The sequence below is a fragment of the Lissotriton helveticus genome, chromosome 5_1 (assembly GCF_964261635.1).
Source record: "Lissotriton helveticus chromosome 5_1, aLisHel1.1, whole genome shotgun sequence".
Taxonomy (NCBI): domain Eukaryota; kingdom Metazoa; phylum Chordata; class Amphibia; order Caudata; family Salamandridae; genus Lissotriton; species Lissotriton helveticus.
The window spans coordinates 683805020-684958452 of record NC_136065.1 but is presented as its reverse complement, the minus strand read 5'-3'; the positions used below and the strand labels follow the sequence as shown (position 1 = coordinate 684958452).

At 45.2% G+C, this 1153433-nt stretch overlaps 3 protein-coding genes and 1 long non-coding RNA gene across 4 annotated transcripts; 1 reads left to right on the top strand and 3 right to left on the bottom strand.

Annotated features, from left to right (window-relative positions):
- Positions 1 to 141502: 141502 nt before the first annotated feature.
- On the bottom strand, positions 141503 to 156633 carry LOC144753347 (uncharacterized). The gene is made up of 4 exons (XM_078641071.1): positions 156569 to 156633; positions 147738 to 148175; positions 144831 to 145046; positions 141503 to 144034 (listed from the first exon to the last, which is right to left on the bottom strand). The coding sequence occupies exons 2-4, from the start codon at positions 148173 to 148175 to the stop codon at positions 143774 to 143776; spliced, it is 915 nt and encodes a 304-aa protein (XP_078497197.1). The 5' UTR covers positions 156569 to 156633; the 3' UTR covers positions 141503 to 143773.
- A 60431-nt stretch (positions 156634 to 217064) lies between these two features.
- ANAPC16 (anaphase promoting complex subunit 16) lies at positions 217065 to 345247 on the bottom strand. The gene is made up of 4 exons (XM_078643076.1): positions 345076 to 345247; positions 282388 to 282535; positions 236980 to 237054; positions 217065 to 217594 (listed from the first exon to the last, which is right to left on the bottom strand). Exons 2-4 carry the CDS (start codon positions 282530 to 282532, stop codon positions 217473 to 217475), a joined length of 342 nt encoding a protein of 113 aa, XP_078499202.1. The 5' UTR covers positions 282533 to 282535; positions 345076 to 345247; the 3' UTR covers positions 217065 to 217472.
- Positions 345248 to 345359: 112 nt separating this feature from the next.
- ASCC1 (activating signal cointegrator 1 complex subunit 1) lies at positions 345360 to 1116647 on the top strand. The gene is made up of 10 exons (XM_078643075.1): positions 345360 to 345558; positions 384374 to 384516; positions 452767 to 452866; positions 509172 to 509269; positions 564991 to 565169; positions 696966 to 697102; positions 760952 to 761071; positions 832335 to 832459; positions 849140 to 849222; positions 1114203 to 1116647. The coding sequence occupies exons 2-10, from the start codon at positions 384405 to 384407 to the stop codon at positions 1114317 to 1114319; spliced, it is 1071 nt and encodes a 356-aa protein (XP_078499201.1). The 5' UTR covers positions 345360 to 345558; positions 384374 to 384404; the 3' UTR covers positions 1114320 to 1116647.
- Positions 832542 to 858104, bottom strand: LOC144754834 (uncharacterized). Its single transcript, XR_013594771.1, has 2 exons — positions 857912 to 858104; positions 832542 to 833607 (listed from the first exon to the last, which is right to left on the bottom strand). It is a non-coding gene; the product is annotated as an uncharacterized LOC144754834 (long non-coding RNA).
- Positions 1116648 to 1153433: the final 36786 nt, after the last annotated feature.

Below are 1153433 nucleotides of genomic sequence, written 5' to 3'. Positions count from 1 at the left end.
ATCTTGCAGATGGGGGGACCCAGCCCACCAGAGTGAGGCCTATGCCCCCCTCCCACTGGAGGGTGACATAATTGGGGGTGTACCACCCCAAGTAAGGGGCCCAATGGCCCGTCCTGTCACTACCTGTAACATCTCTAAATTTAGTATTAGGGCAACCCAGATCCTTGCCTCCTCAGGCCAGCGCCGAAAAGAAGAAGAAAATAAGAAGAAGGGCCAAACAGCCGTGTGGAGAGAAGAAGAGGAGGTCATCAACTGACTTGGCCCAACCCTACCAGCCTGTCCCGACCTCAGACTCCTCCAACAGAACCTCTGTGTACCCTGTAGCCAGCAGTCCTCGAAAACCCAGAGAATCTGCCCTGCCTTCGCATCCAAAAAGGACTTTTGTCTCCGGTGAGGACCGGACTAGTTCAAACGTAACCGACTCTGACTCTGGCTCACTCCGTGGGTCTCCCCCACTCTGCTCCCGGCATCCTGAGCTCGAGTGAACCAACACTTTAAGGAGGTCCTGCCAACGATCCAAGTCTGTATCATAGTGACCCCTAAAAAGCAAGCTCCTAAAAACCAACCTGCAGCCAACAACTGACGATCCCCCTCAACCGTGACTGAAGGCGAACACCCCAACCAACTCCATAACCGAAGCGGTCCAGAAGAATCAACTGCAACCATCCGACCGAATCCGTCATCGAATGCCGCAATCATAAAGCAGCAACTCCCAAAGACCCCATTCCTCTCAGCCGCTGACGAATTCAGAGGGATCCTCGAATGAAACCTGCAACCTCAGCCAAGACCGCATCCTACACTCGGCCACCTCTGTACTGCTGATGGTATAGTTCTTGTGTTGGCCATTTGGCCTCCATGCTGACCCCAGGAGTCCTTGTTTGCCTAACTTGCCACCGTCCCCCACACCCACGATTGTGCTAGGCCGGTTGGCTAACATACGGACCCTGCACTCTGCACCCGGCTGCCACAGTGCCTCTGGTGGTGCCACTCGAGTCCCCCATTAACCGGTATCTCCCCCACGGATCCGGAAACCCGGTTCTGCCCTCACAAAACTAAATGTGGCTTGTGAGTCAACTGTAAACCCGTGTTAAGTTTGCAAAACAAATTGACTCTCTTTTTCCTTTGCTCAGAAAATGCACCAGCCTGCTATCTACTGATACCTGGTTACGTAAGCAAAGTAATTAACAAGTAATCCAACTGTAAATTGATTCACTTCATTTGAATTGTAGTTAAACTGCATGTTCTTGCAAAGTATTGCTATACTTATTTGTACCAGGCCTGGCTTGGTTCTAGAAAATAAAAGATAGCTAAAATATTATTTTTATACAAATAAATTAGTCTGAGTTCAGTTCTTGAGTGTGTGAAAACATTCCTTGCCTGAGTGTGTACAATAAATGCTTAGCACAACCCTCTGATAAGGCCGTACTGCTCGCCCACACTACCGTAAAAAGAGAGTAAGGTACTATCACCTTTAACCTATGCCTACCTTTGGGGATCCACTGGACTCTATGTACACTATACCTCACTTTGGTATAGTATATACAGACTCAGCTTCCTACAGTAACTTCCTATGATAAAACGTGCAATGTCATGCACCATGATTGCACTTGTATACTGCCTATTTGGGTTAGTCCCCCCACTAAGGACCCTTCCGACATCACTGACTTTATCACCCCACACGCCCTCCCCTCCGAGGACTACATTCTTTTGGGAGACCTCAATTTTCATCTGGAAAAGAGCAATGACAGTAGCGCCACCACCCTTCTGGACAATCTCGCCAACCTCGGACTCAAACAACTTGTCACTACCCCCACCCACATTGCAGGTCACACACTAGACCCTATCTTCACCTCCAGCAAACATGTCTCATTCAGTCACACCACAGCTCTTCATTGGACGGACCACAGCTGCGTTCACTTTATCTACAATAAGACCACAATCCACAACCATCCTCAACCCACCCTGCGAAGAAACTGGAACAAAATCACCATCGACCAGATCTCCTCATCGCTTCTTCTAAACCCCCCTCCCACTCCTCAAACCCCGACCAAGCAGCCATTAACCTCACCCAATGGCTATCCAACAGCGCCGACATCCTAGCACCGTTGAAAAAACGTCAAATCAAACTAGGCAGCAAAAACGCCTCCTGGTTCAACGATGATCTTAAGAAATCGAAAAAACTCTGTCGCTCCCTCGAGAAGGCCTGGAAAAAAGACCCAAACACCAGCACCAGAGACGCCTTCAAAAACGCCACCCGCATCCACCACCAACTAATCCGGTCTGCCAAGAAAGCCGAATTCAAAGACCGACTAGATAACAACGCCCACAACAGCAAAGAATTATTCAACATCGTCAAAGAATTTACCAACCCATCAGCCAACTCCAACGACATCACCCCCTCCCAAGCCCTCTGCGACTCCCTAGCTTCCTTCTTCCACAACAAAATCGCAGACATCCACAACAGCTTCGATAACCGACCCGGAGACCAACCCACCCAACCTTCTGCAGGACCTTCACCCCCCTTGAACATCCTTAACGACTGGAACCCAATCTCCACTGAGGACACCATCCGCCTGATGAACTCCATCCACTCAGGATCCCCAACTGACCCATGCCCTCACCACATCTTCAACAACGCATACTCCATCATAGCACCACACCTCCGAGATGTCATCAACTGCTCCCTCAACTCCGCCACCTTCCCGGAAAGCTGGAAACACGCAGAACTCAACGCCCTTCTGAAGAAACCCACAGCTGACCCCACCGAACTCAAAAACTACCGCCCCATCTCGCTTCTTCCATTCCCGGCCAAAGTCATCGAGAAAGCTGTCAACAACCAGCTCGCCACCTTCCTCGAAACCAACAAATCCCTCGACTCATCACAGTCCGGCTTCCGAGCCAAACACAGTACTGAGACCGCACTTATCGCAGCAACAGACGACATTCGAACTCTACTGGACAATGGAGACACGGTCGCCCTCATCCTCCTCGACCTCTCCGCTGCCTTCGACACAGTCTGTCATAGCACCCTTCTACAACGCCTCAAAAACGTCGGAATCCAAGGAAGAGCTCTGGAATGGATCACCTCGTTCCTCTCCGGAAGAACCCAGAGAGTCCGCCTCCCACCATTCAAGTCAGAGGCCTCTGAAGTCATCTGCGGCGTGCCACAAGGATCGTCACTCAGCCCCACCCTCTTCAACGTATACATGAGCCCCCTTGCAGCCATCGTTCGCCAACACAATCTCAACATCATCTCCTACGCTGACGACACTCAACTGATCCTCTCACTCACCAAGGACCCTAAAATCGCCAAGGCCAACTTACACGAAGGAATGAAAGAAGTAGCCGAGTGGATGAGGCACAGCCGTCTGAAACTGAACTTGGACAAAACGGAAGTCCTCATCTTAGGCACCTCCCCCTCCGCCTGGGATGACTCTTGGTGGCCAGAAGCCCTTGGAAAAGCACCCATCCCGACGGACCACGCACGGAACCTGGGCGTCATGCTGGACTCCTCACTCTCGATGACCAGACAAGTCAACGCCGTTTCATCATCTTGCTTCAACATTCTTCGCATGCTGAAAAAAACATTTCGCTGGATCCCCACCGAAACTAGAAAAACGGTCACCCACGCACTGGTCACGAGCCGCCTGGACTACGGAAACACCCTATACGCCGGTACCACCGCAAAACTCCAGAAAAAAAACTCCAACGCATCCAGAACGCTTCAGCCAGGCTCATACTAGACATACCGCGTAAAGAACACATCTCCGGTCACCTGAAAAACCTCCACTGGCTCCCCGTAAATAAGAGGATTACTTTCCGCCTCCTAACCCACGCACACAAAGCACTTTACGAACTTGGACCCGAATGCCTCAACACACGACTGTCCTTCTACACCCCCTCCCGTCAGCTACGATCCTCCAACCAAGCCCTTGCCACTATACCTCGCATCAACAAAACCACAATGGGAGGTAGATCCTTCTCCTACCTGGCAGCTAAAACTTGGAACTCACTTCCCACTCACCTTCGCCTTACTCAGAACCACCTAGCATTCAGAAAGCAACTTAAAACTTGGATATTCGACAATTAATTCCCCACCCTTCCTCAAGCGCCTTGAGACCCTATGGGTATGTAGCGCGCTATATAAATTATTTGACTTGACTTCCGAGTGGATTACCAGGAAGCCCTTTGGATCATAGGAGATTGAAGAGCCACCCCACCTGTGGATACCATAGTACCAGAGTCACCTATTCCAGGGAAGTGGTATCGGATACTGCAGTTGATCTCAATGGAGGACTTCAAGGAAATGCCACTGCAGGAAAGAAGAAAAGTGCCCAATTGAAATCCAAAGTTGGATTCTTGATGAAGAGTACCTGAAATCAGACTGATGTCGGGTGCTACAGGTGCATTGAAGGGGTTCTTGACTCTGCAGCCACCGGGACCATGAGACGTCGAGGACAACTAGGAGCTGGAAAACGTGCTGTCCCACAACAGATGTCGAGTGCTGGGGGTCAGTTTCCTGCTGGAGTACCAACAAGCCTTGGCAGCTTCAACCTACAGAGATGGTAAAGAAAGGTTATGGTTCGGACCGGCAAGGTCCAAGAGACCCACCAAACCTAGGGAAGTCATGGCAAGCCTGGAGCAACCAGGGGATGCCAAGAAAAGCAAAGATGACCCTCGAGAGGATCCACAGGCCAGAGGCACAGGAGTCGCGAGGCGACCTCAAGCAGAATTACAAAACAACAGCCCACGGAGCACTCAGTGTGAAGAGGGAAAAGTTCTTTGGTGGAAATGGTGCCAGAGGTTGGGGCTACTTGGAGCCCAGTGCACTTGTTTTGGGGACACCAACAAGCATATGCATTGGCAAAAGTTTGCATTGTACAGGGTACGGGTATTGCAGCCCCCACAAGGGATTGTGACCTCTACCTTGGTGGAAGGGCAGCTCGGACATCGAGAGATGTGAAACCCACCTCCTGTGTTGCTGGAGCCTTCTGTGTCCGCAGGAGCTCAGGTTCAGCATACTAGTCAGTTGCATTACAGTGCCTGCGGTTGCAAGGGAGTGACTCCTTCACTCCAAGGGAGATATCTTCAGGTGTCCTTGATGCTCCACAGATCCTGCACAGAGCCTGTATGGTGCACTGGCACAGATGATGCTTCAGACTGAGGGAGACGAAGTCAGGTCCAAATGAAGTCCATAGTGTCCAGATGGTCGAAGTTCAATGGTTTCTTGATCAGAATCGTGTCCACGTCGAATCTAGGGTCCTATAGCCAGGTAACTCCTTTTGTACCCACGGGAGAGGGTTGGACAGATTCAGGGGACCCTCCCAGGGGAGGGTCAGGACAGTGGGGAGGTTACTCCCATATCCTTTGTCCAGTTTTATACCAGAGCAGGGACCAACGGCTCCCAGGACTGGCTTGAACTGGACTAAGCACAGGGACACAAAATGTGCCCCTCATGCAGACTTTCGGTCACTGGCAAACACACCCACCCAGGCCTAATACACTAAATCCTGTCTGGGAGGTGGTCACAACTCCCTTTGACAGGAGGCCAATTGTTCTGCCCTCCCTTTCTCGAGCTTGGCTCAGCAGCAGGAGGGCAGAAATGTGTCACTGGTTGGCAGCATCCCTTTTGGGCTACCCAGGACTAGAAGGCTGGTACCGGGAACACCAGGGGAAGGCAGAACAATAGGCCTCCTGCCACAGGGAGGTGTGACAACCTCCCAGACAGGATTTAGTGTATTAGGCCTGGGTGGGTGCTCTTGCCAGCAATTGAAAGTCTGCATGAGGGGCACATTTGGTACTATGAACTCTAAATTGTCAGTATGTTTGGATTTTGCCAGTGGCAGTTGACTTTCTGTTTGGATTACAATGACAGAACGGAGGCCAGTGCCAGGGCACATTGAAGGATGTCAATGGAAGCTTTGAGAGTATTAATTTCCTCCCTAACCATCTTGTTTTGTGCTGAACTTAAACTAGATAGGATACCTCTAAGGTAAGCCTTTTATGTATCTCAAACAATGTTCAAAGGAGCTGAATTGAGGTTAAAAAGGAAGAAGCTTCTTTTAAGTTCTCCAATATCAAGGGATCTAAAAGCAAAGTAAGATTTAGGGTCCAACGCCATGGATAAACTTTATCTCTAAAAATAATCTCGAGAGAGACCGCAGAATTTTCCGATAAATATTTTGAAATATGTGAAACTTTCGTGGTATTCTTACTAATAGCTGAGTCAACCAGAAAAAAATCTATCCTTGAACGGTGTCCATATTTTTTATTGTGGAATTTAAAGTCCCCCCCCCCCTTAGTCCAGACTCTAAGACTCATGAATTTTTATATATCAATAAGACCTGCATCCGTTATCAATTGTTGCAGGACCCTTCTCAAGTAAGGAGTTGCCGCAGCTGCCCTCTTAGAGGTTGTGCCTTGGGCTGGATCCAAAAAGACATTAAAGTCACCTCCCAATATAATTGCCACATTTATATCCACTAAGTGCAGAAATAGGGAACATAAGGGTGTGGGTCATCTAAGATTAGGCCATAGTATCCGACCAGTGACAGCCAGACACCATACATTTTAGCCTTAGCTATTACCCATCTACCAGAAGGATCCACCATACACTTCCCCAGTATAACTTGTGTTGATTTTCTAAAAAGAAGAGCGACCCTTTAACTGTGCAGGTCTGTGAGGTGCATACACAGTGCTCAATCCATTGTTGGCCCTTTAATATCTCAAGCCATTCTTCTCTAACGAGGTGTGATTCCTGGATAAAGAAGACATCTATGTTAATGAGCCTTAGATACTCCAAAATGTTCCTCCTTCTTACGGCAACCCTAAGGCCATTAATATTCCAGGATATAATACTTAAGAGCCTAGGCTTATCTGAATCTGCCATAAAGTGTTAAAAATATCGAAAGGAGAAATGCCTAAAAGACATGATTTTTCTAATGAGCAAAAAAATTCTGGTCTGAAATTAACCAATGAGGACACTTTTTTCCCACATGCTCCCCCACCCAATGTGCTTGTGTCTTAAGTATTTTTTATGTGACTTTTCTTTCTTACAAGTGACCCCCCCACCCCACCCTGGGGAACCCTCCCTACAAACTAGAGGTATACTGTTGGTTACCTCATATGAACTGTCTCACTACGCTACAGCAGCAAGTGTTAAAACATATACTGAATGTGCGTTGATCTGATTCATGAAAGCACTAACATCGCTTGGATCTCTAAAGTTATACATCTTGTTATTTTTCATCACCCTCAGAGAGGGGAAAACCGAATATTAGCAGTAGCTCCCAGCTCCCTCAGCTCTTGGATAAATTTGCCCAAATCCCATTGTCTATCCTGAGTGGCATGTGAGATATCTGACCTAATGCAGACGGACCACTCATCTTTTTTGTAAGTTCCTACTTTGAGGGCCCCTGCGAGAATTCTTTCTTTTAAGGTACAAGATTTGAAATTCACAAGGATCCTCTTGGATTTTATTTCCTGGGCGTCTCGTGTATGGGTCATGATGAACTCTTTGAATGCCCTACTCTAAACTGCATTGGTCGATTTCCATATGAACTTTTTTCAGGAGATGGATCACAAAGACCCTTATTTCCTCCCCCTCAGGAACATTTAAGATTCAGATATTGTTCCTTCTTTCTCTGTTCTCCAGAGATTCCAGCTTGTCTCCTAAATTTTTTTCACTCATCTTAAGTTTCTGGATCTCTTCCTTGTTGATATTAACTTTCTTAGAGAGATCTGCTAGTGAGACCTCCATCGCCTGACCTTTTTCAACCAGATTGTTGATCTTCTCTTCCAAGGCCTGACAAGTGCCCTGGATTTTCTGTTGATTAAGCTCAGAAACTGCAAACTTCTCCCAGACCTCTATTAGCTTTCCCAGATCAGGGCTATTGGTTTGACCCGTAACTACAAGTGATGACCCATCTGGGGCCTGAGAATGGTTTTCCGGGGACAAGGAGCTAGGACTGGACGACTCTAGTAATAGATTTTCTTCTGCTAGTACATCAAACCTCTTCTCTAATCATAATGCATCAAACCCCATCTTATGAGTGCCTGGAGCTATTATATCCTCTTTCCCCTTTTGAAGAGTGCTATTCTCAATGAGTTGGGGCAATGGTCCTGAGGAGGGAGTTGCTAAGAAGTCATGGATTTTTGTATGCACGGAAATATGTTCTGATATTGCGTGATGCTGTTGAAGGTATTGATACAATTGTGTTGAGGAGAGTCGGTATTGCTCTTGCAGATCTTGAAACAACATCAGGGTGCTTCCTCGCCATACATCTTCTATGTGGGTGATCCCTCTTCTGTCTCGTTGGGCAAAACCTTGCAAGCCAGCTACGTGATATAACCAGATTCCCTGCCACAATGGGGTCATCCCAGTAAGCTTACCGTCCCATTTAATGAATCAAAGCACTGCAGAGCAGGGCCACCCAGGTACAGTCAAGAAGGGAAGGTGGATTAGAGTCCCACATAGCAGACTCAAGAGGCCAGCCAAGACAGGTAAGTCTAATTCCAGTCGACAGGCGAAGTCATCCCAGTCTCCATTTAGCCACTCGTTTATGGTCACAGTCTGGGCAGCCAGATAGTAGCAATACAGGTCTGTCAATCCCAACCCCCCCATCGTACGGTGAGTTCTACTGCTGACAAAGGCCACTTGGTGACAGACACAGGCCCATAGAAAGTCAGCAATTTTCTTTGTTGTTGTCTGGAACCATTTATTAGGAATTGGCTGGGCAACATTTGCGAGGACATAGAGAAAATGTGGAAGACTCATCATCTTTAAAAACGTTACCTGCCCCAGGGGGGTTCAGGGGTAGGCGCTCCCAGCATTGAAGGTCCCTGGTCAGTCTTGCCATGAGAAGTCTAATGTTTAGGCTCCACCTCAGCTCTGGAAGGCGAGAGATATACACTCTCAAGTACTTAAAAGACAGCGCACTGGGATTCTAGGACACCAAGAGTGCCAGCCAGCATCCCCCCAACAGGCACCAGCACAGACTTGTCCTCGTTGACCCTCAATCGAGACACCTCCCTGTACAAACAGAGGGACCAAGGGCCAGAAGACTGCGGGTCTTCAAGGAACAAGAGCACATCACTGGGATAACAAGCTATGCGTTCCTCAGTCCGCTCCCCACGGCCCATCCCCTCACCTGTGCATCGCATCTAATGAGGCATGCCAAGGGCTTGATCGGCAGGACAAACAGAAGTGGAAACAGTGGGTACCCTTGCCGGGCACCTCTGTGAATGGGAAAGTGTGTAGACAGGGCTCCATATTTTCACACCTGGGTGGTAGGCGCGCATAGAAGAAGCCCAATAATTTGCGGCAAAAAGGTCCAAAACTCACCCTCCGCAGAACGGCCGCCAGAAAAGGCAATGCAACATTGTCAAATGCCTTTTCAAAGTTAATCAAAAGTAAAGCTGTGGGGCCGGTAATGCGATGTGCCTGAAATAGAGCTAGCTGTACTCTACAAATGCAATTTCAAGTGCTTCTGTTTGCATGAACCCGCATTGGTCCCGATTGATCCAGTGGGGAAGAGCCCAAGTCAGCCAAACCTCCGGGGCCTTTGCAAACACCTTCAAAATCAGCATTTATCAAGGAGAGAGGTTTACATGAGGCCCACTGGTCTGCAGATTGGCCGGCCTTGGATAGCACTACAAATGTAGCTACATCTAGCTCTGAGGGAATGATCCACGGTCTGCCGCTTCTGTGTAGAGCGCCAGGATATTCAGAAGAATAAGGGAGCAGTACTGCTTGAGAAATTCAGTTGGGTAGCCATCTGGCCCTGGTATCTTACCTGAAGCCAGGTCTGACAGAGCCCCACAGAGTTCCTCAGTTGTGAGTGAGTGGCTGGTGAAGATCCCTGGCCAGGGACTGAGAGATCAAGGGTAGTGGAATCTCCTCCAATACTGGGGATTCAAGTTTGTGTGGAGGCACAGGAACCGTTGCATAAAGAGTTTGATAGTAGTCCGCAAAGACCAGGGCCACCTCCTTCCAACGTGTTCATGGAGGCCACCCTTGGCATCATGTGTGGCAGGAATAGTTCTGATCTTCGTGTCCCTAGTGGCCAACCAATAAAGATGTTTGGCTGACTTGTCCCCATGTTCGTATACTCGCTGGGTCAATGCTCCTAAGCATTGTCTAGCCTCCTCCAGTGATATCTGCTGTAGCCGAGACCTCACTGTGGTCAGCCTACAGACAACTCAGTCGAGGGCTAGCAGCGTGCTTGCCTCTCTAAGGAGAGAATCTGTGCTTCTAGATCTCTTACTGCTGCCAGTTGGATGGACTCCTGACTTCATATTTATCCTCTGATCTGGCCGTTAAGAGTGGGCTTGCTGTCCGACCTGCCGACTCCACCAACTCCAAAAATGTTTTAACTTCCTCCTCCACAAAGTCAGCGCAGTCCCGGTTCACTAGATACCAGGCATTAAAGCACCAAATGGGACTCAGCGACACCCGTGGGGGTCCCAATTCCAGGAGTGCATGATCTGAGATGCCACGGGGAAGAGTTTGCACACCCCGCAGTAGGAGAGCATCGTTGGCTAGAAGCCAGAGCTAGTCAATGCATTACTGTGTTTTATGCACTGTAGATGTGTGTGTATATACCCATAAGGTGCGGTCCCATATTTGCCCTACATCACACTGGGCCATAGAGTTAGCCCACAGGGATAGTTGAGAGGAGCATGTACAGCAGCCTGGTCTAGGATATTCTGAGGTGTCAAGCACTGAATTTAAGTCACCCCCTATCAGTGTGATCCCCTGGGGGAGGCCAAGTGGGCCAACATCCGGTGTTTGGGATGGGATCTTTGATAGCATGCCTGAGCAGGTGACTTAGTAACTGTGCAGAAGTATAAAACAAAACCGAAAAACAACACAACCCCTCCCCCGAACAACCCTGTAGTATTCTGAGATTATTGATAATTGCATTCTATGGAATACTACCTCAGTATTCCATACAATACTGCATGACCCAGAGTGGATTATTGCAATTCAGCGATTACAGTTGAGGCGATTCACAGAGGCTGAGAGGCTGTGGTGTTTGCGCTCCGTTTGACGAATAAAATATGAAGAAGACACCATCCAGATGTGCGTCATTTAATTAAGATTACTATAACGTGTATGATGGTGACGAGCAGAGCTGTGGAAGAATCCATTAGGGTCAAGAAGAACGGAGACACCTGGTACTCATGTCAGATATGCAAAATTACCTTTTGACTATTGTCACTTGGGACCTTAATACGCCAGAAGGGTTGTTAGTAGATACAAAGCTTGTTCTGTGAATTTTGAGGCCTTATGAACTCACTCAATTTAACAAGCTTTGCGTCGCTCATTTTCCGGACCCCATGCGTTCCACGAACATAATTTACACGCTCCTTGCCTTCCACAAGCATCATCAGCACTCAGTATTAGCCCCATAGACTATCTGGCATTGGTTCCGTCGGAGGCCATTTTAACTTAGGAAGCCTTGATCACTCAGCATAGCTCTGCGTTGCAGTAGTGTAAATGTTTTAGCACGTATGGAGCCATTTATAAGGAGTTTTTTAGGTCTCGGCCGGCGAAAGACTGCGCAGACATGCGCAGTCGAGCTGGCGAGATTTAATGATATAGGTTATTTTCTACTAGCGAGGTTAAGCTCCGCCCTTCTTCTGCATTGGCTGGCGTCACCGTTCATGCAAAATGGTGGCCAGACATTGGAGAAGAGGTCCTAGTGACGTTCTTCTTTCTCTTTTAGCCCCGTCCTTTTCAGACGGGGCTCCTTGACTTACTGCTGGCGTAAAAGGTTTCTTATCTTCTTTATGGGTCCAGATGGCCCCATAAAGAAGATAAGAAACCTTTTGCCCCAGCAGGAAGTCAAGGAAGCAGACGGGGCTAAAAGAGAAAACTCGCTTCATGGGGAGTGCTTGAATTACTGTTTTTAGCAAGGCTTCAGTACAGGGCTCAGGCACTGGTGTCAGGATCTAGACCGTTCTGCGCCTGCCTGAACTACAACTCCCAGGTGCGGTGGGCCTAGAACTACAGGACCCATGATCCTTTGCAGTAACAGGATATATCGGGCGTGAACCAAGAACGAGCGCTCGTGATTTTGGATGTTCTGAAGGAGCCTTCCGTTTCCAGTAATTCCCGTGCGCTTGGTGCGGGTGAACTGAAGAACGCTGAGAAGACACGCAGACCGCATTAGGGAGAGCCGTCGGGTATCGTGTTTGCGCGCTTGCGCATTTGATGTGTGTTCTTCTGGCAGTTGACCGGGAGCTTCGCTGCTCGCGTTTTCCTTCTGAGCCTCGGCTGCGAGGCACTTTCTCTGAGCAGCGTCTGGACTTACAAGGATGTTTGTATTATCGCCATTCTAGCAATCTCCGGCTGGGGGTTGTATTTTATAAAGCTAGTGACGGATTGCAGGGGGGAGTCCTCCGCAATGCCGGCACGAAGGAATCATGTTGTAGGATATTGACTCACTCATTGTTTTGGATTACAAATGCTAAAGCGGATGTTGGTAGTGATGGTCAACTACAGCATGCCGAGTTTAGATGTTTCTTGGAACTAGAGAGGTTATCTGGGACCTGGCTTTGATTAACCTAGCAGAGGAGGAGTCTGCTTCTTTTCTTTTGAGATACTTTATGACATCTTTGCCTATTCAAAGGAAGGCTCACTGAAGTTTTCGTTTCTTTGGAGAATCCCATTTAAGAGTTAGCTTTATTTTCTTGCAGGGTATGTATCTAGTGTGACAGCATTATATAGGAAGGTCATTGTTTCGATTGCCTTAATCATATTGTGCTTCTTGTGTTGTGCAGGGGCAGGAGGGACATATGACGACACTGCTGTATGAAGGGGCAAACACTGTAATATTACAAGGTGAATCTGGTTGGTTATTTTTAGCGAGAATGTAATGAGAGTAGCAATTATAACGTTATTAATTCTTGTGTATTTCTGTTGCAGCTTCTATTCCCCTTCTATTCCCCTGCTGACCCTTCCTTCTATTCTTTCCTTTTGGGTTTTTTCCCCTTTTGGGGTTTTTCCCTCACCGTATCACCTAAACACCCTGTGTTATACATAAGGGGTGTTTGGGGGGTCCGGAGGTGGAGCATTTCTTCTGCATGTGGATCCTGCGGAGTGCGACCGTGACAGAATCACGAGCCCAAGAATTACACTCTGCCTGAGCTGTGTGTGGGAGTAATGGCGTCCATGGAGGATGTGTTGCACGCTCTGGTGTTGGTGCAGCAGGAGTTGGCTGCCTCTAAGGCAGAGACTGCTGCTCTCCGGGAGAAGGTGGATAGGTTGGGGAGTAACCCTTTTAATGCTTCTGCCCCGGCCTCTTCAGTACAGGTTACAGTACCACCTCCCATTCCTTTGGCCAATCCCGAAAGGTTCTCAGGTGACCCACGAAAGGTGCAGGTATTCCTGACCCAGGTTCTTATGCACTTTTCGTGTAAACCGTCTTCTTTCCCTACGAATCATTCTAGGGTGGCATTCACTATTTCATATTTAGTGGGGGATGCTGCTAATTGGGCAGTGCCTTTAGTGAAACGTGATGACGCTATCTTGTCAGATTGGTCAGCATTTAGAACGGAATTTGAGAGGGTTTTTGATCGGAGGGCTACCTCTTGTAGTGCAGATAGAGAACTACTTGAATTACGCCAGGGCAAGGGAGAATTGGTTCCTTATTTGACTACATTTAACAGGTTGGTGGCCGAAGCAGAGTGGCCAGAGGAGAAAAGGATGTCCCTTTTTAGGGCTCGCTAGACGAAAGCAAAAGCGAAGCTTTTGCTGTCTATGCGAGACAACTTATGTAGTTACTTTTCGGGGAATGTGGACAGCAAAGTGCCACGCGCATTTTCAGGCCGAGATTTGACCTCGTGAGCGCGCACGCCCAGCCCGGCGCCGTGCACGTCCCCTGGCACAGATTCCCTGAACACACACATGCACACGCAGGCAGGAAGGCACACACACACGCGCACCCCCCATACTTCCCAGCACTCACCGGCACCCCCCCCGCCGCACACACACAGGAGCGCACCTACACACACACACACATACAGAGCCCCCCCCGCCCGCCCGCCCGCCGCATACATCAAAGCGCTCATACCCCCCCCCACGCCGCCGCCGTATACATAGAATCACTCTGTTCGCGCAGTAACCAAGAGCCTACCTGTTTTCTGCCAGCCGCAAGCACTCACTGCTTTAGGGCCCTTGTAACAAGTCACCGCTGCAGCCTCAGCCGTAGGTTTTGCGCCACTATAGCAAGTGGCCGAATCCAGGCCCCTCCCGTGACTCTGTCCCCTCAATGGCTGCAGTTCCAAGTCAGGGCAGGAGGAATCGTCACTACACCCGCTGGGGTATGCAGGCCCGTTACAGCCGGACACCGCTCGTCCCAAGGCCCAACTGCGTACTTCAATCGGTTGCAAACTGCTGTCGAACGAGATCCTGGGCACAACCACTCTGCCCCCGGTCAGAGGCACCAACCAGGGGGCCCATTCAGGGCCAGAGGAGCTCACCTCTATGGCCACCCGACCAGGCGACATGCGCAATCTGGCCAGGTCGCTCTCCCGACTTCACCCTTCAATGGCGGAGGGGGGCCGTCCGGGGCGCCCCAGCCACGTCTTTGGTGTCTCAGGCGCTGTCTGCAGGTGTCCCCGCTGCTTCTCCTCCCCACCCAACACTCAGCAGACCCCAGGGGCTGCGGCAGTCTCTCGCCCGGAGTTCAACCCCACTTCCGGGCGGCTCACCGGCTCTCCGTAAACCGCCCTCGTCACCATTGCTGCTGCCTCCGATACTCGCTTCTTTCCGCAGGCCGCCGCTCCCGACCTGTAGCACCGGCAGCCTCCAATCGTTGCATGGGCACGCCCCTCAACACAGGGCCCCCTACTAGGTATACAGGAATGTGCAGGTCGGCCTCAGCTGTATGATTACCGAGGATACATTGCGGGCTGATGCGCAGCTCTTAGCTCACGCGTCCACCATTATCCTCGACCAAGCCACGTTCCTTCTGATTCGGTATCTTGTTACTGAATCAAAAACGGAGGCACTGTCAGATCGGGAATTGCACGCGTCCGGCATATACTGAATTTAAAAAAAAAAAAATTGTGTGACTGAAATGTATGGTCTACGCGAGCACAGGTCCCTTCAGACGAAGGGGAACGTCATGGCCAGTTCTATATTTTGAGCAATGATGTAGACTCATTTTTCCAGGAATAGCGGTAACAAGCGTTTTAGTGAGTGTTTCAGGTTATCAGGACTTTAGCACTGTGACTCCCCTGTTCCTTTAGAACCTAGTTCCACATTTCCTGGCCGCTACTGCTATGGCAGGAAGTAAATAACATGCAGCGTGTGTGAACGGGAGCAGTCACCCGTTCTGTGAGCGATGTACACATTAGGATGTGTGCTCCGGTACACGCACCAAGCATGCTCCGTGCATAAGCAGTAAAATAATGCACAGCCCTTGTGAATAGGAGCATTTGTGCACAGCTCTGTGAGCGCCGTACCACCGCCATGTGTGCTCTGGTGCACACACTGAGCCCACCCCGCCCATAAACAGTAAAATTACGTGCAGCCTCTATGAATGGGATGAAAACTGGGAATACCCTGACCTTTTCTTACTTCTCTTTTTCTGTACTGCCTCCTTCCTTTCTGTTTCTTTCAACAACCATATAATTCTCCCCTCACGTGTCTCTCCCCCCCAACATTCTGTTTTTCCTATACCCTTCTGTCTCCTCAATGCCCATCGTCACTTTCCTTGCCCGTCTGTTTCTTCTTAGCCTTTCTGTCTTTAATAAGGCTCCTATTTCTCCCCTGTCCTTCTTTCACTCCACTTGCCCTTCTGCTTTTCCCCTTGCCCTTCTGTTTCTCCCCCTGCCTTCCTATCTTTACCCATGTTTCCAGCTGTACCCCTGTCCTTCTGTTTCTCCCCTTGACCTGCTGTTTCTCCCTTGCCTTCCTGTCTCTACCACTGCCACTCTGTTTCTCCCCAGCCTTTGTATCTTTACCCATGCTTCTGTTTCACCCCTGCACCTTTGTCTGTTCCCCTCCTAATCTGTTCCTATCCCTGCCTTAGTCTTTACCCATGCTTCTGTCTCCACCCCTGCTTTTATGTTGCCCCGCCCTTCTTCTTTTGTCATGCCGAATTATCACCCTCCTGACCTCCTGTCCAGGGCACAAGTCCTAGCAAGCATTTGCAATGCAATAGGTCTTGCATTTACGCACGTTTAAGCTATTGGCATTGTAAATCACAATGCCTTTTATTTATGTTTTAAAAACTAAAACAAAAGGCATTGTCATTTGCAATGTCAATAGCTCAAACTCACGTAAATGCGAGACCTATTGCATTGCAAATGCTTGTTTATCTAGGGCTAAAAGAGGAGTTGAAAGACGTGGTGGCGCAGGTGGATCCACAGCCCAGCACTTATGTGGATATGGTGAATTTGGCGTTAAGATTGGATAGCCGTTTAACAGAGAGAGGGGGTAGTAGAAGACGTTGGGACAAAGGAACTTATAGTTATGAACGAACCCCTCGCCGAAGTCCGGGCAGAGCAGAATCCGCTCCGGAGCCTATGGAGATAGGAGCTCTTAGGGCACCTTTGTCAAGAGAAGAAAGGGAGAGTAGGAGAGTACAGGGCCTATGCATGTACTGTGGGAAGAAGGGGCACTACGTTAGAGATTGCCCCTCCAAACCCAAGACTTCGGGTGGCTTTAACAGGTTTAAGAAGGTGGCGGTATCTTCCAACATGTTAGAGACCTCAGCAAGGGAAGAAAATAAACCCCGGGCTGAGGGGGGACAGGAATGGAAACTCACCTCGTTGTCCTCCGCTGGACCAGAAGAAACTGAAGCACATCTTGTCATAGTTATGACTATTGAAAGTGATGATGTGCAACATCAAGTTATGGTGATGTTGGACTCTGGAGCCACAGGCAATTTTATTGACGATGGCTTAGTAACACGTTTAGCGTTGCCTCGTGTCCCCAGAGAGAACCCTGAAGATGTTTTGGCTGTTGATGGGCAACCATTAACATCAGGTCAAATAACCGAAAGGACTAGTGAAATAGGGTTGTCGTTGGAGTTGCATGGATATGTGCATACAGAGAATCTGACATTAAACATCATAGCGGCTCCTCAATATGAGGTCATCCTAGGCATACCTTGGTTGCACAGACACAATCCTGTGGTGGATTGGAAGACGAAGACCTTTCAGTTTACACCTGAAAATTGTCAGGATCATTTAGTTCCATGTGTTCCAGCTCATGTGGTGGTGTTATCAACCCCGTTTTTGGCTGCTACAGCGGCAGAGAAAAATGTTCAACTACCCCTTGAGTATAGGGCTTACAGCGATGTCTTCAGTGAAAGTAAAGCAGAGTCTTTACTCCCTCACAGGGAATATGACTGCCGTATAGATCTAGTGGAGGGGGCTACGATACCCACATGTAGAGTGTACGCATTGTCTGTGCCTGAAACCACCCACCTGAGAGACTATCTAGACCACTACGTGCGTTTGGGGTTCATTAGTCCTTCCCGCTCTCCAGCGGCGTCTCCCCTGTTTTTCATCGCAAAGGCAAATGGGGATATGAGAGCGTGTGTTGATTATCGCGTCTTAAATAAGAACACTGTACGCAACCGTTACCCTCTTCCCCTCATTTCAGTCTTGCTCGACCAGGTGAGAGAGGCCAATATTTACACCCGTTTGGACTTACGTGGGGCTTATCACCTGGTCCGGGTAAGAGAGGGGGACGAGTGGAAAACTGCGTTCAAGACAAGATTCGGTCTTTATGAATATTTGGTGATGCCTTTTGGGCTTTGTAATGCTCCAGCAGCATTCCAATTTTTCATAAATGACGTATTGAAAGAGTATGTGGATCGGTTTGTAGTAATGTACATTGACGATATTCTGATATATTCTCAAGATGTTACGTGTCATACAGCCCAAGTGTGCCAAGTTCTGGACAAACTGAGAGAACATAGTTTGTATGTAAAGTTGAGCAAATGCGAATTTGGGGTGCAGGAAGTGGAATTCCTGGGGGTAAATCTTAGTCCTCATGGCCTCCAGATGTCTGAAAGAAAGGTACAGGCTGTTCAGGATTGGCCAGCCCCGAGGAATGTGAAAGAAGTGCAGAGTTTTTTAGGATTCGCGAATTATTATCGCCGGTTCATTCTGCACTTCTCACAGACGGCGGTTCCCATCACAAGGCTGTTAAGAAAGGGAACAATGTTTGTGTGGACTTCCGAGGCCGACAAAGCTTTCCAGGCCTTGAAAAGAGCCTTTACCACTGCCCCGGTGTTGGCACACCCTGTGCTGGAAAAACCTTTCATAGTCGAAGCGGATGCTTCTGATGCAGCCGTAGGGGCGATCCTATCGCAGAGAGATTCAGATAACGGCCAACTTCATCCAGTTGCTTATTTGTCAAAGAAATTGAGCCCGGCAGAGGCTAATTACACCATAGCAGAGAAAGAGCTATTGGCTATTAAACGAGCATTTCAAGAATGGAGACCTTACCTTTGGGGGTCTAGTCAAGCGGTGACTGTATACACCGACCATCGGAATCTCCAATATATGTCCTCAGCGAGACACTTAACGCAAAGACAGATGAGGTGGATGATGTTCTTTTCTGAATATAATTTTGTGGTAACATTTCGTCCTGGTGTAGAGAACAGGAAAGCCGATGCACTGTCCCGGCAGGAGATATGTACAGAACCATCTGAGGAAGTACAGCACTCCATAATCTCTCCTACCAAGGTAGTGCGTGCTGTTCGCGCTGAGAGGTTCTTGGGAGACATTAGGAGTTCCAGGTCTTTGGGATCGTGGGAGAGATGGGCTGCTAGGAAATAAGGCAGAAAAGTGAGACAGGGGTTGCCTTTCCAGGGGGAGTGTTTGTTTCTACCTACTGAGGATTTGCGGACAAAAGCCTTTAGTTGGTGTCATGTAGTTCCATCAGCAGGACATCCAGGGGTTACCAAAACTGTGCAACTGCTTAGAAGACATTTCTGGTGGGAGTCTTTGGTCTTGGATGTCGCCAAATGGGTAGGGAAGTGTGAAACCTGTGCCAGAGCAAAAGGAGAGAATACCAAACGGAAAGGTCTTTTGATGCCTATGCCCACCCCTGTTCGCCCTTGGCAGAACATAAGTGTGGATTTTATAACAGGCTTACCTTTGGATCAGGGCAATTCAGCCGTGTTGGTGGTGGTGGATAATCTGACGAAAATGGGACATTTTATACCTTGTGTAAACCTCCCTACGGCAAGTCAGACAGCACAATTGTTGGCCTCGCAGGTCATACGGTTACATGGCATTCCACGGGTAATCGTGTCAGATAGGGGACCGCAGTTCATCGCCCGCTTTTGGCAAATGTGGTGCAAGGCATTGGGCGTAGAATCGGCGCTCTCTACCAGCTTCCATCCTCAAACGGATGGTCAAACTGAACATCTGAACCAGACTTTGAAGAAGTACTTGCGCTGTTACTCTGAGGCAGCCCATGAATCCTGGGTGAATTTGCTGTGGATGGCTGAGTTATCCTATAACAATACATGGCATAGTTCAACCGGTATGTCGCCTTTTAAGGCTAACTTTGGTTATGACGCCAACACCTTGCCTATTGACATCCCCGCTGAGTTGGCCAATCATCCTACTGTGAGAGAACGTATTATGGCCTTAAAGAAGGTGCACAGGGGGGTTCAAAAGCATCTGATGAAAGCAAAGGAGGTGTACAAGAAATGGGAGGACAAACACCGTGCTCAGGGTCCTCTGTTCCGGGTGGGTGACAGAGTCTGGCTCTCAACTAGATACATCCGGTTCAAACTGAGGAGTGTCTTTCATCCTCAGTTCATCGGTCCTTATCCCATAGTGCGTCAAGTAAATCCCGTGGCGTACAAGTTGAAGTTGCCCTCCTCCTTAAGGATGCATCCGGTGTTCCATGTGCAGTTGTTGAAAAAGGCCCTCTCCTCGCGCAGGAAGGTGCCGCCTCCGGTGGTATTCGAGGGTGGTCTGGAGTACGAGGTGAAGGCTATTCATGACTCTGAACTCCGAAGGGGGGTGCTGTGGTATTTGGTCTCCTGGAAAGGTTATGCAGCTGAGGATGACTCTTGGGAGCCTTGGCACCATGTGCATGCCCCCGGGGCGGTCAGGTCTTTCCATGCTCGGTTTCCCGCCAAGCCGGGTCCTAGGAGGCGCCTTGGAGGAGGGCGTACTGTCAGGATCTAGACCGTTCTGCGCCTGCCTGAACTACAACTCCCATGTGCGGTGGGCCTAGAACTACAGGACCCATGATCCTTTGCAGTAACAGGATATAGCGGGCGTGAACCAAGAACGAGCGCTCGTGATTTTGGATGTTCTGAAGGAGCCTTCCGTTTCCAGTAATTCCCGTGCGCTTGGTGCGGGTGAACTGAAGAACGCTGAGAAGACACGCAGACCGCATTAGGGAGAGCAGTCGGGTATCGTGTTTGTGCGCTTGCGCATTTGATGTGTGTTCTTCTGGCAGTTGACCGGGAGCTTCGCTGCTCGCGTTTTCCTTCTGAGCCTCGCGGCTGCGAGGCACTTTCTCTGAGCAGCGTCTGGACTTACAAGGATGTTTGTATTATCGCCGTTCTAGCAATCTCCGGCTGGGGGTTGTATTTTATAAAGCTAGTGACGGATTGCAGGGGGGAGTCCTCCGCAATGCCGGCACGAAGGAATCATGTTGTAGGATATTGAATCACTCATTGTTTTGGATTACAAATGCTAAAGCGGATGTTGGTAGTGATGGTCAACTACAGCATGCCGAGTTTAGATGTTTCTTGGAACTAGAGAGGTTATCTGGGACCTGGCTTTGATTAACCTAGCAGAGGAGGAGTCTGTTTCTTTTCTTTTGAGATACTTTATGACATCTTTGCCTATTCAAAGGAAGGCTCACTGAAGTTTTCGTTTCTTTGGAGAATCCCATTTAAGAGTTAGATTTATTTTCTTGCAGGGTATGTATCCAGTGTGACAGCATTATATAGGAAGGTCATTGTTTCGATTGCCTTAATCATATTGTGCTTCTTGTGTTGTGCAGGGGCAGGAGGGACATATGACGACACTGCTGTATGAAGGGGCAAACACTGTAATATTACAAGGTGAATCTGGTTGGTTATTTTTAGCGAGAATGTAATGAGAGTAGCAATTACAACGTTATTAATTCTTGTGTATTTCTGTTGCAGCTTCTATTCCCCTTCTATTCCCCTGCTGACCCTTCCTTCTATTCTTTCCTTTTGGGTTTTTTCCCCTTTTGGGGTTTTTCCCTCACCGTATCACCTAAACACCCTGTGTTATACATAAGGGGTGTTTGGGGGGTCCGGAGGTGGAACATTTCTTCTGCATGTGGATCCTGCGGAGTGCGACCATGACAACTGGTGCAGCACAGACACTAGCAGGACAGTGTCCGAGCAGGGCGAGGGCACGGCTGCGGTCAGAACACTGGCTGCCCGGGTACATTTCTGGGAGAGGCCACTGCTGTCCCGAGTGCACGCACAGCATAGGACAGCATAGAGTGAGAAGAGCGGCGCGTCCTGGGGAGGGGAGCAATTCGCCGAAAAAAGTTTGAGAGCCGTGATTAGATGAGCGTGTGGTTCGAAGCAGACGAGTTTGTATCCAGTCTAGAGACAACACCTGACGAGTGTTATGAAACTCCGTGAGATTGTGCATAGAGCGCCCTCTGCGCACTGACTGTGGCTCACGCCTGAGGGTAAAGGCAGCAGGGGTGGAGGGGGGTGGGAAGGAGCGCACCTGGATGGGGTACTGGTTCTTTCTGCACATGTGTGCGTGTATGGTCTGGGTGCTCATTTTTCAGTGTACAGGTGTTTACGAGTATGTGTGCCCGAGTGTATTTGCATTTGTGAGTCTATGAGCGCATGTTGGAGTGTGCACGTGAGGGGTGCGTGTAAGCGAATTTATCGAAATGCATGTTTTATTTGTGTGTGTGCGCGTGTGCGCCTGCCCATGTTTTTAAATGTGTGGATCTGTCTGTGCATCTTTGCTTCTGTGTGCGTCGCCATGTCTGTGTTTGCATACCTGTTTGGTTATGCACCTGTTTGTATCTCGGGGAGTGTATTTGCTTCTGTGTGAGCGTGCTTATTGCTGTTGCGCGTGTTTGTGACTGGGTGGCACGCCCTGGGTGTGCTGTACTCTCTGCAGACACTTCACACCCGGCCTCTCCGCCTGGCATCAAGCACTTAGTTTGCCAGACCACACACGTGCACCGTTCCCCACTCCCGGCTTTACCTCTCTGCGACGTATCTAGGAAGGACTAATTATTCTAGGCACATCCCTTAACAGTGGCTAACTACACTGTTGTTACAAAGCACAGCGTTGTCAAAACATCAGCGGGCATCAATAACAACAATGACGAACAATCTGCCACAAATGGAAAGGAAGGGCTCGCGGCGTGGACCACACGTTCAGCGGTGCCAGAAACTTGACGGATACTTTTTTTTCTAATGGCACCTGTGGGGCAGTTTCCGTGGGTGCCATTGCGGTTATTTTGGGCAGCCAGGGGGCGTCTGGTTGTGTATTGCTTCTGTGAACCTAGATATGAAGATGCATCGGATGGACCATGATTATTGACCAGATTGACAGCGCCTGGGTGCTAAACCTATGGTTTTAGCGCTACTTAAAACCAGCGAAATGTTCTGTTGAAGACAACTGATGCGTGTGGTATGGCGGCCTGAAGCAGAGGCATTTTGGGGCATCTTGGGCAGTATGAGAGGATTTGAGCAGACGTGGGCTCAGAGAAGCAATAATGGCAGAACAGAGGTAGGTTATAGCATTACAGGAAACAAGGGAACCCAAAAGTAGCAATTAGTCTGGGACCTTTGTGAGTATATCATATTTCAAAAAACAGTGGTCCCAAGCTTTAGAAAGAATAGAACAATCCAGATGAATATAGACCAAAATTGAAATCTATATTTTACTGTCCAGCCGGACAGATTTATAATAGCATAAATAGTAATGTATACCAAAAAAGTAATCAAACAATTTACCAGGTGGGACACAACCTGTATCCAGCTATCACATATACAGAACCAAATGACATACATAGAAAGGCAAAGAGGGGCAGTCTGTAAATATTCCACAGTTATAACAGACAATGATATGAGAAATACACTTTTTTGTGATCTTTCCAATACATTATTTCAATCATCAAGTGTAAAAATGTCGACGACGTTTCGATCTTTTTAAATTTCAGATCATCATCAGGACTTATAAATGCATGCCTAAGATATCAGTTGCCCAACATGGAAAAACACCAACACAATATGGATTGCGTTACATCAACATAACATCCAAAGATAAGAATGATAACAAATAACCAACCATTACAAAGACAAAACATTCCAAAATAAAGAACGCCAGGGAAGAGAAAGGGAGGGAAAACAATGGACATGTTAAAATCAGTCATAATCATATGTTACGTCTAAGCAGTCTGACACAGTTACAAGAGATAGTTCAAACGGGTACAAGCCTAAAACCAAGCCTGAAAAGAAACAGAATACCCTTGAATCATCTAGAGCGCATGCTGTCACCTGAATGAAAGTGCAGCAGATACACCATATAGGAAGGAAGGTACTAAGTATAGTCATTAGAAGAGCTACAGAGAAGAAATACCGTTGCCCGAAAGTCACAAAACAAGATGTACGATAATCAGTGGAGAGGGGGATGGGAAATGAATAAAGAAAGACAGTCATGTAACCTCTTAGAGAGCCATTCTATCCAAAATTAAAAATGGCATACCTCGTTGTTAAAACAGGGGGACAGGGTCGTCAAAGGGACAGATAAGGGACCCGGATAATTATGTCAGATATCTTGTCCTAGTTATGAAAAAATGGGGGGTAAGTGAATCCAAATTTCAAAATTAGTACTAGTGAAATCAAAAAAGTCCCATAATGCTTACCGATTCACTGTTCCAAATTAGGGGAACAGGTCCTAAAATGCAAAGAGTACAGGCTGTCAACAGAATATCTGAGACTCAAGGGTGAGAAGGAAAGAAAGCTTCTGAAATAAAAGCGCTTACCCATATACCAGTAGGTGGCCAGTCAAAAACAATGAAGAGACCTGGCAAAGTAAACGAGACAATTGCTAAGTAGTCTATTCCCAAATGCCTAATATGCATCGAACCGGAGGGTATACACAGAGTTTAAGACATCATGAGCTTACCAGCAATGTAGCCGAAGTCCGCCACAATGGGGGGATCCGGAAGGCAAACGAGTAAATACTCGTAGCGTGGCCGATGCCGGGAGAGCTGGATATTTATAAAAACGCTATTCGGGATCCACGGTCATGTGACTCATGGACTCGCCGAAATCACAGCATAAAAGCGCGGCCATCTTGTAAGATGCTGTTAAGCCATCGCAATCAGAGGGAATAATAACTAAACAAAAGCAAAACTAGATTTTCGGAATAAAGTGGCTCTTAAAAACATTAATGCTGGAAAACGTGCCTCTAATCAGGGTCATCTTGTACCGGAGCAACCTTCCTAGTCTATCCCAAAAAAGTTCGGCCATTTTGGAATGGGTAGTAGTGATTAGACTGAAAAAACAGAAGAGAGACAACAAATAGCGTGTTACGTCAATAGTGTGAAATAAGTGTATCGTGAGTGCATATTAGGCGAGTTTTTAAACATCCATCTTCAGGAGAAAAGCACGAAATTTTTGACACATAAATTGGCATTTCACAATATACAAACAATAATAATTCCAGAGTTATTCCCAAAAACGAAAACATAACCAATCATAAATATACAGCAGTGTTGTACAGTTGTTATACATATCCATCAAAAAGACATATAAAAATAGACATATAAAAATAGCTGCAAATTACTGTATATCAGGGGCCCTAATCTAGAGTGTACAACCAGTAGAAACATCAAATGGATCCGAACAATTGTTTTTACAGCAAAGGGGTCCAATCCTCCAAGCGATTCAGTCCAGTATGGATACTTTTAGTTCTCAAGATCCACTTAAGTTCCTCTTTGTTGAGCAGGGCACCCAAGTCGCCTCCTCTTGGAGGACTTTTTATGGCATCGATGATTGTCCATTTTAGTTCAGATTCACTGTGGTTCTTTGCAACAAAGTGGTCCACAAGAGGTGCATTAGGTGTCCTGCACCGAATTCTGCTCTTATGTTGTCCAATTCGCAGTCTTGCTTTTTGAGTTGTTTGTCCTATGTATATTAAGTCACATGGACAGAAAATTGCATAAACTACATTAGAACTGTTGCAATTAGTAAGGTGTTGTCTTCGAAAGATGATCTGTTCAAACAAAAAATCCTTTCCCTCAATTGTACTATCACAGACACTGCAAGAACCGCATTTTACATGCCCAATTACTCTAGGCAGCCCCCATATGTCCTCAAGAGTGTTTCTGTTATTTGCTGATGGCAGTACTGCTCTTACAAGATGCTCTTTGATGTTTTTAGACTTTTTAAAGGCGAATAAAGGACGCTCGAGATTCAGAACGCCTACATTGATGGTATGCCAGTGCTTATTTATGCTTTTTTTGAGAGCACTTGAAATTGGAGAGAATGTGGTAACACAAACAATGCGATTTTGCGTCTTTTTTTCTTTCGGTTCAAACAGTGTTTCCCTAGGGCAATACCAAGCCCTTTTGAGAGATCGTCGTATCAGTTTTTTAGGATAGCCTCGCACGGTCAATTTATTAGTCAGAATGTTAGCTTCCCTAAAATAGTCTTCTTTATGGAAACAGTTCCTTCGGAGACGTAGGAACTGTGAGAATGGAGGGGAATCGCGCAAAGCGCGGGGATGATGACTCTGATAACTAAGTAATGTATTCCGTTACGTTGGTTTACGATAGAGGCTTGTAACCAACCTCCCATCATTGTGAATAATGTTTAAATCAAGGAAAGGAATTTCCTGTTTGTTAGTGGTTAAAGTGAATTGTAGGACATTGGAGTTGTTATTTAGCCAATGCTGGAATTGTGCCAAGAGATCGATGGACTCGTGCCATATCAAAACAAGCACTAGCGTTGCCAATAGGTCTCGCAGTAGGAAAGTTGGAGCTATTGGTTTTCTAAATGACATTTTATATTTTTGTTTTGTGATTTACAATGCCAATACTTTTAACTTTAGCATATGTGACTCTTTTGGTATTTGTAATGTCACATGTTTTGTATTGACTTGACTTAGATGTATTGATATTACAATTAACATTGGCTTTTAATTTTTATAAATAATTAATACATAAATAAAAGTGATTGTAATTCTTAATGGCAATAGCTTAAACTTTTGTAAATAACTGTTGTGAAGATTATGTTCAGTGACTAAAATCCAAGAACAGAAGTGAAATTTTAACATTTTTTTGTGACATTTGCATTAAAGCTTCAAACATTGAGAGAACATATTTGAACTAGTGATGCTGTGGTGGTGCTGAGTGATGCGGTGGTAGCACTTAGTGATGCTGTGGTTGCGCTGGGTGATGCTGTGGTTGCGCTGGGTGATGCTGTGGTTGCGCTGAGTGATGCTGTGGTTGCGCTGAGTGATGCTGTGGTTGCGCTGAGTGATGCTGTGTTGAGCTGAGTGGTGCTGTGGTGGTACTGAGTGATGCTGTGTTGGTGCTGAGGGATGCTGTGTTGGTGCTGATTGATGCTGTGGTGGTGCTGAGTGATGCTGTGGTGGTGCTGAGTGATGCTGTGGTGGTGCTGAGTGGTGCTGTGGTGGTGCTGAGTGATGCTGTGGTGGTGCTGAGTGATGCTGTGGTGGTGTTGAGTGATGCTGTGGTGGTGCTGAGTGATGCTGTGGTGGCGCTAAATGAAGCTGTGGTGGTGCTGAGTGATGCTGTGGTGGTGCTGAGTGATGCTGTGGTGGTGCTGAGTGATGCTGTGTTGGTGCTGAGTGGTGCTGTGGTGGTGCTGAGTGGTGCTGTGGTGGTGCTGAGTGGTGCTGTGGTGGTGCTGAGTGGTGGTGTGGTGGTGTTGAGTGGTGGTGTTGAGTGGTGGTGTGGTGGTGTTGAGTGGTGCTGTGGTGGTGCAGAGTGGTGCTGTGGTGGTGCTGAGTGATGCTCTGGTGGTGCTGAGTGGTGCTGTGGTGGTGCTGAGTGGTGCTGTGGTGGTGCTGAGTGGTGGTGTGGTGGTGTTGAGTGGTGCTGTGGCGGTGCAGAGTGGTGCTGTGGTGGCGCCGAGTTTTTTTTTTGCGACAAGTGATGCAGTGGCGTTCAGTGTTGCTGTTGTAGCGCATAGTGATGTTGTTGTGCCCCTGAGTGATGCTGTGGTGGTGCTGAGTGATGATATGGTGATTGAATAGATAGAGTGAGTGAGATAGATAGATAGAGGGAGGGTGAATCATAGAGGGAGGGCGATAGAGGGTGAGCAATAGAGGGAGGGCGATAGAGGGAGGGCGATAGAGGGAGGGAGTGCGAAAGATGGATTGAGGGGGATCGAGTGATGGAGGGCGGTAGAGTGATGTTGTGCGTTAGAGTGATGTAGGGGGCGATAGAGTGAGGGAGTACGATAGAGTGAGGGAGGGCGATAGAGTGTGTGAGGGCGGTAGAGTGATTTAGGGCGTTAGAGTGATGGAGGGCAGTAGAGTGATGTTGTGCGTTAGAGTGATGTAGGGCGATAGAGTGAGGGAGTACGATAGAGTGAGGGAGGGCGATAGAGTGTGTGAGGGCGGTAGAGTGATTTAGGGCGTTAGAGTGATGGAGGGCAGTAGAGTGATGGAGGCCGATAGAGTGAGGTAGGGCGATAGAGTGAGTGTGGGTGATAGAGTAATTGAGGGCGATAGAGTGTGTGAGTGCGATTGAGTTATTGAGGGTGCTACAGTGAGTGAGGGCGGCAGAGTGTTTGAGGGCGTTAGAGTGAGGGCGGTAGAATGATGGTGTTAGACTGAGGTTTGTAGAGTGAGTGCGTATGAGTGAGTGCGGTTGAGTGAGGGCGGTAGCGTGTTAGGATGAGGGCGGTAGAGTGGTAGAGTGAGTGCGGTAGAGTGAGTGCGTTCGAGTGGTAGGGTGATGGTGGTTGAGTGCCAGAGTGAAGGCGGTAGAGTGAGGGTGGTAGAGTGTTAGAGTGAGGGTCGTAGAGTGGTAGAGTGAGGGTGTCATAGTTGTAGAGTGAGGGCAGTAGAGTGTTAGAGTTAGGAAGGTAGAGTGAAGGCGTGAGGGTGGTAGAGGGATTGCGTTAGAGTTGTAGAGTGATGTAAGTAGAGTGTGCGCCTGATTCTTTTTTGATTTTTTTTTCGAGTATTATCTCTCCCGTACATTGAGCGTTTACAAGTTAGTGTTATTTTTTCCCATATATCTGTATAAATATATATATTTTGCAAACATGCGGGTGAATATTCATTCCTGTTTGTCCGCCTAGTGTAATAATAAAATACATTTAGTGTGCGTCTTTTATAAGTACAAAGTGATGTTGTGATTTGTGCCGATTGTTTTTTTTTTTTCTTATTTAAGCATTATTTTTGTTGAGTGTTGCAAGTGTTGTGCTGAGCGATGCAAGTGTTGTGCGTAGTTTTGTGTTGTGTTGAGTGTTGCATGTGTTGAGATGAGTGTTGCATGTGTTGGGATGAATGATGTTGTTGTTGCACTTAGTGATGCATGTGTTGTGTGTTTTGATGCTGTGGGGTTGTAGATTTGCGTGTTGTTGGAGCCTTTGATGTATAGTGATGCTGTATTTTTGTTGAGTGGTATTGTGTTGTTGTTTAGTTGTGTTGTGGTGTTTGTTATTGATGCTTTGCTGGTGCTGTATGAGTGTATTTTAGTGTTGCTATGTTTAGTGTGTGATGTGTATATTTGTAGATGTGATGTTGTGTAAGTGTTTTTTAGCATTATGTAATAAATGTAATGTGTATATAACTTTTTTGTATTTTTTGGTGTTTATTAATATGTTGACTGCCTTTTCTGATGCTTATGTATGTATTTTTAAAAAAAAATGGTGGACGCAATGCGTCCCCTTGACGCAACCTACGTTTAGTAGGTCAGCGGTCTAGTTTTTTTTTGTTTTCCTCTTGCAAGTGTACCATTTTTGATTGACGTTTTATTTCAGCCAATCGGAGCGCTACGTTTTTGACGTTGCGTTTCGATTGGCGTGCGTCAACGGTGGAATTCCCCAGAAGATCGAGAATCGCGGGGCGCGGAAGGCGTGTTCTCGTTCCTGTGCTGTTGTTGTGTCGTTTGACAGGTAAGACTCTATTTCTAACTGTTTTATTTATTTAATAGAATGTACTATTGATAGTATGTATAAATTAAGTAAAGAATATTTTTTTCTTTGTATAAAAATGTAAATCTTTTGTTCGCGACTGTATTACTTTTTTGTTATTTACTTAAAATATAGTTACTTAACTGTTTATAAAGTTGATATATAATGTCTGTTTGTGACAATTTTAATGTATTTATTGGTTGTCTTCGTATTTTTACGTACATGATCTGTATTTTAACTTAGAAGGGGTATGTACTTAGACTCTATTTATGTAATAATTGGATGTGCTAAGTTTTAATGATTTAAATTCTTTATTTTTACAATGACAATGTTTGAAAATTATAGGAGGCACAGTGTTTAATTGAATATGTGTAAATGTATACTTTTGCAAATGTCATTTATGTTTTTAATCTTTATTAACGAAATATGCGAATAATGTAAGGCAACTGCAAATGTGGATGTTTCTTTGTGTTTTAATTTTCAAATGTATGTTGACGTTATTTCCATTAATCCTTCTTTTATCTGTGTTGATTGTTTAGCTTTAAAATTTTTAGTTTTGTGAGTGTTACCTAAAGGTGTTAATAATGTACGTATTATGCGTTAGTTATGTGATTGTTAGCTAGTGTCGTTTTTATTTACTTGGTGCGTAACAGATCTTGTGCATTTTTTTGTTATTTAGAATTTTCTTTTTTGCATTTTCGTTTTGTTGTTTGGCCTTAGTTTTGTAGTTGTTTGTCTAGGTCTAAAAAGGATAGCGTAGATTCTTTTTTTTAAAGTAGTTGATGCGAAACTTTAATAATAGTGTGTAAAAAACTTGCTGTATAGTACTCGAAGAAAAAGAGCATGCTAGTTTAATAATGAGGTGAATTTTCTAAACGCCGGAAGTTGTCTGTAGGTGTTAATTGGAGGTGAAGATAGTTCCAGACAATGGACCCTTCAGAGTGAAGGCATCTTCTTTTAGCAAAGCATTATTGGTAGGTTGATAACTTGGCAGAAACCTTTTAGATGTTTCCTTTTTGTGGGTAAACTGACATTTTCAGAAGGTTCTGAATCCGTGACCTGCGGGACTCCTGTGTAGTGCCTTGTGGACGATGCAACGATCCACAGTCTGAGCATGTGGTCTAAAGGGTGCTACCTGTAGCTTGGTTTTTTGATGATGAACAAGTTGTGTGTGATAGTGTGATCCAGTCTAGGAAGGTTCACCGCAGGAGCAGGGTGCCTCTGTGGGGGAGAACAAGAATTTGCAAGAGTCCCCAAAGTAAGCTTAGGTGATAAAAGACACAATTGATTACGTCCTTGACATTAGGAATGAAAGTGAAGCATAATATTAGAACGTTTATATTCAAAGCTGAAGTTATTGTGTGTGCCACGTTGAAACATGTGGTGAAAGCGTGCACTGACGGCCGGTGGTGTGTATGCCTGGTGAAAGCGTGCACTGATGGCTGTTGGTGTGTGTGTATGCCTGGTGAAAGCGTGCACTGATGGCTGTTGGTGTGTGTGTATGCCTGGCGAAAGCGTGCAGTGATGGCTGTTGGTGTGTGTGCCTGCTGAAAGCGTGCACTGATGGCTGGTGGTGTGTGTGTGTGTGCCTGGTGAAATGTATTGTAAAACTGTGCACTGAGCTCACTTGACACACCACTATAAATGGTGCAATGCTGCTGACTGTATTCTGTATAGTAGGGAAGCTTGCAATGGTGTTGTGTGCCCTCTATATACGAAAGAAGCTTGCAATAGTGCTGAGTTGTTCTGTGGTTCTGCAGTGTGTGTGTGCATGGCCTAAGCAGGCACTTACGGCTGGTGCTATCAGTGTTTGGTGTGAAACTTTGCACTAACAAACGTAAGAATAACAAAATACCATTTTACCTGCATGTAATAGATTGTGTAAAACACGTGGTGCTTTCCACAGTGTTTCTAAAGTTGCTTCCCTTGTATTTTATGGTATTCGGTGAGAAGGCGAGTTTCGCTCCCTTTAGTTTATATTTGCATTTACACATAAAATTTCTAGGCATTTGCAGTGTTGGTGTGTGTGCATGGCCTAAGCAGGCACTTACGGCTGGTGCTATCCGTGTTTGGTGTGTAACCTTGCACTAACAAACGTAAGAATAAAAATACCATTTTACCTGCATGTAATAGATAGTGTAAAACAACGTGGTGCTTTCCACAGTGTTTCTAAAGTTGCTTCCCTTGTATTTTATGGTATTCGGTGAGAAGGCGAGTTTTGCTCCCTTTAGTTTATATTTGCATTTCACAGCGGATGGCCGACAAGAGATTAGAATCTTTACGACTGTGATTAAAGCACTCCAGTCTCCTGTTTGTTTTTGGTGTGCGTGTTGCCGTGCGTGAATGGGAGAGAGAGTCTGTGGGCTGTGCGTGTTTCCGCAAGTGAAAGGCACGGTGGTATGCTTGGAAAGAGTGCACGTCTGAATGTTGTCAAGCTACGGTGAGATAAGCAAGAGGCACGCGCAGGACAGAGAGAAGGTGGGCGGAGGGAGCAGCTTCAATGAGGCGTGGACAAAGTGAAGAGCCAATGAAAAACAACAAAAGCTCGTGAAAAAAAAGTTTATGGCACAAAAGCGCGTGCCTGTGGCCACGTGAACTCGAAGAAAACCGCACAGAAAAAAGCCTTCGTTTGACGAGTATTTTGAGCACTAGAATTCTCTCCATTTTCCATTCCTGCGGAATGGAGAAGGCGAGACCTAAAAATATCGTCAATATATCTCCTCCACAGTTAGATACCACTGTGGAAGGGATTCACAGGCGAAAGAATGCGATGGCACTCCAAGTTGTCCATATAGAGGATAGCCAGGTTGGGAGCAAAAATTGCTCCCATGGACGTGCCTCTCACCTGTCCATAGAACTGATCATTGAATACAAAGAAATTCTTAGTAAGACAAATCTCGAGTAACTGCAAAATAAATACTGTCGGTACTGTATGGGGGCGTGGTCTAGTATCCAGGATTTGTTCCATAACTAGCAGAGAGTCTCTCTGAGGGATGTTGGTATAAAGTGATTCCACATCTAAGGTACAAAGTACCTCAGATGTGGGATCAAAGGGATACCCCTCTATTAAGTTAATCATACCCATGCTGTCCCTTATATAGGATTGGGTTTTGGGAACAAATTCTTTGATAAAGTGATCAACATAGTGACCCAAGGGCTCAAGGACTGATCCACAGCCCGAGACTATGGGCCTACCTTGAGGGTTTTCAATATTTTTGTGGACTTTCGGCAGTGTATAGAACACTGGCGTCCTAGGTGACTTAGTGTTCAAAAAATCTAATTCTTTTTTGGAGATAAATCCAGAGTCAATACCTTCAGTAGTAACTTTTCTTATTAGTTCTTGTGTCTCTCTAGTGGGATTAGACGGGAGTTAACAATAATGCGCATTGTTATTTAGTTGGCGCAAAATCTCATTTTGGTATTTATCTATTTCTTGCAACACAATACCACCGCCCTTATCGGCTGGCTTAATGATGACTGAGTGGTTATTTTTTAAGTCTGCCAATGCATGTTTTTCAGCCAGAGAGATGTTATAAGGAATAGTCTACTGTTCTAAATTTTTTCAAAGTCCTTCGTTACAAGTTTCTCGAAAGTAATGATTTCGCCAGGTATCATACTTCCAGTCGGGGAAAACATGGAAGGAGGCCTGAAAGGGGTATTAGCGAATGGAGGATTAGAGGGATTCAACAGGAAGAAGCTGTGAAGTCTAATCTTCCTAAAAAATCTCAACAGTTCGGTTTGAACTTCAAGGAAGTTAGGTCTAACAGTTGGAACAAAAGAGAGCCCTTTAATAAGAACCGATAGTTCATAAGGTGTTAGGGAATGTTTAGTTAAGTTAAAAATGGGCAAGACGGCGGTGTCGGGTATACCAGTATTGTTCACAGTGTTAAGTGAATCAGCATTCACCATTGATAGTGTTGTCTGCGGGTGAATCGTTCTCCCGGTGGGTTTGGCCATCGTTGTGTTTGTTTGCCTCTTCCCCTTTTGGGTTGTTCTGTCTGACCTCGCTCTAAAAAAGGAGTTCTGCGAGGGGTGTTTACTCCGTTGCTGTTATCTGAATTATCAGAGGATTCAGCGGAGCTATCAGAAAATCCCACAATATTTATTTTCTTATTAAAGCGCCCCCATGGACGTTGAGTCTGAGGCCCACCATAGGTTCTGTTGGTATAAAAATCCTTAGATAAATATGGGTAAGCACGTTCAAGTGAAAATTGTTTTATATCTTTTTTTACTTTTGTGGCTTTTTTGCCATATCAGCACCACTTGTTCCAGGCACTGGATGGTGCTTGGAATAGAAATTGCTACTGAAGAACTTGAAAAAGTGGCTATAGAAATTCTAGATTTGGAAAACAGACATTAAAAAACTCCTTGAGGAAGTCCAAAAGACGGTTGATGAATTCAACAGAATTGAATCAAACAAAAAAGCCACCAAAGTAAAAAAAGATATAAAACAATTTTCACTTGAACGTGCTTACCCACATTTATCTAAGGATTTTTATACCAACAGAACCTACGGTGGGCCTCAGACTCAACGTCCGTGGGGGCGCTTTAATAAGAAAAGAAATATTGTGGGATTTTCTGATAGCTCCGCTGAATCCTCTGATAATTCAGATAACAGCAATGGAGCAAACACCCCTCGCAGAACTCCTTTTTTAGAGCGAGGCCAGACAGAACAACCCAAAAGGGGAAGAGGCAAACAAACACAACGATGGCCAAACCCACCGGGAGAACGATTCATCCGCAGACAACACTACCAATGGTGAATGCTGATTCACTTAACACTGTGAACAATACTGGTATACCCGACACTGCCGTCTTTCCCATTTTTAACTTAACAAAACATTCCCTAACACCTTATGAACTATCGGTTCTTAATAAAGGGCTCTCTTTTGTTCCAACTGTTAGACCTAACTTCCTTGAAGTTCAAACCGAACTGTTGAGATTTTTTAGGAAGATTAGACTTCACAGCTTCTTCCTGTTGAATCCCTCTAATCCTCCATTCGCTAATACCCCTTTCAGGCCTCCTTCCATGTTTTCCCCGACTGGAAGTATGATACCTGGTGAAATCATTACTTTCGAGAAACTTGTAATGAAGGGCTTTGAAAAAATTGAGAACAGTAGACTATTTATTCCTTATAACATTTCTCTGGCTGAAAAACATGCATTGGCAGACTTAAAAAATAACCACTCAGTCATCATTAGGCCAGCCGATAAGGGCGGTGGTATTGTGTTGCAAGAAATAGATAAATACCAAAATGAGATTTTGCGCCAACTAAATAACAATGCGCATTATTGTAAACTCCCGTCTAATCCCACTAGAGAGATACAAGAACTAATAAGAAAAGTTACTACTGAAGGTATTGACTCTGGATTTATCTCCAAAAAAGAATTTGATTTTTTGAACACTAAGTCACCTAGGACGCCAGTGTTCTATACACTGCCGAAAGTCCACAAAAATATTGAAAACCCTCCAGGCAGGCCCATAGTCTCGGGCTGTGGATCAGTCCTTGAGCCCTTGGGTCACTATGTTGATCACTTTATCAAAGTATTTGTTCCCAAAACCCAATGCTATATAAGGGACAGCATGGATATGATTAACTTAATAGAGGGGTATCCCTTTGATCCCACATCTGAGGTACTTTGTACCTTAGATGTGGAATCACTTTATACCAACATCCCTCAAAGAGACTCTCTGCTAGTTATGGAACAATTCCTGGATACTAGACCACGCCCCCATACAGTACCGACTGTATTTATTTTGCAGTTACTCGAGATTTGTCTTACTAAGAATTTCTTTGTATTCAATGATCAGTTCTATGGACAGGTGAGAGGCACGTCCATGGGAGCAATTTTTGCTCCCAACCTGGCTATCCACTATATGGACAACTTGGAGTGCCATCGCATTCTTTCGCCTGTGAATCCCTTCCACAGTGGTATCTCACTGTGGAGGAGATACATTGACCATATCTTTTTCATATGGCACGAGTCCATCGATCTCTTGGCACAATTCCAGCATTGGCTAAATAACAACTCCAATGGCCTACAATTCACTTTAACCACTAACAAACAGGAAATTCCTTTCCTTGATTTAAACATTATTCACAATGATGGGAGGTTGGTTACAAGCCTCTATCGTAAACCAACGGAACGGAATACATTACTTAGTTATCAGAGTCATCATCCCCGCGCTTTGCGTGATTCCCTTCCATTCTCACAGTTCCTACGTCTCCGAAGGAACTGTTTCCATAAAGTAGACTATTTTAGGGAAGCTAACATTCTGACTAATAAATTGACCGTGCGAGGCTATCCTAAAAAACTGATACGACGATCTCTCAAAAGGGCTTGGTATTGCCCTAGGGAAACACTGCTTGAACCGAAAGAAAAAAAGACGCAAAATCGCATTGTTTGTGTTACCACATTCTCTCCAATTTCAAGTGCTCTTAAAAAAAGCATAAATAAGCACTGGCATACCATCAATGTAGGCGTTCTGAATCTCGAGCGTCCTTTGTTCGCCTTTAAAAAGTCTAAAAACATCAAAGAGCATCTTGTAAGAGCAGTACTGCCATCAGTAAATAACAGAAACACTCTTGAGGACATATGGGGGCTGCCTAGAGTAATTGGGCATGTAAAATGCGGTTCTTGCAGTGTCTGTGATAGTACAATTGAGGGAAAGGATTTTTTGTTTGAACAGATCATCTTTCGAAGACAACACCTTACTAATTGCAACAGTTCTAATGTAGTTTATGCAATTTTCTGTCCATGTGACTTAATATACATAGGACAAACAACTCAAATAGCAAGACTGAGAATTGGACAACATAAGAGCAGAATTCGGTGCAGGACACCTAATGCACCTCTTGTGGACCACTTTGTTGCAAAGAACCACAGTGAATCTGAACTAAAATGGACAATCATAGATGCCATAAAAAGTCCCCCAAGAGGAGGCGACTTGGGTGCCCTTCTCAACAAAGAGGAACTTAAGTGGATCTTGAGAACTAAAAGTATCCATACTGGACTGAATCGCTTGGAGGATTGGACCCCTTTGCTGTAAAAACAATTGGTCGGATCCATTTGATGTTTCGACTGGTTGTACACTCTAGATTAGGGCCCCTGATATACAGTAATTCACAGCTATTTTTATATGTCTATTTTTATATGTCTTTTTGATGGATATGTATAACAACTGTACAACACTGCTGTATATTTATGATTGGTTATGTTTTCGTTTTTGGGAATAACTCTGGAATTATTATTGTTTGTATATTGTGAAATGCCAATTTATGTGTCAAAAATTTAGTGCTTTTCTCCTGAAGATGGATGTTTAAAAACTCGCCTAATGTGCACTCACGATACACTTATTTCACACTATTGACTTGTAACACGCTATTTATTGTCTCTCTTCTGTTTTTTCAGTCTAATCACTATTACCCATTCCAAAATGGCCGAACTTTTTTGGGATAGACTAGGAAGGTTGCTCCGGTACAAGATGACCCTGATTAGAGGCACGTTTTCCAGTATTAATGTTTTTAAGAGCCACTTTATTCCGAAAATCTAGTTTTGCTTTTGTTTAGTTATTATTCCCTCTGATTGCGATGGCTTAACAGCATCTTACAAGATGGCCGCGCTTTTACGCTGTGATTTCGGCGAGTCCATGAGTCACATGACCGTGGATCCCGAATAGCGTTTTTATAAATATCCAGCTCTCCCGGCATCGGCCACGCTACGAGTATTTACTCGTTTGCCTTCCAGATCCCCCAATTGCGGCGGACTTCGGCTACATTGCTGGTAAGCTCATGATGTCTTAAACTCTGTGTCTACCCTCCGGTTCGATGCATATTAGGCATTTGGGAATATACTATTTAGCAATTGTCTCGTTTACTTTGCCAGGTCTCTTCATTGTTTTTGACTGGCCACCTACTGGAATATGGGTAAGCGCTTTTATTTCAGAAGCTTTCTTTCCTTCTGTCCCTTGAGTCTCAGATATTCTGTTGACAGCCTGTACTCTTTGCATTTTAGGACCTGTTCCCCTAATTTGGAACAGTGAATCGGTAAGCCTTATGGGACTTTTTTGATTTCACTAGTACTAATTTTGAAATTTGGATTTATTTACCCCCCATTTTTTCATAACTAGGACAAGATATTTGACATAATTATCCGGGTCCCTTATCTGTCCCTTTGACGACTCTGTCCCCCTGTTTTAACATCGAGGTATGCCATTTTTAATTTTGGATAGAAGGGCTCTCTAAGAGGTTACATGACTGTCTTTCTTTATTCATTTCCCCATCCCCCTCTCCACTGATTATCGTACATCTTGTTTTGGGACTTTCGGGCAACGGTATTTCTTCTCTGTAGCTCTTCTAATGACTATACTTAGTACCTTCCTTCCTATATGGTGTATCTGCCGCACTTTCATTCAGGTGACAGCATGCGCTCTAGATGATTCAAGGGTATTCTGTTTCTTTTCAGGTTTGGTTTTAGGCTTGTACCCGTTTGAACTATCTCTTGTAACTGTGTCAGACTGCTTAGACGTAACATATGATTATGACTGATTTTAACATGTCCATTGTTTTCCCTCCCTTTCTCTTCCCTGGCGTTATTTATTTTGGAATGTTTTGTCTTTGTAATGGTTAGTTATTTATTATCATTCTTATCTTTGGATGTTATGTTGATGTAACGCAATCCATATTGTGTTGGTGTTTTTCCATGTTGGGCAACTGATATCTTAGGCATGCATTTATAAGTCCTGATGATGATCTGAAATTTAAAAAGATCGAAACGTCGTCGACATTTTTACACTTGATGATTGAAATAATGTATTGGAAAGATCACAAAAAAGTGTATTTCTCATATCATTGTCTGTTATAACTGTGGAATATTTACAGACTGCCCCTCTTTGCCTTTGTATGTATGTCATTTGGTTCTGTATATGTGATAGCTGGACACAGGTTGTGTCCCGCCTGGTAAATTGTTTGATTAATTTTTTGGTATACATTACTATTTATGCTATTAAAAATCTGTCCGGCTGGACAGTAAAATATAGATTTCAATTTTGGTCTATATTCATCTGGATTGTTCTATTCTTTCTAAAGCTTGGGACCACTGTTTTTTGAAATAAGAGGTAGGTTATAGGGCACATGTGCAAGTCTGGGTGCATAGAGGCTCGCCCGGCAGGAAATAAGCATGTACTGGATCTGCGCCCACCGGACAGGGAGGGGAGTTACTTCACACCTCAGAGAGCACTCTGGCAGGTCGTGGGGTGCCTTGATGGCCTGTTAACTTATAATGAGTTCTGAGAACACGGAACTTCTAGAAAAGCGGTAGGCCCAGAACACACGGGCAGGCCTGGTGAAATGGGGACAGGCCTTTGAGAACAGGGGAATAAGGCCTGTGAGTTAACGGGGAGTTCTGGGAACCACAATACACCAAGCAGCACAGGGGAGGCCTGACAGAATAATGGAGGCCAGGTGCCACCCTGGTCGGCCCTGAAGCTCACATGAGCCTGCCTGGCCGCAGAAAGGGCACAAGTCCTATCCAGTGTACTCACTACTACTCACTCTCTTCTACTCACTCTCTACTCACTCTCTACTACTCTACTACTCACTCTCTACTCATTCTCGACTACTCTCTACTACTCATTCTCAACTACTCACTCTCTACTACTCTCTAATCACTCTCTACTACTCACTCACTACTATTCACTTACTATTCACTTACTACTCACTCTCTACTCACTCTACTAACCTTCTGCTACTTACTCTCCACTACTCACTCTCCTACTCTCTACTACTCACTCTCTACTACTCTCCACTACTCTAATCTACTCATTCTCTACTACTCACTCTCTACTACTCACTCAACTACTCACTCTCTACTACTCACTCTCTACTACTCACTCTCTACTACTCTCTACCTACTACTCTACTACTCACTCTCCACTACTCACTCTCTACTCACTCTCTACTGCTCACTCTCTACTATACTACTCTCTACTATTCACTCTCTACTACTCTCTACTACTCACTCTCTACTACTCACTCTCTACTACTCTCTACCTACTACTCTACTACTCTAGTCTACTCTCTCTACTAATCACTCTCTACTACTCACACTGAAAAAGCAGCGTGACCTTACTCCAACCCTTTACTCTTTGCCTAAAGGCACTAGTGAAAAAACATTCAAAATGCAATAGGTCTCATCTTTATTACACTTAAAGCAATTCTGTTTGTAAACAGGTGGCTTTTTAGCTTTACTTTTATTAGTGTTTGTAAAACGTTCATGTACATAACATGCATGTATATGCATATATATATGTATGTGTATAAATATATATAGAAACATACAAATATAAACATGTATAAACATTTGCATATCTATGTAAATACCAAAATTAATGCATTCATACATATACATACATATACATGGTATGTACATAAACGTTTAAAAAACACTAATAAAAGCAAAGTTAAAAGCTACCTAAGTACAAACAGAATTGCTTAAGCTTAACTAAAGCCGAGACCGTTACATTGCAAATGCTTGTTTCTTCATGGAATAGCATGTGTGCAGCACCTGCCGCGTTTACTTTTACCCCAGTACAACATGAGAGAATATGCTCACTAGTGGGTTCACCAGGAAAAGTATATGAAAGGCTGATAACAGTGATGCGCACACTTATTTTAGAAGCGTATCAACAGTCTGTGATTTGCATACTTTGTAAAAAGCTACACTCACAGGTATCTACAACAAGTGATGCACTCACACAGTACTTATTTTAGTAGTATGTCAACATTCAGTGACACACACTCATTTCAAGTGTGTCAACAGTCAGTGATGCACTTGATAAGAAATTACACTCACAGGTATCTACAACAAGTGAGACGCTCACTCAGTTACAAGGATGTCCACAGATAGTACATTTATTTATACGTGACAGGTGTGTCCATAATAAGTGATATGCACACTCATTTCAAGCGTCAGCAGTTAGTGATGTACACACTAAGTGATTAATTTAAGCCAGTGGTTTTCGGTTCTCATCACCGGCACTTAATTCTCAACACCGCAGTTATGACAGTTTGCCAGATGGTGGTGCTGCTCATCTAATTTAGAGATGAGCAGAACATTGTTTTTTTATGAATACAATATACATTTAAAATTACTAATACCTGCATTCCCAGCCATTCCTTTTAGGACCTGGAATAATCTGAACTCTCGCACTTGCAGGGGAGAGAAATGGTTAGTAGTTGTTTTGGCAGCAATGACAGGGGCGATGGGTGGTGCAAGCTGCAGTGGCTTTCTGGTCATGGCCTTGGCCCTTTTTATTTTACAAATTAAGCACTGCGCACATTTGCTTGAAAGCTACACTAGCAAGTGTCTACAGCAGGTGATACGCTCCCTCATTTACAAGCATGCCGGGACTGGTATCACATTTATAGCTTTCTACTTTTGTGGTTTCCTCAACTGTGTCTCAAACATCAGTCAGTGATTGGCACACATTTATGGAAGTTCTATTGTGAAGGAACATGCAATCTTGAACCAACCGCCTCCTTTCTTTGAATCCCCTGGTGATCCTCCTGTTGAGTAGAGGAACTGGTTGGATGCATTCCAAACTTACTTGGGTGCCATTGGTGCATCAAGATTTCCCCAAGAATAAGGACATACCTTGTGTTACATTCTATTGGCTTTGAAGGTCGTTCTATTTCTAAACACTTACCTGATGTAGTGAGAGCAGAAGGTGAGATAATTGATGAATATATGGAGGCCATAAAGAAATTTGAGGCTAGGTTTAAGGGGTAAGCCCAGAGTAGCCATCGGAGCTAAAGTAAGTATCTGACTTTGGGGCTTTTATGAAGGAGTCTTTATAAAGCAACAAGAGCGGTAGTCTGTAATGAAGTAGGCACGGCAGCATATAGAGGATGAAGTAACATCAAGGTTTATTGAGTACAAGGACGTACAGAAAACCTCACCCAGCATCAAACTCTGCAGCTGCCAACTGACAAGCTGCTTACAATCTCTTAACAAAATGCTCATTCTACATTCTGGGCTACGTAGCCTAGTAACAGCAATAACATTCTACATGTACAGAGAAGTGAGAACACTACATCACCTCCCTCTTGATAACCCAAACGAGAAGTGAGTAAAGATCTAGCATAAAGTGACAACAGAACTAAATATAATCTTGATATCTAGCTGGTGGTTGAATGAGCCTGCGAGGCCTAGCAGACTTCTCTTATGACTTGGCATCAAAATCCTCTGATGCAACACAGGGTTGAGAACCGGCAACCTGACATTTAGCTACCCTATTCAGGTTCCATACCTTATGATCATTGGTACCAATGGCATTGTTGAACACCTTAATCACTTTAAAGGGAACACTGAACTTCGAACCAGATTTGCCTAAGCGAGGAGATTTTATTTTCACCTAATCACCCACTGAAACCTTTGTGTTTTTAACAGCTTTCCTCACATCGTACCATCTCGTTCTCTGCTCATTGACCATTTTCTCTCTTTCTCTCCAACCTTCACTTCCCATAGCATATTTGTCAACAGACATTCTCTTCGCACTGACTCAAGAGGGTCACATCTCTGTACAAGGAATTCTCTTCTTGAACAATTGGAAGGGAGACACACCCGTAGACGAGTGTGGAGTAAACCTGTACTCTTTCACTTTCTTTTTCATTACGGTCTCCTACTTAGTACCCGTTGCTACAGCCTACTGTATGGCCTCTTTCAATACCTTTACAAACCTCTCAACAACCCCATTACTTTCTGGATGATAGAGAGCTGCCTTCTTGTGTTTGATGCCTCTCGAAGACAAGAACTCTTCAACAATAGAAGAGGTAAATGTACTTCATTATCCAATAGCACAGACGTGGGAAAACCTTCTCTTTCAAAGAGAGCGTCCAAAAATTCAATAATCACAGAAGACACAACAGAATTCACTACTTTAATTTCTGGCCAAAGAGAAAACATGTCCATACACACTAGTAAATAAGAGTCACTAGATCTTAACTTAATGGGACCTAAAATGTCTATGGCCACATCCGACCATGGACCCTCAGATTCTTCTCTTACTATCATAGGTTGTGTTCTGCATTTAAAAATGTTGTCACTACGCACATTCCGGGCAACTCCTAACTCTCTTTCGATCCAGACATCCTCGCCCGGCCACCAGTAGGATTCCCTCAATCTTTCCTTCGTCTTAACAATGCCCATATGACTGGCATGTGCATCAGTCAACAACTTTAGCCATAACTCACTGGCGGGAATCAGGCTGGTGCCCCTCAAGAGCATCCCATCCACAACAGTAAGTTCATCCTTGACTTATCAGTAACCCTTCAATACCTGATTACAATCTTTTTTATCACACCAGCCATTCACAACCATCTCCATCACTTTTTAAAAAATTACATCCTTCTCTAAGCGCCTCTCCATTCATCCTCAGAGATAACACCTTCACTAATGAGACAAACATCCACACCATCATCAAAATCATCACCACCAAAGAAATCACTATCAGGAGTTTCCTCATTGGTAGAGCACAACCTGGACAAACAGTCTGCCAAAATATTGGTGGCACTTGGCAAATAGGAAACAACAAAACTAAATTCCTGCAAGGCAACCACCCATTTGCGAATGCGGTGCGAAACAAAGTCAATACCTTTTTTTTCGAAGAGTTCTTTCAAAGGCTTATGATCAGTTAAAATCACCACCCCAAAGGAACTTTCTCAACTTGTGGATGGCCAAAGCTTCCCTTTCCACAACCAAGTAACTACACTCCGCTCCTCTCAACTGTCTCGACATGAATAACACGACCTTCTCTGACCCTTCAGGCTTTTTAAATAAAATCACACCTAAGCTCCTAGAGCTGGCATCTGTCATTAAATAAGATTTAATCTTTGGGTCAAAACTACTGAGATCTTGAGCTGTGTTGGGATACATTTTCAAGCAATTAAATTCCCTTTCACAATCATTGGACCAAATGAACTCACACCCCTTTTTTAATAGGTCCCTCAGGTGGCTTGTTGAACTAGCGAAGTTGGGGACAAACTTGTAGTAAAACTCTGCCATCGCCAGGAATTTCACCAGCTCTTCTTTACTTACAGGGGTGCTAAGTCTGGAAATGGTCTCAACTAAGGCAGACTTGGGCCTAATGCCGTTTGAGGATACATGATGACCCAAATACTCAATCTCAAATACATCAAATTTACATTCATCTGCTCGCAGGGTTAAGCCGGCATCACACATCTTCCTTAAGACCAAACTCAATATGTGATCGTGTTCTTCTAAGCTGGCACCAAACACCAAGACATCGTCTTGATACATTTTGATGCCTTCGACACCTTCAAGAATGTGTTACATAACTCTCAGGAACACAGAGACCTCAGATATAAGGCCAAAGGGCATTCTCAAAAACCTAATGGTGCCAAAGGGTGTTATGAAGGCAGTTAAGTCTTGAGAAGATGGGTCTAGCCTTACCTGGTGGTAGGCTGAGGTCAAATCAAGGGGCGAAAATGTTTTGCTCCACCAAAAGAGCATACCATCTCACTGATGTTCGGGAGTGGATAGTGATCCACGACCACTGCCTTGTTAAGCTCTCTGAGATCCACACAAAGCCTGGCCTTTCCATTGGCCTTAAGGGCCATAACTATGGGAGAAAGCCATTCAGTAGCTTCAACCTCCTCTATAATGTTGTTTGTTTTAAGTTTATCAAGTTCAAGTTTCATCTTGTCCTTTACTGCAAAAGGTACCCCCGGACCCTTGATGCCTTTGGAACAGAATCAGGAATGATATTGATCTGGTGCATATAGTTTTTAAGACTAATTCTTTTTTTAAAACACTTCTGGAAAAAGGCTGACCCAGGACTTGCAGTCTTTTCCAATCTGATTGATGGTGGGTAAATCTCCCAAACACACTGAAGGGGTCTGGTTAGGATCCAGGAAAACACGAAGATCCCGTTGGTAAAACCAGCTTATTAAGAGTCACCCTTCATGGAAACATAAATCTTACCGGGAAAAACCCTGTTTTTGTAATCAATGGTACCCCATAACCAACCTAAGAGGTGTATTATCTCTCTGCCACAACCTCTTGGACGTATGTTAGGTTTCAACAAATGTACCTTCTTTGAAAGGAACTGATCAACATTTTTTTTACGGATCAAGGTGATTTTGGTCCCAGAATTAAAAAAGCATCTTCACGGGGGCATGATTAATCAGCACTACATCAATTGGAGCCTCACTCCCAGATATTTTGATTTGGTAGATGTTAATTTCTTCAATCTCTTCTTCAAACAAATCTATCTCCCTTACGTTTGTTTGACTTCTACCAGATCTACAGCATCTAGTGAAGTGTCCTTTTCGTCCACAAGAGGAGCAGGATGCCGTCCACCAGGACAGTCTTTAAAATTTGCCGTATGGCCTGCATTTCCACATCTGAAACATTTGCCCTGAAAATGTTTCATGATACTGGGTTGAACCTCATTTTGACCCTTGAAATTTTTGAAGTGCTAGGTCGACCTGGAGACTGAATTGCTTTCTTTTCCCTTTCGTTTTTATTTTTTCTCTCCTTGTCATTGTTCACTTTCATTACTGAGGCATGTTCCTTTTCAGGTTGAGTGGTTTCAGCGCTGTAGGCAAAGTAAAACTAACACACGTAACACACGTAACAAAGAAAACGGCTGTGCGTGTCAGCGAAAAGGCATTTAATTCATGAAGCAAGCTGTGCGTATCAGCGCTGCAGGCGAGGTAAACTGACACGCGTTACCAACGAAACAGTTGTGCGTGTCAGCGACGCGGGGAGAAGCGTGCGTGCAGTCGTCTTAACAATGGTGTAATGTCAGGGGCCGTCTCGCACCAGCTGGTGCGTGGTGTAGAAGTGCGTGCTCGCACAGCGTGCTCGTGCTTCTTCACGTGCCGGATCTCATACCAGCATTCTCTGTCCCAAAATGAAAATTAACAAGTCCAGCTACTCATGGAACCTTTTAGGCAGCACGCCACTGGTGGAGAACGTCCAGGAGTCAACGCGAAGAGCACATCAGTCCCCAGTCAACGAGGAGCAGAGCAGTCCCAAAAGGAACGAACAGCTGGGGATGAGAGGGAACAGCAGCACGAAGGGCCTCTGCGCAGGGCTCTCATCATGAGGGAGAGTGCGGTGACACCCCGGCAGTTCAAAAGAAGGTAGGCTTGATGTGTTGAGGTTTTCTTAAATAAAGTTGATTTAAAGTACGCGTAAGATTGTTTCTTCTGTTAATCGTCGCCAAATGTAATGAAATAGGCACAGCAGCATATAGAGGATGAAGTAACATCAAGGTTTATTGAGTACAAGGACGTACAGGAAACCTCATCCAGTATCAAACCCTGTGGCTGCCAACTAACAAGCTGCTTACAATCTCTTCACAAAATGCTCATTCTACATTCTAGGCTGCGTAGCCTAGTAACAGCAATAACTTTCTACATGTAAGGAGAAGTGAGAACACTACACAGTCCTTCCTTCTTCTATGGACACTTCACAGTAAAACAGCGGTCAGCTTCTTTGGATATGATCTAGGACCTCATTTAGAAATCAGACTACTGACCAGATAATAATTTATATCATGAAGATCTTGTGGGATTGAATTTCTTTTTTTTGTTGTTTTTTTTGTTCAAAAACCTTTATTTGAGCAAGCATAGAAAAATACAAGAATGGGCCTACAACCTCACGGGCTGGCCGCTAATAATAAGGCACAAGGCATGAATTAGAAATATACACCCGTGGTCAGGCACAAATCAAGTACCAAGCATTACTCCCAACATATCACAGAGCATATTGAATTTTTATTTTATACAAAAAGAAAAACAAACACTAAAAAGGCGAATGCACGGTAATCAAGGTCAGCCCAAAGAACGGAGGGGATGTTCTACAATCAGGAGAACATACCAAGAGCCCTGAAGCTCTAATAAGGTCGGGGGGGGGGGTGGGGGGGAGCAGCGGGGAGAATCAGAAAGTCACAAAACAGTATGAAAAGGTTCCGGGAACGCCCGCCTAGAGAGATAGGACAACATCAGTAGTGCCTACAAGGGGAGGGGTACAGATATCCCCACGGTATTCATTCCACTGGCCCCAAATCTTCGTCCACGCCCTGGGTCTGCCCCTGGCCACATATACAGTCTTCTCACGAAACATGGACCAGTCCATGTTGTCCTCCCATTTCGAGACCTCAGGGGGCCTGGATGCGCCCCAGAGTTGCGCAATATCCCGTTTCGCAATCATGTAACCCAGGGTAGCCCATCTGGTCTGGGCCACAGAGTAGTCAGTGGGTTCCCACACATTCAACAGACATCGTCGCGGCTCCGGCCGAAGGGCAACACCAGTCACAGCCGTCATCACATCAAGTACCGCAGTCCAGTAAGCCGCCACAACCGGGCACTCCCAAAGAATGTGTAAAAAAGTAGCACTCGACCCACAACCACGCTTACATAACCCATCCAAGGAAAAGCCCATTGTCACCAGACGCGGACCAGTGACATACACTCGATGAAGGATTTTAAGTTGAACCAAACGGAGACGGGCAGGAATGGCTACCTCTTTGGGAGAAGAGATTGCCGATTGCCAATCCTCGTCGTCCAGTTCCAACCCATCGCCGACCCAAACCTCCCGAAGTCGAACCAATAAGTCCGCCCGATTATTGATCAGCTTCTTATAGATCAGGGAAATAGTGCTATCAGGCAGGTGCCCGTCAAGGACACGATCCTCGAGGGGGGAAGACTCGGGCAGGGCCTCATCAGGAGTCAAGACTGAGGCGAGGGCGTGTCGGACCTGCAAATAACGAAAAAATTCCCTATCATTCAAACCATATTCCGCCTGGAGGGCCTGGAACGACTTCACACTGCCTTTCGAACATACATCACCCACCTTACATATCCCAATCATATCCCAGCGGTCGAAGCCCTTAGTAGACCAGAGACACCCCAAACGTTCCGAGGCATAAAGCGGCGTCGCCAGTGTCATTCGATCCTCCCAACCCAAACTCACATTAGCGGCACGCCACACATGTACTGCAATCCTGGACGGGCCCACAAGATGGCGCCCGGCTGATCGAGAATAAAGCGCTCTAGTAAAGTCCCCACCCGGCAGCTGTAGTCTATCCATCTCGAATGCAGGATTTCGACCCGGTGAAAACATCACGTGATTAATAGCAGACAACTGAGAAGCCCAATAATATCGCTTGATATCGGGGAGCGCCATGCCCCCGTCATACCAAGGGATGGTGAGTTTCGCGAGGGCAATACGTGGATGCCCGTCCCAAATCAACTGCCTTTGAAGACTCTCGATCTCTCGGAAATAGGTCTTGGGGATAGCGTCATAGGAGTTCTGGAGCGCGTAGAGGAACCGCGGCAAGGACATCATTTTAAACAGAGCCGCCCTACCCAAAGGAGACAAAGGAAGCTTACGCCAACGGGCCACGTCCAGTCGCAATCTAAGCAACGGGGGAGGAGATTACGCTCAAATCGGAGCGAGGAGTCCAACGTAATAAAAATCCCTAAATATTTGAAGCCAGACTGGCCCACCTGGATAGGAAGTCTGTTCGGCAATGGGGGTAAAACACCCGAAAGAACATACACGCAGGACTTGGCCCAATTAATAACGAGGCCTGAGTTGGCACCAAAGGAAGTGAGAACGTCAAATAAAACAGTCAGAGATTTGCGCGGGGAGGTGAGATATAAAAGAATGTCGTCCGCGTAAAGCGAAACGCGGTCCTCAAAGTCCGGAGACCAGCGAATCCCCTTGAGCGAAGGCTCCCACCGAAGCCAAGCAGCCAATGGCTCCAAGGCGAGTGCAAAAAGCAACGGAGACAAGGGGCAGCCCTGACGGGTACCCCTACCAAGGGCGAAAGGGGCCGAAACTCTACCGTTTACCACTACTTGTGCCAGAGGTTCCGCGTATAATAACTTGATCCAACCAATAAACTCAGGCCCAAAACCAAATTTCTCAAGAGCCGCCCAAAGATAAGGCCACTCCACAGTGTCAAAAGCCATTGAGGCATCCAGCGATGCCAAAATGGCCGGCTCCGTCAGAAGCCCCGCCCTCGCAATCGCACCGTGAAGACGACGAAGGTTAAGAGCCGTGTTGCGATGCGGGATAAATCCGGATTGATCCGGATGGACCAAGCCACTAATGACCGTCAGGAGGCGGGACGCCAGGAGTTTCGCCAATACCTTGGGTTCAACATTCAGCAGGGATATGGGCCTATAGGATGAACAAAGGTCCCGCGGTTTACCATCCTTGGGGATGACAACTATCGTGGCCAATCGCTGATCATATGGGAGAATACCCCGTTCCCGGGACTCCAGAAACATGGCGCGAAGATACGGCGCCACTCTGTCGGGACGCAACTTGTACAGTTCAATCGGCAACCCGTTCGGGCCCAATGCTTTGCCCGAACGGAGTGAACGGATGGCAGTAGCTATCTCATCAACAGTAAAGGGGGAATCCAACGCTACACGATCCAAATCGGAGACACCGGGCAGAGCTATATCACGCAATAGAAGGCGAGAGTCAGCCACATCTCTCACAGACACAGGGGTATACACCACTCGGAAGTACTCAGCAAAACAGTCAACAATTCCAATCGGGTCCGTCACACTCTCACCACTCGAAGACTGAATCACGGGCACCACACGATTAGCTCTCTCCTTCTTATCCAGCCATGCCAGCAATTTACCCGCTTTGTCACCCACATCATACAAACGACCCTGTTGCTCCCGAAACATCACTTTAGCAGCATCCGTGACCATAGATTTGTAGGCAAATTGTTTCAGACCCAGGGCGTGGAGTTTCGCAGACGTGACACCAGATTCCAAAGCATCCTCCAACGCAGAAATCTCTCCCTCAAGGTCCACCACCTCCCTATTCCTCGCCCTCTTAGCTTCAGCAATAAGGGAGAGGGCCTGTCCACGAATCACCGTCTTAAAGGCCTCCCATAGGGACACAGCTGAGGAAACCGATCCCTCGTTATCCAGAAAATACGCGTCCAAAGACCGAAGCAAAAGGCAGCGGGTCTCGGGAGAGGTAAGGTACCACGGATTGATAGGAGCCACCCGGCCCACTGCCTCCACTCCAACCTCAAAACGAAGCCAGAGCGGGGAGTGGTCAGAAATACCCCTGGGGAGGTGTACAATCTCACGCACCGCTGGTGACTGAGCCGCAGGCATCAGGAAATAATCCAGCCTAGACAGACTCCCATGGGCCCCAGAATGAAAGGTGTACTGAAGCTGAGTAGGATGCAAGAGCCTCCAGCAATCCACCAAGCCAAAGGTATCCAAAAATCCACCCAACCACTGTTGGGCCGCAGGAGTATCTCTAGGGGGGTGGCGATCGTGGAGACCGGAGAACACCGAATTAAAATCACCAGCCAAAAAGAGAGTACTATCAGGGAGGTCCAACAAGACACGGCCCAAATCGGAAAAGGTAGAAGTCTGCAAGCCGGGGGGCACGTAAACAGTAAATAAGGAGAGGGCACGACCCTCATAGCGACCCACAAGGACAGCATATCGCCCCCGATCATCCTGAATCACATCATCAATAGCTAGGGGGAGGGAAGCCCGAACAAGGATACCCACACCCCTAGAACCCGAGGTAAACCCCGAATGTGCTACGAGGCGATAGCCCCACCTATTCATAGCATGACAAACATTGCCTACCAAATGGGTCTCCTGCAGGAAAACAATATCAGGAGATAAACGTCGTATACATTTCAACACCACACTTCGTTTGATACGATCTCCCAGACCGTTAACGTTCCACGAAACAAATCTCAACCCGCTACCCCCCATCCCACCCAGCAAAGCCAAAACCCCCCACCAATGAGCATGACACAAGAAACATCCCCAAATACAGGATAAAGTCGCCTTGAAAACAGAACACACAAACAACGAACTCCCCAACCACCCACCCTCCAAATAACAAGAGAACGCCCCCCACCCTGCACCCCTGCATAAAGCTAAAAAGCCACCCCAACCTGCAGTGTGCCTGTCGCCCAAGAACCCCTATTCTACACAAAGACCCCGGAGGAGGAAAGGCTCCGTCCCACCCGCCACCCCGATCAAGGCCAATAACGAGAAAAAGAACATATATCAAATCAAATAAGCAGTAGAGGATCAGAGGCATACACTCCTGGAAAAGTTATTCAAAACAAGGCACCAGGCAAAGACGAAATGTTCAGCTCTCTACCCCACCTTCAGCACCGCCCGGGTGGGCTTCGGACTCAGTCTCAGGAGGTCGGCCAGGCAAGGAGTCCAGCCAGTCATTCACAGCATCCGGCCGATCAAAGAAGAAAGTTCGGTCATTATACTCAACCCGCAGCCTGGTCGGAAAAAGCATAGCGTAGCGCATCCCCAAGTCCCTAAGACGCTTCTTGGCACCACGAAATCCCATCCGCTGCTTCTGGACCTGTTGGGAAAAGTCCGGATAAAAGTTCACCGTGGCATTCTCAAAGGCCACCGGGCCCTTCACCCGTGACGCCTGCAGGATAGCGTCCCGATCTCTATAGTGGAAAAGCTTTGCAACAATAGGTCTCGGCGGGGCACCCGGCTTACCCTGGCCCCCCGGAACACGATGTGCACGCTCCACTGTGAAAAATTTACTAAGGCCAGATGGAGAAAGGTGGTTTTGGATCAGGTCTTCAACCAGGAGATCAACCGAGTGGGGTTCTGGGTTCTCCGGCACACCAACCACGCGAACATTACAGCGACGTGCCATGTTTTCAAAATCTTCCAAGCGCCGGGTCATGAATTCGTTCACCCTACGGAGATTGCCAATCTCCGTCTGTATCTCAGAGACGTCCGCCGTAAGGCTGGATGACTTGATGTCCAACGACTTCACCTTTTCGTTCGTTTTGGAGAGATCGGCTCGAATTAGGTTCACATCGATAGCCACGGTGTCAATTTTGTGGGCCAAGGTTTCGTACTGTTGGCCTATTGACTCCCTCATACCAGAAATGGCGCCCATGATGTCCTGCAAGGAAGGCTCCGTCGACGCATCCACGACGTGGTCAGACGCACTGGGACCGGGCAGGGCAGCTCCGGGGGACCCCTTAGAGTGGGTATAACGGTCCATGACGTTAGATTGGACCGGACCCCCGCGCAGAGGTGTCTTCATCTTCCGCGTCTCCCGGTCCCCTCTGCCCGCCATTTTGGAGATGCGTCACAAGGAGATTCACCCGGGTCAACGGACCGGGCACCAGAAATGGAGGCCTCGGGACCAAAGGACCGCAACAAGGGTATCACTAGGATAGAAGCAGCCAATTAGGAGAATAGGCCAGCCAAAGGCCCGACAGCCGACTCGTGCCCTGGAGCCAGCTCCGGCCCGACCCTCTCGCCGATGTCCCAGTCAGAGGCAGAATCGAAGCCGAAACTTAAGAAGGGGACCCACAAGTCCAATCCCCCTGCCGTTGTTGTTCAACTCCAAGACGGCCACCGAACCTCACCCAGACCCGGGCGCACCTCAAGGGCGGAGCCCAAAAGTTCCATTCGCCATAACTCAGGCACCCGGTGTCAAAATAAATTTCTGAAAGGTCCAGGTAGATCAGCCCAACGTCCTCTATACCAATCCTCGCGAAAAGTCAGGATTTATGCAGGATATTATGCCGGGAGCGGCGGGGGTCCGGGGAGCGCTGTGCTCACGCGGCCATCTCGGATGCCCGCCAAGCTCCTCCTCCGGGATTGAATTTCTGAGCTGTTTGTAACCCGGGCTTCATGTGGGGTTGAAGAATGTGGCAGTCCTGATTTAAGCGTTTCACGCCGAAATGTGCATTGATAGCAGCATACAAAGCCACAAAATATAGAAATAAGTGGTGGACAGACAAAAGCTGCATTGTGTAGGGAGAAATAAAAGAAAAAAGGATTGAACAAAATAGCATAGTAAATGGATGGAACCCTTTTAAGGAAAAGTTAATTTTCAGGCACTTTTAAATTGATGAGAATGATACTATGAAAGTAATAAAATTTGAGATTTATGAGGAAGGTGTGCAAAAGAATGAGTAGTATGTGTTCTTTTTTAAGAGACCCTCATTCAAAGTTATTTTGGCTTGTTTCATGAACTGTAGAGAAGTACGGTTTGCTATTTAAATGTTAATGTATCAATCATGTATTGAATAAATAAAAGATCTAAAATAAGACAGAGTCCTCTTTAGCCTTGGACACATATATATAATTATTGAAGACAGATTGCTAACAATATATTGAAAGGATAAACAGGATATCTTTGTTGTATTAGATGTGGAGGAGAAACAACAAGTGACAGAAGGGACGGGTGGTGGCAGAAGCAACACAGAGAGTGGGGTTTGAAAGCAACATTGATAACAGGACTGGGGTTGGAGAAGCAACCGGTGAGAAGCAGCGTGAATTGCGTAAGGGAGAAGCACACAGCTAAGAATGCAGTGGGGGGAGAATGCAAGCGGGGAGGTGGGGAGAAGCACACAGCGACAGTGAACAACACGCAGTGCAGGGGGAGAGAAATTCACAAGGGAGACAGCTGAAAAACACATGCACTTTCTTGGAGTGCTTAACCAAAAAGAAATCAGTAGCGCTTGAAAAACAAGGAGTGGAAGCGCAAAAGCCAGCCATCAAAAGAGATGGTAAGTAGGCTATGCTCCATGGGAAGGGCAAACACAAGATTGACAAGCTTGGACATAAACAACAAACATGTGAATGAGACTGATAAGAAAGCCACTAAGAGTAAGCAATGAGTGAGCGCCAAGCTGCTGAACATTCTTCATAAGCATTTCACAACAGCTCTATCAGAAAGACACAACTTAAAAAGAGTTATGTGCTATATGTGCATATGTGCATATTTTTAGGTTTCACTTGAGACAGCACATGTTTCAAAATTAAAAAAAAACTCTAAAAAGAGACAGCGCATGTTTCAAAATAAAAAACCTCTAAAAAACCTACCCATTACTTATCATTGGTTGGTTTCTTTGTCAATCATATTTTCTTCCTTTTCATTGGTGAACATGTGTCAGCACCTGTCGGCTTCACTTTGCCTCCATGTGTTTATTTTCTTCCTGGAAATGGACCAAGTACTGATTGATTTCTTGACTAGTGTTTTTCTGTGCTGCTTGCGCTTGGATTGTGATACTTTTTTTTGGGCTTGATTCCTGGTATTACCAAGAGCTGACCACAAACAACTAGCAATAACAAAATTTCTAATTTCCGAAACATATATTTCGGCCATATGTCGCTTTTATTAATGATGCAGCAATAAACCTTATGGTGAACGTGTGCTTCACAAATTTGGATCTTTTTTTTTGTTTAAATTCTGGCTTCGCATTATAATTTTCTGCTGCTGATGATGCTTTTTTACCATTCTTAAAAAATATATATATCAAGTGGTCTTTGGCTACACTGAAGGAAGTATTTATCTCTCATCTTATGCTGTTGGCCATTTTATGTACCATTCCGTCTTCCAGGAAGTCCTTCCAAAGGAATTCATTGTGGACTGTTTTCTATCTGAAAGGTACACACAATCAATACGCATTATACAGAAAGAAATTCTTTTTTGCTACTTTTGCCCTGTATTGGCAAAACTAATAGAAAACAATGATACCTCTGTGTGTCCTGTGGAAAAGTGAATTTTGCCTTGTTATATGTGCCTACGTGTTCCCCATCCTATGTTATATGTGCATGATCGATATGCATATATCCCCCTATGATCGATTAAAGACACAATTATAGTTGTGTCCAACTCTAGTATGCCAGTATCCAGTTCCCGTGAAAGCAACGAGTATTAGGCCTATGTTGCCATGTTTTACAGTATGCACGTTAATTCACCGCATTGTCCCCGTTTCTAGGCCTCAAAGGGCCCGGACACCAGATTCAAGCTCCAGTCTCCTGAACCCACTCCGAGGAGCGATGCAGCCCCCACCTGCATCCCTGACCCTTCACTTACTTCTTGCCAAGCAGCGCGGTGCCCGGCCTGGCTCTGCCTGCCTGTCTGCCAAGAGTATGTTATGCTTCTAGTTATCAGTCCAGTTTTCCTTCTTCACATTCCTAAGCTACTGAACCGCATAAACAGTTTCAGCCATAGTCTAGTCTTTCTGTCTCCATGCAAGAGAGTTACTGTATTAGTATTCATAGAAGATTCATAGCACACGCAATACATGTAGAATATATGCATGCACCAGCCTTAGTGTCAAGTAGCCTTTGCCCTGATAACTTTTAGATTCTATCAACATGTACTCCAAACACCAGATACCAGATATGCTATAGGTACATGTCGTCCTGACACCGCAGACTTTAGTCTCCTCTTCTAGTGCAGAAGTCATAGCCCCCAGTTCTCCCCGGTAAACACGTCATTGCCCGTTTGCGCGCACCACTAGGTTAAAGGTCCCAGCTGCTCAGGTAGCCCCCTCCATGTTTCCGCCCATTCATGACACTTTTGTGACGTTCTCATCACATGTCCACGTGCACGCCCTGTGCACGCCTTCTTTTCACGCCCATGTGTTCTTAACTTACGCTTGTCACAAGTTACGCCTACTGTATGTAATGTAATTGAAATGTCTTACTATATATACACTGCACTGTTAATGAAATGGTGCAGCTGCCTTCCTTCCTTCCTGTTTTATTTCAGGCTGTCCCGTTCCAGTCCCTTCCCTTTTGCCTGAATAAAGCCTGTTCACCTCGGATACATCGGATCCTGCCTCTTATTTATTGAGCTATCTGTTATTGTTAATATATTCAAAAATAGTACCGGTATTTAATTATTTATTTACCACATAATGGCGCCCGAATAGGAACGAGCCCCTTCCTCACGCGCTGGCGATGCTACGCAGGCCCCCTGACCCTCTGCAGCCGTGACGGAACAATACCGTGCACGTGCAGATATTTCTGCTTCAAGTCTCCCTCAGGCCCACGGAGGAGACGGAGACTGCGGTCCGACATCCAGACGAAGCGGTGTGGAATGCGGTTCGTCCCGACCAGAGCCCAAGCCGAGAGAACAAGGTCCGAAGTATCCGGAGGCCCACCTGTTTCTGAAGTCCGAAGTTCGTAGTCCGACGTCGTAGCAGTCCAGTCCAGTCCGAGGCCTTCCAGTTTCTGCTTCCCGGTGAGTACCGTCGCGGGGGAAGTATCTAGACAGGATCATTAGTTTGTTCCTGGTCCGTTGGGTTTGGGTACACAGATCCAGTCCGAAGTATTCACCTAGGTGGGTACGGTATGACGTGTCTCTTTATGGGACCGGTATGTTCTGTACTGTTTTAGCAGTGCATCCAGTAATTCTAGTAAGTTTCGTTCTCGAGAAATTCATGTGTTCTGTTTTCAGTGTATCAGGTAGTATTCTGTTCGAACTGTTATCAATGTATTTTTATGTCGTGGTATGAGTGTTTTGTTTGCCATTTAATTACTGTGATTATTGTGTATTGTGTTCCAAGTGTATTACCGAAATGCCTCTGTTCTCGAAATTACGTCAGTTAAAGACCAGAAAAGGGTTACTCGAAGAAGCAGTTCCTGTCCCTCCTAGGGACAGTCCAGGACATTTTATGTATCACAAGCATGGCTTAGATGCCATAATATATCTAGACTTATGGGCGGACTATACTAAGGAACTAGAAGAGAAATATAGATGGCCTGTATCAGGTACATGGGATGCCGAGTGCATCATGCGAGTAGAAGAAGCATTATGGAAAAAGAAAGCCAGACAGTCCCAGAAAGATGCCATCGAGTTATGGCGCAAAGAATCTCATAAAAGAACCGAAAAAGAATACAGAAAAACAGAATTAAGTAGGGAATCCTCAGAAAGAGCCCAAGAAAGGGAATTAATCGAAGAAGGTGAACGAGTTAGAGCAGAACAGTCAGATAGACAGAGAAATGCCCTTATTAAAGGTATGTATCCTCTTCTTGCCGAGGGCTTGCCAAAAGCAACCCCGGAAGCACCCTGTAATTTTCCGCCGCCATTAGTCCCGATTAAGCTACGTCACAAACCGACCGCAGCTGACATATTTCTTTCGTCCTATTTGGACGACACAGTCCCAGCCTATGCAAATCCTGTTCCGCCTGCTCCCGTTAATAATGTAATTCCTGTCCCGCCAACTACTGTTCCCGGGGGCCAAGTTCATGTTCCAGCACCCCCGGGCCAGCCCACAGTAAATGTACCCGTTATGCCAGTCACTCTACCAGCCCGTACAGTATTCACCGACGATTCTAGTTTAGGAGCCGCGGGGGGAGGTTCTCCTCGCACCCCACCTCAACCGAAACGTCTGACGCTGCATGACGTAGCGTTACAGCGTACGCCAAAAGTGGCGACATACACAGATCTCAAGCGACTTCTTACTGATTGTATATATGATCCAGTTCCAGGCGAAGATCACATGATCTTATATTCAGTACGTTTAAGACGGGTTGCCAGTTTTTTGATCACCCTGCCCGATATGAAGGAACATCTAGACAGAATATATCGTTTTATCCGTACAGGAGAGAATCCAGGAAGTATTCACGAAGCCATGGTTCAAAGAAAAGTCGAGACTCAGCTCATGATGTTAAAGTTCCTGATTAATAGTTTAATAAGAGAGCAAGATTATCCAGAAAAAGATCAAGAAGAACTGAAAGTCCTGACTAGGTGGAGTGACAATATAGCCGATGGAAAACACAAGACACAAGGTTGTATAGAGAGTATGTACAAGAAAATTCGTAAGGAAATAATACGTATACACCAGAAGGAGGAAGAAAAACGAGCAACCGAGAAAGAATATGACTCTTCTACTGAAGAGGTAGACAACGAGAATCTCTCCAGAATAGCGTATGTAGGTAGAACTAGACTTTCAGACCGACATTCACGCCTAGATTACAAGAAAACTTTTCCTCCTCCAGCACCAGAACAGTGTTCTCTTGAGCAAGTATTCCAGGCCACCGATCAAATTCTGAAATCACGAATAGGTTATAGCGAGCTTAGTACAATGCATGAACAAGAACTAGCCCGATCAGCAGTCCGTTGGACTAGTGATTCTACCACGTTTCCAGATGAAATAGTGGCTCAAACGTTTCTGAAACTGCCCCCAGCCGAGCAACGTCTGGTGGGTACGTATATGATCCAGCACCTCATTACACTGTATGAGGAACAGCATTCTGATCCAGGTCCTCTACATGATGTATTAAACGAGTTACTACAATACAGATGGAAAGGTCTAGGTACCGATTTAATTAGTGTCATATTAGAACAGCGCCACAAATACAGAACGTTTCTGAATCCACATTTCGTTCACGTCTCACCCCCAGAAAGAAAATCATTCTACATAGACAGACAGAATCCGTTAAGAGAAGTACATCCAGTTAAGGTAGAAGGTGGTGGTCTAGAACGAGTATTTGTTTACACCCCTATCACGAAAATAGAACTCTTGGAAATGAAAAAGTTAATTCCCTGTCACGATAAAGATCCAGCAGGGTTTCACCGTGAATTAAAGGATATGCTCCGTATGGGAGAATACACGTATCCTGATATCATTAAAATGTTAAAGGTCCTGTTGCCTGCGGGCATATATGAAAAATTAAAGGAAAAAGAATGGGAGGTGGGAGAGAAAAAGCCATGTTAGACAGTATTCAGAACCTCTGGTTCAACAAGCATTTACGAGCAGCAGCCAAGCAGAAAGTGCGTACCTGCATGATTTGTTGTCAGTTTAATCCAGGTAAAGGTGTCCCGGTGGAACAAGGTGGATTCCATCCTCCTGACCACCCTTTTGAAGTCCTCCAGATGGATTATATTCAGATGGAGCGATGTCGAGGTTTCAAGTATGTTCTCGTAGTTGTATGCGCTTTGTCCAGGTGGACAGAAGCCTATCCAGTTCCAGATTACACTGCCGCGACCACTGCCAGACAGTTGGTTCGTGAGTATTTTCCCCGCTATGGATTACCTAGGGTCGTGTATTCAGATAACGGCCAGCCATTCTCATCCGAGCTCATGAGACAAGTATCCCTTCTGTTAGGGTACCAGTGGAAGTTCCATTGTGTACGCCATCCTGAAGCAGCCGGTCTCGTAGAGAGACATAACCAGACCCTGAAAATCCGAATCGCAAAAGTGTGTGCAGAGAAAGGCGTAGATTGGATAGTAGCACTGCCAGTCGCCCTTTTCTATATGAGAATGGTTGCTCATTCCCGTTCAGGTCTATCTCCGTATGAGATAGTGTTTGGTCGTCCCCCCAATATGTGGGGTACACCTAGACCTCGTACAATTACCGATGTTGATAGTAATATGCTGACAGATTACCTTGCCTCCTTGATGTCTGCACTACAATCTTGTCGTTCACAGGTTGCCGCTGCATTTCCAGACAATACCGAAGTGAAACCGCATGAAGTCGTTCCGGGAGATTTTGTGTTGGTTCGCAATTTCGATCGTTCAAGTCCGTTGGAGCCCCGCTGGAAGGAGCCCCGCCTTGTTCTTCTCACCACCCGGACAGCAGTGAAGATTGAAAACCGAAAAGGCTGGCTGCACTCCAGCCATGTCAAGAAGTTTCATGGACTTAAACCAAAGACTTTTCTTAAAGACTGCCCCGTTCTCAAGGACTGTCCAGACACTGAATCTAAACTTCCCCTGTTAGAGAAAACTCCGCAGCAGGAGTATAAACAGAAATTGAGGTCTAGTAAGTCAGCCAGTTTAATTGTCTAAGTCCCTCTCGGGTGAAACGGTTAGACAGGTTCCTGACATGTATGAGATAGACCCACACAGTGAGAGAGTTAGTCAAAACTCTAAGAGATGTATAGTTACTCTGTTCTTTCTATTGTTTTTGAGTCTTATGGTCACTTGCATAAGTTATGCTTTACATTTATGTTTTCCTATTTCACATGTACATATGTTTCCTAATGCTACAGTAGAGCACACATTTAGTGACCTGCCTCCTCACGAGTTATCCTATCGTCTTGCTATGCGTAATAATACTTTTATCCGAATGCTGCACTATTCACACCAGACCAGCAATGCCACTAATTGTTGGGTGTGTGGTCGACTCCCCCCTTTTCAGACACCGAAGGGAGTTCTGCCACTCTTTCCCTATCCGTGTTCACATAATGGTTCGTGTGGAGCATGGTCCACGTTAACGTCGTCCTCAACTGATATGTCCCTTCTGAATCGAACATGTTTCCCAGACAAGGAAGGACTTTCCCATAGAACAGGATTAGATCTAGAAAATGAAGTATATGATCTAGGTAATTATTCCTCGAATTTCATGATTTTGAATGTTCAGTCCGAGACTACTCCAGATTTGCCTGCTATTTCAGTTCTACCAGTCAAAGGCGAATTATGTGTCAGACAGAATGGTTCCGCACATGTAGGACATAGTGATTGTACTACTATGGTCGAGTATAGTGACACTGGGAAATCTATTTTAAAAGCCTCACGTCATTCTTATTTTGTTTGTGGTCAGACCGCATATGTTCGTCTGCCCCTCGATTGGGATGGAACATGTTATATTGCCTTCCTACTGCCACCAGTTTTCCTAGCCCCGTCTGACTATCACAGAAACACACATCTAGTACACGTTAGACATAGAAGGGAGACCGAGTCCCCAATTGTCGATCAAACTGAAACTGCCCTAGAACAGTACCAAGACTTCAATAAAGGTTTCTTTTTCTTTATAGGCCCTGTCCAGAATAGTAAGTTAATACGTAGGCTAACCAGAACCCTTGAAGCAGTAGTGAATGAGACTACTTCCGCTCTAGGTAACTTAACTGAAGAGCAATCTGCTATGAGATTTGTTGTGCTCCAAAATCGTCTCGTCCTTGACGTCATACTGGCCGATAGAGGAGGAGCTTGTAGAGTCATTGGATCTAGTTGCTGCATTTTCATTCCTAATAACGCGCCGTCTGTTTATTCAGCTATAACCAGACTTCATAAAATTGCCCATCAGTTACACCAGAATCCAGGCACCTGGACATGGTCCGGTTGGCTCTGGAGTATTATATCTGCTTGGGGATGGAAAGTATTGTCATTCCTAGGTATAGCAGTAATGATCATATTCAGTTGCTGCCTCTGTTTACAATGTGGCCCTGCGATTTGCGGCTTGTGTGCTACCTCTTGTATTCCTAGTCCTAAGTCCCGTTCCAAGACAATTCGAGACGAGCAAATGATGCTATATGAACAGATAGATGGCATCATGAATATTGATGTTTCCTGATGGAAACGTAGGGCACAAGGAGGGAATGTGGAAAAGTGAATTTTGCCTTGTTATATGTGCCTACGTGTTCCCCATCCTATGTTATATGTGCATGATCGAAATGCATATATCCCCCTATGATCGATTAAAGACACAATTATAGTTGTGTCCAACTCTAGTATGCCAGTATCCAGTTCCCGTGAAAGCAACGAGTATTAGGCCTATGTTGCCATGTTTTACAGTATGCACGTTAATTCACCGCATTGTCCCCGTTTCTAGGCCTCAAAGGGCCCGGACACCAGATTCAAGCTCCAGTCTCCTGAACCCACTCCGAGGAGCGATGCAGCCCCCACCTGCATCCCTGACCCTTCACTTACTTCTTGCCAAGCAGCGCGGTGCCCGGCCTGGCTCTGCCTGCCTGTCTGCCAAGAGTATGTTATGCTTCTAGTTATCAGTCCAGTTTTCCTTCTTCACATTCCTAAGCTACTGAACCGCATAAACAGTTTCAGCCATAGTCTAGTCTTTCTGTCTCCATGCAAGAGAGTTACTGTATTAGTATTCATAGAAGATTCATAGCACACGCAATACATGTAGAATATATGCATGCACCAGCCTTAGTGTCAAGTAGCCTTTGCCCTGATAACTTTTAGATTCTATCAACATGTACTCCAAACACCAGATACCAGATATGCTATAGGTACATGTCGTCCTGACACCGCAGACTTTAGTCTCCTCTTCTAGTGCAGAAGTCATAGCCCCCAGTTCTCCCCGGTAAACACGTCATTGCCCGTTTGCGCGCACCACTAGGTTAAAGGTCCCAGCTGCTCAGGTAGCCCCCTCCATGTTTCCGCCCATTCATGACACTTTTGTGACGTTCTCATCACATGTCCACGTGCACGCCCTGTGCACGCCTTCTTTTCACGCCCATGTGTTCTTATCTTACGCTTGTCACAAGTTACGCCTACTGTATGTAATGTAATTGAAATGTCTTACTATATATACACTGCACTGTTAATGAAATGGTGCAGCTGCCTTCCTTCCTTCCTGTTTTATTTCAGGCTGTCCCGTTCCAGTCCCTTCCCTTTTGCCTGAATAAAGCCTGTTCACCTCGGATACATCGGATCCTACCTCTTATTTATTGAGCTATCTGTTATTGTTAATATATTCAAAAATAGTACCGGTATTTAATTATTTATTTACCACAGTCCGATAGAAGATACCACGTGGAGGCTCCACCCACAAACTTTCAAACACGCAAAGTGGTCACATGGCCGCAAACTGATGTTCTACAAAACACCATGGGTCTCATTTATGAAAAGTGACGCATCGCTGTGTGAAAACAGCGATGCGTCACTTTCATTGCGCCCTCCTTGCGACATGCTGGATGCGTCTTATTTACAGTTTGATGCATCATGTCGCAAGGAGTTACAGATACGTCAGTATTTCTGACGTATCTGTAGGCACAAAAATGACGCTTTGCTGGAGTGTGTCACAAAAGTGGCACAACTTCAGCAATGGGTAGTTTCACATGGGCAAGTCCGATTTCAAATGTGCCTGTGTCAGTCTTACGCCTGCTGTGAGGCAGGCGTAAGATATTGACGCATTTGCCTCCTAGTAGTGGCGCAGTGAAATCAAATAGATTTCACTGCTTCATTTCTACGAGGCTGGCCAGGTATAATGTGGCGCAGGGGTTTACAAAGTGACGTGTCTACCTAGATACATCACTTTGTGAATATAACGCAACATGGTGCATTTTTTACTCCGCTGGTGCATAAGAAAAAGTGACTCACCGGCGGTGCAAAAGAGACGCATGGGCTCATAAATAAGCCCCATAGTATGTAAATAATGAAAAAAGAAGAGGTGAGGTTTTGGAGTGGAAACTGACATCAAATCATTGCTTACAGGTTCTGTAAACGTGCCCTGACATCTTTGCCTTAAGTGAAGTAATCATTCTAAGCACCGAAGGCCAACGCCGCTTCTTGATGTCAGTACTGCGTTGAAATGCTCTGAAAGCTCTGCCACTCACAGGAGCTGGGCCAGCGACAGCGCGTCATGCAAATGTGTGCGCTTTGATCTCACACAGCATGGAGCTCGTCAGTGCCAGGCACAGTATAATTTATGCACCTCAGGTGCTTAGGTGTAACCAGGTAATCATAGGCTGTAGGATCTGCTAGGCACAACCATGCTACTTGTTTCGCAGATCGACTTCTAAGTTCTGTGTAAATACACTGTTAGCGTCACATAAAAGCAAGAAAGACCACTGTGAGCTCTGACAAAAGCTCTTTGAGGTTTTGTACTAGCTGAGACTGATGTCAGGGATTGCTAATTGTGAGGAAACAAAATGTCAAACTGGTAGTACTATCTGTATGGATTGAACCTCCAGAAAGGGCTGAATATTTGAATGTGCCTCGTTTGCCGGTTGCCGGCTGCCTCCGCTGCGGGGATTGTTTTGCCTGGTTTTGTCGAGCATTTTTGCCTGTTTTGCTAAACTTCGTGTATCTTCTTTTTTTCCCTTGTTTTGTCAAGTAGTTGTGCCTGTTTTGTTTAACTCCGTGTAACTTCATTTTTTCCCCTTATTTCCCTTGTTTTGTCGTAGATTTGTGCCTGTTTTTGTTTAATCACATTTTGCCCGTGTTTCTGGCTCTCCTTCCTTGTTGTCCGCCGCCCTCCGCCCTCCCTTCCCGCCACCGCCGCTTGTCCCCGCCCCTTTTTTCTCTTCTGTAACCCTCCCCGCTCCCGCCTCCCAGCTGCTCCGCCCACCCGCGCACTTCGCCTTAAATGGCGACCGTGCGAGCGCGCAGCGGTCACGCGCAGCGGGCGCGCCGATTGTGCGCCGAAGGTAAGCCCGTCTGCGCCCGTCCGCGACCGGATCGCGACCAGCGCCAGGACCCCTGGACCTCGAAGATCCCGACCGACCCGCAGGACGTACTCAGCCGCCACCCTCTGCGCACTCAACACCGGCCGACGCCCAGAGTGCCACCAAGCCACACCACGACGCACCCAGGGACCCTTCAGCTGCCACGCCTGCAAGTTCTCCTGCATCCGGACCTGCCTCGCACCAACACCCGCCAAGTCGAACTCCAGCAGCACCCACCTCAAGTGCATCCTGCTCAACACCCGCTCCGTCCACAGACACGCCATCGAACTCTGGAACCTCCTAGACGCCACAGCCCCTGACGTTGCCTTCCTCACGGAGACCTGGATGAACACCTCCTCAGCTCCAGACATCGCCATCGCTATCCCAGAGGGCTACAAGATCGTCCGGAGGGACCGAAACGCCAACCAGATGGGAGGAGGCATCGCCATCGTCCACAGGAGCACCATCCGCCTCACGACCAGCACCGACAACACCCTGACCAGCGCCGAACACCTGCATTTCCAGATCCACACCAACCCGAACACCACCCTCAGAGGCACCCTGATCTACCGACCCCCTGGACCACGCACACAATTCAGCGAGGACATCGCCGACTTCGTCAGCCCGCACGCCCTCCCCTCCGCCGACTACATCCTCCTGGGGGACCTCAACTTCCACCTGGAGAACAACAACGACCGCAACACCAGCACCCTGCTCGACAACCTCGCCAACCTGGGACTCAAGCAACTGGTGTCCACCCCCACCCATCTCGCCGGACACACACTCGACGCAGTCTTCTCGTCCAGCACAGACATCGACTTCAGCCACGCCACTGAGCTTCAATGGACGGACCACAGCTGCGTCCACTTCACCTTCAAGAGAACGACGACTCGCCACCACCAGCAACAGGCGGCCCGCAGAAGCTGGAACAAGATCACAGCACACCAGCTCGCCACCTCCCTGGGCCAGCACCCTCCTGCCAGCTCAGCGAACCCCAGCCAGGCCGCCGACAACCTCACGACGTGGATCAGCAACTGCGCGGACGAACTCGCCCCACTGAGGACCCCGCCTAGCAGACCCGGCAGCAAGAAGGCCCCATGGTTCACCGATGAACTCAAGAGCTCCAAGAAGAACTGCCGAGCCCTCGAGAAAGTCTGGAGAAGGGAACCGACACCGGACAACAGGACCTCCTTCAAAATTGCCACCCGGAAACACCACCAACTGATCCGCGCCGCCAAGAAAACAGCATTCAAGGACCGGTTGGACAACAACGCACACAACTGCAAGGAACTCTTCAACATCGTGAAAGAGCTTTCCAACCCCAGCGCAGGTAACAACGACATCACCCCATCGCAAGACCTCTGCAACTCCCTCGCTTCATACTTCCACAACAAGATCACGGACATACACAACAGCTTCAACAACCAACCAACGCACACCATGACCGATCAACCACCCCCCACCACCACCCTCCACGCCTGGACCCCGATCAGCACCGAAGACACCATCCGCACGATGAACTCCATCCACTCCGGTTCACCGACCGACCCCTGCCCTCACCACGTCTTCAACAAGGCCGACGCCGTCATCGCACCCCACCTGCGAGACATCATCAACACATCCTTCGACACCACCATCTTCCCGGAGAGCTGGAAACACGCCGAACTCAGCGCTCTACTCAAGAAACCAACAGCGGACCCCACCGACCTCAAGAATTACCGCCCCATCTCGCTCCTCCCGTTTCCAGCCAAAGTCATCGAGAAGACCGTCAACAAACAGATGGCCGCCTTCCTCGAGACGAACGGATCCCTCGACCCCTCACAGTCCGGCTTCCGAGCCAACCACAGCACCGAGACCGCCCTCATCGCCGCCACCGATGACATCCGAGCCCTGATGGACAATGGAGAAACAGCGGCCCTCATCCTCCTAGACCTCTCCGCGGCATTCGACACGGTCTGCCACCGCACCCTAGTACGGCGCCTCAGCAACATCGGAATCCAGGACAAGGCGCTGGAATGGATCATCTCCTTCCTCGACGGAAGAACACAGAGAGTCCGCCTACCACCGTACAAGTCAGAGGCCTCCGACGTCATCTGCGGCGTCCCCCAAGGATCATCTCTGAGCCCCACCCTCTTCAACGTCTACATGAGCCCCCTCGCGGCCATCGTACGCAAACACAACCTCAGCATAATCTCCTACGCCGACGACACCCAGCTGATCCTCTCCCTGACCCACGACCCCGCCGCCGCCAGAGCCAACCTGCACGAAGGGATGAAAGAGGTAGCCGAGTGGATGACGACCAGCCGCCTGAAGCTGAACTCGGACAAGACGGAGGTCCTCATCCTGGGCTCCTCACCCTCCGCCTGGGACGACTCCTGGTGGCCTCCCGCCCTGGGCACCGCACCCAAACCGACAGACCATGCACGAAACCTGGGCTTCATCCTGGACTCCTCCCTCTCCATGACCAGGCAAGTCAACAACGTCTCCTCGGCGTGCTTCAACATCCTACGCATGCTACGGAAGATCTTCTGGTGGATCCCCACCGAGACCAGGAAGACCGTCACCCAGGCCCTCGTCACCAGCCGACTGGACTACGGCAACGCCCTCTACGCCGGTACCACCGCCAAGCTCCAGAAGAGACTCCAGCGGATCCAGAACGCCTCAGCCAGACTCATCCTCGACATCCCACGAACCAGCCACATCTCCGGACATCTGAGAGACCTTCACTGGCTCCCCGTCAACAAAAGAATCACCTTCCGCCTCCTCACCCACGCACACAAAGCCCTACACGACCAAGGCCCGAGCTACCTCAACAGTCGAGTCAACTTCTACGCTCCGAAACGCCACCTCCGATCAGCCAACCACGCCCTCGCCGCCGTCCCCCGCATCCGAAGAGCGACGACAGGAGGAAGGTCCTTCTCCTACCTGGCCGCCAAGACCTGGAACTCCCTCCCTCCCGACCTGCGCCTGACCCACGACCACCTCTCCTTCAGGAAGAAGCTGAAGACCTGGCTGTTCGAGCAGTAGCAGCACCCCCCCCCCCCCCCAGCGCCTTGAGACCCTACGGGTATGCAGCGCGCTCTATAAGTGCCACTGATTGATTGATTGAATATAATGGGCTCAAGAATGCCTCAACTCCACCGGCCCCCTGCACCAAATATACAATTTAAACTTTTATTTAGGTAAGTGGATAAGGAGAATGCTTGCAGTAATTTGGTATGGAAGGCAGAGTCTAAAAAACACGCATTGGGAATGCCACCATCACCTTACCTTTAATAAAGTGACTTGCGGTGTTCTGAGACCATTGTCCTCTATGGCTTTGACCTTGAGCAAGACATCAGATCCATCACAAACCTGCATGGATGTGGTATTGACACTTCATACAAGATGTCCCGATGAGCAATTTACTCTTTGGAACAGCCTTCTCTTTATCATGAGCATGATCTGGACACACTCTATAAAAGTTGTTGACTATGTAGTGCTGTCATTAGTGCCTTACTAAAGTTACGTTGTGTTACACATTTGTATTGCGTAGCGTTTGCCTTATCTATGGCGTCCAGGCTCAATGTGCCCTATTATGCATCCAATTATTCTGTTCATCAAGGACTTGCTTGTAGAGTTGAAGTGTATTAAATTCTTGTCGAATTCTACCCTTTCGTTTGTTTTGTGATTCATCTCGTGTGAACTTGGTCGAAGGTTTAAGAGCTGTTATAAAATACACTTCCATTGTGTGTACACCGTGCTCTTTAATAGGCTATAAGAACAATATCTGGGGCTGTATTACAATAAGGGCCCCAGGGGCGCAACGGGCGTTTGTGCCCACTTTGCGCGCTCCCTGGGCACCTTGGTATTATAGAAAGGGGACACAGATGCTTGTGCGTCCCCTTCTATAATATCGATAACGCTGGCGAACTTAAAGCGCCAGCGCTACCTTCATAGGGTGTTCCTTCATTTGCATAGGGTGTTCCCTATGCAAATGAGGGAATTCCTTTGACTCTGACCCCGCGCTATATAGAGTCAAAGGAGCCCTCAGGAGGTGCACATACAGTGCGCCATTTGAAAGGTGGCACACTGTCAGTGTGCCTCCTGAGAGTTGTCCTCTGCAGGGGATAAAGGGGGTCCAATGGGCCCCCGCAGACATCCCCTTGAAGGCTGGTGCAGGGGATCTCTATTCCCCTGTAAAAGTGCAGGCGGGTGCCACCCTGTAGGAAGGTGGATACCTGACTATGGTTACCCCAGATTTTTTGCCTTGTGTTTAGCTGGTTATCGACTTAGTTGGCCTGGGATCCTGCTAGTCAGGGTCCCAGGCTATCTGCTCTGTCTTTAAAATGGACTCCATGTACCCTAGGTGCATAACTAAATGGTACTGGACACCTTATCAGCCCCTGTACAGTGTACTAAAGGTACCCAGGGCATAGGTGCATCCAAGGCCTAACAGGGGCTGCAGCATATCTTTTGCCACCCCTGGCTGGCCATCCAAACTGACACAACTGGCTGATCACTCAGCTGGGGCAAGGTCGTGTAATCACCCCTTGCTTAGATATAGTATACCTATATCTAAACCTATATCTGGACACATATATACCTATAAGTCACTCCTATGGCAGGCCTTAACAATCCTGGAGGCAGAGTGCTTGGTTTTATGTGAGATGGTGCTCTAGCATGAGCTGAGCCTTTCTGCAGCTTTCGGAACCATTTCCTTATAGCTGTTCTAGGATACTGGCATACCATATACTCTTAAGTGCATTATAATCCTCGCGGTTATTGCTAACTTTGGTTTGGCTTAATCAAAACATGTTTTGTAAGGTGTCATACACTTTGGAATACTACCCCCTCACCAGTTCTGGCGACGGGGGGTAGCATTCCACCCTTCTAGAGGGAGAAGACATGTGGGTAACAGTAAACGCGGTTAAAACTAACCAGAGCCTCAGCATCACAAAATGGATGCTGCTGCCCCGACACAAGTCTGACCTTCTGCTGCTGACCGAAACCTGGCAGGGGAGGCTTGGACAAAGAGTTTCCTGTCACAGGGAGGTGCTACACCACCCCAGACAGGAGATAGTGGATTGGAGCAGGGAGGGTTGAAAGAAAATAGACACTGCCTGGGGCACACAAGGTGTCCCATGCAAAATCCAGTCAAACCGGTTCTGGGGCACTCCAGCCCCAGCTCTGGCGCAAAACTGGACAAAGGGAAAGGGGTGTAACCACCCCCTTCCTGGGTCCCACCCATAGGAGGGACCTAGCAGGTAATCCAGCCCCTTGATTTGGAATAAAGTTAGGAGCTGTGCCAATGCACATCAGATTATCCTGACTGAAACTTATGAAACAAAACTCTGGACCCTTCGACATCCTACTCGACGTAGAAGACTGAAGAATCTCCCTTGTGGTCAAGGAGTGACCACCCTGTGCAAACAGGCACCATCCAGCACCCAACGGTTTGCTTTGTTGCAGTTCCCGCCGGAATTCGAGAAACAGAGATCAACAAGACCAGCTTCCCTCAACTCATAACAGCCTGATCTACAGTCCCAGAGAATCTGAGACCCGTGGAGGCGACGTGGAGCGTGGAGCCGGCCATCTTGGAAAAACTACGAAGTGCTGACCGTGCAGCTCCCGAGGCATCCTTGAAGCTGTGCATTGGGGTTTGAGAAGCCACAGCCCCGAGCAGCTCGTGCACGAAAGATCTCCTCTCCACACTCACCGAGTGCTGCGTAGGGCCCTTTTGCATTTTCCTGCTTGACGCGTTGGTCCAGTCGCTTGCCCGTTGGCTAGTGGCCCCAGTACCGACGAACCTTTAAATTTGCTCTGCTAGTCTGGTTGCTTCAGAATGGCCCTCGCTCCCCTGAAAAGGAGCAACCCCTCTGACCTTACTGGTCCGAGAAAGAAGCGATCTTCCAATCCTGCGTGGGTTGCCTTTGCCAAGGCTTGTTGGCTCCAATCCGGAAACCGACACCGCCAACAGCGAGAGCCTTTGTGGGACAGCTCGTGATTTGATCCTGGTCATCCTCAATGCCCCCGAGTCCACGTGGCAGCAGAGACAAGCTTCCCATCAACCACCTGATTGCACCCGACATCGCCTGGTTCCTTCCTGGTCACTGGCTAGTGACCCAGACTCTGTCCCCTCTGCTTTCAGGTTTTCTACATCTTCGATCCACCCTTGGATCCAACCGGACTCTTCTCTCCTGGCCCCCTGCAGCATCTTCATCTCCAGGCTCCATAGAACTCCACGACGAAACCCGACACACTTTGGCACCTATGCACCCGCTTCCTGTGGGTGAGGTAACGATTGAACGCCGGTGCTCCTGTAGTGGTTTACACCTCTAGTGTCCTAGTTTTAAGTGGCTAAGTTTTAGTTCAGTCGGAAGACTTCTAAAACAGCTGGCTTCACAAGCCCTCTTGAGTTTAGCCTGAAGGCTGCTTAGTGCATGCTACCATTAGGATAGCTTGTCTTTTAAGGTTGACTTACAACCACCACCATAAGGGATTGTTTGGACTGATACAAGGTGTCCCCAGAATTGGAGACATCATACATCAGGCCACTTCTCACATTGGTGTGCAGCGGTTGGGATTTGAGCTTGCTGTTGTTTTACCATTGCAATCTTTTTATCAAATCGAAAGATCACATTAAGTACCATAGGTACATATAAACAAAGCTTACATATTTAAGTTCTACTGAACTTAGTAGTTGTAGATCAAAGGGCTTAGCACACCCTGCCTACAACTCACTAGCAAGGTTCCAGTAGGAAAACACTTAGTGTAGGTAAGTGCATCACTTACACCTCACTAGAGTCATGTCTGGCACAGGTGAAGCTTCCAGCTCTCTGCCTGTGGTAGGTGACCTTACCAAGGCACCTTCCAGCTATAACAAACTCAGCCACAAGGACTTGAGTGCCTTGTGCACTACAAGGAAGCTGAAAAAGGGTCACAACCCTACAATTCCATTCCTGATAGCCATCCTAGAGAAGGATGATTTTGAGAAAGCTAGTGCAGTTCCCTCAGGTAATTCAGGAGATGGAGTGAATCCCCCAGATACTGAGACCACCACCCCAGAGGTAGAAGATGAGGAGGTGGATCCTGAATCAGAAGGTGAAGAGTCAGAGCAGGATCAGAGGGATAACCAGGTACCAGTTGGGAGGCTTAGCCAGATCAACTTGGACATACATGGAAATGGAGAGGGCCAGCACCTCCCCAGATTCCATAGCAGAATACTCCCAGGCAATAGAAGGGAGAGATCTCCTTCCAGGGAATCTCACCTTTCTAGTGCCTCAAGGGAATCTCAAAGGGGAATGACTTCCCCCCAGAGAAAAGAGCATAAGGCCAGGATGAGAGCTGTCAAACTCCAGATAGAGAGGGAAGAGATAGCCCTGGCCCAAGCTAAACTTGCTTTAGCAAGGGAACAAACATTGAGTGGGTTAGAACCCACTGGTGGCAGCATTATCCCTAGAGATAAAGACAGGCCCTATGAACATAGAAACCTGAGTAAGATTGTGCCCCCCTACAGAGATGGGGATGATATCCACAAATGGATAACTGCTCTGGAGAGGGCCTGCATGGTACAGCAGGCCCCCCAAGATCAGTGGGCAGCAATCGTGTGGCTCTCCTTTTCTGAGAAAGGGAGAGATAAGCTCCTCGCTGTTAGACCTCAGGATGCTAAAAACTACTCTGTACTGAAGAGTGGTCTTATTGATGGATTTAGCCTAACCACTGAGCAATACAGGTTGTTGTTCAGAGATACCCAAAAAGCTCAGACTCAGGACTGGACTGATTTTGTAGATTGTGCTACTAAGGCTCTGGAAGGTTGGCTACTTGGCAGCAAAGTACATGACTATACAGGATTGTATAATTTGATTATGAGGGAGCAGATCCTTATTAATTGTCAAAAACAGCTTTTGCACCAGCACCTGGTGGACTCAGATCTGACCTCTCTACAAGAATTGGGTAAGAGGGCAGACAAGTGGGTCAGAACCAGGATTAGGCCTAAGAATCAGGGTAATGACCAAAAGAAGGATACTTCCAAGGCTCAAGAGAAGGATGGGGATACATCTAAAGACAAGTCTCCCACAGGGCCCCAAAACTCCAAGGATGGGGGTGGGTCCCAAAACACTTCCTCTACCCAGAAGAAACCTTACTGCCATGTCTGTAAGCAGACTGGCCACTGGAAAACAGATAGCTGTTGTCCAAAGAATAGCAATAAAGAAAATATTCCTCCAAGTAAAGCTCCAACACCTCCTGTTACTATTAGTAGTAATCCCCCAGGTAGTGGGAGCACCCACAATAATTTGGCTGGGTTTACTTTTGGAACTCAGGTGGACTCTGACCTAACCAGGTCCCCTACTACAGCTACTCTTGTCTATGAAAATGGCATGGGGTTTGCCAACTTCACTGCTTGCCCAAACACTTTGAGCAAGTACAGACAGGAGCCCCACATCAATGGTCAAAAAGTTGAGGCCTATAGAGACACAGGGGCTGGTATCACTATGGTGACTGAGAATCTAGTCCCCTCAAGGCAACATTTACCTGGTGCCACATATCAGGTGACTAATATTGATGGAGTGCAGACAAATCATCCCATGGCAGTAGTAAATCTTAGCTGGGGAGGTGTCACTGGCCCAAAGAGAGTGGCAGTGTCCCCAAACTTGCCTGTAGATTGTCTACTTGGGAATGATTTAGAAATCTCAGCCTGGGCTGGGGTAGAACAAGAAACCCATTCTAAAATGGTAAATCTCCATGGAAAGGTTAGTGGGGCTGTGATGGCCACAGCCCCAACCCAAGATGTCCTTCCTGAAGAGGTTGGTAGGGCTGTGCTAGACTCAGCCCCATCTAAAGTAGATTCCTTCCCTGAACAAGTTAGCAGGGCTGTGATGGTAACAGCCCATACCGAAACTGAGTCCCTTCCTGAAAAGGTTGGTGGGGCTGTGATGGCCACTGCCCAAACTCAAACAGATTCATGTGTTGTGAAGCCTGAAACTATGGATCACTCCACACAAACAGAGAGCATTGATGAAGAAGAGAAATCTCCCTCCCACCAGACTTTAGAAAAGGATCAGCCTCCTCAGGGAACTAATCTTACCCCTTGTGAAGAAACTGCCCCAGAGGTAGTCAGGACTAGCCTGGCAGAGCCCCTGATGTCAGAGGACCCTTCCAAGGTGGGACCCAGTCTGGAGCAGGTAACCTGCCCCTCTCTACCCTGCCTCAGTCAGCCCAGGGCTGCAGAGGTCAAGGAGGTCAGTGAGCCCCAAAGGGCCCCCTGCCAAATAAAACAACCCCATCAGCAGATTAGGGGCACCAAAGCTAGCAGCCCTAGCAAGGTGAAAAATGTAACAACTCCTGAGGGATCCCCCTTACAACTAGTTAGGGACCTCCCCCAGATGTACACTGTTGGGCACAGCCAAACATGGGACCCAAAGGCCCCAAACCTGACCTGTCCCTCCAGTAAGCCAGCAAAAGGGACCCAGCCTCCAGCTGTAGGCAGCCAGAGGTTGACCATGAGACCACAGTGCAACCCAGTCAAGGAAAGAAAGGAACACATGGTGGAAGATGATTGGAGGAAGCTGAGCCCTACATTAGTGGAGCCTCACTTCAGTACTCCATCTCAACACCAGCCTTTTACTTTGCCAAAACACACCACAGGTAGTGATTCCCTATGGTGGAGACCCTCTGATACCCCTAGGGTGAGGGATTGCTTAGTGGACCATGAGACAGGGGGTAACCATGCTAGTGCAGGTACTTCCTTATATGGCCACTTAGGCAATATAGGCTTACCTGGTCAAGGATAGCCTTATCTCTTTCGTTTGGGGGGGGGGGGTTATGTAGGAAGTTGGATACCTGACTATGGTTACCCCAGATTTTTTGCCTTGTGTTTAGCTGGTTTTCGACTTAGTTGGCCTGGGATCCTGCTAATCAGGGTCCCAGGCTATCTGCTCTCTCTTTAAAATGGACTCCATGTACCCTAGGTGCATAACTAAATTGGTACTGGACACCTTATCAGCCCCTGTACAGTGTACTATAGGTACCCAGGGCATAGGTGCATCCAAGGCCTAACAGGGGCTGCAGCATATCTTTTGCCACCCCTGGCTGGCCATCCAAACTGACACAACTGGCTGATCACTCAGCTGGGGCAAGGTCGTGTAATCACCCCTTGCTTAGATATAGTATACCTATATCTAAACCTATATCTGGACACATATATACCTATAAGTCACTCCTATGGCAGGCCTTAACAATCCTGGAGGCAGAGTGCTTGTTTTTATGTGAGATGGTGCTCTAGCATGAGCTGAGCCTGTCTGCAGCTTTCGGAACCATTTCCTTATAGCTGTTCTAGGATACTGCCATACCATATACCCTTAAGTGCATTATAATCCTCGCGGTTATTGCTAACTTTGGTTTGGCTTTATCAAAACATGTCGTGTAAGGTGTCATACACTTTGGAATACTACCCCCTTGCCAGTTCTGGCGACGGGGGTAGCATTCCACCCTTCTAGAGGGAGAAGACATGTGGGTAACAGTAAACGCGGTTACAACTAACCAGAGCCTCAGCATCACAAAATGGCTGCTGCTGCCCCGACACAAGTCTGACCTCCTGCTGCTGACCGAAACCTGGCAGGGGAGGCTTGGACAAAGAGTTTCCTGTCACAGGGAGGTGCTACACCACCCCAGACAGGAGATAGTGGATTGGAGCAGGGAGGGTTGAAAGAAACTAGACACTGCCTGGGGCACACAAGGTCTCCCATGCGAAATCCAGTCAAACCGGTTCTGGGGCACTCCAGCCCCAGCTCTGGTGCGAAACTGGACAAAGGGAAAGGGGTGTAACCACCCCCTTCCTGGGTCCCACCCATAGGAGGGACCTAGCAGGTAATCCAGCCCCTTGATTTGGAATAAAGGTAGGAGCTGTGCCAATGCACATCAGATTATCCTGACTGAAACTTATGAAATGAAACTCTGGACCCTTCGACATCCTACTCGACGTAGAAGACTGAAAAATCTCCCTTGTGGTCAAACAGTGACCACCCTGTGCAAACAGGCACCATCCAGCGCCCAACGGTTTGCTTTGTTGCAGTTCCTGCCAGAACTCGAGCAACAGAGATCAACAAGACCAGCTTCGCTTGACTCCTAACAGCCCGATCCACAGTCCCAGCGAATCTGAGACCTGTGGAGGCGACGTGGAGCGTGGAGCCAGCCATCTTGGAAAAACTACGAAGTGCTGACCGTGCAGCTCCCGAGGCACCGTCGAAGCTGTGCATTGGGGTTTAAGAAGCCCCAGCCCCGAGCAGCTTGTGCACTGAAGATCTCCCCTCCACACTCACCGAGTGCTGCGTGGGGCCCTTTTGCATTTTCCTGCTTGACACGTTGGTCCGGTCGCTTGCTCATTGGCTAGTGGACCCAGTACCGACGAACCTTTAAATTTGCTCTGCTAGTCTGGTTGCTCCAGACTGGCCCTCGCTCCCCTGAAAAGGAGCAACCCCTCTGACCTTGCTGGTCCGAGAAAGAAGCGATCTTCCAATCCTGCGTGGGTTGCCTTTGCCAAGGCCTGTTGACTCCAATCCGGAAATCGACACCGCCGACAGCGAGAGTCTTTGTGGGACAGCTCGTGATTCGATCCTGGTCCTCCTTGATGCCCCCGAGTCCACGTGGCAGCGGAGACAAGCTTCTAGTCAACGACCTGATTGCGCCCTTCATCGCCTGGTTCCTTCCTGGTCACTGGCTAGTTACCCAGACTCTGTCCCCTCTGCTTTCAGGTATTCTACATCTTCGATCCACCCTTGGATCCAACCGGACTCTTCTCTCCTGGCCGCCTGCAGCATCTTCATCTCCAGGCTCCATAGAACTCCACGACGAAACCCGACACACTTTGGCACCTATGCACCCGCTTCCTGTGGGTGAGGTAACGATTGAACGCCGGTTCTCCTGTAGTGGTTTACACCTCTAGTGTCCTAGTTTTAAGTGGCTAAGTTCTAGTCCAGTCGGAAGACTTCTAAAACAGCTGGCTTCACATGCCCTCTTGAGTTTAGCCTGAAGGCTATTTAGTCCATGCTACCATTAGGATAGCTTGTCTTTTAAGGTTGACTTACAACCACCACCATAAGGGATTGTTTGGACTGATACAAGGTGCCCCCAGAATTGGAGACATCATACATCAGGCCAACTTCTCACACACCTGCACTGTGAAAACACGGAGCGGCTGCTCCGTGTTTTCACATGAATGCACTGCCTCGGGGCAGCGCAAGTCCGCAGCTGCGCATACATCATAATAGGGCACATTGTGATTGTTTGCAAAGGTGCGCCAGTGCAAAATATCACAATGCATAATACGGCCCCCTGGAGTCCAAACACTGGTCATTTCAAGTTGAAGTGGTAGAGTGTTCTGTAACTGGAGGGCCTGACGTCAATAAGGGTGGCAGCTCTAGAGGAAAGACTGGCTTAGGCACCAGTGTGGCAAACAGATGGCAGACTGTAGCTCAACTTTAGGGTGGTAAGGCTTGAACCTGCCCTCTAGGTACTCTGGGGCATTTCCAACAAAAATGGCTAATGACCAAGGCCTTGTTCCAGTGTAAGGCTCATGGAGAGCTGTTGAATAGTGTCTTAAGACGTTTGTTTCTTTGTAACCAAACAGTGTGTATTGGTATGATTGTTGCAGTGAGAGGTTTGTCCTTGTGCTAAAGATGTAGCAAATAAGGTAAAAGACTCTGCAGGTGGGAAAAGATGTAGTTGAGTGAACCTATCAATACTATTGTTTCCCAAGGGGGAGCCACTCTAGTGATAGGGAAACTAGTCACCCCGCTGCTTGTATCATGGAGCACACCCGCTCGCAAAGCAAACCTATTTACAATGGGAAGGGGAGCTTTAGCTTCCTCCATGCACCCTGCACCCACATTTGCCAATTCTTATGGGACGCTTCTTATTTTAAACATAGAAGGCTTCTTGTGACTGCTTGGTCCCTCATTACAAGCTGGCAGAATGTGGTGGGTATTTACCACACCCGGTTAACAACCTCACCCCATGGTGAGGTATTTACCACATGTGCTAAATACCCCCTATTCTGAGTTTTCTACATGATACTGGGATGTAACATGCATAATTGGTTTTTATCACATAAATTCTGTGGGCCTCATTTATGAGGCTGTGCGTCACTTTAATGCCGCCGGTGCCCACCAGTGGCGTAAAAAATGCGTCTTGTTGCGCCATATTTACATCTAGGTAGATGCGTCACTTTTTAAACCCCTGCGCCACATTATACCTGTGCCAGGTATAATGTATGCAAGGGGGGCGTTTTGATGCAAGAAAGGGTCATGGAAGTGACGCAGTGAAATCTATAAGATTTCACTGCGCCATTTCTTGGCCGCTAATGCGTCAAAATCTTACGCCTGCTTCATGGCAGGCGTAAGACTGATGCAGGCACTAACAACATGGGACTTGCCCATGTGAAAGTACACATTGCTGGAGTTGCGTCACTTTTGTGACACACTCCAGTAATGCGTCACTTTTGCGCCGACAGATACGTTAGAAATACTGACGTATCTGTAACTCCTTGCGACATGATGCGTCATATTATAAATATGACGCTTCAATCATGTCGCAAGGAGTGCGCACTGAGAAGTGACGCATCGCTGCTTTCACGCAGCGATGCGTCATTTCTCATAAATGAGGCCCTGTATATTTTGCATTTTTGTGGCCCTTTTTCTCTGGTAAATTTAGGCACATGTGACATACCAAGAACTAGCAGGGGAAGACGATGAGGGAGTCTTAATTATCACACAAGACACAATTCTAATCCCTGCACAAACTTCTGTTTGCACATGGATTGAAATTAAGCCTGGAACTTGTGACAAGGGCCTTATTATATGCTTGTTCATTCATTTATTTGGATTAATTTATATTGCACCGTTTTAGCTACAAAGGAAGAGTGCTGCACACGATGAGGTATTTACAGTCAGTTGTACAGAAGAAGGGTGGGCAGAATAGGAGAGCAGGATGGGTTCTTGGGTGGCATAGGAGAGGGCCGGACAACTAAAGCAGAGCTGAGGAAGGGAGATGGTGACGGGGGAAAATGTAGAAGAAGAAACTTCTCAGACAAATCCACCATCCAGGTAGTTACCCTGTTACATGGTGCATTTTCAGCTCTGGAGAGGAAATTGTCCTGGCTGATCTGGACTTGCAGATCTGGTGTTATTCGTTCTAGGAGCACAGCACAAGACCCTTAGCTTCTGGTGTTCATGTAAAGGTTGGTCCCCTCACCAAGCACTGCAGGAGACGTAATTAAGGAGTAGAAATGCTGTATTGAGAGACAAAGTTGCAGAGACCCATCCAGTCACAGGACCAGGCTAACTGCCAATACAAACAGTTCCAAACCCACTGCCTAGCAACCTTCCCCACATTCCAAAACATAGAGAATGTGGATGACAAGCAGGCTCAGGACATTACACTTCCTCCCCCCTTACCACTCGAAATACAGCGAAAAACTTTGCACACTATAACCAACCAAGACTCCATGAAAATAAAAGAAAAATAATTACAACAAACAGTAAAAGAAAACAGAAAAAGAAACAGTGCTGAAGAAATTCTAAGAAACATAGGGCCATATTATCGCAACTTTAGTGGCAGGAAACTGCCGCTAAAGTGGCGATAAGGGGCTTGATAATATGCCCTTGTGAATTTCCATAGAAGCCCAGGTTCTGGTGTTCCCATTATCGCCGCTTGAGCAGAATTTTACTGCCGCTAAAGCGGAGATAATTTTAACGCCGTTCTTGATAATATGGCCCGTAATCTTGTAAGTGGCAAGGAATGCGCCTCAAACCACAAGGCCTTTTCCCCTCTTCTTTTAAAATGGGCTCATCTGGAACCATTCTCAGGGTAGTCGCACGAGCAGTAGAGGCAGAAGCATAACCAGGTCTAGCCCGACACTTCGCCACTCTACCCAAGTTCCAGATTCTACGGTCACTGGTCTTTATTGCATTTTTGAAGGCCTTAATTACCTCAAAGGGCTCACTAAATTTGGAAGTACCTCCACCTTTTGTAGGAGACTTAATCTTAGCCCAGTCACCAACATTGACCACTGTATTCATCACAGCCATTCTTTCATCATACCACACCTTCCTTTTACTCATCACTCCTCTCTCTCTTTCCTTCCAGCCTTCCGTGCTGCATACTTCACCATCCACGTCACCTCTTGGAGGTCACCCACAACGGGGCAATTTCCATGTTGCGAACTCTTCCTTTAAACAAACGAAAGGGGGCCACTCCAGTGGAGGAATGAGAAGTGAACCTATGCTCTCACACTTTTTTTTTATGGCCAACTCCCAACTTTCACCACGTGCAACGGCTTGTTGCATGGTCTCCTTGACAACCTTGATAAATCTATTAGGGCTAGGTTGGTGGTATTGTACTAGGATACGGCAACTCAGGGGACTGTACACCTTTCAATATTCAATTCTCTATTAGAAACGGTGCTGTAAGGAGAAGAGAACCACACTTCCTCTTCTAACATAGGCTATGCCTTAAAACATTTGAACGCTCCTTAGCACTCGTTACAGTATTAAACAAAGATTTGCACATGTGTATTCCACTCATACATAAGTCATGCAATTTTTAAGAATTGAGGTCCTCGTAATTCAGGTTGTTCCGCAGGTGTTGTTTTTATTTCGGTAGATGTTACAGCCAACACGTGTTTCGTCAGTAGGGAATGTAACCTTTGACTTCTTCAAGGCTGTTAAGTGAAAAAAGTGACATTTGTAACATTCATGGTTTGGTCTGCGTTTGTTGTTATTATACATCACCTTAGTGTGTCAGCTCTAGTTACTGTGTCTATTCTTCCAGCTGCTATAAGCAGTTGGTTTCTTTTGTACCCTCTGTTTTCAAATCAGTAACTAGAGCTGACACACTAAGGGACAAACAACAAGGCCAGAAAAGAAAGGATGATAAAATTAGACTCATAACTGGTTATAATAACTGGGCCACAATCCTAAGAAAGAGTCTAAACAGACACTGGCACTTACTAAGGACAGACACTATGCTGAAGAAACACATAACAGAAAGACCAACAATAACCTTCAGAAGAGGAAGAACTCTGAGAAACATACTAAGCCCAAGTTACCCCCAAGCACACAAAAAGAACACATGGCTAACAGAACCAGGGTTCTACAGTTGTGGAGGCTGTGCAGCCTGCAAATGGGCATACAAAAAGAAGAAAGATTTCCAGGGAGTAAACGACACCAAAAAATACCGCATCTTAAGTACTATAAACTGCCTAACCAAGTATGTAGTTTACGCTCTAGACTGCAAATGCGGTAAGAGATACGTAGGTAGCACTAAGAGGCCACTAAGGGACAGGATAAATGAACACATTAGGGCAGTGAAACAAGGCGACATGCGATATCCTGTAGCTGCACACATGTCCATATGCCCTGAACAAACTACCAATCACTCCTTCAAATATTTTGGATTTGAACACACACCCTGCCATCCAAGAGGCGGTAATAGGGAACTGACACTACGCAGGAGGGAAGCGACTTGGATCATGACTCTGAAAAGTGTGGAACACGGTCTTAACATGGACCCAGAGTATCACTTTTTTCTGGGTACATAACTGACAACATTACACCCAGACAGAGACAGGATGACTATGAACTGAAATCTGCATATATGTACAAAACACTTAAATATGCGATTGTACTATTATTTTTATTAATTTTAATTTTAGTTAGTTGATGCCTGTTTAACTAACTAATATGCTTATATGAGCAACAATGACCACCCTTTGAAACAACAATATGACTTACGAAAGGTTGTAATATGTATGCACTATCTCATTAATGTGTATTATACCTGTATATCAAGTATTACTATTATAACAACGGTAAGACCACCCTGTGGCAAAAAGTATGTACTGTACCCATTTTGGATGGAGAACAAGAACCATACCACCATAGTATTCATATTCCTCACTGCAAAGCACTGCACACCAAAAAACGTGTTGACACTATTCCCAATCAACACTCAAGGACAAATAGACACTTATGTCCATAACGATCATGAACACAGAAAAAATGGAATTCTTGGATACAATAATAATACACTCACAATATTGAGCATGTATGAGCACCCCCCCAGACACTAAGGGACGCAGATCTGAAAGTTCGCGAGCAATAGATAATTGAAAATAAATGACAAGGAATCTATAATCACGACCCTTCTAGGTAACATAGTGGCAACCCGGTTAAAAATACATCTCAAGGGCTAGACTACCCTGTTAATATAGAAAGGATAAAATGGCCGCCGTATTTACTGGGAAATAACCCAATAACACGGACCATTATGAAATTGGCAAAACCGGAAACGGTCACGAATCACGTGACATGGAACACTCCCGGCTGAAAATAACTAACGCGAAAGCCAGGAAACAGATCACTGCACCAAACACGGAGCAGCGGGGACATTAGGAGATACAGAAGCATCAGCGGCGAAAGGTAAGCCCATAGGAAAGATTTGAATAGCAACGAGCACGAGCTCGTGGAATAGCAATAGCAAGAGAAATCCAGCAGCCTAACCATGCTGTCGTGGCTTTTCTTTACTACGAGGAGCACAATAATTTACGCGTAGAGGTACTTGGATAACTCGATGTACTCTGCACGCATAGCTCAGTAAAGGGACTTTTAAATAACGGCACGTTAAATTACGATGTGAATGTGAAATCCACATATGTAGAAAATATAACTCTGTGAAACTACTTTATAGCATGTAGGTACAACACTTGAGCTTAACTAAATATGAACTTGTAATGGGCGGACTGGTAACTCAAGCCGCCAAACAAAGGCTCCTTTCCTACCTTATTTAATGGCTACAAACAATTAAATAAGAACTACGTAGAATTGCTAACAAGCGATCAACAACAAATTAACTCCTAACAAGCTTCATATTAATTTACAGCTGCCTTAATATAAACCGATACTGCGGCTGATAACTGAAGAAAAAAACAAACAACGAACCAAAGTCCCCAAACGGAAACCCCTTCGAGGGTTGGAATTATCACCTCAAGGAAGGTGAGTAATTATGAATGAACAGCTTAGAGAAAGTATAACAAAGTTAACACACCTAAAAGAGTTGCGAATATATTTAAAATATATCTTCTTGATCCATTTTCTCTTCATACAGAAAAAGGAACACTCGCGGAAAATAGGTACCCCGAGCACTTACTATACTTTAATAGCGTGCATGCCACTATGGTTCAACTCTCAACCTCACGACTTAAAACTTCACCAAAAATAGTCTCACGATGCACAATAACCATTGAGAAGCATGACACGACGAATCACTGGTTTCTCCATATCTTAATGGGTGCACCTAAACCCCCAATATCCCGAGGGTAAATCATGTACAATTGAAGTTGACTTCCGAACACAACTTCCATTAGGATAACATCCACAAATGTATATGTGCACTGTAAACAAGCCCTACCACCACCTACCTATGTAACATACAGTGATGTATAATAACAACAAACGCAGACCAAACCATGAATGTTACAAATGTCACTTTTTTCACTTAACAGCCTTGAAGAAGTCAAGGGTTACATTCCCTACTGACGAAACACGTGTTGGCTGTAACATCTACCGAAATAAAAACAACACCTGCGGAACAACCTGAATTACGAGGACCTCAATTCTTAAAAATTGCATGACTTATGTATGAGTGGAATACACATGTGCAAATCTTTGTTTAATACTGTAACGAGTGCTAAGGAGCGTTCAAACCTTGATAAATCTCTCCACAACGCCATTACTCTCTGGATGATAAAGAGCAGCCTTCTTGTTCTTAATTCTCCTAGAGCTCAGAAATTCTTCCATGACCCTTGACGTGAATTGGACACCATTGTCTGTCAATAGTGGGAAACCCTCACATTCGAAGAGCTCTTCCAGGAACTCATAACCACACTAGACTCAACCGAATTAACCACCTTGATGCCAGGCACCGAGAGAACATATCAATGGACACAATGACATAGCGGTCCTGGGTTTTAAGTTTTACAGGTCCCAAAATGTCTATTGAAATGTCCTTCCACGGACCGACAGCTTGTTCTCTAATGACCATAGGCTGTATCCTGCATTTCAGAGCCCTGTTGGAGCATGCACACTCTGCACATTCACGCACCAATCTTTTCACATATACATCCATGGCTGGCCACCAGTAAGCTTCCCTGATCCTTTACTTTGTTTTGGAGATGCCCATGTGTGACGCATGAGCACTTTCAATCAACTTGTCCCTCAGGGCAAGTGGCGGAATCAGCTTGTTACCATGCATGAGGAGACCATCAACCACAGCGAGATCTTCCCTAACATACCAAAACCCTCTGAACTCCTCCTAACAGTCCTTCGTCTCACACCAACCACACGTAACCAAGGACACGACCTTCTGCAAGACAACATCACACACAAGGTTTTCCCTCAGTTCGCTCTAAAAATGAGTCCTTCACTGATCAGACACGTTAACTTCCTCTTCTCGCTCCTCACCACCAAACCACTCAACATCATCAAACATATCACTATCTTCACAGCCAAGTCTTGAAAGACAGTCTGCCAAGATGTTGTCGGAACCAAGCAAATATAAGATGTTAAAATCAAATTCTTGTAAGGCCACCACCCATTTCTGTATACGGTGGGAGAAGAGATCTATGCCCTTCTTTGAGAATATATCCTTAAGAAGTTTGTGGTCAGTAAATATCTTAAACTTCTTCCCCCACAAGAACTTCCTCAGCTTGCGCACTGCCCAAAACACACCAAGAGCCTCCTTCTCTACCACTGAATAATTACATTCGGCACCCCTCAACAGTCTGGAAATAAACAAAACAGTTTTCACCTCTCCACTAACCTTCTGCGACAGAACTGCTCCCAAACCACTTGAACTCACATCAGTCTAAGGTAAAAAATCTTTGTATGGTCAAAGCTACCTAGACAAGGCGCATCATTAAGGTGTTTCTTGATGCAACCAAACTCCTCCTCACAGGCCCTGGACCAAACAAACTCACTACCCTTATTTAGCAGTGATCTTAGAAATATAGTCTTCCATGCAAAGTTCGGGACAAATTTGTGATAGAACTCTGCCATCCCCAGGACTTTGACTAGCTCTTCCTTATTTGACGGGGCTCGAAGATTGTTGATGGAGCTTACCAAAGATGCCTTGGGTTTGATGCCTGCAGCCGACAGAGAATGGACAAGATACTCTATCTCTTTGACATCAAATTTGCACTTTTCCGCTTAAAGGGTGAGACCTGCATCATGGACTTTCTTCAAAACAGATTTAAGCCTAGCTTCATGTTGTTCCAGATCCAACCCAAAGGTGAGCACGTCATCTTGGTATACCTTGACACCATGAAGGCCTCTAAGAATGCCCTCCATTGCCCTCTGAAATACAGACGCAGCAGAAATGAAACCAAAGGGCTTTCCCAGAAACCAAAATGTACCAAATGGTGTCACAAAGGCCGTGAGGTCTTGAGAAGCGGGGTGAATGTTAACTTGGTGGTAAGCAGAGGTAAGATCTAGTGAAGAGAAATGCTTTGCCCCTTCAAGAGAACACAACATCTTGGTTATATTGGGCAAAGGATAGTGGTCAACAATGACAGCTCTGTTAAGTTCTCTCAAGTCTACACAGAGCCGGGCCTCTCCATTGGCCTTGCGAGCCATCACAACTGGAGAGACCTACTCTGTTGCCTCAACTTCTTAGATGATCCCCTTGGCTAAGAGTTTATCCAACTCAGCTTTCATGCTCTCCCTTACCACCAGGGGCACATTCCTAACTCTGGCAATCTTAGAAACAACATTAGATTGATCCTTATGCGATGCATCAAGTTTTTAGGCCACCCTAGGTCACTAGCAAAAACGGAAGGAAATTCTTTGATCCAATCTCGATTGGAATCATTAACCACCCTGACAGGAGGTAGTTCTTTCAAACAAACTGAGGGGCACTCATTGGGGTCAAGAAATACATGCAAGTCTCTCTGATGAAACCAACTTATGAGTGACTCACGCTTCATCGAGACATAGATCTTCACAGGAATGACCCTTCCTTTGAAATCGATTGTGCCCCAAAAATAACCAAGCAACTGTATAGTTACTCCACCATATCCCTTCGGTCTAATGTCTGGTTTCAAAAGAGTAACGTTATCCAACAAATTGCATTCATAGAACGTCTTGGGAACAGGTGTGATCTTGGCACCAGAGTCAAAGAGCATGTTGACAGGAGCATCATTAACCAAACCGAGTTCTTGCGGACCGTCGCTTGAATTCCGTGCAATTTGGAGAATCTCAATTTCCTCCACATGTTCCTCAAAAAGATCCGCTTCTCTAACCTTTTTATCTTCTTTGCCTGACCGACAGCATTTGGAGACATGCCCCTTTCTCTCACATGTCTTACATACAGCTTTCCAACCCGGACAGTCTTTGAAATTAGCCATGTGACCAGGATTACCACACCTGAAGCAGCTCCCTTGAAAGCCCTTCGGGATAAACGACTTTTGAGCAAAGAATGCTTTGGGTTTAGCACCCCTTTCTATTATCACTTTAACATCAGTGTTTTCCTTCTTATCACTTGAATAGTCTTTGCCTATTACATCAATACAAGCCTAGGAATGCACATGAGTTTTGGCTATCGTAAGAACCTCTTGGAGAGTGGGAGAGTCTTTATTCTACAAAGCATCCCTTGCTTTATCTAGTGTACATCCTAACATGACTTGATCTCTTAAGCGCTCCTCCAAGGTGGAGCCAACATTACAGGTGGAAGTTTAACTTAAGACAAAATCCTAACTTCAGACAAAAGCCTAATTTAAGACAAAATCCTAACTTCAGACAAAATCCTAATTTAGGACAAAATCCTAATTTGAGACAAAATCCTAATTTAGGACAAAATTCTAATTTAGGACAAAATCCTAATTTAAGACAAAATCCTAACTTAGAACAAAATCCTAATTTAAAAAAAAATCCTAATTTAGGACAAAATCCTAATTTAAGACAAAATCCTAATTTAAGACTACTAAATGCCTTCTGTGAATACCAAAAGTAGTAAGTTTAGGATTTTGTCTTAAGTTAGTTCTGTGAGTCGGGCCCACAGAGTCATCGCTGGACAAGTCTGGGAGATGTTCAAATATTTCTTGTCCTTCAAATCCCAAGCAATGCATCAGCAAGGAGGTCTTTCTTTCTGCGCTGAAGGAGGTACCACAAACGCGAGCATAATGCGAAAACACTTTTTTCCATTTTGGCCATGTGAGTGGAGGATCACCAGAGGAGGTTAAGAAGAAGGGAGGTTGCAGTAACGTTTTGCATAGTGCCAGTGGTGTGTAGGATCCAAGTAGCAAAATATAGCAAGACACAAAATCAAAGTGGAGCTGTGTGCATCAGTGATGGAAATAAATACCTATGGATCAAGCCGTGCGCATCAGCAATTACTTTCCTAGCTGTGCGCATATAATGAAAGATCAATTGTGTGGCTTGAAATATTAGAAATAGAGAACACATTAGTGGTGAGGATTACTGAGCCGTGTAGTAACAATATGATGAGCTGTGTGTGTAAGCGAGAAAGCAGAAGAGACGCAGTAAAAACAGAAGATTGTGGATCAAATTGTGCGCACCAGCGATCAATTTCCAAGCTTTGCGCATACAATACAAGATTAATTGTGGAGCGTAAATACGTAAGAACTGCTGTGCGCATCAGCAATGTAAGCTACACACCGGTTGCTATGGGAACAGTGCGTGTGTTGTAACAACATGATGGGCTGTGTGTGTCAGCGAGTAAGCAGAAGACATGCAGTGAACCTGATGATTGCGGATCAGGCTATGCGCATCAGCGATTAACACATGAGCTGTGCGCCTAAACTAGCTGTGCCTCAGAAAGACTTCAAATCAGCTGTGCACATCAGGGACATAAGCAACACTCACATTGCTATGGTGACCGTGCACAATCCAGATTTGCGGAGACTTGCAGCTTTTCAAAATGGCGATACAAAAGGGGATGATGGACGGAGCGTTTGAGCAAATCAAACACTCACCCCCAGTCAACTGATCTGGGTTTAATCCATCACCATTCTTTAGCCCACTCAGCCACCCCAGTTCAGACATGGCTATATACAAATCAGTCTGACCCTGTGCCTCATGGGAACAGTCCAGCCCGAACTGCCAAGCCATGTCTTCCCTGGACCGGAAACAAGCATCCTGGGACCGGTTTCAGATTCATAATCCTAATCAGCCAGGCTATCTTGAATCCAGTGGCCAAGTGAGCAAGGGACTCACGTCTGAGCATACCCTGCCACACTTAGGGCGAACAAAGCGATACAAAAGGGGATGATGGACGGAGCGTTTGAGCAAATCAAACACACACCCCCAGTCAACTGATCTGGGTTTAATCCATCACCATTCTTTAGCCCACTCAGCCACCCCAGTTCAGACATGGCTATATGCAAATCAGTCTGACCCTGTGCCTCATGGGAACAGTCCAGCCCGAACTGCCAAACCATGTCTTCCCTGGACCGGAAACAAGCATCCTGGGACCGGTTTCGGATTCATAATCCTCATCAGCCAGGCTATCTTGAATCCAGTGGCCACGGCTGAGCATACCCTGTCACACTTAGGGCGAACAAAGCGATACAAAACGGGATGATGGGGATGATTAGGTTAAACCCAGATCAGTTGACTGGGGGTGAGTGTTTGTATTGTCAACGCTCCGTCCATCATCACCTTTGGTTTTTCAAAATGGCGGCATGCAACGTGACGACATTGCATGAACGCGGCGCCAGGTAGACCAGGCAGAGGAGTCACCAAGAATCCGTGGAACTCTCGTGTAAGAAAGAGGGAGCGCGTGCTTCTCCAAGCACTGAAAAGGTCGAGCGGTGGGGCGCGCAAGACTCTTCTCGTGCCCAGAGACCCCCAAACCGTAAGTGACAAAGGGGGCAGGAACAGAGATAATGGTAGGCGCAGGACAGTCCCAAACCAAAAATAAATGTTCCTCCTTACATGTGAACTTGCCCGCAGTTCCAGGTCCATGAATGGCGAACGGCAACCTCAACAAGGATGACAGGTGGAAGTCACCGAAGAGGTGGGTTGCTTGGAATTGATGATGTTTAGCATCTGTGAGGTCGTTTTCAGATGTCGACAAGAAAGTTGTGGCTGTAAAAGTAGTAACTGTTGGGGTCTCTCGTGTCAGTGGCGTAGACAGTAGCATGTCAGTTGCACAGGTAGATTGTCGCCAAAATGTAAAGGTGGGTCCCCTCCCCAAGCACTGCAGGAGGCGTAATTAAGGAGTAGAGATGCTTTATTGATACACAAAGTTGCAGAGACCCCATCCAGTCACAGGTCCAGGCTAACTGCCAATACAAACACTTCCAAACCCACTGCCTGGCAACCTTCCCCACATTCCAGAACATGGATAATGTGGATGACAAGCAGGTTCAGGACACCACAGTTCTCTTTTCTGCTTTATCCGAATTTCAGTCAGGACATTCTGCCTGTCGTGTATTGTCCATTGGGGACTTAATCTTTCTTTCCTCGTACAGTGGGGTTTCCAAGCTGGCTGCCTTGTCATTATTGTACTAGTAATAATTGTATCAATACAATTTCTAAGGTGCAATCACTCCCATAGTAGGGTATCTTTGGGCAGCAGTTCTAGAATGTGGTATTGTCAAAGGTTGTTGTGAACCTGTTGTGCTGTTGAAGCTCCTTTTTGAGGCTTGCGACTGCATGTTGGAATCAGATCTTGCCAGGCACTCATCAGTGGAGTGTTGCATCTGTAGAGACTAAAGAACCAAGCCATGGATGGCAGTTCTCATGTCTGTTTCCCGACCGGAGTGCCTCACTCTGTGGAGCAGTGCCAAATGATTCCATGAATTGTTTATCTTGTGCTTGATGTGAGCATTGTTGCTGAGTATTTTGCTTCATACAGAGCCCAAAGCCATGGTTAGGTAGCTCTGGAACATTGAAAGCACATTGTGTTTCATGTCATTAATGTGGCCCCTCAGCATGTAATTTTTAAAAATCTATGTTCTGCACCACTTAGTAAATAACTATGATTCAATTAGTGGGGAAAGTCAAAGTAGTTGTGCCACCTGAATTATTAGAAAAAACAGCTCCTTAGTATTGTAGAGTCCAACGCTGTGCTTGTCGACCTTCAGCAAGGCTTTAGAGCCGTCCAGCATGGAAACCTCTTACAAGATGTCTTGCTGAATGATTTCCACTTTAGTCCAGCCATGTCTGTTTCAGGTGTATTGAATGGACAAGCGATTTGTCTAGGCTGTTGGTCGTAACGGGTTAAATTGGTTCATTAATAGGGTTATGTTATTTTACCCTTTATTTGTATGGTGTTACACTTTCCAAAATCTTGGTATGTTTGCCCAGTCTCCCTTTTCTTGCATCTGGTTTCTCTACTCATAAGAAACTTGCTTGATGAGTTACTGTCCACCATTTCGTGTTATTTTTTCTTAAACTAATGGAGCTGGAACGAGATATCTTGGCAGCATATCTCAAAGTAACTGACAGGGTGTGATGTCAGAATGTGTTATTAAGTTAAGGTCGCCATATTTAAGAAAAAGCCTGCAGAGTGACACAGAACACGTTAAATTGACTGGTGTTTCAAGAGGAACAAGTACAGAGGTAATAGAGTTGGGGAAGTATGATCTTGTAAGAGGCCGGCAAATTAATTAAGATATTCCTATAATCACACCTCCTAACTTTCTAAAACATCTGTATATGTCCCCTAGCCAGGATGCTTATACAAGATGAGGAAATCTGTTGTTTTAACCATCTGACGTTTAGATGGGTTTATCAAAATTAAAGCAAACATTATTCAATAGTGATTGAAAAACAGGGGTTTCTATAAAACTGATCCATTGCACTGCATTTTCATGATATCCATATAAAACGCATACAATGGACATAAACTGTAATCATTTACATGTCTGGAATGGCCCCTATTACACCCCTTATTCAAATAAATGTGTCTGTTCTACTCCCAAAGCTCTCCACTGTTAGGAGGCTGCAATGAGGACATCAGGCTCTCAGTCTGTCTGAATGCATATTGGTACATCCCGTAAATTACAAGTAAAGCCTTTTGACTTAACCACCATTCTCCTTTCTACCATATCACTTCCACTCTCAAATGACCTTACCGAACAGCGATTCAATGAGTTTCTCTGCCCTGGCATTGCTACTCTCCGAGCAACTCTGGCATATATGCCTTCCACTGACAAGCAAAAGTAAAGCAGTCTCTTATCCCATGCTTGATTTTAAACTTAGGATTCTTGGTGCGGATGGGGTGCATTTCTGGTGGAGCTGAGATGGAAACATCAGAGCTAAGAATCACTCCAAGACTAAAAACAAATTGAAAACGCAAGTGGTAGTCACTGCCTTGGGAACCTGCAAATTGCAAGCTTTCATCTGATTAACCAACAACTAAATGTAGCTGGGTGACTTGAAACTCTTAGCCTGTCCACACCTTCAATCATTAGCTTCATTGAACTGAAGAGTGGGGACAAGAGCCTGAGAGTACCTTTGCATCCGAATGCCAGAAGTACCTTTAAGCCAACTCCCCCACTCCAGCTCGATTTCCTTTTCTATCCTCACTATGCTATCATTTCTCCCTTTCCACCCTCCGCTGCCTGCTTCTTACCTCCCTTGAGCTTGATACGTGTCTGCCTCTTTCAGCATTCAAATACTTTGTAATTTGTTGTTGAGGATCAGCTGCATAGTTAGAACTGAAATCTTCGAGATGTATGGTTTCACCAATCTTTTATGTTTACTGGCACTCCTCTTACATCATACTTAGGAGCTTTCTGAAGGAAGCCTTCTTTACATAGCGTCGTTAGAGTGCTCCATCCATAGGTAATGCATTACGTTGAGCAGTTGAATTAGTAAAAAAAAGGTCCCTCATCTCTGTTTCGTGTCCACAGTCTAGGGAAGTCTTGAACAAGGAAGCAGACTCTCTAAGACTGTGTATGCAAAATGTAATGGTTTGTGACCAGATTATGGAACATGGGTGGACTTTTACTTAGTACGGTCTGATTTCAATCCTGGCGGACGGATCGTGGGTCTGCCCGGGCAACAGAGTATATTTCTCCATCGCACTGGTAGAGTGACCATCCTCCAGATTTATAGATGATCGCCTAACTGGTGGTCATTTATAAAGACATTGCCAGGAGCGACCTTCACAGTGGTTCCTTTCAATAAATGTTTCTGTTTGCTGCAGGGCTGCAGGGCTGCGTCGGCAGATGCAGCTCTGCAGCAAACAGTACTCTTTTGTTTCCCTCGAAAAGTAAATCCCGAAAATGGATTTTCTTTTTTAAAAGAAAAAATGTAATGCTCCCCTCGCCATGGTAGGCTTCACCCATGGCGGGGGGAGGGTGGGGTGTATCCCTTACCGCCAGGTGAAACTTGGCGGTAACAAACAGTCCACCCATCTAAATTGGGTAGCCAGACATATAGCCGTTTCTCTGATGCCTCCTATTGCCTAGGGCAATCGAAAAAATTTGGTTGTGACAGGAAACAGAGTAGCCGCCGCAGTGGCCAAACGTAAGATCCACCCAAACTTAAATTTGGCAACCAGACCACTATATTGGCGGGGAGGGAACTCTGTTGCCTTTGCAACTGAGTTCCCTCTCCGCTAATGTATAAATCAGACCCTAAGTCATCTAATCAGCATAATACAGTAGCAGTTTAGGGAGCCTTCTAGTTACGCTTGGCAATGAAGACGGTCTTGAGGATACAATTTGGTATATTCTGACCTCACTACCTCAAACCTTTTTACTGTGTGAAATAGGAGCAGTGTCTGTTAGGCTGATCCTCCCAATGAGTCTCAAATCTAGTCACCAATATTCAGATGATCCAGAGGTCAGTGTTTTGAATCCCAAATGTATCATATATTCCAGGTGACACAATCGCTGTCTGTAAGTGTGCATGATAAAAAGAGACCTCAACAGGAGCCTTGGACCGGGCAGCTCCAGTAGAGGGGTCTAGTTTTGGGCTGTCACTGCATGTGCAACCTATGAGGGTATTGCAGTGGAAGGCTTGGAAACTGAGCGAAGCATTGTGCCCAGCATTGACTCTACAGACACTCCTAAACTCTCAAACTATGGTCTTCTGGAGCTGTCTACTGTGTTTTAGGGAGCAGGCAAATACAGTATATTTGCAAGGCAGAAACTTCCTCTATGCAAGGCTTTCGAGCTAACCTGGAGTGGACTTCACCGGGTGAAGATTGCCGATATCGTGTGACAGTCTTACACCACGTGAGTTGGCACGTCTGCGTATTGTAGCCTTAGTGAAACATGTGTCAGTTATTTAATGACTGAAAATAAAATTTGGTGAATCCATACATCTCGCTGATTAAATTTCGAAAATATTGGAACATATAATACTACCTTGCTAGGGTTGGGACTCAAAAATAAATTATCCGTTTGCACATCACTGGGTGAGAAGGTCAACCCCAGCTGTGGCCCAAAAAAAACTTACCATTTAATATTGGTGATCCAAGCAAAGACTCACAACTAGCCATTTGAGAGAAGGGGTTGCCCAGAGACTTTATTTAATCTTCGTATTCAAATCCTGGTGGACTGTCTCACTCTCTTGCCTCTGCTCTTGTATATGCCTACCAGCCAATATGGCACAGAACAATTCAGTTGGATGTAGCATGAGTAAAATATAGTCTGCACTGCAGCCAAGTGTCCGTGTGTCATTCATGATACTTACAGCCAGTCTAGACTTTTTAAGTCTTAGCCAATAGCAGTTGACATGATGGAATTGTAATGGTCCATGCTAACAATCCTAAAAGCAGAATTTTGACTTCCATCATACCAGCTCCAAACGAGCCAAGACTTGCTGGGATTTTTTGTTCATAGTGCCTGTTGGGTTCTTTCAAATTTTTTGTATCAAGTTTAGTTCACAAACCATTGAAAACAAGCATTGGCATAGCCACTAGGTCTCGCCTTTGGGACCTTATAAGTGTTTAGCCATGCAACAGTTGATGTTGTTGCAGGAAGGATATTGTGCTGCATAACTAAATACTTATAAGGCCCCAAAGGCAAGACCTATTGGCTATGCCAATGCTTGTTATATCTTTTGGGCACAGTAAGTATTCTGGTGGCGGATACTGTGGCTAATGGAGCGATCAGTACCGCTGTTTCCAAGAAAAGGGCCTACCTGCATTCACTCAAGTTTCACAAAGAACCAAAGGTCTTATAATTTATAGCGAAACATAAAAGAGATACATTTATGTACTTCTATTTGCGGAGGACAAGAAAATGCATAAAACATGCATTCAAAAAAGAACGTACCGTTGGAAAAAGAGTAATGAATAAAATATGTGCCTTGGCACACAAAGTTAAGATAACCCCTGCACCGAAGACAAGCTAGAGGCAAACATTTAATAAACAGAATGGAGTAAATTATTTATGTAAAAAGTGATGACTAACTGGGTGGCAGCGGAAGGGACACTGTCAAGTGTTAAATTGAAAACGATTTAATAAAGATGTAGGTAAGTGGTAAACGCTGTATACATGCAATTACAATACAAGGAAATATTAATAATTCCACGGTAATTCACATATTGTCGTGTATGGGTCACGAATGTAAAAGCACATTATAATAATTCATGGGTATTGGGAAATGCTTTTGCTTTGTGGTTTGGATCTTGAAGCACACTGAAAACACAACTGCAGGGTGAAAGGATTCAAGTGAGAATTTCACTTGCAGTGTGGGAGGCTCCCTAAAAGCAAATGATCTTATCTGTTCTCTATCTGGAGCCACCAAAAATGACAGGAAAGTAAATATCGTCATCTGTCCACACACGCCTGCAGGCTGCCTGGAGAACACGCACAGGATAGTAGAGAAGGGCCAATTTGGGAGCTTTATTTGTGCTGTAAGGAGAAAATAGAAAGGTACATTTGCACCGAGACAGCAACCCGCGCAAATAGAGGGCTAAAAAAACAAACGAAATCTGGCAATATAAATATTGTTTAACCTTGGCTTTGTGCTCAACTAATCGAATTGCATGAGCGTGATCTGTGTCGGCACCAGCAATATTAGGGTCTCTTAAACGGACCAATGATAAGAGGCCTTGCCACTGTCCCGCAGCTAGGTGAATCTGAGGTATCACAAAGGAATATTTGCTCAATAAGAATGCCTAGTTTCATTGGTTGTAACTGACAGCCAGTGCTCGTCATTGCAGATTTGCTTACGTGACCAGCTCATTCGGGAGATTCATTACATAGAGGCAACAAGACAAGTGGCGGCTGCGCGCACGGCCGCGAAAGTGAGAGTAATGGCCAGCAATGCAGAGGAAGAGATAAGAAAGGCAGATGGCGGCTGCGCGCATGCACGCTAGCATGCACGCAAGCTTGAGGCCAGCAAAAGCTTGTGGGTAGCACTTTGAAAACCCCCTTACTAAAAGTCGAGCAAGCAATGCATGCTCTGCTCTAGGCTGGACCTAAAAAGTAGTTGCGACCATTACTCAAATAATACATTCACCGAACCGACATAAAAATCTACCCTAAAATCATCACTCCAGGAGATCATTACCCACCTCAACGCCTTTTAACGCTTGCTTGTTATGTTTTATGTGCTAGTGTTCACATACTGCGATTTTTGTTTTCCTGTGGGTTTTGCCTCTTCTACTCATGCAACAGCACCTTCGCTCAACAATGCAGTGCACCATGCAGTGCAACATCTGGACTGCATCTGGATTTAGAAAAGAGTAAGGGAGGCAACTTTTGAAGATTTTTTTTATTTGATTATTGTATGCCTTTATTCGGCACCTTGAGGCATAAAACCTACATTTGTATGGAAAATGAAGGCGGCTGGATCTTACATTTCTCAAAGGGCTACTCCTGGGTGATGGTGTGCACTGGATAGATGGAAAGAACCTACACCAGACCAAGGTGCAGGCGAGCATGTGTTGATCAGTCTGACATCCTCACTGTGGAGCTGCTCTCACCTGTCCCAAGTGACCCCCCCAATGTGTTTAAACAGCGTTGGCCACTTACTCGAGGGATTCACGTCTGGAGCACCCAAGCCTTAAATGCTTTACACAGTTTACAGTGGTTTATTTTAAGCAGATATCCTCAGACACTCGTGAATTTATGTGACAGAAAAGATTTTCAATAGCGCCCAAGTAAATTCTTTCTCTGTAGCTCGAAAACCATATATTTTCAGTAACATGTGTTTCCAGTTAGAAGTATGGATACATTGCAGAAACTGCTGTGTGTGACAGGCACATTGTTTTCCATCTGAACCATTGACTCGCAGCATATGCAACACCATATTAAATGCATCTTACTATAACTATGAACAGCTAAAGGCTTTTCACCTCATCTACCGGCTAGTACATGGAAATCTATTACTTGGGTAATAGTAATGTCTACCATTAGGTGTAAGACCACAGGTGGCAAATCCTTTGCTGTCCTGGGGACCAGGGTCTGGAATCAACTCCCCAGACATCTGAGATTCATTGACTCTGAATCTCTCTTCAGGAAACATTTGAAGAACTTGGGGGCATATTACCAACAACTAGCGATATTTATCGCTAAATGGGCTTAGCGTGTATTTGTTTAACGCCAAGCATCGCCGGATATTATCGCAGAGATAACGTGCTTTTAGCAACGTTTATCTCTAAAGCGATAAAATATCCGGCTTTAGCGGCGAAATGCGTGAATATCGCTGGTAATCCAGCGATATTTACGCATTATCGCTAATGAGGTCTTAGCCATAATATTCAACCCCCATTGAATATAATGGCTAAGAACTGGTCTGAGCAGGCGTTAGTATTTGGAGATATTCTCACTTAGCGCGAATATTTCCATCGCTACGCCTGCCTTGCTAATAGGCGATAGCGACGTTAGCGACTGCTTTCTGTCACAAACAGGTTGGGTACGCCCACTTTGCATGTCATTAGCGATAAATATCGCTGACATGCAAAGCGGGCCCCAAACCGCTCGCTATCACTTACAAGCTGTCGCTAACTGCTGTTAGCGACAGCTTGTTAATAGGGCGATAGAATTATCGCCGCTTAGCGGCCGAAAACGTCCGCTAAAGCGGCGATAATCACATATCGCCCGCCTTGGTAATATGCCCCTTGGATCTTCACGGCATCTGATTCATTGTGTCACATACTTATTCGGTGATCTTATGTTTCTCTTCCACTCCTGCTGTTATGAACTCTATCTTTTTCTGCTTAGCGCCAGGATGCTCCTTTTGGAGTGGCAGTTGCGCTTTACAAATGCAATATTCATTCATGGCTTCCTCCGTAGTTCAGCTGTCCCAAATCCACAATGCTAAAGCTATACAAAATGGAGAGGCTACAGCAATCTTTAACTCCAAAGAACCAAGAAAGTCCATACTTCTTTTATAGTTGTGTTCTTTATTCTTCTTCCAAAGAATAGCATAAAACTCAGCAAGACAGCCATCGTGTTTCTCTCATATATCACGAGCTTCATCAGAGCTGCAATTATCAAAAAAATATTATAAACAAATAAAAACATTGTTTATTACACAAAATATATTTAAAAAAGGTAGCAACCTATTATACCATATGTATTCAACATATCCAAAGTAGATGGAAAAGACAGACGTTACAAAGCAAATCTATTGTATTTAGGCCAAACAAGTTTATATCTTATAAACATCTCACACCCAATATCCAATTGTATCCATACATCATAATTCTGAGCATATAAATAGCTGTCAGATTCATGGTGCATCTGTATGACAGGCAGAACTGAGGGGCACATTTACAAGCCCCTATCGCTACCACGTCACTTTCAGTGGCGTTGTGATGGCGATAGGGGCTTTGTCTTATTTACAAGGCAGGATAAACCACTTGCAGTGTAAATAAGGCATCCTTTTATATGCTGTATTTAGCATGAAAGGGGAGGGCAATGGGTGTTGTGGTCATGGCCAGACTGGGAACCACAACCGGCCCTGGCAAAGTGCTCGGTCCGCCCCCCCACCCCACTGGCGGGGTTGGAGGTGCCGCCGAGCTCTCTTTGGTTTTCGGCCGATTTTGTTACAGTTTGCTATGCTGCAAAAACGGCCCTGTAACAAAAACGGCCCCCAGGGGCCCAAAACCGGCCCCCACCCGTGTGGCGCACCGGGGGATTGCCCGGTGCCCGCTATGGCCAGTCCAGGCCTGGTTGTGGTGGGTATTCCCCGCAACACATATTGATTTTGACACTACCTCCTATTTACAAGGGCAGCGTAAATAGGAGGCAGCACCAAAATTAAGACCAAGAAAAACCAGTTCTTAAACAGGTGACACAAGGAGAAATGCTTTATTTCTCATTGTTTTTGCTGTATCCATGTATGCTGCCATGTGCAGCACACACAGAAACAGCAAATTGCCTATGATTGTTTATGTGCAGGAAGGTCCCCCCTCCTGCACATAAACAATCTTTTTTAAGAAATGCCGTTTTGCAGCTTCTCTATGTGTGCATGAAGCAGCACACATAGAAGTTACAAAACAGCATTTAAAGATTGTTTATGTGCAGGAAGGGAGACCTTCATGCACATACACAATCTTTCCCTCAACACAGGCACCCTTGCACTACCCCTTGGCGCTAGGCAGCACAGGGGGAAAGGCAGGGCAGCACCATATTCTAGTAAATATGGTTCAGCCCTGCATTTCTAAAGTAACGAAGCATGGCGTTAGCTTTCCTGGATTAAGGACACGCATCGCTACTTTATTGTAAATATGCCCCATAGTTGTTGAAAAACGCTACCCATGGTTAAGTTTGGGAGAGGCAACCGTGGGCAATGTTAATTTATTTTGAACGCTACTTTCACATTTGACCAAGCAATAGGGTTGCATTAATTGTTATACTAATTGTATTGATTCCCCTGGGAAATAGGATATTTCCACAGGATTTGGTAATGCACATATGATTAAGTAATTCCCATTTTCTACCTGCATTTCCATCCAACAATTGCAAAAGCTTTTACCTGATGAAATGTATGCCAGAGCAGATGCGTGGATGTGGTGTTTCCGAAGTCCTTGGAACTTTCAATTAGGCTAAAACTTACCTCATAAAGAGGGTCACATGACTACTGCCTCGTGGTAGGGCAGCAAAACGTAGAAGGCCTTTTGAAAACAAACACACCCATTTTCTTGAACCAGTGTCCGGTGGACGTTGTACTCGGTGTTGTTATTACACTAAACCAATGTACTGTTCTCTTATCTAGGACGCACAACGAAGGACAGCCTGAAACAGAACAAGATAGTAAAGCAACAAAAAAAAGGCGCCGATGCTGAAATGCTGCCTAAAAGTAATTTATCTTTTCTTATGTCATCAGGATCATGTGATGTTTTTCATTAACTTATCGAACATTTCAAAGCAAGGAGTAGCAATTGGTGTGGAAAGTGGTGAGAGATGAACATGTATATAAAATACTCATTCGGGTGTGGCTTAAAACACATAAGCTAAAAGTTTGTGCTTAACATAGTATGCCGCCCGACTGGTATTTTGCTGTTTCTGTCCTTGTATCTAGATATTTGATACAACAAGTAACATCATACCTACAACAATTCAGGACTATTGGCTTTGTCAGTGCTTGTTAGTTGCATAAGATAAATACGTAGCAACTGTGGCTTGTATATAATATTGAAAAAGCTTCCACTTAAAGCACTGGTGACACCACGACAATGGTGCTGTGCCTGAGTTCCGAAAAGAGAAGAGAAATCCAGAGAGAAAATGACTCTCTTTAGGATTTCCCTTCCCCTATAACGCTCGAAAAAAAAGGACCGCCTGTGCCAGGGCACAAAAAAGAGCCAGATAGAGACCCGTTTCGAGGTCTCTTTTAAAAAACTGCCGGTGCTCAGATCCGGTGAGACCCGGCCCACTTAAAGCCCAGCAGTAGGGTACAAGTAGGGATGAGACTGCCTATGAGGGACGGGCAGGGGATAATGGGTGAGACCGATTTGTAACAGTAACTGGAAAGAGAAGTAAGTGTGCAGTCCTTGATGGACAGGAATGTATACCCCTGTCAGCTTGGAGCTGCAAGTGGTTATCACAACTGGGGTGAGGATCGTATACACTCTATCCATTTTAGGCCATCCCCATTCCTAATCTCTCACTCTTCTCCCCTCATTTTTCACTTCTCATCCTTCACCCATTATCCCTCATTCCTAATGCTCATTCTTCATTTATTATTTTTCATCCTTCTGTCTTGTTCCTCGCCCACATTCCTTTTTCTGATCCCAAATCTCTTGTCCTTCATCTATATTCTTTGTTCCTGTTTTGCATCCGTCATTCTTATTCCTCATCCCTCTGACGTCGTTCATCCCTCAGCCATTACAGCACTCTTTCAGTTTTCTGAAATATCCCTTCACACTGATTGGTTGGCAGCAGTCAATCGTCGTTAAGACAGAGGGCTGCATTCTATTGCCCGGTTACTCACCGGTAATATTCATAACTCCGAGTCCTGGTCTCCCCGCCCCATTCCTGAACAGTGAGCAGCTAGTCTGCTCCACAGAAACCTATACCTAGCTGAGCTTTTGCACTTCCCCCAACATGGCGTCACTATCACGTGACAATAAAGGGGGAAGTGCCGGACAGAAACATCCTGAGAATACCAAAGAAAGCAATCCCAGAAAGCGAAACAATCACCCCAAAGAAACAATGCAACCCAGGGAGGGAGAGAAGGGCTCAGGAATGGGACGGGGAGACCAGGACTCGGAGTAATGAATATTACCGGTGAGTAACCGGGCATTACCTCCTCGTACTGTCTCCCCATCCCATTCCTGAACAGTGAGCCCATACCCCAGCACGCGGTGATTGTAAGAAAAAACAGACCAGAAAGTGCGAGAAAAACAGGTCCATTTAATCAACAGAAAACAGTACACATTACAAACCATGTACCGCAGACAGGACATGACCGCCAAAAGCAGCAGAGGCCGCCATCCCCAACTGAAGATGATGATGTGAAACAAACGTATGGGGAGCATCCCAAGTGGCAGCATTACAAATGTCCCTCAAGGAGGCCCCCTTGGACATGGCCCAGGAGGAGGAAACGCCCCCGGTCGACCTACCCTGAACAGAAGAAGGGAGAGGACAGTGGGCAGAATCGTAAGCAGAAACCACAGCACCCTTGACCCAACGAGACAAGGTGGATAAAGAAGGACGAAGACCCAGCCCCGAGAGGCCATAGGAGACAAACAAGGAATCAACCTTTCGGAAACCAGAGGTACGCTCCAAGTAGATGCGGAGAGCCCTCAGCACATCCAACGAATGGAGGACTACCTCCTCAGGAGAGGCAGGATCCGGAAAAAAGACAGGGAGAACAATATCCTCCTGACAGTGAAAAGAAGATAACACCTTGGGCAGAAAAAACTGACTGGGACGGAGAATGACCTTGTCAGCGCAAAAGCGCAAAAAGGGGGTTAGAAGCCATCAAAGCCCCAATCTCACCAACCCTCTGAGGGTCCGCTTTAACCTGGCTAACATCCTATCTTTCCAACCGCATCTTTCAAGTTTGGGAAGGCAACTCACGATCCGCCCTAATACCCCTCCAGTGTGGGGTGCCGCAGGGCTCATCTTTGAGCCCCACATTGTTTAATGTGTACATGGCCCCCCTGGAGGATGTGGTCGCTCCTTTCGGGATCAAAATAGTAAGCTACGCTGATGACACCCAACTGGTCGTCTCACTTTCTCAGCTCGACCAATGTCCTGACAACTTCCATCAGTGTCTGACAAAGATCCATGCCTGGATGTGTGACTCCTCACTCAAGCTAAATGGGTTGAAAACAGAAATCATGATGTTAGGCCACAAGTCGGCCCCTATGCCCTCTTCCATCTGGCCGGCCTGTCTAGGGGATCCACCCACGCCCAAAAAAGAAATCAAAAGCATAGGAGTCTGGCTTGATCAGGACCTTTCGCTCAAGACACAAGCTAAAAATACAGCAGGCACCTGTTTCGGTCTACTCCGGTCTGCCCGTAAAGTCCTTCCCCTCCTTCCGCATCACTCTAGGAGGTTTCTGATTCAAGGGCTAGTCCTCTCCAGACTAGACTTCAGTAATGCGATTTTCTTGGGAGCCCCTGAAGCCACAATCAACAAGCTTCAACAAACCCAAAATGCCGCTGCCAGGCTCTTAACGGGCACCCCCCTCAGGTCATCAGCTAAACCTGCTCTCAAAGCTCTCCACTGGCTCCCCATGCGAGAGAGAATCATTTTCAAATCCCTGTGTATCACACACAAAATCCTGCAAGGCAAAGGACCCCCAATTCTGAGAAGCCTAGTCACTCCCTATAAACCCAACAGACCCCGGCGCTCAGACAACGGATTTCTGGCCACTGTGCCCAGAATCAAGAAGACACGCACCGGAGGCCGCCGCTTCTCGGTTAATGCGGCTTCACACTGGAACTCTCTCCCATTGAAACTTCGTGCGGAATCCGGCCATCTTCTCTTCCGAAAAACACTGAAAACGTACCTCTTTCCCAAAGGATTTTGTTTTTCTCCCCGTACCCCCCAGAGTGTGACTCTATCCTAGCGCTGGGATGCCTCCTGGTAACCATGTGCTCTACAAAAATGCCATACATACATACAAGTAATGGCCACCAGGAAAAGAACCTTAGCAGAGAGGTACTTCAGGGCCACGGAGTCCAAGGGCTCGAAAGGGGGGCCCGTCAAGGCCCGGAAAACCAAGGGAAGATCCCAAGGAGGCACAGGAGAGTGAGAAACAGGAAGTTGAAGCAAAAAACTCAGCAGAAGGCGAGTCACCAACGGGGAGACAGAGGACACAGAGGAACCCCGAAAGGCAAGAATGGCAGCCCACTGCGCACGCAGGGAAGAAACCGCAAGCCCCAAGACGAAACCATCCAGCAAGAAGTCCAACACCCTCACAACCTCACAGGAGGCAGAAGAGAGACCCTTCCCAAGACACCAGGAGGAGAAATTCTTCCAATGACGGGCATAGGACTTCAAGGTGGAAGGGCGCCGAGACAACTGGAGACACCGGGCAACTTCCACCGAGCAACCCTGACCCAGCAAACTCAACCTCTCAAGTGCCAAACCCCCAGCTGGAGGTGGCGCAGGGAGGCAATCCCGAGAAGAGGAGCCCGCAGAGGGGAGGGACACAGGGGAAACCTCCTATGGGGGCAAACAGACAAGGTCAACAGCAGGGGAAACCAAGACTGACGAGACCACTCCGGCACAACCAGGAGAACCTCCGCCCGGTCCAACCGAATCTTCCGGAGGACCCGCGGAATCAAGGCAAACGGAGGGAAGGCAAACAGCAGCCCCGGCGACCACGGAACTGAGAAAGCATCGGTCGCCCACGCCAACCGGGAGGGAACGAGGCTGCAGAACGGAGGAAGAAGGGCAGAATCCTCCGAGGCAAAGAGATCCAGCCAAGGACGGCGGAACCTGTTGACAATCTGATCGAACAGATCCGGGGACAGACACAGAGACACCGAGGAGGGGAACACCCTGCTCAAAGAGTCCGCAGGCTCATTCTCCTTCCCCAGAAGATAGACCGCCGTCAGAGACAAGAGATTCAGCTCGGCCCAAAGCCCGATCTTCCGGGAGAGGAGAAACAGAGACCGACACATGCCCCCTTAACAATTGATATAAGCACGAACCACCTGGTTGTCGGTCTGCACCGAGACCGCCCGACCCCGAAGGAGAGGAGCGAACCACCGAAGAGCCAACCAAACCGCCCTCAACTCCTTCCAGTTCGAGGACTGGAGGGACTCGAAATGGGACCACCGGCCCTGAGCCTTGGAGGCACCCAGCACGGCACCCCAGCCCAAGACACTGGCATATGTGGACAACACAACCACAGACCGAGGAGGAAGTAGATCAAACCCCCGGGAAAGAGACTGAGGGGATAACCACCACTGGAGATCCACCCGAATCCCCGGCCAGACAGGTATCAGAGTCTCGTAGTCCAGGGAGGCAGGATCCCAGTGCGTCAGGACATGATGCAACAGGGGATACAGATGCAGTCTGGCCCAATGAAGGAGATGCAAAGTGGACGCCATCTCCCCCTGACTCCGCAACCAGAGACAGGCGGACACCTGGGACTGGGACAGAAGACAAGAAAGGTGACGAAACAAAGTCAACTGGCACTCCAGGGAGAGGAACACGATGCCCAGATCCATGCGGGAGAGAGCCCCCAGGAACTTCAGGGACTGGGAGGGCACCAGGGAGGACTTGATGAGGAACCCAAAAGAACCCAGGAGAAGACACACCTGGTCTACATCCAACAGAGCCTGAGAAAAATAAGGAGAAACAATCAACCAGTGATCCAGATAGGGAAACACCTGTAGCCCCCTTGAATGAAGAATACCCACCAGAGGGGCCAAGAGCTTGGTGAAAATCCTGGGCGCCGAGGAAAGGCCGAATGGAGCACCCGGAACTGGTAGTGACGGGAACCCACAGCAAACCGGAGAAACGTCTAGTCCGCCGAATGGACAGGAACCTGCAGATACGCATCCATCAGATCTAGGGACGCCAGGAAGCCCCCTGGAAGCACCAGAGGCAGGATGGACTGCAGAGTCACCATCTTGAACGGACGATGGAGAACGAAGCCATTGACCCGCTTCAGATCCAAAACAGGACGCAGATCCGAAGTATTCTTCTTGGAGACCAGAAAGAGGATCGAATAGCAACCCTTGCCCTTTCTAGAGGCGGAACCTCCACAACAGCCTTCTTCTCCAACAGAAGCCGCACACCCGCCAACAACGCCTCCCTCCACAGAGGAAGACAGGGCAGGGGAGTCAGAAGGAAGACCAGAGGAGGAGGAGAGGAAAACTCTATCCGGCAACGCTCCGACACAGTCTGAACTGCCCAGGTATCTGATCTGGAACTGACAACCACTGGGACTGGAAGGACTGGAGGCGACCACCAACTGGCAAAGGCAGATAGTCATTGGGAAGAGTAGGAAGCAGTGGCAGCAACACTGGCAGGGGCCTGGGACTTGGCACCTCCATGGGCCCCCCAGCCACGACCCCGGCCACGAAAGGGCTGTGAAGTGCCCCGAGCAGGAGGCCCAAAGGCGCAACGGTAGCCAAAACCACGCCCCCGAGAAGGAGGGCGGACCGGAGCCACAAGCTTGCGGTTCTCCGCCGTTTGCTTGACCATTTCCTCAAGCTGAGGACCAAACACCTTGGAACCCCCAAAGGGCAACTTAAGGAGGACCGACTTCTGGGAAGACTCAGCCTTCCAGGAACGCATCCAGATATGTCGTCGGGCAGGGATGGAAGCACCAGAAGTAGCCGCCGCCGCACTCAAATTGTCAAAGGAAAGATCCGACAAGTACCGCACCTGCAACTCCATCATAGACAAAAGAGGGGTGACATCCTCACCGTCCTGCAACAGAAAGGACAGGGACTGAAAATCCTTGAGGAGGGACTGGACCATGTAGTTAGAATAGGAGTCGCACAGACAGAAAAATTCGAAGCAGCATAAGAACGCTTCACCGCCCCCTCAACACGCTTATTCACAGCATCAGCAGGAAGGGCGTCATTCGAGAGGACCAAACCCTGAGAAGAAAGACCAGCCATCAAATTGTCGACCTTCACAGCCTGAGGAAACTCAGCAGCAAAACCCTCCAGAGGGTAACGCCTGGACAAGAAGCGAGGGAAGGCGGACTTATCCACCTCCTTCCACTCGTGAGCCAGCACCTTGCGCACAGCCCCGTGCAATGGAAAAGAGTCAGCAGCTGGCTGGAGATATTGTGTAAAGAAGTCATCCTCCAGAACATCAGCAACAGGAGGAGAAAAACTCAAATTGTTCTGCACATGGGCGAACAGGCCAGAGAGCTCAGCACCCTGAACAAAGCGCCCACGGACACCCTCATCCTCCTCAGGACGCATCTCATCATCAGGAGCAGCCTGCGGATCCACAGAACCACGAGGCACCTTGGGAGGAGGTCCAACCGTGTACCTAGCCAGGAATGCAGCAGCCACCGCCTCATTAATCAACAGGGGCAGGGCATCAAGAGGAGCAGCAGAGGAAGAGGCATCAGAAGCCATGGCTGCAAACAAACCAAGTCCCAAAAACTAAAACAGGCACTCACAGAGGACAAACACAGGCATTCAAGGGCCCCTTTTAAGAAGCCACGAAGTCCAGAGGACCCGAGCTCCTGTGGGACCAGAAAAAAAGGGGCCGGTTTAAAAACACAGCCGGCCGCCCGAATTTCGCCCCCATGAGCCAGAAAGGATCATACGCGCTGCATAGAACACCTCCACAACCCCCGCCCACTAAAGCAGGGTGCAGCGGGACCGGGAAACATGAGAAACGGCCGCTGAAGCAGGACGCGTCCCAACAGGTGAGGGCGCCAGGCAGAGGCGGCCGTTAGAGCGAACCGCGAACATTACCGGCACAGCAGGCAGCGCAGGAGCAAAGCATAAACAACAAAGGCGGCCGCTAAAGCAGGCCGCCTCAACACAATAAAAGAAAAACAAAAAAAGGGAACTGACCCCCAGCTCAGGCAGGCATCCAAGGCATACTGCGAAGGCAGAAAAAAAATAACAGGATGTTTCTGTCCGGCACTTCCCCCTTTATTGTCACGTGATAGTGATGCCATGTTGGGGGAAGTGCAAAAGCTCAGGTAGGTAATAGGTTTCTGTGGAGCAGACTAGCTGCTCACTGTTCAGGAATGGGACGGGGAGACAGGACGAGGAGGTAATGGTCTGTCTACAGTTTCATTGGCACGTGCAGGTTGAGGGGGGAGGATAGGTAATGCAACAGTGTGATTGTGTGCGGCAAGCCAATGCTGTCCATGACATTTTATTTCGGTAAATGCTGTTTTAGTTTCACTGGTCTTTGTTGAAAGTTGCAGTGGATTTGGGGATGAAGAGAGCCCTTCAGAGGTCGGCAGTGCTTTAAATGGGGGAAAAATAGTGCAGGTACTCATTTAAATGTGGTGAGTGGGCGGGGCTAGGGGGCGGGGCTAAAGGCAAGACATGCCAATGCTTATTGACTTCTATACTAGTTGCAGCACATACCAAAACACATTAGAAATGTGTTTTTATAATTAAAACAGTTTAATTTGTTATACAAAACGAAAGCCCAACACAGTGATATTTTAACATTTCCTTGTGTTGTACGATTTCTCTCACAAAACACGCACAGGCAAGCAGGTAAACAGACAAGCATAAGCAGACACTCACACAAAAGAATCAGGTGGGATTAAATCCATTTTTTCCCACTTCATTGCCCTGTCACTGGGCTGCCTCAATTCTTTGCAGCACAGCTTGACGGTGAACAACGGATATTGTGCAAATGAGCCCCCGCTGAATAGTTCAGCGGGGGGTCAGCACTACAGGGGTGCTTTGGCTGCCAAAGAGACAGGCTACCAGCACTAGCAGCCAATGCGCTTATCCTTTCATGAGTACTGGTACTCTCCTCTGCATTAGAGAAGTGCCAGTACTCCGAGTGATACAAATAAGAGTGCTGGTGCTCAGTACCTGTGAGTACCGGCCCATTTAAAGCACTGGGGGTCGGTCCAGAAATCACCTCTTGGAGAAAGGGTAATACGAGCATCTCCTAAACCTTAACTGTTTTCAGAACAGGTTTTCAGCCTGAATTGGCCATTAGCAGTAAGGGGTGCTTTCTTTTAAACTTACTCAAATTAAATGTATAATATACTTATATGGGCTTTGAACCTGTCCTCTTCATCCCTTGGTCTGCCATTGTGTCATTCACATTTGTGTTCCATCCTCTACACTACAGCATGGGGCAATGAGTCAGCCCACTTCAGCAACTGGATAACCTCACTGAGTTATGGAATGCCGCCCTTTCATAAGGAGCCCAGCTGCACAAAAGGTGGGTCCATTCAGTGCCAGGGTCTACTATGGCACTATGTGCTTTTTCAACCAAAAATTAATATTTTGCTTTTAGACATTTCATTATTTTTTCATTTGATAGGGCATAGCAACTTCTGCAAAGTAAATCTGTGCACAAACCATGGCGTAACAACACAAGAGTTCACAAATTTAAAAGTCAGGTTCTCTCCTTAGAGTTTGTAAAGTTCAGACCCAGGTGAGCTCCCCAAACATTTACAGCTTCACATGGTATTTCAATTGCATTGGGAAACTTCTTTGATAACTTTATTTCGGTCAACTCAGACCATAAAAGTGCACATAAAATCAGAACATATCACAGAGGGTAAAAACAATAAATTACATGTACAGTAAAACTTGCAGATAAAATTTGATTAAACCAGATAGTTATCAAACGTTACAGTAAAATTAATAGGTACAAAATTATAGAAAACTTCTCCGTCTGCGCCACATACCCAAGAGAAATCGTGATACAGCAAAGACGATAGGGGGGTGTGTGTCATATCGAAGAACCCTACAAGCTTGGGCACACTGGGTGAAACCTAAGTTCCTACATAGTGGAATCAGCCAGCATTTCCTTATTGTCCGGTAGGCAGGGCAAAAAAACAGAACATGGAAAATATCTTTTTGTTTATAATTACAGGTCTGAGTTGACCGAAATAAAGTTATCAAAGAAGCATTGGGAAACAGGTAAAGCAGGGCCTAAACTAAAGAGCTGCTCACCGCTTTAATGATCAATAAAAATGAATGCTAAAATGCCTTGAAAATGTAAAGTTAGTTTAGTGTCATTTGCATCTGGAAGTGCTTAATGTCAGCAGCATACTTTGTGTGTATAACTGTCATGATTTGCTAAGACATTGCACGCATTGAATTATTTTATGACATATTTAAAGTAAATATTGTCATGATGGAGAATGCTATCCAATTGGGGAAACTCTAGTATGTTCATATTGTCTTTTTGTTCACAGTACCATGCTGATTCTAAACGGTTTGACCTCTTCTTACTTTTGTCACATTGTTGTTTGTAAAACACAACATGTTGAGAGCAGAAGTATTTTAATAGTCCGTGTTTCTAACAAGTCGCCATCATAACACAGCTAACCACATATAATAAAGTGTTGATACTTATTAAATATCATGTAAAGAAAGCTTTTGTCATTTATGCTTACATTAGATCTTCATTTTCAAGATTTTACAAGCAGATTCCACATTATGTAACAATTTTATACATATTGGCGTAGAATTGAACAACTCTAGCTATTTAACTGGGTGTTTCTTGACATCTGTGGGGTGAATCACTTAAATCACATGGTGTTAGTATTTGCATTCGTCAGCAGTACAGTTATTTATCTTCTTTCACTATCTAATTGTTTTTGCCTCTCAATATATAATGTAAAGAAAGAATTAATAAAAAGCAATTCCAAACTTAATTTAGATGTTTAATTTGTATGGGCAATAATAGCTGGAATGAGAGGTACTGTGGTTACTGAATTACGATGACTTTGTCTTTACATGGAAATAACTTGCAAGAACAAGTTCCTTCACTTTTATAAGTATGGAGTTTACAACCTCATTCTGCTGGTTCTACTGGGCACAGATTACCTGTGATGTAATATGGTGTAGGTACTTTACAAATCTCATGGTAGCACATTTGTAATGTAGAATTACTGCATTGCCTTTTGGCTCTGATGCAAAATGTGTTATATCTTCTGAGAATTCAGACAGTAGCTAAGTGAAGGTGTAATCACAGTCCATGATGTTTTAGTTAGAGAAGATCTATGCAGACATAGGCCATCATTACGAGTGGAGGTTGCAGAAGGAGGCTAATGTGTCAGCTTTAAACAACACTATAGGAAACAAGATCTTTTTCCCCTTTGAGAAGCAGAATTGGGCAATTTTAGTCGTTGTATGCCTGGTTCCCGAATCGTGTCTGGCATGTCCATGCCGAAACCTGGGTAATATACAACCCCATCTGACTTCCTTGCCAAGCCCAGGTTCTGTAAACATTTTGCTAACTTAGATTGGCGCGTCCTCAGTTTTTGGGTCCTTTGGATGATGAACCGGGCCCTTTAATCAGTTAGTGGGACCTGAAGGGGGATTTAAGGGGGAAACAATGTAAGTTTTGGCAGGTCGGTGTTCACCTCATATGGACATTATTGAAATATATTTCCGCTTTGTTCACCCCATCCTTAAGCTACATTTCCAGTGTACCCTAAAATAGGGCAGCATTGTGTACCCAAGAGCACAGAAAGGCTATTAGTCTGCTTGCTGATATACCTGTTATTTATCCTGGGTCTTTGATGCACCCACATGCTTGAGAACTATAGGTCGTTGTGTGATAACTAGCCTGTGTATGTGCGGAAGGGGGCATTTGGGTGGTATGGCATTGATTCAATGAATGAATAAGCGAGCCTCTGTAAGCTCAAAAATTAGACTGCCCAGAAGATAGATGAAGCCCACAAGAAAATTTTTCCTTGACCCCACACGACCAATTGCCCCACACGTCCCCTCCCCCCTGCCTAACATTGCAGACTAAATGAGGGGACTATTTGGTGTTCTGGAAGTGTAGAGAGGATGTACACACAGTTGTAAATGTACTTTTTTAACATCCCAAAGGTAAAGGCCCACACAAAATTATTTCTTACACTATCTTAATGTTGGCACTGCTTGTTCTTTCAGGATGTTAAGACACTGTGTGCAAATGTATTGCTGATATGCAAATATATTACTTGAAAGTTGTCTGTATCAGTCATTCATGTATTTTTAGGTTGAGCCTAGGCAGTGCATGCACTGTTTATTTGAGACATGCCATATTCACCCTGTGGGCTTACAGCCTGCTCATTGCCATTTTATTTGTCTCTTCGATTGTCGTTCCAAAATGCTTGCTTGCTAGTGGTTAATCCTTCCTCTTTGTCCCTCCTTTTTGTATTTGATTATCTCCCACATAGCACCACCCAATTACTGTTAACATTACGCTTCTGTGTTTATGTGTTCATTTGAAGGACTATTTTTTCCTTTGATTCCTGCTCGTGTCACTGGTTGCCCGTCTCTGGTGGTTCAGCTTCAGCGCCTGTCACTCAATCTCCGTGTCCCATTCAAATACTGAGATGAAGTGTCAGACATTTTAGACACTGTTTTCGAAATTGCCCCTTTAATTTTATGTGACTTCAAAGTGCGAGGATTTCCCCCAAACCTCTCCCACTTTGCTGCTTGTTGCTTTAGTGAGCCTCAGTCTCCAGACCTTCAGCAGCCCAACCTTGCAGCACAGTTAAGGGCAAGGCTTGGGCAACTCCTGTCACTTGTTTATATAATGTGAACTCAAGTGACCTGAAGGTGTTGGAGCACTTTATATGAGCTTTAGTTACATTTCACAATGCCATATTACATTTTTGGCCATTTTTATAGAGCCCGAACTAGACTGACCTAATGGAATTACAGAGGTTTACAAAAGCTTCAGTTACATTACACAATGTCAGGTTAATTTTTAAGGTTTTAGGTGTGCAGAGATAAAGTGATGCCAATGCCACCCCTGTTTATTTATTGTTTTTCCCTCTACCTGACAAATGGGAGCAGCATTCATCCCTCCCATGTCGCTGCATACCTGGCCCGCTGCCTCTTCCTGACATCCTCCTGCTCTCAGAGCTCTAATTTCAAAGCCCATTCACGGCAGCTCCCCAGGGACTGTGATACATTCTCTAATATATAATGTGAACTTGAGCGACCCGAAGGTGTTAGAGCACTTTACATGAGCACTAGTTACATTAAACAAGGTCAGATACATTTTTGGGGGCATTTTTATAGAGCACAAACTCAACTGGCATGAAGGTAATGACGCGCTTTAGAATAGCGTCAATTACATTACACAAGGCAAGGTTAATTTTTTTGTTTTTAAGTGCTTGGAGATTAACCCCTTCGCTGCTTCTGTCACCCAATGGCCGCCGCGAGCACTACCTCCATAGTGCTGCGGCACGTCCGTTTGCCGACATGGCCCCGCCCACTTAATTAAACCGCCGCACTGCAGAATTCGCGAATTATTTCATATGCTGTTCACTATTCAAGTGATGCAGTTTGCATACAGAATGTTATAGTGCTGTTGACTTCCATCGAGGCACTTGTCTTTTTCTCAGTGCGTTAAAAGCCTTTGGAATGTGTCCATGAATGTTTCCTGAGGCAAGCATGTATTCCTGAATCACACTGGATGACCCAGTGTGTAGTAATTGCTCTTCAATCCCTGGCAGCATAGCACCCAGGATAATATGCTGCATGGCTTAACACTTATAAGGTCCCAAAGGCGCAACCTATTGCCTAGGCCACTTCTTGTTTGATATGTTGTAGATAGACAGTAGCTTGAAAGTAAGCAAAATCAGAGTCTAGGCCCAACTAGGCACAGTGGATTTAGAGGTGGATGTAACAAATGCAAAGATGGGTGAACAAGTGGTAAGTCTACCTTCGGAGCAGAAAGGATGAAACAACAATAAGGGGAATATTGGTTGTTTACTGCTTCCGTTAGAGATAAAGAAAAGTCAGTGGCTCTTGAAAGCAGTCACTAGATGTCAACTATATCAGGAAACATACTTGTTAGTGATACTTCCATCCGCTGCAGGGCTATACTTCACATAGGTTTGTAAATGCCACCAGAACCAAGAAACAGTAATATAAAACAACGTATCCAGTATGTATTCTTTATATTACATGTTAATTTTGGAGCAATTACCAAGAAAACGATGTTTGTTTAAAATAGGGAACGGTTTATTGAATGCTGTTAGATCTGGCATCCTTGGTGTGGTTTTCCCCTAACTTTTTGCCTTCAGACCGCCTGTTTTTCGGACTTACTTTTTGCTGGCATGAGGACTCTGAAAACTTTACCACTGCTAACCTGTGCTAAGAAGCTTGTGCTCTCTCCTCCAAACATATTGAATTGGCTTATACATAATTGAAGTATTTAATTTACATGTAAGACCCTAGTAAAGGGACACTACCTGTGCCCAGGGACTGTAAATTAAATTCTAATCATGGGTCTGCAGCACTGATTGCGCCACTTAACAAAGTAGCACCTTAAACATGGCTCAGGCCTGGCATTGGAGCCTGTTTGTGTGACGTTTTAAACTGCCATTTCAACCTGGCAAAATAAACCTTTTGCCAGACCCAAACCTTCCTTTTAAAAAAAAAAAATATATATATATATATATATATATGACTTTGAAAATTAACGGATGCACAGAACCTACTCAAGGTATTAACTTTTAACTCTTTACACTACAGATCCCAGAAAGCAAAGCGTGTACTCAGCGCGTCCTACTCAAGGCGGAGTTTGCTAATAATGGAGTTTCCTGTGACATGCTGATCATATGCTGAGACCTCTGAGGATGAAGCAAGTGCTTCGAAACGCGTCAGGTCGCCTGTGATAGAAATAAATCATTACTTGGAGCAGCTTTGCGTGGTCTCATGTCCTTAATCACAGCACCGAAGGGGATGCGTGCAGCGATAATGAACCGGCTGGTGCTCTTGCAGGGAGTGCGCCCTCCAAAAACTTGGACCCTTGCTTATATATATATATATATATATCTATATATATATCTATATATATATATATATATATATATATATATATATATATATATTACCTACTGGCGGTCGCCAGTAGGTATATATAGTTAGGATTTTTTCTCTATGGGATTTTTGAAAATTCTATGTCTAATAACTTTGGCGTTTGTGGATGGAATTGGCTGAAATTTTCAGGAAAATGGCACATTTTGTTTCTGAGCAGCCCTTGAAAATTTGGGGGGGTTTCGTCAAGGGGGGGCCGAGACAAAAGGGGGGTCCCAAAACGTGTTTTTAACATTGAGTTTCCCATAGGGCGGTTGGCCTCACTTTTAGCCCGAACGGCTGAATGGATTTGCACGAAACTTGGCAAAATTGTAGGGACTGGTAGCACGATGTGCCTTTGCTAGGTCTCAATATATGTGCTTCAGTGGATTTTGAGAAATTAACGTTCAAAAAAAGATATATATCTGTAACAGCGGACCGGGCAGCGCTCCGGTTCACGGACTTTTCGCGGTACGGAGCTTTGTGAAGCGAAGCTGATTGGTTCTCCGGCGTCTGTGAACATTCCAAACAGTCCGTAGCGGCCGCCATCTTGTCTCTCGGTAGGATCGAGAGACAAGAGGAGGCCAAAGCGAAGGGGCAAATGACCATAAGGGGGCATAGTAGATCCTCGCTGACCCCCTAGGTTTGATGTGGAGGTTTTAAAAGGGCCCCGCGGGGCAAAAAAAATAATAATAATAATAATAATCGAACGGCTGAATGGATTTGCACGAAACTTGGCAAAATATTAGGGACTGGTAGCCCGATGTGCCTTTGCTAGGTCTCAATATATGTGCTCCAGTGGATTTTGAGAAATTAATGTTCAGAAAAAGATATATATCTGTAACAGCGCTCCGCTTCGCGTACTTTTCGCGTTACGGAGCTTTGCGAAGCTGATTGGTTCTCCGGCGTCTGTAAACATTCCAAACAGTCCGTAGCGGCCGCCATCTTGTCTCTCGGTAGGATCGAGAGACAAGAGGAGGCCAAAGCAAAGGGGCAAATGACCATAAGGGGGCATAGTAGATCCTTCCTGACCTCTTAGGTTTGATGTACCATTTTGCCAAGTTTGGTGTAATTCCGTTCAGCCATTCAGGCTGTAGACGTGTGTAAATGTCCTATGGAAAATTGCATGGGGAAAACACATTTGAAAGTGTTGAAATTTAGAACCAATTAAAATGTTACTTTGGTTTTGTATTTGTGTGTGATGAAAGTTAATTGGTTATGTATATATCTCAAATGAGAGGAAACCACAGCCATTTTGTGATACTACTGTCTGAGATACATTTGTGAGGAATTTTTGGTGGTGAATTTCTGGTGTTTGATTTACACAGTACTAACACTTCTCCTACTTTTAAAAAGGTGAGTTGTTCATTTGTAAGGGGAACTATGTTGTACACTTGAAGATAATTTGAAAAATGTTTTCTGTTATTTATTTGCAGTCCTTCTGTTATACTAAATACTTGATAAAGTTAGTTTTATATTATGTATTACTAAAAACGATAAATGAAAGTGATTATTTTTTTCTGCAATTTACAGCAAGCAATTTCAAAATAAAATGGCTCACAATGAAGAGACCGTGGCAATTTCTTTTGAATTGTCCACTACATTGATTGAAATTGACAGCACCAATAATGAAATATTGTCACAAGGAGGAGATGACTTGAATGATTCCACTACATTGATTGAAATTGACAGCACCAATAATGAAATATTGTCACAAGGAGGAGATGACTTGAATGATTTTTTTGATCAATCTGTTGATGGCGAATTTATCAAATGTTTGGAGACCATAGAGTTACAAGAATCATCTTTGCAGACTTTTAATGAGGAGATTCCAGATGAGATGATTGAAGAGGAAATTTCTGATGAGGACATGTTAGTAGTTCTTTCAAATTTAGAAAATTCAGAAGAATAAATTTATATTCAGAAATCAAAAATTGTTTGAGACATTATTCATTTTTATTTTTAATTTATGAGGTTGTAGCGAAGTGATTGTAGTATAAAATGAGACTTATAGTATAGAGTGCAACATTTTTATGTTACATGGTAAGTTTACTCATATTTACTTCCCTTCTCCCACTATATTATCTCCAATGTGTATTTGACATCTCTTCTTCATCTCCGGCCTCCTTTCTCTCACTGTGTGTCTCTGATGCATCTTATCGCTGCTATTTTGTGTAATTACAGACGAGAGTAAAATAAAATAGTTCGGAACGTGAAAAGGGGGCAAAGTAGAGTACCCCTCACCCCCTAGGCCTTCTCAGGCGGTCCCAAAAGGATCAGTTTCTGCTTTCCTGAGAGATTATGGTATGAGTTCCATATACCACAATAATTTGCATTACAACATGCAAGATATATATCTCCTATTACCAACTTTTGGAGATATTCGCGCTAAGCGCGAATATCTCCAAAAACTAACACCTGCCCTGAGCAGTTCTTAGCCATGTTATCCAATGGGAGGTGGATAACATGGCTAAGAGCATTAGCTCGGTAATGCATGAATATCGCTGAGTTTTCAGCGATATTAATGCATTGCGGTCGTTTTTTATCGCATTTGCGATAAACCTTGATAATAGCAAGGTTTATCTTCGATAATTTCTGACGATGCTTAGCGGTAAAAAATTCGTTGCTAAGCATCGTTAGCGATAAATATCGCTTAACTTTGGTAATATGCACCAACGTCTGTTAACGTTCGATTCGAAGGAAATGAGGAAGTGTTGAAAAACATTGTTTGCGCCATCTTGCCTTTTTTGAAATGCCACACTTTTGTCGTGCACGGCAGCCATTTTAGATGCCTTGACCAGACCCACTCTCTGCACGCTGTCGATTCGTAGCATGGCTCCCCACCCTCGCAAGCATCTTCCCCAGGCACTGGTCACCCCCGCTCTCTGTGTTATGCATGGGCAATAAACCTCTCCCCATCTGCGCTGCTCTTCCCTGAGAATCACACTCTGTGCCCGCCCGACACCTCCCTTTCGCCCTATTCACTACCGCACCCTCTGACACTCCTCTTCCTCTGTGTCCAATTGTCCAGGCTATCAGCTAGCCCTGCAGATGTAGTTTATGGCCCCAGCTGTAAAGAATCACCCCTCTTCAAAGGAGTTATAGTAGATCAAGGCCCACACCCGATGAGATCCGTCACACCACACGTGTTCCTACTATCTGAAAACCATCCTGTATTGTGATTGGGGAGGGGACCGAGCCTGAAGCGGAAGATTCCAGGGATGACTCTTTGTACATCAAAGTTTTTACATTTATGTGTCACATTAAAAATATATAGCACTCCAACAAAGTAGTAGGATTATAAAACTTTAATAACTTATAAATATATACAACAAAACAAAAACAGTAAAAACATTTAAACAACGAAGAGACCGTGGCAATTTGTTTTGAATTATCCAATAAATTTATTGAAATTGACAGCACCAATAATGAAATATTCTCACAAGGAGGAGATGACTTGAATGATTTTTTTGATCAATCTCTTGATGGCGAATTTATCGAATGTTTGGAGACCATAGAGTTACAAGAATCATCATTGCAGACTTTTCATGAGGAAATTCCTGATGAGGACATGTTACTAGTTCTTTCAAATTATGAAAATTCAGAAGATGTTGCCTGGGGGTGGGTCGTCAGTAGCAGTCTGTTGTGCGAATAGTTCCAAGGCAGCAGAACGCGCTGAAATCTAGATGGCACGAAGGTGATGTCTAGTAAGTTGCCGCCCAGCAAATAACGGCGTGGGGCGCCGCGGGGGTGAGTGAGTCCAGTAGGCACCACAGCTATTCTTACCGGCATTGCAGAATTACTGCTGGGGACAATGCCTGTGCTGTAGCAGGGTCACAGCAGAAACAAAAAGGATTCTGTTGAAGATGTTGTTGGTTTTCAATTTGAAAACAGTTCTGGTGTCAACTGCTATGCTAATGTAGTGGTTAATGTTTTGTTTTCTCTAGAAAATGTAAAAGAGGGGGAGGCAGTCCAAAGTTCTGGTAAAAGGGCAAAGGAAAGGATCGGTGGTTTGAACTATCAGTCAAAAAGGGGAGGGGGTGCAACAATTTTAACCTACCGGGTCACAGTGTGCTTTCACCGGAACTGAGGTTTGCAGGATTCTAGTAATTGAAAGTGAGGCTGGCGCCAGCATGGGAGCGCCGACGTCCCGCGGATACAGTTTCGTCACTCCACGGTCGATCATGGCAGTCATTCCCCATCGGGGGTGTCTGCGGGGGTCGGAGACTCCCGCGGCTCCTCTAGAATCTTCAAGGTCGTGGAGGACTACGGTGGTGGAGTCAACCAGTGACCGGGCCATTTCTTTATGCTGGGCCCGCTCTTGCCAGTTCGATCGCCATTTTGAGAGTTCGGTAGCTACTGGCGATCGCGGGGTCAAATGAGCGGACGGGCTCCACCCTGCCGGGCGAGACGTTGCAGCATCGCCACAGTGGAAGAATCCTTTTCCGGGCGCCTGGAGCGCTGAGGGTGCAGGTGGGAAGCCTCCACTGGGGAGGCGGGAGAGGCCTGTTCGCATCATCTCTCCCTCCCAGTGCACCCCACGGCGTCTCGCTTGAGATTTGTTATGGCCGGACCAGGCGATGAGGACGAGGGGGGGGGGGGGTCGGAGGCATGTGCAAGACATCCCCCCCAGTGTTGTCAAAGCCATTATTCAAGAAAGAAGAAGTGTCCCGTCCGTCTTCGGGCCGGGCTTCCGGTGGATGTCGGCCGGACGCCCCTTGCTCTGGCCCCATGAACGGGTTCCTTGGTTTATCGGCTGCAGCCGGATCCCATCGGCCCCGGCCGTTGGTGGCCGGACCGGTAGAGAATGTGGCGGGACTACCTGAAACTGTCAAGGGCCACCGCGGCCGGACTGGGAGAGAGAGGAGAGGGTCGAGGACACGGACATTCCCCCCCCTGCAACTCTCCAGCGTTGTCAATCCCCCTGGCCGGGTCCCGCTGGCCTCGGCCTCTGCCTCTCCTCCGGCTACACCCTACGTGATGATCTCCGAGGCGTGGCAGCAGGACCCGCCTTATATGTGTTGCTTCCGGCTGGGCGTAGCCGAAAACCTGTTGCCCTTTGGAAGTTTCTAGAATGGGGCGGATGTCTGCTGACTTCTATCTTTCCCAGTTTGCCGTTATTTGGCCGTGGCAGGCGGTGGGACAGACACGTTTTGGGGCAGTGAGGGGCGATGTTTTCAGGTTTCTTATTACGGGCTTACTTCTAACGTTTCTTGTTTCTAGGACAATAATAGGTTTTATCATTACGTATTGTTATCGTTTCTTTGTTTGTTATTTAATAAAAAGTTCATCAGTGGCCTACTGATTTTCGTTTTCCTATTCTTTTCTTTCCAGGTTGTTTCATGCTAAAGTTTCTGTTAACAGGATACAGTGATCACTTCGTTATTATTGCATATGTCCTTTTCACTAGGGGTGCTCTCTTGTTGGGCCAGATGACCTATCTCTAGTAAATGGTCCGGGTGAAACAGGTGCATCAATCAGTGGGGAGTAGATAGGCATGACAGATTACAACGGGGGAGAAAGGTCCGCATTACCTACCCTTTCACTACTTGCAAAGATTTTCCTACGTTTATTTGCAAACAGGGAATACCTCCAAAAAGAACTAATTCCCAAACAGTCAATGTTCGGACAATCAATCAATCAATGAGGAATGAAATAGGTACGACGTGTTAAAGGCTTGCTTTACCTACCCTTCACTATCTGCAAAGGGAGAGAGAATATTCCTATTCTTCCTCGTTTGCAGGCAGAGAAGATCCTTAAGAGAACCAACTTCGAACAATTCAATGCTCGATTCAAACAATCAACAAGGGGTACTGTGAACACAAATGAACGCCGCTTATGTACATACACATTGCTATTTTCAACAGGTTGTTCCTAATGTTTCTATTTTAGCGAGGTCAAAGAGAGATCCCATTAGTGGCCTACTGATTTTGCTCGATTCCTTTTGTTTTTTTACACGATTTTTCGCTATCTGCAAAGACTAAACAGAGTATTGCGACTCTGTGCTTGTTTGTAAATAGAGAATGAACCAAAGAGAACAATCAATCAAATGGAGAGAGAAGCAGGCACGACGGATTACAACGGGGGCAAAGGCCTGCGTTAACTACCCTTCACTATCTGCAAAGAGAGAGTACTCCTAATAGAAATGAGGGGTGGGGGGCAGCATTCAAAGCAGATCAGTGTGCATAAACACGAAAATGTTTTTACTTACCACGTACTTGACATTCGACAGCTTATGATATTTGCTATTAAAAAACCATTGATATTCACTGAAAAAACCATAGGTTATAGACCATATATAGTTAGGAATTAGCATTTACAAAACCTTGAAAATTTACTGAAAAAACCATAGGTTATAAACCATATATAGTTAGGAATTAGCATTTACAAAACCTTGAAAATTCACTGAAAAAACCATAGGTTAGAGACCATATATAGTTAGCTGGACATTTTATTGACATAAAACCAATGAAATTCCATATATAGTTAGTTGCACTAACTATATATCGCGCACCCGCAATCCACTGCTGATGATGTCACATATTACATCATTCATGACATGGTCAGTGACATCACTGATGACATCACTGATGACATCTCAAATGACATCACTGATGACATCACTGATGACATCTCATTTGACATCAATGACCACATCACTGATGATATCATTCATGTGACAATACAATGCATCTCCTCACATTTTAATATAACCTCTGTTTCACCCAGTGTTAAATACAGAGTATAATTTTTGAAAACATTGACACACCAATACTAGTTACTACATACGCACTCACTGATTGCTACGTCTACACACACCTTCACTCATTCACCCATACAATCATTCATACATACAATCACTCATCTTTACAACACTATCATATGCACTCATACACCTATACAGACACTCACAGTCTGCCACTCATCCATGGAGTTACTCACACACCTAGTCAGTCCTGTAAAGAATCAATGACACTTCCATTTTCTTGTCTATACAGTTAAACATAGAGCACCTTACATTTTCAAACATATACTAACACATACTTACCTTCTTATACAATCATTGATACAAGTACACACTGATCTGCACAGTCACACACCTCCCAGCTAGCCACACACACACTCAGTCTCCCATACAAATACTTGGGCAATCAATCAATAACCCATATAGTTACTCATATAGCTACTGATCAACACATGCAGCAGTTTACAGAACAACAGACATAATGATGCACAAATTAAGACAGTTTAGTCACTAACCCATGCACTCAGTGAGACACATTTAATCACTCACTCATACAGTCAGTCATGCACCTACTAAATCCTTCGTCCAGACACTTACACATCCACTCATTCTTCTATATGTAAGACATATTTAAACTTTACAGAAACAAAAAATCACTGGATGTTGTTATCAGTGATGTCATCAGTGATGTCATTTGAGATGTCATCAGTGATGTCATCAGTGATGTCACTGACCATGTCATGAATGATGTAATATGTGACATCATCAGCAGTGGATTGCGGGTGCGCGATATATAGTTAGTGCAACTAACTATATATGGAATTTCATTGGTTTTATGTCAATAAAATGTCCAGCTAACTATATATGGTCTCTAACCTATGTTTTTTTCAGTGAATTTTCAAGGTTTTGTAAATGCTAATTCCTAACTATATATGGTCTATAACCTATGGTTTTTTCAGTGAATATATATACATATATATATATATATATATATATATATATATATATATATATATATATATATATATATATATATAGCATTCCTAAGGTAGGCCCTGTACAGCCCAAAGGGCAGGGTGCAGTGTATTTAAAAAATTGGAAATTTACTTTTCAGTTTTACTTGTCCTGGGTGTAAAAAAAAACTCTTAACATTGTCTTCACTACTGCAAGGCCTACCTAACTTATAGGATGCTATTGAAATTACCTTATTACATTTATAAGTGAATATTCCAACTGGGAACTGATAACCCCTCATGTTTGGAGTCTCTGGGATCACAATTTAAAATGCTAACTTACCTCACTGTGCAGTGCATCCTCAGCACAGACCCTCACGTCTCTCGGCAACGCCAGCTTTGACAAGACCCCGCATCGCAGTTCTTTAGAAGTGACGCATCACCACAACTACACAGCGCATCCTCAATGGCAGACTTCGCATTACAAGCCCCGTCAGCGGATTCCTCGGTGAAGTAGGCCCTCGCATAGCAGCTTCGCTGCATTTTGGTAGCCATGCATCGCTTCGGCTGCGCAACGCAACTCCGACGTGGATTCTCACACTGTTCCGCAAACCAGAATTTAAGGTACTTTGCGTAAACAAAAACACAGATCTTCTTACCAAGACCTTCACCTTTAATGGTCTCCAACAATTGGCACTGTAGAATGTACTTTTGTTTTATGATTTGAACTTAGAGTTTGAGTCCTATACAAACATGATTCACCCGATGGACACTTTAAGACCCGCAGTGGCGCTGACATTAGCCAATCCCTGACTGAACAGCCCTACCTCCAAAAAGCTTCCTTCTCATGAAGCAATAGCTCACAGCAAACTCAGCCACAAAAAAAACAAGCCAAATATTTTTGTGCACCTGGACTTGGTGAGTGTAATTAAGTGTTTTATGACGGTTCAGAACTAACTCCAGCCCTTGTAAAAGCATTGTGTGGCAGTATTCTGTTACAACAACATGTTTCACCACATGATTCATTTATTAATTTTGTATCGTTGTCAGGGTGCGAACACAAGTGAACCCTACAACATGTTAAGTAACACAGATTGCATCACAGCTGAAAGGTACCTTGTAAACGGCATTGTCCCTAAACAGTGCTATATATTCACTGAGCTTCAGGCGTCAGTGCTGATGCAAGCCCAGGTCTCATAAGTGGTGTCTTATGTGACAGGATTGTAATTTGAGTCAGGAACCAGTGGCTATAAATGTTATCTTTGATAAGGTTTGTGATTTTGATGGAAAACGTTTAGTTTACCCGTACATTTGTTTTCATTTTTTTTGTTTTAGAAGTATACAAATGAGAAGTAGAACTATACAATTAAACCTTACACATTGCAGCCTCACACCTTAGAGGCTCCACAGTGTGAGTTGCGTATCTGTCCCACCTTTATCCGTACTGAATGCAATAAAATGTCAGCCACCAAAATAGTTCCTTTTATTGCTGTGTGTAACGCATTGTAATTCTTCTCTCCCAAACCACCATAATATTAAAGGCATGGCTAAGTACACCAATATGTGCATTATCTATATTCGAATGTTATAGTTTTACATACATTCAATGTTTCTTTGTTGTAAATTCAATATATGTTTTCAAACTAGAGTTCAATTATGCAGAGGAGCAGTCAGCGGCAGCTGCAGTCCAGGCCCGGTTCCGGGTACTTGAAGTAGCACAGCTGTTTACCTTAGTACAGATTCGGGCAGAGGACAGACACACATACTCTCATAGGTATTGTAATTCCACTTACATTTTTAGGTAATGCTCAGACATGTATGATTCCCTCATGGCTGCTCATCTATCTACTGTCGCTATTTGAATAGTTGAATGCATGTATCTTACAGTACATTACTGCGCGCATCATAAAACAGACAAAAATATATCAACACTCTCAGAACTCCCAAATGGAAACAGCCATAACTGAGGTGCAGAAGGCCGCTGGCAGCCCTGGTGCCACTGCACCTGCTGCATCATTGCAAGTATACCCCTGCCCGGCCCCCACCCCCTCCTCCCCCAACACACCGCCTAACTGCAGTTTGCACAAAACACGCGCGAGGGGTTGACGCCAGCCGTTTTTTTTTAATCGGCATTTATTTATTTATAAAGTTTTATATAGCGCAAACTAGATCCCATAGGATATCAGAGCGCTTTATATTAGGAAGGAAAGGAAGGACAATAATGCAAATACATCAACAGGTAGGGATAAAAACAAGCATGATCACAGATTACACGACAAATGCCACAAGGAGGTCACATTAGACCAGTATTTTAATGTCTCGCCCTGTACAAAAATAAGGAAAATCACCTAAAGCCAGTATTTTTTTCTCCTTTTCAGTACATACATAAAACAGAGATTATAAAAACAATGCACTTTAAAGTGTGTTTTAGAGGGTCTTTAATGACCTCTGACTGATAATTAAAGTAAATAAAATGACAAAACATCACAATGTTTGGCCGTGGACATGAAGGCATCAATGAATGGGTGCGTTCTCCATGGCCACTTCTTCCATGGCTGGGAGGGACAAAGGTCATGTATGGGTGTACCTGCCCTCAGTGCTTTAAATGGGCCAGTACTGCCCGGTACTGAGTACCAACACTTTTTTATTTTGAGAGGGAGAGTACCGGCACTTTTCAAAAGTGACATAATACATATAATTGGAGAGTACCAGCACATCTCAGAAACAAGAAGGTACTCTGGTTCAGAGCAGTTGCGGCCCGTGGATGGAGTTTCGCGGAATGTGGAAAGGCGGGGCGGGGGAGGGGCAGGGTGGGGGTAGTAAACACCGGAATATGGATGATTGTAGGTAAGTAAACAATTGAATGAATAAAACGAATTTTGTTGCACACCCTGCATTGCAAAATGCGATGCAACGTGCGCTACGAAATTCGCTCCACGGAACTCCCTTCACGGGCCGCAACTGGGTCAGAGTACCTGCACTTCAGACAGTTTTTCCATTTTAATCAATGCCTGCCCCCTCCCCTCCCCTCCACCCTAGAATCAGGTCTGCCGCAATGGCAGTTCTGTTTCTATCACCAAGATCGTAAAGGAAGAGGATATATTTTGTCATGTTGGTAGCTTGCAGCACACACTACACAAGGATTTTTCTCTTGGAGTAGACCTCAGGAATTGACCGTCAGACTACAGGGAGAATGGATAAGAAATCAGGAGAGACAGAGAGAAACAATTTCATTTTAATCCTCTGTTTATTCCGATGGCAGTGATGTCATTAGAGTGCTTCTTATAGTTGTCAGTATTGAATATTAATTTCGGAGACTGTCGCCATAAAACATTTGTAAAGCACAGTAATTAATTATGATTTTATATAATTCACTTAAGGCATAAGGTTCAAAATAAAACTAACGGTGCTGTGGAAAGTGTTCGATTAGGACATATACTGGAAGATTTACGAGACTGTCGTGCAATGCAGCACAGCACCCAGTGTTGTAGTGCTTGGTTGTGCTAGGGGGAGAGCATTGCAGAGTCATATCTAATACAATATGGTGCTGCTGCTTTCTTTAACTAGCACACAAACAGGATGCCGAGCTCCACACCCACACCTTTGCACAAAATTGTAAAGTTGTGTGCATTATGTCTAGCATAGGTTTTGTACTGAAAGGCTACTCTTCCATTACGAACTACAATACTATGCTTAGACTAACTTTAAAATGTTTTCCAACCTTATGTGTATGCTGTACAATACAGCACACATGAAATGTGGGAAACGTTAGGAGAAATAAAACATATCTCCTGGTTAGCGCCTGTCTCGAGCAGGTGTTTTTTCGTTCTTTGTTGATAGATAAGACTTTGGGTTAAAATACATGGATGTACTACCCATGAGACGCCTCCTTGATGCAAAAAAAATTGTGCTGGAGTGTGAATACTTTATCAACACTTTGAACCGGTTTGTGTCAAGTTTAGTAACTTTTCACCAGTTCAGAATGTTCATAAATGTGCCCCACTGAGTGCCTCAAAAAAAGGGGAATCTCCTTATATATAACACACAGTTACAATTAGCAAAACAGTTAAAGGCCTGGAGAAAAACACAAAAAGACTCAGATTGTCCAAAATTAAAGTCTGACGCTAATTTACACAGATAATCTGGATAGATATACTCGACCTTACCTAGCTAAAGACTACCTACACCAATTAAGTTCCTGGATCTCAGTGAATATCAAAGTAACAATTTATTGCCAACATATTTACTGCTTTGAAGAATACAGCCTCAGCGCACATTTACCATTTGTCTTATCGCAGGTGTTGTTGTGTATCGATTTAGATTCCGTATGAATTTCCCGATTCATACCCCTATATAGGTACATTTCACATTGCCCTTATATAGGCATAGAAATCCAGTCCTTATTTAGGCATTGTCCATGCTAACCAAATACAGGCATGGCTACTTGCATCCGTTCATCTACGTCACGAGTTCCTGGAAAACCAGACTCTTGAGCCTTTGGGACTTCCCCTTGCTTGAATATTGATTTCTCCAAGAACTCATTTATTATGCATGAACATCTATTCCTTAGGGGTCATTCATGACGTTCATATGCCCGACTTGTACGTCAATACTGGCATTCCTAAACACCTTCAAGGTATAAATATACCTTCACTTGCTATGGCAAAGCACGGTGCGGTTTGGCTACTTACCTGCAGGACGCGGCTCGCCACAGCAAGTCCCGAAGGACGTCATCTCCCCAACTGACGCACTGAGCAGACGCTGTCATCCTCCTTGCCGAGAATCCAGTTCCAGTGTTTCTGACTCCCCTTGAGGGGTGTTAGAGAATCGAGTCCCGGGAAAGAGATACCAACCTCTCTCATTCCAAGGTATGGAGCTGATTAGAACCTAGAGAAACTTTTGGCAATTCTTAGCACAACTAAACTATAGCTAAAACAGCACCTACTTCTTCCCTCGTACTAGACTTAGGTTAAGTACACTGGGGTAGGATTATTTTAGAAGCACCGGTTGAGTATTTTAGCCTGTGGTATTTATGTATGTATTTTAATATATGTCATAGCAACAGACCATGCTATTACAGTCTTATTTTATATTACTGTTTACGCTGTACGCATTATACTTCGCATTCTGTCCTACGATTGTAGCAGTACATATCTCTTGCATGAGAAAGAAGACTGTTCAATAAACCCTTTTTATTGAAACCCCATCTCTCTATTTCTGTGCAACTCTGTAGAAACAAAGCATGCACGATTGACTGAGTGAAACTGTAATTTATTGTTTCCACGACCCAGAAGATATTGTTCCGACTCTAAGGGAAACAAAATTGTCATGTTTATGCGGTTGTCAGAAACTAATCCCTTCTTGTTCATTCGAGAAAGTTTCTAGTGACCTCTGAGTTAGCTGGCACACACAAGTAATTAAGTTTAATGTACTCGCTAGAGACATACTGACCTCAGTCCTATGTCAAAACTATAGTGTATATTATTCCAATGCACAGAGCCTATCAGGGATATAGGAACTACACTACAGTGTCCAATGTGGGTGAACGTGGGTTAGCGCTCTGACTGATGGTCAGAATAGGCACAAGATAAATCGACATACCAAGAATCTATGTGGGACTCATTTACATAGTCAAGTGGAATCCTGTCTGTATCTGGGACGTGCGAAGCTTAAACGGGCTCTGTATCTTAAATGGTGGAGATATGAAAATATGGCTTAATTCAAAAAGTCATGTCATGATAAATAACAGATCAAAAGAGATAACAGATGCTTACCCAAGTCTTATGTTAAGCACAGATAACCAAAAATAGATGATTATGAAGAGTAACATTTCAGCCCTGATTAAGGCAATTTCAGCAGTAATGAAGGTAAAATCTGAGTACACAAGAAATGTCATGGATTCTCGGTAACTACACAAAATATCGAATTCAAAATATCGAATTACCATAATATCGAAGTAAAAATATAGAATGGACAAAATATCGAATGGACAGAATATAGTGGTAAAAATATCGAATTGAAGGTAAGTAATTTAATATTGATTTTCAAAATATAGAAAGTCAAAATATCGAAGTATATAATATAGGTATTAACATATATCGAATTTTTTATAATATCGAATTTTTTAAAGTGTTTTTTTATGTTAGTATATGTATGTAAAGTGTATATTATTTTAGTAATTTATTTTAAGTAATGAATTTTATGTTATTTAATGTTTGCGTAATTTAATTCTGTAGCGGGTTGTGGGTTTATAGGTGAATAGGGTGGGAAGTAATTTATTATATTAAAGTAAATATTAATTTTTAGAAATTACTAATTATTTTTCATTTAATTTTGCATTTTAGTTCTGTAGCGGGTTGTGGGTTTATAGGGGAATAGGGTGAGAAGTAATTTAATTGTAATTAATTAAATATTTTTATTTATTTATTGGTATTTATTTTGAATTTATTGTTAATTAATTTTTAATTGGTAATGAATTTTTATTAATTAATTGATAATATGTTAATTTTATTAATTTATTTCCTGTAGCTGGTTGTGGATTTATAGGGGAATAGGGTGGGAAGTAATTTAATTGTAATTAATTACATATTAAAAATACTTTTTGTGTATTGATAATTAATTTACTGTTAATTAATTATTAATTGGTATTAATTTTTATTAATTCGTTTTTGTTGCTGAAAATTAATTAGTTGTTAATTAATTATGAATAGGTAATTAATTTCGTAATAACTAATATTTATTTGTATGTGTAATTAATTAATTATTACATCATATTAAATTGGTAATTAATTTTAATTAATGTTTTATTGGTATTGATATTTAATACATTTTTATTAATATATTAAATCATTACTTTACCTACTGTTAAACTCACTGGAGTGGGAAGAGTAATTTTTACCCCTACGCTATCCAACGCTTTCCATACTGTTGCACTCTCTGGAATGGGAATAGTAGTATTTACACCTACGCTATCCAACGCTTTCCTTACTGTTGCACTCTCTGGAGTGGGAATAGTAATTTTTACCCTCCCGCTATCCAACGCTTTCCCTACTGTTGCACTCTCTGGAGTGGGAATAGTAATTTTTACCCTCTCGCTATCCAACGCTTTCCCTTCTGTTGCACTCTCTGGAGTGGGAATAGTAATATTTCACCCCTACGCTATCCAACACTTTCCCTACTGTTGCACTCTCTGGAGTGTGAATAGTAATTTTTACCTTCCCGCTATCCAACGTTTTCCCTACTGTTGCACTCAGTGGAGTGGGAATAGTAATTTTTACCCCTAGGCTATCCAACGCTTTCCCTACTGTTGCACTCACTGGAGTGGTAATAGTAGATTTTACCCTCCCGCTAGCCTACAGTAAAAATATTGTATATTTTTTATTAATATTACGTTATATATATATGTATTAAAAAAAATTGCATGTTAAGTTTTTTTTACTTAAATTAATTATTTAATAATTGTAAGGTTATTTAAGTATTTTTAAGTATGTTTAAGTTAATTATATTTATTATTTCATTAATTTTAAATTACTTTTAAGACATTTAAAAAAATGCGATATTTCTACTAACTATATATTTTTTAACGATATTTTTGATTCGATATTTTTGTACTTACCTGTTTGTAGATAGGACTTCGATATTTTTGCATTCTATATTTTTTCTTCGATATTTTGTCCATTCTATATTTGTGTATTCGATGTTATGTCAGTGATCCGGATTCTCATCATCAAATGAATATTCTAACACCAGATTGTCCAATGTAGGTTAATTAGGGTGAGATCAATGCCAGATTCTCAGGATATCTGTATAAGAAATATTCACTTTCAGTAATTTAAAATGGAACTTATTTCCACAGTCAGCGGTGATCCTAAAATTCTGACTTGGCTTCTCGTCACCTGCAACCACACTGGACATGCCAGTTCTAAGAGAATAGCTTCTTGATAAAGACTTTGTAGGTACTGCAGTCACATTAAGAAGGAGATCAAAGTCTACACATCCCAATGCGCATATACTCTGTCATTGCTAAAGACATTGCGGGACCAAGGCCAAGACCATTCTTTTAGCTCACTGAAGGCTGTTGCAAGGCTATGTGCACAATATTCTGTCCAATAATATTTTGGCATATTTGCTTTCACTGGGCGTTTAAAGGGAAACCTAGAATATGGTTATTTCTGGTCAGCCAAGAATCTCCAATACATACCCTCACCAGCAGCACAAACAGTTGCATCTGAGGCCACCTCCCAAGCTCTCGGAAATTTGAAAAACCTGCAGTGTAATCTGGCTGTGCAGCCCCTGGCACACGACCTACAATCCTCTCTATATGGCTTTCCCGTTTATATTAGGGTTCAATGGGTGATAAAGTCTTCTCACCTGGTTCTCTATGAAGTACATCAAGGGCAGATCCTCCGCTATGGTGGAGGAGTGTCATCAGAGGCAAATTAAAAATAAAATGCAGATCATTTTATTTTTTGTCCTGTAGCTGAGTCTTGGGGGGGGGGGCACATCGCTGCAGCAGGGGAAGGAGGAGTGGTGGGCACTGCTGTTAGTGTGCATGACAGTTTGGCCGGCCATCTTAGGACATCCAAACCGTCATACGCACTGACATCTCTCCCACCCAGCTGTGTTTCTGGGTGGAGAGACCAGAAGACACAGGTTCCCAGTGCCCAATGGAGTGCAAAACAAGCCCGCTCCGCCCAATCCCGACACTGCTCTCATGGGTATGACACCAGCATCAGGATTGGACGTAGGGGAGCCTGGGAGCTTCAGCCGGTGCCCAGAGGAGCAGAAGACCAGCGGGCAAAGTAGCAAGCAGAAGACTGGCAGTTATATATTTACTTTTATTGTTTTGTTTGTAACAGCCCCCCCCCCCGCGCTAGCTGACCACATTTCCCTGACACCAGCCGCAACTGGACTACATCCATACAATGGGAAACAAGGTGGGATGATCAGCGTTTGCAGGGCTTGTGTGGACTGTGCCACTGTTGGTGACACTGCTCTGGGCCTCCGTGGAGCCAACCTCATCTTCAGGCTGTTACTTTTACCTGCTTTCTAAAAACTACAGGGGGCAACGATATCACTCCCAATAAGCTCAGTGCTGGCTAATATCACTCCCAGTGACCTCTCAGCGACGTTTTGTCAGTTTCATGTGCAATTTGGCAATTGTATTCAGTTAAAAAAAAATAAGAAAATGAAAGGAGAATTGGCATTCACAGAGGGTGTACAATTACCGAGTCATTTCCGGGAGGGAAACAAAAATGATTGAAAGAACGTTCCTGTGATTTTATCGTGTTAAAAAACACAGACTGTGTTTCCCACCTATCCAGGTATCTTCCAACTCCAGTTGCACGCGAAAGGTGGCAGAAGACCATACACCATCATTTTTGAAGTGACACTTAAGAAAGAAACAATGGCACTAGTTAGAACAAGTTTATTGTCGTCATCTTTAGAGAAATCCACCCGTGAGCAAAAAAAAAAAAAAGAAATCAAAATATGAACCTGGAAAGTGAGAAAAGAAGAATTGGCACAATGAAAGAAAGTGAACTATAGAAAATAAAACTTTGCATTATTTTTTCCTGATGAGTACGTTTTTGCCAGCCACGCTGATCTTCAAAAATAACAATTTGCAGCCAGACTTTGAAAATGCCGATTCAGCTTTGTGGCTTGCCAGTATTGCTGGCACGAGGCTAACAGAGAGTTCACGCTTCCTGAACCCTGGGTGAAGTTCATCTCTGTTCCCATGATCTGCATTATACATAGGTTCACAAGCTCAAGTCTGCTGCCTTCTGGTTGCAGGGCACCAGATACATAAAACAAAAACCAAAAGTAGCCAATTCTCAGAAGCACCTCGCATCATGGTCACCAGTCATGGTCCCCAGACCATGTTGTGTGGGCCCAAAGCACTTGCTCTTATATGGAACCTCAGAACCCTGCTGGATCTAAAGAGATCATTGATTCCCTTCTGCCCGTCGGGTTTGGCTTTGGACCTCAGAACCCTGCTGGATCCAATGGGATCATTGATTTCCTTCTGTCCGTTGGTTTGGCTTTGTGGGACGCATTATTTTTTAACTTGTACCTTTCAGATGGGTTTTCTCTGTACCATATATAACACACTATTAGTGTGCAAAACAAGATTTTTAGGTCTCGCCTGTCGATGCGCATGCGCATCGAGCTTGCGAGCCTATTGCGGCTTAAACAACCTTTAACTACGAAGCAAGGAATCGTGGCGATTCCTTGCAGTGCCCGTGACTTTTAAGCTCAATGCGCATGTGCATTGAGCTTAAAAGCGCCTGCACATCAGTTCCCTCAGCCGCCGCATTCCTCCGACACCTTTTGAAGTGAAGCTTAGCTTCACTTCAAAGGCCCGGCTTCTTCACACCCACATGCCGCTCTCCCCCGCTCCGCCCCCTCCCCTGCCCGCCGTGTGCATTTCTTTTCTCCGGCCTGCGTGCTTCCCACAGGGGGCCGGGCTAATTTTTCAGTCAATTCTTCACACCCACATGCCGCTCTCCCCCGCTCCGCCCCCTCCCCTGCCCGCCGTGTGCATTTCTTTTCTCCGGCCTGCGTGCTTCCCACAGGGGGCCGGGCTAATTTTTCAGTCAATTTGCAGAAGGTCTGCCTTTGTTCTGCAAGTGCATCCCTTTCGCAACCGACCATGCTTTTAACACCGAACAACTCTCCCGCAAACTCACCTTCCTCAGCTCCCTAGTACGGTCCCTCATGTTGCAGCTACCCCAGGTCAAGCGGATCCGCAGCTAATAGTGCCAGGCCTTGCCATGGGAAGCAAATCCGCCCGAGTGAAACACGCATGCGCATCGAAGGCAATGAATGCTTTTTTTCATGGCGTCCATCTATAAACGGTATTATTGCCAGCGCAACCAACGTTTTCGTCACTACAAAAGCCCAACCGATCGACATAGAAAACAGACAAGACTTCTACTTCCCGTCTGTGTGTGCCCATCCTCGCGTGTGCGCACGCGTTTTATAATAGGCATGCGTACTATGTAATTTGTCTCAGAACAGATATTTCTAAGCTCCCCGGTGTTCTGCCGTTTTAGTGCGTATAAGTAGGTTACAATTTGTTATCGTAGATGTATTTTGAAGCTTCCTGTGGCCGCAGTTCAATTCCCATTCTTCCCTGAATACTAATTTCTTTTTTTATTATTGCGTTTCAAAAGAGGAAATATACTCTACAATACCACCATGCAAGGCGGCCTTGCACATTACTCACCCAATCTAAAATTAAAAACATCGAATTATAACAAACAAACACAATTAATATCCTTAACAATTATGATTGTACAGTCGACTTGGCAGATACTGTCTCTGCAGATATGCTGCGTCTTCATTATGCCGGATGTTTCAATTATTAGAAAAACAACAAGATGCCGACCCTACCAATATTCAACTGCTCTCATTCCGAGCGAACAAATCAGACACACGCAACGCCACTCACACACGCAACGCCACTCACACACGCAACGCCACTCACACACGCAACGCCACTCACACACGCAACGCCACTCACACACGCAACGCCAATCACACACACAACGCCACTCACACACGCAACGCCACTCACTCAAAGCCACTCACACCCACGCAGTGCCACTTTCACCCACACTGTGCAGTGCACAATAGGCCTCGCAGTAGGAAAGTTGGAGCTATTGGTTTTGTAAATGACAAAGCCCTTTATGTTTTTAAAATGAAAACAAAAATAAAAGGCATTGTTATTTGCAATTGTAATAGCTCCAACTTTACTACTGCGAGACCTATTGGCAACGCCAGTGCTTGTTTCAGCTTGTTTCTGGTTAAGGCTTGGCTCTGGCATGGCTCTAGGGCCTAAGTGAAGCACGTTATACAGCTACCCAGCCAGACCGCGATTTTCGCCCTGATGCCCATCTGCTAACAAATGGGACTCAAAAAAGAGGACATGGCCTCCTCTGTCCAAAGACAAAAGCCATGTACAGCTTGTCAAATACTTTATGGGAGACATCAATAAATCTTATTTGCAGATCTCCCCTTCCCCCAGCTCCTGTATAATCAAATGACAAAATAAGCGTACCACCTCAAACCCAAATTCTCTAATTTTCTTTCAACTACTATTCCAGCTGGAGATTGCATGCACTTTGACATACTTCCTGACTCTATATTGCATGAAGCGCCTGCATTCCGTGTTTCCCTGTTTAACTCCTAGCAAAATTGCATATCTCTATTGATTCGTGCGCAAGACTGCATCTCTTCTGGTTTACATTTCTACATATTGTTGCATGCCCTCCTCCCAACCCATAGCCCTATAACCTTTTTCATTAGAAACCGGTGATCATTCCATGCAATCGACCCATATACTAATATATTCCCACCCTATCTATCCACCCCAACAATCATTTGCATGAATGAATATACATTCACATCTAACTCACTTCTAAATCCATCACAGGCTTACTGGGCCAGTACATGGAAATTGTTTTTGAGGACTCAGGCTTAAAACCACTAGCTCAAAAAAACTAAATTAACCACTTACCCTGGATTCCAGAGTAGCATGCTACTCGCAGTTAAGCGCTTCCACGTCTCGTCAGGGGGAGCACGTGCTATATAAATGCAATTACAATAAAGTTACAAGTCAGAGGAACAATAGCATTCAGAGTTATACTTGAAAGCAGAACAGCCCCCCTCCCTCCCCTCTCTTAAACATTTCCATACACCCTTACTCTTCCTCACTAGACCCTCCCACCCCAATTCTGTCGCTGTGCATCCTGCAATACACACAGAGGGGCTGGAGACAGTGGTGCCAACTGTGGTCCCCCACAAACTGCACTTCAATGGTTCCAGACCCAAATCACCCCCAAGCCACCTCCGTCCCATGCCCGATAGCATAGATGGCACGGCCCTCTCTCACCGTTCCTTGATGTTTTTAAAAGAGACAAAACACAAGCCACATTCTGCAAAATTTCAAAATCAAGGACTGTTGCGAAACGCAACGAGTATGAATGCAGTCTGAAACGTTTTTACCTGCACTTGATGAACTAGAACTTTTGATAAAATGCAGAACGAGAAACTGAAAGAAGGTGAATCAGACTGAGCCGGTTGAAGGTCCATTGCAATACTGTAACCTGAGAGAAAGCTTTTGGCCCGCTTCTGTGACATTCTGATGCTTGTTAGTCTTTTGTGTGCCTCTAATGGCGTGGGATAGTTTTATGTCTTTAATCAGAAGCGGCAGTGTGGATCTAAAAGGAGAGCATCGTTTTCCATACATTTGAGTTTAGAACATGTAGGGCACAGATGCATTTTTAACTGGAGAGTTGAACACACATTTCCAAGCTAATCTTTTGTGATTTCTTATACACTCCATGTATCCATAAACAATGGGAGGTGCGTCAGGTGATGAAGTCAAGGCAGGCATAATATTTTTCAAAAACCTTTATTCATAGTCTTTTTTCAAATGTAATTCCTTGTTACAACAAAACAGCTCAGCCAACGTGTTTCGTTCCCAACCGTGGGAACTTCGTCAGGGCTTAGAAAGTAGTACAAACAATTGCAGTCATCAGAAGTATGTATTTAGTTATGCAGCACAATATCCTTGGTGCAACAACATCAACTGTTGCATGGCTAAACACTTATAAGGTCCCAAAGGCGAGACCTGTTGGCTATGCCAATGCTTGTTTGTTTTACCTACTTCCTGTTTCTAAATGTTCACATGTACTGTTGCCCTCGCGCTGCGAATGCTAGTGCCTTTGAGTAATTATAGATGTCAACAGTCGATACTGAGGTACCTAGGTCTTAGTGGACTTGCTCTGGTATGTTGTCGGTGCTAATGCTACGTGTACGAATGAGATTATTTTACTGTGAAACGATTTCTTGGTCTTTGTGAATGTTAATGATGGTTAGACATTTGGTTGCTATTAAATGTAGCGCAAATCTGTTTCAGTGCATTTTACATGAGGATCGGATTGTATTACACGATTATTTTTTTATGCACTGGGAGATTAGACTGCATGCGCACGATGAGCCGGTGCCCTGACTCTCACCTGTTTCCTCAGGTCCACAGTCGACTGCTCTGACCATTAGGCCACTTAACGAGTCCTAGTTGTCACTGAGCGTGAAACGCTAAACTAATACAAGAGATGGTGTCTGCGCGTAATGCAATTACTACTGGTGCTGATCTCTTTGACACCATCAGGGCTGGGTTCTCGTTTACAGTGCTCTAGTACCAATACTGAGATGTTAGGTTAGATGCTATCCAGTACTATCCTAGGGTACTGGGTTGCAGTTCTGAGGTATTAATGTGGCTTTTAGAGTATCGCCTATTGCACAGGAGGGTTGGTAGTGCGGTTAAAGATGCAGCAGTCAGCACGGGTGTTGAGTACTAGTAAAATACATGGTAGTGTGTATATATTACTGCACTTAACTTAAACACAAGAGTTAGGGCAGATTAACGCTTTCACTGTAAGCAAACAGCACATCTCTAGACACTGGCCACTGCTACACTTTTCTAGAAGCGTGTAGTGTAAGGCTGTTTCCTGTTAACATGGTGTGCCACAATGACTGACTGACAGCCAGTAGCATCGTAAGGGGGAGATAAAAGAGTGCCTATTGATTATGAAGCTCTTGCTTGCAGCCACAGAGGTGCCTCTTTCTTCACCCATTTCACTCGATAAAACTGATTATTTACAGAGAGTTGCGGCCTAATGGAGGAGCGTCTCCGAGCCAGAGCTTCACATTCCAACCAGATTTCCAACAAGCAAATACCAGCAAGCTGCCCACCCTCCTACTGCCGTCTGAGCGGATTTTACACTTAATAAGTGCACAGGAGCTGGCTCACACCAACCACTCTTTCAGCTACTTGAATGAAATGCAGGCCCACAAGGTCATGGTCCAGTGGGTGCCTCCTCTTTGGGTCTCTGCCTGCCAGGTGGAGGACAGAGCCTGCCAGGTGACAGCATACAGGAGAGTTCCCCGTTTCGCGTGAGATCGGGACAAGCCCGGTGAGAGCCCTCGGAGACTAAAATAATCATTCAAACCGCGCTAATGATAAAAAATTTTTTTTTTAAAACAGATTACCCATGCACGCCGCTCCATAAACATCGTAACTGCAGCGCACAGAGAATACTTACGAACACCGCCTGAAAGATGGGGGAGAGACACTGTGTGGGAGACAAGTGCGCACACGTTAATGAAACCCAGATGGCCCCTGCGCACGCTGTAAGAATGCGGCCAGGAAAGTGAAAGCAACTATAACCAAGCTTCGACCTCATTCTTTTTCGGAGCACTGGAGATCAAATCAAGGGTTAACAAGAGCACGCCACAGTGAGACATCTGTTTTGAATTATCACGCACGCGTCTGGTCACGATAATTCAAAGCAGATGGTGCCTGTGTGGGTAACCGCAAGCAATAGGCCGTGGGCTGAGCAAAGGCGGAACAATTGCGTGCTGTCTTTCTTAGAAAGACGCACGCAAAGGCCAATAGCCTCTGACCCAAAACAAACCACACGCACAAGCGTGTGGTCAGATTTTGAAGCCCCCTTACAAAAAGTCTTGCAAAGCACCGCATGCACGCTGGATCAGGCGAGACTTAAAAAGTAATCGTATTCCAGATCCTGATAAGTAGATAGATATCGGTACGATGACCGCAGAATTAACAAGCTCTACCTTTCAGGGTACTCTACAATGGGCATGATGATGCCCTGAGGCAATATACCTTTTTTGATGCTTTGGATATCGAATAGGATTACTTTTTTACTTCTGAAGACTGCAATTGTTACTACTTTCTAAGCCCTGACAAAGTTCCCACGGTTGGGAACGAAACCCATTGGCTGAACTGTTTTGTTGTAACTAGACATTACCACAGTTGAAAAATTAATATATATAAACGTTTTTGAAAAATATTACGCCTGCCTTGACTTCATCACCTGACGCACCTCCCATTGCTTTATGGACTAAAGATCTGGAAAACATGGTCACCGTACAATGGCTAGTGCTGGAGTAATTTTGCACAGGACAATTTACCAAAAACGAAACTAGCATGAGGCGCAGATTGGAAAGTCTGCTGTTGGGCTCTGCTCTATTGACACTCCATTTATCCACCTTGTTTATAGAATGAATTGGTATTTAGTTCCAGGTAGTTTATTATGTCATTTTCATACTGTGGAACTTACTGTAGAAGACAACTGCTGTGGCTGAATTGCAGACCATGGGAGTGGAATACCAGAGTTCCTATTACCGCTTCCAAACTTGACCAAATTCTATGACCTTGGGAAAACAAATTTACATCTCTCTACCTAATTGTTCTTAGCTGCAAACAATTGCACCTACACGTGAAACAGCCCAGAGCTAGCACTATATAAAAACTTAATATTCAGCTTAATAGAGTGTAATGAATTGAAGTGAAAAGCAAATGACAAGCAATACTTTTTAAAAAAATGTAAATAATATTGTGATTTTTTTTATATGCCCTCTACTGTGTAATTTCCAATATAAGTCCTTTGATAGCTCAGTTCGTGCTTTGGCTATTAGTGCTAAGCCAGGCCTCTGATTCAGCTTTGGTTCAGTTCTTCAATTCAATTTTGTCTCTTGCCCTCTTCCAGGCAATACAAAAGAACACCGATAATCAGCAGACCCTCTTTGTTTTCTCCAGTTATTTGGCATCGAGCCAGGGCTCCTCAGAGAGACAGCTAATCAGATGGCAACATGAAAGGGTCCGCTAGCGATATGTCTAATGCAGTATGCAGAGGTGTGATGGTAAAGGCTTGGGTGGGTCAGCAAAGCACTTTAAAGCTTGGGATGTTAAAAGAAATAGCCGGTTTTAGGAGTGTGACCAGTATTACAACTTAGGGCCTCATTACGATGTTGGTTGGACAGCATTTCGACCAACTCCTTGATGGAATCATTTCCAAACGACTCGGGTTCAGGGATTCTGACCGACCAATTATGATAGTTCCAAACACAGTTCGGTCGGGCTCCCATTGACTTCAATGGGAGTCTGTGTTTCGACCAACAACATAGGCTCCCATTGCAAAAAGGGGTGGTTGTGGAAAACCCTGCATCCTGTGGTGGGCAGGGGCGGCTGGTGACATTTCAAAGTGGTGAGGCGTAAACTAATTTGCATATTGCACTGTAGCGAGCGAGCGCAGCAAGCGAGCCTGAACCACCTTAAGGGGAGTTCGGGGGGGTTTCCCCCCGAGAAAATTTTGAAAAAAGAGAAGAAAAATCATGCATTTCCAAGGAAATTTGAGAAAGCAGGAAGGTTAATAAAGCAATTGTGAAAGTGCAGTTATTACATTATAGGGACAAAGCAAATTAGAAATAGTGGGAGGGAGGTGACAGACCTGGGAGTACAAAGGAAAGACCTGTCACAGAGGAGTAAGGATATAGACAGTAGATAAATGATAAAGTAGAGCTGCATTGGTGGCAGCTGTGGCCACTAGGTCCCTTCCTGTTGGTGAATTAATGATAAATGGTCACATCAGCAGACAATGCCCATGCGTCAATGGGGGCCTCTGAACAGTTGGACGCCTCCTACACTGCAGGCGCCTGCTCATTAAAGCAAAGTGGCTTTCCAGAAAGTATGACTATATCTTGTTCCATGCCATTACACACATTCTGCAAAGCATGCCATGTGCAATGGCATGGCTTAGACTAGAGGGTGAGAAGGCCCCCTCCAAAACAAGAAATCCTGGCCCCCCCGTACTGCGGGGACCTCCATTACACCCATGCATAGGAGTAGTAAATAAATAGGTTAGTGGGTGAGGGTAGGTCTTTTCTTCTATACCTATTCTTCCATTGTCTTCAATGTCTAATAACATTCGTAAAAAGTGGGTGTGGGTTGTGAAGAGGAACATTTTGTAAAACATGGCGTCACATTGCAGCATTTTACTGATTGTGGAAGCGGCCACAATAGTTTCTGGAAAGAGAGGCAAGTTTTGTCTCCCGAGAGTTACTACTGTCACAACACACAGGTTGAAGAAAAGTGTGAAGCTTTTTTCAGAGAATGACACTACTGCAATGTTGTAGTTACAAGCTTTCCAGAGATTCCCAAAACCGTCACAGATTACACCTGGAAAGCTACACCAGTCACTGGAAAAGTTTATGAATTACGTTTACTCATAGGCATTGATATTTGAACAATGACAAATTGTACACATGGTGCAGCTGTACACTGTCAATGATTGTGTATTTGTGCAATGGGAATAGGGAAACCACCTCCTCTATGCACACAATAATTTTGTGGAAGTTTCTACTATACAAAGGGATGTACTCCTCCCATGTCAGGAGGAAATCTCCAACCATTTCCATGGTGGGAAAGTGTCAGATGAGAGTTTTTGTATTACATGAATTCATGCGTATGTGCTTGTACACAATCTCTCTAGACTGAAAACACCCTAAACCACCTATTCCGGCCACTATCATAGGATTTACTTCAACACACACAGAGCCCCCCATACACACACAGAGCCCCCCCCACACACACACACAGAGCCCCCCCCACACACGGAACAGAGGGCAAGGAAATCGGGAGAACAAAGGGCAAGAAAACCGGATGAAAAGAGGGCAAGAAAACCGATAGAAAAGAGGGCAAGAAAACCGACAGAAAAGAGGGCAATAAAAACGATAGAAAAGAGGGCAAGAAAACCAGATGAAAAGAGGGCAAGAAAACTGATCGAAAAGAGGGCAAGAAAACCGGATGAAAAGAGGGCTAGAAAACCGATAGAAAAGAGGGCACTAAAAATGATAGAAAAGAGGGCAAGAAAACCGGATGAAAAGAGGGCAAGAAAACCGATAGAAAGAGGGCAATAAAAACGATAGAAAAGACGGCAAGAAAACTGGATGAAAAGAGGGCAAGAAAACCGATAGAAAAGAGGGAAATAAAAATGATTGAAAAGAGGGCAAGAAAACCGGATGAAAAGAGGGCAAGAAAACCGGATGAAAAGAGGGCAATAAAAACGGAATAACAGAGGTCAAGGAAATCGAGAGAGCAGAGGGCAAGGAAAACGGAGAACAGACTTAGAGGGCAAGAAAAACTAATGAAAAGAGGGCAAGGAAAACGGGAAACCTTACATAACGCATATAATGCACTGTGGCCTTCCCTGTACCGCGACCGTGAACGGTGAGGCGGGAGTCACACGCGGTCTGCTGCCTGCGCACGAGGCGAGCTCCAGGCTAGAGATGAATTTAAGAGTTGAAGTCACAACGTCACAGCGGCGAGCGTCCCGAAGTCACACAGTGATTGGCCTGCACGTGGACCACTGGACCAGCCAATCCTGGTGCTGCATGCAGCACCAGGATTGGCTAGGGGGGCACCATGACTGCTCGCCCAGTCGCCCTTTGCAACCCCGGGCGCTGCGGCCCGCCCCTGGTCCTCTCTCTAAGGGGAACTTCAGCAGGGAAACTATCTGCGCATGCGCGGGCTAGTTTCTGCCCAAGAATTCACCTGCGCAGTACTGCTGCAGCTGAGTGGACTGTCACTCAAGCTGCAGCAGGCTCCGCCCCCCCTGCGCACTTCGGAAAAGTCGGGTGTCTCCCGGATTCCCGGCCGGCGGGTAGCGCGATCATTAAATATTTTTATTTTTATTTTAGCGATGATGCAGTGGGTCCATGGGGCTTAGTGGGGCTACGCCCCTACGCCCCAATGGACGCACTGCGCCTGGTGGTGGGCACCCCAAGGTGCCTGCCACACAGTGCATGATTTGAAAGCGGGGTCTCATGGGTACCCCCACGGGCCCCAACCGGAGGCATTCCGATGAAGGGGGGCCTACAAAAGCCCCCAATGTTGGTTTCCAACAGCCTTTTTGTGTCAGACAGACCGAGTGGGAAAGGCTGTCAGAATCCGACATTGTAATTGGTCGGATGGAAACGCTGTCCTTTGAGCTGTACGAATCAGCTCCCAGCGACTCAGATTCTCAGAATGCCGGTCGGAACCGAGTCGTAATGACCGAATGGTTTCCTTCTATCGTAATCGTTTTTTTGGAAACATGGGTTCCGACACGGGTTAAGCAAATCCAAACGCCATTTGGTGCCTTTCTGACTGACATCGTAATGAGGCCCCTATGTTGGGTGGTGGAGTGCGTTTGAGTAAACAGAGGCAGAAAATCCACCCATATGCCAGGTAAATAAGTGCATTTTAGGCATGTGCTTAGTTTTGCAAAGTTATTTTGAAGTCAGATGTTGATTAGTGGGGAGCACCATAGTGATAATCACTGTGCATGAAGGCATGTTCCACTGAGTATCTTGTAGTGGGCTGGCCAAAAGGGCAGTAGAGTTCAACTGCCAGCATATGGTTGGAGGGTAAGAGATGAACTGTGTTGAGAGCTAACCTTTTGAATGACCATGTAGTACTTTATAAAAGAAACAGAGGGGTTGGAGCTTTACTTTTCTTTCACAGGAAGCTTATTTAGGGATTTTAATACCAGTGGATTGTGGCCCTGGACTTTCAGGCCAAACAGGATGAAAATGGTTTAGTTCTGAAGTCAGAGCCTTGCACATTATTTGTTGGGGTGGCGGCCTCGCTCCCACACCGCCAAAGCCATAATGGGGGCCTTAGTAAACATAAGAGAAAATACCAGTTTGTTTGCATTGAAAAGGAGCGCACATTATGTTTTACCATTGCATTGAGAAGGGACTGAATTCTAAAGAAACTTTCCATTCAAAGGAATTAAGGTCTGTGAGTGCCATCTCCCCAATGGGGCCTAAGCATAAAGACATGTACCATTCTATTAAAATCAGCTGCTGCCAACTGTTAGTGTCATGGCTTAGTGTTGAAGGAAGAAACCACTGATGTAAAGAGTACTTCTTCAGGTTGTAGCCCTGCCACCTAAGTAGGACATGTTCTACAGCAGCTCATGGTGCTGTGCGATTTGTGATAACACAGCGCAGAGATGGTAGAACAAAAAAAGAGATGAGGGCAGGTGGAAACAAAATGGACAACAGTAAGTTGGAGGGGCAAAATGGTCAACATGTTTGGTGGGGGGTCAAAACAGACAGGGAAGTGGGGGGAGACTGTATAGTGTCATGCACATTAAGAGTGCATTGCCAAAAGTAATTTTAAACAAGCATTTACAATGCAATGGTTTTGCCTTTGTAAAAGTTTGAGCTGTTGGCAAAGCTCTTGACCTTTTTTTTTAACATAACTAAATGGCATTGTTATTTGCAATGGCACTAGCTTTATCTTTTGCAAATGAGCCCCCAACACACACCCACAGTGCGCCCTTCCCACACACACTGCGAGCACCACCACACTGCGAGCCCTCCCACACACACTTTGAGCTCCCTCCACAGACTGTGAGCCTCTTCTATAAACTGCGAGTCACCTCCTACAAAGCCCCCTCCACACTTAGAGCCACCCCGCTCACACACAGAAAGCTGTCCCCTTGTTTGGCAATGTATAGTAAGCCCTTAGAGTTCTATAAATCTTTGGAGAGTTATTTTCAAATTTTTATTATGAAGAATATATTTTTTTGTAACTATACAATGGTGTACAATATATGTTATTGAAGCCACTCTTAGATGGCCGCAGGCAGATGCTTAGAAATTTTCTGAAACACCATATACAAGGAGGTCAAGGTCTTAGAATGTGAGTGCATGTATTGTTGTAAAACATTAATAAGGTACCTTCTGAAGAATATGAAGATTGATGTATTAAAAGTTGCATGGATGAATGGATGTGTGAAAATGTGGGTGGATTATTGATTGTTGGATGGATTGAAATGTGGATGTTGAAAGGATGGATGTATGGATGGAAGGATGAAAGGGTGGAGGGATGCAGGATGCATTGTTGAAAGTGTGGATGAATAGATGCATGGAAGGATGAAAGTGTGGATGGAAGAAGGATGGAAGAAAGCGTGGATGTATGGATGGATAAAATGTTGCATAGATAAATGATGTATGGATGTGTGAAAATGTGGTAGGATGAATGATGTATCGTATTCACAATTTTTATCTTGTTGTGAGTATTATTACTGGAGTAGCACTTCTAATGAACGTAGGATATTTTTTTACCATTGTTTCTGAAGGTATAAGACAGATGAATTTGCTACAGAACATAGAATGAGTGCATGTGGTATAGCTTCTTTAAAAAAAAAAGTATTGCACAGTAACATAATTTAGGCATTTTGATCAATTTGCTATAGAACATAGAATGAGTGCATTTGTTGTTTTTTTTTTAAAACTAAATTTGCACAGTAACATATTTATGTTTTTTATAAATAATAATGCAAAGACAAGATAAGGTTTAAATTTTTTATTTAAGTAAATATATTTATTATTATTGTATGTAAGCAAATTAAACTTTACGTAAAATACTTTTACATTTTTTATGAAACGTAATGTAATTGTTTTTTTAACTTCCATTTACAGTAAAGTGTTGTGTCCTTTTTTTCAACTTATGAAAATATATCTTGTACAAGCCACTTTTAGATGGATGCAGGCAGCTGCTTCGAAACTTCTTTAAACATATACAATGATGTGAAGGTCTTAGAATGCGATTGCATGTATTGTTGTAAAACATCAATAAGGCACTTGAGGATGCCACACAGAACCATGCATAGGCACAATATTACACAGTGACTTTACTAGTTTGAAAAACCCCATAAGTTCTGAAGAATCTGAAGATTGATGTATAAAATGTTGCATGGATGAATGATGGATGTTTGAAAAGGTGTGTGGATGTGTAAAGGATGGATGGAAGGATGAAAAAGTGGATGGATGCAGGATGTATTGTTGAAAGTGTGAATGGATGAAAGGATGCGTGGAAGGATGAAAGGGTGGACGGAAGGACGGATGAAAGAAAAGGTGGTTGTATGGATGTATAAAATGTTGCATGGATGAATGATGTATGGATGTGTGAAAAGGTGGTGTGATGAATGATGGGTGGATGGATGAAAGTGTGGGTGAATTGATGTATAGATGAAACGTTGGATGGATGAAGGAAGTATGAAGGATGGATGGAAGAATGAAAGGATGGATAGTTAAAGTTGCATGGATGTATGATGCATGTGTGAAAAGCTAGGTGGATAAATAATGTGTGGCTGGATGGATGTGTTGATGTGTGTATAGATTGTGGAATTAAATTTTAAGATGGATGTAGAAAATGTTGCATGGATGAATGATTGATGGATCGTTGAAAAAGTTGTTGGACGAATGATGAGTGAATGGATAGAAGGGTGGATGTGTAAATGATGGCTGTCTGGATGGAAAGCTGAAAGTGGATGGATGTATTGTTAGTAGAATGAAATGGTAGATGAATGTATTATTAAAAATGTTGCATGAATGATGGATGGATGTGTGGAAATTTATGTGGCTGTCTGATGGGTGTATGGATCGAAGGGTGGATGAGTAAAGGATGGATGTATGGAAAGGTGGAAGTGTGGCTGGCTGAAGGATGGATGAATAAAAGTGTGGATGAAAGGATGCATGGAAGGATAAAAGGGTGGACGGAAGGACGGATGTAAGAAAAGGTGGATGTATGGATGTATAAAATGTTGCATGGATGAATGACGTATGGATGTGTGAAAATGTGTTGTGATGAATGATGGGTGGGTGGATGAAAGTGTGGGTGGATGGATGTATAGATGAAACGTTGGATGGATGAAGGATGGATGGTAGAATGAAAGTATGGATAGTTAAAATGTTGCATGGATGTATGATGTATTTGTGAAAATGTCGGTGGATAAATGATGTGTTGCTGGATGGATGCGTTGATGTGTATATATATTGGAGACTGACATTTTAAGATGGATGTAGAAAATGTTGCATGGATGAATGATGTATTGTTGAAAAGGTGGGTGGACGAATGATGAGTGGATGGATAGAAGGGTGGATGTGTAAAGGATGGATGTATGGATGTAAAGCTGAAAGTGAGTGAATGTATTGTTAGTAGAATGAAATGTTAGATGGATGTATTAATAAAAATGTTGCATGAATGATGAATGGATGTGTGAAAATGTAGGTGGCTATATGATGGGTGGATGGATCGAAGTGTGGCTGAGAAAGTATGGATGGAAAGATGCAAGTGTGGATGAATGAAAGTGTGGATGAAAGGATGCATGGTAGGATAAAAGGGTGGACGAATGGAATAAAACGTGGCTGATGTATGGGTGGATAAAATATTGCATGGATGAAAGATGTATGAAAAGGTGGTGGGATGAATGATGGGTGGATGGATGAAAGTGTAGGTATATGAGCATTATCACGGGAGTAGCAGTTCTAATGAATGTGGGATGTTTGTATTTTCCCATTCTTTCACAAGGTATAAGACAGATGAATTTGCTACAGAACATAGAATGAGTGCATGTGGTGTAGCTTCTGTAAAAAAAAAAATTGTGCACAGTAACATTTTATGCATTTTGCTCAATTTGCTATAGAACATAGAATTATTGCATTTGTTGTAGTCTTTTTAAAGTAAAATTGGCCAGTAACATATCTTATGTACTCTGTAAATAATAATGCAAAGACAAGATAAAAAGCTTTAAAAATTGTATTTAAGTAAATATATTTAGTATTATTGTATGAAAGCAAATTAAACTTTAATTAAAATACTGTATTTTTAGCCTTTTTACTGAAACATAATTTGAATATCTTCTTTTTGTACTTCTATTTACAGTAAAGTATTGTGTTCTTTTTTACAACTCATGTATTTTTAGTATGTATCCGTTTTGAAAAATGACATTAACACTTTTTGGCCAGCTAGGCATTAGAGCTTCTTGAATGTCGTCAATGTCGGCTGGTATATTGAAGAAGTCCAGTAGAACATTGTTATTTATTTCTACTGATTGTAAATTTTCGGCGTTATCAATATGTACATTTAGTGTACAGTGTTCCTGATGCGCAGTTTCTAGCCCATATATAGTCATATTTATTTCTTCTTCTGGTGGTTGTATTTTCTGTGAAGGAAAAAGAAGTTAGTTAATTTCATTTTTTTGAAGTCCTTTTTTTTTTCTTGTGTTGACCTACGGAAAAATTTCTTGTTATATGCAGGCTTAAATAATGTTAATAAGTAGTGAAGATAGTTTAAGAAAGGATAGATGTGAGTAAAGATAGTGAAAAGGTATAATATAGTGTGTATAATAGAGGATTAGAGACTGTTTTGTAATGTTATAGGTACTTTAGTAAAAATACGTATTAATAAATAGTGAGTAGTAGGTACTAGTTTTGTGTTTTAGAAGAGTATTGTAAATAGTGATTATAGTTAATAGTGCAGTGTGAGTTGAGTTTGAGTTATTAGTAGAGTGTGTTTTTTTTAGTGCATTGTTAATTATTTTTGGGAGTATTGAAGTTATTGGCGTAGTAGTATAAAGAGAATTTGAAAACGACAAAATTGTGTACTTAAGTGTAAGTATTAAAGTCATATTTGTAAGTGATAGTTGGGCATTCTTAGTAAGTTATTTTGAAATAGTGAATGTTATTTTTCTGTAATTGTGTTTTTTTATGGTGTGAGTAATAAAGAGAGAGTAGTTAAGATTGAGTAGTAGATTTATTAGTGGAGAGTATTAGTGAGTTTTATAGTAGTGATTAGTAGAATACGTAGTATAGCTTAATTGATTTAGATAGAGAGTATTAGAAGAGAGAGTTTGAGTGAATTGTAATTAGTGAATATAGAGTTTGATAGTGTTTTAAAAAGTAAATAGTATAGATTGAGTAGTAGAGCAAGTTATTAATAGTTTAATAATTTGTACTTACTTGAAATTGTGTATTTCTTGTTGTGTTTAACATTTTATTGCTGCTAAATTCATGCACTGTCAGGTGCGTCATCTTTATGTAGGATCCAATTTCTATGGGGAAGTCTGTGGCATCTCTCCAAAGAGTTATTTTCACTGAGTCCGTTGTATCTTTCACAGTTATTGATTTAAGTTTTGTATCTTGGCCAGCAATAATAATTGTTTTTGTTTCTTCTTCCTGTAAGACAAAAAATTGGTAATAGAATTTTTTTTATTATGTTACAGTGTTGGTGTGTAAGAGTGTGGGTGTTAAAGAGTTGGTGTGAGCGTGTTGTAGCAGAATGTGTGTGTTAAAGAATGTGTGTGAAAGTGTGTGAGTGTGCGAAAGAGTGTGCTCAAGAGTGTGTATGAAAGTGTTTTTTATGAGAGTCTGTCAGAGAGAGAGTGTCAAAGAGAGAGAGAGAGTGTCAAAGAGAGAGAGAGTCTGTCAAAGAGAGAGAGAGTCTGTCAAAGAGAGAGAGTCTGTCAAAGAGAGAGAGTCTGTCAAAGAGAGAGAGAGTCTGTCAAAGAGAGAGAGAGTCTGTCAAAGAGAGAGAGAGAGTCTGTCAAAGAGAGAGTCTGTCAAAGAGAGAGAGAGTCTGTCAAAGAGAGAGAGAGTCTGTCAAAGAGAGAGAGAGTCTGTCAAAGAGAGAGAGAGTCTGTCAAAGAGAGAGAGAGTCTGTCAAAGAGAGAGAGAGTCTGTCAAAGAGAGAGTCTGTCAAAGAGAGAGAGTCTGTCAAAGAGAGAGAGTCTGTCAAAGAGAGAGAGTCTGTCAAAGAGAGAGTCTGTCAAAGAGAGAGTCTGTCAAAGAGAGAGAGTCTGTCAAAGAGAGAGAGAGTTTGTCAAAGAGAGAGTCTGTCAAAGAGAGAGAGAGTCTGTCAAAGAGAGAGTCTGTCAAAGCGAGAGAGTCTGTCAAAGAGAGAGAGTCTGTCAAAGAGAGAGAGTCTGTCAAAGAGAGAGAGTCTGTCAAAGAGAGAGAGTCTGTTAAAGAGAGAGAGTCGGTTAAAGAGAGAGAGTCTGTCAAAGAGAGAGAATCTGTGAAAGAGAGAGTCTGACAAAGAGAGAGAGTCTGTGAAAGAGAGAGAGTCTGTCAAAGAGACAGAGTCTGTCAAAGAGAGAGTCGGTCAAAGAGAGAGTCTGTCAAAGAGAGAGAGTCTGTCAAAGAGAGAGAGTCTGTCAAAGAGAGTCTGTCAAAGAGAGTCTGTCAAAGAGAGTCTGTCAAAGAGAGAGAGTCTGTCAAAGAGAGAGAGTCTGTCAAAGAGAGAGAGTCTGTCAAAGAGAGAGAGTCTGTCAAAGAGAGAGTCTGTCAAAGAGAGAGAGTCTGTCAAAGAGAGAGAGAGTTTGTCAAAGAGAGAGTCTGTCAAAGAGAGAGAGAGTCTGTCAAAGAGAGTCTGTCAAAGCGAGAGAGTCTGTCAAAGAGAGAGAGTCTGTCAAAGAGAGAGAGTCTGTCAAAGAGAGAGAGTCTGTTAAAGAGAGAGAGTCGGTTAAAGAGATAGAGTCTGTCAAAGAGAGAGAATCTGTGAAAGAGAGAGTCTGTCAAAGAGAGAGAGTCTGTGAAAGAGAGAGAGTCTGTCAAAGAGACAGAGTCTGTCAAAGAGAGAGTCGGTCAAAGAGAGAGTCTGTCAAAGAGAGAGAGTCTGTCAAAGAGAGAGAGTCTGTCAAAGAGTCTGTCAAAGAGAGAGAGTCTGTCAAAGAGAGAGTCTGTCAAAGAGAGAGAGTGTCAAAGAGAGAGTCTGTCAAAGAGAGAGTCTGTCAAAGAGAGAGAGTCTGTCAAAGAGAGAGAGTCTGTCAAAGAGAGAGAGTCTGTCAAAGAGAGAGAGAGTCTGTCAAAGAGAGAGAGAGTCTGTCAAAGAGAGAGAGAGTCTGTCAAAGAGAGAGAGAGTCTGTCAAAGAGAGAGAGAGTCTGTCAAAGAGAGAGAGAGTCTGTCAAAGAGAGAGAGTCTGTCAAAGAGAGAGAGTCTGTCAAAGAGAGAGAGTCTGTTAAAGAGAGAGAGTCTGTGAAAGAGAGAGAGTCTGTCAAAGAGAGAGTCTGTGAAAGAGAGAGAGTCTGTCAAAGAGACAGAGTCTGTCAAAGAGAGAGTCTGTCAAAGAGAGAGTCGGTCAAAGAGAGAGAGTCTGTCAAAGAGAGTCTGTCAAAGAGAGTCTGTCAAAGAGAGTCTGTCAAAGAGAGAGAGTCTGTCAAAGAGAGAGTGTCAAAGAGAGAGAGTGTCAAAGAGAGAGTCTGTCAAAGAGAGAGAGTCTGTCAAAGAGAGAGAGTCTGTCAAAGAGAGAGAGTCTGTCAAAGAGAGAGAGTCTGTCAAAGAGAGAGAGAGTCTGTCAAAGAGAGAGAGAGTCTGTCAAAGAGAGAGAGAGTCTGTCAAAGAGAGAGAGAGTCTGTCAAAGAGAGAGAGAGTCTGTCAAAGAGAGAGAGAGTCTGTCAAAGAGAGAGAGTCTGTCAAAGAGAGAGAGTCTGTTAAAGAGAGAGAGTCTGTGAAAGAGAGAGAGTCTGTGAAAGAGAGAGAGTCTGTGAAAGAGAGAGAGTCTGTCAAAGAGAGTCGGTCAAAGAGAGTCGGTCAAAGAGAGTCGGTCAAAGAGAGTCGGTCAAAGAGAGTCGGTCAAAGAGAGAGTCTGTCAAAGAGAGAGAGTCTGTCAAAGAGAGTCTGTCCAAGAGAGTCTGTCAATGAGAGAGAGTCTGTGAAAGAGAGAGAGTCTGTGAAAGAGAGAGAGTCTGTGAAAGAGAGAGTCTGTCAAAGAGAGAGAGTCTGTCAAAGAGAGAGAGTCTGTCAAAGAGTGAGAGTCGGTCAAAGAGTGAGAGTCGGTCAAAGCGGTAAGTATTGTGTGCAAGAGTTTTTGGTATATAGTGTGTGTGTAAAAGGGTGTGTGATAATTTTCTTTCTTTTTATAAGCTTACCTCTGCAATAGTCCCAGAAATGCTCATTAATGAGCGTAGTGAAGCTGTTTTAACTGTTTTTATAGGTGATATTGGTGGAGCAGGGGGTTGTAGGATATATTCTGCCTCCTGTATTATTTCTTGAGGTATAGTTAAGGGGATCATGCGTGATAGTTTCGTTTGTTTCGTGATGATAATCACATTGTTTTTGGCTAAGAAATTGCGAATCATAATAGCTTGTCCTTCTTTAGTTTGCTGGTAAAATGGCTCATTGTAGCACGTTGCTTTAATGCAACTACTTTCATCAGCTAGAGCTAGATGATACATGACTTTGTTCTCTTGTTTAGCATTTGTATAGTTTGTTTTTGTGGAACATTTTATAACGTTGGCTCGGATTGTTTTTTGGTACGGTTTGTTGTCTTCAGGTTTCATTTTTTTGAGGTCTTGTATGGAAATCATCTGAAACGAGAGAAAATGTTAGTACACATTCTGAACATAAATTTTTCCCCTTTTGCTATTACCTGTAATAAAATCGCATGTTAATGAAGTTGTTGCATTTTAAACTGCCACCCATAATGCTTTGTGATCACTATAATATGATTCTAATGTACTGTAGTGCATGATGTTGTCATTAGTATAGATGTGATCTAGTGTTGAATTGTAGTCTGTTGTGTATTGTTGTATTTTTTGCTGGCATTGAAATTGCTGTAGCATATATTCTAATAGCAAAGTTCTGTTTGGTGACATTTGTGTTAAATCTATATTGAAGTCTCCCATGATGACATATTTCGAATTTGGATACAAGTTAATTATGCTACTTAAAACTTGTAATAATGTTTGCAAAAGTACATGTGGTGGTTTGTACAGTATAATAAATAAGTATTCAGAATCATTAAGATGCTGAGTGAAAAATAACAAGTCAATTTCGTGTTGTGTTTGATATATTGGCGATAAAAGCATGTTTTTTTTGTAATAAATGGCAATACCATGCTTTGTGTGCTGGTTGTGAAATTTATCAAATAATACTAGGTGATATTGTTCTATTAAGAACGTATTCTTACCTGCTTTTCTAGTTGTGTTTATTTCAGTGAGGCATATAATATCACTGTTCATGATATTTTGGTCCGATTTAATAGCAGTGTAATTTCTTTGCAAGGACCGTATGTTATGGACAATTATATTACACTGTTGTCTATAGCGATCTAATTGTGGTACTGATATTTGTAATTGCATGTGTGTTCTTAAACGTGTCATTTCTTCATGTACTTTTGGATGTACAGCTATTTTGTCTTGCTGAAAGTTTCTAATGTATATGTTGTCTAAAGATTTAGCTCTGCTTAAAGCTACATAATGCAGATGATGTACTTTACTGTTGTTAAAGTGAATGTAAATTGTTTCTCCTTGTGTTCTATGTATAGTTCTTGCAGATGATTGTCGCAATAGGAATTGTTTGCGTATAATAGTTATAAATTTCTGTGTATATTGGAAATGCCGTGTAATAGCATGAATGGGTGTCCAATGAGGCAAAATATTACTGTGATATATGTGTTTGTTTTCTTGTCTTGTTAATTTACCTACTGTTTCTTTATCAAAATTAATCCAAATTACATTTGGTCTGTTATTGATAGTTTCTACAAATTCTACTATACCTGTTGCACCATTTGTTAAACCATCATTGACATTTATATTGTTTGTTAAATCATATCTTAATTGCAATGCAATATGTAATATTGATGGCAGGCTCATTGTTTTAGTAGGATCTGTGGGCAACTGTTGGAGTATTTTTTTTTTTACTGCTTCACTTAAGTCTGCTGCAACTGTATCTATTGCTGTAGCTGTGTAAACTGGGTAATGAGTTATATGTTCTAATAAAACTGCATTATTTATGCTATTGACTTCATTGTTAGTTCCCATAATGTAAGGGATCGTTTTGCTAATGGTTTCAGGTGGCTCTATTTCTCGTGTTTTTATCTGAATAATATCTTCATTTGTTTGTTTCCCTTCTCTTAATCTGTTTAGTAGTTCAGCAAATGGCAAGTCATTTTGTTGTCTCATTATTTTAGTCAACTCAAATAACTTGAAATGTGTCTGCCATAAATTAGTACTTACTGGCCTATATGAATGTTTTGGGTTGTCAAATATGTATGGGTCAAAAACTGGCTTCAATTGGTAAAAGTCTCCAATTGCTAAAATAGATATTCCGCCAAAAGGGAGATCAGACATTTTTATCTCTTGCAATCTATTATGTATAAAGTTGAATACATTTGCCCCTACCATTGATATTTCATCAATTATTAGCAATTTAAGATGCATTAGCTGACCTTGTAGTGTGCTTCTATTCTCATGAGTTAGCTGTCTATGAGTTAGTGTTTGTGAAATAGGTATTTTAAAAGTACTATGTAGTGTTTTGCCTTGAATGTTATGTGCTGCTTTGCCAGTTGGAGCTGTAAGCAATACATATATGTTATCTGGGTTTTCTCCTGCTTTTGTATTGTAATAACGTACTAATGTTTGGTAAAGTGCTGTTATAAGGAAACTTTTGCCTACTCCTGCACCACCTGTACAAAATGTGTAGCATGGTGTTTCTTTAGTTTTAACCCAATGCAAATGATGATATATAAAGTTAAGTTGTTCTGCTGTTAGATTTTGCATTATACTATCATATTGTTCTTTTGGCATTATGTTATTGCTTAGTGCTTCTTCTCTACTTGTACTTCTAATCCCTAAATCAAATGATAGGTCATACAATGGGTTTTCATTATTTTGGACTTCATGGAATATGGCGTTATCTTCTTCTGCATCTATTGGTGGTAGCAATGTATCTAATATACTAGTTTCATTGCTATTAGTTGTTAGTAGTTTATTATGTTTATTATATTTATTATGGTTTGAATCAACTGCATTTTTAAGTTCTAGATAGCGTTCATAATACGTTTCCTTGTTATTAATTATATTATGTTCATTTCGCCATGGGTAAAAAAGCATGAGCAATTCTCTATAGTAGTTTTCAGAGTCATTTTTGATGTTAAATCTGCAATAGCGAATTACTCTTGCTTTTTTCCTTTTTATGTAGTTTGTTTCGTCTACTAAATTTATCTCAAGTTCTTCGTCATCTGAGCTATGAAAGTTATTTTCAATAAGGAAATTGTCATGGCCTGTTTCTTCTTTTCCTTTACATTTTTTCTTTTCATTATACATAGATGCATAGTCAGCTAATGTACATGTTTCTAATTTTACAGGGCGTTTGCTGTACCTCACTATAATATTATCATATTGTATTTTACAAGACTCATCTGGTAAAGAATTGATAGTTTCGATGTCTTTTAATAAGTATGTACGCTTTTCATTAGGACTTGTATTGATAAATACAAAAGATCTTGAACTTTTCCGTAAAGGAATTTGTAGTATTAGATATGCTGCTTCTTGGGCACTTATTTCTGTACAGTTTAAGAATTTGTTACCTATATGCTTAAGTTGTTCTTTAATACTCGGATTGGCATGTACTTCTTTAGCAGCTTGGGCAATTAATTTGCTCATTCCTCGCTGTGATTTACTAATGTATGAAACAATATACACAGCACATGCATATGCATCTAAGATGTATTGTATATCTATGTTTGCTTGCCATGCTTTCAAAATAGTTGGATTGTAGTTATTTATAAAGCATTCAGCTGGTGTCCTTTTCAAGAAAATAGTATTTTTTTCTATAATAGATTGTATACATAAAGTATATTGTTTTAGATCTATGTTCATTGAATGTAAAAACTGTTCAAAAGTATAATTTGAAAATTCTTGGCTGTTTATAGTTAGATATATTAGTTCAATTTGCTGTAAGAGCTCGTTATTTGTTTTGTCTAGCTCTATTGGTTCTAGTATAAAAGTTTCAGGCATTGGATATCTGGGATAATGATATTTGCATGTTCTTTTATGTTTGATACGGCAGTTTTTGGTATGGCCGTGTCTTTGTAGAGGTAGTAAAGACTCTATATCTGGTTCTTGTGTTTTTGCACATGTAACATACTTATTTATGAAAGTAGTGACTTCATTCCTATCAGAAGTTTCATATAGTGGAGCATTTTCTATCCATATTATAGCATGTATATGTGGTGATCCCCGTTGTTGGAATTCCACTCTATAAAAGTAATCAATAATTTTGCCAATCGGATTACTTTCATGCAATAAAATAGAATTAAATAATTTCCTAACTTGGAAGTCAAAATGTCTTGCACATGTAATGGGATTTTGCTGTATTAATTGGCATTTTGTTTCCCATGACATATTTTTAAATTCTTCTTTTGTGCATTCTGGTCTTTTTTCTGTACGTAATAATATGTTAATTAAGTGATACCATTTCGTTTCTGCAGCAGATAAAGTTAAAAAAAATGTTGGTAATCCTAATTGTCTAATCATAGCAAAAAGGTCTTTTTTGCATTGCTCCCAATATGGTGGTGAACTACGGATAGTTTTAAGTATTTTGTATCCTTCATTATACTGTAAAATTGTATCTAATTTATCTTTTATGTCTTTGGCAGTTATAATGTTTCCATTATTAAAGTATTTCCTAAGAGATATAAATATTTTGCTCTGTAATTGTTTAATGTGTAATGTTTTTAATTTAAAGAAAAGATTAGTAGCACACTTTGCTACTCTTAGATCATTACTTCTTACTTCTGATTGACAGATTGTGCTGTAATGTATTGGGACATGCCTTTCTTTATTAGTTGGCCTTCGTTTTCCGCAAAATATAGTTGGGAATGCCAAATATTCAGAATCTTTGTCTTCATACAAGCCTCTTGGTGTGTTATATTCTGCAGGTGCTAAACTTAAAATATTATTTGTTTCTGTAGTAATAGTTTCATTATCTAACATAGTATCTAAATTTCCTGCTGGAATATTGTCTGAGGAATCTGACATATAACTTGTATCTGAAGTCTCATCACAAGAATGTATATCTTGTGTTGTATAATCCCAATCTTTATTAATAGTGATTCCATATTCTTGAAACAAAGTGCTAGTAGTGGCTAAATATAAAGCTGCACGTTTTACTTTGTTTGGTCTAACATTTTCATAATGGGTATAAGATTTATAACTTAATTTTCTTTTTAATTTTATTGGAATTGTCATGTTATCATTAATTTGCCTTGGTAAAACAGTTACTGTTGTCATAACGTCTGCAGGTACATTTACTACTGCACCTGATAGAGATTTTTGGAATCCACGTGGTAATGTTCTAATTTGTAAAAAAGGTATTCTTGGTGATACTAATCTTTCTTCTAAGTTATGCAAGTGTAAGACTGCTGGGATATCAGGAAATGTCATCCCATTATATACTGAACATGGAGGTATTTTGTCTTTAGATATATATGTGTAACATGTTCTGCATATCTCATCTGTTCTGTATTTGCTAATGTTACATTCTATGAATTTAGCTCTCTTACTAATACTGTTTGTTTTTTGAAGACTTTGCTTATGCCATAGTTGATTGCAAATAGTGCAAGTGTACTCAGGTCCATATCTTATTTCTTCCTGAAATATCCTAATTATATCATTTGTTGTTTGACCTGCTATATCTCTATGATTAAGTTCATTCTCTTTGTTTTGTGTCCGTTTTCTTTTTCTATTACTGTTTATTTCTAGAATTTCTATATTGGTTGTTTGAATTAGTGATTCAACATCAGCTGTTAATGTGTTTATTATCTCAGTATTGTTAAGAGCTATGTGTGAAGCTAAATAACTGTCTTCTGTTACATGCAGTCTATTGTCTTGACTATTGCTCTTTTGTGTGTTTATTAATGTATTTTCTACTTGTAAGTTATTTGAAGGAATTTCCCCTAATGCATTTATAGATATATGTGTCGTATGAACATATATGCTTTTTCTAGACTTTACATTTCCTTGTTTATGATTCCGTTGTGTTTGCTGTAATCCTTTTTTGCTAATTGTTGTTATGTTCACAGTAGTTAAATCTAAAATAATACTCTCAGAATTAGTAATTTGTTCTCTATTGCCTAACTTTAGGATGTATTCTATAATAAGATTAATAGAGTCAATTTGGATAGCAATACATGTTCCATTAGAATGTTGTATTGCATTTTCATTTTGGCTATGTGAATCAAATAGAGAGTATGTATGTATAGTTTTGAAGACTGAAATTATATATCTACCTATAGAGATCAATACACCAGTTTGTGAATTAATTGTAGAAGTTAATGCAGATATAAATTTACTATGTAAAGTTTGTGCTGATTTTGTTAGTTCTTCGCTAAAGCATTTTTTGAGCTTTGTAGAATAAATTATGTCATTGCTAACTATGTAATTTGGTAACTTTAGAGGTTGCATACAATCTTGTTCATCAACAGAGTGCATTTCAGTGTACAAAGCATCTCCAAGATTCATAATACAGTGCAAGTCTACACTATCCCAAATATATGCTGGTTTACAGTAGTTCTTTAGAATAGCAAATATACTATTTTGAAGAGAATGTGTATAGTGAATACTTTTATCACTATGTGTATTTTTTTCCTGTGGATGTGTGTTATGTAAAAAGGTATTTCCTTGTGGTGTTTGTGTTAAAATATTTGAATCTATATTGGTATTATTTGTGCTACTTTCCTTGTTGTGCAATGTGCTATTGTGTATATTATCATGAAGTAAACTGTCATTACTTCCAGTAATACGTTTATATGTATTATAGTAATCACTTGAATATGTGTTTGTATGTAAATTACTTGTGTATATTGTTTGTTGTACATTTATGTGTGTGCTATTAATTACATTACTAGAATATGTGTTGGTATTTAAATTACTTGCTGGTATTGTCTGTTGTACATTTATGTGTGTGCTATTAATATGTTGTCTTTCTGTGTTGCCCTTTAGTGTTTTCTTAAGTATACTTGCATATGTGTCAGTAGGAGTAGTCTCTTGTGGTGTATTAGTATATTGTGTTGTGCTGATCTGCTTGCTGTTGTTTTTAGATAGATTATTAGGCCCTGTTGTAGTGAGAATTGCACAGGAATATGTACTAGTACTAGGAGTATTATCTAAAGATGCTAATGGCTGTTCCTTATTCAAAAAAGTCTTTTTTTTAGATTGACATCTCTGAATGAATTTTTTGGCACTTTCTATACGCATTTCAAATGCTTGTGTGAAAAAATGTTCACTAGCTTTAGTAGAATACACATAAATACTTTTCGGTGCTACTGCATTCTTATTTTTTTCATGAAGCACCATTGCTTTTTGAAGTGATTCTTTTTTAATCGTACTTATTTGTATTGGAGTTAATTCATACGGTACACAATTCATGTTTGGTTTCTTTAGATAGTGTGCCAGATTTGTGATGTACTCTAGAAGTTTTTCAAATCTGAACTGTATAGTAATACATGTTCCATTTGGGTGAGGCATTCCAGTGTTATCACGACTATGTGAGTCAAATACAAAGTACGAATCATTTTTCTTAAAAATGGAAATAACATAAATTTCCATGCAAAGTATAACACCGGAGTTGTAATCAAGTGCCTGTTTTAATATTTTGTTGAGATTTGGAAACGAAGGGTCACATTGTTGTAATATGTCTCCATAATAAGGTTCTTTAAGTTTAAGAGAATAGATAGTAGTATTGTGTTCAATAAAATTTGGTAACTCATCTGGATGCCTAAGTTGTTCGCTATTAAGTAAATGCATATCTATATATAAAGCATCACCTAATTTCATAATGTAATGCAAGTCTTCTTTAGTCCATGTATGTGCATCTTTGTAATAGTTGTGTATAATTGCAAATGTACTATTTGGCAAGCATTGATAACCTCTAGAATTGCATGTAAATTTGTCATGACCTTGATGATAATCTGCTGCTAGTATTTGCATCTTAGCTAAGCTAATTTATTAAATAATTTGATATCGCTACAGTATTGCTAGATTTTTTTGTTATACCTGAGTCTTTTATTGTTCTCTCTCTCTCTCTGTTATATATATATATATATATATATATATATATATATATATATATATATATAGCTAATTTATATTTGTCTTGTAGTTAACTATAATCCTAGGCAATTAATGTAATTTTACACTATTTTTTTGCTTTGTATTTTAGATAGCAACTTTAGATGTATCTTTTTTACAATTTTAGTGATGTACTAGCTATAATTTATACTATTAGCGTATATATATATATATATATATATATATATATATATATTTGTATATATTTATTTGTATATATATATATAGTTATTTTACTGTTTTTAAATAGATTTCAAGTTACAGGTTGATAACTTATTTAAAAAAGATACTTGTAATTGTATATATTTCCAAACAATTATCAATTGTCTTTACAAAAGAAATAATTTTCAATGGTAACTATATAAATATATATATAATTTTTTTAAATAAATAAGTCTATATATGATTAGGTCTAGTTTTATTGATCTAAATCCACTCTGTTGTTTTTGACCTGTTTTATAGTTGGTGCTGGTAGCAAAACAAAGCAATTACTTTTACTTTTGTCTTAAATAATTTTTTTTTCTTAAGATTAATGTTACCTATGTAAATCTTCTATGCGATATTTTCTAATTATAAGTATATACAATATATATACATCATGTGATCAAGGCTCCGTTAGAGCCGAAACGTTGGTGACTCTTTCTGCGTGAATAAAAGCTGTTTATACCTCGAGGTCCGTGTCCGGAGTCTGCTTGCTGGGTCTGCGCGAGCGTGCTAGCTGGGAGACAGACGGTGCACAGGATATATATATATATGTGTGTGTGTGTGTGTTGATATATGTGTCTTATTTTTTTCCTTGCTATTTCTATACTTACAAGTGAATACAGAAGCAAAATAGATACTTTTACCGTGATGATGTTTTCACTGATGATGTGTCAAAGAATTATGAACGTCTGATCTTATTCAATCAATTGGCAATCTAAGGAAGAATGAAAACAAGCATTAATATTGAGTTTAGATATTAATATAATAAAAGTGGCTCGATACTCCTAATCATTGTTAGTATATAAAAATATTTAGCAAAAAGTTCTTAATTTTAATTAATTACTAGTATTAAAAAGTGTATACAGTAAGTTATATTTAATACTATATATTGTATTGTATGTGGATATACGTTTTAGAAACATTGTGACTAGAGTGCATGTGTAAAGAGTGCATGTGTAAAGAGTGCATGTGTAAAGAGTGCATGTGTAAAGAGTGCATGTGTAAAGAGTGCATGTGTAAAGAGTGCATGTGTAAAGAGTGCATGTGTAAAGAGTGCATGTGTAAAGAGTGCATGTGTAAAGAGTGGCGAACGTATATGTATAAAGGCATATGTGTAGAAATTGTGTGTACAAAGTGTATATGTAGTACATACTTTAAGACTGTAGAAGTTGTATGTGTAGTATGTGTGTGGACTGAGTGATGAAGCATATTAGTAGTCGTAAATAGAGTATTAGAAGTGTATGTAGTATAGAGTAACTAGTAAAGTATAGTAGTAAGGAGGATAAAGTGAGCAAGAGAGAGAGAGAAGGAGGGCAGGAAGAAGAGATGGAAATAAAGAGGGGTGGATAGGCAAGATTGAGAGTAGTGGAAAGATGAAGAGAAAGATAAAGTAGGAAAGATAAGGAAAAGAGAGAAGTATGATAAGGAAGAGAGGATATAGAGGTGTAGAAAGGAAGGTAGAAAATAAAGATAGAAATGTAAATTACACAATGTGTATTTTATTAGAAGTTGTAAAGAGTGTATTAGAAGCATTGTTTGTAATTTTAAGCAAGTACAAAAGAACAATAGGAGAGGCAGGGAGCTTAAGGAACACTTAGTCCCCTGTTAAATCTAAATAAACAAGAGAAGAAACGTTAAATAAGTCTCAAATTGCCACAGAGACTGAGCGATGCAACTGGGGAATTGCACACTCACTTTAGGTGGAAAAGAAAGCCCTCACACACCGACCTAGTCAGTGTCATGCTTCATCATTGGGCCCCACCAAAGAGGCCGAATGCCTCTTTGGTGTGCTACGACGCCAGAAGACTGCGGAGCAGGTTGTGTGAAAAAGGCATGTTGTGAGTTTTCTAATTAAAAGTGCCTAATGTGTAAGTAAAATTCTATAATTCCTGATGCTTAGTACACAAATGAAAGAGTTATGTGTCTGAATTTAATGCCCAAGCTAATGGATTTGTTAATTTAAAATACTAATTAGTCAGTCAACATGTTTCATCCTTTACAGTAGTTTAAATTTACTTAGGCATTTATAATGACATAATTATACCCTGGCGGTATGGACTCTCTAATCGTCCACCCTGACCTGGGGGCGTGAAAGTGAAAATATCAAAAAAATGATTTAGTGCATAAAAAAAGGGGGGAAGAGCAATTGCTCATTCCAAAAATACTCCTAATTGCGGAGTGTTTGTGCACCTGTAAAAGAAATAACAGACAAACATATAAAACTTTCACACAATTAGTTGTAAATATAGCTCATTGCGTTTGTCCAGGGTGCTCCATAGTTGTGGCATAGTGTTCCTAAATAAACACTATAGTTAACACCATCTATATATCTATATAGCCTTATAGGGATGCTAACACTAACTTTTGGAAGTGAAGTGGAAAAATGTGTGTAAAGCACACAAAGTAGGTAGAAAGTGTTGATGAAGAGAGAAGACGCATAAGAGAGATCAAGAGAGATGGAAAGCAAGAAGAAAAGTAAGTGCAGAATGGAGTGAGAAGATAGCAAGTAAAGAGTGCAGGATAGAAAGTGAAGACAAGATGGAGACGTAGATAGAGAGTGAAGGCAGGAAGGAGAGAGGACACGAGAGAGAGAGAAAAAGGGAGGGTAGGATGTAGGGCATGAGCAAGAAGGAGGAATGGATGGAAGAAGGTGCAGGAGCAAGAGGCCCGTCTCAGTGGTGTAAGGACTTTCAGGTAAGCAATTTTGTCTTTAGTAAAGATAATAATACTGTCACTTTGAATGCTTTGAATTTGACTAAATGTATTTTTCTTTTGTTGCAGGTATTTGACAGCAGGGTTGGCCAAGTATTTCCCGTTGCCATTTTGTCTTGGGATCTTTGGCTCGCTGTCTCAGTGTCCATGGTGCAATGACCCCCATAGAGAGAGATGTAGATGTAGGGCAGTAAAGAAGAGAGCAGTTGGAAGAGTGGGCAAGAGGAAGAGTGATGGCAAAGGGGAAAAAAAGCAGAGAGGGAGATAAAGAGAATAATGATAGATAAGGAAGGAGAGAAAGAGTGGATGCAGAGAGTGAGCAAGAGGAAAAAACAGATAAAAGATAGAAAAGAGAGAAAGTTAAAGGGATAAAAGAGGGAGAAAGTGCTAGAGAAGAATAGTAGATAGGGAGGAAGAAAGAGGGAAGTCAAAAAGAAAAGCAAGGGTACAATGGAGCAAGAAGATAGAAAACAAAGAGTGCAAGATAGTAACTATTTCCGGTCTGCATTTTGTCTTGGGATCCATGGCTCGCTGTCTCCGTGGCACAAGGGATTTCAGGTACGCGATTCAAATTGTAAGTGGCACAAGGGATTTCAGGTACGCAATTCAAATTGTAATGTAATTTGTATTTCTCTTACAGGTGTTTGGCTATTTTGTTTATATTCTTCTAATATGTTTCTTTTTTGGGCTGTTCTCTCTAGTGTTTCCGTGTCGGGTCTCCTCCTTGGCGTAACTACTTTCAGGTAAGCGATGTTGTGTTTTGTAACAAATAAATGACTGTCTCTTTTGAATGCCCGGAATATTTTTTAAGTTTGAAAAGGAATTTTTGACTTCATTCTACCCTTACTTTTCTTTTCGTCTTCCCTTTCTCTTCCTCCCTATGTACTATTCTTCTCTCTTGCTCCCTCTTTTATCCTTTTAACTTTCTCTTTTATCTGTTTTTTCTTTTGCTCACTCTCTGCATCCTCTCTCTCTCTTGCCTTATCTATCATTATTCTTTATCTCCCTCTCCTTTTTTTTCCCTTTGCCATCACTCTTCCTCTTGCCCCCTCTTCCAACTGCTCTCTTCTTAGTGCCCTCCATCTACATCTCTCTCTATGGGGGTCCTTGCACCATGGAGACTGAGACAGTGAGCCAAAGAGTGCAAGATAGAAAGAGAAGACAAGATGAGGAGAGAGATGGAGTGAAGGCAGGAAGGAGATAAGACTCTGGAGTAAGAAGAAAGAGGAGGAAGGCAGAAGGTAAAGGAAGAGTAAGAAGTAGGGCATGAGCAAGAACGAGGGAGAGAGAGCAGATGGAAGAGGGTGCAGGAGAGAGGGACGGTAGAGAGAAAAGAAAGCATAAAGGAGAGAGAGAAGAATGATAGATAGGGAGGAAGAGGAATACGGAGAGTATTAGAAAGAGGAAAAGCTAAAAGAAAAAGGAGAATGCAGGACAGAGAAGTATGATAGATAGAAAAGGAGCAAGAAGAAAGGAGAGAGCAGATGGAATAGGGGGCAGGAAGAAGGAAGAGAGCAGAAATATATAGAGAAGAAATAGCAATAAAGAAGTAATTAAAAAAAAGGAAGAGAGAGTGCAAAAGAAAGAACGGAGGACGCAGAGAGGAGGTGAAAAGAAGAGAGAGAAAGATGAGGAAGAAAGAGGAAGATAGTGCAGGAGATAGAAGTATGATAGATAAGGAAGTAGAGAGGATGCAAGATAAATGGAGATCATGAGAGAGAACGTAGAAAGGGGGAAAAGACTGCAGAATGGAGTCAGAGGAGAAGTGTGGCTCACTGGTTAGAGCAGGCAGACCCTGAAGCAGAGGTCAGACCCGGGACCAGGGTTCAATTCCCGACGCGGCAGGGTCTCGAGCTCAAATGTCCACGGACTCGATAATTCTTGCTTCGGTGCCTGACCTAATCATGGGTTCACACTCTGCAACTCTGGGCATTAAGCTTGCTTAATCTCCACAATGGCCCCCCGCGGCGGGATGCCTGGCTTTCACCTTGGGGATGCCCTGTAGGGGCTATCTCACAGGGAAAAACCAGGACGTGTTCCCAAGGCAAAGCGCTTAGAGACCCCTGGGTTATAAGTGCTATATAAATCCAAACAAACAAACAAACAAACAAACAAACAAAAGGGCATAAAATAGAAGGAGTGCAAGATTTTTCGCGCAGGCGAAAACCTGATGAGAACTGTAGTGGGGTTTGGGTCGGCCCTCGTCATTTATTGGCTGGCTCCATAAATGGAGCCTAGCCATTGGACGAGGGGCCTGTCCGTCAATGCCGGACCAGATTCGGGGGCGTTCCCGAGATTCTTTGGATTTTGCCGACGTCACGTGACGTCAGCCGAAAGCTGAGAACGCCCCCGAATCGACTTGCAGGTAAGCGATGGTGTGTTTTGTAACAAATGACTGTCCCTTTTCAATGTCCGGTAGTTTTTTAACTTGGAAAAGGTATTTGGGAGTTTATTTATCTTCCTTTCTTTGCAGGAATTGGGCGGCGGCAAGCCGGGAACGCCCCCGAATCGACTTGCAGGTAAGCGATGGTGTGTTTTGTAATTAAGAAATAACTGTGTTCAGCCTATATTGTTTAGATTGTAATGTATTTATTTTTTTCCTTTGCTCTCCCTCTGTTCTCTCTCTAGGAGGTGCAGGAGAGAGGGACGGTAGAGAGAAAAGAAAGCATAAAGGAGAGAGAGAAGAATGATAGATAGGGAGGAAGAGGAATACGGAGAGTATTAGAAAGAGGAAAAGATAAAAGAAAAAGGAGAATGCAGGACAGAGAAGTATGATAGATAGAAAAGGAGCAAGAAGAAAGGAGAGAGCAGATGGAATAGGGGGCAGAAAGAAGGAAGAGAGCAGAAATATATAGAGAAGAAATAGCAATAAAGAAGTAATTAAAAAAAGGAAGAGAGAGTGCAAAAGAAAGAACGGAGGACGCAGAGAGGAGGTGAAAAGAAGAGAGAGAAAGATAAGGAAGAAAGAGGAAGATAGTGCAGGAGATAGAAGTATGATAGATAAGGAAGTAGAGAGGATGCAAGATAAATGGAGATCATGAGAGAGAACGTAGAAAGGGGGAAAAGACTGCAGAATAGAGTCAGAGGGCATAAAATAGAAGGAGTGCAAGATAAAAAGGCAGAACAAGATAGGGAAGGAGATAGAGAGTGAAACTCAGAGTGCAAAAGGAAGAGCAAGAAAGAGAGAAAGCAGGAGTTAAAGGGAGGGTGTGCATGAGCAAGAAAGAATTAAGAAGGGAGCAGTTGGAAGAGGGGGCAAGAGGGAGAGTGATGGCAAAGGGAAAATAGCAGCAGGTAGATAAAAAAAGAATCATGATAGAGAGGGAGGAAGAAGGAAGGAGAGAGAGCAGATGGAATAGGGGGCAGGAGGGAGAAGAAAGAGAGCAAAAAGGAGAGAGAAGAGAGAAGAGAGTGCAGAATGGAGTCAGAGGGCAAGAAAGAGAAGGAGTGCAAGATGGAAATGGAGAACAAGATAGGGAAGGAGATAGAATGTGAAAGTAAGAGAGAGGGCAAAAGGGAGAGCAAGGGAGAGAGCGAGAGAAAAGGCAGGAGGTAAAGGCAGGGTGGGAGGGTGGGCATGATCAAGAAATAAGTAAGAAGGGAGCAGTTGGAAGAGGGGGCAAGAGGGAGATTGATGGCAAAGAGAAAAGAGCAGAAAGGAGGGAGATATTGAGAGAAGCATGATCGAGTGGGAGCAAGAAGGAAAGAGGGGGCAGGAGGGAGAGGGAAGAGAGAGCAGAAAGGAGAGAGATATATAGGAGAGCAATAAAGAGAACGGGAGGAAACAGATTGTGATGGAAGAAAGAAGGTGAGAGAGGGTAGATGAAGAAAAGCACAAGAGTGTGAATGTAAGATGGAGAGAGTGGGCAAAATAAAGAGAAATAAAGAAGGAATACAAGATAGCGACATAAGGAGGAGAGAAAGAAAGGAGAGAGATGGAAAGGGTATGCAAGAAGAAGAGGGGTAAAAGGTAAGAGAGCAAGCGACATAAGGAGGAGAGAAAGAAAGGAGAGAGATGGAAAGGGTATGCAAGAAGAAGAGGGGTAAAAGGTAAGAGGGCAAGAGGGAGAGAGATAAAGATAGAAGGAATAGGAAAAGAGAGGGCAGGAGAGAAGCATGATAGAAAAGGAGGGAGAGAGCAAGCAGAAGAGAGAAAGGACGCAGGAAATAGAGATAAAGAATGAATTCAAGAGAGATAGCGAGATATAGGAAGTAGAGAAAAAAGGAGAGAGATGGAAGGGGTATGCAAGAATTAGAGAGGGGCAAAAGGTAAAGGGAGCAAGAGGGAGAGAGAGATAAAGATATAAGGAATAGGTAAAGAGAAGGCATGAAAGATAAGCATAATAGATAAGTAGGGAGAGAGCAAGCCGAGACGCAAGATAGAAAGAGCATGAGAGAGAAGGTAAGGAGGAGTAAAAGTGTGAGCAGAATAGAGTGAGGGAGTAAAAGAAAGTGCATGATAGAAGGAAAGAGAAGATGGGAATACAGGAGAGAGAGTGTAGAAGAGAAGGGATGCAAAAGAGGGAGAGGAAAAGAAAGAAGGAAAGTAGGAGAAAGTGAGGGAAGAATAGAGCAGGAGTAAATAAAATAGAAAGACTGCTGGCAAAATCATGAAGGAGATGCAGAGTAAATGCAAGAGAGAGGAAAGGCAAGAATGCAAAATTGAAAGGGAAGGCAAGAGAGGGAGATGTATGTATGTTGCATGTGCTGTCTCAGTATCTAAGCATTTGCTGCAGGATGGGGAAGAAGATATAGGGTGTGTGCAGGGACCTGTAAACAAAGTCTTAGTTATAAGTTTTCCTTTAGCTTTGACCTCTCTCCTGAGTAGGACCTCACCAGTGCAGCTTTCATCTCCAAACTAAATTAAATGTTGTTCATGAGGCAAACTTTGTGTATAACTATCCAGCAAAGAATGCCCAGTACAGACAGGAAGTACTACACAAAAAAATGTCTAAAGTAAAATAAGTTTTAAGTATGACCGTACCGTGTTGAAAGAACGAATTTGAAAGATGTGTCTTCGATGGGGCAGTTGCACCAAATGGCAACTTTTTTGTCCTGTAAAAGTAAAATATACTGTTAGCAAAAGATTGAAAAGAGTGAGGACATTTGTGTGAAGTATATTATAAGTTGTAAATAGAGAATTAGAAGCACTATGTATTATAGAGTAACTAGTATATTAGTAAAGACTATAAAGTAGCAAGGTAGAAAAAGATAGAGGTTAGGAAGAAGAGAGAGATGGAAAGAAATAGGGGAGGATAGGCAAAAAGAAAAGGAGTGAAAATAAAAAAGGAGAAAGATAAAGGATGAGGAAGAGTGCAAGTGAAAGAGAAGCTTGATAAGGAGAGAACGCAAAGAGGTGAAAAGACGACAGATAAAGAAGGAAGAGAGTGCAGAAAATAAAAGTATGATAGATAAGGAAGTAGAGAGGATGCAAGATAAATGGAGATCATGAGAGAGAACATAGAAAGGGTGAAAAGAGTGCAGAATGGAGTCAAAGGCCAAAAAACGAGTGCAAGATGGAAAGTGAGAACTAGATAGGGAAGGAGATAGACAGTGAAAGTAAGAGAGAGGGCAAAAGGGAGAGAGAGAGAGAAGACAGAAGGTAAAGTGAGGATAAACATGAGCAAGAAAGAATTAAGGGAGCAATTGGAAGAGGGACAAGAGGGAGAGCGATGGCCAAGGGAAAAAAGCAGAAAGGAGAGGGAGATAAACATTTTCATCCTAAATGCACAGTTTGCAAACATTTATATCGTAAATGTACCTATTGGCGATGTATCAAAAAGAACTCAAAGGCATTAAACAAAAACATGGTGAAATTGGCCAAATGTATATGCAACACAATTTAAATCTAAAGTGATACGTATTATTACTGCTTTGTTTGCGCGTAAAAAACAGAAAAATGTGCGCGTAATACCGCTGCTCAAAAGGACAGATTACTTTCACAGAAAGGCCTAAACTTACATGCGCAAACATTTTCATCCTAAATGCACTGTTTGCCGATGTATAACTTTGCACTGAAAGTCGTCGGGTCTCACCTTATCCTAACGGTTCGTTATGCTCTCAGTAAATGTAACGGGCCTTCATGCTCTAACTAAATCTAGTGTCGCGACAAACACATGCTTGTGCTCAGCTAAGTCTCAGCCCTACGATTTGAGCATATTAAATAAAATCTGCCATCGCACAAACAAGGCACCCAAAATGTACATAATGACGAATTTGACTAAACAGAAAGGCCTTACAAAGTAAGCATTTGTTCGAATTTGCAAAGTCCATGAATAAAGTAGACATGCGCAAACAGTTATATCGTAAATGTCCCTATTGGCGATGTACCAAAAAGAACTCAAACGCATTAAACAAAAACATGGTGAAAATGGCCAAATGTATAGGCAACACAATTTAAATCTAAAGTGATACGTATTATTACTGCTTAGCGCGTATAAAACAGAAAAATGGGCTCGTAATACCGCTGGTCAAAAGGACAAATGACTTTCACAGAAAGACCTAAAGTTACATGCGCAAACATTTTCATCCTAAATGCACTGTTTGCCGATGTATAACTTTGCACTGAAAGTCGTCGGGTCTCACCTTATCCTAACCGTTGTTAGTTATAAGTTTTCCTTCTCTGCTGACTACAACTTCACCAGTGCAGCTTTCACGTACAAACGCGTAAGATGTGCTTTATGTTGGTTATAAGTTTTCCTTCTCTGCTGACTACAACTTCACCAGTGCAGCTTTCACGTACAAACGCGTAAGATGTGCTTTATGAGCGAAATGTTGTGTATAACTATACAGCAAAGAATGCCCAGTACAGACAGCAATGAGTAAAAAAACGAATGTATTAAGTAAAAAAAATAAAGTATTAACATACCGTGTTTATATAACGAATTTCAAATATGTGTAGTCGATGGGTCAGTTGCAACAAACGTCTACTTTTTGTCCCTATAAAAAAAATATAGCGTTAGCAAAAGATTACGAGTGCAGGCAAAACAAGCAGTGATTTTCTCATGCAAACTGTGCAAATTGAATCTTAGCTAAAGCTTTGCGTATTAGCGATTAATGTGTTCTAATGTAATAGTATGGCAATTATTTGCGTCACGTTACTGGTTTGTATGTGCCTTTAAAAATATAGAAATCCGCGCATGCACGTAGTGAAAATAAAACTTGGAATGTTGTCAGTGTTTTATTTAATTTCTCGCATCATGCAAAGCAGTTTGTGAACTAAAGTTGTAACTAAACACATATATATATATATATATATATATATATATATATATATAGATATATATGTGTGAAAGATTAGTCTTACCTAAAGAACTGAAAGGCATTAAACAAAAACATGTTGAAATTGGCCAAATGTATATGCAACACAATTTAATTGTAAAGTGATACGTATTCTTACTGCAAATTAGTTTCACAGAAAGGCATACTTACATGCGCAAACATTTTCATCCTAAATGCACAGTTTGCAAACATTTATATCGTAAATGTACCTATTGGCGATGTATCAAAAAGAACTCAAAGGCATTAAACAAAAACATGTTGAAATTGGCCAAATGTATATGCAACACAATGTAAATATAAAGTGATACGTATTATTACTGCTTTGTTTGCGCGTAAAAAACAGAAAAATGTGCTCGTAATACCGCTGCTCAAAAGGACAGATTACTTTCACAGAAAGGCCTAAACTTACATGCGCAAACATTTTCATCCTAAATGCACTGTTTGCCGATGTATAACTTTGCACTGAAAGTCGTCGGGTCTCACCTTATCCTAACGGTTCGTTATGCTCTCAGTAAATGTAACGGGCCTTCATGCTCTAACTAAATCTAGTGTTGCGACAAACACATGCTTGTGCTCAGCTAAGTCTCAGCCCTACGATTTGAGCATATTAAATAAAATCTGGCATCGCACAAACAAGGCACCCAAAATGTACATAATGACGAATTTGACTAAACAGAAAGGCCTTACAAAGTAAGCATTTGTTCGAATTTGCAAAGTCCATGAATAAAGTAGACATGCGCAAACATTTATATCGTAAATGTCCCTATTGGCGATGTACCAAAAAGAACTCAAACGCATTAAACAAAAACATGGTGAAATTGGCCAAATGTATAGGCAACACAATTTAAATCTAAAGTGATACGTATTATTACTGCTTAGCGCGTATAAAACAGAAAAATGGGCTCGTAATACCGCTGGTCAAAAGGACAAATGACTTTCACAGAAAGGCCTAAAGTTACATGCGCAAACATTTTCATCCTAAATGCACTGTTTGCCGATGTATAACTTTGCACTGAAAGTCGTCGGGTCTCACCTTATCCTAACGGTTCGTTATGCTCTCAGTAAATGTAACGGGCCTTCATGCTCTAACTAAATCTAGTGTTGCGACAAACACATGCTTGTGCTCAGCTAAGTCTCAGCCCTACGATTTGAGCATATTAAATAAAATCTGGCATCGCACAAACAAGGCACCCAAAATGTACATAATGACGAATTTGACTAAACAGAAAGGCCTTACAAAGTAAGCATTTGTTCGAATTTGCAAAGTCCATGAATAAAGTAGACATGCGCAAACATTTATATCGTCAATGTCCCTATTGGCGATGTACCAAAAAGAACTCAAACGCATTAAACAAAAACATGGTGAAATTGGCCAAATGTATAGGCAACACAATTTAAATCTAAAGTGATACGTATTATTACTGCTTAGCGCGTATAAAACAGAAAAATGGGCTCGTAATACCGCAGCTCAAAAAGACAAATTACTTTCACAGAAAGGCCTAAACTTACATGCGCAAACATTTTCATCCTAAATGCAGTTTGCCGATGTATAACTTTGCACTGAAAGTCTTCGGGCCTCACCTTATCCTAACGGTTCTTTATGCTCTCAGTAAATGTAACGGGCCTTCATGCTCTGACTTAATGTAGTGTTGCGACAAACACATGCTTGTGCTCAGGTAACTCTCAGCCCCACGATTGCAGCATATTAAATAAAATCTGGCATCGCACAAACAAGGCACCCAAAATGTACATAATGACGAATTTGACTAAACAGAAAGGCCTTACAAAGTAAGCATTTGTTCGAATTTGCAAAGTCCATGAATAAAGTAGACATGCGCAAACATTTATATCGTAAAATGTACCTATTCGATGTACCAAAAAGAACTCAAACGCATTAAACAAAAACATGGTGAAATTGGCCAAACGTATAGGCAACACAATTGAAATCTAAAGTGATACATATTATTACTGCTTTGTTTGCGCGTATAAAACTGAAAAATGTGCTCGTAATACCGCTGGTCAAAAGGACAAATGACTTTCACAGAAAGGCAAGTAACTTACAGTTTCTCTAGAGAGGCTCCAGTCCGCTGTCTCGAAGTATAACTCCTGAGATCGATCGCTCGAAAATTCTAGAGAGGCTCCAGTCCGCTGTCTCGAAGTGTACCTTCTGAGCTCGCTCGAAGAAATGTTTCTTTTCGTGGCTGTAGTCCTTTACATACTGTGGAAGACAAAAAACGCAGTTAGTTCATTAAATAACAAAAGACTTGAAAAGTTTGTTGTTAAGAACATGTAGGTGAGATGTTGTTTAGGATGTTGCTGTCTCGACATATGTAAATTGCCGATAGGAGGCTGTCTGGCCGACTGAAAAGGTCGTGGATGTTGTGACTCGTTAGAGTACTTAGTGGCTACGTGCGACTTTTGCCTATCTTGCATATCAAAGCATGGTGGTAGACGAGTTGGCGCCACGCTGCCTGCAAATAAAAGAAAGTGCTGGTGAATATCATTTTGGTAAAGTAGAAAAACACGATAGCTGTTTGCAAAAATTCCCTACACAGAAAGCACGATATAAAATAGCTATTAAAGTAAGCATAATAGAAATACGAGTGCCACCCATCCGTCAAATACCTGCAACGAAAACAAAATAGATGTATTAAAAAATATGGAGCATTGAAAGAAACAAAACTGTTTTATTTTACAAAATACAAAATAGATTTAATAGCTTACATGAAAGGCCTTGCACCATGGAGAAAGCGAGCCAAAGATCACAAAAGACAAGAGCAAAGGCACCAAGCAGCTGAGGCGATACGAAAGTACCTACAAAAGAAGCAGAAAAGAGAGATTAATATCGAACAGGTTAAATAGCTGACTTGCACCACGAACAAAGCGCACGGCGGCCACGTCCGAACATATAAAGGAAACACGAGAGAGCTGCAAAACAAAAATATATTCCAAGATTATAAACAAAGGAGCATGAAGTTACCTGTAACAAAACACTAATTACATTATAAAGTATGTACTACGAGTCGCACTTACCTGAATAAGTCACGCCAAGATCACGAGACAAAATGGCGAACAAAAATATATGAGCCACACTTATTACTTTGGGAAAAAATCAAAATCACCTACCTGAAAGTCCTTGCACCACGAAGACGGAGACAGCGAGCGAAAGATGACAAAACAAAATGGCGACCGGAAATAGTTACCCCCACCGCGGCGCCGCCAAATTCCTGCAAATAAAGGAAAATAAATGAAGTCAGAAATTACTTTTCAAACGTAAAAAAGCACTCCGGGTATTCAAAAGTGACAGTAATTTTTTAGTTACAAAACACATCGCTTACCTGCAAGTCGTCACGCCACGGAGGAGACCCGACACGGAAACACTAGAGAGAATAGGCCAAAAAAGAAACATTAGAAGAACATAAACCAAATAGCCTGAACACCTGTTACGTTACAATCTACAACACCTGTAAGAAACATACAAATTACATTCAAATCTATCTACACCGAGTCGCACTAATACATGACCACAGCGCTTACCTGAAACTCGTTCGGCCACGGAGAAGGAAACCCGACACGTCACGGCAGGCTACACGGAAACACTAGAGAGAACAGCCCAAAAAAGAACCATATTAAAAGAATATAAACCAAAAAGCCTGAACACCTGTAAAAGAAATACTAATGACATTACAATTTAAATCGCGTACCTGAAATCCCTTGTACCACGGAGACGGAGACAGACAGCCAAAGATCTCAAGACAAAATGCCGACCGGAAATCGTCACCACGCCGCCGCCGCCCAATTCCTGCAAAGAAAGGAAGATAAATGAACTCAAAAATACCTTTTCCAAGTTAAAAAACTACCGGGCATTGAAAAGGGACAGTCATTTGTTACAAAACACAACATCGCTTACCTCAAAGTCGTCACGCCACGGAGGAGACCCGACACGGAAACACTAGAGAGAACAGAGGGAGAGCAAAGGATAAAAATATAAACATTACAATATAAACAAAATAGGCTGAACACATATAAAAGAAATTACAATTACATAAAAATGTAAATCGCGTACCTGAAATCCCTCGTACCACGGGGACAGACAGCGAGCGAGCCAAGAATCCCAAGACAAAATGGCGACCGGAAATCGTTACCACGCCGCGCCGCGCCGCGCCGCCGACATATACCTGCAAAGAAAGTTAGATAAATTAATTCCAAAAACCCCTTTCAAAGTTAAAAAAAACTCCCAGGCATTCAAAAGGGACAGTCATTTATTAATTACAAAACACACCATCGCTTACATGCAAGTCGTCACGGCACGAAGGAGACCAGACACAAAAACACTAGAGAGAACAGGCCCAAAAAATAAATACATTACAATATAAACAAAACAGGCTGAACACATGTAAAAGAAATTACAATTACATAAAAATGTAAATCGCGTACCTGAAATCCCTCGTACCACAGAGACAGACAGCGAGCGAGCCAAGAATCCCAAGAGAAAATGGCGACCGGAAATCGTCACGTCACGGCAGGCTACACGGAAACACTAGAGAGAACAGCCCAAAAAAGAAACATATTAAAAGAATATAAACGAAAAAGCCTGAACACCTGTAAAAGAAATACTAATTACATTACAATTGAATTCGCGTACCTGAAATCCCTAATACCACGGAGACGGAGACAGACAGCCAAAGATCTCAAGACAAAATGCCGACCGGAAATCGTCACCACGCCGCCGCCGCCCAATTCCTGCAAAGAAAGGAAGATAAATAAACTCACAAATACCTTTTCCAAGTTAAAAAACTCCCGGGCATTGAAAAGGGACAGTCATTTGTTACAAAACACAACATCGCTTACCTGAAAGTCGTCACGCCACGGAGGAGACCCGACACGGAAACACTAGAGAGAACAGAGGGAGAGCAAAGGAAAAAAATAAAGACATTACAATATAAACAATATAGGCTGAAACCCGACACGTCACGGCAGGCTACACAGACACTAGAGAGAACAGCCAAAAAAGAAACATATTAAAAGAATATAAACCAAAAAGCCTGAACACCTGTAAAAGAAATACGAATTACATTACATTTTAAATCGCGTACCTGAAATCCCTTGTACCACGGAGACGGAGACAGACAGCCAAAGATCTCAAGACAAAATGCCGACCGGAAATCGTTACCACGCCGCCGCCGCACAATTCCTGCAAAGAAAGGAAGATAAATAAACTCACAAATACCTTTTCCAAGTTAAAAAACTCCCGGGCATTGAAAAGGGACAGTCATTTGTTACAAAACACAACATCGCTTACCTCAAAGTCGTCACGCCACGGAGGAGACCCGACACGGAAACACTAGAGAGAACAGAGGGAGAGCAAAGGAAAAAAATAAATACATTACAATATAAACAAAATAGGCTGCACACATATAAAAGAAATTACAATTACATAAAAATGTAAATCGCGTACCTGAAATCCCTCGTACCACAGAGACAGACAGCGAGCGAGCCAAGAATCCCAAGACAAAATGGCGACCGGAAATCGTTACCACGCCCGGAAATGGTTACCACGCCGCGCCGCCGACAAATACCTGCAAAGTTAGATAAATTAATTCCCAAAACTCTTTTCAAAGTTAAAAAACTCCCAGGCATTTAAAAGGGACAGTTATTTCCTAATTACAAAACACACCATCGCTTACCTGCAAGTCGTCACGCCACGAAGGAGACCCAACACAAAAACACTAGAGAGAACAGGGCCCAAAAATACATACATTACAATATAAACAAAATAGGCTGAACACATATAAAAGAATTTACAATTACATAAAAATGTAAATCGCGTACCTGAAATCCCTCGTACCACGGAGACAAGACAGCGAGCGAGCCAAGAATCCAAAGACAAAATGGCGACCGGAAATCGTCACGTCACGGCAGGCTACACGGAAACACTAGAGAGAACAGCCCAAAAAAGAAACATGTTAAAAGAATATAAACGAAAAAGGCTGAACACCTGTAAAAGAAATACTAATTACATTACAATTGAATTCGCGTACCTGAAATCCCTTGTACCACGGAGACGGAGACAGACAGCCAAAGATCTCAAGACAAAATGCCGACCGGAAATCGTTACCACGCCGCCGCCACCCAATTCCTGCAAAGAAAGGAAGATAAAAAAACTCACAAATACCTTTTCATTGTTAAAAAACTCCCGGGCATTGAAAAGGGACAGTTATTTGTTACAAAACACAACATCGCTTACCTGAAAGTCGTCACGCCACGGAGGAGACCCGACACGGAAACACTAGAGAGAACAGAGGGAGAGCAAAGGAAAAAAATAAATACATTACAATATAAACAAAATAGGCTGAACACATATAAAAGAAATTACAATTACATAAAAATGTAAATCGCGTACCTGAAATCCCTCGTACCACGGGGACAGACAGCGAGCGAGCCAAGAATCCCAAGACAAAATGGCGACCGGAAATCGTTACCACGCTGCGCCGCCGACAAATACCTGCCAAGAAAGTTAGATACATTAATTCAAAAAACCCTTTTCAAAGTACAAAAAAATCCCAGGCATTCAAAAGGGACAGTTATTTCCTAATTACAAAACAGACCATCGCTTACCTGCAAGTCGTCACGCCACGAAGGAGACCCGACACAAAAACACTAGAGAGAACAGGCCCAAAAAATAAATACATTACAATATAAACAAAATAGGCTGAACACATATAAAAGAAATTACAATTACATAAAAATGTAAATCGCGTACCTGAATCCCTCGTACCACGGAGACAAGACAGCGAGCGAGCCAAGAATCCCAAGACAAAATGGCGACCGGAAATCGTTACCACGCCCGGAAATGGTTACCACGCCGCGCCGCCGACAGAGAACAGAGGGAGAGCAAAGGAAAAAAATAAATACATTACAATCTAAACAATATAGGCTGAACACAGTTATTTCTTAATTACAAAACACACCATCGCTTACCTGCAAGTCGATTCGGGGGCGTTCCCGACCGGAAATCGTCACCACGCCGCCGCCGCCCAATTCCTGCAAAGAAAGGAAGATAAATAAACTCACAAATACCTTTTCCAAGTTAAAAAACTACCGGGCATTGAAAAGGGACAGTCATTTGTTACCAAACACAACATCGCTTACCTCAAAGTCGTCACGCCACGGAGGAGACCCGACACGGAAACACTAGAGAGAACAGAGGGAGAGCAAAGGAAAAAAATAAATACATTACAATCTAAACAATATAGGCTGAACACAGTTATTTCTTAATTACAAAACACACCATCGCTTACCTGCAAGTCGATTCGGGGGCGTTCCCGACCGGAAATCGTCACCACGCCGCCGCCGCCCAATTCCTGCAAAGAAAGGAAGATAAATAAACTCACAAATACCTTTTCCAAGTTAAAAAACTACCGGCCATTGAAAAGGGACAGTCATTTGTTACAAAACACAACATCGCTTACCTGAAAGTCGTCACGCCACGGAGGAGACCCGACACGGAAACACTAGAGAGAACAGAGGGAAAGCAAAGGAAAAAAATAAATACATTACAATCTAAACAATATAGGCTGAACACAGTTATTTCTGAATTACAAAACACACCATCGCTTACCTGCAAGTCGATTCGGGGGCGTTCCCGACCGGAAATCGTCACCACGCCGCCGCCGCCCAATTCCTGCAAAGAAAGGAAGATAAATAAACTCACAAATACCTTTTCCAAGTTAAAAAACTACCGGGCATTGAAAAGGGACAGTCATTTGTTACAAAACACAACATCGCTTACCTCAAAGTCGTCACGCCACGGAGGAGACCCGACACGGAAACACTAGAGAGAACAGAGGGAGAGCAAAGGAAAAAAATAAATACATTACAATCTAAACAATATAGGCTGAACACAGTTATTTCTTAATTACAAAACACACCATCGCTTACCTGCAAGTCGATTCGGGGGCGTTCCCGACCGGAAATCGTCACCACGCCGCCGCCGCCCAATTCCTGCAAAGAAAGGAAGATAAATAAACTCACAAATACCTTTTCCAAGTTAAAAAACTACTGGCCATTGAAAAGGGACAGTCATTTGTTACAAAACACAACATCGCTTACCTGAAAGTCGTCACGCCACGGAGGAGACCCGACACGGAAACACTAGAGAGAACAGAGGGAAAGCAAAGGAAAAAAATAAATACATTACAATCTAAACAATATAGGCTGAACACAGTTATTTCTGAATTACAAAACACACCATCGCTTACCTGCAAGTCGATTCGGGGGCGTTCCCGGCTTTCGGCTGACGTCGCGTGACGTCGGCAAAAGCCAAAGAATCTCGGGAACGCCTCCGAATCTGGTCCGGCATTGACGGACAGGCCCCTCGTCCAATGGCTAGGCTCCATTTATGGAGCCAGCCAATAAATGACGAGGGCCGACCCAAACCCCACTACAGTTCTCATCAGGTTTTCGCCTGCGCGAAAAGCAGAACACCTGTAAAAGAAATACTAATTACATTACAATTGAATTCGCGTACCTGAAATCCCTTGTACCACGGAGACGGAGACAGACAGCCAAAGATCTCAAGACAAAATGCCGACCGGAAATCGTTACCACGCCGCCGCCGCCCAATTCCTGCAAAGAAAGGAAGATAAATAAACTCACAAATACCTTTTCATAGTTAAAAAACTCCCGGGCATTGAAAAGGGACAGTCATTTGTTACAAAACACAACATCGCTTACCTGAAAGTCGTCACGCCACGGAGGAGACCCGACACGGAAACACTAGAGAGAACAGAGGGAGAGCAAAGGAAAAAAATAAATACATTACAATATAAACAAAATAGGCTGAACACATATAAAAGAAATTACAATTACATAAAAATGTAAATCGCGTACCTGAAATCCCTCGTACCACGGGGACAGACAGCGAGCGAGCCAAGAATCTCAAGACAAAATGGCGACCGGAAATCGTTACCACGCTGCGCCGCCGACAAATACCTGCCAAGAAAGTTAGATACATTAATTCAAAAAACCCTTTTCAAAGTACAAAAAAATCCCAGGCATTCAAAAGGGACAGTTATTTCCTAATTACAAAACAGACCATCGCTTACCTGCAAGTCGTCACGCCACGAAGGAGACCCGACACAAAAACACTAGAGAGAACAGGCCCAAAAAATAAATACATTACAATATAAACAAAATAGGCTGAACACATATAAAAGAAATTACAATTACATAAAAATGTAAATCGCGTACCTGAATCCCTCGTACCACGGAGACAAGACAGCGAGCGAGCCAAGAATCCCAAGACAAAATGGCGACCGGAAATCGTTACCACGCCCGGAAATGGTTACCACGCCGCGCCGCCGACAGAGAACAGAGGGAGAGCAAAGGAAAAAAATAAATACATTACAATCTAAACAATATAGGCTGAACACAGTTATTTCTTAATTACAAAACACACCATCGCTTACCTGCAAGTCGATTCGGGGGCGTTCCCGACCGGAAATCGTCACCATGCCGCCGCCGCCCAATTCCTGCAAAGAAAGGAAGATAAATAAACTCACAAATACCTTTTCCAAGTTAAAAAACTACCGGGCATTGAAAAGGGACAGTCATTTGTTACCAAACACAACATCGCTTACCTCAAAGTCGTCACGCCACGGAGGAGACCCGACACGGAAACACTAGAGAGAACAGAGGGAGAGCAAAGGAAAAAAATAAATACATTACAATCTAAACAATATAGGCTGAACACAGTTATTTCTTAATTACAAAACACACCATCGCTTACCTGCAAGTCGATTCGGGGGCGTTCCCGACCGGAAATCGTCACCACGCCGCCGCCGCCCAATTCCTGCAAAGAAAGGAAGATAAATAAACTCACAAATACCTTTTCCAAGTTAAAAAACTACCGGCCATTGAAAAGGGACAGTCATTTGTTACAAAACACAACATCGCTTACCTGAAAGTCGTCACTCCACGGAGGAGACCCGACACGGAAACACTAGAGAGAACAGAGGGAAAGCAAAGGAAAAAAATAAATACATTACAATCTAAACAATATAGGCTGAACACAGTTATTTCTGAATTACAAAACACACCATCGCTTACCTGCAAGTCGATTCGGGGGCGTTCCCGACCGGAAATCGTCACCACGCCGCCGCCGCCCAATTCCTGCAAAGAAAGGAAGATAAATAAACTCACAAATACCTTTTCCAAGTTAAAAAACTACCGGGCATTGAAAAGGGACAGTCATTTGTTACAAAACACAACATCGCTTACCTCAAAGTCGTCACGCCACGGAGGAGACCCGACACGGAAACACTAGAGAGAACAGAGGGAGAGCAAAGGAAAAAAATAAATACATTACAATCTAAACAATATAGGCTGAACACAGTTATTTCTTAATTACAAAACACACCATCGCTTACCTGCAAGTCGATTCGGGGGCGTTCCCGACCGGAAATCGTCACCACGCCGCCGCCGCCCAATTCCTGCAAAGAAAGGAAGATAAATAAACTCACAAATACCTTTTCCAAGTTAAAAAACTACCGGCCATTGAAAAGGGACAGTCATTTGTTACAAAACACAACATCGCTTACCTGAAAGTCGTCACGCCACGGAGGAGACCCGACACGGAAACACTAGAGAGAACAGAGGGAAAGCAAAGGAAAAAAATAAATACATTACAATCTAAACAATATAGGCTGAACACAGTTATTTCTGAATTACAAAACACACCATCGCTTACCTGCAAGTCGATTCGGGGGCGTTCCCGGCTTTCGGCTGACGTCGCGTGACGTCGGCAAAAGCCAAAGAATCTCGGGAACGCCTCCGAATCTGGTCCGGCATTGACGGACAGGCCCCTCGTCCAATGGCTAGGCTCCATTTATGGAGCCAGCCAATAAATGACGAGGGCCGACCCAAACCCCACTACAGTTCTCATCAGGTTTTCGCCTGCGCGAAAAGCTGCGCAGAGCGCAGCTTTCGCCAGGCAAAACCTAAAAAAGTACCTAAAGCACACGCTGCCCTTGGAAGAACACTAGTCGCAAACAGGACACTGTGCTGGGTCCATGCTCTATGGCATGCACAGAAGCCTGGAGGAGATTGCTGGATGAGGTGTGCAGCTGGCAGGAAGCGTGACCAGTGAGAAGCAAAGAAGACAGAGTGAATTGGAAGCCAACTGATGGTAAATATTGGTAAGTAATGGGCAGGCTCTAAGCCCGTTTTTAAGCTTTTATAATTACAATAGCTCTCGCACTGTAGCCAGAATCTAAAAATGATGAGCATATCATTGTGTCATGTATGGCACCACTGGATTTTCACCTTCTGGGATGCTCAGGAAAATGTTGCAAGTGCATTTGGTGGCTTCGTGCAGTCCCTCTTTTGTTTTTATAAGCGGAAGATGGGTCATAGATAATTCGCTTGCTCTTCCTGGCGTTTCATTACATGTTATTGCATTACGAGTCCTTGCATAAAGTATTCGATTTCTTATCTAAGCAGACTTTTACAATCAGAAGCGTGAAAACGTATACCTTTGGAGCCGGACCATTCCAGCCAATCTTGTGCATGCGCTCCCTTTGACTTGAGTAATGGTATCGTTTATCTTCTACATAGTAGCAATACAGGACTGCGTTAGGTTTTAAGCATATGAGGTCATTCCCTTGTGTGTAAAAAGCTTTTAAAAAATGAGGTTGCTCATGTCTGCAATGGAAGAAAAAAATCTATATTTATGAAGAGCAATGCATTATTTACAAAGAGACTAGAGGCCTGGGGACTTGAAGCCTTGACAATAAAAAAATATGTTGCAAATGCGAATCCTTACGAAAATAGAGAGCGAGGCAGATTTTGGAATTTATACAGATGTCTGTCTGTACCTTTCTATTATAAGTAAGGAAAAATTAAAAATAAGAAACTACATAGATATGGCACTTGAGTTTTATTTAAATATATATTTATTTGATTTGTATAACAATGTTACAAGAATAAATCTCAATAATCGATAAGGAACCTTGGACCAGCTGTATCAAGGGTTTTCTCGTTTCCGAACGGGAAAAAGGCTTTTGGGAAGTATCATCCAAAATGCCATCGCAAAATAAGGAATCGCAAAATTTGTGATTTTTTATTTTGCAAATGCATTTAAGGAATCGCAAAATGCAATTCCTTAAATGCAATTCTGGAAGCAGGCACTATTTGCGATTTGGCCTTAAGAAATTGCAAATTACCACCAACTTCAAGTTGGTGGTAATTTGCGATTTCCTTGAAAAATTCACTTTTTTGCATATTTTAAAGTGCCATGTAGAGGACATACATGCCCTTAGGGCATGTATGTGCGCCACATGTGCACACATGCATATTTCAGTGGTGCAACAGGGTGTCCTTGTGACACCCTTGCACTCTTGAAATTGCATTCGCAATTTGCGAGTACCTATTGGGTACTCGCAAATTGCGAATATCTTCCCTTTTATTCCTATGGGCCTCTTGGCCTATAGAAATTAATGGGAAGTCATTCCTTATTTTCAACTCGCAATTTACGAGTCGCAAATAAGGAATGCGCAGGAATCGCTATTTGAAATGCGAATCCTACATACATTGCATTTGGCGAGTCCTTAATAGCGAATCGGTAAAATTGGCTATTATGGACACGCAAAATGCAAGGTTGATACATCTGGCCCCTTGGATATTACATCTTCAATTTTTTTAAACACATTTTTAGGTCATATATTGACCGTCTGTGCAGAACAGTTATCACCACAGAATGTAGGTGTCTCACATGTTTTGCATCAGTTTTCCTCTTAGTACAAACACGATCCAAAGGGCGTGTGTAAAGATGTAAAGAATGGCTAGACAGTTCATGGGGTCACACATTTAAATACCCATATAAGGGAGGAGGAGCTTGGCGGGCATCCGTGATGGCCGCGTGAGCACAGCGCTCTCCGGACCCCCGCCACTCCCGGCATGATATCCTGAACATATCCTGATTCTTCACGAGGATTTATGTAGAGGACGCTGGGCTGATCTTCCTGTGCTATTTGGAAGTCGATTTGGACCCGGGGCGCCGAAGATACGACGATTCGAACTTTCGGGGTCCGCCCTCGGGGTACGCCCGGGACTGGGTGAGGCTCTCTGGCCGTCTTGGAGTTGAACAACAACGGCAGGGAGATTGGACGTGTGGGTCCCCCTCTTAAGTTTCGGTTTCGATTCTGCCTCAGACTGAGATATCTGGCCGGGGAGTCAGGCCTGGGCTGGTGCTGGCGCACGGTACAGCTGTTGGACCTTTGGCTGGCTTATTCTCCTTTCAGGCTGGTCCTCACCTAGTGGTACCCTTACAGCGGCTTTTTGGTCCGGACGCCCTGTTTTCCTGTGGCCACTTCCATCGGGTCGAGTGAGTCTCCTGGCGGTGCGGTTTCCGTCATGGCGGGCAGAGGGGACCGAGAGACACGAAAGACCAAGACACCCCTGCGTGGGGGCCCGGTCCAGTCTAACGTTATGGACCGTTACACCCATGCGAAGGGGTCCCCCGGAACCGCCCTGCCTGGCTCAAGTGCGGTTGACCACATCGTGGACGCATCTACGGAACCGTCCCTGCAGGACATCATGGGCGCCATTTCTGGCATGAAGGAGACGATAGGTCAACAATATGAAGCTTTGGCCCACAAAATCGACACCGTGGCCATTGATGTGAATTTGATTCGGGCCGACCTATCTAAAACCAATGAGAAAGTGAAGTCATTGGACCTCAAGTCATCCAGCCTCACGGCAGACGTCTCGGAGATACAGACAGAGATTGGCAATCTCCGTAGGGTGAACGATTTCATGACCCGGCGCTTGGAAGACTTTGAGAACAGGGCACGTCGCTGTAATGTACGTGTGGTTGGCGTTCCGGAGAATCCAGAACCGCACTCTGTTGATCTCCTGGTTGAGGATCTGATCCAGAACTACCTTTCTTCGTCTGGGCTGAGTAAGTTCTTTGCTGTGGAGCGGGCCCATCGAGTTCCGGGGGGCCAGGGTAAGCCGGGCGCCCCGCCGAGGCCTATTGTTGCGACACTTTTCCACTATAGGGATCGGGACGCTATCCTGCAGGCATCACGCGTGAAGGGCCCGGTGGCCTTTGAGAATGCCACGGTGAACTTTTATCCGGACTTTTCCCAACAGGTACAGAAACAGCGTATGGGTTTCCGTGGAGTCAAGAAGCGTCTCCGGGACATGGGACTGCGCTATGCTATGCTTTTTCCGACCAGGCTGCGAGTTGAGTACAATGAACGAACCTTTTTCTTTGATCGGCCTGATTCTGTGAATGACTGGCTGGACTCCCTGCCGGACCGACCTCCTGCTGCTGAGTCCGCCGCCCACCCGGGTGGTGCTGAGGGTGGTGTAGAGAGCTGAACTATTTCTTTATGCCCGGGTCCTCGTGTACAGTAACTTTTTCTGGGATTCTTTGCCTAAGTGCCTCTGCTGTCTGAGTGTTTTCTCTGTTATTTCTCTAGTTGGGGTGGCGGGTGGGTCAGAGCCTTTCCTCCTCCGGGGTCTTTTTGTAGAATAGGGGTTCTTGGGCGACAGGCACACTGCATGTTGGGGTGGCTTTTTGGCTTTTTGCAGGGGTGCAGGGTGGGGGGTGTTTTCTCGATTGTTGGGGGGTGGGTGGATGGGAAGTTTGATGATTGTGTGTTGTGTTCTCAAGGCGATTTTATCTTGCTACTGATGTTTTTGATGTCATGCTCATTGGAGGGGGGTTGCGGCGTTGATGTGTGGGATGGGGGGTAGCGGGTTGAGGTTTATTTCGTGGAATGTTAATGGTCTGGGGGATCGTATTAAGCGGGGTGTGGTGATGCGCTGTATACGACGTTTGTCTCCGGATATTGTTTTTCTACAGGAGACTCATTTGGTTGGTAATACATGTCGTGCACTGAATAGGTGGGGCTACCGCCTCGCCGCACATTCGGGGTTTACCACGGGTTCCAGGGGGGTGGGTATCCTTGTCCGGGCTTCCCTCCCCCTAGCTATTGATGATGTGATCCTTGATGATCGGGGGCGTTACGCCGTCCTCGTGGGTCGCTATGAGGGCCGAACCCTTTCCTTGTTTGCTGTTTATGTGCCCCCCGGTCTACAGACCTCTACCTTTTCCGATTTGGGCCGTGTGTTGTTGGACCTCCCTGATAGTATTCTCTTCCTAGCAGGTGACTTTAATTCTGTGCTCTCCGGTCTGCATGATCGTCACCCCCCTAGGGACACCCCATTGGCCCAACAGTGGCTGGGTGGGTTTCTGGATACGTTCGGCTTGGTGGATTGCTGGAGACTTATGCATCCTACTCAGCTTCAATACACTTTCCACTCTGGGGCCCACGGGAGTCTGTCTAGACTGGTTTACTTCCTGATGCCTGCGGCACAGTCGCCAGCGGTTTGTGAGATCAGACACCTCCCCCGGGGCATATCTGATCATTCCCCGCTCTGGCTTTGTTTTGAGGTGGGGGTGGAGGCGGCGGGCCGGGTGGCTCCTATTAACCCTTGGTACCTCACCTCCCCCGAGACCCGCACTCTCTTGATTAAATCTTTGGACGATTATTTTTTAGACAACGAGGGGTCCGTCTCCTCTGCAGTGTCCCTGTGGGAGGCCTTTAAGACAGTGATTCGCGGGCAGGCCCTTTCCCTTATTGCTGAATCCAAAAAGGCGAGGAATCGGGAGGTGGTGGTCCTTGAGGGGGAGATTGCTGACATAGAGGCTGACCTGGAATTGGGTGTCACGTCTGGTAAACTCCACGCCCTGGGTCTGAAACAATTTGCTTACAGGTCTTTGGTCACTGATGCAGCTAAATTGATGTTTCGGGAGCAACAGGGTCGTTTGTACGATGTGGGGGACAAAGCGGGTAAATTATTGGCATGGTTGGATAAGAAGGAGAGGGCGAGTCGTGTGGTGCCTGTGATCCAGACTTCGAGTGGTGTGGGAGTGACAGATCCGATTGGAATAGTTGAATGTTTTGCGGATTATTTTCGTGTGGTTTATACCCCTGTGTCTGAACGGGATGTTGATGACTCTCGCCTTTTGTTGCGTGATATAACTCTGCCCAGTGTTTCCGATTTAGACCGCATCTGTTTAGAGTCCCCTTTCACTACGGACGAGATAGCGACAGCCATTCGCTCACTCCGTTCGGGCAAAGCCTTGGGCCCGAATGGATTGCCAGTTGAATTGTACAAGCTGCGTCCTGATAAGGTGGCGCCTTATCTTCGCACCATGTTTTTGGAGGCCCGGGAGCGGGGTATTCTCCCATATGATCAGCGTCTGGCTACGATAGTTGTTATTCCCAAGGACGGTAAACCTCGAGACCTTTGTTCGTCTTACAGGCCCATTTCCCTGTTGAATGTTGAACCCAAGGTCCTGGCTAAGCTCCTGGCAACCCGCCTTTTGACGGTCATTGGTGGCTTGGTCCATCCGGATCAGTCTGGATTTATCCCACATCGCAACACGGCTCTTAACCTACGTCGTCTACACGGGGTAGTCGCGAGGGCGGGGCGTCTGACGGAGCCGGCCATTTTGGCTTCGCTGGACGCCTCGATGGCCTTTGACACGGTGGAGTGGCCCTATCTTTGGGCAACTCTTGAGAAATTCGGTTTTGGCCCTGAGTTTATCGGTTGGATACAGTTGTTATACACCGAACCCTTGGCACAGGTTGTGGTAAACGGTCGGGTCTCTGGCCCCTTTTGTCTTGGTAGGGGGACCCGTCAGGGGTGCCCTTTGTCTCCGCTGCTCTTCGCACTTGCCTTGGAGCCGTTGGCTGCGTGGCTTCGCTGGGAACCTTCGCTCAAAGGGATCCGTTGGTCACCAGATTTTGAAGACCGGGTTTCGCTATACGCGGATGACATTCTTCTATATCTTACTTCCCCGCGTAAATCTTTAAATGTCTTATTTGACGTTCTTACTTCGTTTGGCACCAATTCGGGTCTGGTTATTAATTGGGCTAAGTCCTGTGTGTATGTTCTCTCGGGTGTTTTGCCCCCATTACCGGACAGGTTTCCTATCCAGGTTGTTCGCTCTGGCTTCAAGTATTTGGGGATCTTTATTACGCTGGACTCCTCACCCAGGTTCGAGCGTAACCTCCTCCCCCCGCTTCTTAGACTGCGACTGGATGTGGCCCGTTGGCGTAAGCTACCCCTGTCTCCTTTGGGCCGAGCTGCCCTTTTTAAAATGATGTCTTTACCGCGATTCTTATATGCGCTTCAAAATTTTTATGACGACATTCCCGCTGCCTATTTCCGGGAGATCGAGAGCCTTCAAAGGCAATTGATCTGGGACGGGCGTCCACGTATTGCCCTCGCGAAACTTACCATCCCTTGGTATGACGGGGGCATGGCGCTCCCCGATATCAAGAGATATTATTGGGCTGCCCAACTGTCTGCCATTAACCATGCAATGTATTCCCCGGGTCGGGATCCGGCCTTTGAGATGGATAGACTCCAGCTGCCGGGAGGGAATTTTAATAGGGCGCTTTATTCTGTATCGGCTGGGCGCTTCCTTGCGGGCCCGTCCAGGATCGCTGTCAAAGTGTGGCGCGCTGCGAATGTGAGTTTGGGCTGGGAGAATCGACTGACAATGGCGACCCCGCTGTTTGCTTCCGAACGATTGGGGTGTCTCTGGTCTACTAAGGGCTTTGACCGCTGGGATATGATTGGGATATGTAAAGTGGGTGATGTCTGTGTGAAGGGTAGGGTGAAGTCTTTCCAGGCCCTTAAGGCAGAATATGACTTGAGTGATAGGGAGTTTTTTCGGTATTTGCAGGTCCGGCATGCCCTGGCCTCAGTTCTGACTCCTGATGAGACCCTGCCCGAGTCCTCCCCCCTTAAGGATCGTATACTGGATGGACACTTGCCCGATAGCACTATATCCCTTATTTACAAGAAATTGATTAATAATCGCGCTGACTTATTGGTCCGACTTAGGGAGGCTTGGGTCGGTGACGGATTGGATTTGGACGACGAGGATTGGCAATCGGCGCTCTCTTCTCCGAAGGAGGTCGCCATCCCCGCCCGTCTCCGTTTGGTCCAGCTTAAGATCCTCCACCGGGTGTATGTGACTGGTCCGCGTCTGGTTGTGATGGGTTTTTCCCCGGATGGCTTGTGCAAGCGTGGTTGCGGGATGAGTGCTACATTTCTACATATTCTTTGGGAATGCCCGGTGGTAGCAGCCTATTGGATTGATGTGCTTGCGGTGATGACTGTCGTTACTGGTATTACCCTGCGGCCTGAGGCCCGGCGATGCTTGTTGAACGTGTGGGAACCCACCGACTATTCTGTAGTCCAGACCAGATGGGCGACCTTGGGATACATGGTCGCAAAGCGGGACATTGCGCAACTCTGGGGCGCATCCAGGCCTCCCGCAGTTTCGGTATGGGAGGATAATATGGACTGGTCCATGTTCCGAGAGAAGACTGTTTATGTGGCTAGGGGCAGACCCAGGGCGTGGACGAAGATCTGGGGTCAGTGGAATGCATATCGTGGAGATATTTGTACCCCTCCCTTGGTAGACACTCCCGATGTTACCCTGTCTCCCTAGGCTGACATTCCCGAATAATTTTTCATATTGTTTTAGGATTTCCTGTCCTCCCCGCTGCCCCCCCCCCCACCCTCCACCCCCCCCCCCGGACATGCCGAATTTCATTGATCTTCTTTGTCATCCTGATTAGTTGCTTTCCCCTCCTCCTTTTGGGCTGACTTGACTACTGTGCATTCGCCTTGTTTGGTGTTTTTTGTTTTTTATTATTAATATAAAAATGTTCTGTCCTGTCCTATGCTTCGAGCGATAATTGGTATATGTTCTGTGCTTGGCCACGGAAATGATTGTTTGCTATTTCTGTTGTGCGTTGCAATTAGCAGCCAGCCCGTGTGGTTGTAGGCCCATCTCTGTAACTCTTCTTTTATTGCTCAATAAAAGTCTTTAACCAAAAAAAAAAATACCCATATAAAACTCCTTCACAAATGAAGAACTACCCAGGAGATGGTGCAACCAAGCATGACATAAAATATTTTTTGCACGATTCACAGAACACATTATTTTAATGTACACATCGTAGGCTTGTGCAGACCGAACAGTAAGGGTTGGGTTGAAAAAAATAATTTCCCCCCTGGTTTTTTCCAACTTAGAACTCCCAATATACTCTTTATTAACATGTATTTTCCCCAATCCTTGCCTTTTCAATGCTTGATGTCCCTCAAAATATTCATATACCCTGAACAACCACATAAAATACCTTGAGCCACCAAACCATGAACTGGTTTGATATTGCTTTCTGGGTCATGAACGTACAGCAGAGTGTCATCCACGTAGGCGGAAATTATCAAGCGATACCTTGGAAACCCAGTCCCCTGTGCCTATGGTATTCCTGCAGTGCACAGGCGAGTGGTTCAGCAACTAGAGCAACTAAAGCATAGAGTAGTGGGGACATAGAGCAGCCCTGTCAGGTCCTTCTGGTAATGGCTATTGGAGCAGTAACCTCCCTACCAAGTCTGACCCGAGCTGAAGGTTGCACATAAAGGGTCATTACTAGTTGAAGGAAAATTTCCACCACCCTAAAACTCTGCAAGACGCTCTTCCTGAAGGCCCATTCTACAGAGTCAAATGCCTTCTCTGCGTCTAAAAAATCGCTGCTTCTTTTACCCCGGTGTCCAGCCTTTGAATAGTGCCAAAAAGGGTGCGTAGGTTTGAGGTGAGACTACGCCCTGGCACAAACCCTGCCTACTCCGGGCGTACCACCAGAGGCAGCAGTGGGCCCAATCGGTTAGCTAGTATGTTTGCGTATATCTTCGTGTCGACATTGATCAGGGACAGAGGCCTGCACGAAGAGCAAGACCCCGATGGCTTCCCCGGTTTCAATAACATAATTATCAATGCTTTTCCCATAGTGGGGGGACATGATTCCCGCCTAGGCCATGTGTTCATACAAGGTCAAGAGATGCGGGACCAGCTGGCCTGGAATGTTTTATAAATTGTGACTGTGAGCCCATCCATGCCAGTGGCACTGCCTGTTTGCATTGATTTGATTGCTGCCTTAATCTACCCAGTGGTGAGAAGGGACATGAGGTACTCCCTATGTGTGTTCAGCAACCAGGTCATCTGGATGTGTGCCAGATAATCACAAATAGTCTGAGCATCTGGGAGAGTCTGGGAGGAGTATAATTGTGTATAGTACCTGTGAAATCTAAGCCACTATATCCTGACTACTGCGCAACGGTTGTCCTTCTCGTCGAATATTTCCGAGATAAAGTTAACTTCTCGTTTGGGGCGCATCAGTGCTGCTAGGGTGGCTCCTGGCCGGTCCCCCTCGCCATAAACCCTGGCTGTGACATATTTGCCCATGTGTTTAACCTCCCTGTCCGCTGTGTCATGGAATTCCTCAAGCGCGGCCTTAATGTCGCCAAGTAACTTAACGTCACCTGTTGTCTGAATGTTTGCTCAAGGGTTAAGATGTCTTTTTCTAATTTGGGCAATCTGTCCCTCAGTGATTTTAGCAATCTGGAGTGTTTAGCTATTACCATACCTCGGATATAGATCTCGAAGGCCTCCCAGATGGTAGCAAATTTTATCGACCGACCATATGTTTTTTTCGAAATACAACTCGATGTCGGCGGAGATTTCTGCTGTGAATACTGGATCCATAAGGGAGTATGGTGGGAATCTCCAGAGAAATGCTGGTATCTGCCTAATGGGGCAATTCAGGTCTAGTTCGATTGGGGAGTGATCAGAGAGTGCGTCAATGTAGGGTGCTCCCATTGAGTTGGCCGGTCAGGCTTTTAGACATGAGCCAGTAGTCTATCCTCGTATGGGTGTCATGTGGTGCAGAGTAGTGAGTAAACCCTGCAGTATCAGGAAAGTGGCACCTCCAAACAGACACCAATTCCAGACTTCCCATGGGATCTAGGATAGACCAAAGACGCAGCCGCTCAAGCCCCCTGGAGTGATCTTCCTGAGGATCCAGAATACAATTGAAGTCCTCTCCTATTATTATGGAGGTGTCCCTGTCCCAAAGCAGAATGTTCCCAAGGCTATTATAAAATTGCGGGTAATCATGATGGGGCCCATACACATTAACAACCTTAATGTCAAGCCCCTCTTTCTGACATTTAATCATCACATACCTGCAGTTTCAATGGTCTGCACAGAGACCCGTGAAGCTATGGATTGCCCATGTTATCACCCCCCCTCCGACATGCAACGTGAAGCTCGCTGCGCTGGCCTTTTCTTGAAGCAGTTTGTGGGCCAACAGATTACTGTGTGGTGGCAGATGGGATTCCTGTAACATTGCGACATCAACCTGATGGTGCTCCAAATATGCCACCACCTTCATGATTTTCCTATGATCATTAAGCCCCCTGACATTCCATGTCAGGAAGTGAACTGTGCAACCCATGGACAACAGAAGTGAGTGCTATTCTGAATGCCAAACCTCCTCCTAGGCTGCAGGAGTCAACATTGATCTCAACATTGTTTTGTATGTATTGCATTATTTTACAATTCAAGCATGTGTTTCGCCATCCCAAATATGTCCCCCCCACCTCCCATGCTATGCCTATCCCAACTGTGCATAAACAGAGCCCCCCATAACCTCACTAAAACAATCATAGTAGCCCAAACGAAAGCCGATAACGTCTAAGACAAAAGCTCCCATTTATGGTTCACACTGCAGGGCAGATGTCGCCCAGCTCCGGACCAAGCATGAGCCAACCGGCTAGTGTTACATCTTTACGTGTCCTTCAATCTTTCGTAAGTGTCCTCACCTAATGTGCCCCGTAGTTCACCGCAACCCACACATGCACAGTGAAGAGCTTATAGCAAGTAGTAAGTTAACAGATAGGAACTAAAAGCATCGACCAGGACCCACAGAGACCGGCATTGCCATCGCTCCGCTCTGATCTTGCACAATACTGATGCCTGAATCTGGATATGTGGTCCTATAACTGGCAGGCGCAAAATTCAGTGCTGTGGACCCATTGCTTATGCACCCACCAGTTGTGGGGTCCACCCCCGGCTGAGTCATGCTAAAGTTCAGTAGACCCCCCCTCACAGGTGGTATTCAACTGATAAGCATTCTCAGCTTCTTCACTGCCTGGTCCTGGCGTATTTTTGGAACAGCTATTGTACCGGCTCTTAATGAACTGCATCACCTGCGAAGGGTTTGTAAAGATGTGCGTCTTGCCATCAGCTGCGACACGAAGTTTGGCTGGGTACAGCATGTTGCAGCCTAGGTGCAGTTTGCGCAGTTTCCTTTTGGCTTGGTGCGAACAGTCTCCGTGCCTCCCGCACCTGGAGCGTGAAATCCGGATACAGAGATACCACCACACCTTGTAGTGTAACTCCTGTAGTTACCTGGATTTCCGGAGAGCACTGTTGTGGTCTCTGTAATTGAGTAGCCATGCTAATATTGGGCGCGGTGGCGCTCCAAGGACCGGCCTGGGGGCCAATGAGCGGTGCGCTCTTTCGACCATGAACATTGCAGAAAAGGTGTCCGACCCAAACACCGTGGTGAGTAGGTGCTCTACACGTTAGGAATGTTTGTGGATTCTGCAATCCCAACGATCCTGAGGTTGTTTCACCGGGAGCGTGCCTCCAAATCACCATTTGCAGTTGTTTTTACCATGCCTGCCTGAAATCTGGATGTCGAATGTGCAGCATCCTCCGCCTCGGACACTCTCTTTTCAACATTGTCAAGTCGCTCCGCATGCTTGTCCAATCTGTCTGACATCCTGTCCATGTGGAAGGTCAAAGCTCTATCTTGCAGCCAATTTTATTTAAACTGTGTTGCATTGCTCTTTTGCTTAATGTCAGGGTCAGAAGCGACCTCCCCGCCTCAGAGCCTGATTTGGATGGATGGATTTTTGTCCTGCTCCTGCTGCCTTCGTGACTTTCGCTGCTCGAACTGCCGTTTCGACTGCGACTTCTCCGGCTTCCCCATTCTGCTGGGTCATCGCCGATCTCTTCAGGCACCTGGGAATCTGTCTCCCTTAAGGAGTCAGCCTGATCAGGCCTCAAGTCCAAAGTAGTGCAGGTCTCACCTTGGGCCTCCCCACTTTTATGCATTGTAGGAGAGTAGGGTCTGTTTCCAATGATTACCCCCACTTTTTACTGTGTGTCACTGGTTTTTAGATTTTAGAATGGCTGTGGCCCTGCTATTCAGGCCCACAGCCTAGCTGTACTCTCTCAAAATGTATACCATGTACTTTAGGTACATACCAAATTGGTTACTGGGTCACCCTTGTGAGCCCCTGTACATAGTACCTTAGGTACCCAGGGCATAGGTGCACCCTAGGCCTACCAGGAGCTGCAACATGTATTGTACTACCTCCGGTTAGCCTTCCAAACTGACACCACAGGTCTTTACTTACAGCCTGGGTAAGGTGGTGTAATCACCCCTTACCTAGATATAGTATATCTATATCTACCTTATATATATATAGACACATAGTAACCTATAAGTCACTCCTATGACAGGCCTTGACAATCCTGGAGGCAGATTGCTTGGTTTTGTGTGAGAGGGTGCCTTAGCATGAGCTGAGCCCCTCTGCAGCTTTCGAAACCATCTCCTTACAGCTGTTCTATGATATACCCTTACCATATTCTCTTAAGTGCATTATAATCCTTGCGGTTAATGCTAACTTTGGTTTGGCTTTATCGAAACATGTCGTGTAAGGTGTCAAACACTTTGGAATACTACCCCCCGCCAGTTCAGGCGGCGGGGGTAGCATTCCACCCTTCTAGAGGGAGAAGACCTGTAGTTACTGTTAAGACTGGTTAAAGTTAAACAGTGCCCAGCATCATAAAATGGATGCTGCTGCCACAGACACAAGTCTGCCCTCTTGCTGCTGGACGAAACTGCGGCAGGGGAGGCCTGGACAATAGGTTTCCTGTCCAGGGAGGTGCTAGCACCTCCCCAGACAGGCTTTAGTGTATTGGGGCAGGGAGGGTCGCATTCAGTGAATGCTTGTCAGACACTGCCTGGGGCACATAAGGTGCTCCATGCATTTCTCAGTTCAAACCGGTTCCTGGGGCACCCAGCCCCAGCGTGAAACTGGACAAGGGGAAGGGGTGTAACCACCCCCTCCCCAGGTCCACCCATAGGATGGACCTTAGAGTTAGTCCAACCCCTAAATTTGCTCTAAGTATAGAACCCCAGTCCCTAGGAATTTAGATTACCCTAGATGAAACGCTGATACATAATTCCTGGACCTTCGACATTCCATATCGACTGGAAGATGGAAGAAATCTCCCTGTGGTCAAGGAGTGACCACCCTGTCAAAACAGGCACCAACAGCATCTTTGCCGGTCTGCATTTTTGAGGCTCCCACCAGATCCCAAAGAATCTGCGACACAGGACATGGACTTCCAGACATCTCTGACACTGACCTGCGCCCCTAACAAATCTGAGACCTGTGGTGGACACGAGAGACGTGGGACCGGAACTCCTAGACATCCTGCATTTTTGCAACTGCACCTACTTCCCGAAGAATCCCGAAGTTGTGCATTGGGGTAATTGAAGCCCCGCCCGAGCACCTTTTGCACCGAAGCTCAGAGGCCCACACTCCACGAGTGTCCCGTGGGCTCGCTTTGTGCATTTCAGCTCGACGCGTCTTCGTGGTTCCTAGTCCGTTGGCTAGTGAGCCCCCACGAAGACCAATCTTCACTTTCTTCAGATTTCCTGGTTGCTCGAGGCTTGCTCCAACTCCTCTCCAAAGGAGGAGTTCCTCAGACCTTGCTGGTCTGCACCGAAGCCCATCTCAACAGCTTGCATTGATTGCGTTTGCTAAGGCTTATTGGGTCCAATCCGGATGCCGACACCGCAGTCAACTAGATCCTTCGTGGGACAGCTTGAATCCAGCTCCTGGTTGTCGTCCATGACTCCTGATCCCCGTGGCTGAAGAGACAAGCTTCACCTTCTCACCTGAAATAACCCAACATCGGCTGGCATCTTCCTATCGCCATCCTGGTCACTGGCTAGTGACCCAGACTCTGTCTCCTCTGCTTTCAGGTTCTTCACATCTCAGATACACCCGGACACTTTTCCTCTGGTCGCCTGCAGCACTTCTTCGCAGCTCTCCATTGGAATCGACAACGAAACCCGACACCAAAAGACACCTATGCACCCGGCTTCCCTGGGTGAGGTGACACGAGTACTCTGGTGCTCCCTTGGGTCTTGACTCTCGAAGTGTCCTAGTCTAAAAGGGTTCGATCGTAAATTTGTAACTTGTTCGTTCTCCATAGAAAGTCAAAGGTAACCCGCAGTTGTGTTTAGACACTGCACGTGTCTCCTGTGGGCCTCCTACATCCCAACCTTTGGTGTTTCTAGGCCCCAGCGATTCCACAGGCCCTAGGCCTGCTTTCGAACTCACTCGTAGTTCTTATACCACTATTTTAGTATATGGTTTGTGAGACCCCTAGGGCATAACGTATACTGTGCAACTTATCATATGCTAATTAAGTTCCTTGTATTGTACTTTTACCTCTGACCTCATAAAGAGTCCAGAGGGGTTGTGTGTAGAATAAATACATATATATTTGATATATACCTTGTGTGGTGTGCTTTCATTTGATCATTCAAGAGATTATAATTGGTAAAACATCTTGCTTAACTCGTCTCCAAGTCTTAGCCTGAAGGCTGCTCTCCACAGCTACCACTAGGATTGCTTTCTATAAAGTTTACTTTATAACCTACCATCAATAAGGGTCGTTTGACCTGGTGCAAGGTGCCCACTAGAATAGTGGACATCATATACCAGGCCAACTTCTCACATTGGTGTGCAGCGGATGGGATAAGAGCTTGCATTTTTTTACCAAATAGTCTTGAGAATATCATTTGAAAAATCACATCATGGTACCAGTAGGTACATATAAATCAAGCTTATAATACATAAATTCTACTGAACTTAGAAGTTGTAGGTGGTAAGGGCCTAGCACACCCTGACTACAACTCTTAGAGAGGTTCTAGTAGGAAACCAAGTAGTGTAGGTAGGTGCACACACCACAACTCACTAGTCATGGCTTTAAAGGCAGGGCCTAGTGTGCCTCTGCAAGAAGACAACCCAGTGCTGCCTTCTAAGTATGGCACATTCTCTTTCCAAGAGTTAAGAGGTTTGTGTGCCATAAGGAAATTAAAGCAAGGACAGAGTCCCACCACCCAACGTCTGATAGATATCTTAGTGGCAGATGACTTAGCCAAAGCATCAGAGCCAGATACCCAAGGTAGTAAGGAGGGGGGCATCCATCATCAGAAGAAGATCCTAGTGGGATCCCCCACCAGGACTCTGAAGATGATGAGGATGCAGACCAGGAAGTGGTTAATGAACCCAACCTGGGACACAGGGCTACCTGGAGATGGAGAGGGCCTACAAAGGCCTCCTTCTATCCCCCCACGCAGGCCAACTGGTGGACCTAGAAGGCAAGGATCACCTTCAGTGGAATCTAACCATTCTAGCTCATCAATAGGGTCCTCTGCCTCATCTCATAGGAGAAAAAGTTCTCCTGAGAGGAGGGAACATGAAGCTAGGATGAAGGAAGTCCAGCTTAGGATCAAGAGGCAAGAAGTTGCCCTTGAGAAAGAGACCCTGGCTCTTGAAAGAGAGAGACAAAAGAGGGGACTAGAGTCCCCTGGTGGCAGCAATATCCCTAGTGGTAGGGATAGGTCTTATGACCATAGAAACCTAAACAAGATTGTCCCTCCCTATCAGACTGGAGATGACATTCACAAATGGATCACTGCACTGGAAAGGGCCTGCAAAGTACAGCACTCTTGTGGCTCTCCTTTGCAGACAATGGTAGAGGTAAGCTCCTCATTGAAAGAGAAGAGGATGCTGATGATTACAAAGTCCTGAAGAGTGCTCTAATAGATGGGTTTGAACAGTATAGGTTGCAGTTCAGAGATACCCAGAAGGCACAGACTCAGGACTGGACTGACTTTGTAGATTGTGCTACTAAGGCTCTGGAAGGCTGGTTACTGGGCAGTAAAGTGTGTGACTATACAGGATTGTATCATCTAATCATGAGAGAACAGATTTTTAATAATTGTCAGAACCAGTTGTTGCATCAGCACTTGGTTGACTCTGATTTGACCTAAGAAGGCAGACAAATGGGTCAGAACCAGGGTGAAGCATGAGGTACAGAACCAAGGTGGTGACCAGAAGAAGCAAGACCAAAAGGGTGGGGAGAAAGCTAAAGACCAGAAGTCTTCACAAGGTCTCCAAAAAGCTTCTAATGGAGGGGGTCCCCAACAGTCTAAAACGAAAGAAGGTCCAAAGCAACCATGGTGCAAAGTTTGTAAGAGTAATAGTCACTGGACTAGTGATTGCACCAAAAAGGAGACAGCTCCAGCCACCATTACCCTCAAGGCAACTGTTCCCCCTAGTTCAGCTCCAAGTGGTGGTTCTCAACAGAAGGGGGTAGTAGGGTTAACCCTGGGAACTGAGATGGGTCCTGGCCTAGTCATAACACCAACTCAAGCTATTTTGATCTGTGATGGAGGCATGGATATGTCCTCCTCTGTGAGTCCCAGTAATCTGGGCAAGTACAGACAAACTCCTTTAGTCAATGAGAAAAAGGCTCAGGCCTACAGGGACACAGGTGCCAGTGTCACAATGGTGATACCTGACTTTGTGGACCCTGGACAGATCATTCTTGGTGATTCCTACCAAGTGACCAATGCTAGCAATGTCACTACCACACATAGTATGGCAGTTGTTGATTTCTCCTGGGGAGGGGTAACTGGCCTTAAGAAGGTTGTTGTTAGTTCAGACCTCCCTGTAGAATGTTTGCTTGGCAATGACCTAGAGACTTAAGCCTGGTCTGAAGTGGAGGTTAGGACACATGCAGAAATGTTAGGTAGCTCAGCACATGTTCTTGTAGTGACTGGGTCACAGGTCAACATTTGCAACACTGAACAGGCACTGGATTTTGGAATAATGGACCAGTTGCCTGCCAGGAAAAGGAGCAGTAGAGTTAAGGCTGTTCCTTCCCCCCTGCCTCAGAGTGAAGATCAGCCTTCTGAGGAAGCTGATCGTGAGCCTGAAGAAGGAACTGCCCTAGAAGAACTTGAACCTGATCAGGTTGAGTTTCTTGAGAAAGGGGGACCTTCCAGGGCAAATCTGAGGCAGGCACAGTTGGACTGCCCTTCTCCCGAACCCCTCAGACAGCAAGCTGCTGCTGAGGCTGCAGGGAATGCTAGTGGTACCCATAATGTTTACTGGGATGAAGGGCTCCTGTATTCAGAGGGTAGAGACCCCAAACCTGGTGCTTCCAGGGGGTTGGTCATACCTTTGGCATTCAGGGGCTTGCTTTTGACACTATCCCATGATATTCCCCTTGCAGGACATCTTGACCAGAACAAAACTTGGCAAAGGCTTGTCCCTTATTTTCACTGGCCCCACATGTCAGAAGACACCAAGGAGTTTTGTCGCTCCTGTGTAACCTGCCAAGCCAGTGGCAAAGCAGGTGGCACTACAAAGCCCCCCCTTATACCACTACCTGTGGTGGGGGTTCCCTTTGAAAGAGTAGGGATTGACATTGTTGGACCAATGGATCCCCAAACAGCCTCTGGGCACAGGATTTTTCTGGTGGTAGTGGATCATGCCACCAGATACCCAGAAGCTATACCACTTAGGACCACTACATCACCTGATGTGGCAAGAGCCCGTTTGGGAGTTTTCTCAGGAGTGGGTTTCCGTAAGGAGGCTGCATAAGGCAGAGGTGAAACTTTATGTCTAGTTACTTGACTGTAATGTGGAAGGAGTGTGGAGTGAACTATAAGTTCACCACACCCTATCACCCACAGTGCAGTGGTCTGGTTAAAATATTCAAAAATACCTTAAAGGTACGATTAAGAGTCTCCCAGAAAAGCTCAGGCAGAGATGGGATATCCTGCTACCCTGCCTTTTGTTTGCATATAGGGAGGTTCCTCAGAAGGGGGTTGGCTACAGCCCATTTGAACTTCTGTTTGGGCACCGTGTCAGAGGCCCATTGTGTCTAGTGAAGGAGGGATGGGAGTTACCTCTCAAACCCGCTAAACATGACATTGTGGACTATGTACTCTGTCTCCGCACTCGGATGGCTGAGTACATGAAAAAGGCAACCAAAAACCTGGAGGCCAGTCAGGAATTACAGAAAGCCTAGCATGACCAAAAGGCTGTGCTGACTGCTTACGAGCCAGGACAGAAAGTGTGGGTGTTGGAGCCTGTGGCCCCAGCAGCTCTCCAAGACAAGTGGAGTGGACCCCACACTATTGTTGAACAGAAGGGAGAGGTCACCTATTTAGTAGATCTTGGAACTCCCAGGAGCCCCCATAGGGTGCTTAATGTCAACAGACTGAAACCATATGTTGACAGGGCAGACATGGGCTTGCTCATGGCTACTGATGAAGCACAGGAGGAAGAGAGTGACCCTCTCCCAGATCTGCTCTCTCAGAACCCTGATGATGGGTCAGTTGATGATGTAGCCTTGACAGGCAGCCTCACTGACCAGCAGCAAAGTGACTGCAGACACTTTCTGCAGCAATTCAGACATATGGTTTCACTGACTCCAAGTCAGACTACCTGGTGCACTCATGAAGTGGACACTGGGGACAGTCTGCCAGGTAAAAATAAGATTTACAGGGAACCTGATCATGTCAGGGACTATATCAGGACTGAAGTCCAGAAAATGTTGGAATTGGGAGTAATTGAACCCTCAGATAGCCCTTGGGCTAGTCCAGTAGTCCTAGTGCAAAAATCTCAAGCCCAGGGTGGTAAGAGAGAGATGAGGTTTTGTGTAGACTACAGAGGCATCAATGCTGTCACTAAGACAGATGGCCGTCCAATACCCAGAGCAGATGAGCTCATAGATAAGTTGGCCTCTGCCAAATTTCTTTTTTTTTTATTTGTTTTTTCATCACAAAGAAAATCCAATTACAGTGTTTCCATCAATTCATTTTCTACCTCCCCCCCACTCCCCCGGCACCATACTATACATTCTATACATTCTTCCCGATTCCAGTCAGGTGTACAAAGAAAAAGAGAAGATGAAAGACAGAGAAAGCAAAAAAATCAGTATCCGTTATACAATTAGCAGTATTTACTTTAGACATTAAAGAAGAAGCAAGAAATGTAAGAGAGAGAAAAAAAAAGAGAAAAAATAAGTTCTCCAAAGTGAGGGAAATACTAAAACTAAAGCAAGGAATAAGAGGGCTGCTTGAAGAATGCAGTCTTCAGTTTTGTATCCCATCCATCCAGTTTCCTAGCTGTTCCCATACCGCCAATCCATTTTTCCTGGCGCTTTTGCCTTTTTTTGCGTAAATAGCCTTTTCTAATGTACATGTCGCTAGTAATCTAGCCTGCCATTGTGTAAACGACGGCGGGTCCGGATCTTTCCAGTGGGCCGCTATACAAATCCTATAAATAGTCATTGCCACAAAAATTATGGGGCCCCCCGCCCGGTTACAGTCATCCAATCCCAATAGCACAGCAGGCGGAGTTAGTTGTATACCTTGTCCTAGAACCACCCCGATAAAAAGTTGAATTTCTTCTAAGAGTGGTTGTAATTTTGGGCAGGTGGCGAACATATGTACCTGACCCGCCGAATATTCTAAACATCTAGGGCATAAGGTCCCGCTCCCAGTTCCCCACTTTGCAATTCTGCTAGGTGTGATATAGAGAAAAAACGCCGTCTTATAAAATTGCGCCTAAAGAATGGTGATGGATAGATCAATTGACTGGGGGTGAGTGTTTGATTTGCTCAAACGCTCCGTCCATCATCCCCTTTTGTATCGCTTTGTTCGCCCTAAGTGTGGCAGGGTATGCTCAGACGTGAGTCCCTTGCTCACTTGGCCACTGGATTCAAGATAGCATGGCTGATGAGGATTATGAATCCGAAACCGGTCCCAGGATGCTTGTTTCCGGTCCAGGGAAGACATGTCTTGGCAGTTCGGGCTGGACTGTTCCCATGAGGCACAGGGTCAGACTGATTTGCATATGGCCATGTCTGAACTGGGGTGGCTGATTGAGCTAAAGAATGGTGATGGATTAAACCCAGATCAGTTGACTGGGGGTGAGTGTTTGATTTGCTCAAACGCTCCGTCCATCATCCCCTTTTGTATCGCTGTGTAAACGACGGCGGGTTCGGATCTTTCCAGTGGGCCGCTATACAAATCCTATAAAAATTAAGGGGCCCCCTGCCCGGTTACAGTCATCCAATCCCAATAGCACAGCAGCCGGAGTTAGTTGTATACCTTGTCCTAGAACCGCCCCAATAAAAAGTTGAATTTCTTCTAAGAGTGGTTTTAATTTTGGGCAGGTGGCGAACATATGTACCTGATCCGCCGAATATTCTAAACATCTAGGGCATAAGGTCCCGTTCCCAGTTCCCCACTTTGCAATTCTGCTAGGTGTGATATAGAGAAAAAACCCCGTCTTATAAAATTGCGCCTGCAGTTTAGTGGACAGTAAAAAATTGTGAGCTAGGTTCAGTGCAGAGCAAAAGACGTTCTGGCTAATGTTCAATTTTGTTTGCCACTTCAAGTCTATTTTCCCAGATCATCAGGCATTTTATCATTCAGACTGGAGTAGTTTGTTCCAATCCGTGGTGGGTTATTTGCCTGTAATCTGTCAATAATTTCTATTTTATCAAATCCAGCTAGGCCACCAGTCTTATGATCTAAAAAGTTCTTAACGGCATAGTAGTAAAAAATCTGATTCTCCTCGATTGGAAACTGCGTCTTAAGGTCCAGAAAGGACCGGGTCCCATCCCGAATAATCAGATCCCCCAATTTCGCTACCCCTGCATTGTACCATTTCTGTAGGTATGAATCATTAAAAATTAAAGGCAGCATTGGGTTATCTCTAGTTGGAGTGTAATAGTTCAGTCTGCCTAGCCCAAAAAGTTTCCAGACCTTAGAGAAAACCCGGTATGCATTTCTCAAAGTCTTGAACCGAACCCGTTTAAAGTACCCAAACTCAAGCTGTCTCCAAAGACATCCCTTAGTTTTTTTTCCAAGTAGAACCATGTAAGGGAGGGTAGCCCAGGATGTGGCTGACTACTACTATCATGTAATAAGAAAGGGCTATATTGTAATACCGTTGCCCAATAGTGCAGCCTAAGGTTTGGCAGCGCCCAGCCCCCTCTCTCTTTTGGTAGGGACAGCAATTTGTATGTTCTTCTTGTATTTGAGTATGACCAAATAAACTGACAAAATATTTGCTCAAATATCTGGAGGATTGCATTACTGAATTCTAAAGGAATTGTTCTGAAGAAATATAATAGTTTTGGAAAATAAGTCATTTTTACCACATTGCTCCATCCGATTATAGTTAGATGTGGGTTATCAATTTTCTTCAGTGCTTTTTTTTGTTTCTATAGCTAATGGATTCAGATTTTCTTCGACTATTAAATCTATGTTGGCCGTAATACTCACCCCCAGATATTTGGCTTTAGAAACCACTAGGGTATTAGTCCAATTTATGTTTTCGTTTAGAATTATCTGCGTCTTTGTTTTATTTAGAGCATAACCTGATATTTTCCCAAAATCCTGTGTTTCGCTTTCCAGGGCCTTAATGGCATTTTCGGGGTCCGGCGTAACAATTGCTAAGTCGTCGGCATATGCCATAATCTTGGTGCTTATACCGTGTCTGGTATTTCGGGGTTTGCTACTATTTTGGTGATAAGTGGGTTAATATAAAGAGCAAACAATAGCGGGGAGCAAGGGCATCCCTGCCTAGTTCCACGTGAGAAATTTATAGGCTCTGCCAAATTTCCATTAATCATGATTCGAGCCTTAGGGGTTTTATAAAGCACCTGAATTGCCTGTAGCATATTGGGGCCAATGCCAGCGCGTTTTAGCACTTCCCATAAAAATAGCCAGGAGACCCGATCAAACGCTTTTTCAGCATCTAGTAGCATTAAAGCAACCGGGTCTCCTGCTACCTTTGCTGCATCAAGCAGCATGATTGCTCTCCGTACATTTTCAGTAGTTCCTTTTTTGGGTATAAATCCATGCTGCCAGTCGGAGACAACGTTTTGTATATTTTGAGAGATCCTACTGGCTAATATTTTAGAAAATATTTTAGAGTCTGTATTAATTAAGGTAATTGGCCTATAGGATGCCATTTCAAGTGGAGACTTGTCTTTTTTAGCAAAAATTACGATTTTTGCCAGGGACCATGAAGAAGGGGGGGGGGCGCCACCAAAGATTGAGCCAACCATTAATGTAAATGTTTCACTGATCTGAGGTTCAAAGACTTTATAAAATTCTGTGGGGATAGAGTCTAAGCCTGTAGCTTTACCATCAGGTAAGCTCTTAATTGCGCTAAGTATCTCTTCCCACATGGGAGGGTACTCCATCTATTCTTGCGCTGATGGGTTAAGTTTGGCCGTAGTTACAAGATCTAGATATCCCGAAATGTCTAAACTCCTGCTTTCTAAAGGCCTAATATCTTCCTCGGTATACAGATCCGTATAAAACCCTTCAAAAGCTTTATGTATTTTACCCGGGTCTTTAGTCACTCCCCCCGAGATGGTATTAATTTCCGTTATTGTATTCATTGTTGTTTGCTGTCTAATTGCTAGCGCTAGCTGGTGCCCTATTTGCTCTCCACATTCGTATATTTTCCCCCTAGTTGCGGCCCATTTTGCCGTCGTTCTTTCAGCGAAGATTGAGCCTATCTCTGCCTTTATCACCGCTACAACATGCTGGATTGCTTCTACTCCCCCTCCTGTTTTTATTGCCTGCGCCAGGTTAGTTTCTTCCGCAGTTAGTTTATCCTGGAGTTTCTGCACCTGTAATTTTTCAATTTTATTTCTTTTGATTGAAAAACTAAGGGTCTCGCCCCTAACCCCGGCCTTAAATGCGTCCCATACTATCATAAGGGGGGCTGAGCCTAAATATGCCTCAAAGAACTCCTTAATCCACTTCTGCATATGTGCTTTATATTTGACATCATACAGTAGTGCTTTTTCAAATTACCAGGTTATATTCCTACTTTCGGACTTTAAGCCACCCAGATGCAACATTAGTGGGTTGTGGTCCGACATAAATCTAGGCGAGATTTCAATGCTAGAGGTACTGATCAGAGGTGAAAAAATAACAAAATAGTCTATCCTTGTGAGTGACACGTGAGGGGCAGAGAAAAAAGTATATCCATCATGCTTGGGTGTCAATTCTGCCCAGACATCAGCTAAGCCATGAATTTCTACAAGATTTAGCATGGCTTGAAACACCCTTGGTTTTCTCCCAGTGTACCTCCAATCCCTCTTTGATTGCCAACAAGTGGGTAGGTTTAGATTAAAATCTCGGCAAAGTATGATGGGAGTCGGCCAATGAGATAGCTCTCCTGTCACCCAGTCAATAACCCCCGGATCGTCCAAGTTGCTACCATAAATAGAGCACAACGTGAAATTGCAGTTTGAAGCCAGAGAGCACCCCACAATAACCCATCTCCCAAGGTTGCCCGTTTTAACCCCATCTATCCGTAAGGGAAGTCTGTGATTTGCCAGTACTGCTACACCTTTTACTCTGGCACCCTGAGTTGTGGTCCCAATTACTTTGTACCCTAGTGAGTTAAAAATATGTTTCTGTGCTCCCTCAATATGTGTCTCCTGAAGACAGATCAGGTCCGGGCCCAGAGACCGTAGCCCTTGTGCAACTTTCTGCCTTTTTGCCAGATTGTTCAGGCCACAAATATTGACAGACATTATTTGAATTTTGCTTATATTAGTCATCCTTGTTCAATGTTTCTCTTAGCTTCTCTGCATTCCTGCCTCTTTTTTATTCTTTTTTTACCTATTTTACCGATTTTTCCAATGAAGTACTTCTGTGAAATGTGCCTTACCTCAAACTGACCCTTTGTGCCCTTCCCTTTACTTCTCATTGGTGCCCCCTCCCCCCTCCCTTATTGAGCAGACAAGATGACTTTGCATGATGGATGTCAAGTGTGAGTTCCAGCCACCCAGCCCTAAACAGAAAACAAAGAAAGAAATCCCTAGCAAGCAGGGGGGTCCTAATGTCTAATCCTTAGTGTAATTTTTAGTACAAATCATAATCTTGAGAATGTTCAGTTCATCTGCTTCCGTTCCGTGACTTCCTTTAACAACTCCCCAGCCTTGACTTCTGACAGAAAAACTCTCGTTCTCCCCTCGAAAATAATCTTCAGTCTGGCCGGGTTAATTAAATAAACTTGGGCTCCTTTCTGTTGGAATGGGGAAATCATCTGGCGTAGTCTCCATCTTCGCTCTACAGTTGCATGGCAAAAGTCAGGTTTAGCAAAAAACTTTACCCCATTCGCCTCATTCTGAGAGTTTGGTCTTGCTTTGTCTTAAACCATCTGCCTCAGTAGAAAGTTTCCAAAAAATACTAAGAAGACTCTAGGTTTATCGCTGGAGTTGCGCTCACCCCATCCGGTCTTGATGTTAAAGGCAAACCTATGGGCCCTTTGCACTTCAAAGTCCCAGTTCCAGGCAGTCTCTGAGGGAAATGCCGCTTGCAGTAGTTTAACTATGTATCCTCTCGGGTCTTCTCCCTCAACTCCCTCCGGAATGCCCAGTAGTCGCGGATTATTACGGCGTTGTCTGTTCTCCTGGTCCTCCAGTTTAGCCATTACATCAACTAGGCACGCCTCATGCGAGTTCCTCTGTTCTTTAGCCTTCGCGGCCTCCCCCTCAAGAATCTCCATCCTGGCTTCCACCATTGCCACCCTGTCACCAATATCTGTACAGGCTTTATTGAGCTTCCTCATCCCGCTTTGTAGTTTCTTGGATGTGGCTTTGGCAGAGAGATTATCTGAGCACACTTCCTCTTGAAATGCCTTAATGGAGTTTAGGATAGATGCAAGAGTGGGCATGTCCGCTTCGCTACTGCCCCTAGTAGGGGCTGAGTCGTCCTTCCCAGGCTGAGGTACACTAAAGGCATTCCCAGGTGGGAGAAGGCTGGGGGAGTCAGTGTAATCCCATTTTAGTTGCTTCCGTTTTCGCCTACATTGTCTCTTCCTCATAACAGCATCGCCGGTTTTACTTGGGAGATTCTCCTCCTCGCTATCGTTCTCTTCCGATTGCAGGTCCCCTGCAGAAGAGGAGCCTTCTTTTCCTGTACCTGAGTCAGACAATGATCCATCCGACACAGAGTAGAAGTTTTCGGCGCTAGGGTCTGGAGTTTGGGGCTGTGGGCCCCCGGGATTATCCCCGACTGCCAAGTTTTCTCCGTGCTCCTCTGCTGCGCCCAAAGCCGTGCTCGAGTTTGTTGGCGGCTCATTGCCTCCATCTCTACCATTTTGCCTGGAGTCTTGGTCCGCCTCACCCGCCTCCTGCCTATTCATCAATATTTGTGGCTCTGCCTCTGTAGAGGAGACTTGGTGGGTGCTAATGGAGGGTTCTTTAGTGTTCGCGCTGCCCCCATGGTTAGCTGGCATTGCAGTTTTTAATACAGGGACATGCCTACTAATAGAGGGGGAGTGCCCTATGTGTGTTACCGGGTTTGGTTTAGCAGTCTTTTTGGAGGCCCCCAAGTCCCTCTTTTTTTTTTTTCCCATCAACATCAGAATTACATATTCATAATACATTGCCAGAGAAACAGAAACACAAAAAAAATATATATATATATATATATATATATATATATATATATATATATATATATTCTTACAATTCAAAAAGCATTATCGCCAAATTTAAAACAAATAAAGCATTTTTTGAAAATATGCAAAGAGTTTTAGACTGGGAAAAGTAAAAAAAAAAAAAAGAAAAAAAAAAAAAGGAAAAATGGGAAAAATTAATCTCAGACACAATAGAAAACGATCATTAAAAAATATCACATATTCTTAATTGCGTCTGACTTTCCCCCTATTTCATCTTAAATCTCTCCCAGCCTCCTTTTCCATTCAATTATTGGGGCCCATATCCTCCGTCCAGCCTCTTTTTTTTCCTTCCCTCTTTTTTCATATAGGGCCATTTCTAATATATATATGGCCAGTACACGAGAGATCCATTGCTGTAATGTTGGGGGGTTAGGGTCCTTCCAGAGTGTAGCTATGCATAGTCTGCTAAGAGTCATAGCTAAATACAGAAACTCATGGTGAAGAACATCTACACCCACCCTCACTACACCCAAAATCATAACTTCATCTGTCAAAGTTAAATGTATCCCCAGAGAATCGGAAAAAAATTGTTCCAAAGATTTTTTATATATGTCCAGAGAGGGGCATGATGCAAACATATGAATTGTATCTGCTTGCGTGGATTGGCATCTCGGACAGATGCCCCCGTTATTTCCCCCCCACTGCGCTATTTTATGAGGAGTGTAATAAAGTTCAAACATAGTCTTATATTGCTGAGATTGTAGATTTGCCACTCTTAAGACCGAATTTGACAGTTTTAATGACTGCTCTGCCTCATTTCCTGTTAGACCTAGTTTGACTCTCCACTTCTCATACATTCTATCACAATCATCCTTTTTATATTTACAAATTTCTTCGTATAATTGCGAGATGGAGGATCCCCCTTCATCCCTTACACATTCCAGCAGTTCGATTCTTTGAAAATTCATATCCCCTCCCTGTTTCTTTACCAGAACTGACCTCACTTGTAGGTACTTAAAAAAGTCTCTGCGCCCTAGGTTATATAAGCGTTGTGCCTGCTCAAAAGAGATCAGACCGGTTGCCCCTGTAAGGTCCCCGATAGTTTTAACCCCTAATGCATCCCATCCCCTCATAACTGGGTCGTGAAATACCCCCGGCAGTGATGGGTTGCCATACAGAGTGGTATAATAATTCATTCTCCCTAGAAACGTTGGTCAGCTATTGAGAGGGAGGCCTTTGCTGTGGTTTGGGCCCTGAAGAAGCTGAGGCCATACTTGTTTGGTACTCACTTCACAGTTCAGACAGACCATAAGCCCCTTTTGTGGATAAAACAGATGAAGGGTGAAAATCCCAAATTACTCAGGTGGTCTATTTCCCTACAGGGGAAGGACTATACCGTGGAACATAGACCTGGGAGTAACCATGCCACTGCAGATGGACTCTCCAGATATTTCCACTTAGAACATGAAGACTCAACTGGTCAAGGTTAGTTTAATGTCCCTGCGTTTGGGGGGGGGGGGGTTGTGTAGGAGAGTTGGGTCTGCTGCCTATGGTTACCCCCATTTTTACTGTGTGTCACTGGTTTTTCGACTTTAGTATGGCTGTGGGCCCTGCTAATCAGGCCCACAGCCTAGCTGTACTCTCTCAAAATTGATACCATGTACTTTAGGTACATACCAGATTGGTTACTGGGTCACCCTTGTGAGCCCCTGTATATGGTACCTAAGGTACCCAGTGCATAGGTGTACCCTAGGCCTAACAGGAGCTGCAGCATGTATTGTGCCACCCCTGGTTAGCCTTCCAAACTGACACCACAGGTCTGTACTTACAGCCTGGGTAAGGTGGTGTAATCACCCCTTACTTAGATATAGTATATCTATATCTACCTTATATATAGAGGCATCGTAACCTTTAAGTTACTCCTTTGGCAGGCCTTGACAAACCTGGAGGCAGAGAGCTTTGTTTTGTGTGAGAGGGTGCCCTAGCATGAGCTGAGCCCCTCTGCAGCTTTCGGACCCATCTCCTTACAGCTGTTCTATGATATAGCCATACCATATACTCTTAAGTGCATTATAATCCTTGTGGTTAATGCTAACTTTAGTTTGGCTTTATCAAAACATGCTGTGTAAGGTGTCAAACACTTTGGAATACTACCCCGCCAGTTCTGGCAGCTGGGATAGCATTCCACCCTTCTAGAGGGAGAAGACATGTAGTTACTGTTAAACCTGGTTAAAGTTAAACAGAGCCCCAGCATCACAAAATGGATGCTGCTGCCACAGACACAAGTCTGCCCTCCTGCTGCTGGACGAAATTCCGGCAGGGGAGGCCTGGAAAATAGGTTTCCTGTCCAGGGAGGTGCTAGCACCTCCCCAGACAGGCTTTAGTGTATTGGGGCAGGGAGGTTTGCATTCAGTGAATGCTTTTCAGACACTGCCTGGGGCACACAAGGTGCTCCATACATTTCCCAGTTCAAACCGGTTGCTGGGGCACTCAGCCCCAGCTCTGGCACGAAACTGGACAAAGGAGAATGGGTGTAACCACCCCCTCCCCAGGTCCACCTATAGGAGGGAGCTTAGAGTTAGTCCAACCCCTAAACTTGCTATAAGTATAGCCCCCCAGTCCCTAGGACTTTAGATTACCCTGGACGAAACTCTGATACGTAATTCCTGGACCTTCGATATTCCAAGACGGAAGAAATCTCCCTTGTGGTCAAGGAGTGACCACCCTGTCCAAACAGGCACCAACAGCATCTTTGCCGGTCTGCATTTTCGAGGCTCCAGCCAGATCTTGAAGAATCTGCAACACAGGACATGGACTTCCAGACATCTCTGACGCTGACCTGCGCTCCCAGCAAAGCAGAGACCTGTGGCGGACACAAGAGACGTGGGACGGGAACTCCTGGACATCCTGCATTTTTGCTACTGCACCTACTTCACGAGGAATCCCGAAGTTGTGCATTGGGGTAATTGAAGCCCCTGCCCCGAGCACCTTTTGCGCCGAAGCTCAGAGGCCCACACTCCACGAGTGTCCTGTGGGCCCGCTTTGTGCATTTCTGCTTGACGCATCTTCGCGGTTCCTAGTCCATTGGCTAGTGAACCCCCACGAAGACCAATCTTCACTTTCTTAAGCTTTCCTGGTTGCTCAAGGCTTGCTCCAACTCCTCTCCAAAGGAGGAGTTCCTCAGACCTTGCTGGTCTGCACCGAAGCCCATCTCGCCATCTTGCGTGGATTGTGTTTGCCAAGGCTTGTTGGGTCCAATCCGGATACCGACAACGCAGTCAACTAGATCCTTCGTGGGACAGCTCAAATCCAGCGCCTGGTCATCTTCGATGCCTCCTGGTCCTCGTGGCTGAAGAGACAAGCTTCACCTTCTCACCTGAAATCACCCAACATCGGCTGGCATCTTTCTATCACCATCTTGGTCACTGGCTAGTGACCCAGACTCTGTCTCCTCTGCTTTCAGGTTCTTCACATCTCTGATCCACCTGGACACTTTTCCTCTGGTCACCTGCAGCACTTCTTCGCAGCTCTCCATTGGAATCGACAACGAAACCCGACACCAAAAGACACCAATGCACCCGGCTTCCCTGGGGGAGGTAACACGAGTACTCTGGTGCTCCCATGGGTCTTGACTCTCGAAGTGTCCTAGTCTAAAAGGGTTCCATCGTAGTTCACCTAGAAGTGCCCTTAAATTGTAAATTTGTAACTTGTTCGTTCTCCATAGAAAGTCAATGGTAACCCGCGGCTGTGTTTAGACACTGCACGAGTCTCCCATGGGCCTCCTACATCCCAACCTTTGGTGGTTCTAGGCACTAGGCCTGCTTTCTAACTCACTCACGGTTCTTATACCACTATTTTAGTATATGGTTTGTGAGGGTCCTAAAGCATAACGTATACTGTGCAACTTATCGTATGCTAATTAAGTTCCTTGTATTGTACTTTTACCTCTGACCTCATAAAGAGTCCAGAGAGGTTGTATTTAGAATAAATACATATATATTTGATATATACCTTGTGTGGTGTGCTTTCATTTGATCATTCAAGAGATTATAATTGGTAAAACAACTTGCTTAACTCGTCTCCAGTCTTAGCCTGAAGGCTGCTCTCCACAGCTACCATTAGGATAGCTTTCTATAAGGTTGACTTTATAACCTACCATCAATAAGGGTCATTTGGACTGGTGCAAGGTGGCCACTAGAATAGTGGACATCATATACCAGGCCAACTTCTCACATGCATCCTTTTAGAGTCCAAACTGGGTGGTGAAGTAGGAGGCACCTCCCCTATGCTGCCTGGTGAGGGTCTGTTAGGTATGCCTCACAGTGAATCCCACAGGCAAAGTTGTGCTCGCTGCATGGCAATTATGTGCAGGTGGGGTCGTGGGGTCAGGCACTCTCTCCTTGGTTGGCAAACTGCCCTCTAACAAGATCCAAAACACTCAGAGTGACTCGTAGGTGGCGTCAGAGCCCCCGTCACACCACACGCGCTTATCCAGGCCCCAGCTCCTGCCCCGGGAAGGGCTATTGACCGCACCTCATCTTTTACCTCATGCTTGTACCTGCCACAGTGGGTCGCGTTGTCCCAACAGCTGCTCAGCTGTCCCCAGATGCCACAGGGTACCAGAAATCGGGCCACAGTATTCTGCCCGCGTTCGCTCGGCCTACTGCAGCGTTAGGCCACCCAGGCTTACCACGTCGATCCGGGCACCAGGGTGTTGTTTGTCCGGCTCTGCCTAGAAGTGCCACCCGCAAGGTCCAAGGCAGGAGCCGCCGCAGCAGCCACTGGAGTAACAACACTTCAGGGGGGGGGGGACGCAGCCGGTGGGTTCCTCTCCGAACGCACCCAGTGGTCTTCTCAGCAGTGGCGCCACCCCAGTCTATCCTGGGCCGTGCCTCCTCCGGCTGCCTCGCTAAGTGAGCGACTCACTGGGATGCCATTGTATCTGCATGTCCAGAGTGCGCCGCCACAACAGGGGCGGCCTTAGGCATGTGCAAGCTGTGCACCTGCACAGGGCCGCCACGCCAATATATATCCTTAATATAATAATCCTCTGAGGATGGATACATATTTGCGTGGAGGCCCCTGGCAGGGATTTGGCGGCCTCCGGCTCTGTTCCACTTCCAAACACCCAGACCCCCCCTCTTCACTGGCTTCCGCGCATGTGTTCTTCCTGGTTCCTGATTGGCTTTTTTTTTTCCCCTACCCACTGCTGGCCCGCTGGTACAGGCGTACATAACACTGCAAGCAAAATTAAGAGAATTTGAGTACACAAATCTGGTTATTCGAAACGAAAGAGAAAGGCGGCTCAGCAGACTTTCGTAGAGTCACAGGAAGGAGCAATCTGGCTCCTTCTCCTAAATTTTATCGTTCTGAGACGAATTCAGAAGGGTAGGAGCAGCCGCAGGTACTGGTCATCTAATGCCTTTTCTGGACGTTTTATTAAAACACCTTCCTGAGCTCCGGGGGGCTCCACCCCTCTCGTACTCCCTCTTCCGGGGCCCCCTACCTACGCTCCCTGCCCAGGGCCGCCATGAGCCTAGAGCCGCCCCTGGCCACAATGATCCTGGGAAAACGGAGCCCTTCACCACAGGGCACCCATAGGATCCATGATCCAAATGCTCAGATATCCGCAAGCCTCAGCCACCCGTCCCACTAGCTAAGCTGGCGTGTAGGCTGCATCCAGGCTCCTGAGCTGTCCGGTGTCAGAAGTTAGCGCTCCGAAACATCTGCGTGCTCACACATGAACCAGGCGGGTCAGCATCGATCCCACTATCAGGTTTACGGCAGTGACGGTGAGGACAGTGGCTATTATTAAAGGATTATTGAGGATAGCGAACCGGTTATATTGGGGCTACACTAAGTAGTTGCCATCTTGGAGCCAGGCAAGCTACCCCCCCCCCCCTCCCAGCATGAACTTTTATATTTGCATCGTTTTTCTGTAACTCTTAATGAGGGGCACTGCAACAAGCATTGTTGCCAACAATGTGTTAAACCTGTTGCAGGTTTGGCCTATGTGTGGATTTGCGGTGATGTGCGCGGCTGCCAATTTTTAAGGTACGTTATTATGTTTTATTTTTACTCATCACATAATATATTCAATATATTTCAACACATATCGGACAAACAACCAGTGTTCCACCAAGAAATGGAAAGGCAACACATATCATGAGAAATCCGTGACCGTGTTTCTGGTCATTATTGTGCCAACTGTGGCATGGAGTTTGCAGGACAGCAATCGAGGGGCAAGCAGCTCCCACAATTCTAAAGTTTTACATAAATTATGACAAAATAAGCATTGAGAAACACATAAGGCTGGCAAACATCAGAACAATTGGCTTTGCCAAAGCTCATTAATTATTTCAAGTGGGTACCATATAGCTGCATGTCATAAAAGACACTTTATTCCAGTCCATTCTCATCTTCCAAAAATCTTTATAATTTGGAAAGTTAGTCCAGCTGGTTCAGTTGAGGTGACTCTGGACTATCCCTCCCATCAAAATGTTAAATGAGGGCCCAATTGCATCCTTGATGACAAGTCCGTAAAAATGCAGAGGTTCTGTGCCTTGTCACTTGTGGTAACTACCTTGTGTGCGGATGTGCTCCTTTTGAAAGAGCAGAATGCAGAAACTCAAAGTGAAGTTAGCCAGTGTCGGAGGTGGGCTGACCCACTGCTACATACTTTGTGTCGTAGTGGGCGGAAGAAAAATATGAATAAAGCAGTAACAGACTAACGGATGAAGAAGGCTGGCTGAAAGTGCCTATATTATATATACAATTTTAGTAACTTCAAAAAGGTCTGGACTAATGCCAGACCAAAAAACCTAGGCAAAAAACATACAGATTCAATTAAACATGAAACTTCTCATACACAATAAATCAAGCAATTCTAATTTAACCCCTTCGCCGCGTCGCGGTAGGAGGTGAGCGGGCGTTGCGGTGCTCGTGACGGAACCACGCCGTCATGAGTCACAGGCAGCGTGTGCTCATGGCGGCGTGGTTCAGTCATGACCCCGCCCGCTCATTAGTTTGCCCGTACAGGCGGGGAATTAATGCCGTGCTCGCAGAGCGGCAGCCGCATGACGGAACCACGCCGTCATGAGCATACGCCGCCCGTGGCTCATGACGGCGTGGTTCAGTCATGCGCACGCAAGGGGTTAAAAACATTTAATACCTTTTTTCAAAGAATTTATTTTTTATAAAAGTGTAGATTTTGGGATTTACATTTCCATTCAAATAAAAATAAATTCCTTGGACTAGTTGTGTAGTATTTAAATTAAAAGGTGTGTTTTTTAAGAAAAAGCATAAGGTGCATCATTATAAACTGCTCCAATAGAAAATTAACCTACAGGATGCTACTCCCTATACATAGTCTAGCTGCCAATTCTTACTGCAACCATACTTACACTGAATACATTTACTGCACAAGGAGCATAGTTTAATTCTGTCGGAGCAACACAGATCGAGATCCGTAATTAACAATTTGAGCCTTTAGCCATTGGATACTCATTTTCTCATATTTGGGGCACAACAAACATAAAAAATTAGCAATATCACAATGGCAACACTTACTAATCATTAATCCTCTACTGACCGACATCTTAGATTTCAGTATCCTGGACAGAAACCGCTTAGGGGAGTGTGCTATGAGGCCCACGCTAACGCTACAACAATATTTACACCAAACATGGTACATTCATGTTTAGACTGACTGGAGTGGTCAAACCTGCCATTGTTTAACCCCTTATCCACAGCTGGCCTTTGCGGTATGTGCAGCTTGCATGACCAACATCCCTAGGTGGTGGGAGGGACACTATCTCTCTTCCCAACTTCGATCAGAACTGGACCCAACACGGCCAACTATAACAAAGATGTTAGGCTGGCGGGATAGGATCACACGGATGATCCTGCTATGGGAGACCGCAAAGCTGGGACTATTGGTGCGACATAGGCGTTTTGACAAGTGGGATTTAATTGGCCTCTCGAGGGTGGGTGGCCTGTGGGTGGGGGTAGAAGCTGGCACAGTCGGAGGCCTTTCGCTACCTCCAGGTCAGTCACGCTTGGAGAGCATTACTGTTGAAAGGAGAGGAACTTCCCGAGCCTTCCACGTTGGAGGACAGATTGCAGGATGAATATAAGGAAAAAAAGGCAATCTCCCTAACATATCGTAAAATTATTAATAACTTCCCGGAACGTATATCAGGTCACCGGGATCGCTGAGAGGGAGATGTGGAACGCCTAGAAGATGAAGACTGGCAGGAGGCTATGGCCTCCTGCAAGGAGGTGGCCATATACACACGCTTTAGGTTAGTACAGCTTAAGATCTTACACAGAACCTACTTTGCCTGTACTACACTAGTTAAAATGGGGAAGTCTGGCTCACTGCTATTCCCTAGGGGATGTGAACAGGAGGGCACCTTCTTCAACATGATATGGGGGTGCCCGGTACTTCAGGAATACTGGGAGGCGGTGCTGTCCTACATGCAAGATGTATACAACATAGACACGACCAAGTCAAGAAAGTGGTGCCTTTTGAACATATGGGATGAAACGGATCGACCCAGCAAAGAACGTGTCTGGGTGACATTGGGGTTCATGATGGCTAAGACTAATAAAGCCAGGTTGTGGAGAGCCACATTGGCCCCTACACTGAGAGAATGGAGGGCGGATATGGACTGGTGAATGCTTGCAGAGAGGAAGTCTACGAGAGCAGAGGCTGTCCAAACAAATGGACCAAAGTTTGGGAATATGCGCCAAATAAGGCAGCGCCGCGATTCAGCATTTTCAAAACACAAGGATGCGCCATATTGTCAAGAATACGGTGCACCACTGTAGCACTGGTGCAAAAAAAACTGCCTAGCACCAGCGCAGGCACCCTGCTGCCATGTTACAAGAGTGCCTGCCCTGCAGGGACAATTGTTTGTGTGTGTGCAGGAAGGGACACCTTCCTGCCCATAAACAATCAATAATGGCGATTTGCACCTTCTGTGTGTTCTGCAGAAAGAACAACAAACAAGGAGAAATTAATAATTTCTCCTCGCATTTCATGGCATTCATTTTTTGCACTGCCTTAGGCTTGTAAATCTGGAGCAGCGTGAAAAGGCAATGGGTGTTGGGGTGGAACGCCCACAGTAACACCCATTACATGCCCCTTTGCCGCAGGACTGTGGCGGAAAGGGGCATATTTACAAGGGGGCGTTAAGCCATGCAAAGTGGCTTAGCACCACCATGTCAATATAGAAAATAGCGCTGCGCCACCGGGACGTCAAATGTGACACTCCGGTGGCGCTGAGGGGTTGTAAATATGCCCCAGAGTGTTATGAATTCAACGCAGTCAGTCTAGAATGTATATTTTACTCTTCGGCTAGAGAGAATGCCTGGGCATTCTGTGGGTTTACACCTGGGAACTGAACGGGAACAAACTTCTTCATGACTGTCCAGTAGACTCCTCTGTGGAAAGGCATTTGGGCTCATTCCAAAACCTCATTGTCTTCGATTGGTTCTTTCCACTGTCTCTCTGGAGTTTTGGATACTCCCATGGGAGGGGGTGTTGTGGGGGGGGGCATGGATTTTTACCTTTTTAAATAGGGACGTGTTGCAGGCAACTATTACCAGGCCTCTCTGGGTCATGACTATAGTTGCTTTAACAGTGGTGTTCTGAATTTTCATCTAGCATGTATTTCCTTGACAAGGACTTGGCAACCGACACTGCTATCTGAAGGTTGTGCTAGTCATATTTGTATGGCCCTGCGGTTGGTCTTTTCCCTATTTTGGTTAGCCTTGGCATTAACGGCCTGAGGCACCCAGTGAGTGGGTACGGGAATAGTGTATTTGATCAGTCAGCCCAACAGCAGGCTTGCTGGTGCCATTAGTTTGTGTAGTGAGGGGTATTTCTATAGACTGTCGAGACGTGTATGTTACCATCTACATTACCACCTAGATTAATCCAGTATGTAACACCTCATTCAGTGTCCTCATAAACCTCTCCACTTACACGTTGGCACTAAGCGTGAGTTTCCAGAGAATGACACGCGCATTCAAACTTGTTCCCTAGAAATAGGAGTCCACATCGTGTTTTAGCTCGATGGTATTCCACATGTATGGATAATTTCTTAAGCTTGTGTTTCACATGTTCAAACCCATGGACTAGGTAATTTCTGTAACTATATACTTGGTGGACGAGTCATTTAATACTATTGTCTGTCTTCTATCCGAGAGAAAGCAGAAACCAGAATGATTTTGGACCAAGGATTCTCACAGGTCTCTTCTGTGATCATTCGGACCAAGAGGTCTCCACTTTCAGGGAGTTGACTTGGCTGACACTTACTGATATGCAATTGGGTATGCTGACTGCGTCTGGAAGTTTATGTAGTCCTCATTATTTCCGGTTTGCATTCTTATACTCTTGTTATATGAGGCAGGGTGTCAGCAAAGGTAGTCAGCAGTGTTGTGAATGCAGGAAGGGTAACACCTATGGAGTATTTCTGCAGTTGCATTACCCCCTTTTCTATGCATGGCAGGAGGTGCTGTCATAAAGATGTGAACTAGCGCTGTGTGGTGATCGTGTGATAACTTTGAATCCATGTGAAAGAGTATACATCCTCAATAAATGACTATACCTCTTTTTTCTGCGATCTCAGTTTTGGACTCAAGTCAAGTCAAACAAGCTTTTTTCGATTTCATGTATAAATCATAAAAGCACTAAAAATAAATTTTCAAAAATTCAACATAAGAACATAGATAATGCACTTTAAAACAATGATGAACATTGACATCAAAATTAATAAAATACATAGACAATTACAATATCAAGTTAATTAAATAAAAATATCCCTTCTTCCTCTAGTTCCCACAAAATCTAAAATATTACGGCATTTGTATAACTAAGAGATATTGCCAAAAAATCTTTATATTCTGGCTGGTCTCAAGATACAAAACTCTCCTGCTGTTCTTTATTCACAAGTCTTTTTTACTGCAATCGTTCCTTTTATAAAATTTAATACAGAAAAAACTTCAACAGAATCCAGAGATTCAGACTCAGAATGCGCTGCTCGTGAATGCAATAGTCACTTATGGGTCTTTCAACTATTCTTGCATTCCTGCCCAAGCTCCAGAGGGTGTGCGTAAAATTTCCATTTCATTGCGGTCTCCTTCCTGTGGACAAATTATTTCATTCTGGTGTCCTGCATTAGCGCCGATTTAATGTTCTGGAAGGTTGACAGATGGCTTGCTTGTGCTCTATAAGGGTTTGAAGTGGCGGTGTAAGGTCGTCAAATTCAGGATAAGCCATCAGCAATAATTATCCATGACCAGGAACGTTCTGAGGGACGGTGGCCTTCTTTATGTGTTCTGCCTACTTGGGATCATTGAGAACACATAGCCAAAAATCTGCACTCTGCCTTTAAAGAGCTCCCAATTAAAGCATTGCAGGATAAGCCCATGATCGAAAGACTTCGTAGGGTGCTCGTTCCTGGTTGTTTCCGATCGTTTTCAAGTTCAAATTCTTTATAGTTTGATCGAAGATTGCAATAATGCGAGTAAACTCATTTTCATAAATAAAATAGACGTACTTATCCAAATAAATTCCTAAGTACTGATGACCATTTTAAATGGATACACTAGTGTATCGCATTTCGATTACAACCAGTACTCTAATAGTAAAAGTGTATCGCATTTCGATTATAACCAGTACTATAATAGTAAAAGTGTATCGTATTTCGATTACAACCAGTACTATAATAGTAAAAGTTTTAGAAAAAACATTCTAGCAATACAGGTAAAGCATTACATACAAAATTAACTACTCGTCTCACATTCAACATATAGTTCTGAACAAACGTCCAATGTAAAAAAAAACGACATCTCATTGCTACGTCTTGGACAAATAAATATTGTGCTAAAGATCCAGTTGGCCGAGATTATCGTAAATAATGCTCCTAATGTAACTGATGATCATTGACTGTTTCATCTGATTTGTTATTCAAGGGCAGTCCATTGGTTTTATAGTTCATTCAAATTTACGATACTCATGATCGGTGGGATTTGTAAATTCTAGTTGCATCTGTTTAAATTTAGTTCTTGCAAAGATCCTGTCAACAGGGTCTTTTTTGTATCACACTTGAAAATTTTGGGGGGAATGGCATATAAGTAAGAACCGAATTTTAAACCAAATTGTTTAAATGTGAAGCCACATATTATGTTTCGTTTGTTGTCCATAGCCCCTCAATATGTGATCATAGAATTGAACCAGGTGTGGTTATGAGTATTTTCTGGGACCATCTCACTACTGTACAATACGCTTTAAAACTACAGCCTTCATGGCCACGTTTTAGATGCAACGCTTGAACAGAGAAGTGGCTTGGAGTGCCTAATGTTTTGAGAATTCTAACCTCAATTCTTTCAATACACCAAATTTACTAAAATGGAAACATCCAATACCATAAATAATCATTAAGGAGATCGTTACATTATATAGAATCAAAGCAGGTTTTAACCTATTTTTCATAGCAACTAAATAGTGATGGTAAACCGGTTGAGCATACAAGGCTTTTCATAGAGAATTGATGAATATGTAGTAATGCACTTAAGGTTTCGAGAAGTTGCATAGCCTAGAGGAGGCTCAATCCAATTGTACATTGCGCATTTTTCACTTAATACTATCGATCGGGAATACCTGCTAAATACCATGATCTTCACATTTTCTTTTTTAATTTTATGTTTATATATTATATGTAAAAGCATTAACACCTTTTGGTAGACCAGTAGCAGTCAAATAAAAAATAACTACATAATGTGCATAAAGAATGTTATTTAGACTTCAATTACCAAGTTTAAACTGAAATTTAACCACAGAATCAAGCACTCTAGGCAAATCATGCACGTTGTAAAGAAATGCCTCTTTTTCAATGTTTACTCCCACTTTTTGCACTGATGCTGCTGGTTTTTCGACTCTTAAGTGTGCACTGAGGCCTGCTAACCAGACCTCAGTGCCAGTGTTCTTATCCATTACAACATGTACATCGAATTGGGTACCCCCTACTGTCAAGGACTGACTAACTTATAAGTCCCTAGTATATGGTAGCCAGAGAACATAAGGCAGAGTGGCCACCCAGGGTTGCAGCACTATTTGTGCTACCCTGAATGTGTCAAAAGTACACAATGGCTCCCCAGCCTGCCACTGCAGACTGGACGGGCTTTGTCATACTACTAGTTTGACTTTGCCATTAAAATTGATGGCAAAGCTTTCACTTCCCGTAACAATATATTTAAGTCTCACCTAAGGAGGCCTATAAAGCCCTATGGCTTAGAGCTGCATAGTGTTAAGTAGGACATATAGACATATGTATGCCTTATTAGCAAAACCTCCAAATTGTTGTTTTGCTGGAGAACATTTAGTAGCCCCATTGTTTCACACAGGGTTACAGGCTGGCACCCCAGGCCTGGCTTACTATTGATTGGGACTAACCAACTAACTAGGTACTGTAAGGTATCAAATTAATCATGGCATTATGTCTATATTGGATTTATTGTCACTTTTAAAGCCAAGCAACTTTTATTAAGTTGCCACTCTATGCACCAGTGGTCCAGTAGCCTCACATGGGCTGGGACCCACAGACCGCTTTCTGCCCACCTGAGAAGCAGGTTTTTCGCCTCCCAGGAAAAGACCAAACACTGAATGTCACTAGAAGAGGTGTCCCCTCCCCTTTGCAAAAAGACATGCGGGGTGTTAGCCCAAAAGGCAAGCTCAAAGGCGAAACCATCTTTGATGGGCAAATGGAGATAAAATACCAGAGTGGCTGCCCATTGTTAAGGTAGGCAAGTGTGAGACATGGACAGAGGGAAGACCAGTGCCCATACCAGTTTTTCCCTGGGTGTGTAGCCCCCAGGTAGCCATACCTCTGGGGTGGGTTACTAAGCTCCTTAAAGCCAAGGAAGGGTCCCGACATTTTGAGAGTTGCTAGAATGGTGCACTCTGGGATTGCCAGATGCCACACATCAACGTAAAGTCATCACCCAAAGGGAAAGGACCTGGTTGCCCATTGGCTGGTGACCCGTAGTCCTCTCAGGGCACTTTTGCGGGACAAAATGGACACCTCGACGTTTAGATCACACTGGATTTTGGAAGAGGACCGATGAAGGACTGCCCTGCTGCCCCTGTGGGCCCCTGTTGTCTGGACTTTTTTGGGGGGGGGGTATGTGGCTGCGTCAGTACTGAGGTGTACGCATGCAGCAAGGGCAGTAATGGCAGCTAACCTGCTGGAACGGGAAATAGAGTTAGCAGATATCAAGACTTAAGTGGTGCCTTCTTTTGCACGAGACCAGCAGGAAATGGAAATACGTCAAATGCAAGCATGTGAGCAGGCCGACATGTCAGCGGTAGAAACTAAAGCGCTACTTCCCTCAGTCACGTCAGTTGCCCACGTTAGTTTCTTTAGTTAAATGGGGCCGAAAGTTATATAAAACTGGACTAGAAATTGAGATATAATAGGCAAGTGCTGACAGCAAAATTAGAGGATTAGCCTTTTTCTAAATCCCATTATAGAGATCCACTTTATAACAGTCACATGTGAATGGAAAAAATGATCACAAAACTTTCTACTTCCAATGGTCACCTTTATTTTAGTTGTAGCAAAAAACACACCTATGACACCAATGATTCATATAATTACACATTTTTAGCAAACAAACGCCCCGGGTCCATTTTCGTTTCCTCCTTGTAGTACAATTATCATCTTAAGGCGGGGAAGACTGCGTGTTTCTTCATTATTTTTAATCTGCACAGATCACCAATCCTTTGGCTCATTTTGTGATCGGACAGTCACTATGACAGAAAAAGAGAAAAGGGTGAGCAGCAGGGTTAATCACCATCTCCTTGTGCCATTAGGATATGGGCCTCGGATTTCAGCTCTGCACCAACGAGGAACTTTAATTCGGTTAGTGGTTATACCCGAAAGCGCCATTCCATCACCGATGCCTTGCCTTTTGTCATTAGCTGTCTATTCATTTTCCACCCGATGATGGAGTGAACCCCAAAAGCTGCTCTATTGGGGTATAGCGCCATTCATCTGCTTCGAGCTCCTCCACCAAACTTGCCAATTTCTCCATTCTGGCAACTTGCTGATCTATATAAAATGGGAGAGAAATAGTGAGCACAAGGAAACAACAGTGATGTACAATACGATCTTTATTGAACACTATTGTCATTCTTAATGTTCCTTTCGCCCCACATTTCAAAGTATGCTGCTCTGGAACCCACGATTAGCGGTTAATCTAGTGGTTACTGTGATTAGCCATATGCTCTCCAGAAAAAACGCTTTCCATTCACTCCAGTTACTTTGTGATAGATTATATAAATACCCGTTAGGTGTGGTCATTAGTGGGGGCTATGTGGTTTCAGGTGCATGGTTGGTGAGATGAATAGGCTGGCGGAGATTAATCAATGCTACGTTACAGGGATTGAGCTTTAAAGAGAATTTACGATCTATGAAAAGAGGCAACAGCCAATAGCAGTATTACAATAAGAAGAATTACGACAGACAGGCATGAGACTGAGATGAGGCTATACTGGGAAATAGATGGCATGCAGAGGATGAAAGGTAAAAAGAGGATTACTGGAAAAAGAAAGAGGAATCAAGTGGAAGTCATTCAAGGTCAATGTGTCATGCAGGAAATAGCAAGCAATTGGAGCATGTAAGCTGTAGAAAGAAACAACATTATGCATAGTGCTCCATATCAGGGACAGACTGCTTATACATGCAATTCTAAAGTATACACACCATTTAAATATTAAGAACCCAAACTAGCTGTGCCAAGCCTAGTGAAGCACTTTTAGACCTAGCCTGGGGTATCCAACCTCGGTACAGGGTCTACAAGCTATGCATGGGGTGTAGCATAGAAAAAAAAAAGAAGAAGTCTGGCTTAAAGATCTACCCTCACTATTCTGTAAAGAAAGGATTTTTTTCACTCACAAAAAATACGTTATTTAGCACTGGCTGAGAGCGACTCCGCTGGCAGCCAGATGTATATCCTGTCACCTAATCCCATCCAAGTATATGTTGTGCGTGTTTATGTATGAGGCCAGTGTAGTGTATGCACGGTATGTATAAGCAAAGTAGAGTGATGGAGGCCTATTGAGGCCAATGGCTATTTCTACACAGTTTTTTGCGATAAAAAAAATACCTGGGATTGTCAGCCTGATGGAATGATTCAAGCACGTGAGCAGATGAAAGATCAGCTGGAGAATTCTAGGTAGTAAATCTCTAGTACTACCAAGAGTGCCTCATTGTCAGAAGTTCTTTCCTCCTACTGGGTGAAAGAAAAACCGCAGTCTTTCTGACACGTGTTGTGAGCAGAGGGAGAATCACGAGGAACCATTGGTTTGAGGTAGTAGTACCCCTTCTTGGCGTCACGTCTACTTCTTCATCTCTTGCCTCTGTATCCATCCTGGGCCAAAGATATTGTTGGCTGGGCTTCCTAGTAGCTTTGTTACTGATGGTAGCCATGCACTTGGAGGTCATAGGTGTTTTTCTGCCACCTTTACCTGAAATTTACGAAAGGCAGACCATGGGGCAGGTGTCTACTACATGGTGTCCAGCACTTTGGCAGTTTGCAAATCTTCCTTGATCTTTAAGAATGCTGTGAACCTGCAGGCCGATAAAATGGTCCCTGTCAAAGGGCACAAGCAATATAAGTTCCTGAACAGCTGGGTGAAAGACAGAAAATGTCAGTAAAGCATGGGACCGAAGAGGATAATAGTGATAATCACCCTGCAGGTAATGACTACATCATTCAACAAACATCTAATGTGTTAGAAATGTACCTTTGCCTCTACTACTACTTCCTGGAGGGCCTCAGGGTGGCGTTTGCTCAGCTTCCTCATTTCCTCCTAAAGGTGCTGGTTGTACAGGAGAACAAGCAGACAGTTAGCAATCCTTCACTGGAGGTGAAGAGTCTCTGTTCCCCTGAGTTGGACCTCATTTACCCATTATGTGAACGACAAATGAGTCAGGTGAATGTCCAGGGACCTCGCCAGCAATCTTACATTTCTCTTCACTCTGGGGAGGGTTTGCTGCAGCCTTCATTGAGTTCTTTAAGTTTTCCGGGACAGTCTTGAGAAATCCCCAGAAGCACAGGTACTTTCTGGACCTCTGTTTTGAAAACTTGTAGAAGGGGTATTCCTGCATCATGCACAATTTACAGATGTGGTGCTGTACACCCCACAATCAAGACATGGCAGATGGTAGTGTTATTCGATGGTGACGTTTTTAACAGGGTATGGGTCCTGGTCTGGATCAACTTGGAAGTCAACGTTATCCTCTCAGGGGTAACCTCCCACTGCAGGTCCTAAAGGCTCATAGTAGGGGTTTCTGGGGCAGATAACCCCTTCCTAGTCAGAGTAAGTGTGGACTGACTGAGGCAAGGATTTGAGACTGTGGCTGTTGAAGAGTGCATGGGTATGGCAGTGGAGTGGGTGGTGTAGGATCCCTGGGTGCAGCAGGAAGTGGTGGTGTATCTGTGGCCCTGTCATTAATGGTCTTTGGAGGAGGACAAGTATAATTCTTCAAAGCCTAGTGTGTGTTTTTGGACAGTCGAAGGTGGTAGGGTACTGAGGTGCCCCTGTTAAGAAGATCTGGTAAAAATTAACCCAGTGGAAGGGTGTACGAAGATTTTTTTCGGTCTTTAGTCCAGCATCTACAACTCGCACCCTCGCTAGTCTCTGAGCTTCGAGTCAAGGGATCTTTCTCTGCCAGTGCCTCTGGGTCAAGAAATCTGTGATTTTCTGAGGCTTGGCACCCTACAACAATGGCTTTTGTAGAGGGTTGCTTTAGGTAGGGTGCCATACATTGCTGGAGCCAGACTCTGGGATCAAAGCTAGAATCCCTAAGCAGCAGTTCTCTTCATCAGTGTGGGAACACTTTCAAGCCAGACACATTAGGGGATGACCCTTTAGGGTTTGAGGAGGAATAGGGGCCCAAGGAATGGTCTTGGTACTTGCAACTTAGGACCTAGAGAATCATGTGCCTCCATGTGTGGTGACTCTGAATTCCTAAAGGCAAGGACTTGGACTCTCCTGGCACAGCTTCTCCTTCTCTATCTACCTGAAACGGTCAGTTGATTGGGGCATTTCCTGGTCCTTGAAATGTGTTCCCTCCCAACAGCCCCCAAAATAATATGCGGTACAATCTGAAACCATAATGGATATTGATAGTCACTCTGAGGTCTTGGTACAGCAAAATATCCTCTGTGGCACGATCTTTACATTGATAAAACATTTATTTTGATATGCTTTCTGTTGAAGTCGAAAATGCAGCTATTCAGGAACAGGAGAACACTCAATGGACTTCAATTACTGATGGGAAATGATGCAGGAAGATCTCCTATTCTTGTAAGGAAAGTTTACACTTAAAAGAAATTTTCTGTCAGAGTGGAGCCATACACTTTAATCCCGGAAACGCTCAAAAGAAACTTACCTCAACGAAGCGCCAAATGCTTCAGACACTGAATTTCTTCTTGTGTTTGTGAGATGTTGCTTGACCAATAGGTCCTACAACCACTACTGTAGAAGTATCCTTTTTAAAGCTGTGCGTTTCCCCTGCCTGTATTACAAAGCTGGGGACCCATTTGCTTAAATCATATTAAAAGATGCCATCTTAGCATTACGCTGTACTGACCAGGCAAGGGCAGAACTTGCTAGAGTGTGTCGAGGGCTATGTCCTGGACAAAGGACTACATTACTAAGAGATATACTGACTGTAAATTATTCAGGTGCCGTTCTTTATATCTTGTTTCTACTTGTGCTAGTCCCTAGACTCTGCCAAAGACTGAAAACAGTTGCATATGCTTTATCTTCCAGATTGCCTTGGCATGACATGCTACATTCCTCCCGATCATCTAGGACCTCTAAGGCTTAGTTCTTGAAGACTTAATCCCAGCTGGTCATACTCATAACAAAGATAATGTTGGCACCAGAAAGGACTCCAAACGGTAACAGTATATGGCTAAGTAGGTATGATTCTACAGTTGTACTCTTTTTGTTTGCAACTGGTTTTCTCTTTCTCAGCCAATGTTATCACATTGTTAGACATTTCGCCGCTTATTTGGATATTACTGCAAGGCTTGCCTTACTTGAGTCTTCGTATCCAGCAAACACAGTTTTAAAAGCCCAATTGGCATGATCCTCCTTACTGTGACCTTAGTTGTATTTTGTCTCTAAAGTCGTGCAAGTCCTTTGAACATTCAGCTTGTTATGGTGTTAACTTGTGCTCTTTAAATACTGTCTTTTTCAAGGCCAACACTTTGACCAGGAGTCAATGTGTTTCAAGCTTTTTTTCTGGACCTTTTATAGGGATTGTGTTGCAGTATTTTTTTCTAGACTTCACTAGGTACCAGCTGGGGAGACTCTCCACAATTTAGACGTGAAGTTCAGCACAGTCAGATATTCACCGCTTAGATCTCCTGGCAACCTTTGTTACAAATGTGGATCAGAAGAAGGAATATCTCAGCTAAAGTTCCAGTTGCTATATGGATAGTCTCTTTTATTACCCAATGATACAAGCGCCATAATTTCAGACCTTCAAACAAGATTCTTATACTTCAATATCAGCATCAAAGATATTTAGAAGGCAGATGTGTGTATTAAGTTGTATTGCTTCTGTAAGCCTCATTCTGAGAATGAAGCATACTAAGTTTAGACTAGGTTGGGTGCGAAGTTGTCAGGGACTTACTGATGCAATTTTCCTTCTGCTTTCTCTCTTTCATTTTGGAAAATGTCACACTTATTAGAAATAGGAGAATTCGAACCTGTGATTCCCACTGGGACTCGAACTCTGAATGTCCTCGCTTAACTATCACCTAATATCCAATTCCTATCTTCGAAGGGCATTCTTGTACCACCCAATTTCGGTCAGCGGTGGTGTTTTCTTGGGATCACTTCTTTCGCCTTAGTAATTTTATGTTAAAATACAGCCTGTCAAATAGTTATTTGCACAAGTATTAATTTCATAAATGTGCTGGTGACACCAAAGGGGGGTTTGAGATTTTGACCAGGTGCATCAAAAGACCTTACATCCAATGGACTTGGCAATTCAAGCTCTGAGGAGTTTCAACTAAACTAAGATAGCTAGCTTCCTTTTGTGACAGTCTACTAAACTGAAAAAATAGCATTTTCACAACAGAATCCAAATGGTGACTCCATTATTTTTTGTTAATACTTTTTATTCGATTGCATCAAAAATACAATAACCAGTGTTGTAAAATCCAAGCATTCTGGACTAACTAACATTGCTGTACAAATTTACTGATAAAGTTGAGCGAGAGGTTTGTAAGATCTTGCCTCTGCCCTTTTCCCTACCTGCAGTACACCAAAGCACCTCTAGAAATTCTGTCATCACTAAATGTTGGACCCTACAGGGTCACCCCGGAATTTTGCATTCCTCTGCCTTCTTTTGGTCTACTTGTTTTTGTTGGCTTTTAGGACTCTGTGCAGTTTGTTCCTGCTAATCGCTGGTAAGGTAAAAAAAAAAAAATGCTTTTGGTCTCTCACTTAAACATGATCAAATTGGCCTACACTGGATTGGTACATTTAATTTACTTTTAATTCCCTAGTAATTGGTACTACATGTATCCAGGGCCTAGAAGTTAAACAGTACTAGTGGGCATCAGCGCTCATTCTGACAGCCACTAAAATATACTGCAGTCTATAGTGCAGTTTTAATCAGCCATTTCGACTTGGCAAAATAAAAATGTTGCCAGGCCTAAAGCTTCCTTTTTATGTTCTGGCTTGACAGTGCAGCAGTCACCAGACTATAATGTAAGCATCTATAGAAAGTGTAAGAAAGTGCCTATTTTGACATGGTTTGTCCGCACTTTTTGACTGGTGCATGATGTGATTTCGAATTTCAAGAGAAATGGGTCCTTGCCATCCAGGCTCTAAAAGCCAGATCTCTTTCCTAAAACTGTAGCAAGATTGGCACAACTTCAGTAACCCCTTAAAGTCTCTAGTAAATGGTCCCCCTGGTACCCAGGGCATTGGTACTGAAGAGGGTCCTCTGAGAAAGCAGCACTAATTGTCCCACACCAGAGACCCCTCATCAAGACCATGCAAATGCCATTGTAGGCTGGTTGTCTTTGTGCAGAGAAAACCAAAGATTTCACATAGGACACAACCCTGTGTGACAGGACCACAGACACTGCAAGAGGTATAAGTAAGTCACAACTACTTCAGGCCATATAGCCCTAAGGCAGGGGTTATCAAAGGCCATATGTGGACATATCTGCATGAGCAGATATGACCCTACAATATCAAGTCCATTTTTGGATGTTGTAAGTACACAGGGAAGCCATAAAGAGTACATGGACTGGATACTTGTCATTATGTGTTTCCTAGCTCCATGATGGCTTCACTGTACCCTAAAATGTTTGATACCAAACATCTCGTCTTAATAAATCCTCACGAGGCCAATATTGGATTTATTAATAAATGCATGCAGGTGATCCTTTAGAGTTTCCCCTGCAAACCTACAAATCACTGGTGTGGTCTCGGACTAGTCTTAGCCAGCCTGCCAACACCAGTCTTGTTTCTGATCTTATGGGGTGAGAGCCTGCGCTCTCAGAGGCCTTGAACAAAGCCTGCTCTGGGCAGTGGTGCTTCACACCTCCTCCAGGATAGGATGGCCTTCCAGGGTGGGAAGCTTCAAAGATGATGTCACCTTTAACATGTGACCCAGGCAGTTCTAGATAGTGGAGGATGCTAACCGCCCTCTCCATCTCCACATCTGGTGGTAGGATATTTGGGACAATTACTTAAGTTAGGAGGTGGGTCCTCATTCAGCTAGCACCACAACTACGGTGGGGCAGGCGATGTGGAGCCCACTTTTCATTACTATCCATCTTGGTTTGTGTGGGCTTTTAGACAATAAGGGTCGGGGTAGTGCCCCTTTACACAGGAAGTGGTGACTTAGAGGGTGTACTTGTGTCAAAACAAGGGTTCCCTGAATAAATAGATAAATAAACCTCTAGGTCAGGGAAAATACACTGTGAAAGTAACAACCCAGGCAGTATTGAATGCTTGTCACTGTGAAAGTAACAACCCAGGCGGTATTGAATGCTTGTCACTGTGAAAGTAACAACCCAGGCGGTATTGAATGCTTGTTCACTGTGAAAGTAACAACCCAGGCGGTATTGAATGCTTGTCACTGTGAAAGTAACAACCCAGGCGGTATTGAATGCTTGTCACTGTGAAAGTAACAACCCAGGCTGTATTGAATGCTTGTTCACTGTGAAAGTAACAACCCAGGCGGTATTGAATGCTTGTAGACTTAGAGGGTGTAGACACCCTAGAGGTAGGTAGCCCATTGCCTACTAACTGCCACCCCTTTTTAACAACTCTAAATGTAGTATTTAGATGGCATCCCTGGGTCCTGAACTGAGATTCAACAGACAGAGAAAAGGACAAAGAAGATTTGCTGACCCGAAGACTGAAGCCCTGCTGCAGAAAACTGTTGCTAAACCTGGCCTACTGCATTAAGGACTCGACAACCGTGGTGTGCTGTCTCGTCCTGCAACTGTGAGGCCTCCAAGAACGCAAGAGCTCCTCCAGCCTTCTACCAATCGCCAAAGAACTCCCTTGGAGTAGAGGTACTACTCTCCTGCAGTCCGCAACGACCAAACCCGCGAAGTACGGTTTGTCGACTTGCTGCTCCTCAGCTACTCCGACGCAACACCCAAACCAAAAGTGATACCTCAGCTCCAGAGGATCAGATTGTTCTCCTTACCAAGTTTGGGGACACCAGGATCGACCGGAACCGTGCCACACCAATTCCCGTGGTACCAGGCCCCCTGCCGCATACAACGAGACCAAGAGTCCATTCCGGATTCCAACTGCCAGGAAGCAAGCACCCAATGAGGGTCATTGAGACCCCTGAGAGCCACATTGTGAATGCCACAGCTGTCCTGGAACCACCTCTCCAAGCTGCCTGCTCCTGACCGCAAGGACATCTTGACACGTGCCACCCGGTTGCCCTATCTGCTCTACACCTGGTCTGCCCAGCTGTGCCCCTGTGGTCCTGAGGCCCTTGGAAACCTGCTCCCACTAGTGGGACCCCCTCAGACTTACCTTTAAGTCCCTTTGTGCAGTGTGTTTTCAAGTGCCCCCCTTCTCGTAGCGTACCAACAACCATCAACCTCAGCACCCTGCTTTCAGCTGAATCCGGGCCATGCCCATGAATCTGCAGGTGAAACATTAGGCCTGGCCTTGCTCTTTACCTAAATCCCAAAGGTGAACTTTGAAGTCCAACTGTGTGATTTTATATGTATTTTTCTCTTTTCTCCCATCAACTTCAATGGTACGTAATTGCGCACAAAAGTAGTTCATTTTACACACTTTGAAAATTGCTATCTTAAAAAGTACTTACTGCAGAACGAAGTTCTTGGCCTGAAAAATGACATAACATTTGGTGCTATTTTTATAAATTGATCCAGATTTATTCTTAAGTGTGTGTCTCATGTATTGCCTTTGTGAATACAACAAATGCTTAGCACTACCCTCTGATAAGCCTGACTGCTCGCCCACCCTACTACAAATAGAGCGTTTGTATTATCAAATTTTGCTTCTGTATACCAGTCTGGGTTTCACTGGAATCTCTATACAGTGTACTTTGTTTTATTGCACTATATAGAGGGCCAACGTCCTACAGAAAAGAGCCAGAGCCAATAGTACATGTTTCGATTGGGCAGAAGTTGTACGATTCCACAAACAAGTTGCCCTGCACACAGTTGTGATCATTTTGTTTATATAACCAGCTGCCTGAGGTAGAACTTTCAGGGGCACATGCATGACATTGTAATGCTATTAAAGTGTTTTAATAACTAGATAATTCATGGTATTTTTGTTGGTTAGTAGCACAGATCGTCGAGGGCAGTCAAAAACTTAATTGGATTTTTAGGTCTGGCTTGACTGTGCATTCATAAGCCAGTCCTGTTGGCAGTGCCAATGCTGGTTAATACTTATTCGTCACGCCGAAGGTAAACCCTTACCACTTATAGGGCAAGGAGCATGGTATTTAAAAAGTAGAGCACGTGGGCTTAAATTTTGCATGTCCTGGTAGTGAAAAGCTCCTAAAGACTTTTTTCACTGCTTTAAGTCTCTCGACCCCATAGTCTAACACTGGGTTACCATATTACACAGAATAAGTGCTAAATTCAGTTTGGGACCAGATAGAAAAATGCTGTTTCCACTCAAATGAATTGTATTTTAAAATCTTCCTCAATATTAACGTTGGATTTTAAGTTATTGTTCTGAAGATCCCACTGTTGGAAAGTTGGCATTTTTTGGGGCTAAACCAACCATGCCTTTATGCTGGTGTCCTAGGTCACATGACTGTGAATGGCTCTCCTGTTGTGAGTAGTGTATTGCTTTCAGACATAGACAAAAGAGGCCTAGATGTGAGGGATGAGGATCTTCCTGACCGGTTGGCTGGGGAGTTGTGCGCTGCCCTGTTTACAATTCAAAGGGGTCTACCTTCAGTACACACAAAGGAACCAGACACCAGGGCTGCCTTTGCCTTTGTCACCCTAGACAGTTTGGAGGCAAACCCAGGGGAAGAATTGACCAGAACTAGTTTTGGGAGTAGTCAGGGAATTCACAAACACAAAGAGTGGCATCCGATATAAAAGTGGCAACTTCAAAATCTCTCATCAGAATACCCCTTGAAATGTGGAAGATTCAGAAGAAAGACTGTCCTGTCTGAAGGAGGAAGATTGGATCTGCTTGCCTCAAAACCAGGCTCTCCAGAAGTGACTCCATGGGTCAGCGGACTGAACTCCTGATTGAGCTACCGGGACACAACAAGCTTCCAGATTCCTCTTTGCAACTGCCCAGCACCAACTAGAAATACCTGGACCTCCCTGAGCCCTGCTGTTGGCCTCCGCTGGAGTGAGTCCTAATCTCCATCAGGTGCCTCCTCCTCCCGGGTCCTGGACCCTTCGCTGGCATCAGTGTGTACTACTCCTGAAGAAAAGGTGAAAATACGGATGTTTTGGGCTCTTCGCGCCAACAGCAACAGCTTGCATCAATCGTCAATGCGAACCTTCAGCAATGGCCCGCTTTTAGAGCTACAACAGCCACTGTCCATAGCGCTCGACCTACTTCTACTGCAGACAATTACCTTCTCACGGTCCCCACTAAAGCAAATGGCACTTTCTGCACGGGCTTGAGAAGGTAACTTTCCAGCAGGATGAACCTGGTTCCAGTGTCCAACCCGCGCTTCATTGCGGTCGGCCTGAACTTGTGAAATTACTCTGGGCCACCACAAAAAGATGACCACGAGTGGTGCTTTGTGCTTTTAGGTTCAGTTTTCATTTGAAACTTGAAAAATTAATATATTTGATTCTTCTGTTTAGATTTTTGTTGTTTAGGTGTGATTTTATTTATAAAATGTTACTCTTTTTCAAAATTGGTTTGGGATTTTTCTTGTGTTGTGTTTTCACTAAATTAATGTTTGAGTGCAGCATAAATACTTTACACATTGCCTTTAAGCTAAGCCTGACTGTTTTTGTGCTAAGCTAATAAACAGTTAAGCACAGGTTTACTTGGTGACTTTCGTGGTTCAACATGACAAGGATTTGAGTGGGCCTTACCACTCTCAACTAATAATCCAATTTATCACACTAGATTAACACATTGTCATGTTCCCACCTTCACGGATATTGCCATTGATGGACTGGTTGTCCTCAAGGTGAATGAGGGAATATCTTCTAGTTTTCTTTACAGTATTCAGCCCGGTTTACCCAGATGGTCATATTTCTGCAGACAACCCCAACCCTCAAACTACTTTTTTCACCGCCATGCATCAGCCAATATTTCATTCCCATTCCAAGATGATCGGTAGTACTGAGCATCTCCATTTCTTGGCTATGTTTTTTTTGGCCACCAGAATTTTGTGGTTCAGCATCAATCTTTGATACCTAGTCAATGCTGTGGTCTCCCAGATTCCTAGATGTACTGTTCATGCCTCCATCTATATTGTTATTCCTTCTATTGCTTCCAGTCTCTGGTAACTCCATTACTAAACCATCACACACAATGAAGACTATGGGCGTCCATTTTGATTTCAATATGATGATGTGCTAGGAAATAAATACTGCTGCTTCTGCCGAAAATTAGAAAGTCACCCATTCCCAATGGAAACGCTCATTAACAATAGCAAGACACTGGAACTTCTATTTCCTGTCTGGAAGACCAAAACTTTTTTTTTTAAATAAAGTGGTTCTTACAATTTCTAGTATTATGCTAGAACCCAAGAATCTCAGAAAATCAGCACAAGCCATGAGAACTGAAAGTTGGCGGGATGCAGAGACGTGCAATACCTTAACTGTAACACTCAAAGCTTTTTATTGCCACCGCCACGCATCAGTATACTTCAATAGACATAGCAGATCGAGGGTCCTACAGTCAAGCAACAAAAAACTGCGCATGAGCACGGTTTGGTTCTCAACCATGCAACCTTGACCCGGTCAATACACATAAGGCAGACTGAGCACTTCAAGAGACTGATCCAAATATCATTCTTCTAGTCTCATCTGCCTCCTTGAACAACACAAGTGCTTCAGGCTTACGAGTGGAATATAAGCTCTATGTCGATGACGAGGAGTCGAGTGTGCAGCTGAGAGAAGAACGGCGTGTGGCCACATGCGGCCTTCACATGGCGTCCTGCTAACCACAGCGTTCCAGAGCACTTACAGTGCTACAGAGTGATGTTGGGTCTCACTGGTAGGCTAGAGGATAAAAGCTAGGACTACACATACAGAAATATAAAATGTGCACCCACAGAGCAGAAGCAAGGTGGGTTGATTGAAAAATAGGGCAAAATAAAGTGCCCCCAGGAGAAACACAACCCATACGGGCAATCTTTAGATTGTATATGCCACAGGTCACTATTCCCACTCTTGGACACATCCCATAATTGCTATTTACCAACGTGTCTGATTTAATTTCCTATAAGAACCGGTTAACTATTCTCCACGTTCCTCGGTTTAACTAGCCTGAGTTACCACAAAGTCATTCCCTGTCAACCTGTGATAGTTGTCTTGCTTCGAGTAATACTGAACGATGCGCTAAAAGGTATTATTTAGCTTTAATAGTCCTCGATTTTCTACCCTAAATTGTAAAAGTCGATACACCACCGAGTAAGATTTATAATTATTCTTGATTAAATTACAATTTCGTGGCCGATAAAGGCAAGTATATTCCTTTTTCAATCATCTAAATAAAAAAATGTGTTTCCCGTGTAATTCGGAGTACGTATTCTATATGTTGTATGTAATGATACCTTAAATTTGATTAGAAAAGTGATTCTTTTGAGAGTCTTTAGTAGATAAATACAAAAATCGTGACCCGGCTAGTTCACTGACACAATGGAAAGAAAAAGAACTACAATGGGGCTTGGAATAAAGCTACACTGGACAGGCAACACACGGACAATGGGAACGACATCCATGCACACAGATACACCACTATTACCATAGAGCCAAAGCTGGTACAGAAAAACTCCGCAAGATGCCAAACACGTTCAGACCGAGTCAGAAAAATACACTTAGCAGAGGTCAGGAGACACTCCTGTAGGAACATTTACACAAGGACAGTGGTGGAAGCATGGAGTCGGAGACTGGTGCTGAGGAAGAAAACACACAAACAGGCAAATACACTAATGCTACGACAACGCTACAATGCCATTGCAAGGGGGAGCAAGACAAACATGAGCCCCTGGCAATGGCACCTGGGGAAGTGATGCCAATCTGGTGCTGACCGGATATGCTTGGGGGCAGTGAATACACTCATAAAATGACTGAAATAGGCTGGCAGTATAAAGGTAGTACACTTAACATCAGGCAAGGCCCTGGGAAAGGGAGCACGATGGCATGACAACCTGCAGAATGAGAAACTCTGACCTGGGAGACTCGAGACATAGGCCATGAACCCTATGCTAGTACTAAGAACACATTGGCACTGGGAACAGTCTGACAAAGGGAGTATTGTGAATAAGCACCCACACTGATGGGATGACACTCACAAAAAAACTGGGATCAGAAACATTGAGACAATGGCGCACGAGGACAGGAAACACACTCACTATGCCAGGGACTATACCGATATTGAGACATCTGTACTGGGACAGTGGGTACCCTTATGCAGGTAATACATTACCATTAGCAGAGGGCGAACATCTAAAGAAATACGCTTATGAGGCAGAGTTAAATTTACTATAGGGCAAAAAAAACACATTTAAGCTGAACCGTACAATATACTGATTTCTGGGGCTGGAAAACCCAGCAGAAACTGGTGGAGGCCAGTAATTGAGGTGCATGGGGCACAACCAAATCTTGCAGTTAAATGCAACACCACACAGCATCGCGCCTTTGTGACCAGCACGATGCTGACACAGCACTTACTTCTGTCCCAATAAACTCGGACATGGGGGGCACATGTTGTGGCAGGGAACTCATAACCTGCACACGAACCCACTCACAGACACACACATTGCCGCGTAGTGACCACACTCACGGACCAGACCCACTCGGCCCACGGCCCACCCCACGCTCCAATAAAGCGATTCCTCTGGGAAACCTTAAAATACGAGAAGGTAAAGTCTGCATACCGAAGGGGTTCGTTAACACTCTGCAGCTGAACTAAATAAACACAGGGTCGCCAAATGTCCTGCATTTGCTAAAACAGTTCTAGTATTTCGAAGTCTGTTCTGACACTTTGCCCCTCATGAAATGCATCTCCCGGTTGAGGGAGTGTGATTACAGGACATGTGTTTTACATTTTTTCGGTTTTTCAAAGAGTTTTTAAACGTTTATTAAGAATGTAATACTTTAAAGTGATTCGAGAGCTTATAATATTTTGATGTTAAATCATCTATACTGCTGCTAGGGGAGGGTGGGAAATATTTGCCCTAAAAAATCGCACAGAGCACTTGCACTTTTTGTATGACATGTAAGTTTATTTATTTATTTATTATTTATTTATTTATTTATTATAAAGTTTTGTATAGCGCGAACAAGACCCGTGGGTATCAGAGCGCTTAACATGAGGTAGGAAAAGGAAACAAGGTTACATATGTATACGCCGTTAGCAAGCAATCGCAGTGAGGTAGATGACATATAAATTCGTAACACATGTGACGTTAGCAAAAGTAAGTATGCTATGATTAAATAAAATACAAGACATGTGTATATAACAAATATGAGGTAGCACGGTATAGGTTCATGTATGAGGTAGCACGGTATAGGTTCATGAAAGATATTGTTCTTCTGTTCAATCAAATCTCCATTCCTGTTGGCTTTGGGTTGTTCCCATATCCTAGGATACATATTCCATTATAGTATTGTCTGAGCCTCCTATTTTGATGGCGTACATGATCTGTACTAAGGCAGTATTATAGCAGATCCATGATCAGTGATCTTCATTAAGTAATGTATCTATCTATTTATCTATTAAGTTGTCTTTTTTAATACCTTTAGGTTAGATTATCACATAGCTGCTAGGGGAGTTTAGGAAATACTCCTCCAAAAATTGCACAGAGCACTTGCACTTTTGTATGATATGGTAGTGCCTTTCTCTTTTCCCTAAATCCGGATTACAACTGTTATTAATTCTTCGGTGTACCTCTTTTTAATCATGTTTTCCTGACAGCCCATAGTGTGTTTTAATCTGAAAGAAGTTTGTTTGGGTTGTAAGCTTTTCTGCATTGAAATGACGTTGTCCAGCGTAGAGCTTAGTCTACCGAAGGAAAAAAGTATTCTCTCTTAATTGTTTGTATTTTAGCATAAAATTTAACTTGTAATTTTATTTCGCATTCTTGTATGTACGGTATGACGTTTTACTTATGCATTTTATGTGGAATTCTTCGGAATTCTAAATCATAATAAATATTAATTGGACATGCGCAGTCAAATTAATTTTTCTCATGCTCACACTTAAAGAGACCCTTCTCTTTTGCACATTGTTAAACGGCAAGGCTGTAAGGGAGACCGTTCTCAAGAATTTATGTGCTGTACCGTTTTATGATCACTGACTCAATGGTTAACAGCTAAGCTAAGACGAGTAAAATGTGAGAAATGCAATAGCATGTCAAACACATGCTGCAAGCGCCATTTTATATAACTCGTACAAATGCCTTTATACTGAAACACACAGATCTAGTGTCACATTGCTAGCAAAAAGAAGTATACTGAGTCTGCGGGAAAAACAAATGTGACAAGATCACTGCTGCAGTAGAGCTGCATGGCGCCAGTTCACAACCATACCCATGTATATATTCAGTCAGACTTCTCTACTGGTTGTTACAAAAATATGGAGAAAAAAAATGGACCACAAAATTTAATTTTCCTGGTAGAATTACCCTAGAAGGAATGCCTATGATGAAAGGCGACTGGTGCTCCTGTGCTTAGGTTTAAAAGTTAAATATGAATAACAATATATCAGAAGCTATTTGTTATGACAGGCTTCTGTCACATAGTGCTGTTATTTTAGTCATACGGTCATAGTCACTGCTAAATTGCAGTCTTAGGTCTAGGCCAGTGGCATAGCTCGATTTGAAAGTCTGTTCAGCATATCTATGTAGCCAATCACAAAACTCACACAGGATAGGTAGACTCTCATACTCACTAAAGTAGGGTGACCAGGCGTTCCAGATTTGCCAGGACGGTCCCCGTTTTTCACCAGATTTCCTGGCAGATTTCAAGAAATTTAGCTCATGTCCTGGTTTTTAACCCCTTCGATGCGGATGACAAAGCCAGCTCGACATGGGCGTTACCTGCGCTACGCGGATGACGAGCTGGCTTTGTCATAAACAGCGCGATTTTCAAAAATCAACGCACAGCGGGAAAACGCGGTAGCGGTTAAAGAGACGACTGAAAATGGCAGGAGATTTTTTTTATGTTTTCCAAAGCAGGGATAGTTAGCAGTCGTTTCAAGAAAGCAATTTTCATTAACAGGCAAGCTACTAGGCTTAAAATTGAATTTTATGTATGTTCTTACTGCTTGTTCTATAATTTTCTGCTGATGAGCACTGTCATTCTGTGCGCCGTCTTGAAGTAAAATTGTAGGCCTTCTTCTATTTTTGTGAAATGTCCCGGTTTTGGGCTTTAAAATTCTGGTCACCCGACACTAAAGAGACAAGTCCATTAGGAAAAGGGAGAGCTTGCAGAACCGCTGGACACCAAGCACGAAAGATCTGAGGAACTCTACGTTATGCAAAAAACGCTTAATAAAAGACTTTTCTAGAGGCTTATTTGGAGCGTCCCTGTGATTCACTCTTCATCGAAGGAAGAGTTAAATTATTACTTACTGTGATAGCAATTCGATGTGGAGCAGCGTAAAACGGGCTCCACCCAGGTTATTACTGATTAGGCCACATATACGTATATTAAGGGCCTCGTGTTCATGTGGTATAATGTGACAAATTGAGTGAATTGCATTTAAAGCAATATAGAATTACACATGCAATGTAATATCAACATTTATATATGTGTGTACACTAATGCTTTCCACGCAGTAACAATGAATTGCGGGAGAGGTGTGGCGCAGCGGCCAGGGTGACTGACTCTGGAATCTGGGAATCACGGTTCGATCCCCGGGGCCGGCGGCAGATTAGCCCAGCACCATGTGACTCTGGGCAGTAGCTTGCTTAATCTTCCCGACGGCCCCCAGCACCTAGAAACCCGAACGGGTGATGGTTCACGCTTTACAAATGTGGATTATTATTATTATTATTATTATTATTATTGCAGTTTCCATTTGTATCCATATGAGTGTTAGATAAAATTAGCTAAACTTCATGTATTCATATATTTACTTAAGGGTATCCTGCATTTACTATGTAATGGAATATGTATTCATCAGGATTGCATTTTATACTCATAATGTGATTGCCTATGTATCTGTATTATGCAGTTACAACAAGTATTGGAGTTTCAACTTTGCTAACTTGACCAAAGGCCTTAAGCGTTTGGGTTTCGCAATGTTTAACCTTCTAAGAAAATGTTTTTCTTTCAGTGTAGTGTTTTTCTTCCATCTGCAGGTGCCTCATACGATGATCCAATGAATGGAGAAAGGCTCATTCTGTGAAAAGATAGGAAAAGTGTGTAGGGAGTCGACGGCGATCAAAATTAACTAGTAGAAGTGAGGACTACAGCCCCTGCGGAATGAACATGTGGATGAAATAAGAGTTACAAGTGTGTCTGCCAAGAGAGCATTGTTTGAAAGTGGTCCCTAACTGGATCTTTGATACTGATTTCGAGGGGCCTCTTGTAGGTATAACTAGGCAATGCTCTTTGGTTATGAGCAGAGATTCCTTTCAGACCAGGAGATGTATAGGCCTCTTAGCACTGTTCTTATTGTGTGGCTTTATGCTATGTACTACTTTTGCTTTAGATGACTTCTACAGAAGTTCTCCTAAGCCGACACCTTTCTATTTTTAGGGATCTAATTAGGATTTCTATTAGCACTCTTATTTTATTTAAATTTTATTTCATTTGAGGTTTTATAGATCGCAAACATGACCCGTTAGGGTATCAGAGCTCTTTAGATGGATAAACACGTTACGTACAGCATTAGGCATAGTCAAAAAGCAAGAAAAGGGGGTTAAGGAATTGAACACAATAGGACAACAGCATGAGTTATATACAATAATCAGTGCAGAACCAAAGTCAGCCAGCAACATGTAAGCAATAAAAATTGAAAAACCAGAAATTATATACGGGGGGATCAAAAATAGCAAAAGGCAGAGGGACCCGGCAGAACATTTGAAGGAGTGAGAATTGGTACACAGAGAGTGCCAAGCAGTACAGGAGATTATGCACAGAAACAAAGGTCACGATAAAAGGCGGTATGTTCGATCAAGGAGAGTTATTGGATGAATTTGCTCATTAGGAAGGTTTTAGCTTCCTTTTTGAAGATTGACAGAAAAGGTATTCTTCTGATGGAGGATGGTAGCGAGTTCCAGATTCTTAGAGCAGCCTCGGAGAACGCTTGGTTATACGTTTTTCCCTTGTGGAAGCGGGGTGGCAGGGGCACGAGGTCTCCGGCGGACCGGGAGTTTCTGAGTTTCCCAGATACCACAATTTTCTGGGCGAGGTATGCCGGGGAGTTCGTGTACAGGGCTTTGTGTGTGATGCAGGCCAGCTTGAGCTGGATTCTGGCCTTGAGAGGAAGCCAGTTCAAGGCCTTCAGATGTGGTGAAATCTGGTCAAATTTTCTTGAGCCAGATAAGAGTCTAGCTGCTGTGTGGAGGCAAGCTTATAGAGGGGCCATGGAAGTCTTTGCTAGGCCATATAGGGAAGAGCAGCCATATTCAATTCTGGAGATAACTAACGCCTGAACTGCGGCTTTTAGGTCGTCAAGGTTATGCCGAGAGATTTGGCAGAATCCACCATGGTCAGGTGTGCAGTTGAGTGCTGTGATCGAGTTAATCCATTCCCGGATATCATTGGCGTTATTAGGGGGAGATGAGGAGGAACTCCGTTTTTGGGCATTCAGTTTGAGCTGGTTATTGGCAAGCCATTGAACAGTCCGTTTCAGGGCATCGTTCAGGTGGGTAATCTCCTCCAGAGAAGAGATTTTGATGTATATCCGAGTATCATCGGCGTACACGTGAAAGGAGATGTTGGCCGTGCGAAGAATTTCAGCAAAGGGTTCGATGTAGAGAGTGAAGAGTGTAAGGGACAGAGTAGAGCAGGCCATTTAAGAAATAGGCTTCCTCATGCATTATAGGAGGGAGGACTGAAACGTTCAATCTCAACATCATATTGTTTTTCCCATTCTGTGCACTATTACAACTAAAACATCTGTTACATGCTACTGAGGATTAATTTTGTGTACCAATGTGGCTTTCCTTTGATAACTTTGTATTGCTATGTAATGGTTCTGAGATTGATTTATTTTACTCTGGCTTTGAATTTGTAATAAATCCTTACTTAATCCTATCATTGAATCTGAGCCTTATTGTGTGACCAGATGGGCTGCACTGTAATTGTGAATTTGAACCGAACCTAACTCTCCTATTCCTCAAGCACCCTAAAAAGGCTGGTTGGGCAGGGGTGAGGGAGGGGTTATAAAAAGGGCACATTCCCTGCTGCATTAGCAAATGTCTGCTTCACAACAGCCTTCATCAACACAGTAAGAATAAACGTCAATACACCACATCCCAAAAAATTAATGGATTATCCTGCATACAATTTGACCCAGGTTGTTTTTCTCCTAAAACGGATCTAGTGAGAAACTAGAAATAAATGTGAAAATATGAAATGAGTGTACATTATCCAATGCTGAATATGATTTTAATAATGTGCGGCAAAACAGGTCTTCAGTACCCATTTTAGAGAGAGAAAGAAATGAGAGATCAGTAGAGAGGAGAAAGTGTGCTGGTAAAGAATAGAAGACAAGCGTTGCTCATTCCAACTACCACAAAACATTATTCAAATGAAGGTGCCGAAGCATCAGTCTTACCGTGTTTCACCTGTTTCAAGGTGGAGGCAACTTGATAGCTGAACACAGACTCGCAGAGAAACCTCTCAGAGCCGTCTGAAAACAAACAAGAACTTTCATGTATCTCCAACTCAAACAGGTGTGCAAACTGCTTTCCCATTTGAACATTAGTTAAACCTTTATTAAAAGAAAAACAAGGACCACCACATCGTAAAGTTATGCCATCCGTCAGTCCATCCTCGATTACAGTCCTCAGATTCTGAACTTAACACCTTCGCTGCGGCGGCTATTCCGCCGCAGCGCTAAGGGGACGGGGGGCCGCGTGGCGCTCACACGCTGGTGACGGAACCGCTCCGTCACCAGCCTCGGGTGAGCTGTGCTGATGACGGAGCAGTTCCGTCATGGCCCCGCCTGCTCAATAGAATGCGCCGCGCAGGCGCGAAATCAGCGCCGCGCAAGCGCGTCGTGCGGGCCATGACGGAACCGCTCCGTCATCAGCACAGCGCCAACGCGGCTGATGACGGAGCGGTTCCGTCATCAGCATCGAAGAGGTTAAGAAGCACCTGGTGCAGAAGACCTTTCTTCAAATTATGAGTTTTGTAAGTTTTTCCGTTGATCTCCGCACATCTTTAAATCTCAGGGTTACAGCTCAGTGTCTGCTGTTGAGTTTAGCTACTATCCCCTGTCATGTGTCTCTCAACAACGCATTTCCCTATTATTACTCGTTTGTAACCCCTCCCACATTGTGGTCTTTGTTACACAGTGTACACACTGGAGAGCCATCATCCATCTTTGTACCTTGAAACACTATGTATTTGGTTAGTGTTTATACTTCATGTTTCTTTCCACACTCCAGTATTCAGCAAGATTACAGCTTCTTCACATGTTGGTGAATTGTCCTATTCGGGACACTTTTTGGTGTTGTTGCAAAGGTATGAAATTTAATAAAATATCTACTTGGCCATAGGACAGGTTTCTTCAGAAATCTACTTGTCCTGTAAAAAATAAAACACTTGTCCCTTTGGTGCCATGAAGTGCGGTGACACATTATGGCAGCAATCTTATTATAGAGCTAACCGTTCCCCGAGTATGCCAGCGCTCACACTATTGTAGTGTTTAAATGCTAGCAATTCCTTTATTTTGCGATTACTTCTGCATATATCCACACACTAGTGCTGGAGGGAACGATAAGCAATAGTTCCAGGATTGAAATGCCCTTTTGAGTCTGCAAGCCTACTAACTTGCAAGTTTTAGGGGTTTTCACCACATCTTCTCTAATCTTTTCCCATAGTGAAAAACGCTGGAAATTTACTCCTGACAAGAAGTAAAACTTCTACCAGGGTTGGGAAAAAAAGTGGTTGACGGGAAAGTGAACTTTTAAACACTCGACACATGCATATTTGCTCATGCTAAAATGTAGTTCACAAATATTTTCTAGGAGTACAATGTCCTGGCTAGGCCTGGGCGTGAAATTCTGCTCCGCTTGTGGAGTTTTCAGAGTTTTTCCCACTCTGTGCTCTGCGTAAAGTGCAGACTTCAGAAAAACTCCAGTAGCAGCTCACCAATGTGAAGTTGCTAGTGCGAGTGAGGAAAATCGTACTCCAGATTGGTAAATCAAAACTTTTAATATGTACACCACATTTGTTTTTGTACTCCAGACCACCTACCGGAGAAATTTCTCAACACGGGCGGTCGCAGCTGGTCGCTACCGCTTGTGTCGAGTAACCTTCCGCTCACCTTGAGGATGCTGGTGCTCGAGTAGAACATCTACTTGAGCAGCAGAAAGAAGCAGCGCCCTCTTGCCCTGCACATGGTACCATTTGCGCTGATTTTACAGCGCAGGACAAACACCCAGCGCTAAAAATCAGCACATGGAGCGCAACCTATCGCACTCCGCCTCTTGTGGAACTCTGTGTAGCGCAGCAGAGTTTTTTGGTCAATTCGCACAGAGTTCCGCAGAACTCCGCAAACTCTGCTCAGGCCCAGTCCTGGCCTACTTCTGTAAACACAAGTGTATTCATGAATGCCGTAATGCTGCACTAATGCAAGGACATATGCCATGGGTGCACTTATGTGACATTCTTTAACCCTTTGGATGCGCCGAACGGCCCCCGGCCATCCAACAACACGGGTGGCGAGTGCGTCGGACGGCCGGGAGCTGTCCGATTTGTGCATGCGTGAAATTTTCCCGCACTGCGAGAAAATTTCGGCCGCATTTAAAGGGTTAAGAATTGAGCCCTTAATTACGTCTGGTGTTAACTAAGACCTCTTTTTAAAAATTTTATTAAAATTCTGTATCCATGTATCAGCTGGCTTCACTGTGATTGAAAGCTTTCTGCTCTTCCACAAGAAGCATATCGCTTACATAGAAATTTTGTTTAGTGCCAGGAACTACTGTGGAAATAGGAGCTTTTTGAGACCAAAAATTATTATGGCTTTTTGCCAATGTGTGTTATGATGGGGAGGGCTCGGCAGCTCTCACAACAATAAAGTTTTACAAATACAGGGTCAAAACAAGACACGCATTGATAAAACTAAAAGGCTGACTACTAATGTCAGACCTATTGGCTTTGCCAAAGCTTGTTTATTTTCATGTTTCCTATAATTTTGTTGACACTTTTTACACTGATTTTCCAATATGAATATTGGTGCGAAACACTGGCATTTATTAACACATTTTACTAAGTGATGCTTCAAAGAAACTAACCAAAATTTCACAGCTGTTTACCAAAACATTTTGTTACTAGTTGCTTTTTTTGAACATTTTATTTTAAAAGCAAATAATCATCAATCTTGCTTTTAAGCTTGTGAAAATATTAGCATCTAATCAGAGAGTATTCTGGGAGCATTATGCATAGCCTTATATTGTTAATCTTGCAGTTAAAATGTTAAACTTTTCAACTGTGTGTTCAACTTTTTATAGTGGAACCACTGTCAGTATTGTAGTCCTAGCTTACAACAGTTCCTTAGAGCGCTCACCCTAATAATAAAGGATTTGCGTTAATAAACCATAAATAAATGTTTGAACAGCATTAACATATGGGCACAACTAATACCTTAACTGCAGACAATACCCTTCCCTGGTCCATAATGTGGTACAGTAAACAGGTTGCCAAAGGGTTTGAGCTGCAGGAGTTTGGGCCTACTTGCCCCATGGACAAAATAAACACAAACATTTGTTTTTCTTGACCCGAAACAATATGTCCTGGGCATTCGGCTATAGGAATTCCACATCCTTGTGTTGTTAGGCCCCACATGTCACTTCCATAAAGCAAGACTGTAGGGGAGATGCTTTTGAAGAGTTTTATAACTTATATTACTGGTGGGCTGAAGTATGCTAGTTGTCTCCTAATGGTTTAGATCTCGCCTACACAATACACAGCTCAAGCACTGTGCTGCGAGACATATTGTTTACAATTTAGTGGGCTCAAGACCTGTCCATGGCATACCATTAGTTGTTCTGATTGTCACTCACACTTGCAATCTTTCGATTGCTTAGCTCCTCCTTTCTTTTTGTGTTAACCGCTCCCTGGAGTATGGACCAAGTACATGTATTCTTGCAACACACTATTTTTTATTTTATAAGCGCTTCTGTATTATTTCTGGACTTGCAATGTGCTTTCCTACTTTTATACAGGCATACAGCTTCTTATTTATGTTGCTTTCACCTTACGCCTTACGCCTCTATTGACGCTTTAGTTACGAACACCCACAACTGACTATTCTATGCTACGCCACTTCACTCAATGCCACTCTATGGCACTCTACTCTTCCCCACTCTATGCCACTCCATTACACTCTAAGTCACTCTACATGACTCCACTTAAGTGTACACCACTCTATGTCACTCTACTCTGCACCACTTCACTCTTCGCCACTCTACTTTACGCCACGCCACACACATTTAGCCATGCTGCTGTATACCATGGCTAAAAGACATTGGCAAAGCCAATAGCTCTCACATAGGCATGACCTATTGGCTTTGCTAATGTGGTTTCTTAAAGTGACTTTGAGTGCATCAGGATGTTTAAAAACTGACAATCTATGCCCTAGGAAGGTGTAGTCTGATTGTGGGCAACTTCTGTGATATTAAGAAAGAATTTGACTTGATCGGTTCTTCCGTTTACTTTGGCCCATAACACTGGATAAAAGCGCATTTAAATTAACATTTACACAAATTCCACTGTGGTTAATTCAGTCGAGGGTGTCTCCATCTTTTTAGAGAGAAGAGATGCGCTCTTGAAACCACAAGTGCCCAGATAGCAGTAGGATTTGAAAAGTTTTAGTGGAGATTGTTGAATCTAGTCTGAGCTGGGATAAAGCACCTCGTTTTATATGTTATCTGTGCCGTAGATTTGATTGTTTTTAAATTGCCTCATAATTTTCCACACTATTACTAGTTTACTCATGGAGGACTGGTGATCTTTAATAATTTTCTCAAGGCAATGCCATTTTTCTGGATTTTTTCTTGGGCTTCTTTGAGGTTTTCGATGGAGATTTCACTATATCCATTTCTAAAGGTGGCTGCCCATGCCGGACAATGGCTATGTAAAATTTTACCAACCATGATTCTGTGAAAAAAATTGGTAATTTGTGTGCACAAAGTGAACTCTGGAGTGCAACGTGCTGTGTGAATCAGGCCCGAAGTGAATAGCGGGGGTATGTCACCATTTACACATCAAACTAATGCCAACTTAAGTATATATAGTTCTCACTGACACAGTGTATCAAATAATCCATATTTAATGCAGTGTATCCCAAAACAAGAGAAGAAATTCACAAGTTATATTTTGAGAGCTTGAAATAAATGTAAAAGTAGCAGAACCCTCATCGTTTCCGAGAACTATGTATTGGATGAACTGCTGAACTATAGCGTTTCTGGACTAAGCGATGTTATTTAAAAATCGGACATTCTTAAGGCATCAAAACAGCACTGTAATCAAGCGTGGAATCTGGCAGCAAATAGAAGCCCTGCCTTTCATGCTGAATGATCAAGATAATGAAGCGACATATGCTCTAGCAGCTTATTGGCAAGCAATCAAGAAGCACGTCTTTAGGCTTCATTTCAAGGGTGAATTAATTTCCAAGCTGTTTTTATGAGTAATCTCCGTCATGGTCTGCACTGCGCAATGTGTCCTTTCGGAGGCTCGTGCTTCGTTGTACTCTCGTGGGTGTAACGCTGCTACAGTGAATACTAATAGCAATGCAAACAGAATGGTTCGGTCATTGCGTGGGGGAGCCGAAACAGTTAAAATAATGGTTACGCAGATTATCATTTTCGTATTCAGCTAGACACCAGAGATTATCAACTGCTTTGGTTAAGAATATTGACTCGTCTTTAACAAAATGAACAGGAACAATATGAAAGTAAGGCGTACTAAATTTGGCCTACTTTGATCTGTGGCAGATGTTCGATCAGTGTATATCAGGCACAAAGGATTCCACCTAGATCTGTGACTGGGGGTGAGTGCCTGAAAAGTTGCAGGGCTCCGTCCATCATCTCTTTGTGTTTGCTTTGTTCACCCTAACTTGGCAGGGTATGCCTATATGTGGGTCCCTTGCTCACTTTGCCACTGGATTCAAGCTAGCCTGGCTGATGAGGGGTGTTACCCCGAAACCGGTCCCAGGATGCTTGTTTACGTCCAGGGAGACCTGGCTTGGCAGTTCGGGCTGGACTGTTCCCATGAGGCACAGGGTCAAGACTGATTTGCATATAGCTGGGTCTGAACTGGGATGGCGAAGTGAGCTAAAGAACAATGATGGATTCAACCCAGATCTGTGACTGGGGGTGTGTCTGAAAAGTTTCAGCGCTCTGTACATCATCTCCTTGGGTTTACAAAGGATTTCGTAGCATGCTTCATGGCCGCCAAGAGGACATCTGCAACCTCATCAAGAAGATACAAGGAAATCAACAGACCCCAATTATTTTACATTCATGGAGCATTTGGAGATTAGATCGGAGAGCTGGACCATCCTGCTGCAAGAGCAGATCCACTGTGCATGGAAGAGGAAGGTGCGGCCAAGTGATGAGTCCCAACAGATCAGTCTTCCTGATCCTCCTTGTTTAATCTCAGGTGACCAGAAACAGATGTGCACGATCCACCTGCAACCTCTGAAGTTTACTGGACAGAAGCGTAATCAGTGAAAATGTGTACAGCAGATTCTGGGACCAGCTGAACTTGAAGGCGTTACCCAGGGAACCATCCTGAAGGAAGTGTACGTCACAAAACCTAGCACCTTGGCTCTGTTCCGGGCTGTGGCACACAGATACACAAATAGAAACCCCAATCAGGATCAGTGTTTAGCTCCCTTTCATGGTCCTCCAATCGAGGCAAGTGAGCATCTGTCTTTGTAGTGTGTGTGGAGTGGTGTGGCTCACTGGTTAGAGGCGGCAGACCCGGAAGCAGAGAACGGCCCGGGACCAGGGTTCAATTCCCGACGCGGCAGGGTCGTGGACCAGGGTCAGCGGACTCGATAATTCTCGCCTCGGTGCCTACTCTAACCAGGGATCACACTCGGTAACTCTGGGCATTAGCTTGCCTCATCTCCACAACGGCCCCCCACATACGCCGGGGATGCCTGGTTTCACCTTGGAGATACCCAGTAGGGACCATCTCACAGGGAAAGCCAGGACGGGTTCCCCAGCGGTCTATAGCGCAGAGATACTCCTTCGGGAGTCGATTCTAGCGCGTTAGAAACTCACAATTAATTAATTAATGACGAGCCTGCTAGTTTAGCTGCTACTGTGAAGATTCAAAGTCGATGCACCCCCTTCCACAGTTAAAATGCTTCCCAAGACAGGACCCAAGGCCGACACAACCTTGTGTATTTATACGGATGAGTAAGTGTTGTACAACAGGATCTGAAGAGTGTTCCCTGATTTTGTGGGGAGAAATGCCTTCATGGCATGGTGAACCACCGTAGTTCTAATGAGTTATATGCAGGCATCTGATGCATTTTCTGTATCATGAGCCACTAAGATATCTACCAAGTGATTGAAGGTTGGACTCTGTCCTTGACTCAATTTTCTGACTGCACACAGGCTTCTAAGATTATTAAAAGTGAATGAGCCCAAAAAGATGCCCCAACTGAGGGAGAAGGCATCCAAGGCACAGGAGTCTGAGCTTACTGGGGGATCAGTGGATGATCCTCAGAACACTGGAGCGGTACATCCACCAGTACAGATCCTGACTCACTGACTGGAAATTGAGCAGAGATGCTTCCCGGGTGTTCAGCCACCACTGGATGCTCTCGTTTACCATCTGGAAGGGGGCCCAACTGTATGCACAACGCCATTAGGCCCAAGAAGTGCAAGACATGCAGGGCCGGGATCAGGTCTTGAGTGAGACACGTTGGAATCATGTTATGTTAGCAGGATTTGTTGAGTGCACTACTGCCCGGAGGCATTAAGGCACTATTCAGTTCCAGCCAAGAACAAAGCGAGACCACAGAATTACCAGGACCTAAACAACCAGGTCTTTACAGCTTTCCTAAAAGCGAAAAGACGGGTGCTGTTCTAATGAAAAGAGGTAAGGCATTCCATGCCTTGGATGCTTTTAGCACAAAGCTCTTGCCACCCCCCTTGACTTGTTTGAATCTGGGTAGTACGGCTGCTTTAGCATTAGCAGAGCACACATTTCTGTTAGGGAGATACCACTTGAAACTCGGATTCAGAAAATCAGTGTTAAAATCATAAAGTGCCTTATAAGCTAGTGAGCATAAAGGTCATTCTTTGTTTAATGGGAAGCCAATGCAAGTTTTTTTATATCCTGGGAAACTGAGAAGAATTTGGGAATTTTAACTGAAGTCTAGCTGAAGGTTTTGAAGGACTTGTAGTTTGTTGATATTGTATTTATGGGTAGTGGAAAGTAGGCTGTTCCAATACTCTATTTTCGAGAGGATCAGGAAGCGATTAGGTTTTTTGTAGTTTATCAGGAATCAAAGGAAGGATCTTTTTGATCATTCTGAGGATGCAGAAGGTGGATGAGGTGAGCTTAGTCACCTGATCAGTGAAATGTTATTTGTTGTAGATAATCACTCCCAGATTCCAAGCCTTTTCTACTAGCATTCGGATAGAACCCATAATGGCAGGCCAAGCGGATGGAGTCCAAAAAGATGACTGGGATAAAAAAATTAGGACTTTAGTTTTTCCTGCATTTAATTTGAGTTCATCCACTTGTGGACAGTCAACAGGCAGTCGTGAAATCTGAGCCTGGTGCATACCTCGTCGTTTCCAATGGATAGGCAGATTTGGGTGTCATCCGCATAGGCGGTAAGACAGAATCCAAAGCTTCTTATGCCCGCTTTGAAAACCGAATTGGGTGATGTCCAATAGTTTGTTAGATTCAATAAAAATCCCCAGCTGGTTCATTCATTTTCAAACTATTTTGGCTGGTAGGGGAAGGTGGGAAATGGGGCCATAGTTATTTGGGTCTTTCTGGTCTAGTAAGGCTTTTTTAAGGAGAGGGATCAGGGCTGATTTCTTTCAGATGGCGGGAAGATATCTGTTTTACACATAGCTTAATGAATGGGAGCTAGTTTGATCTCCGGACCATCACCCGAATATCCACAATACTGTGAGGAAAATGAAAAGCTGCTATAAGGGTGATGTTGAGCTCTGTACTAATAAAAGTTAGCCTCTAAATGGGAATGTGGAGAGACTTTTGGACATTATAGGTAGTGCCTAAGTCGAGGAGAAGAGTCATCTTTCCTCACAGATGTTACTTGACCAGAGTCAGGGACAACACCTTCACCAGCCTACCTCTGCAACTAAGCTGCCACGACCGTTAGCTCCATCGTAAAGATGCATGAGACTATGGTCAGTCCCAATGGAAGGACTGCAAACTGATAGTGTTGTGACCCACCCTAAATCTCAAGTAGCACCTGAAGGTGGGGAGAATTGGAGGACGGAAATAGGCATCCTGGAGGTCCAGGGACATTAACTAATCTCTGGAATTTAAGGGCAGCAGGGCCTTGCTTATGATTAGCATCTTAAACTGGTTGTGTCAAATGAACAGGCTAGAAGGCAAAGGCCCTAAATCGGACTCAAGCCTGCGTACTGCTTAGGAACCATGAAATAAAGGGAGTATACTTTCATGCCCCTCTCTTCTAGAGGTACAACGTCTATGGTCTTTTTTTTTCAGCAGTGCAAGAACTTCTACCTCCAGGGTACAGGTGTGAGCCGATGACCATGCTTTGAAGGAAGGGTGTGTGGTCTGGTGGCAGCCCTGCCAAGTACCACTCATCAGGCGTTATGCGAACGCATTTCAGTGCGGTGGTCCACATCACCTCACTGAAATGCAATGTCATGCATTATATTATAGCGCCTGCTCTGTGAAGCCTTAGCGCTTCTATAATCCACCGTACAGGGAATGAATGAGAAGGTATTACTTATTTGCAAATCTTAATTTGCGAATCGCAAATAAGGAATATGTAGGATTCGCAAAATTTTCTAGCAAATCCTAATACATCACATTTTGCGATTCTCTAATTGCGATTTGATAAAAATCGCAATTAGAGAAGCGCATAACTCTTTTTTTATACATATGGCCCCAAGTTATTCATTCCGTGAGTGGCTGTGCCTTTCAACCATTCTGGCCTCTGCTCTTTTGAGTACTGATCTGACAGAAAATAGCACCCAGGGAGAACCCACATCCAGCATACAGGACACCAAGCCAAAAATAACTTGAGTAAAAAAAAAAAATGGCAGGCAGAGACTATTTTCTATGCATCATTTTAAATGCTCAGTTTTGTTCCAATACCAGGCACCTTTTTCAAGCAGTGCCTGCGAAGGATTGGTCACAGGGTGATGTGACCCGAGAAATCAACAGATAAATCGGCCCCGGCAATATAGAAGAAAGTGCCAGGCAAATCAGCAACCTTCGGCGAGTGCCCCTTGCAGACAAGAACCCCTGAGCCAAAACAAAATTAAAGCACTGGCTCAAAAGCTCTTATTCTGGCACCACTACCTTAGATTAGCAATGTTCAAGTCCCACAGTCTAAACCAGGGTTCTCCAAAGCCGGCCCTGGAGGGCCGGATCCATGCCATATTTTTACCATATCCCTATTTGGATAAATATAGTGATCTTAAAAATTTGGCATGGATCAGGCCCTCCAGGAACGACTTTGGAGAACCCTGGTCTAAACCATCCATCTCGATAAAACCAAGCGAAATAATGATGGATTGTGATGCGTCCTGAGTAATTACCAGGAGCAGAGTAATTCAAGCATTCCAGTCTCACTTTTTTGTATACTTTAGTGTGTCGCCTTAAGTGGGATGGATTGGATATGCCTAGACATGGGTCCCATGCACAGTCACTGAAACCAAGCTGGATTCGGCTGATAAACCCATAACTAGGGTGAAACCGGTCCTGGGTTGCTTGTTACGGCTCAGGGAGGAGCAAATGTAGACATTTAAAATGTAATGATGCAATAGATAGCAACGAAGATTACCGGCTTAGGGAAGATCATTTTTTATTACACGCTAACACTGCAGTTACACCTCAAGATGGCTTGACAGCCAGTAGTGCAAACAAATGGCAAAACTTTATGGCCAACCGACTGCACTCTTCATGCACCACCCAGCCCTTTCCTTCACATGGCCCGGCTGCCACACCCCCAGTGCGTCTAGAAAGTATCAATACATCTTAAATCGACATTGCAAGAGGTGCTGGCTTGAGAAGATGGCGGCTGCCTTGTGCAAGCCCAGATAAGTGGATTTGGTGGAGGTCAGCGGAGGAGGTCGATCTGTCCCAAACTTGTGAAATGTACTTAACGGTTATCTGAGAGGTCACTGGGCTGCAAACTAATTCATATAGATTTATCGTCAGTGACATTCACACTCCTCGCATGGAAAGAATAATTTGCGCACATTAGTTAATCTGTCAAAAGGTACAGGTCAGGGTCAGGCCTGGGCGTTTTGCTCTAACCAATGCAAGCAGGACACGATCCATCCACCGAAAGGAGTGAAATCTATTGCAGACGTCAAAGTAACGACGAATGTAGTCATTTTAAAGGGACAGCCACACACACACCTGTACACACACACACACACACACACCTGTACCAAGACGTTTGGTCCACAAGGGAATAATCTAAATGTTTTTTTAATGTAGAAAAAGCAGGAAACAGCACCATTTACGTCTTCATGGTATATTACTACTACAGAAACATTACCTTGTCTTATACACCTAAATATCAGGTGTTCTTGCATGAGGCACAGCACTACCATTTCAAACAAGCTTAGTAATCTTTGCAGTTTTGGAGACCTTTCACTCCACTGGGCTAATTTGAATCAGGAAGGCTACCATACTTTTCCTGGTCACAGACATGATTTTTTTTGTTGTTACCCCACAGTTATGGGATTAACGATTAAAGGAGTATTAGCAGTAATTAGTCAAGTTAGGCATATTCGGTTTGTAGGTTTTCATTATAGTATTTAAAATTATACGGGTGTATTCTGCCGGAATGAGGAAATAACTTTAATATTGTTATGCTCCATTTTACGCTTCTGTCGTATCTACGTGCTGTAAATAACTTGTGTTACTAATATTACCTAACCAGTGACAGGAGGGTGGATGGAAGCCTGTGTTGATCTTGATGGAATTGGAACTTTTTAACCTGCTTTTTGCTGAAAACGTCAGTGGTGAGCTTCAAGTTACTTGGCCACGCTGCTGGATACATAGCACTACAGAACACGGGATGGCCTTCTCATCACTTAAGCTTTGAAAATACATCCCATGAACAAACAAGCACACGTCTCGCCTATGCAACAGCTATTGGCTGTGACACCATCTTTTAGCCAGCTTCTACAGTAGTGTGGCTGCTGTGCAACACGGCTAATAGTTGGTGCAGTACTATCATGCCAGGCCACTTTTGGTTCATTTTTCTTATGGTGGGTGGGGGTGAGGCAAAATGGACAAAAGGGGGTGGAAGGTAAAAAGAAACACAGGCAACAGGAGAATGGAATGTAGCAAGCAACACTGGCAATAGGAGGGAACGAGCAACACAGGCAAAAGGAGGCTAAACAACACTATGGTGAGGCCAGTGCCTTTTCCTTATAGCAAAACTGATAGACATGCAAACACCTGTGCCAGAATACAGAAAGCAAAACATAACTGTAAATATCCCCCATGGACAAAGATCATTCAAAGTGATTTACAGTGTATTCCTGCCTATTGCTTGGTCAGGGCTGATCAACGGTCATCAATGGAGATATTAGTGGGTGCAAGGTTGGGATATAAAACTCTTGCGGATGTTCCAAGACCAATGTAGCAGAGAAAGATCTGCTGCCTATGGTTACCCCCATTTTTTGCTGTATTTCACTGGTTTATCGACTTTAGTCTGGCTGTGGCCCTGATAATCAGGACCACAGCCTAGTTGTTCTCTCTCTAAATTGATTGCATGTACATTAGGTAAACTGGGTTACCCTTGTGAGCCCCTAGTATATGGTACCTTGGGTATCAAGGGCTTAGGTACCCCAGAGGCTGAAGCATGTATTATGCCACCCCTGGGAAGCCTTCCAAAATGGCACCACAGGCCTGCACTTGCAGCCTGGGTAAAGTGGTGTAAGCACCCCTTACTTAGAATATATATATATATACATACACATATATATATATATATATATATATATATATATATATATATATATATATATATATATATATATATATATATATATATATATATATATATATATATATATATATACCTATAAGTCACTTCTATGGCAGGCCTTGACAATCCTGAAGGCAGAGTGCTTGTTTTTGTGTGAGAGGGTGCCCTAGCAAGAGCTGAGCCCCTCTTCAGCTTTCGGAATCCCTTCCTTATAGCTGTTCTATGATTATAGCCATCCAAACAATTCACAAAAAGATCCCTGTACCAGGGACGGTTAGTAGTATCTATCTACTCAACATGAGTGTACACTATTCTGGATATATTACTACCTCCTTTCCACCACACATTTTTTCATTGTTTCATCTGTTTAATTGTGGGTGGTTGTACTGTCTGATTGAGGCAGACACCATTGGACATGTTGAGTTGATTGCTACCCTGAAATTCCAGGTTTTTAGATACAAACAGTGGTTTGTTGTGGACAGCAAGACATTAGAGAACACACACCTCACCGTGAAGAAAAAAATAGGGTTTTTTTTCTGGTACCTTATAGTAATATATCCAGAATAGTGTACACTCATGTTGAGTAGATAGATACTACTAACCGTCCCTGGTACAGGGATCTTTTTGTGAATTGACTGATTAGAGTGGAGGGCGATCCCCTGTGTACCTTTCTGCTCCCTCTAGGCTCCTTTGTGTTATTGCCTATGATATAGCCATACCATATACTCTTAAGTGCATTATAATCCTCGAGGTTAATGCTAACTTTGGAATGGCTTTATCAAAACAGGTTGCTTTTGGTGTCAAACGCTTTGGAATCCTACCCCCCCCCCCCCCTCTGCCAGATCTGGCGGCAGGGGTAGAATTCAACACTTCTAGAGGGAGAAGACTTACTTACCCTGTAAAGGTTTAAAAAGAGACTCAGCATCACAAAATGGATGCTGCTGCCACAGACACGAGTCGGACCTCCTGCTGCTGGACGCAACTCCGGCAGAGGAGGCCTGGACCATAGGTTTCCTGTCCAGGGAGGTGCCAGCACCTCCCCAGACAGGCTTTAGTGTATTGGAGCAGGGTGGGTTGCATTCAATGAATGCTTTTCAGACACTGCCTGGGGCACACATGGTGTCCCATGCATTTCCCAGTTCAAACCAGTTGCTGGGGCACTAAGCCCCAGCTCTGGCGCGAAACTGGACAAAGGGGAAGGGGTGTAACCACCCCCTCCCCAGGTCCTCCTGTAGGTGGGACCCTAGAGTTAGTCCAACCCCTAAACTTAGTATAAGTATAGGAATCCAGTCCCAAAGACTTTAGATTACCCTGGACGAAACTCTGATACAGAAATCTTGGACCTTCGACATTCCATATCGACTGGAAGATGGAAGAAATCTCCCTTGGGGTCAAGGAGTGACTCCCCTGTTCAAACAGGCACCAAAGAAGCAACTTGCCGCTCTGCATTTTCCAGGCTCCCGACGGATCCTGAAGAATCTGCGACACAGGACACGTACTTCCAGACATCTCCGAGGCTGACATGAGTCCCCAGCAAAGCTGAGACTTGTAGCTATCACGAGAGACGTGGGGCCGGAACTCCTGGACATCCTGCACATTTGCTACTGCATCGACTTCGAGCTTTCCCAAAGTTGTGCATTGGGCTACTTGTAGTCCAAGCCCTCAGCACCTTTTGCCTCGAAGATTGTGGGCCTACACTCCACGAGTGTTCCAAGGGCCCGCTTTCAGCATTTCCGCTCAAGGCACCTTCGTGATCCCTAGTCTGTCGACTGGTGGGTCCCCCACAAAGGACAATCCTTTGTTTCTTGGACTTCCCTGGTTGCTCCAGACGTGCCCTGACTCCCCTCCAAAAGGGTGAGTCCCTCAGACCTTGCTGGTCTGCACCGAAGCCAATCTTGTCACCTTGCGTGGGTTGCTGTTGACAAGGCTTGTTGGGCCCAATCCGGATACCGACGCTGCAGCACTCGACATCCTTTGTGGGACAGCTCAAATCCAGCTCCTGGTTGTCGTTGTCGCCGCCTCCTGGACCTCGTGGCTGAAGAGTCAAGCTTCACCTACTTCACTTGAAAGCACCCAACATCGTCTGGCATCTTCCTGTTGCCATCCTGGTCACTGGCTAGTGACCCAGACTGTCCCCTATGCTTTCAGGTTCTTCAGATGTCTGATCCACCCTTGGATCCATCCGGACACTCTTCACCTGGACGCCTGCAGCACTTCTTTGCAGCTCTCCATTGAAAACGACAATGAAACCCGACACGAAAAGACACCTATGCACCCGGCTTCCCTGGGTGAGGTAACACGAGTACTTTGGTGCTCCCGTGGGTCTTGACTCTCGAAGTGTCCAGTACTGAAAGGGTTGTACTGTAGTCCACTCCTAAGTGTCCTTAAACTTTAAAATTGTAACTCTAACTTTCTCCAAAGAAGTCAATGGGGATTCGCGGCTGTATTTAGACACTGCAGGCGTCCCCCGTGGTCTCCTGCGTCCCTTCCTTGGGTGGTTCCTGGTTGCACCAGCGGTTCAACAGGCTCTAAGCCTGGTCTCTGTGTTGAGAGGGGTACGTATACCACTTTCTTAGTATATGGTTTGTGAGGCCCCAAGGGCAAAACGTATACTGTGCTAATTTACTGTGTGCTTTTTAAGTTATTGTATTGTACTTTTGCCTCTAGCCTCATTAAGAGACTAGAGAGGTTGTGTTTAAAATAAATAAATATATATATATATATATATATATATATATATATATATATATATATATATTCTATATATATATATATATATACCTTGTGTGGTGCCCTTTCATTTGATCATTCCAGAGATTATAGACTGATAAAACAAGCTGCTTTACATTCCTTCAAGACTTAGCCTGAAGGCTGCTCTCCACAGCTACCACTAGGATAGCTTTCTATAAAGGTTGTCTAAACCTACAATCAATAAGGGTCGTTTGGACTGGTGCAAGGTGCCCATTCGAATAGTGGACATCATAGGTCAGGCCAACTTCTCACAACCAGCCCATTTGTTCATACCGTTATGACTACACGCTGTCAATCAGAGGCTGGAATACCACATGGCACACCTGGTTAATCTGCTTTAGACAGGATATGGTGCTCTTTAAAAGAGTTGTGTAGGTTGAGATGCCTGGCTGGCCACGAGTTGTCTCAAAATCACATCTGCTGGGTCACATTTCCATAAGCAACTGAAGTAAAAAATCAAGTTTATTTTGTGGCATTAGATAAAAAGGCTAATACTAATCAACTGCAAATCAGTGAAGGCAGCATGAGCTCCCCTGTAACAGGGGCATCTGGTGTAGTGGGTAATAGCAGACAGACCTTCGGAGACCCAAAGCTAGGCCGATGGCCAAGAATTCCATACACTCAGATTCAACAACTCAGAAAAACTACAATGGAAAGCATTCTATTAGTTAACCCGTTGTTAGAATTGAGTGGCATATGATGTGATATGAAATTAACCAGAGAAGGTAAAATTAAAGTGACTAGGGTCTGATTTAGATCTCGGCGGATGGGTTACTCCGTTACAATGGTGACGGATATTCCGTCTGCCGAAATATAAATCCCATAAGATATAATAGGATTGATATTTCAGAAGAAGGTATATCCATCACCGTTGTGATGGAGTAACCGGTTCGCCGAAATCCAACTCAGGCCCTTAGGGAGCACTTGTAATTTCAGATAGTGTTACTTGGATAATGTTTTGCTGCTTTGTGTTGTGTTCTGTATCCCTCCTTTTTTTTAAATTAACTTTTATTTTTTAATAACCATTAAACGAAATGCATTGTATGTAGTGGGGAAACAAGTAAAAGCATAGGCAGGAGGCAAAGCACAACAAGCATTGCCAAACCCTTCAGCAAGGCAGGACCAAGCAGATTGGGAGAAGCTGCACTAAACAACAGACAGCGGGAGGATAGCAGAACCGGCAAGCCACATGAGGATCAGGGAGGAGAGGGCAGCAAGCAAGACCTCAGATGAGAGGGAGGGAGCAAGTAACAGTACAAAAGGTGAGAGGGGGACCGGGCAAGCACAGAAAGGAGGGAGTAAGAAACACTGGGGATAGGCAAGAGGATGGTGGGGGACAGGCAATCGAGGACCCGGAGCAGGTGACAGGGACTGAAAACACATGCACTCTTACTGAGTGCATAAGTTTAAAAAAGTAACTTTCGAAGTCTTGCCGGTTGAAAGATGCTGGCTGCAGACAGGAAGCTGTACTTGGTCAATGCTCCATGGAAAGCACAAACACAGGAAGAGAAAGTCGAAGCAGGAGGCACTGATCAATGAGAAGTAAGGAAATGAGTGTGATGTTGAAGCCAACCAATAATAAGTAAAGGGCGGACCATAAACCCTTTTTCACAAAAACATTCTTAATTTACAAGAGTTCTAGCAAGTGACAACCAATGCACCGTCTCAGGCGAGACCAAAAAAGTGTATAAAAATGTCTAAAACGCACATGCTGTCCCTCTTAAGGACAAGTCAGAAGTTTATGGTTACCTAGAGAAATATGTTGGGGGACTTTTCAGATAAAGATTTTTACATCAGTATTTTTCTGTAGCTAATTGTGTTTGAAATGTAAAGGCCTATGGCCAGGCTGACAAATGGTTATGCGTTACGTCATTACATTATACATGGGAACCTGTAACCCCTGTATGCGTTACGTCATTACATTATACATGGGAACCTGTAACCCCTGTATGAAAGTCCGTCTCTAATTTTGTTATTACATTCCAGTTGTGAGGTCTCTAGTCATCTGCAATAAAGATTTCTTTTAATCTGACTTACATGAAACTAATCCGGATATATTTTAGCAAAAGTTACTAACTGCTCTTTGATGTTTGAATTTTGTATGGAAGATTCTGATTTTATTGCTCATGTCTGCAGTTAACATGAAGGAGCACAACAGTATTCATATTCATCTAAGAGGTTTGTGTGACCGAGTATCTTAAGCAATAAAATACATTTGGAGTTCCATGGTCCTATAACGGACCTCTATCTTCAATCTTGTTCCTTAGATGGTCACTGAAATCCTCAGTAACATGCAATATCCTTATAATGTACGGCAGAGGGTACTTTATCACAAATATAACAGGATACAGAAGGAAAGCTATGTGGCATTTGCAAAGCTATGCCTCAAATGCAATGATTTTAGTATAGTTTGAGCAGGCTGCACACTTGCAATGGTTGGGGTACATTGTGGATGACAGCCTGCCAACGCAGGCTGTCAGATATTGCCTCTGAAATCTTTGGTTTGCAGACCAGTCAAAAACGTATACATGTGCCATCACTGTCATGACTGGCAGGCTGCTTGGTATGTGGGTCAACAGGGCAAGACTACCAGAGCACGTCTAAGACCAAACGGCATGATAAGCTATAAACACCATTTACTGCCAGGCTACTCTGCCCCACAATAACTTTGTCGATTTGAAGCACCACCAATGCACAAGAAAGAAAAAAATATGTATTGTTCCAATTCATGTTATGAAGAACAAGGGAACCCAAATAAGGTTGGTTAGGGACCTTGGGTAATAATTTTTTTCTAAAGACAGTGGTCCCTATACAAGGATTAATGAGAGCATACAAATATAGACCCAATCAGTAGTGTATATATGTTACAGCTGTCCAGCCGTACAGGTGTTTATATAGTTGCTTAAATATACACAAAATTCTGCAAGAAACAAATAAAGTGGGACACAAGCCTGTATCCAACTTAGTGGGAAAGATGTACAACATGAAACAAAAAGGCTCAGGCAGAGTAAATTGTTTGTATAAGACATTTTGAGACATGTTTTACAAGCATTTGTAATGCAATCTGTCTCACCTTTGGGACCCAATATTTATTTAGCTATGCAGCACATTAGCCTGGGTGCTGAAACATCCACGGTTCACCAAACTGCGGGACACATCAGGTATGAACACATGGAGAGAAATATTGCCTTTCAGTGGGAAATGGTATAGTCCATAGCTATGTTTTTAATATAAAATCAGGGCCTTTGGTGGTCATATCACTGAAAATACAAGATTTGAAAAAAATATTGTCTATGGGTGCTCGTGGAAGACAATTTCTTTGGACTGGAATCTAGAGAATGCTAAAGTGATTCTGGTATTTTACTGACCTCTGCTGGTCGTTTTCTATTAAGAAAGTTAAATAGATGCAGTTGCCAGAGATATAAAAAGAAGAAAGTCCCTCAGCAGAAAGCAATTCTGGTATTTTACTGACCTCTGCTGGTCGTTTTCTATCAAGACAGTTAAATAGAGGCAGTTGAACACAAAAAAGTCCCTAAGTGAAAGCAGACAAGTCCTAGGGCTGATCTCCAGAGTCCACAAAGTACATACACACACAAGTATATAATAGGTATATAATAAAGTATACACAAGAAGTCTTGAATGCTCAACCTAAAAAAATCTCAGCAGAATAAAGTTTAATATGTAGTGGTTTTTAAACGTAGAGGGACTGCTCCCTTTTGCAACCCTGTTTAGAAACAACGAGTGCAGTGCATACATCTTGGCACCCTTACATACTCTGCAATAATTACTGTAGAGTTTGTAAGGGCTGCGAGGGGCATGCACTGCAGTGATTTTTAAACAGGGTGGGAAGAGTGATTACTGCAGAGTATGTAAGGAAGTGTCATGGTTGCGGTATTTGCTGTTCCGGCGCCTTCCTCTGCACACGTACAGAACACCGCTTCCTCACTTCCGTGCGGAAGTCGTGATGCGGTCTAGTCTCCTCTCCTGATGCGCTTCCGGGGGAATCCGCTTAACCACCGCGGTTCCCGCCGGATCGGCACTTCGAATCCTTGTTAGAACCATAGTTGAAGCTGCCTGCGGTAAGACGTCCGACTAGCAGGTAACCGGAGGACTCCTGCTGCCTGCAGCGTCCTCATATTGGTTTGCTGTACTTTTTGAGAACACCTGGTTTTCACCGCGCTGGAGCGCCTTCTTCTGCCTTTCTGTTCCGTGCCCTGCCACTGGCGTTTCCTGCCTTGTGTACCCTCGCGCTGGAGCGCTGAAGAGAGGGTTACTGAGGCATCTTGTGTTCGCTTGTTAGGACACCCCGAGCTGATGCGCTTGCTTAGAAAGGGTTCATTTGTTTATTGCCATTTACCCTTGGGGTTTGCATATCGCGCAGGAGTGCTTTCCTTTTGTGCGCAGGAGCGCTTTCCTTTTTGTTTACGTAACCGCACAGGAGCGCATACTTTGGGGGTTCCACACCGCGCTGGAGTGCATACTTTGGTGGTTGCAAGACGTATACATTCATGTTGTTAACCTCGCAAGAGCACCTATCCTATATCGGAGTAAAGACGGCTCCCGGAGTCTGGACGCTTCCACTACCAGGTAGCTATCTTTCTGTATGTGTGTAGAGGTGTACGTTGGATTGGGAGGTGGGGGTCTTCTCCTAACTGGGTGTCCCTTTGTCCTACTACCAGTTGGCGTCCAAGGTCCTGCCCCCGCCCAGAGACGTTCCCTATCTACAACCAAGACACCAACCCATCATCATTGGCTCCCTTCCCCTGGTTCCATCTCATCCCTGTTGGGTGCATCTTTTCTCCCACGGGGTTAGGTGGGTACAGGGGCGGTAGCTCTTGTCGTCTCTGCGAGAATACTCCGCAAGCAAAGGTAAGCCTTGTGGGGTACCGGACAGGAAGCCAAAGGATATGCACTGCAGATTGATAATGCAGTGGTTTCTAAAGTTTAGAAACCACTGCATACAACTCGGCGGCGGCGCCCTTACAAACTCTGCAGTAATCACTGCAGCCTATGTATGGGCGCCAAATGGAGTTTGGCTGTGCTATTTTCTTAGCGCAAAATGCACCCTCACATCCATTTTTGGATGCAAGAGTGTATTTTGCACTAGTAATATAGTGCCAAATGACCACTCTGCCCGTCACGCAATTCTGCAGAATTTCAATGCAATTCCACAGAATTCTGCTGAATCAAATTCCACCAATAACGCCCACCCCTAGCAAAAACATGGAAAGTAGTATGTATACTTCTGACTTGCAACGAGATTTAGGAGCTAAATTATGTTCTATAACGGGCCAAAAAGAGCAGAAAAGTTCCACACAGCAGTCCAGCTTGTCCGATACTGCAGATATTGCTGCTCATACACTGGCGATACAGAAATGCTGTAAGGGCACAGGGCAGCAAAAATTACCGTCAGCAAATGCATTAAAAAATAAGTAGGGTTGTCTTCCGAAGCCAGCTGTCGCTAAGTTGCCTATAAGGAACTTTTGCGTAACCTAAACAATTTGACCTAGTCTGCCAGGTTGACTGGAGGGGCGTGCCACATTGTGAGAGTCCGACTGCTATCCAGTCATCTATAAGCAACCAGGCACTTGCGCACAACCTGCCACCACCAACTGAGTTACATGGCCCGGAAAGCAGACCGTCCACCATACAAAAGGCTGCTACAATAAATACCTTTCTACCAGTACCTTACAAATGGCACAGTTGGGTTGATTATTAGGAAGGAAGGTCATCTATAACATTTTATATAATAATTTTTTCCGGAGTAATGAAAACTCAACATATAGTTTGTTATGTTCCTGAATAATATTATTTCATTTTGTAAAGTACACAGAATAATACTCAATCAAAAAAAAATTAACAAAATCCAGAACATACAGTAGCAAAATTGCACCTGAAAAATTACCCAAGTTGAGTTTGGCAAACATTGGGTTATGTGATAACTGTTAATTGACCAAAGGCAGGGAAATAAAAAGCACATACCTGTAAAGGGTAACCACATAAAGTATTTCGCTAACTGTTGACCCCTCCCGTCTAATAGTTTTCACATACTGGCAACCTACCTCTTAAAGTTAATCTAAACCTGTCTCACCTCAGATTTCAAATTTGCTCGGATCAAAAACGGCATCATTCCTAACAGCGCCACAGGTCAGGCAGCATTCTTTAATCTATTTTGACAGCGCCCGAAGTCATTTTCACAACTGGCTTCCCTAGTTTGGGACAAATGAGCCATACTCAGACTTTCCACTACATATATATAGGATAGCAGAAATCTTAACACTATAAATCTGTGAAGAGAAGGGATATTTCGCTTGCATCATTAACAAAAAATGGATTCATTTCAATTAATTCAAAGTGCTCTTGGAAAGCGGGACACTGAACTGCACCCTGTACTGCTGTACAACAAAGGGACTGATCACAGGGTGGAGGCACCCCATGTATGTGCATCTGTGTATGAGTGTGCGGTTTGGCGGGAGAGGCAGGACTCTGGAGTGGGGACTGATGGAGGCTTCTGCCCCCAATTTCAAAGTTCACCAACCACCACTTCAGACAGGTCGATTGAATGGTCACACAACTAAGTTCCAAGTTATGTTATTTGCTGAAACCTAAACCTTGGTATAGGGGAACAGCATTGTTACTCTATTTAGTTAAAGCAAGCCCTCCTTTCTGCAAAGACAGATCACTAAATTAATATGTGTACTGTGGAGATCTATTTAGCTGGAGGTTCTCCACTTTACATCTTATTGGCCACCTTAGCTTTTTCTTTTTTAGATGCCTAAAATGAGCATCACTGATGTTAGTAGCAATGTATGTTATCACCTTCCTCAAGGTAATTCAATTTAAATAAAAGAGAGGACTACCTAAAGATGTACTTTTATGTTGTGTGATCTAGCATGAATCCAAGTCCCAGGAGCATGCCTGTGCTATACAGATAATGCAAAGAAACACTCTACCGATATTTCTGATCTTGCTAACTATTGCCCTATTTCCCTTCAGCCTTAACCGGTCAAATTAAGGGAGAAAATGGTTAACAATTTTCTCGATATTTGGAGGAAAATAATATTCAGGATACCTCTCAATCAGGGCTTTGGGGTATAGTATATAGACAACCCGGTTAGCGGTCTCGGATGGGATCTAGTATGGATGAGGGTTTTGACCAGCTCCCCATATCCTGTTAGATCTGTCAGTGGCCTTTGATACAGTCTCACATACAGAGACTATGAAATCAGGATTCCTTCTTTGACTCTTGATGTGTCACAGATTTTCTGACACACAGAACACAATAGGTCTGATCACGAGTGGGTCGGTGTATTCGGTCTGACCTGTGTCTAAACCCCTATTTGCGCATGGGTCAGAATTACGAGGTGTGAGGTATTTACTGTATCCAATAATTATCGGACGTGTTAAATACCATACCTTTATTAACTTGCAGGGGGTCAAACTCGTTGAAATCTAAAAGGTGAAATTTAATAGGGGAAATGTGTAAAGTATTTACCGTACCATGAAGATTTTTGGTGTGTTAATCTGCAGGTTATTCTTTGAAAACTCATAATATTATGCACCCGGTAAATAATGTACCCAGGGCGATCATTATCTATAAGGTGTGATACACAGCACCATCACTCTTAATGTGGCCCAATATGTTTGTGTTACTCCTTTCAAATCCAGAACTGTCCCGAACACCTGCAGAGTGCCATAGGGTTAGTCCCCGAGCCCCACCCTTTCTAATACCCAAGTGGCACCTTTGGCCAAGATTGTAAAGGGCTTTGGTTTTGAAATATTCTCCTATGCAGAGGACACCCAGCTTGCCATATCATTGCAGACGATCAGGGCGTTCCTAGACAAAGTATCTGTTACCACATGCACTCAGTGGCCCAGTGGATGCGCCAGAACAGCCTCACACTAAACCGTGGAAAAACCCCAAAAAGTCCTATTTGGAAGATTGGCTGCCTCTCAAGCTCACCCTCTCTTCTTCCAAGAATTTAGACACTCAGCATGAGAAATCAGGTAGGTGTGGTTTGTAGATCCTGCTACGGAAGTGTTGGTATGCTGAGAAAAACCTTAAAATGAATTCCCCTGCACCACTGTAAAGCAATCACATAGGCCCTATTCACCAGTCGATTAGACTATAGCAAAGCGGTATATGTTTCCATAAACAAGGTCCTGCTCTCTCACCTACAGGCTGTGCAGAATACAGAAGCTAGGCTGGACTGTAATCGGCCTTGTCGTACTTCTCAAGGATCACTTCTGAACACTCTCCAATGGCTTCCAGTGAAGAAATGCAGTGTGTTCAAACTACTTTGCCACCCATTGAGCCTTGCATGGTGATGGCCCTTATGATCTTCAAGCTGACCTCAGCTTTTACTAATCTCCTAGAAAGCCACAATCTGCAGACATGGTTTTCACCTCTCTGTGACAAATCCACGCGGTCAGAAAAGGGGGCCGCTCTTTTGCATATCTGGCCCCTCATAACTGAAATGAGCTTCCGCTCAATATTTTTTTGTGTTGTGCAAGGGTTTGTCCATCTTGGGGTAAAGGCTAAAGAGATGGCTGTTCTGAATACTAGGTCTCCCCCTCTCGTGTCATCTGAGGATTGTTGTCCTTCTAATGCAAGGATGCTCCTTCAGGAGTAAATGGTTGCGCTCTACAAATAATTTAACGCAACATTTTTTGTCAGCAGGAGGATCTCAAACTTAAGTTGATGGACAATATGGAATGTGGGGTTACTGTCGAAACAAGAGTACAGATGAGTTGGCTAGCAACATGCTACTGGGACAGTACCAGACGGCATACTGTAGGTCCGTTTTTGCACTATACATTTTTATGCAGCACGTATTTACAATTTTTGGGGCAGCGATTTGTCCATGATCATATGATATTTAGCAGCATCCTGGAGCTGGGATTAGAGCCCGTCTGCAGGTTCCAATGGCATAGCAAGTCATTTGAATATGATAATAGAGCGGTCTATTGAGTTTACAGGTAGGGCATGGGAGTCTATGAGTAATTAACATGCTACCTGGTCCTCCGCTCAATTTCCCACCAGAGAAGAAGGTACATTTGGTAGCAGGTAAAAAGAAATTAAATACATACTCATTTTCCAATAAAAGGTGTGAAAGTGAAGACAGTCTTGCCTAGGAGGGATGTATATGAAAGGCTCCAATTAAATGCCTTTCTCCCTCAAGAAAGATATTTGGGATTATGTACCCCCTGCCACACAATGGGAGGATATTGCAAGTCACTGAGAAGTTCTATGACCATGTAGAGGAACAAGGGCAAAAGCAGAGTTCCTTTAATATGTCATAGAACTCTGAGGCGGCTTGCAATATCCTTATAACGTGAATCAGAGGTACTTTATTGCCTATAATACATGGGCACACCGTCACTCTTCCCACAAAATGCTTAAATCATTGTTCTGTTTCTCTTTCAAGTGAAGAGATAAGATGTTTACAAACGAGAAGACTAAAATTAGAATCTCTAGTGCAAAATTAGGCACACCAAAAAGCAGTCAGATTTTTTTTGTTGCAAAAAGATATTAGAATCAGTTTAATACAATTCAGATAAAAAAACGCAGTAGCTCAGAATGTGAAGACTCATGGAGAGAGATTCTAGATTTCCTATAATTCCCTAAAGTGTGGCTAAATAAATCGGTTAACAAAGATATCCTTTATGCTTGTAATAGTTCATCTAGAAAAAAGAAAAAGTTTAGGAAAAAACATGTTTTGTTTTCGGTTTTCAAACTAAAGCTTTAATTATGTTTAGTGACTTTTTCCCTTGGCTGCTAGGTCCTGCAGCTGGCAATGTGACAATAGAACTCAACTGTAATTGACTTGTCATTTCTTTATTACAGGCAAGTGGTTGCCTCATATGTCGCTTGCCATAATTAAATTAGAGAATGGCTTGTACACAGGGATTGCAGGCTCCCATGTATTATATCCAAATAGTTAATAAGGGACATTGTGCATCGTTGTTCTGCGCTCCCACTCCACCACCCTAATTAAAATAGAAGAGCTAAGGGATGTAGAAAGATCATTTTGTAACTACCTCGATTTCACATCGCCTAGCAGCAAATATATTTTCAATTGTGATTACGTGTGTGTGCACGCCCCAAGGTAGCTAATAAAAAATGCACACAAGTAGTGACAAAGCCAACAGGTCTTGCCTTTGGAACCTACTGAGTTTGTCAATGGATTTTAGGTATGCTGTACAACATCACAGATGCTGTGAAATATGGGTAATTGAAAAAAGGCTATTGCATCATGTTATAGGCACACGCACCACGCATGCGGCTATAAAATGATGTCACTTTTTTATTTTATTGTTTATTTGCCAACTCAACTCGTATTTGCAAATAAAAACGGGCTAAAGCATGTTTTTGGGAAAGCAACATGGGAAGAGGGCGCAGAAGCAATACGGGCAGCCGAAGTAAGCTTTATCAACATGGGGATCCGACCGAAAGCAATGTGGAGGGTGTTGGTGGGGGGAGCAAACGAGCAAGAGGTAGAGCAAGATGGAATTTTGGGTAGACAGGCTAACAGGAGAGAAAGCATTTTGAGCTCATAGAGGGTAGAAACCCAGGGACGAGAAAGCAACACAAAGGCAGCACACAAGGGCAGCTGCAATCCAAAGGGGGGCCGGGGTGAGCACATAGGTGGGAGAGAGCAGCATGGAGAGAGGAAGAGAAGCATACTAGAGAGACTGCTGGAAAACACATGCAATCTTAAAGACTGCATTCACAATAAGAAAACAAGCATTGGCATAGCCAATAGGTCCCGCCTTGAGACCTTATAAGTATTTAGTTATGCAGCACAATATCCTTGGTGCAACATCATCAACTGTTGCATGGCTAAACACTTATAAGGTCCCAAAGTCGAGACCTATTGGCTATGTCAATGCTTGTTTTAAAAGCAACCAAGCAAGACAAAATAAGTGAAAATTGCCTCATAGTAAGCACTGAATAAAACTTTGCACAGGTAATTCGTGTTTCGACTGCCAGACATATCCACATACGCTGCATCCCATATTTCTAGTTTTGGACTTTTTATTTAATAAAATCGGTCATTATTTAAGTATGCTTGTGCTTATTTTTACTAAGTGGACTAACACATGATAATGGTGGTTCCTAAAAGCAATGCCCAGTGATTGATACACATTGTTATGCAATGATGCAGTGTGCATTCTGAGTATAATGTGCATATGTATGACTCAAGCAAAATTGCCAATGATGGAGTGTGCATCCTGAGTACAAAGTATTCGAAGAGACCACAATGGAATAAGTGAACATAGAAAAGCAGCAAACAAAGAGTATTGTACAGAGTTCCCCAGTGGGAGCTAGTGGTTTAGCTCAGTTAGTCTTTTCTCTCAGTAGTTATGAAGGGATAAGTGCATGGTGTAGACCCTTTTCAGAATATAAGGATACCTCACACAGGTTACCGACAGGACAACAACTGTTGTCCCAGCCGATGGCCGTCCAGCGTCATCATCGGTATCCTGCTCCTACGGCAGGCTGGTGGTGCAATGCCCGTCGGGCAGCAAGGGGAGCTGCACTTTAGTGGAGATCTTTTATTCCGAGCCAACGGGTGTGTGTGTGTGAGGGGCCTATAAAGTGCAATAGTGAGCATGGGGGTGTGTGTTTCTAAAAAAAGTCAGTCGAGTCCATTGGGCATTATTTTAATGGTCAGGCTCGCTGCTTTATTAAAAATAAGGGGTATTAAGGAGTGATGGGCAATGGGACCAATCCTTATTCAACCCTTGATGTGAATGCGGTCGACATGTTTCTTGCCATAAGGGCAATTCGTCAGGACCTTAGTGCTCATATGATTGCTGGAATCCTCTTAACTAAGAGTACCCCGGTATACGACCTGTGTAGTGTCGTCCAGAAATGGTTCCATGCGGAGGACCTCCTGGGAACTAGAGAGAAATAAGCAGACATTAATGATGTTAAATCGCGTTGTGTACAGAATACATCATATAGTGCCTGTATTCAAAGTGACTTCTAATGCGTGCCCAGTGAGTAAAAACTGCCTGTTTCATGACAGAGTTTAGTGGTACTGTGAGAGAAAAGTGGTTAAAAAATCCAGAGCGCGTGAAGGACACGTTCTGTGTTGGGCTATATCACTGGACCCAACCACTATCAGTACCACTCTATACAAAAAGGACACTGACAGGAACAGTCTATTGCCTTATACCAGCCACCACACTAGATCCCTAAGGGACAATTTACCTTTCGGCCAATTCCTCCGCCTACGGAGAAATTGCAGTTCAATCACTGATTTCAAACAGCAAGCGCAGTCCTTACAAACCAAGCTTCTGGACCGGGGCTACCCCACTCGTCTTTTGAAAACCTCCACCAAAAGAGCCCTTAACAACAATAGAGAGGCTCTGCTCGAAGTACATCCCAAGGAGCAAGACGACACGATTACCTGCGTGACCTCGTTCACGAAACACTCTTCATTCTTCAAAAAAAACAATCAATTCACACTGGGGCATTCTCAACTCTGCTGGGATGGAGATACCGCGCCCCCGCTTTGCCTTTAAAAGGACGGCAAATCTTAAGGACACTCTGATTCACACCCGTCCTAAGAAAACTAACACCCAAGTTGTCAATACCCTCTGGGACCTTCCTCCAGTTACTGGGCACTATCGCTGTGGGTCCTGCGTTGTATGCCCCCCGACCATCCAGGGCAAGACCATTGTACTCCAAAGCAACTACACTTGGACAATGAACAAACATACCAACTGTAACAGTTCTAGATGTATTTATGTGTTGATTTGCCCGTGCGAGTTGTTGTACATTGGGATGACCATGCGCCCAGTTAAACATCGAATAATGGAGCACAACAGCAACATTCGGTGTCACAAATCACACACCAAGCTGTATGAACACTGCAAAGAAAACCATCATCTCCCAGAAAACATTAGGTGGACTGTCCTTGAATGTTTACCAAACTTCAACCAACAAGCCCTCTTCAGACTCGAACAAAGATGGGTACATCGACTACAGTGCGACGAACTGGGATTGAACGATGGGGTGCCCTGGACAACACTCGCCAGATAGTTATCATTCTGGACTTCTTTTGTCCATCCCTATACGATTACCAATATGACAGACCAGATCACTCTGCCCGTTCCAAGATGGCCCCCGCATTGCAGTGTGCTGGCCTCGCTGTTTTGAGCTAACCCCTCTTTGCTCTCCACTCCCGCGTGCCGGTGCCTAGCAACCGGAGGGACACGCCCCCTTGGTGCGCGCTCAACTCTCCCTTATCTGCACCGGACATTGCCTAACTACCCTGCTGGCTGTCCTGACTTCGGTTCACCGTGGGAGGGGTAGGTGCTGAGATGCCTGCCATCAGCGACCTTTGAGGTAAGGTGTTGAGCAAATCCTTGAAACCCAGCGTGCTCCCTGCCAGACGCGCGGAAAGTCACTACTTAGCTGGGCTCCTTCACGCGGGGTTCCGCGTGAAGGCTCGTATTTTTCTAACGATCCCGCGGGATGCCTTACTCTCCCTGTAGGAACTCCTCACTCGCTGCTGGCCCCACCTGGACAGCTCGTGAGGCCTTCAGGAGAAATTACAACGGGTAAGCGTATCCTTGATTCTGACATTGTCCTCGCTCACGCGCACTTGTCGAGCAGGGCACTTTTTTTTTTTGTTTTTTTTGTTTTTAATACTCGCTGGTGATCACGACCTCCACGCCAGCACCGACCCCACCTAGAGACAGAGTGTCAAACTATACACGATCGGTTTTATCTTTGCGTTTTTTTGTTTGTATGGCTAAACTCCTTAGTCTACATATATATTCTTAAACATAGGCTCCTCACGCCACCTGACTGTGTTAGGGTGTAACATTATCACTGGCCTTGAATTTTGGTTGCACACCCTACTCAGCACGTTGTACAGCCGTGAGCCCAGCCTCTTCACTAAGATGCATGCTATAACGAAACAGCATGACAGCCCAACACAGAACGTGTCCTTCACGCGCTCTGGATTTTTTAACCACTTTTCTCTCACAGTACCACTAAACTCTGTCATGAAACAGGCAGTTTTTACTCACTGGGCACGCATTAGAAGTCACTTTGAATACAGGCACTATATGATGTATTCTGTACACAACGCGCTTTAACATCATTATTGTCTGCTTATTTCTCTCTAGTTCCCAGGAGGTCCTCCGCATGGAACCATTTCTGGACGACACTACACAGGTCGTATACCGGGGTACTCTTAGTTAAGAGGATTCCAGCAATCATATGAGCACTAAGGTCCTGACGAATTGCCCTTATGGCAAGAAACATGTCGACCGCATTCACATCAAGGGTTGAATAAGGATTGGTCCCATTGCCCATCACTCCTTAATACCCCTTATTTTTAATAAAGCAGCAAGCCTGACCATTAAAATAATGCCCAATGGACTCGACTGACTTTTTTTAGAAACACACACCCCCATGCTCACTATTGCACTTTATAGGCCCCTCACACACACACACCCGTTGGCTCGGAATAAAAGATCTCCACTAAAGTGCAGCTCCCCTTGCTGCCCGACGGGCATTGCACCGCCAGCCTGCCGTAGGAGCAGGATACCGATGATGACGCTGGACGGCCATCGGCTGGGACAACAGTTGTTGTCCTGTCGGTAACCTGTGTGAGGTATCCTTATATTCTGAAAAGGGTCTACACCATGCACTTATCCCTTCATAACTACTGAGAGAAAAGACTAACTGAGCTAAACCACTAGCTCCCACTGGGGAACTCTGTACAATACTCTTTGTTTGCTGTTGCCTAGGACGAGTACTAGGAGGCTGTAATCAGCATTCACCCCACCTGCTGCTCCATATTGTGCCATCTAGTTTTGAGAGCAGACTTGTAGTAAAAAGGCATTCTTGCATAATGTTCCCGTATGCTCTGTAATTATCATGAGTGCCTAGATGTGTGCCACTGCCCTATCACTCAGCCATCCTCAGCAACAGCTCAGTGATGCCATCTGTAACTTTGCATTCCTTGCAGCTGGCAAAGATTTTCCAACCTCTCATTGTGGTCCTCAGAGCTCAGAATTCCCACCTGTCGCACACTGCTCCTTGTAGCTTGCTTAGGTTTACCATCCCTTACTTGTACATGTGTGTGTGTCAGAGTCTCTAGAAAGAAAGAACTCAGTGACAGACATACTACCCGGGAGGTAGCTCCACCTCAGTCACTCACCAGAGTTCGTTCGCCCGTTTTTTTAAAATTAATTTTTGGTACACTTAAGCCATTGGATAGGCTTGGAGACTGAAGCATTCCACTGCCCGAGTTGAGGCCAAGGACTGAATGGCCATTGATTGGCAACTTTTCTCCGCTGTAATTGCTTTTCCTCTACAGAAGGTTCAGTCGACATGAAGACTATGTCATCCATTTACTGCTTCCGCCGGTTCTTCTTCGGCCCTGCCATCTCTCCAGTACAGCTTGTTGTTATCGGGGTGCATGTGTGTTGTTTGAGGATACATGCATTGTGTGCGTAGGCTTGTAAGTGTGTCTGGATGACTGCATACTTGGAGGCTAAGGCCTGCGTACCTGTAAGTCTGTATACCTGTGCGGTGCTTCGACTCCTTGGTCTCTGCGCATTGCTGTTTGTAGGAGTCTGCTTGGACGTCTGTGTGTCTTTGTACATGCGCTTTGCTGGTGTATGTAGGTGTGATGCGTGTCTTTTGTGTACATGGACTACGCCAAAGCCAAACCTATCAGCTTTGCCAAGTCGCTTGTTTTTCAAGTCTGCTCGTCCGTGCTCGAATCTTTCCAATAGAAGGATCTATGCCTTGCCCCCCAGCCGGTACTCTAATTACATTGTGGGGTTTAGAGTGGGGAAGGGGCGCTTGTGTATATTGTGCTCCATCCCTAGCTTCTAGTAATTAGGAGCATCTTTTGGGAGCATCTTTTGATCCTACAGCAACCTGCTGATGTTACATCAAGAAGGCTGCTAGTGCGTATCAGTAGGGTGGGTTGGAGTGAGCTCCGGGCTGCCCCTCCTAGAGTCTCCTGCATGCGCCCTCTCTGTGGTTCCGTGCATGACGGAATGCGCGCCCCCGCACAGACCTCTGGCCCCTGGAATTGTTCTAATGCAAAACAATACCCCTGCGGTCTCCATTAACGTTATTACTTGGAGTTGCAGGCAGGCAATTAAGGCGAGAGCTGCGGAAAATCCAAAGGTCAGCATCGAGCGGTTGTCCCTTCGGCCGGTCTTGGATGCGCCATTGACCCCGAACGTGCTTTTCTATTTGCTCCTTACTCCCCAATCCGCATAGAGCTTCGAGAACCACGGTGCTTCAATAAGGCACTCACCTCTAAGGAGAATGTAAGGTGTGCAGAAAACGGTCACTCTTTTACGTAAAACGGGAAAGCCCAACATTAGTTCTTTGGGACCTGAACACTTAGAGGCCGTACAAAATTAGGAATATTTTGCAGGCACGCGCACCTTATTCTTATAGATACTGTGAAAACTCCCCTCAGTTAACGTTTTTTTAGCACTCAAGCTTTCACATTAAAAATACGATTTTTGTTCGCCTTTTAACTCGTTTCAGGAGTTAACAAGCAGGCGTCCAGCTCAACAAGACAGACACGCGCGCAAGCGGCGATAAGTGGTGGGGGAGGGGGAGAAGCGAGAGTTGTGTGCGCGCGTGCAAAAGGGAAATTAAAAAAAAAACACGCAGGCTGGCGAGTGGTGTGCACGCACCATAACGAGAGAGGAAAGCCATATGGCCCCTCTGCTCGTCATTGTGCGCATAACCGCACCCTCTAGGCCAGCCAGCTTTTGGTAGGACTTTTAAAAGCCCGTTTACTAAATGTCTCAGATCAGCGCATGAGCTGGCTCAGCGAGACCTAAAAAGTAGCACCTGAAAAAGCGAGCAGTATAAGGACACAGAAATGCGTCCATGCTCCGGGTTGGGGGCAGACAAGAAGTGAAAGGAAAGATTGGTCATATGCACATCACCAAGTAAAGTGTCTTGATTTATTTTAATTGTTCTCAAATCGTGTGCTTTAATCACTTCTGATATATTTTGAAATATTTGTACAGTTAATTTAAAGGTATTTAAAATGAGTTGTGTGTTGGAAAAAATAACATGATGCAGACCTTCCATTCACACCAGCAAGACTGTCAAATAGATCAGATTTGCAATCTGAGAAAGAAACCCCAGGTTTCCAGGTTAGAAGAATAAGAAGTAATTTGTCAGAAACAGAGTCTTACATTGGACCTCTGTGAAGCACAGCAAATATGACAGATATAAACAAAACGTGCAGACATTGTTTTTGCTTATTCTCATCGGAACTCTATCTGGCATGGGTATTTTGGGGGTGCAGCACCATCAGCAGCCCTACTTACTTCCAGCGCCTATGGACAATACGGAAGCTCTTCCCACAACTTATTATTTTGGTTACGATATGTGCACTAGATATCACATCGATAATATGTAGTAAAAGCCTTTTACATTAGTTCTGCAGTGAATAATACAAACGCCGAGCTCCATCTGGTGGCCTAATTGAGAACAAGAAATATCAGGAAGATTTAGTTTTTAACCTAGAGTTAACGAACGGCAGAAGGCTTTTGTTTGGGTGAAAAGGCGAGAAATGGAACAGAAAGACATCCCACTCTGCAAAGTTATCAACAATGTGAACGTTCTTCTGTGACACCTGCCACACACAAAGCAAAGATATGAGATGAGACGGGAGAGGACGTGGCGAACATGCCAGAGCTTCCGCCTAGCAGTGACTACGGACCTGACAGGAGCTTGGGCCCTGCGGTAGAGCTTCAGCTCACTATCGGGCCTGCAGGTAAATTGGCAGAAATCCCGCCTGTACCCCACGAAGGCGAATTGCTACCTGCTACTTAAAATGATAGCTCTCCCCCGCCTCTTGTATTTTTCCTTTCTACAGTACTACGAGTGTGGGTCCCAGGGCAATATTTAATGACTTAGAATCCCTGTCGACGGGATTCCTGTGGTTATGTGGCCAGATAGGATGCTCTCTCTAAACTGATGCGCCCGAGTGGTGGCAGATTGTTAGTTCCGGACTTTGAATCCTACTACTAATAGTAGCAGCTCAACTTCAACAATATACACAGTAGTTGGCAGGCAGACACACTCCGGACCACACACTGGGGCTATTCATCCCGAGCTTTCTAGGTTAGCAGGGGAGTTACTGAGAAGAAGTCGACCCTCAGAGGACGACACCCTGGAATTTCGAGACATGAGTCACTGCTGGATTCGCTGCTTACAAAAAACATGATTGCATATGCCACACTCTCCCGACCTTCCTATCTTGTTGCTTAGTCAGGTTAGGCGCTATCCCAGCGTAGCACAGCAGACAACCAAATGCTCGAAGGCATATACGGTAGTGGCATATGCAAGTAGGAGTTTGTCCCAAACAGAACATACTTATTCACACCCTGAAAAATAAAGTTTAGTCGTGGCTTGTGAACATTTCCATGTATTCCTGTACGGAAAGCCTTTTATGCTGGCAACTGCTCATCAAGCTTTATTAACTATATTTTGGCAATCCAAAGGCCAAGGTGCCCCCTCGCATTGCACGAGGAGGACTACGACTACAAGAGTACAATTATACCATTGTGCATCGTCCAGGGAAGGATCAGAACCCTGCTGAATACTTTTCCAGAGGGCCTATACAAGGTCATGGTACTCTATCCTCGACGGCTGAAGCCTATATCAATTTTATTGTAAAATGAAATACACTAGCTGCTATTTCATTAGCCCAGATTATCACTGACATGAGCCATGATAGTGACATGCTACAGTTGAAAGATAATCACACATCAGTCATGGATACAACACCCTCAACTTCTCACCAGTGATGGTGAATATCAAAAATACAAAAGATGTAAAAGATGAACTGTTCATAACTCAGGAAGGAGTTAAATTGCGTGGGTCGAGAATCCTGATTCTGGAGAGTCTGAGGCAGAAGATAATTGAAGTGGCCCACGAAGGACATCGTGGAATCGTTGGCACAAAACAGGCTCTCCGAGACAGAGTCTGGTTTCCGTATCTCGATGAGCGGGTTGAGAAGGAATTAAAAGGCCTGTCTTCTTTGCAACTGCCTTGCAACTAAAGTTACTCAACAGACATTAAACATGTCGGAATTCCCGAAGCATGCCTGGGAGAGGGTAGCTATTGACATTTTCATTCCACTTAATAGACATCACCTGATGGGGAGTGCAGCCAAATACTCATTTCCCTTAAATTGAGGACCTCTCATCTACCACTCAAGACCGAGTCATTGAGAGACTAGATGGCATCTTTGAAACATGGGGTGTTCCAGCCATGTTGAAACCAGACAATGGTCCACCAATTAACAGTCATGAGTTTAAAGATTTCTTAGAGAATTTGAGTAAACAGTATCAGAAGAGCACATCTCTGTGGCCGCAGGCGAACTGACTACTTGAGTGTTTTAGAAGTATGTAAAGAAAGCAGCAAGAGGGCTACTCTTGAAAAGCTCAATTTAAAACTGTGTTTAATTCTACCTTAAGAGCTTATCGTTCAACACCTCACTCGACCTCAGGTGAAAGTCCATCAACATTGATGTTCGGGATAGCAATGACAACCAAGAGACCCAGTGGACCTATCAAAGAGAGAAAAACGAGAACATAACTTGTGAGAAGGACTTGTTTCAGTAACCAAAGATGTAAGAGTAGCCAGACAAAAAGACGAAATGCGAAGAACATCATCTTTAGGAGAGGAGAGAGAGTGCCTGCACGCCAGATGCGGAAAAGAAAATCTGATGCTCCATTTGATGCGGAATCTTTTCAAGTGGTGTCCATCAAGGAACACACGTGACTGCCCAGCTCCTTGGGAAGTCTATTACCAGAGACTCTTCTCACTTTCGGCATTTAACTCCTCGTTCATTAGATCTACATGTTGAAGGAAAGACTGGGTCGGACACACTAGTGACTGCTGATGCCTCTCCACCATCAATGCAGATCCTAGACATTGATGGTGACTGTTCCCAGTTTCACATTTGGGTTGAACAATTAAAGTAGCAAAAAGATTGGTTCAAGAGATTTGTGTGTGTGTGTGTGTGTGTATATATATATATATATATATATATATATATATATATATATATATATATATATATATATATATATATATATATATATAGTAAAAGAATATTTTTCATTTAACAGAGGGGGAGATGTAGTATCTTGCGAGTTAGCAATGACGGAATCCCTTTGGCTCCTTATGGACTCTGTAGAGCTGTGATGTAGGTGTTAGAGCAGGATGCAATGAAGGCTGGTTTAGAATGCTGAGTTCGCAGTTACACGCAGAAGAATAAAGACATATAATACTAAGCTCCGTGAGTGGCGTAGTGATTGACGAGTACCCAGGCTGGGTAGAAGCTACACCACTCATGGTGAATCACAAAGTAAAACAAGGAATGTCATCAGGGCACTAAAAATCTGGTGCAACCTGAACTAATTAATGTAATAAAAATAGGTCATAGTAACATATAGGAAACTTTATTGCCTTACTGTTTGTGTTCATGTATCTTTTTAAAAATAAAATATAGGCTTTATGTCAACAGATAGGGAAACTCCCTATAAACTATACACACTGAAGGCCAACTCCGGTACTACAATTATGCGTCATCCCACAGAGTTGGTGGAATATTCAGATATACAAAGGCCTGAAAGTGACAAAAGGCACATCATTTTGCAATATATGCATGGAGGAAGATGAGCACATTCTGGAGAACAATATCCCCATCCTAAACATAACCAACAAAGAAACAGCCTACAAACAAAACAAACAGGTTTGAAGGAATACAATATCAATACCTTGGGAGTTTGGATTCCTTATATTTCATTGAGAGGAGACTCACTGGGACAATGCACGTACAACTCCTAATGAGGCAGCAGTGTGCTAAACTATGCCATCACCAACAGTCCAACAAATATCAAGGCCTTAACCACCAGCCCATAGGAGCACATCTTTAATCATATCCATTCCACTCTGTTTCTTAGCAAATCCACCATCAAAAACAAGAAGCCAACAACCCACCAAAGTGCCAACAGAAGAACCAGAGCAGAGATAATTAGAACATGCTCAAGAAAAAGAAAAAGCCAACTGTACTCTTCCTACTGAAAGGATACAATCAGAACTCTGCGAGGCGGCAACTAGCACCATGGATGTCTAACAACCGATGGAAAGCTACTAGCTCAACAGTAAGTACAGCACACAGATGACACACAGCTAATGGAATAACACCTGGTTTGACTATGAATACAAGACCAGCACAACAAACTATGACATTGGTCAAAAACATAGAAACAAGATAATCAGGCTTTAAGGACTGATTACCAAAATATCCTAAAGAGGTTCAGGGCTCCCAAGGTAAAGAAAAAAAGAATCCAAGGACACAACTAAAGTCCATGAAGTTTGACAAGTCCATTCTTCGAATGCATGTTGGGAATATGTGTAGAAAGAACCGTTTGGAAACCTCTGCCAGGCAAAGAAAAGAAAATGACTTGCATACAAACAACAACCATGTGTACACCCTCAGCTACAGAGGTAAATGCATGAGGAGCAATATAGGGAGTGTTCAGTCGACAAGCCAAATAGGATAAATAAGGGGATATATAAAGTAATTCTTTTTTTTTGGTAGACTTTGTTGTCTTTCAAACGGCTCTCAACTCAATTTTGTTAGAAAAAACCTAGGAGGAAATGTAGCCCAGAAGCTGAAGATCAGCGTTCCAGACCCTTTCTCTCTGAAGGTTGCTCTGAGAGCATGTTTAAAGCTTGATATGCAGGACCACCCTAATAGCAGATGTCTGCAGTCCTAGAAGGTTCTGGGAGAACCATGCAGATAGCTTTTTATCACAAAGTAGCCAAGGGTCTGACTAATTGCCAACATCCTTCTCTGAGAGAAGAGTGGTTTGTGCAATTCTCAAGGCCTAAATGTCTCCTATGTACTGGATAATCTCAGAGGACTTTGAGGACTCCTAGTGAATTACCTGCATGAAGGGGTGTTTTTTCACGGCCTTGTAGGTGATGTAGCTGATGATGTAGATCTTTAAAGGGAGCAAACATAGTTCTTTTAGATTTAGAGTGGTGTGTTGAAACTTCATGTCCTTGATGAGATGGGAGACAGCATATTGGATGCCTAAGTAGGGTTGGGGGAGGTAGTTAAACAAAGCATTGTCTCCATCTATGAGGAAGAAGGGGAATATTTTCACTGTTGTTCTGGAGTTACCTACTTGTAGGGAAGGTTTCACTTTTTTTCAGGAGGGAAAGCGGATACCAGAGAGTCTAGAGTTTTCTGCCAACATGTTGTATGAAGGCGAGGTCAAGGGTGAATCTAAGGGGTTTGCATTGGCTGTCGGATGGAGGTTGAAGCCTTCTAGGTTTGTGTCGAACAACCAAGCTAGGATACGATGGTTAGGAGTGCTTTGTCAACAGAAGGAATAGTTCAGTCTTTGCTGGGTTCACCTTTAGGTAGGTAGGGGATCGGATTTCCAATTATGGGCTAGTTGTATGTAGACTTTAAGTGCAGAATATTGTTGGATAAAACTTATGTAGATGCCGTCAATAGGAAATTTTAATCGGTCTCTGACAGCATCTCATACACCAGGCATAGAGGAGCTCAAGACCTCCCTGAAGTTAGGGAGGCCACTAGTAAGAAGACAAGTTTGAGCTAAGATTAGGACTGTGCCGGTAAAGGTAGGAGAGTGGCCCTTAGGAGAGTGTGGTTCCTGGTTCGTGGATGCTCTTTCCTGGAAACAGAGAGATACAGTGAACCCTGTAGAGTTTCCCCACTAACCCACATGATTCAAGGTTACTCTGCACTATTCTGAAATGGTAGACTTCAATTGGATTCGAAGAGTAAAGCCCACATCACAATGGGAGTAGGGACACTTTAAAGATCTAGACTTGGTCAAAAAGTAAGGTGAGCCACAACAGAGTATAAAAGAGCGAAGCAAAAGACTCATTGTCTTCACAGCTTCCTTGTGGTTTGCTACATAGCAAAGAGCAGCCTTAATGTCGTCTGCGAACCGTCATTTACGTTTATGTTTTATCTATGTTCCAAGTGGGTTTTAGTTTGGGTGCTTTGAGGTTAACCTGATAACAAGACAGTTTGCTTTGTTGCTTTAGAAAAGTGCCTTGAGGTAACTGGAGGGGTGTTCCCAGTGAGATCGTTAGTAATTTGTCCTTTTGTTTCCATGCAGGTAATTGCAAGGTTCACATTTTGTTGTGACCTTTACTTGTGGTGTGTGCATTTCAACTTCTCGTTGCATATGTACGGTTCGCCCACTGCAGCAGTTGGGGTGGAGGTTATTTCTGCAGGTCTGAACCAGTCCAGGCTCAACACGCTAGCACTTGAAACAGGAAATAGAAGAAGATCTCCTACAGCGACAATGACTTCATATTAAGTCACCTTCAAATGACTGTATCTTCATTAAAAAAATATGTTGATAGTCTTTGTAAAGTTGCATTTTGTGAGCATTCTTGCCATACTGCAGATATGGAAACGAGTTTCTTCTACTGCTCAAAGCTATATGATTAACATGCACAACACTGTTCACTGACACTTAGATCTTTCCTTATAGTGGCCTAGACACTCACATATATTGTTTTTCACTGAGCAAAGGCGTGTTGCTTGCCACTCAACTTGCATGTAGCTAAATACAGACACTCGGTGGTGGTGAGACTATACTAATATTCCATACAGCCAATACATTTTCTTAATTGGAATGGCTCCTACACAGTAACTTTCCCAGAAATTTAAATTAAATGAAAATAAAAATGTAGAAAAAAAGGGATGTTTCTTGACACTCATTTAGCGATTAAGAATTAATTTGTCCTACGTTCTCAAATATGCAACAGTGGTCCGTTGTCCCAAAAATGTGTTTTTCTGATGTTTTCATGATCCTTCTCTTGGCTGTTCAGTGACATTTGTGTACCACACTTTACATTTCTCACTCAACGAGCAGAGTTGCCACATGGCCAACATTCTAGCATAACAGCAGGTACTTTTAGGTGTAAACTGGTACAAAAATGTCAAGGGTTTGGGGGGTGGTGGGAGCGGTGGAGGAGGGGTGGTGGGCAGGAAATCAGTAAAAGCCTAATTTCAAATTTTTTCCACAATTTCTGTATAAACTTAAAATGCAAGTGCAAGATGAAACCACTTTAAAGGTATTGATGAGGTGTCTAAGATAGGAATCACAAAATGAAAATGATAGGGCCATCATTCTTTTTATCAATATGTTTTAGTGTGAAAGCATTTCCTTGGGAAATGCACGGCCCTCACCCACAAATAGTTGCATGCATCATCATCAGGCTTCCCACACCTGGAGCACCATATACGCCAGGGTGGGATCAACCACGCAGTGTGGGAGCGATGGAGCGGTCTAAGCAAACCTGACGTTATTTGGAAGGTGAGCAGAGAAAGAATTGGCATGTAAAAAAAAAAAGAAAAGAAGGAGGAGGGATATAAGAATATAGAGGCTTTTGCAGAAATTCCTTATTCAAATGCCAGATACTGATCCTTTCCTAATCTCAAAATGTGAACAAATGACTGGGCTTTTTTATTGGAAAAAAGGTGGCGACTACAACTGGGATGAACCCTTTCCCACAGTTTTTATTACTCAAACACTATTTATTGGAATTTTCAATGTTCTAGCACATGCGCAGTGTAGAGAACAAAAGAACCAATTAGCATACACAGAACATTGGTAGCACTTACTGAATTAGTTTTGCAGTAAATATACTGAAACTGTCACAGACAAGAGGGTAGGGAAGAGTCTGCGGGTATGTGGATGTACTCCGAAATAGAAGGTGATAACATCCCAGGAGAGGGGCATTGTACCTTGCTCCTGCGCCGTTGTATGCCTAATCTGAATAGAAGTAGCGGGGGATGGAGAAAAAGAAGGGGGAGCCATTGAGGTTCGAGGGGTCTCCGAGTGTTCTTGGGAATGGGGGCGTCATAGGCAGAAGGGGCTCTGAATTCTGTGAACTCCTTGTTACGGGCCCTCACAGGGGTAGGGGGAGACACCCCTTACTACTCTGGCGAGTCAACAGGTGAAGGGCACGAAGCCTGGGGGGTTGGAAGCATTAGAATTCTGGACAAAACATGTATTCAATGAGGCACGTCAATAGGCGCCTGAACTTTTTATCTGCAAAAGCCAACTTATGTGTAATTTGTTCCATTGCAATGGTGTGCCAAAGCTGCCTAAACCATGACGCTGCCGGAGGAGCGGAGGGAGACTTCCAAATTGAGCTATTTGCTACTTGGCTGAGCCAGTCATGTGGAGCATTAGATACCAGTCCACGTGGGTCATTACTTCTAATGATGAAGGGCACAAACACAGGCTGATTTTGTGGTAGTCTGCGGGGATGGTATAGCCCACAGCACCCTTTGTGTGGCTTAAAATCTCCTTCTAAAAGATGGTAAGAGAAAGGCATGTCCACCATATGTGACGAAAGTCACCCACCTGTGCCCCACATCGCCAACAGGCTGCAGGATTTTTAGAGTGTAGGCGGCCTGGAATGTAGTACAACTGGAGCATTACCTTGTAGCCGGTTCCTGCTGGGGGACGCTTCTATCTATTCACAGAATGTCCCTCCACAGCAGTTCCCACTCAGTACTGTCTGGGGCCCATTTCCACTGGTAGGGATGGCAGGGTAGGAGACGTGATAGTTGGAGGACCTCGCATGTCATAAGCTGCGCCAGAGGGCGCTACTTCTTTCTGCTGCTAGAGTAGATTTTTCTACTTGAGGTGCACCATGCTCACTGCAAACGATAGCCACCTGCCGCGATCGCCCGCCTCTAAATATCGCGTTGGGATTCATCCTAGCGCTCAATTTTTCTCACGAGAAAAACTCCACCAGGCAAAGTGTTGCGATGCTTTTCCAGAACTCCGCACTTCAGGCAAAGCACAGAGTGGGCAAACTCTGCAAGCGGAGCGGAGTTTACCGCTCATCTATGCTGTTTTGGAGTGCCCCAGAGGAGTGGGTGCTATTAATTGCCCTAGGTAAAATCCCGCTCCATGGATTCACTAATTATTATGTGCTATTAACTGCACCTATTCCAAGTTTTGGGAAATAACATGCAAATGTGGGTGCGAACTGCACCAAAAGCCATGTCAAAGTAAATATACCAATTTCCTCTGTTAAATTCCAGTATATTTAACTTGCTGAATTTTAATGAGGGGGCCAGACTGGTAATTACTGGATTTTGTCAATTCTGAACAACTCAGAATCCTGGCGCCAGCACTGTGGTTGTAAATTTCAGGCCCACTCATAACTGGGGCCTCAAACTAATTTTTGTCAGGTATTACTACAAGCACTCAGTCTGCACCGATACTGAAAAACAACAAATCAAATAGCTCATAAACAACCAAAGACGAGGAGGAACTGACCCAAACAACCCCAAATGGCCCAGGAATAAGCAATATTGGTCCTTTGTCTTGGCATTTGATTCTGAGAAGGTCTCTCAATTGAAGGTTTATCTTTAAGAATCCTTAAAATTAGTCATCCCTTTCTCCCTACTTTTCTTTCTGTATGTCTTTGATTACTTTTGTTTCCAACTGTGTTAATGAAAACACTGTATCAGCTGGTAGTCACCTTGAAGCTGAACAGCAATCAGAAGAAAAAAAGCACTTATATTGTTTCTGTCTCAACCAGAGTCAAGATAAATTGGGCAGGTTTGCAATGTGCCACCTCTTTCACGTCTTGACCGCTCAGCAGTGCACCCTCTAGGTTTAAATTAATGGATGAGCTTTCTTCACGTTGCACTTGGGTATCCATTTTAGCACGCCCCCTCGCATTATACTCTGCTATGTTAATATGTTTCATGGATTTTTAGTGCAAAACAAGTAGTAACTTGTGTGTCAGTTTACTTCAAGTACCATAATGTACAGTGTATGATATATTTGGTTCAAATGGTAAGTTTCTACAGTTATTTACAGACCTAAAATACCTTACACCTGGGCAACAAGTCCCCCCTCTCATCACTCAGGTCTCTTCAAGTACAGAAAATATTAACTACCACAGTTTTGAGATGTAATGATGAAGAGACGGAGGAGCAAGCATTAGGTGCTAGTGTTGGTAGTGGGTTTAGCGTTACTAAAAGGGCAGAATCTCAATTTCTTCATAAATTACTTAAATATTACGTCCATTCTCTTTAAAAAAAATGTAAAAATACATTTTGACACTCATCCAGAACAAATTTGCAACATCAGATGGAAGCAGGACATCACAGCATCAGCATATGTAGACTTAGTACAGGGCTTCAAGTAACAGATTCGGTACAGGACAAGATTGTGGATAACCTAAATTACATTATGGTACAAACTTGACGCTATGTCACAGTGCACGATTAGTCTCAGCATCAGCATGATTCAGGTCATAAAACTTTAACCGGCTACCCCAGACTTTGAGGAATTTACACGGGCATCGCCTAAAGGGGACTTTCTCAGCCACCATATTAATGTCCATCTTACATCCATTCTCAAATATTTTCGACCATTGAGAATACATCACCAAGCAGAAGGAACTGGAGACCACTTAGGCACAAGCCAGGCATCAAGGAGAAGAGGTTGCAGGGAATGGTGTGGGCTAGCTGAGCCCTCAGCCAGGGTTAAACAAAAACAAAAACACAAGCTAGCCTATATAGTCGCTCTGCAAAGCTCCTCGACAGGTATGACGCCGCAGAGTTTCAGCTGACACATTACCATTGGTGATGTAAGCTCGCACACCTTCTAGATGAAGTGCTTCGGTATTTCAGAACAGCGAAATTTAATTAGTGGTCCATAATGCAATGGATATCTTTGAAGGCTTCTTACTCAAGCAATTGTCAACATATGTGCCTTAGTATCCCTAGTCCTGTATAGGAAGAGGGTTATTGTTCTAGGTGCATAAACTGTATGGAGATTAACAGTTGGTCAACTAAAGGGAAGCCTTGGAAAGAAGACCAGGAACATCACTTAACGCAGGTGGACATTACTGTCTCTGAAAAAACATCTACTATTCAGTAGGATAAAGTTCCTGAATTTAATTGGTCCTCAAGGCCGATAGAATAGCAACCAGCGTGTCATTGTTTTAATATCAGAGGAAGCTATAGAACACTGACTGGCAGCAAGCATGACTAAAGCAATAGTCCAGTACCACAGCGGGTGACAATCCTTCGCGGGTACATACAACAAACTACTGAGAGCTAAGAATCACATCAAGAAAACAAGTAAAATTACTCCTGTCAAGCTTCTTTAAGGTCCCAAATGCATGTAGATAACAATTACAAATTAAATTTCAATACATCATTCTTCCGAATAAAAAAAGAAATAACAGGATATCACCAAGAGGGCGTGTAAGTGAGCTCACTTTTTGCTGTGGCACCCAATATAAAAAACATGAGCTCCACTCGATCTGATAGAATAATTTTTAGCTGTACACAAGCATCAAAAGGGAGCGCAAAAGCGTCATGTAAGTGACGGTAGTCTGCTGCTCTCCAGCACCGTGGCTTGCAATAAGAGTAATCAAAAGCATACTGGAGTCCAACTTCAGGGGCAAGACACCTTCTTCCTGAACATATAGCTTGTCAAATATGATGCTGATGGCAGTCAAGTTTGATGCAACATTTACTGAGAAGCAAAGCAGTAAGGTATTCATGGTCAATGATGCCCTTCCATACTTCTGAAATCAATTAGTGAATAGTGGTGGGCTTCTTACAAGACTAGACGTTGGAGTTTCTTTCTAAAAGAACTTGGCCATTGAAACCTTGAGGCAACCGAGATAAAACGTGTGAATAATCTTTCTCCTGTGGGGACTCACCAAACTTGGTTATGCTGTTGTGTGCATAGAACACCTGCCTTTTGTCTTAGTGAGGCTTTTATCTGGGTAATCAGGAGTGCTTGGTGATGGCTGCTCTATATTTTGTGCGCTCCTCGCAATAGCGTGAATCTAGCACATGCTTTCAGTGGTAGTGTGTGAGGCATACAACTCTTTCAATGAGAACCGAGGCAAGGCAGACATCTCGGATTTTCAAAAATATGAGGATACCCGACACTGTTGTAGCGGAATAGTGTCACTGCAACTGCTTAATATTGTGTAGGGAATCTACCAGCTGCAACATGAATATTGTGTCACTGCAGCCTTATCTGCTCATTTATCTCCATTTCTTGTCAAACTGGAATAAATGTTTGAATATGTGGTTGCGTTTGTCATTTGGGGAGATCCCCGAGAGGGTCACGAACAGAACATAAGCATACATGTAAACTCATCCTTGCTTTGACATGAACGCCACTAACATGCCAGCTACCTTGAATATTCAAATTATTTCATATTGAAACAACTCGCCCCCCCCTCTTTCCTGCCAAGTATGTATCTCTTCCAAGATGCCACTCCCGGTCAGAAACAGTCATCTGAAATTACCATAGGAACTCAGCAGCCTTGCAAACAAACGTATACCCAATACCCAGAACTGTAGAATAACTATTCTGAACAACATTTTTTAACAGAAGTCCCATTATTCTTTAGCACAACGGAACAACATGGTCTATGATCTAACCTGCTTACTCCAGCTCTACATTTCTGACACTCACTGGCCATCAGAAAGAACTAATAGCATATTCTAGACCAAGCGCTGAATATATCACTTTTGTTTATACCAGTGGCAGTACACACCTTCGCAAACTTAGATCCAATTGGGCCTCAATCTTGCGACGGAGGATCCAGTTCCCGAATTTCGTATGCTTGTTCTGTTTCTCCGACATGGGATCCTCCTCAGATCCCTCTGCTTATGGAAGTACACTCCGTTACAGCACGTTTTTCCATTAATGGGTAATCGAGTTATAATTCATGCACACAAACCAGGCACTGTTCAATAATGACTACATTACATCATGTTTTTGCTGAACTTTCAAATGTTTGTGAAAAGGCACCCAGTTTTCTACAGTGACTTTTGGTCAATGTGCCCATATGTTTACTCATATTATTAAGTTTGGTAGTGTATTTCTCAATCTGAACAGAACTGACGGAACAAACATACCTACTGTACTGAGCCATAAATAACAAAGGCAGTGCCTGGGATTTACCTTCAAGCATGTCTCCGGCTACTTTAGGCGTGGTAAAAAGTGCTTTTCGTGGTGGAACAAGGTCTGACACGCTGAATCCAGAGCCAGTAATGGAGCTTCCGCTGACCCCACCAGCTGAAGAGGACGAAGAAGAAGCCGCCATCATGGTCTGTTTGAAATAGACAAGAAATAGTGAACAGTAAGTCCTGGAAATCTCAGAACTGCAACTGCTGCGTAACAGGGAAGATACGTGAATCGATTTTTACCATATTACACCATCAAAATACCTTCCAATAGACTCCAACAAAATAAAATGCAACAACCTAAACTCATTTGAATAATTTACCAAGGTATGGGTGATAGGGTTGAAAAGGAAAGTCTTGCACAACTTCCTGAAATTTATAAAAATTACTTGACCTGCAGCAGGACCAGGTTACCCACTTTTGGCATCGCTTATGCAAAGTGCAAAAGTAAACTCAAGGCAGTGAACATAGGTCCTATGCGAACGATGTTTACTGAAATGTGTGAGGGAAATACATGGACTAGCATGAAGGCCAAGTACCGAAAGGGAGGACATAAACGAGTAAACCATCTACAAGACTAATGACATAAGATAGATCAAGTTGGTAGGAGAGGCGCTTAGAATTAATGTCTTCATTCGGACAAGGTTTGCTGTACATTTGCAATAATACAAGCACACCTATTATTAAAATAAATAGACTTTTTTTTGAAGTTTTATGTAGCACGAACTCAACACAAAGATATTAGAATGTTTTACATGAGCACCAGTTACATTACACAAGATCACTTGAATTTTTTAGGCACTGAGAGATTAACTGATTTGTCCATGATCTCAGGATGTTGAGCCGATGCGCAGATTTACTTGAACATGGTTCACAAGTTGCAAAGTCGACCGCTCTGGCTGTAAAGCCACATCTTCTCCAACATAAAACTTTAAAAATGTACACTGTGACCAGGAGTGTAACACTTGCAGGGTCACTTTATGATGTTCTGAGGGAAGTTTGAAGTTGATCCACTGAAAACTGGGGGTCTAAACTTGTGTGCTTATAACTAGGGACATTTATTGCTGATGTAGGGGTTGAAGAGAAGTATTAGAGACCCTTTTCACACATTAGCAGATCCAAACATTTAAAAAAGCTAATCAGGTACGACTTTTGTCATTAAAATACAACTAATATTATGCTGCCAAACTCCATTGGCTCGTTTCCTGTGCTCCCTCGTAACACACAAACCATTTGCTAGATCACCTTCTAAAAACACGAAACCATTAGCAGGACACTAGAATACTGAACTACATGGCTGAGTGTGGCAAGTGTTTGTTTTCTCACTGGAAGCTAGATATGCCCTGGGCAAGACCGACACACTCACGGGTAAATCATTCTGCATTGGTTTTACATCATTATTCTGTGCAAAAAACCTAACGTAAAGGGCAGTCAAAAGAAAAGAATTCCAAACGAGGAAACTGGTTCCTAGTAAGTCTGTGACCCAACTGAAGTGTGCACATGACTTAACTACAGCCTAGTCACACTGCAACCCGGTGGGAGCAGGGGGTACATGACAGGGGAGGAAGTGGGGGAGGGATATAGAGAACCTAGGTTGAGATGGAGTTTCCGGATGACAGGCAAGCCATTGATGTTCATCCTCGATTAAGCCTGTCCAAGCTGTATCTTCGCTAATTAGATTATTATTCTTAATTGGAGCAGGTAAGAGGCTGTCTGAAGAGGTACTCGTCTGTCCGTGAGTCAGAGAGAATTAAACCTGTCCCTTAGTAACATTCATGAATGGACCAACAAAGGCTGTATCTTGCCACAGAGAATCAAGAGTATCACCTTAATATCAGGCACATAATAATAGTGTTGTGAATAGAACTCATGTATCACCGTTATCTATGCAGCCGACTCTAATACCAGTAAAGGAATGGGGTTGCCATGGCGATATACACAATATCGTTCACCAACACTATACACATTAAATTAGAAAGGCGTGGATAGCAGAATGTTCTAATGAAAATCCCATTCTGCGCTCTTCTAAGTGTGGTAAAGCACCTCCACAGGCTTCAGGTGGCTCACCAGTTCTAACTATGCATCTTTCACAACAGTTACTCATGCACAGTACGCTAAATTGACCTTTCGAAAACCCTCAAGTGCAGAAGATACGCCTGGTGGATCACGGCACAGCACCCTCAAGACACAGGGCCATGTCAACAGCAGTGACAACCCAGCTGCAAGAGAGACAACCCCACACCACTTCTGCAAGCATGGGCCTCAGTTAGCATGTTCATGCCTGTTACCCATGTTAAGTCCGAACTCTCCAACGCCACTCCTTTCTCTCCTGCATAGATTTTTAAAGAAATTGCTTACTGTGTGGTATAAAGAACTACTCTGGGAAGCTTTATTGAACTCTCCCTTAAAGTAGCCCAATTCACACCTTCAACTATCGGGGTAGCACTCGGACCAGAACAAACTGCATAGACTGACATTCAAAAAGCCGTAAGTAAACATAAACGGAGCTACATTTCCACTTACTGGCATTTTAGTAGGAAATGGCCTTGGGTTCTGGGAAAGCGGAGAGGGTAAATGGAGAGATGGCACGAATAATGAAATACAAGCCTGAAAAAGGATCTATTCATTGCTGTACATTAGGTAAACTGAATGGATACTGTACTGAACAGTTAGATTCTGTGTCAGGAACTAAACAAAATGTGTGAACGCGTCGGAAACGTGCAGACAGCTCCGTTGACGGCGCGCCCCGCTTCCTGAGCCCCCAGGGCTCCTCCATTGTTTCCTTCTAGCGCGACTGGGCCTGGTCTCGTGTTTATATTCGCTGGGCCGGAGGCTGCCAGTCTGCAGGCCCCAGCCACAAGCTGAAGAAGGAGACAGCCATGTATTTAACCGCCATCTGCACTTCAAGCCCAAATCCGGTCACTGTCACTTTACACTTTCCTGATCGCCTCTTAAAACAATCACAATAGGCCTGCACAAATCACAGTAGCAGGGTTTAAAACTCAATTTACTTAGTACAGCAGGTTATCTACTAATGGGCTGATTTTTGCTTCTCACTTCTTTGATCCACTCTTCACTTTTGTTCGTGCATCCTGTGATTTTGTTTCAACATTCGTTCACGGCAACTCAAGTGAAAAGCACTAGCACCTGTTGCTTTGATGCACAGACTGAAACGTACCCCGCCCCTAAACTATTTACAGCCAGTGAATGGAAGATCAGCAAGTGGCGGCATAGTGAAAATGAGGCTAGATCAACTGCATTTTTTTTCATTTTTATTTAAAAGTAGAAAGATCAGGGACATTTTAAGGATTTGGGGAGCCCGGAGCCAAACGTATTTTGCCCGTATTTTGCTCTTTCATGTCTTCTTTGGCCTGGTCACTAACAGTACACAGGCACACGCGTCCAAATTCATATGCGTTTACATCTAATATTCGGAAATAGTAATATGTGTTTTAAATATTGCAACACCGCAGCAGCCTTCTAATATTACTGCAAATAATCTCTGTGCCCCCTCCCATTCCTTGTATGCGAGGTCCTGTTTTGTTCTAAAATAAACTTTTTTTTATGGATGTTGCATGAAACATAAACACAAACATTTCTCTGCAAAGTGTCTGTAATAGACTTTCACACATCACCCACAAAATAAAATGTATTGAAAAAGTATTTAAAACAATCTGCTTAAGAACTGTTAAAGTCCAAAGGGCAAGACTCTCTGCAGAACAGAGTTGGCTCCATCAGCCGAGGCCCTGAAAAGCTGGGGCCCTGGGCCAGAGCCCACTTTACCCATGGCTTAAAAGGTCTCCGATAAAGATTACTTAGAAATAGCAGTTCAAACTGAAATCAAAGGTTATTGCTGATGAATTGCCATGATCGGTCATTACCCTCGGTCTCGAAGTTTGAATTTTCTATCGAAAATTAGATCAGCAATTCGAATGGGTGCCATAAAATCAAGGAGGGAACACTAAGTTTTTAGTCATTTTTTTTACATAAATTGGGTATCTATTTATAGCTGGCCATAATTTCAGCTAGCGTTATACTTCTGGGATTACCATTTTTGGTGACTAACAGGATCAACTGTTGTGCCGGTTTGTTGAGGTTTTATCAACAGCTTTTAGCTAGGGATGAAGTTAAGGGCAAAAATCAAACCAGCAAATTGTATGGAACGTCTAATAGGGGCAAGAGCAAAAATGGGTCTAAAAGCGTTTGCACTGGTTTTTCCACTTTGTGCTAACCTGAGGACTTAGGGGTCACCAAGAGACTGGGCGCATCGTGCATGCATTCCTTTATAAAGGGAAGTTATTCGTACCAGGCAGATGTGGTCCATATACTTTGTAAATGATGGACGCAGACACAGAGTATATGTTACTTAAAAGTGGCACTGAGCAAGTGCACTCGGGCTCTTTTTATTTGCAGGGTCACCTAACCAGCGATGCCGGTGTTGGTTGGGTGCTCCTTACTCCTAATGCTACTGCTGGATTATCCCAGAATGCGATATTAACATTTTAAACAGACTTTGAACTTTCCGATGCGAGGCTCCAAGATGGCGGACTGAGCTGCTTGACGAATATTCGCCGTGGCTGCCAAGTGAAGTCACCCTTTGCCTTGCCAAGCACCGGACTTTCATGCCTACAACCCTTCCTATGATCAGGTGAGAACATTCAAAACCATTTTACTGCCAAAGAGCTGGGTTGTGAAGATACGCGTTACATAGCCTGATCCCAAAACGGCGGTATGGCGCACTCTGCGAGTGGACTCTTTGTTTTATTACGGCGATCTGCAGACCGGTTTTAATAGATTGGTGAAATCAAGAATGAGTGGTGGTGCCTGTATAATGGGGACTCTTTGAGGGGAGGATGGTACGGTTGTTTGTACTTTTTCTTGTACTTTCCCCCATCAGTGTGGACCCATGGGAAAGAGGCGTTAAGGATTTGAAATGAGGTACTGTGCAAGGAGCTGAGCGGAGGTGATAAAAGAGCGCTGACTGATACGTGTGGGATAGCACCGACTGTGGCGACTGAATAACGATCCCAAATGCGCTGCAATCACTCGCACTAGTCATAAAGGTGCGCAGAGTATCTATATACCGGAAAGGTTTTCAAAATGCGCCGCTTCCTATTAATTACTAAGACAAGGATGTGTGATGATGGATCGAATGATGGAATTTGCAAAGGAAATAAAAGGTATGTCAATTTGATTTGAAATTTAATATGGCGTAATCGCAGTTTGCGGTATCTGCTTAGCTAATGGAAGAAAATGAATGCTTGACTCCTTCTTTGGTCAGTTAATCCGACATGGCAGTGCTATCTAATAAATAAATAAAGATCGAGGGGGCCAGTTCTATCCCAAGTTGCTACTGGTTCACATCCCTGGTTATAAAGGAAAGCCCCTATGCTCAAACAGCCAACATAAACATACTTAACAAGTGTAGGTTATCCTTATTAGACCAAGGGAATACCAAGGAAATAGCTGCTAAAAAGGAGCTGGACTACCTTCCTTACTCATTGTGTCTACCAGGGGTGTACATCTCCAATGGAAATTTTTATTAAGATAGGGGGTGGATGAGGGGAGTAGCTTCAGTGTGAGTTAAGCTATTTTCCTGGTGATTTATCAAGTATATATAAAACTTGAGTGGGAGCTGATCCTCCTAACTAAAGAGGCTCAAGATGGCGGCGCGTGGACTCATATACTGATCCAGAGCTGCGGACCTGAAGTGAGGACAGCATCGTGGGCACAGCTTTGCTGCCCGACCCACTGTGCCTCCGCCTCAATCTGCGGAGAGGAAGCGCATAAGTAGATTCCCGCATCTCCACTTACCGACAGGAGGCTCGGCACTAAAAGCAGCGGCAGAGTGTCTGGCATTGATCCAGTGCTAATGAGAGGCTCCTGATTCACTGGAGGTAGGCAAGGGTTCCTATTTGAACTAACCAGTCCAAATCACCTGTGGGCGACGGCGGGAGGACATGGGGGGCCCGTGAAGCAGCAGCAAGTGAGTGGGGACCCCCACTATTTGATACTGCCTGACTTCAAAATAGTGGACTCAGGCACTCAAAGCTGTGTTTTCAAGCCCACAACACTTTGACACTAGCTTGGACTGTACTGGGCACCCAGCGCAAGCACAGAAGCATAAAGATACTGAAGATCGGGGAGTAGCTCGCCTCTAACTGGGCACCAGCAATAAATAGGAAGTGCCTGACCCTAAGATGGCCACCCCAGTTTGGTGTTACTCCTACGCATTCTCTCCCTTTTTGGGGCTGTGGGAGCCAGCATTGGTTATGGGGCCACAGGGGCCTTTTAGAGAGTGCTTACAGCGGCACAAGGGGAGCATTAAGGGAGAAGTTTGGGAGTCTGAGGCAGCCCCGGTTCCTAGTAGAGACCGAATCTATGCCACCTAAGAAGGTGACCTCTAAGGTGTCTAGCTACTTTGCGGCTGCGGAGAAGACGCAACCCCAGGAGAAAGAAACCCCCGATCCAGTCATGGCCATGTGAGAAGTTGGCCTGATGTATGATGTCTCCAATTCTGGGGGCACCTTGTATCAGTCCAAACAATCTCTTATGGTGGTGGTTGTAAGTCAACCTTAAAAGACAAGCTATCCTAATGGTAGCATGGACTAAGCAGCCTAAAGGCTTAACTCAAGAGGGCATGTGAAGCCAGCTGTTTTACCATATGCAATCCTGTAATATCAAATGAAAGGACACCACACAAGTTATATATTATAAAAATATATGTATTTATTACTAGAATAATCCCCTGTATTCTTTATGAGTATAGAAGCACAAGCGTTTAAACAAAAGCACAGTATAACATATGAAAGTTGCACAATTATGGATGAGGCCGGTGGCCATTCAAACCATATATCAAAGAAGTGGCATAAGTATCACCTTTCGAACTGTGGTAAGGACTGGGGCCTTGGGAATCGCTGGGACTACACTGGACTAACAGCAGTTAGGACGGGAGTAGCCCGCGGGAATCGGGTACAGCGCTAAAAGCACACGCATGCACCAATGCAAAGTCAATGGTGCGTAAAAGTTATCGAGTTACAGTGTTAAGAGTCTTCCGACTGAAATAGAATTACCACACTTTAAACTTAGACATTAGAGGTGTAAACTACTACAGGAGCACCGGTATCAGATCGTTACCTCACCCACAGGAAGCGGGTGCATAGGTGCCAAAGTGTGTCGGCTTTCGTCGTGTAGATCTATGGAGCCTGGAGATGAAGATGCTGCAGGCGGCCAGTAGAGAAGAGTCCGGTTGGATCCAAGGGTGGATCAAAGATGTAGAGTACCTGAAAGCAGAGGGGACAGAGTCTGGGTCACTCGCCAGGAACCAGGAAGGAACCAGTCAATGTCAGGCGCAATCAGGTGGTTGTCGTGAAGCTGGTCTCCGCTGCCACGTGGACTCAGGGGCATCGAGGACATCCAGGAGTGGATCACGAGCTGTCCCACGAAGGCTCTCGCTGTCGGCGGTGTCGGCTTCCGGATCGGAGTCAACAGGCCTTGGCAAATGCAACCCACGCAGGATTCGAAGATCGCTTCTTACTCGGACCAGCAAGGTCAGAGCGAGTGCTCCTTTTCAGGGGAGCGAGGGCCAGTCTGGAGCAACCAGACTAGCAGAACAAATTCAAAGGTTCGTCGGTACTGGGGCCACTAGCCAACGGGCAAGCGACCGGACCAACGCGTCGAGCAGGAAAATGCAAAAGGGCCCCACGCAGCACTCGATGAGTGTGGAGGGGTGAGCTTCGGTACAAAAGCTGCTCGGGGCTGGGGCTTCTCAAACCCCAATGCACAGCTTCGAGGGAGCCTCAGGAGCTGCACGGTCAGCACTTCGTAGTTTTTCCAAGATGGCCGGCTCCACGCTTCACGTCGCCTCCACGGGTCTCAGATTCGCTGGGACTGTGGATCGGGCTGTTAGAAGTCGAGGGGAGCTGGTCTTGTCGATCTCCGTCGCTCGAGTTCCAGCGGGAACTGCAACAAAGCAAACGGTGATGCGCTGGATGGTGCCTGTTTGCACAGGGTGGTCACTCCTTGACCACAAGGGAGATTCTTCAGTCTTCCACGTCGAGTGGGATGTCGAAGGGTCCAGAGTTCTGTATCAAAGTTTCAGTCAGGATAATCTGATGTGCATCAGCACAGCTTCTACCTTTATTCCAAATCAAGGGGCTGGATTACCTGCTAGGTCCCTCCTATGGGTGGGACCCCGGAAGGGGGTGGTTACACCCCTTTCCCTTTGTCCAGTTTCGTGCCAGAGCTGGGGCTGGAGTGCCCCAGAACCGGTTTGACTGGATTTTGCATGGGACACCTTGTGTGCCCCAGGCAGTGTCTAGTTTCTTTCAACCCTCTCTGCTCCAATCCACTATCTCCTGTCTGGGGTGGTGTAACACCTTCCTGTGACAGGAAACCCTTTGTCCAGGCCTCCCCTGCCAAGTTTCGGTCAGCAGCAGGAGGTCAGACTTGTGTCGGGGCAGCAGCATCCATTTTGTGATGCTGAGGCTCTGGTTAGGATTAACCGCATTTTAAGTAAAGTAACATGTCTTCTCCCTCTAGAAGGGTGGAATGCTACCCCCGTTGCCAGAACTGGCGAGGGGGTAGTATTCCAAAGTGTATGACACCAAACACGACATGTTTTGATAAAGCCAAACCAAAGTTAGCAATAACCGCGAGGATTATAATGCACTTAAGAGTATATGGTATGGCAGTATCACTGGAACAGCAGTAAGGAAATGGTTCCGAACTCTGCAGACAGGCTCAGCTCATGCTAGAGCACCATCTCACATAAAACCAAGCACTCTGCCTCCAGGATTGTTAAGGCCTGCCATAGGAGTGACTTATAGGTATATATGTGTCCAGATATAGGTTTAGACATAGGTATACTACATCTAAGCAATGGGTGATTACACGACCTTGCCCCAGCTGAGTGAACGATTGATCTAAAGGGGGGTTATACCCAAGAAATCCACATGGGACCTGGGTGCTATATGGTGTAGAAAAGAAGGGTCCCAGTGGAACTTTGTGCGTTTGCTTGAATTTATTGTAGAAAAATCAAATTAAATAACAAACAATGTCAATTAATCACAATGAATGAACCATATCACTTGGTAAATAAAAGTGCCCCAAGAAAGGAAAGGGGAGTGGGATAGCGTGATGCTGTGAAGGAAAGAACAGTGAGGAAATAAGGTTGGTGACAACTTGAGTATTGCGAAATTAATTCAAAATGAAATACACTTTCATGGCTTCAGATCCCTGAGCCAAAGAAACAGGGGATCGTAGCATATCCCAAAGATTTTTTAAATATTCCCGTTGACACAAAAGTCTTCGAATTAAATACGGGAGTGTCAACTGAACAAGAGATGGAGGTAGCCGTCGACGTTTCGACCCCACGCTACATTTGTAGGCGTGTATATTGCCTTACATCGGGGTCTTCATCAGGACAGGGTAAACAACAAGGGAGCACTACAATATCTGAAAATGTAAAATAATATGGTATAAATTGAATGGCCAACAATCAATGGCACGTTACCGTAGTGAGCGGTAGAAACATTACTAATACTATTACCATGGTTATATAGAGGCAAAACATTGCAATTATTATGAATAATGCATTATGAAAAAAGCGAGAAAAATCAAAGCTTTAGTGCATTACTGAACATTTCAAATAATTTATACAACCCATAGTTGATATCTTGCTTTTAAGCGTATATGAGCTGACACACATAAACACAGGGTTCCTGACTCGGCCAGGGGAAACCAAATAGTCCAATCAGAATTATATAATTCCATAGGGTCAAGGAGTCTATCCAATACAGGATACTTGGCTCCGGGTGACAATTGGGCATCAGTAAGATCGGCTAGAAATGCATGAAGTAGATAAGACACTCTAATCACGGAGGACTCGAATCACTGACAGAATTAAAACAACGTTAAAACCAAAGAGAACATACCTGCTCGGTTCGAGCAAGTGACATGGCTATGTCCACATTAGTCCCGTAGATTGAGCAAGCTGGATCTGTGAACAAGGGGACGAGTATGTAATAAATCAAACACAATTTCGAGAAGTGAATAAATTCCCGACATCATGTGGGGATTGGGGCTTACCTATAGAGCCCACGAGGGTTGGGAGTATCCTGTTTCACTAGCTTATATCTCATCGCCGGCAGTGCGTCGCTAAGGATCGCGTCAGGTATGCCGCATCTGTAGATAGTACAACAGGAGGGGGAGAGGTGGTAAATTGAGACCGACTAATTGGTATAGGGAAGTAGGGGACCGCTTGTCGGGAGGAAAGCGTCTCACCTTTTACGAAAAACACGGGGCTCTGAGTCGCAGCCTTCCCGCGGTTGCTGACTGCAAACAAGTGGGCGTGGCCAGTTGGAAAGGTTTATAAAGACAGAGGGAGGACACCGAGTCGGGAGCGTTGCTAATAGCAACCTAATGCTCCGAGATCTGTTCCGGGTCTGTCATGAAGACTAAGAAAGGACACTAAGTCCGGAGCGTTGCTAGTAGCAACCTAATGCTCCGAGGGCTGCGGAGAATATCGGCAAATACCACGACATGGGCATAAGAGTAACACCATAGTCAGGGAAAAATGTGGGTGCAATGTGGCATGGGTGAACTAGCGGCCAGACTATGAGACGTGGTCAATGCGCAATAAATAAGCATTCGGATATCGATACAAGTTATGTGTATGTAAAAAGATGCACCTCTCAAACACGAGGGTGAAGATCTCTTTCTATGCATCTGACATTGAATTACATGCTATGCACCAGTGTCTAATTGGAAAAGAAGTTTAAGTACATTTGTCAAAGGTCACTGTGCAATAAGCAAACATCAAGATATCAACACACTCAGTGTAAAATATGTATTCATGAAGAGATGCACCTCTCAGACACGAGGGTGAAGATCTCTTTCTATACCTCTACCACTGAGTTACATTATGTGCAATATTGTCAAAATTTTAAGGAATATGTCTGTGGACATTTGTCAAAGGTCACTGTGCAATAAGCAAACATCAAGATATCCACACACTCAGTGCAAGATATGTATTCATGAAGAGATTACATTATGTGCAATATTGTCAACATTTTAAGGAATATGTCTGTGGAGGTGGTCAACAGATGTACCTATTATAGAAATTATGCCTTATGTTACAGACAATTTCACAGTTTAGTTGATCCGTGCTCAGGACCTCTCGCACAGGAGGGTCAAAAGAGATCAGTTATAGCAGTCAAATGAAATACCATTTTGGGCAGTGGCAGCGTGTATCTATGGTCCAGTTCTCAGACATAAGTCAGCGACCAAAGCTGGCTAACTGGGCATGACTACTCTCTGACTCGTTTAACCCATTTCGAATTGTATCCAAAATGGTCATCCATTTAGATTCTCTCAAGGTCAGGATTCGTGCAATGTCCCCACCCCTGGGGCCCAGATTGATTTTTTCTAGTACTAGCCATTGGAGAGTCTCTGGGGTATGACCTTTCAGAGTGCAATGATCCACTAAGGGGGCACCCTGTACTCTGCATCTGATTCTGCTACCGTGTTGTAAAATACGGGCTTTGACCTTTTGCTGGGTCTGGCCTACATATGCCAAATCACAGGGACATTTGATCCAATAAATTACATTCGAGGAGTTGCAGTTAGTATGCGATTTCAATGCATAGGTTTTACCTCTGTACGTCAAATCTTTAGTTTGGATTGTGGTAGCACATGCCGTGCATGAACCACATCTAGAATGTCCCACAATTGGAGGAAGATGCCAAAGTGATTGGATGGTAGGAATCGGAGGTTTAGGAAGGAATGATTGTACAACCTGGTCCCTGATATTCCGTGATCTTTTGAAAGAGTGTAATGGTGGTGCTTGTTGTCCAATGTCATCCGCTACCAAACACCAGTGCTTGTTGATGATTTTCTTGATATCATTACTGCGAGTGGAGAATGTGGTTACACAAATGATTCGACCACCAGCTAAATCCTCTTTGCTTTCGCAATTCAGTAGATGCTCTCGGGGGCTATACCAGGCTCTTTTACGTGCACGTTTTACTAAACGCGTGCGGTAGCCCCGTGCTGTTAGTCGGTCTGTAAGGTTTTGAGATTCCAACATATAGTTCTCTTTGGACGAGCAATTTCGTCAGATTCTCAGGAACTGTCCGACAGGGAGGTTATCTCGTAACCCCCTGGGATGGTGGCTGTTATACTCAAGTAATGAGTTCCGCTCAATGGGTTTGCGAAACAAAGTAGTTTCCAGTAATTTAGTCTCAGGATTTACAAAGATGGTTATGTCCAGAAACGCAATCTTCTCCTGGTTGGCTGCGAGGGTGAATTGTATGTCTGTGTATTAAGCCAACCATGGAAGGACACGAGATCTTCTTTGGTGCCATTCCACAGGCATAGCACATCATCTATGTACCGGACCCACATATTCAAGTGGTGTCCGAATGGGTTCATGTCACTGAAGATGACCCGGCTCTCATAATCGTCCATATACAATATAGCCAGATTTGGGGCAAATGTAGCCCCCATCGCTACTCCCTTGGTTTGGAGAAAGAACTCTTGCTTGACGCCATCGCTGTTATGGAAAAGGCCCTTGATACCAGGACGGCTCCAGTTCCAGTACCCACGAATTTCATCATAGAACTCCTGAAAATAGCCATGATGAAGAATTTTTTCGTGTTCCAACAAGAGTTCTTTCTCCAAACCAAGGGAGTAGCGATGGGGGCTACATTTGCCCCAAATCTGGCTATATTGTATATGGACGATTATGAGAGCCGGGTCATCTTCAGTGACATGAACCCATTCGGACACCACTTCAATATGTGGGTCCGGTACATAGATGATGTGCTATGCCTGTGGAATGGCACCAAAGAAGATCTCGTGTCCTTCCATGGTTGGCTTAATACACAGAGCACAGACATACAATTCACCCTCGAAGCCAACCAGGAGAAGATTGCGTTTCTGGACATAACCATCTTTGTAAATCCTGAGACTAAATTACTGGAAACTACTTTGTTTCGCAAACCCATTGAGCGGAACTCATTACTTGAGTATAACAGCCACCATCCCAGGGGGTTACGAGATAACCTCCCTGTCGGACAGTTCCTGAGAATCCGACAAAATTGCTCGTCCAAAGAGAACTATATGTTGGAATCTCAAAACCTTACAGACCGACTAACAGCACGGGGCTACCCCACGCGTTTAGTAAAACGTGCACGTAAAAGAGCCTGGTATAGCCCCCGAGAGCATCTACTGAATTGCGGAAGCAAAGAGGATTTAGCTGGTGGTCGAATCATTTGTGTAACCACATTCTCCACTCGCAGTAATGATATCAAGAAAATCATCAACAAGCACTGGTGTTTGGTAGCGGATGACATTGGACAACAAGCACCACCATTACACTCTTTCAAAAGATCACGGAATATCAGGGACCAGGTTGTACAATCATTCCTTCCTAAACCTCCGATTCCTACCATCCAATCACTTTGGCATCTTCCTCCAATTGTGGGACATTCTAGATGTGGTTCATGCACGGCATGTGCTACCACAATCCAAACTAAAGATTTGACGTACAGAGGTAAAACCTATGCATTGAAATCGCATACTAACTGCAACTCCTCGAATGTAATTTATTGGATCAAATGTCCCTGTGATTTGGCATATGTAGGCCAGACCCAGCAAAAGGTCAAAGCCCGTATTTTACAACACGGTAGCAGAATCAGATGCAGAGTACAGGGTGCCCCCTTAGTGGATCATTGCACTCTGATTTTTTCTAGTACTAGCCATTGGAGAGTCTCTGGGGTATGACCTTTCAATCTGGGCCCCAGGGGTGGGGACATTGCACGAATCCTGACCTTGAGAGAATCTAAATGGATGACCATTTTGGATACAATTCGAAATGGGTTAAACGAGTCAGAGAGTAGTCATGCCCAGTTAGCCAGCTTTGGTCGCTGACTTATGTCTGAGAACTGGACCATAGATACACGCTGCCACTGCCCAAAATGGTATTTCATTTGACTGCTATAACTGATCTCTTTTGACCCTCCTGTGCGAGAGGTCCTGAGCACGGATCAACTAAACTGTGAAATTGTCTGTAACATAAGGCATAATTTCTATAAGAGGTACATCTGTTGACCACCTCCACAGACATATTCCTTAAAATTTTGACAATATTGCACATAATGTAATCTCTTCATGAATACATATCTTGCACTGAGTGTGTGGATATCTTGATGTTTGCTTATTGCACAGTGACCTTTGACAAATGTCCACAGACATATTCCTTAAAATTTTGACAATATTGCACATAATGTAACTCAGTGGTAGAGGTATAGAAAGAGATCTTCACCCTCGTGTCTGAGAGGTGCATCTCTTCATGAATACATATTTTACACTGAGTGTGTTGATATCTTGATGTTTGCTTATTGCACAGTGACCTTTGACAAATGTACTTAAAAAACTTCTTTTCCAATTAGACACTGGTGCATAGCATGTAATTCAGTGTCAGATGCATAGAAAGAGATCTTCACCCTCGTGTTTGAGAGGTGCATCTTTTTACATACACATAACTTGTATCGATATCCGAATGCTTATTTATTGCGCATTGACCACGTCTCATAGTCTGGCCGCTAGTTCACCCATGCCACATTGTACCCACATTTTTCCCTGACTATGGTGTTACTCTTATGCCCATGTCGTGGTATTTGCCGATATTCTCCGCAGCCCTCGGAGCATTAGGTTGCTACTAGCAACGCTCCGGACTTAGTGTCCTTTCTTAGTCTTCATGACAGACCCGGAACAGATCTCGGAGCATTAGGTTGCTATTAGCAACGCTCCCGACTCGGTGTCCTCCCTCTGTCTTTATAAACCTTTCCAACTGGCCACGCCCACTTGTTTGCAGTCAGCAACCGCGGGAAGGCTGCGACTCAGAGCCCCGTGTTTTTCGTAAAAGGTGAGACGCTTTCCTCCCGACAAGCGGTCCCCTACTTCCCTATACCAATTAGTCGGTCTCAATTTACCACCTCTCCCCCTCCTGTTGTACTATCTACAGATGCGGCATACCTGACGCGATCCTTAGCGACGCACTGCCGGCGATGAGATATAAGCTAGTGAAACAGGATACTCCCAACCCTCGTGGGCTCTATAGGTAAGCCCCAATCCCCACATGATGTCGGGAATTTATTCACTTCTCGAAATTGTGTTTGATTTATTACATACTCGTCCCCTTGTTCACAGATCCAGCTTGCTCAATCTACGGGACTAATGTGGACATAGCCATGTCACTTGCTCGAACCGAGCAGGTATGTTCTCTTTGGTTTTAACGTTGTTTTAATTCTGTCAGTGATTCGAGTCCTCCGTGATTAGAGTGTCTTATCTACTTCATGCATTTCTAGCCGATCTTACTGATGCCCAATTGTCACCCGGAGCCAAGTATCCTGTATTGGATAGACTCCTTGACCCTATAGAATTATATAATTCTGATTGGACTATTTGGTTTCCCCTGGCCGAGTCAGGAACCCTGTGTTTATGTGTGTCAGCTCATATACGCTTAAAAGCAAGATATCAACTATGGGTTGTATAAATTATTTGAAATGTTCAGTAATGCACTAAAGCTTTGATTTTTCTCGCTTTTTTCATAATGCATTATTCATAATAATTTCAATGTTTTGCCTCTATATAACCATGGTAATAGTATTAGTAATGTTTCTACCGCTCACTACGGTAACGTGCCATTGATTGTTGGCCATTCAATTTATACCATATTATTTTACATTTTCAGATATTGTAGTGCTCCCTTGTTGTTTACCCTGTCCTGATGAAGACCCCGATGTAAGGCAATATACACGCCTACAAATGTAGCGTGGGGTCGAAACGTCGACGGCTACCTCCATCTCTTGTTCAGTTGACACTCCCGCATTTAATTCGAAGACTTTTGTGTCAACGGGAATATTTAAAAAATCTTTGGGATATGCTACGATCCCCTGTTTCTTTGGCTCAGGGATCTGAAGCCATGAAAGTGTATTTCATTTTGAATTAATTTCGCAATACTCAAGTTGTCACCAACCTTATTTCCTCACTGTTCTTTCCTTCACAGCATCACGCTATCCCACTCCCCTTTCCTTTCTTGGGGCACTTTTATTTACCAAGTGATATGGTTCATTCATTGTGATTAATTGACATTGTTTGTTATTTAATTTGATTTTTCCAGCTGAGTGAACAGCCAGTTGTGTCAATTTGGATGGCCAGCCAGGGGTGGCAAAAGATATGCTGCAGCCCCTGGTAGGTCTTGGAGGCTCCTATGCCCTGGGCACCTATAGTGCACTGTACAGGGGCTGATAAGGTGACCCAATCCAATTTAGTTATGCACCTAGGGTACATGGAGTCCATTTTAAAGAGAGAGCAGATAGCCTGGGGGCCCGAATAGCAGGGTCCCCGGCCAACTAAGTAAAAAACCAGCTAAACACTAGGCAAAAAATCTGGGGTAACCATAGTCAGGTGTCCACCTTCCTACAGGCCCTGACCAAGGAAGACCTGCTCAGCCCTTTGAAGGACTTTAAAGCAGCAGAACTCCGTGCTCTGAACTGCAGGCCTGCATGGCTCAATTGACAACTGCCTGTTGTTTTCAAAGTCAGGCCACAACTAGATAGTGCTATATAACCTTTGCAAATCAAATACATTAAAAACAGTTTTTTCCTGAACGCGGAGACCTGAGCAACATGGCTGATGACCGGTGGAGCTGCTTGACAGCTAATGAGGAGATTGGCCCTGGTTTTCACCTTGACCGTCACCTACCCAGCCGGACATTGGGTATTGTTCCTCCCCATCTCCCCACTATTACTCCTTCCTCCCCTCCCTCCTACGAATTATTGAAACAATGTTTATGTGTACTGTACCATACTATGCTCTTGTATCTGATGTAACTTGTAACGCAACAATCCTAAATGTAAAGCTCTCCGATACCCTCTTGGGTCAAGTTTGCGCTATATAAAACCTTTATAAATAAAATCTACAACCTTCTCACCGATGCAAAACCAAACATACTATTCATAACTGAATCATGGTTGGGATAGGATATGGCTCCAGTCCTGCATGAAGCCATTCCTCTAGGCTATCAAACGATCCCCCAAAATCCTATAGGCAAAAAAGGAGGTGGTCTAGCTGTTGTGTTCAAGCAAACTTTACATGTCACTAAAGTTGACGACCTCTCCATAAAGAATTGTGAGGCTCCTCTAACAAGATGCAATCCTAAACCATCTTCCTCCTGTAACTTCCTGCTCCTTTACAGACCTCCACCTAGCAAGGCGACATTCCCAGATGCAGTTCTAGACACGGTTTCAAACCTGATAACAATACACTCCAACCTATGCGTTCTGGGTGACCAACATTTGGTTGGACAAACCCAATATGACCCCTCCAAAAACAAATCACTGGCCTAGACGCACTGAATCTGCATCAGATGGTCCACAAACATCGCTGGGCATATCCTAGATGCATAAATTGCACAATATAGACCATTCAAAGATGTGCCAACATGTTTCATTGCCTTTTGTTACGGAATAATAACGCGTTTCAGTGGACCGTTAGCCTTAGCTCGGTCCGACGTAAGGCTAACGGTCCACTGAAACGTGGTAATATTCCGGTGACTGAGAATGCCGGGGAAGAGGGGGTCCAATCCAATTTAAGGGATTGACCTGACATGGTGGGAAGCTGGTATGACTGACCTTGGCAACCACATGTCACTCCTCTTATGAAAGTTGATGTCCAGGGAGGTGGATGACAACCTTAAGCCCTGATGAATTTGCCATAAAGGAACAAGAGGCAATGAAACAGGTTGGCCCATCTTTGAATGGTATATTTTGATTTTAACGTTGAGTATGGTTCATGAGCGTGATTAAAATTGTAACCTGGTGTATGTGAACCTAAACTCAATTTTACTTTGGAGGAAAGATTTCTTCCTATTTTGCACTTCTTTGGTCTATCTACGACATACACATTTTTGTCTGCACTTTCTGCCTTTACACTGGACACATTTCACTCTATTTTTCTTTCATAGGTGAGAGAGATCCGATGATGAAAAACGTGGGCAAGCCGGTGAGAACCAACCAGTAGCCCCTCTGGTGGTGCGCACGAGAGGGACGCTCTCACCGTCACACACATTTTTGTTTTCACATACACTTCTCTATTAGGGGTATGTCTGTTGAGTGAGGACTGATAAACAATTATCAATTTATTGGGGTGGTTGATACTGGATGAATATTGCCTGTATACTTAACAGAGGTTTGAAGGACATAGACTTGATTTACTTCTCCTTTCCAGTATCACAAAAAGAAAATAAGATAGTGTGATCCCCTGTTGTGTCAGGTCTTTTGTTGTTCTTGCCATTTAGTGAGTGGAGGGCGACCTGACGAACCGCCCTCTACAGCTCCTTGTTGTGGCTAACCACTCAAAACCACACAACAGAACAAAAGAAAACAAGCACCATGGAAAAATACAGAGATAAAAGACTTACAACTACAAATTAGAAAGCTGCAACGTGCCTGTCTCAAAACAAAAAACAAACAAGACACATTTCACCTACATAAAATTAACAGATTTTTGAAGTCAGCGATCAAAAAAGCAAAGAAAACGTACTATTCTGACAGAATTTAAAATGCTAAATGTGCAAATGAAGAATTCTATAAAATACTCAATAAATTTCGTAAACCAAATTGCCTAGAAGGAGCTCATCCCATTTCTCAAGATTTCACTGACAAACTGGCAAATCATTAAAAGGACAAGCAGACATGTTGGACTCTTACTTAAAACAGAGACATAGCACAAGCATTAACCCTTTTACAAAACAACAATCCAAGAATACTCTAACTCAGCCTCTCTGTTCCTTCCAACACATTTCACACGATTAATTTATGGACCTGGTCAAAGCAAGCAGGCCCGCCGGCAGCCCTTCTGACCCATGTCCACCACAAACCTTCAAGAGTATTCTTCTAACAACCTCTGCTGCCACTCCAGTAAGAAAAATCATCAACGATTCCTTGACTACCGGAATATTTCCAGAAGAACTTAAAAAGTCATACATACGCCCTTTACTGAAGAAAACAAACTGGGAACCACTGAACCCCGACAAGTACAGACCCATTACTAATGGACCTTTCCTGGGCAAACTGATAGAAAGAGCAGTGTTTGCCCAGATGTCACAATTCATTAAAGAAAATGCCATACTTTCAGACTTCCAAGCAGGATTTCATCCGGGAAAAGGCATTTAACATGCCCTCCTTGTCCTCTGGGATGACCTGAAGAACACAGTTGACCGCACAAGGTTGCTGCATTACTCCTCTTGGACCTCTCGGCTGCCTTTGACACGGTTGACCATGACACTCGAACACAAAGACTCTACGAAGCCAGCATAGAGGGGACTGCTTTAGAGTGGATCATTTCCTACCTTCAAAACAGTACTCATGTCATCCATACCCCAGCTTTCTCGTCAAAACCGTACTCCACAAACGATGGGGTCCCTCAAGGCTCTATCATGTCGCCTATGCTTTTCAACATCTACATGAAGTCATTACCAGTACTGATCAATCAATTTCAACTCACGTGCTATAACTATGCAGATGACACGCAAATACTCCTTCAACTGGAATGCCCCAAAGACATTGGAAACTCACCAATGTTCAGTTGCCTCAGAGCCATGGATCAATGGCTGACTTGGAGCCATCTCAAACTGAAAGCTTCCAAAACGGAAATACTCACGTGAGGCGATTGGAAACATTATGACCCGCTTGCCACCTGGCCTGATGAACTGGGATCACCGCCTAAAGTATCAAAGGAAGTAAGAAACCTCAGAATGACCTTGGACTCCAAGCTATCGATGAATGCCCAAGTGGACAAACTAGCAAGATCAAACTTTGTTACTATAAAAACTCTGCGACGAATCTTCCCCCATTCGGGATTCCCACACAAGGTCCAAGCTACCATCTCCCTTGTTCTGTCCAAACTCGATTACGCCAATAGCCTCTTCCACGGATCACCTTTAACAACTATGAAAATACTTCAACTGATTCAGAACTCAGCTGCCAGACTACTCTTGCATATCAAACCGCGAGACCACATCTCCCCGGCCTTGAAAGCCCTGCATTGGTTACCAGTTGCCAGAAGATCCACGTTCAAGCTGCTTTATATACCTCACAAAGCCATACATGGAACGGGACCGCTCTTCATCAGAAATAAAATCACCAAACACATTCATCATAGGAACCTCCGCTCTAGAGTGGTATGTCACCTCAAAATCCCAAGATACCAGAAAAAAAACATGGGTGGCACATCCTTTTCTGTTCAAGCAGCCAAAATATGGATCTCTTTACCCCAACATAAGATCCACAGACAACCTCCTTATCTTCAGAAAACTACTCAAGAATTGGCTCTTCCTCACATAAGATCCACATGCAAACAGAAATATACAGCATATCCCTCTGTATATAAGCATTTCATTTGTACTAGAGATATGTACATTTATATGTGTATTGCTTTGTATTAACCTTTAGAACAATTAGGTTAAAAATAAATAAATAAAAACAATTTAAGTACAACACTTCTGCATTTTCATAAGGAGAGCTGCTCATTGGGGGGGGGGGGGGGGGGGGAAATAACAAGTGCTACATAAATGCAAACAACCTTTTTTTCCCCTCTTCTCTCCCTCCCCTATCCTTCTCAATCCAAATAACTGACTAATATCCACCACTCAAATTCCTTTCATATTTCACTATACAAATTCACCACTAATCCTTTATGGGTTCCGGAGTAGCGTGCTACTCGCTGAAAAAAGCACTTTAACACCCCATCAGGGGTAACATGCGCTATACAATGCAAACATATCCCTCCGCTATCCTTCTGAATCCAAATAACTGACTGACCTATCCACCGCTCCAATTACTTTCATATTTCACTATACTAACTCAACACTAATCCTTTATGGGTTCCAGAGTATCGTGCTACTCGCTGAAAAAGTGCTTTGATACCTCGTCAGGGTAGTAAGCGATATATAAATGCAAATACAATACAATGCAACGATTGACTATTTTAAAATGCATGTGCCTTATTGTTTTGGTGGCTATGAAGAGAAAGTTTATAGATATAAATTTGCAAAAGGTCACCACACGCATTCTGATACTCATCTTTACACTCGTGTATCTAATCATCCATCTATCCACCGATTCATTCTTGCTCTGACAAATCCACAATAAAAAGACACACATTTAACTGCAAAATAAATTAAAATACAAGTAGAAAAAAGAAAACATGCTGCTTTTTAAACCCAGTGGGCATATGCTTGCAAAAACGAAACTAAATGTAGCAGAGGGTGTCTATCTTGGAGCGGTATTGTACATAGTCTATCTTGGTTTCAAAAGTTTTAGTCTGGAATTCACATTTAGAACCAACGTGTTGGCTATCGTGGAACGGTAATAGAATGATACCCTATGGACACAGTATTCAATTATGGTCACCTGATTTAGAAGAAGTGGCCACTTGGTATGCGGAGCAGATAAAAAAAGCAGGAAGGAAGCAACCCATTAGCACTGCCTGGACAAATGTAATACCCTCTTAAGAAACAATCACAGGCAAAGCCAATAGGTCTCACCTATGAGAGCTATTGACTTTGGCAGCTATGCTGTACAGCAGCACAGATGGTTTGCTGTGTGGCTAAAACTCATTTTAAAAAGTGCTAGGATGCCGTCCGGGCTCTGCGTTTTTTAAAAATAAAAGTACATTAGAACTGGATGCATCATATTTCTTTTTATTATTATTTTTAGCCATGTTGCACAGTAGCCATGCAACTATACAGCAAGGCTACAAATCATTGCCCATGCGGTACAGCAAGAACAAAAGGCAACGGTAGAGCGAATAGTCTCAAAGATAAGACCTACTGGCTTTGCCAATGCTTGTTCGGTCTCGGCGCAAAACCCCTGTGATTCTGTGCAAATCAGTTTATTGCCCCATGCATGAAAAAAAGAAAAATATGTCATTTGGCAAAAAAATCCTATCACATAAAGAAAGCAATTGTGAAAATACATTTGGAAGCAGAAAGCATCTGTTGTCAAAATAAAACCAGATAACCTCTGATGCAACATTAAACAACCATTTAAAAATTGAAAATGGCTTCTTCGAAGTGCATGTGGCACAGTAAAACATGGCTACAAATTGCAAGGTTCAACAAGGACATAGAAGAAGAAAGCATAAAAGTAGTACCTCAATCAAAGCACGTACAGCGAACAGCGGAAGGACAGCAATCAAGCAGAAGCAATCATTAGTTTGTCCATGCTGCACTCAAAAGAAGAAGTAGCGAAGTAAGCACACACTGGCAAATTAGAAGGCAGCAACTAAGAGTGACAATGAAGCAAACGAATGGTAAGCAGTGGGAGGGCTGCAAGCCCCTTGTTTAACACAATAGCTCTCGCAAGCGAGAGCACATGCAAGGTATGTGATGCCCTGTCGCAGGTAAGACTAAAAATTGAATAAAAAGAGGGGAAGCAGAAAAATGAAAGAGGAACTATATAAGGAGAACATTGAAAAGTAAAGGTCTGGTCAATCGGCCCCGACACTGAAGCGCATTGATTATCAGATGGATGTGTAAAGGTAATCAGGGAAACTGCTGTCATTCACAGGGCAAAATAATCAATAACTGATGAAGCCAATTATGAAGAAAGGAGAACGATATGAACTCTTAAACTACCTTCTAATCTCCCTTTTCGATTATGCCTCAAAGATTTATGCCAAAACACATTTACTTCTTGAAAGGTGGCCCTTTGAGGTAGGTATCATCCTAAGAGAGCAGAGAGGTTTTAGGGAACCCTACTCTATTTTGGAACCTTGCTTGGCCCTGTGAGTGGCAGCAGGGCAGACGGTACACTCAGTGGGCAAGTTAAGTTTTTACTTTGTCGACTTTCTAGCCGCTTTAGATGTGGTAGACTATACATTTCTGTGGAAGAAATTAAAAAACAGTAGTAATCCCTTCGCTCTTTTGGCATTATAGAAAGGCTCCATTTGCGAAATTGGGTCCAGGTCGATCTGGATGCGAACGGTAGTCTATCAGACAAAGTCTTTGTCAAAAATGGGCAGGTCAGCATATTCTGTACTTAATGTACACAGACAACCTTGTCCTTATGGACTACACACCAATTGTCCTGCAGCGAAAACTTGACATTATATAGGCATACTGTGAGAGCAATAAACGTATGACTAATATAGATAAAACAAAGACTCTACTTTAAAAAAAAGATCCAATTACTTTGCTTGGTTTTTAGGTCTCACCTGTCGATGCGCATGCGCATCGAGCAAGCGAGACTATAGGGGCTCATCGACTCTTTATCTAACTTGCAAGGAATCGTGGCGATTCCTTGCAGTGCCCGTGACTTTTAAGCTCAATGCGCATGTGCATTGAGCTTAAAAGCGCGTGCACAGCCGCCCGCATTCCTCCGACACCTTTGAAGTGAAGCTTAGCTTCAAAGGCCCGGCTTCTTCACACCCACATGCCGCTCTGCCCCGCTCCGCCCCCTCCCCTGAGTCATCCTGCCTGCCCCTTCCCGCCGTGTCGCATTTCTCCTCCCCCCTCCCCTCTCTTCCCTCCGTCTTGTTTATTTTACCCGCTCTGGCCTCTCGCATTTCTCCTCCCCCCTCCCCTCTCTTCCCTCCGTCTTGTTTCGCATGTACCCCCCTCCTTTATCCCAATCCCTCTCAGCAGTTTCCCTTTTAGCAGCTCTCGTCTTTACTCGCACCCGCCTCCCACACCGCGGACGCTTCCATCTCGCGTGCACCTACTCCCTTCTTCCATTTCCTTTTAGCAGTTTTATTTCCACCAGCTCCCCTGTCTTTACTTGCACCCGCCTCCCACACATCCTGCCTGCCCAGACTTCTCCTCCCCCCTACTTACATCCCGCTTTCACTTGTTTTTTGTTCCGACTCGACGTTCCCCCCGCCCCCTCCCGCCACGCAATGCCGAGAGCTTGTTTCGAGAAGGGGCAGAGGAAAAGCCCTCTCCGTGTGCCCTTCGTAGGTACCTGGCACTAACCGTGCCACCCCCGGCTTCGAACCGAACCCTTCTGATCGGCTCTTCCAGGGTTGGTTGAAGATGGAAGGGCGCACACACGCACGGCGGGAAGGAAGAGCGCGGGCGACACCTGACGAGATTATTAATCTTATTTATCCACGAGCTGGGACCCTGGGTGCGTCACTCTGCGTCCGCGAACTTCACCGATTATAATTTGTATTTAAACACACGAATCTCATCAACTGGTAACAGAAAACGTGCATCCGATTACATACCCTGCGCCCAGAAGCCCCAAGAAACTCTCAAGAAACACTCCGGGCTTCCCTCCTCAACCCGAGATCACATCAGCTTAATTCCACGTTAAATATACACTGCAGCTCCTTTTCACCCTCTCCCCGAAAACCGGATCATAAATGCAACATGCACCTACTTACCTGCGCACAATGAGCTCTTCGAGTAGATTCACCGAAAGTCCCCTCTTTACACAGTACGATTTTTTGTTAATTAAAATGATATGCCCCAGTGGGACGCAGACAGGACTGCAAAGTGCCAAACACACAAACGATGAGTGATTGATATCAAATAACTTGCACGAGCCCGGCTTGCTTGCCTGTAGAGCGCCCCGTTGGAATCCTGCAATAATTAGTGAGATCTAATTTAATTCACAATAGCAGGTAAGGCTACACAGCTCGAAATTATATTTCACAATCATAACATTTGAAAGAAAAACGAATAGTCTTCTGTGCTTGTTTTAATATCTATTGAGTTTTCAGGATATATTGCTGCTCCATTTTCCCGGGCTTCTTAATATTCTGGTTTTATAGACTATAATGGACGATCGAAGCGTGATATATGATTTCGGATCTTTGCAGGTAATACAAATTCATAGTTCCAAATTTGCGGTAACAAATTTAATCTCAGTCATCGAACCGTACATTTTTATCGGTATTCGTTCAGGCCATTTACTTAAAATTATAAATTAAGCTGAATGGTATCGACCTATTGGAACGATATATTGGAAAATATACTTAATTCTATAACTAAAATCGCCGACTTTTTTGGGGGGCCGAATATCTTTCTGGCGCTATTGACGTTGGACCGGAAAGTTGCAAGAGAGGGCTCATCGGGTGGGGTCTGTTCCAGATCTCGCTTAATCTTATTTTTTTCTAATAGAGCGGGAGCTATCAGTGGTAATACATACAGATGGCTCAAGAGAGGCTTTTGGAAAGATCCCCTGCCAGAAAACCAAATAAAAGCACCGAATATAATTCCGATTTAAGAGGTACAGCAATACCAGACGTTGTTTGTAAATTTACAACACGCAGAAGTTTGTTCCAGCTCTCCAGGCAGAGCATATCTGTTGCTATCAGACAAGAGAAATGTGCACGGAGACATGCCCCAGCTGTTTAGTGCTATATATTAAAATGCTTGCGCCTCTCTCCAGGCTTTGATGTTTACATGCATCTATCGAGACCACTCTGTACAGGAGATGTGAGTTTTATTTCTCCACATATATCTCGCTTAAATAGGTATGCATAACCAGATTCCTGGATAGATAGGTCGCTGGGTGGATAGACGGGCCCTCACTCACCCTCACTCACCCTCAACCCCTCACCCTCACCCACCCTCAACCCCTCACCCTAACTCACACTCACCCTCACTCACCCTCACCCTCACTCACCCTCACTCACCCTCACTCTCACTCACCCTCACTCACCCTCACTCACTCTCACTCACCCTCAACCCCTCACCCTCACTCACTCACCCTCACTCACCCTCACCCACCCTCACCCTCACTCACCCTCACTCTCACTCACCCTCACTCACCCTCACCCTCACTCACCCTCAACCCCTCACCCTCACACAGTGCAATAGGTCTCGGAGCATTTGAGTTACAGCTTTTAGATTTGTTTATGGCTTTTTTTCTTTGTAATTCTTTAGCATTGCCTACAGGAAACACAAATGCTAAAGATTTAAAAAAAAACCCATAAACAATTCTAAAAGCACTAACTCTAATGCTGCGAGACCTATTGCATTTCCAATGCTTGTTAAATAATGTTCCTCTGCAGCAGGTCAAGATGTACCTGTACTTGGGCCTTTATTTTTCTGACAATCTGAGATGGGATAAGCACTTTATCATGCTAAGGAACCTCTTTGAAGACAACTACTAATGCTCTGAAAATGTTTGATGCCTGATATGGTGGGTTATCAGCAGATCCACTGAATTAAGCGATACAAGGTAAACTGAGCGCTCAAGATTTATATAGGGCAGAGTTATTGCGCCTCGACAGTAGAATAAGTAGGGGTAGTGTGGAAAGTGCGTACCTGAAGAAGTAGTTCTCTGTTATTCTCTGTCCCCCAAAACTGAATGATTCAAGCCTTTCACCTAGCATTGTGTTTAATCTCGCAGGACTTACTAGTTAAAACCAGTTAATTGAGGTTTTTATCTGCTCTTTTAAAGAATAAGGGAAACCTAATTTTCTGCACAATTTGTGAGAGGCACTCAATCCCACCCAGATTCACTATCACGCCAAATTATTCAATTTTCCAACAACTCCCAGTTCAAATTTGAGGTGTTCAATTATGACAAGCAAACGAAAACGGGAAAGTTAAAAACTCTACTCATCGAAGTAGCTCAAGTACTTAGTTTATCAGCCGATAGGGTTTACCTGCAGGGAAAAGAAAATCAGTTATGCACTCCATCAACAATTTGGGAGATCCGGCATATTTCCCTATTTATCAAAAACTACTAATAAGAACATTAGAAATCAAATCTCACCTATTTGTGTTGCAGTAGACCCGACATGGAGAATTCCTTTGCTTTGCAATTCACTAAGACCAAGGTTACTGCCCTGGTGCTCTAAGCAGGACATGTAGCATAGCTAATTTACTTCTCAACTGTTTTTATTTAAAAGAGAGAAGAAAAATGCTTCACCCAATTAATTTAGTTTTGATGTTGCAAATGCAGTTATGATGTTTATTAAAGCGATTCAGAAAACCTCAGCATTTTAAGCAAAAGAGCATACTGTGGTTTTTATTGTGTTACGATATAACTACCAGTACAAAAGGGGGTGGTGATGGACGGAGCATCTGAATCAATCAAACACTCACACCCAGTCAAAAGATCTGGGTTTAATCCATCACCGTTCTTTAGCCCACTCTGCCACCCCAGTTCAGACATGGCTATATGCAAATCAGTCTGACCCTGTGCCTCATGGGAACAGTCCAGCCCGAACTGCCAAGCCATGTCTTCCCTGGACCGGAAACAAGCTTCCGAGGACCGGTTTCTGGCATTCCAGCCGTCTTCAGCCCGGCTTGCTTGAATCCAGTGGCAAAGTGAGCAAGGGACTCACGTCTGAGCATACCCTGCCACACTTATGGCGGCCGAAAGCGGTACAAAAGGGGGCTACGATATCCATTGTTTCGAGGAAACTTGGTGCAGGGAAGAAGTAAACTATGAGGGTTTTGTCTCTTATAACTTGCAGGCGCAGGGGAATGGGCCAGGTAGAGCCAAAGGGGGTCTACTAATCCTAGTTTCTATTAAAACGCCCGATCATTGTAAAAAAGTATATTACTGTCGGAGCACACGCCCAGATTCTCTGCTTATTAGAGGGGCGTGACCATAACATTCTCCTGATAAATTATTATTATAACATTTTCGATAGCTCCAGGGTAGTAGTTGTTGATGACCTGGCTAGTACTGTCGAAAATTTAATTTCAGATGTAAATGTTTCTTTTGATTTTATCTGGGTCGGTGACTTCAACACCCCACTATGTGAATTGCCAACGGGGAAAATATGTGGATTTACTGATGATACTGGTATGGATGATCTACATTTTGGTCATAACCGATATGGAGAGGCTTTAAATAATTTCTTGGGATGTTATGACCTGGAAATCCTGGGGTTTCTAAAAGACGAAAATGGCCAAATTATTCCTACATTTAAGAATTGGTGCTCCAGCTCAGTTATTGACCATGAGATCGTCTCCTCTAATGTTACATCATGTTGTGCCCCCCCTAGGATTGAAATATCTACCCTAAGCGACCATAATTGTATAATTTTGAAAACTACTTTATGGGGTGACCGTTTTGTTAATGTGGGTACCACAGTTTCTAATTTGGAGCCCCTTAGACCTAACGGAGTTCGTTTAAGATGGGTAGGGGAAAAAGCTACCCAAGTAATTAACTCTATTGTCAGGAATTGCATGGGAGAAATTTCTCTAATACTTGACAACTGTGCTGACCATAATCAGGTTTTATTTGCTTTTAATGTTATTAATAAATCTATTGATGTTAGGTTCACCAAACCTAAAGGGGGCCAGCGTAAAAATCAACCGGCCTGGTTTGACCACTCATGTACCAGGCTTTTAACTGAACTAAAACATGCTCTTGCCAAAAAGCCCAGGGACTCGAGAATTTAAGCATGCCTTAAAGCAAAGGAAGAGTGAGCTACAGCAGTCGGCGTGGGATTCTCTTAACCAGTGTGCTGAGTGCTCCAATAGTACTCTGTTTTGGGCTACTGTAAACTCCCCTTTCCTTAAGGGCGAAAATCTGCCAGAGTTAACATCTAATGTCCCGAGTGATGACTGGATAGCCTTTTTTTCAGAGATTTTTGATTCTAATAGCTGTTTGGATACCGACCTGAGAAGGTGGGAAGCCCTACCTCTGGATATCACAGCTAGTGAGGTAGAATTAGGCATACGGGCAAGCAAGGGGGGGGAAAGCCCAGGGACCCGATGGAGTGCCCATCGATGTCTATAAAGCAGTGCAGTCTATAAAGAGTTGTGGAGTCCTCTTCTGGCTATTGTTTTTAATGCTGTAGTATGTACCGAGGCCCCTGAAACATGGGGGGAATCAATTAATATCCCGATACATAAAAAGGGAAGTAGGTCTGAGATGAAAAATTACCGCCCGATCTCTCTTCTTGACTCCTCAGTCAAGATTATGAGCCGAGTTATGCTAGCAAGGTTAGAGGAATGGGCCGAGGATGAGGGTATCCTCGCTGACAGTCAGTTTGGATTTAGAAAGGGCCGGGGTACACTCGAGCAGTGTTTAAACCTTGATCTATTGATCGGGATATACACCGAAGCCAAACCAGGGTCAATTTACCTCTGATTCGCAGACCTCAGTAGTGCTTTTGACATGGTTGACCATTCGATTTTTGTGGTCAACCTTGTTACAGTTAGGAGCACCAGAGGGCATAATCTACTTCCTGGCCAGGCTGTATAGGAAACTAACAACTTGCGTGCGTTTTGGCACCAATGGCGAATGCACCCCAAAATTCGGAGTTAAAAGAGGGATTAGACAGGGCTGCGTATTGGCCCCCCGCCTTTTTATCTTATTAATGGAATCAACGCAATTTTAAAAAGTGTTAAAGCAGATGCCCCCATGATTACTGGTACTCCAGTGCCGGTGTTTTATACGCCGATGACGCTGTCCTGCTTTCCAGAACGCCGTTAGGATTGCAGCGTTTGATCAGTAGATTTTCCATCTTTATCAGTAACAGAAAATTAATAATTAACAAGGGGAAAACGTTTACCATGACCTGTGGGGCTAAAAGTAAAGTACCTAACTGTTTTTGTATCGATAAAGACAAGGTGCGTCAGGTGGATACATTTTGCTATCTCGGCATAACCTTCTCCAAAGATACTCGTGGTCCAACGAATTTAAAAAGATCCACATCAAAATGGCAAAAAATGCACATGGTGTTTTTAGATTTGCTCATAAGGTTGGGGACCGACTTATAAATGATATGCTTAAGATCTATCAAGCCAGGTGTGTCACTATTGCTCTATATGGAGCCGGTGTATGGGGGCATAGACGTGACCATAAGCTGCAGCAGGAGGAAAATTATTTTTTTTAAAAAAGCTCCTGTCGTTGCCAACCTCTGCTTCTACCGAGTAAATCAATAGGGAAACAGACACCAACTTCCTGATCGATCAATTATCCCAGAGGCCACTTATGATCTGGCGGTCAATCTGGCTTCAGGAGGAAAATCTTTTACCAGATCGATCATCGAGGGTTGTCTCCAGTTGGACAAATATTCTAATATACCCTGGCTAAAATATGTGATTAGTTGTTTCTCTGCGATTTTCCATTTAAATGTCCTGGTTGACCCCGGTGCAGCGGCTCTAATCCCAAAGCCTGAGCTGAAATCCAAATTTCTGGCATTTTCGGCAAGAAAGAGAGCTGTTGCTAATGGATCTTTATCAACCGTTACATTTTACAATAGCTATACTATTGTTGAAGGTTTCCCCCTCTATTTAATATGGGTGACAAGGCCATCACACAAGTTTGTGCTAACCAGGCTGAGGTTTGGTGTAGCACATCATTTAGTAGCTCTGCCTACTGTTAAAAAACATCCGCAAGGGCCATGTTTGTGTGATGGTGTATCTAGACAAAGCACTGTGCACTTTCTTTTGATCTGCAAACTGTATATGAATTTTTGTACAACCTATTTAAAACCACTATTTCTTAAGTATGGCGTACGTACAGTTATGCAGGCTATGAGTCTTGTCTTTAACCTGCAACATGTCGATGTCCGTTTGTTTTTTAACTGCTACGTTTTTAATCCAATCTGTAAAAGCTAGGAAAAGCATGTGTGTTTAAATTACTGTGTCTGTTACATTCTGGTAGCTTTTCTTTATTCTGTAAATTATTGTAATTATTATGCAATGTTTGTGTTCTGTGCTTTTATAGTCATTTTTTATGCACCGAATAAAGCTTCATGACTTGACTTGATTATATAAGGGCAGGCAACAGAAGTGCTTTCAAAGCAGGCTTAAAAATGCATGCAGATTACTGTAGTCCTGGGTATTCCATACTGCTCTCAAACACAATCAGAAATCTAAGGTTAATGATGGAAAGGGAAGGGGATCTGTGATGTTGCTAGAGAAAATGTTACACCGTAAATCATCTACTTATCAAAGGCACTTTAATAGTGCCTCATCTGTGGCATTGAAAGTTCAATCTCCATCTCATTGTAAACTTTACACATTGTGCACATTAGTGAGCTTTCTTTAGGCAGTCGTACTGGAACTGTATGAACAAACAACATAATCAGAGATAAGTGGAAGAAAAGTACTACTGAGAAAGCACACAACTGCTGACCAAACAAAACGTACTCTTCGCCACCATGTGGGGGGAGCCAAAGACCCTCTCTGTAAAACTCCTGAAAGCTCTTTTTTTGGTTGATCATATGTCTGAAGTCAGCAGAACTGTCAAGCAGATATAAAAAGAAAGAAGATACATTTGCTTAAAAATAAATATAGTAACTGGTGAAAAAGGACCCGGAGAGTATTCTGTCTAGAATGTTGTTTACATACCTGTCCTCTTCCACTATACCATACACAGACCAAACCATTTGTCATAATCAGATATAGGAATGTGAATAGAGTGGCAAATTGAGAAATTATGTTCTAGTGACTAAGTAGAACACTTCAGCATTAGGAGATTGGCATCTGATGGTCCTCTCTCTCCCTTTAATTGACCAACGTGATCTTAGGATAATTGCTTTGTACCATAACTAGGATTGCCTACTTTCAATTCACTTTGTAATGTGACCTATATAAAAAAATTTACAAGTGAACACTGTTAATCAAGCAGCAGTAATAATACACAAGAGACTGTGCAAGAATGAAGCCAGTGTAACACATTAGTGACGGATTCCCCAGTAGGTTATCACATTGTCTTATTTCGAAAGGTATAGGGGATATATCTAATTGAATTATTTTCATGTGAGTAGATAGTGACATCAAGACAAATATGTTTGCTTATTCTCCTTACATTGATGGTAAAATAAAATTATACCAGTCCCAGCGATTGTTGTAGGGGATGGATTAAAGTCACTTTTTCAGGCTAAACACAAGAGAAATGTTAGGTGTACCATAGGGGTATACCAAATAGCAAAATTTAGCAACTGACTGAAAGCGGAGGTCCCATTTCTGGCCTTTGGCCTTAATAGTGTCACAAAGAGGAGGATAGCACTAGTTTTGGTATGACTTAGTTAAATACACATATATCAACAAAGGGAGAGGGACAGAGGGCACTTAAAGGTCCAGCAGAAAGCCCCCGGTGAGACACGTGAATTTAACAGAATATGAAGTTCCTAATGAGGAAGGCAGCGAAGAGGGAGGAGGCTTGGAATGCCTGTTCCCTGACCCTATGGTGGAGACAGGGTGTCTCACAATTTGGGAAATAGGGCCCTCACACACCCAGCTGGGTGTCATGCTTCATCATAGGGCATGCTCCTCGTCAGGCCGGCGCAGCAATGCCTGACGAGCACCCTATGAGGGGCTCTTTTTCAAAGATCTTTATATCCTAAGCAGTTAGGTGCGGTGCGGGTAGAGGGCCTTCATGTGTAGATGTGTGTGAGCAGATATGCAGTGGACATGTGGAGGAGTTTATTTAAAAGAGGGATGCCAGAAGTGCTCCAAAATTTAAATTTAATCAGACAGCCCACTGGTCTCAGTTAAAAATAGATAGTGTATGCAACTTTGGGAGCAATGACTAATAGTGGCTATGAATTTGAGGTCAACATGTTTCTTGCCTGGTGTGTCAAACCTATCATGTAACAATTCTTTAGGACCAATCTCTATATCCTATCTACACAATGGTTGGTTCACTTATAGTGTCGTATTGTGAACCCAACAAACAAAACCTAACAATGAGGTACCTTGTTTATGTAGACAAAACCAATTAGGGCGCATGCTTTGCTCCTCTGAATCATTGGCGGAGGAACAACGCTATATATATATATATATATATATATATATATATATATATATATATATATATATATATATATATGAAAAACCAAGTCTTCAAAACAGCAAAACTCCTGCAACAGAAGACACGGACCCCAGGCTGCAGTAAGGTAGATTTTATTCACCTCTCAGGCGACGCGTTTCGAGCAACTAGTGCTCTTGATCACACACCATACACCTGGTCAGCACACATTTAAAGAAATTTTTTTCTTTGCAGTGCTCCACCTCCTAAGTGAATCACATGGTGCATAGACATAGACAAAATACTTTTCTAGGTTACTGATCACTGCACCCACCATCATTAAACTCAAAGGGCAAGGAAAACAATATAACTGCATGAATGCAAAAATCCAAATTAGTCTCATATACCACTCCTTGTCTATGAAATCATACTAAGATTATATTATCATCTTCTATAAACCATACCGAAAAATAAAGATTGTAAAAACAATGTATATACAAATACAAAAATATATATTTCCTATATACATATATTTACATATGATGTATCCCTATACATCTATATACAACATCTACAGATATAAACATCAAAATTTTCTGGAACTATTATTGAAATTGGTCTATAGAATAGATATACGAGAACACATTTTTTTTTATGGATTAAGTATATTAACAGTTCCCCAATTGCCCATACTCAAACCCTAAGTGGCAACACATACTAAGTGATATTAAATAGTTAAAAAAACAACAAAGTACCAATAAAAAACCTTTGTGTTTAGCAAATAACAAAAAAGTGAATGTTCTCTAAGTTGTACATGATTATTGGATGAGAGTTTAACAATTTACTCAGCTCGTTATCAATTTCATTATCTTAAAAGATGTAATTTCACAACTAGTTCCCAATAGGTGCAACTTGATGCAGTTAATGTTCCTGTATTTCATACGATGTTTTTGAATCCGAAAGGCCCTTAAAGATCAAAAAAAAAAAAAAAAATCCACATAAGGATTTATTTCATGTTTCTTATAAACATTTCCTGTATACCACACAACACAACACAAATAATGTGAATAGTTATAACAAATGATGTAAGTCTTCAGTTGTATTCAGCCCATTAGGATATTTGCTATCCAGCTCCACTATGTACTCTGTTTCTTTTTTCCTTAGGAGTCCCTCTCTGTCACCTCCCCGAATGAGAGGAGCCACCACATCTATAACAAAATATGTCAACTGTGACAGATCATTGTTATGAGTTGATTTGAAGTGGCGTGCTACTGGGTATGTGTTATCGTTATTTACTATTGCACGTAGGTGTTGCAAGATCCTGACATGCACCTGTAACTTGGTACTACCCACATATCGTAGACCACAGGTGCATGTCAGGACATATATTGCAAACTCACTGTGACAATTGAAATTACCTCGAATAGTCTTACTGATGGGACAAAACGGCGTGCTGTAGTGAGTGGTGTTCACACCGAACTTGCACGCCCTACATGTGGAGCATTTGAAAAAGCCTTTGTATTTGAGCCAGGTACTGCCACCACCTGACTCTGGGCTGGTTTTCACTAGACTGTTGTGCATGCTATATGATTTTTTATAGGTTATTGTTGGAGTAACTTGTAATAACTCACTATAAAAACCATCTGTCATCAAAATGGGCCAATGTTTTCTAACAATAGACCTAATTTGTCTTTCTTGTTTGCTATAGGTCAGAATCAAGCGAGGAGTGTTGTTCTCTGTTGTGGGTTTTGGTGCCTCAGATCTGAGTAATGATTCCCTAGATTTTTCTCGGCTTCTTCTCAGAGCACTATTCAAAACCTTTTCACTGTACCCTCTGGCTTTAAGTCTGTCGATAGTGTTTCGAGCTTCTCGTTCAAATATTTCAGGGGTACTACTTATTCGCTTGACCCGCACCAATTCTCCATATGGGACATTATTGATCACATGTTGCGGATGGTTACTACTGGCATGTAATATGCTGTTTCCAGCTGTCGGTTTACGGGAAAGAGAGGTGGTTACAGCATTATTTTCAATAATTAGATGAACATCTAAAAAATCTGCTTGTACCTTACTGATATTAGAGGTGAAGAAAAGATTTTCTTGATTATTGTTAAGTGCATCGACAAAAACCTGAGCACTAGCCTCATCCCCTTCCCATATGCAGAAAACATCATCTATAAACCGTTTCCAGTATCGCACATGTTGAAATCCCGGTGTAGTAACGAGACCGCGCTCCTCCCACCAGCCCACGTGAAGGCACGCGTAGCTGGGGGAGAAGCACGATCCCATCGCCACACCCCGGACTTGTCTCCATATGCTTTTAGCAAACATGAAATAATTGTTATGCAAGCACCAATGTATTAATTCACATAACATTTTGTTGTGAGCATAGTATTCACATGATCGTAGACCAAGATAATGTCTGATTGCTTCTAAACCTTTAGAATGATCTATTGACGTATACAACGACTCTGTCTAGAGTAAGTAGACACCAATTCTCTTGCCACATGATAGAGGACAATTTCTTCAAAAAATCCCCTGTATCCTTAATGTAACTCGGTAAGTTTTTAACAAAGTCTTGTAGAAAAAAAATCAATGTAACTTGAAATATTCTCTCCTACACTATTGATGGCCGCGATGATAGGTCGGCCAGGTGTTGGAACTTTCTGTTTGTGTATTTTGGGGATCAGATATAATATGGGTATCACTGGATGTTCAACATGTAAAAAATCAAACTCAGTTTGTGAGATCAAATTGTTTCTTTTGTATGACATCAGCATCTTTTTTACATCGTCCTTTGTTCGCTTGTATGCCATTCCATTTGATCTATCATAACAAGAGGTGTCATTTAATTGTCTCATGGCTTCTACAATGTATTCTTCCTTATTCCATAACACAATATTTCCACCTTTATCAGATTTGTTGATCACCACTTCATGATTCTGACTTAGTTTTTTCATTAACATGTTATATTGATTTACTTTGGCATTGTTTTTGTAAGTTTGAGCCTGCACTGTGCGGTTTAATTTTTTAAGATCTTCTATGACACATTCATGGTAAATGTCTACCGCATCTTTTGGCATTACAGGCAAAAACGTGCTTACCGGTTTAAACGGGCTGTCACCAGCTCCTTTCTGGCAGATGTCCACGTTGTAAAGTTCGCGTTGCGTGGATGGAGCAACATCATCCTTTGTAGTTGAATTCCCAGATTCCCCTAGGTCGCACAGGGTCAGAAGCAATCTGGCATCTCGTGCTGCTGGCGCTGTTGCATTGCCAGCAGTTTATCGTTCCTTTGGCAGTCTTTTCTTTGTCTTTGGTTGCCGGTTTTGAAGAAAAGAATTTCTTGAGTTTCAATTTGCGAATGAACTTGAAAACATCCGCTCTGGTGTTCGTGTAATTAAAAGAACTCTCAGGACAAAAGTTTAATCCCAGGGCTAAAAGTTGTTCTTCAGCCGTTGATAGAACCACGCTGGTGAGGTTCGTGATGGTACAGTCCCTTATTATTTCCTTTTGTTGTACCATTGCCTCTTCTTTTTTTGTGGCTGCTGCTGAGGCTTTTCGTTTTTTTCGTCTTGCGTGACGTTTTGCATTGCGCCTTTTGCGTTGTGATTCTTTCGTACTCTGGGTCGCAATGTTTGCAACCGGTCCTCTACTAAAAAATCAATCTCTTCCGCAAGGTTAAGGATTCTACCCATGTGGCCTCCTTCTGCATTACTGAGCTCTGAAAGCGATATATATATTCCAAAACTCCCCCTCACGAAGGAAAGACGAGTCGCACACTTGACTTTGCTGTTTGCAGGTATTTATTTCTATGTTGAACAGCATGTGGCTTTTTCCTTATGCATTTCGTTCGTACCACGAACTTCCTCAGAGGCGAGCCAACACCCAACACGCCGCCAGCAACCACTACCAAAATGCCTTTTAATCAATTACTCTTTCCGGTCCCCAGATGGACTTTTTATACATATTGCATTATGGGGCTTGTGGTGCTTAAGTGACATGTCCATTTTAAAACCCTCCAATGGGCGGTGTCCTTTAAATATTATATATATATTTTTTATAATCAAATTTTATTTGCATTTTATATACACAACAGAACAAAATCCAGCACATGTCAGCATGAATACACAACAGCCATGTACAACAAACAACATAATCCAGCTCTAGGGAATGATGGTAACAACGCTATATTTATTAGCGTCGATTCAGCCGTCGCAGATGAGTCCAGGACCTACCCTGTCCTCCCAACATGGTGGAGGGAAGAACAGCACAAGTGAGGAAGATGAGGGGTTTATATGGTACTCTTATTAATGATGTTTTGCCTATTACACAGGAAGGTGGCAAATTAGTTTAGGACACAGTTGGAGAAGCACAAGTAGAAACAGTACATGGAGAGGCAGGTCCACAGATCGGTCTAACAGCTGTTTAGATGATTCAAAGATTTTTCAGCCAGGGTTTCAGCTTGTCGGTTAGGTGGGGGTACTGTAGGTGGGGGTACTGACTGACGAGAGACCGGAAACAACATTAATAGATTTTCAGTAACTGCAGTTGGTTGAAATGGGATTGGAGCTGTATTGCAAGTGATCTTAATATCACTTTGTCCTGGAAGGGTAAGTAAGTCACTGGGATGCGGTTTGAGTGTTAACACCATCAGTGCTGCAGCAATTCCCCCTCTGTGCTGAAGACCATTATTTACCATTGTTCATGACGAGCTCAGCTCGTCATGAGCACACGAGCAGTATACTGCATGACGAGCTGAGCTCGTCATGAGCATGGAAGGGGTTAATCTGAGAGAGAGAGAAAAACTTGTTTATTTAGACCTTGGTCTTTTAAAACAGTACAGAAGACACACAATCAGGATCAAAAAGAGTACGAACAGACAAAATTCTGTTAATCTGGGTTGGGTCAGAATCTTGCCTGCCTTGAGAAGAGGAGCTTGTGTCATTACAAAGGGAGAAATGGGCAATGTAGAAGATGGTTTAAAGTCTCCACCAAGGAGGGGATGAAAAGCTCTGTGTACAAGCGGGTGTTTAGAAACTTAATTCAGTTAGAGAGTTGCCTAAAGATTTCAAGGAGCTAGTTTGGGTACATTATAGGGGCATGTGGGAAGTGTCTAGTTTGGAAGCTAGGAATGTTTTTGCAAATCAGTGTTTTGTGTTGCATATAATTAATCTTCATGCTGAAGCATTTTTTTACCAACGGTAAATAGAAAGGGAAGTGAGTTGATTTAGGGACAGCTTACTTTTTAAAGCATTTTTGTCTCATTATCAGATTGGACTTTTCTGAACCTGGACTGTGTTAAAGGAATAGATGTGTAAGTGACAAGTGGGTTGCATCAGTACCGTAGAATATCAGTAAAGTGAAGGTTTGGGATTCACTGTTCCAAATTTGAGGTTTGGAGCATAAGCTTGGTCAATGATGTGTCGTAGCACATCAGAGCATTACACAGTCCCCCATACAGTGAAGTATTGCTAGTTGTGTGCAACATTTGTGTCTGATATAAGCCATGTGTCTATTATCTCAATAGAGTCCAACTATTGGTATATACGATCAGACTTATCACACCTGGGTATATCATAAGCATAGCAGAGGTAGCAGTTTCACAGCACATAAGGAGATACATACCCACCAGTTATGCGCTAACTCAGGACCTCTCAGGGTGCAGGCTCCACTCTCTCCGGCATGGCAGTCTCACGTGGATGTGCCAGAAGATAACATGTTAGGGGGGCCCAAATTTCCCTAGGCCTGGAGGTTCTAGGTAACAATTCCGCATATGTAGCAAATTGTTCCTGACAAAAACTAAATCCCCAAGCCAATCCTTGAACTTGAGCTCTCTTCCCCTTCCTCATCGACATGCCACCCGTGTTTTGGCCATGAGCAGCGCGAGGGCCACATATTTCCGATGCGCAGCTGCAGTGGTTTTACATAACCCAACAGGGCCAGCAGTGGTGTGGGTTCCATATGAGTGTTTGTCATTAAGTTCAGGGCTTCAAATACATGTCTCCAGTAGTCATGTATCCTCGGCCACTCCCAGGCCAAATGTAGGAAATCCGCTCCCGGAGCCCGACACCTGTCGCACCGATCTGTTTGCAAATCATGTCTGTGCATTCTGGCCGGGGTATGATACAACCGATGAAGAACTTTGAAGTGTATTATACGCAGTCTGCTGCTGGCCGAGACCTACTCAGTTTGTGAGCAGCAGTACTCCAACGTGTGCGGGCCAATGCAGCCGGTTCCTCTCTATGTGTGTGCACTGTGCGGTATAGTAGGGAAACAAGACGCTTGGGTGTCGTGTTCCTAAGCATCAGCTGTAGTGGAGCAAGTACTGGGGGCGCAGCCGGAAACTCCGTAGTTAGAGAGCGGATGCCCTGTCTAAGACGTATATATACAAAAAATCCAGTGGAGTGTGCTGTATGCCCTGAAAGACATGTTCGACTTTGCCAAAGTGACCCTCATGATACAGGTCCCCCCAAGTTTTAATGTGCATATGTTGCGCAAAATTATGAAATATCGTCTCTAGGAGAAGAGGCATGGTCGGATGGTATGTGAGAGGCAATAGCGGGGACTAAAGCAGTGGGGGGTCCAGTATACGACTTATGCGGTGCCATGCTGTGACTGTACAAGTAACAGTAGTAGGCGTTTTTTCTCTAATAGGTGGTGTGTCATGCAACGCACCTTCGATCGGTATGGGGTGTGCAAGCCAGTGCTCCGCCGCCACTTGAGGCATATATCGTGGCTTATACACCCAGTAATATGCATAATGGGCTTGTGAACTGAGATAATATAATTTGAATTTGAATTGAATTTAAAATTATTTATTAAGCGCACGTTCACCAGCGGTTTCATGGCGCTGCAACTAGCAGATAACAGGGCAGGAATGGTAAAAACTAAGCTAAGGGAATTAGAACTGCAGGAGGACTAATTGAAAACTTTGGTGAACAAATGAGCTTTAAGCTGTTTCCTGAATTGCGGATAAAGAGTCGAGGCTCTGAGCTCTGGAGGCAGGGAGTTCCAAAAAAGTGGAGCAAGGGTCGCAAATTTCGATCCTCCCCATTTCTTCCTCCGGAACCGCGGGACTGTGAGAAGGGATTTGGTGGATGAACATAGTTCCCTGGTAGGAACGTAGGGGATGATCTGAGATGAGATAAAAACCGGTGCCGTGCCCAGTCGAGCTTGGAAGGTGATGGAAGCGAGCTTGAACTGGACACGCTCACGGACTGGGAGCCAATGCAGAGATTTGAGGAGGGGGGTGACATGGTGAAACTATGGCAATTTAAACACCAAGCGCGCCGCCTGGTTCTGAATCTGCTGCAACCGCCTTAGACTATATGCAGGTATACTAGCATATAGGGCGTTGCCGTAATCCAGGCGGGAGATGACCATTGCCAGGGTAATCAGTTTCAGAGCGTCAAAAGAAAAGAAACAGGACACCTTGCGTATAGTGCGCAGTGAAAGAAAGGAAGAGGACACCACAGAACTAACCTGGGAGTGAAGGGTGAGCTGGGGATTGAGTTTGATGCCTAATGTTTTTACTGAGGTAGAGGGGACAGGTGGAGAACCTAGGGAGTGGGGCCAAAACAGAGAAGACCAGGGACTGGATGAACCACCCGTCAACACCAGCTCAGTCTTGTCTGGGTTGAGTTTCAGATGGTTGTGGTTCATCCAGTCTCGGATGTGAATCATAATAGATTGAAAATTAGAAACAGAAGAAGGGGAAGAAGACAGATTAAAGACAAGTTGGAGGTCATCCGCATAATTATACACGGAGACCTCCATCTGCTGCAATGAGAAAATAAGAGGGGCGATGTAAAGGTTAAACAGAAGGGGTGAAAGGGAAGAACCTTGGGGGACCCCGCACTGAACTTTCCGGAAGTCCGCAGAAAAGTCACCCAGGCGAACCGCCTGGGTGCGGTCCCTCAGGAAGGAGGATAACCATACCAGGGCGGTACCCCCGATCCCCGCCGCCTTGACACGGGAAAGTAAGATGGTGTGATCAACCGTGTCAAAGGCGGCTGAGAGATCGAGGAGGACCAGGGCCTGGGTCTGGTTGGTATCCATTCCCTCCCTGAGGTTGTCAAGGACCAAAAGTACTACGGACTCCGTAGAGTGTGCGGGGCGGAAACCGGCCTGACGGGGGGCTAAGACCCCATACAAACGTGCACCGGATCCTGAGCTACAAAGAGTTCAAGTAAGTTCGAAATATCAAGTCCCAATATTTTAGGTGCTCTTCATTTTATTCTTCATAAAAAAAAATTCTTTCATTCAAATGATAGAGTCCAATCTTCATACATTAGGAAGAGAAACAACCGCCGCCAACACGTGTTTCGTCTAGGTCGTTAAGACCACTAGACTTCGTCAGGGCTGTAAATACAATATTACAATAAACATAATCACAATCACGTTCCACTAAACAGACACTGTTATAAGAAAAAAGAAAATTATCCTATTTACAGTTATATATAACAAAGTGGCAACCGTACAAAGGCACCGATGACCGAGTTATTTTAACATTAACACACACAATTATAAGTATTTACACTAAAATGTCATCCACAATGAAGAAGATACATTGTGATATACGAACAATAAAGTAATCAAACCACCAAGACACCAGTGATACCCAGAATGTGAAGGGAAAGAATAGTCGATGACGATGGTAACCACCAAAAAGAAACCCAAATCAGGATTGTATCTAAAAGAATAGACCCAAATCGCACCCAAATCAGTGCAGAACCTATCTCTAAACCAAAAAGTGCCTGCCAACCAACATGCGATAAGAAAGTCAAATGAATGCTCACCAAAACTTATCTACTGCAAACTTCCAATAGGTAAGCGTGGGCGTATTGTTCAAACTATAGATCTATAACAAACATAGGACAACGTGAGCACACACATGCTCAATCGTCCAGCCCGCCTATATCTCCTCATAACAATTTCATTACAAACAGTCCAAATCAGTGACATTATATACACTCACTTTAATCTCCAAAAGAAAGCGTCTTGCTCCAGATAATTATCACAGGGGAAGGACATCCAGTCCTTACAGTCGTTAGCAAATATCCACCCAATCCATAAGGTGCTCGTAATATCTCCTGTTAAGTACAACAAAGTCGGTATCAGATGTACACACTTAGTTAGGCATGAGGTTGGTTAACACAATAAAAATGAGATAATCCACTTAAAAATATTAATCCACGTGAAGACATTCTCCTTAATAGCCCAGTGTCGTGGCCAGACACACAAACACCGTGATGTCCAAATTATATCCCGACCACATTGCAGTAGTTGCATTTCTATTTACAAAACACTTTACACAACCGCTAAAACCCTATTTGTGCAGGGCCCATAATCAAAAACATGTCGGTACAACGTCCGACGGGACATACCTCCGAGTACGGGGTCCTGGTCGGAAACAGTGTATTCCTTTAGCGTGTCTCGGCGTTCAGCACACGCGCCATTCATTTACTTCCTTATCTTTGCTTTGCGTTCGGTAATCCGAAAAGGGGAAATAAAAGTAGGACTATCCTACATACTGTTCCATGGTCGCCATCTTTAAGTGACCAATGAAACGTCCCAGAGACCAATATCTGTAACTTGTGTTAATAGAAGGATACATAGGAAGAAATCTTATGGTGCATAATAAACCAAAAGTATCCCAAACGGTAAGGAAACCCCAAAGGGATAGGAGAATGTCAACAGAAAGGTTAGATATAAAATAGTAATGAGAAACGGAAACCCTATTAGAAGCCTCCGTTATTAAGAAGCGGAAAGTTTGTGAAAACAAACAGAGTTATGAGTCACATAACAATCAGATTAGTGTTACAAATGAACTGCAGTCAAAAAAGTAGCACACAGTCAATTAAAGCGTACAATATTAACAGTAATGCAACCTGTACAAATTACAGAAAAATACAGTTACAAAACATACAGATGGAGAGGTCATCATATTTGTGGAGCGTGAGAGACTATTCTGATTGGCTGTGACGCTATACCAGAAAGAATTGTAGTTCATCATCAAAGTTCAAGCCCCGCTCCACTGCATGAACCCGCATTATCCAACGCGCTTCCTGCTGTCGTAACCTGAGTTCGCGATTCCCACCCCTAATATCAGTGGGCATCATCTCTATGCCATGGAAGGACATAGTCAGATGTTCGGTTTGGGCTGGGCAATCCATGGCATGCGCGGCTATTGGAACTCTATTGTCCCTATTCTTAAGACCCCTGAAGTGTTCACTGACACGGTCTTTAAGTTTCCTAATGGTACTCCCAATATAGACTTTACCACATTTACAGAGAATAGCATATATAACATATGTGGTTGTGCAGTCAATGTGGGTTTTGATGTGATAAGTACCCGAGTCATTGTAATTGAAATATTTAATCCCATGTAGTGACATTCTGCACATACTGCAGTTCCCACACCTATAAGAGCCCTTATTGTGAGAGTGTAGCCAGGATGTTTTACGAGTAATCGTGGGATAGCTGGGACTAATCATATTTCCAATCGTGACCCCTCTCCGAAAGGTCATAGATGGGTGTGGCAAAATATGTTCTTTTAAGACGGGATCTGCAGTGAGCATAAACCAGTATTTCTTTAGGATACCATAGATGTTAGTCGACCATAAGTTATAGCTGGTCACAAATCTCACCAGTTTCTTAGTCACAGTATTTTTCGGTCTAGTTTGCAATGTTACGTTAAAGTTTAAACGCGCTGTTTTTAGCTCTACTAATGACACCCTTACTGTAACCCCTGGATAGAAATCTGTTCTCTATATCATTGGCACATGTAGTAAAATCAGTCTCTTCACTACAATTCCTGCGAGCTCTGTAGAACTCGCCAAAAGGAATCGAGTTAACCTGCGATTTAGGATGCGCACTACTTCCGTGTAACACAGCGTTACACGAGGTCTCTTTTCTGAAAAGTGTGCTACATAGTTTACCATTTTGTACATAAAATTTCAGATCCAGAAAAGTTATTTCCGTACGGCTGTAATTCATAGTAAAGGTCATGTTATATACATTGTTGTTCATGTACTCAAAAAAATTCAAGAGTTGAGTCTCGGTACCCGTCCAGATAAACAACAGGTCATCAATATACCTGCCATAGTAATTGATGCAATCGTGCCATTCTGTACCACCAGGGCCCCAGATGTGCTTCGCCTCCATCCACCCCATGTAGAGGCAGGCAAAGGACGGCGCAAATCTGGAACCCATGGCTACTCCGCATTTCTGGCGGTACCAAGTGTCCTTAAAAAGGAAAACATTATTTTCCAAAATGATCTTAGACATAGCTAGAAGCATATTAGTGTGGTCCAATAATTCTATTGGTCTCTTGAATAAAAAATATTCCAAACCCAAAATACCCTTGTCATGTGTGATGTTAGTATATAATTGGGATACGTCCATAGTGACCATTATCATTTCCGACTCCCAATTGAAATCATTAAAGACGTTAAGTACGTCCTTGGTATCTCTAATATACGAGGCAAGGCTGGTGACATAGGGTCGTAAAAAAATGTCAACAAATTCCGACAATTTCTCGGTAGGCCCCCCAATGCCAGACACTATTGGCCTACCAGGTGGACAGGTAATGGCATAGAGATGATGCTCACTGATATTAGGGGTGGGAATCGCGAACTCAGGTTACGACAGCAGGAAGCGCGTTGGATAATGCGGGTTCATGCAGTGGAGCGGGGCTTGAACTTTGATGATGAACTACAATTCTTTCTGGTATAGCGTCACAGCCAATCAGAATAGTCTCTCACGCTCCACAAATATGATGACCTCTCCATCTGTATGTTTTGTAACTGTATTTTTCTGTAATTTGTACAGGTTGCATTACTGTTAATATTGTACGATTTAATTGACTGTGTGATACTTTTTTGACTGCAGTTCATTTGTAACACTAATCTGATTGTTATGTGACTCATAACTCTGTTTGTTTTCACAAACTTTCCGCTTCTTAATAACGGAGGCTTCTAATAGGGTTTCCGTTTCTCATTACTATTTTATATCTAACCTTTCTGTTGACATTCTCCTATCCCTTTGGGGTTTCCTTACCGTTTGGGATACTTTTGGTTTATTATGCACCATAAGATTTCTTCCTATGTATCCTTCTATTAACACAAGTTACAGATATTGGTCTCTGGGACGTTTCATTGGTCACTTAAAGATGGCGACCATGGAACAGTATGTAGGATAGTCCTACTTTTATTTCCCCTTTTCGGATTACCGAACGCAAAGCAAAGATAAGGAAGTAAATGAATGGCGCGTGTGCTGAACGCCGAGACACGCTAAAGGAATACACTGTTTCCGACCAGGACCCCGTACTCGGAGGTATGTCCCGTCGGACGTTGTACCGACATGTTTTTGATTATGGGCCCTGCACGAATAGGGTTTTAGCGGTTGTGTAAAGTGTTTTGTAAATAGAAATGCAACTACTGCAATGTGGTCGGGATATAATTTGGACATCATGGTGTTTGTGTGTCTGGCCACGACACTGGGCTATTAAGGAGAATGTCTTCACGTGGATTAATATTTTTACGTGGATTATCTCATTTTTATTGTGTTAACCAACCTCATGCCTAACTAAGTGTGTACATCTGATACCGACTTTGTTGTACTTAACAGGAGATATTACGAGCACCTTATGGATTGGGTGGATATTTGCTAACGACTGTAAGGACTGGATGTCCTTCCCCTGTGATAATTATCTGGAGCAAGACGCTTTCTTTTGGAGATTAAAGTGAGTGTATATAATGTCACTGATTTGGACTGTTTGTAATGAAATTGTTATGAGGAGATATAGGCGGGCTGGACGATTGAGCATGTGCGTGCTCACGTTGTCCTATGTTTGTTATAGATCTATAGTTTGAACAATACGCCCACGCTTACCTATTGGAAGTTTGCAGTAGATAAGTTTTGGTGAGCATTCATTTGACTTTCTTATCGCATGTTGGTTGGCAGGCACTTTTTGGTTTAGAGATAGGTTCTGCACTGATTTGGGTGCGATTTGGGTCTATTCTTTTAGATACAATCCTGATTTGGGTTTCTTTTTGGTGGTTACCATCGTCATCGACTATTCTTTCCCTTCACATTCTGGGTATCACTGGTGTCTTGGTGGTTTGATTACTTTATTGTTCGTATATCACAATGTATCTTCTTCATTGTGGATGACATTTTAGTGTAAATACTTATAATTGTGTGTGTTAATGTTAAAATAACTCGGTCATCGGTGCCTTTGTACGGTTGCCACTTTGTTATATATAACTGTAAATAGGATAATTTTCTTTTTTCTTATAACAGTGTCTGTTTAGTGGAACGTGATTGTGATTATGTTTATTGTAATATTGTATTTACAGCCCTGACGAAGTCTAGTGGTCTTAACGACCTAGACGAAACACGTGTTGGCGGCGGTTGTTTCTCTTCCTAATGTATGAAGATTGGACTCTATCATTTGAATGAAAGAATTTTTTTTTATGAAGAATAAAATGAAGAGCACCTAAAATATTGGGACTTGATATTTCGAACTTACTTGAACTCTTTGTAGCTCAGGATCCGGTGCACGTTTGTATTGATTAACTGTGGCCCCTTGGTGTCGCAGGCTTTGATTCTGGTGGGGTGACCAGAATCTGATCCTTTGAGCTTACCAAATATTGTGACTGTACTTATATTTTCTCTTCCCAGCGCATATTATCCCCTTTCACCCCTTTCTGTTGCTGTTGTATGGCTAAGACCCCATGCATCTCCACAAAAGAGCTCAAAGTGCAGGTGACATGGCGCTCGAGTACTTTTGCCAAGAATGGCAAGAGGGAGATGGGGCGATAGTTGGCGGGGACCGAGGGATCCGCGCCCGGTTACTTTAGGATAGGGACAATGATTGCTGTTTTCAATGGGGCGGGTACAACGCCGTGAGAGAGAGAGCTGTTGAGAAGATGAAGGGGGGGGTCAGGGCAAGAGGAAAAAATGTGACGGAGAATGTGGGAAGGGCAAGGGTCTAGGGGGGAACCAGATTTAACTAAAGGGATTATTGAAGTCAGGGATTCCTTGGTCAAAAGGGGAAGGACACCAAGTTGTCCCTTGGGGGGGGCACTGAGGATCCACAAAAGTAGGGGAAGGAGGAGGAATGTTGGCTTTGATGGTAGCAATTTTCTGGATAAAGAAGTTGTTAAGGGAGTGACAGAGTTCCGGAGAGGGGGTGGGCTTCAGAGTGGTTCTGTCGGAGAATGCCAGGTTATGCACAATCGAGAAAATTTCCCTCGATTGGTTCTCCGCAGCGAGGACTTTGGAGGAGAAATAGGTTGTTTTCGCCGCCAAGATGGCCTGTTTATATTGGGTCAAGATGTTAGTGAACTCCAATCGGAGTAAGGGGCAGTAGTTTCTCCTCCAGGCCCGCTCCGCTCTGCGTACCGCTAATTTGATGGTCTTAAGGTCCTCATTAAACCACAGGTTTGCATCCTTCTCCCGCTTTGAAGTGACCCGCTTCAGGGGAGCGATGAAATCGCAACCTGAGGTGAGCCACTGATCAATGGACGTGACCTGGGAGAGAGTAGACAGACCTTGTAGGAGGGGGTAAGAAGCGGTGAGTAGGGCAGATAAGTTGTCGGGGTCTACTCGCCCCCAAGCCCGGACCCAGACATTTTTAGGAAGTGGGGGCTTGACCGGGGGATGGGTAGGGAGGGTAAATGAGATCAGGTGATGGTCCGACCACGTGCAATTCAAAATTGGGTACTCCGAATCCCCCCCCTGCCAATATGGCCTAGTAAGAACATTCCACTGCAGTCTCAGGTGTTTACCCCCCCCCCCACACCAGCCGCGTCAATTCTGACCAGAGTGTTTTAAAAAAAATAGCCCCCTGGATAAAACGGTATATTTAAAAACAGATTGAGCAACTGGGGTAGTATCACCATTTTTATTAGGGACGCCCGTTCCGCAATTGAAAGAGGAAGTGTAATCCAACGGGTAACATAATCCGTTACGCGGGTCAGTGCTGTGCCATAATTAAGTCGCATCAGTTTGTCTCTATCCCTAGTGACACGAATGCCCAAATACCGCAAATCCTCATCACACCACTCTAAGGGATAATCCAGCTGAAAGAGTTGTTGTGGACGTTAGGGAGAAAATACAGGACTTACTCCAATTGATTTTGATCCCTGATAGCTCCCAAAAACAATAAATTCCCTGAGGACCGGGTTTAGGTTCTGCTGCGGGTCGCGAATATACAGAGTAATATCATCCGCATATAGGGAGAAGAGTATCTGCCTTATATTGCACCGTAGGCCTTTATCATTGTGGTGCTGCCGCAGTTTTGCCGTGAATGGCTCAACCGCGAACGCAAATAGTAAGGGGGATAGGGGGCATCCCTGACGGGTTCCCCTAGTGATCGGGAACGCCTGGGAGACAAGCCCATCTATGAGCACCTTAGCAGTTGGTAAATGATATAATAACTGAATCCAGGAGAGGAAGAGGGGCGGAAAACCCATGCGCAACATCACCCCAAAGATATAGTCCCACTCAATTGAATCAAAAGCCTTTGTGGCATCCAAAAATACAGCTGCCAAGGGCAATTCAGGGGAGACATTATTTAAAATGGTGAAAAACGGGTTCTCAAATGATGGGAGGTAGCCCTTCCGGGTACAAGGCCAGATTGGTTGGGAAGAATCAAATTTTCCATCAATAAGCTAAGGCGGGTGGCAATGAGCTTGGCCAATATTTTTGCATCGCAGTTAAGGATGGACAGTGGCCTATAGGAGTCGCTTTGAAGGGGTGATTTTCCAGGTTTCAAAAGCGAAATGATGAGAGCCTCTCTCATGAATGGTGGGAGGCCTCCAGTGTCTAAGGAATCCTCATACACCTCACGCAGTATGGGGGACATTCGATCTATATAGGTTTTAGAAAACTCTATTGGAATGCCATCCGTACCGGTTGCCTTCCCAGATTGCATGTGCATGATGGCATCCCTGACCTCATCCAATTCGAACGGGGCACATAAAAACTTCCGTTGCACATCGCGCAACCATCCCAATGTCACATCTTCCAGATAATTCTCCAAATTCAAACTACCCATTCTATTTGTGGTATAGAGCTGAGCATAATGAGAGGTAAAAGCATTCAGTAAGTTTGCAGTATCCCTGTAGACCACCTGGCCAGGGCCTTCAAGCTCTAACACATAGTTGGAATAGTGTGGCTTCCTAATCGTGTCTGCTAGCGCCTTGCCCGGCCTCTCCCCTTCCCCAAAGCGACGAGCCACCCAGTATCTACCCCTGAATCGTGTTTCTCTCTGCGCCGATTCCATATACTCAGTGAGCGTCTCTCTAAATTTAAGTGTTCCCTCTAACCCATGGGGATGGGTGTGCCTCCAGGCATCAATCAATTGATAAGAAGCTAGCGTGTTCTGCAGGACAGTGCGCGCCTTGGTGTAGTGATGAGAGGCAGGGTGAGACCTGTCAATATTTGGGTTACAGGCAACCTTGAAATCCCCTCCTCAGATTATATGATTAGAGCCTATGTCAAAGATCTTAGCCCACAAGGAGGTATAAAAGTGCAGGGCATCCACGTTTGGTCCGTAGCAGCAGGCCAGGGTGACTGACTCAGACCCAAACCGCCCCATGCCAAACAATACCGTCTCTGCGCGTCCCAGGATGCCCTAGCTAGGTGAAACGGTGTCCGCTTTTTAATGAGTATGGCTGTCCCCTCGCATAAGATGAATAGGAGGAAAAGATCCTATGGTCCATCCATTTACATGCAAAAGTATTAACACTCTGTGGATTATAATGAGGTCCATGCCCCGGGGATACAGCCCAGTGCAAAGGTGTGTACATAATGTAGCTCTATACTGTGTGCCATGTGCTCAAAACATATAACGCATGCTATCCATATGAAACTGTAAATGAAACCATCTTGCTTTACAAGAGTCATGCATTAACCAAACCAGTCTCCTCTTAACCCCACCCCCACCCACTAAAGCAGCCTCAACTTGCCAGAATTGATCACCCACCCTCCCTCCCCTGTCCCCATCAAAAACAACATAACCCAAACAGTCACAGCTAGAGTCCTGCGGTAACCATCAGCAGGGGAATACCCGTGGGGCATCCCTCTAGGTAGCAGTACAGGTGCGCCTCGCCCGGGGAGTCCACTTCAGATGGAACGGTTGGGCTCTGAGGGCAGAGGGTGCCCACCGTGCAGTAGGAAGAGCTCAGATTGGCCCGGCAGCTGAACACAGTTACTTGACCCACGGAGTGGTTCTGACTGTCGGACTATTATTTCGTCTCACTCCGCCTCTCAGTAAGCAGTGTATATCAATGCAAAGTTCAAAGTGAGTCATCTTCCGCTCCCATCAAAGAAGACTGCTGTGACGATGCTGGTGTCCCATTATTGCGACTCATATGTTTCAAGTGTTTGAGGAACTCTTCCACCTGCTGTGGCTTAGTGAAAAAGAGTAGTTTGCCCTGGTGAGTGACTAAGGCATGCGGGGTACAGTAGCGCATAATCAATTTGTGCCAGCCGTAGCTTGTTTTTAACATCTGTGAATTTGCGCCTTTCCTCTTGGACTGTAGGAGTAAAGTCCGGATAGATGGAGAATGTATTGCCATCATAATTTAGTTTTTATTTGCTTCTTGCTACACGGAGTGCAACGTTCCGATCTCTATTGTTCAAAAGTCTTGCTATGATGGGACGCAGTGTGCTGCCAGGAGGCGGATGCGGCCCCAGAGACTGATGCGCTCGCTCCATTATAAACTGGTTGGAGAATGATTCCGCTCCGATTGATTACAGTAGTAGGTTTTCCACATATTCCTCCATCTTCCCCGTGTTTGTTAATTCAGGAATACCTAGGATGCAAATAATTTTGCGCTGACTTCGCACTTCTAAATCCTCATTTTTCGCTGCAATGAATTTCAGGAGTATATCGACGTGGGCGCCTTGTGTTGTAACTCGAGTTGTTGTATCTTCATTGTCCGAAATGAGCCTTTCCGCCTCCTTGACGCGGTCCTCATGCACCTCCAGCTTATGCACAATGGCATCCATGCGTGACGACATTCTGTCCACTTTGTCCACTATGGTGGAGAACCCTTGTCGCACCTCCTGAAGTATACTTTGTATATCAGTGTTCTGCGCTGTCGCCCAAACCAGGGTCTCATCTCTTTTGTCTAGATCCTGATCGTCTTGCAGGTTTCGGCACTCCTTTTAGCCGCCTCAAAGTTTAATTTAGGTTGTCGAGTGTCTGGCTTGCCCATGGCGTCCTGTATTCACGGACTACTTATTTATCCTTGCTGTGGCCTCGTGCACTCTATGGGCAAAGGATATGACGGGCACAATGGCTGATGAGGCCCAAGTGTAGAAGAGTCTGCGGCACAGTGGGTGTATCACAGTGCCTGCCACCTGTGCGCCCAAGCTTTAGGTAGAGCTCGGCTCCTCCAGAGAACCAGCAGTGAGCAGTGCAGAGCAGCCAGGTCCCTCCGCCCCCAGGCGCGCACATTGCCACAGGTGGATTACAGCCAGTCCGATGAGCTCAGAGAGGGCAGTGGGCTATACTACAGCAGCACACAGATATATTCAGGATGTCGTCAGAGCAAGCCCTACTGATCCAGCCAGCATAGTTTGGGGAGAGATCAAAGGGTCACCTTTTTAAAGTCGTCCTGTCTTCGGCTTCACCTCTGTATGTGCCTCTATATCCAACAATAGCTCCCCAAGTCAGCAAGGCTCAGCATAAATAGAGGGATCGCACTGTGCATCCAGTTCTCTACTGCACAAAATGGCGGTCAGTAGCACCCGGCCTCAAGCTGGCACCCGTCCAGGGAACCCAGGTGCCCATAAAGAATCAAAGGGAGGGCATTGGCATATGGCCGCTCCGCAATCACTCACCCCGTCCCCCACCAACACCAATGGGGGCCGTCTTGGGGAGAAGGGCCACGTCTGTGAGCTGCGTCACTAAAGAAGCGGGCACCTCTCACACCCCAGCATCAGAAGCAGGAAAGGTCAGGCCCAGCGCCTGAGAGCACACTTGTAAGGCAGCGAGGGAAGCACAATGTCCGCGGGAGGCCTCCAGCGCCCCGATTCCCACCAGTGCAGTGTTGATGGTGCGTGTGCAGCCCAGCGCCGATCCACCAGTTCACAGGGCAGCGAGAGTAGCACGATCGCTCCGGGCCATCACCAGGCGCCGAGGCCCCACTCAGGATAGCGGTGGCGGCACACTCCTCACCGCCAAGGAGCACAGCGCACTCCCAGTGCAGATCTCACGCCGTCGCTCACCTACCACCCTCAGCATCGGCACAGTCAGCGCAGTCTGTCTCAGGCCGCAAGTAGGCAGAGTCCCCAGTGAGGTACTAGCTGCGGGTGCTGATAAGGCGAGCCGGGCCAATTCCTCCAGCGCTGCCGCCCGACCCGCGTCCCAGGGCCTAGCCGCCTCGTGTGGAGCAGCGGACTCACGTAGTTCTTGTGGCCGCGCTGGGGAGCCACATCGCTCCACCCTCTCCCTCGGCCGGATCTTCACGCCTCCACGGTAGGAGCACGGTCAACCCAATTCAGCTAATCTTTGCAGCCAGTCTTCAGCTGGTCTAATTCTTCAACAGGCCGAGTTCTAACGCAGCTGTGGGGCCTTAGAGCAGGATAAATGAAAGGATTTCCACGCTAGGCTGCAGGAGCCTCACAGTCGTGCTGCCATCTTGCATGTGCGCCACCTAGCGCCCTCCTCATATCTATTTTAGTTGGTTTGGATATTCAGTGACAAAATGTGTTGTGTGAGAAGTGGCAAGGGGAGGGCTGATTGGATCTTGGCAGCTCAGCATGTTGATGAAGAAGAATTATATGGTCCAAAGAACTGCTTTTCAGATGAACGGGGGTCATGATAAATGTTGAAATCCAGCAGACATGGTGATATGAGAGGACAGAAATCTAAGAAATGCAGAAAGGCATTGCTGGGACCACCTGCTAGGATGAAGTACACAATGACATGGCTAGTAATGGAGGACGAGCATGCTTAATGCTCTTTTGAAGCTTGGGTGCCTGTATATATGGCTTTAGGAAATCTGGGTGACCCAACCAACTCATGTAGGCTTGGGCAGTGTACAGTACAGGGTGAAAATTGTCTACAAGGGATTTTATTTATGATCAATGTTCAAGTTATTTGTTGACTTTAATCACTAAGTTTGTCATATACGATCAAACTAGAAGGTGTCCAGAGGACCACAGCATTGGATGTGGATTTTGAGTCTGAAAAAAGAAGCACACGGAAAATCCTATTTGTATGAAAATATATTCTGTATTTTATATATCAGAAATTAATTCAAGGGGATACAACAAATAAAATAACATAGGCAAACAATGTCATGAAAAGATGTATAAATCAATTAAACAAATCAAGTCACAACAAACATCCGCTCCAAAATTTGGAGAGGTCGATGTTTCGGTCTTTGAAGCAGTAGTCTATAAGACCATCATCAGGACAATTCAATATTGCAGAGGAAGCCCCTTAGGTATCAAGATGGAAGCGGAACTGCTTAGTTGATATGAATTATAAATAAAGTAGAGCTAAAAGTTAACTTTTCTTTCAAGTTTTAAAATACTTTTAGCCTCTTTTCATATACATTTAGAATTCCTGGTTATTTGTTAAAGATGGAAAATATTCGGTAACTGTAAATGAGATATTTAAATGATGTCTGTTTATTATGTAAGTTTTATTGATTTATTTTATCCAAAATAAACTTTATTGAAGATGACGATTATGAAAACTACATTGGGCAACGTTGCGAGCCTCGTTGCTGTGCGATGCAAGATAGAGAGATCCAAAACCCGTGCTATAGCCTAAGTAAAACTATACACAAATGACAACTCTTGGCAATGCTGTTTCGGCAAATATAAAATAAATACACACGCAAGAGGTCAGAAATGGGTCACAGAAAATTGTCTCACAAGTTTCAGGCCTAGAGAATTTCCCAAAGTACAAAGCAACACGTTCTTAGACAAATAAATGTACTCTGTGGTCAGCAGGAAAGTCACACAAGGTCGTGTGCACGAATACAAATAATGCAGGAGCAGCAGGAATGGAAAATAACAAAAAGAGGGCAAGTGGCAATGACGTTAATAGCAAGACCGATGCAAAAGAACTAGGCCACGCAAACAGGTCAATGGATGAAATAGTTAATTACCATCTCCTACAAAGTTACCTTCTTATGCCCCTGCTTGTACCACGGATCAATACACCGCTGCACAAGCACTTGAACATACAGGCACAGAGAGGGGTTAGCCTGGGAGTCTGAGCTACCTCCAGTAGTGACGCACTGAAAAAGGTCGCAGAGCTCCGCAAACACCCTGCACAGTTAAGTAACATGCTCCAAAGCGAGCTCTGTTGCGGCTTTCCTTCTCCGTGTGGAATGAGCCTCGATCCAATGTGAAAGGGTCCACAGCCCACTGCATGGAAAAGTCTTTCTGACTAGGCTAGGTGCAGGGAGAGGGTCCATCCCCTTAAAAGGGAGAGCCGAGGCTTGCGAGCAGACCAAAAGAGCAACGAAGGCCCTAGCAGACATGTATAGTAGCCTGGTCTGTCTGAGAGGATGATGGAATGCGCGCGCATATCCCCGGCTCCACCCCACCCCCCACCCGAATAGTTCACCAAGACATTGGCATCTGCACCCTACGGTTGCTGAATGGAAAGCGCGGTGGAATGCTGCGAGTTCAAAAAACAAAAGGGGGAATGGCAATACGGACCCGAAGACCGCGCCTGTACGGCAGGAATGTGGACGAAGGAGTCTTGTGAGCGTCATGAACTTTGCACAGGGAGGTAACCTGTACATGCACCCCTAGCTTGGAGTTAACGAACATGATCACATGTAAAATTAACAAGCATCCCACACCAGTTGGCTGATCACACCAGAAAGCACAGCAAAATGGGTCTTGGCCGCAGAGTCGTCTCTGTCCAAGAACCCGACACTCGTTCATAGCAAGAACGCAATCGTGGGAACTGGCACAACACGCCACGGACCTTGGGACCCGGGCGCACGCTGACATAGGCAGAAAAGCACTTACTCACCACATAACGCAAACTCTAAATAAAGAACCAACTACGTCCCTGTAACTTTTTCCGTAGCAAACCACCATCTACCTACCTGCTCCCAAATCCAACACTGGCCCTTTTTGCGGAAGCAAGTATCTACCCAGTTTTCAGAGCAGTGTTCTTTCAGTGAAAACAATCGATATCATGAGGAACAAGCACTCACCTGGGCTTCCTCCGGCGGCCGTATGACAAAAACAAACCCATAAAAAAAAAAAAAAGAAACTCCGCCCACCGCCGCGATGACGACATCGCAGAGGCGGAGAGCGAAAAAATCTCGGGAACGCCCCCGAATCTGGTCCGGCCTTGACGGACAGATCCAGCTCCCTATGGCTAGCCTCCATTTATGGAGCTAGCCAATGGGAGCCGGGGGACGTTCCTGTAGCCCATATAGTAAACATTAGATTTCGCCTGCGCCGAAAAGCTGCGCAGAGCGCAGCCTTCGGCAGGCGAAACCTAAAATTCCAGGGACAAGTGATATTGGGGTCACTAACCTTTAACAAATTGATCTAGGATCCCTTATCACTGCGCATAAGTCACAGTGTACAGGAGTTCTGGACCATTATTAATCAAGCAGCAAACTACATAGTAGCATAAGAAACATTTAGCTATGGGAACCACTGCACAGTGTAGGAGTGACTGTGGCTCTACTGGTTATTCTAAACCTGAGTGCAATCTATTAAGTAAATTAGAGATGGACAGCAGGCACACCGACCAAATATAAGCCAAATTCATTTAAAATTATAAAGTGTTAATATGCAGCCCATTTTTTTAAATAAGAAAACTGAAAAAGAACTTTTAGTGCTCAATTTTACTAAGGTTTATTAAAAGGGAGAACTTATGGTGGATAATAATCACACTTACATCCTTATTTGTAGTTTGTCAGGTAGAAAGAAGGCTGTAGCCTATTCTGGCCCAATTGCAGGTTACCAGATTTAGATGTGGTAAACCGCATCATAGTGTTCCCGCACAATGAGCAGCCCTCGGTACGAAAATGATGGTACAACACTCAGGATCCCTTTGGGCACAAGGAGGGTAAAATAATCTCAGTGGATTCCCCTTTGCGAAATATGCCTGTCCCAAATAACAGTGTGCTGACAAAAGCACGTCATCATGTTACAAGTGGTGGATAGGGAAGAAGACTCAGAACTTCTAAAAGACTGGGTGATGGGTTGTATGAGAGAAGTATGCACATCCAAAGTCTACATATTTAGAACGCATTAAGTGGGTAGGTCACTGCAGCAAGAAACAAACAAGAAACATTGGCAATGCCAATAGGTCTTGCCTATGGGAGAGCTATTGGATTTGTCCATTTCTTGTAGCTCAGGAACAGTGGAATTATGCGGCTGGTGAGAGTCAAACTTTGTGGCAGGGTTGAGTAAAGTATGCAGCAAGAAAATACAAATGATGTGGCACATTTTGTGATGTATTTCTTCATTATTTTGTCATTTTTAAGCTTGTTAATAGTGTCTGGGCATTAATTGTACCTCATTAGTACACCGGTCGTGTAGTTCCCACTAATCCATAGGGCCTGCGTGTTTGTTTGGACAACATAAACTTTAGGCGAGGTGCCTAGACTGATTCAGGGCACCCCGCCTAGAGACCAGCAAGCTCACAGTGCCACCACACGCCCCCCCTAACCTTACCAGGGAGCTAATCGTTTCTGGTAACCACTGAACAGGAGAACCCTCAGGGATCGTGGAAACAGATCATAACTTTTCGCTCAGTCATTCGTGCGTACTTGTGCTCAGAGAAATATACAGAATACACAGTGGGATGTTTTCAATATATTTATTGAACCAACATTATTTTTGTATAGAATACATGTGCTGTGATAATCAGTAGACAGAAGCAGATTAAAGTGATTGCAGACACCAACAGTGTAAATAGAGCTCTACGATGGTGCTACAACAGTGTATATGCATGCATATAAACAAGGCAGTAATCAGGCATACTCCTACTATGCAAACCCTACTCTAAGTACCTATAGTGTGTGTTGGTGTAGAGCCAAGAATCTCCCCTAGGGGCGATCCATCCCCATTACTTGGTTGGAGAGAATGAAGGACTCCCTCTTAGTCACAAACTGGACACCCCTTACGGGATGTCGGACCGATGCGTGCAGGGACACTCAGTGTCAGCTGAAGTGCCTCCTCTGCTAATCTATCAGTATGCTCTTTATATATAAAGGAAAGCAGCATTGAGATGTAAGTTGTAGATTAGCGATTTTATGGATATGTAGACAGCTCTATCGCCCCATGGATGAAGACTGAACGACATTTTTACATAGTGTGTAAAGAGGCGTTTTACATGATGTTTGAGACATCATGATAATGTTGTGCTAAGCTAGATGTGTAAACAAAGTTGTTTCAGTGAAACTAATCCAAAATTGTCGTGTATGCAAATATGTGCAAAGGTCATGGCAGAAAGGTTATTATGAAAAAGAGGACGATGTGAGAAATGAGCAGCTTCCCTACATGGGCCTAACCCAGGAATATAACACAACGTAATATTGCAATAAGCTACATAAAGGTGACCAGTCGACCTTCGCAAAGTACCTTCCACTGCGCAGCAACATGTGTTGCTGTGCTTTTACTAACTGTTGAACCATTTGAGCTAGAATTGTTTTTTTTTGTTAAAATCTGCAGATTATGCAGCAGATGGTGGATTATGTTGCAAATACTGCAAATCTACAATTATGCGAAAATCGTCACACAATCGCATAATTCTAGTGACCCTAGCTAAGCTGTACAGCAGGTAAATGAAGTTGAGGGTGGCTTGAGGGTTCGGGGGTAGACAGAAGTTAAGAGAAGTAAGAGTGACTTGATGAATATGGGTTAGGTGGCGGTAAAGGGGGTGGCTAGAGGTAAAGGAAGGTGGTCCTGACTTGAGGGATCAGGGGTGTGTTTAGGTAAAGGGAGGTGGGGAGACGAGGGTTCAGGGTTGGGGAGAGGTAAAGCGAGGTAGGGGAGACAATGGTTCAGTGGTGGGGAGAGGAAAAAGGTAGGTGAGGGTGATTTGAAGGCTCAGGAGTGGGTAGGGGTAAATAGAGGTGAGGTGACCCGAAGGCTCAGGTTGGGAAAGGGAGGTGTGGGTGACAGTGTTCAGGGATGAGTAGAGTTAAAGGGAAGTGAGGGTGACTTGAGGGCTTGGGGTTTGTAGAGGTAAAGGGAGGCGAGGGTGATTTGGGGGTTCGGGATAGGAAGAGGAGACAAAGGTGATTTTAGGGTTAGCTAGTGGTAGAGGTAAAACATACACGTTTTGAATTACTTGTGTTTCATGAGGGGTAAAACAGTCAGAATTATAAATGAGGTAACCAACAAATAAGTGGGACACAACAGCAAAGTTAATTCAAAAATCACATACTGCATGGCAACAGTCTTAAATCAAGGAAGTAGATTTACAGCTTCCTCATCAATAAAGAGAAAGGCAGGCAAAATGTATGTTTCTGTTTCAGAAATGTACCATATAGTTTTGCCACCAATAAGAGCAGAGGAATCCCGGAAGACGGGGTGTACCATCACCAGAGAAGAGGAAGTCGTGTCAGGAGCCGGAGCGTTTGTGGTGTATGTTGAGAGTATCGAAGGAGACGAAGAGAAGCGAGGAAGAAGACCAGCAGCCAGAGAGGAGAAGCCAGGAGGAACATGGATGTTACAGGTACGGGACAGGTTCGCGGGTGGGTTGGGAGGAGAGGTCACCCAACCGCCTAACCGAGATCCCTACCCCTCCTGCTTTTAAATCGCCTCACATCACTTTCACCTCACTTCTAAGCACTCGACCGCCGTATCAAGTTATCCACCAGAGTGCTTCACAACGTGCACGAGTGTGTGTAGGTGCCTCCTTCAACCCCGGACCCATTACATAGTGGTTTATGAGCCGAGCAACTGCCTGATACCATTCTTTTTCTTTCTTTACTTTATGTCCTACCTCCACACCAGCTTTGCCGGAAATCGGACAGATAACGGAGATTGGATCCGCAAAGCACTAACGCAAAACTGGAACGTGCCAGGTTAAAACGAGGAACGCCAAACAAGACGGATACCGCCCAAAGTCCTTCAGGAAGAACAACAACTCAACGCAAACGTGTCCTTATCAAAATAAAGCCTTATCTGAGCAGATCAGTCTCACAAGTTGTTAATCCAACCCCGCCACTGACACCTAAAGTATACACAAAAGTGATGGATTGTATGCTTAAATTAATCTCAGTCACTCGTAATTATTCGGGCCACATCCCAATCCATTGATATATTGTCCACCATGCCATCTCAGTTTGGGCCTAGCTATATGCGAATCACTTCCAACCCTGCTCCAATTGGAACACACCAGCCCGAACAGCAAAGCCAGGGCCTCCCTGAACTGACCACAAGCAACCCAGGACGGATTTCGCCCTACATAGGGATCATCAGTCAGGTATTACTTGATTCCAGTGACAGCGTGCATGGCAGCCAGGTATAGCTTGGTACCAGTGACTCTGTGTGCACGAGACCCACATCTGGGCATACCTGTGCCACTTAGGGTGACACAATAAATTGTACAAAAAAAGTTGAGTGGAATGCTTGGATTTTTCTCAGCCATTGGGAATTACTCGGGTTGCATGCCAATACATTGTTATCTTGCACACTATGGCACCTCGGTTTGGACCCAGCTATATGCAAATCATTATTGAACCAACCAGAACCTGCAGGCCAGGTCCTCCCTGAACCAGAACACAAGCAACCCAGGACCAGTTTATACCTTCTTAGGGCTCATCAGCCAGATACAGCTTCAATCCAATCACACAATGTGCACAGGGCCCACGTCTGGGCATACCCGTCACAAGTATGGTGCACACTAAAGTAAATAAAAATGTGATGAATGGAATGTTTGAATTAATCTCAGTCACTGGTAATTATTCGGACTGCATTGCAACCCATCCTTATTTTGCACAACATGCCACCGTTTGGCTCCAGCTATATGCAAATCGGTCTCGACCCTGCTCCAGTGGGAACAGTACAGCCCGAATTGCCATGCCAGGTCGCCGTACTTTATGCTCATCAGCCAGTTATAAGTACGTTTATTGTTGATTTAAAAATATTACCATGTGTACTTGTAAAAATATCCACATATAATAAAACATATTTATTTAAAATAGTACATTTAGACACATAGACATATTATTCATTTTATAAATCTAAGATTCCTCATTAAAATACTAAAGTTATCACCACAATTAGATTACCAATACGGGTATCTAAAAAAGTGAATTTCTTTTCTAGTACAGGTCATATTGTGCAAATTCACTATTAAGCATACCCGAATTAAACCCTCTTGGGAAATAGTACTGCAAGTTCTGTGTTCCAGGTTGGGTGGGGTCTATTGACAGGAGACTAATTTCCTTTTTGATAATAACATTAATTTAGTAAAAGCAGAGTATCAAACTAGATCTGTTGATTTAAGACATCTTCCAAGTGCTTGTCTGCAGGTTTGAACACCGCGAATGTTAAAAATACACTTCAATAGCCCTTTCTTTCTTCAATCGGGTCTGGAAATATACAGACTGAATGGGTGATGTTTTCTTCTCCTGTTTTGCATAATCTGCAGGACATGTGTGTTGTTGTCATAAAATGAAGGAGGACCCCGCTCAGACTTGTAGGGGACTGGGGGGGGAAAAAACGTTCTTTTAAAGAGAAACAAAGGCGTCCCCACCGGGAATGGACCGATATTCAATGTCCAATTGCAAGAGTCATCACTCAAGTGGAAACTAATTATCTACAACACAGCATGCCATCAATTGGGCGGAAAAGGTAAAGGTACAATGATATATCCTAAGTTTCTTGTGGGAAATTCAGAGTTATGCTAGGTACCCAGGAACACATTCACATTGCTTGCAATAGTATAATACAAATTTCAAGAATAAACTTCAAATTATTAGAATTCAATTTCTAAAAAACTAGAGAAAAACATTATATATCAGAAAAACATGCATGCATTATGCATGTTTTTCTGATATATAATGTTTTTCTCTAGTTTTTTAGAAATTGAATTCTAATAATTTGAAGTTTATTCTTGAAATTTGTATTATACTATTGCAAGCAATGTGAATGTGTTCCTGGGTACCTAGCATAACTCTGAATTTCCCACAAGAAACTTAGGATATATCATTGTACCTTTACCTTTTCCGCCCAATTGATGGCATGCTGTGTTGTAGATAATTAGTTTCCACTTGAGTGATGACTCTTGCAATTGGACATTGAATATCGGTCCATTCCCGGTGGGGACGCCTTTGTTTCTCTTTAAAAGAACATGTGTGTTGTTGTACGCAGCCATGGCATTGCATGAGACAGTCCCGGGAGAAAGCCAAATATTGCTTTGATAAAAGCCTTTATTAGTTTTGTAGACCAAGTTGTTTCTAGGTAAGTTTGTGATTTGAAAGTTTTGTATTTGTTCACAATCATCCATGCGTGCGCTCTTTTTGCAAGGGATTCTTTGTCCTTAAGCATCGACAATTGTTTTGTTATTCTGTTGATTATTTTTTTGAAAGACTCTGGCGTTATTGACATGTCACAAATTGAGTGTACGGAGTACTCGTCTAATGCTGTTTTTAGGTACTCCCAAAACTGTGATTTTTGATTTACTTGTATTTTTTGCCAAAGCAATTGACATATTGGGTTAAAGATGTTTGGTTTTATCCTTTTCCATACCTTTATGTATTGACCTTTCCCAGCAATGAGCTGGTTGGGTAACCCAAACTCTAGCCTTGTTTGGGCTGGCCATGAATTACACTTAAGCTGAAACAGAAACTTAAATATTTTTGAGATGGCATTGTTTACGGTTATAGAATCTCTTCCACACAGCGCCTCACCACCATATGTAATACTTGGCCATAGTTTTGCTTTTATTAACTTTAAGAGCGGAAGATAACTAGGTCCCCCCAAGAACCTCTGCAGTGTTCAAAATGCTGCAAGTAAGGTGCTACGTCTCCTTAGCAGGTCCATCTTGTGTTGCTCAAATGAGCCCTTATCGCCAAATAGTACCCCGAGGTACCAGTAGGTCTTTACCCGGCCAGGTATAGCTTTGTTCCAGTGACACAGTGTGTACAGGACCCACATCTGGGCATACTCGTCCAACTTAGGTTGCCAGACTAAAGTATATATAAAAGTGATGGGTGGAATGCTTGAGTTAAATTCCGCAACTGGAAATTACACAGGCCACAGCCCAATCCATTATTTTGCACACTGTGCAGCCTGCCAGTTCTGGCTTGCGTGTTCCCACGAGGAGCAGCTCAAGACCGATTTCCATATGTGTGGGTCCAGACTGAGGTGGCATGGTGGGCGAAAAACAATGGACTGGCATGCCATCCAGAGCAATTGCCAGTGGCTGAGATTAATTCAAGCATTCCATTCAGCAGCTTGTTGTTTTTGCATTTGATGCCCTAATTGCTCCGGGTATGCCCAGATTGCAGTCCCAGGCTCACTGTGCCACTAGAACCAAACTATGCCTGGCTCTAATAAGAGCTAAACCGTTCCTGAGTTGCTTGTGTTGCAGTTCAGGGAGGACCTGGCCTGACAGTTCGCCCTGTTCCCATGAGGAGCAGGGTCAGGACTGAGTTGCATATTAAGTCCAAACTGAGATGGCATGGTGGGCAAAAAAGGACATGAAGGATGCAGCCCAGAGAAATAGCCAGTGGCTGAGATTCAAGCATTCCATTCATTAATTAGTTGTTTTGTGCATTTACATCTGACACCTGGCATCGTCAGGCTCTATGGCAGGAAAGAGGTTTCCGTATGCAAGAGGTCACTACAGAGAACTTGCCCCTGCCCTAGCCTGACACGGCCCATGCAGTTCAAAAGTAACTTGCTCCCTTTGAAACGTCCCCGTCTCTAAAGAGGACAATGACAGTCTCCGTCTCGACACTAACCTCTGACTGGCTGCCGGCCCCCCGATGTGATATGGTAGTCTATGCAGCAGGCGGAGCTCCTATTCCGGTACTAGGGTCCTGATGTTCCCGAGCCAGTTTGTTGTTTTCATCCCCTCGTTATTGGCACCATGGAGCACCGGCTCTTGTGCAGCTGCACCATGTTTTCCGGAGCAGCAGGGTCACCGCTTCCGGTGCGCCAGCTGCAAGGGCCGGTTCCTCATGCCTCATGGGCTGTCCTTTACGGGGCGGGTCATTGTTTCCAACCAATTGCGAGGTTTATTGAGAAGGACAGCTACACCGGCCGCTCTAGTACCGCCCCTCAGTCTGCCAGTCGGTTTCAAACCAGCTTTTCAATTAACTTCCCTTATTATTTGGGCATAGAGTCGCGAAGAAAATAAATTGGAAGTTTAAGGTTCTGGAGGTAACACGTTCTGGAACATTCCGTTAGATTCGGGAGGATTCACCTGCAGGCAGGAAGAATCGGTTAGTTCAGCTTCTGTGTCTAATATATTGTTTTATTGTTTTTACCTACGTTACACCTGTGTCACAATATGTGTTGCTGCTGAGGTGTCACGTCTCATGCTGTCAGCACATGGCGACTTCCGGCCATTGAGTGAAAGTTTAGGTATCTGAGAGTAGTGCTTTTTAAGAGCAGATCGCACTGTATATACAGGTCTACAGGTTCCGCCCTTGACTGCCATACCGGTTCCTTACAATTAATTGTGAGCCTCGCTTTTCAGAGTAGGCTCACTCTCAGCGAGTCTCAAGTGCCATCTTGTTTAAAAGCCTCACACATTATGGAATCTTAACTGTTAGGGGTTATAACATATATTTTGTTCAAAAATGAAATCACACTGTGGACATTAATTTCTGTATGTGCCCTAGGCATTTCCTTAGCGTCATGGGAAAGGGACGGTGACATGCCACTCCTTTAGGCAAAAATGTTTCTCCTTTGAAGTAATAATGTTTCTTATTTGGACAAATAAATACGATGTATCGTGTGGTATTCTTGAGCACGGATACTCATATCAATATTGAAGGTTGGCAAAGGAATTAGATAAACCAAAATGCCCCCAATGATATAACAATGCATGCTTCTCCTCCACAACTTCAATAGCCTCAGCACTGTACCTGAAGTAGCTGAACTAGCCCCGCACAGGCACCTTCAGCTGCAAACTCGATCACTATGCTGGCGTACAGGGGTGATAGTGAGACACTTGTATTGGATAGTCAAACTAACCTAAAATAAACTGGACAAGAACCCTAGGTATAACTACAAATGACAAAGTAAACCCTGAGAACTCACATGGGCAAATTCACATGGGACAAGGTCCAAATCTTGAAGATTTATTTAACCCCTTCGATGCTGATGACGGAACGGTTCCGTCATGAGCGTCGGTTGAGCTGTGCTCATGACGGAACCGTTCCGTCATGACTCCGCCGGCGCAAGGCGGAGTCAGCATGGGCGGGGAATTCGCGCCGCACGCATGCGGTTAAAATTAGTCAACCAATTCAGAATACTCAAAATGTAAATACATGTGAATCAGTATAGGCAGTGAAAGCTGAACCCTATTCTAGTCAATAGCCAGGACCCAATATGGTCTAGCACTAAGCAAATAATTAACCCTGGGCGTAGTACGCGAAGTGCACATCGCACTACGCATAGCTCCCTGTTCGCGATGATTGCACAGTGCCGGATGCTTGTCCGCACTGTGCAATTATTGAAAACGGCATCTTGCGCAGCGCGAGCTGTCTTTTACTGCCGCTCGAGTAGAATCTCGCCGGGAGGTTTATTTTGATGTTGCTGATCGCGAATGAGGAAAAAGTCTAGCTGGGATGTCATTTTGCTTGCTCTTGGTCACCAACTTGACGTTGAGGACCACGAGCAAGCAAAAAATGACCACTGCACTACGCTACGCGTGTTTGCACTGTGCTACGTGCAGTTCGCGTAGTGCGAAGTAGCGCAAACTACGCAAGCGCAGCGTAGTGATTTGCCCAGGGTTACAAAAATTACATCAAAAGTAAACAGTCATAATGGCTGCTTAGTTTAAAAGCAGGAGGAAATCATAAAAAATCTCTCAAGTGTTGATTCAATAAACAGATTGACATGGAGTCTGCCTTCAAGGAGAGCAAGGGAAAGAACCGACTCCCTTCCCAAATACAACAGTTTTTGTATAACATTTTAGCAGCATAAAATGAAGTCCTAACCATGATGTGAAGTGGCATGATGGGTTGGGCCCCTAAAGTAGCAGCAATACATGCCAATCATTCATTTATAAATTCACTGTTTAACACAGGCTCAATCTCAAAACCCTTCCAAACATAATATTCAATGATAACTTTTCATGGCCATACAAGTTTAAATGGTTGTTAAAAGTATGAATAGGACATAGTCATACTAGCTAAACATCAGCCTTGGATGTTTGAAACATTATTGTGTGTTTCTCCGGTAGTAGGCAGTGAGCTCATAAATTGTTACAGTAGAAATACAAGTCTCAACAGAATGGGCACATTTCGATTATGTAATGAAGGAAGAGAAAAACTCTGCATGATTGAAATCATAGACGAGGTGCACGGTGCAACCTTTAATAAGGCATGTTTTTAATGCAACCAGGCCAGACCCGATAAATTAGTTTTTCTTCCTATTTATGACAACTTAAATACCACTATTATGTACTGAAAGACATGTTAATTCTCAGTGCACAGACTGAGAAACAAGAAATCTCTCTTTAAATGTGCAGCACATGACACCGCAGATAAATGAGACCTTGTCAAGTACACCTTAAAACTTCATTATGAAAAATGCAAAGCATTTACTCAATTTATGACTCATCCTTGTGAATTAAACATAGTATTTTAGTAATTCTGAATTAGCTTTATCATAATGCCAGCTTTATTCATTAGAGTGTGATGAGGTTTATGGATTTGTCTCAAGTGCTTTAATATGTTAAAATGGGCCATGGGCAACATTTTGCTTATGAACATGCCAATGCCTGTCAAATGCTGGTGTTTCTGAATACCAAGGCTGCTCAGTTTTGATTCCACCTCACATGTCTCTCTCTCCACTGCCATACACATTCTGTCTACTTGCCTTACTCTTGCAGATCATTGCTTTCTCCATTTGTTCAGATCCGGTTCTACAGGGGTCAACTGGGCTAGGCCACCCCAAGATTGCTTCTTGGCCGACGCAGGCTGCTTCCACAATTCAAAATTTGTACATGCAACAATGGTCCCATGCATACAAGCGATACGTGAAACATAAATATAGACAGAATCAATCTATATTGCGAGTGACATGTCCAGCCGGACAGTGGTCTTCAAAGTTTACTCAATATACAAGTCATTAAAACAAGGAATACCTTCCACAGTTCAACCAGTGTGGTACACAAGCCTGTGCCCAGCACTAACAGAAGGGGTACAAAGGGTGAATATACAGAGCGAAGAAGGGCTATTAAGGCAAAAGGACGTTTCTGTCATAAATACAGTTGTACAGAATTTTCAAACATAGCACCATTACATCACATAGTAATCACGTTTAGTATATAGGTGCTAAATTGGTCGACGGCGTTTCAGACCCCCTAGTAAATCACGGGGACCATCATCAGGACATTTCAATGAAAGCCTTAACAATAATTAGCCTCTAATTGCCTAGAAAGGGAAGGAAGGAAATATATACATTTAGATACAAAGCCTGCAAGACTTAACAAAAACAAGTGACTTGCAGTGAAAAGTGATGCACTAAACTCCAGGCCTGGTGGAATTCAGAACAAGTGCGGTAACGGGGTGACGCAATTGAGCATGCTAACATCAATTGTCCAGGTACTAGAGCGTAAAATTACATGCACGATCAAGTGTGGCTCGTGGCAATGGATTCCGGTATGGTGGATAAAAAGTGAACCAGCAGGGTGGCACGAACGGGCATGCTAGTTTCTAGAATCGCCAAAATGTTGATTACCATGCTTGAACAGTTGTGACTTGCGGCACTTAATTGCGGTCAGGTGGAAAGAAACAAGTGAGCCAACGGAGTGGCACGAGCGGGCATGCTAGTTTCTAAAATCGCCAAAACGTAAACTTCCATGCTTGATCAGTTGTGAATGCGACACTGAATTGCGGTCAGGTGGATAAGAACAATTGAGCCATCGAGGTGATACGGGCGGGCATGCTAGTTTCTCATGAATTCATTATACATTAAGGAGCCTATGAGACAAGGTTCATGCCGGAAGGATCCAGCTTACCAGTAAACCCAATCGTGTAAGGCAGTTAGGAAGGTAGTAATCAAAATTCGGCAGTGGAGACGCTCTAAACGGGGAAAAAATTCACAGTTAGGGGCGTGAGTGAGGAGGGGGATATTAAACCAATCTACAGGGAGAAAGCTCTAGTCCTTACCACAGTCGAGCGCGAATTTCCGCGGACCGGGATGCTGTCCGTCGGAGCCTAGGGAACCTAAAGGAAACCCACAAGGTCAGGAAATTAGCTGAATGCATAAAGGGGGCCATTGAGTGAGAAGGGTACAGGCGGAATAAGCTTACCGGGTGAGTCGGTCGGCGTGTGTCTTCCCTGGCATGCTCGAGGTGGAGAGTGAGTTCTCAATATAGCAGGCGCTAATTGGCCGAAATCTTGTGACGGTCAGGGGCATAGAAATAAACAGAGGACAATACTCGGCGGCCATCTTGGGAGAGTGTAAGTGGTCGAAGTGAAGAACCATGGTGGAGTGCTAAATATACAATGTGAAAAGGCCGATGACCATGTGACGATCAGGGGCATAGAAATAAAGGTGGGAATTGCTCGGCGGCCATCTTGGGAGAGTGTTTATGCTCGAAGTGGAGTACCGTGGTGGAATGCATGTGACAGGTTAAAAGCATACAGTACACAGAAAATTACAAATAGTAACAGAACTGATTCAGTGCCCAAACTAAATTAGAGCAGTCCATTCATCTTGCAGATTAAGTTCCGAATTGAGGCTATCAGTCTTCAAAATCCATTTGAGCTCTTCTCGATTTAGTAAGCGAGTTAGGTCACCACCCCTGGGTGGAACGATGACCTGAGTAACCACCGTCCAGCGAATGTCATTTTCCGTGTGTCCCTTGTCCAAAAAATGTTCAACAAGTGGAGCATTGGGAGTTTTGCAGCAGACACGGCTCCGGTGTTGGGAAATCCTGAGCTTGATTTTTTGCTTTGTTTGGCCCACATATATCAGGTTGCAAGGACAAAAAATGGCATAAATGATGTTGCAGCTATTGCAATTGGTGAACGTTTTCAAAACATTTCTTACATCTTTATATACAAATTCCTTACCATCTAATGAGTAATCGCATACGACACAGGTACCACATTTTGAATGGCCTCGGAGGGGTGGTAGTTGCCAATGATCTTGAAGTGTGATATTTTTTACTGAAGGCAATGCAGCCCTTACTAGCTGATCTTTAAGATTTTTATTCTTCCTAAATGCAAAAAGGGGAGTATCCCAATTTAGTGGACCTGAGTTCAGTATGTGCCAGTTCTTCTTTATACACTGCTTGACACAATTTGAAATTGGAGAGAATGTGGTTACACATACCAATTTGTCAGAAGGTTGTTTTGGTTTTGGCTCAAGGAGTGTTTCACGGGGGCAGTACCAGGCTCTTTTCATAGAGTTTTTTACAAGACGCCTCGGATAGCCTCTTGCTCTAAGTTTCTCAAAGAGAGTATTCGCCTCACAGAAGTAATCTTCCTTTTTGAAGCAATTTCTCCTGAGCCTGAGGAATTGTGAATATGGCAAACTATCCCTCAGGGCCCTGGGGTGACAGCTGTCATAGCTCAGCAGGGTATTTCTTTCCGTAGGTTTACGGAATAATGAGGTATATAAAGTACCGTCTTGATGTTGGATATTAAGGTCTAGAAACGAAATTTTCTGCTTATCATGGGTTAGGGTAAATGTAAGGCCATTGCAATTATTGTTAAGCCAATGCAGGAGTCCATGGAGCTCATCTACTGAGCCACCCCAAATAAGAAAAATATTGTCTATGTAACGCTTCCATGCCTGCAACCCTTGATGGAATGGGTTGCTGGGGGACAAGATGGTATTAGTCTCTAACCAGTCCATATAGAGGATCGCCAGAGTTTGGGCAAAAATAGCGCCCATGGATGTACCCCGCACCTGCTGATAGTATTGCGAGTCATACATGAAAAAGTTCTGGGTGAGGCAAATCTCTAAAAGTTGTACAGTGAACAGGGTGGGTACCCTTTGGGGTCTGGGCCGGGTGTTAAGTATGTTCTCCATGACAAGTAGGGAGTCTCTCTGGGGTATGTTAGTGTAGAGAGACTCCACGTCAAGTGTGCATAGAGTCTCATTACCGGGATCGTATGGATGGTTTTCAATGAGATTAATCAAATGCATGCTGTCTCTGATGTAACATTGAGTTACTGGCACAAAGTCCTTGAGAAAATAATTGACGTAGTGGCCCAATGGTTCCAAAACTGACCCACAGCCAGACACTATCGGTCAACCTGGTGGGTTTTCAAGTCTTTTATGGATTTTGGGCAGTGTATAGATGACCGGGATTCTGGGGTTGGTGATATTGAGGAAGTTATATTCGTGTTTGCTAATGATGCCATCAGACAGCGCTTCGGTTGTAAGGAGTCTGATCAAGGTCTGTATTTCTTTGGTGGGGTTACAAGGAAGTCTGCAATAGTGATCTGTGTTTGAGACTTGGCGTTGCAGCTCCTCTTTATAATTGCAGACATCCTGTAGTACAATTCCGCCACCCTTATCGGCTGGCTTAATAATCAGCTCATTATTGTTTTTCAGGGTGGTGATGGCAGTTTTCTCTTCAAGCGAAATATTGAACGGTATGAAGAGATGTGATTTTTCAATGGCCGCAATTTCTTTAAGGATAACTTTCTCAAACGTAACAATCTCCCTCGGGATCATGTTGTTTTTTCCACAATTCAAAAGGCCACTCTTTTTAGGTCGCACCTGAGACGTCGCATGCATGTGCTGTCACTTGTGAAATGTTTTGTTATCTAAAAGGACTTGGAGCGTGTGCATTGTTTACCATTTGTTGGCTCCATTGATTTAATGTCCTTCCGCTGCTCGCTATGGGGTTGATTTACTATTTTTCTTTCTTCTACAACCATCATTGTTACTCCCCTGCCGTCTTCTTTGTCATTGCTCAGTTCCACTCTTTCATCGTTGTTTGCACCTACTTTGTTTCTTCTCCCTCCATGTGTCGTTGCTGACACTTTTTGACTTGCCCCGGGCCCTCTCTCCAACCCTCCCAGCAGTTGATGACTCAGTTGCAGGCCTCATCTCTCCCATTTTTAAAACGATATATAGTATTTAATAACCTTTAATCTTCCTAGCTATCACCCCTCGACTCTAAGGAATGTTTACTCTATTTTAAATTATTGTGGTGTTTTCTATAGTGTCCAAAGTTTGTCGCACGAGTGCTAGAGAAACTGTATTGAAAAGATTCTACAATAAGAAAGGAAAACGTGCAGGGAAACCGTACTTGCGTAGTTCCATTGCATGAACTAGTATGTAAGTTCACTAAATGGCAAACAGAAGCAGATCTCTTTTAAACTAGAATCTGTTAATAATAAAATATCTCTTAACTGTATGAAACTAGTTCTATTGCCAGACACAATACCAGAGTAAGTCGCTCACAAACCATTTCTCGTGAAGGGGAGAGAGAAATTTGTAAGGATAAAGGGTACAATCTCTCTGATTATTACTGCAACACTAAAAGGTATTTTATACCCAAGAATGGAAAAAGATGCAAACCCTGTATTGATAAAACCAAGTTTTTTTGTTAGGTCTTCACCCACTCTATCGATAAATCAATCAATCAGGGATCTTGTAAAGCGTGACTACTCATCCGTGAGGGTCTCAAGGCGCTAAGAGGGGTAGGAAGGGGGTGGATCTGTAGTTCAGTCAAAGAGCCAGGTCTTGAGGTCCTTCCTGAATTGTGGCAGCAATATTGTTTTCTTGAGGTGCAGAGGCAGGGAGCTCCAGGTCCTTAAAGCAAAGTAGGAGAAGGATCTTCCTCCAGCCGCTGTCTTGCGGATCCGTGGGATGGTGGCCAGGGCAAGTTGGGTGTAGTGGAGCTGTCTGGTAGGAGTGTAGAAGAAGAGGCAGTGGTTGTGGTTTGCAGGTCTGGCATTTTGGAAGGCTTTGTAGGCGTGCGGGAGAAGGTTGAAGGTAATTCTTTTGTTGATAGGTAGCCAGTGAAGGTCTCTCGGGTGGCAGACGATGTGGCTGCAGCATGGGATGTTCAGGGTGAGTCTGACGGAGGCGTTCTGAATATTCTGCAGTTTCTTTTGGAGTTTCTGGGTGGTGCCAGTGTAGAGTTTGTTGCTGTAGTCAATCCTGCTTCTGACAAGAGCATGGGTGACTGTTTTCCTGGACCAAGTGGGAATCTACTTGAAGATCTTACAAAGCAGGTAGTGCGTGTGGAAGCAGAAGGATGAAGCAGCATTGATTTGGCGGTTCATTGAAAGCAAGGAGTCTAGGATGATTCTCAGGTTTCATTTGTGGTCCGACGGTGCAGGGCCATTAGGAGTCATCCCAGGCAGAGGGGTGAAGTCCAAGATAAGGACTTAGGTCTTGTCTTAGTTAAGCTTGAGTGAGCTGTCCTTCATCCAGGTGGCGACTGCCTTTATTCCGTTGTAGAAGTTGCTCTTGGCAGATTTGGGCTTGTCTGTGAGGTAGAGGATCAGTTGGGTGTTATCGGCATAGGAGACGATGTTTAACCCGTGGCTTCTGACGATTGTTGCAAGTGGGCCCATGTAGATGTTGAAGAGGGTGGGGCTCAGGGAGGATCCCTGAGGCACTCTGCAGCTGATCACCATGGGTTCTGAGTTGAATGGTGGAAGTCTGACTTTTTGTGTTGAGCCTGTGAGGAAGGAGCGGATCCATTCTAATATGTTGTTGCAGATGCCGGGTCATAGAGTCTGGCACAGAGGGTGTGGTGGGAGATGATGTTAAAGGTGGCTGAGAGGTCTAGGAGGATGAGGGCAGCGGTTTAGCCTCAGTCAAGGAGAGTGCGGCTGTCAACAATAGCGGTGAGGAGAGCGGTCTCTGTGCTGTTATTGCTTCTGAAGCCCCTTTGGGAGAGGTCCAGGATGTGGTTCGCCTCGAACTCGGAGAGTTGGGCGTGGATGGCTTTCTCAATGGATTTGGCTGGGAAGGGGAGCAGAGAGTTGGGTTTGTAGTTCTTGAGGGCTGTTGGGTCAGCAGAGGGTTTTTTCAGCAGGGGATTGATCTTTGCGTGCTCCCAGTCATCCGGGAAGGTGGCGGACTTGATGGAGCAGTTAATGGTGCGGCAGAGTTTGGATACGATGGAGATGTTGAAGATGTGGTGAGGGCAGGGCTCTAAGGGGCTCCTGGATGTATGCTGTTCATGATTCTGACGGTGTCGTCAGAGGTGAGGGTGCTTCAGATAGGCAAGGTCTGCTGGGGTCTGGAGCCATTGGGTGCGATGGTTGCGTTTAGTGTGGGTGGGACTTGTGTTGTGAAGCTGTCGTAGATCTCCTTGATCTTGCGGTGGAAGAAGGTGGCCACGTTGTTGCAGAGGTCTTGAGAGGGGGGAATGTCTGCTGTGTCTGTGCTGGGTTTGGCAAACTCTTTGACCACGGCAAAGAGTTCTTTGCTGTTGTGTGTGTTGGCGTTGATGCATTCCTGGATGGCTGCTTTGTTTGTTATTCTGATGAGGTGGTGGTGTGCGATGACAGCGGTTTTGAAGCCTGCGTGGTTAGCTATGATCTTGCTGCTCCTCCATCTTTTCTTGAACCGTCTGCAGGTGTGCCTGGACTCTTCGAGGATGGGGAGAACCAGCTTGCTTTCTTGAAAGTAAAATCGGATTTGAGCTATTAGTTAAGGGATATAATGGCCCTGCCCCCTCTTTCTTTAGTGAACGTGTTTCAGCCCAGTTCGGGTATATCACCCTTCATCAGCCAGGCTACCTTAAATCCAGTGGCACAGTGAGCAAGGGAACCACTTCTGGGCATACCTGTCCCACTTAGGGCAAAAAGTGTAACTGCAAGAAATGATGACGGAATGCTGAATGATTCAAACCTTCTCCCCCAGTTAAGAGATCTGGGTTAAATTCATTGTTCTTTTGCCCACTACGCCCCCCAGTTTGGACTCAGCCATATGCAAATCAGTCTTGACCAGGTGTCTCATGGGAACAGTCCAGACCGAACTGCCAAGCCAGGTCCTCCCTGGACCGGAAACAATCATCGTGAGCAAGGGACCCACGTCTGGGCATACCCGTCCCACTTAGGGCAAAAAGTGTAACTGTCTGGCGAACAATCGGCTGAGGGCCGGTATGAATGCAATTCACCAGGAGGTCAATGTAACCTTCTTTGATGCTTGTTCCTGCCATTGAGGCATTCCCGGATAATGTTTGGGGTTGGATGTATACGTAAGAGTGGTTGCTAACAATTGAGTTCAGATATACCCCGACCACTTATCTGATTCAGCTCATAATAACAGTGTGTTGTGTGTTTCTCACAAACCTGTGTTCCTTGTTTTTCTTTGCACCTAATTCTCTCCCGGTACTGATGAAATGCCGAGGATCTATTAGGGACAGAAAAGGCGTGAAACATATTGACCTGATTGCTAATCTACATCACCACTCACTTTATTACAAAAACGAACGACCCCCCCCCCTAATTAAAGAAAGGGACATGAGTTTCCTCTGTTTCCAGTCTTTGTTGTTTCCCATGTGACCGATATTACCACAATGAAAGCATTTGCCTGAAAAGGTCCTGACCGTGTTGCTATGTGTATCCCCTTTTTCTTGAGTTGTTTTACAAGCATTGGATTTCTCATGTACAATCTTAACATAAAACTCATCATCCTTGCTTGCATGTGACTCATCCTTGCGAATGATTTCAACACAAACCTTTAAGTGCTTGGAGGCAGAGGAAGATGTCGGGCTGATCTCGCCAGAAAGAGCACCTTCTCCTTACTGCTCTCGCCTGATATCGGCCACATTACTCTGCAGCGCCGGCTCTAGTTGAACTGAATTTCTTTTTTTGTTCTGGCGGCAATTAATTTGAGCTGAAGGCTCTTTTAGGAGCGATACATGTGGCAATTCTTTAAGTGGGGACGACGGGGTCTCCCAGTGTTTGTATTTTTCAGAAGATCCATGGTGTGCAATATTGGTGGAGGCCAGCCTACGAAGCCTTCAGGAATGGCATGGTCACAAACAAATGCCTACTGCGGCAGGTGGGGGGAGGCTGTAACCCGGCCAGAGCCCGAGCTGAGATAAACAATGATGGCTCAGATGGAGCACCTCAGTGGCATTGACGATATGGAGGAATCCTCAGTGGGGCGCCCAATACTTGAATTGCTGCAGTCTCTCTATGGCAGGCACATTCTGTGGAGACCTCCGGGGATGGGTCTTCACTTGCTTACATGCTTATGGCTCCTGCTCTGGCGTGGAACACGGATACCCTAAGGATTTCTCCAGGAAGCAACATTGTAGCAGTAGTCCAGGAGGAAATATCATTGCTGCTACATTGTAGTAATCTTCCTCTTGTGAAGGCTGCAGAAACTGTGAGTAATGAAGGGGCTAATTGTCCAACTGACTTTGTGGTTGGAGCGGATAGTGGTACCAGCAGAAACACTGGGGTAAGTGAAGGGCAGGGAAGTAGTCACGTAACCCTCTCATAACTGTACTATCCCTTGCACAAACTGAAAGGGACGGTCAGCCCTTGCCTCTGTCCTTGCAGCATCCGCTGTAACCCCAGCTCATGCACAACTCACTGAAGTAAGCAATGAAATTTGCACCTGATATTCCTGGCTCCAATTTTTTGGAACTCCCTTCCTGTTGCCCTGCGGACATCACCTTCCTACCTCCAGTTCCGGAAGGACCTCAAAACCCATCTCTTCACATTAGCTTATGCCACTTAACCCTCTCCTAATGCTGCTGACTTATGGTTCACTCATAGCGCCATGAAACCGCTGGGTAAAAGCGCGCTCTATAAATATTTTTAAATTAAATTTAAATTAAATATAGGCTACAATGTGAATACACCTCTGAGTACAATAGAAGAACTGTGGCTAAGATTGACGAAGCTGCCCCTGTGAAACACTGTGAACTGCCATCTAAAACCACTAGAAGTGGCATGAAGAAGCCTTAGGATGCATCTAAAAGTGGGCAGGGTGGTAAATCAACCCCCTTCCAACAAAGGAGCTAGAGAGCGCGTAAGACAGTCAAAGGTAGCCCACTATGGGACTGGGCTATGTCAAAGGGAAAGGTAAAGGCATTCTTTTCATGTTTATTAACTGCTTCATTGGATTCTCAAAATCGCGCCAAGTTAGGCAAGCACTGCTCTTCACAACCATCTTCTTCAATCTCTAGCAGCCCAGAATGTTCTGTCCCATTTGAGTCTAGCCTTGACTCGCCAGGTGATGCCCCTCCTGGCTGTTCTACAGCAGCAACTATATCTGAACCGTTTATACTGGACAATAAGCACTCTTCTTACTATATTGCAGGTGCTGCCGGCTCAGCGGGCAGAAGCACAGCAGTATTATACACAAGTCAGAGTAGATAATGTAACTATTCAGTGCTCCCTGGCTGTAGTTACCAGTAAAGTGGCAGCTCCTTCTAAAGATGTGGTAGAGATTCAGCAACAAGTCTTGGACATAGAAGACAAAGGGTCAGCTGCTAAACAGTATTTAGAAGGTCATGATCGACAATTGGATTTAATGCAACTTAAAATTGAGGGCTTGGAAAATCGACAGAGGCAGAATAACCTATGTGTATTTGGCATACCGAACGGGGAAAGAAGGGAATGACCCTCACCAGTTCATCGTACAGGAAAGCATTTCTAGAACTGTCAGACTGGGACATGGATTTAAATATCCAGAGAGCACACAGGCTTCCCATTAGTTGCTCCAATAAGCGGAACACTTTTAATACCAGCAATAGGGCAGCGAATCACCGTCCTATTTTGTTCTTTAATGGCAATTACCTGTTAAGGCAGAACATTTCTAGCAAAGCTCGCCCAGTAGCACCTGTGATGGTAGATGCCATGTCAATATCATTTCGGACAGATTTCGGCAAACCTACAACGGACAGGCGTTGGAAACTGCGACAATTCATAGATCCATTAAAGGCTGCTGGGTTTGAGGTTTTTCTGCAAGAGCCTGCTAGGTTCAAGGTTATTAAAGATGGCCAAAGGTGGTTCTGTTTTACAGAGCTGGATGCTGCACAGCTTTTGTCTAACATGAGGGGGTGAATTCTATAGAACTTTATTTATGTTGCTCTTCTCTCTCATGATGTGGAATTATTTATTTTGTTCTTCTCTCAGGTGGTTAGGAGGTGGACTGTGCCAATGTTTGGTTTCTTGTCTCTTAGTTTTTGACATCCTCTTCTCTTTGCCCTTCTCTTCATAGTGCTACAAAATATGAGGGGTGCGGTCGGTGTTGGGTGGCGTGGAGGATACGGGGGTAGGCTTTCAGGGCTGCCAGGTTACCAACAACATTGGGCTAGGGTTGATTCTCTAAGGCAGAGTCTGGAGGGGTGGTTGGTTGGGGGGAGTGGGGTGGGTTCTTTTGGGGTATAAAACAAGTCAAGGTGATCATTGTTATTACTCTATTTGGTATTTTTTTTCCCATACTGTGAGGTGAGAGGCTTCTTTGGATCTGAGATAGCTTTTCAAATGGATGGGAATGTGGGATCTTATTAATGGGTACAATTAAATGTTTGTGTTGGAATGTCTCCGGCCTAAACTTATCCAGTAAACGCCAATTAGTGCGTGAGGAAATGAAAATGTATAAACCTCATTTAGTATGTCTTACTGAGACGCATTTAGCATATAAAGACAAACTATTACTCCGGCAGCTTGGATACAACATAATCACTTGTATATCTCAGTCTGTCACTAGATAATAAGTTACTAAAAGTAAACTGCTGTGGATCCCAGGGGCCGATGGGTGATTTCACAGTACTCATTGTGGGGTTCAGAATATGTGCTTTGTACAGTGTGTGGGCCTAGCGTGGAAGAATCAGATATTGTGGAAGTATTATCTCTTGAACTATTGGGTGAGCTTTTGGTTATGGGAGACTTTAATCATGTTTTGACCTATAGTATAGACCAGTGATACTCAAAGCACGGCCCGGGGGTCGTACGTGGCCCTCCTGGCCTCTGGGAAGCAGCAACACTGGTCAAAAGTCAGTTTGTCTTCCCTGAAGTTAGAGGATTTTCAACTCGCCAGAAAGGGCGAGTAGTCCCTAAAAATAGCAAGTGGATTTTTCGAGCCCTTTCAAATAGTTTGTCAGAGTTTGTTCAAAATTAGATGGGCATGGTTCTCCACTGGTCGTCCTGGACACAATGAATTCCTTTATCAGGTGTGTCACACAGCAGTTTATTCTCCACAAAAACAGGAATAAACTAATCAACATGCCGGTCCTCTGCCAGTTATTTACGCAACTAAAACACTTACATGCTCCTGAAATCGTAATGAGGGTCCTGAGCAACAGAAATTATATTTTTCTCTGATTGAAAAGCGATCAAAATTGGGGAGGGAGTTGAAAGAGAAGAGTTGAAAGAGAAGATTGTGGCAAGTTACAACAGGCATCGGTCTCTTCAATGCGACTACGGTGGCAGCACTTCAAATTGCAGATGGTCAACCTGATGCATTTGACGAGACAGGCTTTGGGCGTTATCTACAGGGCTGCGCTTTGCCTTTGCTGGATGAGGTGCATGTCTCTTCTCTTCAGGAAGTTATTACTATCACCGAAACTATTGAAGCTTTGTCTACGTTACCTTCTGACAAAGTGGCGGGCGATGATGCAATACCGCTTGAATTTTATAAAACGTTCAAGAATATTATTGTACCTCTCTTGATTGAAGTTATCTAGTTTATTGGGGACAGCAGTGATGTGCTCTGCTCCTGAAATAAGACGAATATAGTCATTGTCATGAAGAAAGGTAAACCACCAGAGGAGTGTGGCTTGTACCACCCTATATCTCTCATCCATGCCGGCGCCAAAATGTTTTCAAAAATTCTAGTAGCCCGGCTTGCTCCTCTTATGTCGGGGCTAGTGTCGAGCCAGCAGCATGGATTTACCTTGGCAAGGATACTAGGTGTCGTGTCAACACCGCAAATTGCTGCCTTTGATGTTGCAGAGAAATATGGCTTTAACATTGGAATGATACTGTTAGACCCTGAGAAGGCATTTGACCTTGTCAAATGGCAGTGCCTCTGGGCAACGATGGTGGCCTTGGACTGAAGGGTCAGTTTTGTAAACTGGTACAGGCTTTATATAGGAACCCTAGTGCTGAATTGGCTTAAGCAGGAATTCTATCTACTTGTCGGAGTGATGGGCAGAAATGAAAGCTAGGAGGCCATATAGGGTTATCAATGGTGGCTTTGTTTTATTAAATGACAATAGTAGGGCTCATATCAGGTGATAGATGAGCTGAATGACCGGATGGTAGATCTGTCCCTCTTGATGTTAGCTCCGCCCTCTGGATGGTCGCTTCCCCAGGATACTCGGAAAGAAAAAAACAAGAGAGCAGTGGGCAGTCACCTGAACTATGGTTCCTAGGTTGCTTTACACTCTTCACCACACCCAGTGAGGATAGTGCTCAGCGACTTTTATTCGAGCGGTGCTTCCTTGTGAAGGATGGGGAGTGAGGAAAGTCCTGTGCCTGATTTCTAGTGATGAGAAAAAAAAATACAACAGAGGATAGCCTCTCCTCTTTTGGACAAAGGGAGGGGTTTCTGTTTATACCCCTGCACCCTTTTAGCCTCCAGAACACCCCGACTGGTCCTGGTTCCGGGAGGCGTCCTATAATACACATTTTATGGCACCTCTCTTGCCTTCCGTGCTTCTTGACTATGGATGGTGCTTTCTTCTCCCCTATATTAAATGTCTCTTTCCTCCCTTTGTGCAGCCCCCCTCCCCTTCCCCGTTTGATGCGCTTACCGCCGATGCCGTAACTCTCCTGAGTTACGTTGGTTAACACGAGTCTCCTGGAGGAGTCCACCAGTCCTTGCTCCACGCGTCGAGGTCTTCCTCTGTGGCAGCGTCCTCCTTCCTCTCGGTCTCCAGCCTGGATCCGTCAGGCTTTCTTGGCGTTGGGGATTCCCCCTGCTCCGGCTCCTCTGCGTCTCCTAGGTCCGTTTCTCCTTCTTCTTGGTTCCGCCGCACTCCTTGCGAGAGTCTCCTTTACCGTATCCCGTCCGCCTCTGATTGACCTCCCGTGGGGCGGATTCCTTGTCACCCTGCAAGGGAGAGGGCGTGAGGACGTCGTTAACCCTGTGGTTGCCTTCTTGATTTCCCTCAAAGGATTTGTGTGGCGTATCGGGGCAGGTTTTGCAGTGTCCCCCATGGGTTCTTCCCGACACTACTCCTTTTCAGATTTCTCGTGGCACCCGGCAGGGGTGCCTACTTTCACCTTTGCTATTCGCCCTATATATTGAGCCGTATCTGCCTTCTCTGAATTTTAATAACCATATTCAGCCTTTTATATCGTGTGGATTTGAACTTACAATTACTGCTTATGTTGATGATGTGGAGACCTATTCCTCTAATCCTTCAGCTGCCCTTGATCCTATTAAAGACGAAGCCAAAATATTTGGTATATTTTCTGGGTATAAGCTAAATATAACTAAAACACAAGTTCTTCTTAACTTTCGGCCAGAAATATTAGTTTCTGGCGTTAGTCCCTCGGCTACGTACTTAGGTGTTCAGACTATGTTACAGGTAGAACAAATAGTTAAGCTAAATTATGAACCTCTTTTACAGTCTGTTATAAAGAGTTTAAAAGTCTGGAATAAGCTACCCATCAGCATTGTTGGTCGGTGTAATATTATTAAAATTAATTTTTCACCTACATTTTTATATCTCTTTCATGCAGTTCTACTATGGTTCCCAAATTCGTTCTTAAAACAGTTAGAAGACTCCATCAGCAGTTTTATATGGGGCTGTAGACAGGCTCGGTATGCAATATGGTTTATTAAGTTCCCTTGTACTCAAGGAGGGCTTCAGCTCCCTGATTTAAAGCCTTATTTTTGGGCTGTGTTTACTGGAGGGCTCTGAAATCTGTTGACAGTTGGCAATCAGGATTCCATCGCTTTTTGTTATCGTTTGGCGCTTGAACCCGATAGCAGATTGTTTTTATACAGATTCGGTGATCCAAATTATTTCAAACAGGTTAGATTCAAGTGTATTAAAGCTATAGTATATATATATGGCATGAGATTTCCTCCAAATATTCTCTCCCATATCCAAATATGCATCTGGATATGCTTGATTCTATTGGCAAAACTTTGGCTAATTACTGGTTGAACAACTAGGACATCTCTACGATGTAAAAGATGGGGGTAGGGGGGCGCACAGCAGGTTGCGTTGAGTTTTTTGGTGTTTTCCGTTTTTTTGTTTGTTTTTTTAGATGGTTGGGTGCTACATACAGGTGGCGTGTCCGTCCGGCACACGTCTATGTTACACTTGGTTAATGTGCCACCACACAATTTAGTGACATCCCTGTGTCTTGTGCACACCTTCGGTGCTCGAGAAAACAAGCTTCCACAATATTGGTCGTTTCCAAAATGTATTCACATTTCATCATTAGTTTCATGATTTTCATGATGTGAGTTAATTGTTCTTGTTTAGCGTATTGCACATTTAAAAAAATGGCTCCAATGCATTTCGGGTGATGTACCCTTCGTCAGGGAGCTCCTGTGAACAACATAGAAAGATATAGCTCAACGGGTGTTCGTGTTCTGGGTGCAATTAGCGTATCATGCAGGTAGGGCTGGTGAGGTGAGTGACCGATTCCGTTGGGGGTGTAGTTGGGGTCAAAAAACGTGTATTTCATAGTGCTCATTGTGTTAACACAGAAAGTGGTGGCAAGCTCATAACTTAACTAGGTGCTCGTTTGTGATGTTACGTGCCTAAATGCGATGAAAAAATACATAAAATAGTATACGTTTTTGGCACTCACATGTACCCGGTGTTGTGAGGCATCTATAAGAAATTAATGTAACCGAACGTGAGTGTTGGTGAGCAGGTCAGCTTTTCATTGCGCGTTCAGCGCCTATGTGGCTCGATTATCCGGTTAGTAGCGCATTACTTACTCGTAGTTAATGTGCTCTGCGTCCCGAGCGGTGTCTGCTTCGGCGTTTCTCCTCCCGGAACCCAGGAAGTGAGTGAGTGGCTTCGAAAGCCGGTGTACAAGATATAGAAACGGGACTGAGGTGGCGGCCATATTGAGTGAGTGAGTACTAACAGCGAAAGACGTGATTTGGAGTGCATGGTGAGCAAAAGAAGTGGGAGATGGTGTTGTCGTCTTAAGATCCACATTAACTAAAAATATGCATACACAAAGTTAAATGAAACGAAATAAGAGGAAAAATCAAAATTAAAATGGGAAAAAATATAAATGAGAAAAAAATTAGAAAAAAATTCATAAGCTGGATGAGTGAACAGTTGCACTTCAGGAAAGTCAGTAGGCGACATACGGCACCAAACATGGGTGCTTTATAAGTAGCATGAAAATTCCAAGCGGTCGTTCAGTCCCATGGGCTTCATGGACTGTAATCTAAAAATCCATGTCATTTCTCTCCTTAAGAGTTCTTTGTTGTTGTCTCTACCTTCAAATTTTTTTACAACTTCGAGTATCAAGAATTTTAGTTGTGAGACATTGTGTCTGGATTCTGTGAAATGTACTGCCACATTGGATCTTGGATTCTGTGTCCTTATGTTGGACTTATGCTCGTTGATGCGAGTTTTTATTTTCCTTTCAGTTTTTCCAATGTATATCATGCCACATGGGCATTTGATCAGGTATATGACATTTTGTGTGTCACAAGTTGCGGTAACTCTCAGTTTGATCTCGTACCCTTTCATAGGATGATTTATGGAAGAGCCCTTAATGATGCAATTACAATTGCCGCAATTCATACAAGGTGGAGTGCCTTTATGGTTGCTTTCGGTGGGTTTGTTTTTGTTCAGAATTTCTTTAATGTTCGCATTGCGGGTATATGCAAAAATGGGAGGATTTGAGAAAGTGGTGCCAAAATCTTGTTCTGCGTTTAGAATCGGCCAGTGTCTTAAGATGATTTTTTTGTATGCCACACTAAGGGTGGAGAATTTGGATACAAGGACCATTCGGTCTTCCTGTTTTTTTGAGAGTTTTTGTTAGCACTTTTTCTCTGGTAGTTATTTGAGTTCTTTCTTTGGCCTTTTGTATTGTCCCTTCTGGGTAGCCTCTCTCTTGAAACCTTCTGCCCATTTCGTTCAAACCTGTTTCAACTTGTAACGGGTTAGAGATCATTATTTTTACCCGCAGCATTTGCGATATTGGTAGGTGCTGTTTCAGTGATCCTTGGTGGAAACTAGTATATAAGAGTGTGTTGTTTCTGTCTGTGGGTTTTCGGAACAGATCAGTTTCGATACCAGTTTCTGTGATGGTGATTCTTACATCAAGGAAGGTTATTGTTTTGTGGTTGATCTCCCACGTGAATTGTATCCTTTTATTTACGGAGTTTAGTGTTGTTAGTGACTGTGTTAAGGTTTCTTCCGAGTTTTTCCAGATAATAAAAACGTCGTCAATGTACCTGGCACACATTATTATGTTGCCCATCCAGACTGAATTGTCGTAGATGTGTTCCTCTTCGAAGAGTTTCATGTAGATGTTAGCATAGGTCGGTGCGGCACAATTGCCCATCGCGGTCCCCGACAGTTGGAGGTACCAGTTGTCTTCTTGCCGAAAATAGCTGTGATAGAGCGTGAAAATCATTAGTTCCATCAGGCATGGCTGCATCCCTGTTTCTATGTCACTCTCAAGGATGGCTTTCTCAATAGCTTCTATTCCTCCTTGGTGGGGGATTGAGGTATAGAGGGATCGTACGTCCGCTGTACATAAGATCAATTGTTGATTGGGGTTGAATTCCACTTGAGAAAGTTTGATTAAAAAGTCTGTGGTGTCCTGGATATAACTTTTCATGTTCTTCACGATCGGTTGCAGATATCGGTCTATCAGTTTTCCCACTGGTTCGTGGAGAGAACCTCTCGTTGAAACGATGGGTCTACATGGAGGGTCCATTAGGTTCTTATGAATCTTGGGGATCAAGTTGATCGTGGGACTTTTTGGAAACGGTACTATCAAATATTTCTTGGTTCTATCATCAATGATAGACATCTCATGTGCTTTATTGACAATCTGAACCAGTCTCTCCTTGAATTGGTTTGTTGGGTTGCTGGCGAGTCTTATATACGTTTGTTCATCCTGGATGTGCTCATCCCTTTTTTGATTGTACATACTGGAATTCATCACTACCAGTGCGCCTCCCTTGTCTGCCTTTACACATTTGATACGTGTGTTTTTAGCGATTTTTTGTAGGGTGTCAAAATCCTTCGGTGTCATATTTCTACGTGATGACTTATTGAAGTTAAGTTTTGATATGTCTTGCTTTACCAACGTTTCGAAGAGGTCTATGCTCTTGTGGCTTATGGGAGCTTCAAATGTGCTTGTCGGTCTGAGTCCCATCAGTTGGTCCGGTTTTTTGGTGGTGGGGGGGTTTACATGATCAAAGAAATGTCTCAGCCTAAGTTTCCGTATGAATTTATACGTGCTGATTTGGAGTTCTAGATGGTTGGTCTTTGCTGTAGGTATAAAGGATGTTCCTTTGGATAGTAATCTTATCTCTTGAGGATTCATAATAGTGTCAGATATGTTAATCACTAGTTGTTTCTCTTCTTGTTCTTTTTCATGCTCCGTGTGTTGGATTGTGAGGTCTGTTTTTCGTTGACTTTTTCTAAGGCCCCTCCTGGGTCGTCTTGGTTGTCGTGTCCTTCCTCTAAAAAAGGAACCGCAGTGGATGATTTAGCTGTGTTGACGTCTTTGTCGGTAGCCTGTGTGGTTTCATGAGTCTGGGGTTGTTCATTGGTTTTGTCTCTTCTCGGTGGTCGATATGATGTGTCGCTTCCTGAGGAGGATGTGTCTGTTTGAGGGTTGAATGGTTTGTTGCGTCTTCGTTGGGCATACACGTCTGCCCACGTGTATACCTCCCCCAATTTGTAGTCTTGCGTGAATCTCCTGAATTTCCTAATTTTCCGGTCATTAATTTCCCTGGTGTGTTTCTCAATTTGTACTTTCGTATCTTCCAAAGTTTTTGGCAACTCCTCTGGGGTTGCCATGTTCGATAGCTCAGATTCTACTTCTTTAATTTCCTTGTTGAGTTCTAAAAGTATGGTCGATAGCTCTTGTACAATCAATATGATCAAGTCCAGGCTACACTTGTTCAAAATAGCGTTCCATTTTTCTTGGAAGGTTTTTGAATTCTTGCAAAGTGACGGTTTCAGTGCTATCCGTAACCCTCTGGGAATCCGCATCGAGCGATGATATTTAAGTAGAGTGCTGGCATGCAGCTTTTGATTAATCTCCCGTTTGGATAAATATATTAACTGTCGCATACATTGTTCCTTCGTGCGACTGGAGGTGTTTGTGACTAAATCTTCGTTGATCAGAGCATATATGCGAGCTGTTTCGATTTCGTCAAAAGCCAGCGTGTCAGCTCTGGCTTCCGTGGATCTGGCGATCTCTTCGTATTGCATGTCTTTTGGTTAAGCGTGCTGTCCTCCAATGGGCGGAATGTAGAACTGACTAAAAGATGGGGGTAGGGGGGCGCACAGCAGGTTGCGTTGAGTTTTTTTGTGTTTTCCGTTTTTTTTTTTTTTTTTTTAGATGGTTGGGTGCTACATACAGGTGGCGTGTCCGTCCGGCACACGTCTATGTTACACTTGGTTAATGTGCGACCACACAATTTAGTGACATCCCTGTGTCTTGTGCACACCTTCGGTGCTCGAGAAAACAAGCTTCCACAATATTGGTCGTTTCCAAAATTTATTCACATTTCATCATTAGTTTCATGATTTTCATGATGTGAGTTAATTGTTCTTGTTTAGCGTATTGCACATTACGATGTAAACAGGTTTTGCACATTTGAAGGGTTGCAAACTTCGTTCGACCTTCTTCGCCGTTTTTTTTTTAAAGTACTTACAGATTGAGGACTATTTTTTTTTTATAACACATTTTATTGAATTTCCATGGTACAGGCTGGACCGCAGATCTGCATATACATATTGAAAACAAAAATGATTTGCATGTACCAAGCATGAATACATTATTAACTGCTAAACTTGCATATATAACAGTCAGTCATAAGCTTTTATTCGATATACAGAGATATCTTATAAGCACATTTATAATACAATCATACAATGTACAAAAAAATCATTGCCACAAGAAGTCAGTGTGAATGTTTAAAAGAGATAAAAGGATATAAAAGACCATTTATAAATTAGCTAAAAGAGAATTAAACAGCTACTGACAATCTCTTACATCGAATGAGCCAAAACTGCTTTAAAAATTTAGCTATTCCGCATACAATGGGGGGGGGAAGTGTCCGTGCTTAGGATACGCAAGGCTACTGAATGACTGCGTGTGCCCATATTTCGGCAGAGTGGTTTCAGCCAAAAGCTCCTAGGCCTTGCGTAATCCGGGCATTCAAATAAAACGTGCGCAATGGACTCAACCTTACTTGGGCAACATGCACAGTTGGGGGAAGTACGGGCCGCTAATGACCATTTCGATACCAAAGCACCTAGCGGGAGGGAGCCAACTCTAAATTTAAAATAAAGAGATCGGTCAAAGGGGAGAGTGATCAAGTCCAAGTAGGGTTCAACGGCCACAGTGTCTTTAATTTGTAAAAAGGCGGCAGTGGACCTGCAATGATTGGAGCTTGTGATTAGACGCTCAGCAGTCCATTTCCAGTAAAGCGCCTTGACAACTTCTTTTGGGGGGGCTGAACGGGATGACCAGCAGTCTCCTAGTCCGATATTCTCCAAAAGTTTTTTGGTGTCATTTAACCATCTTATCTTAGCCCAACCCCCCTGGCTCATTATGTCTCCCAGGGCATCAGCATAGGATTTTAAATCTTCGCTCCTCCAAATCCTTGTCCACAACAGGAGCGGGCGAAGCTGAGCTTGATCTTTGATGTTTCTACATCCCATGTCCATCCTCACTGGTACTGATGGTGTGCTCAGAGGAACAGAGATGAAGGATTTTAAAAGCTTGCTCTCTGCTGTGACTAGGGCATCCAGTCGGCAGTGGCCCCACAGTTCAGCCCCGTACAAGGCTGAAGTCGCTACTTTGGCCTTGTAGATGTCAAGTACTGGGGTGAGTGATCTCCTAGTTGAGGCTCTGTATTCCCTCATGAGAGCTCCTCCTACTCTCCTATGGTTAAGAACCATTTTTTCAATGTGGTTTGCCCAAGTCATCCTGTCCGTAATCCGGATACCAAGGTAGTCGAATTCGGCTACTTTCTCTAGGGGGATAGAGTTGAGTGTAGGTGGGCGGCCCAATTTTCTGGGTGGATTAACAACTAAGTATTTCGTTTTGTCTACATTTATTATTAGTCCTTTAGCACCACAGAACTCCTGGAATCGTGTTAATAGTTTCTGCAGGCCTTGTGGGGTCTTCGAAATCAGGAGCGTGTCATCCGCAAAAAGCAGGGTTGGGATGCGGACACCTCCAAGACAGGGGGCGTCGGCTGGTTCTTGTTGAAGATGTTTTACCACCCCATTCAGATATAGCGAGAAAAGGGTGGGTGCCAAGACGCAGCCCTGTCTTACGCCCTTAGACACTGGTATCTTCTCAGTGAGCTCTCCGTTTTTACCCCAGCGGACCTGTGCAAAGGTGTGGACATGAAGGCTTATGAGAAGGGACAAGATGTAAGGTGGTAATCCCAACTCAAGAAGGACCCTCCAGAGCTCTTCCCGGGGAACTAGGTCAAAGGCAGTCTTCAGATCTATAAAGGCTAAGTAAAGACTACCCTTGCCTAGTTCCACCACCTTCCACCCCAAAAGGGACAGCCTAAACACCTGCTCTATAGTCCCCATACCGGCCCGGAAACCTGCCTGAAAGTCTGATAGGATTTTATTCTCCTCCACCCAATGGAGAATCCTACCAAGGATAGCTTTACCAGCTATCTTTTGGGTGGAGTCTATCAGACTTATGGGGCGATAGTTGCCCGGGGTTTCCCTACACCCCTTTTTATAAATAGGGACAACCACCGCACCTTTCCAGGATTCTGGCACTACTCCTCCCCTCATAATATCATTTAGGAGAGCAGCTATGATCCTTCCCCATTCCGCTGGGTAAGCCCTCATGAGATCACCCGGAAGGCCGTCCGGGCCCGGTGCCTTACGTGGTGCTACCCAGCCTATAACCCCCTCAATCTCTAGGGGGGTAAAGAGGTCATAGGGGTGAGGTTCAATTGCCAGTGTGAGGTCCCCCCCAACAGACAGATCCCCATCTGCTGGGAGGTATAAGGACCCAAAGTGTTTTACCCAGTTTTGAGGCGGGATGTTGCAGGGTCTAATGGCTGCGTCGGATTTACTCCGTTTACTTATAAGATTCCAAAAGACCCCTGAATCCCTGTTTTTACTAGCCTGGAGTAGGTCATCCCAGTATTTATCTTCCCACTCCCTTTTAGCCAAATTGAGGGACTTTTTATAGGCCTTCCTTGCTTCCTGGATCACACTTTGGGGTTTAGATTTGACTGCCTCAACTAACTTTGCCTTATGGCCACTACATGCTTGGGTGTACCACCCCTCAACTGGTTTTTTAGTTCCTGTATTGCCCGGCTTTTTAGAGTACAGGGTAAACACGTTGGATAAGGCTTCAATCAGGGACACAAATAACCCACACGCTTTACCCACCCCTTCCTTGGAGATTCCGAGAGATGTTACCACACGGTTTAGATGGGATTTGATTTCCCCAACCTTTGCCTCGGATAGAACCAGTTTCGCCCATTTAATTCTTCTACCACATGGGGTGACTTCCGATTCATCTAGTGGTACAGGTGCCAGGTTGATGTTGGCCCTCCTTAAGGGTTGCCACCATTGCTCCATTTTTAGGGAGAGTGAGTTGTGATCACTTTCTGTCGAAGGGACCACCTGCATGTCCCTTACATAAGACCATAAGCACACGTCTATTAGAATATAATCCAGCCTAGAGGTGTGCCCTGGTCTATTGTAGGTATGGGCACCCCCCCTATCCGAAGAAGTCCTCCCATTCGCTGCCCTTAGGTTAAATTCAAGACTCAGGGAGTATATCTGGAGCGCCACTTCTGTCCACCTTTTGATCGGTGGGATGTCTAGTGCCGGGATCCCCCTCCTAGCATCCTCCTCATCTTGGTCGAGGGAAACGTCCGAGCCCAAGGGCTCGAACGTACAGTTCAAATCACCTGCAACCAAGATGCGTGTCTTATGGGGGGTGTTGTTTAACAGGGTCTCGAGATGAGCTATTACTGAAGACTTTCTCCCACCCTTTGTCCCCCGTGCATACACATTATAGATATTTAGAACAATTCTTCCCCTTTGATCTATAAGGGTGATATTTTGTATGTCCGGGGAACCTGTAGGAGAGTCCACTACTCTACAGTTTAGCGAAGCTGCGACCCAGATAAGAAGGCCGCCCGAAGGTCGGCCTCTCCCAGATTCCGAGACTCGCGCAGGAGAGGAATAAGAGGAAAATCCCACCCTATGGACCGGCACCAGGCTCCATGTTTCCTGGAAGAGGCACAAAGAGTGCTCATCAACCCATGCAGTAACATCTGGAAGGGCCAGTTTTCCTGCAATCCCTGCGACATTCCAGCTGAAAACCTTAAAGACTAGGTCCGTCACAGCTGGAAGGTCGCTGGGCACCTGAAAGCCCCTATTTGTAGGATTCCTCCTAAATATCCGAGGAGAGTAGGGATCTTGTGGAATTGCTATAGAATCTCCCATTCCACTTTCAAAGTTTGTTTGGGTGGGTGGTGGTGCTACTGGGTCTACTCTGCTCGCTGTTTCCAGTCAGCAGGGGCCAATTGCCCACATTTGATTTTCCCTATTGCCCCCTACAACCCCAACCCAGTTTTGGCCAGAATTAGGGGAACTTACACTTCCTCCATTAGGACTAACAAGATGCCGAGGATAAAGATATGTAAGATCTACTAGTTTAACCCCCGGGGCCCCCATATTTTTGATAGGAGTACAGATGGAAGGTACTACTCTGGGGTCTTGGAAGTTTATGATTACACAATCCCCCTCCTGCATTTTTTTCCCTTGCCCCACCCATCCCACTCTACGGACACTTAGGATAATGCCATCCACACCCAGGGGGATTGGCTTATTTGCCTTCAGCCAATGGATACACTTGTTCTTAAGTGATTGATGGTTTTCCATCTGGCCATCCTTTAGGGGAGGCACATTAACCATGACAGCAACAAAGGGTTGACAGTCTGGTGGGAGATTAATCGGGGGGATCCGTCGTGGTGGGTTACTGGGGGCCATTAAAAAAGTAGTTGGGGCAGAATGTTGGGTTACAGACCTAGGGGCTTTCCCTGTCGTTACCCCGCTAAGTTTACTGCTCCCCTCTGTTTTTTGTTGGACTTCCTTTTTGCCACTAGTTGTCTGTTGCTGTTTTTGTAGAAGAGGCTTTGACTTATGTTTCTCAGGCTCTGTATGTGTTAAAGGTCCCTTGTGACTAGGGCCTGCTTTAGTATGGGGAGGAGATTTGGGAGTTGGGATTAGTGGACTATTAGGAATAGCTTTATTTTGAGATGTTAGGGGCTTGGGGCCACTATGAGCTGGTAGTTCGTTCCCCTTTGCACCCACGTCCTTATTTCCAATCACTCTAGTTGTTTGTTTGATTGTTGTTTTGAGTGAGTGAAACCCGTCCAGGGTTGACTGCTCTAGTTTATCAATCCTCTCTCCTAGGCCCTTGACTTGTGTTAGTAACGGTTTTAAGAGGGTATATACCTTCTCCAGAGTATTTTCAACTGCCACTAAATCAGTTGTCTTTGAGACAAGATTAATTGTTCTTGTTTAGCGTATTGCACATTACGATGTAAACAGGTTTTGCACATTTGAAGGGTTGCAAACTTCGTTCGACCTTCTTCGCCGTTTTTTTTTTAAAGTACTTACAGATTGAGGACTATTTTTTTTTTATAACACATTTTATTGAATTTCCATGGTACAGGCTGGACCGCAGATCTGCATATACATATTAAAAACAAAAATGATTTGCATGTACCAAGCATGAATACATTATTAACTGCTAAACTTGCATATATAACAACAAAAGCTTGGCACAGACAGATCCAATACCCGTGCATCTTAGGAAGTCCAGCTGAGTACATGTATAGGCAATGATGAAGTATAGTATATTTTGTGTTGTGGTCAGGGGAGCGTGGAAAGAATCTCCCATCAGGGGGTCTTGAAGGGAAAGGGAGTTAAGTCTATACCCCGATATGTTGCACATCGGGACCATATTTTCCTGTGTTTCTGGGGGCAGCCTCGTCCTTCGAACACCGCAATCTCTGCTCCCATGCATCTGTCCAGGTCTTTTCTCCATTTCACCAATGTCGGGGGAGAAGCCTGCTTCCTTAACTGGGTAATGTCGCAGTTAGCAATAGTGAGGGCCAGGAAGAGCAGGTGCTGTTTATACCAGTTCCACCTAGCCCATCAGTGCTATGTAGTAGAAATAATTGTGGGTCATATGGGAGATCCCAGGATAATACCCTGCCCAGACAGGTTGAGACTTTGCGCCAGAAGGATTGTAATGCTGTGCAGCTCCAGATCGTATGTATAAATGTTCTCTCTTCCTTTTCGCAACCTAAACACTGGGGGGATTGGATGAACCCCATCCTCCAGAGACAGAGTCGTGTATAGTATACACGGTGTATGTATTCATTCGAGAAGAAACAGCCGCTCCCTGTGGGCTAGCTAAGGCTTCAGCCCAGTCGTCATCTGTTAAGTCTGGAATGTCGTCCTGCGATGCCATTCTAGTCTTATGTAATGTTGCTCTGGTGTGTGTTGTTAAGGTCTGATATATCTGATGGATTTTAAGAGGCGGCCCTCATGGGGGTGGAACTCTGGCATGGTGTCCAGGGAGAGAATCGTGGGGGTAAGAGCATGGCACAGTTGGAGGTATTTATAAAATTGCGTCTTATGCAACTGAAATTCTACCTGTAACTGGTGGAAGGATTTTAGAGTAGTGCCCTGCATAACATCCCCTAGTGTGGATATGCCCACTAGGTTCCATTTGTGGAATCCTGTTAGAGTCGACACCTGGCGTAGATGGGTACCGTGCCACTGGGGAGTTGATTGGGTCAGGCAGTCACGCCAACCCATCTGCCCAACCTTGTACCTCCATAGCTGGACCACTGTTCTGCTGGCATGAGGTAGGAAGTCTAGGCTCTCTGCGCTATATAATAGCCGAAGGAGAGGGACACTCTCCATCGCTGCATGCTCCAGTGCAAACACCAGGTCCGTTGGTGAGCTATACCACTATTCATTTATGATTAATAAATGTGAGGCTGCCTAATAGGATTATACATCTGCCGTTGTGATGCAATATGTTGATTGGGTGTAAGTTTGTAGTGCCACCCGAACCACCCCACCATTCCATAGGAATTTATTATGGGTGGCGTTTATTTGTGCAAACCAGGATCACGGTATGTGATATGGAAAGTACTGCTGCCCGTATAGTACTCTAGGTAAAGAGACCATTTTAAAAATTGCTGAGCGCCCGTACAGCGAGAGCGGGAGAGAGGACCATATTGTTGTCTCATCTCGGAGACTGGCGACGAGTGGATTTATTTTGTGTGCCCATGAAATCTTTGGACAAGGCGACATGAAGATACCAAATATTTAAAGCCCTCGGTCGCGTGGGTCAACTGGGCCGCCCAGGTGCCTCGTCCCAGGTCTCCGCATACCTAGATGAGCACGTTTTTAGAGTGGTTGGTATTGAGCCCGGTGATCTGACCAAATACTCAGAGGATCTGCAGGATTCGTGGGCCCGAAATCCATTGTTGTACATAAAGAATAGGACATCATCCGCATATAGCGTGATGCGGTCGGGTCGCGACTGTGGCCACTCAAAGCCCCGGAGCACTGGGTCGTTGTGTACCCACGCCATCAGAGGTTCCACAGCAAGGGCGAATAGTAGTGAGGATAGGGAGCAACCCTGTCGCATGCCGCGATGAATAGGGAAGGGGCCTGAACGGTGACCTGCTATGCAAACCGAGGCAGTGAGATTTGTATAGAGCAGAAAGCGCGGGCCGAAATTGGCGGCTTCCAGAAGTTGGAAAAGGTACACCCAGTTAAGGGAGTTGAATGCCTTGTCAATATCAGCTAGTAGTATGCCCGCAGAGCACCGTAGCTCTGGGGCCACAGCCATGGCGTTGTGGTCCCGACAGATGTTGTGGCTGGTACCCTGGTGTGGCATAAAGCCAGGTTGATCTGGAGGAATCAGGTCTTGTACACAAGCCCGCAGGCGGTCAGTTAGGACCTTGCCCAAGAATTTGGACTCAAAGTTAATCAGGAAGATGGGAGGGTATGAGGATGGATCTTCTGGTGGGCAGTCTGGTTCGAGGAAGAGGAAAATCTCTGCATGCCGCCAATCCCGGGGAAACAGGCATTGTTCAAGGGCGTCATGCATTGCCCCTAATAGGTGAGGGCCTAATGTGGACATGTGTGGGTGAAGAAATTCCATAGGGAATCCATTGGGGCCGGTGGCCCGCCCCGGGCGCCTTGCCACTAGTGCCGCACTTATTTCGTTTGTAGTGATAGGGGTGTCTAGTATCTGGTCGGTACGTTTTCGGGGGGGATATCTCTAAGGAACTCCGCGATGAGAGCCTCTGATAGCTGTTTCTGTCACACGTATAATGCGGAGAATGAATGCGCGAATTCCTCGGTGACCGCCCCAGGAGACGAATGTAGAACACCGTCTGCGCATCGAATAATTGGGGCAGTGGTCGGGGGCCTCACATAGCCTATGTAGCATTTTGCTTGATTTGTCCCCCCATTGATAAATCCGGTGTTGCGACGCCAGCCAGATTTCTTTCGGCTCACCCAGGAGATGTTGTTGTATCTGTTGTTGTGTTTGGAGTATGTTGCGCTCGAGGGGTGGGCTTGATTCGTGAATATATATTACCTCTAGGGATGCATGGTGAGCTTATAGTTTGGCCTGTTGGGCAGAGTGTTTGCATTAATCATTCGCACAATAGCTAATGTCGACCCCTCGAACTTTAGGGCTTCCCATAGGGTAACCTTGGATGGGGACGAAGCAACATTCATGTTAAGATATTCCTGGATTGCCCTAGTGAGTGTCTCCTGGTAATCGGGATCCCGGAGGTGCCATGGGGATTCGCCACCTAAAGGGAGCTTTTTGAGAGTGTGTATGTAGTTTAACAGTAACCGGGGAGTGATCTGACCATCCGATAGGGAGGTGGGAGACCTGAGAGAACCTACGAATTTAGCTACGTGGCGTGAACATGTAGTCCAACTAGGATAGGGAACAATGGACGGTGGACATATAAGTGTAGTTCAGCTTGGCGGGGTGGTACTTGCACCATATGTCCGACCTTCCCAGTGTGGTGGCAAGGAGGCACAATTTTTGTCTAGTGTTGACATTACGTTGTTCCATTCTTCTCCCAAAAGGGTCAAACCATCCAGGAGTTCACTCCAGAGCCGGGAAATTTTATGAACAAAAGTATTCCCTAAGGGAGGGGGAGCATAGATACTACCAATGTTAATGTGTTCCTCATATAACATGCCTGATAATATGATGTGTTGTCCTCCCGGATCTACCCAGTGCTTCGTGTGAACAAAAGGGACACAACGGTGAATGAGAATAGCAGTCCCCCAAGATCTCCTGGTGAACCCTGCATGATATATCAAGGGAAATTTCAACTCTGGGAAGGCAGAGAGCCTTGGTGCCCAATAAGTGAGTCTCCTGTAAGAGAAGGATTTTGGCCTCGTAACGCTTGGTCTGGCGAAGAATGGCACCCCTCTTGATTTGATTGAGTAACCCCCTGACATTCCAAGATACCACAGTCGGGTCCCCCCAGTGGGGGGGATATGAGCCTGTGCAGTCATCTAGTGTCTATGTACTCGCTCTGAGTTCCTAGCATAGCGGGATTTGGGCTGTATGTCTGCGCTCGTGCAAAAGCGGAAACTATCATAATGAAGAACCCCGTACACCCCCCTTCCCTCCCCCCGATACTGCCATAAACAAAGAGCATCTGTCACGGTGAAGGACACCCCAAGCCCCCAACAGCGGAGCACATAGTCCCTCCGCCAATGGTTTCCAACCCTCCCCATAAACCTCAACATGGGGTACTAATGTGTGGGGCTGGGCAGCCTCATCGCCTGTTGTCCACACCAACTCAGTGCTTAGTAAGGACAGGATATTCCAAATGTCGAACAATTGGTAGGAAGCTAGAACCAAGGAACCCCATCAGCCGGTTCAGTTCAAGATGCCCGTTCAGGACTGGAGGAACATTGGTCTGAGCGAAATTTGTGTCGGCATTTAGATTTCGTCCTTTTAAATCTGTTCTGCTGCGAGCCTCTGGAGGAATCTGACTCCAGCGGTGGCAGAGAATGAGGCTTCAGGTGAGTCTGTTCGTCTGTCCAAGCAAAGACAGCCTCTGGCGTGTGAAATAAGTGGGACTTGGAATTAAAAATGGCGCGTAGTCTGGCAGGATATAGGAGCATATATTGGATATTAAGGTTCAGCAGTCTTCGCTTTGCCGCGGTAAAGGATTGGTGTTGTTGTTGCACTAAGTGGCTGTAGTCCGGAAAAATCATTATAGGCCGGTAATCGAATATGAGTTTGTACTTCTGCGATCTGGCGAATTGCAATACAGCATCCCGGTCAGCATAGTTGAGCAGTTTAGCGATGACTGGCCGCGGGCTTTCCCCAAGGGGCGGTTTCTTTGTCAACGCCCGATGGGCTCTTTCTACCACGAAGCATGTGGATAGCATGTCCTCAGTAGGAGATCTCGGAGCCACTGGGTGAGAAAGCGGTTCATGGAGGTGCCTTCACAGCCCTCCGGGAAGCCCACAAAGCAAAGGTTGTTACGCCTAGCACAGCCCTCTGCATCCTCCACCCGAGATGCCAGCTCTTGCAATATCACCGTCTGCTTATGACCTTTCTTCTGCAGGGTAGTCACGGTGTCCATAACAGATGAGACCCGCCCCTCTACCTCCGTAATGCGATCCACTACCTTTCTGAGATCCTGGCGCAGGAAGGAGACATCGGATCCTACTGCACTGATTTTGGCATTGAGTGTGTGCCTGGCCTCCGTGATAGCTGCCAAGAGCACTGCGTTGTCTGGTACGGCTCCGCTCGTGTCCCCTCCACCTGGGGTTGTAGTGTATTGATCGGAGGTGCTTTGTTTGGCTCTTGCCCCACTTGGCTTATCTTTGCCCATAATTTAACGCCGTGGAATGGCTGACCAGAGGTCCCGGGGAGACCACAGCCGGGGGCCTCACCTTTCTGTAGGGAGGATCACAGCGGGCCTCGGGGCGTTGCGGATTTGTCTGCAGGCAGTCCCATGGGGGACACCACGGGCCGGTCCTCACGGAAGCTAGCACGTCCCGGGCCACAAGCTGCACCGAGCCTAGCTCAGTCGCCTCGGCAGCCCGCGACAGCCAGCCAAGTAAGCCCCCCTACAGGGACCAGACTCGCCGGACCACCAGCCCGCCACGTGCCCTCACCAAGTCGGCCAGCGTTGGGACCAATCTCTTAATCCTGGCCATGATAACACGCACCCCCTCCACCTGTAGCACCAGCGCAGGCCCGGCAGCGATGCTCCACGCGCCCTGCTCAAGGGCACAAGCTAGGCTCGCCAATTTTGCCCAGCAAGGTGTGGAAAGGATTCAAAAGTCCATTGGGGGGGCACCACTACCTGCACCGGTCCTCTACCGCAATAGCCAACCAGGCCCACAAAGCCCCACCAGGCGTCAAGAAGGGGGAAGGACCAGGGCACTCGGGATCCTTAATGTGTGAGGCCTCATGGGGCCGTGCTGGGTCGGAGAGCAATGCCACCAATCTTCGCCGAACACCGGTGTTAATGTGCCCTCCGGCTGGTGTCTGGGCCCTGGGACCGCTCTGCCGTCGGGGTAGAACCAATTGAAAGGGGCCCTGAAGTGCCGGCGTGGAGTGCCCCCTGCTCTTCAAAATGCCCCGGGATTCATACTGCCTCTGGCCGGCGCCAGGGCGCAGGTGAGTTCTGCCACTGGAGGGGACCAACTCAGGCCGGGAGGCACATACGCAGCCAATGCTGACTCAGGGAGTTCAGCGGGCACCGCCCGACGGGCCCACCCCCACAACAGGCCTGCAGCGATCTCCGGGGACCGGGCATTGCCGGCATCCCACTGCTGTCTCTCCCCGTGTCGGATGCCTCCACTTCACCTCCGGGGCCCAATCTGGTCCCACAAACCACAGCGGTGCTCCAAGTTGGGAGCCGTAGAACAGACGGGCTACGTCAGGCCCAAGCTTGCGCCGCACGCCTGGAGGCTCCGGCTAGCGACACTCCGGCCGATGACCGCTGCTCCGCACCTCCAAACCACAAATGCTGTTCCGGGCGTTGGTGTGATAATGATGTCCGATGAGCAGCACTAAGTAGGATTAAGGCGGATTATGCAGATTAGGCGGATTAAGAAAAGAAAACACAATGTCACTTTATATACATCTAGAAACTCACAGTAGATCGCCAAAATGTGCATGCATGATTTGCGTGCGTGATTGTTATTATTTGTTGTCAGACTTCGCTCATTTTATTTATTTATAAAGTTTTATATAGCGCGAACAAGATCCCAAGGGATAACAGAGTGCTTTACAATATGAATGAGAGGAATAACAAAAGCAGTCTCAACATCCTAGCAGGAGAAAGTATCCCTATTAGGGTACGAATTTGTTCATAAGGAATCGTTTAGCTTTCCATTATATGTATCTTTTATGCTTTTATGACATTTGTCGAATAAAGCTTCCTTGAATGAATGAATGAATGAAAGCCATTGTTGAAGAAATTCTGCGTACTTCCGGTGGAAGAGAGTTCCAAATCCTTGGTGCAGCGCCGGAGAAGGCTCGGCGACAAGTACTTTTTTTGTTCAGGATAAGTGGTTTCAGGAGAAAGGTAGTGGCACTTCTTAAGGCTCTAGATCCACAGGATAGTTCAAGTTTTTGTGCAAGGTAACTGGGAGTATTGAGGTGAAGGGATTTGTGAGACAGAACAGCAATCTTTAACTGAATTCAAGCTTCATAGGGTAGCCAATTAAGAGATTTTAGGACTGAGGATATATGATCGTATCGTTTGGTGCCAGTGACCAATCTAGCCGCTGCATTCAGAGATGACCTTAGAGGAGCCAGGGCGTATTTGGGAAGGCCACTGAGAGTAGCGCAGCCGTAGTCAAGCCTCGGCAAGACGAGCACTTGAACTACCTGCTTGAAATCCTTTAGTGGAAGCAAAGGTTTGATCATTCTGAGTGCCCTCAACAAATGGTTTGCTCACTTACATACATTACTGATATGATTCTTCATATTCAGGTGCTTGTCCTAGGTGACTCCAAGGGATTTTGCTGAGTCAATGATGAGAGGCGTGCAATTGAAAGCAGTGAGGTGACTCAGCCATAGGTCTATCTTGGGGATTTGGTTCGGGGGGGGGGAGATGAGCAGGAAATCTGTTTTGGAAGTGTTAAGCAGGAGATGGTTCTCAGTTAACCAGTTTTGAGTAGATGTTAGAGTAGTGTTGAGGGAGATGATGTTATCCAAGGAAGAGATTTTCAAATAGAGTTGCGTGTCGTCCGCATACATGTGGAAGAGAATGTTCATAAAGTTTAATGAGTTAGCGAGAGGTTCCAGGAAAAGGTTGAACGGGATGGGAGATAGGACGGACCCCTGAGGGACCCCCATGAGTACAGGGAAGGGCTGGGAGAGGGTGTGGTTTGCCTTGACTCTTTGTGATCTGTGCTGAAGGAAAGAAGAGAACCATTGTAGCACCTGATCAGCAAAATCCATTCTATTTTGCAGGATGGATAGAAGGTTGTCATGATTAACCGTATCGAAAGTGGATGAAAGGTCAAGGAGAATCAGGAGGCAAGATTCATTTTTGTCAAGCATTTTTAAAATGTCATCCATAACGTGTGTGAGAGCCGTTTCAGTGCCGTGTCCCTTCCTGAAACCCGATTGATGTTGGTCTAGAAGTTGATAGTTCTCTATGTGATCGCAAAGTTGAGATTGAACACATTTTTCAAGGAGTTTTGCTAGGGTGGGAATGTTGTAAATGGGGCGGAAATTATTGAGATCAGATTTGTCAGCATTAGTTTTTTGTTTTTTTAAATCGGTGAAACCTGAGCTGCTTTTAGGCAACTAGGGATCGTGCCTTGTGAGAGAGAAGCCTTTACTATCCTTGTTCAGTTGGGGATGAGGGCATCCTTGATTTCCTTGAATATAGCCGGGGGCAACGGGTCGGTGAAGTGGTTGGAGGGGTTGATATTCTGAAGAATCTTGTGGATGCCATTTTCACTAAAAGGGGTAAAGGTACCCCACGACGCCTTGTTCTTAGTGATCATGGAGGTCAGTTTGTCCTTATCCAAGGGGTCAAGTGAGGAGGCAGAACCTGAGTGAGGCAATAGAGCCTTCTTAGAGGTGAGATCAGCAGATATGAGTCTATATTTTTCAGAGAAGAAAGCGGCCAGATCATCACATGAGGGTGGGCAGCCATCCATTTCAGAGTTGGTTGGACCAACGACTGATTGCTGTTTGACCAATTCAAACAGCTTCTTAGGGCGGTTTGCCGCTTCATCCAGTTGGTGTTTGAAGTAGTCAGACTTGGCACTCCTGATTTGTTTATTGTAGAGGCTCCTGACTTCTCTAAGGAGTTTTAGTTGGTCCGAGGAGGGATTGGATCGCCAAGACCATTCAGCAGCCCTGAAGTTGCGTCGTTCTGTGTTTAAGTTGTCATTATATCATGGTTTGGATATTTTATTTGAGACATTTTTGTGTTTGAGTGGAGCAATGTTATCCATGATGTTCAAGATTGTCGAGTTGTAGGTGTCGGTGAGTGATTGCACCTCAACCAGATCAGCTTGGGCGGAGAGGGCAGACTTACATTGGGCAGCTAGTTCGTCGGAATCAATTGATCTGAGGTCCCTTTTCCATATCTTCGATTTCAGAGGTTGAACTTTCCTCATCAATACCTCTCTGTTAATGTAAAAGAGGATGCTATGATTGTCGGACCAGTCACAGGGGTAATGGAATCTAGGGTGATGGTGTGGTCTTTCGAGGTGATAAGGTCTAGAGTTTCTCCTTTAGTGTGAGTTGGTTGGTCGCAGTGCTGAGTCAGACTAAGAATGACTTCAAGCAGGATACAGCGGAATCATTGGGGTTGGACCAGTAAAGGTTGAAATCACCAAGAAAGATTTGGGCCACCGCTGAGTCGACATTACTAGTGATGATTTCCATTAGATGCTCAATGAAGGGGAGTTTGTCACCTGGAGGGTGATAAAAGGTATGCAGTTTGCAAACCGGTAAGTTCAATACTGAGTGACAGGTATTCAGTGGATGAAGGCGCAGAGGAATCAAAGAGAGAAATCGAGAGTGTGTTCCTGTGGATAAAAGCAAGGCCACCACCCAACTTCAGAGTTCTGTCTAACCTAATTATGTCATGAGTGGGAGGAACTAGAAGGTCTAAGATAGGGGTGGAAGAGGGATTTAACCAGTGAGGATGATAATGTCTAAATCATCGTGTTGGATGAGGTCGAAGATATCAGAGGCGTGTTTACTGCCTGATGTACAATTAAGTAGTACACATTTAAGTTGTAGTTGGTGAGGGGGGGATGAAATCTGAATAGATTTTCACATTGGTGAGGTTGTCTGAGATGCTGCCTCTAAGATTGCGAGGAGGTTCTCTGTTTGTGTTGGAAAGGATGGAATGAATTTGACTCGGCTGGACCATGTTAGCATTGGAATCAGAAGAATTAGAGTTGTGACTGTCCAGGCCATCAGTGGATGCCCGGAGAGTCCCAGATCCTATGGGGTTGGCGGTGGTATTAGGTAGGGGAAAGGAATTTGAAAAGGTGGAGGCTAGCAGCTGATCCATGTGGTCGCAGTCCCTGGTGGAGGATCTGGGCCACTTCAATAATGTGAAGAGAGAACTGATCATTGGGAAAAAGTTATTAGAGAGGGATTTCAGGTCATGTAGCTCAGAGATTACTAGGAGCAATTGACTAGACATCTTGTCGAGGCACGCAGCCAGGTCTGCATGTTGGTCATGGGGTGGGGGGAGTGAGGGAGAGAAGATTGGTGATGTGGAGCCTCTGTGTAAGTCAATTGAGGCCTGTGTGTGGACTCGATCAGAATGTGGCATGGTCTGTGGCAAGGAAATAGGGATCGGGCAGCCAGGTCTGAATGCTGGTCTCGGGGTGGGGGGTGTGAGGGAGAGAAAATCAGTGAAGGGGAGCATCTGTGTAAGTCATTTGAGACCTGTGTGGGGATTTGTTGTGTTGAAATGGTGTTGAAATGGCGTGCGTGTCACTGTGAAATGTAGTGAGGCTTTTTGTTTGCCCCTCACTGCAATGTTGAAAGGTGTGCTTATCACTGAGACACACGTTACGTTGAACCAGTGTGCATGTCACCCGGACAAGCGATGAGACTTTGTGCTGCTCATCACCGTAACTCTATGAAAGAATAGCTGCCTGGCGTTAGAATGTAGATATGGTGTGTGCATCATCGAGGCACGTAATACCCAGGTACAGTTACGTCCACTTCGAAAGGACCCTTAGCCCGATCCAATATGGTCGCATGACGTCGACGCACGGTGTGCATGCACTAGGTGCGCAGTGATGCAGTTCGCTAATCCAGTGATTGTTGCATCAATGTTTTACTCACCATCAAGGAGCTCGTGTCACCATCACTCGAATAATGCAGTCGAAATCCTCACGCTCAAGCATGAGTAACTGCTCACTCAATTAATGGTTACACAAGGATACCTTTGAGCAGGTAATGTTCGCTGTACAGAAAGAAGGTATTTAATGTGTACCTTATTCCTGTGTCCAGTTCCACTAGTGAAGCACTTTTCCTCAGCATCCCAACACCTCGAACTCACTGTGTGGAAGTCTCCTCTTCTTTTCCACTTTTAAATCAGTTTTCCACTGTCCAAGCTGAAGAGGATCCCTCTGCTCCCGTTGAGTGTAAGTATGTAGGTCGCTCGTGGCCAATGTTAAGGCTGGTAAATCAGCCATGACACCTCTAGTGAAAGGTTAAACTCCTTTATTCAAGTATAAAGGAATAGGGACCCTATTCACAGTCAGGGAGCAGCTCCAAAGAAGACTTTCACCAACTGCCCTCTCCGAATTCCACACTCTTCATTCCAGTAATGATGTGCAGGTTACAGGACAGCACATCATCACATGCTTACAAACCCTATGTCCTGTAGGTTCTGTAACCGAAGATACCACAAACGTGACAGGCTACACCCCCACAGCTGATTAGGCAGAGAGTCAGAAGCACCAATGCGCCATACTTTGCAGAGACAAGCTAAACATTGACGTACTTCACATTGGTTTGGATGGCCAGTCACAAGACTCGCTCTCCTTACGGAGTGCATCTGCAGGGGAAAGCCACACCACAGAAATGCATAGGCCTATGGTATATCAGCAAACCCACCACCCCTCCAAGAAGGCATCCTCATCGTGGACAAACCCAGAAGTCCAGACAGACTCTAGACCAAAGCACTAGCATATAATTGGCCTACTTGGCTGTACAAAAACTCCTTTATATATAGCATGTTTTATATTTCAGAGATGATCAATGTGTTACTATCATAAGATGTCTTCCGGGTTTGTTTTATAGGGTTCTACTGAATTGGTGTTTTCTTCTGCCTGTGATCTTAGACTCAGGCCTATCTGGAGAGTGAAATGTGTATGCTTATTGCTTATTAAAAAAGTAATGACAATATTTTTTGGTTAATGTTTCTCTTTCAACAATGTATAAGACATTAGAGAACTTGGACATATCCTAGTGACACTGTTGACAGTGCTTGGTACTAGAAAGTTCTTCATAATCTGTTGTGGCATGTTCCCAATTCTGTTTGCTGTTGAAAAACGGATTCTTTCTTCAATACTCTAATTTGCTTATATTTACAGTAGCAATTTGATTTTTGCTGAGAATGATAATCCGAGCCCAATGGTATAAGGAGGAATATTTGTCCTTCCTACTCTGTTATTGTCTTGAGGTGACTGCTTTGCCAGAACTCCCACAACCTGGAGTTGTGACGGGACCCCAAAAAACAGAGGCAGATGTTTAGCGGGTCAGTGATCAATGCTTGACACTCACAGCCTTTGCATGGTTCAAAGCGTGACCTTTTGGGCAAAGACGTAGTAGCACTGCACCAAAAATGTTTTTAAAATGAGGAAATTCGCTCTATGAAATGTTTTTACTGTTATGTTCTTTCACACAGTGTAGTTGTTGGCCTGGTGACAACCGAAATCATGGAAGTTCTACGGCCCACCCTGATTGCCATTGAAGGGCGTATTTACAGGAAGAACCCCATCCGAGAGCAGGCCTATCAGGATGAGGATGACGACGAAGACTTTTCTGCAGGTAAAGGTCTCTCACAAGAGAAGACACTATTTTGTGCCTTCCAGTATCCACTGTGGAGAGTAATGGGGTGTGTGTTTGGCTTGAAATAGAATTTTGCACTTCACTACAACTTTCCAATCTCACACTTGATTCCTCTGGGCCGTAAGAAGATTCACCAATACTGTGCCCAAATAATCTTCAATAATCCAGTTTGGCCCTGAAGGGTGTAGTACACAGACCTTCCGCAGCTCTGTCTATTGCCTCCTCGCCATTTTCTCCTCAGGACAGATCTCCTCTTTCAATCAGAGGGACAAATTCTGCATCCCAATTCCTAGAGGCTCAATCTTCTTTCTTGGAGATTGAGCGAGGCAATTTAGCTCCATTCCATTCAATAGTGGCTGTGGTGGATGTCATTATTTCTGCTCACTGTCAGTCCACCAAGTCTTTGTACTCTGGACGTTGGAATAGGTCTACCACTTGGTGTGCTGATAACAAAGTGGACTCCTTGAAGTTTTAGTCATCGGATATTCTGAGATTTGTGCTTTCACTCTCGCAGCAGGTTTACGTGATGGGGACTGTCAAAGAGTACTTAGCAGCCCTTGTCAACTTACTGCGGCCTTCTGGACCAACCATCCCTGTTCAAGTCAACCGTTCGTCGTTTCCTCAAAGACTTGATAAATATGCCCCTTCCACCCCCTCTGTTATGCCTCAGTGAGATGTCAGTTTGGGTTTAACCTTTTTGATGGGGCGCCTTTGAGCCCTTTCATAGTTACCAGTTGCATCTTTTGACTTTTAAGACTGTTTCTCTAGTTGCTATTGCTTAAGTGAGACGTATGAGTAAATTACAAGCACTAAGTGGTCCCCAACAAGTTAATTCTTCGATCCAAAGCTGCTTTCCTGTCAAAGCTTGTAACTTCTTTTTATCTGGGTCAATTGATAGCCTTCTCTTCCTCACCATAACCCACAAAGGAGGAGGATAGACTGCACAGGCTGGACCTGAAGAGGGCTGACAGTTTCTACTTAAATCTCACACAGAATGTTTTGAACAGACAACCAGCTCTTTATAGGTACATAGGCAACAGGAAAGGAGGAGGCATCCAAAAGAGAGCCCTGTGAAGGTGTATCATCTTATGCATTAAGATGTGTCACACCTTAGCACACAATGATCCTCCTGAAGGAATAAAGGCCCATTCTACCAGAGTCAAATCTTACACCTCTGCCTTAACTAGATCAATGTCTGTGATTTATAATCTGCAGTGTGGCCACATAGGCCTCCCTTCATAATTTTGCTAAGCAGTACTTAGATTCAGAAGTGCGGCAGGGTGAGCATTTTGCTTGTTCTGTTCTCTAAGACTTTCTTCAAGTCCCTCCTTCACATGGGGTAATCCTTGGAAATCTGCTCAAAAGGTTAGGAATCCGCAGGTAAGTAGCCATTAGAAGAAAACTTTGCTTCCCTTTGGTAAGACTCTTTCTGGTGGATATTCTGTCTGCCTGCAGACTCCTCACCATACCACACTCCTCCTTGTTTTGAAAGATGCTTTTATATATATATATAAAGAAAGGCGGATGGAACAACAACAAGAAAACAAACCAGACATGGAAAAAGAAAAAACAGAATTAAATCAATCCATTGTGAATTTGTCGGATGTAACCTTAACCAAAGCAGAAGAACAACTTCTACTATTGGGTCTTAATTTCTGCCCTGAACAGAATTTTAAGTATGCTCCCACTAGAGTAGACGTATATCGCTTCATCCGCAAATTAAAACTGATGTCATGAGTGATGTCACTGACCATGTCATGAGTGATGTAATATGTGACGTCATCAGCAGTGCATTGCAGGCGCGCAAGTTATAGTGAGTCCAACTAACTAAAACGTGGGAATTTCAATGGTTTTATGTCAGTAAAATTTCCAGCTAACTATAACTGGTGTCAAACCTATGGTTTTTTCAGTGAATTTAATAGGTTTTTTAAATGCTAATTCTTAACTATAACTGATGTGAAACCTGTGGTTTTTTCAGTGAATTTCATAGGTTTTTTAAATGCTAACTCCTAACTATATAAGGCCTGAAACCTATGTTTTTTTCAGTGAATTTCAAAGTTTTTTTTAATGCTAATTCCTAACTATATAAGACCTGAAAGCCCACCAGGAATCTCCAGTATGCGCCAGGGGACTGCATTGCAGAGAGGTGTAATGAAGCCACGCCCCTTTTTACACCTCTCTGCAACACAGCCCCCGTGCATGTTTGAAGAGGGGGAACTAATTCCCCTTGCATACTGGGGGCCACTGGGGGCCAACTAGCCCACCTGGAACCTCCAGTATGCGCCAGGGGGCTGCATTGCAGAGGTGTAATGAGGCTATGCCCCTTGTTACACCTCTCTGCAACGCAGCCCCCTGCCGCGTTTGCAGAGGGGGAACTAATTCCCCTTGCATACTGGGGGTCCCTGGGGGCCAACTAGCCCACCAGGAGCCTCCAGTATGCGCCAGGGGGCTGCATTGCAGAGAGGTGTAATGAGCCCACACCCTTTTTTACACCTCTCTGCAACGCAGGCCACTGGCGCGTTTGCAGAGGGGGGACTAATTCCCCTTGCATACTGGGGGTCCCTGGGTCATATCTGCCCAAACACCGATATTCCGAACGATTGAAAATGACTTTTCTTGAGAAACATTTGGATTTGGATTATCATGGCCCATAACTTGGAAATTTTTGAAAGATTAACTTTGACAATGATATAAATTACTCAAGTCTGCCCGAATTGTGTGGGTAAAATTGATACCTAGTCACTTTGAATAAGAATGTACTTACGTCTCGTCTAACATTTGGAAGAAATATCTAGTTATATGACAACAGGATACCGACATAACTTGAAGGAAATAGGAGCGCCCTGAAGAAGTTCTGTTGTACAGAACGAAACGTTTCGGCTGGCTGTGGTACATAAACTTAAGGAAAATAAAAGCATTTGAACATACACCAAGATTCAGAGCTTCAATAAGGACTCTAAGTGATATGATTTGATTGGACTTATTGTGCAAGTGGTACTGTGCCACACTTTGGAATATTCTCCACTACTCTCTACTACTTACTCTCTCCTACTCCACTACTCTCAAATACTCACTCTCTACTACTCATTCTCTACTACTCTACTACTACTCTCTCTCTACTACTCACTCCCTACTACTCACTATCTACTACTCTCTACTACTCACTCTCTACTACTCTCTCTCTACTACTCACTCTTTACTACTCACTCTCTACTACTCACTCTCTACTACTCTCTACTACTCACTCTACTATTCACTCTACTACTCTCTACTACTCACTCTCTGCTACTCTCTCTACTGCTCTCTACTACTCTCTACTACTCACTCTCTACTGCTCTCTACTACTCACTCTACTACTCACTCTCTACTACTCTCTACTACTCACTCTACTATTCACTCTACTACTCTCTACTACTCACTCTCTGCTACTCTCTCTACTGCTCTCTACTACTCTCTACTACTCTCTACTACTCACTCTCTACTACTCTCTACTACTCACTCTCTACTGCTCTCTACTACTCACTCTCTACTACTCACTCTCTACTACTCTCTACTACTCACTCTACTATTCACTCTACTACTCTCTACTACTCACTCTCTGCTACTCTCTCTACTGCTCTCTACTGCTCTCTACTACTCTCTACTACTCTCTACTACTCACTCTCTACTCTCTATTACTCACTCTCTACCTCTCTACCTCTCTCTACTTCTCTCTCTACTAGTCTCTACCTCTCTACCGCTACCTCTCTACCTCTCTACCTCTACCTCTCTACCTCTACACCTCTACCTCTCTACCTCTCTCTACACGCACACATATACACATATATATATATGCATATATATGCATATGCATTTATATATATGTATGTGTATGTATATATATATATATATATATATATATATATATATACATACATATATAAACATATATAATCTGTATATCTATATAAATACAAATATAAATGCATGCATACATATACATATATGCATACAGATGCATGTTATTTACATGAAAGTTTAAAAAACACTGATAAAAGCAAAGCTAAAAAGCCACCTCATTACAAACAGAATGGCTTTAACTTAAACGAGGGCAAGATCTATTGCATTTTCAATGCTTGTTTACTTTGGTTCCATCAAGAAGGCATTCAGATGTGTCACACATTTGCCATAAATTCTGAATGTTGGCACTCTAGTTGCTCATTAGATCCCTGTAGTAAAGCTACTGCTCACCAGGGAAGTCTGCTGCTGGTATTCAAAGTGCATGTTTCAGTCTGCATGTCGGAATTTCTTTAATGAAATAGAAGAGGATTTGAGAAGTCACTCAAAATGATCCCAAATTTTTCTTTCTGAAGCACTAATCATACTTTATATGGCAAAATGACCCCCTCGTTTTGTTCCTTTTTAAATTAAATGTTTTCAGACTTACCACTTCATTCCAATCAAGATGGCTTCTGGTGTGCCATACTTTTGTCATAAGTAAGACTGTTAGCGCTCTAGTTGTTCTTTAGAACACTCTGGGACATTCTGTCATTGGGCTATACTTGGGCTACATCTGGGTGATATTTGGGCTACATTTAGGCTCTTTTGTCTCTGGTGGCCATCTTGGGAGACTGTATGTCAGAATATTTTAATGAAATTGAAGAGGATTTGAGAAGTCACTCAAAATGTGCCCTAATTTTTCTTTCTGCAGCACTAATCATACTTTCTATGGCAAAATATACCCCCCTCATTTTGTTCCTTTTTAAATTAAATGTTTTAAGAGTTACCACTTTATTCCAATCAAGATGGCTTCAGGTGTGCCATACCTTTGTAATAAGTAGGACTGTTAGCGCTCTAGTTGTTCTTTAGAACACTCTGGGACATTCTGTCATTGGGCTATACTTGGGCTACATCTGGGCGATATTTGGGCTACATTTGGGCTCTTTTGTCTCTGGTGGCCATCTTGGGAGACTGCATGTCAGATTTTTTTTAATGAAATAGCAGATGATTTGAGAAGTCACTCAAAATGTGCCCTAATTTTTCTTTCTGCAGCACTAATAATACTTTCTATGGCATCATATACCCCCTCATGTTGTTCCTTTTTAAATTAAATGTTTTAAGAGTTACCACTTTATTCCCATCACGATGGCTTCAGGTGTGCTATACCTTTGTAATAAGTAGGACTGTTAGCGCTCTAGTTGTTCTTTAGAACACTCTAGGAGGCTGCAGTAGAACACAAAAGAATCAACTGACAGTCTCTGTCCTTGTTGGATGTACATGTTTTACTGAGAATGTCAGACTTCATTCTCACATGACTGAGAAAGATAATGTGAATATACAGAAAATATGCTTTCAGTTTAGCTTATAGATCCCCTTCCAAACCACTGTGGGAAAATCATGAGATATTAGTTTTCTTTCAAATATGATTCATGATATCACAGCAGAAGGCTTTTTCACATGGTAAAATCACCTTAGAACACACCACAATTCCTAAAATTAGTATGGTACCATCAACAAATGATTTATAATGTAACTAAAGTCCTAAAACCCTCTATTAACTAACTACAATGCTTTTTAATGAGGTGCTATCATGTATATTGGTCCCAAGATGGCTGCCAACACTTCTTGGATGAAGTGCTGACAGCCAATCAGATCAGATGTGTGGTTAGGCTCCGCCCAGATATATATATATTTTTTTAACCTAAATTACTCAAAATCCACTGGAGCATATATCTTGAGACATAGCAAAGGCACATCGGGCTACCAGTCCCTACAATTTTGCCAAGTTTTGTGGAAATCCATTCAGCCGTTCGGGCTAAAAGTGAGTCCAACCGCCCTATGGAAATTAACATGGGGAAAACACGTTTTGGGACCCCTCTTTTATCTCGGCCCCCGTTTGACGAATCCCCCCCAAACTTTCAGGGAAGGAGCGGAGCGCAGCGAGGCAAATTTAAGGACAATTACAGGCAGATTCCTCAACCGGCGCCAAAGTTATTCCCAATAGAATGTTGCTGATTTCCTATAGAAAACAATCCTAACTATAACTACCTACTGGCGACCGCCAGTTGGTTATATATATATATATATATATATATATATATATATATATATATATATATATATATATATATATATATATATATATATGTTTTTATTTACTGTTCTAATGTGAGGTGGGCAGTTTAAATTGCGAAACGTGGCTAGTGTGGATCATAGGGCTCACTTGTCCCTTTTCTTCTTGGTTTACGTCAAGTCCCCTTGCTTTGCTGCCTCTACTCCTAACTGATCAGAGTTGACCCGATAAGAGGCCCTGGCACCCCTGGATTACTGCCACACAATTTATATTTTCCTCAGCAAGAATATTGCCATGCCATGAATACCGTCAAACCAGGCAGCCCAAATAACTCCAGTGTTACAAATTCAAGCCTGCCCTGAGCCACTCAACTGGCTCCCAGTTGATTCTAGGATCAACGTCAACATCCTTTATAAAGTCCGCAAAACTCAATCTGTCAAAGCCCCAGAATATTCACAGAAATGCACAACTTATTAGACATCTGTATTAGACACAGCCTGAAGCCAGCCTCTGCACTACTGATCAACCAGTGATCGTTCTAGACTAGAGCATTAAACATGGTGGTCAATTCTGAGTAGTCAAGAACCTAGGCTTTAGGAGGCATTCAATCCTTACCTGAAATGTAAACTCACTTCCAAGCAGCTGAAAACTGGACTATTTAATTTTGCTTTCAGCTGAATTCTGATTTAGTGGTCATGATGAAGAACTTTGTACATAGGTAGTAACCCTTCGTATCGGACTGGAACTTACCCACCTATTTTGCAGGAGTCGGCTGTTGCATCGTCCGCATTCTGAAATAACCAAACAACTACACTCTGTGCTTTACAAAACACTGTCAGGAAATCCAAAATAAATAAAGATTGTCTTAACAGCTTCTTTGGAGTTTCCAGGATGAGTGAAAAGAAGGCAGCATTTAGAGTGGAACCGATCTTGACATGTTGATAATGAAGCTTGAAGAATGGGTTGGCCCTCTTTTTTGGCAGTAAGGTTAGGCCACTATTAAATGCAAAACACACAAAAAAAGCAATACTGACATTCATTAACAACAAAATTACTTTTCATTTGTGATCACGAAAATTGATTCACGTGATCACATTTTATTTTATTTTTTGTACTTTTCATCTTAATGCTGTTGCAAACCTTTCAACATAGCATGTCATAAATATAGGAACAAAAGACCAAAATATGAGAAGCAATTTCTGGAATAACATTTGAAAGCCCACACGACTACCAGAGAGCTTAAATCACACACAACATAAAATAGTGAAAACACATTGTGAAATATTTCATGAACAAAAATTAAACCACACACAGCTATGAATTGGTGATAGAAAATTGTTTCCCAGTCCTTAATTTTGAAAACAATTGAAGCCAACATTTGATTATCACATAAATCTAGTCTCCTTTGGTATACCACAGCCAGGGGTGGGGGCGTCCATACTTAATCGGGCAACAGAAAGGGATCGAGGTTGTATATTTCCAAAAGTAGGTTCTCTGCGTGTCAGACCTGTCTCAGTCAACTCCCTAGGTTATAAATTGTTGATGTGCTTCAATCCCCCACAAATCAGGGTTCTCCTCAAGACCAAGAACTGGTTGACACATTTTTGTGTCGGTGAATTCCACTTAGTTATGGTATTGTTGTCCATTCTTTAGTGATGGTTTTCAAGCAATATGTTTTGAAGAATCCAGGGGTATCCTTATTGTATCATCCTTTACTGGTTTCAAGCATTCAAGCAGTTTGGATCGAAAGCGATGAGCAATCAATCTGTGTTTTTCCTTTGAGGTTTTCTGATTTAGCCATAGACACTCTCTCAGTTAGACCGCCGTGTTCTGAGGTTGCTTCCATGCTTTCTCTAGCTGCTGTATGATAATGAAGCTAGTGGCACGTGATCTGAGTATTAAAATAATTTAAAAAACGACTGCCTTAATTTTGCAGACTGCATGGAAGAGTTCTTCTGAATATCTTGAAGAGACATGGATACCTCAAATGAAAATAGTTACCCCGATAAATGATTTTCCACATTACAAGATTTGTTTGGCTCAATTCAGTTGTTTTGGGCCTTGAGGCATCTTATCCTGGCAATGATAAGTGTGGTGGTAGTGAGGTAAAGAATGCAAAATCTAGCAAGTATTCCAATGAAGGGTTATTACTTGATTTAAAATGGGAGTGCCCTATTCTGAAGTGGTGAAAAGTCTACTAAGACTTTAGATACATAGCTTCAAGGTGAACATCAAAACTCTGATCTCTTTACTAAGCTTTTTCAGAAAAACAATCTGTGGATCTTCTTTAGCCTTTCAGTGAGACTCTGGAAGTCATGGTAAAATCAATCCTGGAATAAGTCTGGAACTTTTTTTTCAGGAATGAAACCCGCACTAAGGAATTATAGACCTGCTCCTTCAGAAGGTTAATAGGCAACCTTAGCAGATCCCTCGTCAGAATTTTCAGACATGCAGATGAAGAGACCTTGAAAGATGTTGATGTCAGACCTCAATCTCCTCCCTGAATCAAAACCTTTCTCTTTGGGAGTTCCACCTCCGGCCTCAGTAAGGAGAAGGCTGTCTTTATTGGCCAGAAATTGAAATAGATTAACTCGGACCATTCGGCGCTCCAGATTCTGTAAAATGGGGTTACTCCCACCACCACCTCTTTCCCTCCCCTGTTCCCTTCCCACAAACATCTTGATGAAGTAAGTGGCTGCTGTCTTTCGTAAGGGAGCCATAAAAAAACATTTGCAAGGTCCAAGGAAAAGATCTCTGTGCAGTGAACTTTGTTTCTCCTAAGAAGGCAAGAAGATTAAGAACAATTTTAGACCTTCGGTTTCTCAACAGATGTTTAAATATTATAAATATTTAAGATAATTATTTTAAGGTTCTTTCAGACTGAATATGTAGATTGGATGCATCAATGGATCTCCGCAATGCATACTTTCATATTCCGATCGGGAAGTGTCTGAAGTTTGTGCTGAATGAATAACTTTACCAGCTTGCAGTTCTACATTGTATTGGCCTCCATAGCATTTACAAACTTGATGGCAGCAGTGGTAGCCCACCTTAATCATGAAGGAATGAATCTTTGTCCATAATTGAGTGATTGGCTATGGAGATATTTCCACAATTTCGATCTTGGCACCTAGACACAGTGGTCTTACTCATCTAAAGTGTGGGCTTCATAGTCCACAAGACCAAACTGCATTTTTCCTACACAGAATTAAAAATGCATTAGTCGATTCTGAATACAGTGTTTTAGCTTTCACCCTCTGGCAAGAGTGGAGAATATTCAGAGGATGGTTTGTTTTCAGGGAAATTAAGTTGTCTACAAGCTTAGGGTTACGCCTATTAGATCTAAAGGCATCTTGTTTTACTATGGACCCACCAGCTCAATAAAGATGCAGTCACTGCAGTGGACCACTCACATTCAGAGGAACTGGTTTATCATCATCTAGCCGATACAATTGAAAATCCTCATATTTTATTTAATCTTGTCAGTTTGTCAACACAAACGTCTATAAGAGCTTTTAAGCCCCCTTGGCTTAGAGTTACCTAGTTTCATATGCTTCTCTAATAGCTTGGGATGAAGATGATCATTTCATTTGGTCTCTTCGTCAAGCAGACCTTTTTGTTATATAAGCCTGATGCTTATTATTTAGTATTTAGAATTCTCTGGCAGATGTGCTATTTATGTGATGGGCAAACAAACTTCATTATCCACCCCTGAACACCTTTCTTACAAATGTAAATGAAACTTGTTAGCTATGTACACAAAGCTTTTTATTATCCTCTGATAGGACAGGTGCTCTTGGCATTCAGATTTCAGTTCATTTTGCTGTGGCCTTCCCCGATTGGGTTGCCTTTTGTCTTGCCAGGGAGGTCTTGTTCTTAACACAAATGTATGTTCTCCAAATCTTTGTGCATAGAACTTCAAGTATAAGCACTTTCACAATTTTCCTACTTCTATGAAGTTAGTGGATGGAACTCTTTCGACACTTTTTTTCCAAAATGTGGTGAGTTTTTTAGGTCTAGCTGCACAGTACTTTATGTGATTGACGGGAAAAAGAGCATTCAGAAGCACTACTGAGAGAGGTACTTGTCTCCACCCACGTTTATTACCTTGGGTGCAGCATTTGATTGGGCAGACGTTGTGCACTTCCTCTGAAAAAGAGTGTTTGTATTGGTCTTTTTGTCTTGTGACCCCACTGGCAAAAAGTATCAAGACCCATGGTGTAAACATCATATCATACGCCGACAACACCCAACTCATCCGCTCGCTATCTGCATACCCCTCCACCACCAAGGCCAACTTCCACTTACGCATAACCAGTGTCACCCACTGGATCCGAACCAACTGGCTCAAACTCAACACCAACAAAACAGAGGTACTCATCTTCAGAAACTACTCGTCCCGGTGGAACGCCTTATGGTGGCCTGTGGATCTGGGACCCTCTCCCACAGAAGATGCCAAGAATCTCAGCATCATACTGGACAGAAAATTAACCATGAGCACCAGATCAACACATAATCCTCATTCTCCAAACGCTCAAGAAAATCTTCAAAAGGTTCCAAATCAGCACCAGACGCACTGTAATCCAGGCCCTTGTCACCTGCCGCCTGGAATACGGCAACACTCGACGTGGAAATCACTCACACCTCCTAAAGAGACTACAGACCATACAGAACTCAGCCGCCAGACTCGTACTAGATCTCTCTAGATGGGCCCACATCACCACACACCTCAAGAAACTCCTCTGGCTTTCTGTCCAAAAGAGGTGCCAGTTCAAGATGCTCATACACACTTGCAAAGCCCTGCACAATCAGGGACCGGCCTACATCAATCACTGTCTGAATTTCCACCAGCTCTTCAGGCACCTGTGCTCTGCCTCTCTCTCCATCAACCACACCCATTGCATCCACCCACGCAAGAGCCGTAAACACTTCTACTCTTACCTGGCCGCCAAATCCTGGAATAGCCTCCCCCACCACTTCGTACCTCCCCCACCCTACACGACTTCAGGAAGGAGCTGAAGACATAGCTTTAAGACTAATCCCACCCAACAGCAAAAAACCTCAGTGCATGGATAACCTCACGGGTGAAAGTAGCGCTATACAAATCCTTCTTAATTGATTGATTTATTAAAGCTTTTGCGCATTCCAGCAGGACAGAGTTGGTTATAGTGACACTTCAGTGGTGGAGGCTAGGCCCAATTTGTTTATTGTCCGAAGCTGTGACAAAGGGAGTATGCCTTCCTTATTTATTGTGAAAGGCATTTATTAAAGCCAAGAGATCTTTATGTGGACATGGGTATTACACTGTGTTAAAGTCTCTATAACTGTATTTTGTTCATGGAATCTCAGATTACTGTAGGAGGTTAGTGATTTGGTGTTAATTACTGTGGTATTGTACATGTCCCAGTCCCTCTAAGAGTGGTCTGATGCCTGAAGTATGTGTTGTAAAACCGTGGAATGTTACCTCTCCCCACTTCCAGGCAGTGAAAAGTTTCCCAGGACAGTAGATCAGGAGACTGAGCAATATAAATCTAGCTCTTGGTGGGGTTTTCACCTCTAACCTGTGTTTGGATTAAAGACGCTAAAGAAATCTGCTATCTATGGACCTTCTCTGCATCAGCGGAGTAGCATACTTTACAACAATTATCCACTTTTGACTAACCGTAGCGAGAGAAGATTTGCACTGTGAATCCTTGGTGGACCCCCTAAAGAATGGTTATATTTTGTCTTGCCAGCTCTAATTTCGTACATAGCTTTATTGTTTTGACTGCATGCCTTATGCCATGTGGGAAAGCTTATGCTTTATACAGTAGCCCCAAGTTGGTTTTGGCTGTAGGCCTCATTAGTTCACTGGTAAAATTATGTGAGATGCCACAGATCACATCTGTTTATAATAAAAAAGTTATGACAAAGGTAGAAGACCTGGGTTATTTATTGTGAAAAGCATTTGGTAAAGCCAGCAGACCTTTAATGGTGGATCTTTATTATACACTAGCAGACCGTCCCGACGTTGTCCGGGTATGAAATAGAATGTGTGTATTTGGCAAGGGCAATTTATTTTAAAATCTCGCTGTAGACAACATTTTTTGTTTCATTAGAATCGGTACGGAGAAGGCCCAGATGCAGCCCTGGTTGATGTTAGCAGGTGCACGTGATTGGTGTAGTGATCTGCCGCCTGAGCCCGGCTACAGCCCTGGTTGATGTTAGCAGGCGCGTGTAATGTCGTTGAATGAAAGAGTTATCAGCTGCGGTTAAATCCATTTAATGAGAGAGTCGAGTGACAGCGAGTAGGAGAGGCTTCAGTAATTGTCCCCGCAGACACGCTCATTTGCGTGTTCCCCCGCTGCAGGCCTGTTTGATGTTAGAAGCCGCGTGTTCCCCCGCTTGAGGCCCAGCTGCAGCCCTGGTTGATGTTATCAGGCGCGTGTAATTAATGTACTGATCTGCCGCCTGAGCCCGGCTAGAGCCCTGGTTGATGGTAGCAGGCGCGTGTAATTTCGTTGAATGAGAGAGTTCAGTAACAGCACGCAGGAGAGGCTGCAGTAACGTTACTTACCACGCCTCCAGCTGAACGCGTTTGTCACGCCCCCAGTACACGGCCACAGCAGACGATCTTCTGATTAATGTACGACCCACATGGCATGAAGGGCGGAACGTAGCACACCCCCCCAATGTTTCTCCCGCCCCCAGCGTGCCCCTTGATGCGGCGCAATTGCGTTCACATGGCATGAAGGCCGGACACACGCCCCCAGCGTGCCCCTTGATGCTGCGCAGCAACGTAATTGTCGCTTGTATGTACGACTCACATTGCATGAAGGGCGGACACACGCCCCCAGCGTTTGTCACGCCCCCAGCACACGCCCACAGCCCACGATATGATGGCCGTACCACACGCCCCCAGCATTAATCACGTCCACGCCCACAGCACAACGCAGACACGCCCACAAGGGGCTACTTTGCTGCCACGGTTCTTTTACCTTTTAAATGTATATGGTGGCCGTCTGCATAGCCTATGTCCTACTGCTGCAACTGCCCTTTCCAACGCTGTATTGGGTGTTGTGATTGGTGCTGTGGTTACTGAGATTACCCGCCTCAAAGGTTTGGGCTCTCTCTTTATAATATTAGTATGGATTGTATCCAATGCAGCTACTGCGCGTTAAACCAGGCAGCCATCTTGGAATAATATTGTCTATAGCAGTGCAACTCAAACTGTGGGTCTCGACTCAGTAGTGGGTCTCAAACTGATTTCTATTGGGCCACAAATGTCTTGGTCAATATGTATGTAATATTTGTCTGTACACCAGTGCAAAGATATGAACAATGTCCCTAAGCACAGTGTTACAACAAACCCTTGCAAGTATTCACAAGCAAGACTCCAGGTGAACCTTCCAGTATTTGTTGCTGCTGTGAAATACGCGATCATACACAATCATAGCATTTGTTTATGACTTTCACACATAAATGAAGAAATATGGACGTAGCCCCACTGCTAGAGCTGCTGACTTTGGATCTGGGGAACCAGGTTCGGGTCCTGGAGTTGGCTCAACATCCTTTTATTCAGGCAAATGACTTAATCTACGATGCTTAAAAAAAGTGAGTGCGACCTATGTAATGTAATCTGCTTCTCATGTAAAGCTCTCCAATGCCTTTGGGCTGTGTTTGTGCTATATAAAACTGCAAAATATACATATTTGATAAAATCACCGTTATCCCCACCAAGATTTTTCAGAAGCAAGACAAGCACACATTTCTTCTAAATGTGACAGCCATGTACCAACTTTAAAAACAATGGTACACCATGTACATTATCACAGCATGACCGCCGCCTACTACTACGTTCAATTTTACTTTTTATCGAAAACATACTGTTAAGGCACAGCATGCTTTATTTCTTGTACTTTGATTTTTCTGATATATCTTGCACATGCTTGTTGAGCTTTTATGTGTGTTTTATTCTGGATGGGTCTGTGGGTGAATGCAAGAATGTGTCAGTGGGGGGAAGAATAAATGCATGATTGCAAGGATAAGTGCCAGGATGAATTTATAATTATGTATTGAATGCCTAAACTCAACAATGACTCAGGAGGTACTTTTCAAATATAAGCCTGACCGATTACTGTTGTCAATGTTTCTACTACATAATGTTTTCAAAAGGATTTGGATCCTTTTCAAGCATAGATGGTGCATATTCTTCTATTTGCAGTTGGCCTGACAGAAACAGGTCTATTTAGGAGCACTGTAAAACGTTTTGCCCACTGGAAGCTGATCTACATTCGTTATCAGGATCTCCTGCTGTGTTCTAAAGATAAAATATACACTTTTTTTGATAATTTTTATTGAGTTTTGCACAGTATGACATTCAGATAGTACAGCAGTATATATAACAGTTAACCACAATACGAGCAAGTAAGATATTATAGGACAACTACTCAAAGAAGAAACATAAGAGTAAATAAAATGAGGTGTGAGGCTCAATCCAACTGTCCCAGTCACTTCACCCATATGCGACCGTGCTTGAAAGGACAACCCCAAGCTTCATTCACGGGTCTCTCCTGCTGTGTACTCCAGTCCACCCCATCTCCATTGCGACAGAGTGGGCAGGGAAGAGGCTTTCCAGCGGGCTGCTATATCTGGCGTTGCCACCATGGTGGCTGCTCCTAGGAGCGCCCGGTCCGACTTTGAGCCTCCGGAACCCTCCATGACTCCAAGCAACAGCATCAAAGGTGAAAGGTTTACTTCCCATCCCAGCATGTCCGTCACTCACTTTCTACATCAGCCCAGAATTCCTGAGTCCTCGGGCGCCAGAGAGCTGGCTAGCAAAATGGCTGCACACCGTTGAGGCTCCTGCCTCCCGGGGAAACAATCCAACATTATCCTGGCTTTCAGGCTGCAGAAACAAGCCAAAATACGCAGTACTGATCGGGGGACACACATAGTGGTATAAGCTGTGGAGAAAATAATTGCCGCCTGTAACATCAGACATTTGCGATGCTTGAGTTACATCGGGCCCGAGGTGCTGGCAACGTGGCGGCTACATCCTCATTGTGAGCCCGGATTTACCCTCAAATCACCTGTACGGATAGCGTTTACCTGTGGTTGAGTCGCTGTGAGCAGCAGGAGCCTCTTTCGATCGCCTTCGACTGCCACGCTCGCGGAGCTGCTGATGCTGGATGAGATTGGGTGAAGTGCTTTTAGAGCTGAGGCCGCTGCGGGGGGCTCGCGTTGTGGAGTCGCGGCCGAAGGGCGCTGCTGGGCCGCTGCCTGACAGAGGCCTCCTGCTGTCTACATTGAGTCGAGTGCCCCAACCCTGCACCGCCCGACTACTGGGCTAGAGGTGAGGAGTGCTACGCAGCCCTCTAGGCTGAATGACGGCTCTCTGCTGCTGTGCGGGCTGGCGGGGGGGCCTATGCTTGGGTTGCTGGCGTGAGCGGACATGCCAGAAGCCGCGGTCTCCGCTCGTAAGGCCTGCTGCAGACGCAGTGCAAACAATGCGGGCAGGTTGGCGGCGGGAGAGCTGTGAGAGCTGCAGACTGCGCCAGCAATAATTGTGATCATGCACCTAAACCTACAGGGCCGGTAATACCCACCCCCTCAAAAAACAACAATAAAGAAGAGACCAAAACAAGACAGCACTGAGGGGGAATAAAGAAGGGGAGCGAAGAGCAGAGGAGAAGCGAGTTGGGGCGAAAGAGATATGCAAAAAGAAACACAAAACAAAGGCAAACAAGAAGAAAACAGCAACAAAAGCCCACTATAGACTGGAGAACATTGTGTAAGAAAGCAATAAACTTGTAGGCAAGTGGCCCCCTGCAGTCGCCTCATTGATTACACAGAGGTAGTGGGCAACACAGCACTGCAAAACAGCACTGGAACATCGTAAAGGGCATCCTGGGGCAGGACATCTAACTGGCAAAGCAAATATGGACAGAACAGAGGGTAAACAGGCGAAACTGCCTTTTGAAGCAGGGCTCCTAGAGTCCCGGAGGGGGCTGTAGCCTCATCGGGGGCTGAAGGCCCTCAACTGGAAGAAGCTGATGTCCGGTCGCTACTCCTTGCAATGAAACAAAGTCTCAACTCTATTGAATCAAAATGGATGCGCTTTATGTGCGGATGGATTACATCACCCAAAGCCTGGAGAAAAATGACGGACGGAACAGCGAAACCGAGCAAAGAATTTCGCAGCTGGAGTACACCACTACTTCTGGAGGAGAGCAGATGCAAACTATGGAGTGCCTTCTAAAAGTCATAGTGGCAAAGATTGAAGACTTAGAAGCACGCTCCAGACGCAATAACATGCGTATTCTGGGAGTGCCGGAGACAGCGAACACTGGCAAATGGAGGAGTACGTGGAGTCTGCTGATCAGCATGTTTGGGGCCTCCCCCTTCTCCAAGGTACTAATCGTGGCGCGCGCTCATCGATCTCTAGCAACTAAGGGCCAGATGTAGGTAATTCATATTTACCGACTCTTAAATACCGAATTTTACCGATTCGGTATTTAAGAGTCGGTAAATATGAAGGGGGGAGATGTAGGTATTACAGATTCTGTAAATACCGAATCGTTAAGATTCGGTATTTACCGATTCTGTAATTACAGATTCGGTATTTCCTATTGATTCCTATGGGCTGTGAAGCCCATAGGAATCAATTGGAAATACCGATTCGGTAATTACCGAATCGGTAAATACCGATTTTTGCAAGGGTGCAGGGGGTGTCACTTTGACACCCTCTAGCACCCCAAATACTGTCATGTGTGCCATGTGGCAGACAGACATGCCCTAAGGGCATGTCTGTCTGTCACCTGGCACAGGTGTGCATGCACACCTGGATTCGGTATTTTACCACCCAATTGGATTGGGTGGTAAAATACCGAATCTGTAATGGCTTTGGGACTCTGAAGAGTCCCACCTACATATAAAAGATTCCGAATCGGTAAAAATACCGATTCGGTATTTTACTGATTCGGTAAATTTACCGATTCGGTAAATTTACCGAATCGGTAAAATATGCCCCCTACATGCCAAATCTTAAATACCGGTCGCTAACGGACGAAATCGGCCGTTACCGACCGGTATTTTGGCTCCTACATCTGGCCCTAGGTCTCCAACAGGCTCCCCTCCCAGACCAATAAATGTGCGCCTCCTGAATTGCAAAGACATAGACACAGCGCTTTGCTTAGCTCAGGAAATAAAGGATCTCCATCATGACGGATACTCCATCTCAATATTTCCAGACTTCACCTTGATGGTCTAGGAGGCGCAGAAGAAATTTCTACCGGTAAAACGCAAACTTCAGCAGCCAATATCCTACATGCGATGCTCTATCCAGCAAGATTGTACATCACTCAGCAGGGCAGGCAGATGGTGTTCAACACTTTCCAGCTATAACAGGATTTTCTAAAAAAGACTCTCCAGTGGCCACAGATCAGACTTAGAGAAAGACGGGTTCAGGTCAAACTCACCAAACTTGATGCAGACTGAGAAGACACGCCATAGATCTGCTGCTCTGTATCATGAGCATTTTGTATTTCATATCTCTTAACTATGTTGGGGGGGATGTGGCAATTTGGCTAATGTGATCACTCTGTTAATTTGAGAATGTATTCCCACTGACTCTTTTCCTCTTCCCTGTATGTTAACTTTCTGGTAATGACATGCTAACTCTGTGTTTAGATGTCACCAAAGCCCTCAATAACCCGGGCACACCCCAAGTAATTGGGGAAGACCACCAGGCTCTCTGGTATATCACCTCCATTGGGTATTCCCCTAAAGCTATTTGCCACTGTTTTATGGGGTCTATGTTTAATTAGTACACTGCTATGTCCCACCGAAGTACATTTCTCCCGACAAACTCGGCTGGAGTCAGTAAATATTTGCTATGCAATTGCAGAATGTCTTCACTTCTGGATGGTTAGATATTATAAATGGCTGGGAAGAAGCTGGTACTGTCTGTTAATAATCAGTTATTCACTATCTCAGTTTACAGGGTGGGATTATATCCGCCTGTGGGGTTGGGCCACGGGTGTGGGTGGGAGGAAAGGAATTCCCTTGTTTGATGTTTGCTGCAGCAGAATTTCTACATGCTATGCTGGAGGTAATTACGTAAAACACGTGCATATAGGATGGACAAAAAGTTTGCTGAATCGGCAGGGGAGGGGGTGCACAGATTACTCAACACGTCAGTATAAATGAGTATCCCTACAACCAGTACTGAACAAGATATTCGACTTTTATCGTGGAATGTGAGAGGCTTGTGAGACCCTCATAACCGGCGACATATGCTTAACTATTTGGACAATCACCATGTTCAAATAGCTATGTTGCAGGAGACCCACTTAGATCCTGGCTCTCTGCCAAGCTTCCCTGGCAAGTGGCCGATCCATAGATGCTTCGCTTCATACTCTAACTATTCGAGGAGCACCGCTATATTAGTTAAAAAAGGGGTCAGCTATTTTCCCATTGGTGCGTGGTCTGATCCCCAAGGCAGATATTGCATTATATGGGGCCGGCTGGCTGTACAGTCAGTTACGCTTGTCAATTGCTACGCACCGAATGTAGATGATCCACAGTTCTTTGATGCCTTATGGGCATATGTACTGGAGGCCGGGTCAACCCATCTGCTATGGGGAGGAGACTTTAACTTAGCCCTCAATACTGAAATAGACAGGCCACCTGGTACTATAGAGCCACATGTCAGAGCAGGTAAAAACTGGAACAACATAATCGCAGAACAACATATGCTAGATGCCTGGAGAATCTTACATCCTACACGCAGGAGGGCACTTTTTACTCCTCTGTACATGCAAGTTGGTCCCGTATTGACTATTGGTTACTCTCAGCTGGAATGTTCACATGGCTTAAGGAGGCAAGACTTTTCAGTAGGACTTACTCAGACCACTCCCTGGTGCTCTTATTTATATCATTTGTAGAGCGAATAAATCACCCCTGCCGGGGTATCGCCGCACTGAACAGCCCTAGACAGCCAGAAACAGGAAGATCAGAACAGTGAGGTTTTTAACAGTTTTCTAAAAGAAAGGTAGCTGGTGCAGAGAAGTAAGTCGATGGGCAATTGGTTCCAAAGTATTGGAGCCAAATAGGAAAAGGATTTACTCCCTAATCTGGCCTGTTTTATGCGAGGTATCAGGAGGAGATCTTTGGACTGTGAGCGAAGAGTCCTTGTTGGAGTGTATTTAACCAACTTGTCCGTCATATATCTAGGACCCATATTGTTTAGGGCTTTAAACACCATGCAGCAAATCTTGAAGTTGATTCTTTTGCGTATGGGTAGCCAATGCAGTTTACGGAGAAGGGGAAGTGAAGCTGTTCTGGGAGGGGCATTGGTCACTAAACAGGCTGCCGTATTCTGGACTACCTGCTGTCTGTTTAAGGAAGATTACTTAAATACTTAAAAACGTAACGCTTATCCCTGTGGCCAATAATACTCCATATCGGTCATGGAGGCTCCAACCCACAACACTTCTGGATACTGCATTCTGGGAGGAATTAAGGCAGGAAATTCAGGATTTCTTCCCGAGGAATGTGGGCAGTGTAAAGACGCTAGCCAGCGTATGGGAGAGCTTTAAAATAACCATCAGGGTGTTGTGCATTTCAAAAAGTGGGGGTATACTGCGTGACATAAGAAACACGTTTTGCAAACTGGAACAGTCAATTTAATCCATAGAGCAGGATATTGCTGTGGCTCTAACTGCACCACTGTATGCACAGCTAAAAGAACAGCTAATAGAGTACACAGACACAGCAGAATGCGAAATCTTGTTTCGATCTAAACATGCTTGCGCCCGAACATGCTGGGAAGGCGAGAGACCTGGCAAAGCCCTTGGAGAGACAATTAGAGTGCCCTGTTTTCAGAACAACATATTTAGTGTGGAGGATGAGGAAGGTATATGGACCACTGACCCTGCAATAATTTTGAATATATTTGCATCCCATCACAAGCGGTTGTACAATATGCACGGAACTGGTCAGATTGATGTGGGAGAGTACTTTGCAGACACAGCACTGGGCTGGATAAATGACAGCGGAAGGGAATTCCTAGATGGTGATATTGAGGAGGATGAGATTCGGGGTGCCATAATGCAGCTACGCTTGGGCAGAGCTCCAGGGCCAGAGCTGATTTTTATAAACGCTATATTGACGACGTGGTCCCTACGCTTGCAAAAGGATATGAGGAGGCCAATGAGGGCGGCATACTCCCTCAATCTATGCAGCAATCCCTGTCGAACGCAGTGGCAGGTTTCTTGGATGCCACCACAGCGTTCGACTCGCTGGAATGGGATTATCTGCCTGCAATATTGGTGAGAATGGGATTTCCAAAACCATATCTGAATATGATAGCTCTACTCTATAATCAACCCATGCCGTAATACAGGTTAATGGGCTACAGTCTGAACCTCTCCACATCTCCAGGGGTACCCGCCAGGGTTGCCCGCTGTCTCCCCTGTTGTTTGCCTTTCCTATTGAACCCCTTGCAGCTAAGCTCCAGCAGCATCACAGAGAATACGCCATACCATTTTCCACAAGACATATCCCCGTCTCGCTTTTCGCAGATGATATTACTCTCTACCAGCGTGAGCCGAGCATCAGATTTGGGGACTATTTCGGGAATACAAATGAACTGGAGCAAATCCCAGATATTTTCTTTGACTCCATCGACTCCTGAAATAACACCCGATTTCCCGCTAACATTGTGTGCTTCGGAGATAAAGTATCTAGGGGTGAAGATTCTCATGGAGAACTAATTATGGTACCGCATTAGATACAATCACTGACTCAATCACTAGATGGATATCACTGCCATTGTCACTGACCGGGAGGATATCCATAACGAAGATGGTGGTGCGGTCGAAGTTCCTCTATTTATTCATCACAATACCCTACCATCCAGGTTGTCCCTTCTTTAAGCTGCTCAAATCCCAACTCATAAGACTAGCTTGGGGGGCCAAACAGCTCTGTATCAGCTGTCACACATTGACACTCCCATATTTGCACAGGATTTTTGAGGCGCCCGATATGGAGCTCTACTTTGTATGTGCCCAGGTGCATCACGCTATACACTGGCTTCATCCTCCACCTTTCATGCCTCATCTGGCGATTGAACAGTGGTATATGTCTCCTCTCCCCACTATGGCCTTCCTTGGAGCTGCTGTTCCTGAATGCAGTACTGCGTACTCGACCGTAGCGAGCACCAATTTAGCATGGAAAAAGTTGATCAAAACAGCAGGAAAGCCCTTGCTGTACTCTCCGCTGCTCCCTCTTCCCAGTTACTCAGGAAGCAGCATGCAGGAAAATGTTTACGAGACGTAACCTGTCTACCACAGGGGAGCTCTACTAGTATGGGCGGTTTAAGGACAATCAGAGTTTTCTGGGAGAGGGAGAATGCGGCCCACTCCCCTAGAAACCTTACTATATATCAGGCTGAGACAAGAGATCAAAGCAAACACCCCCGCTTTCCCAAAAGAACCAATTCAATGCGACACGCTACACACACTTCTCCAAATGAATGGGGCAACACATGTGGTTTCAAGACTGTACCATTCTGCCTCCCTTGAGCGGTCAGGTGCACAACATGAGGCCGAAAGAGGCTGGGAATAGGTATTGAACTTACAGACAAGCAGTGGGAATGCTGATGCAGACAAACAGAGGCTATCACTGCCGGGAAACAACCTAAACAACGAAGTTTTAATTGCAGCGTACAGTAACAACCAAGTCCGAACAACGACAAGTCCTGATCAACGAAGTCCTGAACAACGAAGACCTAAACCACGACTTTTCTTAACTACCATTTGTTGTTAAAAATGTAGTTGTTTGGCATTGCTCGTTGTTTAGCCTTCGTAATATAGTAATTTGTGTTTTAGGCAGTAGTTGTTCAATCATACATCATCACTGCCAGCAGCAGGCTACGGATCATACACTTTAAGTTTCTGCATCGTGCTAAGTATATACCTACCAGACTACAGAATTACCAATTACGAGATAACAATCGCTGTGGCAGATGTGGTATGGATGAGATAGGCTTTTTAGATCTCGCCTGAACCAGCGCATGCGCTGCTTTGCAAGACATTTAGTAAATGGGCTTTTAAAAGTCCGACCAAACGCTTTGCCTGGCCTCAAGCTTGCAGTTACGCGCATGTGCACGCGCACAGCCGCCATCTGGCATTTATCGGGGAAATTACCATTGAATAACCTGGCTTAGCCCATATCACCACCCAGCTGTAGTGACTTCTTGTCGCCACCTCAGTGCGCGTACTGCAGCAAGTACCCTTAACCACTGCACTAAAATAAACAACAAGTAATATTTTACATTTAGCTCAACTCTCGCACGCTCCTCCTTGTTTGAGCCCTTACCTTGCCCCTGCCGGTGTCTTGAACTGCCCATCTCTTCCTCTTTCCCCGTTGCTTGGGGAGCTGGGGGTCCTGTCTGCGTCACTCGCTCCTGCCTCCTCTCCCCTCTACCGTCATTTACTCTGGCGGGTTGGGACCATCCTCCATCTCCTGGTGTCTGGGTTTCTTTGCAGCTCGTCACCTTTCATGGTTACTGGTTCGCTGGGCAAGATGGTAGACGCGACAAAACTTTTACGGGCGGCGTCTCAACACTAAGCGCCTCTGCGCCGCTACCGGCTGGAAGTCCTTAGATGTTCTACTGGCCCCCAAACCTCTTGATTAAAAGGGGGGGGGCTACTGCACAACCAATACACACAGCCAATTCGCTGCTCCAGCCGCAGGCCTAACTCCGGCTCTCCCATGCCTCAACGCACGCCTCTCTTGCTCCCCCACCACAGAGCGCATGCACGTTTCCCCGCCGTCATTCAGCCCTGTGCTTTTCTCCACATCTTGCCACTTTCCTCTCTCAAGCGTGCATTGGTTTGTCAATTGCGCGTCTTAATGGGCAGAGTGAGGTAGGATTGTAAACAGTCCCTCAGTACTTTTGCTGCTTATCTCTCCCTCCGATCCTCAGCTGTGCCCTCGCAACCGTAACTGCTGCAGTGAAGTTAAAGTGAAAGTGGTTTTCCTCCTACAGTCACCACTGATCTGTGTCCCTGCCTACTTGGGCGCCGCTGAGGTTAAAGAGTTCCAGACCTTGGCTCAAACATGGGGCAAGCGCATCTCGAGATGCTGCTCAAGCACCTTACGAACTTGCAGGAGCGGCGACCCAGAAACACCTAAATCCAGATACTGGACACACCAAGCAATAACTAATACACAATACAATTTGAAACTGTGAATGGAGTGGCTAACCCCTCTGTGGTACAGGATCAGTTGCAGCCATTAGGAATCACACAGTCAGCGCTTATCAGAAAAAAGTGCTGTAGTGCTTCGAAACGCCTGGAAACTGGAGAACTATATCTTAGGACTTAGGACAGTAATGAAGGCATCTTAGCTCGGGTCGAGGGTCCACCGCAACAGTGGAGAGGGAGGAGTGCACTGAGGATGACGATGGGTCCCGCAGATGAGGGGACAGAGAGGGTGATTTGAATCTTTTTTTGCTGCGTCCTCTTTATGAGCAGGTGCAGTTTATTTTCAGCTTAGAAGCTGTGACTGTCCAAACCAGCCTGGAAGACCCACTGTCCAGAAGGAGGGTGGATCCGCCTAGTCTGTTGAGTGGGTGCACTTCGTTGAGCCATGTCCAAGCAGTCTTCGGGGTATCGAAGAAGTGAGACTTGTTTGCGTGGACAACTCGAAGTCTGGCTAGGAAGATAAGTTTGTATGAGAGGCCAAGCGCGTGGAGTTTCTGCTTGACTGTCATATAGGAGCGGCGCTGCTGTTGGACCTCCTTGGCGTCATCGCAGCTAAGATCTGTGCGAAAGCGGGTCCCCCTCAAGATAGCATCCCTGCCTTTGAACTTGAGGATTCGGGCAATCATGTGCCTGTGCGGCGCCCCCAGGGGTGGCTTAGGAGTCAAGAACCTGTGCACTCTTTCCATCGCAAACCAGGGGGACAACTGATCTGACAGCATCCATGACTTGATCCAGATTTCGAGAAATCCTGCAAACTGCAAGGGCTCAATGCCCTCTGGGATCCTAACAAAGTGCAGGTTGTTTCACTGAGATCGATTTTCAGCATCTTTTGTGCAGTGATGGAGTTCCGCTGTGTGCATGAGGAGGCAGGAGACCTTGGATTTCAAGTTAGTGTTGTCATCCTCCACCTAGGACAGGCGGGTTCCGGCCTTGGTGATGCTGGTCGGAGCTTTAAGCAGGTCTTGGCGCAGGAGAGCAACATCTGCACACATCTTTCCAATCTTGGCTTCCACGGCAGCTTGAGAGGTCTGAATGACTTAGAGAATCGTGGCCAGGTTGCCTTGTGAAGACAGCTCTTCCCAGTATTGCCGTCCTTGGTTTGTCCATGTCTGGTTTTATACTGGTCCATGCTGGTCTGGGAGGCCACTAGGTGGGCTGCCCATGCCAGCGAGAAAAGCTGGTGGTACGGCAAGCACTCAGAATGGGGCCCAGTTTGTTTGCTGCTGAACTGTGGCAGCACGAACAGCCGGACGCCAAGGGGACGTGTACCCCAGTAACCCAAATACAAATCACGTTTCCGTCACCAGGAGATGTTAGCAGGGTCTGCAGTTATGGCGTCAGGCGCTGGGGGCTGGCAGCTATGACACTTTCGTCAGTGCAGGGCACCGTATCTGTAACAGGTGGTGATTTGTGGCTGCATAGTCCTTGTTGAGCGCGAGGCAGGACAGTAAGAGACACAAAGGCGGGGCGCTCCACATCAGCTGGGCCCAAGACTCTCCCTCGAGGCACTCCCCTCAAGCACTGCTGATTGGTCTTAATGCCCACCCTAAGAAGCCAGTACACACATTGGTTTGACAGAGGCGGTGGGCAAAAAGTGGGCACGTTATTTAGTAGATAAAATGAGACAGGACGCACAGAATCAACCAAATCGGGAGGTGAAATCAGACGGGCCGCGTATGCCAAATACTAGGCAATACTGGGCCAACCCTATAGGTGTGCAAGAACAGTTGTGGGCCAGTGAGCCTTCGGGCACTCAACCACAAGTCAGATTGTTCCTTTGTTGCTGCCTCGAAGTGGGGGGTCAGTGAAGAGCCACCGAGGAACCGTTGGTTGCAAGATTGCCACTTCACCAGCCTGCCTTCACAGGCCTGATACTTGCCACAGTTGCAGGAGGCATGTCACATTCCCATATGGTTCCGTGGCTCGGGGGTGATTCCATATCTGGGGCATCCTCCTATAGGCGGGCCACTCACCCGCTAACTCCTCCGTAAGGCGAGGGGTCAGGCTCTGCGGCCAGGCAGTCTGGTGTCCAGTGTGTCAAAAGGAGGCCACAGGAGTCTAAGGTCCGGTCATACCTTCTGGCCGAGGGCCCAGAAGGGTCTCGCCCCCAAGCACCAAGCCCTCACCGCACCTCAGAGGATCATTCAGGTGGGAGATGGCCCTCAGGTATGTGCAGGCCTATAAGGGAATCTGCAGAGGGCTGTGAAGTCTCCCTCACAATAAGCACTGGCCTCGGGTGGAAGCGCAGGAGATACCGAATGGCTCAGGAGAGGTCTCACAGGCGAGCAGCGTCGTGGATCTCTAAGCGGTTCCCGGACGATGCGTTGTGAAAGTGTCCCAGGGCGCGCCTCGTTCCAGGGCCCAGCGGGACCCTAGCCCGAGTCATGCACGCACTGCTATTATGGGAGAGAACAAGACCCTCTTGGCCGGCAGATATGTAGGACACCAGTGTTGTCGGGGTTCAGGCAGCACCTAGAGCGGGTCCAAGGGCATCATATGGCACAGTTGTGGAGATAACAAGGTTCCTGATGGCTCATAGATGGCAGTGGATGACGGAGGGGTCTGGAGCACTCTTAGGGTGGGAGTGCCATCGTGACGCTCCAAGCCACACCCCCATATGCATATATTCTGTTCATGGAATCTCACAGGTTACCGTAGGAGGTAAGTGTTTTAGTGTTGATTACTGTGGGATTCTACATGTCCTCATTCCCTGTAAGAGTGGTCTGGTGCCTGAAGTGTGTGTTTTAGAGAGGTGCGGTAGACATCTTGGAATGATTTTCTTCTCCTTCAAGAAAAATAGTTTCAAAATGTCTGCTGTGCATGTTCACGCATGTGTGGTGAAGATCTTGGAGATCTTGGTTTATACTTTAATCTCAATTCACCGCTCTAAACTGGTCATTTCGGAAAAACATTACAAAATAAAGTATGTCTGGGTTGCAGTACAATATGGGTCGAAGTGAAAGGCCTCATAGCAGTGGGGAGCTACCAGGCCCAATAAAAAAATAATTAAAAAAGGTTAGGACAAATGAGCATAAGCAAGCAGCACTGTAGCAGAGTACAGTTGCCAGGGTCTTGTAAAATAGAGCAGATTAATGAATAAATAGAAAAAAATAAAGCGGGGAAATAGCAATGAAGGCAATATACTCCCCTGGAGTGCTGAAAGGAATTTAAAAAATAGTACATCATGTTAGCAGTGGTCCAGGCCACGCCCCTTTTTACACCTCTCTGCAACGCAGCCCTGTGGCGCTTACTGGAGGTACCTGGTGGGCTAGTTGGCCCCCAGGAACCCTCAGTATTCAAGGGGACTTAATCCCCCAACTTAAAACACGCCACAGGGCGTATTTGCACAGTGATGAAGGGAGGGGCGGGGCCTGATGTAACGTTTGCAAACAGGCCCGGTGGCGCGTTGTAAGGTGGGGAATTAATTCCCCTTCAATCCTGAGGATCCCTGGGGGCCAACTAGCCCACCAGATACTGCCAGTAAGCGCCACAGGGTTGTGTTGCAGAATGGTGTAAAAAGGGGCGTGGCCTCAGACCACCTCTCTGCAACACAGCCCTGTGGCGCTAACTGAAGGTACCTGGTGCGCCAGTTGGACCCCAGGGAACCTCAGGATTGAAGGGGACGTAATCCCCCAACTTAAAACGCGCCACAGGACGCGTTTGCACAGTGGTGAAGGGAGGGGGAGGGGCCAGAGGTGACATGTGTGCAAACACGCCCTGTGGTGCGTTTTAAGTTGGGGAAATAATTTCTCTTCAATCCTGAGGGTCCCTGGGGGCCAACTATCCCACCAGGTACCTCCATTAAGCGCCATAGGGCTACGTTGCAGAGAGGTGGTCCAGGCCACGCCCCTTTTTACACCTCTGCAATGCAGCTCTGTGGCACTTACTGGAGGTACCTGGTGGGCTAGTTGGACCCCAGGGGCCCTCAGGATTCAAGGGGACTTAATCCCTCAACTTTAAACGCGCCACGGGGCGCGTTTGCACAGTGGTGAAGGAAGGGGGCGGGGCATGAAGTGACATGTGTGCAAACACGCCCTGTAGCGCGTTTAAATTTGGGAAATTAATTCCCTTTCAATCCTGAGAACCCCTGGGGACCAACTAGCCCAACAGGTGCTTCCAGTAAGCGCCACTGTGCTGCGTTGCAGAGAGGTGTTCGAGGCCATGCCCCTTTTTACACCTCTTTGCAACACAGCTCTGTGGTGCTTACTGGAGGTACCTGGTTGGCTAGTTGGACCCCAGGGACCGTAAGGATTTAAGGGGACTTAAACTCCCAACTTCAAACGGCCACAGGTCACCTCAGGCGCCACCTCTCTTCACCACTGTGCAAACGCGCCCCGTAGCGCGTTTTAAGAGGTAGTTTTAATCCTCCTGCCCTATTATGTACTAGGCAAAACATCAGTTGATGGACAGAATGCAGAACAATGTCATACATTCACCCCACCCCAGTTCAGACATGGCCATATGCAAATCAGCCTTGACCCTGTGCCTCATGGGAACAGTCCAGCCCGAACTGCCAAGCCATTTCTTTCCTAGACCGGAATCAAGCATCCTAGGACCGGTTTCTGGCTATCAGCCGTCTTCAGCCAGGATAGCTTGACTCCAGTGGTGTGGAGAGCATGGGACTCACGTCTGAGCATACCCATCCCACTTGGGGTGACAAATGCAAAACAACAGTTTGGCAGTTCGGGCTGGACTGTTCCCATGAGGCACAGGGTCAGACTGATTTGCATATGGCCATGTCTGAACTAGGGTGGCAGAGTGGGCTAAAGAACGGTGATGGATTAAACCCAGATCAGTTGACTGGGTGTGAGTGCTTGTATTGTCAACGCTCCGCCCATCATTTCCTTTGGTTTTTCTTTGTTCGCCATAAGTTGGTAGGGTATGCTCAGACGTGAGTCCCTTGCTCACTTTGCCACTGGATTCAAGCAAGCCGGGCTGAAGACGGCTGAAATGCCAGAAACCGGTCCTCGGTAGCTTGTTTCCGGTCCAGGGAAGGCATGGCTTGGCAGTTCGGGCTGGACTGTTCCCATGAGGCACATGGTCAGACTGATTTGCATATGGCCATGTCTGCACTGGGGTGGCGGAGTGGGCTAAAGAACGGTGATGAATTAAACCCAGATCAGTTGACTGGGGGTGAGTGCTTGTATTGTCAACGCTCCGTCCATCATTAACTGTGGTTTTTCTTTGTTCGCCATAAGTTGGCAGGGTATGCTCAGACGTGAGTCCCTTGCTCACTTTGCCACTGGATTCAAGCAAGCCGGGCTGAAGACGGCTGAAATGCCAGAAACCGGTCCTCGGTAGCTTGTTTCCGGTCCAGGGAAGGCATGGCTTGGCAGTTCGGGCTGGACTGTTCCCATGATGCACAGGATGAGACTGATTTGCATATGGCCATGTCTGAACTGGGGTGGCAGAGTGGGCTAAAGAACGGTGATGGATTAAACCCAGATCAGTTGACTGGGGGTGAGTGCTTGTATTGTCAACGCTCCGTCCATCATTTCCTTGGGTTTTTCTCTATTATGTACTAGGACCTTACAGAGGAGGTCATGCTAATCACAGGGATACCCCAACGTATAGTGTTCCCTAGTGTATGTAGGTGTTTTCACTGTATTCTAAGTGACTTTTAGCATAGCTCTGGCTATAGGCCTGGTTAGTCAGAGTGAGTACCACGAGTACCCGTCTGAAAAAGTTATGGGCACAGGATAATTTTGCAACAAGGCCTCTTTCTGCTCCTCTGTTGGTTCTTTCTGCACATGTCTGGCTTCTACCTGCACTTTCCTTCGTCTTTGTGGACTTCTGTTGCTTCTTTCTGCATTTCGTTTGCTTCTTTCTGTGTGTTTTTTCTTCTTTCTCCACATGTCCTACCTCTGTAGGGATAGTTAGAAACTAGCATTTGAAAACCTTTGAAATTCGCTGAAAAAACCATAGGTTTCAGGCCCGTTATAGTTAGAAATTAGCTTTTGAAAAACCTTTGAAATACACTGAAAAAAACGTAGGTTTCAGGCACGTTATAGTTAGAAATTAGCATTTAAAAAACCTTAGAAATTCACTGAAAAAACCACTGCCCATGTCATGAGTGATGTAATATGTGACGTCATCAGCAGTGCATTGCGGGCGCGCAAGATATAGTTAGCTGAACTAACTATAACGGGGAAATTTCACTGGTTTTATACGAGTAAAATGTCCAACTAACTAAAATGCCTCTGAAACCTATGTTTTTTTCAGTGAATATATACCAAAAATGGATAGGGGTGCCTGTACAGCCCGCCCTACCCGGGCCATTTTCATCCTCGGAGACCCCATCCCCCGGGGCCCGGCCTTTTAAAATAAAAATGTATGTGTTTAGTTTTAAGGAAGGGGGTGCGTGGCCCCCTTCCCTAGGCCAGTTATGGCCCCAGAGGGGCCTGCCCTCTATTTTAAAAAAAGACAGGAGCTCCCCCCACCATTTATTTAAAACATAAAGCCCCGTGGAGGTGGCGGGCCTCGTGGCTACGGAGGCCGCGTGGGCCACCCCATGTATTTTGTGATAGCTCCCATGACCAGGCGCACAGAGGGCCTAATTAAATAAAGCACCCCCTGTCTCCACCACTCTGCAAACCTGCCTCCTGGTGCACTACTGGTTGGGGGATGAAGCCCACTTTACTCCTGAGGGCCCTTGGGGGCAAAGAAACCTTCCTGTTACCTTCTGTAAGTCCTACGCAGCAGAATTCCTGAGCGCTGTTTGGAGGCACAGCCCCCTTTCTCCACCACTCTGTAAATGCGAACACAGACAACCAGACAACCATAGATGTAGTCAGACAACCAATCAATCATCCATATAGCCATTCACGTACACACTAACACACTCATACACCCACTTAGACATCAACTGACAAGACAGATACACACATTCACACAACCAGTCACTCACCCATACATTCATTGAGACACCTAATCCCTCACCCATACAGTCAGTCATGCACCCACTGAGTCATTCATACACCAACTGATTCATCAATACACCTTGGTATATATATTTAACACTCAAACTTTTTGATGGGGGCATGGCCTGGCGTTCAGCAAGATGGCCGCACAATAGTGTTGCTCTGCCGGCCGCCGAGTTAATCCTGTCATAATCCTGCCTCTATCGAGCCATCTATCGCTACATTTTCCACAGAAATGCTGCTGACATCGTAGGCGTCCTTGCGGTGTGTCTATAGACGGCGTAGCTGCTCTGGGAGGTGACGAGTGACTGGCAGCGCACTCCGGCCGGGATCGTAATGGCAGCCGCGAGGTCTCGGCCGTGAAGACTCCTGTACAATCTAGCCGCAGTTGTCGAGCCAGCGGAGGAGCTTGAGAGGGCCCGTTGAGCTGCGTGGACATCAGCGACAGCAACAGCGATTAGAGGTGTGTTCTTGGCGACATGGGAGAGCTGACGGAGTCCGGCGGATTGTGCGCTTGTGTGGTCCCTGGATCGCAGCTGGCGCCCTGAACTACGCAAGTGGCTGGCGTTGGCCTTGGAGGTAGGACGCGAAGAGCTTGCGAAGGCTGTGATACGATTGCCGAGGGGCCCCACGCGCGTGCTGGAGATTACTGCCCTCCGGCTGCAGGCGTCATCCCGGGATCGAACAGTGCAGCTCCTCATTCAAACGGGTGCCCTTCAGAGGTGCGATATATGTCTGCCGATGAGCTACCGGTTCATAACGTGAGGAGTCTGCTGCATGGATGGGGGACCCATGTGCAGTGGGACTAGAGCACATCGAAGCCTTGGTATGTAAGTGTGGCGGTTCAGAAGGAGGGACTCGGACAACAGAGCTAGGTAAGTGTGCTTTTATTTTTATAAACGTTTTTTTCTTTCTTTGAGTCTGTCTTTCACGTGGTAACGGGGCAGGGTCCAAGGTATCAGCGAGGGCACGGAATCTGCGAGGACTGGTCCGCCTTCTCTCTTCCTCTGGGTTTTCCAGGCTTCTATCTCAAGCCGGGTCCCAGCGCCACACGCGGGAGAGAAAGAAAGGCTTTTGCGCTCTGCTCTATGGTTTTACAATTCCCCCTTAGGACCCTCGGGAAGTGCGGACACCGCTGACTTTGGTGCCCGATACTTGAGTTTGTGTAGGGTAGGTGAAGGAAAAACGTGGTGAGGATCGGAGGATGGGGGGGGGGGTTTTGGAAGCGACAGGGACGGAAAGAAGGGTCGGTATTTACAGTATTTACACGGCGTTGCCACGCCGACCCAGCCAACCCGATACTCGGTCACGCACCTGTGTGAGCCACACTCCTCCGTGGGTGTGGCTGGGCGGTGCTTGGGAACGGTGGCCTTCAGGCACAGCTACTCTCGCTCTCCGCTCCTCCGCAACTTCCTCGCTCGAACCTTCTCCGTCCTCGGCAGTCTCCCTTCGCTCTCCTCTCTTCCTCCAGGTGTCGAGACCCCTCTCCTTCTTTACTTCCTGCTTTTTGTTCACTCCTCCGGACGACTCGTCAGTTGGGGGCGTGTACGGCTCCTGCAAGGGGTTTGCTTGGCATATCAGCTTGTCATAAGGGGGAGTGCTGTCTCTTTCATCCTCGGCGCCCTTAAAGGTACAGTTCTCCTTGGGTGCTTGTACTTGACTCCACCACGCTTCGGACTCCGTTTCCCAGGTGTCCTGAAGCGATGAAAGAGAGGGATTATCATTGTCAACTGACCACCAGTTAGTATCGGTCCCTGCCACCCCGCTACAGTAAGAAACACGTGTTGTGGACAATCGCAGTTTCATTTCTTCAACTTTTACAATCACCAGACGGGTCCTGTTGCCGTGGGGGCTGGGAGACTGATGCAGGCGGACTTAGGCCTCGAGATCAAGGTGGTGGACACATGCGCCACATTGAACTACCCTACAGCGAAGGGGTGCACCACATGGCACATTGATCCTGTCACAGGGCACTGGCAGTAGGGGGCTCAGGAACTCACTTGCTTGCCCCTAAATAAAGGGAGAGCTTTTACTTTCTGGAGAGCGACATTGCCGTACATGCTCAGTGCGCACCATAATCCAGTATCTACCTTCACAAATAGAGGTCTTCAGCTTGTGAACACGGAGCACAATTTCTCGCTATCCACCCACCACGAGTAGCACTGTGTCTCATCTGGGCAGGGCTCCCTCTGCTGAGAGCATCATGGGCAAGCCTGAGAAAAATCCGCCACGGCTGACATTCGAGTTGCGCAAGGGCGGTAAGTCTTCACAGAATACGGCCTCGGACTAGGAGCTGGAATCGCCAGCCCAGGCCCCCACAGCGCTCGAAAAGACATTATCTGCTATACAGGCCAGCCTGCAGGCCATTGATGGTAAGATTGAGGCCCTTAATAGCAGGATGGACCATTTCTCTGCAAAATTAGATAAAAATGCAGCGCGGATTGGAGAGGCGGAGCAACGTATATCTGATGTTGAGGATGGCCTCCAGCAAGTTGCTACGAAGACTTCTGACATCACGAAACTCCTGGCTGTCCTCCAGGTGAAAAATGAGGACATTGAAGCGCGTTCTCGACGCAATAACGTGTGCATTTTGGGCCTGCCAGAGTCGACCAATGTTGGGCACCTGGAAGACTACGCGGAGACTCTATTGTGAGATATCTGCGGTGCAGACAACCTCTCGACAATGTTTGCCATAGAGTGGGCGCATAGATCCCTGGCGGCGCGCCCACCTCCTGGCGCCCCCAAGACCAATCATCACCAGGTTACTACATTTCAGAGACTGAGTCACTGTGCTGCGTATCACCCGCCAAAAGGGCACAATCAACTACCAGGGCAATGTGTTATCATTTTATCCTGACTTTACAGCTACAGTTCAGGCGGCACATAAGGAGTTTCAAGGAGTTAAGAAACTGCTCATGAAGGAACAGATCCCATATGCTATGCTTTATCCAGTGCGGCTGCGCATAGCCGAGACGGACGACTCCAACATCTTCACGAATCCTAAGCAGGCAATGGAGTACTCCAGATCCCTCCGCCGGCAGCGGAACTCTCCGGCTCATACTTCAGACATTGATGAATGAGTGGTAAGGAACCCTGGGCTATGCCACCCAAATATAACTGTTTGTATACTAGTGTGCCATGATGAAGAACAGAGTTGCTCTACATGTCTACATTGCTGTATGTACGGAATGTAATAGCCACACACTGCATATTCGGGGGGAGAACCCCAGGTTTGCTGTTTCCTATTGAAGTCATGTTCGGTCATATTTCACTGCTGGTTGTGTGGGTGTTATTAGTTCCGACATTCACGGGGCCTGTGTGCTCCCTATCTGTGAAGGGCTATGCCCCATGTGTTTACCGCTGCAGACGCGGAACCCTGCGTCTAGCACTCTTCACTATGCCCCTTGCCACAGGTTTGACGAGATAGATGGCTAATGTGTAGTGGACCATACCATCTCATCGGCGGCCCCCTCCCTAATCGATCTGGGAGTGGACCTCGCCGCGACGTACCCCGATAGGTATACCCTACTTGAAACATCACATTGTTTTGTTTTTGTTGGGATGGTTTATATTGGAGGGCTTTGTCTTTGGCAAATTGGGGTTGCTAAAGTGGGTGGGGGGAGGGGAAGGGTGTTTTTTCTTACTGCGTTGGAGGTACTGTGATCGGACTTACAATTGTAAATATGATGTCTGTCGCTAGATGTGCACATTATATGCACTCCAATGCTATAAGGAGCGGTTAACCTACCTGTTTAGATAATGGGAGAAATGTATAAATGCATAACTTGGAATATCCGTGATCTGAACATCCCTAAGATGGTCCGACAAGTGTTAGCACAGTTAGATAGACATACTGTGAAGATCGCTTTCTTGCAGGAGACCCACTTGAGCAAACAAGCAGAAGTAAGGATAGCACACAGATGGGCGTCTTTCCGTTTGGCCTCATCATACTCTACCCATTCCAGGGGCGTACTTATCCTCATTAAAAAGGGAGTACCATTTCAACCTGTACATACCTGTACAGACACTGAGGGCGATGGGCCATGGTGCAGGGCAAGCTGGGAAGGGCTCTAGTGACATTGGTAAATATGTATGGTCCTGTGGTGGATGACCCGACGCCTTTTCTACAAATGTTTAATGAGTTGCGTGCATGGCCTGAATCTGTCGTTCTAAGGGGAGATGACCTAAATACCCATCTCAATCCACAAGTGGATAAACCCAACCCATCGGGCACGCGCACAATGAAAGTTGCCCAGTGTATCAGGGATGACATGGCAGAAATGGGCTTGCTGGGCGTTTGGCGCCTGCGCAATGAGGGGACACTGGAGGGCGTATACAGCATTCCTGCATTCAATAGTTGGTCTCGCCTAGACTACTGGCTGCTGAACGATGAGGCTAATGGGTGGGTAGAAAAGGTTCATACACTCCCGCGCACATTATCTGATCACAACCCCGTTGACCTTACCTTCTGCATTCCCACAAACCTCCCTTTCACGTGGAGGTTTAGGGCTGAGGCATTGCTGGATCCAATATACAACGAAGCTATTAGAACAGCTATTATACAAAACTTTGAATTAAATATGGGCTCAGTGGACAGTCAGGCCATATTATGGGAAGCGTTTAAAGTGACAATACGGGAGGTGTGCATAGGTACCACAGCGGGGATCCTGAAAGACATCAGAGGCCAACTGACCACAACAGAGCGGGCTCTGGAGGCGCTCGAGAAACAATACCTGCACGCTCCGACCACAGACACGCTGGCGCATATTCACGATTTACTAGTGGAATATAACGACCTAGTTGACACCGATGCGAGGTACATAACTAGACGGCACGTGGCCCGGGCCTATGGGGAGGGGGGAGGCTGGGTAGAAATCTAGCCCAAAAATTCCGCTCTAGAACTGACAATCCCCGAATTGACCATATCATCGACACTCATGGGTCTGCGCACTGCACTCCACATGTCATAGTGGGTCAATTTCAGCAATTTTACTTGTATACTACACGCGGTGGGATGGATGATACAGCAATGGTTGAATACTTAGCAGATACGGCCTGTGCATAGCCCTCGGATGCCCACAGAGAATATTTGAGTCAGCCCATAGATGAGACCGATGTTAGGGAGGCTATTCGTACTCTCCCTAATAATAAGGCCCCCCTGCCTGACGCCCTGACGGCGGAGTTTTACAAGGCCTACGCGGAGCTCCTCATACCCCACTTACTGGAGATGTACGCAGAGTCCCATGAGGCCGGGACTCTCCCTCCTTCCTTTCGTCAGGCCTTGATCATCACCCTCCTTAAAAAGATAAATCGCCCACACGGTTTGACTCATATCGCCCACTTTCATTGATAAATCTGGATGCCAAAATCCTAGCGAAGATTCTGGCCACAAAAATACAACCTCTAATGCCTCTTCTAGTGCTCCCGGACCAATCTGGTTTTATTCCAGAACGTTCAACCTCACATAATCTGCGCACTATTTTTGCTATGTTCCACGTTCTTAACCCTGACTTATCTGCTGCTGCGGTCATGTTGGATGCAGCAAAAGCATTCAACTACATAGAGTGGAAGTATATGCTGCACATATTACACAGAATGGGATTTCCTCTTATTCGGACACGCTGGATTCAAGTCCTATATACTGATGCCTCAGCAAGGGTACGTGTAGGTGGACTCATGTCAGAACCTTTTACCATAGAACGTGGTACCAGACAGGGCTGTCCACCCTCCTTTTCGCCCTTGTTCTGGAACCTTTGGCACGTAAGATCCGGTAATGTCACAGAGTCGCTGCCCTTAATTTTAATCACCGGCCGGTTGAGATCTCCATGTACGCAGACGATATGGTCCTATTTATCCGCTATCCCCAGCTTTGTTTATCCCTGATTATCTGGGAATATATTACATTTGGTCTATTTTCAGGGCTCCAGATTAACTGGGAAAAATCAGTTATCATCCCTCTAACGCTGACTTCGACTCCACCCCAGTTAGAATACCCATTTGCATGGTCTGAGGAGCCGGTCAAATATCTGGGTGTTTGGGTGCACCACAATCCTGATATTGTGATCAAAGAGAACTATGGCCAAGCATACAACACCCTGGTGCAACAAGTGGATAAGTGGTCCTGACTACCATGGTCCCTGGTGGATCGTATAGCAGTAATTAAAATGGTCATACTTCCTAGGTTCTTATATCTGTTTTGTAATATCCTAATCAAACTGACAATTTTTTTTTAAACAGTGCAAACCCAGTTACTGAGATTAATAAGGGGGAATAAACAACCTAGAATTATCTGGCTTACATTAACGCTTGCCTATGAAAAGTGGGGGGTCACTGCTCCTGACTTCTATGTCTATTATCTCTGTGCGCAGCCCCAATACGCTTATTATTGGTTCAGATCTCATGATTTTTTCCGCATGTGGCTGTGGAGGATGGTGATGCTCACCCTGTATCGTTGATGAGTGTCCTCACACATACTCGTAGGCAGGCGCTCAGGACGGAGATCAACACAATTGACACTACTATCGCGGCCTGGCAGGCGAGTGGCAAGCGCGCACACAAACTTCCTTTATATGCTCCTGCATTACTCCTCGCTGGACATGCGGCTTTATCTGTCACTCAAGAAAGTGGGCCCATAACCGCTTTAAAGGAGGCTGGCATCACACACATGAGCGATCTTTACCCGGGGGTAGGTATATTGCGAGCGACTACCTAAATTATATACAGAATCCCACCCTGCTCTTTCAGTACGGTAAACATCCTTTACAACGCAACTTTTACCACGCAGTGCCTTTACGGCGCAACTTTTACAACGCAAACCATTACAACGCATTGCGCTGGGGGGCGCTCTAGGATAGGGAATAGGTTTAATGTACTATCCAACACCTTCCCTACTATCCACGGGGACTGGAGTTGGAATAGTAAATTAAACTATTCACTATCCAGCGCCCAAAAGCATTATGCGTTGTAAAGGTATTCGTTGTAAATACCGCGTTGTAAAGGCATGCGATGTAAAAGCATGCGTTGTGATGTCATACATCCTTTCAGTACACATGCTATCGGTTGAAGAGCGTGGTAAGAGATCATTATACTGACTTTCCCACTGAACCGGAAACACTTAAGTCACTTCAGTTATTGCTAGTATCCACAACTAAGAAACAACTGATTACCAAGTTATACAAGGCGGTGCAGGTTGAAACAGTCCATAGGCCAGAGAGCAGCTTGGAACGTTGGAATACTCTAGTGACTCCCCGATCAATCCAAAGGAGAGGTAACAGATTTACATGCTAACGGACTGCCTGACTCCGAATGGTAATTTGCAAATTATTCATTTCAAATTCATACATCAAGTGTACCATACTCCTGTTAAACTACATAGAATGGGTCTTAGGGATTCAGACAACTGTCGGCGATGTGGCCGAGGCAGTACTGACTTCCTACATCTTGCATGGCAATGTAACCCTGTGTTCAAGTACTGGGAGAACGCTATCGCACGTATACATACTATGACAGGACAGGTGCTGAAGTGCACCCCCCTGGAGTGCCTCCTTGGATATGTCCCCCATCTGAAGGCCGCCATGGGTAGGTTTGTGCGAGTGACTCTCTTGCTCGCCAAGAGGCGAGTTCTATTCACGTGGGAGAGTAAACTTGCTCCGAAAATTGATGACTGGGTTAAAGATATGGTGTCCTGCCGTGAGCAGCTGGACCTTTACGCTGTGGAACTGCCGGAAACATCTAGACCCACGGATATTTGGGCTCCTCCGAGCGAGTATTTGCTCACTCAGTCTGGTGATGACTCTGTGTGATTCTATCTGAGAAATTGTGCTTGATAAGTTACTGCAATACCTGAAATGTTCAACACCGTAGCAAATACAGGGCACTCCGTATGCATATGGGACCTCTCCTGATCACTGGAATGTACCTATTGTTGTTTTTTTCTTTTGCTGATGATTACTTTTGCATTGTTTTTCTGGTGCATTCACATGCTGTATGTTAATGCAAAAACTTCAATAAAAAAACACTCAAACTTTTAAAAAACACTCCCAGTCACTGATGTTAGCAGTGATGTCATTTGAGATGTCATCAGTGAGGTCACTGACCATGTCATGAGTGATGTGATGTAATATGTGAGGCCATAAGCAGTGCATTGCTGGGGTGTGAGTTATAGTTAGCTCATTTAATTATAATGGCTGAATTTCACTGGCTTTGTACGAGGGAAATGTCAGCCTAACTATAACGTCCCTGTAACCTTTGTTTTTTTCCGTGAATCTCTAAGGTTTTTTTAATGCTAATTTCTAACTATAACGTCCCTGAAACCTGTGTTTTTTCAGTGAATATTTATGTGTGTGTGTGTGTGTGTGTGTGGTAATGGTCCACGTTGTCATGCTGCGCGTTGTAAATGTCAACGCGTTGTATTGCATTCATACATCCATAGTAATAAAGTCTTACTTAGAAACTCACTGAAAAAACAAAGGTTAAAGTGACGTTAGAGTTGGGTATTATAATGATATCTAACTGTATGTTAAAATAATCCTAGAAATTCACTGAAAAACCTAATGTTTAAAGTGACGTTATAGTTAGGCCTTGTAATAATATAAAACTATTGTTTAAAAAATAAAATCACTGACATTCACCACTTATAATTTACTGAACTAACAATAAGTTGCATCCCCGTCATGCTCTGCTTATGACCTCACATATTACATCACCATCACTCATGACATGTTAAATGACCTCAATTCCAGACAGAACTCTGTGTGCTGTGACCACTTAATACATTGTTGTCTGCAAACTAATCACTGGCTCACATAGATTTTAGCTCCCTTTAATGCCTCAAGGCACAAACTACCATGCCAGAAGGTAGACTCTCTCAACACAAATCAAAATCTTTAAAAAAAAGAAAGTAAGAATTCTAGGATGACAATGGAAGAAAACACAGAACCTGAAAGACAAAAATGTGGTACAAAGACAATACAGTACTTACAAGCCTACAATTGAAAAAGCTAGGAAATGTCACTACTCTTAATGCATTTTGTAATGTCACCAACTCGACCAAAGAATTGTTGAAAATTATAGTGGAACTTCTGAATCCAGACTCTCAAGAATTATACAACGCTCTTGTAGTACATCTTGCTAAAATAGCTTAGTACCTGGAAAACCTCTTCCTTATAAAGAATGCCAACTACAACATCACTCTATCTACTCAACCAAACTGCAGCCACACTAGCAGGTATTTAAAGCTATGTTTGTTTAACCAATGGACCATAAAACAAACAAATGAATCCGGATCCCCTGAACTGTGCCCCCCTCTCAAATATGTTAAAGAACATCTTCTAAGCTACCTCTGACGCCATGCCGGACAGAGTAATAATTGAATCACTGTCATCAGGAAAACTTCCCCAGCAAACTAAAAACATCTTAAAACAAACCAGTCCTGAAGAAGCAGACTCTATGACCTGAGGCCCCAACCAATTACAAACCTACAGATAAAAGACCATTCCTAGGTACACTGATCAAAAACGCCAAGGTAACACTCAAATACGCTTATCACTTTGGAGATGTTCTAATGTTTTGTGGGGTAAATATTTGATGTAAACAGGCTCTATTTATCAGCATGAATTGGAGAATGAAGAGATGCATGGGACGGCCAGTATATGATGCGTTTTCCTGTTATTATAAAGTGTTAGGCATATAATATTAGTTTAAAAACACAATTGACTGCACTCATTGCCAACTGTTGGATATTTAGGATAAGAAAATAGTCCATTCAGTGCAATTCCCTGTCCTCCCGCACCGAGTCTGAAAAGAAAATGAAAGAAATTAAAAATGATATTGTCAAATAAGGCTTTAGATGGAAGGTAAACAGATTTTCCATTTTTTTAATGACCGATTAGTGAGGATAAGAGATATAGCCAACTTCATAATTGAAATATCACTGGGCTGTTATCTGGATTTCTATTTTTTAAGAGGTATTAAAGAGGTCCGATATTACTCGACAGTCTATTGATCTACTATTTATTGTAAGAAGTGGCATATTAGAGAATACATTCGTGGTAGACTGGATTTCGTGAATCTCCTCTTTACCGGAAATAGCCCAAACATCATGTAAAAATGTCACCAGAGGTTGATAAACCTGCATGATGAAAGCATTGCTGATTGCGGTTTTGGCCGTCACACCAGGGGGAGATTCAGACAATTAGTGCAGCCCCACACAGAGCATGAACCATCGGCTGCGGCCTACAAAGGGACGGCTTCCTATCCCTGCGCCAGAATGGGATTACACACGTTGAAAGTCTGTGCTGTTCAAGGCTTTGTACAAAGTTTATTTGAAAACAAAGTGATAACCCCCATACGCTGAAGAGCTGCATATGGCTCCTGCTTAGCAACCCAACTACATCATGGAATAAATATTTGACATTCTGCCTCAAATCCCTCGAAGCGGGGGACATATGGTCCTCTTCCTTGCCCAATGAAACGAAATCGAAGCTTTTAACCAAGCAAGCTAAAATCCTATCAAATCAATCGGATATGCAACAGGTTCTCCAGCTTTTTCATGGCACTTGGGCTGCCAAACTATATGCCCCGAAAACACTACCATCGTATCTCGCATCAGCAATGAAGCCGCATATCAAACATCAATTAATGAGATTTCGTTTCGGCTTAATTCCGCTGAAGGCATACAAGTTTGGCCAAGGATATAAGAAGGAAGCCTTCTCTCAGTGCCGTTTCTGCAACCAGGGAGATGAAAGCCTAATCCACACTCTATGCATTTGCCATCGCCTTCGGGCGCAAAGAATATTCTGGCTGAGACCAATTTGGCTTCTTCTAGGCATCAGGACATGTCAAGAAGCGCTCGAGGGATGTATGAGGGGGGACTCGCCACAGTTGGCGACTCGCTTTGTAAAATTCATCACAGAAATTAACTCCTTGACTCTACCATCTGAGCAAGCCTGAACTTTAACCCCCCTAAGTGACATTCCCTTGGCTTTTCTGCTCTCCCTTCCCTTCACCCTACCCATCAATTTTATTGTCCTTTTTAACAGACAGACTTGAATACATCTTCTTTACTTAAAAGGTCATTTTTGTTTGTGTATATTGCAATGATTTTAAATAATTGTGCAATAAAATGTTTTGCTTACTTAATTTTTACTTGAAAACAAAGTATTTGACAAAAACTGATAGTTCTGAAAAGTTGGTGTCAGTCCACATCCAAATCTGACTTACCAATATGTACCTGGAAACCAATGTCTCCCTCTCCATAAAGTGTTACACAAAATATTGTGTCCTCACTGTAGTGTCAAGGAGATACCGGTTTCAAGGAGGTGTGGAGCCAAACTTTTGCGGGTGTTGCGCTTATTCTTATGTAGCCAGTTCAGGAAATCCTAGGGGAAGGGATGTTTTGTGCCAAAAATAGGTTTAAAAAAGAAACTACAAAGTAATTCGAATGTCTGCAAACTCCTGTTGTGCTATCAGGAATAAGCACAATGAACCTAGATGTGGCACCTAGCCACCTTGCATGCCAATTTCTCTTTCAGTTAGTAATTCTTCATTGTAACCTTTCTGCGTCAACAGCCACTGGTGTAAACAGTCTGTCAAAGTTCATCTATGAGGGCTAAGCAACAAGGTACAAGCATCACCAGGGAAGCTTCTCCATCCATCCATGCTGGGGATTACGTGAGATCGCAAACGCTTTGTTATTAACTCAATCCATTCTCAGGCACCTCATGTGTCTTTTAATCCAAAATTTCTACTTCTGAAAGTTTGGGTTTTCCTTTAATGCACATGTTTTGTATACGTTTAGGTGGCTAATTTGAATCACACCCTGAGTTTCCTAACATTTTGAATTCAAACTTGTCTTTGGAACATCTCCTTTAGCTTCATTGTAAACATGTACATTTATTATAAAGATATTATAGGTCTCTGTAAATTAAAGTTGTATTCAGTGTTATTGAGTTTTCATTTGCTCTTCCCAGAAAATATACTGTGTTAATAACCAGATAAAGGAAAACTAGTGTTTCTTTTGGAATGAACATCCCTTGTTTTGCAGGATTAATTCAACTGCCAATTAGATCATGCTTTCTAAACCTAGTATCCACCTTTACTTAATGATCACTATAAACCTCACAAACGATACACTGATGACTCGTCATGATAGTAAGGCATACCATCTGAATTTGACTCTGGCATGGAATGGAGGCCTATGAATAGATTTAAGGAGGCATCCCAATTGGATTTTTCACAGTCCATTACTGGCAGCGATTTTTGGTGTCACGGAGAGACTGATTTGTTTACTATTACCAGCTGTTATTTACAGGACTTGGAAGGTACAATCCTCCGGCAGTAAACTGCATAAAATTACAAATGATTAGAAATTGATTTCTTACATTTATAGTGCGGTTAATTACTAGTATCTATACTTAATTTCACTACAAGATCCTACATTTGATTCCATGGTTCAGTGCAAGGTGTGGGCACTGTTCCTGTACACCGAGTGAGTAAGTGGCACTGATAATAATAGAGGCTGTAGGTGACCCCTAACTGCTGGCCTTTTTATGTTATGTTATGTTATGTTATATGACTTTTTATATAGCGCACGGCTACTCAAGCTGAGTGTCCCGGCGCTTTCCACCTGCAGCTCAGAGTAAAAATAACACAACACAGCGAAAATGAAAAAGGAAAACAATGACAACAGTAAGCAATAAAAAAGGACTAAAGGTTAAAAAGCCAGGTCTTCAGGCTCTTTCTGAACTGAAGTAAATTGGCAGTGCTGCGAAGCGAAAGAGGAAGCAAATTCCACAGCTGGGGAGCTCTGCAGCTAAAAGAACGCCCTCCCACGCGGGTCTTCCTCACCCGCGGGACCACTGCTTTAAAAAGGGATTCCGAACGTAGGGAACGGAGTGGTCGATAGAAAACCAGTCTCCGCCGCAGATATCCAGCCCCTGATCCAAACAGGGCTTTGTGCATCAAAGTCAGGGATTTAAACTGGATCCGCTTCCGGATAGGCAGCCAGTGTAGCGCCTGTAACAACCCGGAAGCTCGGGCTCGTCTGCGTAGGCCAAAGATAGCCCGGGCGGCAGAGTTCTGCACCACCTGGAGGCGCTGTACCAGGTAGTCAGGGAGGCCAAGAAAGAGGGCGTTGGCATAGTCTAACCTTGAGCCGACAAGAGCCTGCACAGTAATCCTCCTGTGCTCCTCAGACAACAGAGGCAGGAATTTACGGAGCATTTTCAAGATTCCGTAACAAGCGCCAGCCAGACCAAGGATATGAGATCTGAGCGACAGCTGATTGTCAAGCTTGACGCCCAGATTTTTGGCCACCAAGGAGGACTGTGCCGGAGGGCTCATGTCGGACGGCCACCATTGCTGCCACTCCGGATCGGCGTCGCAACCAAAGAATAGAACCTCAGACTTGCTTGAGTTGGCCCTCAGACTGTTCCGCTGGAACCAGTCGAAGACCAAAGCAAGGCAGTCCTGAATTCTCTCTCCATCAAACTCTTGATTTTTCCCGCATGTGAAGAGGAGTTGCGTATCGTCGGCATAAGAGACGATCTGGGCCCCGTATGCCTCCACCAAGGCCGCCAAAGGGGACATGAAGATGTTAAACAACGTGGGGCTCAACACAGAACCCTGTGGAACCCCTACTCCCAGTGGCGGCATCTCGGCAGAACTCTGGGAAACCCAGACCGTCTGGCGGCGGCCTTCAAGGAAAGATGTGAACCACCTGAGCACCGTCCCCCTTAGGCCGATGTCGTAAAGCCTAGCTAAAAGCGCCTTATGGGGGACGGTGTCGAAAGCCGCCGATAGGTCTAACATGACCAACATAGCCCTGCCGCCGGCGTCCAAGGTCTCCCTGATGATCTCAGTAACCTCCACCAAAGCGTTTCCGTGCTAAAGTTAGGACGGAAACCGGATTGGGATGTATGGAGCAAGTTGTTAGCTTCCAAGAAGCTCGACAGGACCCCGTGGACGTGTTTTTCCGTGATCTTCGCTAGAGCCGGAAGAAGCGAGATTGGCCTATAGTTGGCCAGAGCCTCGACATCAAGACCCGTTTTTTTTAGGAGGGGGATCACCATCGCTCTTTTCCAAGAGTTAGGGACCCTCCCCTCCCTCAAGGAGGCATTAAGGATGGGGTTGACCAGTGGATTCACCACTGCGGCCATCCCGGCCAGGAATTTGGCGGGGCAGGGGTCAAGTGGCGAGCCAGATTTAAGATTGGGCAGCAACGACCTGGACACATCGCTGGAAACTGCAGGGAAATCGGACAGCACCGCCAAAGGTGTATGCGGGAGTCCGCAGCCCACCTTGATGACACCACTTCCATCAGGTCCCTCCACGAAGGTGGCCTGAATCGCCATGATCTTATTAGTGAAGAAGCCGGCAAGGTCACACGCCCATGCCTCCGAAGAAGCTAATGGGGGCGGGTCGGAGCTGGGGGTCGTGAACTCCTTCACAATCATGAAGATCTCCCTGCAGGAGTTCGCGGATGCCTCGATCCTCCTAGCCAAATAGTCCCTCTTAGCACCCAAGATGTCCCGATGGTAGGCCCTCACCGCCGCCTTATAGGCGAGTTTAGCCTCCCCATCATACGAGAGGCGCCAAGCCCTTTCGGCAACCTTGCATTGGCTACGGGCCACACGAAGCGCCTCCGTAAACCACGGTGCAGATTGCCGTGCCGTCGAGGACCGGGGGGCTGCCTTAGGGGCAAGATCGTCCAGCCTGTCAGTGAGCCATAGCTGCAAAGCCTCAATGTCCCTGTCCAAATCACCCGAGAGATGGCATGGATGATCCAACAGCGTCTGTTCTAGCATATCCGGTGTCACTCTGTGCAGTGCTCTCGAGGCCGGTCTTGACAGGGTAGACACTCTGTTCTCCTGCCGCGCGCACTCCAGCACCGAAAATCTGATCAACCTGTGATCGGTCCAGAGCACCGGCAGGGTATCGACCTCCAAGAGTGGGACAGACGAAAACACCTGATCCAGAGTATGCCCCTTCTCATGTGTTGGCCCTGACACGAACGGTATGAGACCCAGCGGAGATGTAACATCCAGCAATTTGGCCGCATCAGGGTCATCCGCCGCGTCCAGGTGGAAGTTGAAATCACCAGCCACGACACAATGCTGTGTGGTCAGCACCAGCTCAGAGACGGCTGTCTGCAGATCATCCAGAAAGGGACCCACAGGGCCTGGTGGTCTATAAACCAGCAATCCCTTCAGAGCCTGACCCGGGGACAGTCTGAGCGTGAAAGCGAGCGACTCAGCGGTCCCGATGGAATTCAGAGGAAGCACTGAGCAGGAAACGCTCTTTTTCACCACTACCGCCACTCCCCCACCCCTCCCCTGCACTCTATCCTGCCGGAAGATATTATACTACAGAGGGATGGCTGAGAAGACGTCCAGATTGGAAGCCTCTCCCAGCCAAGTTTCGGTCAACAACAGACACAGGGGATTTTCCCTGACCAAAAGATCGTAAATATGCAGGGCGTGGCATCCTAGCGACCTCGTATTCAGCAGCAGGCAAAGATGCTTCACGTCAGCCGTTGCTGGGCGAGGAACAGTGACACGAGACCCAGAAAGCGTCCAGCCACAGCCCGGGCAACGTCGTTTGCCATTAAACCGCCCAGGGAAGACAAAGCGGCAGGAGCTAGAATGACCCCGCATATCCCGCAGCGTCGCAGAGGAATAGCAAATCATCTCAGCCAGAGTATCGCCGGACAGGGGTCCCCCTCCGCCCCGACGCCTCCGGGTCGCTGACGGGCGCAGACGGGCAGGACTCCGGCACGACTCAGGCTAAGCGAAGGCGTCCACCTGCGCGTCACGCTGCGCGTGAGAGAGCGACTTTAAGTAGGCGCTCCAATCACCCCTGAGCGTGCGAGTCCGCTCCAAGATGGCGGCCGCCGCTGGCTGAGGTATCCCGATGGAAGATGGCGCCCAAAGTGACCCCCAGGCCCCAGACCCACCGAAGTGGTGGTGCTTAGCAGGCAGAAAATGCCGTTTTTAAAGTGCAGGTGAGGGGAGACAGGGGCGCTAGCTGCAGACAAGCAGGCTAAAACCAGGGAAAATAAAACACAAAAACGAACCCAAATACAAAACAGGAAGTTTAAAAGTACTCCGCGCTAGTAACAGCGCGAGCGCGGCGATGTGGTAGGTGGAGCCTGCGCTGCTCTGCGAGGCATGCTGTATTCAAGTATGGATTTGAAGCTCCGCCCATATTTTTCATTGGCTTGTGTCATTGTCCTTTGTAAATGCTAGCTTCTGATTCCGTAATAGGCTTGTTAGTCACTCCTTAGTACCGCCTTGTCTTCATTTGTCACCTCACATGAGGACTGGCCCTTTTCCTTCCGGGTATGCCTTCCCTTTAGGCACTATTTTCATTAATGAGTTTCTCCTTTTGTAGGTATGACATGCTTTCCTGCAACATTCATATTTACAACAAGGGGTGGTGAGGGACAGAGTCTCTGAATTAAGCAGAATACTCTCACCCAGTCAAAAGATCAGGGCTAGATCCAACACCGTTTTTTAGCTCATTGCACCATCCCAGTTTCAGAACCTGGCTGTATGCAAATTAGTCTGTTCCTGTCCCAGTGCATGATGGGAACAGGGCAAACCAAACTACAAAAGCCAATTCTTACACTGGGAAGGAAACAAGCTTCCGGGGACCGGTTTCTGGCATTACAGCCGTCTTCGGCCCGGCTTGCTTGAATCCTGATGGTGCAATGAGCAAGGGACTCATGTCTGAGTATACCCTTCCACGCTTAGGGTGGACAAAAATCTTTACAACAAGGGGTGGTGAGGGACAGAGTCTCTGAATTAAGCAGAATACTCTCACCCAGTCAAAAGATCAGGGCTAGATCCAACACCGTTTTTTAGCTCATTGCACCATCCCAGTTTCAGAACCTGGCTGTATGCAAATTGGTCTGTTCCTGTCCCAGTGCATGATGGGAACAGGGCAAACCAAACTACAAAAGCCAATTCTTACACTGGGAAGGAAACAAGCTTCCGGGGACCGGTTTCTGGCATTACAGCCGTCTTCGGCCCGGCTTGCTTGAATCCTGATGGTGCAATGAGCAAGGGACTCATGTCTTAGTATACCCTTCCACGCTTAGGGTGGACAAAAATATTTACAACAAGGGGTGGTGAGGGACAGATCTCTGAATTAAGCAGAATACTCTCACCCAGTCAAAAGATCAGGGCTAGATCCAACACCGTATTTTAGCTCATTGCACCATCCCAGTTTCAGAACCTGGCTGTATGCAAATTAGTCTGTTCCTGTCCCAGTGCATGATGGGAACAGGGCAAACCAAACTACAAAAGCCAATTCCTACACTGGGAAGGAAACAAGCTTCCGGGGACCGGTTTCTGGCATTACAGCCGTCTTCGGCCCGGCTTGCTTGAATCCTGATGGTGCAATGAGCATGGGACTCATGTCTGAGTATACCCTTCCACGCTTAGGGTGGACAAAAATATTTACAACAAGGGGTGGTGAGGGACAGAGTCTCTGAATTAAGCAGAATACTCTCACCCAGTCAAAAGATCAGGGCTAGATCCATCACCGTTTTTTAGCTCATTGCACCATCCCAGTTTCAGAACCTGGCTGTATGCAAATTAGTCTGTTCCTGTCCCAGTGCATGATGGGAACAGGGCAAACCAAACTACAAAAGCCAATTCTTACACTGGGAAGGAAACAAGCTTCCGGGGACCGGTTTCTGGCATTACAGCCGTCTTCGGCCCGGCTTGCTTGAATCCTGATGGTGCAATGAGCAAGGGACTCATGTCTGAGTATACCCTTCCACACTTAGGGTGGACAAAAATATTTACAACAAGGGGTGGTGAGGGACAGAGTCTCTGAATTAAGCAGAATACTCTCACCCAGTCAAAAGATCAGGGCTAGATCCAACACCGTTTTTTAGCTCATTGCACCATCCCAGTTTCAGAACCTGGCTGTATGCAAATTAGTCTGTTCCTGTCCCAGTGCATGATGGGAACAGGGCAAACCAAACTACAAAAGCCAATTCTTACACTGGGAAGGAAACAAGCTTCCGGGGACTGGTTTCTGGCATTACAGCCGTCTTCGGCCCGGCTTGCTTGAATCCTGATGGTGCAATGAGCAAGGGACTCATGTCTGAGTATACCCTTCCACGCTTAGGGTGGACAAAAATATTTACAAGGGGTGGTGAGGGACAGAGTCTCTGAATTAAGCAGAATACTCTCACCCAGTCAAAAGATCAGGGCTAGATCCAACACCGTTTTTTAGCTCATTGCACCATCCCAGTTTCAGAACCTGGCTGTATGCAAATTAGTCTGTTCCTGTCCCAGTGCATGATGGGAACAGGGCAAACCAAACTACAAAAGCCAATTCTTACACTGGGAAGGAAACAAGCTTCCGGGGACCGGTTTCTGGCATTACAGCCGTCTTCGGCCCGGCTTGCTTGAATCCTGATGGTGCAATGAGCAAGGGACTCATGTCTGAGTATACCCTTCCACGCTTAGGGTGGACAAAAATATTTACAACAAGGGGTGGTGAGGGACAGAGTCTCTGAATTAAGCAGAATACTCTCACCCAGTCAAAAGATCAGGGCTAGATCCAACACCGTTTTTTAGCTCATTGCACCATCCCAGTTTCAGAACCTGGCTGTATGCAAATTAGTCTGTTCCTGTCCCAGTGCATGATAGGAACAGGGCAAACCAAACTACAAAAGCCAATTCTTACACTGGGAAGGAAACAAGCTTCCGGGTACCGGTTTCTGGCATTACAGCCGTCTTCGGCCCGGCTTGCTTGAATCCTGATGGTGCAATGAGCAAGGGACTCATGTCTGAGTATACCCTTCCACGCTTAGGGTGGACAAAAATATTTACAACAAGGGGTGGTGAGGGACAGAGTCTCTGAATTAAGCAGAATACTCTCACCCAGTCAAAAGATCAGGGCTAGATCCAACACCGTTTTTTAGCTCATTGCACCATCCCAGTTTCAGAACCTGGCTGTATGCAAATTAGTCTGTTCCTGTCCCAGTGCATGATGGGAACAGGGCAAACCAAACTACAAAATCCAATTCTTACACTGGGAAGGAAACAAGCTTCCGGGGACCGGTTTCTGGCATTACAGCCGTCTTCGGCCCGGCTTGCTTGAATCCTGATCGTGCAATGAGCAAGGGACTCATGTCTGAGTATACCCTTCCACGCTTAGGGTGGACAAAAATATTTACAACAAGGGGTGGTGAGGGACAGAGTCTCTGAATTAAGCAGAATACTCTCACCCAGTCAAAAGATCAGGGCTAGATCCAACACCGTTTTTTAGCTCATTGCACCATCCCAGTTTCAGAACCTGGCTGTATGCAAATTAGTCTGTTCCTGTCCCAGTGCATGATGGGAACAGGGCAAACCAAACTACAAAAGCCAATTCTTACACTGGGAAGGAAACAAGCTTCCGGGGACCGGTTTCTGGCATTACAGCCGTCTTCGGCCCGGCTTGCTTGAATCCTGATGGTGCAATGAGCAAGGGACTCATGTCTGAGTATACCCTTCCACGCTTAGGGTGGACAAAAATATTTACAACAAGGGGTGGTGAGGGACAGAGTCTCTGAATTAAGCAGAATACTCTCACCCAGTCAAAAGATCAGGGCTAGATCCAACATCGTTTTTTAGCTCATTGTACCATCCCAGTTTCAGAACCTGGCTGTATGCAAATTAGTCTGTTCCTGTCCCAGTGCATGATGGGAACAGGGCAAACCAAACTACAAAAGCCAATTCCTACACTGGGAAGGAAACAAGCTTCCGGGGACCGGTTTCTGGCATTACAGCCGTCTTCGGCCCGGCTTGCTTGAATCCTGATGGTGCAATGAGCATGGGACTCATGTCTGAGTATACCCTTCCACGCTTAGGGTGGACAAAAATATTTACAACAAGGGGTGGTGAGGGACAGAGTCTCTGAATTAAGCAGAATACTCTCACCCAGTCAAAAGATCAGGGCTAGATCCATCACCGTTTTTTAGCTCATTGCACCATCCCAGTTTCAGAACCTGGCTGTATGCAAATTAGTCTGTTCCTGTCCCAGTGCATGATGGGAACAGGGCAAACCAAACTACAAAAGCCAATTCTTACACTGGGAAGGAAACAAGCTTCCGGGGACCGGTTTCTGGCATTACAGCCGTCTTCGGCCCGGCTTGCTTGAATCCTGATGGTGCAATGAGCAAGGGACTCATGTCTGAGTATACCCTTCCACACTTAGGGTGGACAAAAATATTTACAACAAGGGGTGGTGAGGGACAGAGTCTCTGAATTAAGCAGAATACTCTCACCCAGTCAAAAGATCAGGGCTAGATCCAACACCGTTTTTTAGCTCATTGCACCATCCCAGTTTCAGAACCTGGCTGTATGCAAATTAGTCTGTTCCTGTCCCAGTGCATGATGGGAACAGGGCAAACCAAACTACAAAAGCCAATTCTTACACTGGGAAGGAAACAAGCTTCCGGGGACTGGTTTCTGGCATTACAGCCGTCTTCGGCCCGGCTTGCTTGAATCCTGATGGTGCAATGAGCAAGGGACTCATGTCTGAGTATACCCTTCCACGCTTAGGGTGGACAAAAATATTTACAAGGGGTGGTGAGGGACAGAGTCTCTGAATTAAGCAGAATACTCTCACCCAGTCAAAAGATCAGGGCTAGATCCAACACCGTTTTTTAGCTCATTGCACCATCCCAGTTTCAGAACCTGGCTGTATGCAAATTAGTCTGTTCCTGTCCCAGTGCATGATGGGAACAGGGCAAACCAAACTACAAAAGCCAATTCTTACACTGGGAAGGAAACAAGCTTCCGGGGACCGGTTTCTGGCATTACAGCCGTCTTCGGCCCGGCTTGCTTGAATCCTGATGGTGCAATGAGCAAGGGACTCATGTCTGAGTATACCCTTCCACGCTTAGGGTGGACAAAAATATTTACAACAAGGGGTGGTGAGGGACAGAGTCTCTGAATTAAGCAGAATACTCTCACCCAGTCAAAAGATCAGGGCTAGATCCAACACCGTTTTTTAGCTCATTGCACCATCCCAGTTTCAGAACCTGGCTGTATGCAAATTAGTCTGTTCCTGTCCCAGTGCATGATAGGAACAGGGCAAACCAAACTACAAAAGCCAATTCTTACACTGGGAAGGAAACAAGCTTCCGGGGACCGGTTTCTGGCATTACAGCCGTCTTCGGCCCGGCTTGCTTGAATCCTGATGGTGCAATGAGCAAGGGACTCATGTCTGAGTATACCCTTCCACGCTTAGGGTGGACAAAAATATTTACAACAAGGGGTGGTGAGGGACAGAGTCTCTGAATTAAGCAGAATACTCTCACCCAGTCAAAAGATCAGGGCTAGATCCAACACCGTTTTTTAGCTCATTGCACCATCCCAGTTTCAGAACCTGGCTGTATGCAAATTAGTCTGTTCCTGTCCCAGTGCATGATGGGAACAGGGCAAACCAAACTACAAAATCCAATTCTTACACTGGGAAGGAAACAAGCTTCCGGGGACCGGTTTCTGGCATTACAGCCGTCTTCGGCCCGGCTTGCTTGAATCCTGATCGTGCAATGAGCAAGGGACTCATGTCTGAGTATACCCTTCCACGCTTAGGGTGGACAAAAATATTTACAACAAGGGGTGGTGAGGGACAGAGTCTCTGAATTAAGCAGAATACTCTCACCCAGTCAAAAGATCAGAGCTAGATCCAACACCGTTTTTTAGCTCATTGCACCATCCCAGTTTCAGAACCTGGCTGTATGCAAATTAGTCTGTTCCTGTCCCAGTGCATGATGGGAACAGGGCAAACCAAACTACAAAAGCCAATTCTTACACTGGGAAGGAAACAAGCTTCCGGGGACCGGTTTCTGGCATTACAGCCGTCTTCGGCCCGGCTTGCTTGAATCCTGATGGTGCAATGAGCAAGGGACTCATGTCTGAGTATACCCTTCCACGCTTAGGGTGGACAAAAATATTTACAACAAGGGGTGGTGAGGGACAGAGTCTCTGAATTAAGCAGAATACTCTCACCCAGTCAAAAGATCAGGGCTAGATCCAACATCGTTTTTTAGCTCATTGTACCATCCCAGTTTCAGAACCTGGCTGTATGCAAATTAGTCTGTTCCTGTCCCAGTGCATGATGGGAACAGGGCAAACCAAACTACAAAAGCCAATTCCTACACTGGGAAGGAAACAAGCTTCCGGGGACCGGTTTCTGGCATTACAGCCGTCTTCGGCCCGGCTTGCTTGAATCCTGATGGTGCAATGAGCATGGGACTCATGTCTGAGTATACCCTTCCACGCTTAGGGTGGACAAAAATATTTACAACAAGGGGTGGTGAGGGACAGAGTCTCTGAATTAAGCAGAATACTCTCACCCAGTCAAAAGATCAGGGCTAGATCCATCACCGTTTTTTAGCTCATTGCACCATCCCAGTTTCAGAACCTGGCTGTATGCAAATTAGTCTGTTCCTGTCCCAGTGCATGATGGGAACAGGGCAAACCAAACTACAAAAGCCAATTCTTACACTGGGAAGGAAACAAGCTTCCGGGGACCGGTTTCTGGCATTACAGCCGTCTTCGGCCCGGCTTGCTTGAATCCTGATGGTGCAATGAGCAAGGGACTCATGTCTGAGTATACCCTTCCACACTTAGGGTGGACAAAAATATTTACAACAAGGGGTGGTGAGGGACAGAGTCTCTGAATTAAGCAGAATACTCTCACCCAGTCAAAAGATCAGGGCTAGATCCAACACCGTTTTTTAGCTCATTGCACCATCCCAGTTTCAGAACCTGGCTGTATGCAAATTAGTCTGTTCCTGTCCCAGTGCATGATGGGAACAGGGCAAACCAAACTACAAAAGCCAATTCTTACACTGGGAAGGAAACAAGCTTCCGGGGACTGGTTTCTGGCATTACAGCCGTCTTCGGCCCGGCTTGCTTGAATCCTGATGGTGCAATGAGCAAGGGACTCATGTCTGAGTATACCCTTCCACGCTTAGGGTGGACAAAAATATTTACAAGGGGTGGTGAGGGACAGAGTCTCTGAATTAAGCAGAATACTCTCACCCAGTCAAAAGATCAGGGCTAGATCCAACACCGTTTTTTAGCTCATTGCACCATCCCAGTTTCAGAACCTGGCTGTATGCAAATTAGTCTGTTCCTGTCCCAGTGCATGATGGGAACAGGGCAAACCAAACTACAAAAGCCAATTCTTACACTGGGAAGGAAACAAGCTTCCGGGGACCGGTTTCTGGCATTACAGCCGTCTTCGGCCCGGCTTGCTTGAATCCTGATGGTGCAATGAGCAAGGGACTCATGTCTGAGTATACCCTTCCACGCTTAGGGTGGACAAAAATATTTACAACAAGGGGTGGTGAGGGACAGAGTCTCTGAATTAAGCAGAATACTCTCACCCAGTCAAAAGATCAGGGCTAGATCCAACACCGTTTTTTAGCTCATTGCACCATCCCAGTTTCAGAACCTGGCTGTATGCAAATTAGTCTGTTCCTGTCCCAGTGCATGATAGGAACAGGGCAAACCAAACTACAAAAGCCAATTCTTACACTGGGAAGGAAACAAGCTTCCGGGGACCGGTTTCTGGCATTACAGCCGTCTTCGGCCCGGCTTGCTTGAATCCTGATGGTGCAATGAGCAAGGGACTCATGTCTGAGTATACCCTTCCACGCTTAGGGTGGACAAAAATATTTACAACAAGGGGTGGTGAGGGACAGAGTCTCTGAATTAAGCAGAATACTCTCACCCAGTCAAAAGATCAGGGCTAGATCCAACACCGTTTTTTAGCTCATTGCACCATCCCAGTTTCAGAACCTGGCTGTATGCAAATTATTCTGTTCCTGTCCCAGTGCATGATGGGAACAGGGCAAACCAAACTACAAAATCCAATTCTTACACTGGGAAGGAAACAAGCTTCCGGGGACCGGTTTCTGGCATTACAGCCGTCTTCGGCCCGGCTTGCTTGAATCCTGATCGTGCAATGACCAAGGGACTCATGTCTGAGTATACCCTTCCACGCTTAGGGTGGACAAAAATATTTACAACAAGGGGTGGTGAGGGACAGAGTCTCTGAATTAAGCAGAATACTCTCACCCAGTCAAAAGATCAGGGCTAGATCCAACACCGTTTTTTAGCTCATTGCACCATCCCAGTTTCAGAACCTGGCTGTATGCAAATTAGTCTGTTCCTGTCCCAGTGCATGATGGGAACAGGGCAAACCAAACTACAAAAGCCAATTCTTACACTGGGAAGGAAACAAGCTTCCGGGGACCGGTTTCTGGCATTACAGCCGTCTTCGGCCCGGCTTGCTTGAATCCTGATGGTGCAATGAGCAAGGGACTCATGTCTGAGTATACCCTTCCACGCTTAGGGTGGACAAAAATATTTACAACAAGGGGTGGTGAGGGACAGAGTCTCTGAATTAAGCAGAATACTCTCACCCAGTCAAAAGATCAGGGCTAGATCCAACATCGTTTTTTAGCTCATTGTACCATCCCAGTTTCAGAACCTGGCTGTATGCAAATTAGTCTGTTCCTGTCCCAGTGCATGATGGGAACAGGGCAAACCAAACTACAAAAGCCAATTCTTACACTGGGAAGGAAACAAGCTTCCGGGGACCGGTTTCTGGCATTACAGCCGTCTTCGGCCCGGCTTGCTTGAATCCTGATGGTGCAATGAGCAAGGGACTCATGTCTGAGTATACCCTTCCACGCTTAGGGTGGACAAAAATATTTACAACAAGGGGTGGTGAGGGACAGAGTCTCTGAATTAAGCGGAATACTCTCACCCAGTCAAAAGATCAGGGCTAGATCCAACACCATTTTTTAGCTCATTGCACCATCCCAGTTTCAGAACCTGGCTGTATGCAAATTAGTCTGTTCCTGTCCCAGTGCATGATGAGAACAGGGCAAACCAAACTACAAAAGCCAATTCTTACACTGGGAAGGAAACAAGCTTCCGGGGACCGGTTTCTGGCATTCAGCAACATTCAGCACACCATACGAGCTTTCACTTTCCATCAAGCGGGGACAATGGCGGCCGCTTCTTTGAAATTAAATAGGTCTTGCATTTACAAGAGTTTGAGCTATTAGCATTGTAAATGACAAGGCCTTTCATTTATGTGTTAATTATCAAAACAGATAAATAAAAGGCATTGTCATTTACAATGCCCATTGCGTCTATGCTCGCAAATGCGAGACCTATTGCATTGTAAGTGCTTGTTATCTCTTACTGTGGCAACACTTATTTGTAATGAGAATTTGAGAGTTCTGAAAGCTATTTGAAGAGAGGAGCACTTCATTTAACTCTTTCATTGGAGATCTCGGCAAGTTGATGCAAAATTCGACTATTACAGTGGAAAGTGTAGTAGTCAGCACCATGTCCTCATTGACTTGATACTTTCTTCTGACATCTGAAGTGATCTGAAGGTCATGAGTCTGAATCCAGGTAAGGTAAGCTCAATCTCCCATTATTTCGAGATTGAGGACCATAAATAACATATGTATTTACTACACTTTCAAATAGCAGAAGTATGGTATGAAGCACTATACACTAGATTAGACAAACAGTAGAATAAACAATATATTCAGATGGCAGTAACTCACAAACAGCAGCAGAAGTTGTTGAAAACTAGGGTCCTGAAAAAGAAGGGTCCTAAATGATCATTTTTTCCGACAAAACTTTAAACATTTCTTTCCTTCTGGTTAATAGCGCCTTTGCTATACTTTCGTGGGACTTATATTAGTGATTGGTGTTTGAAGAACTGTTTTCTAGTATCCGTGGGTAGTGATTGGGGTGGATCACTGAGAAAATGACATATGGACTTATATTTTGTAATCATGAAGGTGAGTGGGGTGGAATCATTGGTAGAGAGCATGTTCCCCAAGACGGGTCCAGTGTCATAGAGATCACCCCCACATTCTCAGAACTAGTGTTTTGTATGAATACATTCTTAAGTCTCGTGAACGATTAGGCAGAGGTGTTCAGACTTACACCTGATATTCTTAAAATAACCCCCAAAAATACTCCTTCTTGCGGCCCTTTTTTAACCAAAATGGAACACCCTGCTGAAAACAGAAGCTTCCCTGAGACAAGAGCATTCCATATATTTTAAAAGAGTTGATGCAGCCTTTTTTATCAATGAAAAACATAAACGGGGAGCCGAAAATAAGAATTGTTGAGTTCGTGAAGTTGGGCGAACTTTCTTTGCTATTTAAATTCTAGTTTGCCTTAATCATTTTGGTAGGAGGATTTCATTGTTCTCCAAGTACTGGCAAGACCAATAGGCCTGTGGGTATTTTTTCTTTTTCTGTAGTTTTCATGGCAATCATACGCCACAATAATAAAACGAAAAAACGAAAAGAAAACACGCTGCCACAATCATATGCCAGCAATAAAAATGTAATTTTTTAATTAATAAGTCTTTCAGTTTTGTCATGCATTTTATTGATGTTTGTGACAGCAAGAAGAATTAATCACAATAAAACCATTCACGCACATCGCAAGCAGCTTCAATGTTATGGTGCCACTTGAACTACTGTAACAGCAACTTTAAAAAGGAGACCGGAAATAAATCACCATCTAACTGGGTCCTCAAAGTGCTGGCATAATAAATAGCTGTCATGTAACTATAATATAACACAATATAATTTAAAAAGCACACTTTGAACCAGCTTTTTCACATTAGAGAAAGGAACTATTTTGAAGCGGATGTATCAAGGTTTGAGCATTTACTGAGAGTGAAGGGAGCCTTTGGGTAAAGTTGGCTGACCCATTGTTCCATGCTGTGTGCTCTATTGGACACACGCTAAATGTGAATGACAATGTAACAAACTAATAGATACAGCCTGCTGACCAATAACCCCACTTTGTTTGTATATAATGATTTAAAAAAACAAGTTTGGCAAGACAGCTAAAGCTGTATAAAAGGCCAGACCTAAAAATAACTCCTCAGCTGTGCTGGTGTACACGCATGATTTCTTTCACTCTAGGTCAGACACATCATTGGAGTGGAGCCGCTTTGGAACTCAGATATTTTGGGTCACTACAGATGATTTATTGTTGGTATGAAACCTGCCAGATGCTGGAATGTGTGGAAGATTACCGAGGCAATCAGTACGAGTGGCCCGAACTGCAAAGGCAGTAATACCTCACCTAGGGCCAGATGTAGGTAATTTTATTTTACTACTTCTTAAATACCGAATCATACCGATTCGGTATTTAAGAAGTGGTAAAATAGAGGGGGGGAGATGTAGGTATTTCAGATTCGGTAAATACCGAATCGTTAAGATTCGGTATTTACCGATTCTGTAAATACCGAATCGGTAATGCCCATTGATTCCTATGATTCAAAAAGGGGGGGCGGTGATGGGCAGAGTATCTGAATTAAGCAGAACACTCCTACCCAGTCAAAAGATCAGGGCTTGATCCATCACCGTTTTTTAGCTCACTGCACCATCCCAGTTCAGAACCTGGCTACATGCAAATTAGTCTGTCCCTGGCCCAGTGCATCATGGGAACAGGGCAGACCAAACTACCAAGCCAATTCTTTACTGGAAAGGAAACAAGCTTCCGGGGACCGGTTTCTGGCATTACAGCCGTCTTCGGCCCGGCTTGCTTGAATCCTGATGGTGCAGTGAGCAAGGGACTCACATCTGAGCATACCCTTCCACAATTGTGGTGGCCAAAACGATTCAAAAAGGGGGGTGGTGATGGACAGAGTATCTGAATTAAGCAGAACACTCCTACCCAGTCAAAAGATCAGGGCTTGATCCATCACCGTTTTTTAGCTCACTGCACCATCCCAGTTCAGAACCTGGCTACATGCAAATTAGTCTGTCCCTGGCCCAGTGCATCATGGGAACAGGGCAGACCAAACTACCAAGCCAATTCTTTACTGGAAAGGAAACAAGCTTCCGGGGACCGGTTTCTGGCATTACAGCCGTCTTCGGCCCGGCTTGCTTGAATCCTGATGGTGCAGTGAGCAAGGGACTCACATCTGAGCATACCCTTCCACACTTGTGGTGGCCAAAACGATTCAAAAAGGGGGGGTGGTGATGGACAGAGTATCTGAATTAAGCAGAACACTCCTACCCAGTCAAAAGTTCAGGGCTTGATCCATCACTGTTTTTTTTAGCTCACTGCACCATCCCAGTTCAGAACCTGGCTACATGCAAATTAGTCTGTCCCTGGCCCAGTGCATCATGGGAACAGGGCAGACCAAACTACCAAGCCAATTCTTTACTGGAAAGGAAACAAGCTTCCGGGGACCGGTTTCTGGCATTACAGCCATCTTCGGCCCGGCTTGCTTGAATCCTGATGGTGCAGTGAGCAAGGGACTCACATCTGAGCATACCCTTCCACACTTGTGGTGGCCAAAACGATTCAAAAAGGGGGGTGGTGGTGATGGACAGAGTATCTGAATTAAGCAGAACACTCCTACCCAGTCAAAAGATCAGGGCTTGATCCATCACCGTTTTTTAGCTCACTGCACCATCCCAGTTCAGAACCTTGCTACATGCAAATTAGTCTGTCCCTGGCCCAGTGCATCATGGGAACAGGTCAGACTAAACTACCAAGCCAATTCTTTACTGGAAAGGAAACAAGCTTCCGGGGACCGGTTTCTGGCATTACAGCCGTCTTCGGCCCGGCTTGCTTGAATCCTGATGGTGCAGTGAGCAAGGGACTGACATCTAAGCATACCCTTCCACACTTGTGGTGACCAAAACGATTCAAAAAGGGAGGGTGGTGATGGACAGAGTATCTGAATTAGGCAGAACACTCCTACCCAGTCAAAAGATCAGGGCTTGATCCATCACCGTTTTTTAGCTCACTGCACCATCCCAGTTCAGAACCTGGCTACATGCAAATTAGTCTGTCCCCGGCCCAGTGCATCATGGGAACAGGGCAGACCAAACTACCAAGCCAATTCTTTACTGGAAAGGAAACAAGCTTCCGGGGACCGGTTTCTGGCATTACAGCCGTCTTCGGCCCGGCTTGCTTGAATCCTGATGGTGCAGTGAGCAAGGGACTCACATCTGAGCATACCCTTCCACACTTGTGGTGGCCAAAACGATTCAAAAAGGGGGGGGGGGTGGTGATGGGCAGAGTATCTGAATTAAGCAGAACACTCCTACCCAGTCAAAATATCAGGGCTTGATCCATCACCTTTTTTAGCTCACTGCACCATCCCAGTTCAGAACCGGGCTACATGCAAATTAGTCTGTCCCTGGCCCAGTGCATCATGGGAACAGGGCAGACCAAACTACCAAGCCAATTCTTTACTGGAAAGGAAACAAGCTTCCGGGGACCGGTTTCTGGCATTACAGCCGTCTTCGGCCCTGCTTGCTTGAATCCTGATGGTGCAGTGAGCAAGGGACTCACATCTGAGCATACCCTTCCACACTTGTGGTGGCCAAAACAATTCAAAAATTGGGGGTGGTGATGGACAGAGTATCTGAATTAAGCAGAACACTCCTACCCAGTCAAAAGATCAGGGCTTGATCCATCACCGTTTTTTTAGCTCACTGCACCATCCCAGTTTAGAACCTGGCTACATGCAAATTAGTCTGTCCCTGGCCCAGTGCATCATGGGAACAGGGCAGACCAAACTACCAAGCCAATTCTTTACTGGAAAGGAAACAAGCTTCCGGGGACCGGTTTCTGGCATTACAGCCGTCTTCGGCCCGGCTTGCTTGAATCCTGATGGTGCAGTGAGCAAGGGACTCACATCTGAGCATACCCTTCCATACTTGTGCTGGCCAAAATGATTCAAAAAGGGGGGGTGGTGATGGACAGAGTATCTGATTTAAGCAGAACACTCCTACCCAGTCAAAAGATCAGGGCTTGATCCATCACCGTTTTTTAGCTCACTGCACCATCCCAGTTCAGAACCTGGCTACATGCAAATTAGTCTGTCCCTGGCCCAGTGCATCATGGGAACAGGGCAGACCAAACTACCAAGCCAATTCTTACACTGGGAAGGAAACAAGCTTCCGGGGACCGGTTTCTGGCATTACAGCCGTCTTCGGCCCGGCTTGCTTGAATCCTGATGGTGCAATGAGCAAGGGACTCATGTCTGAGTATACCCTTCCACGCTTAGGGTGGACAAAAATATTTACAACAAGGGGTGGTGAGGGACAGAGTCTCTGAATTAAGCAGAATACTCTCCCCCAGTCAAAAGATCAGGGCTAGATCCAACACCGTTTTTTAGCTCATTGCACCATCCCAGTTTCAGAACCTGGCTGTATGCAAATTAGTCTGTTCCTGTCCCAGTGCATGATGGGAACAGGGCAAACCAAACTACAAAAGCCAATTCTTACACTGGGAAGGAAACAAGCTTCCGGGGACCGGTTTCTGGCATTACAGCCGTCTTCGGCCCGGCTTGCTTGAATCCTGATGGTGCAATGAGCAAGGGACTCATGTCTGAGTATACCCTTCCACGCTTAGGGTGGACAAAAATATTTACAACAAGGGGTGGTGAGGGACAGAGTCTCTGAATTAAGCAGAATACTCTCACCCAGTCAAAAGATCAGGGCTAGATCCAACACCGTTTTTTAGCTCATTGCACCATCCCAGTTTCAGAACCTGGCTGTATGCAAATTAGTCTGTTCCTGTCCCAGTGCATGATGGGAACAGGGCAAACCAAACTACAAAAGCCAATTCTTACACTGGGAAGGAAACAAGCTTCCGGGGACCGGTTTCTGGCATTACAGCCGTCTTCGGCCCGGCTTGCTTGAATCCTGATGGTGCAATGAGCAAGGGACTCATGTCTCAGTATACCCTTCCACGCTTAGGGTGGACAAAAATATTTACAACAAGGGGTGGTGAGGGACAGAGTCTCTGAATTAAGCAGAATACTCTCACCCAGTCAAAAGATCAGGGCTAGATCCAACACTGTTTTTTAGCTCATTGCACCATCCCAGTGTTAGAACCTGGCTGTATGCAAATTAGTCTGTTCCTGTCCCAGTGCATGATGGGAACAGGGCAAACCAAACTACAAAAGCCAATTCTTACACTGGGAAGGAAACAAGCTTCCGGGGACCGGTTTCTGGCATTACAGCCGTCTTCGGCCCGGCTTGCTTGAATCCTGATGGTGCAATGAGCAAGGGACTCATGTCTGAGTATACCCTTCCACGCTTAGGGTGGACAAAAATATTTACAACAAGGGGTGGTGAGGGACAGAGTCTCTGAATTAAGCAGAATACTCTCACCCAGTCAAAAGATCAGGGCTAGATCCAACACCGTTTTTTAGCTCATTGTACCATCCCAGTTTCAGAACCTGGCTGTATGCAAATTAGTCTGTTCCTGTCCCAGTGCATGATGGGAACAGGGCAAACCAAACTACAAAAGCCAATTCTTACACTGGGAAGGAAACAAGCTTCCGGGGACCGGTTTCTGGCATTACAGCCGTCTTCGGCCCGGCTTGCTTGAATCCTGATGGTGCAATGAGCAAGGGACTCATGTCTGAGTATACCCTTCCACGCTTAGGGTGGACAAAAATATTTACAACAAGGGGTGGTGAGGGACAGAGTCTCTGAATTAAGCGGAATACTCTCACCCAGTCAAAAGATCAGGGCTAGATCCAACACCGTTTTTTAGCTCATGGCACCATCCCAGTTTCAGAACCTGGCTGTATGCAAATTAGTCTGTTCCTGTCCCAGTGCATGATGGGAACAGGGCAAACCAAACTACAAAAGCCAATTCTTACACTGGGAAGGAAACAAGCTTCCGGGGACCGGTTTCTGGCATTCAGCAACATTCAGCACACCATACGAGCTTTCACTTTCCATCAAGCGGGGACAATGGCGGCCGCTTCTTTGAAATTAAATAGGTCTTGCATTTACAAGAGTTTGAGCTATTAGCATTGTAAATGACAAGGCCTTTCATTTATGTGTTAATTATCAAAACAGATAAATAAAAGGCATTGTCATTTACAATGCCCATTGCGTCTATGCTCGCAAATGCGAGACCTATTGCATTGTAAGTGCTTGTTATCTCTTACTGTGGCAACACTTATTTGTAATGAGAATTTGAGAGTTCTGAAAGCTATTTGAAGAGAGGAGCACTTCATTTAACTCTTTCATTGGAGATCTCGGCAAGTTGATGCAAAATTCGACTATTACAGTGGAAAGTGTAGTAGTCAGCACCATGTCCTCATTGACTTGATACTTTCTTCTGACATCTGAAGTGATCTGAAGGTCATGAGTCTGAATCCAGGTAAGGTAAGCTCAATCTCCCATTATTTCGAGATTGAGGACCATAAATAACATATGTATTTACTACACTTTCAAATAGCAGAAGTATGGTATGAAGCACTATACACTAGATTAGACAAACAGTAGAATAAACAATATATTCAGATGGCAGTAACTCACAAACAGCAGCAGAAGTTGTTGAAAACTAGGGTCCTGAAAAAGAAGGGTCCTAAATGATCATGGCATCTTTTTTTCCGACAAAACTTTAAACATTTCTTTCCTTCTGGTTAATAGCGCCTTTGCTATACTTTCGTGGGACTTATATTAGTGATTGGTGTTTGAAGAACTGTTTTCTAGTATCCGTGGGTAGTGATTGGGGTGGGTCACTGAGAAAATGACATATGGACTTATATTTTGTAATCATGAAGGTGAGTGGGGTGGAATCATTGGTAGAGAGCATGTTCCCCAAGACGGGTCCAGTGTCATAGAGATCACCCCCACATTCTCAGAACTAGTGTTTTGTATGAATACATTCTTAAGTCTCGTGAACGATTAGGCAGAGGTGTTCAGACTTACACCTGATATTCTTAAAATAACCCCCAAAAATACTCCTTCTTGCGGCCCTTTTTTAACCAAAATGGAACACCCTGCTGAAAACAGAAGCTTCCCTGAGACAAGAGCATTCCATATATTTTAAAAGAGTTGATGCAGCCTTTTTTATCAATGAAAAACATAAACGGGGAGCCGAAAATAAGAATTGTTGAGTTCGTGAAGTTGGGCGAACTTTCTTTGCTATTTAAATTCTAGTTTGCCTTAATCATTTTGGTAGGAGGATTTCATTGTTCTCCAAGTACTGGCAAGACCAATAGGCCTGTGGGTATTTTTTCTTTTTCTGTAGTTTTCATGGCAATCATACGCCACAATAATAAAACGAAAAAACGAAAAGAAAACACGCTGCCACAATCATATGCCAGCAATAAAAATGTAATTTTTTAATTAATAAGTCTTTCAGTTTTGTCATGCATTTTATTGATGTTTGTGACAGCAAGAAGAATTAATCACAATAAAACCATTCACGCACATCGCAAGCAGCTTCAATGTTATGGTGCCACTTGAACTACTGTAACAGCAACTTTAAAAAGGAGACCGGAAATAAATCACCATCTAACTGGGTCCTCAAAGTGCTGGCATAATAAATAGCTGTCATGTAACTATAATATAACACAATATAATTTAAAAAGCACACTTTGAACCAGCTTTTTCACATTAGAGAAAGGAACTATTTTGAAGCGGATGTATCAAGGTTTGAGCATTTACTGAGAGTGAAGGGAGCCTTTGGGTAAAGTTGGCTGACCCATTGTTCCATGCTGTGTGCTCTATTGGACACACGCTAAATGTGAATGACAATGTAACAAACTAATAGATACAGCCTGCTGACCAATAACCCCACTTTGTTTGTATATAATGATTTAAAAAAACAAGTTTGGCAAGACAGCTAAAGCTGTATAAAAGGCCAGACCTAAAAATAACTCCTCAGCTGTGCTGGTGTACACGCATGATTTCTTTCACTCTAGGTCAGACACATCATTGGAGTGGAGCCGCTTTGGAACTCAGATATTTTGGGTCACTACAGATGATTTATTGTTGGTATGAAACCTGCCAGATGCTGGAATGTGTGGAAGATTACCGAGGCAATCAGTACGAGTGGCCCGAACTGCAAAGGCAGTAATACCTCACCTAGGGCCAGATGTAGGTAATTTTATTTTACTACTTCTTAAATACCGAATCATACCGATTCGGTATTTAAGAAGCGGTAAAATAGAGGGGGGAGATGTAGGTATTTCAGATTCGGTAAATACCGAATCGTTAAGCTTCGGTATTTACCGATTCTGTAAATACCGAATCGGTAATGCCCATTGATTCCTATGATTCAAAAAGGGGGGGTGGTGATGGGCAGAGTATCTGAATTAAGCAGAACACTCCTACCCAGTCAAAAGATCAGGGCTTGATCCATCACCGTTTTTTAGCTCACTGCACCATCCCAGTTCAGAACCTGGCTACATGCAAATTAGTCTGTCCCTGGCCCAGTGCATCATGGGAACAGGGCAGACCAAACTACCAAGCCAATTCTTTACTGGAAAGGAAACAAGCTTCCGGGGACCGGTTTCTGGCATTACAGCCGTCTTCGGCCCGGCTTGCTTGAATCCTGATGGTGCAGTGAGCAAGGGACTCACATCTGAGCATACCCTTCCACAATTGTGGTGGCCAAAACGATTCAAAAAGGGGGGGTGGTGATGGACAGAGTATCTGAATTAAGCAGAACACTCCTACCCAGTCAAAAGATCAGGGCTTGATCCATCACCGTTTTTTAGCTCACTGCACCATCCCAGTTCAGAACCTGGCTACATGCAAATTAGTCTGTCCCTGGCCCAGTGCATCATGGGAACAGGGCAGACCAAACTACCAAGCCAATTCTTTACTGGAAAGGAAACAAGCTTCCGGGGACCGGTTTCTGGCATTACAGCCGTCTTCGGCCCGGCTTGCTTGAATCCTGATGGTGCAGTGAGCAAGGGACTCACATCTGAGCATACCCTTCCACACTTGTGGTGGCCAAAACGATTCAAAAAGGGGGGGTGGTGATGGACAGAGTATCTGAATTAAGCAGAACACTCCTACCCAGTCAAAAGATCAGGGCTTGATCCATCACTGTTTTTTTAGCTCACTGCACCATCCCAGTTCAGAACCTGGCTACATGCAAATTAGTCTGTCCCTGGCCCAGTGCATCATGGGAACAGGGCAGACCAAACTACCAAGCCAATTCTTTACTGGAAAGGAAACAAGCTTCCGGGGACCGGTTTCTGGCATTACAGCCATCTTCGGCCCGGCTTGCTTGAATCCTGATGGTGCAGTGAGCAAGGGACTCACATCTGAGCATACCCTTCCACACTTGTGGTGGCCAAAACGATTCAAAAAGGGGGGTGGTGGTGATGGACAGAGTATCTGAATTAAGCAGAACACTCCTACCCAGTCAAAAGATCAGGGCTTGATCCATCACCGTTTTTTAGCTCACTGCACCATCCCAGTTCAGAACCTGGCTACATGCAAATTAGTCTGTCCCTGGCCCAGTGCATCATGGGAACAGGGCAGACCAAACTACCAAGCCAATTCTTTACTGGAAAGGAAACAAGCTTCCGGGCACCGGTTTCTGGCATTACAGCCATCTTCGGCCCGGCTTGCTTGAATCCTGATGGTGCAGTGAGCAAGGGACTCACATCTGAGCATACCCTTCCACACTTGTGGTGGCCAAAACGATTCAAAAAGGGGGGTGGTGATGGACAGAGTATCTGAATTAAGCAGAACACTCCTACCCAGTCAAAAGATCGGGGCTTGATCCATCACCGTTTTTTAGCTCACTGCACCATCCCAGTTCAGAACCTGGCTACATGCAAATTAGTCTGTCCCTGGCCCAGTGCATCATGGGAACAGTGCAGACCAAACTACCAAGCCAATTCTTTACTGGAAAGGAAACAAGCTTCCGGGGACCGGTTTCTGGCATTACAGCCGTCTTCGGCCCGACTTGCTTGAATCCTGATGGTGCAGTGAGCAAGGGACTCACATCTGAGCATACCCTTCCACATTTGTGGTGACCAAAACGATTCAAAAAGGGGGGGTGGTGATGGACCAGGTGGACCAGGTGGGCCAGGGACAGACTAATTTGCATGTAGCCAGGTTCTGAACTGGGATGGTGCAGTGAACAAAAAAACGGTGATGGATCAAGCCCTGATCTTTTGACTGGCTATGAGTGTTCTGTTTAACTCAGATGCTCTGTCCATCACCACCCCCTTTTCTGAATCGTTTTGGCCACTATAGGAGTGGCAGGGTATGCTCAGACATGAGTCCCTTGCTCACTGCACCATCAGGATTCAAGCAAGCCGGGCCGAAGACGGCTGCAATGCCAGAAACCGGTCCCCGGAAGCTTGTTTCCTTTCCAGTAAAGAATTGGCTTGGTAGTTTGGTCTGCCCTGTTCCCATGATGCACTGGGCCAGGGACAGACTAATTTGCATGTAGCCAGGTTCTGAACTGGGATGGTGCAGTGAGCTAAAAAAACGGTGATGGATCAAGCCCTGATCTTTTGACTGGGTATGAGTGTTCTGTTTAACTCAGATCCTCTGTCCATCACCACCCCCTTTTCTGAATCGTTTTGGCCACTATAGGAGTGGCAGGGTATGCTCAGACATGAGTCCCTTGCTCACTGCACCATCAGGATTCAAGGAAGCCGGGCCGAAGACGGCTGCAATGCCAGAAACCGGTCCCCGGAAGCTTGTTTCCTTTCCAGTAAAGAATTGGCTTGGTAGTTTGGTCTGCCCTGTTCCCATGATGCACTGGGCCAGGGACAGACTAATTTGCATGTAGCCAGGTTCTGAACTGGGATGGTGCAGTGAGCTAAAAAAACGGTGATGGATCAAGCCCTGATCTTTTGACTGGGTATGAGTGTTCTGTTTAACTCAGATGCTCTGTCCATCACCACCCCCTTTTCTGAATCATTGATTCCTATGGGCATTGAAGCCCATAGGAATCAATGGGTATTACCGAATCGGTATTTACAGATTCGGTAAATACCGATTTCAGCAAGGGTGCAGGGGGTGTCACTTTGACACCCTCTAGCAACCCAAATACAGGCATGTGTGCCATGTGGCACACAGACATGCCCTAAGGGCATGTCTGTGTGCCACATGGCACAGGTGTGCATGCACAGATGTGCATGCACACCTGTATTCGGTATTTTACCACCCAATTGGATTGGGTGGTAAAATACCGAATTCTGAAGGCCTGTAGCACTGTCAACAGTGCTACCTACATCTGGGTTTTACCAAATCGGTAAAATTACCGATTCGGTATTTTACAGATTCGGTAAATTTACCGTTTTGGTAAATTTACCGAATCTGTAAAATATTTGCCCCTACATCTCGAAAACCAATTACCGGTCGGTAACGGCCGAAATCGGCCGTTACCGACCGGTAATTGGCGACCTACATCTGGCCCCTAGTTTTGTCGCTACTGGGGGTATCAGTAACAGCAGATCCTGGTATTACCGGGATCATGAGTTGACCACCTATACTCTTCTATGTAAAGGGGAGTAATATGTGATAACGGGTGTTTTTGCACTGATTTCTGCATTTATACTCCGAATTATTGCCTTTTTACAGAGGAAATTGTCCACCTGGTGTGCCCGGGAGTATCTGCCCCATGTAAAACATGCATAATTCCCATATCCTGGTCACTAGGTGCAGGAATTCTATAACACAAGTAATCCTATTTTGTCTGTTTCCCGCCACAGCTGAATTACAGGGTCAATCGTATGAAGCTCCTAGTAGAACACTGGGGCCTACATATGATTCACCCTGTAATTCAGCTGTGGCAGGAAACAGCCAAAATGGGATTACGTGTCTTTGCATTAATAGTTGTTATGAACTCTAAGACTGGTACTTAGGCAGTGATTTGTTGTGTGATTTTTATTGAGGATCAAAATATATATATAATGTGCCATGGAAATGAGCTGTGTAATTGTCTACGGTTGGTAAACTGTTTGATGCAGCCCGAACACCAAGCAGAAATACTGCACAATTGCTGGTGAGTTCATGTAAGCCCAGTCCAAGATAAGTAAATAAAAATAGCCATTTCTTTGACAGGTACTTTAATCTGCCTTCCCAAAGTTGTTCTTTTTCCTTTAAATGTCTGCTACAATTCCATCAAAAGAGTGCTGATTAACCTCACAGTGTATGTTGCTTTTCTCTCCTTTCTAGATCTAGCAGAATGTGCAGATGAGCCCTGTGATGACTTCACTGTGAGACAGACAGAAAAAGGTTACCAGTGCACACTGGAGATCCCCAGCAAACTGTTCAAGTGAGTATATTGTAATTCAGCATAAGGGGATAGTAAAAAACATTTCTGATGCGTATTTCACCAGGACTCATTTTTATTTATTTTTCAAAGTTTTATTTAAGGTTTTTTATGTGGTACAAGAAGAGTGTCACTCCGATATTCCAACCAAACGTCCATAAAGACATTGCATTTATGAGAAGACACTCATTTGATTTCAACATGTGTGTAGGACCAAAAAAGGAATAATAAGGAAATCCAGAATCCCAAATACTTCTGCATTGACCAAATATTAACAGTGTTTATCAAAATGGGTGACCTGAATGCAGCTCCTAATGATATTAGTAAAATTCCCTCACAAGGATAAATCTGATGTAGAAAGTCTGATAATAGGGAAGTATACGTTCTACAAATGACTAATATACACAAAACCATAGACATGTTAAAAATGTATATGAATAACTTAGCAAATAGATTGGAAAATGGATACCATTCTTGATAGACCCAGATCATTCTGGATGCATTAGAACCCATCAGACGTTTACAACATAAGAAGGGTGGTGCATTTAGTAGAAAAGGCAAACTGATGCTCTGTTCCTAGGGAGATCCATGTGATTAATGCCAAGAAGGCATTTGACAATGTTGAGTGGCTATTCCTGCGTCAAAATAACGTCAAAAATCGGTCTGCATAGGACCACCTAGGTAGAATTATATATGGGTGTCATGCCAGAATTGTACAGTGCATATCATAATCAATCCCATTAAAACAAATAGCTTCAGGCTCTCGCAGGATACGAGAACCTTGTCCTTGCTTCTTTTTGCTCTAAGCATAGAACAACTGGCCCAACTATTTAGACAGACATGCCATTTTGAAGTTACAAACATGAAATACAACTCTTTGTGGATGACATTTTGCTGTCAATCGTAGATCCATTAGTTAACTTTTGAAACAATATTGCAATATCTCAGGATTCATAATCAATCTCACAAAAATCCGAGATAACCACTATCAAGATAGACAAACTGGTGAGGACAGAAATAGACTATTCTTCTTGTTTAAGTGTGCTAAACAAATGGTCCAGTACCTAGTGGTACAGATTACTTCAGCAATACAAGAAACAATACAAGACTTGTATAAAACAAACTATGTCTCGTTGATACAGGAGATAAAGAGGGATCCAATGCCGTTAAGCCCACTGTTTTATATCATGGACTAGCAGCCCGTCCCGACGTTGTCCGGGTATGAAATAGAATGTGTGCATGAAAGCCTGTTATTTACAGTGAGTACACAAATAGAAATCGGCACGTATGCAGCATTAGGTAAGTATCACAAAAGCTAAGATGAGTCAGATGCCTTCTTTAACAATGACCTTGCACGTCGTCTGTTACCTGCTCAGTTTAGTTGTGCGTATAGGGTAACGGTACTTGTCCATTGCTGTGCAACATGGGCGTCCGCTTGTGCAGCCAGTGTGAGGAACCGGCCTTGTGATATGTGCCTCAGCAGCGGTAACGTTTGCAGCGTGTGGGTGCTGTGGAGTCCGTTGGTGTGACAGTCCCCGACAGCGTCCTGGTCGATGTTGTGCACCTGGTGTTAAGTCCTTTATGCTGAGAGTTCAGTGCGTGACAGCGTGCACGCGACGCTGCGCGTGTGTGAAAGAGAAGTCTGTTGAATTTTTTGTATCCCCGGTGGTACCCTGACTCGCCTCAGCCCCCGCCTGAGCACTGGAGCAATATTTTAGGGTGTGTGGCGGCTCCAGCTGCGAGCGTGTTTGTCCGCTGTAGTTGAGGACACTGAAAGATGCGGAGTGTGTGAGCCGGGAACGTGTTTAGCCGCTGTCTTGCCAGTTAGACGACCCACATGGCGTCAACGGCGAACGCACCGCAAATTGCCAAAAGAACCACCCAGTGGTATTGTAACGGTAGTCGCCCCCAGAACGCTTGGCGCAAGCGGTGGAATACAGCTTGGTTTGAGGCGTGCCCATCGCTGTATGCACACGCCCCCAGCACAACGCACACGCCCACAACGGAGTACTGTGAACGCTTATTTTACACGCCCCCAGCTCAATGCACACGCCCACAACGGAGTACTGTGAACGTTTTGTTTTTCGGAATGCCGCGCCCATTGCTGTTTATGCATACCGCGCACATCGCTGTATGCACACGCCCCCAGCACAACGCCCCGAGCACAACGCCCACGCCCACAAGGGACTACTTTGCCCCTAAGGTTCTTTTAACCTTCTAATGTATATGGTGGGCAGCTGTATAGCCTATGTCCATCTGCTGAAACTGTCCTTTCCAATGCTGTATTGTTTGTTGTGATTGGCGCTGTGGTTCCTGAGATTACCTGCCTCAAAGGTTTGGGCTCTCTCTTTATAATATTAGTATGGATGGGTAGAATGAATACTTTTAAGATGAACATTCTCCCCAGATTGTTACCCTTCCTTCATGTCCTCCCAGTTTTGATACCTAAACAAGATATGTCTTAACTTCAGCTTGCATACGATAGGTTCATGTGGCAGTAAAGTAAACCCAGAGTAGCCAGGAATGTACTACAGGGATCTAGAGAGAGTAGGGGCTTGGGTCTCCCAGGCATACAGACATATTATGTGGCAGAAGAACTGCACATGGTGTTCAAAAGGTCTTTAAGGGAAAATGAAAAACACTGGCCTCTAATGGAAATGAACTTGATGGGCAGACCCCTTTGGTATATATTATGGCAACCAAAACGTAGCAGGCCAAAGGTGACCTATGTTTCTTAACATAAAAAGTCCAATGATGGAGACATGGGACTCCCTGATTAAATCCCCATTAGTCACTACTTTCTCTTCTCCAGTCACATCAGTGCTGAAATATTCGCAGTTCATTCAGCCTTGAACCATCTGCAACACACGGAGTGAAAGCAGGGTGAGCGCACCATACTTCGGCATCTATTTGTAGTTCAATCAATTAAATAATGTTATCAGTGCAAACAACAGGAGTGGAGAAACTTCATTACTGCTATTTGAGACTCTGGGCCTTGCACCGCTTCAACAAAACAGCAGTTACCAGGGAACTGACACCTTTGGAAAGATAATTCCCTAATTACAACTTTTACCAAGAGGTTGAGTTAGGCCATGCATCGGACATTAAAAGCCCCCCAGATAGTCACAGATGGCTCTACATGAATAAATGGGAGGGAATGTTGGGTATGGAAATAACCCAAGAGGAATGGAATAGACTGTGGAATGACATACCCAAGTTGGTGTGTAGTATACACAGAATGGTACAAAATAATGTCTGATTGATACCTTGCACCACAAAACTGAAACGGATCTTCCCCAACCCTAATGGTCATTGCTGGGGAGGGTTCTGGAAGAACGGTTCTGCGCTACATGTGTGTTCTGCCTGTACGAGATTCAAGGTGTTTTAGAAATAAATCCTCAGCCACATAAGTAAGATAATAGGCCTGCTGAGACCACAGAAATCCTTAATAGTCATTTTGGGAATATGACCCCCGTAACTGAGGACAAAAGGGAAAGGGTGACTGATTAGTGATGTCACATATGCTTCTAGCATCCAAACTAGAACTGGTGGCACAGTGGAAACAGACTAAAATATAAGAAATTGTGTGGTGGTCTTGCAGGCTATAGACATTGATGGCCTTGGCGATATTAACATATGATTTGAGAGATGAGAGGAAAACGTTGGAGGCGATTTGGAGATTTTTAATGGGTTACTTCCAGGGATGTCCTCATACACTAAGCGCTCTGAGACTGAACTTGTCGTATGAAGAGCCTTTATAGAGAGACTGTTTCTTAAGGAAAAGGGATAAGGGCTAATCAGAGCCTATACCAACACTGATGGCAATTAAAAAGAAATGCTCGTCTTACTTGTATTTTTACTGTGATGAGATATAATGAAGTGTGGGGATATGGAGGATGCAAGTGGTGAAATGAGAGCAGTTTGTGTTCTTGTCTACATTTCCTGATTTCAAAATCAATAAATTGTTTACAAAAAAACATAGACATGTGACCCAATCCTCCCCCTTTTTTTTTTTTTTGTCCTCATATGCCACTTCCCACCCCTTCTTATCTTGTAGCGCCCTTAGGTGATTTTCAACTCAACTATGAGAGGTTGTTTCCTACTGCTTATACTGCAGGCTTATAGGCTTAAGGGAGATGGGAAGTACCACAGCCATGCCTGGTGTAGCAAAGCATATAGACTACATTGACCTCCAAGAGCATCTAAAGTGACTTAATCATCGGACCGTTTTTCTTCTCACAACAATAAAGTCATAGGATTTTGAACTCCCGTTCCCCTCACCCATAGTGATTTAAAAATAAATTCCAAAACTGGTGCTTCCTGTTATTTTGACCGACCATGTCCAACTTAGCTATGCCTCTCATAGCTCTGATCCACATTAAGTCTGTCGGAGGCTCTGGCGATACCCATAATTTACATATTTCTCTTCGAGCAATCAAAATGGCATAGAAAAACAACTTAGAATTATCATCAAGGCCCTTACCTTGTGTGTCCAATCTGCCCGAGATGATCTGTTCAGGGCTTACCGTAATATTTAGTTCCATCATTTTTGATAGCGTTGTACTTACAGCTGCCCAAAAATCTTGAATCTCTGGGCATGTCGCAAACATATGAATGTCATCTTCATTTGGGCTTTTGCACTTAGGGCATAACACCATGCCCCCATCCTTAAATTTAGCGAGCCTCTTTGGGGCAATCCTCCCCTTTGTCGCCCTGTATTTTTATAAAGGTGCAAAAGGGGGTCCATCTTTTTAGGTTTCGCCCTGGCAGTAGCACCTGCGAAGCAGGTGCTCCGCCCAGGGCGAAATTCTATGTCCTACATATGGGGCTTTGGTCCCGCCTCTGTCTTCCATTGGCTAGCTACATAAATGGAGGCTAGCCATTGGAAGACATCAGTGTCAATCACTTTCTCCCGGTCAGAACGCGAATCGTGGGCGTTTCTGACTCTTTTTTTAAGTCCCGCCCCTTGATGCCGTTTGTCCCGGGCCGCGCTGTGATTGGCTGCCGGCCCGGGACACCCCTGTGACGTCATTCCCCGGGCCGCGCTGTGATTGGCTTCCGGCCCGGGACACCCCCGTGACGTCATTCCCGGGCCGCGCTGTGATTGGCTGCTGGCCCGGGACCTGACTTGTTTATTATAATCGTTCCAGAAAAGCGTAGCTTGATGTGCCGTTTAAAAATAAAAAATTCTACCCCAGAACAGAAGCCCTGCTTTCTAGTAGCACGGTGCCTAATCAACACCCAAGTCAGTGTGAACTATGTTCATTAATTAGCTAAATAATATTAACATTTCCGAAGAAATAGCCCATTACTGGCTTGAACGTTCAAGTGGAGTGTTACTATTGCATTTGGCCAGCTTCTCAGTCAGAATTTAAGTTGGTTTCTAATTGGGCTGTAAGAATATAAAGTTATAATAAATTAGCACGTGCCGCAAAACAGCCACCTGTTGGGTGACATGCCATGACGCGTGTCACAGGACACGACAAGCTTCTTCCCCTTCCGGTTGCGGAACCATAGACAACGAGTCACGATTCCTAGCCGGGCCTTAAGGAAAGTAGGACGCGCTGTCCCTGTGACGCACGTGACAGCAGCAGTGAATGGGCGGGGCTTGCGCACAAAGGAGTGAGAGGAACACAACACAGGAATAAAGAAACAGGAAAAGAGCTGGGGAAGGGGATTCATGCCGCACCGCATCAGACCAACACAAGCAGCAACACAACCACAATCAGCGGCATTAGGAGCAGCACGAGAGAGGTCGCCTGCAGGTCAGTCTGCCAGAGGAGTAGCTGGGAGGCACAAGCGTAACATCTGCAGAGCTCCCATAACCAGCAGCAGTCAGTGAGTGTTACTGTTAGGAAGTCAGACGGCTCACACTTTGGGTCACGAAGCTATCTCTGCCTTGTCTGACTAGTGGAGTAGAAATTATAAGGCCATGAGAAGCATGCTGTAACCGGGAGGGGGGGGGGAGTCATCGCCTATCACCCGAAGGATGAACTCGCTGCATTGCAATGTTATTAGATTCATACCTGTCCACCGTGCAGAGTGTACCACCAAATATTGTGTTACTAGATTTTTAAAAATAAAACCTGGGACAGACCACAGACGTGAAGAGAGGAATAAATGGTGCGTGTTACAATAGGTAGAGAAACACTAGAACGACAGTCCACTTTAACATGACAAAAGAGCTAAACTGGCAAAAACCCAGACCTACAAGACAGCTAGATAAAAAAAACCACCTCATCAGAAGTTGTGTGCTTTGTTGTAGTTTAGAAAAAAATTAGCATCCTTAGAATACCATAAGACATATGAATCAAACCATTTCAAGTTGTTCCATGTTAATTATGAGTAAGTCTGCCAGTTTTCAATTGTTACTGATTATTACAGATAAATACAGGCAGAAAACAATGTGTGTATTCTGTCTGTATTTATTTTTGAAAGTGGAAACATACAAAAAATGGTGTTTCTTTGGATTACTCTGATGCTGTCCTTCAATAATCCCTGATGAACAGCTGAGCAGATAGCATGGAGAGTTAAAAAACAGGATGAGATTTACTTAAATACAGGCATATGTTAACATATATTTGTATATAATTTTGATGAGTTGAAAGCCAAAGTTATTCTTGTGCCCGGGCATTGTGCCATTAAATGTGACATAAGGGGTTTAGAGACCTACCATTTACCCCCAAATACATGTGGTTTGCAAGAGAGCATGCCACCATTTCTATCTGCTAAAAGAGGCTCTGCCATTTCCCCACTGCTTTAACCTAATCAGTTTAATTGTCTCTGTGATAGTGTCTTGCTTGGATTATTTTAACAGCTTGTACACTAATCTCTGTAGCCTATGTCTCTCGACATTCCAGAGTGCTCAAAACTATGCAGGTCAGGTGTTGTTTGGCTTGAAACTCCACAGTCACAGCACACTAGTTCTAAAATTCATTCACTGGCTTCCATTAAAGAAATGGACAACTTTTAAAGCCTGTTGCTTCACAGAACTATCCAGAAAAATTATTTGTCTTTTACAATAGATCAGTAGCCTTAAGTGCTAACCCGTGCCTTTTAATGACTCGATTGATTAGATACAAGAGATAAGGTGATCACGCGAATCCTATTCAGGGCTACTCCCTATAGAGCCTTATGGCCTTACATTTCGAACAAGAAAATTGAGGAGATTTTTTAAGACTCCTTTCTACACCCATGAATTTGGATAATCTCTTCTTCCCAACCGTCTTCTTCAGTTGAACTAAGTACTGCCTCGCCACACGCCTAAAACTGGCCTTGCTTTCACCACCTAGGTTTGTAGGACTCCTGCTGATCTGCAAGTCTTTATCAGCAAGTTGGGAACATATTATATGATGGTAATCTACCAGCACACTCCATACTTGCTGTATGACAACTAGATCTGTACCACCCTTGTGGTTTGGAAATGTACTCTATTGTAACGTGTCGCCTCCACTAATGCTAAGTGTTGGGTTGTAAGAAACATAAAAAATACAGTAAAATAAGATATTATTGTTAGACCAGAAATACATAAGGCAAAATCAGAGACTGATTTTTCAGAAATCAAAATGTCCTTCGTCTTTTGAGGGACACTCTATTGAGTGCCTGAATTTCAATCCCAGCACATCTTCTCTGACAAAAAGTTGCAATAGATTGCTCCAGTTAACATTTCCGACCCTTGTACTGGCTGTAAGTTGTACAGTTGTGTTATATGTTTTTGAGAGCTGCATGGCAGAGGTGAACATGAAACATATTATCTGATGTTAGTCTAAGTATGTTTTCAGAGCAGATTTCTGATTTGAGTGCTCTAATGTTTGCACTTGTACTGGAGTTTGCGTGAATGCTACGTTCACTTTTATCGAGGTAATATTCTAGTGTCCACCCGCATTTGTTTAAAGGTGAACCCATATATTTAAAATGTCAACAATGTTTGTGATATTCCGGGTCATTGTAGGTTAGTGAATTTAAACTTTTAAACAAGCGTTCAAGAGAGTTCTCATTTGTTCTTTAGAATTTTTACCGTAGTGCCAACTTTATCTAGTCGTTATGAAATGTTTGGTAGTCATGTCTCTAGTGAAATGTTTTTACGTGTTTACAGGTAGGTGAAGTTAAATAATAAGAATATTTCCTTTCAGAATATTACAACCTAAACATAGTACAGTGTGAGATGTCCGTTAAATATATTGTCTTTGTTCAAGCTGACTTGATATTGATTTTCATGAATAGAAATGCTCAAATAAAGTCTCGTAACAAGTATCTGTTTATTAATATTTATGTATATGTCACAGTAGCCACATTAGCTACCAAAGGGAACTGGTCACGAGCTGACCATGTTCCGTGGGGCTGATTGGTTTCATCATTCACGTTCATCCAACTGTGTACACTGGGCTAGTTTCATCTATTGAAGTGTAGTGTCAAGTTTTCGGAGGTGTCACTATTAATGACAAAATGTCTTAATAAGGCACATTTTCATAATTATTTAGTTGTAGGAGGATAAGTTATACATTGTTGGATTGTACTGGTATATGTATGTAGGAGAATATCTTACATAGAACATACATATTATACATAGTTCAGTTGTCAAATAAATAGAATGCTTTATACCCAAAATAAATGGTGCAGATCGTCCATTTAAATTGGCCATGGAGGCACAGATACAGTGGTAATGCATCTGTCTATTGCCCATTTTAAACAATACTTTGTTAACCTGATAGAGTGGAGACACTATAATGTGTATCTGCAGTATTATGAGAAAGGAACACCACTGGTTTCTACTGAAAGTCACATCCAGGTATTCCTGTCCATTGCAACTTGCTCTCACTGCTTTCTATATAAGCGCTTTGGTCAACAAAGCCCTGGGAGACGAAGAGACTGGGACCCCCCGTCATTGTCTGTTTAATTAAGTGTCATGTAGAGTTTGAAAAAGAAGTGTAGTGCCTCTCAAGTGTCAGAGGTTTGATGTATCGCCATAAGTCTTCTTCTAGATCAGGGATCTCCAATCTTTTTTGTAGTGGAGCTACTGTTAACTGCAAATCATCTTGTGCTACCGATATTATTAGTGTTGTAATAGTTAGTAAGTCGGACAAGGTTGCATTAGTGGACAGCAGTAATCACGTCAGTGCATGAGAGTTGCCAGTTGTAATGTAAAAAGACTTTGCCAATTTGGAATACCTTTATGTGGGTAATACATAACAGCGTTGATGCAATGTTCCTGGCACCAAGATAATAATGTCCGTGTTACGTTTCGTTAGTGCCACGACTAATCACTGAAATATCCGCTTTAACTATATTTTGGCAATAGAACAGTTTTCCACAAGCATCAGTGTATGAGTTTTGAAAATACCCCCAATATTCATCTCAAATAAACACTTTTCTATTTTGGTTTGCATCTATTAATTCAGCTGAGAAACAACGTCTCATTTAACCCCTTCGACGCTCATGACGAGCTGGGCTCGTCATGCAGTAGCCTCCTGCTACGCTCATGACGAGCCCAGCTCGTCATGAATAATGGTGATCATGCATTTCCAGCACAGGGGAAAAATCCCCATAGCATTCAAAAGGTTAATAGACTGGACTGCACACAGGAGAGCTAATTTCAGGTAGACAGAGAGCTACCAGTAGCTCATGAGTTACTCATTGGAGAATCCTGTTCTAGATTGATATCAGTGTAAAATGATGCATACTGTAAAACCTGCTATATCAGTTTTTGGATGTCATTGATATGGTAACCCTTGGGTCCTATTAATCAACTCTCACTTTGCTGTCAGAGAAGAAAAGTGCTTAAAGCTTGTGTTCAAGCTCTCCATAAGAACTCATGTCCACTTGATTAGAGACAGAGACAATATTATGTTATATATGTTTGCCTCATTCTGTATGACTGAACTTCCTTTCTAGGTCTTGCCTAGGCAGTTCTTCCGCTATCTCTTCCAGACATGCTGTATTCAGGATGTTGTACCAAAGGGGTTGATGGACGGAGTGTTTGAGCAAATCAAACACTCACCCCCAGTCAACTGATCTGGGTTTAATCCATCATTATTCTTTAGCTCACTCCACCACCCCAGTTCAGACATGGCGATATGCAAATCAGTCTGCTCCTGTGCCTCATGGGAACAGTCCAGCCCGAACTGCCAAGCCATGTCTTCCCTGGAACGGAAACAAGCATCCTGGGATCGGTTTCTGGCTATTCAGCTGTCATCAGCCAGGCTAGCTTGAATCCAGTGGCAAAGTGAGCAAGGGACCCACGTCTGGGCATACCCTGCCAACTTAGGGCAGGGTATGTCCAGGCGTGGGTCCCGTGCTCACTACGCCACTGGAGTCAAGCTATCCTGGCTGATGACGGCTGATTGCCAGAAACCGGTCCTAGGATGCTTGATTCCGGTCCAGGGAAGACATGTCTTGGCAGTTCGGGCTGGACTGTTCCCATGAGGCACAGGGTTAAGACTGATTTGCATATGGCCATGTCTGAACTGGGGTGGTGGAGTGAGCTAAAGAATGATGATGGATTAAACCCAGATCTGTGACTGGGGGTGAATGTGTTGCCACATGTGCAACATTCCGTCCATCATCTTGTGTGTTTTGTACTCAGGATGTGGGCATAAACCTCTGGCCACTTTCCGCCCATCTTTTTTTAATTGGCTCCTGTCTCTGTCCTTTGTAAAGGGTGGCTTTTTTTGGTCAATAGGCTTAGTTGTCCCTCCTTGGTACTGCCTTGTCTCTTCTTGTAACTTCCCATGAGGACTCCCTCATAATAATTGTTTTGTCACATTTCAAAGCTACTATATGTATATATGGACATATCTATTTGAATATACTTGTGGTACTGTCTTGCGTGCAATGCATTATGGGTAGGGTGGATTTACCATAACTTCTGCAGGGTACAGTACTATATGTGGCCAAAAGAGGTCCCATGGGACCTCTTTTGGCCACATATGGTACTACACCCTGGAACATGGCTAGGTAAAAAACATTTGCATTTATAATGCCAATAATCCAACAAATGCAAGACCGATTGCATTTCCAATACAATAGGTCTCGCATTTGTTAAAGTTAGATCTGTTGGCATTGAAAATGACAATGTTTTTAACTTTTGCTTTTTTATACCATCGGCAATTGCGCAATGCAAATATAATAACTCCACTGCAAATTTAAAAAACAAAAGTAAAAAACATATTATTTTCAACACCAACAGCTCTAACTTTAACAAATGCGAGACCTATTGCATTGAAAATGCTTGTATATGTCTCTGTGTGTTTACATGCATATCAGTATTCACATGTTCATTTAATGTGATATTTATGTAACATGTTGTGTGTTCCTAGGATGGAATCAGATCGGACTCTACAACTAAGCACAAGTGAGTGTGTGTGCTAGGCTGTTGTGTCTTGCCTTCCTCTCTCTGGACTCTGCTTTTTTGTGAGGGCTGCTTCTCCTGGCAGGAAGCAAACCTCCTGGGTTCCCGTAATGCCCTGCTACAGAGGGAGCGGCCTCACAAACGAGCATCCAGCTTTTACTGACCTCTGAGCAAGCGGCTCGGGTACATCCATATTGAGCGGGAACTGCAGAGGCCCAATAAAAATACCTTCTAAGGTGGAAGGAAATGAAAGTTCAGTCTTGTGTCCGGCAGATGCTGTTGTCCATCATGTTCACTAGTTTTACAACCCCCCCTCCCACACACCACCCAATTAGCTGCTGCTATCAGGTGAGAGTGGTGAGGTAGTGTGGGGGGGGGGGGTAATCCACATGTTGCTCTCATGCTGTAAAAACTATTACCCAGCGTTAGAACAGTGCCCGGATTGGCCTTAGCAGGCTAAGTTTGCTCTCCAACAGGGACTGGGAGCCTGTGCCTACTGTTCTCCACCCCTGGCATAGCAGCTCGGGTTGGGGAGATGTCAGTGCGTATGTACATTTGGTCATCCTAAGACAGTCGGATCAACACATAAATAAACATTTTGTCATTTACAATGCCAATAGCTCAAACTTTTCAAAAGGCGAAACCATTGCATTGTAAATGCTTGTTTATTTTTATGTTTGACTTCCTGACACTTCATGGCAAGCCTTTTGCTACAGTATATAGTTATAGGACTGGAATGTCTAACCTCAAGAAGGCAAGCCATCAGATGTATGATGGTTGCTTATGCGTGCTAGTGTGCTTTTTATATATGCCAGGGTTCTCCAAAGTCAGTCCTGGAGTGCCAGATCCATGCCAGATTTTTAGCATTTCCACATTTAGATAAATGTAGTAATCTTAAAAATCTGGCATGGATCCGGCCCTCTAGGACGGATTATGGAGAACCCTGATACATACAAATGATTAATTATTAATTATTGCAGGATTGCTCAGATGGACACATGGGTGTCGGATTAAAAGTTGATGCAGTGGGAATTTTATTCAGAGGGAATGATGGGAGATGGCAAAGCACCTGCACCTAAACTTTGACTGCATCAGTACTAATAAGCATCCATGTCCAGAAGCGTTTGCTTCACTCTCACCTTATCACCCACCCTTCCAGGTCATAATCACCATTACACCCATCACCTTATAAAAAAGTGGAAATTAGATATCATATATGTAGTGTTGTGTGAGTTAGCAATGATGGAACCCTTTTGGCTCCTGATGGACACCGTAGAACTGATGTAAGTGTTCGAGCATTGTGAAGTGAATGCAGGTTTAGAATGTTTAGTTTGCGGTTACACGCAGACGAATTAAAATGTGTAATACCAACCTCCCTGTGTGTCATAGTCATTGAGGGGTGCCCAGGTAAGGGAGGACACTACAACTGGTGACAGGATAGGGAATATGTAACCTGAAGATCAACAGTGCTCTCCCAGCTATTTTGCCGTGGTCCAGCAAGCTGCTCGTGCGTGCCACGTGTGCCTCAGTCGAATCCCAGAAAAGACGTTTGGCATATCTGCAGTCTAGGCACAACTTCAGCCACTGTGAAGCATTTGAAAATAATGAAAGCTTCACTGAGAAGTCTACACATCAAGAACCTGCTGGTAAGGCCGTAAAGAAAGGTACCACTCTACTAAGCAACCTAAAGCTATTCATCATATGGAGTGATAACGCTCAGGGAGGCTTCAACCAGGTTTCGTAAGTGTATCAAATAGCGACAGCAAATTACAGGATAATGCTGCGATCAGAAGCATTGTGAGGTAGAGATGAACTGGGTGTCGGACAGTACACAGAGATGCCTAAAACCACAGCGATTCAGATACAAGAAACGATCATCTTCTTATCAGAACTGATTAAAGAGAGTCATCAAACCACAGCTTTGGGTACAATGGCCCAAGGAGACGTGCCTATGGTTGTGCTTACAGAGCTGTCTATACACGAAGCAGCACCCATCAAAGCTGCTGGGTGGCAGCTCAGAACAACCCCAAAGGTATCCTGAAAGTTGATGGGCTCCAATGGAGACCAAGAGGGAGGTCAACGTTCCACAGACTGTCTAGGATGACCCTGAGCCCAGCACAGCACAGGGCCTTATAGATGGCATGGATGAAGTAGGTCCTAGTAGACCGTAGATAGTGTCAGTGAGAACTCCACTTTCAGTGTCAGCCAATCCCATGAATGGTTTTAATGGCACTGCCTTCCTGAAACCACCACCACCATTCAATACCGCCAAAAAGCAAAATATTGGCGACAGATTAATTGCTTGGTTAGAGACATTTGATGATTTCATTGATGTGCTAGAAGCAATAGATAGCAACAAGATTATCAAATACCTTAAGAATCTTGCTGGTGAATATGTAAAAGAAGCCATAAAGAAAATGCTGCAAGCTGACGTTTACATACCATCAAATCAAAGAAGCCTTGCATCTAAAGTTCAATTCAATGCCAAGTGTCGATTACGAACGGTACATTTTCTGTCAAGAACAACAGAAAGATGGTGAAACATCAACTGATTTGTTGAGAGACTGGATATGTTCATCAAACTCTGTAAGTTCAATTAATTTAATGATGAAGAAGCTATATGTTTCAGAGTTATTAACAGATGCCTGTAGTACTCCTTCAGTCAGCGAATGCTGAGAGAAACTTTTTGTCTGGAGCGAGTTCTCATGGCTGCCATAGCTGAAGACTGTGCTGATTGACAAGCTGCTGACTTGGAGGCTGGAGGTGTCAAGAGTGAGTCAGTCATGAACATGAAAAGTAAGCAAAAGCAAGAGGCGGAAGGACACAGAGTAATCTCTCTACGGAAAAAGTAGTTGTGCTTCAGGTGTGGATTTTAGTTTCCACGCAAAGGTAAATGTCCTGCCATTGGACAGATTTGCAAAGGCTGTAGGACGGAGAACTATTTTGTAACAGTTTTCAAGACGAAGTAAGAAGTACGTGTGTCACGCCACCAAGACAAAATGGCTGCCTGAACGTTTCAGAAGTGACGCTCATCGTACGCCTATAAGGCCAAGCAACAAAACCAGTTGAAGAAAATCGACGCCAAACAAGGTGGCGTGAGGAAAGGAGTAGGTATAAAGGTGAGTTAACTATATGAATGTATGAAAATCCTGGCTGATAAGCAAAGGCCGTCTACCTCCACCGACCGGTGGAATACTGTCTATCCTATATATAGATCCACACCTGCCTGGCGGGCGTCTCTGTGGTGAAGGCGCATCTGCTGATTTAGCGCAGGCTCTTTAAGCATAGGCAGTAGTTTTGCCATGCTGATCCCCAGTCCACTGTTCTCCAGTTCTGAAGCTTTAACATGTGTGGCCTCATGCAGAGTTTTGTACTAACAAGGTGGTTTTCTTTGCACATACTGTGTTCCATCCTAAAGTTTTGTTAGGAGATTGTGCTTTTATAGTGCTTTCTAAATCTTTACTCCTATCTCTTGAGAACTCAGTGAGGACTCTAGTGGTTGAGCTGATCATAAGTGTCTTATGTTTTATTTGGATAGGGTTAAATCGTTTTTTCCACAAATATTTCTTTACCTATTGTGGTACCTCTCCTACAAATAGACGTCCCAAGCTTTTCTCTGGATGCCATTAACACTATTGTGATGATGGCCAAGGCAGCATTCATTCTTTCCTCAAAACCCAATAAGTACAGGACACAATGAGACTCCGGATCAAGACAATTATTCTGTACCCATTTCCCTCGTGTAGATGGACAAACTCAGTTTATTTGGATAAGGAAGCCTCACCCACATAATGTGGCATGTTTCAGGTGGTATCATGGGCCTCCTCACGCCACCTTAGTCAGATGGTACTACCAGGGCAGACTCAACCTCCAATGTGTGAGGGGATTGTTAGATAAAGTATGATTGCTGGATAGAGGAGGGATCCAGATATAAAAATACCTTAGGATAAACCTATGGGATTTCCCTTTAATGGTAGGTACCCTAAGTATGGATAAAACATTAAACAAAGGGGGATGTTTATAGGTACTATCATCCATACATCCAACTCTTGGTAAACTTTGATGTTGAGTTAATCTCAGAGAAGTATGTTTTCCGACTTAGATACCCCCTATAACAGTAAAACAATGACATGGGGCAGATGTGGTTAAATAAATAACCACCCAATGACTTTAACATGAAGACCACAACCTAGTAAAGAGTGGGTTGAGCCACAGACATATAGCTTTCCCCATTATCCACCCCCCCCAACTTTCCAATGGCAACTAGAACCATCATGTTTTTTAGGCAGGGGCTGTGGGAGACGAAGAAGAAAAGATCGAGGAGTGAATTGGAAGGAAGGGGAATATGATTTCCATTGCCCAATGCAGAAAGAACCAACACCAGGAAACGCAGGTCTTGACACACAAGAAAGACATTGTTCTTAACCTGAATGAGAGAATCATCAATGAAGTTTAAAGCAAAATCCTCAAGAAAGTTCTTGCCCACCCCAAAAGATGATTTCTTCAGACTTAAGATGGAGGTGCCAGAATTCCTCAGAAAAATCAGAATGAGTTTTCTTAACTAACCCAAGAGCAGATGATTTATGAGATGCACCTGAAGAAAACACTGGTCTACGCGATTAATCTACATTTGTACCAGCAACACATGAAACGCCTCCCTAAGTGTTGGCATTTATCAACTGATCCTTCTATTGTCAGCATACCAGCTGACAAAGGCGGAGCAGTGGTTATCCTTCGCATGGAGATTTTCCAAATTGAATGTCTATGACTTCTAAAGGACAAACATAATTACAAACACTCTAAAAAGGGAGGGACTCACAGCCAGATATTATGGTGAAATATCTTTCCTGGTGAAAAATGGAATGCAGAAACACTGGATCACTATGGAGGAGGCTATGTTCCTAGTGAAAAAACAACCAAAAGTTCTTTACTTCTGTATTCTCCCAAGGGTACATAAGAACGAAAGCCGTCATGGACGCGCATTTGTGTCTCACATAAATTCAGTACTGGGACCACTTTCACAATTCTTGGACATCTTCCTGGGGCTCTTAGTATAACAAAAGCCACCTTATCTAAAAGATACAAGGTATTTTCTTAACCTTCTCAACCGAATCAAATTCAGTCGTGACCAAAAACTCTTGGTAAGCTTTAACATTGAGTCACTTTATACTAACATCCCCCATGAATCTACCTTATTGGTTATTGAAAGACTCCTCATGGTATCCCATAGGGTTCCATTACCATCCCTAGTTCTTTACTGATTGCTCACAGCATGCTCTTACTCAAAATTTCTTTAAATATTAAGGAGAATTCTTCCTACAGACCCATGGGACTTTCATGGGCAGTATGTTTGCGCCCAGTTTGGCATGCCTGTACGTACATTCATTCAATACCAAATTCACTTCAGATGAGGAAAATCCTTTTAAAGAACATGTCATTGTTTGGAAGAGGTATATCAATGATATCCTCTTGATCTGGAAGGGCACTAAAGATGAAGTAAGAACTTTTGTAGAATGACTAAATGCTCTTGACCTGTCTGAACAAAAAAGAAGAAAGTGGGACTAGGAGCTGATTATGGTCTGGTACCCGTGCTCCTGATGAATATAATATCAAATCGAGGGTACCTGTTCCAGTAAGAGGGGTGCTAACAGTCACCCACTCACCGACAAAGGAGAGAAAAGTGGAGGAAGGGGGAAGAATAAGAATCCCAGGTATAGAATGTGCTAATCGGAAGCAAGCACATGTCTTGACTCTTGTTGCCCTCACACACCCCGAGGGATGTCATGCTTCATCATCGGCGTTTGCTCCTCGTCAAGCCGGCGCTGCAATGACCTATGGGTCCCCCGAAGGGTCACTTTGGCGGAGATCTTTTGTTTGAAATGCCGTCAGATGAGTGCGGGTGTGTGGGAGGGGGAAGAGTCCTACTTGGAGGGTGAGAGAGTGCGTGAAAATTAAAACTGGCTAAGGGGTACCCGAAGTCAATTGATTTATTGTGAAGGTGCCCTTGCCAGAAAAAAAACCCAGAAAGGTCATGAGTTACTCTAATAGGCGTGATGTGCCCCAGTAACTACAAGGTCGACATGTTTTGCGCCTCTATGGTCTGGGAGATCTGTGGCGCTGCATCAGGATCAAAAGTAACGTGAAGTGACAGTGAACAGTGAGTAAGGGGTTGAGAAACCCTATTCAGTCAGGGCGGGCCTCGTCTGTGTAAAACTACAGGAGGCTACGACTTAATAGTCAACCCTGCTCCTGACGACACCTAGGATTGAAGGGGAAGACAGAAAAACAAAGGACAAACAGGAGTCAGTGTGAACCTCCACAAAGCACTTGAATCGGCGCCTATATTACATAAAACCACATAAGAGGCTTTCTGGCACAAAAACTCAGATCAAAACCAGCGGCCCAGAGATTTAGCTTAATGGTTAATTCACGGGGGATTGTTGTGGAATCGGAGGCTGGGATCCTTGAGGTGTTCCACGATTTTTATGAAGCCCTTTATACTGGGGAAGATTATAAGTCGCAAATGGGGGAGTCCCTAATACAGCGGTTTTGTGATAACAACTTGGGGGGGTTTGGATGCACAGACGTTGGAGGCTCCTATTACTTTGGAAGAATTAGAAAGAGCTGTAAATGAACTGGCATCCGGTAAAGCGGCAGGGCCGGATAAACTCCCGCTAGAGATTGATAAAACCTTTTTTGAAGTTTTGAAGTATGATATGTTGGCTACATTTAGATTGGCTCAGACAGGCACGCCCCCGCTATCTTGGGATGAAGCCAGTATCGTTGTATTAAAAAAAAAAGATAAGCCTCCTGAACATCCGGCTTCATACCCCCCAATTTCTCTTTTGAATGTAGATGGAAAGATTTATTCAAAAAGCCTTGCGACCTGGTTGTCGGAAGTTATAACAGCGCTGGTCTCAAATCGACAACATGGATTTATCCCCGAGCGGGGGACGACGAATCATGTTAACAGAGTTATAACATTGTTGGACAGCGCCAATTGCAGTGGGGATGCGTTTAGTCTTATTGTATTAGATGCCAAGAAGGCTTTTGATCGGGTCGCATGGGGATTTTTGTGGGCGGTGTTGCGTCGTCGGGGGTTTCGGCTACAGTTTGTTTCTGCCTTGCAAACACTATATCGTCAACCTGTTGCCAGAATTTGTGTAATGGGCCTAGAATCTGAGCTTGTGCAAATTACACGTGGATGTCACTGCTCTCCCCTATTATTCTCCCTATATATTGACCCGTTTAAAAAAATGCTAGAACACACCTGTAAGATCGAATCGGTAATAGTGAGGCAAGATCAATATCGTGTCTTCGCATACGCAGATGATGTTGTTGTAGTTACACCTAACCCATCAACTGCTATGCATGAAATAGAATTACTTGCCTCACAATATGGGGCTGTGTCAGGATACAAACTAAACACATCCAAGACACATATTCTTTGTGCTAATATGGTGGAATTTGAGGATCAAAGGGTCTTGCTCGAGGTGACTTATCTTGGGATCACGATTCGGGTATGTTTAAGTGCATTGGTCGAGGCAAATTGGGCAAGATTGTTGGGGGCCGCACGCAACCAATTGGACCGATGTGAATGTTTACATCTCTCCATATTTGGTAGATGTGATATTCTCAAAATGCAAATTTTACCAAAAATGCTATACTTTTTTCAGGCTGTGCCCTTGGAGATTTCCCGTGTCAATCTTGCTTTATTACAATCTCTATGTGCTAGGTTCCTATGGGCTCAAGGTAATGCACGAAGAGCCATGCGGTATATGATCCTGCCGTGACTGCAAGGGTGTTGGGCTGTCCCAGATTTTACGCTGTACTATTATGCGTGTATGCTGCAGCATATGAATATATTATTCACTGGGACAGAACCGACCTGTGTGGCTGAATCCCCTTCTATCTAGCCAATGCTGTTGGTAGCGATGCAAAAAATCGACTTTTCATTAACCTTGACAGGAGCTACTACAAGTGAACTAGATTTAAAGTTCTTAACGCTCCTTATAAGGTCTGGTCAGCTGTTAGAAAGAAGTTTGAGATGGAAAGGGTATCTTGGTATACTCCCCTAACTGCAACTTCTCTTCTCCCATCGGTATTTTGGGACCGGGTGGTGGATAATTGGCGAGATAGAGGGGTTTGTTTAGTTGGAGATTAATTTTGTGATGAGGGACTTAAGTCTTTTGATATGTTAAGGGAGCACTTTCACCTGTCCCGGTCTGATTTTTTAAAATATTTCCTAATTCGTGACTACTTGCTTAAAACACGATGGGAATTTCAAGCTAATCCCCTTATTGAGGCAGTGAGGAAAAACGATCACCTAGCCCGTATATCTCGATATTTGTTTTTTTTAGCTACAGATGTGGCTAGACTTTGTATCGCCTCAATGTGGTTGCAAAAGGATGCTCATTCTTTCGAACTATGGAGAGACAGATTTCTGTCAATATTTAATATTGAGTATAGTCTGTATGCTGTGAAAGGCAGACGGAAAATGAAATTAGGGTGCGAGTTTGGGGACCAGTTATGGCCTATATGGATGCATACATTTTGCTAAATCTATTTTGTTTTTGTTTGGCCTGAACAGTCCCCTTTATAATTGGTGTACTTTCTTTTGTATTGATAAAATGCTTTTATTGCTATGATTTTATAGTTATTACGATCAAATGTGGTACACCAAAATTGTTTGCCATGATTCTTATATTTTTTTCTGCTTTTGTTGTATTATATGTGCCTTGTTACGTGTCTTCATGGATTTTCAATAAAAAAAAAAATAAGAGGCTGACTACCTAACAGGACTGAGGACTTGCTTCCACAAGGGTGGCTTAGTTGAGGAGGGCACAGCACACCGGGCACGAGTGCTGCAGAGGGGTGGTAGTGGTAAACATGACAGGTGCCATACCCCCACCGAACGAACCCCCAAGCCGTGAAAGGACATTGGAGTCCTGGAGCCCACAAGGTGAGTTATGAAAGTGCAGAAGTAGTGCGGGCTGTGTAAAGCTCTGTGTTATCAGCATAAAGAACACATCAACGTTTAGTGGTTGGTAGGAGCATATGAAGAGCGCCCTTACCTATAGGTGTGAGATCGGTTGCTCCATAGGCTAGCACGTGAGGATGCCCGCAGCTTAATGTGCTGCAGAAGAAAAGGAAGACATGCGAGAGCAAAAACACGCAGTAAGACAGTGCACTACATGTCACATACTAGCGGTATACTGTTATCGCCTGACAACATAGTCGGAGCCCCAGACACGTTAGATACTCATAGTTTCCGTAGGTGTATGCGCTCTCAGCACCTACCCGCCATCACATCTGCCTGCATATTGTCGGGCTGTTGTCTGTGCGATGTAGAAATAGTGGCCGGGGGGCGCTGTTAGAGGGAGGTACCCATTTCCGGAAAGCCCTGTCGGGAGTCGTCTACGCATGTGTGGAGAAGCAGTGGCCAGGCCGTGTTCTGCGCATGCGTGGAGATGAAAAGATCAGTGCCTCTGGTGTGATCTAGCTCATGCGCATGAGAAACGTGAAGAATATATTTTCCTACGTAGCCCAAAGTTGAAGTTTTTAAAATAGGAGGAGTGATGTCATTCCACCTAGTCTTGGGGCCCGGTGTGGGATGAGTGCCCAAGGGTGCCCGTGCACTAGTACGCTGGTTAAATATGAGTACCAAGTCAAAAATTTCAAAGACTGCAATGTGGAACAAGTGTCATGGGCTTTAATGCCAGGCCCTATATTAATGAGGGCGTGACTCGTTCCTCATGACAAAAGAGGAATCGTACAACTCAATCAGAAAAGGGGTAGGTATGGATCTCCACAATATAACAAAGGTCGTATTAAATGGGGTCATAACCGCGCCATGGTGTGATGGCGCTGTTGGACTTCAAAGGTGACCCCGCTGGTTGTGTAGAGTGTGAGGCCCCGAAAGAGAGTATTGGGGGCTCGTTGTATTGTGCACTAAGGGTAATGGGGAGCAATTAAAGTTCTGTCCAAGGTATGTTGTCGGTTAGCCCCCGTGTATTTGTGCAGAGGCGGGGAACCCATGGTTTTTCCCGTCTAAGGAGTGAGGCATTACACCATGTCTAATTGGCCTCAAGAATAGTCCATTGTAACTCCTCTCAAGAGTGTCCTTTGTCGATGAAGTGGTTGCATGGCGAATCATGCTTTTTGTTCACAGATCCTGCTTTTTATGGTTAGAGTTGTCATCTCCACATACATGAGCTTGCAGGGGCATGTGATCAAATACACACAGTTCTTAGTATTGCAATTAGTGTGAGTACATTGTTCCCAGGAAAAATTCTCCAACTGTAAGGTTTTGGTATGCTTGGTGGAGGTGCAGGCGTTGCACGAGCCGCAGGGGTAATGTCCTACCACTGGAGGCAGATTCGCAATGGGTGGTTTCTGGATGTCTTTTCTTGGGGCGTAGTCATTGTTGACCAATTGGTCGCGCAGGTTCGTTGTCCGCTTGAATGCAAATCTGGGCTGCTCAATATTAAGAGAGCCAGTGTTGATGGTCATCCAGTGTCGTCTGATGATGTTCTTGACTTGGTTTGACAGAGGTGTGAAGGTGGTCACACATGTCATGACTTCACTAGTCTGGGGCCCCCATGTTTCCAATAACCCTGGCGATTGTTGTTTCTTGCCTGTTTCTTTGCTTTCTGGATAACATCTTCTGGGTATTCTCTCTCCCTCAGGTTACTAGCGAGCAGGTTGGCTTGTTGGCTTGTTGGTCGAACTCTAAGATGGTGCTGCAGTTGCGGCGGATCCTAAGAAATTGGCCATAGGGCAAGTTTTCTCTGAGTGCCCTCTGGTGGTAGTTCTTAAAGCTGAGGAGGCTGTTGCAGTCTGTTTCTTTCTTAAAGGTCTTTGTGTGTAAGTGTCCATTCTCCAGGGAAATCAAGAGATCCAAGAAGGGGATTTCCTTACTGGATGCGGTGCTGGTAAAACGCAGGTAGGGATTCAAGGTATTGATCCATCATGGAACATGATTCTGGTTTCCTCTGTGCCTTTCCAGAGAATGAAGACGTTGTCGATGTATCTCTTCCATGTCAGGAGGTTCTCCTGGAACGGATTGATATCTCGAAATGAGCCATGTGCAGCCCCGCCAGACTAGGCGCAAATGTACTACCCTTAGAGGTACCCTGTACCTGATGGTAGGTAGAGGTCCTGTACATGAAAAACTCGTTTTTGAGTGCCGACCTTTGAACCGACCGCCATGAGGGAAACGGCTTTATTCTGCACTCTGCACTTTTCTGCCCAGACGATACCTGCTCCTCGGGGGTTAACTGCTTTGCCGCCTTACACCGCACTGCCGTGAGGGAAACGGACCGGCAGGTGCGGGCAGCGACTCCAACATCCAGCAGGCACTGCGGGGGCTCGTATTGAGGACGTCACTAGAGGGCACCGGAGGCCCTCTTAGGCAGCGCGTGCCCGGGCCAAGCCTGGGCCAAGGGAGGGCACGCCTGTGCCCGTCAGAGGCCGGAAGAGGCTGGGCAACCCCTCTGACATTTGCGATTTGGGAATTAACTGAAAGGTACTGTGGCAGTGGCTATTTTATTTATTTACATTTGTGGAAGCACCTTAATGTAACTGCAGTTTGCACACTACGACCCTCTTCTTCGCTGCTATCCTGTCCGGACTCTGAACTTAGCACTTTGCACTTTGTAGCGTGGCAATCTGTGGTGCTCTCCAAGCGTGTACGCTTGGCCTACCTTGAATTCAATTGTATTTTATCTTGTATTTTATCTTGTTTTTAGGAACTGCACATCTGGTTATACTTAAAAGGGGTTTTTAAGGGTTTAATGGACTTTCGATAAGAGTGAAGGTAGAATTGTTGAGCCAGGCTTAAAGGGGTGCACTTTTTAATGCAAAGGTCCTGCTAGCTATCGGGGAGAAATATGGGGAAAAGGAAGCAGGCTGCGAGTCAAATATCTAAAGCGCCTAGCAAACATAGAAAGATAAACATGACATTATTAAACTATTTAACTGGGGCTGTTGGAGATATTGAGCGACAGATCACCAGTGTAGAGGAAACAATAAATAATGCATCTGTAATTCCCCATTCTCCCCAACAACAAGACCAGTTGAGCGAATTGAGCACCGATACCTGCGGTATTACAGTGGTAGGGAAAGAGACATTCATTGATGTTACTTGTACACAATCCAATAATGAATGCGTACAGGAAATCCCTGACAATATTCTAAATGCTTCTGTAGAAACTAATCAAATACCTTCTCAGAAGAAAAGCTGTAATTCGCCAAAGTCCCTGGCAGTTAACAACCCCAGTAGAGACATTGCAGTAGTACATCAGGCCCCGGCCCATACCCCAAGATCTTCTAAGACCCAGACAAAAAGGTCAAACGGGTTCGGACAGGGGGGCAGGAGCAAAACACAAAGGGACCGGGCCCCCTTGAGGGTTAAGAAATTGTCAACCGATACACATAGCGAATTGGCAGAAGTCTGTAATGCGATAAAAGACCTAAAAGAATTTGTGACGCAATCCATCAATACCCTTGGGCTAAGATTGGATAAAATCGAACTTAGCATAGGGACCATCTTGGGGGCTAATCCTAACAATTCACCACGCACTGATGTGGCAAACTTGTATCCTCCGGCCGGATATTTGCAGCCAGCTAGGCCCAACACGGAATCCATTACAGTTGTAAATAAAATGACCCACGAGGGTAGTGGGCGGTGTGAGCGCCAGGTTCAGCGACCCAATGTTTTTAACCTCCCTGATAAAAGTTATACCCAGAATGAAGCGCGCGTAGGGTCATACGTACGAAACGCGGGAACAAGAAACTTAGGGCTGAACAAAAGGGGGGTGTAAAAAGCAACCAGGGGGGCAACAATGTCTGTGGAGAGAAACACAAAGGTCAAATGTTAAATCTCCCCCCAGCGGCGACACCATATACTATTGTTTTAGTTAATGCCCGCAACTTCCTACTGTAACTGTAGAAAATTGGCAGGCATTAAGAAACAAGACTATCAATTGGCTGGGAAACAGGACAGGTCTTACAAATGCCCTTTTTAAAGAATTTAAAATGGTGAGGAGGGTGGCATGGGCGGGTAAGTGCACTAAATCATACGAAGGAGACTGTATAGTCCTATCACTTGGCTCACCACAACTAGTCAGGGAAGTCCTTTTAAGAATGCACAATTTAAATTTACCAAATTCTGCCCTTCAAGTCCGCCCGCTGGGGTTCTTTTATAAACCACACTTTGCCAATAACCCAGTGTATCGTGACGTACCAGGCCGGAATCAAGACGGCCCATGCTATAGAGTGGCCGTGTCAAACAGTTTTGCCCCCCCCCCCCCTAGACGAGAATGATTGACGTCCAATTGATAGGGGTCAATATGTACATGGTAACATCCCTAACATGGATACCGTGGCCTTTACCCCTCTACAGAACCTAGCCCTAGAGGCACAGATGGAAGAAATTACAGGCACACCAAGTAACTTCAACACCCAAGGAGGTGATAACACAATCCTAACTGGAAATCAATCAGGTTTATGTAGAATTATTTTTTGGAACGTGGCAGGTCTAAGGAATAAGGTTAACGACCAGGCTTGGCTGACTTTTATAAATAATTTAGAGTTCCTGTGTCTCCAAGAGACCTGGGCGATATAAAGTACCCATATAAATGGGTATAAGACATTCCATACCCCTGCCATCCAATCATCTAGCGGTAGTCCCAAGGGAGGGCTATGTATGTACATCTCTAATTTACTGACCACACATAGGAGCAAGATGGTTAGCTCAGAATCCTTTTTTCAGACTGTCCTTTTACAGTTGGATTGTTATTGCTTGTTGCTTGTTAATTTTTATAATATTGAAACTGGGCATTTGGGCGTTATATTAGAAAAGTTAAGTAAAGACATCGCCTACTCGGATTCAAAACCCAACCTGGAAATTATACCAATTTGGGGCGGGGATTTTAATACAACCTTGTGCCCAGCGGCAGGATCCGGGAAGTGTGGTTTAACTCTGGGTGAAGATGACCCATCATTCCATTTTCAACATACCATCAAGGGAGAGTTGCTAAATGAAGTTATGTTTAAGAACGATCTGGGATTTTCAAACCGTCTGTGCATGCCCGTTTGGATTTTGGTCATACATTTATAGGGAGAGGGGCCAACACTAATATAGATTTTATTATCACTCCAAATCAATTTTCAGGCCTCACGAAAGCCTACGCCACCCACCCAAACGATATGATTGACCACTCGGCCCTGAGTGTGAATGTAACAGTCCCAAGCTGGGTGTCGAAGAGAAATGGTAATACATTAGCATGGTTACAGGATATTACACTGGGAAGGAAGAATGGGTATGCTGTACGTTGGGGTAGCAGGGACACGAAGAAATTGAGCACTGAAATAGTGACTAAAGCATTAGATCCCATTTTTGATATGCTTAAGTGACAGCCCTATGCACCATGAGGTCTTAACTGCTTTTAATAGTATCTCGGGTATTGTTAGAAACATTCTGTTCAAAGAATCCAAAGGCTCACCCAAAAAAATGAAAGGCTGGTTTGACAAAAATTGCACGCTAAGCTATAAAAACGTAAAAACTGCCCTACAGTGTGAAGTGAGAGACACGGTTAAGATAAGAGCTTGTAGGAAATCGTACAATGAAGCTAGGAAACACAGGATTTCAGAACTGAAAGATAAGGCATGGAAGGATCTTAGTGAAGCCACAGAGTTCAATGATAGCGCGAAATTTTGGACTGCAGTAAATGCACCCTTTCTTGTGAATACAATGGACGCCCCAGCCATCGAGTTAGCGATATGTGAACAGACTTGGATCAATTTCTTCTCTAGTGTATACGCAAAGCAGAAGCCCAGCGAGGCTAATCTTGAGAGGCCAGAGCTAGTGAGTGCTGACCAAACATTTATTCCAATTAAATTGGATATCTCGTTGCAGGACGTAAATGCCGCAGTTATTGCTAGCAAGAGTGGAAAGGCGTCCGGTTCTGACGGGATACCGATTGACCTCTACAAGTCAAACTTGGAGGTCTGGGGTCCCATTTTAACAAAGGTACTGCAAGGATGCTGCGAGAGAGGATTCATCAAATCATGGTCTGAATCTATTATAGTCCCCATTTTCAAAAACAGCGATTGAGATGATCCTGCCTGCTACCGCCCGATATCTTTGTTGGACTCCCTGATGAAGGTGGCAGGCAGGATTATCTTAGATCGATTGCAGGGATGGACCAAAGAAAACAAGGTTTTAAGTGACGTCCAATATGGTTTTAGGGCCGGTTTAGGTACAAACGAGCAGATTTTAAATTTAAGCATTTTAATTAGCAAATATTCGAAGGCAAAAGTTGGGCAGTTTTATTTGGCCTTTGTAGACCTCTCTGCGGCTTTTGACTGCGTAGTCCACGAAAAGCTACGGGGGTGCTAAAGGAACTAAAAGGTGACCCTGTTTTAATTGAATTTTTAAGGCATCTATATACTGGAGCCACGACAAAGGTCCGCTATGGAAGCATGGGCGAGTGCACTGCCCCATTTAAAATAGAACAAGGCATAAGGCAGGGATGCGTGTTAGCACCACTCCTGTTCTCTCTACATACAAACGCCTTGGAGCAGGAGTGTGTGTCACACACTAGAGACCCGCCATATGTAAATTCCCGCCCTATCGCTTCCCTCCTTTATGCCGACGACGCTGTTCTTACGGCCCGCAGCCAAGTGGGCCTACAGAGGGCACTTTCTTTTTACTCTGTTTTTATGGATAGGCTTGGCCTGAGATTGAATGCTAAGAAAAGCTTTGTGATGTCCTGTGGGACAACCAAAAATAAGATAAGAAAATTTCAGGCGGGGGGGAGCGAAGTTGAAATCACCCATTCATTTAGTTATTTGGGCGCGCTTTTTGACAGGACAGGTTCCTGGGCACCAGCGGTTAAGGCCAGGAATTTATTATATATGAAGTCCATAGTGGCCCTTTTTAATTTTGCGAAAAAACTAGGGAAAAGGCCTCTGGAAATCATGCTAAAGATTTATCGAGCAAAAAGCGTGAGCATAGTTCTTTATGGAGCGGGTATTTGGGGATTCCAAGACTGTACCCTAATCCAGCGAACGGAAAACGCTTTCTTGAGGTCCCTCTTAAGTCTCCCAGACAGTGCATCAGTGTTTAACTGTCATTCCGAGCTGGGAGTTACACATATTTCTGACTTGATTAGGGCCCAGCCAGCTTTCCTATGGCACAGAATTTGGACTACGGAGAGTGCCGCCCTTAACAGGAATATAATGAGGGATGCCATGAAATTAGATAACACCTGTAAAATTCTATGGCTGAAATATGTTGAGAACTTTATGCAGGACATTGGCCATCCTGAATATTTCTCACTGCCTGACAGTCTGAACACCATTAAATGCAAAGACTTCAAAGGAATCATTATGGCTCATCTAGAAGATAACAGGTTAACTCTTGCCTTGAATAAACCTACAGTTATCTATCATCAACTGATTCTAACCACGTGTAATATGCAACCATACTTGCAATATGTCCCGAGCAGATATGAAAGATATCTCTTGACCAGATTTAGATTCAGGACTTTCCACCATTTAATTTCGTACCCAAACATCAATGACTAGTCAAGAGAGTTAAGCAAATGCCCGTGTGACAATGTATCACTACAAAGTACGATTCATGTGGTTTTATTCTGTAAGTTTTATTCCCCCGAAAGGCAAATATGGTTAAAACCACTACTAAAAAAAGGAGGATGGAGGCAATGCCACCCTGCTTTTATTTATTTGCAGATGTTGGACAGCTTTTACTGTATTGGCTCCATGGCGGGATTCTTAAAGAACGTAATTAGGACCAGGAAAGCAAATAGCCAGTGAATTCCGGGAAGAGCCTAATAGATAATCTCTCCAAATGAAGAACTATATGATTAAAAGTATAGCATGATATAATTATAGCGGATTGTTGTATATAGATGTATTTTTATTGTATTACTAGATTATGAACTAATTTTTATCTGTTGTATGCTTTTATGATTTTATTACTTGAAATCGAATAAAGCTTGTTTGATTGATTGATTGATTGAGTGCGATGGTGATGCAGTCCAGGACAAAGTCTGCCGACGTGTTGGTTGGGAGATCTGTTTCTCGTAGAAGGTTCCCCACTACTCCGATAGTGGCATCTTGGGAGGTGTTTGTGTATAATGCCTCAACGTCAAGTGTCAGCAGGAGGTTGATATCTTCAATATTGTTATAATTGATCTCTTGAAGCAGGATGAGGACATCCCGTGTGTCTTTGAGGTATGCAGGTGTTGCTTGCACCAGGGGTCGTAGGAAGAAGTCAATGAATTGACTCAGGGGCTCCAGTAGGGAGCCAATGCCCAAGACGATCAGCTGTCCTGGTGGGGGAACAATCCCCTTGTGGATCTTAGGGAGGAGGTAGAAATATGGCATCTTAGGAGTGGAGTTGACCAGAAAAGCTGCATCCTCGGGGAGATCCACCCTTCAGTGGCCGCCTCGTTAACCATGATTCTGATGCTGGTGAGGTTCAGTGGGGTCAGTATCCAACTCTTCGTAATATTGTCGGCTGCTCATTTGCTGTGAGCATTCACTCTTTTCTCATGAGGAACGAGTCACGCCCTCATTAATATAGGATCCGGCATGAAAGCCCATGACACTTGTTCCACATTGCAGGCTTTGACATTTTTGACTTGGTACTCATATTTAACCAGCATACTAGTACACGAGCACCCTTGGGCACTAACCCCACGCCGGGCCCTAAGACTAGGAAGAATGACATCACTCCTCCTATTTTAAAAACTTCATCTTTGAGCCACTTAGGCAAATATACGTTCCACATCACTCATGCACATGAGCTAGATCACACCCGAGGCACTGATTTTTTCATCTCCACGCATGCGCGGAACACAGGCTGGCCACTGCTTCTCCACACATGCATAGGCGACTCCCACCATGACGGGGCATTCCGGAAATGGGTACCTCCCTCTAACCGCGCCCCACCCCCCGGCCACTATTGCGAGCGCATACACCTACGGTAACTGTGAGTATCTAACGTGTCCGGGGCTCCGACCATGTTGTCAGGTGATAACAGTATACTGCTGGTATGGCACATGTAGTGCACTGTTTCACTGCGTGTTTTTGCTCTTGCATGTCTTCCTTTCCTTCTGCAGCCAGTTAAGGTGCAGGCATCCTCACGTGCTAGCCTATGGAGCAACCGATCTCACACCTTTAGGTGAAGGCGCTCTTCTTATGCACCTACCTACCACTAAACGTTGATGTGTTCTTTATGCTGAATACACGGAGCTTTATACAGCCAGCACTACTTCTGCACTTTCTTGACCCAGCTTGTGGGCTGTAGGACTCCGACGTCCTCTCATGACTTGGTGGTTTGTTCGGTGGAGGTGTGGCACCTGTCATGTTTACCACTGCCACCCCTCGGCAGGACGCGTGCCTGGTGTGCTGTGCCCTCCTCGACTAAGCCACCCCTGTGGGAGCAAGTCCTCAGTCCTGTTATGTAGTCAGTATCTTATGTGGTTTTATGTAATATAGGTGCTGATTCAATCGCTTTGTGAAGGCTCATACTGACTCCTGTTTGTCCTTTGTTTTTCTGCCTTCCCCTTCAATCCTAGGTGTCGTCAGTAGCAGGGTTTGACTATTAAGTTGTAGCCTCCTGTAGTTTAACATAGAGGAGTCCCGCCCTGACTGAATAGGGTTTCTCGACCCCTTACTCACTGTTCACTGTCACTTCACGTTACTTGTGGTCCTGATGAAGCACCACGGACCTCCCTGCCCATAGAAGCGTGAAACATGCCAACATTGTAGTTACTGTGGCACATCACGCCTATTGGAGTAACTCACGACCTTTCGGGGTTTTTATTCTGACAAGGGCACCTCCACAATAAATCAATTGACTTTGGGTACCCCTTAGCCAGTTTTAATTTTCACGCACCCTCTCACCCTCCAAGTAGGACTCCTCCCCCTCCACAACACCTGTACTCATCTGACGGCATTTCAAACAAAAGATCTCCGCCAAAGTGACCCTTCGGGGAACCCGTAGGGCATTGCAGCGCTGGCCCGATGAGGAGCAAATGCCAGATGATGAAGCATGACATCCCTAGGGGTGTGTGAGGGCAACAAGAGAAAAGACACATGCTTGCCTCCGATTAGAGGGTTCTAAACCTAGGATTCTTCCTCTTCCCTCTTCCTCCCCTTTGTCAGTGAGTGGGTGACTGTTAGCACCCCTCCCGCTGGAACAGTTACCCTCGATTTGATATTAAATGCTCTTGACCCTCATCTAAAGTTTACTAGGACGATTGGGGTTTATTCTCAGGTATTTTTATATCTGGATCCCTCTTCTATCCAGCAATCATACTTTATCTAAGAACTCGCTCACACATTGGAGATTGAGTCCGCCCTTGTAGTACCATCTTACCAGGTTAGGGTGAGGACCCAGTGATGAACTATGCCTTATTAAGTGGGTGAGGCATCCTTATCCAAATAAACAGGGTTTGTCTCTCTAGCGTAGGTTAGCGGACACGGAATAATTGTCTTGTTCTGGTGTCTCATTGTGCTCTGTACTCTATGGGTTTGGATGTGTTACCTTCTGGAGGTTGTACGGTGTGCACATTTTTCTCCACATCTCTCAAGGTGGTTATGCGCATTCATTCCTTTCCAACACCATGTCCCCTCAAATGACTTCTGCAATGTAGTCGCTGGAGCTACTTCACACATGTCATGCAAATTCAATTTTTTGTAAGAGGGCTTCGCGACTTATATATGTTGGGCTAGGCTCTTTGGCCTCTGTTTGACTCATAAGTTACTTATAAGAAAGTTTTAGTGTTTGATATGTTTTAATATCCCTGTTTATCTGAACGAAGTATGACTGAATTTACTAATACATACATGTTACTCACTGGTATAGGACTGTTTTCTTTATCTGCATCACAGAAGAGTAAAGGCCATTGTATGAAGGAGAGGAGTATCGCAATGTCTTCTGATGCTAGGCGAACTGTATTTATTTAAATCTTTTATGTAGTGTACGCCATGGACCAAACTATATCTTTCCACAATGGAAGGTCGTCACCCAAGAGATACCAGGGAACTGGGTGATTTAGCAGGACAGCTTGTACCTCAAACCTTTTCAGAAGGACAACAGAGTGGTTCTGTGTTAGAAGGAGTAGGGGTTAGGTCTAAAGACTGAAACCTAACGGTGAGAATCTTCGCTTCTCTTAAGATTTAAAATAAGATTGAGGTGCCACCATAGGAATGCACTGCAGATTGCAGTGGACAACTGGCCATCACCAAACAATCTTCTCTGCAAGGTAGTTAGGTGCCAGCCCATGTAGGCTTATGTGCATCTGGGTAAGGATTTTAAACAGCACCCTTACCTACCCAAGGAACCAATTGGTAGTTTTCCTCAAGTGTGAAATTGAGTCTGTCATAACAGCTCACAAATTACATGGATGGCTGCATTAAGGATACATTGAAGATGAGGAAATTGTTTCCCTGTAAAATACCCAAATCTGCAGTTACCATACTCTCTCAAGAATTAATTGTGGCACCCACAAATGCCTCATGAGAATATTCTGTAGGAAAATATAGTACTCTGTGCAGTCGGTGTATTTTAAACCAACAATTGATGTCCACGTGAATAATGTGAGAAGTAAGGTTTATGCCACCATCCCATGTACAGCCTAGATCATTGACTGAGTCTGACAATTGTGAAAGGGCGGTAGAGCGTGCATATTGATTTTGATTTAATGCTCTAATTCAGTTCATACTTGAGTTAAAATATATAAATTGTATAGATTTTGCTCCTTTGGGCACACTATGTTGTCTAAAACACACTTTTTGTAAAATTGTAACATTTAACGTACACCTGATTGTTTTACTTTTTAATCCTAATATTAAAAAAAACATTTCATGCATTAAATATTCCCAACTACATAGTTCTTTTAACAATTGTGGAAGCAGATATTCAATTCCTACCAATATCTATCGCTTGATGCAAGATGTCTATTTATATGGTATTTCTTTAGCAAGAACTTAGATAAAGGGTAGTGGAGCACTGCACATGGTCAAAGGCAAGCTTAAAATCGGAGAGGAAGCTGAGTTGTTGAGTTAATGCATTGTGAAGTAGTGTTCTTTAAAGATGTGAGTCTTCAACTCTTTCCTAGATTGGAGCAGCCAGACCTTTGGATATATAAAATTAGGTCAGATCTTTATTGGTCCTTTATTGTTCTTTCAACAAAAGCATTGTTTTTTCTGGCAAAGGAATGAGTCCATTAGTTTGACCTGAAGATGCGCCTCTTCAAAAACACTACATCACGATGCAGTAAAAGGCTACTTCTGCACCCAGAACGGAGCTACACCTCCAATCATTGTTGATTGTATTTGCCTTTGACCCTGCACAGATCTCCACTCTCTTTGCCCCGGCAGATGCTACACAAATACCATATACATTTATACTGACTCAAAAGGGAGAATTGTAGTACATACAGGTACTCTGAGGCGTTTGCTTGCTTGTGCACTTATCTATCCAACTACTGCCCTTTTTACAAACATTGCCCCAAAGGTAAAGGCTGCTGTTCGTTGGAGAGAGTTTTCATGCACTCTGTTGTGCTGACATGAAACATTGAATTCAGGCAACTGTTCCCAGGGACAAAGATGAGACAACACCAGTGAAGACTAGAGCTACTGAAGATATCACTCCGTTTCTATGTTTTTATTTCCATACTTTGAGAAAAGCATCCCTCCTTTATTTCAGGGAAGCATTGCGCTGACCTTTGACACTGTCGAGCAGTCCTTGCTTTTGGAACAGCAGAGGTCGGTGTTGGGAACCGCTGAGGAAAGGATTCTGTGGTTTGCCTGCAGTCTAGAGAACAATTGAGCTGGTGTTACAGGTGGGACCAACCAGCACTCATTTTTAGATTTCGCCTGCACAGTGCTTGCGAGAAATCCTTGAGAAATATATTGTTTTTAATATAAGGTTAAAAGGGACTTACATCCCACCTCCTCGCTTTCCTGGCTTCTTATTGGTTCCTGTGCGTGCTATTTACCTTTCCTCCTTTTCTATTGGCTGTAGCATATTTCCCTACATTTACAAAATGCTTGTTCCTTGTTTGCTTCAGTTTCCCGCCGTCGAAATACTGTTAACATCCGCTTTGGTGGAACTATATTTTCATACATTTTTGCCATTTACTGTTGCAGCATATTTATATAACAATGTATCACCTGGAGAGATTAAGTGATTTGCATAGAATCACAGGATGTTGCGTGCTCAAACCGGGATCCCCAGCTCTCGAGTCAGCAGCTCTGGCCATGCGCCACATCCTCTCCACTCCCGTATTATCTGTCAGGAAGCTCTTTCCTTCTCCCAGACGATGATTGATGAAAACAGCTCTTTATTCATTACATAGGCTATACCAATGCATTACCAATGCTTGTTGGGGACTGCCACTTATTCTTTCCTCATCAGACTTTGACGGAAAAACAGTGACACAAATGAAATGATTAAAAAGAATGTAAATGTGAGATAAAGGGGCAGGGAATGTTTTGCGGTGGATAAAAAAGCAATGAGGTGGAATTAAGACCAGGCTTTCTTCTGGTCTCTTACACATCATGGAGGGTGGAAAGAAAACGGAGAAGTGTAACAATCGTGAGAAGGAGGTGCTGGCTGTGCCTCAGGTTGCTCCTTCTTTTGCTGATGTACAAAGGATGATCGAGGCTGCTGTGTTTGCCAGTTTGCCTAAGAAACAGAGGCTGGATTCCCCTGATCCTCCTGATCCTCATTGTGGTTCGGAGGAGGAGGTGAAGGGACGATTTATTCAGGGGTCTGAACTTCGGAGTGTTTTGCAACATGTGCGGGACAGTTTGGCTTTTCCAATACTCTCTTTGGCAGAATTTCTTTGCGGGTTGCTAAGAAAGGAACCTGAGTCTGTGCCCATTCATAAGTCTGTCTAGAATGTACTGGAAGGAGAATGGCGGGATGTAGATAAGCATGCCTTTCCCCGGTTCCAGGCTAAGAGGTATCTGCTGCAAGTGTTTACAGAGAAATTTCCTTCCGTTGTGAAGGTTGATATGCGTTGGCTGGCATTACTTCTCTGGGTGTGGTTGTTTCGGAGGATGCTGTGCCTTCAGACCTGGGTGACAAGCAGGTTGAAGGGGCTCTCAAGAGGTCCTTTGCTGCTTCCAATTTTGCAGTTCGGTCTGCTGCATATACCAGCTATTTGATTCATTCTCTGCTGAGGGACTGTCAGAGTATTTCTGAGCAACTGCTTCAGGATGATGATCCTACTGAATCAATTGGCTATGTTGGAGCAACAGTTGCATTTTTTGTCTGACCTGTCTTTTGATTCTCTTAGTGCCTTGGCAGTGCCTGCTGGGGGCCTCCATTGCTGCTAGCAGAAAGTTGTGGCTTAAACAGTGGAAGCCCGAAGTGGCACAGAAGAGTTCACTCAAGAAAATACCTTTCACGGGTTCCAAGCTGTTTAGCGATCCCATAGAGACAATGATTAGGAAGACTGCTGAGCCCAAAATATTGTTGGCCCCGGTCCGTCAGCCCGTACTGGATCAAGCGAAACTGCTAAATGGGAACAATTCACAAACACTATGTCTACTTATGCCACAAGATCTAAGCCACACGCCAAATCAAGCTACGATAGAGCGTGCAAATTCACTCAAGAGCATAAAGAAAAAATCAGAGGCATAAAAACATCAATTTACCGTACAATGAGAGAGCTTCAACAGAAACCCAGGGATATAGTGAAGCATGACCATCTACGGAAATTAAAATCAACATTGAAGAAACTAAGATGGGAAGCTTACAAATCCATGGAGGACAATCTATGGGCAAGACTTCACTCTGACATCAAACGAAACGATGGGGCAAGGTTCTGGAAATCCATAAACTCGCTTATAAGACCCACGCACCACGGGGTTTCTTCCAATATTACAGAAGAGACATGGGCAAATTACCTCAGAACCCACTTTAATCAGGTAACGGGAAACAATCAGGTGCAAATATCGGATCCCGAGATGGTCACCTGTAAAAAACTTTCAGCCAACAGTGAAATCAGACTTCTAGAGGGTCAGAACTCGTTTCTAAATGACAATCTGCCAAATTTACAAAATTCCATTCAGCGCCAAATAAAGAAAGGAAGAAGTGAGGGAGCTCCAGGACCGAATGGAATTCCGCCAATCCTTTACAAACAAGATGTGAAGGGTTGGGCAGCAGCCTTCGAACCCCTTTTTTTGGAGATAAGACATTACAACATCTTGCCAAGCTCCTGGAAGGGTTCCATCATTTCTCCAATTCATAAGGCAGGAGACAAGGCCTCCCCTCAAAACTATCGATTGGTGGCCTTAATTGATAATGAGGCAAAGTACTTCGCAGGCATTCTCCTAGATGAGCTGTTGGCATGGGCCACAGCGAGATCCCTTATCCCGGTCAACCAGACAGGCTTTGCCAAATCAGTAGGCACCATGACTAACATCTTGACCATGGGCATGCTCATAGACAAGGCAGAATCAAATAAAATGCCCATCCATTTCTGCTTTATAGACTACAAGGCTGCCTATGATCACATAAATCGGAACATTTTATGGTCTAAACTGAACGGCTGGGGAATATCAAGACCTCTGCTGGACCTGCTTATCAACCTTCACACAGAGACCTGGGTTCAGATAAAGGTGGGGGATGGATCAGTGCTGTCCAGGCGTATACAGACCAACAAGGGCCTGAAACAAGGCTATGTCCTGGCCCCCACCCTATTTAACCTGTTCATAGGCGACCTAGTACCGACTCTAAACAGCTGTAACTCCCACGCTCCTAAGCTAGGACGGCTCCAACTACCCTGCCTACTATATGCAGATGATATAGTCTTAATAAGTCACACAAAGGTAGGCCTCCAACATCTCCTGAACGCAACACATAACTACTCAAATGCAAATGAGCTGACAATAAATCTGGAGAAAACCCAGACGATGACCATCAGCAAGAACAAAAGAAAACCAACATCATGGTTCTGGAACAAGACAAGAATCGGAGACACGTCATCATACAAATATTTTGGAGTAAAGTTTGATAACAACGGGCAGTTCTCCACTCAGAGAACGAGCATACGAGGAAAAGGGCTATCTTTGGCAATTTCACTGAAAACACTTAACAGCAAACTGTCTGGTCCCTCTCTTTTGCCACTGGCACAAATAATCCGCGCTAAACTCCTCCCAACAATCACCTATGGGAGTGAGGCACTTAGAGGCAGGGACGCCAAGATCCTCGATAATACAAATACAGCTGCTTACAGAATTATTTTCAGCCTACCTAAGCGAACCTCACCAGCCCAAATCAGGCTAGAATTTGGCATCCAACAACAGTTCCTGGCAAGACAGGGGGCCTATATCTCAGCCTGGGACAAAGTGAGGAAATCCAATGAAGGAACATTAAACGAGCATCTATGGACAGAGCTAGAGCAACATCCATCCTCACCAGCAGCCAAGTTCCTCATGGGCAGTCTGGCAAATACGGGTTTAAAGCAGCTTTAGGACACCCCAGTAAGCCATACAACACTTAAAAATCTGGTCAAGAAATCGATCAAACAATTATCGTGGGTTCAAGATAAGGCAGCCCTCTCTAAAAGAACACACGGCTGGATGACCCTGAACTCTTACTCAATGAAAGTGCCACAGAGCTACTTTGGAGTGGGTTACGCCAAATCCATTAAAATGTGCTTCTTAAAGTATAGGCTGAGCCTGCTACCTTGTATCGAAAACTTTCCACGCTGGCTCAAAACCAAAGCTGGCTCCCTTTGTCGGTTATGTGGCTCAGGGCAAGAGGACATGCTGTACTTGGTATGCTCCTGTGAGAAACTGCTGGACGAACGGAAATATCTGTTGAAACACCACTTCAATCGACGAGAGATACGCACACGAAGGAATGCAGTCCTTGCCTGTTTTTCAACCCAGGATCCTCCGCTGAACTGCAGTTTTGTAAAATTTATGAAGGCAGTGGAAAAGAAGATGCCAAAAAACTAATCCCTAAGGGTTTCGATACAGCTGACTAAATATTGCACCTCCCACTGTCATTGCTTACTTGATGAGGACACCGGGAAATCAAAATCATTTTATAAACACAAAGACTGAATCAAACATTTTTTTTATATAAAACTATTAGACATTCCGTGCCTAATCAAACCGAGGAACTGCGACTGTGTCACACCAGTTTTATTGATCATGTAGTTTTAAAAAAGAAAACAAAAAATGTTCTCTTTTTAATCTGTTTTATATTGCACTGGTTTTAAGTAACTATGCTAAATAAAAATTACTTACTTATTACTTACTTACCCTGAAGGGGAAGTTTGCAGGCTATAAAAGGGTTTTTGGGCAGTCTTTTCAGACCAAGATGGCCAATCAGTCCTTTTGTGGTAGGGGACGTGGCCGAGGAGTCCCTTCCTTTAATAAGTCCTGTGGCCAGCAGGGAAAGTTCAGACTCTGCCAGTCAGGTTAAGTCATGACTATCCTTTGTCTTTGGGGGGTGGGCCCAGTTGAGGGTCGCCTCAGGATTTTTTGCCGGTCTGGGAGGCGTTTGTCAGGGATCAGTTGGTCCTGCAAATAATCAGACTGGGGTATCGAATAGAGTTTTTGACTTCACCCTTGAAAGTGTTCCGTTCTAACCCCTGTTCCAGGGTCGCCTGTGAAACGTCAGGCCCTGTTAATGAGGGTTCAGGATCTGTTGAACAAAGGCCCCATTGTGGGGGTTCCGGTGAAGCAACATTGCTAGGGGACTAATTCTATCCTTTTCTTGATCAAGAAACCAAATGGCGAATACAGACCATTGTTACATTTAAAGACAGTGAATTTGGTAATTCCTCACAAGTCATTCAGAATGGTGACTCTGCAATTGAGTCTTCCCTTTCTGTCAGTGGGGGATTTTCTAACCTCTCTGGATCTGAAGTACGCGTATTTTCATGTACTGATGCACCAGGCCTCGGAGAGGTTTCTGAGGTTCTGTGTGGACGGTGAGCATTTCCAGTTTCAGGTGTGCCACATGGTCTGCCTAATTCACCTCGGGTATTTACCAGGGTGTTGGCTCCTTTAGAGGGGTTATTACATGCTCAGGGATCCAGGTGTTCCCATACGTGGATGACTTGTTGATGTCTTTCTCTTCTTTCCCTAAGGCTCAGTCCCAGATTCAGGATCTCTGCAGTCTTCTAGAGGTTTGGGTGGTTGCAGAACTTGGAAAAGTCTCAGTTGAATCCGTTCAAGGAACTGTTGTTTATTGGCGGGGTCTTCAACAAGAGGGTGGGGAAGGTGTTCCTTTGAGAACCACGGAGAAAGACTCTTATGAAAGAACTGAGGGCTGTCTTGGCCGCTCCAGTTTCCACGGCAAGAGGGTGGTTGAAAGTACAGGGGATGTTGGCCGCTACTGTCATGATTATTCCTTAGGCCAAGTTGCATTTATACCCCTTGGTGAATCAAATCCTTCGTCTCTGGTGTCCGTGGTTGCAGGATTACGAACAGTTGATTCCTGGGGTCCAGGTATCTCCCAGGAGTTAGCTTGGTGGCTGGATGTGGAGAATCTCCTGAAGGGTTCTCTGTTTGTGTAACAGGACGGGGTGGTTTTGACAACCAATGCAAGCGAACTGGGTTGGGGGGCTGTGGTTGCTCAGGACTCGGTGCAGAGGACTCTGTTCAGGGGATCTGGTTGATCCTGGAGGCTCAGATGTCTTTTAACTGGAGGGAATTGAAGGTGGTCCAATTGGTACTGGTTCATTTTCTACCTTTAGGGGTGCATCAGGAAGTTCTGTTGCAGACAGACAACACTGTGGTGGTGTGCCATGTGATTCATTAGGAGAGCGTGAAAATGGCTGCTTTGAATATGTTAGTTCACCAGATTTGCCAGTGGGCGGAACAGAATTTGTTGTTGCTGAGGGCAGTTCATCTTCCTGGGGTTATGAACGCGGATGCAGATCGCTTGAGAAGGATATTTCCTTACCTTTCAGATATGTGTTTGGACAGAGGAGTGTTTGGGTTCCTCATGATGAAGTTTGGGGTTCCCGAGATGGACCTGGTCGCGACACAGGAGAATGCTTTGAGGGGCAAGTTTTACTATCTGAGTCAGTTGAGCAGGGTTTACAAAGTGGATACAATGTCATTTGTGTGAGAGAACGGGATGCTGTTTGCCTTTCCTCCGATTGCAATGATTCAGAGGGTTCTGCTGAAGATCAAGCAGGACAAGGTGTCGGTGATCCTGGCCAGGCTGGTGCAGGAGGCTGTGGTTCCCTCTGCTGTTGCAGTAGGCGGTGTTTTCATGTTGGGAGCTTCCCCTGGACCCTTGTCCGCTTAGCTTTCCTGGTCTGTCTCAGGAGTGTCTGGTCCGGTTGCAGTTGGCGTGCTGGGTATTAAAAGGTTGAACCTTGTGGCTTTTGGTTGTTCTCCTGAGGTCGCTCTCTTTATTCATCAATCTCCAAAGCCTTCTATGCTGAAATCTTATGCCAGACTTTGGGCTTCATTTCAGATCTGGTGTTCTGGGAAGGGCTGGTCGGTGTTGACTGTGGACCCCGTGAAAGTTTTAGACTTTCTGAAAAATGGTTTTGATTTGGGCTTGGCCGTTTCCACTTTGCGTGCGCAGTGGGCTGCTGTGCGGGCTTTTCTGGGTCCGGCCTGTGAGTGCATGGTGCTGATGGTGGCGAAACTCTTACGTAGATGTTTTCTGAAAAAGCTGTGGTTAAGTCCTTATCTCCTTGTTGGGACTTACCGTTGGTCTTGCAGCCATTGCAGTCAGCCCCGTTTGAGTCTCTGGAGGAGGTTTCCCTTTGGTTTCTGACTATTAAGGTGATTTTCCTGGTGGCTATTACGTTGGCCAGGCATGTTGGGGAGTTGGGCTTGTTGCTGTGTTCAGAGCCATTTTTGATGTGCTATCCAGATCAGGTGGTTCTCTATGCTGCATTTGTAATTAAGGTGGCATCCTCTTTCCATTGTTCAGAGGACTTGGTTTTGCCTGTGTTGTGTGCCGATCCTCAGTCTAAGGAGGAGGCTCTTCTGCACCGTATGGATGTCAAGCGGGCCCTTTGTGTGTATCAGGCTTGTACTCGCCCTTTTCGTAAGGTGTATTCTCTTTTTGTGACCTTTAGTGTGGTGGGCCAGGGTCTGAAATCTTCTGTGTCTACTCACAGTCGGTGGTTGAAGTGGGTTATCTTTGCTGCTTCTGAGTCCATGGGGGTGGCGGTGCCTGGGTCAGTACAAGGTTGCTCTACCAGGGGAAGGGCTGCTTCCTGGGCTAGTTTGAAGGGACCACCATAGCTGATATTTGCAGGGCCGCCACTTGGAGTTTGCCACACACCTTCTTTTCCCATTACCGATTGATGATGGGTGGGGGTGGGTCTACTTGTTTTGGGGACGTAGTGTTGCATTCTATGCATGGTTTCTGATGGTGCTGCTTGTGGTTTGTAATAAATTCTATTTCTGCACCAGTTGTATTTGAAGTTGATTATTGCTTGGGTATCTGCTCATGTATGTAAGGACTCTGACGTGGAGGTCTAACGAGGAGGTAATAGCCAGTTACTTACCGGTAATATTCATTACTCCGATTCAATGACCTCCCGATCACAGTCCTGGTTCCAATCCCTCCCTGTGTTCGGCTTCTTTTGATTTGGATTGATGGATTTCCGGTGATGAGGTCAGGGTTATGTTCCAAGGGATGTGGGCGTGGCATAGAGGGAAGGGATGAGAGCTGTGTGAGTGTTTTTTTGCTTGATTTCTGCCGGGGGAGCTGACGCTCACGTATGTAAGAAGTGTGACTGGGAGGTCGTAAACTCGGTATAATGAACATTACCTGTAAGTAACCTGCCATTATACAGAAGCGCGTGACCTACAATTTGCACAGTGCTCGTGCCCCAGCTGTAGCGCGTTCACACCACCAAATCTGAATCCGAAGTCACAGCTAGACGATATAATACGAATAGTGAGTCAGTGATCTAACATTTATTAAAGGGGCCATTAAGTGACAATGACCGAACAGCTCTCAAAACCCCAGGTAATAATGACAAACATTCTAGAATGTCTATTGTTGGTTATTGTGAGCGATTGAAGTGTATACAAAAGTAATGTAACTGTGATTCTGAATGCCGCGTGGGGCGGGTTAGTGAGTGTGTGTGAGGGCGTGTCCAGACATGTGGCTAAGAGGAAGAAAATATTCTGTAACTGTTTTGTTGGCTTTTCACGCTCAGGTAAATACATATAAATTTTAAGGGGAACAAAGTCCTGGACACACGTTATGAGGATAACACACTGGTGGGAATGTCTCGTATTGTACCAATTCTAGTGGTCGACACGTGTTGACTGGTTGTTTCTTTGTTATTGCTTGAATAAATACTTTTGGACAAATATTCTGGTGTCGACCACTAGAACCAGTGTGTTATCCTCATAACGTGTGCCCAGGACTTTGTTCCCATTTCTGGTGTGGGTTTCGCGACTCGCACATTTATGGGGGTTACAGGGTATTTTCCCCGACCCGGTAGCACTGTGCTCACTCTCAGCATTACATATTCAACTCATATTAGCAAGAGCGCCAAGCTTCCTGTTTTACTAAAAACCCTACATCCAAATATATAAATTATAACACACACACATTGGATGAACAATAAATGCAAGTTAATGTAAAGTGGGAAAAGCCCTCTTACGTCATGACAGCCCATTTGGTTAATGCTCGCTGAAATGTCTGTGTATTCAGCCATTCACAAAATCGAATATTGGGTTTGGGGGATAGTTATGTGCTGCGAGGTCCCACCCTGCGACTGAAAGCATTGTGACGATTCACGTCATTATTTTAAAATTGTATTACACACTGTGTAAGATAGACAGCAGCAACATGTTAAAAGAGATTTAGTGTTTAAGATAATATAATAAATATACATATTGTTAGTAATACGCAGAATGTATCTAGTGTTTTCCCTCAAAAATAATAAATCTTTGTCACCATGAAGTCTCAAATGATTGCATCAGTTTAAACCACACACTGGCCTCCAAGCAGCCTTTAAATCTGTGCGGTAACCGATTGCATACATCTACATTTCTGTCAGGTAGCCGACTTCGTGGCGAGACGACTGGTTTCTTCTTTCACGGTCTTCCTCTCACTTGGCTGTGATACACCCTCCCTTCCATTCAGCCAAACACACCTCAAGGTCGGAATTAATATTTTATAAAAGTAAACCTGATTGAGAACGTCGTTCCCCATAGATCCCGGCATCCTGCCACTTCAATCCCTAGTTATTGTTAAAGATTCAGGACAGGACAAAGAGAAATAAACAAGCCAAACCTTCCCTTGTCTCTCTCTATGAGGAGTATTTTATTTACCACAGCCCCTTTAAACTCAGATTAAAGCTCCAATTCAAACGGGAACCACTAGAGGGCGCTCAAGATTAACAAAACAAAACCGCTTTCATCAAAACCAAGCAAGTTTAAGTGCTGCCTAAATAAATATTTATTTAATGAAAACAATTTTACTTTCAAATGTGTTTCGGTAGCCTCAATTTACGGCCTATTTATTCTTATTGCATTTGTGCTAATACACCGGATATGTAGTCCACACACCATTGGTCTGTTATCTCGCTCCCATTTTATTTTCTCCCACTACAGCATACAGCAAGAGGCAGTAGATCAACCCACACCAGCCATCGGACGGTTTCACAAGGAGCACATTCCGACCCAATGTATTTCCCTTCAGTGCCAGGGACTATTAAATCAATGGATTTTTTTGAGATCAAATAAATCGAGGCGAGGGCCCGACACCTCCCCCAACAATAACATGTCACAAAAAACTATGACAAACCAAGCATTAACATGTCAAAAGGCTGGCAGCCTGTGAGTTTGCCAATTGGCCTGTGTATTTTTGCATCTCACACTCTCCAGGATCAAATATATTTTGGCGAGGGCCCGACACCTCCCCCAACAATAACATTTCACAAAAAAACTATGACAAGCCAAGCATTAACATGCCAAAAGGCTGGCAGCCTGTGAGTTTGCCAATGCCTGTGTAGTTTTGCATCTCACACTCTCCAGGCTCATGCTAGGTCCCTCCTTTCTTTCTTCTGCCTTTGTCTTATACTGCAGATCTTTATGTAATAATGTCGTGTAGTTTGAAAACAGATGGATTTTAAGGATTTGTTATGTATGTGTCCAATTTTTGTGATAGTTTGAGTAGGGTATATTTAGCTCTCTTATTAAGAAATTCACTTTCTGAATCCTTGGTGACGTCACTCCTAGTGGTCTGTGAGTCACTGTCTCTTAGCCTCAGTAGATTTCAATGTTGTTTTGCCACTCATCATATTTTGGAATCATGCCTCCACGAACACCTCCCCATCTCTCATCACTGTCCAGCTTACCTACTGCTAAGATCCCATTCGGGCGGGCAAAGGACAGACAGAAGCTCTTGTTCCGCAGCCGTGGAAGTTGTAATGGTTTGCCACAGATGTCCAGGGGTCTGCCCTACTATTTCTCGGCAAACTGGGCCAAGTGCACGCCTTCCACACTTGACTCTCAGGGTAGTAAGCAGTCACAGGCTTTTCAGGGAGGTAGTGTGGGGGACAACAACATAGAACTGAGCAGTCAACCAACAGACATTATAATATTTTGTCCAACCCAGTGCTTATCTTAGTAAAATAGTGAGTAATTTCACAGCCACAAAAATGGTACACAGTTCAAAATAGGAATATAGTTACAGGTTTGTAAACTCAAGTCTCAGTAGAGCACTAACCCCCTATGGTGCCATCTCCCAGCTCTAGGAGTTCTCCTTCTGTCTACAGTCCCCAATATGACATATGAGCATTGGCATTCATTAGACAAAGGTGCAGTTCAGTCTGGATAGCCCTTCTGGCTAATGCATAGATCAGTTTACTTAACAGTTATTGCCTCTACAAGTTCACAGGGACAGAGTTTAAGGTTCATGTGGAAGATTTGCCTCTGGGTGTTCAGTCTCTCAATTTTTTCATGGGTAGGCCCCATTTTACCACCTTGGTTTAGACGTGGTTCTTGTGGCGTTGGTGGGGGCATTCTGCAAATCCGCTCATTTACCAGTGGCCTTAATGATAGGACCATGTTGGCAGGATCACTTGGCACACACGCTGCTGGACGAGGAGTCACAGTGGCAAACCTGCATGGCGGAGGCTTGTTCTTGGCAGTTGCAGTCTCCGAGCTGGATCTTCAGCGGATATTTGTCTTCAGCACTCTTGGCCTCCCAGGCCAGATCAGAGCTTTTACATTGGCAGCAACTATCCCTCCTCTTGTGTGGCATCCACACAGTGGGTCAACAGTAGCACCCATCTTTTGGCCCAAGGCAGGGATGCTGGATGACCTGCTGTTGCTCTTTAGTTGAAAATCTTTGCTCATTGTACCGTGGGAACTGCTGAGGTAGACTAGGAAACCCCTTAAGAAAGGGGTCAGCTCCTGCCTTTGCTTCCTCTGGCAATCAGGTTCTTTCAAGTGTTCCTCACTGGGAAAACACTGGGCTCCTACTCCTGCACAGTCTCTCCTCCTGCAGGGTCAGGTACTCTCTTTCCCTCTCTGAGCAGAGAGGCAGGCCTACTTTAGGTAGTAGGCAGACCCTCAGTGACTCCTACAGGAAGTGCAGACTTTAGGTGATGTCCCCTCACCTCTATGTGATTGGCTGTCATGCATTGAGTATCCCAGTCACACAGCAGATCTTCAAATACCCTGTGAAGCATTCTCTTCCTTGCCCATGAATAACTTGGAGTTGGAAGTAAAAAAGTGGAGTGCTTTGGATTGCTTTTTTATTATGCTCATTTTCAAGACAGGAGATGTGGATCCACATTCTTAGGTTTCAGAACCAGTTTTGGGTGGTTCTTTATCAAATGTATTTTTCTGGCCGAAGCTCTGACACAGCAAGGTGATGGTTTTACAGCAGGTAGCAATGGTTCTGGCTGCAAGCAGGAGTATTAACAAATGTGTGCAGCGAATCATGAAATATCCTGGCAGCCATCAGCCTTCCTGGAGCTGTAATTGGAGGGGAAACATCCTTTACAACGCAACTATAACAACGCACTACCATTACAACGAAACTATTACAACGCAGGATCCATTACAACGCATGCCTATACAACGCATGCCATTACAACGCAGCTGCTATTACAACGCATGCCATTACAACGTAAGTATGGGTAAGTATTTAATTTAATTTGAACCCCTACACCATCCATCACTTACCCTACAAATACGCATCCCTGGAGTTAGAATAGTAATTTTAACCCCTACACTATCCAACACTTACCCTACTATTACGCCCCCCTGGAGTTAGAATAGTAATTTTAACCCCTACACTATCCAACACATACACTACTATTACATTTCCATTAATAAAAAAATAAAAAAAATACCCATATTTACGTTGTAATGGCATGCGTTGTAATAGCAGCTACGTTGTAATGGCATGCATTGTAATGGCATGTGTTGTAATGGATCCTGCGTTGTAAAAGTTTTGTTGTAATGGTATGCGTTGTGAAAGTATGCGTTGTACCGTCATACATCCTAATTGGAGACTGACAAACAACAGGCACTGCCTAGTAACTCCCTCACTGTGAAAAACAGAAACTGCTGACCCTCCCTCCCCGTATCAATCAGCAGTGCTCAGGGAGACCTACGAAGCAGCCCTTTGTTAACAAGGACCTCATTGATTTTCTAAAGGCAGTTCTGTTCCCATCCTCCTCCTTTCACTCTCAGGGTCACCACCATCCAGTCACAGGAATGCAGTCTAGGCACTTTCACAATGTGTTGAAGCTATATACTCAAACTCATATCCTCAAACACACTCACTCACATTCACACACTCAGTGCAAGAGTCTGAGAGTCACGCTAAAGCAAAACTTTACACGAGTGAGGTCATTAGACTGCATTCTTCTCTGACACTGAGAAAAAGGTTTGGTCAAGACTTACAGTTCTCAAAAACCAGTATCCTTACACCACTGTTGCATCTGATCAACCCAGGACATGGACAGTAGTCCATGTTGGTTATGAGGGCATGAACCTTATGCCTTATGCTTCCATGGCAGGCCTAGGCCTCTCAGCATATGTTGTACTAAGCTACTGGGACAAAATAAAGTCAGGGTACCAGTCTAACAATGCCGTCGAGCCCTCCATGAAAAGGTACACACCCTTGTACCGGGCAGGTGACATTCCCAGTATTATTTTCCCTCAATTTGCCCTCCTTATCCTCCACTGGATCTTGAAGCACCTTTGAAAATGCTCCTTCTGTAGGAGGTTTATTTCTCATGATATGACTACTCATTGAGAAATGTGACTGTCCACTCAAGTGACTTTCTCCGCTTTTTATCTGGAGATCTTGAATTGTAAGCAGAGCTTCCAATTTTATCTCACCCGTCTTGTTTTCCACTAAGGGACAGCTATGACTTTTGGGACAGGGTCTGTAGAAGTTAACACATATCAGTTCTGAGTAGTCTGCCTGCTCTATCCTCATTGTCTTGATTCTTTCCGGCAATTACAAAAGGCTTTGCATAATTGTCTGGCTCCCCCGGCTGCAGATTATTCCCTCTTTAATGTCCAAACATTTGGCTTTTCCCTTAGGCCAATGGGCAGTATATTTACTGCTGCACCAGGTCTTCTCAATAGGCAAACACAAGCTCCAGACCAGTATGCTTAAATGTATTCCTTATCCTGTATGAATGGTTTCCACATGTGTAGGTGGTATTTGAATTTGAATTTGAATTTTTAAAAATGTATAAAGCGCACGTTCACAGTGCAGTTTCATGGCGCTAGAGGAAGAAAAAAACCTGGGCATGAAGAGAGGGGAGGGTTATAGACCGAACGCCTGCTGGAACAAGAAAGTCTTGAGGGCCCTACGAAACTCCATGTAGGAGGAAGAGAGTCTAATATGGAGCGGGAGGGTGTTCCAGAAAGTGGGCGCGAGGACCATGAATTTCTGGCCACCCGATCTGGATTTCTTGAAACGGGGAATGACTAGTAGGGATTTGGTAGAGGAGCGAAGATGTCTAGAAGGGCAATAGTTGATGATGGCAAAATTAATGAATGCGGGGGCCGTGCCCATCCGGGCTTGAAAAGTGAGGCATCCAAGTTTGAAAAGGGCCCGTTGCTTGATGGGAAGCCAATGGAGGGAGATGAGGAGGGGTGACGAGTGATGAAATTTGGAAAGGCCATGTACCAGGCGGGCAGCCTGGTTCTGCACTAGCTGGAGGCGTTGGAGTGCATAGGCGGGGGCGCCATTATAAATAATGTTCCCGTAGTCGATTTTGGATATGACTATGGCCATAATAAATAAATTAAATGCAGAAGAGGGAGAAAAACCGAGATACTTTCCTAATGGTGCAAAGGGTAAAGAAGCAGGAAGATACTACAGAACTAATGTGGGAGTGCAGAGTCAAGTGGTGATTGAGTGTGATGCCAAGGGTTTTAACGGAGTAGGATGGGGTGGGAGGTAGGCCAAGGGGGGGGGGGCAGAATGAGGGGGACCAAGGGTTGCCACTGCCTCCAGTCAAAATCAGCTCAGTTTTATCCGGGTTGAGTTTCAGATGGTTGGCATTCATCCAATCCCGGATAAAAAGCATGACCGACTGGAAGGCAGTGACACCGGATGAGGGGGAGGAAAAATTAAAGATGAGTTGGAGGTCATCAGCATAATTATAGACTGGGACCTCCATTTGCTGTAAAGCGAAAATAAGAGGGAAGATATAAAGGTTGAATAAAAGGGGGGAAGAGAGGAGCCCTGGGGAACACCGCATTGCACCCTGCGCAGCGGGGCAGTAAATTCGGCCAGATGGACAGCCTGGGTACGGTCTGCTAGGAAGGAGCCTATCCAGGTCAATGCTTGCCCTCCTATGCCCGCCGCCCTGACACGGGACAAAAGGATGGAATGGTCCACCGTGTCGAAAGCGGCGGACAAATCTAGGAGGACAAGGGCCTGGGGGGTGTTAGTATCGAGCCCCTCTCTAAGTTGGTCCATGACCGAAATGACCACCTTCTCGGTGGAGTGGCGGGGGCGAAAGCCCGCCTGACAGGGCGCAAGGTAGTTGCTGTCCTCAATAAAGGCGCTGAGTACCTGAGTGGCATGAGATTCAGGTACCTTACCCAGGTAGGGAAGAAGGGAGATCGGGCGATAGTTTGCCGGAGAGGAGGGATCGACCCCCGGTTTTTTTAGGATGGGGAGAATTATGGCAGTCTTAAAAGTGACAGGGACAATGCTGTGCGTAAAACAGTCATTGAGAAGGGTGAGAGCAGGGGGTAGACATTCAAGAAAGATCTGACGAAGAATGCGTGCCGGGCAGATGTCAGCTGGGGAGCCCGACTTCACACGACTAAGTAAAGGGGGCAAAGATTCCCTAGTGAGTGCAGGGATGGAAGTGAGGGACGCATTATTGACGGGAGGCTGGGGGTAGGAAAAGGTGAGCGAGGGAGGGGGAATGTTAGCTTTGATACAAGCTATTTTGTCAATGAAAAATTCATTGAGTGAGTCGCATAAAGCCTGAGAGGGGGGGATCTTAGGCTGAGTTCTGTCAGAGGATGCCAGTTCATGGACGGTGGCAAAGATCTCGCGCGGCTGACTTTCTGCGGCCAGAATGTGCTCCGAAAAGTAATCTGTCTTAGCTGCCAGGATGGCTTGTTTATATTCGCTAAGGGTGGAGATATAGTGTTGTTTCCGGGTTGGGCAATAAGCTCTTCGCCACGCTCGCTCAGCTTGCCGTAGTTCCAGTTTCTTAGCTTTGAGAGCAGGGCTGAACCACTTGTTGGCATTATGAGTGCGGTTGATGGTGATCCGCTTCAGGGGAGCCACTGGGTCGCAGGCTTTGGTAAGCCAGCGATCAAGGGTAGCAGCCTGGGAGTGTGGCGTCAGCCCCGATAGATCCGGGGAGGTGGCGACTAATGAGTTGCATAGGGAGGGAATATCGACTCGGTTCCAATTTCTTGCCCGGGTGTTCTTAGGGCAAGAGGCTGTAATTTTTTGACTCCGATCAAAGGAAAAGGCGAGGATGGAATGATCGGACCATGAGCAGGGGGAGATGATTGGAGTGGAAATCGGGATGTTTAAAGTCCAGATCTGGTCAAGAATATGGCCCCGGATATGGGTGGGACCTTGAACATGCTGGGAAAAATTGAGGCTGAGTAACAATTGCGTGAAGTCCTTGGATTTCGAATCCTCTGCGGGGTCGTGGGCCAGAAATTAAAGTCTCCCAGCACAAGAACGGAGGCGCTATTAACTACAAGGGTGGCGAGTGAGTCCTGGAGGGCAGAGAGTAAGCCTGAGGATGATTGAGGCGGCCGATAAATTAATACACAAGTAATGTTAAGGGATGTTAAGAGAGGTGGAGCGAACTACAAGGCAATCGGCTGCGGGTATCATGGGCGACGTGAGTGTCTGGAAATGGAGTCCCTTACGGGCAATCAGGGCTACCCCGCCGCACACTCTCTCCTCCGGTCGGTCTACGTGGAACATAGAGTAGAGGGGGGGAGGGCTGCCAGGATGCTTGGAAGGGAATCGGGTCTGTACCAGGTTTCAGTTAAAAACAATAAATCCAGAGATTCGGAGTCCAGGAGATCAAATATTTCAATCTGATGCTTAACAGCTGACCTCGTGTTTAGGAGGAGGGCAGTAATGGGAGGGGGAGGAGGGGCCGGTGTGGCAGGCTTAGATGAGACAATGCCAAGATGTTGGGCATAGGAGAGTGTCGCGGGATTTAGTGGCCAATGGTTGTTAAGGGCAAGAAGTTGTGCGGGAGAGTATGTGAGGGGTTGTGCATAATGGCGTGCCCCTGGCCCCGGTCAGTCGCGGACGGGCGCAGACGGGCTTGCCTTAGGCGCGCAAACGGCGCGCCCGCTGCGCCCGCCCGCTGCGCGTCCGGGAGATACACATTTTTATAGTGTATGGGGGGTGTGGCCTGAGGGTAGTGGGCGTGGCCTCAGTCTTCCGAGGAAATGGCGGCAATTGAAGATAGTAGCCCACGTCAGCGCTAGAGTCCGCTGCGCGGGAGTGCACGGGGAGAGTGGCAGGTAAGTTTAAAAGCACACAATATTACACACAAGGTTTAAAACAATCAGCGTATGCCATCCATTGCCATTATCCATATATCTCAACATTTTCATGCATTTTTAGTGTAGCAGTGTTGTGCTCTTGTACATCCAGGAGATGTATTCTTTCCTTGACATAGAGATGGTTTTGTTTATTGCAATGATGTTATAAGGTAACCCTGCCTGGCTGTCCCACGTTTCAGCAACTCCCATTGTAATAAAAACAAGCATTTACAATGCAATAGGTCTCGCAGCATTAAAGTTTGAGTTACTGGCATTGTAAATGACAATGCTTTGCATCAATTTTTTTTTAAATTTGCAATTGGTATATAAACATTGTTTGTGAATGGTTAGCTGTTGCTTATGCTAAGCAAATTTGGCAGTAATATAGAGTGCTAGTCTTGCTTGTAATAAGCATGCTGATTTAAATGCCTCTGATACCTGCGGGTAAAGTTTGCGCTATATAAAAGTGAAAACTAATAAATAAATTAAAAAAAGCCTACCTGTACCACGTCCGTTCTTATTCTTTGATGCCACATATTTTTGGGTCCCTGTATTTATTAACTGCACCCGGCTGTGGGAAACCTCCATGACAGGAACAACGTGTTGCGGGGCAGACACGGGCAATGTAGCCACTGTCCTGTGGCTGCACCGCGGGGTAACAGTGTAGGGGCAGGAAGGCAGGCAGTTGGTAGTGCTGTGGCATAGCAGTGTAGTTCTCTGTGTATGCTGGGCATGGGGGTTGCTATTGGCTGACAAGAAGTGGTGAGGAGGTGTCGGTTTGGTGGGCCTGCTTCCTGATCTTGGGCAGGTGACAGTTAAAAAAAGCATTGGCATAGCCAATAGGTCTCGCCTTTGGGACCTTATAAGTATTTAGTTTTGCAGCACAATATCCTTGGTGCAACATCAACTGTTGCATGGATAACCGCTTATAAGGTCCCAAAGGCGAGACCTATTGGCTACGCCAATGCTTCTTTAAAATTCTCTGTTAAATGCCTCTTTTTTCGTGGGTCTGGGTCGTACTATATTAAAAAACATGGAGATTAAATCAAATATTGTAAAGAAGTGCCTGAATTAACTCATATTCTGCTATGTCATGATTTTTGGATCAGTGACGTAGGTTGTGGGCTGGCAGGTCAAACCCGCTACTAAACAGTAAACCTGTCACCGCTATGTAATATTAATTTGTAACGTTTCTGCTGAGCTTAACACGGCGCTACGTGTTTGGCTTCCATTTCAAAATCAGTGCACTGTACTTAAATAACCGCTCGTCTTTTATGAACTGTGTTTATATTCGTAGTTAGTTACCATTAACGACTTAGCACTCAAGCTAAGAGTAATAAATGAGATGCATAATTTGGGTCGCTGGTTGACTGTCAACAAAGTAACGCAAGCACACTAGCCTTGAAAAGTCATGAAAAGCATGGGACCGAAAAGGGTGGCCAAACCTTGGAAAACAGCGAAGAAATACTAAAGTATGCTGAAGGCGCTGTGCCAAGAGCTGGGCTTTCGGGTCACTTCCAGGCCGGGGACGAGCGGCCTTGTCGTGCGAGCTCCGGTGAGAGTCCCGTGGCACTTCCCGGTTGGGTCCTCCTCCCACAGGAGCGGCCCTTCCCGGGAGAAAGGAGGAACGAGTCGCAGGGAAAAGCGAGGGAACTTGCAGAGGATCCCTGCGGCGCGAGGCGCTGCCGTGCACTGCCAGGAGGAGGAGGAGGAGGTTGTGGTGTTGGAGGCTGGGCGGCCCCGACTCCCTGACGCCAGCCAGACCAGATCAATCCAGAGAGGAGGAGGGACTCGGAGCGCCTGCATGTGTGTGTGTGGGGAGGAGAGGGGAGCTAGCATTGGAGGAGCGGGCACCGGAGAACGGCGGCTGGAGGGGGATACGCCACACCGGGACACGCACGGTAAGTCCCCGCCTTTATTGACTCCTCGTACCGTTCATTGTACACACGTCCTGGCCCACATATGGGGCACAAGACTTTTGGGAAGGTCTTAGCCGGCATGATGGCGCTACTCCGGGGGAGAGTGAAGGACCGGCAAGGGGCTCCGTGTGTGGGCTCCGTGTGTCTCCCCGTTCTCGAGTCTCTGCTTCCCCCTCACCTCGGGACTTGAGCCGGGGCTGGGTGTGCGGTGCTCCGGCCGCCTCGGCTCCTCCGCTGGAAAGAAACAAACAAGGCACGAAGAAAGTTACAAGAGCGTCGCTATGGGCCCGGGGCATCGTGATACCGAGGGCCCCATCCCTCAAGTAGTTTTTCATTCTGCGGCTCTACCAGGTGGTCAGCTCCCGTTGCTGCGGTGCCTCAGTTTGTGTGATTTTGATCGCAGACGCTGCAGAGCTTCCTAGGAGACAGCGCCTGGCTGCAGCGCTCGTTCGCGTGCGCGTGTCAGTTTCGAATCGCCTCCAAGGCAATGCGCGCGGCCAGGATTGTCTCCTGGGAAGCTCACACGGCAACATAAAGTTCTCGGCGGAGAACGGCTAGCTTCGCGCGGCTAGCCGAGACCTAAAAATGGCTGCCAGAAGTATTTATTGCAACAACCTCAAGTCTCATTGTGCCGCTCCTGCTTCTCTCCTCTCTTTCTTACCTTGTTTAGCCCCCACAGCAGTTCTAGGTTTCACTCCTTCAGTTTTACCCCAGCAGAGCCAAGTCCACTTTATTACTTCTGAGTCTTTCAGGGCTCTTGTTTTAGGTTAATCTACTAAGCACCATGGCCACCCGTAGCCTAGTTACTCTGTGTTTTTCAGTTGTCAGTCCTGCCCATCTCTCTGGCACGAGGCACCACATTTTTTCTAATTCTTAGCAACATCTTTCTTTTTATGCCCCATGGGTAGAAGGTCACTCCTTTGATAGTTTGCACTCCACTCCTGCCTGGTACTCAAAAGCTGTGACTGTTGGCCACTGACCCTAGCTACTAGTGTTAAATCCTTTCAAAGCAGAGGACTCAAATCATGACTGCCCTCCAATATGCACAATAGAGTCTGTTGCTGCTGCAAGGAGGCTCCATTGCAGCAAGTTGTGGCTTAGTCTCGACCCCACCCCAACTCAAGGGATGTGGCTGAACTCTTCTCTTCTACTCTCACCGGTTTTCAATACATTCATCTTCAAGTGCACAAATGGCAAGTTTGTTCTTTTACGTGGAGGGCCTAACACCCCTCAGATTGGCGGGAGCGCAGGGGTCACTCTCTCGATTGAACTGTAGGTTTATCCCCGCAGAACAAATTCAATGGGTGGGGGAGGTGAAATGTCTGGCACAAGGCAATTCAGATCACTCACTACTGCAAGTCGCACAAGGTACTCAGAGCTAAATCGGAGCCAGAGCGTGGTGACAGAGTAACTGTCTGAGCCCTATGGTGTGCCTCCAAGTTGTACTTTGTGGAAAATGAGGGCTCAGTAGACTACTCGGTTACATTCTGGGAGGCATACAGGGCTGTACGTAGAGATGAGGCCCCGAAATGTGGCAAGAGAAAAAGAAAGGAAGGACACGATGCAGAGCCCATGTTTCTAGATTCCTGTAAGTATGGGGAGAATCCCAAAAAATCTCGCTTTACCCAGATTTTACTCTATCTCACTAATCCACAGATGTGGTCCTCTTGATCTTCCAAAACTTTGAGGGGTACTCTGGACGCCGCATTAATTGGGAAAAGTCAACCCTTTATCAGATGGTCAGCAGGGAGTGCCTGGAAAGGTTTGAGATAGGTAAGTGTTATGGAAGTGTCTGGAAATTAAGGACACCACTAATAGATATAGGCTCCTAAAGGGAAACTTAGGCAGCGTTCTAGAGGAGCTCAGAACAGATGCATATAGATGGGGTACATTACCCTTAACAATAATGGGCATGGCCTCTCTCTTATAAATGATTACCTTGCCTAAATTACTATATGTGTCTGGTGCAGAACACCCCATTTGAAGCCTACTTTGCTAAGATCAATACAATACTGCGAAGGCTACTCTGGAACAACGGCACCCTTAGAACAGCTCTACGGACCTTTTATAGATCCTATTACAATGAGGGAATTGCCTTGCCAGACATCGGAGCATGCTGTAAGACGCCACAATTACAAGTCATTAATGACTGTGCGTTCTTCCTCTCACAGGGACCTCGCAACTGGAGAGGGCACAGATGGCATTGACAATTCATGTTCACTATATTTATGGCAGACCCTAAAGAACATTCCAGCCCAGCATCGACACAAGCAGCCCTGAAAGCATGAGATGATGCTGGCAGGGGAAACTCATGTTAGCCACTCCATTGTGGAAGGCGAAGGCCCTAATAAAAGTGGGTATATTGTCAGGTTTCAAAAAGCGGTAGGCGTAGAGCCTCTGGGAGACATCCTACACAGGGGAGGGACTTGACATTTTTCAAAGCCGTACAACAAGAAAATCAGATAGCGCCCATCCAAACATGTCAATATCTCAACTGAGGTATGCACTCCGGAAGAAGCAGGCAACCTGGATAGACAACCACAAACATACTCCCCTTGAAACCAGGGTATTGCAGGGAGGAATAAGGTTAGTGTCAAAATTCTATCACACCATGATAGATCATGCTCTGGACTGCCTCTGAGCTCTGCAAGCCAAGAGGGAGACAAATGGAGATTGGGGAGTTGGACGATCTAGATTAGGAGGCGACCGTAGTGCACCAGGCGGAAGTAGTCATTTAAGCCCAGCTGAGATTAGTACAGTTCAAAATACTGCCTCGAATTTACTATAATCGTGGCAAACTTTTCAGAATGGAGAGGGCACCAAATCCCAACTGCCTACGAAGGAATACAGAAGAGGGCACGTTCCTGAATACTATATGGGGAGGGCCCAAGGTTGCTTGTATTGGAGGGATGTAATACAGGAGTTGGAGGCAGTTCTGGAACTTGAGATCTCAGGAACACTCCAATTGGTAATCTTTGGGATCCCAAATGGTGTTGACATTCTCACAGACCCTTTAGGTTTTGCATGCTGGGATTTATAGTGGCCAAGAGAGATGTTGGCTAGGTTGTGGGTTCAGGCACAAGATCTGATTATAATGAAGTAGAAAGAGAGTGTCCATATATGAATGGAAACAGAAATACTGGTGTTCGAAAGTAGGTGGTGCCCAAAGACGTCTGACATGGTGTGAGGACCATGGCAAACCTACTATAGTCTTGATGTACTACAGAAGGGCCCAGAGAACAGCGAAGTTCCTGACTGAAGCGAACCCTCACTCCAGAGATGGAGGATGTGATGCCACCGAGATGAGCTGCACTGAGCAGCCCAGCTATGTGGGAAGGGATCAGTGTGGGAGGGAGTCTCAAATGTAAGTATACACATTTTTATTGTTCTTGTATATACCAGTTTGGAGCCTTCCATTCTTGTACTGACAAGCTGGTAATGGACATCATTTCTCCACAGCTGGCAACCTGCCAGACAGGCATATTTGTCTCAGCAGTGGCTCCTCAGTACTCGAAAGATCTTTTTAAAATTTTATTTCCCATGATAGGTAACTGTCCCGTTTTCAAACCCTTATGCATTCTTCAATTTTTGGTGATTAAAAGGAAACTGGCAGACTTTATGAAGATTGGGGATGGTAGCTCCATCAGTTTTCTTCTATTCCAGTGTGCTGCTGGCCATGGCCTAACATTTTGCTTTAAAAAAAGTTCTTGCACACTAGCAGAGTAGATGATCAAATGGTAAAAGCTGGATACAAATATTAATTCAGTTATCAGTAATATGATTTATTACTTTTTGTGTGCAAAACCTTGCATCTGGAACTTAGATTGTGAAAGTGAAATGGTTCCTCTTCTACCAATATGGATGACCTGTCTGATTAAGTTCTTAGTTATGGTGGACTTGAATGAGAGAGGACTCTCTATCCTTCGGCGTTAAGCATGTCATGAGAAAAATGTATGTAATGTGTCTAACTCAAAATATTAAGCATATTCTGAATTTTTTTCCATCTTTGCAGATTCATAATTGGTAAGAAAAGCGAAACTAAGAGAAAGATAGAATCAGAAACACGAACTTCTATCAGCATTCCTAAGCCTGGACTGGAAGGAGAGATCGGTAAGATTGTATTCACGAATGTCTGCTGCCTTTGAGGAAGAAATATTAATTACTGAACCAAAGTAAAACAAAAAATTCACATCACTGGCTTGACAATGATCTTTTGTGTTATATTGCCCCCCCCATGCCCCCCCAGACCACATACCTACTCTACAACGAAATATACACATTAAATACTTACTATTCCAACACAACTGCTGATCCTACTGGTCTTTGAAGGTACCCATACCCTTAAATAGCTATTTGCTACAGGGCCTACTTTACTTGTTTCTGCTTAATTATTTCTTTTGATTATTGTCTCGTGTATACTGGAGTATGGAAGGCATCAGGTTCCTTCCCATAATGATTCTTGTAGGTAATGACACTTGATGAGGTATATTACGTTGAATATAAATGGCAGTTAAACCTCACAAGCAAAAATGTGGGTACTCCTACGACATAGGTTTCATAGATTGTTACTCACATTTAATACTTTTACACAGAGTATACAAGTGATACAATGTTTGATTTTAGGACATGAGCTTTCTCATGTTTGCTGCGGACACATTACTATGAGTTTTTTCTTTTCTTTAATTTTATGATTTATGTGAGGTTACCTTTTATTCTATATATATAAGTTTCAGCCTTGAAAAGGCCCCACGCTGTTGTGCCGTTACAGGGCGAAAAATCAGTTGGTTGTCTTTCTTTCTTATTTTTTCTTTTTTTTTTATTAAGTTTTTTTCCCACTTTTATCCCAAGGTGGTGGGTAAGATTAGACTATCAATACATATTAGAGAGAGAATACATGCATATGTATAAAAAAGAAAAAAAGAAAATAATAATTATATAGAAATAGCAAAGAAACTGAAAGAAAATGATCATAATTAATGATTAATTTGTAATCCAATTTTCAAATGGAGCCCAGTTCTTGGAGGCGATTAAACGTCTTCTCTTTCCTCTGAAAGGCTGAACTGAAATCTCAAGTTTATACCAAGCCAACATCCTGGCTTTCCAATGACAAAAAATAGGGGGTTCAGGATTTATCCAGAGTGATGTAACACAAAGTCTAACCATGGCCATGGAAATAAAAAGAAAAGCTTGCAAATGTCTTGATTTTTGAATGGCCGTAGAATATTCATAACCAGTAATAACCATTTCAGCAGAAATTTTGACTGGAGTTTGAGTAATCTGTGTGAGAAAAATTTCGATTTGGTTGATAAAGAAAAATAACTCCGGACAGCTATAAAACATATGAATAGAATCTGCGGAAGGAAATTTACATCTTGGACAAAACAAACCTTTACCCCCGCTGATAACCCCCCATCTAACAAGTTTTGCAGGAGTATAATACAGATTGAACATAGCCATATAGCTTTGTGAGCGGAGAGTACCTGATACTAAAACAGACCTAGCTAATACCAATGGAAATTTTAAGTCAATACAAGGTGCTCCAAATTTTATCATCCACTTATTATTCCGATCATCCAAATCATCAGGAAGTTGGGATAGAAAAGTTTGGTATAAATTACCAATTTTCACTTTCCTTCTAATAGATTCGACTATTACAAGTTTTTGAAACATTGTTGGATTTTGAGAGAGCTTTTTATCCAAAAAACTTCTTAATTGAAGATATTTAAAAAAATGATTAGACTGTAAATGAAATTTTTCCTTTAAGAAGGTAAAGGAAGCAATTTGCCCTAGGTCAGCTAGGTCACCAATCTCCTTTAGCCCAAGAGCCATCCAAATGTTCACCACCCCCTCTTGAAATATATTAGGAAGGAGTCTAGAGGCGGTTAAAGGGGTATAATAAGTGAGCTTAGAGATATGGAAATGTCTACGAACTTTTTGCCATACCGAAAATAGTGCCCATAATACCTTAAATTTGGTTTTTTAAAATAGCTCGGTTCGAGTATACAAGTAAGTACCCCTTTTGTGGAATCTCCCAATGATATTGAGTATATTGAGGGTGAGAGGTGAGCCGGAAGCTCGACTGCAGTCCCTAATAAAGGGACAGCAAAGTGTTGGACCATGGCTGCCCAATAATAGAGAGTTAGATTTGGGACTGTCCATCCTCCGCGATCTTGTGGAAGACAGGTCAACTTGGCTGCCCGTCTTGGTTTGTGATATGACCATAAGAAACGTTTACATATTCTTTCTGCTTTCTTTAAAATTAAAGAGGGGACTAATAACGGAATAGATCTAAAAAAATATAAGAATTTAGGGAGAACAAACATTTTGAGTATATTAGACCGACCGAATAGCGAGAGGTGTAGGTGATCCAGCCGCTCTAATTTATTATGAAGGGAATCGATAATAGAGGAATAATTCAAATCTAAAATCTGGTCTACATCAGACGAGATTTGAACACCAAGATATGTTGCTTCCGATGTTATGGGAACCTGTGAAATGGGCATAGCCGCAGATTGTAAAATTTGGGTTTTTGCTATATTTAATTTATAACCTGAGATTAGACCGAATTGGGCTGCCAGGATCTCCAGAGCAGGAAAAGATTGAGCAACGTTATCTGTTAAAACTATAATGTCATCAGCGTATGCCAGTGACTCATATTTAGTTCCGTGCACAATAACAGGGGAAATGGTCTGAGATTTTTCTATTAGACATAAGAAAGGGTCGATAAATTAAGCAAACAGAAGAGGAGAACAGGGGCATCCTTGCCGGGTGCCCCTGGTAATGGAAAAATAATGTGATTCATTACCGGAAATACGGATTTTAGCAGTGGGGGATATATACAGAGCTTGTAGAGCTCTGATAAAATGTGATGTGTAGCCCTTCCAGCCTAGGACACCCCATAAGTACCCCCAGGAGACCCTGTCAAACGCCTTTTCGGCGTCTAACAGGATCACCCCGAGGGCGGAGTTTGTGGTCTTTGCCCAGTCTAATAGAGCTACAACTCGCCTGATGTGGTCAGTTGTGTCCCGGCCGGGAATGAACCCGTGTTGACGGATGGAGACCAGTGGAAGGATTGTTTGATTTAGGCGGAGAGCCAGTATCCTTGAATAGATTTTGGAATCTGTATTGATTAATGCTATTGGTCGGTATGAGGCAGGGTTTAGTTCATCCTTACCTTTCTTTCTGAAAAGTACGATAGTAGAGTGTCGCCATGAATCGGGGATTAACCCCGTCTGGGCGAGACGAAAAACTTCTAACATTTGCTGCCTAATTAAATATGAGAAAGTTTTGTAGAATTCTAGGTGAATGAGGTCCGGCCCAGCGGCTTTACCATTGGAAAGTGATTTCATAGCAATCAGAACTTCCTCCCAACTAATAGGTTCAGCCAGGGATTGATTCTGATCATGCGTGACTTCTTGAGTGTCAATAGATTGAAAGAATTGATCTAGACCAGATTGTTGCTGTAAAGTTGTATTAGGATCCCGATCTTCAGTATATAAGTCTGTATAAAAATCAACAAAACCATTCATAACACTTGTAGGTGTATCCTGGATAATGCCCGAGCCGTCTTTAACCCTGATGATCTGGTTAGCTACAGCCCTTTGTTGTAGACGTTTTGCTAAAACCTTCCCAGAGTTTTCACCCAGTTCGTACATGGAGCTTCGGAATTGGGCGTATTTAGTCGCTATATCATTATAGAGAGGCTCTAGTAAGTTAGATTTGGCTATGGCGACTGATTTCATGCTGGCAGCTATGTCTTCCCCCTTTCGAATATTAGAGCTTAAATCCAACTCAGCTTGTGCAAGAGCAGCAAGTCTGGTTTTAAGAGTTTGCAGCTCGGTCTTCCGGCGATGAGAGGCAAATCTTTTAGTTTCGCAGCGCACTGCAGCTTTGAACGTATCCCAAACGATACTGACCGAAGAGGTACCGGTATTAATTGCAAAGAACTCTGGGATCCATGAATGTAGTCGTTCTTGACACAGTTTGTCAGTTATTAGTTTTCTGTCAAATGTCCATGATCTAATTTTATTGATGGGACGATTCCATGGACAAATGAAGACTATAGGATTGTGGTCGGATATAGTTCTTGGATTAATTTCAATCTTGAGAGACCCTACAGTTTGAAGAGAGGTGAAGACATAATCAATTCGAACCATTTTATTGTGGGGTATTGAATAAAATGTGTAACCATCTTGATTTGGATAATGATAATGCCAAGTATCCGACAAACCATGTTCGATCAGGAGAATCCGGAGTGCCTTATAGACTTGGGGCTTTCGTCCAGTATATGTATTATTATTTATTATATCTAGATGGCAAGGAATGTTTATATTAAAATCCCCACAGAAAAACAACGGATGAGGCCACATAGCTAACTCTAAGTTTAAATTCCTTATAACCTGTGGGTCATCTAAATTGGAAGCATATATTGAACAGATAGAAAGCGATCGGGTATTAATTACTAATTCTACTATTAACCATCTACCGAAATTGTCTTGTTTTGTTCTTAAAACACGCCCTAGCCCGGTCTTTAAGATAATGGCGACTCCCCTGATTGTAGAGGTTTGTCGGGTACAAGCCGCTAACTCATAACCTGGAAATCTGAGATATGCTCGATTGTTCCAAGGAATATGAGTTTCCTGAAGACAGATGATATCCACCTGCATGATTTTCAGTAACTCATGAAAAACTCTACGTTTCTTGGGATCATTTAATCCACAAATGTCCCAAGTTGCACATTTTAATACAGAAAGAGCCATGAGATTTGATCAGAAAATAACAGCCCTAAATAGCTATGAGGTCTTTTATAAGAGATATCGCAAATATAATTACAATCAAATAGTTTTTCGTTGAGAAATCCAACAATTAGTACCACATTAAATACATTCGGAAAATAAAACCAATTATAAATGAATACGATGGGCAGCCTTATCCACCACCACCACCACCACACCACCCCGAATCCCAACCCCCTACCCAATGAGGCCCACCCCACCTTCCCCCCCCCCCCCAACACTGGGCATCAGGACCATGGTCCTTATGATGGTTGAGTAAGCGTTATCCCACACTCCGCTGAGCCAATAGTGTTTCCCCTTTTTCCAAATATCAGATATCAGATGACCAAAAAGTAACCTAAAAAAAAAAAGGTAATTGCATCATTTCTGTATACATCTGAAAGGTCATTAAATATGAACAGCAGGAAGAAGAAAAGAAGGAACATAATGGAGCATAGAAAAGGAAAATGACTGCTGTCATATTTTAAACAAGCAGGGTGAAATATCTTGCCTGACATAGGCTATATTGAGTCCAAAAATTCCTTAGCGGCAATCTCTGACATGAAAAATCTTGTCTGGCCCTTAAAATTTTTTTTTTATTTTGCTGGAAAGAGCAAAAAAACCTGGGCCCCCCTTAGCCTGAAATAAAGGAATCTGTTGCCGGAGATGCCAACGACGGGTTACTGTCTCTGAACAAAAATCAGGACGAACAAAAAATTCACATTCCTTGGCAGAGCGCTTCTTATTGGGTCTAGCAAGATCAAATATGCGTTCACGGGCTAGAAAGTTATTGAAACAGACAAGGATGGCGCGAGGATAGGGGTTATTCGTAGCTGTAGATGATTTTTTCCTGTTTAACGGAAAGCGATGTGCCCTTTGAATCTCGAGATTCCAGTCCCATTGGGTGACATCCGGGAAAGCTTCAGTGAAAAGCTCGACTATAAAGTGCCTGGCATCATCGCCCTCCTTATTTTCCTCTATCCCCAAAACGCGGAGGTTATTCCTTCTCGCCCGATTTTCAAGATCCGTGAGTTTCCATAGGATATCCTTGCGTTGCTCTTTAACCTCTATGACTAGCTGTTTCTGAGTAGTGGTGGTATCTTCGAGAGCAGAGATCCTCTCCTCAGCTTCAGCGACCCTGGCAGAGGTCTCGGTGCATGTTTTGATGACCCGTCTGAGAGAGTTCTGCATTTTGCGGCAAACCCCCTGCGTTCGCATATTTTCTTGTTTGGTTGCTTCCCTGTGCAACATAATGGTTTGATAGATTGTTACCAGTGAAATTTCTTCAGGAATAAGAGGTGTGGTCGAAATAGAGGCGCCAGAAGCATTCTGTGAATTTACATCAGATTGTTGATGTGGATTCTGATGGCTGGGCAAAGATGATAGCTTAGCAGCAGCAGAGACCTTGCGAACAGTATCGATATTCAAATCTTTGGATGGTTGGTTAGTGCGCCAATCTGCAGAGTCACTGTCATAGTCAGACCACTGAAGCTCCGGATGGTCAATGTCATCCTCCCCGGATACAGAATGATCAGAGACAGAATAAAAGTTTTCAGTAGACTCGCTGACCTCGGACCCCCTGGCATCATAAGAGCACTCTGTAGACAGCTCCAATAAAATAGATGTATTACTATTGAGAGACTGAACTACATTACCCAGCATGCACTGAACTGGAAGGGTCTGGCTAGCACAAAGATCAGGAGCAGAAGGTGGAATCAGGACGACCTCCTTTGCTGAGATGGTGTTATTAGGCGATGCGCGAGGTTGAATAGGGGGGGGGAGCTCTGTCAAGATAGAAAGTGGCAAAGCAGGGACAGTTACAGGAGTACTCACCCCCCCAGGACTTCAGCTTGCACTGCGACGTGAAGAGCGTTGTCATCGCCTGCGGCAGGAGTTTTCCCCCTTGCTCCCAATTTGTTGAAGATTGCAGGTAAGGTCTGGCCCCTGGTAACAGTCGGGGCGGGAGTCAGAGGAGCAGGTTTGTCGGTGCCGGCAGAGCGAGTCTTCTGAGCAGGAGTTACCGTTGGGGTTGAGGAGCTCTTCTGGTCCACGTCCTGCTGGCCACGAACTGTAGCGCTGGTTTTCTGCGCGGCAGCTGCCGCTTTAGAGAGCACCTTAGGCGGCTTCATTTTCGCTGCTGTCGGTCCTGCTGATAACGTGAGGCAAACACCTGCAGAGCGGCCAGAGAAGCAGCTAGCTGGCCGACGAGAGGAGGATCCCAAAATGGAGAAACCAGGTGAGCCGCCGCTAGGAAGATACGGGGGCTGCCGAAGCCAGGAAAGTTTGTGAAAGAGCGCTAGTCTGATGATGTGTAAACGCGGAATGAGTGGCATAGACAGATTAGGTCCGTGATTCTTTTAGCGGTTGAAGCCAGGCAAGATTTCATCGAAACAGGAGCATAGCCGTCATAGAGGGGTCCGCTATGACCCAGAGGAGAAAAACGCCGACTCACTCGGCCGAGCTCACGGCCGCCATCTTGCACATGGTTGTCTTTCTTTCTGATGAATATCTGTCCTATAATGTGAAGAATAAAGTAATAAGTCAATCCTTTGCACCACTGGATTTCCGACATTCAGTTCTTCTCCTTTGATGAATATGATCAATTTGTTTAATTTTGCTTTTGTACTTAAAAAATTAGTTTACCATCATAATAAGGTCTATTTAACTTTGATGTAACCATTCTCAAACTTTACTATTATCTAGTTTAGTGGTCATGATATAGATTTGGGAGTTTCAATAGGTTGTTAGTTGCAGAACTGTTGGACTTGGCCCTTTTTTCAGGGTCATCCCTGAACTTTTTGCCTTCCTCCTCTATTTCTTCTGACCTGTTGTTGGCTGTTTTATGACTGGGCACTTTACCACTGCTGATCAGTGCTAAAGTGCATATGCTCTCCCTATTATAAATGAATGTATGGATTAGTGACTCCACGATTGGCTGATTTATTTTACTTGTCAGACCCTAGTGCAATGTACTGAGTGTGCCCAGGGCTTGTAAACCAAATGCTGCTAGTGGCCTTGCAGCACTGGTTGTGCCACCCACAGAAGCAGCCTGTAAAAGTGTGTCTCAGGTCTGCCATTGCAAAGCCTGTGTGCAGTCTGGTACTGCCATGCTGACTGGGAAAGTGCACCCACTTGCCAGTCCCTAAACCTTCCCTTTTTTCATATCAGACACCCCTATGGTAGGCCCAAGGGCAGGGTGCATTGTAAGTATAAGGTAGGACATGCCCTGGTGTGTGTGGCATGTCCTAATAGTGAATTACAGCAATTTTCGTTTTTCACTATTGCAAGGCTACTTGTTCTCCATAGGCCAGAATGTGCAGTTAGATTATTACATCTTATAATCCTAACTGACTCAGGGAACATGGTAGAATTTCGAGTTTAGTATGCTTGAACTCATAATGATAAAATATATCTTATAGTGAAGTTGGTTTTAACATTCTGCGTTTGAAAATACCACTTTTAGAAAGTAGGTATTTTCTTGTCTAACTATACAAGCCTGCCTCAGCTAGGTTGTGTATTCCTTGTCTGGAGTTTGAGTGACAGGGCTGGGGGATTCCAGGAGATAGGATGAGTCAGCCCCTGTGGTGAATAGAGAGATCTGCATCTAGATGAGTCAGAGGAGTTGCACCTAGGACCTGAATAAGTCTGTGCTTGCCTTCCACAATGCCTGTGTAATGGTTTGCTGGATCGTTCCACAGGAGCGTCAGGAAACTGAAGAATAGTCCTCAGCCTTCCCCTACGGCCTCTCCACTCTATCAGACTCTAGAGTATCGAGTGGCACGCCAGGGGAAAACAGGGAAACAAAACAAGGAAAGGTGGGGGAAAGAAAAAGCAGCTCTCTGACGATGGCACCACAGCAAAAGTTCTTTGTGAACAGAACAGGCTGGAATGAAAGGAAAGGATTATTTCTGCACTAGTCATGTAACACTATGAAACATATGATGGCAACACTAACATTCAACCTACCCCTTTTATATAATAGGCTAGTAGTTAACATAGAAGGCTGCATGCAGAGGAGTCTATATGTCAGCATACAAAGGAAGTCTCTTGTAACACCTGTAAAACAGACAAACAAAGCATATATACTGCCCCAACCTTGATATTCTCAATTCTGAATGAGGTAAAATAGGCTCACCAATTAGTTCTGCAAGAGCAACCAGGAAGGGCATGTAGGTATATGCAATAGGACCTCTTCCTGTTATATACTTGTTTGTTCATGGAGTGTATGCAGCACTCTGTTAAGAATATTGTCAGTCTGTGAATATTGTAAATAAACCAACACAATCATAGAGTTACCAAAAAGGTAGCGAAAACACGCTGTTACCGTGATTCTGAAGATAATGAGCCGTAAATACACACTGCACAGGGGTGTGGTCCACGCAAAGTCTCTAAGGTAAATTATGCTCAGGAATCACAGAGAAGCCGGGGAATGACTTTAGCCGCCTTATATTAACTCGTAATGTCAAGCCGAGCAGCAAGAACAATTCCGGTTACACCACGGAACACCGGGACCGGAAAAAAGGAATAAAATAATAAGCAATACCCTGCTGGGTAACAAGACCAAATCCGGCCACCTAACAAAGCACCAGGTAGAGGACAGGGCAATACAACAACAGGGCCCGGCTGCGTGGCGGGAGAAAATCCAACCAGACAGCGGAGCACCAGGGAAGGGAAGTGGATGTTTGCAAGGCAGCGCCCGGCTGCGTTGCGGGAGAAGCTCCAACCAGACAGCGGAGCACCAGGGAAGGGAAGTGGATGTTTGCAAGGCAGCGCCCGGCTGTGTGGCGGGAGAAGCTCCAACCAGACAGCGGAGCACCAGGGAAGGGTAATAGAAGATTACAAGACACCGGCAAACCTCAGCACAGTACCGAGAGTACTGAGGTAAAGGTCCACACATGGAGAACGCCCAAAACACCGGAAATGACAAAAGCGGAAGTCAGGCGAAGACACAACAGGACGGAAACGGGGCTAGGAGCTAGAACGCTAAGCAACGTTCGCAGGCAGTATTGCTGCTTTTATATGAGAGGGGAATGGCTCGAGATTCGAGGCATGACAGCCTGCACCACCCCCTGTGGTGCGTCTGATGTCTCTGCCCTGAATTGTGAAAGGAGAGAAGGAGTCATGTCAACAAAGTGCTCCAGGGCTGTGCCTTTCCTCCACAATGCTGGCTCCACCTCCTGTGGTGCGTCTGATTTCTTTGCCCTGCACTGTGAAAGGAGAGAAGGAGTCATGTAAACAGACTGCTCCAGAACTGGTTTGGACTGGGCAAAGGCCCCTCTGCCCTCAGAGGACAAAGGATTTGGGGGTATAAATATTGGGACCCTGATCCCAAGAAATTAGATCACTTTTGGACTACAAGAAGAAACCTTTTCTGAGGAGAGGAACCTGAAGAATCTGAGGAGAGACTATCCCTAAGCTGAAGTGCTGCTTGGGGGATTGGCCTGCAGTGGTTGCCTGACTGCCAAAGAAAGGAGAAAGGACTTTGTGTGCACTTTATTCAACTTGTGAAGGATCTCCAAGGGCTTGAGAGAAGAGCTTGCCTCCTGCTGAAGTCTCAGGGACAACAGACTTCAACCCCCAGCTCCCCAAGAGTTCTTTGGAAGTGGCTGCTGCTGTTTTGAAGCTTCTGAGGGACTGCTTGTCGCAAGGAGCTGGAAGCGCGACTCAAGAGGAAGAAGCGCGTCGCAGCCGCTGCCGTCTCATCTCTGAACAAGGGTGTCGCCGCTGTAGCTGACGCATTGCACCACTCGAGAGAAGCGTCTCGCACCGAAGAAGAAGCATGTCGCAGCCGCTGCTGTTGCATCTCTGAAAAAGGGTGTCACCGCTGTTGCTGACGCATTGCATCGCATCGAGAGAAGCGTCTCGCACCGAAGAAGAAGTGTGTCGCCGCTGCCATCGCATCTCTGAACGAAGATGTTGCCGCTGTAGCTGACGCATTGCACCACATCAAGAAAAGCGACTCGCATCCACGGAGAAGCGTGCCACCGTCATAGCCGCTGTCGTCTCATCTGTGAACAAGGGTGTCGCCGCTGTCACATCGAGCGGAAGCGTCTCGCATCGAGGGAGAAGAGTGTCGCCGCCAAAGCTGCTGTCGTCGCATCTCTGAACAAGGGTGTCGCCGTTGCAGCTGACGCATCGAGCCGAGACTTCTCGCAACATCGGAATAGCGTGCCGCATCAGGAATAACTTGACGTCTTTATTTCTTTGCACCGGATTTTCCGCATTTCCATCGTTGCAACACTTTCGTTACCCTGCGTGTCGCATCTTAAGGTACATTGACTCAAAGAACTAAAGAGAACGAAGCTAAAACTACCATTTTAAGTACAGTATTGTGGATTTTTGTTGTTTGTGGTATTTTGTTAAATCTATATAAAGAATACTTATTTTTATTATACAACTTGTGTGGTGTCCATCTGTAGTGTTGTCACTTGATTACTGTATGTATTCACAAATACTTTACACACTGCCTCTGTGATAAGCCTGTCTGCTCGTGCCAAGCCACCAAGGGGGTGAGCAGGGGTTATTTTAGGAGTGTACCCCCTTACCCTGAGGCAAGGGTCCCTATTTGTCACAAGTACCTACCTGTGCCAACTAGAGACCCCCAAATCTAAGAAGAACTAATATAGCATTTTTGTTTGTTTTGTTAGTTTTTTTTTGAGAAAACGGATTACTAGTGGGGGTGGATGATAGTCCACCACAGCTAATGATGTCACTATCCTTGTTAAGTCCAGTAAAAGTTTCAGTAATTTAAACCTGAGCTCAACCCCTCGTAGCTATGGCACGGAGCAGACAGACTTAACTTAAGAAAATGTATAAAGCATTTCAAAATACCAAAATTGTTAAAAATTCAAAAACATAACACAATAAAACTCCCACTCCCATACATAGAAATAGAGAATAGAGAATTTTTTAATGAACAAAATGACACCAAAACAACAAAAAAGAGGATATAAAAATAAAGGAGGGACAAGGGCAGAGGAGGAAATAAAAGAAAGAAGAGGCAGACTCAAGGCCAACTTGGAACCCAGGGACAGTACGGAGAATGCGGAGAATGCGGAAAGGAGAGCGTCCATCCAAGAGGTCTGACGCCACAAGGTGAGATACCAGCAAGAACCCATAGAAAACCCCTTGCAGGTAGAAGGAAGAGAAAAAGATGATATCCATGCTGAGGATCGAGAAAGCCACCGGCAACGCACTTCACCCCGCAGGCAGCCAAAGAGCTCTTAGCAACCTCTTGGGAATTTGAAATAAACGTCCAGAGAGACTGTGCATTTCAGATAGAATGATCGATGTTTTGCCATGGATTCTGTTTAGATAACCATAGTCCCAGTCTGATTAGTTAGTTTTGTGTTAGTCTAAAAATAAGTTAAACCCTATAATTTACGCCACCTTTCAAGGTTGCCTTATCAGAGGGGAAAACAGGAAGACACGACATGTAAGAAGTGAAAGGAGCTAAGTCCCCTAAAGTTGGGAAAGGACAGGAGTGCAGAGGAAAATACATCTCTACAGATAGTAGAGAGAGGAGACATTTAAATAAATATAGACATACTTACCTTTGGTTTCCCATTATTCAAGTCCGTTGGCTGACCTCCGGACAGACCTGGAAGAAAAGAAGATGAAAGACATTGATATCACACTGAAGCCACAGAACCAACCTCATATTACGAACACCTTAGAACCTAATTACGAACTAAAACCATAAAGCTACTTAAACACCCTTAGAGTATGAAGTGTTTTGCCTGTCAAGTTACAATTAAATGTCAATGCTGTCTATGGAACAATTGCTAATGTGCAAATGGTTTTAGAGGCCTTATCACTGTAAGGACATTTTTTACATTAAATCTTTGCATGTCCTACTTTTAAATATCATGCACCCTACCTTATTAGGCTTTGAGGCTTACTTAGGATACTTATTAATATTTAAAAAGAAGATTTAGGCCTTTCCAAAGGAGTTATTTTTCCAGGTCGAGTTTGCAGTTTAAACCTGCACAGCCAGGTCACTGGTGACAGACCTGCATTTTTGTTTTGCATTGCCAACTTTGTGTTACAGTCCACTAGTGACATACAATTTACAGGCCTGGGTACAATTTATACCATACACTAGTGTAAGGATTCACGAGCTGTTTCTGCAGGAGTGCCAGGAACCGTTGACAGGCCCAACCCTTCCCCCCTACACCTCTTGCATCTATCAAACACTAGAACGCAATGGTGATCTGGAGGGAAAGGAGGGAACAAAACAAGGAAAGCAAAGGGGAAAAAAGGACTCCACAGGCAGTGACTCCCTACCGGCTGGAAACAGGAACTACAAGAAAGAAGAGGGTCAAAACAATGCATAAATCACATACTTCTATATCTTGACATCGTAATAGGCGGGTTTACCGATTTTGAGCTTCTGGAATACCCGTACTCTATCACTGCCTACAAGGTATGCACAGGAAGTAATTGACCTCTTCTTCAGAAAGATTCTACAAACGTAATGAAGATACAAGTAAGGCACCCTTCACCTAAGTGGTATGTAGTGCGTGTACTCAAATGAGGAGTCAGGTATTACCCTATCCAGTTCCAGGAATCTGAACTGAAGTACGCAGGTTTATGAGTTGGTTGTTCCAGGTAATAACATCTGTATATACAAGGATACCTTCATTAACTCTATACATCTATCTGATTAACGGTAATGGGTCTACAGAAAGGAAAGGTGCGCAACAAGCGCGCTACCGTAATCTTCTTAGTTCTCAGCCTGTGACGGATGCCAGTCTTCCAAATCAGTGCAAGTCCGAAAATAACTATAAGGGGGGAATAAACTGTAGGGATGTAAAAGTAAGGACCCTGGGCGGACCACAACTACCACAATGCCCCAGGAGGGCTACAACACTGGCCCTGCCCTAGTCCGGCCGGCCGACGGAACAATAAGTCCGGCCGGCGGGCGGAACCGGGAGTAGCAGGCTGGCCTCCCGAGGAACATGGAGCAGAAGATAGCCGGCACCAGGGGGGATAAGGGGAAACGCTAAGTCCGCTTAAATCAGAGGACTGGGACGAAGCGAGAGGAGAAAAGCCCCTCTCCTACGCGAGCAATGAAACTCGCTTCTGAAAACAAAGTGTCTCCACGGAACAGGACGAGGAAATCCAGAACCTCGTAACTCCCCAGACAACGGAGCAGGACGTCGGAAAAGAAACAAACAGGACCCCACAATAACAACGGGGTTAATGGCTAAACGGAAGTGACGCGACGATAGTCTCACGATGCACTAGAACGCGAAGCACTGGTATGAAGGGAAGTCAGGCTTTTAGCTCCTGCCTGACCCCTTCGCACATGCGCGTTCTCCGGCGTCCATCTTTGTCTACTTGCAAAGACCGATCCAAAAACTGGCAGGCGTGACAACTAGGGACTTATAGGTAAGTTAAGTATGGAAATTAGGAACATAGCCAATTTCAACATGTTTGAGGGGGCCCGGTTAGCAAAATCCCAGTGCAAAAAGGTTTTAAAAAACAGCAGTATTAGTTCAATGAAATGGTGGTGATCATGCAAAAAGAGGCATGTTCTTATGGGTTTGTATTGTGAAATAGGTTTCTAGATTAGAGTATATATACAGGGCATAGAAAATAGCACAAACATGTACTTTTGTTTTCTAAGAAATGTGTATTGACGTACCTAAAATACCTAAATATTAATGCTGATGGACCAGTCCTTCAGGTCTTTACATTCGACTCTGTTTTGCCAGACCTGGATCTTTTAGCTTTCACAGGGCAACCCTGTCTCGTGACTCCGTTAACCCGAACTCGAGCCTACGGGGCACGATATAGCAGCCTCACCCAGCTGCAGAAAATGGGACCAAAACCCAATTTAATGAGTACAGCAAACTAGTATGGCCATTTAATACTGTTGAAGGCCATGGAGGCGTCTAGCGCCCTCAGCTCTGTCTGTTGCGAGGCTGGGTCTTTAGTCAAATGGCGCACGCATCATGCATCGACTATGTTCATCTTGAGCAACAACATACAAATAATCAAAAAAATTAAACAATTCAAACAGATGCCCCAACACCCTTCTCCCTGCGACCCTGCTAGGTGAGTAGTTAAACCCCCACCTCCCTAACTTGCAGAGTGCCTGTCGCCCTAAGTGTACAATGCGAACAGTTAATTAGGTGGAGGAGGCCAGCCCCAGCATTCGTCGAAATATTGCATAATCTTAATATTTCTTACCGCACACTAGGGAGGGAGCTTCTCTTATTCTTGCCCTAAGCAGGCAGGCCCTCATACCCCACACGTACACGGCTAGTTTCTATTTCGCTTTTTCATCAATCAAGTCTTAACATTGTGCCTCTTGCGATCTATATCACTTCTGCATATATTTTCCCCATGTGCAGTTCGTGCCCCCAGTACAGCTGACAGCAGCGGAAATCTCTTTTGTCACTTATCTGGTCTCTGGCGCTAGGTGATGCTGTCGGGCTCAAGGGTTGATTCCCACTGCTCCAGGTCGAAGCCTGTTACGGTGGGTGTTCGAAGTGAGCTTCCTGTCTTACCCACCTTCTCCTAATCCTCCAACCAGTCGCTCACTTCATATATATATATATATCTGTACCCAAGGTCCCTGACCAATAGCTAAACTGGGTTTCCCTTGTTTTTTGAAACAATATGTAGCGCAATGACCTGATTGATTGCAAGGGCCTAGCACCCCCACCCCTTATCTACAAGTGGGTACTCCCCCGACCCATCTACCCCACTCACTTTAATTTTGAACTCCCATTTATTTTTCCCCACCCTGTCACTCCCCCCCCCCCCCACACCCCTCCCACCCCCAACCTGGGCATGTCTGACCACACACCCCTTTATTCCGAAGACTACATTAAGAAGATCCTAGAGGGCCCATCCTTGCTCTTGAATCTATCGACACACTGGGGACCAGAGTACTTCCCTAGGTGACCAACTAGAGAAGAGTAAAAAGAAATCCGTATGATTACAACTAATGATACGCCTATTGACTGAATACTTAAAGGCCAATATAATCCCAGTAGGATTACAAATCCGCAATATCCCAGGCGTGTTCACAGATAATCCTAAATACACCACAGGGTTCAGCTACATTAGCACTACATGATCCAGACACTGGATGGTGTTAGGTATAGACATAGCCACCGAAGAACTCCAAAAACGTACTATTGAAATAAATGACTTAGAAAACAGATCAAAGATCGGAGCCCCACTAGTGAGGGCAAGAAACGTTTGGAAGAGGTGCAAAAAAGTATCTACGAATTCCATAGATTGGAACAAAATAAAAAGTCGCACAAAGTGAGGAAGGATATTAAAGCCTTCTCACAAGAACGTGCATATCCATATCTGGCTAATGATTACTACACTAATAGGTCATACAATGACCCCCAAAACCAAAGACCGTGGGTTCGCTTTAATAGACAACAGAATTTAGTTGAGATTTCAGATACATCGGCTGAATCTTCTGATAATTCAGACCAGGGGGACGGCCCTAGCACCTCAAATAGGATACCTTTATTTAGGCCGAGGCCAACCAGAACCCCCAAAGAGAGGGAGAGGAAATCAACAACAACGCTGGCTCAACCCCCCCGGACGAACGCTACACACGTCGCCAACACTACCAATGGTAGCAGAACCCCCAACTAATGATACACTGACTATCGCTATTCCCAATACTGAGTCCCTTCCTAGCTCAATGCTACCCATTTTTAATTTGACAAGCCACCAACTCTCAAACTGTGAGCAGTCCATATTGAATAAAGGTCTCTCGTTTGTACTTATGGTCCGTCCCAACTTTCTTGGCATTCAAACTGAACAGATCTCAGACTTTTTAGGAAAATATGACTACATAGTTATTTCCTCCTTAACCCTACACCCATAGTAAATACCAACACCCCTTTCAGACCACCCTCCACTTTCTCACCATCGGCAAGTATGGTCCTAGGTGAAATCTTGACCGTCGAGAAACTGCTTCTTAATGACATATCGGAATTGGAAAGACAGAGAATGTTCACTCCTTACACCATCTCAATTGATGAGAAAAACGCATTATCAGCTCTTAAATCCAATAGATCTCTTGTTATTAAACCTGCCGACAAGGGCGGCGGAATTGTCTTACAAGAAAAAGAAAAATGCAAGAGTGAAATCTTGAGACAACTAAGTAACACTGACCACTATTGCAGACTCCCTACCAACCCCACTAAAGATATACAGAAATTGATTGCTCAGGTCACTAATGAAGGCCTGGAAGCAGGTTTTTTGAGTAAAAAAGAACACTAGTTTCTCAATACCAAATCACCTAGAATACCATTAATATACACTCTGCCTAAGAGTCATAAAAATTCAGAAACCCCGCCTGGCCGCCCAATAGTTTCAGGTTGCGGATCGATTGTGGAACCATTGGGACAATACGTTGATCATTTCATTAAGGAATTTGTGCCAGAAACAGAATGCTACATATGTGACAGTATGTCTATGATAAACCTCATTGAGGAATACCCATTTGACCCCACATCCAAAACAATGTGCACGTTGGATGTGGAGTCACTTTACACTAATATTCCCCGTGTTGACTCCATGCACGTCATCGAACGGGTTCTGAACAAACGCCCAAGTCCACATGCAGTTCCCAAATTATTTACACTGCAGCTCCTAGAGATTTGTCTGACCAAAAATGTCTTTCTTTTTAATGAACAAATACTATGGCCAAGTCAGGGGTGCATCTATGGGAGCAATCTTCGCCCCAAACTTGCCAATCCTGTACATGGATGACCTTGAGTCAAGACGAATTCTTAACTCTATTAACTCCTTCCACAGTGGCATTGCCCTGTGGAAGCGGTACATAGATGACATATTTATGATCTGCCAAAAATCACATGAGCTATTAATGCAATTTCTCCACTGACTGAACAATAACTGCAGCAGCCTCACATTCACTTTCTCTGAAAACAAACAAATCATCCCATTTCTTGACTTAAAAATCCAGCACCAAGAGGAACAGTTGATAACCAGCCTATATAGGAAACCAACTGAACGCAACACACTATTGAGTTACAAAAGCCACCATCCCCGTGCCCTCCGCGATTCACTCCCCTACTCCCAGTTTCTCTGTATAAGAAGAAATTGTTATCGAAAGGAAGACTACTTCCTTGAAGCCCAGACATTGAGTGAGAAACTCTGCACCAGAGGTTATCCACGCAAACTCGTTCCCAGTTCCTTAAAAAGAGCCTGGTAGTGCCCAAGAGATGTACTTTTGGAACCAAAGGCAAAAAAGACACAGAGCCGGCTGGTCTGTGTCACCACCTTTTCACCTGCATCAAATGCCATTAGAAAAAGCATTAGGAAACACTGGGAAGTAATCAATGAAGACCCATTAAATCTTGAACGCCCCCCTTTTGCCTTTAAAAAGTCAAAAAATATAAAAGATAATTTAGTACCCGCAGCACTACCCACCACAGATTCCAAAGGAACCTTGAATGATCTTTGGGGACTCCCACGTCTAGCACGACATGCAAAATGCGGTGAATGTGTCGTTTGTAACACCACCTTGGAAGGAAAAGACTTTGTATATGAACAAATAAAGTTTGAGAGAAAATATTTCACAAATTGTAACACCACAAATGTTATTTATGCGATCTTTTGCCCCTGTAACAAAATATACATAGGGCAGACCACACAGAAAGCACGTATCCGGATCTGCCAACATCGGAGTAGGATTCGTTGTAGAAACCCAACGCACTTCTGGTGGATCACTTCATCGTGACTGGTCACACAGAAATGGATTTAAAATGGACAATTATCACGGCTATAAAAATCACGGCAGGAGGAGCAGATGTCCATCAGCTTCTAAATAAGGAAGAACTAAAATGGATACTAAAAACCAGAAGTATCCACAATGGCCTCAACCGCCTTGAGGACTGGACCTCCTTGCTTTGACTCTCTTGAACCTGTTGCCCAATCTAACTACACTGGCCTATGAAACCGTATGACTTGCAATGTTTTGACTTCTTAAATTCTGGTCTCTTCTCCCCATGTACTCCTTTCAATAGTACCGTAATTTTAACTTGCTAGAAAGTACATGATTCTGAACATTTTCCATGTTTTAAGCCTCCTACATTCTATTTTCACCCCTTACACACCCTTTTAAGATGGCCACCGTTTTGACTAACTCACCCCTCCCCCGCACTGCCCCCAGTAATGACTTGCTGGCGGGTCACATGATCGCGATCACATGACCCTCCGATGCTCTTAATTGCTCCTTCCCCATCTCTTCACTTCACCACGAGCAACGTCTCAACCCATTGCCAAGACCCCATCGTTGGCTCCTACCTGAAATTCACTCAGTAAGTTCTTTCGCCGCTAGACTTGTTAGACGGTTTGTCCAAGTATACTACCATGCCCTAAAATTCCCTTTAAACCAACAGGTTTCCCACAGTGGAAACAGCCGCCGCTCACTAATCAAGCCTTGCTACTGACTTGTTTGGGTAAGCACTGCCTAGCAGGTCCTCTTGAATCCATTAGTTAACGCGGCTTTAACAAATCCCTTATAGTAAACCTTTTTCCTTTTAGAGTCCTATTAAAACTCCAACGCGGACCTTCCCTCGGTAAGACAATCACCATTGTAAACGCGATTCACTCAGCGTGGGTTTTTAACATTAAACCACTTCATTTCAAGATGACACGTCCGTTTTGTTGGCAGGTTATTTAACCAAGCCCCACCACCGTGAATGCCCTCAATTAGATGCTTACTAGGTAAGATCACTTGCGGTTCTTAGAAGAATTATAAAACGATTCACCTGCGATATTAAACACGGCCAAAACTCAAACCTTAATACTTTCTAAAGGTGCCTCATGAATTCTGGCACTCCTCTACTGCCCTTTAGCACTTTTTTTCTCTCCTGTATCCCCCCACGACCATTGAACCCACTCGGCTTGCCGTTACCAACACAACACATCTGCTGTTATGTTGTATGTTCTCCCCATGCCCATATTAACTATATGTTTGTTCACCTTCCCTTCTAAATTTGGACCTTTACACAGCTAGATTACCTATATCGGTGGCATGGGGTGGACTCACTTAATATAGGAGATTGGTACAGGGAGGGTAAATTCCGATCTATGGAGCAGAGGATAGCGGAACAAAGGATGCCACCTATGCAGTTCCTCACTTAAGGCAAATTTGAAGGAGGTCTAGCGCAGCGCTACAGACGAAGCTCCAAGACACATAACTTTACACCTCCTCTTTACTATGGGAAGTGGGAGCAAACTGGTCTCTTGGTTTAATATATCTCTGATCCACTTGCTTATACACAATATGCAATCAGCCACGCCCAAATGGGAAGTGCGCACTGGCAAGGAACTCACAATCAAAAGAATGGGAGACAGGCAGAGGATTTTTTCAGAGGATCTCACTCACTGTCAGGCCGCAAGTATAATCAATATAATTGTCTAGATGTAACGTACTTATTTGATGCCTAGGTTACACACGAAAGTGTACACAATGTAAAGCTAGAGACGTTGACTTCGTGCACATGGTATTATACAGGAGAGACTTAACTGATTTCTGGGAGAATGAATACACTAAACAGGACACTCAAGAAGGAGATCTGTTGCATTCTTGAAGTGTGTTTGCTGTGGATGCTCCCCAAACCTAAAGCACAAAGAGCAGGTAACTGGTTTATAGATTTATCTTTCACTCTGGCTAAACGGTGCATCACAATGCACTGGAAGGCAGATATGACACTGACATTTGATCCCCAGAAGTAAGACGTATACAAATGGGCTAATAATGATCAAATAATCCTGAAGAAAGAGGAGAGTAAAGGCAGCTGGAAATACAGTAAAAGGAGAAATGGGGACATATATCAGCTCAGGGCACAGATAATTCACTTTCCCAATAGAAGAACAGTCAAGTTAGAACCGCAAGCGAAAGGGCTACGGACAAGTTATGCTGACAACCAGAGCAGGGGCTACCAACAAGATATGCTAACAAACAGGAGGCCAGGGGCTACAGACAAGATATATTGACACCCATGGCCGAGGCTAGGGACAAGATATGCTGTTACCCGGGAGGGCAGGGGCTGCAGAAAAGATATGCGGATTCCCGGGACATGGGCTTCGGACAAGATAAGCTAACACCCACAGCTGGGCTACAGACAAGATAGGCTGACAACCACAGCTGGAGTTACGGACAAGATATGCTGACACCCAGGAGGGCAGGGACTAGGGACAAGATATGCTGACATCAAGAGCAGGAGCTATGGACAAGATATGCTGACACCCAGGGAAGGGGCGATAGACAAGATATGCTGACACTCGGGGGCAGGCTAGCAACATGTATGCTGGGTGTCACTTCCTCCCTGAAATACGTAAATGAAACATGCTGCACATGGATCTCCGTAACAGACATCTTTATTCTGCTGCATACAACCACACAACCCCCTAACGTTACATATTACGTCTTGATTTTAATAACCACACCGTAATACCTCCCAGCAGTTTACGTAATTCCTGTTTGAATTCTTCTCAGAACCACGAGGGTCCTAATGCTCATAACACCAAGACTCAACATCTCCCCCTTTCTTAAACAAAAAGTACAAAACAAATCAACATCATATTTCCTCAGAGTCATCAAGGTGCTCGCACTGGTCTGCCAGATCGAGTAGTATGATGCAGTTGAGTGGTACATGGACTAATAATCAATGACATAGGCTCAGATGTCTGATCTGGATGTTCAGGCGGGTTTACCTCACTCAAGCTCTCAGAAGTAGACAAAGATTAAGTCAAATGTCTGAAGTGTGACAAGTCCCTTGTGTTGGACTTTCCAGGATGACTTGCAGTCAACCATGTGTCCTTTGGTCTTTGTAACTCTCAGTGGGTCAACAGAAAAATTAGTCAGATTGTTGCTCACAGTGCCTATTTTTGTTAGGTGTTTTGTAAACAATGCCTTTTTAGTTGGGATTGTCAGCATACACTGTTTTTCAATATGGTTTTTTGTACATACAGCATTATTATCAAATTTTCTGCATACTCAGCCTTTTCGGTCAGGTATTCTGCACACACTGTTGTAGTGCCTTTACACCCAGTTATATTCATATATTGCCTTTTGTTTCAAGTGTGTTATGCCTTTCTGTTCAGATTGCTTGCACACATAACCATTTATTTCATGTATCGGTCAGCGGGATTTAACCAGTCAGGACTGTAGAAGAGATTCTGCCAAACTATGCACAACAGGCAAGGAAGAAGCCAGGACAAAGTGAAGTACTGACCTGGACTTTACCAGAGGAAGCCCATGCAATGCGGACTTTTACGTTAGGGTTTTTGCACATTGACAAGCCCCTGAAGCATTATCTGCGTTCTACTTTAACTGTGTAATTCTTACAGGCCAGGTCAAGGTAGAAAGCATAAGAGAGGATACGGAAGCTATATGTAAAATGAATCCTTGCTGCATGACGTTGCACATACATAGTGAAAAGCTCAAGTAGACGGACAATAGTAGGACCGTTCTATGAATTTGCAGAACATTGCTCCACCCTGTGAAATCAAGTCAGGGAATCTTGGGATTGGAAACTGAGCTTCATTTTATCCAAAGAGTAAGGAATGGAATACATAAAATATATTACAGATCCCAATCACAAATAAGAAAACTAAATTAACAAATGGAAATAAAAGAAAGAACCGGCATTGCCCCAGATATTCTGTTTATATCAATAATTCGAGACGGACTGCTTTTGGAACCTTCCTACTGCTATTCCATACTGCCCTGCCACGACACACCTTTAATCTCCCCGACATCCTTCTACCAGGCCATCTTTGTTGGGCTTCTCAGAACCTATACTAAAGCAAATGGAGGATTGCATTTCCAAGGGATAACAGCCTTCGCCTGTGGGCTGCTTCCTCAGTTCCATATCCCAGGTTGCCTATTTCAAAGCGGACTACTCTGCTAAAACCGTTTCCATTGATTTAAGGCTGAGAATGAATGATTATGAGTAAAATAAAGTGCCGCAAAAATGCTGCTAAATTTCCATATTTGTGCCGCTAAATTTCCATATTTGTGCCGCTAAATTTGCTAATCCATGCCGCTATATCCTGGGGGGTCTGAATATAAGTCTGCTATATTTTATGGTTCGCAGACCCGTCTTCCTTGCCTGAACCTTTTCTTACATGTTGTTTGTTTAAATGTTGTAGTAGGGCGCAGGTTGTGTCCCACTTGAATTTTCTGTAATAACTTGCTTCTAATTTACTTACTGAATATTAAATTCTGTCCGGCTGGACAAAGAATATAGAATCTATTTAGTCTATATTTACTACACACTTGATCGGAAATTGCCTAGGGACCTCTGTCTTTAGAAATCATTTATGTACCCAAGGTCCCTGACCAATTGCTAAACTGGGTTTCCCTTGTTTTTTTAAACAACTATGTATCCAGAGGCAAGTACCCCAGGGACTGTCACTGCCCCTGCAGTGGTAAAGGCCCTCCTCAGCATCTCCCCAAGTGTTGGGTTTCCTGAAGAGGTGGACTCTGATAGAGGGACAAATTTCATGTCTGCTTATCTTAAGGCTATGTGGGATGAATGTGTAGTGAGCTACAAGTTCACCACCCTATCACCCTCAGACAAATGATTTGGTAGTAGGGTTCAACAAAACCATGAAAGTCATGGTAATGGGCCTCCCTTGAAAACTCAGAAGGAGATGGAATTGCCTGCTGTTCGCCCACAGAGAGGTGCCATAAAAGGGTGCTGTATTCTTCCCTTTTGAACTTTTGTTTGGCCATCTTATGAGGGTTCCTTTGAGTCTAGTGAGGAAAGGATGAGAGAAACCTCTCAAAGAGCCCAAGCAGAGTGGACTATGTACTGGGCCTGCATTCATGTATGGCTAAGTATATGAAGAAGGCAAATAAGCAACTACAGACCAGCTAGGAGCTTATCAAGCACTGATATGACCAGATGTCAGCACTGATTGAGTACCAACCAGGTCAGCGGGTGTGAATTTTCAAGCCTTTGGCTCCCAGGGCCCTCCAGGACAAGTGGACTGGGCCTTATCCAATCTTGGAAAAGAAAGGGAAAGTCACCACCTACTTGGTAGCCTTAGCCACCCGTAGGAGTACTCATAGAGTTCTCCGTGTCAGACGCCTAATACTCCACCAGGACAGCGTGAACATGACCATGCTGATGGTCACTGATGGAGGGCTGGAGAAGGAGGAAAGTGAACCTCTCCCTGACTTACTGTCAAATAACCCACAGTATGGGCCAGTTGAGGGTGTTGTTTTGTCTGAAACGCTCACTGCCAACATCATGTCCCAGGTCGGTTTGCTGAACTCTTCTTTTTGCTCCCTTTTCAGACAACATGGTGTACCTATAATGTGGACACTGGTGACAGTCTCCCTGTCAAGAACAAAATATACAGACCTTCCCACCAAGTCAAAGCTTGCATCAAGACTTAGGTCAGCAAGGTGCTAGAGCTAGGGGTGATTGAACCCTCTGGCTGTCCCTGTGCCAGCCAGTGTTGCTGGTCCACAAGCCTCATTACAAGGGGGAGAAACCTGAAATGAGGTTATGTGTGGATTACAGGGGTTTAAACATAGTCACTAAAACTGATGAACACCCCATCCCAGGAGCAGATGAATTGATTGACAAGCTGGGTGCAACTAAATAAAGTACCTTTGGTTTAACTTTAGGGTAATGGCAGATTGGACTCACCCAGGGAGCAAAGGAGAGGTCAGCATTTTCGACCCCAGATGGCCTTTTCCAATTCAGAGTGATGCCCTTGGTTTGAAAAATGCACCTGCCACCATACAAAGGTTGGTGGATAGAGTTCTCTCAGGCCTCAACAACTTTAGTGCATCATATCTTGATATTATAGCTGTTTTTAGTTCTACCTGGGAGGATCACCTCAAGGAGGTTTTACAGGCCCTGCATCAGGCTAACTATTAAGGGCAGTAAGTGCCAGATAGGGCAGAGTTCTGTTGTGTACTTGGGCCACCTTGTAGACGGAGGCCAAGTCCAACCTCTTCAACTCAATATCCAGACTATACTGGAGTGGGAGGCGCCCAAAACCCAGACTCAGGTCAGGGTATGCCTTGTCTTGACTGGGTACTACAGGATGTTTGTGAAGGGTTATGGGACCATTGTGGACTCACTCACTGAACTTACCTCCAAAAAAACAGCCTAAGAAGGTCTTCTGAACCACAGGATGCCAAAAGGCCTTTGGCACCCTGAAACAGGCTATGTGCTCAGCCCCTATCCTGAAGGCACCTCACTATGGAAAGGAATTAATTGTCAAAACAGACGCTTCTGAACATGGGATTGGGGCAGTGAGTATTGTCACAAACAAATGAGGAGTGCCAGGATCAACCAATTGCCTATATCAGCAGGTGACTCCTCCCTGGAGTGCAGCGTTGAAGTGACATTGTGAGGGAAGCCTTTTGCTGTGGTGTGACCCCTGAAGAAGCTGACGCCATACTTGTTTGGGACTCACTTCGAGGTTCAAACCAACCAAAGACCTCTCAGGTGGCTGACGCAGATTATAGGGGAAAGCATCAACTTTTGAGGTGGTCCTTTTCCCTACGGGGGTTCGACTTTGCAGTGGAACACAGACCAGGGACCGATCATGCCAATGTAGGTGTCCGTTCCAGGTTTTTCCACTAAGACGATGAGCACTGCAAGACTGGGAACCGAAACCGGCCTTGGCAAACAGCTCAGCCGGCCCCTGGAGGGAGTGCTAGTTGGAAGCACCACTCCTGTCTCACCGCTGCCACTTTTGTTACAGGGGCCGATATTGCAGATATGCTGAAAACCCGCCACCAGTAACAAAAACGGCCCCCACCCTGGCGGCCCACATGGGAAACGCCCGGTGCCCGCTATGGCCAGTCCGGCCATGACTATGAGAACGAACAGTGGATAGGTTAGCTGCTCATCACTGTTATATGTCATTTTTTTATAACCAGAATTGAATTTTGTTGTCATTTTTTACAACTGGAAGTGGATTTGGGTATAATTTTATCCAGTCAGAAGTTGATTTGGAAGTTCACCATATGCAACACAGGAAGCAGTGCTGGGTGGAGCCTGTAGATTCAAAATGATAGATCTGAGAGGAACAATCCTTGTAGTATGCCACATGACACAAGGAGTATTTCTGACTCGCCAAACCCAGTCCTTATTTTATTGGCTGCAAAGGCTGATGAACAGTTGCAGAGCTGAATCAATTGGTTGAGCCCTTTAAAGACACTGTGTCTAAACCCTAAATACGTACCTAAACATGTACATGATGTAGGGACAGTAGCTGTTTTTTGAAGTGTGTAAGGAGTGGGCACAAAGGGTTGAATGAATTGGTGTCCTTCTGAACTCTCTTGACAAGGGCATAAGTGCGAGGGCTACTTTTGTGCCCATTTCAGCTGTTCAGACTCAGACAAGAATCATTCTGCTTGTCTGATTGGACTGAGTTCTTTTCATTGCGCTCTCTTGCTTGAGTTGTGTGCTCTACTATTATCACCTGTGGCAAAGTATTTTCATTCCATTTACCTCAAACCCTTTTACATGGAGGTAAAACCTGCTGTTTGGGGGATCTACGAGTAGTAGGAACCCACTGGAACAACAAGTAACTCATAATGAGGGCCATAAAGATGTTAAAACACACCACACTGTGAGCCGACAAAGGCTCGAGAAGGACTCAATGTGTGCACCACTTAGACAAAGGTTTACCTGATGAAAACCTATAAAGGTACCATATTGGTCTTTGTGCATATGTATGTATGCAGGTATTGGTATTTACTTAGCACAGACCTAGCTTAGAAGTAGCCGAGCACTGTACATTACATGGGGTGTGGGAGACAATCGACAAGATTATGTACATCAAGCGGGGATTACACAAATGCAGTTCATTTCAAGTGTTTTAGTCACAGAGAGATTAAGTAATTTGTTAAGAATCACACAATATTGATCCAGTCGCCCAGGCTGGCGTTCAAACGTGGGTCACAAAGTTCCAAAGGTTTCCATATTCCAAAGTTGGCAGCTGTAGCCACTGTAGTGTCTTGGGAATTAGAAATCATGGAACACTTTCGGCTCTAGATGGACGCTGTAAAATGATGACGGAAGTGATAGAGCGGAATGCACTGATGGCTGGTTTAGAATGTTGAGTTCACAGTTACAAGCAGAAGAATAAAGACGTGCATTAGTAAGCTCTGTGTGTGGTGGAGTCCTTTATAGGTACCCAGGCTTGAATGGATGCTACAACTGTCGACCAGTTAGGGGATAAGTAACCTGAAGATCAACAGTGCTGTCCCAGAGAGTTTGGCACTGTCCAAGCAAGCTGCTCGTGCACGCCACGTGTGTTGCTGTCGAAGTGAGGAACCAATGCTTAATGCATGTGGAGTCAAAGAGCAACTCCAGTCGCCCCAAAGAAGTTAAAAAATGCTAAAGCATTGCAAAGAAATCTTCATATCGAGAACCTGCTGGTCAGATCATATGTAAACGTACTGTGCTGCTATGCAATATATAGTCCTATGTACTCCGAAGCGTAAACGCTAAAGGCAGATACAACCAGGTTTCCAATTAGAAGTTATTGATAATCACAAAGTGCAAGATAACGTTACAATTAGATAGTGGTGACAAGCGAGCAAAGAGATGCCTAAGAATAAAACAGCCATTCAATCAACAGACCCTGTGTAAGGTGAGCCGGTACAACCTCAGCAACAAGTGTGGTGACCCAGGAAGCACAGGGGTTCTGCTAAGCTGGTGACACTCCAAAACGACCAAAGATGTCTTTAGAACTGTATAATGTTTAGAGAATGGAGGCAAATGCTGAGATCAAAAGTCATTGAGGATGATCCAGAGGCCAGCACATCTCAAGGCCTTTGAGATGGCTCACATGACCCGATTCCAGATGAACTGCTGAGGGAGCCGAAGAGAGCTTCACCCTCAATTTCAGCCATGCCCAGAAATGGCTATAACGCTGCCACTTTCCTGAAACCACCACCACCGATCGATACCACCAAAAAGCAAAATATTAGTGATAGATGGACTGCTTGGATAGAGACATTTGATGGTTTCATCGGTGCACTCGAAGAGACTGTTAACAAAAAGATACTCAGTATCTCAAAAATCTTGCTGTTGATGGTGTAAAAGAAGTCATAAAGAGAATGCCACAAGAAGTCACATATCGTCAGATTAAACAAGTGTTGAATATCAAGTTTAATCCAAAGCCAGATGTTGATTATGATAGATACATCTTCAACCAGGGACGACAGAAAGCTGGTGAAACCATTGATGAATTCGTGGAGAGACTCAACACACTCCTCAGACATTGTAAGTTCAATGAATTTATTGATTAAGAAGTTATGCGTCTGAGAGTTATTGATAGGTGTGTGTCAGATTCTTTCAAATGACGAATGCTGAGAGAAATTCTTAGTCTGGAATGAGTGTTAATGGCTGCCAGAGCTAAAGAGCGTGCCGATAGACAAGCTACTGACATGGAGGACAGAGGTGCCCAGAATGAACCCTCCACAAGTGTGAATAGTAACCTGAAGCCAAAGATTGAATGATTCATGGTGAAGTCTGCCCGTAAAAAGAAGCTGTGTTTTAGATGTGGATTTTCGTTTCCACACGAAGGTAAATGTTCCACTCTCGGACAGATTTGTGAAGGCTGTTGGAAGGAGAACCATTTTTTGACAGTTTGCAAAGCCAAGAGAAATGCAAGTGCGTCACAGTGTAAAAGAAAATGGTAGTTAAAATGTTCCAGGAGCAGTGTTCGCCGTGGACTCGCATGTCCAAGCGGCGACGTCAGACAAATCGACACAGACTGACTGTAGGAAGCTGGCTCTGTATATACTATACCAAAATGAGGTATAGTGTGCACAGAGTCCAAGGAACCCCAAAGGTAGGCAGAGGCTAAATTAGATAACACCTTACTCTCAATTTGTGATAGTGTGGGCGAGCAGTAAGGCTATATCAGAGGGTAGTGTTAAGCATTTGTTATACACACTCAGGCAAGAAATGATGTCACACACTCAAAGACCAATTTATTTGTATCAAAAATATTATTTTGTTATTATATTTCTAGAACTTTCTAGAACCAAGCCAAGCCTGGTGCAGGTAAGTAAAATAATACTTTGCAAAATCTTATGCAGTGATTTACAGTTGAATGCAGGTTCAAATGCAGTGGGTTGTATTACAGATAAATCAACAGTTCGAAATTACTTTTTAGTTATTTTACAGATTACTGTGCACGTTACTTTTTATATAACTTTTTAAGTTACTTTTGCTAATCAGTGTGATATTGCCTAGATATCCCACAGAGACATTACTTAAACAATAAGTAAGTAATTCACTTTTAGTACAATTGCAGTTTCCCGATGCTTCATACAAACCAACTCCACATTTAGAAGAATTTTCAAGGAAAAGCAGTCAATGCAATCCTATGGAAGGAAATTACGTTAACGGTTTGCAGGTAAGTACTTATTTGTGGGAGTTGGTATTCTAGGGTTAGAACCAGGGTTTCCCCAGGGTCGAGGATGCACTGTCAGAACACCCTCAGCGGCACTAGGGCGGCCGGGTGCAGAGTGCTGAGGCCCAATGTTATCCAATTGGGGATAGGGGGCCTCCGGTTGGTGGCTGCTCACGAGCAGGCCTCAAGGTTGTGGGAGCAAAGCTCCTGGTGTTAGGCTCAGGGCAAAGTGGGATCGGAGTTAGCACCCAAAGTAAACCCGCAGCGCCGCTGGGCGGCTGGGTGCAGGGTGCTGTTTTGGCATCAGGTGATCTATTGTTTTGAATGGGGATTCTCCGTTTGCAACAAAGACTGCAGGCTCGAGGATGAAGATCTTCTTGAGGTGACCACCGGTTGGAGAGGTAAGTTGGGATGCCTGGGGATGCTGGGACACCATTGGTTGGGCGACCAAAGGCCGTGGGAAGTGTCTTTTGGCGTTGGGTTTTCTTACCACCTCCGGTCACGGACGGGGTAATCCTCCAGATAGGGGCTGCAGGTGTCAATTGGAGATTCGAAGCAGGTCAGAGATCACCATATCTCAGGTCAGGATCACCGGGGAGACCTCCTTGTGGTGTTGGGCCACTCGAACTCGGGCTGTGGGCGTCAGGTGCACAGTGGTGAAGACTCACGGATTTGGCCGGAGCCAGAGTCTGTGGGTGAGCAAATCCAGTGCTCACAGGAGAGAAAGTCTTGGTTTTGGAAGGCAGGGCAGGTCCTTCGGGTTCTTGAGGACTGCTGGCTGCAGGACACACCGGGATTTCGCTGGATCAGGTTTGAGGTGCGGACAGGCCAGTAGTGCTGGGGCCAAGTCAGTGGGCGTCCTCCTCTCCTTGTTTCAGCACGGCTTCTTTGGTCCTTCCTCTTCTCTTCTTCTGGTTGGTTCTTGCCTGAGGAAGCAAGGTTCGGGGTTGCGCCTAAATACTAGATTTAGGGGCGTTACAGGTAAGTAAAGGTCGGGACCAATGGGTCCCTTCCTTGGGATGGGTAATCCCCATTTTATGCCACCCTCCAGTGGGAGGAGAGGTAGGGGTGACATACGCCTCTCTCTGGTTGGCTGGGTCCACCCATCTGTACCCCACCTCGCCTCCCCCACCTGAGGGGTGGGGTTGGCACAGGTGGGCACACCTCCCGTCATCACTTGGTTTTCCCGCTGATTCTCCCACCCAACGTGGGGGGTCAGAACTGGTGAGGGCCAGGTGCTGGAAGCAGCAAATAGCTGGGGTATCCCACAAAGGCGGCAAGCCTTTGAAGCTTCCCCTTCGTGGACCCCGCCCATCCTGGGGGAGGAGACTTGGCACCTTGTCCCAGGCTGTGCATTGTTTTAGACCCCTGAGAGCAGCAGGCTCTCCACCCAGGGGTCCAGAAACATGTCTGGTGGTGGCAGCTGGTGAGCAGCCTCTCAGCCAGGACACTAGAGTTAGGTCATCTCTAATATGCCCTCTGAGTGCATTTTTCATTAAATGTAGGGTCACAGGGCTCATGCACCTGTACCCTCACCACTGGTATATTGCACTCAGCTAGATAATAATAAAATAATAATAAAACCACTTATAGAGCGCTTGGTTACACTAAAAACAGTGTGTCCCCGCGCTAAGAAATGCTACAGCTCCCTGAAGAGGCCGAGGACCGGGGATAGTTTGGGTCCCGGGCTACAGAAACAGTTATTCCCTTGGAAGGAGGTAGGTTTTTAGTTTTGATCTGAATATTGTTTCTGAAGGCTCCATGCGCAGGTCAAGGGGGAGATTGTTCCAGTGCTTGCTCGCAAGAAAGCGGAAGGAGCTGCCTCCCATCCTGCTCCTGCGTACACGAGGGATTTGAAACAGCATTGCTCCAGCAGATCTAAGGTCCCGGGTAGGGCGATGTATGGTCAGAAGGTTGCGCAGGTACCTTGGCCCTTTGCCCTGGGCAATGCGGTGAGCGAAACAGAGAGCTTTAAACTTAATGCGCTCCGCGATGGGGAGCCAGTGAAGTTTTCGTAGTGCTGTTTTGCCTGATGCCCTATGCGGGAGATTAAGTACCATGCGGGCGGCAGCATTTTGGACGCATTGTAATTGGTGTAAGCCTTTCCTGCTCAGTCCTAAGAGGAGGGCGTTGCCGTAGTCCAAATGTGGAGTCACTAGGGCATGAATAAGAGTCTTCCTAGCACTGATGGGAAGCAGATCAAGAACTTTACGGAGTGTTTTTAGTATTCCAAAACATTTGCCCGTAATTTTGCTGATCTGCTGATTGAAGGACAGATCCGCATCCAACCATATTCCTAGGTTCTTAACAGAAAGTGCTGGGCGGGGAACTGCTCCGAGTTCTGATGGCCACCAGGCCTGCGACCAGGCAGAGGAGGACTTGCCAACCGTCAATAGTTCAGTTTTATCGCTATTGAGGCGGAGGCAGTTGTTATTCATCCAATCTGCTACCGATCGCATACAGTTGGAAAAATTGATGGCATCCTCAGCCTGATTGTGGGAGAGTTTGATTATTAGTTGGGTATCGTCAGCATATGTGATGATATCCACACCAAAAGTTTCCACCAATTGGGCTAGGGGCTCCATATATAGATTAAATAGCGTAGGGCTCAGACTTGAGCCCTGTGGAACCCTGTGTCTCAGTTTGCGAAGAGACGATTTGTGAGTGGGCAGTGCACCTGAAAACTCCTGTTTTCAAGAAAGGATCCTATCCACTCCAGGGCCGGTCCTACAACTCCCAGATCAGAGAGGCGAGACAGCAGCGTTGAGTGCAGCACGGTGTCAAATGCTGCACTAAGGTCTAATAGAACCAACGCTGCTGTCTGCCCCCCATCTGCAAGTTGTCTCAGACATTCTGTCGAGAAGAGAACCGCCGACTCGGTAGAGTGGCCTGCTCTGAACCCTGACTGAGTGGAGTGGAGAAGAGAGTTTTCCTCGAAGAATTTCATAAGTTGGGTATTCACTATCTTCTCCACAACTTTCCCACAGAAGGGAAGGAGGGAGATAGGGCGGAGATTTTGTAGCTGGGAAATATGTATATTCGCTTTTTTTTCAGGGGTATTACTTGTGCCATCTTCCATACGTCAGGCACATGACATTCCTGAAAGGACAAGGTGATCAGGTGTTCAATCTGCTCAATCAAACAGTCAATGACTTCCTTGCAACGATTAGGAGCAATTACATCAAGGGGGGAGCCAGACTGAATGCTGTTAATGATAGTGAGCAGGTCAACTCTCTCAGGGACGAAAAATTGAGTCAAATGGGCCTTGGTGGCAGAGTCACTTCTTACTACCGCCTCTCTAGTAGGTGAATTACCTGTAAAGGTGGCATGTATTAAATCCACTTTTTTTATAAAAAAAATCAGCGATATCATCGCATAATTTATTGGTGTAGGTATCTTGGGCCTCAAGTCTGGATGGGGCCGTGAGCTCTTTGTAGATCACAAAGAGTTCTTTAGTAGGATTTTTTGCAGATTCAATACGTCCTTTAAAGTGAGCGCCTTTAGCTGATCTTACTAGTTTATGATACATTTTTAATTCTTTCTTGTAGTTCCGCATATCCACTGGATTATAGTTTTTCCGCCAACTCCGCTCGGCCTTTTTACATTTGGCTTTGGCTTCTTTAAGTTCTTTAGAGAACCAAGGGGCAGTTTTAGCTTTCCTAACGGGGGGTTTAAGAGTCCATGGTGCTACTGTGTCTAGGGCCCTAGACACCCATTTCTCATAGTTATCCCATGCCTTGAGCAGGTTGTCACTGGGAGGGGGTGGGTCATTTAAGAGGGCAACTTTGACGTTTTCCTGCGTAAACTTCTTCCAGTTTCTATATTTCGTAGGCCTGGTTTTGGTCCCATTATAGTCCTGCGGGCCGATCTCAACTTTGAAAGGGATAACAACGTGGTCTGACCAAATAATTTGCAATGGTGTGGCAATTTTAATTCCTTCCCAGTTGGCAAAAACTGGATCTAAAAGATGCCCACGTTGATGTGACGGGGCAGTGGATTGGAGTTTAAGTGACCGGGACTTCATAGCCTCCACCACATCCTGTGCCTCCTTACAATTAGGATTCTTACCTATGCCAGGGCTTACTATGCCAGGGCATTGGTTGTAGGCATGGAACAGAGGGATGTATGCCATGGCGACTCTTCACTTTGTTCTGCACCAAAACACACAGCTGCAATGGCAGTGTGTGTGTGTTTGTGTGTTTGTGTGTGTGTGTGTGTGTGTGTGTGTGTAAAGGTTCAGGGCCTCTAAGGGTGGCACAATAAGTGTTGCTGCCCTTAGAGGCCTTCCCTGGTCACAGTGCCCTTGGTACCTATTGTCCCATTTACAATGAAATTACATGTGGCCAAAGAGTGCCAATTGGGTTTTGTCTTAATGCAGTTTTAGGGAAAGAACATAGGCCCCGGGTACCTGGTTGGCAGGAACCCAGGGCACAATCAGTCAAAGTACATCAACAGTTTGGCAAAAAGTGGGGGCAACCATGCAAAAATAATTCACTTTCTTACAATGACAAAGATATTTGTCTAAATCATCTTCAAACCGTTCTTCTGTATCAGTATCAAGTGAGAGTGAAGAAAATGATTGTGCCATGTTGATGTTTACCTCAGAAAAACATGCACATGTTGGTCTGGCTGCTTTTGAAGAAAAATGTTAGTCAAAGAAAGATCGACATGCCAAAGCACCAAAGTCATTCAAACATTGTTCTAAAATTACACTGACAGTAAATGGTTGTTTGATACCTATCATCATCGACAGTGATGCATTGATAAACATTATGCCTGAGGAGAAATGCAATGAATTATCTCTATTACTGCAACTTACGCCATCAAAAACCAAAGTGTATACATGGGCTTCATCAATGCCCTTGAAAAGTCAAGAAAAACAAAAGAAGGGCCAATACTGAACCTAATATTCAACGTAGTTAATAACAGTCCCACTATGAATAAAACATACCGGTCCGTGATTTTACTAACGTCACTAGTTGTTTTATTTCTTTAACACTAGTATGCATTCAATTTATAATTTTTAGAACACTTTTTTTGCATGTACAAATTTTTCAAAAAAACATCACAATGGGTTTACATATATACAATATTTATATAAAGCACATCCTACCAAACACATTCATACATCTCACATTCCTATGTACACAAAAAACAATATATACTCCTGTCAAAAAAGTATCTACAAGTTGCTACACGAATAGAATGAATTACATGAATTGTGCAGCTATTTGAATTCAATGCAACGAGAATTAACTCCACTGATTCTCAAATTCAGAGTGGTATTTAATGGAATTTGACAAGAGAATACAGTCCAACTTAAGGCAAGTCAGGTCGGTCGACGCGTTTCGAACTCCTACATTTTATGGAGTTCTCATCAGGACCAGAGCGTTTTCTAAAAGGGAACACCCAAACGACAAATTTAGGACATTCCCAAGGTGACTCAATGGGAAAACAAGAAATAAACAAATGCAAAATTGAAAACGTGAAAAACCGCCAAACCGCACTACATAGCCATACCTTTGCACTATGGTCACACCATTTAGACCAACATACTTCCACAACAACGATCTTCAGACAAGTAGTGGCACTACACAGAAAAAACAATGAAACAAAACATGACTGTCTGTCAAAGTTGTGCCTCGGTAATAATTATGTAACGAGGTAAAGGTACGAGCACTGACCTTTGGAATTGGGGGGCAGAGCACCTGTGATGAAACACAGAGAGAAAGAGTTTATTAAAAAGTGACTTGGGTAAAGAACGGAGGGCGGGGGAGATTGGTAACAAGGGGCTTAACTGAGCGGGACTGCTTCAGATAAAGCCTGCGTCGCTGAATATTCAATAGGGGGGTAAGCCTGTAAAAGCGAAAATGACAGGTCAATGCCTGCGGGGCCCGAGGGTCGGATCCGCTTAACAGGGAACGGAGAAGCGGTGAAGCTTACCGTTTTCAATCAGAACCTCCGCGTTGAACGCCAGTTAGTTGAGACGTGCAGAAAACCTTCTTTCCTCAATCATCTTTCGTCCATCCAATTTGACCCAACTAATCAACTATTAGTTACAATGGACGTAGTGTCTTTATACACGCAGATTCCACAGGATCTAGCGATTGAAACAATTATTCATTTTTTGAACAAAAGAGAACAACCTGCTAGGGTTCCCACTTCATTTTTAGTCCAATTGGCTAAATTTGCTTTGACCAAAAATTATTTTCAATTTGATGAAAATTTTTATTATCAGATCAAAGGAGTAGCGATGGGCTGTCCATTTGCCCCAGAATTAGCCATTCTGTTTATGGGACTATATGAGGACAAATTCATTTACAATGCCAATCCTTACCTCCAATACATTTCAAAATACCTCAGATACATCGACGATGTTTTTATGATCTGGTCAGGTACGAGTGAGCAGTTGCAAGAATTCATGATCTGGGTAAATCATAGGATGGTGGACATCCAATTCAGTTTTAACTTCTCCAGTAATCAGATAATATTTCTGGACGTACAAGTCTTTGCATCAGATGGGAAACTGGGTACCACACTTTTTCGCAAACCGACAGATCGGAATAAAGCCCTTCACTTTTCTAGTCAACACCCGAGAAGCCTCAGACAAAACTTACCATTCGGCCAATATTTAAGAATAAAGCGTAATTGTTCTACCAAAGAGGAGTTCTTTCGCCATGCCAATGAGTTGTCTGAACGACTAATTAAAAGGGGCTACCCGAAAAAGCTTCTAAAAAACTCTATGAAAAGGGCATGGTGGGTCCCCAGAGAAACACTGCTTACAAGGAAAACACGGCAAGATCAAGGGAGGACAGTATGCGTTACCACATTTGGACCCCAGACACATCAGTTACGCAAACTAGTAATTCAAAACTGGCACTTAGTGAAGGATCTTCACAATGACCTCTCCACTCCCCCTCTTTTCGCATTCAGAAAGGATAAAAGCGTGGCCAACCACATTGTAAGGGCAGCGTTACCAACTACTCCGAAACCTTCATTGAGAGGTATGTTAGGATTACCACCAGTGTCTGGCCATCATAAATGTGGCAATTGCACTTGTTGTGCACAAACCATTGAAGGCTCACTCTTTACATTTAATGGTATTCATTGGAAGCACGCCTCTTTCACGAATTGTCAAACTAAAAACATTATCTATGGAATTGTTTGCCCGTGCCCAAAACTGTACATCGGGAAAACTACCCAAGAAGCAAGACACCGCATTACGCAGCACAAATCGCGTCTCAGGAATCAGACGCAAAATGCACCACTCGTCCTACATTGGCTGACGAAACAACATCAAGAAGATGAATTTAAATGGACTGTTATATCAAAAATTGAGAGTGACTTACGAGGAGGAGATATTGAGGCAAGATTGAGTCAGAGAGAAGCTCTGCTCATAATGAAATATGACACTGCCTCCACTGGCCTGAATGCAATCTCCGAAATATTCAAAGTACAGCCCTGAACTCCCCTCGAGTCTGCGTTTTTCACTTTCTTGTGCTTAATGACACTGTGCTCTGCTTCTCTCATTGTCAGCGTGTGTAAAGTTTCATTTGAAAAAAATCTCAAGAAACGAGTGTTTGCTCGTCCCGGTCACGTGGGCGCGTCAGACCTCAGTAAACACAGCTGTAGGACAAGGTTTTCTGCACGTCTCAACTAACTGGCGTTCAACGCGGAGGTTCTGATTGAAAACGGTAAGCTTCACCGCTTCTCCGTTCCCTGTTAAGCGGATCCGACCCTCGGGCCCCGCAGGCATTGACCTGTCATTTTCGCTTTTACAGGCTTACCGCCCTATTGAATAATCAGCGACGCAGGCTTTATCTGAAGCAGTCCCGCTCAGGTAAGCCCCTTGTTACCAATCTCCCCCGCCCTCCGTTCTTTACCCAAGTCACTTTTTAATAAACACTTTCTCTCTGTGTTTCATCACAGGTGCTCTGCCCCCCAATTCCAAAGGTCAGTGCTCGTACCTTTACCTCGTTACATAATTATTACCGAGGCACAACTTTGACAGACAGTCATGTTTTGTTTCATTGTTTTTTCTGTGTAGTGCCACTACTTGTCTGAAGATCGTTGTTGTGGAAGTATGTTGGTCTAAATGGTGTGACCATAGTGCAAAGGTATGGCTATGTAGTGCGGTTTGGCGGTTTTTCACGTTTTCAATTTTGCATTTGTTTATTTCTTGTTTTCCCATTGAGTCACCTTGGGAATGTCCTAAATTTGTCGTTTGGGTGTTCCCTTTTAGAAAACGCTCTGGTCCTGATGAGAACTCCATAAAATGTAGGAGTTCGAAACGCGTCGACCGACCTGACTTGCCTTAAGTTGGACTGTATTCTCTTGTCAAATTCCATTAAATACCACTCTGAATTTGAGAATCAGTGGAGTTAATTCTCGTTGCATTGAATTCAAATAGCTGCACAATTCATGTAATTCATTCTATTCGTGTAGCAACTTGTAGATACTTTTTTGACAGGAGTATATATTGTTTTTTGTGTACATAGGAATGTGAGATGTATGAATGTGTTTGGTAGGATGTGCTTTATATAAATATTGTATATATGTAAACCCATTGTGATGTTTTTTTGAAAAATTTGTACATGCAAAAAAAGTGTTCTAAAAATTATAAATTGAATGCATACTAGTGTTAAAGAAATAAAACAACTAGTGACGTTAGTAAAATCACGGACCGGTATGTTTTATTCATAGTGGGACTGTTATTAACTACGTTGAATATTAGGTTCAGTATTGGCCCTTCTTTTGTTTTTCTTGTAATTTTGGCTTAGCCTTACTGTTTATCAGCCAAAGCCCTGTTTTGTTTTTCTCTGTATGAGAGCGGACGCTGGTCCGCGAGGCTTCTTGGATATTACCTTGTCTTAAATAGATTGAGGTTACCAGTTGTTTGTGGCAATTCGTTTGTCTTCCTGTTTGTTGCATGTTTGTCATTTGTGTTTACACGTTTTCTGTTATTTGTGATGTCTGATAAGGATACGTTCTCGTATACCGAGGACCACATCCAGAAACTAATCAATGAACCGCCAATCTTTGCTTCGGCCTCCCTTAGCACTACTGCCAAGACGCAAAACGAATCTGACAGATTGACTAGACTAAAGAAAAAACAAATCAGAACGGACCTACACGGCCACTTTCTACTCCTCCATTTACGTGCGGGTACAATACCATCTGGCCTACAAATCCGTAATACTCCGATGGTCTTCACAGATGACCCTGATTACAAAAAATTCTTCAGTGGCATTGAAACCAAGTGCAGTAGGGACCTTATGGTCCTTACTGTGGAAACTGCACAGAGGATTTCCTTAAAGGAATTAGCCGAGATCTCAGCGCTGGAATTAGAAATTCAAAATAATCAACTCATCACTGATGCAAAGGGATTACTTGAAAAAATAGAAAAAGAAATACTTGAATTCAAAGATTATACAGTTACACAAAAAGGTAGTAAATTTGATCTGGACCAAAGGACCTTTTCATTAGAAACAGTATATCCATTCTTACAGCCTGACTTTTACTCCAGACCAACTCAAAGACGGTTTTTCCAAGAAAATCAAGGACGTTCTCGCACAAAATTCTTGACCTTTTCTGACACGTCCTCTTCCTCGGGAGGTGAGACAGATCAAAGTGATACAAGAACTAATCAATCATATAGAGGAAACCAGCAACAATCTAATCCTCAACCTTTTTTAGGAAGGGGCCAACGCAGAGGGCGCGGCCGGACGCGTCCCAATTACCAACCATGGGAAATGAGGACCAGGAGGCAGTACTACCGGAGCTAGACATCCAGCCTCTATTTAATCTGTCTGATCGTATATTAACACCTTCTGAAATTTCCATTTTAAAGAAAGGGTTATCGTTTGTGCCGGTTCGAGCAACGGACTTCGTCAAAATGAAATTAGAAATCCTTGAATTCTGTCGCAATATCCGATTAAAAATGTTTTTCAAGGATAATCCAATACAAGCAAACAATGAAGTGACTGGGTTTCGCAAGAAATCTTCCTTCTCCCCCCCGTCTACAAAAATCCCCAAGGAGGTACTCACTTTTGAAAGGGCTTTAATGTCAGGTATATCTGCTATAGAACGCAAAAAACAATTTGTGCACTACAACATTTCAAAAGCAGAAAAAGAGGCTATCACTACCCTTAAAAATGATCGTTCTTTGGTAATAAAAGAGGCAGATAAGGGCGGAGCCATAGTCCTTTGGGATGTTAACAACTACAAAAAAGAGGTCTACCGCCAGCTCAATGACCCACAATGTTACAAAAAGATCAATAAAGACCCAACAAAAGACCTTCAAATGGAATTATCATGCATCCTCCAAGAAGGAAATGAACTGGGCATATTGGGACCTAAGGAATTCATTTTCTTACAGAATAAACATCCAAGGATTCCGACGCTGTACGTCCTCCCGAAGATCCATAAGGACGAAGTGAACCCTCCAGGTCGACCTATTATTTCAGGGTGTTCATCTCTGATAGAACCTGTTTCAAAATATATTGATTTTTTTCTAAAACCGTTCATAGATGACATACCAGCCCACCTAAGGGATACGACATCTTTCCTCAATCATCTTTCGTCCATCCAATTTGACCCAACTAATCAACTATTAGTTACAATGGACGTAGTGTCTTTATACACGCAGATTCCACAGGATCTAGCGATTGAAACAATTATTCATTTTTTGAACAAAAGAGAACAACCTGCTAGGGTTCCCACTTCATTTTTAGTCCAATTGGCTAAATTTGCTTTGACCAAAAATTATTTTCAATTTGATGAAAATTTTTATTATCAGATCAAAGGAGTAGCGATGGGCTGTCCATTTGCCCCAGAATTAGCCATTCTGTTTATGGGACTATATGAGGACAAATTCATTTACAATGCCAATCCTTACCTCCAATACATTTCAAAATACCTCAGATACATCGACGATGTTTTTATGATCTGGTCAGGTACGAGTGAGCAGTTGCAAGAATTCATGATCTGGGTAAATCATAGGATGGTGGACATCCAATTCAGTTTTAACTTCTCCAGTAATCAGATAATATTTCTGGACGTACAAGTCTTTGCATCAGATGGGAAACTGGGTACCACACTTTTTCGCAAACCGACAGATCGGAATAAAGCCCTTCACTTTTCTAGTCAACACCCGAGAAGCCTCAGACAAAACTTACCATTCGGCCAATATTTAAGAATAAAGCGTAATTGTTCTACCAAAGAGGAGTTCTTTCGCCATGCCAATGAGTTGTCTGAACGACTAATTAAAAGGGGCTACCCGAAAAAGCTTCTAAAAAACTCTATGAAAAGGGCATGGTGGGTCCCCAGAGAAACACTGCTTACAAGGAAAACACGGCAAGATCAAGGGAGGACAGTATGCGTTACCACATTTGGACCCCAGACACATCAGTTACGCAAACTAGTAATTCAAAACTGGCACTTAGTGAAGGATCTTCACAATGACCTCTCCACTCCCCCTCTTTTCGCATTCAGAAAGGATAAAAGCGTGGCCAACCACATTGTAAGGGCAGCGTTACCAACTACTCCGAAACCTTCATTGAGAGGTATGTTAGGATTACCACCAGTGTCTGGCCATCATAAATGTGGCAATTGCACTTGTTGTGCACAAACCATTGAAGGCTCACTCTTTACATTTAATGGTATTCATTGGAAGCACGCCTCTTTCACGAATTGTCAAACTAAAAACATTATCTATGGAATTGTTTGCCCGTGCCCAAAACTGTACATCGGGAAAACTACCCAAGAAGCAAGACACCGCATTACGCAGCACAAATCGCGTCTCAGGAATCAGACGCAAAATGCACCACTCGTCCTACATTGGCTGACGAAACAACATCAAGAAGATGAATTTAAATGGACTGTTATATCAAAAATTGAGAGTGACTTACGAGGAGGAGATATTGAGGCAAGATTGAGTCAGAGAGAAGCTCTGCTCATAATGAAATATGACACTGCCTCCACTGGCCTGAATGCAATCTCCGAAATATTCAAAGTACAGCCCTGAACTCCCCTCGAGTCTGCGTTTTTCACTTTCTTGTGCTTAATGACACTGTGCTCTGCTTCTCTCATTGTCAGCGTGTGTAAAGTTTCATTTGAAAAAAATCTCAAGAAACGAGTGTTTGCTCGTCCCGGTCACGTGGGCGCGTCAGACCTCAGTAAACACAGCTGTAGGACAAGGTTTTCTGCACGTCTCAACTAACTGGCGTTCAACGCGGAGGTTCTGATTGAAAACGGTAAGCTTCACCGCTTCTCCGTTCCCTGTTAAGCGGATCCGACCCTCGGGCCCCGCAGGCATTGACCTGTCATTTTCGCTTTTACAGGCTTACCGCCCTATTGAATAATCAGCGACGCAGGCTTTATCTGAAGCAGTCCCGCTCAGGTAAGCCCCTTGTTACCAATCTCCCCCGCCCTCCGTTCTTTACCCAAGTCACTTTTTAATAAACACTTTCTCTCTGTGTTTCATCACAGGTGCTCTGCCCCCCAATTCCAAAGGTCAGTGCTCGTACCTTTACCTCGTTACATAATTATTACCGAGGCACAACTTTGACAGACAGTCATGTTTTGTTTCATTGTTTTTTCTGTGTAGTGCCACTACTTGTCTGAAGATCGTTGTTGTGGAAGTATGTTGGTCTAAATGGTGTGACCATAGTGCAAAGGTATGGCTATGTAGTGCGGTTTGGCGGTTTTTCACGTTTTCAATTTTGCATTTGTTTATTTCTTGTTTTCCCATTGAGTCACCTTGGGAATGTCCTAAATTTGTCGTTTGGGTGTTCCCTTTTAGAAAACGCTCTGGTCCTGATGAGAACTCCATAAAATGTAGGAGTTCGAAACGCGTCGACCGACCTGACTTGCCTTAAGTTGGACTGTATTCTCTTGTCAAATTCCATTAAATACCACTCTGAATTTGAGAATCAGTGGAGTTAATTCTCGTTGCATTGAATTCAAATAGCTGCACAATTCATGTAATTCATTCTATTCGTGTAGCAACTTGTAGATACTTTTTTGACAGGAGTATATATTGTTTTTTGTGTACATAGGAATGTGAGATGTATGAATGTGTTTGGTAGGATGTGCTTTATATAAATATTGTATATATGTAAACCCATTGTGATGTTTTTTTGAAAAATTTGTACATGCAAAAAAAGTGTTCTAAAAATTATAAATTGAATGCATACTAGTGTTAAAGAAATAAAACAACTAGTGACGTTAGTAAAATCACGGACCGGTATGTTTTATTCATAGTGGGACTGTTATTAACTACGTTGAATATTAGGTTCAGTATTGGCCCTTCTTTTGTTTTTCTTGTAATTTTGGCTTAGCCTTACTGTTTATCAGCCAAAGCCCTGTTTTGTTTTTCTCTCTTGAAAAGTCAAGGCTCATTTGTAGCGACAATGAAACACAAGAAAACGAATGTATAAGCACCCATCCATGTGCTTCAAGGCACAGCATCCAGTGCCTGTCTACTCAGTTTCAGCGCAGCCGCTGATATAGAACTGATTTCTGTGAATTACAACATGAATGCTCACCATGAAATACTAAGTCAGTTCCCTTCGTTATTTCATGGTTTAGGAAAACTTTAGACTATGAAAGGGAAGTTTCATATTAATGAGGACTCTGTCCTGTTGCACAAAGACATAGACAAATTGCTTTTCCCTAGCAAAAAGCTGTTGAGAAAGAACTTGAATTGTTACTTGAACATGATACTATTGAGCGTTTAACTGGTCCAACACCATGGGTTTCTCCCACAGTAGTAGTGTCCAAAAAGTACAGTGAAGGAGCTGTACGCATATGCGTTGATATGCATCAAACTAACAAGGCAATTGAATGAGAACAACATCCAGGTCCACACATTTCTGACATGATAGCGCAATTAAATGGTGCAAAGGTCTTCTCTTGTCTTCATTTAAATAAAGGTTATCATCAGTTAGAACTTGAAGAAGATTGCAGGTAGATTACAACCTTTTCTACACATGTTGGTCTGTTTCCATATAAAAGACTACGTTTTGGAGTGTCTTCCGCTGCAGAACTGTTTCAAGATGTCATTCAACGTATCATACAGCTCTCGCCCTGGAGCTCTCCTTGAACCTCTGCTCAAGCCATGGCCCCTCCTCTTACTTGTATTGTTTTGTTTTTGCTGGTATTGCTTTTGTTATTGCTTGTAATCAAATTGTTGTGCCTTCATGTTCTCCCCCTGCACTGCTTTTGTTGTTACTGTGCTTTGTTGACTGTTTTTTTGACTACTCAGTCCTCCTGGACAACCCCCCCCCCACCTCCCAGGACTGCTTTATAGGCCGCTACGCAGCCGCTGGCGCACCAAAGGCAATCCTGTCACCACCCGTCCGCACCTGGACCGTGCCAAGTGCTAGGGGCCTTGGCCCTCCATACTCCCACAGATACTCTGCCACAGAGTTCCGTGCCCTGGACCACGGATGCAACAACTGCTGCTCCGCATCGCCTCACTCCACAGTAGGACCTTTTACCTGCAGCCGCTGCGGGTTCACCGCTTCCCAAACACCTAGCACCATCACAGCAACCAGCTCCACACCGGCCCCAGTGGCCAAGACTGACTCAGTTACCTCTTGATCAATGCTAAATCCCTCTGCAAACACACCGCCGAAGTCAGGGACATCATCTTCACCTTCTGCCCTGACCTTCTTCACAGGGACCTGTCTCACACTCAGTTCCGCCCTCGCCTACAGACCGCCAGGACCCCGAAAAGGCCTCAGCGACGCCATTGCGGAATTCATCACCCTGCTCGGCATCGAATCCGAACACTTCTTATTCCTGGGAGCCCTCAACATCCACCTGCATGACCCCACTGACACCAACTACACTGACCTCCTGGCGACTGGATAACATAGGCCTCAAGCAGCTGGTCACAGACCTCATGCACAAAGCAGGACACACGTTGGACCCAAATTTGCGTCCATCAACAGAATAATGTACAGCCACAGCACTGAACTCACCTGATCGGACCTCTCCATCGTACACTTCACCATCACAGGACCTCCCTGCACCGAGCCCATCTTCACCACTGACCTGAACCAGGCAGTACAGAACTTCAGCACCTGTATCATGAGCGCCGCCGACCTAGTCATTCTCACAACACTGGCCAGAACACACAGATCCACTAAGCAAGTAGGTTTGAACACATGGGAACTCAGAACGACTAAAGGTAGATGAAAACAACTGGAAAGAAAGTGGTGAACCAACAGGAACAACACGGACCGAGCCACCTTCAATTCGGCCCTCAAAAACTCCTACCACCAGCTCAAAGCTGCGAAACAGGAGACCCTGACACACTGAATCGAGACCAGCGCCAACAAAAGCACGGAACTCTTCACCATTGTCAGAGAGTTCACCTGCCTGTCAGCCACCGAAAGGTCGATCCCTTCCTTCCACGAACTCTGCAACACTCTGGCCGACAATTCCACAAAAAGACAGCAACCATCTACAGAAACTTCTATCCCCAACCCACCAACTCCCTCAATATCCCATCGACCATCAACGCTGATCACCCGCTCACCACATGGGAACAACTCAACACATCGAACACAAACACTTGAATGAACTCTATCCGCTCTGGAGCACCCACCGACCCATGCCCCCATTGTCTTTTCAACCTCGAAAGGGATGAGATCAACTGCCAGCTCACCTACATCCTGAACACCTCCATTGCCACTGCCACCTTTCCCGATGCCTTGAAACACGCAGAGGTCAGACTGCTCCTCAAGAAACGCTTGGCAAATCCCAGCTAGCTCCAGAACTACCATTCCATCTCGCTGCTCCCATTTCCCGCCAAAGTGCTGGAGAAGGCCATCAGCCTCCAACTCACCGAACACCTAGAGAGAAACAACCTGCTAGACCCTTCCCAATACGGATTTAGAGTTAATCGTAGCACCGACACAGTCCTGATCGCCGCAACAGACATCTGCACCCTACTCAATAGAGAACCAGCAGCCCTCATCCTATTCAACCTCTCCCCAGCTTTCGACACCGTCTCCCACCACACACCCATCGAGGGACTACATCATATCGGAATCACAAATGACGCTCTCAAACGGATGGCTTCCTTCCTCACCGGGCGCACCCAGACACTCTGTCTCCCTCCCTTCACCTCTGATCCTAAGAGCACCATCTGCAACGTCCCCCAATGCTCATCCCTCAGTCCAACCCTCTTTAACATCTACATGATACCACTCGCGGACATCGTCAGAGCCCACAACATCAACATTGTCTCCTACTCCGACGACCCCAAGCTCGTCTTCTCGCTTTCAGTCGACCCCACCATGGTAAAGATCAACCTCCACAAATGTATGCGGAACGTCTGAACCTGGATAAAGAACAACTGCCTGAATCTCAATATGGACAAAACTGAAGTTCTGATCTTTGGCGGACACACCTCCCTCTGGAACTACTTCTGGAGGCCATCAGCACCCTGACCCACCCCCACTCCAGAAGACTATCCCCAAAACCTTGAAATCCTGCTGGACAGCATACTCTCAGTAAAACATCAGTTCAACACCGTCTCCAAATCCTGCTTCTACAGTCTCCACATGCTCCACAAAGTCTTCAAGTGGCTCCCCATCAGCACCAGGAAAAATGTGACATAGGCCCTCCTCACCAGCCTACTGGACTACAGCAACACACTTTATGCAGGCACCACCATCGAACTCATGAGAAGACTCCAGACAATCCAGAATGCAGCAGCCAGACTGCACTTCAATCTGCCGAAGAGGACCACTTTACCCAGCACCTGAAAGACCTCCACTGGCTCCCCATCCAGAAAAGAGGCCAATTCAAGCTCCTGGCCCACTTCTACCAAGTCCTCCACAACCAAGGTCCCGCCTACACGAACCACTGCCTGAATTTCCCCTACAGCACAAAAATCTTCTGCTCCCCTCACCTCGCCCTTGCACAGGTACCATGTATCCGCCCCTGCTGCATCGGAGGACGCTCCTTCTCCCTCCTTGCTGCCAAGTACTGGAATACCCTTCCCCTCCACCTCTCCCTCTCTGACCCACTTCAGAAAGGGACTCAAGACCTGCCTCTTTGACTGACTGCAGCACAGTGTCTGGATACCCTCATGTGTGATAAGCAGCGCTTTACAAATACTGATGATTGATTGATTGATACAGCCTGTCATAAATGCGTTCAATTACAGTTTGACATATTGGTTTACGGAGCTACACAAAAAAACACAATAAAGCACTTCCACAAGTATGTAGTTTACTTGCCGAAGCAGGTTTGACTTTGAATGCAGACAAGTGTGAGTTCCACAAGACATACTTAAAATTCTTTGGCCATATCTTTTCTGATGGGGGTAAGATTCAGATCCAGCTAAAGTACAAGCTCTGTCAAATGCTGATCCCCCACAAGATGTTCCCATAGTGCGTTCATTTCTTGGCATGGTCGTTACCGTTCCAGATATATTCGAGACTTTGTCACTATAAGTGCTCCATTGAGAGACTTGATGCAAAAGTATATTTCACTTCATTGGTCACCTGAATGTGAGGAAAGTGTCAAGGAAATTAAACAAGTCCTTGATAACGCTACTGAAATGGCATATTTCAGTCCGAAGCTTCATACAGATGTTGTTGTTGATGCTAGCCCAGTTGGGTTAAGCCATATCCTTGCACAGCACAGTGGACACCTGAATGCTCGATGGCATATTGTGGCATATGCAAATAGAAGTTTGTCCCAAAAAGAACATGCTTAATCACAACCTGAAAAAGAAATCTTAACTGATATGGGCTTGTGAACATTTCAATTTATTCTTGTACGGAAAACCTTTTACAATAGTAATTGATCATCAAGCTTTACTGACTATACTTGGGAATCCAAAGGCCAAAATGCTTCCTTGCATTGACCGATGGGGACTACGGTTACAATAGTATGACTATACATGGCGCATCGTCCAGGGAAGAATGAGAACCCTGATGACTACTTTTCCAGTGTCTATACAAGGTCACAGTACTCAATCCAAGACGGCTGAGGCCTATATCATATATAACTTTATTTTGACATGCATGCCATAAACATTTTCACATCTTCGTTATCCATACAAAAATAAAACACATGACAATAAAAAAGGTAGGAGCGTATATCATAGTTAGGAATTTTAGAAAACACAGCTTTAGAAACATATGCTAAAAATAGAAAAGCGCGAAGCCATCTATAAAGTTAAAGGGCAACTTTTGCACTTTTCTCCTAGTGCTCCACATGTGTCCTAGGGGTTTGACAACGGCACAAGCAAACAAGCAAACAAGATAGGACCATGCATCATAGTTAAAAAAAACGTTTTTTTTTTAAACACAATATTAAGGACATATTATAAAAATAGATAAGCACTACGCCAACTAAAAAGATACAATGCAAGGATATACAATTAGTAGACATATAATAAAATTAGCACACTCCACACTATTGAGCTTTTCTCCTGATGCCCCAAATATGTCCAAGAAATTTGTCTACAGCACAATTGGACAGGGGTCTAGCATCAGTTTTTAAAATTTGCAGGGCTTCTTCATGGTTACGAGTTCCTTGCTGCTTGTGTATAGGTTTTAGCCAATTTTCTCTTGGAAGTTCATATGCCTGATAAACAAGCATTACATGGGCAACCGATTATATGGGTGCTTTGCAGCCAAAACTAATCTGAGTTGTCGATAAGTTGCAGTGTAGCTACCTATGAATACATTCAAGGGGAGTGTACCAAACCTAAACTGGATGTAAAGTTTCCTATCATTTGGTACCTGTATAATATCTAGTTAGTTCTCATGGGAACGATCCAGTTTGTGATCCATAAACTCAGTTGTTAACCTCCCCGAGACATGTTACTAAGCTCAGCTTGCGCTACCCAATCCCAATACCTTGATTTTACTTGGCCTTTTGAGGGAAGTGATGAGAGGTCAATGTTGGATAATAGTCTTGTCACATTGTTCATCCAACTCATTTTATTAAATGTATCCAGGCGGCTGACTTCTGTGAGAGCATGAGCATAGGGGACCTAATTCTCATCCAAAATATCAATGGGCGGAGCTTAGCTTTGTCAACAATAGATTGCCTGCCCATATCCAACTTTATGGGGTGGAGTGGGGTACTCAGGGGCAACGACACCAAACTCCTCAAAATGTATGCCCATATATGGAGAGGTCATCCATTCTGTCAAATCCCCACAAGTCAGCTTAGTAAAGGGCAGAGAACACTGCTTTTGAGTCATAGATCTGCAAAGGGGCAGCAACCGTTTTACTAGTTAATGTGCGGTATTCCTTCCCCAGTTCTCCAACTATTTGCTTGTGCTTCAAAATCATCTTAGTCACATGCGGTTTCCAGGACATGGTTTCAGATAGTGTTATGCCTATATAATTGAAAGTACTAACACTCTCAAGAGGGACCCCACCATAAGACGTGTGGGATTTGAGCATCATAACTTTAGTTTTGGACGTATTTATCTCTAGGCTTTGCATATCACAGAAATCTTGTAATTGATTTAAAACAGCTGGAGCCCCTCTGGGGTTTTCGGGACCAGCATGGTGTTGTCTGCAAATAGGAGGGTCATAACTTTTCCCCCCTAATGAAGCTGCATCTGACGGATGGTGTTATAAAACTGGACTACGCTATTCATCTAGAGGGAAAAAAGAGTATGCCTATGCCAACTTCATTGTAAAATCAAACACACCAGCTGCCATTTCGTTGGCCCAGATTATCACTGCCATGAGCCTTAAGAGTGACTTGTTAAAGCTGATGGATATAATTACACATCAGTCATGGAACCAACACACTCAACCGCTCACCAGTGATTGTGAATAACAAAAGTACAAAAATGTCATGGATGAACTGTACATAACTCAGGAAGGAGTTATATGACGAGGATCCAGAATCCTGATTCCGGCAGTCTGAGACAGAAAATAATTGAGGTAGCCCATGGAGGACATCGTGGAATTGTGGCCACAAAACAAGCTCTCTGAGACAGAGTTTGGTTTCTTACCTTGATGACAGGGTTGAAAAGGAATTAAAGGCCTGTCATTTTTGAAACTATCTTTCTACATGAATTATTCACCACACCTTGAACATGTCCGAACTCCTGAAGCATACGTGGGAGAGAATAGCCATTGACTTTTTTGGTCCTCTTGAATATGGACATCATCTATTGGTGGTTATGGATGAATACTCAGAATTTCCACTAATTGAAGATTTTTCAACAACTAAAGAACAAGTAATTGAAAGACTAGATAGAATCTTTGAGACATGAGGTGTTCCAGCCATAGTGAAGTCTGACAATGGCCCTCCTTTCAGTTGTTGAGTGCTCAGAGATTTTGTTGGAGCATTTCAGAATAAAGCATCAAAAGAGCACACCTCTGTGGCTGCAAGCCAACAGACTTGTTGAGCGTTTTATGAGTACCCCAAAGAAAGCAGTGCAGTGGGTCACTTTTGAGAAGCTCAATTTAAAAACTGTATTAAATTCTACCATGAGAGCTTATCCTTCAACACCCCACTCAACCACAGGTAAAAGCCCTGTGACTGATATTCGGGAGAGCAATGAATACTAAGTTACCTCAATGGACCAATCAGAGAAAGAAAGATGAGATAACAACTCATGAGGAGGACTTGGTTAACAAACAAAAGATGAAAGTGTATTGTGACAAAAGATGACATGCAAAGAACATCGGGCCTCATTTATGAAGGCGTTGCGCCACCGGTGCGTCACTTTTTCCCATTTTAAAAGTGATGCACCGGTGGCGCAAGGCCTTCATAAATAAGGCCCATTGTCTTTAAGTGAGGCGATCCACTGCTTGTACGACAAAGGCAGAAAAGAAAATTTGATACTCCTTTTGATGCAGAACCTTTCCAAGTGGTGTCTACTAACGGACACATGCCCACTGTTCAGTGCCCTATGAAGTATATTACCTTACTCTCTTCTCATTTCAGGCACTTGACCAATTGTTCATCAGATCTAATGGTTGAAAGAGAGACCGAGTCTGAAACATCAGCAACTGCTGTTGCTTCTACACCTTCGACATAGATCCTGGACATCAGTGATGTCACCTCCTAGTTTCCTAGAACAAGATCAACTCAAACAATTAAAGCACCAAGAAGATTGCAGAGATTTGAATGTATATGTCTATCTATATCAATATTTTGAAAATGTTTTACTTTTTTTATTTAACACTTTGGCTGCTGCGCGAATTCCGCCACAGTGCTGGACATTCCAATCGCGGGCGTGGCTCAGACGGCCCCCGGCCGTGGTGCGCACACGCCCACCGTGACTCATGATGGCCAGGGGCAGTCATGAGCATGGAAGGGGATAACAGAGAGGGAGATGTAGTTAGTGTCTTGCGAATTAGAAGTGATGGAACAATTTCGGCTTCAAATGGACTCTGTAGAAGTGTTGGAACGGTGTGCACTGAAGGCTGGTTTAGAATGTTGAGTTCACAGGTACACGCCAAAGAATAAAGATGTGTATTCCTAAGCTCTATGTGTGCCTAGGACTTTGCGGATACACGGACTGGGAAGGACGCTACAGCCAGTAGGGCACATCACCTCCTGCATACCTTCGTAATACTGTACGGATTTTGGCACCGAGACTTGTTGCAATATTTTTGTTTAATTAAGCAGCACTTCATCTTAGCCCCTTCACCTACTGAGCATGCTGCTTCTGTATTTGATTCCATCGTCATTTCTAGCTGTGGACTGACAGATGATAATATTGCTTATCTGTTTCTGAACGTCAAAGGGACTATGCCATGGTGACATCACATCAGTCCTCGTGTCTCTTGAAAGACAGTCCCACACTGTCATGTGTCGTGCGTACAGAAATTGAATGGTTAAAAAACTGACTTTGACTGACACACTAATCGCTTCTGAGTGAAAATTGAGTTCATGTGTAGCAACGGAAACAGGAGAAGAAGGGCCATTTTTATTGCGGACTCCTACTTGTAAGAAAGCAGTTCAACGGGGTACTTCTGTGGGATACTCCCTGAGAAGATGCGCTCTGACTGAAAGTGTAAATGTGTCTCAAAATGTGTCTCTGGTGGAATATTGGCTCGTAGTTGCTGTCTTATGTAGCCTGCATCCTCTCTGAATTTAAGTGAAAAAGATTACTCAGAATGACAGAATACGCTCAGTCACCACGCCTTCCACAAAAGGAAACTATTAATGAAGTCCCATGTGCTTACATTTCGAAACAACCCTTTTAAACTGACATTCCCGAGTAGTTGGAGAGAATCCAGAGGGCCCCAATGAATAGTCATAGTTTACTGCCCGAGTTTGTCAAAGCGTGACCCACTTTTATTTGCACATGGCAATCTAGAAAAGGGTGTGCATTTTTATGTGTGCACCTAGCTATACAGGTACAATTTCCCTTGGTGCAAAATCCACAGTTTTTTTTGTAGGTGAAGCACTTTATTAGGTTTTGCCTGCAAGTGCGCACAAAAACCTATTGAGTTCTATATATGATCGATGACCCGCCTCTGTCTCTCATTGGCTAGCTCCATAAATGGAGGCTAGCCATTGGGAGACAGAGGCTGTCAATCGCGCTTTCTCGGGGAAAACGCGATTCGGGGGCGTTTCTCGGGCTTTTTTTAAGCCCCGCCCCTTTGTCCCGGGCCGCGCTGCGATTGGCTGCAGGCCCGGGACACCCCAGTGACGTCATTTCCCGGGCCGCGCTGTGATTGGCTGCCGGCCCGGGACACCCCGTGACGTCAGCCAATCACAGCACGGCCCGGGACCTGACTTGTTTTTCTAGATTTTAAGCGCGATATAAATACAATTTACAACTCGAAATTCAGTTTGCGGATAAAATCATCGTTAACCAAAATCTAAAAAAATATGCCTGAAAATAGGGACAAGCGTTCAGGTATTTTGATAGGTAAGTCACCAAAAGTAAATACACACATTAACGCTTGTTTACATCGCCAGGCTATCCGGCACAACCAGGGCACGCCCACGAAAGTCGTGAAAAACACACAAGAAACATGTTCGTTCAACAACGAATCATTGCTCGCTGCTTTGTAGCTTTGTTGCTGTGTCGTCACTTCCTATGAGCTTTACGTCTGCGGTGGTTACCAGGAGGAACCCAGTGGCGACGAGAAACCCGGAAGTGTAGGAGAGTCTCTGTTTCAGTCAGACAGTAGACTCGACTTGCCGCCCGGCCATGAATTACAACGCCAAGGAGGAAGACGGCGGCGGGCACCACTCGGGCGCCGGGTCCGGGGTGGCTTCAAAGAGTAAGAAGCCAGATAATACTGCCTTCAAGCAGCAGCGGTTGCCCGCCTGGCAGCCCATCCTGACAGCCGGTACCGTGCTACCTGCTTTTTCGTCATCGGCTTAATCTTCATCCCCATCGGTATCGGCATTTTCGTCACCAGCAACAACATCCGGGAGCGCGAGGTACCAAAAACAGTACTAATCCTACCCATAAATAACTATTGTCTGGGTGACCACCCATCGCCCTGCACCCCAACGCTGTCCCGTGGCGCTATGCTTTATGTATCAATTCACACCACCCTCGTGGGCACAATGACAGTCTGTGCGCTATTAACACTGTGCCTAGGAAGAGGATTGTATTCACGGGGGGCTAGGGAGGGGATGAGCGTAGGAGGGATGGCTATTCTAATGCTCATTATTCACCCAGCCCTTAAAGCAATCCTGGGAACTAAATGGCCTTGTGAAAAAGGTAACTGGTGACCTTCGTCATACCCAGAACTGATGTTCGCAGACCTTTAATCCTGCGAGAAATCATGAGTCAATTTATATAACTTTTCCCCCCATACAAACAGAGGGTCGTGCAGTTCTTCAAAGGTGTGTCATAAACATTAGGATTTCATATCGTATACACGCTTCTCGTTAATTTTATCTTTGCGCTACTCGGAAATTTTTTGTGAGCTGTTTTATTTGTAGAAAACTTTAAACAGGACATTTATGTGCAATGATGTTGGTGATTCTATATAGTTTACACTTGACTGTATGGCTGTGCAAAAATGACGGTTCTCAATCAAATATATTTTGTACCTCCTCTACACTTTTATTTTGAAAACACGTTCTTGCTACTTTTACTTTTGACAGTGTGAGATTTATATTTTTCTTTAAAGTATATGGATGATTTATTTCTGTCTAGAAAGCTATATTAAGGTCATTTTTTAGTTTTTTTGGGTCTTGTTCTGTTTAGTTTTCACGTAATTTTTTTCTGCGATGTTTCCAATTGACGTTATCAGGACTCGGTGGACCCAAGTAGATCATAGCGCTGGTGTTAATGGAATTGACTTGTGGTATTATTTGCATGAAGCTCGTACCTAAGCTTGAGAACGCACATGTGTGATACATTCCAAAAACATGTTTAAATATATTTATACATATACCCCCCCGTGTATTGAAGTACTTCTGTTATTCTCAAACACGTATCAATGAAAACGCAAGTATTCTCAATTACATAAACAGTTTTTTAAAAATTATAAAGCTAGATTGAATTTTGAGGTGTAATGTTGCTAATTCTTTTACGAGAAAACGAGGTTTATATCTTTTATATTTAACCTGCACCCAATCTCTTTGCGTGTGAAAGAAATACTTTTATTTAGATAATGTGCAGTCCTTACTCTGCCAAAAGTCCCCCATGTTCCATGATTTTAAGATTTCTCTTTTATCGCTTGGCGTTTGTGCATTACTTTGTGAAGAAAATGATTGCATTGGGAGCAGGTGTTTTTTGTCCGGGCTGTTGGGAGGGAGTCGACCTAGTAGGCTGAACAGTTATGTTGGCATATCCCAAGTGCGTTTTACGAACATAAAATAGGTACACATTGAACAGGTGCAGGAGGTCTTTTCTTACACCCTCATTACCTGCAGTGCACATACCAGTTTTGAGAAGGAAGCAGTTGCTGCTCTTTTAGATTCTCGCAACGCAGGACATGTTGGCTTCGTGGTACACCCTGTCGTTCCTATGCTCTTGTTTAATTAAATTGTTTAATGGGTGAGGTACTTGTCTCGGTGTATGATCGTCTAGAAGAGAGAACCCAGCAGCAGCCACGAAATAACTACAACCCTTGGGTACTTAGCTGTGTAGGAATGTATGCCACCCTCCCAGCGGTGCCTATTTATAAAGAAAACTACATTTCACGAGGCCGTCACCTTTAATGAGGGTAAGCTTCTTCTTGGAACCAAAATTAGTCTTTATTCGCGTGTTTACGTTTTATGTGTCATACAAGTCTGTTCTGCTGCATGCTTTTCCTGAGTGCGCCGCGCGTGCCCCTCTTTTGGTCTGTTGCTGCCAGCTGGAAGGGAACAGATTAATTATTGATGTGTTAGGCACACCTGCGAACAATTTAAAGTGCACAGGGGATTAAGGCTCTAAATCTGTTTGTCATCATTTTAGCACCCTCTACCCCCTGCAAACTTTCTCTCAGGCATGTTTTCATTTAAATGTTTTTGAGGCCATTGAAAAGAGAGCTTTAAGATTTCACTGTGGTCAGAATTTGTGAACAGAATGTGCAGCAGGCAGCCTTCCAGGGCGCCTGTAAAGTAAGAAAAGTGGTCGATTGGTCCTAAGAAATAGACCGAAGTATCATAGGGAATATCTTGCTTCAAAAAACAATTAAAACTCATGGTGCTGTTTAAAACGCGCAATAGACTATTCGGAAAGTCTTACAGGATTTTGTATGGGTGTGGTAACTTCAGTAGAAAAGGTAGTCAGGATTCCTCTAAAGCAAGTGGGGTGTACATGGCCATTAAGTTCTACTGACATACAGAATAAACTTTAATTGGGCATGACGTGTAGTGACACTTCTATCATTCATGCTGAACATATATTCTATACATACTCCCTATGGCTTTGGTTCAGCCTCCTTCTGCTTGTGGCTTCTTTGGTTCAAGAACCTTCAGACATTGGCTTGAAATATTATCAGACACATCTTGGATCAGCCACAGGAGTATTTTTGTTTCATCTTCTGTATGAGGGACTATTTTACACCTGATACATATATTATGTTACAAAAAAACTCACAGGTGTAAGGTGGCGCTCTTGAGCACTCCTATGTGCAGAATAATTTTGCAGACAATTCAATCAAAGTAATCCAATGGAAAGAAACAAAGTTTTATTCATGAAAGATTAAGCTATTGACATTGTAAATGACAATGCCATTTATTTATCTGTTTTCAAAACCAACACATAAATAAACAATTTGTCATTTACAATGCTAATAGCTCTAACTTTGGCAAAGACGAAACCGTTGCATTGTAAATGCTTGTTTATTTTACTGTCTGTGCTTTTAAATGTCATTTAAAACCATAAAAAACGTCCTGAATCGGGCCCCAGTAGTGCAAGAAATGCTGATTAAGTTACATTTAGCATTTTTGATCTTGTCCTGATTTATGGCTTTCTCTGTGACAGAGTTCCATTAATTGGCAGAAATTAAGTATTTGCCATTACAAGCACGAGATAGACATGCACCCTACATGTAACATACTAACGTATTCATGGATTCAGACACATTGGTTGGAAGCCTTAAACGTATGATTTATTTTGTCTGATTCTGAATCTCATTGCTTCGTTACTAGCTAATCTGTCTTCTCTCGTTTCTGTTGCCCGTCGTCGCTTTTAACAAGCCTCTTCTGTTTTCCCCTCAGTAATAACAGGACAGCAGCGCAATGGAGTCATTTCTGCCCGCACCCGAATTGAGGTTATCGCTGATACATTCCGCAAGAGGGAGCCCTTTACCCACTTCTTGTCATTCGCTCTCAACCAGCCAGCGGTCCAGCAAGGGTTCCAGCAGTTTAAGGAAGAAGTATTGGAAAAATGCTCAAAGGTACGTGGATTGTTGTACCGTCGTGCACGCGGAAAGGGCGTTCATGTATTCGTGAGGCTCACTGTGAATTAAAAGACATTGTTGCCCCCCCCACACCGTCCATTGAGCCCCGAGTCCGAGTAGCATTCCATTAGAACATATCGAATACGCTCTTTAATTGAGTTTAATTATTCATTGGGATTTTAGTTCACCTTATAGGATTCCGCAGCAGAATGCGTGCTCGTGTTTTTGTTTCAAATTATGAGCAGGAACGACAAGCATTTACCCTAAATTAATGACATTCTGTACTAATGCAAGACATCTTTTTATCCAAATCTTGTTGATTGGTGTAGATTTACAAAGAAGGCAATTAAAGTGCGAGCCGAAGTAGCGGTTAATTGTTATTGTAAATCGATAGGTCATTTCGAACTCCGGCCGCACTCCGCTCCATTCCAGACCACGGCACAATATGATTCCTTACTCCTTGCCGTGAATTCTTCCTCATTTTTGTTTTGCTCTTTATTAAACAGTGCAGGAAAAGGGAAGAACTCCCAAAGCACATTGTAGTAAAAACAATTGTTTTAAAAATATATATATTTTTATTTGCATTTTTTTAATCCACAACATAACAATCATGTCTTCATCAGTCATCACTCCCGTCCCTTCCACCCCCCACCCGCCAAGCATCTCCATTAAAAACAGTTAATTCCCCTTCAACTCAGGCCGCCCCATCGTATATTTGTTCAGAACCCAATATATTTGTTCAGAACCCAATCAGTATCGTCTAAATATCTCTTTTTGTGTATCCTCCAGTGCCCTTGTATGGACCCTCTCCGTCTTCTGGGTTCAGTAACCTCCATCTAGGCCATGGTATCGTCTCCACTTGCCCCACACTCTACCAAATTTCTTAGGGCACCCCCTCGCCTTATAGGTGACTCTTTCAGCTGCCATATACAAATCCAGACCTCTCCTCCATTCCTCCAGTTGCGGTAATGCCGCCACCCCCACTTCCTTGCCACATCTCTCTTGGCTACCACCAGGGCCAGGACTAGGAAAATCAACAGTGGGCGTGCAAGATCCACATCGTTAGTCATGCCCAGCAAGACCAGCTTAGGGTCTAACGGCAGGGCAGTCTCCAGCACCTCACCCAATTCTCTCAAGATCTCCACCCAGTAAGTTTGAAGTGTGGGGCAGGACCAGACAGTGTGGTAGAAATCCCCTCTACTGTGTCCACATCTCAGGCAGCTCGAGTCTACAGCCCTTCCTATCTTGTGCAGTCGCTCCCTGTCAAAGTAGGTCCTGTGAAGGATATTGTATTGGATAAGCCTCAGTCAGGATTTAATGGCTACCTCTCGGATGCATCAGCACCATATCCCAGCCCACATCATTCATTTCTCCCACATCATCCTCCCACTTCCTCCTAAGGGTGACCAACCCATCAGGTATATTATTCATCAGTGTTCTGTACGTTAGGGAGACCGCCCTGTCCGGGATTTGTTCCTGTAGGAGGCGGCCTTCCAGAGGAGCATATTTGGGGAGCGTTCCCAGCAGGGTCCCCTCTGCCCGCCAGGCATGTCTCAAGTGTGCGTATTTAAAATACTGAGTACGGTGTAGTCCGAATTCCGTCCTTAATGTTTGAAATGGTTTCAGTGCCCCTCTCACGATCACGTCTCCCAGGGTCGATATCCCTATGCCATCCCATCTCTGGAACCCTTTCAGCTTGTTCAGTTCTTTTAACCAGGCACAGTGCCATAGTGGCGTCTGCCTAGTAGGCTTCTTCTCCCAGCCTATACTTTTGGTCGCCCGATTCCATACTGTCAGGGTAAGCCTGGTGGCCGGAAGCAAGACCCCTTTCCCTTTGCCCCCATAAAGATAATAAGTGCATGTACGGGCTGCCATACCGCTTCTCTCCAGTGCGTAGGTGGGGTGCGTAGCGGGGGTGTGGAGCCAGTCATCAATAGGGGCCAGGTGTTCTGCCCAGTAGTAGGCTTATATGTTGGGGAGCGAGATCCCGCCACTATACTGGTGTCTGTTGAGGGTCGCCAACGCCACCCGAGGCTGCTTACCTAACCATAGGAAGGCGCTCAACTCTGCATTTATTTCCGTGAACACCCTATGGGGGAGAGGATAGTACTCATTCTGAAAGGCGTATAGAAACCGCGGTAGCGTCACCATTTTAAACATGGCCGCCCGGCCCAGGATCGTTAGAGGGAGCAACCGCCACCGGTTTGCGTCTTCTATAAAATTATGCATTATTCGCCTGATGTTCCTCTCGTAGGAGCGGGCACTATCTAGTGTCACAAAGATCCCAAGGTACAGAAAACCCTCGCTCGTCGTTTGCAACCACTCTGGCAAGCCCGACCATTGTTCCTGGCCTCGGGGGTCATAGAGGACCGACTTGTGCCAGTTTATCCGGTATCCTGCGTGAGCTCCGTATCTTTCCAGCTCTGAGAACAACGTCGCTATAGTAGTTTCTGGGTGGATGATATATAGGAGGACGTCATCCGCATATAGGGATATTTTTTCCTCTGCGGCATCGGTCTGTCCCAGTCTAAACCTCCTAATGTCTGCGTTTTGTCGTATCGCACACGCTAGCACCTCAATAGTTAGTGCAAATAGCAGAGGGGATAGGGGGCACCCTTGTCTGGTCCCTCTCCGCACCGGGAAGTCCCAAGAGAGAATCCCATTTACTTTGACTTTCTCTCTGGGATCCGTGTATAACAACTGTACCCACTTCCGGAACCTGGGTCCGAAACCAAACCGAATCAGGACTTCTTCAAGGAAGGGCCAGTGGACTGCATCAAACGCCTTTTCGTCGTCCAGAGACAGGAACCAATGGGGGTCCCGCCTCCTGCTCACCTCCTGTAGCCAATTATGCGTTCGTCTGAGGTTCAATCTGGTGGCCCTATCGGGGAGGAAACCCGTCTGATCCAGGTGCACTAGCCCCGTTATCACCCCCCGGAGCCTAAGGGCTAGGATAGTTGCTAGGAGCTTCACTACTATGTTCAAGAGAGAGATGGGGCGGTACGACGCACAGTCTTCCGCCGGCTTACCCTCCTTGTAGACCGGAATTATCGTAGCCATATGAAGGTCTGGCGGTAGCTCACCCACTTGTACTACCTCTTCGAAGAGTCCCAGCAGATGGCGGGCCAATAAATCCTAAGTGCGTTTAAAAAATTCCGCAGGGAACCCATTAGAGACTTCCCCGCTCGTAGCTTGGTCAGGGCTGCCTTAACGTCATCCTCTAAGGCACGTTGGTCCTCATCCGTCAAGACTGGGAGGTCAATGTGTGACATATATTGTAGGGTGTCATCCTGGGTCCCTAGGTCCCTAGCGTCATAGAATAGTTTAAAATGTGTAGAGTAAAAACAATTGTTATCCAGTGTTCAATCAATCAATCAATCAAGGCATTTATAGAGCGCACTACTCACCCGGAGGGTCTCAAGGCGCTTGGGGGGGGGGGTGCCACTACTGCTCGAATAGCCAGGTCTTGAGCTTCTTCCGGAAGGAGAGGTGGTCTTGGGTCAGGCGAAGGTCGGTCGGTCGGGTGTTCCAGGTCTTGGCGGCCAGGTAGGAGAAGGACCTTCCTCCTGTTGTCGCTCTTCGGATGCGGGGGACGGGGGCGAGGGCGTGGTTGGTCGATCGGAGGTGGCGTTTGGGAGCGTAGAAGTTGAGGCGGTTGTTGAGGTAGCTCGGGCCTTGGTCGTGTAGGGCATTGTGTGCGTGGGTGAGGAGACGGAAGGTGATTCTCTTGTTGACGGGGAGCCAGTGCAGGTCTCTCAGATGTCCGGAGATGTGGCTGCGTCGGGGGATGTCGAGGATGAGTCTGGCTGAGGCGTTCTGGATCCGCTGGAGTCTCTTCTGGAGCTTGGCGGTGGTTCCGGCGTAGAGGGCGTTGCCGTAGTCCAGTCGGCTGGTGACGAGGGCCTGGGTGACCGTCTTCCTGGTCTCGGTGGGGATCCACCGGAAGATTTTCCGTAGCATGCGCAGGATGTTGAAACAGGACGCGGAGACGGCGTTGACTTGTCTGGTCATGGAGAGGGAGGAGTCCAGGATGAAGCCCTGGTTGCGTGCGTGGTCTGTCGGTTTGGGTGCGGTGCCAAGGGCGGGGGGCCACCAGGAGTCGTCCCAGGCGGAGGGCGAGGAGCCTAGGATGAGGACTTCCGTCTTGTCTGAGTTCAGTTTCAGGCGGCTGGTCGTCATCCACTCGGCTACGTCTTTCATCCCTTTGTGGAGGTTGGTTCTGGCGGCGGCAGGGTCGTTGGTCAGGGAGAGGATCAGCTGGGTGTCGTCGGCGTAGGAGATGATGTTGAGGTTGTGTTGGCGTGCGATGGCCGCAAGGGGGCTCATGTAGACGTTGAAGAGGGTGGGGCTGAGCGAGGAGCCCTGAGGAACGCCGCAGATGACTTCCGTGGCTGCAGATCTGAACGGTGGCAGGCGTACTCTCTGTGTCCTTCCAGCGAGGAAGGAGATGATCCACTCCAGAGCCTTTTCCTGGATTACGATGTTGCTGAGGCGCTGCACTAGGGTGCGGTGGCAAACGGTGTCGAACGCCGCGGAGAGGTCTAGGAGGATGAGGGCTGCTGTTTCACCGTTGTCCAGCAGGGCTCGGATGTCATCGGTGGCAGCGATGAGGGCGGTCTCGGTGCTGTGGTTGGCTCGGAAGCCAGACTGTGAGGGGTCGAGGGATCCATTCGTCTCGAGGAAGGCGGCCAGCTGCTTGTTGACGGTCTTCTCGATGACTTTGGCTGGAAACGGGAGGAGCGAGATGGGGCGGTAATTCTTGAGTTCGGTGGGGTCCGCTGTTGGTTTCTTTAGTAGAGCGCTGATTTCGGCGTGCTTCCAGCTCTCAGGGAAGGTGGCGGTGTCGAAGGAGGTGTTGATGATGTCCCGCAGGTGGGGTGCGATGACAGCGTCGGCCTTGTTGAAGACGTGGTGAGGGCAGGGGTCTGTCGGAGATCCGGAGTGGATAGAGTTCATCGTGCAGATGGTGTCTTCTGTGTTGATCTGGGTCCAGGCGCTGAGGGTGATGGTGGGGGGCGTTGGTGCGGTCGTGGGGAGCGTTGTTTGTGGGCTGAAGCTGTTGTGTATGTCAGCGATCTTGTTGTGGAAGTAGGAGGCGAGGGAGTTGCAGAGGTCTTGCGACGGGGTGATGTCGTTGATTCCGGCGTTGGGGTTGGAGAGCTCTTTCACGATGTTGAAGAGTTCCTTGCAGTTGTGTGCATTGTTGTCCAGCCGGTCCTTGAATGCTGATTTCTTGGTGGCGTGGATCAGTTGATGGTGCTTCCGGGTGGCGAGCTTGAGGGTGGTCATGTTGTCCGGTGTTGGCTCCCTTCTCCAGGCTTTCTCGAGGGCTCGGCAGTTCTTCTTGGAGCTCTTGAGTTCGTCGGTGAACCATGGGGCCTTCTTGCTGCCGGGTCTGCTAGGCGGGGTCCTCAGTGGGGCGAGGTCGTCTGCGCAGTTGCTGATCCACTTCGTGAGGTTGTCGGCGGCCTGGCTGGGGTTCGCTGAGCTGGCGGGAGGGTGTTGGCTCAGGGAAGTGGCGAGCTGGTCTGCTGTGATCTTGTTCCAGTTTCTTCGAGCAACCTGTTGCTGGTGGTGGTGGATCGTGGATCTTCTGAAAGTGAAGTGGACGCAGCTGTGGTCCGTCCAGTGGAGTCCGGTGGCGTGGCTGAAGACGATGTCCTTGCTGGAAGAGAAGACAGCGTCGAGTGTGTGTCCGGCGAGGTGGGTGGGGGTGGTCACCAGCTGCTTGAGTCCGAGGATGGTGAGGTTGTCAAGCAGGGTGGTGGTGTTGCGGTCGTTGTTGTTCTCCAGGTGGAAGTTGATGTCCCCCAGGAGGATGAAGTCAGCGGAGGGGAGGGCGTGCTGGCTGATGAAGTCGGCGATGTCTTCGCTGAATTGTGTGCGTGGTCCCGGGGGTCGGTAGATGAGGGTGCCTCTGAGGGTGGTTTTGGGGTCCGTGTGGATCTGGAAGTGCAGGTGTTCGGCGGTTGTCAGGGTGTCGTCGGTGTTGGTCACGATGCAGATGGTGTCTCTGTAGATGATGGCGATGCCTCCTCCAGTCTGGTTGCCGCGGTCTCTTCGGGTGATCTTGTAGCCCTCTGGGATGGCGATGGCGATGTCGGGCGCCGAGGAGTCGTTCATCCAGGTTTCCGTGAGGAAGGCGACGTCAGGAGCTGTGGTGACGAGGAGGTTCCAGAGTTCGATGGCGTGTCTGTGGACGGAGCGGGTGTTGAGTAGGATGCACTTGAGGTGGTTGCTGCTGGTGTTCGGCTTGGCGGGCGCTGGTGCGGGGCAGGTCCGGATGCAGGTGAACTTGCAGGCGTGGCAGCTGAAGGGTCCGTGGGTTCGTCTCGGGGTGGCTCGGTAGCATCCCGGGATTCGGCTGGTGTTGAGTGCGTTGAGGGTGGCGGCGTCGTACGTCCGGCGGGGGCCAGGGGTCTTGGCCCTGGGCGCGGTCCAGACGCGGACGGGCGCAGACGGGCTTACCTTTGGCGCACCTTCGGCGCTCAGTCGGTGCTCCCGCTGCGCGCGTCCGCTGCGCGGTCGCTCTGGGGGCGTCATAAAAAGGGAGCCGGTCGGGAGGGTCTGCGGGAGGGCGGGAGCGGGAGCCAATCGGCTGGCGGGGGGGCGGGGCCGCGGGCTAGGGCGGCGGGAAAATCTGGCGCGGGCCTCGGGTGGCTGGGGTGGCGGGAAAATCTGGCGCGGCCTCGGCGGGCCTCGGGTGGCTGGGGTGGCGGGAGGCTGGAGTGCTCGGCGGCCCTCGGTGGCTGGGGCTGAGCAGGCAGGCACAGGAGCGTGGGGGTGACCAGGCCAGGAGGCGCAGTGTTCATGATTATTGATACGACACTAAACATAATGTTATGAGATGAACAGTTATAGGGTAACATCTTAGTAAACTACTCTTAATGACAGTAAAGTAAAACCATAATCTACAGCTAAGTAAAAAGGCAAATGTTTATTCATCCGTTTCTCGCCCTCTAATAGTCAATACTCAGATGCAGCTTCAAAATCACAGAACTGTGCTTGGAGATAAAGGAAACAAAACATGTACAGTGGAAAAGTAGAAAGAGAGAGTAGAATAGAGTAAGAGAGAAAATTGGAAAAGGGTATCCAAGAGGGGTACACAGCAGAAGAGAAAGATAACCAAGTAATAGGCAGCTAGGGCCAAAATCAGGGCCTCGTCCACCCATGATGACGGCACTGGATGCCAAGGGAAGCCACGGGTGAGCTGCTATGTCTTACTAATGAAGGCGTCTAAGGATCCCCAAGTGCACCAACACAGGGTTGGGATGCTACAGTGGTGAGATTGGGCCATGTGTGTTCTTCTAAGGTGTGTGACCCAAGCCCATCAAGTATGAAAAGAAACAAGTTTGAAGTCTTTCCAATCAAGCAGGATAACTTTAAGCACAAAGGTGGTCAACAAATCAAAGAGAATGGAATTGTTGTCTGTACGCAGGGGTGGATTCCCAGCTGCATGTTCCCGATCACGATAGTTGGAAAATCCAACAAGGTAGTTATTCTGAATATTTTACATACTTGGGCTGCGATGTCGTACCAGCACGGGGTGAGGTAAGGACATGAAAAGAACATATATTGCAAGTCACCACATGCTATTCTGCATGACCAGCAAGTGTCAGTATCCCTCAGTTGTAGTTTAAAACGTTTATTAGAGGTCCTGCATAGTGAGTGAACAATCAAGAATTTTGTTTGGAGCCACAAAGGGATACGTGGAGCAGGAGGGACCCACTCTTACCCTAAGTGTCTGCAGAGGTAGGAGTAATACCTTTATTACCGAAGTACCTGGACCATTTATCACACAGGGAGAATTTAGCACGGGTAGAACCCTCACATATTAATTTATAAAGCTTGGATGCCACATGTCCACCTGATTGGATAGGCTGGAGGGTAGAGAAAAAGGAGTAGTATGTAGGGGGCCTAAATTTAGAGATTCTAGACTTGAGCTTCAGAAAGCTTTAAAAATCTGAGTTCAGTAATGAGTACTTCCCCTGGACAGCAGCGAATGACAGTGGCTCCTTATTCTGGTATAGAGATTTAAGGGAGCTCAACAAATTTCTTAAGAAGCAATCCTATCGGATGATACACATCTCATTCTCCTCTCTCCCTGACTTTCAGCACTGGGACGTCCCTTTGCTGGGACAGCCATACGCTTTACAAAGCGCCTAACATAACATAACATGATCACGTTCCAAGACATATTGCAGCTCTTCAATAATGGAGATTACATGTCCTTCCTGGATCTCCAAGATGCCTACTTTCATGTACCCATCCATCCAAAAAACTGAAAGTTCCTCAGGTTCACAGTAGCTGGCAGCTTCTTTCCATTTTGGGTGTTACCATTTGGTCTCAAATCCGCAGCTAGATGACTGGTTGGGCAAGGCAGATACTCACCAGTCGGCAGAAGCATCCACCAAAGCCTGCTTACGCCTATCAATGACCTCAGACTCACTCTCAACCCGGACAAATCAATCCTTCACAGCGGATAATATTCCTAGGAGCTGTACTGGACACAGATCTCAAAAGTGCATACCCAACTGTCGAGAGGCAACAAAAGTTGCTCTCTAGGACATGCTCCTAACAAAAAAGGTCATTTTCAGTTTGCCTCTATAAGTCTCTCCTAGGTATGATGTCCTCGTGCATCTACCTCGTACTGCACTGCCGTCTTCATATGCGTCTACTTCAGGAAACACTGGACGCTCAATGGTCTCAGGTGGCAGGCGCGTTCGAAGATATCATTAATGTCGCATCGATCATGATGAAGTCGCTCGACTGGTAGACCCAACCAGCAAATCTCTCTGCAGGTCTCCTGTTTCTTCCCCAACCATCTTTGTTGGCAATTACAATAGATGCCTCCCTGGATGGGTGAGGCGCTTACCTCCAAGACCTTCAGGTCAGTGACAAATGGCCTCCTTCGCATCGCAGACTGCACTTCAATCTGCTCGAACTAAGGGCAGTATACTTTACTCTACAAGCTTTCCTTCCCAGAAAGTGAGGCACCAGATCTCGTCTACTGTCCCAGGAAGCACAGCTAATCTGGCAATGGTGCATCCAACACAAAGTATACTTACAGCAGAGCATGTACCGAGGACGCTAAACATCACTGCAGACACTTTAAGCAGTTTCAAAACTACCTGCCATGAGTGGGAACTACACCAACACATGCTGGATCTCATCTTTTCCGGCGGAGTAGACCAAAGCTGAATCTCTTTGCGACCCTGTCAACGTCAAATGCCAGGACTTCGCAAGTTGGCAACACCATCAAGGGCCCTGGGGGAATGCCTTTTCAATTGCATGGTACGGCATATTTGCTAACGCCTTTCCACCGATTCCACACCTTCCAACGGTCCTCAGGAAGATGAAGGCTGAACCCTGTGAGATCATCCTGATAGCCCCTGCTTGGCCACAAAAGCACTTGTACACAGAGCTTCTCCTACCCGCGGTGCGACCTTCCATTCGACTTAAACCGATTTCCCACTTTTAACAATGAGCCAGGGACAAGTTCTCCATCCGGATTCCAGATTGCGCAAATTGTCAGCTTGGCTCTTGAGTTCTGAGAATTTGATCATCTTAACATTACCACAGACTGCAGAAGAATACTTGCTAAAGCAAGGGCAGGCAGTACAAATACAACTTATTCCTTAAAATGGAAGAGATTCTGTATTTGGTGTTGACTGCTAACATTTATCCCCCTGCATCTTCTTCAGAACAGATTTTACCGTACCCTTTGCACCTTGCACAATCTGGCCTAGCTCACACCTCTATTAAGGTACATCTCACTGCCATTTTCCATATCCGGAGATCATCCAGCTAGCCATCTCTGTGGTCCAAAAGGCTCATTAAACAGTTCCTCAAAGGATTGTTCTGGGCATATCCATAGTTTATGCCACCACCTCCAGAGTGCTTCTCAACACGTTATTGGGACAATTAATGAAGCCTCCTTTCGAGCCAATACATAAAGCAGACATTAAATACCTCTCCTGGAAGGTAACCTTCCTTCTGCCTCTCACCTCTACATGTCCAATAAGTGAGATTCAAGCATTTACCATCCAAGAGCAAATTCTTCAATTCAGAGAAGATAGGGTTATCCTACATACTCACCCACAATTAATTCCTAATGTCCCTTTGGAATTTCACCTCAATGAACTCATAACTCTCAAATCATTCTTTCCAAATCCTCAAACAAAAGCTGAGCGAGCTCTTCACTCACTAGACATCAAAAGTTGCTTGAAATTTTACTTGGACAGAGCTAAATCTTTCAGAAAAACAAACCATCCCTTTGTCTCCTTCAGTGAGCCATAGAAGGGTCTTCCACTTACAAAACAGAGCATATCTAGATAGATAGCGAAAACCATTCTTTTCTGTCATCAAAAGCCAGGACGGCCTTTGAACTCGTAAGTACGGGCTCATTCCACAAGAGCCATTTCCACATCCATGGCATTGTTTGTGGGAGTGTTGCCAGATGTCTGCCGGGCAGCAACCTGAAAACGTGCACACACCTTCATACAGCACTACTGTCTTGATTTGGACGCCCTCTGAGAGGCAGCAGTGAGACAAGCGGTTCTATAACACCTGTTTCAGTAAAAATGAGCTGTTTTAGTCTCCCCAAAATCCGCTTAACCTGTTTCCACACATTTTCTCAGCTGTATATTGGTTTCTGCCTGTATTATGATGCCAACCTTTTCTGTGTATGTGTGTGTGTGTGTGTGTATATATATATATATATATATATATATATATATATATCAAAAGCTGAACGGAGTTCCAGCGAGCACTCTGGTCCAACAAAAACCACAAGGGGCCAATCCTTTATGTCAAAATAACCAGGTTTATTACCATCATAAACCGATTGTGACGAGTTTCGCGCTTCCCAGAGCGCTTGTTCACACAAATTGGGCAAATAAAGTTAATCCTTTTAAACAACACTCGCAAGATCGCCATTAATCATCATAGAATGCGGACAGTATATGTGAACTTCAAACGCCATTTTGGACTCTGTTAGTATGCGGCATAATGCATTTCATAACACAATGATACTGTATTCTAGGTTCTTACATAGCAGGTCGTGATATTATACAATTCTAGCCCTAAAAAAAAATAATGTATATATATATATATATAAGTAATCATGTGATCGCTGGACTTGTATAGCTGGGTACTCGCTAGATCGTGCTCGTAATGACTATCCAGATGCATGCCGCACCTCATAGTTTGTATCAGCCTAACAGTATTGTCCACATGATAAGGCTATGCACCAAAATCATAGCAAATGCGAGTGGGTTCATTAACAATTACGGGTGTTACATAGGTACATTATCACTGTATCCTCCCTCATAGTCTATATTTAACCAGTGCCGGCTCATACACCCTTCTGGCAAATAACTGGTATCGGCTAAATAATGCCAGTTTCAGAGATATACGAATACTAAAATTTAGTATTCCAAATAACGGCTGGTTAGTGCCAAATCTCTGTTGATAATACATGGATTCTATCATGAATCTAAGGTAGTTACCTGTATCAACTTAATTAACTGTACCATTGAACACCATCTTATGACGGATAACTCATATTTAAACCTCTAGGTTATGAACAGTATTACATCAAAATTTGTTCCACACAATGAAAAAAATTAATAATAAAGCAAATAATAAAAAGACGATGGAAGATGAAACACGGTGAAAGGATTAGGGTACCAGTGCCGCAATCCTGAGACATTGCCCCTCCCTTCCATCCTGTGATAGAGAAAAAGAAGTGTATTAGAGGCAGCTACTTAATCATACTGCCTTACATATGTGTTGGCATTTGTCAATCCAAATATAAAGCTCATCATTGTTCTAAAATGAAAAAAGTAGTTGCACACAATACTTAGGAAACTGTTAAAGAGCTATTCATTCTGTAAATGTATGGCCATCTCCTCATCCATATTGTGCCCTTCCGGATATCTAGTACACATACTTATTATATATCTAGACTCCTTTTGCCTGAGTTTCAAAGTTCGGTTTCCCCCTCTTTGTTGCAAGGACACCTGTTCTACAATGAAATAGGAAAGTTTATTGGGATCTGAAAAGTGACATGCCTCAAAATGCCGTGCTACAGGATACTGCTTATCTTTCTTACTTATGGCTCTGGTATGTTCAAGAATACGTTTCTTTGCCATATGTGTAGTACTGCCCACGTACTTAAGGTTACATGGGCTGACCAAAACGTATATCACAAATGCAGTAGTGCACGTCAAGAATTGTTTTATGGGTTTCATACTGTTGGTGCTGGTATTCCAGTTTTCTTTAACCATGTGACTGTTGCTACAGGCCTTACAATGCCCACATGGGTAAAACCCATGTAGATCAACCCCTCTATTGAGACCGTCACTGCCTATGTCATTGTGTACTAGCAAATCTCTCAAATTGCGACCCCGTCTGTAGGTTATGCTCAGACGGTTAGGTAAATCAGGACCGATTATCGGGTCACCTTTCACTATATTCCAATTCTTATTGATACCTTTCCGTATTTGATTGGAGTTGCCAGTGTAATTCAAAATGATACGTGTTTGAAATGTATAATCGTTCGATTTCTGTGTGGTTTGACTGCTACTGAGTAAAGATTTCCGTTCTACAGATTTTACATTTTCAGTAGCTCTCCTTATTACCCATCCCGGATAGCCTCTTTGTAAAAATCTCTGTCATTGTATTTTGTTCTCTGTTGAAATCTTCTTCCCTACTACAATTATGTTTGGCCCTGAGCAACTCACCATACGGAATACTCCATTTTAGATTCTTTGGATGGCTGCTCAGGCCATGTAGTAAGGAGTTACCGGCTGTCTTTTTGCGGAAGAGGACAGTTTGTAATGCATTGTTCTTAATCTGTACCTTAGTGTCTAGATATTCTACCTCTGTGTCACTGATATTGCTTGTCAAGACAATGTTTAGCTGGTTCTGGTTCAGTCTAGACACAAAGTCTAGGGCTTCTTCTTTTGTCCGTCCCCAGACCACAAACATATCGTCAATATAACGTAGCCAAATAATCACTTTGGCAAATTCTGACTGAAAAGTGTTACATGTCATGATGTCATTTTCCCATGCACCCATAAACAGATTCGCAAAACTCGGCACAAAACATGTTCCCATCGCCGTACCATGCATTTGAACAAAAATATCATCATTAAAAAGGAAAAAGTTGTTAGTGAGACAAAACAAAATCATGCCCAAAACCATGCTTGTATGTTCCAAATAACACATATTTCTCCCTCTCAAATATCTGGCACAGGCTTCAATTCCTTGTTTATGTTCAATTATCGTATAGAGGGAATTGACATCCATAGTTATTAATAGCAAATTCTTGTTCCACTGTATATCATCCACTTTCTCCAGGAAATCTTTGGTATCCCGGACATATCAGGGTAGTTTAATCACGTATTCTCTGAGAAAGTGGTCGACATATCGGGAAATGTTTTCTAGGACACTTCCTTTCGATGATATTATTGGTCTGCCTGGTGGATCAATTCTACATTTGTGAATTTTTGGCAATAAATAAAGGATGGGTAGAATAGGATGGTCTTTCTTTAAGAAAGTCTTCCCACTCAATGAGGCCTCTATCTTTCCACTCTGTCAACTTCTCCCAGATGTTATGGATACTGTTACTGTATTCACATCGGTTGGATCTTCTATATCTTCTAGTATCATTGAGCTGACGTTCAGCTTCTTTTATATACATGTCTCTTGGCATGATGACAATATTGCCACCCTTGTCGGAAGTCTTACCAAAATACTCTTATCTGCCGCAAGATCTAGTAGTGCTTTTTTCTGAGTCAGAGAGATATTATGTTTGAACTTTTTCATCTGTTTGGGCCAATGTTTGCTACGAAGGTCGAGTAATTCTTTACCTACTTGCTCTTGAAAAGTGTCAATGTTATTGTGATTCATTTTGTGTCAAAAGGTAGACTAACTTTTGAAATCTGTACAGGCAGCTAAGTCGTGTCTTATTTCCATAGAATCTAATATGCGCAATGCATCTGTACTCAAATTGAGACCAGTATCTTCATTACTCAATTCATCAAGTGCCATTAGAGTATCAATGTCACCTATAATCATTTCATAGTCATGTTTATGATTCTCCTCTGTTTGTAAAACTCTATTTTTGCCAGGTTTCATTTCATGCCATTTTTTCAATTTTAGTTTTCTACAGAACTTGAAAATGTCTATTTTATCATCAACATAATTCATGGGTGTAGAAGGACAGAAGGATAAACCTAGGCATAGGGTACGCTTATCTTTGTTACTGATATCTTTAGATGATAAGTTCACTATTGTTTGATTTACCTGTTCATCATCCATGATTATTTCCTCTTGTTTTGAGCCTGTTTGCTTCCCACGTGCTCCTGCCCATTTTCTTGCCTGTTTCCGCCTCTGTTTACATTTCTTCCGCCTCTTGTTCTGGTACCCCTTGGTCTTCCTCTTCTGCTTGTTCCCGCTGTGTCATTCTTCTCCCGGATTCTGGATGACGACCTGGTGGCTTGCCGGCTCTGTTTCATTAGCCGGTATTCATCTAAAAAAGTACGGCGCCGCGGTATTAGTTCCCCTTCTGAATCTGAATTCTCAGATACACTTGTTAATTCTGAATTTTCTGTATTAGACTCACTGGTACTTTCTGCTTCTTCTTCGTGTTGTCGTGTGTAAAATTCTCACTTGTGCCAGTCGCCTGAGTAGTTTCATAGAGATGATCGTATTTGCGACTGTGTCAGGATTCAACCTGCCTCATAATCGCCAGTCTCTGTGTAATTTATATTGCTTTCTTTTTTTGATCTCTCCTTCCATTGTTTTTAATCTTTTCTTCATTTCTTCAATAAATTTAGTAACAGTAGCTTGATCCATGTGTTTATCGAGTATACCTGCTAGCAATTCAATTTCCTTTTTAATGTTTTCTCTATCAGACCAGGCATATTTTACTAGAATTTGTAACATGTTTCTAGAGCTGGTAGCTGAATTTTGAGACCATTCTTCTAACATCTAGGGATCAGGTGAATCATATGATGGGGTTATATAAATTATCAAGCCTCTTGGAATCATATTTTTGTCTAGGTAGTCCTGCAATGAGGTGGCTTCCCACCACTTTGAAATCTCTAGCTTATGTAATTTCTCGTACTTCCTTAGTGTGTCCATAATTGTCTTTTCAATATGTGTGGGTGCCGGGATTGCCTTGCCCACTCCTGGTGCTCGAGCAAAGAGCATTTGTGCTGCTTCTCTTCTCTCTTTATCACCCTCCATTTGTGCACTAGGATCCTAAAATTGATCAGTGTTGACCTCCGGATTGTCCCCTCTTGTGTTTGTGACCCCTCTGTGAAATTCAGAGTTCCCCTATGTCTCAGTTACTTGGCGTCTCACTTATATTCCTCATATGGAGTAGATTCAATCTGTTGCTGCAATAAAACTGAACATATCAGCATATCCTGGTTGTATTTCAGTGAAATCTCGATGTTGGAAGCAATGACTTGCAGCGCGCAATGTAGCGTGTCATTATTTCACAAAGTACTTCTCTTGTGCACTATGACTCATGAATCAGTCAATAACCGCACAGCGTTACACAAGAAATATCGCTCAATCCTTACCTTCACGGTGCATCCAGTCCGGGATGTCGTGAGGCTATATCCTGCGATATAGATGCAAAGTCCAATGTAATCCGGAACGCCAAAATCCAGAGACCACATACATCCCCTCGATTAATATCCAAAAGCAAGACGCTCCAACGGGGGATCCCTCACCTTGTTTGGGGTGGCTCGTTGCCGGTGGAGCAACCGGTACTTAAATATCAAAACCTGAACTGAGTTCCAGCGAGCACTCTGGTCCAAGAAAACCACAAGGGGCCAATCCTTTATGTCAAAATAACCAGGTTTATTACCATTGTAAACCGATTGTGGCGCGTTTCGCGCTTCCCAGAGCGCTTGTTCACACATATTGGGCAAATAAAGTTAATCCTTTTAAACAACACTCGCAAGATCGCCATAAATCATCATAGAAAGCGGACAGTGTATGTCAACTTCAAACGCCATTTTGGACTCTGTTAGTATGCAGCATATTACATTTCATAACACAAAGATACTGTATTCTAGGTTATTACATAGCAGGTCGTGATATTATGCAATTCTCGCCCTAAAAAAAATAATATATCTATGTGGGTTTATTAACAATTACGGGTGTTACATAGATATATTATCACTGTATCCTCCCTCATAGTCTATATTTAACCAGTGCCGTTATTTGGAATACAAATTTTAGTATTCATATATCTCTGAAACTGGCATTATTTAGCTGATACCAGTTATTTGCCAGCAGGGCATATGAGCCGGCACTGGTTAAATATAGGCTATGAGGGATGTTACAGTGATAATGTACCTATGTAACACCCGTAATTGTTAATGAACCCACTCGCATTTGCTATGATATTGGTGCATAGCTTTATCATGTGGACAATACTGTTTGGCTGAAACAAACTACGAGGTGCGGCATGCATCGGCACAGTCATTACGAGCACGATCTAGTGAGTACCCAGCTATACAAGTCCCACGATGACATGATTACTTATATATATATAAATATATATATATATATATATGTGGTTGGTCCCTCGCACGCACCCGCTGCAGAGCGCTCCAGCGTTAACCGCCATTGCCTCGCCTTATTTGTTTGCTGGAAGCGCCCGAGTTACACGGAGGAGAGCCGAGAAAGCTGAGAGAGCCTGGGAAAGCTAATTGGATTAACACAACGATCAGAAAAGTAGCAAGCCACGCCGTGCGGAGCCCCAGAGGACGGGGTGGAGAACACCGCCCAAACGGGAGCCAGCCAGTTTGGTGAGTGAAGCGACTGATGTGTAAAAACTTTACGGCAAATCTGTGTACTCGTAGCGACTTGTAAAGGGAGAAACCTCGGAGAGAAAACTGATGCAAATGGTTTCCTTCGTAACCCTCTAGAGCGGGAATTGTTCTTTTACAGACTGTGTAATTGCAAAACTCTGTCAATCCAATGGACACGAGACAAGTAACAAAGTACAAAACCGATCGCACTCTCGATCTAACCAAATCCGTATAGCCCGACATATCATTGATTGTATCATTAACCATGGAGGCACGCAAAACGAAACGCTTAGCAAAAATAGCCACAATGTTTCAAATAGAGACTGAGACTGAAAGTACAAACGTTAATGGAAATGTCCAAACATCCAATCCGGACACAACATTAAAACAACTTTTTTTCCAACTTGAAAAACAATACAAACGAGAAATTAACAAAAGTTGGGAATCAATAACTCTACAGAAATACCTTGAAGTAGATAGAGTTCCGCGGGGGCTGCAAATTTTTACGATGCCCACTTATCCGGATACCAAAACTGAATTGTTCTTAGAGTGGGGCGAGAACAACATGCAATGCAGTAAAAATATGATGCGTATTCTCATCAAATTCGCTGACAAAGATCTTGAAGAAACACACGACGTGATAAAAGAATTGGAAAGTAAAATCTCGACAAAAGATAAAAAGGAAGCAGAAAAAATGCGGAAAGAAATGGAGGATCGCCTCGAAAAATACAAGGACGAAATACAACAAAGAAAACACAGAAAATTCCAAAGGGACGAAGCAGATTATAAATATGGACGAATTTTGACATTTGCGAAGCGCTACGACACCTTGAAATCTAATGTGGCAAAGAAAACACATCTATCCATAAGCGGATCAGGTAGCAAATCCGATGTGAGCATTGGTGAAGGATTCACTCCAAAAGGCTTCAAACAACAAACCAACTTATCTTTTTTAGAGGAGATGCGCCTAGTGAACCTCGATCAAAATCTGTCAAGAACACAGGGCCAATCGAGGAGAAGAGGCAGAGGCAGCGGATTTGGAAAAAATACTATAAAATCTTCAAAAGCCGCCGCAGAACCAGGAGGTCAAAAAACAACCACGGCAGCCACAGGAAGACAATATCCATTGCGGAACAGAAACAAGAACCAATAGTAAAGGAAAATTTGATAATAAACTTGTCTAAACACATATTAACACCAGTGGAAATAAAGTCTTAAATAAAGGATTAAGGGCCCGATGTAGGTAAAACGCATTTACCGATTTTTAAAAGACCGATTCGTACCGAATCGGTATTTCAAAATCGGAAAATGATATGTAGGAAAAATAAATCGGAACATTACCGATTCGGTAGCAATCGGTATCGTGAGTCGATACGTACCGATTCGCCAAGTACCGAATCGGTATAGCCTGGATCGGACACTTCCGAATCGGTAAATAAAAATGCGGAACCTACCGATTCGGTAAACGCCGATTCGGAAATAGCAATACGCCCCGTGGGCCAAAAGGCCAATAGGAACGCATAATACATACCGATTCGGTATTTACCGAACATATTCGGTATATTCCGAATCGGAAAATACCGAATCGGAGAATTCCGCTTCGGTGAATGCCGATTCGTCGAGCAGGTTAACTGACACTGAAGACATCAGCCAATGAGCTGGAAGCACCCTCCCCCACAGGGAGTGGCAACCCAGGCAGGTGCAACTCATCAGAACTTTCTGGAGAGGCTGCCTGAGCTGAGCAAACAGTGAGCAGCAGTGTTAGCAGGATCCCTGGGAAACATGGCAAACAGCTCTGAGAGCCAGAAGGCAGAGCGCAAGAGGAAGACCAAATTCAGCACCATGGAGCTGCAAACGTTGGTGGAGGAGGTGGTGAGGGTGCACAGGCAGCTTTATGGAAGGCTGTCCCTCACTGTTCCGGAGAGCACTAAGAGGAAGCTGTGGATAGACATTGGGGAAAAAGTCAACGCTGTTGGTGTCACCCACAGGAGCCAGGACGACCTCAAGAAGAGGTTCTACGATATCCGTGGTGTGACAAAGAGGAAACTGGCTGACCTGCACAAGCAGGCTGGACTTACTGGTGGAGGCACAAACCGGGCGCCACCCCTCACTGAGCTGGAGGAACTAGTGGCGACCACCATTGAGAGAGCGAGTGTTGTGGGAATTGGGGACCTGGATAGCTCATTCCGAGCTACAGCTACAGGTAAGAAGCATGCACAACTTGACACACCATACCAGACACCTCCCCTATAGACCCAATGCACAGCCAAACCCCAGGCCAGTACTGCTAGCAACAGACACGAGCAATGCATCTTGCTAAATGTAGTCAGCAAAAGTACCCAAAAATGGCACTGCAGAAGCATAAGAAAAATAACAGTAATACTGCATCTACGTTTTAGTAATGAGATGTGCAATGATTTAATAGTAGTGACTGGAACACAATAGCACTCAGTTGACAAATGCTTCTTTATACCTAGGGGCACCATCAGGCGGGGGAGCAGCACCAACTCAAGCACCAGCTCCAGCACCAACAGCCAGTGCGGTGGCAGTGGCAAGCACCAGTGTAGTAGCACAGGAGGAGGACAACCGCAGTGCCCTGGGCAATGAGGAAGACACTGGACATTCCCTCACATATCCACACTCCCCCCGACTGTCTCTGTCTCAGACGCCCCCATTGCATTTCTCCCCGGAGAACACACCACCACAGAGCCACCCTGCACCTGCCACATCCCCTGCCAGGAGGAGAATTGTTGCTCCATTAATCATCATGGAGGGAGCAGCGGGTCAGGCTCCAGCACAAGACCCTGTGACACCAGCGTCACCCCAGCACACACAGCAGGGCAGCAGAAATCCCCGGAGGCCACGTGCAACCAGCAGTCCACTTCAAGCACAGGGGGGCAGCGTCTTCGTAGGGCTGGAGACCAGTATGGTGACGATTCAGAGAATGCAGGCAAAATCTATCTTGGCCTGCCATCGCCAGTTGCGCCTGCACAACCTGCAGATGGGGGAAATGGCACAGGGATTCAAGACATTTGTAGATAGCAACAAGGAGATTGCAACTTCTCTTGGCCGAATGACCACTGCCATCACCCAGCTCTGCAACAGAATGGATGACCATAAGCTATGTCGTCGCAGGGATGCTCGTGTGCAGAATAGGTCCCTCAACCGCCTTGCAGCTGCGACCGCCCAGCTATGCCAACGTGGGGCAAACATGGAGGCCAGCCTCACACAGAACATGTCAGAGGTCACTAGGGGCATGGGCCGCATTACCACCGCCATGGAAACACTACTGATCTCCAACACTGTCGTTAATCCCGTCCTGGGCGAGGCTGGGGACAGCAGCAGCCGCAGCAGCCCGGCCAGCGCAGTGTCAGAGCCGCGCCGGAGCAGCAGGCGCTCAGCTGAGGCTGCTGGGCATACAGAAGGGGGTGAGGCACATCCTAGTGGGGCTGCTAAGCGCAGCAAAAAATAAGACTGGCAGTGCGGGTGAGGCAACCCGGACAATGGACATTTCACCACTTCTTGTTTACCTTTTCTTTTGTTGCACATCAGTGCAGTAACGTTGTTGCAACATTATTAAATTTCTTTTTTGAAAACATACATTGACCTGTTTGTGCATCTGTACTCACTCAGAAATAGTTGTCTGTTATCTCCTGACGCCTGTATCTGCCGTCAGTTGGTGCAGAGTCTCCAGCAGGTTGTGGTAGTGGCACAGCATTGTCATCGTCAGGGTCGTCGTAGTCGGACAACTCAACCTCAGTGCCTTTCCTGACTGCAAGGTTGTGCAACATTGCACAGACAGCAATAATCTTGCAGCAGGTGATGGGGGTATATTGCCTTGCACCTCCGCTCTTGTGCAGGCATCTGAACCTGCTCTTCCAGATGCCAAAGGTCCTTTCCACTACATTCCTCGTGCTTTTGTGGGCACGGTTGTACCTCCTTTGGCTGGGTGTTGAGGGGTTGAGGTAGGGGGTGAGAATGAACGAGCGGAGGGCATATGCACTGTCGCCTAGAAGGAAAAGGGGTAACATTACTCACATGCATACATGTACTTCACACTGCAATTTTGGTTATGGGGGTCTGACACTGTGTCTTACCTAGGAGGTATCCTTCACCAAATTCCCCTGCCATCATCCGTGCATAAATTCCGCTACTCTGGAAGATATAGGAGTCGTGGGTACTCCCCGGGAACTTTGCAACCAGGTCAGTGATGACACACTTAGCATTGCAAATCACCTGCACATTTATGGTGTGCCGTGACTTCCAATTGCGGAATACGTATTCCGTGTCAGCAGGGGGGCAAATCGGAATGTGTGTGCCATCTATGCAGCCAATGATGTGGGGGAATCTTGCCATCTGATAGAATTCAGCTTTTGTCTGTACCAGTTCTGCATGGGTGGAAGGGAAGGAAATGTAGTGGTCCATCCTCTGAATCATGGCATCAAGGAACTTGTGGAAGAACCTTGACAGGCTGCTCTGGGTCACCCCTCCTGCCACAGCAACTACACTTTGATAGCTGCCAGACGCCAGCAGGTGTAGGCAGCATAGCACCTGCACATGCACAGGGATTGCGTGTGCCCTTGGGGTGGGGTGCTGCAACAGGGGTTGGAGGTCCCTAATGAGCTCTCTGATGGTCTCTGGGTCCAGCCTGTACCTCTGTTGGATCTCTGCATCTGTCAGCATGAACAGGGTGACCCTCTGTCTATAGACCTGCTCCTCTCTCTCCTTCCTGCTGTAGCCGTAGCCGTCTTGCTATGACATAGAAAGCTGCCATGTTGCAAGTAGAACTGCATTTTGGGTCCTTTTTTATAGGTTGCACCTGGTTACCACCTGATTCCAATCCATGGTAATTTCCGACTCTGAAATACCGAATTTGAAGCAAATTCGGTATTTCAGTGCTTACCTACATCTCAATCTTCAGCTTTTCACATCGATTCGGATTTTCACCGAATCGGTAATTATACCGATTCGGTACGTTCACCATTCTGTAAAAACACCGAGTCGGTAGAATTCCGATTCGGAAAAAAGTAGGAATCTGAAAAATCTCCGATTAGGTATTCTACCGAATCGGAGATTTTTCAGATTCCTACTTTTTTCCGATTCGGTGACTTTCCGATTCGGTAAAATCACCGATTTTGCCGGATTTCGGCCTCCTACATCCCGTTGTCTCAATTCCGATCGGTAACGGCCGAAAATACCGATTTTCGGCCGTTACCGACCGACCTACATCGGGCCCTGTGTTTCTGCCCACAAAAACACTTCAACTATACGGACACTAAAATTGATATTTACAAGTTTGTACGTAAAATCAAATTGGCAAAAATCTATGCCAACAAGGAAGAAAGAGGGAAACATTCAATAGAGCAAGAAGAAGACTCGACAACTGGTATAAATATACGAGAACCAGAATTGACAATTGACCTAATACCGCATCTAAAGGTTTTGTATGACCTGGCCAATGAATATGAGAAAGATGAAGTTTCAGAAACCACAATGCTACATGAATTAGGACTGGGTACTGGAATGCACCAAACGAGCAACCTACGATTGAAATTGACATACTGTCCACAACTATATCCAGGAAACAAAATAGATCTGTTTTCAGAAGCTGTAATGACAGAACTGGAAAAAATAGAAAAACAACGAAATATAAAGGCGGAAAACATCACAAAAAAGGAGAATGAAGCAATACAAGCATTGGCAAAAAACAAGGAAATAATAATAAAGCCCGCAGAGAAGGGCGGGAACATCGTCATTCTAAATACCACAGACTATATGAAAGAAGCTCACCGCCAGCTAGATGATGGGTCCAGATATAAAAAGTTAACGTCCAATCCAATCAAGAGCATGTAAAAAAAATTGAAAAACATGTTGGACGAATGGCATGAACACAAAATACTGAATAGTGAGGAAGTGAAATACCTTTGGAAAGAAAACCCAACTATACCAACAATTTACTTCTTACCGAAGGTTCACAAGACTCTGATTGACCCACCAGGGAGGCCAATAGTATCCTCATGTGACTCCATCTACGAGAACATTTCATCATATGTGGACCAAAATCTAGCTCCCATGGTCAAAAATCTAGCCTCATATGTCCAAGACACGGGGGACTTCCTGCGCATACTATCTGACATCACCTGGGACCCTGCTTTCTTACTGGTTACAATAGATGTTGTATCGTTATACACATCAATCGAACATACAATAGGATTAAATGCATGTGCCCACTTTCTCAAACAAAGGAATATATCTCAGTTGGAGCATTCAGCTATGTTGCTAACTCTGATCGACACATGCTTGAACAATAACATCTTCCTCTTCAATCACAACATTTACCAGCAACTGTGCGGATGTGCGATGGGCGTCTCCTTCTCCCCAAACTATGCAAACCTAACAATGGGTTGGTGGGAGAAGGAGGTGGCATGGGGACCGGCATATCAGGAAGAACTGGAGAAAATAATGCTATGGTCGAGATATATAGACGACCTCTTCCTCATATGGAACGGAACAAAAACAGAATTCATGCAATACTTCTCCAAACTGAATGACAATCAAGTAGGATTATCATTTACATGTAACACAAGCAAAAGCAGAATTGACTATTTGGACATCACAGTCTACATCGAAAATGATCAAATCAATACCACACTTTACAGAAAAAGTACGGCAACCAATAGCATCTTACATGCCGAAAGCTTCCATCCGAAGTCTGTAATACATAATATTCCCTTTGGAGAATTTGTAAGAATGAAAAGAAACTGTTCGATGGAGGAGGAAGCCAATGCACAAATTGCAAAATGTGCATCCAGATTGGAAGCGAGAGGATACAGGAAAAGAGACCTGAAGGAAACTATGGAAAAAATCAAGCAAAAAACAAGATCAGAAATTCTAATACAAAAACCACAAAGCATTACAGCCACTAATGAACCACCAAGATTGATTTTAAATTATAGCAAGGAGGCACACAAAATACGAGGATGTGTACAAAAATACTGGCCATTATTACATCAGGATGCAGATTTAAAGAAAACCTTAGGAAATGAGCCAAAACTATCATTTAGGAAAGTACCCTCGCTAAAAGACATGCTCGTAAGGAGCCACTTTGAAAGTGCAAGTAAAAAACCAACAAATTGGCTGGAAACACAACAAAATGGGTTTAACAAATGTGGACACTGCAAAGCGTGCAAAATCGGTAAAAATACAAAATCCTTCAGAGACCCAAAAGGTCGACAAATTGTAATAAAGACTAAAATCACATGTACTACTCAATATGTAGTATACATAATTCAATGTGACTGTGCACAGATGTACATAGGGAGCACAATCTGTACCCTAAAAAAGAGAATGCTTGAACATATAAGAGATGTAAAAAACAGAGACATGACATATGCCACTGCTAAACATATGCTCGAATGTCAGGGTGGAGATTGGAGAAAAATGTATTTTTTTTAATAGACAATGTGGAACAAAATGAAAGACTGGGTGATCGGAAATCAAAACTCCGCCAACTAGAATCAAAATACATTATCCGAATGAAAACTAAGATCCCGAGGGGGATGAACCTGGATGAGGAACTCTTTGTACATTTGTAAATAAGAACATTACACAAAAACTATTAGACTGTATCATGTGATATGTGGAGAACTATAAAGATCAACATTGTATAGAGAAATACATGGTGGAGCATATGGATTGACATAGATTCGGGAATCAGCTAGGTGTTAAAACATTTTGGTGATCTTAGGTACTAGACCTTATAAAATATAGAGTTTTTTCATATCCTAAAAGAGCTGAGCAATCGGTATAAGACTACTGTAAGCATGATTGTGCAAACATATATGTATTGAAACCGGTACTATACCTGAAATGCAAATGTCTTAATTTGAAAACGTTAATGCATCAGCAGTTCTTAAAATGTGTCATATAAAACATTTCAAAGAGAATGCTAATCACTGTCACTTAAGGTGTTTTCCGTTGTGAATTGTATAGAAACTACCAATCCCAGAATTCTATGGGACAGGTTCAAAGTGCATAGCCTTTAAAATCTGTGGAAAAAGTAGTGCCACCTACCGTGAGAAAGGGCGGTGTGTATCACTTACAACGCAACTTTTACGTCGTAATGCTGTTACAACGCAGCTATTACAACGCAGGATCCATTACATCGGATGCCATTACAACGCATGGCATTACATAGCAGATGGTATTACAACGCATACCATTACATCGTAAGTATTGGTAAGTATATCATTTTTATTTATTTTATTTAATATTATATAATTGATTTAATTATTATTAATTATAAATAAAAATAAATAAAAATATTTATTTATGTTTTTAAATATTATAAATTAAAATTAATAAATTAAGTAATTTTTTAAATAAGTATGAGTATAGGAGTATATGTTTTGGGGTACTGAGGTATATGTTTTGGGGTGTTTGGGTATTTTTAGGTTTTAGGACAGGGTTTGGGTTTTGGGGTACAGGGGTGTTTTTAGGTTTTAGGGTTTTGGGGTACAGGGGTGTTTTTAGGTTTCAGGGTAGGGTTTGGGTTTTGGGGTACAGGGGTGTTTTTAGGTTTCAGGGTAGGGTTTGGGTTTTGGGGTACAGGGGTGTTTTTAGGTTTCAGGGTAGGGTTTGGGTTTTGGGGTACAGGGGTGTTTTAGGTTTCAAGATAGGGTTTGGGTTTTGGGGTATAGGGGTGTTTTTAGGTTTCAGGGTAGGGTTTGGGTTTTGGGGTACAGGGGTGTTTTTAGGTTTCAGGGTAGGGGTGTTTTTAGGTTTCAGGGTAGGGTTTGGGTTTTGGGGTACAGGGGTGTTTTTAGGTTTCAGGGTAGGGTTTGGGTTTTGGGGTACAGGGGTGTTTTTAGGTTTCAGGGTAGGGTTTGGGTTTTGGGGTACAGGGGTGTTTTTAGGTTTCAGGGCAGGGTTTGGGTTTTGGGGTACAGGGGTGTTTTTAGGTTAAATTAAATTAATTATATTATATTAATTACATTTCTTAATTAAAATAATTAAATTAAATACATTATTTTAAATAATTTAATTTAATTACAATCAAAAAAATATTTAAATTAAATTAATTTAATTATATTAATTAAATAAAATTAATTGCAATTTTTATTAAAATTAATTTAAATAAATAGATTTAAATTTATTAAATAAAAATAATTACTATTTTAAAATGTATTTTAATTAAATTAATTAAAATAAATTAATTAAATTAACTTAATTACATTTTTTTTAAAAAGGTATACTTACCTATACTTACGATGTAATGCCATGCGTTGTAATAGCATCTGCTATGTAATGCCATGCGTTGTAATGGCATCCGATGTAATGGATCCTGCGTTGTAAAAATTCCGATGTAACGGAATGCGTTGTTATAAACAGCGTTGTAGTGACACCAATCCGAAAGGGCGCATGCCCGAAATGCGTCGGTGTGACAGACTGATTGTGGAGTTTGCCAAATAAAGAAAGTTATTGACAATCCCTGAGTGCGGCGTCTTAACCTTGTGAAAAAAGATTTTGGACCTGTGGTTGGTCCCTCGCACGCACCCGCTGCAGAGCGCTCCAGCGTTAACCGCCAAAATTGTATAATATCACGACCTGCTATGTAAGAACCTAGAATACAGTATCTTTGTGTTATGAAATGTATTATGCCGGATACTAACCGAGTCCAAAATGGCGTTTAAAGTTGACATACACTGTCCGCTTTCTATGATGATTAATGACGATCTTGCGAGTGTTGTTTAAAAAGATTAACTTTATTTGCCCAATTTGTGTGAACAAGCGCTCTGGGAAGCGCGAAACGCGTCACAATCGGTTTATGATGGTAATAAACCTGGTTATTTTGACATAAAGGATTGGCCCCTTGTGGTTTTTGTTGGACCCGAGTTCTCGCTGGAACTCAGTTCAGCTTTTGATGTTTAAATACCGGTTGCTCCACTGGCAACGAGCCACCCCAAACAAGGCGAGGGATCCCCCGTTGGAGCGTCTTGCTTTTGGATATATATATATATATATTCACTGAAAAAACCATAGGTTATAGACCATATATAGTTAGGAATTAGCATTTACAAACCTTGAAAATTCACTGAAAAAACCATAGGTTATAGACCATATATAGTTAGGAATTAGCATTTAGAAAACCTTATTTTACTCACACAAAACCATTGAAATTCCATATATAGTTAGTTGCACTAACTATATATCGCGCATCCGCAATCCACTGCTGATGATGTCACATATTACATCATTCATGACATGGTCAGTGACATCACTGATGACATCACTGATGACATCTCAAATGACATCACTGATGACAACATCCAGTGACTGTATGTTTCTGTAAAGTTAAAATATGTTTTACATATTGAAGAATGAGTAGATGTATAAGTGTCTGAATGAAGGTTTTAGTAGGTGCGTGGTTGACTGTATGAGTGAGTGATTAAATGCGTCCTACTGAATGCATAGGTTAGTGACTAAACTGTGTGAAAGTTTGCATCAGTATGTCTGTTGTTGTGCAAGCTGCTGCATGTGTTGATCAGTAGCTATATGAGTGGCTATATGGGTTATTGATTGGTTGGCCAAGTATTTGTATGGGAGACTGAGTGTGTGTGTGGCTGGTTGGGAGGTGTGTGACTCTGTGCAGATCAATGTGTACTTGTATCAGTGATTGTATAAGAGAGTAAGTATGTGTTAGTATATGTTTGAAAATGTAAGGTGCTCTATGTTTAACTGTATAGATTAGAAAATGGAGGTGTGATTGATTCTTTGCATGACTGACTAGGTGTGTGAGTAACTCCATGGATGAGCAACAGAGTGTAAATGTCTGTATAGGTGTATGAGTGCATATGATAGTGTTGTAAAGATGAGTGATTGTATGTATGAATGATTGTATGGATGAATGAGTGAATGTGTGTGTAGACGTAGGAATCAGTGAGTGCGTATGTAGTAACTAGTATTGGTGTGTCAATGGTTTCAAAAATTATACTCTGTATTTAACACTGGTTGTAACAGAGGTTATATTAAAATGTGAGGAGATGCATTGTATTGTCACATGAATGATATCATCAGTGATGTGGTCATTGATGTCAAATGAGATGTCATCAGTGATGTCATTTGAGATGTCATCAGTGATGTCATCAGTGATGTCACTGACCATGTCATGAATGATGTAATATGTGACATCATCAGCAGTGGATTGCGGATGCGCGATATATAGTTAGTGCAACTAACTATATATGGAATTTCAATGGTTTTGTGTGAGTAAAATAAGGTTTTCTAAATGCTAATTCCTAACTATACATGGTCTATAACCTATGGTTTTTTCAGTGAATTTTCAAGGTTTTGTAAATGCTAATTCCTAACTATATATGGTCTATAACCTATGGTTTTTTCAGTGAATTTCATTGGTTTTTTAACAGCTAATATCTGTAGCTGTAAAATGTATTCTTCTTTAAATCCAAAAATATATTTTATATGTTTATGAATAATTTTTTTTTGTTATATTTTTTTTTCTTCGTTCCCGCTTCGCGAATCGGGAAGCTTCCCGTTAGCTGACCTTGATGCCGCGAAATAGACCGCGAGCCGGTAAACGTTTCTTTACCGCAAGTGCCGCGTTAGAAAACAACATCGTGACGCCTCCCGTCCGCATGACGTTTCACGTTGTCGCGTGATACGTCATATGACGTGCTACGTTAGCGAACTGGTACGCGAAGCGAGTCGCAAAGCGCAGGTTTCTGGAAGCAAACCGGGAGGCCCTGCAAAGCGCTTAACGTAAACACAGCAGGTCATGTGACTTGGTAATAACACTTTTCATTGGTTCATTTCACTTTTGGTTTCCTAATGATGTAAGACTAGGTCATATAATCTAAAATGAACACTTTTCATTGGTTGAGAACTCTTGTTTTTCCCAAATGATGAAAATCCCTCCTTCTTTCCTCACTCTGACTTTCATCATTGTGAGAGAAAGACCCTTTGTGATCACTGAGCAATGGCTTCTTTAGTAGCTTCAGCTGGTGCTTCCCCACCACCTCCACCACCTCCAAGGAAGAGTGGACCACCTGCTCAAGTTATAATTCAACAAGAAGAGGAAGAAGAGGAACAGAACGACGAGCACGAAGAGAGGCAGTTTTTGCCTGAGGAGCCCAGGACGTCTCACCGGAAAGAAAACTTCATTTGGCAATTTTTTAAAATTCCCAAAGGTCAGAAAAAAGTAAATGCAAGATACGTAACTTGCCTTATATGTCAAGATAGACTGTCCAGAGGAACCGAGAAAAAATACAGTTTCGGAAACTACACAATGCATCGCCATATGACTAGGTGGCATCCTAACAACTACAGTGCTGCACAGTTTCGGAACGACCTAGATAATCTCCCTATTATGGCCAGAAGATCTGTTGTACCGGAAGTAACGGGACCAGAGGGCAGGGAGATGGTGCCAAATATACAAATGAGATTTGGTGAAGTAAAACACATCTGCGTATTTTGCGATGGATTCATTTGCTACGGAGAAAGAAGCATCACTCTGATCAACAGAGCTATTGACTATCATATGCAAGTTTGTACGAAACGCCCAAAATAATAAATACTTTTTTTTGTTTTGTTGCTCCTGTTGAGCCCTTTACAATGAATCGTTTTCATTGCCCCCTCCAAGAAAAACCCAAAAAAATATAAAACTGTTCAGAAAAATTCAAAAAAAGTAAAAAAATGTTCAGAAAAATAAAAAAAAAAGTTCTTTTCAGAACTACCTCCCCGTTATTAAAAAATTGGTACAATATTTGGAACTGTGCCAACCTCTATTTCTCTTAGTTCGCTTCCCAGTTCGCTCGCCGGTACGCGAACCGGAAGCGAACCAAAAACAGTAAGTATAAGGGAAGGAAACGGACACTTATGTTAAAAGAAAGACAGCTATAGGGGAGTAAACTAGAGATACTATTACCCGTAATCCACTGCTGATGATGTCACATATTACATCATTCATGACATGCTCAGTGACATCATCAGCAGAGGATTGCGGGTTTTTTGGCAACGTGCCTTATCCACGGTTTAATAACGCTGCCTTTTGCTTTATATAAGTTTTCAAATTGTATGAAATATATACCAATAGGTCGTTATGAACCTTTAGGTAGTGCTTTTCTTCATGAGGTCTGGTCGCTTCCATACACATACAGATGTTTCAAAGATGATCAAGAAGTTTATCTGAATGGAGAGGAATGCACTGAGACGCCAGATCATTCACTAATGTGTAGGCACATACAGTTACACGGTTCATGCAACAAACACCGACCAAATATGGCTTGCGTGTTGCAAGGCACGCCAGTTCCTGCTATCATCCCCACGTTCAAGTTGTTGGAAAATGGTAGTTATTTGATGCTCAATAATGAAGATTGTTCTGAGTTAATTAAAAGTATTCCTTTTATCGTAACAGTAAGTGAACGGGTTATTTGCTGCAGAAATGTTCTATTTCCTCCCACACATGAACATAGGGAGTTTTCAATTTGGCCACAAATACCAACCTTGGGAGAGATTTCAACGGCATGGCAAGAATAAGAGCTCTTTTGTCTCAGAGAGAGGTGGCCTTGAGTTCGGCCCGTGAAACTTTCGTGCTTCACATAGCGAACACCCGTACAGAGGTGCAGACCCTTTTCAATTCACATTTGCCTTTCAATTTCAGCAAGATGGTTCGGACTATCTTTAACGCATCCTCCACAAAGGCCCTGGCGCACTTTTTTAAAGTTGTTACCAGTGGTCTCGTGACTTCATTTGAGAAAATCTTTGGAGTCATCCCTGCTTTCTTTCATTGTATTTTCTCCACTCTGCTTCGTGGATTGGCATTTTTACTTGCATTACCAGCGGACGCTCTTGTGCTTTTTTACATTTTTAAATATGGATGTCCCTCCTATGCAACCTCCCACCCTGCAGCTGCTGACACTGTTCCGCAATCGCATGCTAGAATATTATGGCACAATGCCGTTGGCGATATTAAGCACGGCATATGGATTATCTTTTCGATTCTCCTACTTCACCTGTGTCCAGCCTGTATTTCACTGCCTGACCTGTGATTTCGATTGGGCCATTGATTTGTGTCTCTGCGGACCGGTTTCTCCTGACGTCGACTTTAATCAGCTGATGACTCCTATCATTACTCACGAGTTGGTTTGTCCTGGCGAAAGGATTATGGCCGTGGCATTGATGCATGGACTATTTGGTCCCTGGAATTTACTGGCGGCAGCACAGTCTTTCTTGGAACAGAGCTTTCTTGAAAACCCACCGAGCTGTCCTCTGATGGTGATAGAGGATCCGGTGCTGGGAGAGCACGTATGTTCTTTTCCGCTTTTAAATTGGATGGCTGAACTGTTTTCGGATGAAGACGGTGACTTCCTATTGGAGGCTGTTGCAGCTTATTTTGCATACACAGTTATGTCATAGACCTTTTTCATGTTTGATATGCTGAGTACTAGCATTTCATTGACAATTCATTGACTTATTTTTCAAGTTTTTATTATTTACCTTGCCTATTGCCTTAAGACTCGATAAAGTACTTGGCTGTTTTATTTTTCTTTAGCATTAAATTTTCCTAGTTTTTAATGCTTTACCTTGCGGACCGTCCACATATAAACTTGCAATCTGCTCTCATGAGATGGCACTTCTATTATCTTATTCAGTTTGTTTCCGGATCATGGGGAGGTGTCATCTAGGTCCTGGATATCTTTACACCGTGTTAAGTTAGCATGGGCTCATTACCGGTTTAAACGCCATTTTTCCTTTTTTGCAACTTCTGCACACGACACTTAGTTGTTGCTTTAGCTTTCCACCTAGTAGTTCATCGTGGTTTACATGAGAATAATATGTTATTGCTCTACTATCTGCTTTGCTTGTTAAACTATATCTGTACAGCGAGTGCTAAAGTTTCAAGAACAACACGATACAGAATTGTTATGAGGTCTGATCTCCACGACTTCATACTCATAACATAAGTGCAACTTCTGCCAATTCTGGGCATGAGGCGGGTTTTATATTGCTTTGCCGAACACACATACACAACAGTTGATGCGGTTCACATGAAGAGAGAGCTGGTGTATGCTGATGTGATTCCTTCAAATCTAAGACACTAAAGTATGGGCACGCCCTAAACCAACACAAAGAGACCTTCTTAGAAAATAATATAATATGTGTATTAGGGAGGGTGAGATATAAGCAGCCGCGGGCCGTGGAGGGAGTTACGGTGAGGCAGGGAGGCGGGGAGGGGGAGAAGCAGGGTGGAGCCCTCTCTACCCTGCCCCTCCCCCTCCCCGCCTCCCTACCCCACCGTAACTCCCTCCACGGCCCGCGGCTGCTTATAAGTGTTGCTAACTCTTATTCATTTACAGCATGTTAACATACTGTCACCATTCGCTTTTTATGTACTAGTAACTATGCTGGTAATTTTGCTACTGATAATATGTGTACTTGTATTCTCCACCCTGCTTCTCCCCCTCCCCGCCTCCCTGCCTCACCGTAACTCCCTCCACGGCCCGCGGCTGCTTATAAGTGTTGCTAACTCTTATTCATTTACAGCATGTTAACATACTATCACCATTCGCTTTTTATGTACTAGTAACTATGCTGGTAATTTTGCTACTGATAATATGTGTACTTGTATTATCTAAGGTACTACGCCTGAGAAGACGGCATTAGTAAATAAACATTTCAAATACACATGTGTTCTTCTTAACTCCATGTTCTGGTTTCTAAGAAATATATAACGACCGACTGTTCATGAGTTCCACGTATCCTGAGGTACTATAAGTTCATATTCTGGATTGTCTAAACATTGAGAGTTTGTTATATCCAATGTGACACTGTACCTAGCTTGCTAAGGAGTTTTTGATTACTAACGTGAGTTTTGGGACACCCTAATTCGCCGAGGTTCCAATCCTCTGTCCACAGTTCTGTGTGAGAACAGAAACCCTGCGACAGGGGCACCCCCGACCCTTGCTGGAGCTTCATCACACTTGCGATACAACTCCAGCAATGCGCCACCTTTACGGCACAGATACATCACGCATCTGTGCTGTTTTTGCCCCATGATGCGCCGCATTGTAAATGCAGCACACCATAGGTGACGGAACAGCGGCACAGAATGACTAACACATCCCTGGTGATGCGCCAGTCATCATAAATGTATCCCTATGCTTCTTATCTTGTTAGAGATGAACCGCCATATGTATCATCAAAGTTTTTTGCATTTCCTAAATAGCGAACTTTAAGGAATAAATAGCGATTCTTTACCATTCCTAGTTTGCGATTAGCTATTTGCTAATTACAAATTACCCATTCATTTCCTTCATTTCCATAGGGCGGTTGGACTCACTTTTAGCTCGAACGGCTGAATGGATTTCCACGAAACTTGGCAAAATTGTAGGGACTGGTAGCCCGATGTGCCTTTGCTATGTCTCAAGATATATGCTCCAGTGGTTTTTACGAAAATTAACTTTGAAAAATATATATTGGGCTACATTGGCCTATATATATGTTGGAGCCCAAATGTAGCCCAATGTAGCCCAATGAAGCCCAATGTAGCCCAATGTAGCCCAAAGATGGCCGCCAGACACACAAAAAAACAAATGTAGCCCAAATATCAGCCAGATGTAGCCCAACTATAGCCCAGTGACAGAATGACCAATCAGCTTCGCAAACCTCCGTTACGCGAAGCGGAGCGCTGTTACAGATATATATCTTTTTTTGAATGTTAATTTCTCAAAATCCACTGGAGCACATATATTGAGACCTAGCAAAGGCACATCGGGCTACCAGTCCCTAATATTTTACCAGGTTTCGTGCAAATCCATTCAGCCGTTCGATTATTATTATTATTTTTTTTTTTTGCCCCGCGGGGCCCTTTTAAAACCTCCACATCAAACCTAGGGGGTCAGCGAGGATCTACTATTCCCCCTTATGGTCATTTGCCCCTTCGCTTTCGCCTCCTCTTGTCTCTCGATCCTACCGAGAGACAAGATGGCGGCCGCTACGGACTGTTTGGAATGTTGACAGACGCCGGAGAACCAATCAGCTTCGCTTCACAAAGCTCCGTTGCGCGAAAAGTACGCGTCCTGGGACGCTGCCTGGTCCGCTGTTACAGATATATATCTTTTTTTAAACGTTAATTTCTCAAAATCCACTGGAGCACATATATTGAGACCTACAAAAGGCACATCGGGCTACCAGTCCCTACAATTTTGCCAAGTTTCGTGCAAATCCATTCAGCCGTTCGGGCTAAAAGTGAGGCCAACCGCCCTATGGAAAACTCAATGTTAAAAACACGTTTTGGGACCCCCCTTTTTTCTCGGCCCCCCCTTGACGAACCCCCCCCAAATTTTCAAGGGCTGCTCAGAAACAAAATGTGCCATTTTCCTGAAAATTTCAGCCAATTCCGTCCACAAACGCCAAAGTTATTAGACATAGAATTTTCAAAAATCCCATAGAGAAAAAATCCTAACTATATATACCTACTGGCGACCGCCAGTAGGTAATATATATATATATATATCTCTACAAAATGTGCTTGTTACTGCTTGCTATTCATATTTAAGCATGTGAATCTATGAAAGTTCCAATACTGGGGTAAGAAAAGAAGTTAATTACCTGTAGCTGTAGTTCTCCAGTATTGGATTCTTTCATAGATTCACATGCAACCCACCCACCTCCCCAGAGAAACTAGCCTTTTTTTCTCTCAGTGTTACACTTATCGTACACACTAGTGCTTTGAAAATCTGAGGCACTGCAGCTTCTCTCAGGAAGGTTCCAAAGGGTGGTATCATCTGATTGGTTGACTTTTAAGTTTGGTCTGTTTTTATTAAGGATACTGATACGTTGCTAAACAAGAGGGCCTTAGGCCTCAATGTTCTATGTCAATTGTGACTTTGCTTTTGTAAGGTTCCGGGGACTCCCATCTCGACGACGGGGGATGATTCAAGCATGTGAATCTACGAAAGATTCCAGAACTAGAGAACTATAGTTACAGGTTAGTAACTTATTTTCTTTTTTCAATTACAAAACAGAACAGCCGAAGATTATCACTTGCTAACCTACCTTTGACAAAGCCTGTCTGAATGGATGGCTTAACTTTGTTATTAGAGGGGCAAGTTGGGTCGCTAAAACTTTGGCATAAATCTTGGCTTCCAAATTTATTAAGGAAATCGATCAAAACATTTTTGTGTTCAGAGCAACAACAGTAGCCTCTGTACCGGAACCTGAGATTACTCCCTAGTAAGCAAAATCATTTAATACGCTCTCCAAGGGGACCATAATTGTAGCCTCAAAGGATTTGTAGGAACTTAAGGGGAGTCCATCCGGACCTGGGCCTTTCCTGACGGAATGAGTTTAATTGCCCTATGGATCTCGCTTTGCTCTATGGGCTTATTTAGTTGCATACTATCCTCAGTAGAAAGGGTTTTTATCGGTAGAGACTGAAGGAATTTGAGACAGGTGTCTTTGGAAGTGGAGGAGTATAGGTCGGTGTACAATTGGTGAAAGATTTGGAGAATGCCACTCGTTTTTGTTTGGATGGAACCTAAGGTTCTTTAATATTTGAAATGAATGTGGAATTCCTCTTAATTTTCAGTAAGCGGCTAGTGTTTTCTCAGCTTTGTTTAGATAAAACAGTTTTTTACACTTCTGTGCCTGGACCCACAATTGCGCTCATTTGCTCACAATTTTGTTATATTCATATTTCAGCTTGTTTAGAATTTTCAGGCAGCAGGGTTTTTTGAGCCTTTAAATAAAACATCTTGAGCCTGATAATTTGTCCATAGAAGTTATGATTTCTTTATTTTTCTTAACCATTCAACTTATAACCTGTCCCACAAAAAACATTTTATAAAAACCAACACAACAGCTGACCAGGGTCAAGCACTTCAATTCTACAGTTTCAATAGTTAAAGGATAAGTGCAACAGCTTCCATCATCCGCTGTTGAGAGATGCCAATTTAAGACAAAAGTTCATACAAAAGGAAAGTGCACTTAGTAGAAGTCAATCAGGCGACAAATATAAGATCCAGAAATTCTTCTTTTTATTTAAGTCTTGTTAAAAAACAGCACAAAGCCAATGCGTTTCTTTCCCCAGTGCCACGGTAACTTCGTCAGGGCTTATGGAATTATCAGTTAAGTTACCTGAGGACTGAGGTATTTTGCGGTCAGTCACGCGTAGGTGGTTGTGAGAACAAGTCCGATTCACATAATCTTGGGTCAGGTAGTGAATTTCTGGAAGGATCACAAACAACTCGATCAGTACTCCAATTAGTATTTACAACAATTCTTTGCAAGATCGGTGGTAAAGTCCAATAATGGTAGCCGAAAAGATGAAGGCGTAAACTTAGTTCAGGGACACCCGAATATAAGTGGGCCTGTCAAAGGCATCTTAATCATTATTGGGCTTTACCACCGATCTTGCAAAGAATTGTTGTAAATACTAATTGGAGTACTGTTCGAGTTGTTTGTGATCCTTCCGGAAATTCACTATCTGACCCAGGATTAAGTGAAGCGGACTTGTTCTCACAACCACCTACGCGTGACTGACCGCAAAATATTTCGGTCCTCGGGTAATCCATAAGCCCTGACGAAGTTCCTGTAGCACTGGGGAACGAAACGCGTTGGCTGTGTGCCAGTTTTTTAACAAGACTTAAATAAAAAGAAGAATGTCTGGATCTTAAAGTTGTTGCCTGCCTGACTTCTATCAAGTGCACCTTCCTTTTGTATGAAAAAACATTTTATGGTGTCCCATTGAATAACCAGAGAAGAGACCGAAGATGTATTATCCTTAAGAAACAATGTTAACTCCTTACTTAGTTCCATTACACGAGATTCAGTTTCCAGAATTTTAGTGTTCATGCACCATGAACAAGCTTTGAATCGAGGTGACAGGAGCCTAAAAGACAGAGATGGCTGCCTGGTCAGAAATTGATGATGGACTCAATGGAAGAAGTCAAAGTGTCCTGCAATAATCCCTTGTTGAGTAATATATAATCAGTTCTGGTAAAAGAAAGTGAAGTAATTGCCGGTAGGATCATGTAACCTCCATACATCCACCAAGCCATGCAAGTACAAAGTGAGCGCATAGCTTGGTGGACTTTAGGTATTCTATATTTTAAAGCTGAATTTCTATCTAAGATAGTATCCACTGCTACGTTAAAATTCCCTCCCAGAATCATGCGGGCATTTGTAGGGAGCAGCACCAGTTTGGCCGCCTATTTGAACCAAAAAAACAGGGTCGTCAATGCATGGGACATGTATGTTTTTTGCAAATACTTTCACTTCTCCTTTCTGGAGTCGGGTAATCAGCCACCTGCCACTGCCATCCTGTTCTTAGGTAATTATTTATAGACCACATTTTCTAGAAATCAGTGTAAACACCCCAATTGTTTCAGATATTGCCTTGGAATAGGGTAAAATATGCACCCAGCCATTAGGCATAGAAAGGGCTTCTTTATGGCCAATCTTTGTTTCCTGTCGAAACACTGTGTGCCTATTCAGGGAGCAACAGTAGTCCAAGACCTTTCTGCTCTTCACTGGGTGGTTGAACCTTTCATATTAAGCGAAATTGCTTTCAGTGTAGACATAAGTCATCCATCTAAGGCTACAATGAGTTGTTTCGTAAAAGGCGTAAGCGTGGTGCGCCTAACAACCACAAATGATAATACACTGTAGGACGAAACATGGATCTAGAAAAGAAAAAGTTAAAAAATAAAAAAGGGGGATGGTTAAACCATATAACAGGAAAATTCCCAAAGTCATGGGAGAGACGCCTCAAAGAGGCGCAGAAGACAGTGGAGCACACACGCAAGTTGGGGGAGAGCGGGAGACCTCCATAACGCCATATGCAAAATGAAACAGTTAATAAACCAGCTAGACGACCGGGATGTGTGTAAACATTGGGTTAGCCGATCAACACATATTATATAGTATAACTAGACCCACTGGTAAAGGGGACATAGTAAACATCAACACCTTTAATTAAGAATCTGCAAACATCTTCAATACTCAAAAAACAGTAGAGTAGTTGCTCCTTGGGCCACATGGTCATGCAATAAACAGTCTAGGAAGAGGAGAAGCCAACCCACACATTCAGATCACGAACCAATGCACTATCATTGCTATGCCCATCACCGAGAACCATGAACAGACCTCCCAGGTCGACAGTCACAAAAGCCCGTACCTCAAGAGAATCCAGCTTCCGAGGAAGCCTTGTTGTACAATGAGCTATTTAAACATTAATAGGGGTTGATAGATCTGGGAACAGTAGGAACATGGGAACATAGACCTAAAATGTCGATGCGGCAATGAAGAACAAAAATAAAGACAATCAGAATACTCAGTAAGGTGGCATTGTGACCCAGAACATGAGTTTAAAATTTGCCCCAAAAGAGCATGGTAGGCATTCACAAGTGGAGGGCCACAACTATAGAATAAAGCTAAAACTTACTACAACAGAACAGAACCGCATTCCAAATACAGTTGTAACATAGGGCAATGGGCCCGAGGATATCACGTGGGTTAAACGTACAAAACATTATTAACTATGTAACAATAACAAATCAAAAACAGCTATGTTTGATGGAGTACAGGCATGTCCTGGTCTTTGAAATCTGCAACCACTAAAAGCATGTTAGATGCAATATAACAGCACTGTAGCAATTTGTTGAAGTCTAGTAGATTCAAATGGCCAAACGTCATAGGGGTATCCAAATCAGAGAAGAGGAGAGGGCCATATAATAGGAGAGTGCAGCCTCCTTACGCCACATATATCAGTGTGCGTGTGGTACAGACAGCATACTCCCCAAGCCCCAGGGAAAAGTATAACCTGCCTACAAAGCTCCCACCAACCAAATCAGCCAGGTACATACATACTCTTTTACTTCTGTGAGTCAAAAGTATTGTTAAGAAAAGTTACTAATCCCGCTGGTCCCAGAAAGATGTGTGTTTGCCCTTGGAAGACAACCCTGAACCTGGATGGCCCCACAAAGGCATGCTCAATCGCTCTGTCTGCAAAGCTTCTCTTGAGAGTTAAGAAGGTCTTCCTCCTCGTGACCGTCGATTGGACTGACTTGTTGTGTGCTTAAAATCTGCTCAGTATGTTGGTGTGAAAGAGGCTTGAAGATCAGCATTCGAGAAGAAGTAGCAGACTTGATTTAGTGGGTGAGTTTCCGGGGAGCACACTCGAGTTTGAAGTCTCTGCCAAAGGAGAGCGCAAGGATTGACTGAATCAATTTATCTAGAAAATCATTCACAGAGGGGAAATTGGATTCTGCATCTTCAAGAAGACTAAAGATGCGTATATTGCTGCGCAGTTTTGATTTTGTGGCACTGAATCAGTCGACTATGTCCAGTCTATCGACGATGTGGTCGGGGCTAATACAAAAATGAGATCCTCCGGAGCAATGGGCCCGATGAAATTCCCATGTCGGTAATCAAAAAGGAGCCTTTTCTGTGGGCCTCTTATTTAGCCCCACTATTTAATTTTTGCTATGCCAATGGGAAGATCCCTCCATCTTGGTCAGGGAGTATTTTAATTCCTCTTTACTAAAAGGGGCCTTAGATCACACCCTGGGAACCACTGGCAAATAGCCTTATTGGACGCAGTGGGAAATAGTTTCGCACATACTATCCTTGATCACCTTACGGAATGGGTTGTAGAGAAGAAAGTCCTTCCCTTAGAGCAAGAAGGTTTTAGAAAAAATCATTCTACGCTAGATAATATCTCAATGTTAAAATTAATTGAGGAAAAATATGCAATCTATTGTAATTCTAATGTATTTATGGCTTTCATTGACACAGCCTTCGATAAGGTGGATCGACCTCTTTTATGTAGAAAACTGCAAAAAATGGCTTTGCCTTCCCCACTGCTATCCCTAATTATAGCACTCCATTCGCAAACTTGGTGCCAGATTCCAATGGGTGGATATCAAGGACTATCAAATGTAATCCCTACTGAAAATGGATTTAAACAAGGCTGCTTGCTAGCACCGTTGCTATTCTCTCTATATATAGCAGATTTACCTGACTGCTTTCCTCAATTTGATGGAGATGCTCCAAAAATAAGTACCCACTCTTTTGCATGTTTACTATATGCAGATGATATAGTTGTAATGGATTTATCTCCTATTGGGTTGAATAGAAAGTTGGCCTCCCTACAAAAATATACTGTGGGCCATTTTCTGAAAATAAACGTCTCCAAAAGTAAAATTGTAATTATAAAAAGCGTTAAAAGTAGAAAATTATATAACTTTAATTGGCAAATTGGTCTTTAAAGGTTGGAGGCGGTGGACTCATACCTTTACTTAGGGAAACTTTTAACAGGCAGTTCGAAGATCAAACCTCATATCGCACACTGCACTAGTAAAGCTACATCCCATGCCAATGGTTTGGGTATCTTTTACAGTGCTATGGGTAAAAGACCTTTTTTGCACTTACTGGCAGTTTTTAAGGCAAATATTCCTCCATACCTGCTCTGTGCAATTGAATAAATTCCTGTTAAGGACTGGAGTTTTTTGGATAGGTCTGAAGGTCACATACTACGTAAAATATGTAATTTTAGCACGTTAGTTCCAACGGCAGCAATTAGACTGGAATTCGGTCTGATAAGCTCCTATATTCAAGGCTTTTTCAGGGTTTTAAGTTGGGGTTTTCTGCTAAAACATAGCGAGCCAGATTCACTAAGAGGGGTCTTGTGCCATGAAATGTTTGGCGCTAAGACAGGCAATTACTCTTTCTTTCGTGACTTTTCATTGGCACTAAAAACCTTAGGTCTACAAGAAGAAATGGCGTTTACCCTTCCGTCATCAGGATTTAAGTCTCTTTTAAAAACTTTAAGTCACAAAATTAGTTTTGATAGAGACATTAAATCCTGCAACTCTAAAAAAAGATTACAGCTAATAACCAGGACAAACTCTCAGAGAATTGCGCAAAAATACTCGTTTTGGAATTTAACACATGGAATCCGACGGTCCTCATTTTAGGTCGTATTAAGGTTCTGCCTTTAAATGACCTTACAGCAAACTGGTCCCAGAATTTGAATAACGGAAAAACCTGTAATTTGTGCACGCTGAGCTCTCAAACCCTGGACCGTGTTTTGTTTGTCTGTCCAGCATTGGTACTGAGCCGTCGTCGCTGGCTTCGACCAATGTTTTTACAAAACTGTGTGAAACACGTAGCATCAGCCCGAGACTATCTTCTTTGTCCAAAAAACGAAGCAGTGTGTGTAAAACTTTTTTTTAAAAAATATTTTATATTCGCATTTGAAAATAATACATCACAACTTTCATTAAGTATACACCTTAAAGTGTGTAAAACTTTTTAATTACTTTAAGGAGTTTATGTACATATTTTTAACTTTTCTAGCTACTTTTTTTAATTGGGCAGCTATCCTTTAGCCTGTCTTTTCTTATATGAAGTACCAGTTTCCGGCTCTTTAGTAATTTCATAATCTGCACATTGATAGGCAGCTATTTACAGCTATTTTTCCATTAGGGTCGGGTTTTGATGGTTTCCCACTATGTGTCTGTTGATAACTTCAAAACACGACTGCAGTGGGATCCAGGAAGCACTTTGCACATGAACTGGCTGCTATTGAATTGCTTTTTGCACAGGTTTAGATATGCCTAGTCTTCCTCTTCTTTTACTAACTCCAAATCTCAGTTGAATTCGAATTCTGTTTTTTATTGCATATGATGTGGTGATTTCATTCTGCCTTTTACACTGTTTAGCTGATGTTCTGTTACTCCCATTCCCTTGCTGCAATTTTAAAATTGACTTTCTAGCTGAAATTGAATTTTTAGATTTTGTTTTTTAATGATGGTGTATGGATTGTGCTTGTCTTGTTTTATTACTTGTAATAATATGCTTGCATTTTCTGTGGACCTCCTTGGAGTTCCAAATCTTTACTAAATATTGAATTGAATTGAACATTGCTGCACCTGTTAAGATCCTCCAAATTAGTGATTTCTAGTTTGAGTGAGGGTATCATCGTACCAGACCTAATAAAACTCTTGTGTTGTGCAGAGATACAACCTTCCGCCACCCCAATTCTCATCTCTGCGTTAGGCATCCTGAGTTTAAGGTCTTTAAGGTCTTTGTGGATACCTGATACCTCAACTTATAAGAGATAAGTATTTTGTTTAGTACTTTGGGCTATATCATGCACATCATTGAGTTTATTCAGAATCGCCTCGAGTAGTAGAATTGTCCTACTTGTCTTTTACTGGGGAATCAGAGAGAGGAGGTTCTTGTTTTGATCTTTTAAGGTTGCCCTTTCCCTCCGTTTCCTTTTGATCTTTCGAGTCAACCATAGTAAGTCACCAGAACGACATTGAACAGGGTAATCAGTCAGCTTTACGTAGACCAGGGATAACACAACATTGGCACTGACGTTTTACGGACTGAACGACGAAGTGGAGCCCAAATGCACGTATAAAGACAATGATCACCATTGGTGGAATGTGATGGGACCGGGTTTGACTCAGAGCAAGAGTTAGCTTACCCATGGTCTACCCAGTGACACGGCCAAGTACTCCAGCCGCCAGAACCAGTGTTAATAACACATGGAAAGTCACAAGTCCAGCCTGTCAGGGTGAACTGCGAATCAATCACTCCAGGTGCAGGGCTGTCATAGTACTGACCATATATATCAGCATGTGTGTGTTGAGTTGTCAAGCATCCGCAAGGTGACAGTGTGAAACAAAGTATCGAGGGGGCAATTGCCTGGCCCCCTTGACAGCTTGCAGCAATGTTAGGGACGGAGCAGATGGAAACACCATCCTCCTCCCAGACTTTTATGTTGATTGCAAATGTGTCCCAAAGTAGAATTTCCTTGCAGAAAACGTGACTGGAAACTAGTTTTCTTGTCCAGATTTTAGCTGACTTTTCGTGAATAATCATTACTGTATTGCGAAAAAACTGGGTTTTCCTTTAACAAAGATTTGAAAGAAGAAATTGAGAGTGGAAAAAAATGACTTTTGTTTGTGCATTTCACATCCAATTTTTTTGTCTTCGCGGTTTCAATCTGTCAGTTTTTATATAATTTTATGTGGCTGTATGTCATGTCTTAGAATATGTGTAATCATGTTAGCCAGTTGCAACTCTAACTGAATTAATAGTCCTGCCCATAGTCAGCGGTGGCTATTTTGTACTTTGATCAGAAAGAAGAAGACGACAGAATCTCAATTGAGGTGTCAGTCATATGTTCAGAATGCCAGAAAGGCCTTTGGGACTTTGGTAATACTGCTTTGCTGCAATATGCTGTGATTGCAAATGCTGCAATAAGAATCCATGTGTGGAATTCACTGGCTGGGGGATATTTCTGGATTATGTTTCTGCCCTGAATTTGCTTGGAACCCAAACAAATCAATCAGTTTCTGGGACTGGAGAGCAGTGGGGCAAGCACCTATAGGGTGACCACCTGTCCGTAATTTGCAAATAACATCCTTTATTTAGGACATATGTCTGTTTGTTGGTAACACGTTGACGAACAGCGTTTGTCCATAATTTGAAAAAAAGCATAACACTTAATTGTGGACAGCGCGGGCCCCACGCTCGCTTTCCACAGGCTCCACTGTCCTAAGAAAAGGTAAATACTTGCTGAGACTCATTTTCTAACAGTGCGCATGGACTTCCCACAACTGGGTTTTATGTTTTAGATCTGGCGTTAGTCAAGACCTTTTGCTTTTATTATATGTATAATATATTTACATAAACAGGCTTTCAGCAACCTCTGTTCATCAATTGATCTGTTCAAGTTGGTTACCTTCAGTGCCAGTGTTTTTAATTTATTATTACTTTAGTGTTGCCTTGTTTTGTAGAGCCTGTTGTGATAGCAGGGCACATTCCAGCTTTATCAGTTCATGTCTTCTGCCAATGCTGTTATATAAGTTCCTTTGTTTATCTGACTGCTACTTTTTCACAGCAATACCAGCTCTCACATGAACTCTGAATGTAAGCTCATGAGGATGTTCTATCTTTGCAACCCAAACTGTTTGTCTATCCTTCCTTCGTTCTGTACTTCTGTCCTTTTTTTCTTTCTCACCTTCCTCTCTCTATCGTTCTCTCATTCTTTCTTTCTTACCTCCTCCTTCTTCTTTCCACTCTCCTTCTTTCTTCCTTCTTTCTTTCTTTCCTTCCTCCTTTCCTTCATTTTTACCTTCCTTATTTCTTGCATTATTTTTACTTTCCTTCCTTCTTTCTTACCTTATTACTTCCCTTCCTTCTGTCTTTCTTTCCTCTTTCATTACTTCTTCCTCTTTTCATTTCTTCTTTTTTCTTTCGTTCCTTGTTTTCTTTCCTTCCTTCTTTAAGGCAAGAGGCTGTCAGGCAATGCCAGATGAATTAGATTTTTTTCATTCTGTGTTAGCCAAGACCCTTTGATTCTACCACAAGTATGTGTATATCATAGTTACTTATAGGGGTTTTCAGCCATTCTTCGTCCATTAGTCTGTGGCTTTCTCATTTACATTTTTTCTTCCACACACTCCAGCATGCATTAAGGGGCAATGTGTCAGCCCACTTTAGCCACTGGCTGACTCCACTGTGTATTATGGCTTGCTACCCTTTCGCAAAGAGCAGATGCACACACAAAGTAGTTCCCTTCAATGCCAGGAAATATTATGAAAATGTGTGCATTTTTGAGACCAAAACAAAATTTTTGCCTTTAGCCAATGTTTTTGTTTTGATTAACCACATCGCTGCGGCGGCTATTCCGCCGCAGCGCTAAGGGGGCGGGGCTGCCGGGCGGCGGCCGCATGCTGGTGACGGAACCGCTCCGTCATCAGCCGCGGTTGGGCTGTGCTCATGACGGAGCGGTTCCGTCATGGCCCCGCCCGCTCAATAGAACCCACAGCGCAGGCGCGGAATCCGCGCCGCGCAGGCGCGGCGGCCGGGCCATAACGGAACCGCTCTGTCATCAGCACAGCGCCACCACAGCTGATGACGGAGCGGTTCCGTCATCAGCATAGAAAGGGTTAAGAAGTGCACGGTTTCTTTTGAACAAAAATGTTTTGCAAAAATCATGACAAAACAAAAATTGCCAAAAGGCTGGCGGGTAATGCCAGACCTATTGGCTTTGCCAATGCTTGTTCTCGCATTGTCAACGATTCCATGCATTACTGACAGGGCTTTTGCAGACAATGTAGAAATTAACTATTCCCGCAAGTATTTCTCTTGTTAGAGGCTGAAACTACGACCACTCTAAATCTACTACATCACAACTCATTTGTTTTGTGAATAACACCTTTTAGGTAGCTTTGTAAATAGGTGCAGTAGAAATATAAATATACATCCCATTGCTGTACATGCAAACTCCTGTTTTGCAAATTTCTCTGTCGAGCTCCAATTTAAGTTTATTTCAGCACAGAAAACCTAAATTGTTGGTTTGAGTTTGAAACTGCTGAATTTGTACTTTGATTTTAAAGGAAGATGCATCACGGAGATTTGGAAATGGGAATATTACCTTTTCACTGGCACATCAGAGGGAGTGTGTGGTATATGTTTATCGACTGAAAGTATGGGCAAGCCTTTTGTCCGTTACCTAGGCTTGAGCTACTTATTATGAAGGTGTGACAAAGTCAGGAGACCTAGCTCATTGATTGGGAAAGACGTTTGTTAAAGCTAATAGGCCTTTAAAAGTGATGGTTGTCACATTGTGTTACAGGCTGTAGACCAGTATTTTGTTACATGTACTCTCACAGATAATAAGCAGTAGCGCCCACTCTGGCAAACCCTGTGGGGTTTCACTGTGATGATTTATGTTCGGCCCTGTTGAGAGGGGTTGGATATTGTTTTGCAAACTGTATTTTTTACATAGCTACAAGAGGCAAGCAAATACCAAGCGAGAAGGATTGGGAGTCCCTTCATGCAATAATGAAGCGTGTGGGGGTGGAAGGGATGAGGCAAGAAACAATGACAGGAGTGGGGTGGGAGGAATAGAGAGGGCCTGCAAGCACATGCACTCTTAAGGAGTGCTATTGTAAAGATAAAAAAAGATTTCAGACTCAGAGGTGGGTTTACCTGAGCAGCACCCTGTAGCTGTCAAACAGTTGCCCTGAGCCTGAACACTTTGCGTCTAAAGGTCAAGGCATACAGTTTAAATATAACTAGATTAGATACGTATTGGTAGCTCTGTAATGTGCCCTTCGGAGTAAGCTGGCCCTGATTGGTAGGAGTTCCATGTTATCATGATGCAGTGGTACCCAGATGCATCATGTGAAATTTCCTTTCAGATAGATTCTAGGTGGGCAGATACTGGAACTGATTGCTACCTTTGTGCTACTTGGCCAGGGTCGGATGAGCTGAAAACTAACCTGCCCTAGTTGAGGCACTTGATGAATCGAGGAGAAGCTTGTTGCGCCTTTACTTTTACTGCACCTGATTTGTCTTTAGTACTTATCCATTAGTGCTTCCTTCACTTTACAAAATTGATGGAAACATGCACAGACTTTTCACTCTTCTGAAAGAATCCTTAGCAGTGCTCATTCCTCCACCAGGAAGGGAGTCGTATCTTGAAAGGTGCAGCCACAGCCTTTCTCGTTTTAAGCTCTCTCTTGTAATTTCCCTGGACTCCAATAAAGAGAAGCCAGATTAGCTCTGTTTGGAAAATGAAATAATTTGAAATGTCACCATGTACACTGCAGCACTTCTCGCTAAGTGCAGTCTCATGTACCATGTGCACTTCACAAATTAGAATTTTAAAAGCTGTCAGCACAAGGGCTGAGTTCAGCACTTTTGCATAAGAAGCACAGACAGAATGCTTAAGCAGTGAGGACCACTGAAAGAAACAGTGTAAGAAAACTGAACGTCCACAGCAAGTAGTGTCCCTTGTCGCTAGGTAAGGGAAGAATGTGCCTGACTAAACTTCCCCCTGAAGGTATGGGTAAAAGGGAAAGGCAGTATCACTCTATGAGGTTTCAATATGGCTACAACCTGTGCTGAACTAAATGAAAAGTGAAGGGGCCCAGAGTGTTTCTTAGGAGCACACTGCTGCCGCCACTGAATAGCGGGTTTGCAAAACATCAAGACTGCTTAGTCTTGGTTTCACCTCATTCGTCTTTATTCCACCATAGTACCCACCCTGTCTCTTTATGTCAGCCTTGCACATTCTTCGGTCATCCCTGCTTTTCTTCCTTTCCTTTCCTAACCTTCTCTTTTTATTTCTCCCTGTTCTGCCTTTCTTTCTCTTGCTCTGGGCCAAGTCAAATGATTAAAAATAAGCATCGATTCCCAATAATTGGCTGTTGGTGCCAACCACCTGCACCACCACCTAAAATCAGGGCACAAGTCCTAAAAAAAGAAGTGAGGGGACTGACCAAGTTAGGCAGTATGCAAGTGACATCATAACGCGTGCCATCACAGCAGATGATGTCACGACGTGTGACATTCCACGTGGCATCACAGTAAGTGACGTCACTGGAAGGGACATCAGATACTAAGATCTCACACATATGTTTATCAGGTGTATTATAAGCCCGCGGTCAGTGCAGGTAAAGGCGGTGGGGAGGGGATTTCGAGGGACGATGCAGAGGGGAAAAGTAAATAAATAATAAATAACTAGACAATTTTCCCTTGTTATCGTCCATCAGAATCCCCCCCACCCGGCCCCACCACTGTTACCTGTACGGACCCTGGCTGTGTATAATGACTATATTTAAGTGCATTATGATATTTAACAAATGAGATTTGAAGTTGGGCTGTGCCAAAAAAGTGGTGCAATCCTGACACAAAATCTAGGCCTCAACTAATACTTTTTTTTTTTAAAAACCCTGCCACAAAGAAATTGGCAACAATGAACAGCATGGTAGCAGATCTGTCTTTTTTTAATGGTTGCAAAGTCTGCATTTTAAAATGTTTTATGGGGTTAAGGCATCTGCTGTAGAGGCGCCCAGTGAATTTCATGAATAATAATAATGGTGAGATAGCTCTGGAGGTGAACGCATTTGTTGTAGAGATCTGTGATTTCGGAAGTCCCAAATTTGATTCAAAGTAGTATAGAAGATTAAATTGTCTCCTGCAAAACATAATCACCCACTGTTCTTGGGTGGGGGGATTGGGGCGTTTGTGTTGAACCTCCATTTATGATATGGCAGCACACATGGTGTGCATCTTATACATTGTTGTGAGCATAAATGTACCACTTAATTATTCAATAGTGCTCTGATATGTGTATGTTATAACATATGACAACTAAAAATGTAATAAAATATGTTTTAAAAACAAAAGTTGTCTCCTGCAAAGCACATCGTGTAACATGCAGATCACAGATTTGTATTTGATGTAGATAGGTAAATGGATTACTGCTTTAAACACTGAGATCCTTTTGTTACATGCAGTTCATAAATTGTAATCCTTCTAGTAGACCAGTGAGCCATGAAAGGCATTTGACTCCTACACCTTGTAACCCTGACTGTCTCATCTAACACATCTTATACGTTGATTTGCATACTTACATGATTTATTTTGAATGGATAATGTGTATGTTATGTAAGGTGCTCTAACACTGCATTGGGTGGAGTAGCACTAAAAATTAAATAAAATAGTGCTAGTTAAATTGTTATTTGTGTAAATACTGGGACAGACAAATCCATCTGACATTTTGGCAGTGCAAGTACTTATATACAGGGACTGAACAAAGTAAAAAGCATGCATCTCTTAAGTACCTGTGAAGAGAGTACAAGCTGTGTGCTTTTGTTTCCTCTCCGCTGCATTTGCATGTAAGTGTGATGTTCAAGGCCGCCTCCAGTCAGGATATTCAAACAAAAGGAGGCCTGATGGCCCCTTAACTTCGGCCCAGCTGGAGAGGAAAAAAGCCCCCTCCCCGCCTGCACCTTGCTGCTGGAAATCCAAAGCGAACAACGAGCAGGGGCTGCTGAACGTGTCCGGTGTCTGACAATTACACAGGGACACGTTCAGCATATTTCTGTGGGGTCCAACTTCTTGGCAGGGGGGGACGGCATCTGTGAGAAGTTGGCCTGATATGTGATGTCCACTATTCTAGTGGGCACCCTGTATCAGTCCAAACAACCCTTATGGTGATGGTTGTAAAGTCAACCTTATAGACCAGCTATTCTAGTGGTAGCATGGACAAAGCAGTCTTAGGCTAACCTCAAGAGGGCATGTGAAGCCAGCTGTTCTACCATATGCAATCCTTTTAATACCAAATGAAAGGACACCACACAGGTTATATATGTAAAATATATATGTATTTATTACTAAATTAATCCTCTGAACTCTTTATGAGATCAGAGGCACAAGCGCATAACAAGATACTTAATTGCATACAATAAGATGCACAAAATACAGTTATGCCCTATGGGCACGTAAAACCATATACTAATATAGTGGTATAAGAACCACGTCACGAACAAAGGATAGGCCTAGGGCCTGGAGAATCGCTGGGGCTACGCTGTACTACCAAAGGATAGGGAGCAGGAGGCCCACGGGATGCGTGTGCAGTGTCTTTACACACACGCGAGTTACCATAGAGTTAGAATGGGAACGAAAGAATTGGAAACTAGTTCTTTTAGGGCACTTCCGAAAGGACTAGGAGAAAGCTACTTGAAACTTGGACACTAGGATAGTCAAAACCCACAGGAGTACCGAAATACTCTTGTTACCTCACCCACAGGAAGCGGGTGCATAGGTGTCAAAGTGTGTCAGATTTCGCCGCTGAATCCTATGGAGCCGTGAAGAAAGATGCTGCAGGCGACCAGGAGGGAAGTGTCCGGTTGGATCCAAGGGCGGATCGAGGATGAAGAGTACCTGAAAGCAGAGGGGACAGAGTCTGGGTCACTAGCCAGTGACCAGGAAGGAACCAGGCGATGTCGCAAAGCAATCAGGTGATGTCGTGAAGCTTGTCTCTGCACCCACGTGGACCAGGAGGTGTCGACGACGACCAGGAGCTGGATACGGACTGTCCCACGAAGGCTCTCGCTGTCGGCGGTGTCGGCTTCCGGATTGGAGTCAACAAGCCTTGGCAAAGGCAACCCACGCACGAATCGAAGATGGCTTCTGGATCAGACCAGCAAGGTCCGATGGGCTTCTCCTTTTCAGGGAAGCAGGGGCCAGTCTGGAGCAACCAGACCAGTGGTGTAAATTCAAAGGTTCGTCGTCACAGAGGCCACTAGCCAACGGGCAAGTGACCGGACAGACGCGTCAAGCACAAAAATGCAGAAGGGCCCCACGCAGAACTCGTGAAGTGTGGAGGGCTGATCTTCGGTGCAGTTGGTGCTTGGGGCTGGGGCTTCTCAATCCCCAATGCACAACTTCGAGGGTGACTCAGAAGTTGCACGGAAAGCAATTTGCTGGCTTTCCAAGATGGCCGGTCCCACGTCTCTCGTCGCCTCCACGGGTCTCAGCTTTGCTGTGGCTGTGGATCGGGCTGTTGAAAGTCTGGAAGTCCGGGTCTTGTCAGGCTCTGTGCTCGGGCTCCGGCGGGAGCGTCGATAAAGCAAACCGTTGATCGCTTGATGGTGCCTGCTTACACAGGGTGGTCACTCCTTCACCACAGGGGAGATTCTTCTGTCTTCTATCTTCAGATAGAACATCGAAGGTCCAGAGTTTCGTTTCAAGTTTCAGTCAGGCTAAATCTAAAGTCTTGGGACTCAGCTCCTACCTATATACCAAATTTAGGGGCCGGATTACCTGCTAGGTCCCTCCTATGGGTGGGACCAGGGAAGGGGGTGGTTACACCCCTTTCCCTTTGTCCAGTTTTGCTCCGGAGCTGGGGCTGGAGTGCCCCAGCACCGGTTTGAACCGGACTATGCATGGGACACCTTGTGTGCCCCAGGCAGTGTCTCATTTCATTCAGCCCTCCCTGTCCCAATACACTATGGCCTGTCTGGGGTGGTGCTAGCACCTCCCAAGACAGGAAACCTATTGTCCAAGCCTTTCTTGCTGGAAGGACTCCCAGCAGCAGGAGGTCAGACTTGTGTCTGTGGCAGCAGCACCCATTTTGTGATGCTAGGGATCTGGTTAACTTTAAACGGGATTAGTAGGAACAACATGTCTTCTCCCTCTAGAAGGGTGGAATGCTACCCCCTTTAGCCAGAACTGGCGAGGGGGTAGTATTCCAAAGCGAATGACACCCTACACGACATGTTTTGATAAAGCCAAACCAAAGTTAGCATTCAACCGCGAGGATTATAATGCACTTAAGAGTATATGGTATGGCTATATCATAGAACAGCCATAAGGGCATGGTTCCGAAAGCTGCAGACAGGCTCAGCTCATGCTAGAGCCTCATCTCACATAAAACCAAGCACTCTGCCTTCAGGATTATTAAGGCCTGCCATAGGAGTGACTTATAGGTGCATATGTGTCTATATATAATGGTAGGTATGGGAATACTAAAGTAAGTAAAATTCTTTATTGTGTAGTTAATAAAAACCATTACAATATAAGATGCGACATTGATTTAAGATGGATCAGAGAAAGCACGTTCTTATAGAATAATAAAACAAACATTGATTTAAAAGGTAAACATAGTGGTACTGGTATAAAAAATTGTAAATGCTAATTCAAATTCTATAAAATACAGGTTAAAAAGTTCGGGGAAATCAAATTTGTAGTGGGTCTTGACACAATTTCTGTTTTTTTTTCAAAACTGATAACATATTTAATTGTTCGACAGATAAATTGAGGGTCCGCTGAGTCCAACACTTGGACTATGGCTGAGCGGCATGTGCAGATTCCTAGTTTGTTGAATTTTGCCTTGAGCAGGTGCCGACGTTCACTGTCTAGTTGCGGGCAAATGCAGATCAGATGAATGAGATCTTGTACCGCAGCGCCACATAAGTTACACTCCTTTGAGCCTGGTGTCCTCCAGCCCGGTTGGTCAGCATTTGTAGGCAAATTACCCATTCGTAGGGTTAAGTATTTGGATTTTAGATGTGAGGAAAAGGCTAGCCCTAGATAGGGTGCCGGGGCCAGCTTCTTATATGATTGGATTATCATTCAGGAGTGTGAGCGTTGTCTCAGGATTGTTTTATCGTCAATCAACGAGTGCCAATTAGCTGCCTTTTTTGTAGCCTGTTTGAATGAAGACACTGGTAACTGCTTTTGCCACAGAGACGCCAGCGCTGTGGTTTCTAGGGATGATTTTAAATACTTTGCATGCTGAGAGTTTGGGTTGCTTTGCATGGCTTCCCAGAGAGCAAGGTTAATTTGTATCTCACGGTTTCGCCACACATTGTACCAGAATCTAACTGTCGTATTTTTTTTGCAATGTTTGACACTTCAATCCAAATTCAAGCCGAACCTGGGCGGGTGAGGCGTCGCATGGCAATCTTAATATGCGTTTATACACCCTTGTTTGGATTTTGACCAAGAGCGGCGCGCTCTTTCCACAATGAACCACACTGCCATAAGCTATTGTTGGAAGTAGCTTGGCTTTGATGACTGTTAAAAGAGGGGTGAACAGGGGGCCCTTAAGTGATTTAGATAAACTGCTGAATGCATGGAATAGCACTGTCCCTTTTTTCTCGATGTCATTGAAGTGCGCGGAGAAGGTGAACCGTGTATCCAAGTATATTCCCAAGTACTTATAATTATCCACTACTTCCAATTTGTTATTGTCAATTATATAATTCGGTATTTTTGTACGACGGTGAGTTATAATCATGACCTTTGTTTTCGTGGTATTTATTTGTAGAATATTCTGTTTGGTGTAATCAGCCAGTTCGTTTATGAGACGTTGCAATCCTATTTTCGTCTGACTAGGGAGAACAACGTCATCAGCGTAGGAGAGATGCGTGAGGGGCATTATTCCTAAGCGTGGGGGGTGTGCATTGGTCCCATCAAGCCTTGGTGTCAAGTCGGCCATGAATAAGTTAAACAGATGGGGGGCCAGGACACAGCCTTGTTTTAGACCATCACAGGTGCCGATCTTCCTCGTGAGCCGATTGCCATTATCAATCTTTACCTGCATCTAGGTATTGGTGTCTAGGTCCATTATTGGGTTTAAGATCGCGTCCGGCAGGCCTTGCTGCTTTAGTTTTGCCCAGAGTAATTGTCGGCTGACACAGTCGAAAGCCGCCTTAAAATCCACGAAGCATAAGTGTAGTACTTGATGATTTTGAAGGCTTTTTTCTGCAATCAGGCTTATCGCTACGGCGTTTGCCATGGTACCTATGCCACGGCTGAACCCTGACTGGTTTACAGGTATTTTGTTGTTACTGTCAGACCATTTTGTAAGGTCGGCTAATACCAATGAGGCATAGTACTTTGCCTCGGCGTCAATGAGCGCTATCAGGCGGTAATTTACAGGATTTTTTCGGTCACCACCTTTGTAGATTGGGTTGATGATCGCCCCTCGCCAGCTTTCCGGAATCCGACCACCGATGTTTATTGTCCGAAACAATTTGTAAAAGTTGCTGGCCCAGAAGTAAGGATCCTCCTTGTAAATTGCCTGAGGAACGCCGTTCGGTCCTGGTGCACTATCTTTCCTGCTGTTCTTTATTATTTGTAGTATGTCTGCTTCCTCATGTGGTTTAGGATCTTGCTGATTGATGTTAATAAGATCAAGCGCTATTGTATCAGCATTGGATCTTTGAAATGCTTGAAATTTCTGTTAGCGGAGGAGATTTCATAGGGTTTATTGAGAAGGTATCAACTAGATACTGTGTCCATGCCTTTTCAGTAATGCAGGTCATGCATATAGGGCTAGATGATCTGTTGAGTGTGTTTATTTGGGACCAAAATGCTCTAGAATCAGATTTTTTTGCATTATGTATTATTTTTGTCCAAAAATCAGTGACCTCGTGTTTTTTTTCGATCCAAATTTGTTTCTTATAAACTTTCTTTATGTAACGTACGTCCTGCCATGCCTTGGATTGTGAACAGTGACCTTGTGCTCTCCTCACGGACTGTCGCAAGCACCTTCTTAGAGAGCGTATTGCATGGCTGAAATGGCTAATGTTCTTTGCCTTATGCCTTGTATTGACATGGAGTCTGCTCTTTGGTAATTTATCCACAAAGGCAACCCACGTTTCCATGGCTAGTTCATTGTCAGGCTCTGTGCTCGGGCTCCGGCGGGAGCGTCGACAAAGCAAACCGTTGATCGCTTGATGGTGCCTGCTTACACGGGGTGGTCACTCCTTCACCACAAGGGAGATTCTTCAGTCTTCTATCTTCAGATAGAACATCGAAGGTCCAGAGTTTCATTTCAAGTTTCAGTCAGGCTAAATCTAAAGTCTTGGGACTCAGCTCCTACCTATATACCAAATTTAGGGGCTGGATTACCTGCTAGGTTCCTCCTATGGGTGGGATCAGGGAAGGGGGTGGTTACACCCCTTTCCCTTTGTCCAGTTTTGCGCTGGGGCTGGAGTGCCCCAGCACCGGTTTGAACCGGACTATGCATGGGACACCTTGTGTGCCCCAGGCAGTGTCTCATTTCATTCAGCCCTCCCTGTCCCAATACACTATGGCCTGTCTGGGGTGGTGCTAGCACCTCCCAAGACAGGAAACCTATTGTCCAAGCCTTTCTTGCTGGAAGGACTCCCAGCAGCAGGAGGTCAGACTTGTGTCTGTGGCAGCAGCATCCATTTTGTGATGCTAGGGCTCTGGGTAACTTTAACCGGGATTAGTAGGAACAACATGTCTTCTCCCTCTAGAAGGGTGGAATGCTACCCCCTTTAGCCAGAACTGGCGAGGGGGTAGTATTCCAAAGTGTATGACACCTTACACGACATGTTTTGATAAAGCCAAACCAAAGTTAGCATTCAACCGCGAGGATTATAATGCACTTAAGAGTATATGGTATGGCTATATCATAGAACAGCCATAAGGGCATGGTTCTGAAAGCTGCAGACAGGCTCAGCTCATGCTAGAGCCTCATCTCACATAAAACCAAGCACTCTGCCTTCAGGATTATTAAGGCCTGCCATAGGAGTGACTTATAGGTGCATATGTGTCTATATATAATGGTAGGTATGGGAATACTATACCTAAGCAAGGGGTGATCACACGACCTTGCCCCAGCTGAGTGATCAGCCAGTTGTGTCAGTTTGGATGGCCAGCCAGGGGTGGCATAAGATATGCTGCAGCCCCTGGTAGGCCTTGGGTGCACCTATGCCCTGGGTACCTATGGTACACTGTACAGGGACTCACAAGAGTGACCCAATTCCCAATTGGTGATGTACCTAAAGTACATGGTGTGAATTTAGAGAGAGAACAGCAGGGCTGTTGGTCTGATTAGCAGGCCCACAGCCACATTAAAGTCGAAAACCAGTGAAGCAAAAAGCAAAAAGTGGGGTGACCATAGGAAAGCAGACCCTACTCTCCTACAGCATCCATCCTGTGAAAATAATGTGTGGACGCCGTGTACCCTCGACTCGTGCCCTGCCTAAAATGAAGTCTTGACCACAACATGAGCTCATGGTAAACTGAAGTGTATGCAGTGGAGACCAGTGCTTTAAATGGGCCAGTACTGTCCAGTTTATTTTGAGGGGGAGAGTACCGGCACTTCTCAAGAGAGTCGTAATACTTTTAATTGGAGAGTACCGGCACTTCTCATAAACAAGCAGGTACTCTGATACAGAGTACCAGCACTTTTATTTTTCCATTTAAAGCACTGGTGGTGAGTAAACAGGGACACTTCTTAACAAGATCTCGGACTAAACTTACATGAGCAAGCAAACCGGCTGCCCCTTGCTCACCTCCGAGGCAAAGTGAAAACAAGATGATGCACACTTTCCAAGTAGCTGTTGATTGCATTATATTGATTGCAAAGGCTCATTACAAATATGCTGCCGGGGAGAAACGGCATGGGTCCAGGAGGATGCAGGATTAGATGATGCAAAAGTAATGCATTATCTGGGACAAGTGAAATTGAACCAGCCTTGCCGCTAATTAGAGAAAGTGCACATGTAGGAGCCTGGGAATAAATTTTCATGCATCAACGATGATGTCATTATCAATTTTAATATACCCCCGCATCATGGGGCAGGTGGAAGAATTACAGGGGTATCCTACTTCGCGTCTTACACTCCCGCAGCTTTCATTACATTTGTTTGTTTCATTTAAATAATAGTACATCTTCGTTTTTGTATGAAACTATGTAAATAATAATGGACCATCAGAAAATGTAATACTGCAATAGAGTGGAAAAGCCAGCAAATTAATTAGGGAGAGCAGAACCAGGGGCCTGGCTGGACCTAGGAGAAAAAGCCTGCGCAGAGACATCGAAATATTTGAAAGGTAAATGATCACCAAAGTATATTAAAATATTCTATTGTAAAGACTCATTAAAATTCATGAAGTGTACTTCTTTAACATTTGTAAGTGCCAGGGCTCTCGTCAGGAGGCCAGTGCAGCCAATAGTAACAACACAACTACTAACCATCACACTCCTACAAGTGTGAGAATTCGGACTATTTCAGGCCCCCAAAGCCTTAAGAATGGCTTGGGGGAGGTAATAGTCATTTTAAATCATATTGAATTAATAATGAATTGTTGTTGTGGTCATCTCTAAATTAGCCTTACAACTCCACCTTGTGGCAGACTGTCACAACCGCCGGTGTTGACAATTAAGTGCCGGTGGCGAGCACCGGTAACCACTGGCTCAAATTAAAACACTGTACAGTGGGATATATCAGTGCACCTTTGTGGAACTAAAAGTGCACCGCCCCTTCTCAGTTTAAAAACCAGAACTATTTTAGGCGACGCCACTGTGTCAATTCTGCTCATTTCGCAGATTCGCCAGGCAAAGATATCTCATAGAGATCCCACCTGCAGTTCACTTTGGAGTTACAAACCTTCTTTGGAAGCACATGTGGAAGTGCACCTCTGCTTGCAGATAGGCTTTCATATATGCATGCTACGTTTTAATTGAATGCCGGAAAGAACTTAAAAAGCTGAAAGTTGACCTTACATGTCTTTCATGTATCAGAATTTGTTGTTTGTAAACTGTAATTTGGTGGGAAAAGGGCGGTGGCCAATGTGCTCGTTTGACTAAGTTCACCAATCACCATGGTACAAGAGCCGAACATTGGACAAAGCCAGGCTCGAGCACTGCCCGGCTCGCTTTCCTTTATACTGCTCGGCTTGCTTACCTATATTCTAAAGTTATAATAGTGAAGCAGCATCATTTTGACTCCACCCTTCCATGTTTGACTAGGCAACATATCCATTTTTGACTAGGCAACATATATGTTTATGTATGGTCTCATGTATTCGTGTGACTTAACATTATTAATGTAACGTAGTGCACCTGAACAAATACAAAACGTGCATTTACTGTGTAATCTCAACATTTATACAAGGATGCATGTGAAAGTTTTCATTACGGTAACATTGAATAGCAGTTTTTAGGTCTCGCCTGTCGATGCGCATGCGCATCGAGCTTGCGAGCCTATTGCGGCTTAAACAGTCTTTAACCAAGTTGCAAGGAATCGTGGCGATTCCTTGCAGTGCCCGTGACTTTTAAGCTCAATGCGCATGTGCATTGAGCTTAAAAGCGCGTGCACATCAGTTCCCTCAGCCGCAATCGCCGTCTGTTCCCTCAGCCGCATTCCTCCGACACCTTTTGAAGTGAAGCTTAGCTTCACTTCAAAGGCCCCGGCTTCTTCACACCCACATGCCGCTCTCCCCGCTCCGCCCCCTCCCCTGCCCGCCGTGTCCACTTCACTTTGACGGCCGCAGGCCGTCTCTCGTGTTTCTGCTTGTTTCCTTTTCTCTCTCGGGTCCTAATCCCCGTCCATTACAAGCCTCGCATATGTAGTGTTTATCGACTACCATTATAAAGATCCTGCACGCAGCAGTCTCTTCGGGGACATGAGCAGCTAAGAGGCTCCCTCTATTGCAACCTTTCAAGAGCTTGCCGTCGGTTTTGAATTTGCTGGGTCCTTTACATTGTGGCTGCTGCTTGTTGATAAGCATTGTCCCTGTAGTGCAACATTGCAGCTCCTCCCTGCTGCTTGGTATTGATTCGGGCCGCTTTCCTTTGCTTGCGGGTCGTCTCATTAATTTATGTTTCTGAGGCTCTCACCACAGCCTTGAAGCCCTTCCTCAGTTGCCTGTTCTGCAGGCTTCGTTTAAATCGTTTAGCCTTTGTTTACCACATAACCCGAAAGGGGGCATGGGCTTCTTGTTGAGCTGTTTGGACCGTAGAGTTCAGAAGGGTTGAACTTGCAGAGTGCGCGCTTTGGCCCAGACTGCCAGTCTGCAACGAGTGAGGCTTGTGCTCTTGTAAGCTTCTGAACTGGATGCACCAGCCACGCTTTTATTTGGCGGTTTTCTTTCAACCACAGGACTTAAAGATTTCTTGGTTTTTTTTCTCAACGCCCGTCTTTGTTACTGTGCCCTTCTTTATGCCTGTGACCCGTCTCACATTTTATATCCCTTCTAGTTCACATTGTCTTTTCTTTTGTTCTGTGCCTCTTCCTTCACCTACTCGGCGCACAAACATGTTTTCTTATTGAAATTGACAACACAGGCGCCGTCAAAGTTTGCGTGCCGAGTACACAACAAAAGAAATGTGCGAGTGCGCCATATCAAAGCGGAAGCATCCATCAGCTGCTCCCGGCAGCTGCTTTCGCCTCTTTCACATAGTACCCCGGCCATGAGGAGGGAAAGGAAGGATCCGTCACTGTTAACATCCCTGTGGCTCGGGTGAGGAAATCAGTCCCTATTTTAATAACTGTAGAAGGCTTTAAAACGTGTGTGTTTGCTTAATTAGCGCTTGTGTTCTCAGCGGATCGGCGTTAACTGCTTTAAACTAATGAGGATCATCTGAAATCCCAACCGCTTGCAGCTTGTTTTCAGCCTATCCTCGGCCCTCCCCCCAGCCCCTCTAGCCTGGTTTACTCTATCGGCAACCAAACACAGCAGTTCCTAATTCACCCCTGCCATTGCTGCTCCCTCTCGTGTTGGTTTCATTCCTCCCCTGCCTCCTCCCAGCTGTTTCTGATTGCTTTACCACCCCCTGGCACACCACTCCACTTTTTGTCTTGCTTTAATTACCCCAACATTCCTCCCTCGTGTTTCTTGTTTCCAGCATCTGTAGATATTTCCTCTTTTAAAAACACTTCCTCCCTGCTCTACAGTCAGACAGACACGCCGTGCTTCCTGGGACCCTTTCCTAAGGTTTGATTTTTTTTCCCTCTTGCAGGCTGCAATAATTATTTCTAAATAGGAAAATCCCATATTAATGTCCTTGTTGAATCGGCTTCAGCTGGTGTCCATGGAATTCTCTGGTGTTGCATGTCACCAGCAAATTTTCCACGATTTGTGTCAATGGCCATATAACATGTAATGCCAGACAACTGAAATGCTACATTGGATTATGTGAAAACAGTTTTAAATATGCCCCACTTTGTGTAATTCCTGCAAATCTTGGCAAAAGGAGGCTAAACAGTTTACTTCAAACATATGCGTGAATATTGAGTAAGACCAGGTCCTGAAAACTGACATCCATGCGCAGGTGTGTTACATACAGAGAAAACAATAAATCTTTTTTGAACTGATCTTATGAATATAACAAAGATGCAGTGGCCTCACTTCTCCTTCTTCCACTGTTAACACAGGACTCATCATAAAGCTTTTCCAGTTTATAGCTGCAGATTCAAGAAACAATCCAAACAAGAAACGGAATATATTCGACAACACTTTGCCTTCTGTCAGCAGAAACATTAATTATCCAGTGCGGTTCTCCATGTCTAAGTAACTCACTGTATCCGCACAAAGCTGAGGTCCTACGAGCAATGGGCATTAACTGCCATCGCACTACCTCACTCTCTCTATCTACCTCACTAACTCACTCTCTCTCACAACCTCACTCTCCCTCACTACCTCACTATCTCTCTCTCTCTCTCTCTCACTACCTCACTCTCTCTCTTTCTATCTCTCTCTCACACACACTCTCTCACACACACTCTGTCACACACACTCTCTCTCACACACACTCTCTCTCACACACACACTCTCTCACACACACACTCTCTCTCTCTCACACACACACTCTCTCTCTCTCTCACTCACACACTCTCTCTCACACACCCACTCTCTCTCACACACACACTCTCTCACACACACACTCTCTCTCTCACACACACTCTCTCTCTCACACACACTCTCTCTCTCACACACACACTCTCTCTCTCACACACTCTCACATACACACACACTCTCTCTCACACACACACACACTCTCTCTCACACACAGTACAGCCTTCTACCGCCACCACTCTACCACTCTCTCCACCATCACTCTACCACTCTATCCGCCACCACTCTATGTGCCACCACCCTATCCACCACTCTATGCACTGTACGCCACTCACACACGCAACGCCACTCACACACGCAACGCCACTCACACACGCAACGCCACTCACACACGCAACGCCACTCACTCACGCAATGCCACTCACGCAATGCCACTCACACACGCAACGCCACTCACACACGCAACGCCACTCACACACGCAACGCCACTCACACACGCAACGCCACTCACACACACGCAACGCCACTCACACACACGCAACGCCACTCACACACACGCAACGCCACTCACCCACGCAACGCCACTCACCCACGCAACGCCACTCACCCACGCAACGCCACTCACCCATGCAACGCCACTCACCCACGCAACGCCACTCACCCACGCAACGCCACTCACCCACGCAACGCCACTCATCCATTTGCAAAACAAAAAAGGTCAAACTCTTCTATTGCGAGACCTATTGCATTTTCAATGCTTGTTATATATATCAATTCTTATATATTTGCTTACTCATTTGAGTAAAACACTGCATTTATTTTGTAACTGAAAAGGTATCAATTTGAATGGTACTCTACTTCTATATTATAACTGTATATGTATCTGTAAACATGCATTTAAATGTGTACTGAAATGCTTGCCACTTTAAGTTGACCAAAGGCCTTAGGCATTTGGATTTCTTAATGTTTAACCTTCAGCGTGAACATTTTGCTTCAGATGCAATGTTTGTCCCTTTCTCTACAGGTGCAGTTGTGTGAACTTATAAATAGAGAAAGGCACATTGTATGACAGAGATAGTGAGGTTGATGTTTGGCAAGGATGAAACACCTTAACGAGTTAAGGGAGGACTACTGTCCATGCGGAATTGAGAGCGGCAGGATTCCATGGACTTTCTCATGTGTGGACCAAGGGAAAGAAGTCTTGACTGTAGTTGCCAAGTTTTAGTGTTTGAAGATGGAAAATAATGAGACATGTGACATGGGATTCTCAAAGGTTCTTTTGTATGTATAATTGAGGATCCTGCTTTATTCAGATTCTCTGTAGACTCTTAGAAGTACAGACTTCTGTGTGACATCTTTGTTGTGTGACTTTGTGCTATACAATATTCTTTCCCTTTAGAGAACTTCTACACAGGTTCAGCTATGCTGACACCTTTCTCTGTTTCCATGATTTAAATAGGGCTTCTTGATTCTTGAATCTACTAAGCTTAGTAGACTTGCTTAGACAGCCTCATGTATAGGCAGGAGGATCGAAACTTTCAATGTACTCATCAGACTTGGTTTCTCAATCTCTGTATTGCAATTACAGAATTCCTCATTTGCTTCCTGTCATTGAGGATACATTTTGTCAGACGTTTTGGATATCCATTAGTGATTCTGTATTTTTATACTATGTTTCATTGACTGATTTATATCAGTTTGGGTTTGAATTTGTAATACATCCATACTTAATCCCATCTTCCGACTCATAGTTCTACTGTGTGGCCAAATGGGTTACACTGTAATTGTTCAATTGCAGTTGACCCTAACACCTTTTATGTCTCAGGCACCTGCAAATTTCCGTTGCAGGAGGCAGGGAAAAAGCAGCCCGAATTCTATGCATTGTCAATAGTCTTATGTTTTATACTAAAGTTAAAGTAGTCTTATATATTGAGTGTTTAGTCAATCAAAACACTTTTGGGATTCATTTAAATTATCAACATTTCTTCATTAAATTCCATCCACAGTTATTTTCATTTTTAGAATAAAACACTAATTTTTCTGCTCTGCCATGAGACATGCAGTGATGGTTTGAGCTCGTAAGCACATATTCTGAGGCTGCTAATGTTGGGCCAGATGTTTCTACTCTCTTTAGCAATTACTCTTCCTGGGCCCATTCCTCCTGTCTCTCCCTCCTTCTCGCCTCTTGATCTCAGTGAGCTAGTCGGAGCTTCTCCCTTTCAAACTCTCTAGTCTTTTCATCTTCCTCAGACACAGCTTTCTGAAGTGCCAACTGCAAGTTCATGGTCTTAACTAGACTCAACCCACCCAAGGTATTTATTCCTGGAGGTTGTGACAGTAGTACCCTAGAAATTCGAGGTGGTATACACACCTGAGATATTGTAGAAACTATATGTGGTGAGTGTCTTGGCAAAACTCTGGAAAATGCATTAGATGACACAGGAGCTACTGGGCCCACTAGGCCCTACTATAGTAGTTTAGGCCATTTAATCCTGATGTCCCGGGGCCCTCCTACTATGAATCCTGATCAAATTGGCTAAGTATCCCTTCTGCACTTGACTCTTAGTGGTAGTGTGGACAAGCAGTCAAAGGCATTGGGTGGGGGAGTGGGCTAGAAATGCTCCCTAGTAGGCCTTTCTCAAAAGTTTCCTTTGATTCTTAGGAAATAGCCGAACGTGTCTAAGGCCATAGCACCTTCAGCAGCGAGTCTTCCAGGGTCTGAAAGGCCTTTATCAAGTTTTACCCACTGCAGAAGCACAAAAGGATTCAGCATTTCAGCGAGGGCCCCGACCGCAGGCACTTGTATGTTCCGGCCCTGTTTGGAGGAGTCTGGCTGCTCGCAGTACATGCAGCAGCACCTAGCAGACACAGGGTTTCTCCTGAACGGCGCTGCTGACCTCAACAGCGATCAGGGGTGCTCTTAGCTTCCATTGGTGCAATACGTTTAGTTTTCCCCACACAGGGTGGGGGGGTTGATCTTCGTGCTCCAGACCTGATCCCAGCAAAGAGCGAAGTCCTCCAGAGTCCATGGGGTCTGTCCAGGGGCAGGCCTGGATGCACAATTTTGACCTGCAGGTCGCAGCTTCAATTTTCCCTGGCGATGGCTCGAACTTGGCAAAACACAGTACCAGTAGCCCCTTCCGTTATGCTGGGTTGTCGCGGTACCTGCTGGCAAGGCGCAGACCTCTCCTGTTCAGTCACCGATACCACTTCAGCCCCTCCTGGCATACAGGGTCATGGCTAAGGTTCACACAAATCTTGACAGTTTGTCGTTATAGTCACTTCTATGGCATACGGGGTCACTGCAACAAGTCATGTAAGGGTTAACGCTGCCTACATGACACTCGATGCACAACTCAGTCCACCGCAGCCCTCTCCTGTCATACGGGGGTCCCTGAATCACTCCTATGCACGGGCAATGGCCTGATCAGTGCATATCCTTTTCCTCACACTTTGCACCAAGAGTCCTCTCGGTAGGGTTCACTACTGGACCTCACTCCCTCCACTGCTCTCCTCTTCCTCACAGAACACACTGGTCTTGGCAAGCAGGCAGGTGCTGGTGCTCTAGGCTCTCTAGGGCCGTTGGCCCTGGGTTCCCTGAGTGATGCCCACTCACCCAGCAGGGAGAGTAGCAGGCCTTAGCCCCCATTCCTGTTCACAGACAGAAGTCTTGCAGAGCTTCCCCTTCTCACACATCCCTTCTGGCTGTTTGGCAGTTGACACATTTTGGGGTCTCAACCTCCTCTTCCTATAGTGCATTTCCAGACACCAAATGTGAATTTAGGGATTGGGGCTTTGACGATTTATGTTGGGGTTCTGCCTCATTTTCGTGGACACTTTATTCTCTTCCTCTTTAATGACTGTCTGTCACAACAGGAGAGACTCGGAAGCGGATAGTCCTACAACACATGCCATGGAAGTGACTAGAGTTCAAACCTGGATGTCAGCCACAGTGATATTTGCATTAAAAGCTGAATCCCAGGTGCCTAGGCCCACTCTATGATTCACTTATCATCCCCATCTGCTTCTTGAGATGTGTCCCAGGCCCCTTCCTTGTGATCTATTACTGAATCAAAGAGCACCCTTTTGAAATGTACAGTGGATTCTCTATCTCCCTTCTTCTAGTGTGTCCCACCCAGCTCACAGGAATACAGCAATGTACAAACCTGCCTTGGGGATTCCTCTACTCCTCATGTCTTCACCAGGCAGGCCTGGAACTCCGAAAATGGAACCCAGGGTCTTCCATGTAATGCACCATTGCAGGCACACTTGCACTCAGTGTACACACACAACACACATGCTATCCAGTACTGTCACCTCCATGTATTTTGACACACCAGGCACACATACATCCAGTATGCACAATCACTCTGTGTGCACTGCTCAGTACTTTATACTTTCTGTACTGTGCCATGGGGTGCTATTTGCAAAAACACACACTGCCAGGACACACACACACACACACACACACTCACCATGTGTGTGCTGCTCAACAATTCACCCTTTGTGTAAGGTACTTCTCAGAAGCATAAATAGACCTAGCACATGCTTTCATTGTGCAAGCACTGCACATCACCACATCTCTCATGTAATGTATTCCTTGCAGGCATACATTCACTCAGTACATGCAATAGCCTTGCTAATACTGCACAGCGCTACTCTATCCCTGTACTGTATCCTTCCCATATATTCATACATCCTGTGCAGAGTCGCCACACTTGTGCTGCGCAGCACTCTACATCCAACTGATGTAGGTCAAGGGTGAGTTAAGCACATAACAGTGGAACTTTAAGAGAGGTGAGTGAGCATGTAGGCCTTACTGCAGGACATAGGCTAAAAAGGACCTGGTCACTCCTACTGATCTTTACACGGTATGCTGCCACCACCGCACTTGTGCTGCTTAGCTCTTGGTGAAGGCTGTAGCCTTCCACCACTATGAGGCTAGCGCTTTGGGTGCCCCTTCCGGTCCAAAAAGGCTGCAATTCGTGAGACGCATGAGCCATGTTTTCCTGTGACAACAAAAGTTAGCATTAGGTATCCAGACTACAGTACAGTTTGGCACTCTGGGCAGGGGTACACGTATTTTACTATGCAGAGGACTTTCCTGTCCGAATAGTCCTTATATAGAAAATAAAACTCTACCAGGAGTCCATCTAAACCTAGGGTCCTCCGGTGAGCCATATCTTTCACTGCTTTCTAAATTGTGCCACATTAATCTCTTTACAAAAAGGGATTTTGAAATCTCCGGAAACACCATGAGAAGAGCGATATTGGACTTATAAATATGAATTTCCTGATGTGTGGGGTCCGTACCCCCTTCGTACAACCATTCATAATATGCTTGAAATGTATTGTTAATCTCAGACTGGGAGTACAGAATGTCTCTGTGTGCCACTTTAATCAAAATAATTGGAGTTCTGTGCCTGCCTGTTTGGTTTATCTATGCTAGGAGATGGCCCGTTTTGTCATTCTCATTATGCATCCCTATAATCCAGTGGTCTTCAAACTTTGTTATGCAAAGTCGGCCTGAGCAAAATGTCTATGAGGTGGGCCCCCATACGTTTTAAGAAGGTGGATCAAGCCAGTGGTTAGGAGGCTCACTAAATCATCAGCATTGGAAAATGCACTGGGGGACAAGTCCCAACCAGGACGCCTCATCAAAAAGGCATTCGGAATTCCTCTGCAAAGTGCTGTCCTCTCTCTTTTGTACAAAGGCCTGTACTAAGCAATGTAAATTTCCACCCAAATTCAAAGTGCAAAGTTCTCCCCTAGAAACCTCTACAAATCCACATCCAGACCCTTTGCAGTATAACTCATGTCCTCCCCTATTTACCACCCAGACCCCAACTGCTAAGTCCTAGCTAGGTCCACTTCTACAAAGCACTGTTCTGACATCTTTATTCCCTCAACCAGAACCCTTTTTTAGAACCCCATTCAGTTCTTTTGTTAAAAGTCCCATATAAAAAACGTTCTATTGCTGGCAAATAAAACAAGGCAGCAGGGAGCCCCGTTTCTGTTCACAGGTTAGTCCCAGTCTAATTAACTCACATCAGCGACTGGCCTCTAAACACAAACCTTTCCTCTCCTTACCCAACTCACCTGTAGGTCAACTCTATCACACTGCTGCCAAACCATTGGTGGGGAGAGTGGATTGTTGGTGCATGAAGGAAGAGGGTGAGAGGGAGATGGAAGGACCAGTAGTTAACTAGTGGTAAAAACGGTGCCTCCAGCATCTAAGAGATGAGTAAAAGTAGTTTAAACAGGAGTGAAGCGAAAGGGTGCAGCTGCTGTTTGCATGATATCATTACAGACATCTTGTGATTGTCTGAAGGTTAGCACCCTGGGCCCTGCTTGCCCATGCCACAGGCGGGCCCTGGTAGTGAAGCTCTTCCTGATCTGTCGCGCCTCTTTACATGCATTTACCTCTTTAAAAAAGACCCATCCATCCCTGAAAAAGCTTATTATATATGCCCTCTTAAAATTCCCACCCAGCTCCTGTTACAAAGTTTTGTGTCCGGTCCCCTCCATTAAACCCATAGCTAGTGCCCTCTTTTCAAAGCCATAAATGCTAAGTGTCCCTGGTCCATGCAAAACTAGCCGGCTCCAGTCCATATATTCCATTTGCTTTCGCAGACTTGTAGGATTGGTTTTATAGTAAACCAAATGAGTACAATCCCAGAATGCAAAGAAACAATATGGGTCAGTTACAGGGGTGTAGTTATCAATGGTGCAGAAGGTGCAGTGACACTTGGGTCCAGAGGCCTCAGGAGGCAATTAAACTCTTCTTATTGCAGTTTTCATTACAAACACAGCAGTCGAGGTGCTGATGGGATTATTTTCTTGCTTGCCTAAGGGCCACTGGAGCCCTGACTATGTCACTGACCAGTTATCATACAGGTCATTCTCCAAAATCGCCCCTACAATCTGGAACTCGCTTCCCTTACACTTCAGAACAGAAAATGATCATGAGAAATTCTGTAGGTCCCTCAAAATCCTACTATTCTAAACTTCCCTTGCCCTCAGATCGTCCTCTCTGTGACTTACTGTGATACTCGTATTCATCGCTATGAGACCTAAGGGTGATATAGGCGCTTTACAAATATCAAATAACAATAACAATAGAGTTGGAAAACTTGACAAGGAAACAAAGCACCCTCCAAATCACCCAGCAAAAATCTACATATACCCAACTTCAAAGAATAATGCCCTGTCAATCATCATCCAGAGCTACCACACTTTTCCCCCTTTCAGTCCATACAGACTGCAGCTCTCAGTACATTAACACAGTAGCAAAAATGTCACAGTGTATATGCAATTTCTGCAAACCAGACTGAAATGTCTGCAGACAGCTACAAAGGTTTTGGAAAGCACTTTCAGAGAAAATAGCTTCAGCATCCCTGCTCACTTTTTCTTCCTCGCTGAATTTCTGTTTATTTTCCTCCTATGAGCCTCCACGAACACGCAAGCCAAATGCAGTAGAATCCCCACTTTTTTGGAAAAATAACCCCAAAAACCACAACGACATGAACAGGATAAAACAGTAATTGATACAACCTGCACATACATTTCAATGTTGTAAGAGTCCAATCAAATGCCATTGGGAGCATGGACTCTCGCCCCTTTCGGATGACTTCACGCCCCTCCTCCCCCAGGGGGGCTAACCCCCCGTTTGAAGACCTCTGCTATAATCAAAGCACCACAACCTCTCTTAAAGCGGTACTCATTTTTCTTGCTCAGCCACTAGGCATTCCCTGAGGGATGGGTCAGACACCACCTGTTTCCCGATTCCCCTAAATTTGTTCTATTGTTGGTTGATTTCCCTGCCTATGATTTAATGGACCCCACCATAGCCTGTATGCACGACCCCCTAATGAGAGTGCTCTTTGTTTTCCATTATACGATATCGAGGATTTATAGTACCTCACAAAATTCTCCTCTTTTGACCCTGAATTTAGAGCCAAATCTCCCCACTCCTACTTTTTCCAGCTATACCAGCGACCCTCAAAAGTTGCACTGCCTAAACGTGCACCCTGCCATCCGTGTAACCTTGGCACCACTTATCAACTGCAATGGGACACACTATTTTTAAAGACCCTTAGAACTTAACAGGAGCCCTTTGAACTAGTAGTATTTTTAGGTCTCGCGTTGCAGTGTGCAGCATTGCTCGCGCAGCACGAGGCATTTAGTAGGTGAAAAACAGGGTTTGAGTAGCTGACCGAGGAATGGCACACGCACAAGCGTGTGCTTTACCTCTTGTGCCACGCTATTGGGCTTTGCGTGCGTGTTTTTGAAAAAGAGAGCATGCAATAGGCCAAAGGTGGGCGCATTGCTCCGCCCACGGCCTATTGGTGTCTATTACGCGTATTGCTGACATGTGGTTTCAATTATCGTGCCCAGAAACGGGCACGATAATTGAAACCACATGGCTTTTGTGGAGCGCGTGTGCGCACCACTCGCGGGCTTCTATGTTTTACAAAAGTGATCGCTTTCACTTTCGCGATCGCTTCGCTGTGGTGCGCGCGCGCACACCAGTCGCGGGGTTATATGTCTTCCAAAAGCGAACGTTTTAACTTTCGCGATCGCTTTCCCCGTAGCTTTGCAGCTCCAAGTCCTTAGAGTGTGTTGTTGTTCCAATACATGTGATTTCTGTTATTTTTGTTTCCGTCCTGTTAATTGCTTGTTGATGCCAGTTTCTACCCAGCAGACTGTTTTTAAAGTAAATGTATAAGTTGCAGCCAGACTTTGTTTTTCAACTCCGCCCCTTGTGACATCACCTGTCTTCTGCCACAGATTGAGACCTAATGTATGTGTTTTCGGAGTGATTTATATCCAAGTCCAACGCAGCTGGGCCAACTCCAGCCCTCTGCCCTTCTCTCCAGTCACTGCCATGCCTCGGTTTAGTCTTGAAACTTAGTGTATTAGTTACATTGAAGTGAGATGCGACGATGTGACCAAAGAAGGAAGAGGAATAGTCGAAGAAAGAGTCAAGTTACAGTTGTCACTGAACCCGTCATACAATTCAGCTGGGTGGCCAGGCGGGGAGTGACTGAGCTCAGACTTCAGCCGCTCGTCGGGTGTCACAAGGTGCCATGGCCAGCTCTGCCTTCTGACAAGTCCCCTGCTGCCGCTCTGACCTCCTCCAACTCCCCCCCCCCCCAGCCTGCCCTTCACCCATATTATTTCGCTCATTTTCCAACAAGTACTAGTCAGAGCGGAGGCGCGAGAGGAGCAGTGTGGGCTCTCAGAGCCACGGGCATCCAGAGCAGCGCGCCACAGGCTGGGCTCTGCTGGGCCGGGATTGCGCTGTACAGGAATCCGGAGCCGCGGCCAGGCACAGGTAGTGACCACCGTCGCTGCGGAGCGCATTGAGGTGAATCTGAGGTCCTTGGGACCCTCCCCTTTGGGTGGATGCGGGTGGAGGGACAGGGTACTCAGTGGTGAATTCCTATGGTACATCGATGATGGAGTTCTGTGGGGCCCTAAGCTGCGCCTCGTGGGTGGTGCGCATTGGGGTGGCACCCACTGCTTCTTGATTGGCGCACTATTACAGGTGGCCGCTCTGCTCTTAGGGCCATGTACTGCTGTTGGCGCGGTGCTCTTCAGCTCCGCTTCTGTCCGTCACCTGTGCACGCTGGGTCACATGTGACGTGTAGGGTGCCGCTCACAGTCACACAGACGACCCCACCATAGCTCCACAGACCTCAAACTGTCTCCAGTTTCTCTGACCAAGATCCCAACCCCTAGAGGCGACTCGCCTCACGGTAGAGACGGGAGAGCTACTGAAAGCTCTAGGAAGAAGCCTGGCTCAGGACCCTCGGGCCCAAAACGAGACACGCTTTCACGGAGGCGAAGAGACCGACTGAGGCGTTTTGTGCATAATCATGGACTTGCTGCACAATGCGTAATTTTCTACATAATCTGCAGATTTTTACAACAAGAATTTTTCTAGCTCAAACAAGTAAAAAAAGACTAAACACGTAGTGACGTATTGCAGCAGTGTAAGTCTTTCTTCAAACTATAACAGCTCACCTTTCTATTATTAATTGCTGCATTTGGGTGTGAAATTGCTACTGATGAAGTGAAATCTTTGCCCAGACAGAAGTATCTTGTAAAAAAGTCAAAATAATTGACAATATCACCAAAATGTGCCACGTTATGCCGCATAATTTGGCTGATGATACCACATAATTTAATTGATCCTACTACATAATTTGGCCTTGCACTGCCACATAGTTTCAGAAGCCCTGCCTATAATATTGCTGCGGTACAAAAGGGGGCGGTGATGGACGGAGCATCCGAACCAATCAAACACTCACACCCAGTCAAAAGATCTGGGTTTAATCCATCACCGTTCTTTAGCCCACTCTGCCACCCCAGTTCAGACATGGCTATATGCAAATCAGTCTGACCCTGTGCCTCATGGGAACAGTCCAGCCCGAACTGCCAAGTCATGCCTTCCCTGGACCAGAAACAAGCTTCCGAGGACCGGTTTCTGGCATTACAGCCGTCTTCAGCCCGGCTTGCTTGAATCCAGTGGCAAAGTGAGCAAGGGACTCACGTCTGAGCATACCCTGCCAAACTTATGGCGGCCAAAAGCGGTACAAAAGGGGGTGGTGATATTGCTGCATCTATAGTCAAAAACCCAGGCGACATATAGTGGACACATGAGCTCTGACATGCATTTTAGTTTGCTCATGGCTTCGTCCTCAGGGGGTCAGGAAGGTTTCTCAGTGCATGATTAAAAACTCTCAATTTTAGTAAACACTTCTCAGTGCCAGGATGTAATCTGGTGTGCTAAGGTTAAACGGTTCTTCAATGTTTTTTTTATTTTGAAGACACCCTAAAAGTGAGGGTTGTTGCTGTCTAGAATTGTCAGGGCTTGGCTTGTGCACAGGCTCTTAGAGCCAGCCGACCCTTGGCTGGGCTGCCCTGTTCATCTGCTGGCTCGCTCACCTCGTGCTGCGCGCTGCTGCAGAGGTGGTTCTTACTGGTGTCTGTTCAGTGTTCACGGCGGTGACGTCACTCTTAACCCTCAATATCGTTCGTTTGAGGCTTCCACACACACTGCCCCATTTCAATGTAAAGTGCTCCATAGAGACTTCTGTGGTGGGAGGGGGAGTACAGTTTGTGACTGCTGGTAACACTCTGGTTAAGTCATTGTGGGGCATATGTATGCGGAAATGGCGCGGCGCTGCAGCAAAGTTTGCAGTTCCACGCTGCATGATTTCCATAACACAGCGATGCACCGAATTTACAAGAATACGGCACAACCCTGTGTTTTCCCTAGAGCTGGCGCTAAAATATCTGCCACGCGCCAATAGAGACACCCTTGCACCGTAGCGCATGGGTGCCCGGGTTGCAGGGATAAATATTTATTTACAGGAAGGTTTCCCTTTCTGCCCATAAACAATCAATAATGGCGATTTGCTACTTCAATGTGTGTTGTATTTTGCAGCACCCATAGACGTAGCAAATCTGCATATTTTAATGATGTTTTATGGTCAGGAAGAGACACATTCCTGCGCAAAAACAATCATTAATGTTTTTTGCACCTGGAGGTCAATGTGGCTAAATTGAATGTCAGCTAGGACATCTTGGAAGCAATGCTGTAATAATCTGACAAGGTTGAGGTTGTAAGCATGTACTCTTCAGTATCTTGTGAACAGTATTCTTCACAAAAAAGACTAACTTATAACACATTCCATTCGATCAAAAACATACATTTTCAATGTTTCGAACCAGGACAAATGGGGAAACTGGGCGTTCCACCAGCTAACTTGTTCCAGCCCCAGTGCTCACGGGCCAACAACATGGCGACCAGTGAGTTATGCAAAAACTGATTAACAAAGCGCAACTTAATTGGTGGGGAAGTTGTGGCAGTAGCAGCAGAGAGTCAGAGGACAGAGGTGGTGGCAGGACACCGTGTCCCTTTCTTAACACCCTGCGTGGTGTGTGGCCACATTTCGCAAAAAAATACGAATGTCTTAGCTGCCACAGGTCAATTCATTTCACAGAAACATGCAAGATCCGTGCAGCGTATTCTTTACCCAAGCTGACATTCTCAAATCACAACCCCCTCACACGGTGGCGCTCTGTGGTAGAAGGGCGGCGTTAAATAAGTCTGATGTGATGGGAGCAAAGTTCCTCCCTGTGTGTCAACGTTTGGAAGTAGTGCACATTGGGAGACTGGTTTATCTCCCTGTTCCCTAAGGAGAGCTCACTCCACCTCCTTAGTTTCCCTGCCACTTCTAAGTCCCCCCACAGAAGGTCTGTGTTCATCGTCAGCATGCCCTCCACACCTGGGGCACCAATCACCCCTCCTATATTTTATTTTGATATTGTGATGTTATCACAGCAATAAACCTGCCTGCTTCACCATGCTCCTTCACCAAACATCGCCACGTATTTCGCCTCCAGATCCTGTGTTATGCCCGATTCCTAGCTAGCAGCATTGCTGTGTGTAATAATGTGCAGCGTTATGTACCACAATAACATTTGCAGCACAATAGGGATGCCCGGTGCCAATCCTGTACATCTCATGGGCCAGCTTGTACATCATGTCTTTGTGTAACTCCTTGCCTGCAACTCCGCGTTACTCCTCAGTTTGAATTGTGGAAACTCCGAAATGTGATGTAAGGCAGTAGTCTTTCGATACACCAACTGATTGGGGAAAATTAAAAGAAAAGGGGCAAAAGAGCCTTTCCCATTAGCGTATAGGGTGCCCTCCGTCCTGAAAATTATATTTGCCTCAAGCTGCAAACATCATTTTTTAAAGGGAGCTGCTTTTTGAGCCCCATAAAAGCCGATAAGACAGAATGTGACTTTGTTGAGCTGTACCCTACGTAAGACACAAAAGATGACAGACGGAATGTTGCACAATGGAAAAACATTCACCTCCAGTCACAGATCTGGGTTTAATCCATCGTTATTTTGCTCACCAAGCCACCCCAGTTCAGACATGGCCATATGCAAATCAGTCTTGACCCTGTGCCTCATGGGAACAGTCCAGTCCGAACTGCCAAGCCATGTCTTTCCTGGACCGGAATCAAGCATCCTAGGACCGGTTTCTGGCTATCAGCCGCCTTCAGCCAGGATAGCTTGACTCCACGAAATTCGTTGTAAATGCATAAATGGTAAAAGCAGTTTTTTTTTAATGTTTGGATAAGGTAAGTATGGGTATAGGGGTATATGTTTTGGGGTACTGAGGTATATGTTTTGGGGTGTTTGGGTATTTTAAGGGTTCAGATATAGTTTTGGGTTATGGGGTACAGGGGTAGTTTTAGGGTTTCGGTATGGGTTTTGGGGTACAGGGGTATTTTTAGGGTTCAGGGCTAGGTTTGGGTTTTGGGGTATAGGGGTATTTTTAGGGTTCAGGGGTAGGTTTGGGTTTTGGGGTACAGGGGTATTTTAAGGGTTCAGGGCTAGGTTTGGGTTTTGGGGTACAGGGGTATTTTAGGGTTCAGGGGTAGGTTTGGGTTTTGGGGTACAGGGATATTTTTAAGGTTCAGGGCTAGGTTTGGGTTTTGGGGTACAGGGGTATTTTAGGGTTCAGGGGTAGGTTTGGGTTTTGGGGTACAGGGTTATTTTTAGGGTTCAGGGCTAGGTTTGGGTTTTGGGGTACAGGGGTATTTTTAGGGTTCAGGGGTAGGTTTGGGTTTTGGGGTACAGGGGTGTTTTAAGGGTTCAGGGCTAGGTTTGGGTTTTGGGGTACAGGGGGTAGGTTTGGGTTTTGGGGTACAGTGGTATTTTTAGGGTTCAGGGCTAGGTTTGGGTTTTGGGGTACAGGGGTATTTTTAGGGTTCAGGGGTAGTTTTGGGTTTTGAAGTACAGGGGTATTCATAGGGTTCAGGGCTAGGTTTGGGTTTTGAGGTACAGGGGTATTTTTAGGGTTTAGGGATAGGTTTGGGTTTTGGGGTACAGGGTATATTTATAGGGTTAAGATGGGTTAGTGTTTAAGGGTGTTGGGGTATTTTAAGGAGTAAGGGTGGGTTATGATTATGGGGTACAGGGGTATTTAAAGGGAGCAGGGTGGGATTAGCACACCATATGAGACATGGCATGAAGGGCAGAACGTACCACACGCCCCCAGCGTTTGTCACGCCCCCAGCACACGCCCACAGCACAACGCAGACACGTCCACAAGGGACTACTTTGCTGGCACGGTTCTTTTACCTTTTAAATGTATATGGTGAGCGTCTGCATGGCCTATGTCCTTCTGCTGCAACTGCCCTTTCCAACGCTGTATTGGGTGTTGTGATTGGTGCTGTGGTTCCTGAGATTACCCGCCTCAAAGGTTTGGGCTCTCTCTTTATTATATTAGTATATAGATTACACCAGCTAATATTCAATGCGAAAGGTATAATACACATACTTACTCCACAAATACATACAAAACTGTAGTTAGCTAACACATTCAGTACATAAAACAATAAACAAATCCAGCAAAATATAAACAATGCCAAAATCACTAACTCTAACTAATGCGCGACCTGTTGCATTGCAAATGCTTGTTTTTACTGCTGCAAATTTGAGTTACTTTCTGTTTCTCACAAGACGTGGCTGCCCTTGCCGGCCCACAATATATTCAAAACCACCTGCATCATCTATAAAGCCATCACCCCTGCCTATGTGGTTATCGAGCTCCCCATTTCCGGTGGTTCTCAGCACATCTAGGACATCATCAAACTAACGACAAAGAAGTGCAAAAAAATAAGACAGCAGGGCAATAGGCCCTCTCCCGATAAGCTCTTAGGATCTTGAATGGCATCCCCATATTTTCAAGACTGTTGCAACCCAGTTTTTTCTCTTAAAAATTAACTACTCTGGGGCGTGTCGAAGATGGCGACCACATAGGGCGCCTATCGTGGAGATTCGGCGGACTTACAGGCCCTGCAGCACCACAGCGGAGTAAGAGGCGCCCCTCAGATTTTCATTGGCCTCTATCCACCCATGGGGTGCTCGTGGTAGCAAGCTGAGAGATTTTCCGGGGCTAGTGGAGGACGTATGGCTGACTCCTCGGCCCGAACCCCTTAGAGAGACAGTGGCCCTGCTCGCGGGGCTGGCGGTGCCTGTGCAGAGGCAGTTGACCCTGCTGACAGGAGCTGCATCACCTGACAGACGGTGATCGGAGGTCCGCACCCGTGCCTCCGGGGAGTTTTTGTGCCTGGTACCAGTGGGGAGGGGGAGCCAAGGTGAGTCACAGTGGGAGACTGTGTAGTGGGGTTGCGACAGCCTTGCCTTGCAATGACAGGAAGGGCCCGCGAGTTCCTGTGGGCGGGAGAGGACTTTGAATTGGGGGCCGCGTCCATAGGACCCCAGAAGATATTTTAGGCACAGCGGCTGATGGCAGGGGCTTTTTGGGAGCGAGGATCAAGCCCTGACCCATTCAATTCCCAGAGCCCACGCACCAGCGGAGGGAGGCATAGACTTGGGAGACGCGATAGTGTGGCCCCATAGGTTACTTCTGGTACGACGAACGGGGGCTGAGCTACAGGTGCGTTTTAGGGCGAAGAATAAGTGCCCCAGCCTATTTCATAGCCAGAGCCCACGTGCTAAGGCCCTAGCTACTACACCTCCCAATATCCAGGCATCAAGGGGTCGGGGACGAGGGCTGACGTCTGCAGCCTGCTGCAGCACCCATGTTGTGAGCCGGCCCGTACCTACAGGGTGTTTTCCCCTGCTGGTGAGTGGCTGTTGGGCTTTTGTCCACTGAGATCCCCACCCGGGCAGTCCCTGAACCTGCATGGAGTGAAGTATTGGTGGGCAACTGGTAAATGTACTGGGGCTCCACATCTCCTCAACACTGTGGGAGAGGTACTTGATTATACCATAAGTGGCTCAGGCCTGAAGATCTTTACCGCTCCTTGCAGCGTGAGGTGAGGGCTGCTGATCATAGCCTTCTGCGACCTACAGGCAACAGACCGGCCCACCTTGCTTGAATCATCTGCCCTTCCCACATCCCCCTCTTCTCTCATCCCCTGCCTAAACAGGTGCCACCCTCCCTACGCGATCAGAAGATGTTTCTCGACTGACGGACCCCTGCTCACCGTACATCTTCCACAGGGCCGCCATCGCACCCGAACTAGGACGGACCATCAACGCCTCCTTAACATTCCGGCACCTTCCCAGACGACTGGAAGTGGACAGAGGTCAAACCTCTCCTCAAGAAACCCACGGCCGACCCAACGGACCTGAAAAACTACTGACCCATCTCTCTCCTCCCTTTCGCGGCCAAAGTCACAGAGAGACTCGTAAACGCTCAGCTGACCGCCTTCATCGAAGAGAACTCCATCCTAGACGCCTCCCAGTGTGGATTCCGCAGCAACCACAGCACCAAGACCGCCCTCCTCGCCGCCACTGATGAGAATTTCATGCTACTCGACCAGGGACACACTGCGGCCTCATCCTTCTAGACCAGCCTTCGACACCGTCTCACATCGCACGCTCGTAGCCAGACTTCACGACACGGGGATACAAGAAGCCGCCCTCGACTGGATCCAATCCTTTCTCTCCGGCAGAACCCAGAGGATCAGACTTCCTCTCACAGATATCAGCTGCGGAGTACCCCAAGGATCATCGCTCAGCCCCCCGCTCTTCAACATCTACATGGCCTCCCTCGCCGCCATCGTCAGACAGCATGGGCTCAGCATAGTATCCTACGCCGATGACACCCAGCTCATCCTCTCACTCACGAAGAATCCCGAAAACACCTGACTCTGCTTCCAGGAAGGAATGAAGGACATCGCAGCCTGGATGAAAGACAGCTGCTTGAAGCTCAACTCAGAGAAAACTGAGGTCCTCATCCTCGGACCGGACCCTGCACCTCCGCCTGGGATAACACCTGATGGCCCTCCGCCCCCGGGAGCCCACCCACCCCTACAGACCACGCACGAAACCTCTGCATCATCCTCGACTCCTCCCTCTCCATGAACTGCCTGATCAACACCGTCGCTTTCACCAGTTTCAACTGCCTGCGCACCCCCTGCAAGACCTTCAAATGGATCCCCCCGACTGCAGAAGGACCATCATCCACCCGCTCATAACCAGCAGACTGGACTATGGCAACGCCCTCTACCCAGGAATCAACAGAACTCTTCTACACAATCTCCAAACCATTCAGAACACGTAGCCAGACTCTTCTCTGGGACAGCGCGTCACGAACACATGACCAAACACCTACGAGACCTCCATTGGCTCCCTGTCAAGAAGAGAATTACCTTCAAACTCCTCACCCATGCCTACAAATCCCTCCACAACATCGGACCCAAATACCTCAACGAGAGAGTCTCCTTCCACGTACCCAAGAGGAACCTACGCTCCGCCAACCTGGCCCTGGCAGAGGTCCCCCGCATCCGCAGAGCAGGCGGGAGAGCCTTCTGCTACATCGCAGCCAAGACCTGGAACAGGCTCCCTGTGAACATCAGACGCTCCCCCACCCTGCACACGTTCAGGAAGGATCTCAAGACCTGGCTCTTTGACTGATCTGGAGCTGCACCCCCCCCCCGAGCTCCTTGTGACCCGCACGCTTTATAAACCCCTGATTGATTGATTGATTGATTGATTGATTGATTGTACACATCAGGCTGGCAGACCGGCCACCATGTCAGGACAGCCTCAAGATTTTCTTACCTGTCTGCACTACTATCAGCAGGAGGTCTTTATGGCAGCTGCACAGGAGTTGAAAATTATCGAATTTGAAGGCCTTTGACTATGGCTTTATCAAGATCTCTCCCCAATTACACTATAGCGTTGCAGGGCCCTCAAATCTCTAACGGACTTCCCGTGGGTTCAAGATATTAGATATAAATGGGGTCCCCCCTTTCGACTTCAATTTGTATGGCGAGAGGAAGTCTGGATGATCCGCACTCTCGAAGATGCCCGGAGCTTGCCAGACATGCCAGATCTGCGACAGCCCGTACCCCCCGGATCGTGGCCCGAGAACTCAAAAATGGAGGCTGCCGTACGTGACATTTTCTTCCTGTTGGAGGAAAAAACCACTGAGCAAGCCCACTGTGGCCAATAGATAGCATCTGCTCCAGCACCTGCAGGGGGAAGAGAACTGAGCGAGCCCAAACGATGATCAATGGCACTATCAGGAAACAAATCTCAGCCGAACCCCTGGTTCCGTCTGATTTTTTGGACACCGGCAGAGAAGGATGAGTCAACCTAAGTCTCTTTGACTCTAGCCGAGTGGTTTGTCTGGCAGAAGCTCTCATGTGATGACACCGACCTGAGCTGGAAGATTAATGTGACATGGACCCCAGTATCTATGTTTTGAACAATCCCCAGTGGGAGAAGTTTTTAGCTTCATTATCAGTTTACTGTTTCTCTTATCACCCCACTTCCAAATTTCCTATCCTTCTCTCTATGTCCACACCACAGTTATATCCCCTACCTGGGAGGATATGTGGGCATGCGCTGCGACTCACGGGGTGGAATGCGCAACAGTTGATTATCAATGGAAGTGTCCTTGCTTAGTCTCAATGCCTTGATGCCAGAGCTAAGCGATTGGCAGTCCTCTCATGTCTTAAAGAATAAAAATGTGATATGTGTGTGCTCCAAGAAACCCACCTACTTCAGAGCAACTGTTGAAGATTACGTTCTCGCTGGTTTGACCGTCAGTACTTTTCATCTGGGTCTACCAAGAAAGCGGGGATGGCAATCTTCCTTGCCACTCGTTTCGCGGAAAGGGTGGAGCAGGTCTTTTTAGACATCCCGGGACGGCTGTTACCAATGCATGTCTCTATACAATGGGTCCGGTACACGATAGCTACTGCTTATGCTCCAAATGAGAAGCAGGAGGCCTTCTTGAAGGACACACTAGGATGCCTGTTGACCTCCCAGACAAGGAATTAGTGGTTGGGGTTGACTTCAACATCGTTATGGAGCCAGAGAAAGACAGGTCAACTATGTGGATAGGGCAAGATGGGGGACTCACTTCGAGCACCAAACATTGGTTGGCTGACGCAGGGCTCATGACATATGGGGGCATACCCAACCCAAGGAATTAGATTACACATATTTTCCAGCAGTCCATGAGACATTGACTACTTCCTCACAACCCCTGGGGTATCGCACAGCATGCTCTAGGTGGATATTGAAGCTGCTGCTCTATCTGGCCACTCTCCCATCTATATGCGATTTCGTCCCATCCGACAGGCAACTGCCCCTCCATCCCCCAACCCACCCCCGCTGGCGACTTAACACTATGCTTCTCACCTATGACAAAATCCATGCGAAGACACTGACGGTCTTAACTTCATTTCTAGGGCTTAACGACACCCCACACCAACATCTTTATTCTGTGGGAAACTTTAAAAGTAGGACATTTTTTTGGCATCACTACAGGATATGATAAGGAGCGGCAGGACAAACGCAGCAGACTGGAAATGCAGATTAAGGACTTGGAAGCCGCCCATGCCCGATTGGGCTCGGTAGCGACTCGTCGCCAACTGACAGCCATCCGGGAACAATTGCAGGCCATAGACATGGAAAGAGTGGAATATGCGTTAATAAAACTATGTCAGAAATACTTTGCTGGGAGCAACAAAGCTGGATGTGTGCTGAAGCATCGTCTCCGGGTCCAGGCTGTGAATCGTAGGATATTGGCAGTGTTGGGGATAGATGTCCACTTTTGTCATACTGATGAGGATATTGCGTATGCATTTGGGACCTTCTATAAGTCCCTCTACTCTGCTGAACCATTGCCGGACTCTGATTTAGTAACCTACCTGTCCCGGGTGTTCCCCCAGATGCGGAGGTTCCCATGTTCACAGCCCGGGAGGGGGACATTACAACTCAGGAGGTTCTCACTGCGATAAATAAATTGCAGCCTAACAAGGCTCCAGGTCCGGATGGCAATGGCGCGGAATTTAAAAAAGATTCGCTCTCCAACTGACCCGATCGTGACAACATTATTCAGTTAATTTGATACGGGAGCCTCCCTACCTGACTCAATGCGACTTGCCACCATCACGGTGATCCCAAAGCAGGGCAAAGACCCCAGATGCATCATACCGCCCAATCTCCCTGTTAAATTTAGATGTGAAGCTCTCCACGAGTGTTCTAGCTCACAGACTAGCTATTAGATAATACAAAAAGACTTTGTCTTCTACTGGACAAGATGCAGCATTCCCGGGTGGCTGCCCTCCTACTGATGATCAATGCTGACAAGAAAGCTTTTGATCGTGTGCACTGGCCCTATGTACCGGGGACTAGAGTATGTGGGCCTTGGCCCACGATTCTGCAGATGGGTACAGTCCTGCTATGCTGCTCCCCAGGCTAATATCTGTGTCAACGGAGTGAGTTTGACCACTTTCCCTTTAGAATGAGGGGCCAGACAGGGCTGTCCACTCTCACCCCTACTCTTTGCACTATACGTGGAAACCTTTCCAGAACGGATAAGAGCTAACCCACAAGTGACAGGTATTTTGATGGGGGGGAGGGAACATAAGATTGTTATATGCTGATGATGTCCTCCTGACCCTCACTGATTTGAGCAATTCACTGACAGCGGTTATGGCAGAATTAGCCAAGTTTGGAGGGGCATCAGGCTTTAACGTCAATCTGCAGAAGTCCCTGATCCTTTAAAAAAAATTTTTTAACTTTATTTATTGTGTTGGCATTCATGTACATTGCTGCATGACATTTATTAAGCAGTGCATTTTCACAGTTTGCATTTCATGTATTGGCAACACCTTATACAACATAATTACAGAGACAAGGGGTATCCTTTTTGATCACAACTCTAAGGGGGATTTTGTGAGTTATTGGTTGATTCCTGTTGGCATAAATAATTCAGAAATGGTTCCCAAATGTCCTGGGGTCCGGATCTCGGAGGTATTAAGTCCCAGTAGCCGGATAACTGTTCATGACAGTAAGTAATGTCTTTTGTCCAGTCTCTAGAGCATTTGGTATCTCTGCCACGGGTCCCAATAGTCTAACTCTGGGAGAGGGAACCAGCTGTAGTTGTATGATTTCCCCTACCACACAGAAGATCTCCACCCAGTACGCTACTACAGCTGGGCACTGCATGGCAAGATGAATGAAATCTGCTGCATCTGCAGGGCATCTTGCGCATTGAGAGTCTAGTGGTACGACCATTTTGTGCAATAACATTGGAGTGCGGTCTAAGAAATTAAAATGGATGAGATGCAACCCGTAGTTCGGGGACAGTACTTGGAGCTGGCCTCAACCAAACGACCATTGTGCGTCTTTGAGTGGAAGAGCGAGATCTTCCCCCAGGCCTCTCGAGCTGGTCTTTGTGTTACAAGCGAGGTATTTTGCATGCTTTGATACAGTGACGTGATGAGTTTCCGTGATGAGGTGGCAGTGTAGATGTATTCTAGTGCAGAAAGGGTCGCCGGGGGTGCAGGGAATGTTGGAAAGAGTTGTCTTCATGTCGCTCTCAGCTTGTAGTGTAGAAATGTGTCCAGCTGTGCTGTGGGTGTCGTCGGTGGGCCACAAAAAAGATCCCCGGGAAAGAGATCAGCAAAGGTGTGTATGTGGAGCCTGTCTGCTCGGCTGTCGGTGCCGCCATCCTGTAGAGAGGGTATTAAGGGGTATTTCCTTATCGGGCGTAAAGTGGAGAAACACCCTTGCGCCGTGCAAGCCCAATCCATGCCCATCTCATACACTGTGGAGTGTCTATTTCCGAAACTACTTCTATATGGGGCAAATAGGGCTGTGGAGAGAGGCCAGGGTGAGACCGCATCTATCTCCACTGTGGCGTGTGACTGAAACGGTGTGGGATGTGTCCAGTAATGTAAGAAGTGTGCTTGGGCGCAAAGCGCGTATTGCTGCAAATCTGGTATGCCTAACCCTCCCTGAAACTGTGGCAGGGTCAGCAGTTCATATTTAACCTCAGGCGATCTCCCTGCCCACACCAATGCGATCAGGTTCGACCTAAGTTGTTTGAAAAAGGCCTGAGTGACGGGCGTGGGAATGTTTATGAATAGATAAAGAAACTTTGGCAGGACCACCATCTTTACAATGGCAATTCGACCCACTAGACATAGAGGTAACTTTGTCCATATAGGGATGCGCTCCTCAAACCACGCCACCGCCATGCCAAAATTAGACTGCCACAGCTCAGTCAAGTCTCTGCTGATTTGTATTCCTAGGTATTTAACTGGCCCTGTTGCCCACCGAAGAGGGTACTCTACGGGAAATGGGGTTGTGGCTTCCGTTAGTGGAAAGAGTATTGATTTAATCCAGTTAATCTGGACTCCAGACAAGCCGCCGAAGTGAATGAGTTCGCGGAGAAAAGGGCCTAGGTTGTGTTCTGGTTGAATTACGTAAAGTGTGACGTCATCCGCATATAGGGACACAGTGAGACTTCGGGTTGTGAATCCCATCCCTCGGTTCGCGTGATGTTGTCGAATGTGGGCAGCAAGGAGCTCCAATGCAATGGCAAAAAGCAAGGGTGAGAGAGGCACCCCTGTCGTGTGCCCCTGCTGACCGGGAAAGGTTCTGATATCTGCCAGTTCAGCCTTATTCAGGAGGTGAGTAGTGTATATAGGAGACGCGCATTTGTGCAAGGAAGATGGAGCCGAGGCCCATTCTAGCCAGGAGGGGGAACAGAAACCCCCATTCCAATGTATCAAATGCTTTTGTTGCGTCAAGTAAGGCTGCCGGAGCTGTTGTGTGAGGGTGCAGGTAATGCATTACCTCGAACATGGTCCATAGGTTGTGTGCTGTAGAGCGGCCCTGTATAAACCTGGACTGAGAAGTCCCTGATCCTTGACTTGACTGTCCCTGACTTAGAGAGCACTCGACTTCGCACCAACTTCCCGTTTCAGTGGGCAGAGAGCAGGATCCCTTCCTTAGGAATACAGGTACAAGCCACGCTCTTGTGTACCGCAAAATATAACTATGGGAGCCTATTACAATGACAAGGACAGATCTCTCTAAATGGAAGTCACACAGTCTCTTGTGGCTGGGGCGTATAGCAGCTATCAAAATGACGTTACTTCCCAAATTGCTGTTCTTTATGCAAACGTTACCTCTTCAACCGCCCTCCACAATTACTGAACAGATTACAAATGTTACTCTGGGACTTCTTTTAGGAGGGTAAGCGAGCAAAAGTAGCTATAACACGTATCTTCCAATGTCACTGGGAGGCCTAGGGATCCCAAACCTGTGCTGTTACTAACAAGCGGCCCAACTGCACTATATGGTGGAATAGTTGTGTACACTTACAGAAAAACACTGGTGTTTGATAAATCAGGTTATCGCGGCAGCGCAAATCTGGAAAGTGCCTGGACTGCCTAAAGTATACCGACCCCCAGGAGTATACGTCTCCCCTGTCGTTAGATCTTCAATCGGGGTTTGGGACTGGGTGCAGTTGAAACATGGCCTGTCCACATCAATCTCCCCACAAACGCCATTGGTAACTCTGACTTCCCACCTGCAGCTACGAAACTGGGATTCAAGGTGTGGCAGGATGCTAACTTTATAAGGGTGGGAGACCTGTTTGACTCTCAGGGGCTCATGAACTTTCCTACACTGCAAACATGCTGTGACCTCCCGGATACCGCGAGATGGCAATAGCTGGCGGTGGCACACTGGGTAACGTGCCCCTGGATTCATCCACATGCCAGTAAGGAATTGACTGCATTTGAGAAGTAGATTCTAACACGCTCCACAGACAGGAAACTGTTCTCAGACATTTATGCATTTCTGGTAAAGCCACAGCACCCACCTGACTCACCCACACAGGCTAGATGGGAACGAAAATGGAAACAGTCCTTCACAGGCAAAAAATGGAACGGCATTCTACACTGGGCGCGAACTTCCACGCTTAATACCACCAGTAAAGAGAAACTCTTAAAGATAGCCCACTACTGGTACCTCTCACCAGCAAGAATTGCCACATGGGATCCTACAAGAAGAAGGCAATGTTGGCGACAATGCGGTCAGCAGGGCACACTCATGCACCTTTTATGGCAAGTCCCAAGCTGGAATCTTTTTGGGCCGGGATACTAGATGCAGTAAACATCATGTTTGAGACAGACATACCCAAATTCCCAAGCTATATACTATTGGACCTCCCCAACCCCATCACCTACCCACTGCTATCCCCCAGAGGCAGGGCAATCAATTTAGTACTGCGGTGGGCGGCAAAGCAACTCCTCCTCGCCAGATGGGGAACGGAGATGGTACCCACACACACATGGATTGGTTGCATAAGATCTGGGAGGTGCTGGGGTTGGAGAAGTTGACTGCAGTTGCTATGCAACAACTCTCCTGCTTTGATAAAGGGGAGACCACTTACCTTTGCCACGCCGCTTGGGACACCGTGAAGGAGAAGCCGCCACCGCCGAGAGTCACTTTGCTTCTAAGACCCGCGCCGCCGCTCCGGGAACCACAACACCCGGCAGGCCTCGCGGCGGCGCGTTAGTGACGCGCAGTGACAGCGCCGAGGGCGCCATAAAGCCGGACACACCCCCGCGTCGCGGGACGCCCGGGGTGAAGCCCGGGCAAAGGGCGGGCCCTCTACGGCCCTCATCGGCAGGAGGAGGCAGGGACAGGGCCAGAAACGCTGCAGGAAATATTTGCGTGTCCCTTTCTTCAAGTAAGACTTATCGTTTTAAGATTCTGCTACCTGATATTATATTTGTACAAAAGTGAGTCTGTGTGTATATTGTAAACATGTCTACAAAACCTAAGGAAGCCCCGCTAAACACTATTAACAATTACCTTGTCCAGACTGTTAAACAAATAAATACGCAGAGGAGAAATTCTCTGGGGTTGAGCCAATCCCCAGACTTACGATGTTTGTCCCCCTCCGCATCTAATCTGATTGACGAGACCATACTGCAGGAAGCTCATCACGTGGTCATAACCAGCGGCCCTATTTTTCAAGGAACAAGTGGCACATCTGTTAACGTAGCCCCGGCCTCTGAGGTACCCAATGTAGAGGCTGAGATCGACATTGACATTGACTCCGATCAGGAGAAACAGACTCGTGTCTCATCTGACGAGCAGTCGCCCACAGGGCGTGCCACCAGGCCAAGACGATTATGTACCAAAAATCCACCAAAGCAGGGCGGACCACGATCGGGGGCAAGAAGGAAGAGGGCTATTACCCCAAAGTCAAAGCAAGTGAATACTGTGGAGGACAAATCAAATCACACATCTGAGGATGCTTTTTTTGAAAGAATTGCTGATTTTCTTGAGTTAAAAATCAACGCTATTATTAAACCCCTAATATCAAAAATTGACAAACTGCAAGCGGAGATCAAGAAGTTGGGTGGACTCCATACTATGGTTGCAGGTGGGGTAGAAAATATAACTATGTTAGTTACAAATTTGAGCAATAACACAGGGGGAAATGTTGTTAGAGAGGTTGTAAGTGATGGCGCAGGAAACCAGTTGCCAGAAGAGAATTCACCACCTCATCCACCAACATTGACTGTTAACAGTGAGGGTCCTCTATTAGTCAACATTCCAACAGATAGAACCCCTTCTGTCAGCATCCCCCCAGTACAAGTTCACACAATGGACCCCCTACAATTTATAGTCGAAGCCACACCAGTGGTTTTAGTTTTAGCAAATGTCCCTCCTCTGGAAGGGGGAACAGCGGAAAGCTCCACTTCTCTCACAAGCAAGGCCTTACACTGGTTAACCAGTAACATGCGGCTAGCACCAGGGGGAAAGTATCATCTGGCAAGCGTAATCAAGTCAGCAACTAGGGTCCCCTGGTTGGGAAACCGGCCGAAAAAGTTTAAAGGGGACTGTGTGGCAGTGAGCTTTTCAAATCAAGATGCCCTTCCCAATATTCTTGCTAACTTATTCCCTCCCCAACGCAGACAGGGTACTGTTGTTCCCTTAACCCTAAAGTTTTTTTACGGTGAACAGCAGAATGTTACCCACCCAAGGACTCCTGCGCCAGGGTGGGACAGAAATTGGGATTCAAACCTTAGATGGGGGCAGGACCCAAGGTATAACGTAGCAGTCCATCATTCCCATTTAGTACAGCACAATCCTTTTGCAGAACCTCTTCAACTGTTCAATCGCTATGCCCCGTTATCCTTCATGGACCAAAACGATTGACTCTCCCCTAGACAAGACAGTAATGGTGAGGGTCCTCAGCCTGCTCCCAGTTCACTAGTTCGGAACTCCGCAGGCATTAGGGTCTGTAGAATTATGAGCTGGAATATCCCTGGCCTCAGAGCCAAATACAACGACAAGAACTGGCTGGAGATAATTAGATCCAACGACGTCCTTGCCTTTCAAGAAACCTGGGAAACGTCAGACAGACTGGCTCTGGACGGCTTTTCCCACTTCACTGTACCGGCAGATCCTAGTAAAGCAGGAAGGGCAAAGGGGGGCTTGGCTATATACATCTCACTAGATATTCAAGGAAAGCCAAGACAGATTAAAACTAATTCAATAAATGTTTTAGCGGTTGAACTAACTACACCAAATTCTCAGCCCAGATTATTTGTTAATTTTTATAACTCTCCCGTCAGTCAAATCCCAAATGAGCATCTGGTAACTCTAGAGGAATTCCTGTCTACCCACAGTGAGAACAGTGTCCATGGGTATGAGGTGATCCTTATGGGCGACTTTAACATCCATCCATGCCATGTGGATTGCCATGTGGAACACGAGGAATTTTCCCCCTATTCCTCCACACCGCATTTCGAACACTCATCACGTGGAGAGGCTTTGGAATCGCTCCTAGCAACTTTTAACCTCTATGAATCATGTAGTTGCCCCACAGGCCCGAGGTTACCAACATACGTGGGCAACGACACAGGCACAATTGTAGATTATATCTTTTTATCTTCTAGTACTCTGCCTGAAGTTATTAATTATAAGGTAGAAACTACAGTTTTTAGCGATCATAATCCGGTAATTTTAGAGATCGTATCACAGGGAGTCTTGGGAAAAAGGGAGATTGATGCTTTATGTGTGACAGAATTAGTCCTGAGAGATCAGAATCGCAGACTGAAATGGGATCAAGTAACCCCAATCACCTTTTTACTGGATACTCTGGCTAAAGTTGAGGGGGAGGTTGCCATTTGTTTGGATAATAATAACTCTGGTACTACCATGATAGAGGCTTTCAATGTTATCTGCCGTCAGGTCAATCTAGACCTGACCGTAAAGAAAAAGCCCAATATGCTCAGGGGCCCCAAATGGTTTGACTCAATTTGTTCCAAGGCTCACTCAATCCTCTTAAATGCCCTAAAAATAAATCTAGAGATAAAGAGCAGATAGCATCACTGAGAAAACAATACAGTTATGCTATCAGGATGAGGAAATCTGAGATTAAAAAGGAGGCCTGGAATGATTTATTGTTGCCTGATATACAGAGAGATAGCGCTAGATTTTGGGCAATAATAAACCATCCATACTTCGTGGGACCAGAGAATCAGAGAGCAGACTGCATTATACCTGACGAACAGTGGGTGACACATTTCAGTAACATCTATAGCTGTCCTGATATCACTCCAAACTGTGAGATGCTATTCACACAAGCAGTAACTACCATCTCTCCTTTTAGTTTAGAGGAGGTGAAAAAAGCAATTAATGACACACTCTATAAAAAAGCACCGGGGCCCGATGGGGTTCCCGCAGATTTCTTTAGGAGTGCCCCTGAACTAAGTGCCAAAATTCTCACAAACATTTTTAATGCTACAAGGGATCTCATTTTCCCTACTAGTTGGGCCAAGTACACGATAATACCGATCTTTAAAAAAGGACAGAGAACAGATCCGGCCTGTTATAGGCCAATCTCTCTCATTGATTCCAGTGTTAAAATCTTGGGAAGAGTCCTTTTAGGAAGACTGACTCAGCTGTTAGAAGGGAAGGGTGTCCTATCAAATGCACAATACGGTTTTAGAGCCAAAAGAGGAACTTTAGATCAGTGCTTAAACCTAGAACTGATCATAAATAAATACGCTATCGCCAAGGGGGGCTCTCTGTACATGGCCTTTATGGACCTCTCCTCAGCCTTTGACCTGGTCAACAGGGCTAAGTTGTGGAGGGTCCTTTTGACCATGGGCATTGACCCCCCTTTGGTAGGATACCTGGCCGAGTTACATAGGGACCTCATGACCTCGGTCAGAGTGACTAGGGAAGGGAGATGCACTTGCCACTTTAAGTCAGAGAGGGGGGTTAGGCAAGGGTGTATCCTTGCCCCCCTCCTCTTTACTCTTTATATAAATGATCTTGAGGCAGTCTTGGCAGCATCCCACACCGACATCCCGCGTGCAGGTGAGACAAAGATACCTGTCCTCCTGTACGCGGACGATGCAGTCCTCTTGGCACGCTCCGGAGTGGCACTTAATAAACTCCTTTCATCTTTTGGGGATTTCATGTCCTTGTTGGACATGAAAACCAACACAGAGAAATCTCACGTAATGATTGCAGGAGCTGCAGGCAGGAAAAGAAAGTCGAAAACATTTTTTTGTGCTGGGAAAGAGGTCAGGAGAGTTCCATCTTTTCCATATTTAGGGGTGACCTTTGATGAAAAGGGCACGTGGGGCCCCCAGCATTCCGTCAAAAGCAACGCTGTGGCAAGAGCGGCAGCTGGGTTGCTTGGCTTTGCTAAAAAACTTGGAGCCCGCCCCATGGAAAGCATTATAAAGGTCTATAATGCAAAATGTTTGTCTGTTGCCCAATACGGTTCTGTTATTTGGGGGTACACTAATCATGACAAAATCCAGAAAGTAGAAAACAAATTTCTGAGAACCCTGCTTTCTGTCCCCCAATCGACTTCCACCTATACAATACATACAGAGCTAGGATTGGGCTATATAACTGACATTTTAAAACTAGCCCCAGTTATTGGATGGATGAAAATTTGGCTTAACCAGGAGCTTACATTAAATCATATCATCTTAAAAGATTGTTTACCCCTGGATAGAGCCCAAAACATTCCGTGGGTGAAATATGTACAAACTAATTTTAGCCGGCCGACCCGAGCTTTTCTCATCTCCAGATCTGATAAAGCAGGAAGATCTAAAAATAGTAAAAAATACCCTGACAAATTTATATGTTATGGAGAGGGAAGCCATAGAGCTAAATAAACCCAAGGTTAGGAAACACTGTTTGTTGACATCTGTCCCATGAATGGAACCATACCTTTTCCTGGTAACTAAACCATACCATCGTTTCCTTCTAACGAGATTTCGTTTTGATTTAATTCACTTCACTCTGGGCAATTTTAAAATATGGAATAGACCCGATAATGCTGAACCATGTGATTGTGATCACTTTTCCACCCAGGACACGATTCACTTTACCATGTTCTGCGGCCATTATACTGAGATTAGAAAAAGATATTTGCTTCCAATTTTGTGCAATCTGGGTTTTACTCAGGTAAAACCAGCTTTGATGTTCCTGCAACTCCTTCCTAATGTAAGAGTAGCTTTTCATGTTGCTAGTTTTTTAGTTGCAGGAGCACGCATAAATAAGCACCGCACAAGAACTAGGCACCTTATTCCTGAATATTGATTACCCTTTTTTATTTCACTGATTTTAATATTCTTAACATTTTTGTATAACTCATTTTGTACATTGTGATTTTAGAGTTTTTAAATACTGATTGTATTAATTTGTGTTCTGATGAAATGTTGCTATGTATTAATGCTCGTTCTTTTATGATTTTCAATAATCGAATAAAGATAATTGACTGACTGATAAAATGTGGCAACCCTGCATACAGTATCTATCTGATGAGTTCCGTGAGTTGACGTGCCCTCGATATCTTTGGATATTGTGCTTGACCTCAGATGGTCCATCCATCACCACCCCCTTTTGAACCGCTTTGTTCGCCATAAGTTGGCAGGGTATGCTTAGACGTGAGTCCCTTGCTCACTTTGCCACTGGATTCAAGCAAGCCTGGCTGAAGACGGCTGTAATGCCAGAAACCGGTCCTTGCAAGCTTGTTTCTGGTCCAGGGAAGGCATGGCTTGGCAGTTCAGCTTGGACTGTTCCCATGAGGCACAGGGTCAGACTGAGTTGCATATGGCCATGTCTGAACTGGGGTGGCAGAGTGGGCTAAAAAACGGTGATGGATTAAACCCAGATCTGTTGTCTGGGTGTGAGTGTTTGATTGGTTCGGATGCTCCGTCCATCACCACCCCCTTTTGTACCGCTTTGTTCGCCATAAGTTGGCAGGGTATGCTCAGACGTGAGTCCCTTGCTCACTTTGCCACTGGATTCAAGCAAGCCTGGCTGAAGACGGCTGAAATGCCAGAAACCGGTCCTAGGAAGCTTGATTCCGGTCCAGGGAAAGCATGGCTTGGCAGTTCGGGCTGGACTGTTTCCATGAGACATAGGGTCAGACTGATTTGCATATGGCCATGTCTGAACTGGGGTGGCAGAGTGGGCTAAAGAACGGTGATGGATTAAACCCAGATCTGTTGACTGGGTGTGAGTGTTTGATTGGTTCGGATGCTCTGTCAATCACCACCCCCTTTTGTACCGTTTTGTTCGCCATAAGTTGGCAGGGTATGCTCAGACGTGAGTCCCTTGCTCACTTTGCCACTGGATTCAAGCAAGCCTGGCTGAAGACGGCTGAAATGACAGAAACCGGTCCTAGGAAGCTTGATTCCGGTCCAGGGAACGCATGGCTTGGCAGTTCGGGCTGGACTGTTCCCATGAGGCACAGGGTCAGACTGATTTGCGTATGGCCATGTCTGAACTGGGGTGGCAGAGTGGGCTAAAGAACGGTGATGGATTAAACCCAGATCTGTTGACTGGGTGTGAGTGTTTGATTGGTTCGGATGCTCCGTCCATCACCACAACCTCTACAACCGGCACTGCGAACCACTAAAACAGTACCACCCTCACAACTAGCTTGGTCTTCAGAAACGCGCCCCCATACATCTCCCCCAAATGTCTCTTTCTGTCTTTTTCAACGCTAGATGGATCACCTAACTGGCCTCTTCATGACTACCACCGGCCGATGGATGTAGGTAGTCTACAATGTACTGTTTCTGCTTACTATACTAAAACCAATAAAACAGATTTAAAACCCAAAATCAATGACTCCTTAAATGACATGATGATTGTATCTTTGCCTAGGTCCTGCACAGTGCTCCATTACCTTTTGGCTAGGTGTGTGCTATACAGATAATACATGCATTGTGCAGTCCGTCTGGCTGCTCCAGCTCCAAGTCTAGGCACCAGCTCGCTCCGGTCCTACCAGCTTCAGCCATTGATCAGTTCCCGGTACCATTCCTGCTGGATCCAGGTCCACTTCAGTTCTGTCGGCTCCAGCACTGCTGCAGCCCAGGACCTACTTAGATCCATAATTCCAGCTTTGCAAGCACGTTCCAACAGTTGTTACCTAGCAGCCTTGAAGGTGTTTGGAAAATGTGGGCTTTTTCTTCCTGGTGCTTCTAGGTGCTGCTTTCCCAAGATACGCTCTTTGTAACTGGTGTTACACCGGGTCAAGAGTTTCACCCTGCAGATCGGAGCACATTTAATATACGTGCAGGGGCAGCTCTAGGCTCATGGCGGCCCTGGGCAGGGAGCGTAGGTAGGGGGCCCCGGAAGAGGGGGTCCAGGCGGGGCGGAGCCCCCCAGGGTTTAGGAAGGTGTTTTAATAAAACTTTGAAGTGGAACAGAGCCGGAGGCCGCCAAATCCCTGCCAGGGGCCGCCACGCAAATATCTATCCATCCTCAGAGGATTATTATATTAAGGATATATATTGGCGTGGTGGCCCCTGGGGTTTGGCGGCCCGGTGCAGGTGCACAGCTTGCACATGCCTAAGGCCGCCCCTGATACATGCACAACTTAAAGTGGGCTCCAAATGTAGAGTTTATTGTCCACCCATTCCTAACAGAAGACAGACCCAAACAATGGATGGGTTACTGCAGTGAATCAGTATTTGTATGTTAATAACATTTCCTGATGATTTCCTGTTTAACCGAGCAGTATTCTATCACAAGAGCTCGTGATTTATGGTTGATACCAAAGTTAGGGAACCGGAGCAACAGTCTGGTAACTTATTCTTGCATAGAAGCCTGTCATTGCACCAAATACCAAAGACTTTGTTAAACTAAAAAGACATTTCCTTCCCTGGACTGTCCTCAGAGTAACTCCGTTCAATTCAAATACTGCTTTGTAGTGAAACAGAACAGACCAATATCCCATCCATCACTCTCTCTGCGCTTTATTAACTGGCATGGTGCCTTTCACATATTCCCTTCTATCTTCACAGAATTACGCCTTGTCAGCGGGACAGCTTTTCAAATACAAATTATATCTCTCAGTTTCATATACTCTAATTATCTTCCACAGACAAAAACTACATTTAGAAGACAAATAACCAAACTACAATTCACATTTTTCCTCCGCATTTGAAAGGTTAAAAAAAGCATATTACAATTTGAAATGTTTTTTTAAATTAAGAATAGCTAAAGGTAAACTTGCATGGTAGTCAATATAAATTGAATTTTGTTTCCAATATATCAGCCTTTCCACGAGCAGCGTTAAATGAAATGTTCAGAAATACTATTTAAACGCATGAACATTTTCTCCAGCCTCGTTTTCACCTTACCTTTGTTCCTGTTAGCTTCTGGAGAAGGTGAGCATGGCAGGGCATATGACATCATATCCTCTATATGATATCCTCCCTATCGGCGGGTAGTATCTGGTTAGAGGGCTGCTGGCACAAGTAGCCATCTGTCGAGAGAGTGGAGGCTTTTCTGTGTTGTGCAAGTTCGTCATACAACTAGTAACTCCTGTTATGGTGCATAACCTCCCTTTCCACCCCCAGCCATTCAACGCAGGAGCACTCACACCGACAGCAGGATTGTCCATGATTATCCTCTATGACTGAATCTGTATTTATTTAACACTGTGAATCTAAATGTGAATCAATTACATAGATCTTGACTATCATGAAAATAAGACATAGCTCCAGCCCTCGCCGACCTCAAGTGAAACCCTTGTCCTAAGGTACATTCCTGTGATTGTGAGGTAACTGGGAATTTTTACATTTCAGATTTTCTGAAAAAGCTTTGCTGTGTTACTTCGTTTTAGTGCACGAGAACTATTAAGAGGCAAGGATTGAGAAAATGCTGTGGTGTGCATTCCTTATAATTAGGAAATTCAGATAAGTTATAGGAAAACATGAAGGAGAAAAAATGTATGGACAACAATAAAGCTCATAAAGTACTAGCACGACTCTACTATTAATATGAACTGGCGAAAGTATCCCCATCGATATGAAATCCTGAGATTGAAGACCAGCTTGAGCTCATACTACCCTTGAAAGCCTTCATTAAAAAATGGGACAGAACAGAACCATTCACTTCCCATCCACTGATCAATTGTGTACACAACTCACTAATACACAGTCTAGATCTAGGATGAAAGGCAATGTAAAATGTCAGACCTGGACCTATTGAGATTGAGTGTTTGTAATCCTTCATGCTGAAGGTGGATGTGTCCAAACACCTAATACTTCTCAGATAGAGGGTGGTCGGTGTGTCTGTGGTAAGTCATTGATAGACTATAACATCTGCAGATGAGCGAAACAGAATCCGGCATGGCACCCTTAGGGTGAGAAGGCTGTCAATTATTTCTAAATGAGGCAAGAAAGAAAATAAATCTCAAGAGGTAAACTCATAAAATTACTATGGATTTAAAATGGGAAGAGACTATGGACAAAGAGTCAACTGTTATGTGGATCTGAAGGCTGAAATAAGAGCCTAGAACCATGCAAGAATACATTGTCAATCCAGTCTGACCCACTGGCAGGAAGAATTGACCGCCCATATACTGTGGCATTTCTACACTAGTATGTAGCCAAGGGGGCTCCCTTCAGGTTTCATGGCTACTGTGGACTGGCATGAGCAAAGCCTAACAGTCCATACAGTCACATACTTGCTACAGTCCCCTGTCAATCCCAGTGTAGTGTTGAGCAACCCACTTGCTACCATAACTCAAATCAGCACCTGCATGTTTGGGGAATGGTGACTAAATTCTAGGCAACATTTTTCCTTCTTTACTCAGTCAATCAATCAAATAGTATTCATATAGCACAGCTTATCACTCCTGGGGGTATCCAGGCGCTGAGGTCCCATGGGCATTTAGTCGAAGAGCCAGGTCTTGAGTCCCTTCCTGAAGTCGGCAAGTGATCGTGAGGTTCGAAGGTGGAGAGAGTGATCGTCGAGGGAGGCGGAGCAGAGTTGTCTGGCGGGTTGGTGGAAAGGTCTTTGTAGCTGTGCGATAGTAACTTGAACTGGCATCTCCTCTGGATGAGGAGCCAGTTGAGGCTTCTCAGGGGGGGGGATTCTGGTCCATTTGTAGAGATTAAGGATGCGTCTGGCTACGGTATTCTGTATAGTCTGGAGTTGCTTGAGGAGTTGGGTGGTGGTTCCGGCGTAGAGTGCATTTCCGTGGTCATGTCGGGAAGTGACCAGAGCTTGGGTAACTGTTTTCCTGATGTTGACGGGAATCTGAAAATCTTTTAAAGTTTGTGGAGGGTGTGAAAATCTTTTAAAGTATGTGGAGGGTGTTAAAGCAGGAGGAGGATAATGTGTTGGCTTGGCGCTTCATGGTGAGTTTGCTGTCCAGGATGATGCAGAGGTTGCGGGCGTGGTCAGTGGGGGTGGGAGAGGGTCTAAGTTCCGTTGCCCACCATGAGTTATCCCACAGTGAGGTGTTCCTGCCAAAGATAAGCACTTCCGTAATGTCTGTGTTCACCTTCAGGTAGTCAGACCTCATCCAGTCAGTGACGTTGGTCATGTCGTTCCGCAAGTTGGATCTAGTGGTTGTGGGGTCTTCCGTGAGAGAGAGAATGAGTTGGATGTTGGCGTGTTGAATCCTTGGGTGTGGACGATGTCTGCCAGTGGATCATGTTGCTGTTGAAGAGGGTGGGGCTGAGGGATGAGCCTTGGGAGACGCTGCAGATGATACTTTTCTGCTCAGAGGTGAAGTGCGGAAGGTGGATTCTCTGAGTGCGTCTTGAGAGGAAAGAGGTGAGCCACTTGACGGCATTTCCTTGTTTTCCAATGTCGTGGAGTCTTATATGGTGTCAAAAACCGCTGAGAGGTCCAGGAGGATCAGGGCTGCTGCCTCACCTCGGCTGAGGAGGGATCTGATGTCATCGGTTGCTGCGATTAAGGCAGTCTCGGGGCTGTGGTTGGAGCAGAAGCCGGACTAGGAGGCATTGAGTAGGTTGTTTTCTTCCAGGTGTTCAGTGAGCTGGTGATTGATAAGTTTCTCCAGGACATTGGCGTGGAAGGGGAGCAGCGAGATAGGCCGACAATTATTTAGTTTGCTAGGGTCAGCGAAGGGCTTCTTCAGGAGGGGTTTAACCTCTGTGTGTTTCCATGCGGTGGGGCCGGTGGCCATGGTGATGGAAGAGTTTAGTATGTTGGTGAGTGCACTGCTGCTTTCCTTCTGTCCCAGAATATAGATGTGGTGGGGGCAGAGGTCCGTCAGAGCGCTGGAGTGAATCGAGGCCATGATGACTGTGATGCTCAGTGTGGTAAGCAGTTTCCAAGCGATGAGCAGGTGGCGGTGTGCGGTGTTCGTAGGTGTCAGGAGGTGGCTGAAGTCGGTGGATTGTGGGTACAAGTTGCTCTAGATGTCTGATATCTTGTTGTAGAAGTAGTCTACCAAGGTGTCGCAGAGAGCTTGGGAAGGGCGGATTGTATCCTCGGTGGCAGTAGGGGAGGAGAAGTCTCTGGCGATGCTGAAGAGTTCCTTCATTTGATTGGGACTTGTCTCAATGTGGTTTGTTAGGGTGTCCTTTTGGCTTCTTTGAGGCGATGGTGGTATTTGTTGAGGGCTAATTTGAAGGTTATGAGGTCTGTGGGAATCCTGCCCGAGCGCTATCATCTCGCCAGTCGCTTGCATTCGCGTTTTATGGGCCGGAGTTCGGGGGTGAACCAGCTGGCGTGCTTGCTGGATCTGCTGGTGCTGGCCATTATTGTGGGGGCGACTGTGTCTGCGCAGTTGGAAAAATTCTGGATGGCCAGTACATGGTTGCTGGAGGGTCGGGCCTGGTGGATTTGAGGGCAGTTGTCCATTGGGTCTCAGTGATTTTGTTCCATCTGCGGTTCGGGGGGATGGGGACTTGGCAGTGGGTCCTGGTGAGCCTGCGATGGTGAATTGGGTGATGCTGTGGTCGCTTCCGGTTAGCTTGAACTTGATTCTGCCACGGGCTGTGAAGAGGGGGGTTCAATGTGTGTCCTGCAGTGTGTGTGGGGCTGGTGACCAGCTGCATGAGGCCGATGTTGCTCATTCTTTGCAGGAGGTTGGCGGAGTTGGTGTTTAGGTCGTTGAGGTGGAAGTTGAGGTCTCAAGAGGAAGATGTAGTGCTAGGAGTCGATTGCCAGGGACCGGAGGTCTGTAGGTGAGGGTTCCTCTAATGGTTGTCTTTGTGTCGATTTTGATTTGAAAGTTGAGATGTTCCATGATTGATGTAGTGTCGTTGGTGGTGCATTCGAGGGTATCATTGTGGATGATGGTGATGCCTCCTCCGTGCTTATTGGTGCTGTCTCTGTGTATCATCTTGTACCCGTGGGGCATTGTGGTCAGGATGTCGGGGTTTGAAGACGGAATGAGCCAGGTTTTGGTGATGAATATCATGTTGGGGGTGGGGGTGGTGATGGTGTCCCCGATTTCTGTGGTGTTTTTGCAGAGGGATCAGGTGTTAATCAGCATCAACTGAAGCTGTTCTGGGGGTCTGAGGTCGACTGTGTTGGAGTGTGTTGCAGGTGTAGCGGCAGTGATGGCAGAGTAAAGATCCTTCTGTGGATCTTGGAGAGGAGATGTTGCACGTTTTGCTGCGCATTAAAGCTAATGGGGTGAGCCATGTGTCCCTCAGAACCTGGGTCTAAGCAATATAATCTACAATGAGTTCTGTTGAGTGAAACAATTGCTTAGTAAACATAAATAAATAAAATAATTTAATAAATTAACAGTATCTATCCTATATGACACTCGGTGTTAATAAGTGTCTAGTAATTGTTCTAGACAGGGATGAAAGTCAAAACACACCACAAACGGAAATTGAGTTTTTCAAAAGTTATATATTAATTATAGTAGTCAATTGTGTATATGGCTGTCACATACACAAGTGGCAAAACAAACTATATAATTATTGAGACTTTAGTTAACCATGTGACATAAGATGCATGCGTGCTATGGAAAGTAACCAAAACATACAAATTAAATATACATATATACAATGTAGGTTAGTGTAGGTCCATCCCTTTGATTTGGAATACATAAAGTTCTATAAACACCCTTTGGACTGCCTTTGTCTTAGTAAAAGGGTGAAAATACTAAGGACAGCAAAGCAATGAAGCCTCAACGTTTTGACCCAGTGGGTATGCGTGATTGAATGAACGTCACTGCGGGTCTTCCTCAGGACTGATGTATGAAATGTAGACAGCCTATATAAAAGAAGATAATCTAGTGTGAGTGAAGTATGTTAAGACTGACCTGTGAATCAAGAAATGTGGGTTTGTGGAAAACTCACCAATTTGAAGCGACTCCTCCAGTCCTGCATGGAGTCAGAATGTAAGCAAAAAGTGAGAAGAATCCTGAATCATGGCTCATGTATGGGATGATTTACTCTCATTTGCTCTAACTTCTTAGCAGAGTCCACAACCAACAATATGTGTCTCGCCCCTAGCAATGATAAAATACGTCCCAATTCCCTGGACCACAACCCTGCCGATAATAATTCTACCTCTATCTTTTCGGAATTCAGTCAGGTCACTGTAGACTTAATCATTTACTATATCGTTACCATCAAATCTCGCTCCCCTAATGATCCGTGCTCCCCAACTACGCTGAAACTGGTTCCAGACACTATAGCTCCCATCCTAGCAAACATTTTCAGCTCAATGTTCAAGACAGGAATCTACCCGTCCACCTGGAAAAAAGCTGTCATCAAACCACTACTAAAAAAGAATTACCTCGACCCCTCAGACACCAAAAACTATAGACCCATTGCATGTCTCCCTTTTCCTGCAAAAATCTTCGAAAAGGTGATGAACACTCAGCTGGCCCAGTTCATCGAAGATAACACCCTCCTAGATGACACCCAGTTTGGCTTCAGGAAAGGTCATGGCACCGAAACAGCCCTCATCAAAGCATCCGATGAAATCAGGATGATTCTCGACAAGGGGGGTGCCGCGGTCCTGGTGCTGCTGGATCTTTCAGCAGCATTCGACAGGATCGATCACGCACCCCTGATCGACCGTGTTGCAGCCTTAGGCATTAGAGACAGAGCCAAGGCCCTCCTGGCCTCATTCTTAGCCAATAGCCAACCACACCCAATCAGTATCCCTGGGCGAATTTATTTCTCCTTCGTTTGTACTCCCATGCGGTGTTCCGCAGGGATCATCGATAAGCCCGACCTTGTTTAATATATACGTTTCGGACCTGGCAAAGATCATCAAGTCCTACGACATGCGACTAACCTCATACGCCTACGACATGCAACTAGTGTTAGCGGTTCACAACGATGGAGGGACAGTCGCAGCAAACTTCCAAGAGGGAATGCTTGCAATCAGCACCTGGATGGCAAAAAACTGCCTTAAATTAAACTCAGGCAAGACGGAGGTGATGGTTTTTGGCAACCTCCTTCCCAGCTGGTCCCCCACTAGGTGGCCATCTGAGTTAGGCTCACCTCCATCCCCAGTCACTAAGGTCAGAAACCTAGATGTCCTGTTTGACGACAAGTTATCATTCATTCACCATGCAACGCAGTTTTTTCATCATCATTCTATACCATCAGGATGATAAAAAAACTGCTACCTTTCTTACCATCCAGTGCTGGCAGGACTCTTATTAGTATGCTAGTCATGTCCAAGGTAGACTATTGCAATGGTCTACTCATCAATGCCCAAGAAAGAGTCCTTAACAAATTACAAATGGTGCAAAACGCAGCAGCACGGATTTTATCAGGCACCCCCAAATTTAAACCAATTTCCAAAGTGATTCCTCAGTATCACTGGTTGCCTATTAGGAGCAGAGCAAAGTTCAAGGTTCTATGCATTGCCTACAAGGCAATTCACAACACAGGACCTGAGTTCCTGAAGAAAACTCTCTGCTTCAACATCCCTAGTAGACCCCTCCGCTCATCTGCAGCCTACTTGCTCTCTATCCCCAGAACCAAGAAAGCCTCTTGGGGCGACAGAAGATTCACGGTCGCCACTACCAAACTATAGAACACACTCCCCCTCCACATTAAGACCATCCCCACCTTGTTTTCTTTCCGGAAGCAACTAAAAACTTGGCTCTTCAACCAATAATTCACTCGTTCCCAGTCAGTCCTCCACTCAGCCGTCCTCAGCGCCGAGACACCCACGGGTATTTGCACGCTTTACAAATTGCCAAAATAAATAAATGAGGCATCATATCATAATGAGGGCCAAACTTTCCTGATAAGACAGCTCTAGCTAAAAATGGCCAGGATTACTTACATCAGTCGGCACCGTGAAAAAACTATAACGATGAAATAAAATTATATTTTAAATAATATTGATAACCAAAAAATAATAAATAAACAAATTAACCCAGAAATCCTCTGTCGGTAAGTGTGGTAAACTTACCATGAGTCAATATTCTTGGTGTTGAATTATAGGGCAATCTGTCCCTAGTATGCAAGAGAGGAGAATTTCACCATCCGGTTGGAATCTTGAACACAAATGAACAGAAAAAGAGTTTCGGAAGTTGCGGAGAGCTCGCTCACAAGTGTGTGTAACGAGGGAGGTAGAACGACATGGCTTACCTCTGTACTAGACTGGCAATAAATGCAATTGTTGTGGTTTCTTGGGGCCAGAGCCAGAATCTCTGCTGTGGTATAGCAATGAATGGCAGGAGGGACAGTGTTCCTGACGCTGGGTGCAGGCCATGCGCTGATGGGCGCTGACGGCCCTTACCTTTGGCACGCCAGCGGCACGGGGGTGCTGCTGCTTCCATTAAGTAGGTTCTGAGGAGGCAGGCGTGCTAGGCGGCAGGAGGCGGGATTGGCAAATGGCGGCAAAAAAGTGCAGGAATGTGTTGCACAGGGGGCTAACTAATACAGGATATAAAATGCTAACTAGCACACACTCTTATACAGGAATAAAAGCTAGCCTTAGACACGCAAAATAACTAAGGCAGGAAGTTAAATATCTTTGTTACTCTTTGCTTCCAAAATAACCGTATTAGTGTAAAGTGCCTTTAATATCTTATTGGCTGGCCCATTATTATACTTTGTTACCCACCATGTCCCAAATTTTAGAACACCATGGATCCAACGTGGGCGTCATCTGCAGCATCCAGTTATGTGCCAGGGTAGTTTTGTTATAAGGACACAGTTGGGAATCATGTACTTGTCTTCAAACCCATTGTGTACTTTTTTTTGTATGGTGCATCCAATTAGATTGTCAGGGGGTCTAGAAGCAGAGAAACCATAGTAATACTTTTGATCAAGGATAATATTGTCTTTCTGAATATTTGGGGTATTTTGCAAGCTCACTAGATGTGAGATGAATGGCCGACACTGCCACATTTACGATATAAAACTGAAGGAGGTGTTCGAGAACATCTTATCAAGTCTGGCTTGAGTTCCATACTATTTGAAGAGGTCTTTGTATGCATTTTCCTTGTGGGGAGTGCGTGTGGAAAAAGAGGACGCTGTGGAAAAAATTGCCAATCATATATTTGTGATCTCTAGCCTCATTTTCATTCCTCATTGGCACCTACAAGATTGGGGATGTCATTTTTGTGTGCGGAATTGTATCTGGAAGATTTGGATAAAGCATTCTTAGGATCCTGGTTTATAAAAATGTATTTGAATGTGATTACAAGTCCAAGGACCTTGTTGTCACTTCTTTGTGTGATGCCCAGTGGCTTAATTGATTGTACCTGAAACAATTCTCCTCATCTAAGTCTCTGAGTGCTTGAAACATTGGTATTTCATCCTGGTGAATGAAGGCCACCTTGCGCTGAACCTTCGCCTTTTCCTTTGACTTGGTCTGTCAGAATCAAAGGCCCTTTGTGATTGATGGGCTCTGCAACTTGCCAGAATATTTTAAATCACTATCCCTATTTTATTGTGAGCAATTTGTAAATCTCTGTTATTGTTCCGGTTTAGTATTTTTTCTTTTGTACTTCTTGACTCTTTACACTTAGCACTAGCAGGAGATGGGGCGTGGTGTTGTTCTTTTTTGTAATGTTCATGATCTACACAGACAGCTAGTTAATGTCCACATCCACACTGACCTGTATAGAATGCCATGTGCTTCTGCAACTTAGAGGTTGACTTGCCTACTGGGGTATGCCTCAAAACCTTTGTCTCCATTACCTGAACCTTCAGATCCAAAATGTACACAACTCATTTCCGGATGTGGAATCTCAATCTGCAAGAGTATTCCCTTTGTCCTTGACATCCTTCACTGTAATTTGCTCTGTAGATTTGTCCTACTGATGTGTCAATTATATGCTCTGATCAGAGTGTGTGCCTAGTGAATGTTATTGGATCCATGACCAGACAATATCTCTCTATGAGTAACTGCTTGCTGGATGTGTGCATATTTTGGCCATTAATGGATTTGCAAAGGCAGCTGCAATGGTGCTGTTGACCCAACTTGCTACAGATCATTGAAGGTCTCTGAATATATTAAGTGGCTTGAGTCTGATTATTCCCTGTTAAATATATGGAAAGCTCTCCACGCCTGTTGTACACCCACTAGACCTACTCTAATATTCACTGCAGGCATTCTTGCATCGATTATTTCATGGTCCCGCTAGGTCACTTTTGTCAGAACACGCTCCACAGGATCCGTTTGTTGCATATAAGGTTCCACCTCCTGACGTCACCAACACACTGAACATAAAATATGCAGGGTGTTCAGGCGATCAGGCGAGGGATAAAGGAAGGGAAGGGAACAGCTGGGAATAGGGATCTGAAATGACATAAAAGAAACAGCAATCAATGTAACACTGTTCTTCACCACAACTACACTCATGAATTCACGCTAGGTATGCATACCTGAAATCAACAAGGAAGAAAACCTTAGCCTTCAATAAACAAACAAGCTATGGATACGGTTTCCCTTTCCCTGTAAGAAAAAAACATAACATGAATACCTAGTCAGAGTGAACAATGCTTAGATCTATATGCTGACCCTCTGTATGTACCTACCAGAAGGCACATAGGAGATGCATTCCTAACCCAGCTGAAAGGTAGAAAGTATATACAGAACTTCCCTATTCTTTGAAGTCAAGAGAAAGGCTTGCGTTGGCAAGTTGTGAGGCAAACCCCAAAGTCACTTTACCCACACTGAAATAGTTCACAAAACCTAGGACACGGTAAGACGAGGTTGCGACCACCTCTGTGTTCTGCTCATAAGAACCACTTAAACACTATATCATCTGGTGGTACAGAGTTGCGACCACCCCAATACTCCAGAGTTCTGGGCGCTAAAATACCCAACAAAGTTTGAATAGTGCTGACTCCTATAACTGCAAACAACCGGTAGCGTGTGGTTGCGACCATCACCAACGCTCCAGCAAATCAGGTTTCAATCACAACCCAAGATTTCTTGTTTCGTTACAAGTACGGGAAAAAATGGTAACACGAGGCTCCTTCTACCTCCGTGTTCCGCTTTCTCAAAAGCAGTCTTTAATTGCTGTCAAACCGTGAAAACAAAAGAACACGAGATTGATTCCACCTTCGTGTTCACACAACACAAATCCAAGAAGGAAACTGCAACACGAGGCAAGAGAACCTCCGTGTTCAGCTCCTGGCTTTCCAAAATAGAAAAGGTCCCCAATAGGCGGTCTTACCTGCCGCTATGATTCCAGAGTTTCCTGGCAAGGTTGGACCTTCGTTCTCAGGTTACCGGCACATCACAAACCTGGAACACAACAGAATAACGCGCGCTGGCTCAGGCGCGTGACTACGTCATATACATTTCCGGCAGTAGAGGATCATGGGATTTGTAGTTCCCATCCCCCCCCCCCCCCTGCGCCCTGCCGGAACCCGGAAGAGTCGCACAACTTAATGTCAGGTAGGCGCTGCTATGAATCCTGACAACTTAGTCCAGGTTTCTGGTATTGAATACCTACGCCTCCCTGACTCAGCTCATTCTCCATTATCAATCACACTTAATGGGCCTCAAACTGGCCCCTGAGATCTCCATTGGGAATGTATCTCCCACACTCAAGCAATGAGACATTACACCTCACAGGGTAAACCCATATTATATTGTAGGAACTATACAACGCATACACTTTACCAGAAAATGTTCATTTGGAAAGAGAGACAACATTTCACTGTTGTGGGAACTTGGAAGCCACTGTTCTAGTCAATCAATCCGTTAAGTTCATTCCCATCTGCACAAAATGACTGCAGTGAACCACTGCTTTGGAATCTTGTGTAAGGTGTAAGTTTCCATTGAAAGTCTGTAAGCATCCCACGATGGCCTGCTCTTATTGTTCACACTATTGCAATAGGGGCATATTTAATACTGTTATTTAGCGTATGCCTCCTGAATCACCTGTGGCCTAAAGATGTGAGGCAGGATGTGTCAAACGTTATTTGCTGGAACCCTGCCCAGTGTTACAGTTTCTGATTTATTTTTACAAGGGTCGCACATTAACCCCTTCGACGCTCATGACGAGCTGGGCTCGTCATGAGGTAGCCTCCTCGCACGCTCATGACGAGCCCAGCTCGTCATGTAAAGTGCGTTTTTTAAAACATGAGCACAGGAGCGGAATTTCGCTAGCGCTCATGTGGTTAAACATTCACTGTCTGCCTGCCATAGCCAGATACACCCTGCTGTAATCTGCCTAATCCTATGGACATGTTGCTCGGAAAGTCAGACTGGCAACATAACTGGCTTCTCTAAGGGCATTTACTCTCCTCGTTGAGTAGACCACCTTAATGGATATTTTTTTCCATTTCCCCCTTCCTTAAACTTTAGCATTATACGGCCAAAGGAAAATACCTTGTCCCAGCCTGTGAAATGAACTGTTGGTCCCATATTTTTTCCTTCGTTTTTTTAATAAATCTTTTTATTATAAAAACAAATTGACATTACATATCATTTTATGACATGAACAAGAGATTATACATGATCCAATTTTCCAACCTTGGTTACAGTGAATCAATTTCCAATATACAAAACATGACAATTATTGGGTTTCTAGAGTCTCATCGCAGTTCAGGGGAGGTGGCGGGTTACAGATATCTCCTCTATAAATTTTCCAGGGCCCCCATACTTTGCTCCACTTCCTGGGACACCCCCTGGCCACATATACAGATTTTTCCCGGAACATGCACCAGTCCAAATCTTCCTTCCATTTTTCTATTCTTGGCGCGCCCACCAATTCTGTGCTATGTTTCTTTTAGCCACCATGAGTGCCAGGGTCGCCCATTGCTTCGTATAAGAGGTTAGGTCTGTCGGCTCCCAAATGTTTAGAAGACACCTACGGGCTTCGGGCTGCAGGTCAACTGTAAGTACTTCATGGAGAGTATGATGTAAACCCCGCCAGTACGACTGTATATGCACACATTCCCATAGTATGTGGGCAAAGGTACCCAACTCCCCACACCCACGCCTGCACTCTCCACTATCCGTTCTGCCCATCGGGACCGAACCTGGCCCGGTGATGTAAATTCTATGCAGAATCTTTAGCTGCACCAGACGCAGCCTTGCTCGGACTGCCACTTCCCTTGGGGAGGAGACTGCTGCTTGCCAGACTTCGTCGTCCAGTTCTAGTCGATCTCTAACCCATTTGTCCTTAAATGACTGGAGTGGGTCATCCATATTGTTTATCAATTTTCTGTAAATCAGCGAGATAGACCGCTCGGGAAGATGGCCATCTAATATCCTGTCCTCTAGAGGTGATGCGTCGGGAGGAAAGGGGCTGTTAGCGAGGTGTGTCTGGAGTGCGTGTCTGACCTGCAGATATCTATAATACTCAGTGCTAGCCAGATTGTATTGCCATTGGAGAGTGGCGAATGGGAGGATTGCGCCCCCGACCCAGAGGTCCTTAATCTGGGAAATATGAATAAGGTCCCACTTATCGAACCCTTTGGTTTGCCAGAGGCTCCCCAACTTTTCGGAGTCCCAGAGGGGAGTAGCCAGTGTAAGCCTGCGGTCCCATCCCAGTTGCCTATTCACTTCATGCCACACGTGAACTGAGTGTCTGGTCGGACCGTGAGGGGGTACCCACGGGGTTTGGAATAGAGTGCTCCATTATAGTCCCCGCCAGGGAGGAGCCATCTAGCCACTGCGTATCCTGGGTCATCAGGATGACCATAGAACCCCTGGTTTATCGTGGCTAGATGGGCTGCCCAATAGTATTTCCTGATGTCCGGGAGACTAATGCCATCATCGTACCAGTTGAGGGCGAGCTTAGCGAATGCAATCTGAGGTTTTCTGTTCCATAAAAGGGTTCTCTGTAGAGTTTCTATCTCTTTAAAATATGACTTGGGAACTGGCTCCATTGACTTCTGGAGGGCGTAAAGAAAGCGGGGAAAAGCCATCATTTTAAAAATAACGGCCTTACCTAATAAAGAGAGAGGCAGAGACTTCCAGTGGTTGATATCCACTTTCAATCTCTGAATGGGTGGTAGGAGATTACGGGTGAGCCGTAGCTTAACGTTTAATGTAATGAAAATGCCGAGGTATCGAAAGCCATCTGTGGCAATCTGTATCTGGCAGTCTTTCTGGAGTACCGGCGGTTCGCCGTGCAGAACATAAATCACAGATTTAGACCAGTTTATGGTGAATCCGGAATATCTGCCAAATATTGTGAGGATATCTACTAGGCATATCAGGGAGGCCCTCAGATACATCAGCACATCGTCTGCATATAGCGAAATCCGGTCCTCCCAGTCCGGGGTCCCAGCGCATACCCGAATCATTAGATCTCCGCGGATCCATGCCGCCAATGGTTCCAACGCCAGGGCAAAGAGAACTGGGGTCAGGGGACATCCTTGACGCGTTCCGTGGCTAAGCAGAAAAGTGGCTGACTTGCGATTGTTCACAACAACTTGGGCCATGAATTTAGAATATAACAACCGGATCCAGCTCACATCTTATCTAGAGCGGCGAAGAGATACGGCCACTCCACCATGTCAAACGCGATGGTGGCGTCAAGTGACACCAGGACCGCAGGTTCCAAGATGGTCGTAGCCCTACCCAACATCCCATGCAGTCAGCGTAGGTTTAGGGCGGTGTTACAGTGCTGCATGAAGCCAGACTGGTCAGGGTGCACCAAGGTATTGATCACTTTTACCAGACATGTAGCCAGCATCTTAGCTAGGATCTTAGGCTCAGCATTGAGCAGTGATATCGGTCTATCGAATGTACAAAGATGTTTAGGCTTGCCTTCTTTATGAATAACTACAATATTGGCAATTATTTGATCTATTGGAAGTGTCCCCCTGTCTCTACTTTCCATCAACATTGAATGGAGGCGAGGAGCTATTTTGTCCGGTCTCAGCTTGTAGAGCTCGATCGGGATACCATTAGGACCCAACGCTTTACCGCAATTAATCGCTCGTATAGCCTGAGCCACCTCATCAGTAGAAAAATCCGACTCCAGGTGTTCACGATTCTCATCTGACAGAGTGGGGAATGCAATATCTCGAAGTAGGTCTACATTATCTCCTTCGGTGTGCTGTCCCTCTGTTCTTTAAACATCCTGATAATGGTCCACAAAGTGGTCCGCTTTGCGTTGCGGGTCTGTGATGGGATCGGCCCCCTCACATGTTAGTTCGGGTACTAGTCCAGATGCCCATTCCTTCCTATCCAACCATGCAATCAATTTCCCTGCCTTATCTCCATGCTCATAAAGTCTCTCCCCTGTGCCCTAGCCCTATCCGTTGCTATCTAGCCTCTAAGTTCATCTTGCTTTAAATTCAACAAGTGCATCTTTTCAAGCATCACTACATGTTCCAGTTCCTCCTCCAATTTGAGCACTTCCTCTTCTGCCCTTTCCAAATCTTTTTGCTTGTCTTTTTTCTTACCCGCAGTGAGGGATAGAGCTTCCCCACGGATAACTGATTTATAGGCTTCCCATAATGTCTGTGCAGAGATCACAGTTCTCTCATTTTCCAGGAAATAATGATCAGTAGTCTTAATCAATATTTTACGAATGTCAGGGTTACGTAGGTGACACAGGTTAATGGGAGCGACCCTCCCTACACTGATTTGGCCCATGACCATTCGCATCCATATCGGGGAATGATCCGAGATGCCCCTACCTACATAACAAATCTCTCGGATATCACAGGCCTACGCCGCTGGAACCAGGATATAGTCAATACGGGGCAGACATAAATGGCACTGGACCAGAAGGTATACTAGGCTCTATCTGGGCTATGGATCCTCCATCCATCTACCAGCCCCATGGCCTCAAGGAAGTCGGAGAGCCACCTCTGCGCCGGACGGTTGTCCCGTGGGGGGTGACGATCTAACTCACTGGATACAACAGCGTTGAAGTCGCCCGTCCCCCCTACAAAGAGGCGACCCAGCGGGAATGACAGCATCACTGTACTCAGATCTTTATATTTCTCACTTTGAAGGCCGGGGGAACATATATTGAGACACACGTGATAGTCCGACCTTCCCACTGCCCCAATATTCCCACATATCTTTCCCTGTTGTCGGACCGTGTAGATTGCGCCATGAAAGGGAAAGAGGTCCTGACCAATATGCCCACCCCTCTGGTGCCTGTTGTAAAACCTGAGTGCGCCACCAGCCTGTACCCCCCTCTGTTCATGGCTTGGCACATATTACCGATCAGGTGAGTTTCTTGCAACAGGATAATATCAGGGGCCTGTCTCTTGAAATACTGAAGTACCATGCTACGCTTAAGTTTATCACCCAGCCCGTTGACATTCCAGCTAAGGACTCTAACCCCAACGTCCCACTGTGTACCCATCTGTAATCGTAATCGTGCATTGCTCCCGCTCTATGTCATGATCCAGTGTAGTTGATTGAACTGTTACTTCAACAACATTGATTCCAACCAACATAAACATTCCCTCACAACTGACCCCATCCCTGCTCCCCTGCACTCTGGGCTTCAAACTGCCCATGATTAAACTTGCAGAGTGCCCGTCGCCCCACCAAATTCCTAAAATCAGAATGTAGGGTATGTGGTACCTCCATATTTTCCTTCTTGATGCAAGAATGATGTTTGGTTCTCTTACAGTGAAGTGTTCTACATGTTCAAGCAGACATTTGTCTAAAGCCACATTCCTTAGCACTGTTAATACCAGGGCCATGACCAAAAACACCTATTATTCCTCTAAAAGTCCAACCTCACCATTATACTGGTTGAGGCACTGAACATGGGAAAGAGCGTACTATCTTGTATTGCAGCATCCCTTGACAGAGGTTGGGCTTTCTTTGTTACTGTGGAGAAATGTTCCAGAATGTATCATTTCATCTTCACTAGGCTAGTGTGTATGCGCTCTCAGTGGCTATAAAATGGTAAATGTTTAGCAGTATTCCCTTCTGATCTCCCCTAGGTTAAGGAACATTCATTTTAGGCGGCCTTCGGCTAGGGGCAACGAACAGCACTTTTCCTTTGCTAAGCTTTGGCTCATGAGACTCGGTAAATGATGTCAAGGATAAACAGTGCAACCGGCAAACTTTGCTCAGCAGAGAGGGGGGGGCGCTAGGTGGCGCTTGACCTAGATGGCCGCGCTGCTGTGAGGCTCCTGCCCTCTGAGCCTTTCATAATCCTTAAGCCCATCCTGTAGTGCTTCACTACGCCCGTAATCATCACTAATGCCACCATGAAGTTGTGAGGAGTCTCCCGCTGTGTCTCCGGTCGACATACCTGCTGGCGGAGCCGAGCTATCACCGATCCTGTGGGGCAGCGGCCCTCGCTGCTCATTCCTGGAGCCTGCTGCCCGGCTGTGGTCGTCGCTCTACTCCGCGGCATCTGGGCCTGTGTGGGGAGCGCTGAGGTGCCCTGAGGAGGAGCGCGCTCCAGAGGCGGGATAGCGATCCCCCCACTGCCTGGTGAAGTCGGCGGCCGCCCGGAGCTGAAGTGAGGAACTGCCTTCGTCCTCCCCGCACCCGCTGCATCATCCGTCCTCGGGGGCGCTTACATGCTGGGCTCGGGCCGCGTCCGGGGGTGAGGAGCTACTCGAGCTCGGGGATCTGGACCGGCCTGGCGACGCTGCTCGCTTCATAACGGGGCAAGTACAAACTGATCGCCTGCTTTTCTTTGGAGGGAGACTGCTGCTCAACGGGCCACGTGAACAGAAACAGCGCCGCGGGGCCCCAGCCCCCCCTCCCCCCTCGATTCACATCTGGCCCGTCTCGGGGGTCTGAGGCGGCACGCTCTCCAGTATCCTTGATACCGCACTATTGGCCTCCCCCCCCATGTGAGGCAGTTGCCACCGGGCCCCTGAAGCTGATCTACCGCACCGGGCCAGCCGGCCGCCTTCCTGCCCGCCTCGTGGCCCCTGTGTTAGCCTCCTCTGGCCCTGCATTGCTACACTGCCCTGCTCACGCCCTGTTTGGATGTCCACTACTGCCTGGAGTGTGGGCGCTTGACTCTGCTGTTCTTATATTCCTGGACAATCCTCCCCTACTCCTAGAGATAGAGGCTATTTTGGGGAACCTACTGTGCTGTCTTACATTTCATTACTGTCGAAGCGGAGGTTACGCTTTGGAGCCACCATTTTGAACTATCCGCCATTTTTGGATCTCCTCCCTCCCCTACGGCTTACCACGCTCTGCTCTTGACTAGGTCGCTCGGCTCCCAGACATCGCATAGGGCTGGACCCTCTGTGCACCGGACAAGGACTGCTGGCTGCGCCTTCCCTCCTTGACTCCCTCAAGCCGCCTCCTGCTACTGCCCATCTCGCATCGGGACCTGTTGTCCATGGCATTTACACCTCGCTAATAGCCAAGATTGCTCTAAGGCCTCATCACCTGTCGTCTGCAACTCGGGACTGCCCCCCCCCTCCCTCTCCGCAGCTCCTTGACTCTACTACTACACAATGGGGCGAACCGAAGCCCGACAGGCCAAGCTGCCATACGAAGCCCGTAAACCCCCAGAAACGCAATCTGCGGACCAGAACACTTCTGGGGCCACAGCCCCACCAGATGAGGACTGGAAGTCACTTCTCCTCAGCATGAACAAAAGCCTCACCTCGATAGACTCCAAAATTGATGCTAAAAAACACCAGAATGGACGCGGTCGTGGCGAAGCTGGACCAACATGACACCCGCCTGAAGGAGGCTAAGAGCAGAATCTCTGAGCTTGACGACACCGCCACATCCAGAGGCCGCCAAGTCACTCAAATGGACAAACTCCTCAAAGTCATTGCGGACAAAAATGAGGACTTGGAAGCCAGGTCACGTAGAAACAATGTGAGAATTTTAGGCCTTGCGGAGACAACCAACACTGGGCGCATGGAAGACTTTGTAGAAAAATTGCTGGTCGCCCTCTTTGGCAGAGACTCCTTCTCCGCACACCTTACGATAGAGAGAGCGCACCGTTCTCTTGCGGCTCGACCTCCCCCGGGTGCCCCGCCGCGGCCTATCATCGCCCGGTTCCTCGACTACCGGGACAGCGACACACTGCTACGCTTGGCCAGAGAGAAAGGTCAGGTCCCATATGAGAACACCACGTTGTCCTTTTACCCGGACTTTACAACTTTGGTCCAGGAAGCGCGCCGTAAATTCACCGGGATCAAGAAAAAGCTGTAATCCCTGGAAATTCCCTACGCCATGCTCTACCCGGCAAAACTTAAAATCACACACCACGGAAAACAACGCATCTTTGTGTCCCCGCAGCAAGCCGAGGAATACCTCAAACGACAAAGACAGGCGAACTCCGGTCCGGGAGATTTCGACAGTCATTCCAGACCACCCTCTCCACTTTCGCAACAGGACTGATGCCGGGAACTATGATTGACTCCAGTGTGATACACCGTCTTCTTCGATCTGCTACACTGGCTGGAACTGTTTGGTGATGTATAAGACTATGCTACTGTTTTATTATTGCACTTACTACTTGGCTCAGACTTTCATCTCCGTCCCACGCTAAGGTGCTTAGCTGATGGCTGAGCCACCAGTGGGTGTAAGTAGGGAGATGCATGGGCGGGTCGAGGGCCCCTAGCGTCCTTTCCGCTTGCTTTAGGGCGAACCCCTACACCTCCTACATTGTTGTATTTGTGGGGAAGACATTGTTCTTTTGATGTGCACTAGTTCTATGGGAGGGACTGTAATTCCCGGCAAGTTGGGGATGCCGGAGTGGTTGGGGGGAGGGTTTAATCGGCAAGGTTTTTCATTTCATATTGTAGTAACACTTGTAATTGCATTACATTCTGAGTCACATCCACAGACCCGACTGCTTTGTCTCATTACACACTTTACGCACCCACGTTGCATCACCATGAATATTTATAATGGTGGGTCCCATGGGCGACAATAGAGCACTGCAACACCTTAAACTGACCACCTGGAACGTACGTGGCCTGAACGACCCCAGGAAGTGTAGGCAAGTGTTGGGATTCCTAGACAGACACGGTGTCAGCATCGCCCTCCTCCAGGAGACGCATCTGGCCCCCGGGGGGGAACACTCGTTTTACCTCCAGATGGGCCATGGGCCGCACTTTTTCCCACTATTCTAATTACTCCAGATGGGTTACCATCATTATCGAGCGCGGGGTAGCTTTTGTGCCTGGTGGGGTGGACTGCGATAGCGAAGGTAGATTCTGCTTGGTGTGGGGGCGACTTTGCGCGCATGACATCCTTTTTGCCAATTATTACGGACCTAATGTGGACAACCCCAATACCTTGCTCGTCCTCTGGGGGAAGATCCAAGCGCTGGGCATTACACACATCATTTGGGGGGGTGACTTCAACTTTGCATTGCATCCCCAGGTGGACAGATCTCACACGCTTCCCTCCCACTACACTGCCACGCAAAGGACGCTACTTGACATGGTCGATTCCAACCGCCTGATTGACGCCTGGAGACATGTACATCCCACTCTCAAAGAAGGCACACATTCCTCTTCTGTGCATTCTACATGGGCATGACTAGACTACATTCTCATATCAACAGGCCTGACACCCTGGCTTCGACACGCACAACATCTAGCTCGTACTTTTTCAGACCACTCCCGGTCCTCCTGGAGCTTCAGATTCCTCTTGCATGCTCCCCCTACTCCAGTTGGTGACTTTACCCGGCGCACCTCAAATGTTGCCGTGTTTCACACTGAGCTGGAACAGGACATCCAAGACTTCTTTGAACGCAACATGTCCTCGGTAGACAATGTCACCACAGTATGGGAGGCCTTCAAGGTTACAGTGAGAGGGTGGTGTATAGCCAAAGGCGGGGGCATCCTTAAAACCTTGCTGGCCGACCTACATACATTAAAAACAGATCTACGTGAGCTTGAGCGGACCCTTACTCAAAGCCCTGACGAACCTGCAGTACAGGCCCGAATGCGTGAAAAGCTTACAGAATACGCTCAAGTAGCCGACAGGGAATGCAAATTCCTTGGACGTCCGCATATGGCTCGCATTTATGGTGAGGGTGACAGACCGAGGAAGGCATTGGCGATTTCGATTAAGCCCCCCAGATTTCACAATTATGTTACTGAAATACAAGACACAGACGGCTCCCTCTATAGGAACCTCCCTGATCTGCTGCGCATATTTCAAACCCACTATAGTGCTTTATATTCATAACACAGAGTAGAACCCCTTGACCTCTCAACATATTACGAAGATGTCGCACTTGCCTGGTTGGGGGACACCCAGCAAAAATTTCTCCACCTAGAGCTGGAAGTTGACAAAATTACCGAGGCTATTATGAGTATGCAATCCGGCAAGGCTCCTGGATCCGATGGCCTACCCATTGACTTTTATAAACTCTTTGCTCCCATACTGGCCCCCATTCTGAAACAAGTATTTTATGCCTCATTGGAGGAAGGCAGTCTCCCCCGTTCTATGCGTAAGGCGCTCATAACCTCCCTACTCAAGCCGGGTAAGCCCCCCTCTCTTGTCGACTCCTTCCGCCCCTTATCGTTATTAAATTGCGATACTAAAATCCTAGCCAAAGTGTTAGCTATCCGCCTAAACCTCCTTATGGACCGCCTTGTTTTGCCAGACCAGGCCGGCTTTGTGCCGAACCGGGCAACGTCACATAATCTCCGCACCCTCTATGCGGTACTTCAGGACATCAACCCTAAATGCGAGGCTGTAGCTGTGTTTTTAGATGCAGCTAAAGCATTCGATTCGCTGGAATGGGACTACCTCTTGGGAACTCTCCGTTACATGGGAATGCCGTTCAGCTTTATAGACTGGGTCATACTATTATATCACCAGCCCTCTGCTACGGTATTACTCAATGGGGCGAGGTCTACCCCCTTCATTATTCAAAGAGGCACTCGACAAAGCTGCCCCCTCTCCCCTATCCTTTTCGCCATTGCGATCGAGCCTCTTGCCGCAATGCTCCGACAAAAGCATAATCATCGATCCCTCATTTACCCTGCTCGGCAACTGCTCGTGTCGCTTTATGCGGACGACATGACCCTTTATATTGAAAAACCCCAAGACAACTTAAATCCGGTGTTAAGAGAAATTACCAAATTCGGCAGCATTTCTCGAGTGCAAATTAACTGGGCCAAATCTGCCATTTTCCCACTGACTGATAGTACCCACCTGCACCAGCTTGACTTTCCTTTGATTTGGGAACAAGACGAACTGAAATACCTGGGCATCCACGTTTCTAGGCAGAGGGAAGCCATGATGCGAGCCAATTATGGCACTGTCGTTGATAAAATTACAGACAGCGTCACCAAATGGATACACCTTCCACTGTCAGTGGCCGGGAGGATAGCTCTTGCCAAAATATTATTATTACCGAAACTCCTATATCTCTTCGTCAACATTCCATATAACCCAGGCAGATTCTTCTTCAGCTCCTTGAAATCCCAACTTACGAGATTGATATGGGGCGGAAAACAGGCACGCCTCAGTCTCGACACGCTGATGCTCCCCTTCCATCTGGGCGGGTTCGAGGTTCCCAACTTCGAAAAGTACTATGACTGCGCCCAAGCACACTTTGCTGTATATTGGTATCATCCCCCCCCGTACATGGCTCACCTCGCCGTGGAGGATGGATACATGGCCCCACTGGTCAGCACCGGCTATATTCACGCTACGGTAGGCCCTAGGGCGTGAGATCCTTCCACGGTTGACTGTACTGTAACTGCATGGAATCGTATAGCGCGAACCCTTGACTGTGCCTTCTTATATTCGCCTAAATTACCACTAGATAACGACCCTAGACTCCAGATCTCCTGCGAGGCCATAGGACGTAAACTGTTCAAAGAACTGGGGTATTTTCTATGGGGTGATCTATATAGGAATGGGACGTTCCTCACCAGCGAGCAGTTTTTTAAAGAGAAATCGCCCTCTACCATGGACATCTTTTTATTTGCCCGGCTGCGACAGAACGTTCGCACTATTACTCCCTCCTTTCCCACTGAACCGGATACCTTTGCGCCGCTGCACGCCCTAGTTCACACAGATGCGCCACGCCATGTAGTCTCACAGCTTTACAAACATGTACAAGATACGCCCCCGACCACCGCACCGCGGGCCCGCTGGGAATGGGACAAAGACCTCACTGCACCACTGACAGATGAACAGTGGGAGCTTAGCTACATGCAGACGCAGGCGATCACAGGCAACAACAGGCTAAGGCTACTTCATTATAAATTCTTACACAGATTGTACCACACCCCTGTGCGCTTACACAAATTCCATTTGCGCGAGTCGGACTGCTTTCTCCGTTGTGGGGCTCCTGGGGCTGACTTCATGCACCTGGCCTGGCACTGTCCCCAGGTTGCCTCTTACTGGAACCAGGTGTTCGAAGGGCTCTCTTCCATGCTAGGCGACACTATTCCCCCCGTCCACTGAAGGCGCTCTTAGGATTGACACAACCGGTTGGGACTGTACATAAGAAATTCCTGGCGCTAAGCCTCCTGCTGGCCAAACGTCTGGTGGCTGCCGATGGGGGAGGGGCCGAGCTCCAAAATTCAAATGCTGGGTCCGCACCTTGTCCACCTGGCAGGAACGTTTGCACGACTATGCGGAACTCTTGCCCTTAAAATCTAGACCTAAAGATAGCTGGGCCCCCTTCGTGTCCTTCCTTCTCCGCCAGCAGGCTGAGGATGAGAGTGAACAGGGGGAAGCGCAAGCTGTAACCTTCCGCACGCCGCCATCCTCCGAATCAGGGATGGACGTCTAAAATAGAGTGCACTGCTCACCTCCGGACCACACACTTATTGGGTGTACGCCCCCATGGAGCGGACATACAGATGGATGTTCGGGACATGGTGCGCACATGGCATCCTGGTGTTGGGTCAGATCACGTCTCACTATTGCACATGCCCCAGAGGCCCCATGACAGCAGTTGCTTTTGTCTCTCTGCTTACCGTTTTGTTTCTCTTAAACGATGGATGTGTTGTTATACTCAGAAATGCTTAATGTCACATACTATGGGAATGTTATTGGGGGGAGGGGCATTGGGCGAATGTTCAGGTCCTATCGAATAGTTCTTTATTCCTTCACCATTCCAAGCGCGGGAAGATGCTCACAAAGTGTACCACATGACATGTATTTGCTCGATCTTATTGCATTGATGTACCGTGCTTAATTCAGACAATAAAGGTTTTTTCAAACTAAAAAAAAAAATTGTTAATGCCATGAATAAAATAAAGCCTGCTAGAGTAAAAAAAACAACATCAAAAAAACTTTGCTCAGCAGATCCTTCCTCTCATCCAAGGTACTAGAAAAAGTTCTGAATCAACAATTTGAGTGAAAGGAAATCTTTGCCGCTTCCTCTAATGAGAATCAGAACACATTAGTTCTGTGCCAGCACCACCATGTCTTTAGCAGTGTTTATTTTGTTATTTTAAGTGGCATTTGTTTAATGCACAGTTTTCAGATTATTCAAAGTCTTTGTACTTCAGCTGCAAAGTGAGCTCTCCTGCCAAATGTGGTCTTTGGCTATACCTTGGCCTTAGTAATCGTGGTTGATGGGGTTTTGATGGTGTGATTTATCCACACAGTTGTGGATCATGGGTGTGCGTGTACATCTCAAGACCTCTTATCAAATACGTAGGTAGAATTTGCCAAGATCTCTAATCAACTTGCAGGTAGAATTTGTCATAAGTCATATCTGAGGGGTGGTACACAGTGCAAGTTTGCTCCTGTGGCTTTGCACCAAACTCGAGTCATGTGTGCAGTGTTTTAACTACCACATTTTTGGGTGGCCTGGTTGATCTCTTGCACACAATAGTAATGGTGCTCTTCTATATGAACTTGCTTATGGTTATTTTTCAAGTGGTCTTAATGCCATGACGGAACTTGGGTTGTTCTAGACTGAAGTCTAGCATTCCAGTCAATTAGGGCCTGATTTATATTTTGGGGACAGAATACTCCAATACAGAAGTGACAGATATCCCATCCGCCCTAATACAAGTGCCATCAGTTATAATGCACTTGTAATGCGGCACATGCCTTATCCATCATGTTCGTGATGGAGTATCCTATCCACCAAAATATAAATTAGACCCTTAGTCCCCGCACCTTGACTGTTAGTCACGACTCCCTCTTTTTAGATCTTCTGTCTAAGCCCAGTGCCTTAGGGCCTTATTTAGAGTTTGGTGACGCTGAGGATCAGCCAGAAAGCAGCATATGTCTTGTCTGGCATATCTAGAGTGCCATTGACATCGATGCACTCGTAATAAGGCAGATGGGACATCTGCCACTGTTTGGTGACTATGCCGTACTGGTGGGATTTAAAGTGATTCCCTATGCTCCTTTGTACCTGGTATCCTTGTTCCTCTATTCCTGCTGTATAGAATATTTTCTTTTTTCCTCTTCTTCTTTGACTTCTTGTCTCATTAGTCCATTTTGTATGCCTCACAGATTCCATGTTGTTTTGTTTCTCAACAGATCCATGGGCATACAAATTAAAATTAATTTATCCAGTGACTGCTCTTTCAATTCCATCTCCTTGGGTGGCATGAGCTCGCCCTAGGGCATAGTTTTGATCTGGCGCTGGCACAAAACATTATTTTGTTTCCCCTAGCACTCTTCTCCATCATCCCTATAAGCATGAATGTACAGTAGCTCATGCATATGAAAGGGTATTTTAGTTCCCCAAGTTGAGCTATCTCCCATGGCCCACATGTTTTTTGCTGTTCATTCGAGTTTGTGTTGTTACATCCAGTCACCCCAAATCTTTTCAATCTGTTTTGGGCACCTCTTTCCATTGTAGACCACTGTTTCAGCAGACGTGCCCCAGTCTATGTTGAGAATCCCGGTGTGTGTCTTGATTGAGTTGTGCTCCACCAGCGCTAGGCTGTGTTTCGTTTTGTAACTTTTATGCCCAAATTGACAAATAATGTCTGCTATCAGTTTGCGGATTGGACTCCCCATGTCCCTGTATATTCTTGGGTACGTCTATGTCACTGATTCTCCTTTTGCTGTATTTATCAATCAGACCAGAGCCCAATAGGCCTTCATCTCAAGACAGCTCCATAGTGTGCCAATAAACTTATCCTTCTATCTGCAGCCTTGGATACATGTCTGCCACAGTGTTATTAAATACTATTCTGTGCAGGGTTTTCAGTTCCACTAGGCAGAAGCATGATCACCCTGATACCTTTTTAGGGTGTATTAGGGCCTCTACACACTCATCATCTTCTGTGTCACACATCTTCTCAGTGGATAATCTAGATTAACCAGCTCTCTTTGAGTAGCGTACATTAATCTGTCCTAGGTCTGTGCATCTTGGCCGGGATGGGCGAATGCTCTGATTGAGTCGTTGTTCAAGCGTTGATCCAGATTGTTTTTGGACTTGTGGTTTTTCAAGCTGTTGTTGATGAGCCAACTTTGAGGGCATCATGGTTTAACTAATCTGAGCATGTGAAGGGTGTACACAGTGTTGTGCCAGGCTGCATGTTTTGTCCTGAAGAGGCCCATGGGAATTAGGGTGTGGGTCGAAACATTGACACTGTAATAGAGAGTGTCTATGTGTATAACTTAATGCAGTGATCAGAATTAGCACTGTTCTGTTTAACTTAACTGATCGACATTCCTACTGTACAGATGTATCATATTTTATTGTTCACGTCACTGCACATATGAGCACTGCACCAGTGTAAATAACAGAATACTTACTTGGTGAATAAATACAAGGAATCATTGTTGGCATTGAGGGATACTTTATTGTATTATTTGATTGTAACTTCATGGAGGTATATGAATGAGACCCTTGTGCTGATTCCTTAGTCCTTAGGAAGGCATACTTATCCATTCTGTATTGTCAAGTTTCTTTGTGGACTTCTTACGGCCTATTTTGGATAGGTGCATTTAGCTGGGGGCTGCCATCGGGTCTTTGGAGGAATGGCAATAGTTCAAGGAAATTAAGTGGAAATGCTTGCGAGTGACACGTCTGTGATCTCCAACGTGACAAACCACTCTTAGTTTAGGGGTTTTCATGGGGGGAGGGGAGTGGTGCTCCGAGCAGACGGATGATTATGGCTCCCGTTAGAGTCGGCCTGCCATGATGGGTCTGTCAGCTTTCCCTCCCTATACATTCCTGCTCTTGTCCTGTTAGACCTATCCTGGGGGGATCCAAATGGTGCTGGTTTCCCTTGCACAATGCCTAATGCGGCTAGTCTACAGGGCATGAGTTTTCTTCCGGTGAGTGGTGGTTCGCTGTTAACCGTCACTGTATTCTCACCTCAATGGTACAGACAAGCTTTTGTTGTGATTCCCTCCTCTAGGGGTATGCTGTGCTACAGGATTTTATGCTTATGCAATGTGACTGCCTTACCACAGTTTATTTCCCCCCGTCATCTCCATCCTTCCTGCAACCCGACTTGGATTATTTGGCAATGTCAGCCTTCCCTGCCACCTTTTCCCCAGACAGGATGAGCCAGACCCTGATCGAACTGGCCCCTTCTGCCCTTGTGGCCAACAATAGCCCTCTCTACAGTCAGTGTCTGGGTGGGCGCCCAAAAGGATGCACTGATCAGCGCATGCCAACTGCTGATGGCAGTCACCTCATCTCTGCTGTGATCTGGCACCAGGGAGCCTGCACCACTTCGTCAGACACCAGACACCTTCCTTGACCACAAACTATGTCCCTGTCAACTTGTAATCTTGAAATTATTAAGGTTGGTGATTGTTCTACTGTAGACAGAATTTATGTTCAGGATCTAGGAGCCAGGGTGGTGTGCCTTTTGGCCCCACATGAGTCCTCATCAGTGCAGCAACACAATAAACACAACACAATGTATGGGAGCTCTAGGACAGTTGATTAATTTGACAATTAACATATCTTAACTAGATCACTGTAAGGTGGCTGCCTTCCTTCTTGCCTCTGAAAGTGATCCTCATTTTCATTCTTCTGCCGAGCCGAGAGGAAGGAGAAGATGTACCATTAAGGATATGTTACTCAGTATTGTGACATTGACCGGGTAAACGTTTGTACCCATTACTTCCAGATGAACAGACTGATCATCCCCCTTTCTGTCTGTTCTCCCTAGGTTTTGAAAGGGACTGTGGTGCAGAAATCCAGCAGGTGCGTGAGTGGCATGGCATGTCTGCAAATAACTGTAGGCTTAGTTTGGCAAAATTCACCTGACAGATATTCTGAGAAAGGTTCTTGGATTTTCTTTTTTTTTTCCACAACAAATTTTATTCATTGATCAGGCAGAGGCATAAATGCAGTGCTCCACAGTCAGGAGATCACTGCTGAGTAGCAATACACGTATCAACATCCTGAAAGCCCAATCAATAAAACAAACCACCCACCCGCCTCCTCCCTCCACCCACAACCACCCAACAACCCCACTACCCACCCTTTTATCCCTCCCTTACCCAGTGCACGTGATCACAATAAGCCTCCTGCATGTGTCAAAACTAAGCCAGGCGCCATGCATCTCCCTAGGCCTGGAGTCCTTCATCTAGATCAGGACCGTCATCAGGATCAGCTGGAGGCTCCAGAGTCAGCCCCCTATATTCAGCCCACCGCTTCCAGATTTTGTAATATTTCCGAGGGCATCCTCTGGCCTCGAACACCGGGCGCTCCAACCCCATAAAATAGTCCAGTCCAGCCTTCCACGCATTCAGGGGGGGAGCGCGTTCATTCTTCCATGCCCGTGCCAAGTCCCGTTTGGCCACCACCAAGCCCAAGAGCAAAAGGTGACGTTTGTAAGCATTACTGCCCACACCCTCCAGCACGTGTAGAAGGCCCAAGCGGGGGGTACGGGGAAGATCCCATCTAAGCACTTCTGATAGACAGCTCCACACACCATTCCAGAACCTAGTCAAAGCAGCACACGACCATACAGTATGTAGCAGGGTACCTCTCTCGGCTCCACATCGTAGTCACTGCAGGGACCCAATCAGACCCGCCCTCCACAGTCGCTCCCGTGTATAGTAAACTCTATGTAAGTATTTGAATTGGATCAGTCGGAGTCGTACCGCAATAGCAGTCCCACGCGGGGACTCCAATGCTTCTCTCCAATCGTCCTCATCCAGGGGACCGACATCCCCTTCCCAGGCACCTTTCAACGATAGTAGGGAGGAGGAGCAGTGAGTCACCAGCGTTTGATAGATACGGGACACCTTTTTATCTCCGAGGTCCCCCATGAATATCTTCGCTTCTACAGGGCTGAACTCCGGCAGCGTCTCCAAACCGACTATGCTAGGGGCGAGCGCGTGACGGAACTGTAGATACCTGAAAATTTGGGTCTTGGGCATGTGGAACTCGTCTCTCAACTCCTGGAATGATTTAAGGGTCACACCGGACATAACGTCCCCAAGCGATGAGATCCCGATTGAATCCCATCCGCCAAAGCCCGGCAGCGAGGCCAGCGCGGGGAGTCGTCCGTTATGCCACAACGGGGTCTCCGCCGTCAACCGACCCACCAGCCCATGCGACGCAGCACCTGCCTCCAAACCGTAAAAACCACTTGCGTGGCACACGGCAACCGCTTCCGAAGTCCAGCCGAGTACAAGATGGTGTGTACCGTGTTGTCTCCCATGAGCGAGCGCTCCAAAGCATACGCCGGGTCCCCTCCATCCCCGTACCACCACTCATTTAACACTAGCAAGTGGGAGGCCTGATAATAAAACAGCAAATCCGATGTAGCAAGACCACCACAATATGTGGATATGAAGCACGTACGCAGCGCCACTCTAGCAGCACCCCCGGCCCACAAGAAGCGGCCTAGGATAGAATTGACCTGCCGGAACCACTGAGGTGCTATCGGGTGCGGATGGTTCTGCAACTGATAGAGCAGGCGCGGAAGTGCGTCCATTTTAAAGATCGCAGACCGTCCATACATGGTAAGAGGCATCCGAGACCATGTTTTAATATCCGTTTGGACCCTCTCCCAAACCGGCAGCACATTCCGCCCCCACGAGGTCACCGCGGACTCGGACAGGAACACTCCAAGATACGTTATACCCCCGGACGCTATCCGCAAGTCCGACGCCCACGAGCCCGCGCTCGACCCATCCCCTAGCACCCACAGAGTGGACTTACGCGGGTTAAGATAGAGGCCCGACACCTCACCAAAGACACGCATGATTTCCAACACTCTGGGGCCTGATCTATCTAAATTCGTAAGAAAGAAGAGGACGTCGTCCGCGTGGAGCGCGATCCTATCCGTAAGTCCCGCATTCCATACGAAGCCTCGTAGTTGAGCGTCAATGCGCACCCAGGAGGCCAGGGGCTCCATAACCAGCGCAAATAAATATGGAGACAGTGGGCATCCCTGACGGGTCCCCCTGCCGATGGGAAATCTCTCTGACACCGCTCCCGAGACACGCACTGACGCCGTAATGTCAGTATACAGCAACCGGACATATGAAATAAACACCGGACCTAAATTGAGATGGGGTAGGTGCGCGAACAGATAGTCCAACTCACCGAATCAAAGGCCCTGTCTATATCTGCTAAGAGCAGGGCCGCCCCTCGACGGAGATCGTCCGAGGGGGCAGGTCGGCAATAAATGTATCTACCGCATCAGCCGGGAGGCATTCCTGCGGCGCATATTGCTCCGCGTAGTAACGAGCAAAACTAACCGCCAAATCGGCCGGGTCCGTAATGGCAACACCCATCCGTGAGCCCCGGCAAAGCTAGTGGCTGCAGAGTGCGCTGGCACAGCCTGTGAAGCATTGTACAGGACTTGTCTCCCCACTGATATACCCTGCTCCGCGTGGCAAGCCACGCCTGTCGGGCCTCATCAAGTAGGACTGATGCATAGGATTGTTGCGCCTGGAGAAGCAACCGCACCGCCACCTCATCACCCATTCCCTGACACCGCCATTCTAGGGCCTCCACATAAGCCGCCGCCGCAACTATGGCTTCCCGACGCCGGCGCCGCGCCGCCGCACACCACGCAATATCAATGCCCCTCAAGGTAGGCTTCATGGCTTCCCATACCACTGTCACATCTGTATCCGCTACCAGATTTTCTTTCCAGTAGTGAGCAATCGCGCCCGCAAGTGTTGAACATAGTCAGCCTGCTGAAGGTGCCACGAGGACATCCTCCATCGGAACGGGTGTCTTGCCCTATGCAAATCGATTACCACAGTCACGGGGGAATGGTCAGACAGTCCCCTATGCAAGATACGAGCCTCACGCACCCTACTCAGAAACACGCAGGGCACAAACACATAATCCAACCGCGAGAAGGAACCATGCACAGCGGAAACATAGGTATACTCTCGGACCCTAGCATGCATGTGTCGCCAAACATCCACCCAGCCTAAGCCCTCCACCATCGCATTCAGTCGGGTAGGGGCGGCAGCAGACAGCGTCCCCCGCAATCTCCCACGGTCCACATTCACATCCATCACATCGTTCCAATCGCCCCCAACACCGCCAAGGACTCCGGGATCTCCGCCCACACTGCAAACAACCGTTCTGCCAAGGACCACTGCAACGGGGGGGGCATAGATACTCCCAAACACAACGGATTCAGTACCCACCATCCCCTTAACAAAGAGGTATCGGCCCTGCGAGTCCACCCTTTGTTTCTCGTGAACATAGGCCAGCCTACGATGGATCAAAATGGCAACCCCCCTGGAACCTCTGGAAAACCCAGCGTGGAAGACCTGCTGGTAACCAAATCTCTGCAGGCTGAGCACTTTCGTCCCCATCATGTGGGTCTCTTGCAGCAACAAGACATCTGCCGCTTCCCTCTTTCCCCACCTCAAAATCACCCCCCTCTTGATTTTATCCAGCATCCCCCTCACATTCCAACTCAGTATGCGCATGGACTCCTGAGGGAGTCCCGGTATCGACGTATCAGCCATAATCCAATGGTACCCAACACATAAGCCCCCAGCACCAGGCCCAGGCGCACAGCACAGTCTGTAACAAGGCAATAGGAATCACATGCAACCCCCACCAACCGCCCCTGACCCCCCATCCACACAACCCTGTAACACTTCCCTCAACTCCCCGCTCCCTGTCCCTTGCCACCCACCCCTATACCTCATAGAACTCTGAAGTATCTGTCTCGGCATGGGCAACCTTGGGCCCAAAACAGAGCGCCCAAGGCCAACCATACCAATGGATCCCAACTACCCACTCAACTATAGGAACCCCCCCCTGTCAACTCCCACCTGTGTAGGAGGCAAGTAGCCCCTGCAGAAGATCTCCCCGAACCCACCCCACAGCCCCACACAATCCCAAATGAAGGAAAAACGATTAGTGGCTATATGTTCAGTTAGCAAGAGTCAGTTTAAGAAGGCACCGCAGTGTACCTCTTCCCAATGGGAACTAGTAATATCCGCAGACAAATGCAGCCTCCTAAGGTCTCTCAATGGTCCTTTCCGGAGTGGTCAAAGTCCACAGACGCGCCATCCCGTTTTCCACTACGAGAAGAGGAACGTTTTCGCGATCTAGACCTCCTGTTCCTCTTGCTCCGGGCACTCCGGTCCTCCCTTTCTTGCGACGGTTCTCTCGAGTGGCCCGGGTTCAGACCAGGCTGTGCGTGCGGCCTGACCCTTACCGTCTCATCTGTCCATTTAAAGACATCCTCTGGAGTGTCAAAGAAGTGGGTCCGCGATTGAAAGACCACCCGCAGGCAGGCCGGGTAGAGTAAGGAGTATTGGATCTTCAGACCGCGTAATTTCGCCTTGGCTGCATTAAATGAGTGACGTTGCTGTTGCACGATTCTGGTATAGTCTGGGAAGATCATGATCTTCTGATTTTCAAAGAGTAAAGAGTCCTTGGCCCTTGCCTCCCGTAAGATAGTGTCCCAATCATGAAAATTCAGGAGTTTCGCTATCACCGGCCTTGGCCGTTCCCCCGCAGGTGGTTTCTGCGTCAGGGCTCTGTGGGCACGTTCTATGACAAAGCAGCGCGACAGGGCATCTGGAGGAAGCCAACTCTCCAACCACTGGGACAAAAAGCGTTCCATATTCCCCTTCTCACATCCTTCGGGAAAACCCACAAAGCGAAGGTTATTCCTGCGTGCCCGCCCTTCGGCATCTTCCACACGGAGCACAAGGCCCTTCTGGACGTTTTCCATGGCTGCCAGTTTCCGTTTAAGGGTCCCAACGTCGTCCTCCACCACCGATATCCTGGATTCCGCCTCCGTGATATGTGTCACTGCGTTGCGCAGGTCCTGACGCAGCAGGGTCACGTCTGCTCCAACTGCCCCTATCTTAGCGTCCAACATGTCCCTGGATTGGGTAATCGCCGCCATGAGCGCCGCATTGTCTGGCCCCGCCCCTGGCCCCCCCCAGAGGCTCCGGGCCCTCCACTCGGCCCCGTGAATTTATCAATAGGCCCCTGCTTGGCTGGCCCGCTGCCTCCTCCACCTCTGGTCATGTGTGTGGCACCCCCAGGGGCTGGTACCTCGGATCGTTTGTAGGATATCGCAGTGCCTACGCCCCACGCCTCCAATCGCGAATAGGGGTATACCAAGGGCACACCACGCACCTGACTGTCTTGTCCAGGGGGACGCCGTTCACCCCCACCGTCGTCAGCTGTTGCGTGGGGGGGGGCACTGGGGCTCACAAGTCCGTTCTCCAAAGCAAGGCGCACAGCGTGGTCCCAGCTGGGCCCCGCCGCCCTACCGTGAGGCCCCCGGTCTGGTCCCGGGGCACCGCTTCAGGCCACCCAGCGTCCGGCTGTCAGCTGCGGGCCAAAGGGAGCCCCCACACCTCGCAATCCAAGTGCGCCATGTACTCACAGGCAATGCAGTCACCGGCCGCGGCCCCTTATTACTCCACGTTCACAGCCGCATATGGGGGCACCTCGAAGCCACGTCCCACGCCGGCACCTCAGGTTCAGCCGCGACCCCTGCCGGATTCCCAGGCCGCTCTCCGGCCTGCGGGGCCACTCAGCACGATCACGCCACACCAGTCCAGCTCGGCGGGGTCTCACCTCGGGGGTCGCCGCACTGTAAAGCACTCCAACTCGCGCCCAGGTCGCCACAGGGCACCAGCAATCGCCACCGGGGATCGCCAAACTTGAGGTCCCGGCTTTGCGGCCTCGATGTAGGCCCCGACACTCTCCGGGCGTCCCCACAGCACAGGCCAGCAGAGCCTCCGCAAGGGACAGGTCCGAGGACTCGCCCACATCTCCCCTGCCCGCGAGGGCACTGGATACAGGAGAAACGCCGGCGCGGCCAAGCCGCGTCAGGACCCCCCGACCGGGAGGCACCAAAATCGAGGCCCCGGCCTCACTCTCGGGGACCAGGCCGCAAGCCGCCACCGCCGCCACCTCCGCTTCGGATGGTCCGGGAGCGCCACACACCACACCGGGTATCACTCCCTGCCCTCCGCCACAATCTCCGACAGTGTGGTCTGCAATGTGGGTCCAGGAGCCAGGATAAATCAGCGGATAAAAGACGGGCTGGCGGGAGCTCTAGAAAGCTGCGTCCACCATCTTTGCCCGCGAAGCCACGCCCCAGGTTCTTGGATTATTAATAGCTTTCTCTCCCTTATTTTATTTTTTGTTTGGCTCTTTCCACACTTCACACGGATCTGGAAGAAGTACAAAATTGACATAGTAAGTATAAGTTACTCATAGCAGTTATTCTTTTACCCCAGTACTTTTGGACTGTTTATTCCACAACACGTACCAACTAGCTATCTCCAATTTATGCCCAAGGATTCACTGTGATTTTTATTTATAAATTGTAGCTCTTGTCTATTTTGCACTCCTGACTATCTCCGAGTCTGCCAGAAAAGGGATCTTGAGTGTAAAAGTGCAAGATGTGCTCTCGTGAGAAACTTGTTCTCATCGCTTACAGTGTTGTGTGTTCCATATTTTGGTCTTCAATACATACCTGTATGACAGTTTTTGTATGTAGGACTTTGGCTCTATATAAAGTGCACTAAATGAAGTACATTGAGCAGTGAGACTCCGATTAGTATACAGAAGCAGAAGTAGAAAATATTAACACTCTATTTGTGGTAGTGTGGGCAAGCACTTAGGCTTCTCAGCGGGTAGTGCTAAACATTTGCTGTACTCACAGAGGCAATAAATGAGACACACACTCAAAAATAAATCTGAGACCAATTCATAAAAATAACACCAATTTTTATGTAATTTTCAGACAAAGAACTTCGTTCTACAGTAAGTACTTTTTTAGTTATGAATTTTTCAAGTTCGCCAAAATAATTACTTTTGTGCGCAATTACGCACCATTGAAATCAATGTGGAAAAAAGAAAAATGCATAGCAACTCACACAGTTGGATTTCAAGGTTCACCTTCGGAATTTAGGTGGCAAGGCCAGGGCCAAAGTTCCACCACTGGATTTTTGGGAGCGTCACAGATTCGACCGGGAGCAGAGTGCTGAGTTTGTTGGTAGCTGGAGTTTGTTGGTAGCCACCTGAAAACGCACTGCAGAAGGGACTTGAAGGTTAAGTCAGAGGGGTTTCACTCGAGCGAGCAGGTTGCAAGGGCCTCAGGACCACTGGAGCAGCTGGTTCATCGGTCCCGAGGTCGGGCGGACTGTGTGCTGAGCAAATAGGTCAACCGTGCAGCGCGCATCAAGATGTCCATGCGGTCAGGGGCAGATAGCTTGGAGAGGCGATTTCAGGACAGCTGGGCCACTCACAAAGTGGTTCTCAGGGTTCTCGACGTCCCTAGATGGTTGCTTGCTTCCTGGGCAGTTGGAGTACGGATTGGAATCTTCGTCCCGTAGAATGCTGCAGAGGGTCCGGTACCCTGGGTATTGGGGCCGCATGGCTCTAGTAGGTCCTGGTGTCCCCAAACTTGGGGAGGAGACAGAGCTGACCCTTTAGAGTTGATGTGCCACTTTTGGTTCAGGTGCTGAGATGGAGTCGCCGGGGAGCTGCAAGTTGTTAAGACCAGATTCTGCGGTTTGGTGCCTGCTGGCTGCAGAAGAGCGTTACCTCCACGCCAATGGAGTTCTTTGGTGATTTCTAGAAGGCTAGAGGATCTCTGGGGTTCTGGAAGGCCTTAAAGTTGCAGGACACACCACGATTGTCGAGTCCTTAAAGCAGCAGGCAGGGTTTGGTGCCAATTTTCTGCAGCAGGGCTTCAGTCCTCAGGTCTGTAGATCTTCTTCATCCCTTTCTTCTTTGTGTCCATCGAATCTGAGTTCAGGGACCAGAGATGCCACCTAAATACTAAATTTAGGAGCATTAAAGGGGGTGACACGTAGTAGGCAATTGGCTACCTACCGTTAGGGTGTCTGCACCTTCTGAGTGACCCCTTCTATGGGAAGGGGCACTACTCTGACCCTAACTGGCTAAGTCCCTCACAAACCAAGATGGAAAGAATTGAAAAGCGGGCACCACATCACCTGCCCCACCTTGGGGGTGGTGCTGGCTGAATGAGGACCCACCTCCTAATTTATCTAATTTTCATACCTGTCCTCCCTCTAAATGTGGAACAGTAAAGGGGAGTTGGCATCCTCCACTAGCTGGAGCTCCCTGGATCGCATTTCAAAGGCGGCATCTCCTTTGAAACTTCCCGCCCTAAGAAGGCCATACTGTCCTGGGGAGGTGTGAAGCACGCCTGCCTAGAGCAGGCTTTGTTCCTGGTCTCTGAGAGTGCTGGCCCTTGCCCTATGAGGTCAGAAACATGTCTGGTGGTGGCAGGCTGGCTAAGAATTGTCAGAGACCACACCAGTGCTTGGTGGGTTTTCAGAGGACCCTCTAAAGGGTCTCCTGTGTGCATTTATTAATACATCCAACACTGGCATCAGTGAGGATTTATTAAAACAAGATGTTTGGTACCAAGCATCATAGGGTACAGTGAAGCCATCATGGAGCTAAGAAACTCGCAATAATAAATATCCAGCCCATACACTCTCTATGGGTTCTCTGTGCACTTGCAATATTCAGGGGGGTGGAATTTAATAAAATATCTACTTGTCCATGGGAAAGGTAACTTCATAAATCTACTTGGCCTGTAACAAAATCCCCTTGTCCCTTTGGTGCCATGTGGTGCACTGTGAAATTATGACAGCAATCTCATTATAGAAGAGCTCTGATAATAGCTTCTCTGGTTATGGCAGGTTCATAGTATAGAAGGATTTGAATTCTAGCAATTCCCTTATTTTGTCACCTTTCTGCAGATCTAAATACTGAGGTTGGAGGGAGCAGTAAGCAATGGTTCCAGGGTTGGAATGCCCTTTTGCGTCTGTGCAAACCTACTAACCTGCATGTTTTGTTTTTTACCAGCTCTTCTCTAATCTTTTCCCATACTGAGAACGTTTGGAAATGTACTCCTGACAACAGCAGATGTTACATTTCCTCCAGGGCTGGTTGGAGAAAAAGTGAACTTGAAAACATTCAACAGATTTTCATTGGGGCAAAACTACACATTCATATTTGCTCGTGCTAAAATGCAGTTCACAAATATTTTCTAGGATTACGATTTGGCCTACTTAAGGAAATTCATGTAGATTCATGAAATGCGAAAATGTGCATTAATGCAAGAACATGTATCATAGATGCACTTTTGTGACTTTCTTTAACAATTGAGCCCCTGATTAGATTTGGTGTTAACCATGACTTTTTGTTTTTTTATTAAAATGCTGCCTCTATCTATCAACAGGCTTCAATGTGTGTGACAGGATTCTGCTCTTTCACAAGGAGCATATTTCTGCACAAAGTAGTTTTGCTCAGTGCCATGAACTACTATGGCAATGTGGCTTTTTGAGACCAAAATCTGTCTGTCTAGTAAGAGAGTGCTGCCAAACAGCACCATGCCCTCCTGATAAGCCCCAGGTAGAGAAAGGAGCACAGTGCAGGCCAAGCAGGTAACCAGAAAAATACCCCCCCCACTTTGAACCAAAGCTCTTATGCCTCCAAGCAAGAGAAGAAAGTCATTGCAACCCTCTCCAGAAGAGTTCTATTGTCTCTTCCCTCCAAGCATTTATCCATTTATTGTTTCATTCACCCACTGATATCTAGCATTTCACCTTTACATTGTCATCCATTCATTGTTTCATCCATCAGCCTTTTAACCATTCTCTTCGTCCATCCATATCCAAACCTACCCATCCATCTCCAAACCTATTCATTTCAGCCATCCGTACATCCTTTTGCTCACCCATACACCCACCCTTTCACTTCATCCATCCATCCATTTATCCATCCAACCTCCCTTTCACTCATCCATCCATTCATCCATCCATCCATTCATGCATCTTCCCATCCATCCACCCTTCCACCCTTCCACCCATCCATTTATGCTTTCTCTCATCCATCTTTTTGTTCTCTCATCTATCCACCCTGTAACCCATACATCCATCTATTCACCCTTTCCTTCATCAACACATCCACCATCCATCCACCATCCCTTTCATGCATCCATTCTTCCACTGTTTCATCCATCTATCTAGTCATACACACACTCACTCCTTCATCAACCCTTTCACCCAGAAAACCATCTACTCATCCATCCTTTCACACACCCTCTCACATTAATTATCAGCCTTTGTCTGTCGAGCTGCAGACAGAGTAACTCATCAAGAGCTCCACCCCATTGTAGCTGCTAAAGCGGGGGGTTCAAGATGACCCTTTCCAAACCTATCCTTCCATCTCCAAATCTATCCATCAAACTCATCCATTCCCCTTCCTTTCACTCATCCATCCCTCCATCCATCCACCCCATCCATCCACACTTCCCCATCCATCCTTCTTTTCACCATATCCATCCACCCTTTCACTCATCCCTCCATCATTTTGCTTATCCATCCTTTCACCCCATCTATCCTTCTTTTTACTCATCTATCCAACCACCGGTTCACTCATCCGGCCATTCACCCTTTCTCTCAACTATCCACCCATCATCTAGCCATCCTTCCACTGATCCTTCCACTCATCCAACCATCAACCCTTCACCCAGCCATCCATCAATCCATCATCCATCCACTGACCCACCCATCTGTTCATCCACCCATCCACTCAGCCATCCATCCATCTACTCTTTCTCTTGCCATCAATCCACCCTTTCATTCAGCTGTCCATCCTTTCACTCATCCATCAACTTTCACCCCATCCATCAACTCTTCATCCATTCATTTACCCTTGCACAAATCCATCCATTCTTTCACTCATCCATCTTTCCACTCAATCATCAATGCATCTATCCACCCACCCTTTCACTCACATACCCAGCCTTTCTCGTCAATTATGAGCCTGGTCCTGCAGACAGAAGGGCCCATCAAGAACCCCAACCCTGCTGTAGCTGCTACTGCTTGGTGCAAGCACAAAATGAGACGAGAGGTCCAGTGCAAGGACAGAAATGGGGGTGGGCCTGAGACCTGCATAAAAGCCCCAAAGAAAAACTAATGAGGTTTAATGTAAGCCCTGGATGATGTAAGATATAAGAGGCCAAGAGAAGCAAGTCAGTACTGTCAAAAAGGGCCACCGGTGGGGTGGGGTGGGGTGGGGTTAGCAGGTACAGAGACACATAAGGTTCAGGCTAGAACAGGGGCAAAAAGGCAGATAAGGCAGCTTCTTACATGCCAATGCTGTGAGTGTTCTGGAGCTGCAAAAGCTCAATGTTAGTCTGGTGCTCGAAGAAAATGAAAGGACCAGGAAATGGCCCGGAAGCCACACGAGAGCCTCAGGAAGAAAGTATAAAGACTCTTACTGGACAGTGCTGTGGATGTTCTATATGGAGCTGGCTGCAACTTTGAGCTCCACTCCATCATGCTGTTCTTCTGCTCTAGGGAAATGAAAGCGCAGGACCCAGCTTTTGAATTGACCCTTTTACTGCCAACAAACTACTCAGAGCTACTTATTAACTGGCTGTGACCAACAGGGTTGTCCTTCGGACAAAACAGAAATTAAAACTTCTTGCCCTTGTAAGAAATCTAGATGTCTCGGGGGTCGGGAGATACAAATTCCCCACCCCCCTTATATCTAAGAATGGACTTAATAGTGTAGGGCCATATCTGCTCATGAAGATATGTCCACATATGGGCTATAGTGCAACCTGCCTTAGGGCTGTAAGGCCTGCAGTATGGGTGACTTACCTATACATCCTGCAGTGTATGGGGGCAGGGCACACAGGGCTGTGTGCCATGTTTACTCTTCAGTGTTCTCTGCACCAAGACACGCAGCCTGCAAGGACAGTTTGCACGGTCTTAGTTAGGGGGCTCTGGGGAGGCACAACTTGTGCTGCAACCCCAGTGGACTATCTTCAGTCCCAATGCCCTAGGTACCATGGGTACTATTTACTAGGGACTTATAAGGGTTGCTACAGTTGTGCCAATTGTGGTACAGTTTTAGGGGAAGAATACTGGTACTAGGAACTTGGTTAGCAGTGACCCAGTACACCTCAGTCAAAGTTGCATCAAAAACCAGAAAAAAAGTATGTGTGTGGGGTCAGGACCCTGCAACACATTGTACTGTTGTATTTCTGTAGGGTAATATAGAATAGTGAGATGTTTGACAAAAGCCTGCAAAGATATATTTAATCTGAACACGAATACAAACCTGATTTTCTCTCTCACTCTTTTGTAGGATCGAGGAGTTGACGCCAGTATATTCCAGAACTCAGCTAAGTTACACCTGACAATTGGAACACTGGTTTTGCTAAACGAGCAGGAGGTACAGCGGGCATGCGAACTCCTTCAAAGATGTAAAGAGGACTTCACTGAGTGAGTAAAATCCGAACAGAAGCAACAAAACAAAATCCTTGCAACTGAAATATCTTCAAATTGCTGCCAAATGTATATACACCGTAGAAGAAATGTAATTATGAATAGTAGTAGAAATTGTTTCTTCTTACAACATTTGGTTTCAATATTCAAAGTAGACTACAGGGTGTAAACGCTTGGAGTAAAGAGCCTCGGTGGTGCACTTCCAATATATTCTCTTCTGATCTTTGTAGTTCTGTGCTGCCCTAGCTGCTGTAGTTAGGGCAGAAAGGTCCTTCTGGAATAGATTGATCTACTCTAAATTATGTAGAGGTCAGGCACTATCAAAAGGTGACCGAATTCTATCGCTAATTGAGAAACCTGTTGATGCCTTACAATGACATATACCATTGGGCAGTGTTTCCTTTTACCTTCACTAGGGAAGTTACCATTGTTTACAATGTTTATCATAAGACTCTTGGTTGTGAAATATCAGACAGGACCGCAGGTGTGATTGATTAGGCCTTACACTACCAATGGTTAACCTATATTTGCTGCACGTTCTTTACATGTCGATTTTTTTATCTGTTATGATTGACAAGTTTAAATTTGGAATTTTACAGATGCAAGGTGATTGGAACTGAAATACACAACCGTAGTTCATGGTCAATTATCCCCTCCCACATAACTGTTTGCAACATACATCACAGAGAAGATCCTAGTAAACTTTATCCATGGAAGTAGCAATCTGACAGTGTCTTGCTCCTTTTCACACGGAACTTACGCTGTCGAATTTGCATACAGAAGCGGATTTTCCTTCCCAGTTGTGCTTTTGAGCACTCAATGAAGATGTTTTGATATGTTGGTACCCAGTGTAGCAAAAGTCAGTTGATGCAAAAGTGGTTGGAATTTCTAAGATTGTCGGACGTATTATTAATAATAGATCTTCATTTTGAATATTGCAGTCTAATAGTGGAGCAGATGCCTGTTGAAGTGGATGTATTTTGCAGTGCAGCTTTCCTAGTACCCCTTAGGCATCTTGTCACAGAAATACTGTTACATTCAACTCGTTGGGAATACAGTCATTTGGCAGAATATAACATTCTCCATTCTTCAGAACCCTTTTCTTCAGACTCTAACTCTGAATATTTCCTTCAGTAACGATGGGAACAGAGCAGCCCGAAGTATTTTCTAAAGAAGAAACAGATTCGGACAGTCTTTCTCTATTTATGGTTGTAAAGGGGTATGTTCAAACTTCAGACCTGCTATCCTCCTTCAAAAATGGCATTTGAAAACAGATTTGACTTACAGAGACCATAAGACTAGGCAATATGTCTAAAGAAGTGGCATCATGGTTTGAAGCTCTGGTATTTTACAAGCAAATCAGTCCTGATCTGCAATTTTTAATAGTACCACAAAAGATATTACTCAGAGCTTACAGGTCACCACCAAAACTTCATACGCTCCATCTAAAAGAAAACTCTCAATGCTGGAGAAGCAAAAGAAAGATGTGGTGTCTCTACGTTTATTGAATGCAGCTCACTTCAGGGTGGTGGAAAGAAATTCAAACAGAATCAAAACCAACACAGAGATTCAGATGTCACCTCGAATACTATTGCTGAATCAGTTCTCAATATAATTCCCAGATACATTCTGTAAGCTTTGGATTGGCAAATGTTTTGCTGCCAATAAATGTATTACCCTTTGGCATTGGAACTCATAAGAGCCAAGAAGTATTGATAAATGGGTAAAAGACCTAACCACAAAAGCATCTTTAGAGTGGTAACATACACTATCTCAGGAATGATCAATCCAAGTTCGAAGCCCCAGATACTTTGAAATCTTTACTTACATTTTATACAGTTCACTTTTGCATAACCTTTGAGAAATCGGGTTGTTGGTTGAGGGGGCGTGAGCCCTTCTCAAACAACAGCCACAATCCTTGCTAGGGTGATCCACAAAAGTAACTACATTAACCTGTGCTTAACCTGTAGCATTGCACAAAACCAGTCAGGCTAAACTCAGAGGCAATGTGTAAAGCATTTATCCAGCCGACAAACAGCAATGAAGTGAAAACAGCACACATAGATAGAGTAAAATTTAATAAATCATTTGACACCAAAACGACAACAATCCAATCAGTAGAACCGGAGGTTTCCATTTTTTAAAGATTTCAGGTAAGTATAGGCCCTAAAACCAGTCTTGGTTATCTAGTTGCACGAGACCGGGTGAAAATCACAAGTACAAGCTGACCACGATGGAGCGTGGGATACAGGGACCAGGTTAGTCCCACTAAAAAAGTTGCTTTCTAAAATCCAGCGCAATGAGTTCAGTTTGTGATGGAGGAAGCAGTGCGGAGCAGGGAGAGTGTCGTGAATGGTCATTGCTGAAACGCAAAGAGCATGCTGAACGTAACGGACAGTCATTGCTGTAACAAGAACATCATGTCGAGATTCACAGACTGTCGTTGCTAGAGATTCACGTTGGCAGTCACCTTGGGCAGTCGAAGCTGTAGCGCAGTGTGCAGATCTCGCATTGCCGGCAGCCACTGTAATTTGACAAGTTGGGCTCACAAGAGCTTTGCGTTGGCAGTCACCTTGGGAGGCAAGATCTTGGCACAAATGGTCCCATTTGTGGTTGTGAGAACCCCAAACTTCAGGATTTCTTCTTTTCTTCAGGGAAGAGCTCAACTGATGCCACACCACAGGTCCAGGACCTGGGAGGTACCACTTTGGGGATCAGGAATGGACTCCAGCAGAGGCCAGCAGAGCTCTGGCACGTCCAGTTGCAGCAGGTCATCTGGACAGTTGCAGAGGGGCCTCTGGAACTTGTTATGTCTCTGTAGTTCAGAACAGTAGGTCAGTCAGCTGACCCTTGGGGTCACTTCAACCTGGGACGAAGGTAGCAGGTCTATTATTCCTTCTCAGCAATCAGGGTAGGCATCAAACAGCAGGGCATCCTTCTTCTGTAGTACTCAGAGTTCCAGGGGTGTACAGAAGACGGGGGCTGAGAGTCCCCTTTTTATACCAGTTGCCCTCTTCTGGAGTCTCCCCTTACAGAGGTGTCTGGAATTTCTTTCTTGCCTCCCTTCCATGGTCCCAATCTGTCTGGGGGTACAATAGACTAGTGTCATGACCTTTGTGTATGAGGTGAGCCAGTGTCTTTGAAGTGCAAATGTGGTAGGTGACAGCTGCCAACATTAGTCCCCCTATTATGATACTGTCGATGGGAAATACACTAAGGCCAAATGGCAACTACACCTAGTCATGTGACTTAGGAACAGGTGCAGGCACTAAATGGATAGGACAAGAACATGCCAACTTTCTAAAAGTGGCATTTTCAGAATTATGACTTAAAATCTGATTTTACCATTAACCACTTGGCTGCTAAGGGTGTTCGATGAGCTCCATTGACTTTCCATTGAAATCAATGGAAAGTCCATGACGAGTTACCCTTGTCATTAGCGCTGAAGGGGTTAAAGAGAGTTTTAATTGCAAATCCTCACACACAAAACATGTTATTCCCATCTGCTCCCACACAAACGTTATCACTTAATAAATGTACTGAGGTAACCCAATGTTATCCTATGGCAGAGGCCTAAAAGTACATGTTCAGTTTTTTTAAATACAGTGAATCCTGCCCTATGGGCTCTTTAGGGCCTACCCTAGGTGTGACTTTTCTTGTATTAAAAATGAAGGTTTAAGCCTGGCAAAAGGTTTATTTTGCCAGGTCAAAGTGGCTGTTTAAAATTGCACGCACTGGCTGCAATGGTGTGCCTGGGACTTATTTGAAAAAGGCTACTTAAGTGTGTGGCACAGTTGCTGCAAGCCCACTAGTAGCAATTACTATATATGCCCTGGGTACCACTTTACAAGGGACTTATAAGTAAATTAAATGTGCTAATTGGGTGTAAGCCAATTCTGCTATGTTTAAAGGAGGGAGCTGGTTAGCAGTGGTAAAGTGCACAGAGTCCTAAAAGCCTACAAAAACAGGTTCAGGGAGCAGGATGGGTGACGGCAAAAAGTTTGAGGGTGACCCTGAAGGGAGGGTCAAGTCCAACAATATCCTTTTTTGAATGGGAGGTCACTTATATTGCCTCCCGTTGAGTGCACTTTTCCATCTAGCATATACTTTCCCAACCAATATGTCTATATCTCTTGAATGGAGACAACTGTACCCTGATTTTCCCTTCTTCTACTATATCACTTGCCTTTTGTGGTATTTCGTATCGATCTAACTTGTTTTTTTGTAACCAAGGTTTGAATATACTTTTGTCTCTTTAAAAAAGGGATATAGCAAACTTAGAATGTCTTCACATGAGCAGTGTCAAGATTTATTATTATTCCTACTCAATCTTCTTTGTCTTTCCCTGTGATGGATTCCCTGGGGTGCATTTGCCTTCTGGTGATCATTCTAATTATAACTTGACAAGCAAATGATTCTCATAACATTTCATAGGCAACAAATGTTTCCAAAATCACGGGGCTCACATTGTATCAACTAGAGCTGTTTACCACTGCTGTCGAGGGGATTAATTTTACTATTATTCCCAGAATTTATGATCAGCTTGAAGGACTGGACTTTTAATAGAACCAGCGGTGCCAGGGAACAACACCTATAACCTTCATGGGATACCTGTTTCGGCGCACAACTACAGAGACACGGGACACTTCCTTCGGCGTCAAAGATCAACGTTTATTACTGCAGGGAAACAAGAGTCATTAGAAGTACATAGGCATGTAGGTTCTGCGAGTCTGCTTCGAATTGCATATGTAGGTCGCTCTCTTTTATACAAAAATGTTGCCATTGCACAACATGCGAATAAAAAGATTACAATTCAGTTCCCACAGTAAACTTCAAAAGGGTCGCTTTCATGTGTTCAGAATCCCGGAACATAATTACAGTAGCAATGCCGGTTCCCAACTGTAAAAGTACATCTTCCCACCATTAGGCATACCCATTAGAGTTGTAAATGACAAAGAAGAAGAGACAAGAGCAGCTGCAAGGAAGTCAGACACGTGTAGAGAAAAGAGTGTGGGGGTAATATCGGAAGCATGATCGTAGGATCAAAGAGTTGGATCCCATCTCCTGCACGGCTGTCACAATAGGCCGGCACGGCCAGATTACCCTCAAGCTGAGCCATCTGCCTCTGCTGTGTCATTCCTCCGGCCATAAAGACGCATGAAAGGAATATGCGTCTTCCGCAAGGCTTGGGAACTAGAGGGTCAGGGAGCGAACAGTTACCTGCTCGCTGACTACGTGAGGGCAAGAAACAAAATGGATGCCGTATCTAAAATGGAACCCGAGGGTTTAGATGAAGAACCCGTAATATTAGGCGAACCCTTACAGGTAGTGTAGCGAAAATGCATACACTTATCGAACTCGCTATTTACGGTTCATAGATACTAAAACTCGTCCATATTCGGTAATGCCCAGCACGTTGTAATAATTTTTACGGAACCTCAGACGGTCCTTTTGCCCTCATGTAGGCAAGCACTAGTCGGAATCATAATTGATTTCGATACTCATCAGATCATTGAGATGTTGCTGATACATTATTCTATCCTTCAATGCCTCTTTGGTGACAACGGGCTGTCTTATACACGTCGTAGCACAAAGGCTACATAAGGCAGGACCACATTGCACACAAAGACAACATGTGAACAGAAACGTCACAACAACCCCCATGATCATCAGAAACTTCCAACCCCAAGTCGATATCAGACCCCAAAACCATCCCAGAAGCGTCCAACTCCCTTCGTCCACGTGTATGGACTCCGAAATTTTGTGCAACTTAGAGAGATGGCTTGATAAACCGTTGGGGCGTTATCAGGTATGAATATGCAGCAGCTCGAATGGATGACTTTACAAACCCCACCTCTATCTGCTAGAACGATATCTAGAACCATACGGTTCTGCAACGTCATTAGTCTATCCGCCTGAAGTTCGGCTGTCAAATTACCAAGGGCACTTGCAGTTATGTTGGCAGTTGATTCTACTACACGAGTTAACTGCCTCAGGTTCCTGCTATTAACCATCGGTCCCCAGAACGGTAGGAAACCCTTAAAGAAGTCTCCCGCTTCTTGTCCGGCAGTATCTTCTTTGCTAACCACACCTCTCACAATTCTAGTTTTGTGATAATCAGAGGCCACAGTGAAAGTCGGGGGCAAAAGATTCGCAATATAGCAGGTACCCGAGAAATCATGAGGTAACCATGTATAGGCTCGATCATAACATACAAAGTAAGTACCCTTGGCAGGCAGGAAGACAGGGTAGGAGAGTGTTGGTAAGACATATGTCTCATTACACGCGCTCTCCCCAAACTGAGCTCTCGGATTTCGACCAAGACCTTTCAAGCAGAAATTACCTAGGTGAGGTACAATCCATATCGGTGACGAGCTTTTAAGCTGCCTCTCACCCACTGATAAGCTGTACTCAGCCTCACTTAGTTCTTTATATGCTCGCACCTCTTCCTCTGGGATGAGCGATGCGTCAAAAATATCTCTATCTAAGTCTGCAATAGCTCTCGCCAGAGTCTTGTGGTACGGGCCAGAACCAAAGTTTGCTGAGCGTGGTTCTCGATGGGGGTAGGAATCTAGTGCGCTACGGAACATGATTTGCAATGCTCGAGCTGACCCTTGGGCACTATAAGGCAGAACTAAGTACGGAATACCCTTATCCATGGTATGTGGCATTAACCCACACACCCAACAATTGGTAGTGTTTACCACTAACTGATGCTGATGCAAGAGTTGAATAAAAGAGTTGTTTCTGAATTCCGCACGTCTGACTTGTTCGTGTTGTGGCAGAAGATAAAAGGAATGTGGAGAGACAGTTGAAACGAAATACAGATCACGAGATGGGAGAGTAGGCGTAGCAGAAGACAATAAGAATTGGGACCCATAATATACTCCCCCCACCAGTAACATAGATATAGTCAGGAACAGTATGACCACCTGCAAGAAAAACCATTTCGTATGAAATATTTTATGCAATGCAGATCTTTGCGCCAACATTTCCTCTCTTTTCGACAGTTCAGATAATGATGATTCCATCCCCTAACGACCGTCCGCGACGTTCTTGACGCACTTCGTTCTGAGTAGCGATTACCAATTCCCAGGAGTTCCCAGAAATCGATAAAAGAAACCGACCTTGTGTCGATAGCTGCTAAACAGAAGGAAGTACCCGCACGGCCCTACGGCCCACCTGGATGGTAGGTTCTAGCTAAATAATGTTCTTGGCTGTACGAAAAAAGGGGAAAAAAATACACAATATACAATGTCCACTACATTCAGGGCAAATGTAGAACCTAAAAACAAAAAAAAATCTTTTTATTTGTGGCTTGTTCGTGGACGAAGAAAGTACCGGCTACTTCCAGGGCGAGTCTGATCTTCAAACAGTGGATTGGACGGCAAATGAGTGTTCAATTGTTCAGGCAATTTTTCAGAGTTCTCCAATGGCGATGGCAAAGAAATTGTTCGAGGGGTGTCAGTTATGGACTGAGCTTCGCTGAATGGAACAAAGTGTTGTGGAGTGTCTGTTTCACATGAGGAAAAACCTCTTCTTATCCAGGTGTCCGACGGCAAAGGAAGCGGGACTTTTTTGGTGTGGGTAGCGTGTACCCAATTTTTGCGTCCCTGCAGTCGAACCGCCGTCCTCGTAGCTAGCTGTACTTGAAACGGTCCCACGAATCTCGGTTCAAGATTCCGTTTTCGTCCGAAGTTTCGGACGAGAAGCCAATCTCCGGGTTGGAGCCGATGACCAGGACCCTCTGTTTGTGATGGCAAAGCCTCAAAGACCTGTTGATGAATCAAACTCAATTTAGCAGTCAGATCATAGAGATAATCAATCAACATAGGATATTCGACTCTATCAAACTCCTTAGGCCTTGGGACTCCCCATACATTGGCAGGACGGCCGAACACAATCTCGTATGGGCTGAGCCCTACTCAGAGTGTACAGTTGCCCTGGTCGACAGGAGAGCTAGAGGCAGCGCGTCGGGCCATGATAGACCAGTTGTCGCCTGAATTTTGGCCAATTTTAGTTTTAGGGTGCCATTATATCCCTCCACCAAGCCTGCTGATTGTGGATGGTTTGCACTATGGAATTTTTGTATTATCCCTAAGCCACGACACACACTCTTCATCACACTCCCAACAAACTCACTTACGTTGTCCGACCATACGACCCGAGGCATTCCGTAGCGGGGAAAATACTCTTTGAGCAAAATTTTTGCCGTGGATAAGGCCGTATTATCCTTAAGGGGGTAGGCCTCAATCCATCTAGAGAATGCACACACCACCACCAAAACGAACTTCAAATTATTACATCTCTCCATGTGGATAAAATCCAACTGAATAACTTCGAAAGGGTACGTAGGAGGGGCAAAATGGCCAGGTGGAGTGGGGGTGCCCTTACCAGGATTGTGCATTAAACACACCATACAATTCTTAACCACTCTCTCTGCACACTTAGTGATCCCATCATTCTTCCATACATGAGACAACAACTTGCATATACCTTTCGTGTTGATGTGCGCCGTACCATGAGCCATTGTAACGACAGCGAGCACATACGCATCCGGTAACATCCATCTCTGCTTTTCTGACAAATCAACCCAACATCCATTCTCATCCAATCTTCCCGTGCTCTCTTTCCATTTAGTCCTTTCCGTCTCTGTGGCTTCATTCTGTATTCCCTTGACACTCTCAATCGTGTCTTCACACATACCAGTCTCTGTTGGCCATCTCACTGAGCTCGTAACATACATTCTGTTCGTCAAATCTTTAGCTGTCTCTTTAGCCGTCTCATCCGCAAACGCATTACCACGACCCACATCATCCGTTACTTTCTGATGTGCACTACATTTAACTACAACCACCTGTTTAGGCAATGTGAGTGCATCCAAAAGGTCATTTACAAGCTGACCATGCTGAATCTTCGTGCCATGCGACGTGAGGAATCCTCTCTCTCTCCACAGTCGCCCAAAACTATGTGCCACACCAAAAGCATACTGGCTATCTGTAAACACATTCACCCGTTTATCTTTGGACAATACACACGCTCTCGTCAATGCGATCAGCTCAGCAGCCTGAGCCGAATTCTGACTCAATCTTGCGCTTTCCACAATCGTACTCAATGTTACTACAGCATACGCAGTCGTCACATCACCATTCGGTAACTTAAAACAGGAACCATCCACATATAAAGTACCATCGGGATCTGCCAATGGAGTATCTTTTAGGTCAATACGACCCTTAGTTTCCTCTTCAGTTCTGAGATAACAATCATGTAGTGCTTCACCACTTGACTCCGTGTCGATCGGCAGCAATGTTGCTGGATTCAACACATTACATCGTTTTATCCGTATATGACTGGCCAGTAACGTCAACTCATATCCAGACAATCTTGCGCTCGTCAAATGTTGAGTTTTCGTTCGATTCAATAGAGTGTCAACTGCATGCGGAACCATTACCGTAAGCATATTATCCATGACTAGACCTGCGGACTGTCGAATGGACGCCGCAGCTGCCGCTGTTGCCCTCAAACAACTCGGCAAGGCTCTAGCTACTGGGTCTAAAGTCGAAGAAAAATAGGCGCATGGGCGTTGCTTGTCTCCAAAAGGTTGTGCCAGCACACTCAACGCACAACTATCCCTCTCGTGAACGTATAGTGTAAACGGCTTACTGTAGTCCGGAGTACCCAACACAGGAGCCGAACACAACGCATCACGCAATTCAGAAAAACTTTTCTGACACTTTTCAGACCAAGGCAATGGGGATGAAACATCCTTGCGCGTAAGGGCTATCAATGGTTTCGCCAACAATGAAAAATTTGGAATCCATTGTCTGCAATAGGACGTAATACCTAAAAAGGCGCGAACATCTCTTTGGGTTTTTGGCACAGTCATTCGGGAAATCGCTGCGATTCTCTCTGGGGTCAACCTTCTCCCTTCTTTTGACAATAAGTGACCTAGATAGGTAACTTCTTGACAACAATACTGTAGCTTGGAAGGCGATACCTTGTGGTGTAAGTCATGTAGATAGTGCAATAATGATACCGTAGCCGTTTTGCAAATAGCTTCTGTATCAGCTGCCACTAAAAGATCGTCAACATATTGAATCAAAGCCGCCCCCGTCGGTAAAACAAAGGCATCAAGCTGACCTTTAAGTGCTTGGCTGTAGATTGACGGACTCTCACAGTAGCCCTGTGGAGCGCGTTTTAGCCTAAAACTGCGACCACCTAATGAGAATCCGAATAGGTCTCTGCTTTCCTCTGCAATCGGGATGCTAAAGAAAGCATTCTTTAGATCGATCACCGTGAACCAGGAGGCAGATGCTGGAATCATTGTTAGTAAGGCCGTGATATCGGGAACCACAGGAAATTGTGGAACCACTATTTTATTTACCTCTCTCAAATCTATTACGAAACGATACACAGGAGGTTTAGTTGGGTCAGTTCGCTTCAGAATAGGCAATACAGGGCTATTACACACGTTTCCACGAGTTTCTTCAACAACACCCTTTCCAATTAGATCATGAACAATCGCTAACAGCGCTCGTTCGCCATCAAGAGAGATACGATATTGAGGTAAACGTGGTAATCGCACGTTCGGTTTCAATTGAATCACATAAGGTGGAATGTCTAACAGGCCCACATCATTGGGACCTGTGGCCCATAGGGACGCAGGGAGGGAACTTAATTCCGTTGGGAATTTATCGACCGATAAATACATGGGAGAGATCACTCTCCGCCCTAAGGTAAGCTCTACTCCTTCGGGGGAACAATACAAGGTTGCATATAGTCGTTTCAACAAATCCAGGCCCAAAAGATTCTCACCACAACCTGTAGATAGAATCAGTGGAGCCGTTAGCTCACGAGGTCCAATTATAAGGGGCAAAGGACTAGAGACTGGGTTGCTAACAGGGGCGCCGGAGAATCCAACGGAAACATTTGTTAAGCCAGACAAAGGTGCGCCAGGGAGTTTCGAATGCATGATGGAACTTTTCGTCGCACCAGTGTCTAACAGAAAAGGCTCAACTACGCCCGATGTAGCCACTGCAACGTAAGGCCCACTCTGATCGACCGGAACTGATACTACTCCCTCTCTTTGCCGTTGGCTGTCCTAGTAATGGTCGTTTGCAACAGTCTCATGTTCTATGTAATAATCGTCCACATTATATTGTGCAGATCGAACTGACCCCGCATTTCGCTGGTCAAAGCAATTATTCGCATCCGATTGATTTTGATGGCGATCAATCTGATTTTGGGATGAACCACGACCTCTACCTCGTGATGCCTGTTGAGGACCACCACCACGGTTTCCTCGTGTTGACACACCATTCAAACGGTCCCGTAAGGCAGGACAATCATATTTTATGTGTCCCTCTCTCCTACAATATGCGCACTGATTATACCCAAGTGAAGGTCTATAATCAAAGTTATCAGAGCGCGGCTGCATCCTATCGGGCTGTGCCCGTGGTCGATACTGCTGTTGTGAATCATTTTGGTTTGATCGTGGAGGATATGCTTGCTGCAACAAAACCTTCGTTTTGAGCTCCTTCGTTTTCTTTTCTACACGATCACTTTCTTCCTTTTCCCTATTCTCATAGTATTGGGCCGTTGCTAATATCTGTGCAGTGGTTGAAACCGCCCACGCACTTTCTGAATTCTTCAATTTGTTGCTTAGCTCAGGCAACAAATTCGACACGAACTTGTCAACAAATAACCGCTGGCCTCCCTCAGCGCCCAGGTCCTGGCCGCTGTGGTCGACAAACGCTTCCTCAAACCTTGTGAAGAAATCCGAGACACTCTCGTCTTTCTTTTGCTTACAAGCTGATAACTTATCCCAGTTCACCTTCATCGCTGGCATGAGAGTTTTCATGAGCGTAATGATTTTCTGAGGCAAATCCAAGATCAGCTGTTCAGGCTTAGCCCCTCCAACTTGTAATGCATCAGCCGCTATCAGTGCAGCCCAATCACCACCTAACTCATTTGCGTGGTTGGCTTGACGAATTTTCGCCCAAATTGGTTGCGGTACAACATTACCGAACAACATGTCGATATCGGCCATGTTCATAACGGAAGCTTCCACCAATTGGGACAGTTCCTTATAATAACCGGCCGGATTCTTACGCGGATCAGGCAAGGATTGCTTCACTTGCAAAACTTCCGATCGTTTCCATGGTAGGTGTATCCACACCCTTCGAAAATGCGGTAGAACCACAGGGTTTGCATTAGGATCACCAGGCACCCAAAGTGGCGGAACCTCTCTCATGGGATACTGACCAGGAGCCGCTTTCCAATTCTCAGTGGTATCATCTAATGACACCCGAGAATGCGCTGTGGATCTGACTGCTAACAAACGTTCCAAGGCACGTCGTACATCTCCACCTACAATCATACCATTCGAAAAGTGACTCTGGAGTTCAATTATATCGGGCGGTACATTATCTACATCATCGTTATACCATTCTTCCCTCAAAAAGTTACACATCTCTTCAAACACGAATCTCTGCGTAGGCTCATTAAACTGAGAAAACGTGTCATAGACCACACGAGGAGTGTAGTTAGCAGGATGTCTTATCCACCTATGTGCCATGGTTACTAACGTCTCTTTCTCCCTACCACTAGGGATCTGACTCCGTCTCTGAGGAGTTTCAGATAAATCAGACGGGAATAACGGACCAGAAAGTGGTGAATAAAGGGTAGCAACAGAGTTAGGAACACGCTTACGAACAGAAGGAGAAAGAAAAACAGGGGCAACAACACTGGAGGTGAAGGAAGGCATAGTAGGAACGGACAAGGTAGTCGGAGTAGCAGAAACAACAGTTTGCGAAGGTACAGGTACAGGAGCAGTAGGAACAAGGACAGGTGGTGGAACAAACGTAGGGTTAACAACGGGCTGACCCGCAGCCGCTGGAGCAACAAGAGGAGCTACAGGAGGAGCTACAGGAGCAGTAGCACCCTGTACATAAGGAGGTGGTGATTTCATTAAATACGATAACAAGGAATCCTCCTTCGAATCTTCTCCTTTCTTATCCAGACTAGTCGGTAAAACCGGATAACATTTATCTATTTTCATGTGATGCAATCTAGTAGAAATTTCCATTTCCTTTTCTTCTTTTTCCTGTTTACATTCTCGTATAGTTTGCATTATCGGAACGAACCCTTGTTTTTGATCCTTTTTAAGTTGTTTGATTTCTTTCTGCTTGGCCTCTTTACGCCATATCCGAAAGGAATCAAACATAGCTGGCCTAGCTTTCTTTAAAAATAATTTAGCCTCAAGATTGTCTAAAATCGAAAGTTCAAAAGTTCCATGTGGTGGCCATCTAAGGTCACCGTCTTTCTTTGTATAGCGGACCCAGTAATCATTATATATTATAGGACCCACCCCATGTCGACTATAAAGATCATGTATCGGAGTTCCAACTGGAGGTATCGGACACGAGTCCTCCAACCGGGAATCCATTGCGCAACATTTGAAAATACGAAACAAACCACTATGGCTAGGCATCGTGCACACTAACCTAGTATCAAACTTCAAGGATTACCGAAGTAGTTAAACCTCGTGTAAGTCAAAACCCTCGGTTTTTGGCAATTGCAACTGTCAAATAATACTAAGAACCAATACTAAGAACCACAAATGCAATGGAACCATGCAATACAACAAAGCCTTAAGGCTACCACAAAGCTCGGAGAGCTAACAACAAAGCCTGAGGAGGCTACAACAAAGCTCAGTGAGCTATTACAACGAAACCTTAAAAGGCTACAACAAAGCTTTCGAGAAGCTAGAACAACCACTAAGGACTTGGGAGTGACCCACAAATACTTAACTCAGAACTTCAATGGCGTCACCAGGAAGGCCCGTCTATCGTCTCGCTTGTACGTAAGGTCTGCGCCGGGCGTCGAAGACAGGTCGACAGTCAGGGCATCGGTCCGTCGCAGCCGTCAGGAGGCGGGAATCTTCGCAGGGAAAATCTTCGGGCCACTTATTTCGACAACAGGATCGATGAAGCGGGGTGCACCTTCCCTCGGAGATTTCACACGAAGTTCCTCACGATCATCAGGCTTTGGACCGGTACCGCTGAAGCCGCCCAACGTTGGGCGCCAACTGAAGGACTGGACTTTTAACAGAACCAGCGGTGCCAGGGAACAACACCTATAACCTTCATGGGATACCTGTTTCGGCGCACAACTACAGAGACACGGGACACTTCCTTCGGCGTCAAAGATCAGCGTTTATTACTGCAGGGAAACAAGAGTCATTAGAAGTACATAGGCATGTAGGTTCTGCGAGTCTGCTTCGAATTGCATATGTAGGTCGCTCTCTTTTATACAAAAATGTTGCCATTGCACAACATGCGAATAAAAAGATTACAATTCAGTTCCCACAGTAAACTTCAAAAGGGTCGCTTTCATGTGTTCAGAATCCCGGAACATAATTACAGTAGCAATGCCGGTTCCCAACTGTAAAAGTACATCTTCCCACCATTAGGCATACCCATTAGAGTTGTAAATGACAAAGAAGAAGAGACAAGAGCAGCTGCAAGGAAGTCAGACACGTGTAGAGAAAAGAGTGTGGGGGTAATATCGGAAGCATGATCGTAGGATCAAAGAGTTGGATCCCATCTCCTGCACGGCTGTCACAATAGGCCGGCACGGCCAGATTACCCTCAAGCTGAGCCATCTGCCTCTGCTGTGTCATTCCTCCGGCCATAAAGACGCATGAAAGGAATATGCGTCTTCCGCAAGGCTTGGGAACTAGAGGGTCAGGGAGCGAACAGTTACCTGCTCGCTGACTACGTGAGGGCAAGAAACAAAATGGATGCCGTATCTAAAATGGAACCCGAGGGTTTAGATGAAGAACCCGTAATATTAGGCGAACCCTTACAGGTAGTGTAGCGAAAATGCATACACTTATCGAACTCGCTATTTACGGTTCATAGATACTAAAACTCGTCCATATTCGGTAATGCCCAGCACGTTGTAATAATTTTTACGGAACCTCAAGCTAAACTCAACTAGCACTTTGGTGTCAGAGTAGAATGCAGAGCAGTTCGAGGCTCACTCAGGGGGGTGTTGTGGGGTTAGGAACTGTGCACTCAAATCAACAGGCATTGGGTGACAAGTAAAACCTCACAATCAAGCAAGTAATATGATTTGTAGAAAAGCAAGCACTTTAATTATATCACACACAATAAAGAAAAATAATCCCTCTGCACAATTTAGCAGAGGGTAATAAATCAGGAACTAATGGAGCAGTACTCTTGTTATGTCATGGGACACTGTCCTGTGGTGCCGTATATTCGCCCTGGCCCTTTTGTTGGTTATAGCGTTCTGGTGTGTGAAAGGAGATATTGCCTGGTGTTCTGCTAACTCTCAGTCACAGCCCCCCTCGAGTTCACTCGTCCTACCTTTTGGGGAACATTGTCCCGATTAGTGACATTCATGAAGCCCTTTCACAGGCCTGTGCCACAGTCTGTGGAGGTTGCCTCGTTTTGATGAATAGCACTCTATAAGGCCCACCAAGTGAGGATAATTCAGTTGGGCCTTCTGCAACACCAACAGAGTCGAGTTCACGTTTCACATCACACGCAATCCATAACCAAGGGTAGGCCGCCAGCACACGTCTGGTGGAGGTACATTTGTGCCAGCAGACTTTGTGGTCTCAGATTCTGCATTCCAGCTGTAGCTTGCCACTCAGATGGAGCATGCGGGCGTTGCATTTGGGGTACTCGCTTGGGGAAATAATTCACTGTACTTGTGATATGGTAACAACTGGGCATCTCACATGTGACAGACATAATCATGGGTATCATGACTCCTGCCATGCAGCGCAGACTTCTTGAGTGTGAAGTGCCCTGAGCAAGGGGTGGAAAGGGCAGCCTGTAGTGCTGAGGACTAGAGGTGGAATGAGTGTGAGGGCAAGCACCGGGTGCTAGCCAAGAAATCCAAGGAGGAGCCAAGTGCTAGCCTCTCCAGGAAACAATGGGCCAGGGGCAAGGAAAGGGGACCTTCCTAGTATCAGGGGAACTTCTGTTTCCTTTATTAATTTCAGCAACACTTTCTCTGTCCCCTTCAGTAATGGGCTGTTTATCTCATCACAGTCGTGCTGCCTACGATTAGGCTTGTGCTTGATTGTATTCTCGGAATCGTTATGATGCGTGGTTCATTACCTGCTGTACAAGATGTAATAATCCGATGCTTAATGTGTGTACTGTAGATTCTGAATTTGTTAATTAAGGTTTTCAAACGTAAATTTTTTTTTTTTTAAATGTCAGCAATACTTCGCTGTCTGACCTATTTAAAGAGACCCCTAGAATCTTCTAGGGGAAGCCCGACAATATACATTTGCTGTCTGGTCTCTTCGTCTAGGCCTCCATTTTAGGTACCATACAGAGTATGCCTCATATAAATTGAAACTCGCTCTGGGTGTAGTAACATGCACCGTCTCGCTCTCCACAGGCAATCTTCACATGTTGGCAACTTGTGCAGGTGCAATATCTTCACATCTATAGTACATGCACATGCAGCATCCATTCCTCTTATGAATCCGTGAAGTACCCAGTTATAGAGAACTGGCAAAATAATTTGAAACACAGCCGATGCCAGTATGCTGCTTTCCACAATGCTGCTAACAGACAAAACAACCTGCCTTTTGCTGCCACCTCTGTTAAGTCCCCTACTGCTGGGGAATGAGGGGTTCACTTGTTGTACCCTTCCAACCACAGAGTCCCACTCTGGATCTCATTCCACATCATGGAAAGGCCTCAGTACACAAACATGAACGTTGTGTGTGCTGAGATGAAGGTCACACACCATACTCCATGCTTTAGGGCCTTCAAGGAAAGGGTGCCCACTCTACAGAACCAGCAGTAGACCTTTCCCTATCCCACAAACATTAATGAGTACAATATTTAGAACTAATGATGCGATTTCATTTGAATATTATCTATATTGGTTATTCAGGTAGAGGGAGAAGTTGGTTCTTATACTGACAGAAATGCTGATACTTAGGGTAGGGTAAATTGCTTTTCAAATACTTACAGAAACTGGAGAGGTAGCTTGAGACAGGCAATGAAGAGACAAGAGTATTGATCTCTGAAAATGCACAACCTCCAAACGTATACACTGCTGAACCTGTAGATCAGCAGTAGGTTAACTGATTCTGAACTGAGAGACCTATCCGTAACATACTAAAAGAACATTCTTAGTATATAACTGGGTTAGAGGCCTATAAGGCCTGTTGCAGGTCCTTGAGTCAATTCTTAATTTGAGCCGGTGGTTTCTGGTGCTGGACACCGGCACTAAATTGTCAACACCGGTGATTTGGACAGCCTACCACAAGGTGGCGCTGGCTTGCTAATTTAGAAATACTAAAAACAACAGTCAATTATTAATTCAATATACATTAAAAATGACTATTACCTGCCGCCCAAGCCATTTTTATAGCTTTGGGGGCCAGAATAGTCAGAAATGTCACACTTGTAGCAGTGTGATAATTAGTACTTGTGTTGTTACTATCATTGGCAGCATGACAGGGGCAATGTGTGACACAAGCTGCAGTGGCTTCCTGTCGAGAGCCCCAGCACTTCTTCTTTTTTTTTTTTTTTTTTTAACAAACTGAGCGTTGCTTTGAGCTGCATTTTTTCAGTTAGAAAGTGTCAGGAAGCAGGGCTGGGGGTATTGCTTACCACCTGGAACTTAGTGAGGGCAGGAGCCTTATTCCAAACCTATTTGTGCTGAGCCTTCCCTAGGCAACAGAAGGCTGGAGGTCCCTGCAGAGTGTCAGCGCTGCCTGGACTGAGACTTCTCATGCACAGAGAACGGCCTACATGGTAGGGCGTGAAATTAACAAAAAGGGAGGTAGAGTAAACGAAGTAGGATTCTTACTCCACAATCTAAAATATGGTAGGGCGCCATCAACAAACTACATTGCCCTGCAGGTTATGAGCTCTCGCGTATTTTGGAGTCCTGGCACCCATCATTAGAGTTCTAGTATCTTTACACATATTGCTAAGTTAAGGACTAGCAGAAGTTTTAACATGTGTTAATATAATTGCTGTGACACAAGAGTGAAGCAGAAACTATAACTCTTGTTCCAAAGAGAAAGAATAGTGACGAAGATTGAGGTAATTCATCTATTCATAGGGAGAATTGTCAGTGAACATATATTTATGGTACTAATTATTTGTATGTTTAACTTGAAGAATTGCAAGTTCCACCTCAGAGTATAGGAAGTTGGTTACAGAGATATTGCTAAGGTATATCCAAGCGCTGTTACAGTTGAGTACCGAACTTTCATGGTAGTTACTAATATATCTCTGCCTTTAGATATCCACTACAGCCTACGGAACAACAGATGTGATGAGTCAGAGGGGTGGAGTCCATTGTCTCGGTTTCTCTGTTATCCAGTTCCTCTTTCTCTATTTCTACCACTGGCCATCATATTTCTGTGCTGTGAGGTCATTGGTGGAAATGGTGAGACAAGGAAGAGTGCATTACTCCGATTGGACTCTGGGCACATGGTTAGTGCATCCTGATAGGAAGCTAGTCAAGGTATTAGAGATGAGAAGAAATCCCAAAGCATCTGTTTAATCCAAGGACTAGTTGGACCAGGGCATTCTGCCAACCCTGGAGTGTAATCACAAGAAGTTACTGTGGGTCACACAGGAGAATATACACTCCTGGACCACAGGGATGAGCTTCACTTACACAGCTTAAAAAGCAGGTGTACGTGAGCTTATCAATAAACTCCTTGAAGGAAATACGGGTATGAAAAATAATGCTCAGATTCGAACAAGGGTTGCCGTAAGTGGTGGGGACCTAAATCAGCAGGCCATCATGGGGAATTCTTCAAAGAAAAATTCGCAAAATCCAGCATATCCGTCTCATTAGTATTCAGCTGCATTGAGTTTGCATCCACCCATGAACCAATGGCACCCATATAGCCCCTGACTGGATTTGGAAAGAGGCCTTGTCTCCATTTACGTGTATGATAGGCTGAGTATCATCCACGTGTCACGTGATAATACAAAATTAAGCCGAAAGTAAATATCGAGTAGATTAAAGATACAATATAGATATTGAACAGTGTAGAGCTGAGGGCAGAGCCCTGTGGCACACCACTGGTAATATATTTGAAGGCAGAAGGATAAGGAATTAAAGAACAGCATGGATACAGGCACTGAAGAAGAATGAAGCCAGTTCATGTCCACATCTCTCATGCCAATATCAGCAAGGCCGTCTAACAGGATGGAATGTGAGACCACAGTAAATGCTGCGAAAGATCCAGTTTAAGAAAGTGGCTTCACCACCTCTATCCATCTGCAGGAGAATATGAAGATCATTAGTTGCTGAAACTAGCCCAGTTTCAATATCATAGAATGGACGAAGTCCCATGTGGTGGGAGTCAAGAATACTCTTGGCTATAAGAGCAGAAAGCTTATCATTGGCAAGTCATACTAAAATGTTTTCTAGGCACAGACCCTCCAAATGAAACTTTTCCACTGGTATTTGGAATATGGGAAGCTGGACACCCCACGCAGAAAGATAGCTGGCATCTTGAAGTCTTGGTAAGTTTTGCTGATAAACGTATGTTTTTACACTAGAAATCAGAATCCCACAATAATAAATGACAATCCAATCACAATGAAAACAACTTTATTTAATTACACCCAGTACTTGAAAATGAAATGTAGTTTTTGGCAGGAGGGTGGCGGTATGGACAGAACGTGAACCTGGGTAGGCGTGCCCTTCGCTTGCAGAGCCCCAGGCGCTGATCTCTTGTCAGGGTCGGCTTTAGCAACGGAGGCAACCAGTGCAACAATAATTTCTGGTGATCCCCCCCTCCCCATATCTCCCCTCCTCCTTCCCCCAGGACCTACTCGGATTCCTTCACTACCTTGGGGCAAATGGGCCCCACATCTCTCAATAGCCCTTCTATCACATACATTTTATTTATTTTAAAGCTCTGCTAAGGGCTGGCTTTACTAGTCAGAATAGATATCTACCCAAACGAACCCTTTTTACCAATATTATGAATAGATAATAAAAGACTGCAGCTCTTTGATGACAGTTAACAGTCACTGTTCTGTATCCGGGGTGTATCTTATGAACTGCAGTAACGCAAGGATCTGTGCGACTAAAGCAGTAATCCACTCAGCTATCCACATAAAATAGGGATCTGTGATCTGCAGGGTACGCGTTCTTTGCAGCGGGCATATTAACCCTCTGCGCTACTTTATAGAGAGTAAAAGCTGCCACTGGACAAAACTCTGATTTCTCTCTCTAGCCGGAACTTTAACCACAAGGGTTATTGTAGTAATTTGACACTACACGGTAAATCAGAAGTGATGATTTTATTAGGTATCAATCATCCGGTGTCCCCAGCTGGGTAGCATAATAATGCCAACGTTCCAAGGCTGCCTCCAGGCTGACAGCTGGGGTTAAACCAAAGTGCTAGGAAGGGGAGGGGGAAACGGCAACCAGGAAGAGGGGTGGATTAAGGTTACAACACATCTTTTTCCCTAAGGGAACAAAAGGGGAGGAAGGGGGGAAAGGCGAGAGAGGTGAGGCAGAAAGGTAAAACAGGTGTCCCCGGACAGGGCCTATACAGCAAATACAATACCTAAGGCAGGGCCCCGGGAATAACATTAATGGCGGGACAGCATCACCTCATGCTATACTGACGGTGCCAGGCTGGGATGTTTTTTTTCCTTTGACTCTCCCTGCGGTGCCCTAGCTCCCTTGCTCTGTCGCTGGAACCATCCCTAACTTCCCTTGACTTGTTTCCCTCTGTTGTGGCAGGAACCACCCTATCCTGACTCCACACTCTCCCATCCTGCATGACTACTACGTTGCTCTTGACCTCTCTTATCCTCCCTGGAGGGTAGAACCTGTCTTCACTTTTCCCCATTCTGTCAGGCTTCCTGATGTACACCATCTGTCCACAACTGAGTTTCTTTTCTCTAGCTCCCCACTTCTTGTCATACCACTCTTTATATTTGTCTTGCTTGTCCTCAATTCTCTTCTTCACCTCTCCAGAGTCTATTTCTAGACGACTTCTTCTTTCCATCCATTGCGGGGACAGCTTAGATCCAGCTTTCCTCCCCCTCATGAGTTTGAAAGGTGAATGCCCTGTAGTTGAATTAGGGGTGGTATGGTAAGCCCACAACGTTTCCACAATTGCGTCTTCCATATTTTTTCCTGATCTCCCTGCCAACTTGATGCTCTCCTTAAGTAAGCGATTTGCCCTTTCCACTTTGCCATTGGCCTTGGGACAGTACAACGGCGTGCGGACGTGGGAAATAGAACAATCTTTTAAGAATTCAGTCATTTCTTCTGAAACCAGCTGGACACCGTTGTCTGTTATTATAGTAGCGGGAAACCCCTCTCTCGTGAACACCTCTTTCAAGAAACCTATCAAAGCCTTGGTGTTGATGTTAATCACAAATTTATGAGAGATCCAGTTGGTAAAGTAGTCTATCAGCACCAATAGATACATCTCCTGTGAACCTCTACCATGAATCGGTCCTGTGATATCAAATCCCAGTTTACTCCACGGAGCCTCAGGTACTTCAACTGGTATCAATGGAGCGCGCTTGGTGATTTTTGACTTGTCGCTGATGCTGCAAGCATAACAGTCACGAACTTTTTCCTCCATTTCACGGTCCATTTCTGGGAACCAATAGTCTGCTCTCAATCTATTCTTGCACAAACTTCTGCCCAGGTGGCCTTCGTGAGCTAAGTTGATGACTTGCTGCCTCACTCCCTCCGGAGGCACTAGTTTCCCTGACTTCATGACAAAGTTCGCATCAATAGAGAGATCCTCTCTTACATTCCAAAACGGTTGGATTTCTCTTTCCAGCTCCTTGCACTTCTTTGGCCATCCCTTGACAATGTACTCCTTAACCTTCTTCAAAGTCTCATCTTTTCTTAAGTGCTCTTCCCACTCTCCCTTCATCACAGCAGTTACATTTATCTCCAATATGTCATCCTGCTCTTTTTCCTCAGCTGTTTCATCGGAGACCGGAGCTCTAGAGAGGAAGTCCGCCACTCTGTTGAGTTGTCCAGGAATGTAAACTGCTCGAAAATTATACCCCTGTAGGTCCAATACCCACTTGGCTATGCGTGGGGTCATGTCCTCCATGTTCTTCTTGCTGAAAAGTGGGACCAATGGCTTGTGGTCCGTGTGTACCTCAAATGGTACCCCCCACACATAGAACTTGAAGTGTTTGATGGCCCAGAATACTGCCAGAGCCTCCTTCTCCACTGTAGAATAATTCGCTTCTGGGGAAGTAAGTGTCCTTGACGCGAAAGCAATCACCTTGAGTTGTCTTTCCACTTTCTGTGATAATGTTGCTCCTATTCCCTTGTTGCTTGCATCGGTGGTTATCACGATCTCTTTTCCTTGATCAAATTTGCCAATGAAAGGGGCCTGAATTATAGCATTCTTTATGTCTCTAAACGCCTCTTCCTGCCTTTCACGCCACTCAAACTTGCTGTCTTTCTTCAACAATTCTCTCATGGCATGTGTTCTGATAGCAAAGTCTTTAATGAACTTAGCCATGTATTCAGCTAAGCCAAGAAATGACAACAGTTCCTCTTTGTTAGAAGGCGTAGGTGCATCTCTGACTGCATTGACCAAATCATCTTTTGGTTTAATCCCTTCTTCGGAGATGGTATGCCCCAAGTAGTCCACGGAGCTCACTCCTAACTTGCATTTGCTCAGCCTGGTAGTAAATCCTACATCTCTTAGCTTTCTTAAAACTCCTTTCAAGTTTTCACTGTGTTCCTCCTCACTTGAGCCATAGGTGAGAATGTCATCTTGGAAGCACATGGTCTTACTGCATTCCCTCAGGATGTGCTGCATAACCCTTTGAAAGGCAGCTGCCGCCGACGCCAAACCAAAAGGCATCCTTAAAAACTTGAAATTGCCGAACGGAGTAGTGAAGGCTGTCAAGGACTGTGAATCTGGATGCAGCTCTATCTGATAATAGGCTGAGGACAAATCCAGCACACTAAAATACCTCGCCCCCTGTATGGTGGTTAACATCTCTCCAATTCTTGGTAGGGGGTATCGGTCTACTAGAATGTTTGCATTCAAGTCTCTCAGGTCCACACACAACCTAATGTTCTTTCCTCCGTCCTTGGTCGTGATCACGACCGGGGCCAACCATGAAGAAGTCTCTATTTCTTTGATCACTCCTTGGCTAACCAGTTTGTCCAACTCGGCTTTCAAAGGTTCTTTCATGCGTAGGGGTATGGAACGCGTTTTGTGTATTACAGGCCTCGCACCCTCCTTCAGTGTAATCTTGTGCATATAGTTCTTTAGCACACCCAGCTTTTCACTAAATACTTCCTCAAACTCCTGGATAACCTCCTCCGCAACCCTGGAGGGTTCTACTAAGAGTACCTGTTCCTTGTTATTGGGATCCAATTTGATACCAAGATCCTTCTGGTGTTTCCACCCCAACAGATTCGAACCCCTCCTGGCAACATATACTGTCCCTACTGTGTGCCTATCCTTAAAAGTTATCCTCATTTTTGTCATTCCCTCTAACGGTATGCGCTCCTTGTAATATCCTACTGGGTTTATGTCTGCTCTCTCCAAAACTATCCCCTGTCCCGCAAACTTCTCCTCAAACTCCTTCTTGTCTATGAGAGTGTAACGGGAACATGAATCAGCAAAAACTTCACATTTTTTCCCATCCAAGGTAATTTCACATTTAGGGTGCTCATTACATTCACTTTCCTCCTCATCCCCCACCTGGAAAATAAATGTCTTCTCCTTTACATCATCAATTTCAACATTATCCACCATATGTATTTTCTGGTTTACATTTTTACACACCTTGGAAAAATGCCCTCTTTTGTTGCATTTCCTACACAGAGTATCCCTGGCAGGGCACTTCCAACTATTAGCCAGGTGATTAGGGCTACCACATTTGTAACATAACCAACCCTGGGGGTTACTGCGCTGACCAGCCTTAGTTTTCTCCCCTACCTTGCAAATGGTCTCCCCCTCTTGTGCCCCTTTACTCTCATTCCTTTCCCTCAATGCTCCATCATGTATTTTCATCTCTTTCATACACATGGCTGTATGCTCTAACCCTTTAGCTATACTTAAAGCCTCCTCCAGGTCAGGATTTCTCGTAAGGAGCTCTTCTTGAATCCTTGAGTCATTCGTGCACCTCACAATCTGGTCCCTTATCATAGAGTCCGTTAACGCACCAAAATCACATGTAGCAGCTAAACCCTTAAGAACCGCTACGTAATTTGTGACTTTCTCATCTTTCTTCTGTACCCTTTTATAGAACTTATGCCTTTCCAGCACCACATTGAGTTTCATTTTAAAATGTTCTTCCAATTTTATCAAGGTATAATCATAAACATTCACACCTTCTACCTCTTCTTGCTCATCATCTACTAGTCTCCCCGTTATGTCTTCAAACACCTTTCTTCCATGTATGCCCAAATTATGTAACAATATGTGTTGTTTCCTTACATTGTTATAATTAGCTCCCCCTATCGCTATGAGATATGACTTGAATATTCCAACCCATCTCTTCCAAGGTATTTCTGGCTCTCCTAGCTCATTTAGGAAAGGTGGGGGCTGGCTCATACCTGCACCTGCCATGGCCTTACAGTAGGGGGCTAGGATTACTTGCTTTCACTCAAATTAAACCAACTGAAAATTGAAAAGACATACACAAATGTCACACTGAGTAGAATCAATGGGAACACTTTTGCTTATGCATAACACTTGAATAAAATAATAACGAGTGTAAAGCTCCCCAGGAATCCCAGTAACACCACACTTCACCTTGATAGTATCCCTGGTTCCTAGCTTAATAAATTCCCCCAGTCCCCTTTCAGTTTCCTCGATTATACACTGTTAGTGGAAATGGGCGGGAACTTCCTGTGGTGGGCGCCGTCGCTCTCTCTCAGCCTCACGGCGCAGGAAGAATGCTGACGCTGTTCTATGCCCCAGCAGCGCTGATTCCCCTCACAGAACTGACGTGGCAGGAGCAGAAATGAGGGGAAAAATGTTCAACACCCTCTGGTATATCAAACCGTGACTGGGGAAGGATACACCTCATGAATCACCGCCCTTCACCAAATCGCTGCCCTTCTCCACACCGCGGCTCTTTTCCTGAACGGAGACTCGGGACACAGGCGATGACACACCTTCTCCAACGCCAGGCAACGAATATTACTCGCCAAAGTATCATGCGCGGCTTAACACAACGAAAAGTCGATGCCCACTCACTAATTACCAGCACCGACAGCCACCGCAAAAGTCAAGCACCTTTCCGCGGATTAACCTCACACGTCACCCGACTCCGTTTCCAAGAGAAGCCGATATTGCTTCAGGAGTCGGGAATTTCAGCTCCGCCGCCTTAGCTTAAGTCAGTCACCTTTCCGCTGACACCTCACACGTCCCACGACTCCGTTTTCAAAAGAAGACGAACCTTGCTTCAGGAATCGGGACTACCAGCCTGCTCCGCCTCCATCGCTGATCTAAGTCGGTTCACTGCAACCTTCCTGAAAGTGCCTGGATGTCCATAAAAACCATACAGCTTTACCATCCGCGCTGCATCCAAAGGAAGGAAGAGAAACCGAAAAACACTCGGCGAAGACGCCTGGCAGAGGTTCACCGGAACGGGTAAGAGCTTAGTCTTAATTGTCCTTTTGCTTCCCCAGCACAAATTCACACCAGGGGGGGGCACCACGCTGACCCTGGCTCAGCTCCTTGACCCTCGTCGCCACAAAATGTAGTAATTTGACACTACACGGTAAATCAGAAGTGATGATTTTATTAGGTATCAATCATCCGGTGTCCCCAGCTGGGTAGCATAATAATGCCAACGTTCCAAGGCTGCCTCCAGGCTGACAGCTGGGGTTAAACCAAAGTGCTAGGAAGGGGAGGGGGAAACGGCAACCAGGAAGAGGGGTGGATTAAGGTTACAACAGTTATCTTGACGTGTTTATTGCTGCCCGAAAGTTGGCTGCACAAGGAACTCTGTAGCAGGTGCTTTTAAATCCTGAGTCACTGCTAAACTCAGACCCCCCTTTAAAGTCAGGCCCCCTCCCCAGGTCAGCGCCCTGTGCGGCCGCACCAGTCACACTGCCCTCAAGCCGGCCCTGTCTCTGGTGGCGGTCTCTGATCAATGGATAGTGTGTTATTGACATTACCAGGCACCGGGCATCAATATGTTTTAAGTGGCTGCGTAAATGTTCCACAGTGACTTGGGTTGCTTCTGAAGCCCCGCTCCCCTCCTCTGACTCGTTGTCTCAAGATATCTGATGCACAGTATGAAGGCGCGCGCCTGGGGAAATTCATAGTGTAACTGTCCCCTGGGCTATTACTAGACTGAGCCACCTTTAGAAACGCTTCATGGGGGCCGCCAGTCCTCCCGGGGGCTGGAGGCACGCGCACGTTCAAGATGGACTGCAGGAGAGGCTGACCTTCCTGGAACAGCACCTTCAAACTATGAAGGAGATTAATTATTGTGGAAATCGCTCCCAGCAAAATAATTTACATATCAAGGAAAATTAGCTCTGACCTTCTGAATGCACCATTTGAAAATCATATCCAGAAACTGCTAATTTTATTCTATGGATAACTTCGAGTGGGTGCTAAATCACATGCTTATTAGTGTTTCCTACCTACCAGCAAAAAAACCATAAATTAGCCCCACTGAACTCAGAAGAGTTTGCATTAAGTGCATCATCGCTGCATTACAAAAATGGAACTCTAAGCAATTTGAAAGAGATACTATCTGAGTCGTTGAGGATGCCTCTGAATATGTCAATGATAGGCCAAGGTTATTCAGATACGTCACGGCGTATCTGCACAGAAAAAAGTCCCATTATGTCTGGGGTCCCTACTCCTTTCATGTACTGTCAGTGGGAAACAACACTGTCAGGATCAAATATTAAGTTGCAAATATCCTGATTCTGACTGAATCAACAGAGGCATAGGACGGTCAGCCAAGTACCGATTATGAAATCACAAATACAACGCCCCAGTAAAGTGACAAAAGAAGCTTGACTACTGAGAAGTGTATGGGACAGAGAGCCATGTGAGCCTCCTCTGAGGAGGATAGACTTCTACATACAGATGTTCAGACTCACTGCATTTGTATTTTCTCTCTGGTTTATGGTTGATAATGATTCCTATGTGTAGGAAGCTGGCTCTGTATATACTATACCAAAGTAAGGTATAGTGTACACAGAATCCAGGGGATCGCGAGAGGTATAGCAGAGGCTAAATTAGATAATCACTAGCAGCTCTATTTGTGGTAGAGTGGTCAGGTAGTTAAGCTTATCAGGAGGGTGTGTCAAGCATTCATTGTATTCACTTTAATCAAAGCTGATGTCACACATTCCAAGACTCAATCCAGACCAATTTGGTAAGTATAAAAAGGTATACTTCTGTTTATTTTTAGAACCAAGCAGCACTTGGTACAGGTAGATATAAATACTGGCAAATGTACAACTGTACAAGTTACAGGTTGATATTGCTTTTCAGGGTAATAGGAATTGCACAGAAATTACTTTCAGAATATATTACAATAGTACTCACTCTTCCCATACATTTAGAAGTTCTACAAAGAACACTTTCTAGACCCAAAATCTCAGACCATGGGTCACTGTGGGTGAAAAAGTGGTTATCAAGCTCAAAGGTAAGAATTGGACTTACCAGGTTGGGTTTTGCAGGTTAGGACCAAGGTTCCCCAAGGTCCAGGTGGACACTTTAGTTTGCACTACCAGCAGCACTGGGGCAGTCGGGTGCAGGGGCCCAATGTTAGCCAATGGGGCTAAGGGGGGCTTTGGTTGGGTCTGCTGGCAAGCAGGCCACTCAAACTTGGAAGCAAGACTCCTGAGGTTGTGGTCGGCACTGCAGGGGCCAACGACTGGCACAAGAACTACCCTGCCAGCGGCACCAAGGCGGCCGGATGCCGGAGGTAGCTGGTAGCTGGAAAGCTGCAGGCTCAGCCAGGGAGTCTTCTTGGAGGCGACCCATGACTGGGAACGTGACTGGTGATCTGGAAGGATGCCTAGACACCGTTGGTTGGGTCACCCAAGGCCGGGAAAGCGTTGAGAACTTTAGGTGTTGGTTCGGGGCTTTAGGTGTCGGTTCCTTTGGATTGCGATCGGTCGCGGTCAGTGTCAGTTGGACAGATGTGGTCGGCTTCCTGGACCACTTTGGTCAAGGGAGCGGTTATCTTACCGTCTTTGGTTGTGGTCGGGGGTCCCTTCACGTAAAGACTGCAGGTTCAAGTTTGTAGCTTGTGAAAGGTCAGAGGTCACCAGATCCCAACTTCAGATCACTGGGGGGACCTTGAAGTATTGGACCACTCGGCCTTGAGCCGTGGCGCCGGGATGCAGAGTGGTGTAGGGTCGTGGAGTCAACGGAGTCTGGAGTCCGTCGGTTAGTCTTTAGGTCTGAGCAAAATCCCGTGCTCACGGGGGACAGAGTCAGTTAGTTGGGCGCTGGGCATTATCTCCGAGCTCAGGGGGTCTGCTGCTGCTGATTGCGCCGGTTTCTTCACTGTAGGCAGGTCGTTGCTCGGACAGGCCCATAGGGCTGGGGGCTAAGTCAGTTAGTGTCCTCAGTTTCTTCCTGGGTCAGCACGGCTCTTCGATCCTTCTTCTTCCTTCCTCAAACCTGAGGAGGCAAGGCTCAGGGTCGCCCCTAAATATTACATTTAGGGGCGTGAAAGTGGTGTCCAGGTCGGGACCAATGTGTCCCTTCCTTGGGGTTGGTACACCCCCTGTTATGCCTCCCTCCAATGGGAGGGGGGGCATGAGTCTCTTCCTAATTGGCTGAGTCCCCTCATCTTCAAGATGGAGGGGTCTGAGATGTATGGTTCACCTTGCCCCCTTTACCTGAGGGGTGCGTTGGCAAGGTGAGCACACCTCTCTTCCTAAATTGGTTTTCCTGCCGATTCTTCTGCACAAAGTGGAGGTCAAAACCAGTTGCTGGGCTAGCAAAAGGCAGGGACAGCATCCAGAGGTAGCAGGCCTTTGAAGCGTTCCCTTTCGAGGACCCAGGCCATCCTGGGGGAGGAGGCATTACACCTCTGCCCAGGATGGGCTTTGTCTCCGGACCCAGGGAGCGGAGTCCCTCTACTCAGGGGTCCAGAAACCTGTCTGGTGGTGGCAAATAGCAGTCAACCATTCAGGAACCACACCAGGGCTGGTCGATTTTCAGGGGTCATCTCTAAGATGCTCTCTGAGTGCTTTGTACATTAAATTCCGCACTGGCCTCAGTGTGGGTTTAATGTGCTGAGACGTTTGCTACCAAACTTCCCAGTTTTTAGTTAATCCATTATGGAGCTGTGGCGTTTGTAGAGACCAACTTCTAGACCATATATTGTTATGGCTTTACTACACTTACAATATCTAAGAATGGACTTAGATACCATAGGGGTACAGGGCTCACCTTAGGGCTAGTGCACCCTGCTATAGGGGTGTCTTACCCAGGCCTTAGTCAGTGGTCTGCAGGTATAGCCCACAGGGATGTGGGAAATTGCGAGTTTTCACTTTTCTCTGCATCAAAATACGCATCCTGCAATGGCAGTGTGTGTGTGTTAAGGTACAGGACCTCTAAGGGGGGCACAATCTGCGCTGCTGCCCTCAGAGGACTTCCCTGGTCCCAATGCCCTTGGTACCCAGGATACTTTTTACAAGGGACTTGAATGTGGCCAAATATGTGCCAATTTGGTGTACAAATGTACAGGTTTGGGAAAGAACACAGGTCCTTTGAGTCGGATTGACACGGACCCAGGGCACATCAAGTCAGGTTGCATCAGATTTCAGGCAAAAAGTGGGGGTAAACGTGCAAAAGGGGCACTTTCCTACACAATGGTTCCCCAGGTTTAAGTGACCTCTACTAAGAATATTACATTTAAGTTAATGGTTGCTGGTCTGGTAAGCCACTCTTTTCCTTGTTTGTTCTCAGGTCCTAGGAAATGAATGACTGGAATAGAATGTGTTCTTTAAATTATGCCGTGGGGCTGCCTGTGATCTGGCTGGGACTCCGGCTGCCTCCCCAAACCCCTTTGCCCGTTGTCTTATACTAAAGTCTAATTTCCATGTTCTTTGTTCATTACTGTTATTGTTTATTATTATAAGGTGATTGTGTTTCGTTCTATGTTGAACTTCTTGGTGGTTGGTAAAGAGGTGAATCCAATAGTCAAAGCAATCTATAAAAATAAGATATAATGCTGAGATTCATTGGGATTTAGTTGTGTCAAGGGATATTGTCAGGCTTAACATTATTAGTCTTGATTGTAATCCATGGGGTCGCACACTGCTCCACCCACCAGCGGGTTCGCCCCTAAGCATTATGGTCAATGCGGTTCGATTCAGCGTGTGTGCTTCTTGTAAAGTCCCGAGTGTGTTCCCCGTTGTGCTGGCCATCCCTGGACACGTGTTTCTGGGTCGAAATATAATATATGTCTATATATAAATTGGTGCATTTAACAATGATGTCCTTTCCACAGTTTTTTATTCCGTTTGTCCAAAGCATACATCAATAACAATCCATTATTTAAATACTCTTACACAGATTCCAGGTAAAATAGGATAGCAAATATAAAGTCCATTATAAAACAATTCTAGTCAAACCCCCAAACAATAATATTTTCTCTTCAGAGAAAAAAAGTGCATTATGCAAATAACTGATCATAATAAAAATTCCTCTCTGACAGGCAACAAGATTACCAAATGCGTGTTAGCATACCTAATAAGTGAAAGCCTCCTAATCAGAATGGGTTACAGCCTTCTGGTGCCTAAACCAAGCATTCAATAGAAATCGATTTACAGAAAAAACAATCAGTATAGATGTATCGGTTTTTAGTATTCTATATACAACCTAATAGTGTCTGGTTTCTAAATTCAAACAAATTGGTCGGATCCACTTCCTTCGGGGGCGATGATATTCGGCACAGAAGAACAAAATATGTTCCTCGGTCTCCTTCACGAAGCCACACACAGGGCACACAGGTGTATCTTGAACAATGGTTCAGGTATTAAAAGATCTTAATGGCAGACAACCCAGACATAATCTCACGTACAAGCCTTTTGCCAATTTTTGGCGAGATCAGGTCTAGGAAGGACTCCATAGGGCATGGCTTAAAACTTAAGAACTGGATGCTTAAACGCCCTGAGGTTGTTCTCATAGTATACCTATCTGTCATGTAAGCTCAGTACTCGATCTTTGCAGTAACTATTTCTTGTTTTCTAGTCTTCTTGGGGCAATCCCACAACTTAGCCATTCCCAAGGTCCTGCACCAGTGTGCAACATGGAGTAGCCATGGAATTTGTTTAGCATCACTAATCTTTAAGATGTCCCTCAGTGACTCACGATAGCCAATTAACTCTGGCGTGGTCCACAAGCGCAACCAGTACATCAGGGGTTTTAGTGAGGCCACATCCCCAATTCTCTTTATCCCAAAGTAAAAAACAACAGAGTCAGCGGAGTACTAACCGTGATAGAAACACGGAATCTAACATACGAATTCTCACATACTACCAATTGTGGGTATCAACATGAACCCATAGCTCTGCTCTGTAAAATGCAGTGCTTTGGGCTTTCGCCCGATAAACCTCCAGAGCAGTGGTGAGTCACTGAGTCTGGGTCTGTCTATGAAATCAGAGTACAGATTTGGACTTGTGACACAAGATAAAGTTACTTTTGGCCCCCAACTAAGCTAATCGGACAGCCTCATCCTTAGGTTATCTAAACAAGATACTCTCTCAAAGTGGTTTCTCAATGATTCTCACTGTTCTTGATCTGGCGTTGCCCTTCCCAAAAACCAATGACTTGTTTTTCTCTGCATTCAATTCTAGGGCCCTTGTTACAGAAAAAGCCAAAAATGTATCAAGTAAGATCTCTAGGCCCATAGGGGTCCTCGAGATGAGTAAAGAATCATCTGCAAATAGCAGAATGTATCTTGTTGCCGTTCGAGACCAGAGAATCGTTTTTACTATCCCTTAGAGCATTGAAAACCTAGTTTACATGCAAGGAGAATAGGGTTGGCGCAAGTACACAACCTTTTCGCACCCCGCGCTGAATGGGAATCTTACTAGTTAGTTCGCCATATTTCCCGCATCTAACCTGCGCCTAATTTCCCTTGTGCAACCTCTCTAGTAGATTTACCAAATTGGTAGTTGCACAAAGCCATAGCAAAACTTTCCGAAGTATTTCTCGGGGCATCAGTTCAACGGCAGCTCATAAATCAACAAAGGCCACATACAATTTTAGTCTATTCAGCAGCACATATTTCTAGGTAAGTAATTTGAATCTAAAGGCCTGATCACATGTACTAGTGTTTGCACCCAAGCCCACTTGATAGAGTGACGTAATCTCATTCTCATCCATCCGTGCATGTAATTTATCTAGAACTTGATTTGCTCTGCAAATTATCTATCAAGCTAATTGGTTTGTAATTGGAGGGGACCGAAGAATCTCCTTTCTTATAAATAGCAATTTTCTCTGCCCCTCTCATGGAATTTCTCTCCATCAACTATGAAATTAGACAGATGATTAATATATGGGGCCCATACCAAGGCTTTATGAAGGTCACATTGTATCCAGTCGGGCCCTGGTGCTTTTGCGATTTGTAATACGGCAATAGCCTTGAGTGTATCATTTAGGCTAAAGACTAGATTGTTGTGGTTAGCACCTAAGGATTTACCAGTGGATAGGCTTGTTATTTGATCCCCTGTTACACTCCCAGTTCAGATGGCTTCTCCCTTGTCATATAGCATGGTAAAATGGTTAACCCAGTTCTCAGGCTGTATATGGTAACATGGAGTAGTGACACTGTCTAGGCTCCCATGAGCTATGATTTTCCAAAAGGAGCGACTATTATTGCTCCCGGCAGCCACCAATAGATCCTGCCAATTCTTGTCTGCCCAGTCGCGTTTGGCTCTGGTGAGAGCACTCCTTTACCTATTTAGTGCTATAACTAGATCTAGGCAATCACCCTCTCTAATGGCATTCTTCAACTCACACTTTGCTTGTTTGCACTCAAGATTGAATCATCCAAGTATCCTCCCAACAAAAGGTTTCTTCCCAGACGATTTAATCAAAAATATGCTTTTTAGTGCCTCATAAAACTTGCTGTGTGTTACTAAAATATGCTCAGGCGATGGGAGCGCGCTTTTAATGTCAGTAAGGTTATGCACAAATAGATCATAGATGTTTGCGTGCAATTTGCTATCCTCAAGAACCCTAGGCCAAGTTACTCTCCTATGGGTATTTGTTAAGAGGGGTTCTTGACTGTAGTGTAGCATCCAGCCAAATCTCTTTTGAAAGGAGCGCCCCTCATAGTTCATATCAAGGGATTATGATCACTGGCAGACCAAGGGGGAATCACCATATCATCTACTTGTGACCAAATACATCCACCAAGATATAATCAATGACACCAAGTCTAAAGTCTCTCTTGAAAGTGGTCTGCCTATCAGAATCAGAACGGGTCCTACCATTACATGCCCTTAGACTCCTCCCCACCACCAAAGAGGTAAGCTGGAAAGCTGCATTTGTTAATTGGTGGCAATGGGCTTTGTGGGTCAGGCTAGGGATTCATCAGAACTTGTCTTCCTCTTCAGTTAGAGTATTACTTAGAGGGAAAGGTTCAAAAGTAGCATTAAAACCCCCTGCTACTATAATTTTAGACTGGTGCTGTTAAATACCACTTGTATCATCAAGCAAGATCAAGACTGGGGAATCAGTGCCTGAGGGGACAGACCTAGCGTAAACATTTAAAACAGTCAAAATGAATCCTGAGGAGGAAATAAGATGAATCCCCATTAGATCATATAATTCAATCAATAGCTGTTCATGGGCACAAGTGATATAATTTTTTACAAAGATAGCTAAGCCTCTGCTAGCTCTACCTGATTTATTTTGGGTCAGTGCTCCACAGTATGGGGCCTATTGCGATGTGGGGAGGATTCGCACTTGTGCGACACCGTCTAGGAACTGGGATCGACCGACGTCCGGTGGGTGGTCCCAACCTCCCGATAAGGATGCGACCAAACACTGTTCGGTCGCATTCTGCCATTTCCCTATGGGAGCATGTATTACCGCCGTAAACCGGCTGTAGTACATGCTCCCATAGGGAAATGGGAGGTGGAGTTAATCCCTGCACTCTGTGTCAGGCACCTCAAGATGCCTGTCACAGGGGGCCTGACATGGGGTGCAGGGATTAACAGGGGGACACCATCGGTGCCCCTTGGCCCCCAACCGGAGGCCGCAGACACACAAGTGGGCCCTGCTAGTGGCCCCCAAACACACTTTCTGACAGGTTTCCATGTCGGAAATACCGGCATGGAAACCCTGCCGAAAACCATGCATCGTAATCCCAAGGGCGGAAAGACCGCCCTGTGGGATTACAGGCTGGCCTCCGACTTGCCGACGGGCTCCTTGAGCCCGTCACAATCCAGCTGAATGACCCTCCGGTTAAGTGTCCGACCGCCAGCATTGTAATGTGGCAGTCGGAAAGTAAACCGAGATGCGGCCAGGCCTTTCCGGGCTGTATCATAATCGGCCCCTATATGTGGTGTAGCAATCTATATAATACCCTATCCACAGTCCATGTTTCTTGAAAAATGCAAACATTGTTACCTCCAATGAAAGCAAACCACCTAGGGTCGGAGAGTTTAGGATAAATCCCTGCCATTCCAGGAATTAATGGACAAATCAGTTATTGCTTCAGGAACTACCACAATAAGACTAGATAGAATCTCTATTCTAGACATGCGAGTGGCATCGCTGGGAAAACTGAATTTACTCGGCACCAACTCTTGAATAGTAGTGAAGGAATTATCAACAGAAATTAAACTGGGTGTTTTATTCGGGTCGGACCAGGGAGCTGGTCAAGTGTTACTTAAGGTGTTCCCATTAGAAAAAGCTACTTCAGCAAATACAGTGGTAGACTCTAGGGCAATTGAATACACGTCTAATTGAAAACTGTTTATGACTGAGCATGTAGAATATAGTAAGGGAAGTGACACATCCTCCCTATGCCGAACACCAGGAAAATCAGCTCCAGCCTACAGTACATAAACTGGATATTTGAGTGATTAGGTGGACTGCTCCTGATGTCACGAGCCACGAAGTTCTCACCTATCCTCCTATCTATCTTTCGTGGTCGTACACTAAATTAGATGTGGAACTCCTCTGGGAATGTCTTTGCGAATCACCGAATGACAGCTCCTTACATACCTAATCCAGTGTGTGACTTTGTTGATAAGAGACTCCTCAGATTTGTATCTACGCTGGGGTGGAAGTTTCGGAACCATAACCATAGTGATTTAGTTAGTAAGTAAATAAATTACGCCAACAATTACAATTTCCTACAGGCTGTTGGTTCCAGCCCCCAGGAACCCTATCATTCGTAGTGTTTGCATTCCCTGGAAAGCTCAGTGTTTGCCTCCCATGATTACTGTTTACTGTATTCGTCAGAGCTAATTTGGGTCCAGTACCTGATCTAGACTGTGGATGGACCATATCTGCCTTGGGACCCAGGCCTATGCTTGTCGCAGCACATGATCTAATGATCATCGGATTGCGTACAGGCTGCTGAGCAAGAGGCTTAATGCCTATGGGCTGAGCATTAACCCGAATGATAGATGCGTCAGTATCTCTACTCAGCTGAAGCTGTTTAATTGCAGTTGATGACTGACATATAATAGCTTTAAGCTCCCCCACCTCGGCCTTTAACTCCATAATCAAGGAAGTACAATCAGTAGTGGGTAAGATGGAAGGAGCAACTGCAAAAATGGGTGTAGGATTAATACAAGTGGCGGGTGATGATTCATCACTCAACTCACTTAGTAGAGCAAACTGATTGCTGCAGGGAAAAACATCCCTATAGTAGACAGAGATGGTGGAGAAATGACACCCAGATTAGACAAAGATTTATCTAAGACCCCATTTGGAGGTTCTGGGTCGAGCCGTATCTTGGGGTTTGTGTACATGTTAGGTATTCATACCTTTTTTTACTTTGACATATTCGATTTAGGGGTGAACATAGCTAATAGAGTAGTGAGGAACTGCAATGAGGCCAGGTTTAGAAGCTCTTCACACCCAACCAGGAGATCGTCTATTCGTTCGATAACACAATTGCAACGTGCTGACTGCAGAATAGAAGAAACCCTTCTGAACTCGACCTCAACCACTTTTATACATTGAAATACCATGGTCTGGCCAAGGGGTGTAGGTAGCCATGTTCCCATCTCTGTTGACTCCTGTCTTTTTTTTGTCCTCATTTGTCAATTTTTGTGAGTAGGAGTAAAGACGAATTCTATTGGCCTCGACTTAGAAAGGGAAAAATCCCGGTCACTCCCCAGAGAGAGGAATGGATGACATCCCGGGTTCCCAACGCGATACTGTCTAAATTCTAACTACGTTATACAGGTACTTGTGCTAGTCGTGGGTTAGCAATCCCCTTCAAACAAGAGAACATGTTTTTAAGATTGGTAATCATTGGACCAGATATCAGACATAACATAGCAACAAGATAGAAAATGAGGTGTAAGAAGAAAAAAGAGTTTATACGTGAAAGGGTAAAAAAATAAAATGAAATCATAAAGAGAAGAGGGGGAATAAATATCCCAGATCAAGGGTATGCTAATTTATACCAGTTATCCCAAAGATTCCAACATTTTGTTCTCTTGGTGTTTAGTGTAGCTCTATCTAAATTTGCTATTCTTCATACTGAGCTTACCATTTTCCTTCAAGTGGAGAATTAGGTAGGATCCATTTAATACAAAGTTCTCTACGTGCCAAGAGAATTAAAATAAAAGTGAGTGCTTTATGTGCCTTAAAATAAGTTGTATTACCCTCCTCAACCGGGATTACTCCAAAAATGACCAGTGCCAGGCTCACCTTTATTTCTTGACCCAATATCCCCGATAATGTCATACCCACATCTGCCAGAAATTCTGGCTGGAGGGACACTGCCAAAACATATTTGCTTCATCTGCGTTGGGCTCACCACACTTCGGGCAGTTCTTCATAGCCAGGTAACCCTTTTTGGCCAATCACCGGGCATCCAAAAAGCCTTGTGAACGGTAAAAAGGTGATTTTTCCTTAGAGGTGCAGATTTCACAGACGACCATAAGAAAGATAGAGATACTTGCCATAAAAAATCAAGGTTGTTTGCCGGCAGTTCTCTCCTCCAAGTCGCTATCAATAAGGCTTCTATATCTTCCATAGCCTGTATCAACATCCATTACCATTCTGAAACCTCTCTCCGCCGAAGGAGACGTGAATAGATGTTTGATTCCCAAAACAAATTGCCCTTTCCGCCTTTTCTTGGTGTTTTTGCCCAGCTCACTAATTGGTAATATTTGAACTTAGAAATCGACCCTTCGGAAATCTCCTGTATACTTTGCCAAGAGATTAATTCCGAGCCTTCTAAGAGTTGACCCCATCTAAGTATTCCGCATTCCTTCAATGGTATAGAAAGTGAAGCTTGCAGACAAGCTGGCATACCTGGTGAGTTCCAGATGGGTGCATAATGGCTAAAATATGGTATCTTTACCTGAGTTCTTATTTGATACCAGATCTTGCATGCACCCTGGAGAATCTTGAGTCTCTTTTTTTTTAAGTACTTTGGGTCCCCAAATTTAAAGAGAAAGAAGCTGGATTGATCTGGTGGGCAAAATGTAAGAGCACGGAAAAGTGGTGATAGGTCAGGCGTATCCCTCAGCAATTGCCTGAAGATTTTTAAGTGAAAAGCCCGGTAATATTGAAGGAGGTCTGGACTAGCTATACCACCATTTTTTATTTTCTCCCTGAGTTTTTTCCATGCAATCGATAACACAATTGCCACCTGCTGACTGCAGAATAGAAGAAGCCCTGCTGAACTCGACCTCAACCTCTTTGATACATTGAAATACCATGGTCTGGCGAAGGGGTGTAGCCATGTTCCCATCTCGGATGACTCCTGTCTTACACAACCCAGATTTCTCCTCCGACCTACAAAGCAGGGGTTTTGAAGGGTGTTTTCATTTTCGACATTCATATTAGGGATCTCAAAGGTCAAATTTTCTAATTTCTTCCATTTCAAGATCCATAGGAAAATGTTACCTTTGTCTTTTTCTGATCAAAATTTAGGGTGATTCAGTCTTGTGTAGGTTTGCGCCAATATTATTGTAAAGGGATCTACCTTAGTTTACTTCTATACTAAATTGGGAAACTTCATCTGATTCAAAATACGTCATCGGTCTCACCTCAGCGCGCTGATGTCAGTTCTTTCCTTTCCGCACTAGAAAGCGCTGATTCGAATTGAGCTACCCCTCAGTCATTTTTTGTTACTGGCATTTTTTGATTTTTAATTAATATTTATTGTGAGCCTTCATTTTCTGGTGTGAGGATGTCACACAAGAAACCGTCTGGTTTCAAATTATGTGGGGCCTGTCGTAGGCAAATGTCAGTAACCAGACCCTCACTTGATGTGTTTGTGGTGCCTTGAGACGGAACATGACTCCAAAGCGTGTGAGGTCTGCCATGCCATGCACCCGAAGGGGCTGAGTGAGCGATCCCTTCAGATCCTCCTCGCCTCATGTCGGTCGACTCTGTTACACTCGCATGGGAGTTCCCGGCACCGTTAGCAGAGCCCTCTCCGATGTCCCTCGTTGCACTTAAATTCATCGGGGAAGTCAGGCAAGTCCCACAAGCACAAGAAATCGAAGAAGTCCAAACACTGTTCGACTTCCCTGCGTCCTTCAAAGTCATCTGAAGAGACGAGGGAGCATCGGCACTCCAGGCCCTGCGAGTCAGCAGGGCCTCAACCTGGGTCTGCTCCGGGTGTGGGAAAGCCCTTACTTGGATCACACCAGCGAGTTTGCCCGTGGCACCATTTGGGCCCCAAGGATCCCTTGTGGGATCCGTAGAGGAACCACCAGCAAGACTGAGTCCTTCCTCAGGGTTCGCTCCAGTGCCGACACACCTAGTGCTGCCCCTAGGCGGCGCCGCCTCCATTGCCATTCACAACTTTGATACGGAGCTGGATGGGCATCGTCCGATGCTGCGTCCAGCACCGACTGAAGACATCCTTCCCGGAACAGAGCCAGTTACTTATTTGATGGATAGGCTTGGTGATTGAGACATTTGGGAGGGGTGTATGGACCCTTATGTAGCAGGGGTCCAGTTAGGGAAGACAACTTGTATGAAGAACTGGGTGAGACCAATGGGTTGGACACCTCACTTGACATTGGCCTGGTTTCTCCTGCTACAGAGGCTATGGAGGAGGAAGCCTCTTTTGCTATGGTGGTGCGCAGGGTGGCTGAGGTCCTGCATCTTAACTTATCTTCAGTGGTAGTGAAGACTAACGTCTATACTGTGGTACTTCAGCCAGGAGCACCCCCCTCAGACACCTTATTAGCATTAAATGAAGCCCTTACAGATGTCCTACTTGAGGCTTGGTCCAAGCACAGCACAGGTGCACCTGTGAATAGGATGATTGTCTGCCACCATCGCCCCTCTGCTGGGGATCCCAGTTTCCTCGCCCAGCACCCACCCCAGAGAGTTTGGTGGTCCAAGTCTCCTCATCCAGCATTCACCCTGGTGCGTTTCTTAACATCCCTCTGAAGAGGGAATCCAATGGCTGGACACCTTTGGTAAGTGATGCTCTCTTCCGCCAGCCTGGCAGGGAACACCGTTGCCTTTGGGCCATTATTTCCATACACTATGGGATTCGGTTGTGCAAGTGCTGCCCATAGTCCCTGAGGAGGCCCCGGCGATACTCTCTCAGGCTGTTTCCAACGGGAGAGATGCAATAAAGTTGTATCATGATTTGCTTCTTGCCCTCTCATGCCCAACACCAGATGACATATCTGGTGGACTTCCACTGTTCTTTTAAGCTTCCAGATCGTAAAATGTATTTATATGCTGGTTTCCTGGCTCTTGGAAATTCCCATCCATTTCGGATTCATGATGGGTTTTGTAGAAGCTAGTCTTCTCTTGCTAAAAACTCTGTTACCTAGAATTCCCTGCTCACTGCTTCATCTCCACCCCTCTAGGTCGAGGATGTGTGGAGGAATTCAGCACACCTGTGGCTGGCAGGTGCTAGCCTGCTCGCACCTGATGCGTGTGATCCCAGAGAGCTCTTTTAAGCCCCAGTTCCCATGAGCCCACTGTTGGTCATTGTGGCAGTGTTCCTGTTTGGCTGACCCCTTGTTTCCTGAGCTTTTGCTATCTTTGTTTCCAGAATTTCTGAGCTATAGTTATTCTTTGTTTCCTGTTCCTGAGCTGTGGTTGATTCCCTTTGTTCGTGATCTAAAACTGCCTACATTGCTACCTTGAATCCTGAGCTGTAGCTAAACCCTGTTCCTAAACTGGTACTGCATGCAGTCCTCTCTTGAATTCTACATAAGTATACAAAACAGTGATAGATGGAATGCTTGAATTAATCTCAGCCACTGGTAATCACTCTGGGCCACTTCCTAATCCATCGTTATTTGGACCCAGATACAAGAAAAAACAGTCTCAACCCTGCTCCAATAGGAATAGTCAGCCCAAACTGCCAAGCCAGGACCTCCCTGAACTGGAACACAAGCAACCCAGGACCGGCTTCACCCTAGTTATGTGCTCATCAGCCAGTTACTACTTAGTTCCTGTGACGCAGTGTGCACGGGACCCATGTCTGGGCATACCCGTCCCGCACAATAAGTATAAAAAACAGTGATGGATGAAAGGCTTGAATTAATCCCAGTCACTGCTAATCACTCTGGGCCGCATTCCAGTCCGCTGTTATTTTGCACACCATGCCATCTCAGTTTGGACGCAGGTATATACAAATCAGTGCCAAGCCAGGTCCTCCCTGAACCAGAACAGAAGCAACCCAGGAATTTTGAGCCAGCACTTTTAGTGGACCCTTGAACTCTCTCTTTATGTATATACTGTCTTCCCTGTGCCTGCTTTCTTTCCCTTTCTTCCTCTTTCTAGTTTGCTACCTTCTTTTTTTCCGCTGTCTTAGCTTCTATTTCCCTATTGTGGTTTGTACTTGCTTTTTGCCAAGTGTGCCCTTTATTTTCCTTTTTTTTACTATTAAACACTCCTCCTTGCTTGTCCCTTGTCCTTTCGTGGGTGTGTATTTAGCTCTACACCATTGCTGTTACCGCCTTGCGTCTTCCTTTTTGATCGCTTGGATCTGTGACACAGCTGACAATCTTGGTGGTGTTTCTTGTCCACTGTGAGTATTGTCTTTGAGTTACTTTCATAATATCACCATAGGTATCAGATCCACAGACCTTGCCTTTGCATGTATATCCTATATGTTGGTATTTGCAGTCAGTGTCTGTAACAGCAATTGTGGGTGAGGAACTTACTGACCTTCAGTCTTACCGTGTGGAGCTCCTGAGTGCTTTACCCCAAATTCCCTTTATTGTTAATGTAAATATATATAGCTGTTGTGCACGTCCATTCTGGGTTTTGTTAGTCTGAATGCCAAATTGCCTCTTGAGGGCCTGTCCCACCTGAGCCTTAAACTCTCTTGCTCCCTTGTACAGAGCTTCCCCTTTGGGTCCCATTTCTCCTTTGACTCTCTGTGATGTTGGGCAGCTCTGTACCAATATTCTCCCTACTTGTCTCTACCCTGCCACCGGTTTTTGCCAGAGTCCCTGACAAGTTCTCCATCAGATGTTGACTTGGCACGACTGAATCGCTAGGTAGAGGGATTTCATTGTCGGTGGCCTTTCTCTACCACGCCTGGCTGAGAACATCTGTTTTTTCAAGGGATGTCCAGGTTTCCCTCATGGACATGCCCTTTGATGTCTCTTGCCTCTTTGGAGACAAGGCAGATTCACACTGGAGCGCTTCAAGGACAGCAGGGCTACGGCCAGGTCCTTGTACTTGTTTGTGCCCCCCGTAAATCCTAACCCGCCCCTTTAGTGGCTGTAGAAGGGTTCTCCAAAAACACCCGTAACCTCCCAGTCACCATGGCCAGTAGGTTTCCCAGTTCTTTTGTGGCAGAGGGCAGGGTCCCAGAGACCATGTGGGGCAGGCGGTCAGGTCAGTTAACCACCACCCTGGCAGCCGCTGCCTCCAAACCTCTTTAGTCGACCCTCAGACTATCATGGGCACCCAGCGGGAGGCAGGATACGCCATCACCTCCCCCACTGGCGGTCTGTAATATCAGACCATTGGGTACTACAGATAGTCCACAGTGGCGGCTCCCTCTCCTTTTCTGACATCCTCACCGCCCATGCCACCCACTTACGCCTTGCTGACAGGGGACTCTGGTTTCCTTGGCCAAGAGATCCTGCACTTCTTGATGGAGCAAGGAGAGATGCTCCGTCAAGAAGTGCAGGCTCTCTTGGCCACGAAAACCAAAGAGAGGGTGATGGCATCAGAAGTAGGTTGTAGTTACTAGTCTCACTATTGTGTGGTGCTGAAGAAGGATGGAGGACTTCAACCTATCCAAGATCTGCACCTTCTCACTCTCTTCTTAAAGAGGAGAATTCCAAAATGCTCATGCTCTCTCAAGTTTTGTCTGCCCTAGATCCGGGAGACTGGATAGTAGTGTTGGATTTGCAAGGTGCTTATTTCCCCGTCCTGCCGGCCCATAGATGCTGTCTGCATTTCACAGTGGGTCACACAGACTTTGTTTGCTGTGCTACCTTTCGGCCTTACTAACGCCCCTCTGGTGTTTACCAAGGTGATGGCGGTGCTCGCAGCTCACCTGCAGAAGCTGGGGGTTTCAGTCTTCTCCTACCTCGACAACAGGTTGTTGAAGGATGGCTCCCCAGGCAGTTGTGACCACCTTCAGATGATAGCTAACCTGCACTCACTGGGGTTCACTAACAACATGCCTAAGCAACACCTGGCCCCCTCTTAGACGCTCATTTTAATCGTAGCCGTTCTGGACACAGTGCAGGTTGGAGCCAATTCTCCCAAGCGGCGAATCCAGGATATTCAGGCAATGATACCAATGTTTCAGCCTCTATCCTGGATTTTGGTGAGCCTTACTCTGAGACCGTTGGGCCTCATGGTCTCCTGCAGGCGACACATGCCAGCTGCATATGCGGGCTCTGCAGTGGGACCTGAAGGCCTAATGTGCGCAGGATCAGGAAAATCTCTCTGACATGCTCCATATCTCGGAGGGAACTGCAAAACACCTGCAGTGGTGGCTAACCAACCACGATTGAGTCAGTGGTAGACCCCTCTCCCTTCCACAACCAGAGTTGACTGTAGTGACAGATGGGTCACTTCTAGGCTGGGGAGGCCATCAGGGGGAGGTGGAGATCAGAGGACTCTGTTCTCTGGGGGAGTCCAAGCTTCACATACACCTGTTGGAGCTCTGGGCGATTCACTTGACATTAAAAGTCTTCCTTCCTTTGATCAAGGGAAGACTGGTGCAGGTGTTCACGGACACCACCACCATCATGTGGTACTGCAACAAACAGGGCAGGATTAGGTTGTGGATCCTTACTTATGAGGCTCTGTGCTTCTGGACATGGCTGGAACGTAGGGGCATTTCCCTGGTGGTGCAGCATCTGCTGGGCTCTCTGAACTCCAGAGTGGACAAATTCAGCTGAAGAAGCCTAATAGTGCCTCTACCCAGAGGTGGTGCAAGGTCTCTTTCAGCAAAGGGCAGAGCCTTGGTTAGATCTGTTTTCCAATGCAGAAAACGCGTAATGTCAGCAGTTCTGCAAGCTGGAGTTTCCAAGGCGACTCTCACTCAGTGATGCTTTTCATCTCGAGTGGAGATCTGGCCTCCTTTGCTAATTTCCTGCCAGTACAATTCCTGCCCAGAGTTCTCAAGAAGATCAGCAAAAACTTAGCCCAAGTCATGCTTGTGGCTCTGGATTGGGCACGGAGAGTCTTTCATCCCAAGCTGTTGAGCATGACCTAGGTCCTCCAGTCAGGCTGCCTCTTTGGGAGGATCTTTTGTCACAGTAACAGGGCAGGGTTCTGCACCGGAACCTGCGCACCCTCCACCTGCATGTGTGGCGATTGGGTGGCGACAGTCGACAGCCTTCGACCTTCCTCCCGAAGTCTGTGATATTATTCTGTCAGCCAAGCGTCCCTCCACCAAGTAATTAAACGCCTGCCAGTGGGAGAAATTTATGTAATGGTGTGCTTCCCACAAAGTTGAACCCCTATCTGAACCTCTCTCACAAGTTCTCTTGTTTGCATTGTCTTTGGCCCAGCAGGGTTCTGCTTTAAACTCATTTAAGGGTTACCTTTCTGCAATCTTGGCATTCTTGAGGTTGCCGGACAACATTCTCTTCAAGTCACCTTTTGCGGCTAGGTTCCCTAAAGGCCTGCAACATATGTTTACACCTTACCCCTTCATCATGTCTCAGTGGGACCTCAGACTGGTCCATACCTGTTCATGTGTGAACAAATTGATTCTCTGCACAATTGTCAACGTAAGCTATTGACCATCAAACTGCTCTTTTAGTGGCCAGGAGGTTCAGCGAACTGTAAGCTTTCTCTGTGCACCCTACTTATACCTCCTTTTATCCAGACAAGCTGGTTCTACGGACACATGCCTACTTCCTTTCAAAGGTTGCGACTCCATTCCAAGTTATCCAGCACATCACCCTGCCTACTTTCTTTACTCCACCTCAGCCCTCAAAAGAAGAGGAGGGGCCCCATGGCTTGGACCCAAAAAGAGCTCTGTCATTCTACCTTGGCCACACAAGAGTTCTGGGTGGAAGTTCAACTCTTCGCGGGTTATGTGGGAGTAAAAAAAAAAAAGGAAAGTGGGGCGTGGCCTGACCACCGAGCGAAATGGCTGCTTAACTCGGCGGCTCCGCCGACCAAGCTAATAATCCTACATTTATCCTAATACTAGATGCTGCATCTCGGACCCACAGGGAGCCTGCCTACCTGTACGATCCTCCGGTTGACTCTCTGACAGAGGCAGCTACACGGAATACAAGAAAGCAGCTCCGCTGTCCGATAATTGACTGTGGAGGCGCGGCCTGCGTAAGGAGTCGAGCCGGGGTCTGGGTTTCCACCCAGCCCGAGGGAGAGGAGACCGGAGCGGCAGCTGCGCGAGGAGCTGCCGCGGACCACCACTTGCGCCTGGGGAGCGGCAATAACTACCGGCCGGAGCGCGGCCCCTCACAGCGACCACGAGGCGGGGTGAGTGCTGTTACTTCAGACCTTACGGCCGGAGCGGAGACGGAGCGGCTGCCACGAGGAGAGTCAGGGAGACGAGCGGCACCCCTGCCGAGCTCAACTACCTGGGACCGGCAACGAGTAAGGGACAGCGAGAACAGAGAGGAGACAATCCGGGCCCATGGTGATTTGAAAAGACGACCGGTGACAGCACCTTTAGACTATTAGATCGCAACAAAGAAGGGAACACCGGGGCTGTCTCTCCTGCGAGGAGCGCCACAATTGGGCCGCCATTTTGGAACGGGACGGCCCGCTCTGCCAAACTGCCATATACCCATTTGTTGCTGGAAGCGAGACCGGGACCCTCCTGAGCCTTGCCGAGGAATCCAGATAATAGCTGGCTGGTCTAATAAGAAAAGAGGCAAAGCGACCTGAGGTAAGCCGCGCCTTAAGGCGGAGAAATATTAAGCGACCCAGGCCACGTGGATACCGGCGAAACCCACAGGCAGACGAAGCAGACTGTGGGGGGAAAAATACAAATAATAAAACGTATCTAGCCTATGGATCTGCTGCTGTTGCGGTGAATGAAGGCCTTGTTCATGGTGTGATCTGGGTGGCGAACCTGCAGAGAGAGACACCTGGGCTACTGCAGGACGTTGCTTGCACGAGTGGAGCGATATTGCCCGGACTATAACTGCACAGAGTTGGTCGCAGTGCGAGACACACCTAGACGAGGCCGGTGGCAACATGGGGAAGTCAGATACGAGACAACCGAAAATCACATTTGATAAAACAAAGCAGAAAGCTCCAAATCAGGACCAATCTGAGCCGGATACTGGCAGTGAGAGCACACAGCAGTACCCGGCCGAGGATATTCGCCACATGTTCCAGGACCTGAAAACAAGCCTGCAGGCAATCGATGCTAAGATGGACACCCTGGCCGCCCGAATGGATAGCATTACTAGACGCATGGACAAGCAGGAAGGCAGAGTGGGCGTGCTGGAAACTAGGGTGACTGAAATGGAGGAGGGCCAGACAGAACTGGAAAAGAAGGTACGGGGCATGGATAAGGTTCTGGAGCTAATACAACAAAAAAATGAGGATTTGGAAGCGAGATCGCGCCGAAATAACATACGCCTCACGGGCATGGCAGAATCCACGGACATTCCAAACATGGAGCGATACATGGAGACCATGCTGAAGGACCTTTTTGGCGACGGCCTGTCCTCAGTGTTCTTAGTGGAAAGGGCACACAGATCACTGGGACCTACGCCCAAACCGGGGGCCCCGCCGAGGCCGATACTGGCCCGGATCCTGAACTACAGAGACAGGGATGCTATACTGCGACTTTCAAGAGAAAAAGGCAAGATACAATACAATGGCAATAATATAGAAATATATCCGGATTTCACTCTCCAAGTACAGGCAGCCCGCAGAGAATTCATACCTGCAAAGAAGATATTTCAACAAACGGGCACGAAATATGCGTTAATCTATCCGGCAAAATTAAGAGTACAGGGCCCAGGAAAGCCGACGTTCTTCGTTGATGCGAAAGCTGCACTTCAATACGCTAAGCACTTGGCGAAAGAACAAAAACAAAAGACAAATCAGGGAGACCAGAGTACGCCGGACCGGCTCAGTGATGTTGAATGATATCCGCGCCCCCTGCGCCGATTCACTGAGGCACGCTGACCGAGATTGCGCCACAGCGGAAGGGAAAGAGACATCTATGAGGGGAGAGGAGAACTGGACTAATCGCCTGACATGATGTACGGTATGGCTTAGATGGGTCCTGTGGAGGCGGTGCTCTTAGCAGCGATTGGTCACCCTATCACAAGTACAGGGAAGTAGGTGGTCACCTAGGGTACCTCTGGGATGATTCCCGCAGTTACTGCACTAGTTCAACTGATCCCTGGCGGTTGTTTTTTCACTGCAAGATGGGATATGTGATGGGGTGGGGAGGGATACGATGCACAACCTAGTTGGGGGGTTGGTGTGGGAGGTGGGGGGATGGGAAGCCTGTTGTTTTTTACACTATTGTTATTTTTTGGGTCACCATGCATGCCAATACAATGGAACGTTGAGACTGTCAGATTTACGATATGTGTGACGTGCTTGATATTTGATATTTATTGGTTTTTTTGTAAAGCGCTTCTTTCGCTCCGGAGGGAGCATCTTGGCGCTAGGCCCACAGCAAATCTACTTGGATAGCATGGATCAGATAGCTGCGAGAACTGAGGAGTCAGATTGAGAGTAAATCCATGTCTTCAGGTATTTCCTGAAAAGGCTTTCTGAGGGGGCATGCCTAAGATTAGGGGGGAGGCGATTCCATGCCCTAACAGCAAGGAATGAAAAGGTCTTTCCACCCTTTGTTTTTAATTTGATTCGGGGTTCAGAGATGAAATTAGCGCCTGATGACCTCAAGCAGCGAGTTGGAGTATAACGCTGAAAGCGCTTAATTAGGTAAGCTGGACCCGTACACTTGTTAGCTTTGAAGACGGTGACTAAAAGCTTAAACAAGATTCTCTTGTGGAGGGGCAGCCAATGGAGTGCGTTAAGGGCTGCAGTGGCCGAAGACCTACGGGGGAGTTTCAGGACGAGCCTAGCCGCTGCGTGTTGAACAGTTTGTAATTTTTTTAGTGAGGACTTCTTAATGCCTGCTAGGAGGCCATTACAATAATCCAGCCGGGAAAGGATGAGCGCAACCGCGACTGATTTCCTGGCTGAAATGGGCAAGAAATTAAAGAATTTCTTTAGTTGCCTGATTAAGCTGAAGCAGCGCCCTGCGGTGATACGCACATGTTCATCGAAGCTGAGGGAAGCATCGAATTGAACTCCCAGATTGCGGGCTGACACAACCGCGCTAGGTGGTGCTTCGGAGTTATGAGGCCACCACTCTTTAGGGGAAAAGAGTGTACCTTTACCGAGGGGTATTATTTCGGTTTTGGCGCTGTTACATTTCAGATGATTCAGGTTGAGCCAGGAAAAGACTTCTGACAGGCAGTTTTGGAATCTGATGGCAGCGTCAGGGATTCTTTTGTCAATAGTGACGACGAGTTGAGTGTCGTCAGCATAGGATGTCACTAGAATCCCATGTGACTCAATCAACGTAAGGAGGGGGGCCATGTATACATTAAAAAAGAGAGGGCTCAGGATGGAACCCTGAGGCACACCTGAGGTAATGGGGCGTTCGCCGGAAAGATAAGGGCCTAAGGAAACCGTTTGAGAGCGGTTGGACAGAAATGAAATTATCCAAGCAAGCGCGGAGCCCGAGACACCAATCTCACGCATCCTATTGATAAGAATAGCATGAGAGATGGTGTCGAAGGCCGCGGTTAGGTCGAGCAAGATGACAGCCTGCCTGCCCTCATCTTGCAGGAACTTGATGGTGTCAGACAACTCAATCAGAGCGGTTTCTGTGGAATGGCCAGGGCGGAAGCCGGATTGCTGTGGGTGCAAGATATGTAAATTTTCCACAAAGTGTTTTAGTTCCTCATGGACTAATTGCTCGGTAATTTTGCCTAGCACTGGAAGAAGGGAAATTGGGCGCATATTAGTCAAATCGGTGGGGGGTTTATTTTGCTTTTTCATAAGGGGCTTGACTATGGCCTTCTTCCAGTCAGAGGGAACAACACCGGAGTGGAGAGATTGATTCACAATGGCATTAATTAGAGGATTAACAGCCTCGATAAGGTGGTGAAGGATGACTGGGGGGCAAGAGTCCGTGGGGGCACCTGATTTACAAGCCAAAATGGCTTTTTGCGTTCGCTGTAGGGAGACTGGTGTGAATTGACTAAGTAGGGGCGTGGTTGAGTCGGATTCTTGGGTTGGAGTGGGAGGGGAGGGGAAGTCCTTATGGATATTCTGAATTTTCTCCTCGAAGAAGTCGGCGATTTGGTCGCAGAGAATTTGTGAGGGGGGAATTTCACGTGCCAAAGCCTTGGGATGAGTGAAGGATTTTACGATGTTGAAAATCGTTTGCTGTTTCTGATTGGCTGAATCTATTTCTTGAGTAAAAAATACAGTTTTTGCCCTTTTTATATCGGAAAGGTATTGTTTTCTCTGAAGGATGTATAGGATTCTGGCAGTAGGGTCATAGGTCTTTCTCCATTTTCTCTCCATACGCCTACACTTGAGATGGCAGTCAGTGAGGGCCGGAGTATACCAGGGAGCGCTAGGCTTCTTCTTACCACGAGCTGGTTTTTGAGTGGCAGATATTGAATTAGCAGAGACCATTCTGTCAATCCACTGATGAAAATTTATGGAGTCTACTGTTGCATCACCCATTATGGGCGGGGGAGGGACAGTCGGTAGGGGGTTGAGTTTGATGCACTCAGCTACCTTTTTCCAATTAACTGGAAAGGGGGTATGGGAGTGTTTAGTGGGGGGAGGAGGCAGAGTTTTGGATTGGATGGAGAAAGGGATGAGACAGTGATCTGTCCATATTTGTGGTAGGGGGGGGGAGACTTCTAAAAAGGCTAAGTTTGTGCAAATGCCGTCCAGGGTGTGCCCGGCACAATGAGTGGGAAGGGAAACTAATTGGGAGAGACCGATAATCTCGAGGGAATGGTGGAAATTAAGAGAGTGTGAATCAGAACGAGACTCCAAATGAAGATTGAAATCCCCTAGGAGGGTGAAGGAAGGATAGTGGGTAAGGAGGGCTGCCAAGGTTTCATCAAGGGAGTCCAAAAATGAAGTGGCATTTCCGGGGGGGCGATAGACAAGTCCTCCGGAGAAGGCAGAGGAGGAACTAATTTGGATAACAAATCCCAGGGACTCGCAATCCTTGAAGGCGGCCAGATCAAGTGTATGGCACTTGAATGTTTTCTTTATAATGATGGCCAGCCCGCCTCCCCGACCAATGGGTCTGTCCTGCCTGATGATGGTGAAATCAGGAGGAAGGGCGGTTACAAGATCAGGGTTGGAGGCATCATGCAGCCAGGATTCGGTAATGAATAGGGCATCAAGATCGGCTGATACGATAAGGTCGTGGATATCTTGTGCGTGGCATGCTAAGGATCTGGCGTTAATGAGGCCACTATTGAAAAAGGTAGTCTTAAGGCAAGTTTGGGAAGGAAGGGAAACATTAGGGCTGGCAGAACAAGAGGATGACCAACCACATGATTGACAGAAGAAGGGGCCCCTAAGGTCGCCTGAGAGGGCGAAAACATGACAGGAAGGACTAAATGAAGTAGAACGCATGGAAAGCAATACAGACGAGTCGTACCTGAGGACAGGGAGTGCAAGAGCAGCATGGCCCGCGCTCGGCGCGATCCTAGCGCGGACGGGCGCAGACGGGCGCAGACGGGCGCAGACGGGCTTGGCTTAGGCGCGGCTTCGGCGCGCAACCGGCGCGCCCGCTGCGCCAGCCCGCTGCGCCGTCTGGCTAGTCTGCACATAATATGGGGAGAGAAGGGGGCGGGAGTATGGCGCGACTAGAGCGCTCTCCCTGCTTCCCTCAAGATGGCGCCCGCCGTCGTCTAGAATCGGCGAGGCGGCAGTGCCGAAAAAAGGATTGTAGAGTGTGTCAGCGGTGTCAGAGTGCCTAGTAAGTTTTTCCCCTTAACTCTGATGAGCCCCCCAAGTATAACACAACAGTAAAATGAATTCACATATAAAAACGATCTGGTGCAATTTTAAAAGATAATGCGCTTTTCCAAATTGACGAGTTACTGCTAATCACAACGCAGCTCGCAGCCCCAGTTGTCTCACCGGGGAGAGCTACTGTAGGGCTTGATGTATGCTACTTGCGTAACTGTGGGACTGCTGATTGGTATATCCGCACGACAATTGAAGTATTGGCGGTTGCCGCCTACAGACGTTATTACGTTGCCTGAGTAATGGCGGAACACACGACTGCGACTCCTATAAACACATTGAAATGTCTCACGTGGAATGTTAGGGGCCTTAACGACCGCCGGAAAATTAGGGTCACACACGCATACTTAACAAAGCATGGTATAGATATTTGTTTCTTACAGGAAACGCACTTACTCAATACGGACACAACCACTTTGAGGAACAGGAGATGGGAGGTGATTGTCGCGGCTGGGTTCTCTAGCTATTCTAGAGGGATGGCGATAATGATAAGGAAGGGCCTACACTGGTGAACACATTCCACGATTGCTGACAGGGAGGGCAGATACATAATACTAATATGGTGAAGGAGATAGACCTGGCAAGACCCTAGCAAGCTTACTTCGAGCGCCCAGAGGCACTTCTTATGTAGCAGAGATACAGACGATGGGGGTGAGACGGTGCGTACGCCACCAGACATTCTGAAGGAATTTACTAATTACTACTCGGAGCTATACACCTCTAAAGTATCCCCGACGCAGGCTGATCTGATTAAATACCTAGATGAGATATGCCTTGCATGGTTTAATGACGGAGCACGGCAATACATGGAGCTACCGTTCACGATAGAAGATATCAAAAAGGTGATAAGCGCCATGCCAAGGGACAAAGCTCCGGGAGCAGATGGACTTACGGCTGCCTTTTATAAGGAATATGCTGAGGTTCTGGCTCCCTGGCTGCATCATATGTATCAAGAGGCGCTTGAGGTTGGTAGATTGCCGCCCACTGTTCGCGAAGCTATAATTATCACGATCCTGAAGCCAGATAAAGACCCTACTAAGACAGACTCTTACCGCCCGTTATCCCTCATTAATCTCGATGCTAAGATTTACGCTAAACTGCTTGAGGATCGGCTGACACCTATGGTACCGCAAATCGCACTAACAGATCAGTCGGGATTTGTCTCGGGGAGATCCACAGCGCACAACCTGAGAACCTTTTTTGGTATGCTCCACTATTTGGCCCCCCACGTGCAGGCAGCGGCGGCTCTGCTGGACGCCACGAAGGCGTTTGACTCCCTGGAGTGGAGCTTCCTGTTCACCCTGCTGCAGCGACTGGGTTTCAGCCCTCTATTCCTAAAACAAATTCAGCTATTGTATACTGAGCCCTCTGCCAGGATCCGAGTGAACGGTCGCACATCTGAGCCTATCCACAACTGGGCGTTCAGCTGAGCCGCTCGCTACAGGAACTGTGGACGCTGAACTATGGCAGAGCCATAGACTGGATAGAGGGCAAGGTGGCGAGATGGAAGAACCTTCCGTTGTCTCTGACGGGACGCATCGCCATTGCAAAGATGATAATACTTCCCAAGCTGCTATATCTTTTTGTAAACCTGCCCATATCTCTGAATGTGCACTTTTTCAAACGCCTACGTACTGCGGTACTGGTCCTGATATGGGCGAATAAACAGCCTCGAGTCTCCTGGCAGGTATTGACTTTGCCCTTATCACAGGGTGGCCTGGGGGCTCCAGACTTCGAACTCTATGCTTACAGCGCGCTAGCACAGTACCTCCATTACTGGCAACATCTAGTTCCCTACCAACCACATGTAGCGATTGAAATAGATAGTCTCCCCTACCCCCTTAAACACGGCAGTCTTTCAACCTTACAAACACCCACGACAAGATGTTGACACCGCTGAAAAGTGTACGGTGGGCTTGGAGGAAGATAGCAAAAAGAGCACACATTGACAAACTATATGCCCCGTCGATGCACTTGAGGGGCAATCCATTGCTGACACCGCTGATGGATGAAACGATAGCGAAAAGAACGCAGGCGCACAACTTAAACAAAGGGAGGGACCTATACCCGGCGGGGACATTCCTGACGCTACAGGATATGTGCAGCACGGAGGCCCCTACGGCATCCGATACCTTGCTTTACTACCAGCTGAGAGCCGCGTGCAGAGCCACTTATGGTGACTTCCCAAATGAACCGACTCCGCTACCGGCACTAGAGAATATTCTAGCAAACGCCTCGCCCTACAAGCTAGTCACACGTATATATAGCATCACACAGAAGGAAAACCCACTCATAAGTCCTAGGTCGCGAGAGGTTTGGAAAGATGAGGCAGGCCTGGACATTACGGAGGAACAGTGGTCTTATTGCTGTACCCAACTAAAGTATCTGTCGCCCAACTATAGGCTCAGGCTCATTCATTTTAAATATTTACATCGCCTATACCGCACACCTACTCAGATGCGCCGTATGGGACTGAGTGACGATGACAGGTGCTGGAGATGCAATGTACACAACGCCGACTTTACACACATGGCTTGGGGTTGTTCGGAGGTCACACGATACTGGGAGGAGGTCCTCACACATATTGAACACATAATAGGCACCACTGTTGAGAGGACGATCCGCCTGGCGCTCTTGGGATACGTGGGAGGTATCCCGGTGAAGCGACGGAAACTCACGGCAATGCTGCTACTGATGGCAAAGAGACAGGTGGCCATACACTGGCGGAAGAGACAACCCCCGGTAGCAGTGGCCTGGGTAAAGGCGGTTGTATACTGTAAAGATCAACTTTAGGGATATTGGGAACAGATGCCGGAAAGATCTAGACCCACGGATATATAGCCCCCATGCGCAGAATGGCTGAGAATGAGAGATGTTGACCCCCAGACAGAGTAGCTCGCACTCAGCTAGCCATCAAAAGAGCCAGGGATATGCAGTGGAGGGTAATCATAGGAGCCATACAGTATGCCTAAACTGAGACACATAGGCGGTATGTGCGATGGGGAAAACTGTATCATGTACGAACAGCTGTAATCTGTCATTTTAAACGCTGAAAATATAAAATGTCGCTGCTGAACTACCTACTGTTTCATGTTGCAATGAGCTGATTCAAATCGCATTACTGACTACACTCACAAGTTTGATTACTACGCTGCCTGCCCCCGAGGTTGTTGGCCAAACAGCTGTGGTTATTGTTTAACTGTTGGACGTTGGCTGCCGGCCTCTGGGCTGTAGGCGAAGAGCCGTGTACTGTATGATGGCCCAATAAAAGTTTTTGAAATTAAAAAAAAAAAAAAAAGGAAAGTTATATAGAAGAATTGAATTGAATTTGAATTTTTTTATTAACTGTACAATTAATTAAAATCTTTACAGTAAAAGAAGAGAATACAAAAAACTGTGTTTGTAAGCTTCTTCGCTTGATAAAAGATGCACTGGTGTGCCAATTAAAAAAGAAAAAGCGAGTTAAAAAAGAAAGCAGAGTAAAGTGAGGGGGTGCGGCGCCCCTATCTAAGTCCCATGTAGATGGCCTTTGTCCAACCATGTGTGCCTTGGACGATGGACATTTCTTTCATGGGAGGGAAATGTCAATGCTACGACGTAGCAATGTTACTTCAGCTATCGTTCGCTGCTTTCGGGCATTGAATTCCCAGGTGTTAAGATGTTTTCGTTATTGGCTTTTAGGGCTAGCCGAATTTGGTGGAAAAATTTCGCCAATCTCGCTAGGGTCATTGTGTTGGTAGTTGAGAAACACAAGGCTGATGCTTCGGAGCAACATTTTATGCTCTGAGTGAGGCAGATCGGGCTCAACAGTCGCCGTCGATCGTTGTCAAAAAAAGGACAGCAGCAGAGGAGGTGCAGCCAAGATTCTCTCGTGTAGGTGCATAACCTACAAGATGTGGGTTCCCCTCTTTGAGCCCATGCGGGGTTGAAGTCTGCTATCCCAAGCGTGGATATATAGAAGAGAACCATCTCATGATTGATTGTCCTGTGCATTAAGGTTCGAGGCATGTGGGCTGCTAAATTCATATCTAATGCATAGATCGCCGCCTAGTGTTGGGTCCGGATGATTGCACATTGTTGTCCTGGAAGAGTCTTCGAAGTATCACGAGATAGGTGGCTCCTCCCCTGGACTACAGTGCGCATGGGCATCGGCTCCATCCCCAGATTGTTTTTTTCCGCCATTGGGTTCGGATGTGATTTCGACGCCTCCTTGTCGGAATCGAACACCCACTTCCTTAAGGCCAAAAGGCCTTCGATACTCGCGTCGGTATTGTTGCGAACGGTCCCGAGCATCGTCCGACTCTTCGTGTCGGATTTCTGGGGAGTTGCTACTCTTCGGACATCGAGGCCCTGTACTCGCAGCGAGACACCGACGACATCATCATAGAACGGAGTCCGTTCAAGCGCTGCCCCGTGTGTGGGTCCAAGTACCCACACATCGACGTGCATCCAGTTTGTAATAAATGTCTCTCGCCGGATCACGACGAGGACAACTGCATGGCCTGCTCCAAATTCAGGTCAAAAAAGACACTCAAGCATCGGCGCGCGGCGCGCCTCGAGGCCTTGCACGCAGCACCGGCACCCGACGACATATTCGACGACCCCGCAGAAGAAGGCCTAAGCCATCATCTTCAAATTTCACCGCCATCAACGGAGGTCGAGGCCGATCCAGACGAATACATCGAAGGACAGAGCCAAGACCTTGAATACGTCGATGAGGTAGGGGACGACGAAGAAGTCTATGGGGCCGCGGAAGATAGCTCAGAGGAAGAGCTATGCCGCGAAAGTTACTCGACTCAGGCTCAGGTCACGGGATCGCCACTCGGCCTTACCCACGACCCTGCACCGATATCCCCAGCCCCGCCTTCGGGCCCGGCCACGGATACACCGGAGGAGCCGTTGTTGCGCGTATCGAAACTGAAACCGCAACCAGTACAGTCGACAACATCTAAGATGGCCGACGTCACGCCTAAACCGAAACCGAAACCTACGGTCTCGACAACGGCTAAGATGGCCGAAGACACGTCGAAAACGAAACCGAAACAAACGGCTTCGACGACATCTAAAATGGCCGACGTCCCGTCCAAAATTACGAAGCCGGCTCCGTCTAAGACTCCGTCGCCCTTAGGACCTACGAAGCCGAAGAAGGCCGCCGAGTCACCGGCGCCACACGCGGTGGCCAAGGACACGTCCTCGAAGAAGGCAGTCCATCACGTCTCGACGGCTGGAGCGTCAACCTCCAAACAGACGGTCGAAGCGAAGACCACTAAAGGCCAAGATCCGACCGCCGGAGCCATTACTCCTCGGCACAAAGACACCGGCTCTGCATCGACGGCGTCGGCGCCTAAAAAAGCTGCAGGGCAGCGAACCGTTGGAGTCGAGGATTCATCGGTGCCTTCTTCTGCCACGCCGAAGGCCTCCAAAGCGGACGGACATGAAGCATCAGTCGTCAAACCCTCGGCTTCATTTACTAAACAGGTCACCGAGTCGCTCAAGAGGATTCAGGAGAAAGCCCTGCCGTCGACGAAGACTGCGCCATCGGATCCGAAACCGATGGAGCCACCTGCCAAAAAGTCAACGAAACTTATCTACACACTACCGCCAAAGGTGCCACCAAAGGCGTTTGCACCCCAAACGGTGCCGAAGACCTCGGGGACTTCGGAACATTCCACGTCCAGTGCTATTTTGCCTCGACAATCAGCATCTGATGACGAACGGGAGCATTATATCGATGCCCACACAGGGATAATGACACTTTATAAGAGAAAGATCAGTTCCCAGCCACTGGAGTCGTTTGTAATTCCACTGAAAAAGAAAAGGCAAACACAGGACATACCTGCCCTTGTTGAACCTCTGCAACCTCCCCCAAGGAGGAGTCCAACACCTTCCCCCAACCAATCAGGGGGTGAGGATGATGACCAAGATGAACAATACAACTTCCCTACTGGCAATGACCCTGATGTGAATCAGGACTCATATGACGACGCTGGGGACCAGGGAAGTCATCAGGTGGTGCAGGACCCACAAGGTTTTGGGGCACGTACATCACCAACTGAGGATTCAGCAGCTTTCAATGCTTTAATTGAGAGGGCAGCTGCAAATCATAATGTAGATATGCATGCTGACCCAGTGGAAGAGGATTTCCTGTTTGACACTTTCTCTGTCTCCGAAAGAACAGTCAAAACACTTCCTATGTTGAAAGGTGTCCTTAAACATGCGCCAGAGATCTTTAAAGAACCTACAAGAGCGAGAGTGGTAAACCCACGTATTGAAAAGAAATACAGGCCTGCGCCTGGGGACCCTGCCTATATTCGGGGACAGTTGCCTCTGGATTCGCTGGTGGTCGCAAATGCCCGCAAGAGGGCAAACTCCCAAACGACTGGTGAAGCTCCTCCCCCAGACAAGGAGTCAAAAGTGCTTGAGGCATCTGGCAAGAGGGTGGCTGCGCAGGCTGCTAATGTATGGCGTATCGCAAACACACAGGCACTGTTAGCGCGTTACGATAGGGCGCATTACGACACCCTAGAACAGCTCCTTCAACATCTGCCTGATGAGTATAAAGAAGCTGGAGAAATGCTCATACAAGAGGGAAAGCTTATATCAAACGCTGCAATAAAATGCGCACTTGATGTAGCGGACACAGCGGCTAGAGGAATTAACACTAGCGTCATGCTACGGCGCCAAGCCTGGCTTCGTATATCTGGATTTAAGCCTGACATCCAAACTACAATCCTCAACCAGCCCGTCAATCCTGACAGACTGTTTGGTCCAGATGTAGACACCACACTTGAAAAGATTAAAAAGGACAACGAGACTGCTAAGTCCATGGGGCACTTCAATCGCAACAGTTCAGGGGCAACACTTTTCGTCGCTCAGGTGCGCGTAGTGTTACCAGAGGACACATGGGTCACCAAAGGTGGTGCGCAATCCTCGTACCCCAAGCAAGGTAGAGGGGGTTACCGAGGTAACAGTGCCAAAGGCAGAGGCAGAGGGAACACCAACTCCCGTTCCTCTGCCGCAAACAAACAGTGACTCCCTGTCACTGCCCCCCGACCATCCAACACCTGTCGGGGGAAGACTCCAGCAGTTCCTGCCGGTTTGGTCGTCCATCACCATGGACAGGGGGGTGAGAAAACTAATCCAGTACGGGTATTGTTTGGAGTTAACATCCACTCCTCCCAACATTCCCCCAAGACACCGTCCTATGTCGGCAGAGCACTTGCACTTATTGCAGCAGGAAGTGCTAGTAATGCTGCAAAAAGGAGCAATCGAACTCGTGCCAGTGGAGGAGGAAGGAACAGGGCTCTATTCCCTGTACTTCCTCATCCCAAAAAAGGACGGATCCCTCAGACCCATTCTGGATCTACGCCCTCTCAACATGTATATACTGTCAGAACATTTCCACATGCTGACACTGCAACAGATACTTCCCCTTCTCAACCAGGGGGACTTCCTCGCAACCTTAGACCTCAAGGATGCTTACTTCCACATCCCACTCCACCCGTCCCACAGAAAATACCTCAGGTTTACCATTCACAACAAGCACTATCAGTTCAAAGTGCTACCCTTCGGAGTGACTACTGCCCCCAGAGTGTTTACGAAGTGTCTGGCGGCGGTGGCGGCGCACCTCAGGAGACAGAACATACATGTATACCCGTACCTCGACGACTGGCTCGTACAAGCAAAGTCGGAAACACAGTGCGCCTCACACATGTCCCGCACTATTCAACTCCTTCACAGTCTGGGGTTCTCGCTGAATTACCCAAAGTCGCACCTTCAACCAGCCCATGTGCGGCAGTATCTGGGCGCGACAATAAACACCCTGACGGCTATGGCTCAGCCAAACGCAGTCAGAATCAACAGCATTCAGTCACTGATCCAAAGATTCAGACCGCAACACTCCCTGCCAGCGAGAGTGTTCATGCAGTTGATAGGCATGATGGCCTCCTGCATCTTCATAGTCCCGCACGCAAGGTTGCACATGCGCCCCCTCCAAGAATGCCTAGCGAATCAATGGACACAGGCTCAGGGACAACTGACGGACCTAGTGTTCGTGACCGGTCGAGCATACAACTCTCTGCATTGGTGGAATCCACACAACCTTTGCAAGGGACGACCGTTCCAAGAGCCTGTGCCACAGATTGTCCTAACAACAGACGCATCTCTCCAGGGGTGGGGAGCGCATGTGCTCCACTACACGGTGCAGGGACTGTGGTCAACCCAGCAACAACGATTGCACATCAACTACCTAGAACTGATGGCAATCTTCATGGCGCTCAAGTCCTTCAAAGTACATTTGTGCAACAAGGTCGTGTTGATCCGGACGGACAACATGACAGCCATGTACTACATCCAAAAGCAGGGAGGTACTCACTCGCCACAGCTGTCTCATCTGGCTCAGAGCATGTGGAAGTGGGCCATTCAGAGGAACATCTTCCTCATGGCAGAACACCTCCCGGGCAAGGACAATCAGATGGCGGATCTGCTCAGCAGGTACAGCCATCAAATGCACGAGTGGGAGATACATCCAGCGGTGCTCCACCCGTACTTCCGGCAGTGGGGGCATCCAGAGATAGACCTATTTGCCACAAAGGAAAACGCAAAATGCCGAAGCTTTGCCGCCAGGTTCCCTCACCCGGAATCGCAAGGGAATGCGATATGGATGAACTGGTCAGGCAAATTTGCGTACGCTTTTCCCCCAGCGCCTCTCATTCCGCTGGTGGCAAAAAAGCTAAAGCAACACTCGATGACTCTCATCCTGGTTGCTCCAACATGGGCACGCCAACCATGGTACACCACGTTTCTAGAACTTTCCGTGGTACCGCATCAAAGGCTACATCTCACATCCCGGCTCTTGACGCAGAACCATGGCGACATTCAGCATCCAGATCCGCAACAGCTCAATCTGGCGATCTGGCTCCTGAGGTCTTAGAATTTGGCTACCTCAACCTGCCTCCAGAATGCATGGACATCATTCGGGAGGCAAGAAAGCCCACGACCCGGGCTTGCTATGCGGCAAAATGGAAGCGGTTTGTCATCTACTGTACTGACAACAATATCAACCCGCTAGATGCATCCATTCCTAACATCATCTGCTATTTGTTACATCTTTACAAATGCAATCTGGCTTACGCTTCCATTCGGATACATTTATCCGCCATAGCGGCTTATCTCCAAAATAGGCAGCACCTCTCCGTTTTCAGGGTGCCTGACATTAAAGCCTTCCTGGAGGGACTGAAGCGAGTCATTCCTCCGAGAACACCACCAGCTCCGGTGTGGAACCTCAATGTGGTCCTCACGAGGCTGATGGGTCCACCCTTCGAGCCACTGCACTCCTGCGAAATTCAAATTCTGACATGGAAAGTGGCTTTCCTCATTGCTATTACATCGCTTAGGCGCATTAGTGAGCTGCAGGCGCTCACAATCCAAGAGCCTTTCATCCAAATACATTCAAACAGGGTGGTGCTACGCACTAACCCCAAATTCCTTCCTAAGGTGGTGTCACAGTTTCATATCAATCAAACTATTGACCTACCCGCATTCTTCCAAAACCCGCAAACGGTAGCTGAGCGAATGCTCCATACACTGGACGTTAGGAGGGCGTTGATGTACTACATTGACAGAACACAACACTTCAGGAAAACACAACAGCTTTTTGTTGCCTTCTCAGCACAGCACAAGGGCAACCCCATTTCCAAAGCGGGAATAGCCAGATGGATTGTTAAGTGCATCCAAATCTGTTATCAAAAAGTTAAGCGCATTAACAATACCCCCAAGGGCGCACTCCACACGCAAGTTGGGGGCGTCCATGGCTTTCCTGGGGAACATTCCTTTAGAGGACATTTGCAGAGCAGCCACATGGGTCACACCGCACACGTTTACCAAACATTACTGTGTGGACGTGCATTCCAAGCAGCAAGCAGCTGTAGGGCAGGCTGTTCTCAAGACACTTTTTCAAGCTTCTGCAGCTGGCACGGGCAACCGCCCTTAATGGGGGGACTGCTATGTATTCTATGCATTAGATATGAATTTAGCAGCCCACATGCCTCGAACTGAATATGCTACTTACCAGTATGCATCTGTTCTTGGCATGTAGGGCCGCTAACATTCATATCGCCCTCCCTCCTCCCCGGTGCCCGTAGCGGCTGCAGACACTATCTTGCATTCATCATTAGCATGGACATCCTTTACACTATTTCACTCCATCTCTGCCACAATGGCTAAAAACAATCTGGGGATGGAGCCGATGCCCATGCGCACTGTAGTCCAGGGGAGGAGCCACCTATCTTGTGATACTTCGAAGACTCTTCCAGGACAACAATGTGCAATCATCCGGACCCAACACTAGGCGGCGATCTATGCATTAGATATGAATGTTAGCAGCCCTACATGCCAAGAACAGATGCATACTGGTAAGTAGCATATTCAATCTGGTACGCATTGCCAAGAAACAGCCCCCTAAAGGCTTGCAGGCTCACTCTACCAAAGCCAAAGCTGTGACCACTGCATTTGCGAAAAGCATTCCTCTCCTGGACATATGCCAGGCAGCGACATTGGATCTCTGACCCATGAAGAAGGGCATTTAATGTGTTTTAGAACATTGGAATGCTTGGGAGCTCCATTGAAAACAATGGACTGCTCCAGGCTTATAATGTCTGGTGTAAGACTGGAGCTCCAACATTCCAATGTTTCTTTGTTCACAGCTCTGGCTGTGAACAAAGGCTTCAAGGACCCTGAGGGGATTCCAATCCCCTCACGCTCCCATAAGGCTTTGTTCTTTTTTGTTAGAGCATTCTACCCTTTAGTGGCAGAATGTTCTAATAGCCTTAGAGCCCTTCGTAGCTGGGCTATACCGGCTATTAAAGTCCCTCTTCCTTGTTGAAGGCCCTCGCCTTCGGCTCGGGGCCTTTAACACCGGAGAGGGCCTTTAATAGCCGGTATAGCCCTCTCCGGCGGGCTATAAGGCTGCAATATAACAGAGTTAACCAAAATTAAGCTTTTAGGAGAAAGCTATCCTCTAACTGTGGATAGCTATGCGCACTGTAAAGCTAGTTTATTTAAAAAAAAACAAGATCTGCAGACCCTGTTTTATGGTCAACGGACTCTGAAATAGGGAGTCCCACCTCCAATTCCTCTACAATACAGTGACCGGCCTTCCTGTTTTCCTTCTAATAACGTCAAATCTGGATCATTCGTCTTATCAGAAAAAAGTTTTAACGAATGAGAAGGCCTTATTTCTACCTCTAAGCAGATGCCTATCATCACATTGTTCATAGTTGACCTCAATTTTTCAAAAAAGGTCACAGTGTTCATGCACCAAAACTCGAAGATTGTGAATTCCAAAAAATGTAGGAGTGGTTCCAGGACTTAATGTTTTTAATAGCAAACTTTCGAGCCCATCTGCCAACTTAAAGAATGTGATAAAGTGAAAGAATGTTTATATTTTGCTGAGGGATTACATATCCCTATTCTTAAATGAATGTGTTTCACCAATAGTTCCAGGTCTTGTACACAGGGATCATTGTGTACTGACTGCCTAGTATGACAGACATTCCCATTTTGGTTTTAAACAAGAGAATATCATGGTTGCCACTGCATTCAAATATGGCAGCCATGGATGAGCGTGCATCTATGGCAGCCTTCTTTGAGAAGGTTTGATAAAACATTACAAAAGTATTGAAAGATGGGTACTTTCAAGGAGTCATTTGTGGACCGAAGAGTGCTGGTCCACCTCAGGTAAAGAGGATTTGTTTGTCGTGGAGACGTTGCAGCAAGCAAGGGAGAAAAAGTTGTTCAATGGGAAAGTACCATGGCAACTGTGTGAGCATGCCTTTTTTAGTCATGAATATGCAGAGATGCACTCGTTCTGAAGTTCAACCATGAAGAGAGACCGTAATGCAAAATGTGAGATTCAGTACATATAAAACTGTGTGCTTTGAGGCAGTGTACTGCTTATTGGGTGAAACCCAGCTGTGTTGTGGTGGGCCGAACCCCAGAATTGGGTTGCAGCTTCTCGATGAGGACTATACAAAGCACTATACAGAAGTTACACCAATTATTTGAAGTCAGTGATGTTTTTTCAAGTTCTATAGTGGCCCTTAAGAATACAAAAAAAGTGAAAGATGGAATGCTTGAATTATTCTCAGCCACTGGTAATCACTCTGGCCGTATCTCACTGCTTTGGTTTTTTGTACCACCATGCCACCTCAGTTTGGACCCAGCCTTATGTATATCAGTGTGGACCCTGCTCCAGTGGGAAAAGTCCAGCCCGAACTGCCCTGAACCCGAACACAAGCAACCCGGGAAGAGTTTTGCCTTAGATAAGGCTCATAAAGCAGGTGCAGCTTGAGTACAGTGACAGTATGCACAGAACTATGTCTGGGCATACCTGTCCCAATTGGGACGACACACTAAGGTATACAAAATTCAAGCATTCCATCCATCACCTTGTTGTTGTTGTTGCAGTTGACGCCTGGCCTGGCCTGGTGGTTCGGGCTGGACTGTTCTATTGGAGCAGGGTCAAGACTTATTTGCATATGGCTGGTTCCGAACTGAGGTGGCATGGTGGGCAAAAAACGATGGATTGGGATGCAGCCTGATCGATTTCCAATGGCTGAGATTATTTCAAGTATTCCATCCATCACTTTTTTGTTGTTGCTGTAATGGCACTAGGCCACTAAAGTGTTTTGCAAAATTGAAAGGAACAATCAAAAATCAGATGGAAAAAACACAGCCAAAGATTTTTGTGAGGACTGCCTATTTCGATAGAGGAAAAAAGCTTTCTATAAATCTTCTTGCTTCCAGTTTTTGTGATTATGTAGTTTGAGAGGTAACCAGTAATGTCATGTGTGTGGTCAGGAGCAGGGCATGGTGGGTCTACTGTCAATTTTTGTTGTTGCTTTTGATGGATAACAGTTACATCACTTTAGGTTTTGTTGTTTTCAGGAACATTCTGTGTTTTTTTACATACTTTACTGTTTTACAAGTAGGAGAAATTATGAGTTACCCTTCTTTTTCTGTGATGTACACATAAAGGTATATACCCTCTGTGCGCTTTAATGTTAAATTAAAAATTCTTTCTTAATGATGTAGTTAACAGTAAGCCATAAGGCTCCACAAGTGTAATTATGTTAAATTTTTGCATTTCACCATTTTCTTTTCAGTAAATATGTTGGTGGTAATTCTCTCAAGTTGGAGGTAGCTGGAATAGAGTACATGAACGACGACCCTGCAATGGTGGATGTTCTGTATGCAAAGGTTCGGCTGAAGGATGGAGCTGAGAAGTGAGTTGAGTTCTGAAAAATGTCCTTCATGGATAATTAATTTAGACTCTTGTCTAGCTAAACTTACATCTAAGCAGGGGAGTTACAGCTGTTTTACAGTGAACTGTTGATCTGCTTCCCAGTAAAATGAGCATTTAGGAGTTGACGGTTTGAATTCATGTTGTGTTGGCTCCTAAACCAAGGTATTTCCCATCTTATTAGTTTAGCACATCATCATTTCATGTCTCTGTGATAAGATAAAGTGGGAGCATGCTCATACCTAACTAGTGATGTTTTTTCATGTAGCTTTGGTGAGTTTAGGAGATTTTATGTGGAAAAAATGCCAGATCTAAATGAGTAGATGATGTTTATTGTGACAAGTGACCCAGACCCAACAATACAGAGTATGCACTAGTCCAAAGAGAAACTTGGTTAATTTTATCGTTCATTTAATTTGGGAACAGCTCAAAAGAAACATATGTGCCGTTGTGAGTTTACGTTTGTAGAGACTTCTCGAGCTCCTTAACATCTTCATTTGTTAAAACAAATGCCTCTGATATCACAAATATTCTGTTTGCAACAATCTCAAGCCTCCATCCTTGAGAACGTTGAACAACACCGTAACCTCAAATAGGTTCTCATCTGGTATCTGCCTCAAATGCGGTTTTGTTGGAATAACCTAAAGATCGTTGGGAGTCAGTAAATCTACACTCTCACCCAGTTCAAAGAAAAAAGCTTCATGTCCTTCATTATTTCAATAAACCTAGTGTTCTTGTATTCCTCTCCAAAACCTAGCTAAGAACTGACCAAAGAAATAATTTGCAACCATCAACCTCAAACTATTTAACTCATTCTCTCTCAGATTTAATAAATCCAGAAGCTATGCATTAGCCTTTTGTCATGCCTGATAAAATGAATACATTTAGAAAGAAATTATGTCTAATATATAGTCTCCTATATTTGTGCAAAAACACCCCTATCCTCTTTCCTCAACCTACCACCAAGCTGATCCCTTGTAATTATTCACTCTTCTCTCTCACATATGAAACCCTTTATCATACTCTGATCTCTCCAGGCATTATCAATTACCTGGTCATTCTCCCTCATCCCTTGTCTCTCCATACTTTCCTTCTTCAGAGTGGTATTGAACTAAAGTATGTTAAAGTTGCCCACACAAAGCCCTCCTCCTTCTTCTTCTTCTTCTTCTTTTTTTAAAAGACCCAACAGGTTTATACTAATGTTGATAATTTATGCCCCATCTATGGGTCATCCTTTCTTACTAGAGATAATAAGAAATTTGTTCAGGAAAATTATATATAGTTTGTGTTTCATTCTTGTTTCAGGGAGGCCACAGTAAAAATCTGTGACGCTAATGTTGATGTATTACGCATTTTTGATGAAAGATACACCAATCTTCAAATATTCTTGCTTTTAACTGTCACATTCTACAACATTGACAATCATATTCTCCTGTACGCTCAGAAATTCAGTATTAGCATTGAGTGAACCATCTTGAAATGGGCTCATTCTTATCTTTTATAGCACTTTTAATTAGTGTAAAAGAGTAATTCCATATCTAATCCCTCCCACCTTCTTGCAGTGTCCCTCAGTATTTCGTTTTAGCACCCCTCCTTTACAATCTGTGTGCTGAACCAGCAGTTGAACTTCTTAAAGATTATTACATTTTGTTTCACCAGTACAACTATGGCACCAATATGGCACCCATAGCAAATTGGAGTCACCTGAATCAATCAATCAATCAAGCAAAAAAATTGTAAAGCGCACTACTTACCCATGAGGGTCTCAAGGCGCTGATGGGAGGGGGTGCCGCTACTGCTCGAAGAGCCAGATCTTGAGGAGTCTTCTGAAGGTGAGCAGGTCTTGGGTCTGTCGCAGGTGGTTGTGGAGGGTGTTCCAGGTCTTGGTGGCAAAGAAGGAGAAGGATCTGCCGCCGGAGGTCGTTCGTTGTATGTGAGGATGGTGGCGATGGCGAGGCTGGCGGAGCGGAGCTGGCGGAGCGGAGCTGGAGGGTGGGGGTGTGGAAGCTGAGTCTGCTGTTCAGGTAGGCTGGACCGGTGTTGTGGAGAGCTTTGTGTGCGTGGGTGAGGAGCTTGAAGGTGATATTCTTGTTGACGGGGAGCCAGTGTAGGTCTCTGAGGTGGGGGGTGATGTGGCTGCCACGGGGGGCGTTGAGGATCAGCCGGGGGGAGGTGTTTTGGATGCGTTGTAATCGTCGCAGGTGTTTGGCTGGGATTCCTGCATAGAGTGCGTTGCCGTAGTCCAGCCTGCTGCTGACGAGGGCCTGTGTCACCGTTCTTCTTGTTTTGGTCGGGATCCACTTGTAGGTCCTTCGGAGCAAGCAGAGGGTGTTGTAGCAGGAGGAGGAAATGGCATTGACCTGCTTCGACATGGAGAGGGAGGAGTCGAGGATGAATCCTAGGTTGAGTGCATGGTTGGTGGGTGTCGGTGCTGTTTCCCGTGCGGTTGGCCACCAGGAGTCGTCCCAGGCAGAGGGGGTGGGGCAGTGGATGAGGCCCTCCGTCTTGTCCGAGTTAAGTTTCAGACGGCTGGTCCTGCGAGGGGGGCCATGTAGATGTTGAACAGTGTCGGGCTGAGGGATGAGCCCTGGGGTACGCCGCAAATGATGTTGGTGGATTCAGACCGGAACGGAGGTAGGAGGACGCTCTGGGTTCTCCTGGAGAGGAAGGATGTGGTCCAGTCCAGGGTCTTCTCTTGGATTCCGGCTTCTGGGAGGCGTGTCTTTAGTGTGCAGTGGCAGACCGTGTCGATGAGGGCTGATGTTTCGCCGTTGTCTAGTTGGCGCTTGATGTCATCCGTGGCGGCGATGAGGGCCGTCTCGATGCTGTGGTTTCGTCTGAATCCGGCCTGGGACGGGTCTAAGATGTTGTTGTCCTCGAGGTGGCTGGCCAGTTGAATGTTGACGATTTTCACGATGACTTTCACCAGGAAAGGGAGCAGGGAGATGGACCGAAAGTTCTTGAGGTCCTTGGGGTCCGCCTTGAGTTTCTTGAGGAGGGCGCTGATTTCGGCGTGCTTCCAGATTTCTGGGAATGTCGCTGTCTTGAAGGAGATGTTGATGACCTTCGTAATTGGGGTGCGATGGCTGCATCTGCTTTGTTGAAAACGTGGTGTGGGCAGGGGTCTGAAGGTGATCCTGAGTGGATGGAGTTCATGACCTTACGTGTATTGTCGTCGGTGACGTTGGACCAGGAGGTCAGGCGGTTGGGTCGGGTGGTGTGTGGAGGGGGGGTGGAGTCTGACATAATCGGGGCGGCCGCGGTATTGAAGCTGTCGTGGATGTCAGCGATCTTGCGGTGGAAGAAGGTGGCCAGGGAGTCGCACAAATCTTGTGAGGGTGGGATGTCGTTGGTGTTGGCACTGGGGTTGGAGAGTTCCTTCACTATGCTGAAGAGCTCTTTGCTGTCATGTGCGTTGTTGTCCAGGCGGGCTTTGAAGGAAGATCTCTTGGCTGATCTGATGAGGTGGTGATGTCTGTGGGTGGCGTCCTTGTGGGCAGCGGCGTCTGGGTCGGTGGGGTTGGTGGGTGGGTTCTGGGCGAGGGTGGTGGTTAGCTGGTCTTCGGTGACTTTGCTCCAGCAGCGGCGGGGTAGCTGTTGGGTGCGGTGGTGCGTGGTGGGTTTCTTAAAGGTGAAATGGATGCAGCTGTGGTCGTTCCAGTGGAGTTCGGAGGTGTGGTTGAAGGCGACGTGGGCGCTTGTGGAGAAGACGGGGTCGAGCGTGTGGCCGGCGACGTCGGTGGGTGCGGTGACGAGTTGTCTGAGGCAGAGGTTGGCGAGGTTGTCGATAAAGGTGGCGGCGTTGGCGTCGTTGTTGTTCTCGAGGTGGAAGTTCAGTTTCCCGAGGAGGATGTAGTCCTTAGAGGTGAGTGCGTGGGTGCTGGCGAGGTCGGCAATGGAGTTGCTGAACTGTGCCCGGGGTCCGGGGGGTCTGTAGAAGAGTGTTCCTCTAAGGGTGATGTTGGGGTCGGTGTGGACCCGGAAGTGCAGGTGTTCAGCGGAGTTGAGGCTGTTGTCTGCATGGGTGGAGACCTTGAGGGTGGACTTATGGACGATGGCTAAACCTCCTCCGATTCCGTTGGCTCGATTCCTGTGGGTGATCTTGTAGCCGTCCGGGATGGCTATGGCGATGTCGGGCGCCGAGGAGTCGTTCCACCAAGTCTCGTTCAGGAAGGCAACGTCTGGGGCGGAATCCACCTCATTATCAAATATTCCCTGCATTGCATCCAAAAATGGATGAACAAAAACACTTTGAATGCCAAACATTAAAGACTAGATTTCTTCTCTCCTTATCTTGAAATGTACCCACTGAACAAACTATTTTGGTTTGTTACCAGTTTGGCACCTTTGGAACAGCTGCAATCACTCTTGTCTTGGATACTGCTGCCTTATTCCTGGCTTTCTTCTTGATGGAAACCTGGACCTCAAAGGACACATCCAGGCAATACCAGATTTAATTTTCCTAAAGTCCAGATTTTAAAACACATTCCATCCCCTCTGAATTGTAGTTGTGGCCATAGTTATGTCTTGACTTGCTATTTCTAAGCTCTTCTCACCGCCTTCCTTAAAACAGAGTCGCCGCTCTATGAGCTGTTCTTGCTGCTGCCACGTTTCATGCCCATGTGAAATTGTGACCAAATCACCTCTGTCTGTCTAAATAGTCTCCATAGAAACTGCACGTCTGATGTACAAAACCTTAAGCCTCCAAACTCTGGGTAGCTCTCTAAGCTAAGAATATTAAAAAAAAACTTACATCCTATTCTGCAAAAGCAGCAGATCTCCCTCCATTTCCCTTTTTATGAAGAAAGTGCTTTACAGATCATTCTCCACAAGTGTTTCCCAAACCTTTTTATGTCAGGAATGCCTCAGCTTTTCAGAATTTTAAATCACTCTTCAAGAATATGTTTCTGTGAATCTTAACCTCACAATTCCTGCATACCATTGTAGGGTAATTTTTTCTTTCTTTTCTTTGACTCCTACGTAGGCTAGACCTCTGGATATTGTCCTCTCTCTGTATAAAATAATTCCTCACTGTTATTTTTCAGTGTATCTATACAGAGCTAAATCATGTCATGATCTTCCAGACTGTATTTCCATTGACTTTCCCTTACTGCCTGTTTCACCTTCATGTTATGATTCCTTCCTTATCCATCTTTCGTTCCCACCCTGCCAAACGCTCATTGCCTTCATCCTTTTTTTTGTGTTTTTCTGTAATGCCACTGTCAATTTGTGCTAGATTTTTCGTTTTGACCCCTGCAGGCAGATTTTCTGTTTTTTTACCACTTTGTCAGAAACAAAGTATAAGCTGTAGACTCGCCTCCAACATCTGCACGGACTGTTAAGTATCTTGGGACCCTGCTGCACGCTCACCAAATTATGACTGTGTCTTCATTATGTCAGTCTTAAACTACATCTAGGCATTTTGTTTTAGTTCTGATTGCACTTCATATACCGTGCTACTTCTCATTTGCAATTGTTGCCAGTCATGACCATTTAAAGCTATGCTGCACTTTATCCTTCATGCTCTTTAGTTATGTTCAGTACACCCATTAATTGTTTTATTACCTTTATTTGATGTGACACAATTGTGTTGGCACAATGCCAAGTTAAATTTCTAATCTATTGTACAGCATTCTGAAATCCTTTTTTTGTGGAGTAGGTGCCGGGAAACCCTTAGGATGCGGTGCGCCTTATACATTTAAAATAATAATATTAATAATAATATGAGACAGTAAATTTTTTTTTGCCTTTTCAAGTAAGGATTTTCAGTTTTGTTGAGGACACCGAGGTAAGGATTATTCCTTTTCTCTTCTTTACTAACCCACCCAACAGCATCTCTAAGTAACGAAAGGAACCAAAAATGACAAGTACCACTAGGCTTACTATTACACTGACATGACACATGTCAAGTTCGACCTGTCAAAGAACATACAGCTCCTATCCTGAAGAGGTGGCCACCATTTTGCTTCTGTGATTGCTAATTTGAATGCTGAAAATCCATATATTTCATCCTGAACCACAGAAATAGTTTGCCGAACTCTTTTCCTACTCCTACATCTGATCATTACCTACAAATAAAGTATATCCTTTTAAAGACATAAGATCTATATTTGCCCTCAGTAACAAATGTAATGGAAGAAAAGACTCCCACACCTATACCAGCCTCAACCATGACCCACTTGACAGTCCTACCAATAGTAATGTAAGATGCTGAGGCAAAAGGTGTGTTAAAGGATATTAACAATTGGCCAGACATGTCTCTTCCTCTGTCATTGTATACTGGTCTGTAGGAAATAACCATCTTGATATTCCCCCATATTTGTGCCCTCTCTGTTTTGATGGCATTGGAACACTTTGTTCTTTAGCCCTGCAAGACAGACATAAAGTGCATGTGCTTCCCCCTTTATACATGTCGAAATGGGTTTAATCCTGATGGGCGCAATTAACATTTCTATGAGACCATATTATGTGGTGCAGTAATACTCCTCTGGCCTGGAAATTTAAATGCCACCTGTGTACTGCAGCAACTACTGTGCTATCACTACCTACAGTGGCAGTGAAGCATGGCTTCAGGCATACCTTGTGTAGCCAGACAGCAGCAGCTTGAACCTGCTGCACAGACCTGTAAAAACAGCCCTTCTGATAGGTGGATAAAACTGATTTTAAATATTAAATAAATCACCCAAATAAGCACACCTTACTACAAATTGAGGTGCATACGTTAGAATAGGATATGTGCAACAATGGAAAAAGCATGCTCCCCTACTGACATACTGACAATGCCCAAAATGTCATTGTCTCTGGCAAGGATGTAACTATCACATAGGAAAAGTCAAATTTTAGATTATATACGATCTATAACTTTTGACCTGTACCATGTACACACTCCATTGAAAGGCTTATTTTTATGTTTTATAAAAGTCCAACCTAATGGTAATTTACTTCAAAGTGGCCTGCCCTGTCACAAGCAAATGTTAGATGGCTCCTGGATGTTTGTTTCCAGTCCAGGGAGGACCTGGCTTGGCAGTTCGGGCTGGACTGTTCCCATGAGGCACAGGGTCAAGACTGATTTGCATATGGCCAGGTCTAAACTGGGGTGGCATGGTGAGAAAAAGAATGATGGATTTAACCCAGATCTCGTGACTGGGGGTGAATGTTTTGATTTGTTCTGCATTCGTTCTATCAATTGTGTGTCTTTTGCTTTCTCGCCCTAAGTGCGCCAGGTATGCCCAGACGTGGGTCCTGAGCTCACTGTGCCACTGGAATCAAGCTATCCTGGCTGAAGAGGGGTGAAACCCCGAAACCGGCCCTAGGATGCTTGTTTTCGGTCCAGGGAGGACCTGGCTTGGCAGTTCGGGCTGGACTGTTCCCATGAGGCACAGGGTCAAGACTGATTTGCATATGGCCAGGGCTAAACTGGGGTGGCATGGTGAGCAAAAGAATGATGGAATTAACCCAGATCTCTTGACGGGGGTGAATGTTTTGATTTGTTCTGCATTCCGTCCATCAATTGTGTGTCTTTTGCTTTCTCGCCCTAAGTGCGCCAGGTATGCCCAGACGTGGGTCCTCACTGTGCCACTGGAATCAAGCTATCCTGGCTGAAGAGGGGTGAACGCCCGAAATCGATCCTAGGATGATTGTTTCCGATCCAGGGAGGAACTGGCTTGGCAGTTCGGGCTGGACTGTTCCCATGAGGAACAGGGTCAAGACTGATTTGCATATGGCCAGATCTAAACTGGGGTGGCATGGTGAGCAAAAGAATGATGGATTTAACCCAGATCTCTTGACTGGGGGTGAATGTTTTGATTTGTTCTGCATTCCTTCCATCAATTGTGTGTCTTTGGCTCCTGGATGTCCACATAGTCAGGCTCGCAGCAATCCAGTGGGAGGGAAGCTACTTCTAGGTAAGGAATCTGTCAGTGACCTCCCTACTCTTCAGCAAGGCAAGGGGTATGAAATATTTCTACCACCCTTAGTAAGATTAGAGGGGGCCACAAAATACCTCCTCCCTTAAATACAAAAGAACCCATGCCCTCAGTTAAGGCAGAGGTGAAGCAAATGTCCCCTGACGTTGGGAGGGGCCTGTACAAAAAACTGTAACCACTCTTGGGTGTGGAGGGTGACAAGTACCCCCCATCACCTTGGGCAAGAGGGATCAAACACTTCCAGTTGTGGGAAAGGTTGATGTCTAACAAGAAGGGGGGGGCTTGAAATTCCGCATTTCTTAGAAAATTAGATCCAAATCCCTGTCCCAGCTATGGGCTCCTTCTGTTGGCTGTTCCTAACTGCAGATTCCTCCCCTTAGAATATTCCCCAAGTTCCAGATTGGACCTGGAAACTTTTCACACCAGTGCTCCCATGCGCCACAAGGTATTGTAGTGCAACCCCAGAAGTGATGGAGCATCACCCCTGCGTGCCGACAGCAGTTGCTTTCTTACCATGCCCTCGAACTCGCACAAAGTGTGCCTTTGGTGTTTTGTCTCGAGGCATGCCTCCAAGTTGTTCTTTAGATGCACCGTCATGCACGCAGAGGTGATCCAGAACCATGAAGCAAAGCTGTATGTCGCCGAACACAGGAAGAGGTTGCATACCTTACAAAGGGTCCATTTCACGTCGAGGGTGAGGATCCGCTCCTGCTCCAGAGGCCGATCCTGCAGTAGGTCAGTTTTTTAGTCAAAGTTGAAGATGAAACATAAGAAGCCGAAGCGGGACTCCATCCCGTCCCACTACTCTCTATCTGAAAAGAAGTCACCAGGGCTTCAAGATGCCATTGGACCTTGCTCCCGATCACCGATTGAGGGGCTGATTCCTCCATTGATCTCAATGCGCCGCAAGCTTCCCGGAAAATTTGCAATGCTGCATCGTTTGTAGGCCTTTAAGGAGGCTATGCTTTGTATTTTTGGCACACTGCAGGGTCCCTTTAGTGTGCCTGTGGGCCTCAATGACCCGCAGGTACCTCTAGTCCAGTCACTGCCAGCGGATCTGTCCTCAGCGCCTTATGAATCCCTACAGTCAGTCTTGGTTTTGCGCCGTCTCCAATACCTGCGCTGGTTCGTCTTTCACCTATGCTGGAATTAACAACAATCCCACCATGCATCTACAGTCATCCGAGTCCTTTTGGTTCTAGGGACTATGATCCGGCAGGCAAAAAACAGGTTATCACGGGCCTCGCTCTTCCCAGTGCCCCGTGGCAGCAGCCTACAATCCCCTTTTGTTTGCCCATAGCAGCACACAACCACATTGTAGGAGGGAGGATCTAACATTTTCTCCCTGAGTGGCAATCCATCACAACTGACAAATGGGTCCTCCTGATCTTACAGCATGGCTATGTTCTTTCGTTTCTCTCTTACCTGCTGTATCTTCTACTCACATGAAAGCCATACTCAGATGAACACCTATCCATCTTACTGCAAGAGATGCAAGCTTCAAGGAAGCTTGCATCCATCAAGAGGGTTCTGGACTCTTAAATAGAGACGGGTTGTTACTCTGGCTGTTTCATCATGCCAAAGAAAGATGGAGTCCTTAGGCCTATTTCAGACCTTCGCTTCCTGAATTAATTCCTGCTGAAGGAGAAATAGAAATTTTTAAATGCTCCCGCTGGCTGAGGTTCTGTCTGCCTTGTATCTGGGCAACTGGATTGTAGTCTTGGACCTGCAGGACAGGTTACCTGTGGTTCAGGGCTGGCCAAGGGCATTTTCAGTTTGCTGTGCTCCCCTTAGGCCGTACTAGCTTCCTTGGATATTCACAAAAGTGATGCCAGTGGTTGCTGCAAATCTGTTTTGGAACTTTCATAGATTCCCATTGCTTGCATCATTCCCCGTCGTCGGAATGGGAGCCTCAGTAAATAAAAAATAACATAGCAGTAGGTACAAAAGAGAAAGAAAGGCCTAGCCTCATCTCATTTTGTAGCATATCCACCTCTTTTTGCAAAAGAGACCAAAAACATCAAACAACAAATCAGATTAGCCTCACCCCTTAGAACCCTCCTGAGAGAGCCTCAGAGCCTCATATTTTCTACTGCACTTTGTGCTAAGGGAGTCTCCACTGAGCTCTGCCCAGATTTCTCTACAACTTTGGATCCTTTTCATCTTTTTCTCACCAAGGATGTCAGATAAGGAAAAGAAAGCTTTATTTAAAGCCTGTGCTACTTGCTCTAAGAAAAGAAAGGCTTTAAATTGAGGACAAGCATAACGACTGCATCTATTGCCCGTACCCTGATCATAAGGCCACTGATTGTAAAATCTGCAGGACCTTCTCTAGCAATACTGAGAGACAGGAAAGGACGTCTGCTGACTTGGTTGCAGAAGATGAAGTCTCAGAAAGAAGTTATATCCAGTGACAGTGAGGATTCCTCCTCAGCTACATCTTCGTGTAGGTCTAGGAAAAGGGGTAGGTCTTCCCCTTCAACTTCATCTGAACCTCCTGCTAAGGCCTTACAAAAGACCCCTGATAGGCCCAGTCCCAAATAATCTCCTCACCGAGGTGTAAAGGAGAGGGAGGGACTAGCTTCTGAGGTACTTCCAACTCAGAAGGTGAGCCAAGATCCATCTGTTTCCTCTCCTCCACCTGAAAAGGAGAAATTGTTAAAGAAACCGGCTTCTGTACTTCAAGAAGGAAGATCTGACAGGAAAAACCATCCGTCAACGACGACAATATCAGGTACGTCGACGATGGCATCTAAAATTCACCAAGCGTCGATCCCAGCTCCTTCGACGGGCCCGTCGTCGAGAGCTTCGTCGACCACGACTTCGGCGACGCTACAGTTACCTATCACAATGTCGTCAACAATGTTGACAACCTGGAGGTCGTCGAAGATGATGCCGACTATGGTGTCGACGGCAGAGACGACGTCGATGACAACGGCGACAATGGTACTGACGACGAGCCCATCTTCGATGACGATCCATTCTCCGACGACGATTCCTTCTACGACGACCTCGTTGACGATTCAAAAAGTCCAGATTTCTGTAAAAAGACACCAAATCACTCCGGAAATGACATCTCCTCGGAGAGTGACACCATTACCTCTGGCTTTGCTCTTGGAAGAAGAGTTTTCTGTAGAGGACGAAGGTCCTTATGGGGTTGCTTACAGCCCGTCCCAATTAAAAGTGAAATATCAGGATTCTGAAGATTACTATATGGAACAGCAACATTATGTTCCAAGAGATAGACCTCAGGAGCAGTCACAGCAAGGTATGATGGCTATGCTTTCCTCTCTCATTAGTGACTTGCAAATTATGTTTCTAGATTACAAGAGAAGGTTTCCGTCTCAAACTGCTGAGCAACCAATGCAACCTCCGCCTTCTCCAACCCCGACCTCTTCTTCAGCTACAGTGGCTCCTCAGTTGCCTCAACCTCAGGATCCAGAACCAATGGACAGTCACCACAATATTGTTACTATGCATGATGATGATGATGATGATGATTCATCAGATGAAGATCGAAATGTGGATCAGGTCCCGGACCCAGATAGAGAGTGGGATGATTATGTAATTCCAGATCCGGCCTCACCATCGCCAGATCCTATTGATTCTCCTCCAGCAAACATTGGAGTTTTCCATAATCTTATGGAGAGGGCTTCAAAGAGGTTTGGCCTACCCATTACTACTGAACAATCGGATTGCTTCCTGTATGATTTTAAGGAGCTCTTTCAGGAAATCCATCAGTTCAATACCGATTGTGGAGCACGTATGGAGTGAAGGAATAAAGGTGATGCAATCTCCAGCGACAGTCATCCCGGTTCTTCCGCGGCTATAGAAAATATATACGCCTCCTAACGATAGTCCCGCTTGCCTGATTGGTCAACCAAAGCCGGATTCTGTTATCTCCCAGGCGGCTCAAAGAAAGTCAAAGAATCCATTGGCGCCCCTTACCACACCACCGGATAAGGAGGGTAGGCACCTAGACAATATGAAAAGAGGTTTTCCACTTTGTCCAGTCTCCTTCTTAGAGCGGCCAATGCACTTGCAATTTTGGAACAATATGATCGCCAGATGTGGTGCGACTTATCTCCTTTTATGTATCAACTGCCAGATAGTTCCAAGGCAGAGGTGAAGAAGATACTAGAGGAAGGAGAGAGGTCTTCTTCAGAAGTAATAGATTGTGCTATGGACATTGCCACCACTGCCTTTCGCGCTCTGGCAGGTTCAGCCATTCTAAGACGTCAAGGCTGGCTTAGGGATACCTGGTTTCACCCTGAGGTGCAGAATAAGATCCTAGATTTACCATTTGATGGAGAAATGCGTTTTGGAAAGTATGTGGATGACACTCTACATAACATCAAAAAGGACACGGACACGGCAATGTCCTTGGGGACATTGCAATACTGCAAGGTTCCGTTCAGAGGTGCAAAAGGAAAGGGTTTTTTGACTTACAGAGGAGGTACCAACTGCGCTACTCCTCCTATTCGCAATCTTCACAATCATATAAACCCCAGTACTCTCAACGCCAAGGCCAATCGGCATCTTTCTCTCGCCAACCGTCAAGAGGACGACAAGGACGTCAGGGGAGAGATGCTTCTAAATACCAATAGAGGCTTCCTGGCTCTATCTACTGTTCCTCCACCCCCTGGTAACATCAGTGGGGGGCAGGATATCACAATGCCTTCACAACTGGGAGATCATTACATCGGATCGTTGGGTCCTCAATATCACCCGATTTGGCCACACGTTAGAGTTTCAAAATGTACCACCTTCCAGAGCCCTGCGCACCACAGAGCCAAAACACCTAAATCTTCTACGTCTCGAAGCTCTTCAGCTGCTCATCAAAGGAGCGATAGAATCAGTACCTCAATCTCAACGAGGAAAAGGGTTCTATTCCAGGTTTTCCTGGTTCGCAAAACGGAAGAAAAATGGTGCCCAATTTTAGACCTGAGGGAGCTCAACACCTATCTCATAAAACTCTCATTTCGGATGGTATCTCTTCAGGATATCTTGCGTGTCCTGAATTCTGGCGATTATATGGCAACTCTAGATCTGGAGGACGCATACTTCCACGTTCTCATTCACCCAGCACACAGGGGGTTTCAACGCTTCTCAGTAGCCAAGAGCCATTTTCAGTTCAGGGTCCTACCTTTCGGACTCAGGTCCGCTCCACGGATATTCACAAAGGTATTGGCCCCAGTTGCAGCATTTCTCAGAAAGCAGTCACTGCACGTTTTTCCCTATCTAGACGATTGGTTGATAAAGGCCCCATCTTCTCAAGCAACTACTAGGGCAGTCGAGAGTTACATTCAACTTTTCAATCATCTGGGTCTACAACTCAACAGAGCCAAATCAGTCCTTCTTCCATCCAGATCGGCCAAGTTCCTGGGTTCCATTCTGGATACAACTTGTTGCAAGGCTTTCCCTTCAGAAGAAAGACAGAAAAAGCTGATTCTTTCTTCCCGTCAATTGCAGAAGAAACTAACTTTGTCAGTCCGGCTTTACAAGTCTCTCCTAGGATCGATGTCATCCTGCATTTCCCTAATTCCGCATTGCAGACTTCGAATGCACCCCTTGCAAGAGCAACTGGACATGCAATGGCGCCAGGCGGAAGGCTCGTTCGATGACAAGATACAAGTCACTCCGCTGATGAAGGAGGCGGTCGACTGGTGGACCGTCAAGGGCAACATCTTGAAAGTTCTCACTTTCAAAGTTGCTCCAGCTCCTTTAATACTGACCACGGATGCCTCTCTAGAAGGTTGGGAAGCGGTGTTGCAAGTCCTTCATGTGAGCGGTCACCGGACACCCGAACAACGCACTCTTCACATCAACCTTCTGGAGCTCAAGGCCATTCATTTGGCTTTACAAGCTTTCCTTCCGAGGATTCGGAACTCCACCGTCCTGGTCTGTACGGACAATACAACAGCCATGCACTATGTGAACAAGCAAGGTGGAACAAGATCTCAACTTCTTTCAAAGGAGGCCCAAGAGATTTGGGAATGGGCAATTCTTCAAAGAATCGCTCTCTCAGCAGAGCATCTTCCAGGTACCCTCAACACAACAGCAGATATGTTGAGTTGTCTGAAATCAGTCTGTCACTAGTGGGAACTGGATCAAGGCACTCTTGACAGAGTTTTCACTCGTTGGGGCACTCCGTCCATAGACCTGTTCGCAACACCAGACAAATGCCGGTTTTATGCAAGCAGGGATCACCGTTGAGGATTGCTGGGGAATGCTCTTTCGATGGCCTGGTCAGTCGCATTTGTTTACGCCTTTCCGCCAATTCCCCTGATCCCAAGACTACTCAGGAAACTCAAGTCAGAACCCTGCACAATGATCCTAATAGCGCCGGCATGGCCTCCTCCAGTTTTGGTTCACAGAGCTTCTCCTACTCTCTCAAGATCAGCCGCTTCACCTGCGTCCCATTCTTTCTCTAATGACGATGTCCCAGGGCCAAGTGGTACATCCGGACCCGAGCTCACTTCAGTTGACAGCGTGGCTCCTGAGCACCAAGAGTTCCAAAATCTAAGTATCCCCCAAGACTGTAAAGAGAATTTGGCTCAAGCCCGTGCACCGAGTACGAATAAAGCCTATCGTGCAAAATGGAAACCGTTTTGTGTGAGGTACCACCGAGAGAACCTTCATCCGTTCTCCTCAACTCCTCATAAGATATTACCTTACATTCTGTTTCTGGCAAAATGGGGTCTTGCACACTCTTCTATCAAGGTACACCTGGCAGCTATCTCTAGGTTCAGACGGACAGCCTCTGGCCCTTCCCTCTAGTCGGCAAGGATTGTCAAACAATTCCTGAAAGGACTCTTTCGTGTTTTCCCTCCGGTTAGACCTCCTCCACCAATGTGGCAACTCAACTTGGTTCTTGCCCGTCTAATGAGACCTCCATTTGAGCCTATTCATAGAGCTGCCATTAAATTTCTGTCATGGAAGGTAGCTCTCCTTCTAGCTAGGAGAGTTGGAGAACTTCAAGCTCTCATGATTAAAGAACCTTTTTTACAGTTCAAAAATGACACTTTGATTCTAAGAATGAATCCGAAATGTATTCCAAAGGACCCTTCGGATTTCCATTTGAATGAACCTGTTGTTTTAAAATCCTTTTTCCCTCGACCTACGACTCCAGCGGAAAGGTTTCTTCATTCCTTGGATGTCCAAAGATGTCTGAAGTTTTACCTCCAACGCACAAAGGATTTCAGGAAGTCTACACAGTTTTTTGTCACCTTTAGTAATCCTCGAAAGGGTTTCCCTCTCTCAAAGCAAGGAATTTCGCGTTGTATTGCCAGCGCAATTCACTACTGTCACCAAGCTGCGTGTAAACCGCTAGAAGGACGTGTGAAAGCTCACTTCACAAGATCAGTTTCATCATCTACTGCTCTCTTTGCTGGAGTTCCTAAGAAAGACATTTGTAGGGCAGCTACATGGAGCAGCTGTGCCCATACTTTCACAAGACATTACTGTTTGGACTCTTCCACAAGAAATGAGGCGGCAGTGGGACAAGCGGTTCTGAGGAATCTCTTCCAATAAGCGGTGAACTTTCCCTTCTATCCCTCCTACCTTCTTCTTGCACATTTTGACTATTGTTTTAAGATGTTATCTTATGATGAACGTATGAATAGAGAATAATTTTAGTACTTATGTTACACAATGTGCATTATTGCTAACTGCTAGGTACTCTGATACAAGCTATGTGAATCTATGAAAGATCCAATACTGGGGTAAGAAAACAAGTTACTTACCTGTAACTTTGGTTCCCCAGTATTGGAAACTTTCATAGATTCCCATGCGCCCACCCTCCTCCCCTGGGAAAGCTCAGCCTTCAGCAAATGTGGTAACGGTTACACAACGGCTGCGAAAAGCTGAGGCTCTGAGGCTCTCTCAGGAGGGTTCTAAGGGGTGAAGCTAATCTGATTGGTTGTTTGATGTTTTTGGTCTCTTTTGCAAAAAGAGGTGGATGTGCTACAAAATGAGATGAGGCCTAGGCCTTTCTTTCTCTTTTGTACCTACTGCTATGTTATTTTTTATTTACCGAGGCTCCCATTCCGACGACGGGGAATGATACAAGCTATGGGAATCTATGAAAGTTACCAATATAGGGGAACCAAAGTTACAGGTAAGTAACTTGTTTTCTTTCCCCACCTTGACGGCTGGCTGTTGAAAGAATGCTCACCATAGTTGATCGTACACCACCTATAGACAGCAAATCTCCTGACATAATTGGGGTTCTCAATCAACAAGCCTACGTTACACCTCACTCCTTCAGGGAAATTATTTTCATACATGTTGTCTTGGACATGGTGCAGTTCAGGGCCTTCCCACCATTGCAATATGTCCAGGACATTTGGGCTATGATCCTGATTTTTCAGCCTCTGTCTAAATATCAGTGAGAGTAACTCTGGGGCTTCTTGGCAGTTGGTCTCATGCATCCTGCTGGTCGGCTGCGCCAGGTGGCATATGCGGGATCTGAAGTGGAATCTAAAGTCTCAGTGGGCCCAGCACAAGAAAACCTGCCGGTTGCCATCCGGGTTTCACAGGACACTGCATAAGATATGCAGTGGTGGTTGCTCAATCTGACCAGCAGCAGGCCCCTCTCTTCCCCACTCAGAGATGACATGGTGGTGTCTGATGTGTCACTGCTGGTCTAGGGAGGTAATCTGGGAGAGGTAGAGATCAGAGATCTCTGGCGGAATCCCAGCTCTGTGTCACTCTGTTGGAGTTCCGGACAGTTCGTCTGGCGCTGAAGACCTTCCTGCCGTCCATCAAGGAGAGGCTGATTCAGCTTCTCACGGACAACACCACTTGCCATGTGGTACTACAGCAAGTAGGGCAGATTGGGATTCAGGGTCCTGTGCCAGGAAGTTCTACTCCTCTGGAGGTGGTTGGAAAGTCATGGCAACCCCCTGAACACAAGCCATGTGGCGGAATGTTTTGAACGCCAGGGCGGACAAGTTCAACCAACTCTACTTAGCAGTCCACAAATGACCTCTGTACCCCTTTATGGCACGAGGAATCTTCTGGCAATGGGGAGAACCCTGGCTATGACCATTAGAAATGCGCAGTGTCTAACTTTTTGTGTTTGAGTTCCTGCAAAAGCACTGGCTGGAAGATGCATTTTGGCTGTAGTGGAACACAAGACTTATATATGCCTTTCCACTTCTCCTGCCCGCAGTTCCGAAGAAAATCAGAAACGACGAGGCCAAAGTCATTGGAGTGGCTCTAGATTGGCCTATGAGAGTGTGATTCATGGAACTTCTGTAACTGAGAATCTGCCCTTTCGATCAGGCTACCATTTCAGGAACATCTTCTGTCACACCAGCAGGGCAGGGTTCTCCAAATGAACGAGTGCAATCTGCATATCCTTGCATGGACATTGTTTGGTGGCATTTGACTGTGTTTGATTACCACCCGAAGTTGTTGATGTCATCCTGGCTGCCAGGTGCTGTTCCATGTATATGTTTATGTAGCTTGTCTCCTTTCTGGTGAAGAATTGGCTTGGTAGTTTGGTCTGCCCTGTTCCCATGATGCACTGGGCCAGGGACAGACTAATTTGCATATAGCCAGGTTCTGAGCTGGGTTGGGGCAGTGAGATAAATAACGGTGATGGATCAAGCCCTGATCTTTGGACTGGGTAAGAGTGGTCTGCTTAATTCAGACACTCTGTTCATCACCACCCCCCTTTTCTGTATCGAGGTGCTGTTCCATGGCGTCTTTTTACACCGGGCGCTAGGACACATTTGGGGCCTGGTGTGAAGTCTACAAGGCAGGCAATTTACAAGCCAAACTGTTGGGTATTTTTTTATTTGGTTTTTTCTTTAGCCCAGCAAGGGGTTGCAGTAGACACTATTTAAGTTTAATTGTTTGCCCTTTCCGCATTACTAAGTTTACTGAACCAACCATCCTTGTTGAAAGCACATGGTGATGCTTTTTCTTTAAGGTTTGATACGCATGTTTTCGCCAACAGCATTTGTAATGCCACAGTGGAACCTTAATTTGTTTCTGGCATTTGTCATGTGTATTCTCTTCAAACTGATGCACAGCTGCTCGTTGCTTTGGCTGACCCTTAAGACCGTCTTCCTCATTGTGTTCACTTCAGCTCTTTGCATGAGTAAGCTCATAGTTTTGTCACTGTTGGTGCAATGGCCCTGTACTGCCTTCTTTTCAGGCAAGCTGGTGCTGAGGACTCGGGTGGCCATCTTGCTGAAAGTTGTGACTCCATTTCACATTTGCAAATCCATCACCCCTCCAGCATTCATAGCCCCACCTCATCCCTCTAAAGAGGACTCGCCATCGTCTGGGCCCCAAAAGAGCTTTAGGCTTTTACATCAATCGCACCAAAGACCATTGTGTAGATGATCAGATATTTGTGGGGTTCTCTGGATCAAAGAAAGGAAAGTCAGTGCATAATGTGGTACTGAAAATTTTGGACCTGTGTTATAAACATCGTCATATCATGACGATTTTGATATCAGCAGACCGAAAATGGCCAGTATACTATGCGCAAGCATTTTCGTCATATTCGAGTGACGATTTCACCCTGAAAACGTAGTTTTTGTCCTGAACCATTGGGTTCCATTTTGTGAACGGCAGCCATTTTGTGATTGCCCTCACATAGGCCGGTGGCTAAGGCCAAAACGAGTCTAAAGGACACGTACACCTTTGCTGACTCCTGCACGACCTGGGCAAGCTGACGCCACGGCCCAAGGCCAAACCTGTTCGGTCAGTTCCTCTCCCAGTGGCCGGTCGAGATAGTATCAAGGCACAACATGCCATAAACCTTTCATCGCACACAAACCCTTCCTAATCTTACACACACCTGCCTCTGTTTCTTCCTTTATGACTTGCTTTACGAGGAGGAGGCGCCCGTTTTTATTGGGGTTTCGTCGATATCTGATGAAAATACTGGGCCTTGCAGGGTAATTGATTGTTGGGCTGAACAAACTGAAATATGGGCTTGTCATCATGACTCTGCTTTTTCTTTGTATTGAAAATATGTGAATGGTCAACTGTAAAAGAAGGAATGTTTTGCCTGAAGCATAATATTTTGTATAAAAAGAGAAGGCTGGCTTTGTAAGATTGAGCAGTCTCCTGAGAATATACACCGTGTTGTACTTATAGGACGCCTGTTACTTGGTTGCAGCCAATAAACTCGATCTTTGACTTTACCTAAAAGACTCTGTGGTTCTGTAGTCTGAAACAGGAAGGACTCGAAGTCATAGGGTTTTGTCCCTGGCACCGCTGGGTTACCGGTTCCGAAAAACCCAGTACTTCAGTTGGCGCCCAACGTGTGGCGATATCAGCGGTACCGGTCCAAGCCAGAGGTTCGTGAGGAGCTTCGTGTGAAAATTCTGGAGGAAGGCCGCCACTTCATCGACCCCTGCATGTCGACGTGGTCCGAAAGTCTTTGCTGCGAGGTTCCCCGCTTCCCGACGGCTACGAAGGACTGCTGCCCTGACTATCGCCCTGTTTTGGACCCTTGATGATTTGTAGAGCGAAACGATAGACGAGTCTTCTGGTGACGTCATCGATACCTCAGTTAAGTATAAGTGGAGCGTCTCCCACTCCTTAGTTGGTTCTTAGTTTGAGTATCCCCTTGGGATCTTTGATTTGGAACTTGCAAGTACCAAAGCCGAGGGACTCGTGTATTCACGAGACTATCGTAATCGATAATCCTTTGAAGTTTGAAGCTAGACTAGAGAGCGAAGATGCCTGGTCTTAGCAGACTTGGAAACTTGTTTTGTCTTGGTTGTAATAGGGATTCCCGACTCGTGTCCGGTTCCTCCGATTGGAACTCCAACCTATGAGCTCTACGTGAAGCATGGAGTAGGCCCCATCACATATAATGAAGTATGGATCCGATACACCAGGAAGGATAGTGTTTTAAAATGGCCCCAATATGGTAGCTTTGACACGGAGATTTTAGATAATCTAGAGGTTAGACTTTTTAAGAAGAAAGCCCGGCCGGCGATGTTTGACTCTTTCCGCCTATGGCGAAAGGAAGCCAAACAGAAAGAAATTAAATTAGCTAAAAAGAATAAAAGATAAAAGGGTATTTCGATAATGCAAGCTGCTATGCAATATAAAGATGATGAGGAAGAACAAGCAAGTGAACAGTTGCACAGGCAACGTAAAATGGCAATTGATAAATGTTATCCAGTTTTGCCGCCTCTTCAGCAAGATGCAGCAAAAGAACTTGAAAAAGACCCCCTAATGTCACACTTATTGAGTTTGCCACCCCCTTATGCGCAGAGTGCTACAGCACCTCCGCAACCTTTAGTCGTGCAACACCCGATTGTTGTGCCTCAAGTTCTTCCACAACCGCCAGCTCCTCTTCAGTTGGCTCCTACTCCTATGGCACAGCCTCCTCAAGGGCCGCCGACCTTGCTACCTGCTCTCCCTGTAATTCCTACGATCTTGCCTACTACATCGACTACCTTTTCTGGTATTCCTCCTGATACCGCATCTGCGTCTGCATCTGCATCTACCTTGCCTCACCCTGTTTTTCCTCCCGTTCTCTCGTCGACTTGTCCTTCCGTTCGACAGAGAATGACTGACACTGTCGCTAATCTCCTATATCCTCTATTTGGGGCATCTAGTATGACCCCTGTTTCAACATGCAAACAGCTGCGTAGTCAACTACCTGACTCTAGAGAGCGGGAAACATTGGATTATTTGACACATAAATGGGTTACTGACCCGACGAGATATGAGCTAGAGTCTGTTATGGATGTCTTCCATCAGTGGGAAGCACCAAAGCAGAGGTACGTTTTTGATAAAATGTGTACTTTTCTTTGTGAGGATTTAGAGGAGAATGATTTGGAGCCCAATCCGCCTGAGTTGTGTCATGTACGGTTCGAGTTTGCAAAAGGCACGATTGTGTGTCCCGATATTGAGAAAGCAGTTGCGACATTATTGTCGTTTAGGAGTGACGGTATTTCTCGGTCATTGTTTGAGCATGATTCCTCTGCTGGGAGGAAAGCGAGACAATATCCCATGAGAGAAGTACCTCCAGTATGGAAGGAAGAAGTAGCTGCTGGTCTGAATAACAACCCCCCAGCTATTCCCGCACACTTTCAGCGTGTGTGGGTACATGGTTCTTGGAAGCGAGCTGAAGTTTTGGCCCTTAAGCAGACTTTCCCTGATCCCCGTAAAAATCCTGCAGGGTATTACAAGGAATTGTCACAGACTGCAGGCTCATGCATTATGAATTTAGCGGATATAGACATGTTGTTTGGAAATGTTGTCCCACAGCCTTTATGGGGAAAGATTCGTCATGCGGATCATGACCAGGAGTTAGGTGATACATGGGTTAATATTGCTGCTGCTGATGGCAGACAAGTTGGTGGTGCTAAACCCGAACCTTTAGTGGCAGACCTCCCTGGTAGGATAATTACTTACATGAAGACTTTAATGCCTGCGATGCAAGTGAATTGGGACAAATTGTCTGCGTGTAAGCAGAAGAAAGATGAAACGGTGTCTGATTTCTTCACCAGGTTCGAAGAAACGTTTATCGACCACAGTGGTCAAGATATGAGTACAGAAGGTGGTCAACGGTTGTTCGTTGACAGGTTTGTGCATAATTTGCTCCCTGAGTTATGTAAAAAGTTAAAAGATTCAGAGAGTTCTTGGGCCGTTTCCTCTTCAGCACAGATATTGGCTACTGCACAGTACTACGAAAATAGGGACAAAGATGAAAAAGATAGAGCAGACAAGAAAACGAAAGAGTTAAAAACAAAGGTTCTTTTACAGCAGGCGTACCCGCCTCGTGGTGGTCAGAGTAACTACCAGCAGCCTCAGCAGTTTCAGAGAAACACGCAAAGGACCGAATATCCTCAACAACGTTTTCCTGTAGGCCCTAATCAGTGTGCATATTGTAAAGAAGAGGGCCATTTTAAAAGTAGCTGCCCTGCTTTATTACAGCGTATGAATGGTATTTCTAGCTCACGAGGTCGAGGTACTCCACAAGCGCCTAGAGGTAGAGGACGTGGAAATTTCCTACAGAACGGGCGATCTTTTCCGCCACAGAACTCAATGAATAGTTTTGATCAGCAGAATAACGCGTCTGGTAGGACGCCTCAGTACTATGCTGATGACTACTATGCAGAAGATGAGAATATTGAAGGTACTGATTGCTAGGACAGCCATAGACAAAGAGAGGGAGTTGTTTCAGTTCCAGTAGATCAGAGTGGACCTTACGTTGAGGTGATTACATCAGGTGTGTCAGAGCCTTTTCTGTTGAATACTGGTGCTACAAAGAGTTTCATTATGCACTCCAAACTCCCTGGCGCACCTTTGTCTGGCGAAATGAATGTTTCAGTTGGTTTTTCTGACGCCCCGGTTAGAAACCTGATTTCTAGTCCTATGTCCCTTTCTGTTGGACCTTGCGAATTCGAAGCACCCCTTATTCTGACAACAGGTTGTGGTGAAAATTTGTTGGGATTGGATCTATTGAAAAGATTGTATGCAACTTTGTATTGTTCTCCTTCAGGAGTGCAACTTACACTAGGTAAGAAAGTAGTCTCTCCAATGTATTTGTCGAAGGATAAACTTCCGACAGAATTGTCGTCTCTTCCTGATGTTCTTTGGGCCACCGGTCCTAATGATGTGGGTCTTTTGGAAATACCGCTATATGTTGTGACATTGAAAGCCAATGTTAAAATGCCACGCATTCCCCAATACAAAATCTCTAGTGAAGGTGAAAAAGCATTGCTAGCCATCATTTACGATTTGATTGAAAAAGATGTAATTGAAGAGACAAGAGGCAACGTTTGCAATAGTCCAGTTCTGCCTGTTTTGAAGCGTACCGATCCTTCTCAGCCACCTGTTTACAGATTCGTGATTGATCTTAGAGAGGTGAATAAAATAGTTGTGCCACAATTTCCAGTTGTCCCTGATATCACTGCCCTATTGACTATGATTCCAGCTTCTGCGACTTGGTTCTCGGTGATTGACTTGAAGAATGCTTTCTTCAGCATCCCGAATGCCGAGGAGAGTAGGGATATTTTCGGCTTCAGTTTAGGAGGTCGAAGCTTCCGCTTCAAACGCGCTCCCCAGGGCTACTGTGAAAGTCCATCGATATATAGTCAGGCTTTAAAAGCACAGCTTGACACAATTGTTTTTCCTGATGGCGCTACCCTTGTTCAGTACGTTGATGATTTGCTCGTCGCTGCAGATACTGAGGAAATATGTAAAGAAACCACGGTATCGTTGTTGCGTCATTTGTCTGAGTTACACCACAAAGTGTCCCTTTCTAAATTGCAATATTGTCGACAAGAAGTGACCTACTTAGGTCATCTCTTATCGAAGGAGGGAAGGAAACTGACCCCAGAAAGAATTCAGGCAATAGCAAAATTGAGTGTGCCAAAGACACAGAGAGAAGTGCGTGCTTTCTTGGGTATTACATCATATTGCAGACAATGGATACCGAATTTTTCTTTGTTGGCCAAACCTTTGATGGAATTAACTTGTAAAGATACACCGCATCCCCTCCCATGGTCTGAAGAGTGTCAGAAAAGTTTTTCCGAATTGCGTGATGCATTATGTTCGGCTCCTGTGTTGGGTACCCCCGACTACAGTAAGCCCTTTACATTGTATGTCCATGAGAAAGAAGGTTGTGCATTGTCAGTGTTGACACAGTTGTTCGGAGACAAACAGCGTCTATGCGCGTATTTTTCGTCAACTTTGGACCCGGTAGCTAAAGCATTGCCAAGTTGCTTGAGAGCCACAGCGGCAGCAGCTGTTTCTATTCCGCAATCTGCTGGTTTAGTCATGAATAATACATTGGTTGTGATGGTTCCACATGCAGTGGACACGTTGTTAAACCGGACCAAGACACAGCACTTAACTAGTGCTCGATTGTCAGGTTATGAGTTGACACTTTTAGCGAGTCATGCACACATAAAAAGATGCAACACATTGAATCCAGCTACGTTGTTGCCGATTGTGGCAGAGACAGATGCTTCTGAACAGCATGATTGTTTTCTCAGAACAGAAGAAGAAACGAAAGGGAGAATAGACCTTCAGGACACTCCTCTTGTGAAGTGTGATGGTACCTTATGGGTGGATGGTTCATGCTTCAAGCTTCCGAATGGTGATACGACTGCAGCATATGCTGTCACGACTTTGCATACGATTGTTGAAGCTACACGTATCCCACATAATTCAGCTCAAGCAGCAGAGTTGATTGCACTTACGAGAGCGTGTGTGTTGTCGAAAGGAATGAAAGTGACCATATATACCGACAGCCAGTATGCATTTGGTGTGGCCCATAGTTTTGGACGATTGTGGAAAGAACGTTGGTTCCTGACTTCGCATGGAGCTAAGATACAGCATGGTCAGTTGGTGAATGAGCTCATTGAGTCACTGACTTTGCCCTTACAAGTTGCGATTGTGAAATGCAGTGCACACAAGAAGGTTACTGATGATGTTGGTCGTGGCAATGCATTTGCTGATGAAATTGCAAAAGAAGCAGCAAGGGATGTGATGAGTCGAATGTATGTTGCGGGCCCTGCAAGATGGATTGGTGACGTGGGAATGTGTGAAGACACAATAGAGAGTGTGAAGTCTATTCAAGCTGAAGCTACAGAGAAAGAGTTGAGTGTGTGGAGAGAAAGTACGGGTGAATTGGATGCAAATGGTTGTTGGGTTGAATTGTCAGACCATCAGCGATGGTTGTTGCCCAATGTGTATGTGCTTGCAGTGGTTACAATGGCCCATGGAATGGCTCACATCAGTGTGAAAGGGATTTGTAAGTTGTTGGCTCCAGTATGGCAAAATGCTGGAATTCCTAAGTGTGCAGAAAACGTGGTCAAGAATTGCATGGTGTGTCTGAAATACAATCCTGGTAGGGGAACCCCAACTCCAGCTGGTCATTTTGCGCCTCCAACGTATCCGTTCGAGGTTTTGCAGCTAGATGTCATCCACATGGAAAGGTGCAACAATCTGAAGGACGTACTCGTTGTTGTTTGTGCCTTTTCAAGATGGGTAGAAGCATACCCCCTGAAGGACAACACTGCCTTGTCCACAGCTAAAGTCCTTGTCAAAGAATTTTTCCCTAGATTTGGAATGCCGAGAATGGTCTGGAGTGACAATGGGAGTGAATTTGTAGGACGAGTGATGAAGAAAGTATGTGAAGGGCTAGGTATCCAGCAGAAATTCCACGCTGCAAATCACCCCCAATCAGCTGGACTAGTACAGTGCTACAATGGCACATTAAAACTAAAATTGGGAGGAGGAGCCAAGATGGCGACCTGAGCGGACGTGCAGCCTCTCGGCACCGCCGGCCCCGGAATCCCGCACCTCAATCCTGCATGTCATCCTGGTGTCTCTTGAACCGAAACGTGCGGGAAGCGGAGCTGGTTCTGATGGTGTTCCTCCGACCTTTCCACCCGCCCGGAAACAGACGTTATCGGACGGACCGCCCTGGCCCGGGACCTTGCCTCTTCTGCAGGGCATTGCTGGACCTCGCGTGCTCGGACACGGCCGCTCTGCCGCGGGGGCTGGGCGACAGCGAAACATCATCTTCCTCCGCAGACTGCCCGGCCACCGCCTGCTGCCAAGAATTGCCTTGTACGCGCTGAGTTGCACGGAGCAGGGTGGAAGACGTGCTTTGTCTACGAGTCCTTTGTCCGTGGCCGCCATGATTCTGGTCGGCTCCTATTGTCCCTCTGCCCGACATCGGTGAGCCCCGCTCGGTCTGCCTGACTCGCCGCACTGCCGGCGAATTCCCGATTACGCTGCGGACCGCAGGGGATATAGTGTACCCGGGGAACGACAGCTGTTGATCGGTCGTGCCCTGCGACCCCCTTCCCCCCCCCAGCGCTCCGGTGGATTGAGGGCAAGATGGCGATGCCTGCCTCTCGCCATTGTGCGGACGACTACGCACCCTCATCGTGGAACAGCGAGCCCACTTGCGTGCAGGGGGCCGGGGTGCATACTTCCCCCGGGAGTGCAGAACTATGTGAACCACAGCCTGAATGGACATATCAAGACGTGTTGACGACTTTGGGTGAGCTGCGATCGGCGGTGAGGCACAACTACAGTGTACTGGGTGTTAAACTTGATGCGTGTGCCCGTGCTTTATGTCGAGAGCAGGGGGTCCATCCTCGACAAAGTTTTGACTTGGAATTGCTACAATCTATCGGCACACCGCCGCCTCAGAGTGCTGCTGTGGAGGTTACAGTAGCTATTGCTGCGGCTTGTAACGACTGTTTGCCACCCACCAGGTCTGTCGCTGCTGCATTGTCTCCCCTTTGTTCCGTGCCTGACTGTATGTGTTGTTTCATGGCTTCACAGCCCTGGATGGCAGTTGCCTGTCCTCATGCCTCTTCATCTGCTCCTTTATCACGGACTTTGACCTCCCTGCTCTGTGACTTTTGTCGCTTGGATACATCGGAGAAGCTAGTGACCAGGGGAGGTTCATTTTCTGGGGACAGGCGACGCTCTTTCCAAGTACATGCACCTCCCCCCTCCTCTAGGCGGCCATTTTCTCTCGTCAACCTGGACTGCACTGGACTATCACGGAGAGTGGGTGAGAGGGCGAGCCCCAGATCGGGCCAGGGCTAGGCGGTCCCCTTTGTTGAATTGCTGGGCTGGTGGGTGGAGATTGTGTGGGATCCGACCTCGGCCTGTTTCATTACGAAATGTGAATTGCTCTCCCTAATTGTTAACCTTCTGCTGACTATATTTGTTGCCGATATTGGGGTGGGAAATGTTTATTGGGCCGGCGGTGTTCGTGCATATGTATGACTAGCCCTCTTCTCGGCCTTTCTTGATTCTGCCTGGGGAGTACTCGCAGTGGTGGCCGTGCCTCGAGAAATTTGGACGTTCAGGACAGGGCTGACGGTTCTTTTGCTCATTGGTTTTGGTTGCTCGGCTAGCGGAGATCCGGACTGAACTGCAAATTTTTGTTTTATTTTTGTGTTGCTTGCGTTTCAGGTGCTGTCTTTCCCTGCCTACGATTTATTTGATATGTCCGGTTCTTTATTCTTCCTGATGTACTGGCGGGGGGTTGTGTGCTGGCCCGGGGTTCCGGGTGTAACAGATTTTGACCCTCTTTTTGTTTCATGTCTTCCAAATGTATTGCTGCATGTGGCGTAGATGGTTTATATGACTGGGATGTCCGGGAGATCCTGATATTGGGTTGGCTCCTCCTCATCTTTTCTTTTTCTGGGAGTTGTGGATTGGTTTATTCTTTCCTCGCTCCCTTCTCTCTGCTGTTAGGGCTTTTTCTTCCTTTTTCTTTATTTTTCCCTTTTTCTCTCTTCCTTTCTTCTCTATATTTCGGGTTCCTTAGTGGGCGACAGACACTCTGCCGGGGGGGGGGGTAGGCCGTAGCCTCCGCATTGCTGTAGGGTGGGGGGAGGGTTTTAGTTTTTGTCATTTAGTTTCTATGGGCCTTATTTACTATTTTTCTGCGCTTTCTTTACCTGTTTCTTTTCTGGGTCCGCGATAGGGGTTAGTGGGGGGGGTGGCACAGTTGGGGGTACGTGAATCCTGGTTGCTGCTTTTGTAGTTTTCTTTGTACCGCCATTTTGTCAGTTGTATTCACCTCCATTGTTGGTTTTTTGTATTGATGCCGCCTGCTCATGTAATGTGGCGAGTGTACGGGCTCAGTATTCCTTTGTTCTTATTCTTTCTTGAATTATTTCGACCAGAAAACTTTAAAATGTAACCTTCATTGTTCCTTCTCCCCGGCGCCATGCGTCTCTTCACTGTAATGTCCATTGATTTTTGCTAATTTACCTGATTCCGCTGGGGGACTGTTTTGCTTGCATTTGTGCGTTAAAGTATCGTGTCCGACCTGACGGTTGTGGGCCCGTATTTGTTCTTTTCATGCACAATAAAGGTTTAAAAAAAAAAAAAAAAAAAAAAAAAAATTGGCCAAGATTCAAGCAAGCTCTGGTCTTAAATGGCCTGACGCTCTGCCTTTAGCACTCCTATCAACCAGAATGACTGTGCATTCGCGAGTGGGACTTAGTCCCTATGAAATCATGTTCGGCCGCCCGGCCAACATATGGGGAGTGCCAAGGCCGAAAAAATTCAGTGAGATCGAACACCCTGTACTGCTTGACTATTTGTACGAATTGACGGCTGAATTGCGTGTTTTACACCAACAGGTTCACGATTCTCTGCCTCAGTTTTCTGAAGATCCAGGACACACCATCAATCCTGGTACGTGGATTTTGGTGAAAAATTTCCAACGGACAAAGAATAATCAGCCCCGCTGGACCGGTCCCCACCTAGTTCTTCTCTCAACAAGATCAGCCGTTCGAGTGGAAGGAAAGAAGAACTGGATCCACGGCGTACACTGCAAGAGGGTCCCTTTGCCTCTACCGTACAACCGGTGGGTCCAGGAGGGTGTTGCTGACTCTGAGACTGAGACTGTGCCTCGTTTTCTGCCTTTCAGTGATGCACGCATAAAAGGAACAATTTCTGAACAAGAAAGTGACAATCTTTTGCAGGAAGCTGTGCCACCGTCAATTCGATTGGACACTAGAGAGCCTGAACGCCTGTTTCAGGACCAGACAGTACCTGGGAAGAAACGCTATAATCTGAGGCCGAGAACTATGGACTAATAAAAAGAAAAATCCTTTTCTTTGCTATTTTTGAAAGTGCAGCTCTCTCATCTGAGAAACTTTTTTATTTTTGTTTTTCGAACCACCATCCGGGTTCAGCTGTAGGGTCGTGGTTGGCCAAGTCTTTGGGGTGCAGCTGAAGACGTTAGGTCGACAGTTCTGGTTGGTCTAAGGGAGTTGCCCTGGACTGACAGAAGCATTCCTTAGCATAGAACACCCTACCATCGCGAGCAGCATTTAGAGAGGATGGAGTTTTTCGAGATGGAGAGACCTGCCAAAACAATGAACTTTAGAACCAAAATATGTAGAATGATGACCAAGAAACGCTTTTTGATATTATGCATTTTTATGTTGTTCAGTGTAATGATGTTTTTTATAGGATATATTTTATTCTCTTTTCGAGTGACATTTGCACCCACTACATTGCCCATACCTCCTCCTTCTACTGTTTCCTCACATTCTTTTCAACCTCTTCCTGAACATGAATCCGTTAGGAGATTAGAGTTTATTAATAATTCCTTTGTTCAGCTTTTGCACCAACACCAACTAGTAATGAACACGACTAACTGTTGGGTGTGTGGTCTTATGCCTCACACAACGGATAAAGGTATCCCTTATCTGGTCCTGCCTTTCAGCCATAATGGTTCTGTGTGGGCATACAGAACAATGTTCATCTACGCACATGAAGTCTACCCCCTACGTTCTGTGAAAGATAATCCTAAGAATAGTGCTCTAGTTAAGGGTATAGTAGACATGATTAGGGAAGATACTTCCTATGAGACTATCCCGAGAGATGAGACACTAGTATATATAGGATGGAACGTGACCGGATATGGAGTTACCCTGAGTGAGAAACAGCAAGCTAAGAGATCTTCCCCGATTTGGATTGTACCCCATCAGGGTCACCTATGTCTGCAAGGTACTGGCAAGAATCCCAGAGCTCAGTTAGGGAAAAGCATCTGCACTGAGACATATGTTTTTGCGTCTCAGACTTCCCCTTCGTTCTTAGCAGCTAAGGGTACCTATTTCATCTGCCATGATAGAGCCTATACATGGTTGCTCCCTGACTTTTCGGGCACATGCTTTGTTTCTTTCCTGTTGCCTCCCACCTACACAGCTGCGGCAGATTACCATAAGACCAGGATAGTTAGAGGTGTCTTCAGTAAAGAAGACACTGCAGGACAAGAATTTGGAGACCTCATGAAGGGTTTTCTGCTGTTTTGGGGACCCATGGTTAACAGCAGGAACATAAGGCGATTGACGAGGGTGGTTGAATCCACCGTAGATGAAACTGCCGGTGCCCGTAGTAACTTGACCGCTGAGCTCCAGTCGGATCGTCTTATGACCCTTCAGAACAGGGTCGCGTTAGACGTCGTACTTGCAGACCGAGGTGGGGTATGTAGAGTGATCCAATCGAGTTGCTGTGTTTTCATTCCAGATAACGCTCCAACAGTGTACCAGGCCATTTTAAAACTGCATAAAATTTCCGAATCTATTCATGTGGATAAAGGAGATTGGTCGTTGATGGGATGGTTCTGGGAACTGATATCCGCCTGGGGATGGAAAATTCTGATGGTCATTGGGATAATCTTAGCCATTCATTTCCTGTTCTGTCTGTGTGTACAGTGTGCTCCTGCACTATGCGGCCTCTGTGCTACATCATGTGTAAGGAAACCTGTATCTAGGGACGAGCTAAGTAATAGGATGATGCTACAGCAACATCTCAATGACTTTATGAATATAGACCTGGACTCAGATTAGCATGAGTATAGGTTATTGCCTATGTAAGGGCAAAAGGAGGGTCTGTGGTACTGAAATTTTGGACCTGTGTTATAAACATCGTCATATCATGACGATTTTGATATCAGCAGACCGAAAATGGCCAGTATACTATGCGCAAGCATTTTCGTCATATTCGAGTGACGATTTCACCCTGAAAACGTAGTTTTTGTCCTGAACCCTTGGGTTCCATTTTGTGAACGGCAGCCATTTTGTGATTGCCCTCACATAGGCCAGTGGCTAAGGCCAAAACGAGTCTAAAGGACACGTACACCTTTGCTGACTCCTGCACGACCTGGGCAAGCTGACTCCACTGCCCAAGGCCAAACCTGTTCGGTCAGTTCCTCTCCCAGTGGCCGGTCGAGATAGGTTTATGGCATGTTGTGCCTTGATACTTTCATCTCACACAAACCCTTCCTAATCTTACACACACCTGCCTCTGTTTCTTCCTTTATGACTTGCTTTACGAGGAGGAGGCGCCCGTTTTTATTGGGGTTTCGTCGATATCTGATGAAAATACTGGGCCTTGCCGGGTAATTGATTGTGGGCTGAACAAACTGAAATATGGGCTTGTCATCATGACTCTGCTTTTTCTTTGTATTGAAAATATGTGAATGGTCAACTGTAAAAGAAGGAATGTTTGCCTGAAGCATAATATTTTGTATAAACAGAGAAGGCTGGCTTTGTAAGATTGAGCAGTCTCCTGAGAATATACACCGTGTTGTACTTCTAGGACGCCTGTTACTTGGTTGCAGCCAATAAACTCGATCTTTGACTTCACCTAGAAGACTCTGTGTTTCTGTAGTCTGAAACAGGAAGGACTCGAAGTCATAGGGTGTTGTCCCTGGCACCTCTGGGTCACCGGTTCCGAAAAACCCAGTACTTCAATAAATAGACTCCGCCAAGATGGGTAGTCATCTGCATTAAGATCTGCTACGCATCGGCCAAATAGCAGCCTCTGGAATGACTAAGAGCCACTTCCACAAGGCCAAGGCTTCCACCGCTGCTTTAGCACATGGTGTAACTCTTCTTGACATCTGTCGTGCTGCAACATGGGCATCTGTACACACGATTATGAAGCACTACTACCTTGACAGCCAGTTCTGGCGAGAAGGGAATAAAGTATATTCGATTCTGCAAGACGTCTTGGTCTGGGCCCACTCACAAACCGTGGCTAAGTAAGGTGGCGATACCAAATGGCTAAGACAATGGAGCTAACTGACCATAATCACCTTCTTAGGCAAGATGAGGAGCCACTGTATACTCATTCTTACCAGCAGAATTAGAACCTAGAATCTATTTGGATGAACATGTTAATATTATTTAAATCTATACATTGATTTAGAAAAACACCATTTGAATTGCATCATCGAGGTAGAATTAGTTTTCTTCCTTGACTTAAAACGATCACAGATGAATTTTACTTATGGCATGCAAAACTAAAAAAATGGAAAATAAAAGTGTAAAAAAAAGTTCAAATACGTCAACAAACTTAAGAGAAAGAGATCTCCACCAAGTAGGCGGAACTGGGGTGGGGGTGGAGGTCTCTCAATACAGCAGGTGGTCACCCCCTATGGGGCCTCAGGGCAGGGCCTCTGAGTGAAAGGCCTGCCTATAAGGGTCTAATTGACATTATACATATTTTTTGTTGTTTTCCTATTAAATCCTTCCACAGTTTTGTGTTCAGGAGTAAAGCATGACATCCGCTGGAATCTACACTGTAGGTCTACCCTCTGCAGCTTGACTGTGCAGTTTAAACTTCAAATTCCACCCCTCAAAATAACCCCTTTTAACTGATCAAAACCTTCCTGTTAAATATTAGTAAGTCACCCATCGGTAGGCCTTGCTGCCCATAATTCTGGATGCAGGGCATTTAATAGTAGGACATGTAAAAGTGTTAAACATGTTGTTACAGTGAGAAGGCCCTGAAGGCTATTTTCACTGTAGCAGCGTTGGCTAATCTATAGGAAAGCATTTGGATGCCATATTAAATGCAATGAATGTTTTCTGCAGCTTGGAAACAGCTACAAATTATATTTTTTGACTTTTTGAAATATTTTTTACAAGCTAAAGTCAGGCAAAGGTCCATAGTAAGGTGTCTTTTCCGAAGAGTACCAAATCGGTCTTGTTGCAGTTGAGCTTCAGACATTTGGTCTTCATCCAGTTGTAAACTTCAGACATGCTGGCAGCGAACTTCGTCCGGGTGATAGGGGTGTCATCAGAAAGGGAGAGGAGGAGCTGTCATGCAAGTTGATGCGGATTTTGCTAGATGATGTTGGCGAGCAGTGTCATGTAGACATTGAACAGAGTGGGCTGAGTGAGGATCAGTGGGAAACTTCACAGATTAGTTTTGCAGTGCCCAAGGTGTACAGGACCAGGTTGATAGACCGGGGTCACCCAGTGAGGAAGGAGCTGTTCCAACATAGAGCTGGTCCACATATTCCAGTTTCATGGAAACAGCATTCAATGCAGCTGAGGGGTCGAGCACAATGAATGCTGCTGTGTCTCCTTTACCTATTATCAGCCTGATGGTGTTGGTGGCGGTCTTGATGCTGTGATGGGGCCTGAATTACGACTGAGAGAGTTCCAGGTGGTGTTTCATGTTGAGGTAGTCAGCCAGTTGTTTTCTGATTAGTTTTTCCAAGACTTTAGCCATGTAGGAAAGCAAGGAGATTGATTAGTGATATTAATGCATGCTTGGGCTAGTTATGCTGCTATAATTTACCCTGATTTCACTAGGCTTTACTTAACGCTAACTGGACACAGTTTCTAGTGTAATGGTTTATGCTAGAATCATCTCTGCAATGCAGGCGGTGCTGTTTTCTTGTTTATTACCAATGCTTGGCCTTGGCTTGGGAAAAAACTTGTCTGTGGTTCTCTGGTAGTCTGAAGGATCCACTTTTTTTAGTAGTGACGAAATGAAATTTCTTAATGAAGCCTTTCAGGCTGGTATGTTTACCATATGTCAGAGAACCAGCTCTGCATGCTGTTGGCTAGATATACAAACAACACTAGTACGAAAACTCTCAGGTCTTTGTGTTGGCTACCTTCAGTCAGCCTACTCACCCTGAGGTTCGTGTACTTCTAGCAGCTTTAAATTTCTGCACTTTAGTCTCGGGAGATGTCACTGAGAGCCCTCTCATTCTCACTGATCTTGTTTTCCACAGGTCTGCATTTTGCTTGTCATATTATTTTAAATGTCTTGCTTGAATGCCTTCCGGATAGCTAAACAGATCTATTTTTTATTATTTTACAGTGACCGAATTCTCAGATTTGCCTCACTGTGCACTTTTCTTTCAATAGTTGGAGGAAGTGAGGGTTTCGTTGATCTACTTTCAACCATCACACTATTTAACTTCATGGTCTATTCATGCTTTTCTGTAGATTTAGGGTGTGATGGCCTGCTTAGCTTCTCCCTTATTCGATATGGTCGCCCAAATCAGCTTAGGTGCTTTGCTGGGGCTAGCTGGTATGTCTTCGACATGGACAGGGCCACTTCATTGCTTCTGTGGGCTGCTGTCCATTCCATCGTATGACCAACTTCTGGGTTATGTGTAGAGCCACTGCTCCTCCGCAGCATAGACTGCACATCGGAAAGGCCACCATCAGACCTCCACAGGTGTAGCTGATCTTCAGGGAAGGGCTTTTTGGGGCACTTGACAGCACTTTCTCCAGCATCTACGGACTCAGGTGGCCATCTCGAACCAGTAAAATGTATTTTTCTGTTTTATAAGTAAAGGTATTTAAGTAGCTAGCAGTGCTTAATTTATCAAAAAAATGTACACAGCCTATAGATTTTTTTGGACCCAGCTGCTGGTACTGCCAATTTTCAAGGATGCCAAATGCCAAGGCCATCTATTCTTGATTCCCTCTCATGCCTCTGTCTTCCACCATCCCACACTTCCTGGCGCTCCTCTGGATTCTTTTTTACTCCTAATTTCTTTATTTGTCACTGTTCTCCCAAACTTTCTCTTCCTCCTCTTGTCTCTTGTATGTCTTTCACTCGCTTGCTCCTGATGAAAACGTCTGGTCCCCAAAAATGGGCGCTAGTAAGGCCTACTGGGAACCACCATCATCTATTATGTACTGGTTATTCTTCAGTGCTACTAACTACTGTGGTTTGAAAAAATCAGGGCCGGTGCAAGGTGAGTGACACTTGACCCTCCCTTTATACATCAGCAACAGTATGGTATTAATCTTTGCTGCTTTTTTGTTTGTCGGATCCACTCTTAATTAGTCTCTGGTGCCTGGAGTGCAACCACGACTCAAAGTTGTGCTCTGACTGCCGGGCCATGGCTCCACAAGCTTTGAGGAAGCGATCCCTAAAGCTGTTTCCTGCCGTTCACCCTTCACTTTGGAGGTCTCCTTCTCGGTTCCAGTACAGAGGAAGGTCCAGGCACCGCTCTGGGAGTCCTAAGTCCTTGTCCTCTCACTCGAAGTCATCAGGTCAGTCAGGTAAAATGCATAAGAAACACAAGAAGTCAAAATGTGCTTCAACTTCTCCCCGTCTGTCAGCTGACGTGATGAGGAGTCTCAATGCTCTAGGCCTCGTTCTGCGGAAACTGCTTCTAGGTTGGCTCTGCGCTTCCCTGCCTTTCTAGGAGCCGGAGTCACCCCCATCCAGCATAAAGGATTTTATGAAAGAATGTGCCTCATTTTTGGATGACTTGATCCTCCTAGTGTGCCTTCAGGCTCCAGAGGCTCAGAGGGGGCACCATTGGCTTCTGCGCCGGCGCCGATAATGCCCATTGAATCCGGGTGTGGATCCGGACCACCACCAGTCGTGTGGCTGCAACCTTCCCTGGCGCCGCCCCTGAGCGGCGTCTCCCGATTCCATCTGGGCACCCTGGCGGCGCCAGCCCCGTTCTTATCCCCGATGACCCGGAGCCGAATCTACACCTACCTTTACAAGACCAGCCTGAGCACAAAATGGCACAAATGACCTGGTATGAGGCCAGTGAACTGGATACCTCTCCAGATTCTGGCCTGCTTTGTCCCCTACTGAGTCTATGGAGGAGAGAGCTTCAAAATGCTATGGTGGTGAGATGGGCAGCTGATGTCCTGGACCTTCAGTGGAAGTCAAGATGAACATCTTGACAGAGGTCCTGTAGATGGGTGTCTCCTTCTCTGAACCCCTTCTGCCTTTCAACGAGGCCTCGACTGATGTCCTTCTGGAAACCTGGTCCAAGCCCAGCGCAGGGGCTCCTGTGAATAGGACAATCACCCACCGCCATCACCCTGTACCTGGCGGCCCAAAATGTCTGACCAACCAACCTACCCCCAAGAGCTTGGTGGTCCAAGCCTCTACTTCACAAGGCACGTTCCCTTCCACACCCCTGGACAGGGTATCCAAGAGGCTGTATAGTTGGGGAATGAGAATTAATTCTTCCACCAGCCTTGCATTGCGGTGGGTGAACGCTGCATGCCTTTTTGGGCCTAACTCCCACTCCTTGTGAGAAACGGTTGCGCAAGTGCTGCCACAGGTCCCAGAGGATGACCGGCCATTCTCTCCCAACCAGTACGAGATGGGAGAGATGTGACAAAGTTCACCATTCGTTGTGGGCTTGATATGACCAACTCGCTGGGCAGAGCGATGTCATCGACAGTGGCTGTTCGACGCAACGCCTTGCTGATAACTTCGAAAAAGGCAGACATGGCCCTGAAGCACTTTAAGGATTTGCGGCCACGACCAAGTCCTTGGGCCCCTCAGTGGCCATCCATCCCTTGTTTGCCTTTCATACCTTTCGTGGCCATGGAAAGGGGTTTCAGCCGCGCCAGCCATATCCTAGCCACAAGACCGCACAAGTTCTATAACCTCTGCGTGACCGTTGGCGCGGCTCCTTTTGACCCTGTGGGTCTTATGGCCAGAGGTCGGATCAGTCCACTCCTCCCCCTACAGCCTCCACACCTTCCTAGTCCAGCCATGCAAGATCATTGGCGGCTAGTCGGTGGCAGGGTCAGCCATCACCTCCACCACTGTCAAAACATCACATCGGACAGGTGGGTTCTTCAGATAGTCTGAAGGGACTACTCTCTCCCTTTGAGACTACCCCTCCCTCCATGCCTCCAACTTACCACTGGCTGATGGAGGACCACCTGAACTTGCTTCAGGAGAAAGTCAGGAATATATTGGCCAAGGGAGCCATAGACAAGGTTTTGGTGCCAGAAATAGGCTATGGTTGCTATTCCTGCTACTTTCTGGGAAATGGACATGAGCCTTCATCCTATCCTAGATTTGTGAGTCCTCAACTACTTCCTCAAAAAGGAAAAGTTCACAATGCTCACTCTGAGTCAGGTCTTGTCTATCCTAGACCCCAGAGACTGGATGGTAGCATTGGACTTGCAGGAAGCCTATTTTCAAATTCCTGTTGTGCCTGCTCATTGGCGTTACCTGCGGAACTTTCAGTTCATGGTGCTCCCCTTTGGCCTTACCAGTGGCCCTCAAGTGTTCACCAAGGTGTTGGCAGTGGTCGCAGCTCATCTGCGCAGATCAGGGGTGCCAGTCTTTCCCTTTCTTGTTGTCTGGCTGTTTAAGGCGAGCTTGCACCAGACTGTCCCCTCCCTCCTCCAAACTACGGCGACCTCCTGCTGTTGCTGGGGTTCACTATCAATGTGCAGAAGTCACACCTGACTCTGTCTCAGATGCTCCCTTTTATTGGATGTGTTCGGGACACAGTGCACTTTCTGGGCTATCCTCCAAAGCGTGTAGTCCAATTCAGGCTATGATACTTATGTTTCAGCCTCTATCCTGGATTTCCTTGAGTCTGACTTGGCGGCTGGTGGGCCTCATGGCCTCCTGCACTGCTAGTGACACATGCAAGATGAGTATGCAGGCTCTGCAGGGGGATCTGAGGTTCCAGTGGGCGCACCATCAGGGGAATCTCTCCGACATGGACCAGATCTCAGAGGGAACTTAACACAGGATCCACAGTGGTGTCTGACCAACTGCGATTGGGTCAGACGCAGCCACTTCTTCCTTCCCCAACCAGGTCACACAGTAGTGACAGATGCATCACTCCTGGGATGGGACAGTCATCTGGGAGAGGTTAAATCTGGACGGCTCATCAACTTGCTGGAGCTCTGAGCGATTCACTTGGCATTGAGAGCTTTTCTTCCTTCCATCAACGGAAAGCTGTTTCAGGTGTTCATGGACAACACAACCGCCATGTGGTACTTCAACAAACAGGGCGGGTGGGAGTGTGGACCATTTGTCAAAAGGCCCTGCATATCTGGACATGGCTGGAGCAGCAGGGCATATCCCTGGTGGTTCAACGCCTGGCAGGTTCCTCAAACGCCATGGCTGACGAACTCAGCTGTCGATACCTAGTGGATCACAAGTGGCGTCTCCATCTGGAGATGGAGCAAGGTCTCTTTCAGCATTGGGGAGAGCCTTGGTTAGATCTGTTCGCCTCCGCTGAGAAAGTGCAACGTCAGCAGTTTTGCACGCTGGAGTTTCCAAGGCGGCACTCGCTTGGCGACGCTTTTCATCTCGAGTGGAACTCAGGCCTCCTGTACGCCTTTCTTCCAATACCACTCCTGTCCAGAGTGCTCAAGAAGACCAGGAGCGACCGGGCCCAATCATTCTTGTGGCTTTGGCTGGGCACAGAGAGTCTGCCATGCAGAGCTTCTCCACATGAGCATCGATCCTCTGATCAGGCTGCCGCTTCAAGAGGATCTTCTGTTGCAGCAGCTGGGGAGGGTCCTCCACCTGAACCTGTCAACTAAATGCCTTCTTGCGTGGAGATTGGGTGGCAGCAGTTGACAGCATTTAACCTTCCTCCTGAAATCAGTATTTTTATTTTGGCAGCCAGGCGTCCCTCTACTGAGACCATGTACGCCTGCCAGTGGAAAATATTTGTAGCATATTCTACAGAAAGGTCTATTGATCCTTTTTCTGCTTCCCTTTCTCAAGTCCTTCTCTTTATATTAACCATTTCCCAGCTGGACTCTGCTCTGGGTACTGTGAAATGATACCTTTCGACTTGTCTGCCCTCTTTGAGGCTGCCATACCAACCCTCTTTATTTAAGTCCCCTATTGTAAATAGATTTCTTAAGCAGCTTGTACATATGTTCCCAACTGCCCCATTCATCATGCCTCAGTGGAACCTTTATTTGGTTGTCACCTTCCTGTGTGATCCATTCGCACCTCTGCATAACTGCTCAGTCCGGCTGCTTACCGCCTTTTTAGTGGTAATGTTTTCTGCCAGGAGGGTGAGTGAATTGCAGGCTCATCCAAGCCTCCTTATCTGACCATCTTCCCTGATAAGTTGGTGCTTCTCACTAGGGCCTCTTTCTTACCAAAAGTGGTAACACCATTTCTTGTGGGGCAATCACTTCGCACACTTTCTATGCTTCTCCACAACCCACTTAAGAGGAGGAGTGACTCAATCACCTGGACCCATAAAGAGTGTTATCGCTCTATTTTGACCACACTAGAGAGTTCCGGGTGGACGACCAACTCTTTGTAGGGTCCGTTGGCTCAAAGAAAGGTTGTGTGATTGCGATGTGTCGTCCTCTGCATCAAAGTTTTCTATGCTCCTGCCAAGAAACAGCCTCATGAAGGCTTAAGGGCTCATTCCACCAGACCAAAGGCTGCTACAGGGCATTACAATATGGAGTTCCAGTCCTTGACATTTGCCAGGCAGTAATATGGGCATCCTGGCTCATGTTTACCAACACTACTGCCTGGACACTCAAGTCCTAATGGCTGGCTTTTTTTGGCCACTCTGTCCTGCAGGGCTTCCCAGTGTAACCTTGTCCGCAGTACCTCCTCTGCGGATGGTATTGCTTGGGTATCTATTTAGAGGTAAAGAATCTGTGGCTAGATGTCTCTTTCAGATGAACAAGTTACTTAACTTCAGTAACACCTTACCTAGTGATTGACACACCTATCCTCCTGCACTGCAGGCAGGTTTTTGGGGTCAGTGCTGATCCCTTTCGGGGCCCTAGTTAGTTGTTCTAAACACACCACTGGCGTAGAAAGTTGTGAAAAATAACTGACGTCAGCGCGCGGAGATGGCTCTTATATAGGTGACGTGGATGTCACTTACAGCATGGACGACACCGCCTACGTCACGGAAAGCCGACCGACGCCACCTACCGGCATGCAAGGGCATTGCTCGAGCAAAAGTATTTCGGACCCAGCCTAATGCCTGGGAAATTCAAAGGTAAGGAATCTGTGGCTAGATAATTTCTTTACCAGGTAGGCATTACCAAAGGTAAGTAACTTGTCCTTCAGTGCAGTGAAGCTAAGCATAGACATATAATGCTAACCTGTGGATAGGGGTGGGGCAAGGGTCGCTGAATACACCACCCATGGGCGCAGAGGAACTGACTTTTTAATGAACGGTTGTGTGCATTGGTGAGAAAAGTTTGTGGTTTGCAGTGCAAGAGGATCCTTACATTTGTATGCGGGGCTATTTTGTTTGAAGCACTGACATAGTGAACATTTCCATATTGTTGATAGACAGGCAGCGTTGAGCCCATTCAGTGCCGTGAAGCTAAGCATAACATACAATGCTGCTCTGTGGATAGGGGCGGGGAAAGGGTAGCCGAACACACCACCCATGGCACAGATGCACCGACGTTTTAATGAAGGGGATCTGTGCGTTGGTGAAAAAAGATTGTGATTGGCAGCTGTTGTAAATGCCTAAGATATTAAAATGTGAAACATACACACACTGCAAATATGGAAATAACACCAGAAATGTTTGATTTTATTACATGCACGTTTGTATTTTGATAAATTGAAAACATTACTAAATATCAGTCTGTCTATAATCCTTAGAGGAGATACACCCAATAAGCTGTCACATTTTTGCTTTAACGCTGAATAAATCACTCATTAACGGTGAAAAAACACGTCATTTTGGGGAATACTATTTTGCAGGGACGGCTGGACTCAAATGTTCGAACACCGCCACCCCTATACTGAGGCGCGTGAATGCGGCAATATCGGTCTATTCTGAGGCCATGTTGCAATCAGTCAGTCCTCAGTCTGTGAATGTTAGGCTTCTGCTTGTTAAAAATAACCATTTGCCTAACCTTAACATGGCGATACAAAAAAAAATACAGGCCTTTGTTGGTTTGTATAGGCTTGCTATGAAGCCAAGCCTATCTATCTCAAGATGACCCCAATAGTGGGGTGTAGGGTGATGGGGACGTCAGTGCATTGCTGCCGGTTGTGCTCAGGCAGCCTTTGCTTGCGTTGGCGTCCATCCCTCGGCTGGCTCTCTATTGCTCGCACAGATCCCTCACGGCGTGGGCCTGCTGCAGTGCAGTTGCTCTGAGGTGAGTGCCCTACCGTGCAAGCTCACACCTCAGAGCTGCTGCAGCCGTAGCACTGGCCTAGTGTTCGGCTGTAAAACATACTATTCATGACCCGGGCTCAGTTTCCCACACTGGGCTGCTGTTTAGCAAGAAGGAGGGAGGGGCGCACAGCCTGGGAGGGGAAGTAAGTTGCAATAAAAGGAGAGGACCTAGATGTGAAAGAGCAAAATGTGCTTGGCGGGGATCGTGGGACATGACATGTACACCCTCATGCGTGATGAGGAGCAGAGTCGTGGGTAGTTACTGAGGCACCATCACAGACTGAGATGTAAATCTTTAATCTGAGGGTATGGACAAGGCCCAGTGTGGTGGGTAAACAGGAACGGCAACCAAAGATGCGAGGGCACCGGGACCCGGAGCGACCCCCGCCCAGCTTCGTATGTTCTACGAAGCGATGCATGCCATCTTTGGGCGTACCGACCCCGCCGCCGCGGACTAGGTTGGGGGGCCTAGGTCTTCACTACAGGCGGTTTCCGCCCGCAGGCCCCCCTTGGATCCAGGACTGGATCTGGATCGGCGCCGGTTGACCTCGTTACACCTCCACCAGCGCTGATCCATACGTTACCATTACCGCGTTTGGCGCCGGTCGGCTCCCCTGCCGGCGTCGACCCTAGCCTCCTTCCCGACGTGGACACGGAGCCGGACTGGCGCCGTCTGATGCCGGATCCAGCGTCGAGAGGGGTGTTTGTGCCCGTGTTCACTCCTGAGGTCCCTTTTCAACCCCAGGGGCACCCAGAGGATGATGAGTCGGACTGGGAGGGGTTAGGTCACCCATTGACTGACCAGTTAGATACTGAGCAGGACTGGAGAGAGGATCTGGGGGATGCCAGTGGTCTTGACACCTCTCCTGACATTGGCATGTTGTCTCCTCCTAACGTGGCTACGGAGGAAGGAGCGTCATACGCTGTGGTGTTGCGAAGGGCGGTCGAGGCTCTCAACCTCGAGCTTCCTACGGTGGCGGTCAGGATTAACCTCCTGACAGAGGTGCTTCAGTCGGCTGCGAGCTCTTCGGGCCCCCTGCTGCCTCTTAATGAGGCCCTTACAGATATCCTTTTGGGCACGTGGTCCAGGCCCAACACGGGGGCTCCCGTGGACAGGATGATTACCCGACGCCATTGCCCGGCTCCGGGCGACCCCAATGTCCTCTCCCAACACACAACCCCAGAGAGCTTGGTTGTTCAAGCTTCCTCCTCCAAAAGCGTCTTCCCTACCGCTCCACCGGAAAGGTAATCCAAGAAGCTGGACCACCTTGGCCAGAAAATGTTCTCTTCGGCCAGCTTAAGACTGTGGTCTGTAAACACTGCATGTCTCTTGGGCCGTTATTCGTACTCAGTGTGGGATACAGTGGTGCAAGTGCTGCCTCAGTGTCCGGAGGAGGCCCGGGCACTACTCTCTCAGGCTGTTGCCGCAGTGAGAGATGCAGTAAAGTTTACGATCTGTTGTGGGCTGGACACCGCTGACTCAGGACCATTTCAACGTCGGTAGTGCTTCGTCGCTACACCTGGATGAGGTCCACTGGCTTCTACAGGGATGTCCAGAACACCTTGATGGACATGCCCTTTGATGGCCGTCGTTTTTTTGGCGACAAAGCAGACAACGCCCTAGAGCGCTTCAAGGACTCACGGGCTACGGGCAAGTCCTTGGGCCTCTCCACCCGTCAGGCGCAGTCTGCTTTTTGCCCCTTTCGTGGCTACGGAAGGGGTGCCCCGCTACGTCCCACCCAGGGCCACAGGCTGCAGCAAGTTACCCAACCTTCGCGTGGCCGGGGACGTGAAAACAACCGGCGTGATTCCGGGGGCCAGCGAGCGGTGCAGTCCACCAACCCCCCCCCTCCTCTGCAGAAACCCTCCTAGTCCAACCTTTCAGGCCCATCAAACGCCAGTGGGCGGCAGGATTCGCCATCACCTCCCCCACTGGCGCACCATCACGTCGGACAGGTGGGTTTTGCAAATAGTCCAAAGGGGCTTCTCCCTCCCCTTCGAGACTAACCCTCCAGCCATGCCACCGAGATACCACCACATGTCGGAGGATCATCTGGCCCTTCTTCAGCAGGAAGTTACGGCTCTCTTGGCCAAGGGATCCATTGAGCGCGTTCCTGTCCCAGAAGTAGGTCGTGGTTGTTACACCCACTACTTTCTGGTTCCCAAGAAGGACAAGGGCCTGCGCCCTATATTGGATCTCAGGGATGTCAATCGCTTCCTCCGGAAGGAGAAGTTTAAGATGTTGACGCTTGCTCAGGTTTTGTCTGCCCACGACCCGCAAGACTGGATGGTGGCGTTGGACTTGCAGAATGCCTATTTTCACATTCCCGTCCTGCCGGCCCACAGGCGTTACCTACGGTTCACGGTAGGCCACGAGCACTTTCAGTTTACCGTGCTCCTCTTTGGCCTTACCAGCGCCCCTCGGGTGCTCACGAAAGTGATGGCGGTGGTCACAGCTCATTTGCGCAGATCAGGGGTTTCTGTCTTCCCCTATCTCGACGACTGGCTGGTGAAGGCGGGCTCGCCCCAGGCAGTCGTTTCCCCCCTCCAGACTTTGGCCGACCTCCTGCATTTGCTGGGGTTCTCCATCAATGTGCCGAAGTCGCACCTGGTTCCCTCTTAGAAGCTCCTCTTCATCGGAGTGGTTCTGGACACAATGCGGTTTCGGGTCTATCCTCCCGAACAGCGAGTCTGTGATATTTGGGCTATGATTCCGCTCTTTCAGCCTCTATCCCAGGTTTCGGTTAGAATGACCCTGAGGCTGCTGGGTCTCATGGCCTCCTGCATCCTGCTAGTCGATCATACCAGGTGGCAAATACAGGCTCTGCAGTGGGACCTGAAGTTCCATTGGGCGCAGCATCAGGGGAATCTGTCTGATCATGTCCAGATCTCGGAGGGCACTGCCCAACAACTGCGGTGGGGGCTTTCGAACCAGGATTGGGTCACTGGCAGATCCCTCTCCCTTCCCCAACCAGACCAAACTGTGATGTCGGACGCATCCCTTCTGGGATGGGGTGGGCCACCTGGGAAAGGCGGAGATCAGAGGCCTCTGGTCTTCGGCGGAGTCTGGGCTTCACATCAACCTTCTGGAGCTCTGGGTCGATTCGTCTTGCACTGAAAGCATTCTTTCCCTTTGTCCAGGGAAGAGTACTGGGGTGGGGTCGTGGACCTTATGTCAGGAGGCCCTCTGCCTCTGGACATGGCTGTAACATCAGGGCATTTCCTTGGTGGTTCAACACCTGGCCGGTTCTCTGAATGCCAGGCCGACAAACTCAGCCACAGGTGCATGATGGATCACGAATGGCGTCTTCACTCGGAGGTGGAGCAAGGTCTCTTTTAACAGTGGGCAGAGCCATGGTTAGATCTATTCTCCACCGAACAGAACGCGCAATGTGAGCAACTCTGCGCATTGGAATTTCCAAGGCGGCACTCGGAGTTGCGGTCTGTTGTACGCCTTTCCGCCTATACCACTTCTGCCCAGAGTGCTGAATAAGATAAGGCGCGACCGGACCCAATTCATTCTTTTGGCTCCGGATTGGGCACGAAGAGTCTGGTATCCCAAGCTGCTCAACATAGCCCTCAATCCTCCGATTGGACCGCCTCTTCGGGAGGATCTTCTGTCGCAGAAGCAAGGGACGGTTCTCCACCTAAACCTGTCCAGTCTCCACCTCCTTGCGTGAAGATTGAGCGGCGGCAGCTGACGTCTTTCGACCTGCCTCCTGAAGTCTGTGATGTAATCTTGGCATCCAGGCATCCCTCCACTAAGACGGTATACGCCTGTAGGTGGAACAAATTTGTGGCATGGTGCAAGCAAAGGCTGTGGATCCCCTTTCTGACCCGCTTTCTGAAGTACTCTTGTTTCTTCTCTCTTTGGCCCAGCAGGGCTCTGCTCACTATCAAGGGCTACCTTTCAGCCATTTCTGCCTTCCTTTGGTTGCCAGATCAGCCTTTTCTTTTCAAGTCCCCAGTGGTTAACCATTTCCTAAAAGGCTTAACTCATCTTTTTCCTCCACTCTCCTTAGTTATGCCTCAGTGGGACTTGAATCTTGTACTAACCTATCTAATGTGTCCTTTGAGCCACTGCATAACTGTCCTTTACGTCTTCTGACTCTTAAAACTGCATTCCTGGTAGCCATCACTTCTGCTAGAAGAGTGAGTGAGCTCCAGGCTCTTTCTTCAAAAGCTCCTTTCCTATCTGTTCATCCGGACAAGGTGGTTCTCCAGACTCGTCCATACTTCCTTACTTAAGGTGGCAATTGCCTTCCACATTGGGCAGTCCATTACTTTGCCCACCTTCTTTCCGCCTCCACATCCTTCAAAGGACGAAGAGAGGCTCCACCGTCCGGACCCAAAACGTGTGCTCTCCTATATGGATCGCACAAGACAATTCTGGGTGGATGATCCACCATTTCTCGATGGGTCGTGTTGTGTATTAAGGTTTGTTACTCTCTGGCTAAAAAGGATTCTCCAGTCGGGCTACGCGCTCACTCCACCAGGGCGACGGCAGCCATTACTGCCTTGAGAAGGGGAGTGCCTCTGAATGACATCTGTCAGGCAGCCAAGTGGGCATCGCTGCACATGTTCACCAAACACTACTGCCTGGACAGCCAAGTCCGGAGTGACAGCTTCTTTGGCTGTTCTGTTCTCCAGGACTTTCTGGTGTGAAGGTGGTTTGCAGACCCTCCACCGGGGTTGGTTTTGATGGGGTATCTATTCTAAGGTAAGGAATCTATAACTAACGTGTTTCTTTCAGATGCACAAGTTACTTACCTTCAGTAACGATATATCTTTAAGAAACATTAGTTAGTTATAGATTCCTTACCGTCCCCCCCATCCTCCCCGCTCTGTGAACTGATTTCTAGGGTTAAGGACATCCTTTCAGGGCCCTAGTTTTGTGCACCAATGGTCAGTGTCTTGCATGGCTCTGCTTTCTGGCACGGAAAGTCGTGTACAGAACTGACGTCAACACGCAAGGGCGGCGTCTAAGTAGCTGCCCTGACATCAAAACGGTGACCACGATTCCGACGACGGACTAGGAGCCGACCGACGCCACTTTCCGACGCTCAGAGGTACTGCTGACGAAAAAACTTTCCGGATGCAGCCTGATGCCTGGGGGTAATTCTAAGGTAAGGAATCTATAACTAACTAATGTGTCTTACAGATATATTGCTAACGTGACTTGTGCTTTGGATCTCAAGAAACGTGACCACATTTCCCCTGCCCTCCTAACCTTCCAATGGCTTCCCATTGAAGTGCGGGCCCAATTCAAAACCACCTGTATTACCCACAGTGCGCTGCATTCTTCTTAACCCTCCTATCTAAACGAGAAACTGAAAATCTCTGGATCAAATAGGGGTTCCAGGAAACTGTAAACTATCAATTCCTAGCATATTTGACTCCTGAGAAGTTAGAAATATAAGTGAATCTGTCTTTTGAACCCCGAGATGGCAGTGTTAGTGAATACAAAATGTGTATTTTATTTTGTTTTGACCTTCATTTCTGTTCCTCTTCGTTACTACTGAAGCATGTCCACTTCCAGCTGTAACAATGTTCACCTGACACAGATGACCGCTTTAAATATCAACCATTTTGACTGTTTGCAGCGATTTTGTTCAGAACTTTTTCTCAGAGTTAGTGAGTAAATTAAGTACACCCAACACCCAAGTCCTGCCTTTTGTGGAAGTGTGGGGACCTGACATATTACTGAGCAGGAGCCTTGTGCACCAAAGAGGCCGGTTCCAACCCACTGTTAGGTTGAAGCCTACCTGACAGCACCGCTGTCTGGTTGCGAAAAATCTTCTTGGGGACATTCTGAAGGCTTTCATGGGATTGCATTCCCCCCATTGCTTACCGTTGGCTTTGTGGTTTCTACCTCACATTTGTTTTCTGGCTTTATTTATTTTAGGTTGTCCAGCATGTCTTTATCCCTCCTGTGGAGCATAGCCTGTTTACAACCTTTATGACTTGCTCCTTGTATTCTTCCATGAGTGCTCGCTTTCTGTAAACAAGCCATCACATTTTGTTCTTATCTTTTACCATTTGATGTGCATTCAGAGACAGAGGTCAAATGTCAAGCTTTGCCTTCCAGGAGCTTGGTGTTTACTGTTCTTTATTTGACTTCAAAGTGAGAAGATTTTTGTGACAATCTTGCAGGATACTGGTTGTGGGAAAGGAAAGTTTTTTTCTGGCATACAACAAAATTTAAATAACTGTAAATGAACCGTGAAATATTTAAAAATCTATCAGAATTATAAAAAGCAAAAATGAAACACATTGTTTTGTAAATCTGAAGTGTGGTGGAAACAAATATTTTAATACAATCAAAACAAATCAATACACTAGTGATGTCATTTCCACACATTATCATTTTTGTGCGGAATAGTTTTATCAGTAAAACTGTATGTGCAAATGTAATGACCAATTCAATTGCAAAGGTGTTGTCTGTACTGGCAGTGCGCTACCACACCATGCATACTCAACTCTGACACTCCACTCTGACACTCTACTCCCCTCTACGCCACTCCGCTATATGACAGTCCATTCAATGACACTCCACTCTGACACTCCACACTCCACTCTACCACACTCTATCCTACACCACTCTACAACACTCCGCTCTGTGACACTCCACTCTACGAAACTCACCTCCACTCCATGACTTTCCACTCTACACCACACCACTCCATTCTACTACATTCTACGCCACTCTATGCCGCTTCTTAACTTTAGTACACTCTATGCCATTTCACACTGACACTCCATGACTCTTTATGGCACTCCACTCTACGACACTCCATGCCACCTTACTCCACTCTAAGCTCTGCCACTCCACTCTCACACTTTATTCTACTGTGCGCTACGACACTCCACTCAACTCCACTCACTCCCCAGTACTGCAGTGTATATCACCCCACTCCACCCTCATCCACACTATGCACTCCACTCTACTCCACTCTGTGCCACTTCACTCTAGGTCACTCTACACCAATCTACGCAGCTTCATTCTACACCACTCTTCGACACTCCGCTCTACGCCATTTCAATTTACGGCACTCAACTCTACTCTATGACCCCCTTCCCCACTATATGACCCTCCTCTCCACTCTACGACACTCCACTCTACAACACTCTGACACTCTAGGCTCCTCCACATTACGCTCCACCACTCTAAGCCCCACCACTCTAAGCCCCTCCACTCTACGAACGCTACTCTACTCTATGCCATTCTGCAGTGCTCTACTCCACTCTACGCCACTTTAATCCACTCTACACCACTCCATTAATTCCCTCTAAGCAACTTTACTCAACTCTACGCCTTTTAACTCTACGACACTCTACTCTACTCTAAGACATGCCCCTCCAATCTATGTCCCTCCACAACACTCCACTTGGCTACACTCCCCTCTACTCTACTCCCCTCCACTCCACTTCTCTACTCTACGCCTATCCACTACACACCCCTACACTCTACTCCACTCTGTCTTATGACTCTCTACTCCTCTCTGTACCACTCTAGTGCCCTTTACCCCTTGCTACTGCACACTGTGACACTCCACTCAGCGCTATTCCCTCGGCGACACTTTACTCCACTCTCCGTCATTCCACTCTACGACACTCTACACCACTCTATGCCACTCCAGTCTATGACACTACTCCACTACTCTACTCTACACCAGTCCACTGTACACCACCCTTTGCTTCTTCACTCTATGACATTATATGCCACTCCACTCTGACACTTTAGTCCACTTTATGCCCCTCCAGCTCTATGACACATTACTCCACTATATGCCATCCCATGCCACTCCACTCTACTCTACAACATTTTACTCCACTCTATTTCATTGTACGACACTTTACTCCACTCTGTGCCACTCCACTCTACAACACTCAGTTCACCTGTACACAACTCCCTCTACTCCACATTACTGCAGCGTAACCCACTCCATTCTGCTCTTCTTCACTCTATTCTACCAGACACTACTTCTCTCACTCACTCTACACCACTCCACTGTACGACACTCTATTCTACTCCACTCTGACAATATACTCCACTTTACGGCACTCCACTCCTCTCAACGACACTCTAATCCACTCTATGCCCCTCCGCTTTAGGCTCATCCACTCTACGTCACACTCTACTCCACGACACTTCACTCTGTTTCACTCTATGATACTCTGACTTAGTTTACGACACTCTGATCCACTCTTCAACACTCTGCTCCACTCTCTGCCACTGTACTCCACTCTTCCACGATATGCCACTCTCCTTTATGCAACTAACTTCTAGCCATGCTGAACAGGAGCTACATGGGTGTACAACAATTCTAAAACACATTGACAAAGCCATTAGCTATTGCATTGACTAAACTTATTTGCTTTACCTGTGCTTTTTTTCCATGCACTTTTACCACCACTCCTTTTGTTGTTTGAGGGATGCTGTAAGTCCTCTCATAAGTCACAATCCGCCCAATTTATACAGATTAATGAGACAGGAAATGACCTTCCTGAATGCCAAGTCTTTTAAGCATCGGGCTTCAGGTCATGCCATGTCTGCAGAGCACCTGTAATGCAACGTGACCAGTTCTTCGCGCTGCGCCAGATATGTCCATCTGTCAAAGCCCGGACTGTCTTGTCGCAAGGATTTAGTGAACCCCTGCTTCATTGGTATTCAAGATGAAGACTATCTATGCAACGAGATGGAAATGCAAGGACAGATGCATGCAAGGGATAAGAAACCACCAGCCCTTCTTTTCAGTTTGTCATCACTGCATTCTCCATCACTTTAAAACGCCAAGGGACATCTTGCAAAGCAATGCATCAGTATGCTGCACACCAACCCATCCCTCTAGGCACACATTCATCAACCTCACAGTGGAAGTTGTCCCTCATGGACATGTGCCACTGTGTGACTGATGGCTGACATACATGCCCAGGTGTTAAGATTTCATTGTGTTGTGACCACATGTGCTGTTGCATAGCATAGATACAGTTCCTTGTAAATTGCAGTGAAAGGGGGAATAACTTTCTCGTCATATTTTTCTTGCAAGTCACAAGGACTCCCACTGTTGACATTGTGCAGCATAAAGACATTTAGGACTGTTAATTTCTTTATAACATTGTGATATGCTTTATCACCCTCATGACACTTTGCATGGTGCAAACTTGGAAGGCTGGGTGCCTAAATTTTTTTCTGTGGGTCTTCTGCATAATGAAATTCAAAAGGAATTTGGTTTCCCTACTTTTCATAATCCATCAATGTGAGAAGTGGAAGTTGGCAGGAGGGAGCAAATATATGACTATGATATATGATTTAGCTTAGTGGATTAGTGCGTGAGTGAAGCGCTCAAGTTCATGACTGACACCAGATCTGAATTAGTTTTACCTGTGTTGCCCCATGGGGCGGGGTGTGAATTCTGTCTTTGTAGAATTTAATTTGAGATATGCAGCTGACATCTGTGATTGGATAAGACTGAGAATCATCTAAGTGGTAAATATTGTGTGCCAAAGACACTACAATGAGTGTTAATGATGCTCTGTGAGGGCAGTAGTCTTACCTAGGGCTCCATGTAAAGATTGAAAGCATTATTGTCTTGGAAACGTTGCTTGTTCCCCTGTGGGGGCCTAGTTGGCCTAACAGCTAGGGCGGTCGTCCTCAAATCTGGAGAACAGGGTTCGAGTCTCGGCAATGTCGCTGAACATCCTGTGATTCTGGGCTAATCACAATTCTATTTACTTGGCATTCATGGACTTGTCCAGTGCCTTTGATACGGTGTGTAGGGACAAATTGTGGCGTATGATGGAGGCTATGGGGTTTGAGGAGCCTTTGGTCACTCTGCTCCGCAGGTTACATACCGCGACAACGGTTAGAATTAGATATGGCCCTGGAGGAGAGAAAACTAGACATATATTATCTACTGAAGGCGTCCGCCAGGGATGTATTTTAGCTCCTTTTTTATTTCTGGTTTATACAAATGGTTTAGAAGGTTTTCTGTTGGAAACTGGTGCTGATTTCCCTAAGATTAATGGTAAAAGAATTCCAATGTTGTCATATGCAGATGACACTGTCCTAATGACCCTTACCCCCAATAGCATGCAGATTTGTCTGAATGCTTTTGATATGTTTATGGGAAAACTAGATCTTGGGGTCAATTTTACTAAATCTTTTGCCATGAATTGTGGTTCGAAAAGTGTTAAAATCCGCAAATTTAGGGTGAGGGACTTCAATATAGAGAAAGTTGATAACTTCAATTATCTGGGAAACCTTTTTAATAAAAAACTGAACTGGGAACCCTTGATGTTAGCCCGAGTTCAAAAGGTTACACAGTCAATTGAAGCTCTCTTTCGCTTTGCTAGTAAATTAGGACAACGACGTATAGCTGAAATAACATCTTTGTATAAAGCCAAATGTGTTTCTGCTATGACCTATGGTGCTGGTGTATGGGGGTCACATAATTGTGAAAAGATACAGATTATGGAGAATAAGTTTCTAAAACGTTTACTATCTGTCCCATCGGGCACATCAAATATATTTTGTCATAGTGAGGTTGGAATTGAGTTTGTAAGTGATATTATTCATGTTGCACCTTTAGTATTATGGTCTAAGGTTTGGCAATCTGATGAATTGAAATTGACAAAAGATATTCTTCAAGATTGTCTTAAACTTGAGCATTACAGGGAAATCCCATGGCTCCGATATGTGAGGGATACCTTTTATAAAATTGGGCTAGGCGCAATGTTTACAAATCCTGACATGCTTAATAAGGATACTAAGGAAATTATAAAAAAAGCGTATAGTCTCAATTTGGGTTCCCTAAAAAAGAATGAACATGTATTACGTGTTCGGGGAAGACTAGTGCGACAACTTTTATTTAACATATATTATGAACATGCAAGGGCGTTTCTATCTCACAAGGTTTCGCCTCAGTACTTTACACTTCCTTTTTGCTTTTCCAAAGCAGGGGAGTTGGAGGGAGAAGTTACCCTGTTGCCCCTGTAATAATAAGGTTTCGCAAAATACCCTGCACCTTATCCTTTTTTGCACTTTGTATAAGGACCCAAGAAATACCTTTATTAGACCATTACTATTATCCCTTGGAACGTGCTATTATAAAGAAGGTTATGAATTTTTGTTATCACTGTCAACTGTAAATATCTGTAATGCTGTATTGAATTTTATCAGATCAGCCCTTGTAATCAGAAACCGATATTGAATATTTTCGATAATCAAATTTGTGTAATTATGTATTGTGGTTTTACTATAGAATCATGTAGAAATGTATTGTGATTTTATTGCAGTTCTAGTGCTTTTTAAATTGATGTATACTTTTATGATTTCCTTGAGGAATCGAAATAAAGTTATTTGAATTGAAATTGAATTGGGCTAATCACTTATTCTCCCCGTGCCTCACAAAAAACAAAAAAAATGAATGTGTCCTCATGTAATGCAACTGGTGCTGTGTAAAGATACCTGATTCGGGTCAAGTTTGTGCTATATAAAACTCCGTAAAATAAAAATTAATAAAAAAATAAAAATAGGAGTGTGTGGGAGAGGGGGTAGAGAGGATCATGTGCTCTTTATTTCATTCAGCTACTCTCGTGAGAGAAACGAGAGCCGCTTGATTATCGTTAGGCTATTTGGTTTTAGGTTTAAACCTATAATAACTGATAAAACCCCACCAAAAGGAAAATAGCCAACACGGGTGTAAACATATAAACACTGAAAAAACACCTTTGCAACCACAAACTAAGTGCCATTCATTGAAAGGAAAAGATGAGTGAAATAGTCATTTTTATTTCTTCCTGCAAGGGCCAGTACAATGTGACTTTGTTATAGAAGGTAGCATCAAGAAAGACTGGGCTAACATTATTCTGCTTGAGTTTTGTTGTTTAGGGATGTCACTAAAACATTGTCACTTCTTCCTTCTGCTTTTTTCAGTTTTGTGGTCTTTGGTCTAAAGATGCAGTGTTTAGAAGCATGTTTTAGGTCTTATTTAGTTATTTTATAAACTGTACAGAATTTGGAAATATCAAAATCATATTTGAAATGTTGGTTACATTTGATTTCACTGATAGGTAAAATGGCTGGTTTCGTAAGAATATTTCCGAATATGTACCATCACATTTACACACAGACAGCGAATGGGTGAAATCCTTTGATATTAAAGCCCCCCTTTCTAGTAAGTCAGTATTTATTATAAGTGAATTGCCAAACATCCCAGTCTTTAAACATTCAATGCAAGATGTAGTGACAGGTATATGTGAAAAGAATGTTGTCACCAAGCATCTCAGATAGTGGTGAAAACATGACACCAGGCTTTTGGTAAACATGGAAAGCAGTGTCACTTGGAATGCTGCTGAAAAAAAGTTCCTTCCAAGTTCAATAAAGAGAGGAGTGATATTGTTTCTATTTGCAGTAATTCAGCTACGTATATGAAAAAGTTGTAGGAAGGCCTGTCAAAATCGATACCTGAGCTGAAGTGCTTCCCTGTAAGAGATCCTTGTCACTTGCTAGATGGTATGCTGAAAGCATGTTTACAATCTTCAGAGTTAATAAAGAATGCTATTGACTTTGTAGTCCATTCTGGTGCAGTAAAAAGGTATTTGAACATCATATACCCTGGACATATGCTACCTATACACATGCACTATCAGTGCAGAAAGCAAGCAATAATTAAAATTAAATACAAATTCCATTAACACCGGAAAAACACTGTTTCTGTTGTTTTTAATGGTGCGAAAATGTGTAACCACCGATAACCACTGTTTTTAAGGTATTGAAAAAACTGAAAAAACCCCACCAGAATTTACCAAAAATAGAAACTGAAAACAGGAAAGCCTAATTATCGTTATGCCAAAGTACTTCCAGAGATTGATTAGTACGACTTGCAGGCCTGTGGTGTTAAAATTTCCTTTCGGGTTCAGCACAGTGAATAGCTAACGCCTCCCTCTGTCTCTGATACGTAGGATGTCATTGACTGCTTGGATACAATCTGTTCTTGTGCTGCATCTGGATATGAGGAAGGCTGCAGATGTTTGTGGCTGTCTAAAGGATCGAGGTACTGTAGCTGAGTGATGAACAGTTTGAGGCACGGACGTGAGGATTTTAGGTGGGGGAGGATTTGCCTGGTTAGTCTGAGCCTAATAGACTGCACATGCGCTGTCCATACGAGGCATATTGTAGTTTACCAAAAGCATAGAGGAGCTTAGATCCTGCAGATTGCTTATCATTGGTTGGCTTTTCTGTCACTCTCATTTACCTGCTTCTTATTCATGTACGAGCTTGCTGCTCCATTGTTTGTCCTTCACAAGGAGAATTACCTCTTTACCATCTCTTTGATCGACTGGCCTCTCAGTTTCCACTGCTTGCTTTTCAAGCACTACTTTTTTCGTTTGTATTAGGCACTCTATGAGAGTTCATGTGTTTTTGAGCTGTCTCACTTATGTATGTCTCTCCTCTGCACTCATGTTGCTCTGTCACCTGAGTGCTTCTGCTCGCTCACTGGCTGTTGCGCTTGCCCGTGTGGTTCTCCTCATTGCCTCCTCGTGCTATCCGTGTTGCTTCCCCCACTCATTCCCTCCTCCTCACTCCCCTTTGTTTCTTCCACCCACCTGCTACCTCTGTGTTGAATTCCCCCAGCCCCTAGGTTGCGTCCCTGTCCCTCTGCCCTCCCCATGTTTGCTTCTGCCTTCCCCCGTCCTCCCCTGCGTTGATTCCTGTTGCGTCCATTCCCCTCAGGCTCACTTAAAAAAAAAAATGCTTTTGAATGTTTAATTTTCTTTTTAGTTACTGACCCAACTCAGATCAATAACTAAAATGAAAGAAAAAGCACCCATATAATTTGATGGACCCATGCATAGTGTGCATGCCTGCAAAATGACACGGGTGGCCGCATCTAGAGCTTTGTTTTTTTCCCCAAACGTTAAGCATGCTGCACTATATTAGACTTGCTGTGCAGTGTGGCTAAAAACAATTGGCAAAGCCAGGACTTGACCACCCGAATCCCCAGCCACATTTATGAACCTCATCACTGATATTGTCGCTCTGCTCAGCATCGACTCTAAGCCTACATTCTCCTTAGTGGCCTCAACTTTCACCAGGAAGACTGAAACAACCCCTGCTCCATAGGACTCAGCGAAAGCTCGAGCAACATTAGACTCACCCGGCTCAGACTGAACCAGCACACACTGCAGACACACACTGGATCCCATCTTGACCATAAGCGACAGCATCAAGTGCAACAGCTCACATGAACCTACCACTCCATCTTCACTTCCAAGTCAACACACCACAAGTCAACACCCCTCCACGTCTCCCACAACACCCTCCACAGAAGACTCCATGAGATTGCTATATCGGGATCCACTCTCAAATGGATCTGTTCCTTCCTCAAGGGAAGAGCCCAAAGGGTCAGGCCGCCACCCTTCACATCAGAGATCAAGAAAGTGATATGCAGTGTCATACGTTGATCATCCCTCAAACCCATTCTTTTCAACATATACATGAGCTCTGCAACATCATCCAAACACAAGCCATCACCATCATCTCCTACGCCCATAACATCCACCTGTTCCTCTTCCTGACGGACAAAATAAACACCACCAGTCCCAACTTCACCAACTGCATGACCATGGTAGCAGAGTGGATGCAACCAACTGGTTGAAGCTCAACTCGACAAGATGGAAGTACTGGTCTTCAGCAACAAGACCTCCCCATGGGATTTCACCTGGTGGCTGTTCGAGCAAGGACCACACCCACAGGCCACACAAGAAATCTATGGATTATCCTAGATGACAAGCTCAACATGACGGCTCAAGTCAATGCATTGTGCACCTCCTGCTTCCACATCCTACACATGCTGCGAAAGATATTCAAAGGGTTGCCTCGGAACACCAGACGGACCGCCACACAAGCACTCATCTCCAGCGGGCTGGACTATGTCAACACTCTCTATGCCGGAATCTCCAAGCTACTCTTACACAGACTCCAGACCATCCAGAACGCAGCTGCAAGACTCATACTCGACCTCCCGCACCGCATCCACATCACACCACAGGGAACTTACCTGGCTCCTCGTTCAAAAGTGAAGTCAATTCAGGCTTCTCACATACATGTACAAAGTCCTACACAACACAGGACCAGAATACCTGAAAAGCCCCATACACTTCCATCAACCCCCCCCCCCCCCCCCCCCAGATATCTATGGTCTGGCTCACTCACACTCGTTCACAAGCCCCGCATCTGTAAAATCAAAACCGGAGGTCTCTCCTCCTACATCGCACCCAAGACATGGAATGACCTCCCTAAATACACCAGAGCCTGCTTCTCACTTAATGAGTTCAGCAAGAAGCTGAAGACCTGGCTCTTCATATAAGCACCCTGCGACCACAGTCCTACACACCATGCCCAAGCGCCTGGATACTCTTTTGGGTGATTAGTGCGCTATAGAAATCAACATAGCATAACATCTTTGTAGGAGGTTGCCTTAAAGGAGTCAAAGTTGTCTGAGAGGTCATCTGGAGGAAAAGATGTTAAGTTATGATGCAGGTGTCACATTGTCTACTGTAAGGCTATAAGATTGGTTTCATGAACAGTGCTTTGTCCTGTGGTGGTGACTATACTGAAAATAGTTGTTTGCTATTAGTAGATTTCTTAAGTAAGTGTGGGATGATAGGTGAACTTTAGATTTGACGTGTGACTTACTGTCGTTGTTGGCTTGTTAAATGTTTCTTTTGTGGCCTTTGCTTTTGATTGGCTTTCTGGTCTAGCATGTTCCTACTTTGCCCATTTCCCTTTTACTGGGGTTTAGCCTTTGGTTGTATTGGGGTGCTAGAGGTTGTTTTTTGATGAACATGTACAAGTCTATGATGAGGTGGAGGACTGTGTTGAATGAGTCAACAAGTTTATCAAAGTCTTTGGGCGAGTTGCAGTTAGAGAATTGAGTTGTCCATGGAGATATGTGTGCGCGTGTGAGTGGTGTCCTAGGAGGACTTCAGTCTGTCCGTGTGGAGATTGTGTTTGTGGCATGCTTGAGGGAAGGAAGGAGGGAGAGGAAAGGTTAGCGTAGGGATGAGTAGGTGGCAGTAGCTGTCCCTATTACCCAATACCTTCAAACCTGGAAAATCGCTGTCAAGTAGGTAGGTGTTGATTGTGTGAAAGCTTGTGATGGCTGTTTTCAGTTTTGGTGTTCCTCTATCAAGTCATTGCTGTAGCCAAATGGCTTGTCAAAAAGATGTGAGGCTGTGTTAACTGGTGGTAAGAGAGAAGTGTTCAACGAGGTTTCCGTGAAAGCCAAAAATATAAACATACAGACTTAAACAGTTATCCAGACATAAGCAATAGATTCCCCCTTTTGAATTGTGCTTCTAGAATGAACATGCTCACGTTTCTGTGAAAGTGACCACTTGAGGTAAACGTGAAGTTTTTGTTTCTTGCTTGTTAATTAAAAAGCACAGGTGCAGCAGGCACGCAAGGCTGTCTTATCTCAGCTATGTATGGTTTGTTGCCTTGAACTTTAAAGTGGACCGAGAGAATAATTAGTTGTTTTGCAATGGATGTTCTGCCAGAACGCTCGTTTGTGAGAATAGTGTTTTTTTAGGTTAGATACAAGTGACATATACTTTGAAATATGACTTCTGTAATATGTAACCAGACGCGCCTTTCAGGGGAGCATAGGCCACTTGCATAAGGAATGCTGTTCGCTTTAAACAAATGCCTTGAGACAGAGATAAGTGGTGAGCACAGGCCCCTCGAATGTCATCGCTGTAAATCTGCCTTGCTGATAAACGTATCTGTCCTTTTGAAATATAGCTACCTTTCCTTTGTTTGAATTTTGGAGCCGCACGTGCATAATGAGTTAAGCAATTATGATGTAAAGCCATGAGTGTTCAAACATATATAAGGGACATCGTAACCCAAGCAATTCAAAACATTTGACTGATTGCACTCTGTATGTTTCCACCCCAGGGCTGAGAGCAAATAAAGTTTGCTTCTTAGATCACCATGACTGTGTATTGCCTGTTTTTTTCCAGATAAATTGTGCTTTTACATTTCTGAAGTAACTGTGGGATTTATGGAATCGGTGAAGGGTGTGTGAGTGTATGTGCAGGTGAACAGATGTATCTGATAGTAAGGTAGCCTCCTTTTTAGGTCGAGCTGGTGTAGAAGTGTGAAGCATTGCGTCAGCGAAGCATCTATTGTCGTCCACTTCTGGGAATGTGAGACAGGGGATGTGCACGCGCAAGCCCTCGGCGCTTTCACCTCGTGGGCGCGCACGCCCAGCCCGGCGCCGTGCACATCTCCTGTCTCACATTCACTGTAAGTCAGCCTCTCGCCTCTCTCAATCGCGTGTGCACACACAGAGCCACACTCACGCATGCACACACATACACACACGCATGCACACACACGCAGGCCCCTCCCCCCCAGCAAGTGCACGTAACTTGTGTTCACACAGCCTGCAAGCTCTCACTTACCGGCTCGGTTCTTGCCCATCTCCTGGCACGCCGCGGGGCTCTCCTCACCACTCGGGAGCCCCGTGTTGCCTCTGGTGCCATGCAGTCTTCGGCCGGTCCCTCTGATGGGGCCAGTGACTTCAGCATTCAGGCTGCTGGGTTCCGGACGTTCTCCCGGTGGTTCCTTCCTGTTTCTTTTGCAGGCCCCGCCCACGTCCCAACGAAGGCTGCCTGACTTCCGCGATGTCGCACGACCAATGCTTTTTTTCTTTGAGCAGCCGATTGCCGCGTCGTGGTTCTGAACACACAGGCGCCTATCACTTGTAGGACACACACATTGAGCTGCATCCATTTCTTTGGCTTTTGAAGATGAATAAACACCATGCGGGCCCACAGTGAGAACTTCTACTAGGAGGACTCTTTCCTGGTGCCAAATATAATTGCGTGATAATACGGGATTGCCTGCTCTTCCGGCTGGCTGCCGTGCTTCAAAGTGTCTTCAGACAGCTTACTGTATAATTATTACTCCGTGGCAGTGCTTTGAGGTCATAGCCTCCTTGGAAGGATGAAGATCTGAAGCCTGCCCCCCTGGTTGTAACACTGTAGTAGCTGTTCTCCCTCTGTTCCAGTCACCAGCGGCAGGGAGCGTTACAGTCCGGATCCTGATTATTGTAATTTAGGTGACAGCTGCCGACTGTCCCGATATTCTTTTTGTTCCAGTGGTCTCTGGTCCCATCCCCAGTACGCCTTGAAGATTATGCAGAGAATTTGAAATTCAGCTCTTTGTTCCTCTGAAACCATGGAACCACATCGGAGCAGGCTTAGTTGTGTGATCTTCTTAATTACAAGCAGAATCTTACTACTTGGTTCTGTGCCAGATGCACGTTGCGTATCATAGAGGGGCAGGTAGAGTTGATAGGGCCAGGGCTTTAAGTGGGATGAAAGAAGTGGGGGTCCCCGAAAGGGGTGGGGCTTATATAATTTAGGGTGGCGCTGAAACATTTACACTAAAAGTTCCGTAGAAGGCAACCCCACCCTCACATTTGCATGGAATCACAACCCCAACTGACATACGTGACCATTGCTATATGCGGTTTGCAGAGGCCAATAGATTGGATGACCAAGAATTCTGAACACTTGCCCCTGACAAACACTAAGAGAAACTTACTACCTATAGTCACAACTCAATTGTGCCCAATATAAACACCTAGATGCCAGTGGAGAAGAATAATATGATGCCTGAAAAAAAGTACACAACTTCCTGGAAACATCAGTCATAGGCAATGTAAGATTTAATAAAGCATGTGAAATATATGCAGGAACGACATGGGTTACTTTAACGTTTTGACACTAATTTATCAGTGTTTTTGCATGAAAAGGTAAGGACCTGAATGCAGGGCCCGAAAGGGACCCTCTTGCGTGTCCTTTTTAGGTCTTGCCTGGCGTTGCAGCGCGAAGCGCTATCGCCAGCGAGACTTATTGTGATTGTGTTGCCTCTCATGTGGTACAGGCCGGGGCACGTGCTGATCGGGGTCGGTGGACGATACTTGAAGCACGGGTTGCTTTCACTTTCAAGTTGTTTTAGTGCCATATAAAATCTGACATCAACTTGACGTCTTGTTTTTCTTTCAGACACGGAGATTACTTTTTGATACTCTGGTAAGACAATTTGTATACACAGAGCACGGGGTGCTTTTACTGATTAGCTTTTTACAGCGTCGCTCACATGTTCTCATTTTTTTCGTGCAGAGAGGAGATCGTGCTCTTCCTCGTAAGACGCAGTAAACAAGATGCAAGGATGTTTTAGTATCACATTTTTAATCTCTTCATGGCCGATCTACCATTCCATTTGCATAAAGTAAATGCTCGCGCGCCTAACCTTGCAGGATGTATCATAAAATATTTATAATATTGCGGACGACACCATACGACTTAGCCTTACTCCAATAGGCATTCAATGGTTAATTGAGTCCTTTGGTAAATATATAAAAGCAAACCAGCTAAAGATGAGTAAAAAAGATAACAAAAATAATGATACACGTACTAGACCAAAGTCCCGAACATGGAAAGTAGGCGGAATGGAGATTGACACAGTCAGGACATGCAAATACTTAGGAAACACATTTGATGACAGACTATTGTTTAAAGGCCACTTTAACACCTTGAGAGCCAACACTTCTTCCTTAATTTACGCCTTTAGCTCCCTGCTTGACAGGTTATCATGCCCCAGCCACGAACATTTGGTAAAAATTTGGAAGACAAAGCTTGTCCCTGCATTAGCTTATGGATCCGTAATTTTTCGAGGTGTTGATTTCAATTTACTGAACCAACTACAAAAGACTTTAAATCCGCCTTCAGGATTCCACGGAGCAGTGGCCATGCTGAAATTCGGTTGGAGTTTGGCCTGCAAAGCCACAAATTTGTAAAACAGGCTGCTTATTGAAAAAGCTTACATATTCTGTTTGAACTAATCCCAGTCCATTACCAATTCTGTGTTGTCAAGAACCTATAAATCATGATCTTTCAAGTGTCTGGCGATCTTATTTATCTGAGTGCCTTGACATTTTTAATAGCCAGTCACTTGGGCTCATGACAATAAACAAAGGAGCTTTTAAGAACATTCTAAATCAAGTGACAAATGTTTTATCTTTTACAAAAGACAAAGAGGCCCTACCGGCAAAAAGGCAGGCCTAGATTGTTAACAATTCATTAGAGAAACTTGAGCTCCAGCCTTACTTACTATTGCATATGCCAACATGCATGAGGGACGCATTTTTCAAGCTAAGACTGGGTAGGTACCCAACCAAGGAAGGCACGCCCAGGTGGGTGCAACAATGGCAAGCAAATTGTTGCAGGCTATGTGGTTAGTCAAAGGAAACTTTTATGCACAAAGTTTGCGTCTGCCCTCGTGTACTACAAGCACCGCGTACTTTGTTGAAACCATTGTTCATTTTCCTTGGTGTGAGAACATAGTGTCAAGCCCTTATTCTCTGTCTATCTGGAAAATCAACCCCTCTGTCGCCTTATCAAGCTTTTACTGGTAGCGGAAAACATGTGGAAATTGTCCTAGCATTCTCTCTGAGTAGAACTAGCATGGCCTTTCCACTGTTCACTGTTTTAATTGCGTTGTGATTATTGTTGTATGTTTAGTGATAATTTTCATTACTTGAACTATGGCAGTTTTAATAAGGATGGTATTGTTGACGCACTTTAGGGATCCTATGTACTACTCGAACAATGTCGAATATCTACGCCTTTATGGCTCTTGACTGTTCACTGTTTTAATAGTGATATGATTATTGATGCACTTTAGTGATACTTTGTACTACTGATACAATGTCAGTTTTAATTAGGAAGTTACTATTGATGCTCTTATGCAATATTTTGTACTGTTTAATGTTGGATATAATTGCTTTTCATGTCTCTTGATTGACTACAAACAACTTAGTAATTGTTACACTCATTTTTGCACAATAGTAGGTCTTGCCCTTGGATATGAAATTCCAATTAAATTGTAACTAACGCACCACAGAATGTTTTATGTACATTGTAATTATTTTTTATTAATCAGACATTAAACTATTACTACTATCCTACAAGTCATATTGAGGCGACTCCTGCATTTGATTAAGAATGAATTACGTTTTGGTTAGTCAGTTCCAAGTCTGCACTTGACATCTGTGCTTTGAAGAAGAGAAATTCTTTGAGGCAGTCAGTGTTGTAAACAAAAGTTTGCTGTTGTTGGTATATTAATGAATCTTGATTAGTAATTTGTCAAGGGAGTGTTGAGGTGTTTCTATGAACACGGTGAAGATCAGAGTGGGGAAGATGCCCATTTTTGGGGCAATGCAGGTCAGTGGTAATTCTTGAAAGTTATAGGAGCCCATGTGGCTGAGTGGAGAGCAACTATAGAGATGGGACACAAATTAACAAAGCACAGTGCTCGTGAAGCTCCTGCACATGTTTTGATGAGGGCTTGATAGTCGGAACTCTCAAAGCTAGTTGCAGATTAAACAGGGACACCCTTATCTACAGTGAGAGCATTGTCCACAGATTAGATGATAGCTGTGTCATTGAAGCATCATACTTTGAAGTCTGAAGGAAAGTCCTTTGGGAGACTTTTTGATTCAATCTGCTCTTGATAGTGGTTGGCAACAGGGTTTTATTTTACTTTTGAATGTGAGGTGGTGATGGGGTCAGCTGGTGGGTAGATCGTTGTCAGATCTATGCTGGTTTTTCCGATTGTCTATTCTAACCGCATATTCCTTACCATTTGAATATTTCCTACCCATCAAACTGGATCCAGAAGAGTTTTAGCAGCACCCCTGTGCACTGCCAGGTGGTGCTAATGGCTCTGCGTCAACGCCATTCCACGCAGGACGTGATCGTGTGCTGGCCTACAAAAGCACCATCCATGCACTCTGACATCAGTTCCTTTCTTTCCGCGCCAACAGATGCAGATCTGGAACAACGCTCTTTGAGAGACAAAGCAATTCTACAGGGAGTGTAAGGGTATATGTCACCTCTCAAATCTACATGGTTCAAACCCTATAGGGAATGTCTAAATCAAATGACAGTGACTGACCCACATGTGTTTTGCCTGTAATGCTTAGGGTCAGACTATGACTCTAAAGCCTGCAGGAAATGTGTCTTGATGCATCCCAAGGCTAATTGAGACTGGGAAGTGAAGCTCTTTGCGACAAAGCACCACAAGACCACACACTGTGATCAGTTAAGAGCTAAAGGTGTTATCCTCCCGTTTCAGATCGTCTTCCCAATCTAAATGCTCGGGCAAATCCAAGAAAAAGTGTTAGAAACCCAAGCGAGACTTGGCCCGACATTCCACTATTGATCTCCCGAAAAGGTGCAAAGGTGTCATTGGGCCTCAAGGTTGCACTCCCAAAGTCACTCTACTTAAGAGTCGATTCTGACCCTTGTTCTGCAGCAACCAGAATTCCCGATGCCGTTGGCAACTCCACAGCAAATTGAGGACTTCCACAAAGCCATGCTGCTGCTGTTTGACACATTACAGGCTCCCTCTGGCACGCCTGCATGAACCCGAGAGGCCTCCCAACTGCTATTCCACTAGCAGGTCCCTCCTTGGCACCAGCTGGGCCCTTTGGATTTGCTCCGGGCTCCAGACTGACTTTGGTTCCATTTCCCTCCCTGGTGCCACAAACCACGCCAGAACAGGATCTACAGATGCCTGTGCCATCGACTCTGGGTGACAATGGCTAACCCACAGTGCTGTCAAATGTCCAAAAGGCTCTGCCACTAACTTATCCAATGCTGCACGCTGCTTTATTTGAGGTATAACTATTTTGTCAAACTTCTGATTTTGACACAGTGCCTCTACCTTCTTGAAGGGCTCGTGTCCTGCACGAATTATTCAGCAGAGTCTGGTAATTGAGACTGTGATGCTGAGTATGTGATTGCCCAGCCATACCAAGAGGAAAACTAGTAAGAAGACCTCCAGGATGACAGTGGTCTAGACACCTCACCAGACACTGGACTAGTTAATCCCTGAGGCCCTTCCACTGATGAGAGCTTCTCCTTTTCCATGGTTGTGCGAAAGGCAGTTTAGGTTCTCGACCTTTAGCTTCCTACTCAGGAAACTAATACCAGTGTCTTTTATGAGGTACTTTAGCATGGCCAGAAAAGTTCTGAGCCTCGTCTTGCATTCAATGAGGCTCTAACTGTTACCCTTTCGGGGATTTGGGCCAAACCCTGCTCATGCCCACCTGATAATCAGCAGATCACTAGGCATCACCACACTGCCCCAGGTGATCCAGATTACTTTGCTCCTCATCTGATGCCTAAGAAACTTGTAGTCCAGGCTTCTGCCAGTAAGGTGAATCCAAACTAATTTCCCATGAAACCCAATGACCGAGAATCAAAGAGGATGGAAACCGTTGGTAAAAGAATATTCTGCTCAACCAGCTTGGCCCTTTGCTCTGTAAATTCAAGTTGCCTCTTGGGCCAGTACTCTCATGCCTTGTAGGACTCATTAGCCAATGTATTACCCATGGTCTCGGGATAAGCCAGTACCATCCTTTCTCAGGCAATACAGGGAGATTGTGATACAACCAAATTCACAATTTGTTCTGGGCTCAATACCACTGCTTCTCTGCAAAGAGCTATCCATACTAGTGTGGCCTTTCCCAGGCATGCCAAGATATGGTCCACCGGGTTATCGGGAAACGTCCAGGTTAGCCTTATGGACATGCCATTCGATGAATCCCATCTTTTCAGGAATAAAGCAGACACTTTATAAATAAATAAGTAAATGGCACTACAGTGCTTCAAACATAAAAGGGCCACAGCACGTTATCTGGGCCTCTCTGCTCCCAACTGCCAGCAGTACCAACAATTTCACCCCTTCCAGGGCTACAGTAGGGGCTACCACTATTGGCCAATCACTGCACCTATTGCTCTAGTGCTTTGCGGTTACAGTGACCACAGGATAGGGCAACAAGGACAGCACACAGCCCAGTCTCCAGCCCCTATTACAAAACAATGGGATGACCCAAAATTACACTGAAGGACCTGGGTAACTAGTGATACAAGCAACAATGGTTCAATTGGAAAAGAACAAAAATAAAACTCTGAATCCAGGAGGGCAAAATTAACCCCTTCCATGCATTTGTCGGCCAATGGCCTTCGCTGTCCCGCCCACTCCGCTAAACTGCCGCAACGCGGCGGAATTGCCGTCGCCGTTAAGCGGTTAATCAACTTCTTCAAACATTATTTACATGGACCCCCTCGGAATCAATCACAGCTGATAAGAGGTCAAAGCAGAAGAACAGAATTAATAAAAGAAAATTAAATACATTTTTCAAATACACACACGAAAATTGTATTTACATCTTTTTTTATGTAGTTAAATTAGCAGGAAATATAGTATTTATACAGTTTTTTAATATTCATACAGTTATTTCATTAAACTCTTAGCTCCAGGAAAAAGATTTTAGTGATAGAATAGGTGCTCAGAGAAGGTGCTCATGAAAAATTGAGAGTGAAGGAGGAATGGGGTATGGACCCATTACATATACCATAGTTCTTCATATGGATGCCTGCCCAACATATAGGTGCATAACAAAAACAAAATCTATTTAATCCAATGGCGGCACAGTTATTAAATACAAATTGTCACCCTGTGAATCATCTATTCAAATCAGTCTTTTTATGGGATGTCGACATTTCGCCCCTACACAAAGGAAATGGCCAATGATTGCTTGAACAGCGGGTCTTCTTCAGGGCTGGGTGAGTGAATAAAGAAGGAGAAACCAGGATACAACCATCATCCATGTGTGGTAAAACCATTTATATTTGCAAAGAATGTAGGAGGCCAAAATGCCCATCAGTAAATGGAGCTATTGATCTACCTTATAAACGTGGTTAGATTGTCAGAAAGGTTCGCAGAGGAAATTAGTAACAATATCCTTCCAGCAAATAGATTGAACCTAAAACACTTTTCTAGGGGAAACTCAATTCCCACATCTGCCCGTTTTTGAATGAATCACATGACTACCTCTCAGTCCTACCCAGTGTCCTCTTCCCGCGGCTCCAGCCCCATCAGCTACCACCATCCCCAAGCCCTTTTAGCATGCCCTTGCTGGCTCACGTTCATCCTTTCTAAGGCAAGATTTGACATTTTTTTACCAGGGTGGCAGGCAAGCACTTCGGACAAATGTTTCCTGCACATTGTTCAGCAGGGTTACACTCTACCATTTCTCAAAATCTGGCTGCTCCTACCACCATCCTCAAAAAGACAATGGAGGACCATCTATCTCTCTTACACCAGAAAGTGCAGGCTCTTTTGGCCAAAGGAGCGAGAGAGGATCTGGGTGCCAGAAGTCTGTTGTGGCTGTTATTCCCGCTTCTTCCTGGTGCAGAAAAAGGACATAGGGACTCCGCCCCATGCTAGATCTTCACCCTCTCAATGCCTTTTTGCAAAACGACAAATTCAGGATGCTCGCCCTGGCCCAATTCTTGTCTGCCCTTGGCCCTGGAGACTGGTTGGTATCGCTGGACCAGCAGAACGCTTATGTACACATGTCCATCCTTCAGGCCCACAGACCTTAACTGTGGTTCATTGGAGGCCACAGCATTCTCATTTTGCTGTGCTCCCTTTTGCCCTACCAGCACCCTTCTGGTGTTCACGAAAGTGATGGTGGTGATTGAAGCACGTCTTTGGAGAGCAGACAACCCGGTCTTCCCCTACTTCGACAACTGGCTGTTGAAGGCGGGCTGGCCACAGGCAGTCACCCACCTCCAGACTGCAACAAACATCATATCATTCTTGGGGTTAACTTTCAATGTACCAAAGTCTTAACTGACTCCTTCTCAGCAGTACCGTTCCTACTCCCTGGAGACCAGGGCATTTGGACCATGAGGCCGATGTTTCAACCTCTGTCCTTGATATCAGTGTGGGTGACTCTGGGGCTGCTGGGACTGATAACCCCCTCCTCTTAGTCAAGTATGTCAGATGGCATATACGGGCTCTTTAGTGGAATCGGAAATCTCAGTTGGCACAGCACCAGGGGATCTTTCAGGATCTGTTTCAGATTTCGAAGGAGACTACAAAAGATCCGAACTGATTGCTGCAAGGCAGCCATGGCATCAGTGGCAGACCCCTTTCCTTTACTGTACGCAAAGTTCACAGTCATTACCAACACATCATTTCTGGGTTGAGGTGGTCATCTGGGAAAGGTGGACATCAGACACTTCTAATTTCTGGCGGTACCTGGCTCTATAGCCGCCTTCTGGAGCTGAGAGCCATTCACTTGGTGTTGAAAGCTTTACTGCCCTTCATTAAAAGGAAGCTGTGCAAGTGCTCATGGACAACACCATCACACTGTGGTACTGCAACAAGCAGGTTGGGGTGAGGTTATGGACCCTGTGCCACGAGGCTCTGCATCTCTAGATATAGCTAGACCACCAAGGAATCTTTCTGTGGACTCGCCACCTGGCAGGTTCCTTGGACGCCAGAGCGACCAAGCTAAGCTATCAATGCCTTTCTAGATCACGAACAGCAGTTGCATACATAGGTGGTGATAATAGGCAGAACCCTGGCTTGATCTCTTCACAACTGCGGAGAACACACAATGTCAGCACTGCTCTGAGATGCGTTCTGTGTCGTGTGGAACTCTGGATTCCTGTATGCCTTTCCGCTAATGTCTCTCCTACCCTGGGTTCTGAAGAAGAGCAGGATCAACCGAGCCCAAGTCATCCTGGTGGCCCTGGATGGGCTTGAAGAGTATGGTATCCCAAATTCAAGGGCACAAGCCTCCATCCTCCGATCAGACTGCCTCCTCGGGAGGACCTCCTGTCGCAGCAGCATGGCAGGTTTCTGCATCTGAACCTGCACAACCTACACCTCCATTTTTTGAGATTGAGTGGTGACAGTTGAGTGCCTTCAACCTTCCTCCCAATATTCATTTCATCTTGGCAGCCCGCAGTCCCTTAACCAAATCTATATATACCTGCCATTAGGTTTGGTTTATGTCCTGCTGCGCTTCTTAGATGATCTCCCCTCTACAGGCCAAATCTTTTTGACGTTTTGTTGTTTGTATTTGTTCCTGACCGAGCAAAGCCGTGCCTTGGACACTGTTAATGTGTACCTGTTGGCTCTATTGCCCTTTTTAAGGTTTCTGGACCAGTCCTCTATTCAAATCGCCAGTAGTGATGTGTTTCCTCAAAGAGTTACAACATATGTTCCCCCCTCTCTATTTTTTATGCTCCAGTAGGACTTACATTTGGTCCTAAAATTTATCATGTGCACGCCTTTTGAGTCTCTCCACAGTTGTTCTCTCTGACTCCTTACCCTCAATTTCATGTCGCCATAACATAGCAGCGATGAGTGAGCGAGCTACAGTCCTTTTCTGTTACCCACCTTGCACCTCATTCTACCCAGACAGGCTGGTTCTGCAGACTCAAGCCTCAATTCTTTATCATATTCTCTTGAGCAAGGAAAGCCAAGGCTGTACAGAAAAGGACCGTCTTGTGCTGGAACGTACTCTGCATTAAGATCTGCTATGTACTGGCCCAAAAGCAGCCCCCTGATGGGTGGCGTACTCATTCTACCAGAGCCGCTGCTGCTACCACTGTAATGGCGCTTGGGGTGAGTTATCTGGACATTTGTCAGGCTGCTATGTGGACATCACTCCATACTCCATACTTTCACAAGGCTATATTGTCTTGGCTGCCAGTTCTGCCGGGGAAGGCATTTTGCCCGCTCAGTCCTTCCAGACTTTTTGGTTTGACCTGTTCACCGACTCACCACTTAGAAGATACTGCTTTGGTATCTTATCAAAAGCAGAGCAATCTGCGGTTAAAATCCTTTATTAGAAGGCCAAATTACTTACCTTCTGTAACGTTTTTCTGGTAGAGCCTCTCTCTAACCACAGATTCCTCACTGACCCTCCTGCTTCCCGGCCTGCACTAGTCACGACGACTGATCTGATTTTGTCTCGTCGTTGGCAGGCGTGGATAGGTCCCAAAGGAACTAAAGGCGGCGTGCATGACGGTGCGCTTATGTAGGCCCATGCATGTCACGTCCAGTGTGGAACAATGTCCACACAATGCCATCTGTGCCCCCGCTGCATAATAGAATAGATGGGATTGTGGTGATTTGTATGTTCTTGTTGGTGTACTGTCTGATTTTGCTGATCTTTTCAAGGAAGACTTTATTGATGACGTTTTATTTGTCTTAGCTTGATGGACTGTTTTGATGGGTTTTGTGCTGGCAAAAGTACATTCATTGTGTTGTGATTCCAGACATAGAAATATGAAGCTTTTAATGTTCTCTTGTTTTCAGATAGTGTTTGCTGCCCAAGGTCTTGAGTGGACTAGGGATGGTTCAGTTTGTCTCGATCACAGTTTCATTGCACCAAAGATGTCGACATTGGCTTCAAAGACGTTATAAACAGGGATAAGCTATATGTTTTATTTGAATGGTGTTTGATAGTGTGAGATGGTCTTGTTTATGTGATTTAAAGGGAAAGGCTTTGAAGGAGCAAACCTGATGTTTTATTGGGTTGGTCTTCAATGTTGGATAATTTGCTATTGATGGAAGATTAAAGTTACGGCTAAGTGGGTTGATCCATCCAGTTATTTTGGGTTAAGGCATTGTGTTGCCCCCAATGTTTGTTGGTTTAGTTACATTCTGCCTGATAATTAGTATATTTAAGAGATCAATGAATGTGGGTTGTGTTTTTTCTTGGACGTAGGGCCTACCCGCATGCTGTGATTACGGTGCGTTTGACGATTTTTAATGAGGTCAGTGATTTCCTTGATGAAGGTGTTACTATTTCTTTATATTCTGTAAATCTGTTTCAAGATGAGTGTTACTAGGAGAAGATGTGGAAGTGGCAGGTGATGTTTTTCATGAAGGTGCGGTTAGAGGGTTCTTTGGGAGTGCACAGCTCTTTTGCTGTTTTATTGATGAATCTTCACTTGTATTCACAATTATTTGAGCTATTAAATATTGTAACCTTTGTAGTGGAGTGTATGGTGGTAGGTGTGAGCCATGTTTGAGTGATGAAGAGCATGTTGAAGTTATGTTTTGATGGGAGCGTCTGCTACATCCACATCATGGCACACCATGGAATTGCCTTTGCTGCGCATCAGGTAGCAACTAAATCAGCATCTCACTCATCACCACACACAAGCCACCAGCAGACATTCTGCTGCTGTTGTTGTAGCTTGTATATAGTTGGGGGTTTGGTGGGTTTTGAGTGGTGATGAGTGAGATGTTGATTTAGTTGCTACCTGATGCTCAGGAATGGTAATTCCATGGTGTGCCAGAATGGTGAAGCAGCAGAATTTCCCATCAACTCACACATTTCAGTGTCATGTGCATGAAATCACCAGAGTGTGAGTTTCACGAGTAATTGAGATGTGTGTTATGTTTGTGTGAGAGGAGAGTGTGGTCATTTAGGAGTGTATGATTTGACGTGGTATTTCCAAAAGGCACTGGCCCTGCTCTTTGATCCTTTTGAGCAAACTTTGATTTGGAGCCACAGATAAGACACTCTGAGGATGGAACATGTTGGGAACTTCCTTCTTGTGATCTATCTTTGTGGGGGCTCTGACTGCACATACTGTCTGCAGGGGCCAAAGACTGCATGAAACACCTGAACAAGGGATTTAAAAAATCCTATTCTTGATACGTTTACATATGAGATGCACCGCGAGGTTTACATTTAAGAATATTCTGTACAAAAGTGACTATGGTCATTAGGTGAAAGAGCAGAACCATGACTAGTAATAAGGTTATCATCCACGTTTTATAATAATAACACTGAGTATCTCGCAGTGTGAGCAGCTTGCTGTCTTTTATGATTTTACACCTTTCTGTACCCATTCCTGCTTTTTGGTTATCTGAAAATAAAACAATGAGTGAAGGTTTTACTTACAGTCCACTTTCTTTTGAGCTCGATCAGGTCCCATCAATGTGGGATTAAGACTACAGGGGCCCGCAATTTGCTGCTTTAATCGAAATGTATACTGAATGCCTGCTTACATGTCATTCCTGTACCTACTGTATGCTGAGCGATTTTTAAATAAAAAAGAGTTTATATAAATTTAAAAAAGTAAGACTACAGGTGTCCCTAAACGTGTATACAATTAAGTAGTTAGAACTCATTCTTCCAAAAAGTTGTAAGAGTAGGCCTTCCTCTACTACTCTTCATTTGATATTCAGTACATTTAATCATTTATGCATCATTTACAGTCCTTGTCTCTGTAATTCCTACCAACAAGACTCCTTAGAACATACTGAGTTTTGCAGATGTATGTTGTAGCTTTGTGGACCTCTGGTATGTTTCTGTGCTCTGGCGCAGAGAACCTAGTTGGTCTTGAACGGTTCTTGATGGGAGGTGCTCGACATTAAACTCTATAATGTTGCCTTTTAACTTGGTATTTTTCTTATTCAAGCAGTACAACGTTTTTTTTCTCTTTAAACTTGATAGTCTTTTTACTTATAGCATTTATTTTATATATTATATTTGTATTTATGAAATGTTTATCTTTGTATCGGTCAGAAGACTAAGTTGTATTGCATCATATATAATTGAATTAACTTGTATTACTTAAAATTAATAAAAAATATTGGAACAATGGGGAAAAAACAAAACTTCTATAATGCTGTGTATGTCGCCTCCTGCTGATGTTTTCTCCCTGCTTGTCCACTTCAGGCTGCAGCTTATCGCTGATCTGCTGATGGAGCGGTTTGTGAGCTCTGGACTCATGCTACGTGAATGGGATCGGGTGAAACTGCATGCCACAATCATGAACACTCTTTTCCGAAGAGATCCAAATGGTATGTATTTCTGAAAGAGACTCGGAAGCATACATACAATGCTAAGATGCTCTGCTTTAAGTCTGTGATCCTTCTCTTGCACTTTTTTTTTTAAGTTTCAGAAAAAGTTTATTAATGTAAATAGAATGGAAGCATACAATATAAGGCAATAATGATGATGAAAAAACATACAGCAAAACATATAAAATCAGTAATTAGGGATACAATAAAGAAATTAAAAGCAATATACAAATTTAACCGGCAATAATTAAAGCATATAGTGATAAAATACAGTAAGAATCTTTGTAATAGAAAGTCAAAACTCATAATAATTGAAAAAAAATGAAAAAAAACGATAATAACTTGAGGGAATTCATGGAGGTTTAGTAACTTCTTGTTGCAGAGGACTTTGAGACAAAGAACTTCTAGCACTTAAAAGGAGAGTTTGGTAGAATCTTTCCAATCTTTGGTGATTTGTTGGAATGCCACTGCTAATAATAAATCAATTATTTTTACATTAAGGGCATAATGAGCCCAAATAGGAGAAACACTACCCAAGAAAATGTGAGAAATGGAGAAGGGATGATTAGAGGCAAAATTTTTATTTACTTGAGACCATATTTTGACCCAAAAAAATGTGAGCCGGGGTACAGTGAAAAAGCATATGAACTAAGTCTGCATGTGGGGAGGAACAGGTTCAGCATGAATCTACAGTGTCTGGAAATTGTTTGTTAAGAGTAAATGGCGTCAGTAAAAGTCGGTTATACACAAAAAATAAAGTCTGAGTAGTATTCGCAGCTCTAGAGGATTTGCGAATCTTCAGCCATATTTTGTCCCACACCGCAATTGACCAGGAAACATCTAAATCCTTTTCCCAAGCTTCTTCTGTCTTGGTCTTAACACGTGGTGAGATTGGAGCCTGAAGAAGTGCATACATTTTTGAAGCTTACTCTTGCACTTAAAGCTCAAGAGTCTTACTCCTCGTCGGTTTGGCGTATCCTCCTTCCAATGGGTTGCTTAGATTTGGTCCTTGACATGCTAGATGCTGTTTCCCCAACTGTTCTGACTCTGCTGCACATCCCAACCTCATGCCTTTTCAGGTGCAAGCATCGGCTCTAGATATTTAATAGATGCCTCGAATATCTGACCCTGAGGTCTGATTGGTGCCCCTGGTGAGAAATCCAAAAAAGAATGTAATGAGGAAGAATTCATCCCACGCTCCTTATCATTACCTCACAAATACAATTTTATATTATTAAATTAATATTGTATTTAGTGCAGTTGATCTAATTTGATATAAATATGCTTCACATAGAACAACAGTGTACATGAAACACATTGTAGCATCAACAAAATGCAGTAGTGGTGGGAGTAAACCAAAAGGATATAATTGGAGTATGTCAGAGAATCCACTTTAATCAAGTGAAAATGAAAGTGTTGTGCCTCGGGTAGTAAGCGTTATATAAATACATTACAATATACTACTTACAATACACTTTTAGTGAGCTAGTTGGTTGAAGTTTTAGTTGGATAAGAAGAGAGTTCCATGAGTTCATCGCATCGCCTGTAAGTGACTGATGGAGCGTTTGAAAGGTCCTGAATGTTGGACTTTTTCAAAAGAAATAAATTCTTGCCCCCAACACGTCTTTACCCACAGTAGATTCTATGCACGTTGGAGAGATACTTTTTTTTACGGTCGATCCTGTGAGAGCATGTGCTGCCAAGACATTATTGTATAATTGTATACAAAAATGACTTGGAGCCTTCCCATTGTTTACCATTTGTTTGCTTCATGTCACTCTTTTTAGAACCTCCTTAATCGGCCAGTGCAGGCAAAATATAATTTCCAGTCGTTTCTGTGGAGCGGGGACCAAGCACAGATTGATTCAAATTAATCCATGCCCATCTGCTGCTCCTGACATGACTGAAGTGCTATTTTAACCCCGCTCCCACTCCCCTTGCCTGCTGCTTCCTCCAGGTCAGGACTGGGAACCAAAACTGGCCCTGGCAAAGTACTCGGCCGGCATCCCCGGGGCGTTGGGGGTGCGGCCGAGCTGTTTGCCAGGGCCGGTTTCGGCCGTTTTTGTTACAGGTGCCGATTTTGCAGATATGCTCTAAAAACGGACCTGTAACAAAAACAGCCCCCAGGGGCCCAAAAGCTGCCCCACCCTAGCGGCCTACCGAGGTAACGCCCGGTGCCCTCTACGGCCAGTCCGGCCCTGGCTCCCTCCTTAGCCATTGGAACTTTAAATAATAGTGGAGGCTTAAAGGCACTATCACTAGTATGGTGTATATATCTCTACCTCTACAGTAGTGTTTTAAATGCAATTTTATGTTTCTGCTTCTCGCACTGCGAGAAAGCAGAAGCCAGGGTTTGGTTGGGGGCGGGTGGGCATTCCTGCTCCAGGCAGGGGAGGAGTGGCTTGCTCACTGTTGTGGGCATTGACTGTTTGGTCGGCCCCAGGGCCGGCCAAACCAGTCATACACACGCTGCATTTTCTCTATGTAGGCTACATGCAGCCTACATAGAGAAAATGGCCTCCCCATAGACGCCTGTGGGGTCGGCATCCTAGCCAATCACAACGCTGCCATTGCAGCGTTATGATTGGCTATGGGGAGGTGCCTACTTCCTGCAGAAGCAGAGAGAGGAGACGCGCCACGGTACCGTAGGCCAAGGTAAGTTTTAAAAAAGAAAGAAATTAACCTCCCACGCGCCCCGCCTCTTTCACCCCTTCCCACCCCCTCCCTACCAGCACCCCACCCACGCTACTCATCCCCCACGCAACAGCCCCCTCCACCCACGTAACTGCCTCCTCCATCCGTGCGACCATCCCTTCACCTGCACGACTGCCCCCTCCACCTGCGCGACTGCCCCCTCCACCTGCGCGACTGCCCCCTCCACCTGCGCGACCAGCCCCTCCACCCACGCGACCAGCCCCTCCACCCACGCGACCAGCCCCTCCACCCACGCGACCACCCCCTCCAAACACGCAGCCGCCCTCCAACTGCGCGACCCCCCTCCAACCGCGTGACCCCCCTCCAACCCCGTAACCCCCCTCCAACCCCGTAACTCCCCTCCAACCGCGTGACCCCCCTCCAACCGCGTGACCCCCCCTCCAACCGCGCGACCCCCCCTCCAACCGCGCGACCCCCCCTCCAACCGCGCGACCCCCCCTCCAACCGCGCGACCCCCCCTCCAACCGCGCGACCCCCCCTCCAACCGCGCGACCCCCCTCCAACCACGCGACCCCCCCTCCAACCACGCAACCCCCCCTCCAACCACGCAACCCCCCCTCCAACCACGCGACCCCCCCTCCAACCACACCACCCCCTCCAATCGCGCCACCCACGAGACCCCCCACCCACGACTAGTTAAAACCGTAACCCGTTATTTTCATATGCCCAAATGCACCCCCTCATTGATCCTCAATGCCGACATTGCCTCAAAGCACCACATGGTATCCCACTTCCTTCTCTTTCTTTACACCACCAAAGTGACCTCCATTACTCCAGTGTCATAGCAGTTTCCCCTAGTCATTCCTACCCAACACATTGACTCTGCGTAGTGTACCCTAGCGCTTTGTCCCTTCTTTGCTACACCATTGTAGTACCCCTTTTCTTCTCTGTGTTAGCACCACATCCGCAATCTTCCTATTCTTCACCAAATGGGAAAATTGTCTCATGGCAACAGTAACCTGGAGCCTCCAAGTACGACATGTGATACTCGGACACTGAGCAGATACCATATTCAATGACTGGACAATGTTCCCTCTTTTCAATGTGTTTCTAATAAAACATGAGGTGCACCAATAGCGCTGAGGATTTTATACATAGACTAGTTAGTAGTTTTGATCGTGAACAACTAATCTGTATTTTCTGATACATACAGTATCAATACCACTTTGTGTTGGTAAGCATAAACAGCTCAGTAAATTGTTGTTTTGAGAAGGTGTTACAATAAATCTATCTCAGTTTACAGTGACTGATAGAATTTGCTATTAAGGAGTAGTACTCTCCACCAGAAGTTAAATAACTCTTGTTGCTGGGCTTAATGTTCAAAATGAAAAGGTTCTGCCCTGCAAAGCGTTCCATATTCCACATGTCTAACTATCAAGCAACTGTAATGATGCGGTGGCTAACAAAATGTTTAAAACAATCCACAGTGATGTGCAATATGGTCCATATGTGACTATGCTTATGACCAAAAGGAACATTTCTTTGTAGTGTCCTCGTGTTACTCGAACCCATAATGTGCTCTTAGAATCATGTAATGTAATGAATCCTAGAATGCAGTTCCGTATTATTATTATTATTATATATGTTTCTAATAGTCACAATTTGTACTGCTTTTATATGAAATGGGTATTTTAAGGGAGCAAAGCCTTTAATATTGCTTATACAGGTTATAGAGGAAAATGACTCCAAGGCTTTTGAAGACTGCACGCTGATAAACCCAAAGGCCATCAGGGAACCCAAGGTGAAACTTTGTTGGCAAGCACAAGAATGTTTAACACTGGGACTGATCCAAGTCCAAATCTCGTTGGTGTTCCGGGAGTTGATGGAGCCACTATCAAGGCAGGTCTTGGTTGTGCTTAAAATCCTCAGGTAAGCACAAAAAACATGGGAAGTTGAAATGGAGTTCTGCTCCTTCTCTATATTCTGACTCCCCTGATGAAGCGCATGAGCAGCGCCAATGGTCCTGTTCCACAGCTGATGTTGGCACAACTTGAATTTCTGGGGCCTTCAGCCAAGCTGCACTAGATTGAAGAGTTTCACTCATCAGTGCTCTGGCTCCTCACATCTCTACTGACTCCCTCTGGTGCACATTCAGGCCCCACGCAGGTGAGAGGCCTTCCACTTAGATTAGCAATGGCTGGATTGCCCTCGCCACTAGCTGGACCTTCTGAGCTGCTTCTGCCCACTGCCCCAGTGATGATGCCGCCATCATCGCCCATACCCATGCCGGGCCCAGGTACATAGACGCCAATGCTGACTTTGCCACCCGAAGAGTTGACCTCAATTGCCTTTTTCTACACCAGTCCTACTTCAGTCAATGCTACAACTGAATCCAACCGTTGTTTGTCCACTCGCCTTATAGCAAAGCAGATAACATTCTTTTTACTCACTTTTTGGTAATGCTTATAACCAGGGTGATGAGTTTGTGCATCCCTATGCCAATGACATTTCATATGAGGAATTGTAAGACGCTAGTAGGTGAGACACTTCCCTAGATTCAGCTCTTTTTTCTCCGCCTGGCCCGGCCATGGAAGAATCTGCATCCTACGCCATGGTTTTGCAAAGGGTGGTCATAGTCCTTGACCTCCACCTCCGCAACAAACGTCCTGATGATGTCCTGCAGCCTGGCCTGGCTGCTTCTGAGCCTCTCTTCCCTTCTAATGCGGCCTTGACGGACACCCTACTAGGTGTTTGGGCTACGCCTTGTACCAGCCCTCCTATTAACCAATAAATGGCCAGATAACATTATCGTTCTCCAGGCGACTCAGCCTTTGGGTCGAAGCACCCTTTTCCGGAGAGTCTTCTGGTGCAAGCTTCCACTAGCCAGACCAACCCCAACAATTTCCCTACCTCTTCCCATGATAAAGAATCAAATAGAGTGGAGGCATTAGGAAAAGGCTTATTCTTCTCAGCCAGTTTGGCCCTACTGTCAATTAATGCCTCATGTTTGCTAGGCTGCTATACTCGTGCTCTTTGGAACTCAGTGACGCAAGTCCTCCCAGGCGTCCAGAATACCTTTGCCCTGTGCTGTCACAGGCTATTCAGGATGTTTGTGATTCGGCAAGTTCACAATTTGTCTTGGCTTGGACCACAGACTCTGTTGGACGGGCTTTTGGCATCAGTGCTGCCATTCGTCACCATCTGTGGTTACAATAGACTGGGTTCTTGGGCAAGGTCCATTAGATGTGACTCGCTTGTTCAGGGACAGGGTTAGTATTCTGCCCTTGAATGTTTCAAGGAGTGTTGGGCTATCTCTCGCCCTTTGTGCCTTTCTACCCAGCCACGCCAGCAACTGTATCAGCATTTCTTTCATGGCTTTGAACAAAGCATTCCTTGCCGCCAGCTTGTCCCTTCCCAGCAGGGAACTCAGCAGTTTCGCGGAAGAGGCTGTGGTGCCCACCGCCATCGTGGCCCACTTCAGCATGCTGCTAAGTCCACCGCCTCTCCCCGCAACACCCTCACCTGTTAAATGTCTTAGTGTATTCCTACAGGGTCACTGCCACCTGGTGGAAGGCAGATTCCACTGATCCTGTCTGGGTTGGTAGCCAATCACATTGGACAGGGGTCCTGCATGCAGATCGTCTGTGGAGATTATGCCATACTCACCCTTTCTTCCCAACTGCACCTCCTTCTGTCCCTACAGCTACTGTTGGGGGACCGAATCTCCATTTGGCAGCAGGAATTATAACCTCTTTTGGCCGTACGCGCTGTCGAGAGGTTACCAGCACCAGAAGTAGTTTGTCCATTCCCGCTACCTGCTAGTGCCCAAGAAGGACAGAGGTCTTTGGCCTATCCTAGATCGGCTTCCTCTCATTGATCTGCAGGATGTCTATTTCCATATTGCTGTTCTGCTGGCCCATCAGCACTGCCTGCAATTTGTGGTGGGATAGGAGTAATTTAGTTCTCTGTGCTCCCCTTTGGTCTCACCTGCGCCCCTCAGGTGTTCACAAAACTGATGGTGGTGGTAGGACACTTTTGGAGGTTAAGGCTGCCAGTCTTTTCCTACCTCAAAGACTGGCTGCTGAAGGCGGGCTCACCCCTGGCAGTTGTCAACACCCTTCAGACTATGGCGAACCTCATTTCATCTTTAGGGTTCACTATAAATGTATCAAAGCCACACCTGATTTCTCAGACGCTCTCCTCCATCTGAGCCATCCTGGACACAGTTCTGTTTCATGCCTTTTTTTCCCTCGGCCCTTGATTTCAGTGAGGTCAACCAGAGGCTCCTGTGACTGATGGCCTTCTGCATCCTGTTGGTCGAGCACGCCAGGTGGCACATGCGGGCTCTGTAGTGGGACCTGAAGTTAAAATGGGCCCAATATTAAGTCGTCCTCTTCGACCACATTCAGATTTTGGATTAGACAGCAAAATATCTGCAGTGGAGGCTGGACCACAATTGAATCAGCGGCAGACCTCACTGCCATCCCTACCCAGAGCTTACAGTGGTGACCGATGTGACGCTTCTGAGCTGGATTTCATTGAAGTCGCTTCTGAGCTCGGGCGGCCCCCTGGAGGAGGTGGAGATCAGAGGCTGGTATCCTGCGGAGTACCAGCTCCATATCAATCTTTAGGAGTTAAGGGCCATCGACTTGTGCTGAAAGCCATCCTGCCATTTAGGAAATAGGTGGACCACCAAGGTATTTTCCTGGTGGCGAACCACCTGACAGACTCCCTGACTGCCATGGTGGATGAACTCAGCTGTCGGCTTCCAGCGGAGCACAAATGGCAGTTACACCCAAATATGGTACAGGGTCTCTTCAGCGAATGGAGAGAGCCTGGCTCAATCTGTTCGCCATCGCCATGAGTGTGCAGTGTCAGCACTGCCAAGTCGTCTCTCATTTAGAGATGCGTTCTGCCTTGAGTGGAAATCGGGACTTCTTTATGCCTTTCTGCCGATACCACTCATGCCTCGATTTCTCAATTAGATCAGGACTGACTTGCCCCAAGTCATCCAGGTGGCTCCGAATCGGGCACAGAGAGTTTGGTATCCAGAACTCCTGGGTTCTGAGCAGATGTTCTCAGATCAGACTGCCCCTCTGGGAGTACCTGCTGTCACAACCAGGTAGGGTTCTCCACCTGGGACTTCGCAACCTCCACCTTCATGCGTGAAGATTGAGCGGAGACAGCTGAACACCTCCGACCTTCCTCCGGAGATTGGCAGTCAAGTGTTCCTCAACGAAAACTGTTTATGCCTGTTGTTGAGACAAGTGTGTCGTTTGGTACTCACCAGGTTGAGCCCGACCAAGCCAAACTGTATGATGTTTTGTTATTTGTTCCGTCTGTCACCTGGAAAGGCCTTGTTCTAGGCACAGTTAGGGTCATCTTTCAGCTCCCTTGGCCTCTTTGTAGTTGCCTGACAACTCCTCTTTGTTTAAATCAGCAGTTGTGGTTCGATTTTTGAAAGGGCTACAACACATTCCCCGCTTTTTCATGTGTGATGCCCCAATGGGAACGCAATCTTGTCCTTACATATTTAATGTGTCCTCCATTCGAGCGAAAGCAAAGAAGGGTACGCTGTTCTCCAAGAAGAGAACGAGTAAAATCAGTGAACCAAGCAATGGGTGAAAGCCCCAACTGAAACTGAGCAAGACAAGAAGCCCCAACAATCGATGAAAGGGAGGGGAATCCTCCCTTTCGGAACTAAAACCCTCACACACCCAGCAAGCTAGGTGTCATGCTTCATCATCTAGGTTTGCTCCTCGTCAGACTGCCCCGGAGGCACAGAATAAGGGGCGCCTCCGTGGCGCAGAATAAGGCGACACAGCAATTTGTGATGCATCGCCTAAGTCATGATTTATAAGGCCACTCAAAGCCATGTAAAGTGGCTTTGCGTGGCATGCAAATCAAAATGAGAGCTACTCACGAAGTATGTACTGCAGGGTGTCGGGGTGCGTTACATCACACACATATTATATAGAGACAATGACTCATAAATGTGAGAGTCAATGTATAGGAAATGATACTTAAGACAATGAGACCTACAAGGTGTAAGAGTCAGATGTCATCCATACTGGTAGGCAGTGGCGTAGCGGGGGTGGGGCCACAGTGATCATTGCCGCAGGCGCAATATTCTTAGGTGTGCAAAATTTTAAAAGAAAGGGACATTCGTGGTGGAAGGGACTCAACTCACTACAGTGCTGTTGTCTGTAAGTCAGGTTATGTTGTCTTATCCGCCTTTCCTCGCAGAAGGGCTGTACAGAGCTGTGCCCTCATGCACATCTCAAGGCCTCGGGGTAGGTGGGAGCTGCTCGCGCTGTTTCCCGGTGGCATGAGAGCAGCGCCGACCAGTGGCACAACAGTGTAACATCTCTTTTGGTACCACGCGTCATACAAGGATGTTGTTTCTGCTTTATGTCAGGCAGAAGGAGCATTTCAAGCCTGAGTCACGCGCTTTCTGCCTGACGTCATGTGTCGGTTTGGGATGGTGGGTTGAGTGACCCGGGGGTGGGGCATCCATTCATTCTTTCATCCATTATTCAGTCTTTCACCATTCATTCTGTCCTTCCATCTGTGTGCCCATCCATATCCAAACCTATTCAACCATTTCCAAACCTATCCATCATCTTTCCTTCCATCCATCATTTCACTCCTCCATCCCTCCATTCACCCTTTCACTCATTCATCCATCCTTTCACCCATCCATCTATTCACTCATGCATCCAACCATTTAGCCTCTCACCCATCCAGCCATCCTTTCACTTACTCTTCCATCCATCCACCCAGCCACTCATCTGTCCAGTCGTCCATCCATCCACCATTTCACTTATCCATCCATTCTTTCTTCCATCTCTTCCCCCTCCCTTTCAATTATCTATGCATTCTTTCACTCATCCATCCTTACATCCTTCTTTTCACTTATCCATACACCCATTCGCCCATCCATCCTGTCAATCATCCATCCATACTTTCACTCATCCATCCTCCCTTTATCTTTCCATCCCCCTTTCACTTAGCCATCCTTTCACCCATCCAACATTTCAACAATCCATCTACTAATCAGGTGTAGAGTCGAGGTGTGGTGTGGAGGGAGTTTTTTTGGCATAGTGTGTCAGAGTGGAGTAAAGTGTTGTGGAGAGGCATGGAGTGTCCTGGAGTGGCGCAAAGCAGAGTGGAGTGGCATAAAGGGTGTTGCATTGAATGTTGTAGAGTAGCGTATAGCATAGTAGATTGTTGTAGAATGGAGTGGCATAGAGTGAAGCAGTGTAGTAGAGTGGAGTGGCAGAGTAGAATAGAGTGGAGTAAAGTGGCATGGAAAGGGGTAGAGGGAGTTGTATAGAGAGTAGCATATTTGAGTAATGTTGTAGAGTGGCATAGAGTGGGGTAGAGTGTCGTAGAGAGGAGTGGTATAGAGTGGAGTAGGTTGTTATAGTGGATTAGAGTTTAATGTAGTAGACCGTAGGGTTTAATGTAGTAGAGCGTCATAGAGTGGAGTATCAGGGTGTATACTGTTATAGAGTGGAGTGTCCTAGAGTGGCCTAAAGTGAAGTGACATAGAATGCATTTGTGCAGAGTAGATTGGCGTAGAGTGAAGTGGTATAGAGTGGAGAGGTGCAGGGTGTAGAGCAGAGATTTAGAGTGCAGTGGGTAGAGTGGAGTGATTCAGAATAGATAATCCTACCCGGTTGCGGCCAGTGGTTCCCGTTCATCAGACTCCCAGCTACGGACTCGGTTAATCATTTTAAAAGAGTTATACTCCCCGTCACGATCGCCATCAGAATTCAGGGCGTGGATGGTTAAGGACGTATCCTGATATATAGCCGAAGAAATATAGAAGAGCCATTCACATCCCCGATGTAGCTTTTTCGATCGACATACTGCAAGCAAGCATGCATTACAAGGATCACTTTGAGGCTTTAATTCTGACTACATCACATCAGTGCTTTTAAAGTTACTACTGAGGTCTACCAGCCCTTATCTAGCCCCGCTGACAACGCCTGCTTCTGGCTCTTGAGGTCTGAATCACTCTTCTAGCCGTACAGAGCAACCGCAAACAACCCGACTATAATCTCCACAGTATTATGTCAAACGAGGATTTGTCGTAATGCATTGTTGAAAGTAAAGATATGGCGGTCAGCTATTATATATCTATTGAAGACAAATAATACTTAACAAATTATCATAGAGTTTGGCCTATCAGTTTCAGTTTCAAATCTTTATTTCGGCTTTACGCCATAAAAGAACAGTTTAAACATTACAATTGATAAAAGTTATATAAAATACATTCTATATGACTATGCAACACATATTAGAAAACACTTGGAGCATAACAATAAAAATCATATGAGACAGGAGGACACCTCAATAATTCTATGAGCAAATTCAGTTAAATAGTGCTATTTGTGCCAATATGACAAATTCAACTCTTACATCAAAGTCAAGGCTGTCGGGAACTCGATTCACAGCTGATGGCCCAGTTTCTTCCTACAGTAGCAAATAGAAAGTATGGCCTATCGATTGTCTCCATCTCCCGTTTTTTTGATTGTTTATTTTGTCCTGTTGCAAATGACGGACTCCTGAAGAAGGCAATAGCCGAAACGCGCGTAGAGTTTTCATCCACCGCTTTGCTAACTTCATCAGCCCACAACTACAACTAAGTCATTTGGGTTTCCCCCCCCCTTCTCTGTTATATAATTTTGTGTTGTAAAACTGTATGTTCTTTATTGATTTATTCATTGAATTGCAATTTTAACCGGAAAACTTTACAAAAAAAATGAAGAAAATAAATAAATTTAAAACAGTATTTTGATATATAAATTATGTTTGGTCTCGTTTAATCATGTTCATATGTCACTGTGAATGTCAATTTAGTTGAATCCCCTAGGTTTTGGCATTTGGTTCATTGTTTTTCACTACTGTTCTTTTTCAAAATGAACCCCTAAATCTTCCATGTTTTGCCTGACCCAAAATGTCTGCTAAACTGAAACTTGGGCACGATCAGCATGGATGCTATGTTCCATCTGTTCTCGTCATGTCGAAGGACAGGCTTTGATTTCCCCAGAAGCCATCCAGACTGACAGCATAGCACCAACGCGCCAGACTGAATGTGTGGTACGTCATACGTGGCCTACAATCCAGTCACCGAGCACCAGCACACATACTCGCTGTAGACCCTTCTTTGGAGCAGCTATGCACAAGAACTCCAGCGTTGACCTGGGCCGTGAAGGCCAATATTAGCGGAAAGTGCAGCCATGCCCAGCTACTACCCAAGTACAGTGAAGGGAGAAGAACGCTTCCCAGTGTCGTCACTTTTAGCAACTGTCGCCAGCCAGCAATTCCAATAGTGATGTATCTACTGAAGCCGCAGAGGTTCAAGCTTGTGCTTTAGCTGTGAATAGTAGTAAGAGTAGAAAGACCATGATCATGCGAGACATCACTAGTAACACCCTTTCAATTTTAACAAGCTGCAACAAATAGAAAGGGGCACAACCTCCAAAGCGGCCCCATGCTGAAACATGAAACGCGGCATCCATGAAGGGGGTGCTGCGCTGATTAAGAGAAACAGACAAGCACTTGTGTGAACTGTTGTTTCATTTTTTTTAATAGTTCCAGAGCAGTAACTAAAATACAAACAAGTGGAAGGATACAAGCTCTGGGGGCCCTACTCCATGATAGAGAGCAAACCACGAAAAGGAGGAACAAATGGGAACTAATACCCAATTGAAAGCATGGATTTCCAAAGGGCACTGAAACAAACGAATGACAAGCAGTGGGTGGTTATAGGTATACAACATGTCTCAAAGAGACAGCGCAAGCGCTGTCTAGGCTCAACCTAAAAAGGAGAGACAAAGAGGAAGGATTCACCAATAGCAAGCACGCGATTTGGAAGGACAATCCAAGTAATAACCCCAGGGGAAACATATTTGCACTACTAAAACATCACGCTGCCCAGAGGGCCCCTTTTCATGTCTTAAATGCGGCTTTCAAGCTATGGACTCCCATATCATCATTGGACGGCCTTTGGACAGCATAGGTCCCCAGGGAGGCTTGGAAAGTTTTCTGTTGAATCTCAGATCTCTCCCTAAACACCATACACAACTATGGGATACTATCCATAGCATCCAACCAGAGATCTGTTTCCTAACGGAAACATGGTTGAAACCTCACACTACCCCCACTATCACTCTGGGGATACCCACAAGATACAGAATTCTCCGACTGGATCGCCCTGTGAAAGTAGGAGGCGGAATTGCCATCATATATAGGGATACTCTGAATATTAGAGTTCTAGATCAAGTGATGTTACCTACCATGGAAGTGTTAATTTTTCATCTCACAATCAGCCCCAAGGTACATTGGAGAGGAGCACTAGTTTACCGTCCGCCTGGACCCAATGCTGGGTTCTCTCTGGCCCTCACTGAACTGCTAGCTCCACATATAAAAGCCAACGGAGATTTTATCTTACTAGGAGATTTTAATTTTAATTTTGATATTAGTGATCACCCGGATACTAAAGTCTTTCTCTCAGACCTTGCTCTTTTAGGCCTACACCCAAGAAATAATGAACCTACGCACTCAGGTGGTCATATCTTGGATTTGATTCTCACCTCCCATCCAAATGTTCACTGCTACCCCCCTAAGCACATCTTTTGGTCTGATCACAAACTGATAAACTTCTCTTTTACACATACAACTTATCCCCTGAACCACCTGCCCACCCAGTACACCAAACGCAGACCTTGGTATAAAATAACCTCTGCTAAGCTCGTGCACGTATGGGAACAGCCAATACTTTCCAACTCTGATAACATCGACACTGCTCTCTCCAAGTTTAATTCCACTCTGATGGCAGCTATTGACACTCTTGCCCCTCAGAAAAATGTAAAAAAATCTACCATGGCTAAAAGGGAAGCCTGGTACTCTGAGGCCCTAAAAATTGAAAAGCAGGGATGCAGAAAATTAGAGAAACTTTGGAGACGAACAGGTAAGGAGGAAGATAAGATTCGTTATCTGGAAGTAATGTCCTCCTACTATAAAAACATAAAAAAGGCCAGGAAAGTAAGCCTTACAACCCAAATTGAAGAGGCAGGAAACTCAACAAGAGAACTTTTCAAAATTATTCAGACCTTCACTAACCCTGAGGTGTGCGAGAGCCCAAACACTTTTACCCAGGTTCTGTGTGACGATATATCCCAATTTTTTGAAGACAAAATAGAAGGGATATATAAAAAAATCACTGCTGTCTCAGACCCTCTGGGAAATGAAGTCCCTGAAACATCCCCTATGCTGACCTCTGAAAAAACTCTTCAGGTTATCCCAGAAATAACTACTGAGGACCTGACCATACTTACTAAACAAATAAAGACTGGCTCTCCTACTGACCTGCTACCTGCTAAATTCATCTCCCCTCTAATTGACATAGTAGGACCTTCCATCCAGAAATTGCTCAATCTCTCCTATGCTGAGGGCCTGCTCCCATCAGCCTGGAAGGAAGCGGTAGTGAACCCTATACGCAAAAATTCCACCTTGCCCTGGTCTGAACTCTCCAACCTCCGCCCGATTTCTCTCCTTCCTTACATCAGCAAACTGGCAGAGAAGCACGTAAATACCATTCTTTCCGACTTTATCGAGGCGACAGGGGGCCTGGACCAATCACAATCTGGGTTCAGGCCCAACCACAGCACTGAATCAGCCCTTCTTTCTGTGACGGATCAGATCAAAATGTCACAGGATAGAGGGGGCTCCATGATTCTAGTGCTGTTGGACCTGTCCGCAGCCTTCGATACCGTGGCCCATAACATCCTTCTCGGCAGGTTGCAAGGAGTAGGAATCGGAGGCTTAGCACTATCATGGTTGGAGAGTTTCCTTTCCGGGAGGTCACAATCTGTCAGCCTGGGCCCCTTTTGTTCCATCTCTAGGGGGCTCACGAAGGGGGTGCCACAGGGCTCATGCCTTAGCCCTACATTGTTTAATGTATATGTGGCCCCCCTTGCTGAGATTGTGCGGAAGTATGGGTTCACACCGATCTCCTACGCTGATGACACCCAGCTCCTCTACCCTTTCAGCTCCCTTGACTCTAAAGTCAAAGAGAACTTTGCTGAGGGTATGAGGGCGGTGTCACATTGGATGGCGACGAACTGCCTCCAATGCAATGTCACAAAAACTGAGGTCATGCTTTTTGGCAAAGCAAGTATTCTTTGGTCCCCTGACTGGTGGCCAATAGATCTTGGCCCAGTACCTACATCTAAACATCATGTGAAGAATCTTGGGGTGAAACTGGACCAAAAGCTGACCCTGAAGGAGCACACCAACCACATCGCAGGATTGTGCTTTCATACTATTGGCCTACTTAGACGTGTCTTTCCGTATCTCCCTGCCTCTTACAGAAAGACACTTGTGCAGGCATTAGTGACCAGTCGTCTGGACTACTGCAACGGCCTGCTGACATTAGCAAACGCTGATGCAGTAGGTCGTTTGCAGGTGGTCCAGAACACGGCAGCAAGACTGGTTATGGGTGCACCAGCTAGGACCCCCTCTAAACCCTTGCTGAGGGAACTGCATTGGCTCCCAATAAGACAGCGCATCGATTTTAAGATCTGCTGCATGGTCCACAGATGCATCTACGGTATAGGTCCTAAATACCTGTCTCAATCCCTGGTGCCATATCAGCCCAGTAGGTCCCTTCATTCAAGCAGTCAAGCCCTTCTAAAACCCCCGGCCACAAAGAAGTCCAGACAAGGAGACCGGGCCTTCTCCTCAGTCGGACCTGCCCTATGGAACAAACTGCCCCTTGATGCCAGAACAACTACCAACTACCTATCCTTCAGGAAAATATTAAAAACCCTCCTTTATCAAGAAGCATTTTTGCCCACTTAAACTTCCCTTGATTCACTGACTGAGTTTCCTATTGCTGGCACAGCGCGGAGATACCCTTACGGGATTGATTCCAGCGCTATAGAAGAAACTAAAATAAATAAATAAATAAATAAATAAAAAGCAATGGCTGGGATGTAAGCCCGCAAAGTGTATACAACAGGTCTCCAGACAGCACAAGCGCTGTTGAGACTCTACCTAAAAAGGTACTACAGAACTGGACACAATACCCCAGAAATGTCCTATAGGTTGGGATCTAATGTACCAGAAGTGATCATAGAAAGAAGCAGCGATACCCCAAGGGAGGTATTTCTGAAATGTCCCAAGGTGCACCTGGTATTTGTTCCTATTTTCTAGACACACTCCACCCCCTCCCGGGGCACTCCTGAAGTGACTCCAGATGCGTTTAACAGTCTGTTCTGTGATACCCATCAGACAGCTGTACATTTTGTGCTTGCGCAATGCCTAGTAGTGTGCCCTAATTTGCATGTGACCTAGGCCTTTTGCAAATGAAGGAATGCCAATGCCCATACATCTTATTAAGGATAAAGTAAGAGCAGCATACTGGCCCTCCGGAGGTATCTTAACTGTGTGGCACAAATGTAGGGCTGCATACTCAGTCTGCACCCAAGAAGTTGTTTGGTTTTCAGGGACACTCCAGAATTCCACTGGTCTGACCTCCTCCTACAGACACAATACTCCAGTTGGGTCTTCAGCTGCATGGCACCAAGCCGCAAACATGGCTTTCACAACCTGACTTAATGGCTTCTAAACTCTACAGGTACAAGTAGTTTTCCAAGTGAGTCCCTATTTGAACCTTTTGGCAATAGACACAGTCCTTTAGATGAGGTCCTACAGTCTAGAGGAAATCCATTTTGTAACCTCAGAGAGGCTCATGGCAAGTGTTTACTGTTGTATGTGTAAAATTATTTTATGCTGCTGTTGTCTCTGTATGTCTGTGTATTGCTGTGCGTTGGTGTGCATGTGCAATCTACCCCAGTATCAAGGCTAGTGTGGAGTATGTAGACACATACTCCATTAAGGTAAATGGCCGGTCCTCATTTATATGCTGGGTTAGATGGGCGGTAGGGAGAAGGAGAAAAAGACGATTGGCTACTATAATGCTTGGAGCTAAGTACTTAATGTGTTTTCCAGGTGAGGAAATGAGAAACACCTCAACCCAGGGAAGACCAGGACAGAGGGCGCGCGAGTCATTTGATGCCCGAAATGTGCTCAAGGTAAGTTGGCAACTATATAGTATTCACTATATATGAAAAGGGAAGCACGCAATCCAGCCTTTAAGTGTCCACTGTTTTCTGAATTTTAAATATGCTTTACCGAAATAGGATTGAATTAGTGCCTTTTTATGATTGTGAGAGACTCCCTGTTATGTAACCAAGAAAGCAATGACAGTACTCTTTCTTCCATCTGCGGTTCATCCCTTTTCAAGGGCATGAGCATGAAGTACAGTCGTTTTTTAATTGAGAAAAAAATCAGAAATGAAAGTTGTGTGCATGTAGGGAAGAGCACCCCACCATAGTGGAAAATAAAGCGTCTCTTCAGTGTTCACGGCATAGCGTTCACGCATAACTCTTTCCCTTCTCTTTTGCATTGTCACTAAATGCTATAAATAAGCACTCTGCATTGCACCGCCATTAGAAATACCAGCATTAGCATTAAAGGTGTTTTACCCTGATAATTACAACATTTAAAAGACAAAAGGATATTGACTCATTTGGGGGACCGCTTTTAACGTGCGATGTGCTAACAGAAGAGTTCAGACCTGTTTTATCAAGGCCTGCAGACATAACAACCCAACTTAACTGGCAGAGAAACAGACCTCAGCCAGACAGCAGTCTAGACATCGCCAGTCTGGAGATGAAGAAAGCAAAGCAAGAAAATACAGGGAACGGACCCTCTCCATCTACACACCCAGGATTTGAATTACACCTCCCATGTCCTTCCGTATCCTGGAGATTCGTGGCATCTCTACCATCCTGATTGCGCTAAATTTTAGGGTGACCAGGCATCCCCGTTTTTAACCAGCTGTCCCTGCAAATTTCAAGAAATGTAGCTCATGTCCCTGTTTTTAGAGAGCGTCGACTGAAAACGGTGGGAGGTGTTTTTTTATGTTTTACAAAGCAAGGAAAGTTAGCAGTTGTTTCAAGAAAGCAATGTAATTAACAGGCAAGCTACTGGGCTTAAAAAATACATTTTATGTATGTTCTTACTGCCTGTTCTGTAATTCGCTGCTGAGGAGCGCTCTCATCGCTTGAAGTGAAATTGTAGTCCTTCTTCTATTTTTGTGAAATGTCCTGGTTTTTGGCTTTAAAATTCTGGTCACCCTACTAAATTGGCTTCCCATAGGGACAAGAAGCCTATTTAAGCTTGCCTTTATTGTCTACCCGTAGGTAAACCTAACAACTTGGCACACAAACTGGCCATCTCAGGAGCTCCCATTGCTTTAGGATTACGGATTTCATTTAAATTGAAAGACCTCTTTAAAAAAAATATAAAACCCACAACATGTTTTAATTAAAGTCATACTTTTGCAGCATGTCTTGCGATCATGACCAGTACTTATTAACTTTAGGGCATTTCTTTGACTTCTTGGACCTCACTGCCACACGCCATACCGATGGTCCTTATACCTCCAGCTGCACCCCTCCCCCCAGCGCTGCAGCCCCCCCAGCGCTGAACCCCCCCCCCCCGAATCTGCTGTACTGAATCAGCTGTTTATAAGGATGAAAGGAAAGAAGTGAGACTGTGATCCGGTGGGCAGTGCAGAATCAGTACATGTGATGGTGAAGCTGATGGAGGGTCGGAAAGAGGTGAAGAGAAAATGGGTTTTCTGCATAGAAGAAAGGCTTGTCCAACCACTCATTGAAGTTGCCAGCCTAAGCTTTACTGCAAATGTGCCTTGTTCCATTCCCTACGACTTTTTATCTGTTCATGATATTTCAGTCCTTACTACACCCTTATCTGACATGCATCCAGTAGCTTAATCTAAATAAAATTAAAGTGAATCATTAAGTTATGGATCCTTTGCTCATTTGTGTTTTTTCCCTCGTTGCAATGAGTTAGTGAAATGCACGGACAATATCGTTGTGCGTTGGGGACAATAATGGCTTTATTGCATCACGGTATGAGTTAAAATACAGCCACTCCGATTGTTGGAGGTGTTTATTGTGGCTGGGGAGATGCTATAAACGGATCCTAATGGAACAAAAGCTCAATCTTTGATAGAGGAATCAAAAGCAGTGTTTGACTTCATCACAAGGCGTTCTTCAGTGACAGCCTAAATGACCTCCAAGTATGAAATCTTGTCTGTGTGTGACCGCTGGGACATGTTGAATGTAATAACCCATCAAAGTAATGTATACCATCTGAGCACAACAAGCCACTGTGATTCTACATCCAGTAATTACTGCGCACCGCACCATAAACAATATGTAGAAAGGGGACTGTAGGGGACATGCATCTCAAAAAGCGAACGCTCACATAAAATAATTTTATCTGTAACAGCTGCCATTGCAAATCCATGCTGAGTTCTGCTCATTCATGTAGGTTTTCTGCAAGGGATTACTTTGCTTGAATTATGACAAATGCTCCAAGACGTCTCCAAAATACCCCTAAGTGTGGAGAATCCTCCATAGTGTTTAGTGGTAGCAGAGCTGCTGTCCTCCCTTACTCCTGAGCAGCTCTTTGTTATGTTATGTATGTTATAGTAATTTTATATTGCGCACAATTACCCGTGAGTATCCTGGCGCGCAAAGATACCGTGACCTGACTGAGCAAGGAGTTTAAACCAGCTGGTTAAAGAGGAAAGTTTTAAGTTGTTTTTTAAACAGCCTAAAGTCCTGAATATAACGTAATTCCAGGGGAAGAGAGTTCCATGCTGTAGCTGTTTTCACAGAGAGGGACTGACCTGCGAGCCGCTTCCTACGGAATCTGGGAATCACCATTCAGCGTTGGGTGGCTGAGCGCAGAGACCTGCTAGGAGCATAGAAAGTAAAACGCTTCATAAGATACATTGGTCCAAGACCGTACAAGGCTCTGTGGGCCAGAGTGAGGACTTTGAATTGCACTCTGTGGGCCACAGGAAGCCAGTGTAGATCTCGAAGATGCTGTATTACGCTTGATCTTCTGGAGATGTTGAACATAAGTCTAGCCGCAGCATTATGTATGGTCTGCAGTTTTTTTTACCAGAAGGCCCGGAATGCCAATGTACAGCGCATTGGCATAGTCAATACGAGAAAGAATAAGAGCCCGGGCGACCATTTCCTTAGCGGGCTTGGGAAGCAGGAGGAAGAATCATCTTCGTGATTTAAGAGTGCCGAAGCACACTCCGGTGAGTTTCTTAATTTGCACCAAGAACCGACGGTCTTCTCCTAACCATACCCCCAAGTTCTTGGCTGGGACGCCCACAGAGTTGGGTTGAGGGAAGTCAGGTGGCTACAGAGATTCTCTAAAGGCAGGCGGGAACTGACCATACAGAAGGACCTCCGACTTGTCATCATTGTACTTCAGTTGGGCAAGTGCAAGCCACTGAAACACGGACGCAAGACATTTCTGGGCAGTTTCTGGTCGACAGGTCAGAGTCTTTCCAGGTAAATAGGAGCTGGGTATCGTCAGCATAAGCTATTATTTTTGCTCCCAGCTCCTCTGCCAGAAAAATCAACGGAGTCAGGTAGATATTGAAAAGCCATGGGCTTAAAGTAGAACCCTGTGGGACTCCCGTAGATATTTTCCTTGTAACCAACGAAAAAGGTGGCATCCAGACCTGCTTGGTGCGTTCTTCCAAAAAAGATTTCAGCCAATCCCAGACGGGGCCAACGATGCCAATGTCTGAGAGTCGAGTGAGAAGTAATTGGTGGGGCACCGTATCAAAGGCGACAGAGAGATCGAGTAGCACCAGAGCTGCTCTGCCGCCCGCATCCGGACATTCCCTAATCGCCTCAGCCATTTCCACCAGTGCAGTCTCGGTGCTATAAGATGCCCTAAAGCCGGATTGCGCTGGGTGTAAAACACCAGATGCTTCCACATATGCCTCAAGCTGTCAAAAAAACACCTTTTCGCAAACCTTAGACAGTGCCCGCAGGAGAGAGATGGGGCGATAACTGGCAAGTTTAAGCGGATCCAAGGAGGGTTTTTCTAAAAGTGGCAGAAGCTTAGCCTGTTTCCAAGTCAGGGGTACAGTGGCAGTCTGTAGGGATAGATTGATAATCGTGGTAACCTCTGGAAAGACCACCTCAGCCACCCCAGCCAGAACTCTAGCTGGGCAGGGGTTAGTTGGAGAACCCGACTTGAGGGATTTAAGAATGGCCAATGAATCGGACCCGGCTATGGGCATAAACTTCATAAATGGAGATGCTGAGGGGGTAGAGACTGAGGGGAGCAGAGGAAAAAGATCCCTTGATGCTCGGGTACCCGTCCCCAGGCTGTCTTGAATAGTCTGTATTTTTTCAATAAAGAAGGAAGACAGCTCCTCACACCATTGTGATGAGGCTGGAAGGGCTGATTGTTCAGCGCAAGGAGTCAGAAAGCTTCTAACAATGGAAAAAATCTCCTTGCTATTGTTGTTGGCCTTGGCAATCCATTCCGCATAAAAACCACTCTTCGCCTCCCTAATGGCTGCATAGTAGTTGCTCTGGGCTTTGCGAAGAGCAGTTTTGGCCAGGGGGCAATACTCCCGACGCCAGCGTTGTTCAAGTTTTTTGCAATCCAATTTGAGCTCTCTAAGAGAGTCCGAATACCAGGGTTTAGGTGGAGATTGTCTCAGTCGTTTATCTGGTTGGAGTTTTGAGGCAGAGTCAGCCCCTTGGCTGATCCAGGTGGTAAAACTCTCTACCGCTCCTTCAAGACCAAAGGCTGCCGGCGGGTGCGAGAGTAAAAGGGAGAGAGCTGGCATATCAATCTTCCGAAACGGCTTACTTTGGGCCACGACTAACGGGCCAGGGGGTTTCCCTATAGTCCAGGAGAACCGGATCAGATAATGACATGGCAAAGTTGGAACACACTAGATCGAGCATATGTCCTCCCTTGTGAGCGGGAGACTTGATCCACTGGGTCAGTTGTGCCAGATGAAACAGATCCATAAGTTCTCTGGAATCGGGAGCCTCTGGGCAATCTAAATGGATGTTGAAATCGCTCAAGAGGAGGAAGCATGATAAGCGGAGGGCACGGGGAACAATGACATCATCCAGGGCTTTCAGGAATGTTCCAGAAGGACCGGGGGGTGGTAAACTAAGGTGCCACCCAGTGTGTAGTGGGGGTACGTAACAATGGTGAAGTCAAGGGCCTGTATATATGTAAGCAAAAATTCCCAGGCATGCCTGGGAATTTTTGCTTACATATATTCTCTACCCTGACCCAGGATTGCTATTTGCACCAGGGGGCTCCTGTTATTTTACATAGAAGTCAAGGGCCTGCCCATCCACTAGCCCCGTAGATGGCGCGCTAGAGAAAGCCCAAGTGTCCCTGAACACCACTGCAATCCCGCCCCCCTTCCCAATTTTACGATCCGCTCTCACAATTTTATAGCCCTCAGGAATGGCCAACTCAACCACGGGGGCACAGTATTCATTAAGCCAGGTTTCAGTTATAAATAAAACATCTAGGTTTTTATCAGAGAGAAGCTCATAGATGTCCGGAGCATGTTTCACCATAGAGCGGGAGTTGATAAGTGCAGCTTGAATCCTATTCTCCCTCTCAATTCGAGGAACAGAGGCTGCCGACTTAGTATGGAAACAGAATTGGCACGTGGGGCAAGTCCTATGAAAACTATGGAGGACAGCCCACTGCAGCCCTATGATCCCCCCCTTGCACTTGGTGTTATCAAGCGCCAAAAGTTCCTTACGGCTGAAGGACCTCCGACCATCCTGAAACTCACACGTGTGTCGGACAGCGTGGCTGGCGCTGGGCGCTCCCGAGTCGCAGACGGGCTTGCCTTTGGCGCGCCCGCTGCGTGCTCGCTCCAGTCTCATAATTTATACAGTGAGGGCACTTTTCTCCTATAGAGTTTGTTGTAAAACCCAGTGCATGTATCTGGTGTTGAGTTCTCTTCCACTAAGTGGAGAAAGGTGCATTCTTCATTGCGAGAAGAGTGACACTTGAAAAATGACTGCACCCGAGAGCATGGCCAAAGACCATAACCTTAAGGTTACGTGTTGTCCCCCTGCATCTTTTGTTTTGTTCTACATGGGAGGAAAGAGCCCAGCAACAGGACCTGATTCCACTGAGGTTGTATGGATCCTGGTGCCACATAAACAGAGAGGGTGCCAGCCTGTGGCTGGTTTCACACCACAAAGTAAAATGCACATTACCATGATAACTTCAAATCTAAGTGCTTATGAGAGATACAGGTACTGACTGGTCTACGTTTGCTACCCGCACACCACCCTCTAAGACCTTACTATTCCCTGAAGGTGAAAGCCTGAAGAAGAGGGACTTGGCATTTCAGTGAGATCACAGCAGTAACCTGTTTCTGTGTTTCAGAGGATACCGTAGATCAAATGAGAGAGAGAGGAAAAGGGATAGTGTGGGAACTAGTTCACTTCCCCTAACAAGTACAATGGATATCAAGAACTGACTCACACTTTTGAAGCTAGAAATTCATTTGTGGAAAACCCATTTGTTTTATATGAAAACCCTCACCCACCAACCTAGTTGGTGGCATGCTTCATCACGGGTCCCACCCAAGGTGCCAAGTGCAGCACGGATGTGCCTCGACGCCTGAATTACAGCGGAGCTGGATTTTTGTGTAAGTGCAAAGTGGTGCTGTGAAAGTGAAGTCTAAAAACTGTCCATTGGGTCCCTTTTGAATAAAGGTAAATATTTTAATGGTGGGCCGTATGGCAGTGTTAAAAATTGAGAGAGTCTGATATGTGTAGAGTTTAAATTATGTGACTAATATCCTGTAGTAAAAGGTCTACATGTTTCAGCCAGACTGCTGCGTATGCTGGCTTTCTTCATGACCTATGTGATAGTGTCTTAGTGGATGGACGTGCTGGTCAGGTGTAGTTTGTGTGACCAGTAGTGGTGCCGCACATGCTAAGGTACAGTGGGGAAGGAGGATGTGTCCTCCTTATATTGCTTGACACCTGTAATAAAATGAGACAAACAAAGCATACACACACATGAACATATAGTAATGGTTGCTTCAGGTTTTTTTTCATGTATTTTCTGTGACATTCTATGCGCCGTGTTCGATCGTTTTGCGGATAGTGCAGAGGTGAAAAAGTGGGTGGCGCTTGTGCACAAACGTCTTATGCTACCGAAATATATGCGCTATTGTGAGTATATTCGTAGCCATTGCGATCTCTGTTAATTACAAGAAATATGCTTACGATTATATTTTCAGCACGAGCAACATGAATCCCGTGAGGGGGCAGGACCTATAGTCACATGCTGAGAGTGTGAAGGGATAGAAAGTACATCACCCGCTACTGAAGGTGTTCCGTTTCCCATTGGGACCCTTCATATTGAATCGGAAAAGCGGGCCCGGGGGCCCTACTTACTCAAGGTTGTCTGACTGCTTCTCATACCTGTTCCGGCCTTCTGATCGGGATTCCGTCGATGTGGGGAAGGCCGGCGTTTTATGTATGTTCTCCCGCCATGTATCGCCGGTAATTAGCCAAAGCGTCTTCACGTCATTCGGGGGTGTGGCGGTGTATACATCGTTTTTTTCACCAGAGGATTGCGGTAGTACTTGTCATAACGATTGCCTACTTGCTCACAACCTCTGTCCCCAAAGTTACCCATTATCCTTGGCAGCTATTAAAGGCAGTAACCGTGCTCTGCGCCTTAGTGCAGTGTTGTGCTTGTGGCATGGTATTGCTGGCCTACACTGGCCCTTCCAGACATGCGAGTTAACACCATCTTGCTTGGTCACACAGTGCACCCTCTCCCCTCCTCTTAAATCACACAGGGACAGTTTAGGGTGCATAAAGGCCGCACTTTATTGCACATTATACCAACACATGGATTATACATTTTGCAACTAATTGTTTGGTCATACGCAAACCCCATGCTTACATGATAAATATCACATTCGTCAATGTCCTAACGTTCCATTTTGTTGACTCCTATCTCCGGTTGGCAGCACTAAACAGAGCAATGGCCCCTTTACAGGTGTCTCAATGTTGCGGATTCTAGGCTTCCCTATAGTTCTTGTGGTGTTCATTGGGGTGTGAAAACAGATAGTCTTGCATTCAGTGGTGGACAACTCCTCGGAGTTTCAAGATAAGCGTCTTTCAGGCTGCCTTAAAGCGACAGCTGTTCTAGTTGCTGCTGCAACGAGATCAGAAGAATAAACTGTGTGTTTGTTTTTGGTTGACTGTTCTGCTGTGTGACTCCAGCTCAGTATACTGCAGAAATGTTTCTCTCCCTCCCTTCAGGCCCAAGCCAGCTCCTCATGCAGCAGTTTCACAATTCATATTTTAATTAGACGGGACGGAGTTCAGAATTGGAAATTAAGTTATGGGAATATACACCAGCGCTGCAATTAAAAATTGTGCGGCTGAATGAGCAAACATAATGCATTCTGGGAGTTGTATTCGGGTCCTTCACGGTATTTGGGAGCATAACCTTCCCCATACAATTATGGGACAAAGGAAAGTGTCTGCGCCATTTAATCACGTCTCAAAATAAGAAGCACAATGAAAAATAAAGCACGGGCAGCCCTGTTGTTTGCAGGGCACGTTCATGCATATTTAATCGGGTCCGCCTCTCAGGATTGTTCCAGCCATAGACGCATTTCCAGATTTCCCAAGGTCTGTTTTTAATGTAATGGAAACAGTTCTGAATGGAAGCACACTGCCTATCGACAATAATTACATTTTTCAAAATGTCATCTTTTTTTTACACCACCACGATTCATTGTCTTGTGCGTATACGATTAGCATAGTATACTGATGTTTTTAATACCTTATTTCCAGTCTTCTGGTCCACCTCACTAGTTGTGCGGACTCCATGCCTTCAAAGCACATTTCAAAACATGGCCTGAAACCATGATGTCCTGCAGGCGGGTTGGCCGCCATTTTGTTCGATAGCACCGCAGGGCCCTAGGGTTCCTTTTAATCCGAGACTGAGACTCAAATCCCAGCCAGTAGTAGCCGCCCTTAAAAAGAGAAGGAAAGTAACTTTAGCCTAGTGTTTGAGGATCTAATGACAAGTACTCTAATTCATGTTTTGATGCAAGACGTCTTTGCTTATCATAAGAACTGAACTGAGATTCCAGTTATGAGCAAGCAATGACCAAACCGACAGATCTGACTTTTCTGTTTTGTGTGGATGTGTGAGTAGGTGACTGTACTAATGAGGCAGTGGTTGGGTGGTTGACCAAATGACTGCGTGCATCGATATAGATGAGTGGTTGAATGAGTTCATTGCTTGGTGGCTGGATGAATTGATGAATGCATGAATGGATTAATGATTGAGTGAATGTATTGAGGATAAAAAGTTACACCCTTCTAACAGACCAAGAGTTACCAATCTTAAGGAAGTACAATTTGGGCACTGCTTTGCTATGATGGAGAATTGAGGAGGTGGAGAGAGATATTGCGGATGGCACCCCATAACACCTCTACCCCTGCACTGCTAATCTGAGCAGGGGAAGAGGATTTATGGGGGGCTGGGGTGCATACTTAACAAAAATATTGAACATGGGTAGTTGTTGATAACGTGCAGTTGTCCATCCCAGGGATCCAGGTGGCGGCATAGACAACACCAGCTTTCCACTTGCAATCCATCAGTGAACACTTTGTTTTTAACAGCTAGCATATATAATTCTTTATATTACACGAAGGAGCACAAAAGGCAAAACAACAGTAGCAAATGCTGTATTAAAAAGACAGAAGAAGGTAATGTACAGTAATGCTGTATCAACCAGTGATGCATGCCGGCACCGAGCTTTACCATTTCTCTCCTTCTCATATATTGATTGTACAAAGGTTTGTGCTCATCTATTACCCCACATTTATTCCTGCATCAGTAGTGTTTCAAGTGACTGCAAGAATGGTACTTTCACCAAGAAGAAAGATGCACTTGCTTCCTCTAATGCAAGTATCTGAGATCTGTTTATTACATTAGATGGTATAAGGACCTTTTAAGTACTTTGTCATGATGTTAGATTATATTTCCTGTGTTTATTGTTCTACACTTTGATTTCTGATGGATACTTCTAACCACAGATTCTTAACCTTTTCAGTTTTCCCAGACGCCACACTGGGTTCAGAAACTGCTTTCAGCAATTGCTTACATAAGCTGGTAACTGATGCAATCAGACTCAAGCGGCCTTGTCTCACCTCCAGAAGTGATGGCATGCAACCATATGGAGGCGCCACCTTACGCGCTGATGTCACTTCCTTTTTTTTGCTTTGTTAATTGCGGATCCGTAGCTCTGCTACGTAACTTTTATCGGTGTTTTACTAACCTTCAGAATTTTTTTTTTTCAACACAGTACTACGGAATATGTCCCCCCATCCAAAAAGATCACAGGCTTCAAGCGGATTGCACCTTGACAAAACAAATGTCCGTTATGGGTCTGTAAGATGTCTTACTTTCCATACATAATCCAGAATGATTTGACAAATGCTCCTTGATGCATCTGAAGGGCGTCACTGAGCGGGAGACAAAGCTTTATGCCACTGAACACAAGGAACGAGGCTGTTCATGCTCCAGGTCTCGGGCCCACTCATGATACACGTTGCGGTCCAGGTTACCGACATCTGACTCCAACACCACCCCCAGCTAGAGCTGTGGTGCGCCAGATTTTCAGGGTCATTGTCAACTTCTCAGCAGTTAGAGATCTTCAAGGAGGCAACGCTGCAGCTTTTTGAGAAGATTTTGGATCTTTTAGGTACTGAGGACCCTTCGGGGCCCCTCACCAGGTTTCAACTGACAGGACCTGTCCTGTAAGCGACTGATCCCTTTTGGGCTTTTGCCGGCCTCGAGACAGTGCCAGGCCATGCCTCCACATGTTTGCACAAGGCCACACCAGTTCCAGCCTGTTGGGCACTGTTCTTGAATTTGACACTGATGCCACTTGCGGGTTCCGAGGTATATCTCGGCCAGTACCTCGTTATGAGGTTTCTAAAAAGCAGTCTTTGGTATTGTAAGATTTTCCACCAGTGCTTTTGCCTATACACTAGTATATCCAGCAGCTTGTGGCCCTCTTTGGGTTATATTCGGACGTGATACAAAGTTTATAGAATGTTCCGCAAGATGATGATAATGTGGATAAGTTTGATAGTTTGCTCCCCACCCATCACCCCAACCCACAACGCTGATGCTGGTTTGTATTTAGATCTTCAGAGTGCTAATGGACTGGATTCTTCTCCTAAGATGGAATTGGCCCGACCAAGGAAAGTACCTCTTTTGTGATGGTTGCCTATAACAGAGGGGTGTAGTAAATTACTTCTCTACTTTCTCCACTGAATAGCTCTGTAGAAAGTACCATGACATCATGGAATGCCTGAGTGTCTCTCTGTGCTTACAGTGTCTGTTGGTCAACTCAGGCTGAGCTGCTAGGAGTGTGCTCCTGGTGGGGCTGCATCTATACTTTCTATCTTCTCCTACTTACCTATCCTGGAACCAAGCTACAATAAAGGATTATCTACTTATACAACTGGACTGTGTATCCTCTTTTACAACAAGGTGCTTTTGCCATCTGTGAAAAGCTAAACGTATTTGCTTACAGAAATCGTGCAACCAAGCCCTGCAACTTCAGAGCCTTTGCTACCTTCAATAAAGCCATGTAGGAGACTTTGATAGCGCGTGATTCTTCTGCTTCATTGTGGGAATGGATCAGTTCCAGTTCATTATAATGCCCATTAATCTCTTTTCGGACCACAGTATTTATCAAGGTATTGGCGAAGTTTGCAGCCGACCTTCCCAAGACGGGAGTACATGTATTCCTGTACCTAGCTAATTAGCTGTTTAAGGTGGACTCACCTCATTCAATTGCAGATCACCAGCAGACGACTGTTAACCTGATGTCCTCGTTCAGCTGATGTAGAAGGGCTTTCCTGTATACACGGTGTACAAATCCTTTCCACCCATCCTGGTACTCCGCACAGAGATTCTCGGACATGTAGTATATGATCTGATGTATCTGGGTCTTCCTTGTGTTCCATCACCTATGGATTATGAGGCGTCTTGGGCTCCTGGTGTCGTGCACCCTGCTAGTGCCTCTTGCGTGGTGGCACCTGCCGGCTGTACAGTGTAACCCCCGACTCTACTGGCACCAGCACTAGGGATTTTTTGGACAGTATCTGTGTTTTAGAAGAGGTGGCATGGGGCCTTTGGTGGTGGCTTAAGGAGGCTATTTTTGCCTCACTTGGAGCTGACAGTTGTGATGAATGTATTGTCTCTGGTTTGAGGGTGCATGTGGAGATTAGGGCTATCTAGTGTTCGATGGAGAAGAGACACCACATCAGACACCTGACGTTACATGCCATCTGGTTGGCCCATAGCTCCTTCTTGCCGTCCATCTTAGGCAATCCTGTGAAGGTCCTGACAGAGAATACAACTTTCATGTGGGTCTGTAACAAGCAGGAAAGTGTGAGGTCTTGGGTTCTGTACCAGAAACAGCAGAGATTCTAGCTGTGGTTGGATATTCAAGTAATTTCCCGGTGAGTCAATCACTTTGTCGGGTTTCTCAATGCCAGAGCAGACAAGCTGGCTGACTTCTTCTGGAGGTAATTCAAAGTGTGTTCGCCCAGTGGGGTTTGCCTTAGTTAGATATTTTCACCACCACAGAAAATACTCCATATTGCACATTTTACTCCCTGGAGTTGCCGCATCAAGGTTCCTCGAAGGATGTGTTCTGTCTTGTCTAGGATTCCTGTCTTCAGCATGTGTTTGCTTCTTTGCTGTTAATTACTGAGTTCTAGGGGAAAGTCAAACAAGACCGCGCTCAGCTCAATCTAATAACTTCGAACAGAGCTTGGCAAGTGTGGCCTCTGAGCTCTTGAGCCTTTGTTTCCTTCTATACCCAGTAACAGAGCAAGAGGACAGGATTCTTCTCCTGAATCTCCATACTTACATCTCCATGGTTAGAGAGTGAGTGGAACCAGTTGAGTTGTTTTGCCTTATCTGCAGAGGTGGTGGATGTCTTCTTGGCTTCTCCCGCCCATCCACCAAGTCGATCTATTCTGGCAGCTGGGGAAGGTTTGTAACCTTGTGCTAGGACTGTGAGGTTGATCTGCTTTCAAGTGAAGTTTTCTGATGCACTTTTTTTTGTTTTGTCTTTAGCACAACAAGGCTTAGTTAAGGGCACCATTAAAGGTTACTTCTCTGTCCTTTTGGCTTTTCTACATTTGACTGATCAGCACCCCTTATTTAAGTCACCTATTTTAGTGTTTTCATTTGTAGATATTTGTTCTCTCCTGAACCTTTATTTATGCTGCAGTGGAACTATAATTTGGTTATTATATTCTTTGTATACATACCTTTTGAGTGTAGGGGCAGTTGTACTGCGAGGTTATTAACCCTTTTCCACTTTGCAGTCAGGTCTGCATGTCAGGAACTGCAGATGATGTCAGTACAACTACTGCATGCCACCTTCGCCTGGAAAAGTTGGTACTTCAGAAACGGGCATCCTTTCTGCCAAAAGTGGTGCCGCCCTTCCATGTGGGGTAGTCCATCATGCTGCCGGTTTCTATTTTCTGCCATATCCCTCTTTATAGATAGTGCCATCAGTTTATTGGATTTTCCAGGGTGAAAAAGAGGTAGGCTAACTGGAAACCAGCCTTGTCCAGATGGCTACTCCTTTGAATTAAGATGTGATGTTCCTTGGACAAGAAAGAGTTGGGCTAATTCCACTCAGCCAAAGCTGCCACTACAACTTTAGCTGGTAGCTTTCCTCTGTTGGACATCTGCCAAGCTAGAGTATGGGCTTCCAGCCACACCTTCATCAGACACTATTGCATCGATTCTCAGTTCCTTCTGCATGGAGGGCCATTTTGCCTGTTCCGTTCTAGAGGACTTCCTAGTGTAAAGTCTACTTCTGAGACTCACCACATTTTGGAGTGTACTTGCTTTGGTATTGATTCAAAAGATGTGGAATTTGAGGTCAAAAGCATCCATCAGAAGTTACTTACCTTTGGTAATGCTCTTTCTGGTTGATACTCTAGGTAATTGAAGATTCATCATTGCCCTCAGTCCTCCCCATTCTATGGAGTGGACTTCTAAGTGTTATTACGGTCGATTTTAGATTCTGCACACGCTGACGTTTTTCAGTCTGTCATTGACACTCTGAGTGTTAATAGCTAACAAAAAGAATGCCAATACTGTGTGCTTTTTTTACTTTGATTTTATGCGAGACATACGAATTAAACAATATGCATTGTTGGATTTTTTTCTTTTTTCTGAATAAATCTCATTTATTTATAATTGATTTTTCTTCATTATTTTGGTTATAATTTCACGAATGTTTTGTTTTTCGGACACCATCTGTACAAAACATATACACCATTACACAAAATATTCATAAAACATTATCCACAAAGCATTTATATACATATTCACTATCCCCAAAAAATTCACTCACATACATACACAAGAATCACACCTTATTTACACTGGAATTACACTATTCACAGTATGTTGTAGACTATTTTTCAAATCGTTTTCAACAATTAGTTGAATAGTCTTAAGGCTCAAATCATACATTCTACGCGTTTTGAACTCGTGTTGTTTAATGAGTTCTCATCAGGACCAAGGCTCCATAAGTTAAAGCCTGTGTGGTGACTTTATTCGAAAAACCGAAGCTGGACCATTTGAGTTGGTCTAGGTCGGCGTGCGTGTAATGGCAAGGCCAGCTGGACCTTGGAAAGTCTCAAGCTGGCGCACTGAACAGATTTGTGGCTCAATTCAATCGACTTTCTTTCGCACGTTGTCTCTGCGTCCAAAATAGCACCCTCACTCGGCGCCGAGTGCTGAGGCCTGACAGTCTCCCAGCTGGGTGAGGGGACATCACCCAGGGAAAGCCAAGACCACCTGCCCTTGGAGACTGGAGCACATGTGCCTGCCTGCTTGCCAAGACCAGTGTACTCCATGAGGAAGAGGAGAGCGCTTGGAGCGATCGAGATCTGCTGGGGGATCCTGATGAGTGAATCCTGTTGCCGAGGAGATGGCTGTTGTACCAGTTGGCACCCCATATGTAGATCCAAGTCGGTGACCCTGTTTGCCAGAGGGGGCCGCAGTGAAGTTGCCTGTGGTTGCACTTATTGGTCCGTCTCCTGTGTGAAAAATGTAGTCGACGGGGAGCCCACCATGAAGATTTGCCAGAGGGGACCATTGTGAAGATTACTGCAGTGCCGATCAAGCTGTAGTCTGTTGCCGGAGTGAAGTCGGTGATACTGTATGCCAGAGGGTGCCACTGTGAAGATTACTGCAGTGAGGATCAGGCCGGAGTCTATGTGCGAAGTGAGGTCGGCTACCGCGTTTGTCAGAGGGGGCCACAGTGAAGAGGAAATTAATGCTGTTCAGATTAGTCTGTTGCCCATACGCGGAGTATGGCTGGTGACCCCTTCGTATGCTAGAGAGGGCCACCGGAGAGGTGAGGACCATTGCCTAGTGCCAGCCATCGTCAAAAGGAGAGACCGCCATGGTGACGTGTGGGCCCAAGCCCCGCGACTGAGGGGCAGAACAGGAGCAAGCAACCCCCCATCTGTGAGAAGAATTAGAGGAACTTACCATCGACCCAGAGAAAGCACTGTGGATGCCCAACTGGTGCCCTTGCAGAGACGCAAATACTACTGATCAACAACAGCTCCTGCAGCTCTCTGTGATGACTGCAAGTGAAATACTTCTGGAGACTCTGGTCGCACAATCCCTATAGGAGTAAGTAAGACTGATCGTATGGCCGTATGGCCCCGGGGGAGCTTGATCTGTCACATAGTGATTCAGGTGCTGGAATACTTTTGACTTTTGGAAGAGTTGAAGTCAGACTCCTGAGACTCAGACTATTAGTGGGGCTTAACCTGAATGTCACCTACAGTGAATGGGGAATAAGCGCTACTGTTAGTGAGAGGGAAGTGGGACTTAGGGACCTGCCTATCAAACACTAGAGTCCTGACCTCATGGGACTGTTTGTATTGATTGGGAATGCCATATTTCGCTTTGTTTTTGTATATATTCGTACTCTTTTTCATAAAAGCAAGTATTTGCTTGAACAATCATTTATTGGTGCTATTGGACATACTTTGAGTTGTGAGCCTGTGTTCCCCACCCTGCATCCCCATGAGAAGCCTTGGACTGCTTGACCCGCTCTACCACTGAGAGTCATGTGCTGAAGAGGTACTTGGCCCAGTTGCTGAGGATCCATAGTAGTTTGGGCCCAGGACATCTACGGTAAAATGCCTCATCCCACACCGTTCGGCCCTGTAGCTCCTGCTTGCCCTGTGGCCCTCTGAAAGGGGTTATGGCAGAAGGCTGCAATTGTAAACTGACATCAGGTGCAGGAATGGCGCCTGTATGCAGCTCCTTGCCCCTTGGTCCAGCAGTGGGATGAGATTGCAGCAGAGTCTGATGCTGCTACCTACCAGAACATGGAAGACATTTCTGAGAAAATGTTCCAGATCCTGTCTGGTGCCCAGAAGAATTCAAAAGGTGAGGATTCTGTGTTTTAGTATCCACCAGTAAGAGATTTACGAAAGGCTAATAACTTGTCTTTCAAGCAATACTTTTGCATGATGCCACAACAAAGGGACAAGGGCGGTCATAAGATTTGTTTTCGTCCATAACTTGTGACTATTCAACATGGCTTGCGACTACTGGTTCTGTTGCATATTTTTAAGCCGAATATGTTAAGTGCCCGATTTCGTGCTTTTCCGGATAGCCACTAACATGGTGATTTGTATTAGCAAAAACCAATATCCCATTAACCCCATATTAATTTTTATTGAATATTGTTTTTAAAGGGGCAAATTTTTAAGAGAGTTAAGCACAAAAGAATATGTTAGTTCTAAGTTCCTTGGCATGGAGATGTCTAGGGGCCATATGTATCAAAATAGAGTTTTGCTAATCTCAAATTGCGATTTTTAGCGAATCGCTATTAGAGAATCGCAAAATGCAATGTATGTAGGATTTGCAAAAAATTTTGCGAATCGCAAATTGAGATTCGCAATTAAGGAATACCTTCCCATTTATTCCTGTGGGCTAGGAGGCACATAGTAATGAATGGGAAGGCATTCTCAATATGCGATTACCAATTAGAGAATCGCAAATTGAGAATGCAATTTCAAAGTTGCAAGGGTGCCAAAAGGGTACCCTGTTGACTCCTAAAATATATGTGTGCTCATTTTGTGCACATACATGCCCTAAGGGCATGGATATGCGACATATGGCACTTTAAAAAAATAAAAAAATGCTTTTTTAAAGAAAATTCCTGATTACCACTAGCTTGAAGTTGGTGGTAGTTTGCAATTCCTTAAGGCCAAATAGCACATTTCTGGTGCTTCCAGAATTGCATTTAAGGAATCGTAATTTGCAATTCCTTAATTCCATTCGCAAAATAGAGAATCGCACAATTTGCAATTCTCTATTTTGCTATGGCCTTTTGGAATGATACATCCCAAAAGGCTTTTTCCAATTCGCAAACAGGCCGACTCTGAGAATCTGCCCGTTTTGCAAACGGGAAAAAGACTTGATACATTATGGCACTAGGTCTGCAGTAAAAACGAGAATGATCTACAGTAAGCCATATGTATTGCATAACAGTTCCTATTGTAAGTACCAGACCTACAGTCTAAATGCAGCGTGCTATTGGATTTATAGGTCTTTGTAGATACTGTGGGCATGTTAGGTTGAACATGTTCTGAATTAACATCCGGCGTGTCTGCAGGCATGTTTTTTTTATACCATGTATTCCATTTTGTGGTGCCCGAGCAACCTCCTAACAATTGTCGGGGAAAATTCCTCACAAAAGCGCTAGAAATCTTTCCTGGGCATTTTGCAGCCAGACACAAGCCTGCTGAAAGATAAGCCTTAAAATCACTTCTGTCTGGAACATGAGAAATGACAGCCGTCGAGCAGCTGCTGTAGTCTTGTAATGTTCGGAGTCATTGCACATTGTCAGCCGCGCAAGATGTATGAAACATTTTCTCGTTAAAGACATTGATTTTTGTACGGCACATAGAGGCGCTCGAAAACTGCTCTTCCTCACATATTTCCGCTATATTGCTCTAGACAAACAGATGCACAAGTCGCATAAACGAACGTACTCATTTTTGTAATAGGCCTTGTAGTAAAGCTGCTAATCATGCTGTGCTAGTCTTGTTGGCGCTCGATTTTGTAATTGGTATTTTTTGGGGTAAGAGAAAATCTCTCTAGTGAAATGCAACCATTTTTCAAGCTGCCCTAACTATATTGGATAGTGCTTAGTAACGGCGTATTGTAGTTGCATTTATTGTATTGTAGTGTATTGTAATTGCATTTATATAGCACTTACTACACCTGACGAGGCTTTAAAGCGCTTTTTCGGCGAGTAGCACGCTACTCTGGAACCCATAAAGAATTAGTGTTGAATTAGTATAGTGAAATATGAAAGCATTTGAGTGAGGGATAGGGTTAGTCAATTATTTGGATTCAGAAGGATAGCTGAGGGATAGAAGAGGGAAAAAAGGTTTGCATTTATATAGCGCTTTTTATCCCTAATGGGGTGTTGAAGTGCTTTTATCGGCGAGTAGCACACTACTGCGAAACCCATTAAAGGATTAGTGTTGAATTAGCATAGTGAAATAATAAAGTAATTTATGTGTTTTTCATACCGCTGACGTGGTGCCGAAACGTATTTTGGGGACAAGTGTGAAACCACCGTGTGCCCAATATTGATAGTGTTTTGGTGTGCATGATGTCCAGGGGGGCTCGTATTCTGTTTTTGTATCTGCTCCTTGCATGTTTTGAAGCAAAAATGAGGGAGAGATAGGACGCTTAAGTATTAGATGCTAGTTTATTGCTGGATAGAAACGCAAGAGCTCAATGTGACCTTTGTGGGATGGATTTCTGATAGGGACTTTTAACCACAGCTTCTTCACCCTAGAATATTTTCCTAGTGTCAGACTGGATCCGTAAAATCTTGAGCAGTACATCTGCGCGCCACTGGATGTGACCTGCACAGTGCCTATATAGGCTTCACTCGGGCACAGTGACATTGTTGGACCTGGGGTTACCAGTCCACCTAGGGTAGTCTGGCTCAAGCGGTAAGGCCTATCTTTAAGGCTAATTGTTGCTCTTGCGTCACACTCAACACAGTAGCACAGCGTATTTCCACCCAAAAATGACACCACACCTTGTTAGGAAAAATATGGAATGCTTTATAAAAATCTTTAGATTGACTTACTCCTTTAGCAGTGTAAAACCTCAACACATTAAGCACCTCAACATTTGATTATTTGCATCAGTAGAGCTCCACATTGCATTAGATGATAAACTTTTTCTCCAAAAGGATACGAGCTCAGCAAGAACCCTAGCACCTCAATCTTCCAGCAGTTATTTTGTAGTTTGAATAAAATAAGCAGCAAGTTTAGTGCTTCCTTATAGTGACTGTACATTACTTGGATAATGAAATGGAATTACAACCTTCTTTTAGAAAGGCGGATATTTGCATTAATAAGACAGAGACCAGACTCAGGTATCCCAAGTGGAACAGGAACATGCATTACTTTTGGCCGACAAACATAACTCTGTCTGATAATATACAGCACTCTGGCTTCTGAATTGTTGTAGTAATGGTCCAGCAGGGGTTTTATGCTTGGCAGGACCCTAAATTCAGTGGTGTGGTTTTATCAGTTTAAGTTCTCCTGGTTCCTATTACCTCTTCTACCAGGGTACAGGAAGTCAAGCCAACCACTAGACCCTGTAAGGCTTTCCCTGAGTCTGTGTCCTGCACCAGCCCCAAATCCCTGCTTACTTGTAGTCTCGAGGCTATTATGATTAATACCAGCTGACCGGCAACTTGGGGAGCTTACTTCCTCACCGGTAGGCCCCCGGTGAAACTATCTGCCCTCGCGCAAGAAAGTCAGGCCTTCACCTTAGTTCTGCTCTGGAGAACGGACGCTTCTGTGGGAGAGCCCAGGCAAGGCTACCGAGGCTCTAGAATCTCTTCAGGCCGCAACTACTCAACTCCGCTGCAGATCCGCCTTTCCAGTGAAGGCGCCAAGCCCTCCACTGGGCCTGCGCGGTCTGAGGAACACCACAGAGCAGCGCCGCCTCTCCTGTGACGCCAAGCCCTCTGCTGACCTGCGCGGGAGAAAAGTGTCTCGCTGCAGCGCCGCTCCTTCAATGAGGCTGACAAGCCCTCCACTGGGCCTGCGCGTAGAAAGGGACGCCTCAAGGCCGCTCCGCCCCCTTTAGCCACAATCACCTCTGCGAGGGCAGCGGTACAGGCACCGCATCTGCCACCGGCTCCTCGCCCGGGGAGGGAGCCACAACACCTACACGGGGCACCTCCAGAACCAATGTCACAGGCCAGGCGACCTCCACCCCACAGCGGTCCTCGGCACAGGTGAGATGGGGCCGGCCAGCACAGGAATGGGATCGTTAGAGAACGGGGGGGGCTCACAGTCTCTTCTTTACCCCCGGAGCTATCCAGTATCCTCGGGGCAGCTCTTACCCCCACAGATCAAAAGGGGGCCATACTTTCCACTCAGCACGAGCCCCAGCAGTTACTTAGATCAACTCAGTGAAAGGGACAGTTCTTCCTTTCGTGTGGAGGCACCAGGGCAGGGTTCATCAGGAAAATACCTAGGCAGGGCCAGGTCTACGGGTAGAGGGGCGATGACAGCGGCAAGGAAGCAACCCTCAAGAGAAGTCAACCCACTCAGTGCCCTATACCCCTGACGCCACAGCCTGCACTCCAGCCAGCCCTATGATGCTCAAAATGGCCGCCCAGGTTCTGACCTTATATACCCTAGGCCCAGGTCACTAGAATGGGCCGGAAGGTTCTAGATTCCTCTAATACTAACCTATGGCCAAGGCTCTGAGGTAAAACTTTGACAGTTGGCAGGCCACCATTTTGTGAGGGTGCCTGCCCTTCCTCCATTTTACAAGAGCACCTGCGCTGCATTACTAATAAGTAATAATGAGGCGCCCAGAGACCTAGGATCAACACCCAAAAAAATGTAGTGGACACAAAAAAATTAAATAGAAGGCAAAAAGAGAATCAAAATTAGGAGGGACCACCCAAAGGCCTGACAGGTCCAACAGACATCAGTTAATTTATTTCCGTGCCAACAGTGCATATCAAGAGAGCTAACTCTGTCCGTTTTCTACCATCTTTTTCGACTTCATTTTTGTGGACCCTTATTGAGCGATTGCTCCCAGTGCACTAGGGACATGTCTCCTAACAAACACACAAGCTTTAAGGCTTGTGGGGAATGTCGCAGATAGATGTCTGCTTCTGATCCCCACTTGGTCTGTTTGTGGTGTCTTGGGTGGGACCACTACTCCAGGGCCTGTGCCTCCTGTCAGTCGATGCAACAATGTCAATCTGGAAGTAAGATATGAAGCTCCTAGTGGCGCGACACAAGAAGGCAACACGCCGTTCCTGGTCCTGGTCCCAGGCCCGAGGAATCGAGAGCCCGTGCATGGAGTCTCAGGATCAATGATCTTTGAAGTCCATGTCATCGTGCGCGAAGTCTGGTAAGTCAAAGAAGCACATGAAGAAATTGTCCAAGCGTACTTTGCTGCCCCCCCCCCCACTTGATCGCATGGTTCTATGCCCCAGACCCACAATACTCAGTGGAGCCGGAGACCGGTCCTGCTCCACGCCTCCCCAACTTCCCTGGATCAAACCCTGCACCACTTACAGAGTTTTATGAGACCATGCAGTCCATCTTTGGGCCCCTGACTCCCTTTGGTATGCCTTCAGGCCCCATGGAGTGAGAGGTTCCTCAGCTGGGGTACAGCCAGAGAGCCTGCTCCAGACGCCCGCTGTACCCAATGGATCCACCTCCAGATCCGGACCGACTCCGGCACCGAGGCAGAGACCTAAGCTGGAGCATGTCCTCCTAATATCAAACCTGATCCTGCTTCACCACCCGACGATGGAGACCCCATTGTCCTGTCTGATTCCCAGACAGCCTTGCCTTGACGCCCACAGGACCATGTCAACCATTCTGCTGGACACGCTGCCCCTGGCCTTTAACTGACCTAGTGCAGATTTGGACTTTGGGGGGGCGTTGTTGACGCCTATCAGTTATTTGGCCTCTCAGAAGAGATGACCCATCCCTATCAAGACAAAAACTTGCTCCAGGTGCTGGAAGATGCCAGTGGACTGGACACTTCTCCAGATGTTGTCCTGGTCTTGCCACTAGGTCCTGCCACGGTGTAAGGTGCATCCTTCACCATGGTGGTGAGGAGGGCGATGGTGGTCCTTGACCTGAAGCTTCCCTCCTTCCAAGATAGGACCACAGAGGTACTTAAGCCGGGGCTCTCCCCTTTGACGTCAATGCTTCCCTTCAACAAAGCCCTCACGGAAACTCTCTTGGAGACTTGGGTCAAACACTGCACGGGAGTTTCAGCGCACAAGATGATTGCCCATTGCAACCACGCCTCCACTGGGGGCCCAGCTTTCTTCATCCAGCACCAACTGCCTGATAACCTGGTGGTGCATGCCTCAACCGCCAAACTTCATCCCAGTGATTCTCCACTCCTACTTCAGACATGAAATCCAAGAGTCTGGTCACCTTCGGAAAGAGGATAGTGTCTTCCACCTACCTAGCATTGCAGTCAGTGAACACAGCATTGCCTCTTGGGCCAGTACTCCGAAACCTTGTGAGGCACAATCATGCAAGGGATACCCATGGTCTCGGAAGTAGCCAGAGCTGTACTGAACTAGGCCGCTATCGTAGGCGGGACGTAGCAAAGTTCTCCATTTGGAGTGGGTTGGACACCACTGAATAATTCAGCAGGCCTAACACCTCCTACTTCAGACATGAAATCCAAGAGTCTGGTCACCTTCGGAAAGAGGATAGTTTCTTCCACCTGCTTAGCATTGCAGTCAGTGAACACAGCATTGCCTCTTGGGCCAGTACTCCGAAACCTTGTGAGGCACAATCATGCAAGAGATACCCATGGTCTCGGAAGTAGCCAGAGCTGTACTGAACTAGGCCATTATTGTAGGCGGGACGTAGCAAAGTTCTCCATTTGGAGTGGGTTGGACACCACTGATTAATTCAGCAGGCCTAACACCTCAACTGTGGCATTACACTGCCATGCCTGGCTATGATCAACTGGCTTCTCATGGGATGACCGGTCGGATCTGATGGACATGCCCTTCGAAGGCTCTCACCTGTTTGGTTATAAGGCTGATGCGGCGCTTGTTCGCTTAAAGTAGAGTCGAGCTAGTGCCAGATCTTTGGGTTCCTCCCTGGCATCGTGCCATCGGCACTCCTTCTATGGCCCCTTCCATGGCTACAATAAGGGCTCCGAGCTGCGCTGGCACTATCAGCCATACCCCCAGGGCTCCCAGTTTTTTCGTGGCTGTGGATGTAGCTCCCACAGAGGACGTGGGAACCAAAGCCAGTGTGTTGTCCAGTCACCACAACTCCGGCAGCTGTAGCCTCTAAGCCCCTTTAGCGTGCCCTCCACACAGCACAGCCATGCTGTTGGTGGCAGAATCCAGCACCATCTGCCTCAGTGGCAAGGGGTAACTTTGGACAAGTGGGTGCTTTCCAGTTGTCCAGCAGGGTTATGCCCTTCTCTTCATGACAACCCCTCTGCCCTTGCAACCAACCCCAGAATGGCTGACAGAGGACAATCTCTTCTTGCTCCATCAAGAAGTGCAGGCTCTGTTGGCCAAAGCAACCATAGAGAAGGTGCCTGTGCCAGAAGTAGGATGTGGTTGCTATTCCCAGTACTTTCTGATGTTGAAAAAGGATGAAGACCTCTGCCTCATACTAGATCTGAGCACCACAATACCTTTCTGAAGAAATAGACTTTCAAAGTACTCATCTTGACTCAGCTCTTGTCTGCTCTGGAAACTGGATAGTAGCGTTGGACTTTCAGAACGCTTTTTTTCATATCCCCACCCTGGAAGCCCAGAAGCATCACCTGCGGTTCATGGTAGGCCATGAGCATTTCCAGTCACTATGCTCGTCTTCGGCCTCACCAGTACCTCCTTGTTATTCAATAACATGATGGTGATGGCTGCAGATTACCTTCACAGGTCAGGGGTCCTTGCCTTCCTCTACCGCGACAACTGGCTGCCAAAGGTGGTTCACCTGAGGCAATCACCACCCAACTGCAGACAGCGACAATCCTCCTGCATTCTCTGGGGTTCGTTATCACCTTGTCAAAGTCACACCTGACTCCTTCTCAGACTCTTCCTTTCATATGGGCTATTTTGGACACAGTGCAGTTCTGCACATACCCTCCGGAGCAGAACAGGACATTTTGACTATGATCCAAGTGTTTCAATCTCTGTCCGGGATTCCGATGAAATGGACTCTGAGGCTGCTGGGTTTGATGGTCTCCTGTATCCTGCTAGTGAAGTATGTCCAATGGCACAGGCAGGTTTCTGCAGTGGGACCTGAAGTCCCAGTGGGCGCAGCATTAGGGAAACCTTTATGACGTGGTCCAGATTTCAAGGAAACTGCATAAGATCTGCAGTGGTGGCTAACAAACCGCGATTGTACCAGCTGCAGACACCACTCCCTTCCCCAGCCAGAACGGACTGTGGTGACAATGCATCACATTTGGGCTGGAGTGGCCACCTGGAAGCGGTAGAGATCAGAAGACTCTGGTCTCCGCCAGAGTCCCAGCTCCACTACAATCTTCTGGAACTGCTGGCAATTCGCTTGACATTGAAAACGTTCCTCCTATCCATCAGAGGAAGTCTAGTTCAGGTGCTCACAGACAATCCTACCGCCATGTGGTATTGCAACAAACAGGACAGAGTGGGGTTGTGGACTCTGTGCCTGGAGGCCCTGAAGCTCTGGACCTGACTGGAGCAGCAGGATATCTTCCTAGTCATGCAGCACCTGGCAAGATCTTTGAACACCAAGGCGGGCGAAATCAGCCGCCGATGCCTCAAAAGATCACGAATGGCATCTACATCCAGAGATCTGGCAAGGCTTCTTCCGAGAATGGGGAGAAACCAAGCTCGATCTATTCGCCACCACAGAGAACATGTTCTTTTGCACGTTGGAGTTTCCAAAGCGGCTTTCTGTTTAGAATGGATCCAGGGACTCCTGTACACCTTTTTGGCAATACCGCTTTTGCCATGAATTTTCAAGAAGAACAGGACCGACAGGCACCAGGTCATCGTAGTGGTTCGGGACTGGACACGGAGTGTTTGATATCCTGAACTCCTGAGCTTGAGCATCTGTCCTCCGATCAGGCTGCCTCTTCGGGAGGACCTTCTGTCATAGCCCCAGGGCAGGGGTTCTATACACGAACATATACACACTCCACCTTCATGCATGGAGATTGAACGTTAGCAGTTGAATGCCTTTGATTTGCCTCCTGAAATTTGTGATGGCATCTTGGCATCCAGGCGTCTGTTAACAAATTTGTTTGGTGGAACAAATTTGTGGCTTGGTGCTCCTCCTGTTATGTTGACCCTCTTTCAGCTCCGTTGTTGGAGATTTTACTGTTTGTGCTGTCTTTAGCCCAGCAATCCTTGCCCTGGACTCTGTTAAAGGTTACCCTTCATCCAATGCAGCTTTTTGCCATTGCCGTATCAGCTGTCACTGTTTGTCACCCGTTGTGATGTTTCTTTTCTTCATAATGGCTTGCAGCATTTGTTCCCCTTTCATCATGCCCCAATTGAACCTTAATTTTGTTTTAACATTTCTCTTGGGCTCACCAGTCGAGTCCCTGCATAGTTGTCTGCACAGACTCATAACTCTCAAGACAGACATCTTGATGGCCATTTCAACAGCCAGGAAGGGTCAAGCTTCAAACTCTTTCAGTCAACCCTGTGAGTATACCAGCTTTTACCCTAAGTGGTGCTTCAGGCGCATGTCTCTTTTCTGCCAAAGGCAGACAATCATTTTCATGTCGGCCAGAACATCACGCTGCCCACATTTTTCACCTCACCCCTCTAAGGAGGAGAGACTCCATTGCCTGGACCCATAGAAAACTCTTTCTTTCCACACCAATCACACCAAAGAGCAATGGATGGACGAGCAGCCCTTCCTTGGTTTTACTAGAGTGAAATAGGGCAAAGCCATGCAGAAACAGACCATACCATATGTCAATGGATCGAACTCCGCTTTAAGATCTGCTACGCATTCGCTAAAAAGTAGCCTCCTGAGGGCTTGCAAGCTCATTCCACTAGCGCCAAGGTTGCTACTATTGTAAGCATGCGGGGTACCTGTCCTGGATATCTGTGAAGATGCTACGTGGGCGTCCCTCAACACATTCACGAGCTACTGCTGCTTGGACAGTCACTACCAGCAGGATGGGCATTTCGTCTTTTCCATCCTCCAGGACTTCCCAGTTTGAGACACTTTCAGTCCCCTCTCTATAGATGTATTGCTTTGTTATCTACTCTAAGGTGAGGAATCTGCAGTTAGAAGTCTCTATCAGAATTACAATTTACTTTCCTACAGTAACTCTTTTTCTAATAGAAATTCTGTCTAACCCCAGAATACTCACCAACCCTCCCTTCCTCTCCACTCAGTGACATGGGGTCTTCACCCTAACATCCTTTTAGATTCTGCACGCTAGTCATACACTCGGTCTAATATGTCTATGTGTTTTTGGCCCAGAAATAGTCATGAAAGAAACTGATGTCAGATCACCAGAGTGGCGCCTATATAGGCATAGCACACGTAACTTCCTATGCAGACGACGCAGACACGGAGCCAATCGATGCCGCCTACCGGTGCGCCGATGTACTGCTCCAGATTTTCCTAGTGGAATAATCACATAGGGTCCCAGGAGTGCCACCTAGGCAGATGGTTTCTCAGCTCTCCTGAACATTCGGGAATGTGATTCCATCGTACAGCGAGCAAAGGACCACGGACAATGGATAACTCCAAATTCCATATATTTCCAGATTATACCTTGCAGGTTCAGGGTCAGAGATGCACCTTCTTGGATGTTAAAGAAACACTTCAACAGAGGGATATAAGTTACAGCCTATTATATACAGCTAAGTAGAATGTTATAGTGGATTGTAAAATGCATTTTTTTTGCTTCATAGTCGGAAATCTGCGCATGGATGGGATGGATGGGTATGCCAAGAACAGTTGCCGATGGGACCAGACAAAGAGGACATAGACCAAGGTACAGGGGGAAAAGAACAAGAAAGCCACCCACCAAGCTGCACAAGAGAGAGGGAATCTATGGCAGGATGTTATGAAATACAGAGACCAGTGTGGATAAAACTTCGGAATCAGCACACAGATTGCGCTGGAAAGTGAAATTCAAGATGATCACCTTGGCCCAGGTCTTGTCTGTCCTGGACCCTGAAGCCTTGCTGATTGCGTTGGACTTGCGGGACCCTTATTTTCAGATCCCCTTCCTGCAAGCCCACAGGCAATACCTGTAGTTCACTGCAGGTTTCTATCATTTCCAGTTTGCTCTGCTCTCCTTCAGCCTAAACAGTTCCCCTGTGTGTTCACGAAGGTTATAGCGGTGGTTGCAGATCACTTTCAAAAGTGGTCACTTCCTTTCATGTTGGCCAGAACATCAGGTTGTCAAGATGTTTTTGCTCCTTCTAAGGAGAAGGAGAGACTCCATTGCCTCGACCTAAAGATAGCTCTTTCTACATTAGTCGCACCAAAGACCATCAAGTGGGCAAACAGCTCTTTGCTGGTTCACAGGAGCAAAAAAGGGCATGGCTGTGCAGAAACGGACCCTCTCTCGATGGCTTGTATTCTGTATGAAGATCTGCGATGCATTAGCTAAAAAGCAGCCTCCTGAAAGTTTGAGGGCCAATTCCACCAGACCCAAAGTCGCTACTACTGCATTAGCCCATGGGGTACCTGCCCTGGACATCTGCCAAGCAGCCATGTGGGCTTTCCTCCGTACATTCACAAGGCACTACTGCTTGGATAGTCCGGTCTGTGGAGACCCGCTGGGTCCTCCAGGACCTTTTTGTTTGAACCATTTTAGAGATCCACCTCCGTGGAGGTATTGCTTTGGTATCTATTCTGTGGTGATCATTCTGAGGTTAGATGCTTCCATCTGCACAAGTTACTTACCTTCAGTATGCTTTTTCTGGTAGTGACTCTATCTGCAGATTCCTCACCGACCCTCCCATTCTCCCCATTCTGCGAACTGGGCCCTTGGCTGTAAAGATACAATCAAACACTGTACTCATTTAAACACTGGTGTTAAATGGCTCCATGGTTTTGTCCTGGAAATAGTTATGAAAGAAAGTGATGTCAGCTCACCAGGGTGTCTCTTATATCAGCACCGGGACATCACTTCCCAAGTAAACAACGCCAACATGGAGCCGATTGACGCCACCTACTGGCACGCAGAGCTGCTAAGATTTGCTAGATCCAGTCTGATAATATTCTAACGTGAGGAATCTTCGGTTACATAGAGTCTCTAACGCAAAACGCCTGACAAAGGTAAGAGACTTGTGCTTTAGTGGCAAGAGGAAGTCTTGGGAAATATCTGCAAGGATGGCGTTGCCAAATTCGAATCTGTATTAAAGCGTGCACTGCCATTTTTAGAAGAGAACATGAAAGGAGCTTCTTTATTTTCTTTCTCTAGTTTGCCACGTTGCAGATTTTGTTTATTTGTATTGGAGTTATGGATGAGGATGTGGTCAAGCGTCATCCCAAGCGATGACACAGTGAGTATAAGTTACCGGGAGAAACCAGCAATGTTCAATTGTTTCAGCAGCTCAAGGTTGAAAGACGTTTTATGTTAGGCGGAGAACAGGATGAATTCAGTTTTTTGAGGACTTAGAGTAAGGAAGTTCTCAGACATCCAGGTTGGGTGTTTAATGTTGGAATCCTTACAAATAAAAGATCTGAGCTTGAGGATGTCATGCAAAGAGGAGGTTTGAAGGTAGATTTGCGTGTCATCTGTAAGTTGATGGATAGAGTCAGCTTTTCCCACACTGATTTCAGAGAGAGGTCCTCTTTCAAGATTGAAGACCGTAGGGGTAAGAATAGTGCCTTTTGGGATCCCATAAACAACTGGAGGATGTTACCATAGATTGCTTTAATCTTTGCAGTTTGGTGGCGATTTGAAAGAAATGAGTTAAAGCTCTTCATAACAGTACCTTAATTCCAAGGTGATATTATTCTGAGCTACTTTGTACTTCGTTTTGGCCTCTAATGCCATACTAGTTTATAGAGTAATGTGTACAAAAGAAGCTTGGCTTTGTCATCAGTGATGTCATAAATGATGCCTTAGAAAACAGAAAGTGATCAAATACCCACACAAGTTATTGTTTTTTATTGGTACTTATGATTAAACATCACCATACATTATCAGGTACAATGCCCACCGCATATCAATGCACAGTCTACATAGATCACAGCCAACTGTTGTAAATTCATACTTAGCTCTATATGGCTTTTTGGTGTCTTTAGTCCTTTCTTTGTGTTTCTATCTTCTTACCTAGCTGTGTTCTATCTGGTGTGTTGGGATTCTAGCCCTGGCAGTTGGTCTGGTCAGCTGTGAGGTTTTACTGCTCTGCTGTCTTATCTTATCTTGTAACTTAATAAATCCAACTTAACTACTGGAAGACGTGTCTTGCTGTTTACTTAATTTATGTACAACACCAACCATTGATGAAATTCAACACCAACCCTCAGACACCCATTCTTCAGCTTTTCCTCAACGTTTTATTCTGCAACTCCATTCTTCTCTTCTATTGTAGTTTTCTCTATGCACTTTCACCTGTCACATGTCCTACTGCTCGCCCTCTCATCACTCTTTCAAGCGTTTCTGTCTCTTCTCATCAAGCTCCAGTTCCAAACTTTATTCTCATCCTGCACTCCTTCCTGGCAACTGTTTTGTCAAAGGAAAGCTAATATATATAGGAATGCAAGACAGGGATAGCACTTATGAAGTGCTCTACTATAACCCAAGCAAAGTGTCGCACTCCCAAGAGGCAAGGGGCCATTATAAGCACAGAAAATATCAAAGCGTGAGGGAGGTGCACAATATTAAACTTTGCAACGCGACTGCTCACCACTCTCAAATTCAGAAAAATGTAAATCATATTAATGAGGGTAGAAATGACACCCGTCATGTCGAGATGACACGGTCCCTGTGCACTTAACTATGACTAATGACAGGGCTGTGAGTATCAAAACAACATAAAACACAGCCCCCTTGATAAGGAAAGAATCTGCGTTCCACTGGAAGCCTAATGTTTGCCTGGGGCCCGGGATCAGTAGATTCTAGCAAATATCCCCTTGAGCAAGATTTCTGTGCGAACGTTTGCAGAGCAGTCTAACTGACTTTATTCCGAAACCGGAGAAAAGCGTTCTGTGGTTGATTTGCAAAATATCAGAACCGTTATGTACATATAAAGTGCAAAATCTTTCAAATGTACCTAATCTAAAACAAGTTTTGGCTGCTGCCATTATGCAGATCATTTTGGGAAAAACATTACTATATAACTGTTTGTCTCGTGTCATAATGCATATTAGAATCCCTTGAAGGTTTGCTTTACTGGAAGCAACCACTTGCTAACAGCCAGAAAAATGACACCACATAGACATTTTGAGCCGGAGAGCTTGGCAATGAAAGAGAAAAGTCTCCTTCACTTCAGTACTCTTAGAAAATACACGGCTTCGGGGGGGCGTGGCTAGTCGTGTTGCGAAGATTATGGCTCTGCCTTAAGCACTGCAGAGCCTCTGGCGTGCATGCTGGTCAGGATAACTGTTGAAATTAATCAGGATAACTGTTGAAATTAAATAAAAACATACACATGCAGCAGAACAGATGGTGATCATGTTGGAGTGACTGCTGGCCCTCAAACTTCACCTGCTCCTGCCTCTTTGGACAAACATCTCCGCAGCCGGCAGACTAAGATGGCGACGTCTCTACGTTTCCTCAGTGTGGTGGTTAAAGCGTGCTACAACAGGGTCAACAGTGAAAACCCACTGTTTGCCTGGTGGTGGACAAGTGGCAGTAAGGACGTGGCGCCTATCCCCAAATGCCCTGCAAATCTAATGCAATCTGCATCTCCGTGGCATGCACCCGTATCAGTGCCCAAATCAGTGCCATGTTCACTCTGCACGCCATCGGATTGCCTCATAGTCTATCACCAGGCGGGACGCATAACGAGAATTTCACTGCTAGGACTCTGACCCCTAAGGATCCAGTGACGGTCCTGTCACAGACTATGCCTGCTTGGGCCTAGACCTCTGAACTTTTGAGCTGCATACCTACATCTCTGAGGCTCTGCTTAGTGGCCCTTGAGAAGAAATAGGTAGTAGGTGTCTCTTCATGCTGATTCTAATACTAGACCTCTGATCTCCTTGGCTCCAGTAATGGTCCTATTACAAGCAATGTGAGTCCCTTAATACCCCCCACAAAATGGTGGTCCCTACCTGTCCCAGCTCCCCTGACCCTTAGCGCTGCTTGTTTACATCTTTGAGGTTCTGCCAAAGGGTGACCTACACTGTACCAACTGTGCACTTTCTTCCCAGCGGCCATGTGATGACGTCGCAAGGGTGTCCACAAAAGTGATCAAGGGACATCACCTTTCAGAGTTTGGGAGGCTTTACTTTTGATTCTCAAATCCCCATAATCAGTTGGGTGTTTAGAATGTGATCCAATGCATACTAGCGCCGTGTACCAGCACTACATACCAACAACGCCTTTCTCCTCCCTACAGGGTGCTGGGCACTTCATGCGTGGCTGTTTTGGGGATTGTGCTCGGGACTGTGCCATAAAATCATGGGGGCTGCCGCATAGCCAACAGAGTCCTCCCTCCAGTGTGAGTCGATGTGAGGCCCTCCTCCGCACTGTGACATCCAATCTAGCATCCACTGAATCCATAGGAAGAACCCTCAATAGTGAAGTGGCTCATTGAAAAGGCCCAACCGTGCAAGGGTCTACGTCCGCATCCTCGCCAAAACAATGTTCACCTCAACGAGACCCATCCCTACGGTTCCATGATTTCCATTCATTTGCAGTATGCCCATTCCTTTGAAGGCTAAGTGCAACTACAGGGCCTGGGCCATGGTACCACACTTTCACTAACTGGTTTGTCGCCCTATTGCCACAGTATGTCAGACAACAGAGATGTGAACAAGAAGGAAAGAGATCCCAAGGCGAATCTTAAGTGCTCTAAACAATCACCTTCCATTCCGAAGTCACCAGAGAAAGGAAGTCCTGCCACCTCCACTACCTTAGAGACAATACTCCTCATACTCAGTACTATATATAACATAGCTCAGAGCACTAAAACGAAAATAGACCCGCTCCAGGTCAAAGTAGCGTGGATCTGCAAAGACCTAACAATAAGAATTTCTAATGCTAAGACAAGAATAAACACAATGGAGGACTGTACTAATGCCCAAGGCAAACACCTGCAAAATCTTGAACTCTCCATTTCCTCCCTGAAGCGAGAGCTCACGGAACAGGAAGACTGTAACCAAAGGAGCAACATTCGCATCTTAGGATTGTGTGAAGGAATTGAAAACTCAGCCACTTCAGTAGCCGATTTCTTACTTACTTTGATCCCAGAAGTCCTCCAAATCTCCTTCAACAAAGACTGTGAGATTGAAAAAGCCCACAGGGTTCCAACCTTTAAACCAAAAAACATGTCCTGTCCAAGACCTTTGATCTTAGAGCCATTATGCTACCAGAATACAGATCAAATCTTGGCACATATGAGGAAGATTCAAGTCATCAAGTGGCAAGAGCACAAAATTGCTATCTCTCAGGACTATGCAAGAGAAACTATCATTCTTCGCAAGGGCTTTCTAGCCCTATGGAAAAGGCTCACAGATATGGAGATCCCATTCTCATTCTCTGGCCCCTCGAAATTCAGACTTTTGTTTAAAGGACAGATAAAAAAAAATTCTGACCCGTCAAACCTAGGGGCCTTCCTAGGTAATGAATCGGAATCACAGATGGACTCAGATTCTCTTCGTGGAACCTCTGCAAATTTTAGCTCGGCCTAACATCTCCGATGTTGCCATCGCACTAAAGTCGACATACTTACATATCCTTTTGTTGTAATTCAGAACATTCCTGCTTTTTGTTTATTACTTCTACTTCCCATGCTATGGGAACTGTTTTCTGTTCATACGATCTTGAGCTGCTCATATGCTCTATTCAACAATGTTATGGCAGTCGTACGTTCAAAGGCTCTATGCTCACATTATAGATAGTTAAGAGCTGTACAGTTTTCGAGACAGGGAGAAGATTGCTGTGTTATAATCACACACTAAATCACACTTTTGCGACATCCGGTAAATCACTCGACCAGGTTACATCTGACCACACTCCCAGCAAGCTTCCCCAAGGGATGGCTATTTAGGAAGATTACATACCTGTGGTCACTCTTTGGACGTTCCAAAAATTAATGTCCACGTCAAGAAGAAGATTAAGGTGACTCTTTATTGTAACAAAGGTTTTACCGGTCCTCACAACAGTTTCTGGGGTGGTTTATTTTCTTCTGTGGACTACACAACATAACAAACAGAAAGAATATCATTCTCCTTCTTGGCTAGGAATGTGTTGCTCTCCTGAGATCTTCAGTCTGGGATCTTTCCTGGTCCCGGTCCCATCAAGAGATATATGGAGCCTCTCGAAAATAAAACAATAATAAGAGAAAACAATGTTTAGTGGACAATTGAGCCACTATACGCTAGTTCCCCGTCACCATTTCCCTGTGCAGTGCTACTTCACTTGTGCTCATGAGCGGCCTGTTTTCCAACCACCAGTGTAAAGAAATGTAAAGAAATGAAGAAACGGGGTTTGTCTGAGGACACAGCCCTCCAGGGTCGTGGAAAGGGGTGTCACAACGTCTGTCCATCATGGGGACGTATGGTTGCACACATTGCCTCTGGGGTGTTCCCTCTGTGGGCTCGCCTCCCTATCATACTCCGTGTTCGTCTTCCGGCTTCCCTCCCAGGTTCAGGGACTAATTTGCTGGTGTAAACTTGCGTTCTTCTGTGTCGCTCCTGTTTTCCCCTTCTCCGTTCCACTTCCCTGATCCGTCCTGATTATTCACTATAACGCCAGCTGTCTCCGACTACCTTTTGAGGTCGTCCGGTAATGTCATCATCACAGGTGTTCCGCGCACTGGTATATCGCCTTCCTCACCTTTAAGGGATTTCATGGTGGCCATCTTGGAAATCCCAGTCATAGGAAACACTGGACTACACTCTCTTTCCCCCAGTTATGGACGTTCGGGCCAAACAGAAACTGGGTACCGGGACAAGTAATCAACATTTCCTTGTGACTTTCCTGGTACATTCAGTGCCTGTAAAGAGAAAGGCTTTAATGCTAAGAACCAACGAAGTACCTTTATATTTGTGTCCTTGTGGGTGGCCAGCCAAGTCAGTGGGGCATGGTCAATTAATATACAAAGGTATGGCCTAACATGTAATATTGAAGTGCCTCCATGGCCCACTTTATGGGCAAACATTATTTTTCCATCGTTGCATAACGTACTTCTAGAAGGAAACAATTTTTGGCTTTGGAACAATATGGGCCATAGATGTGCGTGTGGGTCTGGTTGGGCTAATACAGCGCCTGACCCCGGTCAGAAGCGTCTGTTTGGAGGATACATGTTTTGTTTTTTTAATCCGTGCATTTTCACACAGGGGCATGACATAAAAGATACTTCAGTTTTTGAGAGCTGTGTTTGTGAACTTTAGTCCATTCTATTTGAGTGTTTGGGTGCTTTGGTGTACACCAACTACAAGGCCTTTACGCACAAATGTTGTTCTATCTTCATCCATGGGGCGACAGGGCTATCTACATATCCATAACATTGTTAATCTATACCTACATCGCAAGGATGATTTTTATTATAAATAATCAGCATCTCATAGGATTAGCAGGATTAGCAGAGAAGACATTTCAGCTGACACCGAGGGTCCCTGCATGCTGAGACTTCACAACGCAGTGGTCTGACATCTCTGTGAGGGGTGCCAAGTTTGTGACCAAGATGGGTCTTACATTCTCTCCCGCCAGGTAATGGGGTTGGATCATCCCTAGGTGGGCTTCTTGGGTGTACACCTACGCACACTCTAGACACACACACAGTAGGAATTGCATAGTAGGAGTACCCCTGATTACTACCTTGTTGTATATGCCTGCATATATGCACTGTGTTAGCACCTTGATGAAATGTATCTGCTATTTACTCTTTTGGTGCTTGTAATCACCTTCATCGGCTTCTGTCTATGATTAATGCAGCACATGTGTTTTATACAAGAATAACGTTGGCTCAATACATTTATTGAAAACATCCCAGTGTGTATTCTCTGGGACTGGGTCCAGGGCCTTCTGTCTTATGGGCCCCCACTAAAGATTGCCTATCAGAGAACATCCTCAGCTCAATTAATTACTACATTGCTGCTTTACCTAATAATATGTATTCTTGACACACATCTCTTTTCAGGTGCACTGTTGCCTCCATGGCATACATCTACATTTTAGGATTTCATGTTTCTTTTCACGGAATGTGTGAACATGTGGTTTACTGCATATAATCTTAATTTCTACCTGTGTTCAAGTCAAGTGTACCAAACACAATGTCACTCTAACCTCCACAACACTAACATTCACTCTCCTCTGCATGTTTCCTTTCACCGGCCAGCCTTTCCCGCTGGATATGGTCGCTACATCCGTGCTCTACTAAAACTGTCCTCATGCACTACGTCTTCTACAGGCATCCCCTGGAGGGAAGGGGTGCTAGCTGGATTCTAGGTTCCCCTGAGGCTGCGCGAGCTTTCCATGTTATTGTTATAGTTTTTCTCACCCTTAAATCCCTAGATCCCCTCCTAGTGGGTGATCTGGACCAATGAGGAGACACCTAAGGCCTCTCAAAGCCTCTCTTAGGCCCTCTAAATCAAGAGGCTTACCTAAAAATGTCCAATGCCTTCACTGAACATTGTTTCCTTAAACACTAAGGGGTTGAACCATCCAGTAAAAAGAGTCAAAATACCAGACTATTGTAAGAAGTTACTAGGTGACATAGTACTCCTCCACGAAACAAAGATAGGTTTTAAAGAAGCCCTGTTAATGATGAATGGGAGAGTGTTAGATGTGACTTGTTCTGAAGCTTGCAGGAAGAAAAACGGGGTATTTACCATTCTCTCTAAAAATCAGGTCTATTAATAATTGCATCAGAACACAACACCAATGGCCGATAGCTACTTACCAGACTGGACAACGGTGCACATGAGTTTTATGTTATGAACATATATGCACTCAACATTGACTATCCAATATTGTGGCGCACACTTAATAATAAATTAGTAGACATCCCACGAGATTAAAAAATTATACTTTTAGCCTCCCAATAGATCCCATTCTAGATCTCCACTCAGCCTGCAAAAACAGAACACCGTGGGCACACAAACAGATGCTCAACCTATGCTCATCACACCGCCTCCTCGACGTTTGGAGACTACACAACCCAAAGGGTAATTACTACACATTTTTCTGTCCGACCCATTCAAGCTTCTCCCGCATTGACTATCTCCTTGCTAATGTCTCACTTCTAAGGGCCTCTTCTGAAACAAAGATCCACCCCATCCTCATCTCAGACCACGCTGCACTATAATTGTCCATTCTTGACCTTCCTGATGAAGGTGAGAATTGAGTGTGGCATTTAAACACTGAAGTACTTGAAAATGATCCAAATATTGTGGAACTAAATAATGAAATAGAACACTTCATCAGTGAAAACGAACATGTGGTTACATCCCCTTTAATTCTATGGGATGCATTTAAATGCACCACAAGAGGGCAGATCATTAAACTAATGTCCAAAACAAATCAAAAAATGAAAGGAACCCTACAAACTCTGGCCACTGAAATAAAAAACAAGAAGGAAGCATTAAGACAGTCTAACAATAAGTTCCTATTTAAGATAATCAAACAATTTAAATACACCTATTACTCCATTGTCAACAAACAGCACACCTCTGTGTACATGCCCCAAACTGTTGCCTCCATTCTCAAATTTAAAAACTTTAATAACCAAATCACACATATTAAGGCCCAATATGAGTCTCAGAAATGTAATACTAAAGAGATACTTAGTTCTTTAAAGACTTCTATGAAAAATGTACACTCCATAAATGTCATGCGACAGAACGAAGTACCTGGAATTTCTGAACACCGTCCCTACGGACTCAGTCTCGGATTCCGAAAGGATGCACCTAAATCAGCCAATAGAAACAGAAGAGATTGTTAAAGCAATAAAATCAATTTGCTCAGGTAAGGCACCAGGCCCAGATGGCTACCCCATCATTTTCTATAAAATATTCACTAGCTCTGTCACCAGGCATCTTTAAAACACCCTTGATCACTGAATTCTTCAAGGTAAGGTCTCTGGTATGGCCTCCGAGGCCACGATTGTGGTGATTCTCTAAGAGGGCAAAGACCATTTGGACCCCAAACATTTTCGCCCCATCTCACTACTGAATATGGAGGCCAAAATATTTGCCAAAGTCCTTGCTAACAGACACAGCTCCCAAACATGCTTCGTCAAAGGTCATCTTGCCAGATACAACATTTGCACAATTTGCTACATAATAGAAAAGGCCCGCCTTTCCTCACTTTCGACAGTGATGATCGCACTCAATGCCGACACAGCCTTAAATAAGGTCTGCTGGTCTTTCCTTCACGCAATGTCTGAGTCCCGTAACCTGGGCAACTTGTTTATCAATATGGTTATGGCTGTTTATGCTAAACCCAAAGCTGAATAAGGATAACCGGCACCACCTCTACATTCTTAGACCTACACAAGGTACGAGGTAGGGGTGCTCCCTCTCTCCCTTGCTCTTTCTACTCGCTATTGACCCCTCAGCGGCGTTCCTGGGACTTCAGTTCAGCTCTAAATCATACAAAACCACAGAATATTCGTATGACATTCTACATTTTGTCAGAGCACATTGAAAATGCAATCCAGAGTATCACCAACATCATGCACAAGTGTTCAAGGGTCTCTGGATACACTGTAAACAAAGACAAAACCGAAGACTTCCCCCTCAACCCATTATGCTTTCCCACACACTTATGCGACTCAGGACTTAAATGGCAGCCCAAATGTCTTAAATATCTTCGAATTTGGTTTTGTAATGACCTAACTGAAACAAAACAGTATAACAAATCTCAGACAATCACCAAAGTTAAAGACCTGCTTGCCTCCTGGTCGCCCAAACATATCTCGTGGGGTAGGCTTCAAACTCTCAAGATAATGATCACAATAATAGTGAATTTTGTGTCATCCATGCTACCCTGAAACTATCCCATTCCTTTTTCCAAGAAATTGATAAAAATAGCTTACAAATTCCTTTGGAGTGATAAAAGAGCGAGGATCTCATATAAGGCCTTAGGAAGATCTTCCATCGTGGGTATTGTAACTTCCCGAACTGCAACCTCTATCAATCAGCCTTACTGGCAGAGCAGGGCGTATTCTGGCTAAGCCCTAAAACACCCAACACCTCGCACTGGCTGGAGATAGAACACAACATATGCTCCCCCTCTTGTATTTCATCCTTCATTACAATGTTGAAGTTTAAACCCTTTTAATCCCATCGTATTCATACAGACACTGTAAATGCTTTAAAAGTGCTTGGCAACCGTATGCCGGATTCTATTCATAACTCTAGATTGCCCTCAGTATGGCATAATTCTAAAATTAATGCAGAAATAACCGTGAATATTGCACATTCTTGGGCTTCCAAAGGCATAAGGCTAATTTGGGACCTATTCGATAACAAAAAAGATCCACTCCCTTTTTCTGAATTGTCCAAAACATATAGACTTCTAACCTGAACTTTTACAGCTTTCTAATGACCAAAGGTAAAGTGCCCTAGTTCAATCATTCCAAGTGCTCGGTCTTATCTGCCCAACTTGCTGCTTGGAAATTTTCAGGTCATATTGCCTCAAGAATGTACAAAACCCTACACGACCCACACCCAATACAAAAATCGATATTACTCTCAAAATGGGCCGACCATTTCAATACAGATGTATTTGACTACATCACTGATGAAAACTGGCAAAAGATTAGCCAACTTTCCACAAGCAACACAATCGTCCTCTCCCTTTTACACTCTAAATTCTTTACAATGAACCTCCTCCATTGGACCCCATCCAGACCACGGTAGAATGATACTTGCTGGAATTGTAAATTTGAACCGGGTTCACACCAACACATGTTTTTCGTGTGCCACCTTCGGGACTCATACTGGTCCCCAATGTAGGACCAGCTGTCAGTTATATTCAACATAACCATAACACTGAACTTTCCTATGGTATTACTAGGCCTTGAGCCTCAGCGACCTCTTTGAGTCAAATATTAATGACATGGCGCTGCTGGACCTTCTACTGACCATGGCTGTGAAAGCCATCCTTTCTGAATGGAAATCATTTAATCATCTATCCCAGCACACCTGGTGGCCTTGGGTTTCATATCTTAGCGGGGCACATAGCTCCCTGTCTAAACTACAGTATGTTATGTTTCTTCCATTTAAAAGAGTGGGACACCAACAAGTTCTTATTGGAAGAGCGTAGATCACGGGAGGAAAGATACCGCTGGGTGTTTAGAGTAATAAAAGCAAGGCCCCGCCCTGACAAGGCTTTGTGGATAGTGCAGCCCAATTTGAACAGGCGGCGTTGGGGAATAGATAGCCAGTGCATGCTTTTCAGCAGTGATTTCACGTGGGAGTGCTTAGGCTGTCCAAGAATGAGTCTGGCTGCCTGATTCTGAACCTGTTGCAGGCGGCGTGCTTGGTACGCAGGAATACCCACGTAGAGGGTGTTGGCGTAATCAATACGCGAGATGACCAAGGCGAGAACCACTTGGGTCAGGGCTTCAATAGAGAGGAATCTACTGATTTTCCGGATTCTGCGCAGATGAAAAAAGCATGCTGAAACCACCGAACTAACCTGGACCTTCATTGTGAGATCACTACTGATCATAATTCCCAGGCTTTTTACTGACAGGAACGGGACAAGGGGGGCTCCCTAATGAGAGAGGCCAGAAGCTGGAGTTCCACAGGTTAGCCACGCCGCCAGTAAGAATCAACTCTGTTTTGGCTGGATTTAGTTTGAGTTGATTGGCATTCATCCAGTCACTAATGAAGTTCATTATAGATTGAAAGTTGGTGATAGATGAGGTTGATGAATCGATGTTAAAGATCAGCTGAAGGTCATCAGCATAATTGAACACCACAACCTTTCTCTTGCGCAAGGCTAGAATCAGGGGGAGAATGTACAGATTGAAGAGTAGAGGTGATAGGGAGGAGCCCTGTGGGACCCCACAAGTCAGTTTTGTTTGTTCTGCCCTGAAGCTAGCGAGGCGAACAGTTTGATAGCGATTACTAAGGAAAGAGGTAATCCATTTCAATGGTAGACCTTGGAGCCCAGAGCAGTTGACATGGTCGACCAGAATCTGATGGTCGACCGTGTCGAAGGCAGCCAATAGGTCAAGGAGCACCAGGGCCTGGGTGGAACCCTGGTCTGCTCCCTTTCGTAGCTCGTCTAAGACTGCCAGGACAACAGTTTTGGTGGAATGTTCAGGTCTAAATCCTGCTTGATGAGGGTCCAGATAGTGGGTCCGTTCTACAAACAAGCTGAGGCTGTTGGCAACATGGGCTTCCATGACCTTGCTCAGGTAGGGTAGTAGAGAAATGGGGCGATAGTTGCCCGGAACCTGCGGGTCTAAGCTAGATTTTTTGAGCATTGGGACAACCTCAGCCATCTTAAATAAATCTGGAACAATCCTATGGGCAAGGGAGTTGTTAATGAGCGATAGGGGAGTGTCTGGACAGCGTAAAAAGACTTCCTGGAGAATGCGAGGGGGGCAACTGTCTAGAGGGTAACCAGAGCCAATTTTCATGATAAGGCCAAAGAAGGTTTCTTTGGTGACGAGAGGAAAATGATCCAGAGAGGCAGTATTTCAGTCACAACATAAATGAGGCAGAGGATCTATAGGTTTAGGAATGCTTGCCTTAATGGTAACAACTTTTTCAGTAAAGAAATGATTACGTGAATCGCACAAATATTGGGAAGGAGTGGGTTTCGCAATAACTCTGTCTAACTTAGAAAGTTCGTCCACTATCGAAAAAAAATACTTGGCTTTATTAGCTGAGTTTAATATTTTGGATGAAAAATACTCAGCCTTGGTCTGAAGGATCAATGCTTTATAGTCTTTAAATAAAGATACAAAAATAGCCTTAAGATCAGAGCAGTAGTTGTGTCGCCATTTGCGTTCCGCTTGCCTAAGGGTTAATTTCTTAGCCTTCAACTCTGTAGAAAACCAGTGTTGTGCATCATGAGGCCTCTTTATTTTAACTTTCCTCAAAGGTGCTAAGTTGTCTCTGGTCCCATCCATCCAGGTGTTAACTTTGGCCGCTTGAGTGTGGAGCGACTTCTCCCCGGCACTAGGTGCCGCGGCAGTTAACATGGAGCAAAAATCTTCCATGTCCACTTTGCTCCAATTTCTGGCTAAGAAGTTGCCTAAAGGGGGAGTGGTGTCAGAGCAGACAGAGGGGATGACAAAGGTAGCCAGATCGTGATCCGGCCATGAGCACGGGGCCACTTGTAGGTGAGAGATGTCCAAGTTGGCAGTCCAGACCTGGTCAAGGGTATGCTCTTTGACATGGGTGGCTACTTTTATATGTTGAGTACAGTTCATCCCCATTAAGAGTTCTGAAAATTCAAGAGAACATGGGCTTTCATGTACATCTTTGGGCCAGTAGTTGATGTCCCCAACAAATAATACACAAGAGTTATTAACCACCAGCTCTGCTATCCTGTCAGCCACCAACTGAGGAAATGTGGGCATATGGGATGGGGTTTAGGGGGACCAGGGAGGTGAATTTGTGTTTCTGATTGATTATGGCAGCCACCCCTCCTCCCGCCTTAACTGCAGGTCGGTCAGCCCGAAAAATATGATAGTTATCGGGGAGTGCCGCAAGAATATCAGGACCTGATTCCTCTGTCAGCCATGTTTCAGAGAGAAGGAGGATGTCTGGCTTAACAGTGTCCAGCAGATGGAATATCTCGTGCTGGTGTTTTACCATTGAGCGTGTGTTTAGGTAACATACTGATAGTCCTTTTTGTGCCTGAGGTATATGGCTGGGTGGAGCTTTTGAGCATTTGTTATTAAGAGAGGACTCTTGGTCGATAGTTTTTAAAGACAGAGCAGGAGGGAGGTTCCCCTGCGTGTAAATCTCAAGTGAGTTTAATTTATCCTTGGTGCGAGGGCTAATATCTGCAGCTCCTGGCCACAGTTTAAGTTCAGATGATGAATATGTTAAAAGAACTAGCATGATGTATGGCCCCTGGCCTCGGACGGGCGCAGACGGGCTTGCCTTTGGCGCGCTTTCGGCACGTCCGCTCCGCGGTAGGGAAAGCATTGATTTAAATGGTATTGCGGGACTCCGCCCTCTCCGGTCTCCAACCCGGAAGAGGGGAAATCACCAAAGTCGTGGCCAGCACTCCCTCCACTCAACCGGGACAAGGACCCGTGGTGGACCAGGGAGCGGTGCAGCTCAAAGAGTAGGTATGTTGCAGTAAATTCAATTTTAAAAAGATGTAGCAAGGTTAAAATAAAGCGAAATGCCCCCAGCAAACAAATGAGGTCACACACTCAGCTGGTAGATACAGCGCGCGTCCGCTGCTCGGGAGGGAAAGCAGCGATTCAAATGGTATTGCAGGACTCCGCCCTCTCCGGTCTCCAACCCAGAAGAGGTGAAATCACCGAAGTTGTGGCCAGCACTCCCTCCACTCAACCGGGACAAGGACCTGTGGTGGACCAGGGAGCGGTGCGGCTCAAAGAGCAGGTAGGTTGCAGTAAATTCAATTTTAAAATGATGTAGCACGGTTAAAATAAAGCGAAATGCCCCCAAACTAACCCCAAATCTCCAGTGCAGTATGACCATCTCTATATAAATATATAGAAGTAAGTACCAATGGGTCCACAGCTCAACCTCTGGCAGGACCTGAGGCCGAACACACTAATACCCAGGTCTCAGATATCCCACTCCTCAACTTCCACCTATTATCTTTTCTCTTGATCTTTAGTTTGATACATGCATATGGCATACACCTCGTGGTCAATACACACTCTAGAGTTACTTTGCTTACATGCTACCGTTGGTCCATACCTACTTATTTGTGTATTCTTCTAGACCCCTCTCAGGGGACGATTGTATGACTATATTTAAAACCACTCTATTTTCATGTATGTTACTTGTATGTTATATGCTCATGAGCGAGTTACTTGCCCATCCTATTGCAGTGGCACCTGCTTGTATGTTCTATAATAAAAATAATAACATTATTTTGGAGAAAAAAAAGAAAATACAAGGCTTCGTTACGTAGCATTCACACTTTGAAATCAGTATGTGAGCATTGTGCAAACCAGAGTCTTGAAATAAATGCTCAGAGGACGAGATAAGAGCTAAACACACATACAGAGCACACGAGCATTGGGAAACACACCATTAGCCAACAAAGTACAAATGGTTCCTGAACCTGGAAGTAAAACTTCACCAGGTGTCAAGTGACTATTTTTGCAAATTATATTTTCACAAAGAACTATAAATGTACCTCCTATTTAAAACAAGCATTTGCAATGCAATAGGTCTCGCATTATGAAAGTTTGAGCTATTGGTCTTGTAAATGACAATTCTTTTATTTATGTGTTGGTTTTCAAAATAGCTAAATTAATAGCTTTGTCATTTACAATGCCAATAGTTATAACTTTCACAAATGTGACACCTGTAGCATTTGTAATGCAACATGTTTTGTATTTACGTGACTTAGATGTATTGATATTACAAATAACAATGGCTTTTAATTTTTTTAAATAATTAATACTTAAATAAAAGTGATTGTAATTTATAATGGAAATAGCTTAAACTTTGTAAATAACTTTTGTGAAGATTATGTTCAGTGTATTTTATTGTGATGAAAATCCAAGAACAGAGGTGAAATATTACCATCTTTTTGTGACATTTGTATTAAAGCGTGAAACATTGAGAGAACATATTTGAACCAGTTGTTGTTAAATGGTTGCACAGATTGATGCTGTGATGGCGCGGATGGTGATGTGGTGGCGCTAAGTGATGCTGGGGTTGCGCTGAGTGATGCTGTGGTGCTGCAGAGCGATGCTGTGGTGCTGCAGAGCGATGCTGTGGTGCTGCAGAGCGATGCTGTGGTGGTGCGGAGTGATAATGTGGTGGTGCGGAGTGATAATGTGGTGGTGCAGAGTGATAATGTGGTGGTGCTGTGGTGGGGCTGAGTGGTGCTGAGTGGTGCCGAGTGGCGCTGTGGTGGCGCTGTGGTGGTGCGGAGTGATAATGTGGTGGTGCTGGAGTGGCGCTGAGTGATGCTGTGGTGCTGCAGAGTAATGCTGTGGTGCTGCAGAGTGATAATGTGGTGGTGCTGAGTGAGAGGGTGGTGGTGCTGAGTGATAATGTGGTGGTGCTGAGTGATAATGTGGTGGTGCTGAGTGATAATGTGGTGGTGCTGAGTGATAATGTGGTGGTGCTGAGTGATAATGTGGTGGTGCTGGAGTGGCGCTGAGTGATGCTGTGGTGCTGCAGAGTAATGCTGTGGTGCTGCAGAGTGAGAATGTGGTGGTGCTGAGTGAGAATGTGGTGGTGCTGAGTGATAATGTGGTGGTGCTGAGTGATAATGTGGTGGTGCTGAGTGATAATGTGGTGGTGCTGAGTGATAATGTGGTGGTGCTGAGCGATAATGTGGTGGTGCTGAGTGATAATGTGGTGGTGCTGAGTGATAATGTGGTGGTGCTGTGGTGGTGCTGAGTGGTGCTGAGTGGTGCTGTGGTGGTGCTGAGTGATAATGCGGTGGTGCCGAGTGGTGCTGGAGTGGCGCTGTGGTGGTGCTGAGTGATAATGTGGTGGTGCTGGAGTGGCGCTGAGTGATGCTGTGGTGCTGCAGGGTGATGCTGTGGTGCTGCAGAGTGATGCTGCTGTGGTGCTGCAGAGTGATGCTGTGGTGCTGCAGAGTGATGCTGTGGTGCTGCAGAGTGATGCTGTGGTGCTGCAGAGTGATGCTGTGGTGCTGCAGAGTGATGCTGTGGTGCTGCAGAGTGATGCTGTGGTGCTGCAGAGTGTTGCTGTGGTGCTGCAGAGTGGTGCTGTGGTGCTGCAGAGTGGTGCTGTGGTGCTGCAGAGTGGTGCTGTGGTGCTGCAGAGTGGTGCTGTGGTGCTGCAGAGTGGTGCCGTGGTGGTGCTGAGTGATAATGTGGTGGTGCTGTGATGGTGCTGAGTGATAATGTGGTGGTGCCGAGTGGTGCTGAGTGATAATGTGGTGGTGCCGAGTGGTGCTGAGTGATGCTGTGGTGGTGTGTGGTGGCGTGTGGGGGTGCTGCTGTGGTGGTGCTGATTGATAATGTGTAGGTGCTGAGTGATGCTGGGGTAGCGCTGAGTGATGATGTGGTGATGCTGGAGTGGCGCTGAGTGGCGCTGGGGTGGCGCTGGGTGATGCTGGGGTGGCCCTGAGTGATGCTGGGGTGGCCCTGAGCGATGCTGGGGTGGCGCCGAGTGATGCTGGGGTGGCGCCGAGTGTGGTGCTGAGTGATGCTGTGGTGGTGCTGAGTGATGCTGTGGTGGTGCGGAGTGATGCTGTGGTGGTGCTGAGTGGTGCTGTTTTATTATGTTTTGCTATGCTATGCTTTGTTATTCTATGCTATGTTTTGTTATTCTATGTTTTGTTGTGTTTTGTTAAACTATGCTTTGTTATGCTAGGTTTTGTTTTGTTATGCAATGCTATGTTTGTTATGCCATGCTATGTTTTGTTTTGCTATGCTATGTTTTGCTATCCTGGTGTGTGATTGTGTCTGGTTGTGGTTGTGTGTGTGTGTTTGTGTGTGTGTGTGTGTTTGTGTGTGTGTGTGTGCATGTGTGGGTGTGTGGGTGTGTGCGTGTGTGGTTGTGTGCGTGTGTGGTTGTGTGCGTGTGTGGTTGTGTGCGTGTGTGGTTGTGTGCGTGTGTGGTTGTGTGCGTGTGTGGTTGTGTGCGTGTGTGGTTGTGTGCGAGTGTGGTTGTGTGCGTGTGTGGTTGTGTGCGTGTGTGGTTGTGTGCGTGTGGTTGTGTGTGTGGGGTTGTGTGTGTGGGGTTGTGTGTGTGTGTGTGCATGTGTGTGGGGGTTTTTGCGTGTGTGTGTGGGGTTGTGTGCGTGTGTGGGGTTGTGTGCGTGTGTGGGGTTGTGTGCGCATGTGGGGTTGTGTGTGTGTGGGGCTGTGTGTGTGTGGGGTTGTGTGTGTGTGGGGTTGTGTGTGTGTGGGGTTGTGTGTGTGTGGGGTTGTGTGTGTGTGGGGTTGTGTGTGTGGGGGGTTGTGTGTGTGTGGGGTTGTGTGTGTGTGGGGTTGTGTGTGTGGGGTTGTGTGTGTGGGGTTGTGTGTGTGTGTGTGCATGTGTGTGGGGGTTTTTGCGTGTGTGTGTGGGGGGTTTGCGTGTGTGGGGGGTTTTGCGTGTGTGTGGGCGGGGTTTGCGTGTGTGTGGGGTTTTGCGTGCGTGGTTGTGTGTTTGTGTGTGTAGGGGGGTTGTGTCTGTGTGAGGGGGCAGTGCGTGAGGGGGCAGTATGTGAGTAGTCTGTCTGAGGGGGCAGTGTCTGAGGGGGCAGTGTCTGAGGGGGCAGTGTGTGAAGGGACAGTGTGTGTGGGGGCAGTGTGTGTGGGGGCAGTGTCTGAGGGGGCAGTGTCTGAGGGGGCAGTGCGTGGGGGCAGTGTGTGAGGGTGCAGTGTAATGAGAGTGTGTGAGGGTGCGGGGTGTGTGAGGGTACAGTGTGTGTGTGTGTGGCCTAAACTAGTGTGAGTGCACAATGTGTGAGTGCGCAGTGAGTGGGCAGTGTGTGAGTGGGCAGTGTGTAAGTGGGCAGTGTGTGAGTGGGCAGTGTGTGAGTGGGCAGTGTGTGAGGGGGCACAGTGTGTGAGGGGGCACAGTGTGTGAGGGGGCACAGTGTGTGAGGGGGCAGTGTGTGAGGGGGCACAGTGTGTGAGGGGGCAGTGTAATGAGAGAGCAATATACTTATATACTGGATATAAAAAATAGGGAACCTAATTAAAATGTAGAAAGCAAAATATATCAACAGACACAGCATTAACTATAAAGTTCCTCACAATTTCTGAAACTCGATTAGCGCCAATGCGTTTTGAGACCGCACCGTTCACGTGAGGTTTGTTGATTCTTAAAAAAGTAAACAGCATTCAAATTTAAATGGCACAGACTGACATTGTCCAAATAAAAACAGGATTACTGCTGAAACGTTTTGGAAACACATTGTTCATGTGAGGTTTGTGTCTTGGTATTTAAGTAACTAGTCACACCTAGGAAACTTGGCAACTATGTTGTTGGATGTTTGCATGGCAATTCTTGGTGTTTCTTGTAGTTAGGGGTATTATAAGAAACAAACACGTGTCATATCAGAACTGTTATGTTTCGGTCAACAGTATTACACATGTTTAACATACCCTTTACAACCATAGGCCCAAAAGTCCCACCGTGCTCACTGCTGTTGGCCGAAAAACCTGATTCTGCTCAGTCACACATGACTCACTGCATGTGGTGAGCTATACTGTTCTGGTCTTAGAGAAAAACTAAAATCAAGGCTGTGTCAAGATTGTTGGCTCTAAATATGCACAAACAATATGGTGCACATGGGGAGCGGGGGGGGGGCAGAGAATGTATGCAGAACTCTCGAATTCCCATGCAGGTTATTGCTTTGCATTCTGGGACCTGTAGTTTGGTGTATCCCATTATAAAATCACAAACTCGGAATCTTGGGAGCTCTGTGGCTGCTGTTTTGTTTTCAAGATAAAGTTGCATGCAAAGTACCCCCTAGGGAGTTAGCGCAATTGTCCAACCACCTACAGCTGTATTTCTGCCTGTCTGCAATCTTGTAGGAATTTTGTTAGGCTGAACTGTTGGTTCCGACAAAGAATACAGCGTTATTTTTTTTATTATTCAATGTATTATTGTTTAAGCGCTCTGGGGGCATGGAAAGGCTCCTTACAGTTCTAAGCCGGTTTGGGGTTGCTTCATAATGGCGGGTTACTTTGTGTCTTCTCGTGATTGCTTTAGAATGTATTCAGTTTCAATGGACCCGTTGCAAAGGTGCACATTGTGTGTCATGCACGAACCCAATTAAGAGAATTACGCTTAATGGCTTCTCCGGCCTCGCTGGCTAGAGACTGTCTGCCCCAAATGTCTGCCTGGATGCTGAACAGCTGGCGAGGAATCAGCCCAGACAAAACCAAGGCGCTGCTGAAGGAGGCAGTGAGTAAACTAACAAGCATTGTCAAAGTCAAACGCTCTGACACATCATTGTTATCTGGTGAATCTTACAAAATTAAAGTCACGATCCATACATACTGATTAGTACAAAAAAAATGCATAAATACACAAATAAATTAATACCGCCTTCGGGTAAAGTCCGCGCTAATAAAAATGCATAAATAAATAAGTACCGCAAATCACCGCCGTCACTCTGCCGGCCTGCGACCAGGAAGTCAGGCAGGCCGGCGCGACAACCGGAAGAGCCGCGATTGGAGCCGTGTTTGGAGGGGAGCACCGGAGCAGGCAGGAGCCTACCCTGCGCCCCGGTGCCGAAGGAGGGAAGAAGAGTCCTGCTGCCGGGCCCTGCAGCTGAGGAGAGCCGCCGCACGAAGGAAGCCGGTGAGTGGGTTGCTGAGCGGGGCGAGGGGGGAGCATGTGTGCGCGCGCGCGAGTGGCGGGCTGTGTGTGTGTGTGTGTGCGTGCGTGCGTGTGTGTATGTGTCTTGGAGTGCGTGTGTGTGACTGTGGGGGAGGGGGGTGTGTGTGTGTGAGCGAGTGTCTGTGTGCCGTGTGCCTGTATGTGTGTGCATGCGCTCGCCTGTGTGTGCGTGCATGCAGAGGGGTGGGGGATGCCTATATGTAAAGCGCTCTGATACCTGATTCGGTTCGGGGCTGAAAAAAAAAAAAAAAATGGCTGTGAGTTTCTCTGCGCATGCGCGGGGCAGACGCGCGCGCTCCCGCGGTGAAAACTGCAAGGGAAACGCTCGTGCCAGATAGGTGTCCACATTCCCAAAAAGCGGCAACAATAGTTGTCGAGACAGACACTCTCAATGCTCACGCATTGAGAGTACGTCTGCTCGACCTAAAAAGGAACTTGGCCCCAGAGAGGTGGTGGTCCCCGGAGGCCAGGGAGGTCCCTGAGCCTCCCCCACTACGAACTGATTATGGTCCCGGGATGTGGTGGTTCCCGGGGTCAGGGGGGGTCGTGGAGGCTCCACCCATAACAATGCAGAAGCCCCAGGAAAGTGGGTGTCCCTGGGGCACAGGGGATCAGTGCCCCCCCCCCCACATTTAACAATAAACAAACCCTGGGGAGGTGCTGGACCATATGCCCCCCTCTTTTACTTTGAGAAAGCCCCGGGACATGGCCCGCTTTAGGGCCAATTACTAAAGAAGCACGTGAGCCTGCTCTTCTTTTTTCTAAATTTTTTTAATTAACTCTGCACCTACTGAACGGATTTAGACCAAATCGCAAAAAAAGCACTTCCCTGGAGTAAGATCTACCTTTCTGCCTAATTTGGTGTAATTCGGTTCACAGTTTGGGCTGTAGCCGTGTTTAAAGGTACTCTGGGAATTAACATGAGAACGCATGGTTTTTGACCCCCCCCTTTTTCTCGGCCCCACCCTGACGGATCACCCCAACACTTTCCATGTGCAATAAGAATCACTGCGGCACCCTTTATTGGAAATTTTTGTGAAGATTCGTCAAACGACACAAAAAGTATAGGCAAGTCAAAAAATGTTTTTCCTATGGAAACTAGGTCCTAACTATAACTACCTACTGGTGAATTTCAGTAAGTGTGTGTATGAGTATATATATATATATATATCTGAAAGAAACACGTAGTGATAGATTCGTTACCGTAGAATTACCCCGAGGCGTCAGTCAACAGAACCCCTGCGCGTCAGAAGGTGGCGTCGTGCGGCTCCGCGTCTGTTGTTGGCGTCGTGGTCGCTGGGATGACGTTGCAGTAGCTACTTAGATGACGCCCTCGCGTGCTGACGTCAGTTCTCTGTTTTTCCCCGCCAGCAAGCACAGATCTGGAAAGAGAAAGTACCCCTAGTCTTTTTTGACTGAGTTTTTCGAGGCCTTTTGTCTAAATTCTTTTGAGTCGATCGACTCCTGCTGTCGTAGGGATGCCCGGCTTCAAGAACTGTGGGGACTGTCACCGCATAATGTCGGTGACGGACCCGCCTCCCGCGTGCGTCTCTACTGCCTTGGGCGCGACCCCGACTCCAAGTCGTGCCCCGACTGTCGGGCCATGGCGCCGAAGACTTTGCGGGAGCGGTTCCAAAAGTTGCTGGAAGTCCGGCAGTCAGCTCCGTGCCGCTCAAGGTCCTAGTCCCATGGAAGGTTGAGGGACCGGTCGCGGAGCCGTCACCATCGTTCCTCTGGATCTAAGTCTTTGCACTCGGGGTCAGGTAAGTCGAAGCATTCCAAGGAGAAGTCAAAGAAGCGTTGTCGCTCTTTGACTTTCCCTCGGCCTTCGCGCAACGTGGCCGAGGGTGCGGGTGGTTTCACCCCTGCGGCTCCGGCGGAGCCTGCGATGTTGCCGCCAGTCTTCCCGCTCTTTCCGGGTCCGTCTGCGACGCCTGCTCAGGTGCAAGAGTTTCTTGCTGCCATGGCCCGACTCTTTGAGCCGTCTGGCCCCGCCGCTGCGCCTACGGGCCCCGCGGGCCCGACTGAGGGTCCTGCCCTTCCATCGCCAGCGGCTTCGGTCCCTGCGCAGCGAGACCCCGTGGATCCGGGCTCGGATCCCAGGCGACACCGGTTGACCTCATAACACCTCCTCCGGCACCACCTCCGAAGTCGTCCTGTGCTAGCGCTGACTTCGGTCCCAGTTTTAGCCCCGACCCGGACACGGTGCCGGATCGGCGTTGCTCGACGCCGATTTCAGCGCCTTTTTACCCATATGTTCGTCCTCCTTATTTTCAGCCTGTTTCACAGCCTGCGTAGAAAGGGGAGGACTGGGAGGGGCTCAGAGGACCCTCTCACACAACAGTGTGACTATGATCCTGACTGGAAAGAGGACTTGGGGCATGCCAGTGGTCTTGACACCTCACCTGACCTTGTCATGCTGTCTCCTCCTACCTTGGCTACGAAGGAGGGAGCTAGTTGCGCAGTGGTGTTGCATAGGGCGGCCAAGGCCCTCCACTTCGAACTCCCTACAGTGGCAGTCAGGACTAACCTCCTGACAGAAGTGCTTTAGCTGACGGCGACCTCTTCGGAGCCCTTGCTGCTTTTTAATGACGCACTTTCCGACGTTCTTTTGGGAACTTGGTCCAGGCCCAACACATATGCTCCTATGGACAGGAACATGGCCCGACGCCATCGCCCGTCTCTAGGCGACCCCCTCTTCCTCTCCCAAAACCCCACTCCTGAGAGCTTGGTTGTCCAAGCCTCTGCTTCCCAGAGCGCGTTTCCTTCCGCACCTCCGGATAGGGAATCCAAGAAGCTGGAGCAGCTTGGCAAGAAGCTGTTTTCATCTGCCAGCTTAGGGCTGCGGTCGGTGAACACCGCATGCCTCTTGGGCCATTATTCCCACTCTGTGTGGGATACTGTTGCGCAGGTGCTGCCCAACTGTCCGGAGGAGGCCCGGACAGTACTCTCCCAAGCTATAGCAGCTGGGAGAGATGCAGCTAAGTTCACCATTCGTTGTGGGCTTGATACCGCCGACTCGCTGGGCAGGGCGATTTCCACGATGGTGGCTCTTCGGCCCCACGCCTGGCTGAGGACAACTGGCTTCTCAGGAGATGTCCAGAATACTCTGATGGACATGCCCTTTGGTGGCATTCGCCTTTTCGGCAATAACAGTACTGAGAAAAAGGGGTCCCAGCGTATGGTCATTAATTATCACAATTCAAATAAAAATAAAGAAACAGTAAATAAAGCTACACCGTTTTATTCACCATGTAGCTATATGTTCAGTATCATATCTTGAATTCACAATTTACAAAGGCTGTGAAGTGCCCCAAAGGAGGAGGGAAGTGAAGGTGAGGGTGGTGTAGAAGGGAAGTAGTGACAGTAAAAACAACCAAATGGCGCTATTATATCCGTAAGTCAATTTAGATATATAAACTAACCAAAAACCATCTGTTCATTAAATCACTTGATTGGAAATCATACATCACAAAATACATTAATGTAATAATGGTGGCGTGAAGTTGATGATTCAGAAACAGTTGTCGACGTTGTTCTATGTTCCCACCAACAGACCGGATAACTTTACTGTACGTACTGAACTCTTTCAATTTTTTAGAAAGATCCGTTTAAAATATTTTTTTCGTAACTCAGTGCCTCTTCAAAAACTATCACACACTGGTCTCAGGACACCTTCTACATTTGTCCCTGCATCTGGTACAATGTCACACAAGATTGGCATATGAGGCTGTTGTCTGGAGAGATGTACAAAAAACACTGCAAGACAAAACCTATATCAAATTCAATACAAGCATCAAGGAGAAGTCACTTAAGTCACTTGCCTTCAATAAAGAGGTTATCATCAAACCTGCAGACAAGGGCGGGGCCATTGTTGTTCAGGTTGTGTCCAAGTATGAAATTGAGATCTCTCGACAATTGAGTGATGGTGTCAGCTATCAACAACTTAGATCTGATCCATCAAAAGCCCTAGCCCTTGAGATACTGGAATTGACTCAGGAGGGTTTGGAACAAGGGTTTTTGTCAGAAAATGAGTTCCAGTATTTGAATCCTAAGAATCCAAGATTGGCCACCATATATACTATACCGAAGATTCACAAAAGCATGGCTGACCCAACCGGACGTCCCATCGTCTCGGGCTGTGGCTCCATGCTCGAGCCCCTCGAGCGTTATATTGACTTTTTTCTGAAACCGCTTGCGACATCTACGAAATCATACCTGCGCGACATGATGCACACAATAAATATTGTGGAGAGTTTACCCTTTGACCCACAACACCAAATCTTGGCCACATGGGACATTGTCTCCTTATATACAAGTACTCCCCATGAGGAAGCCCTTGCTGTAATAACTAGATGTCTCCATCAACGACCTGCTCCAGTGACAGTACCCACTGAGTTCATCACTGCCTTACTCAGGATAGCTATGACCAAATTTTTTTTCATATTTAAGAACCAGTTCTATCTCCAAACGAAGGGAGTAGCCATGGGGGCCCCCTTTGCTCCCGATGTGGCAATTCTCTACATGTCAGCATTTGAGGAGGACACTATTTTGAATAACATCAATCCATTCAGAGACCATGTGGGTCTCTGGATGAGATACATCGATGACATCCTATTAATTTGGGATGGTGATTCCGATCAACTGACATTGTTTCATACATGGCTCAATCAACAATCTCCACATCTTAAATTCACGATCCAGTCTGACAACCACACCGTCGACTTCCTGGACCATTACCATCTATGAAAATTCTGGCATCTTACTCACAACACTTTTCCGTAAGCCAACTGAAAGGAACTCCCTTTTACAATACAACAGCCACTACGTGACAATTTGCCGTTCGGACAGTTCCTACGGATCCGTAGGAACTGTTCTAACAAAGATCATTATTTTGATGAATCAGAAGATCTTGCTAATCGTCTCCAACAACGTGGAAACGCGCTTGGTTCTACCCTCGTGAAGAATTACTCACCCCTAGAGACAAAATTGACCAACAACATGAGCGGATTGTCTGTGTGACGACGTACTCAACCAAGAGTAACAAAATAAAGCGCATCATAAATCAACATTGGGATTTGATTGCAGATGACCTCCAACAAACCAGTACACCGCTACACGCCTTCAGGAAGGCAAAAAGTATTAAAGACTATGCAGTACGATCCTTCCTACCCACTCCAGAGGATCCAACTATCACCTCTTTATGGAACCTTCCACCAATCATCGGTCATTTTAGATGCGGGCAGTGCAAGGCCTGCAGTAGCACCATACAAACTAAAGAATTTGAGCATAACCAACGCAAAGTTCAGCTCAAATCCCACAGCAATTGTAATACCTCTAACATCATTTACGCAATAACATGTCCATGCAATCTGATTTATATTGGGCAAACTCAACAAAAGGCCAAAATGAGAATCCTTCAACATATGAGCCGGATTAGATGCGAGGTACAGGGGGCACCACTTGTGGACCATTTTAAATCGGCCTCCCACTCCCCAGACAGCCTACAATGGGTGGTGCTTGAAAAGGCCAGTTTGGGACCTCGTGGAGGCAGTATTGCCAATATTCTCAACAGACGGGAATTAAAATGGATGCTGTTTTTTGACTCTATTCAAAATGGCCTCAATGAACTTGACAGCTCTTTTTCCCAATTGTCAACTTTGCCCTAGCTTACCCGCAGCCAATTGTCTGATATTGGCCCTATGGGCAGTTTTGATCTGTATGGCCTTTACCGTCCTGTGATTGGTACGCCATTTATGAGATAACCGTGTGACAAATGTGATTTGTTGTATGCTGCTAATATCTTTTACTCTCTCCCTCGCACTATGATGGTTTGCACATGGACTATATGAAATGATTTAATCAGTTATGACCTATATCATGTTCAGCACGTGATGTTGATATGTTAAGATGGTAACATATATGTGATCCATAACCTAAGCCAGGTATAATGTTTGTTGATGACTAATACAACTGTCAGGGGATAACTACAACAATATATTGCGGGCAGGTATAAGAATTCACATGGCCCGCACTTAGAGAATGTACAGCTCAACATAAAACCATACTAGCATCTCACGCCTCCACTATCTGGTTCGGCTGTAATTAAATGAAGATACGGGTTTTATCCATCCGATGATTCCCTTCACCAACCCTTCTCTGGCCCCCTTTATACTAGGTTTCACGCAATACAATGACGTCTCTACAATCTGGTTTTGGTTGTACTTAAATGATTATATAGGTGGTATCCTATTGATAATTCCCTTAACCACCCTCTTTTCCTTTTTTTAAAGGTTTCACGGAATATAATTATACAACCGGGTTTTTCCGACTCTGACATCGAGTCTTTTTACAGTGCAACTTTGCGCTCACGTGATGCAGTTGCCGTAGTTACAAGTCTAACAGGAAGCGCATTTCGCCATTGCGAGACGCGAGCTTCCTAGACGTCGGATTCAGTCCGTTTTTGGTGAGTAGCCCAGCCCGCCCGTATCACGGCTCTTCTCACATGCTATACTTGTTCTGATATACAAGAGGTAACTCGATCCTTTCCTTGACAGTGCATGGTGCCGGTGGCTCCGACGACGGTTCAGCGTGGACGAGGTCCCGTGAAGTCTGTCCTCGGGTAAGCTTCGTTTACTGGTGCACGCCATGTAACCGGTTCCTTTCCGGTTTAGATTGTTAACTAGGTTTCTCCATCACTGTCTTTCTTTGATAGAGTCTTCGTGACCCCCACATGTGATTAGTTTCTTCCTAATCGTCTACGCCACTCCCAATAAAGAGAGGACTTATCGTCTCCGGCACAGCATGTAAGTGCCTTTCCAGCCTTTTCAGTGCCATAGTAACAATATAGATTAGGACTCTATTAGGCATTAATGTCTTCCCTATTTTAATCGTAGGATCTGAAACATATCTGTGATGTCCACCATCCTTCGGATGACCGATTGAAAATGAGCGACAATTGATTTTGGTATGCTCGAATGCTGTCAGTGTGCTACAGTCACTGCTTACCTAGTGTCAGGAGCAATAATTAATTGATTTTTGATGTGTATTTAATCAGGTTGTCTGCCCCCTCCCTGTCCTGATGAAGACCCCGCAGCAAGGGTAACACTATTTCCTGCAACTCTCAGAGGGTCGAAACGTCGATAACTGTTTCTGAATCATCAACTTCACGCCACCATTATAACATTTATGTATTTTGTGAAGTATGATTTCCAATCAAGTGATTTAATGAACCGATGGTTTTGTGTTAGTTTATATATCTAAATTGACTTACGGATATAATTGCGCCATTTGGTTGTTTTTACTGTCACTACTTCCCTTCTACACCACCCTCACCTTCACTTCCCTCCTCCTTTGGGGCACTTCACAGCCTTTGTAAATTGTGAATTCAAGATATGATACTGAACATATAGCTACATGGTGAATAAAACGGTGTAGCTTTATTTACTGTTCCTTTTTTTTTACTTGAATTGTGATAATTAATGACCATACGCTGGGACCCCTCTTTTCCAGTACTGATATTACCCAGGTCCCAGTGACTATATTTGGGTGAACCCGTATGTTATACTCTTTTCTGCAATAAGGCAGACGGTGCGTTGGAGCACTTTAAGGACTCATGGGCTACGGCCAAGTCCTTGGGCATGTCGGCCTCTCGCCCACCTCCGCCTTCTGCTTTTCGCTCCTTTCGTGGCCACGGAAAGGGTGCCCCAACACGTTTATTTCAGAACCACAGGCCTGCGCAACAACAACCTCAGCGTGGCCACGGACGTGGGAACAGCCAAGGCGGTTCTGGGGGCCAGCTGGCGGGTCAGTGCACCTCCACCCCCGCAGGATCCACTTCCAAGCCTTCCTAGCCCGAATTTTCAGGCCCATCAGACGCCAGTGGGCAGCAGGATTCGCCATCATCTCCCCCACTGGGGCAACATCACCTCGGACAGGTGGGAGCTGCAAATAGTCCGAAGGGGCTACTCGCTCCCCTTCGAGACTAACCCTCCAGCAATGCCACCTCAATACCACCACATGTCGGGGGACCTCCTTGCGCTTCTTCAGCAGGAAGTCACGGTCCTCTTGGCCAAGGGGGCCATCGAGTGCTTTCCTGGGCCAAAAGTAGGTTGTCGTTGTTATTCCCACTACTTTCTGGTCCCCAAGAAGGACAAGGACCTGTGTCCTATATTGGACCTCAGGAACATCAACCACTTCCTCCGGAAGGAAAAGTTCAAGATATTGACGCTAGCTCAGGTCTTGTCTGCCCTTGACCTTGGAGATTGGATGGTAGCGTTGGACTTGCAGGACACATATATCCACATCCCTGTCCTATCGGTCTACCGGCGTTAACTGCGGTTCACGGTAGGCCACGAGCACTTTCAGTTTACCGTGCTCCCCTTTGGCCTTACCAGCGCCCCTTGGGTGTTCACAAAAGTGATGGTGGTGGTCGCAGCTCATCTGCGCAGGTTAGGGGTTCCAGTCTTACCCTCTTTCAACGACGTTGTTGAAGGCGGGCTCGCCCCAGGCAGTCGTCTCCCACCTCCAGACTACAGCCGTCCTACTGCATTTGCTGGGGTTCTCCATCAATGTGCCGAAGTCGCACCTGATTCCCTCTCAGAAGCTCCTCTTCATCGGAGCGGTTCTGGACTCGGCATGGTTTCGGGTTTATCCTCCCAAACAGCCGGTCCGGGATAGTCTGGCTATGATTCCGATCTTTCAGCCTCTATCCCGGGTTTCGGTCAGGATGACACTCCGGCTCCTGGGCCTGATGGCTTCCTGCATCCTGCTAGTGCATCATGCCAGATGGCATGTGCGGGCACTGCACAACAATTGCAGTAGTGGCTCACGAATCGCGATTGGGTCAATGGCAGACCCCTCTCCCTTCTCCATCCGGAGCATACATTTGTGACGGAAGCTTCCCTCATGGGATGCGGCTGCCACGTGGGAGAGGCGGAGATCAGAGGACTTTGGTCTCCGACGGAGTAAGGGCTCCACATCAACCTTCTGGAGCTTTGGGCGATCCGGCTTGCACTGAAGGCATTCCTTCCCCCTGTCTGGGGAAGAGTGGTGAAGGTGTTCACCACCGCCATGTGGTACTGCAACAAACAGAGCGGGGTGGGGTCGTGGACCCTATGTCAGGAGGTTCTGCGCCTCTGGACTTGGCTGGAACACCAGGGCGTTTCCCTGGTGGTTCAACACCTGGCAGGTTCTCTGAATGCCATGGCGGAAGAACTCAGCCGCCGGTGCATGATGGATCACGAATGGTGTCTGAACTAGGACGTGGGCACGGTCTCTTTCAGCAGTGGGGAGATCCTTGGTTAGATCTATTCGCCACCAGTTCTGCGCGTTGGAATTTCCAAGGCGGCACTCGCTAGGCGATGCTTTTCGTTGCGAGTGGAGTTGCGGTCTACTATACGCCTTTCCGCCTATACCTCTTCTACCCAGAGTGCTCAGCATGGCCATTGATCCCCGATCTGACTGCCTCTTCGGGAGGATCTTCTGTTGCAGCACCAGGGGACGGTCCTCCACCCGAACCAGTCCAGCCTCCACCTCTTTGCGTGGAGATTCAGCGGCGGCAGTTAACGTCTTTTGACCTGCCTCCCAAAGTTTGTAATGTAATCTTGATGGCCAGGCGTCCTTCCACTAAGGCGGTATACGCCTGCAGGTGGAATACGTTTGTGGCATGGTGCACAGCAAAGGCTGTGTATCCCCTTTCTGCCCCTCTTTCAGAGTTCCTTCTATGCCTACTTTATTTGGCCGATCAGGGCTCTGCTCTGGGCACTATTAAGGGCTATCTCTCGGCCATTTCAGCCTTTTTACGGCTTCCAGATCAGCCTTCCCTTTTCAAGTCCCCTGTTGTAAGTAGATTCTTAAAAGCCATTACTCATCTTTTCCCTCCTGTTCCTTTCATAATGTCTCTTTGGGACTTGACCTGGTTCTGACATATCTGATGTGTGCTCCCTTTGAGCCTCTTCGTCTTCTCACTTTAAAGACTGCTTTCCTGGTTTGGTTGCCATCACCTCTGCCAGAAGAGTGAGTGAGCTCCAGGCTCTTTCTTTTAAATCTCTTTTTCTCTCTGTCCATCCGGACAAAGTTTTTCTAAGGACGTGTTCATATTTTCTGCCAAAGGTTGTCACTGCCTTTCACATCGGACAGACCATCACTTTGCCCACTTTCTTTCCTCCTCCGCATCCCTCAAAAGAGGAAGAGATGCTCCACCGTCTGGACCCAAAATGTGCCCTCTCATTTTGCCTGAACCACACTCAACAGTTCCGGGTGGATGACGAGCTCTTTGTTGGCTACGTGGGTGCCAAGAAAGGTCGGGCCGAGCACAAGCAGACCATCTCTCGTGGGTCTTTATGTGCATAAAGGCTTGTTATTCTTTGGCTAAAAAGGAGCCTCCGATGGGGCTATGCACCCATTCTACCAGTGCGACAGCAGCCACTACTGCTTTGGGATGGGGAGTTCCCTTGCATGACATCTATCAGGCAGCTACTTGGGACTCGCTGCACACGTTTACCAAGCATTACTGTCTGGACAGCCAAGTCCGGAGAGACCGCTTCTTTGGCTGTTCTGTTCTCCAGGACTTTCTGGTGTGATCTTGGTTCGCAGACCCACCACCTGGGTTGGTATTGCTGGGGTATCTATTCTAAGGTAAGGAATCTATCACTACGTGTTTCTTTCAGATGCACAAGTTACATACCTTTGGTAACGAAATATCTGTAAAACAATTAGTAGTGATAGATTCCTTACCGCCCCACCCGTCCTCCCCGTTCTGCGAACTTATTTTAAGGGTTAAGGTCATCCCTTTCAGGGTCCTAGTTTCAAGGCACCAGTGGTCAGTATATTGCATGGCTCTGCGTTCCTGGCGCGGAAAGTCATGTACAGATCTGACGTCAGCGCGCGAGTGCGCATCTAAGTAGCTGCCGTAACGTCATCCGGGTGACCACAATGCCAACGACGGACGCGGAGCCTCACGACGCCAACGGCGGACACGCAGGGGTACTGCTGATGAAAACTTTCCGGTTCCAGTCTGATGCCTGGGGGTAACTCTAAGGTAAGGAATCTATCACTCCTAATGTTTCTTACAGATATATCGTTACCAAAGGTAAGTAACTTGTGCATTTATACAGCTGCGCCTTTAACTCATAAATGGATATAAGGACTTACCCTATACTTTGCGGCACAAGAGGTTTCACAAATTTCGTAAAATCACTAGTATGAACACCACGATTTTTCAGAAGCATTGTGATTTTAGTGAGCGGAGGCTACAGGCCAGCACATCACTCTGAAAAGTAATCCAACAATTTAAAGGCGAAATATTTGGTCAGATTGAAGAGCCTGTTGGAAAGGCTACCTCAGTCTGCAATCCTGATGACAGATTGATCCACTAAATCAGCGTATTCCCTCTGTCAATGCAGTACTCTTCATGTGAGTATGGTCATGAGTCTGCTGTGCTGCTGCCACCACTGCCCTCCTTGACTCCTATCCTGGATGGGGGTATCCTTTGGCTGTGCCCTAAATGTCTCAGCACTGTAGTCGAATTATTTTTGTTGTTATTATATTGTGATGGTACTCACATTCTCTTGCCAAATTATTGGTGTAGCTCTCCATTCACAGACATAATAGCTTTCCTCTGTCCTGTTGTGGCTTCCATTTGCAACCAAAATAGGTACTGCAAGTGCACACAATACATGCGTGTGCCATTAGCAAGTGTTAAGTGAGTGAGCCATGCCACCCTTTATTGCTTATACTGATTGGAACAATAAAGGCGAAAAAGGTAAAACTAATTGTAAGCTTGTTTCCTTACAAAACAAATCCTCTTTTCTGGCTTAGTAGATAATAAACCTGAAATCAGTCTTAATTGTAATAGTGGTAAACAATTTGAACTCATTGTTTTTCCATGTTTATTTAGAAACCTTTCTATTTGTTTATTTTCATTAGCTACAGGTGCTGCAATTAGGGTAATGTGGAGCAATTAGGATCAAACTGCAAAACAATAGCAATGTTTCCGCCCATTGGCGCTAATTTCTTTAATTATAGGAGCTGAACGCTTCGCCTTTTATAACAAGCATTTTCAATGCAATAGGTCTTGCATTTGCGAGAGTTTAAGCTATTGGCATTGTAAATGGCAATGCATTTTATTTAGCGTTTTTAAAAGCAACACATATATGAAAGGCCTGTTCATTTCTAATGCCAATAACTCAAACTCTCGCAATTGCAAGACCACTTTAATGGTAGCTGCGCCCGCTGCTCGCCATATTCAGGTTACCGTGAGCAGCTTTTAAAGACACACAGTATGGGGCACTTTCACACAAAAAAAGAATAAGTAAATAAAGGTTCTGTAGCGCAGCCGCTAAAGTGAAAGCGGACCGCACTGTAAATTAGGCAAATAAGCGCAGACACTAAAGGGAAAGCCGTCCGTGCTGTAAATTAAATAAATAAGCACGCCGCAATAGTCAAACGGAACGCGCTGTAAATTAAATAAAGACATTACTAAAAACAAAATAAAAGCGGGTGGCGTGCTGTGACGTGGTGGGTGAAATAGGGGAAGATCATTAAAGAAAATACTGCTCACCGACTATATAAAGCAGACCGCGTAACAACACCACAAGTAAAATGTCCAGGCCTTATGGGAGGTTACAAATACAGACAAGGCGGTACCAAGGAGGGAGTACTAAGCCTATTCATGAATGAAAAGCAACGATTTTGAAAGGACAGTAACAGGAGATAATTGAAGAAATGGGCGGAGCTTCTATTCCATACCTCAATACAGATTACCTCGCAGAGCAGCGGATGCACTGCCCAGGCTCGACCTAAAAAGGCTGAGCATAGTTCCTTATCCCTAATCACTCTTCCTTCATAAATGTTCTACGGGTAGTGGTGTTCCATCTGCTCGGAAGTTGTAAACTGAATTTCGTACGAGTATTAGAAGCGCATAATGGACTTTTCTAGGAATGCACAGTAACAAAGGACTGCTACCAGAGCTCAGAAGTTTCTCCACTACATGGTTGAGAAGATAATCCAGTCCAGCTTTTTGCTTTTTTTCTGGAAATTGTAGTCTTGTTATACCTGCGGACTGAAAAGGACTACAAGTCCAAAACTTTTAAGCAACAACCTGAACTGGAGGCCTGCTAACTCATGGATCTAGGTCTTGCTCTCTGCCTCACCAAACCAGCGTTTCATGTCTTTTGATGCCAGAAATCATCAACAGATTTCTCCTCGTATAATGTGCACCAGTTTTGTTGTTTACCTCCAGTGAAATTAAACTCATTTACTGTTGAGTACTAAACTACTTTTGCACATTGTTTGCCACATTCCCTACCCTTTCAGCAAAAATGTACAAGCTTCTTATATTTGGTTCACAAACCTTGCTAGACAGGAGTACCAAAGAGGCACAGCCCTAACACATAGTCCTGCATCTCAAATAGACTGACCCTCCATACTCAGTAATAGAGATGCGAAGTGGTAGAATTACTTGTGTCACAGACGAATAATCAAGATGAATTACGTGGTAGAGGACTGATGGTATGTAATGATCTCCATGTCAGCTCCTGATTTTTCACTTGCCATCCCTCAAGGCTATTCTATCATTTTGACTGGGAAGAGTGTCCCGATGGGGGTATTGCTATTACATATGCTTCTTTGTTTACTTGCAATGTAACACCCACTTCCAGTGTTCAAAATAATTAAATCTTGCTCTCCTCGGTTATCCAGAGTCGCACATTTTCATGCAGTGGAGCCCTAACAGGCTACTGGTCCTTTCGGTTGATTTTATTATATAACTTTTAGAAAAAGCTACACCACCCATTCCTAACCTCTTAAACTTCACTGTACTGAGGGATCTAAATTTATGTTTAGATGATCCTTTGCAAAGCTTACTCTCCAGTTCTCTAAAGACTCATGTCTCTCAACTTGGCACAGCTGGTGGCCAATCCCACTCCCTCTTTCAGGTCAGTGCAGATATCTTTATTCAGTTATATTACACAATAACCATGAAAGTACAGTAAAATCACATCATCAATTAAACATCAAGTAAATATACAATACAGAATGATAAAAATCAAGATATCCAACTTCATATAAATATCATACAAATAACTCAGTACGACCTAATTAGTTATTGATTTCCGTGAGATAAAAACATTTTTAAGAAAAGCCGAAAGAGATACGACAGTAAAAATGTTATCTAACCTCAGAATAGTTAAAAAGGCAGGTCGACATTGTCTAAAATTCATATACTTTAAAATGGGCAGTATCCACCTTTTCCTGGGAATTGTATAAAACTTACAAAAAAGTAAAATGTGAATATCAGATTGTACAGACAGATCGTCACATGGACACTTAATAATTAGCCTAGACCAATCGTTCACAGTGGGGAAACTTAACAACCTAAATAAAATCCCAAATCTAACTGATCATTTTGCAGTCCCGGTATTCTTTACCTGCTCTCCCACTGGGGATCAGTAAGTCACTGATGTCCAAAGCTTCTCTTTCCTTCTCTAAAATCATGACCAGAAGCCTGATGTCTGATAGACACCTAGCCGCATGTTCCTTACCTTTGAATTTCCTAGGCGTCAGACTGGTGTCAGACGTTAGCAATAACCTTGCATGTCCGTAGGTTGCATAGGTCAGCTCAGCATGATGTAGTTAGCGTTGTCTCCGCCGCATTGACGTCTGCGTCACGTATATAGGCGCTACCTCGGCGCGCTGACGTCAGTTTTTTTCTTTCCACCCAGCCAGCGCAGATCCGTGAAGAGAGCAATCCTGTGTCACTTTTAACATGCTTTTTTCTACGTTTTGTTGAACATATTTTGGTGTGTAAGTTTTTCCAACATGTCAAAGAAGCCTTCTGGATTCAAAACGTGCAGCGCCTGCCACCACGCCATTTTGGTACGGATCCACACTTGATTTGTCTTTGGTGCCTGAAGCACGACCACGACTCAAAATTGTGCTATGACTACCGGGCCATGGTTCTGAAAGCTTTGACGGAGTGGTCCCTAAAGCTGCTTGCGACCCGGTGCTCGGCACTGTGTTCTTCGCCCCAGAGATCTCGTTCTCGATCATGGTCTGGAGGATCGTCCGGGCACCGCTCCGGGAGTCCTAAGTCCTCGTCCTCCCACTCGAAGTCGTCAAGTCGGTCAAGTATGAGGCATTAGAAACATCCAAGCGCAGCACAGGGGCTCCTGTGAATAGGACAATCACCCAACGCCATTTCCCTGCACTGGGCCATCCAAATTTCCTCACCCACCACTCTACGCCTAAGAGCTTGGTGGGCCAAGCCTAACCCTCACAAGGCATGTTGCCTTCCTTACCCCAATTTCCTTCATGGACATGACCTTTGATGGCACCAGTCTCTTCAGAGACAAAGCAGACATAGCCCAGAGTGCTTTAAGGGCTCACGGGCCATGACCAAGTCCTTGGGCCTCTCAGTGGCCACACATTCCCGTCGGCTTTTCACCCCTTTCGTGGCTACAGAAGGGACTTTCAGCTGCGCCAGCCATTCCCCAGCCGGGGACGCGTTCAGCAACCTCTGCGTGGGCTTGGGCGCGGCTCGTTCCAGAGGTCAAGTGAGTCCACCACCCCCCCTGCAACCTCAGCCTCCAACCACTCCCAGTCCAGCCATCAAGATAATGGGTGGCCAGTTAGTGGCAGGATCAGTCATCACCTCCACCACTGGCAAAATATCACGTCCGGCAGGTGGGTTTTTCAGATAGTCCGTTGGGGCCACTCCCTCCCGTTTGATACTACCCCACCTTCCATGACACCAACTTCCGCCCTGCTGACAGAGGCTCACCTGACTTTGCTTCGGGAGGAAGCCATGACTCTCTAGGCCAAGGGAGCCATAGAGAGGGTTCTGGTGCCAGAAGTAGGCTGTGGTTGTTATTCCTGCTACTTTCTGGTCCCGAAGAAGTACAAGGGCCTGCGCCCTATCCTAGATCTGCGAGTCCTCAACTATTTCCTCAAAAAGGAAAAGTTTAAGATGCTCACTCTAGCTCAGGTCTTGTCTGCCTTGGAGCGCAGGAGACTGCATGATAGCGTTCGACTTGCAGGATGCCTATTTTCACATTCATGTCCTGCCTGATCATCGGTGCTACGTGCGGTTTATGGTAGGCCAGGGCACTTTCAGTTCACTATGCTCCCCTTTGGCCTTACCTGTGCCCCTTGGATGTTCACTGAGGTGATGGCGGTGGTCGCAGCTCATCTCCACAAATCAACTTGCTAGAGCTCCGTGCGATTCCCTTGGCATTGACAACCTTTTTACTTTCAATAAAGTGAAAGCTGGTTCAAGTGTTCACGGACAACACCACCACCATGCATTACTGCAACAAACAGGGTGGGGATGGGGTTGCTGACCTTTTGTTAAGTGGTCTTGCGTCTCTGTACATGGCTGGAACAGCAGGGCACATTCCTGGTGGTTCAACACATGGCAGGTTCTCTGAACACCAGGGCAGATGTAACCAGCCATCGATGCCTAGGAGATCCCGAATGGCATCTCCATCCAGAGGTGGCGCAAGGTCTCCTTAAACAGTGAGATGAGCCTTGGTTAGAGCTGTTCATCTCTGTGGAGAACACGCAATGTCAGCAGTTTTGCCCACTGTAGTTTCCAAGGTGGCTCTCGCTAGGAGACGCTTTTCGTCTTGAGTGGAGCTCAGGCCTTCTATACTCCTTTCTGCCCAAACCACTCGTGACCAGAGTGCTCAGGAAGATCAGGAGTTACCGGACCTAAGTCATTCTTGTGCCTCCGGACTGGCCATGGAGAGTCTGGTATTCCGAGCTCCTCCAATTGGCATCGATCCTCCGATCAGGCTGCCCCTTCAGAAGGATCTTCTATCGCAGCAGCAGGGGGAAAGTCCTCCACCTGAACCTGTCAACTTTACACCTTCTTGCGTGGATATTGAGCAACAGCAGCTGATAGCTTCCTCCCAAAGTCTGTAATATTATTTTGGCAGCCAGGCATCCCTCTACCAAAACTGTGTATGCCTGCTAGTGGAACTAATTTGTCAAATATTGTACTGAAAGATCTATTAATCCTATTTCGGCTTCCCTCTCCCAAGTTCTCCTTTTTACTTTGACCTTTGCCCAGCAGGGCTCTGCTCTAGGCACTCTTAAAGGGTACCATTCGGCCTTATCTGCCTTCTTGAGGCTACCAAACCAACACTCTTTATTTAAACCCCCTATTGTAAATAGATTTCTCAAGAGGTTTGTACATATGTTTCCACCTGCCCCTTTCATTGTGCCTCAGTGGGACCTTAATTTGGTTCTCACCTTCCTGATGTGTGCTACGTTCCAACCTCTGCATAACTGCCCCCTCTGACTGCTTACCATCAAAACAGCCTTCTTGGTGGCAATAACTTAAGCCAGGAGGGTGAGCAAATTGCCGGCTCTGTATTTTAAGCATCTTTACCTGCCCATCTTCCCTTATAAGTTGGTGCTTTGCTTTAGGGCCTTTCTTACTGAAACTGGTAACACCATTCCACATTGGGCAGTCTGTCACCTGGCCCACTTTCTCCGCTCCTCCACCCTCCTCTAAAGAAGAGGAGCGACTCCACCGTCTGGACCCAAAAAGAGCGTTGTTGTTCTACCTTGTCGCACAAAGGAGTTCCGGGTGGACGAACAACAATTTTGGGGTATGTGGGAGTAAAGAAGGGTTGTGCTGTGCAGGAATGGATGATCTCTTGATGTGTCGTCCTTTGCATTAAAATCTGCTACGCTGTGAGCAAAAAGCAGCCTCCTGAAGGCTTAAGGGCTCATTCTACCGGAGCTAAGGCGGCTACCATGGCATTGCAACATAGAGTCCCAGTCCTCAACTTTTGTAAGGCAGCAAAGGTGGATATCGCTACACAGTTCAGAAAGCACTACTGCCTAGACAGTCAAGTCCTCAAGGATGGCCTTTTTGGCCGCTCTGTCCTGCAGGACTTCCTGGTCTAAACTTGTCATCACTCCCTACTTCGGGGATGTTATTGCTTGGGTATCTAACCAAAGGTAAAGAATCTGCAGCTAGATGTCTCTTATCAGATGGACAAGTTACTTACCTTCCGTAACACCTTATCTGGTAGAGACGTGATTTCGCTGCAGATTCCTTACCGACACACCCATTGTCCCCGCACTGTGGACAGGTTTTTAGGGTCAGGGCGGTTCCCTTTCAGGGCCCTAGTTGTTCAAAAGGCTGCACTGTCAGTGCTCTTCATGGCTCCACGCTCTTGTGTGGAAAGTCGTGAAAGTAACTGACGTCAGTGCGCTGAGGTGGTGCCTATATAGGTGATGCAGATATCACAACAGCGGAAACGCCGCCAACGACATCACGTGGAACCGATCGACGCCACCCACCAGCACAAGTGTATTGATCGAAGAAAAATCTTCTGGATCCAGTCTGATGCCTGGGAAATTCAAAAGTAAGGAATCTGCGGCTAGATCTTGTCTATACCAGATAAGGCGTTACCGAAGATAAGTAGCTTGCTCATCTGTGCTTTAAGAATTGCCAAACGTATCCCTACTGATATTTCTGTGCAAGCTATTCTGTCAACAAGTAGATAAACACAGCTCTCAATAATATCATTCAATTAAATACATGCAGCCCTAAACACAAAATCCCCTCAGCACCTTGGTTCATTACCACTGTCACTGGCACTAAACACTGATGCAAAAAGCTTGCGAGTGCATGGCGTACTAACTATGAATCCAGGAGAAAAAAAATATACAGAGCTGAAATGTGAAGCTACAATGAGCTTATTCGGCTGCTTGTGCCACCTACTACAAAGATAAAATCAACAACTCACATTTTTGAGCCATGGAAATCTTTTTTAGTGTGACATCCTTTCTTAATTCGTCTGCGCTAGCACAACAAACCATCCTTTCTCAGGATCTATTCAGTGAACTAGCATCTTACTACCAGAACAAGATTTTAAAATATATACTTTATTTGACCCTCAAACACAGCTGGAAAACCTTTAATGTAGGAGAAAATAATCCATCTTCACCTGGTGGCCTTTCCTTTCACAATTCAACGATCTGCTGGATTCTCAAATAGAAGCGGAAATCATGGCATGTAAATCCAGTGAACCTTTTCCATACTTCAGAATATATTTTACATTGTAGCTAATTTCTTAGGTCCAGTGTTGATCTAAACTATAAATAATTCTCTCACAAATGCCCAGGTTCGAAAGATATGGAAAAATACTTTTGTGATGCCTTTACTCAAGAAACGTTCTGCTGATTTGAAGATTAAGGCCAGCTTTCAGCTTAAGTCCCTACAACCTTTCCAAAATATAAATATTGCAGAAAGGGCAGTAAACAAGCTGCCCTTTTTCATATCTTTAAGTTCACATAGTTCCCTTATAGATTGTAGAAGGGTGAAGGTGTAGTGTTCCAAAGACCAGTTGCGAGTGACTGATGTGCACTAGTCTCCTATTTATCTACAATAAAGAAATCAACCATCTTTGGAATAAGTGCCTTGTTTTCATTGGCAACGAGGATGGGATCTACCACTTGTATTTATTTTTGACACCATGGGAACGGGCAGACGAGCCGCTTGGTGACTAAGTCTATATATAGATTGTTGGACTATTCATTTGAAATATAACAATTGACTGTTTATCTAGAGTTCCTTTGTCGAGTGTTCATGAACAGTTGAAGATGACTAGCTGGTAGCTAATATAGAAACAGTGTCCCAGGGAGGCATTTCAGAAGAAGATTTGAAGCAAGACGGGGGCAACGATGAAGAATTGATATGTATAAAGAGAAGAATCTCAAGAATCTGGACTGATGATTTAGAAATGGAAGAGTTGATGACAAAATGCAAAAATCAAATTGTTTTGGCCAGAATTGTTCGTTGTGGCTGGTATTGTGTATATTGGTAACAGAGCTTGTTACACCTGTTTCTCTTCGTAGTCCCGTGATGGAATTGCCCCACATGGGCCATGAAAAGGAAGGTCCTTATTGAATTTTATGGCCTAATATGGATCAAGATCTAGAGAGATTTGTGATGGAGTGCATACATTGCTTGTAAAGAAGCAAATATTTGGTGGTAAGAATGTAATCCGTTGTACCTATCAAGTATCCAGAGGGATCATGGAAGAAAGTAGGGCTAGAAATGTGTGGGGCTTATGGTTCTGGAGATGTTAAGGGTAAGTTCACCATTGTTTTGGTGGGTTATTTTTCTAAATAGCCAGACGTGAAGAGTGTGAATGAAGTGAAAACAAAGGATGTTGTTTCTTGCCTGGAAAATGTTTCAATGAGAAGGAATTCCTCACAAAATAGTGACAGATAGCGGTCCTCAGTTTGTGTCTGGTGCCACTTGATTTTTTTCTAAAAAGCTGAGGAATAACCCATCACAAGACAGCTTTGTATCATTCTGAGGAAATGGTTAAGTTTGAAGGTTCAATAGGGTATGTAATGATTGTTTGCATGTGCTTGGGAGGAGTGGTATGAAGTAGAAGCAAGGACTGAGGTACCTGTTGTGGAATTACAGGACGACTTTACACTCTGTGACAGGTGAATCACCATTTTCCTTTTACAAGGAAGGATTTCAGTGTCACTGGTGTTCCACCCTAGATGAGAAAAAAGTGTGATTGTAGAGTGTGATTTTTCTGGAGTGGCAGAAGGCGAGATGACCAAACCAGAATCTTTTAGGACAAGAATGTATGGAATGATGCCTCGGAATTATGGACGTTTGAGGTTGGTGATTCTATCCATGTTGATGGACTGTAAAAGAAAGGCAACATTTCCTGCTCCCAATAAGGTCAAACGTGTGTTTTATTTTAAATACAGTTATTTAAAAAATGTAGAGAATGGAATATTAAAGGTTAGCCTTGTGTAAGGGATGAAAAGTAGTGGATGTCATGAATGAAAGAGATAAGGAAAAACATGAAGATTCTATGTGGTTGAATGATATTGAACTCTGCATTTTGTACATAACTGTCATTTATTAAGAATGGTATTTTAATAGGCACTTCATAGTCATATTCAGACTTAAGTAGTGAATTATAAATTCCCTGTTTTTTTCCACTCAATGTTTCTAAAAGTTCAATTGTGGGTGGATGGAGTCTTATGCATCTTTAAAGCCACATAGTTCCCTTATAGAGTGTACAAGGAGGAAGGTGTAGTGTTCCAAGGACCGGGTGTGAGTAATTTGCTGTCAGGGTCCTGTGCACTAGGATGATTCTCCTGTTTTTTTATAATAAAGAAATAAACAATCACTGGGGTAAGTGCCCTCTTTTCAAGCTTGAGATAACCAAACTTCTAGGTCATACTCAACCGGGATTTAGGCCAGTACATAAACAGAAACAGTAGTGCTAGCAGTATTGGAGCATCTGTGCATCATACTAGATAAAGGTGCCGAGTGGCACTATTGCTGTCTGCATTTTTCTGTCTTTCTCATACTGTCTTAATTGAATGACTGTTTAAGTTGGGTATCTACAACACCGCTCTAAAATGGCTTGACACTTTTCTTGACTCTTTTCTCACAAACAGATGACAGTCAGTTCATTTGGGCCAATTTAGGTCCCCTTCCTCTGTACTTTCATGTGTGGTGCTGCAGGACTCATCCTTGAGCCAATATTGTTTAGTGTGTATATGGCACCACTAGCAAAGCTACTAAGATCATAAAGCTTCAGCTTCTGTCCCATGTGGATGTTACCGAATTAATACTCTTTATCTTTGTCGTGTCTTTTAGGCTAGTCCTGTCATGTATACCCCTATTACATACATTTGTCCCATCCACACAACAATAATGATTCAAAACAGGTGAACTTTTACCTAGTAGCTTGCTCTTGTCTCTTCGATTCCAGGCTCTAAGTATTCTATCATAATCCCTGTACCTGACGTACATACACATGTCCCAAGCACGGCAGAATTATTCTGTATAAGGGTCACCACTTTTTTTCATCCTTGGTCAACAGCCAGCTGTGCATGATCACACTTGTTTAGAAAATCATCGCTGATTGTTTTCAAAACATTTATGATTGTTTTAAAAACAGATTGATTCTAGAAAAAAGCCTGAATTGACCACTTATTTAGTATTAAAGACCCTAACTCCCCCTACAAATTAGAGGAGAATTCCTTCCATGCTGAGACGAGGTCCTGCATGATGAATCTTTGACACGCAGTGATCTGTTTCCCTTGCGGGGTGCCACCCTCGAAGCAGAGACTGGGTCCTTTGTTCTAAAGCATCAGGTGAGGGGGCTGGTTCATCCCTGGGGGTTTATTGGCTACAGGTACATAGCTATACACACATACACCTACACATCCAGGTTACACTAGGTACATTTTAGCAAAGTTACTTAGGGCGCATTTTAGGAATATGCAAGGGCCGCTGTTTTTATCTGAACTGCTTCTGTTCATCTTATTAGCACAATGGTAGAAATGTATCTCCTATTTACTATATTGGTACTTACAATCTCTTTTGTATGCTTCTGTCCCCTGATTGTCGCAGCACATATGTTTTACTCGAGGCTGTCGCTCGACCAATACATTCTTATTGAAATGTCCTAATTTCCAAACTGTGTATTTTCTGAGAGAAAGCAAGCATGAGTGCCTGAGCAAAACGTACTGTACTGTTTTCCACAATCCCTGAGGAATCAGGGTTGTCAGGTTCAGTGGTTGCCAGAGACTACCTACACCACTGTAGAATACAAGGGGTGGTAGTGGCACGGTAGAGCTAGCTGGTCTAACGGCTGACATTTCCTGTGGGGGTGTCTGGTAGTGGTTGGGACACCAAGCCCTCAGATTAGGTCATCCAAAACGTGCAGGTACTAGGGGATTCCGAGGAACTACACAACATCTTCCTTTCCCCAACTGTTGCACAATAGAATTTCAAGACATGTATGTCTGATGTTGCCAAATAGATGAATGCCAGCTGTCTAAAATTAAACTGGAGAAAAAAACAGAGTTGCTGTTGTTTGAAAGGCAGAGTTTCATCTGCTCTCATCATTGGTGGCTCCTTGAGTTAGGAGCTACTCTACTGACCAAGTTAGCTTGAAATCTTAGTATCTGCTTTGATCATCAGCTCTCTTTTGTGTCTCAGATTGTCTCTCAGTAGCATCAACAAGTGTTGCACTCCTAGGAGCTCTGAGGAGGCTCTTCCTTTTCGGACTTCAGATTGTGTGAAGTGCGGTAGCCAAAACAGTCCTCCACTTACCTCACAGTCAGTTTCATCTAAAAATTATTCATTGTGTGCCTATGAAAAAGAGGACTTCCATGCAAAGTTTCCAACCGGATGAGAGGCAATACAGTAACACTCAAATTTAAGGAAATTCAAACTTAAAAAATTACAATTTCCAAGGTTCCCAACGTAAGCAGGAAATTCATTATTCATTTTCTTCTTGATGATATAAACAGGCGCAGCCAAAGCGTTTCGCCCATCACAAAGGGCTTCTTCAGGGCACTTTAAATGGTGTCTAAAGGAAACTGGTACCAATCCAAAGATTCTTTTAGTGTCTTCACCTAAATCTTTTATCAACAGCTGCAGATGCATTCGTGAAATCCTCACAATTTATGTCCATTCGATAATAAAAGTTAATCAGAAGTCACTGTGTAATGTAGATGAAGGAGCCGACATAGTCCATGTGTCTATTGACAAACTACTTGAACCCAGTTTGTGTATTCCTCAAACCGAGACATGCTGCTCCCGCGTCTCTTCATTTGTGCTTCCATGCACCGGCAGGTGTCGCTGTGCACTGCCTTTGTACCGTCCTAGAAGTGACAAGCGGAGCTGCATATTCGCACCACCCCTACTTCCTGAAGTCAGATCCTTTCTTTTTGGACACAGATCCAGAGCTCCACTCCCTTTTTTCATCAGTTGATGAATTCCTCCAAATTGCTTTTCCAGAGTGAAAGCGAACAATGTACCCACTGAAGACTACAGGATTCAAACTGTGCCTTGACTGTCAGAAACAGATGCTAGTGGCAGACCCGCACACGGTGTGCCTTCGGTGGTTGGGATGAGGGCATAACTCCAAATCATACAAAGAATGAGCCCTCAGGCACCTGAAGGTGGTCCGAGACTGTGAAGCAAAGCTGTATGTCACATAACACCAAAAGAAGCCACAGGTCTCTCATAAGTCCAGATCCAAGTCAAGGGTGCAGCCCTGTTGCTGTGACAGGTCTTTTTCACATTTCAAATCATCCAGTAGGGCAAAATCCAAGCCAAAGAGGAAGCAAGAGAAGTTGAAGTGGGACTCAACTCTGCCCCACCACTTTCTGCCAAAGAGAAGTCGAGATGGCATCAGGGGCAGTAGTCCTCTCTCCTGATCTTCCAGGGATTAGTTGATTCCACAGCTTCTTCAACTGTACCTTCAAATTTCCCAGACCATCTGTGATACCGCAGCAGGTCTAGACCTTTAACGAGGTCATGGTCCATATTTTTTGCGCTCATCTGGCTCCCCATGGCATGCCTTTGAGCCATAAGGAATTGCAGGGGCTTCCTGTGAGGTATCTGCCCGCAGATCCATCCTTGGTGCTGTCTCAGCCCCTGAACATGTCTACACAGTCTCCAGTGCAACTTTTACTCTGGCTCCAAGACCAATGCCAGTCCCTTCTTGGACTCAACTCCCACCGGTACTAGGGGTCAATCCCCTGTCGACCCCACTGTCTGACGTACAGCTGAGTTTGTCTCGATGCTGGTCGAGGACGTGCTTAGACTTCAATTCAGCGCACCAGGTTCCAGTACATTCTGATTCCAACAGAACTTTACCTTTACCACTGAGCCATCCTCAGAGGCTCCATCATCTTTGGCTGTCTGATTCTGAGTTTGACCCCACCTGATAATGAAAACAGCTTTTAATGTGGATTATAGTTTCTATATGGACTTACAGGAGGTCGGTGAGCTTGGTACTCCCAATGATAGATGATTGAATTTGCCCCTTGATTCCCCAATGGATAGAGTGTTTCAGTGACTGTAATGATTAGACGAGCATCTGATGTCCTGGACTATACAGCTGCCTTCTGTTCAAGTCGAGACAAATATCCTTACTTGGGCAGTGCACCCTTGGCCAGCCTCATCCAAGTACTAACGTCTATTTAATAAAGCCAATTCTGATAGAGACGCCTAGCCGCAGATTCCTTAACTTAGAATATCCCAGGCGTCAGACTGGATCCGGAAAACGTTGCGCAGCAGCACCTCTGCGCACCGGGGAGAGGTGCCGTACACCTCCGCCCTGACGTCATCAGAGCCATATGTGTCCCGCCCCGGCGCGCCGACATTAGTTTTCTTCTTTTCCGCATCACGACGCAGATCCTGGAAACCAGCAGTTTCTGGTCTAGTTTTGGGCCTTCTTGGCACCGTTGATGTCGTACCGGAACAGTGTGCAATGCCCTCTGGGTTCAAAGCCTGTGAGGCATGTGCACGTCAAATGTCTGGCACGGACCCGCACCTTATTTGCATGTGGTGCCTTGGTGTGCACAATGATTCCACGGACTGCGGCGACTGTCAACAGATGAAGCCAAAGTCCCTATGGGAATGCCGTATGAAGCTGTTGGCCACACGGCTGTCCGGCCCAGCCTCCTCTCGTCACCACTCTCGCTCTCCGCAGGGGGCTCGTTCCCAAGGCCGTTCCCGCGACCGGCGCACTAAAAAAGGTAAGCGGAGCCATAAGCGCCCACTGAGGTCCACATCCCATAGGTGTGCCGCTGGTGCCCATTCCTCTCGTAAGGGGTCAGCTAAGGGCGCCCGGAGGTCACCTCCTCCATACCCTCCTTTTCCAGGAGTTGGAGTGACGCACACCCAAATAGAGGCCTACTCCCAGGCTCTTCAGGCCTACTTAGAGTCCCCCTCTCTCCCTGGCATGCCTTCGGGCCCCACAGAGGCGGAAGGTACTCAGGTTGGGCCCTTGTCGGCGGATCCTTCCCTGACCAGGGCTGTGTGCTCGGACTCTGAAGCCGAGGCGACGATGTTGGGCCGTGGCCCAGACCATCCTGGTCGCTCTAGCACACACCGTCAGTCAACGCATATCCCGGTACGGCTTCCTGCGCGACGCCGGGCTCGGCGCGGGGCTCCATGTCGGACCCGAAGTCGGGCCAAAGTCCAAGCCCACACAAGGCTCTAAGCCTCATCCCACATCTGGGGCAATGCATGATCCGACGCCGGTCAACGTCGAGGTAGCATCCCCAGTGGAGGCCGTTGATGTCCAGTCGACTCAGACTCGGCGCCCACCGACGCGGTTGTCGATGCATCCATCGCCGCCAGTGTCCATACGTTCATCGACACCGGCGTCCATGACTGAGGTTGACCTCCCTCGGGATTCCTCGCTTCTGACTCCTTAGCGGTGTCGGGCGACACTGGTATCCACTGCAGCCCTTACGAAAGTTGCTGCGACCCCTGGTCGGGGGCCACTGGTGCAGGTCCCTAGTGTGGCATGGCCTTCGAGTCTTTCCCCAGCACCGCTCTTCATGGCAACTGGGAGGATTAGTCTCCAACCGTCTCCTACAGACGGCTTCTTGTCCCCTCCTAGGGTGATTACTGAGCTAGGGGCCGCCTATGCGCGGACTATAAACAGGGCATCTGCTATCCTCGGCTTTCAGCCTCCAGTGGTACCCCTCATTCCCAATCCCTTAATGGATCTGCTTCATCTCGATCCTGTTACCATGGAGCCCTTGCTACCCCTTGGTAGTGCTTTATTAGAAGTCCTGCGTGGCACATGGGCACACCCTATTCCGGAGCCCCGGTGATCGGGCCATTGCTGGTAGGCAGAGTTCTGCCCCAGGGGATCCAGTTTGCCTGTCTCTTCCCCTACTGCTCAGGGCCTGGTAATTCAGGCGGCTTTTGGGTTACAAGACTCCTCCACTTCGCCTTTGTTTCCTCCTACCCGGGAATCCCTGTGGCTGGATGCAGGTGGAAGACAGCTTTTCGCTTCTTCTAGCGCGGCTATCCGCGCTTTACACACTACATGCATATTTGCACGTGCGTCCTCCGCACTCTGGGACTCCTTGGCTACCCTTCTTTCTTCCCTTCCCGAGAAATTGCGCCCGGAGTTTCTCCATCTTGTCCTTCACAGCAAGGAGATGGCACAATTTTCAATACGCTCCTTCCTGGATACCACAGACTCTGTGGGCCGTGCTCTTGCACGGTCGGTGGTGTTGCGCTGCCATGCTTGGATGCATAACAGTCGCTTCCCTGATAAAATTCGGGAGAGCCTCCAGGACATGCCATTTAACAGCATAGACCTTTTTGGGTCCCAACCGGACTCAGCGATCTCCAGGCCTCTGTCATTGCTACCGTAATACTGCTGTGCCACTGACTGACTTTTCTTCCTAGTTGCGGGTCTTCCTTTACTGCCCAGTTTTTATCAGAGGCAGGTTGGTGTCTCTGTGTTGTCTATATAGCCGTATGGCTGGGTTATTTTTGTTTTCAGTTCTCTGACTGTCTCTTTTGCCAAGAGGACCCCCCTCCTTGTCAGGGGTTGACCCTTGCCCTATGTGCGGTATTGGCTGGTGGCAGGTTTCTGCATCTGCCTTCGTACGCTCGTGTGGAGTCTGATATAATGTGTATGACTGTTTGATACAATATGTATAATCATGGGGATGGGGGAGGTAGACTGAAGATCCTTTCAGTCTCCAAGGTTGACTTTTATAATCAGAAGGGGGAAAGGATCACTTGTCCTGCTTAAACCTTGGGTTCACAAGTCGAGGAACTGGTATCTCCCAACAAATATGACTCTCATACACGTGTATTCAGATGATCTCTCTTCAGCGGTATATACTGGGTACCCGCTTTCTTACACGTGCGTGCGTAATCATTGAGTCATTTTTTGTATTGTGCACCCTCCACCAGGAGGTTTTGCCTTAGGTTTAAGGCAGTAGTGATCGTGGATAGTGGGGGGGTATAGTGGTGGTGTAGTTGTTAAAAATCCGGACAGCCAGACAGAGACAATATTAATAAGTCTGGATTCGGACTGTAGGTAAAAAGTTAGGTGCACTTTCTGAATTGGTTAGGGATTCAAGTGCATATTGTATATAGAGTTTAAAAAGAGGTCAACATGTTTCAGCCTTTGGTAGTCAGAGGATCTTAGGCTTTCGTCAGGACCAATGGGGGTGAATAAATAGTGAGAAAAATCGTTGTGAGAAGAAAAGAGGTAAATTGACCTGATTCTTCGTGATTCAAGGTTTCATTGTACCTGAAAAATAAAGAAACACACACACAAACAGCAACAAACAGGGAGACGGGGTGCGGGAAAACACATATTATGTACAATAGTACCTTTTCGTTATTAAGGAACTAGAAAATGGCAATACTTTTCCTCATACTCATTTCAGGCGTCAACTCTTCCTTTGTCATACTTCGGTGGGCAGGAAAGACTAATACTGTATTGAGGTGCCCATAGTTTTAACATTGTACTCTCTTAGTGCGTGTTCTATAGTGAGAACCGTTGTAATTTGTGGCCGCTTTTGTGGTTGCATTCACACTCCAGTCATACCATGCTTACTTTCACATATCATTCAGGTGTTTGATTTTTCGTGCTGAAATGAATTATACACATGCTCTTTTGACCAGAAATATGTCCGTGAGTCATTATTTGGGGAGTGCGTTGTGCGTGACTCGAGTGGTGCCCAATGCGCTATATGCGCTTTTATTCCTCGTGCATACCTTGTTATATTTGAAGAAATACTTCCTCGGGGATTAAGGCTGATCGAGAGAGGCCTTACTAGAGGGGTATTAAAGACAAAGTGTTACCGGACGCGATCTTGTACTTGCGGTTTTGCTCTCGTGCTTGGTGCGCTCGGCTCTCAGCGTTACCTTAGTGCCTTCTTGCTCGGTCTTTGCCGCATGTGCTGGCTCTGCCTGTCATCACCCGGAACTACAGGGCGGTGTAGTTCCGGGTGGATTTATAAGTAGTGATGCTAGAAATGGAAGAGTTACTTTCCGCTCGTTCTTTCTTATCATTACTACTTGCCCATTTTGCACGGGTTGGCATTAATAAAATGAAATAAAATAAATAAAATAAATAATATTTGGTAGCAATTGGATTACTAAGATTAATTGTGCAAAGAATTAATAGATGCACCAATTTTAGAAGAGATGCTTCACGATCGATCTAGGTCGATGGTTATTGCTATCTTTTAGAATCTCTAATGCATTTTTCATTTGACTCTTGGGGGGATAACTAGGTGAGAATTCAATCTCTAGTAATTATGTTACGAAGGTATATTGCTGAATACAGCCGTTTTTTGCCGAGTTGGTGGCCCAAGGTGCACGTGAAGGGAATTTTTAAGCTAGTATGTTATAGGTTGGCATGGGAATTACCAAGTCTTATGTAAAGGCACTCATCTTCTATTATGCTCTCATAAAGCACTGCCAGCAATCACGGGTATGTGGTGTGAGCAGAATAAACAGTCCACATGTGTTCTCTATTTGAGGTACATTGTTACAGACGGGCTTGGAGTAATTATTATCTGTTGAGGGACAACCAAGGAACAGAATCGTTAAGGCCCTGGGTATCTGTTTTGAGCCTGTGGACCCAACGTTGTTCCTTTTCGAACAGTATTTTTGCAGCGTTTCTGTCCACTGTGTCTAGACTTTCTAGGATTACCCAGTGCAGGTCATTGGCTGTATGTTGTTTCTCTTTGTAATGTGATGACATCTTTGTCGTGCTTTTCTTGCAGTTCACATTACTCCTGTGTTCACAAAGTCTCTGTTTGGCTTTTCGGCAGGTCATCCCAATATATCGCATGTCACAAGGGCATGTGATCATATATACAACGTGGCTAGTGTTGCAGTTAGTGTGTTTTTTCAGTTTCCATGAGAAGTCTGGAAGTAACTGCAGTTCTTTCGTTGGTTCTGTGGTTGCACACACTACGCAGGTCCCACAGGGGTAGTGTCCAGTGATTGGGGGGTTATTCCATAGACCTGGTTGTTGTTTTTTCTTTTTCGGAGGTGGTCTTGTGTGGACCAGAAGATCTTTTATATTGCTGCTCCTTTTGTTTGCAAATCTTGGTTTTGACCAGGTCAGGGTGTTGGATGTTATAATCCTCCAGTTACGGTTGATTATCTTTTTCACGTGGTTTGTTATTGGGCTATAGGTTGTGACACAGGTAGTCCTGTCATCGGTCTGTTTTGGGTGACTTTCAAGTAGAGATTCTCTTGGTTGATTTCTGGCTCGTTTGGCACAGGAATTGATAATTCTTTTGGGGTAATCTCTAGCCGTTAGTTTTTCACAGAGATCAGTAGCTTGGGATTTGTAGTCTTTTATGGAACTACAATTTCTCCTCAGTCGTAAAAACTGACTGTATGGAAGGTTTTCTCTCAAAGGACGGGGATGAAAGCTATTGAAGGATAGCAGACTATTCTTGGCAGTAGGCTTGAAGAATGTTCGTGTTTGTAAGGTGTTTCCTTCGGCAAAGATGGTTATGTCCAGGAAATCAAGGCTCTGCGCATCGGATGTATATGTGAATTTAAGGCATTCATCTTGATTGTTCAACCACCTATGGAAATCTGTTAATGATTCTCTGTCTCCTTTCCAAATTAAAAAGATATCGTCAATATATCTCTTCCAGAAGAGTATATGACGAGAGAAGGGGTTGTTTACATTATGGATGTAAGTCTGTTCGAAAGTGCTTACGTAGAGACCTGCCACGCTGGGAGCAAAGGTACTCCCCATAGATGTACCATGTTGCTGGAGATAGAGGTTGTCTTTATATTGGAAAAAGTTTTCCATGAGGGCCAGTCTGCAGCATTCCAGTACAAAGTGTCTTGGAGTTCGATGGTGCCATTCGATGTTGAACAATATTGATTCGAGAGTCTCTAAAGTCTTCTGTTGTGGAAGGCTTGTGTAGAGGCTCTCGACGTCTAAACCTACTAAGAGCATGCTGTTTTCTGAGTACTCAAAGTTCTCCAACTTATTGATCAGGTCTCGTGTGTCTTTTAGGTAGGTAGGCGTGGTTTGGACCAGTGGTCTCAGGTACTGGTCCGCAAATTGTGACAATGGCTCTAGAATGGAATTGATCCCCGAGACAATTGGTCTTCCTGGTGGGGGCATCTTGTCTTTATGTGTCTTGGGTAGGGAGTAAAAGTATGGCGTAACTGGTTCTTTTGTTACCAGATAGTCCAGGTAAGCGCTAGTGTAGGCGAAGCATCTCTGACTCCCTGCTGCTGCTCCTGCTATTTTACTAACTGATTTGTAATTCCACTCGTGGAGTTTGCAATTGCATTTTTAAATGGTAACACATGCTTAGCGCTTCTAGCGCGGTCTGTGCGTTTTATCTGCAGCGCATTTTTAAATAGGAAATTTGCACTTTGGCTAGGCGGCTATTAGGGGGTTTCTTAGGACATACCTGCACCTAAAATTGGTTGTGATTTACACCGCTGTTTGGCGGCCCGTTAGTTGGACTGGGGCTAGGTGACATCTTGGGAGGGGAAGTGCCGGCAGGAGACGCCATCTTTGTTCGCGTTCTAGCTGCTGCTGCACACATAGCACGATTGGGTGCTATTTAAACGCCCTAGGATGACGCGCAGCGGTGACGCGCAGCGGGCGCGCCATAGTCGCGCCGGAGGCTCGCCAGAGGCGAGCCCATCTTTGCCCATCCGTGACCATCCGGGGCTCGGGGCCAGTACCCCTGGTCAAAACTTGCCCTACTCCAGAGGCGAACTATTGGAGCTCAATCGGGGCAAGTCTTCGCTCGAGCGGGATACTATACATCGGTTAGACCGGGAGGGCCTGTTGATTCCATCAAAGGGTACAAGAGCGCGTCAGTGCGACTCTAACATCTCTACTCTGCACTATGGCCTGCTGAATACTCGTTCACTGCAGAGCCATAAGTTGGAGGTTTTCGCTCTTCTGGAGGACGGGGAGCTAGATGCCCTTGCACTCACCGAAACATGGCTGGGGGATTGTTCGGCGCCTGATCTTGTGGCGGCCCTTCCCGCCAATTATCTGGCACTCCATTTTAACAGGGAGGGAGCCAAGAGAGGAGGGGGAGTGGCCCTTCTTTATCAGGCACGTTTTCGTGCCGAAAAGTTTCTTTCCGAAACCTTAGGGGGAGCTGAGGTTATGGGGGTTAAGCTTAGGTGGGGAGTGGTATGTGTGGTGTTTCTGGTGGTATATCGGCCGCCTGGGGCGTCGCCAGAATTTCCGACTCTCTTCACAAGATTGGTCCAGGATTTATGTACGAGATACGATAAAATGGTAGTTGTTGGGGACTTCAACTATCACTGGGAAAAAATCCCCAAGGAGGGACAAGCACTACAGATCGAGGAGGCTATTTCCTCCTTAGGTCTTACTCAACAGGTGAAGGGACCAACACATGAGAAAGGACATGTGCTAGACTTAGTCTGGACTACCATGCCAGCTCAGGGCGCTACGGAAATCCTGCCTTGTGCATGGTCTGACCACTCTTTAATAAAGGGCAGACTCATACTGAAGGACCACTCGTCCAAGCCTGGAGATGGCTGGAAAATGGCCCGGAAATGGAGAAACCTCGATGGGGAGAAAATGGTTTACCTCTTGGAACACTCCCCTTCAGTGAAGGAGCAGGATGTCAACATTGATGTCCTTTGTGGTCACCTTCAGCACAAAATGGGGAGCGCCATTGATGCGGTGGCACCCCTTCGTAGGGTGAAGAAGGTGGCGAGAGGAGTTGGGGCCCCTTGGTACACTGATTCCCTAAGGGAGATGAAACGTGGGGTGAGGAAAAAAGAACGGGCATGGCGCAAACAATATGACGCCGTAGCCAAAAAAGAGTATATCTCATCCTTGGCTAACTATAAATTAGCCATACAAACCAGGAAGGCTGTGTTCTTCGAGGAAAGAATAGTCGCAGCAAGAAATCCGCAGAAGGAAATCTTTCGGGTCTTGGCAGAGCTCAGGATGAACAAAGAGCAAAGTGCTGAGTTCACCCAGGAGGATTGCCAGAGGTTTCAGGACTTCTTTATAAATAAGATCTCCGATATTCTGGGCGAAATTGCTGCGACTATACCTCTCGAATGTCCCTGTCCACCGGACCTCACTACTCCGCTAGATATTCCACCATTAGTGGAGTTTTCCCCAATTTCTACACAGGAACTATTTAAAATCATGGACCGAGTTAAATCAGGTTCCTGGGCGGATCCATGCCCTCCTGATATATTTAAGCTGGCAGTACCAGGAATTGAAGAAGAGGTTTTGCATTTATTGAACACCTCCCTTCGCACAGGACAGGTCCCTTTAGCTTTTAAAGAGGCCCGCCTGATCCCCCTACTAAAGAAGCCTGGATCAGACACGAAGTGTCTGAAAAACTTCCGGCCTATCTCCCAGTTGCCTTTCTTGGCTAAGGTGATTGAGCAGCATGTGTTATCATCACTCTCGGGCCATCTAGAGAGTAACAACCTGCTGGAGACCAATCAGGCAGGGTTCCGTGCTAATCATAGCACGGAACTTGTTATGTTGTCCATCCTGGATGAGCTGAGAACTCGGGCTGATGTAAAAACACCGAGCGCCCTGATACTACTGGATCTCTCCGCGGCTTTTGATACCGTGTGTCATGAACAACTTTTGTCGCGGTTGAGATCCTTTGGTGTCAGGGGTACAGCACATGCTTGGCTCACATCATTTTTGCAGGGCAGGATGCAAAGAGTACAGTTGGGAGATTTACTTTCCACCTCTGCTCCGATCACCTGTGGGGTCCCACAGGGATCTGCCCTGTCACCCCTACTTTTTAATATCTACCTGCAGCCATTAATCGCTCTCCTGAACAAGATGGATTGCCTGGTGTATAATTACGCCGACGATACTCAAATAATCGTTCGGCTGGACGATGGTTTGGGAGCGTCCACCAGGTTGCAGGACATACTAAAAGCTACGGTCAACTGGATGTCCGAGAACCATCTAAAAGCCAACCCGGACAAGACGGAAGTGTTGCCCATTTCCATCTCGGGCAACCCCTGGAGCGAGAAATTTTGGCCTGTGGAGTTGGGTGTGCCACCGAAACCGGCGTCCGCAGTTAAAAGTTTAGGCCTTTACGTGGATGACAAACTATCCATGAACAAACAAGTCACCTCGGTAGTGGGCACCTGCATTGGCCTGCTACGACAACTAAGGAAGATCTCTGCCTTACTTTCTTTTTCCACTTTGAGGCACGTGGTCTCAGCCACAATTTTGGCTAGGCTGGACTACGGGAACTCCTTATACATAGGCCTACCCCAGCGGCTGCTGGACAAATTACAGGGGGTTATGAACGATGCAGCCAGGTTGATCTATAAAAAACCCAGATCTGCTCGTTCTTCCCCCCTGATGCAGGAGTTACACTGGCTCCCGATCCGCCAGATGGTCGTCTTCAAAGGAATGTGCATCGTACACAAGGCGTTGTATGGCAAAGCTCCAAGTTATGTGAAATCCCGTCTATTCCCTTACATACCTGGAAGGACTTTGCGCTCGTCGGATGCTACCCTTCTGTCCCAATCCCGCTTTAAATTGACCACGGTGGGGGGTCGTGCTTTTTCTAACACACTCCCAGCACTGTGGAACAAATTGGCTCCAGAGCTTAGGAAGGAAAGTAATCTACTATCCTTCAGGAGAAAATTAAAAACTGTACTCTTTAAACAAGCATGGAGCAATTCCTAGGCGCAGAAATGGGATCAAGTGAATGCTATACCTCATCATGTAAATCTGGACAAACAGCGCTTAGAGACCCCGGTGGTTATAACGCGCTATATAAGTTAAATAAATAAATAAATAAATAAATAAATAGTCCGCCTCTTTTTTAGATAACCAGTTGTTACACTCTGCTTCCTCAATCATCAAGGCTATTGTCCTTTGTAAACGTGGTGTTGGGTCAGTTGTAATCACTTGGTAGAATTTGGTGTCCGCTAATAGAGTCATACATTGATTATCATATCCTTCCGCTGATAGTAGGACTACACCTCTGCCTTTGTCCGCAGGCTTGATGACTATGTCATGATTATCTTTCAATTCAGTCAGAGCGATTTTTTCCGCTTTTGTTAGGTTCTGGAAAGGTCTCGGAGGATGTTGCTTTAGTTCTTCAACTTCCTTCATGATGGCCTGTTCAAAGGTACTAATCTCAATGGGTACTTGTGAGTTAAGTGGGCAGAAAGTGGACTTGTTTCTTAAAGAGGTGTCTCCTTCTTGAGGTTGTTGTTCTCCTTTGAAAAACGCTTTCAGTTTCAGCGTGCGGCAAAAGTTTGCAAGTTCGCACTTTGTTCTGAAAATATCTGTTTTTGGGGTTGGCACGTAGCCTAATCCTTTGTTCAGGACACTTGTCTGGTTCTCTGTCAATTCTAGTCCTGTTAGGTTGGCTATTAGATTGTCGGGCCTTGTCCTGTGTTGGCTTTGGTGACGCTTCTGGTTTGAACCTGTCGCGTCTGGTCGGACCATGTTATTCCTTTTTGCCTGGACCTCTGGTTGTTCTGGCCATTCCCTAAAAAAGGACGGCCTTGCTGGTAATTTTGGACACCTTGTGGGGGCATTTGGTGGTTCATGGGTATCGGGAAGTATGGGTTCGGCCACCCTTGAAACTGGGGGTTAAATGGATGGAATGGTATTCCTTGTCCATTGTTTTGAAAATAAGGGGGGCGCCAGTAGTTGCCACGGCCTCTTTGTTGTCCTCTTTTGTTCCTGAAGTTCCCGCGACCTCGTGGTGTGGTGTCATCTCCGCTCTGATTTGAGCTGTTGTCTGATGACATGCTGTTTGTGTCTGAGTTATCATTAAGTTTGTAGTCTTTGCTACTGTAAGGATGAATGCGTTCCAAGGAGAACCTCTTCAATTCTTTTGCAAGTTTCTGCAATTTTGTCTGTGTTAGATATTCTTGACTGTCTTTCATTTCTTTGTTTATCTCGTCAAGACTGGTTTTGTAGATGGTTATGTTGATTGTGTTGTTCAGTTTTGTTTCCAATATCTCAATCTTGATTGCGAGTTCGTCCGTGAGTCTTGTTGCAGTTTTTATTATTAGCACTAGGTAGTCTCTGGTGCACTTCCATGATATGGAGGACCAATCTTTTCTAAACGCTAGGTCTTTCAAAAAAATGCGTGGTGCATTCGTCACCCAAAGGCCTTTGGGTGCAGCGTTGACTCGGAGATACTCGGTCATGATTATGCCATGTACTGCTGTTCGTACCTGTTCTTTCTTTACTTCTGTTAACTCGTCCCATTCTGCTGTCGAAGACAGAGTCTGGTTGAGGTCACCTTCCATGAGTAGAGGCGGTCTTGCCAAGATTTCATCGATGTCCTCAGTTGTGTAACTGAGACCAAAGCTTCCTGCCATGATGACAAAGTTCTGTTAGGCAGTATGATATCACAGGCTCTTATGCGTGCCTATGAAATTTTCTCCCACAGCTGTTCGCTGCTTGACATGTATAATCATGGGGATGGGGGAGGTAGAGTGAAGATCCTTTCAGTCTCCAAGGTTGACTTTTATAATCAGAAGGGGGAAAGGATCACTTGTCCTGCTTAAACCTTGGGTTCACAAGTCGAGGAACTGGTATCTCCCAACAAATATGACTCTCATACACGTGTATTCAGATGATCTCTCTTCAGCGGTATATACTGGGTACCCGCTTTCTTACACGTGCGTGCGTAATCATTGAGTCATTTTTTGTATTGTGCACCCTCCACCAGGAGGTTTTGCCTTAGGTTTAAGGCAGTAGTGATCGTGGATAGTGGGGGGGTATAGTGGTGGTGTAGTTAAAAATCCGGACAGCCAGACAGAGACAATTTTAATAAGTCTGGATTCGGACTGTAGGTAAAAAGTTAGGTGCACTTTCTGAATTGGTTAGGGATTCAAGTGCATATTGTATATAGAGTTTAAAAAGAGGTCAACATGTTTCAGCCTTTGGTAGTCAGAGGATCTTAGGCTTTCGTCAGGACCAATGGGGGTGAATAAATAGTGAGAAAAATCGTTGTGAGAAGAAAAGAGGTAAATTGACCTGATTCTTCGTGATTCAAGGTTTCATTGTACCTGAAAAATAAAGAAACACACACACAAACAGCAACAAACAGGGAGACGGGGTGCGGGAAAACACATATTATGTACAATAGTACCTTTTCGTTATTAAGGAACTAGAAAATGGCAATACTTTTCCTCATACTCACAATGGCTCTAGAATGGAATCGATCCCCGAGACAATTGGTCTTCCTGGTGGGGGCATCTTGTCTTTATGTGTCTTGGGTAGGGAGTAAAAGTATGGCGTAACTGGTTCTTTTGTTACCAGACAATAGCCTTGATGATTGAGGAAGCAGAGTGTAACAACTGGTTATCTAAAAAAGAGGCGGACTATCTGGTAACAAAAGAACCAGTTACGCCATACTTTTACTCCCTACCCAAGACACATAAAGACAAGATGCCCCCACCAGGAAGACCAATTGTCTCAGGGATCAATTCCATTCTAGAGCCATTGTCACAATTTGCGGACCAGTACCTGAGACCACTGGTCCAAACCACGCCTACCTACCTAAAAGACACACGAGACCTGATCAATAAGTTGGAGAACTTTGAGTACTCAGAAAACAGCATGCTCTTAGTAGGTTTAGACGTCGAGAGCCTCTACACAAGCCTTCCACAACAGAAGACTTTAGAGACTCTCGAATCAATATTGTTCAACATCGAATGGCACCATCGAACTCCAAGACACTTTGTACTGGAATGCTGCAGACTGGCCCTCATGGAAAACTTTTTCCAATATAAAGACAACCTCTATCTCCAGCAACATGGTACATCTATGGGGAGTACCTTTGCTCCCAGCGTGGCAGGTCTCTACGTAAGCACTTTCGAACAGACTTACATCCATAATGTAAACAACCCCTTCTCTCGTCATATACTCTTCTGGAAGAGATATATTGACGATATCTTTTTAATTTGGAAAGGAGACAGAGAATCATTAACAGATTTCCATAGGTGGTTGAACAATCAAGATGAATGCCTTAAATTCACATATACATCCGATGCGCAGAGCTTTGATTTCCTGGACATAACCATCTTTGCCGAAGGAAACACCTTACAAACACGAACATTCTTCAAGCCTACTGCCAAGAATAGTCTGCTATCCTTCAATAGCTTTCATCCCCGCCCTTTGAGAGAAAACCTTCCATACAGTCAGTTTTTACGACTGAGGAGAAATTGTAGTTCCATAAAAGACTACAAATCCCAAGCTACTGATCTCTGTGAAAAACTAACGGCTAGAGATTACCCCAAAAGAATTATCAATTCCTGTGCCAAACGAGCCAGAAATCAACCAAGAGAATCTCTACTTGAAAGTCACCCAAAACAGACCGATGACAGGACTACCTGTGTCACAACCTATAGCCCAATAACAAACCACGTGAAAAAGATAATCAACCGTAACTGGAGGATTATAACATCCAACACCCTGACCTGGTCAAAACCAAGATTTGCAAACAAAAGGAGCAGCAATATAAAAGATCTTCTGGTCCACACAAGACCACCTCCGAAAAAGAAAAAACAACAACCAGGTCTATGGAATAACCCCCCAATCACTGGACACTACCCCTGTGGGACCTGCGTAGTGTGTGCAACCACAGAACCAACGAAAGAACTGCAGTTACTTCCAGACTTCTCATGGAAACTGAAAAAACACACTAACTGCAACACTAGCCACGTTGTATATATGATCACATGCCCTTGTGACATGCGATATATTGGGATGACCTGCCGAAAAGCCAAACAGAGACTCTGTGAACACAGGAGTAATGTGAACTGCAAGAAAAGCACGACAAAGATGTCATCACATTACAAAGAGAAACAACATACAGCCAATGACCTGCACTGGGTAATCCTAGAAAGTCTAGACACAGTGGACAGAAACGCTGCAAAAATACTGTTCGAAAAGGAACAACGTTGGGTCCACAGGCTCAAAACAGATACCCAGGGCCTTAACGATTCTGTTCCTTGGTTGTCCCTCAACAGATAATTAATACTCCAAGCCCGTCTGTAACAATGTACCTCAAATAGAGAACACATGTGGACTGTTTATTCTGCTCACACCACATACCCGTGATTGCTGGCAGTGCTTTATGAGAGCATAATAGAAGATGAGTGCCTTTACATAAGACTTGGTAATTCCCATGCCAACCTATAACATACTAGCTTAAAAATTCCCTTCACGTGCACCTTGGGCCACCAACTCGGCAAAAAACTGCTGTATTCAGCAATATACCTTCGTAACATAATTACTAGAGATTGAATTCTCACCTAGTTATCCCCCCAAGAGTCAAATGAAAAATGCATTAGAGATTCTAAAAGATAGCAATAACCATCGACCTAGATCGATCGTGAAGCATCTCTTCTAAAATTGGTGCATCTATTAATTCTTTGCACAATTAATCTTAGTAATCCAATTGCTACCAAATATTATTTATTTTATTTATTTTATTTCATTTTATTAATGCCAACCCGTGCAAAATGGGCAAGTAGTAATGATAAGAAAGAACGAGCGGAAAGTAACTCTTCCATTTCTAGCATCACTACGTATAAATCCACCCGGAACTACACCGCCCTGTAGTTCCGGGTGATGACAGGCAGAGCCAGCACATGCGGCAAAGACCGAGCAAGAAGGCACTAAGGTAACGCTGAGAGCCGAGCGCACCAAGCACGAGAGCAAAACCGCAAGTACAAGATCGCGTCCGGTAACACTTTGTCTTTAATACCCCTCTAGTAAGGCCTCTCTCGATCAGCCTTAATCCCCGAGGAAGTATTTCTTCAAATATAACAAGGTATGCACGAGGAATAAAAGCGCATATAGCGCATTGGGCACCACTCGAGTCACGCACAACGCACTCCCCAAATAATGACTCACGGACATATTTCTGGTCAAAAGAGCATGTGTATAATTCATTTCAGCACGAAAAATCAAACACCTGAATGATATGTGAAAGTAAGCATGGTGTGACTGGAGTGTGAATGCAACCACAAAAGCGGCCACAAATTACAACGGTTCTCACTATAGAACACGCACTAAGAGAGTACAATGTTAAAACTATGGGCACCTCAATACAGTATTAGTCTTTCCTGCCCACCGAAGTATGACAAAGGAAGAGTTGACGCCTGAAATGAGTATGAGGAAAAGTATTGCCATTTTCTAGTTCCTTAATAACGAAAAGGTACTATTGTACATAATATGTGTTTTCCCGCACCCCGTCTCCCTGTTTGTTGCTGTTTGTGTGTGTGTTTCTTTATTTTTCAGGTACAATGAAACCTTGAATCACGAAGAATCAGGTCAATTTACCTCTTTTCTTCTCACAACGATTTTTCTCACTATTTATTCACCCCCATTGGTCCTGACGAAAGCCTAAGATCCTCTGACTACCAAAGGCTGAAACATGTTGACCTCTTTTTAAACTCTATATACAATATGCACTTGAATCCCTAACCAATTCAGAAAGTGCACCTAACTTTTTACCTACAGTCCGAATCCAGACTTATTAAAATTGTCTCTGTCTGGCTGTCCGGATTTTTAACAACTACACCACCACTATACCCCCCCACTATCCACGATCACTACTGCCTTAAACCTAAGGCAAAACCTCCTGGTGGAGGGTGCACAATACAAAAAATGACTCCATGATTACGCACGCACGTGTAAGAAAGCGGGTACCCAGTATATACCGCTGAAGAGAGATCATCTGAATACACGTGTATGAGAGTCATATTTGTTGGGAGATACCAGTTCCTCGACTTGTGAACCCAAGGTTTAAGCAGGACAAGTGATCCTTTCCCCCTTCTGATTATAAAAATGTTTGATACAATATACCAATTCACTAAAGGATCCCTCATCTTCAACAGACCAGGCATGTTATTTATGAAAGGTTCTGCGTAACTTGCTGACACGTGGAGGGCACAGATATGGCCTATACCAGTCCTCCTACCTAAGTACTCAATAAAACAAGACATGCCTGCTAAGACCAGAGAGATACGCCACACACTGTTGGTCACCAGAGGACATAGTCCACCCTGCAGGCCCCAAATAGTTACCTGCCCTGAGTACCAACATCTGACAAAAAGATGTTTATAACACAATGTGTCAAGGGAAATAGCCTTAATTGGTGACTCATAATAGCAATCATATAAAGGAAGGCTCTAATTCAGTCTATCCAGTCAAATCTCTGATTCCTATTCACTTCTTCTCCACACCTCGTCCAGATCAAAATAGGATTAGAGTAATTGATCACCTGACATAGACAGCATAGGAAATGGGATTGAGAAGAGAAAATAAAATTTACCGATACAATAAAGGGACCATCAGAGTGGGTCACTACTGCCAGCATACCATAAACTATAAAATAAAAACGTCTCTCACATTTCCTCATCTATCACACTGCTAAGCGCTACATCCCATAACACAATAGCCGCGCCTATGTGATCATTACAGACATGGGAACACTTCCCACAAAGGTTCAAAGCAAAGACAACACACTTACAACCAAACACCCACATAGTGTAGCATGCTATCCTTGTGGATAAGGGCTTCACGCCCCACATAGGCCCAGAAAGTGTTATACACATTCTCCAATACACTACACTATCTCATATGCAACTCTTGTTGTTCCTGTCTTCAATATTACATTTTCAGATTGCACGTAATCTCGGAAACCATCCTCCCATTTTATAACTAAAACCGTGCATGAAATATTGCCTGTGACTAAAAACTATCAGTTATTTCTCTCATCATTCGAGTGACACTCTCCTTAGCTTTTCTCCACTGCATGTCTCCTCTCCGAGTATAGGCAACTCTGTTGCACTCTGTTTGCATGACTTTTTATCTATTACTGTGGTTCTGCTAATTGCTTACACCTCAATCCATATATCACAAACTGTCCTTCTTTGAAACCATATCCCTACAACCTAACAATAATTGATCCACGCTAGGTTTTCTGTTCATCCAACCACCTATTTGCATGAACTCGCATACCCCATCTACTGATCACACCCAACACTTATTCATTTAGTCTAGCACCAGGAAGCTGGAGTAAATGTATGGAGTCATTTAATTGAGACCTCAAGACAAATCTGAATGACCCACAGCACCACTGTAGCCCTCCTAATCTGTTACAGTTCTCCCTGTTCATTTCAGCAAGCTGGAACCTATACAGGTGCCATCCATGTGTCATATAGATGGAGTGAAGGAACTGGTTGAAAAAAACGGGCAAAACATTTTAAGCAGGAGTGGCAGTTTGTCAAATCTCCCACTGAGTGTAACAGATAAAAAGGTCTACTCCTTCTACTATGTCATTGTTGACACAGCTGTGAGTTTTTCTCAGTATGTTGAGAGGACAGTAGTAGCTCTCAGAAAAGAGAGTTAAACTTTGTGCGTCCCGAATGCAGAACCTTGTTGGTTGGCTCATGCCATTCCACACAATGACATCAGTACATTTGTGTGGTTGTGTGCTGAAGAAAAATCATTGAAAAAGAACTACAGAGTTGTGCTGGAAGGGGAACTCGGGGCACTCTCCTTAGCCATGTAGGGTGATAATTTCATCCCAGCCAAGATTTCTTCTACGAATTGTGTTAGATCTAAGATAGAATCTATGGACCATAGTCCATAGATTTGTGTAGAGCTTTGTGATCAAGGTGTTCTCTTTGGGCAAGATCCGAGCAGTGATGCGTTCAAACGAGTAAAAGAATTAGGTACTCTGTGTCTTGGAGTGTTTGTGTACAGGCAGTAGGATAGCACCTGTGCCCCATCACTCCTACTTAGCCATTAGATTTCACTACAATGCAGCTGCTTTTCTTTTTCTATTTTGCAATCCCCATGTGGCGTTTGGGATAACTATTATGACTAAGTGTTTGACTTACTGTTGTAATTTAGCCATTGCGGCTCCCTTACCTTACCCACATTTACCCCACCTTGTTCATCCTGGAATAACCTAAACTTTGAGCATGTGGCATCCAGTCGACAGCCACCATTGTCAGCATATCTGTTGTCTTCCCATGACCCTTACCACCCTGCGCTTTTGCCGCGGTGATCTCTGGGAATTGTGGACTCTCCCATCCAGAGGTGGGCTGCTGTTGCATCTAGGTTCACTGCTTATGGTCAGTGCCTTAAATAGAAGCATAGAAGTGCTGGTACTCACTTTCTACAGTACCTGTTCGTTCCTTAGATGTGCCCCATACCCCCATTAAATGTATTGCAGCAGTGCTGGTAAGTGCAAGTTCTCTCCCTTTTAAATTAAAGACGTGCTGATACTCACTATCCACAGTACCTGTTTGTTACTTCGATGTGCCTCATACCCCCATTAAATGTATTGCAGCAGTGCTGTGGTGATAATTGCAAGTTCTCTCCCTTTTAATTTAAATACGTGCTGATACGCAGTACCGGACAGTATCTGCCCATTTAAAGCACTGCTAGACTAGTCTTATCGCCTAGTGGTTTACAGCTTCAGGTTCTCGTCAGGGGTAACGTTATACATAAAAGCGATTACAACCATGGAGCATCTCAGCTACTTGGATCTGCACTCTGAGCTCACTGGTCAGCTTCCATCTAGATCGATTTCCTTGTCTGCCCTCTGCACCGTCTACGGATGCATTCATAGTAAATCGTCAATTACCCATGCCCCTCCCTTTCCGTTGTGGCCCCTGAGGCGTGCCTCAGAGGCGACCTCGCGCGCGGACGCCCTCTTCAGCTGCTCTTCGTTGCCCTCGCGAGCGCACGTGCACGCGCTGACGACTAGCTCCATTACAATTACTAAAATAATAATGTGTTCGACGGCAGTTTAATGGGAAGCAAGCTATTAGCGGGGATTAGCGTATTGACATAACAGCCGCCTGGCTCCGCTGAATTGTGTACGAATTACAGTGTCCATCCACGTCTGGCCCACAAAGATATCCTGGGAAAATACAGCTAAAGGCTGTTTCTCTTACGCTGAACACAGTCCATCCGTTTTAGGGTCGGCATTTTTCAACTGCTTGCCACGCTGATTATATGAAACTATTTATCTGCGTAGCATTTATGTCCAGGACTGGGCTGGGTGGAGCGGGAACCCAAAGCAGCCCTGGCAGTTTTATCTGACCAGTTCCCCGGGGTGTTGGCAGGTGTGGGTGCAAGTGTGAAGCAATGCTGCTTTTATAAATGGGGGGCTATATTGCAGCACCTCTGCAAAACCGGCCCCGCCTTTTCAGCCTCCACAGGAAAAGGCCCGATGCCCGCTACGACCCTTCTGGCCCTGTTTATGCCTATAAATGTGGTCATAGTAGGAATATTCCCAGGTAAAGATATTTATGGCGTAAGGCTATTATTGTTCACCACCAGGCACCTTGCCCTGAGCTGCAGGGCTACTTCCCTGCCGCTCTTCAAAATGCCTCTGCACGTTAGCTTGGATCACTCAGAGACATCAAATAGGCTATCAAATAGACTCTCAATTTTTTTAAACCATTTTTTAATTTAATATATTAAGGAATTGGCCCTTTATAAGAGTATATGGGCACTGAAAACTATTGTCAAACGGAAGCTGCTCCTTACGTTAAGATTTATTTACAGAATGTTTCTTTAATTAATTATTATGGAACGTGAGTTAACACCTATTACTTTTATTTCGAACAATTTTTAATTTACAATACACATCCAGAGATTCCTCTTAAAATCTTTTATTTTATTTAATAATGTATGGGTGTTCTCTTTCTCAGAACAGGGTGTACTTCCAAATATTATTTTATTTAAGTTTAAATACAGGTATTTATCCCTATAGGCACCCTTTACATTTTTTTTTAAATTGTAGTCGTATAGGGTTGTAAACACATGTCCTCTATGTTCAACGTTTTTATGGGTTAAAATTGAATAAAATCGTACCCTTTTTTAGTTCTAGTGTTATACAGCACAAACTCGACCACAGCGCTTCACATGAGCACCAGTTGCATTACAGATGACACATTAATTTTGCTAGGCACAGGGAGTTTAAGTGATTTGCCCAGAATCACAGGATGTTGAGCGTCACTGCCGAGACTCTAACCTCGTTCCACAAACATTGTCCATGGCTGTTGGTAGTGCAACCACTTATGTTCCATTTTAGGTTTAGTTGATCTCCAGCACTACCACCAGCTTGCATTTTTTAATAATTTGCCGTAGGCCAGGCAGTCAAGACCATTGTTGATGGAGGAGGAATTGTAGGGGGTGTGGACATGTTTGTGGCAGTTAGAGATGCAGGGTATGTAGTTGATCCTTTCTTTGTGCTTGAGCCATCTTGCCAGCTTCTGCAGCACGTAGGCAGCACCACCTTATCCAGCAAATTGGCTTAGCCAGGTAACAAAGGGTCCAATTTGATTTCGTAACACTTCTCCCAAGGCAGCCTGTTCGTTTTGCTCATATGGATTGCACCTCACATAGAATACTCTTTGCAGCATCATGCAGCAAACATTACCTTTTGCGGCTCATTTTGATAGCTGAATGTCAATTCACTAAAGGTGGATGACAGAGGGTCTCTATAAGTTTACACTCTGCATGTAGAGTATGAACTCAAAGCACCTAGCACTTGCTACTCCCAACCTGTTATTTTTGCTCCTTGTGGCTGGCTCAAAAGGTGATGATGTCAAGGGCCTTTGTTACTACATGCTATTGATGGCCTAATAAGGCATAGGGCAGAAGAGGGCAAGGTGTCCAAGTCTGGAGTAGTAATAGATAACTCATTCCTATCCTATAGGCCAACACAGCAAGGCCATGGCAGCTTTCCGAGAGGTACTGTTAGCAGGCCAGGCCCAACCTAGAATACCAGGCATGGCCCAGAGAGCAATGTGAATGTAATAGGGAGGACATTTTGATACTATGATACATTCAGGGAAAGAGGCCCTCATGGAAAGGAATTTCTTTGTTCGCCTCCAGGTTGATTGACTTGCAAAGGCCTTATAATTAAATTGGGTATTAAAGGGAATTCACATTTCTCTTTAGGCTTAAGTGTATAATCTGTGGTGTTTTTACCGTTGTGCCCTTTAATGTAAATGTAAATGTAAATGTGTTTGTATTTATATAGCGCCTTCTACCCTGAGGTCTCGTAGCGCTGTATTCATACCGCTGTGGAACCCTTCCTGGCTTTCCTGCGAAATGTCCACTCCTGGGCACCCCAAGGTGAAGCCAGGCATCCAAGCGCTGCTGGGGCCGTTGTGGAGATTAAGCAAGCTATTGCCCAGAGTCACAGAGTGGTACCCATGATTAGACTAGGCACCGAGGCGAGAAATATCAGGACCGGGGAAATTGTGTCCAAGAGCCGCCGAGGCGGGAATTGAACCCTTGTCCTGGGCCAGACCTCTGCATCAGGGTCTGCCCCTCTAACCATTGAGCCACGCTTTCTTAAATGGTTACTTTCGATTGACGTGTGGTGCAAGAATCTGGGCCGCTACCTTAAATACAATTTCATGGTTCTGGAATTCAAATGAAGGTCAGTTTTAACCTACAGGTGACCATGTTTCATAACCCTATGTATGATGCATTGCTTTGTTTTTCTGAGTTCCCCACCGATAAAACGTGCCCTCTCTGCTTTACATATAATTGTTGCACCCACAAACAGGCATACCAAATGCCCTACTGAACAATAGTCTCATTGCAGGGGAGGTTAGATGCCGCTTCTGGAGGAAGGCGGTGATGTTATAAATATATTTCAGGAGCAGTTAGCTGCAACTCCTGGTTAATCCGGGCGGAAGATGCTTCAAGCCGGAAAAAGTGGGGGAGGGCTGATTTCTGTCTCCAGTGTTCAGCAGTGGGGCCCTTTGAAGTGGTGAGAGGGAAGGCCTGCATGCGCCAAGAGAAGCACGGAGAACAGTGTTGAACTACTGTCCAGCCAGTGTTTCTACTTTAAAAAGAAAAAGTAGATCAATGCTACCTAATACTATGCACAAAATCACACACAACACACACACAGAAAATTGTACTTCATGGAATCCTCACCTTGAAATATCCCTCAGGCACCTGACTGGAGCCGGCGCTACCGCGACAATAGGTGGTGTTGTGCGGCTCCATTCTGACTCCATAACACCCTGGAAGTGAAGGAGCAGAGCCACATATAAGCTCCACACCTGCACCTTCCAACTTGTATCCAGAGCTTTGTTAGTCTTCTGAAGACTCTAAACCATTTTTGCACTGTGCTAGGGAACAATGTCCGCTCCAAAATGGGCAGGATTCAAGCCGAGCCATAACTGTAGGAAGCAGATGTAATTCACACTCTCACAAAGTGTGCCTTTAGTGCCTAGGCTTCAAGCAGAGCACTAACATTGTGTGATAAATGTGCACTAATGCAACCAAAGGTGATTTGAGATCAAGAGGCTAAGTTGTATGTCGTTGAACACAAGAAGTAGTTGTGGTCTTTACGCAGATCCCGTTCAATGTTCTGGACCCGGCCACTGGGCTGTACCACCGGGCTGGTCACTCCACACCCGCTCGAAATCTTCAGGTGAGTCCAAGTCACAACGCAAGCATAAGAAAGCAAAGCAGAACCTATCCCATCCCGCCGCTCTGACCCCAAAGAGAAGGCACAAGGACATCAAGATGCAAGTCACACTCCCTCGAGTTCACCAGGCCACGTAATTGATTCCTCAGTTGGCCCCAATAAATCTTGTGTTCCTTGGGGCATCATCACCCTGCAACAGATCAAGGTCCTCAAAGAGACCATGCTGCAAATCCTCAGTGTGCAGGCCCCATGGAACTGCAGGTTCCTCTAACCCTGTTATGGCTGGCAGCCTCTCCCTGGTGCTGCGGTTCCCCTTAAAACCTGTTACCAGGGCTGTTCCAACTCTGACACAGACTTCCACTCCAACTTCAATATACATGCTGATCTGATTCCGGACACCGTTAGTTAGGCCATTGGCACCAGTGGATGATACGGCGATGACATCCGCGTCTGCTCCCAAACTGATGTTGTGCTTTGAAATGACAAAAGGACAGGCAGGGTTCATATAGCCTGACTCTAACTCAGTGCCTCTACCGCATCAGAGCTACCAGCAGAGGCTCCATTTTAATTTTGATTCTGACCCTGATCATGTGCCAGAGCAGATTGCACCGCAGGATACTGATGATGATGGTGAAGTGATAATGCCTTATATCATGATTTACAAAATGCCAGTGTGCTTGATTTATTTATTTATTTATTTTTAATTTGTTTTTATTGCAGAATTAGAAATCAGACCTCAGTATAAGTTAACCAATACACCGAATGCATCATGCAACACGTAATTGACGTGAAAGTTGAACACAGCCATTCAGCCCACATCCCGGAGGCTGGGCGGCGCATTAGAACCATCCTCCGTACCTCTGCAGGAAGATATTACAGTACCCACCCCTTCCAGGTGGTCGGTTATTGATATCATTCAGTATCTGCTTTTATCCCCCAAACTCCCGCCCCCCTGCACCGACCAACTGACACATACGTCTTGCGGGAACAACGTCAACAGTGTGCATCTGTCCCCATGCAGTCATTCCTATATTCCTCCAGCGTCCCTCGTCAGGGTCCTACTGTGAACACTATCTGGGCAGTCGCTGTCATGCCTCAAGGACCTCCTAGTTCGCCATCTAACTGCATATCCTACCCGTTGTATCCCCCTAGACAGTGTCGCAGTGCCTAACTACCCCTCGTGTATCATCCCCCCCTACCCCCTTACAACTGCTGCTGATGTTGCCCGTGCAATCTGTACCAACCCAGGAGCACGCTACCTGTCAGGAGTTGCTGGCTGTCTTGCTAGCATCATGGCGTTCCGTCCATTCAGACCGTCTCGTCTTCATCTCCCACCATGTAATCACGCAATGCCTGAACCACCGCTTCCCATGCTCTCGCCATATCTAAACTTTTCTCGTTATCAGTCCTAGCAGCTTGTCGCAGTCTGATAGCGCTCTCACATCCGGCCCATTTCGACAACTCATTCATCCACCTCCTCACTGACGGGCCTTCCCTAGACTTCCAGCGCCACGTGATCTCCCTTTGAGCCAGCATAAGTCCAAGGTCAATAAATGTACTCGTCACTTTCGTTCTCTTGGTATGAGGGAACCAGAGCAGCAGGCATGCCGCCATATCAAAGTCCACTTCCCTATCCGTGACCCCGTTCAGGATGTCCCCCACTTCCGGCCAGTATGTACCCAGTCTCGGACACCCCCATAACAGATGGTCCAGATCAGCTGCAGGCGCCAAGCATCTCGGGCACATTGCATCTTGTACCCGAAAATATCTATTAATCCTCTCCGGGGTCAAGTAGGCCCTATGGATGATGAAGAAATGCACCTGCTGGAATCGAGCGTTCCTTGTACCCTTCCAAGTGCGACCTAGAATCTGACTCCAGATCGCGTCCGGGATGGGTTTGCCTATGCTATCCTCCCATTTCGTTCTCAGTGCTAGAAGTGGTTCCAGTCTCTCAGTCAACATTCTGGCATGGAGGCAAGTCACCGCTTTGATCGTGCCCGCTACCATCACCACATATTGACATGCCAAAGTTGCCTCCGGCTCGGCCAGCCCACCCCTCCAGTGTTTCTGCATCGCTGCAATCACTGCTGCGTGCAGCAGGAAAGATCCATCCGGCAGGCCAAACCGCTCCTGCAACGACTGGAACGGGACCAACACCCCATCCAGGTACAGGTCCCCCACCATCTGCACCCCCAGCTCCTCCCATTCTAAAAGCCGGGACCAGTCGCCGCCATGCGGTAGTGCAGTCAGCATCCCCAGCGGTATCTCCGGTGCGTATGATCGGGTGTGTTATGCTCTCTTCAGGCTCCTGCGCCAACATAATTGGAGCGTTCGTTCCTCCATCGTGAGGGCCCTCATATCTAGTTTCTATTGCATGACAATGTATGACAAGACATGCCTCTGGATACAAAACCCACGTTCGCGTTCTGGCCCTCTGAATTCCCTTGCGACGTGTTGTGTTAAAATCTGAAGTTGTGCAGCTAGGTAGTACAATTCAAAATCAGGTACCGCTATTCCCCCCTCAAGTTTGGGCCTAGTCAGAGTGTCCAATGCCACCCTGCGCCTCCCGTGACCCCAAAGGAAGCCAGTAATTAGCATCCTCAGTTCCTTAAAGACCCGCTGCGTGATCCATATCGGTAGAGTCCGGAAATAGTAAAGCAGCCGCGGAAGCGCCACCATCTTCAGTAATGCTACTCGTCCCATCACCGACAGAGGAAGGGAGGCCCAGAAGGCCATGCTACCTTTCAGCGCGCGCACGCACCGTCCAACGTTGCCTTCCAGCAAACCTTCGGCCCCATGGTAGATGCGCACTCCCAGGTAAGTGAAACAGATGGGCTCCCACCTCACCTCCATCGCGAGCGGGGGGCACTGTGCGCCCGCCCGCAATGGAAATACACAGGTTTTAGCCCAATTCACCCTAAGGCCCGATAACTGCCCAAATCTATCCAGCATCTCTCCCGCTATGCCAGTGTGCTTGATACCTTCCTTATGACAGAACTCTCCTCATCACACGGACCCCCAATGGAAAACATTTCCTCACTTGCAAAGTAGATTCTGAGGGAATTAGAAGTCATAGATTTACAGCTACCGTCCACTGAAATTAAAGCAAATGTTTTAACATAAAGTTAGCAGCTTGGGCCAGCAACATCTAAGCCCTTGCACCCTTTTGATGATGCCCCCACAGATTCTTTGATGGCTGCCTTGTCAAAAAAAAATCTGGTTGCTTGTTAGCTAGCTAACTAGTGGCTTGGAACACAGGGCTAGTGACCCAGATTTTCTCACAAAGCACCTTACTTCAGAGAATCTTATTGTACAGGCCTTGACCAGTAAGGTGAACCCTAATTCATTTACGACAAATCCACAGAATAGAGAATCCAGAAGGATTGCTTCCTTTGATAAACTGTTTTCTTTTTCCAGCCGGGCGCTGTGGTTCAGAAAAGCAGTCTATTTATTGGGTTGACATACGCATGCCCTTTGGCACATGGCCAGCAAAATCTTATGGATGACCTTAGGATCTCTCCGACTCAGATGATCCATGGCGGGCAGGATGCGGTAAATTATGCTATACAAACAAGCTTGGATAACACAGACTGCTTTGCAGGGCAGTCGGTACCAGTGTTGTGCTTTATAGGCACACCTGTATGAGGTCAACTTTACTGTCCCTCAATGTGCAGCATCACTAAACGATGTGCCATTTGATAATCCTTGCCTCTTCGGCGAGAAGGTGGACTTCACTCTGGAAGGCTTTTTCAAAACGGGTGCTTTGCAGCGCGTTTCTTGTGGCTGTTGACCCCTGCAACATATATTTCCTCACCACTTCTGGAAATTTAGGGGTTAATCCACTGAGCTGGCAAAGAATGCAGCACTTCTCATTCCTACCCCACATCCCTCCCACACAGAACAAATGTCAGAAAGAGTATTTGTCCATTTTGCTAAAGGAAGCATGCCTTGTACTTTCCAAGGGTGCCATAGAGAGCATACCGGTCTCAGAGAAAGCTGGGGTGTTAGTCCAGCTATTTCCGCATCCCAAAAAGAGACAGCATATGGCATACCTTGGACCTCTGACGGCCTATCTGCAGAACGACAAATTCAAATGCACACCTTAGCACAGATTCTTTCTGCCCTGGATGTGGGAGAGGGTGTCTTTGACACTTATTTTGTGCAGTCACACAGGCGTTACTTGTGCTTCATGGTTGGTCAGTTTGCCGGGCTCCCCTATGGCCCGCCCAATACCCCTCGGGTGTCCGATGGTCCCTGCCCATCTTCGGAGGTGAGAGTTTTCTGTATTCACTTACCTTCACAACTGGCTTATGAAGACAGGCTCGCCACAGTCAGTTATGGACTGCCTCCAGAATATTCAGAACTTTGTAGATCAGAGAGGTTAACATTCATTGCGGTGCTTCTGGACACAGAGGAGTTCAAGCTTTTTCCTTCTCCACAACATGTCTGGGACATTTAGGCTGTGATCCAAATATCTGCGGCCCGATTCTGGATCCTGGTGAGGGTGGCTTAGAATTCAAGGCTTTTCCTCCACTGCAGTGAGTCCAGGACACTCAGACTATGATCCCCATGTTTCAGGCTCAATCCTGTATCCAGGGAAAGATGGATCCTCAACTTCTTGGTCTATTAGCTTCATGCATGCACCTTGTCAACTACACCTGGTGGTACATACAAGCCCTACAGAGGAGAGTAAGGTGCTAGTGGGTCTGGCACCAAGGTCAGCTTTCTGATCTCTGTCCAGGTCTCGAAGGAGAGGGCCCATGGTATGCACTGGTGGCTGCAGGGGCGGTTTCTCCATTAGGGCTGTGGGGCTGTGCCCCTCTGAAATTCCTACACATTTACATAAAAACATAATAAATGGATCAATTTATTTAGAGATACGATCATATCGCTAAATAAATCGATGTATTTAAGTCTGGGCTAGGCTGTCTGTTTCAGGCTGCCTGCCCAGCCTCGCTCTGAAGCAGGAGATGGAAGCCAGGCATTATCTTAACTTTCGCAACTGTGACGCAGGACACAGGACGCAGGGCTTTCTGTTGTAGAGCTCTTCATTGCCATTGTGGTCTAGGGTTGTACACACTCTGTAGGCCAGTGACGCAATAAGCTACACGGTTTTGGGCATCGGAGACGTCATCCCTGCATGACTTCAGACGTCCGTCATTCAAAGGCATAGATCCCACCCTTTCGTCATATGTGACAGTGGATGCAAGCACTTCTGAGCCGGTGCTTTGTTCTCGGTAATGGAAAGTGTTTGCAAGCTAAAGTTGTGTTATGTATATTGTGCTGAGACCTCTTATACGCTAACCTTCCCCACTGTGACACCCCAGGCCCTGACTGCTCGTCACTGGCCCCATTAGAAGTGGAGCTGCAGGATTTGTTCCACTGCAAAATGGATCCAAATAACGAGCAGGGTTCATTCTTGTTCTATGCGAAATTGATCCAAATATCTGAGTCAAGCAAGGCAAGAAATATGTCCTTACATTTAATAGTTCTCTATTGTGTGACATTATAACGGCCTGTGGCTTCATGCCCCTAAGTTAGCACTGATGCCAAAAACATGGATTGACTTGCAAACAATGAATGGTAAAAACGTCGAGGTAATGCATTTCAATGATTTAGTTCCTCTCTTATTTCTCATACTTTACTTAATCTTGCATTCCCCTAGAGTTAGCTATTTTATAATGCTGTTGTTTATCTGTATTTTGTCTGTGCATACTTTGGGGCTTGAGGCATGCCAGGTGTTTATGAGGGGCTTTGTTTGAGCGCACAGGAGCTAAGGCTGAAGCTAAACAAAGTGCGTGTCAGTAGGTTGGCTGCTCTGAAGAGCACATAGAACAATGTTTGTGTATTCTATTTGCAACTGGAATTCTGTGGATCTGTGTTTGAAGGGGGTACACAGATGTCAAAATATTTGCAAGGCAAAAGTAAGAGAAAATAAAGTGCTTAAATTTGAGGGAGTGCAGTGTATGCTTGGGGGCAATGAAGTAACCGAGATGCAAGGGAGTGCATTCAGGGAAGAGTGTAAAGACGATGTCGAAGAGGAAAAAGCGGTTGTTGAAGATGTGCAGATGGTCAAGATATGCAGAGAAAAAGAGGATACACATCTAACATAAAGCACACATAACTGAAGGCCAAAACTCCATCCACAGGCCTCAATGCTATTTCATTCACAGACTCACTATTTCAGAATTGAAACATTTTCAATGTTAATTATTTTTGACAAATCATTGTTATTACTCATTTATTTTAAACAGCTAACACCCATTGACAAAGCCAATCGTAGTGAAAGGTTTTAAGTGTAGTTCAGTTATGTTGTTTATCTGGATACAATTATATCTCAGAGAGAAACCAGTAAACCAAAATACGGGTGGGTTGGCACACTATAGGAATCGCAGAAATGCATTTGACTTGTTCATGTATAGAGAACCCCTACTTTTTTCATCTCACTTAAAGACCTGTCTGCACATATTTCTGTATGACTGATTGCAGCCAGCAGCTGTGGGTGCTTCCCAAAGCCTGGTGGTTAGTGCATGACAGTGGGCAAGCATACATTTTAAAGTGCAAAAGTTGTCACGCTGTACAATTTACACATTACATTAACTGCTCAACATATTAATGCAGCAAGACATGGGGCAGTTTTTAATGTATTTAATATTTTGAGACTATACTTTCCCACTACTTTATAAGCCTTGCTTTATAGCTACATTCATTTGCTTTGTAATGTACCATTTGGCAATCTTTTTTTCATTTCTTTCTCAGGAGAGGGACCCACCCTGGACCCCAGATTTGTCCATTTAACCTGTTCACGTTGCTCGTTATATAAAAGTGATGTCCAAGGTTTACCCCCACCACTTTCAAATGTCGCCAGCTGCCACTGGGTGGTTGGCTGATCGCACATTCTCCGGAAACAGGCTGCTTTCCCTTTCCCACACCAGCAGTGACTATCATTGTGGCTTCATCACTACTGGGTTGGGGGGCACTTAGGGCAGGTGGAGATCAAGGGCCTCTGGTGTCTAGTAGAGGGCCGACTCCACATCAGTTCTTTTGGTGTCATGAGTCAATCGTCTGGCACTGAGAGCTTTGCTCGCAAACATCAGGGCAAGGCTAGTGCAGATTCTCACACACAACACCACTGCCACGGGGTTCTAAAGCACTCACGGGTGTGTGGTGTTCTGGGTCCTCTGGTGGTATGTTTCTGGTTGTGGCTGGAGCACCAGCACGTCTTCTTTCTTACCAGCCACCTGGCGGGCTTCCTGTATGTTAAAGCAAACAGACTAAGCAGATGTCTGGCAGATCACGTGGGGTACCTACACCCCAAGTTGGCACAAAGCATCTTCAACCAGTGGGAAGAGACCTGGTGAGATCTTCCCACCACTGTCAAGAATGTGCAGTGTCCAGGGTCATGATTCAAGAAGATGCAGTGGTGGTCTCGCTGGATGCCGTGAGGGCCTTCAATACAATAGAGTGGCCGTATCTATTTGCAGTCTTGACCAAGATGGGATTTGGGCCCAATTTTATCGGGTGGGTTCGCCTTTTGAATGCAAAGCCCTTGGCGCAAGTGGTCATTAATAATAGGAATTTGGAGGTATTCGAGCTGAGCCAGGGGATGCGGCAGGGGTGTCCGCTGTCTCCCCTCCTCTTTGTTCTTACACTAGAACCATTGGCGTCCTGAATTCCTGGAGGCCCAATAATCCGGGGGATGAAGTGGGCTGACGTGGGAGGACCGCATTTCTCTATACGCGGATGATATCCTTTTGTATCTTGCACACCCAAGTCGTCGATCCACAGAGTTCTGAATACATTCACAAACTTTGGGAAGTACTCTGGATATACGATCAATTGGAGCAAATCCCTGATGAATGTACTCAGTGGTGAGATAACCTCCACTACCTAGAGGGTGTCCCATGAAGGAAGCAAAAGACGGCTTCCAGTATTTGGGAATCTTTATCACAACAGATCCCAAAGATAGCTATGATTGGAACCCCCCCTCCCCCCTCCCGCTGCAGAGACTGAAACAAGATGTGGACAATTGGAAGACCCTACCACTCTCATTAATGGGGAGGGCGGCATTATTTAAAATGATGTCCCTACCACTTTTTTTATATGCGCTCTAGAATTTCCCAGATCTGGTCTCTCCAAACTATTTTAAGGAGGTGGACAGGCTCCAAAGAGAATTGCTCTGGGATGGCCGCCCCTTAAAGCCCTTCCCCAGCTAGTTTTGAGTTGGAATGACGGGGGGATTGTGCTACCAGACATCAGGAAGTATTGTTGGGCGGCTCACCTGACAGCCATAAACCAATGTATTTATTGACAGGGGGATCACCCAGGTTATAGAATGGACAAGTGGTTATTGCCAGGGTGGAAACTATAACATGGCCCTCTATTCTAGACCCAATAGAATTCTCCTAACGGGACCAACCAGACACTCAGTGCTTGTGTGGCACACAGTAAATAGGAACCTAAGGGTTGGAACACAAGCTCACGATGGCGACTCCTGTGTGGGACTCGGAGCAACTGGGCCCCCTGAGGCGTTCAAAGGGGTTTGATCGGTGGGACCTAATAGGCATCTCGAAAATTGGGGACCTATGGCAAAAGGGTGATACGATACCCTTCACCACTTTGCAACAAGAATATGAACTGGCCAGCACAGAATACTTTCCGTATTTACAGGTGAGACATGCATTAATGATGCATTTGCAGAAGGGAGCATCCCTCCCAGATGCCTCGCCTTTGGAAGATAGATTGCTCGACGGGTACCTACAAACAAAGGCAGTGTCTTTGACATACAAGAAACTGGTCAATAATGCTCTAGACCCTCTCAAGGTGCTCCGGGAACGCTAGGGGAATGATGGGTTGAAACCTGATTACGAAGAGTGGCAAGAGCAGTGGCCTCCTCGCGGTAAGTGGCAATCTCCTCCAGGCTATGCCTGGTCCAACTGAAGATCCTACATAGAATCTATGTGACGGGGACTCGGCTCATCAGTATGGGGAGGGCAGAAGAGGGCATGTGCAGGAGGCAATGCGGGCAGGAGGACACACTTATGCATATCTTGTGGGAGTGTGAGTATATACCGAGATATTGGAGAGGGATACATGCCTGTCTGGGGGAGGTCCTTGGACTTATGGTAGGGATTGAGGCTAAGAGATATCTCTTAACTGTCTGGGAGCCCACAGATTTAGGTAGGAAAGACTGCATTTGGGTTACGTTGGGGCTGATGGTTGCAAAAAGGAACCTGGCAAGATTGTGGGGGGCCGCGACACCACCCACAGTTGAAGGGTGGAAAGCACACATGGACTGGTGTATGCTACGGGAGAAATGTGTGTATGTTTCTAGAGGGTGCCCCAAAAAATGGATTGACATATGGAGCAAATGAAATAACTACTGTGGTAATCAATGTGAACCCCCAGTTATTCTCTCTTTGGAAGATCCTGTACCACCATAGAGATCACTACATTACTGTACCAGCCATATAATGTACAACAGTGACGGCTGTGATTATGATCATGTAACATGATTAATTTCGTCAATTGTGAATGGAAATGTCATTTTTGTTGTTTAATAAAAAGATTTAAAAAAGAAAAGAATGTGCAGTGTCACCAATTTTGCTCATTGACGTTTCCACAATAACACCTGTTATGATATGAAACAAGGCATTCCTGTATGCCTTCCCACCATACCTGTCCTAGACTGAGTTTTGAAGAAAATCAAGAACGACCTGATTCAAGTAATTTTAGTGGCCCTGGATTGGGCCAGGAGACTTTGGTACCTGGAACTCATGAGCATCTGTCCTCTGATTAGGCTACTGCTTAAAGGGGACCTCGTGTTTCAGAAGCAGAACAGGGTCCTGCATCAGAATCTCTGCAAATTATACGTTGGTGCATGGAGATTGGGCAGCAACAATTTATTGCTTTCATTTTACAGCCTAAAGTAGGGCATTTCATTCTCACCGCCAGATGCCCCTCCTTAAAATTCATCTACACTGTGCACTGGAAAAGGTTTGTCACCTGACACTGACCCATTACAGGCGAAGCAGATGGATGTCCTGGCGTTTGTTTTGCTGTTACACCAGTACAGCCTTGCAGTTAGCACTGTAAAAGGTAACTTGTCAGCTGTTTCAGCCTTTCTATGTTTGCTGGAACAACCTTCCATGTGTAAATCACCCGTCGTGATGAGGTTTTTTAAAAATGTGACGCACATGTAACCCCTCCATGCCCCCAACTGTTTGTGATGCCACAGTGGGACCTTAACTTGGTCTTGCTATTCCTTATGTGTACTCCTTCTGAGCCTGAGCAGAGCTTCTTGTTGCATCTGCCTTGAAGAGTGTCTTCCTCATTGCTATTATGTCCGCTCATTGTGACAGTGAACAGAAAGCGCTTTTAGGGCTTCTGACCTACCCTACCTCTTTTCCAGACAAATTGGTGCTGAGGACTCGGGCAGCCTTCTTACCAAAAGTAGTGATTTCCTTCCACTTTGGGCAATCATAACTCTACCAGCATTTTTTGCTTCCTCTCACCCCTTGAAAGAGGAGGATAGGGCTCCATCGTCTGGACATCGAAAAGGCATTATGCTTTTACATAATCATATCAAGGGCTAGCGAGCAGTCAATTAACTTTTTTTGCGATTGTCTTTGACAAAGAAAAGGATGGTTTTGCTGAAGAGGGTCTTGTTGAGGTGGATAGTCTTCTGCATTAAAGTCTGCTATGCATTGGCCAAGAAGCTGTCACTGGAAAGTTCAAGAGCCCATTCCACCAAGGCCATTACCACTGGCCTGACATGAGGTGTGTCTACCAAGCTGGGAAGTGGACAGCGGTGCTTACGTTCACAAAGCACTACTGCCTTGACCACCAGACATGACAGGAAAGACACTTCACCTTCTCAGTTCTGCAGGCCTGTTTGGTCTCAGCCCACTTTAGATCCTCGACCTTTGAAAGGTGTTGCTTTGCTATCTGTTCTAATGTGAGTCATCTGCAGTTAGAAGTACCCATCAGAAGAACAAGTTACTTCCCTTTGATAACGCTCTTCCTGGTTGATACTCTATCTAAATGCAGATTCCTCATTGTTCTCTCTCCTCCCCATCCTATAGAGTGTCTTTTTTTTTTACATCTCCAAAGATCACAAATTAATATTTAGCACTCACAATTGTTCACACTCCACGTCTAAGGGATTGGAAAGGGAAGAGACAAGAAACTGACGTCAGTGGGCTGGGATTGCACTGTATGTGGCTCAGGTCTGTCACTTCTGGGGCATTAAGGAGCCTCCGCAAAACCACACACCACCACCTGTTGGTGCATGCGACGAGTGATACAAAATTCTGCGTATCCAGTTTGATGTCTCAGGAATAGTCTAAGGTGAGGAATCTACTGTTAGTTACAGTGTCCACCATAAGGAGTGTAACCAAGGTAAGTAATTTGTTCAGCAACATCCTGTTTTCCCAACAATATAATCAACCAAGTGGCACAGACGAAGCACTGAAAAATCCCAGACTACTCCGTTTTGAGACGTAATGAAGCAGTCCATCCAGGGCGTGCTATTTAGTATTCTAATGACGGGGTGGTGTCCCGCGCTTTTTTGAACTGCCGAAGCCTCTGAGGAGGAGTTGAGATTCTCAAGAAACGCGTCAGGCATTAACGGCTGTTGAGCTGCTCATGGAATTGGTGTGCTGGATGAGCGCATACCATTAAAGGCTTGATGCTTGTGGCTGCTGTCCGAGTGCTCCTTGTACGTTGGGTACTCTATATATATATATATATATATATATATATATATATATATATATATATATATATATATATATATATATAAAATATTAGATAGATAGATGTAGATTTCTCATTCTAAAAACAAATCTCATCCAACTCACAATTAATTGTCTAACAAGGCAAATGTTCTAAACACATACTTCTTTTTGTCTCTTCCCTAGACATATGCACTGTGGGACTAGAGAGGGACAGCTGGGAAAAAAAGCTAGCACTCGCAGAGAAATGCACGCATCATATGCACTCCATACTATTTTATGTCATTTACCTTTTATTTAAAACATGAGTTTATTGATTTACTGTAAAAATACATACAAGTACAAATAAGAGAAAAAAATACAACAATGACATAGAAATAATTTGGATATTACATTAAAAAAATCAGTTTGATTAACAAAACGTAAAAGATCCTAACTAAGTTATAAGGACATGTTGCATTTGACAACTGCATAAAATGTGCATGGTTTCAAAGGTGATCGCAGCTGAAGAACCGGAATAACCCACTTACAGGGTCTCGGCAGCAGGGGAACCGCTCAAATCTCCCATACCCTTCATACGTAGTAAAAGGAGACACAGGAGCCTTCGTCTGCAGGAGGAACCCAGATTTATTGTAATAGCCCGGGCTATGGAACAGAGTCCAAAGCTAGTCAATGACAAGACAGAGGAGGCTGCTACTTAAATCCTTAGCTAACAAGCCTTTTATATATTTCATACTCCAGCCTTTTGGCTGCAAGACCATTGTTTAATCATAGCAGGGTTTATTATTGACTAGCCGGATCCAGGTGGTGTTTGCAGCTGGTGACCTGATCAAGGAAAAGCACACAGTCAAATGTTGGTTCTGCTTTGATCAGGGCTTGGTTTCCTTAGGTCTCTTTGCCCAGCCGCCTTGATCAAAAGCCCCGGCTTTACGAGCCATTCTCCGATTGTCCTGGATGAGAATGCGGCAATGAGACCATTGTCCAGACAACCCGACCATGGTGTCAGGGATGTTTGTCAGGCTGGGAGCAGGAGCAGGAAGAATGGATCGTTTACTCGGTGTGAAGCACATTTTGCTCTTTGACGGGCTGCAGAGAACGGGGGTTGGGTGGGCGACAGTCTCTGGGCAGAAAATGCAGACCTGCAAAAATGAGTTTTTATCGTGGTGGTGGGATTTCTTTCGTGATTCAAGGGGAAACAACCAAGTGGGTCCTGCGGAAGTTTTTGCCACGAGATGGCAAGGCAAAAATCAGTGGAGTCCAGTAAAAAAGGGATTGTCATTAAAAAACACATTTTCTCAGACCCTCCTTTTGCCATAGAGTGGCAAATACTTCTATGAAATGTCAATGTTCATAAGCCCATCTGTTTCTTGCTGGACCATTACCATCATGTTGGTGTTGTGGATGCTCGATGGTGGAGGCTTGATGGTCTGGGCACATGTAGCACAGAGCACTGGCAGGCATTGGAAACACAGACAGCAGGAGACCAGGACAGCTACTCCCAATGCAAGGAAGATGAGGACCTTCTAACCCCACTGAGAAAGAAAGCCCCAGATCCAGCTGGTGACGGACCAGTTGCCTTCATCCAGATGTACCTCGGAAGAGAGACGATGCAGACGTTGGATGGCACCGTACACTGTGGGTGCGTTGTCCGGGATGTACACACAGCAGCTGGAGCCGATCAATTTGCATACACCACCACGGTTAGCCAGGACGACATCCAGGACCATGCGGTTTTGGAGCGTTATGAGGCGGTCCGCCTGCCGCTCCGCAGTAATGTTGGAGAGGGCACCAGCTGTTACTGTGATGGTGTTCTCAAGGACCCTGGTCAGTCCTCGGATAGCTCGGCTGTTTGCCATGGGGCCCCAGAACAGAAGTATACCTTTGAAGAAATCCCCAGCTTCCTGGCCTGCTGTATCTTTGGCTGATATGACACCCCTACGTGAGCGTCGCAGGGTGCCCTTCATTGTCAGGTGGTAGTCTCTATGGGTGGAATATGTTGGTGGAAGGAGGAAGGCCAGATAGCAGGTACCAGACCAGTTACGAGGGAGCCAAGTGTAGGCAGCAGTTCCACAGATAAAGTAGGTGTTGGGGGATGCCACCAGCTTCGGAGGAGATGTAGAGTTTAGTGTCTTAGTGATTTCACATCTACTGGTGCAAACTGTCTTAGTCCCTAGGCCATGGATGCAGACACGGCCTTGCACATTGATGACGTTCAGAGTGTCTCTATCATTGGGCAGTATTTTTCTTGTACGGAACCTTGAAAATGTTTGTCGAGTGGTGGAATTGAATACTACCATCTCAAAGAGTTCATCTGATGGTAGTAGCAAGGTGGAAGAGCTGGTCGGGCAAAAAGGAGCACTGGTGTTGCCAGATCTGTTCCGCCAGAAGTCGTCACGGAATGTTCCTAGGACAGGATGGGCAGTGCCATTGATAGTGAAGGCCTCCTGCATCAACATCCACCATGCAAGGCAAGACCCAGAGATAGAAAATGGATAAGGAAAGAAAGGGACAGGATGTAGCATGGAATGTGGTATCAGTCCTCACACCCAGCAGTTGGAAGTATTCATGATGAGTTGGTGGTGATGTAGTATTTGGATGAAGGTTTTATTCAAAAATTCTGCACGGAGGGGTAATGCAGGAGTCGGGATAGGAGTCGGTGATGTAGCAGGAAGGGAGATCAGTAAGAGCCAACCAAGGATAGATAGGAGGAGGGAGACAAACAGTGTCACTACGGTGACCAGGAAGCATCTGCTATGCCGGAGACTGGCATCTCGTTTCTGGATACGGGTGTTTGGGAAGGCGGCCATTGTGCTAAGCCAGGGACCCCTAGTGGCTGTCTGTGATTGGTGGTTGCTTCGCCCGGAATGCAGAGGGCTGAGGGCCCTTGTGGTTTACCTCAGTCTTACACACGGCACTACTCTCAGCCTGGGAGGATCACAGCCCTATAGCCTTGAGCACCTGGCGACGTCAAGGGCAAACCTACCCTCTGGAACATAGATTGTATCTGTTGGAGGCAGGATAGTGTGGTCAGGAAACAGTAGTTCTTGAGCAGCGTTAAGGGAGGGTTCCACCCTTCCTCTTAGAATATTGTCACTTTCTGCTTCAGTGGACGTGGAACGTAGCCTGGCGTCGCTGAACGGGATGAAGGTTGGCACGGTCTCCGTTTCTGTGTCTCCCAGTCCTTCCTTCACCCACTGGTCATAGGGGAGTGGCAGAGGGATACGCAGACAAAGGCTAGAGTGTTCCCAGTTCTTACGACCATCCACTTTCACAGCGGTGCGGGTGGCCAGCAGGACTTGGTGTGGCTGTGTCCAGCGGGGCTCGAGGCTCTTGGTCCGCTGGAAATTCCGTATGAGGACCCAGTCCCCAGGTTGGATGACGTGTCCTGGGCCCTCGCTTTTGTCCGGATATATCCTCGTGCACTTGGTGGTAAAGAGTACGAAAGTTGTGAGTTAGATTGTACAGGTAATCGGTCAATACAGGGTACTCAACATCCGACAGTTTCTTAGGTCGAGGGACACCCCAGACATTGGCAGGCCTCCCGAATACAATCTCATGTGGGGATAATCCTATCCTGGTGTGGGACGTTGTTCTAGTGGACAGTAGGGCCAAGGGCAGAGCATCAACCCAAGTGACACCGGTCTCAGCTACTATTTTGGCCATTTTTTTTCATCAGGATGCCATTGTATACTTCCACTAGACCTGCTGACTGGGGGTGGTTAGCGGCGTGAAATTTTTGTTTTATGCCCAGTGCTGTACAGACATGATCCATGATTTGAGCTGTAAAGTGTGTCCCGTTGTTGCTCCAGACCAAACGGGGCAAACCAAAGCGTGGGAAGTACTCCTTGAGTAGTACTTTGGCGGTAGTGATAGCAGTGCAGTCTTTGACGGGGTAGGCTTCCACCCATCGACTGAATGCACAGACCACTACCAGGACATATTTTAAGTTCACGCACCTGTCCATCTGGATATAGTCCATTTGGAAGGTAGGAGGAGAGAATCCTCCCTTAGGAGTAATGGTGCCTTTTCCAGGGTTGTACATTAGGCAAACCATACAGGCTTTAACCAGCTTTTCAGCATATGCTGGTATTTTGGAGTTGTACCATGTAGGTTCCAATAGCTTACAAATTCCTTTCGCACTAATGTGGGCGGGACCATGGGCCATTGTAACTACGGCCAGCACGTGACTGTCAGGCAACATACATTGTCTTTCCGTGGTTGTACGGACCCAGCAACCATCACTTCCCTCCTTTGCTAAGTGATCTACCCACACTCTGAGTTCTTCAGGAGTAGTATGGGACTGAATGTCAAGCACACTTTGCACTGTATTTTCAACCATGCCCGTTTCTGTCACCCACCTAGCGGGACCTCCTACATACATTCCTTCCCTCTTCCTCAGCGCTGTTTGTCTGGCCGTCTGATCAGCCAGAGCATTGCCTTTCCCGACATCGTCTGTCACCTTCTTATGGGCTTGACATTTCATAATGGCCACCTTTTTGGGGAGTGACAGAGAGTCTAACAGTCGGTGTATTAGGAGGCCATGTTGGATCTTGGTCCCATGGGAAGTAAGGAAATTCCTTTCTTTCCATAACCTCCCGAAGTTGTGAGCAACCCGGAAGGCATATTGGCTGTCGGTGTAGATATTTACTGTGATACCCTTGCTTAACTCACAGGCTCTGGTGAGGGCCACTAGTTCTGCGGCCTGGGCAGAACACTGCGGGATTTGAGCTGTTTCGACTACCTTCTCTAATGTTGTGAGTGCATAGGCAGCTGAAGTGTTACCATCTGGCCTCCTGAGACATGATCCGTCTACATATAGTGTACCTTCTGGGTCCTCTATCGGGGTATTCTGTAAGTCAACCGTCCCTTTGTCTCGTCCTCTGTCCTTAAAATGCAGTCATGTGGGTCTGAGCGGGCATCTGGAGTGTCTAGTGGAAGTAATGTATTATTTACAACAAGGGGTGGTGATGGACAGAGTCTCTGAATTAAGCAGAGTACTCTCACCCAGTCAAGAGATCAGGGCTAGATCCAACACCGTTTTTTAGCTCATTGCACCATCCCAGTTTCAGAACCTGGCTGTATGCAAATTAGTCTGTCCCTGGCCCAGTGCATCATGGGAACAGGGCAGACCAGACTACAAAAGCCAATTCTTACACTGGGAAGGAAACAAGCTTCCGGGGACCGGTTTCTGGCATTTCAGCCGTCTTCGGCCCGGCTTGCTTGAATCCTGATGGTGCAATGAGCAAGGGACTCACATCTGAGCATACCCTTCCACGCTTAGGGTGGACAAAATTATTTACAACAAGGGGTGGTGATGGACGGAGTCTCTGAATTAAGCAGAGTACTCTCACCCAGTCAAGAGATCAGGGCTAGATCCAACACCGTTTTTTTTAGCTCATTGCACCATCCCAGTTTCAGAACCTGGCTGTATGCAAATTAGTCTGTCCCTGGCCCAGTGCATCATGGGAACAGGGCAGACCAGACTACAAAAGCCAATTCTTACACTGGGAAGGAAACAAGCTTCCGGGGACCGGTTTCTGGCATTTCAGCCGTCTTCGGCCTGGCTTGCTTGAATCCTGATGGTGCAATGAGCAAGGGACTCACATCTGAGCATACCCTTCCACGCTTAGGGTGGACAAAATTATTTACAACAAGGGGTGGTGATGGACAGAGTCTCTGAATTAAGCAGAGTACTCTCACCCAGTCAAGAGATCAGGGCTAGATCCAACACCGTTTTTTAGCTCATTGCACCATCCCAGTTTCAGAACCTGGCTGTATGCAAATTATTCTGTCCCTGGCCCAGTGCATCATGGGAACAGGGCAGACCAGACTACAAAAGCCAATTCTTACACTGGGAAGGAAACAAGCTTCCGGGGACCGGTTTCTGGCATTTCAGCCGTCTTCGGCCCGGCTTGCTTGAATCCTGATGGTGCAATGAGCAAGGGACTCACATCTGAGCATACCCTTCCACGCTTAGGGTGGACAAAATTATTTACAACAAGGGGTGGTGATGGACAGAGTCTCTGAATTAAGCAGAGTACTCTCACCCAGTCAAGAGATCAGGGCTAGATCCAACACCGTTTTTTAGCTTATTGCACCATCCCAGTTTCAGAACCTGGCTGTATGCAAATTAGTCTGTCCCTGGCCCAGTGCATCATGGGAACAGGGCAGACCAGACTACAAAAGCCAATTCTTACACTGGGAAGGAAACAAGCTTCCGGGGACCGGTTTCTGGCATTTCAGCCGTCTTCGGCCCGGCTTGCTTGAATCCTGATGGTGCAATGAGCAAGGGACTCACATCTGAGCATACCCTTCCACGCTTAGGGTGGACAAAATTATTTACAACAAGGGGTGGTGATGGACAGAGTCTCTGAATTAAGCAGAGTACTCTCACCCAGTCAAGAGATCAGGGCTAGATCCAACACCGTTTTTTAGCTCATTGCACCATCCCAGTTTCAGAACCTGGCTGTATGCAAATTAGTCTGTCCCTGGCCCAGTGCATCATGGGAACAGGGCAGACCAGACTACAAAAGCCAATTCTTACACTGGGAAGGAAACAAGCTTCCGGGGACCGGTTTCTGGCATTTCAGCCGTCTTCTGCCCGGCTTGCTTGAATCCTGATGGTGCAATGAGCAAGGGACTCACATCTGAGCATACCCTTCCACGCTTGGGGTGGACAAAATTATTTACAACAAGGGGTGGTGATGGACAGAGTCTCTGAATTAAGCAGAGTACTCTCACCCAGTCAAGAGATCAGGGCTAGATCCAACACCGTTTTTTAGCTCATTGCACCATCCCAGTTTCAGAACCTGGCTGTATGCAAATTAGTCTGTCCCTGGCCCAGTGCATCATGGGAACAGGGCAGACCAGACTACAAAAGCCAATTCTTACACTGGGAAGGAAACAAGCTTCCGGGGACCGGTTTCTGGCATTTCAGCCGTCTTCTGCCCAGCTTGCTTGAATCCTGATGGTGCAATGAGCAAGGGACTCACATCTGAGCATACCCTTCCACGCTTGGGGTGGACAAAATTATTTACAACAAGGGGTGGTGATGGACAGAGTCTCTGAATTAAGCAGAGTACTCTCACCCAGTCAAGAGATCAGGGCTAGATCCAACACCGTTTTTTAGCTCATTGCACCATCCCAGTTTCAGAACCTGGCTGTATGCAAATTAGTCTGTCCCTGGCCCAGTGCATCATGGGAACAGGGCAGACCAGACTACAAAAGCCAATTCTTACACTGGGAAGGAAACAAGCTTCCGGGGACCGGTTTCTGGCATTTCAGCCGTCTTCGGCCCGGCTTGCTTGAATCCTGATGGTGCAATGAGCAAGGGACTCACATCTGAGCATACCCTTCCACGCTTAGGGTGGACAAAATTATTTACAACAAGGGGTGGTGATGGACAGAGTCTCTGAATTAAGCAGAGTACTCTCACCCAGTCAAGAGATCAGGGCTAGATCCAACACCGTTTTTTAGCTCATTGCACCATCCCAGTTTCAGAACCTGGCTGTATGCAAATTAGTCTGTCCCTGGCCCAGTGCATCATGGGAACAGGGCAGACCAGACTACAAAAGCCAATTCTTACACTGGGAAGGAAACAAGCTTCCGGGGACCGGTTTCTGGCATTTCAGCCGTCTTCGGCCCGGCTTGCTTGAATCCTGATGGTGCAATGAGCAAGGGACGCACATCTGAGCATACCCTTCCACGCTTAGGGTGGACAAAATTATTTACAACAAGGGGTGGTGATGGACAGAGTCTCTGAATTAAGCAGAGTACTCTCACCCAGTCAAGAGATCAGGGCTAGATCCAACACCGTTTTTTAGCTCATTGCACCATCCCAGTTTCAGAACCTGGCTGTATGCAAATTAGTCTGTCCCTGGCCCAGTGCATCATGGGAACAGGGCAGACCAGACTACAAAAGCCAAAAAACGGTGTTGGATCTAGCCCTGATCTTTTGACTGGGTGAGAGTATTCTGCTTAATTCAGAGACTCTGTCCCTCACCACCCCTTGTTGTAAATATTTTTGTCCACCCTAAGCGTGGAAGGGTATACTCAGACATGAGTCCCTTGCTCATTGCACCATCAGGATTCAAGCAAGCCGGGCCGAAGACGGCTGTAATGCCAGAAACCGGTCCCCGGAAGCTTGTTTCCTTCCCAGTGTAAGAATTGGCTTTTGTAGTTTGGTTTGCCCTGTTCCCATCATGCACTGGGACAGGAACAGACTAATTTGCATACAGCCAGGTTCTGAAACTGGGATGGTGCAATGAGCTAAAAAATGGTGTTGGATCTAGCCCTGATCTTTTGACTGGGTGAGAGTATTCTGCTTAATTCAGAGACTCTGTCCCTCACCACCCCTTGTTGTAAATATAGTGGAAGTAATGTGGCAGGGTTTAGTGCAGTGCATCTTTTGATGTTAATGTGGCTGGCAAAGAGTGTTAGTTCATACCCTGTAAGTCGTACGCTAGTGAGGTACTGTGTCTTGGTGTTGTTAAGGAGGGTGTCTACAGAATGGAGGACCATCAGGGTCAGAGGGTAGTTCATGACGATTCCCGCACTCTGACGGACCATGAGGGCGGCCGCAGCTGTCGCCCGTAAGCATCCTGTGAGAGCCCTTGCAACAGGATCTAAGGTGGCTGAAAAATAGGCACATGGCCGTTGGTGACCTCCAAACATCTGGGTCAGGACTGGGCATGCACAGCCGTCGGTCTCATGTACAAAAAGAAAACATTGTTTGCCATAGTCAGGGGTACCGAGGACTGGAGCAGTACACAGGGCTTTCTTCAAATTTTCAAAGGCCTGCGTATGCTCTGTAGTCCATGGAAAGGAACTGTCTGATACTTCCTTGGTGGTGAGGGAAAGAAGGGGTTTGACTATGGCCGAAAAATTTGAAATCCATTGTCTGCAGTATGAGGTTAGGCCTATGAAAGCTCATACCTCCTTTTGTGTTTGGGGGGCCGTCATAGCATTGATAATGGCTACATGATCAGCGGTGAGCTGCCTTCCCTCCTTCGAGAGGAGATGACCTAAATAGGTCACCTTCTCTTGACAAAACTGAAACTTTTTCAAAGAGACTTTGTGGTTGTGGAGGGCAAGGTGGCGTAACAGACAGAGAGTAGCTTCTTTACATGTAGGGGCAGAATTTGCAGCAATGAGGAGGTCCTCTACATACTGCAATAGTGTTGAATTTTCAGGAAGTTCCAAGGAGTCTAGTTGGCTTTTTAGGGCTTGGCTCTGGGTAAATCCTTGGGGGGCGCGGCAGAATCTGAAACTCCGCCCACCAAGGGAGAAACCAAAAAATTGTCTACTGTCAGGATGTATGGGTATACTGAAGAAGGCATTCTTTAGGTCAATGACAGAGAAGTGTGTGGCGTCAGAGGGACGCATCGTCAAGAGGGCAGTGATGTCGGGGACAACAGGATATTGGGATATTGTTATTTTGTTAAGGGCTCTTAGGTCAATCACAAATCGGTATATTTTAGGGGAGAGAGCATCTCCATTTGTCTTTTTAAGAACGGGAATAATGGGACTGTTACAGACATTGCCACGTGTCTCCTCCACTACGCCTTTGTCCATCAATTCAGATATTATTGTCAACAGGGCCATTTCTCCTTCCACTGGCAGTCGATACTGTCGAAGGCGGGAGAGAAGTGCGCCTGGCTGGATGCGTACCACATGAGGGGGAATGTTGAGACACCCTACATCAGTGTCTGATGATGCCCAGAGGGAGGAAGGTAAAGAATGCAACTCAGGTGGGAGAGGACCGGACAGATACATGTAGGAAGCTGCAGTCGGGGAGATTGTTAGGGATACACCTTGGGGACTACATGATATGGTCGCATACAGGGCTCTTAGTAAATCCAAACCTAGCAAGTTCTCACTGCAACTTGTAGTAAAGACCAAGGGAGCGTCAACATGCGCAGGGCCAATGTCGAGAGGGAGGGGTTCAGAGACAGGAGTGGTTACGGGCGTCCCTGCAAAACCCACGGAGACATTCATATTGCCAGAAAGGGGTGCCTCCGGGACTGACAGACGTGCAATAGAACACCTGGTGGCCCCAGTATCCAAAAGAAATTTCTTATCATTCCCCACAACTGACATTTTAACATACGGGCCCCTTTGATCCACGGGAATTTGCACTCTGGTAATACCCCTTTCCTGGCTGACCTATGCTTGGTAGGATCTTGTCTCATCGACTTCATCATAATCATCATTGTAATAAGTGCGTGTTGCTTCGTACCCATCAAACCTGTTGGTCGGGTGCTGCCGGATGGGGGCGTCATCCCTGGGCCTACATTCTTTATCCTGTGGATGGGGCAGACCATGATCCCGAGTCAGCCTCGCTTCCCTGGGAGCGCGATGCCGAGTCCTCCCTGTTCTTATGTTTTCTGCTAATACAGTTCTTTTTCAACAACAAGGGACCCCAAAAAACAGTCAGCCAGGGACCTCGGGGAGCAATTTTTTGAAACAACAATGGTCCCGTGCATGAAAAGATAGACATACAATAAATATAGACGAAATCAAATCTATATTTTGGAAGGACTTGTCCAGCCGGACAGAGGTCTTTCAAGTTTACTGAATAAACAAGATTTACACAGGTGGAACAAAGATACCTTCCACAGAACCCCTGTGTGGTGCACAAGCCTGTGCCCAACACATGCGGGTTGATTACCGTTAGTGAAGATAGGAAAGGTTTGAAGGCAAACAACAAGCGTTTTTCTGTTTTACAAATACATTACACAGAAAATATCATTAAGCACCATTACAACAAACTATACAATCAATCATCTGTATAGGGTGCATAAGCAGGTCGACGGCGTTTCGGTTCCCCTTAAAGAGTTATGGGAACCATCATCAGGACAAACAGTAATATTGCCTTTCTCATTAAGAGGTGTGCCGAAAAGCGCGGTCACAACGATCTTCCCTGGCACGCCAGGGAAGATCGTTGTGACCGCGCTTTTCGGCACACCCTGGCGCCGACCTGTTACGATTCTGTAACACGGCCGCTATCGCCTATATATGGGCTGCAGAATCGAATCATTTGAGTAACTATACTCTCGATATGACATGCCTTGCGCTGCATTGGCAAAGTAAGGTTTAATGAGAAAGGCAATATTACTGTTTGTCCTGATGATGGTTCCCATAACTCTTTAAGGGGAACCGAAACGCCGTCGACCTGCTTATGCACCCTATACAGATGATTGATTGTATAGTTTGTTGTAATGGTGCTTAATGATATTTTCTGTGTAATGTATTTGTAAAACAGAAAAACGCTTGTTGTTTGCCTTCAAACCTTTCCTATCTTCACTAACGGTAATCAACCCGCATGTGTTGGGCACAGGCTTGTGCACCACACAGGGGTTCTGTGGAAGGTATCTTTGTTCCACCTGTGTAAATCTTGTTTATTCAGTAAACTTGAAAGACCTCTGTCCGGCTGGACAAGTCCTTCCAAAATATAGATTTGATTTCGTCTATATTTATTGTATGTCTATCTTTTCATGCACGGGACCATTGTTGTTTCAAAAAATTCTGCTAATACAGGACACTCATCTATCCAATGGCCGTACCCCTTACAGTAAGCACACTGATCGGTTTGGAGGGCTCCCGTACTTTGAGGACTGGAGGGGGTGGACTGGTGAGCCCTCGGAGGGGGTTGGGATTGCGGTCTAACATTTCCGCGGGCATCGGGACCTCGTGGAGGATAAGCTTGCTGAAAAGGGCCTTAGTCTTAAGATCCCTAACCTTCTTATTTTCCTTATCCTTATCTTCGTTCTCCCTATTCTCATGATATTGAGACATGGCCAAGATACCGGTCATAGTTTGGGCAGACCATGTACTCTCAACCTTCTCGAGCCTGGCAGAGATCTCGGGAAGTACGTTGCTGACAAATTTGTCGACAAACACTGGGCCAGAACCTTGGGTCCAGGGGTCCAGACCACTATGTCCCTTGTATTCAGTCTCAAAACGGGTAAAGAAGTCAGCCACGTTTTCATCTTTTCGCTGTCTACAGGCGTTAATTTTATCCCAATTAATGACAGTTTCCGGTAAAAGTTTTTTCATAAACGTCATTATTTTACCGGCAAAGTCAGGATAACAGCTTCTGGTTTAGCCCCTCCTATCTATCCTTGCTTCTTCCATAGCCTCTAGGTCGGCCCATTAACCTCCCAATGCCACTTCATGATCTGTGTGCCGAATCTTATCCCAAGTTTCAGTGGGTACAACAGTATCAAAAAGTAAGTCTATATCCTCCAGAACAAGAGTACCTGCGGATATAATCTGGCCTAACTCTCGGTAAAAGGCAGCCGGATTCTTCCGGGGATCTGGTAACTGACCTTTTAATTGCATTACTTCTGACCTTTTCCAAGGGACATGAACCCAAAGCCTGCGCCAGTGTGCTTCGACAGCCCCTCGGCCATTATTTTGGGCGTCGGTAAGTGCATTAACAAAGACAGGGGCTGACTCTCTCATGGGCATAGCTGTTTCTACATGGGCATTTGAAAAGGTAGTCATGTCAAGGTAAGCTAATAAAACAGATATAGCACTAAACATCCCCTCTCCCTGAACATCACCCCTTTTTACTTGTGACCTAAGGTCCATCAATCCGGTGGGTATCTGAACAGACACATTTTCAAATTTTTGCATTATTAAGACACACATATATTCAGCCCAGCTTGTTTGTTCCATAATTGTCCATTGTGAAAAGGTGGACCATATCTCTTTAAAGGAATAAATATTTTTGTTATTCATCCAACATTCACATTGCTGCCTCTGTAGGTCTTTCTCTTGAAGAGATGAAAAACTGATTGCTGAGCGTAAGGAGGCTAATTGGGGGGAATTAAATAATTTACTTAAGTCTTGTTTGACTGTAGACCACGGGGAAGCAGGAGAAGGATGGGTAGGGGTAAAGCCGCTAGGACTGGACTGGTGGTGACTGGTTGTCATTCCTTCGGCGAGGACAGAGTTAATGGGTGTGGTCGAAGTCATGGGAAAACTTGGGAGGGCTGGTGTGACAGGGGAAACTGTAGGAGGGGCAGTGGGGGCTGGAGCGGGTGGTGGTTGGGGGACATGCGGTGTATGAGGCGTCAGGGCAGGATACAGTGGGGCAAATGCAGGAGGGCTTTCTAGCATGGTATCGAGTAAAGAATCGCTTTCTTCTCCCCCCTCTACATGGACCTTTCCTTTCTCCTCACGGACTGGATTACATTTCTGTACCCGGGCCCCATGCTCCCTATCGGCTATTTCTGCCGATTTGGTCATTCTATTTTGCAAATTTTCTCTGGCGTGGTCGGCCATAGACATTCGTTCTTGTTTTCTTTCTTGTGCCTTTTGTTTCCTAGTTCTCTGTTCTACCTCTTTTCTCCAAAATCGAACAGACTCAAACATGGATGGGCACGTTTTTCTTACAGTTAATTGTTTCTCTAAGTTTGCAAGGATTTGGGAATCAAAGGAGCCAAAAATGGCCACTGTAACTCCGCGCTACTTTTCTTGGTGTATTTCACCCATAACGAGGAAAACATTATGGCAGCAGGGCCATATTCAATATACATAGCATGGCCAGGAGTTCCTTCTGGAGGAAGCGAGCAGGCTTCTTCCAGCTGGGAGTCCTGGGTAGACATACAACAACAGAACCTCTTGAACTTACTACTGACTGGCATGATTAGAAACAGATATCAGACACCAGCGGGTTCCTAAAACTCACCTCGCTTGCTTGTCTTTTGCAAAGGACAATTATTCATTCAGTTTTCATACAGAACAGACACCAGCGGGTGTTTAAAAATTCACCTCGCTTGCTTGGCTTTTGCAAAGTCAATTATTCATACATGTTTCATACAGAACAGACACCAGCGGGTTTTTTAAAATTTACCTCGCTTGCTTGGCTTTGGCAAAAGCCAATAACAAATTGGCTTTTGCGAAAGTCAATAACAGACAGACATGGTGGATGATCAGTCCACCCTTACCTTACCTTTCTTCTGCAGACGCAGGGCTGTGTCCTGTTCCAGAAATTATTTGCTAGGGGACTCCAGTGAGAAGGCGGTCAAGTGGCCCAGACCGGGTAGAGAGGAACACCGGGTGAGTCGTCGGGTCTCCCGGAATATAACGAGAATCCTTGGGTAGGGCGCCTTCGTCAGAGTCTCTCCGTGCACCTCCTCACATCCACCGGGCCTGACCTCCGTACTCGTGGAGCCCCTATTCGGGCGCCATTTGAAGAACCGGAATAACACACTTACAGGCCTCGGCAGCGGGGGAACCGCTCAAATCTCCCATACCCTTCATACGTAGTAAAAGGAGACACAGGAGCCTTCGTCTGCAGGAGGAACCCAGATTTATTGCAATAGCCCGGGCTATGGAACAGAGTCCAAAGCTAGTCAATGACAAGACAGAGGAGGCTGCTACTTAAATTCGTAGCTAACAAGCCTTTTATATATTTCATACTCCAGCCTTTTGGCTGCAAGACTATTGTTTAATCATAGCAGGGTTTATTATTGACTAGCCGGATCCAGGTGGTGTTTGCAGCTGGTGACCTGCTCAAGAAAAAGCACACAGTCAAATGTTGTTTCTGCTTTGATCGGGGCTTGGTTTCCTTAGGTCTCTTTGCCCAGCCGCCTTGATCAAAAGCCCCGGCTTTACGAGCCATTCTCCGATTGTCGTGGATGAGAATGCGACAATCAGACCATTGTCCAGACAACCCGACCATGGTGTCAGGGATGTTTGTCAGGCTGGGAGCAGGAGCAGGAAGAATGGATCGTTTACTCGGTGTGAAGGCCATGTTGCTCTTTGACGGGCTGCAGAGAACGGGGGTTGGTTGGGCGACAGTCTCTGGGCAGAAAATGCAGATCTGCAAAAATGAGTTTTTATCGTGGTGGTGGGATTTCTTTCATGATTCAAGGGGAAACAACCAAGTGGGTCCTGCGGACGTTTTTGCCACGAGATAGCAAGGCAAAAATCAGTGGAGTCCTGTAAAAAAGGGATTGTCATTAAAAAACACATTTCCTCACAGCCTTAATCAGAAGTTGTACCAGATGAATAGACCTGTCTCGCATGCGGTGCCTCATGAAATGAATTGTATTTTTATCGCGTAAGACCTTGCATTAGGGCACTTACAAGCCAGTTGAAGCATTTAGAAAATATATTGAAGTTTAAGTAGACAAAAATGCAATTCTAGATCCACTCGACCACTCTCTGTTCAATGGAGTGAAGGGGGCCACCAAACCTCAATAGTATTTTCAGATGTTTCTGCTTCATGTCATGCTCTTCCCCCAGTAGCAAAGAAAGCAGGTTAATTGATCTAGCTTCAGTTAATCTGTTTAGGAATATTTAACTTTATAGATCAGTGCAGGAAAAGTGGATCTCCCCATATCTCGGTTCTGCCAGTCTGAGCCAGATCTGGGATTCGAATGACCCAGTGAAATATGCTCAATTTGTCCTTGTGTCATTTTCTGACACAGAGACACATTTCAGCAGTGCCTACACACGGTCTGCTTGCTGTTCGGAAGCATAGTCTGCAGGCAGTGATGTACTTTATTTTAGATTCCAGGTGGGCCCAAAACAGAGGCCTGCTTTGAAAGGTTATCAGCACTCCTTTTGTTCAAACATCAAACTGGCTGGTAGCCATATGTAGTCTAACACCTAGACGTTAATGCAATGGAAAGAAACAAAGGCTCACAGATTGTTATCACTTCACAAGTAGAGAAAAAGAATCGAAGCACCCAATTGTGTCCAGACAATTCTGATAAACACACAGTCCAATGATGTATCAAAAGTAGAGGGGAACAGGTTTTTTATTCTTAACGTTTTCCTCCAAATCTTCGTATTATGATACAAAACATCAACAAAGTGGCAGCCGACTCGTGTTTCATCCACAAGACTTTTTCAAGACTGTAAATTGATGTAAAACCTTATGTCCGTAAGGTACTCCAGAATCAAAGACAAAAGTCTGTGCTTACTCCAAATATAATTCGTATTGTACATCAGTTAACGGAAAACACATTGAGTAAACTCACCGCCACCCCAATATCCGGTACACATGCATATGTTCTAGTAGATGTCACCAGGAACACCCAAAACGCTTTAGGTCTCGAGCGTAATGATAATAAAAAAGTACCATTGTGGCAAAGGAGGCCTAGATGCTCCTCATGCATAGGGTTCGGCTCCAAACAAAATGAAGAGTGCACGCCTAGTCTGGCAAAGCTAGCAGTGTGGCAATGAATGCTGTGATAAGCCTCGAGCGTGGAGTTCACCTCCAAATACTATGGCAGGCACTGTTACTTTTGCGGGGACGGTGTGTACTCATTTTATTTGGAGCCGAACCCTATGCATGAGGCGCATCTCAGCCTCCATTACCGCATCGGTACTTTTCTATTATCACTACCCTTAATTTTAACGCGTTTGGGAGTTCCTAGTGACATTTACTGGAACTTCCGCATGTTCACCGGATATTGGGGTGGCGGAGAGTGTACACGATATGATTTCCTTTAACTGATACAGAAGAGGACTTGCATTTGGAGTAGCACAGGCTTTTGTCTTTCGTTGTGGAACGGAGTGACGTACAAATATACGGTTCACATCGATTTACAGCCTTGAATAAGTCTTGTAGACAAAAATGTGTCGGCTGCCGTTTCATTGATGTGTTGTAAAATAATACAAAGATTTGGAGAAAAACATGAAGATTAAAAAACCTTTGTTCATCTCTACTGTTGATATGTTGCTGGACTGGTTGTTTATAAGGACTATTTTTGCAACAATGGAGCACGACATCCCTTACTTTGACCACCTTTGGCTGTGCATACCTTACAACATAGCCATCTTATTGCATCTGTTTATCACTTCTCAAGTAGTTAAGAGAAAATATGATTTTGAGGCAGATTTTTAACTTTGTCAACCACCCTATGTAAGAAATGTGCTTGCACTGTAAGAATATCAGATGTATATTTGTGCATGAGTAATTACACAAATAGCAATTTAAATTCAACATATTGCATTTTTTTAATTTTTATAGTGCTTCTCATCCCAGTGTAGGGTATCAGAGCGCTTCACATCGCACACGGAGAGACAATAAATCATACCAGTGTGTAAATTAATGTACAGGAAATGCTACATAGGACAATAAGGGTTATATGTGTAGGAATCGCATATCACTCATACTTGTAGATGTTATATGTTGAGTGCCTGGTCGGGAGAAACACAAAGTGAGGATTTAAAACATAATGCAGTGTTTCGGTTTGTCGTTACTAACAAGACTATATTACTACCCAAAGGAATTCTTCTTTCCAAACTTACAATAATAACAGATTGACAAAGAAACATTAAGGATCTAAACCCATGACTTGCAGTTTGCATGGACCTCCTTGATGCCTGCCAATAGCACAGTGTGTGATATTAGATGGATTGCAACTTATATACTGGAAGTAACAGAAGCATCACTGTTACAAAACCTGTGTAACCCACTTACCTATATACATAAAATACTAATCTGTCAACTGAATGTTACAGTGTATTTTGCAGCAGGTATATTAACCCTATATTCTACTTTGGGTTATAACTTATATTAGACAAAACTGTAATATCTCCAGCAAGTGCATTAACCACCAATGTTATCTTACCATTATTATTTTTTCCTGGAATTTACTGGGCACACAAAGATCTCATCAGCAGATGCCTCAAAACCTAAGATATTTTAAAATCCAGGCTCTCTGTGACCAATTAAGCAGAACAGATTTACTGTCACATTTGTCTGTGTGGCCAATTTATTTGCTTCTCTTTCTAAAAAAATTATAAGTTGCTCTGCTTTTCAAGACTCCGCCCTGTGACTCTACCCCATTTCACCTGCTAATTTATTGGCCCCCGGAGGATGGTTTTTTTCCAATTCCAGTATTGTCTCAGATGCATCATGATTTTGTTTTTGACAAACGTTTAAAAGACTTTCTGCTTAGGGAAACATCCTCCAGTGCAGATCTCAGCGACAAATATGTGAACCAATACGTGATGTGACATGACATGGGAGAGTCTTGTATTCCTTTTGGTTTTGCGGTGCAGACTCGAGAGGAGTCATTAAGCACAAATATAATCTCATCTGCAAGAACCATCAACAACTGTAAAGCCGTGGCATTAGCTGATCATAGTGCTAAGTCTAGTCTGTTGGAATCTTCTGATTCAGACAAAATGCTGTTTTCCATAACTGCCTTCCATGCAGTGTAGCTCCATTTAAAAAGGTTGCCACCAAATGGCCTCACTGTATGTGCTAGCAGGAATTATTTTTATGTTTCATATCCCAACCAGTAATGAGTGTCAAGAGTGCCGTAATACTTGCTGACCCTAAGCAATACCCTATACACATTCTAACAACCCTCTCAATAATCACAGTCATTAATTTCCAGTTACGATGTCAGTAAATTAATAGACGCAAATATGAATATTCATTAACTACTTCTGGTTCATGGCCATTAATTCACCAAGATTCATTAGCTGACTTCCTACCAACTTTCATGTTCTTGGTCTTATTAATGTTTATCGCTGGGTGTTCTTGACCTCAATATAGACTCAAATTGATAACCAGCTGATGTAGGCCGAGTTGATGTGCTCAACATGATCATGTTATTTGCACTAAGACTTGCAGGATCCCTGCTTTGACAGAAAATGTGTTCACCCCATCAAGCCCATTAATAATGTCAGTTATGTAGAGTTTGAAGCGCTTGAGGACACTGTGGTAACCCAGTTTTACCCCATTAGACTTTGGAATTCTAACGGTGTATCCATATATATTCACTGACCGTGGCCCAGCCGTGTTAAAATATAAGTTGTATTCTGTGCAGAAAGTCAGATGGAATTCTTAGTGACTTATGACCGGAGCAAGGGTTTGTTGATTGTGATGAGGGCTTCTTCTGTGTCTGTAGGGGCACAGTATAATGGTGAAGCATTTTTTTAGGACTGACTTATTTACCAGGTGGGTCACTAAGGACCAGACAGGCAGCACGAGTTGAGTACTTATGACATATACATAATTTGAAATAATCTGTTGTGGATCTCTGTACAAGAAACTCTAAAGAAAGCCTCCTTAGATTCTGAGAATTATAATAATCACTTTTGGGGCAATATCTGTCATCAACCAAGATGACGACTTGCATCCTGAGAGTGCCAGTCTTTTTTGCAATCCATTTTAACAATTTTATTCCACTTTATTCTTAGTGTACAGCAGTATTTTTTTACTATTACGTGTTTATTCTGTTGCGAGGCACCAGTTGGTGTTATATGTAGACGCTCTACCTGACTATAAGCAGTGACCTTGATCAACAGCTGAGACCCACTTGGTGCATAACTGATCTGAGTGTATTGTGAGGAGCTGCTCAGCTCTTGCAGTGCCCTGGGCCAGGGTAGCAGAATTGATGTGCTGGGGTCAATCCCTGAAGAGTAGCTTTTCCCTAACAAAGAAATAGTGACATCTAAATGCGAACCGAGGCAAACGAAAGGAGTGTTGCCAGCAAATATACTAGGAATCTAGAGCAGGGAATGGATGAGGTGAGGTGAGGTGGAGGAAGAGAGCAACTTCACTTAGGCTCACAGAAGAGAGCACCTTCACTAAGGTTCACTGATGCTCCAAATGGTGAGAGGTGTCTTTCTGAATAAATAGCACTGATTGATGGTGATTGACAGTAATTCAAGGGCAAGAGGCAGATGTAAGTCCCTGAATTGGTGAAACACAGTGGCAACCATATCTCTTACCATTATTGTCCTCATTACATCATTAAACAGAGTAACAGAGGAAAGACAACTGCCTTGATGCCAGGTATATTGAAAGGTGCGAATAGATCAGCGTGAAGCTACCTAATAGGAGCAATACAAATTCCAGCAATTTACAACATTTTCCAGTACTTCAGTTGTAAACCTCTACATAAATACGCCTACTTTTGACAGTCAAATTAGAAAGTTCCTAAAGGGAGTAGTTTTCCTACATTTCAAAGTCAGCATTCAGATACCTGAAGGGGTCCTACCCTCACCCATGGCACAATCTACTTGATTGCACTTTCATCTGGCTCTTTTTGTGCCTCCTGGGTTGATGATTGTGTTAGTTTATCGAAAGGAATTGCAAATCTCCTTCTACATCTAAGACATATTAGAGAGTAAAAAAGCCCTCTCAAGTAGTCAGAAAGTTGGGGGTTTCTTTAATATCATTACATACCATAGAAGGGAGTGAGAGAAATGTCATTAGGTCCACATGATATAATCCTTTAAAAATCAGGATACAAAAAGAGTACATGTATGGCAACTGCCACTGGATAAGTTATAGTTAGGACCACGTTTCTGGAGGAAATGAATTTCTTGGTTTTCCTTATACTTTGGCCCTGTTTGACGATTTCTTAACAACATTTTTCAAAAAAGAAGTCTCATCCACCTCAGCTCATTTCTGGTACGTTTCAGGGTGATCCGTTGAACAAGGGCCTGGAAAAAATGGGGGCGTTCCAAAAAGCATTTTACATAAGAAAATTAGACACAGCTACAGCCAAAACGGCTGAACCGAATGACACCATATTTGGCAGAAAGATAGAACTTTACCCTGCAAGTGTGACTTAGTGTAAATCTAGTAAGTAATTTTTGAGAAATTAAGGTTTGAAAATGTATGCATATGTAAGGATGCAGAGGATCCGCGCACCCAACCGATCTAAAGTAGATTCTGACTGACTGCCACCACATCGATAAAGGTGTGGCACAGTCATTTTGAAACTTGGGGACTCAGTACCCTGTCCTGCTAAAACAATTTAAAAAACATATAGAGCGGCAAGTTAGGCTTACCCTATTCCTCCTAAGCCTAAAAAAAAGACCTAGAGAAAGGCTCAAATTTAAGCTGATGGAGTGGGCCAGAGCCTGAGCAGTCGGCGCAATCAATATATTGGTGGAGGGGGCGTGCAGACCCCTCCCCATGCCATAATATGGCCCCAGGGAACCCATTGTACGGGTACCAAGCACATTTAAATTGGGGTGCGGGGCCTGGGGTCCCCCCTCTCAAAGCCATCCAGCGTCCCAGGGATCCAATCCCTTTGGACCTGAAGAGAGGCAGTCTACTGGTGACCCTTTCCCCCAGGCGCTCCCTTGCTCCCTAACTGGGACAGTGCAGGCAGGGAATATAAACGTAACTCCCTGCCTGCACTCTCCTTCACAAGGAATGCAGCTATGGTTCTGCCCGACAGGAGCATAGAAAATATCTTTACCTGCCCAGGTGGAAGCAAAGTGACAAAGCCCGCTCCGGCTAGCACCGTGATTGGGTGTTGGCTGGCCAGCTGGCAGGGGCCACATAATTCATGGGCCTCAACTCTCAGCCCACAACCATGTGTATGTTGTGGGTGGCACGGGTGCACCCACGGTAAAGTAATAGCCGGCTTCCAGTGGCATCTGCATGGGTGCTGGCTGAGGAGACGGCAGGGGATGTGGAGGCCTAGGGGCTTCTGCTGCCGCCCCCAACATTTACCAAAGGTGTGGATGCCAATCTGTTGGCACCAGGGCATCCATGTTAAAATAAGTGCTCGGTTGCTGCACCCAGTATTGGTGCTAGCTGGCGAGCCAGCCAGAGACTCTCATTTACTATTCACTGCTTCAGGCAAGAAGCGCCCCATATAATGCTGTTCAAAGGCTTTTAAAGTATATTTTTGTATCCTGTTGGTGCCCCTAGGAGAAGCATGGGCACCACCACGTATTTGTTTTAAAAGTTGCGGAGGGCTGCAGGGAGAGCAGCATCCACCCAGCAACATACAAAAGAAATCCGATTAAATCTCCTGGTTCATTGAATCCATGACTCCAGAAGAGCTTAACATTATTTTTTAAGCACGCTGAGCTGGAGCTGTATGCTCTTCATCTGGAGAGCAGGGGCCCCTTGTTGTTGGTTCATTGTCTGCAGTTTGTGTATTGGACATGTTTATGATTGTTTTAAAAAAAATGCTTTATTTAAAATATTTTCTGGCAATAAGTATTATTAAACATTGCAATGTGTGTTTATTAAATATACAGTTTTAATATAATTATTGGTGACTTTTTGTCAAAGTCAATAGGTCTACTTTATATATGTTGATGTGCCCACCTTTAGAAAAAGCCAATAGGCCTTTCTTTTATATTTATAAAAAGTGGGGGGTGGGGGCACAAGTGGTTGGGCGCAGGGCTTGGCTGCATTGTACTGCTAATTACCTCACATATTACATCACTCATTACATGTTCTGTGACATCATTGTTAAGATCACTGCAACATCTGAAATTACGTCATTGATGATAACACTGTGCGTGACAATGGCATAAGTTTTAGTTACTTTACGGCACAAGTTATAGTCACTTGAGATAACTATAAATGGTGAATTTCAGTGATTCTGTTAGTTTAAAAATGTATGTAAGTAATCTTTATTGACTGATTATTTAAAATCTTACAATATTACACATTCATAAAAGTTGCTGGGGTAATTAAAAACCAATTGATAAAAACCATTACACCATAAAATTCATTTGATTTCAAAGAAAAATTTACATTTTAAAAGTTTACTCTCCTAGTTTTCTTTTCGCTATTAGAAGGAACCTGACAAAGTTAGCGTTCAAGCTTATATCGGTCGAATGGAGACAGCGTATCACGGCCTGCCTACATGTCCTTATTCCACGTGCATTAAGCGGTAATTTGAGGAGGGATCTTCTTTCATTTTGGAGTTCAGGACAGATACATAAAAAGTGGACAATATTCTCCTCACCCTTATTACAAAGTCTGCATTGTGCAGACCCTCCAGCTTTTCGCGATTTGCAAAATAATCGCGAAATCAGCTGAAGGGTGCGATGACCGCGAAATTGACCTTTTTGGCCGCGAAAAAGGTCTTCGGCAGGCAGCAAAAAAGATGGTGACATCTTATTGGCTGAACGTACCTACGTCACCACATGAGCGCGTACAGCCGTAATAGCCACACAACCAGCCGAGTTTCATTTATCTGTGCTCTCGAGGCACCAGCACATGAACGGTAATAAGAGACTCTATTGTCTCTTCACACACGCTGTGAGGGAGGGAGACGTGTCAAATGAAGAGTTTTTGTGTTTCCCATCCTACGAAATAAATATCTTCCGACCTTTTCGCTGTGAACAAGGTAAGAAATTCATAGCCTGGAGAAAATATTTCAGACGTGACAGGCGGAGGCCTCATAGAAAGGCAGAGTGTCTGACGCAGGGGAATTACTCGTGAAGAGATAGAAAGCCACATCGAGGCGTTGTATATTTAAAAAACAGTTACTTAACAAACGCAAACGCAGTCACGCATGTAAACAAATGCAAATACACAAAACAATCAAATACAGAAAGACAAACACACAAAGGTACACACGTAGGAACACCAACCCTCATTTATGCACACACACGAAAACATTCAGATGCAGGACAGGCACATGTGCAAACACACTATAATTCAAACCACGTAAAACCATTACGGTCTTCAGTGTGCACATATGTCCTCCAACCTTCACACTACCAATTAAGAAAGAAGTACACTTGACAAGTTTGCCATATTCAACAGTAGACCGTAGCTCAGATTGACTTACAAATTTATAAAGTCGCAGGTTTATGAATGGTGCAGATTGTATGCAAATGCGTACACTGAAAAACACGTTACATATTGTGATGATGCACATAATGATGACAGCGTTTCACCAATGTACAATATTTACACCCCTCCTCCCCCACGAGTTAGATTCCCACCACCAGGAAACATTTCCATAATATATACTCAGAAAAGCACAGTTGAATGCAGAGTTTGTATAGTTACAGAACCAGTAACCAGGAAACAGCTTCCGGAGTCGTCCCTGCACGAGGTCATGCTGTGGGCATCCCCAGGGTAGAGCTGAAATGCAATTCACCACCCACCTCACTCTACAACCAGTCCCTGTGCCTAGTTCAAACCTTCATAGATACTGTAATGAAATTTCAAATGAAGGGATTTTATGGCATACAAATGATCTCTTTTTACACAATTACTGCCGCAGGGTGAGTAGGTCACGGGCAACTCCTCCTCCCCCCCACACAACACACTCCAGCCAAATGGTCTACTAATTGATCCTGTAATTCAGGGAATTGTACCCAACTCTGAAGAATTCTACCTAGGCAGCTATAAAAGTCAGTGTCTGATGGAAAAAGAAAGTGCCCTGCCTCCGGTTATAAGGAGAGTCACCCTTGTGCACACAGAACATAGACAATTCACTTGATAACATCAAGTAGTCATAAGTGGAGAACGGCGTGTCCTCTACCTTTTGTTTTTTTTCTGATCCAGAGTTGAAGAGGACAAAAGAGGATTACCTGGGAGACAGCATAGTTTTTTAAATCCCTTGCCAATCCCCCAGATGCGACACCTCCCAGACAGAAATGACACTTTCCATAAGGTGATGGGGCTAATTAGGAATGGTTTGATGACCTATGGGGCTTGGGGTAATGCAGACTCCCTGCGCTCTGGATCCACTTCAGCTCATTAATGGCACCCCTCTGCTCTCGCCATGCATTCAGGAATGCAGACAATGGCTTTCTACCCACACCCGGAGCACAATGGTCAGTTTTTGTGTCAGAGCGGCAAAAAAACTGCCCTATCCTACAGAAAAAGTTACATAGTGTTCCCCTTAATGTGTTGCCAGGGTGCACTGTCTCCCAAAACATTACACAAGGGAGTTCATAGTATTGTAATTGCATTTATATAGCACTTACTACCCCTGATGAGGCGTCAAATCGCTTTTTTGGCGCGTAGCACGCTACTCAGGAACCCAAGAAGGATTAGTGTTGAATTAGTATAGTGAAATATGAAAATAAATTGAGTGGTGGATAGGTTAGTCAGTTATTTGGATTCAGAAGGATAGCGGAGGGATAGAAGAGGAAAAAAGGTTTGCAATTATATAGCGCTTGTTACCCCTGCAGGGGTGCACACGTGGGCAGTAGAACATCCCAGGGAGAAATACAGCTCCCTCCCACAAGGTTAGGACTGGAGCTGTGCTTCCGTAGAGATGCAGACACTTTAAACAGGCCTATTTCAAAGTGGAATACTCTGCTAAAACTGTTTCCATTGATTTCAGGCTGAAAATGAATGATTATTTGTAAAATAAAGTGCCGCAAAAATGCCGCTAAATTTCAATATTTGTGCAGCTAAATTTCCATTTTTATGCCGCTAAATTTGCTAATCCATGCCGCTATATCCTGGGGGGTCTGATTGTGTACATTTTCCAATGTTTTTCCACGGGGGAAGATGACAAAGTCCCGGCATACTTCCAAATCTCGCTTTAAGAAGCACTTGTTTATTTTTTTCGGACCAGGGTGTTTCCAAGTATTGTTGTATTTCCTTTTTTTTGTAACCATTTATTATTGTCCAAGCATGTTTTCTTTTTGTCAGGTTGTCTTTGTCGTTTAGAAGAGACAGTTGGTTAGCAGTTCTATTGATTATTTTTTTTGAATGATGCATTGTTTATAGTATTTTCCCAGATTGCAGTAACTGCATACTCATCTATCGCTTCCTTAAGATAGTTCCATGCAGTTGATTTTACGTTATTATTTATTTCTTTCCATAGTAACTGTGATATCTCATTATCATGGTCATTTTTTATCCGGTTCCAGGTTTTAATAAAATGCCCCTGTCTCGCATAGTATTGGTTCGTTAATCCAAACTCCAGTCTAATTTGTGCAGAAGATGCATTTGGTGGGAGATGAAATAGTGCCTTATATGTTTTAGATAGGGCCTTATTTATTATTTCGGTGTCCTTTCCCATTAATGCTTCACTGCCATACGTGATGGTTGGTACCAGTCTTGCCCCGATAATCTTCAGAAGCGGCCCATAAGTGAGGTTGCTAAGTGACTTCTGTATGATTCTAAACGCTGCAGTCAATGCGTTTGCCTTCCGTTGTATATCCCTGTGTTTGCTTTTATGAGTTTTTTCACCTCGAATAAAGCATACTTGACTGACTGTATGTTCCTTTTTTGTAGCTGGTAATGACCCTTCTCATCAAAAAGGACACCCAAGTACTTGTATACGTCAACTTGTTCCAGTTGGGTCTTCTCCATATACCATTTGCTTTTATGCCTTATCTTTTTATTCTTGGTGACTACCATGATCTTGGTTTTTGTTTCATTTATCACCATCCCATTATCCTTTGCGTACACTAATGTTCGATTGATTAGGCGTTGTAATCCAACTTTAGTGTGGCTTAAAAGGATGGCATCGTCTGCATACAACAGATTAGTGATGTGCTTATCATCTAGTTTTGGAGGGTGAGCATTTAATTCATCCAGGATCCCAGTTAAATCTACCAGGAACAAATTGAAGAGGAGTGGGGCCAATACACAACCTTGTTTTAGGCCTTCGGTTGCTGGGATTTCCTTTGATAATGTTTGTCCATCCCCCATCCTCACCCTAACCCAGGTTTTACTGTACAAGAGATGAATTAGTTTCAATAGAGCCACTGGAATGTTTTTTTCGTGGAGTTTTTTCCATAATAAGTTTCTTTGGACACAGTCAAAGGCAGATTTAAAATCTACAAAACATAGATACAGAGGTCGTTTGGCTCTGATCGACTTATCCATTAGAAGAGATAATGCCAAAATATTTGTTGTTGTCCCCAAGCCTTTGATAAAGCCGGTTTGGTTCAAAGGCAATATCTTATTTTCTATTGCCCAATCATTAAGATTGGTGAGCAAAATCCTGGCAAACAACTTGGCGTCTGTGTCTTGTAGTGTAATGAGCCTATAATTTACCGCGAGTGCCCAGTTTCCTTTTTAGGTCTCGCGCCTGCGATTGCAGGGCGAAGCCCTACTGTCGCAAAGCGAGCCTATAGTGATCGTTTCTGCTTTCAAGGACTAAAGTGGAGAGGACAGGTCGCACGTGTGAACACGCGCTCCGATTCCGGCAGGCTGTTCAGTCACACACAATGGATTTGGACGCGCACACACAAACAGACAGGTACACACAGACACATGTACACAGACACACACACACGCAGACACACGCGCGCGCACACACACACACGCAGACATATGCAGACACACGCGCACACACACAAACATGCACTCCTCCCCCCACCACTCACCGGGCTCTTTCAGGTACAGGCTCCGAAAATGCGGGGATCTCCCTCGGGCATGGGAGCCCCGCGTCACCACTGCTCCTCTGGCCGGGCACTCCGTGAGCGCGGGCTTCCAGCAGAAAACGGAAGTCCCGCCCCACGGCAGGTTTCGGCAGTGCACGCGCACGTCTATTCCTGCTTCCGCTCATTCTGCTCTCTCGCCCTGGGGTCGCATATCTGGTATGGGTTTTACCTTGTTTTTCAGTGTAGTTAATTGTCACCTTTGCAGCATCGTGTTTCTTATTCGAATTCCCGAGAGAATGTTATGCATCTGTCTAAGAATTTTTGCATTTGCGTCTTGTCTCCCTGGCTTTTGCTCGAGAGCGAAATACTCTTGGTTTACAGACCTGAGGCTGAATGCTTTCTTGTTTAAACCTTTTTTAAACAAATGTAAATGACTGCGCAGAAGTCTCTTAAAGGCGGAAATATTCCATAGGTTGTTTGTGCAGGCGGGCCCCTCCGCCCGACAAAGAATTGAAAGTATGCTGACCTGGCACGTCACAGGCTTCGTGGTAGCCAGCAGGCCGGTTGGTTCTCTCTTTGTCTGGAAAAGCAGGTTGTGCGTGATTGTGTGATCCTCGGCATAGCGGTGATGTTCCTTTGCCTGTGGAGCTGCAGCGGGTGCGGGGAGGCTGAGTCCGGGGTCAGAGCGAGGTATCTGCACAGAGGAGGAATCAGGCCGGCTGCTGGGCGCCGAGGAGTGAAAAACCCAGGGACCCCTTTCCAGGAGCAGCGCCCCACACCCCTCCGGAGTGCGGTTCGTTTCATTCTTGTCCCAATTCTGTGCCTGTCCCCTTGTCTAATACAGTTAATCAATTTGTTTCAATGAAAATTTTTCCTGCTTTCATAAATTGCAAAATGTACATTTTTTTAAATTAGTTTAACATTCCCAGAAAGTTTCATTTTTTTTTGTTTCTTGTCCGGTTTTGCTGTAATCCCTTTGATTTTACTTGCAATCAATGCAAATACCCCCTGCTGCCGTTTAGATTTCGTGCAGACATATTTGTAATACGAATTGTTTAGTCTTGGAACAACTATTATTAATGAACAGCAACAATAAATTACTGGCGAGTATATGATGAATGTGCGCACATAGCTGCAAAAACATATTATATTATATTCTAAAATAACAGATTTTTTACAAAATAATATATTCATTGACGTATGTCTTTTTACTTGACCGTTTGAACCAAAGGAGAAAATCCCTCAGACTAGACCTAATACTTTCGGTAGCAAATGTTCCAATTTTTTGGCAAAATGGGGCCTACCACTTTTCCTCGTTGATAAATGTTTTACCTCCTTTACACAAAACAAGAGTCCCATCCAGCTGTTCGGGCTCTGGGCCCCAGAACCCCTTTACCCCCCCCCCCCTCCCATTGTTCCCCAGCCCCTGCTTCCCCCACGTTTTCTGTTTTCTTTGGACACTGCAAATACTGACAGGGATTTGGGGCAGAGACTACCATGACAATCAAAGAATGCTTTGCAAAAGGAGCAGGTCAGCTGGATGACGCCCTGCCCGACACTCCATCTGGGCCATGCTCCCAACCTGAGGAAGGGCGCGCTCATCCTGAGAGCACGGGTGGACCCCTACTACCATAGTGTCCTCAAACATCCCAAAGCTACCACCATCACTGTCTCCCCAATCCATTCTTCCACTAAAATCGTTCTCCCATCCGCCATGTCACATCTACACGAGCAGGATCCCTCTCTGCCCCATCCCTACACGCCACTCTGGGGGCAAGGGCACCTCTATCCTCCAACACACTCCTAGGTCTGAATAAAGCTCCATATCCTCCATGTCTCCCCTCACACTCGACAGCGAGCCCGATCCCCCACTGCCCCTTTTCACCCTCACACACCCCACAAGTAGCAGAGTGCACTCTGTCTCCCCACCACAATCCTCAATCTGAATCCCTCCAAATCCCCAGACACCCTGTGAAGAGCAGGGATCACTCTTTCTCTCCATGCAAGTCGATGCCTAATGCTCAATTATGTACACAAACCCCAGCGGATGTGGCGTAACAATCAGAGCCGCCGACTTTGGACCTGGGGAAGGGATTCGCGTCTCAGCGTCTGTTCAACAACCTTGAATTTCTGGGTGCAAATCACTACTCTTGCCCTGCTTCCAAAAAGTGAATGTGTTTTTGTGCAATGTAATTAGTGCTCATGTAAATCATCCAATACCTTCGGGTCGAGTTCGCACTATTTAAAAGTGCAAACAAAAAAAAAAAAAACAAAGAAACAAACGCTTGGTTGCAGCTGACAAATGACCTTGTGCAAGTAATTGTTTCTTCGCTAAATTGCGTCCGGCAAGTGACTTGTATTACACAGAAGAAATACTTCTTTTGCATTTGCGAAACGTTTTTCCAGTTCCGACTAATGTAGTAACGCACCCGGGAGATGCTTTGGCCCCCCTATTTGCGTTTTCCAAACAGTCTTTGGGACTCAGCCATGCTTCCCTTGTATGTTGCACCAGAATGGTACACACAGAGTATGCAGCTTTGAGGGACATTTTTATGTCCGTGTGTCTGTGTGCAAGGCATAAAAAGAGTGAACTTTTCCTAGCGAAAACACGCGGGCACGAGCGTGAGTTTTATAGGTGAACAAATGTGGACTAAGTTATGGTTAGACTGGTCAAACATTGCGCACTTAACTTAGCCATATTGCTTCTACAGATTGTACTTTTGCCCAGATTATTCTAGGACCATTAACAGTAGTTCCACTCACCTCAACTACACAATACGAACAGCCCGGCTACGGTGTTTGCCACGCGCTGAGGGAACACGTAGCCACTCAATACCTATGTTTGCTTTGACTTCCTATGTGGAAGTGAAAATCCTTAGGCCCAGTTTGTTTCCGAACTATCCCTCTCACGTGGGGAGCTGCACAGTTAATCCCACAAATACAGGTAGACTGCATCAATCACAGGCTAAAAAAACATATTAATGATTGGCTGCAGGCTTTTTGTTTACCCCGTAATATCACAACAAATAATCAGACCATCCTAGATGATAAATGTAGGAGGGACTGTCCCACAACTGGTCTTTTGACAAATACATTGTATCAACGCATTTCCAATCCTCAGATTGGTAGAATAAATCAGGCGGTACTTTTACATGGCTGCAGATTATTGACAGGAGTGCCAGTGTGCTGTGCCTTCCCAAAACCAGATGTAGAAACTCCCTTGATGTTATAGTTCCACAGAAGCTTAACGGAACCCAGAAAACACACACAACAAAGCAGACCCATTCACATGTAACAGCAAACACTTCATGGGCCTCTCTTACGGTATATACGGCAGTCGTGCAGCCAGGGAGGGGCCTGAATGCCATGGTTAAAGTGACCTAGCAATGGTGCTATGGGTTCCAAAGCAAGCAGGAAACAAGCATTTACAATGCAATGGTTTCGCCTTTTGAAAAGTTTGAGCTATTGGCATTGTAAATGACAAAATTTGTATTTATGTGTTGGTTTTGAAAACAGATAAATAAATGGCATTGTCATTTACAATGCCAATAGTTTAATCTCTGGCAAATGCCACACAAAAACACACAGACCCACCCACACACACACAGAGAGCCACACACACACACACACAGAGCCACACTTAAATACACGTTTTTCGAGAGGGGTTAGGAAAGTTAAACCTCTTTGCAGACAATTTTCAGCTAGCTTACAGCAGCTGTGGCGCCGTGCTGCTAGATTAAAAGCCGCTCCCAGCCCCCAAATGAAGTACATTGGGGTGCCTGCTGAGTTGAGCTGGGGACAGGCCTTCACAGCTGTCATTTACGCCAAGTTTTCAACTGACACTAAAGAACAGGATCGAATTCGCCCTGCGTTGTTGGTGTGTGTACGTACACCGACAAATATTACAGGTTGACGCAAGGTCATGATGTTGCAGCAGGCGAGAAAGGGTCCAGTAATTCGACGCTGGCCATTCATCTCTGTGCAGCCAAGATAGCTCGCCAAAGCATGTTTAGGTCCTTATTACGAGTGGCTCGGTATTTGTGCCGGTATGTCCCTTCTCCATAGAGTTACCAATGCCCCGGGGTACTGGGAACACTGGGGGCGGGGAAAAACTAGCCCATGAAAATGTGGGACCATGGAAGTTCACTAAGAAATGACAAGTTACTGGGGTAATTGGTAATTGCAGGTCTGTGTATCCCAGTTATTCCTTATTTGTGGCTCACACTGGAACTTTAGCCTGCATTTAGTAGCTGCAAACTCAGCATGAATGTTAAAATCTCACTACTCCGATGGGGTCGGAAACTACTGGCATCATCAGGATTAAGTGGCTACCAGGGCTTTAGAAGAGACATTGTAGGACTCGATTATGAAAGAAAGGGGGAGGATGTTAGACTGTCAAACAGTGAAAACAGGTTCTATTGAGCATGAAAACATAAAAATGGCTGGTATTTCGGCAGATTTGGAATATAGAACATGTGAGCATAGCTAAAGACTTAATATCAGGAATGGCAGCTCTGTAGAAATCCTATGTGAAGCATCGAAGGACGGGCTCACGGACAGCGGGAGGGGGGACGGGCTCACGAACAGCGGGAGGGGGGATGGGTTAACGGACAGCGGGAGGGGGGGGGACGGGCACACAGACAGCGGGGGGGGCGGGAACGGGAGTAAAATATTTTTCGGCAGATTTGGAATATAGAACATGTGAGCATAGCTAAAGACTTAATATCAGGAATAGTTTTGAGAGGGTGGATCTGCACACCTGGTTTGAAACCGTTAGTTCAATGCTATTATCAATCTTAGCGTGCTATCTAGTTTTAAGGGATTGTGCCCTTTCCCTATAAAGTAACAAAATTATAAGTATGATTCATCTCAGAATTTCATCATCGCAAGATTGTGTACATTATATTCTTTTGAAATGTATATCCCTGAAGAAGGGTTCAGTTTGAACCCGAAATGCATTGGGACAAACTTTCATCTGTTCGCAAATATTTTGGTTTGTGCATGAAGGCAATATGAGATGTTATAAAATGCAATTTGCTAAAAATGTTCTAAGAATATGTTCCAGTTATATGTACAAACTAATGTTTGTGTTCTTTCGTAGCATGAATTGCATTACAATGATATTTTGATTATGTTGCTGCAGAAATATGCTTAATATTGTATATTAAAAGATATCTGTTTATTCATTCAACTCGTAGATTTACGTTTGGGGTTAACTTTTGAAAAGGCGTATAGCCCACAAGCTGTGCTTCTAGTAGTCCAGGGTTTTCCTTGGCCTCATACTTAATATCAGGAATGGCAGCTCTGTAGAAATCCTATGTGAAGCATCGAAGGACGGGCTCACGGACAGCGGGAGGGGGGACGGGCTCACGGACAGCGGGAGGGGGGGAGGGGTTAACGGACAGCGGGAGGGGGGACGGGCACACAGACAGCGGGAGGGGGGGCGGGAACGGGAGTAAAATATTTTTCGGCAGATTTGGAATATAGAACATGTGAGCATAGCTAAACACTTAATATCAGGAATGGCAGCTCTGTAGAAATCCTATGTGAAGCATCGAAGGACGGGCTCACGGACAGCGGGAGGGGGGATGGGTTAACGGACAGCGGGAGGGGAGGGACGGGCACACAGACAGCGGGAGGGGGGGGCGGGAACGGGAGTAAAATATTTTTCGGCAGATTTGGAATATAGAACATGTGAGCATAGCTAAAGACTTAATATCAGGAATGGCAGCTCGGTAGAAATCCTATGTGAAGCATCCAAGGAAGGGCTCACAGACAGCGGGAGGGGGGGATGGGTTAACGGACAGCGGGAGGGGGTGGACGGGCACACAGACAGCGGGAGGGGGGGCGGGAACGGGAGACATGAGTTAGTTAGACATGAGACGGGGGCAACAGAGACAACACCACGGAGACAGGCAAAGACTTAGCACAGACACAACGTAAACATGCCGACAAAAGCATTCCATTGGAAAGGACATGAGACGGGGGCAACACAGACAACACCACGGAGACACGGACAGGGAGACAACGAGGCGAGATAGACGTACAAAGGTAAAGGATATTCGAAACAAATGCTGCTTACCTGATCGCAAATACACAGTACACTTCCTGGGAACTTAAAATTCGCAGTCCACTCCAACAGAAGACACTCCGAAAAAGAGAAACACATGACCGAAAAAAAAAAAGACAACACGCCCACCGCCGCATGACGATCGCAAGGGGGCGGGATGAGTAAAAATCGCGGAACGCCCACGAATCTGCTCCGGCAATGACGGACAGATCGCTCTTCCAATGGCTAGCCTCCATTTATGGAGCTAGCCAATGGAAGAGAAGGCGGGACCAAAGCCAGTACTGTTCTAACATTAGATTTCGCCTGGGCAATGACGGACAGATCGCTCTTCCAATGGCTAGCCTCCATTTATGGAGCTAGCCAATGGAAGAGAAGGCGGGACCAAAGCCAGTACTGTTCTAACATTAGATTTCGCCTGCGCAGTGGACGCCAGGCGAAACCTAAAAATGGCCTCCTTCAAACACACACTCGCCCATTTGGCCAGATGGATTGTACATAAGGTAAATAATAGCCATAATTAAGGTACAGTTGGCCCATTTAAATCGAGGCCTCTATCGCCACTACACCTGCTGCACTACTGATAGCGTGGCTGTAGTTTTTTAATTACATTTTTTAGATCTGGCCATGCATGCTTGGAAAATCCCCCCCCCCCCCTCCCCACATACATACACACATAATGTTTTTTTGGTCAACCCTCTTCATCAATTGTTATATTCAAGGGCCATCCATACACCCTCCCCCCCACAGCATGCAGCATGGGGGGGATGAGTCAACCTACCTGTCCATTGTGTATCTTGGACTCAGTGATAGAAGACATCTGAAAAGGAGTGCCCTTCGGTGCAACACCTTGTGTACCCTGGCTACTTCTTTGTTTTTATATTTTTTCTATGTTGGCCATATGTTTGCATCTTGCACACAGTTGGTAAATAAATAAAAAAGGCCACAGCCAGACCTAGTGGGTCTACTAATGCTTGCTTGGGTATGTAATTCCCCATGAGGCTGCAGACAACTCTGGTGTCCGCATCAAACCACATTGCGCATCTCCCCTGAAACTGGAAGAATCCGCATGAGAGTGGGTATTGAAGTACACTTAGAGTGCCCACTACAAATTGAATCACAAAGGGTTGTTGATCATTTTTAGCGCATCCATCTAGATGGGTTATAAGGATGCCACTGCTTTCATTAGTTTAATCTATTTTACGTTGCCTGATAGCAGGGAGAGGAGTCTTTTGTTTTGTATTTGCAAAATATGTTCTAGTTTTCTTTCACAGAATACTGAAATCATATTTTGATTGTACGAGCAGAGTTCTCGCACCTCCACACCTCGTAAGTACTCACATCTTCAACTAATAAATAGACCGATTCAGTGAATTATTCGTTTGCTCGATTGTATATGGAGAGAAACAATAAAGTGAAAGTCACTGTGCAACTTTTTCTATAGTTTGGATGGCTGGTGGTGCAGGCTTATTAGTAATAAAAGAATTATACTTTTATCCGGGGCTTAGGTGAACGATTGAATGTTCTCTCTGTAGAAACATGTCTCCCTTCTGCTGCTATACCCATGCATTTTATCACAGAAAGATATTTATAACAATAAACAATCATTGGCAAAGCAAGCCGGTCTAGCCTTTGGGACCTATTTACTATGTCAATCCTGTAAAGTATCAGTAAACAAAGAATAAAAAACAAGGCATTTGCAATGCACTACGCATTTACGCAAGTTTAAGCTATTGGCATTGTAAATGACAATGCCTTTTATTTATGTTTTAAAAACAAAATTAAAACGCATTGGTATTTGCAATGTCAATAGCTCAAACTCGCGTAAATGCGAGCCCTATTGCATTGCAAATACTTGTTTGAAGATTGGCGTGATTAAAGATCCTCGCCAAGACTCAGAAATAACTCCGTTTTGTATAACTTCATTAAATAGCTTTTCTAAATAAAATGCCCATAATTCTGGATTTTCTTTATAGAGTGTAAATGGTATACCATTTGGTCCTGGTGCGCCATCCTTCTGTTTTTTTATTAGTTTTATTAGTTGCTCTCATGTTATTTTAATAGGTATTTCCGTATCACTGTCATAACTAAGTATTTCTGTATCACTATCGTAACTGACTGTGGAATACGTTTCAATTTTCCTCATCCCTGTACTCTTCCGGTTTAGATGTTTTCTCAGAAATGTGACCCATTCCTGCTCTGTTAGTGAAGATGAAACCACCCGTTTGTTTGGTCTAAGCAGTCCATTGATGATTTTCCAGAATTCTCTTGCATTTTTTTGTTTGCTTGCGTGGAATACTTTTGCCCATATTACCGGTTTTGCTTGGTTTTTCTCATTCCATATTAGTTTCTTCAAATTTTGATTTAGTGATTTCAGTTTGCCCGAAGTTTCATCATTTGCAGCGGATTTCCTAATTTGCCCTATGATCTTGTTTCGAGCTCTTTTTAGTTTCGTTATTGTGTGTGGGAGGTTTATATACGTTTCCCTTTCCTTATTGTCCTCTGTATGCGTCTTTTTATTCAGTTGTTTTTGGGATCGAGGTTAGGGTTTGACCAACTTCTTGGTAAAGTTTTCCCATTGTGCTATTGCTGTTTCCAATGTTCTATCTTTGAAGCAGGTCTCTAAAAGTCTCTCCACTTGTTCGTTCATTGTTTCTTTGTTTCCGACAGTCCAAAACAGTTTTTTATAATTTATGGTTCCTATGCACCCCTGGACAGTTTGATACGCTTGGTTTGTGTTACTTCTAATATTGATTGTTATTATCTGCTGACAGTGATCACTCTCTGTCGTTTTCTCTAACTGGTAGCTGATGATGTTATGAAAAATATTTAGCGAAGTCATTGTATAGTCAATCCTCGACTTTGCGTTGTGCGCAAAATAACTATATGCTGGTGGCATATCTGCTTTAAATCGTCCATTAGGAATACGGAGACCCATCGCTTCCATGTCTTTAACAAGTTGTGTACCCATTTTGTTACTGATGTAATTGATCTCTTTTCCTAGCTCCTGCTGGGGAATTGACCATTGATGATACTGTGATTGTGTTGTATCGTCTCTTATAAAAGGTGACATTAGGTTTAGATTGAAATCGCCAGTGATCACAAAGTCTGCTATCGGATCTTCTAACATTTGTTTCATTAAAAAATTGTTCAAAGTTGCACAAGTTGATTCCCTACTAGTATGTGTTGGCTGGATATATACGTTGATCAAATATAGGATTTTGGATTTTTGATTAATTGTTTTATATTTCAGTTTAACTATTAGAATGTTCGTGCTACTTGAGTCCAGTTGCTCATGCTCAACCTGTAGGTCACTAGAAATAAATGTTGCCAGGCCCCCACTTGGACGGCAGAATTTGTGAGTTTTATTCGCATATTCAAAGTGACCTGCGTATCCGTGTAACATAAATGGTTTGGTTTCCCAAGTTTCCTGTAAAAGAATAATCTGACATGGGCTCAATATGGAATCTATTTGTGCATTACCAATCTTAGTTCCCAATCCATTTACGTTCCACGAACACATTTTTATTTGTCCCGTATCTTTGGTATTAACAGACGCAAACTTGGATCTATCCTCTCATTGTTTAATGTTACTATGTAGTGCCATGGTGATCCATTTTTCATTTATTTCTGAGTTTTTTTCTAATTTCCTTTGCGGAGTTATTACTCCTGTTTTCCTAGGGGATCTACCACGTGCATTTTTTAATACCGGAACTATCTGTCTGACTGTTTTTGCATGATGTAATTTATTTTCGTCAATAATAAGTGGTGTCGGATAGACCTCTGGGACTTGTTTAGTTATTAATATGCCCCAGGCTTTAAATGTCATTTGCTCGCTCAAAATCTGTTCGGCTATTATTAAAGATTTTAATGTTAATAATGTGGGAGCCTGGAGGCTTTGATTTCTTGTCATGAATTCAATAGAAATGATATCCTCACTTACAATGTTAGTTAAGGGTGGAATTGACTTAAATAATCTGAGTATATTCCCACGGTTTAGTATATAATTCCTACCTCTGGACTCGAATTCTGGTGTAAAGATAAGTTGTACATTATCATTTGGTAGGTGATGATTAAAAGCATCAATTTCATTGATTTGCTTAGATTTATAAGTAATTCTTTTTACCCCTTCCCTGTTTTCGATAAACAGATGATCCCAATCTGGCAATTTTGTAGTCGTTTTAAGCTCCTCACTCACATTTGGTTTAGAATGTATTACTGTTTTTTCCTCAGCATTTAGGTTTTGATGAAGAATAGATATTAGCGGTGATTTATTTGGGCTCCTATCCTTCCTTTTTTTTGGACTGAAATTATTAGGGACACTCTCTTCTTCTTCATCTCGTTTTGGTTGCTCATTCGCAGCATGAGGTGGTTTAACAACGGTCTTAGTGACCACCTGCTCTTCTAATCGACTACTTTTCTCCCTTGGGGGATTCCATATTTGATTTAATGTAGCACATTTTACTGGTATATTTTCGCTTACTGGTTTTTGTCCGAATATGGGGAAGTACTTGTTTCTGTCATTCTGAGTGACTTCTATAGTTGTTGTCTGTTCCTCATCCGATTGTATTGCGACACAGTGTTTGGTTTTTACGCTTTACGTAATTTTTCCCTTTGGCGTTTTGACATCATGGTGAAGCCATCAGTATCCTGTTCCTTACACTTCTGTTCTTCTTTTGTTTCATTACTACTAGATTCATCTCTTATTTGTTCCAGTAATTGCAGATCTGATAGGTGTATTTTTTCGCCTTGTATATTGAGTTTAGTCTGTTGCTTTGTTATTGATGTTAGTTCTGGGCCTTCAGAAATTTCTGTCCCAGTCATGTTTTCATTCTCAATCTTATCCAAAGTATTAATATTTTTGAATTTTCCATAGACTTTCTCATTTTTCTTTTGAATATCCCTTTAAGTATCTTCTATTATGCTAGTCAAAACCTCTGGTATTGTTGCTAGTTTGTCAATAATGGGTAAGTAGATACATTCCGTGGTCATTTTTTCATTGTCCTTCTGTGCTTTCACTATCAAACCATTAAGCTGGGCAAGTTTATTATCAATCCCCGCAATAGTGTTTGCCATCATTTTTAGAAGGTCGATTTGGATATCCATTTTATTGGATTGATATTGTAATGCTTCAAGTGTAAGAGTCGAAGTTTGGTAGAAAATATCCCAACTTATCCCCGTATCTTTATGTTTTGTTCCCAATTGGTTGTTTTGTGTTGTCTTGCCATTATGCTATTTATTATCCGAGGAGATCGCATGTTCCACCTTGAAGGTATCGTTTATTTTTGCGTCTGGATCGTTGATTTCTTTGTTTACTACCTCTACTTCCCCAATTGGATTGTCTTGTTTTATTCTGTCTTTGTCGTTATCTTTCTGAATGACACTCTCAGGTTTAGTACTATGGCAGCTCGATTGTATATCCAATATTTCCTCAGGAGCTATAAACAACCTTTTCTTGATTTCTACATTTACTTCTATAGGAATCATTAATTGATTTTGTTCCATCCTGGCTCGCTGATATAGTTGGTTGTCTTCAAAGGAGTTAGAATCTGATTTATTAGTAAAGCAATTTATATCCTTAATGACTACATCTGGCGCAGTTATTAAATCGAAGTTATACATTTCTTTTGATTTTTCTTGCTGTGTAGTCGCTGGAGATTGAGTTCCGTTCAATATGTCTTGGTCTGTAATTTGGAATTCATCGTTCTTTTGTTCCATTATCTTACTTTGCGAGTTACATATTCCTTGTTGTATGCTATTTTGTGTGATTTGTTTATTGATTGTTTCGCTGCTTGTAGGTTTTATAGGGGTCTGTAATTTATTATTTTCCACATCCGATCGCATTGTCATCAAAACTCCTGTTGGGTCCTTCATAAAGTGAAATCTATCTGGTATTTTACCTGATTTCTCAAACATCTGTGCTATTGGAGAGATTAGAGACTGGTTCAGCCCTACGGTATTTGATTTAACCTTTTTTGACACCATAGATTGTTGTATTCTCTTTGTACGTTTTGTTGTTGGTCCTGATGTCCTCTCCTTACCAGAATGCATACTTCCGCTTTATGGTCACCTTTATGACTAAATATGTTTTTCTCGTTGTCACACTCCGCCACTGTTGTCTCTCGTTCTTAACCAGTAAGTGATAACAAGTTCACCCTGCAGCTGACCGATACTGATGGACTGCTTACTCTGCTCACTCCAAGACCCGTGACCAACCCGTACTATTTATGCCTCCACCTCCTCAGCATGTGTGCATTTTGTCTTCCTGCAGTCCTGGTCACAAGATTTTATATTTTGTATTTTGTATGGCCACCAATAACTGTTCCAACATCAGTATGGCAGTATTGCCAAACCGCCGAACACTGCCTAACACCAGTCACAGGCAGCACAGGGCAAGTTAGTGGCGGCGTAATACTCGAGTGTCAAACACCCGGGCACTGCAGGTACTGGGAGCACCAGCCGTCGGGGTCTAGCAGTGGAGGTCAGATGGGGTCGTGCGGGTGGATGTAAGGGCAGCCCCCACCCAACAGTGGCTCAAATAACTATATCTCCTGTAATCAACATGTTTTAGTCAAACTCGGAAGCCCATAAGAAGGTCTCTGGCCTTCTTCCTGCTCTAAGGATCCCTAGCACTGTCCCTACACTCTGCGAGGTCTTCACAATGTATGCGTTGTAGAGTGTAGCTCAAAGTTCCCTCTTTAGTTAGACATTCACCGAGAGATGAGTATCTGACCGCATGAGGTGATATGACCTCTTTCCCTCCATCGGCATGAGATCCTAGTTACTGCAGGGTGCCTTTTGCAGATGGCAAGACAACTATGTGCATTGTTTCATTATTACTGTAACTTTGGGCACACTGAGGTTTACTCCATGGCTACTGATAGGTATGCATGCACATACATGTATTGTGATGTATGTGCGTCATGCTGCATAGTGCGTTTTTAGGCTAAGCATAACAGACAGCACAGAAGTCTGGTTTGCTAAAGACATCTTGGGGCCATTCAGAAAGTTGACCCAGGAATACAATCCGTTTGCTGCTTCCCATTGGCTTTGTTGTTTGTAACTTACATTTTCTGGTTTTCTATATGGTGGCTTTGTTTGCTCTAGGCTGTCCAGCTCAAGTTCGTCCCTCCCGTTGCCCAAACCTTGTTTATAGTATTCTTCCAATAGCTCACTTTCTGTATACAGGCTTTTAAATCTTGACTTATCTTATCACATTTGCTGTGCATTCAAAGACAGTGGTCAAATGTCAATCTCTGTCTTCCAGCAAACTTGGTGTTTATTTTTATTTTTCAGACTTCAAAGTGAGAGGATTTATGTGACAATTATGCTGCCTCTGCAGAAGTGGCTGAGGAAGGCAGTAGTATGTTTTTCCTATCACACAAAGTGTTAATGTCTGTAAATGTACAGTGCTGACGATCAGATCAATACACTAGGTGATGACATTTCCACACATTGTTTGTGCGCTGTGTGCTTTTTATCGGTAAAACTGAATGTTGTTGAAAATGTAATGGTCCTTTCAATTGAAGATGTGTTGTCTGTAATGGCAGTTAGCTACCATGCCATGCCTATCCCACGTTACCCCACTCCACTCTACTATGCACCACTTCAGTCTACGCCACTACATCTACTCTTCCCTACTCCAATCCCGCCACTGCCCTCTACTCTTCCCCACCCCACACTACGCCTCTCCACTCTGCATCACTACACTCTTCTCTGCACCACTCCACTTTATAGCAGTACACTCTGCCCCACACCACTCTACTATGCACCACTGCACTCAGCTCCACTCTACTGCACTCTATGCCAATGCACTCTACACCATTTACTTAAAACCAATGCACTATGCCAATCTACTCTACACCACTGCACTCTACGCCACTACACTCAATGCCAGGGTACTCTATCACTGCAATCTACCAGACTCTATTCTATTCTGCACCACTGCACTCTATGCCACTCTACTCTGCACCACTGCACTCAATGCCACTCTACTCTGCACCACTGTACTGTATGCCACTCTACTCTCCACCACTATACTATAAACCACTGCATTCTACGATAGTATATGCTGCTACACTGCACTCTCTGCCACTCTACTTTATGCCACTCTATGCCACTGAACCCTTACCCACTCTACTCCGCATTGCTCCACTCTACACCAATGCACTCAATGGCAGTCCACTCTAAGCTACTCTGCATCATTGCACTCTGGCGCTCTACTCTATACCACTGCACGCTGCGCCTCTTCACTCTACTCTGAAACAATCTACTCTATGCCACTGCAGTCTAGGCCACTCTATTCCACTCTGCGCCACACCACTCCACGCCTCCCTACATCACTGCACTTGGCTCCACTTTAGTAAAAACCAATACACTCTATGCCATTGCACGCCAATCTACTCTGCACCACTGCACTGTACGCCACTATACTCTCTATGCCACTGCACTGTACACCACTGTACATCATTACACTCTACAACACTCGACTCTGTAGCACTGCACTCTCTGTCACTGAACTCCATGCTACTCTACTCCACTTCACTCTATGCCAATGCACTCTACTCTGCACCACTCTACTACACTCTTCGCCCCTCTAATCTACTGTGCACAACTCTACTCTATGTCAGTGTACTCTACCCCACTCTGCTATGCACCACTGCACTCGTCACTGCACTCTACATCACTCCAGTCTAGGCCACTCTACTCTGCACCACTCCAATCTGTGCCACTCCACTATGCAACACTGCACTCTACGCTGCTACTCTATACAACTCCATTCTATGCTGCACCACTCCACTCAACTTCACTCTGAAACAAGCTGCTCTACGCCATCGCACTCTAAACCACTGCACTTTATGCCACTCTTCTCAACTCTTCGCCACGCTATGCCACTACAATCAACAATGCACCACTCTATGCCACTCTGCTCAACGCCACTACTCAATGCCACTGCACTCCACACTGCATCACTGTACTCTAACCTGCACCACTCCACTCTACTCTGAAGCAATCTACTCTACGCCACTGCACTCTATGCCACTCTGCACCACTCCACTCTGCAACTGCACTCTACGCTGTGCCACTCTATGCCACTGCAAGCTATGTCACTCTAAACCATTGCGCTCTATGTCAACGCACTCTACTCTGCACCACCATACTCTACGTCATTGCTCTCTGCACCACTCTACGCCACTGCACTCCACGTCATTGCACGCTGACACTCTACTCTGAATGACTGCACTCTAAGCTGCAGCACACTATGCCGCTTTACTGCACACTATGCCACTGCACTCTATGCCACTCTAATATGCATCACTCCACTCTGTGCCTCTGTACTCTACCCTGCACCACTCCACTCCACAGCACTTCACTCTGCAACAGTAAGGTAACGGGCTGTTGCTGTGATTATCGCCTTCGTAATTTTAAAAAGCTTGTTTTACATTTCTTGTTTCTTTGCGCCTGTTAGTTTGAGAATGCTGCAATTTTAAATTCAGAAACCTTCTCTGGTACTCACTTTCCCTGACTGGAACCGGACTGGAATCGCTACCGCGGGGCTCGGCTTCTTTCACCGACCCGCCTGAAGAGTAGCGTTCCAGTTCCGGTTTTTGCTTAGCAGCTCCTCCCCCAGCCTGGATATTAACAGTGATGCACCGACCGCGCAGCGGGCGAGCGCAGCGGGCGCGCCAAAGGCAAGCCCGTCAGCGCCCAGATGGCGCCTGGTGCCAGACCCCCTGGTCCGGTCGTGAGAACAACTTACATGAAAGAAAGCCTTTTTGAACTCAGGTCAGAGATCGGGACGTGCCAAGACCAATCCAGGGACAAGCTGTTAGGGCCTGACAGCGGCATTGCTCGGAGGGTGGCATTCTCGCAGGGTTGGAACACAGTGCACCGGGTTTGCGCGGGCCCTCCCTCTCACTACGATCATAGGGCTGATGCCAAGTTTGCAAATGAGAATAACAGGGTAATTAGCTGCCTGCTACTGAATGTAAGGTCGATGGCTAGACACAAGTACCAACTTGAGTGTCTCATACAGACTGAAGATCCTGATGTATTGTTTCTTACCGAGACCTGGGCCAATGACAGCAGCGATCCTGATTGGAATATTGCTGTGCCACTGGACTACGCAGTTGCTAATGTCAATAGAGCGGAAGGAAGGGGGGGTGGCTTAGCCATTATTTACAAAACCTTTCGCAAGTTGCAGGTCGCGCCCGAGAGACTGGAGGGTGCTGAAGCTATGAGCTTCTCATTGAAACTCGATAACACCTTTGCGTTCTCTGGCTTGCTCATTTAAAGGCCCCCTGGCCCGAGAGCCCAGTTCCTAGCGGCCATTCAAGCCCATTTAGAAAATTCCCTCGAGCACGATTACTACACTATTCTGGGAGATTTGAACTTTTACTTGGAGGACACAAATAACATAGAGACGATCAATCTCCTTGATATACTCGCCTGCCACAATATTAACCCCTTCGATGCTGATGACGAGCTCATCCCTGCCCACCTTTTGTGCTTCACTTGGCACCGGCAGAAATTAGTTCCCTACTACTGCCGGTTTTGAATCAGGTGCTGAGCTCGGGAGTTTTTCCACTAATATGGAAGAAGGCCTGCATTCGGCCCCTGTTAAAGATGACCAAGCTAGACCCTTCTGACGAGAAGAGCTACCGTCCTATCTCCTGCCTGCCGCTGCCAGCTAAGCTAGTAGAAAAAGCCATGAATGTGGAACTATCCTCTTATCTTGAGACATGGCACATTCTAGACAGCACTCAGCACGGCTTCCGGGCTAATCATTCAACTGAAACTGCCCTGTTGATGGCAGCAGAGGAAATCCGGAAGGGGATGGATTAGGGAGACAGGGTCACGCTGATTCTACTGGATCTCACGGTGGCCTTTGACACCGTAAACCATGGGGTACTTATCCAACGGTTGCAGGATATCGGTGTCAAGGGCCTAGCGTTAGATCTCCTCCTTTCTGTCAGATAGGGAACAAGCCATCTCTTGGAAAGGCCATCAGTCAGATAATTTTACCCTTCCTGGAGGAGTTCCCCAGGGCTCGGCGTTATCGCCTACCCTGTTTAATATCTATGTCTCCCCTTTGGCCAAGATAATAAAGAACCTGGGTTTTAAGCTGGTGTCATACGCTGATGACACTCAGCTGATTGTCTCTATGCCCCATTCTGCAGACTCGAAGTCAGCTGATTTCGCCTACTGTATGTTGGCAGTTATGCAGTGGATGAAATTGAACTTTCTGAAATTGAACACTGAAAAGACAGAAGTTCTTGAGTTTGGACAGAAAGCATCCTTGGGTTCATTTTTGATAAAGATCTGGCTTGGAAGCCACAGGTGAACCAGGTAGTGTCTGCATGCTTCTTTGTGCTTAAGGGGCTGAGAAAGATCTTGCCGATTATTCCTTACCACCTCAGGAAAACGGTCATAATTGCCACTATCTTTTCTAGAATAGATTATGGCAATGCCCTTTATTTGGGAGCGGGGTGTGCACAACTGGCCAAACTGCAATCTATCCAGAACGCGTCTGCCAGATTGCTACTCGGTTTGCCTAAATACCACTCCACCTCACTGGCCATCAGGAAGTTGCACTGGCTCCCAGTCCAGAGGCGGATTGATTTCAAGGCGCTGTGTCTAGTTCATAAAGCACTGGCGGGAATGGGGGCCTTCGATCTTCAACATCTATTCTCCAGGTACATGCCAACCCGCCCGCTGAGGTCTGCCTCTCGCGGGCTGGCTTTGGTTTTTAAGATCAATAGACAACGTTGGGGAGGGTAGAGCTTCTCCCATTTGGCTTCAAGGCTTTGGAACGTTTTACCCCAACAGCTCAGGCAAATCTCCAACCACTTGCAGTTCAGGAAGGAAATCAAAACGTGGCTTTTCACTAGATAGGATTGTGGTCATCACTCTCAGCTTGTTACCTCGCATAGCGCCAAGATGCCTCGGCATTAGTGCGCTTTATAAATACCATCACTCACTCACTCACTCACTCACTCAACACTGCTCTCTTTCACTGCACTTTACACCAATCCACTCTAATCTACTCTGCACTCTGACACTCTACTGTATACCACTGCACTCTATTCTACTTCACTGTACTGTGAAACAATCTACTCTATGCCACTGCAGTCTATGCCACGCTATTCCACTCTGCGCTTCTTCACTCTTTGCCACTCCACACTACGCCACTCTGTTCTACACCAATGCTTTCTATACCACTTTACTCTGTGCCAATTTACTTTGCACCTCTGCTCTGTATGCCACTATGTTCTGCTCTATGCCACTGCATTCTACTCCACTCTACACCATTGCACTCTGTCACTTTACTCTGTATCACTCTTTGCTACTGCATTCTGCACCAATGCACTCTACCCCACTCTACGACACTCTGCTCTGCATCCCTCCACTCTCCATCAGAGAAGCGTGGCTCAGTGGTTAGAGGCGGCAGACCTGGAAGCTGAGATCGACCGTGGACCAGGGTTCAATTCCCCGCCTCGGCGGGTCTTGGGCTCAAAATTCCACGGACTCGACAATTCTCGCTCTGGTGCCTACTCAACTCACGGGGTCACACTCTGCGACTCTGGGCAATAGCTTGCTTAATCTCCACTACGGCCCCTCGCGGCGGGATGCCTGGCTTTCACCTTGTGGACACCCTGCCGGGGTTTCTCACAGGGGAATACCAGGACGGGTTCCCTAAGCAAGCGCCGGGACGCTTACGGGCAGCCGTGCGCTTTACAAGTCCAATACATTTACATTTACATCACTGAACTCTATGCCATTATACTCGGCGCCACTTTACTCCATGCCACTGCACTCCACTCTGCACCACTCTACTCCACTCTACTGCCCTCTACGCCACTCTTATCTAGTCTGCACCACAGCAATCTATGATACTGCACTCTATGCCACTATACTCTACTTCTCTGTACTCTACTTTGCACTACTCTCCTCAATGCCAGCGTATACTAGCCCACTCTACTATGGACCACTGCAGTCTTCGCCACTGTACTCTACACCACTCCAGTATAGGCCACTCCACTCTACACCAACTCCGCCCTGCTACACTGCACTCTATGCCACTACTCTATACCACTCGACTTTACCTTACACTACTCCACACTACCCTGCACCACTCCACTCTACACCAATTCACTCTACTCTGAAACAATCTACTCTATGCCACTCAATTCTGCGCCTCTGCAATCAATGCTGCACCACACTACTCTTCCCAACTCTACTCTACACCACTTCATTCTACACTGCACCTCTATACTCTACCCTGCATCACTTCACTCTTAAGCAGTCTGCTCTATGTAACTGCACTCTATGCCACTCTACTCCACTGTGCCAGTCTATGCTATGCCACTGCATTCTACACCACTTTACAAATAAAAAATGCACATCACGCCACTGCACCTATGCCAACTGCTTTGCACCACTGCACTTTACACCACTAAACTCTACAACATTCTACTCTATGCGACAGCATTCTATATCACTGCACGCTATATATATCACTACACCACTGCACTCTATGCCACTCTATTCTACTCTGCAACACTGTACTCTGCCACTCCTCTTCACTGTACTTTGAAACAATCTACCCTGCATCACTTCACTCTATGCCACTTCACTCTACGCCACTTCACTCTACGCCACTCTACTTCACTGGGCACCACTCCACTCTACTCCATTGCACTCTACGCTACTCTACGCCACTCCACTCTGTACTACTCGATGTTACTGCACTCAACACCAATACCCTCTTCACCACTTTATTCAAAACCGATGCACTCTACGCCACTGTACTCTATGGCAGTCTACTCTCCATCACCGTACTTTTTGCCACTTCACTCTAGGCCACTCTACTACACTACACGCCATGATACTCCACTCTATGACACTCTACAGCCTCTTCTCCACTTTATACCATTCTGCGACACTACGCAACTCTAGGATGCTCTAGGCAACTCCCTCTATGCCACTTTGCTCCACTCAACTCTATTACACACTATTCCACTCTACTCCTCTCCACTCTATGCCAATCCACTCTATGACATTCTACTCCGCTCTACACCACTGTACTCTACAACAATGTATTCCACTCTACACAACACTCTCTATGCCACTCCGCTCAGTTCGACACCACTCCACAACACTCTATGCCACTGTACTCAGCTCTGACACTGTACTCCACGACACTCGCCTCTACACCCTTCCACTCTGACACTGTACTCCCTCTACGTCACTCCACAAAACTGTATTCAACTCCATGACTCTCCAGTTCTCTCCACACCAATCTACTGTACCCCACTCCATTCTACTCAACGGCACTCGACTCCATCCCACTCTCCTATACTCCATTAACTTAGCCGTGCTGAACAGCAGCCACTCTGGTGTACAACATTGCTAAAACATATTGGCAAAGCCAATAGCTCTGCATAGGCGAGACCTATTGGCTTTGCCAATGCTTGTTAAATTAATGTTCCAATATGGCTGACAGCCATGTTAGAATGCAAAAAGAAAAGTGGAAAACAAAAGCTGCGCCAGTGAGAAGAAGGAAAAAAAAGATATGTGTGGCCCTGAAGCACTTTGCAACTGTTACAGGCTCTGTAAAAAAAATATATTTTAAACAAAGTGGCATTGAGAGGTAAAAAAAAAAAAGATTATGAGCGGGCAGAGTAATAAGCAGGGATAGAGCAGAAAAAAGATGTACTCCCAGTAGCAGTTGGCAGGGAACAGGAGTGAAGGAGCAGGTGGGAGTCGCGCGTGCGGGGGAATTACAATTTTTTTCTTTAAACTTACCTCCTCTTGAGTTCTAAGCCGTCTCTCCTACGTCGTCCCTCGTCGTCTCTCCGCCAGAACCAGGAAGCACACAGGCTCCCTCCCCTAAGCCAATCACAATGCTGCAATGCAAGTTTGTGATTGGTCTGAGCGCCTCAGACAGGGAATGGGAGGCTGGGCATGTTACACACCAGGCTGTGTATGGCAGCCTGGGGGGGAACATGCCTTAGCAGAGGAGCCGCCATTGTGTACTCCCATGGAGTGCTAAATGCGAAAGAAAAAAGAGCCCCCTTAATGATTTGTATCCGTGGAAGGATACAACTCATTAAGCGAGAACACTGCAAGACCAAAATGCTCCTGGGTGGGACAAACATGCATAGGAAGGAAGGCCACTGAATCAAGAGCAGTAGACAAAAAAGCGATCCAATTATGAGTGAGGGAGGGGCTGACCAAAGACCACTCTAAATATATGTTATGTATAGGAAGCAGTATATCTGAGGCATGACCTGCATACACAAGGGTGCCTCTAGTTAGGATCTCAGACGTGGGCTAAGGTGCCCATTTGTCATTAAAATCTCATGCAACTACCCCCTCTGTGAACTTGACGCAAACCCCCTCTATTTACGCCAACGTATGGTATTCACAGGCCATTTGAGGTTACATGATAATATTTGTGCCGTTCTGATCTTAGACTTGGGCTTTTAGATGCCCGAATTAGGATAAGAAATTATTCAATCTTCCAGTCTGCTTTTCTTTTTTTTCTCAACACTTTTTATGGATACCATCTTTGTATTTTTAGCCCTTAATTATTTTAAATTAATAGCCAAGCTTTTATTTGTCAAAAAGTTAGCACGCCTCTATATATGAGCATGCAACATTCAGTAACAACAATTCATTCCAAGCAAAGTCACTTTTTCAATTGGTCTGAAAAGGTGTACACCACAATTGATTAGGAATGCTATGGAATTTGTAAGCTTTAATGATGCAGAAGCCCAAATGTTCAGTGTTAGATCTGAAATGCGAAAAAATTGAATTTACACAGACAACCATTTAATTTTACGGTTTGTAAAGAAAATATATACACCGAGCACTTTGTGAAAGTTACAGCCGTAATTCTAAACCATAGTCTGATATTATGTTACTAGACTAAAAAAATGCACTTGCTAAAGCTATATTTGCAACCCAGCAGTGAGCGTGATCCAAATTGAACATCTCTCGGTAGTGAGCCGCACTCCCTCCCAGAACCAGTAAATCTTTGCTGTGTAAGTTGTGGCATCACAAGGGTTACTGACAGAGAGGTCTTAAACACCTACTATCGGCGCCACAGAGAGCCTACAAAGAGCCTTTATTGGAGCGCCCCACCAGTAAAGCCATGGCATGTGACTGTGGCTCCTGCAGTACATGTCTTGCTTGTACCCACACACTCCCGAATCCCATCCTGTAGTGGTTGACTCTGAACTGTCAAAGGCTGAGTTTCTGCACTGTCAGGCGCCCAAGGATCCAGACAGTATTTTGCAAGAGCCTAGCTCTGTTCACTGAGTGGCTGGTGCTGTAGCTGACCCTGGGATTCCTTTTGTGAGTGATCCTAAAACCCGCCTGCTTCCCTGGAGGACTCCTACGTACGTGGCTTGTGCCCAAGGTGGGGACAACATACATAGCGTGTTCCCATAGAAGCAATAAAAGGAGCCGCTGTTTGGAAGTGATGTTGGGCACTCTTACTTGGACAGGAAACTTCACTCTGATTTAAAAGCAACAACTGTAACAGTAGCCCCAATATTCCTGTTTCCAAGCCACTCAGCATGAGGATCTGTCCTAAGGCAGCCTTTGGCATCCCGCATGGTTGAGTCTTCTGATGAGATGGTATACACGCCCAAGAGATGGGACCAAGTCTTCATTGAACCTGAAATAAAAAGCATTGAAAAGTCCACTGCGGCCACTGTTGAACGCATTTGTACTTTTTTTTTTAAACGTCTTGCAAAGATTACTGTAGTGGCCATCTTTGAATTGGATTTGTCAAATTAAAATCATTCATAGGTGCCTATGGGTGGCCAAAAGTCTATAAAAAAAGTGGATGCCTGGGGTTTCAAGAGTGCAAAAGGATGCTGGGTGGGGTGTCTAAAGGTCTAAAGAAGTTTGAAGAGAGTGAGATGTGGGGGGAAGAGATAGAGATGGAGAGCAAATAAAACTTCCCATGCACTGCAAACCAAGATCTGCCAGCAGTAGAAGAATACACCATCCAGTCTGTAGGAATGAGGAGGAGAACAGTGCTAGCTGAAGGATTTGTTTTATTTCATGAGTTAAGAATAGGACTTTAAGTGTGATGAAAAAAGTGGGGGAGGTCTCCAAAAGAGTGCATGGCCTATAAAGAACATGGCTTAAATATGTAAACTATATTACTGTGATTCCCATAGAGTGCCTCCCGACATGTATTTTGTTTCCTGTCTGATCTTTCTGTTATTACATCCAGATATATATTACAACATCTGACATACTCCTAAAATCAGTCAGAAATGTTGGCTTTGTCAGTGGTTGTTATCTGATTAAGATAAATGGGTAACAACAATGATTTTGTTGTAAATAATTAATATTGAAAATATTTTATCTTAAATTCTGAGACTATGAATTAAATATTACTGGAGTATGTGGTAGGGGTAACGGTGTTCAAAGTGCCTGAATCTCTCCGGTTATATTCACTCTCTTACACATGTATGCCCTTTTCTCTCCACATCTCCTCCAACTGCATGTCTTGCACCTCACCTTTTTCCTTTTCAGCACCCTCTCCGCATTCTCTCCTGAATGTACTTCCTCGCATCTTCACCACCACCCAAACACAAAACGTGCTCACTTTACTGTAACTGCGTTTTCTTTTACTTTCCCCTTATCAATATTTTGACATCTGTATACCTCCTTCACGCACATTTGCACAGAACCACGATTGCAGCTGCAATGCGTGATCAATTCTCTGTGCACTTGGCAGAGAGGCCAAAGATTGGATGACCATGTATTGTGAACACCTTTTTGACCCACCTACAGGCACTATGAGAAACTCACACTGCCTTTAGCCTCAATTCCAATGGCTCTCAGTCGTGGCCTGCTATAAACACATGGCAGCGACTAACTATAAAGTATGCACTATACAAGAGTAATATGCCACACACAAAAAAATACAGAAGCACAACATCCTGGAAATAGCTAACACTCTTAGGGGATGTAAGATCAAGTAAAACGTGAAATATAACTGGAACTAAATCACTGACATAAATTACCTCAACGTTATTCACATTTATTGTTAAGGAATCGATCTGTGTTTTTGCCAGTAGTGTTAAGGACAGGAATATAGCGCCTAATAATGGCCCATTTAAATGTCCATTTTTAATTACCACTGGGTCTGAGACCTGGATGAACCCAGCTGCTCGCTTACAGCCCTGGATAAGAGACGGTACAAAAGGGGGTGGTGATGGACGGAGCATCTGAACCAATCAAACACTCACACCCAGTCAAAAGATCTGGGTTTGATCCATGACCGTTCTTTAGCCCACTCTGCCACCCCAGTTCAGACATGGCTATATGCAAATCAGTCTGACCCTGTGCCTCATGGGAACAGTCCAGCCCGAACTGCCAAGCCATGTCTTCCCTGGACCGGAAACAAGCTTCCGAGGACCGGTTTCTGGCCTTACAGCCGTCTTCAGTCCGGCTTGCTTGAATCCAGTGGCTAAGTGAGCAAGGGACTCACGTCTGAGCATACCCTGCCACACTTATAGCGGCCAAAGCGGTACAAAAGGGGGTGGTGATGGACGGAGCATCTGAACCAATCAAACACTCACACCCAGTCAAAAGATCTGGGTTTGATCCATCACCGTTCTTTAGCCCACTCTGCCACCCCAGTTCAGACATGGCTATATGCAAATCAGTCTGACCCTGTGCCTCATGGGAACAGTCCAGCCCGAACTGCCAAGCCATGTCTTCCTTGGACCGGAAACAAGCTTCCGAGGACCGTCCATCACCACCCCCTTTTGTACTGGATAAGAGACGGCATAAAAAGCCCGCTGGTTGCCTCTGCGTAGGACCCTTCACTGCTCTTTGTCCGTTTTACTCCTTACTCAAACCACGACATTCTCTCCAATTGTTCTGCCACAATCATTCCACATATTCTCCACGTTGCCAGTCGCACTCACGCCGATCAGCACAGCCAGCACCTCCCAGCCAGAACTATAATAAGGAGGAAACCCATGGAATCAGGAGCAGAGAAGTGTGATAGACAACAAAGCCATCCAGTCACGAGCGAGGAACCCACCCTTTACCCACTCCGTGTATGTAATGTACTGGAAACAATAGATCTTGCCGACAGTCAACGAAAGCTGTCTGTAGTAGACCTAATAAGTCAGCTATTTGGTTATTGTTGTATTGTGGATTATGTAATTGTGTGGTGCCGAGTGTTGTGCTTTTGGAACTGTATGCATGATCATTGATTATACGATGTTAAATGAGTTTCCTCTTGTGTTAAATTCCTTGAAACAAATTAATAATACATTTGCAGGACAATGTGAATTTAAAGGAGGCAGCCGCACTGTTCCCTATAAGGTGCGCGCAGCTATGTCACTCCGAGCGCGCAGTATACTTATTTGAAGCGTGCACACACACACAGCGCCCTGTAGAAGCATGACGGGCGCTGTGATCAACATGAATACTTTAAAAAATGCACACAATCTGCATGCAGCTATGCTCTGTTAACAAAAGGCATGCAGCAAGTCCAGAAGCACGACGTGGGCTTTCAGAAACACTAATATATATTAGTGATTGTGAAAGAACACGTCATGCTTTTAGGCTTCATGCATGCCTTTCGTTAATGGAGTGCTGCATATTGCGTGCCTTTTTGAAAGTTTTCCTATTAAATGCAGCCCCCTGTATTAGCATGGTGGGCGCCGCAATTAACATGAAAACTTTCAAAATGGCACCCAATCTGCCATGCTATATTCACAAAAGGCAGGCAGCGAGCCTAAAAGCAGGACATGTGCTTTCACAATCACTAATATATATTAGTGATTCTGAAAGCACAGAGTAGCTGCAGGCAGATTGTATGCATCTTTTTAAAGTATTCATGTTAATTGCAGCGCCTGTCATATCTATACACGGCGCTGCAATTAACATGTATACTTTCAAAAATGCACACAATCTGCCTGCAGCCACGCTCTATTAACAGAAGGCATGCAGCAAGCCCAGGGCTTTAAGTGGGCCGGGTCCTAAAGCATGGGCTGAGAAGGGTCCCTGCCAGGCTCTTCATTCATTTTGCCCTCAACCTCAGGGTAAAAAAATCTAAACTTTTTTTTTTCGTGGAATTTTATATTGTGCAAACTTGACCCGAAGGTATCAGAGCTCTTTACATGAGCTCCAGTTACGTTACACAAGGACACTTTCATTTCGTTAGGCAAGGGGAGATTAAGTGATTTACCCAGAATAATTGCCGAGACAAGAACCCGGTTCTTCAAATTTGAGATCAACCACCCTGGCCCGTTAGGCCACATCCTCTCTCCAACTCTGCAGCAGTACAACTGCTCAAAGCCTTTGGTGTTCTTTCACAGTCTGATCATTTCAGAACTGAAGCATTCTCAATATTACATTCAACTAAGCCCTAGTGGTTGCTTATTTATCTTATGCAACTAACAACCATTTACAAAGCCAATAGTCCTGGCTTGTTGTAGGTATAATTAAGGCTCCCGGTTTCCGTTTTTACAGATTTTTACAGATAAATACAGACAGAAAACAATGTTATTTCTGTCTGCATTTATTTTTAAAAGTGGATGAATACAGAAAATTGGGCTTCTTTTAAGTGACTCTGTGCTGTTTTTCTTGAATTATCAGCCAACAGCTGAGCAGATGGACATGGGAAATTAAAAATACAGGATGCAATTTCAATAAATAATGCCATGTATCAACATACATTTGTGGTATAATGCAAATGTTTACCAGTGGATTTTGTTTTATAATATTTGGCAGCTTAAATAGCTAAAACAGACAGACATCAAAGTATGAGTGCGCGTCTATCAGTCAAATAAATATGGAAATGTACAGTTTTACAACTTCATTTATCCGCAAATCACAAAATAAATATGGATAAATACAAATAAAGTGGGCAAAAAATAAATATGGATAAATACAGACGAAAATACAAAAAAAAATACCATAACACCGGGAGCCCTTGGTATAATGTTACTTGTTGTATTATATATCTGGATGCAATGACAGAGACAGCACAATAACAGTCTGGCGGCACACTATGCTCAGCACAGGTTTTTAGCATACGTGTTTTTAAGCCACACCCTTAATTACATCAGCTATGCCCCTTTGAGAGACCCCCGCCCCTCAGTTTTTTTTATCCCACTTAAAGCGCTGAGCAAGTCTAAAAGCACCACATGTGCTTCCAGAATCACTAAAATATATTAGTGATTCTGAAAGCAGAAGTGATGGACTTCTATGTACATTCCTCCCCTTACATATCCAGGAAACCATCTGCAGAGCTGATAAGTGAACTAATGATTAACAGTTCTGAAGAGTGGAGTGACCCTCCCCCCCCCCTAGTAGAGTCAGCTCTGTTCTGCAGAGAGTCTTGCCCTGGTGACCTTGAATAATTCCTAAACAGATTGCTGCAAATAGCATTGTCCTTTCATTCATTTTTAATCTGGGTAATGCATGAGAGTCTATTACAGACATTTTATGACAAATGTGTTTTTGTTTCATGCAACCTCCATAAAAAAAATCTTTTAAAACCTAACAGGATCTCAGCTATGAGAACTGGGAGTATGTTACAGTGATTATTTGCAGTAGTATCAGAGAGCTTCTACTGTGTTACAATATTGGAAAAATACATCACTATCCCTGAGTATTAACTATAAACATATTTAGACATTGAACCAGTGTGTCTGTGCGCTGTTTGTGATCTGGCCGAAGAGAACACGAGAGAGCTGAAACTCGATCATAAATTCAAATATCGGCCCCCAGTAACAAAAGCAGCAGTGCTGGGGACCAGTTTTGTTAAGCAGTAGTGTGGGACACTTAAGTACCACCCCCTGCCCCCTTCCCGGCCACTGGAGGCCAGTCCGACAAAATTGCCAGGACTGTTTTCGGTTCCCAGTCGAGCCCTGCCGGCCCCGTCAAGCAGGCCTCCTGCGTTCCAGTACTTAGGTCAGTTATCTGCACAATCAAGCAGGAACCCCGTGTTAGAACTCCTGTCGCTGCACCCAATCGAGCTGTCAGGTTCTTGGCGCACATAGCCTTGGCTGCAGCGCACAGAGACATTACACAGAGGAAAAATTAGAGGGAACATTGGTTGGTCGTAATGTCTGGGCCAATATCTGCCAGTACCACATCCCCTCCCTACCATTCCCCCAACTCCTTCTGTGCGCTTTATGAAACCCCCTTTCTGCAAGAGTAGCCGATCACATTACTAACTGGCAATAATTATCATTAATAATGATTATGGCAAATGCCAGGATTTGGAGGCTTGTATGAGGGGCATCCGGAAAGAGGCCTTCAGCGGACGTTTCCTAAACAGCCCGCCAAAGATGCGCAAATAGAGCAGATAGAGTATTCACCACGGGCAGCTTAGCAGAAAACGGACAGCTGCCATTTGGACTTGTGTGTTTATCCGGGGTGCCATCTTCAGTATACTGCTTTCTGCTATGTATTCCTTCCGCCTCTACTTACTGCTCCGGCATTGGCTCATCCATCCGTGAGCTGTCAGACACGTCAAGAGAGTCACAGCCGTGACCCTCTGAGTGCTGCGGTCACCGCTTAATGACGCGGCTATGCATCTGCCTGGCCACTAGGCACTGCCCTTCCTTTTCCTCGCCCATTACAGACTCTAAACTTAGGGTTGGCTACTGTATTGATGCTAAGTATTTTCAGGCGCTTAATGGTGGCGCCAGATTTATATGTATTGTCAGTTCCTGAACCCATTCAATAACCTCAAATGCAAGCTGTAAATAATGTCTCACATGTAGGTTAATGGTTATGGTGGGTTTTAACTCACCTAATCATGCACTGTTCACTTAGTGCTCCGCACTTAAATAACTTCAAATCTATTACCACTCTTTACACTTTGTTTTTACACTTGTTTTTACATTTATTGAAAGCTTTTCAATTATACTTTTAAACCTTCTTGGCGTTTGTTATTAACATTATTCATAACAATTTCCATACATATATACAAATAAATCAATGTTGCATTGAGATTATTAATATGACATTCTTTTTTTCAAACGTTTGTCGATTGGCCCAATGCATTTCGGCACCCGAGCGGTGCCTTCATCAGGGGGAACTCTGACAGGAATGAAAAAGTACTCTGTGTAAGTGACTGGTGTTTCGTTGATCATGGGGGTATTTTTATATTAAATAAATGGCGTACCTGAGGTCAACTGTTGTTCACTGTTGATGTTCTTATGTGATCGCCAGAGTGACTATTGTGCTATATAAATGGAAAAATGCTTGATTGGTAACTATTTGTTTACTCAAAAAATGTAAACCGAAAATACCTATTTTAGTGAAAAAACATCTAAACCATTTATCCATGAACTTCGAGTTTAGATTGAAACGAAATAGCATAGGTTTTATTGATAAACGTAGCCCTCTTGGTATCCGTTTAGCTCGATGATATTGTATGAGCGTAGAAGCGTGCATCCTTTGATTGAGTTGGCGTCGTGTAAGGTACTCCAATTGTTTAAGTTGTTGACTTACTGAACCCCCATGAGCAATTGGAGTACCTTACACGACGCCAACTCAATCAAAGGATCATACAATATCATCGAGCTAAACGGGATGCGCTCCCCCGCCTCCCGCATCAGACTTCAAAGGAATGCGCTCCCCCATCCCGCCACAGCAAATCCGAGAGCTTCATCACACTCTCCTAACGAGTCTTCCTTCTCCCGCATGTGACCCTACTTGCACCCTCTCGGATCCATCTTCATTCTTTTCTGTTTTTCCCTGTTTCCGCCACACACTCCACTCCTTTGTGTCTCCTTTCTGGCCTCTTTCCTACTTAACTTTTCATCCTTTCTCCTTTAATGCCATTTCCACCTTCTCACAAACCCTTCGAGCACTGTTATCTTAACATTTGTGTTTCTCTCTTTCTTATAATGTCTGCCCCGCCACCATTTACTTCGGACCCTCACACACCCTCACACCTCCTCACCCTCACACACCCTCACCCCGTCACCCCCTACCCTCACACACCCTCACCCTCACAACCCTCTCACCCTCACACTTTCACCCTCACACACCGTCACCCTCACACACCCTCACCCACCCTCACCCTCATACCCCCTCACACCCCCTCACCCTCACATCCCCTCACCCTCACATCCCCACACCCTCACATCCCCTCACCCTCACATCCCCTCACCTTCCCTCACACCCCCTCACCCTCACCCCCTCACCCACACACCCTCACTCACCCTCACCCCCTCACACACCCTCACACACCCTCACTCACCCACACAACCCTGTCACCCTCACTCACCCTCACACCCTCACTCACCCTCACACACCCCCACCCTCACACACCTTCACCCTCATACCCCCTCACACCCCCTCACCCTCACAACCCCTCACCCTCACATCCCCTCACCCTCACATCCCCTCACCCCCTCACACCCTCCCTCACCCTCACACCCCCTCACGCCCCCATAACTCACCCTAACCCTCACACCCCCTCACCCTCACAACCCTCACCCTCACACCCCTCACCTTCACATCCCCTCACCCTCACATCCCCTCACACCCTCACCCTCACACCCCCTCACTCTCACACCCTCTCTCACCCACCCTCACACCCCCTCACCCTCACCCTCACCACCCCTCACACACCCTCACCCTCACACACCCTCACTCACCCTCACACACCCTCACTCACCCTCACACCCCCTCACCCTCACACACCCTCACTCACCCTCACACACCCTCACACACCCTCACCCCCCTCACCCTCACCCCCCTCACCCTCACACCCCCTCACACCCCCTCACAACCCTCCCTTCACCCTCACACCCCCCACACACCCTCACTCACCCTCACACCCCCTCACCCTCACACACCCTCTCACCCTCACACACCCTCCCCTCACCCTCACACCCCCTCACACCCCCTCACACACCCTCACTCACCCTCACTCACCCTCACTCACTCTCACACCCCCTCACACACCCTCACCAGCATAGCATAACAAAACATAGCATAGCATAACAAAACACAGCATAGCATAGCATAACAAAACAAAGCATAGGATAGCAAAACAAAACATAGCATAACAAAACAAAACATAGCATAGCAAAAGACAACCAAACATAGCATAGCATAACAAAACACAACAAAACATAGCATAGCATAACAAAACATAACATAACAAAACAAAGCATAGCATAACATAACAAAGCATAGCAAAACAAAACATATCATAGTATAACAAAACATAGCATAGCATAACAAAACACAACAAAACATAGCAGAACAAAACATGGCATAACATAACAAAACATAGCATAACATAACAAAACAAAGCATAGCATAACAAAACGTAGCATAACAAAACAGCAAAACACAACAAAACAGCATAGCAAAACACAAAAACATAGCATACATAACAAAACATAGCATAGCATAACAAAACACAACAAAGCATAGCATAACAAAACACAACATAGCATAGCATAACAAAACAAAGCTTACCATAGAATAACAAAGCATAGCATAGCATAACAAAACATAGCATAGCATAATAAAACACAACAAAACATAGCATAGCATAACAAAACATAGCATAGCATAACAAAGCATAGCATAGCAAAACACAACAAAACATAGCATAGCATAACAAAACACAACTAAACATAGCATAGCATAACACAACAAAGCATAGGATAGCAAAACTAAACATGGCATAGCATAACAAAACAAAGCATATAATAGCAAAACATAGCATAGCATAGCAAAACATAGCATAACATAACAAAACATAGCATAACAAAACACAACACATAGCGTAACAAAACATAGCACAACAAAACATAGCATAGCTTAACAAAACACAACAAAACATAGCATAGCAAAACAAAACATATAATAGCATAGCAAAACATAGCATAGCATACCAAACACAACAAAACATAGCATAGCATAACAAAACATAGCATAACAAAACATAGCATAGCAAAACAAAGCATAGCATAATAAAACACAACAAAACATAGCATATCATAACAAAACATAGCATAGCATAACAAAGCATAGCATAGCAAAACATAGCATAGCATAACAAAACACAGCATAGCATAGCATAGCAAATCAAAACATACAATAGCAAAACATAGCATAGCATAACAAAACAAAACATAGGATAGCAAAACAAAACATAGCATAGCATACAGCATCACTCAGCACCACCACAGCATCACTCATGGGCACCAGAACATCACTATGCACTACCACAGCATCACTGAACGCCACAGCATCACTTGTTTGCCACCACAGCATCAATCTGTGCAACCATTTAACAACCACTGGTTCAAATATGTTCTCTCGATGTTTCAAGCTTTATTGCAAATGTAACAAAAAGATGTTAATATTTCACTTCTGTTCTTGGATTTTCGTCACAATGAAATACACTGAACATAATCTTCACAAACGTTATTTACAAAAGTTTAAGCTATTGCCATTATAAATTACAATAACTCTTATTTAAGTATTAATTATTTAAAAAAATTAAAAGCCATTGTTATTTGTAATATCAATACATGTAAGTCATGTAAATACAACACATATTGCATTACAAATGCTATAGGTGTCACATTTGCGAAAGTTATAACTATTGGCATTGTAAATGACAAAGCTATTAATTTCGCTATTTAAAAAAAAAAACATAAATAAAAAATTTGTCATGTACAATACCAATAGCTCAAACTTTCCTAATGCGAGATCTATTGCATTGCAAATGCTTGTTATCACGTGGGACCTCACAGAATGAAGCATGTATCCTCACTTAGCCCCTTATGCGGCGGAGCTTGTGCGTTGGAAATAAAATGAACAGGGCCTTTTCAGCTATGTTTACTCTCTGCGTGCTTTTCACTACCTTGATGACCACCAAAACCCAGTGGAAAGGGGTTTCGGGACGTCAAAGGGCAAGCAGGTGTATCACTTACAACCCGAGGCTATCCTTAGTTGAGGTTCATGCTTTTTTTACTGAAAGCGCTCAGAGTCTATGTCAGCCAGACTTCAGATCAAGTCGATATTGCTTTAGAAGTGAAATCGTGGCCGAGGCTGCTAGGCAAGCACAAATGAGATGGTGCCCGCCGCTCCTTCTGTTATTTCACCTTTCTAATAAACATGACGTGCTCTTGCCTACGCACTAGGCTGGTTGCTGTGTGAACGTGTCTAATGGCGGCCGCACCAGGCGTCGGGGCCATTCACACATGCCATCTGTGCTGTTAAGCAGCCAAGCAGAAATGCTTTACCGTGCCCTGCTGTGCCCGTCTGTGTGATTTATGACTGATGTTGGGCTACAGTGGTGCGGTGGCATCCCTGCGGGATTATGAGCAGAGATTGAAGGAGGCAGTTCCGCGCTGGTACATTTTTTGGGATGTAGTATCGCTTCAGATCTCATTTCCAGGGCACTCATCTCAAGCAGTTTACACAGCTGATTGCTGTTGTCTTAAGTCTTAACGGCCTCGGGGCTTGGGCAAGGTCTTCCACTGTCTGCTCGCATGTAGCCTGCAAGCTCATTCGTTAAAGTGGTCCTCTGGAATCTCCTTATCGCGAGGTTTCAGTTCTTCACATGTTAGGAGCAAAGCCGCGACAGGGAACAGAACTGTGAGACTACAAGGTTTATAAAGTGTCTGCTCGGCTGGAGGATTCTTGAGGGATGCCCTCAGTGCGCGAAACCCAATTTCGCACACTGCGAAAGGCCAGGGTGTTCTTTTACGCAGCAGTTTTTACTGGGGTGTGTAAATTAGGACATATATTCTACAAGAGTGGCGTTTTGGCTTCATTCGAAACACAGAAAAAAATCTTCTAAACAACATTCTATACCCACTCAGCTCCTAAATTTGTGCTTACAGTTAGTGTTCTCCTCATTTCTGCTTCTAACTCGTCTCGTGTTTGTCTGGAGTGCCCTTAACAATGCTTACCCTGGACCCCCCTAGACATTTGAAGGTAACATGTACAATACATTGCTAATTAATATCACAGACATTCTGAGAGCCATAGCGTTTTAAGAGCAACAGACCAATATCGTTTCCGAGGTGTACACACAGATCACGCTATTCTTCCATTGTGCAGACATTACACCACTGAGATATCAAAGGGAAAGCCATAAAATGGCGGGTTTCCAATAATTTGCCCTTGTAATGCACTTGATCAGGGCGGTCCCTGACAGTGGCTACCAAAGTGTACTACTGCATGCCATATCCGGACTATTTGGGTTTGGAGTTTTTAAGTTCAACGCAAGTTCAAGTCCAACCACTTGACCACAGAGGCCATTTTGGATATGTGCGAGATTTTGTTTTTGTCCATGGAGTACATTTCTCATCTGGTACTGTCAGTACCTGAGCTGTCATGATTTTAACTGACATGTTTGAGTCTGCAGCCCATTACATTGAGTATTGTGTCTACACTTTCTCTTTGATTAGCGATGGATGGAAGAGCCGGATATCCTCTAATGAAGCAGTTTCAGAGTAGTCATTACAACTTTACACCTGGGACATAATTATGAACATGGATCCACCGGCGGTCACTGCATTTATGCCTGTTTTGATATATGAAGGACTCACTTTATCCTATTGTGTCTCACTCAACTGTTTTAAGTGTGCCTGCTTTACATGTGTCAAGAATGGGTTCAATTACACTAAACTGTGTTTGGGTGGCATAACTCCACCAACTACCCACTCTTGAAACAATAACCTAGCTCTCTCTATAAATGTCTTTTACAGGTGATCGCCAGAGGATCGCTCCGTTGGATTCACGGAGGACCACTAGATGGTTGTGTATTACATTGTATTATCACTTTTTGAGCACAACCTTGATGTAGAAGCACAATCATTTTAAGTCCTGACAAGTGCCGCAACACCTAATCTGAGAGTTATTGGGTGAAACAATGTGACCTTCTTCGATGACATGCCCCAGTAGGTTTAACCCTTCCTGCAGTGTCCTTCGTTTTAATCCTGACTCAGGGGTGCACGGATAAAGATGTCTGTGTACCCTGTAGTCAGTTGTAACAATCACATTACCTTTCTGCATGCTCTGCTTACCTTACGAACCCCACCTGCTTGTAGGGTATTTAATCTACATCTGAAAACATCCGCTATACTCATCTCTCAGTGAGGAAGTTGTGTCCCACACCGTGACTGCGTTGCAGTGCGTGGAGGTTCCTGTGGTTGAAGCATGCCACCTATGATGGGTTGGGGAAGTCGTTCTTTAAAAGGAGTATCCATTCTCAGCTAGGATATTTTGTTTCTTGTTTTCATGTCTCTCTCTTACTCAAACCCAGGTGTTCTATTATGTTATATAGTATTTTATCGGCGAGTCAACTTGTGCTGGTCTTTAAATCTCCAGTGAACTTATTTTGTGTTTCGAAAGTTGGATTTTATGTCACAGTTCTGAAAATGACACTTTTAGAAAGTTGTAATTATCAAAAGAAGGGAGGAGGATTGATTGTCCTATCAGTTCCCCGGGTCATCTGCAGTTAATCAAAGGTAGATAGGACACTTGTAACCACGTTGCCAGGAGATCTGTTGAAAAACCCTCATAAACGCTGTGTATTTAAAAAGCGGTTTATCTTGATTCTCTGCCCCACACTAGCGTTATCATAGGGTTTGACAACGTGCACCATGCCAGCCTCACCCGAGGCAGTCTCTGGTGTAACGTGGTAGTCTCCAGAGATCTCCAAATGTAACCCCACAAACAGGTTTTTCTTAAATAAAAATAGTCTCCAAGCAACACCCGTACTTTATTTTGTTGTTGGACAACTAATTAAAAAATATAGAAGATGGGTATGCTATACGGACCGAGTTATTGAGTCTCAAGCATATCACTTTTTGGTTACATACGTCGACATGTTTCAGCTCACTTGGCCCAAAAGGGTCTATGGAGCCTTCGTCAGGACAAAACATATAACATATTAAAAGTACTAGCACAATTTGTGTAGTATGAAGCGGGTTCTAAAGTTTTAGTCTTACCCACTGTGGTTCATAATTAATTCCACCTGTCTATATTGGTGGATTCTCCGTGAACCTAGAGAGCGATCTTGGTATTTTCCTTCAAAGGGAATGGACTAAATAGTCCCAGGCCGCGAAGGAATCAGGTTCCGCGTCTTGTGCTGGCTTTAGAAAGTTGGCAATCAGCACTTGGGACTTGAAGAATATATTCTGCTAAAAAGTGCTCTGAGAAAAGTGCTCTGAGAACCAAGAGGAATTCAGGACCTACCTGCTCCCTGCTCATGGTGCATCGCTGGAAGGCCTGAATGTGTTTTTCTCTTTGGCAAAAAATCCTGTTCAGCGGCTCCTCTCTGAAGGTTATTGGGGCTCCTGGAGCCCTCATCCGATATCACCAGCAGTTTCTTCCCATTGGGGAATTTCAGCTTTCCAAAAAGAGACTAAGTCTGATCATAGAAATCTTCACTGTGACTTCGTCCAGAGGCTCCCCTGCAAAAATGCATCCTCCTCCTCAGACACTGCTGGCTGCCTTGCCCCACTGAACTTTACTTCTTCAAAGTCCAAAGGTAAGCGGGGACTGGGCTCAAACCACATTGTGTATCTGAACAGCGACCCATCACAGTTGGTCATAACTTTCAACTTTGCCCCGGTCTCACAGGACTAGATGTCCCTTGTTAGCGCTTTGATCTTTTAGGTGCTAGATTACACTAACTAATTTTACAAATTCATAGCTCCTGATCTACTGATTAGATTTTTGATGTTTTGGTGTCCAATAGTTTATTAAAGTTTACTCTATTTTTCTAAACTACTATATTATTTTCTTATGTTGTGCTTTCACTTTATTACTGTTAGAGTGCTGCATAAATACTTTACACATTGCCTCTAACTTAAGGCTGACTGCTTTTGTGCTAAGCTACCAGAAGTTTAAGCACAGGTTAATTTAATGACTTTTTGTGGTTCACCCTGACGATGATTGTGGGGCTTGCTTGATTAGGGTTTTTCTTTTTGTTTGAGCACTCCGAGAGTGCATGTGTTCTCCCCTATCTCCCTCATACACTCTTTGTTCCTCTTTATCGCCCTCCCTCTGCTGTCGATACTGCTTCCCCCTCACCCCTTACCCTTACCATTCTTGCTTCTCCACCACTGCCTTGTCCATTTGATGCCCCAAACCTGCCCGCCAACCCACTGTGGCCCGTTTGCTTCCCCAGCCCTACCACCCGCACTCTATCGTCTGTTTCCCCATAAATCCTCTTGTCCACCCTCCATTGTCCGTGTGCCTCCCAGTCCCCCACCCTCTGTTGCGAACTTGCTGCCTCAGTCCCTCCCACCTGCCCTCTGTTGTATGATTGCTTCCCTGCCCTCCGGCTCGACCCATATTGTCAACTTGCACTCCCAGTCCCTACAGCTCACCCTTCGTTATCATCTTGCTTCCCCATCCCCTCCCGCCTACTTTTCAATTGTCTGCTTACTGCCCCAGCACCTCCCACCCACCCTCCATTGTCAGCTTGTTTCCCCAGCCCTTCCCACCTATCCTCCATTATCAGTTTGCTTCCCCAGCCAGTCCCACCCGCCCTCCACTGTCAGTTTGCTTCCCCAGCCAGTCCCACCCGCCCTCCACTGTCAGTTTGCTTCTCCAGCCCCTCCCATCTACCCTTTGTTTGCTACCACCTCCCAAGCCACTCACACACTCAATCTTTTGTTTGTGTGCTTCTCCATTGTCTCTCATGTGTCCTTTCACCCACCCTTCTCTCCAGCCCTCACTCCCTCCATTTTCCCTCATCCCCAACCCACTACCCCGTATTTGGGTTAAAAAAAAAATGGTGAATTAGTGCTTGGCGCATCATAGCCATGTGGGCTAAAAATCATTGCGAATAGCTCTCATAGTTGTCATGTTGGCTTTGCCAAGGCGTGTTTTCCAAAGGAGGCTATTGTTCAGCAATGTCTGATGTAGGTGCCCTTTACTAATTAGTGTTTGGGTTGGATTTACCCCTCACGTTACTTCGTTCTGAAACTCAGATGCCTTTACAAGGATATACAAGTGCTATAGGAAAGAAATATGCTACGAAAATGTGAGTTCTAGATTTCCTTGCTGTAGATAAAGGAGCATAGGGGTGTTTTCTCTGTGTCTCGAGTTATTTGGTTGATTGCAGCTATCCTTCTACAAGGAGGTCCACCGAGGGGTTCCTGCCTTTGGTATATATGGGCCCCTTTTTGAGCCAGTTAGACACAAATGGTTACTTTAAATATATTGTTACTCCACCCCATTCCACAACTTCCACAAAACTCATGAAAGCTTCTTGACTCATTCAATCTATGTTTAGTTGATCAGTCTTGACTCTGTACAAGTCACCAGAAGCAGAGGAATGGTTTTTCAAGTATTGTGTAAGGTCACAATAACAGGCTTATTATTATCGTTTCGGAAAGAGTTTGCTCCCATCTCCATTACTTTTTGGCCATCTTGCCTGTAAAGGGTTTCCTGTGGTTGAATTTGCGGAATCGGAGACCTAGGATCTTCTTATTACTTCTTGGTGTGGGGATAAATGATGTTGTCCATGTATTGTGGGGAATCTGCACTCCTTTTTAGGTCTCGCCTAGGCAGCGCATGCCCTGTGTCTTTGAGACATGCTGTATCTACAGTATGGGCTTTAAGCACTGCCCATCTTTTTCATTGGTTCCTGTTTCTGCCCTTCATAAATGCCTTTTTTTATTTGGTGAATATGCTGTTACATGTGCTCTTACTCTTTCTGTTATTTATGATACTCTGTGAGCACTCTATTTTTTTGTTTGCCTCCCTCTGCTCTTGTTTTCGGATTGTAGTGATAAGTGATTGTGCTGTGTTTACTTTGTGCGCCAGCTTCATTTGCCATGCTTGATCTTTCCTCATGGCCGTCAAGCTCTCTTGTTGTTTACTTTAGGTGCCGTGTTAATATTTTGATTGACTATTTCCCACTTGTTTTAATTTTCTACGAGCACTTCCCACAAGTGTGCAGTTTTGTTTGCGCTCAGCTCGGCGCCTGCTTCTCGGCCGCTGCGTTTCCTCTGCTCTTTGCACATGAGTGAGCCTCCCTTTTTTTCCTACGTTATCAATCACTCCCGGAGCACACTCGCTATTTCGCCCTGGCCCGAAGCAGGAGATGACTAGTTTTCCGCAGTGTGGTCTCCATGTCCGAGGTCCACAGACCTCAGGAGCTTTTGTTTACCATATCTACTTTGATCGGACCGAGTAGTCCCAGCATTTGTGCACTGTGCTCCCCGTCGTGATACCTTTTTAATGTTAATAGAAGCGCACAGACTTGATGCTATGAAACTTGATAAATACAAAACCATTCAAGTCCCTATGCATAACAAATTACAATAACAATTAATGATACCTTTAACTTGAGTACAAGTACAGCATCTTCAATTGACTTACTTTTTAAATAAAGATCCACGCTCTTTCTTAGCGCCGCCCGTGGCAGCTCTCATGAACACAGTTCATTATATTGCTCACTTTCAATGGAGAGTTTCAGGTTACACAACCAGAGCTTCGGATTTGGAAGACTCCGGTCTTTTTTTGGAGGGGTCTCCCCTCGCTACTGATTTTCTCAGTCTCTTCAATGCACCATAGCTAATATGCCAGACATTAAAACTCCACTGTGCACGCTTTCACCCACCCTGGCACCAAACAGCCATTCTTACATTGCATTGCGCAAGTGCGCAGGCACATAAGCGGTACACTACAGCTGCAGCACGTGCTCCTGAGAGATTGAATAGGGGGCAGTTACGCACACAGTTCAAGAGCCGACTCTTTTAGAAATAACAGCATGGAGCCATCGCCTCGGGCATGACGTCATGGAGGAAGGTCTGGATGTGAAATCTGGAAACATTTCACATCCACAACATGTCTTCCAGGGTCACGTGCAGCTACTGTTTCCGAATCTACGCTGCTGTTGCATTCCTAACTACTCAAAATGCAACTGCTTCAATATGTTTCCCTACTTAGTTGTCAAACCCCTTGCCATCTGCTCTTCTGCAAAGACTACCTCAGCAGTTCGATTTTCACAACCTTCAGCCTGCAAGCATTAGTTCAAACATGAATGATAGTGAGTGAGATAATAAAAATAAAATATGACTTTGTCTACATTTTGCAGCTCCCCCTCCCCAAAAAAGAGTATTTAACTGGGGGCCACTCTAGATGGCTCTATTTGCCAACAAAAACCCATATTAAAAGATATTAAGTTCATGTCGAAACTCTCAGACCACCACAGGCAAAAAAAAAACACATTTAGTTTTTTGGGGAGCACTGAATAGGCGCATAGGATAGAAGTCTTTCATAGCAAGACAAGAGCTACAGTAAGCCCGCTATTTCCTGTAATGTTATGCTGTCTGTTTTGTGCAAGCATGCTTAAATCACAGGTTTTATGGGTAGTTGATCTTGAGTGAAAAATAGACGTTTTACAAGGAAATTCGTTCTCAGGCTTTTCAGAATCATTTCTGTTTTTCTGTAATAGAGAGGATTTTGGAGGAGGTGATGTTGCACTGTTGGTGCTCATGCTTGAATCTGTACTACTTGCTCTTTCTCTCTTGTAGGGGGAATGATGAGAAGAGCACATTTAGCAGATGCTAGCTCTTTATTTGGTCGTTTCAGTTAATTATTTTTCTGTGATTCGGCGGCAATTTGACATGCACAATGTAAATTGATCTAAACCTCTGTGTTAATCTTGACTCTCACTTGACTACATTGTGTAATCTTGAGCTACTCCAATAATCCTCATTAAATGTGAATACTATTTGAATAGTCTGAAGAAGATGCAAAAGAGAATTGCTCCACTCGCCTGGGTACCTTGTAGCATACTTGGATGTTTACTGTGACACATAACACCACACAATTCCACACCACACAATTCAACACAACCCACCATAATTACACTCCACATTATACCACACAGCACAACATAATTCAACTCCACATGACACTCTACTCACTACCACATAAATACATCCACATAAAAGTAACAATCCACTTAACTACACTCCACACCATGCCACATAATTCCTATAAGCATAATTTAACTCAACACCACACAGTTCCACACCACACAATTAAACTCAGCACATTTTCATTCCACGGCACATAATTGGACAACAAACCACATAATTCAACTCACAATTTAATTACATAATACACCACATACATTCAAGCCATACCACATAATTCTACATCATTCTCTACACGAAAAGTTTATTTGGTAAAATAAAGACCATCATCTGTAAACCATAAGCATGGTCAGAACTCCTGAACAATTTTCTTAGTTATGTCACATGATGTAACATTCTCCTTTTTGCAGTTGGCAGCCTAACCTGAGTAAGGAAGTGACTGGCATACATTTGTTGACCTCCTTCCCTCATATCCACCCTAACTTCCTACCCTCTTTTACTCTCTCTTCCAACATCTCTTCCCTACATAATTCCTTCAGACCCACCCTTCCTTCCATTTTCTCTCTCTCCACCCTATTCCGTCATTCCTCCCATCCCTTAATCCCACCTTTAAAGGACTAGAAGAGCTTTTGTATGTTCATTCCTTTTTACTAAGATAACAAAAAAATACGTAACTCTATTTTAGCCACGCTGCTCTACAACATAGCTTAAAAACATTGGCAAAGCCAATAGCTCTGACTAAACACTTATAACATCCAAAAGGCGAAACCTATTAGCTATTCCAATGCCTGTTAAATCAGTTTCTGTACACTTTACTTGAATTTTTCATCTCTACACTGGGCATGTCTTCAGCTTAGGACAGTGTTTCTAACATGCCTGCTGCCTCAGTTCAGTCTTCAATGAGGCCTCATGGTATTCGAGGGTCCAAGGCTGGATTTGTCTGTAGATTTTCTTCGTAGCTGCTGCTCCTTGTGGTTGACCAGGATTCAGTGTACATTTCCCACAGAAAAGCCGTGGCTGCAAATTTTGTGAGTCATTAGATCTTGCAACTGCTGAGAGGAGCCGCAGCGTTAAGGAGGTCAGGAGATCTACCCAGTAGCAGAATATGGAATTTGGAGAGTCACACCCACACCTCTTTGCCCTGGCAGTTACTTCCTAGGTACTTCTTCAGGTGAAACTGGTGGCTACAGCTCCACCTTACATCTTTCTATTTGTCTAAACGCCCAGATATATTGCCTCCCCCCAGGACAAGAGGGCAGTGTATATTAATCTGGACTTACTGGGCCTTATGGCAGTGTTCATGCTCATGGTTATTCCACTCCGCCCCAGAACTGCCACATATAGAGTCTAGATACCCGGGTCGCTCAAGAATGAAGCCCTACATGGGTGATAGGGGATCTGGAGGAATGACAGTAGCTCATCAGGATATAGTCAATGTAAGGTCCTCGTTGCAAACACCCTCTCAGGAGTTTTTAATCATTGACCACCGATAACAGCTCTGCATTGTACAGAAGTGAATATTGAGGTTGTCCTGGGTAAGTAATCCCTGAAATCTTCACCATAGAGCAGAATTGTCGAAAATATCCATTAGGTAACTGGACACACCTATTAGTGGGAAAATTGTGTCATTGACAGATTCAGGAATGAACCAGACTGTGAAACTACCGAAGGCTTTAAACAGATTTGTTAATCTGCATCAAACAAAATCTGAGGAAATGCAATTATATAACTCCATTCTTCCCCAATAAAAAAAACCTGTTAAAGTCTATCTCCTGTTTTCTCTTACTCTGAAGTTTATTTACACCTAAGATTTGGTACTATTTGAGACACAATATCCCATTCTTTCTATCCACGAACCCATAGTGAAGACCTGCCATGAATAGGGCAAGCCTTTAGATGCACACAAACCTGTGGCCTGGTGGTGGAACGGCTGCCAACCAAAGGTTTGTGATGGTGGATCCCGTCAAGGTTAAGGGCCTGATTTAGATATCGGTGGATGGGGTACTCCATCCCAACGGGGACGGATATCCCATCGGCCGAAAGATCAAACCCTTAATATTCTATGGGATTTAGCTTTCAGCGAATGGGATATTCATCACGGTTGTGACAGAGTAACCCGCCCCCGATATCTACATCAGGCCCCAAGTCTTCAATATACAGACATGGACAGGAAAACTGTGGGTTTCGGAGGCGGTACGTCAGCCGGTTTACGGCTGATGTCTGCTTACCAAACCATAAATGAACCCCGATTGACCGATATTCAGGAGACAGTGTCTTCCAAAGTCTTATAGTAGTTGATACACAATTACATATATTATAGGACAATCTTGTGAGAATAAATTGAATCTCTGTGGCTGTCCGCTCCATCATTTGGCAACATTCAGACTCTGCCGATAGGCTTTCTGCAAACATTAGTAATAACCTTATGTCATTTATTGTTCAAACATGCTTCCTTTATTGTCCCATTTAAAATTCGCAAACCGTGTCTTTTCTTGCTGTGAACAGCCATTAAACGAGCTCCACGAGCCCCCGATGCCTCTGTAGTGTACAACAAATCAGTAATAGCCTGTCTGAAGGCGCGATAATGCTACCATTGAATTAGGGACGGCGTCCCTCCGAGAGCCTGCCAGCACACCATGGTAATCTAATAACGCAAATGTGTGCAGGGGCGGGTTAAGCTGAATCTAATTTAAATACATGTGCGCGGGTGAACCAGAGTAGGTGAGGGTTGCGGCCTCTCCCCTGTCATTATGGCTGTTGTGTTTTTCTGGCCTGGCTGAACTTAATTGTCTACTCTCAGTGCGGGAATTGGAAAAAAATCACTTTGGAAACCTATAAATTGGGGTTCAAGATGTGACAATGGAAAGAGAGTGGAGTCACAGTGAGCTGAGGCATGGAAAGCAGACTGACAAAATTTTATACAGTTGTTTTTAAAAACTCAGCTTCAAAAAATGTCAAAAAGGACAAACGTCACAATAAATCTCTCTGGCTTGACTGGTCACAAAGGCTGCATTGTTAAATACTTCATGGGGTTAAGGCAGCTACTGAGCTGTATCGATCTTTGTGTGCCCATGAAATATTATGGAATAATAATAATGGTAAAATAACTTTGGTGGTTAATGCAGTTGCTGGAAAGATCTGTATTTTGTCTGGTGGCAGATTTGACTCATAATGTAGCATGCAGGGGTAAATTGTGTCCTGCAAAGCATATTGTGTAACATGGAGATCAGATTTTAATTTTATGTGGATAGGTAAGTGGGTGTTTGCTTTTAACACAGAGGTCCTTTTGTTACTTTCAATTCATAAATTGTGATTCTTCAAATATAGCAAAGTGAACTATGAACCTGCATCAAGGAGCTGGATGCAAAAAGGCAAAGCATGGATTTAGAACTTTGTTTTTCATTTAGGTATTAAAAGGCTGCTAAAAAGTTTTCCTTTGGGTAGTAATACATTCTTATTACTACAGACAGCTCAAGCACTGCGTAACATTTTAAATCGTGACTTTGTTTCTGCCTAGCCATTCACTGTTTATGTTAATGTTAATGTTAATTGGTATTTATATAGTGCTAAATCACCGTCAGGTCTCTTAGCGCTCAGGAGGGAGTGGGTGTGACTGCTAGACAACAACAGGGATCAAGCGTGAAACAGAATTAGACCCTGTTTAGGACCTCCATAAACAGGATCGTTTTAAGCTGTTTTCTGAACCGGAATAGAGTGGATTCCTTTCGAAGTTGTTCAGGTAGCTGGTTCCAAAGCTGGGGACCAGGACCGAGAGGGCTCTGCCCCCTTTTGATACAGTATTGTACCATGGACAGGATAGCATATAGGCCTTGGAGGACCGCAGTGTGCGGCCTGGAGCATAGATCTCAAGGGGTTCTTTAATATAGGTTGGGGCTTGGCCATAGATCGCTTTGTGAGCAATACAGAGGCCCTTAAATTTTGCTCTTTGCCTAATAGGGAGCCAGTGCAGCTTGTGCAACAGAGGAATGGTATGAGACCTTCTTGGGAGCCTGAAGATCAGCCTGGCTGCATCGTTTAGCACCACCTGCAGTCTGTTAGCCAGTTTCTGCTGGAGGCCAATGTATAAGGCATTGCTGTAGTCCAACCTCGAGATGATAGTGGCCAACACAATCATATGAAGTGAGGTGGTAGAGAGGAGAGGGACAAGTTTCCGCAGCTGCCTTATCAGGCCGGTGCAGATGCCAACCACGGATGACACTTGGTTGGCCATGGAGAGCTCGGAACCTATTTTTATACCAAGACTCTTCATGACCGATATGGGTCAGGGGTGGGGCCAAGCACTTGGGGCCAGAAATGGTCATTCCAAGGGGAATTTTTGGTGGGGATAACACGGACTTCTGTCTTGTCCGGGTTGATTTTCAGTGAGTTTGCTGTCATCCAACTCTCTGCAAATCTGAGAACGTTTTGTGCATGGTCTTGTGCATGGGGGGTATTAGCAATGCTGAGGATGAGTTGTGTATCATTCGCGTAGTTAAAGATTCTACAATCCATGTTGGCTAGAGCTGCTACCAGTGCCTGCAGATACACATTAAAAAGGAGTGGGGACAGATCCGAGCCTTGAGTAACTCCACAGCTCAGCATACCCTTGTCTGATACCAGCTCACCCAACTGAATTCTCTGGGACCGACCTGATAGGAAGGATTCGAGCCATTGGTATGCCAATCCGCGGATGACCAGGGCAGTAAGTCTGTTCAGTAATTGAGCATGGCTGACAGGAATGCCGCTGATAGATCTAATAAAATCAGGGCACTTGGTCTTTTACTGTCAGCGATAAATCTGAGCTCGTCAAGTACTGACAACATGACCAGCTCAGTACTGTGGTGGCTAAAACCTGCCTGGCGCCCCTGGAGTAGTTGGTGGTCCTCCAGGAAAGATGAAAGCGTTTTAAGGACATGTTGTTCTAGAACCTTCGCCAGGAAGGGTAACTGGGACATATAGTTTTTGGTATTGGCCGTGTCTGCCCCCGGCTTCTTCAAGAGGGGTATGACTCTAGCTTCCTTTAGGTTGAATGGCAAATACCCGGTCTCCAGAGAGTGGTTTAACATGGTAATGGTCTGTCTTTCCAAACCAGGAAGGGCCATTTGGAAGAATCTAGGGGGCAGGGATCTGCGGGAGATCCTGATTTAATCCGGTTCATAAGTAATGTGAGGGAAGCAGGGTCCAATTTGGGGAAGGTGGTAAGTAATTCACCTGGGGAGGGTTCTTGGGGCATGGGTGGGGGGCTATGATTGACGGGTGAGTTTTCTATGTCAGAGAGGATGTCCCTGACTTTCTGCAGGAAAAAGGATCGATAACCGATTTCTGCTCTGACTTTTGGCTGAGTTTCTTCAGGATTCTGAAGGTCTCTTTCTGTCTATTTGCTGCTGTAGCGATTCTAGTCTCATAGTATTTGGCTTTAGTGGTCATGATGTTTTTTATGTGAATTAAGTAGGATCTTGTAAGTTTCTCGCTCAGCTAGGTCAATAGTTTTGCGCCATCGTTTCTCGCATGACGGAGCTTTTTCTTTATTTCTCTCGATGATTGATTGAACCAGGGTGCTCCTTTTCCCTTGTCTTTGAACCTTTCCCTTCGTTCAGGTGCTACCTGGTCTATGGCTATGCATAGACTATTCATGAGTGTTTCACTTTCCTGATCTAGGTTTCCATTTTCGAATTTGGGGGGGGGGGGACTTAGGAGGGTATCCACTAGAATTGCAGGCTCAATTATTTTCCAATTTTGCACCTTTTTCAATTTTTGGGGAGGTTTAGACCGTTGGCTGTCCAAGACGATATGTGAATCCTGCAATTGTAACCCTCATGTTCGTATGTATCTCATCCTGTCCATGGATTTTCACATGATTGATTTATTGCCAGTGTATAATGTACGTGTGTGATGTAAAGCGTTCTTACCCCTACTTTAGGATGAATAGCGCTATTAAAGTTTCATTTGTTTAACTACTCAGACAGACTGCCATCTGCCATTCTTACAATGCTTGCATATTGTGGGATGACAGTGTTCCACAAAAGAACTCTCTGTACGTGCAGAGAGAATGCTGATATTGAAGGGAGCTGGAGATGGATGTTCTGTAAATAAATACGGCTCCTGAGCTAACCTGAAACGAGGTGCTTGCCTTGGATTATTTGATGTATCTTCACACTTATCACGTATACAAGGATTGAACAAAGTCAAAAACCTTCGCCCAATGTTTCTCTTAAGTACTTGTAAAGAGTTAACAAGCTGTGTGCCTTTGTTTTCCCCATTGCATTGGAATCTAGGTATTAACCTCCAGCTAGGTCCCAGCCTGTATTATATTGGAAAAAAGGGAGGGCTAATGGCCCTTTAAATTAGGTCTTTTTTTTTAGTGCAAATGAAAATAAGAAGGCCCTTCACCTCCTGCAAGTTGCTGCTCTTAATTGAAAGCAAATGATGTGTGGACGCTGCTGAATGTGTCACAGTGCTTGCAAATTACTCAGAGACAAAACAGTCACATAGTACACTTGGTCCAGCCCGGATCCTGCTCAATATTGGATACTGGATCTCCCTAATTTCCTGCACAGGCTACACTGGATCTCCATGGCTAATTCCACACATTTTTAAAGCCAGTCTGTCAGTCAGTCAAACCACTTTATTCGATTATTTAAAATCACAAAAAGTACAATCCACATTATAAAATTAGCACAATCATATCAAATAAATAACATTATGGGTGTTTAAGACAATAAAAACAGCAATTTTAAATAGATATTTCATTAAAGTTAAAAGCAGTCAGGTAGATATTAAATTCATTCAATGTAAAAATAGATAATTTCAAACAGGATTTATCGAAGAGATTCTTTTTTTTTTTAAGTCGTTCAGCTGCAACCAAAAAGCTAGCAATATTAAAAGTATCCCAGATATTGCTAAGCATTTGCAAGTAGAGGAGAGCTGGCCTGACCTGTAAAAAACCCTTGCCCCTCAGAAGAGGAACTAGACACCTCCTTCGAATTTCTGTGTAAAAATCGCAAAACATCATAAAGTGCAATGTATCCTGCGGTGAAAAATGATCACACTGACATGGACCTAGATTCTCTGGTTTACTCCACCCAGAGATGTTACCCAGGGAAAAATGAATTAAATTAAAATGGAATCTAGTCAGGAGCCAACGATGGAAGGGCTTGGTCACTAATCTCAAATAGGGCCCAATTGAAGGAGAGGATATTCTCAGATAATGCGCCCTTGTGGTGAATAATAGGCCATGCAATTACTAAGCTCAAGGTTAAGCCACATCTTCGACATCACCTTTTGGACAGAAATGAGATAGGCTTAATTCTGCACGGATATTCACACCAGGATGGTGGTGTAGACTCACAACTCACTCAGCAGTGCTGGGAGTAGGGCTGTATCCTGGCCATGCAGCACTGGGTAACCCCTGAAATCCTGGATGTGAGTAGGAGCGGGTTGCGACAGGTGTTAAGTTTAAGCAGAAGTTCGGTACCGCCCCTTAGTGATGCAGGTGGTTTCACTTGTGTGGTCTGAGTAGCATGAGATCAAAAATGGGCCTGAGTGTTGTGCAACATATCCTGCAATCAGAAATAGTGAATAGATATAAGTAAAGTTGGCGGCTTTAGGAGGATAGACCTGTTAGGTAGAAGTGTAGCATTTACTGTGATTTGTTATAAAATAAGAATGTGCCATGACAATTGATTCATCTTTTAATAGATAAAGATGCTTGATAGCAAATCTGTTGTTGTGATATTATGTTTCTGTTACTAAACATGACCTGGGTGTACCTAATTTAAGTTTCCCATCATGTTGATCCCGTTGAGTTCAAGTGGGACGGAATCCATACTTGGGAGTCTTCTGGTCCTAGTAATTGGTTTGCACACACATGCATGCACTCAGTGCATTTTCCCCATACACCACTCTGCAAGTGTGACTCAGGTACTACAAGTGCAGGGCAACACACCACAGAAAATAACTCAACTAAAATTTAGCAGCTAAGCTAGATCTCAGGGAAAATCTTGCATTGATGACGAGGGATGAAGGTACTGTCATCTCAGGCATTCGTCCTTCATTTGTTTTTCTTTAACCAAGCCAACTCTCATATTACTAACGCAGTGGTGGCTGGTCCATAGGGGCGCCAGGGCAGCGCCCTACAAAATAATCGGGCAACAGATTAACAGGAATGTAAGCAGTTTAAGTTTCACCCGTGAAGCACAGGCCGGCCTGTGCTTCACGGGTGAAACTTGAAGTGCGCATGTAAAGGCACAGCGAACGCACGCGAGAGGAGAGCAGAAGTCCAGTAGATGGTCTGCGCATGTGAGTGAGGAGCGTTGCCCCTCACTCACATTCACAAACCATTAGGCATGCTGCGCATGCCCAGTGTAGTCCAGGCGTTTGCAGATAGGCTCCTGCTCGGGCGGTGACGCGTTATTCATAAAGTTGCCCCATGCCCTATCAAATGCCAGCCGCCCGGAGCCCCCCGTCGCATTTAGTGTCCTGATTGGCAGCTAGTATTTCCTGTTGCGGCAAACGAAAAGAGCGGGGAGAAGTTACTTCCACCACCAAGTTGTAGAAGAAACATGATGCGATGTGGGACCGGAGGAGATGCCTGGTAAGTTTTATTTATTCATTAAAATAACTGCCCCCCACACCCCCTCCCCGCGCGCACCCTCCCAGAGTCATGCTGGCCGCGCCTAAGTGTCTTCTCTGCTGGTCAGGTCACCGTCACGAGTGTGGAAGCCTGATTGGGTCTGGCTCGGTGTTATCTCTGATGTGCTCTAGACTGCCCGGTGAAGTTTCTTCTGGGTATTTTCACGAATACCACTGGGGCTCGGCTCAATATGTGCATCAACGACTGAAGAGTGAGACGGGCAGGCTGCCTTTCCTTGGGAGCGGGGGTTTGCGAGTGTCAGTGGGATGTGGGACTCTGGGGCCCGAGGGTCGGGGATGTGAGGGCAGAAGGGTGCACACTGCTGTTTAGATCTTTACCCAACTTGCCGCCGTTTTCTGGAATGTGCTTTCATTCTTGCCTGACTGCATATGTTTCTGCACTGTAACACATGTCAAGTGACACAGGACTGTCCCATTGATGAAAATGTCCTGTTTTCAATAAGACGCCTGGTCTGTTATTTTTTTACAATTTACAGACACTGACAATGTTGTTGCACCATGGAACTAAGGCACAGTGCTAGGCTAACATGATTGCACAGGAACATACGATCTTGTTTGGATAGTTAAGTCGTAAAATGTGTCATATGTATGTATGTGTGGGCTGGAGTTATCATCCGCCTGGTGCTTCTATTGGTGTGCTTGGGAACATTCACCTGTAGGTGATTCTGGCTCGCTCGCCACAGTGCAGTATTTACGCCCCACCACTTTTAAATGTCACCAGCCGCCCCTGTACTAACGGCGTTTACTACTTCAGATTTAAAATGGTAATTTCACTTTCCAGATCAGAAATCTTTTCGGCCGCTCTGTCAGCGCGCGAGCCCCGAAAAGATCTGCTTACGTTCTTTATCAGCATGCTCTAGGGTTTCACGTGCAGCATGGTCTAATTAAAATACATTCGTCTCAGACCTCTGACCCTCATTTCCAGGATACCGCGCGCCGTTGCTAGGTACCGCTACTACGTGTGTCTATTGCTAGGTCAATACACATGCATTATGCATTCATTTGGTCTCCTACAGTACAGCCAGCGTTACAATCGTAACGTAACCGGATATTTCAACAGTGCGGCATCCAATATATGCTTTACTGAACTGATAAGTAAACATAAATATTAAGACATGAACCCCTTGAGTTTATCAAGTTATACTGCAATTTATGTTCCATATTCTATGGACTCTAATGCGCTCCTTTAAGTAGGATGAATGAAAAAAGGGAGGATCAAGACTCTAGAAGGCAGTGGCGGCTGCTAATGAATGAAACCGGGGAGGCCCGTGGGAAAACAAATAATTTACCTGCCGCAGCCTCTCTCCTCCGTCCTCTTCTGTCACACGCAGCACACAGGCTCCCAGAATCCCCATGTCAATCACGGTGCTGCTGTCTCCAGCATGACAGCAGTGTCGTGATTGGTCTGAGCACCCTGTTTTGGCGCTCAGACAGGGACTGGGGGCCTGTGCATGTTCTCCACCCAGACTGTACATTACAGCCGGGTGGAGAACATGCTAAGTGCGCAGGGCGGTTTGGCTAGCCCAAGACGGCCTGCCAAAGCATCATACGCACTTGAGAGAGTGCTCACCACTCCTCCCCCTGCTCCTGTGACAGCCCAGCCCTGCCCCGCCCGCACCTAAAGTAAAACAACTCTGAGTCAGTAGGGAAAAATAATGATAATAACATTGTGTTATCATTTTATTTTTCCTTCTTTTGCTGCTCAAAAAGCAGTGGACCAACGCTCCTCCACCGTAGCGGAGGACGGCTGCAGCTAGAAGAGAGGTTGCCAAAAAAGTGTAACTAGGATCCTTTTGGACCTGGCATGGCTTATGTAATTTAGGGTTTTTCCTTAAAACGTGTGAACTAAAATCCTGTGATCAACACAGCTTCCCACCTTCTCAGTATTACTGTGAGTTTTCTGGAAATGTATTTAATCACAGCCTACACAACAAACATTCACCTAAAACAAGCTAGACAGATTGGGTTTGCCAATGCTTGTTAGATTAGTTAAATGAGTAAAACAATGATTTTGTTGTGAATAATTACCACTTTGAAGCAGGGTTGTGCTGCTTACATGACCGTTACGAGCATTGCATCAAATGGGGCATTTTCGAAAACCAGAGATTGGTGTCCAGCATTGTAGGAAGGGAACTGTCGTCTGCTTGCAACAAGACCCACTCCTAGAGTAACTGTCGTCAATTACGGGGTCCACCTTTTCATCCTTAGTAGTCACTTGTATACACAGACAGTTTTTAATCACACCATCTATCGCTTCTGAAACTGATCTGACACTCTGAGAATAGCCAACTACTATCATGAGACAAGCTGAACCTGATCATGTACCGCCCATAACATGAGCAGCACGCAGTGTAACCAATCCGGAGCTCCTGTTGTTTTACTCATCTGATGGAGTCAGTCGACGTAGACCGTCACCATCATATAGTGGCTTACCTTGTCCACTCTTACAGCAGTTCCGTTTAATAGAGAGCTCTACAGTTAGTCTCAGTTTTGGGTCTGGTTCAAAACCTTGTGATTTTACTAAATTATATGTATGATATACTTACATTTTTATATTGTTTTTATTGAATGTTGGATACATATTATATTTGGTTACACGTTGCTAGTTGGTAAGCATGTATGAGTAGTTTAACGTGTTCAGTATTCATTCAGTATTTATTTATTTCAGTTAAATAAACCATTAAAGGTACAATATTAATATTTTAAAAAGCAATATAATAAAACGTACAATTTCACTGTGCAACACTATTTAAAGGTAAAACTTAGTTGTGAAGGGAATTTCGGTCCAGCAATACAATAGTCAATATGCATTTATTTGTACATCCATAATATTATAAAAGGATATAAGAGATTTGGTTAAAACATTCTTAAAAATAATATAAATTATAAGCAAGGCAAGTCGACACTTAGATAAAAAGGTATAAATAAAAGTGCTATTTTTAGACGGCATTTGACCTAATATACCATGTTGCCGACAGGTATCAAGCAATTGAATACACCACACAGTCTCTGTTGCTGGTTTGGCATATTCTAAGAGCTGTGTGGTGATCTCTAAACCCAAGAAATTTGCAAAGGGGAATAATCCATTGTAAATGTTAATTAGCATATTCCTTACAAAAAAATAGCACATGTTCGATATTCTCTGGGACTAGACGGCTCATCGGGCACACTTTTGTTATGTCACCCTTTTTTCGACCAGGAATGGGTAAAAAAAGCCAGAGGTAGTATACCCAATCTGAATTTAACATAAAGTGCTTTTGTGGCATGGTTGGTAACCATGTTCAGGTATAGCTCATATTCAGGTGCACATTTGAACATCAGGAAGGAGTCCACCATGGTTCTAGGAAAAGCAGCAGAGAGTTTTACGCCTAATACATAACTCAAATAGGACGTTTTCAGCTTCTCCCGAGCACCTTTGTGTAGTGCAAAAGACTGTAGCCAGAAACCTTAAAATCCCAAATTAAATAGCCAATTTTTGATGTGTACAAGCCAGGGGATCTTCCTACCATGGTGGCCATCTGGTATAATTCTGATAAAGTCCCTGTAGGGACCTAGATCCTCGTTTGTCCAGAGCCTTAGCCCATATTGGATAGGTCTCAACACAGCAATATCAGAAATCGATCTTGGATTTAGGTTGAATCTAATAGGCATGGTAGGTGCACTGGTTGGGAGTCTCCACATAGTCTTAATAAAGGCTTTTTCAGCTTTTTCAAGGGTGTTAAGATTACAGTGCCCCCATAAATCTGCCCCATACATGGCTCCACCAAAGGCTTGAATGTTGTATATCTCCAGGGAAGGGGAGATAGCAAAAAAGGGCGAACTTTTGGCAAATCTTAAAATGGACACGGTTCTTTGCGTGTTATGTGCAACAACAATCATGTATTCACTGCAATTAAGGATGTTACCTCATGTGCATCATTACCCATCATTACCCATCATTCAGCACATTGACAAAGCAATATCAACTGAACAAGACGAAAAACGATACTAAAATAAACAAACCCGAATACAACTTGTGTTCACTCGCTTACATAGCACCAATCTCAAAGTCGCCCTTGTTCAATAAAAGCGGCCATGTACATAGCAATCATTTTAAACACCATTGGCATGAGAGCACCCAGCTGGAATCTCTCCATCTTCTGTCCCCTGGCCCGATACTCTTCCCTCATCCCAGGAGGATACCTCTAATATCCGTGTGGGGACCAAATATTCGCTAAGACCACTCCTGCCATCATAAACATATTTCTTGGTGATCATGCACCAATCAATTTCCATGCACCAGCCTTACTGTCCTCCGCATGGGGTTTCCATAGTGCCTCATTGTCTCTGTGGGAAACCATAAGGCCCACGTAGTAGAGCACTTTATCGGGGTCTGACAGTATATTATCACCTCATGTCTTCAGCAGCATAAGTTACCAGAGTTATGGTTAACATACATTTGTTTGCATGTTCAGAAAGTGTAGCCAGGATTTTTCGACAGGCAGGGTGGGCCTTAAACACCAAAGGCTTAGTACAGGGAGGGTTTGCATGCTAAGGAAGTTATGTTTTGGGTGGGTTACCATGTGATGGAAGGCCATTGTAAACAGTAAGAGAATCGAATAAACAACTGTAAGGGTTAGGTTGGTGTTTTCCCTGAAAATCGTAAGAAAAAACGCAAAAACTGTCAATTTTCTTACAATTTATTTAAACTTTTGAAATGGCAGACCATTTCTTGTATCATAACAAAAGCCAATGTAATTTTGTGCCAGAAATGATAAAAGAGAAAGCAAAGAAAAAAAAGAACTAACAGTAATGAACAACACATCTCAGTGTACATGAATTAATATTTTTGGTCATTTGTACTTTAGTGAGAAGGAGAAACGTTGTCGTGTATTTCTATAGGTTCTGAATCGATCCCCCTATTCCTGACCCTATTCTGGTTAAACTAACTAGCTAGTTAACTAACAGTCAGCCCATGAGGCAAGAACAGCCCCCATGATGCAGATACCGTTATCTGACGCAGTCACACTACGGCACAGGAACGTGTTATCTGATTAGGTCATAACGCTTGAGATCTAATTAGACAAGCGACATTCCTCCAGCCCCTGATAAGGCATACGACGTTCTCATAACAAATCAAACCTATGACAACCTGGATAATCCGTGCGGCCATTGTTTTGATTTCACAGAGAACTTTTGCAAAAGAATGTGCTAACGAGCAAGTCGTATGACATCTTTATTGACGTACCTATGTCCATCCTTACGTCAATCTCGGCACCTTTAAGGTATAAATATTGCCGACCTTGCCCTATGCAAACACACGCGTGGTGACAAGACGGAGCAGCCACCCTTGCCGAAGCCGAGAGCAGAAGCAGACCCCGCTGGCAGCAGCCCCGCCTTCCTGACGCGCTGAGAGACGCGCTGCTATCTCAAGCCGAGAGACCCAGCACCGGCGCTTCTGGGCAGCCCTCGCAGGCAGCCTGGAATATCGAGAGCAGAGAAAGAGATACCATTCCTCATTCATCCTAACTTCCAGGTACAGAACTGAATAACCCCTCACAGAGAATTCTTTAGTTATTCACTTGGCAAAAACAAACTTAACTTAAACTGTAACTTTCTATTCCCGCCCACGCATTAGACTTAGGTCAGGTACACGGGGTAGGCGTATTTAGAAACACCAGTTGAGTACGTTTAGTCAAATGTATATGTGTATGTAAATATATTTTAATCATCTGAAACATCATATGGCTCAGAAACCATATCAATGTTTTTACAGTATTATTTTATACTATTGCTTTTAATGTATGCACTTTACTTAACTATAAGTATTGCAATAATATCGATCCATTTCTCATGTATGAGAAAAGAGACTGATCAATAAATAACACCTTTTATTGAACACGCCTGTCTCTTCCTTTTCTCTACATTCTGATGAGACTAAGAATGCACGTACTGACTGAGTAAAATAATTGCCTTGTGCTCACACGACTCTTGAGATTGACTCTTGATTAGGGGAGAGCAAAGTTGTCATGTTCTATGGTTGTCAGAAACTAAATCCCTTCTTGTCTAATCAGGGAAGTTAATCCTTCCTTGAACATTCGAGAAAGTTTCTAGCGAACTCTGAGCTTAGCTGGCAAACCCAAAAATTAAGTCTAGTATCGACAGTAGTAGACCTAGTTAACGTTTGGCCTAGGCCTTTACTGCTGTAGGTACTATTCCAATGCGCAGAGCCTATTGGGAAAATAGGAGCTACACTACATGGCGCCCAACGCGTTTGGAAAGGGCGATAAAACTAACGTAAGACATTTAGAGTAACTCAGTCGTGCTTTCTCACTCAGACCCCTTTTCCCAAATACTCCAAAGACGTCTGGAGTGGGTGAAAGGTAATATCCTCCAAAACCTCGCAGGAGGGAACTCCTATGTATGGTTCTTGGTCAAGTCAACGTTGAAGGATAAACAGTGTTCCAAAATATTGTGCATCTAATCTCTGTTTCCATAAAGAAACCTGATCTGCAAATAAACATAATACCATCCTGTCTGTAAAATGTCAGACAATGAGGATGAAATAGAGGCAGTTAGATTAGCAACTGAACTCGCAGATGCTGACGCTACCATGCAAGCAGCAGACCCGAATATAACACTCATTCCGGTCATTAAAAGGAGATCTATAACCTTAAAACTTATAGAAAATGGACTGACACCTAGAGGTGGCACAGTCATATTCGTAATCGAGGCACACGAATATCGGCAGACAGAGGTATACTATACATGGATACATTTTCCAGCAGCTAATGCTGTAACAAAGTACTTCCACTATTACAAAGTAGAGGAACCTCCTGAAACATACACTCCTTTCGAGGAGGTGGAAGTACCACTCAAATTCCAAGAGCATTTGCTCTTATTTGATGGCGCCCTAAAACATAACAATCACATTACAAGGCTCGGTCCTTTAGGAAGACCAGGAGCAACGTGGCCGGTCCTAGCCGGATACACACCACATCCAGACATCGATAGGATGCCTGCAGCTGAACTATTAACACAGCTGAAACAATTACTAAAAATTCATAGACAATTAGTTCAGTATGTAATGCGGACTTCAACAATTCAGCCAGCGATTAAACTTCCACAGCTGACCCCTCACCAGGGGAACACAAATAAAATTACACCACAGAACATCCAATCCTGCCTAGGTAAAGTTCCAGCTAAACGGGAACAAATACCATTCTGGTTGGCACAGAAAATCACCCAAATAGAGGCGGTGTTTCCTGACACCACCCCATTAGAAAAACACAGGATTCTGACTATATGTCTCCCAATGGGAATCGCACCACACATTGAGGACTGTGACACTTGGGGTACAGTCTTTGCTTCCATCTATACAAAAACGCACGGTGTCCCATCCATTTCGGTGATACCAGATGTGCTAAAACAAATTCAAGATGAATACGGTCCAGAACCTGCTTTAACTCTTGGTATGAAATTACTGAAAGACTTCAAGCAGGTCTCGGCTATATTACTAGCCAACATAAAAGGTGAAGCAGCAAACGTGGCGATCCGCCAGAGGTTAAAAGAGACAGATATAGCAGACCAACCAGCTGAAATTGCCAGAATCATAGAAAAATCCTATGAAGAACTAGGCAGAGATAGTCTAGGTGGAATACCAGTAAAACCGCAACTGACTACAAGTCCAGAAAAAATATTTTTTAATAATAATAATTCACCAAAAAAGAACTGGGATGGAAACAAACAATCCAATCCCAAGGAAAAGAAATTCCAGTCCAGAGGAAGGTCTCCTAGGCGAAGAGAGAAATCTCCAAACCTAAGACAGAGGTCACCGCAGAGTGACCCCTCTGGGAATAGATATAACCTTAGAAATAGGGATAATATTAAAAAACCTGATAGATATCAAGACATTGATACACGTCCCTCTCAATCTTTTCAGAATTCCTCGCAGAAATCGGAAAGAAGAGGACGATCAGAAGAGCACGCCAAGTCCAAAGACAAGGAACCTGCTCAACTGAAAAAGAAATTACAATTTCCAAAAAAGAAGGTAGCCAGTATCAAGGTAGTTAACCATGCCGAGAATACTGAGGACACAATTGAAAAACGGAGAGTGGGCTCAGACAATGCTAGACAGCGCAGCAGAGGTGAGCATAGCTCGCAAAGTCCTTATGAATCATCTGGAGACAGTGGACACGAATGAATATCTTCAAGTGGAAACTGCAGATACCAGAGTTAGCAAGCCCCACAAGATATACGAGATAACATTACGTATAGAGAGAGATAAGACTAGGAAAATAAGGGGACTATTTTGGGATAACCTCTCCAAAGGCTATGACATCCTTCTAGCTGAAAAAGACTGGCCACCAGAGTTTGTCAGGGAGTGCCCTCATGGCGAAGAAATAATTATGCCTGCCTTCTCGAATCAAATCCCGATTCATAAAAAATATACACTTGCTAGAAAGTGGGCAGTGGCCTTAGCACCTGCTTTATATAAAAATCATGTAGGATGGGATGAGGATTCTCCTCCTCACAAAATCCAGTTAAAATCACAACCAACTGCACAAAGGCAGTACCCAATTAAGCAAGAAGCTAAAAAACAGGTAAATGAAATACTAGATCAACTAGAATACCAGGGGGTGATTGAAACTTGCACCTCACAAATGAACAATCCTTTGTTTCCGGTCTCCAAACCAGACAATTCATATCGTCTAGTTTTGGATTACCGACACCTTAACACATGTTGCAAAACTTTTGCAGTGCAAAACTCACACAGTGCTGCACTAATGAATAACATAGTGCGCAAAAAATACAAAACAACCTTGGACATCTCCAATGGATTCTTTTGTCAAAACATAGCACCAGAGAGCAGATATTTAACTGCATTCTCAGTAAATGGCACTCAAAAACAATTCTGTCGGTTAGCCCAGGGGTACAAGAACAGCCCGGGGGTATTCTCAGCGAGAGTAACAGAATTACTACAACTATATGATGATGAAGCATTATCTTATGTCGATGACATTTACTTAACAGATGATGACTTGGAGACTCACTTGAAAAGAGTGAACACCATAATACTTGGTTTCGCTGCAGAGGGTTACAAATTCAACTTCAAAAAATCCAGAATTGCCCATCTGACAGTCCTATTCTTAGGATATGAGTTATCAAGTGAAGGCAAAAGCCTGGCAGACAATTTCCTAGAGAAATGTGCCGTAATCCAAGCTCCTAAAACACTAAAAAACCTACAGTCAATTCTAGGCTTCCTAAATTTCGGAAGAACATACATTGCAAATTACGCAGAAAGGGTCAAACCCCTTTATGATCTAATTAAGCCAGACTTTAAAAGATCCAGTTGGACTCAAACACACACAGAAATTTTGAGATCCTTACAAACAGACATGCTAATTAAAACAAAATTAGAAACCCGTGATAATACACGCAACCTTGTGATCCGAGTCATCCCAGGGAGATGCGGATTCACATACCTGACCTCTAATGAGGGAGAAAAGGTACCAATTGCATTCAAATCACACATGTACACAGAAGCTGAACAGAAATTCAGTAATACAGAAAAAATCATTCGTGCAGTTCAAACCGCAATAGCTAGAGAAAAAGACATAGCTGATGGTAGACATATCACAGTCAGAACAGCAGAATCAGCCTTTGAGGCATTAACAACACCGTGTAATTTACCAACAACAACATTGAATCCGGAATGGATACAATGGGTGAATTCAATCACAACGGACAAAGTAGACTACTACTTTGATCCAGAACTAGAAGAATTAAAAAATCTAAAATATGAAAAGACGTATCCTCTGCCAATCGACATTCTGCCTCTACGACATTACGCCTGTGTAATCTATACAGACGGACATGCTCAACCATCCGTTTGGGGAGAACAAGCATACAACCCCACATGTGAGATTACAAAAGAAGTGTGGCGCGGAGGTATATTAAAACCTCTATTAACAAAATCACACTCAGTAGAAACTAATTCAGAAAAACAAACTGAAATAATCGCATTGAAAATGGCGCTAGATAATGCGGATCGCGAATTCCCGACACTTATAGTGTCAGATTCATATTACTGCGTCAAATCATATAACAGCGATTTGCAGACATGGATTCAGAATGGTTACAAAGATGACACAGATGCACCAATAAAGCAGAGACTGCTCTGGGAACAAGTAGCTCTTTTGAAAAAAGAACTACCAAAGACTCACGTGACTCACTCACTGAGTCATCAGCGTGATGGCGTTCACGTTGTAGGGAATTCATTGGCTGAAACAGCCGCAGCGGCAGCCACTAAACCGGCTCCCGTAGATCGAAAAAAGCGTACATTAAAATACATTGACGGTGAAACATTGCTGGCAGTGAAAACGTCATCAAAAGGCGACTGCTCAGCGTTACCGATCAACTATCCACTCAATTATACATACATAATCGATGCAAACTCCGTCCCTTTTGCTCGAATCCCTGGAGTGGGGGATAGAGTGATTCCAAACATGGACAGGAGACACTTGTTAATCGCAGACGCACATATGGGCGAGGGTCTTGGACACCTCAAACTAAAAGATTCTCTGGAAGATTTACAATCACGGTACTGGTGGCCTGGCATGAGCCTACATCATACCATGTTTGTAAAAAACTGCCCAAACTGCAACAGAAATCGTAGTGGGGAGAGAAAAAATAAAATACGGTGGAATCTGACTGCAGATAACATCACCACTAAAAAGAATGGCTTGCGATTAACATATACAGGCTAGTTACCACTTATAATGTAGATCACCAGCACTCGGCTGACGTCCGGACTGTTATACAAGATTTGCGAGTCTAAATGGCATATACGCTAAGAGCATGCTACGTTCGACCATTGTTTTCACTCAGGCAAACCAGCCTGGGGGGGAAACATGGCCAAATGAGCACAGCCCAGCGGGAATCTTCTCACTTCCTTCCTGAGGGTATGGGATGGTGTAAAGAAAAAACCAAGGCAGAAAGCAATCTATAATAGAAAGGATATTAGGTTCGGGAGCTGGGTGGGTCAAACATCTAATAAGTGTCCAACGTAGTCTAAATAACTTGCCAAGAAATTCTCTGAAGGGATTCAGTCCGTACGAATTATTATTCGGAACTAGGATGTTGATCTCTGACCTTGATAGTCAGACTTCAGTGGTAATAGAAAAAACCTTTGATGTCAAAGACCGTTTGGCTATTTTGCAGGACTTAAACAAAACAAGAAAAGACCTGAGCAACATACAGTTGAAACAACAGCCAACAACCACTGAAGAATCACCACCTGTCCCAGCAAGACCTGTCTGGATTCCAAAAGTCGGGGATCTAGTCAGGGAGAAGATCGCGGTAAAGAAGGAATTTGGGCCTTCTTACAGAAAAGCAGTTCCTGTCTTGTCTGTCAACGGGACAAGATCAGTTGTACTACCGCCACTTGCTGGAAAAAAGGAGAACCGAGTTGTATCCATCGACCTGGTAAAACCACAACATGTGGCCGATAACAAACAGTAGGCCAAGTGGACTCCCAATAAGTAGCAGAACACCAAGGTTTGCTACCAGTACAGAGGTCCTAACAAAGAGGCTCATCACATTCGAAACGCCTACAGAAGAACAACAAGGACTATGCAACAATGCAATAGAACTCAGACCTCTGAAAACCCAAATAAAGACATTTAGCAGAGACACACCAATCTATACTGAAGTACCAAGTGAAAATGCAAGAAACAAAAATCCTGAACCAATTGGAACAATTGACAGAACTGCATCCGGTTACTTCATCAACTTCGATGATTCCTCTGACGGCTTCAGTGAATCAAAGACACAGCCATCATCAAAATCCTTTAAAGACAAAGCTAAGGAACTTTTGAAACAACTGAAAGAAACATATCTGGTTTCTCCATGGATTGAATTTTGGGTGGGTTTTGGTGCATTTATCCTCATACTTTGGCTCATCATGGTATTTACTTTGGGACGCTTCATTGAGGGAAAATATGCTAAAATGGACACAGCAAGTCAGAACATCAACTTGGTCCTCAAACCACACACATCTTCACACGTCGAGAAAAGAGAACTTTCTTCAGAACTTTCTTCAGCCAACTTCACAGCAAATCCGATACCTGGTGGGGTAGCCTGGGACAACACTGACTATGAAATTTATGGTCCGGTCGAGATCCTGAAATATCCACACCAAATCAAGATCTCCTTGAGTGACTTTGCAAAACCAAACTCATTTGCTGATGATTGGGACTTCGAGAGTATTAACAACATGATGTCTGATTTAGTAATGTCTGCTAAATTTACAAAACATGATTATTTGCAAGGTTCTACAAATTATGATAGTATGTACTGCTATAACCATTATGGTAACCATTTCTTGCATAAATCTGCACAACCTAGAAATGTTTTAAATTACAATCAATGGGAACATTGTGCAACACCTCCAAAAGGGAGTTCAAGAACCGTTTATGACAAATATTCATACTTTCAAGGTTTTAACACAAGTAATGCTGAAACATTCTATTACAAATTGTCAAACAAGACAGGGATGAAAACCATGATAACCAACACGAAATTGATATATTCAGATTCATTCTTTGAAAAAATGAATACTTTTGGATTTGATTATTGGGACAAAAATGTTGATTTGAAAAGTGTTTGGGGTACAAAAGAATGGCAAGTACAGGGTTTAGAAGCTTTGTTTAGAGCCTGCATGATCCCAGAACAAATGATATTTTTAAATGACACTGTTCAACAAACCACCTGTCTTGGCTTAGCCAAAATCAAAGATTTAAATAACCCGTCTATTCCAAAGCCAACAATGTTTAGCAATAACTCTGATACAGATGAAGAGGTAAACCATATACTTAACCAAAACAGAACACATCCTGATTGGAAACAATGGTTGATCTGGCCCACAGATACAAATAACTGTCAAGATAGATTCCTGAATAAAACACAGGGTTTCAAAATGAACAGGCCAGACCCTAGATATCCCCAAAGACATCACCCAGGGATAATAACAACCTACAGTGTGGGCAAATTATGCCTTCAATGGCTACAGACTTCCACACTGCCTGAAATTAAGCAACACCTAACTTTACTTACTGATGGTGCTGACTTGCGTGATTTCATATTGGGACCACGCAAACAGCGTCAAAAGCGTTTCATAGCAGCCTCTGTATATGCAGCATACAATGAGGCCTGGAAGGTTACTCAAATTGAAACAGCAGAGAGAATACGTGAAATTGATCGTATTAATTTGGAAAAATCACTTTCTGTAGTGGACAATGGGTTAATGACTCTGTCCTCCAGAATTTTTTCATTGGACAGCATTGTGTCTTCAGCAATCGATATATTATCGCAAGACTTACTGTTATTACAACATGGACAGTCACAATTGCGTTCTATTGTACAGCTTGGCTGGACGTTACAAAATCTGCGTTCAGGCTATGTGCCTTGGCGTTTAATCAACACAACGTCACTATTCCAAATCTTTAACCTTACTGATAGACAAATCGGTATGGCGCAAAAGGGTGCTGATTATACAATCTTGAGCATTGAAAAACTAGAAAGATTACCAATGACAATGTCAGAACGACCTGTCAGTGAATGGATAATCCACGGAATCATAAATATTCCAATCTCAACCTTCAGGTTTCAATACTGCCAAAAATATATACAGGCTGGCATGTACGAGAAATTGGGAAAGGGGTACCTTAAAACAACTTGGAACCTGCCCTATTCACATGCATGTGTCAGTAATAAAGGACAGAAAGTGTTTCTTAGTGGCAACAATTGTGCTATGTCACTAAGCGGCACGCTTCTGTGTAACGGAATTAGTTTGCACGGAGCCTGTGAAGGGAATTCATACAACCTTTCATGTCACCAGCAAGGCGCACCTGCAACTGAAATAGAACCATTCTTTCAAAGACTCTATAATGGGAGTTACATTCTTATTGTAGACCGCAGATGTTGCAGTCTTATGCCCGGGACTCCTTATCTAGTAACTACAACGGCGAAGGTCAAGTGCTGTGGACGTTCTTTGTTCCCCAGCTCCTTTCCAGACAGGGAGGCAACGGCATGGCCCAGTTTGAAAATTACTTCTATTCGAATAGACACTTTAAGCAGAATGAAAACAGTGCTTCTTCAGACGCCTACAAGGCTCACGTCATCTAAAGAAACGTATGATCTACAAGTCGCAAGGACGACTGCAGAGATACATACATTATTATCAACCAATTCCCCCGTACATTTCGCGGAAATCCTGAGCGAAATCTTAAATATTTCTGATACCACTGGGGTCTCAAAGGTATTTAAGACAGTATTTTCGATGGCATTAACACCATTCAAAGCCATACTGGGTATTTTTCCAGATTTCGTCCATTCGATTTTTGGCGGACTTCCCCTGATCCTGGGACTAATTGCAGGAATCCTATTCCTAGTCCTTATTTTTCGTTATGGCAACCCATGTCACAGATCAAACTCTCGCGACAATGGAAGATACGATCCTAGCCATTGGATACCGGGACCGGATATCAAAAATCCTGGGACTATCCCGGCTTAGAGACCTAAACATGACTTGGTTTCTATCATTTCGACCAATGTGGCAAAGGTGTGTTTTACCTGTACTAAGGTGTCTGCTATGCGGAGAAGAATGCGTGTTAGACACCTGTCTGACGCTACAATCGGATGCGCCGGTGGATGCAGATACACTGTTGGTTCCTACCAAGGTTCACGCTTTGTGCTGCCCTCAAAGGCTGCCAATCCTGATGACGGCATTCCTGGAATCTTCACCACTACGATTGAAGGGTAGTGAAGTTCAAGATGAAAGCAACATCGATCAGGTACGACCTTCTGTCAGCAATGCAAATCAGAATGTCAATGGAGACAATCATGTGCACGAATGCATGGTTACCCCTATTTCCGACTTAGTGGAACTTTCCCATGAAGCTGTTGACAGTTTTTTCGAAAGCCTGAATGATATGATGTTCTCTCCGGAACAGAAATAGAGACTTTTGAGTAAACTCGCACACGGCGTTCCCTGAATTCGGCCTTCAACTTTAAAAAATAAAGTCACATGAACAATTACAATCCAGTTCACGGACAGCAATTTTTTCAGCAAGCCCCTAAAAATATTTTTCTACATATTTTTTCCCGGGACACTGATCTTCTGCTTAAAGTAAGAAACTATTCCTAGAGAACTAAGATTTCTATTTTTAGATACTTTATAGACTTTATAGACTTTAGCTGCCCGTTGGTATGTTCACAAATATTTTATTATGTGATGAAATGGTCTCGACCTTCCTTTCTGTATAGCCATATTAAGAGCCATTTCATGTGTATTTCTCATATACCAAAAAGCAATAATGCATAACAATGCGTGTTTACTTTTGCATTTAATTCATAGCTTAAGTGCATACAATATATATGACTGCAATTTTTCAGTATATTTGAAAATTTCGAAATGCATTTATGTATTTTGGGGTGGTAAGGTATACACTATACTCTATAGTATGTTGTACTATGTTATACTATGCATAGATTAGTAGATATGACCATAGTTAGCGTGGAGTGGGTGTCGTGTATTTCTATAGGTTCTGAATCGATCCCCCTATTCCTGACCCTATTCTGGTTAAACTAACTAGCTAGTTAACTAACAGTCAGCCCATGAGGCAAGAACAGCCCCCATGATGCAGATACCGTTATCTGACGCAGTCACACTACGGCACAGGAACGTGTTATCTGATTAGGTCATAACGCTTGAGATCTAATTAGACAAGCGACATTCCTCCAGCCCCTGATAAGGCATACGACGTTCTCATAACAAATCAAACCTATGACAACCTGGATAATCCGTGCGGCCATTGTTTTGATTTCACAGAGAACTTTTGCAAAAGAATGTGCTAACGAGCAAGTCGTATGACATCTTTATTGACGTACCTATGTCCATCCTTACGTCAATCTCGGCACCTTTAAGGTATAAATATTGCCGACCTTGCCCTATGCAAACACACGCGTGGTGACAAGACGGAGCAGCCACCCTTGCCGAAGCCGAGAGCAGAAGCAGACCCCGCTGGCAGCAGCCCCGCCTTCCTGACGCGCTGAGAGACGCGCTGCTATCTCAAGCCGAGAGACCCAGCACCGGCGCTTCTGGGCAGCCCTCGCAGGCAGCCTGGAATATCGAGAGCAGAGAAAGAGATACCATTCCTCATTCATCCTAACTTCCAGGTACAGAACTGAATAACCCCTCACAGAGAATTCTTTAGTTATTCACTTGGCAAAAACAAACTTAACTTAAACTGTAACTTTCTATTCCCGCCCACGCATTAGACTTAGGTCAGGTACACGGGGTAGGCGTATTTAGAAACACCAGTTGAGTACGTTTAGTCAAATGTATATGTGTATGTAAATATATTTTAATCATCTGAAACATCATATGGCTCAGAAACCATATCAATGTTTTTACAGTATTATTTTATACTATTGCTTTTAATGTATGCACTTTACTTAACTATAAGTATTGCAATAATATCGATCCATTTCTCATGTATGAGAAAAGAGACTGATCAATAAATAACACCTTTTATTGAACACGCCCGTCTCTTCCTTTTCTCTACATTCTGATGAGACTAAGAATGCACGTACTGACTGAGTAAAATAATTGCCTTGTGCTCACACGACTCTTGAGATTGACTCTTGATTAGGGGAGAGCAAAGTTGTCATGTTCTATGGTTGTCAGAAACTAAATCCCTTCTTGTCTAATCAGGGAAGTTAATCCTTCCTTGAACATTCGAGAAAGTTTCTAGCGAACTCTGAGCTTAGCTGGCAAACCCAAAAATTAAGTCTAGTATCGACAGTAGTAGACCTAGTTAACGTCTGGCCTAGGCCTTTACTGCTGTAGGTACTATTCCAATGCGCAGAGCCTATTGGGAAAATAGGAGCTACACTACACCGTTGTACATTTGTGAAACACTTATCTTCCATTTATAAAAAAATTATCTTTTTAGAGAGTACGATTCAAAACATGTTTGCTCCAAATCATCTTTTCACAGCAGTCATTTGCATAGCCAATAGGTTTTGTCTTTGCTACTGGGTTTCATAGTTGGTCTCAGAGATGCCGCTGTGCATGCACACCAACTGTTGTGTAATAGAGTTCTAAATTCCATTACAGTACGGTCACTATATGTGTGCATTTGCATGACGGCCCTGTTGAAATGGTTTGGCTTTGCAATTAAACAAACATTGGCAAAACCTAATTACGAATATGCCTTAAGCCAGATAATGTTTGACAGCACTGGCCACATGTCACAATTAAAAGACCTAGCTATGGGGGCGTGGACTGACAAGATGGCTGATCGGATGTTCGTAGTCGGAGCTTCGCCACCCAAAGTAAAAATCCTTAATAGTCCCCTCAACAGCGAAGATATTATGCACCCGGAACGAGAATCGAGAATATTAACCTGCCGAAACGACAACATACTTTTTATCGGCAGATTCTAACAGTATTTTCCTGACACCAGCCACTCTGTAGAATCTGATGCCTCAAGATCGGAGACCGAACAGGGAGCGGCTGACATTGTGGAACCGCAGTGGAGGCGGTGAAGACAGAATGGCTGAGCGACCCCTTCCCACAGCGGGCGGCCCTGTGATGTGAGGGTATAAGCGTCTGGAGGAAGTGGAGGGCACTGGAGCGTGCATTTATTAGTACATGGTTGAGAAGAGAAACTGCCAGCACATGGAGCAGGGGCCTATGAGTGGCGCGAGGGAGTGGACTTGGGCGCCCTTGCAATGCACAGAGAACTGGAGGTGCCCTCGTCGCAGCTGCAAAGGCCGAGGAACCAAACGGGAGGGTGACGCAGTGGTGGAGCCGCAACCCTGCTGCGCCAATATTTACTCCGGCAAACTGAACTGAACCTCAGAAGAGAGGTTCCGGCTGAGCGAGGTGATGGAGGTTGCTAGTTGCTAGTTGGACACAGGAGATCAGCATGACTGAGGAGCGGCTGTGGGACGGTGTTGGGATTTCTTGCTGCTCGACTATTTGAGCCTGGCAGGGCATGCCTGGGGAAACTCCTAATGTAGTAAGAGCATGTTGCTTTGCAGGACCCGGGTACCCTGAAGTACATGGTAGCAACAGATTGGCTGCACAGCCGCTGGGGAAACTAAATTTGTTTTGAAAAAGTGGCAGATATGTCGAAAACGTAGTGTTAAGGCCCCTGAGACAGATGCCTCTTTGCAAGGAAGTAAGCAGCAGGGGACTGTGGTGGTGACATACTGGACAGGAACACAGTGGGGATGAAGAGAACCGGTGCCTCCGGGGGCTCCTGGGTGGCTATGCTTGAGTCTCCACTCGCAGAGTATTGCAAGAAGGGGCAGGCCTTGCTAGTTGATGGTGGATTGACCTCAGGGACTGAGGCACCATATGAACAGTATTGCATTGAACTACATTAGATAACCCGGGGCTAAGGATACAGTGTATTGGGGTTGGGTGAGGCATGGTTACCCTGTGTACCATATAAGAGACAAAGGGAGGAACAATTGAGCCCTGCCTGGAAGTGGGGACCGGTAGGTGGTGAATGAACACAGATTGAAGTGTCCATACATATGATGCCAGCTATTCAGGATTGAGGAACACATGGCAGGTGTGACGCCAAAGAAGGAGATGGAGAGGCTCTGGCAGGAAGCTGAGGGAATACAAAGCTGGAAGGAAGGCATCAGGGAGGGTGACCAGCTGCTAAAGGCAAGCACCCTGTGATAGACGTATGAGACATTGGTAGCGTCATGCACCACCGCTGAGTCATAATGGGACAAAATAAAGGAGCACAGGACACCAAAGCAACACGAAAACTCAGTATGCGCAGCCGCGGACACCGCAGCCACGGGTTACAAGACAAACACAGAATGCTGGAAGAGAAACAGAACCATTAAGAGCAGCACTTATGGCAGCAATACAGGGCACTTGCAGTGCCCTCGGTGGCAAAATAGATGATGTTTCAATAGAAGTGGAACTATACACGCAGACCTTCGCCAGGTGTCGAGAAAGTGACAGTACATGAACAAAGGATTGATGTGGTTACACAGGAGGTTAGCACCTTGAAAGAGCAGGAGGTGAAATTGACAGCCATGACAAAAACACTGGAAGACATGGCAGAGGATGCCGAGGGCAGGTCCCGCAAAAATAACTTCGGCCTCATGGGATTTCTGGAGAGGGTAGAGGGTGAGTCGGCCGAATCTTTTTTGGAAACCTGGATAAGCAACCTATGGGACTGTAGTCAATGTTTGCAGTGGAATGTGCGGCGCAGGGCATTGATGAAGCACCCCAATTTGGGAGCGCTGCCACAGGCTCTAATCGCATGAATCTTTAATTTTCGAGATAGGGATAGTATTGTTAAAGCAGCAAGAGAAGCAGGTACTCTCACATTTGAAAATCAAAACATCACCATTTTCCCGGAGAACACACGGATTGTCCAGGCACAACAAAACTCATTTGTTGAAGTAAAATAGAAACTCAGAGCAATAGGGCTTCAGTACATGCTCATGTCAGCGAATCTCAGTGTGGTGGCGCAGGGGAGAACTAATTTCTTTGAGAGACCTGATTACGTTTGGGCAATGCTGGAGACATGGAATAAGTTGCCGCCAAGAGAGAGGGGCCCCCAGAGAACTGATAGGAGACTACTGGAGATGAAGGACTGTCATTTGGAGTATGTCTCCGGATCGGATAAATCAGCGGAGGAATACACAGCAACACCCCGGATAGAGGTGCAGGGCGATGGCTCCCTAGTGACGGTGTAGCCAGGGGATGACAACTCATGCACTGTGCGGGATGGTAGTGATGAAATTCTGGCCACAGTAACATCGGGAACATTGGCACTAGAGGATGTTCACAGGAGGTAGGAGAGAGGGAAGCCATAATTATGAAAAGTAGATGGATGGACAATTACACGTCTAGGACTGCTGTTGGTTGAATATAAAGAGAATGGCAAATGAAATGTTAACGGCTGCTGAGATATTAACATGGAAACTGGATAGGGGAGCCAAGGCGAGACCCTGTGTAGTACCCTAGCTGTTCAGGGTGGGGGGGCTTGCTGGATAACTCACCTCTGCACAACAAGGGAAAACTTAGTAGACAGTTGTGGACACATACAGTATACCTGTATAATCTAGTTGGAAGAAATATGGGTTACCCTGTGTATTGGATGTCCAGGCTAGTGGGTGATCATCAATGTTTTAGTTATTGATTGTCCGGGTAGGGACGAGAAGTTTATTTGGTGGTTAATATTTCTTTTGTTATAGTGCAGTGGAACACACATCACATTAGGTCGAGAAATGCAGGAATGAGGGGACACAGGCCGACACAGTATACTCCACGTTAGGAGAGGACTCATTACAAACAAGACATACATTACATAGAGAAGTGGACAAACCTAGCAGAATGTTGACCTGGTTACTTCAAAGTTTAATGGTTAAATATCCTATAGTTATGTTACGCAGATGGGATGGGACAAGGGCCACCACTCAGAGACTGATCAATGGCATGCTGAAAGATCACGCCCAAGAGGTATATACAGGGGACACTGAATCGTAAGGGTTGGAAATAACTGAGTACTTGAAAAGAGCAACGCTTACTCAAGTAAATGTCTTGACCCAAGATGAACTCGATGCAGATATCACCTTAGAAGAAGTTAAAGGGGTGATAAAAAAATCTAAAAGGGGTCCGGACCCCTTTGTCCAGTTTCGCGCCAGAGCTGGGGCCGAGTGCCCCAGCAACCGGTTTGAACTGGGAAATGCATGGAGCACCTAGTGTGCCCCAGGCAGTGTCTGAAAAGCATTTACTGAATGCAACCCTCTCTGCCCCAATACACTAAAGCCTGTCTGGGGAGGTGCTAGCACCTCCCTGGACAGGAAACCTATTGTCCAAGCCTCCCCTGCCGGAGTTTCGTCCAGCAGCAGGAGGGCAGACTCGTGTCTGTGGCAGCAGCACCCATTTTGTGATGCTCGGGCTCTGTTTAACTTTAACCGGGTAAACCAGTAACTACATGTCCTCTCCCTCTAGAAGGGTGAAATGCTCCAAAGTGTTTGACACCTTACACAACATGTTTGGATAAAGCCAAACCAAAGTTAGCATTAACCACGAGGATTATAATGCACTTAAGAGTATATGGTATGGCTATATCATAGAACAGCTATAAGGAGACGGTTCCGAAAGCTGCAGAGGGGTTCAGCTCATGCTAGGGCACCCCCTCACATAAAACCAAGCACTCTGCCTCCAGGATTGTCAAGAACTGCCATAGGAGTGACTTGTAGGTGTATATGTGTCTATATGTATATATAGATATAGGTATACTATATCTAAGTAAGGGTTGATTACACCACCTTACCCAGGCTGTGTGAATAGACCTGTGATGTCAGTTTGGAAGGCAAACCAGGGGTGGCACAATACATGCTGCAGCCCCTGGTAGGCCTAGGGTGCACCTATGCCCTGGGTACCTATGGTAGCCTATACAGGGGCTCACAAGGGTGGCCCAGTAACCAATCTGGTATGTACCTAAAGTACATGGTATCAATTTAGAGAGAGAACAGCTGGGCAGTGGGCCTGATTAGCAGGTCCACAGCCACACTAAAGTCGAAAAACCAGAGAATCACAGCAAAAAGTGGGGGTAACCATAGGAAGCAGACCCTACTCTCCTACAGGGACAGTGGCGGTAGCCAAGATTATGTTATTCCCTAGATGCCTGTATATTGTTCAAAAAGTATTGTACACTCTACCCTGTAGTCTGTTTCGGAAACTGGACAGTTTCTTGACATTGTTGGTATGAGCAGGAAAGAGAAGTAGGGTTTGCGCTCTCTCAGCTCAAACGAGACCTACGGGAGGGGGGACTTGAAGCTGCAATACATAGCGCAGTGGGTGTTGGGAGAAGATAATGGGGAGTGGAAACTGTTGAAGGGTACGTACGGTCTACATTCCTTAATGGAACTGCTCATGCGTGGGAAGAGAGTCTCTCTGGGAATTCCATATCTGATGAGCCAAATAGCAGAGATATGGGAGCAAGCAATCACAAGGGTGTTTAAAAAAAAATTCCTTTGCTAGGGATCTGGATATATGGACCCTGCTTCCGTTTCGCTGCATTGATCAAGACCTGACTATGGTTAGGAGGAGGGAAGGTGGCTGCATGATTCTGGGGGATTTGTATCCAGGGGAAACATGTTTGAAGTTTGAGGAAGCACAGACGGTGTTCAGGGTGGGGCTGAAATACAATACGCTAAAATAATGCGCACGGGAAATATGGACAGACTTACTGAATACATCGAAGGAAATTGCCATCTTACAATTATTATTAATGGCAGGAGCAACTAGACCTATGGTAACCTTCCTGTATCAGACATTGCAGGAAGAACGGGCGGGGAAGGAGACACCTGCTAGATGAGCATGGGAGGAGAATCTGGGAGCACCCTTTGCAGACTCTGCCTGGAACGCGACATGTGAACTAGTCAAGAAAGTATCTTGCAATGCCCGTTTCAAATTGACTAATTTTAATTACTTGCACTGCACATACTTAACATCCGATTAAACTTAGCATGATGTATGTGGGAAGAAGAGAAAATTGTCCCAGATGTGGTTTGGATGGTGCAACATTTCTTCACATAGCATGGGAATGCCAGACAGTCCACCAATATTGGCAAAAAGTGACATAACGGATTAGGGAGGTGACTGGCCTGATACAGATGGCAACTTCACAGGTGTGTTTATTGGGTTTTGTTAAGATCCCCAGGGGGTGGGAAAATGTGCTGGAAGTTTCTGCAGTTGGCACTGGTGTTGGCGAAACAGAGGGTGGCCATTGGATGCTTGCTTCTGGTCCAGGGAAAACCTGGCTTGGCAGTTCCGGCTGGACTGTTCCCATGAGGAACAAGGTCAAGACTGATTTCCATATGACTGGGTCTGAACTGGGGTGGCGAAGAGAACTAAAGAACGATGATGAATTCAACCCTGATCTGTGACTGTGGCTGATTGTCTGAAAAGTTTCAGCGCTCTGTCCATCATCTCCCTGTATTTGCTTTGTTCACCCTAAGTTGGCAGGGTATGCCCAGACGTGGGTACCTTGCTTACTTTGCCTCTGGATTCAAGCTATCCTGGTTGATTAGGGGTGTTCTCCAAAATTGGTCCCAGGATGCTTTTTACTGGTCCAGGGCAGACCTAGTTTGGCAGTTCAGGCTGGACTGTTCCCATGAGGAACAACATCAAGACTGATTTGCAAATAGCTGGGTCTGAACTGGGGTGGTGAAGTGAGCTGAAGAATGATCATGGATTCAACCCAGATCTGTGAGTGGGGGTGAGTGTCTGAACAGTTTCAGCGCTCTGTCCATCATCTCCTTGTGTTTTCTGAGTACAAGGACACCATCTATAGAATTATGGTATAAAGATTTGGTGTAATGGGGCCTGGAGGAGGAAGTGAATATGTAACATGTCTTGTTAGATATAGGGGCCTCTAGTTGGCAGAGGTGGGTACCTTTGTCCAAATAGGGACCCTTCTTCCTAGTCAGGATAAGGGAGTTACACTCCTAAAATAACCCTTGCTCACCCCCTTGGTAGCTTGGCACGAGCATTCAGGCTTATCTTAGTGACAGTGTGTAAAGCATTTGCACATTACCAACAGTATTACAGTGTAGGCACTACAAAAGGACACCACACCAGTTTAGAAAAATATCCAATATTTATATATACTTAAGACAAGACCAAAAATGATAAAGAATCCACAATACAATACTTAGAAATCTTCAGTTATCAAAATAACCTTGAAATACAGTTCCTTGAAATCGATAGCTCTGTCCGGGACAATTACGGTGTTGTGAACAAACAATCCCAAACAGTCCTGGCTGACCACGGCGTTGCGGGCCAGCTACGGTGTTAGGAAGACCCGCAAAACAGTACCTTTAGAAATGCAGGGTGTCCGCAGGCGTCGGTTCCGTAGGTCGGTGCAGGAGTCGTTGGTCCCTTTAAGTCACACGCGTTGCAGATCAAACTCCTCGTGGTTGAAGTCAGGAGCACGGGCGTCGGGTGCTGCGGAGCGAAGTGCCCTCAGATCGCGGTACGAGCAGTGGCTCGATATCGGCATCAGATGGCGTTGTCGGGGAGACTAGGGTCGCGGTGTGAAGTGATGCAATGCTCGTCGCGGTGCTGGCAGGTCACGGTGCAAGCAGCGGTCTCGCCGTTGCTGAAGCGATGTCATCGGCTGATGAACTGGAGTCGATGGCGCTGGCGTCTGTAGGCCAAGGCTGCGGTGCGGGATGAGGGCTGTGCATTGTGTACCTTTACGAGAGGTGCCCATGGATCACTGTGCAAGCAGCGGCCTCATTTTTGGCATGGAGCGGCGGCGTCAGGGATCCCAAGGTGGCGTAAAGCAAGGTGGCCACAGGTCACGGTGCGAGCAGCGGCTCGGTGGTGGCGTCAACAGGCGTCATCGGTGAGACAAGGGTCGCGGTGCGGCGTGGCAGCGGTGCCCTCTGCGGTGGCTTCAGGACACGGAGTCGGCAACAGCATCAGGTTGCGTTTTCTTTTGTTGCAGCACAAAACACACAGTCCCCTGTGCTGAGGGCAGAAGAACTTGTAGTCTTTGCTGTTCCTGAGACTTCTTGAACAGGGGGCAAGCTCTACCTCAAGCCCTTGGAGAAACTCACAAAAGTAGATTGCAGAAAGTTCAGTCCAGTCTTTTCACTGCCCAAGACAGAAGCAGCCACTGTAGGCCAACACATCAAACCCCTCAGCAAAGTGGTAGTTCCTCCTTACAGCTTCTACAGCTCTTCTTCTTGGCAGTCTTCTTGGTCCAAAAGAGTTGTAAAGTTCAGGGGTTTGGGCCACACTTTTTATAGCCCAAAATCCTTTGTCCTCTCAGGCAGTGAGTGTCTATGCCCAGCCAGAACCAGTTCTGCCCTCTCTGGTGTGGCTTCCTGGCCGGAGGTGGAGACGGCATTGTCAGAGGCAGACCAGGCCCATTCAGGTGAAAGGAAATCTCCTCCCCCTACTCTAAATGCAGCCAATGTCTATTCATCCCTTTCCTGGCCCACCGAGACTCTGTAGCCACTGCCCCTCTCCAGCCCCTGTCATCCAAAACCCAGACAGTCAACCCACAAACTCAGCAGGGGCCTACTGGATGGCTGAGCAAGAAAGTACCTACTTTCTAAAAGTGGTATCTTCAAACACAGAATGTAAAAATCACCTTCACTAAAAGATGCATCTTCAGATTCTGAGTTCGGCATACAAAATATTATTTCTCTACCTAGTTCCTCAGGACCAGTTATGTTTATAAGATGTTATAAACAAACTCCCCACTCGGCCCTATGGGAACAGGTAGCCTTGCAATAGTGAAAAACGAAATTGGCAGTAATTCACTATCAGGACATGCCACACACATCAGTGCATGCCCTACCTTTCACATATATCACCCACAGAGGTACATTGGGCCAACCTTAGGGGTGACTAACATGTAGAAAAGGGAAGGTTTAGGGCTTGGCAAGTGGGTGCACTTGCCAAGTTGACATGGCAGTTACACACTGTGCGCAGACTCTGCTGTGGCAGGTCTGAGTAAACTTTTTACCGGCTACTTCTGTGGGTGGCACAACCCGTGCTGCGAGCCAACTAGTAGCATTGGATTTATAGGCCCTGGCACTCTCAGTGCACTTTACTAAGGACTTACCAGTAAATCCAATATGCCAATCATGGAAACACCAAACCATAACACAATTTACAACAGGAGCACTTGCACTTTAACACTGAACAGCCATGAGAAAGTGCGCAGAGACACTCAACCAGCAAAAACAGAGTATAAACCAGAAGGTCAGAAAGCAAAAACATGGGGGAAACACGCCAAAAGATGCCAAGTCTAACAGGTCTGCACAGATAATAAGTTGGAAGAAGACTCAGTGTATTGGGCAGCCCTCATGGGGAACATGCATTAGAACATAGGAGAGGAATGGGATGAAGTAACAGGGGGAGAATGCACACAGGACATGATTAGTATAGAAGATCTGTGAGTCAAAACTTACATGACGTGGACATGAAGCTGAGGTAAAACTGAAGTTGGCTGGTTCCCTATTGTCAATAGAGGGCAATATTTGAGACTATGTGATAACACTCTAATAGTTGTTGGTTTATAGTTTGTCTTTCCTGTAAATATGGTATACAAGTCGCTACTGATGGAATATGGTCTATTTGCATGTGTACTGAATATGCCAGTGAATTGTACTTGTTGAAAGATACTGTATGATATAATAACTAATAAAAAAGACTATACAAAAAAATAAGATCCAGCTGCAGGAGCGGTTCGCTTTCAATTCAAGTTATTTTTTCTAGATTCAGACAGAGAAAAGAAATCAAACAGTGTGACATTAAGAATTTCAAGTTTGTAGCTCTTAATCATCCAACTATATTGTGTAGTGACACAGTTCAAGAAATATACTTTTCAATTAAATTTGATTGCAATAAGAATGAAATATACAAAATTAAAGTAATGGCAATATTTTTTTTCCTTTCTTCTGAAAACACCTCAAGGTGAAGGCGGCAAAGGAATGGGAAGAGGGAAAGGGGGATATAAATACTCATGCAAGAGAAAAAGTTTAACAAAAGAGAGGGGTACTCAGAATTAAGCGAAGTCTGCAATGAAGCAGACTTATTGCTTATGCTAATTCTTCTTCAAATTAACAATACATTGCTAAGGAAGGTGAGCATAGGTTTTTAAATACATGCCACCAGTTCTTTTTTAGGGTTTCAGCTCTAGACGGCATGCATGCCTTCTCGAGTAGAGACATTTTGTATCTTTTTGTGGGCTTACAGCCCGCCCATAGGCTTCTCATTTGCTGTATCCATCATCGCTCTCCCATTCTTTATCCCCATTTGTCCATGACAATCATTTGTCATGCCTCTTCCTGTGTTTACCACACCGCGAGAGCAGCGAAAAATTATCCCTCCACTATCCCTCATTTTATGTTCAATTTAGGAACTTCTTTTGTCTTAGTTTACGAGACCTCACCAGGAGCCATGTAGATGCGGCACTGCAGTCGGTACATTTGTGACTTAACAACAGTGTTAGAAAGTGTTTCTACGGATTTCAGTTAGTAGCATACTGCATTCGAAAATTTGCATAGCGTTTCCTACCTCTCTGTATGTTTCGAAGTGCTTATGCGGTTTGGCTATTCACCAAAATGCTGTTTTCAGCATATTTCAATTGTATTGATGTCTTTCGATTTTAGTTAGAATTTTCTTTTTAAATGGCCAGCTTTCACCTTTCCTTTCTCCCGGATACTTATAGCCCTGCTGCACAACATCTCTCACGTCTTTTTTCCCTGAGAGCTGACAAAGTGCCAGAAGACCAGATAGCTGCCCCGACATTCTCCACCTCTACTTCATGGAGATGCCATAGCAGAGCTTTTACCGTGACTAATCATCTCCATGTTTTCAAGTCGTCCTGAATGCACATGACACAGTAATGCACTAACGTGAAATTTGAAAAGTCTGACAAACTGTCAGTTTGCTGTTGCAGGTATGGCTGCTAACAGGCCTATATCTCCAGGGCCGCATTGAACCAGTCTGGACATTTTAAGCAGTGGTGCTTTGGATTCTGGAAATTGTAGTTTCATCTTTCCCATTTATTATATCAGCTGCAGACTGCTTTTGCCTAAATGCTAGTGCCGGCTGACGTTGGCTGTCAGTATATGGTACCCGTTGGAAGCTGCTTACCTGCTGGTTGTACATTATATTGCTGGCATTCTGGGTGTGCTTCAACACACACTGTCTGGGTTTCCATCACAGCCTGAGTATGAGTTGTCATTGTTTCCTGGCGGGTTTCTGATTGAGTGGCGGATGAATGGGTTGTTGTTGGTGTGCTTTTTTCGGTGTTTGAGAACTGAGTCAGAAGACACTAAGCCAGTTACTTATACATTGCTTAGATAGGTAATGGATATTTCAAAATAGCGAATATAAGAAAAGAAATACAAGAAAAAGTGTTATAGCATATTGAATGCTCCTTAAATCCACTCCACACTAAACATTGGAGACCATGTATGCTAATTGATTGATTCCCCATCGCAGTCTCTGTAATTAGGTACTCTCATTGCCGAGACCGATTGGCTATGCCAGTGCTTGTTTCTTAGATGAAAGTCTTTCAGTGGCTCGCCAGGGTGGCGGTCATATCCTAATTGCACCGGAGGGACCGCCGCTGCCCCTGTGGACGGTCCCTCCACCTCGGGGGTGGCGGACGGACGCAGGTCCGTCCACCATCCTAATAGGCCCCATACTGTGGTGCTCCTTAGAGCAGCTGAGGCTCTTGATCTGCCTACTATTACTCTCAAGGCGAACCTCTTTACTGAAGTGCTTTAGCCGGCGGCAAGTTTTATGGAACTTCTGCTTCTGTTCAATGAGGCCTTGACGGATGTTTTGATGGGCACCTGGTCTAGACCAGCCACAGGTGTTCCTGTGGATAAAAACATGGCCAGGCGTCATTTCCTGGCACCGGGGGACCCTACCTTTTTAACAAATCATCCGACCCCGGAGAGCCTGGTCATTCAGGCCTCCACTTCCCAAAGTGCATTCCCTACTGCTCCGCCAGATAAGGAATCGAAAAAGCTGGAGCAGTTTGGCAAGAAGTTGTTTGCCTCTGCCAGCTTGGGGCTGCGGTTAGTCAACACCACATGCCTCTTGGGCTGCTACTCTCACACTGTGTGGGACACGGTGGCGCAAACTCTGCCCCAGTGCCCGGAGGAGGCTCAGGCTGTACTTTCCCAACCTGTTGCGAGGGGAAGGATGCAGCGAAGTTCGCCATTCAGTGTGTGCTGGACACCGTGGACTCCTTGGGGAGAGCAATCTCCACGACGGTGGCCTTGCATCGCCATGCGTGGCTGCGGTCCACTGGCTTTTCGGGGGATGTCCAAAGTTCCCTCATGGACATGCCTTTTGATGGTACTCTCCTGTTTGGCGATAAGGCAGACAGTGCGCTAGAACGTTTCAAGGACTCCCGGGCTACAGCCAAGTCCTTGGGTCTTTCCACCTCACGCTCTGCCACGTCTACCTTTCGTTCCTTTCGAGGCCATGGAAGGGGCACCCCTATACCTTTGTTCAGCCAGAAGCGTGTGCAGAACCAACCTCAGCACGGCCGCGGGCATGGTGGCCGCCATGGCGGTACAGGGGGCCAGCGTGCGGGTCAGTCCACCTCCACTCCCGCAGCAACCGGCTCAAAGCCTTCCTAGTCCAAGCTTTGGGGTGCACCCCATGCCGGTAGGCGGCAGGATTCAACATCACCTCCCCCACTGGTGCTCTGTCACTTCGGGCAGGTGGGTTCTGCAAATCGTCCGAAGGGGCTACTCCCTCCCCTTCGAGTCTGCCCCCACAGCCATGCCACTTCAGTTCCACCGCATGTCGGGGGATCACTTTGGGCTTCTCCAACAGGAAGTAATGGCCCTCTTGTCCAAGGGGGCAATCGAGCACGTTCCTGGGCCAGAAGTAGGACGTGGTTGTTATTCCCACTACTTTCTGGTCCCCAAGAAGGAGAACGAGGGCCTGCGCCCCATCTTGGACCTCAGGAACGTCAATCGCTTCCTCTGGAATGAAAAGTTCAAGATGTTGACTCTGGCTCAGGTCTTAGCTGCGCTCGGCCCTGGAGACTGGATGGTCGGATTGGACTGCAGGATGCATATTTTCCCATCCCTGTCCTGCCGGCCCAACGGCGTTACCTGCGGTTCACGGTAGGCCAGGAGTATTTTCAGTTTGCTGTGCTCCCCTTCGGCCTTACCAGCGCCCCTCGAGTGTTCACGAAAGTGATGGCGGTGGTCGCAGCTCATCTGCCCAGGTCAGGGGTGTCAGTCTTCCCCCACCTCGACGACTGGTTGTTGAAGGCGTGCTCGCCCCAGGCAGTCGTCACCCACCTTCATGCTACGGCCGACCTCCTGCATTTGCTGGGGTTCTCCATCAATGTGCGGAAGTCGCACCTGAGTCCCTCTCAAAAGCTTCCCTTCATCGGATCCGGTTTATCCTCCCGAGCAGCAAGTCTGGGATATTCAGGAAATTATTCCGATCTTTCGGCCTCTATCCCTGGTTTCAGTCAGGATGACCCTCTGGCTCCTGGGCCTGATGGCCTCCTGCATCCTGCTAGTGCAACATGCCAGATGGCATATGCGGGCACTTCAGTGGGACCTGAGGTTCCAGTGGGCACAGCATCAGGGCAACCTGTCCGATCATGTCCAGATCTCGGAGAGCACTGCACGACAATTGCAGTGGTGGCTCACGAATCGCGATTGGGTCAATGGCAGATCCCTCTCCCTTCCCAAACCGGAGCACGCAGTGGTGATGGATTTGTCCCTCCTGGGATGGGTTGGCCACTTGGGAGAGGCAGAGATCAGAGGTCTCTGGTCTCCGGTGGAGTCCCGGCTCTTTAGCAATCCTTTGGAACTTTGAGCGATCCGACTTGCACTGAAGGCATTCCTTCCCACTGTCCGGGGAAGTGTGGTGCAGGTGTTCACGTCCAATATCACCGCCATGTGGTATTGCAACAAGCAGGGCGGGGTGGGGTCGTGGATCCTATGTCAGGAGACTCTGCTTTTCCTTGGTGGTTCAACACCTGGCAGGTTCTCTGAACGCCTGGGCGGAAGAACTCAGCCGCCGGTGCTTGATGGATCACGAATGGCGTCTGAACTCGGATGTGGCGCAAGGTCTCTTTCTGCATTGGGGAGAGTCTTGGATAGATCTATTCGTCACCGAAGAGAACGAGCAATGTCATCAGTTCTGCACATTGGAATTTCCAAGGTGGCACTCGCTCGGCGACACTTTTCGTCCCGAGTGGAGCTGCAGTCTGTTGTACGTCTTTCCGCCTATACCACTTCTGCCCAGAGTGCTGAAGAAGATTTGGCCCGACCGGGCCTAAGTCATCCTTGTGGCTCCGAATTGGGCACGAAGATACTGGTATCCCGAGCTACCCAGCATGGCGATCAATCCCCCGATCCGACTGCCTCTTCGGGAGGATCTTCTGTTGCAGCAGCAGGGGACAGTCCTCCACCCGAACCTGTCAGGCTTCCACCTCCATGCATGTAGATTGAGGGGTGACAGTTGACAGCTTATAATCCTACTCCCGAATTCTGTGATGTCGTTCTGTCAGCCAGGCATCCCTCCAGTAAGACGTTATACGCTTGCAGGTGGAACAAGTTTGTGGCATGGTGCACAGCAAAGGCTGTGGATCCCCTTTCTGCCCCTCTTCTGAGGTCCTTCTGTTCCTTCTTTCTTTGGCCCAGAAAGGCTCTGCTCTGGGCACTATCAAAGGTTATCTTTTAGCCATCTCCGCCTTTCTACGGCTTCCAGATCAGCCTTCACTTTTTAAGTCCCTTGTTGTTAATCGCTTCCTCAAAGGCATTACACACACGTTTCCATCCGTGCCTTTCATTATGCCTCAATGGGACTTAAATCTTATTTTGACCTATCTGATGTGCGCTCCTTTTGAGCCCCTTCATAACTGTCCCTTAGGTCTTCTCACTCTTAAGACGGCTTTCCTGGTAGCTATCACCTCTGTCAGAAGAGTGAGTGAGCTCCAGGCTCGTTCTTCTAAACCTCCTTTCCTTTCTGTTCATCCGGATAACGTGGTTTTAAGGACCCGTCCTTCTTTCCTGCCAAAGGTTGTCATGCCCTTCCACATCGGGCAGACCATCACTTTGCCGACTTTCTTTCCGTCTCCGCATCCTTCAAAAGAGGAAGAGAGGCTCCACCGTCTGGACCCAAAACGTGCGCTCTTATTCTATCTGAAGCGCACACAACAGTTCCGGGTGGATGACGAACTTTCTGTTGACTACGTAGGTGCCAAAAAAGGTTGGGCCGTGCACAAACTAACTATGTCTCAGTGGGTCGTTCTTTGCATCAAAGCATGTTGATCGTTGGCTAAGAAGATGCCTCCTGTTGGGCTGCGTGCCCATTCTACCAGGGCAATGGCAGCTACTACTGCCTTGGGCCGCGGCGTTCCCTTGCAGGACATTTGTCAGGCAGCTACGTGGGCCTCGCTGCACACGTTTACCAAGCATTACTGCCTTGACAGTCAAGTCCGAAGAGACGGCTTATGTGGCCGTTCTGTTCTCTGTGACTTTCTGGTGTAATCTTGTTCGCAGACCCACCACCGGGGTGGGAATTGCTGGGGTATTTATTCTATGGTAAGGAATCTATCACTAACGTGTCTCAAATGCACAAGTTACTACTTGTGTAAAGATATATCTGTAAGAGAAATTAGTTAGTTATAGATTCCTTACCGCCCCACCCATCCTCCCCGTTCTGCGACCTGATTTCTAGAGTTGAGGTCATTCCTTTCAGGGCCCTAGCTTCATGGCACCAGTGGTCAGTTTCTTGCATGGCTTTGCGTTCCTGGCACGGAAAGTCATGTACAGAACTGATATCAGCACGCATGGGTGGAGTCTCTGAGGCACGAGAGCCTCCACGAGGAAAGAGAAAAGAAAACACTACACACCTCCTCCTCTACAAACAAACTAAACATTAGTAATTACATTAATTAATTGCAAACATAACAATTTAAAGTAGCTGTACGTCTGATGATCCTTTTCATTCGAGTGTTAGAATCTTCAATCTGTGAACCATCATCAGAAACCATAACTTCACTTCCTTGATCCGGACAGTCCAGTGGACAAGCATAGGAATCATGCAAGACAGACGATTTGTAACCAACCAAATCAAATACGATTGGAGCTTTGCACAAGGCAACTCTTTTGAGATTCCAACATTTTCCATCTTCTAGAATGACAGCATTTTTCCTTAATTTAGTAATACGTTAATGTTTTTATCTACATGGGTCAAAACCTTGAAGGGCAGGAGCAGAAGAAATAGCATTCTTAATATGTGAAAATTCATCCTGACATGAAGTAGACCACTCAAATTGGGAATTAGATTTAAGAAGTTGTCAAATCTGAAAAGTTCTATTAGAAAAGTTCTTGACAAATTTTGAAAAAAACTCTACCAGTCCTAAAAAGGATTTCACCTTGTCTTTATTCTTCGGGCTGGGGGCATCTATAATAGCTGAAACCATTTTTTGTTTGGATGAATACCCACTGCGCTGATTTCATGGCCCAGATAACTTACGCTAGAGGCTGCAAACTTGCATTTAGAAAATTCCACAGTTAAATCAAATTTGTTCAGAAGAGAAAATATATGGAGCAGCTTCTTTTTATGATCATCACTGTTTTTTCCCATGACAAGAATATTATCTTGAAAAACGAGTACATAATCCAGATGACCAAAAACATGAATCGTTGAAATACAGCAGCAGTGGATGCTAAGCCAAAAGGCATTCTAGTGTCAGTGGAAGCATCCTATATGTGAAATGAAAGCAGTAAGGTTTTTGCAATCTTTAGTGAGGGAAATCTGGTGGTAAGCTTGGGAAAGATCAATGGTGGAGAAAATCTCCATACCTTTAGTTTTTGTAAGCATTTCATTAATTTTTGGTAAAGGAAACTGATCAATGAAAATATTCTCATTAAGATGGCGTAAATCAATGCATAGCCTGAGCTTTCTGTTGGCCTTCCTCGCGGCGACCTATGGAGAAATCCATTGAGACGACTCAATAGGCTCAATCACATCATCTTTTACCAGTCTAGATAATTCTTTTTCCACTTCTTCTCTAACCGAAAAAGGTATATTGCGAAGTTTGTGAATTTTGGGAAAAACATTTTTCTTGAGGCTTATGTGGTGTTCAAAACCTTCTAATTTGCCTAAAGAACCTGAGAAAATCGTAGGAAATGTATCACATAACATTTTACCTAGACATTCGCCTTCATCTAAAACAAGGACTTTTTCTACACTATTAGGATCCAGAATGATGTTAAGTTTCCTCTTATCTTTCCATCCAAGAACAGAAGGACCCTTCTTGGAAATATACAGTTTACACAGTGCATTTCTATCTTAAATCTAAACATAAGGTTTCTAAAACCTAAGAGATCAATTGGTTAACCAGTGTAACTCTCAGGAGCAATATCAGGTTGAAGTAGATCAGAACCAAGTTTCCTTAAAAATGTATCAGACCACACTGCTTCATTTACAATGGTGAAAGGAGATCCAGAATCCGCTGCAATGTGTTTGTCAGTACCTCCAATAGACATAGAACACAAAGGTTTGTTAGAATCATTGGCATGTGAAATATTGAGGACTACTTTATTAATGGAGTGTGATGCAAAACAAACTTCATCATCACTTTCCTCATTATTGGAAGAAGTGTGACCCTCCTCAATATATTTGACTTTAACTTTAGTATATTTCTTAACATGGGAGACACTGCTGAAGTGACTAATTTTTTTTTAAACCGTACATCTTTGTCTTAAGGCAGGACAATTCTTATCGTTAGCGAGATGATGTTTGCTATCACATCAGTAACATCTGAATTGTTTATCAGTGGAATAACTACCTTTCTTAATAAAAGATTTAGAAGTGGGTTTAGATTTATATTTGTGAGACGTAATCCTGGCAACTGTTTCCTGTTGTACACTATCAGAACTCTCATTTTTGAGAGCTTTTGCACATCTACCTGACAATTCAGCATTCCTAGCGACCACCAGGACATCTTTAAGAGGTTTATCACCATTTACCCATAATCTGTCTTGTATAGAGCTGTTGTCAAGTGTCCATCTGGGACCAGTCATCTGGGATGTTCCCTGGTTATGCTATTCTCAGCAATCGACTGGCTATTCAGTTGACAGAATTACTCCTGTCATTATCCCCTATACCCGGGCATCTCCTTTTCCAGAACCAATGTGTTGGCTATAAGGTGCTCACTCCTCTACAGATAAAATGTATGCTGTCAGATGAAAGATTGACCTGTAGATTGTCCTTACTGTGTTGTCCAGAGTGTTGCTGTCCTGGCCTCTCAAGGCCTCACTCCCATAAGTCAGTGTGGGGAGATCCTTGGCTTGAGTCACTTGTAATAGTGGGGTTAACGAAGGCCCCTTAAGCTTTCTGTACAAGGACCCTTTGTCAGCTGTCAAGGTGCTACCTTTCCTTTTGATTTCATCTAATTGGTCGTTAAACAGTCCGCTGGCATTTAAAAGCACCCCAAGATACCTATAGGCACTGATAGGCTCAAATTGTCTCTGCCCAGAAACCAAGCATGTTTTTTGGCCCTTTTTTATTGTTTGGGTTTTGGTATTTTTCATATTTATTGTCAATCAATTGTTTGTAGAATACACCAGAGTAACATCTAAAAGCCGCTGTAGCCCCACCTTAGTCCTGCTGGCTAGCACTAGGTCGTTGACGTAGAGTAGTTGTCTTCCTCCCAGTTTCGGGGCATGGCTGTTACCCTTGTTTAAATTCGGTGGGAGACCAGCATAGAACAGATTATAAAGGGTCTGTGCCAGCACACAACCCTTATTTAAGCCTTGTGTTGTTATAATGGTCCTAGACAGGTGGTAGCCATACCCCAGCTTGACACGAGTCCATGTGTAATTGTGAAGCATTTGTATTGCCCTTAGCAGGCCGGCTGGGATGTTCCATTCTGCCAGTTTTTTCCAGTCCATTGTTTCTCCCGGTCGACCCGGTCAAAAACATATTTATAGTCTATGAAACAGAGATCCACCAGTTTGTTCATTATTGCGAAGTCATTCAGCAAGGAGACGACCTTGATGTTAGTTGTCCCTATGTTCTTGATGAAACTTGTATGATTCAGCTTAATTATGGTATTATCCGCAGCCCATAGCTGGAGTTTTTCTAGCAGGGTCCCCACAAAGTGTTTGACCTCATTATCTATTAGGGCCACCAGGCGGTTCTTGCTTGGATTGCTTTTAATAACCCCCCTTGCAAATGCATAAAATGACTAAACCATTCCTTAAAATAGGAAAACAATTAGTTCCTGTGATGAACTTGAACAGTGGGGATAATTGCTTTGCCCGATAATTTAGACTCTTCCTTGTAAATTGCTGGTAAGATTCCGTTCGGGCCTGGGGCACATTCTCTTCACCTCTTAGAGATTTGTCTCTGGGTGGCCCCTGGATTGATTGAGAGCTTGATATTGCTGGAGTCAGTGGGGCTTCTGGGCAAAGATTGATCGATGGAGTCTCGTCTTGTCCTTAATTGCTTAGCTTTGCTGGGCCCTGCAGAGGTGTTTGGTAGGGTTCTTTGGGTGACCTCCTGACTGCCCCTTACAAGGTATTTGTCTTTATCAGAGCTGTGTTACAGAACCTTTGCCAAGTTTTTGTGCTTTAGCACTTTTCTCCCAGAGTGATTAGGAGCAGGATTATCTCTCATAAAGTGAACTGAACTCCCAGTGTTAAAATGCCCAGATAGGAGGTGCAACTAGGTAGATTCTGAGATGTTTCAATTTGCCATTCTGGGTAAAGAGCTGTTGACACCATTTACCATCGTGAGAAGCTGGTCGAGTTTTTTCTCCCAATATCATACAGCAATTTCACCCAGAAGGAATCTTTACAGCACCTCACAAGCTCCCATTTTGATTTGTTGGGGCTATCTTGAGTTACAGACATGTCTCCAGACCGCTCATTGCCCTCCTAAGTCCCTTCCACAGTTGATTTATTTGCCTTTTTTCTCCGGGCATGTTAATGTGGACCCTTGCTGCCTGTGCTCTTCCTTAGGTCAGTTATTGGTTTGGCGTATTGACCAGAAAATTCAACAGTGACATTTTCTCAGTTGCACATTGGGCTTCTTCCCTCCACTTTCACCGCGTGCAGTATTTGCTTGGCACTGTGGACAAGGCGTTGAAGGCAAGTGGACGTACATTTAATCCGCATGTTAATTGTGGAGGTTGAAATTGCCCGGTCAGCTGGTACCTCATGTTCTCTGGTGCCGATTGACAGTGCTATCTCCTAGTCCAAATGAAATTTCTTACTGCATTAATGGGAGGCTCAGCAAGGGATTGTGAATTAGGGATACACCTGTTTCTGAGTGACAAGAGAGCCAAGGCGGTTTGTCGGAGGCAAAGCTACCATTCAGAACATGAAGGCCAAGATGCTCTAGGTCCGAGCAGTAGCTGGCCTCTTTTATCTTTTTTTGTGCCAGTGCGTTTCTTCCTGATGCAATGTAAACTAATTTGATTCTTATGCTGCCAAGATTTATTTCAAGCCACATTTGAAGTCTCCCGAGACTATGAGTCCTGTACAGACTCTCCCATTTTGTAACCTTATGATTCTTTCAGACACGCTGAAAGCTCAGAATCGCATTGTTTTGCTTGGACGGATGTATACATTAACTATAATATAGTGGTGGGGCCTTTTGGCGACTTCAAGACCAATTCTACAGATTGCAGACCATCAATTATGCCCCCAATTTCTTTACCTTCTATTGTATTAGCTGCTGAGATGTAGATTGCGAGACCCCCGTACAATAACCCTGTTTTAGGGCTTTATTTGTGGGGGTAAAGAAGTCAATGAAGCCTTACAGTGGCACTGAGTCACGTGCCCATGTCTCCTGTAGTAGTACTACTTGAAAAGATCACAGATACAGAAGGGTCTCTAAGTGCCCAGTTTGCTGGCCAGACCGTTGATGTTCCTGAAGCATACTTGCAATGTTTTAACTACCTTAGGGCATTTATTTACTTCCGGTCATCGCAACTTCCTGGTTTGTATTCAAGGTCCCCGATAGCTAACTCCAGTCGGTTTCAGTGCTGACCTGTGGACTGGGCTTCAGGGCAATATCTCTAGCCAAATTCTTGTCTGACCATGGAGATTTGCTCAAAGTGTTTGTCAGGACTGAATATACTCTTCTTTGCCGACCAAGAGATACACCCTCAGGCCTTTGAGCTTCGAGTGGGTGCGGATAGCGTATTTTTTTGTGGCTGTAATTGAGATTTCCTTAGTTTTTGAAGGTATTCACTTTGTTTAGCACCTTCCAGGCCAGGTTGGCAGAGCCCCAAGTTATTTGGGTGGTTTCATTATGGAGTCCGAGGCCAGGATCGAGAAACTCGATATAAATTATATCTTTGGTACTGACTCCCCCAAGTGAGGGGCTCGATCGAGTGAGTTTTAAAATGTTGCCCGGGTTCAAGATGTCAAAAGGTCCTTTGGATATTTAGTTTGGGTAGAGGAGCATACATGCCCCTTCGCAGCATTCCGTGATTTGTACCCCAGATCCAGTATCTTTTGTTACCATCAAGGAGGCTGAGTTTTTAATCTGGCGAGTGGGAGAACCTATGTATGAAGCCCTCTAAACCTTGAAGGGGCATTGTTTTGACTTATACTGGTTGCTCCTTATGTCTGGAGAGAGCTATACCTCTCTGATGATCTCTAATCAGAGAGAAACATGTTTTAGGGGTTGCTTTTATTCATTCCAGGTTGGCTTGGATGGTATTTTACCAATCCAAACCTGTAATATAGTGGTAAAAGGCTTTTGTCATTTTTCTTCTCGGCGTGGGTGGCACTTGCTAATCAATCCTATGCCTAAAGACAATGCTGCAAAAATACAACAGGCTTTGTCACTTCCTAGCTTGGCATGGGTAGTACTGTGTAGGTTTGAGTATGCCTTGCTAGGAATCAAACTCATAGCCTCTGGCACTCCACATTTTCTCAGCAACGTGCATTTATCTTTCTGAGACTTCCTGCTGGTTTAATAATCAATGCATCATCTTACCAGGTGAATCAGCGATGGGTGATTGAGCACATGCAAATGTTGCAGTGCCAGCTGTATTACACTCCATGATTCACCTGGTAAAATGATGCATTGATTATTAAGCCAGCATTACAGACATCACTCATGAAGATAACAGCACCTGTAATTCTCTCACTTGTGAGCGGCATCACGCTCAAGGTCTATAATATAATTTCTGTTCTCTGAACCCTGTGTCCATTAAGTAGTGCATTTCATTAAAACTTTGCTGCTGCCAATCTGTTGTCCTTTGTCATGCAATCTGCATGACACTTGAAGCACCTGATTTAGATTGTGGTGGATGGGTTACTTGTTCTCAAACTTAGAAGTGTATTATATCCTATGGCACTTGAAATAAGGCAGACGGGATATCTGCTGTGAATGTGACCGGGGAACGAGCCTGCCACACTCTAAATGAGCGATATAAGCATAGGGGTCCCAGACTGGACCCGAAATTATTTATGAAAAATTTATGACAGAAAATGATAGAGAGAATTAATCCAAAAAATGAATGAATAAGTACAGTGTTTTTATTTTCACTGCACTTTTTGTTACCATTCAATGGTTACTAGATATGTATCAAAGCATTTGTATTTACAAAATTCAATACGCCCACACAGGGAAAGGGAAGGGGTGCACAGGGAAAATTTGAGAAAGTTGTAAATCACTAGTGATTAATTACTAACGTGCATACAAATTCATGAATACAGTACATAAGTGCTAAATGGTACCCACGAGGGAGGCCAAACAAAGGTAAAGCACAAATCAAAACATTTTCATAGCAAACAATATCCTAAACAGCTGTATAAATCATGCTATTGTTAGGAGTTGTTATTGTAGATAGCAGTCTATGTTTCGACCCAGAAGTTGTAGGATAGGGGATCCTTACTGCACGGGTCTTCGTCAGGACGTGTAGAGGGGGGTAGGGCGGGGGCTGATTCCTAGATTAATAAAGGGGAAAAATAATTACTCAAAACGGTCTCATTAGAGTCCCGTAAAAACATAGCGGAAAAAACGCCTGTTGCATTAAATTATATTAACTAAAAAGGAGCTGAGGAATATACTAGGGATGAGCCACATGGTGCTTGCAAGACAGCGCTCTAATTACCTGTTGTAATGGCGTGGCGGTTGTTGTCAAGTGCGGCCAAAAACGTGGTCCGTAGACAATCTATATAATTAAAAGAGTCTAATGAAGTGCATTTCAATAGTTACAAAAGACCAGCACAAGTATTATTCAGTATGAAAATTAGTGACCGTTAAGGGGTTTTACCTGTGGCATTGAAGGGTAGAATGAAATTAATCAATCTGCTGCCCGTATCTGTAAAAAGGAAAGAATGGGGGCCAGTCATTTATTTGGACATGAGTTGTTAATAAATATCGCTTCTACACAAGGTTGTCATGCAACATTTCAGAGGCTTACCCAAACATTCAGGATAGCGAGATTAAGGAGAAATGGCGATCGTCATCCATGAGCTCCGTCAAAGTGAATAGGGACGTGGGCATTCAAGGCTCAAAAAGCGGGACGGTCCGCTGTCAGTATCTACAGGATTTGAAAATAAACATGATTTGAATAAATAAATAAATAAGGCCGGTCACTAGATGGGACACATATAGGGTGATCTCAGGCAAGTCCGCACACGGCGTCTGGTAGAAAAACTTACCCGAAAGGATCAGAATTGTTGCTTAACGCAGGGTTCAGGGCGGCGTGTCAGCGCGTCTCCTGTAACCAGGAAGTGCTGCCACGAGTAACAAGGAGAGCTTTCAAAGCTCGGGGGCTAAAAGTGAAGAAAGACTAAAGTGGCGGTGGTTGCTAGGTAACCCACGGACTCACAAGATGGATTGTGCGATTGAAATTTGTCAAAACGGGCATTACCTCTCTAAATAATATGAGGTAAGAAGTGCGCCTATCGACAATAGATATATATATATTTTACAAAGCTGGTGATCAAAGATACTTCTCAGGAGCCAGGCCATCATTGCATAAAAATAATCATTTCAAAGCGCGAACCTGCCGAACAAGGCGGTCAAGGCGCATGACAACTAGAGATACGGATTAGGAGCTTCCTCGCTCTAAAGCAAAACAGTGGCAATAAATGATTTGCTGTACAGATATGTCGGCTCAGTTAGCGTGAACGTACCATATGGTGGTTAAACGCACACCAACATAAGGAACATTAACCACAGAGTATTAAACATTCAAAGGATTGCCAGTTGAGCAAAACTGCTCTCAGATTCATTCAGACCGATGCGTACAGAATCAAAAAATTGGATCCATTTGATCTCCCTGACATTCAGGATAGGTTCTATGTTACCACCCCTGGGACCCAGTTTGACCTGTTCTACTACAATCCACTTAAGGCTTTCAGGAGAATGATTCTTTTTGTTACAGTGATCAACAAGGGGGGCCCCTTGGACCTTACACCTTATGCGGCTGCAGTGTTGCAAAAAACGTACCTTTGCACGTTGCTGTGTCTGTCCGACGTAAATTAAATCACAGGGACATGTTATACAGTACACCACATTGGTGGAATTACAGTTTGTGTGTGATTTAAGCGGAACACGCTGTTGCTTATGGACAAATTCTTTGGTTTGCATCGTCGATGGGCAGGCTTTGCAGGAACCACATCGGTAGTGGCCCACCATGGGTGGGAGATTCCACATAGAGGTGATAGATGGTTCATTTTTTGTGTTAAGAAATGAGCACACCACGTAATCCCCGATATTCTTTGCCTTCTTAAAGGAATGAAGGGGTAAGCAGTTGGTTTCAAGATCATCGGAGATCAAATTCCAATATTTATTGATAGATTTTTGATCACATTACTTTGAGTTGAAAAAGTGGTTACGCAGATAAGACGTTGTTCATTGCTGCTAGATTGCTCACTGGGTTGCAGTAAAACTTCTCGGGGATTAAACCAAGCCCTCTTTCTGGCTCTCTTGGTCAGACGTCTCGGGTAGCCGCGTTCAAGTAGTCGGTCCATGAGCATTGCAGATTGCTCCATATAGTCTTCTGTTTTGCTACAATTGCGACGAATTCGCAGAAATTGGCCGAAAGGCAGGTTGTCCCTGAGGCCTCTCGGGTGATGACTAGAATATAGGAGTAGGGAGTTCCTCTCTGCCGGCTTCCTAAACAGAGTTGTGTGGAGGATCGCATCCTCTGCAAAAATAGTAAGGTCCAAAAAGTTGATAGATTTTTTATCAAATTGAATGGTGAATTGGATATCTGGTGACCTACCATTAAGCCAAGCAAAAAAATTGGTGGTTTCATTTTCGGTTCCTACCCAGATTAAAATGATATTGTCGATATACCTCATCCACATATGTAGATTTGATCTGAATGGATTGACATCATTGAGTACGAACGTATCTTCATACATGGACTTGAAGATTATGGCCAAATCTGGGGCAAATGCCGCGCCCATCGCGACTCCCTTAGTCTGAAGGTAAAAACAATTCTGGAAAATGAAAAAATTGCGCATCATAGCAATTTTGAGTAGTAAGATGATGAAAGATGTGGGGACCCGAAAGGGTGCCTCACGCTTGTCTAGCGCAAGTGTCATCGCCACCAATGCTTCCTCTTGGGGTATGCTTGTGTAAAGTGGCACAATGTCACATGTCGCCAAAAGTTCTAGTTGTGAGTCATATGGACGTCCGTCTATCATATTGATGGTGTGTGTGGTATCCCGTAGGTATGTTGCAGTCTCTTCGGCCAAAGGTTTCAGAAAAAAATCTATGTACCTACATAGGGGTTCCAATAGTGAACCACAGCCAGATATTATTGGTCGTCCTGGGGGCTTGTGAAGATCCTTGTGTACTTTCGGTAAAGTATAAATCGTGGGAATCCGTGTTTTATTTGGTTTAGGTACTGAAACTCTTGTTCCATGCCCTCCTTTGTGATTCTGAGAATCTCAGCTGCTAAGTCTTTAGAAGGGTCACCACCCAACTTTTTGTAGCTGATACCATCACCCAACTGCCTCATAATCTCTTTCGTGTAGTTATCCAAATCCTGGACGACAATGGCACCGCCTTTGTCTGCGGGCTTCACTACCACTGCCGTGTTATTTCTCATTGATGTTAGGGCAAGTTTTTTAGCTCTACTGGTATTGTACTTGACAAATTTCTTGTCATCCAAGATTTTCTTCACGTCACGTGGGACTAGACTTTCATAGGCCAGAATGCACTGAGTCATAGCATAGGTCGGGGGTACAAAGGTAGATGGTACCCTCAAATTTGTAGGTGACGAAGGCTGTTGGAAAGGTTTATCCTTAAACAAGTACCTGAGTCGTATTTTCCTGAAAAACTTATGGAGTTCGGCTACAGTGTTAAAGGCATTAGGTGTAGCAGTGGGGACAAAAGATAAGCCACGGCTAAGTACTTTGATTTCATCTTCCTTCAAGGTGTATTTGGAGATATTTATCACAGGGGAGGTGGTTACTCCTACCATCTGTAATTCTTCCTGCGGGTTGATCTTTCTCCGTGCTCCTCCTGGGGGAAGTTCACCTGTTTCGTTCCTCTTCCTCTCCCGGAGTCCCACTCTTCCCTCACATTGAATTGGCCCCTGCCAGTGCCCCTGTTCCAGTTGTTGCCTCTGCCACGGGGAGGTCTCCATCCTCCCTGTCCTAAAAAAGGATTAGGTTGATATGACGGTCCGTAGGAGTCAGTGAAAATAAAAACACTGTACTTTTCATTCATTTTTTGGATTAATTCTCTCTATCATTTTCTGTCATAAATTTTTCATGAATAATTTCGTGTCCAGTCTGGGACCCCTATGCTTATATCGATTATTCACCCAGGTCCCACTGAGTATATGGGTTTAACCCAACTATTTATAACACACTCTAAATGAGGCCTGAAGATCCAATTGTTATTAACATTCTATGCCCATGAAATAATATTTCTGTAGATATAACTGTGAAGTGCAGCATTAAGCACTATGTGCCAAATGTAGGTAAAGTCCGTTTTGCGAGTCCTTAATAGCGATTTTTACCGAATCGCTATTAAGGACTCGCAAAATGCCATGTAGGTAGGAATCGCAATATTTCTTGTGATTCCTTAATATTCCTTAAATCGCAATTAAGCAATACCTTCCCATTCATTCCTATGGGCCTAGAGGCTCATAGGAATGAATGGGAATAGCGTCCGCAATTTGCGAGTACCCAATAGGTACTCGCACATTGCGGGTGCAATTTCAAGGGCGCAAGGGTTCCAGAGGGACACCCTGCTGCACCCCTGAAATGTGCATGTGTGCACATGTGGCACACATACATGCCCTAAGGGCATGAATGTGTGCCACATGGCACTTTAAAAAAAGGAAAAAAGTGTTTTTTAAAAGAAATCGCAAATTACCACCAACTTGAAGTTGGTGGTAATTTGCGATTCCTTAAGGCAGTATCGCAATTTGCGATGCCTACTAGCATAGCATTTAGGGAATCACAAATTGTGATTCCCTATATGCTTGCGCAAAATAAGGAATCGCAATTTTAGCAATTCCTTATTTTGCGAGTAGGTATTTGCCTTTCTGCATCGGACAAAGCTGAATTGCGATCGCAAACGCCGAAATTCGCAGAATTTCAGCGTTTACGAACACAATTTGGCTTCCTACATTTGACCCTATGTGCTGTAAATCGGGGATATCAAATTTACCCAATTCGACAATTCTCATTTTACATATTTAATACAAAGTGAAGTCTGAGTTAATTTTATCAGGATTTGAACTCCTGAACTGCAGTTCACCAGTTAAGTCACAGACAAGCATCAGACTCAAATAACCATCTTGGTGGCTGGCTGTGCTCATCGGTTACCACGTGTAACGAATACAGTGCTATTGCTGTCCTACTTAGTATCTCTCTTGCCAGCCATTGCTTTATTCAAAGGTATATTGTGCTATTTAGATTCTATACTGCTTGTCTTCTTTGGCTACTAGATATACTAAGAGTTTGCGTTTGCACTGTGATGGCTCACACTATGGGTGCCATGGCACTGCCCTCCTTGTTTTCGGGTACTGTACTAATAATTACAAGTAAACGCCTATTCAGGAATAGTTTAATTAAAAAGAAATATGCCTGGACCAGCCATTACACAGACTGTCAAGTTGTGTTAAAGGCTCGATCCAGGCCGCAGGGGGCTGACACACCCAGGTGAAATCCCATGTGTGAAATGTTACTGGGTCACATCACATGTAAAGACAGCCACAGGCGCTTTAACCCCCATAGTGCCCAGGGTACCTGTTAATTAAGCAGTCACCTCATTCTCGCCCATTGCGTTACAGGGTGGGGTGGAGATCAGGAACCTCACTTTACTCCCTCAACTTGTGGTGTGTTGGGAGAGGGTCTGGCAAAAAAAGAGGGTGAAAGCTGAAGCAATCACAGTCCATCTGCTTGGTGTATGCAATGTGAAGGCCGCCGTTTTAATTTTCCGATTCCAGTGTTCAAGACAGAAGGGAGCTGTGTTGCCGCCCTGAGTGTTAATGAATCACCCAGGAGTAGGGGATCTGAAGCCAATCAGTGCAGGCAGCAAAAGACAAGTAAAAACATAATCTCTTAATTTTTGTATGAGAATGTGTGGTCGAGTGTGTGTATGTGAGTGAAAGCGAGAGAGACTGAGTAACAGGAAGTGAATGAGCGAGAATGAGTGACTGAGTGAAATTGTGAATGACGATGAGTGAGCCAGAGTGAAATTGTGAATGACAATGAGTGAGTCAGAATAAGGGTGACTGAGTTAGAATGAGATGATTGAGAGAGACCATGTGAATGATAAGTGAGAATGAGAGAAATAGGTGAGAAAGTGAGAGCGAAGCGCACTAGTGATTGAGAGTCAGGGTGAGCTTGGATGATAGTAGTGTGTACGAAAAAAGGTTTGACAGAGACAATGTGTGTGAGTAAAAATATATTATTTTGCGGGTGTGAGACAATGAATGAGTGTGTGACAATGAATGAGTGTGAGAGTGAGAATAAGGCTGAGTGATAATGCATGAGAGTGAGTGAATATAAATTTGGGTGAGTGACAGTGTGGGTGTGTACTAAGCAAGTCTGCATCTGGTCATTGCATACTTAAGGTCATTCTTGGCAAAATGCTGGTGCTGGCATACAGGAGGTGATTCTTGACATAAGGAGTGACAACCATGGCATATTGCAGTTAAGGCTGGCAACAATGACAAAATGCTAGGCCTTACACACTAGAAATAGTATTCGACATATGAGTCATGCATATATATGGACGGCAACCGTGGCAAACGTTTGGAACAGCCATATTGTACCTAATTCTTTGAATAAGGTGGCAACCATGACACAATGCTAACTCTGGCATAATAAATGTAATTATTGACATAGGACGGTACTGTTTGGCAATTTTGAAAAAAAAGGGTTGTCAACTCATGGGAATTGGCAAGCTTCATTGGCTTGGCACATCATAAACGTACTTGAATAAAATGCTCTTTTGGTTCTGGAGTCTATGGCTTTTAAGCAAATGTATTTGGCATTTGTGTTATAAAATGCCCCATTTGACTCCAGTTTTTCAACATTTTCACGGGGGAGAAGGAAAAATACCCCAACCCTTCTACCAGAAACCCACTCAGAAGAACTCAGGCTTGCTTGCTCTGTGGAGTTCAGTGCAGGTATTAAGCCCATTTCTTTCAAAGATCCCCAGCCACCAGTGTGTGTGCAGCATAGCTACACTTTACAATGATATGCTATAACGAGATATTGTCAAGCACTTTTAGACCTTCCTGTAACCCGTGTTCTGAATTACATTTGCTCATTAGTTAGTCCTTTTACTAAAAGGAGTCCTGTTGCCAGTTTCAGTAAAACAGTACTTGTACCACTCCTGCATGTCTCTGCATTGTGTCAAAGATATTGTTGTGATTAGCCCTTCCTTTCTTTCCCCTACGTCCCATGCGCGTTCCTTTCCCTGCGCGTCATTGGTCAGTAGCCAGCTGGAATGTTGACAGCTGAGAGTTTGACAGTTGACAGTTAATTTGCGGGCTGTGCTCCCTGCCTGGCGCACCTGCCCTTGGGTGTTTTGTCTTAGTGAATAAAATACTTAAGTACAGCTTGTGTCAAGAATCCTACTTTACAGATATCTGGATTTATTTTTATTTTAGTAATGTCATACGACTCAAAGCCAGACCTATTGTGTTTGCCAGTGCTTGTTTATCATTCCCATCCGACAAAAACAATGCTTGCTGGAAGGGATAAGCATTATCCAATGAGGCTGCGTATGGATCTAGACTTGCTGAAGGCAACCGCTGGTCAGCACTCCTTGATTTTATATATGTGGGAATTGACAGGTCAGCCTGTAGCCTCCTGTCCGGCAGCCTCTGCGCCATATGCAAAGGTTACCAGCGCTCTGAACGCTCCGCCGCTCTGCCTCCCGCGTGAGGTGAACACTGGGAATCGAGCTGTCAAGCTGCAGGTTTGTATCCAGGTGCTGCACTGCCAGAGAAGACAATTACTGGCAGGATATGCTTGTAAGATCGTATTTTTACCTTGTTGCTCTTCTTGCCGTACCTTGTTCACTCTATAAGTAAGTGTCGGCAAACTGGATTGTGAAAAAGGAAACGGAAACCTATATAGAGAGAAGTCAGAAGGCAAGAAGAAAACCCAGAGCAAATGAATTATATTCAACAAAGGACCCACAGGTTGTGTGCAGACGAGGATGTGGAAAAAAGTATCTCTGAGTAGTATTAACCCTTTTAATGTCTATGTTAAAATATTAAATTATATATATATATATATATATATATATATATGTGTGTGTGTGTGAGTATATGTGTATATATATATATATATATATATATTACCTACTGGCGGTCACCAGTAGGTATATATAGTTAGGATTTTTTCTCTATGGGTTTTTTGAAAATTCTATGTCTAATAACTTTGGCGTTTGTGGACGGAATTGGCTGAAATTTTCAGGAAAATGGCACATTTTGTTTCTGAGCAGCCCTTGAAAATTTGGGGGGGGTTCGTCCAGTGGGGGCCGAGAAAAAAGGGGGGTCCCAAAACGTGTTTTTAACATTGAGTTTTCCATAGGGCGGTTGGCCTCACTTTTAGCCCGAACGGCTGAATGGATTTGCACGAAACTTGGCAAAATTGTAGGGACTGGTAGCCCGATGTGCCTTTTGTAGGTCTCAATATATGTGCTCCAGTGGATTTTGAGAAATTAACGTTTAAAAAAAGATATATATCTGTAACAGCGGACCGGGCAGCGGCCCAGGACGCGTACTTTTCGCGCAACGGAGCTTTGTGAAGCGAAGCTGATTGGTTCTCTGGCGTCTGTCAACATTCCAAACAGTCCGTAGCGGCCGCCATCTTGTCTCTCGGTAGGATCGAGAGACAAGAGGAGGCCAAAGCGAAGGGGCAAATAACCATAAGGGGGAATAGTAGATCCTCGCTGACCCCCTAGGTTTGATGTGGAGGTTTTAAAAGGGCCCCGCGGGGCAAAAAAAAATAATAATAATAATAATCGAACGGCTGAATGGATTTGCACGAAACTTGGCAAAATTGTAGGGACTGGTAGCCCGATGTGCCTTTGCTAGGTCTCAATATATGTGCTCCAGTGGATTTTGAGAAATTAACGTTCAAAAAAAGATATATATCTGTAACAGCGCTCCGCTTCGCGTAACGGAGGTTTGCGAAGCTGATTGGTCATTCTGTCACTGGGCTATAGTTGGGCTACATCTGGCTGATATTTGGGCTACATTTGTTTTTTTGTGTGTCTGGCGGCCATCTTTGGGCTACATTGGGCTACATTGGGCTTCATTGGGCTACAGTCGGCTAATTAGCAAATAGCTCATCGCAAACTAGGAATGGTAAAGAATCGCTATTTATTCCTTAAAGTTCGCTATTTAGGAAATGCAAAAAACTTTGATGATATATATGGCGGTTCATCTCTAACAAGATAAGAAGCATAGGGATACATTTATGATGACTGGCGCATCACCAGGGATGTGTTAGTCATTCTGTGCCGCTGTTCCGTCACCTATGGTGTGCTGCATTTACAATGCGGCGCATCATGGGGCAAAAACAGCACAGATGCGTGATGTATCTGTGCCGTAAAGGTGGCGCATTGCTGGAGTTGTATCGCAAGTGTGATGAAGCTCCAGCAAGGGTCGGGGGTGCCCCTGTCGCAGGGTTTCTGTTCTCACACAGAACTGTGGACAGAGGATTGGAACCTCGGCGAATGCATTGCTGGAGTTGTATCGCAAGTGTGATGAAGCTCCAGCAAGGGTCGGGGGTGCCCCTGTCGCAGGGTTTCTGTTCTCACACAGAACTGTGGACAGAGGATTGGAACCTCGGCGAATTAGGGTGTCCCAAAACTCACGTTAGTAATCAAAAACTCCTTAGCAAGCTAGGTACAGTGTCACATTGGATATAACAAACTCTCAATGTTTAGACAATCCAGAATATGAACTTATAGTACCTCAGGATACGTGGAACTCATGAACAGTCGGTCGTTATAGATTTCTTAGAAACCAGAAAATGGAGTTAAGAAGAACAGATGTGTATTTGAAATGTTTATTTACTAATGCCGTCTTCTCAGGCGTAGTACCTTAGATAATAAAAGTACACATATTATCAGTAGCAAAATTACCAGCATAGTTACTAGTACATAAAAAGTGAATGGTGATAGTATGTTAACATGCTGTAAATGAATAAGAGTTAGCAACACTTATAAGCAGCCGCGGGCCGTGGAGGGAGTTACGGTGAGGCAGGGAGGCGGGGAGGGGGAGAAGCAGGGTGGAGAATACAAGTACACATATTATCAGTAGCAAAATTACCAGCATAGTTACTAGTACATAAAAAGCGAATGGTGACAGTATGTTAACATGCTGTAAATGAATAAGAGTTAGCAACACTTATAAGCAGCCGCGGGCCGTGGAGGGAGTTACGGTGGGGCAGGGAGGCGGGGAGGGGGAGGGGCAAGGTAGAGAGGGCTCCACCCTGCTTCTCCCCCTCCCCGCCTCCCTGCCTCACCGTAACTCCCTCCACGGCCCGCGGCTGCTTATATCTCACCCTCCCTAATACACATATTATATTATTTGCTAAGAAGGTCTCTTTGTGTTGGTTTAGGGCGTGCCCATACTTTAGTGTCTTAGATTTGAAGGAATCACATCAGCATACACCAGCTCTCTCTTCATGTGAACCGCATCAACTGTTGTGTATGTGTGTTCGGCAAAGCAATATAAAACCCGCCTCATGCCCAGAATTGGCAGAAGTTGCACTTATGTTATGAGTATGAAGTCGTGGAGATCAGACCTCATAACAATTCTGTATCGTGTTGTTCTTGAAACTTTAGCACTCGCTGTACAGATATAGTTTAACAAGTAAAGCAGATAGTAGACCAATAACATATTATTCTCATGTAAACCACGATGAACTACTAGGTGGAAAGCTAAAGCAACAACTAAGTGTCGTGTGCAGAAGTTGCAAAAAAGGAAAAATGGCGTTTAAACCGGTAATGAGCCCATGCTAACTTAACACGGTGTAAAGATATCCAGGACCTAGATGACACCTCCTCATGATCTGGAAACGAACTGAATAAGATAATAGAAGTGCCATCTCATGAGAGCAGATTGCAAGTTTATATGTGGACGGTCCGCAAGGTAAAGCATTAAAAACTAGGAAAATTTAATGCTAAAGAAAAATAAAACAGCCAAGTACTTTATCGAGTCTTAAGCCAATAGGCAAGGTAAATAATAAAAACTTGACAAATAAGTTAATGAATTGTCAATGAAATGCTAGTACTCAGCATATCAAACATGAAAAAGGTCTATGACATAACTGTGTATGCAAAATAAGCTGCAACAGCCTCCAATAGGAAGTCACCGTCTTCATCCGAAAACAGTTCAGCCATCCAATTTAAAAGCGGAAAAGAACATACGTGCTCTCCCAGCACCGGATCCTCTATCACCATCAGAGGACAGCTCGGTGGGTTTTCAAGAAAGCTCTGTTCCAAGAAAGACTGTGCTGCCGCCAGTAAATTCCAGGGACCAAGTAGTCCATGCATCAATGCCACAGCCATAATCCTTTCGCCAGGACAAACCAACTCGTGAGTAATGATAGGAGTCATCAGCTGATTAAAGTCGACGTCAGGAGAAACCGGTCCGCAGAGACACAAATCAATGGCCCAATCGAAATCACAGGTCAGGCAGTGAAATACAGGCTGGATACAGGTGAAGTAGGAGAACCGAAAAGATAATCCATATGCCGTGCTTAATATCGCCAACGGCATTGTGCCATAATATTCTAGCATGCGATTGCGGAACAGTGTCAGCAGCTGCAGGGTCGGAGGTTGCATAGGAGGGACATCCATATTTAAAAATGTAAAAAAGCACAAGAGCGTCCGCTGGTAATGCAAGTAAAAATGCCAATCCACGAACCAGAGTGCAGAAAATACAATGAAAGGAAGCAGGGATGACTCCAAAGATTTTCTCAAATGAAGTCACGAGGCCACTGGTAACAACTTTAAAAAAGTGTGTCAGGGACTTTGTGGAGGATGCGTTAAAGATAGTCGGAAACATGTTGCTGAAATTGAAAGGCAAATCTTAATTGAAAAGGGTGTGCACCTCTGTACGGGTGTTCGCTATGTGAAGTACGAAAGTTTCACGGGCCGAACTCAAGGCCACCTCTCTCTGAGACAAAAGAGCTCTTATTCTTGCCATGCCGTTGAAACGTGTCCCAAGGTTGGTATTTGTGGCCAGATTGAAAACTCCCTATGTTCATGTGTGGGAGGAAATAGAACATTTCTGCAGCAAATAACCCGTTCACTTACTGTTACGATAAAAGGAATACTTTTAATTAACTCAGAACAATCTTCATTATTGAGCATCAAATAACTACCATTTTCCAACAACTTGAACGTGGGGATGATAGCAGGAACTGGCGTGCCTTGCAACACGCAAGCCATATTTGGTCGGTGTTTGTTGCATGAACCGTGTAACTGTATGTGCCTACACATTAGTGAATGATCTGGCGTCTCAGTGCATTCCTCTCCATTCAGATAAACTTCTTGATCATCTTTGAAACATCTGTATGTGTATGGAAGCGACCAGACCTCATGAAGAAAAGCACTACCTAAAGGTTCATAACGACCTATTGGTATATATTTCATACAATTTGAAAACTTATATAAAGCAAAAGGCAGCGTTATTAAACCGTGGATAAGGCATGTTGTCAAAAAACCCGCAATCCTCTGCTGATGATGTCACTGAGCATGTCATGAATGATGTAATATGTGACATCATCAGCAGTGGATTACGGGTAATAGTATCTCTAGTTTACTCCCCTATAGCTGTCTTTATTTTAACATAAGTGTGTGTTTCCCTCCCTTATACTTACTGTTTTTGGTTCGCTTCCAGTTCGCGTACCGGCGAGCGAACTAGGAAGCGAACTAAGAGAAATAGAGGTTGGCACAGTTCCAAATATTGTACCAATTTTTTAATAACGGGGAGGTAGTTCTGAAAAGAACTTTTTTTTTTATTTTTCTGAACATTTTTTTACTGTTTTTGAATTTTTCGGAACAGTTTTATATTTTTTTGGGTTTTTCTTGGAGGGGGCAATGAAAACGATTCATTGTAAAGGGCTCAACAGGAGCAACAAAACAAAAAAAAGAAGTATTTATTATTTTGGGCGTTTCGGACAAACTTGCATATGATAGTCAATAGCTCTGTTGATCAGAGTGATGCTTCTTTCTCCGTAGGAAATGAATCCATCGCAAAATACGCAGGTGTTTTTTACTTCACCAAATCTCATTTGTATATTTGGCACCATCTCCCTGCCCTCTGGTCCCGTTACTTCCGGTACAACAGATCTTCTGGCCATAATAGGGAGATTATCTAGGTCGTTCCGAAACTGTGCAGCACTGTAGTTGTTAGGATGCCACCTAGTCATATGGCGATGCATTGTGTAGTTTCCGAAACTGTATTTTTTGTCGGTCCCTCTGGACAGTCTATCTTGACATATAAGGCAAGTTACGTATCTTGCATTTACTTTTTTCTGACCTTTGGGAATTTTAAAAAATTGCCAAATGAAGTTTTCTTTCCGGTGAGACGTCCTGGGCTGCTCAGGCAAAAACTGCCTCTCTTCGTGCTCGTCCTCCTGTTCCTCTCCTTCTTCTTCTTCTTGTTGAATTATAACTTGAGCAGGTGGTCCACTCTTCCTTGGATGTGGTGGAGGTGGTGGGGAAGCACCAGCTGAAGCTACTAAAGAAGCCATTGCTCAGTGATCACAAAGGGTCTTTCTCTCACAATGATGAAAGTCAGAGTGAGGAAAGAAGGAGGGATTTTCATCATTTGGGAAAAACAAGAGTTCTCAACCAATCAAAAGTGTTCATTTTAGATTATATGACCTAGTCTTACATCATTAGGAAACCAAAAGTGAAATGAACCAATGAAAAGTGTTATTACCAAGTCACATGACTTGCTGTGTTTACGTTAAGCGCTTTGCAGGGCCTCCCGGTTTGCTTCCAGAAACCTGCGCTTTGCGACTCGCTTCGCGTACCAGTTCGCTAACGTAGTACGTCATATGACGTATCACGCGACAACGTGAAACGTCATGCGGACGGGAGGCGTCACGATGTTGTTTTGTAACGCGGCACTTGCGGTAAAGAAACGTTTACCGGCTCGCGGTCTATTTCGCGGCATCAAGGTCAGCTAACGGGAAGCTTCCCGATTTGCGAAGCGGGAACGAAGAAAAAAAAATATTAAAAAAAAAAATTATTCATAAACATATAAAATATATTTTTGGATTTAAAGAAGAATACATTTTACAGCTACAGATATTAGCTGTTAAAAACCAATGAAATTCACAGAAAAAACCATAGGTTATGGACCATATATAGTTAGGAATTAGCATTTACAAAACCTTGAAAATTCACTGAAAAAACCATAGGTTATAGACCATATATAGTTAGGAATTAGCATTTACAAAACCTTGAAAATTCACTGAAAAAACCATAGGTTATAGACCATATATAGTTAGGAATTAGCATTTAAAAAACCTTATTTTACTCACACAAAACCATTGAAATTCCATATATAGTTAGTTGCACTAACTATATATCGTGCACCCGCAATCCACTGCTGATCATGTCACATATTACATCATTCATGACATGGTCAGTGACATCACTGATGACATCACTGATGACATCTCAAATGACATCACTGATGACATCACTGATGACATCTCATTTGACATCATTCTTGTGCTAATACGATAAACCTCTTCAGACTCTAATATAACCTTAGATACACTCAGTGTATACAGACACTCACACACTGCCACTCATCCATGGAGTTACTCACACACCCAGTCAGTCATGCAAAGAAACAATCTCACCTCCATTTCTTCAACTATACAGTTAAACACACCTTACTTATTGAAACATATACTAACACATATTTACTCTCTTATACAATCCCTGATACAAGTTCACAATGATCGATACAACCACTCACTCATTCAGTGGCTCTCATGCACAGTTATTTATATATGCCAACTCTCACATGTACTGTGTTTTACATATGTACTTACTATGACATGTAGCATTGAGATATCCATTCACTCATCAATACACTCATGCACACAGTCAACTGCCCATGTAGCTGTTTCCACATGCACTCTTGAACTCATACACCTAGTGAATAAACTGCTCACACATCTATGCATAGAGTCTCACACCTTCCAGCCACCCCCACACAAACTCAATCTCCCATAGAAATACTTGGGCAACCAATTAATAACACATATAGCCTCTCGTATAGCTAATGATCAACACATGCAGCAGTTTACAGAACAACAGACATAATGATGCACAAATTAAGACAGTTTAGTCACTAACCCATGCATTCAGTGAGACACATTTAATCACTCACTCATACAGTCAATCATGCACCTACTAAATCCTTCATCCAGACACTTATACATCCACTCAAGACATATTTTAACTTTACAGAAAAATACAGTCACTGGATGTTGTCATCAGTGATGTCATTTGAGATGTCATCAGTGATGTCATCAGTGATGTCACTGACCATGTCATGAATGATGTAATATGTGACATGATCAGCAGTGGATTGCGGGTGCACGATATATAGTTAGTGCAACTAACTATATATGGAATTTCAATGGTTTTGTGTGAGTAAAATAAGGTTTTTTAAATGCTAATTCCTAACTATATATGGTCTATAACCTATGGTTTTTTCAGTGAATTTTCAAGGTTTTGTAAATGCTAATTCCTAACTATATATGGTCTATAACCTATGGTTTTTTCAGTGAATTTTCAAGGTTTTGTAAATGCTAATTCCTAACTATATATGGTCCATAACCTATGGTTTTTTCTGTGAATATATATATGTATATGTGTGTGTGTGTGTGTGTGTGTGTGTATATATTCACCATCAACATTCCACAAGGAACACAGAGTGCTCTGCGGGTAAATAAAAGTGCACTTTATTATCCAATATCACCAGTGCACTTTTATTTACCCGCAGAGTGCTCTGTGTTCCTTGTGGAATGTTGATGGTGAATTAAACGACATGAAGCCACTCTCACGATACGGAGGCACCCGTACAATGGTGTTCGGCAATTTTGGGGTGGTATTTGGTGGAAAATATATATATATATATATATAATATTTACTTTGTCCCCCCTAACTGGCCCCACACCCCTTTTTAATTCTCGCCAGCGACAACACGTACTGCTTGTGCAAGTACTCTTGCTTGCAAGACTATTGTGTAGAACAAGGGGCTTGCAGCCTGCCCATTGCTTACTATTCGTTGGCTTCTTTCTCACTCTTCTATGCTGCCTTCGAGTTGGCCGTACAAAAGGGGGTGGTAATGGACATAGCATCTGAACCAATCAAACACTCACACCCAGTCAACAGATCTGGGTTTAATCCATCACCGTTCTTTAGCCCACTCTGCCACCCCAGTTCAGACATGGCTATATGCAAATCAGCCTGACCCTGTGCCTCATGGGAACAGTCCAGCCCGAACTGCCAAGCCATGCCTTCCCTGGACCGGAAACAAGCTTCCGAGGATCGGTTTCTGGCATTACAGCCGTCTTCAGCCCGGCTTGCTTGAATCCAGTGGCAAAGTGAGCAAGGGACTCACGTCTGAGCATACTCTGCCACACTTATGGAGGCCTAAAGCAGTACAAAAGGGGGTGGTAATGGACAGAGCATCTGAACCAATCAAACACTCACACCCAGTCAAAAGATCTGGGTTTAATCCATCACCGTTCTTTAGCCCACTCTGCCACCCCAGCTCAGACATGGCTATATGCAAATCAGTCTGACCCTGTGCCTCATGGGAACAGTCCAGCCCGAACTGCCAAGCCATGCCTTCCCTGGACCGGAAACAAGCTTCCGAGGACCGGTTTCTGGCATTACAGCCGTCTTCAGCCCGGCTTGCTTGAATCCAGTGGCAAAGTGAGCAAGGGACTCACGTCTGAGCATACCCTGCCACACTTATGGCGGCCTAAAGCAGTACAAAAGGGGGTGGTAATGGACAGAGCATCTGAACCAATCAAACACTCACACCCAGTCAAAAGATCTGGGTTTAATCCATCACCGTTCTTTAGCCCACTCTGCCACCCCAGTTCAGACATGGCTATATGCAAATCAGTCTGACCCTGTGCCTCATGGGAACAGTCCAGCCCGAACTGCCAAGCCATGCCTTCCCTGGACTGGAAACAAGCTTCCGAGGACCGGTTTCTGGCATTACAGCCGTCTTCGGCCCGGCTTGCTTGAATCCAGTGGCAAAGTGAGCAAGGGACTCACGTCTGAGCATACCCTGCCACACTTATGGCGGCCTAAAGCAGTACAAAAGGGGGTGGTAATGGACAGAGCATCTGAACCAATCAAACACTCACACCCAGTCAAAAGATCTGGGTTTAATCCATCACCGTTCTTTGAATTGGCCAGCGCATCCCAATGTCATTTCCGTTCCTTTCCTTTCTGTGGAGCATGGACCAAGCACAAGTTGATTAAACTTAATTAGCGCCTGTCCGCTGCTCTCCTGCGATTGAGTATTTTTTCAACACTCCTCCCACTTCTCCTTTTACGTGGTACCTCTTTCTCCTCCCACCCACCCTTTCTTTGTGTTGCCCCCTGTCTGGTGTTCCATCGTCCCTCCCTGCACCACCCTTGTTTTGCTATCCCCACTCCCACTCCCCCTCCTCCTCCTCCTCCTCCTCCTACTGTCCGCTATAGTTGCTCCTTCCTCCCTGTTGCTTCTCCCCAATCCCCTGTGCCTAGTCACAGGCACTCGTTTTTGAACAGTCACACGATTTTTTTTGTCAAGTACCAAAACCAGGATTAAATCGCAGGTCTCTGGTTTACAAAGTCTGTCATATAGTCACTAGACAACTTCTCCCATTTTCCTGGGATTCACACACAGCAGTTTAATCAAGTGGCCATGTCAACCACAAGGCAACACTAGTGGGGACAATACCCCTAAGCGTTTTCCACCAACTGGGGATAGCATAGAATTCTTCTAGGGTCTCCTGGCAACCTCAAATAAATCAAGTGCGATGGGAGAAGGCTCTCACCTAAACCTATGCACACCTCAAATACGGGTACATGTTCGCAAGATGGGGCCATGGGTAGTATTTTAGAGGGCACAGAGATGGACCTTGTTGTCTTTTTTCCTGCTGCAGTAGTGGAAAACTCCAGCACACCCAGCTTTAAGTTCAAGAAATAACAATTCTGGTTTTATGCATCTCGAGCAGAGTTAATGGTCGAGCCAAAACTACAGAAAGTTTCAAAAATTGGAGAAATTGCTGCAAATCTCAAATTTCCGAACTATAGCTGGCCACGTGAAGAACGCAACGGAGACCCCTTTCTTCCAGAATGGACAGTTGGTATCCTTAGAACAGGTGATTGGCTTTTAATCGCTCACTACTTTACGAATGCAGGAATTCAAGAGTTAAATGTTTTTTTAATGGAGGATGCTTTGTTTGTACCTTACTAGTGAAATATTGCGAAAAACATCAAAGTAAAATAAATATAAAATAAAAAAAAGAACACAAATAAATTACTTTTACGTACAGCAACAACAGAAAGTCTGAATTTCTAACTGTCTATCCATACTTGCACATATGGAACTTTATACAGTACAATTTTATATCTTGTTATTGTTTTGCTTTTACATGTACACCCTTTCTATGTAGTTATGTGTCTATATATTTATTACTTTACTCCTACTGTAGAACGAAAGAAAGAAAGAAAAAAGCCTTCATCTCCCTCTAATGCCCTTCATTATGCCTCATCCTATACCTCTCTCAATATATCCTCAAACTCTCCTTTGACTCATCCCAAACCTCATTCTACTACTATGATCTCCCTATGACCTTTCTTGACTCTCCCCAACTTGACTTACACCAAACCCTGTTCTATACTATGGTCTCCCGTATAACTCTTTCTAGACTGTTCCCTCCTCTATCCCTCCTTGACTCACCCTAAACCTCATTTTACCACTATGATCTCTAAATAACACTTCCTAGACTCTTCCCTCCGCTATCCCTCTTTTGACTTATCCCAAACCTCCTTTTACTACTATGATCTCCCAAGTAATACTATTTAGACTATTCGTCCTCTATCCCTTCTTTATCCTATTCAATCAAACTAACAGACTTGCATGTCCACTGCTCGAAGTAAGTTTTATTTCCCTATACTAATCCACCACTAATTCTTTATGTTGACTAGTAGCATGATACTCGCCGAAAAGCACTTCAGCGCCTCATCAGGGGTAGTAAGCACTATATAAATAGAATTACAATTACACGCATTGCGGAAATGGTGGGAGATATTCCCTAGCCCCTCCCAGAACCTTACCCAGGCTCATGCTGATGGGTTATATTACATAAAGAGCTAAAGGCTGTTATTGCTTCAAACTTTAGCCACATGTCCATTGGACCACTCAACAAGATGGGTTGGAAGAATGAACGGAGGTATTGCTAGCCTCAGTCAAGGTCCTTCTACCTCCATCCCACATCATCAACAGAATAGTTGACTTAGGAGGTGGGGATTGGAAGGGGAAAGAAGGAGGTCCCACTCCTTCCAAACCTATTTCCTGGTTCATTTCTTTCAGGTTGAGTACAACGCTTTCCTCTCAATGTTTATATTTCCATTGGAAGCTTTGTGAGAGGGAGGAGCTGTGTGGCTGTATCCCAGCAAAGATCCAGATGCTGTTTGGATTTTTTCTTGGCCTAAGAAAATATCCTGACATCATCTGGCTCCTTGCTTGGTCACAGCCTTCTAAGCATATACCCCAAGTAGGGGGCAAATGCTTTTTCATACCATATCTGACTCCTTTCTGCACCAATTCTGCACAAATCTATTGCCCAGACATACAGGTCTGTACCAGAGAAGGTAGACAGACACTTATTGGACTTCTAAGAAAATATCCAACAGCTTCAGGCTACTTTCTGGTGCACAGACACACAAGTCTGTGAGCCAGCTCGGAGTTAAAGGGTATCTGAATGTTCTATAAGCCTAAGAAAAATCCAGACAGCAATGGTTCCTTCATAAGACATAAGCTTGTAAGTGGTTACACACACACACACACACACACACAGACTCTCTCTCTCTTTCTCACTCTCTCTCCCCTCCATCCCCCTCCTGTCTGGATCAGTGGTTAATTTGTAAAAAGAATAAGTGCCGGAGCTCTCCTCAGGAGGCAGCTTGCACCGGCCCATTATCTTGTTAGCGCCGCCTAAAACAGAACCAGCTAGCCCTGAAAGTGGGGAGAGGATGCGGTGTAATGGTCAGAGCTGCTGACGTTGGCGCTGGGGAACCAGGGTTGGCTTGGCTCAACATCCTGTGATTCTGAGCAAATCACTTAATGCCCCCATACCTACCATAAATGATTGTGTACTTAATTCGTGCTCAAAAGGTCCGGTGTTGATGATTAAGTGCCTGTAGTGAGCACTGTAAACCACTCGCTCAAATTAGGCATTGGTCTGGATTGTTTTCTTATCGTAAAAAAAACAGGCATTTCCTATTTTTGTGCTTATGCCAACATTGACTTTGTGAAGAAAACCAACGTGGAACCCCTAGGAGATCCCAGAAAGGAAGTATGCTTGAAATATCTAATTTATTAGTTCAGCAAGGGAAAATTATGTAAATTGCCGAAGGATTTCCTAAGAAACTATTGTTGAAATAAAATATAGTTACTACAAGTTAGAGAAATGGGTAATAATGTTTTGACCTATTACTTTTTATACTGAAGTTTGATCCACGAACATATATAATTACGCCTGTTAGACTCTTCCATTCGTAATCCTGTATTGTGCTTTAATTTGTTCAAAAGTCCACAATAGCCAGAGCCAACAATCAGGCCATAGTTTGTAATGATTTGACACTGTGTACTGGCCATGCATCAGTTGATAATGAAAAATATAATTAACAGAAATTGGGGGTGAATAAAAGCCGTTTTTATGAAACGTACTCAACAATCTGATTTTTAACCTGATTACAAGTTTGGTGGTCCTGGAGTGGGCTACCATGCCGTTACCCCACCCCAAGACCACCAAATCCATAGTCAGACTGCCTGCCAGTTGATAACAATGATATGGGGATGGGCCAGGTAATGAAGTCCAGAAGCCAACCAATAGTGTCAATCAAATTCTTTATTTCAAAATCGTATGCTCAATCAACGATACGAAATGTCAGCCAACACGTTTCATTCCCTCACGGGGTACTTCATCAGGGCTTAACGCAGTATTTGCAATTGTGTATATGGTCTCGAATCTCAATTGCTATCTCTTCGCTCAATCGTGACAGTACTGTACTGGATCGGCCCGAAGTTTCTGGCAGGTATGATAAATCCTGCATGTAATTGCTGTGATCCGTACTGGTCCGGTTGTGTCTCCGTCAGTCGCAGGATTTATCATACCTACCAGAGGCTTGATGACTCCTGTCTTAGCTCCCTGCGCAACCATAGTAAGCACCGACTGGGTGATGGAGGTCAAAATTCCAGAGAAGTGAACTGTCTGCAGTAAACCTCTAATCTTTCTATCACTGAGTAACACGATTTGTGGTATGGTCAAGTGATAGCTTTAGCTGTTGCCAGCATACCTAATGCTTCACACAGAAAATCATATGAAAGAACATATAAGTGAACAGGCTTCTTGGTCTGTCTGTGTGTAATTCACATTCCACTCCTCTATCCTGGGGTCGTTGGTCAGTCCATTTAAGCCAATGATCTTTTCCCTTTGATTGACTGCATTGTGCAAATACACACGTCCACCTAAAAAGTAATCATCGACAGTGCCAGGGCTGGTAGGTCAATCACTGCTTTCATTTCATGTTTTATTTCCACCCCAATGGGTATTTTTTCATTTTTTTTAATGTATTTTGCAAGCATATGCACTCTGACTTCAGCCCTCACCATTCTTACTTTGACTCCCGTTTCAGGCAGAGATAAAACATAAGCAGCGTCAAGAAAGCTGAACATTCATAGCAACAGCTGAAATAGATGAACCATAAAGTAAATAAATTCGCATTACCACTGAGGGAAGCTTAAAAATTAAATAATGCTAATACTGTGTTAACCACAGTCTCCCTTGAAGTCAGTGAGTGCATTTTGTGTAATGCTTTTGCTGTGGCTGTCTTGGCAGTGGCCCTGTTAAGTGCAGCTGCTCTATTATTGTCCATTACTGAGCAATAACACTTCTGCACCATCCGGCACAATTAGCCTCCTAAAATCAGACACATTGCATTGGCTGCATCATTACATTTAAGCAGACAAATTGTACCGACGCAGCTGTCTGTGTTTTGCACTGGTTTTGAGCCAAACAGCACTTTGTTGTGCTCATACAAACAACACCTTGTTCTCTTGTGGTTCAATCTGATACAACTGGTGTTCTCTCGATTCAATAGTACTATAGAACCTCACAAACGTACAAAAAGAATGTCTTCAAGGCGCCTAGAAACAGTCTTTTCCTATCTTTCTGAACTTTTCTAGCCCTCATTTTATATTTTTATAGTTTTTAAAGGAGCAGATTTGACTGTGTGACTGTAGATTTTGCATTAATGAGGATGTGCTAAGATTGGGTTTTGTTCAGCACAACACTCCATGTAGTAAATGAGCTGTTGATATAAAGACATTTTCTTTATAAGGCTTATAGGTCTCTACTTTCGTACTGTCAAGGCCGAGTACAGCTTGATGATCTTAAAAGTATTTTAGAGATCTTATTCCTGCAACCTGTTGGCAATATTGGTAAGGAAAGGAATTTTATAATGGTTACTGGTCAACAAGCATTTATATCGCTCTTTCTAATACATTCCAATTATTTCTTAGCTCGTTAATAATAGGCATTTGTCTTCCTCAAAGAAGAGGTACTAATTTTTTATCAATGTTATTATTAATTGATGTTTGTTTGCCCTGTAGTTCCTCTGTAGTTGTCAGAAGTATTTGAGAAAAAAACTTACTGTAGTTTTGTCACATTGTTTCCGACCTTCAATGCCAGATCTGTACTGCACTCCATAACTTGGCTTGTGCAGTGGCCATGACACCATGTTATGGGGGGGTTGTCGTATTCGGGAACCTGCTGAAGAAGAGGATGGCTCGCTCAATTTCTGACTCATAGTGTCATGTACAGCTTCTTCTTTCTTGGCTCCGGTCTCTTCGAGTTGCTTACTACTCTCCTTACTGGTTGGTCCTGCATGTTCCTGGACCGTATTCTCCAACTTCCGACTCTCCCCCAGCACACTACCCCAATGTCCAACTCCTGCTCCACAACTAAGGAAGCAGACCCAATGCTTGGCTTGGCACTGGGCATGGGCTATGTTGGAATGCTCTGGGTGACAAAGGCGGATATCAGTGGTTCAGGAGAATTCCTCTGTATAGCGACATAGTTGGGCTGGAGTGGAAAAGGCTTCAACCTCTGGCATTATGCTCATATTGTTACACCACTTAACAGGCATTTCCTGATGATCACCAACCCTTTGCAGTGGATGTCGAGGACGAAACCCCTGTCTTCTCTCTGGATCTGAAGCTCACCGTCCTTTGTTTAGTTGAAGAAGTGGTGGTTGCCCAAGAGCACCTCAGGATTTGAATACTTTTATGCAGGTATTATGTTCTTCGCAAAAAAGAATAGGGATAGTGCTATTTCTCATCGTCTTCCAGGGACCTTTTGCCCCAAATAAATCATCTGAGTTTTAGATGCGCTGCTTTTTTGTAAGCATTCTTATAGGGTCTCTTACTACAGTACTTAGGGTATTGTCAATATAAGCATGACACCTAAGCATAAACAAAATGATAAATGTTACTTAAGGGGCATGTAGACATTTAATAAAATGGTAAACAGTGAAGACTCATATATAGATCAATAAATGATTGATGTTGCCAGGCACTAAAAAATGAGCCCATGTGTAATAAATGATGGTGTTCATAGGAGACCTTCCAGGGGCTCTCACAGAAAGTTCACCTTTGTCAGCCATCATGTGCATTCCATAATGTACGTGTTGTATTGTATGTATTCCTACAAAACAGTGTTCCATTTGTTTTGCATTCATTGGGAGCTTGGAGGTTCCTTTGTTTTCCTGGGAGGCGATCTCCTTTATTACTGTGGTTGCATCTCTTGCTCTTGCATCTACTTGCCTTTGTGGGCTTTATGTGTTTATTTCTGTGCTTACAATTAAGTGTTCTTTGAAATGACAGCGTCTCAACATATTTTTGGTGACGAGGTTTAAAGGACCCTTTACTACCAACTCTACACATGCACACCCAAGAAATCACCTTATTCACACGTTTTATACGTTATGAAGTACACACATCTTGGTTTACTCGTCCACTAAGTTTTTGGGCATGTGTCATTAGTTTTCGGTACTTTGAATATAATTGCCTTTTTAAAATAACACTTACCTGTGGTTCCTCCTCGAGTGTAGGCTCCATTGGAATCTTCTGTTTCCTGTTATTTTATGCGATCGCGGCACGCAACATCTTCCCACACCCCAAGCCCATGTCCAAACTGCCTGCCAGATTATGAGTTTTCTCCTGTCTGGCGGGCGGGTCTTTGGCGTTCCTAGGGCGGTGCCTATGAAATATTGTGGCCTCAATACTGCTGCAACACCGCCAGGGATCAGAGGTCCCAGGGCGGCCCGACCACCCTGGTCGTAATGGGTCAGTCGGAAGACCGCCACCACTGCACCCCGCAAGTTTCAGATTTGTAATAAAACCCTTAGAGAACTAGTTGATTCATGGTGTTTTTCTCTGGCAGCATCACAGATGTGAGGGACACCTTTCTAACTTTTGCCAAAGCGCATTGGGTCGCGCCTACCTTGCCTGGATTCTGCGTGGTCTCTGCGGACTTCCTTGACACCTTGCAGCACCCGCTCCGCGGGTGCCGCTGCGCCATACCAACGCGAGGAGCAACAGTTCGGGAGACCGGGGAGACACCTTTTCGGCGTCGGTGGAGGGCTGCAGGGCTGCGAGCGTGACAGGGACTCCAATTCCCAGGAGTCCCTGACAGACCGTGGTCAACTTCCGGTCCGCTCTCCCTGCCGGCCCGCCCCCGCCCACCGGAGTGCATTTTAAAACCCCTGGCTGACAAGCCCCACTGGGACACCTTTCTAACTTTTGCCAAAGCGCATTGGGTCGCGCCTACCTTGCCTGGATTCTGCGTGGTCTCTGCGGACTTCCTTGACACCTTGCAGCACCCGCTCCGCGGGTGCCGCTGCGCCATACCAACGCGAGGAGCAACAGTTCGGGAGACCGGGGAGACACCTTTTCGGCGTCGGTGGAGGGCTGCAGGGCTGCGAGCGTGACAGGGACTCCAATTCCCAGGAGTCCCTGACAGACCGTGGTCAACTTCCGGTCCGCTCTCCCTGCCGGCCCGCCCCCGCCCACCGGAGTGCATTTTAAAACCCCTGGCTGACAAGCCCCACTGGGACACCTTTCTAACTTTTGCCAAAGCGCATTGGGTCGCGCCTACCTTGCCTGGATTCTGCGTGGTCTCTGCGGACTTCCTTGACACCTTGCAGCACCCGCTCCGCGGGTGCCGCTGCGCCATACCAACGCGAGGAGCAACAGTTCGGGAGACCGGGGAGACACCTTTCGGCGTCGGTGGAGGGCTGCAGGGCTGCGAGCGTGACAGGGACTCCAATTCCCAGGAGTCCCTGACAGACCGTGGTCAACTTCCGGTCCGCTCTCCCTGCCGGCCCGCCCACCGCCCTCTTTCACTTCCTATATCTAGGGTTAAATCTCCCGCAGCGCGGGACGCAGCCCGGAGCGAAGACCGGGCTAAGAGCGGGCCGTTAGAGGCCGGCAGAGACCGGACCGGGCCACCCCTCTGACGCTTCCTCCATTATAGCCCCTTTCCACTTACTCCATAATGGCGACTAGAACTTCACGGAGTAAGTCTGCCCAACAAGGTATAAGTACTCTGGAAAAATTCTTCCCAAAGGCGAGTATTCAAACTAGCAAATGCCACTCAGTCACAGAAACGCACCTCGAGATGGGTCCCGAAAGTGTGTTTCTGGACCATGGGGATACTTTTTCAACAGATGCTAGCACACCTATTCCTTTGGACACCACCCATATGTCACTATTGGACAGTATTGATCAGACTATAGAGTCGGTTCTTCAGCAGTTAAGAACTCCTCTAACGCAGAGGGATAGGAACTCTTCCCGGCCATCTGGGATCTCTGACCATTCTGCCATTCCGGATAATATGGGATTAGACTCGCATGAAGCGGGACAGGCTGCCCTGCTCACAGAGCCTGCAGGCAGCGGAGTGGAACAACCTCCCAAAAGAAAAAGGTCCAGGGAACCTAAGAAGGCAAAAAGGGCCAAAGTTGATATAGTTGATTCAAACCAGGGTGATAGTACAGACATTTCGGCCTCCCCTGAGCTCATTTTATCAGGGTCTAGGTCGGATCACATGGGCCCTCCAGCTCCTGCGTCCCTACCATTACCTTCGGGCCCATTTATCTTTGGTGGGGCAACTTCTAATAGCACTGACACAATAATCAACTCACTAACAGCCATTTTTAAGAATTTGTTAATCCCCATTTCTGCTAAATTGGACGCCATAGAGAGTAGACTCCAGGCCTTGGAAAACAGCCACATGAGGAAAAGCGCTGGGTCAGCTACAAATGCTCCTGTAGCTCCCCGGGATCCATCTGGGAATAGACCACTGTCTTTTGCACCGTCCCAGGTCTCTAATAGGGTACCGCTGAGCACAAACGGTGCGTCTGCTCCCCAGACGCGCCCTTTGCTACCTTCAGCGTCTAGGCCCCCTGTCCCGGCCCCCAGGAGATCTAAGCCACCTCCTGCGCCGCAATCGGGGGGGGGGGGTAGTGAGTTCCTCCAATGGTCCCACTGGTGGTATCACTCCCCCCCCCTGATAGGTTGCAGGGTGGTAAATTTGCCCCCAGAAGCAGTTCCGTACACGGCAATTATGGTGGGAGTACCTGAGTTAACTGGTGATATAAGGGAGCCCCAAGATTCTCTACGTAACAAGGTTATAAGCTGGCTTAGTATTAACAGGCCGCTCCCCCCAAACCTGAAGGGTGAGGTTTTGATGGTTAGGAGGATCCCATGGATTGGCCCTACTCTAAAGAATAGGGTAGGGGATTGTATCGTTGTAAGTTTTAAAAGCCCGCACGTCGCCAACTACATCTGCAATTGGCTTGTAAGGCCTGACAAGTCCAACATTGAACTAGTACCCCTTTCACACTTCTATCCAATTGTTAGCAACACAGAGGTAGGGAGGGAGAAGGGGTGGACCAGAGTAGGCTTTGCTGTAGATGGCTCACGGTATAGATCAAGGCATTACTTACCACCTGCCCAGGCCAATTTTATACATCAAAATAGATTTTCCTGTTTGGATCAGGTCGACTGACCACAAACCGGGGAGACTTCTCTTGGTCCTTGGAAGATGGTGGATGAGGTGCAAAGTCTGGTGGGATTGAGTACAGCCCCTGTAACTGAACACGGTCCGCAGGATACCGCTAAAGATCGAACGGATATCACGGACGACAGTCTGGGTCAACAGGGACCCCCACTTAACACCGGGTCTGACCATATCTTGCAATCTGGGGCGGCGGAGTTGGTTGTGCCATCCTCCATCGCGGTTTGCAATATTGCTTTGCCAGACACTTACCCATCCATAGTCATTGCGCAACCTCCTACTGGAGGTCAAGGTATTCTACCACCAGATCCGGGGTTGAGAATTCTCTCCTGGAATGTGGCAGGAATTGCAAATAAGGAAGGCTCACCGGAGTGGGATCACCTAGTAGGTGGCAGTGACATCCTCCTTTTTCAGGAAACATGGGCGAGGGACACCCAAATTAGGAGAGGGTTCGAAATATTTGAAATCCCTGCCAAATGGAGTGGGAGGGGGAGGCCGTCAGGTGGCTTGCCAATCTGGATTGCGAGTCACACTGGGTGCCAGGCGGAACAGGTACACACGTACTCGCAGGACATTCAGTGTGTTCGGCTCACATGGCCTGGCAATCCACCATGGGCAATTGTTAATGTCTACTCGCGACCAGTTGCCACGCCAAATGAATCACCGACCCTAAACGATCTGTCCTCCTTTTTGGGTCAACTTCCAGGAGATTTCAAGGTGGTGCTTGGAGGAGACTTCAATTGCCACTTTGAACCCCTGGAAGGCCTACTGGATGGTGCCCTTACGGCTGAGGATGACTACTGGGGGGTTCCACCCTCGTCTTCCCCTCACCCCAAAGCCTGGTCCCCCCTAGCAATACAACTCATGTCCCTTACCCTGAACTACGCACTGAGGGCCTGTAATGGTCGTACTCCTTCCGATACCCCCTCAGTGTGTACTTTCAATAGAAGGGGCCATGAGTCGAGGCTGGACTATATCATGTTGGACATTACACTCTGGCCAAAAGTCCTCGACTTTGGGGTAAAAAATAGGTCAGACAGTGACCACAATGCCCTTTGTTTAAACATCCAGTGCCCTCTGCCTCCAGCGGGCACATCTGTAGAAAATCGAGGGGAAGACATGGGGGAATTGCTCCTTACAACAAATAGGCGCCGGGTTAAGTGGGGAAAGCTTGTGAGTTCAGAAGAGGCCATCAATAAGCTATATGAGTTGGCACTCCCAAGGTTTATGGAGGTGGACGTACTTCTAAATGAACCAAGAAGCCCAGAATACAATGAGAAACTGGGTAACATACATCAGGACTTAGTGAGGGATTTGGCTGAGGTATTTCACCTGGTGGTGCCAATCCGAAAGAAATAGACCCATGTTCCCACCTGGTATACCTCCTCCTGTAGGGCAGCAAAATCTGAGCTCATTGCTGCAATAAAAGAGGGGTCAAATAAGGCTAAGGTATGTGAGCTTAGGAAGTATTACAAATCAGTGATGGCGATCGCTAGGACCGAGTGGGACTGGAACCACTGGCAGGACCTTCATGACGCCCTAAAAGTTAGGGACTCCCGGAAATTTTGGGCCCTTGTAAATAATGGGATAGGGGAACTCAAAAAAGCAATCGAACCCAACATTGCCCCCGTGGTTTGGGAGGCCCACTTTGGGGTACTTTACCAAGACATTAATTCCTGCCCTGATTCAGCCCTGCTAGCGCCCTCGGGCTCCCAGGTCTTTGGCATGGAACTATCCCTGGGGGAAGTGGAGGCGGCCCTGGAGCATTTACCGTTGGGGAAGGCGCCAGGTCTGGATAGGTTACCCGGGGATCTTTTCAGGCATCACCCGGACATCTGGGGTCCATACCTTCTCATCCTTTTTAATGCCATTCTAGGAGGCATGGCAATCCCCGGGTCCTGGCTGGGGGCAGAGATTGTTCCAATCCACAAGAAGGGATCCACTCTGCTCCCCGCCAACTACAGGCCTATTAGCCTAATAGATGTACCCCAAAAGCTCTTTGCGCGCCTTATCCTTAACCATCTCCTAGACTGGGTGGAGGACAATGACATCATGAGCCCCCTCCAGGCTGGCTTCAGAAAGAACACGTCGACCATGGACCAAATCTTCCGCCTCCTTCTCCTATATTGGAAGACGGTAACGATAGAGGGAGGAAGACTGTACATGGTCTTCGTGGACCTGAGGTCAGCCTTTGACCTAGTCCCCAGAGGGAAACTATGGGAGGTTTTGCAAAAGCTAGGAGTACCCCCTCACCTCCTTAGTACCATCATCAGGTTGCATGAGAACAACTATGCACAAGTAAGGTGTGGGAGGGATGGTAAGCTCTCGGGCAAATTCCCGGTCCGTTGAGGCGTCAGATAAGGCTGTGTCTTGGCCCCGACCCTGTTCTGTCTTTATATTAACAGCGTCATTCAACATCTTGACGCTGTTAAGGACAATGATGCCCCGCTATTGGCAGGCAGGAGGGTCCCGGCAATAATGTTTGCTGATGATACCCTCCTGCTTTCCAAATCCCCCATGGGGATTCAGAGGATTGTGAATGGTTTTGGCCTTTTCTGTCGCCAACATGGGTTGGAGGTGAACACGGAAAAAACTAAGTTTATGATCTTCAACCCCCCTACCAAAACCAGATCCAATCCTAAACGGGGGGAAACTAGTCTTGAGAGGGTCTCGACCTTTATATATTTGGGGGTAACACTTCAAGAAAATTTATCGTGGGACTGCCAGGTAGCGAGATCTAGGCTGAAACTTTCCCAGCTATCGGGCGCACTCTTGAAAGTGGCCAATAAGTCCACCTTTAAACCTGTAAGCCCGGCCCTGGAAACATACAGGTCCCAAGCGAAGGCAGCAGCCATGTATGGTAGTGAGTTGTGGGGACATAAAGCAGGGAAGGTTCTGGCAGGTGTGGAAAATAGTTTTCTGAGACGCCTACTTGCTCTCCCGCAAGGTACGCCACTTCTCCCCTTAAGACTAGACTTGGGCCTTCCCTCTATTGCTGAGGATCTTCTGTCGAAACCCGTGAAGTTTTGGCATCGGATATGGACCACCGAGGAACTGTATCATTATAGACAGGACCTTATTCATGTTATGAGGCTGAATGCCAACTGCAAAATTCCCTGGCTGGCCTTTATCAAGTCGGAACTGTTTAGCCTGAACTTGCCAGACTTATGGGATGACCCAGCTCAGGGCTGTCAAAGGATTACGCGTAAAACTCTTGCCCAGCTGTACAAGAACAAATACCTCGCTGACATGGATAATGCTCATAATAGTGGCACCTTGACGGGACGTTTTATGGAATCCAAAAATTCTTATGTCTTTGAACCTTTTATGGATTTTATTTTTCCTCTCTTGGCGAGGAAACTGTTCCTGCAATGGAGGTTCGGTACACTCCCCACCAAAGTATTCACTTACAAATGGTCCACAGGGGGTGACAAACTCTGTCCATGCTGTAAATCCCATGATGAAGATGATCTACACATAATGTTTGGTTGCCATGCTTACCAGAGCCCGAGGAGGCGTTGGATAGCACCTTTGTGTCGGAACCTGGGCTTCAGGAAGTACCTACAGGCCTACAGGGTTATGAAAACCAACACTCTGGGCCATATTGTCTTTGCCGTTTCAAAATTTTTAATGGCAGCATGGATAATAAGGAGGAAAATGTCTTTTTGAACTTGTATTACCTTCTATCCCTTACCCCATGCAGGTCCAGTAGAATCTTTTATTTGTAAATACTGTGTTTTAATTATATGTATTGTATTTTATTGCATCTTTTATGGCCTATGTGGCCGAAATAAAGAATTTTTGGAATTGGAATTGGCATTCCATAATGTACGTGTTGTATTGTATGTATTCCTACAAAACAGTGTTCCATTTGTTTTGCATTCATTGGGAGCTTGGAGGTTCCTTTGTTTTCCTGGGAGGCGATCTCCTTTATTACTGTGGTTGCATCTCTTGCTCTTGCATCTACTTGCCTTTGTGGGCTTTATGTGTTTATTTCTGTGCTTACAATTAAGTGTTCTTTGAAATGACAGCGTCTCAACATATTTTTGGTGACGAGGTTTAAAGGACCCTTTACTACCAACTCTACACATGCACACCCAAGAAATCACCTTATTCACACGTTTTATACGTTATGAAGTACACACATCTTGGTTTACTCGTCCACTAAGTTTTTGGGCATGTGTCATTAGTTTTCGGTACTTTGAATATAATTGCCTTTTTAAAATAACACTTACCTGTGGTTCCTCCTCGAGTGTAGGCTCCATTGGAATCTTCTGTTTCCTGTTATATTATGCGATCGCGGCACGCAACATCTTCCCACACCCCAAGCCCATGTACAAACTGCCTGCCAGATTATGAGTTTTCTCCTGTCTGGCGGGCGGGTCTTTGGCGTTCCTAGGGCGGTGCCTATGAAATATTGTGGCCTCAATACTGCTGCAACACCGCCAGGGATCAGAGGTCCCAGGGCGGCCCGACCACCCTGGTCGTAATGGGTCAGTCGGAAGACCGCCACCACTGCACCCCGCAAGTTTCAGATTTGTAATAAAACCCTTAGAGAACTAGTTGATTCATGGTGTTTTTCTCTGGCAGCATCACAGATGTGAGGAGGGCAATCATTAACCAACATCGATGTTTAGGTTTCGTTTGGCAGTGCACCTGTCAGCTGATGTTTCAACCTACACCAATATTATTGTACATTTCTTTGCCTCCACACAAATACCTATCCATTCCCATGCTTTTTACTTGTAATCCTTCACATTACCATACACCAGTCCTTTAAAGCCAGGCCTATTGGCATTGCCCATGCGTATTTAGGCCTGTATACAGACTTAAATTATGTTCCAGGCTTGTGTATCTGGTGGGTATAACAAAGCACTTGTGCTCTGGATACACAAGGGGACATTTCCTTTAACGCCGGCGCTGGTATCAGTGATTACTTAGCCGCTGTGTTGTGACATGTATTTGTTTGTTAGGTGAACGCTACCGTGTTACTTTTTCACATAACCACGCGGCCTACATCCATTGCAAATCAAGACTGAGCATAAATACTCATTCATGCTTTTGTTGGAACAATGAAAAATGTACTACAATTTTCGACAAAAGATAATGTGTTTCCTACTGAAACAGCTTCTTCGGACTTCTGAGGCAATAACAGAGCAACATGTCACAGTTTAAATTGTTTGAGACATGCACTTTACTGCCATGGTTTTCGGCACATCCTAGCTGGCCATTACTTTAATGAGTCAGTAAGTTATGTGTGCCAGATCATTTATTCAACCACTTTGTGTTTCAAAACGGACAAATAATACAAAAGAAAGAGAGGTATGTGTGTTCCCGCTGCAGGCCTCGCCTTCTGGCTTAAACGGAGTTGTTGCAGTTATGAGCATCGAGGAAGCAAGCATGATCTTTCTCCATGGCTGACTAGCCAGTTGGTCAGAGAAACTCCCAAAACCTTGGCCGACAAGGGTTTTAGTCTTCATACCGTGCTGTGCTTTTTCATTCATTGCCAGGTTATTTTTTTTCTCATCTCTTTTCTAAAACAGTGTGACTCACTTCCAGGGTTCCTTGCATAATGCACATTTCTTACCGTGTGTCCATTGATCCAGTAATCGCGTGAATACCCGGTGGATCGTGTGATTCTCAAAGAAGGAAGTGACACATCCATGACCAAGAGAATGGCCAATATACCTGTGTCCTTTCTGGGATGCTGCATGCGCGGCTGTGACATGTATGTTTCGATCCTGATCCATACTCCAAATACGCATGTGGTTACTGTTTGCTGCCCCAGTCCCTTCATTTCTGAAGAATATCAACAAGAACCGTGCAAAGGTGCATTTCTGCCCTGGCTGTGCCCAGCGAACATTCTGCTGAAGTGTTCAGCTGCAGTATAGTGCACTTTCCTGCTTCCTGCAGGCGGCGCTGTAAGGTTCTGCAGAACGTGCCAGACATGCATTTCTGATTGATGCTTCTAACCGCAGATTCCTCATCTTCTGACTATCCCCAGGCGCCAGGCTGGATCCTGAATTTGTTCATACCAGTTTCTCTTGCTCTCTGCAGGTGGTTCATCAAACGCTGCATCAGCCTCCATCCACCGCCTCTGGAAGTGACGCTGCGCTGCCTCAATTATAACGATAGAACTGTAAGAATTTGAGTTATTAGAGGAAAACCATTTTATAAGGCACAACAATCGGGAATGAGAAAACACTGATAGAAGAGGTCGATTTACAGCTTGAGGAATTCAAAACACTTACAACCAAGCAGAAAACAATTTAACTGAAAAAAGATAGAACTGAATTATAACGAGACTACCTACCCTTACCTAAAAGATCCTTTTTTTCCTCCGCTACAAATCCTGGGCATATGTAAATGTACCAATATTTATAGAGCGCACAGCTACTTCCCGAAGGTAGTGTCCCGGCGCTGTACGTATACCGCTTAGGAACCCTTCCTGGTTTTCCCTGTGAGTGTCCACTCCTGGGCGAAACCAGGCATCCCAGCGCTTTTGGGGGCCGTTGTGGAGATTAAGCAAGCTATTGCCCTGAGTCACAGAGTGTGACCCATGGAATAGGCACAGGGGCGAGAATTATCGGGTCCGAGGAAATTGAGCCCAAGACCCGCCGAGGCGGCTATTGAACCCTGGTCCCAGGCCAGACCTCTGCATCAGGGTCTGCCGCTCTAACCATTTGAGCCACACTTCTCTATATCAATAAGCAATTCCAAGGGAGATACAGAAAACGCTGGATTACATTGTCTGATACATCTTCAGATTCAGTAGAGGAAAGGAGAAATCAGCCCTTTGAACAAGGTTACCAACAGCTTAGAGGAGGCTGGTTGCGTCCTGTTCCGCCTGGACGCAGAAAGACAATGGAGGAGAGAAGCAGCGAGGAAGTACGTTTATTTGTTCTGTTTTGGGAAGATTTCCTCCTACAAACTAAGGCAGTAGCAATGGAATGTGCATTTGCCCCACGATTGGCAAACGTATACAAGGCGTATTTTGAAGAGAAATTAATCTGTAATAAAGCTAATTCGTACAGGAAATATATATATCTGTCTGGTATAGAGCATTGGAAGATATATTCCTAATATGGAAGGGACCAAAAGAAGAGCTAAATGAGTTTTCATTTTGGATTAATCACAGGGCTTTAGATCTTAAGTTTGAAAGACAGACCTAGGATTCATGTCCTCAACCTTGAGCACTTTCATGAAGAAGGCAGTACTCACACCACCCTCTGCATTCGATGCCGCACTGCTGTTATCTGCTGCTAAAAAACACTACATTTGAATTTGCGAATAGGACACTTTACATCGCATGCGTTTACAACGCATGCGATTACAACGCGGTACATTACAACACAAGTAGGTACATTGACTTGCTGTAGTGGTCGCGCTGGATTTAGGAAAAGTATAATTTACTATTCCAACTCCAGTGTACGCAACAGTAGAGAGAAGGTGCTGCTTCTCAACCAACTGCACCACACCTAAATTTCTAGTTAGCTATACAATATTTTGTGGCTCCCTGTCAAGAAATACTGCTGTTACATTTATTCTACACCTTGGCATGACTCTAGCCCTGTTTTCATCAGGCAATTATTCTTGTGGTATGCTCGCTCCAGAGCCATACCCTCTCCTATTGCTTTTTTGCTGCATATGCCATAGATAAAGAAAGCATGACAATAATTCAAGTCTTTTTTCTTATCAGACAGCCTTCAAGTGGAGCTCATGTTCACTTTATCTAAGGTGTCAAACCAACGTCTTCTGCTTTAGGAAGCATCTAAAGACCTGGATGATTATTCAGTAATTATAGATAGCACTAAGGATGTATTAGGGTAATCACACACTTTATAAATATTTTAAATATTTTAAATTAATGTACCCATCCTGCAGTCCCACAGGCGCTACCTTTGGGATGGTGGGGTCAGAGCAATTCCAGTTTGTCACTCTTCCCTTTGGTCGGTGTTTACAAACGTGGGTTGGAAGTGACCGCGACCCATCTTCACATGTCAGGGATACATATATTCATGATCTTTGATGACTGACTGCTGAAAGGTGGGCACACCACAGTATGCCCCGTGCAACCTCCAAACAATGGTCACCCTTCTTTAATACTGGGGGTTCTCCATCAGCGAGCCAGACCTGATGCCTGAACAGAGGATTCAGTTTATTGGGGCCATCCCAGACACGGTGGTCTTGACAAAGGCTTTTCTGCCACTGCAGAGTCTGGAACATTCAGTTTATGATCAAGATGTTTCAGACAGATGGTTCTGAGACATTTTTTTGGATTTTTGGTCTCTTGTTCTCTGTTGGCCCCACATCCTCTCTGGCACATGCAGGCTTTGCAGTGGAACCTCTGCCTCCAATGGACTCAACACCAGCGCTGTCTTTCGGACAATGTCTGCATATCAAAGGAGCCCACGTGGGACCTTCAGCGGTGGCAGGTGAATGCCAACTTGATCTGCAGCAGGCTGATATCTCTACCTCACCTAGAGCTTACTGTAGTGATAGATGCATCCTCTTTGAGTAGGGGTGAAGTGGAGAATAGGAACCTTTGGTTCCTCCAGTAGAGCGGAAGCTTCCCATTAATCTTCTGGCACTCATGCTATTTGGTTGGCTATGAAGGATTTCCTTCCATCCATCAGTTAATACAGTTCAGGCTTGACAAACAACATGACCGTCTTCTTGTAGTGCAAAATGCAGGGATGTGTGGGGTCATGGATGCTGTCTCAGGAGACACTAAGCCTTTAAAAATGTGTGGACCTGTAGACAATCTCGCTAAGGGCCAACCATTTGGTGGCCACGTAATGACAGAGTAACTCAGCAGATGTCAGCTGTTGGACTATAAATGGTGCCTTCATTTGGCAGTGGCTCAAGGCATCTTCACCCTGTAGGGCTTGCCCTAGTCGGATCTTTTCACCACCACCTAGAACAAAAAATGTCATGATTACTGTGCACTACCCACTACGATCCTCCATAGGAAACTTACTCTGTCTGCACAGCAGCGCAAGTCTCCAGCAGTTTCCTGCCACCCCTCATGCCCCGAGTTCTGAAGATCAGGAAGGACTATGTTCATATCATTTTGATAGCCCAGATTGGACCAGGAGAGTGTGGTACCCCAATCTATTCAGCCTGAGCATTTGCCGTCCGTACTGTCGCCCTCTTCGGGAGCACTTCCTCTCTCAATAAACAAGGCAGGCTCCTACACCGGAATCTCCCCAGCCTGCTTCTCTGTGCGTGGAGATTGAACAGCGACAACTGAGCAGTTTTGATTTAAGTGCTGTAGTAGAAATCTTGCGCTAGGCACCAATCTATTATGGTCATTGGACATAGTTTGGACTGGGTGCGAAGACTGTCTAGTTGACACGCTGCAGCTCAATTTTATTATGTTTTGTTGGTTTTCTATCTCTTGCTTAGCAAGGGTTTGCAGTGGTCACAGTAAAAGGTTATTTTTCAGCCCTTTCAGCTTTGCTATGTTTATTTAATCAACCTATGTCATTCAAGGCACTAATTTTGATGCATTTTCTATAAGGGCTCGCATATGTTCCCGCTGACACCTTTCATTATGTACCAATGTTACCATAACTTGCATCTTATGTTCCTATTGCGCACTCCTTTCAAGCCCATGCACAGCTCCTCTCTGTGGATGCTAACTATCAAAACACTGTTCCTCATTGCAGTTATTTTTGCACCTCTCCTCATTGAGCTTCAAGTACTGTCAGTAAAACTATACATCTTCCCTGACAAATAGATGCTGCGGAACCTTGCTTCTTTTCTTCTCCAAGTTGTCATTATTCTGCTATGTCAGTCGATTATCATCCCTACATTTACTCTCTGCTGCATCCTTCTAAGAAGAGGCTTCACTGTATGGACCCAAAAAGGGCTGACAGTTTTTACGTTGAGGCCACAGAGGAGTTTCAAGTTGACAACCAACTTTTTGTGGGCTTTGCCAGTGCTAAGAAGGGAAAGGTGGTGCAGAAATTAACTCTGTCCGAGTGGATCTTCCTGTGCATACAAATATGCTGTGAGCTGGCTTAGAGGGAGCCCATGAGACCCTGTTGGCTCATTCCACCAGAGCCAGGACTCCGAGATGGCCTTGGTGGTGGGTGTTTTAGTACTGGCAGGCTGCTACTTAGGTGTCTGTGCATGCATTCATCAGGCACTGCAGTTTTTTCAGTTAGGTCTGCAGAGTTTCGCCCGCTTGATCCTGCAGGACTTCTCGGTGTTAGCTCCCTCCTCAGACCCTCCATGTTGGAAGGTTCTTCATTTGTATCTGTTCAAAAGGGTTGGAATATATGGCTTGACGTATCATCAGAAGAAAAAGTCACTTACCTTTGATAATGCCTTTTCTGGTCGATAACTGCTGATTCCTTTCCAACCTCCCCCGCTCCGTTCTATGGAATGGACCGTTTTGATTGTGAAAAGATATCAAGTTTGTTTTGGTAGTCATTGCCAATCTGTTACGGTTGAGCTGCATCTGTGGGCATAGAAGAGTTCAAGATAAACTGACGCCAGCATGCAGGGGCAGCTTTTATATGCATCTCTGCAACAATGCGTCTGGCTGGCAGTGAGGTCCCAGCAGAGTCCTGTCGGCATGTGGAAACAATTGCTATGAACAATTATGGAACTAGTGTGGACCTGGGGATATTCAAAAGATGGAGAATCGCTGGTTAGATTGAGTATCCACCACAAAGAGCATTATAATAAGTAAGTAACCTGCTTTTAAGTGTCGTAAAAAGTGCAATAATAAGTAATTGAAAGGACAAGTTGGAAGAGTCATAGGTCATCAGTCCTGCCCTGAAATTGGACCAGTGTCCATATATTTATGAGTTTTGGATTGTGGACCTCCCAGTAATGCTTAGATCAGTCATCTTTTCCATGCAGTTTAGCTCCTACAAATTGCATCTTTTAGTAGTGAAGCTTCAAACATTATTGAGCATTAAAACTCGTTTAGGGATGGCTGTCTTTGAGGTCAGCATAAAGCCTAGGCCACTACCCCTTTGAACGTGGTATACATGGATAACAAAGCTCAATGAGACAGAATATATGAGAGTGGACTGATCTATTCACTTCGGCATGGAGAGCTCCGGAATTGATCATCATGGGACTACTAAAACTAAATTGTATCTTGTCGTTCACTTAAAACACCTTTCATTGAAAGGTAATGCCCATGAAACCGGGAGTCCACTTGCCAGTGATTATGCCAGTAACCTGTCCTTAGAATATAAATTAATCATTTTACTATATCATATGGCAATCATTTTGCAAAAGAATGAGATCAGATTGTTGGTAGCACAGAACACAGGGCAATTGGATCATTCTATACATAAATGGGGCTGTTTTAAATGTTTATGTGCCTAGTGTTCTCACCCTATTTTCTCCCTCCTCTCTAAAAGTGAAGGGGTTTAAATATCAGTCCTGAACAATACTGGGCGAGAGAAGCTTACAAGCCTGACTTTCTTAACAGGGGTTAGGGCCTTAGGGGCCTTCCGGCACCAAGATTTTTAGGTCACAGCTTTGCCTGTCTTTTTTATGTTGGCCAGACAGTCTTGCAAAAGTATAAAAAGCGAGCTTCAGGTCTGCCCTCTCCTTATGATTGGATGGCGCTATTGTCTATCATCTGTCTTAGTTGTTTTCTCTTAATTCAAAGGCTTATATTCTTATTCATGTGTATGTGCCGGCCAGGAGTATTTCAGACTTGGGGTTTTGTGATTGCTTGAGTTATATCCCTCCACTGGTGACTTTGCTTGCGTTCCAGGAACTAAGTTTTTCTTTTCCTTTAAGCAGTTTATGGCAGTGCATGTGTTTTCTAGCTGTATCTCCAATGTGCTGCTTTCTCCTTCACTTTACCTCAAACCTCCTCACTCTGTGTTCCGCTCCTAACCCCTAGCTTGCCCATTACTTCACCCACCTCTCCCCATCCAACTCTGTATTTTTGAAAGTATTCCCACTCCCTCACCACTGATGCTTCGTTGCTGCCCTCCCCTCTCCACTTGTCACCACTTCCCCTCTCCTATTTAATTTCTTTAAGTATTTTTGCCCTTTCTGCGCAATCAGTTGATGGCCACCTTAAAATAGGTTTTGCCCATTTCAAGATGGCCACCTTCAAGTGTGCATGCACGGCGGGCGCCCATAAATGGGTTTATATTGTTTTAACGAATCCAACATAGATCAGGGCCGGTTTTAAGATGTTTGGGGCCCTGGGCAGAGAGGGACTGTGCGATGCCCCTCTAACTTGCATAGACATGACACATTCAGGGCTGTATGCGTCTGAATAGATGCCCCTCCTCCTGAAGCTGCAGCCCTCCCTCTCAGCCACCTACAACAAGCACCTCTTAACAGCTCATCAAGGTCTGAAGGTGTGAGGGCAGTTATCTGCAGATAGGGTTAATACTGTCAGGGAGCTAAACTGCAAGGCAATAGCCAGCCCGTTGTGCCTCTGTGTGGGTGGGGGTGGAGGTCTAATTGAGGACAAACCTGAGGAATGTGTCTTCTTGCAACTGGGAATGGGGGCCCCCTCCCCTCGGGTACCCCTTGCTACACCATAGCAGTGAGGCGAGTGGAGGGGGCCTCCTAAGGTGGCGCGCTTGCAAGGTGGCACCTTCCATGCGGTGGTCTGACTCTTGCATTGGTGCGGGGCCCCAAGTTGGAGGGCTGGCTAAGGGGCCCTGGGCAGCTGCCCACACTGCCCATGCCTAGCGCCGGCCCTGGTATAGATGTACATGCAGTGAAATTGTAAATTAAAAAGTACACTATTTGTTCACCACAGACATCTTGAGGTTTATAATGCAATAGATGCAGTACTATGGTAAGGGGCTATTTCTAAGCCCTATTGTGTATCATAAGACACAGTTTAGTATTAGGCTATAAATCCAACAGGTCATTCTCCATGACTAAGCCTATGTCTTTTTCCTTCTCGTGATTCTTAAGGCATCCCTTCGTTAGATGTCCATGTTCTGTGTTTTGGGATTACACAATATATAGGATTATAGATGGGTAACAATAAATTACAGGGGTATTTTTCACAGAGGGGTTCTGGGTGACGTCAAATAGACAAGGAGATCAAAGCTCGAGTTGTCTATGATGCCCCTCAACTCTGAGGTCAAAAACATCCTCGTAATTCACTTTTTACCCACCTGTAATATTATGTTATAAATGGCCCCCAAAATCATCTGCCCCTGCCTTCAACTACTGTGCAGTGGCGCAGGATAATGGGAGAGCAATACATAACATGCCCTCCCCTCCCTAATGCCAATGTGAAGCATAAATATTTTACCTGCTATCCTTAACCAATCCCAATACCTTCCCTGCCTTCCTTCCCCCTCCTGCAGCTGTGCTTTCTGCTTTCAGTCAAAAGCCGGCAAGCAGGGCAGTGCTGACAGGCTCCCAGGGAGCCTGTCACCTCGCCTGGAAGGCCTTTTTTGAAATCACAATTGTCGATAACCAGTTTTGTTATCAGTTGTTGTGATGTCCTATCAAGGAGTTATGACTTTCAGAAACTAAACAATATTAGAACACTGGAATGTTGAGCACTCCATTGAAAACAGTGGAGTGCTCCGGGCTTCTTATGGCCAGTAGCAGCCCGGAGCATCAACATTCCAATGTTTAACAAAGGCCTCACAGAGCCCCCTTGGGTTCCGTGTAGCCTTTGTTTTACAAATTAGCACATTCTGCCGTCTATATGTAGAAAGTTCTAATAGCCTTAGAACCCTCTGTAGCGGGCTCTACCGGCCATTAAAGGCCTGCGCCCTTGTTAACGGCCTGCGCCGAATGCTGGAGCGGGCCTTTAATGGTTATAGAGGCTCCCTATGAGAGCTATGCATAACAATATGGGGAATTTAGACATATTTGCATATGTAACTAATGAAACCCCATGAAACAACAGCATAGACATAGTTGTCCAAGATGAGAGAAGGCAAGAGGAGCCTTGTCGACTTCAGGATGTAAGCTCATATACAGTTGTAACTGTATGTTGATGTGATAGTTAAATATTTTAGTGGTCGAGAAGAACCATCCAGAGATGTTAATTTTAGCAATCCTATTTCGGGCTGGTAGTTATTATAAGATGCTTTAATAAGAGCAGCAGAATGAAGAGCTTTCTTGGCATGTGTATTTGTGTGTTTAACTCCTTGTCCACTTACAAAATCCTATATGAACCAGTGCATTTAGATGCTTCCTGCTTTAGCACTGGCTTCCTGTTATTTGAAATATCTAATGTATTTGTTGATGTGTTTTTGACTCAAGATTTCTATTCTTCTTTTCCAGATATTCACAAATTTCAATTTCGGCGAGCTGGATCTGAAAGCGGTGCACATCTCCGAGAGGTTCTCTGTGGACAGTTCTGGGTATTATGCCTCAGCTGGTCAAATCTCTTTCAACTGAAGTATCACACATAGGATCCCGTATGCAGTACACAAGATGTCGACTCCAAATCTGTGTGCACGTTTGTCTTATGACTTTTATAAAGTGGAAACAGTCACCCATGTTTATCTTATTTAAGCATCCGAATGATGGCCATAATATAGCCTTATAGCCTGCCGTAGCGGGCTATACCGGCCATTAAAGGCCCACTCCAGTGTTAAAGGCCTGAGCTGAAGACGAGGGCCATTAACAAGGGAGCTTTAATGGCTGGTATAGCCCAACTATAGAGGGCTATAAGGCTATTAGAACATTCTGCAGAGAGCAGAATATTCTAACAAATAAAACAAAGGCCTCACGGAGCCCAAGGGGATTTAAATCGCCTTGGGCTCCGAGTGGCCTTTGTTCACAGCAGCAGCTGTGAATGAAAAAAAACATTACACTGTTGCTCTGCAGGCTTTACAGTCCTGTAGAAGACCAGAGCACTCCATTGTCTGCAATGGAGTGCTCAACATTCTACAACATTCTAATATTCTAATAATACATGATCAGATGATCTGAGGGCCATTGGTACCTTTTACTGTATCTGCCTGTGTCAGCTCATATTACAGTGGCCTAAATTCAACCACAAGAAATTGACTAATTCTGCATATTATCATGATTTGCATTGTTATTGCTGCTGAGTTATTTCTTACTCAACCGGACTATGTTTTAATTTACTGGACTCAGAGCAGAGCATTTGAGAAACACACAACACATACAAACAGAAAGAGTAAATCTTTGAAGCACATCAAATTTAGAAGCATTTGCATGTACCAAAAAATTTAAAATTGGCTTTTTGTGTCCATACAACGAAAGACATACTAATAACTTAATTCTATGATCAGCAAGCAAGTCCGCACTGAAGCCACATTCAGCATCTGATGGGGTTTCAAGTGAGAGGACGTTGGCCCTTGAGGTTTCAACAACTAGCCTCGGTTGTAATGATCCGCCGTTACCAACATTCTTCTAACAGTTCGGTTTACACCTACTTCACAGTAACATATGTTCACTGATGCTCCCAACAAAATAGGAAATTGACAGGGATCGTGTTATTGTCTTTCATTTTATGCAGTTCATAAAAGGTAAAAGAAGGGATTGACGGAATAAAATCAGCAGATTTTTCTTCCAAAAAGAAGTAAAAAAGTCCTTAAACCAAAATTAAAGTTACTATGTGCAATTGATGGGCAATGCGACACCTACATGTTTCACTGGTCCATGTAGCGTATTACAGAGGGCACAGCAGCCATTTCAACTCCTTTTTTTGCCCAAGGCCAATTTGGTACTACTGAAGGGGACACAGACACTTCTGTGATATTGATTGTGCTAATGCACATTGTGCGCCAGTACGACCCCACGGTGGTGTTCTTTTATTTGCACGGTGGTGTGGCCCCCATGCACTTGAGAGATGACGTTTGCCCTTCTACCCATTTCGTAATACAGACATGGGCATGGGGGCAAACATGACCATCGCCACGCACACTAATTGTACGATACATATTAGGTTTAAGGGTTGGATTCAGGAGCCCCAAGCCCCCCAGATAGATATCCCCACACAGACAGGTCTAGTCACACAATGCATCCTCCTGCAGTGGGAATGGGAGAATGATCTTTACCTACTTCTCAGCAGGCTGGTGACCCAACAGCACTGAAAGATGCGAAGGGTAGGTGCTGGCCCGAGTTTGCCCCTCCAGAAGCCACAAACACCATTTGGCGCACTGTTCCTGTCTGCGACAAGTCCATCTGTGCACCGTTTTACTTAACACAGTTCTAGGTGTCTTAAAATTAGCAACAATATGGATTTATTTTCTGACATATGACCACCCGCAGGGACAGTGCGTCATTTTATATAAAACGTCCCCAGGGATCTTCAATTAGCAGCAATATTGATTTTCCTGACCTACGACAAGTGTCTGTGTTCGTTTTTGTGGCAATAATATGGCTTTGTTTAGTTTTTCTAGCACATGGAAATTAAACTGTCAGTATATTGCTATGTCCTGTTGAGCAGTTTATTAGATTCTGGTGGCATTCGTCTGCAGATTTATACTCGTGTTAAAGTCTACAAACTGGTGTGTTATAGTGTTAAGAACCAGTCATCCTGAAGACGTTTTGCAACTCTTTACAGTGTTTATTCTTGTTTCAGCAAACTGTTTCTTTTATAATAGCCAGGTCCTTCATGCTGCTATCAGCTATTCTCTGTGTGGTGCTTGCATTCACAGCGGAGCTGTAAAATGTACTGTTAATCCAATTTCTGCTGATTTGTGTTCACAACCAAATGACACAATAAATCAATGTGGCCCATGGAGGAGAGAATCACTGTGTTTGCTTGTTTTTTTTTCTTTTTTAAATGCCCGTCAACGAAAAGGAGGTTTGTGTGCAAAATCCTGAACAGGTAATTTGTATCTGTATTTGTCATTTTAGCGCGCACTATCAGTGTGGGCTTCTAGGCGCATAAGTGAGGGGTTGCTGTATACAGATGATGCACTAAAGATGGGAAAAGCTTAATAAAAAAATCAGCCAAGTTTTAAGGCCACGTTTGAATTGATTTGTGATGGTTCAAGTCACAGATGTAAAGGCAGTGCTTAATTTGTAAAATATGAAGTGCAGGTGCTCAAATGTTTGCCGGAGACCACACCTACTTTCCCTGGGCTCCACCCACGTCCTCCGCTGGCTCCACCCACGTACTCTATTGGTTCCACCCAAATCCTCAACTGGCACTGCTATAAGTCAGTTGTAATCCCAAAAAGCAAGGACATGTCACACACAAGTACTCAGACCAGGAAGCATTAAAATGTCACACAAAGGCACCCAAGCCAGTGGAGCTGGAACAAAGTATTCGTTGGAGAGAGAGCTATCCTCTCTCTTACCAGCGGCAGAGATAGAAAGTTATGTTCCAGAAGATATGAAAACGTCTGACAATGTGGAAAAATGTAGATCTCAGTGGCACTTCAGGGGCAATTTCTATTGTTAACAAACAGTAAAATCTCTCTTGGGCACATGCTTCGTATTTGTATCTTGACCAGAACCATTGAAAGTCAGAGGTTCAAAGTTTGTCACACCTGCCTTAATTAGGTCTCTGTTTCTGTGCTCTCTAGCCCTTTTCAGTCACAAGCCATATACACATAAACCCTTGTTTATATTGACTCTACATGGTGGCCAGTGCCAGTCCTTAATAAAGTAAAAGATTACAGTGAAATGGTGTGGTAGAAAGTTCAATGGCTCGATAAAAAGCAGCGCTATAGGAAAATGTAAAATAAACAAAAATGTTAAGAAATTATTGCCATAGTGTTAGGGAATTTACAGAGGAACACGTTGCCAAGCCTAGAATGAACCTGAGCAAAATGTATACTTTTGATGCAGTTGGGGCATAATTCGGTTGTCCTCTCTGTCCCGTGGTTACATCCTCTAGACTGAGATTGCATATTAAATGCATTGAAATTTACTGACATTTTCAATAATCGATCATATATTGGTAGCTAGGAATGATAAATTAAGATGCTGCCTTCAACAACCAGCGTTTTCTACTAACCCACTGCAAGTCAGCCTTGTCTGCTCAAACGTATACATTTTGTGTGTAAATTAAATGTTCTTTGTACTTTATTCCTGCTTTCGCTCTCATGGGCTCTCTTTTCCACTTAGGCTTTACTTCAGCGCCTTGAAACAGCCCATGCTTTAGCATAAGTGCTAGACAAGCAACCAACATGAGAGTATCCTGCCTCTTCCTATTTTGTACTTCCTTCTTTCCTTTCATGTCCTTTTTTCCCCAAGTTCCCTGTCAGTACTTAGGAACACTTGATTTTTAGGCATAAGTGCTACTCAAGCATCAGTACAGCAAGGGACTGTTTTCTCTCTCTAGCCTGTCATTGACTCCCTCGTCTTCTATCTCCTTCCCTGCATTCATCTGTCAATCGCAATGATTTTATTTTCACCAACTACTACTAGGCCCATTAGCAAATGTGGAGGCCCATCAGCCAAAGGATTGCAGCACCATGCTGGCAGACCCAAGGAAGCGAAACAAATAAAGATCCCCCAATGTACAGGGAAAAACACTCACATGGGAGTTTACTTTACGATACTAATTAACTCGGGGCAGTCCTCATGCTATATGTGTCTTGAACTGACACCTCTTCCAAGACGAGTGCGTCGGTGAAAACGTAAACATTTGGTGGTGTGTGATTAATACACCGCTAAATACTTTCTTTTTTTCATGCACGCACTCTCACAGTATTGCTCCGGTCAGCACCAAACTCATTCTAATCTCACTCTCCAGAGTGCAATACGTATAGAGTGTGTGCAGTGAAAATTTGGAGCTGTATTGCTCACACACCAATTCAATTTTATTTATTATGTTTTGGCTCTCAGAAGAGGGCCACATAAACATGTACAGGATTTGACACAAAACAATTATATTACAAAAGAAAAAGAAAAGAATATACCCTTTAAACAGCCTAGGTTAAATACAATACTGACATATGAAACAAAACTACAAAAGTCGGACAGTCAAAAAACATCTCCAGAGACATATTAATAAATAGCTAAGAAACCTTTAAAAAAGTTAAAAATATGGAAGCAGAACATTTCATTGGGAGGACAATAAAGTGCAGACAGAAAACCATTCAAAGTGACAATGCCAAGGCGAAGACAGATAACTTTTAACCATCTAGAGCGCAATTTACGAAGCGCGGGGCAAATCAGCAACACATGCATACAGTCCTGGATATTTACTTTACAAAAATTGCACAAAGGAGAGGAGCCATACCATTTAGATAACAGTCGGTTTAAAGGTAATAAGTCGTAGCGTAGAAGAAACCAAAATCTACGAATACCATGCGGTAGGGTCCATAGAACATAGGGTTGTGGGAGTTTCATCCGATAGGATTCAAGGAGAGGATCTACCTTCCTTTTTTCACAAATTACTTTTTTATCCGACTGGAAACATAGGTCCCATGAAGCTGCTTTTAAAACAAGTTTTAACTGTGAAGAAGAATACAAAAACAGAGCAGTTTCATCTAATTTTAAAAGGGTTACAGCTTTTCTAAAGTTGCGAACAAGTTGAGAAAACTCATTAAAATTACCCAGTAATTCACTTCTGAGGAGCGCTCTCATTGTCCCTACCTCTGCTCTTGCAAGGCAGGCCACCCATCTTACAAGGGCAGATAATCCCTGTACCCAACTACTCCTAAGACCAAAGTCGAGCCTACAGGCGGCCATAGAGCACGCAGTGTTTAGGGAAGAGAGAGATCTTAGAAGTTTCCCCTCAATCTTATGGCAAAAGTCCCAATTTTTCACATCTATGAGTTCAATACCATACAGAATTGTTGCGGGGATTTTAGATCTATACACTTCCAATAAAATCGGAAAGTGCCGTTTCCCCGTTGCATGGTATAGGGAATTTAAACCTTTGCCATGGGCAATAGCTTTGCGTGTACAATGCTCTATATGGAGCTTCTCACTCAGGTTAGCCGTAATAATTTTCCCCAAAAAAGTATAGGACTTTACAACCTCTAGTTTTTGACCCCCGATAAACCAACCGAAATCAACAGATCGGCACCTCTTCGTACCAGCTATACACATAACTTTACTTTTAGTAATATTTATCTTCATGCAATGAGCTACAGCAAAAGTATGGAGAGCATGAAGCCGATTTGCGAGTCCTTTGGGGGTTAAATCAAGGATAAGGACATCATCGGCATACATCAGGCAGGATAAAGGGGTCCCCCCGACCACCGGGGCCATGCCCTCTCTGGTAGACAAGGCGGCGGGTAGGTCAACCGTGTATAGGGAGAACAAAAGGGGAGCCAACAAACAGCCTTGTTTAAGGCCATTCAAAGATGGAATTGTATCCGATAACCCCCTTTCGCCCCCCAACAGGACCCTACACCAGGTCTCTGTATGTAGAGCCCGCACCAGCTCCAACAGATAGGTTGGAAGACCAAGCACTGCCAATTTTCTCCACAGCGTTCCACGGTCCACTTTGTCGAACGCTGTGGAGAAGTCAATAAAGGCGGCATACACTACCCCTCCTCTCACCTGGACATACTTATCTGTAACCACATGAAGAGCGGTGAGGTTATCTAACGTACCGTGGTCCCTACGGAAGCCAGTCTGTTCTAATGGCAATATATTATTCTCCTCTACCCAACCGGAGAGGGATTTTAGAAGACATTTCGCAAAAACCTTTCCGATGGAGTCGAGGAGAGCAATCAAACGATAATTACTGGGGCTGTCCCTAATTCCCTTCTTAAAAATAGGGACCAAGATACTTCCCCTCCAAGAGGCAGGTACCGTTTTCATCAAAAAACATGCTTTAAACAGGGGATACAGGATTTTACTCCACCTTGCAGGATCCGATTTCAGGACCGTCATGGGGAGTTCATCGGGTCCCATTGCCCCAGAGACACGCATGTTTTTTATAGCCATCTCAATTTCTTTTTCAACGGGGTAATTACTAAGACCCACGGGAGTAGCACCGATGGCGGTATCATTACCTGAAATAACACCAATGACAGCCTCATCACTTAAAGTCCCGTTCCCTGCATAGAGATCCCGAATATAGGTAATCCATACCTCTTCCGCTATAGGGATAGGGGAGGGGCTTAGTCTAGAACCGCACCCCTTACCGATTATAGCCCAAAATTCTCTGATCCTGCCATGGACAACAGATTCCCTCAAATTAATCCATACATTATCCTCCCTTGCTTTTTTTAGTTTTAACTGGAGTCTACTTCTCTTTCTTTTTAACCTTGATATTTCTTTTCCACGTTCCATGACTCTATCAAGATATTGTTCACGGACTAGTTTATTTATTTCCTTGTTCAGGCTACGCAGTATGCTAGGGACCACTACCCTATTTCTGGGTCGGGAGGTTTTTTTAGCATAAAAAATAATGTTGCGCACAAATTCTTCAAAATATACTATTTCATTCCCACGCCACTCATTTAAAACTAATAGGGTATCGGATAGGAAGTCCTGTACCCCATTAATGGCTGAAGGATTCCAAAAGCACCTTCCCGAGGAGGCGTGAAAGGCAGCTTCACTGCCGTTAAAAGACCAAGGTGCGATTGTCAAAGGTTTTAAAGAAATAGTAACAAACAATATACTATGGTCGCTCAGAGGAGTAGATATAATCTTAAGATCCTGAATAGAAGGGAACAAACCATAGTCTGCGATTGCATAGTCCAAGATAGAAGACCCAAACGGAGACTTGTGAGTAAATTTTGCAGGCACGTCAGACGGAAATCTCCCATTTAATATAAGTCCATCGACTGCCGCTAATTCCTTTAGCAGAATCTTCCCTCTTTTGTTTGTCACTAATTTATCAGGGAAGAGAGATTGAGGGACAAAATACGCCTCTTCTTTAGGTTTGTTCCTAAAAAGATCCAAACTAACATTGGAGATTTTGCAATTCAAGTCTCCTACCAGCAAAATATCCGGAGGGGATGGGACATTTTTGATTAAGTCAATATATCGAAATACCTGCTTTAATATCACATTAAAACACTCTTCCGGAGGAATATAAACATTCACGATTACAATAGGGGACTTTATGCCGTTATTAAACAGATTGTCAATGGTTATAGCATGAAAAAGTTTGCTAGAATCAATATAATGGGTGAATCTCCATTGCAATTTATTTGATAATAAACAAGCGATTCCCCCCCTGGCGTGACCTTTCTTGGAAGGGACGGCAGGCACTTCCAGGGCATAATAATCCTTAGAGACCTTCAGCGTATCAATACACCACGTTTCCTGTAAACAGATCACATTAGCTCCTAGAGAAAATAGAAACTCAAATTTCTCTGGGCTACTGTGAATCCCTGCCGCGTTCCAGGAGATAATATTTAGTGAGGTGTTAAAGATGCTGAAACAATCTGGGATTATCTTTTGATTTTGTGGATAAGGCACTGTGCAGCCAGTTCCACCGATTATTATCCTCTGCCAAAGAGGAATTCTGAGTCAGCGGAAGTGGCTTCACTTGTGAAACCGAGCGTTTTCCCTTAGATACCCAAATCTTCAGGTCTCTAAGAGGAGAGGCTACCCCATTTTGTTCCTCCCTTCTAAAAACCTCCCCAAAAGACGGGTTTATATTACCCAGGTTAAAAATCGGGAGAATATCAATGCCTGTACGCTGGAAATTCTCAGCTTGCTGTAGTATCAAATTTACAATGATAGGTGAATAAAATTTCACCCTTATACTCGTTACCTTGACTTCACCAAACAGGGAGACTAACTCAATATCCCTAGTTTGGATATGATGGAGACTGTCAATCTCGCTAAAACGCTTAAGGAGCCAGGCTCTGTTTAAGGGCAAGTCAACGTCAAATAGAGGTAAGAAGTCTAACACTAGAGTTTCTACTGGAGCTTTTAAGGTTGTTAAAGGGCGATCCGGGAGATGGCGGTCTCCAATCTCTGAAGCTACAAGGAAAGGAGAGGCCAAAGGGTTAAGGGACCCAGATGAACATTGAATTGAAACTCCAGTCGCTGACGGTAAAGAAAGACTGGGGAGAGGGCCCCCCATTTGTGGAATAACTTCCAAAGACGTTGGCGGACACAGTTCACTTTCTACCTTAAAACAGGTACTAATAGGTAAGTTCAATTCAATATCGGTATCTGCCTTTATAGGTATAGAAGAAGGATCCAGGTCGATCACTTCATTTTCCAGTGCAGACAAAGAATTTTGAAAAATTATCCGCCGCTGCCTTTTCTTCCTATATTTACGAGTTGGTTTCCTTTTATTCCCCTTATTGTTTCTAAATTTACCATTTTTTACCTTTACCTCGTATTTATCCTCAGTAAGTTCTTTTTTATTTTCAGACACGAAGATGGGGAATAGGTCTTGAACCACTTTAGGGCCAGATATGGATTTATTTTCCTCCATTATCTCAAGAACTGAGTTATTTATACAGTTCGGCACTGCAGTTAAGGGGATAGCTGCAGTGTGTGGTATCAAAACCGATGTCCCAGCTTTCGTGTCAGAATCCACTGAAGCCACCTTTATTCCCCCCATCGGCAGACTATGTTCGGTCATGGGGGGGGGGGACACTCCTCATATCAGGTGACTTTTGTAACAAGGACTTCAGTATTTGGGTAACGGATTCCAAAATACAATCCGAATTGCCAACAAATTTCCCCAAAAGAGATAAAATAGAGGCTAGTAATTGTTCCAAAGCAATCATGGATTCAGAAATTGGTTTTTCACATGCTTCCACTGGACGGCAAATACCGGATAGATTAAGACCCGGAGTCCCGGAAGCAACTAACAAATCAGACATGTCCTGATCGTTCAATGAGGGGGTACTACTATACAACATTAGTCCGGATGGGGTAGCACCCCCCGAAGATTTAATAGGGGCCAGGGACTCCACTTTCGCTGTGTCTACATACCGGCCGCAAAGTTCAAGGTCAATAAATAGTGATGACAAATCACCACCCAACCTATCCTTCGATGGGGTTTGAGGCACAGATGGTAGAATCGTGGGTTCCCTTTCAAGTACCGATGAAGCGAATTTACTCTCTCCATTCCCTTCGGAGAGAACAAGGGAAGAGGACACCACTGGCACAGCTTGTTGTGGTGCGGGCTGCGCAAGAGAGGGCGGCGGGTATGTAATAGCTTGCATATGGACCTCCTGGGCCGAGGCGCAGGGGGCTTTTTTAGTAGATAAATTAGCGTTCTTAGGGGAGGGCAGATCCCAAAGCTCAAAAAGATGGCATTGACCCTTAAGGGGGGGGTTGTTTACAGATTTGTTTCTTGTGCGAATAGGATCGTTATTTGCACCAGGTAAACCTCCCACTTCCCTTCCAGAACGCAATTTCTTAGACATCTTCTAGAAAATTTGTCCTCAAAATTATATTATAACAATGATTTTCCCCCGGATGAGTGAAAACAAAATTAATACAATAATCCACAAATAATACAATATTCAACAATAATAAATACAGTCCTGGAGATGCAACAAGGGCTGCCCGAAAATAGAGTCCGAGGAAGCTACCAATCAATTTAAATGGATGGTTTCTTCCACAAACAGTCAGGCGTATTTCCAATAGGAGAAAGGTTTAAAAAAAAAAAAAAAAAATATTAAAAAAATACAGTCGATGGAAATAACCGGCCCCAGCCCAGCCTACCTCGGCCACTGAGGGCCACAGAGGGTCCGCCCTTAGTCCGGGCTTTGTCCCGGGATATGTCCCGCACACGCGTCCCGCTAACGCGTAGTTTCTCCAGATCTTATACGTTGAGATAAAGGAGGGGGCGGAGACACGGGAAGAGGCGGCAGGTGTGCTCGGTGGGTCACGCACAGCCTGCTGGGCCTCGCAGTCCCGTCCTCCTGCAGCACCAGGTCTCCCCCACGCAGATAGCAATGCCCAGCGGGGCTCCAGGCAGCAGCTAACAGCCGAAGTACAATGCCCAGCGGGGCTCCAAAACGGCTCCAAGGACGGCAGAAAACAGCACAGGAACACTGTCTCCTTCTCGAGCGGCTCCCGCGGAGCGGGGGCCGCGAGGAGTTGTAGAGCGCACAGGGCAGAGGGCGGAGACACGGGAAGAGGCGGCAGGTGTGCTCGGTGGGTCACGCACAGCCTGCTGGGCCTCGCAGTCCCGTCCTCCTGCAGCACCAGGTCTCCCCCACGCAGATAGCAATGCCCAGCGGGGCTCCAGGCAGCAGCTAACAGCCGAAGTACAATGCCCAGCGGGGCTCCAAAACGGCTCCAAGGACGGCAGAAAACAGCACAGGAACACTGTCTCCTTCTCGAGCGGCTCCCGCGGAGCGGGGGCCGCGAGGAGTTGTAGAGCGCACAGGGCAGAGGGCGGAGACACGGGAAGAGGCGGCAGGTGTGCTCGGTGGGTCACGCACAGCCTGCTGGGCCTCGCAGTCCCGTCCTCCTGCAGCACCAGGTCTCCCCCACGCAGATAGCAATGCCCAGCGGGGCTCCAGGCAGCAGCTAACAGCCGAAGTACAATGCCCAGCGGGGCTCCAAAACGGCTCCAAGGACGGCAGAAAACAGCACAGGAACACTGTCTCCTTCTCGAGCGGCCACACACCACCAAACGTCTTGTTATTCTTGCACGCACTTAGAACACCTCTTCGCGTCCGACCCTACGCTAATTACAGGTGTGCACTCCCGTTTACATTTAAATAATTAACCACGAATAAAATAAAATTGTTCTAGAATGAAATGTCAGGCAGTGTGTTGCGCGCGCCACTGAAGAATCACTAGAATTAAATCATTGTATTCTAGAACGAGTATTTAGCGGGGTCCTGCTTCACTGCTCTGGACTGACCCGTCACCCCCACCTGGAAATTTAATCTCGTATTCCTTGTCTTTCACTGACTTAATTAGTGCATGTAGGCATCCCTGGTGTGAATGCACACTCGTCACTACAGTTGGTATTTTTCTCCCCACCCAAGGGCTTGCCTATCAAACGTACAACAGGGCCACAGTGGCACCGGGTCTATGGGTGCGAGTGGCACACTAAAATCCAATTAAGACTGGTTTTAACTATCAAATGAGGGGAGGGGCAATTTTACCTTCTTGCACGAGGGGACATGACATCCTTGCTTCATCGCCACTTCCTCTCTAAAAAACAGACCTCTGCCTGCCCAACCCCTTCTACCCACTGTCTTGCTGCCAGCCCGCCCCGGCCCTGCCAGCCATTTAATTCCGACAAACTCTGTCGGGCAGATTAGAAGTACCCAAGGCCGGAGCCCCCTGCTCCATTAGGCCTCTGCTCGGAGTGGCTGTAATCGGAACTGGCTTCGAAGAGACTATTGTGGTCTGGGCCATAGATAGCCATATTGCTTGATTCATCGCCCCCTGCGCCCTGCTATAAAGTCCCTGCTCACACTCCCAGAGTGAGAGCCCCCACCCCTCATGTGTCTTCTTGAGATGGACACCCAGAGCCCGCCGCCGTCATTCTAGCTTTAATGCTCCACAAATAAATTCTAGCTGATATATTTGCAAACAAAGCGCCAAGTGTTTATGGGACGATACTTCACGGGCAGGGCCTTTCACTTAACCCCGGCGGCCCTATCGTGATTAAATGTGTACAGTAGTCCAGGGCCCTGGGCATCATGGAATCTTCATATTTTGGCGCGCTATCACAGTAACCGTCACAACACCACGCTCAACAAAAAATGAGCATAGCATGGCTACTTATTACTTACAGTTACTGGTGGTGGGTGGCCGGGGCACTTACTTTTTTATTAACTGATAGGCCTGGTCTGCTGGTGCTGCTGCATGCCCTCAACGTCGTCAGCTGTTGACTCGTGTGCCGGGGTGTGGCATCCTAAAAAGAAATCTGCGCACGCTGCTGCCTACCCCGTCAAACCTAACTAGGCCAATCAGTGTCCTCCTATCCTTCCGGCAACACTGAAGTAAGGGTCGGCGGTGGCGCCTAAGGCAGATTCGCAATGCGTATGCGATATGTATATAGGCAGTAAATATTTATGATCGGAGTCAGGACCAGTCTGGGTTGATTCAGATTATATGAATCTTAGCTCTGACAGCAGCGGCAACACTCCTTACTGGGATTCATCACTAGGGAGATACAATGAACACTGTCTGCACGGAGTCAGTAACTGAGTGAGGTAAGTATATGCTCAATGCCATATGACGTACAGACGTGTGTAGACCCGGCCCTCATAAATAAGTGCCGGTGCTAAGCACAGGAAAGCACCGGCACAAATTAAGCACTGTGTAAAGGTTGTGAGTTCCATAGTAGGGGCGCTTGGTAGGAGACGCTATAGCCCCCAGCTTCCCTGTAAAACTCACAAGTCCTCGCAGAGTAGTATGTCACCACTTGCTTGTTAATGAAATTGCTAGTTAGTGAAGATGGTAAGTCCATGTGGTACATCGCATGAGAATACTAGCTAGAGTAGAGCTACTAGATGCTTGACTTCCAAATTGAGGTAAGGCGAGATTTTCAGAAAATTTCAAACTTGATAACAGTAGGCTAAAACATTTGGGGCCAGATGTAGGTAATTCTAATTTACCGATTCTTAAATACCGAATTTTACCGATTCGGTATTTATGAATCGGTAAAATAGAAGGTGGGAGATGTAGGTAATTTTGAAATGTGAATTACCGATTCGGAAACATTCGGTATTTACCGATTCGGTAAATACCGAATCAGTATTTCCCATTGATTCCTACGGGCTGTGAAGCCCATAGGAATCAATGGTAAATACCGATTCGATATTTACCGAATCGGTAAATACCGAATCCTGCAAGGGTGCAGGGGGTGTCACTTTGACACCCTCTAGCACCCAGACTAAAGGCATGTGTGACATGTGGCCCACATACATGCCCTAAGGGCATGTCTTTGTGTCACATAGCACAGATGTGCATGCACACCTGTTTTCGGTATTTTACCACCCAATAGGATTGGGTGGTAAAATACCGACTCTTAAGGGCCTGTGGCAGTCTTTGAAATGCCACCTACATCTCATTTACAGAATCGGTAAATTTACCGATTCGGTATTTTACCGATTCTGTATATTTACCGAATCGGTAAATTTACCGATTCTGTAAATGACATGCCCCCTACATGCCGAATCATAAATACCGGTCGGTAAGGGCCGAAATCGGCCGTTACCGACCGGTATTTTGGCTCCTACATCTGGTCCCTGGTATCATCTGGTCAGCCTTAGTGAGCTGGGAATTGATCCTAACCGCCAAACTTTTAACAGATGGATCCGGTTTCAGGGGTCCAGGTTTTTGCGCAACTGTATGAGCTAGTAAGCATTCAGCCGTAGATTGCAACAGCCATTTACAAGAAGAACATCGGCTTTCTCCTCAATGAGCTTGAGCTTATCACTCCCCATCCAGTTTTATATGAGTCGTATATTGTGTTGGAACGCGGCATGATTAGGAGTGTCCTATTTGTTATCAAACCGCAGCAATATTTTTGTTTTCTTCATACACGAAGACTCTAAATACTACCACCGCCAATGTATATGCTAGTAGTCAAGGAAATATGAAAAAGATGGTGAGATAATGCAGTACTCTGCAAGACTCAATGCGACACACAATCTCTCTGCAAAATAAATGATTCAAGCATTACTGTCTTAGATCCATTGGTTAAGAAAAACTGGAGCCACTGCAGCATCATACCTCCAATACCTACCGCTTTAAAACGGTCTATGGGACTGCGTGATCAACCATATCGAAAGCGGCTGAAAGATCCAACAAGATCAGTGTGTTAACACGCCGAACATCCACGTGCATCCTTAGGTCATCCAAAACCTAGACCAGGACTGACTCCATACTGTGCGCTGGGCAAAAGCTGGCCTGTATCATATTTAAAATGTTATAAGGTTACAAGTGTTTACAGAGCACTTGTGCCACATGTCTTTCAAGCACTTTGGCCCCATAATGCATGAAATAAAGAAATGCAGCGCACATTTTTAAGAACAGGTGAAATACACGTCTGTTTTTTTTTTCTTCAGTAGTAAAGTGATGGTTAACCTTAAAAATAATGATATCATACTGCTTTATAAGTAGAACATAGTGGTACTGCGATCACAGGAGTTATCTGATTGAAAACCACCCCTGGGCAGGGATCCCTCAGTCCATCCGAATTCAATCGTCTTCATAGGTTTCTTTACTTGAGTTTTATATAGCGCTGGCTAGGCCCGGAAGTATCGGAGTGCTTTACATGAGGAGAGTTACATAGGATACAAATTACACATTGTTACAGAAGGTACAACAGTTACAAGTTACATTCTTAGGTCAATGGTGTGTAGAGAGGTAAGGGGTTAATGTAAAAGGGTGACGGGAGGGAGAATTAGTCGGAGCATAGGCATAAGGATAGACAAAGCAGGCAGGTGGAGAGGAATTCAGGGGAGAGAGGAAGGGAAAAGGGGAGGTAGCCAAAGAATGGAGGAGGGAAGCGGTGGGTTTTCCAGTGTCACCACCACTAGCAGTGAAGAAAGAAATAGTAGCAAGAAAAATGTCATTAAACTTATGGTTAGCTCTTTGGTGACCACCTCCTCAGCAAGCAAATATTTATTTTGCACTCAGTCATGCGATATGCTGCTGACATGTCTACAGAGTCCAAGGCAAACTTGTCTATCTTTACTGTTTTCCTGGTTTCAACAGACGAGGAAGACAGCCTAGGTTTATCAGCACAAGAAACATTAGGAAGATGTGGAGGCAAAACTATTCAAAGGTGTAATTCCTTGGCAGTTTTCAATTGGTAAAAGTCTGAAAGTGACGGTCTTGGAAACTGTTCTGTAGCGGTTCAATAGTTCTGAACACCTGGTGATATGTAAGAGACCTTTCATTGACTACTTACGAAAGGTGATGCTGTGTTTTACTCATGGTTTTTGCTATTTCCTCAGCACCACATACCTCTTTCTTTAGGAAGTGTTGTAGAGTGGAGGAAGGTTTCATAGAGTGGAGTGGCATAGCGTAGAGTGAAATAAAGTGTCAGAGTGGAGTGCTGTGTCCTAGAGGTCGACTGGAGTGGCATGTTGTAGGGTGGAGGGGCATAGAGTGCAGTAGAATCTTGTAGAGTGCAGTGGTGTGTTATAGTGTCGAGTGGTGTGTCATTCAGTGGCGCGTCATAGGTTATCTTACAGTGGAGTGGCGCAGAAAGGCATGCCGAAGAGTGGTGTGTTGTAAAGCAGACTGATGTGTCCTAGAGTTGAGTGACATGTCGTACAGTAGTATAGATTGATGTAGAGTGGAGGGGCATAAAGTGGAGTAGAGTGTTGTAGTGTGAAGTGGCATAGAGTTTATGGGCATTTCTTAGAGTAGTGTTGCATATCAGAGTGGTATGTCATAGAGTGGAGTAGAGTGACGAAGAGTGGATGGGCAGAGTAGAGTAGAGTGTTGTAGAGTGAAATGGTGTGTCAAAGAGTGCCGTGTATTAGAGTGGAGAGGCATAGAGTGCAGTGACATAGAGTGGAGTAGAGTAGCATATAGTGGAGTAGAGTATGATAGCGTGGCATATAGTGAATGGAGTGGCATAGAGAGGAGCATAGTAGAGTGGAGTAAAGTGTCGTACAGTGGAGTGGAGTCGAATGGAGTAAAGTGTCAGAGTGGAGTGGCATGTTGTAGATTGGAGTGGCATATCTTTATTTTTTTTATATATTTTTTTTATTAAGAATTCATGAAACACAATGAAAACCAATTTACATGATTAGAGGAAGGAAGACAACATACAAAATATACAATCAACCATCATTATAAGGGCAGAGGTAATGCAGAGATCGATTTGGCAGCATGCATAAATTAATATCTGATTAAATTGATTCCTTTAAATGTTAATAAACCAGTTACATGCGATATCATATATTTTGAGACGTTTTGAGGGGCGAATTAGCTCGCTACACTCTGTTTGCCCGCCAAGCAGCCACTGGTGCCCAAATCTTCAGTCCCAATTCTTTTGTTTTTTTACCCTTAAGTTCGTACAGGGCCGCCTCAACATTATGTATTCCTAAGAATCTGGGCATCCACATTTGGAAGGTTGGGGCCTCAGTATCTTTCCAGGCAGCTGAGATTAAGATGCGAAGTACGGCGGTGGAGATAAAGACTAGAGCTTCAGTCTCGATATTTAAATTCAGTTGCTTTCACATCCTATGATCATGAGTGTTGGGGAGAGGGTTATTTAACATCTAACAACCCCTCCCAGAATGCCTCAATTTCCTTTTTAATTGATCCAAGTTTCTCACATTGATGAAACATGTGGATGATGTCAGCCGGACCTTTAGAACATCTGGGACAGTTACGATCCACCCTCTTGCCCCAATCATAGAGCTTGGAGGGGTGTAGTACAGGTTAAATAATGTTTTGAAGTGCTGAGCTCTTAGATTGGAGGAGCGTAAGAATCTTCCATCCATTATAAGGGCTCTATCCAGGTCGATATCTGGATCCTCCAATTTAGAGGCCCAGGCTGCCTCAGTTTTTCCCCATGTCATCCAGGGATCCCTCCACAAACAGCATATACACTCCATTAATTCTTAAGTCTCCCCCTTCAGATAATCCAGTATGTTACACCTGTCGTTTAAAATGATACGAGGCCTTCTTGATCTAATTGTGCTGACCATCTGAGCATATTTATAATCTTGATTACCCTGGAGGGAGTACCTTTGTTTCAGGTCTTTAAGAGATCTACACTCGTCCCCTACCATAACTTGCCCCAGTGTCAAGATGCCCTGTCGCTCCCAGTGTCTCCAACCCCCGTCATTACTTAGGTTAGGAAAGAGATCAGAATTCCAAGGTAGGGTGTGATGGTTATATTTAGATATTGACAAGGCTTTCTGAGCTGCAGCCCAAACCTCCCGTATCCCTTCAAGTATTTTATATCTTGTTTTTTTGTAATACTTTCTTTCTGTTCTCCTTAGTAATACCCGGTAGCCTCGCTGCCAAGCAACAATTCAAAGATAGAGGGGATAGCATCATGTTGGTTCGAGGTATTTACACTATTTCCCACGGGGTCAAATAATATAGCCATCTGCGTAAGGAGACAAGACCAATGATAGTAACTAAGATTTGGCAGTCCCAGGCCCCCCCTTTCCTGTGGCAAAGACATGTATTTCATAGATCTTCTGATCTTTCCATATTGCCACAGGACATTCATGAAGATAGCTTCTATTTCTTGGATAATTTTCCCCCCTATTTTAAAGGGGATCGCACGGAATTTGTATAATACCTTGGGGAACATAGTCATTTTGATGACATTGGCACGCCCTATTATTGAGAGTTGCAATGTATCCATTCTTTTCAGATTCTCCCTCATTGATTTCGTGAGAGGGATAAAGTTATCTCTAATTATACGCTCCGTCTGTGCGTTGATCGTTACCCCCAGATACACCACGGAATCGACGTATCTGGAGTCTGATTTAATTATATTCTTAGAACACAATACCTGGGTCTTACCCACATTTAAGCGATATCCTGACTGTCTCCCGAATAGGCTAGTGATTGCCACCACTTCGCGCGTAGCCGCGTCGGGTTCAGTAGTGATGAACGCCAGATCATCGGCATATGCCAAAATTTTTGTTTGGAAACCTTTCGTGGCTACCGGTTTAATTACGCTGTTGTTCATTATCTGGCGTATTAGGGGATCGATATAAAGTGCAAATAGGATAGGTGAACACGGGCATCCCTGCCAAGTCCCCCACGTAATATAGATATTCTCCGAGCTCTCACCCATCATTTGAATCTTAGCAACTGGAGTAGTATACATTGCTTGAATAGCCTTCCGAAACCTTGGACCGAACCCCCTTTCTTCGAGCACCATCCAAAGAAACTCCCATCTGACGCGGTCGAAGGCTTTCTCTGCGTCGAGAAGGACCATTGCGACCCCCCCCCCCTCCCCGGCAGCATGGATATCGAACAGCGTGATAGCTCGTCTAATGTGGTCTGTGGTTCCCCTGCCGGGAATAAATCCATGCTGCCAGGGAGAGACCAGGGTCCCAAAAATCCGTCCCAAACGGACAGCCAGGATCTTAGCGTATAATTTATTATCTGCATTTATAAGGGATATCGGCCTGTAGGAGCCGGGGTTTTCCTTGGGCTTATCCTTTTTATGAAACACCACGATGTTGGTGCTCATCCAAGACCCCGGAATTATGCCTGTATTTATTATTCCATTAAATAAGTCTAACAAAGGTATGGATGTTTCATCGAATACATATTTATACAATTCCAGTGGTAGACCATCGGGGCCAGCAGCCTTCCCTGCAGCTAGATCTTGTATGGCCTCCGAAAGTTCGTCCGAGGTGATGGCTTGTTCTAGAATTTCTCTATCACCCTGAGCTACTTTGGTTCCCTGTCCTGTCCACTCGGTCATTGAGTCCTCAGTAACCGGCTCTTCCTGATACAGTGCTAGATAGTATCTTTGAAAGACATTTATAATTCCCTTTGGCTCCTCATAGCTCATACCCTGCTCTTCTATGTGTGTGATGATATTTTTCGTCTAATACGAAGTGCCAATGCTCTACCAGCTTGTTCCCCCGTCTCATACAGCCTCCTTCTTTGTGTTTGATATTCCGCAGCTGCTTTTTTGGCCAATTGTTTTTGTATCTCAGCTTTAATGATACTCACTCTTTCTAGACTTTCTATTCCCTGCCTTCCCTGGGTTATATCTTTCATATGCTGTTCCTCGGCGACCGATAATTTGTTCATTAGTTGTTCCCTCTCTAGATTAAGCCTTTTCCAATTACGAGAAGTATAGCTGGTAGTTTCTCCCCTTAAAACAGCTTTGTAGCTATCCCAGACAGAATTTCGCGAAGCGCTGTATCTATTTGCATCGAAGAAAGCCTGTGACCAATTTTTAATATGTGCTACGTAGGAACTGTCTATTAAGAGCTTCCTATCGAAAGTCCAAGGTCTCAGTTTTCTAGCTGGCCTGTTAACATTTATTGTTAATAACAATGGGTTGTGGTCTGATATTAACTTGGGCAATTTCCGGATTTCAACAGTACTAATCTTGGTGGCGGTAATCATAAAATAATCTAACTTAGAGTATTTCTGAAATGGATGTGAGAAATATGTGAAGCCTGGATTCCCTGGTTCAATACTCCCCCAAACATCCCTCAGCCCATGTGAATGCATCATCGAGCATACTGCCCGATATACCCGGGGTTTACGTCCAGTATATACGGTTCTCCCTACGAAATCTGCTGAGATATTCAAATTCCAACAGACCACTATGGGTGCCGGCCAGCTCGTCAATTCCTTCTCCATAAGGTCGAAGGTATCAGGGTCATCACTATTGGCCCCATGAATACAGCAGATGGTGATGCCCAGATTCATTTCACATAATGCCCACCTCCCCATAGTATCTGCCTTGAATCGTTCTGCTCCCCCCAGACACGTCTTGCTAATGATAGCGACCCCCCTAATAGTAGATGTTTGGGAGGAACAAGAAAGAGTCTCAAATCCCTTTAAGATTAGCCAATGCTTTTTCCCCCAGGACAGATGGGTCTCCTGCAAACACAAGATATCCATTCGTGTGAATTTAACATCCTCCAGTCTACCTCTTTTTTTCCAGTCATTTATAGAGCAAATCCTAAGCTTAGACATACTTCTGCTTTAAATCCTTCCTTATATTCAGCAGGCTGTATAACATGCTGAAAACACATTTGAATACATATCTTGTTACGACTATATACCTCAGCCAGATTACAATTGCAATAGTGTCATGAATTCTTCTTTTTGAGTTTACACCCCCCCAACACCGCCGAGTCCATCCCAACCCCCCCCACCATCACCCAATCCCCCCCTACCACCCATTGATACCCTCCTCCCTGCCCCCCCAAACCCCTCCTCCCCCCTTACCTCCCATTGAGGCATCCTGGGTCCAGCCGGATCCAGGTGTGGGGGTCCGTTGATCGATACACCTCAGTGCACTCCCCCTCCCCAACCCTGTTTAAGCATTATTGTTACAGACGGAGAAGGTCTATGAGAACAACATAACAAGAATTCTACTCCTATATAATATAATCATATATTGCTTCATATTTGATTCTCAAATGGTATTAATCTCCCCATATTTTCCACATAGAGCATTATTAGGGTAGTATATATAGTTCGATCTACTTCATTAAGAAAAATATTAGTACTTAATGTTCAGAAAGTATTTTTTTGCGGTTTCAGAGATTTCTTTAAGATAATGTTCGGCCTGTATTTCGCTGGTGAAACTACGGGTTGATCCCCTGAAAACTATTTTCAGTCGGGCACGATGCTGTAGAAATACTTTAGCACCGATCTTCTCGAAGGGGGTAAATAACTGCCTCAGCCTCCATCTCCTTTCAACGGTTGCGTGTGCAAAGTCTGGTCTTACAAAGAATGTGGTGCCATTGAATTCCCGCAATAAGAAATTCCCAAAGAACACCAACATTGCCCTTGGGAATTTAGGTTGGTTATGAGATTGCTTGGACTGAGTCAGGGGGAAACGATGGGCTTGTTGGACTTCTTTCTCTAATTCCCAGGTTTGCAGCTCAGGAAGGGCTGATTTGAGAAGTCTAATTATATACCCCCTAGGATCATTGCCTTTTACGCCTTCCGGGAGCCCCAGAAAGCGCAGATTATTTCGCCTAGCTCTGTTCTCCTGGTCCTCTATCTTTGTTAATAGGTCCTGTATAATGCCTTCTTGCGTTTTCTCTTTTTTTTGAAGATTCGTTACGTCCTTCTCCAGATGGTCAGTTTGTGTTTCAACTGATACCATTCTGTCGGATATTGCTAGGCAGGTGTTTCCGACCTTGTTTACTGCTCCCTGTAGCTTTTGGATGGCTAAGTGATTCTTTTGAGTATCTGTTTTTACGTCTTTATGAAGATTCCTTATTGTGCTTAATTTATCTTTCAAGGACGGCTCGGGGGCCTCTCCTATTTCTTCATATTGGGTGGCGTCCCCAGTTGAATCCTCCCCACTTTCTTGGACCAGTATTGTTTCTTTTAGTTTTTTTGATTTTAAGTTTCTTCGAGGATTACAGGATTCAGGCTTACTTCCTTGATCAGTGGTTTCCTCATAAGTAGATTTGTTAAGTCTTTTATTCCTCATTTTCTTTTTCTCGAGTTTTTTCCTTGGTGTGCTTCCTTGTCCTGGATTGCTAATTTTCTTTGTACCTGCGCCACCTGAAGTTTCCTGGGTTGATACATCATGATCTTGAAATTGGCATTTATCAACGTCGCTTGCCTCACTAGAAGTCGAGATGCCAGTCTCGTAAATGTCTGCATCAGATTCATCTGAATGTGAATCAATTTCCAGCGCGGTCAATTTGTCCAGGGGGGAATTCGAAGTTACATGAGTATTGCTTCCAGGAGCAAGTTTTTGACTCGCCCAGCTCTGTATCGCTGCGCCCTGAACCTGGACTGCTGGCTCTAGACTTGGCCCTTTATTTGCCCCCATTTTGGATAGTGGGCTAAAGATATTTAAAATACTAGGCTGTAGTGTGGTTGTCTGCCCCGTTGAGGTTGCTTTTGCGTTTGCCTTCAGATCTTTGATGGTTTGTAGCCGTTTTGATTTTTTAGGCATTAGTTCCATCTCTTCGGTCTCTACAGAGTCTTTATCCTTCTGCCTATATCTCTCCTTCACCGTTTCTTTCAATTTCTCGGGTTCTATGCCATTAGCTTTAAGTGAACATTTATCAATTTTCCTATCTTTTTGGGATTTTTCATCAAAGTCTCCCTTTTCTTCCTTGCCAGTCATGGTTTTGCACTTGTCCTTATCTTTATCTTTGTTTTTATTTTTTTCTCTTTCCGGGACCCTTTTGTTGCCTCTCTCCTTCTCCTTATCTTTTTCTCTATCTTTCCCTTTGTCTTGTTCTTGATCTTTATTGTTTGCTTCCTTGGCTTTAGTTGCTCTTGTCTCTCGTCGTTGTTGCATAGACTTTAATGTATAAACATTTTCCGCCTCTTGCGCTTCTTTTGCCTCTTGTGCATCTAGTGCCTTCTCATTAAGATCATTTTCATCGGTACATTGGTCTCCCATGACATCAAGGGTGTTTGAACGGGGCATAGACAGATCTGGCACAGAGGTTTGATCACCTTTCTCCTTCTGATCGCGCTGGCCACTCTCCTCCTTTCCTGTGCCCGTTCCATTCATTTTCCCTGTCTCTTCTCGCTTTATGATCTGCTCGTTTTTCTCGTTTTGTTCGGTTGATAGTGACTGAGCTGATCGTGGTGCGGCTGATTCCCGACCTATGTTTGCCAAGTTTAATAGGTCTAATACACTCAAAGTGCTCAATATGATATGCTGATCATATATTTGTATTTTGCAGTTCAATTGGCACAGAGGACCGATTCTAATCTTGCCATCAATAGTACTTTGTTTTGCTTGTGCTTGTGCCCACTGCCTGTCGAGTTGTGGGCACTTGATAGGTGCTTTAGTCACGGTCGCAGTGCTCGTAGCACATGATAGGACAACTTTGATTTCTCCACCCGCCAGCCGCTTTCGTGCAGAAACGCTTAAGCCCCGAAAATAGCGCTCCTGGATTTTCCACCGAGACCACCCTTACATTGTAGTGTAACGCACTTTAGGAATAAGGTCCGTTTTCACCACTTTTATTTTTTTGAGGTCCTAAAACATCCGCCGAAAATCTCCAAGCAAGTGATTGACAGCGGAGATCAAACCGAGATCAGAGCCTTCCCAGCAGACCTGGTAGCAGCGGCAGAAAGGCAAAACGGAGTAGAGGTCCGTCAGAGGACAAGCTATCACTACTTTTTACTTTTTAACTTTAAATGCTTAATATCCAAAGTTTAATGCAAGTTTAATGGATGCTTGTTGCTCACTGCACGCTCCCTACAAATGAAAGCGATATTTCAAGCGCTGAACTTAAACGACAAGCCCCTCACTTACGCAACTAGAGCATTTTTTTAGATGAAGCTAAGATTAATATGCTGGCGTTACTGTCCGAATGTTTTACTTAAGAAGGACTCAGGGACTTAATGAACCCTCGTTTTTTTTTTTTTAAAGTACTTGTTGAAGGCACACAGTCAATGGCAAGAAGCGATGTTGAGCCTTTTCACATCTTATCTCCCCACAAGGAATCGCAGTGGCCATTGCGTAACATCACGTAGCATCGCTGTAAGCACCACCACCAAACACCGCGCCCGCCCTCACCTTCCACCAGACCGGTCACAGAGTCGGAGATCCACCGCCACAGCCGGGAATAGTAAGTGGAGTAAAAGGCGGAGGGTGGGGATGGAAAGACAGCCGTTCGAAACTCCTGAGGCCCCGCTGGGTTTGTCTCCGGCGTAGGAATTCCTGATCTCAGACTTTTTTCCCGCAGGAGCACAGATAGCGCCCGGTGTCTCCTGGTATATGTTGTTCTAAAAAGCCGGTCTGAATGTCTGAATGTCTAAAAGTCAATATCAGTCCTTCAATCCTCTCACGGCTAGTTTTCACATCGCCATCAGACGTTCTATTCAGTTTCTGCTACTCAGTACCGGTCCGGTCCAGCGGGCAGGCAGGTTCTCCTCATTCTCGTTCAAGGCTTCGAAAGCTGGAGCAGGGGAGTGCAGGAGAGTGCTCAGTCAGCGACTGAGCATGCTGACGCCATCTTGAAAGCCTCACTTTGCTTACGCTTATGGAGTGGCATATCATAGAGTGGTGTGGAGAAGAGTAGAGTGGAAGGGCATAGCATAGAGTTGACTAAAGTGTCGTAGAGTGGAGTGGCGTGTCGTAGATAGATTATTGTGGCGTAGAGTGGAATGCAATGAGTGAAGTAGAATGTTTTAGAGTGGTGTGTCATAGAGTGTAGTGGGGTGTCATAGAGTGGATTCCTGTGTCATAGGGTGGCGTGTCATAGAGTGTCTTACATTGGAGGGGCGTAGACTGGAGTATTATATCAGAGAGTGGATTGGTGTCTTGTAGAGTGTAGTGGTGTGTCATACAGTGGACTGGTGTGTCGTGGATTGGAATGGCGGGTCCTAGAGTGGAGTAGCGTTTTTTAGAGCAGAGTACATGTCGTAGAGTGTGTTAGAGTGGAAGGGCATAGAGTGGAGTCGCATGCAATGGAGTGGCATGGCATAGAGTGGTGTGGCATAGAATGGAGTGGTGTGTCATGGAGTGGAGGGGCAGAGTGTGGAGTAGAGTGCTGTAGTGTGAAGTGGCGCATTGAAGGGTGGCGTGACACATTATAGAGTGGAATAGAGTGTTATAGAGCGGAGAGGCGTGTCATACAGTGTTGTGTCGTACATCGTCTTCAAATGGAGTGGCATAGAGGAAGTTCAGTAGAGTGGCATTCAGTGGAGTAGAGTGTTGTAGAGTGGAGTTGAGTGTTCTGGAATAGAGTGGCATGCAGTCAAGTGATGTGGAGTGGCGTGTCATGGAGTGGAGTAGTGTGTCTTAGAGTGGAAGGGCATAGCATGGAGTAGAATGTTGTGGAGTAGTGTGTCGTACAGTACAGTGGGGTTGTGTGTCATAGAGTGGCGTGTCATTGAGTGTTTTAGAGTTGAGTAGCATACAATGGAGTGATATTTCATAGAGTGTAGTGGCCTGTAGTAGAGTGCATTGGCCTGTTGCAGAGTGTAGTGGCGTGCTGTTGGGTGAAGTGGCCTGTTGTACAGTGTCTTTTGTCATATGTAATTTCTTTTATATTTTAATAGGTACCTCAGTACCTTGTAGATAATTTTGAAGAAGTACTGCTGTACTCCAGAAATGTTTAAAAAAACATATAAAACAATAAAAAATACTTTTCTCTAACTCTACAGACTTTTCTAAAGTGCTTCATTTATTTCTATACATTTCAAAAAAGTGTGGTGTAAACAATATAGCTACTGTTTTAGTGTGTAAGGGCTGTCATTAGCCTATAATATTGTATTTTGTCATTACCATGTACCGCGGGCTACCGCGCCCCAATATATCACTGCATTTTTGTCCCTTATAACTTCAAAACAACTGAACCAATTCAGATCAAATAAAACAGGACTCTTTCCATCCCATAATCTATATTCCTGCCAAATTTCCAGTTAATCCGTTCAGCCATTTTGTTGCTATGTCTGAGTAAAAAGTCTATGGAAAATGGGATGGTGAATGAAAGTGTTTTGAGACTCCCTTCTTTCTTCCCACCCCCTAACTAATCACCACAAAACATTGCATCATTAGCCAAAGTAGGAAAAGGAATAGGTCTGCAAAGTTTTGTGGAGATACATCAAACGGTGGCAAAGTTATAATCTGAGGAATTCCTGTCTCTCAGCAAATATATATATATATATATATATATATTCACTGAAAAAACCATAGGTTATAGACCATATATAGTTAGGAATTAGCATTTACAAAACCTTGAAAATTCACTGAAAAAACCATAGGTTATAGACCATATATAGTTAGGAATTAGCATTTAGAAAACCTTATTTTACTCACACAAAACCATTGAAATTCCATATATAGTTAGTTGCACTAACTATATATCGCGCACCCGCAATCCACTGCTGATGATGTCACATATTACATCATTCATGACATGGTCAGTGACATCACTGATGACATCACTGATGACATCTCAAATGACATCACTGATGACATCATCCAGTGTCTGTGTGTTTTTGTAAAGTTTAAATACGTTTTACATATTGAAGAATGACTGGATGTATGGAAGACTGAGTGTGTGTGTGGCTGGCTGGGAGGTGTGTGACTCTGTGCATATCAATGTGTACTTGTATCAGTGATTGTATAAGAGAGTAAGTATGTGTTAGTATATGTGTGAAAAGTATGGTGTTCTGTGTTTAACTATAGATGAGGAAATCGAAGTGTGATTGATTCTTCACAGGACTGACTAGGTGTATGAGTGCATATGATAGTGTTCTAATAATAACTAACTGTATGTATGAGTAATTGTATGGGTGAATGAGTGAATGTGTGTGTAGACGTACGAATCAGTGAGTGCGTATGTAGTAACTGGTATTGGTGTGTCATGATGTCATCAGTGATGTCATTTGAGATGTCATCAGTGATGTCATTTCAGATGTCATTAGTGATGTCATCAGTGATGTCACTGAAGTATGGTGTTCTGTGTTTAACTGTATAGATGAAGAAATGGAAGTGTGATTGATTCTTTACAGGACTGACTTGGTGTGTGAGTAACTCCATGGATGAGTGGCAGTGTGTGACTGTCTGCATAGGTGTATGAGTGCATATGATAGTGTTGTAATAATAAGTGACTGTATGTATGAGTCATTGTATGGGTGAATGAGTGAATGTGTGTGTAGACGTAGGAATCAGTGAGTGCGTATGTAGTAACTGGTATTGGTGTGTCATGATGTCATCAGTGATGTCATTTGAGATGTCATCAGTGATGTCATCAGTGATGTCATTTGAGATGTCATCAGTGATGTCATCAGTGATGTCACTGACCATGTCATGAATGATGTAATATGTGACATCATCAGCAGTGGATTGCGGGTGCGCGATATATAGTTAGTGCAACTAACTATATATGGAATTTCAATGGTTTTGTGTGAGTAAAATAAGGTTTTCTAAATGCTAATTCCTAACTATATATGGTCTATAACCTATGGTTTTTTCAGTGAATTTTCAAGGTTTTGTAAATGCTAATTCCTAACTATATATGGTCTATAACCTATGGTTTTTTCAGTGAATTTCATTGGTTTTTTAACAGCTAATATCTGTAGCTGTAAAATGTATTCTTCTTTAAATCCAAAAATATATTTTATATGTTTATGAATAATTTTTTTTTTTAATATTTTTTTTTCTTCGTTCCCGCTTCGCGAATCGGGAAGCTTCCCGTTAGCTGACCTTGATGCCGCGAAATAGACCGCGAGCCGGTAAACGTTTCTTTACCGCAAGTGCCGCGTTAGAAAACAACATCGTGACGCCTCCCGTCCGCATGACGTTTCACGTTGTCGCGTGATACGTCATATGACGTGCTACGTTAGCGAACTGGTACGCGAAGCGAGTCGCAAAGCGCAGGTTTCTGGAAGCAAACCGGGAGGCCCTGCAAAGCGCTTAACGTAAACACAGCAAGTCATGTGACTTGGTAATAACACTTTTCATTGGTTCATTTCACTTTTGGTTTCCTAATGATGTAAGACTAGGTCATATAATCTAAAATGAACACTTTTCATTGGTTGAAAACTCTTGTTTTTCCCAAATGATGAAAATCCCTCCTTCTTTCCTCACTCTGACTTTCATCATTGTGAGAGAAAGACCCTTTGTGATCACTGAGCAATGGCTTCTTTAGTAGCTTCAGCTGGTGCTTCCCCACCACCTCCACCACATCCAAGGAAGAGTGGACCACCTGCTCAAGTTATAATTCAGCAAGAAGAGGAAGACGAGGAAGAGCAGGAAGAGAGGCAGTTTTTGCCTGAGGAACCCAGGACGTCTCACCGGAAAGAAAACTTCATTTGGCAATGTTTTTAAATTCCCAAAGGTCAGAAAAAAGTAAATGCAAGATACGTAACTTGCCTTATATGTCAAGATAGACTGTCCAGAGGAACCGAGAAAAAATACAGTTTCGGAAGCTACACAATGCATCGCCATATGACTAGGTGGCATCCTAACAACTACAGTGCTGCACAGTTTCGGAACGACCTAGATAATCTCCCTATTATGGCCAGAAGATCTGTTGTACCGGAAGTAACGGGACCAGAGGGCAGGGAGATGGTGCCAAATATACAAATGAGATTTGGTGAAGTAAAACACATCTGCGTATTTTGCGATGGATTCATTTGCTACGGAGAAAGAAGCATCACTCTGATCAACAGAGCTATTGACTATCATATGCAAGTTTGTACGAAACGCCCAAAATAATAAATACTTTTTTTTTGTTTTGTTGCTCCTGTTGAGCCCTTTACAATGAATCGTTTTCATTGCCCCCTCCAAGAAAAACCCCAAAAAATATAAAACTGTTCAGAAAAATTCAAAAAAAGTAAAAAAATGTTCTGAAAAATAATAAAAAAAATATAAAACAACAAAAACAATAAAAAAAAGTTCAGAACTACCTCCCCGTTATTAAAAAATTGGTACAATATTTGAAACTGTGCCAACCTCTATTTCTCTTAGTTCGCTTCCCAGTTCGCTCGCCGGTACGCGAACCGGAAGCGAACCAAAAACAGTAAGTATAAGGGAAGGAAACAGACACTTATGTTAAAAGAAAGACAGCTATAGGGGAGTAAACTAGAGATACTATTACCCGTAATCCACTGCTGATGATGTCACATATTACATCATTCATGACATGCTCAGTGACATCATCAGCAGAGGATTGCGGGTTTTTTGGCAACGTGCCTTATCCACGGTTTAATAACGCTGCCTTTTGCTTTATATAAGTTTTCAAATTGTATGAAATATATACCAATAGGTCGTTATGAACCTTTAGGTAGTGCTTTTCTTCATGAGGTCTGGTCGCTTCCATACACATACAGATGTTTCAAAGATGATCAAGAAGTTTATCTGAATGGAGAGGAATGCACTGAGACGCCAGATCATTCACTAATGTGTAGGCACATACAGTTACACGGTTCATGCAACAAACACCGACCAAATATGGCTTGCGTGTTGCAAGGCACGCCAGTTCCTGCTATCATCCCCACGTTCAAGTTGTTGGAAAATGGTAGTTATTTGATGCTCAATAATGAAGATTGTTCTGAGTTAATTAAAAGTATTCCTTTTATCGTAACAGTAAGTGAACGGGTTATTTGCTGCAGAAATGTTCTATTTCCTCCCACACATGAACATAGGGAGTTTTCAATCTGGCCACAAATACCAACCTTGGGAGAGATTTCAACGGCATGGCAAGAATAAGAGCTCTTTTGTCTCAGAGAGAGGTGGCCTTGAGTTCGGCCCGTGAAACTTTCGTGCTTCACATAGCGAACACCCGTACAGAGGTGCAGACCCTTTTCAAATCAGATTTGCCTTTCAATTTCAGCAAGATGGTTCGGACTATCTTTAACGCATCCTCCACAAAGGCCCTGGCGCACTTTTTTAAAGTTGTTACCAGTGGTCTCGTGACTTCATTTGAGAAAATCTTTGGAGTCATCCCTGCTTTCTTTCATTCTATTTTCTCCACTCTGCTTCGTGGATTGGCATTTTTACTTGCATTACCAGCGGACGCTCTTGTGCTTTTTTACATTTTTAAATATGGATGTCCCTCCTATGCAACCTCCCACCCTGCAGCTGCTGACACTGTTCCGCAATCGCATGCTAGAATATTATGGCACAATGCCGTTGGCGATATTAAGCACGGCATATGGATTATCTTTTCGATTCTCCTACTTCACCTGTGTCCAGCCTGTATTTCACTGCCTGACCTGTGATTTCGATTGGGCCATTGATTTGTGTCTCTGCGGACCGGTTTCTCCTGACGTCGACTTTAATCAGCTGATGACTCCTATCATTACTCACGAGTTGGTTTGTCCTGGCGAAAGGATTATGGCTGTGGCATTGATGCATGGACTAATTGGTCCCTGGAATTTACTGGCGGCAGCACAGTCTTTCTTGGAACAGAGCTTTCTTGAAAACCCACCGAGCTGTCCTCTGATGGTGATAGAGGATCCGGTGCTGGGAGAGCACGTATGTTCTTTTCCGCTTTTAAATTGGATGGCTGAACTGTTTTCGGAGGAAGACGGTGACTTCCTATTGGAGGCTGTTGCAGCTTATTTTGCATACACAGTTATGTCATAGACCTTTTTCATGTTTGATATGCTGAGTACTAGCATTTCATTGACAATTCATTGACTTATTTGTCAAGTTTTTATTATTTACCTTGCCTATTGGCTTAAGACTCGATAAAGTACTTGGCTGTTTTATTTTTCTTTAGCATTAAATTTTCCTAGTTTTTAATGCTTTACCTTGCGGACCGTCCACATATAAACTTGCAATCTGCTCTCATGAGATGGCACTTCTATTATCTTATTCAGTTCGTTTCCGGATCATGGGGAGGTGTCATCTAGGTCCTGGATATCTTTACACCGTGTTAAGTTAGCATGGGCTCATTACCGGTTTAAACGCCATTTTTCCTTTTTTGCAACTTCTGCACACGACACTTAGTTGTTGCTTTAGCTTTCCACCTAGTAGTTCATCGTGGTTTACATGAGAATTGTTAGACTTGGGCCTTAGGGCAGGTTCACCCCGAATCTTTTTGCCTTTATTTATGACCCTGTGTAGTGATTTTTGGGTCTTGGCGCACTTTTTCCCTGTGTCCCAGAGTGAAAGTGCGTGCGTGTAGTATGGCTGGCCTGCTCTCCCATAGGAATGCATGGGGAATGTGTGTGCCCTGGTAGTTCCTGATGTGTGGGGAGTGCAGGCTCGAGTTTAGTATGTATGAACTCGTGAGAGTGAATGCTGCGCAATGGTATGTGCGGCTTGTATGTGTCTAGAAGGGAAGTGCTACTTCTGGACATTGATGTATGTGTGCAGTGAGGATACTGGAGCGTGATTGGCTGGAGCTGGCTGGCATGCCAGGCTCCAGGAAGTCTGGATGGGTCTGCCCGGTGGTGAGTGAGAGATCAGCATGAGTGATGTGTGGGAGGAGTAGATCTGTGTCCTGGATGGGCTGGGTTTTCCCCACACAATGCTGGCTCCGCCCCCCTGTGGTTTGTCTAATGACCCTAGCCTCCCCAGTGAATGAAAGGGGTGGTTGGGCCATCAAGGGTACTCCCAAGCCAGCTGCAACTGGTTTCCCCCCACCCTGCACCTCCTAACAAAGGAATTCTCTGTATAAATATGGGGCTGTGTCCCCACAGAGGATGTTCTACTTGTGGATCCTTGCCAGAGGGGGCTGTTGCTGCTGCTGGGGCCAAGAGGACCGCCACTTGGCTGTCTCCCTGCCTGGAGACCCAGTGTGCTGGCTCTGGCCCTGCCCTGCCCCTCTGCCTGCCTCCAGTCCCTGCTGGAGCTTTTGCTTTTGACTTAGAGTGCCTGGGGGCGCTCTTATTTGATTTATAGCGCTAGGAGCGCTTTCCTGGTGCCACAGCGCTCAATAGCGCTTTGCTGATATTTGTAGCGCTAGGAGCGCTTTCCTTTAGCCCCTAAGCGCTGGGTGCGCTTTATTTCTATTATAGCGCTGTGGAGCGCTTTTTGCCGTTTTTTTGGCCTAGCGAGTGCCTACCTCGCTTTACCTTTATTTTGAAGGCCGGTGCCACCCGGCATTGCCCCGTGGTATTTATTTGTTTAAGAGCGGCTGCCCACGCCGCATTGTCCCGTGTTCACCGCCGCAGCCCGGGAGCCCTGAAATCCGTTGCCGGGCCGCTGCCTGTTGCGACCCGGAAGTCCCGCCTCCTGACCCCCAGGGCCGCGCTGCCATTGGCGGCCCCGGCGGAAGTCAGGCGGAGGGAAAGGAGACAAGGCCAGGCGGGAGACGAACGAGGCGGCCGGTCGTGTCCCCGAGGCTCCCCGAGTGGAGAGAGGAGCCCCGGGACGAGAGGAGCCCCGCCCGCCCTGAGATAGCCGGTGAGTGAGGCAGAAGGGAGGGGCGCCGGGACACATTGTCGGTGTCCGCCCCCTCTCCCCCCGGTAGCGCGATCTCGCGCCATTTGATGGAGTGAAGCCACGAGGGCTTCAAAGCAGCATACCTTGGTTCTCTGAGCGGCCCCGGTTGGCAGAGGGCCGCTCCAACGTGGGCAGTATTCGTTTTTGAGAGCCATGAGGCTCTGAGGGGGCATTCTGTTCTGCGAGCCCGGCGAGGCTCATTGCCCCTAGTTGTTCTTTGAGCCCACGAGGCTCTCGCCCCTATTTAGTTAGAGCCCACAGGAGGTTCTGGGGGCATTTGATTAATTTAGAGCGCAGGAGCTCTACATTGCCTACTTTGTTTTGCGAGCTCAGAGAAGCTCGAGGGGGCAGTTGATTTATTTAGAGCCAGAAAGGCTCACAGCGCCCACAGTTGTTCTAGAGCCCCAGAGAGGCTCTTGGGTGCCAGTCATTGTTCTTGAGCCCACCTGGCTCCAACGTTGCCTACTCGCTATTCACAACTGTCCAGCACTTAGTGGACAGTTGCTACGTTTAGGCTTTTGTGTCTGTGCTGCCTGCGCAGACCCCCTGACACTGAGACTCAGGGCATTCCGCCCCTTTCGAGGCCAGTTGGCCTGAGGGACATTTTGAGGGTTGTGCTACATGCACCCTGCGCATTGTGATTTCTTTGCTATATGATTCTTGCGCAAAAGTTCTAACCTGCACCTCTGAATGTGTTTTAATGTTACATGTGCAATTCTTGTTCTTTTATTCCCCTTTGCTAAAAGTGACCTGCTTAGGTAATTCTTTATGTGTTTATCCCCTTTGCTAAAAGTGACCTGCTTAGAGGATTGTTGGTGTCATTACCTTTGCTAAAAGTGACCTGCTTAGGTAATGCCTTGTTCTTTTATTTCCCTTTGCTAAAAGTAACCTGCTTAGAGGAATGTTGATGTTTGATTGCCTTTGCTAAATGTTACTTGCCTAGGTGATTATTTTAGGTTTCCTTCCCCCTGCGTGATTTCCCTACAGAGACTAGGGTGGCGTAGGAGGTGATAGGTTTTCCTTCCATAGGTTTCCTTCCCCCTGCGTGATTTCCCTACAGAGACTAGGGTGGCGTAGTAGGTGATAGGTTTTCCTTCCATAGGTCCTAGCTCCCTGCGTGATTTCCCTACAGAGACTAGGGTGGCGTAGGAGGTATTTTCTCTTTACCAGTAGTTACTGGTTGTATGCTACATTTACTATTTCTGTGTTACAGTCATTGTATGTTTATGTGCTAAAGTGTTATACCTACAAGTATTATTTCTAACAAGTGCATACCCCTGACAGTGGTCCAGGTGGCCCTGTCCTGTACATAATCCCTTGTAAATCTTGCCCGTGCCCGTTGGCACATTGTAAAGTGTGTGTGTTATCTAATGTGTTTTTATTATTATAATACAAAGGCTATTTTTGATATAACCTTGTGTGGAGTTTCCTTTGTGGTGGGCCTTTGGTTGTTGTCGCTGGGGTGCGCGCGCAAACGCTTTACACATCGCCTCTGAGATTAGCCTTGCTGCTCGCGCCACGTTACCTAGAGGGTGAGCGGGGGTTATCTTGGTGTGTGACTCCCTTGCCCTGACCTTGGAAATGGTGATCCCTGACTGACCTCGACGCGAGTCTTGGCCGGCCAGGGTCCCGTTTCTAACATTGGTGGCTAGCGGTGCGGATTGGACTTGCGTTTGCGTTGTACCACAGTGGCGACGGGCCACACTTCAAAACTCTGCAATTTTAGATAACCACATTTTTGGGATTATTGTTTTTTAGGGAAGTTCAGTTTTGCTTCTCCTGAAAGGTGTCATTTGTATTTTGTCCAGTACCTTGTTCCCCGCCCTGCTCCCAGAGTTTGGTACCTGTGTCGCTAGTGGTCAGGTTGAGATAATCAGGGGTGGTAGAAACTGCCTTACCGGTCCGAGGGGAGGGTGTGTGTGAATGAGTGGTGTGTTACACTGGACAGTGGAGTGCAAGTTCTGAGATAGGAATCTTGCTGAATTTTGTTGATTGTATACTCCTGTTTAGCTCAGACCCCCAGGTTCCCTGTGTGATCTCGTCTCTAGAACGTCTGCCAAAATGGAGCCTGTTTTTGATCTCAGTGATCTAGTTTGGTACAGTATGCAGGAGTTGGAAAGGTTCTGTAGAGAGAGAGACATAGGGGTGGATGAGTCAGATACTGAGAACCAACTTAGGAACCACCTGATCCAATGGTATAAGGATCAAAGGGATCTTGAGCGCAGCGAGGAAAGGGACCAGGCCACATGCCATGAGGGTGGTGAGTCTGTGGGGAGCCCTGAAGATTCTGATGAAGAATGTGAGTTGGATGATGACAGTGGTTGGGCCCCAGCAGATAGTGAGGACCCCATAGGTAGGGAGTCCCTTGCTGGGCCCAGTGTCAGTACCAGCGCCCCATCCCTTGTCCTGTCCCCAGAAGAGTGGGAAGATAGGGAGAAAGAAAGGGAGCACCAGTTAGCGATGGAACAGCTCATGTTAGAGCATGCCCAGGCTATGGCGCAGCTAGAGATCGAAAGACTCTTAGCGCAGGAGAGGATAGAGGTGGAGAGAAGGGCCATCATCCGTGAGAGAGCAGCCCTAGAGGATAGACTCTCCCCTGCGCACAGTTGTAATTGTCTGGATTCCCCAGAGAGGGTGGAGTCCAGTGGTGGCAGCTTTTTAAATATAAGTGTAGACAGTCCCACTCTCAGTTCCCCGAGTATGGTGCCTGTTTTCCCAGAAGAGGAGTTAAGGTTGAGATTCAGGAATCTTAGAAAACTGCCTCACCAGTCTTGGGAAGATTTTGAGGACGAATGTTGTGGGACACTGTTTGATTGGGTAAAGGTTCACACGGAAGATGATTTTGACATCTTTTTTGATTTGATTGTCAAAGAGCACCTGCTCAGTTGTTGTTCACCAGGGTTGCGCACACACCTGTTGGGGTGTGGATTGTCTGGCGCATGTGAGCTGGCAGCGGAAGCAGAGCGATGGGACAGTGCGAGAGGTTCTTCTGAGTCACTAGTGAGTGATTCCAACAATAGTGGGTCAGGTGTCTTCCAGCCCAGTGTGGTGGAGGAGGGTGAGAGTAGCCCAGCTAGGTCCTTGGTTAGTGAGGAGGGTGTAGGGGCTGACTGCCTGTCTCAGTGGAGCGGGAGTGAGTGTGTGACCGAGAGTCCCCAAACGCCCGAAGCCTTGTCACAGAGTCTGGATGGTTCCTTTAGGGAACACCAGGAAGGGAACCTAGACTTGCCTGTTAGTTCACTTGAGGGAGATCTCCTAGTGGGTAGAGAACCTGGAGCATCTGTAAGCGGAGCTTCCATGGTTATAGAGTCTGGCAGTACTGCTCCAGTAGGGAGAGTACCGGAGTCCAGCGTGAGGAGTGATTGGGGGAGTTCCCCAGTGGAAGAACCAGTGGGTCAGGGACTACCCAGTGGGGCTAGGATCCCGTGTAGTGACCATGGTGACACCACTTCTGTGCTGGGGGATCTTTGCGCACTGTCAGGTGGACAGGAGGCGGGAGATCTGCGCCAGGCAGACAGTCACCCAACATATGTGTCATTTGCTAGCCTCAGGGGGATGGTGTGTGAATCCCCAGAAGTCCTGGAGTGCCAGGCAGTGATTCCACCAAAGGTTGTAGACCGGAGGTTGGATGGCCAGGTTCAGGATCAGCCTGACCTGAAGGGTGGGACTACTGTAATCAGTGTCCTAACCAGTTCTTTCTCCAGAGGTACTGCCCCGGTTGGGAGGGAGCAGGACTCTGGAAGGGGATGCAGAGGGTGGGAGAGCCCACCTCTGACCCCGTTACCACCTGAGGGGTTAAACCCTAGGTTGGGAGACTGGTGTTTAGAGGGTACCCCTCGCAGGAGGAGGAGGAACCCTAGGAGAAGAGGTAAGGGGAGGAGAGCCTTCCCTGAGACTCCTGGTCCGCCTGAGGTTGTAGACCCTAGGTTGGAGAACCAGTGGAAGTCTAGCCCTGTCTTACAGACAGGAAGAGTGGAGCATGGCTATTATGTGCCAGGGGTTACTACCCCCCACTTTGTGAGTATACAGGATCCAGTGGTACCTGGGTGGCCTAGGGCCTGGTCCTGGCCGAGGGCAGCTGGAGAGTATCAGTGGGGTGCCCCAGTTAGTCCCTACAGTAGTTTTAGAAGGAACCCTAGGGGTTCACCGTGGCGTAAAACAGGAGGGTGTCCCTGCAGTTGTGGGCCCGCGTCCTTGTTTTATCGCCCCAAGCAGGGAAGCCCATCACGGTGGTGATCTGTCTGCCCTGCGTTTTGGCTGGAAGGGGGTCGTGTTAGACTTGGGCCTTAGGGCAGGTTCACCCCGAATCTTTTTGCCTTTATTTATGACCCTGTGTAGTGATTTTTGGGTCTTGGCGCACTTTTTCCCTGTGTCCCAGAGTGAAAGTGCGTGCGTGTAGTATGGCTGGCCTGCTCTCCCATAGGAATGCATGGGGAATGTGTGTGCCCTGGTAGTTCCTGATGTGTGGGGAGTGCAGGCTCGAGTTTAGTATGTATGAACTCGTGAGAGTGAATGCTGCGCAATGGTATGTGCGGCTTGTATGTGTCTAGAAGGGAAGTGCTACTTCTGGACATTGATGTATGTGTGCAGTGAGGATACTGGAGCGTGATTGGCTGGAGCTGGCTGGCATGCCAGGCTCCAGGAAGTCTGGATGGGTCTGCCCGGTGGTGAGTGAGAGATCAGCATGAGTGATGTGTGGGAGGAGTAGATCTGTGTCCTGGATGGGCTGGGTTTTCCCCACACAATGCTGGCTCCGCCCCCCTGTGGTTTGTCTAATGACCCTAGCCTCCCCAGTGAATGAAAGGGGTGGTTGGGCCATCAAGGGTACTCCCAAGCCAGCTGCAACTGGTTTCCCCCCACCCTGCACCTCCTAACAAAGGAATTCTCTGTATAAATATGGGGCTGTGTCCCCACAGAGGATGTTCTACTTGTGGATCCTTGCCAGAGGGGGCTGTTGCTGCTGCTGGGGCCAAGAGGACCGCCACTTGGCTGTCTCCCTGCCTGGAGACCCAGTGTGCTGGCTCTGGCCCTGCCCTGCCCCTCTGCCTGCCTCCAGTCCCTGCTGGAGCTTTTGCTTTTGACTTAGAGTGCCTGGGGGCGCTCTTATTTGATTTATAGCGCTAGGAGCGCTTTCCTGGTGCCACAGCGCTCAATAGCGCTTTGCTGATATTTGTAGCGCTAGGAGCGCTTTCCTTTAGCCCCTAAGCGCTGGGTGCGCTTTATTTCTATTATAGCGCTGTGGAGCGCTTTTTGCCGTTTTTTTGGCCTAGCGAGTGCCTACCTCGCTTTACCTTTATTTTGAAGGCCGGTGCCACCCGGCATTGCCCCGTGGTATTTATTTGTTTAAGAGCGGCTGCCCACGCCGCATTGTCCCGTGTTCACCGCCGCAGCCCGGGAGCCCTGAAATCCGTTGCCGGGCCGCTGCCTGTTGCGACCCGGAAGTCCCGCCTCCTGACCCCCAGGGCCGCGCTGCCATTGGCGGCCCCGGCGGAAGTCAGGCGGAGGGAAAGGAGACAAGGCCAGGCGGGAGACGAACGAGGCGGCCGGTCGTGTCCCCGAGGCTCCCCGAGTGGAGAGAGGAGCCCCGGGACGAGAGGAGCCCCGCCCGCCCTGAGATAGCCGGTGAGTGAGGCAGAAGGGAGGGGCGCCGGGACACATTGTCGGTGTCCGCCCCCTCTCCCCCCGGTAGCGCGATCTCGCGCCATTTGATGGAGTGAAGCCACGAGGGCTTCAAAGCAGCATACCTTGGTTCTCTGAGCGGCCCCGGTTGGCAGAGGGCCGCTCCAACGTGGGCAGTATTCGTTTTTGAGAGCCATGAGGCTCTGAGGGGGCATTCTGTTCTGCGAGCCCGGCGAGGCTCATTGCCCCTAGTTGTTCTTTGAGCCCACGAGGCTCTCGCCCCTATTTAGTTAGAGCCCACAGGAGGTTCTGGGGGCATTTGATTAATTTAGAGCGCAGGAGCTCTACATTGCCTACTTTGTTTTGCGAGCTCAGAGAAGCTCGAGGGGGCAGTTGATTTATTTAGAGCCAGAAAGGCTCACAGCGCCCACAGTTGTTCTAGAGCCCCAGAGAGGCTCTTGGGTGCCAGTCATTGTTCTTGAGCCCACCTGGCTCCAACGTTGCCTACTCGCTATTCACAACTGTCCAGCACTTAGTGGACAGTTGCTACGTTTAGGCTTTTGTGTCTGTGCTGCCTGCGCAGACCCCCTGACACTGAGACTCAGGGCATTCCGCCCCTTTCGAGGCCAGTTGGCCTGAGGGACATTTTGAGGGTTGTGCTACATGCACCCTGCGCATTGTGATTTCTTTGCTATATGATTCTTGCGCAAAAGTTCTAACCTGCACCTCTGAATGTGTTTTAATGTTACATGTGCAATTCTTGTTCTTTTATTCCCCTTTGCTAAAAGTGACCTGCTTAGGTAATTCTTTATGTGTTTATCCCCTTTGCTAAAAGTGACCTGCTTAGAGGATTGTTGGTGTCATTACCTTTGCTAAAAGTGACCTGCTTAGGTAATGCCTTGTTCTTTTATTTCCCTTTGCTAAAAGTAACCTGCTTAGAGGAATGTTGATGTTTGATTGCCTTTGCTAAATGTTACTTGCCTAGGTGATTATTTTAGGTTTCCTTCCCCCTGCGTGATTTCCCTACAGAGACTAGGGTGGCGTAGGAGGTGATAGGTTTTCCTTCCATAGGTTTCCTTCCCCCTGCGTGATTTCCCTACAGAGACTAGGGTGGCGTAGTAGGTGATAGGTTTTCCTTCCATAGGTCCTAGCTCCCTGCGTGATTTCCCTACAGAGACTAGGGTGGCGTAGGAGGTATTTTCTCTTTACCAGTAGTTACTGGTTGTATGCTACATTTACTATTTCTGTGTTACAGTCATTGTATGTTTATGTGCTAAAGTGTTATACCTACAAGTATTATTTCTAACAAGTGCATACCCCTGACAGTGGTCCAGGTGGCCCTGTCCTGTACATAATCCCTTGTAAATCTTGCCCGTGCCCGTTGGCACATTGTAAAGTGTGTGTGTTATCTAATGTGTTTTTATTATTATAATACAAAGGCTATTTTTGATATAACCTTGTGTGGAGTTTCCTTTGTGGTGGGCCTTTGGTTGTTGTCGCTGGGGTGCGCGCGCAAACGCTTTACACATCGCCTCTGAGATTAGCCTTGCTGCTCGCGCCACGTTACCTAGAGGGTGAGCGGG

Bases quoted from the DNA above. Each gene is read 5' to 3' on its own strand.
- LOC144753347 (XM_078641071.1), bottom strand. From the start codon at position 148,175: ATGATTTCCATACAAGACCTCAAAAAAATGAAACCTGAAGACAACAAA. The intron at 145,047-147,737 runs GTAAGCTTATAA...TTTGTCTTACAG, and splicing joins TTTCTGGGACTATTGCAGAG to GAAGAAGAAACAAAAACAAT. The intron at 144,035-144,830 runs GTAAGTACAAAT...TTTCCTTCACAG, and splicing joins CAAGAAATACACAATTTCAA to AAAATACAACCACCAGAAGA.
- ANAPC16 (XM_078643076.1), bottom strand. From the start codon at position 282,532: ATGATGGCGGCTTCTTCTTCGTCCTCTTCAGCTGGTGGGGTCAGCGGA. The intron at 237,055-282,387 runs GTAAATCCCAGG...GTTTGTTTTCAG, and splicing joins AGCCGGAGACATGCTTGAAG to ACGGCTCTGAGAGGTTTCTC. The intron at 217,595-236,979 runs GTAAGACTGATG...CATTTTATATAG, and splicing joins CTTGAAACAGGTGAAACACG to ATCAGCAAGTTGCCAGAATG.
- ASCC1 (XM_078643075.1), top strand. From the start codon at position 384,405: ATGGAAGTTCTACGGCCCACCCTGATTGCCATTGAAGGGCGTATTTAC. The intron at 509,270-564,990 runs GTAAGATTGTAT...TTTTCCCCTCAG, and splicing joins TGGACTGGAAGGAGAGATCG to TAATAACAGGACAGCAGCGC. The intron at 849,223-1,114,202 runs GTAAGTTGGCAA...CTTCTTTTCCAG, and splicing joins ATGCCCGAAATGTGCTCAAG to ATATTCACAAATTTCAATTT.